At 46.4% G+C, this 1,047,178-nt stretch overlaps 2 protein-coding genes across 5 annotated transcripts; one reads left to right on the plus strand and one right to left on the minus strand.

Annotated features, from left to right (window-relative positions):
• Positions 1-89,465: 89,465 nt before the first annotated feature.
• On the minus strand, positions 89,466-892,580 carry PPP4R1 (protein phosphatase 4 regulatory subunit 1). 4 transcript variants are annotated; one of them, XM_085607334.1, is made up of 20 exons: positions 892,492-892,580; positions 891,736-891,780; positions 813,727-813,862; positions 776,715-776,821; positions 727,193-727,335; positions 690,743-690,889; positions 652,667-652,774; positions 589,167-589,232; positions 526,075-526,233; positions 499,077-499,210; positions 456,432-457,207; positions 432,323-432,498; positions 409,667-409,762; positions 345,020-345,205; positions 253,636-253,797; positions 238,163-238,263; positions 218,730-218,850; positions 218,462-218,596; positions 144,050-144,191; positions 89,466-90,551 (listed from the first exon to the last, which is right to left on the minus strand). In XM_085607334.1, the coding sequence occupies exons 3-20, from the start codon at positions 813,783-813,785 to the stop codon at positions 90,388-90,390; spliced, it is 2,982 nt and encodes a 993-aa protein (XP_085463460.1). In that variant the 5' UTR covers positions 813,786-813,862; positions 891,736-891,780; positions 892,492-892,580; the 3' UTR covers positions 89,466-90,387. The 4 variants fall into 4 exon arrangements, with proteins under 4 accessions (XP_085463460.1, XP_085463459.1, XP_085463457.1 ...); XM_085607333.1 differs by having other exon boundaries at positions 892,365-892,497; XM_085607331.1 differs by lacking the exon at positions 892,492-892,580 and adding an exon at positions 892,053-892,467.
• Positions 892,581-971,619: 79,039 nt separating this feature from the next.
• Positions 971,620-1,008,650, plus strand: LOC146823085 (uncharacterized). Its single transcript, XM_085606620.1, has 3 exons — positions 971,620-971,797; positions 994,073-994,295; positions 1,008,314-1,008,650. Exons 1-3 carry the CDS (start codon positions 971,776-971,778, stop codon positions 1,008,426-1,008,428), a joined length of 360 nt encoding a protein of 119 aa, XP_085462746.1. The 5' UTR covers positions 971,620-971,775; the 3' UTR covers positions 1,008,429-1,008,650.
• Positions 1,008,651-1,047,178: the final 38,528 nt, after the last annotated feature.

Consider the following 1,047,178-nt stretch of genomic DNA (forward strand, 5'->3'; position numbering starts at 1 on the left):
ACTACACCTAAGCAAGGGGTGATTACACGACCTTGCCCCAGCTGAGTGATCAGCCAGTTGTGTCTGATTGGAAGGCCAGACCAGGGGTGGCATAATACATGCTGCAGCCCCTGGGAGGCCTAGGGTACACCTATGCCCTGGGTACCTAGGGTACACTGTACAGGGTCCAATAAGGTGATCCTTACCAATTGGGAATGTACCTAGGGTACATGGAATCCATTTTAAAGAGAGAGCAGACAGCCTGAGACCCTGAATGGCAGGATCTCAGGCCAACTAAGTCGAAAAACCAGCTAGACACTAGGCAAAAAGTTGGGGGTAACCATAGTCAGATATCCACCTTCCTACAGCAACCCAGATCAACAGCACCCTAGGAAAGCCGCCTGGTTCACCACCGACCTCCAAGAAGCCAGGCGCACCTGCAGATGCCTGGAGAAGAACCGGAGAAACAGCAAGACACCAGAAAACTACACCACCTACAAGAACAGCATGTTGGAATACCACCAACGCATCAGAACCGCCAAAAGGACCTTCATCCACAACAAAATCCTCGCCCACTCCAACAATTCTAAGAAACTCTTCAGCATCATCCAGAATTCACCAAGCCCTGCAGCAAAGCCACGGACATCACCCACTCCCAAGACTTCTGCTACAAGCTCGGATCCTACTTCCACCTGAAGATCAAAAACCTCTACGACAACTTCAAGGACCACACGACTGACTGTGCAGCCATCCCGCCCTCCAGCAAAGCCAGCCAGCAAACTATCTCCTCCTGGACCCTGGTCACGACTGTAGAGTCCGCATCAACAATGAAAGGCATCTACTCAGGGGCTCCCACTGACCCCTGCCCACCACACATCTACCACAAAGCTATCATTGCACCCAAACTACAACGCACCATCAACACCACCTTCGCGACTGGCACCTTCCCCGAGGTCTGGAAATGAGCAGAAGTCAGGCCCCTGCTCAAGAAGCCCTCAGCAGAGCCTATGGACCTCCAGAACTACTGGTCCATCTCGCTCTTCCCCTTTGCCGCGAAAGTTGCTGAGAAGACCGTCAACGCAGAACTGACAATCCAGATTCCACAGCACCGAGACCGCCCTACCCGCCGCCACAGATGACATCCGCACCCTCCTTGACCAAGGCCACACCGTAGCTCTGATTCTACTCAACCTGTCAGCAGCTTTTGACACCGCCTCCCACCGCACACTTGCAGCCAGACTACACGACGCCGGCATATGAGGAACCGCCCTCAACTGGATCTGATCCTTCCTCACCGGCAGAAGTCAAAGGATCAGACTGCCACCCTTCCTCTCCGAATCCACGCAAATCAACTGCGGAGTCCCACAAGGATCATCGCTCAGCCCAACCCTCTTCAACATCTACATGGCCCCCTCGCCGCCATCGTCCGACAGCACGGCCTCAGGATAGTATCCTACGCTGACGACACGCAGCTCATCCTCTCCCCCAACAAGGACCCCACCACCACCAGACTCAATTTCCAGGAAGAAATACAAGACGTCGCAGCATGGATGAGCAACAGCTGCCTAAAGCTCAACTCGAAGAAGATTGAAGTCCTCGGAACCATCCCATCGGCATGGAACAACACTTGGTGGCCCACCGCCCTCGGCAGCCTACAACCCCCACAGACCACGCCAGAAACCTCCGCATCGTACTCGACTCCTTCCTCTCCATGAACCGACAGGTCAACGCTGTCGCCTCCAGCTGTTTCAACACCCTCCGCATCCTCCGTAAAACTTTCAAATGGATCTCCCCCGAATCAAGGACGACAGTCACCCACATACTCATCACCAGCAGGTTGGACTATGGAAACACCCTCTACACCGGCATAAACAAGTCTCTACTCCGCAAGCCCCAGACGATACAGAAAACCGACGCCAGACTCGGCCTCGGTATCCCTCGACACGAGCACATCAGCCAACACCTACAGAAGCTCCACTGGCTCCACATCGATAAGAGAGTCACCTTCAAGATACTCACCCACGCCTACAAATGCCTACACAACACCGGACCCAAATACCTCAACGATAGAATCGCCCTCCATGTACCCAAGAGAAACCTCCGAACTGCCAACCTCGTCCTCGCCAAAACCCCTCGCATCCACAGGGCCAAAGCAGGGGAAAGATCCTTCTCCTACATCGTGGCCAAGAGCTGAAACGAGCTCCCTATCAACATCAGAAAAGCCCCCTCCCGGAACACCTTCAGGAAGGCTCTCAAGACCTGGCTCTTCAGCTGAACGGAACTGCAGACCCGCCTCCCGCACCTTGAGACCCTCACGGGTGAGTAGTGCGCTTACAATTCCCTGATTGATTGATTGATTGATTCTGTCTAGAACTGCTTAGAGCGCTGAGATACTCTTTCAGGCGTGATTCACCCGCGCTATATCAAATGCTGTAACATAACATATTGCTCCTTGTCAGGAGGAAATCATGTATGTAGATTAGAGGTTTTCTTTTCAAATATTTTTGTCAAAAGTAAAGATCACACATCTCAGTGTGAACTGATTTGATGAACGTCCAGAACTAAGGGTGTACTCTTTGATATGGTGCAGCAGCTTACCTTAGAGCAGTGGTCTTCAAACTTTTTGATGCCAAGACCCCCCATCAAAATGTTTTAGGCGTAAGGACCACCTCCCGACAAAAATTTCTAGAACCTGGTACTTTTTATCATTGACAACCATAAATGTTCTCTAGAGAAACGGTCAATCTGTGGTTGCTACTCATAAGTACCAGTTTAACACCCAAATATTGCAATAGGCAACTAAAAGGTGACCAGTACAGCTTCACAAAAGGCCTTCTACAGAGCGGCAACACCTGCTGCTGCTTTTTTAGTAACATGTGAATCTTTTGAGTAAATCATTTTGTTTTGTTAAAATCAGCAGATTATGCGGCAGATGATGGATTATGTGGCAAATGTATAATTATGCCAAAATCGCTGCGTCTGCACAATCACATAACTCCAGTGGCCCTTGGTATAACAATTGTAATGCATGGGCTGAAACGTTATTGCATGGCATTAGATGAGAACCATACTATATTTCATGGGATGCTAACTGTTGGCATTTACAACTGCATGTCATGGAGGTAGCTGAACATCATTCATCATAATTAAAGCATACGTACGTTTTTTAGGTCTTTCACCATCAGGTAGCTGAATATAAAATAACGGGCAGCTTCAATGAATAATAAATACATTTTAAAAAGTTGTTACTCAGTGGGAAATGTACTATAATAAATTACGAAACCTCTATTAGTTGATGCTCTGCAGAAGTCTGTGTGAAACCAGAGAGCCACAGAATTAAATCGTGGTTGGTGCAGTGGTGAATAGTGTGGAATTCTTGTTTTAATTAGATAAACGACTATTGATTAACGAGCAAATGTGTTTTGTCATTTATTAAGGGAGGATAGATTAAATCCTAAATGTGGTTTTTAGCTGGTCTAAATCACCATACTAATCCAACTAAATGATCCATTGATCACGTGGGAGGAGTATCTTAATTCTTAGGATTGAGATCTGTAGGGGTAAGGATATTAGTGTATAAATGTGTAAATACATTTCTCTCTATAGGTTATAAGGTTTTCCTTTCATGTCAGTGCTTGGAACATTCATCTCTCCTGTAAGTGCAGACCAGAAAGAAGTGAAGTGTGAATGTTGGTGTTATGGGCCCCACCAATGATTGTAGGAATTAATGTGTTAATGTGATATTTGGTCTGTGACGAAGGGAGGATATTTGGTACGGGATCTTGTCCTGTTTTCCTGGTACATAAGTTTCTGCGCTGCATCAGTTTTTCTGGTAGCAGGACGATGGTTTTATTGTTTTGGTTTGGTGATTATTGCTTGTAAATTGCTTATTGATTATTGATTGGTATTGGTTTATGTATTAACACTCTATGTTGAGTCGTGTCGAGTTCTATGTTGTTTGACAGCTTCTGGGATGTAGGAAGTCAGAAGTTTGTAACGGTTCCGTAGTAGAGCAGAGGTAAGCGCTGCTCTCGGGAAAGACGGAATTGTTGTTACCCTGTAGGTACACAGGGAAAACGTGTAACGAGTGAAGTTGCACGACGCATTGTTTCGGTTCGGTGACATCGTCGTGTGTTGCCATTAGAAATATCTCCTGTATGAAAGAAGTGTATGGTAGCGAAGGTCACCTGTGAAATTTTGGTCTTAGGTACCAGGAGTCCAGAAGGAGCTCTGATAACGCTTATCACTGGAAAGGTAATAGGTGTTCCCTAAGCTTGTTAGAAGGATAAAGTAGAGGGAAGTGCTACTTTATTAACATATGTCATAATTCTATAGTAGGACAGACTGTTCGCTGTTCTCGGGAAAGACAGAATTCTGCGTAAATGAACTACATTTTCCGTGTGAAAGTGCGTGAATGAAAAGGCATTCGGGTTAATTGCAAAACTCTGGTTTTTATTTCTCAGGAGCATTGGGTCTCCAACTAGGTGTCTTAATTCTGGAGAAACAGTAAGCTAATGCTTGGTAGAAGGGTAAGGTAGAGGGATGTGCTACTTTATCAACGGAAGTAACGATTCCGTAGCAGGGCAGAGGTAAGCACTGCTCTCGGGAAAGACAGAATTCTTGTAAGAAAGGTCATTAACTATTCTTTGGTTAGCGAAGTAGACAATGGTGGCGTTTTTATGTCGTTACTAACAGATTTGTATATAAAAGAATGTAAGAAAAGTTACCGATTACATTTCGTAAAGGAAGGGGTCAAGAGGAGCAGGAGCCGCGACAGTGAGAAAGAGCTGACGTCAGAAAAGCCGTGCTGGGATTGGCTAGTCAGTAAGAAGCGTAGACGCCCCTGATTGATGTATTAGTGCATGCCGCGCTAGGAGTGGAGAATTACAGGGTGACGTAGACACTGCTGATTGGTGCGTTGGTGTGAGACGCGCTGGGATTGGAGAATTGAAGGAGTGACATAGACGCTCCGGATTGGTGCATTGGTGTGAGTCGCGCTACGATTGGTTAAAATAACAGAACAGTCGTAAGGAAAAGACTAGCGATACACGAAAGACAAAATGATGTATTGCGATCCACCGGAAAAGGAGAAAAAGTCCTGGTTTGGGAAAATCAGGAAATTGTTTAAAAGGGACAAACCGATTGTGACTAGGGAGGGACAGTTGCTTCCCCCACCCAAAACCCCCGCATTCTTTATGGTTGCGAAATACGGATATCATACTTGTATTTGGTTAGATAATTGGGTGAAATATACAAAGAATGATGGAGTTTTGGCATTTCCAGAGCATGGTTCGTTTAATTTAGCGGTTTTGAGAAATTTGAGAGAGAAAATTATGAATCTAGAACCAAGACCTAGACCAACACAGTTTGAAGCACTAGCAGAATGGGAAGATGAGATGCATGACAGAGAAAGACAGAGAAGTGGCGGAAGGTATAAGTATATGTGTGGTAGATTCTCTCATGATGAGAGAATGAGAAGATGGCGGAATGCAAGTATGACTGAAGGTCTGTTTCCTGTGAGAACTGCTGAAGAAATTGGAGGGAAAAAATGTACGGAAAAGAGACATAACATAGAACCAAGAGGGTATGGAGTGAATGAATCGGAGGATGCTGTTCTGGATGACATGTTTTATAAAAATCCACCTCCGTATCAACCAGAATCTGAAATGTTGACACCAAGTGCCCCGATCAGAGAGAAACTTTGCGAATCATTAGGACTGAAGTACCCCAAGAATTAGGGAAAAATAATTCCATGAGAGAGAGAGAGAGAAAATCAGATGATAAAATGAGTGGTGAAAATTTGGTAGAATTAGCAAAAACAACTTTAGAATTAACAGAAAGGATAAGAGAATTGACCAAAAAAGTTTGAAGCTGTAACTGTTACAGTGACTATAGGCCCTGTGATGCCTATTTTTGATAAACAGAAAGATAGTGAACATTGTTTAACAGTTCCTTATAACAGTAATAAACAGATTGAGAAGCCAAAGCAGAGCTTAAATGAAAATCAATGGAGACAGACAATGGGTACGATTGAACCAAATGTTTCGAATAACCCATTTCTAGGCCCGAATATAGCAGAAAGACCTACAATGACAATGGAATCAATATTAGAGACTCAAAGGGACTTAGAACGAAGTAATGTAGAGAAACAAGTATGCCCATATTCAGAGGAACTGAGCGAATGGTTGAGAAGCTTGCAGAGAAAAGACAAAGAATCCCAATCAATAGATGTGGCCAAACTACGAATGGTACTGGAAGAGTTAATAGTAGGAACTATCCCCACAGAGAAGTTAAAAACCTACCAGAATGAGGAGTTACTGTTCTTGTGCAAAAGTGTAAAATGGAGAGCAAGAAATCTGCATGAAAGATTAGAAGAAGTAGCAAATGAAATGGGAATAGATATTGAAAAGGTAAAGGCTTTACAAAAACCATATCGAATAGATTTTACTGAAAAGGATATTGAAAATTTGAATACCACAGGACGAATAAGTCAAATAAAGGAAATGATTATCTTGCTGAGAAAATGGGGAGATGTGGATAAATGGAGAAGCAGTTGGTACCGAAAACGAGATGATGCCTCAGATAAAACATTTGCAGCGTTCCCTGTTAGAGAAAAAGAAAAGGTAGTAACAGAATGCCCCATGAGAGAAATTCCAGGAGGAGGGTATGTACATGTTCCATGGACTAGACAAGATATTTTGTCATTTACAAATGTTTTCCCTCGACTACGTGAAAAACCCATCGAGTGGTATAGGCAAGTGGACAGATTTGTGAAATTATCTAAAGTATTATGGATTGATTTGAATAGTTTATTTGACATAATAGTACCAGCAGATTTATGGACAGAATGTAAGTTGATGATAACTTGGCCTACACAGGAATACCCTAGGGATCCAAAGACAGGAGCCCCAGAACCCGAGGTAATGAAGAAATACGAACAGGTTATTGCCTTTTTGACAAATAAAGTACCTCCCAAAGAAACTGATTAGGTGAAAATTGACAGAACTCATCAGGAGAGTAAAGAGTCGGTACATGCATACTACGAGAGATTAATTTTGGCTTTGAAACAGTTCAGTGGTGATGAAAATTTGAGTGAAAAGGATTTGAGTCATTTTGTATACAGATTTGTATATGGTTTACGTCCAGAAATTAGTGAAATGATTAAACAACATACTGTAGATTGGCAAAATAAGAAAATAGATGAAGTATTGAGACATGCAAAATATTTCAGTGATGAGATTGAAGCCAAACAGCGTAAATTAAAAGAGAAGGCTATGTGGGCACAAGTAAAAGTAGCAGAGAGACAGGAAGCTCAGTTAGCGGAATAAGCGAATAACACAGGCCCCAGAAAATTTACTCCGGGAAAGGTAAGGGAAATTTTAACATAGAAGAAGCCAAAAAGAAATTCCCACGTCATAATTGCGGTAGAGTAGGGCATTGGAAACCCGAGTGTAAATTTCCCCCAAGTACTAATAATGAAAATGCATAATTGAATCCACAGGTGCAGAATGAGGTGAGTGTGTCAACCGCAGCGACAGCAGCAGGTTGTTACCCAACAGAATCCGGTGCCAAAACCGCCTTTTCCACAAAGCAAAAATTCACAGAAATACAGTAATGAGACAGGATTCTACAACGAAGAACAGGTAACTAAGCTGCCGCGCGCTGTTTCGCAGTATTGGCTACAACGCGACGAGAGCGAGTCAGAAGAAGGTTATTGATGGTGCCCAAAGGGAGGAAGAAGAGTGCGTACTTGGCGCAACTCTAGAAGTAGACCAGACAGGCCCATTTGTGGATGGAAAGATAAATAATGAAAATATTACTTTCCTAGTAGATACTGGTGCTACTCGATCAACTGTTAGGTCAGCTGATGTTAAGAATCTTCCTCTCTCGGATGAAACAATCCAAGTAGTTGGTGTATCCAACAGACAGATTAAAACTTATCTGACAGAACCAGTGAAAGTTAGCGTAGGGAAATATTCTCAAATGCATCGCTTTGTTGTGTGCGATACAAGTCCTGTGAATTTTTTAGGAAGGGATTTGCTGTGCAAAATGAATTGCACTATTTTCTGTACCCCTGATGGTATAGCATTTGAGACACCTGATGAAGATGTGCTATATAAGATGACTTTGGCAAACAGGGAAACTGAGGTTACTGAAGCCTATGCTGTATTTAACCCTGATGAATTACCCAAAGAATTGAAACAAACTGTAAAGGCAGAAGTCTGGGATTTAACGGGAGAAGATGTGGGACTAATGAGAAATGTGGACCCGGTAAAAATAACAGTGAAGGAAGGAATAAGCTATCCAAATGTCCCTCAATATAAACGGACACCTCAGATAGTTGAAGGAGTTACCCCTATAATTGAGAAAATGATAAAACAAGGCATTTTGAGAGAAATAATGAGTAGTCCATGTAATTCCCCAATTATGGGACTGAAAAAGCCTAATGGAAAGTTCAGGATAGTGCAAGATTTGAGAAAGATAAACAAAATTGTTGTGTCATGTTGTCCTATTGTACCAAATCCATCTGTGATTTTGTATCAGATTTCCCATGATACAGAATGGTGTACTGTAATTGACTTATGCCATGCTTTCTTTTCCATCCCATCGCACCATGACAGCCAGCAGATTTTTGCGTTTCGTTTCGGCGAACGTATTTTGGCTTGGTGCCGAATTCCACAAGGGTATACAGAAAGCCCCTCAATCTTTAATCAGATATTGAAAAAGTCCTTAGAAAGCCTAGAAATGCCTGAAAATTCGCAATACATTGACGACCTTTTAGTGGCGTCGAAGACTCGTGAAGCTTGTGTAATGGACATTATAGCCTTGCTGAATCATCTGGCTGATGGAGGACTTAAAGTGTCACCATCAAAATTGCAATTCTGCAAGAAAGAAGTACATTATTTAGGCCATAATATCGAAAAGGTTCTGAGGAAAATAACAATAGACAGAATCAGGATCATAAAAGGAATGAGAGCCCCCATGACGCAAAGAGAGGTGAGAATGTTTCTTGGAATGGTTGGATATTGTCACCAGTGGATAAGCAATTTCTCCCTGATTGCAAAGCCTTTGGTACATCTGACAAGAATTGATGTGAGAGATCCCATTGATTTGAACAAAGAGGAATTGGCAGCTTTTAAACGATTGAGAGATGGTTTGTGTGAAGCGCCAGCTTTGGATATGCCCGATTATGAGAAGGAGTTTGAGTTGTATTGCAGTGAGAGGAATGGATGTGCAGTAGCTGTAGCCTTCCCTGGGTGCTTGATAGCAGTGGCTGCTACCTGTCGGAGTTTGGAACAGAGTGAAGGAATTGTGATGGGATATCCTGTGAAAGTGTTTGTACCTCATGATGTGGCAATCCTTTTAACAAGAAGTCGCACTCAGTACATGACACATAGTCGGCTGACTAAGTATGAGAAAGTTATATGAGGTGCAACGAATGTGAGCCTTGATAGGTGCTTGAATGTGAATCCTTCAACGTTATTGCCTGATGCTGAGAATGTGATGAAACGGATCATGATTGTCTGGATGTACGCTACTTCTGTACCAAACCACGTCCGGTCATAAAAGATGTACCATTGCCAGAAAGTGATTTTGTGATGTTTGTAGATGGTTCTTGCCTGAGAACAGATGATGGAATGTTGAGTGCAGCATATGCAGTATGTACAGTTGCAGCAGTAATGGAAGCATCCTACCTGAAAGGAGTGAGATCAGCCCAAGTAGCTGAACTTGTTGCTTTGACTAGAGCATGTAAGATTGGGAAGAGTGTGAGAGTGACTGTGATCACTGACAGTCAGTATGGATTTTGTGTGGTGCATGACTTTGGCCAAATATGGCTACAGAGAGGATTTTTGACATCAAGTGGAACTCCCATTAAGAATGCTGAAGTGGTTGGAAAATTTCTTGAGGCAATACAGCTGCCTAAGCAATTGGCTGTTATGAAGTGTGCTGCACATGGTCAGTCTGGCGATTACATCGCCATCGGCAACAAGTACGCCAATGATATGGCCCAATACTGTGCACGAAATCAGAATTCCATTAATCGGGCAAAGGAGAAGGAAGTGACTTCTTGCACCTTAATGTTTACTAACATCGTGGGTACTTGGGAGGAAGTGAGACAATTGCAGGAAGAAGCAGGAGATGAGGAAATGAAGCAGTGGGTAAAAGCAGGATGTGCACCAAGGGAGAAGGACCATGTGTGGGTCTATCGGGATGGAAGACCAGTTATGCCTGATAGCATGATGTCTGCCATGGCACGAATGTATCATGGTCAGGGACACATAGGGAGAGATGCTATGATCAGGTCATTCAAACAGGCCTAGTACAATGCAAAATTTAGACTTGTAGCAAAGATGCCTTATATGTCAGCAATACAACCCTGGAAGAAAGACAGTGGTGAGTCTAGGAACAATAGCTCGAGAAGGAGGACCTTTTACCAGAATGCAAGTAGATTTCATTGAAATGCCTCCTTGTAACAGGTTGAGGTATGTTCTAGTTATGGTCAGTTTATTTTCGAGATGGGTAGAAGCATACCCAACGAGAAGAAACGTTGGAATCACAGTGGCAAAATTGCTTTTGAGGGAATTTATTCCCAGATTCGGGTTCCCAGTCACAATTGAATCAGACCGAGGAAGACATTTCCATTATGAGATCATAAAACTGATTCGTGAAGCATTGAATGTATGACAAAAACTACATTGTGCCCATCGCCCAGAGGCTTCTGGTGTGGTGGAACAAATGAATGGTACTATCAAAAACAGGATAGGGAAAATGTGTTTAGCCACGGGTATGACATGGCCTGATGTCTTGCCTCTAGTACTCATGACTATTAGATCAATTCCAGACAGAACTACAGGATTGAGCTCCCATAATATTACCATGGGTAGAGCAATGAGTCATGTGTTCATACCAGTCAACAAGCTGTTGCCTATAACTGATGACATGGTGTTGGATTACTGTAAAAGCCTGGCTGACGCAGTTCATTCTGTGTTTCATCAGGTTGGAGCGGATGCCACCACCTTTGAAAAGAAGCAAGCTCATAATCTGAGCCCAGGGGACTGGGTAAGAATCAAAGTACACAGAAGAAGAAACTGTTTGGTTCCAAGGAAGGGGAAACCACAAGTGATTTTGACTACAACAACAGTTGTGAAGGGTGCTGGAATCAAGAACTGGATTCATGCAAGTCACACTTTGAGAATTCCAAATCCAGTGGATAGCACTGAAAGAGAATATTTTGATGAAACAGAATCAAGTACTGAATCAGACGATGAAGAGACAAGAACAAAAGAAAACCCTGAAAGGGGGGAATCGGAGATAGATCTAACTTTTGTCCCAAGAAGTATTTCTTTGAGAAGAAGGTTGCAGATTTCTGATACCAGCTCAGACTCAGAGACTGAACAAGTAACTTTACATTCGAGAAAAGGAAAAGACAGTGAAAAGACAATTAAAGAAATTGTTGATAAAGAAGTTCCAGATGAAAGGTTGAGAGAAATTCCACCTGAAATAACAAAATTAGATGGACAGGTGCCAGATACAGAGAGAGAGGGAAAGTTTCTTGCGGAAGACCCCCGAGGAGGTGTAGGGAACTCCAACATCGAGTTAGAAAAAGGGACAAGTAGTCAGCAGGAAGATTGTGCGTCGGAAACTCGAGGAGGGACATAAGTAGGGAAAACTAAAGAAGCGAAGGAAAGAAAAGCTGTTGAAAGTAAAAAGCAAGTTGAAACAGAGTTGGAGGAAAGCGAAGACGAAGTACCAGAAGGTAGAGTCTTAAGAAAGAGAGCTTGGAGAACTGAAAAGAATGATAAAGGAAGTAAACTGAAAAGATCAGCAGAGGATGAAGTTTGGCCGAATAAAATAAAAAGACTGAGATATCGACTGACACAAGTAAATTCACCAAGAGCTGAACAGGTGAATGAAATAACAAGTCAAGAGAAATCAAACAAGCATTTACAATGCAATGGTCTCGGCAATATTATAGGTAGAGCTATTGGTATTGCTCATTATTTTTTTATCATTTTTGTATCCCTAAGTAAATGGCATTGTCATTTCTATTGGCATTAGCTTTTTTTTTTGCATATGTGATACCTATTGCATTAGCAGAGAGAGAGTGATGTAGTGAGATAGAGAGAGAGAGTGAGGTATTGAAATAGAGAGTGAGGTAGTGAGAGAGAGTGAGGTAGATAGAGTGAGGTAGCGAGATCGAGAGTGAGGTAGATAGAGAGTGAGGTAGTGAGATAGAGAGAGTGAGGTAGTGAAAGAGTGAGGTAGTGAGGGAGAGGGATGTTGTGAGGTAGTGATATATAAGCATAGAGTGATGTTGTGATGTAGTGAGATAGAGAGAGAGGTAGTGAAAGTGAGTTAGTGAGATAGAGAGAGTGAGGTAGTGAGATAGAGAGTGATTGAGGTAGTGAGTGAGAGAGAGTGGGATATTTAAAGTGGATGGAAATATGGTGGCATCATGTACATTCTTTGGAAAGGGGGATCCTCGGGAGACTTGGGGATACACAGTATACACAGTAATCTTAACCTCTAGACTGGAATACAGGAAGTGTATTGTTTTGGTACTGGGCATGAAGAAAAATACAAAAGCTACATTCTTTATGCCGGCTCCGTTGAAACCAAATTCAAACTTTTAAAGAATGTTATCCCTAACAAATACCGTTACTTTACTTGACAAGTAAAAGACTGGAAAATAAGGGTAATGAACTTCCTTCATAACACCTTTCTGCAGTCTTGTGTCTCCACTGTAAATCATACTGAAATCTCTGTGTTAGGAAGCCGAGCCTCGGTTGTAAAAAAGCTGCGGGGTTCTCGGATGAATCCAGATGGCTGCAGCGGTTAGACAAAAACATTATGCTTTCGGTGCACAGCCCGTCTTTCCGTGCAGTGCATTTCTTCTGTCTACTGTACAAAGAAGGCGAGTAGAGCGCACATAGCAACAGCCCGGACAGCTGGTTGGGCGGTAGGCGTGGTTCAACGCTTCCCTGCTTGCAAGGTCTACTACAATTTCCTGTCTGTTTGGCAGTAGTATCAGGTTTTCTCCTTCTGTGCTTGTGAGCTCAGCTGTGTTTGAGCAATTTAAGAAAAACAGCACAAACAGTAGAACTCAACAGCAGCCGATAGAAACGCACAGATTTATCGGTTTTAACATACCATGTATGAAAGCAGCCAAAAGTATTGCCTTACAACCGTCAGACGTTTATTTACATAGGTTTAAAAGTGCAGATCATGTTTGAGAGAGTTCTGCGTTGTAGCTCATGCCTCCGGGCGTCAGTACGATGGCAGAAGCTTCTGGCTAGCCCCCGCTCTGCGCAGACACCACCGCCTTTCTCCGAGGCGAAGCAGAAATGCCTCGGAGAAACGCAGCGGTGGTTTCAGAATCGGGGGCGTGTTTCTTTTTCTCTCCTCTTGCCATTGGCTGGAGGAGAGAAAAACACGCCTAAAAAAGGGCGTGGCTAAAAAGTGGAAAGAAGAGCACGGAACACGCCCCCGAATCTGAAAAAGACGGAGCCTATTTGGAGGGACGGCTCTCTCCTCCAATGGCTGGCCTCCGTATAGGAAGCCAGCCAATGGAGGAGAGCCAAAAAGAGAGGCGGGATAAAGAGCCACTCTCAGAAACATAAGATCTCCGGACTTCCGGTTCTGCCTTCGGTCTGTGGGTACAGGGGACAGGAGAGAAACCACTGTACTGCCCTGCATCTAAGCGAGGAGGAGAGAGGTCTGTGGGTACATAGGGGCAGGAGAGGGGGCACTGTACTGCCTCCATCTAGAGAGAGGAGAGGTCTGTGGGTACATGGGGCAGGAGAGAGGCCATTGTACTGCTCTGCATCTAAGAGAGGAGGAGAGAGGTCTGTGGGTACAGGAGGACAGAGAGAAGCCACTGTAGTACCCAACATCTAAGAGAGGAGAGAGATCTGTGGGTATAGGCGGCAGGAGAGAAGCCACTGTAGTGCCCTGCATCTAGAGAGAGGAGAGTGGTCTGTGGGTACAAAGGGGCGGGAGAGGGGCCACTGTACTGCCTGCATCTAGAGAGAGGAGAGTGGTCTGTGGGTACAAAGGGGCGGGAGAGGGGCCACTGTACTGCTTGCATCTAGAGAGAGGAGAGAGGTCTGTGGGTACAGGGGACAAGGGAGACACCACCCTACTGCAGCATGCATCTAGAACGGGGTCTGTGGGTACGGGCCAGTGAGACACCCTATTATAGCATACATCTAGAGAGGGGAGTCCGAAGGACGGTGCAAAAGCAATTTTTAACGGGAATTGGGGTTGTGATTCAGAGGTTGCGAAAGTAACCATCGCACTGAGCAGAAACAAAGGGGGGGGGTACAGTCTAGAGACAGGAGAGAGATACGTTCTCGCTACGTTGTTCTTCACAGGGAGGAGGGGTGCAGGCTGTAGGCAAAAGGTGGGGGGCATACTTGCAGACCGACCTCTGCCCCCACCCCTGCCCTACCGTCACTGCGGTGCATGACAACAATAAAATTTTACATACTTACACAACAGCCTGACAATCATGGCAGGCCAGGGGCTCCCGTCGACTGAAGCCATAGTATAGTGCCCAGGAGTCGATTATTCTCTGAGGTCGGCGCTATATAGGTCCGCCAGAGTCTGATTCCCAACAGGGCAAGGGTTCCGTTGGGCGTTTACAAAGATCCGCTTTACATTACGTCGTGGGTGAGGTGTACAGCTGGGTACGATATCTAGTGTCTTGGGCTGGGAGAGTGAGGAACTGTAGTGCTTGGGCGTGGCCTTGATCTATCCATAGCTTTGCAGTGTACGCAAGTTCACTTGGAAATGGTATATACATGTACTCGCTTGGTATCTATGGTACTCGGAAGCTGGACAAACGTGTGGCTTCTAGAAAGGTTCATATCCTACTTAGCGCCTTGTAAGTAAGTAGGTGGCATACTAAGTACCCGGGAGCCTTTAATGTAGGTGCCCCAGGGAAGAGCAATGTGCGCTGTAGTGATGGCCTGCGAGGGGCTTCATTCACTTGTCCCCGCGCCCTCCTGCAGCTTAGGGCTTGCAGCCCCCCCCCCCCCATTCCAGAGCTAGGCTTCCCTCTTCATTGTGACTCCGTACTTCCCCGGCAGCTCGAGGCTCACAGTGCCCCCTCCCTGGCCGGGAGAGCCTGGACGGAGCTAAGCTTCCCTTTTCAGCCTCACCTCGGGCTGCACCATGCGTACTGATCCTCATGCCACCGGGGCTCTGAGCATACCAAGCACACTGTAAGGGTCCAAGGGAGACCCTCCAAAAGGAGCAGGCCATGTGCTTGTCGCACGACTTTAGGATACGGACGGTGAGGGCGACGGCCCCATCTATTCTCCAGGTGAGGGGGGTCGCCTGCCTTTTGGTGCGGGGTGTGTTCACCGTAGCAGTTATCAATCCCTTGGGTAATGGCTTGTTTTCGGGGACAGGGCACACAGTGGCCCTTCCCTCTCACGTGTGCCCCCCTGGCCTGGCCCGTCCAGCCCTCGGCGGGCTCTTGCGCCCCCTGCTGAACATAGGGCGCGCTTGAGCCCGCCTCACAGCACACACTCCCTGACAGATAGCGCTGGTTTAACATTTCATCATCCCAGCGTCTACGTGGGGTCGGGGGGGGGGCAACAGAGAACGTGTGGCCATTGATTAACAACCAAGGCGTTAAAGGGCTGGTCTGATGCGTTGTGTAATGTTAGGAAGGCAGGCGGTGTGCTGAACCAGGGCCTCCTGCATTGGCCCATCGCTGTATCGTCATGAAGGAAGTCAGTACGTGTGTGTATACATATACCATAAGCTCGTATAGGCGAAATATAGCTATAGAACTTAAACATGCTAAATCAGTAAGGTTTTACACACGCAACTGTGTGTCTTTGTGTGTGCGATATCATCACAATTTGCGTGTGTCTGTCCGTGACTAGTGAAGCCAGTGCAATTTAAAGTTACCCAATTTATGACTGCCGCGGAAAACACGCCTTCCATACCTCATCATAGTACAGATTAATTTGAGAAATCGCTGCTTGCTGCCTTTCAGTTTCCTTGTTACGCTCACTTTACCTCAGAAGAAAGAAGCTGGCCTGTCCCCGATGGCAGAAGCTTCTGGCTAGCATGCAGACACCACCGCCTTTCTCCGAGGCGAAGCAGAAATGCCTCGGAGAAACGCAGCGGCGGTTTCAGATTCGGGGGCGTGTTTCTTTTTCTCTCCTCTTGCCATTGGATGGAGGAGAGAAAAACACGCCTAAAAAAGGGCGTGGCTAAAAGTGGAAAGAACAGCACGGAACACGCCCCCGAATCTGAAAAAGACGGCGCCTATTTGGAGGGACGGCTCTCTCCTCCAATGGCTGGCCTCCGTTTAGGAAGCCAGCCAATGGAGGAGAGGCAAAAAGAGAGGCGGGCTAAAGAGCCACTCTCAGAAACATTAAATCTCCGACTTCCGGTTCTGCCTTTGGCAGACCGGACGGTCCTCGACCTAAAAACGAAGAAATAGTTGAAATTGGAGAAAGCAAAAGAACGAGGAAACCTAACCAGAAGTATAAGTCGCCGGAATGGACGTATGTGGCCCTGCCTGAAATAAAAGAAGAGGTGGATAACCAGGAAAATCCAGAGGTGACTGTACCGGAAGTGGTTGAGGAAGACGAAGAATCGGAAATCCTGAGAGTTATCTTGTCCGATATTGGAGAAGAAGCAGATGTTCAGGACATTCTGTATTCGGATCACAAAGGAAAGGTGAAAGATGATGAGATGCCAAACTGAATGAGACAAGAAAGCTGCTAATGGAAAGACAATAAAATACGGGAAAAAGACAAAAACTGGTAGAACCAAGTAGGTGCTTAGAGCCTTGGGTTAGACAAACTAGTTGTGAAGCAGAAGAGGCTAAGTCAAAAGACACTGTTCATTTTTATAAAGTGGCAAACACAGATAGTAGAAAAGGTAGATGTATATTTTTGAAGCGATGGTGTAAAATGTGTTGTTGTTGTACAGGTTTACTAATGCTTCTGTGGAGTGTACTAGCTCTGATGATCTCATTTAAAGTAACCATTGATACAATAGAAGGACTTAGTGAAAGCAAAACTAATATAGAAAAGATTCAGAAGGTAGTTCCGACTAGAATAGATAGAAAATATTTGCATAAAGACAGGTCTATAACTGATTTTTCTAACAATATATTTTCGAAATTACTGTATGAATATGTAAAAACCATGGACGTAAGGGACTGTTACGTCTGTATGCAGTTACCTGCATCTGTTTCGGAGGGAGTGACTTATCACCACCATCCAGTAACTTATGGAATAACATGTAGTGTAATAGCTAGTTTATTTTACCAAACAGGGAAGTTAGAGTATTATTTTTCAGATGCAGATAACATATTTTCACAAGTACCGTCAATTAACAAGCTAAATAAGGTAAAACCTGCAAAGGTATTAGGTGAATTTTTCCTAGAGACTAAAGAATTAACATTAGAGTATATATTTAGAAATAATTTGACTTGCAGTTTAAAGAAAGAAGAAAAGACGTTTTTGGATATGGTTGAAGAAAGGAGATTGAAAATGCAAAGGAAGGCATCTGAGGGAAAAGTGGAAAAGACAGTTTGGGATGTAGAAATGGAAAAACACTTGAAGGGAGAAGCTAGTCCAACTATGGCTTTAGGTTGGCCTCAGAAAGGGAAATTGTGTATTAGAAGGAATCAGACTGCATATGATAATTACTTTGTAGGTAACAGTGAGTGCCATGATACAAACCGAATCATGGGTGGATGGGGATTTAAAGGAGGAAATGATCCCGTTTTTCCTGGGTTATACTTTATCTGCGGGAGCAAGGCGTATTATCATTTGCCAGACCATTGGTATGGCACATGTTATGTAGGCCTGGTTTTCCCAAAGATTTTTCATATGGGAAGAGGAGAAGATGGTGTACATAAGTTAGGTAGTTATTTAGCACGAAGAAAGAGAGAATCTTGGTCAGAAATTGTAGGTGACATCTTTGGAGCATTAATACCAGCAGTGGGAATATCTCTGAATGCAAACAAAATTAGAAGACTATCAACAGTAGTGGATCGCTTGTCAACAAGCACCGCTGGAGGATTTTTATTGGTAAATACTGAAATGGTTGCCATTCGTGCCATGGTGATGCAAAATCAACTTGCCCTTAATATATTATTGGCAAAAGAGGGTGGAGTCTGTGGAATGCTGAGAGTTCAACATTGTTGTACTTACATTCCAGACGAAAGTAAATATTTGAAAATTTATATTAAAAATATAACTGATCTGCATGATGAAAATGCACCACTGGAGGTTGAAAGTGTTTGGGAAAAGATTGGAAAGAAAATTTCTTCTATTAAAACTTTCTTAGTAAACTTAGGTAGTACCTTCTTTGGTAAAATCTTATTTCCATTAACATGTGTGATTTTCTTAGTATTAATATTAAGATTAGGTTGCCTCTGTCATAAAAAGAAGAAAATTCAGAAAAAGTTAAAAAGAGAAAATTTAAGAAGAAAGGATGAGAAATAAGAGAGGGAATTTGAAGAAATAGAATTAGAAGAAGTAAAAGAAAATATGTATAAGACAGCCAGAAGAGAAGAAATTGGCGAGACTGAGATGTAAAAACGAAAGCAAGAACTCATTTCAACTCCATGAAAAAAAATACAAAATTTTAATGGTGTGGTGATAAAATCACCAAAGGGGGGAATTGAAGGAGGGGGCACACCAAAATGTTGTATACCCCCCCCCCTAATCTGCATGCCTGTACTAATTAGAATAATCTATTAATTATAAAACAATTAATTTGTTTGCATGAAGTTTAATCAACATTACTAATGAACGAAATACACATGGGATTTGCTTTTTTTGCTTGGCTAAATAATTTGTAATTAACATATGTACGCATACTAACAGTAGAAAATAGAATATCGCATGATATATGTTGCTTCTGTGACGTTATCGTAATGTCGCACCAGATGACATCAATGGGTGAATATGAACGCTTTAAATGTCGCAAGCACATAGGGGAATTAGTGAGGGTTTAACATTTTATTCATTATTTCTATGCATTAATTACTCTTTTGTGTTTGTTTCGCTTAAGTTGTCCTTTGGGCCTAAAGCAAAGATGGTCACCGACTTAACACAACGCGATGGCCACCATTCCACGAGGTTTCGGACAAAGTGCGCCTGCGCTACAACTTGTTCCTATGGCCTCGACATGACCCTACTCTCGCTGTACCCAAGCAAGGCCACGATGGGAAGCCTGCCAAGTACATTAACAATGGACAGACACAAGGAACCGGAAAGATCATGTTTGATGACATAACCTCCTGAACTGTGTGAAACCCCACCGGACGATCCCAACTGACCAATGGGATAAGCTCAAATTTGGTAAAATGTAACATCTTGACATTACTTTTATTATAAAAATGACGGTAGAATAGAGAGAATTTATAATCCCTTATATCAATTCCTTTGCTGACGGAGACGACGGTGACGTTACGCGACTGCTACGTACCTAATTTTTTGACAGACTGAATGCAGCCCATTTCCTTGATGAACTGCGAACTTTATGGGCACTGATAGATGCTTGCACGTCTCTGGCCTTGTCAATCTTTGGGACTGTAGCGTGCCGCATGAAGAACTTTCGAATTCCGACCGATTGACTTAAATTTGATGACTTAGAGGACGACTAATAGCCAGATTAGGTCAATATGATGTTCTGCGACTTAATAAAATTTAATAGATGGAACTAAATTCTTGTTTTAATTAGATAAAACGACTATTGATTAACGAGCAAATGTGTTTTGTCATTTATTAAGGGAGGATAGATTAAATCCTAAATGTGGTTTTTAGCTGGTCTAAATCACCATACTAATCCAACTAAATGATCCATTGATCACGTGGGAGGAGTATCTTAATGCTTAGGATTGAGATCTGTAGGGGTAAGGATATTAGTGCATAAATGTGTAAATACATTTCTCTCTATAGGTTATAAGGTATTCCTTTCATGCCAGCGCTTGGAACATTCATCTCTCCTGTAAGTGCAGACCAGAAAGAAGTGAAGTGTGAATGTTGGTGTTATGGCCCCACCAATGATTGTAGGAATGAATGTGTTAATGTGATATTTGGTCTGTGACGAAGGGAGGATATTTGGTACGGGATCTTGTCCTGTTTTCCTGGTACCTAAGTTTCCGCGCTGCATCACCTCTATGGGTTGTTGTTGCGCAGGAAGGCGTGCCTTCTTGCACAAAAACAATCCTGCCAACAATGCAGACGCCCTTGTACCATGGCGCAAAGGTGCCTGGGTTGGCGCTAGGCACCAAATTGTGTGCCGGCAGAAAGGACAGTATCTTATAAATACAGTCCACTCCTGCTCTTTTGAATTGGCGTAGGGCAGCGTAGCATTAATACCTGCAGAGCTGCCCCACACCATTTCATTGTATATAACGCCCATCGATTTTAGTAATATCCAAACCCTATGTAATGCAATTTTTTTTTTTACATATCTGTCCTTCCAACACATTCTCAGGGAAAGTAAGCACTATGTAAATACAAAGACAATTAAACACAAGTACTTCACAGCTCTACCACTCAAAAAGCTTCAAGTGATTTGATCAATTAACTGCAACAGCGTTCCCGCCCTGAGAAATCAAGCTAGGCAGACAGCTAAAAACACCTTTCTGCCAGTGTGCTGCTGGCCTGAAAGAAATGCAAATGTGCACAACGAGTTAATCTGCAAATTCTTTACATTTACAGATTAACTCATTGTGCACATTTGCATTTCTTTCAGGCCAGCAACACACTAGTAGAAATGCATGTTTAGCGGTCTGCCTGGCCTCGATTTCCCAGCACAGGAAAGCATTTTAACTAACTGTCTGGGCCGTTTTCTTTTAGCAAATGAAGTGCGCGACCCCCTTTCCATGCCTCCCCGCCCCCCTGGGGGTTGCGCCCCACAGATTGAATACCTCTGCCTTAGAGACGGTTTCATTTGCAACAAGCATTGATCAATAAGTCTGGTTTTGAGAGCCAGCTTTTTGGCTTTATCAGAGCTTGTTTTGCTTTGTCATTTTTTTGGGTAAAACCTTCTTTGGAAAACTCCTGGGCCCTTGCCAATATGAAGAAAAAAAATAATTGGCTAAATGACAGATGCAATAGACCAATGGATTAAGAGGGCTGCCTAAAAGCCCCTTATTATATTATATTTATTATTTTAGCAAAATTAAATGGTCTTGTCTGATGCCAAACTTAAAAATACTTGACAAATGAACTTGCTCTATCGCTGAAGTAAGGTTGCAGGAATCAGTAAAAGCAGTTAAAGCATGTATGCTTTGTCAAAGTATTCCTGGCCAGGAATTGCAAACTGAGTAATTTATGATCCATTTTTAAGACTGAGATTGGTCGATATGACATAAGAACAAACAAGTCCCTGACTGGCCTAGGAATTGAGGATATAATTGCTTCATTAGTAAAATGTGGGGGCATGGGGCCTTCCTGAAAAATTGCCTTGACTAAAGCCCCAACCTAAGAACTAGCAGTGTGGCATATGTTTTAGCAAATTCAGTTGGTTGTTCATCTGTCAAGCCGTGCAGGTGACCACGTATCTTCTGCTCTGTGATGAGCTGCTGTTCTGATAGATATTTCTTAATTGCAACTTTCTCACCTCTTGAATCACTACATATGCCACATCTGGAAAATCCTGCAACAGCTTCTGTGTGCCAGGAGGTGGCTCCATTGGCCTCATCTCTACTTCTATTCTGCCCTAGACATGACAACAGATAGTTGCTTCTCCTATGTGCTAATGTCAGTTCCTCCTTTCCTATGCTCTTCATTGTGGACACAGAGCTCTTCTCTTGTTGATTTCTATTATTTTACCAAAGCCCTCTCGCTTCCCAAATTATTTGGCAGTGTGCAGGATGATGACCCCGACGATGAAAGGCTTCAAACAATGCTGTGGGGTTCGCAAACAGATGTTTGGGTATTCACCTAGGCATCTGCCTGTGGTGACTTGACACCAAACATTACTCTAAATTTCATGAAAAATGCTACCTGATGCATCCTCAGTGTCAGGGAGCGGTGATTCAAGTACTACGTCGCCATACACACGAAACAGGATGAGTATTGCTCCAGATTTAGAGGCCGTTCCTGGTTTAAATGTTCCTTTTTGGGTAAGTTGAAGGTGAATTTGAAAGACAAGTCAAAAAGAAGAGCAGAGGGAAATATGTTTAAACTTTATTATAAATTTGGAGAAAAAGAAACAGTCATTCACACACTTTGGGGCAGATTTATCAAAATGTCACCTTGCCACGCTGCGATCCCTGCATTTTGAAAATGTTCGGAACGTGGCATTGTTAAATTTGGCATAACACCATGCTCCGACATTTTTTTGTAAATATCCCACTTAGTTTTGTAAGCTTGGGCAGTGTATCTTTTTTCCATATCCACAACGATATTATGGAATAAAATGCCAGCTAACTACAAGAGGAACCCACTGCTCAATCTTAGAAATTGTTAAAGACTTGGGGGCAGATTTACTAGGTTCTCACAGAACGCAGTGCAGCAGCTGCAAATGATGCGCTGCGTGAGGCGAGAGCAGGATAGAAATATGGCACTCTCCTCCCCTGTTCCGAGCGCTGGCATAGAAATATGCTGCCGTGCGCCAAGGACACACATTCGAGTGCAAGGGTGTCTCAGTGAGTCTAGCATTGGTTTTGTACTGGAAGGAAAACCTTCCAGTACAAAATACCATGTTTAGACTAACTTGAAACCTTTTACCACTTTGTAAGTGTGCTACACAGTGCAGCACACATACAAAATCGGAAAAGAAAGGAGAAATTAAAGCATTTCTCCTCCATAGCGCCCATCTGAAATGGGTGCTAATTTCGCATGCTAATCCCGGTCTACTTTTTTAAGTAGATAGGGCTTAGTGCCAAAAAATCTTGGATGGTTGAATGAATGCCTGTGCACCACCCATGGCAAGCCCCCTTGGTGCTAAGTAAAACAGGTTTTATGTTGGAGAGTAAATAGGTGAAAAAAGATTTTGCGTCGTGAAGCAAACACAGCACAAATCTTAGTAAATAGATCTCTTGGTTTTGTCCTTTCTCCTAGTTTTCGTTTAGTGGTAAACAGTATTCTATTTTAACAAGTTTCCTTTTGGAATCAGCACTAAGATAACCCGCAGGTGAAAGTACAAACTATAATATACAGGTACGATTATCTGCTGGTGCGGGGCCACTGTACCCATTCTTCAAGAGCCCTTCCCCCATCATCCTCTACCTCGGTGTAAGTTATGTTTCAGCAGATTTCAGGCACAGGTACAGTGCTACAGCTCTTGTTCAGAGTTTGTACACTGTTTTACAAAAAAGAGAAAACCTTCCTTTGGATTGATTCTAGTAGTCCATGCTATTTGCTCTGTTTTATACTCATAGTCCCAGTTTGTAAATTTCACCAATGCAAGTCCTTTTCTTGCACCGTTTGCAGTTGAGGCTATCTGCATGCGTCTGGTCCCTCCTCACTCTTCCGGATGAAAGATGTGCCAGCTGCAGGTGCATCATCACTCCAGTCCCATCCTTGGAAGGAGCAGGTTGTGGGGCTGATCGACAAGCTATAGCATGCTGGCCCTATCCCGGGCACAGGGTCAGTCCAACGGATGGAATCGGATATCATGCGGTACTTGTTGCAATGATGATCAGCGGCAGAAGAAGCACAAGATCCAGATGGGTTTAAGTAAGTTTATGCTTTTATGCACCGCCTCCACTGCTCCACTCCTGTCACAGCCTAGACTAGAGGTGCCTCACAAGCCCAACATCCGAAGGAAACCTTCAGAACCTCACAGTGGGAACATTCTATTTAACAATGGAGAGGAGGGGGGAAGGAAGGTACCAAGTGGGAATAATGTAATTACAACCTATCTTCCCCCTATAGGGAAATAAAAGAAAGAGGAAGCAAAGGAGGAGCATGGAAAGAAAGAAGGGATGGGTTGGAGGGAGAAGGAGAAGAACGGAGGATAGCCAAAGATATGGTAGACATATCCAACTGATAATGTTCAGGTGTTCATGACATAGTATTTATGCCAGACTAGCATTTTGGATTCTCGGCGAATAGTGATCTCACTGCTACGGGGGCTTGACTTGCTCCCCCTTGCAGAACTCTCACTGGAGGACAATTGACGAGGGTCATGTCGAACCAGTATGTCCATGCTCCAACATTGTCCATTATCCATTATGGCATCATTTAGTTTAGTTGCAGCAATGCGCATTGGTTGGGAGAATTTGGACATTGACCCTTCCCGGTCGGTAGGCCTCTGTACATACACCTAGTCCCCAACATTCCATAGAGGACTTTTGGTGCCATATTTTACATTGTTTTGTTTTTCATATTTGGCTTGGTGGAGTGCAATTTTGTTTCTGGCCAGGTCGGGGTCTTGAGAAACTCTATCCCATCCCCCCAAACAACCCGGAAACATTTTTGTACATGTTTTTATTCCTTTAAGGGCAGTGATGGGTGAGACTCCCATTACAGAGCTGGGAGTGGTATGGTAAGCCCACAACAATTCCTGCACAGCATTTTCTACGTCAACGTGGTTGGCGCAGGCTAACTGGATGCATTCCTTAACCATATGGTTGATTCTCTCTACCAACCCATTGGCCCTGGGGCAGTATAAGGGCAGCTTTAAATTGGCAAACATTAAGCTGAGCCAGAAACTTCACCATGGCAGAAGACGTAAATTGCACTCTGTTATCTGTTACAATAGTGGCCGGGATGCCTTCACTGAAAAAAAGTCTTTAAGAAACTTTATTATGTGCTCAGTGGTGATTTGGTGAACCATTTTAAAAACCACCCAATGAGAATTGTAATCTACCATGACCAGTGCATAGCGTTTGGTCACCCCTGGGGGAAGGAAGGTACCAAGTGGAAAGAATGAAATTACAAGAGTACTTTTTTAGGGTTAAGGTGCAGCTCCAACACCACTCACAGTGATGGCACAGCAGCTTGGTCAATGCACCTCTATTCAGTTGTGAGGGCGGGGCAGTCCACTTTGACCAGATTTCCCTCTGCGCAGAGAGAAAATATTATTTGGGCACAAATGTTCAGGGTAACAGCAGCATAGTCTGCTCAGGCACACTTTGGCAGTGTCACAGTACAACCGATTCAGGGTCACAGTGGCTCAATCTGTTCAGACAAACTTTGGCACTTCCGCTCATTATGGTTATAAGCAGTGGCGCAGGTAATTTTACCAGGGAGGAGGGCTGAGGGAGTAAAACATGCACATCATTCACACCCATGTATTCATACACACACCCATTCACTCACTAACAAACACACATACACGCACGCACCAAACATTATTAAAAAAAAACATAAAACTTACCTTACATGCAGATCTTTAAGAGCTTCCAGGAGGGTTGGGACTGCTGGCTTCCTTCATTGGCTTACTTTAGGCCCGCCAACGATAGAAGCCGGCAGTCCCACGCCTTGGAGGTCCTAGAAGGGTTGGGACTGCTGCCATCCCTCATTGGCTGACCTTACGTCAGACAGTGAGGGAAGACAGCAATTGAAACCTCGTCACAGAGCAGGATGGGGTCAGTGAGACTGCTGACCCAACCCCACTCGGTGATGAGGTGTCACCGATTGAAATGTGGCCCCTGGCACTTCAGGGCTTAAAACTGAAGGGCCCAGGTCCAAGGCAATGGGTGATGCTACCCCTCATCACGAGGGGAAGGGCCTTGAGGCACTTTTGCCAGGCTGAGGAGGTCACTCCCACAGGGCTGTGCAATCCTCAGCCTGGCAAAGTTCAGCTCTGGCAGCCAGGAGCATGCACATTTTGCACATGTCCAGTTCTTGGCTGCCTGACCTGAAAAAAGAACAGCGTCTGCCAGGCTGACCTTTGTTCTGCCTGACACACACACCTCTTTCTGGGGGAAAAAGGTGGGGTGTGTGGCCCCTCAGCCCCTATGTACAGGCCGCTGCTGGTAGCAAGCACGTCCTGCAAAGTTGGCACTCTCCTCTCTTCTTAGGTAGGTCAGCGTCCAGGTGCTTCCGGACAACTGTTCCTTCCACTCAGACTCTGGGTGATGTCCCCCACCTCTAGTAATCTGGTGTTCAGTCAGGAACCAGGTCTGGCTTCACAGCAATTATCTGCATACTCAGCTTACCCCTTTTCCTGGTCAAAGAGAACTTGGAACTGAAACAAGTGGTCAGTAGCTCCCACTTTAATACAGAAAAGGGAGAATGCCGATGTGGTTATCTGTTTCTACTCTCAAAATTGATTTGGGTTGGCCTTCTATCATGTGCACTTTACAAGCTGTCTTCCAGACACGGCCTATGTGCAGAGTGATGCTCCTCAAAGCAGGGCTGTCTCCAATGTGAAGCAACTACAACAGAGGTCCGAAGAGATGTGAACTTTATGTACTACTCCTAACAGTGAGCCGATAAAAGGCTGGCCTTCTCTAAAGGACCCTATAGACTCTGAACAACACAGACTGCAGCCCTACCCTTCACCCCAATCATCTACCAAATTGCATTGCTCTTGAAGATTAATCCGCAGCTCCCTACATCAAAAGAGCTAATTGTATTTCAAAAGGGAGCCCTGTCTCCTCTTTTACCACCTAAGTATCTAGGTCTTCTACCTCCAGCTTATTAATGTCAGAAATAAACTTTCACTGTAGTAGTGTGGCAAGTGCTAGTGCAATGTGGTCTTGCTCGTGGAGAGCTCCCAGACTGGCCCTCAATTATGGCCCTAAATAATATCTTAAAATCGACCTCACTGTGAGTAGCCGCACAGACAATGCCATAACCACGTCCATAGTACACTCTGACCCGTTTCTATGCACCGGTAATGAGCAGTTTCGATGTATGCCAACAGCATGTAGTGCCAGGGGAGTGGCGCTCTTGAATCCCTTTGAGATGAATATGATGTCTGAAAAACAGTAGCCTTGTGGACTCAACGCAACCAAAGTAAGGGAGAAGGAAAACTAGCAGCATGCGGTACCCCCACATGGCTTCCGCGACTCGTGTTAAACCACTGACTGATGAAAAGATTTTCCTTTAGGTGTCGTCAATACAGCCAATGGATTATAGTTGAAGTTTCAAAGCGTACACTGCCACAAGTTGCAATCATAGAAACTCATTACTCTCATACAACAAAGAGCGAAAGGGAACTCTCATATAACAAAGTGCGTAAGAGACGGCAACGCACATCTCCTTAGACGTGGGAAAGTAGTGCAAATGACCCTGCAATGGAGTAGCGAGGCATCTTCAGTACTGAGCTTAGCAAACTAGCAATGATAGTTTAAAATAAAGCACAACAAATACTTAGGAGAGCATCATAAAGCAGAGACACTCATGGGCAGGTTATCAATAGGACAAAGATATTAGGTCCAAGTGGAAAACAGCACTGCTACAAACGTAGGGCCACTTGATAGAGTAGCAGACTCTGTAAAGATCATGTCTCCCAGTAAGTAGTATAAAATCGGTTTCATTCACAACTGCGTAGTCATAACAAGAGCCACCCCCATATTTCACCTATCCAGAGCTGTTCCAGCGGCCACAGTTGCAACACAGCCTTAGGAGCTCCAGCAGCGAAATTATGTCATGGCACCACATTCCATGCAAAGAGTCACAACATATTATCTCTTTTTTTTTTTTTACAATAGACAACATAAGAAAACTAAAAGAAAGAATGTACAAAATAACTAACACAAAATATCATAAACTAAACTATACCAAATAAACAAAACAGCAAATAACAGTAGAATCACTATGAAAACAAATGATACATCTCTATCACAGACTGGCGTAATAAACAGACCTTCAAATGACACGGTGAATATAACATCATGTCACATGAAATTATATGATCATCTTAATCTCATAGGCACAAATCTCCAGCAGGTAAATCTCCTTAACTCAACCCTTTATAACTCAGAAGACCCTTGAATGAAACTTTGACTGGGGTATGGCTTCTGAGAACCATCATCTTGACCAAACCTTTCCTCTTTGTTTTGTTTGAACTCGGCCTCTAAGGAATATCTCAAATCAGTAACCTTGAAGATCTTTCCAACATTCCACCAAGGTCTCCCTTCCACACATGCAGCACTTCCACAGACCCTTTCAATCTTAACTGGAGCACCATATCTGGCATCTCCTTTCTTCACAAAACCAGTTTTTTTAACTTGCACCAAGTCACCCACCTGAAATAGCACATGCTTTACACAGCTTCTAGTATCATACCTTTCCTTTTGTTTCTTTTGGTTCTCTCTCACTCTTTGACATAAGGTATTATCAATATTAATAACATTGTGCATAACAGACCTAAGCAGCCAAGCCAATATGTAGTTATGGCGGCTGGTACTTCCAAGGCTGTCACGTGCCTTAATAGGAGAATGGAACAAGAAGGCAGGCAGCCATTAGATCGCCTAAAGGAGAAGTGGGAACAGGACTTGGGGAGGGATATCCAAGACACCACTTGGCCTAAGCTCATAGAGAGGGCATGGAAGAGTACGAGGAACGCCAGGTTCCAGCTAATACAGTTTTATGTGTTGCATAGGGCATATATGATGCCACAGCACATCAAGCGGATTTTTGGGGTAGACAAGGCCGACTGCCCTAGATGTGGAATGGAGGAGGCGGACTTCCAACATATGATGTGGTCCTGCCCGAACCTGACTGCATATTGGGAAGAGGTCATAACGACGTTGGTGATGGCGACAGAGAGAACGCTCAGTCAGGATATGGCGGTGGGCTTGTTGCATTGGTTCCCACGTACAAAACGCAATAAAGTGACAAGCAAATTTATAGACTTGGGCCTGATAATAGCCAAAAGAGAGTTAACCAGCCACTGGAAGCATAGCCAGGGGCCTAGACTGCAAAGATGGAAGCACGAATTCCTTAAATGGGCGGCGAGTGAAAGTGTGATCAAGCTACGGCTGGCGCATAGGTATCAGAAGGAGACGATGCTGGAGGGGGCGCGAGCTTGGGAAGCGCTCATTGAGGAGCTGCGTAGAGCTGACGGGGGCCAGGAAGAGGAACAGACCAACTGCTAGATCACGGGGCGCTGAGAGTGCGGAGGGAACGGCGGGAACTGAGAACATGGTCCCGAGGGAGAGTGCGGGGAGCCGTGGGGATGGAGGCCGGGTAATAATAATTGCGCAAAGTAGGCATTTACCTAGAAGTTACGACACATTGAGACTGGACCTGATGGGGGAGCACACTGGGGGAGGGATAGGGAGGGATAGGGGGGGAAGGGGGTAGTAGTTTTGTTGGTGGGAAAGTTGTGGGTCATTGAGTACCGGAGAGGGGAGGCTGTTAGCAGTCCATGAGAGAAGGGAAATAGGAACTTGGACAATAACGCTCAATCTTCTGGATATATTACATGATAATATCGTATGCGGCCTAAAGAGAGCAAAGTCTTATTCTGTACTGTATGTACCTATTGTGAAGAGGATGATGATTGGAAGGTGGTTGCAAATAATTAAAAAAATGTATTAAAAAAAATAAAATAGAAAAAAAAAAACAGACCTAAGCAGCCAAGAAGGATACAGCATTGAGGCAGGGAGACTCCCCTTAATAGGCTGAATGGGAACTGTTGTGTGACAGAGTGGGGTGTTGTACAATAAAACCACAACATGGATTTGACAGCTTCTTCCACATTGTTGTTGTTTCTGGCCCACTTTAAAGCAATCACCCACAACCCTGTTCATCCTCTCTACCATCTCATTAGTCTGGAGATGATAGAAGGAACTTTTTAAATACTTGACTCCTGAAGCTTTCAAAGACTCTTCCATTTCAGCATTTACGAATTGTACACCATTGTCAGAGATCAGATGTTCAGAAAACCCTTTTCTAGAAAAGACCTCCTTCAGAAATGATACAGCATTCTTTGCAGAAGGTGTGGAAAAAAAACATCTTTCTGGCCATTTGCTGTAATAATCCATTAGGACAATTGCATAGTGCAAATGATGCGGCAGAAAACTGAATGGTACAACCATATCAATTTCTACTTTGGCCCATGGGTTGTCAGGATATTGAATAGGTTGCAAAAGCCTTTCTCTTAATTTCTGTAAACTACATATTCTTTGACTTCACAGTCAATATCCTTATCCATTGAAGGCCACCAATAGTAAGCTCTGGCTCTTCTTTCTGTCATTGTTGCCCCGAAATGCCCCTCAGGCGACATTTTAACCAGCTTTTGATGCAATGGCTTTGGGGGAAAACACTTGTCACCTTTTAACACAGCACCACCTTCAATGGACAGTTCTTCAGAAATTTTGCAGTAAGGTTGAATCTCTGAGTGGACACACCTCTCTTTTGGCCAGCCATTAATGATATATTCCCTGACCTTTTTCTGGCACAGCATCAACCTCACTTGCTGTTTCCAATTTTTCTGAACACTCTTCATACTACGGCATATCCATTGCAGCTACAAAACCACTCTCAATGTCTTCTTCCGGATCTATCATTTCTTGATTGCACATGGGCAACCTAGACAACATATCTGCAGTTACATTATCTTTTCCAGGAATTTGAGAAATTGAAAAAGTCATCTGTAAAAGCTTAGTAGTAAGAAGATCTATACTGAGAGTGTTATACTTGACTCTCTCACTACTCAGAATGTGCACTAAAGGCTTATGGTCTGCTTGGAGGCAAAATCTTCTAGCTGAGCACACATATGAGACCTAAATTTCTCTATGGACCAATAGCAAGCTTGCAACTCTTTCTGAATTACAGAGTAATTGAGCTCTGGTTCACAAAGAACCCTTGACGCATAACTTATTGTGACAGACTCACACCCCTTATCTTGAGTTAGAACAGCCCCCAGACCATACTTGCTCGCATCAACTGTAATAGTGCATGGAAACTTCATATCATAGGAATGTAACGCCCTTGCCTCTGTCATTTCATCTTTTACCATGTTGAAAATCTCTTCACAACTGTCATCCCGCTCAAACCGTAGATTTCTTTTTACCATATTTGTAAGATTTTTCATTTTAGACACATATCCCAGAATGAATCTGGCATAGCATTCACATTGCCCGATAAACGAGCGCAACTCATCTTTGTTCTTGGGTGGTGGCCAATCTACAACCGCTTTTAGCAAACCCGGTCTCGAGTACATGCTCTCACCTGAAATAACGTGGCCCAAAAATTCAACTTTCTCCTTTCAAAACTCACTCTTTTCCTTTTTAACAGCAATTCCTTTATCAGTAAAAATCCGGAGAACCTTCTGTAAAATGGAGTCATGATCTTCCAACCTCTTCGCAAAAATCAACACATTGTCCTGAAAAACTGTGACTCCTTTGATGTTGCCTAACAGCTGTGCATGATACGCTGGAAGACTGATGCAGCCTATGCCTTGCCCAAACAGCATGCAACAACATTTGTATTTGCCAGTAGGATAATTAAAAGCTGTGTAGTGCCTAGATGATTCCTCCAATTCAACCTGATGATATGCCGAGGCTAGGTCACTCTTCAAAAACCACTCCGCTTCACCCAGCAGTTCCAAAAAATCACTTATCTTTGGCAAAGGGTGGGAATCAACCCATATCTCCCTATTGAGACTCCTAAAGTCTACACATACCCGAATACCTCCATTGTGTTTTCTAGCCACCACTAATGTCGGCAACCATAAACTTGACTCTGTCAGTTCTATGGCCCAAGAACTTTGTAACCTACTCAATTCTTTGTTCAAATCGTTTGTTAGACAAAATTGAAGGGATTTAATCTTGTGTTTCACAGATATAGCTTCTTGTTTCACTTTAATCTTTTGTTTGAAGCCAAAAATGTGTCCCAACCTTTTAGCAAAGATCTCAGGGAATTCTTGTTCAATAGAATCTGACAAAGACACATCCTTTACCACTAAAACAGGTTTCTTTGCGCCTGGCCTGAGAATCAAACAGAACAACCCCTGATGATACCATCCTAAAATATTTAAACCCTTCTTGGTTACATATACTTAACCAAATATTTTCTGGCCTCTGAACTCCAATGTGTCCTCAAGAAATCTTTCAAACTCTATCTTCCTGCCCCCATAGGATACAGGTGTCCTCTCCGGAGGATTTAACTTCATGTCACCCCATAGTTTATGGTACAACTCTGAAATGATTGTCGTGATACTTGCCCCAGAATCAACCAATAGATGTAACATTTTGTCTCCCACTAACTTTCTATATATGGGTCAATACATTCTTTCGGATCACCACTTTTATTTTAAATTTTGTCTTCCATGATCACAAGAATCAGATCTTGAACCGCCTTCACAATCGGGTCATCATCCCCACACTTTAATTCCTCTTCTACCACACTACTCCCCTTCGCCTACCCCCCTTCGCACTTTTGTCAAATTGCTCCGACATACCTTAGCACTTACGACTTTCAAGCATTTGCAACATGTTACCATGCTTGCAAGACAATCTCTTCCTCCGCTATCATGTGGATTATTCTCACACCTAAAACAAATGTTATGCCCCCTAAAAAAAAATTCTCAGGTGTCTTAACATCTCTCCTATTTTGCTGATCTCCATAGCTTGCACTTACAGTTGATTTGGCTGCCGTTTGGGCCTGTAACTCCTTAATAGAGATTTGAGCTAATTCTAATCGCTATGCATTTTTAATCACTTCCTCTAAAGTAGGATTACCCATAGTCAGTAACTTTAGCTGGATGAGCTCATCTGAGCAATTGCCAATATACTGATGTCTAATCAGTTGATCAGTGAATTCAGCAAACTGACACTTTGCACACAATGTCCCTAACACACTGATGTGTGCATTTGCATTTTCTGATGGAGATTGTGTCCTCATATAAATCTTATGTTGTAGCACGACTAAGCTTAGGTTGAATATCAAATCTCTCCTTCAGTTTCTTTATTACTTCCTGATATTCATCTAGTTCTTCACCATCCACTGGAGGCACATCAGGAAGATGTTTGAACACTTCTCTCCCTTCAAAGCCTAACAAATGTAACAGGAGATATTTCTTTCTCTTAGCCCTACAACGAGATGTCCCTATAGCCCCAAAATACATCTGGAAAGCATTGAACCACTGATTCCATGGTATGGGTAGACTACCAGGTGATTCTAAGACGGGTGGTAGAGGATTGATTAAGTACATTCTAATAGCAGGAATAAAAATGCATTACAAAGCACTACTGATATACCTAAAAACAAACTCCTAAAACAAAAAACCTGGACTAATGTGCTTTTTAACTGTTACTATACCTACACACCACTATCATTACATGTCATCATCAGCGCTACAGATGTATAAAACACACGTCTGGCCAAATGTGTTCTCCAAACTAATACTTAACAGCTTAAAAATATTACCAGTGTAAAATGTCACAACCAGCTGTGCATGTCAGCAAAATGATTCATGCTAAACGTGCTCCACATACTTCAAACACCTGCTGTACACATCAGTGAAGAGAAACTGGCAAAATGTGCTTTCCAAACTAATTGATGAATTAATGCTAAATGTGCTCCATGTGCTTAAAGCATTAGCTGTGCACATCAGCGAAGAAAACTTGCTTTAATGTGCTTCTGCACACTAATAAAGCAAAAATAATAAACCTTGCTAGAGAAATATCAATTGATACACAATTTTAGTTGCGAGTATCAACGAGATTATCTCATCCCAAAATGGTGGCAGAAACAGGACGCTGGTTCTTTCATAATGGTGCCAGCACCGATGACCGTAGAACAGTCTATGGAATTACATCAACACCAGAAAATGGGCACAGAAACCACCCCTTAACATGCATTAGACCCACCCATAAGTTCGCCATTCATTCCAAACAGCCTGAAATAGTTAGCGGCATGCAGGCAGACAGGCAGGTTTTGCGGCCAGATACAGCTAGCAGCAGGCAGACGGGTTATGCAGCCAGATACAGCTAGCAGCAGGCAGACAGGTTATGCGGATGGATACACCTAGCAACAGGCCGGCTGTATAGTTCGAAGGTGGCCGGTACAATCAATGATAGTGGGCGTCAATGAACAGCTGACAGGAGGCCCTAGAAACATAGCGAATCAACATCAGCCTTAAACACAAGCGCCGATTGAAATATGCAAAGCGACCCCCTGAAGAGAATTGTGCTGCGGTGTATGGTGTGCTACACTGTACGGGGAGGGCGCCACTTACCCACAACATCTTGGCCAGAGAAGATCTGCAGACCAGCACTTACTGGGAATGCTCCATGCAGCACCAATTGCTTTGCCGGTTTGATGCAGTGACTCCAGATCGTCGCTAATAATATAAAGATCACGTCTCCCAGTAAGTAGTATGAAATCAGGTTTATTCACAACTGAGTTGTCATACCAAGAGACACCGCCGTATTTCACCTCTCCAGGGATGTTCCAACTGAACACAGTCTTAGGAGCACCAGCAGTAAAATGACATGGCACCACATTCCATACAATTAGTCTCAACAGACTCCTTTAATGGACCTACAGTATTAACTGCGAGGCTGGGCTTGTGATGGACTGCGAAGTCGCACAGGAGTGGGCTGGGTCTGAATTAGGGCGAGCTTGCACTGTGGACTGTGCAGGCTGGGCTGGAGAAAGTTGCCACCTGATCTGTATTACACCCACCGGGCTAGTATCCAGGTAGAAAAAAACAACCAGGAAAATCATTAAAAGCCGATATTATATGCATTAGACCCACCCATAGGTTCGCCTTCAGCATCCTTAGCAAACGCATAGTGCTTTAACCACAAGGTCCGGTGCCGCTGCACCTGCATCACTGTTACCAGCTAGGCCCCTGGGATAATAATTCGCTTTTTTTTTATAGTGATATAGATGACAACACTATCAGCCACGAGGGGGAATTTGTTTTGTAGCCAGCCCTGGTCTGCCAGCCAACTGCACAAAGCAAGCTAGAACTTGTAGTTTCAGTTGCCTCTACGAACATCCGTGTCCCATCAAACTCCGTGCCCTTTGGTGAAAGCCACTTGGGTCAGCTGAACAGCCATGAAATGGTTGCCCCACCGGCCTGTCCAGATACTCTGCTGAACAGGGATCAAATGTTTGGATATTGTTGCAGCCGACAAGACTGAAAAGTGTGTTGTTTATGCATTTTAGTGCATCTTTTTTTATCAGCAGCTGTCTGAGTCAATGGGGGATCAATCGGCACGCGGCCTTGACAAGCGAGAACGGACTTCAGAGGTAAAATCAAAGACTCCCCAGAGAAACCCATTCTTGGATTAAAACTATGAGACAGTCTGCAGAGCACGTGGCTGCATCTGAAGGGTAGGCGCCTAGTGGGCTGCCAAAGACTTCTCGCTGCACAAATCCTGCACGGCTGAACCCACTGAGCTATCTTAAACTGCGGTCTGTGTGTGAGAGTAAATAAAGCAGCCTTCGTAGAGCATTGTCCCATTTCCACCACTAGTGCTTCAGGAAGCGCTCTTTAAAACTCAAAATAAACACAATACTATACCTTCCCACTGTCTCTCACTAGGGTTTGCTGACACGCCGTGCCCAGGGCTTGATAACGCGGTACACCCCGGGGGCCGTGCCACCTGTGCCCACCGCAAGGGAGGGGGGCGGGGCTGAGACAATCGGGGATAGGCCAGTGGCGTAACGAAACTTGAGGGGGCCCCCCTGCAAAGAATATGGAGGGGGCCCCCCACGCTCACGGATTCAGTCAGGAGCTCTCAGGTCAGGGGCCAGCCGCCCATGCACCAGTGGCGGCTGGTGGATCCTAAAAGTGGTGTAACGAAAAGCTGAGAACCAAGTTGAAGGAGCAAGTGAGTACAGCAAGCACACCAAAGTGAAAGAGGTGTGTTCGGGGTTGGCCTTCCCAAGTGGGCCCTTTAACCACTCAAATTTCAGCTTTAAATAAATTCAGTCATTTGTCTCCAAAATATCAGCTTGTCAGTTTATGAAAGCAGACACGTTTTGCTATTAAATACCAGCTTTGCCTTCTTGAAAAATAATTAAAATTCCCTAAATAAAGAAGTTATCTTTTTTGTGAAAACGTTCAATTATTGTATGAACCACTAAAACACATGATAGATTCCGCCTTGAATATCTATGTGTCATAGTAGCAAGTCATATGCGCCAATCTTATGCCAAGAATTACCGCCATTATGCTGAAGCAAGCATGAGGGCTGTGCCCCACGCAATCAGACAGTAATTACCACTATTATGCCAGTGCCCGCATTTTAAGCGGTTTGGGCTCCATTATACCATGGGTGAGCACATTGGGCCGATATGTGCCACCATTATAGCAGGGCCAACATTATGTCAGGTTATTTTATTTATTAAGTACACAATCATGGGACATTGCTGGTGTTGAAATGGGGTAGCTATGTAGAATCTCACTAGTGGCCGTGACAAGCTCCCCTCTTTACCTAGTGATTGTTTTTTCTACACAAAGGCAACTATGGAAAAGAGAGAACAAGATATTAACGGCTTCCTTGTTTGTCTCTTTAACAGTCCACCCACTCTCGTCACAGCCTTTCCCACAGTACACAAGGACACCCATCTGTCCCGTGTACCCTTCCACAGGTCAAATGCATATCAACCATCCTGGAATGGTTACTTATTTAGGAAAGTATGGGGAGAAATTTTAGAGAATAAAAATAGCTTGACCTTTATGCGTGATGCGGGGTCTGTAATTGGCTATGGGGCACTGGCGTACAGTTCTCTGCAGGACAGCTGCGGGTCACGACTTCAGAGCCCACTGTGTTTACTCCCTGCTCTGTCTTCATTCATGGTCTATGTCGTGCAACCTTATTTACACCCTGTAGTATTTCATTGTCTTATTCACCACTGTCCACCTACTGTATTTACACCCTGTAGTATTTCATTGTCTCTCATTCACCACTGTCCACCTACTGTATTTACACCCTGTAGTATTTGATTGTCTCTCATACACAACTGTCCACCCGCTGTATTTACACCCTGTAGTATTTCATTGTCTCTCATTCACCACTGTCCACCTACTGTATTTACGCCCTGTAGTATTTCATTGTCCTATTCACCACTGTCCACCTTCTGTATTTACACCCAGTATTTCATTGTCTCTTATTCACCGCTGTCCAGATACTGTATTTACACCCTGTAGTAATTCATTGTCTCTAATTCACCACTGTCCACCTACTGTGTTTACACCCTTTAGTATTTAATTGTCTCTCATTCACCACTGTCCACCTACTGTATTTACACCCTGTAGTATTTCATTGTCTTATTCACCACTGTCCACCTACTGTATTTACACCCTGTAGTATTTCATTGTCTCTCATTCACCACTGTCCACCTACTGTATTTACACCCTGTAGTATTTCATTGTCTTATTCACCACTGTCCACCCGCTGTATTTACACCCTGTAGTATTTCATTGTCTCTCATTCACCACTGTCCACCTACTGTATTTACGCCCTGTAGTATTTCATTGTCCTATTCACCACTGTCAACCTTCTGTATTTACACCCAGTATTTCATTGTCTCTTATTCACCACTGTCCAGCTACTGTATTTACACCCTGTAGTATTTCATTGTCTCTCATTCACCACTGTCCACCTACTGTATTTACACCCTTTAGTATTTAATTGTCTCTCATTCACCACTGTCCATCTACTGTACTTACACCCTGTAGTATTTTATTGTCTCTCATTCACCACTGTTCACCTACTGTATTTACACCCTGTAATTCATTGTCTCTCATACACCGCTGTCGCACCCGCTGTATTTACACCCTGTATTTCATTGTCATTCATACACTGCTGTCCACCCACTGTATTTACACCCTTTAGTATTTAATTGTCTCTCATTCACCACTGTCGACCCACTGTATTTACACCCTGTAGTATTTCATTGGTTCTCATTCACCACTGTCCACCCACTGTATTTACACCCTGTATTTCATTGTCTCTCATACACCGCTGTCCACCCATTTTATTTACACCCTGTAATATTTCATTGTCTCTCATACACCACTGTCCACCCACTGTATTTACACCCTGTATTTCATTGTCTCTCATACACCGCTGTCCACCCACTGAATTTACACCCTGTATTTCATTGTCTCTTATTCACCACTGTCCACTTACAGTATTTACATCCTTTCGCATTTCATTGTCTCTCATACACCCCTGTCCACCTACTGTATTTACGCCCTGTAGTATTTCATTGTCTCTTATTCACCACTGTCCATCTACAGTATTTACACCCTGTAATTCATTGTCTCTCATACACCGCTGTCGCACCCACTGTATTTACACCCTGTATTTCATTGTCATTCATACACTGCTGTCCACCCACTGTATTTACACGCTTTAGTATTTAATTGTCTCTCATTCACCACTGTCAACCCACTGTATTTACACCCTGTATTTTATTGTCTCTCATACACCGCTGTCCACCCATTTTATTTACACGCTGTAATATTTCATTGTCTCTCATACACCACTGTCCACCCACTGTATTTACACCCTGTATTTCACTGTCTCTCATACACTGCTGTCCACCTACTGAATTTACACCCTGTATTTCATTGTCTCTTATTCACCACTGTCCACCTACAGTATTTACACCCTGTATTTCATTGTTGCTCATACATCTCTATCCACCCACTGTATTTACACCCTGTAGTATTTCATCGTCTCTCATACACCGCTGTCCACCCACTGTATTTACACCCTGTAGTATTTCATTGTCTCTCATACACTGCTATCCACCCACTGTATTTATACCCTGTATTTCATTGTCTCTCATACTCGGATGTCCACCCACTGTATTTACACCCTGTAGTATTTCATTATCTCTCATACACCACTGTCTACCCACTGTATTTACACCCTGCATTTCATTGTCTCTCATACACTGCTGTCCACCCACTGTATTTACACCCTGTATTTCATTGTGTCTCATACATCGCTGTCCACCCACTGTATTTACACCCTTTCGTATTTCATTGTCTCTCATTCACCACTGTGCACCTACTGTATTTACACCCTGTAGTATTTCATTGTCTCTCATTCACCACTGTTCACCTACTGTATTTACACCCTGTAATTCATTGTCTCTCATACACCGCTGTCGCACCCACTGTATTTACACCCTGTATTTCATTGTCATTCATACACTGCTGTCCACCCACTGTATTTACACCCTTTAGTATTTAATTTGTTCTCATTCACCACTGTCCACCCACTGTATTTACACCCTGTATTTCATTGTCTCTCATACACCGCTGTCCACCCATTTTATTTACACCCTGTAATATTTCATTGTCTCTCATACACCACTGTCCACCCACTGTATTTACACCCTGTATTTCATTGTCTCTCATACACCGCTGTCCACCCACTGAATTTACACCCTGTATTTCATTGTCTCTTATTCACCACTGTCCACTTACAGTATTTACATCCTTTCGCATTTCATTGTCTCTCATACACCACTTTCCACCTACTGTATTTACGCCCTGTAGTATTTCATTGTCTCTTATTCACCACTGTCCACCTACAGTACTTACACCCTGTATTTCATTGTTGCTCATACATCTCTATCCACCCACTGTATTTACACTGTGTAGTATTTCATTGTCTCTCATACACCGCTGTCCACCCACTGTATTTACACCCTGTAGTATTTCATTGTCTCTTATACACAACTGTCCACCCGCTGTAATTACACCCTGTAGTATTTAATTGTCTCTCATACACCACTGTTCACCCACTGTACTTACACCCTGTATTTCATTGTCTCTCATACTCCGCTGTCTACCCACTGTATTTACACCCTGTAGTATTTCATTATCTCTCATACACCACTGTCTACCCACTGTATTTACACCCTGCATTTCATTGTCTCTCATACACTGCTGTCCACCCACTGTATTTACACCCTGTATTTCATTGTCTCTCATACATCGCTGTCCACCCACTGTATTTACACCCTTTCGTATTTCATTGTCTCTCAAACACCACGGTCCACCCACTGTATTTACACCCTTTCGTATTTCATTGCCTCTCATACACCACTGTCCACCTACTGTATTTACATTCTTTATTATTTCATTGTCTCTCATACACCACTGTCCACCCACTGTATTTACACCCTTTCGTATTTCATTGTCTCTCATACACCACTGTCCACCTACTGTATTTACACTCTGTAGTATTTCATTGTCTCTCATATCCAACTGTACACCCACTGCATTTACACTCTGTATTTCATTCTTATTCACCACTGTCCACCCACTGTATTTACACCCTTTCGTATTTCATTGTCTTTCATACACCACTGTCCACCCATTGTATTTACACCCTTTCATATTTCATTGTCTCTCATACACCACTGTCCACCTGCAGTATTTACACCCTGTATTTCATTGTCTCTCATACACCACTGTCCACCCACTGTATTTACACCCTTTCGTATTTCATTGTCTCTCATAGACCACTGTCCACCCACTGTATTTACACCCTTTAGTATTTCATTATCTCTCATACACCACTGTCCACCCACTGTATTTACACCCTTTAGTATTTCATTGTCTCTCATACACCACTGTCCACCTGCAGTATTTACACCCTGTATTTCATTAACTCTCATACACCACTGTCCACCCACTGTATTTACACCCTTTCGTATTTCAATGATTTCTTCATGTCTTTCTTCTCTCAGCATGCATTAGCCATCTTGGAACAATAAAGTCATAATAAACTACAGCAAAAGAAACATACATTGGTACAGCCAATAGTCCTGCAACCAACGTCAGACCTATTGGCTTTGCCAATACTTATTAGATATGACATTTTACATGGATTCTCCCCTTCCACCCATAATGTCCTTCCCTTCTTTTGTGTGTCCTACTCTCTCCCATATGACTGGTGATTGTTTGCTACACTCCAGTCCCATTTATTTACCTGAAGATATCTCTATTATTTTTAGCAATTCTTTGCTGTTCTGGGCTCGTTCTATGTTTCATTAGACTTTAAGTATCAATTTATAACCTGCTCTTTATTGGATTGTTCAATAAAAAATATTACCAATGTGAATAGCAAGAAATAGAATTCATAGGAAAACAAACATAAAATAAAAAGTGCACAGCATGGGCGGAAACTGAATACCTAAAATGTATTTAAAAAAAGAAAATGAAGGTTCTGTGCTGTGGAACCTGGGAATGACTTTCCCCAACTCTATAGTACTCCAGAGGCCCCTAAAATGTGAGTTTTTCAGTTAAGCTGGAGTCAGTTGCGTAGCACGAGCCTCACGCGCCCTCATTTAAGGAGGTGAAAGTGCCCTCTGGCTCCTGGTTGGGTACTGAAAGACAGCTGTAGTCAGTGTGCCCCTCCCATTCCTAGGCCTGATGCCACTGCACATGCGGCACCATTGGTACGTACGCCCATGGCCAGAGTCTAAAAGTACATAAAAGGGCTGATGATAAAGCGAGTCAATAATACTAGGCAGGTGCCGAGGGTGCCAGCACCAGACAGTGCCAAATTGACACCAAAAGCATCAAATATTACCAAATAATTCCAAAGAGGGAGCAAAAAACAGAAAAAATAGAAATTTGCTGAAGGCTCCAGATAGTTTTGCACTTGGTCTCAAATGTCGCTCAAAAATGTGCAACAACCACAGACATGTTCTCCCTTCCTTTGCAACTGGGAAGACCACTGACACAAATGGAATGTGGCATAACAGCCAGAGATGCTGGCTTTGTAACTGGGGGATCATGCTCGAGTCTCAGCGTTGGTTCAACATCCTGTGATTCTGGGCAAATCACTTAAAATCCCCGTGCTTAAAAATAAGTGTGGCCTTGTGTAATGTAACTGGTGCTCGTGAAAAGCGCTCCAATACCTTGGGGACGAGCTTGCGCTATATTGAACTATTAAAAAAAGTACTCTCTGTCATTTTGTACACGTACATCCATTTTCAAACATTCTTGAGCCATTTTTTTTAATCTCTTCTGTGGAAATCTGGGAACGTTTCCATGTTCACTATCCGCATCGGGGACACTGCAGGCCACCGAGGAAACCCTCCGTGCCATCCAGGGAGACTGCAAAGCCAATTGCATTTCCAGTGCTTGCTTACCTTCCAATGCTCCCAGCAGAGTTCTGTTCCTGGAGCTGCAGTCATTCTCCTGGCCCTGTCAGCTCTGTGCTGCCTCCTCCCTTCTCAGAGGCTGTGCCTTGTGGGGAATGCTCTCTCTGGGGCCCCCATCCCTTTTCCGGGCTGGCTCATGGCTCTGGCTGAAGAGAAACAATGTAACTTGTTACTTTGTTTCTCTTCAGTCCTGCCCTGGGTCAGCGCGAGGAGCTCAGAGCCGGCTGCAGACTGCACCTGCTTTCTACAGCAAGCCTTTCTCTCCCAGCTCTTTACCGAAGAGCTGAGGGGGCCCCCTTCACCTGGGGGCCCCCCCGCACTGCGGGGGCTGCGGGGGTGTTTGTTATGCCCCTGGGATAGGCAGATGAGCGGCAGCAGGCCTCGTCTCCTGCGGGATAGCTAGGAGGTGGCTAGTGAGCACCTGCCTTGCCGCCCCTCCCACCCACACCCCTCCCCAGCGCAGCGCCGCAGAGCCCGGACGAGAGCCGGTGCTAGAGGGCCTCGGACGGGATTGATGACTCTTTTAAAAAAAAAAAAAAATGTTTGACATTTTTATTTTTGCATAATAAAATGGCACATGAGCAAAGTATATATACTTTCAATCAGTCTCCATTACAGTGGATATGTATGTTGGATCCATACATAAGAATGTTCATCATAGTTATTTTTACACCGTCGTGTATACAGATATATATGACAGCCAGTGGTCGAAGTGGGGGGAAAAAAGTAGGGCAATTGTGGGCGGAGAATCAGAGGGTGGGAATAACCCAAGGAGGTGTGGCCAGAATGCGCAAACATCCCAATTTTTAGTATTTGTTTGGCATTTCACTGCCCAGTTTAATCAACCAATGGATACACATGATTATTTAAGGTTATGAGTTATTGACATTAAAATGCATTCACAAAGTGGGATATGCTTCTAATCACAGAATGTCCCAAATACGATAAAATTTGGAAGCACAAGCCATTTGTCGCCGAGCCATGGTGTTTCTGTCATCAGCACTTCTCCCTTTTTCCACAACAGCAGTTCAAACATGAATGGCAAAATATCCTAGTTTGCAAATGTTTACTATATAATTATGACTCTGCCATATTTGCATTATAACTACAAACAGGAAACCTAGGGTCAGAAAAAAATAATAATGATAAAGCAAGTAGATACTGCGCCAAGTGAAAGTAAATCCCATCAGCCACTTAGGTAGTAACCCACATCATTTGGGATTTAGTAGCCTTTCCAGTGCCCTCCATTGAATCAGGGCCACAGAATGAAAGGGCCACCGGAACCTTACCATCAATTTAAAATATTGTATCTACCATGGTTCCTAAAAATGTGGTTTATTTGTTAATAGTGGTGAGGGAAGCAGTGCAACAAACAAAAAAGTGAATATTAAAATCATCTACCGGAACAGATACTTTATTGGTTCTGTTCAAGTGACGAAATTAAAACCAGTGCAGGAGCGGTTTTGAAAAAATAAGTGCTCAAGTCCAGCTAGAAAAGGGTCTACATGTTTCAGCCGCACGATTATATAGTAATCAGGCTTTCGTCAGTACCTATGAACTTATGCTACTGCTATGTATTAATGTGTGATCCACAAAGTAAAAACACAACATTAAAGGAAATAATACAACCTACTTGGGTTGCAGATTTTCTCAGAACACTATGTCAATTTGTCAGTAGTGTTCGTCCATTTCCTAAAAAGAAAAGGAAAACTTTCAATGCCCAATGACATGCATCAACCCAGCTTTATCATTACTTTCTTTATATCATGGGTCTTTATGTAACTCTAGGAACACTGTTAAATTTTTTACAGTTTTCTCTGTACAATGCAAAATACCCATGGAAAAACAAGAAAAACGCTTACGAGTCAATGTACGGGAGCTCTCCTCACCTCACCTGGCATCCGCTCAGAGGAATGAGGCCCCGCTCTATACGAAGATAAACGGGTATCAAGCATATTGTATGTCTTTAAAAACAAATAAACATATATCGCACATTTTTCATACCAACCACCTACACAGGGGGATTATAATAATACGACTGGACAGGCTCTTCGCTTTGTGTTTGCTAAATCTTACTGTGAGGAATTGACTGTGGATCTATATCTCATTGAATCTTAGGCAACACAATCGGTTTACAATAGCTAGATCAAAGATCCAGTTATCTATGCCATCCGCATAGGCTCTTATATTGTGTTTGCACAACAATACTGTACGTGTGTATTTATCGAGATAAATTTCAAGACACACACTCGGCTGCGAGTGACAGACTCTAAGGTCAAGTTGTCGTAAATTGTAGGAGATAGCTGTTACTGTTGTGTCGACTGCTAGCAGTAGCCGCTTCAATCGTAAGCATTCAGTGGTCTCTCTAGTATGAGTTCGCTGAAAAGGTAACTATTTTCCGAGACCCTCTCGATAAAACAAGTAACAACTAAAGACACTGAATGTATCCTGCAAACCCATCTACATAAGTTAATGCTCAATCATCAAAAAAAATTCCAAGAAATTTTATATAAGAGCTAACTCTGTGTGCATGCCTAGGAGTCAGTGAGCCAACAACGAAAATATATTTAACCAGTAGTTGCCATGAGTGCACTGACCTGTCCGTCGGTACCTCGGTACTGAACAAAGCAGGATGGGGAGGCGCCGACGCGCATGGGGTGATGGTATAAATACAAACGCTCTCTTACGTGGAATTGCATGACGTCAAAACCAAACGCCCGAGCATCATGGGAATTATAGTTCCTTTCACTGAATTGAGTATGGGCTAACAATATAGCGTAATAGCGTTGTAGTATGATGCCACCTAGATATTAGACCACACTTCGTAAAAGCCATTTTGATAATTGAGAAGCCTAATGCAGAATGTTTAAGGCGGTCTCTGATTATCTATTTCATTATCGAATATGTCAAAAACGGAACAAATAAAACGGGAAATTCCCGAGTTAATAAGACTTCGCCCTGTGCTGATCGTATATATGGGGCTCGCTTATTTATGTGAAATGCCACTTTCTTTTTTATATTCACAGCCCTTATTGCAGATTATCTAACCAGTTCTCACCCGCCCTTTGTGCCACTAGAGAGATATATATATGTGTCAAAATGGAACAAAAGAAACAGGGAAATTCCAGAGTAACCAAGACATCGCCTTCCACTGTTCGTGTGTAAGAGGCTCGCTTTCTCATATGAAATATGAAATACCACTCTCTTTTTATGAGCAAAGCCCTTATTGTAGATTGTCTAATTAGTTCTCACACGCCCTTGGAGCCACTAGAGGTATATATGTGTCAAAAGTGGAACAGGAAATCACCAAGTTAATAAGACATCACCCTCTGCTCCTCCTATATAAGAGGCTTGCCTTCTTACGTGAAATACCACTTTCTTTCTTGTGATTGTGATCACAGCCCTTATTGCAAGTTGTCTAACTAGTTCTCATACGACCTTAGAGCTACTAAAGGAATGAATATGTCTCAGATAGATACACAGAACTAGTTCATCATGAAAAAGTCAAAACTTAGACCTTAAGATTCATTAATGTAGATGTCTACATGAACAGGAACAGTGCATCTATGCAACACAAATTACAGCAGTAGTATAGACCTACAATGCTACCCATGGTATTTCATCGTTCAATCCCTGTGTATCACTCTTGATTTTATAAATCCATTTCTGTTCTTTCTGAAAGAGAAAACGTGTGATGTCACTTATGTGTGAAGGGATATATGGTTGTTCCAGCACTACCCATTTCAGGTCTTCAACCTTGTGTCTGTGTACAAGGAAATGATTAGTTAATCTTGTTGACTGTTTTTTGCACCGGATGGAGCTTTTGTGTTCGTTGATCCGCAGTTTAATTTTGCGTGTGGTCATCCCTACATATCGAAGATGACAAGGACATGTGATCATGTAAATGACCTTTTCTGAATTACAATTTGTGTGCTTTTTCAGGACCCATGGTCTCTCTGTTCCTATGTCCACTTGTTTGGTCTGTTGAGTTTGTGCACATACCGAGCAAGATCCACAGGGAAAATGACCCTGCACTGCGGGTAAATTCCACAAAGTGTTTGCTCTTGTTGTTATTATATTCTTAGGTCTCGTGTGTACCAGACTGTCACGTATGTTATCTTTTAAAAGAAAAAAGTGGAAATGGCAAGGATTCTGATCCAATTTGCAAAATACGCCAATGTTTGCGTATGGTTTTTTGTACCCGATTAGTGTAGGTACTGAAAGTGTGAACAAAAGTAAGTCTAGTCAATACAGGTTTCTTGGTTGGCAATTCTAGAAGAGCCTCTCGGTTATTATTGGAGGCTCTCTTCCATGCTTTTCTTACCAGATGTTGAGGGTAGCCACGCTCTTTCAATTGTGTTGACAGATTTTTTGCATGTCTTTGAAAATTTGTTAATTCAGAACAGTTTCTCCGAATGCGGAGCAACTGACCTACTGGCAAATTTTCTCGCAAGGCCTTTGGATGATGACTTTCAAAGGTCAAAAGTGAATTTCTGGCCATTGGTTTCTTGTATAATTCACTACCCAGGTAGCCTTGACACGGATATATAGAAATATCTAGGAAAATCAAGCATTTCTTACTAAATTCCACTATGAATTTAAGAAAAGCATTCTGTTGATTCAACCACTGATGGAAAGCTGTGATGTCAAGTGTTGTGCCACGAAAGACAACCAGGATATCATCTATGTATCGCTTCCATAGCAATATCCGTTCCCTGAACGGGTTGCTGTGGATAAGCACGTGATCCTGTTAAAAGAAGTGCACATACAGATTTGCTAACGAAGGAGCAAAAATACTGCCCATCGAAGTGCCCGAGATTTGAAGATAAATACTATCCTCAAATGTAAAAAGAATTTCAGTCATTGCGAGTCTGGCACAATCAAGAATGAACGGTATAGGTGTAATCATGTCTGTATCACGTGTCGTTTGTTCCAAAAGTCCTCGGATGGCATCAAGAGTTTCTTCCTGTGGGATAGATGTATATAATGATTCGATATCATAGGATATCAGGTAATCCGTTTCTGGATCAAACAGTGTTTCAGATAGAAGCCTAAGGACATCCTTCGTGTCTTGTAAGTATGTCGGCATTATTTTGACCATGGGTTTTAGAAAGAAATCAACAAAAGTAGACAGTGGCTCCAATAATGAACCAATTCCCGAAATGATAGGGCGGCCAGGTGGAGGTCACTGTGTTTTATGAATTTTCGGGAGGGTGTAAAAATAAGACATGACTGGGTATTTCGTCACCAAAAACTCTGCTTAATTAGATGTAATCCACCCTTCCGTTTTTGCTTCCTCAACTAAATTCGTGATTTCATTGGTTAATCTAGACGTTGGGTCTTCTTGTAGGAGACAATAGGAACGTGTGTCGCCAAGTTGGCGAAGACATTCTAGGCAATATGCTTCAGTATCTTGGATCACAATCGCTCCCCCTTTATCTGCTGGTTTGATTGTTATCATGGCATCATTCGATAAAGTTAGTAAAGCGTTCTTTTCTTTTGCCAGTAAATTCTGATAAGGTTTCTCGAGAGACACTCAGAGTATTTATATCATGTATTACTGCTTTCTCGAAAGTTAATACCTGATCAGGTACTAAATGATAAGGGGGATTGAAATTCGAGGATGGTTTCAGGCCTGTATTGGTTGATGTTATTTCTATGGGTGCTTCAATATTACTTTCTCTGTTCTTGAAAAAGAAATAGAGGCGGATCTTTCTAAAGAATCGCGCTAGTTCGCACCTGATTTGGAAAGGGTCTCCAATATTGGTAGGAACAAAACCAAGTCCTCGGTCAAGTACCGAGTGTTCTTCTGTGGTAAGAATACGTGAACTAAGGTTCACCACTAAGTTGTTGTATTTGTGCTTGTACTGGGCTGTTGCTGACCCCTCCTGCTTCTCGTGTTCGGAGGAAGGGGGTCTTGCTCCCAATGTACTTGTCGTTGACCTCTTTTCTTTCCCCTGTTTCTTCCACGGCCTTGTCCTAAAAAAGTCTGATTTTCAAAGAATTGAGGTTGTGGTGGAAAGTGTGGCATAGGGTGTTGCTACTGGGGAAATGGATAATTCTATGGCGCCGGTGGCCACCAGGGACCCTGCTGTTGATATGGACCTGGTCTACCACGTCTACGATTATACCTAGGGTATGTTCTTGTCCCTTGATTCTGCTGCATCTGAGTGAAAGAAGACTGAGTCACTTGAGAAAATTTCCGACCCTGAAGAGGAGTAGTTGGAACCAGTACGTCTACCTTTCTGATTAAACTCTGGGGCTACATACCCTTCTCTAGTGTATGGGTGTACTTTCTCCAATGAGAATCTTGCTAGGTCTTTCTTAAATTTCTCTATTTTATTCACAATAATTGAGTCTTTATATTCTTTATTTGATTTATTAGTTTCATCCAAATTTTTCTTAACGAGAGCATTAGTAATGGTTGTTTTTTTCTGTCCTTCCAAGACTTGGATCCCTATTAGTATGGCATCAGCAATCCTTTTAGCTGTACTGATGATTAGTATCAGCCGATCGCGTGTACATCGCCACGCGATCAGCGACCAATCTTTCATAAAAGACTTATCAGTCAGAAAAAGTCGAGGTGCATTTGTCACTAATAAACCCGTAGGGGCGCAATTTCCTCGAAGATATTCTGTCATTATTGCTCCGTGAATAAATGTTTGTGAATGTGTCCTTTTTAGATCAAGTAAAGATGGCCAATCATCTTGTGAGCTCGATGGTATGTCTTGTATTGTGTCCAAAATACTCGGATTGTCAGCTAGAATGGATTGTAGGACGTTGTCATCAAAGGACAAGCCTGTATATTCAGCCATGGCAGAAAAATGTGCGATGTTAGAAAGTAAAATAAGTAAATCTATCTCACATTGGAGAGATTAAAAATCTTGACCCGCAGCCGTAGCTGCTCTCAACACTAAATAACTAGATATATCTAGAATTTACCAGATATATCAAGAGTGTCCAAGGGAAAATATTTATTGACCAATAGGTTTCTAATCCCCTGATGCTCAATACATTATAACTAAAAACAGGAAACCTAGGGTCAGAACAAAATAATAATGATAAAGCAAGTAGATACTGCGACAAGTGAAAGTAAATCCCATCAGCCACTTAGGTAGCAACCCACATCATTTGGGATTTAGTAGCCTTTCCAGTGCACTCCATTGAATCAGGGCCACAGAATGAAAGGGTCACAAGAACCTTTCCATCAATTTAAGATATTGTATCTACCATGGTTCCTAAAAATGTGGTTTATTTGTTAATAGTGGTGAGGGAAGCAGTGCAACAAACAAAAAAGTGAATATTAAAATCATCTACCGGAACAGATATGATACTTTATTGGTTCTGTTCAAGTGACTAAATTAAAACCAGTGCAGGAGCGGTTTTGAAAAGATAACTGTTCAAGTCCAGCTAGAAAAGGGTCTACATGTTTCAGCCGCATGATTATATAGTAATCAGGCTTTCGTCAGGACCTACGAACTTATGCTACTGCTATGTATTAATGTGTGATCCACAAAGTAAAAACACAACAATAAAGGAAATAATACAACCTACTTGGGTTGCAGATTTTCTTAGAACACTCTATGTCAATTTGTCAGTAGTGTTCGTCCATTTCCTAAAAAGAAAAGGAAAACTTTCAATGCCCAATGACATACATCAGCCCCGCTTTATCACTACTTTCTTTATATGATGAGTCTTTATGTAACTCTAGGAACACTGTTAAATGTTTTACAGTGTTCTCTGTACAATGCAAAATACCCATGGAAAAACCAGAAAAACGCTTACCCGTCAATGTACGGGAGCTCTCCTCACCTCACCTGGCATCCGCTCAGAGGAATGAGGCCCCGCTCTATACGAAGATAAACGGGTATCAAGCATATTGTATGTCTTTAAAAACAAATAAACATATATCGCACATTTTTCATACCAACCACCTACACAGGGGGATTATAATAATCCGACTGGACAGGCTCTTCGTTTTGTGTTTGCTAAATCTTACTGTGAGGAATTGACTGTGGATCTATATCTCATTGAATCTTAGGCAACACAATCGGTTTACAATAGCTAGATCAAAGAGCCAGTTATCTATGCCATCCGCATAGGCTCATATATTGTGTTTGCACAACAATACTGTACGTGTGTATTTATCGAGATAAATTTCAAGACATAATGCAAAATCTGCTGCATGATCTGACCATTTAAACTAATAAGTAGTTTATAGCTCAAACGTATCAAAAGTTAATAAAAAATGTGACTTGTGTTGCTGCGGAGTGGCTGGCTTATTGCAAAGGTTGATTGATCACCTTTCTCACTGCTGCATTTGTATGTTACACTGGTACTAATAGGGCAAAATCTTTCCAGAGACTGTTAGCACGTGTACACATGTCAAAATAATAAAATATCAGAAAATATACTGCATTACGCTACAGCCGTGTTTTTTAATGCATCATTTAGTCAACACTGTGGCATAATTTTGTCCTCCTTTGCTGCATAATTAATTCTAGTGGCCCCACAGCAGGCAGCACATGTTAAAAGTGCTTGTGAATGAAGCAGAGAGACTGAGAAGTTTGCGAACTTAGTTTGGTGTGTGTGCAAATTCTGCATTGTCAATCCCGGGTGAGCTGCAGCTTCTACTTCTGAAACAAGGCCAATTGAGGTACCTATGGGTGAGGCAGACTGGCCTCAAGGACAGGGCCAGCCTTAGCACTGCTGGTGCCTTGTGCATTAATGTTTGTTATTGCCCCCAATGACCACCTCTGCCATGGATTCCCTCACTACCACCCTTTAACAGTCCCCCTCAAGTCTCCATAACCACACACTCTCTCAGATGCATTTAATTTGATTTACAGCTCCACTCATACCAATTTAGGATGTCAGAGCACTTTACATAACACACATTACACATAGACAATCAATATGTGTATAAATCACTGTATAGAAAATGTGACATGAGACTAAGGACTACAAGGTGTAGGAGTCACATGACAACCATACTAGTAGGCTGTATAGTTTAATAGTGATTGGTCTGGAGAAACACAAACTCAGAATTTAAAACGTAATACCATGGTTGGGAGTTCTCTTTAATAATCAGAATTGATTTCTGTCCAAAAGAGCACTTTTTGCAACATTAGGATAATCAAAGACTGGGGGAGGTGAGGGGGGGACATAACGCTCTAATTTATACCTTGCAGTTTGTTTGCAGCTCTTAGATGAAAGGTAATAGCTCACTGTTCTATTTTAGGATTTTAGCTTCTAAACTGCAAGTAACAAAAGGATCTCTCTGACAAAAGCAGTAGCCCACTGACCTATTTACATTATGTGCACTTTGTGATCTGAATGTTACATGTTCTTTGCAGCAGGCACATTAACCCTCTGAGCTACCTTTCCATGAGTCAAATCTTCCACTAGACAAAATTCCGATCTTTCTCTAGGGAGAACATTAAACACCAGAGTCATCATGACATTTTTATTGTTGCCGAAAATTGCTGGCGGCCAGGAAGGAGGCAGCAAGCGCTTTTAAAACCTTAATATTCTTGCAAACATAATGCCTCCACCCAAAGTCAGCACCCGGTGCGGTCACACCAGTTGCACTGCCCTAGAGCTGGCCCTTCTCAAGGGTCCTGTGACCTCAGTGACAGTCACTGTCGCTCTAGGGTGTGCTGCTTCATAGGCTTGCCCGCAAGACGAGGTGAACTTCAGTATGGATTGTGGTGGACAAGTCTTGAAGGTTAACCCTCACTTGCCCTGCTAGGCTCCACCTGCTGGTGCCAAGACACCAGGGCTTCTAAGGTCTTGCGAAGCCTTCTAAGGTCTAGCATGGGATTGTGCTCTCTCAGGAGAGTGGTCTGGTGGACTGGTTATTAAGGCTGACCCTGGTTCCCCAGTTCAGAATCCAGCAGCTCTGGGCATAGTGCCACATCCTCTCCCCCACTGAACCCTACTGCCCCACTGAGAAAACACACTGCCTTCAACTACAACCCAACCTGGCTGATCTTAGGAAGTTGGTTTTAGACTGTAAATTTGGCGTTTTACAAGATGATTTAATAAGAGACCAAATAGTTATGCATGCTTTTAACCCCACTATCCAGGATAGACTGTGGATAAATGGCGACGCCCCTCTGGATGACATCCTCGCTATTGTGCGTAAGGCAGAAATTTCTGGCAGATGCGCTAGTGTTCTTAAACAAGATAACATTACTACTGATGTTGTGAGTAAGGTGAATGTGAATGAAAGAAAAAAATCACTATGAACTCTAAAGAGAACGTTAAACCCTCTTTTACCAGATACCCATCTTCTTCAAAACCAAAATGCTACAGATGTAACAGTTTAGAACATTTAGCTGGCAACAAAAGTTGCCCTGCACTTAAATGTAAATGTACCAATTGTGGACTCAAAGGTCATTTTGCCAAAGCTTGTAGAAGGCGCAAGAAGATCGTTAAATTTGTTGATAACATGGATGAAAATATTCAATGTGCTAATGAAACTGATGATATGAGAGATGATGGTGGCTTAGTAATGAACCTACATGATAAATTAGTACTAAATATTGGTGATGAAACTATGGTTAACAAACCAATCTGTTCAATGGATATTGGTGGTGTAGATGTCAGAATTTATGCAGATTCAGGCTCACCTTACACTATCATTAACAAAAACATTTGGAAATCTTCCTTTATACAAAAAGTAGGTGAACAGTTATTAGAACTTGATATTCACCCTGAAGGCTATGGTGGAGAAATCCTTGACATTCTTGGTTATCGTTGGTTTGTTTTTAAGTTCAAAGGAAGAGAGTGTAGAGGGAAATTGTATATTGCAAGAAAAGGACCACCAGTTCTCGGCTGGTTTGACCAAAAACAGTTACATATTATTTTAGACCCCAACAGTAAAGAACAAGTGTTGGTTGTTGATGACAGTAACGTAGTTAGTAAAGGAATATTAAAGGAATTTCCGAATGTTTTCAGCAATGTTCTAGGTAACCTTAAAGGCTTTGAACACAAAATCGTTCTTAAACAAGACACATCTCCCAAAATACATAAATGCAGGAATATTCCTATTTTGGTAAGGGATGGGGTTAGCAAGGAATTGAATAAATTGGTGTCAAATAACATTATTGAACCTATTGAAGCTTCGGATTGGGTTTCCCCGATTGTCGTAGCAAGACACAGTAATAGCAAAATTCGGCTCTGTGTAGATTTGAGATAGCTGAACGACAATATTGTTGTTAAGTTTCCGTTACCAAAAATTAACGAGATGGTCTCAAATTTAAACAATGCTAAATGGTTTCTGCGTATCATCAGATCTTCTTGTCCTCTGAATCAATGAAATTCACATCCTTCATCACTCCCTTTGGGTGTTTTCAATATAAACGCATGCCCTTCGGATTGGCTTCGGCTGCGGCTGTTTTTCAGCGCTTGATGTTCCATCTTTTTAAAGAAGAGGAAGGCGTCATGTTTTTTCAAGATGACATTATTGTTTTTGGCTGTGATGAGAAAGAACATCTATCTAGACTTAAAAAAGTTCTAAGCATTTTGGAGAGTAAAGGCCTTACGGTAGAACATTCTAAATGCAAATTTGCACAAAAAAGTGTAACTTATTTAGGTCACGTTATTGACGAACAGGGGGTGAAACCGAAACCTTCCTTGGTTTCTGCTATTTCTGAGGCTCCCGTACCTTCTAGTAAGGTTGATGGTAGATCCTTTTTAGGCAGGGCGGAATCTTGTTCGAAATATGTACCAAATTTTGCTACTAAAACATACAATATTCTTCAACTTCTTAAAAAAAATTGTACATTTGTGTGGTCACAGGCTTGTGGCATGGACTTTAAAGTCATCAAGGAAGCTATTGCAAAAGCAACAGCTCTCCACAGTTTTGATCCCTTGCTAAATAGTGTAATTACTACTGATGCTAGCAACAAGGGCCTTGGCGCGGTGTTGTCACAAGTTAACGGTCAGGTCTTTGTCTCCATGTGAGGAGAAGTACCCAATTATAGAGAGGGAAGCACTAGCCTGTGCATGGGCGTTGGAACACTTCAAGTCCTTTATTTGGGGCAAACCATGCATCATTCGTTGCGATCACAAGCCATTAGTAAAAATTCTGACTACTGAAGGTGCAATCACGGCTTCAGCAAGGTTAGCTAGGATTTCGATGAGGATGCAGAATTTTTTATATAAAGTAATTTATGTTCCTGGTAAAAATAATGTGATTGCAGGTTTTTTTTAAATCGAGAATGCCCTTGATGTTGGAACAATGTGAAAATAGTGAATGGAATGAATTACATATTGCGTTTGTACATGATCAGGGTTTTTCTGTATTTAGTAGAGAGGAATGGGACAACGAATACTTGAAAGACAATACTCTTCAAGATGTTATTTCCTTTATCATTAATGGCTGGCCCAAAAAAACAAAGAACTTTTGAACGCAAATTACAAACCATATTGGGAAGGTAGATCTGAATGATCTATTTCTCATAATACTCTCTTAAGGGGTGAAAGAATAATTCCTCCAGAAAATTTACGAGAAGGAATTGTTGATCTGTGTCATGAAGGTCATCCTGGAATTGTTAGAACCAAATCCTTGGTAAAAAGATTATTTTGGTGGCCAAATTTTGATACCCAAATTGAGAAAGTAGTAAGAAACTGCATTCCTTGTTCCTCTTCAAATAAGACTTTACAAACCTTCCGTCCTCCTATGACAAGAGGTTTCATTCCTAAGAATCCTTGGGAATGTGTCGCAATCAACATTATGGGACCTATTAGTGAAAGTGATGGCTCTCATTGCTACCTAATTGTTCTCATTGACCATTTTTCTAGATGGCCTGTGGTGAAAATTGTTAAGCGTGTGGATACTGACTCTGTTTTACAATTTTTAGATGAAACATTTGTCACAGAGGGCATCCCTTCGTGCATACTCATGGATAATGGGGTACAATTTCTATCCTTAAAAACTAAAACGTATTTCAGAAAATTAGTAATTACACACAAAACCACTTCACTTTACAACCCAAGTGGTAATGGAATGGTGGAAAGATTCAATCGAGTTTTAAAGAACGCCATTCCATTATCATTGAATAACAATCTTGATTGCCCAACTCAAATAGGAAAAACTGTGTGTACTTATTGCATTACTGTAAATCAGTCTACAGGAATTTCTCCTTTAATACTTATGAAAGGCAGGAATTCACGCTCAAAATCCATTCCCTCTTGGCTATTTTCAAATAAGGTACAACCTTGGTCTAGAGATAAGGTATGTACACGTATGCAGCTTATGCATGAGAAAAGCAAAGCATACTATGACATAAAACATGGTACAAAAGAAGTTGTTATTAACGTAGGAGACTGGTTTCGTATTAAAAAACCCAACAAAGTTCAGAAAGGTGATTCTCAATTCTCAGAACCTATTAAAGTGATTGAAATTTTACTCAACTCTGTAAGGGTCAGTGATGGTAGAGTTTGGAATTTAAATAGAGTCGCTAAATGCTAGAATAATCTTGCTCATTATAATTGGATGCCTGATGATTTTGATGAAGATGTTTCAAGGAACGTTCCTACTACACTTACTCCAGACATTAACCCAAGCGTCAGAATGTCAAATTCTAATTCAGATGCTTGTGTTTCTACGTCTTCACAGAAACCTACTGGTACCTTGGAAACCTCGTTTTCCACTTCTTCTTCTTCCTCCTCTTCGAATGATGAACCAGATTCTCTTCGTCATTCATTAAGGAGGAAGATGGTGCCTTCCTTGTTGAAAGATTACATTGTTAGCAACAAGTTAATGTAGTGATGAATAGTACTTATGTATTGTATTAAAGTATAAACTTTTAGAATTATTTTTTTACTTTTATTTTTCTTTATTTTTTTCTTTTTGTAGTTTCTCTTGTATTTATTATTTAGGAGAAAGGGGGATGTGTTATGTTTTCATTCTTAGTGCTTTCACTCGTTCAAGATTCTTTATGATGTAAGTTAGGAGTTTCATGTTAGGATGTGTTTAGGTCATTATGGAATGTGTCTTTTGGATGGATGGTCAGTTACTTTCTGTGATTGGAGCTGTTTGCATGCTGGTTCAGCTCTTCGACTACAATAAAGGATATTATTATTATTATTAATGATCCTGCATCCTTCATTACAGATTGTCAGCGCTCCCTATTTCGTGAAGTGTCGGTCGTGTGTAGTAAACTCTGTGTAAGATTTTAAGTTATATCAGACGAAGTCTAGATGGGATTGCCACCTCCCTAGGTGAGGCTAGTGCGTCCTGCCAGTCTGAATTGTCCAGGTCTCCCAAGTCTGCGACCTATTTTTCACGGAGTTTTTGCATGGGGTCAGGGGCATTGTTAATAATTTTACAGTATGTCATAGAAATTTCCATTTTTATCCATATGTTCCGTAAGTAATCTGTCCTTTAGTGGTGAGGCCTCGGGTAGATTGGTGTTGGGCGGGATTGCAGCCTCCAAGGCGTGTTTTATTTGATAATATCGGAATCTTTCCGTTGGAGCCATCTCATATTTGGATTGGAGTTGGTCAAAGGTAAGTATTTTCCCTCGTACCCACAGGTCCCCGACCCTGGAGATGCCTATAGCATCCCATTGCTGGAATCCTTAACTCTTGCCCAGCCTACCTAGCCTGTCCGTGACCCAGAGTGGTGTGGCCTGCGTGATTCTGTTGTGCCATCCCAGTTTTTTACGTACTGTGTACCATACCTGGAGCATGTGGTGCATCGGGCCCAACAGTGTCTGTGGTTTGTTGTATAGTGCACGATACGGGCCTTTGTCTCCCAGTCCCATCCTATCCAGTCCATAAGCCGGGTCTGTGTGAGGAGCGTGCAGCCAGTTATTAATTACCGTTAGTTGGGATGCCCAATAGTAGGTCTGGATGTTCGGGAGAGCTATACCGCTGTCATACCATGTTCGGCAGAGCTTAACCATTGCTATACGAGCCGGCTTGTTGTCCCAGAGGAGCTTGGTGACCTCTGCTTCTATGGCTCGAAAGTAGGATTGCGGAATCTGGAAAGGTGTATTTTGGAGGGCGTAGAGGAAGCGTGGTAGCTCCATCATTTTGAAAAGTGCCGCCCTACCCAGGAGGGTAACGGGAGCGACTGCCAATGTTTAGTGTCTCTTTGAAGCCGGTGTAAGGGGGCCTGTAGGTTATCTCAGTGCTGTGCGTGATATGTATCCCCAGATATTTAAAGTGATGGGTCACTATCGTAATGTTACAACCAGCCGGTAATCATGGCGGGGGGGCCATGCAGAACAAAGAGCACGGATTTCGCCCAATTGATTGAGTAGCCTGAGAATCTCCCATAGGATTCACATATATCTAGGAGGCACGACAAAGATCCTCTGGGAGAGGCCAGGTATAAAAGAATATCGTCTGAGTACAGCGATATACGATCCTCATAGTCAGCAGTCCAGCGGAGCCCACGAATGAGCGGTTCTTGTCGCACCCACACTGCCAGGGGATCCAATATAAGGGCGAAGAGCAAAGGCGATAGCGGGCAGCCTTGCCGCGTGCCGCGATGCAGTGGGAATTCCCTAGAGGTGCACCCATTCGCCACCATGTGCGCCAGGGGATTAGTGTAGAGGAGTTGTATCCAGGAGCAGAACGTTGGTCCAAAGCCTAGTTTTCGGAGGACAGCAAAAAGGAAGGGCCATTCAACCGTGTCGAAGGCCATTCGTACATCTAGTGAGAGCACAATAGCGTCTTCTTGTATCGTATGCCTGCGTCCCATGACACCGTGGAGGCGCCTTAGGTTTAGGGACGTATTTCTCCCCGGTATGAAGCCTGATTGGTCTGGGTGTATTAACTTGGCTAGATACGGTTGGCCAGAGTTTTGGCCAAGATTTTAGCTTCCGTGTTTATTAGTGATATTGGCCTATAAGAGGTGCACTCCATCTGTGGTTTCCCGGGATTGCAGATGGCCACTATTGTCGCCATTCGCTGGTCCCGTTGTAATTCTACCACCTCTAGCCTAGCCTCAAACATTGTTAGAAGATAGGGCGCTAGTGTTGTTGCATTACGTTTAAACCATCTATGGGGATCCCGTTAGGGCCGAGGGCCTTCCCAGACTGAATTCTATTAATTGCCAAGGTTAGTTCGTCTGTGGAGAGTTTTGCTTCCAGAAGCCGAGAATCCTCCTCCGTAAGTTTAGGGAGACGGATGTCGCGGAGGAAGTCTTCCAACTCCTCCTGTGTTCGCGCATGTGCTAAGGTGTATACTTGTTCATAATGGTGGCTAAGAGATCTACTACTTCTTGTGGGTTCTGTGTGGTGTCTCCCGTAGGTAACCGGAGTTCCAGCACCCATCTGTCCGCTTTCTTGCGTTTATCGAGCCAGGCCAGCAGTTTGCCCGCTTTGTCGTCCATTTCATATATGGTGTGTTGCAACGTCGAGAGCCGTGCTCGGGTTTCTTCCAATAAGTGGTCTTTATGTTCCTGTTTTTTGAGGAGCAGCTCATGTGCTACATCGTCAGAAGGATCCTGCCCCTGATTATTTTGTAGCTTGTCTATTTCTCGCTCAAGTGTTTCCACTTTCTGGGTTTTGTCTCTTTTGTGTTGTGTTATTAGTGAAATCGCCTGCCCACGGAATACGGTTTTGTATGCCTCCCACAGTGTACACGGTGATGGGACAGAGGTTGCATTTTCATTAAAGTAGTATGTGGTAGCGTCTAATAATCCCTTCTCTATCTTTGGACTTCTCAAGTATCCTGGATATATCGGGTACGTCCTATGTCTGGTTGTGGTCTGCCATGTGTACATAGTGCTGAGAGGGGAGTGGTCAGAGATACCTCTTGGTAGATGAGAGATCTCCAAGAAATGATTTGTTTCACCCGCTGGTGCTAATATGTGGTCTATGCACGAGAGGCTGTTGTGGGAAGCCTGAGTGGCACGTATATTGTCGCACCCGTGGGTAACGGTACCTCCAAACATCCGCGAGGTCCATTGTTTCCATAAAATCCGTGAGGGCCGAGTGTGTCCTATGTTGGTGCCAGGGGGGTGTGCGATCCATGGTATTGTCTAGCGTGGCATTGAGGTCTCCGCCTATGATTAAATTGCCCTGTGGGAGCTGTAGCAGAAATGCTCCTACTGCTGGGTATGTCGCTAAATGAAGCGCTGGGGGGAGATAAACTGAGACTATATTTAGTAATCGGCCCTCCCACTGACAAGTCAGTGCCGCGAATCAGCTCTGGTCATCTGTATACGTCTTTTTAATTATAATTGGGTATTGCTTTTTAATAAGGATCCCCACCCCGCGGGAGTCGGTCGTGAATTCTGAGTGTACCGCTAATTTAAAGCCCCATCTGTCGAGTGCTTTACATGTCGTTCCTGTCAGGTGGGTTTCTTGTAGCAGTGTTATTGCTGGCACCTTGCGCTTTAGGTATTGGAGGACTAATCCGCGATTCCTTTTTTCTTTCTCACTATTTGATGCTTTTAATAAGCAGCGCAGCATGCTGCGCTGCTTATTAAAAGCATCAAATATTGAAAAGTACAGTTTGATCCATAACGCATGCGCGAGAGATGGCCTCAGGTTTTTGGGAATTGTAGTACTCATGTCATACCGCTACTAGAACAGCAATGACCTAGCTTCTCCAGGTACTACATCTCCCGCCAAGCCCAGCCCACCACAGCGGCTCTTCTCAAGCTGCCTGAGCACACTAATGTTCTATTGGTTGCAAGGAAGCATTAGTCTTATTTTGGACCTCACGTGTCTGGACTGTTTTGTGGAGAGGGGTGCTAGCGTGTCGGTTTTGGGGTATATACAGTTATGGGTTCTTGAGATGGTGTTCTAAGAGAGCGAGTGGTACAAGTGAGCTGCGCGGGCGGTTTCATTCATGATTGGAACACATCTGTGGAGTTGTAAGAATGTCCACCAGGGGAAAAAAAATGAAGACGTACTGCAATATCCTTATTTAACACACTCTCTACCTTACCTCCTCGTCCAGAGCTCCTCCGTTTACCGCATTACAACATTCAGTTGGTAGGCTTTGGAGTTGGGGCATCCGTCATAGATTACACATCATTTATAGAGGGCGGAGAGGGACGTAGAACGCGGTGTATTAAGACAGGGACAGGGAAATGAGAGAGAGTGGGGCACAGTAAGAGGTGAGTGACAAGTAAGACCAGCTCGGTCGATGCGGCCCGCGGCACTCCAAAATAAAGAAAACAAGCATGCAAGGCACATTAAAACAGTAAGACAAGCACGGCCGATGCGGCCTGCGGTGCTCTGAAATAAAGTAAACAAGCAAGCAAGGCACATTAAAACAAGCACGGCCGAGGCGGCCCATGCTCAAAATGACAAAGAAAGAGTGCTTCCAGACTTATAAATGAGAGCTTGTAACTCCGCGAGTACACGATCCAATCCCGGTGGGCGGGGCTAAAAGAGAACAAGGCAGCAACAAGGAGGGACTAAAAAGCCTCCTTAACAATAGAAGGCCAGCGTTTAGCCTAAGCTATGACACAAGCCAATGGGAAGAGGGGGCAGGGCTTCAAGTCCCCTTCCTCAACCGTATTGATTTCAAGAAGCTTTCGAATGCAGAGAGCAGCGCATGTGCGCTGCTTTTGTCAGCCGAGACCTAAAAAAAGGTGTGAGGTCAGAAAGTACCTCACAAAAGCATCACCCAAGGAGCTGCTGGTTGGTACTCACCAGTTAGTTCACGGTGTCATCATTGGTAACTTTCATGACCTAAACAGAAAAGGGGAAAAATTATTCTGCCCAAGTCTTAAAAGTTGTGTGAGAAAAGGTGAAGAAAGATAAACGTAGGGTGTCGATCATTCTAACATCCATCAACCATCTGTACCCTATAACGTGAAACGAAAGGAAATGCTTTTCCAAGCTAAAAGGAGTTGTGGCTCACTTGCAGTTAATACATACTTTATTCTTCACAGTGACTGCACTTGAATTAAAATGGTCTAAACATGCCGTTTTTTTAATTGAGTGCGGAGTGAGTGGAGGACTGCCGCCAAAGAAGTGCCTTTTTTATTGTTGGTGTGATTCAAACGAGATCGTCGAATGATCCTGTAACTTGAAGCCATTGACTGCCCAGCTGTTTCTGAATGGGTCTCATCATGAGAGGGTTGCAAGGAACTAAGGGCCAGATGTACAACCCTCAGTGTTTGTGACGCACAATTGGCATTTATTTTGCGACTCGCAAATTGCGAGTTGCAGACACAGATGTACAACAGTGTCTGAAACACTGTTTGCGATTCCAAAATGGGTCGCAAAGTACCTGCCTCAATAATATTCACGAGGCAGGTCGCATTTTGAGATCCATTGGGAATGGCCAGCACTCACAGGGATGGTAGCCTGCTGGGGCCAGCAGACCACCATGTCTATGACAGCTTTTTCAATAAAGCAGTTTTGTTTTAATGCAGCCTGTTTTTCTGAAAAGAAAATGGGATGCATTTAAAAAAGAAAAAGAAAACCACTGCCTGCTCTTAAAAACATTTTTGCTGCCAATCAAAAAGGAGAAGGGGAGCCCTTTCCATTTGCAACTGGCTTACCACCAATACCACCAATTTGAAATTGGTGGTAAATGCGATGTGGTCGCAAAACAATTATACATCCCCTTTGTCCTCAGTACGTCCGTCTTGGTGTAGAGCTGGACATCCCTTGTGTTGGTACGCAGGAGTCAGCTGAGCTGGAATTCTGGCATTTAGTAACCGTGCAATATCAGCTAAGTGCTACTCTGCCTAAACAAGGATGTTGCAGTGTATTTATGACAATAGAACCCTTGAGCCATGTCACAAACCCCTGTTTGGAATGCAGTTGTTTATTTTAGTTGGATAGCGGTGTCACTAATCGAACAAATAACTGATATGACATTTGCGCAGTGAACTTTATCACTTATACTGAATGTTCAAGGTTTCGTGAAAGAGTGTCTAAAATGTAGATCAAAAGTCATTGAGTGTAAAAGAGAAGGTATCTTAAGAAACGTGTATGTAAATGGTGCTGTTTCTGCTGGCCCTATCCTGACCACATGACAGTGTTATTGGCAGCGGGCTGTCCTGCTGTCCTGTCCTGGGATCACAGCAGTCTATTTAGCATCTTGAAGAAAGTAGGTGGTAGTTAATATGGGTTGTTTTGTAGACTGTACATGAACCTGGGTAGTGTGATAATTTTAAAGAGTGCCACTTCACCCATCAGTTAAACCGGAAAGGCTTTCCAGTCTTTTATGTCGGACTCTAGTCTGGTGACAAGGGGCGCAAGGTTATCTGTATAGTATGTCTTCACGTCTGTGGATATCCACAGTACCAGATATCTGAAGTGGTTATGCACGCTCTTATGGGGCATGGGAAGTTTCCAGCTGCCCATTGGGAACAGAGATTAGTCCTAATTAATACTCAGTCCTGAGTATTCCCTGTATTTTTTAAATATCTTGCCCACCCTCATCAGGGACAGTTCCGAGTTTATATATAGAAAGGGTATGCAGTTCCTAAGGAGGATGGTTTGTTTGTGAGGTCAATTCTCAAATCCGTCAATATTGACTGGACTCAATGAATCTATAGGTAGGGAAGGGGAGTTCCCATATTAGGAACTAATGCCCTCACACACCCAGCAAGCTAGGTGTCATGCTTCATCATCTGGGCTTGCTCCTCGTTGGGCCGGCGGTGCAATGCCCGACGGGCACCCGTGAAGGGGCTCTTTCGCGGAGATCTTTTGTTCCTTGCCGTTTAGTGCGTGGGTGTGAGGGGCCTGAAGGAATGTAGATGAGTGGAGTGAGTTAAAAAAGATAATCTGTCAATTGTGTTTTTTCAGGACAGCTGTCCACCTCATTAAAAAGTTAGAGGAAGATGGACAGTTAGTGTGACTTGTATTTGTCTCTGTCTCCTACTCTAGTGGTCGACGTGTTTCATGCCCTCATGGCATTTCGTCAGGACCGGTGTGTGTTTCTATCTACAGTGTACAGAGGGTGATAATATCACTATCTGGGTCTGGCACCACTAAGGTGTGCCAATCGTTGCAATGGAGCAACCTAGAGTGACAGGTATTAGTGCTTCAATCAGCTCGTGGCGGTATCACAGGGCTAGCCCATTAGCTATAGTTTCATGTTGCCTGAGGTGGTTCGTAACCTACCAGTCACCGCCAGTGCTGGAAACCAGTTCCGACTTTGCCAGGCATAGTACGATGTTGTCCGCGAACAGCGATACGCGATTCCCTCACATGTGTTCTCATCTCCATATCTGGGCGTATACTCTCATCCACTCCACCATTCCTGCCAGCCCAAATAGCATCGGTGACAGGGCCATCCCTGCCTGGTCCCCCGTGTTTCCAAAACTCTTGTAATAGGACCCCACTTACTTTGATGTGTGCCCTGGAGTTAGTATGTAGCAGCCTTACCCATTTGAGGAATTTTGGTCCAAAGGCCATTTTCCGAAGGATCTAAAAAAGGGAAATGCCATTGCAGTTGAATGCTCTATGCACATCTAGGGACACCACAAGTGGTTCCCTTAAGTACCTTGCTGCCGCCATGTTGTTGAATAGGTGTCTTAGATTAAGCTTCGTGAACCTGTGGAGCATAAAGTTGCTCTGGTCAGGGTCGTCCAGGTCCAGTATTACTTTTCCTAATTGGTTTGCTAGGGCCTTAACAAGATTAGCTTGCACTAGTCCCAGCGCGCTCTGGGTTTTCCTGGCTTGGGTATGAGCACTATCGTTGCCATGTCTAAAACCTGTGGGGAGTACTCTTTTCTGGAGAGCCTAAATAAATGTATTGTGTAGTGGGGGCAATACCTCTCTAGCCATTCGTTTGAAGAAGTCCACCAGGAGCACATTAGTGCCCAGAGTTTTTCCAGATTGCAATTGTGTGAGGGCCAGCTGTAGTCTGTTCTTTGTTAGCTCGTAATCTAGTTTCCTGGCCCTAAACCCCATCGGTTGTCTGCAAGGGCACTCAGTGACGAATGCCCTCAGGGCACTGTCGGGCTGCTATGATTTTGCAGTGTAGAAGTCCTGGAAGTAGGTCACCAACACATCAGTTATAACCTCGCTACATCTTAAATCCTTGACATCTGGGGCTATTATTGTAGGTATATAGTTCCTTTCTGGTCCTCCTGCGCTAAACCATGCTAAGAGTTTGCCTGCCTTGTCGCCTACTTCATATATTTGTCTGCTGTGCAATATAGAACCACTTAACTGATGCAGTGGACAGTGTTCAGTAATCCTGCTTCAGTGCGATGCAGGCTTTTTGTGCCACTGAGGGATGCAGGAGATAGTCTTTCTCTAGTGTTAGGAGATTCCCCTCCATTTCATTGTGTTGTGCCTCTACATCTTCTACCTGCTCTGATATTATCTTGCCACATATTGTGGCCTTAGAGGCTTCTCGGAACATGGACGCCTCCCTTACTGCTTTCTAAGAGGTAGTACATGGTGGCCTCCTACAGGTGATCTACCTCCTTCGGGTTGGAGGTGCCATGTCGCCATCCTCCAGTATCCGTTCCCCCTTAGTTTCCAGGTTTGTCATCCCTCTGTCTACCCCCCCGGTTGGTCTTTTCTCCCTCGGTTTCTGTGCGATGTGTCATGTGGGTAGACATTTTAACCAGGTCCCAACTCCCCACCCACTCTACCTTGCCACAGTCTTCAAACTGACCGACTCCCCAATTCACGGTACATCTGTTGCCCCAATATTTTAAATGTCAGAAAATGGACAATAGGCAACTCAAACAAGGAAGGCTGACCCATAAGGTGTACAAGACTGCCAGGTATCAGTTAACTGTACGTCTGGTTCAACTCTGAGAGGCAAGCAACAGCACAAACTTGAGCCCTCATGGAATCCATGTTGTAATGGTACACCAAATTACAAATCTGTCCCATCTTCTAGAATACACTGTTTTGATGGAATCAGGGTGAGCAGACGAGAGGACATCCATTGCCTCCAGTGGCAGCCGAAATTAGGTTGGAGTGAAACACTGGCTTCAACCAACTGGGAGATTAGGTCTGCACTAAGAAATATATGCAGCAGGAGTACAGCATAGCACTCCTTTCTATGCCAACCCATGGCAATGAGGATTACTTGGGCCTGGTAATAGAAAATAATCGTCATGACTCAAAGGTATAGTCGGCTACACATAATGAAATAGAACATTCTGCTGCAACTCAAAGGCTACCCCCATTCTCCCTGCAGAAGATATTGGAGAATGCCGAGCTGTTGACAATAAGAATTGGCAAGTATGGCACAAAGATACACTTGAGATGTGCCACACAGGGCAAAGATGTCTTGCACCACCTGCTGGTGAATCTGCCACTCGTGGTCGGGAAGATGTTGACTCAAGTTGTTTATTCTGACAGTAAGAGACCTAGACAGATGGTTGGTGACCAGCGAAACGTCATGCTGGTGTGCAAAGGCCAAGATCCTCAACACATATCGATTGAGAAGATTCAACTCCACTCCTCCCCCTTTGTTGATATACCACATTGCAGTCATACTGTAAGTTAGGAGCTTGAAACTACTAGTGCCGATTGGCTTATCTCTAGTTCCCAAAATTGAAGCTTCAGTAATAGTATTGACATTTCTGGAATTACTCAGCCTTTCTAGCGAGACTTCAATTCAAGAAGATAAACCATAGCCCTGCCCTCCTTTAAGAGTTCTATTGCTGAGCCAGCCTGGTCTCCATACAGCTTGGCTCCGTCAAATGGAAAGTCAGTCAAGGTAGCTTGGACATTGTTGAAGAAGCCAGATGGCTTTAGCCATGCACTCTGGTGAAGAGATAGCGAGGAGCCCATTGCACGTGTGATTGAATCAGCCGTGGCAATCCGCCTTGATTATGTGCCTTGAAGAGTCCGTTGAGAAACTATGCAATTAATATGGCACTGCCCAAAACTAATGAAATAATGTATTTTTCAACTATCCTAAGCAATATTCAAAATGTAAAACATTGATTGATATTGTAAATAGTTTCCCATAAGGAATAAATAATGACATTTCAAACTCCTATATAGATACTAAAGTAGAATGTTGATAGATGTTTAACAATTTTTAATGCTCATTTAATTGAAAAGGCTTGAATATTATGGATATGTTACTAAGATTCCAAGGCACTGTAGAGAATATTACAATACAGAAATTGCTTTATTTTGGTCCTGTTCGAATTTATAACCTTCTAACATGTCCCTCACAATCTAAAAGGCAAACTATGTTATTTCTGTAACTGAACATATTTTGTCCTCCAGCATCCAAAAATCACTATTAGCGAGTGTTCACTGAATATTTTCAGTACCTATTACCCAAATTGTTTCTGCTGCTTTCTGCATATAATTATCTTATATCTATGGAAGAGCAAGGGAAATCCTTGATATCAGATCATTGAACCCTACGCTTTTGTTGTGGGCCTTCAAGAAATACATACATCACAGATTGTCTGTCTGTCTGTGCTGAGCGATGGTGAGCAGTGAATGATTATAATCCAATGATGGCATATTTTACCAATACTGTAGGTCATAGCATGGACCTTACCAACACTTAGGATCCACTATTGGCAAAAAGTCTTGCAAATCTTTCATGATGTTAATTTCTTTTTTTTATTTTTAAAACAACTTTTTCTTATTGCTTTTTCAATTTTAAAGAAGACATTGTAGCATATTACAGTATGAAACATTCAACAAGTGTAAAACTTCATTCGATGGAGTTACCACATTCTGAAAAATAGGTATAGTGTACATAATAACGTTAGGCAGACTATCATTAGGCCAATATCCATATAGTTGTTTTAACACTGTTTTAATACAGAATCACTGATAAAATGTGTACCTCTTCCAAGTTCTCCAAACTTTCTCAGAAGCTTTGGGGAAACCTCAACTTTCAAAAACAAAATCCTTGCACCCCTGCCCAAATGCTAGTGTCGCATTTGCACTCCACAGCTGGACATTGTTACCCTGGGCAATAACCATCTCCATATTACAGAATGATTTTGGGTACACGAGTGCTGTATCTGTTCCCTCAAATTCCCTGAAGACAGCTTTCTGTTGGAGTTCAGTGAGATGCTGGAAACCGAGGCCAGACAGCTCATCACAAACTCCCAGTAATTTGTTACATGGTGGGCAATCCCAGATGGTGTGGATAAATTCCCCTAGCCACATGCATCCCCTGACACAGCCATCTCTTTTGATTCGTCTTATCCTAGCCATCAATATGCTGGTGAAATAGCTTCTAGAGTATTTTTATTGCTTCTGAAACCCAGCTCAAATTCCTACCTTCCTGGGCACTTATGCAGCTTGTTTCTAGTCCTCTTCACCAGTGGGGGCCGCTCCATTAGGGCGTCGGAGCGCGCCCCACTGCTTTCTCACTGTGCAAAAAGCAGAAATTAAAATGGTATTTAAAATACCATTTTATTTTCTGCTGCGCGTGATATGCGAGAAAGCAGAAGGCATGGGTATGCGTATGCCTGGTTGGGGGCAGGCAGGAGGGTATGCCTGGTTGGGGGCAGGCATGCCCTGACTGGTCGGCCCTAGGGCTGACCAAAGCAGTCATGCGCACTCTACATTTTCTCTATGTAGGCTGCATGCAGCCTACATAGAGAAAATGGCCTCCCTGCAGAGAAGGTTGCTTTGATTGCTTTTAAACCAGAGGCAAGCTGATGTTTTGAGCAGGCTGCAATGAGTTCACGCCCTGAAAGTATGTGAAAGGCCAAGCGCGTGCAAATGCATATGTTCAAAAATTCATCATAATAACATTAATCCCACCGCTCTATAATCCTACATTACCGCCTCTTAAGTGGGGCCGTGAAGCTAAGCCCCAGCAGCGCCACCACCACTTGTCACCGAGGTTCCACCTGTACGTCCCCCAGCTGGGCAGGTTCTAATGGGGGGAGAGGTGAAAGGCCCCTCACGACAGTGAGCATAGTAGTTTGGGTTTTTTGACTTGTGCAAGCCTGCTGCTCCGCTGTCAGTTGTCATTTCGACCTTCACTGACTAACAAAGCTGATAACAGGACTACTTGCAGACATGCCACCTGGCTCGACCCCAGAACACCGCCAGCACAACACACAGCCTTTCACCTACGCTCTTGACACAAATTGGTTCTTTCCACAGCACACTCCTGTGTAACCCGGTGACTACACAATGGCTTCACGTACATTTCGGCCCAGGGAGATTTCATTTAAATAATTATTGCACATTAGATATTAATTATGTGTTCCGCTGGTTCAAGGGGGCAGTTATGTATCTTCACCCTGCCCGCTGTCTGTGGTGGTGAGATGTGTCTTCTGATGTTACAAGTTGCCTTGAGCCCTGATGTTGTGATGGGGTGCAGTGAGTTATGATGCAGTGGTGCACCTTAAGTTGTGATATTGTATTGAGCTGTGATGTGTTCATATGCTTTGCTGGGTGCTATGTTCGGTCTTGTTGTGCTACATGGTGTCTAGTGATTTTTTTTATAGATTTGAGAATTGCCAAACATTTCTTCTCGCAACCTCAAAATTTCTCGCAGAAAATTATAACTAGTGTGAAGCTTAAGAAGCCGTAAAGCTGAGCTTTCGCATGTAAATCAGGACTTTTGTGACTGTTGTGTATAAGTGTATGTCTGATATGTAAACTCACTGATCACAGATATCACTGCCTTATTGCTGTCCCTGCACTGGCCACCAGCCAGACACAGGATCCAGTTTACGACCTGCTGTATCCACATTAAGGTACTGAATGGCATGGCTCCTTGCTTTGTTGACAGGAGAACCAAGAAATACATCCCTAATCAGAATGGTAAAGTAAAGGAGGCTGTAGCTTCTTGGTACAAGTTCCTGTCCTATGGAACTCTCTCCCAGACCACTTACGCCAAGTAGGTAATTTCATTCGGTTTAGGAAACACTTAAAACAGTGCTCTTCAAACAAGCATTTCACTGTTTACCATCTTCTTTAACACTTAACCCCTAGACTACCCAGCGCCAAGAAACCTCTGGTGAACGTGCTCTTCATCAAGTGCAGTTAACATCACATGTCGTCTTACCATACAAAGGGGAATGTAAAAACGAAAAGTTAAGTAAGTTATACATGGACGTACCCTACAACCAGCCAGGACTATAGGCTTTGTCAATGGTTGTAAGTTGCATAAGACAAATAAGAACAAACTGCAGCATTTTCATTATTATATACAATGAAAGCCTAGGTGATTCAGAGATGTGTTACAGGTAGTAAACACTTAAAGAGCCTGTTTCCGTTGGTTGTATGTGCTTCGGGGTCATTTTTCAAGCAGACCAGTTTAAGGATTGGGCAGATTTTTGATTTGATTCTAATGTTTTCTTCACACTTCTGCTTCAAAATGCTATATTTGGATCCCCCTTTTTTCAACAATTTGCAGTAAATATGTAGTGCAAAACCCACCATTTAAATCCATTTTTTCAAAATTTTCTTGCTTGGGGGGGGGGGGGGGGGGAACCCCCCGCACCCTTTGCAGTTCAGGCTCGCTTGCTTCGCTTATTGCATTAGGGTACAACATTTTCACCTCACCACTTTCAACTTTCAAAATCCACCAGCCGCCACTGCTCTTCGCTTAGTTTTCCTAAGTCCATTTCCCAATTTCCTCTCAACCCAGTGAGACCATCAGGCATGTTGAAAATTATTTTCTTATATTTTTTGTTTAGAGAGACGCAGTCAAAAGCCTATTCTCCTTTTGAGCTTTATTTCTTTAATGCATGTGTAATTAGGCACAGGATAAGCAAGGGAGTGACTAAGTTGCAAACATCAAAATACCTTTTTTTAGGGAACAGGGCTCTAAAAATGTTCTTTTAACTCTAATGATGGCTAGAGGAATCTGATCAAAGCAATATACTTGGACCAAACGTTAACCCTTTCTAACAATCCAAACATACATTTTCACTCAAGAGAGGCAAATACTTTGGAGGCATTAAAGCAGATCATTGCGGTTGCCATGCCATGCCATGCCATGTTTGGCATGCATCCAAACAGTCGCCTGAGATTTAGCCTGGCACTTCTCCTGGGATAAAACCAGACAGGTCAGGATGTACTAACAAAAACAAGTTTCTTACCTTTGATACCTCTTTCTGGTGGATACTCTAACCCGATTCCTCAGCTTTACAAAATCCACTGTTGTCAGTTTCTTCTTGACTGTGTCAGCACCTTTGGACGCAGAGCCCAACAATAATCAGATGTACCAGTGTCAGATCTCTAGTTTAAAACCTTTTTAAATATAAAAAAAAAGACCAGTCTACAGAACGGGGAGATAGGGTGGTGTTGGGGGATCTGCAGTGAAATGGAGTTTCCACCAGACAGAGTGTTACTGAAGATAAGTAACTTGTTCTTTTGATGGATACTTCTAACCACAGTTTCTTCACCTTTAGAATAGATACAAAGGCAGTCCTCCCAAGGTGATGGATATGTGGAATAGCTCAGACCAACATCTCCTGCAGGACTGAATGACATAAATGCCTTTCCAGTCAGACACGGCTGTCAAGGCAGTAGGGCTTTGTTATGTTAATTTAACTTCTTAAGCGCAATGGTGACCCAGGGGGTGTCCTGACGCTGAGCACTGCCTATCTGGTTGCTGTGGTGTAGGGTGACTATGAGGTAAATAACCAGGTTTTCAGCCCCTTCCTGAGAGGACCTAGGTTGAGTTTCTGAGGTGTAATGGTAAATTGTTCCAGGCCTTTGAGGCACATATGATAAAGCTTCAACCGGCCAAATTCGCTTTTTTGACTGGGGGAACGATCACTCTTTTTGCTCCCGTAGAGCGAAGGGTCCTTCTGGGAACATACCATTGGAACCGTTGTTAGGTCTCGCCTGACCCAGCGCATGCGCTGGTCTGGCGAGACTTATTGAGAGGGCTCCAAAAAGTGCTACCAGGCCAGCCTAGAGCTACAGTGCATGTGCGCGGGCGCGCGCGCCGCTTTTACCGCGATTACTTTCACTTTGATGTTTGATCGCGATCACTTTCGCGGCCGCACGGCCGCTTGGCATAGCCAATAGGTCTCGCTTTTGGGACCTTATAAGTATTTAGTTATGCAACTGTTGCATGGCTAAACACTTATAAGGTCCCAAAGGCGAGACCTATTGGCTATGCCAATGCTTGTTTTAGGTAATCTGGGGCCCCACTCCCTTGAGGGCCTTAAAGGCCGTACAGAGAGCTTTAAATTGTGTTCGTTGTTTAACTGGGAGCCAGTGTAGTTGCTTTAGTACTTTCTTAACCAAGACAAACTTCAGTGTCCCAGACAACAATCTGGCCGCCGCGTTTTGCACGATTTGGAGTCTGTTTAGGTGATTCTTTTGGATGTTCATTTAAAGACTGTTGCCGTAGTCTAACCGTGACATAATGAGTGCCGTGACCACTGTCCTAAGACTGTCTTCCGGAAGAAATAACTTTATTTTCGTTATGATTCTAAAGAGGAAGAAACTCGTTGAGACAACCCCACTTATCTGGTCCCCGAAAGCGAGTGTTGTTCACTATAACCCCCAGGTTCTTCGCTTTCTTGGTCGGTACGGGAGAGTTCCCAATTCTTCCGGCCACCAGTCGGGAGTCCAGAGGTTCAAGTTGTTGCCAAATATGATGACCTCTGTTTTGCCTGAGTTAATTTTCAGGCAATTTGAGGACATCCACCCTGTGAAGGCTTTCATACAGTCATGGAATCTTTTTCCTGTTTCAGCCTGGAGAGACAACACTATTTGCGTGTCATCCACATAAGATGTCAATTGGAACCCAAATGATCTTATCAGAGCCGCCAACGTTGACACAAACAATAAAAAGTGTTGGGCTGGGGGGGCGTGGGCAACTGCCGATCTCAATGGCCGCACTTTAGAGAAGCTCCGGGGAAAGACGCGGAATCCCTAACGCATCCGATCGCCCATCCGAACATTTATTGTGCCTCAGAGACACCAATAGCAAGCAGGACGCTGGGAGCATCGATGGAGTCGCTCCAGATCCGGCGAAGGAGCATCGTGCGCTGAAGAAGGAACACAGCGAAGTGCGGCCCGGTAGACCGTTGGCGGCCGGGGAGTAGCGTAGGCCGCGTGCGCCCGGAAGTGCCTGTACTCGGCGGCGGACGATACGGAGCGCGCCCGAGCTGCTGACGGACGCTGCAGGAAGATCACAGCCCGCACCGGTACGCACTCCCGGTGAGTGTCCCTGCGCGCCCCCCTCCCCCCCAATCGGGGGCCAACACAAGATGCTAGCGATACTGGTGCGCGCCTCAGGCCTCGAGGCACGCACGGGAAGCGGAGGTGGGGGCGAAGTGAGGATTTGAATCCAGCTGATGCCGGCACGATATCACTGAGCAGCGGGGAGCAGGGGAGCTCAGTTTAGTCCACTCTGGGGACCGGTGAGGAGAGAGGTCTGAGAGGCCATATCAGGAGCACTGGATGCCTGGGGCCTGCGGGGCTCAATACCAATTAATGCTGCCGGATTGAAGACTAAAGCACGGCCAGGGATGGCTGAGAGGGAGACAAATAAAGGCGGCTGGAGCCCCCCCCTCGGCCTCAAAGGAGTGATTAAAGGTTGATCAGGCCCTGCAGCCCAGACGGAAAGGGAGTGCGGCGAGGGTGCGGGCGTCACTTCACCCAGCGAATTTAACGGCTGACGCGCGGAACGACTGTCGGGGGTAAAAGCAGGACAAGGTGGTGTGGTGCCCCTGGGGCCGCGAAGCAACGTTCCTGGTCCGGTTTGGGCGACAAAGCGGCCCACTTATACGGGGTCCGCGGCACAGCGGGAAAACCGACAGGCCGCGCGTGGAGTGCGCTCCTGCGGCAGCGACTACCAGTCGGAGCTGCGTCCCAGTGGCAGAGATGGGGGGCAGGGGCCCGCGCACGAACTCACAAGCCAAACTAGACAAGTACGCCTATAATAAGACTGCTCCTGTGGAGCCTGAACGCAGGGACACACTTCAAAAAGACTTCGAGCCGCCAGGGGCAACGAAAGTGACGCTAGAAGATATCATGGAGGCCCTTACCAGTGTGCAATCAACGGTGGGCACCATCTCCACGGAGGTTTCCTTCCTGAGAGCAGACTTCCAGAAAATGACCGCCAGGGTCACTGAGGTGGAGCAACGGACGAAATCGCTGTCGCGGGACACTGCCGCTCTACTCGGTAGAGTCGCCCATCTAGAAGCAGAAAATCGGGTCATGGCAGAGAAGTTGGACGATCAGGAAGGGCGCTCTCGGCGCAACAATATACGCATCACGGGCATTCCAGAGAGCGACGGGCATCCGGCGATGGATCTCTATGTCGAGGAGTTCATAAAAGCCAAACTCCAGCCCAGAGGGCTTTCGCACTTCTTCTCTGTGGAAAGAGCACACAGGGTTCCAGGGGGCAAGCCCAAGCCCGGAGCCCCCCGTAGGCCGGTCCTGGCCCGCATCTTTAATCATCGCGACAGAGATGTAATACTCCAGACGGCGAGGGTGGCCCCCTCACTGCGAGTCCAGAACGCGGTGGTTTAATTTTTTCCAGACTACACGGCAGCAGAGTCGAAACGCCGCAGGAGCTTCTTTGAAGTAAAGAAGGAACTTAGGCGTAGAGTACTCCATGCTGTTCCCGGCAAAACTGCGCGTGGTAGCGGATGGAAAAACTTGGTTCTTTGAATCACCAGAGGAGGCCCACGACTGGCTTGAAGGATGGTGAAGAGCGGAGGGATCCCGACGGACGGAGAAACAACAGCGGCGCCCTGGGGTCGCCAGCGGCTCCTTGAAACATAGCCCAGGACGTGAGGAGACAGATACACACCGGACTGAAGGAGAAGAGGGATAAGAAGCAGCGGCATCTTCAGATCAAGAGATGCTAAGCTAGGGCTCGGCTACCATGATCTGGCCATCAGCGGGAGGGGACTTGAATTAAAGGCTGTGATGCACACGATGGACTCACCCCACCCCCCCGCTCAGAGATGCTGGGTTTTGACCCAGAGTGGTGGGCCCGGCCAAGGACACGTGGAATACTCCGACTACTAGACTGTCTCTGAGGAGGGGATAGACTGCGGTATCCAACGGACTTCTCTTCCCCCTCCACACGCAAGTATTGTTACAGGGGTTGAAGCACTCTGCTATGTTGGGGTGGCGGATAGTTGGGGATCCGTCTGGCAGGGAGGGGGGTAGGTAAGAGGGGAAGTTCTATGTTGTTAATTTTGTATGGTTCTTATCTTATTTTGATGTTCACCCTGATGGAACAGAATGTGCAGACACGGAAGCACGAGACAGGGATTTGTCTTCGCCCTTTACTGGGGGTGAGACGTGAGAGGCACGTAACTCCTGTGGATCTTGGTTATACTAGGGGGTATCGAGCGCTATCCTATGATGATTGTGTAATTGCAACTTATTCTTTCTTAAGGGTTGATTTGGGGTTAGGGAGGAGGGAGGAACAGGGAAAATTGGTATGTTTTGTTGGGGAAAGGGGTAGGGTTGGGGGAGGTAGGAGTGAATATGGTATATTGGCATAGTTTGTATTTTATGATTGAGTTTAAGGAAGCTTTCAGGCAGAGGGCACTTTTCCACAATACCCAGCAGAGGCAGTACATAGATGATTCTTTAATCGCACGTACCCTTAACACCCAGTATGGCAGCACAAAATTGGACTACCCCTGATCCTGAACTGTATCCTATGGCCCACGTGGCACCACTGTCCATGATTACCTGGAATGTCCATGGTCTTGGTGACAAAATAAAGAGGGGATTGGTTCTACAGTACTTAATGCGGTGCTCCCCAATGGTGGCTCTGCTGCAGGAAACACACCTTACAGGGGCCGCATGTAGGCAATGGACAGATGGGGGTTTAAAATGGTAGTTCATTCAGAGTTCTCCTCAAGCTCTAGGGGCGTGGGCATCCTAATTAAAAAACAATCACCATTGATAGTACACCAGACTAAAACGGATGACCACGGCCGTTTTGCGGCCATAATAGGTCAATGGGAGGGGTGGGCTATAAATATAGTATCAGTTTACATTCCCCCTGCGCTGCACGCGGTGGCACTCCCGGCTCTCAGCGAGTTCTTAATTGGTCTCCCAGAGGGGGAACTCTTGATTGGGGGGGGGGGGGGGGATCTCAATGCAACTATAGATGGCGCCCTAGACCGCCACCCGGCGAGGGCGCCCGTGTCGGGCGCGTCCCGCCTTGGGGACTTTCTGGAGGCGCTCGGACTTTGACGTGTGGAGGTGGCACCACCCCACGACGCGGCAGTTTACCTTCCACTCTGGGGTGCACCACAGTTTATCCAGAATAGACTACTTCCTAGCCTAAGCGAACTGCCTGAAACACGTTGACGATATCGAGATAAGGCCCAGCGGGATATCCGATCACTCCCCAGTGCAGATGACGTACACTTATCATACAGCTCAGCGACGTACCCATCCCATCTACCCTGGTTACTTGCAGGTCCCAGAGATCAAGAAGGCGGTGATTAAAGCGACAAAACACTATTTTCAGGAGAATGTCCAGACAGTAGGCTCCCCATCAATTCTGTGGGAGGCATATAAGACTGTCATTAGGGGACAGGCTATAGGTTCGATCACAGGGCATAAACGGGAGAAGCAGCGGGAACTACATGATATAGAGCTGGAATTGCAGGACGCTGAGGCTCAACATACCAGCAGCCCAACGCAAGATACAGCTCAGAAGCTGCATCTTAAACAGCAACAACATAGGGGATACTTTGAGGAGGTGACCAGGTCTTGCCTGACGGCCACGCAACATAAGATATATGAAACCGGGGATAAAGCCGGAAAACTTCTTGCATGGCTAGATAGACGGGAACGGGGTAATAAGGGGATAGCGAGGATTCGGACGAGGGAGGGAAAAATCACAACGGACCCACGCACAATAATACACACATTGGCGGTCCATTTGCAGCAGGTGTACAAGTCATCCTCGGAGGTGTCACTTGAAGTGGTGCTGTCATATATACAAGATATTCTCATGCCCAAGCTCACACCGGAGGCGGTCCTCACACTGGAGGCGAGCCTCACGGTGGAGGATCTGCAGGTGGCGATTGGATCATTACAATCCGAGAAGGCAATGGGACCAAACGGTATACCAGTTGAACTCTATAAACTGTAGCAGGAACCATAGCCCCGCACTTGTTACATATGTACACCGACTGCTTGACGATGGGCGAGTTACGACTAGACCAACGAACGGCCACAATAGTGGCAATACCCAAACCAGGCAAACCTGCTGAGGAATGCACCTCGTATCGCCCGATATCATTAATTAACGCAGAAGCAAAAATTCTGGCAAAACTATTGGGAATTAGGCTAACGCCGCACCTATTTACCCTGATCCACCCGGATCAGTCCGGATTTATGCCAAGCAGAAGCACGGCATTAAACTTGCGGCGCCTGTACGCAGTAATGGCCCGTATCCCATTTCTACAGGAACCGGCGGTTATACTCTCCCTGGACGCCAGAATGGCATTCGACATGGTCGAGTGGCCATTTCTATTCGCAGTCTTTCGCCACATGGGCTTCGGCCCTAAATTTTGTGCATGGGTCCGCCTTCTGTACACCAAGCCAGTAGCGCACGTTACGGCGAATGGGCACATCTCTAAGGACTTTCCTCTTGAGAGGGGCACGCAACAGGGCTGCCCCCTGTCACCGCTGCTTTTTGCCCTGGTACTAGAGCCATTGGCGGCATGGATAAGGTGGGAACCAATGATAAGAGGACTCAGGTGGGCAGCAGGATGGGAGGACCGCATCTCCCTGTATGCGAACGACATTTTATTATATATGGCCTCCCCCAGGTGTTCCATACTGGTCCTCCTCTCAATATATGCAAACTCTTCGGACGGGCGTCGGGGTACACCATTAACTGGTCCAAATCCACCTTGTATGTGCTGCACGGTCCGCCACCACAACTACCTTTAGATTGCCCGTTACAGATCACGGTCGACACGTTTAAATATTTAGGTATCTACGTCACGGCTGACCCTGATAACTTCTTCAAAAGAAACCTAATGCCTCCATTAGAGCGTCTAAAAAGGGACACAACACACTGGGGGACGTTACCACTGACTCTTCTAGGGAGGGCAGCACTTTTTAAAATGATGGCGCTCCCTCGATTCCTATATGTATTGGAAAATGCTCCATTCCCGATACACCCAAGCTATTTTAGAGCAATTGCAGCCCAGGTCTCCAACTTAATGTGGGGGCACAAACCGGCACGCATAGCACAGGCCAAACTGGTGCAAGGGTGGTATGATGGGGGGGATAGCACTCCCAAATATACATTTATATTACTGGGCGGCGTAATTGAAAGTGATTAATCAGTGGGTACACGTAGCACAAGCAGATCCTGCATTTAAGGCTGACAGGATTCAATTAGGAACAGGAAGTATGCTGTCTCCCCTCTATAATAAGAAGCAAACTCGAACATTAATAGGGCCCACGAAACACAGTCACCATATGGCACGCAGCACAGGCAAAGCTGGGCTGGCAAGGGGTCATAACCCAACTCACTCCGCTATGGGACACGGGGAGACTGGGACGACTCAGGAATAGTAAGGGCTTTGATCAATGGGATGCCATTGGCATATCCACAGTGGGGGACATGTGGCATAAGGGGGGGGGGTGGCCACCTTCGAGCGCCTCCAGCAACAGTACGATTTAGCGGCCACTGAAATATATCGATATACACAGATAAAACATGCACTTACAACGGCCCTGCCGCCTGGTGTCATGTACCCGGAAGCCTCCCCCTGGAGGACAGGTTACTGACAGATCATATGCATAAGCGAGCTACGTCATTCACTTACCGCAAGATAGTTAACAACCTACCGGACCCCACGACACCTCTTAGGGACCAATGGATCCAGGACGTGGGTGACCTAGATGACACAGAATGGCAAGAGGCACTGTTCTCACCAAAGGAAGTGGGTATACCCTCGAGACTCAAATTAGTACAACTCAAAATTCTGCACCGAACACATTACACCAGATGCATTATGTTTAAGATGAGCAGAGCCTCACACTTATTTTGTCTTAGGCAGTGCGGGGAGGAGGGTACCTTTTATCATACGATATGGCAATGCCCGAAGATTAGGGTCTATTTGGGTGAAAGTGATGAGGACGATTTCGCAGACAGAGGGAGTGTCCCTCCTGCCGGAGCCCAAGTGTTGTCTGCTAAATGTGTGGGAACCAAACGACTTAAAGTTGGCGCAAGAGTGGGCAACGCTGGGGATTATGACGGCCAAACGTAACATAGCACAGAAATGGGGGGCGGTGGAGGTGCCATCGCTTAGCGCATGGTGTAAAGATATGGACACGGCCATGGTAGCGGAAAGAACAGTATTTGTTAACCGCGGCTGCCCCCAAAAATGGAACAAGACCTAGGGGGCGTGGAAAAAATACAGAGGCAACATCTGTGACCCACCAAGAGAACAGGCGGAAGAAAGCATGGATGGGGACTGATAAGGAAGAAGGAGGATGTTTAATGTGTGCTACGGGGTCTGCATTTGATATATTATGATTGAACGCAACGAAGAGCCGAAACTGTGGTTTAATGCTTAATACTATGTATGTCCAGCAAATGGGAAAAACTCTGCCTTGATGATGTTATGATTTCTAAACTAAAATAAAAAACAAAGTTTAAAAAAAAAATTTAAAGAAAAGTGTTGGGCTGAGGGACGAACTCTGTGGCGCCCCACATGGAAGGGAAAAAGGTTTGTAACTGTCTTTATCTAGGTCCACCGTTTGGGTTCGATCTGTGAGGAAGGATTTCAGGAGGTTCCAGGCATTGCCATGTACCATGCCCTCTGATAGGCGGTCCATCAAAACATTATGATGAACCGTATTGAAGGCCGCCGAGAGACCCAGCAAAATCAGTACCGCGTTGCCTCCATGGTCCAAGGCCTTTCTTATTGCCTCTGTAGATTTTATCAGGGCCAGCTCTGTGCTGATCTGAATCCATATTGTGTTGGGTCGAATATATTGCTTGCTTAGAGGAACAGGCTAAGTTGGGCATTTGTGGCTTTTTCGATCATTTTTGCCGGGAGGGGGAGGGGTGAGATAGGCCTGTAATTATTAGGGTCCTTGGGATCGAGATTTTGTTTTTTGAGCAGAGGAAGAATAGATGCTTTTTCATTTTTTGAGAAACTGGCCAGAATCGAATATGGCGTTAAACATGGGAGTAAGGGCTGTAACAATTATCTCTGGGATTCGTTTGATCACGGACACAGGACACGGGTCCAAAGGAGATCCTGATCGGATGGAGGCCAGGAGTTTAGTAGAATCTTGTATCTCTAATGGTGTTAAACTATCTAGCGTCAATGTTACTTTGGATCCACTGGACACCACCCAAGCTGAAACCCCAGAATGCGCGGTCTGGGTAAGCGTAAATGAGGAGAAATTTGCTTCCACCTTTTGCTGAAAGGAGGAGGCTAGGTTTTCACATAGTTCAGGAATGATCTGATTTTTGGAAATGTTGGGATCGGCGAGTTTAGTTATTGTTTTAAAGAGTTCTTTAGAGGTGGATTTTGCTTGAGTGATTTGCTCCGAAATGAACGTCTTTTTACTGTTAAATAATAATTTCTTCTAGAGGGTGAGGCTTAGCTTATACGTCTCTTTATCAGTACTATTATAGCCTCTTCTCCAGGCTCGCTCTAGTCGTTTACAAGCGTGTTTTTGCTTTCTTTTAATTCTTCTATGAACCGGGGGGCTGATGGCTGGACCCGCTTGGGAGTCCATAGTTTTGCAGGGGCTAATTTATTACAAGCGGCATCTACCCATTACGTGTAATCGGAAGTGGCGTTGTCAACTATTGAGGGAAAAGGGCGAGCTGTTGTCTTGAGTAGATCTCCTAACTCTGCGCTATTGATATCTTTCCAGGCTCTTATTTCGATCTTATTTTTAGGCTCTAATTTGAGTTGATGGCAGTTTGGATATGTCAATTCAATTTGGATGGCCGTGTGGTCTGTCCAGGGAAGTGGAAACACCTCGGTGCAGGTCAAATTGGGATTGTTGGAATAAATCATCCAGTCTAGAGTGTGTACTGCAACATAGGTGGGGCCTTCTACAAGTGGCCTAAGTTCCCCTGCACTCATCGCTTGTCCCAACCTAATAGTGTAGGGGTCGGTGAGAGCTTCAAGATGAAAGTTGAAATCCCCCAGCACCGTGAATGTGTCCGTGCATAGTCCCTCCTCGAGTAGCGTTCCGACAGACTCAAGAAAACAGCCTCTGGGGCCAGGGGGTCGATAAAGAAGGATCCCCTTGAATGTATTATAATAAGTGCGTAGACTAAACGAAAGTGCTGCACGAGCCGGGTTAGATGCTGTGTGAAAGGAAGGGAGTCATGGTATATAACAGTCAGTCCTCCCCCCTCCTATGCGGTCTGTCTTGAGTGTAGCAGTGAAAGCCTGGGGGTGTAGCTTTGGCGAAATCGGGTTCTGAGGCTTTATCTGACCAGGACTCTGTTATGAAAGCCAGCTTTATATTATATTCCTCGATAAGCAGTGCACACTCCGTGCTGTGCTTAATCCGGGATCTTGCATTTAGTAGTAAACATCTTAGGGGGGCTAAATATTTGTGAACATGTGCCCACTTTGCGTCCTGACCGATATGGAGGACAGGCGTGCCACATGCCAGAATAGTGGTAGCAGCCTTGGCCCTGGTGGAATGGGGCCTCAGTCCTTCTGGACTGTTTCTTGGCCAGTGTGTAGCAGATCTTAATGCAGAGGACCTATCCACGTAGTCATTTTCAGCATTTCCTTGCCTTCCTTGTCCCAGAAGAAGCAGATTGTTCAGCCGATGGTGTTTGGTGGGATCAATATAAAAAAAAAACCACTGCACTGGTCCTCAACACCACTTTATCAGGAAAAAGGTGGTTCAAGGCAGAAGCACCAAGAGAGCTTGGAGTTCACTCATGCTACAATCTGAATTTACTATGACCGGGAACGCAATCTTCACAGTCAGGAGATGTAGAGGAATGTTGTGAAGTGGTTTGTTTGAATGGAGTAAATATGAGAAAAGGGGGCACCAAATTGTGGTCCCAATGTGGCATCCGAATGGTTTTGGGGTTAGGGGGAAACTTGTTAAATCTTTAATAAACCTCATCACAATTGATGATTTAAACAAGGGTGGTTGGTGCAGTAAACACAAAAAGGTCAAAAGAGCTGACGGATATCTTTAATCTTGCTCAAGACAAATCCATGTGGGACACAGGTAGAGCAAATACCAAGACATCTGACAGTTTGACCTGCAACTGGTCTGCATTATGGTTGCCAAATCCAGCCACAAACGTCCCAGTGTCCAGCGTGAACAGATTTTGTTGAAGGGTGCCTGGCCGGAAGTATGACACCCACTATTTCGGGAGATCAAATGTAGTCAACTGCTGAGGCTCAATTTCCACATCTGGAGATGTAGATTGCGCAGGCCTGGGTGCAAGACTCTGCCTGCTGCTGTGACAGCAGATCCTTCTGAAGCAGCAGATTGATCAGAGGACAGATGCTCAGACATTCTGGGTACTACACTCTCCTGGCCCACTCCAGAGTGACTAAAATGACTTGGACCTGGTTGTTCTTGCTCTTCTTCAGAACTCGAGGTAGTGGCTGGAAGGCATACAGGAGTCCAGCCCTTCACTCCTGGCGGAGTGCATATTCGAAAGAGTCTGCTTGGAAACTCCAGGGTGCAAATATGTTGATACAACTGTTCTCGGCTGTGGGAAAGACATCGGGCAATTGTTTTCCCGCATCACAAGCTGAATTTGTCCACCCTGGTGCTGAAAGATTTTGCCAGATGGTGTAGGATCAGGGAAATGCCCTGATGATTCACCCAGTACCAGAGGTGCCAGGCCTCTTGGCACAGGGCCAAAATACCCCCTTCCTCCCCCCCCTTTCTGCAGTACCACATGAGATTAGTGTTGACCGTGTGGACCTGAACCAGTCTCTACTTAATAGACAGCAAGAATGTTTTCAATGCCAAGCGCATCACCTGCAACACCAACAAGTGGATGTGAAGCTAGGTCCCTGGTGGAGACCAGAGACGTCTGATCTCCACCACTCGCCGATGACCTCCCCAACCCAGAGTGACACATCTGTCACCACCATCACCTCTGGATGGTGCTGGAGTGGGGTTTGCCGCTTGTGCAATTATGGTCGAGCAGCCTTCACTAGAGATCTTTTGCATTCTCTTTCGAAACCTGGATGGAATCTGACAAGGTCCCTTAGAGCTGGACCCAAAGAGACTTCAGATTATTATTATTTATTTTTGGTTGGTAGAGCGCATGGCTACATAAAAAGGTTTCCCACTTTACCACTGATCATCAGTGCTTAAGTGCCAGTGCTCTCTCTGTAAATTGTGCACCCACTTGCCAGGCCTTAACCTTCCCTTTTACTACATGTAAGGCACCCCTAAGCCTTAGTGGGTGCACTGGCCAGGTAGACATGGCAGTTTAAAATGCACTCACAGACACTGCAATGGCAGGCCTGAGAAGATTTCAGGGCTACTCAGGTGTGTGGCACAACCAGTGCTGCAAGCCCTCTAGTGCAAAAATAACAATGATGGACAGAATGCAGAACAATGTCATACATTCACCCCAGTACAGAGATCTGGGCCTAAATCCATCGTTTTTTTGCTCACCATGCCATTCCAGTTTGAACCCAGCCATATGCAAATCAGTCTTGACCCTGTGCCCCATGGGAACAGTCCAGCCCGAACTGCCAAGCCAGGTCCTCCCTGGACTGGAAACAAGCATCCTAGGACCGGTTTCGGGCTTTCAGCCCTCATCAGCCAGGATAGCCTGATTCCAGTGGCATGGAGAGCAAGGGACTCACGTCTGAGCATACCCTTCCCACTCGGGGTGACAAATGCAAAAATAACAATTGATGGACAGAATGCAGAACAATGTCATACATTCACCCCAGTACAGAGATCTGGGCCTAAATCCATCGTTTTTTTGCTCACCATGCCATTCCAGTTTGAACCCAGCCATATGCAAATCAGTCTTGACCCTGTGCCCCATGGGAACAGTCCAGCCCGAACTGCCAAGCCAGGTCCTCCCTGGACTGGAAACAAGCATCCTAGGACCGGTTTCGGGCTTTCAGCCCTCATCAGCCAGGATAGCCTGATTCCAGTGGCATGGAGAGCAAGGGACTCACGTCTGAGCATACCCTTCCCACTCGGGGTGACAAATGCAAAAATAACAATTGATGGACAGAATGCAGAACAATGTCATACATTCACCCCAGTACAGAGATCTGGGCCTAAATCCATCGTTTTTTTGCTCACCATGCCATTCCAGTTTGAACCCAGCCATATGCAAATCAGTCTTGACCCTGTGCCCCATGGGAACAGTCCAGCCCGAACTGCCAAGCCAGGTCCTCCCTGGACTGGAAACAAGCATCCTAGGACCGGTTTCGGGCTTTCAGCCCTCATCAGCCAGGATAGCCTGATTCCAGTGGCATGGAGAGCAAGGGACTCACGTCTGAGCATACCCTTCCCACTCGGGGTGACAAATGCAAAAATAACAATTGATGGACAGAATGCAGAACAATGTCATACATTCACCCCAGTACAGAGATCTGGGCCTAAATCCATCGTTTTTTTGCTCACCATGCCATTCCAGTTTGAACCCAGCCATATGCAAATCAGTCTTGACCCTGTGCCCCATGGGAACAGTCCAGCCCGAACTGCCAAGCCAGGTCCTCCCTGGACTGGAAACAAGCATCCTAGGACCGGTTTCGGGCTTTCAGCCCTCATCAGCCAGGATAGCCTGATTCCAGTGGCATGGAGAGCAAGGGACTCACGTCTGAGCATACCCTTCCCACTCGGGGTGACAAATGCAAAAATAACAATTGATGGACAGAATGCAGAACAATGTCATACATTCACCCCAGTACAGAGATCTGGGCCTAAATCCATCGTTTTTTTGCTCACCATGCCATTCCAGTTTGAACCCAGCCATATGCAAATCAGTCTTGACCCTGTGCCCCATGGGAACAGTCCAGCCCGAACTGCCAAGCCAGGTCCTCCCTGGACTGGAAACAAGCATCCTAGGACCGGTTTCGGGCTTTCAGCCCTCATCAGCCAGGATAGCCTGATTCCAGTGGCATGGAGAGCAAGGGACTCACGTCTGAGCATACCCTTCCCACTCGGGGTGACAAATGCAAAAATAACAATTGATGGACAGAATGCAGAACAATGTCATACATTCACCCCAGTACAGAGATCTGGGCCTAAATCCATCGTTTTTTTGCTCACCATGCCATTCCAGTTTGAACCCAGCCATATGCAAATCAGTCTTGACCCTGTGCCCCATGGGAACAGTCCAGCCCGAACTGCCAAGCCAGGTCCTCCCTGGACTGGAAACAAGCATCCTAGGACCGGTTTCGGGCTTTCAGCCCTCATCAGCCAGGATAGCCTGATTCCAGTGGCATGGAGAGCAAGGGACTCACGTCTGAGCATACCCTTCCCACTCGGGGTGACAAATGCAAAAATAACAATTGATGGACAGAATGCAGAACAATGTCATACATTCACCCCAGTACAGAGATCTGGGCCTAAATCCATCGTTTTTTTGCTCACCATGCCATTCCAGTTTGAACCCAGCCATATGCAAATCAGTCTTGACCCTGTGCCCCATGGGAACAGTCCAGCCCGAACTGCCAAGCCAGGTCCTCCCTGGACTGGAAACAAGCATCCTAGGACCGGTTTCGGGCTTTCAGCCCTCATCAGCCAGGATAGCCTGATTCCAGTGGCATGGAGAGCAAGGGACTCACGTCTGAGCATACCCTTCCCACTCGGGGTGACAAATGCAAAAATAACAATTGATGGACAGAATGCAGAACAATGTCATACATTCACCCCAGTACAGAGATCTGGGCCTAAATCCATCGTTTTTTTGCTCACCATGCCATTCCAGTTTGAACCTAGCCATATGCAAATCAGTCTTGACCCTGTGCCCCATGGGAACAGTCCAGCCCGAACTGCCAAGCCAGGTCCTCCCTGGACTGGAAACAAGCATCCTAGGACCGGTTTCGGGCTTTCAGCCCTCATCAGCCCTCTAGTAGCATTTGATTTACAGACTTTGGGCACACATACTGCACCCCAATGTACCAGCAAATCAAATAAGCCAATAATGGATAACCAATCAGAATCACAATTTACAGAGGGGGCACTGGCACTTAAGCACTGATGATCAGTGGCAAAGTGCCCAGAGCACATAAACCAGCATAACATCTAAACTACAGGAGGCAGAGGCAAAAAGACAGGGGAAAACACACCAAGGAAGCCAGGTCTAACAGGTGGCAATTGATTAAGTCCAGGATCCAGATGTTCCTCTCATGGGCACAGCAAATGAGACTAGATTTTCTGTTGAAAGACCAGGGAGAGAACCCTGTCTACCGGGAAGTGTCCAGCCCACTAGACTATTGTAAGTCCAAAAAGAAATTGCATTGTTGGAGGGGGCAATTCTACCCCATTGTCATCAGAGGCTGGTTGGCTGTGGTTAGAATCTGATCTGAAAAGTTGTTGGTGTGATGGAGGGTGGCTCATAGGCAAAAGCTCTGCTTTGTTTGAACCATAGTGAACAGAGGCTGGTCGAGCTGGGACTGTTCCATGACGTGACCCAAGCTGACATGGAGTTGGTTTCTAGTCATATGGACAATAGGATCAGCATCCTCCTCCGGTGTCAGCAGTGTCTTTGTAACAGGAACGGTGTTGAGTATGGTGCGGATGTAGGTTCGGCTCTGGAGTCAGAGCAGAACATGAAGTGGCCTTGGCAAGCAAAGAGTGGGGAGGACGTCTGTTGAAATATCATCAATGGCCACAATGATTTTGATGCATCGGTAACAACTGCAAAATTAGCTTCTGGGCAGAGGACCGGTAGCAAAACTAAGGCACACCTTGACGTCCTCACAACTTCTCAGAGGGAGAGCGGCAAGGCAAGGACGAGGCAGACTTGGAATTCTGGTTTCTTTTTGGACTTTGACTTACCTGAATATGTGGACACTGATGAGAACCTGTCGTGGCAGCTGCCCGAGAACAGAAACAGGTCTAAGCTCTTGACTTTTAGTGGGATGTATAGTTTCCTGCAGTGTCTGATGGCGTAAAGCTTGGCTTCACGATCCCGAATTATCTTCGGTTGTATAAAGGTGGAGTTCTCGCACAAACTAAAGGTGTGGCTTGAACCTAAACACCAGAGACATACCTCGTGGCGAGGATCTGTCACAGATATCTGGTGGCAACAGTCCCTACAAGGATTAAATCATGAGGTTTTAAGAGGGCATGTTCCCTTGCACACTGGAAAATAATTTTGTTATAAAAACATGCCAACTAATGAGAAAAAGTTAGGCACTAGCACTGGATCCACGTATTAAGGCGATGAAAGAAACAAACTGATGGTCAACGCTCTTGGGTGGTGAATGCATGTGGCTTCAGCAATCACTTCCGATGCGGAGTGTGGTCAGGGATTTGCACAATTCCACTTATCGGCGTACACAGGCTATACTATGCTGGTTGAAAATCATCCAGATCTAATCTGGTACCTGGGGATATTCTAAATGTGAGGAATCTGCAGTCAGAAGGATCCATCAGAAAATGGGTTATGCTTTCTGAAGAATTAGTACACCATTACCCACTTTATTTTGTTACCCATCCCATTCATATTCCAAGATACAATCTTTACTTTCACATTTAGTTGGGTCTCGCGGTCATGTGCTTCCCCCCATCTCAGCAGATATATACCAAACTTTATGACATTGCCCTCGCTGATTGGCCATGCCACTAAACATCTGTGGCAATACCAATGGCCAACAAATTTGGAAATAGCAATGAACTTCCGTAATCACCGGTCGTCCTGCTACTTTGTTCTCCCCACACGAGGATCACAACTGCCTGCTTCCTCAATTCAATGGAAGACTATCACCCCATACTTCAACACGTTAGCAACATTTAATATTCACAGCAATGGGTACCTATTTCTAGTTGGCCGTATGGGGCATACACACATAGGGGTGGATAGGGGCTATCCACCCCTATTGTGATAAAATGTATTGCATACGAAGGGTAAGCATGAACTATTTTATCTTTAGGAGCACCAATCTGCATCAGACCACTCGTCCCCTCACACTAAAGGGCCGCCACCATATGATGAGGAAATATCTCCTTCAAAAAGAATCAACCCCCTGCTTATCAGCAATATATAGATCATATACAGATGTACATCTCTGTGTTTCATTATTCTCCCTCTTCGGTGGCATCCCAGGATGTCTGCTGTGGAGTGTTCATTTGTGGCCCCTGTTTAGCCATTGGGTGATGCTCACTTGACCTCAGGCAACTGCAATTCTTTAACAGCTCAATTTTCAACTACCATTTTTGTTATGGTTGCACCCTTTTAATTTTTTTTTTGATTTTACACAAACAATGATCATTGCACATGCATTACAGCCACAAGCACATACATGTTCCCATCTCCTTTCCACCCTGTTCCTCCCTCTAACCTGCACAGCCCTCATCACTATATGCTTGCACCCTTGTTCACCCCTCTAGCAGTGGCACAGGGCTACCTGGTAACAGGTTGCCATCCTTAAATCCACTCCCAGGCTTCTTACGATGTAGTAAAGTTTCACAATTTCTCCTGCACTATTACTCAGAGCATTGCTGGAAATAACATCATATTTTCACCAAGTTGCCTCTTGACCTCATCAAAAAAGGTAAACAAAATCTGGGAACATTTGTAGATGTGTTCAGATTTTAGATCTCCTTCTTGGGAACCTGGTTTTTAAAGATATAGGCTATTGTTTTTGGCGATTTACCATATGTTGGCGGGGCAGAGGTGCTCCCTGCACCTTTCCTACAGACGAGAAGTTTGACAGATGTTTAGTTTTAAGATGGTGGACTATCCAGCTCTCCAAAACCCCTCTTCTCATAGGCCCTTTGCCTTGTCTGGCACTCCAATCACCCAGATGTTGAACTGCCATTATCTTCCCTCTGCATCTTTAAGTCTTGCTGGCATAACTGCATCTTTTGTCAGGGCATTAACTGTAGAACAGCGAGTTGCCACCTCTTCTTACATGAGTATTATGTTTTCTTCACTCTATTATTTATCTTTTATATGGTTTGTGCGTAATAATTAACTTCAATAGGCACTGTATCAGTTATAGACTGTACACAAATGACCAGGAAATGTTATTCATTGGCGCCTATCACATGGCAGGGTTCAAGTAGTTCTGTATTTCCCTTGTTGCCTGTCAACTTTGACCCTTCCTAGTTTTAAGCACAGTTAATGGACAGCCATTCACATAGGCTTTATAGAATACTTTAACATCCTTCTAACTCATAACTCTCATACCAACTTTTCCATATCCACTGTTCACAGGTACTATTGTAGATTCAATCTATTAAGCCCAGGCACAAGGACATCTCACAGAGTCAAAATCCCCCACAGTCCATGCACAGGTTCTATATTTGCCCACCCCCACAAGACATCAGTACCTCCACTGAACCTCCCTGCCTAACAAGGTATGTATGGTTAAAAGGAGGCAGGGATAGGGAGGGGGACACATCCCATGCACATTGGCTCCTCAGGTCTTCAGTGGATAAGTTTGTCAAGAATCACGTACACCATCTTCCGCATCAGCCCACATGGACGGTGAGAGCGCTGTGGGTGGTCACAGACCATTAGGCCACACCTCCACTGAGGCCTGGTAGGCACCTCTCAGTAACAAAACCAATGTCACTCCTCATTCTAGCACAGCTTTCACTCTAGGAGCTCGCCGATGCCACACCACACCATCAATAGACAGTGGGCTCAGAGTGATGGGCAGCTGTTCGGCACAGCCTACCTACACTCTGTAATTGGGTTTCTTGAAATCAGCGCCAACTATTTTGTTGGACTGCAGTGCGCGCGGGCTACAGGGCTGTATCTATGCAATCAGGGCACCTTCATTCATAATATGCTAATAGGTGTTCCCCCTCCGAGTCGTCCACTGGATAAACTTAGGATGTGAAACATTTAACAGGATATTTGGGGGGTTCTGTTCGCCGCCGCTGAGAGCTTTACCAAGTCTCAGCTTAGCCATGTCCACATTCTTTTCTATGCAAATTCCAAATAGGCATCCCCTTTGATTCAGGAGTAACTTTCTTAAATGTGCTATTACAATCAAAGAATACATTTTTCAATCTTCATTACTTAATGCTATTTCACCACCTCCAAGCCAGAAAGTGTGAATATTTTCTCTAATCATCCAAGAAATTATGAATTTACCTACATTAACAAAACCAAAGCATTTGATCAGTGGTATAGTGTAATTAAAGCTTATAAAATGTTAAGGAAAGAAACGTGCATGAAACGTGTCCAACACCTGAATTTGCCAACCATTATTTTCCCATGCAGATTGGAAATGCATTGTTTTAGCCCCAACAAACTTGATTAGTATAATTCATCTGAAAAATTGGGGCAATGATTCAAATACAACACACATTATTTTTGCAAATGCAGAAATTTACATTTCAATCAATGCACAACTTTCTCCACTGCTTCCCTCAAAAAACCTTTAATCTGTAGAAAATTGCACAATGCACACTGAAAATGGCCATGTATGGCTTAATCTCCTCAAGCCGATGATACAGGTTATTTATACACACATACACCAACAAGCATGGGAAAAGTTTATTGAATCTCATTAATAAATTTTATTTGGACAAGTAGAACTTGGTTCCCAGTAGAGCTTTTAACAGCATGATTAAAGACTGCAACACTCCCCAAGAGTGGTCACAGATATGTACAGTATAAGAAAAAAGAAAGCTGCACTTCAGAGCTGATCACAATCAAGTTAAAAATACCTGACTTTTCAAAGTACATGTGCTAATAAATTTCCTTCAGGTCATGACCAGCATGAAAACAATTAGGACACAGGTACTCACAGCAAAGTTGCTCACTAACATGTACAGCAATATGCTGTAATTAACGTTTAAAACCAGATCCTAGTGTAGTGTTAGCAATGAGCCCTTATGATAAATCCATGTTCCTACAACCCACCCACCCCCATACCTGCACCTCAAATATTGCCCACATTTAAGGATTGGACAATTTCAATTTGCAGCAAGTGAAAACAAACATCTCCACTTGCCTAAAATCCTTTTAATGTTAATACTGGAAGTCTCCTCATTTGCACTTGTTCTTCGGTACTTAAAACTATATATAGATTTTAAACTGTCCGCAACCCCTACGATCCAAAAAATAACATAAAAAGTTGTGTCCGGAGAGAATAATGATTCAGGCCTTCGGAAGCAACTCCCTTTCAAGACTGAAAACACTCCTCCGCCAAGAATTCATGGTTTCTACAGTTCAGGAAGACATAAGGTTTAAGGCTTCAGCGGCAAAAAATAATCCTCTGAGTGTTTTGATTGTTCTTATAAAGTCTTATTCACAAAAGTTTATTTCAGTTTCCAAAGCCCTTGTTTGCCAGGCGTCCACACTCCTCCCTCTTGTCGCAGGTTGTGCACCCTTCCTACGAAGACCTATTCATGATGCGCACTTGAGTAAAGTTGGTGTAACAGCAACAGTTAACAATGACTTAATACGTGGAAGAGGCAGTGCTCATAGCGTCATCTGCAATTCTGTTTGTGGCAGGGTGGATACTCGCAAAATATTTCACGTCATTGTCCTGATCCATCTGCAAAGCCATGATGGTTTGTTCCACAGCTTCCTGATGGGAGTTGGCAGAGTTCAGGAAGCAGTCTAAAAAACACAAAAGTGTATAATCACAAAACTTAAGTACAAATATGAAAGATAAAATTGCAGCTGTCATCAGCGAAAACCCACAATGTTCTACTCTTCCAGAAGGAACACAGGGCCTCCTTACTAAAAATGGCTTGCCATAAGTAATAAACAGAGAATAGACAAACACAACAGCTCTTCATTAGATGGTTGCAGGGTTCATTAATTTTCGTTTTTCTACCTATGGACCTGGTACTGAGGGACGACAATAGGCTTTACAGGTGTAAATAAAGATTTCTGATGGTTACTTCTAACCTTAAGAATATCACCAGACTGAATTCTGAAGAGATTTCAGCATAGCTTCTGAGCACTGTTAGGTGGAGTCGTGTGGTTCCACATGCTCCGAAAGTGATGGCTGCAGCCACAGACAAGCAACAACCAATCTCGCAGACGTCAGTCCCATTAATTCTGCATCTTTGTACACGGATCTAGAGCAAACTCATCCGTTGCGAAGTTTGTTTCTCAAAATAATTCTACAGGTGTGCATGGAATGTGTCCTCTCCTATAACTACAGGGTTTAAACCATGTAGGGACTGTCACAAGCAGACGTCTGTAACAGATCCCCATGAGGTGCGCATCTAGTGCTTGGATTCGAGTTTCTGCTCAACGTTTTGTGAGGAGTGTGCCTTTATGCAACCACAGGCGATTTGTGAGCCTGTAGCCAAGTTATGCATCGGCCGAACAGCTGGTGAGATGGGCCTTGGTGCTGTGCGTAAGCAAAGCCCCAGGCAATACAACAAAAGGGGCAAAACTGTTGGGGATACTGCCTTGCAGGTGTGGAGTGAACGAGGGAGCGTGCTGTGGCTCTGCTTTATTGGTAGCCCTTTAGTACGGGATGGGACTCCTTACCAAATAAGACTGACCTATCAAAACTTACAAGTGAAGCATGGAAGTCACCCAAGAAGCTTGTGGATTTCATACATGCATGGCATTGGAGCACCATGCTAGTGCTGACTGCTCTGCATAAGCAGTCAGTAGTGTGCGGTCCTAACGTGATCACTTATTTTGCCGCCTTCTCACCATCTTGAATCGTCTGCAGCAGATTGCCATGGAATTCCTCTGGCACTGCCAACAAGATTTCTGCGACCTATAATGCTTGGGGGTACCTACCAAGCAAACAGACTGAACAAAAGGCGAAGATGCAGTGGGAACGAAAGAAACGGGAGGGCACAGCCTCGCTTGACACGTTGGAGGACCCATGTGTCTGAAGTGATTTCTTGCCACCCTTGGGAGAGAACGTCTGATCCTGCATCCTACAGGGTGGATGGGTCTTGAACACGCCACATTAAAGTGGTTTTGCAGTTGTGGTTGCCTAGTGGCGGGGGACCGAGCTGCATGTTGCCCCGATGCCCTGAATGTTGTCTCTGGGTGCTGCGGCCTCAGCCATGAAATGGTTTAACAGGTTGTGCCGACAGTTGGATCTGGCATTGGCGGTATTGGAGACCCGTAGCGCACCACGAAAGGGGAGAAGCTGCTGAGGTAACTACGTGGTAGTAGCAGACAGCCCCAGAAATGCGGCATGACTTTTCTTAAAGCGTTCCAGGGCAGAGTCTGCTTTCTCACCAAAGAGGAGAGCCATCAAACTGGCATGTTCATGTAAGGTATCTGGAAAGCCCCAGAAAAATCCGTAGACTTGGAATTGACTAGGCGCAAAGTAAGACTAGCTGCTGAAAACATGCGCTTGCCAACAGTTCCAAACCTTTAGACTGACTGTTAGGAGGAGTCATGGGAAAGGCTTTAAGATTGACTGCTTGTGGACACCTGGACAGGTTCAGTAGGTGTCTGGCCAGGCTGCAGAACCTCAGTCAGGACATTATTTTTGACCTCCATTTTAAGGAGCTGCAGGTCAAAGACTTCTGCAGCCCACCTCATGATGAGAGCAAAACAGGCATTCTACTTTGTGACAGGACTGGGGGAGAGACGAAACCAGGAACTGAGGAACTGTCCAGACCCCTGGCATTCTGTAATTCGGCACACCAGTTTACTTCTTTCTGTGAGGCAAATTTGCCCACTCATCATAGTCCTTGCTGTCTGAATCTGATGCAAAAAACTGATGTTGAGTAGGAGCTTGACTGTGTGGTAAGAGCAAAGTATCAGTCTGAAGAATTTGCTATAGGCTATGCAGCAGTGGAGTTGGGGCACAGCCTTGGTCAAGATGAAACCGGCTCGGAGCTGGAGACCTGTATAGTTAACAGCTACTAATTTGGCGCTGGTGCAGTTGTCACCAATGTCAATGTGAAAATAACCGGTGCAGGGAGTGGCATCAGGCCAGAAGTCTGCCCCAAAACCCGGGGCGGATCCCAAAACGGGTTGAAGAGGCGCTGAGGGTGAAGCGCATGTGGCACCCTGACTGGACAGCTCTGCAAATCCTTGTGGTCCAAAGGTGCACCATAGGGAGCTGTAAGTGTGTCAAATATACGCAGCATGGCATCTCTAAATGCCTCAACTTTGTGGAATGCGTCGATGGACCCAGAAATTTGGGTTGCATCGGGACAAACTTTGAATCAATTCTTCAGTAGTTCGGGAATGAGACCAAGAGGCATGTTGATGCCCTCTCTTGAGATAGAGAGTTGTGGGAAGGGTCCAATTACCGGAAGACTCCAACAGCAGCAGCCCACAGGAATGACTTCAGGAGTGGGAATAGGGGTCATGACCCAGAATCTTTCGATGCTTGGAGACGTACAGTTATGCCTCTCAGTCCTATATGAACTTTTGGCTTGTCTGGGCACAGTTGCTGCAGGCCCTGGAGTCATGCTCCAACACCAGGCACCACAGGCATACCTTAGGGGGATCTGTCTCAGACATTTGTTTGAGACAGCCCTACAAGGGTTACACACTCTTTTTTTTGGTTGGGGGGGGGGGCATCCCTTGCACACTGGTAAAAAATAAAATGTGGTGGAAATTACTTGTCAAAAGGATTAGAGCTGCGTGTGAGGAGCGGAAAGAAAAGAACTGACGTCAGCACACCAGTGTGGTGCTTATATGCGGCCCCGATCACCACTTCAGGAGCAGAGCAGCACTCCACTTGATATACACACGTAACACAACAATGTTTTGACCACCTTTTAAGTTTACCCTCTCATCCACTTTTTTTTTTTTTTATATAAATCAGATATCACTGAAACTTGAAATCCCAGCAGTGGACTTAACTTGCTATTGTTCTGTAAAACTGCATGCACATTTATTAAACGGAGGCAAAGTTATCAGTTAATTAACACTTTTTTGACCCTAGTTTCAACTGTGCCGCTCCCCAGGGTGGTTTGGTATAAAACTCATAATAGGATAAGTAAAGGTAAGCTAAACATGCAACTTATCCACTAGGGGTTATGCACATCTGTAAATCTGTGCCAAAATTCTAAGCAAGTCAACATTCTTTTTTTTTTAACCCCTGCTTTAACGTTTCCCCACCTTTCTGGGTTTGCTTGAATCTAGAGATTCATGCACTGGGCTTAACTTGTAAATGAGCTTCCAAATTTTATGTAGATTCATTAAACGGCAACAAGTTATTAGCAGATTAAAACATTTTTGACACCCATTTTAAATCTGCCCCAACTCTTGAAGGCTCTGTCTAAACGTGCAATATGTATTCCATACTTCAAATGGATCTGTCAAATGACCTAACCCCTCTCTTCTAACTGTTCTGTCCCTTGATGAATCCGCAGAGATTTAAAAAACCAAGAGTAAGCTAAACATACTAAGCATCAGCCAAATTTTGTTCAATGCTAAATGTATACGGTAATTAAAAGAAAGTTACTTACCTTCGATAACGCACCTTTTGGTGGATGCATAAACTTCCTACCAATTCCCCATCTTACTCCTTCCAAGCTTCAGACTGGTCTGGAAAACCTTTGCCAGCAATGACTCAAGAGCTCTCAGGTGGTGCCAACTGTTAATGAAGGTATGTAATATTCTTATGATTGACACGTGTTCCTGCAGATTCCTCCCTTTAAGAATAAGTTCTGGGAGGTGGGACCGGGTAGTGTCAGTTAATCGATGAAATCATGCAACACAGCTCACCCAAAGTACCCGTCTATGTGGGTCTAAAATATGATGCAATAGTGTTTTCAAAGGTATGCAAAGATAAGCATATACTGCCGGGCAGAAAATAGCAACCGGGAAAGAGATAAGGAATCTGTCATTTCTGGGGAGAGATGACCATTAATGTCCTCCGGAGGCTCTTTCTTGGCCAAGGCATAGCAGATCAGGATAAAGAGGATGACACAGTTAAATTATAGGTTTGGCCACCACCTGGCCCCTCCAGGGAACACAAGGAGCTGATCATCCACTCTGTCCGACCGAGTACAGTCAATGGAGTAGGATATGGCACACCTGGGGTATTGTCTATAGAAACCATTCCTCTTCTGTGACTCTGTACTGTGGCCCTCCAGATGTGAGTTTTCGCTAAGCATAAAAGAACAAGTTACTGTGCTTCGGTAACACTCTTTGTGGTAGAGACACTTTATGGCGACAGAATCATGATCTTCTGAATACTCCGCTGGCTTCAGACTGGAACCAGAAGCTTTTCAGCAGTACAACTGCATGATGGAAGATGGTGCCTTGCGGTCCCGCACTGGAACCCTTTTGCACCTCAAATTATGTGCGTGGCCTAAGGTCCAACTCCTGCACGCTGACATCAGGAGCTTTTGAGACTGTCCATGCCCCCAGATACAGACCCCCAAAAGCAAATTGGTCGACAGTGTGCAGGTTCCAAGACTTGGGGGAAATATTCTTCCAACAATACTTTTCCTAATCAGTGCCTTTACCATGCATGCACTACTTGGTGCCTTTAACATGCATGGTAAGTATAGTTAATGTACGTATGTATGTATGATTGTGTGTGTGTATCTCCCCGCTCCTACCCTGAAAGTCTCGGGGGGATTCGTCAAGCGGGGGCTGAGATAAAAGGGGGGTCCCAAAACGCGTTTTTCCCATGCATTTTTCCATAGGACCTTTAGACAGGGCTACAGCCCGAACGGCTGAACAGAATTACTAGAAATTTGGCAGAGAGGTAGTCCTCAGGTCAAGGAAGTGCCTTTTGTAGGTTTGGTGTAAATCTGTTCAGGAGATTCTGAGAAAATAGCCTTTAAATCAATATATATATCTGAGCCAGCTTACGGTACGCTTACCGTAAGCTTACCGTACGCGTATGGTGGCGTGCGCGAGCGCGATTCTGATTGGCTCTTAGATCTTAGTAAACATTCGAATCGGCCGAAACCAGGAAGCGGCGGCCGCCATTTTCTCTCTCGCACTGAGAGCTAGGTTGTTAAATAAAACCAATAAACATGTAAAGGGGCTGTTTAGACAGCTCCCACACACATAGCCATGTTGAGGGAGTCCCCAAAGACCACCCAAGGCCAAAAATGCAATTTTTATTTTTTCGCTAATTTCGCCGATTACGCTTACCGTACGCGTACGGTAAAAAATGAAATAAAAAAAACACTATCCACACTCTCCCCACCCCCTGTGGTTTTAGTGGCCGCAGGCCACCAAATGTGCAGGGCTTATCATTAGTGTGAAAAACCGCAATATTTTAAACAAAAATAATAAAAGAAAAAATTAACAACACTCTCTCCACCCCGTGTGCAAATGGTGCCCGAAGTGCACCATTTGTGCATGGCTTATAAAAATTACGAAAAATTAAAATATTACCTTTCAAAACGAAGTGCATCATATGTCCTCCATGTGCGCACGGTGCGCGAAGCGCATCGTGCGTACATGGCCCATCTAGCGTAACGTGGGCACGCGGTGCGCGTAGCGCACCGCGTGCCCACCGTGCGTGCACGGCACTAACTGCGTAAAGTGGGTGCGCACGGTGCGCGAAGCGCACCGTGCGCGCACGGAACGAACTGCGTTAAGTGGGCGCGCACGCCACGAATGGCGTAAAGTAACTTAGCATTTAAAAAACCGTACAAATTCACTGAAAAAACCATAGGTTTCACACACGTTCTAGTTAGGAATTAGCATTTAAAAAACCTTGCAAATTCACTGAAAAAACCATAGGTTTCACACATGTTATAGTTAGCGGAAATTTTACTGATAAAAAACCAGTGAAATTCCCCCGTTATAGTTAGTGCAGGCAACTATAACTTACGCGACCGCAATCTTCTGCTGATGACATATGTGTCTTTATGAAAAAAAAATATTTGTAATATATGTATAGCTAAAAATGTATGGAAGAAGACATGGGCAAATAAGTGTCTAAATACAGTATTAGCATCAGCAGAGGATTGCGGTCGCGTGAGTTATAGTTGCCTGCACTAACTATAACAGGGGAATTTCACTGGTTTTTTATCAGTAAAATTTCCGCTAACTATAACATGTGTGAAACCTATGGTTTTTTCAGTGAATTTATATATATATATATATATATATATATATATATATATATATATATATATATATATATATATACATACACACACACACACACACACACACACATATATATATATATATATATATATATATATATACACACACACACACACACCTATATAGGGTGGGTAAGGGTATTTGTAGGGTTTAGAGGTGGATAAGGGTATTGGGTCGCAAGGGTGTTTTTAAGGTTTAGGGTGGGTAGGGGTATATGGTAGAGTACTTTAGGGTTTAGTTGTGGGTAGGGGAATAGGGTAGTAAGGGAATTTTTAAGGCTTAAGGGATGAGAAGGGGTATAGATTGGTATGGGCATTTTTATGCATTACGGGTGGGTGAGGTTATTGGGTTGCAAGAGTATTTTAGGAGCGGGTTGGGCATGGAGTGGAAAGGCTATTTTTAGTCCTTAGGGGTGGGTAGGGACATAGGGTGGTAAGGATATTTTTAGGGTTAGGGGTGGGTAGGGGCATAGGCTGTAAGGGTATTTTTAGGGTTTAGGGGTTGGTAGGGATATAGGGTGGTAAAGGTATATTTAGGGTTTAGGGGTGGGAAGGTTGTTCGGGTATGGTTCGGGATTAGGGGTGGGTAAGGACATTGGTGATAAGGGTAATTAAGGGGTTGTCATTTTCTTTTTTCTTTTAACCCTTTCGATGCGCATGACGGAACCGCTCCGTCATGGCCCCGCCAGCGCTCCGAACCTTCAGCACAGCGCGGAAATCTGCGCCGCGCTGAAGGGGTTAAGTGGGGTGGTGGGGGGCTCCCCCAAAAATAAACCTTCAATCTAAAATTATAGGGGACACGAACATTAGTGCAAAACAGCGTTTAGGGGCACTAAATGCATAGAAATTGAGCAAGAAACAAACCCTGAAAGTCAGAAATCACACAAATTAATTGACATCACATGGAGCTACTTAATGATGGGGTAGAGATGATTTGATGAGATTGGGGCACTAGCCCAGTTGTATGAACTAATGTGGCAGCACATTATGTTACAAATTTAGGCAAAAGCGAAGAAGGAAGGCAACGATTATGAATTAAGAAACTGTAGTAACGGGTACAGTTGCCCATGATTCTGGTTGAGACTGTTCAAGTTTAGAATTACCCATATGTATATTAAGATATGTATACTGTGTGCCAAATACTAAGTTAGAAAAATAGTAAACGTGCAATACTTCCAATCACTCGCCAAGCAAGCACAAAAGTTGGTATGGTAACAGGAGAGATTAATCAGCCCAGAGCATTATGTAAAGTAAACATGTTGCAGTACATTGTGGAAAGATACTGAGTATCAAGGTAATCCGATATGTTGTCAAGAGTGTCTTCAGTGCAAGTCAGCCTTATGGGATTGAAAAGTCAGTCCAGGATACGTTCCTCTGTAATAGCATGTGATCAAGGTCGCGGAGACGACCGAAACGCGTTATGCAAGGCTGACCGTAAAAAATCGAAGGAAAAAGTTTACCGCATTTGAAGTCTTCTCTGTTTTGTGGTGGCAAAGAACAGAACTTGGTGGAATATATCTGTATGTATGTATGTATGTATGTATATGAATGCTGAGTTCATGCAGCCCTACGACCGCTTCCATCGCGGAGTCTGTGCGAAATATTGGGAGCAGGACCCACTTTACATAAACCAAGTGTTCTGTGATGCTGTAACAAAATAAATATATATATATATTTTCAAGAATACCAGTTGTTGAGAGAAGCGAAACAGCGTCCTGCAACGCAAACCCATCCCCCAGAAAAAAGAGACAAAACTGGAAGGAAAAGGAAAGGTTACCTCACCCGAACAAGGGGTTACGAGGAGCAAACGAGGGGGAAAATGGAAGTAAGAGGACCAGTGGAGAAAAGGACCGTCGTTAATTTATCAAGCAGGCAACAGGTACCAGAGGAAATAAATGTATTAGAGCTTGGCCTGACCTTCTGTCCACCAACACAATTGGACTATGCAAACACACATATAGACCTTTTACAGGTTTATACGGAAACTTAAATTGATGAAAACACACGTTACATCCCAAGAAACAAAGAGGGGAGAGCGAAAGTACAATTGAGCAAGAAAATCCGCTAACAGGGATGGAATACGATACCCTATGAATCATGAGAGAACTTTAAACTGAAATTTGACATGGCGATACCAGCAGTACTGTAGAACTTTTAGAGGATATGGGAATTACTCAAGTAGGAGCAGCGAGTAACCTTAAAATGAAATCGTAATGCATCCCACAAACACCACATGATGCAATAGATACTTTTCAAGATCTAGTAATCGAGGACTTGACACACCTGAGTAATGATGATGATATAATAAAAGCATCGGACAAAGGTGGAAATGTAGTGGTAATGGAAAAGATTACATACTTGAATGAAGCCATGAGACAACTTGCAGACACTTAATTGTACAGGTTGACAACAAGAACTGAATATGAAAAAAGCATACAGGATTTCTATGAACTTGCAAATAAATGGAGGGCATAAGGCATATTGGGAGAAGCAGATTATAAGTTTATATTTTGTGAGTCACCGGAACTGCCAACATTTTACCATCTGCCAAAAGTACACAAGAGTATAACTAACCCTCCCGTAAGACCGATAGTATCCTCAAAAAATAGTTTTAGAGAATGCTTCCATCTACATTGATTGTTTTTTAAACCCCTGGTAACAGATTTAAGCTCATATGTCAAGGACACAAAGGACGTTTTACGGATCATTGCCAATATTGAGTGGGAACCAGATATGCTATTGGTAACATTGGATATAACCAGCCTCTATACGAGTATTGAAAATCCAAAGGGACTGGAAGCAACACAATTCTTCTTAAAGAAGAGAAACTTAAAGTACTGTGAACACAGTATGATGTTAATGGAAATGATATCATACTGTCTTCAAAATAACATCTTTTTATTTGCAGGAGAATTGTTCCACCAAAAGCAGGGGACTGCGATGGGCATGTGCTTCGCCCCCAGCTATGCAAACTTGTTTGTAGGCTGGTGGGAGAGCACGTGGCCTGGGCAGGAGAAAATGAGGTAGGGCTAGAGAAAGTTGTATTATGGTCTCGCTATATTGATGACCATTATATGGAGAGGGTCTTCAGAGGAGGCAATGGAGTATGTGACAGCCCTGAATGATAATTTGAACTTAAAATTCACTGAATGTATGAGCAGAACAAATGTACCATACTTAGATCTAATGGTGTACATCAAAGACAACACAATAGAAACTACTCTTTACAGAAAGCCTATGGCGGGAAACAGCACATTACACGCAGACAGTTTTCACCCGAGGAGTGTTACCAGTGCCTATGGCGAACCAGTAAGGTTGAGACGCAACTTTTTGATTGATGGGAATTTTCAAAAGGAAAGTCAGGAAGCATTATGCAGGTTCAAAGACCGAGGATATAGAAAGGAGACCCCGATTAATGCAGTAAAGAGAATAGAAAAGGTACAAAGAAAAGATCTCCTGGTAACAACTAGAGAAGGGCAAGGCTCCACAGCAGAGACCAAAGGAATGGTCAGAATGATAACAGATTACACGACCGGTTCCACTGAAGTGTTTCAGATTTTTCGTAAGAATTGGAGGATACTCAAAGCTGATAACATCATAGGACCAACAATACCACAGAGTCCTCTTATCACAAATAGAAAAGATCCGGCATTGAAGGACCAGCTAGTCAGAAGCCATTTTTCTAAGGGACCAAAAAAGAAGGATCAGATTACAGGATTCTATCCCTGCATGAACTGCAAAGCGGGCAGACATAGTAAAAAATAATAGAGTTTCAAGTACCAGGAAAACAGACCAAGGGATAAATCTGAAAATGAATGAACTGTAATTCCGATTATACGGTGTGTTATTTAATTTGCCCGTGTGATATGAATTATGTTGGGAGCACTATACACTTAACATAGAAAAGGATTCTAGAGCACATGCATGCCATAAAGAATCATGACCCGCAGTTTTCTGGGAAAACTGCACGAGAATTAACAGGACCCACCCTCTTTCCAAGCATTCGATTACCTGGCCTGGGCTCCGCTGCATCGCTCTGTTGGTTCTGGCGTTCAGGGTTGCTCCTACTGTTGCTGGGCTGCCTAACCCTGCCGTCTGTTGCCGTTTGCTGAGAAGGAGACCATGTTCCACTCTAGCAAGAACGGGCCGCAGAGCTAAATCGAAGGCACGAACTGCGGGTCTCCTGCCCACCGGCTCCTCTCTCGGCGGTAGCGCCGTCCCAGCGGGAGGCACAGCACCGAACCTGCCTGCAAAAGCATCCGACCCCGGGAAGGAAAATAAGCAACCCAAGGGTCCTAATAGAGGAAGACAGGACCGCAGTAGGGGAAAACAGGCTACAGCAAGGACATAGAAGATCATTTACGGCAGCTAACCAGCCTGATTTCAGTACGTGTTTTCGATTCAGCAGCGGCAGACTCACTCAGCCGCAGCGAGTGCGGGCGGCCGGGACGTCGAGTTTGTGGTTTGCGGCCCCGATTGCCGCGGTTTTCGCGTTTGCCATCCCCTCGTCTTCTATGCCTCCATAGCCAGCAGTCAGCAGCTGCACCCCCGAGCAATATCAGCGCCAAAAACCGTGAAAGCTGCGCGGTAGAGAGCGGGGGCAGAGGAGATTCCAGCCAGGAGGCGGTGGTGGACCAGAGATTCGACAGCAGTGCAAGCAGCAGCCAAGCTGCTAAACAGCAAAGCAGGCAAGCGGGCAGGTGCACTGCAGCACTGGTGTGTCTCAAATGTGCTAGACTGCGAGAGCGCGGCCCCCCCTTAGCAGGAGGCCACAGAGTGAAGTGCCCAGGAGAGTTCGCGGTGGCGGTGCAGCTAGGCTGGGTGCGGCCTGCGACCTCCAGCGAGCCCTGCTTTCTGACTACCCCCAGCCCCCCCAACGCCATTGACTGCTATTAACTGCCACGTCGTAAATAGAACTCCGCTGCTCCACGCAATCCCGTGCCACTTTGCATCACTTCTTCACTCTCGTCACCCCAATCATAGCCATACCCACTCCCCCCTCCTGGGGCAGTGCAACAGGGGATGCGTTCGAGGAAGTTAGAAGTGCACCCACGCTAAAGGACAAGGAGAAGGCTAAAGAGGCAGGAGCCAAAGAACCCCAAAGCATTATCTCCACAGGCCCCTGTCCTCCTGCCAAAGATGAAACAAACCAGGTGCTAGAACCTGGAGTCTCAACAAACGTACTGCCACCGCCAACAAATGCAACAACCGTAGCAACCGCAAGCAACTGGCTAAAAGCCATATCAAAAACATCTACAGCGGCGACTCCAGTAACGAAACGGGGTGGCAGTACCAAAGCCACCTCCACGGTCCCACTCAGGCACCACTCAGCACCAAACAGCAGTAAACGGGCACTGATTTCGGACTTTTTAAAAGTTATAGAATCTACCTCAGTTAACCGACACTTAGTGACTCCGGCGCATCCAAAACAAGAGATGAAAACCAGTATTAGCCCAGCCTCAGCGAGCGGGGCCACCACGTGCACTCCCAGTGGGAAAACTGCGAACCGGAAGTGTGGGAGGAGAGGTTCTCAGTCACCTCAACGGTTGGAAGTCCTACACGAAGCAACCACAGCTGTTCCAAGCCTCCAACTCTTATCATCTAAAGCCCTCATCCCGCTTGAACTTGAACATAAGCAAAATAACCAAGTCTTCGAGGCACAACTACACAACCCTCCCGCTTCTGTTGATTATCCCAACCATCAGACACTACTTTTACTTTCCTCAGGTACTGACGGACTCCAAAGTCACAACGAAGGGGCCCCTGCCAACAAGACGACCACAAACATCTTGCACTTAATTGGGAACTTAACAGGGAACCAGACAAAATCCCAGGGCGTCCAACACACTGAAGTTAAGGAGTTTGTCTCCCCCAATTCTACCAAAAACAAATCGCGACAAGCCCGGATTTTTTTCATTTTTGTTCGAAGCGCAAGCAGAACAGCATCAGTGCCAGCCCCTCCGCCAGGCAATCCAACAGGAGGTGCAGCCCCCCCCCCCAATGACATGCAGGACTCAAACTTTTTGTTGCCGTCATCCCAAATAAGGGAACAATTCAGCAGGACGCCGGTCTTTCTACAAACCCTTCCGTCAGCACGTTCAAAACACTGGACATACGGCACCCAGGCCTCTCCAACCGAACCAGGCAGTACTCCAGCTCCATCAGCCTGGCAGCTCTTGCTACAAACAATGGACTCAATCGCCAAAGCAATGTCTTACCACGCCGACAAGCTGGATACCCAAGTGGACCTTCTAAACATCTTAGCGATCCACGTTCAGGGGGTAGAACAGAAACTGCAAAGTTTCAACGAGATGGTCTTAAGGGTGCAGCGAGACCAGGAAACATCATATCAAACTTGCCACTGCACCCAAATAATAAACAAACTAGCGGTGGTCCCCACCCTTCTGTCAGATCTACTTGTCACAACCAGGGAAGCTTTAACAAAGAACACCCAGCAAACAGAGCAACACCACGAGGCACTACGGGCAAAGGACACTGAAATACCCAGACTAGTGGGTGAGCAGACACCTAGCGGTGCAGTCTCTATTCTAGAACAATCACAGATAGACCTTACAGCACCTAGTTCAGCCACCACCATTACCAATCCAAACATTTCAGTCCCTCAATCAACTAACAATGGTGCGCAACCGTCCGGTCAGCCATTTACACTAACCAAGACTTACCTGTTTTTACTCCAAAATTTACATTTCATGAATGGTGGTTCTCCACCCTTTTATGATTTTTTTTTAATGAAATCAAATAAAAGTATTTATTCACTCACTCACATGATTTAACCTATTCTGTGGCACGCCATTTTGAGGAAAAACTTAACTCAAACCCAAATCTTTTAAAGTTTTTCTGCTTAGACACACCGCCAAAGTTGCGTAAACTGCATGCCCTTCTTCTACTGTTCGCCAAAAGACAAGTCTCAATACATTGGGGCAGAAGACGGGTACCCTCAATTAATAAGTGGGTTAGAGACATCACATACAGGCACACGCAATTGAATACATTCTGGGAACTAATGCCACCCTCTTCCAGACCCCGTAATATATGGGACCCGTTTTTAATCTGGATCCAAGGTTCGCAGTCATCGTCTGAAATAGTGGTCATGGAAGACACTCCGATTGTACAACGGACGTGATGTGCCAATACCCCCACACTTACCTTCAAAATTTGAATACCTGTGGTAATATATTAGACCTGTAGTTAAAGAAGTATGATGTACAAATGTAATATATGCCTTCTCTGGAGAGGATATGTGCAGCACCATCATTCTTTTGCTGACACCTGCTGCTTTGTTTGAACAGGTGAATAATTAATGTATGCGAGTCCCTCTGCTAATGGAGGGCAGCTATGGTGTATGCTATAATAGGAATGTGTACTGTAATGACTATGCATATATGTGCTCCTATACTGGTCTATATCGAACTGGTCTGTTGAAATGTAATGTACCTATTTGTTTGTAAAATGTCAATTAAAAAAAAAAAAAAAAATGTTTTTCTGCTTGGATCAGGTGCCAAAGGTAGAAAGGGGAGAAGATGGAACCAGGAAACTTAGAAAGTTGGAGTCTTGTTATATTGTTGATCTGCAGACAAAGACCCCGCAAGGTCTAAACAATGAAGAGGAGCTCTGGGTCCATATTGAATAAATAGATAGATGGGACATCCAGGGGACATGAGTATGCAATCATCTACCCCATAGAGGATACAGTTGGAATTTGTTTTGGTTGAGTTTCCAATAGCAAGAGAAGCTAAGTGAAAAGGGCAGGTAAGAATGTGAGATGGCGGAAGTTGAGAAAATAAGGAGTACAATCCCACAGGGATAATGAAATGATTACAACATCTCCCAGAAAGAAGGCCCATTTAGTGCATAATAAGGACGTATATTTTGTATTCGGATTCAAATTGAAAATAAATTGTAAATCAAAAATGGCTTGCAATCATATAGCAGGGTGTTTATGAAAGCCCATACAGGGCTCAATTGCGTATAAAGACATGAAATGCCCAATATGAAATGCAATACAATGTTTGAGTTTCTCTCTCTCTATGTTGATTGTTAATTTTAATTTAAATATGGGGCTGTTTTTGAACCCATTGAAATTGAGGAAGGCGTGTAGCCGAAACGCGTCTGTCCGCATCAAAACCGTGCGGCAAATAAATATTTATAATTTGGGGTGGGTGGGGAGGAGGGGGGGGGGGGAGAGTGTATATATATATGTATATATGTATATATATATATATATATATATATATATATATATATATATATATATATATATATGTATATATATATATATATATATATATATATATCACTTTTTATACTTACCTGCGTGGTAAACGCATATGGCATATGCGTGATAAAGGCATGCATTGTAAATCAGGTGGTAAAAGCATGCATTGTAAAGTCATACAACCAGACTTGGGATCTTATAATTGTATGGAGTCCACCCTCAGAATGTGGTGGGATGTTGGGGTTGGTGAGGAATCTGCAGTTAGAGTCTCTACCAACAAGCGCATTACCAAAGGTAAGCTACTTGTTCTGTTCATAAGAGATTTCTAGCCACAGATTACTCACCTTTTCAATAGATCCCAAAGTAATAACTATTCAGAGAAGAGAAGGCCCTGAAGACGTTTGCTTACTCTCCACTTCTCCCTCTAACGTACCACCCTTCCATGCCTCTGCTGCAGGAACAGTTGTTTAAAAATGTCATGACCAAATTAAAAGTGACGACCTGGGGGGATCTCTATAAAGGGGGTCGTTTTCGCTCATTAGCCCATCTGTTTGGGGACCAGACACCTACCTCCTTGGACACCTTTCTATATATCCGTCTCCGAAGTGGGATTCAGGCAGTGACTGAGACGTTCCCTGACGAATCACCTACATTGGATCCCCTGCACCAGTTGCTAAAGGCTGCTTCCCCAGCACACGCGGTCTCTAAATTGTATTATTCCATGCACACCGTATCCGGGCCTTGCAAAGCGCGCGCTAGGAGGGAGGAAGAGCTGGGCACACTCATAGAAGATGCACACTGGATTTTTTGCTGCCAGCAAACTGAGCAAATCTCATCCAGCAGTAGATTCCAGATTATTCATTATAAATTTCTTCATAGACTTTACTGCACCCCCGTCCAGATGCATAGATTCGGCCTCCGAGGGGATGACCATCTGGCTTGGGAATGCCCTGATGTTGCGAGATATTGGCTGCTGGTATACTCGGCCCTTTCTGAGATGATTGATACCCCCCTAACTCCATCTCCACTTCAGGCGCTATTGGGATATACCAAACTAATAGGAAAGCCTAACCGTAAATTCATAACTGTGGCTCTCCTTTTGGCAAAGAGGCGTGTGGCTTGTCGTTGGGGGAGAGGCAGAGCTCCAAAGTTTAAAGAATGGGTACGGGATACCTATATTGTCAAGACACGTTGTGCTCAGATGTGCAGAACTTCTCCCTACTGCTTCTAAACCCGCTGACATATGGGAAACCCAAAAAAGTTATCTTCTTGCACACCCTCCTGATGCGAACGCCGCCGCCGGCGCTGCCACCATGGAGTCCGCAACACAATTTGTGGAGACTACGGGGGGAGGAAATTAGCACTCCTGGAGCCTAGTGGCCTGGGTTGCAACCGTCTTTCCATTAAGTGTGATATGGTAATCCTCTCGAATAATGTTATTGATATGTGAATTGCTGCTGAAGGTGGGCTCTGGCGCTGCTGATGTGGGTACTCGGGTGCGCCATAAAAGTCAAGGTTAAGATAATTATGTACTGCCTCAATCTTGTAATGTTCCCTCCCCTAACTGTGTATACAGAGTCGGAACACTATACTAGATCCATCCGGACTCACATGATGATTATATGCCACTGTCAACGTTGTGAACACTGTATGGCCTATTTGCTCATTGTGATGTACGCCTAGGACGAAAGTTGTGTATGTTTATTTGAAACTGAATAAATAAAGTTTAAAAAAAAAAAAACTATTCAGAGAAGAGTCAGTGGGTGGACTCCAACCAGAAAGTCCAGCAGGTGTGCACAGGCAAAATCCCCTCTCTGGATCCTGATGTCCAGGAAATAATGCTTTGTGAATGTATGTAGGGACATCCACATAGCTGTGTGCCAACACAGTTGTAGCAGTTTTAGCCATGGTAGAATGAGCACACAGTCCTTCTTGAAAGCTGCTTACTTGCCTGTGTGTAGCAGATCTTAAAGCAGAGAAAGATCCAGCAGGAGATGGTTCTCTTCTGCACTGCCTTGCCTTTTTTCGCTCCAGATAATCGAACAAAGAGCTGATCCTCCACCCGATAGTCTTTGGTATGATCTAGATCAGGGGTACTCACAAACTTTCTCTTGGGGGCCAAATTTAAAGTGTGGTTTGTGGCCGAGGGCCGCACCTTGGGGGCAGGGTCATTGGGGGAGGGGGCGGGGCTAGAGCACAAAAAAAAACTATGACCATGAGCCACCGGACCCGGCATACACATATCCCTCTCTCTATCTCCCTCCCTCCCTCCTCCGTCTCCCTCCCTCCTCCGTCTCCCTCCCTCCTCCGTCTCCCTCCCTCCTCCGTCTCCCTCCCTCCTCCGTCTCCCTCCCTCCTCCGTCTCCCTCCCACCTCCGTCTCCCTCCCTCCTCCGTCTCTCTCCGTCTCCCTCCTCTCTGTCTCCCTCTCCCTCCTCCTTCCCTCTCTGTCTCCCTCTCCCTCCTCCTTCCCTCTCTGTCTCCCTCTCCCTCCTCCTTCCCTCTCCGTCTCCCTCCCTTTGTCTCCCTCCCTCCGTCTCCCTCCCTTTGTCTCCCTCCCTCCGTCTCCCTCCCTCCGTCTCCCTCCCTCCGTCTCCCTCCCTCCGTCTCCCTCCCTCCGTCTCCCTCCCTCCGTCTCCCTCCCTCCGTCTCCCTCCCTCCGTCTCCCTCCCTCCGTCTCCCTCCCTCCGTCTCCCTCCCTCCCTCCGTCTCCCTCCCTCCCTCTCCCTCCCTCCGTCTCCCTCCCTCCCTCTCCCTTTGTCTCCCTCCCTCCCTCTCCCTCCCTTTGTCTCCCTCCCTCCCTCTCCCTCCCTTTGTCTCCCTCCCTCCCCCTCCCTCCCTCCCTCTCCCTCCCTCCCTCCGTCTCCCTCTCCCTCCCTCCGTCTCCCTCTCCCTCCCTCCGTCTCCAGTCTCCCTCCCTCCGTCTCCAGTCTCCCTCCCTCCGTCTCCAGTCTCCCTCCCTCCGTCTCCAGTCTCCCTCCCTCCGTCTCCCTCCCTCCGTCTCCCTCCCTCCGTCTCCCTCCGTCTCCCTCCCTCCCTCCCTCTCCCTCCCTCCGTCTCCCTCTCCCTCCCTCCGTCTCCAGTCTCCCTCCCTCCGTCTCCAGTCTCCCTCCCTCCGTCTCCAGTCTCCCTCCCTCCGTCTCCCTCCCTCCGTCTCCCTCCCTCCGTCTCCCTCCCTCCGTCTCCCTCCCTCCCTCCGTCTCCCTCCCTCCCGTCGTCTCCCTCCCTCCCGTCGTCTCCCTCCCTCCCGTCGTCTCCCTCCCTCCCGTCGTCTCCCTCCCTCCCGTCGTCTCCCTCCCTCCGTCGTCTCCCTCCCTCCGTCGTCTCCCTCCCTCCGTCGTCTCCCTCCCTCCGTCGTCTCCCTCCCTCCGTCGTCTCCCTCCCTCCGTCGTCTCCCTCCCTCCGTCGTCTCCCTCCCTCCGTCGTCTCCCTCCCTCCGTCGTCTCCCTCCCTCCGTCGTCTCCCTCCCTCCGTCGTCTCCCTCCCTCCGTCGTCTCCCTCCCTCCGTCGTCTCCCTCCCTCCGTCGTCTCCCTCCCTCCGTCTTCTCCCTCCCTCCGTCTTCTCCCTCCCTCCGTCTTCTCCCTCCCTCCGTCTTCTCCCTCCCTCCCTCTCCCTCCCTCCCCCTCCCTCCCTCTGTCACCCTCCCTCTGTCACCCTCCGTCTCCCTCCCTCCGTCTCCCTCCCTCCGTCTCCCTCCGTCTCCCTCCCTCCGTCTCCCTCCCTCCGTCTCTCTCTGTCTCCCTCCCTCTATCTCTCCCGGTCTCCCTCCCTCTCCCTCTGTCTCTCTCCCTCTCCCTCCCTTCCTCTGTCACCCTCCGTCTCCCTCCCTCTGTCTACCTCCCTCCCCCTCCCTCCCTCTCTGCCTCTCTCTGTCTCCCTTCCTCTCCCTCCCCAATTATCCTACCAGGTGGCTCACCACCAGGAAATTTCCTTGATGGTCCAACCATTTCCAGAGGTGCAAGGCCTCCTGGCACAGGGTCTTTGCCCCCCCCCACCCCATTTGTTGCAGTACTACATGTTGGTGTTCATGAGCAACTATAATAGCCTCCCATTGCTGGACAGCAGGAAGGCTTTCAATGACAAGCCGATGGCCCTCCGCTCTAGAGCCAAGACTCTGCCAAACACAAGAGGCCTCTGTTGTCCACCTCCCCAGGTGGCCTCCCCCAACACAGAAGCAATGCATCAGTCACCACTGTCATCTCTGGGAAGGGAACCAATTGCGGTCCAGTAACCACCACTGCAGATCTGTTGCAGTCTCCTCCAAACTCTGAAAATGGTCGGAGAGGTTCCCTTGAAGTTGAGCCTACTGGGACTTCAGATCCTGCTGCAGAGCCCACATATGCCGCGTGGCATGCAAGACCAGCAGGATTCAGGAGGTCCTCAGTCCCATCAGCCTTAGAGTCTACCTCACTGAAATCCAGGACTGAGGCTGAAAGATCAGGATCACAGCCTAAACATCCTGAAGAACAAGTTACTTACCTTCGGTAACGATGTATCTGTAATTAACATTAGTTCGTTAGATTCCTCACCTTAGAATATCCCCAGGCGTCAGGCTGGATCCGGAAAGATTTTTGTAGCAATACCCCTTGCGCGTCGCTAGGCGTCGTCTGCGGCTCCGCGTCCGTCGTTGGCGTCGTGCGCCAGAATGACGTCGGAGCATTTAGACGCCGCCCTCGCGCGCGGACGTCAGTTCTTGTACATAGCTTTCCGCGCCAGGAACGCAGAGCTATGCAAGAGACCAACACTGGTGCCAAAAAATCTAGGGCCCTGAAAAGGATAGCCTTAACCCTAGATGTCAGTTCGCAGAACGGGGAGGACGGGTGGGTCGGTGAGGAATCTAACTAACTAATGTTAGTAGCCGCTGTGGCCCGGGTGGAATGGGCCCTCAACCCAACAGGAGGGTCCTTTTTTGCCAAGGAGTAACAAAGTTTAACACACAACACGACCCACCGTGAGATGGTCCGTTTGTGTACCGCTTTCCCCTTCTTAGCTCCTACGTATCCAACAAAAAGTTGGTCGTCCACCCGGAACTGTTTGGTGCGGTCCAAATAAAAGGACAGCGCCCATTTTGGGTCCAGACGATGGAGCCTCTCTTCCTCTTTTGAAGGATGCGGAGGCGGAAAGAAGGTGGGCAATGTGACAGATTGCCCGATGTGAAAGGGGGTCACCACTTTTGGTAGAAAAGAAGGACGAGTCCGGAGGACAACCGTGTCCGGATGAACAGAAAGAAAGGGAGGCTTAGATGACAGAGCCTGGAGCTCACTCACCCGTCTAGCCGAGATGATAGCTACCAGGAAAGCAGTTTTCAGGGTCAGAAGACGAATGGGACAATTGTGAAGAGGCTCAAAAGGAGCGCACATCAGAAAGGTCAGAACAAGATTCAAGTCCCACTGAGGCATTACGAAGGGGACAGGAGGGAACATGTGAGTAATGCCTTTGAGAAAACGTGAAACAACAGGGGACTTGAAAAGAGAAGGCTGATCAGGAAGCCGTAAGAAGGCAGAGATTGCAGCAAGATAACCTTTCAAGGTGCCCAAAGGAGAGCCCTGCTGGGCCAAAGAAAGAAGAAAGAGGAGAACCTCAGAAAGAGGGTCGGAAAGGGGATCCACAGCCTTTGCTGTGCACCATGCCACAAATTTGTTCCACCGGCAGGCGTATACAGTCTTTTTGGAGGGACGCCTGGCTGCCAGAATGACATCACAGACTTCAGGAGGCAAGTCAAATGGCATCAACTGCCGCCGCTCAATCTCCACGCATGGAGGTGGAGGCTGGACAGGTTCGAGTGGAGGACCGTCCCCTGCTGCTGCGACAGAAGGTCCTCCTGAAGAGGCAGTCGTATCAGGGGATCGATTGACATACTGAGTAGCTCGGGATACCAGAACCTTCGTGCCCAATCCGGAGCCACTAAGATAACTTGGGCCCGGTCGCGCCTGATCTTCTTCAGCACTCTGGGCAGAAGTGTTATAGGCGGAAAGGCGTACAACAGACCGCAACTCCACTCGCAACGAAAAGCGTCTCCGAGCGAGTGCTACCTTGGAAATTCCAACGCGCAGAACTGCTGACATTGCGCGTTCTCTTCGGTGGCGAATAGATCTAACCAAGGCTCTCCCCACTGCAGAAAGAGACCCTGCGCCACGTCCGAGTTCAGACGCCATTCGTGATCCATCATGCACCGGCGGCTGAGTTAGTCTGCTCTGGCGTTCAGAGAGCCCGCCAGATGTTGAACCACCAGGGTGATGCCCTGGTGTTCCAGCCATGTCCAGAGGCGCAGAGCCTCCTGACAAAGGGTCCACGACCCCACCCCGCTTGTTGCAATACCACATGGCGGTGGTGTGGTCCGTGAACACCTGCACGACACTTCCCCGGACAGAGGGAAGGAAGGCTTTCAGTGCAAGCCAGATCGCTCTCAGCTCCAAAAGGTTGATATGGAGTTGAGCATCTGCCGCTGACCCAATCGCGGTCCGTGAGCCACCACTGCAACTGGTTCGCAGTGCCCTCCGAGATCAAGACATGGTCGGACAGGTTGCCTCGATGCTGGGCCCACTGAAACTTCAGGTCCCACTGCAGAGCCCGCAATCACCACCTGGCGTAGTGCACCAACAGGATGCAGGAGGCCATCAGCCCCAGAAGCCGCAGCACCAACCTGACCGAAACCCAGGATAGAGGCCGAAAGATGGGAATCAGAGCCTGAATATCCCGGACCCGCTGTTCCGGAGGATAAGCCCAGAACTGAGCCGAATCGAGAACCGCTCCGATGAAGAGGAACTTCTGGGAGGGTCTCAGGTGTGACTTTGGCACGTTGATGGAGAACCCCAGCAAATGCAGGAGGTCGGCCGTAGTCTGGAGGTGGGGGACTACTTGCTGGGGCGAGCCCGCCTTCAACAGCCAGTCGTCGAGATAGGGGAAGACTGGAACCCCCGATCTGCGCAGATGAGCTGCGACCACCGCCATCACTTTCGTGAACACCCGAGGGGCACTGGTGAGGCCGAAGGGCAACACGTGAACTGAAAGTGCTCCTGACCTACCATGAACCGCAGGTAACGCCGGTGGGCCGGGGAAGTGAAAATAGGCGTCCTGCAAGTCCAACGCTACCATCCAGTCTCCAGGGTCGAGGGCAGCCAGAACCTGAGCTAAAGTTAGCCTCTTGAACCGTTCGTTCCGGAGGAAGGTGTTGACGCTCCTGAGGTCCAAGATAGGGCGTAGGCCCCCTTTGCCCCTTCTTGGGAACCAGAAAGTAGTGGGAATAGCAACTACGGCCTACTTCTGGACCAGGAACGCGCTCGATGGCCTCTTTGGCCAAGAGGGCTGTAACTTCCTCCCGCAGAAGATTCAAGTGATCCTCCGATATACAGTGGCACTGCGGTGGCATGGCTGGAGGGGTCGTTTCGAAGGAGAGGGAGTAGCCCCTTCGGACGATTTGCAGCACCCACCTGTCCGAAGTGATGGAGCGCCAGTGGAGCAGGTTTTGGCGAACTCTGCCACCCACTGGCGTGGAATGGGCCTGAAAGCTCAGACTAGGAGGGCTTTGAGGCGGATGCTGCCGGGGTGGATGTGGACTGACCGGCACGTTGTCCACTAGTACCGCCACGGCGGAACCCACGTCCGCATGCAGGTTGGTTCTGCGGCCAGTGGCTAGGTGGATGTGAGGAGGTGCCCCTTCCTTGGCCACGAAAGGGGCGAAAGGCGGAAGTTCTCGGCCGTGGGGCCGAGAGACCCAAGGACGTGGCCATAGCCCGGGAGTCCTTAAAATGAGCCCGCGCACTATCCGCCTTCTCACCAAAAAGGGGAGCGCCATCAAAGGGCATATCCATGAGGGTACTCTGGACATCCCCCAAAAAAGACGTGGACTGCAGCCAGGCGTGGCGCCGGAGCGCCACCGTGGTGGAAATAGCCCTACCCAGCGAGTCCGTGGTGTCAAGTCCACACAGTATGGCATGTCGCGCTGCATCTCGCCCGTCAGCAAGTGCCTGGGAGAGACGTGTCCGGGCCTCCTCCAGACACAGGGGCAGCATGTCCTCCACCGCATCCCACAGAGAGTGGGAGAAACGGTCCAAGAGGCAAGCGGTGTTTAAAGACCGCAGGCCCAAACTCAGGGAAGAGAACAGTTTCTTTCCGAACTGTTCCAGCCTCTTGGATTCCTGATCCGGAGGAGCGGACGGGAAGGAGGATTGGGAAGTGGAGGCCTGGATAACCAGGCTCTCGGGGGTGGGGTGTTGTGACAGGAAACTGGGGTCGCCCGGAGCAGGGCGGTGGCGCCGGGCCACGTTCCGATCCACAGGAGGAACTGTGGAGGGCTTGGACCAAGTGCCCTGCAGAACGTCGATGAGGGCCTCATTGAACTGCAGCAGAGGCTCTGTGGAGCTTGCTGACTGTTGAAGCACCTCTGTGAGGATATTAGTCCTCACGGCCACAGCAGGCAACTCGAACCCCAGGGCTTCGGCCGCCTTGCGCAGCTCCACTGAAAAAGCTGCACCTTCCTCCGAGGCCACAGTCGGAGGAGAGATGAAACCAGCGTCCTGTGAAGTGACCAGACCACTGGCACACCCCAGTTCGTCTGCCCAGTCCTGTGAAAGTTGGCCCTGGAAGGCCATAGGGTCCTCAGACCCCTCCCAGTCGCCCCGTCATCCGATTCCTGATAAACAGGAGGAATGATCGGAGCCGGACGGTAGATGAAACGCTCATCCAACGACGCCGGGTTCGGCGCCGGGTCCGGACAGGGGCTAAACCGGGGAACGGCGTCGTCCGGAGACGGCGCCGGAGGTGGAACCGGTGTCGGCGCCGGCGGAGGAGGCGTCGTGAGGTTGACCGGCGCTGACAGAGATCCAGGCCTGGATCCCTCGGGGACCTGCGGCATCGGGACCGAAGTCGTCGACGGCGCTGGAGCCGCCGGCACACGAGGTCACCCATTCGAGCCCGCGGGACCCAAAGGCGCACCGGCATGCGTCGACGGCGGAGCCAGGCCCCTCATGGCCGAGAGGAAGGCACTGACCTCTGCCGGAATCGCGCCAGTCCCAGGGACCGGCGAGTATGGAGACGGACGCGGCTCCTGATGCTCCGATGGAGCCGCGGGGGTGGGACCACTCTGACCCTCGGCCGAGTCGCGTGACCGGCCAGGGGAGTCCGAAGAGCGGTGTCGCCTCTTGGACTTCTTTGATCGCTTCGACTTACCCGAAGACCGCGACCGGTCCTTGGACCTCCTCCTGGACTGGGACCGTGAGCGGTGGAGAGCCGAGTGCCGAAGCCCGATAAGCTAACGGGACCACTCCCGCCTAGCCTTCGAGGTCAAGGCCTGACAATCTGGGCACGACTCCGCGTCGTGGTCGGCCCACCGGCAGTAAAGGCGGCGATGGTGGTCCGTCACCGACATCAGTCGATGACAGGAGTCACAGGCTTTAAACCAAGGCATCCTACCGGCACCAGAGTCGAGTCGACAGAAGACCAAAAAGAGTCAAAAAGTTTAGTCAAAAATTGACTAAGGGGTAAGCTCTTCCCGGATCAGCGCTGTCTGGCGCGGAAAAAAGAAGAACAGACGTCAGCGCGCGAGGGCGGCGTCCAAGTACTCCGACGACGTAATTCCGGCGCACGACGCCAACGATGGACGCAGAGCCGCAGACGACGCCTAGCGACGCGCAAGGGGTATTGCTACAAAAATCTTTCCGGATCCACCCTGACGCCTGGGGATATTCTAAGGTGAGGAATCTAACTAACGTGTTTCTTTCAGATCTCCCTTTCACGTGAAAAGGTCTGAAACCGAACCATGTACAGAATGTCTCTGATGAAGGGAAGCCTCTGAGAATGAGTCGGTTGTGACTTTGGCACATTGATAGTGAACCCCACATATGAAATAAAGTTCACCTAGTCTGGAGGAGGTTTAGGACTGCTTGGACGAGCCCGCCTTTAACAGATATTTGTTGACAATTGGAGAAGACTGGCACCACTGACATCCGAAGGTGTGCTGACACCTCCACCATCATTTCGTGAACACCCTAGGGGTGTTGGTAACACCAAAGGTAAGCAAAGCAAACTGTATATAGTCTTGTCCCACCACAAACTAGAGGTAGTGCTGTTGTGTAGGCAGAACAGGAATATGGCAATAGGAGTCTTGCAGGTTCAAGGCTACCATCCAGTCTCCAGGGTCGAGGGCAGACCAGACCTGGGCTAGGGTGAGCATTCTGAACATCTGCGGGAGTAAGACATTGAGAGGGCACAAGTCTCGAAAAGGGCGAAGACCTCTGTCCTTCTAGGGCACCAAAACGTAGCAGAAATAACGACATCCTCCTTCTGGCACCAGCACACTCTCTACAGCCCCTATGACTTAAAGGGCTAGCACTTCCTCCTGCGAAATGCAGACATGGTCCTCCATTAGTCACCCAGGGGATAGTGGAAGGTGTGGCGGAGAAGAGAGAAAGGGTAAAGTGTAGTCCTTGTGAACAATCTGTAAGACACACCTGTCCGACATGATTGTTTGCCAACGCAGTAAGAATCGGTGGATTCTGTCTCACCGGATCGGTGTGTCCCTGCAAGGGCATGCTAAAGAGGTTTTATCAGGAGGGCTGGTAGGCTGGGTGACACGTTGACCATGGCCGCAGGGGCAGTGGGCACCACAGACTCTACAGCACAATTGCTGGGTTCCCTGTGGGGCTGGACTGGTTGGCGGTAGGGGACACCTAGGCCAAAGCCACAAAAGGAGCAATGGAATTGTTGCAGGTGGTCAGGAGGCTTGGAAAGACCCAGTAGTAGCCCTGCTCTTCTTAAAACACTTGTGTGGAATCAGTTTTGTCCCCAAACAGGTGAGTCCCTTCAAAAGGTATGTCCACCAGGGAGCACTGGATATCTCCGGAGAACCCTGTCCATCGCAGCCACAAGTGGCGGTGATTGGCAACGCTGGTGCCTATAGCCTACTTGATCAAATCGGTGGTGTCCAAGCCACAACAAATTGTGAACTTTGCTGCTTCACGACCATCCTAAAATTACATGAGATAGCACAGGGCACACCAGGAAGGACTTATGCCACTGAATCCCAAAGGGTGTGTCAGAAGTGTTCCAACAAACAGCAGGCGTTAATAGATCAGAGTCTCAAGCTAGTACAAGAAAAGACACATTCCCCCATCAGTGGGAGTGGTAGAAAAGGTATTGGGATTAGAGCGACACCACTTAGGCTTTTCGGTGCCGAGAAAGAAATGCCTGGTGGGTCGCTAGAAGCATGGGGTGCCAGCACAAGGTTTTGCCAAAACCACCAATAAGGTGTCCATTAGCCCCTCATTAAATGGAAGCAGGGGCACAGAAGATATTTGACCCGTTTGGAGAACTTCAGTTAAGATATTGGTTTTACCTCCAAGGCAGGGAGCTGGGGATCAAGTGCTTTGACCGCCCTATGCATCACTATGGCATAGGAAGTGGATTCCTCTGTAGCTAGTCCAGGGAGAGAAAAAAAAGGTGTCTCCAGCCTCCTGTAAGTCCTCATACCAATTGTCATCTGGGCAGGGCTGAGCAAACTCATCACCCGGGTCAGTCATTATCCAAATCAGTCCCTTAAAGGAAATGCAGAGAATGGTGTCGACCTTGTAGAAGGTCAAAGGGGAAAGTGGTGCCTTGGCTGGGACGTCTGTCAAGGTCGGACCGGCACCATTTGGCATCAGAGAAGAATCGGGGGTCGCATCCTCGGGTGAAGTCGGGATTGGCGACGACGTGTCTGATGCCGGCATGGGTTGTGGCGCAGATAGCGGAGTCAGAACGAGAGACAGAGGACCGGTTCAGAGGGTCCAGCTGGTGCGAAGTGTGAACCCGCCAGCGGTATCCCAGGTGGAAGGCCTCTTGGCTCAATGGGAACCCAGAGAGTCAGCAGGGATCCAAAGAGCTGAAGGATGGCTGCACAAAACTCTACCATCTGATGCTGCATGGCTGAAGGCCCCAGAAACCGGAGTTGTACCAGAACCAGCTGCAGGAGATTGGCTCTGAAGAGTGCAAGCTTCAAATGTGAGATTGAGGTGGATGGCACTGTCCCCGCGTTTGCTTAAACGAACGCGAGTTGCGCTTTGAGCGGCGTCCCGCTTCGATGTTTTATGCTTACCTGAGGTGGTTGTAGCATGATGAAGACAGATTTTGGTGCGGCCTAGTCAACTCCAGGAACAGGACCGAGATTAAATCTTGAACGCAGAGCGAAACTGGTAACGACCCTAGTGCGCAGTCTTTAATGCTTGGCGACAAAGTTTCACCCCACATTCCTTAATGGCCCTTGGGTTCATAGACATACAATCACTGTAGGTCTTGGAGCCGTGGCTCCACCACAGGCATACCTCATGGGGATTAGTCAGACATTTGCTTGTGACATTTATTACATGGCTTAAAACCTGTCATTTTAGGGGGTGACATCCCTTGCACAGTGAAGAAAATTTGGAAAAAAAATATTGACATCTAGTTGTACGGACAGAAAGGAATTGACGTCAGTGCGCAGGAGTGGCACCTATACAGGCCCGCATGCCATTTTCAGAGTAGAGCTCCATAGCGCCAACTTCCAGCATGCAGAGGTACTGCTGAAAAGTTTCCGGATTCCAGACTTACTCCAGGGGAATATTCAAAAGGTGAGGAATCTGCAGCTGGAAGTCTGTCTGAATGCTTTTGTGCCAAGCTACCATAGCTTGAAGCATAGCTCTATTTAGCTACATCTGTGGTTCACCCTGACAAGAACTGTGATTAATCTTTGAGGTAGCTTCTCGCCCCTTCAAGAAATAATCCAATTTCTTACAGGTCTACACTTGCGATAGTGCTTTTGGGGATACTGCAGGTGTAGAAAGCTGTGACCCTGCTAGCTTTGACCCTTTCAATGGAAGAATCTGCCTCCTCTCCAAAGAGTTTTGCACTATCAAATGGGTGGTAAATTAAAGGCACCTGCATATCGGACGAGTGCCCCGACCTAATCCCCGTGTGGCGCCTCAAGGTCACTGAGGACCCCATCACAAGTACAACAGTCTGACTAGTCCCAGCCTGATTTGATTACATACCTCGAAGCATCCTAGCCATCCTTCACAACTTGAGGGAAGTGCTCGTTGTTATGATTTGGGAAATTAAGGAGCACCATATGGGTCATATCCCACAGAGTTTGAGTCTATCTACCCCATATACAAAGTATATTTAGACACTCCAACGCCGGACTATCAGCAGAAAAAAAACATTCTTACAGCAGCTTTTAGCAAGTTAACTTTCCACTCTATCAAAGCTAGCTCTATTCTAGCAAACCCACTGTCTTGCAAACCACTGCATGGCTGGAAACCACCTCAGGAGGTTGCAGCCCAAATGGTAATTTCATGTCAGTTTCACAGGGAGGTGTCACGATCGCTCACCTTTTACAGGGCGAGAAAATCTGATGTGCCTGAAAGGAGGGGAGGTAGAAGTTTTGCCTGACTGGCATTATCCGTGCGCTGTGGGTGAAACTCAGGCATGGCTAAAGGGTTCGCATTGACCCAAACAGATCATGCATGGTCTTTAAGAAAAGGCATGAGGATGCCTTTTTATATTGTTGCTCCTCCAGCAGGCATTGAGTCTCATGTGGACCTGACCAGTATTTCTTGCCCATCATGGTGCTGAGAAACAATAAAGGATCTGCCCTTTGAAGTGGGAACTCAGGCAGTGGAGCCACAAGAGGAGGCTCTGAGGAAGGCACTGAAACAGAACTCAGGACTGGGGTTTGTGGTGCCATGACCTCAGAGCGTGGAATCTCAACTAACTCGAATGTTATGCTGGTTAGTAATGGACATCTGTCCATCGGAATCCCTGCAAAGTTTGAATCTTGACCATTTTGGGGAGAGGGGGTGGGTCACATTGAGCACTGCAGTAAATTTTGGTCATGGCAATTGTGAGGAAAGAAATCCTCTTGGAGAGACAGTAAGCTCTGGATGCGCTTGGGGAAGCACAGAAAAAGGGACTGATGTCACAGCGCTGGGGCGGGCACTTTATGGCTTCACCGACAACAAAGAGTCATGCAGATTTGTAGATCACACTATTACCCGGGAGGTTATCTTGGCCCAGAGTAGGTGCGAGTTTAGCCAAACCTAGGGCCTAGAGCAACTTCATAAAAATCCAGCTTCTTGTGGAATTCAGTAAGTGGGAGGAGGCTCTCGCATGTAGTGGCAGGTTGTTCTAAGCTTTAGGAGGAATGTATGAGTAGGCCCGATCGTCGCATCTGGTTTTCTGTATGCATGAGGTGTGTGCAATTAGGAATTCGAACAAGCGGAGGTGTGTGGAAGGTTTGAGAAAGCAGATGCGATTTTTGTGGCTTGCTGAGCCACTATTATGTAGTACCCTGAAAGTGCGGTTGTGGAGTTTAGATTGCGCTTGTTTGTTTATGGGGAGTCAGTGGAGCAGGTATGGTGTGATGTGAATGCAGCGTGGGAGGTAGGGATTAATTCTGGCTGCTGAGTTCTGAATGGTCTACAGCCTTCTGGTGATATTTATGTTGATCTCAGCATGGAGGGTGTTCCTGTAGTTCAGCATGCTTGTGACAAAGGCATGTTCAATTGTTTCTATGTGCTGATTGTAAACTATTTGAAAATCTTCCTCAGCATTTTTAGGGTATGGAAGCATGAGGTGGTGATGAAATTTACTTGGGCGGTCATGTCAAGTTTTTTGTTGATGACTATCTTGAGGCTTATGGTGTAGGCGGGTGTTGGTCCTAGCTTTGTTGGCCACCAGGTGGAGTCCCACAGTGAAGTTTTCTTCCCAAAGATCAGCATTTCGGTCTGGTCAGTGTTCAGCTTCAGACAGTTGGTCTTCATGCAGAGGGTGATTTCAGTAATGCAGACACTGAACTCTATCCAGGCACTGGGCGTCTTGTCCATGAGGGTTGTTAGCGTAGGAGAGAACACTGACATTGTGAAAGAGGCTGATGCTGGCTAAATGAATGATGTATGTGTTGAAGAAGGGGTCAGGCTAAGGGAGGATCCTTGCATAACTACGTAGATGAGGTTGTGGAAGTCCGAGGTGTACAGTGCCAGGCAGATTGACTAGGTCCAGTCCTGTAAGCGTTGAATGAGGATGGGGTAGGAGAGGTGACAAACGCTGCAGAGGGGTCCAGGAAGATGAGGGCCGCTAGGTCTCCTCCACCCAGAGCCATGGGGTTGTCACAGAGGCGATGAGGCCAGCTTCCATGTTGTGTTTGGGTCTGAAACCAGGCTGAGGGGTGTTCAGGAGTTGGTGGTCGTTGTGATATTCATTAAGGCGTCTGTTGAAGATTTTCTATAAGACCTTGGCCTGAAATGGTAGTAGGGAGATCGGTCTGTAGTTGGCGAGCATTGAAGGGCCTGCAGATGGATTCTTCAGCAATGGGTGGACAGTTCTATAGTACCCAAGGGTCTGGGAAGGTCGCGGAAGAGGTGGTGGTGTTCAGAATAGGTGTGAGTATGGTGCTGATGGGTTGCAGTCCTCTGGAGTAGCTGTGTGTGTGTGTGTGTGTGTGGGGGGGGGGACCCAATAGAGCCCATGAGTAGATGAACTTCAACATAGTGGCTGTTGTCTCTGGCGTGATAACAGGCCTTGGGGTTATCATTGGTTCTTTGGATAAGATCGGAAGGAATTTGTCAAGGTCTGTCCGGTCTGGTTGCAGGTTTTAGTTGCAGCAGGACAACAGCCAGTCAAATTGGAGTACCAAACCCTCCTAGCTCGATCTGGAGCAATCAGAATCAGCTGCAACCGATGCCCCAATACTTTATGCAGTATTCTTGATTCAAGTGGGATTGGTGGAAACAAGTACAGTAGACCCTGAGACCAGAAGGCCTCACCTGGGGAATAATCTGGAGCGAAGTCTATGGAAGAAATCTAAGGACACTGTCCTGGGCCACAGTGAGATTCACAAACAAAAACACCAATCTAGAGACAATCACTTCTGTCACTCTTGCTGAAGCTCCCACTTGTGGTCCTTTACCAAAAGGCCACAGAACATCTCATCTGCCATTAGATTGAGGGAGCCCATCAGGTGAGCTACTACCAGGAAGATTTCTTGCCACTGTACCCACTACCACAGATTAATCATAGGGTCAATGCCTCATCGCACCCTGCCTTTTGATATAATAGATGATGATGATGCTGCTGTACAACAGTATGGACAGTGGTCCCCAAGATGGAACGGAGGAAGTCCATCGGGCCAAGACAGAATGCCTGCCTTCAGTTCAAGTACATTTATGTGCAAAAGTGGCTCTGACGGAGACAAACAGCTGTAGTGTTGTCCAGGTTAGTAACACCAAGTCAGCGAGGTGGCATCTGTGATCATTTTAGCTACAATTTACAAGCAAATCAAAGGGCGACATTTCATGAGGTTGAAGGGATTTTTCAAAAAGTGCAGATCTGGATACATCAGCTGGAAGATTTGTACCCGAGACATAAGGCTCCTATTGTATTACAAACTGTCTCAGGTACCACCAATGAACCCTTAAGCACCATCTGCCGATTGCATGAAGCAGCGAGGTCCAGCAGGTACAGCACTTACCTACGATGTGGAAAGAAGTCATTGTCCACTGGCGACTCCATCGTCGGCAGTCAAGTTGCCCAAATACAGAAATACATGGACTCTGTGAAAATGCATAGGGCTGTTTGTCAAAAGAGGAGGATGGCAAGTTGAAAATGTTGGGACCAGACTACGAACCTCAAGTAGCGGTTGTGGGAGGGGAAAACCAGAAGATGAACAAGCATTGGCATAGCCAATAGGTCTCGCTTTTGGGGCCTTATAAGTATTTAGTTATGCAGAACAATATCCTTGGTGCAACAACTAACTGTTGCCTGGCTAAACACTTAAAAGGTCCCAAAGGCGAGACCTATTGGCATTTTGCGTTTTAGTCATTATTCCTTATGCCCTGATGATGGTCCCAATACTCTATAATGGGATTGAAACATCATCGACAAACACTATCATGACTCCTAACATTGATATATAACTTGATATGTGAGTATTGAAACTTTCTGCAATATGTGACATGTTTTGCTTGTCTTCATTACAGTCACATGTAAAATGTCGGAGTTCTAAAGGTTGTTGACCTTTTTTCTGTTGCGTTTCCTACTTCAGTATTATGCTATAAGCTTTAATAAAAGCATTTGCTATCCCATTCGGAAAACTAACCGATTTAATTGTATCTCTATGTAATATGGTTTAAAAAAATTTATAGTAAGGGACCACTGTTCCTTAAAATACTGATAGCCATGGTCCCTTAAATACCCTTTGGTTTCCCTTGTTCCTTAGAACACATAAATATACACTTATTATACAAAGAGGTACACCGGATGACAGAAGAAGAAACTACCATCAGAGAGTACAAAAGGCAGAATATCTGTAGGCCTTAAATACAAAAAGGCAAACATTCAGAAGGTCTTACATTCAAGACCTCTACAATAACAGGAATTCACTGTGCCTTTAACAAAATGTCCGAGATTTTCATCACTTCATTTAAGTCAGCATATTTACCATTACGCAATATTGTGAGGGTTAACCCCTTCGCTGCGGCGCGAATTCCGCTGCAGCGCTGGGGGGGTTTGCGGTGCCGCTATGCTCATGACGGAACCACGCCGTCATGAGTCACGGGCGAGCTGTGCTCATGACGGAGTGGTTCCGTCATGACTCCACCCACTTGCGCTAATCGCCCGCACAGGCGGGGAATTAGCGCCGCGTGGGAGGAGCGGCCGCGAACGGCCGCAGCATGACGGAAGCACTCTGTCATGAGCACACGGCGCCCGTGGCAAGATCTGAACTGATTTTTGCGACTGCTCAAATGTGTCTAGAAGAAAGTCCTCTTCAGGTGTATCTGAGTGCATGGTGATGCCATGGAAAAGCGCCGCCCTGTTTATCAGCTGTCCAAACCCTAGGTGGTCATCAGGAGGGGAGGGTTTGGAGGGGTATGTAGTGGGATCAGGAATATCAGGTAACGGGTAAGCCCAGTCATCTAAGGGTGCCGTATCCGGGAGTGTGAAAGGATCATTAGGATCATTAAGGTCATCCGGATCCCCCCCTCCCCCTAAGTCATCATCATCATCCTGTGGAGGTGGTGTATGTGAAGGAGATGGTAGAGGAGAAGGAGGTGGGGGCAGAGGGGGTGGGATGAGAGGTGATATAGGAGAGGAAGGACGAATGGGTGAGGTGTTAAAGTCCTTCTTCTTTATGGGAGCTGAAGGAGGTGTTGTGTCCAGCTTCCTTTTCTTGTATGGCACAGCGGTGACATGTCCGGTTTTTGGATTGATATAAATCCTTTTTTGCGTGGGATCCGGGCGAAAAAGTTCTTCATTGTCTGAAAGTGGCTTTGGTGCCGACTTTTTCGGTTCCAATCTATGTTTTGGGTGATCGGTAGAGTCTTTGTGGACTTTTTTCGGTACCGACGATGGTTTTGGTGCCGAAGAACTTTTCAGTGCCGGTGGAGACTTCAGGTCCGAAGAACGTTTTGGTGCCGGTGGAGATTTCGGCCTCGATGGTTTTGGAGCCTGCTTCGGTGCCGAAGGCATTGTGGGCACAATAACATGTGGTTTGCTTGAGCCCGAGCTACCTGCAGGCTTATATTTCTTCGGAGCCGGGCCCGAGGGCGGGGCTTCTGAAGACGATTTTCGGTCGCGACTGGGGCCAGCTGGCGGAGTCTTGACCAATGTCTTTTTTGGGGGGGTTGGGGTAGGGGCACTGGTACTCACTCGTTGCCCCAGAGTGATGAGGTCATCAGAATCGTCCGCTTCGGATACGATTTGGAGGTCTTCGGAATCGTCTTCCAGGACATCCTGGGCAGAGATGTCCTCTGGTTCTGGAGCTGGTCTGGCCATGATATGGCGTCGAGCTCTTCGGTCCCGGATGGTTTTCTTGGAACGGAATGCAGCGCAGGCTGGACAGTTGGATTTGTTATGTTCCGGCGAGAGGCACAGGTTGCAGACCTCGTGGTGGTCACTGTGGGGGAACTTTGCTCCACATTGGGGGCATTTTTTAAAAGGTGTCCTTTCCATGAGCCGTATCCGGAACTGGTCCGACTGGATTTCGACGTCGAGTTGTAAAGGTTGTTGGTTTCGAAAGCTGGATTTTCAGAAGTTTTCAGCCGGAGTGGAAAAGTTCATCCGAACCCAGTGGCGGAAAAAAACAATCTGAGGATGGAGTGGATGACCATACGCACTGTTGTCCAGAGGAGGAGTCACCTATCTCGTGACCAAAAGGCTTCTTCCGAAGACAACAACAACCTGCAATCATCCGAGCCCAACACCAGATGGCGATCTTATCCTAAGTGTGTGATCTGCAGCTCATATGCCTCGAACATACAATTTTCACACATCATAGAAGATATATTTGTGCAAAGTTATCAGCAGCAAAAGGAATGTAGAAACAGGCAGGTTTATTTCCCGTTGTGATGAAGTATTACCTCATTTGCAATCCAATTTCCGGACTCCTTAAATTATATATACAGATATATATTTTGAAGTGAACTTTATGTGCAAACAGTTTAAAATAATTTACATGCATATCTGATCTCTCTTGCAAGCTTACCTTTATGAATCACTGCAGAACTCACTTTAAAATGCAGTCATAATCGACCTTAAAGTACAGCTTTGGCACACCACGCACTCAGCCCTTCTTGGACTCTGACTGCTTCAGTAAAAGCCTATCAGAGGTTCGTAACGTGTATGTCTAGATGATAGCACCATCTGGTTGGGAATCTGGATGAAGCAAATGGGCCTGCTGGAACATTTACGTGCTCAGTGGAAGACTTTGGAAACACATCATCGAAAAACAGGAGGGTGGTAGGAATATAAAGCTTGCGCTATAGCCTATGGCGCATGCACAATTTGGAAACTGTATTTTAGTCGGCCCACGGCAAGATTAATGACCTGAATGGTGAAGTTCAATAAATCCTGTAAAGTAAGTTATTATTGATACCGTGCTTTTATACATTAAAGATTGCGTGCTTCGAAAGTAAAATGTGATCTAAAATTTAAAAAATAATTATGACAAGTAACAGTGCTACAAAAATTAGTTACTTTTGTCTTTCGCTTATACTGGCCATATTACTTTAACTAAAGTACATCTGGTGCCCTTAAGTGCTATCTTCAGCATGATGGAACCCACGTATGTCATAATGGGCAATTATCGGCATCGTTGGCATGTTGCAGTGATAATTGGTACAATGCTGTCTCTGTTAAATAAACATTGGTATATTGTGGTCAAAATTGTGGCCATCTCTGGTTTGCATAATGGAGGATATTCTTGGCATACTGTGAGTATTTAGGAGTCGATGATGCCTGTTACGTGGCTGAAGTTATTCCGGTTACAATCCCTGGGCATACTGCTTTACATACTATCAAGGTACGAAGTCTGAGTGCAAGCCTGTCGTGGCTGGAGTAGGTCACAGTTTAAACAGCAAAGCAGACGGGAGTGTCAGTGCAACGCTGCAAATAGGCTCCAAGTCATGTGCGGCTCACGCATATGTTTGAGAGCTTCGAATCGCATGCCACCAGGCTGTAAGGCATACTATGAGAAACGTGCTGTTACACTTCTCACGCTGTTTGTCGAAAGCATCTAAAGTTAAAAGTTTGCAAGTGGCTGTCTCATCTAGGCTTGCAGAGATTACTTTAAGTAAGGGTTACAGCATTTAAGTAATTTTGCAGCCAAAGCATTTTCCACATAATTACGAGTTTGCTACATTTACCACGTAATCTATCATTTGATGCAGAGTTTGATCCCTCAAAAAAATTCCAGCTCAAAAGGGCTAAAAGTTATTAAAAAACATGCTAAAATGCTGAAGTGCAGTGGGAGGCCTTTCCTAAAGGTTGACTGGTAGTTAAACTGATACTAATGGGAGAAACCTTTGCTCGGACAGTGTTCAAACACGCGAGTGGTGTGAGCGCGCACAGGGAGAGCGAGAGGAAAGCCAGATGGCGCCTCTGCGTTGCGAAAGTGATCGCGATGCACTTAGTGACCTGTGAAAGACAGATGGCGGCTGCGCGCATGCACGCTCGCGTGAACGCAAGCTCAAGGTCAGCCAAAGCGTGGGGTAGCACTTTGAAAACCCACCTACTAAATGTCTCACAGAGCAGCACATGCGCTGGCTCAGGCGAGACCTAAAAAAGGGTGTCCTGGAGATTCCGGGACTTCAACAATCTCTAAAGTTCAAGGCTAACCGGACTGAATCAAACAGCATTTTGAACTTATCTAGCCAATGAACAGGGCCAGGAGAATGAGATTCACTAGGAAGTACAAGGAAAAACAGTTTATGAACCGGTCTTTCAGAGGCTCCACTTCTATGGCTTTTTTTCCAGGTAGGCAAAACTTACACCTGCCAATGGTGAGAGACTTTATAGCACCAAAACATATTGATATATGGGGTAGAAGTCCGAGAGGTTTGGAAAATGTCAGACCCTACAGAAGACCGGGACTAGATTTCCTGCTGATGCCTGGTAAATCCATCAATGCCGCAAAAGGAGAGATACATATGTTGAAGCATTTGGACAGGGTTGAATAATTTCTGATGTGGGAGTGTATAAGCCTAGAGTAACTACAGAACTTCCAGTAATGTTGTGGAACTGTGTTACAGTGGAGACCAAGTTCACATTGTAGCACTGCTGTTCATGAAGTGTGAAATAGAAAGATCTCCTTTTTCCCCCGAATATGCGTTATCCATCAAACAGCACGCACTTAAGACACTAAATGACTCCTGAAAAGCCAGTGGAATGCATCCAAGTGGAAAGCGGTTTGGATTCTGCTTTGAGGACAACGTCTAAACCACCAGATTCTCCGCTGACACAAAGAAAAGGCAAAACATGTGGGTTCCCCAGAGCCAACCAATGGGCTTAGCGATCAACCTGAAAAGGTCTTCTCCCATCCAACCATAATAGGGTTTTAGCCAGCCTTGGTAAAAGGAAGCAAGGACACTGTAGCGTTGCAAAATGTCTGTCACAATGTTCAACAGCTTCTGAAGTAGGCAAACTCTGTTCGAAGGCATCAGCTGTCTTTCAAACAACCGTTGAGAAAGACCAGACATCCTCCAAGGCAGGGCAGGAGGGGTAGAAAATCATTCTAAACTCTTATCTAGGTAACTGGCCTTTAGCAAATCCAAATAAAGGCCAGCATCACTAAAAAACAGAAAGCAGAAGGTGCTCAGCTTCTGAGTCATCATACAGAGTTTGCACATAATCTTTACCCTCTATTGCTGTGATATTAGAATGTAACCCAAAAATCTACTCTAAACAGACCAACCTTTCAGACATGGTGAGAGATTCACAGTGGATTATTGACTTTCACAACAACTTTTTCCATTGCCCCACACTTAATCCTACCGACTCAGTGGGCGGCTCCACCACAGACTTTGAGGTCCGTGTCAATGGGAGCCTCAACCAATTGGGGCACAGGTGCATGGTTTTTTTCAACTTCACTTTAGGTGCCGGGGCCAAAACCTGCAAAGGCATGGTGTCAGAGGGCACTGGGGATGGAGCTGCTGAAATGGTTAAGTCCACAAAAACCTTCTGCTCTGGGGAGTGGTCCAGAGAGCTGTAAGGCTGTCATGAAAAGAAACTGATTAGGTAGCTGGAAGTCGGCGACTTGCGCAGGGTCGGCTAAAGGATTGGGAAACCCAACTTTCAGCTTCTTGGGTGTTGGGAGTTTGCCCAACAATGAGAAAGAACCTAGTGTCATCACAACTTTAGATGCCCTGGAGACAGGACCTCTTACGGGAACCCTCCCTGGTGGGTGACTTACATTTTGGGAGGGAGTCAATTTGAGAGACTTCCTGGGAGCCTTAGCCACAAATTAACTTGGCCTCCCACTCCCTGTCTTTGGGTGTAAGAGTCACAGGCAATGGTGGTGTGTCCCGACGACATACAGTTGTCATGGGAAACTGAAAAGGCATCTTCTTGCAAGCCTTAAGGCTGAGGTCCTTTGAGGAGAAATTTGACCAACTCGCTGTTAAAAGCAGAGAATACAGTCAGCGAGACACCAAGAGAGCACCTCGGACCAAGTAAGTTAAATCAGTCATCAATTTCAACATGCGAGGTGGCACCTAATATATTCCGATAATGGCACATTTGGAAGCAGAGTCTCTGTGGTGCCACCTGGCAGTGCTGGAGAGTTAGTTGTAAAACGACATTTTCTGGACTAGTCTGAAGCATGGCAGGAGAATTTATAAGGTGAGGAATCTGTGGAAAAATGTATCTATCAAGACACCTTTTCAACTGTCAAGGTATATTTAACGTTTTAACCTTAAAAAGTCTACGCAGCACATTTATTGTAACACTAACTGCTCAAAAACTACAGAACCAATTTATACCACAGCAATGACACTTCAGAGTAAGGCTCTAATTTGATGCCAAGTCCGGTGTATTTCCATTTAGCTTTTTCAGGTAGTGATTAGCAAAGCATTTTATGGGACATGAAAAGGGAAATTCTGCTATTTGGAACTCTTCTATTTTCACCTACTTTGACAAATCTGCATGAATTTGGCATGCCAAATATAAAGCAGATACATTTTTCTTTGGAAAGTTTTGTGTGGAATTGTCAAACAGTGCTCAGTCCATCTCCTTGTGCTTGCATTGTCAAACAGCACCATAGTTCTTAGCAACATATAGAAAACAGCTTTTCAATGGAAACTCTAACCTAACCATAACTACCACTGTCTGTAGCTATGGATGTCAAAGCCAAGCACCAAGAAATCAATGAAGTTACAAGAAACTGACACGGTCGACAAAGGAAAAAATATTTGTAACCTTAGTTCTCTATCAAGAGTACTGCCCAAACATTCTAACATATCCACCTCATTGTAAGACAGGTAACATAAAATAATCTCAGAAAGAAAAAACTGAAAAATTAAATAGACCACTATAGAATACATCTGACTAAAGAAGAAAATACAGCAAGAAAACTGTAAGGAGTTGAGACTGCAAGCAGTAATAAGTCTGACACTGCTCCTTAAGGGAGTCTGGGAGCAGAGAGGCCTGGTGCAATTGACACATGGCAAAGAAGTGAAACCAGACGCTATAACTCTAGTTTAGAGGATAAGGACTTCTCCTGTGAGAGCCACAGTGATTTAAGGCAATAGTCTTTCCCAGGAAGGTGGAATGAGTTCTTAAGACACCGTCATCATGGGACACCCTGAAAAAGCTTGTGTACATAGATGTTTAGGGTCTTGGTGTCAGACACATTACATTGAAATCACTCATTCTTGATGGATTGCACAGATGTAAAGTAGGCGTTGTTTACTACCTGCAAACAGGAGAGAAATTGAGGGATCACACATTCTCTAACTCTTGAACATTTTTATTAAGCCACTATTTAAGCTGCTAAGAGACAGCAAACTCCAATTGCACTCATATGCGGGAGCCAAGCATATTAATCCGCATGTATGCGACACCAAGATAACTTTAAAGTTATATTAGAAGGCCTGGACTATGTAGCCACCTGGGTGAGCTACAGTAGCCTTAAACTGAGAAACCGCAAAATCGAGGAGACGTTGACTTAACTGGATTTAGAGATCCCATACCCAATTATTGTGACACTTTTACTTTATTATAGCATGTAGATTACTGTGGTGCACAAATGAGCTTTGAAACGCTTATCTGTTCAGTCATCAGGTCTGCCGATCATCTCAAATAGTTGAACAAGTGCTGCAGTTACGCTGTGGTTCAGTACACTGGAAGTCACTGCTTACAGTTAAGTACATCAGTAGCATTTTTACATTTGGAGTGTCTTTAATTTGCATCACTAAATGTAAGTTTTTTTCTAAATTGGTTTCTACATTTAAATAGATTTATAAATATAAATCTGTAATTATGTTTATACATTTAGTTTCATTTTGAGCAACAAAAATATTTCTGTTTAAATTCTTACAAGTGGCTAGTACATACATAGCATCCAGTGCTCTAGGTTGACATGCTCTAAATTGTCCTGCCATCTAGTGTAGAGTAAAAATGTTTGTTATTTACATATAGATTTCCTTAGCATGTGTGGCTGTAAAGCCACATGTTCTGCACACTCCTGCCATCCCGTGTTGGACTCATGCTTTTGCAACTTGTCTTTCTGAGAATCATGGACACTTGCCTCATTTTCCTCACCACATATGTGATGAAGGGAAGTGATGTAAAGCGTTACAACAAACAATTGATGGACGGAATGCTGACAATGCATACATTCTCCCCCAGTCAAGAGATCTGGGTTAAATCCATCGTTCTTTTGCGCACTACACCACCCCAGTTTAGACATGGCCATATGCAAATCAGTCTTGACCCTGTGCCTCATGGGAACAGTCCAGCCCGAACTGCCAAGCCATGTCTTCCCTGGACCGGAATCAAGCATCCTAGGACCGGTTTCTGGCTATCAGCCGTCATCAGCCAGGATAGCTTGACTCCAGTGGCGTAGTGAGCACGGGTCCCACGTCTGGGAACACCCATCCCACTTAGGGCGAAAAGCGTTACAACAAACAAATGATTGACGGAATGCTGACAATGCATACATTCTCCCCCAGTCAAGAGATCTGGGTTAAATCGATCGTTCTTTTGCTGACAATGCCATGCCTAAACTGGGGTGGCGTAGTGGGCAAAAGAACGATGGATTTAACCCAGATCTCTTGACTGGGGGAGAATGTCTGCATTGTCAGCATTCCGTCCATCATTTGTTTGTTGTAACGCTTTTCGCCCTAAGTGGGATGGGTATTCCCAGACGTGGGACCCGTGCTCACTACGCCACTGGAGTCAAGCTATCCTGGCTGATGACGGCTGATAGACAGAAACCGGTCCTAGGATGCTTGATTCCGGTCCAGGGAAGACATGGCTTGGCAGTTCAGGCTGGACTGTTCCCATGAGGCACAGGGTCAAGACTGATTTGCATATGGCCATGTCTAAACTGGGGTGGTGTAGCGGGCAAAAGAACGATGGATTTAACCCAGATCTCTTGACTGGCGGAGAATGTCTGCATTGTCAGCATTCCGTCCATCATTTGTTTGTTGTAACGCTTTTCGCCCTAAGTGGGATGGGTATTCCCAGACGTGGGACCCGTGCTCACTACGCCACTGGAGTCAAGCTATCCTGGCTGATGACGGCTGATAGCCAGAAACCGGTCCTAGGATGCTTGATTCCGGTCCAGGGAAGACATGGCTTGGCAGTTCGGGCTGGACTGTTCCCATGAGGCACAGGGTCAAGACTGATTTGCATATGGCCATGTCTAAAATGGGGTGGTGTAGCGGGCAAAAGAACGATGGATTTAACCCAGATCTCTTGACTGGCGGAGAATGTCTGCATTGTCCGCATTCCATCCATTATTTGTTTGTTGTAACGCTTTTCGCCCTAAGTGGGATGGGTATTCCCAGACGTGGGACCCGTGCTCACTACGCCACTGGAGTCAAGCTATCCTGGCTGATGACGGCTGATAGACAGAAACCGGTCCTAGGATGCTTGATTCCGGTCTAGGGAAGACATGGCTTGGCAGTTCGGGCTGGACTGTTCCCATGAGGCACAGGGTCAAGACTGATTTGCATATGGCCATGTCTAAACTGGGGTGGTGTAGCGGGCAAAAGAACGATGGATTTAACCCAGATCTCTTGACTGGCGGAGAATGTCTGCATTGTCAGCATTCCGTCCATTTGTTTGCTGTAACGCTTTTCGCCCTAAGTGGGATGGGTATTCCCAGACGTGGGACCCGTGCTCACTACGCCACTGGAGTCAAGCTATCCTGGGTGAAGAGGGGTGAAACCCCGAAACCGGTCCTAGGATGCTTGATTCCGGTCCAGGGAAGACATGGCTTGGCAGTTCGGGCTGGACTGTTCCCATGAGGCACAAGGTCAAGACTGATTTGCATATGGCCATGTCTAAACTGGGGTGGTGTAGCGGGCAAAAGAACGATGGATTTAACCCAGATCTCTTGACTGGGGGAGAATGTCTGCATTGTCAGCATTCCGTCCATCATTTGTTTGTTGTAACGCTTTTCGCCCTAAGTGGGATGGGTATTCCCAGACGTGGGACCCGTGCTCACTACGCCACTGGAGTCAAGCTATCCTGGCTGATGACTGCTGATAGACAGAAACCGGTCCTAGGATGCTTGATTCCGGTCCAGGGAAGACATGGCTTGGCAGTTCAGGCTGGACTGTTCCCATGAGGCACAGGGTCAAGACTGATTTGCATATGGCCATGTCTAAACTGGGGTGGTGTAGCGGGCAAAAGAACGATGGATTTAACCCAGATCTCTTGACTGGGGGAGAATGTCTGCATTGTCAGCATTCCGTCCATCATTTGTTTGTTGTAACGCTTTTTGCCCTAAGTGGGATGGGTATTCCCAGACGTGGGACCCGTGCTCACTACGCCACTGGAGTCAAGCTATCCTGGCTGATGACGGCTGATAGCCAGAAACCGGTCCTAGGATGCTTGATTCCGGTCTAGGGAAGACATGGCTTGGCAGTTCGGGCTGGACTGTTCCCATGAGGCACAGGGTCAAGACTGATTTGCATATGGCCATGTCTAAACTGGGGTGGTGTAGCGGGCAAAAGAACGATGGATTTAACCCAGATCTCTTGACTGGGGAAGAATGTCTGCATTGTCAGCATTCCGTCCATCATTTGTTTGTTGTAACGCTTTTCGCCCTAAGTGGGATGGGTATTCCCAGACGTGGGACCCGTGCTCACTACGCCACTGGAGTCAAGCTATCCTGGCTGATGACGGCTGATAGCCAGAAACCGGTCCTAGGATGCTTGATTCCGGTCCAGGGAAGACATGGCTTGGCAGTTCGGGCTGGACTGTTCCCATGAGGCACAGGGTCAAGACTGATTTGCATATGGCCATGTCTAAAATGGGGTGGTGTAGCGGGCAAAAGAACGATGGATTTAACCCAGATCTCTTGACTGGCGGAGAATGTCTGCATTGTCAGCATTCCGTCCATTTGTTTGTTGTAACACTTTTCGCCCTAAGTGGGATGGGTATTCCCAGACGTGGGACCCGTGCTCACTACGCCACTGGAGTCAAGCTATCCTGGCTGATGACGGCTGATAGCCAGAAACCGGTCCTAGGATGCTTGATTCCGGTCCAGGGAAGACATGGCTTGGCAGTTCGGGCTGGACTGTTCCCATGAGGCACAGGGTCAAGACTGATTTGCATATGGCCATGTCTAAACTGAGGTGGTGTAGCGGGCAAAAGAACGATGGATTTAACCCAGATCTCTTGACTGGGGGAGAATGTCTGCATTGTCAGCATTCCGTCCATCATTTGTTTGTTGTAACGCTTTTCGCCATAAGTGGGATGGGTATTCCCAGACATGGGACCCGTGCTCACTACGCCACTGGAGTCAAGCTATCCTGGCTGATGACGGCTGATAGCCAGAAACCGGTCCTAGGATGCTTGATTCCGGTCCAGGGAAGACATGGCTTGGCAGTTCGGGCTGGACTGTTCCCATGAGGCACAGGATCAAGACTGATTTGCATATGGCCATGTCTAAACTGGGGTGGTGTAGCGGGCAAAAGAACGATGGATTTAACCCAGATCTCTTGACGGGGGAGAATGTCTGCATTGTCAGCATTCCATCCATTATTTGTTTGTTGTAACGCTTTTCGCCCTAAGTGGGATGGGTATTCCCAGACATGGGACCCGTGCTCACTACGCCACTGGAGTCAAGCTATCCTGGCTGATGACGGCTGATAGCCAGAAACCGGTCATAGGATGCTTGATTCCGGTCCAGGGAAGACCTGGCTTGGCAGTTCGGGCTGGACTGTTCCCATGAGGCACAGGGTCAAGACTGATTTGCATATGGCCATGTCTAAACTGGGGTGGTGTAGCGGGCAAAAGAACGATGGATTTAACCCAGATCTCTTGACTGGGGGAGAATGTCTGCATTGTCAGCATTCCGTCCATCATTTGTTTGTTGTAACGCTTTTCGCCCTAAGTGGGATGGGTATTCCCAGACGTGGGACCCGTGCTCACTACGCCACTGGAGTCAAGCTATCCTGGCTGATGACGGCGGATAGACAGAAACCGGTCCTAGGATGCTTGATTACGGTCTAGGGAAGACATGGCTTGGCAGTTCGGGCTGGACTGTTCCCATGAGGCACAGGGTCAAGACTGATTTGCATATGGCCATGTCTAAACTGGGGTGGTGTAGCGGGCAAAAGAACGATGGATTTAACCCAGATCTCTTGACTGGGGGAGAATGTCTGCATTGTCAGCATTCCATCCATTATTTGTTTGTTGTAACGCTTTTCACCCTAAGTGGGATGGGTATTCCCAGACGTGGGACCCGTGCTCACTACGCCACTGGAGTCAAGCTATCCTGGCTGATGACGGCTGATGGACAGAAACCGGTCCTAGGATGCTTGATTCCGGTCCAGGGAAGACATGGCTTGGCAGTTCGGGCTGGACTGTTCCCATGAGGCACAGGGTCAAGACTGATTTGCATATGGCCATGTCTAAACTGGGGTGGTGTAGCGGGCAAAAGAACAATGGATTTAACCCAGATCTCTTGACTGGGGGAGAATGTCTGCATTGTCAGCATTCCGTCCATCAATTGTATGTTGTAACGGGAAGTGATGTAAAAGCACAGGCAAATATCCCTGACCAACACATCCATATGGCGTTGCTCATGGACGGAGAGTGAGGGTACCTGGCAGGGAAGCTTTGAAATTTAGCATTTTGGGTTTGTTGAACAGGTATATTGCTGGAGCTCCCCAGCGCTGGAAGTACTTGTGGATAATTTGTTGGAGTTCCCACTTTTGAAACTGTTGGCACATCATGTTGAGCAGGTGCATACAATCGTTCTCCAGAAGTAGAAGCTTCACCAACAGGTGAATGTTTTGGTGAGCTGCCCAATTCCAGATCTTCTGTGCCACTTGACAAAGCAGGGTGGAGTGGGAAACCCTGGCACCCTTGTCAGGCATGGCTATGCAGAAGGGCACTAGTGTTGATCCCTCTAGCTGCTGTATCTGCCACATCAGGCACTACATGTACTGCACTGCACTGCTTATTTTTGCTCTCAGCAACTAGTTCTTGGCCCGTTTTGCTGAGAGTCTCAGGAGAATGCTTTATAAGCTTTTCCATCTCCTCACCAGTGGTACCAACTGCACCTGGACAGGGGGCCCGCCAAGTTGGAAATTCACTACTGTGTGACTGCCCCAAATGCCACCCTCTTCCCTACAGAATACATTTTTTTTTAATCCTTAAAAGTGGGAGGAATATCCTCTGTGGCCTAGGCAGAGGCCCCTGCTTACTGGCAGTTTGTACAATCAATGAATTGGAAACAGTATTCCTGTGAATATCAACTGTTTCTTCTGGGGCTGGGTTATACTTCTATTTGATCCGGGGATAACCACCCTGACCATGTAGATGTCACTTGTTGATTTGAACATGTCCTTCAGCATGGAAAATTACTAACATTAAAGTTCTATTATGAATGTTTCAGAAGGAAGCCATCCTCTTTCTCCAAAGTATGGAGCTTGACCTAGTGATTTTGAGCAGCTCAATGTATAACTGCTCGATATGCAGCAGTATCACCCGGTGGGGAAGGATTAGCAGGATATGCCTCGAGATCTGGGTCATACTGTGGGATAAACATAATCCACTTAAGGATGATCTCCCTCCCCATGCCTAAAAGGCTCCTCAAATGGATCATGTGGGTAGTAATGACTGCCTGCATCAGAGTCTGTGTCCTGTATGTCAGGTGATGGGGAGTGTAGAGACAAAGGTGGTGGAATGCAGGATAGCACTTCAAAGACTCCAGGGCTAGCGGTCACATGTCTTAACTGCCTTAGGGCTTGATCATGCAAAAGGAGGAGACAAGTGAGGTTCTTCCATGAGCTGAGGGGGTCTTTATTTGGAATAAGATGATTCCTGGAGGCAGATGTCTGGTAAGTTAGTTGCCAGTGTATTTTGCTTTTCGTCCAGGACATTAGCCATCTACCCCCCCCCCCCCCCCCCAATCTTACTAAGGTATGCCTCTGGATGGGGAAAAGGGACAAATATTAGGTTTGGTCCAGTTGGATCCATCAGTAGCCTTCCACACAATCGACCATCATTTATTGGTTTGGTCGACCATGTGAAAGCTGCTGGTTTAGAGGGCACGGCCCCTGACTGGATTAAATCCTTACTGGATAATAGTACTCAAACTGTCCATCTTGGCTGTTTAAAGGCCACAACTGTACAGGTAAAGTGTGTGCCCCACCTTTTTAACCTGTATATCAAGCCATTAATCAAGGAATTAGGGAAGATAGACTGCATACTTTACAACTATGCAGACGACTCCCAAATCTTATTACGACTAGAGAGTTCTGTCGCATCCTTCTCTGGGATTGGAAGGGCAAAAAATATTTGAAACATTTTTTAAATAGCTCTTCATTTCGTTTAACTATTATTTGCACAATGATTCGGCGTACAGTCTTAAAATCTAAACATCAGTATAAACAATCGCTGCCTTGATCCCGCCTCTTCTACCCAAACTGTAACATACCAAAACAGAGTAATCGCATGAACTCAGTTTCTGCATACATATCAATGACTTTCATAAACAGCATCTTCCCGGGCAAAACACACATGGTCTAGTATCAAATAAAGCTCGGCTCGTCGCTGTCCTGCTTCTGCCCAACGGTGCCTAATGAGGTCTCCAATGGCCATCACACTCCAGATGCTCTGCCACCCAACCCCGAACAAATATTTGAAACTTAATGCAGAAAAGGCTGAAATAGCGCTTTTAAATAACAAACCTTGCCTTTGGAATCAGCTATATTGGCCAATTGAGGTGGACTGTCACTATCCCCAAGCGCTTAGGAGTAATTATAGATGGTGAACTATCCGTGAAACCTCAAATTGGAGCAGTAATTTGACAGTAATTTGATCCTTTAAAAAAAATTGGTTTTCAGGTTACATTTAAGAACTATAGGAATAATTTTGCTGCAACAACCCTGAACCCCACAATGCCCAGCAGGAGAGGTAACAAACGTGTATTGCATAAGAGCTAGATTTCTGACAAGAGACTCAGAGTACGCCAACCAATCAACCCATATCTTATGGTGCTTTCCTGGGAACACCATGAATTTATACACAAATCTCTCTGCTGCGGTGGCATAATCCATCCACCAAGCCCATTCAATAAATAGCAAGGCTAGTCTTGAGCATCAGTGTCAGGCAATGTCTTTTTGCAAAGGATGAGACCCCAGCCCAACCAGGCATCTGGTATGACAATACCCCTCTCCCTCTCCAATGCATCCAGGAGGCATAGGAGGACAAGAAACGGATCCAGAGGGACTGTTTCGCTTATGATCTCGGGAAAGGTAGTGCAGATTCGCTCACAGTATGCTTGCATAATTGAGCATTCCCAGACCATGTGGACAAAGGTGCCCGTTGTGTGTCGGCATCGCCATCATCGTGGTGGCAGGGCGTGCCTCATCCTGTGTGAGAGGGAATGTAGTATACACGTTGATCCTGTTTTCTAAAGACTGATATGTTTCTCACACAGGATGCTGTGAAAAGGGCCTTCGCTGCATTCAGATTGGGTTAAGCGACATCAATATATATTAGTCTCTTGAAAACTCTGCTCCACAGGTTGCAGGCTATCCAGATTCAAGCAGCCAGACTGATTTACAGACTGCCCAGGAACTCTTGCATTACTACTTAGAATTTGATTCCAAATATGCTGTTTTACTTTTAAGGCTAGTTCTGGTGAGGGCACTCAGTTACTATCAAGAAGGCTTAACAAGCACCGCCCGCTTGGGAGCTTTGCTCTTTATCATCCAATTTACTATTCTGAGAATTGGGGAAAAAAGGAATGGGTGGATTCAGTTTTTCGGTTCAGGCTTCCTCAATCAGGACCTCCTTGCCCTTATTTTGGAGTTCTTAACTTTAGCAACTCTTTCCCATCTCTTTTTCTAATCTTCCTCCAGTCTTGGCAACTCTTCAAATATCTACCGCTTAGGGTAGACAGGGTTGTTGGAGTATTATTAGGGTGAGTGGTTGGCTTACATCGGTTAGAACTCCTTGCCTGCTTTCCGGAGCACTGCTCAATTCCCCTTCTCTTGGTTCTGATGCGGTCATGATTGAGTAACATAAGCACGCCCTGATATGATCGAGCACTACTGGAACACAAAGGATTGGTAATGTATGTGCGAGACTAAAAGACGGATGGTGAAGGCCACATATTTGCCAGTCCCTGCCCACTGTTCTTGGCCTGGACTTCTTTTCCCATGATTATGTACTTCTCTGTCTTGCACTTCTCATAGATAGTAGAATATACAGGCAGCAGGCACTCACTGAAGCATTCAACTTGTGCAATATAAGGGTGTCTTTCACTGTCTTGTGGTTTAATATCAGGCATTGTCAGCTTTGGGGACTAGCAATGCCCCAGTTCCCCTTGCGGACACTATAAATTAGATCTCAATTTTCGAGAACTAGTACCGGTGTATAGTGTTTGATTGGCAGGGGAAAGGGGGGGGGGGGGAGGGGTTCGAAGAGGGAGGCTTTGTTCTTTGTATATTTCATGAGCGCCGTCTTCTCTTTTGCTACCCTATTAGCTTCCTTACGCTACCTAAGGGTGAGAACGTTTAGTAGAAAGGTAGTAGAGGGACTTGTCAAGTTGAAGGATGGGCCTCCCCACTGAGGGGGCTCAAATGGAAAGAAGCGTCTCTAGGGAGATGTTATAGGTCCGTGGGTGACTCTGGAGAGGTGTACAATCCTTAACAATGCAACTGGACACTCCTCATACATGTAATGGTGAGGGGGCATCCAAAGAAGGATTGTCCACAACAATGGTGCCTGTCTAACACCCCAGACATCCTACTTACGAATAGCCCCCCTCTTGTTATCCGACCAATTAAGCAGCTAAGACCCCCACCTGTACATGTCTGGTCCATGAGCTGACTTCCAGCTCATAGATATCTGCAGACATGCAAGAATCAATGCCAAATCCATTATACAGTCCGTTGCCTTCGTAGCTGCTGCACGTTTATGGAGGACCAACAAGCACAGGCTGGGGTAGGAACGAACCCATGATCAGCAGCTACATTAACCACCTGAAGGACCGTGGTACAGAAAGGCACTAGCGATGGATATTTCCATACGATATGAAAGAAGCCTGCATCATCAGCTGCACATCTAGGGAAAGCCGAAGGGGCCCTTGGGAACACAGCATACATGCGATGCTTACCATTGGCTTTGTGGTTTGTAACTCACATCTGCTTGCTTTCTTTTTCTTTTCACATTTGCTGGCTCTATTTGTTTTAGGCTGTCCAACTTGAGTTCATTCCTTCCGTTGCCCAAACCCTATTTACTGTATTCTTCCACCAGTGCTCGATTTCTGTATAGAGGCCTTTAAATCTTGTTCTTATTTTGTCACATTTGCTGAGCATTCAAAGACAGAGGTCAATTATAAGACTCTGTCTTCCAAGGAAGGCTGGTGTTTACTTTTCTTTCTCTGACATCAAAGTGAGAGGATTTGTGTGACAATCATGCTGGCTGATAGACGTGTGCTTGAGGAAGGCTGTACGATGCTATTTGTTTTTCTAGCACACAACACAATTTAAATGTCTGTAAAGAAACTGTGCAGATATTTCAGAATTAGAAAAGCACAAATGAAGAACATTTTTGGTGACTCTGAAGTGTGGTGGAAACAAATATTTTAGTACGATCAAAACGCATCAAAATGCAAGGGATGACAATTCCAAAGATTATCGTTTGTGCGCTGTATACTTTTATCAGTAAAACTCTACCCCACTCTACTCTGCAACACTGCACTCTACTCTGTACCACTCAACTCTACGCCAGTATACTATGCAACTCCGCACCACTGCAATCTACGCTGCTGCACTCTAAGCCACTGCACTGTACACCACTTCACCCAAAACAAATACACTCTACGCCATAAGAAGATGAGTCGAGTACACGTACACTGACTGAGCCTTCTTTATTACAGGGATTCCCACTGGAATAAAGGAAGGACTACAACTTGTACCCCCTCTTCCCTTCTCCAGAGCTTTAGGAACTATTGGAAAGACACTGATGAACCCTGATTAAGTTCTACAGAACTTGAATGAAACGCATTGGCTAGATGCTTTAGTTTGTGGATCTTACATTTTAAAGATGGATTTAAAAATTGACTTAAAGTTGTTGATCTCTCTCTCTGGGGGTTCACCATTCCATTCATTCCTTCTAAGTATTACTTTATGCCACTCTACAACACTCTACTTTGCAACAATGCATTCTCTGTCAATGAACTCTATGCCACTCTACACTGCTTTACTCTGCACTACTGTACTCTATGCCACTGCACTTTACTCTGCACCACTATACTACACTCTATGCCAATGCACTCTACACCTCTAATCTGCACCACTGTACTCTATGCCAGTGCACTTTACCCCACTCTACTAAACACCACTGCAGTCTATACTACTGCACTCTACCCTGCATCATTCCAATCTACGCAACTTCACTCTACTGCAAAACAATCTACTCTCCACCAGTGCACTCTGAGCCAATCCGCTTTATGCCACTGCTCTCTAAGCCACTACTCTATGCCACTGCACTCGACCCAGCACCACTCTACTCTACGCCACTTCACTCTACTCTGAAACACTCTATGCCACCGCAGGCTAAGCCACTCCATGCCACGCCACTCCACTGCACTCTATGTTTCGCCAATCTACACCACTCTATGCTACTACGCTCTACGTCACACTATTCTAAACCAATGCACTCTATGCCAACTACTCTGCATCATTTCGCTCTACGCCACTATACTTTACAACACTATGCAGCTGCACGCACCGCACACCACAGCATTGTACTACATCACTGCACTCTATTCTACTCTGCACCACTCTAAGACTGCACTCTCCACTACTGCATGCTACGCCATTCTACACGATTGCGCTCTGTCACTGCACTCCACTCTATTCTACTCTGTACCACTGTACTCTACACCACTGCTCTGTGCCAATCTAGTCTGTACCATGTATCTATTCCCACTCTACTGTACTCTGCATCACTCTACGCCACTCTAATTTATTCTGCACCACTGCGCTCTACACCACACCAATACACTGCACAACTCTGTACTTTATGTGGCAGCACTTCACTATGCCATGCAATACTCCGCTCTGAAACAATCTACTCTATGGCACTGCGATCTACCTTGCCCCACTCTACGCCACTGTACTCTACACCACTTTACTAAAAACCGAGCACTCTATGCTAATTTGCTCTGCACCACTGTACTTTACGCCACTTCACTCTAGGCTACTCTACAACACTACTCCACTCTACGACATTCTATGCAACTCCCTTTTTGCCACTTTACTCCACACTTTTCTATGCCACTCCACGCCACTCTACTCTAAACGACTCCACTACACTTTATGCCACTCCACTTGGACACTCTACTCAACTCTACTACCTCCACGATATTCTACACCACTCCATGATGCTCAATTGTACTTTACACCACTCCATAACACTCCACTGTACTCCACGTTATGACACTCCACGCCACTCTCCTTTACCCCACTCACTTTTAGCCATGCTGAACAGCAGCCACGCTGGTGTACAACATGGCTAAAACATATTGGCAAAGCCAATAGCTCTTGCATATGGTGAGACCTATTAGCGTTGCCCATGCTTGTTCTAACTTCCACATTCACAGACAATCCAAAGAATAAGGCAAGCAATTTAGATTTTTGTTCAACCTTGATTTAAATATAAAACACAACTGCATATCGATTAGCAAAAGGATAAGCTATCACTGAAGGGTGGATACTCCTTGGATGCCTGCTTCAATGCAAAAGCAGAATTTTTAGGTCGAACCTAGCAGCACGCATGCGCTGCTCTGCGAGGTATGCTGTATCTAGAATATGTGCTTCAAGCACCTCCCATATTTTCTATTGGCTCCCGTTAGTGCCCTTCCTAAATGGCTGCTTTTAAATTAGTCCTACCTTTTGGTGTTTCGGACCTTCACAGGCGACTGCTCCTTACGTGTGGTCTTACTCTTTTCATATAGGTTTCTTCCTGCTGCTCTTTTTGTTGCTTTACCGCGGCTCGTGTATCTGCAATATACCAGCTTCATGGAAGCCACGCCTCATGTTTTGAACCGCAGCACAGCGCAATGGCATTTATATTTTCTAACCAGTAGCGTGTGCCATTTGCTTTCCCTCGGCTCATGTTTCAGCACGGCCCCACTTCACAGATGTTGCCTTCATGCTGTGGACGTCAGCACGACGCACAGGCATTTATATGAAACCCTAAAATAAACAACCTGCACAGTGTCTAAGGATGTTTGTTTTTCTGGTACAATTTCAAAAGCTTGCACCAGTACCTTCAGATGATTGTAAAGAGTCTTTTTAATGAGATGAGGGTTCTCTTTCAGTATAGCAGCGGGCGCCAGACTCTACCAAGTCTACAACAGTAAAAATAGGAGTGACTCGCCTAATCATGTGAGAGGCTACCATGTTTGCATCCGGCATAAAATGGCAATTTTTCGCTAACCAATGAGAGAGACAGCCCCTGCCAGGAAATCTGCTTGTTGGATGATGTTTTTCAAAAATGCCCATCGCTTTGACGTTAGCCGCATGACCCGCAGATTAAAGGTTTGTCAGGGATTAGAGGACTTGGTTTCTCATCAAGCTGTGCCGTTTGACCCTAGCGAATCACTCACAGTTTACTATTGTATATCCGGCATGTGCGGTGCTAGTGATGGCGACAGTAGGAGCAGCCGGTTGTGTGCAATGTGGACTGTGGCTCGGGTGTGCCTGAGCTTGGTTGCATGGTACCTGCATAACACTGAGCATCTGCCGTAGGTGAGGCAGGCATTGGCTCCGTTGTAGCAGCAGCAATGGTTGAGTGCAAGTGGGTCGTGTCCCTCGAAGGATTCTGCAGAAATTATCAGAGCATGTGAACATTGCCAACTGGTGGATTAGCACTGTCTATTTTGGATATAGCTACCAGGGAATAGAACAAGGTAGACCCATCATCTCTCTGCAGAGGTAAAAGTTAACTAATGGCATTAGGTTTGCTTAGTCTGTGCGATGTTTCTCCCCCAGTGCGCAAGTGTTATATTCATTGCACTGAATCTCCCCGCCCGTTGCTCCTTGTGTTTTTGTGGGTTTTGATGAGCAATCCAATTTACAAACATTTAGGGCACCCTACACAAACTCTGTATGTGTTCACCCCTCCCGAATGTCTTAGTGCAAATAAACTTACATTGTTATATGTCACTTTTGCAGATCGGCATCTGTCTGCATTTTTGTTTTTAAACAGGCTTGCGACTGCCCTTAATTGGTGAGTGTGACCAACACCATTGCAAGAATCCAGTTAGGGCAATTCTTTTGCCACCGGACGCAAGGAAAGAAGTCTGACTACAATGTGAAAAGATTTTCACGGTGTGGATTGTTTTTAACAAGGTACTGTAACTGGGGGCCTCCAACAAAAATGTCCATAATGGGTGTACAATTTAGCAGTGTTCCATTTACACACCTTCCTGCACACCCCATTATATGTGGGGGAGTTTTCTGCTGCTTTTATTTCCTACAGGCTGGTTAATAACGTGAAATCAGCAAACTGATCTAGTGCCAGGAGCAGTTTCATATGTTTTACAAGAAAGCACATAATTCCACTACACAAATCCACACCATATAATTCCACAACTAACTAATCCAATCTGACCAACAAAATTCAACTACACACTACATACATACACTCCATAACACATAATAAAAGACATTGTCATTTACAATGGCAATAGCTAAACAAATGCGATACCTATTGCCTTTCGAAGGCTTGTAACTTAGAAAAGGATTTCTAAAGGTCTACTTATGGATGTAAATATTATTAGTAAGATGTCTTGCAGGAATATAAACAAATAAAAAAATAGAACTCACCCGAGTCATAAAGAAACAATACATAACAGTGCTACCTACCTTTTTCTAAAAGTGTTTGCTTTAACGTTTTTGCAAGAAGAACTCGAACGTTTGGAACAGTATCCGATGCCAAATGGAGCAAGTGCACCAACAGATGCACAGCAAACTGGTCTATGGGAAGGGAATCGTCTTCAATGATAGCCTGCAAGTGCAAAATTGAAGCTCAGTAAATATACACCAACACCACAACTTCTGGCATTGCTGCAGTTATTTCAGTCATTAAATAAGACTCAATTGTTTTCATCAGTGTTCTAGAAGCAGATAAATTATCCACAGAAATCCATTGCCAGACTAGCATTTATTTTTAAACATTTGCCTCTCTGCCAATGTGGTTTAAAAAAACATGGACAGCATTTCTAAATATGCACAGCTTACCGGTAGCAGACTTACTATAGCGTACGCTTAAAATTATGAAATGCACAACACTTTTCTACACAAATGCCACTGCTTTAGTTCATTTATCAATGCAGTGTTCATTGGGTTATTGGCATGTTCATCTTTTTTTTCCTTTTCTTGAGGTACCTATGTCTGTCGCATTTAAACCCTTCCACTTGCATTTTCTGTTCTCTCTGGATCATTTACAACTCCCCCCATGATCCAATCTAATTGCTATCTTAGTAAAACTTATGTTGATACGGGAGGATCGGGATTGCAGTTCAGAAGCCTACTTGGAAGGTTGCAAGGTCTTCCTATTCCTTTACTAAGACACTGTGGGCTCTCCTGGACTCAGCATTTTCACAGCCAGTTTCATATTTACTTCATACCACTCTTTGAGCTAAACAGAAGATAAATGGTGGGCTTTCTATCATACAGGGATGACCTCAAAAGTCATCAGGATATAGCCCCATGCCAAGATGATATGGTAAACCCCCTCTGGGGCAACCAGGTGAATTATTTAAGAACACCTTGTTCTATCAATTAAGCTGAGAATGATTATCCTGTGCTGGCATTTTGTGGTGCTGTTAAACGTTTGTTTTGCAATTTTGCATGTATTACCGGTCCTGCTTCACTGTATCAGATTTAATAGACTGGAGAGCTTTACCTATGTCGTACAAACAAGGATTTGCGATCGTATGGCATGTCTAGGATCCTACTGCGTACATGCGGTCTGAAAGAGGGGGAACGTAACCAACCCTGCCTGGGTAAGACAGTTGCACCTGCCAACTGCCTAAATACAGCTGTTGCAATGTCCCTTGCCATACCAGTTAATGCAGACATTGATAATTCCCCCTCATTGAGTATTGCCTTTGATGCATCCTTTATATTGTCCGTTAAATAATCAATATAAGGTCCAATATTTTACCACAGCTAGCGATCATATCCGGCAAGGATTGCTAGTGTGCCCTCTCGGGTGGCATGGTCAGGTTTCTTGACCATCGCTGAGCTGCCTGCATCAACACCAAATCTGCACAGCGGTCACCAATGAGGCAAGCAAGGGAATTTTTAGGTGCCTTATATTTCTGGTCAAACTTGGGGATCACTAACTACTGTGGTTGGATTTTTCCTGACTTTCAAGCCTTCTTTCCAAATGAACAAGTCAATTACCTTCGATAACGCCTTTTCTGGTAGAGACCATCTAACTGCAAATTCCTCACCATGTAAATGTCCCCCAGGTGCCAGAATGGCTCTGGAAACTTTAAAGCAATTTCCTTACATGCCGACAGGTGGCACTATGCGGCTCCGCATCTGATGCACCAGCTGCGGGTAGGACGTTGGGGCATCCATATTAACGCCACCTCTACGCACTGTCAGTTTGCTTTCGATCTCTGTCCATGCCACGAGACGTGGAACTTTAGAAAATCAAACATCTTATGCGAAGTACAAGTCAATTCCACTGAACAGGGAGGAGTGTGTGTCAGTGAGGCATCAGAAGTTAAAATGAGAATCAAAAGAAGTTATTTCCCTTATGTGACGCTCGTTTTGATACACTATCTAGCCTTAGATTCCTCATCTTTTGATTATTCTTCAAGTGTCAGACTGGATTCGGAAACTTCTCAGCAGTACCCCAGCCAGCCGATGACGATGCTGTGAGCATCTGCACTGACAGTTCCACTTCCGAACCGACGTGCAGAGCCTATATAAGCACAACTCGCTGATGTCCGTTGCTTTCGAGACTGTCCATGCATCCAGACGTACAGCCCCAAAAGCAATTGTTTTGACCAGTGTGCAGATTCCTAGACTTAGAATTTTATTAAAGGACAGAGTCTAACCAGAGAACGGGCAGGTTGGTGAGGAATCTGCGGCTACATCGAGTTTCTATCAGAAAGAGCACAACTTATTTTTCTGATAGAGACCTATAGCAGCAGATTCCTCACCTTTTGAATGGATATTAAACAGTACCTAATTGGAGGTGGGTCTCTGGATAGACTAAGTCATGCAGGACTGAGCAAGCAAAATGCCCCTTTCGACGAACCAGACTATGAATATATAGTGCCTTGTGAACGCATGGAGGCATGCCCACGTAGCCGCCTGGCAAATGCCCAGGGAAGGGACTACACATACCAATACAGTGGTAGTCGCTTTGACCCTGGTAGGATGAGCCTGCAGTCCCTTGGGGGGGGGGGGGGTCTTTTTTAACCAACGTGTATCAGACAATAATACAGAGCATGATCCAGTGGAGAACCCCCGCAGAGACCTGATTGTTCACCTGGTGTTATTTGGTCCGAACTATTTAAAAACTCAGCGCACACTTGGAGTCCAAGTGATAGTGTCTCCTAAGTAGATGGATGAGGCGGAGCATAGAACGCTAGCACAGTTGATGGTTCGAATGACAAGGACCGGTGTCACAATTTTTGTTAAAAGGATGCTCTCATCCGTAGAACCAGTTTATCTGCTAAGAAGGTAGTTTATGGCAGGTTGACACAGAGCTTGAATCTCACTCACCTGTTGCGGTGATGTAATGGCGACGAGGAACACTGTCTTGAGGGTAAGAAGCCGTAATGGGCCACTGTGAAGCGCCTCGAATTGAGTGCACATTAGAAACATAAGGACCAAATTAAGGTCCCACTGTGGAATTACAATGGGGAAGGGAGGAAACGTGTTATAACCTTTTTAGCATAACAACTGGAGACTTAAACAGTGAAGGCTGATCCGGCAACTGCAAAGGAGCCGAGCTGTACCCTTTAACTGTGGCCAGAGCAAAGCCTTGCCAAACTAGGGATAAGACGAATAATAAAACATCAAACAACGTTGTCTGTAGGGGGTCTATCTGCTAAGTACCACACCAAGCCACAAATTTGTCCTAATGAACAAGTTACTTACCTTTGGTAATGCTTTTTCTGGTAGATTCCTCCACTTAGAATATTTCCCAGGAGTCAGACTGGATCCAGAAAATGTTGAGAATTACCAGTAGGTGGCATTGTCCGTTTCAGTAGTGACATTGTGATGCCTATCTAGGAGCTGACAATTTTTAATGACTAGTTCCGGATCAAAACGTGGAGCTACATAAAAACAAGTATTTTGATCAGTGACAGCGTCTAAGAGATCATTTTGGGGAAAAAAGCACGGTTTGCTGGTCAAGGAAGAGGGGAGGTTCTGTGAGAAAACTGTCGTTAGATGAGACTACCAGAAAAAGTATTACTGAAGATAAGTAACCTGTTCTTCTGATAGAAACTTCTAACTGCATAATCACCTTAGAATAGAAACCCAAGCAATACCTCCCTAGATGTGGGTCTGCAAACTGGCTTAAACCAAAAAATCGTTAATAAACTAATGGTAGAAATGCCCATCACAACAGACCTTGCTGTCCAAGAAGTAGTGCTTAATGATTGAGGGGATGTCCACGTGGCAGCTTGGCAGATTTCCACAGTAGTGGCAGCTTTGGCCCAAGTGGGAGTGAGCCCTCAGGGGGGTTGCTTTTTTGCCAGAGTGTAGCAGATTTTTATGCAGAATATCATCCAACTGGAGAGGGTTCGTTGCCTTTCCTCGCTCTGGGCACCCAATGGAGGGTTAATTGTCCTCCCGATGATCTTTGGTGTGCACAATTTAAAATGTCAGCTCTTTTATAGATTTTAGTCCCTCCTCCTACTTGGACGGATGAGACGGAGCGTAGAACACAGGCAGAGTAATTCTCTGGTCAATGTGAAAAGGGGTGACCACCTTTGGCATGAAAGAGACATGTGTCTGAAGGACCAGTTTGTCAGGGAAGAAACTGGAGGTTGGACCGTCAAAGCCTGAAGCTCACTGACCCTTCTGAGCGATGTAATAGCCACCAGTTTCACAGTTTTTAGAGTCAAGAGCTGCAAAAAGCAGGCCCCAATAAGGCATCACAAAGGGATTGTTGCTATTGATAAAAACAATACCAATGCTTATATTGGTACACTCGCATACACAAACAAAATTACAACACTATTATCAAATTCGCCCATCGTGAACTCACCATCAACCCAGACTCAAAAATACGTGATCAGGCAGGCTCTGCAGCCTAGGCCCAAGGTAAATGATTGACAGGTCACAGGTGGTACAAAAGGGGGTGGTGATGGACGGAGCATCAGAACCAATCAAACACTCACACCCAGTCAACAGATCTGGGTTTGATCCATCACCGTTCTTTAGCCCACTCTGCCACCCCAGTTCAGACATGGCCATATGCAAATCAGTCTGACCCTGTGCCTCATGGGAACAGTCCAGCCAGAACTGCCAAGCCATGCCTTCCCTGGACCGGAAACAAGCTTCCTAGGACCGGTTTCTGGCATTTCAGCCGTCTTCAGCCAGGCTTGCTTGAATCCAGTGGCGAAGTGAGCAAGGGACTCACGTCTGAGCATACCCTGCCAAGTTATGGCTAACAAAGCGGTACAAAAGGGGGTGGTGATGGACGGAGCATCAGAACCAATCAAACACTCACACCCAGTCAACAGATCTGGGTTTGATCCATCACCGTTCTTTAGCCCACTCTGCCACCCCAGTTCAGACATGGCCATATGCAAATCAGTCTGACCCTGTGCCTCATGGGAACAGTCCAGCCCGAACTGCCAAGCCATGCCTTCCCTGGACCGGAAACAAGCTTCCTAGGACCGGTTTCTGGCATTTCAGCCGTCTTCAGCCAGGCTTGCTTGAATCCAGTGGCAAAGTGAGCAAGGGACTCACGTCTGAGCATACCCTGCCAAGTTATGGCTAACAAAGCGGTACAAAAGGGGGTGGTGATGGACGGAGCATCAGAACCAATCAAACACTCACACCCAGTCAACAGATCTGGGTTTGATCCATCACCGTTCTTTTGCCCACTCTGCCACCCCAGTTCAGACATGGCCATATGCAAATCAGTCTGACCCTGTGCCTCATGGGAACAGTCCAGCCCGAACTGCCAAGCCATGCCTTCCCTGGACCGGAAACAAGCTTCCTAGGACCGGTTTCTGGCATTTCAGCCGTCTTCAGCCAGGCTTGCTTGAATCCAGTGGCAAAGTGAGCAAGGGACTCACGTCTGAGCATACCCTGCCAAGTTATGGCTAACAAAGCGGTACAAAAGGGGGTGGTGATGGACGGAGCATCAGAACCAATCAAACACTCACACCCAGTCAACAGATCTGGGTTTGATCCATCACCGTTCTTTAGCCCACTCTGCCACCCCAGTTCAGACATGGCCATATGCAAATCAGTCTGACCCTGTGCCTCATGGGAACAGTCCAGCCCGAACTGCCAAGCCATGCCTTCCCTGGACCGGAAACAAGCTTCCTAGGACCGGTTTCTGGCATTTCAGCCGTCTTCAGCCAGGCTTGCTTGAATCCAGTGGCAAAGTGAGCAAGGGACTCACGTCTGAGCATACCCTGCCAAGTTATGGCTAACAAAGCGGTACAAAAGGGGGTGGTGATGGACGGAGCATCAGAACCAATCAAACACTCACACCCAGTCAACAGATCTGGGTTTGATCCATCACCGTTCTTTTGCCCACTCTGCCACCCCAGTTCAGACATGGCCATATCCAAATCAGTCTGACCCTGTGCCTCATGGGAACAGTCCAGCCCGAACTGCCAAGCCATGCCTTCCCTGGACCGGAAACAAGCTTCCTAGGACCGGTTTCTGGCATTTCAGCCGTCTTCAGCCAGGCTTGCTTGAATCCAGTGGCAAAGTGAGCAAGGGACTCACGTCTGAGCATACCCTGCCAAGTTATGGCTAACAAAGCGGTACAAAAGGGGGTGGTGATGGACGGAGCATCAGAACCAATCAAACACTCACACCCAGTCAACAGATCTGGGTTTGATCCATCACCGTTCTTTTGGCCCACTCTGCCACCCCAGTTCAGACATGGCCATATGCAAATCAGTCTGACCCTGTGCCTAGGAAGCTTGTTTCCGGTCCAGGGAAGGCATGGCTTGGCAGTTCGGGCTGGACTGTTCCCATGAGGCACAGGGTCAGACTGATTTGCATATGGCCATGACTGAACTGGGGTGGCAGAGTGGGCTAAAGAACGGTGATGGATCAAACCCAGATCTGTTGACTGGGTGTGAGTGTTTGATTGGTTCTGATGCTCCGTCCATCACCACCCCCTTTTGTACCGCTTTGTTCGCCATAAGTTGGCAGGGTATGCTCAGACGTGAGTCCCTTGCTCACTTTGCCACTGGATTCAAGCAAGCCTGGCTGAAGACGGCTGAAATGCCAGAAACCGGTCCTAGGAAGCTTGTTTCCGGTCCAGGGAAGGCATGGCTTGGCAGTTCGGGCTGGACTGTTCCCATGAGGCACAGGGTCAGACTGATTTGCATATGGCCATGACTGAACTGGGGTGGCAGAGTGGGCTAAAGAACGGTGATGGATCAAACCCAGATCTGTTGACTGGGTGTGAGTGTTTGATTGGTTCTGATGCTCCGTCCATCACCACCCCCTTTTGTACCGCTTTGTTCGCCATAAGTTGGCAGGGTATGCTCAGACGTGAGTCCCTTGCTCACTTTGCCACTGGATTCAAGCAAGCCTGGCTGAAGACGGCTGAAATGCCAGAAACCGGTCCTAGGAAGCTTGTTTCCGGTCCAGGGAAGGCATGGCTTGGCAGTTCGGGCTGGACTGTTCCCATGAGGCACAGGGTCAGACTGATTTGCATATGGCCATGACTGAACTGGGGTGGCAGAGTGGGCTAAAGAACGGTGATGGATCAAACCCAGATCTGTTGACTGGGTGTGAGTGTTTGATTGGTTCTGATGCTCCGTCCATCACCACCCCCTTTTGTACCGCTTTGTTCGCCATAAGTTGGCAGGGTATGCTCAGACGTGAGTCCCTTGCTCACTTTGCCACTGGATTCAAGCAAGCCTGGCTGAAGACGGCTGAAATGCCAGAAACCGGTCCTATGAAGCTTGTTTCCGGTCCAGGGAAGGCATGGCTTGGCAGTTCGGGCTGGACTGTTCCCATGAGGCACAGGGTCAGACTGATTTGCATATGGCCATGACTGAACTGGGGTGGCAGAGTGGGCTAAAGAACGGTGATGGATCAAACCCAGATCTGTTGACTGGGTGTGAGTGTTTGATTGGTTCTGATGCTCCGTCCATCACCACCCCGTTTTGTACCGCTTTGTTCGCCATAAGTTGGCAGGGTATGCTCAGACGTGAGTCCCTTGCTCACTTTGCCACTGGATTCAAGCAAGCCTGGCTGAAGACGGCTGAAATGCCAGAAACCGGTCCTAGGAAGCTTGTTTCCGGTCCAGGGAAGGCATGGCTTGGCAGTTCGGGCTGGACTGTTCCCATGAGGCACAGGGTCAGACTGATTTGCATATGGCCATGACTGAACTGGGGTGGCAGAGTGGGCTAAAGAACGGTGATGGATCAAACCCAGATCTGTTGACTGGGTGTGAGTGTTTGATTGGTTCTGATGCTCCATCCATCACCACCCCCTTTTGTACCGCTTAGGTCACAGGTGGGGTTGCACGTCGCCAGCAGACAAGCGCGCAAACCGGATCAATCAGGGTTTGTAAAGCGCACTACTCACCCGTGAGGGTCTCAAGGTTCTGGGTCTGGGGTGAAGGGGGGTAGGGGGGAGCATGAGCAGCTCGGTTGGGGTCATTCGAAGAGCCAGGTCTTGAGGTCCTTCCTGAATTGGTGTAGTGTGGGGCTCCGGAGGTGAAGGGGAGTTCGTTCCAGGTCATGGCTGCAAGGTAGGAGAAGGATCTACCTCCTGCTCTGGTCCTGTAAGATTGCATCACAAACTTCGGGAGAGAGATTGAAAACTCTCAGCTGTCACTGCCCTCTCTACATGTATGTCAGGCTCTGAGACTAGGCGCCTACCGCGGCTCGGAGTGTCAAACTACAAATCCCAGGACACCCACCGCTGGATGGGCGGGGCCTCCTCGTCATAGCCAGGCGGCGCGAGGGCACCGTGCGCGTAATCCTGTCTATGCAGAGCCGTGAGGATCCACGGCTTCTTCGTGTCCAAGACGCCGGATTTAGAGACTCCCTCTGCCTGCATCCTCCGGAGGAAGCCGACGCTGAAGGAAGCGCCGCTACGTGGAGATTGGATGCAGAGACGCACGCTGAGGTAAGCGCTGCCATCTCTGCTAATTCAGGACACTTGGACGTAGTGTTTGCACGGGGTTGCAAACACGTAATACCAACCAGCACTGTTGGAAGCGCAACTTAAACAGGGAGCCGCGCCTTGCCCTTCCGCCGATTTTGGCAATTTAAAGACTGGCAGTAGAGAGCGCTGACGTAAGGTCAGACAGCTCAGTTGTTGCTATCCCACGTCGTGAAGCTGCATGGGATCCCGAGAGTGATTGTGTCGGACAGGGGCCCTCAATTCATTGCGAACTTTTGGAAAACGTGGTGTAAGGCACTTCAGGTGGAGGTAGCCACTTCAACAAGCTTCCATCCCCAAACGGATGGCCAGACAGAAAGGTTGAATCAGACTCTCAAGACCTATCTCAGGTGCTTTTCCAAAGAAGCAAGTGACTCCTGGTTTTCTCTGCTATCGCTGGCGGAGCTGTCCTACAACAATGCCTGGCACAGCTCTATTAAAGAGTCACCATTCAAAGCTAATCATGGGATCCATGCCAAAGTCCATCCCATTTCCATCCCATGCGACGTGATGATTCAGCAAACGGTGGCGAGGCTCATGGAGGTCCTTCAGGCTATGCATAGGAAGATACAGAGGAACCTGGAAGGGGCTAAACGACGATATAAAACCTGGGCGGATCTCCATCGTCAGGAAGGGCCGGTTTATCATCCTCGAGACAGGGTGTGGTTGTCCACCCGCAATATTCGGTTCCGATACCACAGCATTTTCCATCCCCGTTATATTGGTACTTTTGTGGTGGTACGTCGGGTTGGACCCGTGGCGTACAAACCGACTGCCAGCTTACCTGCGAATCCACTCTGTTTTCCATTGCAGCTCATTGAAACCGGCGGTTGGTGCCAAGAGAGTGGCGGTTCCGCCGGTAGTTCGGGCTGGTCAATTGGAGTACGAGGTACGGAAGGTATTGGACTCGAAATTCCGTCGCGGTCGACTGTGGTATCTCATAGCCTGGAAGGGATACGCGGCGGAGGATGACTCGTGGGAGCCTGCTACAAACGTCCATGCTCCTGCGGTAGTGCGCCTGTTCCATGCGCGCCATCCGGACAAGCCTGGCCCTAAGAGGCGCTTGGGAGAGGGACGTATTGTCAGGCGCCGAGACTAGGCGCGTACCGCGGCTCGGAGTGTCATACTACAAATCCCAGACACCCGCCGCTGGATGGGCGGGACCTCCTCGTCATAGCCAGGCGGCGCGGGGACACCGCGCACATAATCCTGTCTATGCAGAGCCATGAGGATCCACGGCTTCTTCGTGTCCGAGACGCCGGATTTTGAGACTCCCTCCGCCTGCCCCCTCCGGAGGAAGCAGACGCTGAAGGAAGCGCCGCTACGTGGAGATTGGATGCAGAGACGCACGCTGAGGTAAGCGCTGCCGTCTCTGCTAATTTAGGACACTTGGACGTAGTGTTTGCACGGGATTGCAACACGTAATGCCAACCCGCGCTGTTGGAAGCGCCACTTAAACAGGGAGCCGCGCCTTACCCTCCCGCAGATTTTGGCAATTTAAAGAGTGGCAGTAGAGAGCGCCGACGTAAGCGCTCTCCTGCCCTGTTTACAGAGACTCCCCTCTCCTTTTGGGATCCTGGAGTTTGAGGTCTTTGAGGGGGAGTCATAGAGCACTGATGTAAGCGCTACCCTGCTTCGCTCCCGCCTGGTTCGGGGGGCCTTAGCGCACGACAGAAAACGTGCTTCGTGGTTTAAGTTCCCATGCTGTTGGATTACTTTGGCGTGATATAATTTGCTGAGCCCAAGAACCTATTGGGCTGATGGGGGAAGCATGAGAAGCCTCCCTCCCTTTGGAACACGCCTTACTGTGTGCAGAAAAGGAATGAGTACGGGTATGTATGGGGCTGAATGTTTGTGATGCACTGTTGACTTGCTTGCTGGTGGGTTGACCGGTCTTATTTTCTCATTGTAGGTAAACTGCGTGTTTACAAGAGAGACGTGTTTTCCTGATTGGTCCCAGTGTCGTAGCCAGGAAGAGCGGCTCCTTAGGTATACACAGGGTTAGTGAGACCTTATGAGTGTAGCCAAGGTGTGTAGACTACGTGTTAACCATGTGTATTCTTTTGTTACAGATCTCCTCATCCCCGCTGTTCCTACCCCAATTCCTTTCCCTCGCCTGATTGCCTTAATACTCTGTGTTGTAATATTCAGAGTTAGGGACGTCGGGAGGTGGACCCCTTTGTGCTACGTCCAGGATCCTAAGGAGTCGCAGTGGATCTGACAGTATTAAGGTGGAGAGTACGTAGGTTCAGATGTAGAATCCTGCCCAGCTGCTCCAACAGGAGATCCTTCGGAAGGGGCAGCCTGAGTGGAGAACTGATGCTCAATAGTTCAGTAGTTCTGGATACCATATTTTCCGTAGCCTTTCCGGAACCACCAAGATGACTTGGGCCCGGTCAATCCTGCTCGTATTGATAACTCTGGCCAGGAGTGGTATCGGCGGAAAGGCGTACAGGAGTCCAAAGTTAAACTCTAGGAAGAACAAGTCCGAGTAAGAGCAGCTTCAGAAACACTAGTGCGCAGAGGATGACATTGAGTGTTCTCCGTGGTGGCGAAAAGATCGAGTCTAGGTTCTCCCCAATCTCAGACGATACCTTGCACTACCTCCGGATGTAGATTCAATTTGGGATCCTCGAGGCAGCAACAGCCCCTCTCCCACCCACCCACAGGATAATGGTATCACAGAGTGAAATGAAAGAAAACCTGCCCTTGCAATCCTAGTGATATACAAACATCAAGGTCCAGCTGTGTTGCGTGGCACAGGTGCCAGTGCACGTGAGCAGCCAACAGGTACAGTCGCAGCCTCCAATAAACCCAGAAGTCAATGTATTTAAACCGTTCCGTGCGTCGGTCATGGTGGGCGTGTGGGTGGGACAGCTCTCGGCCGTCCTAGCACCCACTCACGGTGGAAGGGGTGGGGGTGGTTGGCAGATCGCATTTAAGAAATAAAAAAATCATTTTAGTATCATTTTACTCTGGAGACTGAGGGGGAACGCTGTGGGTTAGGACATTTGTGCCAGCGCGGTGATTCCACGCAAAAATATGTGGAACATGTGGTTTTTCAGCTAGATTTGAGGTTTTCTGGGTAGGGAAACTTTGGGGGATCCACAAAAACAATACACCATTGGACTCCCCAGGGTGTCTAGTTTTCAGAAATGTGTAGGTTTGGTAGGTTTTTCTAGTACCAGGTAGTTTTGTTATAGGTAATTTTGTAGTCTCCACAGTACGATTTGGGACATTTCCTGTTTTAGCCACTATGCCTACCCACACAAGTGAGGTACCATTTTTATCGGGAGACCTGGGGGAACGCTGGGTGGTAGGAAATTTGTGGATCCACGCAGATTCCAGACCTTTCCCACACAGAAATTTGAGAAAAAAGTGATTTTTTCAGCTAAAGTTGAGGTTTGCAGGGGATTCTGGGTAGGAAAATGTTGGGGGATCCACGCAAGCCATACATCACTGGACTCCCCCAGGTGTCTAGTTTTCAGAAATGTGTGGGTTTGGTAGGTTTCCCAAAATGGCCGCCGAGCCCGGCGCCAAAAACTCCCCTTACAAACCAGGTTGTTTTGTGATAGGTCATTTTTAGGTCGTCTCAATAGGTTATGGACCCTTGCCTGTCGTTTGCACTAGGCCTACCCACACAAGTGAGGTACCATTTTTCTCGGAAGACTTTGGGGAACGCGGGGTGGAATTTTGTGTATCGATGCAGATTCTAGAACTTTCCACCACAGAAATGTGCGGAAAATGTGTTTTTGTTTTTACAAATGTTTAGGGTTGCAAGGGATTCTGGGCAATAGAACCTGGTGAGAGCCAGTCAAGTCCCTACATCCTGGATTCCCCTGTATTCTAGTTTATTGAAATTCATAGGTTTGGTAGGTTTCCCTAGCTGCCGGCAAAGCTAGGGTTCAAAATCTACCGCTGCTTTTTGAGCAGTTTCCTGTCGCAGGCACTTTGCCTACCCACACAAGTGAGGTACCATTTTTATCGGGAGACTTAGGGTAACAAAAGATTGTAGAGCAAATGTTTACATATTGACTTTCTATGCATTTCAGCCTTCCAAATGAAAGAATGTGTAAAAAAGAAGTCATTTTGAAAAATTACCTATAATCCTCATGCTAGTATGGGTACTCACAATTTCGGAAATGTGCAAATATCTACTGTTTCTAAAGAACAAGTTACTTACCTTCGGTAACGATATATCTGTAAGAAACATTAGTTAGATTCCTCACCTTAGAATATCCCCAGGCGTCAGGCTGGATCCGGATTTCGTCAGCAATACCCTTGCGCGTCGCTAGGCGTCATCTGTGGCTCCGTGTCCGTCGTCGGCATCGTGATCGTCGGAATGACGGAGTACTTAGATGCCCCCCTCGTGCGCTGACGTCCGTTCTTGTACATAGCTTTCAGCGCCAGGAACGCAGAGCCATGCAAGAGACCGACACAGGTGCCAAGAATCTAGGGCCCTGAAAGGGATGACCTCAACCCTAGATATCGGTTTGCAGAGCGGGGAGGATGGGTGGGGCGGTGAGGAATCTAACTGACTGTTTCTTACAGATATATCGTTACCGAAGGCAAGTAACTTGTTCATCTGAAAGAAACCCGTTAGTTAGATTCCTCACCTTAGAATAGATACCCCCAGCAATACCAACCCCGGCGGTGGGTCTGCGAACCAGATCACACCAGAAAGTCCTGGAGAACAGAACGGCCAAAGAAGCCGTCTCTCCGGACTTGGCTGTTCAGGGAATAATGTTTGGCAAACGTGTGCGGCGAGGCCCACGTTGCTGCCTGACAAATGTCCTGCAAGGGGACTGCCCGGCCCAGGGCAGTGGTTGCCGCTGTGGCCCGCGTGGAATGGGCCCTCAGCCCTACAGGAGGTTCCTTTTTAGCTAAAGAATAACAGGCCTTGATACACAAAACGACCCACCGAGAGATGGTTTGCTTGTGCACCGCCCGCCCCTTCTTAGCGCCCACGTAGCCAACAAAGAGTTGGTCGTTCACCCGGAACTGTTTGGTGCGGTCCAGATGAGAGGACAGCGCCCGTTTTGGGCCCAGACGGTGGAGCCTCTCTTCCTCTTTTGAGGGATGTGGAGGCGGAAAGAAGGTGGGCAGAGTAACAGACTGGCCGATGTGGAAGGCAGTTACCACTTTAGGGAGAAAGGAAGGACGAGTCCTAAGAACAACTTTGTCCGGATGGACAGAAAGGAAAGGAGGCTTAGAAGAGAGAGACTGGAGCTCACTCACCCTTCTAGCAGAGGTGATGGCAACCAGGAAAGCTGTCTTACGAGTCAGAAGACGAAGGGGACAATTATGAAGGGGCTCAAAGTGAGCGCACATCAGATAGGTCAAGACTAGATTCAAATCCCACTGAGGCATTACGAACGGGACAGGAGGAAACATGTGAGTAATGACCTTAAAGAATCGAGAAACAACAGAGGATTTAAAAAGAGAAGGCTGATCAGGAAGCCGTAAGAAGGCAGAAATAGCTGAAAGATATCCCTTGAGGGTGCCCAGAGCAGAGCCCAGTTGGGCCAGGGAAAGAAGGAAGAGGAGAACCTCAGAAAGAGGGGCGGAATGGGGATCCACAGCCTTTGCGGTGCACCCTGCCACAAATTTGTTCCACCTGCAGGCGTATACTGATTTTGTGGCGGGACGCCTGGCTGCCAGAATAACATTACAGACTTCAGGAGGCAAGTCAAATAGCATCAACTGCCGCCGCTCAATCTCCACGCATGGAGGTGGAGGCTGGACAGGTTCGGGTGGAGGACCGTCCCCTGCTGCTGCGACAGAAGGTCATCCTGAAGAGGCAGTCGAATCGGGGGATCGATCGATAGAGAGTAGCTCGGGATACCAGTATCTTCGTGCCCAATCCGGAGCCACAAGGATGACTTGGGCCTGGTCGCGCCTGATCTTCTTCAGCACTCTGGGCAGAAGTGGTATAGGCGGAAAGGCGTACAACAGACCGCAGCTCCACTCGTGCCGAAAAGCGTCTCCGAGCGAGTGCCGCCTTGGAAATTCCAACGCGCAGAACTGCTGACATTGCGCGTTCTCTTCCCGCCACGTCCGAGTTCAGACGCCATTCGTGATCCATCATGCACCGGCGGCTGAGTTAGTCCGCTCTGGCGTTCAGAGAGCCCGTTAGGTGTTGAACCACCAGGGTGATGCTCTGATGTTCCAGCCATGTCCAGAGGCGCAGAGCCTCCTGTCAAAGGGTCCACGACCTCACCCCGCCCTGTTTGTTGCAATACCATATGGTGGTGGTGCTGCAATACCCTCCCCCGAAGGGGAGGAATGCCTTCAGTGCAAGTCGGATCGCCTGCAGCTCCAATAGGTTGATATGGAGCCGGGACACCGCCGGAGACCAGAGGCCTCTGATCTCCGTCTCTCCCATGTGGCCCCCCCATCCCAGGAGGGACGCATCCGTCACCACCACATGCTCCGGTTGGGGTAGGGAGAGGGATCTGCCACTGACCCAATCGCGGTCCGTGAGCCACCACTGCAACTGTCTGGCAGTGCCCTCCGAGATCTAGACATGGTCAGACAGGTTGCCCTGATGCTGGGTCCACTAAAACTTCAGGTCCCACTGCAGAGCCCGCATCCGCCACTGAGCGTGATGTACCAGCAGGATGCAGGAGGCCATCAGACCCAGAAGCCGCAGCACCAACCTGACCGAAACCCAGGATGGAGGCTGAAAGATCGGAATCTGAGCCTGAATATCCCGAACCCGCTGTTCCGGAGGATAGACCCGGAACTGCGCAGAGTCCAGAACCGCTTCGATGAAGAGGAGCTTCTGGGAGGGACTGAGATGCGACTTCAGCACATTGATGGAAAATTCCTGCAAATGCAGGAGGTCAGCCGTAGTCTGGAGGTGGGAGACGACTGCCTGGGGCGAGGCCGCCTTCAACAACAAGTCGTCGAGATAGGGGAAGACTGGAACCCCTAATCTGCGCAGATGAGGTGCGACCACCGCCATCACTTTCGTGAACACCCGAGAACACCCGAGAACACTGGTGAGGCCGAAGGGGAGCACGGTAAACTGAAAGTGCTCGTGGCCTACTGTGAAACGCAGGTAACTCCGGTGGGCCGGCAGGACGGGGATGTGGAAATAAGCATCCTGCAAGTCCAACGCTACCATCCAGTCTCCAGGGTCTAGGGCAGCCAGACCCTGAGCTAATGTCAGCATCTTAAACTTCTCCTTCCGGAGTTGACGCTCCTGAGGTCCAAGATAGGGCGTAGGCCCCCTTTGCCCTTCTTGGGAACCAGAAACTAGTGAGAGTAACAACCCGACCTACTTCTGGGCCAGGAACGTGCTTGATGGCCCCCTTGGCCAAAAGGGCCATAACTTCCTCCCGCAGAAGTTTCAAGTGATCCCCTGACATGCGGTGGTACTGCGGTGGCATGGCAGGAGGGGTCGCCTCGAAGGGGAGGGAATAGCCCCTTCGGACGATTTGCAGCACCCACCTGTCTGATGTGATGGTACGCCAGTGAAGCAGGTGATGGCGAACTCTGCCTCCCACCGTCGTGGAATGGACCTGAAAGCTCGGACTAGGAGGGCTTTGAGGCGGATGCTGTTGGGGTAGATGTGGATGGACCGGCTCTTTGTCCCCCTGCTCCGCCTAGGCGGAATCCGCGACCGCGTTGAGACTGGGTCTGCGGCTAGACGGACGTGAGCGGGCGCCCCTTCCTTGGCCACGAAAGGGGCGAAAAGCTGAAGTTTGCGGGCGCGGGGCCAAGAGACCCAAGGACTTGGCCGTAGCCCTGGAGTCCTTAAAGTGCTCCAGCGCACTATCCACTTTGTCGCCAAAAAGGCGACTGCCATCGAAAGGCATGTCCATGAGGGTGCTCTGGACATACCCGGAGAAATTTGTGGACCTCAGCCAGGCGTGGTGACGAATTGCCACCGTGGTTGCAATTGCCCTGCCTAGCGAGTCCGTTGTTCCAGTCCACATCGGATTGAATACCGTGCCGCATCCCGCCCCTCGGCAAGAGCCTGGGCGAGCCGTGTCCGGGCCTCCTCCGGACACTGGGGCAGCATGTCCTCTACCGTATCCCACAGGGAGTGGGAGTAACGTCCAAAAGGCACGCGGTGTTGATAGACTGCAACCCCAAACTAAGGGAGGAGAACAGTTTCTTCCCAAACTGTTCCAACCTTTTGGATTCCCGAACCGGGGGAGCAGACGGGAAGGAGGTCTGGGAGGTAGAGGCCTGGATAACCAGGCTCTCGGGCGTGGGGTGCACCGACAGAAAACTGGGGTCGCCCGGTGCAGGGCGGTGGCGCCGGGCCTCGTTCCGGTCCCCAGGAGGAACTGTGGAGGGCTTGGACCAGGTGCCCATCAGAACGTTGGTCAGTGCTTCATTGAACTGCAGCAGAGGCTCAGAGGTGCTTGCCGGCGGTTGAAGCACTTCAGTGAGGAGATTAGTCCTCATGGCCACAGCAGGCAGCTCCAGCCCGAGGGCTTCGCCCGCCTTGCGCAGCACCACAGAATACGTAGCACCCTCCTCCGTAGCCACGGATGGAGGAGAGATGAAGCCAGTGTCCGGGGAGGTATCAAGACCACTGGCATCCCCCAGTTTGTCTGCCTAGTCCTGAGATAACTGGCATTGCTCTGCCAGAGGGTCCTCAGACCCCTCCCAGTTGTCTCCGTCATCAGACTCCTGGTATACAGGTGTAAGGGTCGGCGCCGGGCGGTAGATGAATCTGTCATCCATCAGCGCCGGACACGGAGCCGGACGGCGCCGCTCCGACGCCGGGTCCGGACCGGGACTAAACCGGGGAACGGCGTCATCCGAAGGCAGTGCCGGAGGGGCGGGTGCCGGCGGAGGGGTCGTAAGGTCGACCTACGTTGACCGGGATCCAGGCCTGGATACCGCGGGTGCCTGCGGTGTAGGGACCGGAGTCGGCGCCGGGGCCAGAGCCGCCGGCTCTCTAGGCCTCCCAGTCAAGCCTGCGGGCCCGGAGGCGCGCCGGCAGGCGTCGACGGCGGAGCCAGGCTCCTCATGGCCACGAGGAAGTCTGTGATCTCCGCCGGAGTTGCGTCACACCCAGGGACCGGAGGGTATGGGGTCGGACGAGACTCCTGCGGCTCCGATGGAGCCGCGCGGGTGGTGCCACCCGAAGCCTCAGCCGACCGGCGAGTGGAGTCAGAAGAGCGATGTCGCCTCTTCGACTTCTTGCTGTGCTTCGACTTACCGGAGTGCAAAGACTTCGACCCCGACGAGCGGTGATGGCTGCGGCTCTGCGACCGGTCCCCTCGACCTCCTCCTCGACCGGGACCTTGAGCGGCGCTGAGCCGACTGCCGGATCTCGAGCAGCTTGCAGGACCGCTCCCGCCTAGCCTTCGAGGTCAAGACCCGGCAGTCGAGGCACGACTCGGCATCGTGGTCTGCCCCAAGGCAATAGAGAAACCGGCGGTGATGATCCGTGACCGACATCAGTCGGTGACAGGTGTCACAAGGTTTGAATCCAGGCATCCCTACCGGCACCAGAGTCGAGGTCGACTGGAAATAGAACCAAAAGAGTTCAAAAAGTTCAAAAAGTTTAGTCAAAAAGTGACTAAAAGGGTATGCTCTTCCCGGATCGGCGCTTACTGGCGCGGAAAAAAGAACTGACGTCAGCGCGCGAGGGCGGCGTCCAAGTACTCTGACTACGTCATTCCGGCGATCACGACGCCGACGACGGACGCGGAGCCGCAGACGACGCCTAGCGACGCGCAAGGGTATTGCTGACGAAAAACCATTCCGGATCCAGCCTGACGCCTGGGGATATTCTAAGGTGAGGAATCCAACTAACGCGTTTCTTTCAGATCTCTATATTATGTTCCAATTTCAGAAATACATCGGTGTCTTTCATACCGATTTTTCCATGTATATATTTTCCCAAATTAATCGCTATATACCCGGTACATAATAAACCATTGCAAGACGCTGCTCAGTTATTGGCTCTGGGTTCACCGGGATCTTCGTGAACCTACAAGTCCTATATATCCGCACCACCAGAAAGGTCCAGTGGATGTAATGGTATATTGCTTTCAAACAGCTATCACAATTAGGAGAAGTTACAGGTGAAAACGTTGGCACAAATAGCTGTTTTTTCCAACTAATTTCAATTTTTACTATATTCAACTGTTCGTTTCTATAAAGAAACCTTGAAGGATCTACACAAATTACCCCTTGCTAAAGTCAGAATTTTTCAACTTTTCTAAAATGTATAGCTTTCCAGGATCCATTATTGCTTTCATACCCATTTCAACCATTAACTGGTAGAAGGTTGAAAGCACAAAAAAATAGCAAAAATAGGCTATATCCCAGTAAAATGCCAAAACTGTTCAAAAAATGTTGGTTTTCTGACAAAAGTCTGTCAGTCCCTAAAAGCTGGGAAAATTGTGATTTCAGCCCCACAAACCCTTTGTTGCTACCATTTGCAGGGAAAAAAACAGACGCTTTCATTTGCAGCACTTTTTTCTGATTTTTACCCCAAAAAACAAAAGTTACCTGTATTTTGGCTAATTTCTGGGTCCCCTCCACGGGACTCCACAGACCCTGGGTACCTTTAGAATCCCCATGATGTTGGAAGAAAAGGACGCAAATTTGGCATGGATACCTTATGTGGTCAAAAAGTTACAGGGGCCTAAGCGCGAATGCCCCCAAATAGCCAAAAAAAGGCTTAGCACACGGAGGGGGGGAATAGGGAGAAAGGGCTAGCAGAGAAGGGGTTGATAGAACTAGGCATGAGCACTTCCTGTTATATGCACACAGCTATTGCCTTTTCTCAGCCCCGTAGTTCGTTGACTTATTGTTGAGTTATGGTTGGGAATAGTGCCAGGCTGCTTTCGGAATCCATAGGGTTTGGGCCGCCTGATGAAGTCTGGGTAGGAATAGATTCTCCATCTTGGCTAGTGCACACGGTGTGTCACTGTTTAGTGCGCCTCTGCCTTATCCAGTGTGAGATGAGCGCCTGTGTGCATCCAGGATACGCTAATCCTAGGAAAGTATTTTCAATCCAGTCCCAAACCGCCTCCGGGTCCTCGAAAAACTGACTTGTGTGTTCATAAATGATTTTGCAGCGGGCATGGAACAGGAGGGCATACTTAAGGTTGAGCTGTTGCAATTGTTTCATGATCCCTTGGTAGGAGGTCCGCAAACGGTGAACATGTATAGTATAATCCAGAAATAGAGAGATTTTGGCTTTCTTGTGCAGGATGGGAGCGTTTTCCTGTGTCTTTCTGAGAAGGATATCCCAACCTTTGTAACTGAGGATCTGGGCCAGGATCGGCCTGGGCAGTGCTCCCTGCGCTGGACCCCTGGTGGGAAGTCTGTGAGCATTCTCCACACTAAACAGCTTGGTTAGGTCTCCTGGAGCCACCACAGTGAGCACCAATGCTCTATAAATTGGGTGGGGTTGTTACCTTGATGTCCTTCAGCATCTTCGACCCGGTGCAGCAGTTCCGCAACTTGTATCTGAAGTCGAGAAACCACTTCTGTTTGTTCCATGTGCCATGGGGTCATATCAAAAAGTGTCAATGTGTTAATTTTAACTTTTCCTGCCAATTTCTTATGGTCAGCTTTGAGAAGGCTGACATTTGTGGTGAGCGCTCCCAAATGTTGTTTCATTACTTTCTGGGACTCCCTAATGTCCTTAAGGAAAATGTCTAGTTAATCAGGAGTGGGGGAGATCCTGAGTAGGGGGCACAATATCATTTGCAGTCAAAGAGGGGGGGGGGGGGATGGGGGCGGGGGGGGATGGGGGGTAGGCATTTGAATTTTGAGTTGGTCTCATCCCAGGGGGGCAGATGCACACCCGCTTCAGTAGCCCTTTTCCAGTACTTCATCACCTAATGCGCACCGTGTGGCGGGACCAAGCCAGGCTCCAGGGCTCCAGGTGTGTTGGGGAGTTCAGTGAAATGCAGCCCTTCTAATGTCGTGGGGCCCACCAACACAGGGTCCCCGACACACTACTCCTGCACAGCGCAAGGTGCGTGCCAATGCTGGGGACTGCAGTCACCTGTCCTGGTTCAAACTCCCCCAAAGCCACACCAGAGTAGAGCCTGAGTCCCGTAGGGTGGTCTCATCTTCGTGGCTCCATCGGAGGCAGTCCTCAGTTACAAGCAGCCTGCCCTGTTTGGGGAGCCGCTGCATTCACTCGGGCCTCCGCGCGGCCAATCAGGTTCACCGTGCCCACGAGCCGTGCACTCCGGCTGCACTGCCCAGTTTGCTGGCTCAGCACACTTAGGCCGGCTCAGTCCGCACTCAGACGTTGTTACTTTAGGGCAAGCGCAGAACTGGGCAACAGGGTATCCGTCTTAACAGCCGGAGCCGATCGGCAGTGCCCATCTGGCTGCGATTCCATCCACTACCATGGCCGGGCCACTCATCGCTCCCCTCAGCAGACCCGGGCCAGTTCCCCCCCACCCCCCGATCACACCCCCACTGCCCCGGGTCAGGGACTCAGGAATCCTCCCTCTCGGGTACTCCGGTCAGGGTTTGCAGCACCTCCTGCCTGAACCGCTGAGCCAATAAGTTGGGCCTGCGTCCTTGGAACTTCCTTACTCGCGATCATCCACGCGGGGAGCCAGTGAGCGACAATCATCAGCCTCGAGGACTCTCAGTGAGCTCGACTCGCAGAGAGTATTCTTTGTTTTTATCAGATGGCGCGGCTCAGCTCCTTCAGGCGGTCGCCAGTGGTAGTAATCTTCTGGGCCTAGTGCACAGTTACCCATTCGGGCTCCACCTAGAATGTAGCCTGGACACCGCATCTCAGGTTCCATTCTGTCTGGTTTCAGCATCGCCTCGTATTGTACGAGCAGGGTGGATGGTATTAGCAGTTGGGGGATTCGGCAGGACGGCGTGCTCGGCATGGGAGCGATCTCCTTACGCGTCCGCCATCTTTGGCGGTCGGCCACGCCCCCTCCCCACTCAATTTCCAAGCATGAAGGTGGAGACTGAAGGCCCGCTGCAGCACCCGGCCCTACTGCTGTGATAGAGGATCCTCCTGAAGGAGCAGCCTGATCAGAGGACAGATGCTCAAACCCAGGAGTTCTGGATACAATACTCTTTCTGCCCAATCTGAAGCCACTAGGACCACTTGCGCTCAGGGCAGGAGTGCTATCAATGAAAAGGCATACATGAGTCCAGAGGCAGAATGCATCTTTGAGCAAAAGACGCCATGAAAACTCCAGCACACAGAAGAGCTGACATTGTGCTTTCTCAGCGGTGAAGAGATTTGACCGAAGTTCTCACCATTCGTGGAAGGTACCATGAACTATCTCTGGATGTAATTGCCACTCATGATCCGCTTGGCATCAACCTTGATGGAAGGAAGGAAGAAAGGCTTTCAATGCCAAGTGTATGCTCCCTCAGCTCCAGAAGTTTCATATGGAGCCAGAATTCCACCTGACACCAGAGTCCTCTGATGTACACCTCTACCAGATGGCAGTCCCAATCCAGAAGTGATGCATCAGTCACCACTGTCAGCTTTGGGTGTGTGGGGGGGGGGGATGTGGGGGGGGCTGGAAAGGAGAGGGGTATGATGCAAACCCAGTCACAGTCCAGTAACCGCCATTGCAGATCTTGTGCAGTCTCCTTCGAAAGCTAAACCTGGTCGTAGAGGCCACCTTGATATTGAGCCCACTGATACTTCAGTTCCCACTGAAGAGATTGCATATGTCACCTGGCGAACTTGACCAGCAGAATACAGGAGCCCATCAGTGCTAGCAGCCTCAGAGTCCACCTCACTAAAATCCAGGACAGAGGTTGAAAGTTTAGGATCATAGCCTGAATGTCCTGGACTCTTTCCTGAGGGAAAGGCACAAAACTGAACAATGTCCATAATTGCTCCGATGAAGCAGAGTGCCTGAGAAGGAGACAGATCTGACTTTGGCATGTTGAAAGTGAACCCTAAAGATGGCAGGAGGTTCGCCAGTCTGTAGGGGGTTGACAACTGCCGGGGGCGGGGCTGCTTTTAACAGCCAATCATCAAGATAGGGGAAGGCTGATACCCTTGACCTCTGAAGGTGTGCTGCCACCACCAATATCACTTTCGTAAACACCCATGTGACAATGGTGAGACCAGAGGCGAGCACCGCAAACTGGAAATGCTTCTGGTCCTGCCACAAACCAAAAGTAGCATCAATGGGCTGGCAGAAAAGTTATGTGGAAATAGGCATCCTGCAGGTCGAACGCCACCATCCAGTCTCAAGTGTCGAGGGCAGACAAGATCGAGGCCAGGGTGAGCATTTTGATTTTATCCTCTTGAAGGAAAGTGTTGAGGGCGCTGTCTAAAATAGGACAAAACCTCCGTCGTTCTTGGGCACCAGAAAGAAGCAGGACCAACCACCATATATACTTCTGCCACTGGCACCCTCTCCACAGCCCCTTCGACTGAAAGGGCTTTTACTTACTGTGGCAAAATGGAGAGATTGTTGCCTGTCAGTCACTGAACAGAAAGTGTGGAGGACAGTGGAATGTGTGGCAGAGAAGATAGGAAGGAGAAGGAATATCCCCTGCGAACAATCTGCAGGGCCTACTTGTCTAATGTTATGGCTTACCAACTTTGGAAGAATCTTTGGACCTCGGCGGTGGGACCCACAACCTCACTGGCAAAGCTGCTGGGTTCCTTGCAGGGGCTAGTGGCATGGGGCAGCTCTACCAAATCTGCAAAAGGAGTGGTAAGGCAGTTGAGGTTGGCGAGGCAGGGCGGATAAGCCCAGAGACAGTGCAGTAGCTCTGCTATCTTTAAATCACTCTAAAGTGGAATTAGCCTGGTCCCCCAAAAGGCGAGTCCAGTTGATAGGCATGTCCCGAAGCGTGGACTCAACTTCACCAGAGAAGCATGTTGATCACAGTCATGCATGGCAATTTCAGTGGAAGGTGGTGTCGAAGGCACAACAAATTGTGAACTTGGCCAAATCATGACCGCCTTGGATAGCCTAGGCAATGACAGGTCAAAGATAGTCAGGGATACCAGGGAGGACTTGAGCCATTGAGTCCCATAGGGCGTGGAAACAGCGACCCAGGAGGCAGCTGGCATTGCCCCAGGTCAAAGACTTCAGTCAATACATTAGTCTTGACTGCCAAGGTGGGGAGCTGTTGCTCAATGACTTGGGCCGCCCTAACCATTACCATGAAGCAGGAAGCGGATTACAGGCTGGCTGGACCAGGGGGTGAGAGAAGATACATTTTAGAGGAGCCATCAAGACCACTAGCCTCCTGCAAGTCATGGTATCAACTGTCGTCGTGATAGGGCTCAGCAAACTCTACACCTGCAGTATAATCATTGTACGAGTCTGTGCCGAAAAGGAAGTGTAGGGTCTGCGTTCTTCCTTGTGCAGGTGATAGATCAAGTGGGGGAAGTGGCGCCTCAATTGTTGTGCATGGCTTCAGTCAAAGTAGGCCAGCACTGGCTCGAAGTTGGAGATTACTATGGATAGCTCCCCGGCTGACATTGATGAATTCAGCACCAAAGTCTAAATTCCATGGACCAGTGTGGACAGTGGCATCAGAGGAGGGGTTGCAGCCAGAGGTGCTGCGATGGGCTCAGAAGGTCCAAATGAACGCTGAAGGCAAACCGACCTGAGGTACTCCAAGTGGAAGGCCTCTTTGGACCCAGAGGGCACACAAAATGGAGTTTGCAGGATCGGCTCCAAAGTCTGACGATTCAGGGACCGTGATCTACATACATGGCGCTACCCATAAACAGCGAGAGGGTGCAGAGGCCGGTTTCGTTTTTTTATGCTTCTACTTTGACTTATCTGATTATTTAGATCTCGATGACCTGCCCCATGAATGCCTTTGGTGACTCTTGGACCGGGAACGAAACATTGTACGACTTAGACCAATCTTGATGTAGCATCGTCTTGTGCTTTGCGATTTAAAGCTTTGCCTTATGGTCGCGGATGGCCTTTGGGTCTATTAGCGAGCAGTACCCATAGCAGTGACTCGAACCTAGGCACCAAACGGAACACCCGATAGGGATCTGTCAGACATTTTTTCGCCACAGTCCCTACAGTGCTTAAAACGTGCCATTTTTGGGGGTGACATCCCCTGCGCACTGAAAAATGTTGTCCCAAAAATACTCAAGTAGGTGTCTCAGAGTCAAGAAAGCTCCTGATCCACATCTAGTTGTGCAGAAAGAAAGGAACTTAGGTAGGCACCACACATCATACCCAGAGCGCCACCACCTGGCGCGATGGGGTACTACTGAAAAGTTTCCGGATCAAGTGTTGAAAAAGTGAGGAATCTGCAGCTAGAAATCTATCAGAAAAGGCTTTACCAAAGTTTGTAACTTGTTTTTTCTGATTATACACTTCTAACCACAGATTACTCACCTTGTGAATAGATACCAAAGCAGTACACATCCTCTGGTGGTGGGTCTGTGGATGGCTCAAACTACGAAATCCTGCAGGGCAGATCAGGTCTAGTGCCGTTCGACGGCCCTGGCTATCCTGGCAGTAATATTTTGTGAAATTGTGGAGGCCGGCCCACGTAGGGACCTGGCAAATGTCCACTAGTGCGCAAGCAGCCTTTGCTCTGGTGAAATGAACGTGCAAGCCTTTTGGAGGCTGCTTCTTGGGTAGCCCTGAGCAGATCTTAATGCACAGCACAATCCATCTTATGATGGTCCTTTTTGCACCACTTTGCCTTCCTTAGCCCCAGAGAAACAGAGGAAAAGTTGGTAATTCTGTCTGTAGTCGCTGGTTCGGTCTAGATAGAAGCTAAGTACTTGTTTTGTGTCAGAACAATGAAGCCATTCTGTCTCCTTGGAGCGATGAGGTGGTACATAGAAAGTCGGCAAGGTGATAGAATACCTTACGTGGAAGGGTGTGAATACCTTTTTTTTTTAACCTTTTATTTACGTTTTTGATCATAGAACATAACCATACAGCTTGAAATCCACATGACAGAGTAGGTTGAGATGTGACTCTATATGCATTCTTCGTTATTTGCAGGACATGCAACATGTCAAACATATTTTGTTCAGGACAGCCAGCAATACAGATCCATACACAATACATGGATAACCTAAAGAATACTGATAGGGCATAGAAGTCCATCATCCATCAATAGCAGAGCTGATCATTTTTTTTTTTTTTTTTTAAATATATTTTTATTGCAGGAATCAGTAAATCGTTACATAATCGACCAGCATTATATAACAAGCAAGATCAATGAGACACACCCCTCCGTCCCCCCGCCGTAAGTTTCTTACACAGCCATTCAGCCCACAACCCTGGGGTCGGGCGGCGAAATTCAATGGGGGCTCAGAAGGATGTCGAGGCTGGTCCGGATGATCCACTGTCCGTCATCTGCTTTTCCAAACAAGCCTATAAACCCAGAAAGAAAAACCCCACCCTCAAAAACGCTACGAACCAAAGAGAACCCACCCAACCCCGCCATCAGCGCACGGCAACAACCTCAACAGGATCTGCTAAAGGACCCATGGGGAAAGCAACAGAGCTGAAAAGTGCAATCGTCTATCGGGACTTGGGGCGAGCTGCTTCCTCACTTTCAGAGTCGCTGGGGGCGCAATAATCCCTAAGGGCCTGCACTAACGTCTCCCACTCCAGCGCTGCCTCCTGTGCCTTCTCATTACGCTGCCTCCAAGCTAGCTGGTATCTTAGCGTGCTCTCCCCCGCCGCCCACTTCAAAAGTTCGCTGTGCCACCGGCTTCCTGTCGGACCAGCTCGTGCCTTCCAGTTCCTGGTCACCTCTCGTTTAGCAAGGAGCAGCCCTAAATCAATGAACTTGCTAGATATTTTGTTCTTGGGGGTATGAGGGAACCAGTGCAGGAGTCCCACCGCCGCGTCAAACGATAAGGATCTCCCCGTCGTCTCCTCCAGGGTCTTCCCCACTTCTACCCAATAGGATGACAATCCCGGGCAGGCCCACAGCATGTGGAGAAGGTCCGCCTCCTGGGCCGGGCACCTGGGGCATTCCGCCGAATTCGTAGCAAAATATCGCCTGATTTTCACCGGGGTCAGATATGCTCTATGGAGCACGTAGTAGTGGACCAATTGAAAGCGGGCGTGGCGTGTGCCCTTCCAGGCTCGCCGCACCAGCTGGGACCAGGTCGTCTCCGGGATCTCCTTGCCAATGTCCTCCTCCCAACGGTTTCTCAGAGTAGTGAGGGGAGCCAGCCCCTCATTGATCAGTCTGCCGTAAAGGCAAGTGACCGCCTTCACCGTGCCCGCAGACATCATCACGTATTGGCATACCGGGGATAAAGGAGGTTCCTCCTGCCCGCATTTCCAGTGCGCCTGGATCGCTAGGACAAGGGCCGAGTGCAGCAGAAAGTCGCCGCGGGGAATCCCGAAGCGATCAATGAGCTCCTGAAAGGGCAAAAGCGCCCCGTCCTCATATAGGTCACCTATTAGCTGTAGGCCGGCGTCCTCCCAGTTCGCCAACCGTGACCAATCGCCACCATGGGGCAAAGCCGTTAGCATCCCCAGAGGTATTTCGGGCGCATACGGTGTTCTCAGGTGGCCCCGGGCGTGAGCTCGGTTCCAGCACAGGCGAACAGTCCGCTCCTCCATCGACAAGTCCTGCAAGGCCAATCGTTGTCGCATCGCTATGAAGGAGAGAACATGCCTGGCCATACCCGTTCCCCTCCTGTCTTCTGGGCCCCGGAATTCCCGGGCGATCTCCTGGGTGAAGGTCTGGAGCTGCGCCGCTAAATAATACTTTTCGAAGTCCGGCACCGCAAGCCCACCCTCATCCTTCGGCCTCATCAGGGTCTTGAGGGCCACCCGCCGGCGGCCCGAGCCCCAGAGGAATCCGACTATCATTGATCGTAATAGTCGAAACGTGGCCGGTGGGACCCAGATCGGTAGTGTCCGGAAATAATATAACAACCGGGGAAGCGCCACCATTTTAAGCAAAGCAATCCGCCCTGCCACCGAGAGCGGTAGCGTGGCCCAGAAGTCCATACTGCCTCGAAGTGCTCGAGTGCCGCGGGCAATGTTCCCATCCAGGAGGTCACAAGGTTCATGATAGACGTACACCCCCAGGTACTTAAAGCAGTCGGGTTCGCATCTAATCTCCCTACTTAGAGCAGGGGTAGGGGTGCCCCTGCGAACCGGGAAAAGACAGGTCTTAGTCCAATTCACTCGGAGGCCCGAGACCTCCCCAAACTCCGTGAGCGCCGTCGCAGCTCCATGTAAGGCAGCGAGCGGGTCCTCTAGGAAGAGCAGCAGGTCGTCTGCATACAGCGAAATGTAGTGCGGGCCCGAAGGAGTCCACAGGCCCGTGTAATGGGCTCCCGACCGGAGATGCAGCGCAAGTGGCTCCACCGCCAGCGCAAAGAGAAGTGGGGATAACGAACATCCCTGCCTCGTGCCTCGCTCCACCGGATATTGTGAGGAAATCAGCGGTCCCGCCCGAACCCTGGCCGATGCCGAGGCGTACAGAACCTTGGTCCATCTGATGAAGCCCTCACCGAGGCCGAACCTCCGTAGCACAGTGCAAAGGTAGTCCCATTCCAGGCTATCAAAAGCCTTCTCTAAGTCTACCGATAAGACAACCGGGCACGGGGCGTCCACAAGCGGTTCCCCTAGCAAGCGGAACAACCTGCGAATGTTCATGGTCGTGTTACGCCTGGGGATAAAGCCAGCCTGGTCCTCATGTACCAAGGAGCTCATGTGTCCTAGTAGCCTCGAGGCCAAGATGCTGCTCAGTATTTTATAGTCAACCGTCAGCATTGATAAGGGACGGTAAGACCCCGGATCGGATGAGTCCCTTCCGGGCTTGAGGAGCGGGACCACCAATGCCTCGCACATCGAGCCCGGGAGTCGCCCAAGCCTCTTCGCCTCTCTGTATACTATCAACAACCTAGGGGCTAGGAGATAAGCATAAGCTGCATAGAACTCCACAGGAAGGCCGTCCAGGCCCGGGGTCTTATTCCTCGCCATCTTTTTAATGGCGCTACGGATCTCTCCCAGTTCTATGTCGGACCCCAGGGCTTAATAGCAGAGCTGATCATTATTACTATATCCCCACAAACCCACAGGAGGGGAGCACCACCCAACCTGAAGGGCATTATCAGGGCTCCAGAGGGATCCACACACTCCACACATCATTTATGAGCCACCTATTATAGATAAGTCCACTCTCCCCGCCCCCCACTAAAGGTGGAAGGTCTGAAGCGGACCCCATATGTCCCTTGGTCTTGAGGCTAGCGGCTGTGTTTCAGCATAGACCGACAGTTGTTCCTGACAGTATAACATATCTGTTAACCACTCTTTAAACTTTGGGGCTCGCCCTCTACCCCAGCGGCAAGCCACTCTGCGCTTGGCCAGCAGCAGAGCCACCGCACTAAATGTTCTGTACTTATTGGGTATCTGTGCAGTATAGCCTAGCAGCGCTATCAGTGGATTCCTCGCCAGTGTCCCAGATGTCATTTTGTCGAGGGCATCATAGACCTGCATCCAAAAATCCCACACCGCCGAGCATTCCCACGCCAAATGCAGAAATCCCGCTCCAGTCCGGCCACACCTGTCACACCTATCATTATCCGACAACTTCATCGATATTTTTTGGCAGGTGTGTAGTATAGACGCTGCAAGAATCTATAATGTATCACTTTCAATCGACAGCTAGCAGAAATTTGCTAAGTTTGTGTGCAGCAATACAACCATTGTTCGTCCGTCACTTCCCGTCCCAACTCCTCACTCCAAGATGTACGCGCCAGGCTACTGACACCCTTTTGCTGCGTCCGTATGCACCGATATATACCCGATACCAAATGTTTACCCTCCGAAGAAGTGAGCATGAAGTGTAACGGGACAAAATTCTTCAGCTCCCGAGGGAGGTCAGGAAGAACCGCCTTCATCCCCTGCCGCAAGCGCACATATAATAATACATCTAAGGGCGTAGGCTGTACCGCCTAGAACATGTGCTCGAGAGATCGGAACACACCTTCGTGGAACAAGTCCCCCCCATGTAGTGATATGCAGTCGCTGGCACATATTACGAAACCCTTTTTCCTGCAACAACGACATATCTGGGTGATATACTAGCGGGAGACGCGAGGAGTACAGCAAAGAGGGTGCCTGAAGAAGACCTACCATACGCCTCCATGCATCCACCGTGCTGGTGACCGTTGTGGGTGGTGTCCCACGCGCGCTTGCAGGTTCATGAATCAAGCCACTAAGTGGAATAGGATGTGCCAGACAATCCTCAGTAGCCACCTGTGGCATATAAGCTGTAGGCCTCATCCAATGGTATGCATAATGGGCTTGCGCACTTACATAATACACCTGAAAATCTGGTATGTCAAAACCGCCTTGGTTGTACAGCTTCGTAAGCACGGACCATTGAAGTAGTGACTGCTTGCCTCCCCAGGGTAAACAAATCAACTCAGTACGCAGGGTTCTAAAAAAAAAAACAACGGCCCGGGATGGTAGGGAATGTTAAGGAACAAGTAGAGGAATTGGGGAAGGACTATCATTTTGATGAGGGAAGCTCTACCTGCAAATGATAAGGGCAGCGATATCCAACGGGTGACATAAATGGCCAATCGCGTGATGGCCGCTCCATAATTTAACCTCAGGGTGTCTCCCTTGTCACGAGTCACCTGTATGCCGAGATATCGGAGGTCAGAGTCGCACCACTCAAGCGGGAAGTCCGGCTGGAACCTAGGAACCACAGGTGTAAGAGGAAAGATCTGTGATTTCCCTCAATTAATATGGACACCGGACAGTCTACCAAAGACCAGAAATTCCCTTAACAAGGGATTTATATTGTGTTGGGGATCCCTGACGTATAATGTATCATCATCAGCATACAGTGAGATGAGAAGCTGACGCGGATAACACCGAAAAGCCCTATCCTGATGTTTCAGGCGCATTCGACATGCTAGCGGTTCAATCGCAATAGCGAACAGTAGTGGAGATAACGGGCACCCCTGCCGGGTGCCCCTCGATAAAGAAAATGCAGGGGATATGTGCCCATTGATCAACACCTTTGCAGTGGGTTGACGATAAAGCAATTGTTTCCAAGACATAAATAATTTGGGGAAACCCATCCACTGTAACACACCGAATAGATAGTCCCACTCCACAGAATCAAAGGCATTGGTGGCATCTAAAAATACAGCAGCAAGTGGGAATTCCGGTGCCACAGTCTGTATCAGGGAAAACAGCGTGCGTAAATTGTGGGTAGTGGACCGACCAGGGACGAAGCCGGATTGATCAGGAAGGACAATCTTGTCCATCAGTAGCGATAAGCGATTAGCCAAAACCTTGGCCAAAATCTTGGTATCGCAATTTATGAGCGATAGGGGTCTAAAGGAATCACAGGAGCTGCGGAGTTTGCCTGGTATCAAAAGTGATGTTATCAATACTTCCCTCATCGAGGGAGGGAGGATCCCAACCTCCAGGGACTCCTCAAAGACCTCTTTAAGGACTGGCACCATAATGTCTATTTAATTCTTGTAAAATTCAGCGGGAAGACCATCCAAGCCAGATGCCCTCCCATTTTGCAAGGACATGATCGCATCTCTAATCTCATCAATCTCAAACGGTGCACTCAGAAATTCCCTATGCGCATCGCTAAGCCAACATAACACAAAAGGGTGTGAATACCTTGGGCAAGAATGCTGCTTTTGTCTAGGAAAAAAAGTGTTGTATGGGGACTCAGTCCTGGAATTCCATTACTCGCCTGGACAGTGTTATGCGATGAGGAAAGCAGTCTTTAAGGTAAGAAGATTAAGAGAGCAAGGTGCATGGGCTGCAAAGGCGTCCATACCAAATAGGTAAATACCAAATTAAGGTTCCACTGCAGCATTACAAATTGAATCGATGGGAAAATATGGACCAGCCCCTTAAAAAAACACAGAATCACAACAGGCGACTTGAAGAGGGATGGCTGATCAGGTAAACATAAAAAGGCCGAAAGGGTTGAGACGTAACTGTTAACTGTTGTCACAGCAAGGCCTTGCTGGTCAATGACAAACTGAACAAGAGAACATCTGAAAACTGTACATTCAGAGGTTGCATTTTTGGGAAGAGCACCATACAATAAACGTCTCCCAGCATCCTGCATAAATCAATTTGGTTGATGGGCACCTAGCTACTACAATGGAGGAATATTGAAAGCCACTCACTCTTCATGCATGGAGGTCTAGATTGTGCAAGCTCGGGTGGAAGACTAGACCCAGCTGCTGCCACAAGCAGTTTTCTGGAATGGGCAGCCCGACTGGAAGACATACACTCATGGCCAAAAGTTCCAGGTGCCACACTTTCCTACTTCCAGGGCCTGTAAGAGGATTTGGGCTCAGTCTCCATTGATCTTCTTGAGTAGTCGGGCCAGGAGAAGGAGTGGCGGAAAGGTGTACAGGAGCCCCAACCCCCAAAGCTGTTGAAAGGCATCTCTGAGGGAGGACTCTCTTTGGAACTCCAACATCCAAAAATTTCAACATTGCACATTCTCTGCGGTGGCAAATAGATACTTCAGTTTGTGTGGAGGGATTGATCGCAAGCTCCATAAGTGTCCCCCACACACTTCCGGTGACAACAGGAGGTTAGCAGTCTAGCAGCTGACCTACCACACCATAAAACCCGCATGCCATCACAGCGCGCAGTGGATGTTATTCGATTGAAGGCAACACAAGCAGCACGCTCGCTATTGCTGCCTGGAGCGCCTGGTGAAGGGCTCCCAAACTGTTTTTACTGGCTACTTTGCACATTGTTTTAAAGCATTTTTAATTCCCTGAAACGTCCATTAACTGTGTGCTCACCATTCTTTCTCCTGCACCCCCTGCGTGTTCCCCGGTCCACCACTGATACTTCAGTTTGTGTGGAGGGATTGATCACAAGCTCTGGAAGTGTCCCCCACACACTTCCGGTGACAATGGAGGTTAGCAGTCTAGCAGCTGACCTATCGCACCATAAAACCCACATGCTTTTATCAACGCGCAGCGGATGCGCGCCGCCGGCGCCCGTCCGTGCCTGACCGGGACCTGGGCCATGCCCCCTGGCCCTTTTACACCATTAACAGGCAACAAGGTATTAACCTATACAAGCACTCAGCTAAAAGACCTCAACAACACCACTAACACTCATAACTGCCCCTACTTTAGCCAAGACTCATTTACTAATAAACTTTCCACTCGCTGCCCTGTTTGTTTAAACTGGTACCAACAACTCTACCCCCACCCTCCTGCTCTCACCCCTGCCCCTCAACCCATAAATACATTCACTCCGCCCTCAAACACACGTTCCCTCCCTAAACACAAATTTGAAATCTCTGAATTACTAACCACAAAGGGTGATCCTTCATCTGGACCCGATTTTAGCATTGCCACTCCCAACGGCTATTGTGCACACAGACAGGATAGACCTATAAAGAAGGAAGGTGGCTTAGCGATTATCTACCGAGATAAATATTTAGTTATAACAGAAACAATTCCTTCGGTCTGTGAAGCACTGTCCTTTTCGATTATGCTCAACACCCCCAATCGTTCAAAGGAACCCTCCTCTATCGCCCACCTGGCCCCCGAGCTGACTTTCTTACAGCCATAGGAAGCCTAATAGAACCATTAGCAGGAGCACCCGACTATACCATCCTGGGAGATTTTAACTTTCACCTACAATCCCTCGAAGACAAGGACACTTCCTCTCTTACAGCAGACCTACAGGCAGTTGGCTTACGCCAGCTAGTGACAAAACCTACTGACCTGGCTGGTCACATACTTGATGGTCTTTTACCTAACAATTCGCATATCTCCCTAACCACCGTTCTCCCCCTGACTTGGACAGACCACTGTGCAGTACTGATATTCAGATCAGAAAAAACAACCTCCCACACGCCAGCTCCTGCTCCCCCAAACAGTTCAGAGCGTGGAGGAACATTGACATCCATCTTCTAAAAACTCACCTATCCTCCACCCAACACGACTCCACCCCAGACCCCGATCTCGCCTCCAAATATTACTCAGACTGGCTTCATAATGCATTCAGCACTTTAGTACCACTCAAGAATGTCTCCAAAAACAGAATTGCTCCCTCCACCCCCGTCCTCCGGTTTTCAGAGACGCTCAGACTTGAGAAACAACGCTGCAGAAATCTAGAAAGACGTTGGCGCAAAAACTACGACAACAATGATAAAACACTATATAAGGACGCAATAGCTAAATATAAACATCTTATTGTTACAGAGAAAAGCAAATTCTACCTTAAAGAAATAGAAACTGCCCAAAACTCAGCCAAACCGTTATTCCAGGTGGTGACCAAATTATCCGGCTCACTGACAAGCTCACCTACAGACGCCTCCCAATCACTCTGCAACTCCCTTGCCAACTTCTTTGAAGACAAGGTCAATCAAATTTAGTCTAACTTCTCAACCCAGGTCAAACCAGACCATCTGACTTGCAACATCATCACTGACACTTCGAACCATATGTTCTCCGAATTCAGTCAGGTTTCACCCGCGTAGATAACAGAGCTAATCTCCACCATTAAATCAGGATCCCCCCACGACCCTTGTCCCCCTTCCATTCTAAAACGTATCCCTGACTCGATAGTTCCCACCCTGACCAACATCTGCAACTCAATGTTCTAGACAGGCACCTACCCTTCTATTTGGAAAAAGTCCATTATCAAACCCCTGCTAAAAAAGTCTAAACTCGATCCCGCAGAATCCAAAAATTATAGACCAATTGCATGCCTCCCATTTCCCTAAAAAATCTTTGAGAAAATCATTAACATTCAATTATCACAGTTCATCGACGACAACAACCTTTTGGATGACACCCAATTCGGTTTTAGGAAGGGCGACGGTACCGAGGCGGCCCTCATTAAGGCATCTGATGAAATCAGGATGGTACTAGACCAAGGCGACGCTGCAGTCCTAGTGCTACTGGAACGGTCGAGCACGCTACCCTGATCGACTGTGTCTCCTCCATCGGCATTAGGCATAGGGCCAGGGCCCTCCTTACCTCCTTTCTCTCCAATCGCACCCAGTCAGTTAAACTCTGCGACTTCTACTCCCCAGTCTTCACCCTCCCCTGTGGTGTGGCCCAAGGATCTTCCCTAAGTCCGACCTTATTTAACATATATGTGTCGGACTTGGCCAGGGTCATCAAAGCACACGGGATGAGATTAACCTCATATGCTGACGACACACAACTGGTGCTTGCAGTACACAACGATGGAGGAGCAGTTGCTGCCAGTTTCCAAGAGGGAATGCTAGCCATCAGCTCTTGGATGGCAAACAACTGCCTAAAGTTAAACTAGGATAAAACAGAGGTAATTATCTTTGGCAGCCTGGTACCTGGTTGGTCTTCCACTTGGTGGCCAACCGAGTTGGGATCTCCTCCGGCACCTGTCACAAAGGTCTGGAATCTGGGTGTAATGTTCGACGACAAGTTGTCTTTCATACACTATGCTAATGCGGTCGTCTCCTCAACCTTCTACACCCTTAAGATAAGGAAACTCCTACCATGCCTCCCCCTCTAGGGCCTGCAAGACTCATCAGCACATGGGTAATGTCAAAAGTTGACTATTGCAATGGACTCCTCTTAAACACCCAGGAAAGTCCTTAAACTACAACTAGTTCAGAACTCGGCCGCCAGGATTCTGTCCGGCACCTCAAAGTTCAAGCCGATCTCCCGAATTGTACGTCAGCTTCACTGGCTGCCTATCAGAAGTCGAACTAAATTTAAGGCACTATGCATTGCATACAAAGCTATCAATAACACTGGACCTTAATTCCTAAAAAAGGTACTCCGCCCATACACTCCCAGCAAAACCTTACGCTCCTCCTCGGCCCTCCTTCTGACTATTCCCCGGACAAAGAAAACATCATGGGGAGACAGACTATTTACAGTTGCCACGGCTAGACTGTGGAATACCTTCCCCCTCCATATTAAAACCAGTCCCACCCTCCTATCAGCAAAGAAGTAAAAACCTGGCTTTTCAACCAGTAGGCATCAAATTCTAGCTGCGCTCCTTTAAACTCCACAGCACCGAGACACCCCAGGGTATTTGCACGCTATATAAATCGCATAAAATAAACCGTGACAGGTTCTCCTCATTGCTTGAAGATGCCGCCTCAGAATGCAACTGCCATTTGTGATCCTCTAGGCAATGTCGGCTAAGTTAATTTATTATGGCATAAAAGATCCTGCCAAATAAGGGAGGTCCCTTAAATGTTCTGACTCTTCCAGAGGCATAGGGCTTCCTGGCACAGAACCCACAACCCCCAACCCCCTTTGCTTGCTGCTAAACCACATGGCGGTTGTGTTGTCCATAGGTACCTGCACTCATTCACCTTTGATTGTCAGGAGGAAAGCTTTCAGTGCCAATCAAATAGCACGCAACTCCATCAAGTTGATGTGGAGGTGAGGCTCTGCTGGAAACCAGAGTCCTCAGATCTTCACCTCTCCCAGATATCCTCCCCAACCCAGCAACGATGCACCAGTCACGACTGTTAGCTCCCAGTGGGGTCTGCTGCTTATCCAATTGAAGTCGAGCAGGCACCACTGCAGGTGTCTCACACTCTCCTTCAACACCTGAATGGAGTCTGAGATGTTGCCTTGGTGCTGAGTCCACTGGGACTTCAGATTCCACTGCAGAGCCAGAATTTGCCACCTGGCATGGTCCACAAGCAGGACGCAGAAGCCAAAAAAGCCCAGAAGAGCTCCCAATGAGACCCAGGTCAAAGGTCAAAACATCGGGGTCATCGTCAGAATGTTCTGGTGTCGCTGAGGAGGGATGGCTTGGAAAAACACAGTGTCCCGGGTGGCTCTATGAAGGGAAGCCTTTGTGAAGGAGGCAGGTGTGACTTTGGCACGTTGATGGAGAAACCAACATTGTCAACAGATCAGCTGTCACCTGAAGGTGGCTTATGACTGTTTGGGATGAGGCTGTCTTCAGTAATCAGTTGCAGAGGAATGGGAAGCTTGATACTCCCAACCTCCTCAGTTGAGCTGTGACCACCATCATCACCTTGGTGAACACCTGAAGTGCACTGGTAAGGTTAAAGAGGAGCACAAAAAGCGAACTGCTTGTCGCCTACCTGAAACTACAGGTAATACCTATAGTACTGCAGGACAGGAATGTGGAAGCATGCAGCCTGCAAATCCAGCACTACAATCCAGTCTAATGCACACAGGATCAGACAGAACGTGGGCCAAGGTGAGCACTATGAACTTGTCCTTTCAGAGGAAGAAGTTAAGAGGGTGATGATCTAGAATTGGTTGAAGGTCTCTGCCTTTTTTCAGCACCAAAAAATAATGGGACTAACAACCAGTCCCGATCCCTGAAGCAGCCACCCTCTATTACTCCCTTGGCCGGGATAGGTTGAACATGTCTTCAGAGTAAGGACAATTGGTTCTCTGTGAGGTGTTGAGATGTGGGTGATCTGTCCAGAGGACAGGACAGGAAAGGTTAGGAGAATTTATGATCTTGAATCTGGAGCTCCAACAAAAAGGAACCCAGTACAGTTATGTGTAAAGATAACTTTACACATAACTGTACAGGGTTTACGTTTGCTGGAACTACTTATATGTAAAGGAGGCTAAACAGACTGGATCCTCTTACTCCCCCTCTTTTTTTTGGTATACCTGAATCTGGAGCACCTACTGGTATTGTCTGATGCTCTGCCAATTGAGGAGGTGAAAGTTGGCATGACATCCTACCGGGTTATTGTGTGCTGCCAAGGACAATTTAAAGTGGTTTTGCGGTTGAATCAGGTGGCGGGATTGGGGTAGTATGTTGCCCTTTGGGGGGCCTGCATGCTGTTGACCAGCTCCTTGGTTTTGCTCACAAAAGGGCTGGGAAGCATCTGCAGGTATACCCTACAAAAACTTCGAAAGGGGAGCTGTTGGATTGGATGGTGTATTTCGAAGTATCTTGGCTGTCAAGAATCAGACGTGGGAGCATTCTTTTGGACAACTGGCAAGATATCCACTCTGTCTCACAAGGTGTGCGAATACTGTCTCAAGAGACTGGAGGCATTAATGGATCATAAGGCATGGCTGGTACTGTAAAAGACACGTTTCACAAAATGTTCTATTGTCTTGGATTTCGTGTCAGGTGGAATGGCAGAGAATAAGTTTGGCTTGAGGAGGCTGGATGATGCCTGAATCAACAGAATCTCAGGGATAGGATGCTGGAGGAAAATCTGGGTCCCCAGGAGCAGGCCTTGCCACCTTTTCTGTCCAGCGGAGGACAAGATCCTGGCTTTGCCCCTGGGTCCACCAGTATATTGGTAATAGCCTCATTAAAAACAATCAGACGGGGCGTGCCAAGCAAGATGGCTGAGCTGACGTGAGCCACTTCAGCTCCGGACCCCCGTGGCTGGCCCGTGTGATTTTCAGAGCACACAGAGCCATAAACCGAATGCTCTCACCTAGCTAGGGCCCGCGCTGACCGAGAGGGCATCGGTGGGTCCTGAACTCTGTTCCGCACTCTACACGAGGTCCCGAAGCGGGACGAGGCACCGGGCCGAGTCAGCATCTAATATGGCGGGGAGATGGGCGTCGGTCAGAGCTGGCGTGGAGGAGTGACCGCCCACGGCCCGTGAGCTCAGTGTGTCTGCGCCTCTATTGACGGGGGGCACTGTCTGCAGCGGTGATAGCGTAGAGGCTGTCTGAGAGTGCCTACCGACATCAGAGATCTGCCGCACTGCCTGGAAGAGGGCCATACGCCATGTGGTAATGCGACCCGCTTCCCTAAGCTCCGGAGACGTGATTATTATGCAAAGCTGCATTGTGGTGCTCAGAACTCGACAATCACCAGAGTGAGGACTTGATTACTGGATCCGTCTGCCCTACGTTTTTCGCCCGCCAGAACTTTCTCTGGAGGATAAATGCAATAAGAGGCCTGCCTGACCTCAAAATGGCACCCGCCCGCTGAAACACCTCCAGATACAGCCCCGATTCTGCTAGAGCGCCGGCGAGGGGGATGAGGTGGGATGGATAACCTCTCCCCTTTATCGGTCTCATCTCATATATTTGTGGGCGCCTGGCTGCTGGTGCCTTCGTGCCAGTCCGACATGCAAGTTGCCTGACTCTAAGATGGCCCCCAATATGTAACTGCCAACATCAGGCCCGACCTTGCACCTGGGTGATTGGGAGACTGGGGCTCGATTCTTGGCGCCAATCCACAGAAGGGATCGCTGCCTACCTGGGCGACGTACCCCGCTCTGCGCCTTTGCCACCAAAGAAGGCAACAAAGTATCCTGCTATTTTGCGACCGCAGACCAGACCGCTGAGTCGGACCAGGCGAAGACCATGGCCCTCACCAGGGAGGACCTGGTGGCCTCCCTAAAAGACTTTAAAGTAGAACTGTGCCAGGAGATAAAATAAGATATGCGCGCCATGATGGACCATCTGAAGGCTGACCTAACGGAGAAGATGGCGACCCTCAGACACTATGTGGACGCGGTGGGTACCAGAGTGTTGGAGGTGGAGGAACAGACGCAGGACCTCAATGCCTGCTCCAGCAAACTACACAACACCCAGCAGAACCTTCAGTCCAAACTGCAGCAAGTGCTCCTGAAGGCGGAGGACTTCGAAAACAGATCTCGGAGGGAGAACATACGTATCCGAGACCTGGAAGAAGGTGCGGAAGGGCCAGACCTCGAGGTGTTAGGCCACTTCTCTGAGATCATGGCACCTCGTCAATTGGAGATGAAGATTGACCAAGTTCACCAGGCGGGGACCCCATTAACTGGAGAACGCAGAACGACACAGGACGTCTTGGTGAAGATGCATTCCTTCCAAACAAAAGAAGACATCTTAAGCGCCGTAAGGAAGAAAGATGAGACCTCCTATCAGGGGTATAAGTGCGCGCTATTCCAGGACTTGGCGCCCTCCAAACTGGAGCGCAGACAAGCCTTTCGTCCTGTCACCACCACGCTCTGGGAGGACAATACTTGCTACCGCTGGACCTATCCTTTTGGTCTTGCCTTTGAATATAAAAATAAGCTCCACCACGTAACCGACCTGAGCGAGGGACTGCGTATTTTGGGCCTAGCAATGCCAGTAGCCGACAGCACTGCAGGCCCTTCACACAACTCCGGTCCACCCCGGAGAGAGACCCGAACCTGGCAAACGGTCACGAAGAACAGGCCTACCCCTAAGTGACTACTTTCTTGAATGGAGATAGCTATAGACACTCTGATACACAGGGACTCACCCACGAGGTTCAGGCGCTGAGTTAGTGGTGACTGCATTATCAGCGCAACAGAGCTACCCAGGATACACATCTTGATTTCAGACTAGAATGCACAGGTGTCAGCGATATAACTGAACTTTGCAACTGCTCTTTATGTTTTTGTCGCCAGGCAGCCAGGGGGTGCGGGCCTTGTTCGTACTGCCCAGAATTTCGTCACTTTTCTCACCAAAGAATCGAGCAGACGACCTGTTGGCGAGTCGGCAGTTTTCCTAGGGGATATTGGGGATTTAGTTTGGGGAGGGGGCGGGAGGAGGGTTCCTGGTGGTGATTCCGGGGTAACGTTCGATTTTAGTTTTCATGGGTTTGGGCGATGTGTGGCGGTATAACTAGTTACACTACGAAGCAGGCAACACAAGGGGGGCGTATCAATGGTCAGGAAGGGAGGAGGGGATCACTGGTCAGGGAGGGAGTGTTCCATCTACCCAATGGTCTCCATAAAGTTATGGAACGTTAAGGGTCTGAACTCGCCCCAACAAATCTGGAAATATATCAATGACCGCCAGTTCGAGGTTGTGGCATTACAGGAAGCGCATCTGAAAAAGTCAGAAGACATGCCACAAATCCTACCCTTTAATTCATAAGTCATCGGCCAACACCAAACACAAGGGCGTAGCCCTGCTCTTTCGGGCCTCAGATCACGAAGCAGTTACGAACCGGAAGGGAAGGGTCATAATGGTGAAGGGAAGGCTGCAGGGAGTCTTTGCGCGTTCATCTCCCTCTACGCACCCAATTCTGGGCAGAAGACTTCCTTTCTAATACCCTCGACTTCATTGGCAGTTTTGCGGAGGGCCCGGTGATTCTTCTTGGGGACTTCAATTTGACATGACACGATACCGTAGATAGTTTGCACTCCCACAGGGCGACCCTCACTTGCTTTCCCAATGGAGTTGAACAGAAACTGCTCACACCGAGACTGCGATACGTGGCACACATTACATCCTACTGCTACTTATTTAGCTCATGTCCACCACTCCTACTCTAGGATGGACTACATTTCCATTAGCCAGACGCTTATGGGGTCCCTCCAGACTGCCCAGATCTGCCAATTTCGATATCAGATCATAACCTTGTGTCTATCAGCTTAGCTTGGGGAGGAAATAAGCCAGGCACATCTAGGTGGTACTTCCCGGCCTCAATTACCCGCGACAAAACCCTCCAAGAGGACTTGAGGTCCGCCATCACTGAATTCTTTACACTCAATACACCGGCGGACACTACTCCGCAAAACAATTGGGACGTTTTTAAAGTGGTCTTAAGGGGCAAATGCATACAGCTCAATGCAGTCCTGAATACATAACGGGCGAAGGAGCGCCTGGCTCTAGAAGAAGAACAAGAGGCCATGGAAAAAAACAAACAAACAAACAAAAAATAAAATAAATCAATAAAAAAATAAAAATCGCACAAGGCAACACCCACCAGGGCGCTACAGCGACAACTCACCGCGTTAAGGGGCAAATTGCACGCCATTTACAATAATCGAGCCAAATACACACTGCGTGAATTGCGACAGACTTCATACTCCCAGGGTGACAAAGTGGGGACTCATTTAGCGTGACAGTTACGGGAGAAGCGGGAATGCAAGTTTATTGGGGGCATCATGGATGCGGCGGGTCACCTCACACACGCAGACAACATTAAAGCAAATATTTTTGGCACATTCTATGGAGAGATTCATCGAGGCCCCCCCCCCCCACCACCGCCTGATACCATCCTTCAACAGCAATACCTCGACTCAGTGGACCTTCCTCACCTCTCCTTGGTGACCGCGGAGCCGCTTGATGCTCCCATTACATCGGAGGAGGTTAGGCAGGCCATTGCGAAGCTCAAATTGCACAAAGCCCCGGGGCCAGACAGCCTGACGGCACAGTTTTACAAATGCTATGCATCCAAGATCATCCCACACCTAACAGAGCTGTTCAATGCTAAAGCGACGGACGCTAGAGTTTCGCCCTCAATGGCCGAAGCAGTGATTTCTGTCATCCCGAAGCCAGGTCAGCGCGTCGTATAGGACCATAGCCCTCCTCAACCTTGATGCAAAGCTTTACTCTGCGAGCCTGGCCGCTAGACTAGAAGACTTAATGCCCACATAATTCACCCTGATCAATCAGGTTTTATAAAAGGTCGGCAAACCCATGATAACATTCGGCGCACTATACATCTTGTAGAGAAAGTGTCCAAATTCAAAATCCCCGCAATTTTAATGGGCCTTGATGCCGAAAAGGCCTTTGACAGGGTGGATTGGTCGTTTCTTTTTCTAACTATGCGGAGATTTGGCTTCGGGGAGAAGTTCCTTAACATGGTCAGGGCCAACTATCATCTTCCCCAATTGCGGGTTTTAGTCAATGGTTACAAGTCCCTCCCCCTTTGCCCTCAGCAGGGGTACGCTGCAGGGCTGGCAGCTCTCCCCCCTTTTATTTTCCCTCAGTATCGAACACTTAGCCGCACAATTTTGGGCCAACGAGGAAATTCGGGGTATACGCTTTGGAGGCACGAACCATAAAGCATCCCTCTTTGCAGATGACATTCTGCTCACACTCTTGAAGCCAGCCTCCTCACTCCAAGCAGTTCAGGAAGAAATGCAGAATTTTGAGCTGGTCTCGGGTTTCAAAGTTAACTTATCCAAATCTTCCATATTGGAAGAAGTGTGGCTCAATGATTAGAGCGGCAGACCCTGACGCAGAGGTCTACCCCGGGACCAGGGTTCAATTCCCCGCCTCGGCGGGTCTTGGGCTCAAAAATTCCACGGACCTGATTATTCTCGCCTCGGTGCCTATTCCAATCATGGAGTCCCACTCTGCAACTCTGGGCAATAGCTTGCTTAATCTCCACAACGGCCCCCACAATGCTAAGGATGCCTGGCCTCCACCTTGGGGGTGCCCAGGAGTGGACGCCTCACAGGGAAAGCCAGGATGGGTTCCACAGCGGTATTCGCACAAGCGCCTTGAGACCCTTGCGGGTGAGTAGTGCGCTATACAAGTATCAATTTACATACTAAGTATTACACTCTGATGCTGAAGCAACGAGATTGCTGAGTCAAACGTCTCTCACTGGGTCAAACACTCCCTACTCTTGGCGAACATCTCACACCCAAAATTGGGGACCTTTACAATGCCAACTACCCTCCTCTAGAAGCACAGCTTAAACAAGATTTTAAAAGATGGAAGCCTCTATAGCTCCTCGCTGGGTCGGATTAACACTGTCAAAATGACGGTCCTGCCAAAACTCCTGTATTTATTTCAGGCGCTCCCAATCGCACTCAACCGAGATCTCCTACCTCGCCTGCGTTCGCTGGTCACCAAATTCATTTGGCAGGGGGTGAGAGCGTGCCTTCCCTTCCATGTCCTGCGGCGCCCAAAGAAAGATGGGGGGTGGCCGAACCGGAGTCACGAAGAGAGAGGGGTGGACCTCCTTCCCCTCCACATACACACCAATCCACTTCAACCTGGAATTCCCACCGGCATTACGTGTGGGGCCCTTTGACTGTTGGGAGGGGGGCTGCTTAAAATTAGCAGACTTATTCCACAACTATGACATTTTTTGACTTTTGAGAGCTGCAAGAGAGACTTCCAGGTTGTCTACAGTGAGCGCTACCACTACCTCCAGCTTAAGCACTGGGCCACTCTCACTCACGTGAGAGAGGCCGCAACCAGGGAACTCACAGCAACAGAAAGACTGATACGAAAAGCGGGATCCACGAAGGGGGCTATCTCCTCACTCTATGCTACTGAACACATTACCTGCGCCCCGGGCACGCTACATGTCCTACTGGGAACAGGTGATGGGAAAAGATTTTGGGTGAGGAATGGAAACATCTGGGGCAACATTCCTAAGTATTACCACTGAGTCGCCTTGAGGGAAGCACTCTACAAGACCCTCTTCGACTGGTACCTTTACCCCACTAAACTCAAACGGATCTTCCCTGACACCTCAGATCTCTGCTGGCGGAGATGTGGGCTGTAGGGGGATTTCCGTCACATCAGGTGGGACTGCCCTGGGATCCATCCATTCTTCGAGGAAATCCTCTCTCATATCAAGGACCTGCTGGGGTATCCCATCCCGAGAACCATAGAAGGGGCACTACTAGGCATTAGGGACCCAGATCTGGAACACCAAACAAAAGCCGACAAGGCCATCATATGGGCTTGTCTGGGGGCAGCAAAACTTACAATAGCAGCGGCCTGGAAAAAAGAAAGCTGCACCGGCAATATCCTTATGGCATGCCCGTCTCTGGAGAATCCTCTCCATGGAACGCCTCGCAGATATCTTCCGGGACGGCTATAAGAACTTTGAATACAAATGGGGCCCCCTCGTAACCTTTCTATACTGGAGTCGGCCCATGGCGGTGTGCCCTCCCTCATTAAGGGCTATGCATCTTTTTCAATTATAATCACTCCGCCGAGGGTTTACTGAAGTATGCACCATCCTCCTAGACGCTGTTGCTCTGCCTTTACAGCCTCATTTTTTTTCTTCCTCTTTTCTGTTTCGTCACACCCATGATTCTCGCTACACTTTTGTAGAGCTCCACCACCACCTGGGACGGGGAGGAGCGGGTTTCTTTTTGCAATTATTTTCTTTCCTGTTTAAGGGGTCATTCTCAGGGTTGTATGTTTACAAAGACATCTTTTCTTTTGGTTGCAGGGCGGGTGTAATGGACCCAGAGACATGAAACTGGACCACAATTGGCTGAATGTCTTGACCCTGGGGCGTGTGCACCCTACTGCATTCATGTTGTTGTACCGGCTTAAAATGCTGAATAAAAAGAATTGAAAAAAAACAGAGAAGAGGTTCCTGGGTGGTGGTGGTTGTGGGTCTGAGGACTTCAGACAGTACTTTGGCTTTAGCCTCCTGCACAGGCAATGTTAGATAAAGAACTTCCGCTGCCCTTCTGGTGACAGTCACAAAAGAAGCAGACTCATCAGCGGGCGCTGAGTTTGGTGAATTCAGGCCAATGTCAGGGGAGGTGCCCAAGCCACCGGCTTCTTGTAGGTGCTAAAAAATATTAGGTTTCCCATCAAAGTCATCATTGTCATTATCATCTTGTTGTTCTGGGTCTGAGAAACTGCTAAGCCGCTGTTCATGGATGAGCTGAACTTCTGAATCTGAAAACTAACGGATCAGGGTTCTACTTCTGTGACAGGTTCCAGGCTCAGGCCAGTGGCGTCTATCTCGGTGCTGTAGGTGGCTTTGGATGCTGCTCTGCGGTTAGATCAAGCAGCACCTGCCTCGTTACCAGAGCTGACCTTGGGTGGAGGTTAAGTGGTGCAGTTAGGGATGGATCCGCCAAAAGGCCTCCGACAGGCTGCCACCTCGAACCCTTGGGGTAAGAAGGCACACCAGTGAGGAACAAAAAATGACAGCTACAACCGCCTCCAGATGTTACATTTCATCTGCTGTGGGTGTCTGCTGGGTCATGAGGTTCAGCACAGTAACTTCGAGAGCCCACTCCAATGAGTAGCTCTGAGGCAGACAGGTACCGGCGGCATCGTGCAACTTCCAGAGGTTTAAGTGGTTTGACAGTGGCGACCAGTGTTTGGACTTCTTGCGGGTCTTACTGGACTTTCCTGAACTCCTGGATCTTGATGTGGAGCGGTCTTGATGTTGGTCCTCGGAATGGGAACTTATTTGTGCTATCAACTGCAACCGAGACCGCTTCTGCGACTTCTACTAGAATTTGGCAACGGAAAGTTTGGTTTTATTGTCTCCAATCGGTTTTCAGTTAATTTTAGTGCAAAAACAGCAATACTTTGTATTATGCAGGGTGCTGAAGCATTAGAGGCAGATGTCATGGGTGTCTGCCAGAAACATTTGTTGGTGACTGTCAGGACAAAGCTTGAAACCTGTTTTAGGACCCATATCTGCACTCTGGTAAGAATTTGGATATTTTTCCTGAGGAGAAAAAAGGGTCTGTCAAAGAAAGAAAGGAAGGAACGGACGTCGGTACATGGAGGTGGAATTTATATGGGCGCCAAATATCCTTTCGGAGTGGACGGATACGATGTGGAGCTGTACAACGCCACATGTTGGTGTGAAAGGGAATTGCTCTAAAGTTTCCAGATCCAGTCAGGCGCCTGAAAAAATGCACAAGGTGAGGACTCTGCGGTTAAAAGTCTATCAGAAATGGTCAATTATGGTATAGCTCTTACTGCCTTTCCTACAGGTAACCTAAAGTCCTTTGTTGGCACAGGCAAGTTAAAGATCATAAGATATTCTGTTGAAGAGATTGGAGTGGCGACATCTCCAGAAATGGGTCCACATAATCATGCCATTCTGTGCTGAAAGATTGAGTGACTGGAAGTTATAGCCCTTCTTCCTGATCTTCATTAGTGTATAGGTCATCGCCAGTTGGTGGTATAGATTGATTTGGCAAAGTGGACTGTTGCTGCAAAGGAATTGGAGGACCTTGTATTAAAGGGACTCACATTGGAGTGTGTGGATTTGTCGGTCTTGTATGAGGCATTGAATGAAGGGGAGACGTAGGACATAAAGGCTGTTTTTTAAGTCCGGATGTAGCTCATTCAGGGATGAGTTTATAATAATCTGCAAGCATAAGTCATAGCTCCCTCACCAAATTTAGAGGGAACTATATCATGGATTCATGTGATGTTTCAGTAGTCTGGTCATAAGGATAATACCCATACTGCCGAGGACCACTGTCATCATCTCAAAGATCTTCAAAAGGTCAATAAAAACCTCCGTTATCAAGATCCTTTATCTGACCAGGATCAATGGAAAAAGTTTCTTCCATTTCACTACATTCCTCCTTGCCTGGGTATTACCTTACTTTTATTTGTGTTAAACTGTATTTGGGCCCGAAAAGATGATCATCAGAACCTTCTGCTCCCAGGAGCCATTGCGGAGGATATGGCGATAACTTGCTGGAGTTCAGGCAAATGTGGCACAGGAATGACATTTTTTAAAATAAGCATTGAAATAATTCTCAAAGATCATGGCGTCTTTTGCAGAACTGGTGTCGTGAGCAGAGTGGTCATCCACTGTCATAATTGTCTGTGCTGATGAAATCGTCTTGGATAGTGTTGTAGATGGCCCTGTTGAAGCATTTGTTGACTGCGTTGTCGTCAGCAGAGCCTAAGTACTTAACTGTATTCTTGTCAACAGTTGTCATTAACAATCGGATCTCAGCCCTCTTTGACAACGGTCTCATCGACCAAGATGTAGGTCTTGTTGAGGCAAGAACATCAACAGTTTCACTTCTGGAACTGTCTCCTCAAAGATCTTTTTTTGGAGTGGGCGGCTCAGAGGACCGTTTGTTGCCTGACTGAGAGGATTTTTCTCTAGTCAGCACAACTATCTTGGGAATAACCTCAGCTTCTCCCCACAGATTTCTTTTGTTTTTTTCTTGGAGGTTCATCCGTAGTTGAAAATGTACCTTCTGATTTTGAAGAGTGCTCAGAGTGCAAATGAGCCCATTCTTACCCGAGGTCTTTGAGGTACCCTCATATTCCCCAAGGTGCGAGTCTCTCCGGATTTAGATTTTTGGACCCATAATACTGTTTATCTTTACAGTCTTTCAGGATTTTTGTAGAAAATGTACAACATATTTTACAATCCTCTGCCCTGTGGACAGGATAAACACAATATATAGAGTCCTTGTTAGGATCCTAAAAGGAAAGCCTCTTCCTGCCACAGAATCCACATGGTCCAAAAAGACCTTTCTTAGGAGACTGTAGGATCGGCTTTTATGGTTAACCCCACTTTTCACTTGACGTAATGCTGTTTCTGACTCGTCTGACTGGGATCCTGCTAATCAGGACTCCAGTCTCTGTGCTTTCTCCCCTAAATTGTTATGGTAAGTACTTGGGTACATCCCAGATTGGATAGTGGTGTACACTTGTCAGTCCCTAGTATATAGTACTAAGGTACCCAGGGCATAGGTACACCAGGGGTCCCCCATGGGCTGAAGCATGTATTATTCCACCCATAAGACCACTCAATTTGTAACTACAGCCCTACCATTGCAGTCGGTGTAAGCTGGTGCTAGCACCACTTATCTATATCGAAGGTCACTGCACTTAAAGCCTGTAAGTCGAGGGAGCACGTGGTGGCGGCAGCAACAAGATGGCAGATACCGGAGGAGCTCCGTAGCGCCAAGTTATGCTTTTTCCTGAAGGGACCTTTTCCCCGCAGCGCTGCCGCTCACAAAGGGGTGTCCGTTCGTCGGAAACTGACGGGCTTGCTGAGGCAAGTTCTCCGACCGTAGTTCTGGCCAGTTAGACCCTTTTTTTCTCTTTCACTCGGCTCGCCTCAGTGCCTTCATTAATAGCGGCCGCCATCTTGTGTATTCCCGCAGCGGACCCGCAAATGGCCGATATGCAGCTTTTTTCACCGTATTTTTGCTGAGCTTCTTGATATTGCTCTATCCCCAACATTTATCACGCTTATGAAAAGGACCAGTTTATTAAAATTCCACAGAATTTATGTCTTTGCTCATGATTTGGAACTTATCTCCTCAATTCAATGGCAACGCAATTACATTTCTGCACCCTTTCCTGTCAGCTGTTGGACTACTTTTGAATTGGTCACAGTAAGGGCTCTTGCTACTGGACATGTTTGCCTAGTTCTTTGCTGCACCTTACCAATGCATACAATCTGGACCTGCTAAAATACTGTTTGCAACTAGTCATCACTGTATTTACTGGTGTTTTAGATTGGCTGCACGCCTGCTGGTTGCTTCACTCTCCTTTATCTGCTACGCAGTGGTGTTTATCTTTAGCTAGAGGTCATTATTTCTACAGCATTTGTTCGGGCTGTTGGCTCTGTGCTCTTTGGCTTTTGTTTCTCACTGACTATTTTTATTGAGATTTTATAGTCCTCCACTCGCTTGCACAAGTTGTACTTTTGGTTCTGCCTCACTCGTCTTTTCACCATGGATCATACGCAGTCTAATAAACCTCATGGGGCCGCAAGAGCTTCTTCTGGAGGTCTTAAGACTCAGCAGCTACCACCAGTAAACGACCTAAGAAGGTTCCTTCTTCTCCATCTAAATAACCTCTTCCCCTCACATTAGAGGACATCATGGATGAACTGCGCCTAATTCGCCCCTTTATGTCGGATACCACCGCTACTCTCCAAAGAATTGAGGAGAAATGGTCTGGCCTTGATCTGAGACTTTCTAATGTCGAGCAAAAGATAAGCGACGCACAGGATATTATTGCCAAAGTTGACAGCCTCACCAAAGAAGTTGCTCAATTTAAGAAGACTACAGAGGATTTAGAAAACCGCAACTGGCATAATAACCTACACATTTATGGAATTCCAGAAGGTTCCGAAGGTTCGGACATGATTTCCTTCCTGAAAACTCAAGTCCTGCAGATCGTTGGTCTCCCAAAATCAATGGATTTTAATATCCAAAGAGCACACAGATTAGTGCCTCAGAATGCATCCTCTCTCACCAAACCAAGAGGTATTATCGCCTACTTTCTGCTGTATTCCGACCTTATGGCAATCCTTAATGCTGCCAAACAGCACAAACAGATGCTCTGGTCTGGTCACAAAGTCTTTTTTTAGTCAGGATGTATCCAAATCAACAGCCAGCAGGCGCAAAGAATTTCTCGATCTCAGACCAGCCTTGACATCCATGAACGCTCATTATGGCCTCATACATCCCTGCTTTTTCAAAGTGACCTATAAAGACAGAACATTTTCTTTTGATGACTCAGCCATCTAGGGGAGCTTATGGAACTGAGCAAACATCGATTGTGTTATTTGTTCCCTTTCTTATTCCTTAGGATTTGCGTATGTTGACGTTAACAGTTCTTTTGTCTGTTTTTACTTCTTTCTTTTAGGTCCTCCCTGTGCTGATTTGTTGTTGAAGATTCATGCCTACATCATCCATTTGTCTATATTGTTTGACTCACTCCGTTGCTTTGTCCCAGTTCCTTTCCTTCTTGTTTCAACTGTCTAATTTTTCGTTCTTGGAGGATTTTTTTGCTCCCTTTTCTTTCTATTGTCATTGTATAGCAGATTGGTTTTCTCTCCGTGTTCCTCCTTGTGGAGTGGCTGTCTTGATTTTTTGCATCCCCCCTCCCACATTATTGTTCTTTGTATTTTTGACCATTATGGCTAAAGCCATCTGGCTTTTGGTCATCTTTTCTTTCCTAACTCTCTCCAGGTGACTGTGTTCCCCTCTTCTTCCCTTTCCTTTTTCCTTCTCTCCCTTTTCTCTTGTATTAGCCTCTCGCTCTATCTCCCTCTATATCTCCATTTTTTCAACTTCAGCTTACGGTACTTTATTGTTCACTCATTCTTGTCTTCTTATGGCCACATCGCACAATTTTTTCTACTTTTTATGCCCTCTGTTATCTCCTATTTTACATCCTCTCCTTGTATTTATCTCTTCTTCCCCTCTCTTTTCTTGGCTTGCCTTTACTTTCATGCCTATCATTATTTAAATCCTGTTGATGACTGGTTTTTGTGATCTCATGGAATGTTAAAGGTATTCGCTAACCTGTCAAAAAGCAGCAAGTTTTATCTCATCTAGCGAGATTGAAATGTCATATTGCATTGCTGCAAGAAACGCACCTCAAGTTGCAAGATCTGTCTTCACTGCGTAAACAGTGGGTAGGAGAAGTCTTCTGCTCCCCAGCAGTGAATAATAATGGTGTTATTTTGTTTCACAAGTCTCTAAATGTTCTGTTACAAAATGAGTTTCATGATAATAATGATAGATGATTGTTTTTAAATACTATTGTTAACAATACTCAGCTTTCCATTTGTAATATTTATGGTCCAACTGGCATGGATTTAAATTTTTGGAATGATTTTTCTACTCTTTCTGCGCATGCTGTTGATTATTTGATTGTGGGTGGTGACTGCAATCAATCAACTCATGGACCCCTTTCTGGACCGGAAATCACAAGCCAAATATGTTCCCAATAAGATGCAGAAAACTTTTCACAAAGCCATTACTTTTAGAGGTCTAATAGATACATGGAGAACCTCTCACCCTGATGCATTCGAATTTTCTTTTCTTTCCCCTGTTCATAGATCTCATTCCCGTATGGACTACATTTTTATCACTCAACACGCCCTGTAATTTATGACTAACTCAGAAATTGGCTCTACTCTGATCTCAGATCACGCCCCTGTCATTTTAGATATGGATTTCCCTTCACCTTCCCCTACATCTCGTCGCTGGCGCTTTCATAACTCTGAGACTATTCTCAATGAAGCCATCGACATCGCCTTTCTTACGGAAACCTGGCTCAAGGCTCACTCCTTCTATTCTTGACATGCTCTCCCCCCGGGTTACTCAATCCTCAGAAAAGATAGGCTTGACAAAATCGGGGGTGGCCTAGCCATAATTTATAAAGACGAACTCCCACTCTCTCTTGTTAAGAACCCTGATCACGCCACTTTTGAATACATGGTAGCAGAACTTCAAGCTCAGGGTGTGAGAAGTTGGCCTGATGTATGATGTCACTAATTCTAGTGTACACCCTATATCAGTCCAAACAACCCTTATGGTGATTGGTTGTAAAGTCAACCTTATAGACCAGCTATCCTAGTGGTAGCATGGACAAGAGCAGTCTTAGGCTAAACTCTGAATGGCATGTGAAGCCAGCTGTGATACCATATATAATCCCTTGAATACCAAATGAAAGGACACCACAACAGATATATATATAAAATAACGTGTATTTATTCTAGACAAACCCTCAGCACTCTTTATGAGATTAGAGGCAAGTACAACACAGTCTTATTTATGCATACATTAAGTCACACAGGTAAGTAATACAGTTAGGCCCTAGGGGCCACGCGAACCATATACTAAGTAAGTGGTATAAGGACCACTGTCACGGAAATAGGATAGGCCTAGGCAATCGCTGGGGCTACACTATACTACCAAAGGTTAGGAATTGGGAGGCCCACGGGATTCAGGTGCAGAGTGGAAACACTCACGCGTAATGCGTATAATCGATAGAAATAGTACAGTTTTGAATTAAATAGATTTAGGACACTTCCGGAGTAGCTAGGAAGTCGAGACTGGAAAACTAGACACTAGGATAGTCACTATCCTGATGAGCACCGGAGTACCCAAGTTACCTAGCCCACGGGCTGCGGGTGCATAGGGGTGAAGTTGCGTCGGGTTTCGTCGTCAACTCCTATGGATGCCTGAAGAAAGATGCTGACAGGCAGTCAGTGAAGAGTGTCCGGTGGATCCCAAGGCTGGGATCAGGAAGAAAGGATACCTGCAAGCAGAAGGGACAGAGTCAAGGTCACTAGCCAGTGACCACGTGGAACCAGGAAGGAACCAGGCGATGTCGTGAAGATTGCAGGTGAAGGTGAAGCTTGTCGCTGCAGCCACGAGGACCAGGGAACGTCGAGGACGACCAGGACCAGGAGGCGAGCTGTCCCACGAAGGCTCTTGCTGTCGGCGGCGTCGAAGTTGGACTAGGACTCACCAAGCCTTGGCAAGCGGAACCCACGAAGAACGGAGGACTTGCTTCTGGTGCAGACCAGGAAGGTTTGGGGTGCTTCTTCTTTGCAGAGAAGCAGGAGCCAGTCTGGAGGAGCCAAACCAGCGCTGAAGATTTCAGGGTGCGTCGTCACAGAGGCCACTAGCCAGCGGGCAAGCAACCGGACAGACGCGACAAGCAGGAAAATGCAGAAGGGCCCCACGCAGGACTCGTGGAGTGTGGGGGGCTGATCTTCGGTGCAGATGGTGCTTGGGGTTGGGGCTTCTCAATCCCCGGTGCACAACTTCGAGGGTGCCTCAGAAGCTGCGCTTGAAGATACTAGCCACTTTTCCCAGGTAGCCGGTCCCACGTCTCTCGTCGCCTCCACGGATCTCAGCACGGCTGTAGATGTGCATCAGGGTCGGAGAAGTCTGGAAGTCAAGGCTCTGGTCGGGCTCTGCAGTCGGTCCCTCGTAGAACTGGAGCAAAGCAAAGGGTAGTCTCTTGATGGTGCCTGTTTGCACAGGGTAGCCTCTCCTTGGCCACAAGGGAGATTCTTCAGTCTTCTTCTTTCGTCGAATGTCGAAGGTCCAGAGTTTCTGTTCAAGTTGCAGGTTCAGGATAATCTAAAGTCTTGAGGACCAACTCCCACTCTTATACTAATCTGGGGGGTGGGATACCAGCTAGGTCACGCCTTATGGGTGGGACGTGGGAGGGGGGTGGTTACACCCCCTTCCCTTTGTCCAGTTTCGCGCCAGGACTGGGGCTGGAGTGCCCCAGCACCGGTTTGAACTGGACTAGGCACGGGACACCTTGTGTGCCCAGGCCTGTCTCATTCTATTCATCCCTCCCTGCCCCAATACACTAAGGCCTGTCTGGGGTGGTGCTAGCACCTCCCAAGGCAGGAAACCTATTGTCCAAGCCTCCCTTGCCGGGATCACTCCCAGCAGCAGGAGGTCAGACTCGTGTCTGTGGCAGCAGCATCCATTTTGTGATGCTGGGGCTCTGGTTAACTTTAACCGGGTAAGTAGGTTACAACAAGTCTTCTCCCTCTAGAAGGGAGGGATAATATCCTCATCCCCAGAAATGGGATGGGGGTATTATTCCAAAGTGTTAAGACACCTTACACGACATGTTTTGATAGAGCCAAACCATAGTTACCATAATCGTTTAAGATTATAAGGCACTTTAAGAGTATATGGTACGCTATATCATAGAACAGCTATAAGGACATGGTTCCGAAAGCTGCAGACAGGCTCAGCTCATGCTAGAGCACCATCTCACATGTTACCAAGCACTCTGCCTCCAGGATTGTTAAGGCCTGCCATAGGAGTGACTGATAGGTACACATGTGTCTATACATAAGGTAGGTATAGGAATACTACACCTAAGCAAGGGGTGATTACACGACCTTGCCCCAGCTGAGTGATCAGCCAGTTGTGTCATAATGGAAGGCCAGGCCAGGGGTGGCATAATACATGCTGCAGCCCCTGGTAGGCCTAGGGTACACCTATGCCCTGGGTACCTAAGGTACACTGTACAGGGGCCAATAAGGTGATCCTATCCAATTGGGTTATGCACCTAAAGTACATAGTATTAATTTAGAGAGAGAACAGCAGGGCTGTGGGTCTGATTAGCAGGCCCACAGCCACATCTAAGTGGAAAACCAGTAAAGCAAAAGCAAAAAGTGGGGGTTAACATAGAAAGCAGACCCTACTCTCCTACACAACCCCCCCACACTTAGGGACATTAAACTAACCTTGACCAGTTGAGTATTCATGTTCTAAGTGGAAATATCTGGAGAGTCCATCTGCATTGGCATGGTCAGTCCCAGGTCTATGTTCCACTGTGAAGTCCATCCCCTGTAGGGAAATGGACCACCTAAGAAGTTTGGGATTTTCACCCTTCATCTGATTTAGCCACAAGAGGGGCTTATGGTCTGTCTGAATCTTGAAGTGAGTGCCAAACAAGTATGGCCTCAGCTTCTTCAGGGCCCAAACCACAGCAAAGGCCTCCCTCTCAATAGCTGACCAACGTTTCTCTCTAGGGGTCAGCCTTCTACTTATAAAAGCAATGGGCTGGTCTTGACCATCTACATTCAGTTGTGAAAGAACAGCTCCCACACCTAACTCAGAAGCATCTGTCTGGACAATGAACTCTTTGGAGTAGTCTGGACTTTTCAGAATAGGTGCACTGCACATGGCCTGCTTCAGGTCATCAAATGCTTTTTGACAGCTTACTGTCCACTGAACTTTCTTTGGCATCTTCTTGGAGGTCAAGTCATTAAGTGGTGTCACAATGGACCCATAGTTCTTAACAAACTTTCTGTAGTACCCAGTCAGGCCCAAGAAAACTCTGACCTGAGTCTGGGTAGTTGGAGGAGTCCAGTCCTTTATGGTCTGGATCTTGCTCTCCAGTGGTTGAACCTGACCCCCACCAACTAGGTGGCCCAGGTACACAACCTTGCTCTGCCCTATCTGGCATTTAGTGGCCTTGATAGTGAGGCCTGCCTTTTGCAGGGCCTCTAAAACATTCCTCAGGTGGACCAGGTGATCCTCCCAGGTGGAGCTAAAGACAGCAATATCATCAAGATAAGCTGCACAATAATCATCCAACCCAGTTAGGACTTGATTCACCAACCTTTGGAAAGTGGCAGGTGCATTCTTCAAACCAAAGGGCATTACCACAAATTGATAATGTCCTCCTGGGGTCGAGAAAGCAGTTTTGGCCTTTGCATTCTCAGCTAGTCTGATTTGCCAGAAGCCTGCTGTCAGGTCAAATGTGCTCAAAACCTTAGCAGCTGCCAGTCTGTTAATGAGCTCGTCTGCCCTAGGTATTGGGTGGGCATCTGTCCTAGTGACAGCATTGAGACCTCTGTAGTCTACGCAAAACCTCATCTCTCTCTTACCATCTTGGGTGTGAGGTTTTGGCACAAGAACTACAGGACTAGCCCAAGGGCTCTCTGAAGTTTCAATGACTCCCAGCTCCAACATCTTTTGTACCTCAACTTTTATGCAGTCCCTGACATGGTCAGGTTGCCTGTAGATTTTACTCTTCACAGGCAGACTGTCACCAGTGTCCACCTCATGGGTGCACCAGTTTGTCTGACTTGGGGTCAGAGAGAACATATGTCTGTAGGACTGCAGAACTTGCCTGCAGTCCTGTTGCTGATGGACAGTGAGGCTGTCAGAAAAGACCACACCATCAACTGAGCCATCATCAGTGTTCTGAGTCAACAGGTCTGGGAGAGGGTCACTCTCTTCCTCCTGCCCCTCATCTGTAGCCATGAGTAGCCCCATGTCTGCCCTGTCAACATATGCCTTCAATCTGTTGACTTGAAGCACCCTGTGGGGGCTTCTGGGAGTCCCACGGTCCACCAAGTAGGTGACTTCTCCCTTTTTCTCAACAATAGTATGGGGTCCAGACCATTTGTCTCGGAGTGCTGCTGGGGCCACTGGCTCCAACACCCACACTTTCTGCCCTGGCTGGTAAACAGTCAGCACAGCCTTTTGGTCATGCCAAGCTTTTTGGAGTTCTTGGCTTGCCTCAAGGTTTTTAGAAGCCTTCTTCATATACTCTGCCATCCTGGAGCGGAGACCAAGTACATAATCCACTATGTCAAGTTTGGGTTGTCTGAGAGGTCTCTCCCATCCTTCCCTTACCAAACACAGGGGTCCTCTTACAGGATGCCCAAACAAAAGCTCAAAAGGGCTGTAGCCAACCCCCTTTTGTGGGACCTCTCTGTAAGCAAACAGAAGGCAGGGTAAAAGGATGTCCCATCTTCGCCTAAGCTTGTCTGGTAAACCTTTTATCATTCCCTTCAGGGTCTTGTTGAATCTCTCAACAAGCCCATTGCACTGTGGGTGATAGGGTGTGGTGAACTTGTAGTTCACACCACACTCCTTCCACATTGCAGTCAAGTATCCTGACATAAAGTTGGCACCTCTGTCAGAAATGACCTCCTTTGGAAAGCCCACTCTGGAGAATACTCCAAGCAGGGCCCTTGCCACAACAGGAGCTGTTGTGGTCCTCAGGGGAATAGCTTCTGGATACCTGGTGGCATGGTCCACTATCACCAGTATGAATCTGTGCCCAGATGCTGTTTGTGGGTCCATTGGTCCTACAATATCTATGCCCACTCTTTCAAAGGGAACCCCCACCACAGGTAGTGGTATGAGGGGGGCCTTTGTGGTGCCACCTGATTTGCCACTGGCTTGGCAGGTGACACAGGAGCGACAAAACTCCTTGGTATCTTCTGACATATGGGGACAGTGAAAGTGAGGGACTAGCCTGTCCCAAGTCTTGTTCTGGCCTAAATGTCCTGCAAGGAGAATATCATGGGCCAAGGTAAGAAGGAAGCCTCTGAACTTCAGTGGTATGACCAACCTCTTGGATGCACCAGGCTTGGGGTCTCTAGCCTCTGAGTACAGTAGCCCTTCATCCCAATACACTCTATGGGTACCTTGAGCATTCCCTGCAGCCTCAGCAGCAGCCAGCTGTCTGAGGGGTTCAAGAGAGGGGCAGTCTAATTGAGCCTGCCTCAGATCTGCCCTTGAAGGTCCCCCTGTCCCAAGAAACTCACCCTGATCAGGTTCAAGTTCTTCTAGGACAGTTCCTTCAGGGCTCTCAGAATCATCCTCCTGGGAGGGCTGATCCACCACCTGAGGCAGGGGGGGAAGGCACAGCCTTAACCCTACTGCTCTTTCTCTTGAGTTGTGACTGGTCCATAGTTTCAGGATCCAGCACTTGTTCAGTGGTGCACTTTTTGGCCTGTGACCTGGTCACAGCAAGGACATGTGCATCTATCCCCAGCATTTCTGCATGGGTCCTATACTCCACTTCAGACCAAACTGAAGTTTCAAGATCATTGCCCAGTAAACACTCTACAGGAAGGTCTGAACTAACAACAACATTCTTGAGGCCAGTTACCCCTCCCCAGGAGAAGTTAACAATAGCCACACTATGGGAGGTAGTGGCATTGCTAGCGTTGGTCACTAGGTAATTCTCACCTAGCATGATCTGTCCAGGGTCCACAAAGGCAGGTGTGACCATTGTGACACTAGCCCCAGTGTCCCTGTAGGCCTGAGCCATTCTTTGGTTGATAAAAGGAGTCTGTCTGTACTTGCCCAGGTTACTGGGGCCTATAGTAGAGGACAGAGCTAAGTCCCCACCACAGATCAGAACAGCCTGAGTAGGTATTCTGACTAGGCCAGAATCCTCCTCAGTTCCCAGGGTTAACCCTACTACACCCTTTTGCTGGGAACCACCACTTACAGCTGAACTAGGGGGTACAGTTACCTTAGGGGCAATGGTGGCTGGGGGCTTATCCTTTTTGGTGCACTCACTAAACCAATGTGAGTTGGACTTACAATAGTTGCACCATGGTTTCTTTTGGCCTTCTTTCTTTTTATCCTTTTTGGGACCACCCTCCCCCTGAGCCTTTTGGGGGCCTGGTGAAGACTTCTGGTCTTTTTGTTTCTGCTCATTACCCTTCTGGTCTGCCTTTTTCTGATCACCGCCCTGGTTCTGGTTTCTCTGCTTAACTCTAGTCCTGACCCATCTATCTGCCTTCTTTCCCAATTCTTGGGGAGAAGTCAGATCAGAATCATCAATCAGGTGTTGATGCAGTAGCTGGTTTTGACAGTTGTTAAGGATTTGCTCTCTCATTATCAAATTATACAATCCTGTATAGTCCTTAACCTTACTTCCCTCTAGCCAGCCTTCCAGAGCCTTAGTGGCACAATCTACAAAGTCAGTCCAGTCCTGAGTCTGTGTCTTCTGGGTATCCCTGAACAACAACCTGTATTGTTCAGTGGTTAGGCCAAACCCATCAATTAGAGCACTCTTCAGGACAGTGTAATTATCTGCATCCTCATCACTAACTGTGAGGAGCTTGTCTCTGCCTTTCTCAGAGAAGGAGAGCCACAAGATAGCTGCCCACTGACTTTGGGGTACCTGCTGTACTTTGCAAGCTCTCTCCAAAGCAGTTATCCCTTTGTGGATGTCATCCCCACACTTGTAGGGAGGGACAATCTTGCTCAGGTTTCTATTATCATAGTGCCTGTCTCTATCCTTAGGGATATTGCTGCCACCAGTGGGTTCTAACCCACGTAACTTTTGTTCTCTAGCCAGAGCAAGCTTCTCTTTGGCAAGGGCAAGTTCTTCCCTCTGAATCCTCAGATTAGCTTCCCTCATTCTGGCTTCATGCTTCCTTCTCTCAGGGGAAGTCATTCCCCTGTGAGAGGAACCATTAGAGATGCTAGAGACATGGGAGTGGATAGATTCCCTCGAAGGGGATCTGTCCCTCCTGTTTCTCTGGTTAAGCCCACTTGGGGGTCTGTATGGGGGGATCCCATGCAAACTCCCATGTAAACTTAGGTTAGCCTGGCTAAGTCTTCCTACTTGGCCCTGGCTGTCTACCTCTCCATCTGAAGCTCCATCTGACTCCTCTGTGGCGGGTAGGCCCTTATCTATAGCTATGGCCCCATCCTGGGCAGCTCTTTCAGCATCATAGGCCTCCAGAAGCTCCACTAGCTGTCTAAGGGTAGGGTTGGAACCCTGTTTTAATCTCCTGGAGGTACACAGTTGTCTCATCTCCTGGAAAGTGAATGCATCATACCTAGAGGGAACCTGTCTAGGATTCTCCTCTCCTGAGGAAGCATCAGTGTGATCTCCATCCAGGGGCATGATTCTAGTGAGGGTGTGGTGTGTGCACCTACCTACACTAGTTGTATCTACTAAACCTCTCTAGTAGTTGTAGTCAGGGTGTGTTACTCCCTTCAACCTACAACCACTAAGTCCAGTAGGACTTAAGTATTATAATCTATGTTATATGTACCTAAACAATATCTGTGTGATCTTTCAATTTAGTATCTCAAGATTACAATGGTATTACAACAGCAAGCTCAGATCCCAACCGCTGCTCACCAATGTGAGAAGATGGCCTGATGTATGATGTCACTAGTTCTAGTGTACACCCTATATCAGTCCAAACAACCCTTATGGTGATTGGTTGTAAAGTCAACCTTATAGACCAGCTATCCTAGTGGTAGCATGGACAAGAGCAGTCTTAGGCTAAACTCTGAATGGCATGTGAAGCCAGCTGTGATACCATATATAATCCCTTGAATACCAAATGAAAGGACACCACAACAGATATATATATAAAATAAAGTGTATTTATTCTAGACAAACCCTCAGCACTCTTTATGAGATTAGAGGTAAGTACAACACAGTCTTATTTATGCATACATTAAGTCACACAGGTAAGTAATACAGTTAGGCCCAAGGGGCCACGCAAACCATATACTAAGTAAGTGGTATAAGGACCACTGTCACGGAAATAGGATAGGCCTAGGCCTAGGGAATCGCTGGGGCTACAATATACTACCAAAGGTTAGGAAGTGGGAGGCCCACGGGATTCAGGTGCAGAGTGGAAACACTCACGCGTAATGCGTATAATCTATAGAAATAGTACAGTTTTGAATTAAATAGATTTAGGACACTTCCGGAGTAGCTAGGAAGTCGAGACTGGAAAACTAGACACTAGGATAGTCACTATCCTGATGAGCACCGGAGTACCCAAGTTACCTAGCCCACAGGCTGCGGGTGCATAGGGGTGAAGTTGCGTCGGGTTTCGTCGTCGACTCCTATGGATGCCTGAAGAAAGATGCTGACAGGCAGTCAGTGAAGAGTGTCCGGTGGATCCCAAGGCTGAGATCAGGAAGAAAGGATACCTGCAAGCAGAAGGGACACAGTCAAGGTCACTAGCCAGTGACCACGTGGAACCAGGAAGGAACCAGGCGATGTCGTGAAGATTGCAGGTGAAGGTGAAGCTTGTCGCTGCAGCCACGAGGACCAGGGAACGTCGAGGACGACCAGGACCAGGAGGCGAGCTGTCCCACGAAAGCTCTTGCTGTCGGCGGCGTCGAAGTTGGACTAGGACTCACCAAGCCTTGGCAAGCGGAACCCACGAAGAACGGAGGACTTGCTTCTGGTGCAGACCAGGAAGGTCTGGGGTGCTTCTTCTTTGCAGAGAAGCGGGAGCCAGTCTGGAGGAGCCAAACCAGCGCTGAAGATTTCAGGGTGCGTCATCACAGAGGCCACTAGCCAGCGGGCAAGCAACCGGACAGACGCGGCAAGCAGGAAAATGCAGAAGGGCCCCACGCAGGACTCGTGGAGTGTGGGGGGCTGATCTTCGGTGCAGATGGTGCTTGGGGTTGGGGCTTCTCAATCCCCGGTGCACAACTTCGAGGGTGCCTCAGAAGCGCCGCTTGAAGATACTAGCCACTTTTCCCAGGTAGCCGGTCCCACGTCTCTCGTCGCCTCCACGGATCTCAGCACGGCTGTGGATGTGGATCAGGGTCGGAGAAGTCTGGAAGTCAAGGCTCTGGTCGGGCTCTGCAGTCGGTCCCTCGTAGAACTGGAGCAAAGCAAAGGGTAGTCTCTTGATGGTGCCTGTTTGCACAGGGTAGCCACTCCTTGGCCACAAGGTAGATTCTTCAGTCTTCTTCTTTCGTCGAATGTCGAAGGTCCAGAGTTTCTGTTCAAGTTGCAGGTTCAGGATAATCTAAAGTCTTGAGGCCCAACTCCCACTCTTATACTAATCTGGGGGGCTGGGATACCTGCTAGGTCACGCCTTATGGGTGGGACCTGGGAGGGGGGTGGTTACACCCCCTTCCCTTTGTCCAGTTTCGCGCCAGGACTGGGGCTGGAGTGCCCCAGCACCGGTTTGAACTGGACTAGGCACGGGACACCTTGTGTGCCCCAGGCCTGTCTCATTCTATTCATCCCTCCCTGCCCCAATACACTAAGGCCTGTCTGGGGTGGTGCTAGCACCTCCCAAGGCAGGAAACCTATTGTCCAAGCCTCCCTTGCCGGGATCACTCCCAGCAGCAGGAGGTCAGACTCGTGTCTGTGGCAGCAGCATCCATTTTGTGATGCTGGGGCTCTGGTTAACTTTAACCGGGTAAGTAGGTTACAACATGTCTTCTCCCTCTAGAAGGGAGGGATAATATCCTCATCCCCAGAAATGGGATGGGGGTATTATTCCAAAGTGTTAAGACACCTTACACGACATGTTTTGATAGAGCCAAACCATAGTTACCATAATCGTTTAAGATTATAAGGCACTTTAAGAGTATATGGTAGGCTATATCATAGAACAGCTATAAGGACATGGTTCCGAAAGCTGCAGACAGGCTCAGCTCATGCTAGAGCACCATCTCACATGTTACCAAGCACTCTCGCTCCAGGATTGTTAAGGCCTGCCATAGGAGTGACTGATAGGTACACATGTGTCTATACATAAGGTAGGTATAGGAATACTACACTTAAGCAAGGGGTGATTACACGACCTTGCCCCAGCTGAGTGATCAGCCAGTTGTGTCATAATGGAAGGCCAGGCCAGGGGTGGCATAATACATGCTGCAGCCCCTGGTAGGCCTAGGGTACACCTATGCCCTGGGTACCTAAGGTACACTGTACAGGGGCCAATAAGGTGATCCTATCCAATTGGGTTATGCACCTAAAGTACATAGTATTAATTTAGAGAGAACAGTAGGGCTGTGGGTCTGATTAGCAGGCCCACAGCCACATCTAAGTGGAAAACCAGTAAAGCAAAAGCAAAAAGTGGGGGTGAACATAGAAAGCAGACCCTACTCTCCTACACAGGGGGCCCCTGCTATTCGACTACATAACAATTACCATCCCCCTGGTGACCCTCAGACCTTTGTGGATGAACTGTCTGACCTACTTTCCCAAGCCTCTTTTTCCAACTCCAAAAACATCTTCCTCGGAGACTTCAATATTCACTGGAACAATAAGACTGATCCCTCGGTTATTATCCTCAATGACCTACTCGACGTTACTGACTTTAATCAACTTTGCCATTCCCCAACACATGACAAAGGAGCTACTCTTGACGCCATCATCACTAGCAAAGATTTGGCTTCTCTTTCACACATTGTCCCCATTGATTGGTAGGACCATCACCTTATTCTCTTCACGATCAACATGACACCTCCCCCCAAAAACACCAATCATAAAAATAACCAGAAACCTTCACCTTATTCCTCCAGGCTAACTGGAGACTAAACTTAAAGGGAAACTCCAACTTCCTCCTCCCTCACAAAATGCTAACGATCTTACTGAATACTACAACAAATCCATCATCAAGGTCCTTGACCAAATTGCCCCTGCCACATCAAAATCACAAAGAAATATCCCTGCAAAAGCCTGGTTTAATGAGGATCTCAACAATGAGAGAAGCGCGCTTAGGATGACCGAACGCACATGGAGACAACATACCTCCCTCCCAAACCTTGCCCTCCTCAGATCTGCTCGGGGTAATTACAAAAAAACACATATCCAATGTAAAGGCCTCCTTCTTCCACGCTCAACTCGACCGAGCTAAGAATAGACTTAGGGAACTATTCAACATTATCAAAAATCAAACAGCTTCTGCTCCCACCAAATTGATCGCCACTACCAAAAGATGTGAAGAAATTGCGAATTTCTTTTCTGATGAAATTTCCAAGATTGATCTTTCTTTTGCGGTTACTCCCCCACCACAGAGCTCCTCACCCCTCCATGTCCTCCCACCCAAGTCGCCTTTTTCAGCTTCACCTCCTCCAGACTCTGTTCTTCTCCCGCACACCGCCGCCTCCCCTTGAGCACCTCCTAACCTGCCCACAGTCCAAAAATAACGCATCTTGGTTTTACTTTTGCCCAGTTACCGAACGAGAAGTCCTCAACATCATCACTAACTTAAACCCTCCTCTCATACCTTTGACCTGCTTCCCGCCAACCTCGTTCAAGATTTAAAGTATATCATCTCACCTTATGGGACTTCCATCAACTCCTCCTTGGCCTCTGGGTTGTGACCCTGTTTCCCTCCAGCTTGGCCAAATCTCGCCCATCCTCAAAAATGCTACTGCAGACCCCAACGACCTTAACAATTTGCACCCTATCTCTAACCTGCCTCTTCTTTCCAAGGCACTCAAAAAATGCGTCTTACGACAACTGGACAAACATATCGACTGATTCAACCTTATGATGCATTACAGTCAGGCTTCCGAAAGGGCTGTAGTACAGAAACTGCGATGCTCAACATTGTTGATGATATCCACCACTCCCTCGACAAGGGGGAGGCTTCCCTTCTCATCCTTCTTGACCTCTCTGCTGCTTTCAATACTATCAGCCACTCGGTTTGGCTTCAATGGTCCTGTTCTCGAATGGTTCACCTCCTTCTTTCAGCACAGAACCCAGCAAATTAAAATCAGCAATTGCTTCTCTAAATCTATGCCTGTCTCCCTGGGTGTTCCCCAGGGTTCTATTCACTCCCCTGCTCTATGTAACCTCTTTATGGAGCCCCTCACCCTCATTCTAAAGAAAGCAGGTATCAACTAAAAAAATCAAATCCCATGCAGACATTCTGCACCTAAATGATACCCTAAGAGTCAACAATGGTTCCATCACAATCACCTGAACCTCAACCCTAAAAAACTGAAGTCATTGTGTTCGCCCCTAAAAACAGCCGGCTCCCCATTCAACACTGGCTCTCTGACCTCAAAGCTCTCAACTGCTCCTTGGCCACCTCTAGCTCAGTCAAATCTCTCGGAATAAGCATTGACCAAAACATCAGCCTTTCTCCCCACATAAAAAACGCAACCAAAGGCACCCTCTTTTCCCTACATCACCTCAAGAAAAATCAAACCCTTCATTCCTGTTGATGATTTTAAATCTGTTGTCCAATCATTAGTTCTCTCCAGATTAGACTATGGTAACGCCTTGCTCTTCGGAACACCCAAAGTTCACCTAGCCCCAATCAAGTCCGCCCTGAACCTCACGGCCAGGCTTCTTTCCGATTGCATGAGGTCCGATCACATCTCATCCATCCTCAAAGATCTCCAATGGCTTTCCTATCGAAGGCAGATCCATCTACAAGACCGCTTGCATTACACATAAAGCCTTACATCTTCAAACCCCACCGTATCTCTCACAAAGACTTGACACAGCGGGCTGCTCTAGAGAAATGAGGAGCACCAATGCTCTTATTCTGGTTCCTCCCTTGGTTAATAAGAAATATACCCAATCACGCTCTTTCTCCGGTAATGCGCCTACAATCTGGAACTCTCTCCCCAAAGATCTACGTTGCAACCCTTCATACTTCAGCTTCAAAAGAGATCTCAAGTGACACCTTCTCCTCAAATACTGGGGTCCTTAATACTGTCACCTTACAGTTGTCTCACATCCTGCCCATTATGGTGTTATGTTTCTCACCGCATTATGCCTGACCTGCTACCCACTCCTCTCTTCTACACATGTATCTCCATCCTCCTTCTACCAGCTCTCATATATTCACTGCATACTCCTTCATGCCATCTCCTGCCCCTTCTCCCTCCCCGGCTCCACCCTTTCCCCATACCTCCTCTCCACGTCCCCTGGCCAACCATGCTTGCACAGATATCCAATGCCTGGTTATGGACTATATGTTACTTATTTCCTTGTCCATGTATTTATTGTTCTTTACATTTTGCTCATATTTTGCTTTTCCTTTTTGTACGAATGTAATACTGCATAGTGTTTCCACTTACATCCCCTGTAAAGCGCTCCGATACCCTTGGGTCTAGCCAGCGCTATATAAAACTGTTTAAATAAATACATAAATAAATCTTCTCCTAGATTCCCAGTTTGTTGAGCAATTTACGCTTTTTATAGTGGAATTCTTTCACAACAATCTTCCCTCTACTTCTCAATTTCACTTTATTTGGGATGCCTTCAAGGCCACTGCCAGAGGCTTCATTATTGATTTCGTATCTCGGAGGAAGAAAAAGGCTCTAGACTCTTCCCTCATCCTTAAACAAATTAAAGTTCTTAAACATCAATATTTCACCACTAACTCTACTAATACCCTATCTCCTCTTATCAAAGCAAAAATGCACTGCAACAAATACTCCTGGGATTCCGCATGTAATAATCGCCACAAATTTAACGCAAAAATGTATGGTGGACAGAATAAAGCAGGCAAATTCTCTCGCCAACTACCTTAAAATCAAAAAGCAGAAATCCAAAATTGTAACTATCACTGACAACTCCGGAGTTCGGCACACCACAGATGAAAAAATTCTTGATTGTTTTGTCCAATACTACACTTCCCTTTACACTCCAGAGTCTACCCCTTCCTCTGCACAAATTGACTCCTTTCAAACTATCCCTAAACCTTCTGATAATCTTAAAGACCTTACATTCATTGATGTTCCTATCTTAGAAAATGAAATAATTAATGCTATTAATCTGCTACCCAAAGATAAAACTCCCAGCCGACTTTACTGTTTGATTTTTTCTTCACTTTAAAAAACTTTTAATACCTCATTTATTCTCACTGATCAATCATATTCTTATCAAAGGTGAAACAAGGGGATCCTTCACCCACGCAATGTTATGCTTAATCCCTAAAAAGGAAAAAGATCCGTCCTCTTGTAAAAACTATAGGCCCACCTCTCTAATTAACACACTGTAAAATCTTTGCTAAAATACTCGCACTCCATATTAACAAAGTTATCGCTGACCTCATTAATATTAATCAATCTGGGTTTGTCAAAGGTAGATCAATCACTGACAATTCAAGAACTTTCCTCAACATTATCCACCTTGCATCTAAAATGGATTCACCGGTGGCTGCCATTACATTGGACGCTGAGAAAGCATTTGATAGGGTAAGCTGGGATTTTATGTTTGGTGCGTTGAGATGGCATGGCTTCAGTTCCCCTATTACTCAATATATTCAATTGTTATATTCAGCTCCCTCTACCTTTATTTGGGTAAACGGCTGTCAATCTAAATATGTTCCTCTCCGTAGAGGCACTAGGCAAGGCTGTCCCCTTTCCCCACTTCTTTTTATTCTTGCTTTGGAACTCTTCCTAGAAACAATTAGGCGTTCCTCATCCTACACAGGTTTACAATTTCAGAATATTGATATGAAGATTAGTGCTTATGCAGATTATATTTTACTTTACATCCCTAATCCGTCCACTTCTTTGCCTTCTCTTTTCTCTTTATTACAAGAATACTCCCTAGTTTCTGGTTACAAACTGAATATTGATAAGTCTGAAGTTCTACCTCTAAACAAATTCTGCCTTTCTCATATGTTTCACGGTTCCGGCTTTGAATGGAATCCCAGGAATATCAAATGTTTAGGCATCCTTTATGCCAATACTATTAGGGAAACTATTAAAATCAACCATGCGGAAATACTTAAAAGGCTTTCCGTCCTCATTGAGGGTTGGTCCCCCCATTTCTTATCATGGTGGGGGAGACTAGCCACTATTAAAATGGTGCTTCTCCCTATTATTAACTTTTATCTCTCAATGCTTCCTGTTTCCCTCCCGCTCTCCTTTTTTAGCACCATTAATCGTTCCCTAACGAAATTCTTTTGGAATAATCGCAAAGCTAGGATTTCTCTTTCCTGCCTTCAACATCCCAAAGACTTGGGTGGAGTTAAATTTCCTAATCTCAACCGATATCGCTCTGCCTTCATGTTGAAACAAATATGGCCTTTTTTAACCGACTCCTCTCTTCCTCCTTAACGGCGTGGAGTTCATTAGAACACGCGCAAATCTTACACTTCTCATTTCTTACAGACACTCACTTGTCTGAACCCCAAAAGCGTTTTTCCACCCTCATATTTAATCATTCCAAAGCCCTTGCTCTTTCCTTGTTTCGTTCCCATTTCTCCTCTGATTATTTTTTCTCCCAAACTCCAATCTGGTCCAACAAATTCTTAAAGATCAATAATAAAACACTTTTTTGGCAGGAGTGGATTGACAAAGGTATCATCACTTTTAATCATTTATTGAAGGATAAGTCCCCAAGGGACTTCTTAGATATTTTTGACTTGTTTGGCATTTACAATACACATTTTCTTCAATACCCCTTACTGAAGGCCTCTCCAACTCATTCTTTTCAAGGGTTGCTCTCCTACCGCCCCTGTTCAGGCTTCTTCGTCCTTACTTCATTTTTCTATCCCCCCTTAAAGCTGCTGTCATTTATAAACTACTTTCCCGTCCTTCTGTAGATAGATCTAAGTCTAAATTAGAACTCTTTTGGGAAAAATATCAAGCCTAGGAGTTTTCATTTCAGACTTGGGACTCTATATGGTCCAAAATACACACCTCTTTACGCTCTGCCAGCACTACACAGACTTTATATTTTTATAATACCACTTTTTTTTTTACTCCTTCTGAACTGCAAAAATTCAGGTTACTAGAGTCCAAGAAGTGTTGGTCTTGCTCTTATGAGGATAGTGACTTTCCCCATATCTTTTTCACTGCCCGTTGGTTAAATCCTTATGGTCTCGTATCTGGTAAAAACTAAATGATATCCTATCCACAGACTTCCTCTTTGATATTGTACATATATTTTTGGGAGGTGCCTCACCTTTATGGGATGTTCAATGCAATGTGCGTAAATTTATAGACCTCTATTTAGCCATTTCTCTTCAGATCATCACAACCAACTGGAAGGACACATCAAAAGTTTCGTATCACACCAGGTGGAACTTATGTCATCACCATAGGCTTGATCGTGCCTTTGCCACCTTAGTGCCTTTATTAATCAACAAGCATTGAAAATGCAACAGGTCTTGCCTTTGATTAAGTTAAAGCCATTTGCTTTGCTAATGGTATTCTATAGCAAAGCAAATGGCTTTAACTTAATCAAAGGTGAGACCTATTGCATTTGTAATGCTTGTTGATAGGGAGATTTAGTGATTTGCCCAGAATCACAGGATGTTGAGCGAACGACGATGCTCGATCCTTGTTCCCCAACTCTGGCCGTTAGGCCACATCCTCAAATTCTGGGAGTTCAGACTAGATTCATTTCGGCAGAAAGAAATCGGCATCTTAAAACAATGTAAGAGTGGGGAACATGAAGTTATTCGGTGACCTTAAATACAAAGTGCCTCGTTTTGGCCGCCCAGCCTTAGATTGTCTCAAGCGCATATTTAGCTTTACCATTGCCTTCGATTGACTCTGACCGGCAGGCATTACTAATCAATCAATCAATAATGACTGTGGTAATCTAACCAATACAACAAACAAACCAGCAAACGCTCGCCACTGTTGTCCAGAGGGGACACTTCGTCCTCCGAGGGAACACTTCTTACAACGTTGGGGGTGGCCATGCTGCACTATGAGAACCATGCACTACTCGAAAGAGCCAGCCAGCTGGAAAGGCCACGTCACCCGCAGGGGGGTGTTTACAGAAGAAAGCCCCTTGATGTTTCCCCCACTGTCCGGGAAGAAAAGTCTTTTTTCAGTGGCCATTTGGCCCCTCAGGCTAGCTGGAGTCAGCGCGAGATCTCTTACCCCATCCCCCCGGAGCGATTTCTAGTCCTGGATAAAGTTGGGTATTCACGAGGGCTCACTCGCCAGGTCATCCTAGGTTTCTGGCTAGATTTCATTCCACCTCATATCTATTTTTCTAAACACCCTACACTTTAAGTGGCCTTTGCTCACTCACTCTAGAAGTTCTAGAGAGAAACACTTTCCCAACAACAGATTATTTGTTAAAGAGTCATAGAGCCACACATCCCAGCCATGATACCCTGCGTTGCCTGTAATTTTGGTACTTAATGCCCCCACCCGAAGCTGCACTCCGTGTCTTGACGTTTGTGCAGGCACAGGCCCCTGACTCGACCCTGCACAGTGCGCTGACCGTCACTTAGTTTACAGGCTCGTCTGTGTTAAATTGTTAACACGGTCACTGTCTATCCATCTACGTAAAACACTCCAAAGTAAAAAAAAAAACACCAAGGTGTTGGGGGACAGCCCTTTGGCTTTGTTTTCAAACATATGCATTTGTTTAGGCTTAGATTGCTCCCCAGAGCAGATGTGTAATGCGATCTGAACTCTGTTCTTAGATGTGTGTCCTCCATCGAAATCCACGCTTAAGATTCTCTGTGGCTAAAAAAACACAGTTATGAATGTTTACTCGTTTAATTGATTGCTTTTTGTATTAAAGTATAGTATTGCTTTCTATAACTTACTACAAAGTCCATTTTGAAGTCATAATCCTTTCGGACTCTGGTGTAAGAACTGTGAATACCACGCGACTCAATGGCGTCAGTGTTATCATGTCTTCGGTTCCCATTCAGCAGCCCAGTGCATTTTTTTGTTGTTGCATATTTATATAGCGCGAACTCGACCCAGAGGTATTGGAGCGCTTTACATGAGCACCAGTTGCATTACACAAGGACACACTCCTTTTTGGTAGGGAGATTAAGTGATTTGCCCAGAATCACAGGATGTCGAGCCAACGCCGAGGCTCGATCCTTGTTCCCCCCCTCTGGCCGTTAGGCCACATCCTCCAATTCTGGGAGTTCAGACTAGATTAATTTCAGCTGAAACAAATTGGCATCTTAAAACAATGTAAGAGTGGGGAACATGAAGTTATCCGGTGACCTTAAATACAAAGTGCCTCGTTTTGGCCGCCCAGCCTTAGATTGTCTCAAGCGCATATTTAGCTTTACCATTGCCTTCGATTGACTCTGACCGGCAGGCATTACTAATCAAATGCTCGATAAGGACTGTGGTAATCTAACTAATACAAGAAACAAACCAGCAAACGCTCGCCTCTGTTGTTGGTCGGAGGGGACACCTCGTCCTCCGAGGGAACACTTCTTACAACGTCAGGGGTGGCCATGCTGCACTATGAGAACCATGCACTACTCGAAAGAGCCAGCCAGCTGGAAAGGCCACGTCACCCGTAGGGGGGTGTTTACAGAAGACAGCCCTTGATGTTTCCCCCACTGTCCAGGAAGAAAAGTCTTTTTTCAGGTAGGGTAACAATTTCCTAAAATGTTATCACACCTTTATCCTTTCCCTTAATCCGCTGGGAAAGTTACTTTAATTAAAAAAAGGGGGAGAGACGTCCCCACCCCTACAAACCAGGCAAAAGGGCCCCTTGATAATTATTCCTGGGTCAGGCTTTAGCGGGGCATTACGGCCCGCCGGAGCGTGTGATATTCGCTTTGAGTTTTCGGGCTGTATGTTTTTCTCTGCTTGTTTTGTTTGGGGGGCTACTTTGAGTTTCCAATGAAGGGCGTTGAAGCGCCCCTGGATACGGGTGAACAGCAGCTCGGCCTGGGAGAGGGCCGTGTGCGTGTTTTCACCCTCTTTCCTCCCTTTGTTTGGGCCTGCGTCTGCCCAGCCGCCTCGGAGCAGCTGTTTCTGCACATGGCGTAGGACCCCCATGGGCTGGTGCCCGCTCCGGAGCCATTGAAGGGCCTGCCAGGCTTGTGCTGGGGTGCTGTGGTCGAGGGAGGGGGGGGGGGGGGAGGTGGGGGGTTGGATTGTTAAGTTGAAACCGCAACATCATACGGGAAGGCACCTTTACATCTCATTCCTTATTTCAGTTTGGGGAGGAAACGTTAGAGATATGACTTTTGCAGAATCAGTGAGTGAGAACCAAATGCGCAAAAAAGAAAAAGTGAAGCCGTGGGCTTTCGCGCCTCACTGCACCACAATTTCCGAATAGCCGGGGTGAAAGTCGACGAGGACGCCCAGGATGGAGTTTGCTGCGAGTGCCTGTCCTCGAGAGAGACTTTTGTCTTTTGGAGCTGTCCCACTTGGATGGACTGCCCTGCTGGCGTAAAAGGTTTCTTATCTTCTTTATGGGGCCATCGGTTTCGCCCCATAAAGAAGATAAGAAACCTTTTACGCCAGCAGGAAGTCAGACAAGCCAGTCCAAGTGGGACGGCTCTAAAAGAGAATAGTGTACATCACTTGAAGCTCTTTTCCAATGGCTGGCGACCGTTTAGCATAAACGGGGACGCCAGCCAATGGGAAAGAGGGGCGGGGCTTAAACCCCGCTAGGGAAAACAAAATCTCGCCAGCGAAACTGCGCATGTGCGCAGCCTACGCCAGCCGAGACCTAAAAAGGAATTGATATGGTCACCTTTAACCGCTTCTTTCTAGATCTGCTCCCTGAGTTACCCTTTTTCCTTTCTAAAGTACCCACTGTTATCTTTATTACTTGTCCATAATTGTTTATAGAAGTATTTACCATTGAATATGTATTTCATGCCTTTCCCTCCCTCTCCCTCTCTTGCTTTCTTTTTTTTCCTTCCTCTTTGAAAACTTTAAAAGGCATTTCTTCCTTTGTATAGTTTTGATTTCCCTCTTTCGGGAACGGACTGCATATAGGTTTCATTTTCCATTTAATGATATACGTCTTTGTAATGATGTTTTACTAGATTTATCAATTTCAATTAAGCTTTCTAAACTTAAAAACCTGTAAGTCACCCCTAAGGAAGGCCTTACAATCCTGAAGGCAGGGTGCTGGGTTCCAAGTGTGAGGGTGCTCATGCATGAGCAGGACACTCTTCCGGGTTGTGAGACAGCCATATAACATCTAGAAGGGCACCGTGTCATTACGCGATGACCATCTTGAAATTGGCTGTAACGAATCCTATAATGTTTGGTATCAAACATGTTAGAATCATACCCCCCACACCGTAAACGGTGTGGGAGGTATGATGCCATGCACCGTAAAGCTCCTTTGGGAGGCCCCTTGTACCAGTCTTCCAGACCCAGACAGTAAGCTAGGGCTGCTGCCAGCCAGAGACATTTCTGTCCTCCTGCTGCTGAGCCAAGCCCGGGCAGGGGAAGGCAGAACAATTGGAATCCTGTAACAGGGAGGTGTGACCACCTCCCAGACAGGGTTTAGTGTATTGGGGCAGGGTGGGGGCACTTGCCAGCGCCACATAGTCTGTGTGCAGGGCACACTTGGTGACCTCCATGCATAGTCCAGTCCAAACCAGTTCAGGGAGCCCTTGGCTCCCGCTCTGGCACAATACTGGACAAAGACAGGGGAGTATTCTACCCATTGTCGAGCCCCTCCTGAGGACGGGACCCCTGAATCTTCCCAACCCTTTCCTTAGGTTACTTGAGGGCTTACCTGAGGGTGGGTTCCTAGATTCATCGTGTGACAAGATTAATTTCAGACACCACTTCTTCAACCGTCTGGGTATTCTGGACATCGCTCTGGGAATCAAGGCTGCAACTGGGAAGACTCCTCCGGCTCCTTATCTCCTCGCCCTGCTCGGCTACAGCAACGTCCAAGCCTGTGCACCATACAGGAACCTTCCAAAGTCTGTGGGCATCCAAGACACATTTTTTGTTTGAAACGGTTTTTATTGTTTTGGTTTACAGGCAACAGCTTAGCATCCGTAACAGTGGGCATCCAAGACACATGAAGGATGCATCTGCAGGCACCGCAACTAAGCTGACCAGTCTGCTGATCCTGGGCTCCCAGGGACTCCGAAAGGCACAGCCACACAGGTGGTGGTTCTTCACATCCCTCGAGGCCTGCCCTGTCCTCTCACCAAGTTTGAGGCCAGTATCCCTCATCAGAGCCGCAGGAACCGAACCCCTGTGCACCTCGTCGACTCGCAGTAGCAAAGGCTTGTTGGCTTCCTTCCACCAAGATCTTCGGGCTTCAAGTAGCCCCAACCTAGAGCATCCTCAGTGACCAAGATATTTGTCCTCATAGCATCACTTGCATCGTGGGCCTGCTTCTTTGGTGAGCTACTCTAGGCCTTCTTGCGACTCCAGTGCCTCCGGCCTGTGGGTCCTCTTGAGGGTCATCTTTGAATTGTTTTGGCTCCCCTGATTGCTTGGGGCCTGCCTGACTCCTTTGCATGTGTTGTCACCTGGACCCTGCTGGTCCTGACGCTGCACCTTCCTTGCTTTCCACATTGTTTGCCGTTGCCAAGGCTTGATGGTGCTCCTGATGGACACAGACCCCCTCAACTCTCGACATCAGACGTGGGACAGGTCGTAAACAGCTCCTGGTCTTCCACAGCGTCACCTGGTCCTCACAGCTGCAGCTCCAAGGTCACAGTCAACTCTCCTGCAGCACCCGACATCAGTGGGCATTCGTCTTCCGTGACTTCTGGTCACTTCCAAATGGAATAGACTGTCCCCTCTACTTTCAGGTGGTACTTGACTTGAATCCACCTTTGGGTTCCACCGGACACTTTCACCTTCTCCAGCAACGGTATTTTCCTTAAGTCCTCCACTGGATTTGACGGCGGTTTCCGGCGCCACTTCATATCTATGCACCCGGCTCCTCTGGGGCAGGTATCCTGGTTCCTAAGGTATCCACAGGTGGGGTGGCTCTCCAACCTTCTGTCTTCCACTGTGTTTCATCAGGGTCCACTGGGAAGGGTCCTCCTTTAAAATTCCAACCGAGACTTACCCATTGACTTGCATTGATCCCGCGGTCGTGTTCCCACTCTGCACACGGCCTCCGCGGGGGCTCCTGGTTACTTACCCTGGGTGGTTCCTTGGATCCCCGGTACTTCTACGTCTCCTGGGTATAGTCTTGACTTGAGTTGTGGTTCGCATACCACTATTTTAGTATATGGTTTGGGCTCCCCCCTGGTGACCACAGTGTATTATGTGCTACTTACCCGTTTCTGTTGAAAAGTATTGTGTGTATATCCGGCTAGGAGATACCTCTATGTGTTAGTGAGTGTTCTATAATAAATACATATTTTTATAAATACACTGTGTGGTTCTTTTTCACTTAATCTATAGCAATAAGATTATGTTCTGGTAAAACAAGCTGCTTTACACTCCTTCTGGACTAAGCCTGAAGGCTGCTCTCCACAGCTACTACTTAGAGAGCTTTCCAAGGTTGTCTAAGATCACTAAAATCACCATAAGGTTTGTCTGGATTGGTGCAAGGTGCCCACTTACATAAGTGTACACCATATACCAAGCCAGCTTCTCAGAGACCGAGACATGTTTGAGTCTTGTCAGGTTAAGAAAGTCTTAGAGATGGTGGATATACTCTCAGAAATGAAATAGGCAACAATAGTCAAATTATACATGACTGACTGCGCAGTTTTCCAGGGACTGTCCACACTATGTGCAGTAGAAATCTTAAGCAATGTTGACATGGGTGAGGAAGGGTGAATGCTGTTTTGTATGCTTACTAACTGAAGTTTGGATCTTTTACAATGATGTGAATATGCTACTTCTGTGAGTATGTTAAAGCTTTTTTGCCTATGTTTAACTCTGCACTGCTCTCTAGTGTTACTGTGGGGCTCCCAACTCAAAAACAGGGATAATTCAAGTATCTGAATCTAGGAAAGATCAAAGAATGGAAAATCCATAAAAAATGTGAGGAAAAAACCAAGCAGAAACTATAACTATATAGGGCCATATGTATGAACACATTTTCCCATAGACACAGAATAGGTGAAACCCTTTGATACATCAGGGCCATAATGATTTCGGTTTTAATCATTAGCAAAACAACTGACAAAAACTCACCTGGCAGATGAAGACAAATGTTTGCCGACCAGACCACTTAGGAGAACGACAAAATCGTTCAACAAGTTCAGACATGAGGTCTAATGCAAATGTAGGGGTTGTAGCTAAATAAAGCTTCTTTAACATCTCGCTTACCTTGATGGAAAATAAAAACAAATTAGAAAAACAATATTTTATTAAATCCTTTACAGGTTGTACAATTTCTGCAACTAGTCAAATGAGTGGTGAATTTAGAAATACAATTTTTCTCCAAGTAATTTATGCTTACCAGTCTGTAGGATATCCATCGGACAGCAGATACTTTGTCTGCACAGAGGCTAAGTGCAATTGGCCGCAAGTAATCATATATATCCCTTGGAGTATACAGCTCTAATAGCAGAATCAGCTGCCTAGAAGTAAACAAGGAGTCATGAAATGTGGAAGAGCATACATTACATGTTTTAGGTCAAGCCATATCTCAGTAGAGAAAAGTATTACACACAGATTTGTATAGGAAATTAAACTTTTCACACATTTTAGACATTATACATCGTGGGAAACATGCACACCAAAATATGGCTTACACTAGTCAAATCTAACCTACTTGCTTAACAGTTAAGCCAGAAGAAACCCAAAATCACAATACTGAATAACAACTGACAAAGACATGGACAAGTTACTTGTATTCTAGCTTTCCATTATGGGAATATCCACTCAAAGCATCATATAGCTCTGCCCACCTGTGATGCACTCGTGAAAAAAGAAAAAAATAATCTTGTTTTATTTTTGTACATGTCTATGTTAAGGAAAAATTAATAGCGGTTTATAATTGCATTTTGAACGTAAAATCAAGTAAAATAGCACTACTGAGACATTAGGCTTAATAAAACTGAAATAGAACACTCCTCCTTTACGCAAGCTATGAGCTCAGTTACTCATTGAGCTGTGGCAGCTGACCATCGGTTTATTTTTACTTTATTTTTATTTTTAAGATGATCCTTGTCATGCAGTAATTCACAATACCACTGATTAAAAAGAGGTGGTGATATGACTTCAATTAAGATTTTTTTGATCGCATCTAGTTCACTTTTCCTTCTCCACCCGATCCTCCTTGGCAGTGAACCATTGAGCACAGCAAAATCACCCACAAAACTTAAGGAATGCATTTCAAAGGGGGTATTAAATAATTTATAAGCAAAAGAATACTCCAAAAGATAGCACAGAGTGGTCTGACCCTCTTGGGTACCAGATTCCGAGTAATAACCCAAAGCATAATGCTTACAAGACATGTGGACCAATCTCTAGCTGTCCACATTACAAATTGCATTAGGTGCTGGTGGTCTGGTGATATTTTGTGAGATCGAGGAGGAATGTTTGGAGGATTGTTAAGCTCCAGGCAATAACCATGCTGGATAATTCCAAGCACCCATTTGTCTGTTGGTAATGATTCCCAAATGGGGAGACATTTTTGAAGTCTTCCTCTGACCGGAGTGGAATAGTCGGAGAGAAGTGTTGGGAAGTCATTGTTTGCTTAAGGAAGGGGAAGTGCGAGGTGTGTTTTACCTCTAGCCCTGGGACTTTTTGCTCTATAACCCCCTCTGAAAAATCCTCTTGTAAAAGATGATTGGGAATTGCCGTTGTAGGAGGAAGTGTTTTGGTCAGGGCCTGTGGACTTGGACCCTACCCTATAAAAAGAGTGCCAAAAGGAATCTCTGCTTGAGGGAGATTGAAGCGCTTCCATTGATTTCTCTACATTGGTATCCTTTTTCATTTTTTCTAGGGCTAGATTGCCTTCAGGGCCAAAAAGATGTTTTTTATCAAAGGGTAAAGCTCTAATGGACTGTGGAACTTCAGGTTTGAACCCGGATATCTTCAGCCATGCATGTCGTCGTAGTAAAATGCTCGTATTTACTTCTCTAGCTGCCGTGTCGGCTGCATCTAGAGCGCATCTGATTGAGGCATTAGAAATTAGTTTGCCTTCCTGGATTAAATCCTGAGACTTTGCCTTATTTTCGTCTGCGAGAAACTGAGTAATTGTTCCATTTTGTCCCAGTGGCTCTATCGTATCTTGCTAATAAACCCTTCGTATCAGAGATACGCCATTGGTTAGTTGCTTGGACAGCGACCCGTTTACCTGAATTGTATATAAGCTTTGATTCTTTATCTGGGGAAGGGGCATCCCCAGATGCTTGAGAGTTAGCCCTCTTGCTAGCATTTGATACCACTAAAGAGTCAAGTGGTAACTGCGCTTTAATAAATATAGGATCTGTGGGGAAACATTTATATTTTGTATCTACTCTAGGAGTAAGAATTCTGGCACAGACAGGCTCTTTGAAAATATAATCTGTGTGCCGTAACATACCCTTGAGCATTGGCAGTGTCTATATACAGCTTTTTCTGTTTTGGATCCAGTTTAGGAGGTACTGTGTCTATGTTTGGATCCGGTTGTGTTGTAGGGTAAGTGCTTTTCGGTACCGAAGTTTTTGGAGTCGAGACTGAAAGGCCTTTCGATGCCGAAGGTTTCGAATCAGAGGGAGGTTTCTTGGGTTTCGGTGTCAAAGGTTTCGGTTCCGAAGATTTCGGTTTGGAACCTATCTTGGCTATAGAGCTGGAAGATTTCAGATCGGAAGTGGGCTTGTGGCCGACTCCAGCCCGAACCAGAAGGCTTTCCAGAGAGTTTTGGTGCCAAGCCATGAGGCGGAGCGTTGGAAACCTCTTCTCTGTGCCGACCTTGGCCTTGAGGCGGAGCCGGTGCCAAAGCCTTAGATTTCTTAAGGACAGTGGGAGGGGGGGTAGAAGGTGTCTTCAGTACTCACGTCCCCTTGTCCCTGCGGCACATCATCGTCCGAGGTCGATCTGTGAGTCTGATCTGGAGTCAGACGCAGCTGAATGCATTTCCTCCTCTGCCGCTGATACCTCTTCTTGTTCAGAGTCTTTGCTGAAGAGGTCCGGTGTAAAATCCAACCGCTGCCTTTGCATCTCTCGACGTCGAGCCCGAGGTTCACAGAGATTTTTCTTTGACCTGAAGGAGCGTCACATGTCACAGTCTTGTCCGTTGTGCTCGGGGACAAGTACAAGTTACAAACCGGATGCGAGTCCGTAAGCAGATATTTTGCGTGGCAAAGGGGGAGAATTTAAATGGAGTCCATTCCATCGGCAAGGAGCCAAACAGACGCGAATGGGCCGCAAGGCCGCCAGCAGATCTTCCGGTCGAAAAATCAAAGTTGGTTGATGTTCGAATCGAACAGCAGAAACAGAAACTCGTTCGAAAACAATACCGTCGAGGTAGAGAGAGTACGCACCGAGGGGGAACCCGAGGATCGATTCTGGAGCGCAGCAATACCAGTCTGAACCTGCTGGCGGAAAAAAACAATCTGACAATGGAGTCAATGCCCATGCGCACTATCACCGAAAGGAGGAGTCACCTACCTCGAGACTGGAAGGACTTCTTTGAAGAAAAACAACTTGCAAACATCTGGACCCAACACTAGATGGCAGGAGTATGCAAAGCATGTGATCTACAGCTCACATGCATCGAACAGTTATATTTCAGGACAAAGCATACTTTTTTGATAGCCCAGAGGAAGAATGGGAATGGCTAGAGCTCTGGGGCAGTTCCGAGACCCCAGGGGCCAGGAGCACCAAGAGGAAAAACTGGGGATCCCGACTCAGGGGCAATGTTCATCAAAGACCAGCAGGCAGAGAAAAGCTGAATCTGAGTCCCCTGGAATCTCAGACAGTGACAATTGGAGATATGCATAATGCAGTTGGGAGCCATACCATTCCGGACAGAGGTGGAGGAGAGCAATACACTGACACACGCGGGTGAACAGGGTACAAGGAACATCAACCCTTCAATGAGAGTAAAGCCAGACTCCTTTGCCGCCCTAGAAGCGACACATGGCAGCAGCTGAAGCTTGATAACAGTGACCGGTTTGTCTGAGATATGGCTGATGGGGACTGGCCGAGTGCCTGATGGGTTAATGGGATGAACTGGATATGATCCTGGCAGAATGTTAACTGTACCTATTGTGCACTCCTGCCTAGAATGGAGGGGGGAGATCTGAGACGCAAGGCCTATCGGGGTAATTATGCCTTTCCCTTTACAACACAGAATAGACACCTAAACTTGCTGGGTGTGCCTGATTTAATTGAGTGAGATCACTTGTGACATGTTTGAAAGTGTACGGCTGACTGGGAGCTTAGCTTGTTTGTTAGTTGATAGGAAGTTTAGTCAGTCTCTGTTGGATTGGCTGGGCAGTGGGACAAGTCCTGGCACACGTGCTGGGAGGGCATAAGTAGCTATATGGTTTATCTATTTATGTCTGTGGGTGGGTTGAGGGGGTGGGGTTGGTTTTATGGCTCGAGTTGCATTGTTGAACAGCAGTTCATGAAGATGTAGGCGAAACGGGAGGAAGGGAGACGAGTGTCCACACACCTAGACGATGACGCACAGTGATTTCAAAGTTCTAACCTGGAATGTTAGTGGGTAGGGTACATATGTAAAATGCTATAGAGTACTTACCTTCCCGAAGAGATACAAAATTGATATTGCATGTCCTCTAACAGGTCATGTTGGACAGCCAACCAATATCACTACTGAAGTTACGTACCGAATAATGATGACCAGAAATATTCCACACTATACAAGATCTGTTGACGCATGATTTGGATTCGCCACTACTGGGGCTGGGCGACTTCAATTGTGCGTTCGATCCCTACCTAGACAGGACACCCCGAGGTATTGTACGAAGCCTCAAATGACCAAAGCTCTTCCTGCGGTGACAAAACCTTGGGCTACAAGATGTTCAGAAACTGAAACACCGAACTCAGGCAGTATATACGTGTCACTCGCTAACACCACATACAGCCAACTGGACAGAATTTTGATTTGCAGGTTTTGGCGTTTGGAGGATGTCGAGATTACACACTTTTCCTAACTGATCACTCCCCAGTTAGTCCCAGGATTGCATGGGGAGGGTCCGATTGCAAGTATACCATACAATAATACCAGCAGCGGATACACCAGGGGGGTGACAAATCGGGTAAACTCCTAGCCTGGATTCTGCTCGGGGAGAATGCTCCACAACTGGTAACACACTTAATGACTCCTGAGGGACAAAGTGTTACATCAATGGCGGACATGGCGCAAACCTTTGCTCGACAACTGCAACAAGTGTATACTGCTGACCGGGGTGTTCAACCAAAGCAATAGTTAAGATTCCAAGAAGGGAAGGCCATCCCAAAGCTTAATCCAGTGGCAGTAGAATCTTCAGAGGTCTCCCTCAACCTGGAAGAGCTTAGGTCAGCACTGAAAGCGCTCCTGCATTCAAGGACAGCGGAAGGAGATGGCTTCCCAAATGAATTCTACCAGACATTCTCGGAGACACTAGTGCAGAAGCTATTAGAGGAGTTCCTGGAATGAGAGACAAGGGCGTACTGCCAACAACCATGAGAGGGAAATAATGCATGCTTCAGAAACCGGGTGCGGTGGGGGCTTGCTTACTTTATACGGAGCTGAGGGCGAGAGTCAGAGTGGGGAGTACTTGCTCAGCAGAGTGGACACTGGGATGGGGGAGAAGACAGGGCTGCCCTCTCTTGCCGCTATTGTTTGCAATTGCAATAGAGCCAATAGTGATGTGGGTGCACCGAGATATGCAGGCATGGGGCATACCACTGGGGGTCAGTCATATTGTTTCACTTTACGTGGATGATGCTCTATTTTATGTAAACGCAGAGACTAAATGCGGGGATACGACCGGGACTGAGGTATGGAAATGTGGGATAGGTACAGACCCTTAGCTGGGTGATTGCAAACGGTGTGATTGACAATTACCTGTTAATGTACTCACCTTTGCCTGGAAAGCCATGCTTCTTACACTTTATACATTGCTGTACATTGTTTTGTTCAAAATCTGGAAAATAAAGATACAAAAAACAAAACTCTGTTGAAACGAAATTGACTTTCCAAGGAGGAGTGTCTTTACGGGAGAGAATACTTTAATCAAGCATCTACAAAAGTCTTCAGTAAGAGGAATGATTAAGAAGGCCATCTGATTTTGACATTCCCAGTAAGCTGTAGCAGCAGCAAGGTGGACTTCGACGAAAGGCTAATTTTGATTGGATTAGATGTAATAGGTATGGAAAAATCACTTCCATGGAAGGCAATAGGTTTGTAGTCTTTCTGTAGACACCATAAGCAAAACCTCTTCCACTTGAAACAACAGCAAGTCCTAGTCAAGGGGTGTTTAACCTCCCTTAGAAAATCCATGAGAAAGGAAATGGCTTTTTGCAGGTTCACCCCCACTTTTGGATAACATAGGTGATTGTTTTCTCAACTATGTAGTCCACTGGGCCCTGCTATCCAAGTCATGTGCTCGGACCCCTCACAGTATGAGTACAATTGGCTAATGTCAAATTTGCTTATTGAACGCAACTATAAATTCCTAGTATATGGTACAAGACTCTCCCAGGGTTGGTAAGTTAGATGTGACTAGTGTACTGCAACACTTAATTGTGCCACCACTACAGTGAGAAAGGGAAAACATGACTCTAGGCCTGTCGCTGAAGCCTAGTTGGACAGCTTTAAAACTACCAACTCAACATAGCAAAATAAACCTTTTGCAAAGTCAAAACCTTCCTTTTTAATATTAATATTATAGCCACCCCTAGGGAAGGACTTGGTGACTCACCAGGCAGGGTGCTAAATATTTTTAAAAGGTCATGTTCCTTTTGGGTGTAACAGGCCCTGACACCGAGAACACGAGATTGCTGTTTTCACTGTAGCAAGGCTGATATTCCCATTGACTAACACACAGTTTCTCTAGCCAACGTGCTAAGTGCTAATTTGCATTTAGGGCCACCAAAGATATTTCTCCATGAGACCAGACTCATTGCTGGGGTTGCATTTAAGGTAACTTATAATAGAAAGTTAACTTTAGAAAGTGAGCACTTTGTTGCCCGAACCTCTGGTAGCCATTTCGGACTATCTGCAGCTGCCCCCTGCTAGGAAGTGCGTAGCGCTCCAAGGACCTGAAAAAAAAAAAAACTGTTGGAGGGAACGGTGTCCTCCTCCAGCAGAATGACAGCGGGTGGTGGCCACAGATCGCCCTGCTTCAGAGACATTACTGCCTCAGTGAAGCAAATGGAGATCCCACCTTAGCATGCCAGTTCCTTTCTGTAGTTTTAGTGGTCAATGGTTCCTTCAGAGGAAGCCTCAAGCAGGAGCTTCCTTGTCTAAACAAGCATACACAAACCTGCTATTGGCAGAATTTACTGTCATTTAGATGACTGGAACACATTTAGACAAATATGCAATAGTAAGTGCTCCAGTTACGGGGCAGTGAAAGTGACATGCTACTAATTGTGCTAAAAAGAGAAAATGTACAAAGTAGTAAGCTATGTAGACCTATTCATAAAATTAATTTTAGTTTTATCTCAGATTTAGAGTGCAATTCAGGCGAATATCAATAAATGGCAGTCTACATATCAAAATGTCGACCACTATCAATTATTTGGGAGGAGTCTTAGTCAGGACTGAGTTGAAACACCCAAAAAATTGTGAAGGACCCAGGAGTATAAATCACCTGGTCTGCAGTTCATAAAAAGAGATTTCCTCACATATGAATAAAGGTTGTGAACCACCAACAAATGGTTAGGATTCCCAAACACTATTTGTTTGAATGCTTGTTTCTGTATTTCTGTGTATTGTTTTGCAGTTCAAATAATCAAAATGCATAGTCTAGGGAACCCAGCATCCAGTAATGACTCCCTTGTGATGTTACTGGAGCTATGAAGCATCCACCTAGGCACTTCAACGCTAGTTTGGCGTCCATTTGTTCCATGCCGTTAGAGGAAGATGAGAAACTACAATAGAAGCAGAGCAGCAATATAATAGGAACCTTTTTACCAGTCCTATATAGGACCATCCTTCAGACTGAGTAGGAGGGTGGTGTTGGTGCGGAATCTGCAGGTTGGTTAGTATCCACCAGAAAGACAGTTACTGAAGTTAACTTTCTTCTGATGGCTACTTCTACCAGCTGATTCCTCGCCAGTTGAACAGATTTTAGCAGCCCCCCAGGTGGTGAGTCTGAAGGAATGGTCAAATAAGGAAATATTGGAGTACAGAGCATGCATAATGGCCATCCCTTGTCAACTCTTAATCTATACAATAATGCGTTATGAAAGTGCGAATGGAACCCCGTCCCACTTCCAGACAGATCTCAGTAATGCAAATGGGCCCATGTCCCCTTTAGCAGCACCATTTTTGCAAGAGCATAGAACATCTTGAAGCACAAAATTATCTATATGGATTTGGGCTGCCTTCCACTTCCTGTTGCCCATCTACCCCCCCCCCCCCCGCACAAACAGCTGTCATTTGGACCATATGCCTTTAGTGTAGCCAATGCAGTAACCGGCTACCATTCCGGGGTCAAGTCAGTGGAGCCTCTCCTCCTCTTAGGTGGAATGGGGCATGGGGCAAAAAAACATGAAGGATAACGAATTACACCAGATGGAAAGGATGCCACTAACTTGTTATAAGAGTTAATTTCAATTGGCAACTGCCCCGGGGCTCAAAGGCAGCACCATTAAAGAAGACAACATACATTTCAGATCCCACTGGGGCATAACAAATGGGGTGGGAGGAAAAGGTTTGGCAGTCCTTTCTTTAAAAAAATCTCATCAGATTGAGGATCTGAACAAGTATGGTTGATCTGGGAGGCAGAGAAATGCATACAAGCCTGCAATGTATCCCTTAACAGTACTCAACACACAAAACTGTTTGGTTAGTGAAAGTTTGAAAGCAAAGGACCTCAAATAGCCAGACCTTCGAGAGAAATACATCATGCACTGCAGCAAAAACAAATCCACCTTCCAGAGTATACCTTTTTGGTAGAGGGAAATCAAGCAGAAAGAACGGCCTCTGGTGGCAGCTGAAAGAACTGTCGGGTATGCTCAGACGCGAGTCCCGTGCTCTCCATGCCACTGGAATCAAGCTATCCTGGCTGAAGAGGGGTGAAACCTCGAAACCAGTCCTAGGATGCTTTTTTCCAGTCCAGGGAGGACCTCACCTGGCAGTTCGGGCTGAACTGTTCCTATTGGGCACAGGATCAAGACTGATTTGCATATGGCTGGGTCCAAACTGGAATAGCATGGTGAGCAAAAAACACGATGGATTTAGGCCCAGATCTCTGTACTGGGGTGAATGTATGACATTGTTCTGCTGCATTCTGTCCATCAATAGTTCTTTTTGCCCCAATCAATCTCTAGTCATGAATGTGGAGGCTCTGAAGGTTGAGATGGAGAATCTGGTTCTCTGGCTTGGAGGAGGTTCACTCTGAGAGGAAGACCGACCAAGAGACACAGGGAGAAGTGAAAGAGCTCAGCATCCCACACCCTTCTTTGCTAACCTGGGGCGAAGGAGGGGACATTGGCCCAGTCTTGGCAATTCTGCCTCCGAAACAGAGCAATCACAGGAATGGAACGAAATACCACTTTAACCGAAACATGTACCCTAAGGCTTGCTTCAGCAGATCCTGGAGGGCACAGAACTGCAGACAATGGGGAGTGCTGCAAGTTGTGAACAGATCCAGTTGAGGGGTCCCCCACAGGGCAAATTAGTCCCATACTACCTCTTGGTGGAGACCCCACTCGTGATCAGCAAGATGACACAGGCTGTCGGCTCTGGAGTTTAGAGAGCCTTCCCAATGGTTAGTGACCAGCAAGATCCTATGCTGGTGCACCCGTGCCCAGAACCTCTGCACCTTGAGAGTCTTCCATTCTCCTGGATTGCTGAAAAAGCACACTGCGGTCATGTTGTCCATTAGGTTATGAACAGACAGTCTGAAGAAAGGAAGACCTTGAGCGCCCGCTGAAAAGCCCTGATTTTGAGAAGGTCCATGTGCAGAACTTGCTCCTCTGGAGATAAGTGGCCTCTAATCTCCTGCACTTCCCATGAGCACCCCACCCATCACCAGCATATCCAAGGCAGAAGGACATCCCCTGGAGCAGGTGCGCCTCCACGGGCCACTAAGTCAGGTCCGCCGCAGTGTGCCGGAAGATTACAATGGTGTGTGCTGGATCTCTCTCATGCTGAACCATGGTTTACAGAGGCACCATTGGGAGTACAAATGTGCTAATGCACGTGCATGACCAAGAGGATGCAAGAAGCCAGCCGCTTTAGCAGGAGAAGCACTATCAGGATTGGAATCAAAGCTTCTTCCCTAAACATCAGAATCAGATCCAGAATGCCCAGATCCTCTGGGAGGGGAGGCTCAGAACGATCTTGTATCAAGTACTACCCCTGTGAACAAGAGGAGTTGAGAGGGCTCTACATGAGATTTGGGTACGCTAATGGAAAAACTCAGGCCAAATTGCAGAGATGCTGTTCGCCTGCAGGTGGTGTGACACCATCTTCAGTGAACTGGCTTTGAGCAGCCACGCGTTCAGATACTGAAATACAGAGATTCCTGATCTAATGAGATGTTCGGCAAACACTACAATTACCTGTGTGAAGACTTGGTGTGTGACGTTATTCCGAACTGGGGGACAACAAATCGGTAGTGAGTGGACTATCTCAAAATGCAGTACTTCCTGTGAGACAACAGGATTGTTCTGTGGAAATATTTATCCTGTAGGTTTAGTGACACAATCCAGTATCACACTACCGCTTTCAAAGGAACGAGAGCGAGGGACAGCATTCAGAACCAATCATTGCGGAGGAATCAATTCAAGATCCTGAGGTTTAGGATTTGACACAGACCGTCATCCTTCTTGGAGACCAGGAAGTAATGAGTGGCACCCCAAATTCCTGAGCACCAACTCCACCACTCCTTTATGCTGCAGGACAGCCATCTCTTGCTGCAATATCCGAACATGGTCTTCAGACTGGAAGGAATGAAAAGGGGGGGGGGGGGGGGTGTAGAGGAATCTCTTGGAAAAGTAGGATATACTACAATCTGAAGGTTTCATTGGTCCAATGTTTTTAGGGACTGCTGCACATCTGAAAACTTCAAACATGGGGTTCAGAAACAATGTCCAATTGCCACCAAGAACTTCGGGTTGGGAAAGGTCCTCTGGAGGAAATTGGGTTATTGGTCGAGGGAGGCTGTTAACCCTACTCAAGCAACAACCACAATTCCTGTTAAGGTGATCTACAAAAGTCACTAAATTAACCGGTGCTTAAGCCTCTGGTAGCTTGCCACAAAAGCAGTCCGGCTGAACAGACAATATGAAAAGTATTTAGGCAGCATACTAATAGTAATAAAATCAAAACAACAAAAATCCCAAACCAGGAGGAGGAGCCTAGCGCGCAACCAAGATGGCCGCGTAGGCTTACGGCTCTCGAGGGCCTCCGCAACCTCCCAAGTCTATCCTGACTTAATCCTGATTTATTTGACGGGCTTTTGCTGATGAACTTGCGCTGAGGTGCCACCCGTTTTCCAAATTCAGATCGGACGCCGGGAACCGGAATGGTTGCGCTCCGAAGTTTGCGGCCTGCTCTTGCCTTGGTCCCGATCTCGAGTTGGTGAGGTGCCCGGGTACGAAGTGAACAACAGCGGCATGCTGGGCTCGACCTGCCACGTACCCCGCACTTTCACTTTCGTTTTCAAGATATCGGCTGAGGGACTTTGGTGTTTCAGAGGGGCGCGGATGGCGGAGTGTCTGGCCTGACTCTCGGACAATACTCGGGCTTCCTGTCTGCGACGGCTGTGTTCAATTGCAGTAGCTACCTGGTCCTTGTTCCTGGTGCTGGCGGGTGCCAACCTTGGTGGCCTTCGGACGATGGCGGCGAGACTAGACGGAGACAAGTCGAAACCCAAGTCAACCCGGAGGGGAGCCTATACTCAGGTCAATAATATGGATCGTTATGCGCAGAAAAAAGGGATCCCCTAGTGGCTCGCATAAATCGCCTGAGAGGTCCAAGGAGGTCTCGGGCCCATCGTCAGAATTGACCTTGCTGGATGTTATGGGCGCCATCGAGGAGATGAAGGCTGCTGTGGGTCAGCAGTTTGATACCCTGGCTCATAAATTGGACGCGGTCCTGATCGATGTGAATTTGGTCAGGGCAGACCTGTCCAAAACTAACGAGCGGGTCGACTCCTTGGCTCAAGCTGCGTCGAGCCTAACTGTGGACGTGGCTGCCCTGCAGACGGAGGTCCGTAGGTTGCGGCTATCCAGTGACCTGGCGGACCGTCGACTTGAGGACTCCGAAAGCAGGGCTAGACGGAATAATGTTCGTATCATTGGAGGGCCGGAAAGATCGGAGGACTCTGCTGCTGACCTTTTCGTGGAGGATCTGGTGATCAATCGTCTCGCGCCCAAGGGACTGAGCAAGTTCTTCGCAGTGGAGGGGGCCCACAGGATTCCGGGTGGTGCGCCCAAAGTGGGTGCTCCCCCGCGGCCTATAATCGCCCGACTCTTTAACTTTCGGGATAGGGATGCTATCCTTCAGGCGTCGAGGGTGGCCGGGCCGCTGAAGTTTGAGAACTCCAATGTCAGTTTTTACCCGGACTTCACGCAAGCGGTTCAAAAACAACGGCTGGGATTTTTGGGAGTCAAACGGCGCTTGAGGGACATGGAGCTGAAATATGCGATGTTATTCCCGGCTAGGCTGCGGGTTGAGTTCCGGGGTCGCTCACACTTCTTCGACCGGCCGGAGGCGGTTGGAGACTGGTTGGATGCCCTGCCTCGGGGACAGGATCGGGACGGTCGGATGGCGGAGAGGGTTTGGTGCAGCAGGACTAGAACTTGGTTCCTGGGGATGGACTAGACTGGTGACGTCTTGTACCTTGGCTCAACTGGACTCTAGTTTGGGACACTATGCCCCTCAAATGCTTGGAGGTGGTGGGGAGCTTATCGGGGCCCTTTCCTCCTTCTGGGGTTCTTTTTGTGGTATATGTTAGGGCGACAGGCACACTGCGAGTTGGGGGGGCTGTTTGGGCTCAAGCAGGGGTGCAGGGAGGGGGGAGTTGTGGTTGGGGGATTATGGGGGAGGGGGGGTGTTGGGGACTGTTTGTTTGTTTCGCAAAGCAATGTGAAGTTCTCTGCTGACTTGTCCGGGTTGTGCTTTCCGGGATGTGGGTATCATGCACGGGAGTGGGGTGGGGGGTAGGGGATTGAGAATCCTTTCGTGGAATGTGAATGGATTGGGGGACAGGATCAAGCGCGGGGTGGTGTTGCAGTTTCTGAAACGGATTTCGCCCGACATTGTTTTCCTGCAGGAGACACATTTGATTGGAAACTCCTTCCATGCCCTAAATAGGAGGGGCTATCACCTTGCAGCTCACTCTGGTTTCACTTCTGGCTCAAGGGGAGTGGGCATTTTGGTTAGGGCCTCTCTCCCATTGGAGGTGGACGAGGTGCTTCACGATGATAGGGGGCGCTATGTGGCACTGGTGGGGAGATGGGAGGGTAGGACTGTTTCGCTTGTTGCTGTTTATGTGCCTCCGGGGTTACAGACGGATACATTTGCTGATTTGGGGCGTCTGGACTTGGGACTCCCTGGGGGGGTTCTGGTGTTGGGGGGTGACTTTAACGCTGTTGTATCCGGGTTGGAGGATCGCCGCCCCCCCAGGGATCTCCCTAGGGCTCAGGCCTGGTTGGGTGGCTTTATGGACACTTTGGGACTTGTAGATTGCTGGAGATTGATGCACCCGGGACAGGCGCAATACACCTTTCACTCCGGGGCCCATGGGAGTCTCTCGAGACTTGATTACATGCTTATGCCGGCGATCCAAGCTGGGATGATTGGGGAGGTGCGTCATTTGGCCCGAGGTATTTCTGACCATTCCCCTGTATGGTTGCAACTGAGGGTTGTCCCTGGGGCGGAGGGGAGAGTAGCGCCCATCAACCCCTGGTATTTACGTAACCCTAAGATCCGCGCGGAACTGGTCAAGTCCACCAATCACTACTTCAATGATAATGTGGGGTCGGTGTCGTCAGCTGTCTCCCTATGGGAGGGGTATGAAGTGGTGATCAGGGGGCAGGCCTTGTCACTTATCTCTCATGCTAAGAGGTGCGAGAGAGCAGAGGTGGTTCGCCTGGAAACTGAAATAGCTGAAATGGAGGAGGACTTGGAGCGGGGTGTTACTGATGAGAAATTGCACGTTCTCAGCCTCAAACAATCAGATTATAGAGCGCTTGTCACGGATTCCGCTAAAGAGATGGGTAGAGAGCAGCAAGGACGACTGTATGATGTGGGGGATAAGGCCAGAAAGTTGATTGCTTGGTTGGATAAGAAGGAGAGAGCGAGCAGGGTGGTGCCCGTTGTGGAGAGAATGGATGGAGTACGTGTGACTGACCCTGTGAATATTGTTGACTGCTTCGCGGATTATTTCCGCGGGGTATACTCTCCGGTTTCTGTGCGTTCGGAGGAGGATTCTCATCTGTTGCTTAGAGACATTGCATTGCCAACCCTATCGGAGGCTGATGCAATATTGATGGAGGCGAAGTTGTCGTCAGAGGAGATCGCTTTGGCCACTCGCTCGATCGCGTCTGGTAAGGCTGTGGGTCCTAATGGACTTCCCATTGAACTATACAAGTTGCGTCCCGATAAGATAGCGCCGTATCTCCGGGACATGTTTTTTGCGGCACGTGCGGCGGGCTCCCTCCCCCCTGACCAACGTCTCGCCACCATAGTTGTGATACACAAAGAGGGGAAGCCGCGAGATCGCTGCGCCTCCTATAGGCCCATCTCGCTGTTGAACGCAGAACCCAAAATTCTGGCTAAGGTATTGGCTAATCGGCTGGTCCGGGTTGTGGGCGACTTGATTCATCAGGATCAGTCCGGTTTTATACCCCATCGGAATACCGTCCTGAATTTGAGGCGGTTGCATGGCGTGCTTGCTAGAGCGGAGTTTATACGTGAGCCGGCCATCTTGGCATCTTTAGATGCTACTATGGCGTTCGACACTTTGGAGTGGCCGTATATTTGGGCCGTGTTGGCGAAATTCGGGTTCGGCCCTGAGTTTATTGGTTGGGTAAAATTACTATATGCTGACCCACTGGCTCAGGTTGTGGTGAATGGTAGGGTGTCGGCTCCCTTCGCACTGGGGAGAGGTACGCGGCAGGGTTGTCCGTTATCACCCCTTCTCTTTGCACTTTATTTGGAGCCTCTCGCCGCCTGGTTGCGTTGGGAGCCGTAGCTGCGGGGCATTATATGGACGCCGGAGTTTGATGACCGTGTCTCCCTTTACGCGGATGACATCCTTCTGTATCTCACCTCTCCCCGACAGTCGCTAATTGTATTGGTGGACGTATTGAATTCCTTTGGTCGCAACTCTGGCCTGGTCATCAACTGGGCCAAGTCATGTGTTTACGTCCTCTCGGGCGAGGCCCCCCTTTTGCCGCGAGATTGCCCTATCCAGATTGCCACACTGGGGTTCAAATATGTGGGAATCATTATCTCTCTGGATCCCGCGGCCCGCTATGAGCGAAACCTTCTCCCTCCCCTCCAGCGATTGAAGGCCGACGTCGCGAGGTGGCGACGACTTCCGCTCTCGCCGCTCGGACGGGCGGCATTGTTTAAAATGATGTCGCTACCTCGCTTCTTGTACGCTTTGCAAAATACTCTAGATGTCGTACCAGCCCGTTATTTTCGTGAGGTGGAGGGTCTTCAGCGCCAACTGTTTTGGGACGGGCGGCCGCGGATCTCTCTCGCCAAGTTGACGCTCCCCTGGTACGATGGGGGGGTCGCCCTCCCCGATATTAAAAGATACTATTGGACGTTTACTATTCTGCCTGCCATTTTTCGCTGCTGGGAAATTGTTTGGCACCTGATCCTTCTATCCCTTATTATAAAATGAAAACCTTTTGTATCCTGGTCCCTACTTGGGCTGTTCAGTGGCCAAGAGTATACTAGCATGGAGAATCTGCTCCCCGAGGTGCTGCCTGTGATTAAAATTTGCTTTCTGTTACTCTGACTGCTTAGCGGCCGGCCCCGGGGGTTGTAGGCCCATACTTGTCTTTGGTTGAAATGTCAATAAAGGTTTTTACAAAAAAAAAAAAAAAAGATACTATTGGGCGTCTCAATTGGCGGCGGTGAACCACGGGATATATGGTCCTGCCTTGAATCCAGCCTTCGAGATGGATAAATTACTGCTCCCGGGTGGGGATTATAATAGGGCGCTGTATTCGGTGACCCCGGATGCACGGTTGACAGGACCCACGCAGGTTGCGGTACGGGTGTGGCATGCGGCGAGTGCTGCAATGGGGTGGAGGGGTCGCTTGGCTCGGTTGACGCAGTTGTATGCCTCCGAGCGGCTGGGTTGTTTGTGGAAAACGAAAGGCTTTGAGAAATGGGATATGATTGGTATATGTAAGGTGGGTGATCTTTGGGCGAAGGGGTCTTTTAAAACGTTTGAAACGCTTAAAACCGAATACAAATTAAATGATAGAGAGTACTTCCGGTATGCACAAGTTCACCATGCGCTCTGTTCGGTCTTTCCGGACGTTGCTGCTATCCCCGAATATTCCCCGCTGGAGGATAGAGTGTTGGATGGCTATGTGCCCGACAGCACTATTTCGCTGATCTACAAAAAACTTATTAATGATCGCGCGGACTTGCTGACCCGTCTGCGGGAGGCATGGACGGGCGACGGCTTGGAACTGGACGATGAGGACTGGGTAACGGCAGTGGCCTCCCCGAAAGAGGTGGCGATCCCGGCCCGCTTACGATTCGTGCAGCTGAAGATCCTCCACAGAGTGTATGTCACGGGGCCCGGTTTGCTACGTATGGGTTACTCGAGGGACGGATTGTGTAAGCGTGGATGTGGCCTGTCGAGTACCTTCCTTCATATCCCATGGGAATGTTTGGAGGTTGTGCGATTTTGGAACGATATCCACGCCGTAATGGAGGAGGTCACGCACATTGCTCTGTTGCCAGAGGCTAGGAGGTGTTTGTTGAATGTCTGGGAACCGAATGACTATAATGTGGCACAGACGCAGTGGGTGACTTTGGGGTACATGGTGGCTAAGCGTAACATTGCACAGCTGTGGGGCTCCCCAAGGCCGCCCACGATCGCGGTATGGAAGGAGAATATGGACTGGTGTATGTTTAGGGAAAAGACGGTGTATGTGGCGAGAGGCAAGCCTGGGAAATGGACTAAGGTATGGGGTCCATGGAATTTATATCGTGGACATATCTGCACCCCGCCTCTGCCGTTAGAGGTCGATATTGCTTTGTCCCCCTAGCCACACATTCTGCGGGATTGTGTGAGGTGTGTTCCATGCTTTATCTTCCCGTTGCCCCCCGCTACCACTTCCTGTCAAGAACTGCTTCGGACACTGTACCTTGTCCCCCGTCCTGGGAAGCGCACGCTGCTATTTCGGACTCTCATTGCCTTGAGTGAGTTTTGTATTTAATTGAAAATGAAACTGTTCTTTCCGATTGCTCTCGGCCTATGGCCACGGCCTGTTGCATGTGCTCACGAACTGCCGGGAGCTTTGCCTCTGGTTCATTTGAATGTGTTGCATTGCGGGCCCTCGGGCTCTGTAGCGGCCGGCCTTGGTGGTTGTAGGCCCTTGTCTGTATTTTATTGTATAATAAAGGTTTCTTTAAAAAAAAAAAAAAATTTTTAAAAATCCCAAACCACTTTAGAAAAACATAGAACAGTTTATTCAGTAAAATGACACCAAAACAAATTACATCCAATCAGTAGAACCAGAGTTAAAGTTTTTAGAGGCAAATAGCGCCTAAAAGCTGAAAATGACAACCGCAGGTATCTAGTTGAGAGAAAAAGTGCCAAAGTGGAAAGGTCGACTGCGACGGATACACAATGTGGATTGGGCTTGGTCTGGGCTTACCTTTGGACTTAGAAGAAATTCTGAAGAAAAGTTCCTGAGAAAGAAAAGTCCAGTGTGGCAAGGCAGCGGACGGTGTCCAAGGAGGAGTCGTCAGGGAGCCACTGGAGTCGCTGTCAAGATTTTTACCTCAAGACTTGTCATTTTTTTGGAAGTCAAAATCTTCAGCAGGTCGAAGCCGCAGGCTGTAGCCGACGAGGACTCCACAATGTGTGATACTTTCATGAGAGGTCCTGATGAACAGGATTTGCTGCAGTGGAGAAAAAAGTAGTTGGAGCTACCACGAACCCAGGTCGATCAGTGATGCACCTTGGGCGGATCGGCGACTAGTGCAGTCCTGGTCTTCCATCAGTTCTCAGTCACAATTTGGTGAAATCTTTTCCAAGTGCCAACTTTTAGGGTTAGGCAGGATTAGCACCTTTAACTCCACAAAGAAGGGTTCAGCACCACCACTTGGGAAGTTAGGACTTACTCCAGCAGAAGCCAGGAGCATGGTCTCTGGAGCTTATGTCCCTGTAGCTCACGCAGGAGGCACGCATCCTAGCTCTTAGAGTGTCTGGTAGTCCTGGATTCATGCAGCAAGACAGGACTCAAGAAACAATGCAGTCCTCTAGGAGGCAAGGCAAGCCTCAAGCAGAGCTGTCCTCTAGGGGTCCAAGGCAGTCCTTCTGAAGTCTTCCACTGGTCAAGGAATGTACTGAAGAAGGGTTCCGAGGGTCCAATATTTATACCAGATGCCAGCCTCTGAAGTGGGGGAATCTTCTAGGCTAACGCCAAATCTGGTTCTGGAAAGTTCCTTCCTTCCCTTGCCAAGACTACGAGACATCTGGGATGACAAAAGGCTAGTGGCACGTTAATTTGCGATTGTACTGGAGGCAGTCATTTAAAGTTTAAGTGAGGCAGGGACAGCTCTGCCCACTGCCATTCTGGCAGGATGGCCCATCCTGCCCACAGCTAGCCCCCGGATGTCTCACTGTCTGGGGGCAAAACACAAAGTCCAAAAGCTAAGCTATTAACAGTCATATGACCCTGGACACTGACAGCAACAAATGATTAGGTCAAGACAACGCAAACTTTATAAAAGCGACATTTTCAGAACTCTGACTTAAATCTGACTTGACCATTAAAGAGGATTTTTATATGCAAACCATTTCCATCCAAACCTGATGTTTCTACCTGTTCCCAATCAAACGTTAGCATCTATTAAACGTAATAAGGTAAGCCAATGTTAGCCTATGGGAGAAGTATGCCTTACGCTAGTGAAAACCTAATTTAGGAGTCATTCCACTACCAGAACAAGTAAAACTAAAGAAACAAATCCTACTTTTTAAATATAATGCAAACTGTCCTATGGGCTGTTTAGGGCCTTCCTTAGCGATGACTTGTATGTATTAAAAAGGAGGGTTTAAGCAATTTCAAAGTTTCAGTAGAATGGTGGGCATCAAAGGAATTGAAGGAAAAGTAATGCCCTTAGTGACTTCAACAAAATTACCTTACTCAATAAACCTGGTTCCAGTATTCTGAACACAAAGTCTTGCCATTTTTATTTTGAAATGTTGCAGAGATCTATTGTTGGGTAGCCACGTTCTAATTTGATTAAGAATGCTGTCATCTAGAGCCGGTTTGTGACTTTCTTGGTAAATTCAGCCAGAAAACCCGCCTGTTGATTTAGAAATACTGGTAAGTGAATTGTTTTTTATATTGATATTTTGGTATTGATAGGCACTTAATACAAAAACAATCATGAGTACTTAATGTTGGCAATCACCAATTACACATTAGTGGCGAGGGGTGACCATCTTGAGAGTAAGACCTTAGGGAAAAGTAGCGAAGTATCCATTACAAATAATGTGAAAAGGCTGTGATTCAATTAAGAAAAAACCAAACACAACACTCCACTTATCAGAGGTAAATACATACTCTGCCAGTTCTGCTCGAAAGCGCCAATTCCGGCTGTTATCGGTCACTAAGAATTCTTGCAGCTGGTAAAGATATTCTCTTCTTTTGTCTAAGTGGAGGAGCTGTAAGAAGACAAACAACTAGGTCACAAAGGAAAATTTACTTATCCTGTAAGCATCTGGTCCTAGCGAATAATGCTGTATATTCACATGCTCTGCACACACTACTATCCAGAGCTGCGCATGGACGTTTGCAAGTTGTTTTTCCTTGAAAAAGTCTTTTCCTTCACAAGATGCACTGTGGCTCCTTCCTTAGTGGGCAATGCGCACAGCCACAGAGTCCATATTAGATTGTTTTTCGCACAGTGTGACCGTGTGTAAGGAGTGGCGAGTAAACGTGGCATGGTGACAATGTGTATTGGGAGGGTAATAAATTAAATCAAAAACTGGTAAGAAGAGAGATCTGAAACAGACCGGCTCCGTTGATGAGGGTGGTCGCATGTAAACCTGCAGCACTACATGCTACAAACAAACGCTTACAGCATTAATAACATTTTCTGTCCGTAGCATTTATGGCTGTAGATACACATGCTCTGCACCTACTGTAGAGCAGTACCTTCTATAAATTGTTGTTAGCAGGTGGATGGTGCAAATGTGGGGAACAAAGTTCTTAGTAATGTCTGCCCTCCCATTGCCTTTTGATGGGCCAAGATGTCCAAATAGTGCTTGGTAAATATGTGTGTAATGTTAACCAGGTTGCTGTTTTTCATATTTCAGCTACCAAAATATTGCTCAAAAAGGACAGGAATGTGCCTTTTTTTGCTGGCTGAGTGTGCTCTGGTGGGGAGGGCAGGGTTCCTTTGGCTTTGCGATAGGTCTGGATGCACTTATCTACCCACCTTGCTATGCCAGCCTTTCAAGATGGAATGCCACTTCGAGTGGTTTGACAAAGGCTACAAAGAGCTGGTCAAACTTGTTTAAGATGAGTCATAGCATTACTTCATGAGAGCCCGTTTAATATCTAGAGTGTGAAGTGTAGTCTCGACTACAGAGTCTAGTTGCAGAAAGAAGACTTGAAGTTCTATAGTCTGACTGAGGTGGGGAGGGAGTACCACCTTGGGAAGGAACTTTGAATTAGTTCTGAGAACAACCTTGTCCTTGTGAACTTGAAAGGGGAAATAACTGCAGTTTGCTGATTTGCCCGCGGGAAGCTATGGCTATAAGGAAGGCCTTCGTCCAGGAGAGGAACTGTAAAGGGCAAGAGTGCAGAATTCAAAAGGCTGGGAGGGACCATGAGTCTTGATGAGGACAATATTAAGGTTCCATGGAGCTTTGGGGTTGGAGGTTATCCTCCTGAATCATTCCATGAATGCCTTGATCACAGGGATCCTAAATGATTACCAATTCTTGCCTGTTTTCCAGGAAGGCAGCAGTTAGCTGTAGCCATGTATAGAGTTGTAGGCGCACCCTAAATCTTGCATGTGCAAGAGGTAGCAGACAATGTCCAGAACGGTGGGCTTTAGAAGGTATTAGAGATGTAGTAGTGGATGAAACCTTTCCACTTCGCGGCATAACATGCATAGTTAGTATGTCTGCAGGCATTCAGCAGTCCTGTGAGAGACTGAGATAGTCAAACTCCAAGACCTCAGGTGCAAGATCACTAGGTTGGGATGTCTCGGGTATGGGTGCCTGATTTAGTCTTGGTGGTGTGTGGGAAGGACCAGCTTTTTGTGGAGCTTCTTTTGAGGGCTGATGGACACCCCAAGAAGAGTTGAGGTCCAATACTGCCTAGCGCAAGTGGGAGCCACCAGGATGAATGAGAGTAATGTTTGCAACATCTTCCTTACCACTTATGGAATGAGTGGGCGAGGAGGAAAAACATAGGCAAATAGAACATTGCCCATGGGCGGTGAGACCCTGGAGAAGACATTTGGGTATTCAGCATTGTCGTGGGTGGCTAACAGGTCTACTGTAGGGTACCTCAGCAGCAAAAGTAGGGGAATAGTACTTGTAGGTGGAATTCCCACTCATGGACTTGGACTTGTTGATGCGACCTGCTGAGAAGGTTGGCAAAGTCACTGTCTACTCCTGGAACGTACTCTGTCAGAAGGTTATGCGGTGGCAGATGGCCCAGTGCCAGATCTGTTGCACTAGTGCTCAGACCTGGGAAGAACAAGTACTGCTTATATGGTGGTCATGTTGCCCGTCATGATAAGAAGTACTTTGCCCTAGATGTTCTGAAAGAAGGATTTGAGAGCTAAACATGGCTAGAAACTAGAGGCAATTGATATAGAGTGCCTTACGTTGGAGGATTGTGGGGTGGACCACATCCTCTGTATTTTCATGTTGTCTTGATGCACCCCTCAGCCTAGGAGGGATGAGTCCATGTTAATATTCACCTGATCAACGGGGACTTCCTGCTGGGCCTGGTCTGAAGCAGGTTGTTGCTGTTCCACCACTGCAGAAAGCAATGGACCCCCACCAACACTGGATATGCCCAGTGACCCTCTGCCAATTACCATTGCTCGAAGAGGCACTCCTGTAAGAGGCGCATGTGGAGCCTGGCTTGGTGTACTATGGTGATGTATGAGGCAATCATCCCTACAAAGCACATTAAAGTTCTGTGAGGTAGGGATAAGTCCGAAAAAGAGACAGCAACTGCTTAAATACAAAACAAAAACTTTGCCTGCAATGGCGTTTAGGAGGGACCCAGGAAGGTCTGGCCCTGAAGGGGATTAAGGAGGAACATCATAGCATTTATGATGAATCCCAATCTGCAGAGCGGGGAGATCGCAGTTTGAGTAAACCGATGTTCTGTATCAGCCAATTGTCCTGGTAAGGGAACACATGAGTGCCACCCATCCTTAGACGCACAGCTACCACCGCTAGGCACTTGGTGAATACACTTAGGGCAGTGGCGACCCCCAAGGAAAGTAGTTTGAATTGGTACTGCTAGCCACTTATCACAAAGATGAGTAGCACCAGTGGGCGGGGTGGATGAATAAGTAAAAGCAAGCATCCTTAAGGTCTAACTCTGTCATGCAGTCACCTTGCTGGGACAGTGGGATGTATTTATTGAGAGGCAAGAAGTCCAGGATTTGCCTGGAGTAGTTCTTCCTGAGAATAAGGAGGTAAAGAAGAGATGCCCTTGCCCCAGTGGTGAGGAGTCACCCTCTCTATTATGCTCTTGAGGAGGAGTACTTCACTTCCTTTTCAGAGAAGGTGTTCACCTTTGAGGGTATGTGTTTGGGGTGGTTTGTTGAGGGCATAATATGTTCTAGGCAGTAGCCATGGCTGACAACCTACTGATCTGAGGTGATGTCTTCCCAGGTGGGTAGAAGCCTTGCAGTCCCCCCCGACCCCCTCCAGGGGATGTCTGATTTGGGAGGCGTCAAGTCTGTGCTTGGAGGTGGAGGGCCCTTTACTGGGACTGTCTCTACCCATGCCCTATTGCTACTGTAGGCAGTTTATGCGTAGCCCCTCCCAGACTGTTGGTGGAGGACCACTGTTGCCTCTGATAGAAGTGTGGCTGGTAGAGGAGGCGGCCTTAGCTCCTTCTCGAGGATGATATCTCCAAAAGGAACTCCCCCCAGCAATCAATTTTGCGATGTTGGGGTCTTGATATTTTACAGCACCTCATCAACATGTGGACCAAATAAATAGCTGTTCACCATAGAATCAGAGGTTGAGAAGATGCTGTTGGACTTCCAGCTAGAACCCAGAGATGTGTAACTAGGCAGGCATAGCATCGGAGGACACTGGTGTTAAACAGGGAGCCTGTGTCTGTTGTGGCCACGATGCTGAATACAGTCTTGCCGTCGGACACCATCTCTGCAATCCTCAGGTAGATGTTAGACCAGTTCCTGCATCTTTTGCCATTGGGACCGGTTATGGCCAGAGAACAGCCCTATGGAGTTGGCTATGTGCTAGTGGGTAACTGCACCTATGGCTACCCTTACACCAGCGGTATTAAGCTTCCTGTGGCCTGATCTAAGGCACTTTTGCAGACTGTGTGGAAGAACCGGGAGTCGGTGGGTACATAACCTCCGATATAGGCAGATTACTTTTTCTCTACTCTGGGTATAATCCTTGTCGGACTCCTTGAATGTCTCAGGAGTGGATTTGCCTTGATCTTGAGCATGGACAGGAAATGCACTGTCTGCTCTGATTTGAAGCCTGTTTTCATTGGATGGGGGGGGGGAGGGGAGTCCTCTTCCTTGTGAAAGACCTGCATGTCCTCTTTGTGAAAGGTGGCCATGGACCTAGTGGCACACCATGGTGTCATCAGGGGGAGATGCCCTGATGGAGCAGTGGCTGTGGTGTGGGCTGCCCAGAGGATCACTATCATAGTTGGTCCAAGGGTCATCAGTAGGCCCTGGCTTGAAGGGAGTGTCATAAGGGTCAGCAGGGCCAAAAGGGCTGCCTGAATTGGACAAAGAGCATGAGGACCCTTCATGTGAGTCTGGCATGAGCAGATGGAATGGTGTAAGCACAGAGATTGTGGTGATGGAGTTGGTATTGGTAGAGTTGGAAGAGGCAGCCGAGATAGAGCATAAGGTTAAGGGATGGTGCCCTTGTATTTAAGTCTTTTGGGCATCAGATCAGAGGGTGACTCCTTCTCAAAGGCAAGCCTCCTATTTTGAGGCAGTGTCTCTGCAAATCAGTCATCAATAGTGCTCTCGAAGTCGATGCTGGCTTTGAAGTAGCCAGTGTTGAAGATACCCGCAACTTCGAGTGATGTCATGGCTTGTCAGTGGCTTTGCGCTGTGTAGGGCTCCACGGACAGGAGGAGGGTGGGGGCCAACACCCTTGGACAAATCCATCCTCAGGATGCAGGCCTCTGCTTGATGCGGACCGGAGCTGGTGATGGTTCTGGAGGTGGTACAGTCTTATGTGCGACGCTCAAACCCCAACTCTCTCGTGACCGGTGCTCTGCCTCAGTATAAGGCCAGGAATGGGGGCGAGTGCTGTCTACTTAAGACCCTGGACGTCACAGAGCTGTAGTTTCTTTGTGGTTTGGAAGAGGTTAGAAATCTCTTGCTGGGTCAGGGACTCTGGCACAGGGCGTCAGTCTCTAGAGGGTGTGAATGAAAAGGAAAGCGTAATAAAAGAAGAGGAGCTTATAAAGGTGGGAGTCTACGTTTTCACAGTGTAGCCCTGAAAGAAACACAGCAGACATGTTGAATTGCAGATCCTCATTGGTACATGGCTGAACCAGATGGTGGAAAAAAAATGAATAGTTGATTGTTTTCAGAGCGCTCCACTTTTGGAGTGTTCTTGTGTTTGTGTCTGCCATCCTTCAATCATTTTATCCTTTAATCCTAGATTCTACTCAAGTTCACAGCTATTCAGGTTGCTCCACTGATCACTGGGTGTCTTTAAGACACCCTACTTGAGAATGCAGAAGAATAACTAGGTACCAGCAGATATGGTAACGCTCAATTCACTCATCTGAATGAAACATAACCCTCATGGCAAAGGGCTTAATCATACAGCCCAAAATGCATTGGGGTCATGGAAAGCACGTGGCGCACACAAATCAGGATAAAAATGAATGGATAACAAGTAATATGTTGAAATAAAAGAAATTAAAACATTTATGAAGTGTTGAGAAAAAAATTATTTACCAACGGAAATAAAAAAAAAATTAAGAAGGTGCAACTTATAAAGTTCAATTGAACAGATGTATATAGTAGTGCAGAAGGTTGGGGGATGCCAAACCCAATTGGGAACGGTGCAATTAGGAAAAAAAACAATCTAACATGGAGTTTGTGCTCATAGGCACCGCCCACTAAGGGAGGAGTCACAGTTCATTTAGTGACTCAAAAGGATCCTTTGAGGAAAAACAACCTGCAAATCTCTGAGACAAACACTAAATAGCAGGAGTATGCAGAGCATATGTATCTACAGCCAGACATACTACGAACAGACTTTTTAAATAAGACTTCACTCTCATACATAAAATATGTAGACAAAGTCTTCCATATTATATTTCTGATGGGCAATTATCCCTCTGGTTATTTCACTGTGTATTACAGTTGTTAAAATCATCATATCCTTTTTTTGTATACATTACTCATTGTGCGACTTCAATCCTCAGGCTACATCGTTGTGCTTTTCTGAACAAGTTACTTACCTAAGGTAACATTTTATCTGGTAGAGACCATCTAGCCGCAGATCCTTACCTTAGAATTATCCCCAGGTGTCAGACCGGATCTGTAAAGTTCTCGTGAGCAGTACACAGTGACATGTGTGGTTTCTAATTAGGTGCCATCCCAGCTTGCTAACGTCTGCTTCTTTTCACGACTTTCCAAGCCAGGAGCACGGAGCCATGAAGAACACTGACCACTGATGTGGAAAACTAGGGCCCTGAAAGGGAAAATTCTTGTCCCTAGAAACCCGTTCACAGAGAGGGGAGAATGGGTGGGTCGGAAAGGAATCTGTGGCTAAATAGAGTCTCTACCAGATATGGCATTACCAAAGGTAAGTAACTTGTACATCTGATAGAGAATTCTAGCCGCAGGTTCCTTACTGTAGACTAGATACCCAAGCAATACCTCCCTGAAGGTGGGTCTGCAAAACTATTTTACACTAAATTCCTGCAGGACCGAAAAGGCAAAATGGCCATCCCTACGGACCGGACTGTCCAGGCAGTAGTGCTTGGTAAACATGTGCAGAGAAGCACAACGCTGCTGCCTGGCAAATGTCCAGGACTGGAACGCTAGGTGCTGATGTAGTGGTCGCAGCCTTGGCTCTGGTGGAATCAGCATGCCAGCTCTCTGGGGGTTGCTTCTTGTCCAATACGTAGCAGATTTTAATGCACAGCACGATCCATCGGGAAATGGTCCGCTTCTGCATGGCCTTTCCCTTCTTTGCTCCGAACATACCCCACAAAGAGTTGGTCGCCCACCGGAACTCGTGTGGTCAAGGTAGAATGACCATGCTCTTTTTGGGTCTGGATGGTGAAGTTGCTCCTCTTCCGTAGAATGATGTGGTAGATCCTAGAAAGTAGGCAAGGTGCTGGACTGGTCTACATGAAAAGGAGTAATGTAAATGTATGTGTCTTGTAAAGCGCACTGCTGCCCTGAGGCATCGTGCCACTGTAGACCGCTGGGGAACCCGTCCTGGCTATCCCTGTGAGATGGTCCCTCCTGGGTATCTCCAAGGTGAAACCAGGCATCCCCGGCGAATGTTGGGGGCCGTTGTGGAGATGAGGCAAGCTAATGCCCAGAGTTGCCGAGTGTGATCCCTGGTTAGAGTAGGCACCGAGGCGAGAATTATCAAGTCCGCTGGCCCTGATCCACAACCCTGCCGCGTCGGGAATTGAACCCTGGTCCCAGGCCGTCCTCTGCTTTCGGGTCTGCTGCCTCTAACCAGTGAGTGACAACTTTCCTCAGAAAGGAAGCTCTAGTGCGATGAACCAACTTATCTGGGTCTATGTTCGGGTACGGAGGCTTGGATGACAAGGCCTGAAGCTCACTGACCCTCCCGGCAGATGTTATTACCACCAGGAAGGCCATCTTGATGGTAAGGAGCCCGAGAAGGCAGCTGTGCAATGGCACGAAGGGGGGCACAGATCAGAAAAATGTGGACTAGATTAAGACCACCGAGGCATGATGAAGGGTGAAGGTAGGAACATGTGTAGCAAACCTCTCAAGTACCTATTTACAACAAGGGATTTGAAGAGGGATGGCCGATTTGGGAACCGAAGAAAGTTGAGATGGCAGAAAGATAGCCCTTTAGTGTGTACAGAGCAGAGCCCTGCTGGGGAAGAGAGGATAAAAAGAAGGACCTGAGAAAGGGGAGCAGAAGGAGGATCAATCGGATTCTCTGTACATAATGCCACAAACTTGCCAAAACAGCAGGTGTATACCGTCTTGGTAGAGGGACCCCTGGCTGCCAGGATAACATTGCAGACTTTTGGTGGAAGGTCGAAAGCTGTCAACTGTCGCCGCTCAATCTCCATGCATGAAGGCAGAGCGTTGACAGGTTTGAGTGGAGAATCCTCCCCTGCTGCAACAAAAGATCCTCCCGAAGGGGCAGCCTGATCAGAGGACCAATGGTCATGTTCAACGGCTAGGGATACTAAACTTTCCGAGCCCAGTCCGAAGCCACAAAGATGACTTGGGCCCGGTTGTTTCTGATCTTCTTGAGGACTCTGGGCAGGAGTGGTATGAGAGGAAAGGCATAAAGGAGGCCTGAGCTCCACTTGAGACGAAAAGAGTCTCCGAGCAAGAGCTGCCTTGGAAACCGCTGACATTGAGCCTTCTCATGAGGTGGCAAACTGATCTAACCAAGGCCCCACTGCTGAAAGACACCGTGCACCACCTCGGGATGGAGATACCATTAGTGATCAGCTAGGTATCTTCGGCTGAGTTTGTCCACTCTGGCGTTGAGAACTCACCAGCTGTGAAACCATCAGGGATATGCCCGGATGTTCAGAGAAGCAGGGCCTCTTGACAAAGGGTCACCATCCCGCCTCGCTTGCAGCAGTACCACATGATGGTGTTGATGTCCAAGAACACCTGCACTAGCCGTCCTTTGATGAATGGTAGAAAGGTTTTTAATGTCAGCCGAATTACCGGAGCTCTAGTAGGTTGATATGGAGTCTGGATTCTGACAGAGACCAGAGGTCTATGATCTCCACCACTCCCATATGGCCGCCTCATCCCAGCAGTGATGCATCTGTCACCACTTTCAGATCTGGTTGGGGAAGGGAGAGGGGTCTGCCGCTGACCCAATCGCAGGTCGTTAGCCACCACTGCAGATATTTTGTAGTTCCCTACGAGATGTGGAACATGCCAGAGAAATTCTCTTGATGCTTCGGCCATTGGAACTTCAGGTCCCACTGCAGAGGCTGCATATGCCAGCGGGCATGTCACAAGTAGGATGCAGAAGTCCATGAGGGCCAGGAGCCCTCCACAGAAATCCAGGAAAGGGGCTGAAACATCAGTATCCTAGCCTGAATATCCTGGATCACCGTTCTGGAGGATTGGCCCTGAAACTGCAACGTGCCCAGAACAGCTCTGATGAAAGGGAGCGCCTGAGAGGGAGTCAGGTGTGACTTTGGCATGTTGATAGCAAAGTCCAGCGACTGCAGGTGGTCTGCCGCAGTCTGGCGGTGGGAGAAGACAACCTGGGCCTTCAATATCCAGTCACTGAGATAGGGGAAGACTGGCACCCCTGATCCCCGCGGATGAGCTGCAATAACTACCATCACCTTGGTGGACACCTGAGGGGCGCTGGTAAGGCCAAAAGGAAGCACAGCAAACTGAAAGTGCTTGCTATCTACCATGAACCACAGATAAAGCCTATGGTGTCCTGCAAGTCCAAAGCTACCATCCAGTCTCTCAGGTCCAGGGTAGACAGGACATGAACATGCATGAGCATCTTGAACAACAACATTTTGAGGAAGAAATTGATAAGGCGCAGAAAGTAGCAGGAATAACAACCACAACCTACTTCTGGCATCAACACCCTCTCTATAGCTCCCTTGGCCAAAAGAGCAGTCCCAGACAGAGCAAGGAGATATGGTCCTTCATCAGCTAGTTGCAAATGGGTGGCATGGGTGGAGGAGTAGGCATGAAGGGGAGAGGTAGCCATGAAGGGGTGGGGGTAGTCACGAAGGCAAGGGAGTACCCCCTTCAGAAAATCTGATGAACCCAGCAGTCTGATGTTATAGACTTACAGTAGGGCAACTGATGATGTATCCTGCCTACCACTGAGTGCCCATGATGGTAAGAGGGCAAACTAAAGAGGTTTGGAGGCTGCCGGGGGTGACTGGCTCAACCTCTGGCTGCTCAAACCAATGGGGTCAGTGAACACTGCGTCCACGCCCGCGCAGAGGCTGGGAAGCTTGCATACCGTGGTGGCTGGGCAGGTAAAGATACAGCTGGAAACTCCTTTGGCCATGAAAGGCAGTCTGTGTTTGGCGAGGGGCCATGGAAAGACCAGAGGACCTAGCCGTATCAACACTTGGACATCCCTTGAAAAGCCAGTTGTTCTAAGCCAGGCGTGGCGCTGTAAGGCAAAGACAAAGAAACTGTTCCACCCAGCCCACATCAAATCGAGAACTTGACTGCATCTCTCCTGTCAGACATAACTTGGGAGCAGGGCCGGCTTTAGCGCTAGTGACGCCCTGTGGAACAATGTTTGCTGGTGCCCGACATGGATTTCCTCGCTACCACCCTTTAACAGTGCCCCCTCAAGTCTCCATAACCACTCTCTCTCAGATGTATTTAGTTATATAGCACCACCTATACCATTGTAGGGTGTCAGAGCACTTTACATTACACACATTACACAGAACAATCATGTGTGTGTAAATCAGTGTTTAGGAAATGTTACATAAGCTAGAAGACTATAAGGTGAGTCACATGTCATCCATACTGGTAGACAGTATAGTTTAAGAGTGCTTGGACTGGAGAAGCACAGACTCCGAATTTAAAACATAACCCCATGTTTGGGGGTTACATTTAATAATAAGGATTTTTTTTAACTAAATGAACCCTTTTTGAAGCATTGGAATAATGAAAGACGGAGGAAAAAATCATAATGCTTTAATATATACCTTGCAGTTTGCATTCAGCTCTTTGATGACAGTTAGTAGCCCACTGTTCTATGTTAGAATTTTAACATCTACGCTGCTATTAACAAAAGGATCTCTCTGACAAAAGCACTGACCTATTTAAACTATATGCACTTTGTGATCTGCAAGGTACACATTCTTTGCAGCAGGCATATTAACCCTCTGTGCTATCATAAAATGAGTTAAAACTTTCACTAGACAAAACTCTTCTCTCCAGGAAGAACATTAATCACCAGAGTTATCTTGACATTTTTATTTTTGTATGAAAATTGCAAAATGCAGCAGCAGCAGGTGCTTTTGAAACCATAACATACTTCCAAACACAGTGTCCCCTCGAAGAGTCAGCACCCAGTGCGGTAACACCGGTCGCACTGCCCTAGAGCCGGCCCTACTTGGGGGAGTAAGGCACGGGCCTCCTTCGGGACCAGGGGCAGCACCTATGCAACTCAATCTCACAGGGCATGGGAGTAACGGCCGAAAAGACACGTGATGTTCGCAGTGCCAAGCTAGTAGAGAAAACATTTTCTTTCCTAAGGTGTCCAGCACCTTTGATTCCCTATCCTGTGAGGATTCCCTATCCGGTGGAGTGGTAGAGAATGCACATGGATTTACACAGGTGGTGGCAGCTTGGACCACCAAGCTCTCCGGGGCGGGGTGTTGTGTGAGGAAATGGAGGTCTCCTGAGGTGGGGTGGTGGGGGCAGGCAATAGTCCTGTTCACAGGAGCCCCTATGCAGGGTTTGGACCAAGACCCTAACAGGATGTCCACGAGGGCTTCATTACAAGGGAGAAGTGGTTCTGAGGGGGTTGCTCTCGGCTAAAGCACCTCTGTTACGACGTTAGTCTTTACTGCCATTGAGGGTAGGCTAAGTTCCAGGACCTTGGCTGCCCTTCTCACCACCATAGCAAAAGTCCCCTCCTTCGTAGCCACGGTAGGAGGCGAAAGCATACCAGTATCTGGAGAATTAGCCAGTTTACTGGCGTCCGTCAATTCCTCACACCAGTCCATGTGGGGGTCCAGCAGCTGGTATTTTCCAGGGTCCAGCAACCCCTCCCAAAGTCCCAGCCCATAAAAATAGGTTTCGGGCTCCTTCCTGGAAGACATGGCTCCAGTCAACGCCAGAGTTGGTGTTGGACAATGTACATCTAGCTCCAAGTCGGGGATGAAAATGGGGGCGGCAGGACCGGCGTCGAGGTGGTAGCAAGGGACCCGACTAGAGCCCAGGACGAAACCACGGACAGAGAACCAGAGGGACCGAAGACACACCAGCTGTAACGTGCCACCACATAGGAGTTGCATGGCCTCATAGAACTCGCAAAATTGGGCGAGTGTCGCTGCAGTAAATTCAAGGAGGCACGGAGCCGCCAGTCCAGGCTCAACTGAGCCAGCCCTTGAATGACAACACTCCCTCATCTTGTTGTGGGACTTACCTAAGAGTCTTGGAGTGCTGTGAGGATCCTGGGCTCCACGAACTATCTCAGGACCTTCCTCTCAACCGGATTAGAGACAGTTGAGGTGTCGCACATCAGTCCATCACCAACATCTGAAGTTAAAAAAAAAAACAGCGCCACAGGGCTTGAAGCCCGCCTTATTAATGGATATCCGGCCAAACCAGTAGACCAATCTCAAAAAGACTTTGAAAAAAATCTAAAAAGCTAGTCCTAAACTAACTGGGGGTAGCTCTCTCCGGATCTGCACTGACTGCCGCTAAAAGAAAAGAACTGATGTCAGCCGGCTAGGGCGGCACCTATTGTGGCTGCACGCTGGTCACTTCAGGCGCAGACGACGCCACGTGGAGCCGAACGATGCCACCTACTGGCCTGCAGGGGTACTGCCCACGAAAAATTTCCGGATCTAGTCTGACGCTTGGGGATAATTCTAAGGTAAGGAATCTGTGCCTAGAAGTCTCTATCAGATAACACACCACAACAACCCCTTCTTACTATTGATGTTTACATATGTATATTACATTGGCCTGTACAAAATTCATCTTTCATTACTCTGACGATGCAATTAAAAAAAAATCTAAATTAAAATCAAATTAGATAAAAAATACTAAATTGCCACCTTCAATACTGTATTACATTCCTGGTGCTTCATTAATACCCCAATTTCCAGTTTCAATTTCTTGTGAATTCCAATGGGTTTTTCCCTAGTGTTTTCCAGTATTGTAAAAAAATTGTATAAATCAGTGGTTGTCCGTGTTTACTCTCTTTTGTACAGAACACACACAGGGAAGGTGTTTTCTAGGGTTTACAAATAAATGTGCTTTCCTTTCCTTCCTTCTCATCACTCATTCCGATTGTTAATTTCTTCTACATTTTTTCCTGCTCTTAATTAGCTTCCTCATACCCCTTCACTGAATTTGTTCTTTCAAGTAACCTTTCATTGTTTATTCTCAACACTCGGCCTGCCTAATTTCACAGTACTCAGATCTTTCTTTCAAGCAGCCTAGCCCCATCCCATAGCAAGGATGCGCATGAATAGAGTTGTGGTTGCACTCTATTAGGATTTGATTGTTGCAGATAATGTTAATATAAATTTAACACCTTTTTGCACATCTATTCTTCAAACTAATAGCAAAGATTTGCTGACTGAGGATTTCCTACGTAGAACATGCACACTCGAGGTAGCATTCCAGAGTAATTGCCAGTGGTTAGACTTGTTGCAAGCATTTCTCCCATCACCTTAGTGTGTTTGATGCACGCACCAAGTGGCCAAGGGTATGCCCGGATATGGGATCTGTGTTCACTGTGCCACTGGAACCAAGTTGCAAAAGACTGTCGAGCCCCAAAATCAGGGTGAAACTGGTCTTGAGTAGCTTATGTTCCTGTTCAGAGAAGATATGGCTTGGCAGCTCGGTCTGAACTGTTCCTATTGGGACAGGACCGAGACTGATTTGCATATGGCTGGGTCTAATCTAAGGTGGTCAAAAGAACAATGGGTCAGAATGCTACCACAAGTGATTGCCAGATCGAAATGACAGTTCCTCCCGGGTTTAGAGCAAGAGGACTGAGGAAGAAAAGCACTAGCAAGTTAGATTGAAATCATCAAAGCAGTTAACTAAACTTGCCAGAGGCTTGAACATCCTTCCTCTGATCTTATCTTGTGAAATCCCAGACACATACTTGTGAATACTCCTTATCAGTTGTAAGAACAGGAAAATAATGTATCACCTTCTGAAACACTCGAGCTGTTTGACCTCTGAGCATCTTGCTCACAGCTGCCGCTCTTCAGAAATCTATGAAGCTACTCCTTCCACTCTCTCATACACAACGTATGCAAATAAAGTTTATAACGGGTATCTCCAAAACAGACTAACCAATTAAACTTCAAGTTACCTCAGAACAAAAATAAATCAACATTTCATGAGGAATGCAGTCAGAAACATTTCCAATCAATTCATACTATTCAAAAGTAAAACTGCAAATTACATGACTGTCATTTTTAGCCCTCAAGTGCTCTATGCACATGGCTTGGGGTTTACCAGGCCAGAGTCTTGGCCCAGACATCTGCCTATAGAGAAAAGGATGCAAAAATTACTTGGGTAGGAAACACAACATTCCAATGTCCCAAACGCTCAAAGATAAAATCGTCCTCGTCCGTTTCACTCAATCGCAGCCGCCCCCTCACAGTCATATTAATAATCAGGTTACCTAGATAGAAAATACAGCTTTCATCAACTCAAAAATAATAGTTAATTTTCACTCCCACACCATATTGACTTGGCTGCATAGACTATAATTGCATGCCCTGGAAAACCCTTGAGAGTAGAACGTATAAATAAGATAGAGAAAAGATAGAGATTAGGACTTGGGGAAAATCGAGATTAGGACAATCAAGATTAGGACAATGGACTAATCGGATAGAATCTATCAGAAGCTAAAGGTTTAAAGGACAGTGTAAAGGGAGACACTGGGCCAAAGGTTGTATGGAAGCTAAAAAGAAAAGTTAAAGGCCTAAAAGGCAAGGCTACATAGAAAGGAAAATTGTCCTTGAAACTGAAAACGTTATACTGCTCTGTGCAAAAGAATCATAAGAGGAAAAACGGGACAAAAACGTGTTAATAAAAACATAGGAAAGCACCACTAAATGTTGCCAGAAGAGGACCATGAAAAGTTGAAAGGATAAAACATCAATCATAAAAACATGGGGAAAGTTGACAAAAAGAAAGGCACCAAAGCAGCTCGCAGTGTGATTGACAACCTAGTAATACGAAATGGACTTCACTGTGAACTATGGAGATTGCCCAATATAGATACAAGGTAAAGATATGGCACAGCATAAAGTGATTGCAAAGTGTGTATGGGAAAAAAAGAAATGTATGTTTACCATACATTTCAATAAAACTTGCATCAAAGTCATTTTGTTTAATTGTAATCAGTTAAAGTCAATGTATAAAGTGAAAAGGTGATTTAAAAAAAAGATACGTCCCAGCATATGAGTACTTGCCTCCTGAGATACTATTTTTTGAGAGGCCAGAAGAACTAGATTCGGCAAAAGCAGTGCGGTCTGTAACTTCAATCAGCAAAGTGCACGAAGATTTTGGCAGAAGTTGACTAAATACCAGAAAAGCTACTTTACGTTTTGAAACCCGGACAGCTTATCCATACAGTTCACAATGTATTCTGCAGATATGTAACCTCATTATGAATTTACGGGACCCTATAGCAGGACCAATATCCTCGAATATGAGAAGGTTCTGTTTTCTTTCTTTCTTTTTTTAACTATTCCTTAGCAATAGATCATTGTATTCTTTTACAACTGCAATTTTGGTTTCAAATATTACTGCAGCATATATATGTAACTGTACTTATTGGTGTACAAAACCTATCTGTAAAGAGTAGTGAAAATGTTCAAACTCCATCTGATAATTAACCCCACATACGTATGCATGCAATCCTTACCTTTAAAAAATCATACAAGTGTTTAAGAACACCTATCCTAACTTCATCTAAATCTTTTAAAAACCCGTTGAAGACTGGAACCAGATCTGCAGCCGTGAGTTTATCTCCAAGAATCACAGCGATCTCATGGATAGAGAAGGCTAGAGTTCTCCGAACTTTCCACTGAAAAGGCAAGAGTATATTCTTTAATATTAAGGGCACACGGTAAAACAGATTTATAAACTCACATTTTCGACAGTAATTATTAGCTTTGTATTACTGAGTAAATAAAAGTAAACTCGAAGTTGGATTTAAAACGAGTTTGGAGTATATTTTCAGTTTCAATTACAAATGTAACACCTAAATGCGTACGTCTAATTTACACACAGTAAAGGCACAGCTTGAGTAGCAACAGTGCAGACTCCCCCATCGCAACATATAGAGGCCACCATCGCAACATAAAGAGGCACATTACAGCCAACAGAAAAAAAACCACACACATACAACACCCCCCCCCCCCCCCCCCCCCCCACACACACAATATCAACCCACCTCAGGCAAACTACCATGTCCTTGGAAAATTGGACTCAAAGTGGGACATTCTATGTAAAGATCGCAATGACAGAAATATCAGAAAAGGAAGATTGGATTAATACTGTGCAGTGAGTAATATTTCTAGGTAGAAGCAATAGGGAGCAAGACTTGACTTTAGCAGAGCAGTAAGGACAGGGATGTGGGAAGGACTTGCTATCGCATTTATGCTTGGGTTTCAAACTCCGGTGCATCCCGTGCCTATTTTCCGTCAATGTCTGAAGGAGAGAACGGGTGGAGTCTGAGCGGAACAAGAAGAAAGAAACAGCGTCCTGGGAAAGTAGGGGCACAGGAGAAAATGAAATCGGGGGGAGGGCACCACAGTGGGAGAGGGGGTTGCACCACAGCCAGCGGGACAGGGGGCACCACTGCGGGAGAGGGGGGTACCACAGCGGGTGGGGAGGGGGGAACCACAGCGGATGGGAGTGGGGGCACCACAGCAGGAGGGAGGGGGGGCACCACAGCAGGAGGGAGGGGGGCACCACAGCAGGAGGGAGGGCACCACAGCGAGAGGGAGGGCACCACAGCGAGAGGGAGGGCACCACAGCGAGAGGGAGGGCACCACAGCGAGAGGGAGGGCACCACAGCGAGAGGGAGGGGGGCACCACAGAGGGAGGGGGGCACCACAGCGGGGAGGAGGGGGCACCACAGCGGGGGGGAGGGGGCACCACAGCGGGGGGGAGGGGGCACCACAGCGGGGGGGAGGGGGAGGGGGCATCACAGCGGGGGAGGGGGACACCACAGCGGGAGAGGGGGACACCACAGCGGGAGAGGGGGACACCACAGCGGGAGAGGGGGACACCACAGCGGGAGAGGGGGACACCACAGCGGGAGAGGGGACTATGACTGGGTACATACAGTAGGGATAGTAAGAGGCCAGATAGATATGCAGATCCCATCTACAACAAGCATTTGCAATGCAATAGGTCTCGCATTTGCGAGACTTTGAGCTACTGGCATTGTAAATGACAAAACTTTTATCTAGGTGTTGGTTTTCAAAACATAAATAAAAGGCATTGTCATTTACAATGCCAATAGCTCCACACACAGAAGAAAAAAAATCTGATCTCCAGGCAGGCACCTGAAACAGAAACCACACACAATTGTAGAGCTGCTGATCTCACTGCCAACGCCTACGCAATCCCTGATATCGCAAAGTGAAAACAAAACCCAGTGTTAGAAGTGGGGGGGAACGGAAGGGCACGGCGTGCCCCTACTTTTAAAAATTATGCTAGTCCGTGCCCCTACTTATTGATTTAAAAAAAGCGTCCCCGGACTGCCCTAATTCAGGCCCGGTTCTAGTAAGGGCTTGAAGGCAGGCGCGAAACGCCATGGGGCTCAAAGTGCTTCAAAGCCCCCCCACCTCCCCCGTCCTGTGTGTGCGCCCGGGCGCGCGCACACAGACAGTTTGAGATTATCGCAGCCGTACCCGAGTACTTCACAGGTCTTTAAAAGACCATTTACATGTTAACGAGGCTTTGTTTATTTTTTCACCGCTTCATCTCCAACAGGGGCATGGCGAAAGGGACAAATCCTTTCTTTGGCTGTGGTAACCTTTGCCTACTGTCCTGCTGCGTGGATATTCTTTTTCTATGCAGCGCAGGAGAAAATAAGTTTGTTTATTTTGATTCACCTTTCCCAACCCCTGCAGCTGCTTATCACATCAGGCTGCGACACTAAGATTGACTAATGGAGTAGGTAGGAGAATGTGTCACTATTTGTTTTTCTTTTTAAATTCTGCACAGGTGCAGCAGGACATGTACTTTGTTTGTGCTTCATTTAATCCGTTTTTATCATTATCATGGCTGATGCAGGACAACAATAGGACAATAAAACAAGCATTTACAATGCAACGGTCTCGGCATTGGTAAAGTTAGAGCTATTGGCATTGCTCATGACATTATTTTTGTTTATGTTTTTGTTTTTAAAACATTTAAAGAAACGGCATTGTCATGAGCAATGCCAATAGCTCTAACTTTACCAATGCCGAGACCATTGCATTGTAAATGCTTGTTTATTTTATGAAATCGAGCTTCAGATAAAATGTCGACAGTTCCATTAAATGTAATATATAGAAATGTACATAACAATAACATTCTTGGAATATCTAATCAACATTTCAAAATTTGGAGAAACTAAAGAGTTTCTTCCCTGCTTATTCAACCAGCATGCGGTAAATGAAAATACTAACTCAACGAGGCGGAAAGCATTCTCAGATCACAAGTGAGGATAAAAAAACGAAGAAAAAAAAAAAACACACCAAAAGTAACCGACTCGACCTGAAAGCGCGTTTCAATTGTGCTATACGAAATGCACTTTCAGGAGGGCTTGTGGCAGCACTCTCTTAAAACAAGCTGCAATTTCACATAAAGGAGCACCAGTTGCCCTGCCTGTTTAGATGGCAAACTTTAGCGCACTGGACAGAGTCGCACAAGCGTACACGTACATTCAGGCTACTTATGTTGCAGTTCTCACCTATAAAAATATCCTACCCCCCCCCCCCCCCCCCCGTTTCATACAGACGAGGACACAGCATAACCAACCAAAAGAACACAGTGTGCCAATGGACTTGCAAAAAGAATACGTAGCCTTACCACCTCCCTCCTCATGATAGATAAAAAAAAATGTCGACGACGTCTCACCAATAACTGAGTCTGCTTCCTGGAAAGCCGTAAAGAGGCAACCCCTTGCACCGACTCCCGCAGTTGGAGTCCATAAGGGGCAGAGTCCCCAGATGCCACATTCCTTTCCATGGCTATTACAAGCTGGAACAAACCGATTTAAAGTGGTGTCTCTTAAACGAGGCTAAACATGCCGAATTTGGTGTTTTACATATCAAAATCTGCATGTACCGGTATTTATAGGGCCACTCCCTCCTCTAGGTAAATTTGGGAAGGTTTTAGATGCCAAATTTTACCTAAGGAAAATTGCAGATTATCTGGTATTTACCACAAAACTTGTAATTCCGATCCCTGCGCAAACAGTAGTTAGCGCAGGGATCGGAAAAGAACGTGTCACTCGAAACAAGGAAAGCAGATCCCAAATACGATCACCAACCGTCCCCTACTTAGGCGAACCAACCATGTATTCATCCACTCGTTATAGCTAGTCTTCAACGGATGTCATTTGTCCGTAATTTTAGCACTTCCGGGTCGAATTTAACAGCAAATCTCAAGGCTCAACGTATTCCAGTAGTCGCCTGGGAGTGGGCGGTACTGCTAATGTATAGTCATCTAGCATAAGAGTATTAGGAGCACCCCAGCCAATCCTAGTGCGTCGTTCAGAATTCCTACGTGCCGATTGGCTTCTGAGTCCAAATGTGTTGGATACGTTCACCCTTACTGGAGAGACGGGTTAAGGTTTAGCTGGAATCTCAGTTGATCCGAGTTAATTAGTTAATTTACCGGTGTGGGATTGTGTGTTTCGGGGTGTACAGTTCAGGTTTGACTACTGCCGCGCTGCAGGTGATAGAAGTGAGCTATTGCTGGACCTTCACTTGCCTACTTAACAACTCTCAACCGAGCACGTCCCTTAGGTCTTTGTTTTGTGGCTCTAGCGGGGCGTGAGAGCCTGGCAGTGTGCCATCGTGGTACGGGAGAGCGCGAGAAGTTGCTGAGCCAATACACGATATAGAGTGAGAAAAGTTGTCCATTTGAAACTTTTTTGCCACGCTTAATATGATTATAACAGACCTGTTTTAACGGACATGGCAATGATTTTAAGCTAAGGTCCGAGATTATTTAAAAGGGCAATGAATAAGTGGTTTTATTTCTAAACAAGGCAAAGCAAAAGGCACACCACCGCCTTTCTCCGAGGCAGAGCAGAAATGCCTCGGAGAAACGCAGCGTCCTTTTCGGATTCGGGGGCGTGTTTTGCTGTTGTCTCCTCCCTGAGACGTCTCGCAAAAAACACGCCCCCCGATCCGAAAAGGACGGGGCCTAATCTGAATGACTGACCTCTTCTCCAATGGCTGGCCAGCATTCAAGAGGCCAGCCAATGGAGAACAGGGGAGAAGAGGGGCGGGTTCAAGCCCCTCTTCTCCAAGTCATTAAATCTCCGACTTCCGGTTCTGCCTTTCGGCAAACCGGACGTCCTCGACCTAAAAAATGCCCAGATAACGCTGGGGATTAATGATGCTGCTGGAGAGCAATCATTTCTCTGTTAGTAGTTAAGTGCAGATGAACTGTATTTTATGTGGAAGCTCAGTGGGTTACTGTCATTGTGACAGAGATCCTTGTGTTACTTGAAGTTCAGAAGTTACAATCCTAACATAGGACAGTGACCAATGAACTGTCATCAAAGAGCTGTATGCAAACCTGAATGATATAGTTAGAACTTCGCGTTTTTTGTTTTGTGATATAGTTAGAACTTCCCCAGTCTTTCATTATTCTAATGTTGCTAAAATGAGTATCTTTGGGCAGATATGCATTTTTATCAGTAAAGCCAACCCCTAACCACTGGAGTACTCTTTAAATCCGGAGTTTGTGCTTCTCCAGACCAAACCCTCTTAAAATAACTGCCCACCAGTATGGATGACATGTGATTCATACACCTTGTAATCCTCATTGGTTTATGTGACATTCCCTGTAGGCCGATTTACATACTTGTATGATTCGTTGTCTCTGTATAATGTGTGCGTGGTGTAAAGTACTGACACACACTACACTGATATGAGTAGCGCTACACAACAAATTAAATGCATATGAGAGAGGGGCTACGTAAAGCTGAGGGGCACTGTTGGAGGGTGGCAGTGAGGGAATCCGAGGAGGAGGTAGTGGGAGTGGCTATGGAGCGATGAGGGGCACTGTTGGAGGGTGGCAGTGAGGGAATCCGAGGAAGAGGTCATGGGGGGGAGGGGGGAGCTAGGGAGAGATGAGGGGCACTGCTGGAGGATGGTAGTGAGGGATTCTGAGGAGCAGGTCATGAGGGGGAGGGGCTACAGCGAAATGAGGGGCACTGGTGGAGGGTGGCAGTGAGGGAATCCGAGGAGGAGGTCATGAGGGGGAGGGGCTATGGGGAGATGAGGAGCACTTGTGGCGTATGTCAGTGATTATTGGTGTGGCGCCAAAAAAGACTTTCGCATCAGCGCTAAAGCTGGCCTTGTCATGGCCTTTCTGTTTTTGTTTATTTAATTAGCAGTCGGGTCATAAGGGCTACTGTGGAACATACTTTAAAGTGTGTGCTAATTATATTTACTGCTATATTCAATGTTTTAAGTTTGAAGGTGATTTTACTAATGTTTTTACCGGGAAAAATGAAAGTGGAGCCCGATGGTGCCTGATATGGGGCTGGGGCCCAAGGTCAGCTGTGAGATAAGGTGCACTGGAGAGGAGTAGTGGATAATCAAGCCTGTCTGGGGTCAGGTGGAGGTAGCAATGAAGAGGGATCCTCCATGAAGGCTCGAACAGAGGGAGCCCAAGTAGTGTCACTTGCCTGATACTACCACCTCAGAAACCTCCTCTTCCCATCAAAGGAAAATTACATAGAAAAAACAGTTTTTGAGAGTGATAATATTTAGAAAGAGATTTGGAAAAGAGTGCGATTTACTGGGCCTTGTAAGACTAAGAAGAGATAAAGGAGGGCCCGGAGGATTTGCAGTCTGGGTGTTGCTACTCCCAAGATAATTTTGAAAAAAAAGCTATAGGGTCAAATCCTGCATTTTATTTTCAACACCCCATTTTTACACAAATTCTCTCAAAAGCCATTACTGTGCCAAGACAACATCCCCAGGAGTTGACCACATTTTTTTTCAAGATGCACAATATGTTCCTCCCATAAGTAAATATTTACCTCCACTTTGCCAAGGCCTGTGTTTTGTCCTGCTTGCTCACATGTTATCTCACTCAGGCTCACTACCCCCATTATTCATTCTCATTCACTTTCCCTTTTACTCAAAATTGCTCACTTGCACTCACTCTTCAACATTCGGTATCACATTCTCACTCCCTCAGTCTCACCACTTTTTCCTACTCTGATTACCTCATTCTAACTTACAGTTTCACTTACTCTACGTGACTCCTTCTCACTCACTTTCTCTCACTTTCATCGACATACACTCTTTCACTCATGCTCAGTTACATTCAGGCACTCAATCATTCACACCCACATTTACTTACTCACACTCATTCTTCTTTGCAGGACACTTGAATACATATGTGCTATACTATGTTTGAGCAGCTAGCTGGATGACATGAATAAGAATTATTTATTTATCTCACTTGTAAAGCGCACTCTCACCTAACAGGCATCCTGGCGCTGACAATCAAGAGTGCACAATTTGTGGATAAGAAGGAGCCCTTGTGGGTTTCCGTGAGTCAGATCAGATTCTCTTGAAGAGTTCCTTTGTCTCTGAGCACTGCTTAACACATGTGTACAGGAGGAGCCCTATATTCATGTCCTCAATGTTTGAGACAAAAAATACTCATTGATTTCTGAATGAGAGTAAAAGCGTTAAGGTAACATGTCGTTCCTGCTTATATTTTGCATGCTTTACATAATCCTGCATTCCCTATGAGTATTTGCTTTTCCCAGAATGTTGTTCCTTTTTTTCAGGCACTCCATAATTTGAAATGAGTCACATCCAGGTGCTTATAATGGGGCAGAATTGGGTTGTAGGTGAAGACAGTGCTAGTTTCACTCAGTGGGGCAGAAGGGTGTTCGGTGGGGATATGATGTGGCATTCTGGCCAGAGCTACCAAATTTGGAACTGGGGAACCTGGTTCAGCCTTCGTGCCTTGTCCATCAGACCACTCCTGAGGGAGCACCCATGACAGACTTTAGAAAGCCCCACTAGACCTTAGAAGCCCTGGTCTCTTAGCAGCAGCAGGTGAACCCTACCGGTGGCCAGTTGGGTAAACTTGAAGCCCTGTCCACCACAATTCATACCCAGGTTCACCACCAGTCTTGCGGGCAGGTCTACAAAGCAGCACACCCTAGAGCAGCAGTGGCTTTGTCACGCAGTAGTTTTCCTGCAATAATAAAAGTCTCCCACACAACCCCCACGGTTTTTGACGCATTCATAGATTTACAAGGACTTGTATTCCTGGGAATGCGGCAAAATCTTGCGCTGCCCCAGAGGAGGCATAACTAGGAGAAATATCTTTATTTCTCCTTGTTTTTTCCTCTTTCAAACTGTGCTTTATTCTGCAGCTCACATAGAAAGATGAAAAAGCCTCTCAAGATTGTTTTTGTACAGGAAGGTGCCCCTTCCTGCACAAAAACAATCCTGCATGCAAAGGAGGCACCCTTGCACCATGGGGCAAGTGTGCCTGCATTGAAGCTAGGCTGTCGAAATGGCACCAATGCAGGGAGAAAAGACCGGAATGCACCATATTGGATAAATACGGCACATTCCCGCCCTTTCCCTTTGACGCAGGGCAGCGCAGCAAAGTAACTTGCTGTGCTGCCCTGGGCCACCATTCCCATAAATATGTCCCTAAGCTCACAAATAGTAAATTGACCACACTAATTATCTGTGTAAGAGCATGTATTGATAAACACAATGAGCCACTGACCTTTTTCTTGGACCTTGCTGAGTTGCCAAGCACAGCAGCAGATCTAATCTTAGATACCTTACTTGCATGATTAGAGAGACACGGTTTTACTGATGAGTATTTAAAAAGTCATTTGGTTCAGCTTGTAACAGATGGTGCTTCCAATATGATAGGTAGGAAATCCGGTGTGGCAACTCTTCTGAAATTGAAATATCCACAGTTGAGTGCAGGGCACTGTGCTAACCACAAGCTGGAGCTTGCTGTGGGTGATGTTTGTAAAGAAGTCGCAGGCATTAATCAGCTCAAATTTTTTTTTGATAAACTATATACCACCTACCATGCCTCTCCGAAAAATCAGAGAGAGCTTGGGGAATGTGCTCTGGAGGTAGAAGTAAGACTTCTGGCAATTGGAAAGGTGCTAGATGTATGTTAGGTGTCCTCAAGTGAAAGATCTGTGAGAGCTGTTTGGAATAACTACAAAGGACTTATTAAACATTTCATGGAATCTTCAGAAGACTCAACAAGGAGTGACATTGAGCAGAGGAAATATGCTGGTTTAAACCGTTTATTAACCTCCCTGGTGTTTGTTGAAAATATGGGCATTTTATATGATGCTCTCACAGAATTGGGTGACCTATCCAGAAGGCTGCAGCGGCGTGATATGACCATATATGAGGCCGATCGTTCAATACAGATGTTTGCTACAACTGCATTAGATGCTGCTGAACGGATGCAGTTTGCTGGTGTAGGACTGCAACAGAACAAAGGCTGTGTTAGCATCAATAGGGCACAGTTCTTTAGGAGCTTAGCAAATAACCTGCGAAAAAGGATGACAATGTCTAATGCATCAAATGTTTCTAGATGCACAACCACAAACAATGATGAAATAGAATACAAAGAGTTAGTACATAGAATGAAACTCCTACAACCAGTTTATTGGCCAGATCCAGTAGACATCTTATACGGTGAGGGAGAATTACAAAACCTTTGTAGCAGGTTGCATGTATTTGATACCAGGCAGTACATCCTTGGTTTCAGAGAGTACAAACAAAATAAAAATTGCATCTCTGAAAGCCTGAAACCATTAATGCACATTATAAACACCTTTTGTACCTCAACTGCTGAATGTGAACGGGGCTTTAGTGTAATGAATGATGTGCTCACACCACTGCGGAACAGAATATCAATCAATCGTCTGTCTTCTACAATGTTCATAAATATCGTGGGGCCACCTGTCATAGAATTTAAACCTGAATTTTATGTTCAGAAATGGTTAGAAAAAGGGAGGAGAAGTGCAGATGAAAGAAACTGCATGGCTCGGAGACAAATGGCTTATGATTCCACTTATAAGCGTATTTGGAATATTCTGTGATTGGAAACATGTCCCACATTGTAAATGAATTAAATATAAACAACTTGTATATTAAACCTCAAATAAACATGTTTATTGATTCTTTGAATTAAATAACGTTATAAGCTGTAACTGGTCAGTGAAATGCCAAACGTTCAAAAATTGGTATGTTTTGCTATTTCTAGCCACACCTCCGACTCCGCCCACTAATCCAATCCTTGGTTTATTCCCGCCCCCCTGAGTCTCCGCCCACAGTTCCCCTACTTTTTTTTCCCCACTTCGACCACTGACAAAACCACACCGAATGCCAAACCCGCTGATCTCACTGCAGGCACCGAAGCTCGGTTTGCTAACGTGAGGAGTAAACAAAACCAAATACAATGGCGGGATGCATATTAAACTCAGTCCTGCCAGCCATTAACAGTGGGATGCTCGTGGAGGGAAGGCTGTGTCCCGTGCCGGGGTAGACTCCATGTCCATACTGCCAGCTTTTACGTATTGCCGCTTCTCATTACATTTCCTATGAACCCCTCCCTCCTTGTTATCTAAACCCCTAAAACGAGTGCCCTGGTACCACGCCTTTCATTCTACTCTATTCAGCACTTTGTTATTGTGTCAATGAAGCGCAATAGTATATACTAAAAGCTAAGTATCGTGGCAGGGGAATGTTAAAGAGGAAGGTATGTAGAGCTGTCGCCCCTCACCTCGCACCCAGAGTCGGTTTCCTTTTTACGTTACCATAAAAGGATATTCTCATGTTTTTACTATGTGTTTGCTACATTACCTTTAATTTTATTTCACGTTTGCTACAATGTGCCGTGATGAGATTTAATGCATTGAACATATACGGTTCCCCTTCTGTCTGCCTCTAAATGGCAGGTCCTAAAATTTTGTTATGTGCGTGTACATAAGACTGGATTGAATATAGCGCTTCCCAGTAAACCAGTCCCCTCACGGTGCTGACTCAGTTTTCCATGCATCACTCAGGCCAGTTTCTCACGGCAAGTCTCTCCTCTCGCCGTCAGACTGGTAGGGGGTAGCGGTGATGAAGATTGGCGGGGGAGAGTAAATGGAAAAGAGGAAGGGGGAGGGAAGGAGTGAGAAAAGAGAGAGGGGGGAGAGAAACACTCGCAGAGCTGCTGCGCCAGAGGCAGCCGTTCAAAGAGGTGGAAGAGAACACGCTGGCAATGGCGGTGCCATGAAATGAAAGGAGAGACGGGGTAGAAAGATGGAGAGAAAGGCATACCCTTCTGAGAGGGGAGGGGAAACGGGGGAGGGAGAAGGAGAGAGAAAACTGGAGGCAGGGGCAGATAAGAATAAATGACTAAGGGGAAGAAGACTGATTGAGGAGAAGTGTCATTGCAAGGGGACGCGTTTTGTGCGCATCAGCAGCAGGGCTCCTCTCGTGCGTGATAACCCAAGAACGGGGGCCTTAAGGAGTGAGGCGCACGGGCTCTAGATAGATGACCCCAATGACCCGTGCTCAGCACCAGAGTGTGAAGCTGCTCTTTTATATTTATGTTGCCCTGTAAGCCTAAGGGACTTAATACACTATTAACGCCCCTCAAAGTAGGAGTCGGTTCCATTCTGTGGTACATTAGAAGAACTTCATCTGTCAGGAATTTCTTCACTTTGCATTCAGGACATGTCCGGGATGAGGTTTAAAAAATGAGATCTCTGCTGGCCCAAAAGGTCCAGCGTGTGTATCTTTTATGTGCTGCCAGGTGCAACAAAGGGTTTCTAACGGGAGAGTTCTGCAACCATGCACGGTGTCAAACCCCAGACCCTTCGGGATTTTGCAAATTCATTGCAAGCAAATTACAAATAGACTCTAGAGGATGATGAAAGGAGTACCAGGTCTTAAGAATAATGGGGTGTCCCTTATAAACCGTGATCAGACTGCGAGGATCGGCCTGGGGCTGTGCTTTAAGTTCAACCTCAGTTCTACCAGGTCGGGTTCCCAAGAGCTTCGCTCGGTGTGTGTGTGTGCCTGCTGCGAGGCTTGCTTCACATGTGCAGACGCAGTGCCCCCCCCTACACCCTCCTGGGTCACGTGGCTTCACCTCCGACCCTAGATCATGCAGCTCTCGCATTGAGGCACTGTAACTATGTGCAAAGTAGGTCTCCTAGCGCTTCGAGGGTTTTGAAAGGTGACATGTCTGGTGCTGCACAAAGCAAGTCTACCGTGCCGAACTAAACGCCACTGATTCGTGGTGCACAATTTATAGACAAGGACCACGAGAATTAAGTGGGGGTGGGGGGGGTGAACCTAGCATGTCGCCCAGAGGCAGGCTGCTACTCTCACCATATAGCGCCTTTATGTTCTAGGCGCAGGGCCTGCTGGAGGCTGACACAAACGCGTGCTTGGTGCAGTTTCTTTGAGCGAGAGCCCCTCCGTTCTAGGCGCTATCGAGCGCTTCTCACTGGTGAATGGGAGCAGCAGTTGCCCCTGCTTCAGGGAGGGCGCAGTGAGTGCAAAGAGCGCCGGCGCGTTTCCGCCATCAGTAGAAACAAGCGCTTCCTGCAGCGCCCACAGGCTTCTAGTGAAGGCAACACCTCAGCCGTGATCACAAACACAGTCTTGTGAATGATCATAAATGTGCGAGCGATCTGTGAAAATGAAAAATATTACTCGTGGTCTCGTCCATCTACTGTTGTTCGTTAGCAAAGTGGGTGCGTTATCTGGACTCTGAACGATCGGCTGAAAGGGGGAGCAAGAAGTACTGTGATATATATCAAAACTGCTTACGTTTACAAGAATTGTTGATGGAGAGTAAAACGACTGAAGTATAAAGACAGGGATTACCTACACGTAAAACATTATTTTCATTTACTTGAATCACTTCTAGAAAGAAAGCAGCATAAAGATAATAAACAAGCCCGGCTTCTAAAGTGGTCCGGACGCTCGCGTCCGCCGCGAAAGTGAAAGTAAGTTTGTGACGCGGCAGAGCGTGGCGCGCGCGCATGGCGGGGGAGGCATTCCAGGCGGGGGAGAGGACCCTTTGAAGTATGATGCCGAGGGCACCAGTGGGCTGAAGCGCTTCCCCAAACGGATTGCATGGCGGCACGATGCACGTGATTGTGCGCGTGCTCGCCATGCAATCCACTTTTGGGAGCACTTTGGGAGCCCCTCTTACTAGAGTCTCGCATAGCAATTGCGTAAACGCAATAGCTAGGCGAGACCTAAAAAGGATCTATTTAAAATGGACATAAATAACGTAAAAATAGTATGTGCAACACATTCACATGAGTTTTCTAAGAGGAGCGGTAAGCTTGCAGCTACTTTTTTGGGGGGTACAGGATGATTTTTCCATATATATTTTCATCTAAAGTGAAACACAGAGAATGTCTATCCATGCTGTGATACTAAAAGAAGAATTTTTACTGCGCTGTTTTATTGGGACTAGTGTCCTCTAGATCAAGTTAGCGAAGTCTGTAGTAGAGGCTGCATTCTCATTTAAGGTCTCAAATTGTCCTAAAGCCGCCATTCTTTTTGGGGATCTGTAAACCGGATGAGTACCAGCTGCTGTTTTTCTTCTCCTTTGGCATCTTTTCACTTGCCACTTTGGCCAGTATTGTCTGAACTCTTTGGCAAAAAAATTGAGGCATGTTCTGCCAAAGTCTAAGCGACAACAGGAGGAATTGGCGGCGAGCGTGGTAAATGAACAACAAGAATTTGCAATGGAATAGGTCTCGCATTTTCAAGAGTTTGAGCTATTGGCATTGTAAAATGACAATACCTTTTATTTACGTGTTGGTTTTAAAAACAAATAAAGACATTGTCATTTACAATGCTAATAGCTTAAACTCTTGCAAATGCGAGACATTTTGCATTGCAAATGCTTGTTGGCAAAGAGCTGGGGGTGGGGTAGTTGAGTCCGCACGGCGCTGGTCACCGCGTCCTGTCCTGCCAGCTCAGGTGAAAGGGGGCGGGAGAGGTGAGGTGGTCCTTGGAGCCCCATGTTTTCCCTCGTCAAACTTGCTGTCTTTCCTCCCCTTCATTTATTCCCCTGTGAAATGGATTGAAAGAAGAAAAACATTTTGTGTAAATATCGCTCTTTGGCACAGTCTGTCAGAACTGCAGCCTTGGGACGTAATTGGGCGGCGGGGGGGCTGGAAACTCGGTAGTCCGTGATGCGCTGCCCTGGCTCGACCTAAAAAAACGTAAGTGGCCAGAACGAATCAAGAACACGCAACTGTGTTTAACGCTTTTGAGAGTGCTTGCTCTTTAGTCCACTCAATCACGTTTTATAGGTGCCGGCTTTAGAACGTTGACCTTATTTGTAGCTGTTAGTGGGCACCATTGGAACACAGGGGTGTCACTCTTGAAAAAGCATTCTTTTGGTCGATCTGTGGGAAGGCACTCTTATCGAGCAGCAAAAGATAAGTTGTGTAACTACCAACAACCACACAGACTCAGTTCAGCAACAAAAATAAAATAGCCCCCTTCATGATCGAAATTCTATACAATATTGACTCTTAACTTGTTTGAAATATCACCCATTCTCTTCTCGATAATGCCTTGCTGCCTTGGTATCGGTCGTTGCATATATTTATCTAGATGATGACTGACGCTACTGGCATCTTGTGCTGTATACTACGCTCTGCACCTGATTTGCCGCACTCACTCATGTATCTCAAATGTGACCACCACTTTACCCTGCAATGACCCCCAATGCCACCTGTGGCTAAACTCTGCCATATCAGTTCAACATTTGAAATTATTTGCGTAGAATCACTCGATTTGTTGAAGCGGGGAAGTAGCGACCAAAGCCCACATTTCATGGATGGTGCCTAGAGGCAGTCAGACTCGTTGCGCGTCGCAGGCAGAGGTTAGCAGGGCCCGTCTCCTCTGGACAAACGCGGCGCCTGGATGCTTCTCTCTCTGTCTCCGGCGAGCGGGCTGCTGCAGCGTTAGCAACCCTATTGTTTAACTAAACAAGCTAAGCGAAAACATGTTATGTCCCCCTCACGGGGGAGAGGGAGGGAAAGTGAAAGCGCGCCATGCACGCGTTGTCCTGAAAACGCTGTGGAACAGGAGATGTGCGCGTATACAGAGTGCACATCTCCTGTCCGTACACATCTCCTGTCCCCCTTCCGACGAAAAACCGATGACAAAAGATATCGCCAAGCCGAGCAGCACATGCGCTGCGTCGCTAGGAGAGACCTAAAAAGGAAAGGGCAAATCCTTGACAGGCAACCTGCAGGATCCACTGGTCTTAGGAAACTGTATCAGTTGGGCAGGTAAAAACATATACTACCTCTATCCCCCATTGGTTTAAGTGACTGCCTAAGTGGGAATTACAATGGCTTGGTGGCATGTCGCTGTAACCCCGTCATGCTGGAAAGTCTGCCTTTGGAGATAAGCCAGGCCCTGGGAGTAATCCCTTAATTCCCAGAATTGCAGGCCCAAGGAGCAGCTCTTAGCATAGCTATCTATTGAATGCCCTACAACCGAATCCGCTTTTTCCCCAATACAGCCAGGAGCCATCACAAGTCATGTCTATGAGAGATGCCACCACATCCCCAGAAAAACAAGTGAAATTCTTCTAGGCGAGATGGCGAATGACCACACTATTGTCCATAGCGTGACCTACAAAGTCTGTGGTGTACGGACCGGCATGTAAAAATTATTTGGCTGCATCCTATCAACCATGTATTGTCTCGAATGAAAGGGTTCCAAAACTCCTTGGGGAGAGCGGGCAAGATCTTCTGTGCCATGTGCTGGAGGGGTTGGGTGTATCTGCCTAGCAGACAGACTGCATTCAAACAGCATAAGGCTAAGCTGGGGAGGAGAATGTCCTCTTTGTCAAGTGTGCCAATGTATTTAGAATCTCTATCAGGTGGAGCAACAAGAAATGCATTTAGATTTACTTCACTGGCTGAAACCTCCACCAGAAGACTTTCCAATGAGGGACACAGAGTAAAAGAAGCTGGGTCACCAACACAAGATCTGTGGTGCTTTACTATGGGATAGCTTACCAGTAGTGCTAAGAAAGGATTTTCACACACCACAGCCAAAGTGCCTGTCATGGCTTCAATGAAAGGCAGTAACTGTTCCAAAGACGAAGGGACAGGCTGCAAAATTTCAATCAATATATCAACCTTAGTTACTGCCAGACCTCTACTGACCTGCCTAAAAACACAGCACAAGAAGCACATTCCACCGGAGAATGCAGTTTCAGGTGAGATACTAAGATCACTTGTATACCAGAGTTCTTGGTAAAGCCCATTACCTGCACAGTTCAGGCACAAGTGGGCAGTCCATTGCTCATCATCTCCCTAAGTTTTGTGAATTTCGTGTACAACATGCGTTTTGGAGCCATGAAGATACTAAAGCAAAGGCACTGCAAGAGCATCCCCAATCACTACTGCCTGAACCTTGGTAATCTTGAAGCGAGACACTGGGCGAGATATAGTTGAACCCTGCTCTAAATTCGAGATCAGCATCCAAGTCTGATCCGGACCTGGCGTCTCTGAAGCCAGGTTCGGTGCTGTGGCAACTAACGTGGCCATCCACAAAGAGTACTAGCACTGCCATGAGGTCAACATGAGTCAGTCAGTGAGTGGGAAATGCCCACTGGTGGGAGTCTAACTGAGGGCCCTGAAGAGTCGAAGGGGCAAGAAGGAGCTCAAAAGGGACCCGGAATCATTTGTAATTTGCGGGAAAGCCTCTTTGAAGGCATCTACCTGCTATGGAGTTGCAGTTGGCCAAGGAAACTCAAGATACATCAAGAGACCTCCAATGTGGAATTGTGTTTTTTGCCAGGACTTGGCCTTACTAGAGGATTGAAACTTTGATTAGGACCTGGAGTGGAATCGTCCTCTCTTCTTAAGCATGGCAAGGTAAAGCTTTGCCTCCCACTCACTGATTCCATTTCGGATGGACGAGGGAGCACTTTTGCATGACTCCAAACCATGGCTAGATCAGTGCCTAATTTGTAAAATAAAATCAGTGCCAGTGCTTTCGTCAGGAGGCCACTGCTGCTTGCATCACACATTGCCCCAGCCATGTTGCCAACGATAGTAACATCACAACTACTAACCATTACACTCCTACAAGTTTGACAATTCAGACTATTTCAGGCCCCTAAGAATGGCTTGGGAGGCAGATATTAGTCCTTTTTAATGTATATTGAATGAATAATTACCGGTTGTGGTTATCTCCAAACTAGCCAGTCAGCGCCTCTTGTGCCAGCTGTCACAAGCGCCGGTGTTGAGAATTAAGTGCTGGTGCCGAGCACCGGAAACCACCAACTCAAATTAAGCACTGGGTTAGCTCCAAAACACCAAAAATCAGAAGCTGTGTGGGTTAGAGACTGACATCTGCTTCCAGCAGAAAATGGGATGTATGATGATACATCGTAAACTAAAACAACGCATGCCTTTACATCGCAGTTTTTAGTTTGCATGTACCGTCACAACGCAAGTTTTAACAACGCAAACCATTACTTCGCATTTCCTTTGAAATGCATACAAAATCCCTTTACAACTCACCCAAACCCCCACATTTTTTTACATCGCAATTTTTTCTCTCGAAATAACTCCCCCAACACGAATACACTACCCTACATAACACACACTCCACTACAGTACCCTACAGTACAAAATACACTACCCTAAAGCCTAAATCCCAAACCCTTAATCACTACCCTACAGTACGACCCCCTGACACGACCCTAAACCCTAAAACAGTACCTACACTACGACCCTCTGACAACACTAAGCCCTAAACCTGAAAACACTACAATACACCATGACCACCTGACACTTACCTCTCTCTCCTCGTGGTTCCTCTCTCCCGGTTCCAGCGTCATCTTTCTCGTCTGCCCTGGCGCACCTCCATCCCGAAACCCGTCCATTACATCACGTGTTTTAAAAGCGCATGCGATGTAATGGGACGCGTCGTATTGTGTACGCGTCGTAGCGTCGCTTGCGTTGTAACGCATGCGACGTAACGGCATGCGTTGTAACTGCCGCGATGTGATGGCTGTTCGCTCATAAAATGGGAAGAAGCCTGAAGGTTTTTGAGGGACAAATCACTTGCACAATGTGGTTAAGAGAAAAAAAAACGATCTGAAGTTTGGTGAAGCACAGGCAAAGTTTGTGAGTGAAGTTCAGGATCCCTGAAGGTGGGGACAGAAAAGGACTGATGTCAGTGCACTGGGGTGTCACCTAAATAAGTCTGTCAATTCGGGAGACAGGATGAAGCAGCTGTGGAGCCTGATGGTACTATCTATTGGCGAAGGGGAGCAACTGCTGGAAAATCTCTCAGATTCAGTTTGGAGACTGCGGGAATTCAAAAGTTGACGAAAATAAGTTGAGGAATATGTGGTTAGAACTAAACACCTCTGTAAGAAATTGGATTAATATTTGGGGTAGGCTACTACACACCTCAAGGGACAATCAAAACCTTTGTTTTGGTGAAGCTATAAAGTCACAACACTAACATGAGCTCAACCCCCTGGTAGCTATGGCACACAGCAGACTGGCTTAACCTAGGGCAATGTGCAAAGTACCTGTTCACTACCAAAACAGTAAAACTGCAAAACAACTCTCCGACCTTCCTCAGGGTCCGGAAAGTTCTAAAGTGGGTGCCTGGGGATGCCACATTTATCCGTGGCACAAGCTAGTGGGTAGGAATGACTCCTTGGCACTCACTAACCAATGGGGTAAAAGGTTCAGGGGCCAAGTCTACCCACTTTGGGCATTTTCAAGATGGCAGAAACCTTCTACCACATTAAACCTGGGCTAGGGATATGTAGTATTGTAAACTCAGTGTCCTCCCACACCTAACACTAAAATCCAGATTGGAGAAGTCCCTGTACCCCAGAATAAACCCAGGGACATAAGTCTTGAAAAAAAGCTGAGTTTTCCAGCAACCAGACAGTGGCAACACACAAGAATTGCTTTGGCATACTCTTTTTGACCTTTGAACTAAGCCCCAAGTGTTATAAAGGTACACCCCAGCAGGCATGTCAAGCAGGATTTGACACAGTAATGTCAAAATGAGGCCCACTGTGACTAGAGACTGCCTGGCTCGGGGACAAAGGAAGGGTTCAGCCCAAATGTCAGCTAACGTTTGCCAGTGACAGGGGAGGCCTCTTTGACGCTAACAGAGTTGCAGGGCCCAATTCCACTGAAAAACCTGTCAAGGGAGCAACATCTCCTCACACCCAGGCCTTTGTTTTCTGCTCTGGAAGCAGTTTTCACATCTCTCCAAATGGTAATTCTTAGCTGGCACAAGTGGGAGAACAAATGCAAACGGGTCTCCAGAAGCTTTAGGCAAGGGTCAGATAACATTCTATGAGTAACTTTTCCTTAACATTTATAAAAAAATCTGACTTAATCATTAAATTGTATTTTTAATAACAAATTAAAATAGTTTTATTATTTTTCTGTTTCCTAACTGAAATCAGCATTGCTAAATGTAATAATGTAACCCAGTGTTTCCTATAGAACAGCCAGCCTTGTTACAGTGAAGAAGAACAAGTTACTTACCTTCGGTAACGTTTTTTCTGGTGGATACAGTATCTGCCTGTGGATTCCTCACCTTATGAACATACCCTGCGCCAGCATTCCGCGGAAACTTTTTTCCCTAGCTCTCCACGTCGACTAGGCTTCGCATGACGTCACTGGAGCCATAAGAGGGCCACGTCGGCATGATGACGTCAGTTCCACCCATTTTTTCCGTGCCACGAAGGCAAAACGGGTGGACCAACCATATAGACAATGCATACACAGTACACAGTATTCACACAAATACACACAGTGTAAAGTGAAAAGGAAAGCAAGCATTTCCTATAAGCCTACACAAAGGCAAACAGAGGCATACAGAATGACATTATGAAACAACATATTAACGAATACTTCTTTTAAGGTATAAAAGGGTGGACAACGGGGAGGTGGGTGGGTCAGTGAGGAATCCACAGGCAGATACTGCATCCACCAGAAAAAGCGTTACCGAAGAAACTTGTTCCTCTGCTGGATACATCTGCCTGTGGATTCCTCACCTTATGAATAGCAGTCCCACTCCCGGAGGAGGGTGTCCACCCTTCTATACTAAAAAGTCCTGCAAAATAGCGCGCAAAGTGGCCATCCCTCCTCACTTCGGAATCTAAGCAGTAATGCTTCGCGAAAGTGTGGAGGGAGGCCCAAGTTGCGGCCTTACAGATGTCCAGCAAAGGAACACCTCTGGACAAGGCAGAAGTAGATGACTTAGCCCTGGTGGAATGAGCTCCAATTCCTTCACGAGGCTCCATACCAGCAAGAGCGTAGCAGATCTTGATGCACAAGATGATGCACCAGGATAGAGTGCGCTTGTTCACCGCCTTGCCCTTCATGCATCCAACGTAGCCCACAAAGAGCTGATGGTCCAATCGCAGGTCCTTCAATCTATCCAGATAGAAACTAACCACCCTCTTAGGATCCAAGCGGTGCAGCCTCTCCTTCTCCTTGGCAGGGTGAGGGGGGAGGATAGAAAGTAGGGAGGGTAATAGACTGCCCTAGATGGAAGGGAGTTACCACCTTAGGCAGAAAAGCAGCCCTGTTCCTGAGAACCATTCTTTCAGCATGAATAGTCAGAAACAGAGGCTTAGAACTCAAAGACTGAAGCTCACTCACCCTCCTGGCTGAGGTGATAGCCACAAGGAAGACCGTTTTGAATGACAGCAGCCTCAAAGGACAACTATGCATGGGTTTGAATGGGGAACCCATTAAGAAAGTTAAAACTAGATTTAAGTCCCACTGGGGCATAATGAAGGAAGTAGGCGGAAACATATTAGTAAGGCCCTTAATAAACCTTAAAACCACTGGAGATTTGAAAAGAGACGGCTGATCAGGCAATCAAAGAAATGCCGATAAGGCCGACAAATAAGCTTTAACAGTAGCCACAGCACAACCCTGCTGGGCCAAATGCAGCGAAAAACAAAGAACATCAGAAAGATGAGCCTTTAAGGGATCAATAGATCGCTCCACACCATTTAACAAATAACCACCTGTAGGAGTAAATGGACTTAGTGGAGTGTCACCTGGCCGATAAGATAACATCCAAGAGGGAGAGAGAAGGAACTTAGGTTGCCCCATTTAATCTCCAGGCATGAAGGTGCAGGCTCTGGAGGTGGGGGTGAAGAACCTGCCCCTGCGACTGCGAGAGGTCTGCTCTGAGAGGGAGACGGAGCGGAGGGTGCAATAAGAGGTGAAGTAGATCTGTGTACCACACCCTTCTTGGCCAATCCGGGGCCATCAATATGACTTGGGCACAGTCTTGGCAAATCTTCCTCAGAACCCAAGGAATCAAGGGTATGGGAGGAAACGCATAAAGGAGTTGCGAGCTCCAACTTAACTGAAACGTGTCCCCCAAAACCCCCTGCATCGGGAAACTGGAGACTGCATAATGACGGGCAATGCGCGTTCGAGAGTGGCAAACAGGTCCACCCGAGGAGTCCCCCACGTCCGGAAGAACTACCTTCGGATGAAGCCTCTACTCGTGGTAGGCGGAGAACTGCAGACTGAGACTGTCCGCACGCACATTTAGCACCCCGGTCAGATGATTCGCCATCAAGCAAATCCGATGGCCCTGAGCCCAGGACCAAAGCCGTAACGCCTCCCTGCAGAGACGGTACGACCCTACTCCTCCCTGCTGTTGACATACCACATTGCGGTAGTGTTGTCCGTCAGGACTTGAACCGACTGACCGCGAAGGGAAGGGAGAAAGGCCTTGAGCACCAAATGAATCACCTGCAATTACCGAAGATTGATATGAGAATCTTTCCTCTGGAGACCGAAGACCCTTGATCTCCAGATCCCCCAGATGAGCACCCCACCCTAGGGTAGAGGCATCTGTTATCACTGTGGCCACCGATGGAGGTAGATGAAAAGGCTTTCCTTGAGACAGATTGCCCTCCACACGCCACCAAGCCAGATCCGCTGCAGCTTCTCTGGAGATCCTGACAGACTCCCAGAGATCTCAGTTGAGCCGATATCACTGCCTGCGGAGGCACCACTGGAGCACCCTCATGTGCCAGCGTGCATGGTTGACCAACAGAATGCAGGAGGCGAACAGACCAAGTAGGCGTAGGACCTTCAGAACTGGAACAACCGCTCCATTGTGGAATAAAGGGATCATTTCCTGAATGTCAAGAATCCTTTGCGGAGGAGGAAAAGCTAGACACACAGTGGTATCCAGTACTGCCCCTATCAACAGGTTGCGCTGAGAGGGCACCAGGTGAGACTTGGGCACATTTATCGAAAAACCCAATCTGAACAACAGTTGAGTTGTTACCTGCAGATGATGACGCACCATCTCTGGCAACTCTGCTTTCAGAAGCCAGTTGTCCAGGTAGGGGAAAACTGGGATCCCCGACCTTCTGAGATGGGCAGCCACCACCGCCATCACCTTGGTAAAGACTCAAGGTGCAGTAGTAAGACCAAACGGAACGACCGCAAACTGGTAATGCTGCGAACCAACCGTAAACCGGAGATACTTCCTGTGCGACTTCAGGATTGGGATGTGAAAATACGCATCCTGCAAGTCGATGGACACCATCCAGTCCTCTTGTTGCAGCGCCTGAAGAACCTGCGCTAGGGTGAGCATCTTGAACCTCTCCTGCTTGTGAAACAGATTCAAAATTCTGAGATCAAGGATGGGTAGTAACCTGCCATCCTTTTTGGGAATCAGAAAATACCGGGAGTAGCATCCCTGACCCCTTTCCTGCACCGGAACCACCTCTATTGCACCTTTTTGTAACAGGACAAGAACCTCTTTCTGAAGAATTAAATGATCGTCCTTGCAAAACCCTTGGTAAGGAGGAGGGAATTCCCTGAAGGGAAGTGTGTACTCATTTTCTACCAGATCTAAAACCCACAGGTCCGAAGTGACCAATTTCCAATCCTGTAGAAAATGGGTAAGCTGGCCCCCCACAGGACCTGCATGATCCAGGATGGCGGATCTAGGGCTGCTTTCCTGCATTACCAGGAGGAGTAGGGTAGATGGAGGGGGAGGAGAAAGAGGGCTGACAACCTGCTCCACGAAGGCAACCTCTGCCCTTACCCCTGTAGGACTTGTACAAGGGGTTTTGTTGCTGCGGCTGACGGGAACCACGAAAGGAAGATTTCCCAAAGCCACGGTATCTTCTATAGCCATAACCCCTTGCCTGAGACTGTAGACCCAAGGATTTCGCTGTGGCCTTACTGTCCTTGAACCTTTGAAAAGCAGTCAGCTTTCCCCCAAAAAAGTCTAGATACGTCAAAGGGACGATCTAGAAGGGCAGCCTGTACATCCGGTGAGAACCCAGAAGACCCCAACCATGCATGTCTTCTAGTAGCAATGGATGAGTCCATCACCCTGGCCACCGAATCTGCTGTGTCCAGGGCAGACTGGATGACTTGGCGAGCAGCAGCCTGAGAGTCTGCTAGAACCTCACTCAAATTACCCCGTCTTCATCAGATAATTTTGGAAGCAGCTGCTTGGCAGAGTCCATAAGGGCATGAATGTATCTACCCAACAAAAAGGTAGAGTTGGTGGATTTCAAAGCCATACTCGCTGACGAGAAGACCATCTTTGCAGATTGTTCAAGCTTCTTGGAATCCCAGTCAACAGGAGCTTGTGGAAAGGCACCCTTAGAGTGCTTGGACCATGAAGCCTGCACCACCAAACTCTCAGGAGAAGGATGGGAAGAAAGGAACACAGGATCTCCAGGGGCAGGTCTGTACCTTCTGGACACAGATCGAAAAACTGCAGGAGCAGAAAGAGGATTGCACCAAACCTCAAGGATAGGCCCCTTCAGGGCATCATTGAAAGGCAAGAGTGGTTCAACCACAGAGGACGGAGAATGAAGCACCTCTGTAAGCAAATAAGGCTTATACTCATCCATAGGGAGCTGCAGATCCAAGAGCTCTGCAGCCTTCCTTATTACAGTATGGTAAGGTGCCACTTCCTTCGAAGGAGAAGATTTCTGAGAAGCAAAGTCCCACTCCTGGGAGGTGTCAAGTCCACTTGCCTCACACAGACCCTCGAACATATCCTCAGGCTCATAATTTTCACCTTCCTCCATATCTTCAGCCTGGCACTGTTCCTCCTCTAGCAACCTCTGCGCTTCTCTCCTCGAGCACATCTTCGGTTGCGGTGTCGGCAGCGCCACACGTGGCGTCGATGGCTCCGGGAGCGGCGTCGAAGGCGGATCCGTAGCAGCAACCTGCATCGAAAGAATCCGTGAAGAAGGTTTGCTGGATGGAGCCGGGGACTGCCCATACGGCGTCGACATCCTCTGAGCCGGAATTTGCCATGACGGCGTCATCTGCATGAATGGCACGAAGGGGGCCTGAGGATAATGGTGAGGCACACCCAAATTAAATGCCAGAGGACCCATGGGACCTGAAGGTGCACCAGAAGGGTAAGAGGCCCTGTTAAACACACCATACATCACATTTAAAAAATGCAAGGAATCCGAACCCGGCGCCGGGAATGAAGGATACTGCGCTGGTTCGAGATCCGATCGAGGAGCCTCCGGAGTCGGAACCACCGGGGCCACAGGAGCCGAAGGCGTCTCAGCATCAGCCGGATTCGATAAACCATCTGGAGTCGGAGACTGCACCGGAGTCCCCTTATACGAAGGAGAATGGGCCGGAGACACTGAAGGAGAAGGAGAGACGAAGTCCTTAACACGACGTCGAGGAGCCACAGGCTTCAACTAACGGCGTCAAGATCCTATGCCTCCTCTTCTTGTGCTTCCTCCTCGAATCATGTGAACTTGACGACCTCAAACGTTTACGACCCCTTTTTTCTTTTCTCACATTAGCCATGTACAGCTTGGCTTCTCGTTCCTTCAGGGCCTTCGGGTTAATTTTCCCACAGCAAGGACAGCCCTCGAAGTCGTGATCAGACGATAGACACCACGAGCAGTCCTCATGGGGGTCAGTGATCGACATCTGCCTCCCACACTCCTTACAGGGCTTGAAGCCCAACTTCCTTGGAGCAGACATGTTGAAACCACAGAAGGAAACCAGAAAAATACAAAGTATCCAGGAGAAAGTATTGGAGAATCCGTAGAAAAACCATTAGTGTTGACAGCGCGGAAAAAAGGGAACTGAATTCATCACGCCGACGTGGCTCCAGTGACGTCACGCGGAGCCGCGTGTGCGGAGCTATGGCATTGTGACGACATCAGCGGCGTGGAGAGCTAGGGAAAAAAGTTTCAGCGGAATGCTGGCACAGGGGATATTCATAAGATGAGGAATCCACAGGCAGATATATCCATCAGAAAAAGTTACTCACCTCTGGTAAAGCATTTTCTGGTGAAAACTCATCAAACTGTGGATTACTCAACTTGCGAATTTTCCCAAAAGCCAGACTGGATCTGGAAGATTTTTATTGATACTCCCGCGTGTATTAGTAGGTGACGTTGTGCAGCTCCGTGTAAAATCCATAAGAGTGGTTCCCTAACTTTTTACTCCTGAGGACCCCCATTGAGTCACCACTGGAAGCCGGGGACCCCCAAGTAATTTGTAGGAATTAAATTTCAAACATTAAAACAGTAAATCGAAAAAAATAAACACACGTGCACACAAAACAAATACTCGAATTACTAAGGATTTAAGGGGCATACTCACAAGACCCTATCTCCTTGGGATCACTTTATGCGACGTTACTGTGGCGATAGGGGCTTAGCCTCATTTACAAGGCAGCGCTAAGCCACTTAACGTGGCTTAATGGTGCCTTGTAAATATGACCCCCTTTCACCCAATGCTTAGCGTGAAAGGGGTGGGCAGTGGGTGTTGCGGTGGGAGTTTCCCCTGCAACACCCATTGAATTTGATGCTGCCCCCTATTTACAAGGGCAGCATAAATGGGAGGCAGTGCCAAAATTAAGACCAGGGAAAACCTTGCCGAAGAGAAGCACACAAACAGCTGATCACCCCCTGTGCTCTCTGGTACTATCAATGTTACAGTTTAGCTGCTCAAATTGTCAAGCCAATAAAAGGATTCCTACTCTTTGGATGAATGAGATGGGGAAAAGAAAGGAGTTACGGTGATGGGATTGCCCTCTGTGAAAGGGCATGACAACCTCCAGAAGAAAATCAGCCTTTGTCTGAATACATTTCTTTGACTAGAAAACAGTTAGAATTTGGCTGCAGGACCGTCAAACCCTGAAGTTTGTTCATACGACTAGCAGAAATGAGGAATGTTGTTTTCGGTGTCAATAATGGTAAAGAACAGCTGTGCACTTGTTCAAATGGGGCACACATCAGGAATGTCAGAACTAAGTTAAAATGCCATTGCGGCATCACAAAAGGTGTTGCCAGTCACATGCAAATAAAGCCTTTTTTTAAAACGCACCGCAATGGGTGATTTAAAAAGATGTGGTTAATCGGGTAGACATAAAAAGGCCAAAAGGGCAGCCAAATTACCTTTACCTTCTGCCCCAGAAAGGCCTTGCTTGGCTGAACAGCACTGTATCCGCTAACTGTGCTGCAAAGTCTGTATGTTGCAGGAGAAACACCATGCAACAAACTTCTCCCAGTGACCTCCATTAACAGTTTTAGTAGAGGGACGCTAGATTGCCAGTATAACATCAACTACTCTCAGTGGAAAACTGAAAGCCATCAACTTTTGCTGCTCAATTTCTAAGCTTGGAAGTGTAGGTTGTGCAGGCCCAGGTGGGGGCGGGGGGGGGGGGGGGGGGATGACCTGCTGCTGCGGCAGGTGGCCCTCCTTAAGGGGCAGCCGGATCAGCGTATAGATGCTCATGGTCAGAAGTTCCAGGTACCACACTTTCCTCACCCAAACCGGAGAGACAAGTATGGTTTGGGACCGGTTAGGCCTGACCTTCATAAATCTGTGCAGAAGAGATAGAGGTGGGTAGGCAAACAGGAGTCCCAGACATCAATGCAGGCGAATGGCATTTCAGGGCAAGAATTGTATTGGGAATTACAAAACGCAAAAACATGTGCACTGCATGTTTACTGAGGTGGCGAAAAGATCGAGCGACTGTTCTCTCCATTGCTGGAAGACCCCGGTGCCACCTCTGAGTTTAGCCACCATTTGTGATCCGCTTGGCAACATTAGCTAAATTTGTCTGCCCTGGCATTTAAAGATCCTGTCAGGTGCTGTGCAACCAGGGAGATGCCCTGAACAACCAGCCACTTCTAGAGAAGCAAGGTCTACTCTGCCTTGTTTGGAGCAGGACCACAATGGGGTGGTGTTGTCTGTGAGAACTTGCACATGTTCCCCCCTTTGATAGTCAGAAGAACACTTTACATGCAAAGCAAATCACCTGTGACCAAGATGTGGAAGCAGGCTTCTTCCAGAAACCAAACTCCTCTGATCTCTTCCTCCCCCAGATGACATCTCCAACCTAGAAACAATGCATCTGTCACAACGGTTATCTCCGGGTGGAGTAGGAAGAGAGAACTGCCACCTAACTTTAACTTCACTTTAACCTTTGTTTTTTCAGTGGAGATATTATATATCTAATATTGCAGTAGACCGGATCCCAACTCCAGTGCCGAACTCAGGGTGGGCGCATCTGTGTAATCGTGAGGGAAGGTCTCAGGCACAACGCATTTTCCGAAACGTTACGGAGCATCCACGGGTTAAGTAATCAGTGCCTGTGTGTGCCATTTACCCTTTGCCACAGCCGCACAGAATGAAAACACTACCTGCAGGTGTCAATTTAAAAACTAGGCATCCTTCAGTTTTAATAACTTGCGCATGGGTGGTGGGAATGATTTCAAATGTGGTGGTTCAGGCACTGTCACAACCATTGCAGTACACCAAGTCCCACCTCCAGTCCACAACCCAGGGCGAGTGCATCCCTGAAATTGTGAGGGTAGGTCTCACACGCAATGCATTTTCCAAAAAGTTACTCACGGGGTAAGTAATCTCTTTAATTATAGCAGACACATTTTAGCGGTAATGTTTTTCTCAGTGCTTTTCAGTTAAAACACAAATGGCACACACAACTCACGATCTTTTAAATGTTACAACTATTGCTCCCATTGGAGGATTTCTCATTGTAACTAGCAACAAAGGACTACAGCCGTCTTTGACTAGATTTTGCTGCCTCTGTCTGACATATTTGTGCAGTGTTATTCCACTGGCACCATTTACATAGTGGAATAACACTACACAAATATGGCATCCAAAGACAGCAACATAAAGTGAAATACAGAAGTAGACCGTCATTGCTAGTGACAATGAGAAATCCTCCAATGGGAGGAATCGTTGTGACATTTAAAAGATCTTGAGTTGTGTGTGCTATTTGTATTATAATACAAAGACTAAGGAAAGCATTACAGCTGTCTGCTACAATTAAAAGAGATTACTAACCCTGTGAGTGCTCCGTAACATTTAAAAACACTCACTCTCTCCCCTCCCACCCCCCCTAATATATATTGCGGTTCTCGTTTGCTACTTCTCATTCCAGCTGGAAAAAACAAGCGGAGACCCAAAATAGGTGCAGAGTTTCTTTATTGCCACCAAGTTAGTCCGCCATGACGCGTTTTGGCCGCTCCACGGCCTTGATCACATGACACGACTCAAACTGTATCAAATTTAAAGTGCTAGTGCTTAATTTGCAATAATTGAAGTAGGCAACATACTATGATCAGTGTAAACATATTTCTAAATTTTTTGACCACTATAAGTATAAATACTTTACATATATTTACAATTCATTGTAAAACAATTTCTGTACACAGATCCCAGTTTTACATAAATATGTTGTGTTGTCATGACTATGCATGGACGCTGAATCTGCCAAGTAATGAATGCTTAAATGCCCAAATACCTGTCCTGCCAAGATTTTTAATGTGCAATTGAACAAGTGTGGTGATGCCCCAAATGAATAAAGTGCAAAGTAAAAAAGTGTTGTGTGCTCTATATTGCCTTTCAATCTCCTGAAATTTTATTATAGGGACAGCAATAATGTTTTAAAGTTTTAGTGTATAAATACAAAAAATCACTATAGTCCGATAAATCTTTAGCATATCCATATATTCTGAATCAATTTGGAATGTCCCGCCCATAAATGGAATATGCGTATGGATGCTGACATACGGGGACCTAGGGAGATAGATGTAAACTTAGTGACTTTATGAGATCTTGCGGCTTAGGGGTAAATAGTTTTGTGCAATATAATATTTAATGCCAGTAACAATTTTTGATACTGATTCTACCTCCTACTAATAAAATGAATAAAAATAAAAAATAAAAAAATATCAAGAATATACTCAATGGTTATATGTTATAATTGAGACACTATGTCAGACATAAAACCACATTGCAATATTGGAATTGTTACATGATATTTTATGCAGTTCTTAAATTGTAATTTATTTATTGTATGTAATTCATTGGCAGTTTTATATATCTATATATTTATTGTTACAGTGATTTTATAACAATGGATATTGATTTATTTATTTAGGCATATGTCCAGCTATTAAGTAACTCCTCTATGTCCATTGCTATTTCAAATACGATACCACTAGAGATGTTGTAAGCACCTGTCTTTTTAAAAGGAAAAAATTCACCTTTGAAAAAAGAAAAAAATGGTCAAAAGCCCAGTTGAGACTGCTATTTGCGTCATGTGATCAAGAGCCTGTGGGCTCGAAACGCGTAATGGCTGTGCTTGTGAGCAGATAATAAACAGATTTTAAGCAGAAAATTGTGGTCCGAGCTCCTACCTGCAGCGGTAAAACAAGTGTGTGAACAGGAGTTGAAGTAATATGAAGCAGCCGGTTTTGTCTCCTCCGGCGTAACTTGGACCCCCTCTGTTTAAGTGGCGAAGCTTTCTTCAAGGGAGACGCAGCTCATCGAGCCTGGAACCGAGTAATCCGGGATGATTAATGAGCGGAAGCCCCCCAGCGCAAAGACAAGATGACACGCGATCGCTGAAGCACTCGAAGGTAAGCGAACACCCATCTTTGATGTGACGGGCGCATTTACCGGCGAGTGCAAGCGAATGAGCAGTTCGGGATTGTAAACAACGCTGGGTCAGAGGTGTGCAAGGCAGCAGCTGCATTTAAATCACAAGGAAAGTTAATTGTGTTTGCGCTACGTGCCGAAATTAAACTCTACATTAGTGTAAGCTCAAAGTCAATAATTTTACCATGTCAGCAGACGCGCTAAAGGACAGAGAGGCAGCTGCAGCAGATATGTTTGATGACTCTAAGACGCCCACCATGCACTCAATCTCCCAGAATGCAACTTAGGGGACAAAAAACATCAGTTTAAAAGACAAATAAAGATTTTGGAGAAAAATATGAAATCAGAGCAAAGCAAATGGTGAGAGGCAAAATCCCTACAACGATATTTGGATGTAGGAAGAATACCAAGAGGATTACGTATTCTAAAAGCTCCTAGCTATGAGAACCCGGATCCCGAGATGAGAGAGTGGGCAGAGACTAACCTAGACTCATCAAGGAAGCTGGTAATGATTCTGGTAAAATATGCGGAAAAGGATCGCATTAAATTACAAGATGAAATCGTTATACTCAACACAGAATTAAATACAATGGGACAGAATGAAGAGTTGAACAAATTAAAAGAAGAGATGACAAAAAGATAAAAAAAAGAGGAAATTATCAGTGAAAGAAAAGCATTCAAGTTTCCCAGAGACCGCATGGACTATGAATGTGGTCCTATTTTCACATTTGCAAGAAAATTTGACTCTATCAAAGCATCCAAATATGGTATGATACAGGATCCCAAATCAAATGCAGGAGGTAGTACAAACAGAATGGGAACAGTCTCCAACTCTGACCTCAGCTCTGCGATAGAAAGTGAATCAGAAGCAGATGCCGGTGGTCATACTACAAGACAAGCACCTGTACAAATCTCTCTGGTAGAAGAAGTGGATTTTTTATGCAGAGAACGCAGACAAACGCTATGCCCCAGAAATCAAGGGAAACCCTACGGAAAAAAATCAACCACCAAACGCAGAGAGGCGAGCAGCAAAACACAAACGCTTCCAAAAAGAGAGGAACGACACGCAAAAATTGGAGACGACAAAACCAGCAATAAGTCCCACAATAATAAATCTGGCTAACATAGATTTAACAAAAGCTGAAGAACAAATACTATCCTTAGGACTATTCTGTCCTCAAAGCTCATTTGAGTATGCCTCAACACGTATGGATGTATATCGAAGCATACGTAAACTAAAATTTAAAAATATTTTATGTTACAGAAACCAGAAGAGGCAGGAGGAAACACACAAGAACTTGGGTTACCAAAATCTCCACCCATAGATGTGACAAATTGCGGACATACCCACATTGAACATATTGCAAACTTTACTAGATGAAAATATGACGTCGACTCAATATTCACAAGACCAATGGGCATCAAATAACAATATGGATTTACAAATGATAAAAACGAGGTTCAAACCGATCTCTACCTTCAATCCAATAATGCCTCGGGATGGAATTGAAATATTCCATGAACACATTGTGGGAGAAATAAAAAAACTCAACCACAGAGTACAAAGAATCATAAGGACTAAGAAAAATAATACTGAAATCCAATATCATTCATTAATGAAGAAATTTAAAAACAACCCTGACATTGTCATCCGCAATTCAGACTAAGGTGGAAACTTAGTCCTATAGAACAAATCGGATTACAACAATGAGGCTATGAAGCAACTACAAGATAAAAACTCATCTACAGGATGAAACTGATTGCCTGGAAAAACGCAGGATTACTGACACAAGATGAATATTCCTACCTTCGCAATGATCATCCCATAACTCCGATCATATACTTTATTCCAAAAATACACAAAGATCCCAAAAACCCACCGGGAAGACCTATCATCTCGGCAAGAAACAGTCTGTTGGAACGAACTTCCATATATGTAGACTAATTTTTTCAGAACTTTGTGCAACAGTTACCATGTTATATTCGTGACACATGGGATTTCCTATACAAAATCAAGGATTTCAATTGGAACATTGACTATCTTTTAATCACATTAGATGTTTCCTCGCTTTATACTTCAATCAATCACCATGATGGCATTAAGGCATTACAACATTACCTTGACCAGAGACCCTCGCAATGTTCACACCATAACAAAATGCTTAAAGATATGACAGAATTCTGTTTAAATAACAATATCTTTATGTATTGAAACACTTTGTATCAACAATTGCGAGGCGTTGCGATGGGGGCCAGCTTCTCCCCCAGCTATGCATGTCTACACATGGGTTGGTGGGAGGAGCTGGTCCACCTCAAAAAACATGAACATTTAGTCAATATCAAAGTCTGGCTTAGATATATGGACGATCTCTTCATCATCCGGCAGGAGACCCGGCCGGAGGCGGAAGAGTTCATCAAAGATCTCAATTCCAACAATCTGAATTTAGAATTTACAGCCAATATAAGCGACTATATGGTGGACTGTTCCCATGAGGCACAGTGTCAGACTGATTTGCATATGGCCATGTCTGAACTGGGGTGGCAGAGTGGGCTAAAGAACGGTGATGGATTAAACCCAGATCAGTTGACTGGGGGTGAGTGCTTGCAATGTTCAACACTCCGTCCATCATTTCCTTTGGTTTTTGCTTTGTTCGCCATAAATTGGCAGGGTATGCTCAGACGTGAGTCCCTTGCTCACTTTGCCACTGGATTCAAGCAAGCCTGGCTGAAGACGGCTGAAATGCCAGAAACCGGTCCTAGGAAGCTTGTTTCCGGTCCAGGGAAGACATGGCTTGGCTGTTCGGGCTGGACTGTTCCCATGAGGCACAGGGTCAGACTGATTTGCATATGGCCATGTCTGAACTGGGGTGGCAGAGTGGGCTAAAGAACGGTGATGGATTAAACCCAGATCAGTTGACTGGGGGTGAGTACTTGCAATGTTCAACACTCCGTCCATCATTTCCTTTGGTTTTTGGAATTTCTAGATGTTCAGGTTTACATAAATAATGGAGAAATTGCCACTAAACTGCATCGCAAAAAAACTGCAGGCAATGCCATATTGCACGCCACTAGTGCTCACCCCCAACATCTCATACAAAGTATACCTTACGGTGAGATGCTTAGATTGAAACGTATAAGCAGCAATGAGGATGATCTATATATTGCTCAGGTGGCTAGCACAAAACGATTTCTTGAGAGGGGATATTCCAAAAAAACAATAGACATGGCTATCAAAAGAAGCAGCAAAATTAGCAGGGATAGTCTTCTGAGAACACAGACTAGCAGCGGCATTACAAACAGCAGCCTCATTCAACAAGAATCTGCACAAAACGTGGAAACATTTAGATTTATAATGGAATATAGTAAACAAGCAAAAGCCATCAACAAAATCATTAAGAATAACTGGCCACTTGTATTAAGTGATCCTATCATTGGTCATGTTCTGCCAATCAAACCAGCAATCACATACAGCAAAGGGCCTTCAATGAGGGATGAATTGGTCCACAATGACCCTTGGGAGGGCAAAAAGACTACTTGGTTAAACCAACGTAAAGGCTTTTTCAAATGCACATCGTGCAAAGCATGTCAATATGGAGAAAACAAAACCTCCTATAGTACACCTTTCAGGGATTAAGAAATTTCTATACATAGATTCCTGACATGCAAAACTGAATATGTGATCTATGTGCTGGAGTGTCCATGTGGCCTTCAATACGTTGGGAGCACGGTTCTCCAGGGCCACAAAAGGATACTCCAGCACATGAGTGCTATAAAAAACAAAGACCAAACCTACCCCGTAGCACGCCATTTTGAAGAGTCACACAATGGAGATCCTAATGGCTTAAAATACTTTTTGATTGACAGCGTGCCACACAATTAGAGAGGGGGCAATAGAGAAAAGGCCTTAAGAAAGTTGGAATCCAGGTACATTTTGCAATTAGATAGTAAACAACCATTGGGCCTCAACGGAACGGAGGATCTCTATACTTGCCTATAAATCAAGTCGTACAATTCAAGAGTCTTAAATTAATTCTGAAAATAATAAATAATTAACATTTTTGCTAAAAGTAAACTATAACTGTCTCTCTGTTCTTAACCTCTTCAGCGCGGCGCGGATTTCCGCGCCACGCTGAAGATTCCGTGCGCGGGCGGGGCCATGACGGAACGGTTCCGTCATGCGCACAGCGCAACCGACGTGCATGACGGAACCGTTCCGTCATGCGCGTCGAAGGGGTTAAGGGTTTAAGATTAGGTGGTACAGGTTTACACAATAAACAATACACACGTCACAATATACACATATAAGTTTATCTAGTAACATCGCAAAAAGATCAATTTGTTGAAATTAGGATATGGGCATGGAAATTACAAACTCCTTGAATGACACCAACCATACAGCGTGAGTTACTAACAGTTCCATTTGCAAATATTGGAGCCTATTTTTTGGGAAATATCAAGAATATACTCAATGGTTATATGTTATAATTGAGACACTATGTCAGATATAAAACCACATTGCAATATTGGAATGGTTAGATGATATTTTATGCAGTTCTTAAATTGTAATTTATTTATTGTATGTAATTCATTGGCAGTTTTATATATTTATATATTTATTGTTCCAGTGATTTTATAACAATGGATATTAATTTATTTATTTAGGCATATGTCCAGCTATTAGGTAACTCCTCTATGTCCATTGCCATTTCAAATACGATACCACTAGAGATGTTGTAAGCACCTGTCACTTTAAAAAGAAAAAAATGCACCTTTGAAAAAAAGAAAAAAATGGTCAAAAGCCCAGTTGAGACTGCTATTTGCGTCATGTGATCAAGGGCCTGTGGGTTCGAAACGCGTCAGGGCTGTGCTTGTGAGCAGACAATAAACAGATTTTAAGCACCAAATTGTGGTCCGACCTCCTACCTGCAGCGGTAAAACGAGTGCGTGAACAGGAGTTGAAGTAATATATATATATATATATAAATATATATATCTCTACACAGAAATGTTCCGTGTAGACCCTCGACAACCACTAAGTCCCAGAGGGTCACAGAGTCACAGAAAGGCAGCACAAACAGCAGATCCAGTTAAGTTCAAGTTGTTCGCTTCATATTTATTTTGCTTCTTTTCTTCATCAGTTCTCCATAAGTTTTAAACATGCAGGGTGCGTCAGGAAACAAAAAAGACAACCTACGCGTTTCGGCCAGAGGCCTTCGTCCGGGTCATGTGATAGTGGGTATAGGGTGTTTAAAAAGGGGTTGGTTTGACCCGCCCCCAATTGACAACAAACAAGATCCCAAAATTTAAAAGAAATGGGTCATTAAGGGAACAAAAGAAAAAATAATTTCATCAGATTTAGACTTGATCGTTTTAAACTGAATGAATTAATATATAGACTTTAAAAATACTTTCAATTTCAAAGAGGATTGTAGATTCATGCAGCATTTGAATATATATTCTTGCAACAACAGTTAAAGAACACCCAGCAACTGCGTGGCCTCATATATAAACGTATCATGTACTTAGAGTCCAGAACTTTATAAATTCATACAACATTTGAATATAAATGAGGATGTAACAGCAGTTAAGGACACCCAGTAGTTGGATTGCTCTCATGATTTCCCAGTGTATATATTTATAGTCTTCATGGGCTAAAACAGTAAGTGTCACGTCTGACACAAAACCATCATCACAAACAAGTTGGTAAGTCATTTAAAATTAAGGTCGTTAATATTTAATCTTAGTAAAGTACCAGATTAGAGGGGGGATGTAAAAGATAAAGATCGTTATCTAGTCCTGGTAAAGTACCGGATTAGAGGGGAGATGTAGATCAATAGTAGTTACAGATCCTGACCCTTTCCTATCAGTAGGATTAAAGGGGGGGGGGGGGGTGGATGTAAAAGATAAAGATCGTTATTAACTGGTCCTGGTAAAGTACCGGAATAGAGGGAAAATGTAGACCAATAGTAGTTACGGATCCTGACCCTTTCCTATCATCAGGGAAAGAGAATCTATGTCTTCGGTAAAGTACCTCACTATTCCCAGATTCTACTATGTCCCACTGTTCTTATACTCCCTTTTGTAAGCTGCACATCGTCTTAAATTAACTCAGTCAATCAAACTAATAAATGACAATTTGTCATAGATAGCCACAGACCGGCTAGTCCAGGGAAATCCCCCAAATCTCTACTGGGTTTTACCTATTCTTCCGATCATTAAAAAAAATGGATCCTGGTAAGGACATCATCAGGAGCAGAGTAGCTCGATTTTCCAGTGGACATCTCCCATATAGTGTAGCTGTTGCCCATACCATAATATTTCTATATGTTTAAGGCTAGATTTAAAAAGATATATAAAAAATATATATATATTTGCCACAAAAGCATTCTTAATTATTGGTCATTGTCTATACGGCTATATTGTCCCAAATGTGCATCATAGGAAATTATGCAGTTCGGCATCCGCATTCAGACCCCATGGTATCTGTTCCTTTTATGATGATCCATCTAGATTCTGCTTGTCTCAGTAAATGATCACGATCTCCACCCCGAATGGTCTGAGGGATATGTTCCACTCCGTAGTATTTTAGATTATCAAAGTTGCCACCATGTACATTCCAGATATGTTTGGAGATTGTATAAGAAAAAGCTTTGTTCTTTATAGCCCTTAGATGTTGCAGAATGTGCAGTTTTAATTTATTCACGGTACTCCCTATGTATTCCTTATCGCATTCACATTTTAAGACATAGACCACGTGCGTGGTTTCACAGGTGATTGTTTCTTTAATTACCTTTTGTTCGCCAGACATGATGTCAGTTTTCTGTTGATTCAGGCCATGACAGCATGCTTAACACTTAAAACATTTGAAGAATCCTTTTGCTTTTAGCCATTGTGCTTTGCTGCCTCCTAGATCAATTCTTAGATGATGGTTATGTGTGAGAATATCTCCCAGAGAGGGTACCTTCTTATATGTGATGTTAAGATGCTCTGATGTAATTTCTTTTAGGTCGTCATCTCTTCTTAGGATTTTCCAATGATCTTGGAGTGTATCCCTTATCGCTTTGCTAGAGGAGTTAAATTGCGTGATGTATCTCATTTTGTTCCTGTCTGGATTCTCACCCTGTTCCATAGTTCTCTTTGGTAGTAGTAAAGCTTCTCTTTTCTTTTGTAAGGTTCTTGATTTAGCATTGTCTAACACTGTTATAGGATATCCTCCGATTAGAAATCTCCGATACATCTCATCAAGTTGTGAGAGAAACTCTCCTTCTTCTGAGCAATTTCTCAGTGCTCTTAAAAATTCTCCATATGGGACACTCCATTTTAAACACTTAGGATGTGCACTATTAGCTGATAAAATGCTGTTACATGAAGTAGATTTTCGGAAGAGTGTTGTGCAGATCTTCTGTTTTGTTATGTAGACATAAATGTCCAGGTAATCAATTGTTACTTTGCTGACATTGTACGTGAATTGGAGTTGAAAGGTGTTGTTATTGAGACCCTGGAGGAAGATGGTCAGATCCTCTGTTTCCCCTCCCATATTGGAAACAGGTCGTCTATATAACTTACCCAAAGTATAATGTGCTCCATCATCGGTTTGCTTTTGTCTGACCAAATTTGTTCTGCCTCCCACATGCCCATGGTGAGATTTGCATATGTGGGCGCAAAGGAAGTCCCCATTGCTGTACCTTTGCTTTGCTTATAGGATTTGTCAAAAATGAAGATGTTATTCATGAGACAGAGGCGAAGCATTTCTACTAGCATATTGGTCTGTTGGAGTACATTCAATGATCTTGATCGAAGAAAGGATTCACAGGCTTTGATCCCATCTTCGTGCTGAATTGAGGTGTACAGTGATACAACATCAATAGTTATCATTGTGTACTCATCTTTCCACGGTATATTGGAGATCCTGTTAAGGAAGTTCATCGAGTCTCTGATGTAAGACGGTAGGTTTTTTACAAATGGGAACAAAAAGATATCCAGGAATCTAGCGGTGTTTTCTAGTAAGGAGCCACAGGAACAGACAATTGGACGTCCAGGTGGATTGTCTAGGCTTTTATGTACCTTTGGTAGTACATGAATCGTTGGTGTTACCGGGTTTTTGCTCAGTAAGTAGCCCAATTCATTCTCATCAAGCAATCCATCCTGAAGCCAATACTGAAGAATATTGTGGAAGGTTTTCATGATTAGAGGTGTTGGGTCCTCCTTAAGTTTCTCATAGTTGGATGAATCATTCAGTTGTACTGAAAACTCCCCAAACCTCTACACGGCGAGAAGAGAGTTATGAACTCCAGCGGGCGAAATGGCAAAAAGTTCTTTATTGCTCACCAGCCTCCAAGATGACGCGTTTCGGACATAGAGTATCCTTGATCACATACAGAAACGCAGTCCGACATTTTTTATACAATATTGATACACCCTCCCAGTGTCACATGGTCATAAACATTGAGAACATACTTCCGCTATTGCCTTAAAATTATCGTAGTTTGTCTTCAGTTAGTTTGTCTACTGGTGCAATAATACAATAAATATCTGCTCTTTTCAGTGTATTGCTATTGAAAGAGGCAACACAAATACAAATTCAAGAAAACACTTATATACATATTACCTACTGGCAGTCGCCAGTAGGTAGTTATAGTTAGGACCTATTTTCCATATGAAATCCGCAACATTCTATTCCCAATAAGTCTAGCGCCAGTTGACGAATCCTCGCGAAATTTTCCAAACTTTTGGCCAGATCCGCTCCGACCCTGAAAATTTTGTGGCGATTCGTCAAGCGGGGGAGAGAAAAAAGGTGGGTCCCAAAATGCATTTTCCCCAGGCAATTTCCCATAGGATCTGTTGTCGCAGCTACAGCCCGAACCGCTGAACGGAATGACACCAAATTTGGCAAAGAGGTAGTCCTCAGTTCAGACTCGTGCCTTTTGCATAAATGGTGTGAATCCGTTCAGTAGTTCCTGAGAAAATTAGAGTTAAAAGTACATAAATATCTATGACCGGGGAGAATCCGCGGACCCTACCCGCAACGTGAGCACACCCTCCCCGAACCGAGCGCGCACCCTCCCGATCGCGCGCTGAATGCTAATTGGCTGTCGAGTGTCTCTCTACATTCGAAACCAGGAACTGTCGGCGGCCATTTTCTCCCTCGGTAGAAGCGAGGCTGAAGAAGCAAGGGGAATAAGTGTGTAAAACATATAAAGGGGGCAGAGTGGCAATACTCTGACCCTCTAGAGGTGCTTAGGGGGTCCCAGAAGGACCCCCTGGGGCCCCCTTTTTTTTTAAACGGCGAAATGCGCGCACGGTGCGCGCATCCTATCGCGTTAGTTGCGCGGATCCTCTGATTTTTTTTTTTTTAAAACGACAAGAAATCATTGGTTGTATGACTACTTTGTACACTGAAAGGTAGGGTGTATATTTCTGTTTTTTAAAGGTATGATTCTTATTGGTTAACAAAAACAGATTGTAAGGAACATTATATATGATTAGCTGATATGTTGAAAAGTGAAGTACACTTCCTCTCTTGTGTAGGAACATTGTGTGCTGAACTTCTGACCTGTGTGCTTAGTGCAGTGTTCCATGACCTGTTTCTATGGTAACAGCCAGAAGGCAGTTTGGGGGAAGTGTTGAAATGTATTTCAGTTGGAAAGGGTTGAAATGTTTAACCAATAGAAATGTGTTTGCTTTTGAGTTTATGTGTGAAGGATTGTGATTTGATGTATATGTGTGGAAAATGAAAGGGAAACTTTTCCATTCTTTGTTTTTGCTGAGAGGTGCACAGTGCAGAGATTCTGTAAAAGAAAATATGGTGAGTGACTGATATACTTCTTAATCTACAAAAGACCTTGAAAGATGAGTTATTTAATTGTGAGAGGATGTATGTAGACTATTTTGATTTTAATCAGACTAATGTATTTCTCCTGCTAAAGTGTAGGGAGTACTTTTTTTCTCTACAATCATATTGACAGTGTATGTGAGCATGTAGAAACCATTCTGTGATAAGCATGTGTGTTTTTCATGTGTTTGCAGACAGATAACTGTGCTGTTTTTATATTTTGGTAGAATTAGAAACCAGTCATTGTTTATGAATTTGTGAAATGAGTTATGTTTCTATACTAAAATGTAGTACTACTTCTAGATGAAGAAACGTGTTTTGGTATAGTGCAAGGGATAGTGTTTGTCTAGAATCACACAGTGAGTCGGTGTGCATTTGGGAACCACTGTGAGAGAAGCATTTGGTAACATCGTGTATTTGCTGACAGATAACTGTTTTAACCTGTCATGTTGTGAAGTTTTAGTAGCATTAGAAGACAGTTATGGCTTATGATTTGATTAAATGAGTCAGGCTTTGACAGAAAAGTGCAGTCCTGAAATATGTAGATTGTGTGCAGTTCCCTTACCACTTGCACTGTAAAGAATGAGTTTTGGTAAAGTCCTAGGGATAGTGGTGCTTGTCTAGAATCACAGTGTGAGTTAGTGTGTATTTGGGATCACTGTGAGAGAAGCATTTGGTGACATCATGTATTTGCTTACAGATAACATTTTTAAAACCTGTCATGTTGTGAAGTTTTAGTAGCATTAGAATCCAGTCTTTGCTTATGCTTTGATTAAATGAGTCATGCTTTGACACTGATGTGCTGTACTTAAATATGCAGATTGTGTGCAGTACCATTAACTCTTCTAGACTAGTGAATGAGTTTTGGTAAACTCCTAGGATAGTCTTGATGGTCTAAAATCGCAATGTGAGTCTGTGTGCATTTGGGTAAGGATTGTGAGAGAAGCATTTGGTAACATTGTGTATTTGCTGACAGATAACGGTTTTAAAACCGGTCATTTTGTCAGGTTTTAGTAGCATTAGAAGCCAGTCTTTGCTTATGCTTTGATTAAATGAGTCAGGCTTTGACACAAAAGTGCAGTCCTGAAATATGAAGATTGTGTGCAGTTCCCTTACCACTTCCACAGTAGTGAATGATTTTTGGTAAACTCCTAGGTATAGTGGTTGTTGTCTAGAATCACACTGAGTCTGTGTGCATTTGGGAACCACTGTGAGAGAAGCATTTGGTAACATCGTGTATTTTTTAGCAGATAACTCTTTTAAAACCTGTCATGTTGTCAAGTTTTAGTAGCATTAGGAGCTAGTCTTTGCTTATGCATTGATACAATGAGTCAGGGTTTGACACTAGGTGCAGTACCATGTACTATTCTCTTCACTGTGGCAGAACTGAAAAATTAAAAGTTTTACCTAAGCACTGTCCTAGAAGTAGTCTGATTATTTAGTCAGTTTCTAAGTACCAAATAGATTGCTTCAAATGTCTATGCAGTATGCATGTAGTGTGCTAACATACTATACACTTGTCTTTTACACCTTCAATTCCCTAGTCAGTATCCATACACTTCCAGGAAACACCCTGTCACTCCCTTTGCAGTCGTCTAGTGACCCATTCAACACCATGTACTAATCCATTCACTGTGCCAAAACCCAAACACTTATAAATTCACCAAGACACTCTCTTTCCAGTACTCTAATGATTCAGTCACTGCCTAAGTATTCATGCACTGAGCCAGGCCTTAGCACATGGACTTCTTCAAACCCCTATCCACTAGGCATGCAGTCCTCTAACCACCTACACACTTGTCTTTCACACCTTCAATTCCCCAGTCAGTATCCATACACTTCCAGCAAACACCCTGTCACTCCCCTTGCACTCCTCTAGTGACCTTATTAAGCATCATGTACTAATCCATTCACTGCGCCAAACCCTAATAAATTCACCCAGGCACTCTCCTTGCAGTACTCTAATCATTCTGTCAGTACCCAAGTACTCATCCAGTGACCCAGGCCTTAGTATATGGACTGCTTCAAACCCCTATCCACTATGCATGCAGTCCTCTAACCACCTACACAATTGTCTTTCACACCTTCAATTCCCTAGTCAGTATCCATACACTTCCAGCAAACATCTTGTCACTGCCTTTGCACTCCTCTAGTGACCCATTCAGTACCAAGTAGTAATCCATTCCCTGTGCGAAAGGTAAATGCTACTTACCAGTATGCATCTGTTCTTGGCATGTAGAGCTGCTGCAGTCACATTATTGCATTAGATCGCCGCCTAGTGTTGGGTCTGGATGTTGCACGTTGTTGTCTTGGAAGAGTCTTCGAGATCTCACGAGATAGGTGACTCCTCCCCTGGACTATAGTGTGCATGGACAGCTCCTCCATCGTCAGATTGTTTTTGCCACATTGTGGCAAAGATGGAGGATAGTAATAGAAAGAAAGGTGTCCATGTAAATGTATCTAAATAAGATAGTACTGCAACTGTGCCCGGCACCAGGGAGGAGGGTGGGCATGTGACTGCAGCAGCTCTACATGCCAAGAACAGATGCATACTGGTAAGTAGCATTTACCGTTCGAGGCATATGAGCTGCTGCAGTCACATTATTGCATAGACTGTATAGCAGTTCCTCCTCTAGTGGTGGTTACCGGTGGCAGTTGCAGTAGTTTGGAAAAGTGTTTTAAGGACAGCCTGACCTACAGAAGCTTGTTGTTTGGCTTGCACATCAACACAATAGTGTTTAGTGAAGGTATGTATGGTAGACCATGTAGCTGCCTTACACATGTGTTCTAAGGGGATATTCCCTAGAAAAGCCATGGATGCCCCCATTTTGCGCGTGGAATGTGCTCTTGGGGGAATAGTTAATGTGCGTTTAGCTTTTTGATAACATATTTGTATGCACTTAACTATCCATCTGGCTATCCCTGCCTTTGAGATAGGGTTACCCTTATGAGGTTGACAGAAAGACACAAACAACTGTTTTGTCTTTCAAAATGGTTTAGTTCTGTCTATGTAGTAGAGTAGGGCCCTTCTGACATCCAGTGTGTGGAGTGCCCTTTCAGCTACTGACTGTGGTTTTTGAAAAAAGACAGGTAACTCAATTGATTGGTTAATGTGAAAACTAGTTATGACCTTTGGTAGGAATTTAGGGTTTGTTCTGAGAACTACCTCATTTTGGTGTATTTGCATGAAAGGTTCTTGAATGGTCAGTGCCTGCAATTCACTTACTCTTCTGAGTGAAGTAATTGCTATTAGAAATGCCACCTTCCATGTTAGGAACTGTAATTCACAAGAATGTAGAGGCTCAAAGGGTGGGCCCATAAGTCTAGTAAGTACAATGTTAAGATTCCAGACTGGAGAAGGTGGAGCTCTTGAAGGGATTACTCTTTTGAGCCCTTCCATAAACGCCTTAATAGGTGGTATGCGGAAAAGAGACACGTGTTGTCTGTTTTGAAGGTATGTTGCAATAGCAGCTAGGTGTAATCTTATAGATGAATATGCTAGATTACATCTTTGTAAGTGTAGCAGATAACAAATTATGTTTTGGACAGAAGCGTCTAAAGGATTGATTTGATTATTTTGGCAGTAAATAACAAATCTTTTCCATTTGTTTGCGTAACAGGCTCTGGTAGTGGGACGTCTTGCCTCTTTGATGATATTCATACAATCAGGAGGCAGGTTAAGGTATCCGAACTCTAAGACTTCAGGAGCCAGATTGCTAGGTTCATTTGATTGGGGTCTGGGTGTTGCATCTCTCCATGGTTCTGTGGGAGTTGTTTTGGAGAGAGGTGTAGTCGTTGAGGAGGGACGACAGAGTTCTAGGAGTGTTGTGTACCATGGTTGTCGTGCCCATGTGGGAGCAACCAGGATCATTGTAAGTGTTTGTTGCTTTAGTTTGCGTACCACTAATGGAATGAGTGGGGTTGGCGGAAAAGCGTATGCAAATCTGCCTGACCAGTTCATCCATATTGCATTGCCCTTCGACTGCGGGTGTGGGAACCTGGCTGCGAAGGATGGTCATTTTGCGTTTTCTTTTGTGGCGAACAGATCTATGTCTGGGTGCCCCCATGCTTGAAAGAACGGGAGTAGGACTTCTGGGTGAAGTTCCCATTCGTGGATCTGTTGACTGTGTCTGCTCAATCGGTCTGCAATCTGGTTGTTTACTCCTGGGAGATGTTCTGCTAGAAGATGGATGTTTTGTGGAATGGCCCATCTCCATATGCTTTGCGCTAGGCGTGAAAGCTGCAGAGAGTGTGTCCCCCCCTGTTTCTGTATGTAGAACATTGCTGTCATATTGTCCGTCCGGACTAGGACAGTCTTGTTGGCTATGTGTTTTTGAAAAGCCTTCATTGACTGAAATATTGCCAGTAATTCTAGGTAGTTTATGTGGTGTATCTTTTGGTGCGGTGTCCATAGACCGTGCACTGTATGTTGAAGTAGATGGGCTCCCCACCCTGTGAGTGATGCGTCTGTTGTCAACACTACCTGTGGAACTAGCTCTTGGAACGGTCGTCCTTTTGAAAGGTTTTGTGTGTTCCACCACTGCAGAGAGCGATGGGTACGACTGTCTACCAACACTAGGTCCTTTAGTTTCCCGTGAGCCTGGTTCCATTGTGTTGCTAAGCATTCTTGTATGGGACGCATTTGTAGCCGAGCATCTGGGACTATGAATATGCAAGATGCCATCATGCCTATGAGTTGCATAAACACTCTTGCTGTCAAGAGAGTCTGAGGTTGGAATTTTTGGATCATTGCTTGAATGTTCTGTATCCTGGCTGGAGCTGGGTAAGCCTTTGCTACTGTGGAGTCTATTGTTTCTCCCAGATACTGCTGTATATGGGAGGGTTGTAGATGGGATTTTGGGTAGTGGAGGTAAAATCCCAGATTGTGTAATAGATGGATTGTGGACACAGTGTGCTGCAGACATTGGTGATGTGATTTGGCCTTTATCAGCCAATCGTCTAGATATGGAAACACATGAATATGTTGTCTCCGTAGATGTGCTGCCACTACTGTTAAGCATTTTGTGAACACCCTTAGTGCTGTTGTTACCCCGAAGGGTAGGACTTTGAATTGGTAGTGCTGTCCCTGCACTACAAATCTGAGGTATTTCCTGTGTGCGGGATGAATGGGTATATGAAAGTATGCGTCTGAGATCGAGCGTGGCGAGAAAATCGCCTTGCTGTAGTAGTGGTAGTACTTGTTGGGAGTGTGATCATGTGAAAATGATCTGAGTGTATATAGTGATTGAGGGTACGAAGGTCTAGAATGGGCCTGAGGGAGCCGTCTTTTTTGGGAATTAGGAAATAGAGGGAGTAAACTCCCTTTCCTTGTTGCTGCAGAGGAACTGGTTCTATAGCGTGCTTTTGTAGCATTGCTAAGACCTCTTGTTGCAATAGTATGGTATGCTCTTCTGACATTGGTCTGTGTTTGGGTGGTATGTTGGGTGGGGTAGATGTAAGTTCCAGACAGTAACCAGAATGGATAATTTGCTTCACCCACCTGTCTGTTGTGATGGATTCCCAGACAGGTAGGAACTGTGATAATCTGCCTCCGACTGGTGTTAAGTGGTCTGGAGACAGGTGTAGGAGGTCACTGTTTAGGAGTGGTGGAGGTACGGTTGTTGTTGTTACCTCTATCTCTGCCTTTAGAATTGTTTCCTCTATATCCTCCTCTGCCTTTTTTAAAAGTGTTTTGAGAGGTAGTTTGGAAGGGTTGAGAGGTTTGTGTGTTATTCCCTCTCCCTGTACCTCTATAGGAGGATCTACGAAAGGAACGTTTGGATTGGTAAGACTGCAGTGCACCCATAGATTTAGCGGTGTCAGTGTCCTTTTTCATTTTGTCTAGTAGGACATCTGTTTCAGGCCCGAAGAGGAAATCTTGGTTAAGGGGTTGATTGAGAATAGTGGTTTGCACCTCAGGTTTGAAACCTGATATGCGAAGCCAGACGTGTCTTCTTAACATTACGCTTGTATTGACTGTTCTAGAGGCTGTGTCAGCTGCATCTAGAGCACACTTTATCGAGGCATTAGTGATGAACTTTCCTTCTTGGATAAGATCAGTTGCCTGTTGTTTATATGGGTCAGGGAGATGTTGTAGCAGCTCCTCTAGTTTGTCATAGTGTGCCCTGTCATATCTAGCTAACAATGCTTGTGTGTTAGCTATTCTCCAGGTGTTGGCTGCTTGTGAAGCCACCCTTTTCCCTGATGCCTCTAGTAGTTTGGACTCTTTTTCTGGTGGTGCGGCATCGCCAGTGGTTTGTGAGTTTGCCCTCTTTCGTGCGTTGGCAACTACTAAAAAGAGTCCAGCTGTAGTTGACGCTTGATGTATGTAGGGTCGAGGGGTGCTGCTCTATATTTCTTTTCCAGTCTAGGGTTGAGTATCCTAGCCCTAATGGGGTCTTTGAATATTTCTGGTGCATGTTTTAGAACCCCTTTGAGCATGGGTAAAGTGCGGACACTTCTTTCTGTGGTTGGGAAGGTGTCCAGCAAGAAATACTCTTCCAGAGGGTCAGCATGCATATCTACCCCGTGGAAACTAGCAGCCCTGTCCACTAACTGATGAAATGCAATGGTGTCATCAGGAGGGGATGGTTTTGAAGGGTATGGTGTGGGGTCTAGAAGATGTGTGTTATTGTCTTGTGAATATGGGCTTCCCCATGTGTCCAGGTTGGGATTTGGGTCATCAGGATCGTCATAAGGGTCCTGTGGATCATTATCTATGTCGTCGTCTGGGTCCCCAACAGGCTGTGGAGGCATGGGGGGGTGTGTATGGTACATAAGGCAGAATAGGAAAGAGAGGAGGGGTGACAGGCCTAAAAGGAGAAGTAGCAATGTCCTTCCTTTTTAGAGGAATAGGAGAGGGTAATGCAGGATGAATTTTCCTCTTGTGGAGCACCACATGACCTGTGTTAGGGTCTATGATGATTCTTTTCTGTTTTGGATCGACAGGATCCGGAAAAAACAGCTCCTCCTCTGTATTTGGTGGTTTCGGCACCGAGGATTTTTGGTGTTTTTTTGCTGGGAGTCGAAGGATTTGAAGGCTTCGGCTTCGACTTATTTGGCTCGGGAACCTTGTTTTTGTTCGGTTCGGGAGCTTTCTTGACTTCGACGTCCTTTTTCGGATCAACCGTTTTCTTGGGTTCGATCTGTTTTTTAGGCTCGGTGACCTTTTTGGAGTCGTTAGTCTTTTTTGGGTCGATTAACTTTATCGGGTCGATATTTTTCTTGGGATCGACCTTTTTCGACTCGAGAAGCTACGGCTCGACGTTCTTGGGAACAGTCGAGTCTTTCGGCGCCGGATCCGGATGTGTTTTTCTCGGCACCGAAGGCATTTTGGGTGTAGGGAGATACGGTTTGCTCGGTCCCGAGCTACCGGAAGGCTTTTCTGTTATCTTCGGAGCCGGGCCCGAGGGTGGGGCTTCCGAAGGGATGTTTCGATCGTGACGAAGGCCTTGCGGCGATGTCTTGACCGGAGCCTTATATGGGGTGATTGGGACAGGGGCATCGGTACTCACGTGCTGCCCCGATGGGATTGGGTCATCTGAGTCCGATTCTTCGACTGTGACGAGCTGTCGATCGTCCGAGTCCTCGGCATCCGAGGGGTCGTCGAAGATATCGTCCGGTGCCGGTGCTTGCCGATGCATCGCTTGTCGATGGGCCCTTCGGTTCCAGATTGTCTTTTTGGAACGGAAGAGTGCGCAGGCTGAGCAGTCTTCTTCTCTATGCTCCGGAGATAGGCATCTGTTGCACACCGGGTGATGATCCGTGTGTGGGTATTTAGCACCACACTGGGGGCATTTTTTGAAGGGGGTCCTTTCCATGGGCCCGAGGCCCAAGTGGCGTCGATAAGCCCGGAGGCCTTCGTCAATGGAAATATGAGAAATAAAGTCTCGTAAAGTTCTAGGGTATCGACCGGAGAGCAATCCAGTCGAGATACTTGGATTTGCCGTGAAGAAAGTTGAGAACTTCGGAGTCGAAGTTGGCGTCGCAGAAGTACATCCGAACCCGATGGCGGAAAAAAACAATCTGACGATGGAGGAGCTGTCCATGCGCACTGTAGTCCAGGGGAGGAGTCACCTATCTCGTGAGATCTCGAAGACTCTTCCAAGACAACAACGTGCAACATCCGGACCCAACACTAGGCGGCGATCTAATGCAATAATGTGACTGCAGCAGCTCATATGCCTCGAACAGCCTAGCACTTATAAATTCACCTAGGCACTCTCCTTGCTGTACTCTAATCATTCAGTCAGTACCCAAGTAGTCATGCAGTGAGCTAGGCCTTAGCACATGGTCTGCTTTAAATGCCTATGCAGTATGGATGCAGTCCTCTAATCACCTACACAGTTGTGTTTCACACCTTCAATTCCCTAGTTAGTATTCATACTCTTCTAGCAAACACCCTGTCACTCACCCAGTGTCTCCCCTTATAGTACTGTAATCATTTAGTCAGTTAGCATGTAGAGTTTTAGTGAGGTAGGCTTTAGGGCATGAACTGCTTCAAAGTAGTATGCACTATGCATGTAGTGTTTTAACCATTGTCACACTTGTGGTTCAGGGACATAGTTTTAGTCAGTATTTATATAAAATGTGTTTGTACAGTAATGGAATAGTATAATTTTGAAAGTTATTAATATACATTTATTTGTGATTCTTTTTTACAGATACAGAATAGGAGTGTTTCTCATCTGTATGCACTCTTCTTGTGCAAGATTGTTTGGATGAAGGGTCCTTAGGTGTTTCATCATACTTGCTGTGCCGCATGAGTATTTTTTGTTAGGATCCCCTCGTAACAGAACTCTTTTGAATATCTTGTGCATGAGAAAGGTGGTATTGGTCTTTGTTTGCCCCTCGAGAAAAGTAGAACATTTCCACATCACGGAAGGAAAACGAGGGCGTGGTGCATCCTCCAAAAATTCAACTTTAGATTTGGTGAATTTTTTATAGCGACATCATTTACAGTTTTTGTAAGTTAAAGTTAAAAAAAGTTGTTAGCTGTGTGCATTTTATATTTCTGTGATTTGTATTTTGAGAATGGCATGTTGTTTTTTTTTTAACAATCTTTGACACTGTTTTTTTTGCCCTCTGTTAAGTGATGAGTACGATTGAAATCACTATTTTTAGTGAAATTTAATATATTCTGAGAACAGCAAAAAAGGCAAAAAAATTACTTTGTGGAAATTATGCTGCGTTGTAAAAAATGTATTACATGTTATAATTTATTTTTCCTTTTCTTTCACAGATCCAAATTTTAAAATAAGCAATTTATATGAATTTATATTTGAATAAAAAACAGAAAAAAATGTATACCATTTTTAATTCCTATTACTGTGAAGGTAAGTTTAACAGTCTCAATATGCAGAATGAAGAGGCCTGCAAGAAGCTACAAAGTTGAAACACGTTTCTAAAAACACTGTTTATGTAGTTTTGAAATCTGACCATAATCAGATATCATGTGACCTGCAAAAAAAGAGATTTGAGGGGTTAAAAATATTTCACCTTTTTAGCTGTTGAAGGACCGCAATCATTTCAATCATTCTTCTTTGAACATCTTTGCAGACAAAACTCTGTGCTTACCTTCTATCATTCGCAAGGAAATTTAAAAACGGAAATATGTCACTTTTTGCAACATAGTTATTGTGCAAGATACTCTTTTATATTTACAAAGAGAGGAAAAGGCACTGTGCACTTTTTATACTCCATGTAAATATAACCTCATCATGCACACGACTTTGTGTTGAAAGGGTGTTCTATAAGTGTTTTTGTGCATGATTGCACTTAATACTCATAGAACAACACACGTCTAGATTTATCAGAAATCTCGATATGTGTATGAAAGCTGCACCATTCTAAAATTGGTGTAGGAAAGCACAACAAGGAGAATTGTTTTAATTTCTCCACATTTTTATATCTTCAATCCATGCTGAAATGTTCAGCATACATTGAAGACGAAAAATGCATTTTCTCATTCTTTTTGTGCAGGAAGGTGTGTCTTCCTGCAGAAAAACAAACAGCACATGATACAGATATCCTTGCACTATGGTGCAAGGGTGCCTGTGTAACCACATGGCTGCAGTTTAAGCAGCCGTGCAGAGAGAATCATAGATTTGCAACATATTTATGTACATATGTTGCATCCCTGTGCTTCGGAAGTACTACAGCACACTGCAGTTAAAGAGGTTACTGTGTGATGCTGCAGCACTTCCTCATAGTTCTGCACTTCTACATCCACCATAAGCTACTAAGGCATTCATTCAGTCAATTACATACTACACATTCATTCATCTAAACTAACAAAGAAATGTAGCTTCTTTTTTAAACCAGGAAAGTTAGTTCTTACAAGAACTTTTTTTTTTCTTCTTTTATAATTTTTTTGGGGGTTTTCTGAACAATTTGTAATTTTTGGGGGTTTTTCTGCAAAAAAAAAAAAACAGGAGAAACTAAACAATGAACTTCAGAGAACAATAAAAAATAAATAAAAAAAAACTAATCAAATGTGACTTTCTTGCCTGCTCACCATAGCACAAAGTCTTATTGCACTTAGTGCAGAGCACTTTAAAAAAATGAAATTTAGGACGGATGTTCAAGGTTTGGGCTGATGGATGCACCCTTGATGTGCTCGGCTGCGATGAGGTGGATGGAGCAGGAGTGTTTCTCATCCGTCGGCACTCTTCTTGTGCAAGATTGTTCGGATGAAGGGTCCTCATGTGCTTCATCATACTTGCCGTGCCGCAAGAGTATTTCTTGTTAGGATCCCCTCTCGATAGGACTCTTTTGCAAATCTTGCACATGACCAAGGTGGCATTGGTCTTATTCTGCCCCTCGGGAAAATTAAAAAATTTCCACACCACTGAATAAAAACGTTTTTTGGGTGGTGCCTCTGGCAAAAATTCATCCTCAGAAGTATGAGGTGATGCCTGCTGCCCTGAAGCCATTTTTGGTTGAAAAAATTAGAGCTAAGTGTAAACTTAGTCTAAAAAATCTTCTCTCCAAAGAGATGGCGCCCCCGCAATGCACTGCTGATGACGTCACATATTACATCACTCAAGACATGGTCAGTGACATCACTGATGACATCACTGATGACGTCATCCATGTGATGAATTAGTGCATCTTCTCACACCCCTTTGATACACAGACTCAAAATTTCAGACGGCCATTTTGAAAACCATAGATACTCCAATACCAATAACTACATACCCACTCATTGACTCTTAGGTGTACATACTTCTCCACTCACTCAACCTGTACAGTCACTCATACTTACAGTCACTCCGTACAGGACTATCATATGCATTTATACACCTATATAGACACTCACACACCGCCAATTATCCATTGAGGTACTGACACACCTAGTCAGTCATGCAAATAATTAATCACAGTCCAATTTACTCACCTATACAGTTAAACACACTCAAGTTCACTTACTCATAAAAATACTAACAAATGTTGACACTCTTATTCAATTACTAATACAAGCACACACTTATTCATACAGGCACTCCTTCAATCACACACTCACATATAGATAGTTATATGCTCTTACACACATTTACACTGCGTTTCACATATGTAGTTACTGACACATGTACAACTGAGATATACATTCGATCACTAACACACTCCTACATACACTCACCCAACCATACAGTCCATCACAGTTGCACTCTTAAAACCATGCACCATAGAATCATCCACTCACACATCTATGCACAGTCACACACACCCTACCCACACAAACACTCAGGCACCCATACAGATACTCAGACAACCAATCAATAACCCATATATACACATTCGTATAGGTATTCACAAAACCATGCAGCCACTTATACACCAACACACAGACACATACAGAAATTCACACAGTTTAGTCACTAGTCTGCAGTAAGATACATTTAATGACTCACTTATAGAGTCAGTTACGCACCTAGAAAATCATCCATTCACACACTTGTACACCCACTCATTCTTCAACAGGCCTTTCAATATATATATTAAACATATTAAAACTTTACAGAAACACAGACTCACTGGATGACGTCATCAGTGATGTCATCAGTGATGTCATTTGAGATGTCATCAGTGATGTCACTGACCATGTCATGAGTGATGTAATATGTGACGTCATCAGCAGTGCATTGCGGGGGCGCGAGTTATAGTTGGCTGAACTAACTATAACAGGGGAATTTCTAGGGTTTTGTACGAGGGAAATGTCCAGCTAACTATAACGCCCCTGAAACGTATATGTTTTTTTAGTATATATATATATATATATATATATATATCAAACAACAGGGTGTCCCCAAAGGAGATATCGCACCTGGAAGGGTTACCGCTCTCCACCTCTAGCAGCAGCAAGCACTATGAACGTCCCGCCGCTGGATTTTAGCGGATCCTGGTGCTTGCGACTGCAGGCACGGTTCGGGAGTGGAAGGGGCCTCACAACCAGATCACATTGGGAGCAGCACCGTGACCCTCTTGGTAACCTCCACCCAACCGGGTTGACATTTTCGCAAATGTGAGGCAGCAGAGCCACTTGGTGTTACATGGAACGTGAGTCTCAGCAGATGGACTACATCTACCAGAATGCCATGCCTGCTGACGCCCACTTGGGCGGGACTCTGAACGAAATAAAGGTGTTCCTAATTATCTTTGCTGCCTCACTTTGTTTTGCATGCCAGTGAACAAGGGCTACGGCTTGAAACGCGTATGGCTTTATGCAAATGGGAAGCTGCCAGAGTTCATAGTGCTTGCTGCTGCTGGAGGTGGAGAGCGGTAACCCTTCCAGGTGCGATATCTCCTTTGGGGACACCCTGTTTGATATTTTGCGGCTTGTCCGGCCGCGGAGACGTCCCGCCGCTGGATTTTAGCAGATCCTGGTGCTTGCGACTGCAGGCACGGTTCGGGAGTGGAAGGGGCCTCACAACCAGATCACATTGGGAGCAGCACCGTGACCCTCTTGGTAACCTCCACCCAACCGGGTTGACATTTTCGCAAATGTGAGGCAGCAGAGCCACTTGGTGTTACATGGAACGCGAGTCTCAGCAGATGGACTACATCTACCAGAATGCCATGCCTGCTGACGCCTACTTGGGCGGGACTCTGAACGAAATAAAGGTGTTCCTAATTATCTTTGCTGCCTCACTTTGTTTTGCATGCCAGTGAACAAGGGCTACGGCTTGAAACGCGTATGGCTTTATGCAAATGGGAAGCTGCCAGAGTTCATAGTGCTTGCTGCTGCTGGAGGTGGAGAGCGGTAACCCTTCCAGGTGCGATATCTCCTTTGGGGACACCCTGTTGTTTGATATATATATATATATACATACATACATACACATACACACACATACATACATACCCTGTGAGGTCGAAACGCTTGGAGGAGTAGTGCTGGTCTAAATTAAAATTGGAATACAGGAATCACTGAGTGCTGCGTACTTTGGCAATTGCCCTAGGCTTTAAGGTTTAGCCCTTCGCTAGCACCCGCTGAGAGCGCGCCTGAAATTGATCCTCATTGTTTGGACATATTGTCTACTGGCGGTCGCCAGTAGGTAGTTATAATTAGGACCTATTATCCATAGGAAATCCGCAACATTCTATTTGGAATAACCTTGGTGCCGGTTGACGAATCTTCGCGAAATTTTCAAAACTGGTGGGGTGCTCCGGTTCGCTCCTATCCTGAAAGTCTCGGGGTGATTCGTCAAGCGGGGGCCGAGAAAAAAGGGTCCCAAAACGTGTTTTCCCCAAGCAATTTTCCACAGGAACCTTTAATCGCAGCTACCGCCCAAAATGCTGAACGGAATTACACCAAATTTGGCAAAAAGGTAGCCCTTGGTTCAGAGTCGTGCCTTTTGGTTAAATGGTGTAAATCCATTCAGTAGTTCGTGAGAAAATCAAAAGTAAAATCATAGATACATCTATGGGCGTGGTGGATCCGCGCACCCTGCCGAGCACGAGCTGTATGCTAATTGGTTGTCAACACTCCAAACCAGGAACAAGCACAAGAAAACAGAAGAAAAAACGCGCAGAAAGCAAAAAGAGGGCAGGGTAGAAACACCCTGACCCCCTAGGCCTGCTCAGGGGGTCCCACAAGGACCCCCAAGGCCCAAAAAATAGTTAAAAAATAGGCCTCCCGCGCTTCGATGCTAATTAGCCCCTGGGGGGCCGAATCCCGGTAACATGTAGGAAAATAAAGTGTGGGGGGGCCCCAATCCCCCCCCCCGGGGACCGCCACCCCCTGGAGCTCAACTTACTTTACATTGCGGGGGCACCCCCCCCCCCCCCCCCGGGGACAGCCACCTCCCCGGGGCTCTAAATATATTAAATTGGGGGGTCCATAACGGACCCCCCAGCCCCAGGGACCACCACACCCCGGGGCGTTGGAAAATGGTGGGAGGGGGGCCAAGCCCCCTGGAGCCAATGATGGCCCTGGGAACCGCCACCCCCCAGGGCCGGCTCCTGCAGTGTCCCAGGGCGGCCTGCCATAGCAAACTTGGTTTGAATTTTGAAAGAGAGCAGGAAGCCTGCTCTCTCTTTCAAAATTCCAACCAAATTGCTTTTCCACACGGGGAGCTGCATGTTAGCAGCTCCCCATGTGGAAAAGCAATGCCGGCTCTCGAAGGACGCGTGGAGCCGGCGGGACCGTGGGGGGGTCCCCAATCCCCCCAACGGAGAGGGCCAGCCCTGGGGGATGGGGTCCCAGGGGCTACAAGTGGCCCGGGAGAGAGGCCACACGGCCCCCCGCTTCAAAAATTACAATAAATAAATAAATAACTAAATTAGAAAGGCCGGCCCCGGGGGATGGCATCCCCGGGGCCTTAAGTGGCCAGAGGAGAGGGGCAACGCAGCCCCCCTACAAAAAAAATAAATAAATAACAAAAGGACATGCCCCAGGGGATGGGGTCCCCAGGGCTGATTAAGGCCCCGGGAGGGGGAAATAAATTAGAGGTCAGGCCCTGAGGGATGGGGTCCCCAGGGCCAAAATAGAAATAGAAATACCGGCATTGCGCCGGAGGCCACGCCCCCTCCTGTCAGCACTCTGCAAGCGCGCCCCCTGGCGTGTTTGCAGATGGGGAACAAATTCCCCTTGAATACTGGGGGTCCCTGGGGGCCAACTAGCCCACCAGGAACCTCCAGTATGCGCCAGGGGGCTGCGATGCAGAGGTGTTCTGAGGCTACGCCCCTTTTTAAACCTCTCTGCAACGCAGCTCTGTGGCGCTTAATGGAGGTAGCTGGTGGGCTAGTTGCACCCCAGGGACCCTCAGGATTCAAGGGGGGGGGGTAATCCCCCAACTTAAAACGCGACACAGGGCACATTTGCACAGTGGACAAGTGAGGGGGCGGGTCCTGAGGTGAAATGTGGCGCGTTTCAAGTTAAGGAATTAATTCCTCTTCAATCCTGAGGGTCCCTGGGGGCCAACTAGCCCACCAGGTACCTCCAGTAAGCGCCATGGAGCTGGTTTGCAGAGAGGTGTTAGAGGCCATGCCCCTTTTTACACCTCTCTGCAATGCAGCTCTGTGGCGCTTACTGGAGGTACCTAGTGGGCTAGTTTGACCCTAGGGACACTCAGGATTCAAGGGGACTTAATCTCCCAACTTAAAGCGAACACAGGGTGCGTTTACACAGGGGCGAAGGGAGAGGACGGGGCCTGAGGTGACGTGTGCAAACACGCCCTGTGGCGTGTTTGAAGTTGGGGAAATAATTCACCTTCAATCCAGAGAGCCCCTGGGGGCCAACTAGCCCACCAGGTGCTTCCAATAAGCGCCATTGTGCTGCGTTGCAGAGAGGTGGTCCAGGCCATACCCCTTTTTACACATCTCTGCAACGGCGCTTACTGGAGGTACCGAGTCGGCTACTTTGACCCTAGGGACCTTCAGGATTTAAGGGGACTTAATCTCCCAATTTAAAACGGACACAGGGCGTGTTTACACAGTCGGGAAGGGAGGGGACGGGGCCTGAGGTGACGTGTGAAAACACGCCCTGTGGCGCGTTTTAAGTTGGGGAAATAATTCCCCTTCAATCCTGAGAGCCCCAGGGGGCCAACTAGCCCACTAGGTGCTTCCAGTAAGCGCCACTGCGCTGTTTCTCAGAGGTGGCCCAAGCCGTGCCCCTTTTTACACCTCTCTGCAACGCAGCACTGTGGCACTTACTGGAGGTACCTATTGGGCTGCTTGGACCCTAGGGACACTCAGGATTCAAGGGGACTTAATCTCCTAAATTAAAATGGACACAGGGCACATTTACACAGTGGTGAAGGGAGGGCATGGTGTAGGAATGTGGCTCTATATATACTCAACCAAAGTAAAATCAGCCGAACTACGAATTTCGATTTACTCACCTGTTATCAGGAGAGACCTCAGTGCTGCATCTTTGAGCCCAGTACTGATCCTGAAAAGTAATTGTAACCGTACCTACCAGTAACGAACAAGTTACTTACCTTCGGTAACGCTTTTTCTGGTGGATACAGTATCTGCCTGTGGATTCCGCACCTTGTGAATATCCCCGGCGCCAGCAACATTCGGAAACTTTTGTAGGAGTCCACGCCGATAAGGCCGAAGACGACGTCACAGAGACACGGCTCCGCTCGCGACTCCGCTGACGTCACCACTTCCATAAGAAGACCTAGTCGGCGTGATGACGTCAGTTCCGCCCATTTTTTCCCGTGCCTTCGAGACATACGGACGGACTGACAAACAATATATATACACAGTATACACAGTACATAATATACAAAGCAACACACAGTGTGGAGATCAAATAGAAAGGCAAAAGAAACACAATGCCTTTGACAGGAATAAATTCATCCTGAAACACCATCATATACTGAAGCTATACAAGGGTGGACAACGGGGAGGCGGGTGGGTCAGTGAGGAATCCACAGGCAGATACTGTATCCACCAGAAAAAGCGTTACCGAAGGTAAGTAACTTGTTCTTCTGATGGATACATCTGCCAGTGGATTCCTCACCTTGTGAATAGATTCCCACAGCAGTCCCACTCCACGAGGAGGGTGTCCACCCTTCTATACCAGAAAGTCCTGAAGGACGGAACGAGCAAAGTGTCCGTCCCTCCTCACCTCGGTGTCTAAGCAATAATGTTTTGTGAAAGTGTGGAGGGAGGCCCAAGTTGCCGCCCTACAACTGTCCTCCACAGGAACACCTCTAGACAAAGCAGAAGTGGAAGACTTCGCTCTAGTGGAATGGGCCCTTAAACCCTCTGGAGGTTCCTTACCAGCCAAAGAGTAGCATATCTTGATGCACAAGACAATCCATCTGGAAAGGGTGCGCTTGTGCACCGCTCTGCCTTTCCTGCAGCCCATGAAGAGATGTCATCAACTCGAAAGTCTTTTGTCCTGTCAAGGTAGAAGCTCACTGCCCTCTTAGGGTCAAAGTGGTGAAGTCTCTCCTCCTCCTTGGAAGGGTGAGGGGGAGGATAGAAGGTAGGAAGGGTAATGGACTGCCCCAGATGTAAAGGAGTTACCACCTTTGGCAGAAAAGCAGCCCTGGTCCTGAGTACCATTCTTTCAGCATGAATGGTCAAAAACGGGGGTTTTGAACTCAGAGCTTGAAGCTCACTTACCCTCCTTGCAGAGGTGATTGCAAGGAGAAAAACCGTCTTGAAAGACAACAATCTCAAGGGACACTTATGCAAGGGCTCGAAGGGAGAACCCATAAGATAAGTGAAGACCAGGTTTAAGTCCCATTGAGGCACAATAAAAGGAGTAGGAGGAAACTTGTTTGTAAGGCCTTTCAGAAATCGCAAAACAATAGGCGATTTGAATAAAGACGGCTGATCCGGCAAGCAAAGGAAAGCCGACAAAGCCGATAAATATCCCTTTATCGTGGCCACAGCAAAGCCTTGCTGAGCAAGAGAAAGGGCAAACTGCAGAATGACAGATAAACGAGCCCTCAAAAGGATCAATTGACTTCTCCCCACACCAGAGAACAAATTTAGACCACCTATAGGAATAGATAGATTTGGTGGAATGAAGTCTGGCAGACAAAATTACATCTACCACATCTGGCGGGAGAGAAAAAGAATTCAGGTTGCCCCATTCAATCTCCAGGCATGAAGGTGTAAGCTCTGGAGGTGGGGTTGTAGAACCTGCGACTGCGAGAGGAGGTCTGCCCTGAGAGGGAGACGGAGCGGAGGGCACGAGGAGAGGTGGAGAAGATCTGTACACCACACCCTTCTTGGCCAATCCGGGGCGATCAAAATGACTTGGGCCCGGTCTTGGCAAATCTTTCTCAGAACCCGAGGAATCAAAGGTATGGGAGGAAACGCGCGAGTCCCATCCCAACTGAAACGCTTCCCCCAAAGCTCCCTGCAACGGATACTGGAGACTGCAGAATGACGGGCAGTGAGAGTTCTCGCGAGTGGCAAACAGGTCCACCCGAGGAGTTCCCCACATCCGAAAGACGTGACAAACCACCTCCGGATGAAGCCTCCACTCGTGGTCGGCGGAGAACTGCCGACAGACTGTCTGCACGTACGTTCAGAACCCCGGCCAGATAATTTGCCATCAGGCAAATCTGTTGATCCTGAGCCCAGGACCAGAGACGCAGAGCCTCCCTGCAGAGACAATGCGACCCCACTCCTCCCTGCTTGTTGACATACCACATCGTGGTAGTGTTGTCTGTCAAGACTTGAACCGACTGACCGCGAAGGGAAGGGAGGAAGGCCTTGAGCGCCAAATCTATCGCCCCCAATTCCAGAAGGTTGATGTGAAGCAACCTTTCTTCTGGAGACCAAAGACCCTTGATCTCCAGATCCCCCAGATGAGCACCCCACCCTAAAGTGGACGCATCTGTTATTACTGTGGCCACCGATGGAAGGGCTTTCCTTGAGACAGATTGCCCTCCACGCTCCACCAAAACAGACCTGCCGCAGCTTCTCTGGAGATCCTCACAGACTCCCTGAGATCTCCTTTGTGCTGATACCACTGCCTGTGGAGGCACCACTGGAGGGCCCTCATGTGCCAGCGTGCATGGTTGACCAACAGAATGCAGAAAGCAAACAGACCAAGCAGGCGAAGGACCTTCAGGACTGGAACGACAGCTCCATAGTAAAACAAAGGAATCATTTCCTGTATGTCGAGAATCCTTTGAGGAGGTGGGAATGCTCGACACAGTAGTGTCCAGTACCGCCCCAATGAACAGGTTGCGCTGAGAGGGCACCAGGTGAGATTTGGGTACATTTATCAAAAAACCCAATTTGTACAACAGCTGAGTCGTAACCTGCAGATGATGAAGCACCTTCTCTGGCGACTCCGCTTTGATCAGCCAGTCGTCCAGAGAGGGGAAGACTGAAATCCCCGACCTTCTGAGATGGGCTGTCACCACTGCCATCACCTTCGTGAAGACTCGGGGTGCAGTAGTAAGACCAAATGGAAGGACCGCAAACTGATAATGTTGCGACCCTACCGTAAATCGGAGATACTTCCTGTGCGACTTCAGGATGGGGGATGTGAAAATACGCATCCTGCAAGTCGATCGACACCATCCAGTCCTCCTGATTCAGCGCCTGAAGAACCTGCGCAAGGCTGAGCATCTTGAACTTCTCTTGCTTCAGATAAAGATTCAAGATCCTGAGGTCCAATATCGGACGCAATCTGCCGTCCTTTTTCGGAATCAGAAAATACCGGGAGTAGAATCCCTAACCCCACTCCTGCTCTGGAACCACCTCTATCGCACCTTTCTCTAGTAACTTCAGGACTTCCTCCTGCAGGAGAAGCCGGTGGTTCTCTGAGCAAACCCCTTGACAAGGAGGGTAATTTGGAAGGAATTCCCGAAAGGGAAGGGCATACCCATTTTCTACAAGATCTAGAACCCAAAGATCTGTAGTAACCGATTCCCAATCTTTTAGAAAATGGGTAAGCCGACCCCCCACAGGACCAACATGATCCAGAATGGTGGATCTAGGGCTGCTTTGCGGTGGTGGGAGGGGCTGAGGAAGAGGAGGAGGAGAGCTGTCGGCCACGTGTGCGACCCCCGATTCTGCCTCTGTACCCCTTATACAGAGTGCTCTGCTGTTGTTGCTGCTGGGGCTGCCTGTAAGAACGAAAGGTTGCCCTTCCGAAACCCCTGTACCTCTTGAACGAACCCCTCGACTGGGATTGAAGGCCTAAAGATTTAGCCGTAGCCTTACTTTCTTTAAAACGTTCAAGTGCAGCATCCGCCTTCTTCTCGAGATGTGGCTGCGTCGGGGGGCGTCCAGGATGAGACGGGCGGAGGCGTTCTGGATACGCTGAAGTCTTTTCTGAAGCTTGGCTGTTGTACCGGCGTAGAGGATGTTTCCGTAGTCTAGTCTGCTGGTGACGAGGGCCTGGGTGACAGTCTTCCTGGTCTCGGTCGGGATCCATCTGAAGATCTTGCGGAGCATGCGGAGGTTGTGGAAGCAAGATGAGGAGACGGCGTTGACTTGTCTGGTCATCGATAGGGAGGAGTCCAGGATGACGCCCAAGTTGCGTGCGTGGTCCGTTGGCTTGGGTGCGGTGCCCAGGGCCGGGGGCCACCAGGAGTTGTCCCATGCGGAGGGCGACGGTCCCAGGATGAGGACTTCTGTCTTGTCCGTGTTCAACTTCAGGCGGCTGATGTTCATCCATTCGGCGACATCTTTCATCCCTTCGTGTAGGTCGGGTTTGGCGGTGTCGGGGTCTCTGGTGAGGGAGAGAATCAGCTGGGTGTCATCGGCGTAGGAAATGATGTTGAGGTTGTGTTGGCGTGCGATGGCAGCGAGGGGTTTCATCAATACAAGTTTATAAAAACCCACTCAGTGATTCCTAGATCTACACACACATCTAATCACTTACCTATAGACTCACTCATACATGCTGTCAATGATCAATAGAACACTATCAAATATACTTATACACCTATATCGACATTACACACCAGCACACATCCTATTCACTTATGCAGTCATCCTACTCACTTATGCAAACAATAGATCATACTTACATTTACTCAGTTACACATGTATACAAACACCACTTCATTTATTCATATAGATAGTACTTCATACTTAGTGTGTTATAAAATCACTATTACAAGTATACAGTTATCCATACAGTCACTCATACAATCACTGAGTCTTATGTATACTTATTTATATACAACTGTCACATACACTGCTTTTTATTTTTCTAGTTTGTTGGACATGTACCATTGAGAAATACATTTGCTCATCACACCCATAAAGATATTCACTCACCCAAACAGCTGTTAATAACATGTAGTCTTTAACCTCATATACCTACTGAATTAACTATTCACACATCTTTGGGCAGTCACCCCCCCCCCCACCACCGAACCCCACACACATTCATTCTCCCATACAAATACTCAGTTAACTAATCAACAACTAATATGGACTTTCACATAGCTAGTAACCAACTGGTGCAGCAGTTTACACAGCAACTGACAAAGTGATGCAGATATTCATACAGTTTAGTCACTATCCAATATATTTAGTGAGACACTATATATTAGTCAAGTAAACAGTCGATCACATTGCTACTAAATCCTCCATCCAGATATTTATATATCCACTCATTCTTCAATGCAGATTGCTATATATATAATACATATTTAAATATCGACCCAAACCACATTCACTGTATGATGTCATCATTGATGTCATTTGAGATGCCATCAGTGAGGTCACTGACCATGTCATGAATGATGTAATATGTGACATCAGCAGTGGATTGCGGGCGTGCGAGTTATAGTTAGTAGAACTATAAGAGGAATTTCAATGGTTTTGTACGAGCGAAATATCCAGCTAACTATAACAGCCCTGAAACCTATGGTTTTTTCAATGAATTTCTAAGGTTTTTTTAAATGCTAATTCCTAACTATAACATGTCTGAAACCTATGGGTTTTTTCAGTAATATATATATATATATATATATATATATATATATATATATATATATATATATATATATATATATATATATATATATATAGGCACGAAGTATTCATCAGTTTCTCCACAAACAAGAATACACGAACTCCTCTTCGTCGGTGAACACTCTTTATTTGAAAAAGTATAAGAGTCTCCCTTCTGTCATGACGCGTTTCGCCACCGGAGTGGCTTGATCACACACACACACACACACACATACATACACACACACACATACATATACACACACACACTTTTGCTACAGAGGTAGGACATTTCAGTGCTTCCAAATTCGATGAGGATTATCCTGGAGGAGAATGCTCCTTACGAAGGAATGTCCATTAGCTGCCACTGTGTGCATTTTAAGACACATTAGAATTCATGCACAACTGCACCTCCCAAGGAGAGAACCTTCATCTTTGAACACTGTCCTAGGCCCATATTCAACGTGGTGCAATCTGTAATTAGAGATCACTTTTAAAACGGTAGGTATCTGCACTTCTCTCATGCCCGCCTACATTGGAGCAGCAGGTGCTTCTTTACAACATGGTTTTAGCAGTCTCTACCATAAACACATGACACAAAAACTCTTTCTACATAGGCCAAGCTGGACAGTTGTGGTGCTGTTGTGTTTGGATTTAGAAACATATATAAGTTTCCCTGAATCATGTCCTTATATAGGCACAATTCACATTGCCCTTATTTAGGCATAGAATCCAAGTCCTTATTTAGGCATTAGCCATGCTAACCAAATACAGTCATGGTCACCTACATCCGTCCATACCACGTCACAACGAGTTCTTAGAAACCAGACCCTTAAACCGAACTGGACTATCCCTAGCTAGGATTATTGATTCTCCAAGAACTCATATATTACGCATGAACTACTATTACTTAGGGGTTCATCCATGACGTCTTCCTCTGCCTGACTTTGTCAATGCTAGCATTCCTAAGCACCTTCTAGGTATAAATATGCCTTCCCTTACCATGGCAAACAACGGCACGACTCAGCACGACTTGACTGCACGGTTCGCCACGGCAAGTTCGGAAGAGACCATATCCCGGCCTGACGCACTGACCAGACGCTGTCATCCCTGCTGGCAGAGAATCCAGCTTCCAGTGTTCTGACTCCCTTCGTGGGGTGTTAGAGTTTGAGACCCGGAGAGAGTCCCACCTCGCTCATTCTAAAGGTATGGAGCCGACTAGAACCTAGAGGGACTCTTGGCCTACTAAACTTAGTATATACCATACTATAGAAAACAGCACCTACTTCTTACCTCGTACTACACTTAGGTTAGGTACACTGGGGTCGGACTATTATAGAAGCATCAGACGAGTATTCACTTTTTAGCCTGTGTTATTTATGTATGTATATATGATTACATATCATAGCTAAAAGACAAAGCTATTGCAGTATTATTTCTTCTTACTGTTTACGCTGTGCGTATTATATCTTGCTTACTGTCTAACAATTGTAACAGCTCATATCTCTTACACGAGAAACAAGACTGTTCAATAAACCGTTTTATTCAAACGCCCGTCTATCTATTTCTGTGTAACTCTGAAGAAACTAAGCATGCACGATTGACTGAGTGAAACTGTTATCTATTGTTTCCACGATTCTGAGACGCGTTCCAATTCTAAGGGAAACAAAGTTGTCATGTTTATGCGGTTGTCAGAAACTACTCCCTTGTTCATTCGAGAAGTTTCTAGTGACCTTAGTTAGCTGGCGCACACAAGTAATTAAGTTTAATGTACTCGATAGGAGCATACTGACCTTAGTCCTATTTAAAAACTATAGTGTATACTATTCCAATGCGCAGAGCCTATAAGGGAAATAGGAACTACACTACATGGCGCCCAACAGTTTGATAAGGCACTAATTTAACACTAGATACTGAAGTAACTCAGTCGTGCTTTTCTCAGAGACCCCTACTCATAATACTCCATAAGACGTCTGGAGTGGGTAGGGATAATATCCGCCATAGCGGAGTAGGACGAAAATCCTATGTATTAGCTGTTTGGTTTGTTCAACGTTGAAGGATACAGTGTTCCAAAATATTGTGCACCTTATCTTTGTTTCCTTGAAACCTGTTCTGCATTGTTCATTAAACAAAATGTCGGATACAGAGGCTACGGCTGATTCAGTCGTAACAGGTTTAAATGAAACCGATGAGGGTGTTATAAACATCCATCCAAATTTAAGGAGAGCCATCACTCTAAAACTTATAAAACATGGCCTAACACTAAGAGGTGGTAGAGCGGTTTTTGTGATAGAGGCACATGAATCTTTTCAGACAGAGGTATTCTATTCGTGGATTACATTCCCAGAATCAAGTCCAGTAACAAAAATGTTTCACTTCTTCAAAGAAGATGAACCACCTGATGAATACAAATCAAACCCCTCTTCAGGGGAATTAACTAAAAATTACTCCACAGACTTAACATACAGTCATGGGTAAAATGCCCACAAAACGTGAACAAATTACATTCTGGATAGCTCAAAAAATTACTCAAATCGAAGCAGTATTTCTTAATACTAGCCCTTATGGGAAACACAGAATCCTAACAATCTGTTAACCAATGGGGATCACACCACATCTGGAAAACTGCACCACTTGGGGCACAGTCTTTAAGGCCATCTATACCACAACACATGGTGTTCCGTCTATTGCGGTAATACCGGATGTCCTGAAACAAATTCAAAATGAATACAGGGCAGAGCCTGCTCTGAATTTAGGTATGAAATTACTATAAAAACTTCAACCAGGTTTTAACAATATTATCATCTAATATTAAAGGGGAGGCAGCATCAGTGGGGATCCGCCAGAAATTAAGGGAATTTGATGTAACAGAACATCAACATGAACTACCCAGAATAATAGAAAAATCCTATGAAGAATTAGGCAGACACAGTTTAGGTGGAAAACCAGTTAAACCACAACTGTCTGAGGGTCCTGAAAAAGACTCAATTAAACACAATCCTACATCTTCTAAAAAGAACTGGGAAAACAAAAAAACAACATTCAAAAGAGAAACTGTCTCAATCCCGAGGTAGGTCTCCTCAAAACGAGCACTCTGAAAGGAGGTATAACCTCAGGAATAGGGATAATTTGAAAAAACCTGACAGGTATCAAGATACTGATACGCGTTCCTCTCGTACCTGTCAGACATCTTCACAGACATCCGAAAGAAGAGGACGGTCAGATCACAAAGAAGAACGCGAAAAGTCCAGAGACCACCAACATGTTGAGAAAAACAAACCAAAACCTCAATTGAACAAGAAAAAGGTAGCAGGTCTGAAGATCAGACATGCCGAAAATCCTGACAACTCAAAAACGGAGAATGGGCTCAGACAATGCTGGACAGTGCAGCAGAAGTAACAATAGCTCGCCAGAACCTAAAGGAACTTCTGGAGACAGTGGACTTGAAGGAGTACGTAACAGTTGAAACTTTAGACACCAGGGTTAGTTCTCCACAAAAGTTATAGGAGATAACACTCCGGATGGAGGGAGACATACCAAGAAAAGTGAAAGCACTCTTTTGGGAAAAGCTTTCAAGGGGTTATGATATACTTCTAGCAGAAAAAGACTGGCCACCAGAATTTGTCAGGGAGTGCCCACATGGCAAATACATCATTATGCCAGCCTTCTACAACCATGTTCCTATACATTTAAAGGAATATGCTACTTACCAGTATGCATCTGTTCTTGGCATGTAGAGCTGCAGAGCCACACACTAAGGATAAGAACGCCATCTGGTGTTGGGCTCGGATGATTGCAGGTTGTTGTTGTCTTTGGAAGAAGTCTTGGGTCACGAGATTGGTGACTCCTCCCCTGGACAACAGTGCGCATGGGCATCCACTCCATCCTCAGATTGTTTTTCGCCATGATGGGAAATGATGGAGTGTATAAGAAGTAAAGAGAAAGGATGTCCATGTGTAGTGTCTAATTAAGACAATGCTGGAACGGATACAGGTCCCGGGGAGGCGGGTGGGCGTGTGTGGCTCTGCAGCTCTACATGCCAAGAACAGATGCATACTGGTAAGTAGCATATTCCGTTCGAGGCATATGAGCTGCAGATCACACACTAAGGATAGACTATATAGCAGTGTCTCCCCTAGCGGTGGTCACCTGTATCCGTTGCAGCAGTTTGGAATAGAGTTTTTAGGACAGCTTGGCCTACTGAAGCTTGTTGTTTGGATTGCACATCAACACAGTAATGCTTAGTGAAGGTGGGTGTAGTAGACCATGTGGCTGCTTTGCAAATGTCTTCTAAGGGGATGTTCCCCAAGAATGCCATAGAAGCCCCTATTTTACGCGTGGAGTGCACCCTAGGGGGAACGGTAAGAGTACGTTTAGCTTTTTGGTAACATATTTGGATACATTTGACTATCCATCTGGCGATAATCGATTTGGAAATAGGGTTGCCTTTATGTGGTGGAGCGAAAGCAACAAACAGTTGCTTGGTTTTCCAAAAGGGTTTGGTTCTGTCGATGTAATACAGCAAGGCTCTCTTAACATCTAAGGTATGAAATGCCCTCTCAGCTACTGAGTCTGGATTAGGGAAGAAGACTGGCAGTTCGACTGACTGGTTTAGATGGAAAGGGGAAATGACTTTAGGGAGGAATTTTGGATTCGTCCTAAGAACCACTTTGTTCCGATGTAGTTGTAGGAAGGGTTCTTCGAGAGTTAAGGCTTGTATTTCACTTACTCTTCGCAGTGATGTGATTGCGATGAGGAAAGCCACTTTCCATGTTAGGAACTGCAGTTCGCATTTGTGCATTGGTTCAAATGGGGGACCCATGAGCCTTGTTAGAACAATATTAAGGTTCCACTCCGGGGAAGGTGGTAACCTTGGAGGGATAATTCTTTTAAGACCCTCCATAAATGCTTTAATGGCTGGTACCTTAAAGAGGGACAGGTGTTGTCTATTTTGCAAATAGGCTGATAATGCCGCTAGATGTAGACGTATAGAGGAATACGCTAAATTGCATCTTTGCAAGTGTAATAAATAGCAAATGATGTTTTGGATGGAAGCATCCAGTGGTTTTGGATGGAAGCATCCAGTGGTTGTATGTCATTGTTAGAGCAGTAAATGGCAAATCGTTTCCATTTTGCAGCATAGCATGCCCTAGTAGTAGGTCTCCTGGCTTCTTTGATGATATTCATACAGTCTGGAGGAAGGTTGAGGTACCCGAACTCTAAGACTTCAGGAGCCAGATTGCCAAGTTCAGTGTTTGAGGATCTGGGTGTCCGATTTCTCCATGGTTCTGGGTTAAAAGAGCCGTGGAGAGATGCAGTTTTTGATGTGGAACTAGCGATAGTTCCAGAAGTGTGGTGAACCAGGGTTGACGTGCCCAAGTGGGAGCCACTAGGATGAGTGTCAGCGACTGTTGTTTCAATCTGCGTACCACAAATGGAATGAGTGGGAGAGGCGGAAAAGCGTACGCAAATCTGCCTGACCAGTTCATCCATATTGCATTTCCCTTTGACCATGGGTGTGGGAACCTGGCGGCGAAGGTTGGGCATTTTGCGTTTTCTTGTGTGGCGAACTGGTCTATGTCTGGTTGTCCCCACTTTTGGAAGAATGGGAGTAAGACTTTGGGGTGTAGTTCCCATTCGTGTATCTGCTGTGTGTGGCGACTTAAGAGGTCGGCCACCTGGTTCTGAACCCCTGGGAGGTGTTCTGCTAGCAGGTAGATGTTTTGGGGAATTGCCCATCTCCAAATTTGTTGCGCCAGTTGGGACAGTTGTAGAGAACGTGTCCCTCCTTGTTTCTGTATGTAATACATTGTGGTCATGTTGTCTGTGCGGATGAGGACAGTCTTGATTTGTAGATTCACTTGGAAGGATTTCAGTGCTAGGAACACCGCTAGAAGTTCTAGGTGATTAATGTGGAGCTGTTTTGTTGAGCAGCCCACTTTCCCTGAGTGGTGTGTTGAAGGAGGTGGGCTCCCCACCCCGTGAGAGATGCGTCGGTGGTCAGCACAACTTGTGGAAGGGGCTCTAAGAACGGCCGCCCTTTGGACAGGTTGATGGTGTTCCACCACTTCAGCGAGCGAAGTGAGCGGCTGTCCACCAACACCAGATCGGTAAGTTGTCCGTGGGTACTATGGAGATGCATGACGCCATCATGCCTAAGAGTTGCATGAACACTCTTGCGGGTCCACCACTTCAGCGAGCGAAGTGAGCGGCTGTCCACCAACACCAGATCGGTAAGTTGTCCGTGGGTACTATGGAGATGCATGACGCCATCATGCCTAAGAGTTGCATGAACACTCTTGCGGGGAGAGAGTGTCGTGTTTGAAATTTCTTGATGAGACTTTGTATGTTGACTATCCTGGCTGTGCTGGGATAAGCTACTGCTTTGGATGTGTCTATGGTGGCTCCCAGGTATTGTTGTACTTGGGAGGGTTGTAGTTGAGATTTGGGATAGTTGATGGTAAATCCCAAGTTGTGTAGGGTTTGAATAGTGCGGTGAGTGTGGAGAACGCATTTGTCTAGAGTATTGGCTTTTATGAGCCAATCGTCCAGATAGGGGAAGACATGGATTTCTTGTCTCCTGAGATATGCTGCCACAACTGCCAAGCATTTGGTGAACACCCTGGGTGCAGTTGTTACTCCGAATGGGAGAACTGTAAACTGATAGTGCTGACCGTCTACCACGAATCGTAGATACTTCCTGTGAGCGGGATGCATAGGAATGTGAAAATATGCGTCCTTGAGTTCTAACGTGGCAAGGAAGTCTCCTTGTAGAAGTAATGGAAGGACCTGTTGGAGAGTGATCATGTGAAAATGATTCGATTGTATGTACTGGTTTAGTAGTCTGAGGTCCAGTATGGGTCTTAATGTTTTGTCCTTTTTGGGAATGAGGAAGTATAGGGAATATACTCCTGTGCCCTGATGTTGTAGTGGAACAGGTTCTATTGCGTGTTTTTGAAGCAAAGACTGTATTTCTTGTTTGAGGAGCGTGAGGTGGTGAGACGTCATGGGACGGTGCCTGGGTGGTATGTTTGGGGGTGGGTGTATGAGTTTGAGGCAGTAGCCAGATTGGATAATTTGTCTTACCCACCTGTCTGTAGTGATGGTATTCCAGACAGGTAGGAACTGTTTAAGTCTTCCCCCGACCGGAGTGGAATGGTCTGGGGGGAGTGGTGGCAAGTCACTGTTTGGTGGCTGTAGAGGTGCGGGTGTTGTTGTTGTTGCCCCGTCCTCGGCCTTTAGTATTGTTTCCCCAATAACCTCCTCTAAAATATCCTCTGTTAGGGGATGTTTGACCTGATGTTTTGAAGGTGGAAGAGTTGTCTGTTCCCACATTTTTGGAAGCTCCTCTATAAAAGGAGCGACGAAAGGAGCCTCTGGGTTGAGTAGACTGCAATGCTCCCATAGATTTGGCAGTCTCATTATCTTTCTTCATTTTTTCTAGGGCAGTGTCTACTGCAGGTCCGAATAGTTGCTCCTGATTAAAGGGTTGAGCAAGGATGGTGGTTTGGACTTCCGGCTTGAAGCCGGAAATGCGCAGCCATGCGTGGCGTCTAAGCAATACGCTTGTGTTGACTGCCCTAGAGGCGGTGTCCGCTGCGTCTAATGCACATTCAATGGAGGCATTGGATATTAGTTTGCCCTCTTGGATGAGGTCAGTGGCCTGTGTTTTGTATGGTTCAGGCAGGTGTTGCAAGAGATTCTCTAGTTGATCATAATGGGCTCTATCATAACGAGCCAATAGGGCTTGTGTATTTGCAATACGCCAGTGGTTAGCAGCTTGAGCGGCAACCCTTTTGCCGGAAGCCTCTAGGAGTTTAGACTATTTGTCTGGGGGTGGCGTGTCTCCGGTTGTTTGGGAGTTCGCCCGTTTTCTGGCATTTGATACGACTAGTGAGTCTAGGGGGAGTTGCGCCTTGATGTACGCAGGATCTTGTGGCGCCGGTCTATATTTTTTTTCTATTCTGGGGTTGAGAACCCTGGCCCTGACAGGGTCTTTAAAAACCTCATTGGCATGCTTTATCACTCCCTTAATCATGGGTAGAATGTGGACTGTTTTCTGGGACTGCTCAAAAGTGTCGAGTAGAAAATCCTCCTCAGGAGTGTCGGTGTGCATGGTGACACCATGAAACGATGCTGCTCTGTTAATAAGCTGACCGAACCCTAAATGGTCTTCAGGAGGGGAGGGTTTTGAGGGGTATGGAGTGGGGTCAGGCATATCAGGCAGAGGGTAAGTCCAGTCATCTACTGGTGCTGTGTCCGGGAGTGTAAAGGGATCAGTAGGATCAGTGGGATAAGTAAAGAAATCTGGGTCTCCCCCTCCCCCTAAATCATCATCATCCTGTGGAGGTGGTGTGTGAGAAAGAGATGGTAGAGGTGAAGGCGGTGGGGGTGGAGGGGATGGAATAGGAGGTAATGTAGGAGAGGAAGGACGTATGGGTGAAGTGGCACAGTCCTTCTTTGGAGGTACTGGAGGAGGTGTTGTGTCCAGCTTCCTTTTCTTGTAGGGCACCGCTGTGACATGTCCAGTTTTGGGATTTATGTAAATCCGTTTTTGCTTTGGATCAGGCCGAAAGAGTTCCTCACTGTCCGAAGGCGGCTTTGGCGCCGACTTTTTTGTTTCGGATTTTGATTTGTGTTCTTTATGGACTGGTTTTGGCACCGAAGATGTTTTTGGTGCAGAAGAACTTTTCGGTTCCGGTGGATTTTTGGGTGCCGAAGGACCTTTCGGTGCCGACGAGCCTCTGGGTGTCGGTGGAGACCTCGGCGCCGAAGAACGTTTCGGTGCCGGTGGAGATGTCGGCGCCGAGTGACGTTTCGGGGCCGATGGAGATTTCGGTCTCGGAGTTTGCTTCGGTGCCGAAGGTATTATAGGCACAATGACATGAGGTTTGCTCGAGCCCGAGCCACCTGCAGGCTTACTTTTCTTCGGAGCCGGGCCCGAGGGCGGGGCTTCAGAAGTTGTTTTTGGATTGCGACTGGGCCCAGCTGGCAGAGCCTTGACCAATGTCTTTTTGGGTGGTGTTGGGGTAGGGGGGCTGGTACTCACAGGCTGCCCCGGATCAGAATCGTCGGCCTCGGACACGATCTGGAGATCTTCGGAGTCGTCGTCAAAGACACCTTGTGCAAAGATGTCCTCTGGTTCCGGAATCGGCTTGGCCATGATATGGCGTCGAGCTCTTCGGTCCCGGATGGTTTTCTTCGAACGGAATGCGGCGCAGGCTGGACAGCTGGATTCGTTGTGGTCTGGTGAAAGGCACAAATTACAGACCTCGTGGTGATTGCTATGAGGGAACTTTGCTCCACATTGGGGGTATTTTTTAAAAGGTGTCCTTCCCATCAGCCGCGTCCGGAGTCGGTCCGATATGTATTTCGACGTCGAGTTTTCAAATTTTGAGAGTTGTAGTGATTGCTACAAGTTTTCTGCTGGAGCGGAAAAAGTTCATCCGAACCCAATGGCGGAAAAAAACAATCTGAGGATGGAGTGGATGCCCATGCGCACTGTTGTCCAGGGGAGGAGTCCCCAATCTCGTGACCAAAGACTTCTTCCGAAGACAACAACAACCTGCAATCATCCGAGCCCAACACCAGATGGCGATCTTATCCTTAGTGTGTGATCTACAGCTCATATGCCTCGAACATATACTTATGCCAGGAAATGGGCAGTAGCCTAGGCCCCAGCATTATACAAAAATCATGTAGGATGGGATGAGGACTCACCTCACCACAAGGTCCAAGTAAAATGTCAACCAACTGCACAAAGGCATTACCCAATTAAGCAAGAAGCTAAAAAACAGGTCAGGGAGATCTTCGATCAACTTGAATACCAAATGGTGATTGAAACATGCACCTCATCAATGAACAATCCTTTGTTTTTGGTTTCCAAACCAGACAACACATCGTCTAGTTTTGGATTACAGACAGCTGAACACTTTTTCTAAAACATTTGCTGGGCAAAATGCACATAGTACAGCATTAATGAACCACATTGTGTGTAAAAAATATAAAACTACATTGGATATTTCAAATGGTTTCTTTTGTCAAAACATAAAGTAGGTACTTGACAGCTTTCTCAACAATGGGGACCCAGGGGGCGTGGCCAAGCGGCAGTGGATGACGGCCGCTGGTTAGACGAGCTCAGTCTTCAAACCCCTTTCCTGCTTTCATCCGCCACAATTTGCCGACCCAAAATAATAGCCGAGCACTGGAACGTCAGCTTAACGGGCCGCTGCCTTGATCGTGGCTGCACACCCCGGGAAGCAGAGATTTGCCAGGGCTTGATGGCGGCCTCTGCGGGCCCCGCAGCCGAGAGATGCGGTAGGAAGAGCAACTGCTAATGTGACGTACGCCGGCTAGGAGCGGGATCCCGGCCGTCGGGTCGGTCCCGACGGGTGAGCTCCAGACTGAGGCCCAGTCACCACTAACCTTTCCTCACGTGGGGGGGCGCCGTGGTCACGTGCAGCGATCGGTGGGGCACATCGGTACCGGGACATTCAGCTCAGCCTCCGGCCTGCCTGCATGCCTATCCCCACCTCAGCTACAGGCACATCCCCGGTTCGTTGAAGGGGCAGGGGAGAACCACACAGAGAAGACCCTTACAGCCGAAAAAAAAAAAGGCATTTGAACCAAGAAATTAAGGAAGGGGAAATTGAAGATCAGCAGCCCAAGGGGCATGGGTACAAGTGATCGGCCAAAGGAAGGGTAGCAGACAGACCACTATCCTCTGAGGCCTGGAGGTGTGGGAGTGGTGGGGCCAACGAAAACCAGCAGTGCAGCCGAGGCAACTCACTCACTGTGCCAGACGGAGAGGGACTGAACATATGGTCCTTATCAGGCTGGAGGGCATAGATTGCCAGTGAGAGGGACGCAGCGGAGAGAAGCCAGAGACCACAGGGGGTACTGCCTAGAGACAAAGCAGATCCCCAACGTAATGCCGAGCTCGAAGGGGTCCAAAATGGACCAGCAGAATAAATTGGACCGCTACACGTGCCCGAAAACTTCGCCCCAGGACCACCGGACCAAGGATAAGACGGACAGTGGAGCGGACGATAGCACGGCGGAGCCCACACTGAAAGAAGTCATGGCAGCCATTTCTGGAGTGAGGGTGTCTCTGGAGCATAGGATGGACATGATCTTAACTGACGTCACACTAATAAGAGTGGACCTGGCAAAAATGGGTGAAAAGTTCAAACAACTGGAGATCACTACAACGAGCCTGGTCGACGACACCTCCCGGCTGCAGACTGAAATACGAGAGTTGCAAAGCTTTCGCAAGTTCGCAGAAAGTAAACTCGAGGACTACGAAGGGCGTACTCGTCGCAACAACGTGCGCATTTTGGGAGTGCCGGAACGCACGGAAGGACAGGCCCTGGACCTATTCATCGAGGAACTCATACTCAAGCACCTCCAACCTAAAGGCCTCTCAAAATTCTTTGTCATAGAAAGGGCGCATAGAGTCCCTGGCGGACGGCCGAAAACGGGAGCCCCTCCAAGGCAGATGTTGGCACGAGTGTTGAATTATCGCGACAGAGATGTGATCCTCCAGAACGCTAGAGCTGGCCCACCACTCAAGTATGACAACGCAACAATCTCCTTCCCGAATTTCACGCAAGCAGTGTAGCAGCAACGCAGATCCTTCCTAGGGATAAAGAAAATGCTCAGAGACAGAGGACTGAAATACACCACGCTGTTCCCTGCACGATTAAGAGTCGAAAGCGATGGCAAAACGTGGTTCTTCGACACCCCGGAATCTGCATCGGATTGGGTAGAGATCTGGCGTAGAGACAAGGAGCGTGACCCCGGAACAGCGGACTTAAGTGTGGTACAAGAAGGTGGACATCATCGAGAATTCAGGCAAGGCTCTGAGTGGCACGGATCGTGGGAATTACTATCCTGAACAGCAGATGAGACATTTGAAGTATATTTTTTGGGGGGAGGGGAGGGATGGAGAGACTCTTACATGCCCACGTTACTACTTTTAGTTAAGTTGGGCGACAGGCCCTCTGCAAGTTAGGATCATGGGCAGGTTTGGGCCCAAAGTGCAGGGGGGCAGTGAGGGGGGTTGTTGGGTTTGGATAGTAGGTGGGTGATTTGTATGTTTTGAGTCAGCACGGAATAAAACAGCAATATGGGGACTGAGAGCCAATATAGATTACTTGATTGGTCATGGGGAAGGTCTGCAATCTTAAGATACTAAGCTGGAATGTAAATGGGTTGCGAGATAAGATCAAGCGCGGTGTAGTGCTACAATACATCAGGAGACAGGCGCCAGACGTGGTCCTACTTCAAGAGACCCATCTGGTGGGACATACCTGTAGGGCACTAAACAGATGGGGGTATAATTTAACGGCACATGCTGGCTTTACAACCGGCTCTCGTGGGGTAGGAATACTGGTGCGCACCTCCCTTCCCTTTATGATCCAATCCACCTGGACAGATGACTTAGGGCGATATAAAGGCATCACAGGGTAGTGGGAGGGGTGTATGGTCATCTGCTTATCAGTTTATGTCCCTCCGGGTTTACAGGCCCAGACTTTGGGACAGTACTGCTCTCATTGCCGGACAGCCTATTACTAATGAGAGGGGATTTTAACTCAGTGGTCTCTGGGGTAGTAGACAGAAGCCCCCCACGAGACATGGGCGCAGGGGCGAGATGGCTTCCCGATTTTCTGGAAGCCCTTGGTTTAGCCGACACATGGAGGGTGTTCCATCCAGACAGTATCCAACACACATTCTATTCTGGGGCACATAACAGTTTTTCACGAATTGACTACATTATCGTCCCCACCACACCGTTCACGAATATCCGTGAAATAAGACATTTGGCTAGGGGTATCTCCGATCATTCCCCAGTCTGGATGCAGGTGGCGCTGGGGTGGAGGGGGGAGGGCAGGGTGGCTCCTATCTGCCTGTGGCACCTCCGAGACCCTGCCGTGCGCAGGGCCCTAGTGGAGACCATGGATAATTATTTCCAAGAGAACGAGGGTACGGTTGACTCCTCCCAGACACTGTGGGAGGCATTCAAAACGGTGATCCGGGGCAAGCGCTTTCCCTGATAGCAGGTAAACGAAATGATAAAATGAAAGACCTGTTGAGTGTGGAGAGTGCGGTCCTCGATCTAGAGAGGAGTTCGGAGGAGGGGGTAATGCCTGAAAAGACACGCCCTACAGCTTAAAAAAAGATGAATACAAGGCTATAGCCATGGATAGGGCGAAGTCTGCAGAAAGGGACTCGGAGGGTAGGGTATATGATCTAGGAGACAAGGCCGGAAAACTTCTGGCATGGTTGGACAAAAGAGAAATTACATCCAGACTAGTACCGGAAATACTTGATCAAGGTGGCTACGCTCTCACGGACCCGCAGGCAATCGTAAACACGTTTGCAGCCCACTATAGTACCCTCTACAAATCATACACACAACAATCGGAGAACTCCCAGTCCATGCTCCGAGATATAGTCCTTCCTCTCCTACCATCCGAGGAGCAAGCATTCCTAGACAGTGAATTTACCACCAACAAAATAGCAACAGCGATAAGACGCCTTCAGGCGGGCAAAGCATTGGGCCCCAACGGCCTGCCAATAGAGCTGTATAAGCTAGCGCCAGATAAACTGGCCCCTCTACTGAGCGCTATGTTTATGGAGAGTAGGGAGCGAGGAGAGCTGCCGCTGGATCAGCGGGTGGCCACAATAGTAATCTACAAAGAGGGCAAGTCCAGACTGAATAGTACGTCTTACAGACCCATCTCTCTCCTCAACACAGAACCCAAAATTCTCGCTAAAGTGCTGGCCAACCGACTGAATAAAGTGCTTGGCGACCTAGTCCATCCTGACCAGTCGGGCTTCATATCCCACAGAAACACAGCCTTGAACCTCCGGCGATTGCATGGAGTGATGGGGAGGTTGGACACGTTAAGAGAACCGGCAATTGTAGTCTCACTAGACGCCACAATGGCATTCGACACTATAGAGTGGCCCTACCTGTTTGCTGTACTAAAGAAGTTTGGATTTGGGGAGGGGTTCATCCGATGGATTAGGCTCCTTTATACCAAGCCCTTGGCACAGGTCTTGGTGAATAACAGACGATCTGAGCCTTTCGAGTTGGGGCGTGGCACTAGGCAATTGTGTCCCCTCTCCCCTCTTCTCTTTGCCCTGGCGCTCGAGCCCCTGGCGGCGTGTATCCGAAGAGACCCGGTCATACTAGAACTATTATAGAGCCCTATATTCCAAACCAAAGCGTTATCCCCTGACGGGACCGACTAAGCATTCAGTACATATCTGGCACACTGCCACTAAGAGTTTGGGGTGGGATCGGAAGTTGACTGCAGCCACACCTCTTTGGAATTCAGAGATCCTAGGAGATCTTTGGAAAACAAAGGTTTGATAGGTGGGACCTCATCGGGATCTCGAACATTGGTGATTTATGGGTTAAAGGGGCGGTGATGTCCTTTCCTGAACTACAGCAGAAATATGAGCTCTCAAACACAGAGTACTTTCGATATCTACAGGTCCGCCATGCATTACAGTCACTCATACCATCAGGCTCCTCTGTCCCAGAGTATACTCCTCACGAAGACAGACTGCTAGACGGCTACCTACCAGAAAAAACAATATCTCTCACCTATAAAAAACTGGTCAATAGCGTAGTCGATCCTTTACAAGATCTTAGGCGCAAAGTGGGAGAGAGACGGCTTTGAGCTAGACGACGAGGAGTGGCAGGAGGCCCTATCCTCCCCAAGGGAAGTAGCCATATCGGCCAGGCTACGACTTGTTCAGCTCATGATACTTCACAGAGTGTATGTCACAGGGCCCGGTCTGGTCCGAATGGGGAGAGCTGAGGAGGGAGTGTGCAGGCGCCAGTGTGGATCAGAGGGGACATTCATGCACATAATATGGGAGTGTGATCTTATTCAGCGTTACTGGTATCAAATTCACAAGGTGATGAGTGAAGTTTTAAACCTAGAAATGCGCCTTGAGGCGAAGCGATGTCTGCTGAACGTGTGGGAGCCAACGGACGTGGGAAGGATGGGCAGGATCTGGGTAACATTGGGCCTGATGATTGCAAAAAGAAATATAGCTCAGCACTGGGGTGCCGCCCAGCCTCCAGTGCTAGCGGACTTAAAGAAAAATATGGACTGGTGCATGTTTAGGGAAAAGACTCTACGTCGCAAGGGGATGCCCGAAGAAGTAGTCATTAATTTGGGGAGCCTGGAACACGTACCATGGAGAACTTTGTAGCCCACCCCGTAGCATAGACCTTGATGACCAGGACCTCACTTGATCAGTATATATCAACCTTGTGGATAAATGTAAATTGCAGCCTTGATTCTTAAACTGTAACTGTATGAACTCCCCTACATCTATAAGTGCGAACATGTTTTGTATATCTGTGCTGACTATTTGTTTTGTTAATTTACAATAAAAAGAATTTTTTAAAAAAAAAACAATGGGGACCCAGCGTCACTTCTGTCAACTCCCACAAGGGTTCAAGAACAGCCCGGGGTTATTCTCAGCAAGAAAATCCCACAGTAAGAAATGAAGGACTAAGCAACAATGCTATGGAACTCATTCCTCTTGAAACCCAAATAACAGTTTGTCCTGATACACCTGTTTACACCAATGTAACAAGTGATCCACTGGTTCCAGCGATTTTAACGAATCCTGATTTTCAGTGCTGAGCATTGAAAAACTGGAAAAATTGCCGTTTACGGTAGCAGAAAAACCAGCTACAGAATGGATCATTCGTGGCAAAATAACTCTGCCTGTTACAACTTTCCATTTTCAGTATTGCCTTAAAACATGCCAGTAGGCAAATGTGAAAGGTTGGGTAAAGAATACATCAGGACATCCTGGGATTTACCTTACACACACACAGATGTTGGAGTGGGGGGTGTGAAGTGTTTATTAGCGGTACACACTGTGAAAATGCACTGAGCGGTTCACTCATATGTCGGGATATTAGATTACATGGGGCCTGTAGCGGTTCCACTTCAAACTTATCCTGCCACCTGCAAGGTTCACCAGCCGCTGTGATTAATCCAACGTTTGGACAACTTTCAAATGGGAGTTACCTCATGTTGAATGATCAGAGCTGTTGTGGCATGTTGCCAGGTATCCCATATCTAGTAACGGTTACTTCCAGGGTCACTTGCTGTATGCAAGTCTTGTTTTCCCAAATAGACACAGTCAGGGAGTCGCCTTTATGGCCTTCACTGAACATCTCTTCAATACGAATTGATACTTTAAGCAGAATAAAAGCCATTCTTTTACAACAAATCGTGCCTTTGACCTCGGCCAAAGAAACCTATGAACTACAAGTCGCAAGGACTTCGGCTGAGATACAGGCTCTGTTAAGGACAAATTGCCCTACACATTTCACAGAAATGTTGGGATGTACCTTAAACATGTCCGATACGAGCGGTATTGTGCATGTATTTAAGACCGTATGTTCGGGACTGTTAACTCCTTTTCAAGCAGTCCTCGGAATCATTCCAAACTTCATGCACTCGGCGTTTGGTGGTCTGCCGCTAATTCTAGCACTCGTTGCAGGAATCCTATTTTTATTCCTACTGCTACGCTATGGCAAGCCAATCCACCAGCGTCACTCCCAGCACCTTGGAGAATGCTCTCCTGGAAAGGAAGTTTTGTGAGCGCATAGTACAGCTATTGGGTTTACCTCGTCTACGAGAACTAAATACCACATGGTTTCTGTCGTTCAGACCAATCTGGCAAGATTGCATCTTACCTGTTCTACGCTGCCTGCTTTGCGGTGAAGATTGCTTGCTAGACATCTGTCTAACACTCCCATCAGTCATGCCAACGGAGATCAATACTCTGCTGGACCCGATAACGGCCCATGCTCTGTGTTGTCCCCAGAGGCTACCGATCCTGAGGACGGCATTCATTGAGATCTCACAGACGCAACATGCTACTGCTGAGGTACGAGATGGGTCAACAGGCACACAGGTATCAACGAACACTGCTACTGACGATGCATCACATCCATGTGCAGTTCGTCTTCTAAACGACGTAATCGACCTATTGCCTACAATAGACAACTTTTTGTCTACAGGATTAGAGGATTTCATGTTTTCCCCAGCATCTTCAAATAATTTTTGATTTGGCTCACAGTGTACCATATAATCTATGAATTTGGTCTTCATTTTTTCAAAACAAAAAGACTAAATTTGAACCTTTCCTAAGTTCGCACTTTTTTGAACATTGACTTTCTTTTATGGCTCAAAGTTCTGCTTACAGTTGAACTATTCATAGAGAACAGACTTCTTTGAAACACTTCCAGGGACACACGGTCACCTTTTTTTCCACATTTATGTAATCATGAAATGGCTCTGAAATGTTTTCCTTTCTGTAAAACTGGACCATTTCATTACATATGTGTATATATATTTGTTCATTCTCTTAGCCTTCACTGTAAATATATGCTTAGAATGCAACATTGCTTTGATATGTACAGCACCTGTATTTCATCTGTAGCAGACTTTTAGTATGCTTTTACAGATGTTTTTAGTGAACATGTGATACTCAATTTTATGTGTTTAGCATGTTTAGCATTTAGTAATATCGATCATCCGTCAATGGAGTGGGTGTTGTGTTTCGATTTAGATACCCGTATATAGGGTTCCCCGAATCATGTCCTTATATAGGCACAATTCACATTGCCCTTATTTAGGCATAGAATCCCACTCCTTATTTAGGCATTAGCCATGCTAACCAAATACAGGCATGGTCACCTACATCCGTCCATCTCACGTCACAACGAGTTCTTAGAAACCAGACCCTTAAGCCAAACGGGACTTTCCCTAGCTAGGATTATTGATTTCTACAAGAACTCATATATTATGCATGAACTACTATTACTTAGGGGTTTATCCATGACGTCTTCCTCTGCACGACTTTATGTCAATACTAGCATTCCTAAGCACCTTCCAGGTATAAATATGCCTTCCCTTACTATGGCAAACCACGGCACGACTCAGCACGACTTGACTGCACGGTTCGCCACGGCAAGTTCGGAAGAGACCATATCCCGGCCTGACGCACTGCCCAGACCCTGTCATCCCTGCCCGCAGAGAATCCAGCTTCCAGTCTTCTGACTGCCTTCGCGGGGTGTTAGAGTTTGAGACCCGGATAGAGATTCCCACCTCGCTCATTCTAAAGGTATGGAGCCAACTAGAACCTAGAGGGACTCTTGGCATACTAAACTTAGTATATACCATACTATAGAAAACAGCACCTACTTCTTACCTCGAACTACACTTAGGTAAGGTACACTGGGGTAGGACTATTATAGAAGCATCAGACGAGTATTCACTTTTTAGCCTGTGTTATTTATTTATGTATATATGATTACATGTCATAACTAAAAGACAAAGCTATTGCAGTATTATTTCTTCTTACTGCTTACGCTGTGAGTATATCTTGCTTACTATCTAACGATTGTAAAGGCTCATATCTCTTACACGACAAGACAGTTCAATAAACCCTTTTATTGAAACGCCCGTCTATCTATTTCTGTGTAATTCTGAAGAAACTAAGCATGCACAATTGACGGAGTGAATCTATTGTTTCCACGATTCTGAGACGCGTTCCGATTCTAAGGGAAACAAAGTTGTCATGTTCATGCGGTTGTCAGAAACTACTCCCTTCTTGTTCATTCGAGAAGTTTCTAGTGACCTCTGAGTTAGCTGGCACACACAAGTAATTGAGTTTAATGTACTCGATAGGAGCATACTGACCTTAGTCCTATGCAAAAACTATAGTGTATATTATTCCAAAGCACAGAGCCTATAAGGGAAATAGGAACTACACTACAGTGCATTCATGCGCTTCTACCCATCCATACACCAGAATCTAAAACTTAAATGTTCTATATTGGACTAGTTTTCTCTTTTAAGACAAAACACGTTAAGAGTGAAACTCTAGTCCCCAACAACGTTCTAGCCGTAGCACCACAGTAGACTAGCATGCTATCCGTCCATAAAAGTTCTTCAGGACCTCATCAAGGTTATGAAGTTCTAAATAAAAGCAACTACAATACAGTACTTTATTTGCTTTTTGGATTACTCTACATTACCACCCCCACCCCTCCCTTTCAGACTGCGTTATTGCCAGTGTACCCAATTAGATTAAAAAAAAAAGGGGATTTATTTTTTTAACACTTTAGAGAAACTGTTTTAAAGGAGCAGAGAAACGATCTTTCGTTGGTAGGAAGCTTGATATCCAAATGTGCTTCCGAATCTGAATTACCCTGAATGCTGTGGGCAGTATGTCGTGCTTAATGAACAAGAAAATTTAATTTCCCATGTTGTTTTCTAGGTGAAACTAAGCGGGATCAAGCCAAGACCACGGGGGCCTTCAGGCTCCCCCCGTGGTCCCCAACCATCTGGCCATGCCCCGGGGCTGAAAATTGCCCAAGAGGGGGGCCGCTCGGCCCATATCCCTTGCAAAAAAAATAAAAAGAAAAAAGGAATGGCCGGGCCCTGTGCGATTGAAATCGTCGTGTGTGTGTGTAAGGGGGTGGGGGAGGAGGGATTGACACTTGATAACCCCCCCCATCCCTTGAATTGTTGTTTTATTTTTTTTTTAAAGGCTGGCCCCAGGAGATGGTGTCCCTGGAGCTGAAATCTGCCTCTGGAGGTGGGGCTGCGTGCCCCCACCCTAAAATAAAAACAAGGAAAGGAAGCTGGTAACTTGCCGGAGGCCCCGCCCTCTTTGTTAACTACTCTGTAAATGCAACTCCTGGCGCGCTACTGGTTGGGGAATAAAGTCCAGTTTACTCCAGAAGCCCTCCTGGTACGCAAGTCCTACGTAATGGAATTCCCGAGAGCTGGTTTGAGGCCCAGACCCCTTTTTACACCACTCATGGCAAACTTGACTGCTAGTTAAAAAACCCTTAGAAATTCACTGAAAAAAACCACAGGTTTCAGGCACCTTATAGTTAGAAATTAGCATTTAAAAAAACCTTAGAGGGAGGAGGTGACCCGGGTAGAGGCCGAGATTGCAGAACTGGAGGGTGACCTGGGGAGCGGGGTAACGGAGGCCAAATTGCATGTTCTACACCTAAAGCAGGCGGCCTATCGGGCCCTCGTCACGGAGGCGGCCAGGGGCCTCAGTAGAGAGCAGCAGGGGCGATTGTATGATGTGGGTGACAAAGCTGGCAAATTGATTGCGTGGTTGGATAAGAGGGAGCGAGCGAGCCGTGTGGTGCCTGTGATTGAGGGTGTGGATGGTGAGTGTGTCACTGAGCCGGAAGCCATTGTCTCCTGCTTTGCGGATTATTTCCGCGGAGTCTATTCCCCGGTTTCTTCCTGCTCGGAGGAAGATTCACGTGCCCTGCTTCGGGATATTGCACTGCCCTCCCTTGCGGTGGAAGACAGGGATTCGCTGGACGCCCCTCCCACCTCGGACGAAATTGCCTCGGCTATTCGCTCGATTGCATCCGGCAAGGCCATGGGCCCCAATGGTATCCCCATTGAGCTCTACAAGCTACGCCCGGACGTGTTGGCGCCCCACCTGCGTGCGATGTTCCTGACGGCCCACTCGCAGGGCTCCCTCCCGCCGGACCAGCGACTGGCCACAATTGTGGTGATCCACAAGGAGGGTAAGCCCCGTGAGCGGGTCACGTCCTATAGGCCGATCTCTCTCTTGAACGCGGAACCCAAAATCCTCGCCAAGGTGTTGGCCAACCGGTTGGTTGGTGTGGTGGGCGACTTAGTCCACCAAGACCAATCGGGCTTTATACCACACCGCAACACGGCGCTTAATCTGCGGCGCTTGCACGGAGTGCTCGCGCGTGCCCCATTTGTACGGGAGCCGGCCATCTTGGCGTCCCTAGATGCCACCATGGCGTTCGACACGCTTGAATGGCCGTATATTTGGGCGATGCTGGCTCAGTTTGGGTTCGGCCCGGGTTTCATCAGCTGGGTCAAATTGCTATATTCGGACCCGCTGGCGCAGGTGGTGGTCAATGGGCGAGTTTCGGCCCCATTCGCGCTGGGACGGGGCACGCGGCAGGGTTGCCCCCTGTCGCCTCTCCTGTTGGCCCTGGCCCTGGAGCCCCTGGCGGAGTGGCTGCGGTGGCACCCCTCTATCCGTGGTCTCCGCTGGACCCCCGAGCATGAGGACCGTGTGTCCCTCTATGCGGACGATATCCTATTGTACCTCGCCTCCCCGCGCAAATCACTGATTGTCCTAGTTGATGTTTTGCGCTCCTTCGGTCGCAACTCAGGCCTGGTCATCAACTGGGCGAAATCCTGTGTCTATGTGATTTCCGGGGAGGCTCCGGTCCTCCCCCGGGACTGTCCTATCCAGATTGCCTCCCAGGGCTTCCGGTACTTGGGTATATACATCACTCTTGACCCGGAGGCCCGCTATGAGCGGAATCTACTGCCCCCCCTCCAGCGTTTGAAGGAGGACGTGGTGCGCTGGCGGCGTCTGCCACTCTCGCCGCTCGGCCGAGCGGCCTTGTTTAAAATGATGTCCCTGCCGCGCTTCCTCTACGCCCTCCAGAATACTATGGACCTGGTGCCGGCACGCTACTTCCGGGAGGTGGAGGGCCTCCAGCGGCGCCTGTTCTGGGACGGGAGACCGCGCATTGCTCTGGCTAAACTGACGCTCCCGTGGTACGATGGGGGGGTCGCCCTCCCGGACATCAAACGGTATTACTGGGCCTCCCAATTAGCTGCAATCAATCATGGCCTTTACGGGCCCGCCTTAAACCCGGCGTTTGAGATGGACAAGATGCTCCTGCCCGGCGGCGACTATAGTCGAGCGCTCTATTCTGGCGCCCCCGACTCCCGTCTGACGGGACCGACGCGGGTCATGGTGCGTGTCTGGCACGCGGCTAATGCAGCTATGGGGTGGAAGGACCGTTTGACCCGGGCATCGCCGCTGTATGCGTCTGAGCGGCTGGGCTCCCTGTGGACATCGAAGGGCTTCGAGAAGTGGGACACGATCGGCATCAGCACGGTGGGAGATCTCTGGACGAGGGGGGGATTTAAAACTTTTGAGACGCTGCAGGCGGGGTTTCAGCTGCAGGGCACTGAGTGCTTTCGGTACCTGCAAGTCCGCCATGCGCTGGGCTCCGTCTTCCCGGATGTTGCATCCATTCCGGAGTCTTCCCCCCTAGAGGACAGGGTGCTAGATGGCCATGTCCCTGACAGCACGATCTCCCTCATATATAAGAAGCTGATTAATGATAGATCGGGCCTGTTAGCTAGTCTACGCGAGGCTTGGGTGGCCGACGGGCTGGAGCTGGACGACGAGGACTGGATGTCCGCGGTGGCCTCTCCGAAAGAGGTGGCCATCCCGGCTCGCCTTCGTTTCGTCCAGCTCAAGATCCTTCACCGGGTCTACGTGACGGGGCCAAGGCTTCTACGTATGGGTTTTGCCGGTGACGGACTGTGTAAGCGTGGCTGTGGTGCGTTGGCGACCTTTATGCATATTCTGTGGGAGTGCCCGAGGGTGGAGCGATTCTGGCGTGGTGTGCATGAAGTCCTGCGTGCGGTCACGCGTGTCGCGCTGCTGCCTGAAGCGAGGAGGTGCTTGTTGAATGTATGGGAGCCGAATGACTACTCGGTTCCACAGACGCGGTGGGTGACTCTGGGATACATGATCGCGAAGCGTGATATTGCTCAGTTGTGGGGATCCCAGAGGCCCCCTGCGGTGTCGGCTTGGAAAGAGCACATGGATTGGTGTATGTTCCGTGAAAAGGTGGTGTATGTAGCGAGGGGTAAGCCTGGGGCGTGGATGACAATCTGGGGCCCCTGGAACGCCTACCGAGGGGGTATTTGTGAACCGCCACAGTTGCCGGCTGCCTCGCCTGCTCCATCTCCCTAGATGGCCCCCCCCTCCCCCGGCCACGGACACACGGTCCCCCAGTCCCTGCTTTACTCCCAGTCCCCCCTTCAGTGTTTTGCTGCTGGTTTGGATCCCCCACTACTGGAGCACGTGTTGTCATTTTGGATCATGGGTTGCCTTGCGGGTGTGGTTTTTTGATGTTGTTTTATGTTAAGAAAATGGAACCGTACTGTGGGCTTGGGGCGGTGAGGCCTGCACCATTGATTGCTCCTGTTTTTCCACAGTGTACCGCTGAGAGACTTCTTACTGTACATGTGTACCATACTTTTGCTTTGCTAGCGGCCGGCCGGGTGGTTGTAGGCCCATACCTGTAACTTTTATAAACTGCAATAAACGGTTTCAAAAAAAAAAAAAAAAAAAAACCTTAGAAATTCACTGGCAAACAAAAATAAGGCAAATTTTCTACGTCTGTCAGAGGGACAAGGCGGCTACCTGATGATCTTTAGTCTATGGTGCTCTGGATGCTGTCCCTTGTGGATGATTGTCCATGGTTAGGGTAATCTTAATGGAGCACCATTTTTTTTAATCAAGTAGTCAGTGTTTTGTAACGGACCAACTCTTTTCCTTTAAGGAGACCCTTACACTTCTTTATGACAGATCTCTTTTCAGCGATCAGAACACTATCTTTGTTCTTACTGTGGAAGAACCAGCAGTGTTCCTCGTACTTGATTAAATAGAGCGATGTTAAAGCATCATCTGAATATCGCATAAACATTCTGCACATGTCATTTTGTCTTTGCAAAGCTTTTTTTCCTCTTTGCTCCATTATGCACATAGCTGAATGAACGCCTCAGGGATAAATAAAGTTGCAGAGCTCTTGAGAGTAGCAAGCATACTCAGGAAGGGGCATTCTTCCACACATCTGCCCAGAGGTAGGAAAAAGCCTACTTGTTGCATCTTAACTTCAGGTGACAAAATACGAAATAAAACAGAAGCTCAAATATGAATGCTATGCACACAAGGTGAGGCAACGCAATCTACAATGGCCACCAAAGAAAAAGTATATTATTGCCTCTATGTTGCTCAAATTTAGACCTAAAGTCGTCTAGGAGAGCCACACAACGAAAACTCAAGTGATAGCCCACTTCTGAGAACGAAAAGTTTCTTACCTGTCGGTGTAGTTTTGCAGCTTGAAGATCTTTCTGGATTCACTATGCTGTGCATTATTCCGCGATCTTGTGGTTGGGTCCGGATTCGTAGTCTTTCCTTTGTTTTTTTTTTTTTTTTTTCGTAGCCCAGGTGGGCGTCGACGTCCACCATTTGGTGCACCTCCCGTGACGTCGTCGTGCTTCCTGCGGAAGTCCCACCTTTGGGGCGCCATCTTCGGGTTCTTTTTCCCCTGTTTTTTCTATTTTTTTTTTTTTTTTTTTTTAACCCTAGGCGATTGATTAATCCTTTTGTCCATATTTCTGTACGTTTCCACTTCTTGATCCTATCCATTTCACCCCCTCTTCCTCCAGCCTCATCTTCTTGGCGGAGGTGGGTGGGTTCGCTAGTGAATCCAGAAAGATCTTCAAGCTGCAAAACTACACCGACAGGTAAGAAACTTTTCGTTTTGCAGCGTGAATCTTTCTGGATTCACTATGCTGTGCATAGATTTTGTAGCGGTTTTCCTATTTCTGTGGTGGCTGGGTGGAAGATGATCGCTGGTCGTTGAAAATGTGTTGTAGCACCTTCTGTCCGACCTGTGCTTCCTTATTCATTTGAATGTCCACGCAGTAGTGCTTTGTGAACGTGTGCACAGATGCCCAAGTTGCTGCGAGACAAATGTCTTGGATGGGCGTGTTTGCCAGGAAGGCAACTGTGGCCCCCTTCTTCCTTGTGGAGTGGGCTTGGGCCCCCTCCGTTAGCTCCTGTCCAGCCTGTTTGTGACAGAATTGAATAGTGAGGGCAATCCACCTAGCGATGGTGCCCTTGGTCACTGGTCTACCCATGAAGCTGGTAGCAAAGGACACAAACAGCTGCTTCGACTTCCTGAGTTCCTTGGTTCTTTCAATGTAGTGCATCACCGCTCTTCTGGCGTCGAGGGTGTGCAGGGCCTTCTCTGCGTTTGTAGTCGGGTTCTGGAAGAAACTCGGTATCTGGATAGTCTGGTTCATGTGGAACGCCGACACTACCTTGGGCATGAAGTGGGGGTCCGTCCTGAGGACCACCCTGTCTTTGTGAATTTGAATGTAGGGCTCCTGTAGCGTTAGTGCTTGGAGCTCGCTCACCCTGCGTAGTGAGGTAATGGCCACTAGAAAGGCAGTTTTCATCGTCAACATTTGTAGAGTGGCTTTGTGAATGGGTTCAAACGGCGCCTTCATGAGCTCCGTCAGAACCACGTTTAAATTCCATGCCGGCGGCGGCAACCTTTTCGGGGGTGCCATTCTTTTGGCTCCCTCCATGAATCTCTTCACCACCTGCGAGGTGAAGAAACTTCCACCTTTCTCACCTCTGGTGTAGGCAACGATCGCTGCTAGGTGTACCCTTAGGGAGCTCGAGCAGAGGTTACTCTTTAGAAGGTGAGTGAGGTACCTCAGCACAGTTGAGTCTCTTGTCATCCTGTTTTGCAGTCCCTTTTTCCTGCACCACACCGTGAATCTCTTCCACTTTGCGCTGTAGCACTTTCTTGTAGTAGGTTTCCTTGCCTCCCGTAGCACTCGCATGGTGCTCTGAGGCAACTTTAGGTGTGCGAACTCTAGGTCTTCAGGAGCCATGCTGCCAGGTTGAGGCTCTCTGGCTCTGGGTGCAGGACCTCTCCGTTTTGCATTGAGAGCAGGTCCTTTCTCCTCTCGAACCTGTACGGATTGCCTTGCGCCATTTCTTGAATCTGTGAGAACCATGTCTGCCTCGCCCACTGTGGAGCCACCAGGATCAGAGTCATGTTGCTGGTTCTGCACTTCTCTAGCACTCTGTGCAACAGGGGTATCGGTGGAAAGGCGTAGGCAAATGTCCTCCACCAGCTTATCCATAGGGCATTTCCCCTGGATTGCTGATCTGGTTGCCTGGACGCGAAGCTTCGGCATTTTGCATTGTGGCGTGTTGCAAACAGGTCTATTGTGGGAGTCCCCCATTTCTGGAAGATTTTTTCCGTTTCCTGGCCATTGAGCTCCCACTCGTGCGATGCTGAGGTCTGCCTGCTCAGCCAGTCTGCCTCCACATTGTCCTTCCCTGGCAGGTGAATTGCCAGGAGATCTATCTTGAGAGGTATGGCCCATCTCCAAATCTCCTGAGCTAGGGATGAGAGGGGGAACGACTGTGTCCCCCCTTGTTTGTTGATGTAGAACATCGCCGTGGTGTTGTCTGTCTGTATCAACACTCTCTGGCCGAACAGGTGTTTCTGGAATGCCTTCAGGGCTAGCAGTATCGTTTTCAACTCGAGGTAGTTGATGTGGCGGACCGCGTCCGCTGGAGCCCATAGACCCCTCACCCTGAGGTTGTCCATGTGCGCTCCCCATCCCTTCTGTGATGCGTCCGTGGTAATGGTCACTGTTGGGCTTGGTGGTGTCAGGCTTCTCCCCGTTGTTATGTTGTCTCTGTTCCACCAAGTTATCTCCTCCTGCACTGCGTGCGTAACAACCACTAGATCCTCCCAACTTCCGTTTGCTTGTGACCATTGCTGTTGCAGCCATTCCTGGAATGGTCTCATGTGTAGGCGTACATTCGGCACCAGCTGGATACAGGACGCCATCATTCCCATCATCTTGCTCACCGCCCTCACTGTCAGAGCTCGCCCCTTCTGGTAGAGCTGCGTCTCCTTCAGTAGAGTATCTGTCCTCCTGTCGCTGGGCACAACCGTATTGTGTAGGGAGTTGATCTTTGCCCCCAGGAAAATCTTTACCTGCTCCGGTTCCAGCGACGATTTTCCCCAGTGGATGGAAAACCCCAGATTTGTGAGGGTGTCTGTTACGCGTTTTGCGTGCCTCTCGCACTTCTCGCGTGAGTTTGCTTTGACCAGCCAGTCGTCCAAGTAGGGGTATACGTGTATTCCCTGCTTTCGTAGGTGTGCAGCTACCGCCGACAGGCATTTTGTAAAGACCCTTGGCGCTGATTTTAATCCGAAGGCCAGGGTTGTGAACTGGTAGTGTTCCTGTTCGATGTTGAATCTTAGAAGGCCCTTGTGCCTTCTGTTGATTGGGATGTGAAGGTAGGCATCTTTGAGGTCCACGGTGACCATGAAGTCCCCTTCTCTTATCTGTGGCAGTACCTCCTGCAGTGAAGTCATTTTGAACCTTTGTGTTTTGACGAACTTGTTTAGGTACCGGAGGTCCAGTATGGGTCTGAGGTCTCCGTCTACCTTCGGAACCACGAAGTAGTTTGAGTAGACCCCTTTGTTGCGTTCCCTGAACGGCACTGTCTCTATGGCTCCCTTTTGCAGGAGTTTCCGTGTTTCTTCTCTGAGTATTGCCAGTTCTTGGGCCGATCTCTGCCTTCCCTTCGGCTTTCTGTTTGGAGGTCTTTTCTCCAAGTCTACGCAGTATCCGTACTGCACGATGTTCCGTATCCACTTGTCTGTGGTTATGCGCCGCCACTCCTGAAGGTAGAACCTCAGCCTTCCGCCTACCGGTGACGTATGCTCGTAGGCTCTTGAATCTTCTCTTCCCCCTGATGACACCTTTTTGCGCCTCACCCTTGGGGGCCTGACGAGGGTGGGCGTCTTCTTGCGTGCTGAGTCACTTTGAGGAGGGCTGATCGCCCCCTCTCCTCCTTTGGCCACGTCCGTTCCCTCTCCCTCGAAAGGACTGGCCCCGAGGTTGATATTGCCAGCTTTGCTTCTGCTGACTTTGTCCGTGACCTTCGCCCTGCTGACCTTGTTGGAACGCCTGGTGCGACGTCCCCTGTTGGCTTCCACCCCTACCGTAGGGTCTCCTCGAGGGATTTCCTCGTCTCATTCCCCTCAGCTGTAGGGCCCCCATGGACCTCGCTGTCTCGTTCTCCTTCTTGAGCTGTGTGAGCTTCTCGTCCACCGTTGCTCCGAACAGTGTCTCTCCGTTAAAGGGGGTGCCAAGGATGTTGTTCTGCACTTCCGGTTTGAATCCCGAGATTCTTAGCCATGCATGCCTCCTTTCTGTGACCCCTATGGCCATGAGTCTTGCTGAAGTCTCTGCCCCATCCAACGCCGTCTTTATACAGGAGTTGGCGATGTTCTTGCCTTCATCTACCAGGTGAGAGGCTCTCTGGCGGTATTCTTCGGGGAGGTGCTTTACTAGCTCCCCCATTTCATCCCAGTGTTGGTACTGGTGTCTATTTAGGAGTGCATTTGAATTCGCCATGCGCCAGTGCATTGCGGCGTTCCTCTCGACCTTTCTGCCTGTGAGGTCGATTCTCCTGCTCTCTTTATCTGGAGGTGGGCCCGAGGTTGCTGGCACGTTGGCCCTTCTCCTGGCCGTGGAGGCAATGATGGAGTCTGCGGTGACGCTACCCTTGATGTAAGGTGGGTCCAGGGAGGAGTGTTTGTACTTTTTCTCTGTCCTGGGCGTGATCGACCGACAGGTGGCAGGCTCCTTGAAGGCTTCTCTCCCCTGGTTCATCACGCTTTGTAGCATGGGGAGGAACTGGCTCCTAGTCTGGATGGGGAGCAGTGTTTCGACGAGAAAATCTGCTTTCGGCCTCTCCTCGTCGAGTTTGACGCCGAAGGCCATTGCTGCGCTCTTCACCACCATATTGTACACCCCGATGTCGTCGGGTGGCGAAGGCCTCGAGGGGTACGTGTCCACGGCCTCCTCCGGGTTTTCGGTGTCGAGATCTTGCCATTCGACGTCGTTGCCGGTAGATGTCGCCGATTCGAAGAACGATTGTTGGTCTTCTTCCTCGGCTTCTTCCTCATAATAGGGCTCCTCTTCCTCTTCGAGGTCCCTTGTCAGCCCTTCGGCGTCGAACTCATCCTCGACTTCGACGACGTCCGCCGATGAAACCGTTGGAATCTTGAATTCCTTCATCCTGGCGTCGAACTCCTTCTTCCTTTGAAGGATGTTCTCCATTTCGGCCTCGAGCCGCCTCTTCTTTTTCTCCATTTCGGAGATGCTTTCGGCGTCGACCGCGGGTCTTTTCGATGAAACTTGCGTCGACGTCGAACGTTCTTTCTGCGTCGATCGGCCCGTTTCATGGGATGATTTCGACGACCCTTGCCTTTCGGCGTCTTTCTGCGCCAGGGAGTCCTTTTGTAAGGATCCGCTGGGCCTTTTGTCCGAAGTTCCCCCTTTGGACGTCGAAGTTTTCGGCGCCGGGGCTCCCTTCGTGGACCTTGACTCAGTTTTTCTCGAGTCACCCTCGTGTTTTCGAGGTGTTTTTTGATTTGCGCTCGACGATTCTCTTACCTCGTCTTCTTTTTTCTTGTCGGTCTCTACGACCGTGAAGTTTTCGGCTGTCTCGGCGACGTTGTCCTCGTCGTCCGTGTCGAGGCCCAGCGCGTAGAGTGTCGGGGGTTTTCCTTGGCCCTCCATGTTGGCGTTGGCTCTCCTCTGCCTCTCTCTCACCCTGAGTGTCTTCGGCGCGAAGACTGAGCAGGCGTTGCAGTCGATACTCTGATGATCCACCGGCAGGCAGAGGTTGCAGACCGGATGCAGGTCTTTCTGCGCGAACTTGTGGTGGCAGTTTGGGCAGAACTTGAATGGCGTCTTGTCCATTTCGCTCAGGGTCTCTGAGCGTGCATTCTCCAAGGTTGTCAAAGAAAAAGGCTCGCTGGTCCTTTTTCTTCGCGTTCCTGTCGAAATCTGTTCTTTCCTGATGTCTTCTCTTGATTCTATCGATGAAACTCGCTTTTCTTCCTTCTTCCTCCGAGTGAACTTCTGGAGCTTCCCGATGACGATCCAGACCCAACGGCGGAAAAAAGAATCTGAAGATGGCGCCCCAAAGGTGGGACTTCCGCAGGAAGCACGACGACGTCACGGGAGGTGCACCAAATGGTGGACGTTGACGCCCACCTGGGCTACGAAAAAAAAAAAAAAAAAACAAAGGAAAGACTACGAATCCGGACCCAACCACAAGATCGCGGAATAATGCACAGCATAGTGAATCCAGAAAGATTCACGCTGCAAAACTTCCAGCACAACTGAGGTACACCGTAATCAGCAAAATAAGAAAAAAAAACATGCAAGTTTGTAAAAGATTCAAAAGTGAAGCAATTAGTTAGGTAAGAAGGGAACTGTTTTCTCCCTCTAAGGTCACTTTAGAAGAATGCCTAACCTAAGTTACCCATGAAGCCTTTTGTGAGCTGGTCAGAAGAACCACGATTTCCCCTTCAGTATTCAAACAAATGTTCACAGAGCGTGAACGCTGCCGCGTTTTTAACAGATTTAACTCACGGAACAATAATTCAAACAGTGCATCATCAGTGACAACAATTTGCAACACGTTTTAAATTCTAGCATATAACACTGGCCTTTACAAAATAGCAAAAGAAAAACTAAAAGGGTTAGTGATTGTTTAGCTAGAATACATTTCAACAAACTGACATACCTGCATGTCTGAAGCCAGTGTCTCGTAGGTGTCTCGTAGACAGTGCCAGTTTTGCCTCCCGAGTGTCAGTGCCACACCTGGAAGGCTGTAGGCACAGTGTTTAGCAATCTCTGTGTCAACAGTCTGTGCACGAGATGGATCAGTCATGGATATATACTGATCCAATAAGGCCTGAGGTATAACATCCTAAGGAAGAAAAACAACTATCTGTGTTAAAAGCATGGATTGTCCCTATGAAAGATCAATGCATTGAGCTTTCCTTCCTCGCTTCCGATTTGATTGTTAAGGTCATCCTCTATTAGTTATGGAAAAAATAAAGAAAAAGCCAGCTACTGATTTCTTATGACATTTTCACAGACTATATTGAAGACATACTTATCTATTACCTCTTCCACGAGATATAGCAAAGGCAAAGTAAATGTAGGAGGCAATCAATTTTGATTTTTTTTAAATCGAAACTTGTGCTCCAATTTAGCGCGAGCCCAACTTCTACAAACTAGGAATGGAGGACTGCAACTTCAGAGCAATAGTGGAACATCTTTCTGACAAATGGCTAGTAAACCTTTTATTGGTAACTGTGGTATCCAGGAGGAAACTACTATCTCATTCATTTGATGAACATTAAAGTTGAAAATTACCTGTGGCAACGCCACCTTATTTCTATGGAGCAATGCGAAGGGCTTTCCTATTAAGATAGCAGGAGTAGTTTCTTACCTGTAACTCCAGTTCTGTAGTAGGGGTATCTCTGTTATAGTCATAATCTATGAATAGTCCCACCCATGTGCGGGGACCCCGGAGCAATCAAAATATCTCTTAAGCTGTCCTGCATTTGCAAACCTGCAAAGACACTTAAGAGACAGACAAAATAATACAGTCTAACAACAATATGGCTGCACTGGCCAGCACTTCATCTGAAGTGAACACAAAAGCCAAAATAAAGTTTAAATGTCATTTTTATTCACATCGGACATGTTCCTTTATTGTATCACACTCCCTTCACCAAAATCCCTTTAAACAATAGAGAGGAAGGGGTGGACAGACAAGCCCTATAAGCTGTCATTATGTGTCTGCTAAAAGGATACCGTGCCTTTAAGGAACTCTCCAGAGACCCCCGGTATCCCAGGATGCACAGCCAAAGCAAGTTACTTTCAGTTCTTTTTGAAGGTGTATAACAGGCCTGATACTGTCAGTTTACTCCACCGGGGAGGATGGAGGGTCGCTTATGACTATAACAGAGATACCCCTACTACAGAACTGGAGTTACAGGTAAGAAACTACTCCTTCTGTAGTAGGGGATCTCTGTGTATAGTCATAATCTATGAATAGAATGGCAAGCCCATCCCAACCAATAAACAGCGGTGGAGTAAAAACCGAACACCAACAAATCACTGTGCAAACAAATTCCTCAGCGAAGCCTGTCCAACCTGCGCATCTGCCCTAGCATCAGAGTCCAGGCAGTAATGCTTTGTAAACGTATGGACCGACTTCCAGGTGGCAGCCTTACAAATGTCAGCGATTGGAACATTCCTAAGCAAAGCTGTAGTCGCTGCTTTGCCCCTAGTCGAATGCGCTGTAGGCTTACCCCCAACGTCTTATTAGCTTTCTGATAACAGAGCTGAATACAGGACACAATCCATCTGGAGATGGACTGTTTCGAGGTAGCTAGACCAGTTCTTACCGAACCATAATTTACAAACAGTTGATCCGACCTGCGGATGTTTTTTGTCTTATCTAGATAGAATTTCAACACTCTACGCACATCTAGTGAATGCAGAGACCTCTCCGCCGGAGAGGAGGGATGCTGAAAAAATGTAGGCAAAGTTATCATTTGATTTACATAGAAATCAGATATCACTTTAGGTAAAAACTGAGGATGAGTACGCATTACCACTTTAGAAGCATGGAATACAGTATACGGCCCTTGACATCACAGAGCCTGAATCTCACTTACTCTCCTGGCCGATGTAATGGCCACAAGGAAGGCAGCCTTCGAGGACAAATGCTGCAAAGAAGCCTTATGAATAGGCTCAAAAGGCTCCCTCATTAATCTGGACAACACCACGTTCAATTCCCATGGTGGAGAAGGTCGTCTAACAGGGGGAAACACCTTAAGCAAACCCCCCAAAAAATCTTTAATCACAGGGATTTGAAAAAATGAGGTTTGGGAAGGGCCCTTTCTATACACAGTCAAAGCTGCGAGATGAACTTTAATAGACTGAAAGTTAAGCCCAGATTGAGCTAACTGCAGCAGGTAAGGCAGAATAACATCTTCTTTACAGGATGTAGGGTCGATGTCCTTTGCCGTGCACCATAAGCAGAATCTCTTCCACTTATAGGCGTAAGAAGTCCTAGTCGCCTCTTTCAAGATCTCCATTCAGTCATGAGGTAGGTTCAAGTGTCCATACTGTACTAGCTCAGGAGCCATGCTGCCAAACTCAAGGACGAGAGATTGGGGTGAACCATCTGTCCTCCGAATTTCGTGAGAAGGTCCGGCCGACACGGCAGGCGCCGGTGTGGTAGAACAGACCGGTGAAGAAGGTCGGCGAACCACCATTGCCTCGGCCACTCCGGAGCAATCAGGATCATCCTGGCTCTGGATTGCGACAGCTTGATCAGCACCGCCGGAATCGGGGGAATGGGTGGAAAGGCGTAGAGAAAGCTGTTCGACCAGCTGATCCATAGTGCATTCCCCAGCGTCCCTGGTTGGTAGTACCTGGACGCGAAGTCGCAGCATTTGCTGTTTTCTGCCGTAGCGAACAGATCGATATCCGGAGTGCCCCACTCTGCGAAGACGTCTCTTAGCACGTCGTCGTTTAGCACCCACTCGTGATTTTCTTGAACGAGCCTGCTGAGCGCATCGGCTTGGGCATTCTGCACTCCCGGCAGATGGGTTGCGTTGATCGTTAGGTCCCTGGCCACCAGCCAATTCCTGATCGTCTGTGCCTCCCGAGACAGCGTGCGTGAACGGGAGCCCTCCTGCTTGTTGAGGTAATACATGGTAGTAGTATTGTCCGTCTGAACTAGCAGGGAGTTCGTCTTGAAGGAGGGATGGAACGCCTTCAGGGCCAAGTGTACTGCTCTGAGTTCCAAAAAGTTGATGTGGTAAGTCATCTCCGTCTGTGACCATATCCCCTGAATCTGAAGAGGGCCCGAATGCGCTCCCCAGCCCTGGAGAGACGCATCGGTCACTATGGTCTGGACCGGAATATCCTTGTGAAAGGGAGTCCCCTTGCAGACATTCTCTGAGGAGCACCACCATTTCAGAGACTGTAGAGCGTGTTGGGACAGATGAATCTTGTCCTCCCAACGCCCCCGCCTCTGGTCCCATTGATCCTCCAGACATTCCTGCAGAGGCCTCATATGCAGACGTGCATTGGGGGTGAGAAAGATGCATGAAGCCATTGATCCCAGTAAAGAGGCCACCGTCCTCACTGCAGGAGAGTGGGCTGAGAGGAGGTGCAGGGCCTTCCAACGGATAGATAAGCGGCTCTCCTCCGAAGGACACACGCTTGCGTTCAAAGTATTGACTGAGGCCCCCAAGTACTGGAGACACTGCACAGGGATCGGCACTGACTTAGTCATGTTGATGTGCAGTCCCAGGCAATGAAGCAAGGCAGCTGTCCTGTTGAAATGACACTGGGCTTCCTGGTACGTGGAAGCTTTGATCAGCCAATCGTCCAGGTATGGATACACAAACACTTTGTTCTTCCACAAGTGTGCCGCCACCACTGCCATGCACTTGGAGAACGTCCTTGGAGCAGACTTCAGACCAAACGGGAGTACTGTATACTGGTAATGGTTGTTGCCTACCAGAAACATCAGGAACTTGCGATGCTTTTGTGCGATCGGCACATGAAAGTAAGCGTCCTGCAGATTTATGGCGCACAGCCAGTCTCCTCGATGCAACTGAGGGTAAATCTGATGCAGGGACAACATACGGAACTTTTCTCTGCGGATCCACTTGTTTGCTTGACGCAGATCTAGAATAGGCCTGAACTCGTTCTTGTCCTTTTTTCTGACGAGAAAGAACCTTGAGTAAAGACCTTTTCCTTTTTGCCTCAAAGGAACAGTCTCTATCGCCTTCTTCTTTAACAGAATGTCCGCCTCCCACTGGAGCTCTCGCACCATGTAGGGAGAGCGCACTGGTGGGATCTGTGGAGGCGGGCTGGTGAAACGAAGACTGTACCCATTGCAAACAATATTCAGAACCCACTTGTCTTGAGTTATTGTTCTCCACTCTGCCAGGTAGTATTGAATACTTCCCCCCCCACCCAGTGGAGCGGGTAACGGATGAGGGGGAAGTGACCTTTCAGGGCTTCGACCCGGCCGGGCCTTTGTTCCCCGAAGAGGATTGATGCTGTCCTCTGCCCCTCTGGCGCTTTTGGAAGGACTGCCTCGGGAACTGTTGTTGCTGGTGTTGCTGTTGTTGACCAGACTGACGCCCTTGGCCGCGTTGTTTAGAATAACGCCTGCCATAGGAACGGAATGATCTCTTCTGTTCCTTGGGTTTTTCCAACCCCACGGCCTTCAGGGTTTCTGCTTCGGCCTTCATGCGGGCCATTTCGTCATCCGCATGAGACCCTAACAACGTCATGTCAGAGAAAGGTAAGTTAGCAATCTTTTGCTGCGCTTCAGGCTTTAGAGAGGTAAGTCTCAGCCAGGAATGTCTCCTCATGTGTACTCCATGACAGTACCCATGGGCCGCCAGCAATGACACATCCCCCGCTGCACTGATGATCTGGTTGGAGACCATCATGCCCTCATTCAATACCTCCTGGAAGTCTTCCCGTTTATCCCTAGGCAGGGAGTCAGCAAACTGTTGCAGGGAGTCCCATAATGATCGGTCATAGCGACCCAGCAGAGCGGAGGCGCTAGCAGCCTTCATAGTCGTGGCCGACGTAGAGCACATCCTCCTCCCCAAGGAGTCCATCTTGCGACTCTCCTTATCTGGAGGAGCTGTTGAAGAGGGCGACGTGGCATGTTTCCTAGCCGCAACCACAATGACAGATTCCGTGGGTGGGTCCACCCTGAGGAACGCCGGGTCCGAATCAGGGGCCCTGTACTTCTTCTGCAACCTTGAGGGAGCAGACTTCACCACGGCTGGTGTCAAGTAGACCTCCATGGCTGGTTCCTCCAGACCAGGAACCAGAGGGAGGAGGGGGCGTGATAGATGCGCCTTGTGTAATGTCTCAAATATCACAGAGGTAGGGGGAACTGATACTGTCACTGAGATTCCCAATTTTGCCGCCCCTCTCATCAGTACATCTTGGAAAGTGGCAATATCATCCACTGGCGAGATTCTAGTAGGCGGTGTTTCCGATAACGTGGGGGAAAGCCGTCCAGTGCCAGAAGAGTCCGTATACCTCGTGCCTCTGGATCGAGATCTATACCTCCGTCGTCCATGCCTTGTGTGAGTGGACGATCTGTGTCTACTCCGTGACCGCCGGCGAGATCTAGAGCGTGATCTCAGTCTGCATGGGGTCTTAGGAGCCACTGGTAGCCGCGGAGAAGGCGGGAGCTGTGGCACCGGAGGCGGTGGTAGCGGAGGTGGCTTAGGAGGCGCCACAGGGGGCCGGGGGTCAGGTGGAGGGGGAGGAGGAGGAGGAGGAGTCTTCTGAAGCCGCGGCTGAGGGGGCAGTGGCAGGGGGTCCATTGGAGCCTCACTCCGTCCATCACCCCTTGCAGGAGAACCCGGACTAGCTCTGTCCGGACTTCCGTCCCCCTTTCTCTTCTTTGCGGGTCTACCCCGTGAAGAGGCTGAAGTGAACGAGGGAGAGCGTCCTCCTCTCCTAGATCCACGACTGGATATCGTAATCACTGAAGAAGTGTTACCAGGTGATCTCGTCCTCGATGTCGAACTGTGCGTCGACCTCGTACGGCTTCTCTTCGCCGTTGAACGCAAACTGCGTCCCCTCGACGTCGAACGGCGTCCCCCGTCTTTCCTCGACATCGAGTGCCTTCGTCTCGACGGCGAGCCTCTCGACGTCGACGGTGAGCGATGTCACCTCGACGGCGATCTCCTTCGCCTTGACGGCTATCTCCGTCGCCTCGACGGCGATCTCCTTCGTCTCGACGGCCTTCGCCGGTGTCTCGACGGCGATGTCGTCGACGTCGATCTATGAGTCGACGGCGAAGGAGATGAGCGGGCTCGCCACGACGGCGAGCGGCGCTGTCCGCGGGGCCAGTACGACGTCGATGGTGTGTCGACGTCGACTGCGAAGTCTTCGACGGCGACCTAGTCCTAGGTCTCGCCGGCCCCTCTCTCGACGTCGAACGTCGAGGACGCCGAGATCCAGAGCCCTGGATCGACGGCGAACACACCGGTGCTGTACCTCTCGCCGTCGATGTCGTCGTCTTCGATGTCGAACGGGATCTTCCGGCCGGTAGGCGTCGTTTCTGCTCCTTTTTCTGCCCGGAGGTCCCTCCAGTGGCTGAAGCATGGGCAGAGGAAGGGGAAGGAGATCCTCCATGCCCAGAAGTCCCACCTGTTCTCTGCTTCTCCTGTCCCTGAAGGCAAATCTTCTCTCTGTCCCTCAGGGTCCTCTTGGAGAAGGTCTTGCAGATGTCACATGTAGCAGGGACATGTGAAGATAAGCAGAGAATACAGACATCATGTGGGTCCGTCTTGGCCATTTTCCTCCCACACTCAGGGCATTTATCAAATAAAGCCATGTTAATTAAAATAGAGTGGGTCAAACTGCACCAAACTACAGGATGCAGCAGAGAAAGGCTCTAGACGACGAATGAACAAACTTTTATCTTAAAAAAACCAATTTTAGTCCAAAACATCCACCCAAAAGGGTAGAGCTCAATGCTTCCTGGTCCTGCTAGCAGGAGCCGGAAAAAAGAACTGAAAGTAACTTGCTTTGGCTGTGCATCCTGGGATACCGGGGGTCTCTGGAAAGTTCCTTAAAGGCACGGTATCCTTTTAGCAGACACATAATGACAGCCTATAGGGCTTGTCTGTCCACCCCTTCCTCTCTATTGTTTAAAGGGATTTTGGTGAAGGGAGTGTGATGCAATAAAGGAACATGTCAGATGTGAATAAAAATGACATTTAATCTTTATTTTGGCTTTTGTGTTCACTTCAGATGAAGTGCTGGCCAGTGCAGCCATATTGTTATTAGGCTGTATTATTTTGTCTGTCTCTTAAGTGTCTTTGCAGGTTTGCAAATGCAGGACAGCTTAAGAGATATTTTGATTGCTCCGGGGTCCCCGCACATGGGCGGGACTATTCATAGATTATGACTATACACAGAGATCCCCTACTACAGAATCTAATTTACAGATCTACCTGCTCAACTGGATAGAAATATGCATTTTTATCTATTAGCAAAATGTTCAGACAAGAAATGCTGTACAGTTTAAAATTAAAACAAGCGTACACTTGCTAGAACTCAAATGGTGTGGGGAGGGGAACTGGATAAGTGTAGACACTAAATTTCAGATCAAAGAAACCCAAGCTGCTTTTAGTATCAAGTTGTTATGGTCTTGTGGACAGTGGTCGTCTTGGTTGATTTGCAGATCTTACTGCACTGCAGGTGGGGCCGGGTCTTGATGGTTGTTTTAGAATTGTGCTGAGATAAACAATAGACTGGAAAAACATTTGTAGAGTTTAGTGTTGGTGAGGGAGAAGTACATGAGAAGGATGGATGCTTAGCATGGAGAATCAAACCATTTCTTAAGTCCAGGTGCTAGACAAGAGGAAAACTAGTTGAAAGCCAGGTAAGCGAAGCATTGAGCTTGTGAGGAGATGCTATGGTAAACAAGATTGAAGGAACGCCAAGAGGTCAAAAGTGTGATGGTATCGTGGAAATGGGAGGCATTGTGGATTAAGTGTGAGATACGAATAAGAGCTCAGTCAGTGGGGTGCCTTTGGCAGAAGACAGTTTGTAAGATGTTTTAAAATGTGGCAGGAAAGGTCCTGCAGATAATATTTAAGATGATAGGAAAGAGCTTTTTAGCAGGACGACAGCAACAACCAAGATTAAACTGCTATGATAGAATATAGACAGTATTGTAACCAATGACAGGGTCATGATTTAGGGAAAAGTGTGTTGGAGGTGCAGGAAGTGTTCACCAAGAGTAATACATTGATTAATTCAGTTGGACAAGGGAAAAAGCAGGTAGAGGTTGTAATTTGGTTTAGGTAGAAATAGGGATTTTACATCTAACACTACGATCATGTGGTGACACGGTGAAAATGTAGGGTCCTGGGCTTTTTGCATGTAATGGAAAGAGAAGCAAGTAGTGAGGTACTTTAAATCTGAAGGTTTAGCTGTATAGCAAAAGAAAGTACTCTGGGTACAACCAGTTACACACATGGAAGTCAAAGACGTTAGTTTTTACCATTTTTGAATATGATTAAGTGCATGCAATTTTTAAAACCTGAATGGCATGCGCATATAGAGGCCAGGACTGAGGCTTATGTGTCCAAATAAAAACTGTCAAAGATGTTGTGAAATGCGTTATAAAATCATAAAAGTATAGGCTGGAAGTAACCATGGTGGCAGCGATTATCTGGTGTGCATGTTCAGGGGAATAATATCAAATTAGTTGGAAAGAAGGCACAGGTAAAAGAGGTTGCCACTATGGTAAGTAGGCCACCAGCAGGCATATAATAGGGAAGGACCAGGAGGAGAGTAGAGGGGGAATGCAGGTGTTCTGGCTCCAATGTGTTTATTCTGATCTAACAGCCGCACTTAAGTTGTCTCGGAAATACAAGAGGGTGGTATTGGTGTAGAAGTGCCAAAATACTATGAGGGGTATAGTGGGGGAGTATTTTGGACAAAACAAAATAAGTCAAAACATGTGCCCGTTGATCACAAGGACAAAGGACTAGAGAAGGGGTCTCCAACATTTCTCCAACCTTTTCTGTGATAGGAACTACCTTTGTTTTATGAAAATCTTTCATATCTATTATTATTAGTGTTGAAATAGTGACTGGGTCAGACACGATTACATTATTGACCACCCTATGCAAGACCACTGGTAGTGTCCACCTCTGGGCACCAGGCAGTTTTGCAAGCAGTAATGCAAAAAAAAAAAAAGACTTATCAATTTGGAATTCCTAACACAAGTTATACCTGAAAGCCACAGCTGTTATATTCCTGACACCAAGGTAATATTTGCAATAAGTCTCCCCAACGCAGCACAGTTTATCACTCAAATATCAGCTTTAAATATATTTTGGAAATCTATTTTTCTGAAAACATCAATTTATGAGGATATGGTGTCTTCCAGAATACATGCTTTGCAATTTTGGTGTACACCTGTTTATTCAATCAAGCAAAAGCTCCTAATTTAGTAGGCTGGGCTGCACACAAGAGAACTTCTTACAGGGAGTCAGCGAGCTACTCGTTGAAGAAGCCAGGACTAGAGAAAACCGATGATGTGCTCACATTTTATTCACTTAAATGGCGCCCTCGTGCTACGTAAGGCAAATAGGACAAGTACAAGAAAATAACACTGAAAGAAAGTGCCTGAGGTAAAAGCAGAGAAAAGCTATAACTGGAGAAAAAAAATGCCAATTTCCACGTGTTTTCAGTCCATTAGTAACTGATTATAAGCCCTAAGATGGGTGAGAAGAATGTGTCATTGCAAGGCTGCCACCACAGTCCGCATGAGAGTAGCAGACATTTGTGACCAACAGCAAGCTAGCATTAGAAGGCCAGAGAGAATGGCCAAGTACAGAAAGAACCACTTTTCACTGAAGGTATAATGTTCAGTTACCAATATGGCATGTTTGCAAATGGATTTGGTGTTACTAACGTAGAAGTCAATGTTATACTGGCTTTTGTTGATTTACTAAACTTGCAAGTCCTTAATGGGTTATGATATTCACAGTAATGCCACTGCCCGCTCCTCTTCCTTTTTATTGGCTTTATAGGAGTGTCAGAGAATGTGCGCCAAGTGTGAATATTAGTAGTGGTCAAAGGCAATCATTCATCTGTTGTGGTAATTAGCAACGGCGGTCTTTGCATTCACCTTGTGCAGGGCGCCTACCTGCTACCTAAACAATGCATTCCCATTGACTCACCGTTATTGGTGTGTGTTAGCAAGTCCTGTCAGATTCCTGAGTTTCTCAGATACACTAAAAATGAATTGTCTGTAGGCCTGGGCGGTGAACTCCGCTCAGTTCGCAGAGTTTTCTGCACTGCGAGCTCCGCAGAGCTCGTGGAGTGCAGAAAACACAGCTTCGGATAGTGCAGCGGAGGTTTGTTCCCGTTCGCAAGCGCGAGTTGCAGCTCGGGTAGAATTTCTACCAGAGCGGCAGAAAGACCAGCACGGATGCCAGTTCGCACAGCACTCCGCACCTTGTGGAAGTTCGCAGCCTTTTTTTGTCACTTCGCGGAGTTCCGCATAGCAAAACTCCGCTAACTACGCCCAGGGCTGACTGACTGATGGTAAAAACAGTCAGCGCGATTTACTTACACAATACTGACAAGGCAAATTGCCAGTTTAGAAATAAAAACTGGTAATTAATGTGATGAGCACTTCTCCAAGTCTAAGTGATAAACTTGATGCGTCTTTACGCCGCACAAGTTAATTTGAAAGGAAGAAAAACATTTTGATATCCAACAGATAAGCACCAGAAGAAAATAAAACTATGCTGCAGTTCAACATTATGCTAGCACAGTGCTAAAAACAGTTTCACACAGGTAGGCTTTTGTTTGAATAAATACCCCAAAAAATCTTGTTTTGGTTACTTAATTCTCTGCACTACCTACAGGGATTAACTGGAACAGTCAAGGCTTGATGTACATTGCACTCCGAAGAACTGCTGTGCCTCAATTTACATTTGACTTGGTTTAAAGGATGCGATCTGCAGAACTCATGGACAGCATAGACATTCTAGTCTTCATAAAAGTGGCATCGAAATTTCAGCAATTATTTGATAAAAACTGAAAGCTGGAATTGCCTTTTTATTTTGTTTGCTAGGTACGGAAGGACCGTAAATATTTGATAACTTGCCATCATTTCAACGAGATTCTTGCGTTAGGTTAAGCGTGTATGCAGAAGCTGTGGCAACTATGCAAAGCCTTGGTGTAGCCAGACCTAGTGTAATACACCCGGTAATAACCAATGCATGAACCTGTAGAGGCACATAATGGGGTTTAAAAATACTGGGCAATAGTTTACAATTTTACAACTTAATCGAACATAAATGTTCACTTATACAGCACTACAGCAGAGGAATGTGCTCTGGGGTGCAAGAACCTCACTACGGACCAAACAGTCTCTATTGCTTGAGTGATGGAACAATTCATGGAGCTTTTTAAAGAGAGGAGTCATAATAGCAATAGTGAAGTTGAGGAAGATGCCATTTGTTTTTTAGCTAAAGGGAATAAAGTAGGCATATCCTGGCAGAAGGAATGAAGGAAAGGAAAATGCTTCTTACCAGTATGCATCTGTTCTTGGCATGTAGAGCTGTAGATTCGTATACTTGTGCATAGATCGCCATCTGGTGTTGGATTCGGATGTTTGCACTTTGTTTTTGTCTTGGAAGAAGTCTTTTGTAGTCACGAGGTAGGTGACTTCTCCTTAGGATAATAGTGCGCATGGGCATCGACTCCATCTCCAGATTGTTTTGCCATGGAGGGTTATGAAGGAGTTGGTAAGAAATAGAAAAGGAGGCCCATGTGTAATATATCGGAGTAAAATCATACTGGAACAGATAGAGGTATCCGGGGAGGCGGATGGGCATATAAGAATCTACAGCTCTACTTGCCAAGAATAGATGAATACTGGTAAGTAGCATCTTCCGTTTGAGGCACATGAGCTGTAGCTCGTATACTTATGCATAGACTATACAGCAGTTACCGCCTTAGCGGTGGCTTCCTGTATCTGTTGCAGTGGTTTGAAAAAGTGTTCTTAATACAGCCTGGCCCACACTAGCTCGTTGTTTTACTTGTACGTCTACACAATAGTGTTTTGTGAACGTGTGTGGTGTAGACCAAGTTGCTGCTTTGCAGATGTCATCTAGGGGAATGCTCCCTAAGAATGCCATTGATGCCCCTAGTTTACGTGTGGAGTGAGCTCTAGGGGTAATGGTTAAGGTACGTTTGGCTTTAGCATAGCATATTTGGATGCATTTAACAATCCACCTTGCAATACCTGTTTTTGAGATAGGATTGCCTTTATGAGGTGGTGAGAAGACCACAAAAAGTTATTTAGTCTTTCTAAAGGATTTTGTTATTTCAGTATAGTAAACTATCGCTCTTTTTTAGTCTAGCGTGTGAAGAGCCCGTTCTGCTACTGAGTCTGGTAGCGGGAAAAACACTGGGAGTTCTACAGACTGGTTAAGGTGGAAAGCAGAGACGACTTGAGGTCGAAATTTTGGGTTAGTCCAAAGAACCACTTTGTTATGATGGATTTGGAGAAATGGTTCTTGTATGGTTAATGTTTGGAGTTCACGGACTCTTCTGAGAGAGGTGATTGCAACCAGGAAAGCTACTTGCCAGGTGAGAAATTGTAATTCGCATTTATGCATAGGTTCGAATGGGGGACCCATGAGCCTGGTAAGTACCACATTTAGGTTCCATACTGGAGAGGGTGGAACTCTAGGAGGAATTATTCTTTTAAGTCCTTTCATAAATGCCTTGATAGCTGGTACCCTAAACAAAGACAAATGTTGTCTGTTTTGGCGATAGGCAGCTATTGCTGCAAGATGTAGTGTAATGGATGTATACGCTAGGTTACATTGTTGTAGATGCAAAAGGTAACAGATGTCTTGAATAGAATCATCTAGTGGGTGATTTTGTTATTTGTACAGTTAATTACAAATCTTTTCCACTTTCCGGCATAGCAAGCTCTAGTGGTAGGACGTCTAGCCTCTTTAATGATGTTCATGCAGTCTGACGGGAGATTAAGGTAGCCAAACTCTAAAAACTTCAGGTGCCAGATGACAAGGTTGAGTTGATTGGGATCTGGGTGCCGTATCTCTCCATGGTTCTGAGTGAGAAGCTTGGGGGAGAGGCGTAGCTTTTGATGAGGAACTACTGATAGTTCCAAGATGGTTGTGAACCATGGCTGTCGGGCCCATGTTGGAGCAATAAGGACCATTGTGAGGGAATGCTGTTTGAGTTTACGAACCACTAGCGGAATGAGTGGGAGAGGCGGAAAAGCGTAAGCAAATGTGCCTGACCAGTTCATCCATAGCGCATTGCCTTTGGACAATGGGTGTGGATACCTGGATGCAAAGCTTGGGCATTTTGCGTTTTGGTGTGTGGCGAACAGGTCTATTTCTGGGTGGCCCCATATTTGAAAGAATGGAAGCAGGACTTGAGGATGAAGTTCTCATTCGTGGATCTGCTGTTTATTGTGTACTCCTGGGAGGTGTTCTGCAAGGAGATATATGTTTTGAGGAATGGTCCATCTCCATATGCTTTGAGCTAGGTGTGAAATCTGCAGAGTGTGTCCCCCCCCTGTTTTTGTATGCAATACATTGCTGTCATGTTGTCTGTACGGACTAGGACAGCTTTGCTTACGAAGTGGAGTTGAAAAGATTTTAAAACGCTAGGAAGATTGCCAACAATTCCAGGTAATTTATGTGGAATTGTTTTTGTTGAGGGGTCCATATGCCGTGAATGGTATGGGTTTGAAGATGAGCTCCCCAGCCGGTGAGCGATGAGTCTGTTAGCACTATCTGTGGAACTGGGTTGAGGAACGGCTGCCCTTTGGAAAAGTTTTGTGTGTTCCACCACTGCAGAGAGCGATGGGTGCGGCCGTAGCTGACATTGAGCCTGGTTCCACTGACGTGCCAAACACTCCTGTAAGGGGCACATTTGGAGTCTTGCATAAGGGACAAGGAGAATGTAAGAGCCCATCATCCCGATTAACTGCATGAACACTCGCGCTGGTAGTGAGTGTTGAGGCTGAAACTTTCCTACTAGAGCTTGTATGGTGCTCATCCCGACTGGGTTGGGGTATGCTAGAGCTTTTGAAGCGTCTATTGTAGCTCCTAGATACTGTTGTGTGCTGGACGGTTGGAGATGGGATTTGGGGAGGTTTACCATGAATCCCAAGTTGTGAAGCAGTTGTATTGTTTTGTGTGTGTGTTGAACACAGCTGCTGTGTGACTTGGCTTTTATGAGCCAGTCTTCCAGATAAGGGAAGACAGGAATGTGCGGTCTTCTTAAGTGGGCCGCAAATACTGCGAGGCACTTGGTGAAGAGTCTGGGTGCTGTAGTCACCCCGAGTAGGAGGACCTTGAATTGGTAGTGTTGATCATCTACCACGAACCTGAGATTTTCTGTGAGCTGGATGAATGGGAATATGGAAGCAGGCGTCCTTAAAATCCAGAGTGGAGAGAAAGTCGCCTTGTTGAAATAGTGGGAGCACCTGCTGGGGAGTGACCATGTGGAAGTGATTTTTTTTTTTTTTTTTAAACAAACTTTATTAGGTCACAGAACACAATGCAGTCAATCCCCGTCCCCCATAGTCCTCCCCCCAGCCAAATCAGGACATCTTGCAATAATCACCCCGGCACATAAGCTACCTCTGTACAGCATTCACCCCAATAATGTCCGTGCTACTAGGTAGTGCATCCACAGGAGTAATCCACCATGAGTGTGCGAGACAGCCAAAATACCCCCACCCCATCTCCCAACATCCCCCCCAACGAGCCCCTCCTCCCTACCCACCCACCCAAGCATGTCGCCCGTACCTATCAGAAGTACCCTCAGCCACCACCCGTCGAGTCCGCCTCCCAGCAATCCCAACAGACAGTACCGCAAGAGCAGAGGGGGGAAGCCCTGTATAGTGCACTCAAGGAACCGGGGTCCCGTCATCCCCCACCGGATCACCCCCATCCCCCATAACCGAACCTTTGACCATGTGGAAGTGATCCGACTGAATGTAGAGGTTTAGTGTTCTGAGGTCCAATATGGGACTGAGAGATCCGTCCTTTCTTGGAATTAGGAAATAGAGGGAGTAAACCCCCGTGCCTTGGTGAGGCAAGGGGTCTGGTTCTATTGCATGTTTTTGTAATAGAGAGAGAACCTCTTGGGGGGGGGGGGGGGGGGGGGTGTAGAGGGTAGAGGTGAGTTCCAGGCAGTAACCATACTGGATAATTGGTCTTACCCACTTGTCTGTTGTGATTGAATTCCAGAAAGGTAGGAACTGTGAGAGACGTCCCCCGACAGGAGTGGGATGATCGGGGGAGGGGGAAGTGCAGAGAAGTCACTGTTTGGTGGTTGGGGAGGTGCGCTTATTGTTGCCGCGAACTCTTCCCTTACCATTGTTGCCTCTGTAGCCTCTGCAAAAGTATCCTTTGGAGGATGTTTGAGTGGGGCTCTTAAAGGATGAAGAGGGATATTCTGAGTCAATGGTTTTGGGGCCAGCTCTGTAAAAGGAGCGGCGCAAAGAGCCTCTAGGGGAAGAGAATTGTAAGGCCCCCATAGACTTAGTTGTTTCCGTATCTTTTTTAATCTTTTCTAAAGATATGTCAACTGATGGCCTGAAAAGATGCTCTTGATCAAAGGGCTGATTTAGGATAGCAGATTGCACCTCTTGTTTAAATCCAGAGACCCGGAGCCAAGCGTGCCTGCATAACAAAACGTTAGTGTTAATGGCGCGGGATGCGGTATCAGCCGCGTCGAGTGCACATTTAATTGAGGTGTTTGTGATTAATTTCCCCTCTTGGATAAGGTAGTTGGCCTTTTGTTTGTACTGGTCAGGAAGGTGTTGCATGAGCTTTTCAAGCTAGTCATAGTGAGCCCTGTCGTATCTGGCCAATAAAGCTTGGGCATTGGCAATTCGCCAATGATTTGCAGCCTATGCCGCAATACGTTTACTAGATGTGTCTATCAATTTTGACTCATCAGGAGCGGGGGGGGGGAGGTTTGCCGGTACTCTGTGAGTTTGCCCTCGTGTGCATTAGACACCACAAGAGAATCCAAAGGGATTTGACCTTTAATGTAAATTGGGTCATTGGGAGCTGCCTTATACTTTATCTATCCTGGTGTTGAAAATCCTGGGTCTGACAGGGTCCTTAAAATCTTCTTTTTTGAGCATGCCTTTTAACATTGGCAGGGTGTGCGTGGACGTTTGGGAGGGTGCAAAGGTTTAAAGTAAAAAGTCTTCCTTTAAGGGATCAGAATGTAATCGCACCCCGTAGTATTGGACAGCCCTATTGATTAGTTGGGCGAACCCAATATTGTCATCTGGTGCTAATGGCCTAGACAGATAGCGGTCCGGGTCATTGTGTGGGTCGGGATCTGTGTTGTACTCCTCCCAAAAGTCTACGTCATGTGGGATGGTATGTGCATCATCATCCCCATGTGGATCTATATTTTCTCCCCTGTCAGTATGATCATCCTCAGTATCTGGTGTTTGAGGTGAAAAAGTATGTTGAGGGGAGTGTGGTGGAGAAATCAGAATACTTGGATCAACTGGAGGAGAAGTTGGTGGGGAGGTGTTAGTACTCATCTCCTTTCCTTTCAAGGGTATTTCAGATTGCTCTGAAGTGTCCAGTTTTCTCTTTTTTGGAGGCTTGGCGACACCTTTGCCAGTCTGAGGGTCAAGAAAGAGAGTTTTTTGTTTTGGATCCGAAAAATCAGGTACATGCTGTGTGGGTAAATTGTCTGCTTTCGGTGACGAAGATTTTGGGTCAGAATGTTCTTTGGACCGCGTTTCTGAGGCTTTCTGTGGGGTTTTGGACTCCTTAGGTTTTGTTATTGGAGTTTGTGAGTCCGAGACTTTTTTCGGCTCCGAAGACTTTTTTTTGTTTCCGAATGTTTGTCCTTGGTATGTTTCGACGCCGAGGGCTTAGGCGTCCAGGCTGTCTTTGATGCCAACGAAGAGAGTGGCACATCTTTGCTTGGGCGGAATGGGGTTGGCTCGAGCCAGCGCCGTAAGGGTTCTCTTTAGGTTTCATAGCCGGGCCTGAGGGCGGGGCCTCTGAGACATGTTGCCGGTGTCGACCCGAGGGTGAGGGTGTTACCGGAGCCTTAGGTTTGTTTTTTGGGAGAGGGTTTTCGGTACTCGCGGACCGCGGAGCTGAGGTGAGTGTCTTTGCTTCGACGCCAGAGTCGTCGGCCTCGGAGACAGATGTTTTCATCATCACCTTGTTGCTCCGGCTGGACATTGGGATCTGCTCCGAAAATATCCGGAATCGAGCTGCTTCCGCAAGACATTTCTTTGATGTCAAGCCAGACTATCACGGATGGTTTTCTTCAACCTGAAAGATAAACAGGCCTCGCAGTTCTTGTTTTCGTGCTCTGGGGAGAGGCAGAAGTTACAAACCTCGTGCAAATCTGTGTGTGTGAACTAAGCACCACACCCGGGGCATTGTTTGAAAGGAGTCCTTTCCATTGACTGCAGGCATGGTTAGCGCGGATTGGCCCAACGGCCCATGCCGAAGATAGAGGTTGAGGAGCTTGTTTTAAAGATGCACGTCGAAAGGAAAACTCGATTGAGACAATACCGTTGAGTGTAGTGGAATTGCGCATCGAAGGGGGGTTCGAAACCAACCCGGAGCGCAGCAAATCACATCCGAACCCGATGGCGGAAAAAGATATCTGAAGATGAGTCGATGCCCATGCGCACTATCGTCCTAAGTGGGAGTCACCTACCTCGTGACTACAAAAGACTTCTTCCAAGACAAAAACAAAGTGCAAACATCCGAGCCCAACACCATATGGCAATCTATGCAGAAGTATACGATCTACAGCTCATATGCCTCGAACATCATTTTTCTACAGCTGAACAATGTCCAAATATGATGATATGATAACCTTAGTGTAATAGGAAAAAGAAATGCCTTGCATGAAGTAAGGCGTGCATACATATTTGCCTAGGAGTGCAGATTGAAAAAGAACAGTTTATAAAACATTGCAATGTAAAGAGCAGAGGAGGAATTTTGACAATTTGGTGTTGGCACTTGATGGTGATAAGACTGTCCGCACCATCACTATACGGAACCGAAATATTAGGTATATGATGGATTCTGGTTCTGATTATCAACTTTTCAAGTAAAAGAGTTAGGTAAGCGAGTAAAGTCAAATTAAGGGAAGTATATTTTCACGAGAATACCAAACTCCTGAATGAATATTTACGGGAGATATTAAATTAAGGGTGCACGTGCTAAAGGAAAACTATGTGGGGTGGATAAAGGCTGCAATAACCTATGGAGGCAGAAACATTAAATGTAGTAAACTAAGATGTTGGCCGCTTACACTAATCCTCGAGTAGTGTCTGTGTTACATGACAAGTCACTTGATGATATTTGAAATAATATAAAGAGATGTTTCGCAAATTTCTAGGAAAGCAGAAAGGGTAATAATGAAGCTAAATTTAAAAGTAGAGTGCTTTCTGTAAAACACAAGGTGCCTAACATTAGTTTATCAGTGCGTTACGGGCTGAGCAGGATCCTGAACTAAACGTGCTAAGAGCACATTATAGAACCTATATAAATAATTGACTGAGTCTCGATGGTTGTGTTAGCCTACAAGAGGCATGGGGAAGCAGGATTTTACACTGACCTGGGGCCTTTAAGCAATAATATTTGGGTCATCATCCTACTTTAATTGCATACACCATGGTCGGATCCAGGGGCGTTGGCACTATGGCGCCTAGACCTCGGAGATGTACCAACAGATGAGCAATGGGCCCACTGCTGTTCCCAGACACATTACTTATCCCCAAACTACAAACAGACTAATCCACTTTAAATTTGTTCACAGGTTCTACAGAACCCCCTTACAACTATTTAAAATAAAACTTAGGGATAATTCAAATTGCTGGAAGTGTAGACGTGAAGGGGCGGGCCGCCTTTCTCCATGTTGCTTGGGAATGACCCATGGTTGCGGACTACTGGGAGGGGGTCTTTAATACTATTCAAGCAGTTACTGGCCAGCCCTGGGACCGCTCTCCCCTGGTGATGCTCATGGGGTATGTAGAACAAATGCTCAGAATACTGCCGCTTAACAGCTATGATACTAGTTCTTGCGAGACGTCACCTCGCACTACACTGGTGAGCCACAAGAGGCCCGAAAGTCAAAGACTGGTTACACGATAGTGCCTATTGCCAAGAGCAACTGACACTCTACTGGGACCTTATGCCCATGGCTTCCAGACCCAAAGACATCTGGGAGCCCTTCAACGTATGGCTTTGAGCCAGAGAGACACCACCAAGCCCTACTGCATGTCCTCATGCCACTGAAGTACCAATTTCTGTCAGGATGTAAGATTAATCCTATGTCTCGCTATGTGTAATGTTTCCGTAGAATTTGAGAATGTATATTTGTACATGAATCTGCAGTACATGTCTGTGGGGTGTCTATTTTAATATGGTCTCTTTATTGTTTCACGTCAATATTTTTACTATTCAATTATACACACTAGTAATTTATTCCTCTCAGAGCCGCCACCTGAAATGTTTGCGATGTTGTAAGATCAATGTCCTTAGTGAGCTGTATCGATTACATTCTTGACTGTAATCCTATCATACACATGTACATTCTGCTCCCTACTGTCTCAATACAAGTATAAATGGTAAAAAAAAAAAAGAAATCAATAAAATGTCTGACAACTATGCACTAATATTTTGCTGATTGGATGCATCAGATGATGCAGATGGTGCATTTAGTAACTAGTAAAAGTCTTTTCGTCTTGCCTACATTTCCAATATTTTCCTAAGATTTTTTCTAAATTGGGAAATATCACTTTGCGAGAGAAGAGTGCGTTATAAAATAGCAATGAATATTTGTTAAGTGGTATCAATACCATAATTCTGCCAATGTTTAGCTTACTTGAAGAAATAAAACATGTGTCAATACAAACAGACTGGTTGAGGTGGGTATTATGACATATTAATCCTGGGTCTTGCACTAAGTCAGAACTTTAAAATAAAAAAAACTGTTAAAAAGGATGTTGCCAAGACTATTTTGACGTGATCAAAAATACTGTTCATACTTAATGCCCACTGCTGCAGAGTTGGTGTCAGACTGGACAAAAATTGTTGAAAGAAACCTTGTTTGGAATGTAAAGTTGAGTCTAATGACTATGCACTGTTGAGATGGTAAAGACAGGTAGACATTTTATGAGTGTTAATGGTGGCAACAGGCAGAACTTGAGATGGGTGTGTCATGTGATGCCTGATATTCTAAGGACATTGTTTTCTCAGACAAGATAGGAGTGACTGTCAACATCAGATATTTTCAGACTGGTACATCTGAGTGAAGGTGCTCTCTTGGCTTGTTAAGGAAGAACACTGTACCAATGTTTAAATGTTTACCAGAAGCATTGTTCTCTGATTTAGCCAGAGAAAAACTTGAGGAAGACAACAACATTAGGTTGTTGATTCAAATATCCTTCATAAGAATCAGTGACGTGTGAACTGACGTGAGGGCATCTTATAAAAACGCAGATGATCTAAAAGCAATTGCGATTTTGGGCTCAGGGATCTGAAGGTGACCTTTTGCGCAGGTTTCCATTATAGACCCTCATCGCCCTGACAAACCGAAGGACAGGATCTCACTAAATTATCTTCCTTTCCCATCTCATAGCACTACTCCCAGCACAATTTTATCATCAGTATGCAGGAGGCAATCAGACCACACTGGTCTGACGGTTTGGGAAGTGGGGCTTAATGGCCTGCAGGGCATTAGCAGTCCCCGCAGAAGACAAGCAATGACTTATTCAGTTACTAGGACAGTTCTACAAATTGAAGCCTTTGTAATGACTGAAGGCCACATTCACTCATGGGAAGAAAACATCTATATCAATTGAGTCTCCAGGACCAGAAGCAGGCTACTGGAACCTACTACAAAAATTAGGATACCCTTATCTATATGACAAATTCTAGCTGGAGAGAGCCTCAGTCACTAAAATTCTTAGTGAAAACCAGAGGGAATCACCAAATCAGCATAAGGAGTGGGGGTTCATATAGGTGCACTGCGCAAAACTCCATCTTTCCTGTGTGAAGGCAATGATCAGGGCCAGAGAGCAGGAAGTACTTGTTGAATATGACTAGGTTAGGTAAATGGTACCTCTGGGTTTTCACCTGCGCAGTTAACAAAAAAGAAAACAATACATCAAACATTATACACGTTACACGGTCCAAAACAGCCAAATTGTGTGCAGGACCATGGAGATTCTGAACCCCGAAAGTCAGGCTTGGAAAGCATAATACTCCTAGACAATTTGCAGTTGCTAGATGATCACTGTTCTAGGACCAAACTGGCTTTGTGGGGGTCGATAAGCCTTACATATCAATCAATATCAGAATTTATTTCAGCAATAATGCCATAAAAGCACATTCAAATAAAAATCGCATTGACAATAAAATCATATTTATCAATACGAAACATTATTTTTATAAAATACAATCTGAACACAAATTAAGTGTCAGTAAAACCATTATGACATCATACAAAATTCATAACAATCGCATAAATAGATTAGCCAGTGCAGCAGGGTGTGGAGTGTAGTCAGTACAGCAGATTTTGTACAATGTATACAACAGTGCAGCCTAAGATCTCAGGGGGGGGTCACCGTTTTTATCTAGCTCTATAATGACAAAATATCGGGAGAGTATGAAAACCATCAGTTGACTGGAGTCAGGAGTCATAATTCTCAAAGACCACCTAATGTTCTCCGACACCCAGATTGTGGCTGGGGAAATATCCAGGTCTTCCTACTGCACTGATAGACTGGACAGAAAAAAATAACATGCTCAAGTATTTCTGTAGAATTGCCGAAAGATGGACACGGCAATGCTCTGCCATGGTGCCGCGTGCCCATTTGGAAGTAAAAGAATGGATGGATGGACAAAGTCCCATTTTGGGACTGCAAAAACAGCCTTCTGGCTGAGACCAGCTCCATCTCGTCCTAAAATTGCTCTCAAAGTAAAGAGTGCCTTAAAAAACACTGGCCTTCTCTAGGTTGCTCCAAAGACTCTAGCACCCAATCTATGCAAGAGTACCTTTTACATATCTCAGCCGAGGTTTAATGAGTGAACATGGGATGAGCAATATTTCTTCTAGACCCTGGTGGCAAGAGCACAATTCAGGGGTGGCCCAGATTCTTTTCCAGAAAAGAACAGGTCTTAATCAGATCTTCTGTGTAATGGGTTTAAGCCCAAGGTGCGGTCAAAGGGGGTGTGAGAGGGTGCTGATAGGCAACCCTGTCAGCTGGTGCATAAATAGTTTTTCTGCTATAAGTAGGGAATTTGCATCCCTATGTCCCCATGATTCTGCGCCATAAAGACCTGAGCCTAGGGCCTGATAATTGTAGATCTGAATGGCAGGTGAAATAGGACGACACTGTGAACCAAGGGACATTTTTACAATACCCTCGGCTACTTGTTCAAGTTTGAGGCTGCACTGGGTTACATGGGCGCACCAGTCTAGCTGTTCTGTGTGACCCCCAGTCAAAAGTGTGTGCATGCTCCAGAGGGGGATTCGGTCTGGTTGAGTGGCATGGGTTCAGGACCATCAAGGTTTTCCTAACATTAATCTCCAAACCCCTTTGCCTGCAGAAACATTTAAAACAGTCCAGTAGTCTCTGGAGGCCAGTAGGAGATTTGGAGAGAAGCTGGGTGTTATCACCAAATGAGAGCAGGAACCTTCATGTTTGCCAAGCTTGGGGCGTTCTCGTCTCATTGCTCAAGGTATGGGACTAAACCATTAATGTAAAACGTGACCAGGTTGGGTGCAAGTACACAACCCTGTCTGACACCTTTATTGACTGTAATTGGATCGGTTAGTTCACCCATTTGGCCGCATCTGATCTGCGCAAAGCTGTTTTCCTGGAGTCTGATCATAATATCTAGTAGGTAGATGGACCCCCATTTCAGAAAGTACCTGCCAGAGAGAGGATCTCGGTACCAGGTCAAATGCGGATCGCAAGTCCACAAAGACAACATGGAGATCTGCTAGTTACTGTAACCGTTTTCCAAAACTGTAACCAGAACACTTGGTCAGTAGAACATATGCATTCTCAGAAGCCAACTTGAAAGGGAGTTCGAATTTCATTAGTGGTCGTCCAGAGCCCTGCTGGGCCAAAGAAAGAATGAAGAGGAGAACCTCTGAAAGAGGGTCAGAGAGGGGATTCACAACCTTTGCTGTGCACCATGCCACAAATTTGTTCCTTCTACAGGCGTATACCGTTTTATTGGCGCGACGCCTGGCTGCCAAGATGACATTACAGACTTCCGGAGGAAGGTTGAAAGCTGTCAACTGTCGCCACTCAATCTCCAAGCAAGCAGGTGGAGACTGGGAAGGTTCGGGTGGAGGACCATCCCCTGCTGTTGCGACAGAAGATCCTCCCGAAGAGGCAGTCTGATCGGAGGATCGATGGCCATGCTCAAGAGCTCAGGGTACCAGACTCTTCGTGTCCAGTCCGGAGCCACAAGAAATACTTGGGCCTGGTCACGCTTGATCTTCAGCACTCTGGGTAGAAGTGATACAGACGAAAGGTGTTGCCGAGCGAGTGCCACCTTGGAAACTATAACGCGCAGAACTGCTGACATTACGCGTTCTCTTCGGAGCCGAATAGATTAACCAAGGCTCTCCCCAGTGGTGAAAGAGACCTTGCACCACCTTTGAGTGAAGACGCCATTCGTGATCCATCATGCACCAGCAGCGAGTTTGTCTGCCCTGGCGTTCTGGCAACCTGTGAGGTGTTGAACCACCAGGGATATGCCCTGATGTTCCAGCCATGACCAAAGGTGAAGAGCCTCTTAGCATATGGTCCACGACCCCACCCCGCCCTGTTTGTTGCAGTACTACATGGCAGTGGTGGTGTCCGTGAACACCTGCACTACTGTTCCTTTGACAGAGGGAAGGAATGCCTTCAGTGCAAGCTGAATCGCTCGGAGTTCCAGAAGTTTGATGTGGAGCCCGGATTGCGCCCAGAGACCAGTGGCCTCTGATCCCTGCCTCCCCCATGTGGCCGCCCCATCCCATAACTGTGAACTCCGGTTGGGGAAGGGAGAGGGATCTGCAGCCAACCCAATCCTGGTTCGTGAGCCACCCGTGCAATTGACTTGCAGACCCCTCCGAGATCTGGACAACATTGGAAACATTCTCCTGATGCTAGGCCCACTGGAACAGCAGGTCCCACTGCAGAGCCCACATATGCCATCTGGCATGATCCACGAGCAGGATGCATGAGACCATGAGGCCCAGCAGGCTCAGGGTCATTTTCACCGAAATCCGGGATAGAGGCTGAAACATCAGTATCATAGCCCGAATATCTTGGACTCGCTGCTCAGGAGGATAGACCCGAAACTGAGCTGTGTCCATAACGGCTACAATGAAAAGTAGCTGCTGAGAGGGAAATCAGGTGCGACTTCGGCACGTTGATAGTGAACCCTAGCGAATGCAGGAGGTCCGCAGTAATCTGGATGTGGGAGATAACTGCCTGGGGTGAGCCGCCTTCAACAGCCAGTCGTCATGATAGGGGAAGAATGGAACCCCTGATCTGTGCAGATGAGTTGTGACCACCGCCATCACTTTTGTGAACACCCAAGGGGCGCTGGTAAGGCCAAAGGGGAGCGCGGTGAACTGAAAATAGGAATTTGAAAAAAAAACCAAAAAACTGAAAATGCTCGTGGACTACCATGAACCGTAGGTAACGCCGGTGGGCAGGCAAGACGGGGATGTGAAAGTAAGCGTCCTGCAAGTCCAACGCTACCATCCAGTCTCCAAGGTCGAGGGCAGGTAAGACCTGAGCCAAAGTTAACAACTTGAACTTCTCCTTCTGGAGGAAGCAGTTGACATCCCTAAGGTCTAAGATATGACGCAGGCTTTTGTCCTTCTTGGGTACCAGGAAGTAGTGGGAGTAGCAACCACGACATACTTCTGGCACAGGGACGCGTTCAATAGCTCCCTTGGCCAGGAGAGCCGTAACTTCCTGGCGGAGAAGGGTTAAATTACCCTCTGACATGTGATGGAGAGTTGGTGGCATGGAGGGAGGGGGTAGTCTAGAATGGGAAGGAGTAGCCCCTTCGGACTATCTGCAAAACCCACCTGTCCGATGTGATGTTGTGCCAGTGGGGGAGGTGATGGCTGATCCTGCCGCCCACTGGTAACCCTGAAAAGTCAGACTAGGAAGGCTTGGAGACTGCTGCAGGGGGGGCATTGGTGGACTGCCCCCTCGCTGGCCCCCAGAGTGACAACGTTGGTTCCCACATCCCCAGCCGCGCAGAGGCTGGGTAGCTAACGCAGGCCTGTGGCTCTGGGTGGAGCGTTGTGGGGTACCCCTTCCGTAGCCACGAAAGGGGCGAAATGCAGACTTCATAGGAGGAGAGGTGGCAGTGAGGTCCAAGAATCTGGCCGTAGCCCAAGAGTACTTGAAGCTCTTGAACGCGGTGTCCGCCTTGTCGCCATACAGGCAACAGCCATCAAAGAGCATGTCCAAAAGGGTGGATTGAACATCCCCAGAGAAGCCAGCGGACCTCAGCCAGGCATAGCGCCTCAGGGCTACTGATGTTGAAATCGTTATACCCAGCAAGTAGGCAGTATCCAGCCCACACTGGCTGGCGAACATTTCTGCGTCTACTCCTCTGCCGACAGCGCGGGTGGGAGAGGCCCGGGCCTCCTCCGGGCACTGTGGCAGCACTTGCGCAGCCGTGTCCCACACAGAGTGTGTGTAACTGCCCAAGAGACATGTGTGTTCACCGACTGCAGTCCTAAGCTGGCGGAAGAAAACAACTTTTTCTCAAGATGGTCCAGCTTCCTGGATTCCCTATCAGGGGGAGCAGTAGGGAACGCACCTTTGGATGTTGAGACTTGGACCACTAAGCTCTCGGGGGTAGGGTGTTGGCAGAGGCAAAGTGGGATGCCAGGGGCCGGGCAGTGGCATCGAGCAATCTTCTTATCCACAGCAGCCCCTTTCCAGGCTTGAGCCAAGTGCCCAGAAGTATATCAGTGAGGGCCTCATTAAAAAGCAACAGGGGCTCCAAAGAGGCTGTGCCGGCTGAAGCACCTCAATCAGGAGCATAGTCCTGACTGCCACCGTAGTAAGCTCAAGACCCAAGGCCTCATCTGCACTACGCAACACCACAGCGTAGGAGGCTCCCTCCTCCATAGCCAGGGTAGGGGGAGAAAGCATACCAAGGTCTCGGGAGGTATCCAGACCACTGGCATCACCCAACCCCTCTTGTTAGTCAGGCTCCTCAAGTTGGTCTGCTAGAGGGTCACCAGACCCCTTCCCAGTCCTCCTCACCCTTTTCTGGCTGCCACTCAGGGCGGTAGGGAGTGCCAGGGATGAACAGCAGTACAAAAGTACCCTCAGGCGCCGGTACAGACATCGGTCCGGCGCTGCGTCTAAGTCAGGGGTAAGGCTGGGGTCGACACAGGCTAGGGGTGCAGCCAGCGTCGGGGGTGTCGCCACTGAAATCTGTGCCGGGGAAGGTACTGTGAGGTCGACCCGCGCCTATCCGTATGCAGGCCTGGATCCATGGGGGCCCGGAAGCACCGAGGCCGGAGCTGTCGGCTCCAAAGGCCTAGGGCCCCCAGCCGAGCACGCAGGGCCAGAAGGCACGCCGGCAGAGTCGGGCTGCCCAAAGGTGGAGTGGAGCGCTTTGTAAAAGGCACGAAGCGGAGCATTGGCGTCTTCAGCTTCCGGAAAGGGAGGGAAGCGTGGAGCAGTCCCAGCGGGCTCCGAAGACAGAGCCGGGAAACAGCGACGCTCTGGGTCCTGCGTCGCCTCAGCCAACCGATGGGGAGAGGGTGAAGAGCGACGATGCTTCTTCACCTTCTTCTTGTACTTTGACTTACCCGATAAGTACAAAGACTTAGACAGCGAATGGTGATGGCTACGCGACCGGTCACGCGACCTTCCACTTAACGGGACCTCGAATGACGCGGAACAGACCGCCGGGCATCCAAAAGCTTTAGGGATGCTCCAGCAAAGGCTTCAGATTCAGGGCCCGACAGTCAGAACACGACTTTGGCTGTGGTCGCGCTCCAGGCACCAAAGGTGCAGATCGGTTACCGACATCAACTTGTGACAGGAGTCACAGGGCTTGAAACCAGGCCGCCATCCTTCGTGTTAGACTCAAAAAAGATGTCGACAAAAGTCGAAAAAGAGTTAGTCAAAAAGTGACTAGGGGCACACTCTCTCCGGATCTACGTTGGCTGGTGCGGAAAAGTAAGACCGGACGTCAGCGTGCAGGAGCGGCGTCTAAGTAGACACCGCAATGTCATCCGATGACTAATGTGGAGTCGACCGACGCCACCTACCAATGCGCAGCGGTACTGCTACGAAAATATTTCTCCGGATCCAGTCAGACGCCTGGGTAGTTCTAAGGTAAGGAATCTTTAACTAATGGTCTCTTTCAGATAATGTTATATAATGGACTTCCGTGTTGGGGCCCGGTGTTTGGGCCAAGGAGCCCTCAGTTTGAGCTTCCAGAGAAGCTAGGAACCGGTCAGATCGATTTCTTGATTCAAGGGGGCTTTCACATTTTTTCCTCTTTTTTGGCGTCGGGGACTCAGTAAGCTCAGTTCGATGGGCACCCGGGTTAGTCTGACGTGGACTCAAGGGAGGTTTGGGCTGCTTCTCGATTACCCCAGCATTCACAGAAGTTTGCAGACAGACTGATTAATTGAGCTCAAAGGTTAGCTGGGGTTAAGAAGTTTAAATTTAGAGTACAAGTTGTATAATCTATGACAGCGGGTTCTCCAGGGCTGGGGGAGTGAGCTCTCTAGGTCAGACATGCTCTGTGGTCATTGTGGATCCCCAGGAGATGACCTAGGCTGATTCCAGAGTTTCAATGGGGCTTGGGCGAGCAGGCGGAAACAGCGGACAACCTAGAAATGCAGCTGGGGGTGAGAGGCTGTGCGTTGACCCGTGCTCCTGGGCCAGATTGCAGGATTGCCGATAGAAGTGAGCAAGTCTGCGCCTTGATTTGGGATGATGCCTTGCTGAAACATTCACTGATCCGTGCCTGTGAAGGACGACCTACGGGTAGAGATGAAACAAGCTAGTGCAGCTGGGGCACCCCAGGCGGAACCAGTGTGGTATCGGCTCAGAGAGGAGTGCCTTTTCTCCGGGGAGAAAGTTTCCTTGTTTGAATGACCGCTTGGCCTTCCATGCGCCGACCAGCCTTTTCCAGCGAGTTAGAGAGAGGATGTTGAAGAGGTTTGTTTACCTCCCTACAATAAGCAATAGGCTGTGATGGGGCACAACACCTTCTCTGTAATCCCCTGAATAGCCTCCTAAGCCCCTAAGGCTCTCTGGACCTTCTAGGGCCTGCTGAGGGCCTATTATGCGATATTCTTCCTCTTCCCTCTTGGCCCCTCCCACCTCCATCTCTGACTCAGCCTCTATTCTGCATGGTGCTGGATCCAAGGACTATGCGAGGGAGAAACAGGAGTTCACGAGTTGATCGGAGATCAGGGAGTCAGGGGGAAGAGAACTGCAGACAGATGCAGGTAGCTGGCCGCACTGATACAACTGTCCGGCCTGCGGAGGATAAAGGAGTTGCAGTGCCTCAGCGGCTTGTGGCTTTGTAGTTTTGACTGCCTCTCAGCACAGGCAGGACCCGCAGGAGCCCACCACTGCTCAGACAGTTCACACTGCTTTCGGGTGATCCGAATAGCACGGAGCACAGAGAGCTTGGAGGGATCCTGGGGAGGCTTAGGGCAGTTGTGCGCACTGAAAACACTTCCAGTGCTCCTTGCACAACACGTATCCCTCCTTTATTATTCAAGCGTGGGCGGGCGGGTGGTACCATGGTGCTACACTAGTGATGGAGCATGATTTTTGCTAATAAAATCTGCTCAAAGTTACTAAAACGTGAAGACCTGGAAGGTACAACCGAAAATGTGGAAGGCTGCATGCATTTTTTAAGAGTCAGAATAACACATGTAGAATGGAAGATTTCTTTCTAGAGTTAAGAAGAATTTTAGAATGAGAAGAAATTTGTATGTCCAATATTAATGTCCTTATGTTTCCTAAAACTGCAGGAATATTCAAGCACAAACACGAAAAAACTATTTTATTCGTCAGGAAAGTAGAGTAGGCCTAGAAATGTAGAAATTATTTTTCTTTCCGCTCTGCTTTCCTTGCTAAAACCTGTAGGCCTTAGTAAATGTATTAGTTAGGGGATGTGCTATGTTTCTCTTTATGTCTTTCCTGATGTCCTTGTAAAGAATAACATTTACATCCTTAAAGAGCAGAGAATAGTATGTCTCTTTCCTGTTTAGGCGAGGATTTAGAATGAAACTGTTGCTATGTAGTTACAAAATATGCAATTGTAGTTTTCTTCGGCCTCTCTAAGAAATTATTCAATTTTAGACCAAGAATGTTTAGTGAAATTTGTAAAGTCATTCTTAGATGTTCGCCTCCCCAAGTTCTGACCAATGAGAGTAACTTGTAAGGTTTAGGAGAGTTTCTAACTTGGAGTAACAAAGTTGCAAAGTCAGTATAAAGATGCTGGTGGGAAATGTTCATCGGCTCGTTCACATTCTGGTGACCTGTCCTGCATCCGTGGTATGCTGTGCTGATTCCTGAACTGGCTGGCACTACGGACTACAGAGAACTCTTTCCTTAGAGACCTTGCACGTCATCGGCTGGTGATGCTGCCCACACTATTCTCCTACGCCCGTGGAGATAGTTTTCTTGACTAATCGCACGCTGTGCATTACTAATTTACCAAGAGGTAACTGAACTGTGATTACCCTGATGGTCCTTGTTACTCTCTTCTTTCTTCCCCAATTTCTCAAATGAGTTTGATGATCTCTGAATTACTCAGCTTATGATAAATGTGATGTTTAACCTGTGATATTAAGAACAAAGTGTTTTTCTTATGATTTGTATTTGTGTATGACCATTCCCATTTTCTGAAAGAATACCAAAAAGATACTTAGAAAGAATAGTGCCTGTTATTTCCCAAGTCATGACTTATTTTCAGGATCACATTTGTCATATTATTGATGTATTTGTGGTGTATCTTATGGTATAGCTGTTTCTTCATTACGGGTCCTCATGAAGGAATAGTTCTCCGATTTCTCTACTTAGTCCCTTTTAGCTCTACCAAAGATCTATTGGAGGACCTTTGATATTGCTATTCCTAGAAGAAATGATAATGACTTATGGGCCCAGCAAAGTATTTACGCTTCCTATGGTATTGTAAAGGTTGGCGTGGGATATTATATGACCCCATGCCCCCCCGCCCCCCCCTGTCCACCGCTTCCGCTGCATCAGTTTTTTGTAGCAGAGGATGGTTAGTTTAGACGAAAATACTAGGTGGAGAAAAAGGAGTTTTTTCTGACTAGACAGAATTGATAGTTCAAATATATGTTAGTTTTGGCACATTTGAGTTTTTGTTGGACGGGTCCGTCGAGGCCCGAGATCTCGGGATATGCTTAAGGGCTGTTCTTAGTGTTTGTGTACACTAAGGTCATGTATATTGTCTGCTGGTAATACAATACTAGGCGGTCTTCGAACTTAAAGAATTGTGAAGGGAACTTTGTTGAATGAAATAGTGGGAGTTTATTTGGGTCACTTCAGTAAGCGCAACTGGGGAAGTCCCGAGACTCTTTCGCTTGTAAGAAAACAAAAAGGACGCTGGTCGTGGCTTATTGATGGAGTGTAGAGTTTTATCTTCGAGTGTATGAATATACTTTAGATTTTCTTTAAGTGGAGCAGACAATTTGTGTTTATGTAGGTTGTTTTATTTGTTTAAAAGACCTCAAAAGACACTGACACTAATTTTGCAAAGGGAGGGTCAGTGAAAGGAGCGATACGGACGTAACAGAGCCGTGCAGGTATTGGACAGTTGGTGAGTAACGTCACAAAAGGTGCCGTGCTGGTACTGGTTAGTTGGTGCGAGTCACACTGCTATTGGACAGCGAAAATAACTATTGATTGGAAGTTGAAAACTTAACATGGAAGTGTGTGTTAGGATTTTTACATGGATTAGAATCATTAATAATATTTTACTTACAGTAAGCAGAGAAAGTGAAGATAATAAAGCTGTTAAAGGCATTGTTTAGCAAAGATCAACCAATTCCAACTAGAGAAGGGATTCCAATAGTTCCCGAAGTTACGCCAGCAGCATTTATGGCATTAGAAAGGGGTTATCATACGTGTGCATGGTTAGAGAAATGGGTGAAATATACAAATGATGAAGGTGAATTAGCTTTTCCTGAAAACGGTACTTTGAATACAAGGATTTTGAAAAACCTGAGGTTTCGGATGAATGGTTTGAATCCAAATCCAAGACCAATGCAGTATGAGGTTTTAGAAGAATGGGAGTATGAAGCATACAAGAGAGAAAGAGGCAAGCATCAGAATAGGTGTAAGAATACAGTGGATTAGAGGTACTGTTATAGAAACAAACGGATTATTCCCTGTTAGAGAGGTTGATGAGATTGAAAAGGGAAAGTCCAAAGAGTAAAAGAATAATACCGAAATACAAGATAGGAATGCAAATGTGAATCTAATGGATTCAGATGACATTGATGAGGATTTCCTAAACGAATTACTAATAAACAGACCACCACCCCCATATCAAGAGGAACAGCTTAGTTTAAGTACAGATGATTCACATACTTCAAATGTTATACCTAATGCCCCTTTGATTTAAATTGAAGAACAACCTCAGATTAGAGTGACAAATGGAGTGAGACCAGATCAGATTGAGAACAGGCAAAGGCTGATTGTTAGGATGGAAGCAGTAAGAAACCCAGAAGTGTTGTCAGTGACGATTGGTCCAGTAGTTTCATTATATAGTGATGGACAGTGTGTTATGGGAGTACATGCTTTGGCAGTCCCAGAAGTGACTAGGACTAATGAAAGAAGCAGTGGAAGCAACAGTGCAAATGTGAATATAGTCTTGAGGCATGAGGAACAATTTGGATGTTTCAGGGAGAAATGAGACACCGAAAAGGGTAGTGTATCAAGAACCTAGGAGAATAATACAATCTGAAGAGGTATTGAATATACAAACACCTGCTAAACCTAGAAGTGAGTCAGGTGAGGATGTACAAAGATCAATGGGTCCATCGCCAGAAGAATTAGATCAGTGTGTGAGAAAGTGGCTTTGTATATACTGTTCCCAAATAGGTACAGGGTGTACAGATTCCACAGTCCCCAGAGGTTTGGCAGAGGCTAAAGTTAGATATAACCTTACTCTCTAAAGTGGTAGCTTGGTCGAGCAGTAAGGCAGAGGACAGTGTAAAGCATTTGTTGCACACACTCAGCCAGCAAATGGTCTCACACACTCAATAACTGAACACTAGACCAATGGCTTATATATAAAAAAATATATGCTTGTTTTATTTTAGAACCAACAATTGGAATTAAAATATACTTTCTCAGAATGAGATGCTTTATATAAATAAATACTTTTGCAATATGCAATTGACTTTTGTAGAAAGTTACAAGTGGTTGCAATAGGCAACACAATTCTAAACACAATAATGCATTGAGCTCAATGGAAGTTTCAAGTTATTTGCCACAGATTACTTTTAGGATTACTTTTGGAATTCCAGGACTGGATCCTAGATTCAGTCCTGGGTCAATACTTGGAATCAGGTGATAAAAGTCGACTTAATTACTGTGATGATTTTTAGATAATATTTTGCTATTTTAAAAGTTGACAAAATATTTCATAGAAAACAGTCAATGATTCCCTATGGCAGAAAATTCAAGTTGCAGGTATAGTATGTTCTTGTTACTTTTGTAATTCAGTACTGGGTGCCTAGACTCAGTACTGGGACCTTTATCCAAAACAGGTAAGTAATTACGTTTTCAGAATTTACACGATTTTTAAAGAATATTTAAAGTTTGCAGAAATCGACACTTAGAAGAAATTTCACAGAAAAACAGTCAATGGTTTCCTATGGGAGAAAACTGGGTTACTGGTAAGTACAGTTGTAAGTATTTTTCAGAGTGAGTGCTGGGCACCAAGATCCAGCACTGGGAGCTCACCTAAGAGCAGGTGAGTATTTTCGTTTGATACTCGGCTGATTTTTGGTGAATATTTTAAGTTTTGAAAAGTCCACACTCAGAAGAAATTTCAGGAAAAGCCAGTCAATGTTACCCTTTGGAGAAAATTGAGTTATCGGTTTAAAGGTAAGTACTCGACTGGCAGAGTTAAGGTTCTGGGCATAGACTCAGGGGTCTCCCATGGTCAGGTAGGTACAGTTGGTTCACCCTCAGCAGCACAAGGGCGGCCAGGTGCAGAGAGAGTTAGGCCCAATGTTATCCTATGAGAGGTAGGGGGGCCTTGGTTGGTGGCTGCTGACTAGCAGGCCACGCGGCTGTGGGAGCTGGGCTCCTCGTCACTTACTCAGGGCAAGTGGGGAAGTAGATAGGTGTAGAGGTTGCACTGCCAGGGCCACTCGGGAGGCTGGGTGCAGGGTGCTTTTGAGCCTTCGGGCGCTCAATTGATTTCAATTGGAAATCTCCGGTTTAGAAAAAGACTGCAAGCTCGGGGACGAAGAATCTTCAGGTGCCACCACCACTTCGAGAGGTAAGTTGGGTAGTTGGAGGATAGGAAGGTACCTCGGGATTGGGCACAGGGGGCACCGGGTACAGGGGTGCCTTTTGGTGTCGGGAAATCTTACCCTCGGTTGATCGCGGTTGGGGGGGCACCTGGTTCTGAGGCTGCAGGCTTCTTCAGGAGTGTCGAGGGAGGTCCTTGGGTGCCGGACTCGGGGTCACAGTCGCCGTTGGGTCGTCCTCGTGGTCTTTGTTCACTCCAGCACTGGCCAGGCTTGGCGGGTGCAGAGCGTGCTGGGTTCGCGGTTCCGGGCTGCTGCCAGGGATTAGAAGTAGATTTTGAGTAGAGCCTATACTCATGGGAGTCCCAGTGGGCTTAAAGTCAAAAGGTAGCCAGGTCCTCCGGGGTTTGTGAGGTTGCTGGCCACAAGAGATGCCGGGTTGGAGCAGGAGCAGGTTCGAGGGTCGACAGGCCGGTAGGGCTGGGGCCAAAGCAGTTGGTGTCTTCCACTTCTTAGCAGCTGCAGGGCAGGTCTTCTTTCATCTAGCTCTTCTTCGGATTTCGGAATCTGGGGAAGGAAGGTTCAGGGTGCCCCTAAATACTAGATTTAGGGGCGTTACAGGTAGGTGAATGGCAGGGACCAATGGGTCCCGGTCCTGGGGTGGGTACATCCCCTATCCTGCCTCTCTCCTGTGGGAGGGGGGCAGTAGCCTAGTCCTGATTGGGCAGGGCCTCCCATCTTCAAGATGGCGAGAGCCCGGAGAAGAGCTTCACCTCGCCTCCCACCTGAGGGGTGGGGTTGGCAGGCTGGCACATCCCCTGTCCTTATTTGGGGTTTCCGGCCAAGCTTCCCGCCAGAGTGGGGGGTTGTAGTGGCCTGGGGAAGCTCACAGAGGCGGCATGCCTTTGAAGCTTCCCCCTGCCCATCCTGGGGGGGGGCGATTTAGCACCTCACCCAGGATGTGCATTGTTGCAGACCCAGGAGAGCAGGGGCTCTCCTACCCAGGGGTCCAGCAACATGTCTGCTGTGTGGTAGCCTAGGCAGCCTCAGAACAGACATGGATTGTAGTTTAGGTTTCAGGGGGCATCTCTAAGATGCCCTCTGGGGTGCTTGGTACATTAAATCCCACACTGGCATCAGTGTGGGTTTAATGTGCTGAGAAGTTTGATACCAAACTTCTCAGTCTTCAGTGTTGCCATTATAGTGCTGTGGAGTTCGTGTTTGACAAGCTCCCAGCACCATATACTTTTAAATGGCAGCACTGCACTTAGTGCCCGGGAATGGACCTGGGTACTGTAGGGGCACAGGGCACCTGCTCCTGTACCTGTACCCACACCATTGGCATAGGGCACCCAGCTAGAGGGGTGGCTGATGTATGCCATGGCAGTGTAGGTGGTAGGCATGGCACACAGGGATGTGTGCCATGTCGACTCTTTGTTTTGTCTTGTACCCAGACACTCAGCCTGCAAGGGCAGTGTGTGTGTGTAAGGGTACAGGGCCTCTTAGGGTGGCACAATGAGTGCTGCAGCCCTTAGAGGCCTTCCCTGGTCACAAGGCCCTGGGTACCTAGGGTACCATTTACCAGGGGCTGATATGTGGCCAGGGTCTGCCAATTTGGGTTTTGTGTTTAACGGAAGGAACATAGGCCCTGGGCACCTGATTGGCAGGAGTCCAGGGCACACTCAGTCAAAGTACATTCAGAAAAAAGTGGGGGCATACCATGCAAGAAAGATGGCACTTTCTCACACAGTGGATTAAGGATATAGCTCCTAGTTGTAGTAATCAGAGTTAAGATGATTGTGTTGATGTGACTAAATTAAAAGGAGTACTAGAAGAAAGGATTACAGGTACAATTAGTCCAGAAAGACGGAGCAAATTTCAGGATGATGAGTCACTGTTTCTATGTTAGATTATTACCCGAAGAGCGAGAAATTTACATGAGACATTTGTTGAAACAGCCCAAGAGTATGGAGTGGACATTGAGAAGTCAAAAGCATTACAAAAGACGTATAGATTTGATTTTACAGATAGAGATTTGGAAAATTTGAATGTTTCAGCGAAACGAATACAAATTAAAGAGTTGATTAGCACATTAAAGCGTTTTGGGTAAAGTGGACAAGTGGAAAGGAAAATGGGCTCAAAAGAAAAAAAGATGAAAATACTAAAGTGAATGTAGCTTCTCCGTCGTACCCTTTGAGAGAGCCAGAGAAAAAGACAGAACCGGATGATGCGGTTGGTGCTTATCCAATGAGAGCAATACCTGGAAGTGGTTATGTCCATGTTCCATGGTCATGACAAAACATTTTGTCATTTGTGAATGATTTTCCGCGATTGAGAGAAAAGCCTGTTAAATGGTACCGACAAGTTGAAAGATTTGTTAAAGTATCAAAAGTTTTGTGGGTTGATTTAGAGTATGATTTTGATATAGTGGTTTCAGCTGATTTGTGGGTTGAGTGTAAAATTGCTGTAGATTAGCCGAATAAAGAATACCAGAGAGATCCCAAAACAGGAGCACCTTCTGATGAGGTTATGAAAAAATACAATCGGGTTATTATGTACATGAAAGGGAAAATTTATCCGACAAACAGATTGGGTGAGGATTGATAGAACAACTCAAGAACTGAAAGAATCAGTACATGCATTTTAAGAAAGGCTTCTTCAAGTGTTTAAACAGTTTAGTGGTATAGAGAACATCACTGAAAAGGATATGGGACACTTTGTGTATCATTTTGTCTATGATTTGAGACCAGAAGTAAGCGCTATGATACAGCAACATTTACTATGTTGGCAGAGTAAATCAGTTGATGAGATTCATCATTATGCAAAATATTGTGGAGATGATAGAGATGAGACATAAGAAACTAAAGGAGAAATTGATGTTAGCACAAAGGAGAGCAGCCAAGAAAGGAGGATACCTGAGTGGAGATGCGACTGATGATGGTCAACTGGTATGAAAAGATTAGTTTCAAATGGCAATACAGTGACACACATGGTTCCGATGGATCAAGGTAGAGGTAATTTTGCGAACATAGAGTACTTGAAACAGAAACATCCTTGTTTTAACTGTGGAAAGTTTGGCCAATGGCGTCGTGAGTGTAAGATGGTGTTGAATAGTAATGGAAATTCAGGTTCATTTGATCAGGGACAAAAGCAGATGCAGAGCCAAAATCAGAATTATCAAGTGCAGATAAATCAGGTACAGAATCAGAATCATCAAGAGCAGATGATAAACAGGGGACAACATTTGCAAATTCCACAAGCTCCAATATGATAAAGTGAATGGTCAAATGCAAAGACAAAATGTAAATACTGGTTTGCGTACAAATGCTCAAATTCAAACGTGCAGGTTGTTTCATAGTATGTTTTGCAAGCAGATGGGAGTGATTCGGATTCATCACAATGACGGTGCCTGAGCGGGGAGGAAGAGTGCGTTCTTGGTGCATCTCTAGTGGTAGATCAATCGGGTCCATATATGGATGGCGAGGCTGATGGTAATGCAATTACTTTCCTCGTAGATACTGGTGCTACCCGTTCCACTGTGAGAACTGTGGAAATTCCAAACCTACCACTCTCCGGAGAAAATATCCAAGTTGTTGGAGTATCAAACAAACTCATTAAAACATCTATAACGAAGCCAAAGAAAGTTCAAATTGGGAATTTTAAGGAATTACACAAATTTGTTGTGTGTGATTCAAGCCCTGTTAATTTACTAGGTAGGGATTTGTTGTGTAAAATGAACTGTTCCATTTATTGTACACCAGATGGAATAGCATTTCACACAAAAGACGAAGATGTAGTCTTCAAAATGCTGAATCAAGGGACTTAGTGAATGAGTTGTACCCATTGCTCACAGAGAATGATTTACCCGTTGAGATAAATCGGTGTTGTCTGATGTGTGGGATTTTTCTGGAAAAGATATTGGTCTGATGAAAGGAGTTGCTCCGATTCAGATTGCAGTCAAACCTAATGCAGTTTCTCCGAGAACCCCACAATACAAAATGAGTCCTGATGTTATTGCAGAAGTGACACCTGTGATAGATCTGCTGAATGAACAAGGAATTTCGAGAGAGATACTAGGAAGTCCATGCAATTCACCTATAATGGAAATTCGCAAGCCTAATGGAAAGCACAGGATTGTACAGGACCTGAGAAAGGTTAACCAAATTGTTATACCGTGTTGTCCTATAGTACCGAATCCAGCATTGATCCTGTATCAAATTCCATGTGATGCGGAATGGTTCACAGTGATAGAGCTGTGTCAAGCGTTTTTCTCGATACCTTTGCATCCGGAGAGCTAATATTTATTTGCATTTCGGTTTGGAAACCGTGTCTTGGCGCAGAGTTCCTCAAGGGTATACAGAGAGCCCCTCAATTTTCAATCAGATATTGAAAGAGTGTTTGGAGTCATTGTTCATGCCCAGAAATTCAGTCCTAGCCCAGTATATTAATGACTTACTGATAGCATCAAGTACTAGAGAAGATTGTGTGACAGATACAATTGCTTTACTGAATCATTTGGCAGTAGGTGGTCATAAAGTATCACCGACAAAATTACAATTTTGTAAGACTGAGGTGCTTTATCTTGGAAACATCATTGAAAAGTTTCTCAGGATTGAATAAATGCCATCATGCAAATGAATCCACCAAAAACACAGAAAGAGGTTTGAATGTTTTTGGGAATGGTTGGTTACTGCAGACCCAAGGGCCCAAAACGTATTGAGGCGACATGAAAATTGCCTACCTCAAAACGACCTGGTTTTGCAAGGGGGGTCACCTGGGTTTTTGGCCCGGTGCTCAGCGGCCACCTAGGGGAACCTACCAAACCCACACATTTCTGAAAACTAGACACCCGGGGGATTCCAGGGAGGTATGGCTTGCGTGGATCCCCCAACGTTTCCTTACCCAGAATGCCCTGCAAACCTCAAATTTAGCTGAAAACATCACCTTTTTCACACATTTTTGTGTGGGAAAGTTGAGGCATCACCGGGCTGACACAAATTTCCTACCACCCAGTGTTCCCCCGGGTCTCCCGATAAAAACTGTGCCTCAATCGTGTGGGAGGCCCAAGTACCCGTGACAGGCAAGGGTCCAAACCGTAGTGCGCCTTAACAGGCAAGGGTCCTAAACGTAGTGCGCCTCACTACGTTTTGGGCCCTTGCCTGCCGCGGGTACTTGGGCCTCCCACACGAGTGAGGCACCGTTTTTATCGGGAGACCCGGGGGAACGCTGGGTGGTAGGAAATTTGTGTCAGCCCGGTGATGCCTCAACTTTCCCACACAAAAATGTGTGAAAAAGGTGATGTTTTCAGCGAAATTTGAGGTTTGCAGGGCATTTTGGGTAAGGAAACGTTGGGGGATCCACGCAAGCCATACCTCCCTGGAATCCCCCGGGTGTCTAGTTTTCAGAAATGTGAGGGTTTGGTAGGTTCCCCTAGGTGGCCGCTGAGCACCGGGCCAAAAACCCAGGTGACCCCCCTTGCAAAACCAGGTCGTTTTGAGGTAGGCAATTTTCATGTCGCCTCAATACGTTTTGGGCCCTTGCCTGTCGCGGGTACTTGGGCCTCCCACACGAGTGAGGCACCGTTTTTATCGGGAGACCCAGGGGAACGCTGGGTGGTAGGAAATTTGTGTCAGCCCGGTGATGCCTCAACTTTCCCACACAAAAATGTGAAAAATGTAATTTTTTCAAATAAAATTGAGGTTTGCAGGGGATTCTGGGTAAGGAAACATTGGGGGATCCACGCAAGCCATGCCTCCCTGGAAGCACACGGGTGTCTAGTTTTCAAAAATGTATAGGTTTGCTAGGTTTCCCAAGGTGCCCGCAGAGCTAGGGTTCAAAAACTACAGCTAGACATTTTGCCAAAAAAGGGTCATCTTTCACTGCGAAATTGAGGTGTGACTACGTTGCGTTTTGCGCCGTTTCCTGTCGCGGGCACTAGGCCGACCCACACAAGTGAGGTACCGTTTTTCTCGCAAGACTTAGGGGAACGCAAGGTGGGTGGAAATTTTTGGATCCATGCAGATTCCGAAACTTTCCACCACAGAAATGTGTGGAAAATGTGGTTTTTTTGACAATTTTTTAGGTTTGCATGGGATTCTGGGTAACAGACCCTGGTGGGAGGCAGTCAAGTCACCCCATCCTGGATTCCCCTGGGTGTCTAGTTTTAAAAAATGTATAGGTTTGCTAGGTTTCCCAAGGTGCCCGCAGAGCTAGGGTTAAAAAACTAGAGCTAGGCACTTTGCCAAAAAAGGGTAAATTTTCACTGCGATATTGAGTTGTGACCACGTTGCGTTTTGCGCCGTTTCCTGTCGCGGGCACTATGCCTACCCACACAAGTGAGGTACCATTTTTATCTGGAGACTTAGGGTAATTCAGTTTTGTAAAGGAACTGTTATTATCTATTGACTTTCGATGCATTTCTGCCTTCCAAATGAAAGATTGTGTAAAAAAGAAGTCATTCTAAAAAATGACTGATAATTCTCATGCTAGTATGAGTATCCCCAATTTCAGAAATGTGCAAATATCTACTGTTTCTAAACTCTATATTTTGTTCCCATTTCAGAAATACATAGGTGTCTTTCATACCAATTTTTCCATGTACACATTTTTACAGAATAATTACTATATACACTGTACATAATAAAAAACCATTGCAAGTTGCTGCTCAGTTTTTGGCTCTGGGTTCGTCGGGTTCTTGGTGAACCTACAAGTCCTATATATCCCCACAACCAGTAATGTCCAGCGGATGTAATGGTATATTGTTTTCAAAGAGCTGTCATAATTAGAAGAAGTTACAGGTGAAAACGTTGACACAAAAGGCTTTTTTTTCAACTAATTTTTAATTTATCCTATATTTAACTGTTAGTTTCTATAAAAAAACACAAATGACACCTTGCTGAATTCAGAATTTTGTCTGTATAGCTTTCCAGGATCCATTATTGCTTTTGTACCCATTTCTGCCATTAACTGGAAGGAGGTCAAAAGCACTAAAATAGCAAAATTAGGCTATGTCCCAGAAAAATGCCAAAACTGTGTAAAAAATGTTGGGTTTCTGACAAAAGTCTGGTATCCCCGAAAAGCTGGGAAAATGGTGATTCCAAACCCTTTTTTGATAACATTTGCAGGGAAAAAAACAGATGCTTTCATTTGCAGCCCGTTTTTCCAATTTTTCCGAAAAAAAACAAAATTTTGCTGTGTTTTGGCTAATTTCTGTGACCCCTCTGGGAGAATCCACAAACCCTGAGTACCTTTAGAATCCCCATGATGTTGGAAGAAAAGGACGCAAATTTGGCGTGGATACCTTATGTGGTCAAAAAGTTACAGGGGTCTAAGCGCGCACTACTCCAAATAGCCAAAAAAGGGCGTGGCACAGGAGGGGAAAAGGCCTGGCAGCGAAGGCGTTAAAGGAGCTGTCTGATTCAGACGGAATCACCCAAAATATTATCTGTTCTTAAGAACTATGTAATAAATTGAACTCCTTTATTGACAAAGTAAATTCTATCAAGGACAGCCTTTCAGTCAGCATTACTCATAAGCAATCGATTTTACTATAAAGAAATTGTTTCTGTCCATGCGTTTTCTGCAATTATTGAAGAGCAACACTCCACCTTGATTCACCAGTAAATTTAGGTTCACCATAAGATCCGTGCCTACCACCTCCCCTGTTATTTAAAATCCCTGTTTCTGGAAATTAAGAGCCCCTTGTTTAAAAATTCTCTTAAACAAATCCCTTACTCAAGGAATAGTTCCCCAATTCTTTCAAGGAGGCAATTGCCATCCCACTTCTAAAATTACAAGGGGAAGACATCACAATCCTGAAAAACTATTGCCCAATTTCTCTCCTGCCATTCCCAACTAAAATCTGTGAAGCTCATGTAGCTGACGAAGGGTGCCTTCAACTACAGGTGAATATTTAACCTGATCCATTCCAAGCCAGTTTCCGGCTAGCACAGTACTGAATCAGGCATTCTTTCAGTACTTGATGAGAAGATGACACAGGACATATATTGGCTCTAGTCTATGGACTTTTTGTACAAACAAAATGGAGAACTAGAAAACGCTAAAGGTGTCGAAAACACTGGACTGTGTGGCTTGATATGTTGGCATGTAGGTAGAACCCCACGTTATCACATATGTGCAGTTAAACCCACCCCCCATCACTTCAACCACTAGTCAAACGCATGATCCAGGAAAATGATGCACGAAATGGAGGACGCTGTATTGGTAATAGAAAAGAGGGTCAAGTCACCATGAGGGCAACTTCGAAGTACTGTTACACTGTAATTCCCACAGTTGATTAAGTTATCAAGTGTTCAATGCTAAAGAAGGTACCAAGCATTTATGTTTTGAAAAATACTGCTGAAGAAGGGAAATGGCTTCAGACTGAGAATATGTTCCTCAGAAACTGAGGTCAAACTACCAATTTTTTTTCCATGTGATGTATCAAGAACCCAACTTTGGTAACAAATATGCGGAGGATTACATACAAGTATCCTAGATATTTTTGTGAGCACAAGCCTGGAAAACTTTATGGTAAAAATTTCAGATTTGTTTTTTGAGGGAGGGATGACGCAGTCTGCAGCAATAGAGAAAAGAAATGACTGCCCATAGCGGTGTGGGGACAAGCACTACCCTTCTTTAACACCTTGTTAAATCAAGCATTGGTAAAACCGATCAAGTTGGCCTTGGCAAATAGATTTTTTTTTTGCATTACAAGCATATGCCACAAAAATAAAAACATGCACCTACTGAAACATAAATGCCATACATAGGCTTGCATTAAAATGCTGATGTTTAAAAAATGTTTACTGATGTGGCAGTTTTACTAGTGACTAGCGCCAGGACGTTTCTAGCCGCAGTTGTGCTTTATACATTTATTTTCATTCATTCATGTTTTTAAAATAACCATTTCAGTTGTGCTATCCATCCATTTTATTAATTTGTGGAGCAGACAGGAATATATCACTACCTAACCAAGCAGTCCCAACACCTGCAGCTACAATGATACTTAAAACTCCTTACAACTCAAAAAGTACACTTTAAACCAGCTTTGTCACCGATTGTAAAGAATCTGTTTTTAGGTGGATGTGATCCACGTGCACAGGCTCTGTACAGTCACTAAGTGAAGAGATCCAATGGGTAAATTGTGCTAGAACATGCTGCATGTTGTGATGGGTGGGAGCAAAACGTGAATAATTTACCCGACCATTGGATGAAGCTCTCTGAGCAAAAACCGGACTATGATCATTATGTATATTTTTGGGGGGGATAATAATAGTCTACAATAAAAGCGGTCTCTAATACTAGGCTTAAAAAATGAAGGGATAGGATTTTAAGACCAAGAATTTCAACTTACTCTTGAAATAAATATTTGAATGCTTGCTTTGCAGGAAAGGTAACTGTTCTACAGTTGTCCCGGCAATACCATTGTTAATTTTATTTTATTTATGCTGCTGACTGTCGAATGGACACAGGTATGCCGATGTTTTCAGGTCACAGTTGGGTCGTGTTGACTACCAGCACTGAAGCGCTCTTCTATGCAGCCCCAGGAGGAGGGAATAGGAAGCAGACAAAACGTTGACACGCTAACTCAGCACAGGACGCCTGTGTTTGCCAGTCACATTATCACTGTGGGACTACCAGCCCCAGAACTCTGCTTTATTGTCCTTTGGAGAAGGTGGAGGGACTAGGAATCAGCGGCTGGCCAAACATTCATGCGCACTTAAAGTGCCCACCAATCCTCCCTCTGCTCTGTGAGCAGAGCAGCCCCGCTAAGCTGCAGCAGCAGGAAAGAAAAATGATATCAAGTTATTTTATTTTTCCTTTTACACTGCAAAAAGCAGTGGGGCGGTGCCACAAGGCCTCCATGATTACTAAGGGTAAGACTAATTCTCCTCCCACTCCAACGGCACATTTTTAGACTAGTACAATTGGATTACTAAATACTCTTTCTATTGACTGCTCTGAATTTACCCTTTTCTGGATCACGTCAGCAAAAAAAAATAAAAAAATGTATATTGTGAGAAGGAAGCCTTTATCACGACCTGCTATGTCAGCCTAGATCCGTACAAATGACCTTACCTCTGAGGTATTAACTATGAAAGGCTTCCTCTGGCAAAAAATCCAGATATTAAAACTTTGTCAACTTCACTGACTGAGATGGAAACCTATATTACATCCTCATTTAAGATTGTAATCCAAAGGCTGTGAACTTCCACTGGCAAACCTTACAAAGTTGGTAGTGGGGCATAAAGAGGGCTGGAGGAGCTGAATCAGGTCGTGGATGCTCAGGGACAAGGATGCAGGGGGCATGAGGTCGCATTGGATTGGTCAGGCAGTTCCACATATCTGCCTTTACAAAGAAAATCACCAGAGGGGACCTAGTCAAGTGAAGAGGGTTGGAGTAAGTGAATGGTTACACAATTGTTAGAGTTAATAGGGTACCAATAAAATCCTCATGTGGTTGGTCGGCCACTCATTTTTAGGTCTCGGGACCATCCGGTCTGCCGAAGACAGAACCGGAAGTCGAGAGATTTAATGACTTGGAGAAGAGGGGCTTGAACCCGCCCCTCTTCTCCCCTGTTCTCCATTGGCTGGCCTCTTCAATGCTGGCCAGCCATTGGAGAAGAGGTCCCGTCACTCCGATCAGGCCCCGTCCTTTTCGGATCGGGGGCGTGTTTTTTGCAGAAAGTCTCAGTTATCAACAGTAAAACACGCCCCCGAATCCGAAAAGGACGCTGCGTTTCTCCGAGGCATTTCTGCTGTGCCTCGGAGAAAGGCGGTGGTGTCTTCCGGTGCCCTCGGCTTGTAGGCATCAGCTGGGCCTCAGGAACCTCTGCTGGGACGAGGAGCAGTTTCTCCTCTGCAGCGCAACGAAGGCAAACATCGATCTACTGTAACCAGAGCCTGGGCTCTCTGCCCTCTCTCCTCCACCCCATCCAGCCACGCTCGCTTGTCTTGTTTACTTAGCGTACCCTTCATCCCATCTTCCTTTCAGTAGAAAAGCCACACAGAAAAACGAGCCTCTCCGCCGGACGCCTTTTTTTGGGTTTCGACCCCTTAGAAAAACTTCCTTTGGTGACGGCATCTGCTCCGGAGCATATTTCCCTGCCGAGTGCAAATGCGCTCCAGACTTTCTGGCATGATGTCAGCGCTGCGGTCACGTGACCCGAGCCGTGGCGCTCTCCGGGGAGAGGGGGATCTGTGCTAAGTGGAGTCGGAAGGAAGGCTTACACGTGCCCCAAGCCCCCTGCCCATGCTGCCTCAGAAATCAACAGTGGCAGCTGAGTGGAAAAGGGGCAGATCAGGTAGGGAAGCTAGCAGCTGTGTCAAGGGCCTTAATACATGCGAGAAAAATTACCATACTCTAATTTAGTCTGTGACAACAGCTAGAATTGGGATGCAGTGCACACCCCTCAGACCCATGGGGCTAGCCTAATGGTGCCACAGCACCTGATGTACTATTGATAGCTAGGCCCCTGGGAACCTAGTCCGATAACATTGGAGGCCTCTGGAGAACTCCCCACCCCCACCCCCTCTCACTAACACTAAGGGGTCTGCCTGGCCTGTCTCTTTGTATATGCCTGTGGTAGTTCCACGCGACCCCCCTCATCAAATTCTGCACAGAGGCATCGCTTTACGTGACACGCGGACGTCCGTGGGGCTCTTTGAGACTAAAACATTTAGAATCCAGTGAAAACCGGGGGCAGTGGGGAGGTGTGACTGTGGGCCCAGTGAGCAGATGCACACCTCCCTTTGTGTTCGTTCTGGTTTTCACCCTGGCGTTAGTCCTTTCTTGAGAGTGGAGGGGTGACTGAGAGATGTGTTGGCATGGTGCCACGATGGCCGCTCGGGGGACTCCCAGCCTCAGCCTGCTCTGGCCACATCCATGTAAACGTCTGCAGAAAGGCTCTGGTCTTACAGGTCAGACATCACCGGAGGGCGGGGGACACTCCACTGAGGCGGTACCGGGTTGTTTTCAACCCGCAGGTACTGTTCTGGGGAATAAAATATCCTCGTTACATTTAATGAAGCAAGTTAATGCCCCTGCATCGGGGTCTGCGGGGTGAAATCTTTCCGGCTGAAGGGACTGTAATTGTATTTGTATAGCGCTTACTACTCCGGATGAGGCGGTGAAGCGCTTTACTCCAGACATCTCCACCGCCTAAAAGTTCTTCTCGCGGCACTCAAGTACTGCATGCAACATCTCTAGCGAATAAAACCACTTCTCGTGGCACTGTCGGGCCCCTGGTTTCCCCCAGCACCCTTTAGCGACTAAAAGCCCTTCTCGTGGCACTCTCGGGCCTCTGGTTTCCCCCAGCACCCTTTAGCGACTAAAAGCCCTTCTCGTGGCACTCTCGGGCCCCTGGTTTCCCCCAGCACCCTTTAGCGACTAAAAGCCCTTCTCGTGGCACTCTCGGGCCCCTGTTTTCCACCAGCACCCTTTAGAGACTAAAAGCCCTTCTCGTGGCACTCTCGGGCCCCTGGTTTCCCCCAGCACCCTTTAGCGACTAAAAGCCCTTCTCGTGGCACTCTCGGGCCCCTGGCTTCCCCCAGCATCCTCTAGCTAGCATGCACACGCCGGTGCTGGGAGGTGAAGACGTGTAAGGGACGATCGGTGCAGCACTAATATTGTGGTGTTGTTGTTTTATCAAGCAGCTTCGAGGCATACCAAGTTTGAAGGAATACCGGCTCCGTCAGTTATAACAAGCATTTACAATGCAACGGTCTCGGCATTGTTAAAGTTAGAGCTATTGGCATTGATCATGACATTATTTTTGTTTATGTTTTTGTTTTTAAAACATTTAAAGAAACGGCATTGTCATGAGCAATGCCAATAGCACTAACTTTAACAATGCCGAGACCGTTGCATTGTAAATGCTTGTTTACATCTCCCATCGCAGCTTCCAGCTGAAGCCACTCAATAAAGCACTACACTAACTAGTATTACATTATTACGATTTCATCAGAGAGAGAGAAGTGGACAGAACTTAAAAGGATTATGTTACTTACCCTGTAAGCATCTGTTCGTAGCATGCAGTGCTGTAGATTCACATGCTTTGCATACCCCTACCATCTAGAGTTAATTCCTAAGTTGTGAAAGTTGCTTTTCTTTGAAGAAGTCTTTTGAGTTATGAGACAGAGTGACTACTCCTCGAGGTTATATGGGCATTGACTCCTTTGGTTTCCCGCGGGCGGGTGAGGAAGGATTATAAGGTATGTGTAAGAAAAGTGATGCCCACGCTAAATGTAAGTATATGACTAATATATAATGAAACTGCAACGACCACAGGCGTCCAGGGAGGACACACATGAATCCACAGCACTACATGCCACAAACAAATGCCTACAGGGTAAGTAACAATCCGTTTGATGGCATGTGTGGCTGTAGATACACATGTTCTGCACAGACTGTAAAGCAGTCCCTTCTGAGAAGCAGTGGCTAGCCTGTGGGAGTTTAGGCGCTTCTTCCTTTTCTACTTTTGTATTGGTTTACTAGGTCTGGTGTACTTTTTATGTTTAAAATTGTATTTCAGTCCTGTGTTGGGTTTGTTTTTGAATGTCTGGTTGGGGTGGTAACATGTATAGTTACAAATAGCCTGTTGGCTATATTATTGTGCTGGGCTTGTGGTCATAATTGTTTTATTGATGTCTTATCCCTCTATTAATCAGATATAGAAAAAATAATGAAATGTTTTGATAAATAAATGAATTAAAAATCTTTTTTACAAAAAAACTTTCCTTGGTTCTGTGGGATGTATGAAATGCTGGACGGACTGCCAATGTGTTATTCATATGCGAGGGAAGTCTTATGTACTTTTGTTGTTGTTTATTCCCTGGTTACTTCCCTCCCTTATTTGCTAACTTCAGGGTCCCTCTTTTGTTTAATGTTGATTAGCCTGTGGGAGTTGCAATAGTTTGAAAAAGGGTATGTAGCACTGCTCGACTTATACTGGCTTGTTGGCTTACTAAAATATCCACGCAGTAATGTTTGGCAAATGTGTGTGGTGTAGAGCATGCAGCTGCCTTACAAATGTCAGCTATAGGAATATTTCCAAGAAAGGCCATAGTGGCTCCTTTTTAGGTCTCGCCTGACCCAGCGCATGCGCTGGTCTGGCGAGACTTATTGAGAGGGCTCCAAAAAGTGCTACCAGGCCAGCCTACAGCTACTGTGCATGTGCGCGGGCGCCGTGTTTTACCGCGATTACTTTCACTTTCGGCCGCACGGCCACTTTGATGTTTGATCGTGATCACTTTCACTTTCGCGGCCGCACGGCTGCTTTGCATAGCCAATAGGTCTTGCTTTTGGGACCTTATAAGTATTTAGTTACGCAACTGTTGCATGGCTAAACACTTATAAGGTCCCAAAGGCGAGACCTATTGGCTATGCCAATGCTTGTTTACGAGTGGCATGTGCTCTGAGATATAAAGGTCTTTTGGCCTGAACATAGCAAGTTTAAATACATTTGACTATCCATCTGGCTATGCTTGATTTTGATATTGAGTTGCCTTTATGAGGTGCAGAAAAGGCTACAAAGAGTTATTTTGCTCAACGTTTTAATTCCATTTATATAGAACACGAGTGCTCTTTTTACATCCAAGGTATAAAGAGCTCTTATCAGGAAGGGCCTTGGGGGGGCAGAGCTGTGTAGAAACATGCGTATGGCTGGTGTATATGACCCCATGTATTATGCTATTCTTCAACTGACTCCATGTATTGACAAGTGTGTTGTATTGTTGTTCTTCGATGCAAAATTTTAAATAAAGAGTTAAAAAAGGTATAAAGAGCTCTTTTCGCAACAGATTCTGGGTGAGGGAAAAAAAACTGGAAGCTCAATGGATTGACTGATTTAAGTGAAATTGTGAAACTCCCTTGGGTAGGAATTTAGGATTGGTACGAAGAACCAGCTTCTCTTTATGTATTTGGAAGAACGGTTCTTCTAAGGTTAGCCCAGAGCTCACTAACACACTTAAGTGAGGTAATGGCAACAAGGAAGAGGCTCAAAAGAGGGGCCCACGAGTCTAGTGAGAACAATGTTAAGGTTCCAAGAAGATGCTGGAGGAACTCTGCAATTTTCAATCAACTAGGATGTGTGGGCTGACTGAATATAAAGCTAATGAACTCGTTCACTTTGAGCATGGTGCTTTGGAAGACGCTTTCATTATGAGATGGAACTGTTTTTTCGACAGGTGTGCGCGACCCTTTTTCACAGGGTGATCCTACGTTTTACTGGTAGAGTTTGTGCTTCTTATCTAGATTTTATTGCCCTTTCAGATCTTCACGCTTTAATGCATATTTAAGTCCCCCAACACTGTGCCAGCAATCAAAACCTACAAATTTGTTTTTTTTTTTAGAAGTTCGGAAAGGAAAATAAATCAGACTGTCAATTTGCAGGATGTGTTTTTGGCAGGGGAAAAAAGGGGTGTTGGCCAAAATAGATTCCTAACCAATTATTTACGAGTTGATATGGAATACAATTGATTATCTTATGGCCTGTTTGAAGGACCATAGTGACCCCCTAACTATTCCAAATTAGTTTGATGTAATCTGTCAGAAGTTTAAGAATTTGACGACACTTTCAGATCATAGTCATAAAGTTAAGGCTTACTCTTGGTATGAAAAAGCATGTTCTAGCGCTCACAATGCTCTTAAAGCTGCCTTAATAAAGAAACCTGAGTTCCACCAGACATACACTCTTGCAGGTTGGTGTACAAAACTGCATTGAAAGTGGTTAATGTTACCCATTTTAGGGATAATACAATACCTTCCATATTGACACTCATTCCAGAATGTGAATGGGTAGATCATTTTAGTAATATCTTTAAGTCTAATACTAATGGCGACGATATTACCCAAATGTGAAAAGCACTAATCTGGTCTCTTCAATTGGCAGAAGTGAGAATCGCTATAATTAAAAGTCCTAATGGGAAAGTACTAGGGCCTGATGGGGTTCCAACTAACTTGTTTAAAGATAACTAAGCTTTTTTTGTCTCCATTCCTCACAAATGTTGTTAAGGTTGCTACGGAGTCCAAACTACCAAGATCTTGGTCATGTTTAAGTATTGGTCCTATGTTTCAAAAGGGGAAAAGAGGGCGTTAGAGTGATATCTCTGCTGGATTCAATCCTAAAAGTGAGAGGTAGGGTCCTGCATGCAAAACAGGAAACCTAGGCACAAGAAACTTCTATACTCTGAGGTCCAGTATGACTTCCAACAAGGCACAGGAAACAGAGCAGTGCCAAAACTTTTATTTATTGGACATTAAAATATACAGTGGCTAAGACTGGGGCCATGCACCTCACCTTTATGGACTTAACATCCGCTTTTGATCTGCTAAATAGTTCTAAGTTGCGGTTGAAGATGTTAACTATGAGTTTGGACTTTTTGGGGTTAGAAAGGGTATGTCCTGGCCACCTTTCGTTTTACACTTTACAACAACTAGCTGAGGGAACATTTTAGGCTGAAGGTGAAGTATATGGCCAAAATAGGCTACTGTCTGGTCCCAGTTCTCCTGTACACGGACAACGCGGTCGCGGTTTTGGGCCCGGATCATTTCCAAGTTTTACATAGAATTGTTCTACAATGTGTTGTTGCATTTTCACCTGGTGCCATTGTACATCCATTAACTGAACCACTCCACCTTTATTTGAGGTATTATTTATATCTGGCTTTCAAGCCAAATTCTGAATTGCATACACTTTGTGGAATAAAGTGCTGTTTCTTTGGATAAAATGTATTTATACCCAAGTACTTAACAACCATTTTACGATAGATAGCCCAATTGTTTTATTGGTCATAGATGTATGGTTTAAAAAAAAAAACAATTTAAAAAAAGAGATTTGTTTTTGAGTATTTGGCTGAGAATGCTGTAGAAAAAATGCTTTCCATTGAAGTTTTCTGATGAATTTATTTAGCTGAGTTTTAGTTTCCAAAGTTTTTTAGTTGGTAGGAACAAACTATTTTGGAGTCTGTTTTCCATAAAAGAAGAAATTCTCTGCTACTTTCGCCTGCTGTAGTTATTCCAGGGTTTATCTGTTCTAGCGTGTCTTCTATTCTACTCTGAGCCAAATCATCTTTACATTCCTCTGATGCACTTTGTTTTGAAAGCTGCTGTTTGTTTCAGCCCTATTACACACAGTTATTCTTGCAGTCATAAGTATCGCCTACATTTTCTCAGTTTACTCCGTTTAGCCGATCCCATATCCTCCGCTGAAAAAGCCTCATGCAGACCACTTGCAAGAAACTACACTAATACACAAAGATACACATCCCATAATGATATGTAGTTAATGTATGCTACTTCTATAGTTGTGAGAATTGACTCATTTGTATCCATTACGTCCCAGAATTCTCTTGAATAAAAAGGCCATGATTCTATGATTAGCAACAAGTGTCCGGATCCTCCTTGAATGGGACTCTGAGGAGGTGTGTGTGGGGAAATTAAGACATACAATGGCACCTCTAGGCTGGGGTAAGATAGGATTATGAAATGTTAAACTTGAATACTAGATCCTGAAAGGCAAGCAGGACCGATTGAAAGCTGTAGTAGGTTACCTCCCAAGGAGGGTCTGGTACAAGTTGTTGCTTAGACAAGGTGACAAAAAGGTCGGCAATAACTGTGTTGAATACTATGATAAGTACACACTGAGCTATGGTGAAGCAAAACATGAGTTTGCTACTATGAAATGGAGGAAATTCCAATCTTTCTCTAGGGTGAGGATGGTAAAGTAGGAATCAAGACTAGTCAATTTGTTGCGGAACCTAGAACTAATTGCAATACAATTTCTGTGTGTGGATTGTTATTGAAATTTTTCCGTAGAAAACGATGTTGAAAAGTCTACCACTCTATCATGACGAGTTAATCCAATATGGCGGATTTTTCAAAATGGCTGCCCATTATTTGAGATACAGGGTATAACTGTTTATATGCCCATGTGTGGTATCATTTTATAAGTTTTTAGGGACGGGAAAGTCAAAAATAACATCAAAAATTGTTTCTGATGACCATAATATCAAATAATCACGGAATATGTCAGATAGACAAAGTTTGTATAATTTTTTTGTTGACTTGTATGACAAAGTGTGAAGGAACGTAAATATTACAATTAACTTTTGAAATAAAAAGTTTGCTATTGTTTGTGTTTTGTTACTTTGTTGTTATTGTTTTTTTTTTTGTTAATCAAAAATGTTTCATTTATGTTTTACAGGTTCTTGCGAGTCGCTGTGAGATACAGTGAAAATGGACGTAGAAAAGTGTTACATTTGTGATGTGGTGTTTCAAGAAGATGACTATGTATCTGTACTCACTGAAAGAGAAGTGACTGGAATTCAAAAAACATGCAGGGAGAGAAAAATATCTAAGTTTCACGTTTGTGTTGGGCAGAAAGTTCAGACTAGTGGCGTGGATTTGCAGGAGGTGTTTCGTTATGAGCTTTGCTCATACCCAGCTAGTTTAGTCAAGAAGCATGAACTTATGAGGGAATCTGGGAAGTCGCAGCTTGCCAATTATATTAAAGAGCAAGTACCGGCCGTTGCTAACATGCCCGGAAATATGCAGTTCGTCATTGATGGTGGGTGGTTACTACATTGCCTTCCTTGGAGTCCGAATCAGACATTCCATGAGCTGCCTTGTGCCTATGAGAAATATGTGCTAACAAAGTATGGCCAGGCAATAATAGTATTCGACGGATATGGAGATACGTTTTCTACAAAATCAGAAGCCCATCTAAAAAGAAACCGAGGTATTTGTAGGACCTAAAGTAAATTTCATAACTTCTACATCCATCGCCATCCAGAAACAATTATTTCTGAGTAATAATGAAAATAAACAAGCCTTCATTGATCAATTATCGCAAAAGTTACAAGAAGCTGGGTGTAAATCAAAGCAAGCTCATAGTGATGTAGACTTCATTGTCGTTTTGGAGGCTATAGAGTCGGCCAAAACTCATCCTACATCCATTGTTGGCGAGGACACCGATCTTCTCATACTACTCCATCATTTTCAAGAAAAACAATTTGATATTTTCCTTTGCCCAGAACCTAAGAAATCTTCCAAAAACATAACTGTGTATGATATTAGGAAATTAGCAAAAGCTTTAGGTAATGACGTCTGCTCTCACATCTTATTTGCTCACGCCATATTAGGATGTGATACCACCTGCAAACCATTTGGATTAGGAAAACGTGACTCCATAAAGTTGCTAAGAAAATCAGTCGGCTTCAAAGAAAGTGCTGCCGTATTCCAAACTTCACAAAAATCAACAGAAGAAATTATTGAAAATGCTGGTCTTAATGCTATTATAGAGTTGTATGGAGGAATAACAGGAGACAGCACACTACATGATATGAGACTTCGAACTTTCACTTCAAAGGCAACAAAATCAACAATATATGTGAAACCGGAATTCTTGCCTCCTACAGAGGATGCCTGCAAATTTCATTCACTCAAGAGTTTATCAGGTGCAGCAGTGGATGGGTATTCATATTGATCCGTTACAGTGGGGATTTGAAGTGAAAGATGGAAGATTGGCTCCCATTAGAATGAGTCAATCACCAGCACCAGATCATTTATTACAATTTGTGAAATGTGGCTGTAGCAAAAATCAATGTGCGACTCTGCAATGTATATGCAAAAGACAGGGAATAGTGTGCACAGATGCGTGCACGGATTGTCGAGGAATAAGCTGTTGCAATTCCATGGAAGTGGACATGGACGATGATTGAAATCATACTATTCTTATACTGAGGAGTGCTGTTTGAATTTATCTCTAACAATTTTCATTTGTCAGTGTCATATTGAGAAGTGCTATATATTATCTAATTGAAATATGTTTATCTTTTTCAAATGATGTTAAAAAAATGTAAATAAAAAATATGCCAAACAGTTTTGACATTAACATATAATTATCGTTGTTTATTGTATTAATCCCAATTTGATATTATGGTCATCAGAAACAATTTTTGATGTTATTTGACTTTTCCGTCCCTAAAAACATACAAAATGATACCACACATGGGAATATAAACAGTTATACCCTAAATTGGATTAACGCGTCATTATAGAGTGGTAGACTTTTCACCATCGTTTTCTACGGAAAAAATTCAATAACAATCCACTCACAGACATGGTTTAGCAATTAGTTCTAGGTTAGCCCATTTTTTTAACTTATTTGACTAGACTAATCATTTGGATACACAGAACACATCCAATCTCTCTGCTGCACTGTCACAAGCTGAAATTGTTTAGTATCTTTCATGTGGCATACTTTAGGGATCATCTTAATCACCCCTTGCATCACACAACACAGTTAATCTAGGACAATTACCTACTATTCCAGATAGGTACAGATGATAGGTCCATCCTTGTACAATATATACACCTTGGGGCTTGAGAAACATGACATGCTGTACTAATCAACCGTTTCGCTCAATCATTAAAGAAACTCCTCTCTAACACAGATATGCTACAAATGGGTGAAAACAATTCATGTGGCTTAATTTTCTAGGCACGAGCCGAACAATGCAAAAACAAAGAATATGCATAAAACCATTGACTATTAACAAACCATTCACCTGCTAACCTACTGGTCAAGGGTACAAAACCTTTGACTGACTATTTCACAGAAAATCCTATGATATCTATAAACAAGCTACTGAGGGAAGCTAGTCAGAATTCTACTATTATTAAACATAGGCTATTGCAGCATAATCTACACAAGCCTTCCCAAACAGTTGGACAGCTGCTAACAAAGCACCAAAAACTGCCCTTGCAATTAGCTCTTGTGAGATTTCAAAATAACATTGCAAAATAACATTCAAGGAGAGGAGTTGGCCTAATGGCTAGGGCGGTCGACCTCGAACCTGGGGAACTGGGTTTGAGTCTCGGCAATGACGCTAAATATCCCGTGATTCTGGGCAAATCACTTAATCTCCCCGTGCCAACCAAAAATGAATGTGTATCCTCATGTAACGTAACTGGTGCTATGTAAAGCGCTCCGATACCAGATTCGGGTCAGCTCGCGCTATATAAAACTCTGTAAAAAAAAAAAAAATCTGTTTTAATGTGAAACATTAATTTTGAAGCAAGGTCCCAAAATATCTAATTAAGCTATTGATCTATTAAACTTCATCCAAGGAAATGCAGATCCAAATTTCAAATCGTAAAAACACTGGGGCAGGTTATTTAAGAGTACAGGGCTTGACAAACTGGTGTGACGTCAACCCATGTTTAGAGCATAGCCAAACCAGTTTCTAGGGACGTATTCATTAAGTAGGGCCTTCTCACAGCTTAAAACTACAGCTCACATTTTATTTTCCCCCTTCCCTCAACTGCCTCTCAAAATCTTACTCAGAATCCACTTTACCCTACTTCAACCAAGTGCACAAGACCAACCCTGCCATTCACAGCAAAAAAATGAGTCTCCAGGATTCTTTCACATCTATTGATACATGCAGGACAATATTTGCTACAAAACATCAGCTACAGCAACCTATATACAAAGTTCATATGTGATGAACAAAAAATAAGCAGGCATGGTTGGTCCGATACAACAGCCGATGCATTATCTTGGCCTCTCAACTGGAATGATTGAATTTGAACACCCTACCACTCATGCTAAATATATGCAACCCAGAACATGAATAGTAGCAGCAGTTTCTCTCCCGAGGTTTACAAAGCTATCCATTCAGCACTATACCATCTGTACCAGCTATGTAACAGTTGCCTTATTGCACCTTACCAACACAATCACATGGTTCTTCTATTGAATTCCACTTGAACTTCTGCCTCAACATCTACACAAGACCTTGGCTCACCATCTGAGATGCCCAAAACTACACCACACCCTTGAAGAATCTATAATGGCTACTAATCATGGAAAGATAATTTTAGACTATCTAGCCACAATGTGCTGTTGGCCACACCACAGGATACCTCAAAGATCTTCCAGCCTTGCCAGCCCTTCAGATAACCAAAAACAGCTACAAAAAAATGACGTGCTATTACAACACTCAAGTACAAATGATTGAGGGACTGACTGCCTATCAACCTAAAATGCATTCACTCATTCTCACTGTACATCTAAGACTCCAACACCACCAACATTTTGAGAAAGGGCAACAGATTTGACTTCTCTGCTTTGCCTGTGGAGCAGACATTTCCTCTCCTTAGGCATTCTGGCAGGTAAAATTTAAAAACCTAGGTGCCCATCAAGCTGCTAAGACATCACAGATAAGCGGATACCACCAAATGTTTACACCAGTTTATACAAGAACACCATAGGATCCCTTTCTTATGAACCCCAAGTTACTCTTTGGAGAGACCCCCTGAATCCTCTTGGAACACGTTCGAGTCTTGCTGGTGCAACATCGAACATCTCTAAATCACCTTGCTTATCCCTCCACAGAAAATGCTCTGATGGTAGTCTCTATTGCATAATATACAAATAAATTGATATATGAAATAAGCGAAACATATTTCTTTGGATGCAAGCCACTACTTTTTGAACAGTAATCAAAATTAAAACCCTTGTCCATTTGAACCAATAGCAGCATTTCTGGGTTACTGGAAGCATGGCTGAAGATGAGGTTTTCGATACAGGACCAGAGGATAACATGCTGACATTGGTGGAAAACACCACAAGTGGGAGAAACAATTAGAAAATGAGATGGATGATTGTCACTCTTGGTTTACCAGGGCTAGCAGAATTGATGAGGTCTGGTACAGTAAACCCCCTGTCTATAAATAACTAAATAGAAAGGGGTAAACAAAGTTTACTACAAATCTTTTCCCCGCAGAGAATCACAACCCGGTCGTTATAACGACCGCGTTGTGATTCCACATACCATTACTCCGCAATTCGGGGGGGAGGGGTGTTGGATTTAAAATTCAACACCTTCCCTATTGTCCGCACAGACTGGAGTTGGAATAGTAAATTATACTATTGCAACATCCAGCGCCCCCCCTCCGCATGTCGTCGTTCCGACTTGCGGAGTAATAGTATGCAGAATCACAACGCGGTCGTTGTAACTACCGCGTTGTGATTCCCTGCGGGGGAAAAGAATGCGTCATAAGAACATACATCAGGGGTGGGGGAATCATATCGCCCGACGCCCGAACCAAGTTGTTTTTATCGGTGGGCAAGAAGATTTAATGTCTATTTCGTCCGACGGACAAGTAGACATTAAATCACGTAAATGAAACAGGCTGTGAGCACTATGGGGCTCACAGCCAATCAGAGAAGCGTGCCGGGAGCCTTTGGAGGCTTCTGATTGGCTGGCAGAACATAACTGGGCTCTAGACAGTGATTGGCTGAGGGAGTGAAACGTCACTCAGTCTCTGCAAGTAGGAGTTTGTGGCCGCCGCGAGGTAAAATAAGGCGCACTAGCATAATGCCCGCCATAGCACTCGTAGAGTGTTCAAAAGGGTTATATTTTGCTCAGCTTGCAGATCGCTCCATAATTAGAATAGAACCGGTGCGCCTGCTGTGAGAGACCGTGTGTAACCTTGTGGTTCCAGAAAGCGCGGGCTCTCATCCCTGCTATTGGAGCGTGAGACGGAGCATAAAACGTGGGGGCGCTGAAGCAGAGGGCACAGTAAAGCAGTGCCGCAGTACCGGGGGATCCGCAAATAAATTGACATTCTGCCCCCACTTGTTTACACGAGGCCCCCGTTATGTTGCAGGACCCTGCCGCCGCCTCTACCTAGTGCTCCTGTCCCATGGGCACCCGGAGATCACTGCTGCCACCGGCTTCCGATCCTCATTGCTCCGGGGTTGAGTGAGCGAGAGCCGACTGTGGGGTTTTGGAGGGGCTGTGGCCGAAGCGCTAGCAGAGACCACTGTAAACATCACTGGTTTCCACTTCCAGAGAAGCCCGCCAAAGGATCCGGTTTACGCGGCATTTGCATCAACCACGGTAAGGTGGGAAGTCGGATCGGCCTTTCCAGCCTACAGCTCTTCACGCTGCTGCTCCTGTCTTATCGGTTCAGGTAGGAAAGTTCCATCTGTGTGCTTTGAGGCTGCAGCCCTACCCCCTGTCCCCCCAACCCCCTCTTCCACCTGGTGGATATTGCACTTCAACAGAGGCGCAACTAGAGCCAAATTTCGGGGGGGGGGGCTAAGAACAAATTTCGGGGGGGGGGGGCTGAAACTTTAAGCAATAGGCAGAGTGGAGCTGCAGGGGCTCTTAGAAGGGGTGAGCAATAGGCAGAATGGAGCTGCAGGGGCTCGTAGAAGGGGTGAAACAACAGCAACAGGCCTCATTAACATGGAAATGGTCTTTTAAAGACCTGTGAATTGCTCGGGTGCGGCTGTGTGACTGCCCGGGAAGCTGTCTCATCCCGGGCTGCCACACGCGACGGGGGGGGGGGGCTGAAGCCCTGTGAGTCCAATGGGTGTTGCGCGCCTGCACTTCAAAGATTATCGGGTTTCAAGCCTGGCTTGACCATGAACCCACTGAGTTCCTATTATTGGGGCCCAGTCACTGCGTGTTTACTATGGCTTGTGACCTTTTACCAAATCCTCCCAACACTACGCTGCCTCAGTTTGTAGGGTTTTGAATATTAATATATAGCTGTTAGCAGCACTTTCATTTCAACTTCCCTTCCCCCCCCCCCCCCTCCCGTTTTGTGCTGTTGATAACATGTCAGGAAAGAGTGTCTTTGTTGCCCATGCTGTTCGGCGTCAGTGCCCTAGCTCCGGGAGCCCCAGAATTCAGTTAATTCCACACCTGAAGTACCAACAGATGTGACCAACCGTTGCTATTGTAGCCGTGCTGTAAGTCATGCCAACTGCGCACGTTTCCATTGCTATGCAGAGAGCTGATTAGAACCCCCGGGGACCCCCTTTCACACCAGATGTGTGACACAGAATTGCCATACTGGGCAATTTCCCTCACTAATGGGCGATATCTTTCCCATTTGTGAGAGAAAATGCTCAATTGGCCGGTGCCTAGTATTTTAGTGTGTATAATTAAGTCCGTTGTACGCATTTCATTTAAGCTGCCGCAGCGCTGCAGTTTCTTTCTTGAGCTGCCAGGATTGCTTAAATGCTAACTTTAACTGTAAAAGGACACTGGATAATTAATAGGTAAAGAGGTTGTCCAGATTATACCACGTTGGTAAAGCGGGGACGTGAGCTTGGATTAGAAGGCGCATTTTCGGACTCTACAACCAAATGTCCCCTCTGCATAACACATTTGATTTACAGTGCAGTGGCGCCAATTTAATAGTGCTACTTAATAAGAAAAATAAATGAATGTGACAGTCCTTGTGTAAATGTAACAGGCGCTCATGTAAAGCGCTCCAATACCTTCAGATCGAATTCGCGCTCTATAAAACCGCAAAAAAATGCCATTCTTTTATTAGCACTCAAAGTCTTATGTAAGCGTATTCAGGCCATATTAAAATTCACATTGATCCATCGGGTGAAGAAAATGAATGTCCTGCATTTTTTAAGTGCGTGCGCACAACCTAACCGTGCAAGTGGCTGTGGACACAGGCCATCCGCTCAGAGCATGGATACCCCTTTAAAAGCAAGACATTCTTTCCCTCCTTTATTGTGCCCCAAGGTGAGAGAACCGCACAGGGGGTCTGCATTAGGGACATTTCTGCAAGCCTCACCGCCCACGGGTATTTCCACAATATCTGCACACAGCAACAGAAAAGGCGAAACTTGACCCAGGCGAGAACAGGCAGTGCAATGGCTCTATTTCCATTTCAAAAGGTTGAAGCTGTTTTTTCCTCACCTTCTTATCTGTAACTCAGTGGTGTGCTGAACCTTCCCCCACCCCCTCGCTCTGTCAGCTGGAAGAGGGAGTGAGGGCTACAACTGGGCCCCTCTTAGCCTGTCAACCTCAAAATAAAGAGCAATGAATTCTACTTATGTTTGATGTGTGGACGGGAGTAGGTGGGACAAGTGGATTTTACAGGACATGTAGATCTCAGTGGCATTTTGTCCCATGGACAAGTAGATTATTTTGAAAATTCCACACCCCTGATACATTCATAGAAAGGATGAGGAGTTTCTGCTGAAGACTTTGAATGTAGACCCTAAAGGTCTTAAAACCTTGAGTCATCGGGAAAGACTTCAGAGGTCTGGTCGGTAGGGCGGCCGTTACAATGAAAGACACAGCTGTTGCTATAACATCTGCATCTTAACTGGAATGAGTAAAAAAGGTTGAAGTTATCAAAGGTTGTGTTAGCAACCATATATGAGAGAAGTTAAGAAAGCACTCATGCCAAACAGCACAAAGCAGCCCATGTTGTCACAGCACAACAATGTAGCTACTGACAGCATGAGCTTAAATACATTACTTTTGCCCTAATCAAGTAAGAACCAATATTACTTGTTTGCCTGGAAAGTGAATGGTTTTGTCAGTGTAGTTCCTCCCCTGGGCTTCGAGGAGCTTCACCAAGGGCCAGGAAGATCCGGCACCATTCACAATGATGATTGCTACATTCATCAACATACTGGCCTTCTGGATTTCTTGATTCAAACAAGTGTTTTTGTCAGCTTTTGTCAGCAAATAGCTATTGCATTTTAACAGCACCAACTAAAAAGTAAGCAACAGCAAACCAGACCTTTGAGGTAGATAACATATGGACACACAAAAACTGCTGGTCCACAAATTCAAAGCCTTTCCTGTCTCAATAAAAGCTCAAGGCATTTAATACATGGAGACTTAAAAATAATAATAAAACCACACAACAAAAGAAGAAGAATCACTGCCTGATCTGCATTACCACAAGGGCATTGGGTAACCAAATCTGAAAAAGGTCATCCCCTTGAGTAAAGCCAACCACTGATGCAAAATATCTGTACTAAACCTGGTCAAGATGTTGCGTTTGTGAAAAGTGTAAACCAGACCTAAATAACAGTTCCATATATGAATTGGTTTTTATTAATCATTAATGACATAACAGATTTAACAGTTTGTGGTGCCTTCCTTAATAAACATCTTCGAAACGTAAATGTATTTTTTTTTACCCAGAATTTGTCCACCCTCAATCTTTCACAGTCTCATACAGCTCTGATCGCCCTAGCTCCAGATATGAATCCTTAATACAGTCCATCCACCGACATTTATGGGAAGCGTATACAGTCAAGTATGATTTTGAGATTTAGCTGTGCTGGTAAAATGGGGCAACCTTCAATGCAGTCACCATATAATTTAAACCAAGATCTTCATGGCGTACCAGATGGGTGCCACCTTGAGATAAGCCTAATAAGTGCCTACAAATTCGATTTTTCTCGGTTTGTAAAGGTGTAACATATGCAAATCCCCACAAGCCAGCACCCTATACAATTGCATGCTTACATTTGATGTTATAATGGCCAACATGTCCTTAAGAGGTTTGTTCCATAGAGAGACAGAAAAGTTAAATACTGATCCCAAGGTATAAAAGAATCTTAGTCTGAGATTTAATAAATGATACCACCTGCCAAAATTGTCAAATATGATCGCTAAAGCAGAAGGCTAAATCTCTCTCCAAAACCCAGACCTTAAGAAGAGTTTCTGATATAGAAGGTTTAGTGCTCACAGTAAGAATAAAGGTCCTATTTAAGTTGGGTTCATGCTTCAAATCATCCAGAAGTTAATTTTTCAAGCCCAGCCAAAGTCCCTGACATTACTACAGTAAGCAAAGATCAGGCTACGAATGGTCTTTCTACCTGATCTAAGTGTATCCTTCTCTTGCCCCTCAAATAAGCCTCCACGTTATTAGTATACAATATAAACAACAAAGGTGCTAAAATCAGCCTCGATTTACTTCTATTAAAAAAAAAAATGGTCTCTTGTGCAGTCACCCCTAGGCCATATCGGACTATTGCATCAAATTCAGATGTAAACATATTAAAACACATATAGCTGAGTGAACTCCCATCTTATGCAAGGTGGAACAAAACCTAAAGCGACTAACACTCAAATGCAGAACTGATGCTCATGAAGGTTATACGCAGGCTTCCTCCAAGGACAGATGTACGTTTATTAATCTCCAACCTTAAATTTGAACATTGTTCAATGGACTAAGAACTAAACCCATAATGTGTGTCACCTAAAATACCTCTATCTTAACCCCCAAGTTTGAATCTCTTTCAAAATAATTATTCCCGCTACCTTCACAACAGAAATTGGACGGTAGCACTTAAGGTCCCCCTTATTATCTTCTTTTGTACATTGGAACAATAACCGATTCAGTCCATGTGGTAGGAATAGCAGAATTACTAGCAGCATTAAAAAATAATTAGGGCAAGTTGTGCCTATAGGTCTACATCATATTTGATAAGGTCAATATGTACCATCAGTCCCAGTGCTTTACCCAAGGGACTGCAATATAAAGCTTGAATCACTTAGATCAATTTGAAAGTAGTATCAGGCAGCAGAGTATAATAAAAACAGTATACATTAGAGAAATGAGCAACCCCAGTATTCATCATTGATAGAAGAATCTCTGTCAAATAGATTTGGATGCATTTGAGGTATTATGACAATAGTTCTCCAGAAGTGGCTCATATCCTGGTCAACTCTGGTCTTGAGCAGCTATTCCCAAGCTTGATTTATGATGTAATAATATCTTTATATTCTCTTTATACACAATTAGTCTCAAATGGGACTAAAGGGAAAGATTCAAGGACCAAAATGAGCATCATTCCCAAATAAACTATGCAAAACACAAAGAGATGCACATGGTCAATATGACCAGTGAAGATTATCAGTTGTATGCTTAGCTAGTCACTGTAACTAATAAGAAAAATGTATCCTTTTTTTAAATGGAGACCCTCCTCCACCCTAGGGTAGCAAGCTTCATCAGGCCATGAATGTAGATTCTATGGTGTGGGATACACCTGCCTACTCAGAGCAAAATTCACAAAAAGGGAGGAGAGTTTAGGAGCGTTTTTTGCTAGATAATATCCCTTTGAGAGCCAAGTATGGGTAAAGTGTGCAAAGTGAATGTGAAAAGTAGGATAAAACTACTTAATCGTTGAGTAATAAGAAACTTTATTAAATGTCCCCTATAGGCAGATTAAAACTCTGAGGGGAGTGAATCCCTTCAACCCAATCAATACAAAAGGTCAACATGTTTTTGCTCATCCCATGACCCTCTCAGGAGATTCTGGGCATTTGTTTGGGTCAATGTATAGGCAATGACTCTGCTAACAAGAGACAAATAAACAGGAGAATATAAATGCATTGTTATTTCTGATATCAAAGACACTGGCCCCCAATTGTGTGGTGTAGGTCCCCTGTCATAATCACCTGTGAGGAGTTGCAAACCGAGACACAAGTGTTTTCATAATTGCAAACAGAGAGTGTTGCACAGTGGTTGACAGGCAACATTTACATGCTCAATAAACAATGTGGAGAATGATCATGCGTAATGTGACCCAACCCAAACCTATGAGTAAAAATAGGGCATCAACGATGAAATCAGTTATGCTCACCCAAAATGTTGAGTGTTAAGCCTTAACTCAAGCCTTAGCTGACAGACATAAACAGGGCTGGGGATATACTATATAGAGGCACACAACTGGATTAACACATAATATTTTTATCTTAAGCCGGAATCAACATGACCAGTCTCTATGGGTACTTGATCTCTTAGATTACATTTTTGTGTACTGCAAGAAAACCATAAGAAGAGTGTCAATCCTCAAAACAGGGAAAAATGGTCAGGAAAGTTCTGATATGGAATTACCATAATACAACACAAGCTTTTGATAAGGTGCTTACATGCCTCTCACAGAATTACATTCGCCAGCAGCGCTAAGCATCCATCAACACTGATGCACGAGTGCCAGCAATCCGCTGATTTAAATAGTCTAAGCTGTTAGCCTCACGGTCTCCACTCCCTCTGCACTCCTCTGCAGAGGATAATGGAAGCACAACAATAAGGAATTGAGAAGTGAATCTAGTAGCGATAGAATGGCAGCAATATCAAAGGCATGATGGGTAGGAAGAGGCCAAAACTTTCAGTGGATACAGTAGAACATGCTGAGGCCAAGAAAGACTAGGATAGCAGGTCAGTGTGTTACTGCAAGACTTCTATAGCCTTAAAGGGTACAGCACTAGATAAAATAAGTGTCAGGGGAATGGTTGCTATGATAAAGGGGCATATAGATCTGGGACCTTCAGAAGTTGGAGGAAACGAAAGTTGTGCATGTGTGGTTCAGAGTGTGAAGATGTCTGTGGAATACTATGACATGATGTGTCAGGGTGCCTGGCACTTAATCACCAATCGGACTGATCATGTAAAAATCCAATAACAATTGGGTAGCAGAAACGTGAGATTGCTCCAACGTCTAGCATGGTTATACTTAAATGAAATCTGCGGTACAGGCTGCGAAAGCCTAAGAAAATGGCGTACTTTTACGAATTCCACATCAGGGGTCTTGACTGCTTAGTATGACACATACCAGCCTCTTATATTTACCGGTCTTCAGTTGCAAAAGGGGTCAGAAGTGAATAGAGGACAGGCTCCCGCATAACAGTAGAGATGCATCTGATTAGCATCTGTAACAAATGACAATTTTAGGATATTGGCACAATGGTAGGACCACAGAGCCTAATTTGGATTGGATGGTGCTTTCACAGGCTGGTAAAAGAGCCTATGTGGGTCATCTGCTGCATTCTGCCAGTGTCACAATAAGCGTGTGTAGCAAAGTGATTGATGAAAAAGCAACTGAACACTGAGAAAACAGGAGGGGACAAGCACCTGTCAAAGAAATAAACATCAGAATGCAAGCATGATGCAGGTGAGTCTAAATGATCTTGCAAAAACTGGGATCTGAACATGTGCTATAGCTGTGCATGGGGTATAGTCCTAAAATCATGTACAGCCAACATGTATAACAGATAGCACATAGCTTATTTTCAGCAACTTCAGAAGCAGTTTTTAATCGTGCCACTTGGTGAAAAATAGGAGGCAGTCAATCTGTAGGGGAAAACGGTTTATTTAGCCTGATAATAAAAATGACAAATTTGATAAACTCTCGTCTCCACTTGAGGAAATTGTAAACAGTGTAAATTATGTGATTCAATGTTCTTTATAATTTAACACCTGTACTGAAAATTCATACTATGCACGAATAGCTCTGAAGGGAAAAGATTTATGTGACATTTATTAAGGCTGAAACGAGAGGGTATGCAAGTTTTGACTCAACATTTTGACAAGTTCAACATCAACTAGCAAGCAACACATGTGTGGAGATGCATTCAGAAATTGAACACAATCTAAATAAAGTACCTGTACTTTGGATTTTCTTTCTTCTTCTGGGCTGAAGCTACTACTGGTACTGAAGTCTGAGTCATTATGTATGTAGCGAAAGGCAGATTCTGTGCTCTGTTTGGAAAAGGAAATTCCCATTACTTCTTAATCTACTTTCTGCTCGCCGATTTCTGAAGAAATGGGACACATCTCATGGAAAATGAAATGTTAAAACACATCAACAAATGGATTCCCATTGATGAGTTAAACTAGCGAAAATGACATTTTACTTTGAAATGCATTATATCACATTGTGCTCGAGATGGAACTGACAATGTGGGGGCTTGTAAAATTCAAAAATGGAAGGGGAGATAATGAATAATGCATGGTTCCCTTCGTATTGAGGTAAGTCTGTAAAAAAGAATCTGTACAGAAAATGGAAATTATTTTCCAAAGATAGAAAATAAAGTAAAAGCTTTATTCCCAATATGGCACTAGGCCCTCTTCGTATTCTTGGCCATTCTCCAATAATTTTATCTAAAAGTTTACTAAGGGGCTAGTACAATCTGAAATGCTACCCTCGATCCCACTAGCACTAGGTAGGAATGATGGCTGTCAGAGGTTAGCAGCTGTCAATCACCATCTCCCATACGCCACCTGCCCCTGCATCACACAATGGTACTTATTTTATATCACCATCACTGAATGCATGCATATTCAACCCAAGATACGAACTCCCCCCAGCACTAATATGCTCCATCAATGCATATGTTTCTTAGGCTCCTGACAGAATACATTACTGAAATCCAAAACGCTCACATCTGAGAGAAGAAACATTTATATTCCTGTGCCATTTGTTTTTTGTGCTGAACTAAATTGGCACAAGATCCCAGTACCCTATAGGTTCCATACGGTCTTTACAAATGTTATCGATGAGTCACAGCATCCTACCAGTGACTGGAAGACTAGTTTGCATGTGATAACATTTTTATTTCAAAGGATGAGATTGATGCAAAAGCAGTGACATGATGTAATGCAAGAGATCCACATTTAAGTTCAAACGGTGCTACTTAATTATCAGGGTTCTTAGAGAGGTCTTCTGTCCCTTCAGAAACCTAGGTGATGGAAATTCTACAGGTACCTATGGGCTAAAAACAAAGCCACCCGGATTATCCAATCCAGGTGGTTTTAACTTTGCATTCAAAATAAAGCACCAAGAAACCGATTTACTTTCCTCGAAAAGTAATCGACAACTCAAGGCATAGGATATTGTTAATAGGGCCCACAAACTCACTGGTGCAGAAGAAATGAAGGAGTTGTAAACCGCTGACTCAATGGAGACTGGCGTTCTCTCTAACCTGGCTGCCTTTAATTGCACATCCTATTCAGAGAGATGAGGTTATTGCATGTGTTTTCAACTATATATTGTTTTTCATATACGCTTGAGCTTACATTAAGCCATGAAGAGTTTTCTTCAAAACATGACTTTGTTGGAATGATGAAATGGCTGCAGGCTAGGACTTTCCATAACGTATGTGTTTACACAAAAGATTTATTTTGGACTTCTACATGTTGGACCACTTCAAACAGCATGGAGGTGAACTGGGAAGCAGACAGGCCATTGTTAAAGACCTTGCATTTGTTTAAAAAAAGAAAAAAAAGGGACTGTGGGCTTTTTTATGAGGTCCAGCGTATACGCCCGGGTTATAGACCAACAAAGGAAGTACGGAGTTCCTCAGTGGATAGCCAAAAAATTAATTTATTATTTTGGCTACCTATGTGGAGACAAAGAGGCAGGTGGTGCCCAAGGAGGGGAATTCCTCCTTTTGTAACTAGGGCCCTCACACACCCAGCAAGCTAGGTGTCATGCTTCATCATATGGGCCTGCTCCTCGTCGGGTCGGCGCTTCAATACCCGATGGGCTCCCGTAAAGGGGCTCTTTATTGGAGATCTTTTGTTACGGACGTCAAGGTGCTGTGTGGGTAAGGGGCCTGGTATGTGTAGATGTATATGAAAAAGTAAAAACAGATGAGTGAATCCTGGGAAAAGACTTTATTCTGGGAGAATCCCAGTCTGATTAAAAGAAAAACAAGGGTAGGCGACTAACTAGCTACAATGAGTCTAGTGGCGATTTATCAGGACCTATAGTAATAACTATCTACACAAGTGGTATGGTGTAACCTACCTACCACTGTATAATGGTGTGGGAATGGTACCCGTGTACTTGATGGCACAACCTAACTAATATGAGGATTGCGCTTCATCAACTGCAGCGGAATATAGACATCAGAAATGGGATGTCAGCTTCTCGTAGAAGCGTCGTGCAGCACCTACCCCGTTGCGCTGAAGCCGGGATGGTATCCAGACAGATTACCATCCCGGCCTCAGCCATACCACTTGTGTAGATAGTTATTACCATAGGTCCTGATGAATCGCCACTAGATCACATTGACTAAATAAGGCGTGAAACATGTTGACCCTTTGGGAGTAGAGCGCCTCTAGAATCATTGTAGCTTGTTAGCAGCCTACCCTTGTTTTTCTTTTAATCAGACTGGGTTCCTACTAGTTCCTGACAAAGGCTAGGGGGTCAGGAACTCTCTACCCTGCCCCCTTTTCACGTTCGCCACCTCTTTTTCAGTGTCGCACCCAAAACAAACAAAATGGCGGCCGACACTTCCTGATTTCGACCGATTCGAACGTTGACTGACATGTAACCACCAATCAGAATTACGCTCGCGCACGTAAGGGTGCGCGCACGTTGCGCGGCTATAGATATTTATGTACTTTTAACTGCAATTTTCTCAGGAACTACTGTACAGATTGACTCCATATATGCAAAAGGCACATGCCTGACCTGAGGACTACCTCTCTGCCAAATTTCAAGTAATTCTGTTCAGCCGTTCGGGCTGTACCTTCGACTAAAGGTCCTATGGGAAAATGCATGGAGAAAACGCGTTTTGGGACCCCCCTTTTTTCTCGGCCCCCGCTTGACAAATCACCCCGAGACTTTCAGGGTAGGATCTGAGCGGAGCGCCCCATTAGTTTTGAAAATTTTGCGAGGATTCATCAACCGGTGCCAAAGTTATTCAAAATAGAATTTTGAGATTTCCTATGGAAACTCGGTCCTAACTATATACTGGCGACCGCCAGTAGATATATATATATATATATATATATTTCCATCTCAAGGATGGATGGATAATTTATTATGAACGGACTATAGCTAAAGTGCATACGAGAAACGGAGTACTATCCAAGATTAACTTAGGCAAAATCAAAAGTGAGATATGTTAATCAGACTGCTTATGCACTTAGTGCAGCAACTTTTGAGCAGCTGTTGGGCAATTCTAAAAGAAGACATAATAGTCAAAGACTGATAGTACCACATAGTTCGATACAACGGGCAGGGGGCACATATATTTTACACCATTTCGGCCATTCAAAACGCTTTGGTGTACGAGTGATGAAGCATCAACACAATGTTGTCTCAACTGTAAAATTAGATGCACAGCATCTTTCAGTTTTGGTCATTAAAGCTAGAGCAGATCACAAGGTTATCATTAACAATTACTATAACGAGGACCTCAAAATCGTTCAGTAGCATTTGGGAAATTATGCATGGGTAACCAGAAAAGATCTTCAAGTGGTACTTTTCACTCCTTTCCACCTATAGCCACAAGTCAATATGGATCCATAACTAAACTATTACTTGTGGTGTCGTAAAGGGCTTACCACTATCATTAGTTTTCAATTTCTACATCAGACCTTTAGCACAGATTACCTTATTTTACCACATTTAATTAAAAATGTATTCAGCTAATATTCAAGTCGGCATCCAAGGGCCTGAAGACCAGCAGTCTCAAAATTAGAGATACCCCAACATGCATTCTGCCATTCAAGTGTCCGGAGAAACAGACTTGAACTCAATCTCACTATGAAGCGGTGCAGAGTCACAAGTCAACATTATAAAAACTTGTAAATTAACACCCAACATCATCAATTAATCGGACATCAAAGATTATTTTGTTAGATTTCCATGTAAGAAGGTGGAATCTGTGTACAAAAACAACAAGGTTTAAGTACACCTGAAGGCATTCTGAACAGGTGCGCACTACTCTAATAGTATCACAGTAGAACCATTATTATTTAATTAACAATGGTCTGAATAACAGTGCATGCTACCCACTTCATATCCAAACCCTCAAGGAAATAGGAAGTGGCTCAGTAAGAGACACCTACACTTTAGGAGTATACATTTACATTTGCACTGCTACATGCTCAATATTGAAAACAATACATTGTCTGCTTCTGCTAGTGTCGTAGAGAGATCAGTACTTGGTGACTGCCTCACATTTCGGGAATAATATGCATCTGAGAGGAGACATACTGTTTCCGAGGTGCAACACACGCAACAAAACAGTGATATCATCCAGCAGCCTCAAGATGAAGGGCAAGAATGCAAGGCCCTTGTCGAGCATTGAACTGGAATGAAGTTTTACAACATAGAAGTAACGCACTCCCCTTACTACAAAGTTGCCCTCCTCGTTATCAGTCAGCAAACTCCAAAAGATTTAGGAGTCTTTTTAGGTCCTATGTTATTGAACTTAGAGGTCAACCTTGGATTTCTGTTTCCCACTCCCAGTTATATGGCTTATCAATATAATTGAGGACTCTTGACTCAACTATCAGAAACCTCTTTCCTCAGAAACTATACAAATATGCCTGGGTGTTCTTAGTCCAAGCAAGGATTTGATTTTACATCATGTGTCACTGATACGAAGATTTAAGTTGATCTTCATATCAACAAGTCAACCTACTTCAAGTATGAACTCTTACAAAACATCACGTTCCATCGTACCTCCCGATTTCTACCATCTACTCACACAATACCACAACATAATGACTTCAGGTCTACTCATCACAACTGCAGCCACTTCTACTGTACACTAACTGCAGGTAAACTGATCTGTCGCAGTCCCTTCTCCTATTTCCACCAACAGTGATGATATGCAAGCAATTGTAACCTAGTTCCACTTTCAGCAGAAAATACCGAATGGAGGTGACCCCTGTCATTTTGTGTTTGTAGAAAAGCCCTAAATTATTTGCCACCCTAAAGTTGTAAACAATTCATTCGAAATCAGCTAGGAATGAAAGTACTGCAAGTCTCCTAAACTAAAAAATGTAACAAATAAAAGAACAGTTTTATCTATTTGGATTAATTATTTTTTTCTTCTGCGATGTAATGTGACCCTCTGCTAACTGAAGTCTTGAAATTTTGATCATATTTCTGACTATTAGTCATTACCTTTTTTTGGTGGTGCATCTCATTACTAAAAATAACGGAGCTAACTTACACCTCAAGTCTCAAAATAGATTATGGCTATGAAGAGGAAGAGTAAGGGTTGGTGACATATTTATACTCTCAAAATCAACTATGCCTTTCATTTACTTTTCAAGTGAATAGGAAGTACGCTATCCCTCTCCAAAACCAACAAACACTTGAAAGCGTAAAGAAAAACCTACTTACCTTTTACCACTGTAGGACAGCGTGGCATTCCTGTAGATTTCACACTGTGCAGTCTGTGTTGCTTACGCTTGTACAATGAAACAGTTTTTCTCTAAGTTGTCTTTGGAAGTCTATGATGGGTATAGCCACAATTCCTATAAAGGTAATGAGTAGTCTGTGAAAGCACCGGATTAAGGCAACTTCAGACTGGACCTACCCCCTACACTTATGTGTATGTATTCGGTCGGGTGAAATTCATTTTCCTGCCGCTTCATAGATGAATCTAAGAAAAAGAAGCTGCAGTTTACACAGGTTTTCCATTTGCAGGGTAAATGTGGATGGAGAGTGGACAGGAGAGAAAAGAAACTCTTGGATATTGTCCATCCTTCAGGGGTGATTTTTAAGAGCTCATGCAGACAATACCCCAGGTTGGGCTCTCAGCAGAGTGGTATCACATTCAAACTGATTATGGAGGTGAAATGCAAGCTACAGATTTATCAGGATGCTTGGCAACAGATATACTACCCACATTGAGGAAAAAAGCAGCACGGATTATAGTGTTTTAAAACCATACGGAGACTCTCTAGATTATAAAGCATGTAGGCCCTTGTCAATGCTTAACAGAAAGTTTTGGGCAACATACTGGCAATTAGGCTTAATAAAATGATGGCTCAACTGGTTAATAAAAAACAATGTTGCTACATTTCAGGTAGGATAACTACTCTCAATATCAGATGCTTAGCTTGCGTTATTGGGGGACCCAGGGGCGCAGTTAAAGAGAAGACACTTTTGGCTTTGGACAAAGAAAAATATTCTGATACATTTTCGTGGCAGTACCTATTGGTAGTGTGGAAACCCATTAACTTTGGCTCGTTAATCATAAAAATGATCACACTCCTGTAAACAAAATATTAAGGGAGGGTCAGAATCAATAATGAAATCTTATAATAATTTGGTCTTAGATTTGTGGGAACTGGAGTGAGGAACAAGGTTGCCTTCTGTCTCCGGTGTGATTTGCCCTGCAACTACACAAAAATAGAGATGACTAACTAATAGAAATACATCATTGTGAACACATCTCACTGCTGAACATAAAATGCCTCTTTGTTTACCTACCAAATCCTTCTGAATTGGTTGAGGTGTTGGTACAGATAATAAAACATTATGGATGAAAATCTGGCCTGAACATAAATAAATGTTGCATGACACAATACGGTCCCCACGACCATTTGCATAGGAGGCATTGCTAGAATTAGAGATACCCTTTGCCAATAAGGTTACATGCAGAACAGAGAAGGCGCATTAAAATACTGAAACTACTGCGTAATAGCAACAGGTCAATAGCTTTTGGACACCCTTAAGTTTGTCACTGGCAGGCAGAATAGCAATAGCCAAGATGCTAGTGCTCGCCAGTTTTTTGTATTTGTTTCAATGCAGCATGCATCTAAATCCAAGCTCAATGCTCATTAAACCAACAGTTGCACTTACAGATGTAGACTGGAGCAAGAAATAGAAAGAGTTAATGTGCATGTTCCACAGTGTACATATGAGAAAGTAGGGCTACAGGTCTTAAATGGAGGAATAGCACCTGGCAGCACGGTGGTTTAAGTTTCCTGGAGGCTCGTTCAGAGGAGAACATTATATAGATATAATGCTGTTTGGGGGTTGAGAGTACACAAAAGGCAGATTAAGATAGACCGTTTATGTGGTGAATGTGATGGTAGCAGGTTGGAAGTTATTTAGAATCAGATGGGGTAAGATACTGCCTTTATATCAGTTTCCACTTTGGTTTCTATACGAATTTGCCCAATTACATAAAAATGTGAACACGAAAACATGGAAGTCATGGGGACTCATTACAGAAGACAACTTATGAAACTGGTACCTTGCTAATACTCTAGGGCGCTGTTGCAGATTTTCATTTGGACGCGGGACGGTTTAGAAAATGTTAAAATATATGGAGGACAGCTAGACTTATGTATGAGGCACTTCACATGAACCCCCTTGTGCAATTTACACGTTGTATTTGATAGTCAGAGCAGACCAAGGCAGAAGGATTATCACCAGGCTCTATTCAGCCATCCAACTTATTACATCCAAAAAGTAGCTGTCAGTGCAACTAAAATGAGAGAGACTGACTGTGGGGTCTGTTCACTCACAAGGAGTGTATAGATGCACCAAGCTTAAAGTATTGCAAGATATAGTAATCATGACGCGGAGGATAGAACCTCAGGAAATTTATATTGCTTTTTTAAGGACAGTTGTTCCAAGAACAAAACAAAGAAGGTTTATAACTGCACTTCTGCTTGGCAGGAGACTAATAGCAACACACCTGGATGGCTTTCAGAGTTCTAATGCAAAAGACTGGATAACGGATGTAAAATAATAGGTGCTTGCTGAAGTAAGGATGAACCCATCTAGGACAGATGATAAATTATCAAATGGTTTAGAAATCTTGCATGATCTCCCCAAAAAACCTGTTTATCCACCTAATGAACAAGTTACTTACCTTTGGTAACGATATATCTGTTAGAAACATTAGTTAGTTATAGATTCCTTACCTAAGAATTACCTCCAGGCATCAGACTGGATCCGGAAAGTTTTTTCGTCAGCAGTACATCTGCGCGTCAGAAGGTGGCGTGTCGACTCCACGTCCGTCGTTGTCTCCGGGATGACGTTGCGGTAGCTACTTAAACGCCGCACTCGCGTGCGGACGTCAGTTCTGTACATGACTTTCCGCGCCAGAAACGCAGAGCCATGCAAGACACTGACCACTGGTGCACAAAACTAGAGCGCTGAAAGGACATCCTTAACCCCAGAAATCAGTTTGCAGAATGGGGAAGATGGGTGGGGCAGTAAGGAATCTATAACTAACTAATGTTTCTTACAGATATAGCATTACCGAAGGTAAGTAACTTGTTCATCTGAAAGAAACATGATAGTTATAGATTCCTTACCATAGAATAGATACCCCAGCAATACCAACCCTGGTGGTGGGTCTGCGAACCAAGATCACACCAGAAAGTCCTGAAGAACAGAATGGCCAAAGAAGCTGTCTCTCCAGACTAGACTGTCCAGACAGTAGTGTTTCGTAAATGTGTGCAGTGATGCCCGCGTAGCTGCCGGACAGATGTCATGTAGAGGAACTCCTCTTTTCAAGGCAGTAGCGGCTGCCATCGCACAGGTGGAATGAGCGCGTAGCCCCACTGGAGGCTCCAGACGTTGGAGCCTCTCTTCCTCTTTTGAAGGATGCGGAAAGAAGGTGGGTAAAGTGATGGTCTTCCCGATGTGAAAGGCAGTGACAACATTAGGAAGGAAGGATGGATGGGTTCTGAGAACCACCTTGTCCGGATGAACAGACAGGAAAGGAGGTTTAGAAGAAAGGGCCTGGAGCTCACTCACCCTTCTAGAAGAAGTGATGGCTACCAGGAAAGCAGTCTTAATAGCCAAGAGACGTAAGGGACAGTTATGAAGCGGCTCAAAGGGAGCGCACATTAAATAGGTTAGAACAAGATTAAGTACCACTGAGGCATAACGAAGGGAATTGGAGGAAAGAGATGTGTTAAGCCTTTTAAGAAACGGTTAACTACCGGGGACTTGAAAAGACAAGGCTGATCTGGCAGCCGAAGGAAGGCAGAGATAGCTGAAAGATAGCCCTTGACAGTGCCCAGAACAGAGCCCAACTGGGCTAAAGAGAGAAGGAACAAGTAAACCTCAGAAAGAGGGGCAGAAAGGGGGTCCACAGCCTTTGCTGTGCACCATGCCACAAATGTGTTCCACCGTCAGGCATATACCGTCTTAGTGAAGGGACTCCTGGCTGCCAAGATTACGTCACAGACTTCGGAGGCAGGTCGAAAGAAGTTAACTGCCGCCGCTCAATCTCCACGCAAGGAGGTGGAGACTAGACCAGTTCGGGTGGAGAAGCGTCCCGTGCCGCTGAGACAGAAGATCCTCCTGAAGAGGCAGTCTGATCGGAGGATCGATGGCCGTGTTGAGCAGCTCGGGATATCAGACTCTTCATGCCCAATCCGGAGCCACAAGAATGACTTGGGCCCGGTCGCGCCTGATCATCTTCAGCACTCTGGGCAGAAGTGGTATAGGCGGAAAGGCGTACAACAGACCGCAACTCCACTTGCGACGCAAAGCATCGCCTAGCGAGTGCCGCCTTGGAGATTCCAATACGCAGAATTGCTGACATTGCACGTTCTCTTCAGGGCGAATAGATCTAACCAAGGCTCTCCCCACTGTCGAAAGAGACCTTACACCACCTTCGAGTGAAGATGCCATCTATGATCCATCATACACCTGCGTCTGAGTTCGTCCGCCCTGGTGTTCAGAGAACCTGCCTGGTTGGTGTTGAACCACCAGGGAAATGCCCTGATGTTCCAGCCATGTCCAGATGCGAAGGGCCTCTTGACAGAGGGTCCACGACCCCACCCAGCCTTGTTTGTTGCAGTACCACATGGCAGTGGTGTTGTCCATGAACACCTGCACTACTCTTCCCCAGACAGAGGGAAGGAATGCTTTCAGTGCAAGACAAATCAACCGGAGCTCCAAAAAGTTGATGAGAAGCCCAGACTCCACCGGAGACCAGAGGCCTCTGATCTCCGCCTCTCCCATGTGGCCACCCTATCCCAGAAGGGATGCGTCCGTCACCACAGTGTGGTCTGGTTGGGGAAGGGACAGGATCTGCCATTGACCCAATCCTGGTTCGTGAGCCACCACTGCAGTTGTCGTGCAGTGCCCTCCGAGAATTGGACGCAATCGGACAGATTACCCTGATGCTGCACCCACTGGAACTTCAGGTCCCACTGCAGAGCCCGCATATGCCACCTGGCATGATCGACCAGAAGGATTTAGGAGGCCATGAGGACCAGCAGCCTCCGAGTCATTTTGACTGAAACCCGGGATAGAGGCTGAAAGATCGGAATCATAGCCCAAATATCCCAGACTCGCTGTTCGGGAGGATAGACCCGAAACGGCGTCGTGTTCAGAACCACTCCGATGAAGAGAATCTACTGAGAGGGAACATTGATGCAGAACCCCAGCGAATGCAGGAGGTCGGCCGTAGTCCGGAGGTGGGAGACAATTGCCTGGGGCGAACCTGCCTTCAACAGCCAGTCGTCGAGATAGGGGAAGACTGAAACCCCTGATCTGCGCAGATGAGCTGCGACCACCGCCATCACTTTCGTGAACACCAGAGGGCACTGGTAAGGCTAAAGGGGAGCAAGATAACTGAAAGTGTTCGTGGCCTACCGTGAACCGTAGGTAACGCTGGTGGGCCGGCAGGACGGAAATGTGAAAATAAACATTCTGCAAGTCCAACGCTACCAATCAGTCTTCCAGGTCGAGAGCAGACAAGAACTGAGCAAGCATCAACATCTTAAACTTCTCCTTCCGGAGGAAGCGATTGACGTTCCTGAGGTCCAAGATAGGACGCAGCCCATTGTCCTTCTTGGGGACCAGAAAGTAGAGGGAGTAACAACCACAACCTACTTCTGGGACAGGAACGCACACTATGGCTCCTTTGGCCAAGAGAGCCATAACTTCCTGCTGGTGAAGGGCCAGATGATCCTCCGACATGTGGTGGTATCTGGGTGGCATGGCTGGAGGGGTAGTCTCGAAGGGGAAGGAGTATCCCCTTCGGACTATTTGCAAAACCTACCTGTCCGACGTGATGGTGCGCCATTGGGGGAGGTGATGGCGAATCCTGCCGCCCACTGGCGTTTGATGGGCCTGAAAGGTCAGACTAGGAGGGTTTGGAGGCTGCTGCAGAGGCAGGATTGGTGGACTGGCCCGCCCGCTGGCCCCCTGAACCACGACGGTTGTCCCCACGTCCCCGGCCGCGTGAAGGTTGGGTAACTTGCTGCGGCCTGTGGCTCTGGGCGGGACGTAACGGTGTACCCCTTCCGTAGCCACGAAAGGGGTGAAAAGTAGACTGTGCAGGGCGGGTGGAGAAGCCCAAGGACTTGGCCGCAGCCCGTGTGTCCTTGAAACGCTCTGGAGCATGGTCTGCTTTGCCGCCAAAAAGGCAACGGCCATCAAAGGGCATGTCCATCAAGGTTTATGGACATCCCCTGAAAAGCCAGTGGACCTCATCCAGGCATAGCGACTAAGCGCTATGGACGTTGAAATGGTCCTGCCCAGAGAATTGGTGGTGTCCAGCCCACAACGCATCGTAAACTTCGCTGAATCCCTCCTGGCGGCAACAGCCTGGGAGAGCACTGCTGGTGGAAGAGAACATTTTCTTGCCAAGGTGGCCCAGCTTCTTGGATTACCTTTCCGGTGGAGTGGTAGGGAAGGCGCTCTTGGAAGTGAAGGCTTGGACTACCAAGCTCTCCGGGGTGGGATGTTGGGAGAGGAAAGTGGGGTCGCCCGGAGCCAGGAGGTGGAGTCGGGCAATCATTCTATGCACGGAAGCCCCTGTGTTGGGCCTGGACCATGTGCCCAAAAGGACGTTGGTGAGGGCCTCTTTAAATGGCAGCAGAGGCTACGAAGAGCTCATAGCCGGTTGAAGCACCTACGTCTTGAGGTTAGTCCTGACCTCCACCGTGGGAAGCTCTAGGTTGAGAGCCTCGGCCGCCCTACGCAACACCACTGAGTATGAAGCTACCTCCCCCGTAGCAACAGTAGGAGGAGACAACATGCCAAGGTCAGGGGAGGTGTCCAAACCACTGGCATCCCCCAGTTCCTCTCTCCAGTCCTGTTTACTGTCCAACTGGTCAGTTAAATGATCACCTGACCCCTCCCAGTCCTCCTCCTCATCCTTTGGGTTCCATTGTGGTTGAAAAGGTACCCCAGGAGTGAACAGGGGCACAAAAACCCCACACGGCGCTGGATCCTGTGTTGGTTGCCGCCGGTCCGGCTCCGTGTCCACGTCGGGATGGATGCCGGGGTCAACGACAGCTGGGGGCCGACCATCGTCGAGCGCTGTAGTGGTGCCGTCGGAAGCGGCGCCGGTGGAGGCGTAACGTAACGGGGCAAGAGCCACCAGCAACGAAGACCTAGGCCCGCTAACCGAGTCTGCGGGGCCCGAAGGCACGCCGGCGGGGTCGGTCCACCCAAAGATGGCATGCATCAGCTTGTAGAACGTACAAAGCTGGGCGGGAGCCGCTATGGGTCCCAGAAAGGGAGGGAAACTCTGAAACGACTCTTCGGGCTCCACGCGCAGAGCCGGGGGAGGGGGCACCACACGCGTGCCCCGTCGGATCGGCCAACTGACGAGGAGAAGTCGAAGAGTGATTATGCTTCTTCGACTTCTTATGCTTCGACTTACCCGACCCAGAGTGCGAAGACTTCGACGATTTCGAACCCGAATGATGGTGGCTCCGTTACCGGTCTCTCGACCTCCTCCGCGACTGGGACCTCGAACGGCACGGAACCGACTGCCAGTGTTCAAGCAGCTTTCGGGTCCGCTCCCACAAAGCCTTCGGCGCCATCAACCGGCAGTCGGAGCACGACTATGGGTCGTGGTAGCGCTCCAGGCAAAAAAGACACACACGGTGCGGATCGGTCACTGACATGCATTGACAGGAACCACAAGCCTTGAAACCGGGCATCCCTCGTGCACCTTCGGAGTGGAAGACTCGAAAAAAAAGAAGTTGCCAAAAGTCGAGGAAAAGTTAGTCAAAAAATGACTGAGGTATCGCTCTTCCCGGATCTGCGCTGGCTGGCGTGGAAAAAAGAACTGACGTCAGTGCGCGAGGGCGGCGTATAAGTAGCTGCCATGAACGTCATCCCAACGCGCAGAGGCACTGCTGACAAAAAAACTTTCCGGATCCAGTCTGATGCCTGGGGGTAATTCTAAGGTAAGGAATCTATAACTAATGTGTTTCTTTCAGATGTACTTGCACAGGAAGTAGTGATGTACATCCACCAGAATGGAGGAGCCACTGTGCAGCATAATTTCAGTGACAGGAAGAAATGGGATGGCTATACCATTGAGCAAAGGAGATGGGAAAGGTGTGTGTCAATATGCTTCCTAGCTGCTGCTGGTTAATGACTGATGGCAGGCAATTACAGGCATTACAGCCCACGGCAGCAATCAAGAACGCCTAATTGTAACATGCTATCTTCTAGCTATCAATCTAATGGAACAGCAATAGGCTATCCTCTCCCTGGCATACAACATCAGCGCCTGTCTTCGCTCACTGAGATATCTCATTAACTCTTCTTCTTCTTTTATCTTTATTCGGTGATTAAAAAACACCATAAAAGCACATATATATACACATGGATAAAAAGTCATTAAACATTAATCAAGATCCTTATACAAAGTTAGTGCAAATAGAGATACCGACATACAGGATCATAAAAAAGGAAAATCCAAAGTCTTTCATTCCTCTCCCCTAGTCATCTTTAATTGGACCGCAACCTTAATAAAATTCAAAATACAGCACAATGTTAGTGGATCAGAGGCTTTTTGCAAAAAGACTAATGCGTCCCTGGCACGTTCCTGTTGGGCTTTCTTAAAAATATTTACAAGAAATCTGCGCCTGGGCATAGAGAAATAGGGACAGAGCAAAACAAAATGAAGGGAATCCTGCGGAGACCTGTTGTCGCAGCCGCAGGGTCCCTTCTGCTCAATTGACGTGGTGAAACCTGCTGGTGAAGCCAACATAAAAGGAAGTAAATTCAGTCTAAAACGGCACATAAGAAATCTATCCCGTGCATTATGCACAAGATACAGATAAGGCTCCATACCCTCCACACTCTTTACCAGATTATGAGCCCTCACAGTCTTTTTAACACCTTCAGCCTCAGCCCTACATTGGGTTTTCCGCTCTAGGAAAATTTCCCCTACTTGTTTCTTGTGCTGGGCTGAAATTGATGTGGGGTTCGTGAAGAGGTTTCCCAAGCCTAAATCTTCAAGGGTGTTTCTTACATATTTAAGCCAGGGGATGCGCATACAATGGGTCCTATCTAAGCAGTCCAATAAAATTTCTCTGCTTAGATGCGCATCTGGATTAACCCATATTTTTAACCAGGCCACAATTGGCCTAAGTTTTAACAGGTCATCCAAGTATGGTCTCCCTAGCTCCCTATGAGCTATGATTCCAGCGGTACTTGGTGGTGCCCTCAGGATAGATTTCAGATATTTGTTTTCTTCCTGTTGAATTCTAGTGGTGTTCACAAAGCCCCATACTTCTGCCCCATAGATTACTTTGGAGCATGATACGGAGCCATACAAGTTCATCACCTGTTCCGGGCTCCATCTACCTAGCCTCCTGCCATATCCAGCTATAGCCCCATTAGAGGCAATCATTTTGCTACAACGTTCCACCACTAAGGAGTTAAACTGCAAAGCACCATCAAAGGTTACTCCAAGATAAGAGAACGTTTTGACCTCCTCTAAAGTATGGGTGCCTATTGTATAAGTAAATTTAGAGGAAGGTTTTTTGCCGGCCAGGAGTACATATGATTTGCCCAGGTTGACAGATAGATCCAGTGTACTCATGAACCTAACAAACCAGTCTATCAGGATTTGTAAGCTTCGAGGTGTGCGTGCAAGCAGAACCGCGTCATCTGCGTAAAGCAGAACAGGAATATGCCGCGCCCCGACCCTTGGGGAATCTGCCTTTAACCCCAAGAGAAACTGCTCCAGGTTATTAATATAAAGGGAGAACAAAAAAGGGGCAAGAATGCAACCTTGTCTGACTCCACTCTTACAGGGAAAAGAGTCAGACAATCCTCCCTCCCTATTAAATCGAACCTTGGCCGTGGTGTCGCTGTGTAATTCCCTTAATATGGTAATTAAACCACTCTCAATCCCCATGCTTAACATCATATCCCACAGCTTTCCTCTATTGACGTGATCGAATGCTGCTGCCAGATCCATGAATCCCATATAAATGGGTTCATCACTGGCCAGAGTATATTTGGCAGTCAGCATGTAAAGGTTCAGGCATTGGTCACTGGTGGACCTCCCTGTCCTAAACCCGTATTGAGTGTCCGAGAAGATGTTATTCTCTTCGGACCACTCGGACAGTCTGTTGAGGATTGCCCTACCCAAAAGTTTAGCCAATACGTCAATCAGGGAAATGGGCCTGTAGCACTTGGGGTCATCCCTACTGCCCTTTTTGAAGATTGGCACGATGATCGCTTTAGACCAGGATGGTGGCAGGCCGCAAATGGTTGCAGTATTTATGACCCTGGTCATCAGCGGGGCCCATAGTTCTATATTACTAAGAAACAGGTCAGGGGGAATTCCATCCGGCCCCGGGGCTTTATTTTTAGTCAGACCCTCCATCCCTGCAGTAATCTCCTTAAGAGTGAATACTACCAAGGGAACCTGACTTGTGGTTACGGGTGACTCTACATGGATACCGGGCTCATGGTTATATAGACCCCTAAAGTGTGTGACCCACTGCTCCGGGAGGATGTTAACCCCTATCTCTGGGGAATCATTTTCTTGAAAGGTCGGTTTATTAATGATTCTCCAAAATCCCGCTAGATCCCTTCTTTCGCCTGCCTCTCTTAAGTCTGCCCAAGCTTCTGCCTGCAGGGCAAGTTTCCTCCTTTTGGTCTCTTTTTTATATTTTTCTCTGCACCCCTTGATTTTTTGAGGGTCCCTTGGTTTTAGCTTAAGGGAGCATTTCAACTCCCTCAGTGCCTTAGAGCAGTCTTTATCAAACCACCGGGGATTTACCAGATTACATGTGGGCGCACTGGTCCGGAGTAGGCCATCGACCAGGTTAGCAATCTGGTCAAATGCTTCCAGTACCCTTGGTCCCTGGACTTCTAGGTCTAGACAGTCGTTAATGGCTAGTCGGCCCTTGTCGCCCAAAGTTTTATAAAACTTTACCCCATCTATTTTGGACCATTTCAGTCTCCTACCTTGATCTGTGACCCTCTCCTCAATTGAGCGGTGGACTCTAGTTCCAGCACCCACCCTATACGAGAGCATCAAAACAAGGGGATTGTGGTCACTAAAACTGCTCCAATCTATCCCTACACTGATTATTTTGTTTATCAGGGATCTCGAGGCCAAAATATAATCTATAATAGATGAGCAACCCCTGCCCTTGAAAGTTGGTGGGAGTAAACCATCTGACTGTGGGTCTATCATATTAATGGTGTGCTCTAGGTCGTACTTAAGCCGAAGCAACCTAAGAGCCAACCCAGTAGGCGTATGAGAAAAATGCGGACCCTTCTCCATTGGACATTGTGACCAGTCTGTGTTTACCTTGACCAGTGCCGGACAGAGGTGGCAATTAAAGTCTCCCACTAAAAGCAGCCCGTGCGGCGGCCCCTTATTTTGGAATGTTGTTTCTTGTCCCAGCCTATGGTCTAGTTCAGCTAGTAGCGGGATATGGTTGTTTACTATCTCAATGTTATAGATGTTAAGAACAGAAAATCTTAACCCCTTTCCGAGGAACCGAACTACCTGAATCCCATGTGAGTTCCAATCTGGGGAGGACCAGGAGCCTGGGAGGTTTAAATCTACGTAGATGGACAAACCGCCCATTGCTCTCCCTGATCTGGATTTTCGGGCGGGGACAAAAAAACACTTGTACCCCTGTAGATGGTAATTATTCACCAAGGCCCATGTCTCCTGTACACATATAACTTGAAATTTTCTAATAAAATCAACCCATTCCTTGTTATTAAATTTGCCCGCTATGCCTGCTACATTCCAGGAGATGAATCTCACTCCCTCTCCCCTCAGTCTTGAACCCCCCTGGGGCCTTGATGGTATCTCCTGTAATGACCCTTGTGTAGCCAGCCCATGTCCCCCTCCTATACCTTCTATGGCTGTAGCGTTAGGTTCAGCAAACATGGAATTCCCCACACCACTCGGTAGAGTTTGCTGAGCCTGAGAGTTTTGCTCCTCCACCACCTCTACCAAAACGCCCTTATCCATGTGACCCTGGGGGACATTATCTGTTTGTCAATCCACCCCCTCTAGACCGTTCAGGCAAGTAAACCGGTTATAGGTGTGCAAGGGTTGTTCTGGTCGGCCAAATAATGGCCTAGGGTTGAAGGCCCAGTGTCTCCCCCTCCTGCCAACCCTCTCCCAGTTGTCATGAATTTGGGGCGGCTGCAATGGGACTGGAATAATGGGGGAAAAGAAAGATACACGAAGGGTTTGGATAGTGGATTCTCTGGATCTATTCTTCCCTTGGCATATGTAGGACACCGTTCCTGTGTCCCTAAAACTCACCAATATGCAGTCCCCTATAATAGATTTGTATGTTCTCCCCACCCATGGCACCCTTCTTACCATTATGATTTCGTTATTAAGGTGTGTCGGGAGGGGTCTATTTATGTTTAACCACTTAATTACCCTACTTTTCAGGGCACAAAAATCCTCAGTTTCACCTTCTTCGAGTGAGGGGACACCCGCCATGACTACAGTGAGATCATTAGTCTCTGGGGGTAGGTTAGGTCTGCGTGGTCTCAAGGGAAGCTTCATTAGGGGAGTCGGTGTGGTACTATCTACCGGCTGTGCCGGATGAACAGGGCCTGAAGGAGGAGTAGGCATGTTAGAGTTAAGGGGCTTAGTTGGTGCAGGCTTGGGCCTTAGGGGTTTTTGCGGGGCCGCCGCGTTTGCGGCTTGTAGAGGGACTAAGTTTGCTGCACTATTTACAGGCTGTTGAGGGGCTATTGTGGCGGGGGTAGGTTCTAGATGCCTTCCCTGATGACCAGCCGGGATTTTCAGACTACCTAGTGTGGCCTCCAGAATAGTTAGTCTGATCTCAATCTTTTTTATACTCTCGCTAATCGGTAGTAATAGAGACCTTAGCAAGAATTCCAGGTTTCCAAGCGGGACAACAGAGAGGGGGACATTAGCGGTACTAGTTCCTATGTCTTTTATCAGGGCGGGAGCTAGATCCTCCCGGGCAATAGGTTTGGGGTGTGATTCAGCCGGTAATTTCGCTGCTAATACGGGGGGTTTTGAAGACTTCCCAAAGTCCGAGTTAGAGATCTTAGATTTACTCCTTCCCTGGGCTCCCTTCGATTTCCTCCTACGTTTATTAGGAGGGGGCCCCGGTGCTCCTTGTGTAGTAACTGGCTTGGGTTTAGCTTTCCTAGCCTTAGAGGCTGGGGGGGGGTTGGGAGACTAAATCAATGGTCACCCTTGTAGGGCTTGGACTGGTAGCTGGGACTATACTCATGGCTGCAACTGGTGGAGTGTTTATACAATCCCTCAGCAGGAGTGGGACATCATCTATTAGGGACAACTCCTCCCTGGGCGTAGTGGGTTGTTCTCCAAGGGGGGTGTTTTTCAAGTTATCTATTGAGCGTCTCCGTTCTGCCCTTAACCGGGACAGGTTGCACTCTTTGTCCCCCTCCCCCACCGCCCGGGAGAAATAATTCTCTAGGGTCCTATTTTTAACTCCTCCCGGCTTCAATGGGGTACTCTCCCTTGCCGAGGACGGCATAATGTGAGTGATGGATTATAATCGGCAAGGGGCTGTGACAGAAAATAGGACCAGGGGTCGAATGGACGATCCAAGAGAGTAGGCCCAGCCCGGCCTACTCCGGCCACAGACGGTCCCGCCCTTGTCCCCGGGCTTCTCCCGGGACGCTCCCGCGTGCGCTCCCGCGCAGCGGGAATGACAGGTTGAAAAAAATAGAGACTCTCGTTAGTGGGGGCGGGGCAGGCAGGGAGAGAGGCCCAGATGATTGTAATTAGGGCTGGCGGGGACTCCTGGGAGATGTAGTCCCGGTCCCGCAGCTCGCAGCCCTGCCCACGCGCACTCACACCCACTGCAGGCTCCGCTTTGCAAGGAAACAACTCCAGGGGTCCAAAGGTCCAGGACAGCACACCCCTCGAAGCGGGACCCGCGAAGCGGGTTCCGCGAGGCGCTGCAAGGAAAGCAGCAGTCAGGGCAGCAGTTCTCCACACGCACCAACAGGTCAGCCAGGCGTCCCAAAGTATAACGGAGTCCCAAAGGTTTTAAATTCGTTGGTGGGGGCGGGGCAGGCAGGGAGAGCGGCCCAGATGATTGTAATTAGGGCTAGCGGGGACTCCTGGGAGATGTAGTCCCGGTCCCGCAGCTCGCAGCCCTGCCCACGCGCACTCACACCCACTGCAGGCTCCGCTTTGGCAAGGAAACTCCAGGGGTCCAAAGGTCCAGGACAGCACACCCCTCGAAGCGGGACCCGCGAAGCGGGTTCCGCGAGGCGCTGCAAGGAAAGCAGCAGTCAGGGCAGCAGTTCTCCACACGCACCAACAGGTCAGCCAGGCGTCCCAAAGTATAACGGAGTCCCAAAGGTTTTAAATTCGTTGGTGGGGGCGGGGCAGGCAGGGAGAGCGGCCCAGATGATTGTAATTAGGGCTAGCGGGGACTCCTGGGAGATGTAGTCCCGGTCCCGCAGCTCGCAGCCCTGCCCACGCGCACTCACACCCACTGCAGGCTCCGCTTTGGCAAGGAAACAACTCCAGGGGTCCAAAGGTCCAGGACAGCACACCCCTCGAAGCGGGACCCGCGAAGCGGGTTCCGCGAGGCGCTGCAAGGAAAGCAGCAGTCAGGGCAGCAGTTCTCCACACGCACCAACAGGTCAGCGAGGCGTCCTCATTAACTATCATCTCACTCCTCCAGAGAGGCAGTAGTAAGGAGTTCTGCAAAGTGTAGGATGGGCAGAGCCTTAGGATGCAGACAAGGGTAGTGATCTCCTCCATTACTCCTTAGTGCAGAATATGAGTTACTGCAGAGTTAGCTGGGAAGGAAAAGGGGGAGGGGGAGTGCTTGAAGCTTTCAGCATTGTATTACAAAGTTATGTCCTCAAATTTCTTGAAGCCTGCTTGCAGCAGGCCGTATCAGCCACTTGATGTCTATTCCTTATTATGAGTGATGACCTTCGGTTCCGAATTTTAACTTGCATAGGGTAAAACATTTTCTCAAAAGCTATTTGCTGAAGCCTATAAAACTACGTAAGGGGGGGAGGAGCCAAGATGGCGACCGGGACGGCGGCGTAGACTCCCGGCTCCGTGAACCTCCGCATCCCGCACGGATATCCTGTACTAGATCCTCAATTTGCGCCATGGGATCGTGTTTGTGAAAGAGAGTGGCAACCGATCGTGTGACTCCGGGGTTTCTGGCTACTGTACCGCCTGAGAAATCTGCGGATGAACTTTGCGGCCCGTGCGGCCCCGAAGCCGGGACCTCGAGTGGACGCCTTGGCCGGGTGGCAGTCTAACAACAACGGCCTGTGGTGACTGGGTGGAGTCGGTCCACCGGAGCGGTGCTGCCCCCGGCCTGCATCTCGCCACGGCCGTTCCCGTTGCTAAAGCGTAGCGGACATGCCCGGGGGTGCAGTTCTCGGATTCTTCGGTGTTTGCCCCTGCCTCTGACGGTGAGCTGCCCGGACGCCGCCCCTAGCTCGCCCTGATCCTTGCGGACTGCTCCCGGATTTCCGCGGCTGCGGGTCCTTGGTGGGGACGACTGTTGCCCGAGTCCGCGCACCGGCTGAACTTGTACCTGCCCCCGGACCCCTGTCTCCAGCGACGTAGACCCCGAGGCGCTTGTCCCTGGGCCCCGGCCCCAATCCGAGTCGGGCCTCCCCGGCGGCCATCTTGTTGCGATGCAGCCTACTATCCTGTCCACCGGGTCGCAGCAGGATTGGGAGTGCGTGACTTTTGGGAGTGTGGCAGAGCGACCGCGGGGAGCAGTGCTGGGGTACGGCGACCTCCTTGAGGCCCTTGGTGCCCTTCATTTCTCCTTGGCTCGTGGCATCGGGGTCTTGGGGAGTAAGATCGATGGTGTGGTATCAGCGCTGGAACAATGGCGGCATGCCGGTCCACAGTTACACAGGGACTTCCCACACTGCACACAGGAGGATAATGTCGCAGCCCTCCCCACGATTGGTGCACAGCCGGACACTCGGGACAGTATGCTACCGTATGATCGGCTGACCGAGGGTTTGATCTGTTCCGGACGTAGTGGTTCCGAGTGGAAGGTGGTGGCCTCGTCCCGTGCACGACCTCCGGTGACCCAAGGACATTACCAGCAATATCTGTCTACTTTGGACCTTGTGTGCAGTGCAGCTCCTGGGGCGGCACTGGGGAAGACGTCCCTTCGAGATGCGGACTGTGTTGGTGTTTTGGGACTTCCACCCCACCTGTGTGCGTCGCTTCCCGTTTGTTTTGGGACACCCTTTCACCTTGGAACATCGGACATGGCGCTGGGTCGAGGGGTAGGCATGGGCGGCATCGCCAAGAGTGGTCAGGGATGAGGCTGATCCCTCGGGGTGGTCATCTGGTAGACGGACGGACTCATGGTTGTGTACTCTCAGGACATAGCTGCTAACATATGCGGTACATAATGCTCCCCATTCCCCCCCTTTTGTTATGGTCGATTTGGTGCTACTTATTGTTTGCTGTTGGGAGACCGTAATGTGCGGGAGGGAGAAGCCGGGGGTATGTTCTGAAGGCCCTCCTCCAGTTTATTATATTTTCTCCACCCCCCCGCCTGGTGGGGTTCTTTCTTATTCCTTCTTCCCTGTTTCTTCTATATTTCGGGTCTAGTTCCAGGGCGACAGGCACACTGCTGGGGGGAGGGGCCATACTCATTTGCAGAGGTGCAGGGCGGGGGGTTGGGGGGGGGAAGCTTTTCTCTCTTAGTTTTTATCTCCTTTTCCATGGCCTCCTTTCTCTTCTCCGTTTCTTCTTGTTTCTTCTTTCTGGGATCAGCGTGGTACGTCCTTTTTGCTGTGAACCGTTGCCTCTCCGTGTGTGCCACAGTTTCCGGGGTGTTCTCTGGGCGTTAGGTATGGGGGCCTGCAGGCGCAACTGTTTTTGATAATCCTCCCTATCCAGACTTTCCTGTGTTTGCGCCATTGACTCAATAGATTGCTGTTTCTTGCTAACGTCTATCATGCGGCCTGCCCTTTATCGCTGTTGGGAAATTGTTTGGCACCTGATCCTACTGTTTTTGTTTCATCATAAAATGAAAAACCCTTTTTCTCCTGGTGTCCTGCCTGCGTAGCTCCCCGGCCGGACTATCTTAACATGAAGATTGTGCTTACCGAGGTGCCGCATGTGTTTATATTTGATCTTATTGCTCTAACTGCTTAGCGGCCGGCCCTGGGGGGTTGTAGGCCCATACTTGTCAATGATCGAAATGTCAATAAAGGTTTTTCAAAAAAAAAAAAAAAAAAAAAAAAACTACGTAAGGACTGCATCACTTTGACTGATTTTAAATATCCTGTAAATTAACCCAAAGGCACATTAAAAGTATTACCTCAATTGCATCGCTTATCAAAGGCATAGCATTATCCTGAATCCGTTTACAGGTCAGTCGGTCTTGTCGGATCAAGTTATTGTGGCTGTTGATTTCTTTGTTTACATTTGAAGACAGTTCTTCCTGAGATTCCAGACTGGTGGCCCTGAGTGCAGCTGACAATACATCCACTTGTGCTGCATCAAAATATGAAGCAAGAGGCATTAATATCAATATAAGTGTACAGCAGTGGAATTTACATACTGGTATGTATTTTAACATAAGTCTACAGTTTGAGCCCCCCCAACCTGTCCGCTGCCCACATCCTACATTATTTAATAGTTTTCATTATAAATGTGTTGCACATTTAGACTCTATTCTTTTCAACCAAATATAATACATACTAGATCTACATAATCTGACAAACTTAGTTGGTCACTTCCCTGGTGGTGCTCTCAAATTGACTCAATAGTGATGGACGTATTCATACTTTTCAACAATTTTCAAAACTTGTGTGTCCTATTCGTTCTTTGGAAAATTAATCGAAAATCAATGGGGTTCTGAAAATTGCACAAACTCAAGATCATGATAGAAGAATCAGTCATGTTAATGAATAGGTCTTTGAGTTTACAGTAATTTGCAAAAGATGCAAATTCAAGCTATGACTACAACACTATTTTAATGGAGGTTGTTCTACAGTCAGTCACGTCCGCAGTAATTGTAATCAATTGAGAACCGAGATTTTTAATGTTGCCATAGATGCTAAGTATGTGCAACAGCAACGACATGCCTCTATCCATTCCCAGTTTTAATAGGGTGTCTTTGTACTCCAGCACAGTCAAACCACAGCAGTGGTACTTGTTAAGTTTAAAATATTTTGGCCAATGTAAAGCTCAGACAGAATTAACTAAAATGGCAAAATTAAAAAACTAATAAAGAAGACATTTTAGTTCTACATTTCATCGGTTTGAATTATTTCACTTCAGGGCTACCCAAGTGGGCTTGGAGGACAAATAACCAGTTTGCACACACTGAAAGAGGATTTGATTTTTTTCTATAGAAAATGTTGGAGGCGTGTAGGCAGTACTTCTCCAAATAAGTGTTTTAAACTAACCAGAGAAGACACTGCCAGATGAGCTCTTTTCTCTTACAGTCACTTTATTTTATAGTGAAAGAGAACTGACATATACCCAGATCACTATACGCAAACACAATATGATACAATGTTCCAAAACATGTACTTTGCACAAATATCATTTCCAAGAGCCAACTGTCCCTCCTTGAAGGCAAGTGAGAAACTTGTGAAATACCGTGGTTTAAAGAATAAGTAAGCAAATGTGGGTCCCCAGGTTTGTGAAGCAAAATATCTTTCTGCTATATGTAATCTTTGCTGGGAGACAGTTCAGATGCTCTCGTATACAAATTCTCATCCTTCCTTCAAGAAAAGGTCCTCTTGGAACTTGCACCACGCCAACCTGTGACAGACAGCATCTTAATTACAGACCATCAGCTGACTCAAGACACCATTTAACTACAGTGGAAATATCACCTCGAGGTATGTGTCACTCTATAATTGAAAATAAGTAAACTCCATTGGCCAGGTAGAAAAAGAAACATGTTTTTAAGACACCCCTTTTTACAGATCACCACATCACAATGTGTCAACAAACCAGCTACCACACTTATCACCCACTGACTTTATGCTAGTCCAGGGGTCTCCAACCTTTCCTGTAACAAGAACTACTTTTATTCAATGAAAATCACCCAGAGCCACTAATCATATTAGTGTTGTAATAGTGACACCAGACAAGATGACATCAAATGCAAGATTACTAGCAGTGGTTCGTTCAGTGTATTAAGCAGAGTTCCCAGTCATAATGTAAAAAAGGTTTTGTCAATTTAAAATGCCTCTACATGGGTAATAGATAACTCAATGACATTTGCAGCCAGCTTACTGTATCAGTTATATTTATGCCCAATGCCACAAGATTTATCACAGCTTGAAATATATTTTGGAAATTGACCCATTTTTCTTTAAATGTTGGCTTATGAATTCTTAAAATACACACATTTTCATCTTAAAAAACACAATCTCAATGTTATTATACATGTCTTAATTCAGCCAAGCAAAAGCTTTTAACTTAGTGGGGTGGACTGCACGTAAGACAGCTACTTAGAGGTAACTGGCGAGCCAGCAGCAGCTCACAAGCCACTGGTTGGAGGAGCCTGTGCTAGTCTTTGACCCTGTTCAGTACTCCTTGGCTAGGTTTGTGTTAAAGAAATACCACATACATTGATGGTGGGAACAAAAAAAATGCATGACTAGCTCCTGCAAAGTGACAACAAAGGGTAATTTGTATTTTAATCCCATCATTTTATGATTACCAAGACACTATATCCAGAAAAGAGAAAATATATATATATATTATCTACTGGCGGTCGCCAGTAGATAGTTATAGTTAGGACCACGTTTCCATAGGAAATCCGCAACATTCTATTTTGAAAAACTTTGGCGCCGGTTGACGAATCCTCGCGAATTTTTCAAAATAGGTGGGGCACTACGCTCCGCTCCTACCCTGAAAGTCTCGGGGGGATTCGTCAAGCGGGGGCGGAGATAAAAGGGGGGTCCCAAAACGCGTTTTTCCCATGCATTTTTCCATAGGACCTTTAGACACAGCTACAGCCCGAACGGCTGAACAGAATTACTTGAAATTTGGCAGAGAGGTAGTCCTCAGGTCAAGGAAGTGCCTTTTGTAGGTTTGGTGTAAATCTGTTCAGTAGATTCTGAGAAAATAGCCTTTAAATCAATATATATATCTGTGGCAGCTTACGGTGCGCTTACGGTGCGCTTACCGTGCGCTTACCGTACGCGTACGGTGACGTGCGCGATTCTGATTGGCCCTTAGATCTTAGTAAACATTCGAATCGGTCGAAACCAGGAAGCGGCGGCCGCCATTTTCTCTCTCGCACTCTGACAGGGGGTTGAAAAACAAAGTCCCAAAACATGTAAAGGGGCTGTTTAGACAGCTCCCAAGCACCTAGCCATATCCAGGGAGTCCCCAACGATCCCCCAAGTGAAAAAAGGCAATTTTAATTTTTTCGAAAATTTCGCCGATTACGCTTACCGTACGCGTACGGTAAGAAATAATAAAAAAATATCCACATTCTCCCCACCCCGTGTGCAAAAGGTGCCCGCAGGGCACTTTTTGTGCATAGCTTATTAAAGATAAACCTAACATATATTTTACCTATCACAGCGATGCTCATCATATGTCCTCCATGTGCGCGAAGCGCATCGTGCGTTCATGGCCCATGTAGCGTAACGTGGGCACGCGGTGCGAGAAGCGCACCGCGTGCTCACTGTGCGCGCACGGAACGAACTGCGTTAAGTGGGCGCGCACGCCACAAATGGCGTAAAGTAACTTAGCATTTAAAAAACCGTACAAATTCACTGAAAAAACCATAGGTTTCACACACGTTATAGTTAGGAATTAGCATTTAAAAAACCTTGCAAATTCACTGAAAAAACTATAGTTACTGTAGGCAACTATAACTCACGCGACCGTAATCCTCTGCTGATGACATATGTGCCTTTATGAAAAAAAAATATTTGTAATATATGTATAGCTAAAATTTAATGGAAGAAGACATGGGCAAATAAGTGTCTAAATACAGTATTAGCATCAGCAGAGGATTGCGGTCGCGTGAGTTATAGTTGCCTACAGTAACTATAACGGGGGAATTTCATTGGTTTTTTATCAGTAAAATGTCCAGCTAACTATAACATGTGTGAAACCTATGGTTTTTTCAGTGAATATATATATATATGTACACACACTCACACAGATATATTATATTACTAACCCTGTAAGCATCTGTTATTATCATTGTAGATTCACATGCTCTCCCTAGTTCTGTCAACTGGTGCTGGGCTCTGATATTACAACAGAGGTACTGACTCTGGGCTGGATTGTTTTATGCTCAGCGGGTGAGGTGAAAGTTGTGTAGAGTAAGAGTTCAGTGATGTGCTGAGTACATCGTAAGTTGTTTAAATAAGTAAAATGTGAGAAAAGTAAAACATGTGACAACAGGTCCAGCTTAAGGGGAGAAGGGTAGACACATGAATCTACAGAACTACACATTACGAACAGATACTTCCAGTGTAAGCAACATGTTTTGTTCTTAGCATGTGGGGCTGTGGATATACATGCTCCGCATTAACTGTAAAGTAGTTTCCTCCAAAACCGTGACTAGAGGGCAAATGACGAAGATAAAACAGTTTGGCAAACCATAGCCTGTTGACAAGTTACCTGAAAGCAAATATTCCTGCTTAGTTCCTGCACAGTGCATTGCCGATGAACTGTGGTAACCTGGACTTGAAGCGTCAAATTTTGTGTTTTCTAGGGTGGCGAGGTTGATGGCTGGAGTTCCCGCTGCTGACGTCATCCATTCCCCTACATCTGGTTCTGTATACAATACATGGCTGTCAAGTTGCCTGCCTTTACAAGAACCATTTTGCCATGAACAAGTTTGTAAAAGGCTTTGAGGGCAAGGCGAAAGGCAAGTAGTTTGAGGTAGTTGATATTTCGAAATCTGTCGATATGTGGAAGTGGGTCCAAGAAAGCCCTTCGGAGCAACAAGCTGTTGATGACCCACCATTGCAGACAATGCTGCTTGGCAGATCTCATCATCCCTGATCTTCCCAAAGACCCTCCATTTGTGATCAATGCCTAGCAAGACACTGCTTAAGTAAGCGCATGTGTAATCTGGCTTGCAGAACAATTATGTAGGATGCCATCATACTCAAGAGCTTCATGACAGTTCTTACAGATAGGGGATGAGTGGACTGAAAAAGACAGCAGCTGTTAAAATGCCATCACCCTCTGCTGGATGGGATAAGCTTTCCTTGGGACAGAGTTTAACAATGAGCCCAGGAAGGGGTGGATATGCTGCGGTTCATGACAAGCTGTTGATGACCCACCATTGCAGACAATGCTGCTTGGCAGATCTCATCATCCCTGATCTTCCCAAAGACCCTCCATTTGTGATCAATGCCTAGCAAGACACTGCTTAAGTAAGCGCATGTGTAATCTGGCTTGCAGAACAATTATGTAGGATGCCATCATACTCAAGAGCTTCATGACAGTTCTTACAGATAGGGGATGAGTGGACTGAAAAAGACAGCAGCTGTTAAAATGCCATCACCCTCTGCTGGATGGGATAAGCTTTCCTTGGGACAGAGTTTAACAATGAGCCCAGGAAGGGGTGGATATGCTGCGGTTCATGTTTGGACTTCTTTGCGTTTATGCTGAACATTAAGCTATGAGATGGTCTTACAGCTGTTAGAGTGCTTTTTACTGTCATTGTTGTCTACATACCACTAACCAAAGGCACTGGCGATGGGCAGGTTCAATGGGAATTTTGAATGAGGTGCTGTTCAGGACTATTGCCCTTTGCAAAGCAGCAGGGTGACTTTCTGCAGGCTTGTCATATGAAAAAGATCCAAGCAGGATGAACTGCTTAGCCGTCTCAGATCTAAGAAGGGCCAAAGTGAGTAGTCTTTCTGTGCTATGAGGAAGCACAGCAACTAGACTTCTTTGCCCCTTTGGTGTGGGGGCATGAGCTGAATTGTGCCTTTCTGGAGAAATGCTTGAACCTCTTCCTCAAGGTCAGTGAGGTGGCCTTGGCCGAGAAAGTGGCAACGCTGTGGTATGTCGGGGAATGAAATGAAAGTCCAGGCAGTAGCCCTGCTGAACGACTATCAAAACCCATTGGTCTGAGGCGGAGTTCCTCACAGCGAGGGTGGATATCATTTAGGTGACCCCCAGCAGGTGTTGTGGGCAGGAAGCATAGGCGAGCAAGGGTTTGAGAGCTGAGGCACCGTGTCCGAGCTGCCTTTAGTCCTGCCCTTGTTATTACCTCAATCCCAATTCAATCCCTTGTGTATTCTCTTCCTGCATCAGATTTGTGAAAGGCCTGCTATTGGTACTGGTACGTTTGCGCCTTTCCAGTGGGTGTAGTCTTGGTCACACCCACGAAACGTGCTCTTTGAAGTGACAGACTGTGGTGCACCGATTGACTTTGTAATATCTGTGCTCTTTTTAGGTCTCGCCTGACTCAGCGCTTGCGCTGGTCTGGCGAGACTAAGTAAGGGCCTCATAAAATGCTAACGCCGGCTACAGCTTGCAGTGCATGTGCCCGGGCGCGCGCTTGAGCAGAGGCGCCATATGGCATTCCTCATGCTCTTTAAGCGCATCGCTCGCCGCGCGCTTGATCGCGATCACATTCACGTTGCGCGACGGCCGCGCGCGCACCACTCAAGAGACTACCACTGCCACCCCGTGGCCTTAAATAGCAACGGCATCTCCTGTATTTAAAGGCTTGCAGGTACCGGTTGTGTAATTCAGTGATACTATGCAATAATAAACATTTTACAATAACTATGTGCAGATCGGATTCTTCTCGGAAACCAATCCCTTTGTCAAGCCATGACAACCCCCAATGTGCCAAACAGTTTAATATTACTAAAGTTAAGGTTGTAATGAACTAGTGTGCATATTTACATCTCGTAATTAAATAATGCGTAACAAGACAGCTTCATAAAAGTTCAATACATCAAGCCAGGACAGGAATCCAAGTCTAATAAGGAGTAGTTTCTTACCTGTAACTCCAGTTCTGTAGTAGGGGTATCTCTGTTATAGTCATAATCTATGAATAATCCCCGCCCATGTGCGGGGACCCCGGAGCAATCAAAAAAATATCTCTTAAGCTGTCCCGCATTTGCAAACCTGCAAAGACACTTAAGAGACAGACAAAATAATACAGCCTAATCACAACAAGGCTGCACTGGCCAGCACTTCCTCTGAAGTGAACACAAAAGCCACAATAAAGTTGAAATGTCATTTTTATTCACATTTGACATGTTCCTTTATTATCACACACTCCCTTCACCAAAATCCCTTTAAACAATAGAGAGGAAGGGGTGGACAGACAAGCCCTATAGGCTGTCATTATGTGTCTGCTAAAGGGATACCGTGCCTTTAAGAAGCTCTCCAGAGACCCCCGGTATCCCAGGATGCACAGCCAACACAAGTTACTTTCAGTTCTTTTTGAAGGTGTATAACAACAGGCCTGATACTGCCAGGTTACTCCACCGGGGAGGAGGGAGGGTCGCTTATGACTATAACAGAGATACCCCTACTACAGAACTGGAGTTACAGGTAAGAAACTACTCCTTCTGTAGTAGGGGATCTCTGTGTATAGTCATAATCTATGAATAGAATGGCAAGCCCATCCCAACCAACAAGAAGCGGTGGAGTAAGACCAACCACCAACAAATCACTGTGCAAACAAATTCCTCAGCGAAGCCTGTCCAACCTGCGCATCTGCCCTAGCATCAGAATCCAGGCAGTAATGCTTTGAAAACGTATGGACTGACTTCCAGGTGGCAGCCTTACAAATGTCAGCAATGGGAACATTCCTAAGCAAAGCTGTAGTCGCTGCTTTGCCTCTAGTCGAATGTGCTGTAGGCTTACCCCCTAACGTCTTATTAGCTTTCTGATAACAAAGCTGAATACAGGACACCATCCATCCGGAGAGGGACCGTGTTGAGGTAGCTAGACCAGTCCTTACCGAACCATAATTCACAAACAGTGGATCCGACCAGCGGATGCCTTTTGTCTTATCGAGATAGAAGGTCAACACCCTACGCACAGCAAGTGAACGCAGAGACCTCTCCGCCGGAGAGGAGGGATGCTGAAAAAACGTAGGCAAAGTTATCATTTGATTCACATGGAAATCAGATATCACTTTAGGTAAAAACTTAGGATGAGTACGCATTACCACTTTAGAAGCATGGAATACAGTATACGGCTCTTGACAACCCAGAGCCTGAATCTCTCCTGGCTGATGTAATCGCCACAAGGAAAAACAGCCTTCCAGTACAAATCCTGCAAGGAGGCCTTATGAAAAGGCCCAAAAGGCTCCCTCATTAATCTGGACAACACCACATTCAACTCCCATGGTGGAGAAGGTCGTCTAACAGGGGGGGGGACACCTTACGCAAACCTTCCAAAAAACTGTAACCACAGGCCTTTGAAAAAAATGAGGTTTGGGAAGGGCCCTTTCTATACGCAGTCAAAGCTGCGAGACGAACCCTGATAGACTGAAAATTAAGCCCAGAGTGAGCCAACTGCAGCAGATAAGGCAAAATAACATCTTCTCTACAGGATGTAGGGTCAACGTCCTTTGCCCTGCACCAGAAGCAAAATCTCTTCCACTTATAGGCAGAAGAATTTCTCGTAGACGGTCTCTTTGCCTCTTTCAGTATATCCATACAGTCCCGAGGCAGATTCAAGTGCCCATATTGCACTAACTCAGGAGCCAGGCTGCCAAACTCCAGGACGAGAGATTGGGGGAACCATCTGTCATCCGAACCTCGTGAGAAGGTCCGGCCGACATGGCAGGCGCCTGTGCGGAACAACAGACCGGTGAAGAAGGACGGTGAACCACCAGTGCCTCGAACCCTCCAGAGCCAACAGGATCATCCTGGCTCTGGAGCGCGACAGCTCGGTCAGCACCGCCGATATCAGGGGAAAGGGTGGAAAGGCGTAGAGACAGCCGTTAGACCAGCCGACCCAGAGAGCTTTCCCCAGCGTCCCTGGTCGGAAGTACCTGGACGCGAAGTCGCAGCCTCTGCTGTCTTCTGCCCGAGCGAACAGATCGACATCCGGAGCGCCCCACTCTGCGACGACGTCGATCAGCACGTCGCCGATTAGCACCCACTCGTGATTCTCCTGAACGAGCCTGCTGAGCGCAACGGCTAGGGCATTCTGCACTCCCAGCAAATGGGTAGCCGTGATCGGTAGGTTCCTGGTCACCAGCCAATACCAGATGGCCTGCGCCTCCCGAGACAGCATGCGTGAACGGGAGCACCCCTGCTTGTAGAAGCAATACATGGAAGTAGGATTGTCCGTCTGAACGAGCAGGGAGTCAGCCCTGAAGGAGGGATGGGACGCCTTCAGGGCCAAGGGTACTGCTCTGAGTTTCCCAAAAAATTGATGTGGTAAGTCATCTCAGTCTGCGACCATACCCCCTGTGAAGAGGGCCCGACTGAGGAGATTGTCCCCCGAACACCACCACTGCAGCGACTGAAGAGCATGCAGAGACAGCCGAATCTCGTCGTCACAAGCCCCTCCGATGGAGTGGCCACAAGGGCCTGAGCCTACCGAAGGAGTGACCATCGTTTTTCCGCCGAAGGAGACACGCTTACTGACAGCGTAGAGATGGAGGCCGCCACGTACTATATGCACTGGAACGGCGCCGGGACCGACTTGGACATGGTGACGTGCCACCCCAGCTTGTTCAAGAGAACGCACGTCTGGAGGGAGTGCGCTTGCGCTTCTGAGAAGGAGTGTGCCCTGACCAACCAATCGTCAGAGACGAGACCTGCCCCACCGTCGGGGGGGGGGGGGGGGGGGGTGGGGGGGGGTAATAATACAAGAACTCGAGCCCTACGATGGATCGAAGAGCGTCTCCCCTCCGAAGGGCACACAGCCGTTGAGTCACGACAGACCTCGTGAGGTCGGTGCGGAGGCCCAAACGACGTAAGAGAGAGAGAGAGCGAGAGAGAGCGAGAGAGAGAGAGTCCAAGTGAAATGCAGGCGCGCTACCTGAAAGTAGCTGCCTTGATCAACCAGCCGTTCAGAAACGGATAGACAAAGCCACTGTGACTCTCATACGCGCAGCCACCACGGCCTAGCGTATGGAACATTCCGAGGTGTCGGCTGCAGGCCGAAAGGAGGCACGAAGCCATGATAATGGCCGTTGCCCACTGGGAAAAACAGGAACTCGCGATATTTTCCCCGCCGCATAGTCAGTCACCCTGAGGATGCTGAGGGGAAACCTAATGCAGAGACCCCCACCGGAATGTACTACTCTTTGATCCCACGAGTCGGCTTGTCGCCCGCCGAACATGGGTCCAAACCCGGTCATGTCTCCCTTGCACGCTAGAAGGAACAGTGAGTACCATCCCTTTCCAGTCCGTCCCAGAGGAGCCGAGTCTATCTTCCTTTACTGGAAGATGGAGGTGGCCTCCTTCTACAGCTCGCGCCCAGAGCGCGATTGAGGTGGAGGGAGCGCTGGAGGGAAACCGGAAGAGTAGCACAGCAGTGAGCCCCAAAATGACTCAATGGCAGCCCGAGACCGCAGAAACAAAATCTGGGAGGCATAACGCCGCTGGAGAGGACGGACGGCCTTAAGCCGCTCTCCCTGCCCCTCCCAACCGTCAAAGCCTCAGCCTTGGCCTTCATGCGGGCCACCTCGCTATCCGCATGGGAGCACAAGAGTTGCGGCAGAGAAGGAGAGTAGAAACACACTGCTGCGCCGCATGCTGCAGAGATTCCGTCGAAGACAAGAATGTCGCCGTAGAACAAACCCACGGCAAACCCGGGATGCGCCTGAAGCGAAATATCTGCTGCAGAGCTAAGAACATATAGATATATATATCCGCAACCATCATGCCCTGTAGACTATCCCTGTCTCTGGGCAGGCGATCCACACGTCGGTGAAGGAACGCACACAGGGATCACCACAACGGCCCAGCCAGAGGTTCGTAAGAACAGGAGAGCACCTCTCCCTATTCACGTAAGCGGCACCCCTGGCATGCCTGACCCGAGAACTTCCATAACGGTGACGACGGGACCTTATGGAAGACAGCGGATTCCATGGTACCGACGCCCCCACACGAGACCTCGTGCTAGGGACATCAACATTCCACGGAGGGGGGCTCGATCTCCGGCCGAGGCGCCACAGGCCCCCCGGTGAGTGGGAGATGAGCCGGAGAGAATTCTGCGGCATCCCCGTGGTATCACCCGTGGGGGCGGAGCAGGAGGCGACCAAGATGGTGAGCCGGTACGCAGACACTGCTAAGCGAGGGGACCCAGGTCCCGCGCGGACCACGTGTAAGTAGCCCCAGACTCCGAAGGGTCCCTCGGCGCCAGCTCAGCGTCAAGAGTCGACGCTGACGGGAAGACGAAGTCCCCGCCTATGATGATAGGCCCACAACAGAGCGAGGTCCAGAACGGGACCTAGACCTCGAGCGCCAGTAATGACCCCTCGAAGTCACCCATGACCTCACCATTACTGCGACGTCATCAGCACTGCGACGGCACCACCACAGCGGTGTCGAACCTCCTTCTGCACCTTGACGTCGAGCATCACCGCACCTTGACGTCGAGCATCACCGCGCCTCGACGGCGATAGACGTCAAGCATCACTGCGCCGCGACGCCAAGCGTCTCGACGTCAAGCAACGCATCGACGACCAGATGCATGCATCGACGTCCAGCCATGCATCGACGTCCAGCCTCGGACCAACGTCAAGCATCGCACCGACGGCAGGCATCGCGCCAAGCGTCGACGTCAAGCATCGACGTCAAACACCAGCGTCGACGTCAAGCATCAGCGTCGACGTCAAGCATCAGCGTCGACGCCAAGCATCAGCGTCGACGCCAAGCATCAGCGTCGACGCCAAGCATCAGCGTCGACGCCAAGCATCAGCGTCGACGTCAAGCATCAGCGTCGACGTCAAGCATCAGCATCGACGTCAAACATCGACGTCGAGCATCAGCGTCGACGTCAAGCATCAGCGTCGACGTCAAGCATCAGCGTCGACGTCAAGCATCAGCGTCGACGTCAAGCATCAGCGTCGACGTCAAGCATCAGCGTCGACGTCAAGCATCAGCGTCGACGTCAAGCATCAGCGTCGACGTCAAGCATCAGCGTCGACGTCAAGCATCAGCGTCGACGTCAAGCATCAGCGTCGACGTCAAGCATCAGCGTCGACGTCAAGCATCAGCGTCGACGTCAAGCATCAGCGTCGACGTCAAGCATCGACGTCATGGCTCTCGACGTCATGGCTCTCGACGTCATGGCTCTCGACGTCATGGCTCTCGACGTCATGACTCTCGACGTCATGACTCTCGACGTCATGACTCTCGACGTCATGACTCTCGACGTCATGACTCTCGACGTCATGACTCTCGACGTCATGGCTCTCGACGTCATGGCTCTCGACGTCATGGCTCTCGACGTCATGGCTCTCGACGTCATGGCTCTCGACGTCATGGCTCTCGACGTCATGGCTCTCGACGTCATGGCTCTCGACGTCATGGCTCTCGACGTCATGGCTCTCGACGTCATGGCTCTCGACGTCATGGCTCTCGACGTCATGGCTCTCGACGTCATGACTCTCGACGTCATGGCTCTCGACGTCATGGCTCTCGACGTCATGGCTCTCGACGTCATGGCTCTCGACGTCATGGCTCTCGACGTCATGGCTCTCGACGTCATGGCTCTCGACGCCAGGGCTCTCGACGCCATGGCTCTCGACGCCATGGCTCTCGACGCCATGGCTCTCGACGTCATGGCTCTCGACGTCATGGCTCTCGACGTCATGGCTCTCGACGTCATGGCTCTCGACGACATGGCTCTCGACGACATGGCTCTCGACGTCATGGCTAAGCAGCCTCCTTGACGTGGGCCTTTTCTTGGGTCGACGGAGAGCATTGGCGTCATACCTGCTCTCGACGTCGCCGTCCTCTATGCTGACCGGAAAACGCGCCATACTGCAGGCGCGTTCCTACTGGGGAAAGCCCCCGAGGCCACAGCATGGGACGTGGTAGAGGACCTACCCTCTCCTTACCCAGGGGCTGAAGAAGAAGCCTAAACAGGTGTCAAACAGAAGACACAGGCAAGCACAGAAGACAAACTCTGTGAGCTTCAGCTTTGGCCTTTATGTCCTACCGCAGTCAAAGCACTTGCTAAACAGGTGTCAAATCCGATGCTATAGAGGCTTGCAAACTGCAGAAATTCTGCCAAAAAACCACAGCAGAATGTAGAGAAAGGCCAAAGACGTCGAATGAAACTTCAAATCCAGAAAAAAAATCACTCAAAATGAATAAAAGCTCAAAAAATGAAGAGCTAATGCTCCAGGGTCCTGCTAGCAGGAGCCGGAAAAAAGAACTGAAAGTAACTTGTGTTGGCTGTGCATCCTGGGATACCGGGGGTCTCTGGAGAGCTTCTTAAAGGCACGGTATCCCTTTAGCAGACACATAATGACAGCCTATAGGGCTTGTCTGTCCACCCCTTCCTCTCTATTGTTTAAAGGGATTTTGGTGAAGGGAGTGTGTGATAATAAAGGAACATGTCAAATGTGAATAAAAATGACATTTCAACTTTATTGTGGCTTTTGTGTTCACTTCAGAGGAAGTGCTGGCCAGTGCAGCCTTGTTGTGATTAGGCTGTATTATTTTGTCTGTCTCTTAAGTGTCTTTGCAGGTTTGCAAATGCGGGACAGCTTAAGAGATATTTTTTTGATTGCTCCGGGGTCCCCGCACATGGGCGGGGATTATTCATAGATTATGACTATACACAGAGATCCCCTACTACAGAACCTATGATACAGAGCCACCCGATTCATCTAATTAAAACCAACGTAGAACTTCATCCGATTCGAAACCTCCGTGCTTCAATGTGTGCATTGTATTAATTGTGTTTGTAATTAGCAGAGTTAACACCCAGTCTACTGTTCTGGGATGGCAGGATCCCCTTCACACGCCTACAAACCTCGAGTTGGAGTCATATTCATGTTTTCCACGAAACACATGCCTACAGGGGTTTGAGGATTGCTGTGGGATCTCCAACATGCTCTGCCATGCAGCATCAACTCTCTTTCACACACACAAGCTCTCTCTCTCACACACGCATGCACGCACACATGCACGCTCTCTCTCTCTCTCTCACACACAGGCACACACACATGCACGCTCTCTCTCTTTCTCACACAGGCACGCTCTCTCGCACTCACACACACGCATACTCTCTGCTCTTTCTCTCCCCCCTCACACACACACAGGCACGCACACATGCACATTCTCTCACACACACACGCACACTCTTTCTCTCACACATCCACGCACGGACACATGCGCGCTCTCACGCATGCACTCGCACATGCACGCTCTCTCTCCCACACACACACACACACACACACACACACACACACACACACACACACGCGCATACGCTCTCTCTCTCGTGCACACAGGCACTCACGCACACATGCATTCTCTCTTTCTTTGGTGTGTAGTGCCGAAGCACAATTGATCCCTGCTACGCACGGTAAGTCATTCATTGGTGCTTTTATTATGATACAAGGACCCCTTGCTCCCTGCCAGGCTCCAGCACTGGTGGCGTGGTGGTGGCAGTGTGCAGTGCCGAAGCACTTTTGACTTCCGCTATGCACGGTAAGGCATTCATTGGTGCTCACCGCATTTAATAGGGCCATGGCTTGACAGCAGGCAGGCCTCTGCTCCCTGTCAAGTCTCCAGCAGTGGTGGTGCATCATTCATTCCAGCTGCTCAGGGCTGGTGCCTGTTAATGATTCTCCTGCAGCTGCACAGTCAGCAGTGGCTGCGGTTGTGAAAGGCTAGGGTGGTGTATGTGCGTTCCCACACACCTTTTCCTGCTCTACTCCCCGCTTGTCACTCGTGTGTATATTACAGAGGTCCGAAAAACAGAGCATTTGAAATACCTAAAAACACAAAAAGATTGCATGAGAACCGGTGCCGCGGGGCGCCTTTCCTCTCATTGGTTGGATATACCGCTCTCCCTACAACTCGCTCTCTTTCACGCACACAAGCTCTCTCTCTCCCTCCCTCTCTCACACACCCATGCACGCACGCATGCTCTCTCCCTCCCTCTCTCACACACGCATGCATGCACGCTCTCCCTCACACACACATGCACGCGCTCTCACACGCACACACATACTCCATCCTCTGTAATCTTTCCCGCATCAGTACTCTCCGTGTTGCTTCTGAGCCCTGCTTTTGTCATTTCCCTTCACCCGCCTTAAAAAAATAAAAAACAAAAAAATAAAAATAAAGCTTTGGCACAGCTTTCTTTTTATTTACCAGTACAACTTGGATCAGTAAAAAAAAAAAAAGAAAACTTAACATACACGCTGTAGGTGCGTTCATGTGTTGTGCTTTTACCTACAAAATGACACAGCTGCTGCGACTGCATAATAGCATCTTTTTTTTTTAATGGGGGTTCCTCTTTATCCATGCTGCACAACATCGCTAAACAAGCATTGGCATAGCCAATAGGTCTCGCCTTTGGGACATTAAGTGTTTAGTTATCCAGCACAATATCCTTGGTGCAACAACATCAACTGTTGCATGGCTAAACACTTATAAGGTACAAGGTTTAGCCATGCAACAGCTGATGTTGTTGCACCAAGGATATTGTGCTGCAAAACTAAATACTTATAAGGTCCCAAAAGCGAGACCTATCGGCTATGCCAATGCTTGTTATAAGGAATATGCTACTTACCAGTATGCATCTGTTCTTGGCATGTAGAGCTGCAGAGCCACACACTAAGGATAAGATCGCCATCTGGTGTTGGGCTCGGATGATTGCAGGTTGTTGTTGTCTTCGGAAGAAGTCTTTGGTCACGAGATTGGTGACTCCTCCCCTGGACAACAGTGCGCATGGGCATCCACTCCATCCTCAGATTATTTTTCGCCATGATGGGAAATGATGGAGTGTGTAAGAATAAAGAAAGGATGTCCATGTGTAATGTCTAATTAAGACAATGCTTGAAACAGATACAGGTCCCGGGGAGGCGGGTGGGCGTGTGTGGCTCTGCAGCTCTACATGCCAAGAACTGATGCATACTGGTAAGTAGCATATTCCGTTCGAGGCATATGAGCTGCAGATCACACACTAAGGATAGACTATATAGCAGTGTCTCCCCTAGCGGTGGTCACCTGTATCAGTTGCAGCAGTATGGAATAGAGTTTTTAGGACAGCTTGGTCTACTGAAGCTTGTTGTTTGGATTGCACATCAACACAGTAATGCTTAGTGAAGGTGTGTGTAGTAGACCATGTGGCTGCTTTGCAAATGTCTTCTAAGGGGATGTTCCCTAAGAATGCCATAGAGGCCCCTATTTTACGCGTGGAGTGCGCCCTAGGGGGAACGGTAAGAGTACGTTTAGCTTTTTGGTCACATATTTGGATACATTGGACTATCCATCTGGCGATACCAGATATGGAAATGGGGTTGCCTTTGTGTGGTGGAGTGAAAGCAACAAACAGTTGCTTGGTTTTCCGAAAAGGTTTGGTTCTGTCGATGTAATAGAGCAAGGCTCTTTTAACATCTAAGGTATGAAGGGCTCTCTCAGCTATTGAGTCTGGATTAGGGAAGAAGACTGGCAGTTCCACAGACTGGTTTAGATGGAAAGGGGAAATGACTTTAGGGAGGAATTTTGGATTCGTCCTAAGAACCACTTTGTTCCGATGTAGTTGTAGGAAGGGTTCTTCGAGAGTTAAGGCTTGTATTTCACTTACTCTTCGCAGGGATGTGATTGCGATGAGGAAAGCCACTTTCCATGTTAGGAACTGCAGTTCGCATTGGTTCAAATGGTGGACCCATGAGCCTTGTTAGAACAATATTAAGGTTCCACACCGGGAAAGGCGGTAACCTTGGAGGAATGATTCTTTTAAGACCCTCCATAAATGCTTTAATAGCTGGTACCTTAAAGAGGGACAGGTGTTGTCTATTTTGCAAATAGGCTGCTAATGCCGCTAGATGTAGACGTATAGAGGAATACGCTAAATTGCATCTTTGCAAGTGCAATAAATAGCAAATGATGTTCTGGATGGAAGCATCCAGTGGTTGTATGTCATTGTTAGCGCAGTAAATGGCAAATCGTTTCCATTTTGCAGCATAGCATGCCCTAGTAGTAGGTCTCCTGGCTTCTTTAATGAAATTCATACAGTCTGGAGGAAGGTTGAGGTACCCGAACTCTAAGTCTTCAGGAGCCAGATTGCCAAGTTCAGTGTTTGAGGATCTGGGTGTCTGATATCTCCATGGTTCTGGGTTAAGAGGTCCGGGGAGAGATGCAGTTTTTGATGTGGAACTAGCGATAGTTCCAAAAGTGTGGTGAACCAGGGTTGACGTGCCCAAGTGGGAGCCACTAGGATGAGTGTCAGCGACTGTTGTTTCAGTTTGCGTACCACAAATGGAATGAGAGGGAGAGGCGGAAAAGCGTACGCAAATCTGCCTGACCAATTCATCCATATTGCATTGCCCTTTGATCGCGGGTGTGGGTACCTGGCGGCGAAGGTTGGGCATTTTGCGTTTTCTGGTGTGGCGAACAGGTCTATGTCTGGTTGTCCCCACTTTTGGAAGAATGGGAGTAAGACTTTGGGGTGTAGTTCCCATTTGTGTATCTGCAGTGTGTGGCAACTTAAGAGGTCGGCCACCTGGTTCTGAACCCCTGGGAGGTGTTCTGCTAGCAGGTAGATGTTCCAGGGAATTGCCAATGTCCAAATTTGTTGCGCCAGTTGGGACAGTTGTAGAGAATGTGTCCCTCCTTGTTTCTGTATGTAATACATTGTGGTCATGTTGTCCGTGCGGATGAGGACAGTTTTGTTTTGGAGATGCACTTGGAAGGATTTCAGTGCTAGGAACACCGCTAGAAGTTCTAGGTGATTGATGTGGAACTGTTTTTGTTGAGTGGTCCACCGTCCCTGAGTGGTGTGTCGGTGGTCAGCACAACTTGTGGAAGGGGCTCCAAGAACGGCCACCCTTTGGACAGGTTGATGGTGTTCCACCACTTCAGTGAGCGAAGTGAGCGGCTGTCCAACACCAGATCGGTAAGTTGTCCGTGGGCCTGATTCCACTGTTGTGCTAGACATTCCTGTAAGGGACGCATTTGAAGGCGTGCGTAGGGTACTATGGAGATGCATGACGCCATCATGCCTAAGAGTTGCATGAACACTCTTGCGGGGAGAGAGTGTTCTGTTTGAAATGTTTTGATAAGACTTTGTATGTTGGCTATCCTGGCTATGCTGGGAAAAGCTACGGCTTTGGCTGTGTCTATGGTGGCTCCCAGGTATGGTTGTACTTGGGAGGGTTGTAGTTGAGATTTGGGATAGTTGATGGTAAATCCCAAGTTGTGCAGGGTTTGAATAGTGCGGTGGGTGTGGTGAACGCATTTGTCTAGAGTATTGGCTTTTATGAGCCAGTCGTCCAGATAGGGGAAGACATGGATTTGTTTTCTCCCGAGATATGCTGCCACAACTGCCAAGCACTTGGTGAACACCCTTGGTGCAGTTGTTACTCCGAATGGGAGAACTGTAAACTGATAGTGCTGACCGTCTACCACGAATCGTAGATACTTCCTGTGAGCGGGATGCATAGGGATGTGAAGATATGCGTCCTTGAGGTCTAATGTGGCAAGGAAGTCTCCTTGTTGAAGTAATGGAAGGACCTGTTGGAGAGTGATCATGTGGAAATCATCTGATTGTATGTACTGGTTCAGTAGTCTGAGGTCCAGTATGGGTCTCAAGGTTTTGTCCTTTTTGGGAATGAGGAAGTATAGAGAATATACTCCTGTGCCCTGATGTTGTAGTGGAACAGGTTCTATTGCGTTTTTCTGAAGCAAAGACTGTATTTCCTGTTTGAGGAGCGTGAGGTGGTGAGACGTCATGGGACCGTGTCTGGGTGGTATGTTTGGGGGCGGATTTATGAGTTCGAGGCAGTAGCCATATTGGATAATTTGTCTTACCCACCTGTCTGTAGTGATGGTATTCCAGACAGGTAGGAACTGTTGAAGCCTGCCCCCGACCGGAGTGGAATGGTCTGGGGGGGAGTGGTGGCAAGTCACTGTTTGGTGGCTGTAGAGGAGCGGGTGTTGTTGTTGTTGCCCCGTCCCCGGCCTTTATTATTGTTTCCCCGATACCCTCCTCTAAAATATCCTTTGTTAGGGGATGTTTGATCTGATGCTTGGAAGGTGGAAGAGTTGTCTGTTCCCACATTTTTGGAAGCTCCTCTATAAAAGGAGCGACGAAAGGAGCCTCTGGGTTGAGTAGACTGCAATGCTCCCATAGATTTTGCAGTTTCATTATCTTTTTTTCATTTTTTCTAGGGCAGTGTCTACTGCCGGGCCGAATAGTTGCTCCTGATTAAAGGGTTGAGCAAGAATGGAGCAAGAATGGAGGTTTGTACTTCCGGCTTGAAGCCGGAGATGCGCAGCCATGCGTGGCGTCTAAGCAATACGCTTTTGTTGACTGCCCTAGAGGCGGTGTCCGCTGCGTCTAATGCACATTTAATGGAGGCACTGGATATTAGTTTGCCTTCTTTTATGAGGTCAGTGGCCTGTGCTTTGAAAGGTTCAGGCAGGTGTTGCAAGAGATCCTCCAGTTGATCATAATGGGCTCTATCATAACGAGCCAATAGGGCTTGTGTATTTGCGATACGCCAGTGGTTAGCCGCTTGAGCGGCAACCCTTTTGCCGGAAGCCTCCAGGAGTTTAGACTCCTTGTCTGGGGGCGGCGTGTCTCCGGTTGTTTGGGAGTTGGCCCTTTTTCTGGCATTGGAGACGACTAGTGAGTCTAGGGGGAGTTGCGCCTTGATGTACGCAGGATCTTGTGGCGCTGGTCTGTATTTTTTTTCTATTCTGGGGTTGAGAACACTGGCCCTGACAGGGTCTTTAAAAACCTCAGTGGCATGCTTTATCACTCCCTTAATCATGGGTAGAATGTGGACTGTTTTCTGGGACTGCTCAAAAGCGTCGAGTAGAAAGTCGTCCTCAGGAGTGTCGGTGTGCATGGTGACACCATGAAACTATGCTGCTCTGTTAATAAGCTGACCGAACCCTAAATGGTCATCAGGAGGGGAGGGTTTTGAGGGGTATGGAGCGGGGTCAGGCACATCAGGCATAGGGTAAGTCCAGTCATCTACTGGTGCTGTGTCCGGGAGTGTAAAGGGATCAGTTGGATCAGTGGGATAAGTAAAGAAATCTGGGTCTCCCCCTCCCCCAAAATCATCATCATCCTGTGGAGGTGGTGTATGAGAAGGAGATGGTAGAGGTGCAGGTGGTGGGGGTTGGGGGGATGGAATAGGAGGTAATGTACGAGAGGAAGGACGTATGGGTGAAGTGGGTGAAGTGGCACAGTCCTTCTTTGGAGGTGCTGGAGGAGGTGGTGAGTCCAGCTTCCTTTGCTTGTAGGGCACCGCTGTGACACGTCCAGTTTTCGGATTTATGTAAATCCGTTTTTGCTTAGGATCAGATCGAAAGAGTTCCTCAGTGTCCGAAGGCGGCTGTGGCGCCGACTTCTTCGGGTCTTTATGGACGTGTTCTGGCACCGAAGATGTTTTGGGTGCCTAAGAACTTTTCGGTTCCGGTGGATTTTTCGCTGCCGACGAGCCTTTTGGTGTCGGTGGAGACCTCGGCGCCGAAGAACGTTTCGGTGCCGGTGGAGATTTCGGTCCCGAAGCCTGCTTTGGTGCCGAAGGTATTATAGGCACAATGACATGAGGTTTGCTCGAGCCCGAGCCACCTGCAGGCTTACTTTTCTTCGGAGCCGGGCCCGAGGGCGGGGCTTCAGAAGATGTTTTTGGATCGCGACTAGGCCCAGTTGGCAGAGTCTTGACCAATGTCTTTTTGGGTGGTGTTGGGGTAGGGGGGCTGGTACTCACAGGCTGCCCCGGATCTGAATCGTCGGCCGCGGACACGATTTGGAGATCTTCGGAGTCATCGTCAGAGACGTCCTGTGTAAAGATGTCTTCTGGTTCCGGAACCGGCTTGGCCATGATATGGCGTCGAGCTCTTCGGTCCCGGATGGTTTTCTTCAAACGGAATGCGGCGCAGGCTGGACAGCTGGATTCGTTGTGGTCTGGTGAAAGGCACAAATTACAGACCTCGTGGTGATCGCTATGAGGGAACTTTGCTCCACATTGGGGGCATTTTTGAAAAGGTGTCCTTTCCATCAGCCGCGTCCAGAGTCGGTCCGATATGGTTTTCGACGTCGAGTTTTGAAGTTATGAGAGTTGTAGTGATTGCTATAAGTTTTCTGCTGGAGCGGAAAAAAGTTCATCCAAACCCAATGGCAGAAAAAACAATCTGAGGATGGAGTGGATGCCCATGCGCACTGTTGTCCAGGGGAGGAGTCACCAATCTCGTGACCAAAGACTTCTTCCGAAGACAACAACAACCTGCAATCATCCGAGCCCAACACCAGATGGCGATCTTATCCTTAGTGTGTGGCTCTGCAGCTCATATGCCTCAAACAAATATTTTCCAACATTTCACCCATTTTGGGCCCATGGAGATGCCCTCAATTGAATAGCATGTTGGGGTGGTTGTAGGACTTCTGGCTTGAAGCCGGACATGCAGCCATGCATAGCAGTGGAGCAGGATACTAGTGTTAACACTGCGAAAGGCGTTATCCAGAGCAGAGTGCAAATTGCCAAAGCCGCCATCTCCTCCCAGTGAAAGCAGTCTTGTGTTGACAACAATCCAAACAAGTTAGCAAAACTGCCACATGGTGGTTGCTCCAACCACCACATGCTAGTCAACAGCGTCGTACCGTTTACTCTCCTTGTTCAGCGGAGGAAGGGACACCGGATGTCTTGAGCGGAGGCATACTTACTTGTTGTATGCACCATTAGGGAGCTTGAGGGACTTGTCCATGGATGTAAAATGGATTGCTAGGAGAAACTTTGAACATACAAATTTTTTGAGTGAATACCTTTGCTTTGACAGGGTCTTTGAAATTCTGAGGAACTGAATAGTATGTTCTGTCTTGAAGAGGGTCTCAACTAACACTTATCCTCCTCCTGTAAGCTGTACATGTTCACGTAATCGAGCCTGGCCAGCCTCTGAAGGACTGCTTTATACGCAGTGTTTTAATCCCCTGGGCGGAAGGTTTAGCTAGGTTTGTCTGCAGATCAGTGTAGTCCATAGGGTCAAAATTATAATTGTCCGGGTGATTGTCTCTAATCCCTGCCCCAATTACTGGTTTGTTAAATTCTACCGCCCGTAAAAGCTGCATAGGTCAGAGGATGACTGCAATAACCTATCTGGAAATTCTGCTAGTGGTGGAGGGTGAGAGGAGTATGGGTGTAGTGATTGTGGTAATTGCCTGGGTTGGGAGGTTGGGGTTGAGGGCTTGCATCTCTCCCAGTTCAACTTGGGCACCGAATCTCGTGGTGCATCGAAGGCGAGCTCCTTCACAAAGTTTAGCCTCAGCTCCTAGGTACCGGCAGCAGAGTGACCGATGGCTGTCATGGGGGGCAGCTTAGCAGAATTCTTTCCAGTATCTGGGTAAATTAAGAGTTGTGTTTTCCTGGTATTAAGCTCTTCCAACAGTCTTTCCAGGATAGGTGCCTCAGATATCTCTGTAGTGCTCTTGGTGTCGATTTCAACTTGAAGGAGAATGTTTGGTGCCTTTCAGTCGAGATGGGAGGAAGGAAGGGGGGAGAAAATCAATGACTGTTGTGGCTCAATGTCCTTCTGCCTTCCAATGTGAAATTGCTTGGCTCCAAAGTCTTCGTTCTCTGCAGACCGGAGTTAGAGGGCAGTAGTAGGCTGGGAGTTTCTTTCTGACTCGTTTGAGCTTTACGTCAGATCCCTGAGGGAGCGGGGGCACTGCCACAGCATGGGGCCACTTAAAGGAGTGGGCTTTCATCACTTGGCATTGCTGCTCTGGAGAAATACTTGCATCCCTTGGTGTCTTCCTGATTCGGGGCCCTGTCAGTTTAAATGCCAAGGATACCCAGCCTGGTCTTCTTCCTTAGAAGCACTGGACGACAAGGGCTTGGAGTTGGGCAATGTTTGATGTGCCTCTTATCCCATGAAGCCGAGAGGGTCTAGTTTGCAGAAAATGTTGGCGTCTGAAAAGAATGGTTCTGTATTTTGGAATACACCCAACACCATTCCATTTGGTACCTTAAGGTATTCTTACAGCAAAGTTGTCAGTGGAGGTAGCAGTGTTACCACTGGAAAGGCGCCAAGCAGGCTGTGATGGTTACCAGAGTGGTGAGTCTCAAAGTGTGGAGTAATCAGGCTCGCAAAAGCAGCCAGGAATGAATCAGTTACCGAACCCCCTGGTGGGTCAAAAAAAACATTCTAGGGGGCAGCTAGAGCTCATGAGCAATTGTAGACTAAGGAGGAGTCACACCACGTCCCACAAGTAAAAACTTAATTGAAGAAATACAAGTTGTAGTGTTTCCGCCGGACACGAGATGGCAAGAGAATGCATGTATACCTACAGCCACCCATGCTACGAACATATAGAAGTATTAAAAAACAGATAGTTATGTCATAGTTCAAGAAACAAAATCCCAAAACACCAGATATTCACAAATTACTGCCTGCTACATGAACTTATATTTATTATTTCCCTTGGGTTTCTTAAAGTGCAATAAGCAAATCATTTTTAAAACATTTTTTTAGAGTTTTATATAGTGCGAACTTGACTTGGATCGGGTATCAGACCGCTTTACAAGCACCAGTTGCATTACATGAGGACACATTCATTTTTTTCCTAGGCACGGGGAGATTAAGTGATTTGCCCAGAATCACAGGATGTTCAGCGTCATTGCCGAGACTTGAACCTAGTTCCCCAGATTCAAGGTCAACTGCCCTAGCCGTTGGGCCAATTCTTCTCCCCTTTAACTTTTTTAAATTGTTATTAATGAATTGCTTGGTTTCTGTACACACCAGAGGCAGGATAAAGGGCATAGCCTAAGGCTAGGCAGTCCCACCCACCTATACAACCCAGCAGTTGGATGCAGGGTCTGGTTGGCAGCCAGATCCTACACCCAGGCCTTGCAGCCATTCACACAAATCCATACACCCAGGCCTTGCAGCCATACACACAAATTCATATACCTAGGCCTTGCAACTACCCACACAAATTCATCCGGACGTTGGGCATAGGCCTTGCCTCTAGCCATGCGGTGATCCCCCTCCCCCCCCCCCGCCAATGTGCCCAATCACCTAACCAACTGTGCCACCTACCAGATAATGCACCCAATCACTGTAAAGTGCTCCATCACAAACCAATGCGATGCAAAACAAAATCCACTCTTAAAAAGTAGCCTCGCAAATGGGCACAAATTTTTGTGGAAGACAATTTGAAACAAGTTCTAATTCCAACATGAGTTTTTGCTGAGCATCTATTTGTTAAACAAAGAAAAACCATTAGCTCAAATTATTCACTATTCCTATATGGAGACCAGTTAATTAGCTGAGAATATTCTTTATTGCTTGTACCTTTAACATCTGGGTCATCGACATGAGGTTCCAGATTTTCAATCATTTCTTCCAACTCTTTCCTAGTAGCCATGCTTATGTTTGGAGTATTGGATACGGAAACCTCAGGTATATTTTCATGACATTCCAACTTGTCTTTTGTCTTTGAGGTCTGAGCTTGAAGGAGTTCTTGATCAAGATCTATTTCGGGAATAGGAGTCCTCCAGTAATGGAAAGAATTGTACAATTCCTGCTCTGAAACAGAGTGGTTCTTGGACCCGGACAGAAGGGGTAGCTTACAAGAACTAGAGCTTTGATTACAACTTTCAAACGTTTCAGTAGAAAACACAGATGAGCAATGTGATGATATAATAATGTAATCTTTAGTTTCACTTGCTGTTTCACTTGATGTTAAGGGTTCTTGAGAAGTATCTGCCAACTGGACAGTGAAATTAACATTAATGTCCTTGGAAGGCACTTCCACAGTACTCTCAGCACATGTAACGTCCTCACAATCATCTTCCACAATGACCTCAGCTGCATATTCAGCTATGTCATTTGAGGAATACTCCAGGAGTACTTCGTCATTATCTACATCACGATCATCCTCCAGTGCCACCTCTCCAGCATCTTGCACCAGATCATCCAAGAGATCCAAAGCACCCTCCACAAGAACTTGATTTGAATCCTCCGATATTATATTTCTTTCATGCTCCTCTATGACATAACTATGTTGTCCCCTTGCAAAGTAGCTGTGATCTTCTAGTACAACATCACAGTGGTCCACTGAAACATCACTGTTGAGTGAGAAGAAAATAAAACTAATTAATATATGTGAAAACAAAATGGTTATCAAGTTTAATGACAGTAGTGACATTATAATCTGATTGCTACTTTAGCACTCCATTACCTAATTATTAAAATAAAAATGTAATTCATTAGAAAGGCAGAAGAAGGGGGCATGTTTATTCCACTGGGTAAAATAAAGGTTAGGTTTTTGTGAATTACAAAATGACACCCAAGAGGCCCATCCTGTCCTTCGTGATTTATTACCATGAATATTATCCTATGAGGCTTTAATAGCACTTTTAACCACACTACTCTGCAAATATTAATGAAATGGTACATAGAATATTTATAAAGACAAAAAGAATACAAGAGACAAGATGGGAAAATACAAGAGAAAGGGGTACAGAAAAATAAAACAAATTCACGAAGAAACAAGTAGCAGTCAAAGCATAAAATGTTAAAGTATAGAGGAATAAAGAAAATGCAGCAATAGATGGCAACTAATAATTTAGTATCACAAGAGCGAACGTCTAGAAGGTGGAATAGATTTAAATTCTATAGTGGGCTTTGCACTCCTCATTTCTCAATACAAACAGACTGAAATGAAAATCTACACTTGCAGCAAAACAGGCAGAGAACTGTGAACTGCAAACATTGTGTACAAAGATGGACAGTCACTTGCAAGGATCTTCATTCAAATGTGTTGTAAGGTAATGATGCGCATACACACAGCAATTGTAGTGACTATCTTATTTGGAGCATCCAAGCACTGCCACAGCAAGGTCCAATTGTTAGAGACCCTCTGAGTGAAACTTGGAATGTGACAAACAATGATGTTTGACCAATGAAGGTAAAGGTAACAACAATGATGTTGGTAAGATCATGGAATAGATGGCAAGTATAACAAACTTAGCAGTGGAATGTAAAACGAAGAGCAAATGTTTAACAAAATAACTATGAACTTACCACATAACTCCCTTCCTTATACAAAAATAAAACAAAATATAATACACTACATAGATACATAACAAAATGATCAAATCTTTTGGGTAACCTAGTGTTTCTTTTCAATCAGTCCTATTGAAACAGCACTTTCTGGAGAAATGTCTTCAGTGTTATCATGGTCAGTATAATTTTTCTCTAATGACTCACTAGCAAAATCGGGTTCATCATATTGGTAACTTTATTATCTGTATTCATTTTAGCTAATCTAGCAATAATCCACCATATGCCGTTGTTAAGTAAGGCAGACATTTTCCAAATTTATACAATTTTCCATATTTTAGAAAAATTGGCAGTTCCCTTCTGTACACGTCTATGCAATCTAATTTTGACTTTATCTCCAATACATAAACTGGACTGTTTAGAAATAACAAATTTGACTTTATTTATCATGTCAGCAGTACTTTTGATAGTATCATACCTTTTCTTTAAATCACGTCTTCCCTTTAGAGAATAACCAACTATGATTTAATTTAATTTTCGTATTGCTTCACTTACTTTAAGCAATAAGAAAGGAGAAAATGTGGTTCTACAATGTAGCATGCAATGATACGACCACATTGTCAGGCATCTTTTGTTAACATCAATAAATGCTCTAATAGCTAACTGAATGCATTCCACCAACGTTTTGTTCAATCTTTCCACCAAACCACTCATGTCTGGTGAATATAAAGCAGCTATATGTTTAATACCTACACTTTTTAAAAATAATTGAGTATTTTGTTGGATGTAAATGGTGTTCCATTATTCGAAACATAGAATCAGGAAAACCTTGCCTCCTGAAATGGTCTAGAGGAAAATCAATAACAGCTTCCACATTGGGTTGTGAAATCCTTTCACCTCCACCCATATAAAGAATAGTCAACCATGAAAAAAATATAAGTTGTTCTAGACTCAATACCTTCATAAGGCCCCAACAAGTCAAAAGCTAACCTTGACCAAGGTTTCTCTGGAAACTAGGTCTGTTTATGCGCAGTTTGCTGTGTTTTTAACACTTTGTAAGAATTTAAACATAGTGGACAATTTTCATAAACTGAATATCACCATCCATGTAAGGCCATCAGACCAATTGTTTATTGTCACTTGTTTTGCCCATTTGACATAAATGTGCTACAGAAACGAGTTTGTTTCTAATTCCTGCAGGTGGAACAAAACATTTGCATTTAACAATCACATTTTCCAAAAACAGCTCATCCCTGAGTTCACAAAACACTCGAAGTTGTTTGTATAGTTAGCTCTCCAAAGGCCATGCCTTCACAATATACTCCAAGTTCTATCAAAATGTCATCCATAGAATCAGCAGTCAACCATGTATCTTTTGATAACACTTGCCCTACTGTCAACACTACATGTTCAAAAGTAGCCATAACACATTCTTCCTGTGACTCTTCATCACTGGAAGGATGAACTTCACTAGACAACCTAGACTAACAATCAGCTCTCACATTTTGCACTCCTGGTAAATACGTAAGCATACAATTTTACTCACACAATTTGACCAGTAACCTCACCAAGCTAGATGAGGCTCTGCCCATTCCATGCTTTGAAAGTCAAGAAATGAAAGGTTATTGGTCAGTTTTTCGTTTTTTTTTTTATGTTCTACTAACCAGGTTCATCCTAATTTCTCTTGTACTATAGTAGAATATCTAGATTCAGCAACGGACAATGGTCTGGAAGCAAAAGCAATGGAGCGTTCAACATCATCTTTGATTTGAGTAAAAACAGCACCCAAACTACTGGCACTGGCATCCACACTAATCACATTCACAGCATTGTGTGCCCACGGGGACAATGGTTGACGGAATAATTGCCTCTTTCAAACTACTGAAAGCGGAGGTATGTCCTATACCCCACTCAAATGGTCTTATTTCTTTTTGTTTGTAATGAACGCAAAGAATACACTATAACAGCAAATCTTTGTACAAACCTAGAATAGTATTCACATAAATCTAAAAAGGACTTGAGGTCTTTGTCAACAGAAATAGGTGTGTTTCAAATCAATTCTAATAAATTCTTCTTAGGATAAATATCGCTTTTAATAATTGTGTGTCCCAAATATTCTACTTCCCTAACAAAAAAACGTGCACTTAACCAAACAAGTGGCCGTCCCCTTTTCCATTAATGTGTTTAACACTTTGCTTAAAATATTAAAATGCTGATATTCTGTTTCAGAATACACAAAAATATCCTTCTGAAACACCACCACACCATTGATCTCCCTAAATAGATAAAATATACATTTTCAGAAAAGATCGATGGGGCCGATGCGAGTCCAAATGGCAATCTAATGTATCTGAACGTCCCATCAGATGTAATAAATGTAGTAATATGTCTAGACTCACTAGTCAACTCGACAGGCCACTTTCAGATGAATAGTTAAGTACTTTGCTCTTTTTAATCTGTAGCAACGCAGTCCGAGGCCAGGATGTAATTTCAAGTAGATTAAGTCTGCCTGCTGCTCAGCTCATACTCCAACTGTCACACTAAAGTATCCAGGCACCCAAACATTCTATTCATGTCCATCACACCAACATTCCATGCATCACATTCACAATGGCCGAGCAGCTAATTCAAAAGCAACAAGATAAATACAATACAGGTTACTACTGTCGTTCCACAACACAAAAATGAAACCGCAAATTAGGAAAAGGTCCAAACAAGAAGAACCCAAAAAAGAGCAATGTGAAACAGTAGAGAGAATACAAGAAGACAAATGAACTCAAAAGTGAACGAATCACAGCATAGATGCCAAGGAAAATCACCAACGACATGAAAGGAAATGCAGAGGATACACAAGAGAAAATGAAATGGATGGTATCGACTGAAGTACAAGGGAAAGAAAAAGCAATGAAAAAGCTACATGAGGTATACAAGAAGAACAGAAATGCATAGAGGAATGTGTAGACAAATATACTGAATATTATATCACCCACCCATCCTCCTCCTATATAAAATTGAATAAAGAACATTAAAAATGTGTGAAGGACACCCGAAAGAACCTACCCAATAACACAGGTGAATGGATGAACCAGAAACAACGGGAACCACCCACCTCCAACAACATCCTATATATAAAAGTTAGGGGAAAGAAAAGAAGGCTGACTGCTATCCATACGGCCACTATGAGCTAGGGGCGGGCAACCACAAGTGTGGCACAAGGTGAAAAATACACCGTACAACAAAGGTGCAGCACAAGGCGACTTACACACAGTTTACAAACAAAAGTATACATGTACCACAGGGTGACTTACACCATAAATATGCCTTAAAGAAGGGTATGCAAAAACAATTTACATAAATGGGACTCGTACTAATAGGACACCCCTATGTAGAGGTTAAAAGCATGAACAATTTGCATAGATGGGACTCGTACACATTGGAGAACCCTATGTAGACTTTGGAAGCGTGAACAAGCAACTAGCATACAAGGGACTTGTACCCATTAGACACCCCTATGTAGAGGTTAGTAGCGTGAACAAAACATTTGCATACAATTAGTGAACAAGATGTGCACAAGACGTGAACAAACGTGAAGCACTAGGTGACTTACACAGACATAACGTAGAGAATAGATGAAGCAGAAGGTGATATAAACACTGTAAAACCAACGCGCAGCACAGGGTGACTTATGCACTATGCAAACACACACAATAGAAATGGAACTAACACCCACTCTAAACAACGAACAACACGTGCTGCACAGCGTTACTATGCACTGTATAAAATAAAGCGGAAGAAGACCAGTCCTAGGGGTAATCTCCGGAGCCCACAAAGTACATACACATAAGTATATACTAAAGTATACACAAAAGGTCTTGAATGCTCAACCTAAAAAACACTAAAGGAAGGCAACAAATAGGAAAGACAACTTCTCCACCTCTTACCAGAAGCGGTCTTAAACCATTCATAGAAGTAAACTGATGAATACCAGCTGTCAGCAAAAGATCCACAATACAAACCAACTTATAAAAGCTTACTTGGACAAAGCAGCTGACTGGAACTAAGGGATAGAATGAGTCCTGATAAGCAGCAAATGCCATAAAACTCGAAGCGCCTTGTGCCGTGGTGCACGCCGAACGACTCCCCAGCTTGACCATCTACCCCATGCACAGCCACAACTACCAGCTGAACGTGGAGCGAAGAACCCAAATACATTTCTACTGTAAAGACCTGCATGCTACCCGGGTATCCAAATAAAAGATGGCGGCACGCAGTATTGACAGCAGGGTGGCTCGTGGCACGTGGATGCTCAAAGCATCATGCAGCACCTTGCCGGCGAACAAAAAGGTCACAAGAAAGTCTCTGTGTGACTGCCAGATGACGGTAGGTGTGCGCGTGCTGTGCACAACTTGTGCCTCCGTTTTCAAACCACAGCGCGGCGGTTCAATTGCCATTAATCCGGGTTGGGAGGGAGAGGTGCAAGTGAAGGAAAAAAACAAAAAAAACAAAATACCTCACCGCAAATGTCCCACTCGGGTAGGCGGTTATACGGCTGAATTTCAAATGTCTCTAAGCACTTCTATGTTGCTGTAACTCGGGTCAAACCCACGCTGGCAGAGTCACTTTAATCAGGACAATGGCAAAGTGAGGAGCAAACCTCCTTTATGTGCACACAGAATCGATGATTGTCCAGCTTGTAAAATGCCATAGTTAAATAAACACACCCATGAACTATTGGAGGCAGAAAGCAAACAATTAGTAGCTTCGTTACAGGAACTATGAGCTAACAAGAACATTAAACGGGTACCAAAGTGTGCAGCCATTCACCCTGGCAGACCTCAGGCATAGATGAGACTCCACCAATTCCTGTTTACACCAACTTGCAGGCAAAATACACTGTGAAGGTGAATGTTTAATAATGTAGATTACTGGAAGTGCTTAGGATCACACAAGTTGTCATAGTAGGAGCAATTCCAATCCTTTAAGCCAAGGAAGTACGCACAGGCTGGGGCTGTCTGGTAAAAGGGCACTGGTGGGGCTGGCACCCCTAGTACTTCAACCTAGAGGCTTTTACTTTTCTGTAGGTTTCCTTTAAAGATCTCTTCTTTCAGTAAGTCCTTTTGTAGCATGCAGAGTTTTTTATCCCATGAATTGTCGCCAAAAGTCTGTTGTAATGCAGTCCGTGGCCAGGATGTAGTTTCAAGTAGATTTATAAAGTTGCAGTTACAAGTTATTGAGTTCATGTGATGCAGCCCCACCAGAAGCAGTCTGCCTGCTGCTCAGCTCATACTCCAACTGTCACACTAAAATATCCAGGCACCCAAACCTTCCATTCATGTCCATCACACTAACATTCCATGCATCATATTCACAATGGCTGAACAGCTAGTTAGAAAGCAATTAGATAAATACAATACAGGTTACTATATAATTTAGCAAACAACTTGTGTACCTAGGGCATAAGATGCCAATCAACCAAAATGTGCTTATTAAATGACCTCAAGTCAACACATATTCCAAGTTCACCATTTTCTTTTACCAAAACAATAGAACACACACATTTCCCTTAACATTTGAGATCATTTATTGTGACCAGATTATAGTCGTGTCTCAATTTGTGTTTTGTAGGAACAGCATTTTTTTTTCAAATGCATACAATAAGAAAAATCTTTCACTTTTCAGAGTCCTTTTCTAAATAAACGTATGCTTTTCTAGAATATTTTCCAAGCTGTTTTCACCATTCAAGACACTTTGTACTCTCATCACTGCCTCTGTCAAACATACCTGCAGTTTAGCATTGGGATTAGGTGTAATATCAAACTACCCTTGATGTCTCTAACCCAATACTTGCAGTCTGTCAACTGCTGCATACACTTTGTCAATAGTGGTGTTATTTTTTAAACTTATTTCAGTCATAAAATAGCCTATCGTGTTCAATCTCTTTTCCACCAAATCCAAACACTCATATGCGTGTGTTGTAAACTTTTATTTTGCCAATTCTTATGAAAAAATGAATAGGAAATAATGGTATATGGGGATCCAGATTCAGCATCACCATTAATGCCCTACCATCAATATTAATTTTCCTGAAATACATGGGGTGGATGAAACTCCTATACACTGATATACAGGATCAAGTGAGAGTTAATAACCATACCTCACGGGCGTTCACATTGTGGAGGGGAACCTGTCAAGGCTGCCCTCTTTCCCCACTGATATTCTCTTATGCTGGAAACGTTGGCTGCCTGGATCCGTAGAGATGTTGGGGTGCGAGGTCTGAAGTGGGCGGAGGGTCAGGAGGACCGGATATCCCTATATGCGGACGACATTTTACTGTATTTAGCCTCCCCATATAAATCCATATGTGGTGTCCTGGATATCTTTACGAATTTTGGGAAATATTCAGGCTACCAGATCAATTGAAGTAAATCAGTGCTGTTTGTACTTCGAGGCCCGATTCCCCGTCTTCCGTTGAACTGCAGGGTGGAGGTGGCAGCGGAAGGCTTCCGATATTTGGGAATATTCGCAACGTCCGACTCAACTTTATTCTATGACCGTAACCTGCTCCCCCCCCCCCCATTAGCTTGACTCAACTTTATTCTATGACCGTAACCTGCTCCCCCCCCATTAGCTCGACTGAAGACTGATGTTAAACATTGGAGAATCCTGCCTTTATTGCTCGTTTAAGATGCTGGCCCTTCCCCGCTTCCTCTATATTCTTCAGAACTGCCCCTACAGAGTCTGAGCCCTATTTCCAGGCAGTGGAGGGTGAGGTTTGCACTCTGCTCTGGGATAGCATGGCTCCCCGTATTGCTACCAAAAAACTGATGAAAGGATGGTATGATGGGGGAAATCGCCCTCCCAGATCTTCGACTTTATTATTGGGCCTCGCAATTGGCTGTGGTGAACCACTGGATGTATCGCTCCCCTGACGACCCTGCGCACTTATTAGACGAATATCAAACATGAAGAGCTGGATACTTGGGGGCACTATACTCGGCCAAGAGAGGGCGGTATTTTGGGCCCTTCTCCCACACGGTAGCGTTTTGGCATCAGGCAAACTCCAGGTTGGGTTGGTCTAATGTCCTCACAAAGGCGCCACAGATGTGGTATACCCAGAGGTTGGGTTCCCTCGGTTATCAACCCGAATTCGACAGATGGGATACAATTCGGATCTCAACAGTTGGAGATCTGATTAAAGAGATCTATCCTCAGATTTGAGGACCTTCAGGGACAATACCAGAATGCACAGGGAGAACTGTTTCGATATTTACAAATTCGGCATGCACTCACCACAGCCTTCCCAGATCCTACAAATATACTAGAGTCGACCTTGTTGGAAGATCGACTTCTTGATGGGCCACTACACTCAAAGGCAATCGCATTAACTTATAAAAAGCTATGTAACATCGTATCAAACACATTTCACAAACTCAGGGAACAGTGGCAGGAAGACCTGGGACCCATCGACGACTAGGGCTGACAGGCGACTCTAATGTCTTCCAAAGACGCAGCGATTACCCTCCGCTTCCGCCTGATACAGATTAAAATTCTTCACAGGTCATACCTCACGGGAGTGACCTTGGTGAAGATAGGTGTCAGAACGGATGCACTTTTCTTAGAGGTTGCGCCCAAACGGCTACCTTTTACCATACGATCTGGGAGTGCCCGGCGCTTCTGCGAATATGGGAGGGGGCCACGACCCATATCCAGATGGCATTAGGGAAAGAAATGAATCTCACACCAGGGTTGGGTCTACTTAACATCTGGGTGGCCACGGGCCTTACCGATATAGAACAACAATTAGCCACACTGGGCTACACCCTAGTCAAACGGGAAATCGCCAGGAGCTGCGAGGTAGCAAACCCACCAAGTGTCCGGACGTGGATAAAAGAACTTGACAAATGTATGGTCGCAGAAAAGGAAGTATTTACGACACGTGGGTGCCCTAAGAAGAGAGATAAGAAATGGGGCAAATGGAACGATTACAGGGGAGATATATGTGTTTCCCCATCGATAGAATTAGAACTGAGACGTGAGAGTTCTGGATGTTTCTATGTAAATGCTATTTTCCCCCTGAATACTGTATTGTTGTACTATACAATGCTTAACCGGTGAATAAGAATGTATGTATAACTACTGCTAAACCTTATAAAAAGATTTTATTTTTTAAATATTAATTTCACATGGGTGGTACATATGGTTGTGTCCACTTCCTCACTCATTACCTTATTGCTGACAACTATATGAACTTTCTTAGTCGCACTAATTCATGTCCTTAGTAGAAGATGACTTTACATTTATTCCATTATCAGCTTCTTTCACAGCATCATCAGAAATAACATGGCACTATGTTCGCTAACAAAGTACCACATTTTTTGCAAGAACATCCTCCATACAATCCTCTTGCCCATTGGAAACGCTCTTGGAAACACTCCGACATGCCACAACAACATTTCCAACTCTCCCACACTTAAAGCAATCATCATTTAGCTGGACATGCTTTAAATTAAGCTGAATGCATTTCTAATCCAGAGGTTGCACGGTACTCTAGCATCCATACCAAGCCTAGAACGTATGCGGTTTGTTAGACCTGCCTTCAAAACCATTGACTTGTTTGCATTATTCATTGTCAAGTAGCCACCCCCAAAGAAGTACCATCAACATTAATAGTTGTAAATTAATTGCTGGATGTCAATTACTTCCTGAAGTGTTAGATTGCGCCGACGTAAAAGTTGCTCTATAATTTTCCTATTGGAGTACCATATAATTAACTGACCCCTAATGTATTTGTCAACCTGTGCTCCAAACGTCCAATCAGCAGCAAGAATTTGTAGAAAAGATACATTGGAATCCACAGATTCTTCCAACAGTTGATTACCAGTATAAAAATTAAACCCTTTCAATACTGTGTGGCTCTTCACTAAACCTTTTTTTAAGTCTATATAATGTTTGCGAAAAACAATCATAATCACCCAATTCCAGTAGAAATGTAGCACCATTAATGGCCAACATATCGTTTTTAAAATGCTTTAGCCATTTTTCCTACTTTATGCTAGGTTGATTTGGATCAATGAAAAATGCAGGAGGTGGATTTCCACCTGCAGTAGTAATGCTTGTATGCCAAAATATTAAACTTTAAAACCGAAACAACGTTTCACTCATTTAAAATTGTTAAACCTAGTCAAAATGAAAATACAAAACTATTTGTACACAAGTTAAAACGGTGAGCGCATCACCGTCTGTAAAAAAAAAATACACAAGAAAACATATCCGTTTTATATGCAGAAATGGTGTGCGTATCCACGTTGGTAAACTCACAAATCAAACATTGTGAAACTTACAAATTTAGGTTTACGCATCACCGCTGTTCTCCTGTTCAACTCGAAGCAAATGCACAATGAAAACAAATAAATGCTGGTGAGATGGCTGCCTGCTGATTATGTGCAAAGCACGAAAGTGCAGATCAAATTACCCCCAAGATGGCGCCTGTCATGATGACGTGCGTTTTACCGCGCACGCTGCTGATAGTATGTTACTTCGAATACGGTGCAGGAATGAGAACTAGACCAGCAAAGTTTCTCCCAATAAACCTCCAATGCTCTGTTGAATTTCCGATCATGTTAAGACGCTTGCAAGCTAAATTTGCCTCCTCCTCGTATCTGTAAAACTGACCTTGGTAAAATACCAAAACTCTCAAAGTGCCAATATTTCTGAAAGGTCCCCACAAATTGCATTTACTTCTTGGCACTAGTCTCCAGGTCAATTGGAGGGTATCTGCCATTGCTTTCTCTGTCCTCATCCACAACGAAGCAATATCAGTAGAGAACAATGCCTGGATGCTACCTCTGGGTTCTGCTCAAATTGTCACCAAATAGGTTAGATTAATGAGGCACACATACACAGCAATTGTGGTGACGGGTATTAGCTCTTTATTGGAGCATCCAAGCACTGCAACAGCATGATCCAACTGTCAAAGACCCTCTGCGTGGAACTTGATAAACAACAACGATGCTTGACCAATGAAAGTAAAGATAACCACAACCATGTTGGGAAGATCATGGAATAGAATGAAGGTATAACAAACTTAGTAGAATGTAGAACGATGAAAAGCAAATGCTTACCACAATAACTATGAACTTACACAAAATTAAGTATGGGCAGAATTATTAAGCACCTTTTCATGTAACAACGATCCATGTTTGTAATGCATGTCATTTATTTATTTACCCATTTTTATATAGCACTCTCAGCTCCTATATATAGAACAGCACAATTCATAGCATTGCCACATATAACCAAAGTAAACATGTCACAAGTACAAGAATGTTTACGTGCACCTAAGCATCAAAATAAGATTATGACAAGGCGTGACCTGGAAGCCAACATGGCAGACATGTCTGAGGATCTGCATCAGCCCCAGGGATCCTGGGAGATTAAAGCCACCTGAGGACACCACCAAGCAGGCAATACACTCCGAAGCGCCAGGAGACAAGATGGCGGCCCTGAACGCTGATCGTGCTGCATACCGGAGCATGGGAGAAATGCAGGGCATGACAGCACAGCCTGCGGCAGCAACGTGATGTGCTTGGGCGTCCTTGTAGGAATTTCACGCAGCCTGGCAGACTCATGGCGGTGCCCTCCCTCCTGCCCTAGAAGAGAGGCAGAGACTAGATGGCCTTGTCCGGACTGCTTGGACTCATTGCAGGACCGACCGCAAAGGAGCGGGGGAGTGCCCAGAGCCACACCGGCTCCAAGAAGGCAGCAGAGCTTTGGGGCCGGAGGCCTCATCACTGATACCTACTCTTTTCCTAGGCTCCAGTCTACCGCACACTTGGACCTATAGCCACTGGTGCCCCCTCAGTGCCCCCAGAGGGGAGGTGTTGCCTGTGGCAGCCACAGGCCGGGCTCGGTTATGCTTGGGCCTCTTCGTTGGGATATGGCTTGGTCTGATTGAGCCACATTAATGGTTCCATCTTTCCCCTGCACCAAAAGAGAAGTGGAGACCGAGAGGCCTAGGCAGGGGCTTGGGGAAAATGTGGGACAGACTGCAGGAGGGGGGGGGGGGGAACACACCTAGAGCCACAGAGTGATGTCAACTCTAGGAGGGATGCAGAGCATTAGGACCGAGAGCCTCATTATAGACATCTTTTCCTTTTCTGAGGTGAGGCGGGCCACTCAACATCGCAAGGATGAGATGGCTTCTGCCCTATCCCTCTACACCTCTCTATGTGGAGAAGCAGGCAAAGCACCTGCCAGTACCCCTCCCATCCCCCGACAAAGGTATTGGAACTCTGGGGCGCCCGGAGGGAAGGTGGACTGTGAAACACGGCCAGGGAAGGGGGTTCAGATTGAAGCCCCCACGGACGTGTACATGCTGTAGCCAACCAAGATGGTTGAATCCAGCTCCACTCTGATATCCTGCAAGACATAAAGGACTCAAGAGAGGACCTAGAAGCCAAGATAGACGTGGGCTCAGAGATCATTGGCATTTGCTGTTTTCTGCAGTGGCCAACAAGTCGACCTTCGGAGTACCCCATGTTCCGAAGAGATCGTGGACCATGTCGTCATTTAAGACCCACTCGTAGTTTTCCTGGAGGAGCCTGCTTAGAGAGTCGGCCTGAGCATTGTGACCACCTCGGAGGCGAGCTGCTGTTATGGTCATGTTTCTGGCCAGAAGCCACTTCCAGATCGTCTGGGCTTCTCGAGATAATGGTCTAGGCCTCGAGCGTCCCTGCTTGTTGAGGCAGAACATTGTCGTACTGTCAGTCTGGACAAGCAGGGAGTTGGAGCTGAGTGATGGCCAAAAGGGTTTAAATGTCATGTGAACTAGCAGATTGATGTGGTAAGCGGATTCCTTGTTTGATAATTTGCCCCGGATTTGATGTTTACCTGCATGGGCTCCCCATCCCAGGAGCGAGCCATCCATGACTATGGTCTGAACAGGTATCTCCTTGTGAAACTGGATCCCTCGGAGGAGATTGGTGGGATAGCACCAACATTTGATGGACCAGAGGGCATGTTGAGACAATTGAATCCGGTCTTTCCAATCTCCTGTTCGCGGGTCCAATTGGTCTTCCAGGTATTCCTGCAGGGTTCTCATGTGGAGACGTGCATTAGAAGTGAGGAATATTCAGGATGCCATTGAGCCCAGGAGCGAGGATACCCTTCTCACTGTCCGGCGAGACAGTGCCATGAGAGCCTGAGCCTTCCGAAGGATCGATAAGGGTCTCTCCTCCGAAGGACACATGTTTGCCGTGCGAGTATTGATGGACGCTCCCAGATATTGCAGGCACTACACAAGCACCAAAGTCGATTTCACCTGGTTGACATGAAGATGCAGCCGAAGAACAAGATCGGAAGTCCAATTAAAGTGCAGCTGAGCCTCCTGAGACGTGGATGCCTTGATTAGCCAATCGCCTATATAGGGGTAGACGAACACTGTTAGACCCGTCAGCCCTAGGTTGGTCTTCCCCTACATTTTTTGCCCTCTTTGCCTCCCACTGGACCACACATTCTTATTGGACTTAGGACTACGGGCCCCTTACCACTGCTAAACAGTGCTGAGGTGCAGGTGCTCTCCCTTAAAAGCATAGAGACACTAGTGTATCAGCCATAGGCCCTGCTACTGTAGTGAGGCCTACCCTCCATCTGCATGCTGGTAGTCTGCACGGTCTGGGAGTTTTTGCAACTGTCGCCTTTTGTCCCTATTGACAGACAGGTAGGAAAGGGAACACCCCAGAGCCTCCTGGATTTTTCAGAGATGTCAAACCCCCTAGATTCTTCCAGAAGGGGCTGCCCCTCTCGGTCACCTGACCTTGGGGTATAATAGGGAGGGTTCTGGCGACACATCTCTGTTACAGTTTCAGTTTATTTAGGTCTTTATTTCGATTAACAAAACAAATCATAAAAGACAACGTGCATCCATAAAAACATATGGCCTAGCACCGTACCACAATAACCATTGCAACCAATAAACAGTAAAACCGTTAAAATTACCTAATAAATAAAAGAGATACATACAGTGTGATATTACCTCAGATTGTCTGTAAAACGGATCATACTTCATATAAATAGCTAAAATCACAGAAATTTAACAACAGGCATAAAAGACAAAGGAATTTGGGTATGATACATGTGAATTACTGTAGACTATGACATCTCTGTTACACTACTGGACCAGCATAACTCTGCAGGAGTGGAGACTGCAGTGCCAGGAGAATTGCCACACTTGAGGCTGACTGCTCTCAGGATCTGCTGCCCCCAACGTGCTGAGCTGTCCTACTGACTGCTGATCTTGCCCTGCCAGGGAGACTGAGGTAACATCTCCAGTGTGTGTCCTCAATGACTTTTCTCCTGTGACTGGCCACCTGCTTATTGAACTAGAAAGATTCCTAAAGACTACCACAATCTACTTCTTCTGCAACCCGACTTGTCAAGCCCTGTGAGCCTGAAAGCACCGCCACCGCCCGGGACCCTAACTGAACTGTAAAGCGCTGTGTCAGGAAAGCACTGTGTGCCAAAATCATCGCCGCTGCGGGTGCACGGGGAACACCCTTCAACTGCTGTCATTACTGCCCGTGACCTGACTGCGCGGGGACTGGAGAGTGCTGTGACAGAAATGCGCTGGTTTCCCCAAAGATCACTGCTGCAGGCCCGGGCAACACGACCGCATCTCCAACTAAAGTTCTGCCAGCCCCGAAGTCACCGCTGCAGGCCCGAGAACAGGCGCACCAAAATCGCTGCAAGAATCACCGCTGCAGGCCCGGGCGTCTAACTGCATTGTAAACTGTACCCAACTACAAACTACCTCTGCAAGCGCTGTTAGCCGGGATCAACCCTCTGTGTAGAATAGCGGCATTGAAAAGGTTGGAAAGATTTACGCTGCTCCTTAGGCCTTTCCAGGCCTACAGCTTTTAGCGTCTCCATTTCTGCCTTCATCCTGGCCATCTCCTCGTCTGCATGAGTGCTGAAAAAAGTTGTACCTGAAAACAGGAGATTCAGGATGCGCTGTTGTGACTCAGGCTTAAGTGATGTAAGATGTAGCCATGACTGCCACTGTAATGCCACGCCGTGACAATACTCATGCGCAGCAAGAAGGGATGTGTCTGCAGCTGCACTTATAATTTGATTAGAGACCATCAGACCTTTTGCCAGGCTTTCATTAAAGTCCTCTCTTTTGTCTCTAGGAAGGTAGTCCACAAACTGCTGGAGCGATTCCCACAGTGTCCCTTAAAAAAGCAGGGTCCTGCTTCAGAGACCGGTATTTTTTCTGCGGCTTGGAAAGAGCTAACTTAACAGTAGAGGGTGTCAAAAAGAGTTCCATTGCTGGTTCTAAAAGACCTGGCACCAGAGAAAGCAAGGGACGTGACCTGTTTGTTGAAGAGTTTCAAATATGACAGAAGTTGATGGTGTAGGTGTGGAGACTGGAATGTTCAATTTTGAAGCACCCCCAAACTAAAACATATTGAAACGTTGAAATGTCATTAACTGGTGAGATCTGCAGGGGAGGCGAATCCGACACTGTAGGAGAGTATCTGCCTGTGCTTGAAGAGGAAGTGTCCCTGGTATGTCTGGAATGCGACCATCCTCTATGACGGCGATGATGTGAACGAGTAGAGTAGCATCTATGACTGCTAGACTGAGGCCTTGTGTGAGATCTAGACCTTGGTCTTTGTGGTGGAGTAGGTGGGGGCGGTGGAGGAGGAGGCAGAGATCTTGGTTACACATCTGGAAGAGGAGTTGGAGACTACTGAGATGTTGGAGAAGAAACAAGCCTAGATCGGAAATAGGTTTGGGAATAATGAGAATCGGACGTGTAAATACATCTCTTCTTACACGCCTTCTGAAGTCGTGAAGATGGTGACAAAGTTCATGAGGAAGTTCTTGGACTCCCTCACGACGTCAATCTACTAGTCGACGGTGACCTTTGATGTCACCTCGTAGGAGGATCTCAACGGCGTCCTCAGCACAGGCCGACAGTGGGAGTGCATCGGTGATCGACAGTCATGACTCGACGTCCATCGATGACAATGACTTGGCATTGATCGACATGCGACTTGGTGTCGAGCAACGTTGCCTGTGTGATAAGGTTCTCGACCGCGACCTATGATGTGTCACAGTCGGTGGTGGACTTCCTGACGCCGACGCCGAATGAGGTGGTCTCGTCATCTGCTTTGAAATAGACGAAGTTCTTTTTCTCGACGTGTAACATCAACGTCGTTTGGACACAGAGCCCTGGGTCGCCGGCGAACAGGTCAGCGCTGTACCGCCTCTCGACGTCCTCGACCGGAGCAGTTTTTCAGCACTTCTTCTGCTGGAGAGCCTCCCAGAGGCTGAAGGCAGAGCCCTGTTAGAGGAATGACCCTCTCACCTCACCCTGAAGTCCCACCTGAAGACTAGGCCTAATGTTTTCGTCGCTCTTTTGCTCCTTGAAGCCGGATCTTCTCTGTCACACAGAGTACGCTTAGAGAAGGTTTTACAGATGGAACAGGAGTCAGGAACATGAGAAGCAGGAAGACAAAGTATGTACACTGTGAGGATCAGTCTTTGCCTTCTTCCTACCACAGTCTGGCCAGAGATGGCATGGTTGAATGAAAAACTGCACATTTTCTGTTAGAAAAAGACAGAAAAACGAAGAGGAAAACCTAAGACGCCGAATGAAGCGCTCAATGCTCCAGGGTCCTGATAGCAGGAGCCGGAAAAAAGAACTGAAGTAACTGCCACTGGCTGAGCATGATGTGATACTGGTGGTCTCTGGAATCTTAAAGTCACAGGTTCTATTTTTAAAGACATATAATGGCAGCCTATGGGGCTATTCTGTCCTTTCCTTTCTATCAAAAAGGGGTTTTCTGAAGGGGAATATTCTGTGTATTTAACACTACAACAAACATAAAATTTAGTATACTGGCTACCTTTTTTCAATTCTAGATGAAGATGCGACCAGTGTAGCCTATGTATTTAGGCTGCAATATTGTCTTTCTATCTCTTAAGTGTCTTTGCAGGCCTTCCTGAGGAAAGGCGAAAAATATCCACTTAAGAAGTTATATCTAAAGAAGTGTTCCGGGGTATCCGCACGTAGGCGGGACTATTCAAATGCTTATGACTTTACATAGAAATCCCCTATGAGAGAAGCTATTTTATGAGTGGCCCATACCTATCAATCCTTCTCCCTACAATCAAGCAACATCACGATCTTCCCTAAAAACACAGCAAGAATCCAGCAGAAAAAAACATTTGAAGCAGTCAAGGCCAAAATTAAAGCAATGCATGGCGCGTATATGCTTCTATGACCATTCAGGCGCAAAGATATTTGCCAGGGCAAAACACTTCTTTAAGACAGTGGAGGAGGCCTGTGCTTGAAATGAGAAGAGACCATGTAAACTCCCACAACGGGAGGCTGCAACAGACTCCGGTTGGACAATTCCCAAGCCCCCTAACCTCCCCCCAAACCCAGAGGTGACAACAGGATTACAGGGGTGAACGGAGCAGACTAGAGCCAAGATCATTACCAACTAAGTCCAGCTGCGTTATGGTAAAGTGAGCAATTCCTTCTTGGACACTTTGGGGATCAGAATATTAGCAAGAGGCGACTCACACAAGGCGAGGCTTAAAGGGCACATCGATCTAGACTAAAGCTTCTGCTAACATCGTGCTGCACTGCATAAACAGGCACTAGGTAGAGTCAATATTTTATTTTTATAGACTAATTACTGAAGTGGCAGTGGACATGGCGTTGTGACTAGCTCCCCTCACCCCCTTGGTTTAGTAGCTACAATGAGAAAGGACAGACAAAAGCTCATAATTAAGGTAAAGAAGAAAGAAAGATGGATTGATAAAAAGGAAAGAAGGATGAAAGGTGGAAGTAAGGAAAGGTGGAAGTAAGGAAGGGCGAAAGAAAGGTAGGAAGGGTGATAGCAAGTATGGACAGAGTAGAAGGTGGATTGATGTGGATGGATGAGTGGGTGTGTGGATGCATGGCTGGGAGAAAGGATGGCAACATATCTAATTTATAGGTAAATGGATGGCAAAGTAAATGGAAATCTGGATGAATGGACAAGAGTTCAATTGATGGATGATAGGCTTTATTAATAGATGGATAAGTCAAAGGCTAAGGAGATGTTTAGAAGGATGGATGAATGAGTAGATGGATATGTAAATGGGAGGAATTGCAAATGGATGAATGAAATGGATGACAGAATTTAAAGGTGAAATAGTGGCAATGGAAAAATGGATGATTGACTCATGAAACACTGAATGGCAGATGAAAGAATGTATGGATGACAATGTAAAGGTGAAACAGTAGATAGCAGGTGGATGCTTGTTTCCAGTCCAGGGAGGACCTGGCCTGGCAGTTTGGGCTGGACTATTCCCATGGGGAACAGGGTCAAGACTGATTTGCATATGGCTGGGTCTAAACTGGAATTGCACGGGGAGCAAAAAAAAAAACGATTGATTTAGGCCCAGATCTCTGTACTGGGGTGAACGTTTGACATTGATCGGCATTCTGCCCATCAATTGTTCTTTTAGCATTTGAAAGGATGAATGTATAAATGCTCGGATGGAAGAGACAAAGGAGCTCTTCCAGGGAGGGTCAGGCTCACTTGCTTGGTGACATAAGTGCTTTGGTTTAAAGTGGTGGGAGGGGGAGGATATTTTAATTTCCTGGCCACTCCCTTGGAAGTGAGTGCCTTGTGTTGTACCACTACCAGAGACTACAAGGAAAAGCTGGATGCCAGTGAATTAATCTTTGCTTTCTTTTTTCCTCAATTGTAATCCTTCTCCCCTGTTCAACATTCTGCAAATAGATGTGAAAAACAGGAGACAGGCAGTCTTTCACTTTTTGTTTCTTTTTGTTTTTAACTAATGGAAACTGCCCGGCAAAGTATGCGGTCTCCATGAAAATATATTTTAGGGAGTCTTTATTCTCTTCACCTTGGTTGGGACTACAGTGTATTTAGAAGCATTAAATTACAATGAAAACCTGAAATAAATAATCTGAATGTCTGAAAACTAAATTTGACGAAAACATGCACATCCATGTGTTCCCCTAAAACACACAAAAGGAGTTCATTTACAATTTCCCACTGACAACCTCCACCATATTATGAATGTGCTTTTAGCCATTTTTGCTTTTTGAGCCAACAGAACTAAGTATCCTGCAACTTGTAGATCAATAGTTATAGTTGGAAAATTGAAATTACAAGTTGCATCAGACTTGGAACTTTTGGATGAAACATCAGGCCTGGCTAAGAAAACTATGAAATATTGCCTTAACCTTTCCACTTGTCCGCTATCCCAAAAAGTCTCCAGAGCTATGAAACATAAAACACTTATACATGTTTGGGATACGAGTTGCTCAATTGTGCTCATTTGCAGTTCATCTAAAATAGAAAACAGACAGCTTGTAGAAAAGTTTAAACAAGGGAAAGGAGTGTGCAGAAGATTCAGAGGAAGAACTAACATAAGCCTGGGGAGAATGAAATAAAAAAGTTGAGAAAACCTGTTTCTGCGCTGCATATTATGTATTTCAAAAGCAAACTTGGCTGCATGCATCTTCCTCACTGTATGGAGAACACACTACCATACAGAGATAACTTGCCAACTTTTTGATTAGCTGCCAAATCAGTGAGCTGCACTTACATCACTAACAGAAATAGGTCAGTGAGTACCAATCTACTCCAGTTTGCTGCCCAGCAATGCAGCAATCTGAGTTACTGTTGGAGCTCTTATCCAGACACCAGCTTCAGACGCCTGGTGCATGCCAGCATTTGTCAGAAAACATTTAGTCTTGTTTTCACAGTTCCTGTACAGAGTGGATATGTGTTGTGGTCAACCTAGCTTTAACATGCAGCATATACCACTAATTTGAATAGAAACTCCTTTATGGACACTCCTGGCAGTCTCTAAAGAGCATGGCCTCTGCCCTTCACATAACCTAACTGAAGCTGTATTTTGTTTTACTTCCAAAAGAGAAACAGTTTAAAACAGAGCTTTAAACTAGTCATCTCTTGGGAAAGTTTTTCATAGGACATAAGCTCCTCTAACCCAACTCGTACAGCAAGTTGTTTAGTTGGTCTATCCTGTCTAATCCCGCACAGATGACTGTCTTAACTAAACTGTCAATCAAGGATAATTTTATGAATCACAAAATGGAATCTCGAATGGGTTTGGCGGGGAGGGGAATAAAAAAAAAAAAAATCGGCTTTTATATTTTATCAAACAATCCAGTCTGAGAAAAGTTTTCAAAGATATTTAACGCGGGTTACAAACCCATAACATCGTTTCGTATTAACCAGACTTAGACTTGGGATTGTTCATCACTTAGATGCTTCTCCTATAATGAAATCTTGCCCCCTAGATTTGACCCCCTGCCAATGTACAGTCCGAGCAAAGCCCAAACCATTTTATGCTATTTTGTGATATTTACTCAAATTTTAGGCATCATTATTTAAAACCACTGTTTTTAAAACAAAACGTGAGAACACAAAGCTACTATGAAACGTTTGGTTGATTTTAATGATATTGGGATCTATTTTAATGTTGCCTTGTTCATTTTAAAAGCAATAAATATACGGAAACGCATTAACTTTTAAAAGATAACATGCTGTAATTGATAAGGATTTGGAATTATGTAATTCAACAGCAAATTCTTATTAATATGATCCTTTCTTTTATGTAATGTACTCTTATTATTCTAATTGCTTTAATGGTTGTTTGTACACACCAAATAAAGCTTGATTGAATTGAACTTAACTCAAGCTTGCCATATTCTTTGGGTACTGTGACATCTTTCTTGCTCCCGAAAGTGAGAGCATTGCTTTTATTTTGCTTGGACTGTCTCAGTTGCTAACTCATTTCTCCTTTTTTGTGGGGAAACTGTTCAATCACACATGATATTCTGAACTACATTCCCATTAACGGTTTGTGAAACCAAGACACAGAATTCCACACTTATAATGTGAGTCACTGCATTGTTTTGGAAGAATATAAATGTAAATAACATAAGATGGAGGAGCCAGATAACACCCTCCGCTTTCTGTTTTTAGGTTGAGCCCAAGGACCCCTTTAGTGTCTTGCAAGGATCACATCATCAAGACCATTATTAAAAACATAAGAAATGCATACACAGAGTTGTATGTTAGCTATCCTCAACTATTGGTCTGTTCAGCGGTCATTCACATTTTGCTTTCACTCACCACAGCATAGAGCATGGGGAAATTGTCAGCCCATTTGAGCCACTGCCTCTTACACTAGGACAACTTTTGACCTGATTGCACTTCATTGCCAATGCTGGTGATAATACTCGAGCCAATAAGAATCATATCTTCCAGTTACATGCATTAAATCGGAAAGCGGTTTCTATACCCATTCCAAGTGCATGCTACTACTAGGAAACATCTACATTTTTCTTTTAAAGTTGTAGGTCATGGTTATTTTTCTTTAACTTTTGTGATGTAAGCCAGTAGCCACCATGTTTAGGCAGTTGCATGTTTTCGTTTTTTGTCTTTAAACATGCTGTCAAAGGAAATTACAAGTTGCTAGCCTGATTAGGAAGTCTCTGTGGTGTCACAACATGAACCAGTATTTAGACACATTTTGATCTAGGCTTTGACTTTGAAATGTCAAAAAGATGTTTAGCTACAGAATTGGCTTGTAGTGGTCTCATGGTGAGACTGTTAGCAGACAACCAAGATGTGGCGAGTATTCCAGAAGAACCAAGATAAAGAGGTATTCGTTTTCTATAGACCATACATAAGGGTTGAACTGATTGTGCTGTTGGCTCAGACGTCAATGGAGCAACATGGCAAATTGTTCAAACTCACACTTCAAATTTTGAAATATGTTGAAAGGTGCTTAAAGATCATGAGAAATATTGTTTCTGCAGGACTGCAGAGAAGCAACGTAGGCAAAAGGCAGGTCCACAACAAGCAAAACATAAAAAGGACAGAAATTCCATGCAAAAGAGCGAGCTGAGAGACCGGAGTCAACAAAGACTCCCAAAGTCCTGACTGTCAGCGGAATGAGGGCTAGGTTTCCATAGATATGGGCCAGAGTGTGGCATCCCACAAAGGGAAACTGCTCAAGTTAAAAGGATTTCAGATAGGAGGGAATTACCTTGAAGTTAGTAGGCATGCACCAAGGTGCTGCAGTTTGAACAAAGGAGATAATTACAGGATTTGCCACCTGTGACACACATGTCACCTTATGTCCATGTAAATATGTGTTTTAGAACAGAAAGTAGTTGATTTGATCTGCAGGTCAGTGTGTTAAGCTTTGAATGTTCATAAAAATGTTGGAGATAATCCAGTATCAGAGTCTTTGGCAAGATGAGCATGGCCGCACATGAAAATTTGTGAAAATTCTTGGCAGTATGTGCCTTGGCATTTTAAAATATACACCTCACCATAATCCACTACCACTACCAACCCCTTGGACAAACCTTAGCTCAAACATGGGTAGCTCTGACTTTGAATAGTCAGGTTTACACAAAGGAGCAGGCGTAAAGCATTGAGTAATAGTAATGATAATAAATAATTATAAAAACAATTCCTAAAGCGCACAGCTGTCTTCCGAAGAGGCACCCAGGTGCTAGCGGGCTAGGCAAAACAAAAACAGAGTTAGAATGCAGAGTTGAAGATCAAGGTTTTCGGGTTTTTTCTAAAGCTCGTTTCAGAAGAAGCCAGCCGAAGGTTAGTACGAAGGGCATTTCAGAGACCAGCCGTGAGGAACGTAAATGATCTTCCTCCTCTCCTTGCTTTGCACACCCTAGGAATTAGAAGTAGCCTTTGGCTGCTGGATCTCAAGGCACAGGATTGGGCGTAGGCTATAATTCTTCTTCATAGATATGTGGGTCCTCAAAGCTTCAAGGCTCTAAAGGCTAAGGTGAGCACCTTAAATTGGGATCGCTTCACCACAGGCACAGGTGAAGGTGAGGGAGATGAGGTGTTCTAGATTGGGAAACGGGAATTTTCAGAATCAGTCTGGCCGCTGCTTTTTGTACGATCTGCAGGCAATGCGTAGTAGGGAGGCAACACCAAGTAAAGCCTTTCTGCATAGTCTAGTTTGGACGTCACTAAACAACGTCAAACAATGGTCTTTTGAGTGTCCATTGCACCAAGGTGAATCATTCTTCTTAGTCTTGGGGCGGCAAAACAGCTAGTCGAAACTCTTTAATTGGTGAGCAAAGGAAAGGTCTGAGTCAAAAATGGCTCCAAGATTCCTAGCAGTTAGTGACGGGGAAGGAGCAGTACCAGTTCCAAATGCCAACAATTGCTTGCGTCAGGATAGCAACTAGTATCGAAAAAGAGGAGCTCGGTTGATTAGAGTTAAGCCTAAGGAAATTGTTGGTCATCCAGTGGCCAACAGACTTGAGGCCCACTTTAAAACAGCACCAAAACAATTGAAGAAGAATGAAACATGACTCAAGAAATTCAACATCAATTTATAAAAACAGATTATATTTTCATGAATTTGTGGACACCAAAATAAAAAGGGTCCACTGGAGCGTTTCAGAGGTATTGAATTTACAATAAACAATGAATCAGGACTTTTCACTTAACAAACCAGCACTGGCAAATTCAATGAATTTGATACCTAAAAACTTTTTGAAGGAAAACGTTTACAAATTAGAATGAAGTTAAAGTTACTTTGGATGACCAACTCCAGCAGGGTGCCAGTCAAGGGGACTAGCAAGGTCCAAAGTAACAATTACCTCCTCAAGGAAAGCAGTCTTCAGTGTAGTTCCAGCATCAAAGGCCCCTTGCCACTTCTATGGTTGAAGGACGCTAAAGATGCTCAGGGATGCTGAAGATGCTGTGCAGTCGCTGGGGGTATTCCTGAGGCTAATCCTCGGTCCAGGGTCCTGATTTGTGTCAAACGTTTTTATTAACATTTTCTTTTTTGTAACATATCGCATGATAGTACACTGAAATTGGCTTCATTTCACATGCTTGAAACATTTGTAATGACTGTTGTCTGTCTGGGATGACATCTTGCATATATACAGTATGATCCTTCAATATAAATTATATCAGTAGTGTGCATGTCTGTACACATGACTATGCATCTCCTTCCTTCGGACTACCGGTGTACCTACTACCGGTTGTAGCTCTTAACTATTAACTGGGATGTTCAGCTGGGGCGGTGATCTTGAGATTCAATATATGTGGGTCAGGCGGGGTACCAGGGGCCGCGGCTTATCCTGTCTGTGGGTGTAGGGGGCTTTCGTCAGGTTGGAACCTGTCCAGCCGTCACTGCCTCTCTGGTTGACCTAGTCAGTGTATGGATGGGTTGTCGCACTTGTAGTTGTGTGGGGGATAGTGTGTGTGCCTATGACCTGGGTCGGTATTTGCAAACCGGCTGGTGCTTGCGAGGATACGCTGGGATCACCTCGCGTTGTTTGAATTGGAGTAAAAATGGGTCCACTCCATGGCTATTTGGCGTTTGCGTAATACCTTTAATTTCCTCCTCCCAGATTGCCTACTCTTCTGCTGCTGCTCATTTGCTCACTGCTTCCACCCAGGCTGCTATCGGGGTCCCGTAGGGGCCCGCCAGTGCATAGCTATTCCTCTTTTTGCTATTAGTATTGCTAGCAATGCAAAATGGATTTGTACTTTGTATTGTTTCCGCCTTCGGAATATTCAGAGTGCGCAGGCCTCCCATGTGTTCATGTCAGATATAACTGTGAAGTCCCTTAGTGTGTCATGGATAGTGTTCTAAGATAATTGTATTGTGGGGCATGTCCAAAATATGTGTTGAAAGTCTGCGTCCAGTGATTGACATCTGGGGCATAGGAACTGAGTGGTAGGGCAATATCGCTGAAGACGCGCTGGCGTTTGATACGCTCTGTATAATATGTAAAATTGTATGTTTTTAAAACGCGCGTTGCAGGACAACGTTTTGGGTTATTGGAGTGCTGTCTCCCATTCTTTTTTGTGTAGCTGGAGTCCCAGTTCTTCCTCCCACGTTGCCCGCAGCGCATCTAGTGGTTTGTTTATGAGCTCCCGTATGGCTTTATAAAGCCAGGTGACCAGGTGCCGGGCCATTCACATGTGCATGATTGTGTGTATGACTGGATGAGTTGTGGGTTCTCCTTCTGTCAAATCGTGGTATGGAAGGTAGCTTGCTATGATCTGCCTATGGAGTAAGCATTGTCCGGGAGGGAGTTCAAATTAGTCCATTATCTGGTGGAATGGCCTTAGTTGTCCGTCCTCAAACAGGAATTCTATCTCCGTTAGTGAGTGTTCTGTCCATATGTGTAGCATATGGGTTCGGTAGTACGCCTCTCGTCTGGGACATCCTATCAAGGGCAGCAAAGAAGAGTAGAAAGGCGTCCCTGTGTACATACCATGTATCCTCTGCATGCATTTACGAGCCACCAACACCTGTATTGGATATGTACGCCACGGCTTAGTGCCTGGCAGGAACAATCCACAGATTTCTGGAGTGGTTATAGAGCCCATCACTGTGTGTGTCTCCCCTATATGTCTGCCCGCCATCCAGTAGGACAGCCACTGTAGTTGCGCTGCCAAGAAGTATGCTTCAAAGGAAGGTGCACCCAGCCCTCCCTGGTCTGTGGGCAGTTGTAGCTTAGTCAATGCGATTCTGTGTCTACCTGCTCCCCAGATTAGCGAGCTGAGTAGCGAGTCCAGGTCCCGGAAAAAGGCTCGAGGCGGGACTACGGGCAGATTTTTAAAGTAATATAATAGTCTGGGAACTATTATCATTTTGGCTAAGGCCACACACCCTATCGGGGCTAAAGGAAGGGTCTTCTAGAATCCCATCGCTGACCTAATCCCAGCCAGTGCTTTGCAGTGATTGCCTTCAAATATATCGAATGGGGAGTGATACAAGCAAACACCTAGGTACCGAGGCGAGTCCGCCTTCCATGCTATGCCCAGCTCCCCTATCCTAATGTCCTGAGGAGTAAGGCTGGGGTTCAGCGGATATATCGTGGATTTGTCCTAATTCACTCAGAGTCCTGATGCCTCTGCGAATTCTTCAAGTGTTGCCCATATGGACGTCAGGTCTGCTGTGATGTCCCGTACATAGATCAATAGGTCTGCATACATGGATACGCTATGTGTATTGCCCGCTATGGGGATGCCCCAATATTCTTCCTCTATGCGTAAATGTATTGCCAGGGACTCGACCGCTAAGGCGAATATCATCCTCGGTCCAGGGTCCTGATGAGGTGGATCTGGCCCCAGGGGTCAATGTCCCTCTAAGTTCTCTCAGGGTCAGCAGAAGTCCAGTCGCCACTGGACTACCAGTTGCCAGGTACATCAGTGTGCACTCTGACAATTCTTCCTGATCCAACGAATTAAGAGTGGAAGCTTTTTAGCAATAGGTCCTAGTCTTTTAGACTGCATGGAAGAGACGAACAGTGATCCGGTGATCTGGGCTACCAACTCGCCCCAGCAGGCTCGTTTCTGGCCCTGTCCTGCGAATAGGAAGTCAGACAAGTGACTCTTGGAATCTCCCTTTCTGGCTGGGCTCAGAGGACAAGCAGGACACAGCAGGCACGGTCTCTTCCTTTGTTAGCCCAAGGAGCATCAGGTGCAGCCCAACCTTGATGCAGACTCTACTCCAGTTCCAGAGTCAGCACAGCAGTCCTCATTCAGTCCTCCTCTCTAGTCAAGTGAGATCTAAGTTCTGGGTGCCTGGGGTGTCCTTTTTATGTCCAGAAAGTGCCCTCAGGTTAGGTCGCAGTCACTAGCGAATGGGCTACTAGGTTACCTCTTATTTGACAACAACTTCCTGTTAAGTGTTGCATCTAGATATTCCACAGTGCTTTATTCTGCCAACTCCCACGGGGTCGGAACTCTTCTCCTGGTGTGTGGAGCTTGGTAGCCCTCCTTAGAAGTGTGGTTACTGGGGGGGGGGGGGGGGGGGGGGGGGGGAGGTTAATACACACCCATGGTAAAATTGATTTGCCCAGTGTTTTCCTCTCTGACCCAAATACCAAACTGTTTACCCCGACAAAAGAGCAGCCCCTCTTGTGGGTGTTCACCATTTGCCTCCCCTTTGAAGCTTACCTTTTGGGCGAACACTCACTGTGGCTTCTTGTCAGATGGAGGTAACACCTACTCCAGCGGCAAGCCTCTATTGTTGCCTGTCCTGGGAGTCATTGACACAGCTACTCAAGCTGGCAGAAGGCAGTCTTGTAACCAGCCTCAGTAAATGGCCATTGGAACACTGGGAAAAGAGTGGCAACTTTCTAAAAGTTGCATGTGGCAACAAGGTACATTAATTTCGACTTTGACATCAGGTCAGGCTTAATGTAACGAGTGGTTTGAAACCTTGAAGTACCAACCTAGGTAGTCCAATTCAAAAGTTAGCACAGTTGAGCTGTTAAGCATGTAACTGCCTGCCTTGGGGCTCAATAAGCCTGCTGTAGGGGTGACTTACACATTAAAAAGGGAGTTTGGGCTTGGCATGCGTTAGAGTGGCAAAGTCGAGTAAGCAGTTTTAAACTGCCATTCCGGTCTCCAGTGGCAGACTGATAGCCCTGTTTTACCGTTCTTGATTAGGGTGGCACAATACGTGCTATAACTTTGGTGCTGACTTTACAAAAAGAGGCATTTCCTTACACATGAGATGAGGTAGAAAAAAAAAAAGGATAATTGAGCAGTAGAGGTAAGAGGTTGATTACCAAAAAGAGGAGAGCAAAAAGAGAATATGGATAGAGAGCTCAACCACTATTCCAGTTGTAGTTTGAACAAGGACGTTTTCATTCTCTTTTCGAAATTGGAGTAGGGTTTCTGAACATCTCAAATCAATCAGGAGAGTGTTTCAGAATGTTGGTTCTGCACTTGAAAATTATTGCTCCAACATGTTTTGAGTGTAATGCTTCTTAGATTCTAGAGCTACGTTTTAAAGACTGCTGGCTTCTTCTTTCCCCTGATATCTTGAGGGCAGCAGATAGTTAACTGGGTTGTTGGAGAATGAAAGCCTTAAAACATCATGCAGGTTTATCCTGAATTGAATCCTTGCTTTAACAGTAAAGAAATGTGGTCATATTATTCTGTACGCGATAACACCCTGGTCGCAGAATGGAGAACAGCTTTAATACAGGTGAGAGGTGAGACTGAGGTACCCACGAGAAGAGCTTTTTCATATTTAATTCTGGAGACTAGTCAAGCCCGGACCATGAGGCGAAAGCCGGTTGATAGAAAAAACACTTATTTCGTGGCACCTGCACTGTGAAATTCTGATTCGGTTTTGAAATTCAAATTTAGAGGGTGATGGAATAAGATATATTCTACTTCATCAGGATTACGTTTTAGAATATTTTGTGGCATTCAGCTCTGGAGCATCATTAAGCAATATTTGTTTGACATGAGAGCTTCAAATAAACTGGACTGTCATATGCTGATTGGTAGACTTCCACACCTGTCATTATCACAACTGTGATAAACATCAAACTCCAATAATGTAGAATATATTAAATCACAGATTAGATTCTCTAAACCAAAAGGCAGCAACGTTAAGAGATGAACTGTACATTATTCCTACTCTACATTAATTCTAAAGTTGAAGATATCGGAATTTTATGTATTTATGTTACATATTCTGTACGCTCTGAACTCTAGGAATAATACTGGGAAAGTGAAACTTATAAGCATCCACCGAGTATAGTAGTGTGGGCTTCTTACTTAAGGCTAAATTAAGCTGCACTGAATATTATGCCAATCACATAATTGACTGCCATATCAGAGTTCTATGAGGGAGTAAAAGCAAACAGCTTCTTCATCCGGGCCCAAACTAAGCTACAACGGATAGTCAAATCATGACCACCCAAGATGGAACATGGAGAAACGTCTGATAACTGGGGACTATCAATGAACTTGAGACAGAATCCTGCAATTAGTGACAAATACTGTCCATTTAAAAGCAACCACTCTGGATTATTTTGGTAGATTGGATCCAGGCGTTTCAAAGACATGCAACAACCTGCCTTTGGTAACACCTTTTCTTGTAGAGACTATCTAGTCACAGATTCCTTTCCTTACCTTACCTTATGATAATTCCCAGGCATCAGACTGGATCCAGAAGTTTTTTTAAAGAGTACCCCTATTTGCCGGTAGGTGACATAATTTATCTTCGCGTCGGCGGCCACGCTGGAAGTGACATGCACGGTATCTATATAGGTGCCATCCCATCGCACTGATATCAGTTACTTACATGATTCTACATGCCAAGAGCACAAAACCACAATGAGAACTGATCATTGGTGTCAAAAACCAGGGCCCTGAGAAGGGTGTCCCTTACACTGCAATTGGCTCACAGAACAAGGTCGGTAAGGAATCTGTGGCAACCTCTTCATCTGAAAGACTTCTGGCTGCAGTTTCCTTACCTTAAGAATAAAAACCAAAGCTATGCTGGGGTCTGCCAAGCCAATTTAAACCAGGAAGCCCAGCAAGATTGAACAGGCTAAGTGCCCGTCGCGACGAACCGGACTGTACAGGCAGTAGTGCTTGGTAAATGTGTGCAAGAATGCCCACATTGCTGCCTGACAGATGTCCAAGACAGGGACTCCGCTGGCTAACACAGCAGTAGCAGCCTTAGCTCTGGTAGAATGAGTACGTAAACCCTCGGGATTGCTTCTTGGCCAATTAGTAGAACTCGATGCAGAGCACTATTCATCTTGCTACTGACTCGGTCTGCACAGCGTTCCCTTTCTATGCTCCTACGTTCTCCAAGAAGAGTTGATGCTCCACCCGGTACACTTCTGTGGTATCAAGGTTGGACAACGCTCTTTTTGGGCCAAGATGGTGGAGTCTCGCCTTCTCTTTGGAGAGTTGAGTAAGAGCAAAGAAAGTAGGCAGGGTGATCGTCTGTGCTACGTGGACGGGAGTCACAAGCTTCGTAAGGAAGGAGGCAAGTATCCAAAGGACCAGCTTGCCTGGATAGAAGGTAGTGTAGGGAGGGTGTGCTGAGTTTGACTGCAATTCACTGACCCTCCTGGGGGATTCTACTAAAAAGGCAGTTGGTATGGTCATTAGCCTAAGAGGGCTATTGTGCATAGGCTCAAATTGTGCAAACATCAAGAAGGTGAAAACCAGATTCAGATCCCACTGGGGCATGTTAAATGGATTGGAGAGATACACATGTTGCAAGCCTTTAAGAAACCTAGCCACTACTGGTGACTCTGGCAGCCACAAAAACTGCAAAATGGCTGAAAGATAACCTTTAACTGTGCCCAAAGCCGAGACCTGCTGGGTTAAAGACAGAGCAAACAAAATAACCTCGGATCGAGGTTCAGAAAGGGGGTTGAGTTGAAGGAATCACACCATGTCACAAACTTATTCCAACAACAGCCATATCCCGACTTGGTGGAGGGATGCCTGGCTACCAGATCATCATCACAGACTACGGGAGGAAGGTCAAAAGCTGCTAACTGTTGCTGCTCAATCTCCAAGCATGAAGGTGAAGGATGCGCAAGTTCGGGTAGAGAACCCTCCCCTGTTGCTGTGGTAGAGTATCCTCTCAAAGAGGCAACCTGTCCGGAGGACCAATGGTCATGCTCAACAGGTCAGGATACCAGACTCTCCGTGCCCACTTCTGAAGCCATAAGAATAACTTGGGCCCGGTTTTTCCTGATCTTCTTGAGGACCCTGGGTAAGAGGGGGATTAGCGTAAAGGCATATAGGAAGCTGGAGCTACACTCGAGACAAAAAGCATCTCCTATGATAGAGACGCTATTCGTTATCTGCTAGGAATCTTCGGCGGAGTTTGCCTACCTGGTCAAAGAGCACCCCAAATGCTGAAACACCAGTCAAATGCCCTGCTGTTACAGTCATATCCAGAGACGCAGCACCTTGTCAATGTCAGATATTCTTGTAAAGCGCACATCTCACCGGGTGGTCTCATGGGGGAACAACCTTTACAACGCAACTTTTACAACGCACTACACTTACAACGCATTTTTTACAACGCACAATCCATTACAACGCATGACATTACAACGCATGACACTACAACGCATTTTTAAAAACTACCTTTACAACGCATTACATTACAACGCATACTACCATTACAACGCATACCATTACAACGCATAATATAGTAATTTCTACCCCTATACTATCCAACACTTACCCTACTGTTGCACCCCCTGGAGTTAGAATAGTAATTTTTACCCCTATACTATCCAACATTTACCCTACTGTTGCACCCCCTGGAGTTAGAATAGTAATTTTTAACCCTATACTATCCAACACTTACCCTACTGTTGCACCCCCTGGAGTTAGAATAGTAATTTTTACCCCTATACTATCTAATACTTACCTTAAATGCAATTTAATATTATGCGTTGTAATGTTATGCGTTGTAAAGGTAGTATGCGTTGTAATGGAAATGCGTTGTAAAGGTAGTTTTTAAAAATGCGTTGTAGTGTCCTGCGTTGTAATGTCATGTGTTGTAATGGATTGTGCGTTGTAAAAAATGCGTTGTAAGTGCATGCGTTGTAAAAGTGTGCGTTGTAACGTCATACATCCGTCTCATGGCGCTAGCAACAAAAAGACAGTTATACAGACAGCAACCTGAAAACTAAAAGCAAACTTACTGAGGAAAAAGCCAGGTTTTCAGCTTTGACAAAGGGTCCGCAACCTCACCCAGTTCTGTTTATTGGCAGTGGTGTTACACGTGAACACCTGCCTTCCCCTGATCGAAAAAAGAAAGGCTTTCAATGCCAAGCAAATCACTCAAGCAAAACCAAAGGAAATGATGGACGGAGTGTTGAACATTGCAAGCACTCACCCCCAGTCAACTGATCTGGGTTTAATCCATCACCGTTCTTTAGCCCACTCTGCCACCCCAGTTCAGACATGGCCATATGCAAATCAGTCTGACCCTGTGCCTCATGGGAACAGTCCAGCCCGAACTGCCAAGCCATGTCTTCCCTGGACCGAAAACAAGCTTCCTAGGACCGGTTTCTGGCATTTCAGCAGTCTTCAGCCAGGCTTGCTTGAATCCAGTGGCAAAGTGAGCAAGGGACTCACGTCTGAGCATACCCTGCCAACTTATGGCGAACAAAGCAAAACCAAAGGAAATGTATGACATTGTTCTGCATTCTGTCCATCAAGTGTTGTTTTTGCATTCGTCACCCCGAGTGGGACGGGTATACTCAGACGTGAGTCCCGTGCTCTCCATGCCACTGGAATCAAGCTATCCTGGCTGAAGAGGGGTGAAACCCCGAAACCGGTCCTAGGATGCTTGTTTCCAGTCCAGGGAGGACCTGGCTTGGCAGTTCGGGCTGGACTGTTCCCATGAGGCACAGGGTCAGACTGATTTGCATATGGCTGGGTTCAAACTGGAATGGCGAGCAAAAAAACGATGGATTTAGGCCCAGATCTCTGTACTGGGGTGAATGTATGACATTGTTCTGCATTCTGTCCATCAAGTGTTGTTTTTGCAAGCAAATCCCTCAAAGCACCAACAGGCAGATGTTGAGCTCGGACTCGACCAGAGTCCTCTGATCCCCACCTCTCCCAGATGGCCACCTCATCCCAAAAGTGACGCATCTGTCACCACAGTCAGCTCTGGTTGGGGGAGTGAGAGGGGTCCGTCACTGACCCAATCGTGGTATGACAATCCCCACTGCAGATCTTTTGCAGCTCCTCCGAGATCTGGATCAATTTCAGAAAATTCCACGGAAGCTGGTCCCACTGCAAAACCCACATATCCCAGCGAGCATGGGTAAAAAGCAGTAAGTTGGAGGCCATGAGACCAAACAACCTCTGGGTCCGTCTCACTGCAATCCAGTACGGAGGCTGAAAAATCTGTATCACAGCCTGGATATCCTGGACTCGCTTCTTAGGAGGATAAGCCCGAAACGGCACTGTGTCTAGAAGAGCTCCGATGAAACGGAGTGTCTCAGAGAGAGTCAGATATGACTTTGCAACGTTGATAGTAAAGCCCAGCGAGTGCAGAAGAATTGCAGCAGTCTGGAGGTGGTAGAATAGTGCCTGGGGTGAGCACGCCTTCAACAGCCAATGATCGAGGTAGGGGGAAGACTGGAACCCTCGAACTCCACAGATTAACTGCAACCACTGCCATCACTTTCGTGAACACCCGATGGGCAATGGTAAAGCTGAAGAGGAGCATGGCAAACCGAGAGCCCTCCTGGCCCCTCGTAAACCGCAGGTAACGTCTGGGCAGGTAGGATGGAGATGTGGAAATATTCGTCCTGCAAGTCCAATGCTATCATCCACACTTTTGGGTCCAGCACAGACAGAACTTGGGCAAACATGAACATCTTGAATTTCTCCTTTTTCCGGAAGAGATTGAGAAGGTGTATGTCTGGGATATGACATCCTTTTGGGCACCAGAAAATTGCAGGAAAAGCAACCACAACCTACATCTGATGCCTGCATCCCCTCTATGGCTCCCTTGGACAAGAGAGACAGCACTTTCTGACAGAACAAGGAGAGGTGGTCCTCTGTCAGCTGGTCTTAAGTGGGTGGCATGGGTGGAGGGGTAGTCACAAAAGGGGAGCGAGTAGCCCTTTTGTAAGTTTTGCAAAACCCAATAGTCTGATGTTACTGACCGCCAGTATTGCAGGTGAAGACATATCCTGCCCCTCACTGGGTGCCCATGATGGTCAGAGGGCAAACTAAAGTGGTTTAGAGGCTGCTGGGGGCATGGTGGACTGACCTGATCGCTGGTTACTAGTCCCACATGGTCTACGGGAACAGTGTCCTCGGCCACAAAAAGGCTGGGAAGCCTGTTTGCCGTGGTGGCTGGGAGGGTATGAACACGCTTGGAGACCCCTTCCATGGTCATGAAAGGAGCAGAAAGTGGACTGGGTGTGACGAGGGGCCAGTGGAGCAAGTGATGGTGGATCCTGACTCCCACTGGGTGCCTGTGCTGGTTTAAGGGCCAACTAAAGGAATTTGGAGGCTGTGGCTGCCGGAGTGGGGCAGTGTGGCTCAATGGTTAGAGTGGCAGACCTCGATGCAGAGCACTGGTCCGGGACCAGGGTTCGATTCCCGTCGCGGCAGGGTCTTGGGCTATAAATTCCGCGGACCGGATATTCTCGCCTCAGTGCCTATTCTAATCATGGGTCCCACGCTGCAACTCTGGGCAATAGCTTGCTTAATCTCCACAACGGCCCCACAGCGCTGGGATGCCTGGCTTCACCCTGGGGATGCCCAGGAGTGGACATTTCACAGGGAAAAGCCAGGAAGGGTTCCCTAGCGGTATGAGTACAGCGCCGGGAGACCCCGGACCGGGGTAGCTGTGCGCTATATAAGTACAAGCACATTTACATTGTACAGACTAAACATTTGGCTGGTGGTCGCACATGGTTTGCGGGAATTGAATCCGCAACCACAAAAAGGCTTGAAAGCATTTTGGCCTTGGTGGTTGGGTGGGAAGGGATGCAGTTAGTAGCCCCCAACGTAGCCATGGAGAGGGCAAAAGGCAGAGTGGGGTTGGCGTGGAGTATAGGATAGGCCCAGGATCTGACCGTAGCTCTGCTGTCCTTAATGCGCTCCAGCCCGGAGTACGCCTTCTCTCCAAGACAAGAGCCATCAAAAGACATGTTCATAAGCGAGGCTTGAACATCCCCTGAAAATCATCTGCTCTCAGCCAGGTGTGGCACCGCAAGGTGGACCTGGACTCAGGCTCCGCCAAAGTGCGAGGCCCTGAGTGCTGATGCTTGCACACCTTGTTGGAAAACTTTGACGGACACAGCGAAGTCGTAGACCTCGGACTTCTTTGATTTCTTATGCTTGTGGGACTTACCTTACTTTCCCAATGATTGAGTGCAACGACGATCGCTGGGTGCGCCTCCACGAACTATACTAGGACCTTCCACGCAAGCAGGACCCTCCACACGAACAGAATGTTCAGCGACGTGGGGGTTGTCTGACATTGGGTGAAGAGGAGCTTGAATGCCGATGGATGGAGAGTAGTCCTCACAGGTCTTATAGTCGTGGTCGCGCATCAAACACCATAAGCACGCACAGTGGGGGTCTGCCTCAGACATCTGTCTGACAGGCACCCCATGAATTGAAATCAGACCGTTTCCTAGGTGACATTCTCACATCAGGAGATGAGATCTCTCAAAAAGAGTTGACAAAAATTCAGAAAAAGCCAGTCAAAAAATTACTGATAATAGCTTTCACTGAAATAGCACTATCTGGCACAGAAAGGAAAACTGACGTCAATGAAACAGGGTGGGTGCCTATATAGGTACTGTGCATGCCACTTGTACTACAGACAAAGTCTCTATCGGATATAAGAAATGGAGATCTTGAAAGATGGCAAAGAACAAAACTCTTAAAATGTTGCACTTCCAATCCATCTTCTTTATACAAAGGACAATTTAGTTCTTACATGCACAAAGAGTAGGCTGCGCACTGAACGTAACCATTAGCTTGCTGCATCCTCTAAACTAAAAGTACCAAAGGAACAAGTTACTTACCTTTGAAAATGCTCTTTTTTGTAGATACTCTAACTGCAGAGTGCTCACCTTCGGAACATCCACTGCTGTAAAATTCCTGAGTACCAGTCTGGAGCCTGCGGATATTCTAGAGGTGAGGCGGTTAGAACTATCCATTAGAAATGAAACTTGGTGAACTAGTTTCTCATTTTCTTGATCCCAAATGTCTTAATCTTCATTTGTTACCCCCCCCCCCCCAACATGCAGAGCTGACTGCAGAACACAACATTCTATTGACAGATTGGTGGAACTGCCATATTTTCTAGGCTGTCAGCACTGCTGTATTCATACTTTAGATTTTACACTCCCAATAGTGGATCTCCTTTTTATTCATGACTCCCAAATATATCTCATTGAAAAAAAGTGAACTAATCTAAATTACAGCTCCAGAAAAGATGCCAGGGAGTAACAGAAACTCTCGAACATATTAACCAGGATTTCTGTGACTCCCTGGCATTCTCCTTTCTGAGGAAAGTGGAAGTCATTTTTAATAAGTTCACCTCGATCACTGCAACAGCACTACCTTCTGGGTACAATAACTGTCCTAGGAACGTCAATAAGCAATTGTTCTCAAAATGTAAATTTCTTTCAGTAGACTGAGTTAGAGAATTGATTGTTTCAACCAAATCAGGCTCCCCCCATGATCCTTGTCCTCCAAAAATCTTATATCTCATTCCGGACCTGGTTGCGGCCCAACTGACGCCCATCAGTGAAGACTGTTATTTGTCCTAAAGCGCAGAAAACCGCCTATATTCTTCCTCTGTCGACGAAAGCCAACTTGAGCTCCCTTGACCATAGCAGCTTTAGACCAATATTCAGGCTGCCTTTCCCTGCAAACATTTTAGAAAAAGAAATTAATCTCCAATTATCTGCTTTCCTGAACAGTAACCGATTGCTGGAGGACTTCCAATTTGGGTTCCGCAGCGGGCACTCTACGAAATCGGCTCTGATTGTAGCCACTGAAATGATCAGGGCTACAGTTGACGGAGGGGGCAGTGCTGCCCTCATCCTTCTCGACTTGACAGCAGCTTTTGACACTGTCAATCATGACATACTGATACACCGGTTGGTGGATTCAGGTGTAGATGGGACTGCTCTGGCCCTCTTTAGATCTTTCTTGGCTGAGCGAACCCAGACAGTATCTTTGGATAACTTAAACTCAAAATCCGTTTCTCTGCCCTGCGTTGTACCTCAGGGCTCTGCGATGAGTCCAACTCGTTTTAACATCTATATTACACTGCTGGATGCCTTGGTCAAGCCATTTGAGTTTTAAACTGTCTCGTATGCAGATAACACCCAGATTGTAGTGTCTCTTTCCAAAAGTGGCCCGGACAGGAGTGAATCATTCTGGGCATGCATTCAAGAGGTCAGTATCTGGATGGATGTGAACTGCCTCGGAAACGGAAGTTATTCTTTTTGGTAACACTTCCTTACGGAATCCCTCATAGTGGCCGGAGGAATTGGGTTCTCTCCCGGTCCCTGTGAACAGGGTGACAAATATTCTGGTAGATGTTAAGCTTACCTACAAGTAACCGGTTCATATGGTAATCTCCATCTCCTTCTTCATGCTGCATATGATAAGGAAAATAGCACAGTTTTATCCTTCCAATTTATTGTCCACCGTGATCCTCTGCCTTGTAATCTACAGGATTGACTATTGCAGCAGCCTCTATGTTACAGCCTCTATTTTAACCTACCCAAGGTTCAGCTGAAAAAATAATACATTTTACAAAACACAGCAGCTATACTGCTGATGAAAATTCCAAGATTCCAGTCTGCCTCACATGCTCTGGAAAGACTGCATTGGCTACCTGTTCGGCAAATAATTCTCTATGGTCCCTTGTCCAAACTCGCACTTGGGGCCAAACAAAAAAGCTACTACGCTGCCATTGTGGCCGCCAAAAGCCACTACTATGCTTCTCGCATCGCACAGGCAAATAATAATTCGAAGGAAATCTTTGCCATTGTACAACATTTTATGTCACCTAGCGCACAGGTGTGAGCGATGCCAGTTTCAGAGTCCTGGTGCAACACTCTCTCTAAGTTTTTTGTGGACAAACTATGCAGCATCCAAGCTACTTTCTCTGCCCCTCTAGAGGGCTTACAGCTTCCTTGTCTGGCCATCTGAGGTCTGATGCGCCTAATACGCTGTCAATTTTTTCGCCTGCAGATCTATCTGATACTTTAAAAATTCTTAAAGCTTTGAAGTCGGGCTTCCCCAATGACCCTTGTGCCGCCAGACTCCTGAACGCTGCTGCCGACATCATTAATCCCGAAGTCAACCAAATCATCAACATGTCCCTCCGAGAGGCCACAGTCCCAATTTCTTGGAAGCAGGCACTGATTCTCCCTCTTCTTAAAAAGCCATCTCTTGATCCATCGATACCCGTGAACTACAGGCCAATCTCGCTCCTGACAAGTTTAGCTAAGGTTTGCGAGAAAGTAGTCACTAATCAGCTCACTAACTTTGTTGAGGTATCCGGCCTGCTACACCCAGCTCAATCTGGCTTCCGAGCGGCCTACAGTACAGAATCAGCTCTGGTAGAGGTGGCAGGGGCAATTTGAGAGTGCTTGGATGCCGGCGGGAGGGCTGCTTTGGTTATGCTAGGCCTCTCGGCGGCATTCGACACAGTGCCTCATTCCTTGCTCCTTAACTTCCTTTCGGAGATTGGCGTTGCTGCTTCTGTCTGGGGCTGGATCAGGTCTATTCTCGAAGCTCGAACGCAGCAGGTCTGGCTTCCTCCGTGTGCCTCTGTGCCTCAGCAGATGGCCACTGGTGTCCCGCAGGGGTCATCCCTTAGTCCCCTCCTATTTAACATCTATGTTACACCGCTGGTTTATCTAGCGGAGTCATTAGGGGCTAAGGTGATGGCCTACGCTGACGACACCCAGCTCTTGTTCTCTTGGGGAAGAGACGATGAATCAGTCCTGTCTGCGCAACACTGTTTAGCCTCGGTCTTCCACTGGCTGGCCCAGGCTCAGCTGAAGTTAAACGAAGGGAAGTCAGAGGTTCTCCTGTATGGGACTTTTCCAGTCGACTTCAGAGCGAAGCTGTGGCCTCCTGGCTTCCCCTTGCCTAGAGCAGGGAACAATTCTGCAAAAAATCTAGGGATCTGGTTCTCTGAGAACCTGAACTTCTTCACACAAGTTAAGAAGCTCGTAGGGACTGGTTTCGGTACCTTGAAAGCACTGAGAAAGTTTCTTCCCTTTCTTCCAGGACCTGCTAAAGAAACGGTGGTCCGTGCCTTGATTTTATCTCGCCTTGATTATGCTAATGCCCTCTATGTTGGCATCCCCAGCTACCTCCTAAAAATATTGCAGGTAGTCCAAAACTCTGCTGCCAGACTCCTGCTAGGCTTGTCCTACAGGTGCAGTGTGCATGTTTATTTGAGCTCCCTGCACTGGCTTCCTGTAGAGGCCCGAATTCAATTTAAAATGCTCTCCATCGCCCACAGGGCTCTCTATGGCAGGGGCCCCATTTACCTTCAGAAGAGATTTGCCTTTTACAATCCAGTGAGACAGTTGCACTCCTCTTCTCAACTTCTGTTGCAGACACCCAGATTCAATAGTCAAAGGTTGGGCGGTTGTTCACTTGTCAGGAAAGCTAGTCTGGCCTGGAATGCTTTGCCCTTGGCGTTGCAGAGCATTCAGGATCATGTGATCTTCAAGAAAAAGCAAAAAACTTTCCTCTTTTAGTTGTCCTTCTGGTACACTTTTCCTTTACCTCAGCACGCGCCGGGACACTCTGCCGAGTAGCTGAGCGCGATATAAATTTATTTAACATAACAAAGCGCTTTGTATAACCTATAAAGCCCTTCAGGGTCGAGTGTCAGCCTTCCTAAGGGGAAAACTCAGCAGGTATGTGCCCAACAGGACACTTCGATCGAGTTAAGTGATGAATTTGGCGGTGCCTCTCTATAGGCTTTCTTCTTTGGGAGGCAGGAGTTTTCTGGTCTGCACAACGCAAAATTGGAACAAGCTTCCTTTGGCAATTAAATCAGAACCCTCTCTCTGGAGTTTCCACAAGATTCTCAAGACTGGATTTTTACTAAAATGTAATCTCCTTCCCTCTATCTTCCCTCCTTTAGCTCTGAGACACCTCCGGGTAATTGTTTGACCTATATATAAAACTCAAAATCAAATCAAGTATTACCAACTAGTTAACTGGGCACGTGGGTTGCAGCAGGAACAAAGCGGGAAAACTGAATGGGAGGAACTATAGCAGGGAGGTGCCCCTATAAAGAAAGAGGTACCAAAGTGGTATTGGCTGATAGTTCAGAGCACCAACGGAGCCTTTACATTGTCTACGCTTTGTGAATCAGTGAAGCCTGCATCTCTTAGGAAAAAAACATCTATTTACACTACACAGAGCTCAGTGGACCCTAAAAAAGCTATCAAATCTGGGAAACAGTAGTGAAGACATGCCTCCTCTGGCTGATGATGTGCATGTGTTCATGCGGTGTACCGCCATTCAGCTTTTCTGGCAAGAAGTGGGTAAGGTCATATCTGAGATTCTAGGCAAAGAAACAAAGTTAAACTAGTCACTGGTGATTTCTGGCATTTTAGAGGCTGAAGGGCTATCACTAAACCAGAGACTACCCATTTTTTGTCTTAATTTTATTGGCAAGAAGGAAGATTTGCACGACATGGGTATCCTCTTTCTCTCCGACTGTCACTGATGGGCACTTTCAGTCCAGCAAGTTAGTAAACTTGATTGTAACACTCTCGGAAAAAGGTGGAGTGGTGGAAGCAGTTGGAGAGGCGGTGGCAGGAATGGTATGAGTTGGGTTATTCTATACTTGTCATTCCTCTGTGGTCTTAAGGAACCTTCTCTTCATGGGGTTCCAGAACTCGAGGCTCGGCGGGGAAGTCAGTTATTGCCTGCTTGAGATACCGTTTGGCTCAGCTGTTCGGTGCTCTGTCTTGGTGGAATAAAAGAAAACTCTAATCTTACCTGAAGAGAGTCATCGTATCTTCTTTTCAGTATGTTGAAGATCTATAAATTTCTGAAGAGTTGTCCGATGATTAAGACCTAAAACCCAACGCATAAACACCAGAGCTACCACAATAAGTCAATAAATGCTAGAAAAGGTCTCTCTCAGGAGTAAGGCATAAAGGTTGAGAGATTGTGGATCTTGCAACGCTCACCTTGGACTGAGCCACCTGGTGCACAATGAGGACTAGTTGCACCAAGTAAAAATGCACAGACATCTCCACAAATGAATTTTATATTTAAGCCATTCTACCATACACACTATCCTGAGCTCAGACCGAGCCCCCACGTGACACTATGTACCAATGAATATGATTCTATTTCACATACACAACTCATTTACAGTTGGAAACACATCCCAAACCACAATTATAAATTATTTCTTACAGACCTGCCTAAAATGTTGTTTGGCGAGCATTATATATTTAATATGGGTTTTCATTTCTTGCAGCACTTTTGTAATAACATTTTTTTTTTACTTTTCTTTCACCACAAACTACAAATTATATACAAATTTTTACCCATGTAATTATGTGAAAGAAAGCCCTATTTTTGTGCTGGTCATTCAATGTCTCCATTATATTATAATCTCCAAAAGCAATTCGGAGCACAGCTTTCCTGTTGTGGCATCATATTATGGTATCCCTCATTTCAGTGCACCCAGCTTACATCAAGATGATGTAGCGAGGTAAAGACCAAAAAAGTTAGCACCTCTACTGGGTAAAATACAATATTTAAAGACAGACCAGCACTTTCAAACAACGAGGTATGACTTTACCGGAGAAGTGGAAAGTTAACGGCAATCAGGAAAACACCCCCATTAACTATCCCAAATGGCTCTCTTAGAGAGAGGGGTGCACTAACTGTGGGCCACTTCTTATGTGAGCTTCTTTGTCTCTGCATATGGGTCGGTAATAGGCCTATCACAACTCCAAAGGTGCTCCCTCATTTAAATAACACTACACCCTGATGTAAATTATGGAACTCCCAACTGACATTACAATGTTTCAAAATATGCACCTGCACATATTAAACAAGGGTCTGCGCAGATGTCTATGGTCGAGAAGAGGCCCCAGAGGGCAAATGTACACTGGGTTCTCAGGGCACTTTAGTAGCCCGGCCCTTACCAAAAACAGCATAGGTTATACTCTCTTAATACCTTAAGCCCTACATTACCATATTCTTCAGTCTTTTGGTTCAGTTTCTGAAAACCATAATCAGCACACCTTAACACAAACATTTCTTTACAAAAAACATTATGGCTTTGCATAATCTGATCAACAACAAAAAAAAAAAAAGGTGCTGGGGAGTACATGAGAAGACTTTGCCAGTTTCAAACACTTAAAAGTCACAGATTATGCTTTGATGTGTACACATCATTGAGGGCTCTCCTTTTAAATCAGTCCTCCATTTTAAAGTACAGCAGAATAACGTTTAACAATCAGACAAAAATCACAAATCTTCACCAAACTGAAGTTGCATATGGTACCTTTTGCAGCCACTTGTCAATTTTTCATTCTCTGGGCTTTTAGCTTCGTCCTCTTTGAAAATCTGACCAGAGCCGAATGGGTTAGCAAATGTTGATATGAAAGGGCCCAAGGACTGGAAAGCAGCTTGGCGTACCTAGAGAAAAGTATTACAGATGACCCATGGAGAGTTTCAATAGGTCAAAAGTTTTTAAGTTCACATTAAGTTAAAGAAGCACTCCAAATAGTTTGACGAAATACCTTCAGGGAGCCACATAGCTTCGGGGGAGGGAGGGCAAGAAGGGAAGGATAAGGTGGGTGTCGATTAACTAGTTACTCACCTTTGTTCTTTCCGGGGGAAAACTCCAACCATAGATTCTCACCATTTTTAATTCTACCAGGTGCCAAGCTGGATCCGGCAACTTTGGCAGCAATTGCTCCTGCACACTGAAAGGTTGCATCAACAGACTCCACAGCAGCTTCACAATGCCTCCAGAAGTGAAGGCACAAAGCCATATATTGGCTCCAACCATGTGAATGTTTACAATAAAGCTTTCCACGCCTTTAGACATGGAGATACAGTGACAGATCAAAAGCAATGACAGTACAAAGTCTCCAACATAGGACTTTAAGAACACCTAGAATGAAGTCTCCCGAAAACAGGATGGAGGTAGGGCAGTAAGAAATCTGTAAAACACAGTATTCACTCTGGATTGTTACCAAAGTTAAGTAACTGTTTCTTCTGATTGATACTTCTGACAACAGATTCCTCCCCTTTTGAACTGATTCCAATGCAGTATTCTCCAAAAGGAGGTGGGTCTGACAAGTGGGCTCTACTGCAGGACTGAACAGGCAAAATTGCCCTCACTAAGCACCAGACTCTCGATGCAGTAGTGCCTGGTGAAATTGTGGACAGGCACTCATGTAGCAGCCTGGCAGATCTATAGAACAAGAACACCCTTAGGTAACGCAGATTTGATGCTGGTGGAAAGTGCCTGATAACTCCCAAGAGCTCCTTGTTGGGCAAGGTGCAAAACGTCTTTATTCAGGGGACCATTCATCAAGATAGGGTTTGTTTCTGGATCCCCCCCCCAGGCTTTCCAATGCACTGGTGAATCTAACAAAGAGTTGGTTGTCCAGCAAGTGCTCATTAGAGCTGTCTAAATAGAAACTAAGAGAGTTATTAAGGTCTAGCCAGCAAAGCCTCTTCTCCTCCTTAGAGACATTTAGTGGAGAAAAGAAAGCAGGTAGCCCGATGGACTGTTACATAGAAGGGTCACAACACCTTTCGCAACAAGCATTGAAAATGCAATAGGTCTCACCTTCAAGTTAAAGCCATTTGGTTTGCTAATGGTATTGTATTCTAGCTTTGCATTAGTTTGTGTATATTTGTGATATGTGCATATATTTGCTCTCCCCTCGCCCCTTTCGTCTGCCTCATGCTATTGTAATCCTCACTATGCGAAATTAACACACATACTATTCTTCTATTCATTCACCTCCTAAATCTGAAACACTGCTCTTTTCCTACTAACACTATGCTTTAAACTACTACACAGCTAACAAAACAATTCTAAATACATACAACTACAACATATCACAAATATACACTAAAATCTTGCTTTTCTACAGTATACAAAAGGCTCTGCAAGAATCAGGTAATCAGAGTTAAGACTCAAGTGCACAGCTAATACTGTACTGCTAAGAATTTCTGCAGGTGTATTTCTGTGCACAAATACAGAAAAGAGTTGTCCATACATACAATTTTTTGGGGTACTTGAAATGCAAATATAAAAGGCATAACTGAGCTCTTAATCCACACTTAAAATGACTGTGGTAGTTTACTATAGGTGCAATTGACAAGTAACGGTTGGCATAAACAACGGTAAGAAACAAAAATGTATGACTGACATTTTCTTATGTTCTGCTTGACAAATTGTACTTTAACCAATGCTTGCCGACACTCCTAGGCAAATGTAAAGCCACCTCAGAGAAAGTAGCAAAATGACAACCCTGTGTAGTTTCATATTTATACCTGTATTCTCAGCATACAACTATGCAGAGGCTCTAATGAGCAAGGCAGATGCTGAAGTCAATATTGCAGTTAAATTATTGTAAGGAAAGTCAAAAGCCATTTGTAGAATGTAAAGAAAAAATTTAAAGAAAAAAAGCCAATAGCGATGTGAAAATATTTGTTTCATCTGCCCTGGTAGGGAAAAATTCAGCGCACACACGTTCAAAATTGAAGTAGGATGCATGGAGCCTTATCATTAAAGTAACTATCAACGAAGGGAACAGATACAGTTTTGCTTTAACAGTGGACACAGCGTATGATATTTTAAGGCAAGTGAACAAACATAAAAAATGAAGACTTCACAGGAATGTGTGCTAAGGATGCTAATTTCAAAACCAATCATCGCTACCGGTTTGAAGGCTTGCGCTATTTCTTTCTACAAATGAAGTGCTGCTATAAAGAACACAGTTGAAAATGGTGCAAACAACGCGATTAGATGTGTCTGAATGAATTAACATGGTGAGCCACAGGTCAGTTTTTTGTTGGCCTGACAATACAGAGGCTTGGACCATATTCACAATTGACTTTGTCTCAAGTTGGAGTTTGTGGGGCCCATGCAGAAGGGGTGCTATTAGGCACCCGCTCGCCTTCACATCAAAGCCGAGACCCTCTGAAAAAAGGACGGTGGGGCCAGGGAGGCGTTCGCCGCAAGCGCTGTGTCTAGTTTAGAAAAATATCCTTCACCGGAGTGCAAAATGGTTTTAGGTGCGTAGTCGAACGCAAGCAAGGATGTTGTTTGCAGGAGGTGTTTGCTTGCATCATTAACTGGATGTGCCGCACCATCAGTTCAGTTTCAGAAGCCAAGACGAATTTGAACACGTGAGAATGGTGGTCTTATGTTGTACGAATATCACATTAATTGCATTATTTGGGGCTGTTTACACGTCAATATTTCAGTGAAAGAAACGTCTTCCCTAACTGTAAGGCCCTTGGTTGAGTTGCTTATAGAAACTAAAGTAGCACGAAGCTAATATCATGAACACTAATTTGTGCATATTATAGAACTTTTTTCCATGGCAGAACCACATCCTGGCAGCTTGTCTGGCCCGTAGGGGTGCCGGGGTGACCTTGTGCACCATTTCTGGAAGTGCGCCTGTCGCAGGAGCCTTGCAGGAATGTCCTGGCTGCCAACAGAAATAGGTGTGATCCTGAGCACTAGCACTCGCCAGGAGACAGAAAGCAACAATTAAGACAGCTCAACAGCCAGTGATTTCAGGCAAATCACTTAATTCCCCCACCCCCCCCTCCCTGTCGAGTTTGCGCGATATAAAAACTGCCCCACCACCCCAAAAAAAAGTTTGGAAACACTGAACACCTTTCATGGGATGCTAGCAAGCGGATGATTACAACTATAAAGCACTCGCTCTTAAATGTGGGAAACAAAGCAGGATTTCCCGCGTGTTTCAATTGCATGCTCGAATAAATATAGCAGCCCACGTCCCCCGTCCTTCATGGGCAGACAGACGGCCAAGCAGGGCAAACTGCGGTCTTCAGCAGTTCACAGCAGGTTCAGGGGAGCCCTGCAGCGCCAGCCCACGTCGAGGACTTACTGTAGCAAGTACATTCATCGAGTCTGCCTGATCCTCGCACCGGAGCGTGTAACTGCACTTATATCAGCGAAAGCAAAACTTCCTTACAGCACGCCACGGACGTGCACATCCTTTGCTTTCCTTGTACCTTTTAATGTAAAGCAGGGACTAAATATCACATTTCAATAAAAAACAAGCGCTCGCCATTCCCGCTGTTTATTTTTGCATCGTGCTCTCACATTAAAGTGAAAGCGAGATGCAAAAATAAACACGTGGCGCCATGTCTCCTTTTGAGACGGCCCATCTGGACTGAATCGCAGAGCTTGTTGACATAACACGCCTCTTGCGATAAGAAGTTACTTACCTTCGGTAACGATGTATCTGTAAGAAACATTAGTTAGTTAGATTCCTCACCTTAGAATATCCCCAGGCGTCAGACTGGATCCGGAAGATTTTTTCATCAGCAATACCCCTTGCGCGTCGCTGGGCGTCGTCTGCGGCTTCGCGTCCGTCGCCGGCGTCGTGCGCCGGAATGACGTCGGAGTACTTAGACGCCGCCCTCCCGCGCTGACGTCAGTTCTTGTACATAGCTTTCCGCGCCAGGAACACAGAGCCATGGAAGAGACCGACACTGGTGCCAAAAAATTCTAGGGCCCTGAAAGGGATAGCCTTAACCCTAGATGTCAGTTCGCAGAACGGGGAGGATGGGTGGGTCGGTGAGGAATCTAACTAACTAATGTTTCTTACAGATACATCGTTACCGAAGGTAAGTAACTTGTTCATCTGAAAGAAACACGTTAGTTAGATTCCTCACCTTAGAATAGATACCCAAGCAATACCAACCCCGGTGGTGGGTCTGCGAAGCAAGATCACACCAGAAAGTCCTGGAGGACAGAACGGCCAAAGAAGCCATCCCTCCGGACTTGGCTGTCTAGGCAATAGTGCCTGGCAAACGTGTGCAGCGAAGCCCACGTCGCCGCCTGACAGATGTCCTGCAAAGGGACTCCCCGTCCCAAAGCAGTAGCAGCCGCCGTGGCCCGAGTAGAATGGGCTCGCAGCCCAACAGGAGGGTCCTTTTTCGCCAAGGAATAACAGATTTTTATACACAAAACGACCCACCGGGAGATGGTCCGTTTGTGCACAGCTTTTCCCTTCTTTGCACCCACGTAGCCAACGAAAAGCTGGTCGTCCACTCGGAACCGTTTTGTGTGGTCCAAATAAAAGGAGCGCGCACGTTTTGGGTCCAGACGGTGGAGCCGCTCTTCCTCTTTGGAAGGATGCGGAAAGAAGGTGGGCAAGGTGACAGATTGCCCAAGATGAAAGGGGGTCACCACTTTCGGTAGAAAGGAAGGACGAGGCCGAAGGATAACCTTGTCCGGATGAACAGATGGAAAAGGAGGCTTGGACGATAGAGCCTGGAGCTCACTCACCCATCTAGCCGAGGTGATGGCTACCAGGAAAGCAGTCTAAGAGTTACAAGACGAAGAGGACAATTGTGAAGAGGCTCAAAGGGAGCGCACATCAGGAATGTCAAGACAAGATTCAAGTCCCACTGAGGCATTACGAAAGGGACAGGAGGGAACGTGTGAGTAATGCCTTTAAGAAAGCGTGACACTACAGGGGACTTGAAAAGAGAGGGCTGATCAGGAAGCCATAAGAAGGCAGAGATGGCAGCAAGATAACCTTTCAAGGTGCCCAGGGCAGAGCCCTGCTGGGCCAAAGAAAGAAGAGAAAGGAGAACCTCAGAAAGAAATTTGTTCCACCGGCAGGCGTATACCGTCTTTGTGGAGGGACGCCTGGCTGCCAGAATGATATCACAGACTTCAGGAGGCAAGTCAAATTGCATTAACTGCCGATGCTCAATCTCCACGCATGGAGGTGGAAGCTGGACAGGTTCGGGTGGAGGACCGTCCCCTGCTGCTGCGACAGAAGATCCTCCCGAAGGGGCAGACGTATCGGAGGATCGGTCAACATACTGAGTAGCTCTGGATACCAGTACCTTCATGCCCACTCCGGAGCCACCAAGATGACTTAGGCCCGGTCGCGCCCGATCTTCAGCACTCTGGGCAGAAGTAGTATAGGCGGAAAGGCGTACAACAGACCGCAACTCCACTCGCGACGAGAAGCGTCACCGAGCGAGTGCCGCCTTGGAAATTCCAACGCGCAGAACTGCTGACATTACGCGTTCTAGTCTGTGGCGAATAGATCTAACCAAGGCTCTCCCCACTGCTGAAAGAGACCTTGCGCCACCTCGGAGTTCAGACGCCATTCGTGATCCATCATGCACCGGCGGCTGAGTTCGTCCGCTCTGGCGTTCAAAGAGCCCGCCAGATGTTAAACCACCAGGGTGATGCCCTGATGTTCCAGCCATGTCCAGAGGCGCAGAGCCTCTTGACAAAGGGTCCACGACCCCACCCCGCCCTGTTTGTTGCAATACCACATGGCGGTGGTGTTGTCCGTGAACACCTGCACGACACTTCCCCGGACAGAGGGAAGGAAGGCTTTCAGTGCAAGTCGGATCGCTCTCAGCTCCAACAAGTTGATGTGGAGGCGAGACTCCACCGGAGACCAGAGGCCTCTGATCTCCGCCTCTCCCATATGGCCACCCCATCCCAGGGGGGGACGCATCCGTCACTACGACATGCTCCTGTAGGGGTAGGGAGAGGCTCTTGCCTGTGACCCAATCGCGATCCGTGAGCCACCACTGCAACTGCTGTGCAGTGCCCTCCGAGATCAAGACATGATCGGACAGGTTGCCGTGATGCTGGGCCCACTGAAACTTCAGGTCCCACTGCAGAGCCCGCATGCGCCGCCTGGCGTGATGCACTAGTAGGATGCAGGAGGCCATCAGCCCAAGACGCCGCAACACTAGCCTGACCGAAACCCAGGATAGAGGCCGAAAGATGGGAATCAGGGCCTGTATATCCCGGTCCCGCTGTTCCGGTGGATGAACCCGGAACTGCGCCGAATCGAGAACTGCTCCGATGAAAAGGAGATTCTGAGAGAGGCTCAGGTGTGACTTCGGCACGTTGATGGAAAACCCTAGCAAATGCAGGAGATCCGCCGTAGTCCGGAGGTGGGAGACGACTGCCTGGGGCGAGCCCGCCTTCAACAACCAGTCGTCGAGATAGGGGAAGACTGGAACCCCTGATCTGCGCAGATGAGCTGCGACCACCGCCATCACGTTCGTGAACACCCGAGGGGCACTGGGGTAAGGCCGAAGGGGAGCACGGTGAACTGAAAGTGCTCCTGACCCACCGTGAACCGCAGGTAACGCCGGTGGGCCGGCAGGACGGGGATGTGGAAATATGCGTCCTGCAAGTCCAACGCTACCATCCAGTCTCCAGGGTCGAGGGCAGCTAGAACCTGAGCCACAGTTAACATTTTGAACCGTTCCTTCCGGAGGAAGGCACTGACGTTCCGGAGGTCCAAGATAGGGCGTAGGCCCCCTTTGCCCTTCTTGGGAACCAGAAAGTAGTGGGAATAACAACCACGACCTACTTCTGGGCTCGGAACGCGCTCGACGGCCTCCTTGGCCAAGAGGGCCGAAACTTCCTCGTGTAGAAGATTCAAATGATCCCCCGAGATACGGTGGTGCTGCGGTGGCATGGCTGGAGGGGTCGTCTCGAAGGGGAGGGAGTAGCCCCTTCGGACGATTTGCAGCACCCACCTGTCCGAAGTAATGGTACACCAGTGGAGCAGGTGATGGCGAACCCGGCCTCCCACTGGCATGGAAGGGGCTTGAAAGCTCGAACTAGGAAGGCTTTGAGGCGGATGCTGCCGGTGTGGATGTGGACTGACCGCATCGTCCTCCAGTACCGCCTCGGCGGAAACCACGTCCGCGACCGCGTGCAGGCTGGTTCTGCGGCCGGTGGCTAGGCGGACGTGAGGAGGTGCCCCTTCCTTGGCCACGAAAGGAGCGAAAAGCGGAAGTTTGTGGCCGCGGGGCCGAGAGGCCCAAGGAAGTGGGCGTAGCCCGGGAGTCCTTGAAGCGAGCCAGCGCACTGTCCGCTTTCTCACCAAAAAGGCGAGCGCCATCAAAAGGCATGTCCATGAGGGTGCTCTGGACATCCCCTGAAAAGGACGTGGACCGCAGCCAGGCGTGACGGCGAAGCGCCACCGTGGTAGAGATCGCCCTACCCAGCGAGTCCGTAGTGTCGAGTCCACATCTGATTGCATGGCGCGCTGCATCTCTCCCATCAGCCAGAGCCGAGGAAAGCCGCGCCCGGGCCTCCTCCGGGCACAGTGGTAGCACGTCCTCCACCGCATCCCACAGAGAGTTGGAATAACGGTCCAAGAGACAGGCGGTGTTCAAAGACCGCAGGCCCAAACTGAGCGAGGAGAACAGCTTCTTACCAAACTGTTCCAGTCTCTTGGAATCCCGGTCCGGAGGAGCAGACGGGAAGGAGGATTGGGAGGCAGAGGCCTGGATAACCAGACTCTCGGGGGTGGGGTGTTGGGACAGAAAACTGGGGTCGCCCGGAGCAGGGCGGTGGCGCCTGGCAACGTTCCTATCCACAGGAGGGACTGTGGAGGGCTTGGACCAGGTGCCCTGCAGAACGTCAGTGAGGGCCTCATTGAATTGCAGCAGAGGCTCAGTGGAGCATGCGGCAGACTGAAGCACCTCAGTGAGGATGTTAGTCCTCACAGCCACGGCAGGCAGCTCAAGCCCAAGGGCTTCGGCCGCCTTGCGCAGCACCACAGAAAAAGCTGCACCCTCCTCCGAAGCCACAGTCGGAGGAGAGATGAATCAAGTGTCCGGTGAGGTATCCAATCCACTGGCCTCCCCCAGTTCATCTGCCCAATCCTGAGAAAGGTGCCCCTGAAGGGCCATAGGGTCGTCAGACCCCTCCCATTCGCCCCCGTCATCCGATTCCTGGTAAACAGGAGGAATGATCGGAGCCGGTCGATAGACAATATGTGTCTAGCGGCGTTGGATGCGGCGTCGGGCGGCGCTGCATCGGCGTCGGGACCGGACAGGGGCTGAACCGGGGATCGACGTCGACCGGAGCCGGCATCGGGGGTGGTATCTGTATCGGCGCCGGCGGAGGAGGCGTAACGAGGTCGACCGGCGTCGACGGGGGCCCAGGCTCGGGCCCCTCGGGGACCTGCGGCGTCGGGGCCGGAGTCTCCAACGGCGTCTGGTCCAGAGCCTCCAACGGCGCCGGGGCCGGAGCCGCCGGCACGCGAGGTCGCCCAGTCGAGTCCGCGGGGCCCAAAGGCGCGCCAGAGGGCGTCGACGGCGGGGCCAGGCTCCTCATGGCCGAGAGGAAGGCACTGACCTCCGCCGGCGACGCGTCAGTCCCAGGGACCGTCGGGTATGGGGACTTGCGTGGCGCCTGCTGCTCTTGCGGAGCCGCGGGGGTGGAGCCACCCGGACCCTCGGCCGAGTCGCGCAACCGGCGAGGGGAGTCCGAAGAGCGGTGTCGCCTCTTGGACTTCTTGGAGTGCTTCGACTTACCCGAAGACTTCGAGCCAGATGAGTGACGATGTCGAGTGCGGCTCCGCGACCGATCCTTGGACCTCCTCCTGGACCGGGATCGAGAGCAGCGCGGAGCCGAGTGGCGAAGCTCGAGAAGCTTGCGGGACCACTCCCGCCTAGCTTTCGAGGTCAGGGCCATACAATCTGAGCACGACGCCGCGTCGTGGTCGAGGTCCAAGCAGTACAGGCACCGGCATCAGTCTGTGACAGTCGTCGCAGGCCTTGAAACCAGGCATCCTACCCGCACCAGAGTCGAGAAGTGACCAAAAAGAGTCGAAAAAGTTAGTCAAAAATTGACTAAAGGGGTAGCTCTCCCGGATTGGCGCTTACTGGCGCGGAAAAAAGAAGAACAAGAACTGACGTCAGCGTGCGAGGGCGGCGTCTAAGTACTCCGACGCACAACGCCGACGACGGACGCGGAGCCGCAGACGACGCCTAGCGATGCGCAAAGGGTATTGCTGACGAAAAATCTTCCGGATCCAGTCTGACGCCTGGGGATATTCTAAGGTGAGGAATCTAACTAACGTGTTTCTTTCAGATACTGCTTCACGACTGCCGTGAAGCAGGAGAGCTAGTCCAGGTGGGCCGGCCAAAAAATCCAGAAGGAGACAACCTGGAAAGCTAATTTCCAATGGCAGGCGACCGTTTAGCATAAATGATGACGCCAGCCAATGGAAATGAGGGACGGGGCTTGAAGACCTCTTCTCAAAGTCCTCTCTCACAAAATGTCTCGCAGAGGCGGAGCAGCGCTTTGCGCTGCAATGCAAGCGAGACCTAAAAAGGACGGATCAGTAGGAAATGCCACTTGACAAGAAAGAAGGTGGTATATAGTAGTTGTACCGACAGCGCCTGAGGCTCACTGACATGGTGCACAGATGTCATAACAATGAGTAAAATAATCTTAATGGCTAGCATGTTGGGGGAGGAAATATGTAAGCCCTTTTAATAAGCATTGGCATAGCCAATAGGTCTCGCCTTTGGGACCTTATAGTGTTTAGTTATCCAGTACAATATCCTTGGTGCAACAACATCAAGTGTTGCATAGCTAAACTCTTATAAGGTCCCAAAGGCGAGACCTATTGGCTATGCCAATGCTTGTTGAAGCAGCTGCCAAATTTGGAACTGGGGAACCAAGTTCGAGTCTCGGCGTAGGCTCAGCATCCTGTGATTCTGGGCAAATCACAATCTCTCTGTGCCTAACAAAAATGAATGTTTTCTTTAGTAATGTAACTGGTGCTCATGTAAAGTACTCCAATACCTTCGTGTCGAGTTCGCACTATATAAAACTACACACAAAAAAAAGCAATACTCCTAGCTCCAGAATTCTGCTCTTAGGTAGTTCCGGCCTAGTTGTACATTAGTTGTAAATCAGTCGTTCTCCTCCATCATGTTACTCTTCACTGAGCGAGAGGAACCGTGGCAGGGCAGTTTTGTTTTCAGCAACTCCGCCAGCCCAGCCGCAATGCTAGGAGAAAGGTTCAGAGCAGTGTCCTACATAACGCCCCCTTGAGTCCTGGCAAATTAAGGGTGCACGAGGGAAGAGGAGGCTGGGCTCAATAAGCAAGCATGGATGAAGAAGGACAAGGAGTTTCAGGAGCTCCCAAGCCGGCGTATGATCGAGTGTTGGTTTGACGAACAACGCCGGCAAAGAACAGCAGAATAATTACCATTCCCAATAAGCAGTCTCCGTGCTGCCTTGGAGCCCCAGTTTTATTATACAGCTGCACAGGAATTCACTAACGCGTGCAGCCGAGGATCAGTAGAGTCTCCGCCGCCATCTTCCATGACTGCACACATATTTTGCAGGTTCACATACCGCTCATACCAGTACCAGCCAGGGACAAGCCCTGCCTGAAGAAGAGATTTCTGGAAGTTTAAAAATAAATAAATAAATAAAGGAATGCAGCATCCCGAGATTGGCACACGCGCGAGCACCAGGCCATATGTTTTGAATTATTGCGCCCGTGTCTGGGCACGTGTGGGTAACCGCAACAATAGGCCACGCTTGTGCGTGTGGCCTATTGCTTGCGGTTACCCGCATGTGCTGAACTTTTGAAAGCCCCTTACAATAGGTCTCGCAGAGCAGGGCATGCGCGCTGCTAGGCGAGACCTAAAAATGCATTACTGGTGACTTAAAGAGAGAGGGCTGATCAAGAAAATGTAGACAAGCCAAGGAGGCTGACAAATAACCCTTAACAGAGCCTTGCTGGCCAATGACAATACAAAGAAAAGTAGATCAGATATTTTCGATTGATGGAGTAGAATATCCTTGTATCAGGTCATAAACTGTGCCCAGTGGCCAGAATCGATCAACTCGGATCGGTGGCAAGTAACCGAGATGATACCAACCACCTCGTCAGGTAAGTCAAAAGCACTCAGGCTGGTTCAGGCTGATTCTCCAAGAAATGGAATTGTGGATTGTGGAGATTCAAATGAAGAGCGCTGCCTTGTTGTTAGGACAGCAGGCTCCCCTGAAGAGGTGCAGAGAGTACATACTCAGCAGCTCAGAATACCAAATTCCAGTCCAGTTGAGGGTAGGATTAGTCAAACTATTTCTCATCTGACTTTCCACAGAATTTGGGTAAGTAGCAGCAAAGGGAGGACCGCCTTGAACTAAAGGCGGAACACATCTCCCAAGGAACCTCAAGGTAGGTATCCCAGGGCACAAAAAGTGCAATACTAAGCATTCTCAGCAGAGCCAAAGAGATCTAGCCAAGGTAGGCCCTACTGGGCAAAGACATTTGGGGAAAAAAACAGATGAAGACACCACTTGTGGTCAGCCTATGATTGGTGAGCTGGTCTGTTCTGGCATTAAGAGAGTCTGCCAGGTAATTGACTGTCAGGGAATTCACTTGATGGTCAGCCACCTCCGGAGTCTCAGCACTTCTTGTTACAGAACAGGAGACCCTTGCACCGCCTTGCATGTTGTAGTATCATGTGGCATTTGTGCTGTCCATCAGGATCTGGACAGTCACATCTGGGAAAGATGGGAGGCCCTGCGGAGCAACCAAAGTACACGTACCTCCAAGAGATTGATGTGATGCCTCTACTTCATCGCAAACCACAGGCCTTGGATCGCCACTTTGCACAGGCAGCAGCTCCCAGCAAAGAGAAGATGCATCTATTGCTACGGTCAGCTCCTACAGGGGCAAGGAAATGGTCTCCAACAAGTCATGTTGGCCTCCTTCAGCCACTATTAAAGGGCCTGGACCTAGTCTACCAAGACACGGATAGTGCCTGAGAGGAATTGATAGTGCTGGGACCGCTAGAGGAGGAAGCTGCACTGCAAAGCCCAATGGACATGACGCGCTAGCAGAATGCATGAGGCCAGGAGACCAAAAAGTGTCAGAATTTTTCATACTGGAACACAGCAACTAGCCCAAAATATTGGGCTCTTATCCTTAATGTCTGAAGACACTCTGTGGGGGTGGTAAGACTTTCTATGCCATCATATTCACAACCATCCGTAAAAAAAAGAATTCGCTGCACCGGAAGAAGTTGGGATTTTAGCTCATAGATGGGGAACCCCAGTGAGGATAACAGAGAGACAGTCGTCCGCAGGCAGTCCTCGACTACTAGAGGTGAGCCAGTCTTCCACGTCCAGTCGCAGAGCTAAAGGAATAGGTAGAAACAATGAGATAATCACAGCCAATAAGCACCCGTTTCAAGCCGTTCTCTATTTATATCTTTGATGTTAAGCCTTTACTCACACAGGTGTGTAGAGCAATTATCGTTCTTAGTAAATTTGGTGAAGTGCCTAACTAGATATGGTTACCCCACAGGGTTGGCCTGACTGATCAAAAGTTGTTGGAAAGTCTACAAACACAGTAAAAAGAATTTGTGATTAAAAATGTTAAGATTGGTCTATCAGTGTTTGCAAAATCACAATATTGCCCATTACTGCGTTCTTTGGTCTAAACCCAGAATGTTCTCTAGGAATGATTACTTTACAATATGCCCAGTCCTGCAAGTGTTCGAATATACTTCTCGCAAAGATTTTTCCTGTCATATTGAGAAGGGTGATCTCTCTCTAATTACTTGGATTTTTGCAAAGACCTTATGAAGGGGAATTTCGATACTCCCTTTTTAGGTGTTTGGCCTATTTTGTAGCAGTATGTTAATAGTGGAAGTAGCAATTATCCTCCATGTATCTGGACTACCTTTCACAAACAGGCTAGATCAGAGCCCTTTGCTCCACAAGGTCCAGCTATTTTATATATCCCTCTATTTGCTTACTTGTCAGCTGAGAAATATCGTCCAAGTAATGGTTGTAACTCGAGAGCAGAAAAGAAGCAACATCACTTTGCAAGTACAAAAAGATTGCCAGGATGCATCTTGGCGATATAGTTTCCATATATGGGGTGAGATGGAAACATCAGTAGGAGGTTTCTTGACCCACAATGTGGGACTACAATTCTCTACAATTGTTTTGAGTTTTTGCTAAAATTACACTTGATGAAGATCATGCCAATTCCGATCCAATACCTTTCTTTTTGTGGGCAATTTGATGCTGCATACATTGTTTGAGTAAGTTTATTTCTGCAGATCATTTTGCATCTTTAGGGTCTCAAGGGTCTTACCTTTCTTTTATAATAATTTGCTTGTTAACTTTAACTTATTTGTTGACTCCAGTATCCACTTCTCGTATTCAGAGATTAAGTTACCGTCGGGGAACAGAAATAGGGCCAGAGTATGAATAATCCTCTTAGTAAAGAGGTTTATATTAGAGGTATTCCAATGCATGTGACCATGTTTTAATTATTTTTAGCTTGGCCACTGCTGACAACCCGAGACCAATTTGAGGTGTATTAAAGGTGACACAAAAACTCTCAAGGGGCAGGGGTGAAGCCCAAGGGCAGAATGGGCAACTGGTAGAGCTCTGACCCAACAAAACACATAGGAAATAACTGTGGGACAGCAGGACAAATTCAATGAAAGTACATGCCCTGCTAGTCCTAGGACACCATGCGATCTGGAGGATCTAGGAAAGAGAGGACCGGGCCAGGGTAAACTGCTTGACTGTATCCTACATAAAGGCTTTCAGGAACTGCACGTCCAAAAATCTGCCAGTCTTTCTTGGACCCCTAGAAGAAAAAGTTACTTACCTTCCGTAAGAATCTTACTGGTGATACTCTACCTGTAGATTTCTCACTTGTTGAATAATCCCAGGTACCAGACTGGATCCGGAAAATTTCAAAGCTCTATGGCAACTGCAGGCGGGCGCTGGCTTCATATCTACACCCTGACCTCAATGAAGTGATATAGTGCCAACCCCGATGCCACTATATCCGTTTTCATCCATTTATTTCAAGCTTTTGAGGCGAGCAGATGGAGAAACATCATCGATTAGAGTGCAGTGTCAAACTTCTAATTGGAACCTTAATAATCTAGCCCTGTTCTTACGTCCATCAGACAGGGAAATGGGTGGGATGAGTGAGGAATCTGCAGCAAGATGGTGTACACTAGATAGATTATTACTGCAAGCAAGTAACTTGTTCTGATACTTCTACCTGCAGATTCCTCACCTATCGAAGAGATTCCAGAGCACTGCCTTTCCTGGAGGAGGGCTGATGGATTGTTAAACAAGAAAAAATTGTAACAGACCTTGAAAAGTGCGCACCCATACACACCTCTGAGTCTCAGCAGTAATGTTTGCCGATCATGTGTAGAGTCAAACACGTTGCCGTCTTCCAGATTTCTGAAATTTTAACACCTCTTGCAAATACAGAAGACCGGATTTGGCTCTGGTCGATGGAGATCTAATTCCTTCAGGTGGCTCCGTTTTGGCAAGTATGGAGCACATTTAAATTTAAAGAATAATTCAGTGGGATAAAGTCTGTTTCTGTACCGCCTTTGCTTTTCTATTGCCACAATAATAGAGTTTGTAATCCAATCTGATGTCACTAGTATGGTCGAGATAAAAACTGACCACCCCCCCAATAGGTTTTAAGTGATGCAGCCACTCCTCCTTTTTGAGGGATTTAGCTGGGGAAAGAAGGATGGGAGGGTAAATTAAAAGCAATTAAATTGGCACAGGTAGAAGGGAGTAACACTTTTTGGAGGAAGGTTCTGCTCGGACATTCAGAGAACCCACTTAGTGATTAGCGGTTTACCAAATCCCTAGATGGTGACCAACACCACGCCCCCAACGCCTCTAGACTGAAGAGTTGAGATACTACTTACCCTTGCTTGTTAACGTATCACAATACAGTCAAATTGTCAGCCAAGATCTGGACAGACTGACTTTGAAGAAATGGGAGGCGCCAATCAAAAAGCCCACAGTTTTAGCAGGTTGAAACCACCTTCTCCTCCAGAGGCCAGAGATCCCTCCTCTCCAGGTCTTCCAGATGAGAACTCCACCCTTAAGTTTAGGCTTCTATTACTACCATGGCCTCTATTGGAGGGAGAATGAAGGGCATTCCTCACTCAATGTTCACCTAATTCCCCCCAACAGACCACACCTGCTACGACATCCCAGGAGACCGCAATCGCGTCCAACAGACCTTCCCTGTATTGGAACCACTGTCTGCGGAGGCACCACTGCAGACCCCCTATATGTCTAAGCACATGCGTGACCAGGAGAACAAAGAAAGGTAGTAAGCCAAGACTACGAGGATGTAAACTCTTGCACCTTCTATGGAAGATGGAACATTCTTCTGGATGTCGTGGATCCTCTGCGGAAGAGGAAGAATCCAAGAAAGGGTAGACTCCACAACTTCCTCTATAAACAGGAGACATTAGGAGGACTTCGTGTGAGATTTGGGTCTTTTTATTGAAAAGCTCAGTTTGAACAGGAGAGTGGCTGTTGAATGCAGATGGTGCGACACCATGTCTGGTGACTTGACCTTGGGCAACCAGTCGTCCAGGTAAGGGAAAATTGGAATACTCAACTGTCTGAGATGAGCCACAGCCACCTGTATCACCTTGGTGGAAGCTAGAGGTGCCTATGTCAAACTAAATTGGAGTACTGCAAATTGGTAATGGGTGAAACTCACCACAAAAATGCAGATACGTCCGGTGTGACTGATAAACTACATTTGTAAGCATGCATCCAGCAATTCGAGTGAAACTATCCAGTATTCCTCTTCCAATACAACAGGACCTTAGCTAGGGTCAGTATCTTTAACTTTTCATTCCTGAGGTAGAGGTTCAGGACCTTGAGGTCTAGGATCAGATGCAGATCACAATCCTTTAGAAGGAAATACTGTGAATAGCCTCATTGCCCAATTTTCTGCTCTGGCACTAATTCCACTTCTCCTTTCAGAAGGTGCACTGCCACTTCTTGCTGCAAAATGGAAAGATGGTCTTCTGACAGGAAGGGTGGTTGGGGAGGGACGGAAGGAGGAGGTTGGAGGAAGGGTAGGGTATGCCTTTTCCAATTCCCTGAAGGACCCACTGGGCTGAAGTAATTACCTTCCAGGCTGATAGAAAAGAAGATACCTGGCCTCCCGCAGGCTCCAGGTGCACTAGCAGAAGCAAAGAGGGCATGCTTTCCTTGTGGTATCGAGGAGTAAAAGGAGGAGGAGGCAGGATGGATGGAGCGATCCGCTGCTCTTACCTCTGACCCCGCGTCTGTATTGCCTAACCAGAGCATTGTGCGGCTGTTGTGCCTATGTCTAGGCGGACTGCTGTTATGTTATGTTATGTTAAATGAACTTCTAGAGCGCACGTACACCCAAAGGTTTCATGGCGCTATTGCAATATCGTACTAGATCGAGAGGTTACTGGTAGGCTTGAACGAATAAGAGAGTTTTGAGGAGGGATCTAAAGTGAGGATAGGATATTTCAAGTCTGAGTTCAGTAGGAAGGGAATTCCATGTGTGTGGTGCTAAGTAAGAGAAACTAAGCCCGCCGTGTTTTTTCCGGTTAAAGCGGGAGGGGGTGAGGAGGTTGGCCTGTGACGAGCGGAGAGCACGCTTGGGGAGGTAGCGAGTGATTAGAGAAGAAATGAAAACAGGCCCGCTACCAGTTAGGGCTTTAAAGATGGTACAGCCCAATTTGAACAAGCAGCGTTTGGCAACTGGGAGCCAATGGAGAAGTTTCAACAAGGGGCGGACGTGTTGAGTGCGAGATTGGTGAGTAATAAGACGTGCAGCCTGATTCTGGACTAACTGAAGACGGTGAAGTTGATAGATAGGAATGCCAACATAAAGAGAGTTGGCATAGTCAATCCGGGAGATGGCTAAGGCCATAAGTATCACAGTAAGGGCCTCGGTGGTAAAAAATCTAGCAATCTTCCGGATTCTACGCAGATGGAAAAAACAAGAGGAAGTAACTGCACCAATCTGGGGCTTCAAAGACAGATCATTACTGATCACTGAAAGCTGAACCCTCTAGAAAAACCTTGAAAGCAATTAAATTGTCTATAATCGTACGGAGGTGGAGAATGATGGCGGCCGAAATCGATTCAGAGCGGAGTATGTTTTTTGGCAAATAGGAGGGTGACATAAAAAGGTAGGTCCACAAGGGGGGTCTGGACATCTCTAGAAAACCCTAACGTGCAAAGCAAGTGTGACGATAGACAGCTACTTGGAACCCCATAGAGCAGCCCCCTGAATCCGCATTGTCGAGACTGGACTTCATAATGTAGCGTGAAACATTCGACTGCAGCTGCCGGAGGTGTGGTTCCAAACAGCGCTGGAGCAAGAGGCATCAACATCCATGCCATTCAGTCCCATGATGTCTGAAGGTGCACCTGAGTGGGCAATCGCCTATGCAATGATACTGCTGCTTGATAAAACCACTGCACCGGAAAATCCAGGTAGCTGTTATCAGCACCAGTGGCTCAATGGCCAGCTCCGGTCGCGGCAGGGGTGGGAGGGAGCAAGTTGGTGGGCAGGAGCCAGGTAGCAGTTCTAATGTCTCCACCACTAACTCCAGACCAATTATGAAGATCTTGTAGTAGTCAGAGGGTACCTTGGTGACTTTTGAAAGGATTCCTGTGTTGATGTTTCTTCCTTTTACTGGAGAAATGGGAGGAAGGTGACCTTGAGCGGGCCCAAGTGCGACATCTGCCTCTTTATCGAGGGCTCGAGCAATTAATAGTTTGGCCTCCCATTCCTTAAACATCTTAGTGCTCATGCTGAGGCAAAACTCGCAAGATTTGGAGTAATAGCCCGATCCCAAACACCAAAGACCGATAGAGTAGGGGTCGGCGATTTGACATCTGACCCTCACATACCCTGCAAAGCTTGAAGCCGGATGCTCCAGGGGAATCCTAGAAATGCTACATTTAATACATTTTTTTGTAAGAAGAGTTTTTACACATGGGGAAAAAGGGAACAGACACTGCTGAGCAGGAGTGGGCCCTATATGGTTTCAATTATACTGTCCAACGTCAATTCTGGGTCGACACGAAGCTAGCACACCCTACTGACATCATAGAGCTTTGAAGTTTTCCAGATTCAGTCCAACACCTCAGATTATTCAATAGATGAGGAATCTGCAGGTAGAAGTATCCATCAAAACCACTGAGATGAGCACCACTTGCCTCTCTCCATTTTGGGGACTATCTGCCCCTGTGGGAAATAGAGACAATCTCTTTGGCAGTAACAGAAGGATGTTCTGCAGAAGTTTAAGTAAAAAAACACAGGAGAGGGTATTGACAGAAAAGTAAGGGCAAATCATGTTGAACAACTGTAAAGGACCCACTTGTCTGAAGTAACTGCACACCAGCCAGGCAGACAAAAACATGTTCTGCCCCTGCCAGCTTTGGAGGGAAAATCAGAGCAGTTTGGTGCCAGTTTTGGCAGGTAAAGTACAGGAGGAATGACCTTGCTGCTAGCACCACATCTAGAGCAACAAAAGGGTTGAGGAGGCAACCCAGACAATGGAAGTAACCTCTCAACTCATAGAATTGCTGGTGGAAATGAGGAGCCGGAGGTAGTAAGCCTTAAGAGCGGACCTCAGTGAGGCGGCTGTTCAACTGCACCTATGCTGAATCTGCCATGCCCCCAGTCTGGAACCATCAAACAGCATGGTCATGTCTCTGGAAAAGCTTGTTAAGCACATCTAGGAATGATGACAAATCACTGCACTGGTGCCCATAGCAAGTCAAACAAACTCTGATGCCCAGACCAGCCAGCAAAATATACTTAGCTGAGCTCTGTGTACTGTCCAAGAAAAGGTATTTTGGCAAAGGTATAGGCACAATCTATCCAGAGGGCATGGCTACATCTCCCCAAAAAGAAAACAAGCATTTGGAGATTTCAACACCAAACTGGCAGAAGAGAACCCACCTCTTTCCAAGATTGTCAATGGACTTAGATTTTCTATCAGGTCGGGAAACAAGTAAGGAATTTGGGGTCATCTTGCTGATCAAAGCTACAAGGGTCTCCAATGCAGGGCGCTGCATCAAAAAAAGGCCTGATCTCCCAAAACAGGCCAAGGTGACCTAGCAAATGACTATGGTGGTGCTGAGGACGGGTTTGCTAAGAATGAAATCATAGGCTCAGTCAGGGCCTCATTTAAAGGCAGCAACGGTTCATAAGCTGAAAGGCCAGGCTGCACAGTGTTGGCAAGCAAATTGGGCTAGTTCCATTAGTAAACAATTACAACTCTACAGCACCTCTGCGGCTCTACTATCACTGAGAAAGAGGCACACTCTCCAGCAGGAGGAATGGAAGGTGAGTCCAATTCAGGGTCCGGGCAGCATAAAGGCCACTGTCTAAATACAAACCAGCATCAGTGAAGTGAGGGAGCAAACTCTAGGCCTCCTCATCATCATGCTGAATATTGTGTATATCACCAACATTAGAACCAAAGATAGCCTAAAGCCATCTGCAATACTGGCCACAAGGCAGGAACAATGTAGGGGAATCTTCTCATATTAAGAGGACAGCAAAGAACTTGAGTGGTCTTAGGGAAGAGGAAGTGGACTGACACGTGCAATCAGCTAAATGGAGGCTGAACTTGCTCAGTTGATGCCAGGGCAGGTCCTGCCATCAGACGTCAGGAAATAAGGGGTCCGAATTCGCTCCAGGGATCCCCAGAACAATCTGGAACAGCTGAAGCATTTTCTCTTTGCAAGCCTCTACCTGCTGCAGGGTCTAAAACAGCTCAGGATACTCACTGCATCAAATCCAGCTATGGAGTAAGGTGACTGGCAAGAATTGGGTCTTTGAAAGGCTAACTGCGCAATCTCTTTGGAACAGGAGCGACGGAGAGAACCCCACCTGAACTTCTTGTGTGTGTGCACAGAGACTGGTCTTCTGAATTGGTCCTGGACTTGCCAAAGGACAGAGATCTGGTACGTAACAAGAACTGTGAAAAGGTGCAGCCAAAGATGTGTACTGTGACTACCTTGTTTTTTTGTGTTCTTGGAGAAAAATGTTTTGAAGGTTGGTAAAGCATCAATAAAAGTTTGGAAGCGGCATTCGAGGTCCACGTCGAAGGGCCCAGAAACAAAGTAACACGTGTCCGAGCGCAGCCCTGGCGTCTACATGGCTCTACGCCATCACTTCAGAAGGTTGAGCAAGGTTGCTGTAGAGTCCAATGATACCATCTGTCAGCGTGTGGAAGTAATTGCTGAAAATCTTTCCAGATCCAGTCTGGGGCTTTGGGGAATTCAAACGGTAAGGAATCTGCAGTTAGACAGTGTATTCCTAAGAAATACAGTATCAAAGCTAGGTTATATAACACAACTTGTAAGAGAAGGTAAACATCTCAAACAGAGCGCACATTTCATGTTTAACATAACCGTTTCAACAATAGAACGCACCCTATTAAGACAAAAGAGAATTCACTCATTTGGAGTAGGTATATAAAAGGATAAAATCTTAACATAAAAACAATAGACTATCCCAGGGCATTTCAGCAGCAAACAATGTCCCTGAAGAGATCTTCAGAACTGTCAGTTTGCCAACCCCCAGAGCACCAAACGTACTGTTGCTCCTTCCCCTACTCTCTCTGATATCCTGTCTACATTTAAGGATACAATTAATTCTATCTATATTTTCTTAAACGCAAGTGGCTTTCCCAGCTTAGGTACCCAGCTGCCAAGTGATCCAAACACTCCTGCTGGTGCTACAAATGTGCTATCAGACTCCCAGCTCCTGTCAGCACCACTCAACTGATTTAAGGAGCTAAATATGGCTAACCTAATGATCCTTTGTCCTTTCATAACACTTCAAGTGGTGGCTACTACTGTAATACCATTCTTTTGCCCCCTAGGAAAGGCTTCAAACATCTCAGTCTTTGTTCCTTATAACTAGCGCAATCCCTCCAATTAAAAATAAATATCTTTCCCGGGACCACCTGCCTCAAGTCACTATTCTCTTTGTTACGATTATCTGCTAAGACAGTAGAAAAAGAAGCTAACACTGAAATATCTTCATTCATCTCAGTCCCACTTTATTGCTTGATGCTGGACCAGCCCGACTGTGTCCATTCAATGGAGTTAAGGTTGTGCTGGTGGCTGTCCGCATGAACGTTGCGTGATGTTGGCCTGGGAGATGGCTCACCCTCCTTGATCCCTCTGTGGTATCTGATATGGTCTCATGAGACCCTGGTGGAGAGGCTGTATGGGATGGGGCTCAGTGCATGAGGGCTTATATGGATCACTACATTTAAAACATGAAGGAGCAAGAAGACGATAATGTCACCGCCTGACTGCTTCCCAAACAATCTTGCATTGAGGAATCCTCCCAGTTCTCAAATCCAGCCCTCTTCTGTTTCATTTGTATGAGTCTCCATGAGCTAGACTCATCTGTTCTTTCATTCTGTCCTGCGTGTGCTATGATGGGGTCACCCAGCTCATTTTGAGTTAGACGGAATATTGAGACAGCACACAGCAACTTTAACACGTTTTGTAGCAGTTGCCAAATGGATGAGCTAGAATGATCTTAAATCTAAAATAAAGGTGATGGTGCTGAGAGGTACTTGTTCTAATTCTAGGTCCCTATCCATCAATGCTATATGTTTAAGAGTCTTTGCATATGTTTCAAGGCACTTCACAACATAGGCCTTTATTTAGCCAAAAGCTTATTAACTGGTATAAGCCAGCATGTTCACTGGGCTATGATGCCTTCCGAGTGTTGCCAAGTTCAGGAAGTCTCATCAAGGTGGTTGTGCCTTCTTTTTGCAGATGGCCACTCTTTGAAGCCATTTGAAAATTAAGTTTGTTCAACAACCAACTAATACCTTCTGCAGGAGAAACCTAAGGAACTGTGAGTGAGTTTAAGTTGGGCCCACTGGCACGGTCAGTTCATTTCCTCTTTGTATTTGATTGCATTCACCACCTCAGCTTGGGGATCTTTGTGTGCAGGCCACTATTGACCATGCTAATCCCCCATCATATTCCTGTAAGCCTTCCCACTTGGACCAGATTTGATGGGGAGGGCCTTCGCTCATTTGGGTGGTCAGTGAATGGGCTGTATAGCTACCCTAGGGGCCATGCAAAGAAGATTTCCCATCCAGCATAGCAAGGTGTTGGATTGCCGCAGCTGGAATTTTTTTCCCCAAAGTTGAGGAGGGTCACAATTGGTTCATTCTCTCAGCACTGGTCAGACCACAACACCAAGCAGTCTGCACAGACAGGTTACAGACCGGCAAAACCAGGTGACCGGTGGTGGGCACACCTGGTTTGGTATGGCTCAGTACCGAAGGATGAGACATTGCACCAAGAGCCGAATATCAGGCCAGGCAATGTACTTTAAACCCTGCCCATCTAACCAGATTAGCATGACCTTGGGCTGCAGGACCTATTCCCCATAATAATGAAGACTGGGGCCTGAAATTTAAAAGAGCACATTAAGCCCAGTTGTAATGGATACTTCTAACCTAAAATTTCTCACATTGTTTATACAGCCAGGCGCTAGACTATTCTGAGAATTTTTTTTCCTGTATTTTACAATCGCACCAGTAGGTGGCAACGTGTGGTTCCACATCGACTGTCATATTGGAAGTAATGCCGGAGCCGCATAACCCCTGCCCACGGACTTCAGTTCCTTTCTTTCCGCACTTTTGTACCTAAATTCAGAGTTCGCTTCCTCAAATTTACAGATTGTCGACAGGATTTTTGTGTCTAAATTTCCTCAGTGTGCAAGTGACATGTCCCCTCTAAAAACTACAGGATTTAAACCCTACAGGTACATTAAACAGATGTCAGTTAGAGACCCGCACCAGGTTTGTCTCTGGTGCATGGGTCTGCCACATTATTTCAAGTCTTGCAGTGACTTTGCAAGGAAGAATCCGAAGGTGAACGGGACCACAAAGCCAAACTTTACATTGCTGAGTGCTGTCTCAAGGCACATAAGGGCAAGTCTCGGTCTAATCTGAGGACCCAGAGCCTGTCTCGCTCTCGAGGGCGTTCTCAGGAAAAGTCCATCTCACATTCATTCATAGCTATCAGTTAAGCCTAAAAAAAAAAATACAAGAAGTTTGGCATAACTCTCTATCATCCTGCTGTTCTCGTCAGGAGAAGTTGTGTGGACATCAGGGTGCCTCTTGATCTTGTTCCTGGTATCCTACCCAGAAGACGACACCACAACTTATCCTGCTATAATACAAATTCTGGGCCCATCGGCGACACTACAAGAAATGAGAAGGCCATGTTGGGTCTCTCTAGCACCCTTTGGACTCCCTCTAGTGTACCAAGCTGCCCAGCCTCTCACACTGCTGCTGTAACAAAGGTTCAGAGAGCCAGCGGACTGACATACTCAACACCTCCCACCCCAACACCGTAGCCAACTTAGAACAGGCTGTCAAGACATTCTCTGCCTGGATCACCGAATGAGCTCACAGTCAGCCCAATCAAGCCCACCAAACTCGAGAGATCCTCCAAACAGGGCAGTTGGTACACCAGAGAACTGAGAAGCACAAAACGCAACTGCAAGCGACTGGAAATGCAATGGCGAACTAGTAAGGAACCCACCAACCGAGCCACATTCATGAGATCCCTCAACCAATACCACCAACTCCTGAAAGAGACAAAATGAAGCACCCTTACCAACCGCATGAAAGACATTTCCAACCACAGCAAAGAACCTTGCAACATCGTCAGAGTTCTCCAACCACTTAGCCACCAAAATCATCATCTCTCCTTCCCAGGAACTCTGTGACACCCTAATGAACTTCTTCCACGACAAGACATCCACCATCTATAAAAACTTTTAACCCCAACCCACCACCGTGGACATCCTCAGCCTCCTCGCTCCCACAGATGCAAACTCCGCCCTCCTGCTCACCACATGGGACAAGCTTACCACTTAAAACACAACAGCTGTCATGAACTCCGTCCACTGCGGAGCACCCATGGACCCTTTTGTCCCCACCACATCTTCAAACTAGGGAGAATCAGCAACGAGCTAACCGCTATCTTGAACACATCCATCACCACACCCATCTACCCTGAAGAATAGAAACATCCAGAGATCAAATCCCTTCTCAAGAAACCGTCCACCAACCCCAGCAAACTAAGCACACCTATCCTCTCTGCTTCCTTTTTCCACCAAAGTCCTCGAAAAACCATCAACTGCCACTCATGGAACACCTGGGGAACAGCAATCTTCTGGACACCTCCAAATCTGGATTCCGTACCAACCACAGCACCGAAACTGCCCTGACTGCTGCCACAGACGACATCAGAAACCTGCTTGACCGGTGAGAAATGGCAGCCCTAATTCTCCTCTACCTCTCAGCTGCTTTCAACACCGTATCCCACCACACACTCAGCGAAAGACTTTACCACACTGGAATCCAAGGAGATGCCCTCAAATGGATTGCCTCTTTCCACAATGGAAGAACCCAGAGAATCTGCCTACCACCTTTCACTACAGAACCTAAGATCATCATCTGCAGCTTCCCTCAAGGCTCGTCCCTCAGCCCTTCATTGTTCAACACCTACAAGACCCCCTTGGTCCAAATCATCAGCACGCATGGACAGACTAAGTATCATATCCTACGCCGACGAGACTCAGCTCATTCTCTCACTATCAGAAGACCCATCCACCACAATATCCAACTTCCGTAGGTGCATGACCAGTGTCGCCAACTGGATGAAAGACAACTGCTTAAAACTCAACATAGACAAAATGGAATTGCTCATTTGGGAACACCTCCCCGTGGAGTGACGCCTGGTGGCCTTGTGAACTAGGACCTCATCCACTCTGACAGACCATGTCCACAACCTTGGCATCATCCTTGACAGCAAGCTCACCATGAAAAACCAGACTGATGCAGTCTTCTCCACCTGTTCCTTCACTCTTCGCATACTTCATAACATCTTCAAATGACTCCCCATCAACACCAGACGAACCGCCACTCAAGCCCTAGTCACCATCCGTATGGACTACAGCAACGCACACTACGTAGGAATCAATTTACAGCGCCTGAAAGGGACTACAAACCCTACAGAACTCAACGGCCTGACTCATCCTCGATCTCCCAAAGCCAACCCACATCACCCCCCACCTCAAGAAGCTCCACTGGCTTCCAATCAAGAAGAGATGCAAAGTCAAGATGCTGAGCCACACCTACAAAGCCCTACACAACCAAGAACCATCATACATAAACCACTGCCTAAACTTCCACCAGCCCTCCAGATACCTGCACTCTACCAGGCTCACACTCCCCGCAACTGCCCAAGCATCAGTGAAAGACAGTCCTTCTACTACCTGGCTGCGAAGTCATGGAAGAACCTCTCCCTTCATCTACGGACCGCTTCCTCTCTGAAGGAAGGCACTCAAGACCTGGCTGTTCAATGGAACCATCCCTAAGCAGCAAGTTCTCATCGCCTGGACACATTCAGGTGTTCTTGCCGTGCTTTACATGTCCAGTTTGTTTGACTCTAAGTAAAGCTCTTGTTTCATGTCAAGTTTGGTGCAATTCCAATAAGAAGTTTTTGCTGCAGAATTCTAAAAATTCATGTAACATCTAAAATAGAAAACTCTCTTTCAGAAATACCCACCCCTTTTGTGATTTTCTCTCATTCTTGAAAGTACTGTTTGCCAAATTATATGCCAAATGAATATGTAATAAGACAGCCTAAAATTTCCATAAACCTGTCAAAGTCTACTGACCGATTTTTAAAAATGTTGTTAAGTACATGGTGTTTTTCCAATCTCTTTGGGATGTATCCTGATTTCCCTACTGGTGATTTGTGTTCACCCTGCTATTGCGTAACCTCACAATTTCTTTTTCAATCTGCCTGTGCATTTCTGTAAGGTACAACCTGCTCGGATTCAAAATCTGAGGCTTTGAAGGTTGATAGCCAATATAGCCCTATCTATTAAGTTTTTTTTTGTTTTAACTTCTGAATTAATGTTTAGCTAATCAAAGGAATCACAAACAGTAGATATAGAGCCCTTTTAGCTATGCTAGAGACAATGGTTTCCATTTGTACTTTGGAATGAGAAATAACTTGGGATCAAGCTCTCAAATTTTGCTCTCTTGAAATACTAAATCATTTGCCAAAATCACACATGTAATACTGGGGAACGTTTCATGCAGATTTATAAAACAGAGTAATAGTGAATGGAAGTCCAAAAAAACTTGCCTTAAGAGGAAAATTATATTGAACTATAAAATCCTTAACTCTACAATACATATGCATGCGCTATCAAACAGTTATTTAAAAAATACTACTTCTTTGCACCTAGACTGCGGAAACACACTTGAGTTATAAACAAGAATATTTTAGTGATGTATACGTCTTTTCAGGCATAGCAGTCTTAGCAATACTGGTCAGGTTTAAAATCAAATTCCTGAATGACCAATTCAAAAGATTAATCGAGAATGATAAATAGAATTATAGCCGAGAGCAGATTAAAAAAGTAAAACAAACCATTCTGTGAATGGCCATCCTTTCAAAGCAAGGATCCTACAGTCCATATCATGGAGAACACCTTTTTAACTGTGCATGTTTGATGCAAGAACAAGCGTGACTTTTCACAATGTTAATAACAATACACACATCAAAGCGACCACTGCACTCTTACCCATCTTGAAGGGTCACTTATCAAATTAATAAAAAGCGTGGATAATTTTGTCCGACGGAGTTCCTGGGACGTTGCACATGAGACAGCCATGAAGCATTCAGCACAAGCTTTCCTTACTCCCCAGACATTATCCGAACAAAGCTGGAAAAACCTTGGGAGCTGTGTGGAAACATGGAAAAATGGGGTGATATCTGCCATAATCACAAAAGGACATGGGTGTTAGTACAGTGTGTTTGTGTGTCCTTCTCTAAGGTCATACTCCTAATTGCTATATCTAAAGCCACACACCAAGGCAAGCCACATGCCAAGCAATGTTTACTGTTATCAACATAAACATGCATAACTCTAGAACAATGACTCATAAAAATTGTATTGTAATAATTTCCAATATACTGCTATGATTTCACAGTCTATACCAGTACTACCTGTTTTTGTGAAGTTAACTAACCAAGTTGAGATTAATCAGTGAGTGATCACACACTTATTATTCTTGTGAATTTAAATTTGCTATTAATTATGTATTCATCTTGTTTTTTAAAGGAATTCTAAGGTAAATCTCAGAACTCACGTCTTCCTCCTCTTTATTTAATGGAGAGAATGCCGCCCTGTAACCCCTCTATCCCTTTATGCACAACCATTACTTTTAATATTTAATTGCAGCCTTCTCTTTTTTCCCCATCAAGGGAAAGATTGCTCTGTAACCTTCCATTCCCTTAACCTATCCATTTCCAATTGTATTTGAAAGTAAATTTTTCCCTTAAGATATACCTTTGCCTTCGTATTAACTCCTACCGGCTTTTACTTACCTGCAAAATTCCATATCTAGCATTATTTTTGATGTCCAGATTTAGGTATCCACAGGCATGCCACCCTTTAAATCGTCTATTACACGGTTAAAATGAACCACATTAGTGCAATGGATGTGACCTCTTAGTTATGAACTAAAGATTTCTTCGATTCCACACACTTAAATGGGAAAATAGTTAATTGAGATGATCATAGTTTCAATAAGACCCGGTAGCACAAATGGAGTGAATGTAATCATTTTAAAAATAATACTATCGATGGCCGCCACTTAAGCATCGACCCAGGGCTGCCTACCGCTGTCACATGAGCGGGGCAGAAGAGGACCAGTCGCAGTGGGTGTTTTTGGGGCACGGACTGGACCCTGGGAATGGTACGGCCGAACCCGATAGTCGCAGCCGGAATCGCGACTCGCGAGGCCAGGCGCTGCAGACACCGCGCCACCCCACGGAGAAGCCTTAGACGAGAGCGGAGCAAGTGGGGCTGGCTGTGGCAGACTGCCCTTTATCCCCCTCGCGGCTCGAGGTGGCACATAGCAGGGGAGAACCCCGTCTGAGACGCATCGACAGTGTGGCCCAGAGCAGACGGGCCCGCCATCTTGCCGCGGGGGCAGGAGGAGCAGGACTAGGCAGCCGGGTCTGTGGGCGGGTGCCGGGGACTCTTGGCCCCCACGAAGAGGCAAGCACAGAACCACCCCAGCGGCTGCCACACAGGAGACTTGGGGGCCACGAGGAGGCTCCCCACGCGGCCCCATTCTGCCAGCGCAGCCGGAGTAGGGGGCGGAGAGCGCTCCTGGAGGCGGGGAACACAGGCCTTCACATCGTGCCCGGACAACGTCACTCCTCGGCAGCAGCCCCCGAGGAAACCTATCCTGCAACCGACGCTGGTGTCTGGTAGGCAAGCGCCTCATTTTGGAACGCACTGGTGGTTGGGACCTGGGGTCAGAGCACAGCCGCCGTTAGAGGCGATTGCGGAGTGTGAGGCCCGGCGGGCCATGGAAGCAGCCCGGCTAAGTCTGGGTGCGGTTTATGGTACGCTGGGAGGCGCCCGCTCGGCCCTGGTCCCGGCTGGGGTGTCCCGCAGTGAAAGAATCCAGGGGCCCAAGCTAACTCTGACAGATGCACATAGGGCAATCTGCAGGCCTGGAACTGGTTTGAGAACAGAGCGCGCGACAGCTTCACCCACGACGACGTTTGGCGCTCTCGCCTGAGTCGCACCTGAGCTGGGATCACACTACTTCCTCTGGGACGGATACCACAACCCCGGGCAGTGGTGGTTTGGGGGCCGCAGGGAAGGCCTGAGTACACCCTCTCTACAGGCCACAGGGGACGGGTCTGTTCCACGCCGGATCAAGGGGAGATGAGCGATTGCCCCCTCTAGGTGGTTTACATCCTACATCATACATCAGAAGCCGGCGCTGGGGTAATCGCTGCGGAAGCACGAGCCACTGCCCGGTCAGTCCAGTGAGGTCCTGGCACGCGGACATTGAGGCAATCTGCGGGCCACCCAGGTGGTTACACACTCAGAGGGCTTCCGGATCAGCGCCGAAGGTGCAGGCCCCTCACGGTAACTACAGCCCCGCAAGGCAGGAGAATGTCAACTACTCAGGGGTGGGGGGGACAGGGGATAGGGGTGGGGGGGGACAGGAGATGGGGGTGGGGGGGGTATACGGGACGAGACAAATCCCTTAAGGAGCTTTTCGCCCACGCCCAGAGTAGAACGGCAGCAAACTCCTTATTACCGGTGGATGCGGTCTCCTCCTAGATGGCCGCGGCAACGGAAGAACCGGTGACCCGTGCTGTTCAATAGTCCCTCTTCTCCGCCCAACATGATTATCTCCACACTCTCTAGCGGGATCTCACTGCAGAAATACAGAATGTCCGCAAGGACATGGACAGCATCGGGGAGCGTGTTGCAGCATTGGAGGATGAGTGACAATAGAGATTCGGAGGTAGCTTCCCTACAGCAAAAGGTCATCCGCATCCATGACCAGCAGGTAGATCTACAGTTGCACCTTGAGGACCTCGAGAACCACTCTTGCCGCTATAACATTCGAACCGGAGGGATCAAATCCGGCACAGAGGCTGCCGACATCTTCACGTATGTGAAATAACTTGTCAACCACATTCTGGGCAGACAGTCTGGACGCAGAGCTCAAAATAGATAGAGCTCACAGGGTGGGTGCCTCTTACAAGAGACACACCTGCTCCCCAAATATTATCACCGGCTTAAGTCCCGGGCTTTCCCCACTCAACTCTTCTCCTCCGGACCCTCCAAGACAGCAGGGGTAGCAATTCTGGTTTCCTGGTCATTTAGAGGGAAGGTGTTACACAAGGAGGCTGAAATCAAGGGCAGACTACTCACTCATCAACACGCGGTGGGCGATCACATGCTAGTCCTAGGGTCTATATATGCGCCCGATGAAGGTCAGGAACGCTTCTTGCAGGGAGCCCTGGGTGAAGCCACGTCAGCTTTTACTGGGGGGCGACCTTAACCTAGTCTTTGACAACGATCTGGATAGGTCAGCGCAGCGCACAGGTCAGGTGGGCGCTCTCTCCGGCACCGGGCTAGCCAAGCTGGACAACCTGGGCCTCGTGGATCTTTGGAGAAGCAGGCACCCCCGACTTAGGGAATACTCTTATTATTCTCACGCTCACAAAACCTATGCCCGACTTGATTATTTATTAGGCTCTAGAGTGCTTTGCAACACCACGACAGCGGTAGAAATTGCAACGGCAGCGCTGTCAGATCATGTGCCAGTAAGAGCTACCCCTGACACTGCCCTGTCCCAACCACCTTCCAGGGGCTGGCGCCTACAGGACGCTCTACTTCAGTACGAGGACGTAGTTGGCCAAATACAACGCACACTTGATGACTACTTCGCCCATAACGACAACCCAGACACACAGATGTCCACGCAGTGGGAAGCCCTGAAAGCGGTCATTAGGGGCGAAATAATAGCCATCTCATCTGCAGACAATGCGTAGCGTAAGAGGGAGGAACTTACTCAAAAAGTATGCGAATTGTAACACATGCATCAATGCACTGCGGCCACTCGAATTTGGCAACAATTGACCGCGGAATGGGCACAACTGGCCACCATTGACCACGACAAAGTGGAATACGCAACGCTACGACTGCGGCATTCCTTTTATGGGGGGGGAGGGGAACAAAGCGGGCGACTGCTAGCACACAAACTTAGAGAGGTCAGACAGCGCCAGGGAGTGCAGGAGATTAAGGATCTCCACGGGTCACTGCTTACGGAGGACGTGGCCATCCGACACTTTTACGCTGGGCTATATGATGAGCAACATTTGGCGGCAGAGGACATTGATGCATACTTGACTCAGGCCCATCTCCCTACACTGACCCCTGCCCAGGCCAAACACATAGAAAGAGAGATACGCCCAGAGGAAGTCATAGCGGACATATAACGCCTTAAACTAGCTAAATCCCCCAGTGCCAACGACTACACGGCAGCCTTTTAGAAACAGTTCTGCTCTACACTGGTCCCCTTACTTACTAGGCTTTTTAACTCCTTTGCGACGTCAGGTGCGATCCCCTCTTGAATGCTGGAGGCCGCAATCGTAGTCATCCCTAAACTAGGGAAGGACAAGACTAGCTGTGGGGCCTATAGGCCTATTTCCTTACTAAATATCGACCTGAAGCTGTACACTGGGATCCTGGCGGCCCAATTATCACCCTATATGCCAGGGCTGATAGACTGATAGACCCGGACCAGGCTAGGTTCATTCCCCAGTGGCAGACCAGCAATAACACTAAGAGGGTGCTGCACCTCATAGTGAAGGCATTACCCATCCCAGGGGATTATATGCTCCTCACCATCGATGCCGAAAAGGCATTCGACCGTGTACATTGGCCATATCTTGAACAAGCACTGATTGCATAGACCTGGGCACAAAGATGAGGACACATCCTCAACTGCTATCGTTCTCCTACAGCTTCGGTAAGGGCTACTGGGCACACCTCCACTCCATTTCCTATCAGTAGGGGCACCCGGCAGGGGTGCCCGCTGTCGCCCCTGCTCTTTGCCCTATACATGGAACCGATGGCACAGAGGGTCCGAGACCAAGCACAAGTCACGGGTATTCGCTTTGGGAGCGACATACACACTATAAGTTTGTATGCAGACGATGTTCTTGTCACTTTATCAGACCCGGTGACTGCCCTTGGTGCCTTCCTGGGGGAGCTGGACTCTTTTGCAGGTGCCTCCGGGTTTAAAGTTAATATAACAAAATGCACTGCCTTGAATCTATGACTTTTACCTCAGACTTTTACAACTCTTCAGAGCCGCCACCCTATACAATGGTCTGACGGGTCGGTCCTGTACTTGGGAATTCATTTAGCCCCTACGCTACATGCTATAACGACGGTCAATTACACCAAACTACATGCCCAAATCCACTCAGATTTACAGTGCTGGAAAACACTACCCCATCTCCTGGCTGGGATGTATAAAGGCCATTAAAAGGACGATAATCCCTAAAATTCTTTATTTATTCCAGACACTCCCTCTGAAGCCTCCCAATGGTTGGTTGAGCCGTGTACAATCGGAACTCTTACTTCATTTGGCATGGTCATAAACCGATTCTGAAGAGAGTTGTCTGCACTTTACATCCAGATGATGGTGGCCTCGGGGTCCCGGATATTACGCTCTACTACAAAGCTGCACAACTTCGGTATCTGGTTGAGTGGAGCCACGCTGAATCAGAGAAGCATTGGCTCTTCCAGGACCATGCCGTAGCTGGCACTTCTCATATGAAGATCCCCTTCCTTAAGAAGCCGCAGAGACCTCCCAACCTCTACGCCTCACAAGTCACACGTCCTACATTATCCACATGGGGCCAGACTTGCAGGAGACACGACCTGATGACCTTCCCCTCCCCTCTCACACCACTCCTTGACAACCCCCACTTCAGTCTCGGTGCGGACGAGATATCCTTCCCCCTGAGGAGATCTGCAGGAGTGCGTGCCTTGGGTCAACTATTTGATGCCGATGGCTTCATCTCCTTTACGCAAATACGAGCGGACTACGGCCTCATGGAATCGGAAAAGTTACATTACCTGCAGCTGCGACACTGGGCGCAGCATCCGGATGTAAAGCCTCACACGCAAAGACACGATACCCCCTACGAGAGATGGCTTATTACTCGGCCCTCAGACAAGAAACTGATCTCGGATCTATACAAAAGGCTTCTCTCACGATACACGCATACATATAACGCTGGTTGTGGGTCCTGGGAGAGGGATCTCGGCCGAGATCCCAGTACTTAAGAGTGGGAGGGAGCATGTTATAGGGCGCATCATACCGCAAATCACACAGGTCTCACTGAAACCTTAACCAAACTAGTGTATTACTGGTATTCTACTCCTGAACACCTTCATCGGGCCGACCCCACACATAACCCAGATTGTTGGAGGGGATGCAGGAAGCGGGGAACTTTAGTCCATCTCCTCTGGGAGTGCGAGCACTTACAAGGCTATTGGTCTCAAGTATTGGACGAGATCGACAAACACCTGGACACAGAACTTCCTAGGTTCCCTGCCTATGTTCTCCTGGGTGTTTCGAACCCACTTACATATCCCCTGATGACTAGGAGAGGGCGACAGATAGAGATTGCACTGGGCACGGGCACTCAAAACATACTAATACATTGGGGGTCCACCTGCATACCCACACACACCGGTTGGCTCCAGCGGATGTGGCACATACTGGGGATGGAGAAGATTTCGCTCACCTTGGCAGGGAAGGGTTCGACATTTGGCGAGCTTTGGCAGCCATTCCCGACACTCCTAGCCCAAGAGTTCTGGGAGCTAACATGCCCCAGATACCTTTGCCTCCTACGGCTGGCCCCTCAGGACACTACTTCAAGCAGGTCCGGAATTAAGGGTGCTACTGTGCATCGACGCAGTGATAACTAATCTATAGTGGACAGGGAGGGGGGGCGTGGGTGGGTGGTTGGCTATTCTTTCCTCCTTTCCTTTTCTTTTCCGTTTCCTCTTTCGTATCAGGGTGGGGGTTGGGTTTGTAATGGTTATTTGTTATTTGATTTACTATGCCACTATATGAACAGATTGCATGCTCTGAGTTCTGTGTAACTCACATGTGGTGCTTGATTCTCATGTAGTCGATAGCCATATTGTGTCACGAATAAATAAATAAAAAGATTTAAACCTAAAATATTACTATCAATTTTTTGAATTTTGGGACAGAGTTAAATAACTAGCTATCAAAAGGTGACACATAGCTCATTTTGCACGTCAGGTTTGATAATCACATATAATGAAAATGTGGCATCGAACTATGGACAAGAGAATCCACAAACTCCTGCATTCATCATCACAATTTAAGGTTATTTTGACAGGTCTTCAGAACTTATGGGCCCCCACTAGGCTTCAATTAGCAGCTAGGTTTTGAGTTTCCTCTTTTCTCCACATTTCAGTGGGAACCATACAACTGGTATATCTCAGAATTTCTCCAGGAATTCAAGGAATAGTTGAAGTAAGAAGTAACATGCAGGTTCCAGTTCTACCATAAAGAGGATCTGACTCAAGAGGTGATTCAAGGCTTTGAAATGAAAAATAAATTTAAACACAAACATGGGGCATGGATTATTTGAAAGAAGTCTGCTGAAATAACATTTTTTATTTAAGTTCTCCACTTGATGCATACAGGAAATCTTGATGGGGATACTGCAAGCAGGAGTGCACATTTTTGTGGAATAGACCCCACTAAGTGCTCAGGCAGTCTTGCAATACAGTCATTATTAGTCAACAAAGAAATAACATGCAAACAAACATGCATTGAATTAGGTGTCTTGAATCGCCTATCAAGAACACAAGCACACAAGAGTTGCTTCTCTAGGCAATAGCCATTCTTTGTTCACAACTGCATTTGCTTTCAGACTGACTTGAGGGTCAAGAGGAGTACTGGCATTCCTTTTGTGGAACATCGTATTTTATAAAGAGACTTGAAAATGCATTTTCAGATGAAGCATTCAAATATTCTGCAATAGTGCAGATGAGTCCAGGTCAAGGTAGAGGTCTACCCTCTGTGCATAGATAGGCAACCAAAAGAGTTTTAAAAAAAATACTCAGATTATGACAGCCTAAAGAACTAGTTACTTACCTTCGGTAACACCGTATCTGGTAGAGACTATCTAGCTGCAGATTGCTTACCTTAGAATTATCCACAGGCGTTAGACTGGATCTGGAATTTTTCAAGCAGTACGCTGGTAGGTGGCGTCGTTCAGCTCCATGTCTATGTAGTGGGTGCTGGAAGAGACTTGCGCAGTACCTATATAGGTGCCCCCTTGGTGTACTGACATCAGTTGATTCGAGTCTCTGCACACCTGGAGCACCAAGCGGCAATGAAGCTTGACCACTGGTGTGAGTTGCTAGAGCCCTTTGTAAGGGGAAGCCCTCATTAATTAATCAGGCTGCAGTGCGGGGAGGATCAGTTAGGAATCTGCAGCTAGATACGAGTCGCCACCAGATATGGAGTTACCGAAGGCAAGTAACTTGTTAATCTGATAGAGACTTCTAGCCACAGATTCATTACCTTAGAATAGGTACCCAAGCATGTCGTCCCTGTAAGGGGGTCTCTGCAAACCCAACTAAAACCAGAAAGTCCTGCAGAACAGGCAAAACGGCCACCCAGACGGTCATGGCTGTCCAGGCAGTAGTGCTTCCAGAAAGTCTGCAGTTAAGCCACCATTGCAGCGCTCGCACATGTTTCTTACCCTGACCAGCGCCCGCAGGGCAGCAGTGGGGGACACTGGAAGGTCAAATTTACTATTCTAACTCCAGGTTAAAGAGGAACATTCCCTTAAATATTCCAGGAGGCTCATTTACTATTCTATCTCTTGTACCGTAATATTTTGGTGAAAATCAAACTCTCAAAGTATTTTTAGGAAGAGTTGAAAAACAGTAATTATGAATTGCAGAGTGCTGCCCTGATGGAGCAGCTCCGGGCAAAAAAACCTAAGAATACCAGTTGCTGTCTGACAGATGTTCGGGACTGGAACGGGCCAACACGGTGGTCGCAGCTAAACCCTCAGGGGGTTGCTTTTTGGCCTGTGTGTAGCAGATTTTTATGCAGAGCACAATCCATCAGGAGATGGTTAGATTCTGCACTGCCTTTCCTTTCTTGGCCCCAACGTACCCCTATGAAGAGTTGGTCATTAACCTGAATTTTTTTTGTGTAGTCAGGGTAGAACGACAAAGCTCATTTTGGATCAAGAAGGTGGGTCTCATCTTCCTTCGAACGATGACGCGGGGGAAAAAAAGGTAGGCAGTGTGATCATCTGGCCTACATGGAAAGGGTTTACTACCTTTGGAAGGAAGGAGGCACATGCTCAGAGGTCCAGTTTGTCAGGATAAAAATTAGTGTCAGGCAGGTGCACAGAGAGCCTGCAACTCGCTGACCCTCCTGGCCGAGGGAACGGCCATCAGAAAGGTGGTTTTGATGGTTAATAACTGAAGGGGCAGTTAGTCACGTACATCAGAAAAGTACATATAGCAAAGTGCCCCTTTTTGACATGGTCACATCCACTTTTTGCACTGCACTTGATGCAATTTTGACTGGAATGTACTGAGTACTGGCTAATTAGGTCTCCAGTGCCAGTGTTTTTTGTGGAGGCGTGGCTCAGCCGACTGCAAGATGGCGGCACTTTGAATGGGCTCTGCCGGACAAGCAAACAATCCGGCATAATCCTGCCGACTTGGGGCGGTTTGGACCCCCTGACTGAGCACCGTGGCACCCACAGCTTGGGGAGTGCAGTGATCTAATTTCTGAAGTACGGCACGGCAGAGAAGTGAAAGTCTCAGCGTGAAGCTGCAGCCTGTATGCGGCAGCGTGGCTGGGCCGGAGAGCTGCGGGGAACAGACGTGGCGAGGCGGACCCTGACACAGTAGAACAAGCATTTACAATGCAATGGTCTCGGCATTGGTAAAGTTAGAGCTATTGGCATTGCTCATGACATTATTTTTGTTTATGTTTTTTGTTTTTAAAACATTTAAAGAAACGGCATTGTCATGAGCAATGGCAATAGCTCTAACTTTAACAATGCCGAGACCGTTGCATTGTAAATGCTTGTTTTAAAGAGCAGATTTTTCTCTTTTTATTAGTTTAGTTTTTCAGAATACTGTCTTCAGCCGTATAAGTACAGCCTACCGGACTGGCTACAAGTGAATCCATGACCACTGCATCTGACAGTCTTATACATTTTTTCCAAAGGGAAGATCTGCCGACTAAGGTACCATTTGGTTTGGTCCCCAGAAATACCTTATGGGCAAAACTTTGAGTATGAGTATTCTTCTGATTAGATTAAAATGAATCATTTTACTTCACACCAACACCTGATAACACTATTGCTTTTCAATATCTTCTTTGGTACAAGTTAGACCAATCTCGATGAGGAGATTTTATAAGGCCCCTTACTTTCTCTCAACATAACTTCAGCACCATGGAAAGGACCTTTTAATTACACTTAAGACTGATTCTGCAGACGTTGCTTGCTAATTCCACTATATGGAACCCCATGTTTACTTCTCAGTAACCCAGGCAGAAGCTCTTTACCAATATCTCTCTATCCACACAGCAAGTAATGACCATGGGAACCATTTTGCAGATCACTCCCTTAGTCCCAGTTTCTGTGCTGAAGTAGAAACAAGAATGTGAGTAAACCAAGCACGTTCATTTGTTTTACATCGTTGCCTGTTCATTTCTACTGACTTGGACGAGGATGAAGATAGAATAGGTGGTTGAAAAGAAAAAAAACGTTCGTAGAACATTTCCCTCTCCCCGAAATGGATCGCAGTGCGAATGTAAACTAACGACAGTAAACCACTTAGTAATGGGTAGAAAAAAATTATGTAAAAAACAAAGTATACTACATTTTACCAACAAATAAACATTAAATAAATTATTACTCGCCTTAAAAGCTGAACCATGTTAGCTACTGTTTTTATTTTTAAAAGTGTTATGACTATTATCTTTACTAAAAATTGCAGGGCTGCAACTGTGCGCGAACAGAAATAGCCAGCAGCTATCTAGGAGTTATTGACCATGCTCGAGACGTTAGTTGTTGAGCGTTCATGAAGGTTGTTGTGAATAATTCGCGTCAATTGCATATAAAGTGAAAGAATTCCACTGCCTTTGCTAAATTACGTATTAGCAACTGGCTATATCCGAGCAGTCCTGTTATCTATCACTCTCGGCACATCTCTGATTATTTATGTGACATTAAGAAAAATACCGGTCAAGACAAAGGACTAGCTGCACGGTCACATACTTTCTTTGTTAGCATCCCTCCCACACTTTTAACATAAAACAGTTGTACAATGAGACGTACATCTTTAACTTGAAGGCGATAATCCAAGTGACAGCTGAGCCAGACAGGTGAACAAAGGCAAGTGTTACCAAAAAACGACTACTAATCCCAGCGTCCTCTGCTCTGCGGGTGAAGGTGTCTTCGCCCTTAAAGCTAGCAAACGAACCCACCCCTGCCAAGCAGTCATTGGTTGAAGCATACTGCATTCGCCGCTCATCTAGCCCGCGCGTCTGTCAATCAAATCAGCTCGCTCCACCATCAATAAACAGCGGCCATTAGAGTTAGGTTGGCATGGCAAAAAAAGGGGATAGGGTGGTGGCTAACAGCCTGGCTGCGCAGTTTAAGCGGGTGCCGCGAGCCAAGCTGTAAGGCACCAGCGATCTGTAGAGGACGGGGACAAAAGTGGAATGTTAAACACTCGAACATCTAGGTACAACTAGTAACCTAAGTCTCAGCGTATAGTGCACCATTAGACTTTTCTCAATATGATCATGTACACTTAAAATCTAGAAGAAGATTCTTGCAGGACTAATCTCCGCAATGAAAAAATCGGAGGAACGGCTCCACCTAAAGTATTTACAAAGACCCACATTCCTCCCACTGCCAGCCTTTAAACCCGCCCTCTCCCTGAGGTGAGTTTCGGAGATGTTTCGTAACGATTTTAACATTAAAAGAAGCCCAAAAACAGTAATTACGAGTCTCACTCACCCCAACAGCTTACAGCACTATCACCAGCGCCGCCATAAGCAGCACGGCACATTACGTAGGAATAAAATAAAGACAAGCGAGTCTATTCACAGCAGGCTGTCCACAAAACCCATAGGCAAAGTATTGGAAATTAACAAATGCGCCGGGACACCACCGCCTTTCTCCGAGGCACAGCAGAAAATGCCTCGGAGAAAGGGAGTGTCCTTTTCGGATTGGGGGGCGTGTTTTGCTGTTGTCTCCTCCCTGAGACTTCTCGCAAAAAACACGCCCCCCGATCCGAAAAGGACGGGGCAGGATCAGAGTGACGGGACCTCTTCTCCAATGGCTGGCCAGCATTTACTAGGCCAGCCAATGGAGAACAGGGAAGAAGAGGGGCGGGTTCAAGCCCCTCTTCACCCAAGTCATTATGTCTCGCAAGCGAGACTGCGCAAGCGCAGCCATCGCTAGCCGAGACCTAAAAAAGCCCCAACCCTCGCAATCGCTGCGGAGGCGCTGGCTTGAGTGCGAGCAGGACTGCAGCTGTATGGAGTGAGCTATGGCCGTCACAAGAAGGAGACGCACCACCACGCTGGAGTTGGAGGGGCGGCTTCGGTAGGGGGCGGATCGAGGCGGGGAAGGTGTTGACCGTGGAGCCTGGATGGGCATGGGACTGCTGTGGGGGTGCGTACCTCTTGTTAGCCGGTGGGGCTTCTCCCCATGTCCGCTGGGCCCTGCAACGGAGACACTGCACCACCAAGAATCCCAGCTTTGGCACGCCTTCACTGCGGGGCCGCCCTGCTACACACACCCGGTGGCCCGTGCACGGACCTGTGAGCTGCGGCGGTGCAGAGTGGCAGGGACGCTACCGTGAGGAGCCGAGGCGGCCTGATCTGGCGCGGGGGGGGGGGGGTTGAGTAAGGGGTTGCATATACCGGCCTCTACGTGAATGCCCTGACACGGGCAAGGCCGCAATAACTACGGCGACTCCCCTCCCCCTGCACAGTGGAAGGAGGCTGCTACTCAGGGGCAATGAGCAGCATCGCAATGACCATACCGCTTGGGCCGCATTGGTGGAAGCTTGCTGGCTGACGGTGGCCCTGAACATAGCCCGGAGGGGCACTTGAAACGGCGGACGGAGCCTAGAGTCCATAGGGTTGAAGATGGCCTTGCAGTGAACTGTTGTATTGCCTTTGCGCTGTTGCCTATCCGAATCTCTCCCATTGCCACTTCTGCACTGAACATTGTCATTTTCTGGATGACCGGCACGAGCTGGATCGGGTGTTTCGCCCTAAACACTGGTGGAGTATGGTGGCGGGCTGTGGTCTGTAGGCATTGCTAGGTGGCGTGGGGCCTGGTGCTTTCCCTGCATCTGCCCTCGGAAAGCGTTGGATCTGCTGGCCGGCACTCCCCCTGGGTACAGACGTGTATTGCATCCGATTGCGCAGCGGAAGCGCAGGTCTGCCTGCCTCGAGGGTATTTGGCAAACTGTTTGCTGGTCCTCCTCCCTCCAACCCTGCAGGCAATATGGGCAAGAAAGATGCCAAGCAATCTAAGCTGACATTTGAAAGGCGGGTGAACAATCCACTCAAACGGAGGCTGGCGCAACACGTGATGATGATCTAAAGGCTCTATTGCTGGAGGTCAAGGCCAGCATCAGTGGCATTGACTCTAAACTTGCGCAGCTGTCAGCTAGTCTTGATCGTGTGAAGACCAGGGTATATACGCACAAAACTAAAATCACCCAGCTAGAGGCAAGGGTGTCTGATGCAGAGGACGTGATGACAGGGGACAAACAAAAGATGCGCCAAATGGCCTAGGTGCTAGAGCTCATTAAAGCCAAAAATGAAGATTTGGAGGTGTGCTCTCGTAGGAGCAATCCTCGAATCACGGGCGTGCCAGAGTCCTCCAACATTACAAGGATGGAAGATTATGTCGAAGCCCTCCTGCGGGAACTCTTTGGCAGTGTACTGCCGTCGGTCTTCATAGTGGAGAGGGTACACAGATCCCTGGGGCCGGTGTTTCCAATACGGGGTACATTGTGCTGCTGTTTTGTTTTCTCATGCTGCTGGGGAGGTTAAGGAGTTTGTTTTCATGTTGCATGGCCTGCACTTCAGAAATTCTACAATCGAGGTTGGAATGCTAATGTTGAGATATGAGGTGCAATTGGTTGTACTCGCACCCGTGCTCTCAGGTTGGCGCTCCCTAGGCGTAATTCTGCGTTGTGTGACCATGTTGCAGAGGGTTGGCTAAGGTTACCCGAGTGACATGGACTGTCCGTGGTCTCAATGACTCCTGAAAGTCTAGACTTGTACACGCATACCTCGGGAGGCAAGGAGCGGATGTGTGTAATACAGAAAACTCACCTGACTGGAGATACAATGTCCCGGCTCCGAGAAGGATGGTGGGGGGAATCACATTCAGCGACATACTCCAATTATAGCAGAGGGGTCTTGGCGCTATTTAGAAGAGGGCTACACTGGGCCTCCACAAGAACAGAGGTTGACAAGGAAGGGAGGTACGTCATTATAGCGGGGAGACTATATCAGCACCCATTAACATTAGTAGCAGTATATGGGCCCAATAAGGATGGCCCGCATTATTTCCCGCTGGTATGGAGGTTGGTGGCGAGTATGCCCCCTGGAACTTTGATATGGGGAGGGGATTTTATTGTTGTGCCGGACGGCCAGCTTGACCACTCTGGGGGTAGACAACACCACCTGCAGGCAGCAGATGCGCTCAAGACAATTATTGAAGATACCTCGCTGGTGGACATATGGCGGCGCATGCATGCTGGGCAGAGAAGCGGCACATGCAGCTCTATGCACTATGGGTCCTGGTCGTGTATTGATTACTGGCTACTAACGAGAGATGCAGCGACCTGGGCGGTGGCGCCTGATCACTTGCCCAGAACGCTCTCAAACCATTCCCCGGTGCACTTGACACTAACAATTCTGCAGGCGCCGCCATATGCCTTTACTTGGCACCTTCCCGCTTGCGTGCTACACGATGCTGCGTTTCGGGCAGAGATTCGCACTGCCATAATAGTAACCCTGGACGGAGTTCGCAGAGTTATGCTACTTGGCGTAGGTGAACGCGGGGGAGGGAAAAAACTGCTCCGCAAAGCGGAGTTTTTGGGAACGCCGCGATCTCCGCCTAACGCGGAGTGCAGAAAACTCTGAAAACTCCGTAAGCGGAGCGGAGTTCGCCGCCCAGGCCTACATAATAGACTATTTTAGTACCAATGAGGGATCGGTGGAGTCGCCTTCCATGTTGTAGGAGGCGTTTAAAGTGGTGATTCGTGGATAATGCATTGCGAAGCAAGCTGGGGTGTTGCGGGCAATTCGAGGCACGCTGCGTGGAGTGGAGGCCGAGATCACGATGCTAGAGACGGAGCAGGAGGCTAATCCCAACACGATTACCCTGTCAGATTCGGGAGAAAATAACTGAATACATGGACAGAGAGAGAGAGGTAAAATAGCTGGGAAAGGAGGTGGTGAGTCGGCGCTATGGGGAAGTACATCGTCCCAGTAAAACGCTGGTGGGTATGCTACACAAACAGCATGCTGCATCTTATATGACTGAATTGCAGGACAGCAGTGGCCACTTGATCACCTCCCCGGACTCCCTGCCGGGAGTGATGTCCTCCTTTTATAAAAATCTGTACACATCGGGAGACACCGCGGGTGAAACTGAGCTACAAGCCTACCTGGATACTATAGAACTCCTGTGGCTTGGCGCGAGCCATAGGGACGGTCTTACTCCAGTCTTTAACAAAGAGTAAGCAGACCGGCTTGTCCCCCACTTCATAGAAATGTTCCATGAATCTCTGGAACTTGGCATACTTCCAGCGTCACTCCGTGAGGCTTTAATGGTCACAGTTCTGAAACCGAACAAACCATCTGAGTTGTGTGATTCGTACCGGCCCCTGTCTCTCAAACCAATGTGAAAATCTATGCAAAGCTTCTGGCTAATCGTATGCAGCCACTTATGCCCCCGATAGTCTGCCCAGATCAGTCGAGTTTTATCCAGGGACGCGGGACATCACACAATCTGCATACTATCTTCTCAGTAATGCACTATCTCAGCCCTGTCCCTCTATGCAGACATCACAATGTACATTAGAGATCCCAGCGTTAACATATCTCCAATGACGTGCTAGGTTATAAGATTCGGGGGGCATTCTGGAGTGCACATCAACTGAAGTAAGTCCATTCTCTTTCCCCTGACCGATGTGACCACCCCTTGCCCTACGGAATACCCCTACAAATGGGCTACCGAGCCCACAAAATATCTAGGGATTTAGTTATGTCGTGATGTGTACGAGATCTGGAGAGCAAACTTTGGCCGTGCCGTCGAGTGGTTTGAGTCAAGAGTGCAGGTGTGGAGAGGGTTGCTACTGTCCCTGGCAGGCCGCATCACAATAGCAAAGATGATTGTTTTGCTTAAGTTTTTATACCCCTTTGTAAATGTCCTGATCCCCCCCCCCCCCCTCACAGCACAATTCTTTAGAAGGCTGAGATCTGGCCTGGTGACGTTGGTATGGGCGGGCCGCCAGCCCAGGGTTAGCTATGAGATGCTGACTCACACTCTTGCAAAGGGTGGAATGGGAGCTCAGGACCTGAAAGTGTAAGCCTTGCACGGACAGGCCAGCTATCTGCACCATTGGCTGTACCAGATTCCATTTCAACCGCACGTGGCGGTGAAAGGGGATAGGGTTGTGCCACAGCTGCTCTAGACAGCTGTATTTGATAAATATAGAGCACTGCGCAATAAAATTGACCCGGTGGAATGTGTGAGATGGGATGGGGGGGAAGGGGGGGGGGGGATGCATCAGCCTCACGATACTGCATGCTCCGTCGGCCCGATTGGCAGCGAAGCCACTTTCCTCCCTCCTCCCCCCCCCCCCCCTCCCCCGCCCCCCCCCCCCCCCCACCCCGACTGCTAGATAAGGGAATGGCTGACAGGCCTTCGGATCTGGGATTGAACACTGTGGCGGACTTGTTCCCGTAGGGGAGGTTTCTGTCCTCGACACCCAGCCCGGCGGCACGTAGGTTATCGGTGCTTGATAAACTACTTTACTATCAGCTGCGCACAACTTCTAGGGCGCTATATGATACCTTCCCGGAGCATCTCCCAATATTTAAGGCACTAGAGTACCTGTACACCAGTGTCCCCCAAAAAGGCTGGTTGCACTATTGCTAGCTAAGAGTAGAGGGGGCGTAGGCTAGCGCCACTGAGGGCTGTGTGGTTGCGAGACGCCACCTATTGCCTGGAGCAGCTTAAAGCATACTGGAAGCTTATGCCAGAGCGTGTAAGACCAGTAGACATTTGGGAACCTTTTGTTGCATACCTGAGGGAGACAACCGAGGGGGAGCTGGTGTCCCAGACACAGGCGACTTGATGTGGCGGAAGCACAGAGGGCAAATAGACTATACTGTTAAAATGTGCTGACTTTGGGAGATGGACTGTCCAGGAGGTTGCAGATGCTGGGAGTGGCAGGGTGGCAACATTGGAACAAAAATGCAGGCGCCTCAAGGAATTGTAATCAATGTTGTTGTATACTGAATGTATTCCAGCACCTAAGTATTTGTTTTCATGTCATGGCAAGCCTTAATGTTACTGAATTTGCCTTTTTCAAAAAGCTAATAAAAATAAATAAATGTACAAGCATAGTCAAATGCCAGTGGCCAACAAGTATTATTGTCCTGATTTTTAAAATGGGTGATCACTCCCAACCTAGCTGCTGTAGACCGATTTCCTTGATAGATAACACCTTGAAAATCTCAGGCAGAGTCTTGTATAACAAGATTAAAATATGGACCGAGGAAAATAGCATTTTAGAATCATGTCAACAGGGGTTTATGAGCAAAGTAGGCACAAATGAACAATGCCTTAATCTTAATTTATTCATTGGGAAATATACCATAGCACAGCGATCCCCAATATACCTGGCCTTCTTTGAACTGACCTCAGCTTTTGTTAACCAGTCACGATTATGGTCCATTCTTTTAGAAAATGGTTTAGATGAGGTCCTAGTGTATTTTTGGCCTATTTACATAAAGACCTAAAGGCCCGGGTTTGGACCAACAATGGTGGTGAGGTTTCTAATGACATTAAAGTTTGTAGAGGGGTCAGGCATGGATGCGTCCTGGCCCCTCTCCTTTTTATCATATATATATTAATAATTTGCATAAATCATTGACCGCGCTCACTAATGATGTTCCTAGAGTTAAAGGCAACACACTCCCTGTGCTATTATATGCTGATGATGCGGTCTTATGGGCCACACACCCAATGCCTTACGCATCCTAGTGCGGGGGTTTGTCGATTTTATGGCCAGCCTAGACCTGTGCACCAATTAAAAAAAATCTTTTATAATAATGTCTTGTGGGCTGAGAAAACATCCCTTAAATTCGATATTTGTGGGTCACCAAAATATACAATGCACTAGCACTTCCTTACCTTGGGTTGGTCTTTGCTGCGAACGGCATTTGGTCTGATCATGTGGTGTTCTGTAAGAACAAGTTCTCAAAGGCAACCAATTCAATCCTTAGCCTCCCCGGCCAAAGAGGACAGGTACCATTTTAGCGATTTTAAATTTCTTTAAATCCCAGTGCGTACCTACAGCTACCTATGGCGCAGAGGTTTGGGGCCTCGCAAAAAGCTACAGTATCCAGGGCGAAGAAAACAGATTTTGTCGGAAATTAATGGGTATACCAATCTCTACCGCTCACTACGTTTACCAGAGTGAACTGAAACTACACTACATTGAGGATTTTATAAAGGCTCACCCTGCTCTATTTTGGCTAGCTATATGGAAAAATACAGCAGCTTCCCTCGCAAGAGAGAATAGGAGACTGCTTCAATTGTGAGAATGGGATGGATATTCTGTGACTTGCCGCGGTGAGCCAGAGTCTAAGTAGTGTTAATAATGGACAGTTCTTTTCAAGTCCAAACGTAACAGATACCGTACACAAAAAAGCCCTTCGGACGGCATTACACACACTTTACAGCAAGGCAAGACTGGATAGGGAGTCTAGGAAACCAACCATTGCAAACTTTATGACCATCGAGCACACCTCGTACCTTCCGCCTAGTTATCTCACTAAACCTATATATATGATTGGGAGAGGGAACTCCTTTTCCGTTTAAGGGCTGCTGGCACTGTAAAATTCCTGCTCTGCCTTCCCCTTGGGTAAAACGCTAACCTAGACTCCTTGCCATGCCCATGCGTCGGTCGGAGGGGTCAAACAATTTTACATTTTTTATTCTTCTGAAAGTTTTATATAAAATATGCAAAATGGCTTTTAATAAAGGTTTTTTTCAAAAGCCTTGCCTATTCATTCAGAAGATGCATATAGGAACATCCTTAAACTGGAAGATGATGAATTCGTTTTTCGGGTTGGTACTTTTTTGAGAACTGCTGTACGGGCTCGCAACTTATGAAGATTGCGTTTTTGCTCTGGTTTTTAAATGGCTATTATGAAATGCGTGGGCTCCTTTTAGAAACTTGCTGTATGCGTTAACATATTTTCCACTTGTGACTAATGTTTATTGAAATAGTTTTTTCTGAATATGAAGTTGTACATTTTTAATTTGTTGTAATGCGATTGTGATTTTATGGATGCAGTCTTAGCCGAATAAAGTAATTTAGAATATATGCACGTCACCCCTACCGCAGGCCTTTAAGCACTAAGGCAGTGTGCATTATATTACACGTGAGGACGTATCTGCCCAAGAAGATATGCTCCTGTGTTGTCCATTTCAACTGCTAGATAGTACAAGTGAACAGGGAAGCCATCTTAAGTATATTTTCTGGGCACTGGTCATTACGAGTTCCCCAGCTATATGAGGGCTTCACTGAGACCTATGGTGTTTGGTATCAAACATCTTCTCTTGATAAATCCATACTGATGCCAGTAGTGGATGTATTAAGATATGCACCCAGACGGGGTCCTAGAGGTGCCCCCTGAAAACCTACCAGCCGCTTAGTGTGCTGACTGACTGGTATCGTCCAGACTGCCACCACCGACGTGCTTCTGACCCTTTCAGGTGAGAGCCCACACTCTGAGGCCAGAAACAATGCCTGTTCCGGAGGAAGGTGTTCACACCTCCTCCAGTAGAATGGCAACTGAATCTGCATACCAAGGTCAGGGACTACGAAGACCCTGCGCCTTTGATATGAAACCTCATCTTCCACAAGACTTGGGAGATGCCACCCCCTTGCCCAGAGGCCCCTTTAGCACCAGGGCAGGCAGAAAAGTAGCAATGCAAGGAAGCATGGTGCACTAACAGACTAGTAACACCCCTAGGTTGGGCTGCCTGATGATCCCATGTAAGAAGGGTTCCACCATTTTATAGAAATAGGAATTCTGGGACAGAGTTATGCACACTCCACACTGGAAGTGATCACATAGGGGGGTGTAGTGACCCCAAGAGTAAGTAGTCCATTGGCTACTACCCTTCACTCCCCTTAGCACCAGGAACTCAGATTCACCTGACAAGAAAAGAAGAAGGATCAAGAAGAGCCAAAGAAGCAAAAACTCTTATCACCCGAGTTCACTGGCCTGGATCCATGACAACGGATGGTGGTCCCCTGCTCCTAGGACACCCATGAATCGAGCTCCCGAACTTGTTCCCAAGACCCCCTCTGTAGCCTGTTTCTAGGTGGCCCCCCTCTTTTTCAACGGTGTAGCGCTTAAAGCTACCAACCCGTGCAGTACCTCTGCACACATACATTCCAGGGCAGGTAAACTTGAACTGCTGGTGGTACTTTGGAGCTTGGCCTCCTATCACCCCAAATCCTAAAGGTGCCCTTGAGATTAGTTTGCAAATATGCAGTAAATGTTTCTTTCTTCATAGGAAAGCATTACCGTGAAAAAATGCATTTGAGTGATGTTTTTACTAACTGGAAAAGCTGATAAACTGAAAAACTGAAAATCACTTACCCAATTACAAAGTTCTTGGAATTAAAATAAATATATAAATACCTGTTATTTTTCTAAAATTGGTCTCTAGTTTCCACTTGAGTGTGTACCTTATTTATGGACGGTTTGTTCCATAAATGCATTAAAACTACCGTCTGATAAGCCTAAACTGTTCACCCACACTACAACAAAAGAGCATTTGGGATTATCAATTTAAGCCCTTGTCAGCCAATAAGGGCCATCTGGATTTCTATATAGTATACTTCGTATACTACATAAAAAGCAAGCTTCCTACAATAAGGACCAGGTCCAAGTCCCACTGGGGCATGTTGCATGTGGAGGAATCTTGTCACAACCGGAGACTTAATGGGGAAGGCTGGTCCTGCAACCGCAAAAAAGCAGAAATGGCTGAAAGATAGCCCATAACTGTGCCCAGATCAGAGCCTTGCTGGGCCAACGAAAGAACAAATAATAGGACCTGAGAAAGAGGATTAGACAGCGAATCAATGATTTTTTTATACACACCATGCCACAAATTTGTCCCATCTGCAGGGGTCTACCAATTTGGTGGATGGGGGCCTGGGTGCCAAAATGTCATCACAGACTTCTGGAAAAAGGCTGAAGGCTGTAAACTGTCACTGTTCAATCTCTATGCATGATGGGGGAAGAGTGTGTAGGTTCAGGAGTAGAACCCTCCCCCTGATCCAGATCTGGGCCTAAATCCATTGTTTTTGTGCTCACCATGCCATTCCAGTTTGAACCCAGCCATATGCCAATCAGTCTTGACCCTGCGCCCAATGGGAACAGTCCAGCACCTACTGCCTGGCCAGGTCCTACCTGGACTGGAAACAACCATCCTAGGACTGGTTTTGGGGTTTCACCCCTCATCAGCAAGGATAGTTTGACTCCAGTGGCACGGAGAGCACAGGACCAATGTCAGGGCATACCAGTCCCACTCGGGGTGACAAATGCAAAAAGAACAATTGGACAGAATCCCAATGTCATACATTCACCCCAATACAGAGATCTGGGCTTAAATCCATAATTTTTTTGCTCACGATGCCATTCCAGTTTGAACCCAGCCATCTGCAAATCAGTCTTGACCCTGCGCCCAATGGGTACAGAGTCAAGCCCGAACTGCCGGGCCACGTCCTCCCTGGACTGGAAACAAGCATCCTAGGACCGGTTTCGGGATTGTACCTCTCATCAGCCAGGATATCTTGACTCCATCCTGGATGATGAGGGATGAAACTCCGGTCCAGGGAGGACCTGGATTGGCAGACTGGGCTGGACTGTTCCCATGAGGCATAGGGTCAAGGTTGATTTGTATATGGTCAGGTCTACACTGGGGTGGCATGGTGAGCAAAAGAATGATGGATTTAGCCCACATCTCTTGACTGGGGGTGAATATTTTGATTTGTTCTGCATTCCATCTATCAGTTGTGTGTCTTTTGCACATATCACAACAGGCATGTGTTAGCAATATGCAAGAGGCTATGAGGCCCAGCAGCCTCAGAGTCTGTCTCCCCAAAATATTGTATATTGGCTGAAACAGCTATCATAGCCTAATTATCCTGGATTAGCCGTTTGGAAGGATAAGCCTGAAACTGCACAGTGTCCAGAACACCTCAGACGAAAGGAAGCGTCTGAGAGGGAGCCCGGTGAGACTTTGGCACATTGATAGTGAACCCCAGCGAGTGCAGGAGGATCGCCTTAGTCTGGAGGTCGGAGACAACTGCCTGGGGTGAGCCCACCTTCAACAGATAATTGTTGAGGTAGGGGGAAGACTGCAACCCCGGACGAATGTAGGTGTGCTGAACCAAACACCCTCCTCTTAGTGAACACCCAAGCAGAGCTGGTAAGGCTGAAGGGAAGCACGGCAAACTTAAAGTGCCCATTGCCCACCATGAGCCGCAGATTATGTCTGTGAGTGAGCAGGACGGGGATGTACAAATATGGGCCATGCAATTCAAGGGCTACCAACCAGCCACCCCGGGCAGGGCAGACAGAACTTGAGCGAGTGTGATAATTTTGAATTTCTCCTGTTTGAGCAAGAGCTTTAGAAGGAGCAGATCTAGAACAGGATGAAAGCCTCTGTCCTGCTTGGGAACCAGTATGTAGTGGGAACAGCAACCATGACCTACTTCTAATGCTGGCACCCTCTTTATAGCTCCCTTGGCCAAAGAGACAACACTTCCTGGCAGAGCAAGGAAAGATGGTCCTCTGTCAACTGGTCGTAAGTGGGTAGCATGGGTGGAGGGGCAGTCACAAAGAGGATGGAGTACACCTCCTTTGTACAATCTTCAGAACCCAGAGGTCGGATGTTATTTACCCCCAGTGGGGAGGTGATGGCGTATCCTGCACCCCCACTGGATGCCCATGATGATAGGTAGGCAAACTTAAGGGGCTTGGAGGCTGTGGCTGCAGGAGGAGTGGTGTGGTGGACTGGCCCCATCTCTGGTTACCCGTCCTACTTTCTCTGTGGGAACTGCGTCCACTGCCAGGAAAAGGTGGTAAAGCTGGCTGGCCCTGGTGGCTAGGAGTGCATGGGCGCAGTTGGAAACCCCTTCTGTGGCAACAAAAGGCAGAATAGGGATGGAGAGGTGGCCCAGGAGAAGCCCAAGGAACTGGGTGCAGCTCTGGAGTCTTTAAAGTGCTCTAGCACAGAGTTCACCTTCTTTCTGAAGTGACAGGAGCCACCAAAGGGTATGTTCATAAGCGATGCTTGGACATCCCCGGAAAAGCCAGCGGTCCTCAGCCAGGCATGGCGACGAAGGGTCATCGACCAAGAAGTCGCTTTGCACAGCAAGTTGGTTGTGTCCACACCACAACAAAGGGCGAATTGGGCCACATCTCTCTCGACTGCAATAGCCTGAGGAAATGTTGCCTCCTCCAAGACCACTGGCAGCACTTGCGCAACGGAGTCCCAGATTGTGTGGGAGTAACGGCCCAAGAGGCATGCCGTGTTCACCAACCACAGTGCGAAACTGGCAGAGGAGAACATGCTCTTGCCAAAGGTATCCAGCCTTTTTGACTCCCTATTTGGTAGAGTGGAAGAGAAAGCAGCAGAGTTAATTTGGGCAATGGATGCATGGACCACCAAGCTCTGTGGAGTGGGATGCTGGGTGAGGAAACTGGGCTCCCCTGCAGTGAGCAATTGCCCTGTGTACAGGAGCCCATGTGCAGGTCTTAGACCTGGCCCCAAGAAGAACTCAGGGAGGGCTTCATTAAAGGGGAGCAAGGGTTCAGAGTGGGCAGTCCTTGGTTGAAGCACTACTCTGTCAAGAAGTTAGTCTTGACTGCCACTAAGGCCAGCTTAAGTTCCAAGACCTCAGCCTCCCTACGCATTCCCATAACACTGAGCCCCCCCTCCTCAATAGCCGCAGTTGGAGGGGAAACCAAGCCAGTGTCTGATGAGGTGTGTAACTCACTGCCACCCACCAGATCTTCATACCAGGTGTCCTCAGTATCATCCAAAGGGTGACCATATTTATCAGGGACGCAATATCCCTACCATTCACCCAGTGTACCAGTCCTGTCATATATAAAAGGCCCTGACTCCAACCACAAAGGCGTGTCTGAGTCGAGGACGATGGGGATGGCTGTATCGATGGGTGTCAACAGTGCCGAAGGTGTCAGCAGGGGAGGGGCACCAGAGAAGGTCTCTGTCTCAAAGGAGTCACTGCTCTGGATCCAGCATCGGATCTATGAGGCCAACTGGTGCAGAGGGTGTATCCACCAGCAAAAATCCAGGAGGGCCCTTGCCAAACCCATGGGATCCGGCGGCTCTCCAGAGAGGTTGGGCCACTCAAAAATTAGGTGCATAGCCTCTTGGAGCTAATATAGTTAGTCAGGGGTCACTCCGGCTACGGGGAAATTGAGGCAGCATGGAGCTAGCCCTGGTTGGGGTTCCACGGAGGTGCAACGCCTGGCGTTCCTACACTTCCTGGTCTCGTTCAAAGATTTGGACAGATTTGGGGGTGTCAAAGACCTCTTAGGTTTACCCAACGAAGACTACCTCGACTAGGACAAGGACCATCGGGTGTGGCCCAGCGAGCGGTCCCGGCTCCTTCCATGCAGCCGAGAACTTGATTGTCACTGGATCGTCCCACTTTGGGCGTGGAGGAGCTTGAGGGAGCACTTTCTGAGCGCATTAGGGTGCATGACGTGACAATCCTCACAGGCCTTCGAGCCATAGTCCTTCTCGATGCACCATGGGCATACCAATAGGGGGTCCAATCACAGATATCTTGTTGTGACAGGTGCCACATGGTTTGAAACCAGCCGGTTTCTTGGGAGACATCCCTGCCACACCAGGAGAAAGGATATTTTCTCAAAAACAGTCAACAAAACATTGAAAAAGCCAGTCAAAAAGTGACATAGGGGTAGTTCTTTATGGATTAACACTATCTGGTGCGGAAAGGAAAGAACAAACATCAGCGAGCCGAGGTGGTGCCTATATAGGTACCACGCACGTCACTTTTGGTGTGGACGATGCCGGCGCAGAGCCAAACGCCACCATTCAACCATTGCACAGGGGTACGGCCCAAAAATGTCCAGATTCCGTCTGACGCCCGAGGATAATTTGAAGGTAAGGAATCTGCGGCTAGAAGTCTCTATCAGACTGAGTCGTATTTAAAATGTTAATGGTCAACCACTATAAAACTCAGAGATGTTACAATAGCACAGTGTACAAAGACACAAGAGCAAGTTCACTCAATTAACTGAGGGGAATTATTTTGCTCTATATAGGAACTCAGCATTAGCAATTCGAACATCCTCATCTGATCACGTACTGCATTCGTTGAGGAGAAATATGTGTAGAATGCGTCAAAAGTAATTTTACACGAGGCAGTATTTGGAGTACACACTGTGGAATATGCAGATTTCTTTTTAAAAGAAAGAACCAAGTTTCTTTTCCTCAAATGGCAAGTAGATAAGTGTAGATTCTTAGTTGTAAAAAATGCTGATGATTGAGTTCTATCTCAATGGTCAATAGCACTACATTGAAAGGAAGTCTCCAAATCTTTAAGGATATCTGATATCATCTACCTGCAGGTGCAAGTGAAAATTATTCTGAAATTGGGCTTATTTTTTTAAACTAACCACAACCCCTGTATTGCGGTCTTCTATTTGTGATCTAGAAGTGATTCTGTGCAGGAATTCTCTCAACCAATGTAAAGGTAAGCATGGGTTGAAAATCAGAAATTACTTTTTCTCTGGAGGGTAGTCATAAGTTAAGCAAACATGTGCCTTGATACACTTTTTAGAGGTCCATGGCAAACCATTACATGAGGCCATTCCATGATAGGAAACCTTTGCTATTTTGGCTTCTATCTAAAAAAAATAGTCTTGCGATAATCAAACATTTGAAAATGATCCTACCTTTAGCTTCATCAGGTGTTAAGGTGAAGGAAACCCCTTTTACTTTGCATAGTACAATGACAGCATGTTACCACTACACTTTAAAGGTTTTACAATAATTTGGGGGTGGGTAGAAAGGAGAGCTGGCAGTGAATGGGCCGACTGACAAAGGCAAACAAGGACCAGAGTGATGGCTGCCTCTTTGAGCTCCAACAAGCAGCTCCTCTGGTAAGTGAAGCAGCAGCAATGGAGACAGAGGGATCACGTAGCAATTAGAGTAGATTTCCTAGTGAATGTGAAATGAAAACCACACACCCCACAGGAGGATCATGAAAGTTGTTACAAGAATGGTGGCCACCAGTATGATGTGCAGTGGATGACCGTGCCTTATATAGGTACAGTAAGCCTGCAGGGTGCTTAGGAGGCAAAACAACAAGAGGTGCTGTATAACTGGCACATTGTGAAGTGAGCATCAAGCTGAACAATTGTCAGACACCAGGCAAGATGCAGAGGCTCGGCATAACCAGTAGTGTGGAGTGGCAGAAAGAACTTGCAAACTGTTACAATTATAGCTCATTGACCTCATTTGGATTATTTTATTTCCTGTCAATAAAATGAACGACCTAAAGGTCTTTCGCATTTTGCATTCTATCCGCACAGGAAGTACCACATGCACAATCCTTTTCTCCAGCTGAACAAAGAATTAGTTTCAAGCAAGCCAATGATGGCTGACAAATCTGAAAGGTAAAAGGTAAATATGTTTTTCATATCCAGCACTGAATCCTTTGCAGATTCATTTATTTTAAAAATAATATAAAAGGGGGCGTGTCCAAGATGGCTGCAGCGTAGGACCCCTATTTTGGAGCTCTGCTGGATTTTCAGGCCCAGCAGCAACACAGCAGGGGAAAAGGGACCCGTCACAGAATCAACACCAATCTGTCCGTTGGACACTGGCGGGGACACGGCGGAGAGATATCCAGGGATGAGAGCGAAGAACCAGCTGCCTAGACAAGGCCGTCTGGTGGCGCGTAGAGGCCTGCAGTGCGGAACCACCCGGGACGGCGCAGGACGTGGTTGCTCCCGCCGGCCTGGCGCTGCGATACCCGTCGGCAGGCCACCCATCCCAGATCGGATTTAACAGCGGTGAGTGATTGTGCCCGGCGCCGGTGGGAGTTAAGGGGCAGCGGTGAGCACAATATAATTAATCACCCACAGGGGCACTGCGAGGCAACCTGCTGGGCCTCGAGGTGCGGGAGTGGAGGGGGGACACTGAAGCAGCCCCTGGCCCGAGGAGGCTGAGAAGGCTTGAAGCAGTGGAGCCTCCCTCCCCCCTCTTGAACATCCTCCCCGGCTGTGGGACTGCCAGTGCCTTGGCGTGGCGGCTTATGCGGCAAGGAAAGTGGCGCAGCCCATCTAGCCTACTGACAGCCCCCAGGAGAGGTTTAGGGCAAGGACCGATGCTTGTGGCATGCGGAAGTTCACATTGAGTGAACCGGCCCGTCCAGAACCAGCGAACCACAATATCGTCCAGGAGGGGCCACAGGACCTTAGGATATGGTCCCCCACCCGGCAGGACTGGAGGTTGGGGCGCATCCGGGGAGAGGAAGCCCTGTCGCGTTTGGCGGAGACAACTTCGAAGACCTGTGAAGGGGGTGGGGCTGCACATTCTCACGGGGGCTCACACCGGACCCTTCTGGAGCTATAAGGCCAGAGTCGGAGGCGAGGATTATTGACTGTGGCCTTCTGCGGCCCACTGGTAGTGCACTCCACAACACCGGACCAGCCTACCTGAACAGCAGACTCAACTTCTAGACCCCCACCCGCCAGCTCCTCTCCGCCAACCTCGCCCTCGCAACCGTCCCCCGCATCCAACGAACAACCTCCGGCAGCAGATCCTTCTCCTTCCTCGCCACCAATACCTGGAACACCCTCCCTACCCACCTGCGACAGACCCAAGACCTGCTCACCTTCAGAAGACTCCTCAAGACCTGGCTCTTTGAGCAGTAGCAGCACCCCCCTCCCCTCAGGGCCTTGAGACCCTCACGGGTAAGTAGTGCGCTTCACAAATGACTGATTGAAAAAAAAAAAAAAAAAATCTAACTTTATTTGTGCTTTTGAGATAGAATACAGAACTCTGCATAATTGTAGATTCATGGCATCAGTGCAATTGACAAATCAATCAGTAGTGCAATAGTGAGCTTAAATCGTCGCAAATCCATGTCATCAAACATATCCAGAATTACAAGGATGGCATGTCAGGTAACCACTTGCAAAATGAAGGTGAACAGGGTAGCATAACAACTACAGCCAGGACATTAAACATCAGTAAGTGACAGCAGTAATAATGTAAGTGGTTTCCAAATGTCCCGTGGCCTTGAGGTTGTCGGCAACTCCTTCGCATAGCAGGTTAGCTGGTCCCGGCAATACGCCAAGTCTTGCAGCCACATTTTTGCTGTAGGCGCCAGTCGACTCTCCCAACAGAGAGAGATCCTTTGTTTAGCCATTAGCAATGCGATAGACACAAGTTTTTTATTAGAAGAGTTCACCTTAGCCCCAGTTCCCAACAGACACAGCCGTGGATGACAGTCTAGTGGCTCCTCAATCATCAGACCAATTATTCTCACAACTTCGCCCCAATAGTCAAATATCTTAGGACACTCCAATGCCAGATGATAAAAGTCCGCCCCAGGCGCACCACATCGCTTACAGGCATCAGACTGGCAGAGCCCAAATTTAAATAACTGCGCTGGTGTATAGTACAACTGATGCAAGTATTTAAAATGCACCAAACGCAGGTTGCCATTCGGCGTCAATCGGCCCGTCAAGCGGCAGCTATCTAACCAGTCATCATCCGTGAGGGGCTCCGGGAGCACTCTGTTCCAGTTATCCAGGGCCGTCGCCCCCACAGAAACCCTGTCACGCTGGGACGCGCTATAGAGCCTTGCCACCAGCCTGGTTCTGGAGGTAGCCGTGTATAGAAGTTGCAGTGCTTTAAGAGTCGGTGGTTCAGAAGGGAAATGCGGATTAAATGCACGCATGGCAGAGCGCAACCTAGTGTACACAAAAAGCTGCATGGCAGAGACCCCACTCGGGCTGCCAAATCTGCTGAAGTTATAAACTTGCCCCCAGGGAACACGTCCGCCATGATGCAAAGGCCCATCTCCGCCAGTGGCCGCAACGCACCCGTCTCTTGGGTAACCGAGAGGTCGGCGTGGTGGAGCAAAGGCATGTTTGGAGCATATAGCGGTAGTTTACACGCACACCGTCCTAGCTCCCGCCAGGCATGTGAGGTAGTTTGCACAGTATCAAATTCCCCCTTCTCATATACCGTGTGAATTTACAACCATTGCCTTAAGGGGTATAGGAGGGACTGCACCCGCCTCCAACGCCACATGCGGGATGTATGCAGGATCATGTTGCCAGTAATATGCATACTGTGCTTGCGCACAGAGGTAGTAGAGATGGAAATCTGGCGCCGCAAATCCACCTTGGTCATACGGTAGGGTGAGCGTTTCCCCACCGGAGCCGGGACTTCCTCCCACCCCAAGCTAGTGTGATCAGGAGTGAGCGAAGAGTGTCAAAAAAGTGTCTTGTAAGACGCACCGGGATATTAAAAAAGATATAAAAAACGCAGGAGCACTATCATTTTCATTAAGGCTATGCGATCAGCAAAGGAGAATGGCAGCTTGATCCAACAAGTCACCTGCTCCTCCAATCGGGTAATGGCTGTGCCAAAGTTTTCTTGAATGACCGTCTGCTGATCCCTATGCAACCAGATTCCTAAGTATTTGACAGCCTCCGAACACCACACTAACGGGTACTCCATGTCAAAGGGCCAGGTACTATCGGTGAGAGACAATATAGTTGACTTGGACCAGTTGATTCCAAGGCCAGAGAAGCGTTCAAACCGAATATATTCTCGGATAAGCGGCGCCAGAAACTGCGCCGGCTCACGGACATACAGCACCATGTCATCAGCATACATGGAGACTGCAAGTGGGCGTTGAAGATAAAAAAAAAAAAAAAAACGCAATGCCGATGCAGCATGCCTCTGCCGTAGTAATTGTGTATTTATTGGCGCAAATGCATGTTTATATGGTTTTTGTATTGTATTACTGACATCTGTATGTGATTATTCTTTATATTGCACTACTGTTACCTTCTACATGTTTTTCGTCAATTGTATTGCTTAGTCTACTCTAGTTTGAATTATAGCTAGCGATGTGTGAATATTTATTTACAAAAAATGAAATGATTTATTCAAAAAAAAGAAATTGATCTACAATTATATATATTTTTATAAATAAAACAAAAGCAGATAATTCACTGTTCTCATTCTGTGGTTTTTGAGAGGTTATCCTGTCACAGGGGTTGTTTTTCCTTGTATTTTGAATTGCCTCTGCCGTAGTATACAGGCTAGGGGCTCTAGGACAAGCTCAAAGATCAGTGGCGATAGCGGGCAGCCCTGCCGAGTACCCCGGTGAATAGTAAACTTTTCCGAAAGGTGGCCGTTTATTCGGACTCTAGCTTCCGGCTTGGTGTAGAACAATCTAATCCAGTTCATAAACACAAATGGGACGCCCATACGGTTGAGGACCGCAATCATATAGGACCATGTTATTGAATCGAACGCTTTTTTGCAGCGTCGAGTAATACTGCTACCGCTGGGAGTGTGGGCTTTAATACATGCATTACCGTGAATATGGTACGTAAGTTATGGGATGTGGAACGGGTGGGAATGAACCCCGACTGGTCCGGGAGCATCATAACTGGAAGGAGAAGCTGGAGCCTCGTGGCCAAAACCTTCGCCAGAATTTTAACTTCAGTGTTTATAAGAGACAGCGGGCGATACGAGTCGCACTGATCAGGTGGCTTATCAGGTTTCAAAAGGGCGACAACTAGCGCCTCCCGAAGGGTCGGCGGTAGACATTGGGTCTCATATGCTTCCTCATAGGTGCTAATTGGTCAGCATACTCTTTATAGAACTCGGCTGGCAGCCCGTCAGTGCCCGCAGCCTTCCCACCAGGCAGAGCAGAAATAGCACCTTGCATTTCCCCCAGTGTTAGACGGTGCATCAGAAATTCTTGGTGCCTTCGTGATAACCACACCAGCGAGTTATCATCCAGATATTGTTCTAGCTCATCGGGGCTAGCTGTGGGCCGGTGGGCGTACATTGCAGTGTAATAATCGGAGAACGCCCGCAAAATACCGTCAGCGTCATAATGCACATAGTCATCAACCCTAATTGCCTGAACGACCGGCGCCCTAAGGTGTGGATCTAGGAGGCGGGCAGCAAGTGTCCTCCCCGGCTGGCCACCCTCACCATAATAGCGTACCTTATTCCGCCTAGATAGATGCTTAACCTCTTGCTGGGCAGTTTCATTATATGCTAAAATGTTCTCCTTTATTTGCGCCAAGATGGTCGGGCTGACCCGGGGCTTGGAGTAGAATTTGGGGGCAGTGGAATGTGTATCGTGGAAATATTTGTGCTCCCCCCCTGGTGGATACGTCTGAGGTAGCCTTGTCCCCCTGATCCTTGATGGTTCCTTACTTATCTGGCACATCTGAGTATAGATTTGGTATTCCCGTTTCCCCCCCCCCTACCTCTTAGTTCTCCTTCTTGACTGCCATCGGGTGGTCGGGTATGGAAGTGCCCCTGCTGTGGTCCGACGCCCATCTCATGTCTTCTTGCCTCGCTTTTTGTTTTTAGTTGTTATTTATGTTAAAAGGGTGTATCCTGATTTTCCTTTATGTGCAGTCTGATCTTCTGTAAGGTGCGGAGCCCCGGCGGGCCAGTCATTGTGTTTGCACTGTTTGAGCTTTTTAATTACTAGCGGCCGGCCCAGGCGGTTGTAGGCCCGTGCTTGTACCCTTCTTTCTGCACAATAAAAACTTTCAAAAAAAAAAAAAAAAAAAAGATGGTCGGGCTGGGCCGGACGCTATATTGATGTTCAAGGTCCCCCAGCTCCCTCTCCAGCACCTCCATGGTGCGACGAAGAGATTTCAAGACCCCAGCCTGTAGGCCTATACATTCCCCCCAAATGGTCACCTTAAAGGCTTCCCACAATGCTTCCATAGCTGAAATCGACCCTGTATTTATTGTGAAGTATTCCGCTATAGCCTTACGAATCCCTTCTGCAAACACCGGATCAAGGAGGGAAGAGGACTGCTGGCGCTTCTGGAAAGGAGGTGGGACACGAGACGGCAGAGCCATATCCAGAGCCACTGGGGAATGATCGGACAAAGTTCTAGGTAAATGCCTTATCTGTGCAACCCAACTACAAACATCCGGCGTGCCCAGCCAATAATCAGTACGGGACGAAGATTGCGGCGCATATGAATGACACGTCACCTCCATGGCTCGAGGGCGCCGCTGCCTCCAGATATCAGCAAGCCCCAACGATCGCATTCCCTCATGCAGTACGCCGGTGGCCCTTCGGGGGGAGAGGGGGGGTATACTACTGTTGTTCTTCTGTCCAGCACAGGGTTAAGTACCACATTAAAGTCACCGTCACAAATAATGGTCTCAGATGAGATTTTGTAGAGTTCACCCCACAAAGTATCAAAATAGACGGGATCGTCCGTGTTTGGACCATATATATTAACAATAGTTAAAGGTGTATTATAGAGCGTACCCTATTATGTACCTGCCCTCAGCGTCTGCATCTACCCGGACAGGCGTATAGGAAACTATTTTTTTTAATCAATATCATAACCCCCCCCCCCGAGCGTACGAGGAGTAGGACGCAGCCAGCCTCACCCCTGCCCACCCTGCGGACACCCTCAAGGCGGACTGCTGCGTGAGATGCGTCTCCTGCAGCAGTGCGATCTGCACATTGCACCTGTCCAGAGGCTAGCACCTGCCGCACCTTCTTGGCATTATTAAGCCCCCTGACATTCCAGCTCATCCAAGTGAGAATTGCTCGGTTTCTAACTACCACGACGACTTAATCTGGGACATAATATGGCAACAGGACAACATCTACGACACAGCTCAGCACTCAAGATTAGAATCTGCACAAGGCCAATACATTGAATCATAGATCCCAACCACCCCATCCCCCCCACAGCGGCCAATAAACACTGCTGCGCATATTCCCTTGTATGAACAAAACGGAAACATAACATTTGCATTTTCACAGTACGTAGTAGATTAAGAGCAAGTAGATACAGTACCCCAATAGGGGCGCCAACTTGGCACCAACATAAACCCAAAACTTTGCGGGGAATTCCCATTTCAGGGGTCACAAGAGGCTCCTGGCCACCCCCGCATAGGCGGGATGGGTCGAGCTAGAAGAGAATTGACAAACCAACTCATGGACAGCGCAAAATGCAAAATATATCCTGAGCCACCTGGTACTATCAGTAGGCATAGAATACCATTCGAAACATGCACCCATGCCGGCATCATTTAACGGCAGTTACAAATCATGACACACGAGGTGGAAATGTCACTCACGCCAGCATACTCGATAATCCTATATCAGTCCAGAAGAGAACGAACTACACAGAAAAGAGCCATGAGAGTACTAGGCAAGATAGCGATAATAAACAGTTAGACTAGTCTCACGTGCTCAGTCTTCAGAGTCAGAATGTCCACTCTTCCCGCGTACTGTCTCTTGCCGCTCCAGCCGTCGAGCGTATTGTAATGCCTCCTTGGGGGTCGTAAAAATACGTGCCTTCCCGTCATGTTGTATTCGCAGGCGAGCCGGGTAGAGCATAGCATAGGGAATTTGAAGAGACTGCAGTTTCTTCTTCACAGCCTGAAACTCTCGACGAGCCTGTTGTACTGCGACAGTGAAGTCAGGGAACCGTTCTATTTTCATCCCTTGATAGTCGAGCCTCCCCTTTTCTCTGGCCAGACGGAGAGCCGCATCTCTATCCCTATAGTTAAGGAGTCTGGCAATAATTGGTCGCGGCGGGGCTCCCGGGACGGGCCCAGGGACCGGTGGCCATGCTCGACGATAAACACCGTGGAAAAGTGTTCAGCTCCCAGCAATGTCGTGAGCATCGTTTCAATATACGTCTCCATGGGCCCAGTGTTGGTAGTTTCGGCCACCCCAATAATGCGCAGGTTATTCCTTCGGGAGCGAGCTTCTATGTCCTCGTTTTTGGCCTTAATAACTTCAAGCACTTTCTCCATAGTGGCACACGAGGTACCCACCACCTCCATCCGATCCTCCGCCGCCGAGATGCGGGCCTCCGCCTCTGCGAATTGCGCACCGTGTTTGTCTAGCTTAGAGGCCATATTGTCCATGCGGAGATTTAATCCATCAATTTTAGCATCTATGGTTTGGAGGCGTTGTTGTATACTGAGCATCATGCGCTCCAGCCGCGCGGTCGGGCCCTGCTCCGGGTCTGATTCCGATCCAGGGGCGGAAGGCGTAGAGGCTTTAGTACTTGTTTTAGCCTCAAACTGAAGCTTACTTTGCTGTTTATCTGTGCGCCCCATAGTTGTGCTGGAGTAGGGTCAGCCAAGGAGCGTGGTTTTATAGGAAAACCGCAGTCGGCGCCTGCAACCAATCTGCGCACTGGATAGGATGTGCAGCGGAACCCCGGTGCCTGAATGAGCGAAGCCACCCCAGGAAGGTAGTGAGTGTGGGGCGAAGTGATGACTCAGCCTACATCTCCATGGGACACATAACATTGATGATGAGGCAGTGTCCCACACAGCACAGAGATCACCCAGCCAGATCCGAGCGCAGATACAGTCCAGGCGATATACAGTAGATCACACAATCTTATAGAGGCAAATCAGGTGATGCACTGCTCCATGTGCTTATTCCGTGAAGGCCCAGCACATTATACAGTTTCCCCCTGTCTTCAGGCAGGCCTCAACAAATCCGGGAGGTCCCCCAGATCCCACTGCCTCTCAGCGCTTTACAAGTGAAGCGCACCCCAGACATCCCAGCAGGAGCACAATCACCAGAAGCAGGAGCTGAGCTATCCCGCCGATACCAGCCGCAGCCGGGACCAGGATGCACCGCGGCCCGCCCCATGCCGACCAAGGCCCCGCCAGCGAGCTCAAGGAGTCTCGGTGCAGAGAGCAGGCCACGGAGATCGGCGCAGCCCTCCCAGAGCAGTCCGCCCCAAGGCAGTGTACAGCAGCCGGCACTCCGCCCCACAGGAACGCCGCCGGGCCGGCAAGAAACCCACCACTCCACAGGCCTCCGACTCCGCAACAGCTCCCAGGATCGCAGATGGGGGCCCCTCCACGCCGTCCAACATAGGGGTCTCGCGGCAGCCCCCGGTCCAGGCAGCAAGCAGACAGCAGCGGCACCCGGCTCGGGGAGGTAGGTCACAACGCCGGGGCTGCCATTAGCCACGGGGCGCAACACAGTAGGCACCGCACGGCCCAGGGGCAACACCAGCAGCCGCTATCCCACAGGTAAGTGTCCGGAGGCAGCACCACAGCGTACCGCGCACCACCAGCCAGTCAGAGCAGAAGCCCAGTCAGAGCAGAAGCCTTTCACCGATAGCGTTGCTAGCAGGCCCTTCCAGCAGCCGCCATTTTACCTTCAGCGCGGACTGCCAGCACAAGGTCGCGTTCCCAGGGATAGAGACAGCGGAGCACACAAATTTTTGCAGCAGAGCATTCCACAACAAGTTATAAACAGGCAGCCGTCCTTATTAGCCACGGATGGTGCCAATAATTGCGGATTCTTGACGGATTGAGAGCTCGACCAGCAGAGCTACACTACGGCGCAGCCATCTTGCTCCGGGCTCTCTAGCGCCACACCGACAGACTGATTGATTGATTGGCCCACCAGACTCTGCTTTCTTCACGGCCCCATCTCCCTGATTTGCCCCCCTCACTCTCTGTTGAGAGAGGATTCAGGGATTGGGATGCTACGCCGGGGGTCTGCATCTACACCGCACAAGCAAGTGACTGACAGTCCCGGAGGAAGGGCACACAGGTACGGTGTGCTGGGTGATCTGCATCTGGCGAATCTGTTCCCAGCCGGGATGTCCGGTCACCGAACGTCAAAGAAAGACCCTAAAGTAAAAGATCTGTTTGCCCAGTCAAGCATGAAAAAATGGATGCACCACCAGAGGCGGAGGAACCCGGGATGCCCACCGACAAGGGTGAAGACAGAGGCAGGGATGAGTCTCCAATAACTAAGGCGTTTCTGGAGCAGCTGTTTAGCACCCTTCGCAATGATCTCTCAGAACTTAAGCAATACATCACCTCCAATATTAAGAGGAATTAGACAAAACGTTGACGCCATTGATCAAAGTTTGATATCGGTGGACCAAAACCAAGACGCCCAAGAGGAGGAACTGGAGGGTCACCGCCAGGAGCTACTGGAACTGCGAGACCAGAACTCAAGAGTTGCACTACCCGGTTGAGGACCTTGAAAATATATCCCGGCGCTCTAACATACGTTTAAGGGCATACCAGCCGGGGTTACTGCGAGCAACCTGGATGGGTTCGTGATAAGTCTCTTCAGACATGTAATACCCTCTCTGCGAGACCAGGAGATCCCTCAAGAGACCGCCAGCACACCATGCCAGCCTCAAAATATACTCACCTGCCTACATTACTATAGAAAGAAGCCATAATGGCTGCGGCACGGGAGCTGAAAATCATTGATTTTGAGGGCTTTAAGGTTTGGCTCTATCAGGACCCGTCTCCGACCACGCTGCAGCGCCGTAGGGGCCTTAAGCCACTAACCGACTTCCTCCGGGCACGTGAAATTCGATACAAATGGGGACACCCCATTCGCCTGCAGTTCGTATGGAAAGAGGCGGTTCGGATAATTCACACCCTGGATGAAACCAGCAATTTGCCAGATGTCCTGGATCTTCGACAATCTGTGTCTACGTCATGGACCCCAAATTTGATGTTCCAATTGCTCCCCAGTGGGAGATGATGTTTGAGTTACTAATTTCACTCAGTTATTCTCAGCTTTCTCATTTCTATCCTTCTATCCCTTCCTACCTCTACACAGCCCTGTTCCTTACCCTGGGGGTGGAAGTGGGGTACCTAGATAAACGGAGAATGTCGCATATAAGCATTGAAAATAGCGTCCTTGCTTAGCCTCAATGTCCGAGGCCTTAATGCTCTTGTGAAGCGACTAGAAGTTCACATTTCTTTTTTTTATATATACATGCTGCAAGAAGGGGCGCGGCCAAGCAGGCTGCGATGGCAGACGTGTCCTGCTGAGGCTCCGCGATCGGGCCAGCACATTGCCCTTTTCTATGCGTTGTAAAGGACCGCTGAGTCCCCAACCATGTGTAGGAACGTCCACAACACCCTGTGGTGCCTCATTCCTCTATCAATTGAGCTTATTTCTGACAGATCACCAAAATATCGGGACCCCGAGCCTCGGAGGCAAGATGGCGCCCGCCCGCTCCTGACGGCAGACCGGAGGAGATCGAACCGGAGTCGCACACCGGAGACTGGTACCGCTAACCAACCAGCCCAGGACAAAGGGTACAGCCCGGCATCGGGGATTCTTGACGTCCTCCCGAGTAGGCACACAGAGACAAGCACAGGCGGCGACGACTAGAGACAGCCCGCCATTTTGGACACTGCGACCCTGCTCAGGCAGACTCCCAGACCTGCGGCACAACAGAGCGGGAACGGAGGGTGCCAGCCCATGAGCCCCTGATTCCAGCGACCCAGAGGAGGGGAGCTGATTGCCACCCCCGACCCTGCTGCAACTCACTGGACGATCCTCAGCCGATGTCGCCTGACTTCAAAACGGCTTCCAGAGACAGACAACGCGACTGGTACCGAGCCACAGTGTCACCTGAGCCACCAGAGCACAAGGCGCCAGCGAAACGGAGGTGAGAGGCGACTCCCCGTGAATCGGCAGGCAACGTTAAGGCTACCCGCCCTCCCATTACTGCAGGAACTGAGCGCACCTGGGATGGATGATGCCTGACCTCAACATAGCGGCTAAATGATCCAGTGATCCATGTCATGCCTGCATAGGCCTACAGGCTCCGTTCAGGGTGGGGGGCGCCCGCGACCCCTGCTAAGACCTCTGCAAAGAACCTTCTCCTGCACAAAGCATGCAGTTCTCACCCCTCCTGGCAGTATCCTCCCTTTCCCAAAACTGCAGGGAAGCGGGCCTGTTCAGGGAACGACTGGCACGCAGGTATCTTCCTGCCTGGACCCTTACGGACCCTCTACAACCCTCACGCAGCACCGGGGGAGCGCAAGTTACCCGTGGGACTAACAAGCCTGGCACCGAGCCGCACCAACAGCACACAGCCACTGACAACGCTCGCAGCGTAGGGGACACCCCCCTCAATCACGGCAATGGGGAAGCCGAAAGCTTCACAACATACCATAGTACCAGAGACTGCACCGGAGAACATGCTGAGCGTCTCAAGCGGACTCATCAATTTTGGACAAACTGGATCAGGTATTGGCAGCCATCGAACTCTTCAGGGTGTCTATGGAGGAACGAATTGGCACCCTGACGACGGATATCAGCCTCATCCGGGATGACCATCGAAAATTGGCCAACAAAGTGAAAGATAGGGAGAAGACACTAGCAGACCTACAACCCGCCGTCAAGGCGCACCAAATGGCGCTCCAAGATGTCCTGTGCCGTCTGACCACCTTGGAGGAGCGGGCGGACGATTAGGAAGGGCGTTCAAGGCGCTGCAACATCCGCGTGCTGTGTCTCCCAGAGGGAATTGAGAGTTCAAACCCACTGGAGTACGTAGAAACATGGGTGAAATCCTTCACTCCCGCAGCTGACCGGACAGCATTCTTCTCCATAGAACGTGCCCACAGGGTCCCAGCCCGCGAACCTCCACCAGGATCCGTCCCCAGACCGATGCTGGTGAAATTCTTACACTTCCGTGACCGGGGATGCGGTACTTCGTGCCGCCAGACAAGCAGGCCCCTTGCATGTCAACAACAAACAGATAATGATATTCCCAGATTACGCACGAGCAGTGCAACAATTAGGATCTTCATTCCTTTAAGTCAAACGTCGCTTGCGGGCGAACACTATATAATATTCCCTGCTCTTTGCTGCCTGCCTCAAAATTATCCATAATGGCGCTACCATCTTCTTCACAAATGCCGAAGAGGCGCACGACTGGGCAGACAATCACTGTGCGCAACAATACAGGGCAGAATTCACACGTGGCCCAAGCTTCAAACCACCACGCACCAGGAGACGCAACCCGAAACAGCAACGCAGCGGAACAAGACAGACAACTGGGACGCACACCAAGACTCCACGGACCTGGAGCAAATCATGAAGGAACGGCAGGAGGTCCTGCGAGCAGTGACTGAGTTACAGAACTCGCCCCTTGCGGAGGACACGGATCAGGCCTCACACATCTTCTCGTCAGAGGGAGAGGACGACAGCGATGGAACACTATCTGAAACAGATTCAACTACGCCTCCCTTAGTCACCCCCCAGACAGCGGATGCCTTACTGGATGGGCAAACGAACACTCTCGGCATGAGATAATCCAACAGATAATTCTGCATAGACTCACGTAACCAAGACTCACTCACTGAGCGCACGTAGTACGGACAAGACTAAGCGCACTCCAGACGACACCCAATGATTCTACAAAGGCCTGACCGATGAATCGCCTTGCACGCACGCACTGCCACCCCCACATGTTACACTCTCAGGACTTATGAGAGCCGGTTTGGACGTATCGCAGCCAGCGATAAGACCATGTATTGGGACCATTTCCCAACCCCAGTTTACAACCCCCGCTCCAAAAAGTCCCAACCCCTCATGGAACTTCACACAAAAGGTTATCTGCAGCGCGCGAATGGGCGACATCGCATATCATATGTGTTCCTCACGCTACCGGGGATCCACGGACTGCTAGGCTCCGGCTGACACAGGCTATCCTGACATGCCAACAGCAACACATGGCCATGACTGCACAGAACACTGACATCAGTATTCTAACACTAGAGGCCTCCACACACCAAGCAAACGTTATGCTATATACTCCTATACGAAGCGCCAGAACACTAGGATTGTGTTTTTACAGGAGACGCATCCCACCACTACCGAGTTAGGCAAACTACAGTACAAATGGCAAGGAACCATATGTGCCACGTCATACTCCGCATACGCACGTGGAGTGCTGATTTGGGTACGACGAGGGACCCCATTTCAGGAACTCCGATGGGTGGTGGACAAGGAGGGCAGATACGCCTTATTAGAGGGACTCCTAGATGGGCAATCAGTACTCTTGGGCAGTATCTAAACCCCGGACATAGAGCAGGACAGGTTCTGGGATCGCCTCACAGGGGTTTAGGCCCAACTTGCTTCCGTACCATGGATATTAGTGGGCGACTATAACTGCACACAAAACCTCACATTCGATCGCTCTCATCCACCACCCACACACTCCTCAGCCCATAAACGAACAGAGCGGTTCAAAGCCTGGGTTACACAATGGGCGCTCACAGACGCATGGAGGATGCGTCCTTCTCAGACTAGACTATACTCGTTTCACTCCATACCACATAACCTACGAGTCAGACTAGACAGATTTTTATGCTCCACAGCAATATTACCCAAAATTCAGCACAGACTACCTAGGTAGGATCATCTCGGAACACAATGCCCATATTTTGCGATTAAACTGGAGACCCCCACACCCCCCGGTCCCCACCTGGCGACTACCACGGGACTGCCTGACAGACCAAGTCTTCAAACACGAACAGGGACAAATTATGCAGGATTACTTCACTAATAACGCAGGGACAGCGTCCTCAACACTAGTGGAATGGGACACTCAAACTAGTGGCACAGGGATAATGTATCAAGCAAATAATAGGGGTAAAACGGACGTTAGAACAGGCACTCACAAAAGCCGAAACACAACTAGCCACCGCTACCAAACGAAATTACTTCACTGACGAAGCGGCGGCACAAGTGGCCAAAGCCAAAACAGAGTACCTAGCTGCCTGCGTCGACCTCCGTTGGTACAATTTCAGGGCGTATACAACTCAGATGCACAAGGAACGAGATAAAACGGGTACATTATTGGCATGGCTAGCTAAACAGGACACCGAAGTAAAGCCCATAACTGAAGTGTTCGACCCCCCTCGGTAATCTAGTACGATCCCAGGACGAGATTCTCACGGCCTTCCATCAATACTACTCAGGGGTTTATCATAGCCCACCACTGATCAGACAGGACATTCTAGATCAATTTCTAGACCCACCGACAATCCCCAGAATCACGAAGGCTGACAGAATAGCATTAGATACAATCTACCGACGTTATTCACGCCCTACACGCTCTAGCTCGCAACAAAGCACCGGGGCTAGATGGGTTCCCCCTAGAATACTACACAACCTTCTCCCCCCCTGCTGGTCCCCTGCCTGGTGACTATGTTTGCAACAGCGTTAGAAAAGGAAGAGTTACCGAGATCCTTCCGGGAATCAGTTATTGTGACTTTTCTGAAGCCAAACCGTGACCCGCAACAAATGGCCTCCTACTGCCCCATTACGCTTTTATCCGCTGACTAAGATCCTAGGGAAGATTTTAGCGGACAGATGCACACAAATCCTTCGACCCCTGGTTCACCCGGACCAGTGCGGGTTTGTCCCGGACAGAAACGCGTCCCAAAATATAGGCCGACTACTCCATATCCAGGGTCAAGTGGGCGACACGTTGTCCAGAGCAGCCTGCCTTATCCTTGACATCGAGAAGGCCTTCGATACCCTCACATGGAAGTATCTTTTTCGGTACTATGACTAGCAGGACTCGGTCCTATCCTTTTAGCGTATACACAACTTCTATATACCAAACTCACTTCGCGTATTCGCATAGGGCGATATATATCGCCAGAATTCGCGGTCCATAGAGGCACGAGGCAGGGCTACCCGTTCTCGCCTCTCCTCTTTGCCCTCGCGGTAGAACCCCCTGCTATACGGCTGCGACGAGAAGGAGAACACTGGGGCATCCCCATAGCGGATACCATGCACAGCGTCTCCATGTACGCCGAAGATCTTCTCTATGTTCGAGACATTACCAAGGACCTCACACCTATTTCGGCAACACTGACGGAATTTGCAGAAGCCTCCGGGCTAAAAGTAAACTGGGAAATATCCACAGTTTACCCGCTACATCCGAATCTCCCCCCTTGTGATATCTGGTTGGGCGACCAGAAAGTGACTTGGAGTGCGGAGGCCCCTCGATACCTCAGGATCCGTCTCTACCACTCTCTGTCCGACATATTCGATCGCAATCACCGCAAAGCACTGGCCGGCATCAGATCGGCAGTGGGATTCTGGAAGAACCTCCCGTTGGCCCCGATTGGCTATAGCCAAAATGATAATAGTCCCACGGTTGCTGTACTACTTCACAAATCTACTGATAATACCGCCCAAAGCATTCTTCCGAGACTTAGACTCTGTCCTTAGTTCGCTAATACGGGGATCCGGCAGACGTAGGATAGCACTAATGAAGTTACAAATGTCCACCACACAAGGGAGACTGGGCGCTCCGTCACTTGAATCCTATTTCCTGGCAGCACAATTACAGTGACTGTCCTACTGGACGACAGGCAGACATAGGAGAAACATACACCACAACCGGCCCAGTGCCCACCCCAGAATTATGCCGCCTATTACTACCAGGCACCAAGCAGAGGCGCACATATCCCATACATGTCGCAGTGGCATGCAAATGCATGCAAAAGATACACCGTATGTCGCCAGGGAAACCTTCGTACTCTCCTCTGCTGCCGCTGGTCCGCTGGCCCAAACATGAACGCTATTACACCCCCTAACATGCTCCACATATGGACGGCCAGCGGCCTCACTGAAATGGAGTCCCTATTTGAGGACGGACAGCTCAAACCGTTCCAACGGCTTATGGACGACTACGATATCCCCCCCGGCCAGTTCCTACTTCACCGCCAACTCCTCGAAAGTTATCGATCGAACCACAACCTATCGACGGGAGAGCCTGCCACCCACACAATCTTACATATGGGAGTGGGGCGACACTTGACCACGTGGCTTTATAAAGCCATACGAGAACTTGCAAAAAGACCCCTAGAGGCCCTACAAGCCACCTGGGAGGAAGAATTAGGACGCCCACTGCATGAGAAAGAATGGTAGATGGCCCTTGAATACCCCAAGAAGGTGGCAGAGGAAGAAACACTAAGAGAGGAGGAGGTGAAGGGGACACGCAAACACCCATTTACATGGAGTGGGCCATGCTGCTGCAGCAATTCAATCAGATGCCTACTCAAGTCGACCCAGATGACCACTCTCACAACGCGACAGACAAACACCCATAAGCCTAAACCGCAAGCATGCACACTAGATCTCCTCCTGCAGTACATGCGTAGCGTCGCTCGCGATTCATAGCACACACCACATTACACTCAAGGACCAGACGCTGGAGCAAGGCCGACCAGATCTCCCCCGCCCACCCCCAGAGACACACAGATGCACTACCTAGCGAGCCACATATCGCCCGATATTCCACGTAACATGAGTTCCCATGATCCCAGGAATACTCCCCCCCCCCCCAGTTCTCCGTAGGAATAGTTTGATGCTAGACCTTAATAATGGCAGGATACATGTCCATTTATTGTGCAATTAATGTATAATGCTATAAAACGCAAAGAATGCAAGTAATTCAAATGTATCTTAACGCACCATGTTTTTATATACTCCAAATGCCAATAAAAACAAGTTTAAAAAAAAATGCATGCGGCAAGAAACTATTTTCTTCAAAACTACTGGCGGCGGCTGCGCTCCGGCTGGATTGACCGACAGTACTTTTCATCAGGGCCCACCAAGACAGCAAGAGTAGCTATCCTGTTTGCTACGCATTTCACAGGGAAGGTAGAGAGTCTTCCTGGACATTGAGGGTTGGTTGTTAGCACTGCATGTTCTAATACAGGGTACCAGGTACACGATAGCCACTGTTTACGCACCCAATGACAGGCAGGAAACCTTTTACAGGGATGTTTTGGGCCTCTTGATATCCACCCCAAACAGGGAGATGGTGGTGGAGGGAGACTTCAACTTCGTGATGGACATGCAGAAAAATAGATCCATCCTCTGAGCGGGCCAAGATGGGGGGTGGCTCACTCCGAGTACCATGTGCTGGATGGGTGAAGCAGGGCTAACCGTTATATGGCGCCACACACACCCCACAGAAGTAGACTACACGTTTTTCTCAGCGGCTCACCAAACATACACACCCATTGATTACTTCCTCATAACCACAGGGATAACGCAGGACACGATATCGGCTAACATAGTGGTGGCCGCACTTTCTGACCACTCTCCCATTGGTCTGACATTCCCTCCTGGTAAGCAGTCGACGACTCCTCACACTGGCGCCTTAATACAAAACTCCTCACATACGACAAAGTACTAATGGCCACCCTAGGAGCATTATCCCCCAGAAGCCTTGTTTTTCTGAAAGACCACTGTAATACGCCCTGAAGAAGGAGCCTGCAAAAAGCATTTTTGAGCTCCGAAACGCGCGTTGGCGCTGGTCCTATGTTCAAACTCCACAACCTATGATTTTAATTGTCAATATATTGTTGTTTTCTTGAGTTTTCAGGTTTATTGTCTTTAATTGTGTGTTACATATGTGGTATATATGTTTTCTTATTTATGTTATGGTTGTACAATTAATCACAAATTGTGCTTCAACGTTTGGATGTTAAGTGTATTACATGTATTATTACAGTCTGAAAAATGCCTATGCATATGTTTTTTGAGGTTGTTGAAAAAATGATAAAAAATGAAAAAATGAACTAATAAATGAAATAATATATTTTTATACACCGTTGACTGTGGGTACTACTTTACTTCATGGACATATTGCCTTCCACTTAAATAGTACAGTGTAGGAAGTTTTGTTTTTTGAATAGTTTCTTTCCCTGATTCCTTCCTCACTTATTAATATATTCAGGGTCCCTCTGCTGTAATCTATTGCATTATCCCCCAGAGACAGACATCGCCACACTGTGGGAGACCTTAAAGGTGGTCCTTCGGGGCCATTTTGTTGTAATTGCCACTGAATACAATCGAGAAAGGCAGGATAAGCGCTGCAGTCTAGAAGCACCGATTAAGGAGCTGGACACAGCTAATGCCCGGTCAGGATCTATGGCAGTTCGCCGCCTAAAGCTAGCTGTAAACAATTGCACGCAATAGACATGGGAAGGGTAGAATACGCTTTGTTACGACTGCGCTCGAATTATTATGCCAGGGGCAACAAGGCAGGACGCATGTTAGCGCACCGCTTTCGAGCTCAGGTAATGGATCGGAGGATATCAGAGATACGAGGGGCAGATGGCTTAATATGCAACATAGACAAGGGAATCGCAAACGCCTTTGGAACATTTTATAGGGATCTTTATACTGCCGAGCCACTGCAGGATGAAGCCGTGATAACATACCTGGCCCAGGTTTACCCCCCAGATAATGCCACACCCGTGTTCACGGCCCTAGAAAAAGTCATTACAATATAGGAGGTACTCACTACTATACACAAACTACAACCCCACAAAGTGCCAGGCCCGATGGCTATGGAGGGGAATTTTATAAAACGTTCGCCTCCCAGGCAGCCCCAAAACTCGTGCGATTATTTAAGTCACTTGACAAAAGAGGTGCGCTACCAGACTCAATGCACCTCCTACCTCCCGATCTCCCTTTTAAACGTGGATGCGAAGATTTTTACCAGTGTACTGGCACATAGGTTCACACCCTACATACAGGGATTGGTCAACCCCGATCAGGCAGCGGTTTATCCCAGAGCGAGGATGCAGTGACAACACAAAAAGACTGCCACTTATTGGACAAAGTACGACGCTCCCGGATCCCAGGCCATGTATTCACGGTCGATGCAGAGAAGGTCTTCGATCGGGTGCATTCACCAGATCTGTACTGAGTGTTGGAGCACGTGGGCCTAGGATCAAGATTCCGCAGTTGGCTGTAGTCCTGTTACACAACCCCCCGGGCCAGCATTTGTGTCAATTATGTGCACTTGCCCACCTTTCCAATAGAGCAAGGGACTAGACAGGGTTGTCTCTGGTCCCCCCTGCTTTTTGCGCACTACATGGAGCCGTTGGCGGGGCGGATGAGGGCCAACCGAAAGTGACTGGTATCAGGATGGGAGCATAAAATTATGTTATACGCAGATGACGTTTTCCTGACCCTCAGGGAGTTGATCAGATCTTTTATCTGGGAGGGTAAACGGGCAACAATGGCCAGAGCACGCGAGAGGACTGGTGGTCCCAAACATCGGCAGGTACTACCAGGCAGCTCAGTTACGATACATGGTAGAAAGGTCCCACACACTCACAGAAAAACACTGGTGTTTCATAGATCAGGCCACTGCGGGCACATTCATTTGGAAAATACCATGGCTGCCTAAATCTCACAGACCAGTGGGTGTCTATATATCCCCAGTCACAAGGTCAAAAAATGGAGTTTGGGAGAGAGTGCAGAGGAAGCACGACCTCCACGCCGATATCCCCACAGACACCGGTGATAAGCAACCTCAGACTTCCCCCGGCGGCTACAGGGTCAGGATTCAAGGTGTGTCAAGAAGCTAATTGTAAAAGGGTGTGTGACCGCTTTGATGCGGACGGTCTAATGGATTTCCCTACACTGCAGACATGATACAATCTGCCGGACATGGCGAGGTGGCAATATTTAGCAGTGGCACACTGGGTGACCCGTCTGTGGATCCAGGTGCATGCTAGGAAGCACTTAATGCCCTTTGAGAAATGGATCCTCACACGCTCTACGGACAAGAAACTGTTCTCAGATATCTACCCCTTCCTAACAGTCCACATGCCCACCACCCTCCCCGCAAGACCTAGATGGGAGTGTGTGTGAACGCCCCTTTTCAGACAAAGAGTGGAATGATATTTTACATCAAGCATGTACATCTGCCCTCAACACAACCAGTAAAGAAATGCTTCTCAAATTAGCACATTACTGGTACCTCACTCCGGCCAGGGTGGCCGCCTGGGACCCTAGTGGAGACGGGCAGTGCTGGCGGCAATGTGGCCAAGATGGAACAGTCACACACCTCCTACGGAAATGCCCCAGGATAGAGTTGTTCTGATCGGGAATGTTAGACGCTGGCAACAAAATGTTTAACACAGACATACCCAAATTCCCGAGCTACATACTACTGGGCCTAGAGGCAAAGCAATCACTCTTGCACTGGGGGCAGCGAAGCAACTCCTCCTTGCTAGGTGGGGAACGGATAAGATACCCACACACCAAGACTGGCTGCAGAAAATACGGGAAATTCTGGGAATGGAGAAACCAACCGCTGTAACTACACAACAACTCCCCCGGTTTGACAAGATGTGACAACCCTGCATTCAGTACCTGTCGGACGAGTTTTGCAAGCTACCCTGCCCCCAGTACCTACAGATACTACGGCTGACGGCCACAGAGCACACTGCACAACACTAGATGGCTACCACCCTCGCAGTGTATCTTTATATTAGAGATGCGGCACCCCCCCCCCCCCCACGCCCCTCCTTGTTGTTTTTATCTATACTTCCTGCTTCCATCTACCTTGTATGACACCTACCAAATAAGCATTCTCTTACAATTACCACCGGCCACGGGTTGTAGTTGGTTTATACTATATTGTTGCCATTCTATATAAAATCGAATAAAAAAATTATTCAAACCTAACAATGATCTAAAGCAGTGATTACTTGGGACGATAGGGCATCAATGGGACAATGTCTGCAATACAGCCTTTTCCACTTATGGCTATTTCCCGGCTCTGCAAAATAAATTGCAGATGAAAGTGTGTAATGCCCTTTAAATTAGTGCAACAGCACGGATGTATTCACTTGCGGGCCTGCGGATTGTCAAAACCCATGGAATAGAAAATTAACTCTTTTGAAAAATACTGTTGATTTCCTGCAGTTTAACACTAGAAACTATCTATTTAACTATCCCATTTTTGAACAGGCTGTATCCTTAAGTGACAACTAAAGTCAGCATTGTCTCAAGGATATAAATTCCTTGTGCGCTGATGTACTTTTTTTTTAGCTCAGCTGAAAATCAACTGAGACTACACCTGATAGTTGAGAGGAAACGAATAATTTCTTACCTGTCGGTGTAGTTTTGCAGCTTGAAGATCTTTCTGGATGCACTATGCTGTGCATTATTCCGCGATCTGGTGGTTGGGTCCGGATTCGTAGTCTTTTTTTTTTTTTTTTTTGTAGCCCAGGTGGGCGTCGACGTCCCACCATTTGGTGCACCTCTCGTGACGTCATCGTGCTTCCTGCGGAAGTCCCACCCACCTTTGGGGCGCCATCTTCGGGTTCTTTTTTCCCCTTTTTTTTTTTTTTTAAACCCTAGGCGTTCTCTTAATTTTTCTTTGCCAATTTCCTTTAGTATTTCAATTATTCTGTTCTTCCTTGTCCTTCCACCTCTTTCTCCATCCTCATCTTCCTGGCAGAGGTGGGTGGGTTCGCTAGTGAATCCAGAAAGATCTTCAAGCTGCAAAACTACACCGACACGTAAGAAACTATTCGTTTTGCAGCGTGAATCTTTCTGGATTCACTATGCTGTGCATAGACTTTGTAGCGGTTTGTTATCTTTGTGGCGGCTGGGTGGTAGATGAGTGTTGGCTGTTGAATATGTGTTGAAGCACCTTCTGTCCTACTTGTGCTTCCTTGTTCATCTGAATGTCCACGCAATAGTGCTTAGTGAACGTGTGCACTGAAGCCCACGTTGCCGCCAGGCATATGTCTTGAATGGGCGTATTTGCCAGAAAGGCAATAGTTGCTCCCTTCTTCCTTGTGGAGTGGGCTCGTGGCCCATCCGATAGCTCCTGCCCTGCCTGTTTGTGGCAGAATTGTATTGTCAGTGCGATCCATCGTGCAATGGTGGCTTTTGTCACGGGTCTACCCAGGAAACTAGTTGCAAAGGAGACAAAGAGCTGCTTGGTCTTCCTGTGCTCTTTGGTCCTCTCAATGTAGTGCATCACTGCCCTTCTAGCGTCTAGAGTGTGCAGTGCCCTTTCTGCGCTTGTCGTGGGGTTTTGAAAGAAACTCGGCATCTAAATTGTCTAGTTCATATGGAATGCCGACACCACCTTAGGCATGAAGTGTGGGTCCGTTCTTAGAACCACCCTATCCTTGTGTATCTGGATATAGGGCTCTTGCAGTGTCAGTGCTTGCAGCTCGCTCACTCTGCGCAGCGAGGTTATCGCTACCAGGAAGGCTGTTTTCATTGTCAGCATTTGCAGCGTGGCCTTGTGGATGGGCTCAAACGGCGCCTTCATAAGCTCGGTTAGGACCACGTTGAGGTTCCATGCCGGCGGCGGCATCCTCTTTGGTGGTGCAATTCTTTTCGCCCCCTCCAGGAACCTCTTTACTACCTGTGACGTAAAGAGACTTCCTCCTCTCTCCCCTCATGTGTAAGCTACGATTGCCGCTAGGTGTACCCTTAGGGAGGATGAGCATAGATTACTTTTTAGTAGGTGTGTGAGATATCTAAGCACCGTTGACTCTGTTGTCATTTTATTCAGTAGTTTATTTCTGCTGCACCATATTGTGAACCTTTTCCATTTCTCCCCATAGCATTTTCGTGTTGTAGGTCTCCTTGCCTCCCGCAGCACTCGCATAGTGCTTGGAGGTAGGTTCAGGTGCGCAAACTCTAAGTCTTCAGGAGCCATGCCGCCAGGCTGAGGCTCTCTGGCTCTGGATGCATGACCTCTCCGTTCTGCATGGAGAGCAGGTCCTTTCTTCTTGTGAATTTGTGAGGAGTGCCTTGTGCCATTTCCACTATTTGAGAGAACCATGTCTGCCTTGCCCACTGTGGTGCCACTAGGATCAGTGTCATGTTGCTGGTCCTGCACTTGTCGAGCACCCTGTGTAACAGTGGTATCGGTGGAAAAGCGTAGGCAAATGTCTTTGACCAACTTATCCATAGGGCATTCCCTTGCGATTGCTGCTCTGGTTGTCTGGATGCGAAGTTTTGGCATTTTGCATTCAGGCGTTGTGAGAAGTTGGCCTGATATAGGATGTCACTAATTCTAGTGTACACCTTGTATCAGTCCAAACAACCCTTATGGTGATTGGTTGTAAAGTCAACCTTATAGACCAGCTATCCTAGTGGTAGCATGGACAAGAGCAGTCTTAGGCTAAACTCTGAATGGCATGTGAAGCCAGCTGTTATACCATATGTAATCCCTTGAATACCAAATGAAAGGACACCACAACAGATATATATCAAAATAGAATGTATTTATTCTAGGCAAACCCTCAGCACTCTTTATGAGATTCGAGGTAAGTACAACACAGTCTTATTTAAGCATACATTAAGTCACACAGGTAAGTAATACAGTTAGGCCCTAGGGGCCACGCAAACCATATACTAAGTAAGTGGTATAAGGACCACTGTCACGAACACAGGATAGGCCTAGGCCATCGCTGGGGCTACCCTATACTACCAACAGTTAGGAAGTGGGAGGCCCACGGGATTCAGGTGCAGAGTGGAAACACTCAGCGTAATGTGTAAAAGTCGATAGAATCACTAGCAGTTAGAAATAAGCAGTTTTAGGACACTTCTGGTATAGCTAGAAAGTCGAGACTCGGAAACTAGACCCTAGGATAGTCAATACCCTTGTGAGCACCGAAGTACCCAAGTTACCTAGCCCACGGGCTGCGGGTGCATAGGTGTGAACTTGCTTCGGGTTTCGTCGTGGACTTCTATGGATGCCTGAAGGAAAGTTGCTGACAGGCAGTCAGTGCAGAGTGTCCGGTGAATCCCAAGGTGGGGATCAAGAAGGAAGGAACCTGCAAGCAGAAGAGACAGAGTCTAGATCACCAGCCAGGAGCCGGGAAGGAACCAGGCGATGTCGTGAAGATGCAGGTGAAGAGGTGAAGCTTGTCGCAGCAGCCACGGGTACCAGGAGACGTCGAAGACGACCAGGATCAGGAGGTGAGCTGTCCCACGAAGGCTCTTGCTGTCGGCGGCAGCGAAGTCGAGTCAGGACCCAACAAGCCTTGGCAAGCGGAACCCACGCAGGATGGAGGACTTGCTTCTGGTGCAGACCAGGAAGGTCTGGGGTGCTTCTCTTTCACAGAGGAGCGGGTGCCAGTCTGGAGGAGCCGGACCAGCAAGTTGAAAGTAAAGGTTCGTCGTCGCAGAGGCTACTAGCCAACGGGCCAGCAACCGGACAACACGTCGAGCAACACAGGTGCAGAAGGGCCCCACGCAGAACACATGAAGTGTGGGGAGCTGGTCTTCTTTGCAGATGGTGCTCGGGAGTGGGGCTTCTCAATTCCCCAAGCACAGCTTAGAGGAAGCCTCAGAAGTCGCGCTAGTCAGTTACTAGCCACTTTTCCCAAGTCGCCGATCCCACGTCCCTCGTCGCCTCCACGGGTCTCAGCTTCGCTGGAGATGTGGATCAGGTTCAGAGGTGTCTGGAAGTCTCGGCGCTGGTCAGTCTCTGCAGTCGTCCCTCCTAGGATTCAGTCGCAAAGCAAGCAGCGGTCGCTGGATGGTGCCTGGTTGCCCAGGGTGGTCACTCCTTGGCCACAAGGGAGATTTCTTCAGTCTTCTTCCTGAGGTCGAATGTCGAAGGTCCAGAGTTTCTGTTCAAGTTGCAGATTCAGGTTAATCTAATTTAGCAGGGCCCAACTAGCTACTGATATACTGGGCTAGTGGGCTGGGCTACCTGCAAGGTCCCTCCTATGGGTGGGACCAGGAAGGGGAGTGGCTACATCCCCTTTCCTTTGTCCAGTTTCTCGCCAGAGCTGGGGCTGGAGTGCCCCAGCACCGGTTTGAACTGGACTATGCATGGAGCACCTTGTGTGCCCCAGGCAGGTCTCATTCCTTTCAGCCCACCCTGCCCCAATACACTAAAGTCTGTCTGGGGAGGTGCTAGCACCTCCCCAAGCAGGAAACCTATTGTCCAGGCCTCCCTGGCTGGGAGGGCTCCCAGCTGCAGGAGGTCAGACTCGTGTCTGTGGCAGCAGCATCCATTTTGTGATGCTGAGGCTTTGGTCAGAGTTAAACAGCAAAGTAGGATTTTAACATGTCTCTCCCTCTAGAAGGGGGGAATAATATCCTCATCACCAGAAATGGTATGGGGGTATTATTCCAAAGTGTTAGACACCTTACACGACATGTTTTGATAAAGCCAAACCATAGTTACCATAACCTTTTAAGATTATAAGGCACTTTAAGAGTATATGGTAGGCTATATCATAGAACAGCTATAAGGACATGGTTCCGAAAGCTGCAGACAGGCTCAGCTCATGCTAGAGCACCATCTCACATGTTACTAAGCACTCTGCCTCCAGGATTGTTAAGGCCTGCCATAGGAGTGGCTCACAGGTACACATGTATCTATTTTAAGGGTAGATATAGGTATACTATATCTAAGCAAGGGGTGATTACACGACCTTGCCCCAGCTGAGTGTTCAGCCAGTTGTGTCTGATTGGAAGGCCAGGCCAGGGGTGGCATAATAAATGCTGCAGCCCCTGGGAGGCCTAGCGTACACCTATGCCCTGGGTACACTGTACAGGGTCCAATAAGGTGATCCTTACCAATTGGGTATGTACCTAGGGTACATGGAGTCCATTTTAAAGAGAGAACAGACAGCCTGAGACCCTGAATGGCAGGATCTCAGGCCAACTAAGTCGAAAAACCAGCTAGATACTAGGCAAAAAGTTGGGGGTAACCATTGTCAGATATCCACCTTCCTACAGGCGTGTTGCAAACAGGTCTATTGTCGGTGTTACCCACCTTTGGAATAGCCTCTGCGTTTCCTGTCCATTGAGCTCCCACTCGTGGGATGCCGATGTCTGTCTGCCTCCACATTGTCCTTCCCTGGTAGGTGTATGGCCAGCAGGTCTATCTTGAGTGGGATGGCCCATCTGCAAATCTCCTGTGCCAGAGTGGAAAGGGGGAAAGATTGTGTCCCTCCCTGCTTGTTGATATAGAACATGGTAGTAGTATTGTCCGTCTGTATCAACACTTTCTGGTTGTATAGCTGCTTCTGGAAGGCCTTCAGGGCTAGCAGGACAGTCTTCAATTCCAGGTAATTGATGTGTCTGACCGCATCTGCTGGGTTCCACAGACCCCTCACCCTGAGTTTGTTCATGTGTGCTCCCCATCCTATTTGTGATGCGTCCGTGGTGATGGTCACAGTTGGGTTTGGTGGTATCAAGGTCTTTCCTGTAGTTAAGTTCTCCCTGTTCCACCATGCTATCTCCTCCTGCACTGCGTGCGTAACAACAACTAGATCCTCCCAACTCCCGCTTGCTTGTGACCATTGCTGTTGCAGCCATTCTTGGAATGGTCTCATGTGAAGCCGTACATTGGGGACTAGGTGGATGCATGACGCCATCATCCCCATGATCTTGCTCACTGTTCTCACTGTCAGAACTCGCCCATTCTGGTAGAGACGCGTCTCGTTCAGCAGGGCTATTGTTGTTCTGTCGCTGGGCATGACCGTTCCGTCTATAGTGTTGATCTTCGCCCCCAGTAAGATCTTCACCTGTTCTGGTTCTATCAATGACTTCCCCCAGTGTATCGAGAACCCCAGGTTTGTTAGTGTTCTTGTCACCCGTTCTGCGTGCTCCTCGCACTTGTCGCGAGTGCTTGCTTTGATTAGCCAGTCGTCTAGGTAAGGAAACACATGAATCCCTTCCCTTCGTAGGTACGCTGCTACTGCTGCAAGGCATTTTGTGAAAACCCTTGGGGCGGACTTTAGACCGAATACCAGGGTTGTAAACTGATAATGATCCTGGTTGATGTTGAACCTTAACAGGTTTTTGTGTCGTCTGTTCATTGGGATGTGCAGGTAGGAGTCTGAGATCCACGGTGGACATGAAGTCTCCGCCTCGCATTTGGGGTAGCACTTCTTATAGTGATGTCATCTTGAATTTTTGCGTCTTTATGAATTTGTTTAGGAATCTTAGGTCCAGGATGGGTCTTAGTGATTCGTCCACCTTTGGTACCAGGAAGTAGTTTGAGTACACTCCCTTGTTCCTTTCTCTGCATGGCACTGGTTCTATGGCCCTCTTTTTCAGTAGTTGAAGTGTCTCCTCCCTGAGTTGAGCGAGCTCTTGACCCGAGCGCTGTCTTCTCTTTGGTTTCTTGTTTGGAGGTCTTTTCTCTAACTCTATGCAGTATCCGTGCTGTATGACGTTGAGAACCCATTTGTCTGAGGTTATTTGTTGCCATTATTGCAGGTAGAGGCCCAGTCTTCCGCCTACCGGTGTTGCATGTTCGTAGGCGCTTGTTTTGTGTAACCCCCTTGGTGTTCTTACATTGCGCTTCACCCTTCGGGGTATGCTGGGGGTGAGCGTCCTTCTGCATGTGTAGTCACTTAGATGAGGGTTGGTCTCCCCCTCTCCTCCTTTGGCCACGTCCGTTTCCCCTCCTGCAAAAGGACTGGCCTCGAGGCTGGTACTGCCAGTTCTGCTTCTGCTGTCCCTGCTGGCTGCGACTGTCACCCTGCTGCCCTTGCTGGAATGTCTGGTGCGACATACCCTGCTGGCTTCCTCCCCTTCCGTAGGGTCTCCGATTTAGGGTGCCTCTACGCATCCCTCTGAATTGCAGGGCCCCCATTGATCTTGCGGTCTCATCCTTTTTCAGTTGGGTGAGCTTCTCGTCCACACTTTCCCCGAACAGCGTTTCACCGTTGAAAGGGGTGTTCAGTATGTTATTCTGGACTTCCTGCTTGAATCCAGAAATTCTGAGCCAAGCCTGTCTCCTTTCAGTGATCCCTATGGCCATCAGTCTGCTCGAAGTTTCCGCCCCGTCCAATGCAGTCTTGATGCATGAGTTGGCGATATTCTTTCCTTCCTCCACTAGATGGGAAGCCCTTTGACGGTACTCTTCTGGGATATGCTTGACTAGTTCCCCCATCTCATCCCAGTGCTGGTACTGGTGTCTGTTCAGTAGCGCGTTTGAGTTTGCCATGCGCCAGTGCATTGCGGCGTTTCTTTCTACCTTCCTTCCAGTGAGGTCCATCCTTCTGCTCTCCTTATCAGGAGGTGGGCCCGAGGTCGCCGGCACATTGGCTCTTTTCCTGGCCGTGGAAGCAATGATGGAGTCGGCAGTGACCGATCCCTTGATGTAAGGAGGATCCTGCGAGGAGTGCTTGTACTTCTTTTCCGTTCTGGGTGTGATGGACCGGCATGTTCCCGGGTCCTGAAACGCCTCCTTCCCTTGGTTCATCACGCTTTGGAGCATGGGGAGGAACTGGCTCCTCGTCTGGAAGGGGAGCAGAGTTTCGAGTAGAAAGTCTGCTTTCAGCTTCTCCTCATCCAATTTCACACCAAAGGCTGCTGCAGCACTCTTGACGACCATGTTGTAAGCCCCGATGTCGTCTGGCGGCGAAGGCCTCGAAGAATACGAGTCCACGGGCTCTTCGGGGTTTTCGGCGTCGATGTCCTGCCATTCCAGCTTCTGAGTCGACGACGCCGAGCCGTAGAACGACTGCTGATCCTCTTCATCATCTTCTCCCTCATAGTAGGGGCCTTCTTCCTCCTCTTCAGGACCTCTCGACTGCTCTTCGGCGTCGAAATCTCCCTGTTCCTCGATCTCAACAACATCAGTTGACGGGACCGTTGGGATTTTGAATTGTTTCATTCTTTCGTCGAACTCCTTCTTCCTCTGAAGGATGCTCTCCATTTCCGCCTCGAGCCTTCTCTTTTTCTTTTCCATGCTTGAGATGTGCTCGGCGTCGACCGCAGGTCTTTTCGACGGAGCTTGCGTCGACTCGGCCTTGTCTTTGTCGCCGAACGTCCCACCTCGTGGGTCTGTTTCGACGAACTCTGTCTCTCGGCGGTCATCGGCACCTGGGAGTCCTTCTCAAAGGATCCGCTCGGCCTTTTGTCCTTTGAACCACTGGCGGACGTCGACATTTTCGGCGCCGGTGTTTCCTTCGAGGACTTTGAATCATTTTTTCGAGTCACCTTCCGATTTTCAGGGCCCTTTTGGTGGTTTTGTACTCGACGTGTCTCTTACCTCGTCAGGCGTTTTCTTATCGGTCTCTGCGACCGTGAAGACATCAGGTCCCTCGGCGATGTTGTCTTCATCATCAGTGGAGAGGCCCAGATCGTACAGTGACTGGGCCTTACCCTTGCCTTCCATGCTGAAGTAGACTCTCCTATGACGTTCTCTCACCCGGAGAGTCTTCGGCACGAAAGCGGAACAGGCGTTGCAGTCCTTGCTCTCGTGGTTGAACGGCAGGCAAAGGTTTCATACCGGATGTTGGTCCTTCTGCGCGTACTTGTGGTGGCAGTTAGGGCAGAACTTAAATGGTGTCTTGTCCATTGCGCTCAGAGCCTCTGAGTGCGCATTTTCCTATGTGTGTCGAAGAATTTCGAGGATCCCCTCCTTCTCCGTTGTCCCGGCTGTAATACCTTTCTCTCTGTAGTCTTCTAAAAGTTCTCCTTCGATGAAACTTGCGTATTTTCCTTCTTCCTTCATCTAAAACTCTGGAGCTTCTCGATGACGATCCAGACCCAACGGCGGAAAAAAGAATCTGAAGATGGCGCCCCAAAGGTGAGACTTCCGCAGGAAGCACGACAATGTCACGAGAGGTGCACCAAATGGTGGGACGTCGACGCCCACCTGGGCCACTTAAAAATAATAAATAAAAAAAAACACAAAAGAAAGACTACGAATCCGGACCCAACCACCAGATCGCGGAATAATGCACAGCATAGTGAATCCAGAAAGATTCACGCTGCAAAAATATTTAACTACCCTGATAACGTCAGAGTTCTGATGAAACAATCACAGCAAGAACAAAATCGCAAGTCACTGACAGGTCGTCTTAAATTAGAGGGACTTGATGATGCGATTTCAATGGAGATTGTAAAGAAGCAGACATGAGCTTTGTATTCACTATCTCCCAAGTCTGATCAGATCACCATGAAAAGTATAACCTGCATGAAAGCCCATCATTAAAGGAGCAGAGACTACCAGGTATAACCCCAGATTGCAGTATGGCTAAACAATGCACACCAGTAGATAACCTAAAAAATAAAAGTGTTCAGGAAACGCATGTAATGGGCATACAGTGTTTTGGGAACATGCAACACAACAACCTCCTCTACATCTTTGCAGAAGTGCAACATTTTAACACCTTTGTGCAATCTAGTGGAACAACAACGCATATGCGCTAATATCCCAAGATCCTGAAAGTCAGTTTCTCAATGTGCAGCCTTGAGTGGCAGGGCTCTTGACTACTCCTATCATAATCAGTTTCACATTATTGATATTATTTGAGACACACAACTATTAAAATGAATACAATCAAATAAAAGCAAATAAAAAAGAGCAATGGCTAAAATTAAAACATTTTAAAACCATAAAATCAGTGTTTGAAGTGGCCACCATTAAACACCACTATTCTGCTCACATGACCAGCTTCAAAACCTGAAAAGATAAAGCATCTATAAAATTTGAAAATTCAGTAGGTTTTAAAATAACTTGACCTCTGCTTATATGTCCTATTGAAGAGCTGGGCCAATGCAAAGCCTAGTGATTTAGCTCTGTCTTCAAAAGTTGGCCTCACACCCCTAGTTGTTAAAGCCTATGTTGTTGAAGTCCTTCACAATTGAATTGTAAGAGAGCAAAACAAAAAATAATCTTTTGCAGTATGCAATTACCAATTTCTATACGCATAAAGATGGTCGATTCAACAAACCTACCTTGATGTTGAGGGAAAGCTGGTCCATATGTAACATGGTGTACATTTTACTATGGATCAGTGAATATAGGGCTGAAATGTATGGCCATTATATGTCCTACAAGGTCTGTTTTCAAAATAAACCATTCGCTAGGAACGATTAACTACCTTGGCCAGGGACATGTTCCTTTGTAATTCACTGTAAAGGGGGTTGATATTTTACTAGATCCAGCATTATAACAGCACCTGGGTGGTCACAAGCGATGGTCAATTTGTGAGTTACAAAAACTAACTGAAACAACCCATGAATAAATGAGTGCTACTTCCTTAGGACAAGACTTTGTTAAAAGCTGTAGAGTCACAGTCTTGCCCAAAACAAAATAGGTCTGACTCCAGGGTGTTCCTCAACAGGGCATATCCCTCTTTCTGATAACATTGGGATCAAAGGAGTACTCTGCTGTTTGTTCTAGAGTGTTCTGGCTCCTCCTTTAGCTGTTGGCCCAGTCCACAGAAGCATCAACAATCAATCGATCATAGTTTCGAGCGTATGTGGTAGAATAAAAAGTGATGGTGCCAGTAGCTACAATCCTCTAGTATGTTATATTTGCTTGGGTTATGTTAAAACAACTTTTTGAGATTACTGAACAAACAGCAGCAAGGGAACCCAATGCCGCACCACCTGAAGTAATCACTGTGTCAACATATCCCTGTTGCCCACCTTAAAAGGCCAGCTGCTCATTGGCCAAACATCAAAATAGTGTTCTTTTTAGAGAGACAACAAGCACTTGTGTGCATTGATAACCAGCACTAGACATAACTCTTAGATCTTTGTTTTAAATGTAGTTTCTTAATTATGGTTCTCAGACAGCGCAACCAACGCGTTTCACCTTACAAAGGCTTCTTCAGGGCAATAAAATAGATCCACTGGTGTTATCAAATCTTTTCCATTAGGCACAAAGAACAAAGTGCACTGTAACAGTAATGTAACTTTAACTCCTCGGGTGGCAGTTAACAATCAAACGTCTGTCAGTAGGTTCCTCGCCCCCGGAATATATGAGCTCTTGAGTCTCTGAGCGAGGCACCTGCTGCTGCGGGTTTAGCTTCTAGGGAAACATGCTCTGGACAAAGTTTGAGAAGTGGCTATGGGTTGGACCATGGGACCGTGGTTCATAGCGTTACTTTGAGTTTGTGGCACCAGGGCGGTCACGGAGAAACCTGTGGACCGAAGTTTGATAACTGCTACGACGATTTAAAGTTACATTACTGTCACAGTGAACTTTGTTCTTTGCGTCTCACGGAATAGATTTCCAACAACACTAGTGGATCGAATTTATTGCCCTGAGGAAGCCTTTGTAAGGTGAAATGCGCCTAATTGAATTAAGATGATGAATCCTTGCTTTGTTTCTGGGCTCAGAGAGAAGGCTTCCACCCCTGGGGCCCAGAACCTTGTCTCATGGTGGCAGGATGGTGTTTACCAGTCAGCGAACCCACCAGAGGCTTGTCGATTTTCAGGGGGCATATCTAAGATGCCCTCTGAGTGCATGGTACATTAAATCCCACACTGGCATCAGTGTGGGTTTATTATGCTGAGAAGTTTGATACCAAACTTCCCATAATTCAGTAAAGCCATTACGGTGCTGTGGAGATCGTAACGACAACCTCCCAGACCATATACTTAGGCTGTCCGGTTTTAGGTTTAAACCTATAATAACTGATAAAACCCCACCAAAAGGGAAATAGCCCTCACCAGTGTAAACATATAAACACTGAAAACACCTGGACAACCGCAAACTAAATGCCATTCAAAGAAAGGAAAAGGAGATTGAAAGTCTTTTTTCTTCCTGAAGGGGCCAATACAATGTAACTTTTTTATAAAAGATAGCAGCATGAAAGAAGGGGCTAACATTATTCTGCTTGGGTTTTGTTGTTTAGGGATGTCACTAAAATATTGTTTCTTCTTCCTTTTTTCAGTTTTGAGGTCTTTCGTCTAATGATGCAGGCTTTAGACGCATGTTTTAGTTCTTGTTTAATTATTTTATAAACTGTAGAGAATCAGGAAATGTCAAAATCATATTTGATATTTTGGCTGCGTTTGATTCTTTCACTGATAGGTAAAATGGATGGTTTCATAAGAATCTTTCCCAATATGTGCCATCACATTTACCCACAGAGAGTGGGTAAAAACCCTTGATACATCAGAGCCCAGTTTCTAGCGAGTCAGTATTGATAGTAAGTGAACTGCCAACACCTCAGGCTTTAAACATTCAAAGCAAGGTATAGTGACAAGTATATGTGAAAAGAGTGCTATCACCAAGCATCTGGGTTAGTGGTGAAAACATGACACCAGTCTTTTGGAAAACATGGAACGCAGTGTCACTTGGAATGCTGCTGCAAAAATTTTCTTTCGAAGTTCAACAAAGATTGGAGTGACATTGTTTGTATTTGCAGTGATTCAGCTACGTATATCAAAAGGCTGTGTGATGACCTTTCTAAATCGATATCTGAGCACAAGTGCTTCCCTGTGAAAGATCCTTGCCACTTGTTAGATGGTATGCTGAAAGTATCTTTACAATCTTCTGAGTTAATAAAGAATGCTGTTGACTTTTTAGTCCATTCTGGTGCACTGTTTTGTTATGCGCAGGAACTAAAACGCAAATATTTCTAATGTTGTGCTTTGTGTGGCATCAAAGAAAGAGTCATCCCAACTGTATTGCTTAGCTGATGGGTCTCAGTCCAAGGGGCTGTGAATGCTATATTATCCATGTGGCAACCATTTACAGAATTTTTGCTGAGTGAGGATGCCAAAGGCAAGAGATATGAGGATCTTTGGTCGCATATTTATAGTGTTGTGAGAAAAAGCGCACTCTACTGCATTCTTAGATTTTTACAGGTAAACATAACTGCTGTAGTGGACATAATAAAAAACTAGAGTATGAAAACATCCTTGTCTGTCAAGTATTCAGCATAATTGGTATAGATGTGAAACCTCTCCTTGAGAGTAGGCTGGGCGACACTTTTAGTGACTTTGGAACTGCAACATGTTCCATGTTAGAGTGTTTGCCACTTGGTAAGCAAAGCAATGTTGAAGAGCAATACAGGAACATTTATTTTACAATGTATGAGAAATGGCTTGCACTGATACATAGAAATGTTCCTTCACCAACCATGGCATTTGAAGTCAATGAAACCTCATTGGGGAACTCTGTACAAGTTCTAGATCACTTTCGTAAAGGGGAATTTTGTCTAATTTAAAAAAATTCTGCTTCATCTTTGCCCACTTCAGTAACTCTGAGGGCATAAGCACCCAGTTCAAAACAAATGTCGCAGAACCTGCCCAGAGAATCAGTCTTCAAGTGCACCAGTATTGGCACAGAAAGCTGTCAGTGACCAGAGTTAGCAAATTATGTACTGGCTGTTTTGGTGTTGCCTGTCTCAAGTGCCAACGTTGAGGGGGCCTTTTCACAGATAAAAGTTTACATGGGAAGGAAAGAGTGAGCACACATGACCAAAGACTCACTGAAGAAGTATTGTATGATCTATTACAATAAGTTTGATTTGGAAAAATGTACTTGAACCTCATATACACTGTACATACACTGTCTATATACCATGCACTATCAGTGCAGAAAGCAAGCAATAATAAAAGCAAAGCTTTCCATAAACACTGGAAAAACACTGCTTCTGTTGTAATAACCACTGTTTAAGGTATTGAAATCTCTTGAAATCACTGAAAAACAAAAACACCAGAATTTACCAAATATAGAAACTGAAAACAGGAAAGCCTACATATACTCTTTATGGCTTTATTGCACTTACTATGTCCAAGACTGGACTTAGACACTGTAGGGGTACAGTGCTCATTCAACTGTGCCCCCACCAGTGATATAGTGCACTCAGCTAGAGGGGTGTCTTACCTATACCATAGAGAGTGGGTTGCAGGCAAGGCACGCAGGAATGTGTGCCATGTTGACTTTTCACTTTTCTCTGCACCAAAACACACAGCCTGCAATGGCTGTGTGTGTGTGGTTGTGTCAAGGTACAGGGCTTCTATGGGTGGCACAGTATGTGCTACAGCTCTTGAGGTCTTCCTTAGTCACAGTGCCCTTGGTACCCATGGTACCTTTTACAAGGGACTTGCATGTGGCCAGGGGTGCGCCAATTGGGGATAAAAAGGTACAGTTTTGGGGAAGAACACAGGCGCTAGGGAACCTGATTGGCAGGGACCCAAGGCACATCAAGTCAAAGTGCATCAGAAATCGTCCAATAAGTGTGTGTGGGGGGGTTGGAGGGTTACTGCAACAGAAACTCAGCTTTCTACAAGTCTATCTGGTTTTGTTCGGTTTTGTTCCTTTTGCCATAGAGCAAGGCACATGGAGTTACAGTAGCAAATGCCTAGTTACTTTATAGGGCTTAATTGCCACTTAGTCTTGTACTCTCACAAGATTGCTCACACTTTTGGACCTAAGAGATCTTCTCATCCTTCCACACCACACTATTGACTAGTGTCAATTCTATTCCTCCTGCTACATTTTTAGCTGGGCCTTCCCTCCATGCTGCCCAGCTTCTTCAGTCTATTCAATACATTGTTCTCATGAATCACCCTTAACCTCCTCAGCAGTTCCTTAAGCTCCACTGCAACCAGAGGGTCCCTTGATGCCTTGGAAATCCAGTTTGTGGTCTGTGACATACATCAAACAATAACCAGCGATAGCACCAAATAAACTCATTAATAATTTCTCTTTCAACACCAAAAGTAGGCTTTAATTGGTCCCTAAAGACCCCCCCCCCCCATTTATTGCAGGAGCTGCTAATTGCATTTGTACACTGATGTAGGAAATGTGTATCACACTTCAACCCCCTTTACACCACATTTGTTGCTATGTATTTAATGTGTTAATAGATATATTGAGTCTCTACACACTACTTGTTACAAACGCATCAAATGTAAATGTAGATGTAGTTGGATATGTTCATTATGGAAAATACTGGGTTAGGGGTTTAAAGCAGTCTCTTTTCCCCCGGTATTTAACATTTTGTGGTGAATTCACCTATGTATACTGAGTTGTCCAGTTATCTCATACTCACATCTGGACCTTCCCACATCCCCTAGTTCGACTTAGGACCTTATTACAAGACTGGCAAATCTTGATCCCTGCAACATTAGACCCTAGTTAGTTTAGTGCAGTCAGTCGCCACTTTGCAAATTTCCTATAACCTCAAGACGCTTTCTCTGTCCACCCTCATCTCATGCTGCAAATGTTGACAGCAGATAACTAAGTCGCTACAAAAATAACAAATAACTATAAAATAATTACTTACCAGCATTGCTTCAGTGGCATCCTGTCCAACCACACTGCAGATATCGCCAAAATTGGCTGCACACACCTGGTAACAAATATTTATGCGAATTATTTTCAAATCAGACATTTGGCAAAAAAAGTTTTTAACTACTGGATAGAACCATCTATTTATCAGATAAAAGACGGTTTATCACACTTTCTGTGGAGGAATCTATAGACACTTTTTAAGAGAGTCAAGTTAAACTGTCAAGGTGTACTTTCAAAAACGCACTTTGTAAAGATTAGATGTTAAGCCCAAATAAGTATGTCAGATATCACAGCTTGTAAATGAAAACAATTTAAGCAAAACAATGATGTACCATGACACCATAAATGTGTTTTAGAATGTGCTACACAAGTCAAACACTTGAAATTTACACCACAAGCTTTAGGTGGTGTTGAGCCACACACAATGCAATTCTGTTGGCAGGATGCCAGCCTCTAGTCTTATGGGGTAGGGGTCAAACATCCATGAAGGTGTGTCTAGTAGACTAATATAATCAACGAAGATCATGATTCTCCAAAGGTAGAACCTGCAAAGGCTTTGGACCTTCTTCAACACCAAGGAAGGGGACATGTGATGAGATGTGGATTTTAGCATGGTAAGTCCTCGTGGGGAGAAAAAGTGGCTCTTCAACACCAGAGTGTCTATGTTTTTGGTGGGTTATGTTTTCAGATTACCCCTCGGAGTAGTCCCATAGGGACTTCAGGCCCTGTGCAATCACCAATATCAAAATCAGTGCTGGTGTGTAACCCTGTTTGGAGGGCAGCCAAGTGAGATTAGGTGTTGATTGAAATTTATGATGCAGGTCATGCTAGTCCAAACGAAACCCCATTCTTGGTTGACAAGTCAGTTGTAAAGCGGAGGGACATAATTAAATTTAAGTGGCTGGAAAGAGCGATAAATCTCCGGATGCGACCTAAATTCTTGAAGAATGCTGAACTATGTTTAACATTACTGGAACTACACCTTTTTACTCACAAAGCTTTTGATGCCACAGAGATCCATTTTTAGATAAGTATTTAAAGCTCTCATCCTTGCTAATATTAGTTACCGCACATAAATAAGATTGTTAGGAGCGGGAAAAAGTACTACAATATTTTTAACTGAAAGAGTTCACAGTGAAAAATACATGGAAAACAAATCAGATCTCAACATCTGAAATGATGCCTTTCAAGTCAGTCAAGATATAAATCTGCTCCTAGAACATGGCATAGCTTTTAACACTTCTTGGAGGTATTGAGGGAGTCAAAAATTTCTCAATGCACGTCTGTTATGTCAACACAACTCAACTCTGGTCAGGCAATCACCCTTCCTCAGCTTGTGAAGTAGAAGGTAACACTATGTACTAAATTTAACTGCACAAAACCATAGCCTACCATGCTGCAACATAAATCAGAAAACAAACTAAATGTGCCATAGTTGTGTTTCATTAAGTCCAGTATAAGATATCAAATTTTTAAGTGTTCAACATGGAAACAGAGTGAAAGTACTGCTGCAGACAGACTCTCGGAAAGGAACACATGCATCCCTAGGATATGCTTGACGAGTATCCTCTGGGGTCTTGGCGTGTACAAAGGTGGAGGTGGGGACATAAACCAAGCACAACCCATTCTAGGACCAAAAGCATGTATGCCTCTTATAGAAGCTTCACAGACAAAGAAACAAACACTGCAAGGCTATAACACCCTTTGGGTGTCAAGGGCATCGCCTCATGAGGCAACCGCGTTGTGTCCAGAACCGCTCCGATGAAGAGGAGCTTCTGAGAGGGAATCAAGTGCGACTTTGGCACATAGATGGAGAACCCCAGCAAATGCAGGCGGTCGGCCGTAGTCTGGAGGTGGGAGACGACTGCCTGGGGCGAGCCCCCCTTCAACAGTCAGTCGTTGAGATAGGGGGAAGACTGAAACCCCTGATCTGCGACCACCGCCATCACTTTCGTGAACACCCGAGGGGCGCTGGTAAGGCCAAAGGCGAGCACTGTAAACAAAGTGCTCGTGGCCTACCGTGAACCGTAGGTAACGTCGGTGGGCCAGCAGGATGGGGATGTGAAAATAAGCGTCCTGCAAGTCCAACACTATCTTCCAGTCTTGAGGGTTGAGGGCAGACAAGACCTGAGCAAGTGTCAACATCTTGAACTTCTCCTTCCGGAGGAAGCGATTGAGGTCCCTGAGGTCCAAGATAGGATGCAGGTTCTTATCCTTCTTGGGAACCAGAAAGTAGTGGGACTAACAACCACGACCTATTTCTGGGACAGGAACTTTAAAGGTGTCCCCTCACGAATTACATTTCCTTTTGGGCTTGCGAGAGCAGTGAGCTTAAGGAGGTAAGCAATAATATGAACTTCGTCCAGCTACAACAAAAAAAGAAATTTGCAACACACCACCTAAAGTGTCGTGTACGTTGAAGAGGGTTTACAAAATACTTCACTCTGTATAGTCAAGCTTAAAAAAGTTTATGACCTGTTTTTAATAAAGTCAAACAATTTGGCATCTCAGATTTATCAGGTTTAGATAATGGACTTTCTCGCAGAGTATTTATACTTTTATTTGTATTCATGCTTTTATATTGTGTTTGAGTGCTCATAGGATTAAAATTGGAGTTTCTATGAAATTAATACAAATACTTATGCAATGTACAAATACATTTGTCAAACACAATGCCATCTAATAAGTCATGCCGCTCGGAGGCTGATCCTGGTTTTGAACTGTGCCCTGCATCTTAAACTCACCGGAGGACTTCGTTGGGCGGAGACCGTGATTCTATCTCCTGACTAACCCCCGGGACTGCGAGTACCAGCGGGCCTTGTGCCTCCTTGAACATTTGCCGCAGCTGGTGGCTCTTCCCGGCTCCTCCCTCCTACACCATTATAATTGTTTCCCCACTCACGCGTAAGCGGGACGCGTTTGGGGCGTCATCCCGGGCGAAGCCCGGGCCATGGGCGGGCCCGTTTGAGCCCGTTCGAGACCGGTGGAGGCCGGGCCGGGCCCCCTCTCTATGCCCGGCGCTCCGCCTGCAAAAGGAGGGAGCGGCACTTGTAATTTGGTAAGAGTCTCAACTCTATCGTAATATTCCCACACATTTATCTGGGCTTGAGTGGTTGGATTCATCTCTATTCATCTACTTCCCCATGGCGACGAGCAAAGGTGGAAGCATGGCTGAGACTCTGGGGAACTTTATTACCCGTGCTAGTAATGTTCTGGCATACGAAATAGCTGCCACTGAACGTCGGCTATCATTAGAGCCATTATTAGGGAAGCGTTCCTCATTAGGGAGCATCATGTCAGCTTGCTCTCCCGACAAAGGACCAATTGCACTTTATGGGGCTAATCACACATAGGCACTTCCCGATGCACTAGCAACACAACGACCAATCGACCCAGGGCAAAACGAGACACCTGCCCAAAGGAAAGAGCCATTGCCTCCTGCCCCCATCTTCATGAATACCGTTACTACAAGATCGAAGTCGGAGCAGTCCGTGAGGAGTAAGGGGTCAAGAATAAACCCATCGAAGGGGAAGAAGCGTGAGGGAGGACCGACGAGACACAACAATAACAAAAAACCTAAAAATATCCTTAACTCGAACAATGGCTATAGCGATTCACCCGAGCAGGGAGGTTTACCTACAACATCGGGATTAGACATTATACCATCTATGTCACCTGAACTCATCTTGAAAGAACCTTCTAAATGTTCTAAATGTTCGATTGATGATGCATTTTGGGAAAAGATGGAGTTATTAATCTCTGGGAGCTTATCTCCACTATCTAAGCGACTAGCCATTATAGAAGAAAAACTAAGGTTGATTCCTATTCCTGCGGATTTAAATCGCAGCGAGTTGGCTCATCAAACTAAGAAGGGACTCTGTCAACTAATACCCTTACAACAAGCTTCTTTGCCGGTTACTAGAGAGAATGAGTTGGTCCCATCTTGTAATCCAATAGTACTTGATGGGGACCAATTGCAAAGTTGTGAGAGAATTGTTGCCCCTACCCATCCTTCTCAAATCCCCCAGGGCCCTACTGATGCTAGAGCGGTTAGGAACTCTCCCCGATTGCATAAAACAGCACCTGTTACTGATTGTCGCAATAACATACATCTAGGTCTTAAAAGAAAACTACCAAGACCAGATCTCCCCCCTGAGTGCAGCTCTCATGTAGTGGTTTTAACTGGCGTCCCTGAACTCCCTGTTGATAAAACTGAACCATACATGGCCCTGAAGAATAAAGTCATGTATTGATGGGGAAATTATGATGGTACGCAGAGTCGAGTGGGTGGGTAGGAGCGTGAAAAATATAAGGGGTGACTGTATCCTCATAACCTTCAGGGACAAAGGGGTGACCAAGTTTCTAGGGGATGGAGGATGGGCTAGTTCCACGTATGGAATTCAATCTCTTCCCTTTGCATTTTTCTAGCCAAACAAAACACCCAACTTCGAAATAGGTCCTGTGGATCAAACTGGAGCCACGAGGGAAAGGTGCAGGGGCCCCTTTGGGATTGGAGTGGCCCCTCATCATGACCCCTGGCCCCCTATCCAATGCAACAATTAAACAAACAGGGGTAACCCTATAACCCAAGGAACCTGGGCTTTATCAACAAAAAATGAACAATGGTTCCGGAAGGGGGAAGTAATTATTTATACTAGAAAGAAATCAAATTTCACAGAACACAGCATTAGTAGATCAAAAGAAAAAATCAATCAATATTACGCAATGAATAACATTTGCAAAAAACCAAATAATTTATTTATGGAGATTCATTTTGATGTCAACTCAGTTATCAATTCATTAGAATATGAACGAAACATAGAGAAGGCTGTATATACAAGAATTGGCAAAGAAGCGACGCAGTGACAAAGTGAATAAGGTGACTAAGTGTAAATGTGAAGTTGCAAGTATTTACAATATATATACGTGATAATTAATAAAATACACAGACAATTTTTGCAAAGATTCGCAAAAGAACGTCCTCCGTTTGATTATAGAGAAAGGAGAAACCTTGTAAGCCACATGTCCTAATTGTTTTATAATACAAGGAGTTCCAATTGATACAGGACTGTAGAACCGTCAACGTTTCGACCCTATAGTAACCAGTCGTTGTGCAAAGTCGTATCGGGTCTTCTTCAGGACATAGGTAATGTATAACAGCCTAAAATTCAGGAGATGAGACTGATTTTTCAATTACAATCGTGTCCATTCGATTTCAATCAGAAGGCACTGCCAGAATCATAGAGGGTCCTGATTCGTCTTAGTCTAGTTTTGGGCTTTTTTCATTTACACTCTGATTCCAGGGACCTGACTTCAGGGCAGATATATGGATTAAAGTAGTGTGGACATCAGGACACAAGTTCAGCTGATGTCCTTCGTATTTAACTACTTAGTTAATGGGAGTCCGACTGCAGCATGTATCTATCCAATGCCACAACAGGTTCAGCACCCTTGATCTTGTTGATTGACTGCACCCTGTAGGGGAGGCCACTAATAACATCGGACTCCAGGGGGTGGGTCACACTCAGGTGGGAAGCCAGGTAACTCTCTCCGGACTGAGTAAGGCACACAACGAACAAGAATATTCAAGGGTAGTTCCCACTGCTTCACAGGGGCTATTACAGCAAATAGATTTGGCCCTGGAATGCGCTCGAGATCCCAATAGTGTTGAGACTAGTATAAATATCGCTCCTACCCAACTAATGACTGCTAGCCCCCCCCCCCCCAATTGCAGAGTTAACAGAGAATGGGGGGGGGGGGGGGGACACATTTGGCAATCCATTCAGCCCCATACGGGCCCCCAAATAAGAGTTAACACTACCCAAAAATTAGAGTATGGTGCGGGCCTACAAATCCTATCTTGGAATTTGGCAGGTATTGGTCCTTTGTTGGACTCCCCGGATTGGGGAGAGTTCATAGATGGCCACGACATTTGCCTATTTCAAGAAACCTGGGCAATGAAAGCATGTCATCGTCTTGGGTTTGTTACGTACTGGGAATCGGCAGTAAGGGCCCTAAGAGGGAGACCATCAGGTGGATTGTGTATTTGGGTGAAAACACATTTGGGCTGTGCAATTCGAGTAATTGATACTGGCTCATTGGATATCATGTGTATAGCCCTAACATTTTGGGATCACCACGAGCTGAATTTAATTAACATCTATTCTCGCCCCGTGCAGCATGGTCAAAAATCTAGTACTCTGTTAAAACTAGAAGAATTTGTGTATATTACCCAAGCAGGACCAATTGCTCATAGGTGGCGACTTTAACTGTCATTTCGAACCATTGCATGGTGTGTCCACCCCAGTCACCCAAGAAGAGGATCAAGTATGGGCAATTTCCCCTTGTAACTCTTATCCTACGAAGGGATGGACACCCCTGGTTCTTCAACTCACCACACTAACCCTTACCTATTCCCTGAGGGCATGTAATGGAAGGCACCCAGCGGACAATCCTGGTAAATTTACATTCCAACGGAATAGCTACGCCTCCATCATAGATTACATAATGATTAAATTGGGTATGTGGTCCAGGGTTTTGGAATTTCAGGTAGTAAATCGCAGTGAAAGCGATCATAATCCCCTTGTCCTTACTCTGGAAGGCTATGATAACTCCCTATATCAATGTAGGGACGTTAATCACTCGTCCCCTCTGGTTACATCATGCGGAGGCCGGAGAGTTAGATGGGAAAAGATTGCCCAATCCCAAGCTGACCTTGGAGATATGTATAGGGAGATTTATCCGCTTTTAGAGCAAGCACTGGATCCTGCTGTTGCGGGAATTGGCCCTTTAGATCAGGGTAATATAAGCTCTACTCATGTAGAGCTATGCGCAACCTTAGAGGGGTACTTTTATCGGGGAATAAGGAGAAAATCTCATATTACGAGAGAGAGATCTTCTTGGTTCACTAAAACTTGCAGAGAAGCAAAGTCATCACGTCTAGCAAACCTTAAAGGGGTGGATAAGGTATTGATCAAGGAGGCGAGGGGCCATTATAAGAAAGTGACTATAGATGCAAAGAAGGAATGGGAGTATAATAGATGGGAGGAAATCTCTATTACATTAAGAAAAAGGGACTCCAGGGCATTTTGGAATTTGGTTAAAACAGGGTCCTCTGTCTCTCAAGTAGCAGTCCAACCCAATTTAGGGGAGGAGGTATGGCGCCGGCATTATCAAGACCTTTATGCCAATGACCCAATATCCCTAGAACCTCATGAATCCCCATCCAGGCAAGTCCCTTTACTTGCCATGGGTGATAACCATCTATGCTCATTAGAAGAGGTTAAATTGGCCCTGAATAAAGTCCTCCCAAATAAAGCCCCTGGACTAGATCGGATACTGGGTGACCTGTATAGGAGCGAACAAGTTGTATGGGCTCCCTATTTACAAAATCTTTTTAATGCAATTTTTACAGGAATGCCACCGCCCCATACTTGGGCAGGTGCCGAGATCATCCCGATACATAAAAAGGGTTCGCCCCTGGACCCGGCAAACTATAGGCCGATTAGCTTAATAGACGTGGAACAGAAGATCTTCGCATGTGTATTATTGGGGAGGCTCCAAGCATGGATGGAAGAATTTAACATCCTGTCCCCCTTACAGGTGGGCTTTAGAGCTAAAATGTCAACAATAGATCAACTGTTTAGACTACAGATGATCTATTGGAAATCTATCAAATTGGAAGGAGGTAGCCTTTACCTTTCCTTTGTTGATTTAAAGTCTGCCTTTGACATGGTAGACCGGCGACAGTTATGGGAGCTTTTGAAGGGAATGGGTGTCCCCCCCATACCTATGTCACCTTTTGGAAACATTACATAAAGACACCTTTGCCAGGGTAAGGTATGGTCAAAATGGCGAATTAACATCCCCCTTTCCCATTGAAAGGGGTGTGAGGCAGGGTTGTGTGCTCGCACCTACCCTCTTCTCTCTCTTTCTAAACGGCCTTGTGGAAGAACTGCTAGCCTTAACAGATATAGATGCACCCAGGTTAGCTGGCAGGAAAATACCTGCACTAATGTTCGCAGATGATACTTTGCTTCTGTCCAAGACCGCCATGGGGATGGAAAGAGTCTTGGAGGGCTTTGCAACATTCTGTAGAAATAGGAACCTGGTCATTAATGTTAACAAGACCAAATACATGGTTCTGAATGCGGACACCACAAACTGTCCTATTCCAAAATTGGACAATCTGCCGTTGGAGCGAGTAACTGTTTTTGATTACTTGGGGTTAACATTAAGCAATAAAATGGATTGGGGAGCCCAGACCTTGAAGGCCAACTTGAAACTGGTCCAAGTTTCCGGGGGAATCCTGAAGATGTATAGGGACAGCCCGTTAAAGTTAATCAAGCCGCTTGTAGAGGTCTATAAGGTCCAGGCAAGAGGTGTGGCGCATTATGGCGCTGAACTTTGGGGCCACAGTGCAGTTCAGTTTTTAGCAAGGTCAGACAACCATTTTATGAGACAACTTTTAGCATTACCTAAGAGTACTCCCCTTCAGCCCCTTAGGATGGACCTTGGCATTCAGCCAATAGTAGATCTGGTTGCCTCACGCCCGGTTATGTACTGGCGTCGATTGTGGAGCACACCAGAACTTAACAATTTTAGGGAGGAATTCAAATCTATTATGACACTCCCGAGGGCTGGTACCATCCCGTGGCTTGCATACATTAAAAAGTCCTTAGGCGAAATTGGAAGGGAAGACCTTTGGTCTAACCCAGAGGAGACTTGCGTTGCCTTACCAAAAAAATACCTGGTCAAAGCGATGGAGGAACACAAATTGTCACAAATATTACGTCTAGAGTCTAGTACTAATCTGACTTCTGTATTCCTCAAAATGAAAATATGTTATAGCTTTGAGCCAGCACTGGATTTGATCCAATCATCGCTTGCCAAGAAACTTTACATACAGTTTAGGCATGGATCCCTTCCCCTATTTTGTAGGACGAATAAAGGGGAAGGTTCTATAACTCGACCCTGCCCAGGGTGCAGCTTGTATGAAGAATCAGAGGTCCATGTATTATTCTTTTGCAAGGCCTATACAAACCCACGCAGAAAATGGATCATCCAATTAGCTAAAAATCTTGGTGTAAGTAATTATAGAGACCTACACAGGGTAATGAAATATGATACTTCCCCTTTATTCGTCACAGTAACTGCTAAATATTTATTTACAATGTGGGTAATAACAAAACATCTAGTACTGTAATGCTTCTCTCTTTTTTGCAAGCTGTGTCCCTTTTTTCTATTTTGTATGACAGACATCAGTTATTATTTTATGAATATATATTGCCCTAAAATCACTGTTTTATGAGAGGTTTTAAGATTATTGTTTACATGAGTAGATCTTTTTTAAATGTGATGTTTGGACTTATGGCATTTTCGCCGAAATAAAGTTTTCTGACTGACTGAATAAGTCATGCTTTCTACATGCTAATAACAGAAATTAACATGGTGCGGGAGTAACTGAATTGTTCTTAAACAAGGATCTTTTATGTCGCTTTGGTCTGCACTGTACCCCCTCTCATTGTAAGTTGAACAGTTCCATAACGTCACACAAGACTGAATAAAGCTCTATTTAAAATCATGCAGCTGCAAGCCAGCCCTGCTGGGTCTGGTTGTGGAAATAAAAGGCTTGGTTATCACAAAAAGCTTTCTTTCAGTCTTTCAAGAATACAAGACACTAGGTTTCTCTGCTCTTTTACTCAGAGAGATGCAGAATCAGGGGCCAAGAGATGCATACATACATACCCACATACATGTGCTTATTTTAGTCAAGTTCCCTTTTTTCCTGACTAACTGCGGTTTCATTTGTTTTTTCTCCCTCTCTCTACTACATTTGGGTGTGGGGCATAAACAACAGACTTGTTGGAGTAGCTTCAAATTTAGAAGGCCAAATAACAGGAACAACTTGGCATGAACTTAACACCAAAGGATCCACTTTTCAAAGTTGATGTATAATAGCATTATTTTTTAAAGGATTACTAATATAAAAGATGGGGATTGAAACTCATGAAGTGAAATACTGCCGTCCTGTGTTTCACTGTGCACTTCCTGCACATTGAGGGGGAATTAGAGAACCCTTCGCAGGCGGGTGCAGTGAGTGATTGCACCCACCTGCAAGGGGATGAATGGGGGAGGAGAGATGAAGTGTCCATGAGACCCCCTAGTGGGCTGCCATCGGCCCACACTGACGAATAAGTTACTTACCTCTCGGTAATGCCTTATCTGGTAGAGACAAGAGCTAGCTAGGCAGATTCCTTACCATAGAATTCTACCGAGGTGCCAGCCTGAATCAGGAGATACACAGCTGTACCTCTGTGTGTCGGTAGAGGGCCCTGTGCGACTTCGTAGCGACATCGTCCACCAGAAGGGACGTCAGAGTCCATGTAAGCCCTTCCCTGACACACTGTCGTCAGTTTCTTAAGTGACTATTTTTCTTGCCATAAATGCGATGCCATTTATAGAAACTGCTATGGAAACCGTGTGCCAAAAAATAAACACCTTTGTGTCAGAACAATTACAAGTACTAAAGAAAGGAATAAGGATATACCAAGAAAGGGATCTTTGAGGAAACAAGGCAAGCAATTCGCAGAGTGGGGGAGGATGGTTGGGTCAGTAAAGAATCTACGGCTAGACCCAGTCTCTACCACATAAGGCCTTACCGAAGTTAAGTAACTTAATCAGAGAGAGACATCTAGCATCTGATTCCTTAGCAATACCATCCCCGGAGCAGGGTCTGCGAACTGAACCCAAGAAAGATCCCTGAATAGGACTAGTCGGTCTGAAATGGGATAGAGTTACCAGGCTGTCTTAGGAATATAGGAAAGAAAATGGAGACGCTCCACCAGAAGGACTGAGGGAAGCCTGTAGGAAGCTAAAGTTCGGAAGACTGTGAAAAGCATGTGGAAAACACTGCCCACAGCAGAGGGATAAGCAAGTGATGGAGGGGACACTTTACAGTAAAACTAATACATGAAGCCCTGCCGAAGGCATTAAAAGCAGGACTGGACAAGGAGCAAGGATAACAATCCACACCATTGAGTCAGAGCTCCAGCTCTGTGCCGTGGAAACTAACATGTGAGCTAACTCTGCCCTGCGAAACACAGAGCAAAATGGAATCTCAGAGCACATCTACGATGGAGAGAGAGAGAAAACCAATCAATGCTGCAATAAAAGCATCGCGAGAACAGCAACAACAAAGTTTCGGCAGAGACTACTCTCGGTCGGAGTAAACCCTCTAAGAGAGAAGGCAACCCTCTAGGACTATGTAACAGAGACCCAGAGAGAAAGTAAAAAGAAATGCATATTTAACAACCAAGTTAAGGTCGTACTAGAGCACCAAGAAAGGCACCGTTACAAAAGCAGATACATACGCCCCGTGGAAGAAGTCCAGCAGAACCATACTTCTGATTTATACCCGTGTATATGTGAGCACATATATACACATAGAAACATACATAAAAATATACACAAGTATATCAGAAATACACTAAAAGGATAACCTCCTGTCTCCCGTGGCAAGCAAGGATACAAACCAGTGGGGGAAAGAGGAACACCAGTAGAATAGAGGCATCCATCGAAAGATGCATATAATCACACACACACACACACACAATAGACCAAAGTTGAGACAACCACAGAGTGAAAATTATAGATAAAAAGATATTAGTACCTAGCTGGAGAAACAACAACATGGTACCAAATGGGATGAGATGGAGAGGAGGGCACCACATACCCCTGAAAATAATGGCAATCACCTCTACTGACTGACAAAGCTATCAAGCGGTCGACAGGAAATCGGGAATGAAGACCACTACTGGGGTCCATAAAAAAAGGTATAGTTGAAATAAAGACAAACACATGGAAAGCCTCGATAGATAACCGATTTAAAATGCATAGATATATATCAGGACGAGAAAGACCTGACTTAAACATCAGTTAAAAGATGGAGTACATAGTTAAGTATGGAACAAGCCCCAGGAAATGGAAAAACCAAGAACAAATTACGGCTGTGAGTACAAGCCCAACAAGAATTGAGGCCAGTATTGAATGTCCACAGGAGAAAGGATCTATACATAGTCAAACATTCAGTATACCACAACTGAAAAGGAGAAAAGACCCACAACTTTCAAAGGAAGAGAGGGAGCGAGAGATAAATTCCTTCAAGCAGAAGGAATCTGCAAAAATAAGGTGGAAGCGGTATAACGATTCTATTAAGATTAGAATCTTCACCACATCCTATGAGGAGGAAGAATAACTTTCAGAAAAAGGATGCTAAAGGAGACGAAAGCACCCTTTGGAAACCAATCTACAGAGAGATGGAACCATAATGTTGAAGGGGCATATGCTCCCAACGGAAAATGGAAGATGAAAATCAATCCCAACAGCGAAAAAAAGAGGTTGCGATGGCGACCTCTAAAGAACAACCCATACGGTAAGTAAATGCTGTGGCTGTGATCTGAACTGGCAAATAAATACTGCCTATGGAAGCAAAGTCACAAGGCATTCCAGAAAGCGACAAGCAATAACACTCTCTCCGGGGATGAAGCAGAATAAAGGTAGCACGATGGGTGGCACAAGACCAAGGTTGCCATGCGGCAGTGAACCATTGGAGGTGAACCGCTGCGCTATAGCCTAACAAGGAACCTGGAAGATCAGTGGTAGGTAGCCCTCCTGCCAATGAATAAGCGAGAGTAGAACAATAAGAAGTGCCAACACACTAATGAAGGTCCCAAGTGGGAACACGGTCATAGGCCAGAGCAGAAAATCTATACCGGCTTAGGATCATACCACTCGTTCCATTGCTTCCACTAATGGGAAGGAGGATGCAAAAAAAAAAAAGCATTCGCATAGCCAATAGGTCTCACCTTTGGGACCATACAAGTGTTTAGCCATGCAACAGTTGATGTTGTTGCACCAAGGATATTGTGCTGGATAACTAAACACTTATAAGATCCCAAAGGTGAGACCTATTGGCTATGCCAATGCTTGTTCTTAACTGGTGTGGTGTCCTTTTGTAGTGTTTTCACTGTGTTAATGTGTGCGTTTTGCACAAATGCTTTACACATTGCCTCGGAGATAGTAGTCGAACCTAACAAGTAGTTTCACCTCCTGGCATTGCCTTTACCAACATCCCCACCAAGAAAACAGCCCTACACGATTACAACAGATCAGCACGTGGCACAGTTGAAATCCCAGAGCTATACACAGTCTTCAAGAGGAGTTATAACGTCACTGAGAGGAGACTCCCACGGGGCTCCTCTAAACTCCTAGCCTCACCACAAGTCAGAAGTCAGTTCCACCTCGTGAAAATGAGTGGGTTTCCAAGGGAGTGCGGTGTTATTCTTTCTGCAGATGCCTGGGCCCTCCTGCTCCCTTGCCAGGAGCTTCCTGGCTCCTGGCCTGCGAGGTGAATTAAAAAACAAAAACCCAGTGTGGCACACCGTGTGTGTGTTCTACGAAAATATGATTTAACTAAGCAAGGGTCCTCTGGGGCAGTCAGCGCAGTTCTCTTTTGACTACACAGTACCCTTAGCCACAAAAACATGCAGCGATTTGATAGACACCGTCTGAGTTGTGGCAGTCTTATGCTCTTTTGTAATGCGTGCGTTATTGTGGTGTAATAAAATGGTATAGCAAGTTACTACGGCCTTCAAACGTAGGAGGGCAATTAATATTATGACAGTATGCATGTAGCGGTGTTAGGGGCAGGAGCGTTGCTTGGTCAGTAAGTTTGGGGGTGGGGGGTGAGCTTCAGATTTTCCAACATTCACTCTGGCATAGATTGTTATAATACCTTAAATACCTTCCTGGTGAAATCTGACATAACTCAGCATACACGACTGAAAACATCTGTAGCCAACTATTTATCAGAAATTATATTTACTAAGGGAGTATAACAACCCCCTTATGCTACGCCCCTGGTTAGCGGCTGTTGGGCTGGTAAGGACCCAGCACATGCCTTTCGTGTGCGGAGGAGACCGTACCTCTGGAGTGATTTCCTGGATAGGACAGGCTCAAAGAGAATTAAGTGCTGAATAAATAGGGGTTATTGGATACTATACATATTTAATGTGTCCATTAGACCAAGGCACAGCGCGCAGTGCACACTCTGCGCTTTCTCCTACATAAAGCATGTTCTAATGGGGATTTCAACCAGACACAAACGCCCAAAGAAACGTTTTGAGAGTAAAGCTGCAGGGTAGATTCAGTTTCAGGACAGATACTAAACTGGATGAGACCAGGGGTGATGAACTCAATCAGTTGAGTTCCGACTTGGTGTAAATATATGATCGTACTGCACGGTATGCCCTGTCAGGGCTGGGCTGGCAGCCCCCCTCCTCCTGCGTCTCTCAGTGCCTCTGTGGAGTCACGCAAGGTCGTCCAACGCACGAAAACAGTGCTGGTAGTTTCAGACTCCAGCTTTTAATAAAGAAATCACTGAAGGGCAAGCAGAGGTGGAGAACTAGCCTGGCTATGGAACTGACCAGCTTGAGTTCTAATCACGTTTATCATCGGGTAACATTGTGTGATCCTCAGCAGATCATAGCATTTTACTGTGTCTCTGCGCACTTATCTGCCAACACAAGGGTAAATAAACATTGTAGTACTTTATAAAACATTGCATAGACATTTATCATTTCACAGCACTGTCGCCTCCCGAAGATCAGGCAGACAGGGGGTTCATGCATTGCATGGGCCTCTGCTGATTTACGCATTTTAGAAGATGGAAAAAATTTGAATATGTGGAAACAACACCTTTTGTTGCAAGCTGCAGCAGACAACTATGGGTAAGCAAAGGAAAAGTGAACACAGAGGGAAACCAGCATACACATAGTGTTGCGTGAGCCTGTGTGATGCTGCCAGCACACACACAGCGCTGTGCGACTCCTGCTGTGTCTCGAGCCCCACGCAGTGAAGCATGAGCCCTGCCGTGACGCATGCACATCACAAAGCCCAGCGTGAGCCCAGCTGTGCCGCCTGCACAGCACACAGTGTCGCTGGTGACCACAGGACACTTCCAGAAGCACCACCCTGCCCCCGGCTGCCCTACGTACCTAACCGACGCAGATGTATCTCTAAGCAAGCGGCCCCAGCAGAGCGCGGGTGTAATCCTGGCAGAATCGTGAAATCCATGAGGGGAGAAACAACGACGTGCGCTCATTTTGATTTAATGGACTGCATGTTAATCCTAGCCTAGGGCCCCTCAGTCCCTGGCCCCGCAATGAAGCACAGCCTTTTTAGCAGAGGTTAATGTGGCGAGCTGACGGAAACAAAAAAAAAAAGCATGCGAGAGGTGCGCGAGCGCCACACCGAGAAACGTGTTTTGAATTAACGCGCACGCAGCTCTGCACGATGATTCAAAACACATGCCACCTGTGCGGGTAACCGCAACCAATAGGCCATGGGCGGAGCAATGCGCCCGCCTTTGCCCAATTGCGTGCTGTCTTTGTTAAAAAGACGCACACAAATGCCAATAGCCTGTGACAAAACAAAAAGCAGACGCACGAGCGTGTGCGAGCGTGAGGTGAGATTTCAGAAGCCCTTACATAAAGTCTTCGCCAGAACAGCGTAGGTGCTGTTACAGGCTCGACCTAAAAAGGGAAGAAATGCTCATGGTGATGAGAGAACGGTCATGATGGCTTAGGGATTTCAGGGGGTTGTGCTGGTGCAAGGCAAAAAGTGCAAGCATTATGATTTCAAGGGGAACTAAGTGCAAGAAACAGACCTAAAAATGCCTATAAGGCGTACAGTAGATGGTCCCTGTAGAACAGGGAACAAGGCAACAGTGTATCCACACAATACAAGCAATATATCCTCTATAGAACTGGGGTAGAAAACTAGCTTTAAAACCATAAACTGTCATTGCTAGTATAAGAAGAATAAAAATACCTGCAGAAGGCAGGAACACCTCACCGGGTGTTACCTGCCCTGGAATGGTTCAAATGTGAATCAAAAAGACACTTCCCCATACCAACCTAATAAAGACGAACTAGGGAATCAGACATATAGGAGGCTGCTCCACCCAGACGATCTCACAATCGCCACCTAATGAAAAATGTTGCTTATTAATGCACAAGTTACTTACCTTCGGTAACGATACATCTGTAAGAAACATTAGTTAGTTACAGATTCCTTACCTTAGAATTACCCCCAGGCATCCGACTGGATCCAGAACGTTTTTTCGGCAGCAGTACCTCTGCACGTCGGTAGGTGGTGTCGGTCGGCTCAGAGTCCGTCGTCGGCGTTGTGGTCACCGGGATGACGTTGCGGCAGCCACTTAGACGCCGCCGTCGCGCCCTGACATCAGTTCTGTACACTACTTTCCGCGCCAGAAACGCAGAGCCATGTAAGACACTGACTATTGGTACACAAAACTAGGGCCTTGAAAAGATGTCCTTATCCATAGAAATCACTTCGCAGAACAGGGAGGATGGGTAGGGGTGGGAAGGAATCTATAACTAACTAATGTTTCTTACAGATATATCGTTACCGAAGGCAAGTAACTTGTGCATCTGAAAGAAACACGTTAGTTATAGATTCCTTACCTTAGACTAGATACCCCAGCAATACCAACCCCGTTGGTGGGTCTGCGATCCAAGATCACACCAAAGAAACAGTCATGCCGGACTTGGCTCTCCAGGCAGTAGTGTTTGGTGAACATGTGCAGCGATGCCCACGTGGCTGCCTGACAGATGTCATTTAGAGGCACTCCCCTTCCCAAGTCAGTAGTGGTTGCCGTTGCCCTGGTGGAGTGAGCGTGTAGCCCGACTGGAGGCGCCTTTTTAGCTAGAGAGTAACAAGCCTTAATACACAACGCGACCCATCGAGAAATGGTGCGCTTGTGTACAGCCCGACCCTTCTCTGCACCCACGTAACCAACAAAAAGTTGATCATCCACCCAGAACTGTTTTTTGCGATCCAGATAGGAGAGCGCACGTTTTGGGACAGACTGTGGAGCCTCTCTTCTTCCTTTGAAGGATGTGGAGGTGGAAAGAAGGTGGGCAAAGTAGTGGTCTGCCCTTTGGGAAAGGCAGTGACCACCATAGGAAGAAAGGATGGACAGGTCCGAAGAACCACCTAGTCCGGATGAACAGATAGGAAAGGAGGTTTAGAAGAAAGAGCCTGGAGCTCACTCACCCTTCTAGCAGAAGTGATGGCTACCAGGAAAGCAGTTTTAAGAGTCAAAAGGAGTAAAGGACAGCTATGCAATGGCTCAAAGGGAGCACACATGAGATAGGTTAGCACAAGGTTTAAGTCCCACTGAGGCATAACTGGCATAACTATGGGGATTGGAGGAAAAAGATGTGTTAAGCTTTTAAGGAACCGGTTAACTACCGCGGACTTGAAAAGAGAAGGCTGATCTGGCAACCGAAGGAAGGCAGAGATGGCTGAAAGATAGCCCTTGATAGTGCCCAGAGCAGAGCCCTGCTGGGCTAAAGAAAGAAGGAACAAGTGTACTTCAAAAAGAGGGGCAGAAACAGGATCCACAGCCTTTGCTGTGCACCATGCCACAAATTTGTTCCACCTACAGGCGTATACTGTCTTTGTGGAAGGAAGCTTGGCTGCCAAGATTACGTCACAGACTTCAGGAGGCAGGTCGAAAGACGTCAACTGCCGCCGCTCAATCTCCACACAAGGAGGTGGGGACTGGACAGGTTCGGGTGGAGGACCATCGCCTACTTCTGCGACAGAAGATACTCCCACAGAGGCAGTCTGATCGAAGGATCAATGGCCATGTTGAGCAGCTCGGGATACAAGACTCTTCGTGCCCAATCCGGAGCCACAAGAATGACCTGGGCACGGTCTCGCCTGATCTTCTTCAGCACTCTTGGCAGAAGTGGTATAGGCAGAAAGGCGTACAACAGACCGCAATTCCACTTGCTAAAAATAGCGTCGCCGAGCGAGCGCCACCTTGGAAACTCTGACATTGCGCATTTTCTTCAGTGGCGAATAGATCTAACCAAGGCTCTCCCCATTTTTGAAAGAGGCCTTGCACCACCTCCGAGTGAAGATGCCATTCGTGATCCATCATGCACCTGCGGCTGAGTTCGTCCTCCCTGGCATTCAGAGAACCGGCCAGGTGTTGAACCACCAAGGAAATGTCCTGATGTTCCAGCCATGTCCAAAGGCGGAGGGCCTCCTGACATAGGGTCCAAGACCCAACCCTGCCTTGTTCGTTGCAATACCACATGGCAGTGGTGTTGTCCGTGAACACCTGCACTACTCTTCCCAGACAGAGGAAAGGAAGGTTCTTCAGTGCAAGGTGAATCGCCCGGAGCGCCAGAAGGTTGATGTGAAGCCAGGACTCCGCCGGAGACCAGAGGCCTCTGATCTCCACCTCTCCCATGTGGCCGCCCCATCCCAGAAGGGACGCATCCGTCGTCACAGTGTGGTCTGGTTGGGGAAGGGAGAGGGATCTTCCATTGACCCAATCCTGGTTCGTAAGCCACCACTGCAGTTGTTGGGCAGTGCCCACCGAGATCTGGACGCAATCGGACAGATTCCCCTGATGCTGCGCCTACTGGAACATCGGGTCCCACTGCAGAGCCCGCAAATGCCACCTGGCATGATCGACCAGCAGGATGCTGACGAAAAAACTTTCCGGATCCAGTCTGACGCCTGGGGGTAATTCTAAGGTAAGGAATCTAAAACCAACGTGTTTCTTTCAGATTGGGCAAGTCTGCCCTGGGTGTCATCCAGAACCGTAGGCAGCAGGCGTGTCAATGACACCCACAATGCATGGGAAAAGCATCAGAGAACGCAAGACGTATTGATGGATCGTAGTGCACTACTAGTAGAGGAGAAAATATGTCTGCAACTAGTGTCTAGTCTCCTGGAATCTGTGTCATGAGGAACATTTGCAAGAGAGTTAGAATCATAGGAGGCAGAAGCAGCCTGTAGCACAAAACTGTGATGAGAAGGGTTCCTGAGGAGACAAGCCAGATCCTCGGGGGCAGGATGGTGTTTATGCGAAATTGACTGAGCTATATATAGGAATACCTGCTCCACCCATCTGAGTGGCCCTGGTGGAGGACACCTATTAGGGGATCAGTAGTCATTTCCACAGAAGGAAGTGTCAAATCTAAAAGCACAGAAACACGCCGCAGCATATCAGACAGGGCAGAGTTTGCCTACAAGGCTGGGGAAGACTAAGCCGCTAGCTTCTCCCAACTCCGTAAGCCAAATATGCTGCAGAGGAGGCTGGACAGTGTCAGGCATGAGGTGCAGAAAACCCAATTGTCTTCCATCACCTCCAAAACCGTGTTCCTCAGAAGAAAAAACAGAAGGAAGGGAGTTCAACAGAGAGTGGAGGCACGATGTCTGAGCCATGCAGCACCACCGGCATTGCACCAGACTGAGAGCGGTGCTAAAGTGGCAGCGTTGTGGCATTGGGAGAGGAAAGTGGAATGGCGTAGATAGTCGTCTCGTTGGTTAAGGGCGCCGAAGGTGGGAACCCCAAAGGGCTGTGCATCGGCGCCGAAACAGATTTAGAAAATAGAATCAGGCCCAACTGAGGCAGAGGGGGAACCCACCGACGTAGACCCAATCAAGGCACTTTGCACCTTCTGGGGATGCAAGGGTGCTCCAGGGGAACGTGAAGACCCAAAGACAGAATGAAGAGAATTTAAATATGTTAGCATCTGCGTCAGTCTCACCCAAGCTCCAAGGAAGATAGGGAGGCACGGGTGGAATTTATTATCAACTCCTCAACCGAACAATGGGAGGAGGCGGGGAAGAGGCTTCACGCTGTATAGCCGGGAGATGGTACAACATCAACCGCCTTAGCCTAGACTTACCTCGGGACGTCGATGAAGAGTGACGTCGATGGGAATGGCTCATGGAACAGACCCGCAACAGAACCATGGAGCGAGAAGGAGACTGAGGTAGATGGGAAGTGTTGGAAGGTTTAAGACAGCCGCAGCACTAGGAGCTTCATACGAAGGTCACACAGTGCCTTCGGTCGAAGTAGACGATAGGAGTCACACTCCTAGGAGCATGGTGCTCTGCCAGGCACCACATACAAATAGGGTGAGGGTTTCTGGCAGACATTCAACGTCCACAGGACCCACAAGGCATGAAATCTGAAGGCAAACTGTTCAGTCGACAAAAACATCAAAGCAGACCGAAAAACAGCCTGAGGAACCGCTACTGGGTCCGCGTTGAAAGCACAGACAAGAAGAAAACTGATGTCCGCGAGTCAGGGGAGGGAATATATGGACTGTAAACATCACAACCGGTGAACGATGTCACTACAGAGTTAAACAACAAACTACCAACACGCAGAAGTACTCCTGTGTAGAACATTTCCAAATCCAGCCTGGCGCCTGGGGAGAATTCCAAGTTAAGGAATCTGCAACTAGATGTCGCTTACAGATAGTGCGGCACACTTTCAGTGCACCACCTGAAAGTCTCTTTGCCCCAGTGTTGATAATACAGCGCAGGTGCAGAGGCAAATAGATTCCCTAGTTTGCATGGTGCCCTTCTTGAGATCGCGCTGGCGCTAAATGTGCGCTAGCCCCATCAGTATTGCAGAAAGTGATGACAAGCATCTGCAGGCCCTTCTGATATACCAAAGCCTCCCACGGGTGCACCTGCCCGTTGCGTCCCCAGGACATTTTCTGTAGTGTAGGTATTGTGAGCTCAACTCATCTGCTCCTTCCAGGATATTTAGTCTGGGCATGCCAATAAAGGGTAGAGTGGTAGTATACAAAGAGTGATAGATGGAATGCTTGGACTAATCTCAACTACTGGTAATTACTTGGAGGCGCATCCCAGTCCATCGTTTTTTTGCACACCATGCTCCCTCGGTTTGGACCCAACCAGGCTACAACCGGTCTTGGGTTGCTTATGTTCTGATTCAGAGAAAACTTGGCAATTTGGGTGGCACTATTCCTACTGGTGCAGGATCATAGCTGATTTATATTTAGTTTGGTCTAAAATGAGGGGGCATAGAGACATTTATATACTGTCGAAAAAAGCCTTCAAATGAATGGATATATGAGCACATTTAGTAATAATGATAGTTTTGTCAGAAATTGATTGATACTTTGATTAATTGCCAGAAGGTATCGAACCAGGTGTTAAGTATGTGCAGGTTTGCTTCTGTGTTCTGTAAACCTCATGCTGCATGAAAGGCACAGACATACCCATTTATCACTAATTACTCATTTGTTGGAGTTCCAAACAGTGCCAGAACATCTACAGCACACAAAAAAACAGCCTCTACAGTATTTTGCAGATTACTTCAGCAAGCACATTCCATGCCTTGGAACAAATGAATTTAAATAATGGGCAGAGTTTGTTGTCCTTTCTATGTACAGGGGTTCCACTGCCTTTTTTTCATTTAAAGAAACTGGTCTTGATCTAGCAACTTTGCGCATTTTCTTGGCTTTGTAGTGCTGTGAATTAGAGAGGTATTACTGAAGTGAGGTAACTGCCGAGTGCCGTGAGAGAGAAGACTGTGTGTTCTATTCTGGACAGGTAATAGAGGTGTGACCAATGGAGGTTCAGCCATGTGCTGCGAAAAGTACCCACTTCTAATGCATATAGCAATTGCATGTAAGGAATTTTGTTGAGACACCCATACTTTGAACATGGTGTATTGCTGTAGTCTGAATGCTTTGTATGCGTTCCCATTTTTCACGTGTTGTTGGTTTCAGGTACATGTGTTTAACATAATCACGTGCTCAGGTATATCCAATGAGACTTAAGAAACTACAGCATCCAGCATGCACCAGTTAGGATGATTGTAAGAATGGAGCACTTGCGCTTGTATTGCCAATCAATGGTTCCAACCCTTTTAATGGAGACGGGAACCATCTCTATGGCATTATATATTTGCGGGCTACTGACATTAAGGGGCATGACCTGAAGAAAACTAGTCATGCCGGTAAAAAATGGCCAGGTAGCAACACTACCACTGAGATACGCTACGAAGGACACTAGTTTGAGAACGCTGCACTACGAAGGGCACTAGTGTGAGAACGCTATATGTAACAAAAAGGAAGTGTTTTATTTGGTTCACCTGCTCCCACATATAAACGTTTCAAACACATATCAACGTTTTGCTGGATTTAAGATATAGATGTGCAGTCTGCTAACGACCACGCATGGCCTCCGTATTACAAAACAAAAAACACTGGGATCCATGTTTAACGGGTACAGTCGCATGAAAGGAAGATTTTACCCACACCCAACATGGCTCCAGACTAATTCTCTTCTACCAGTACAAACTAGGATTGAGATAGGTCTTCTGCAGTAATCAGCTTTCTGCAACTACTTTCTCTCTTCCCCCAAGCAGCTGTTTTCTTTCACAGCAATGGCGCCAGTGAACGCAACAGGGAAGAGGCAGCGTGACGGTCCTGCATCTCACGGGAGGGGATCGGTTCAGAAGCATAAGATGAAGAGCAAGCGACAGTGGATGCCGCCGGAAGCGCGGAAGAAGTTTGAAGGTAGCACAAGTGAGTGTAGGCGGACGATAATTAAAAAAGCCAAGGGAAGAATGCAGCTGCCACAAAGCGCGCCGCTGTTCGCTCCCGACACCAAAACGCCGTGGGAGTGACCTTTACACAAAGAGGTGGGACATGCACCCTCCTTTGGCCATTTGCGTGCTTTCATTCTTGAAAGCCACACGCAAAGGCCACTAGAATGCGTGGGAGTTACCAGACCCACAAAAAGAACTTTTGGGGAAGTTTGGAGTGCTTACAAGAAGCCTTCCATAGAGCAGCGCATGTGCACTGCACTAGGCTCAGCCTAAAAAGGATGGGCTGGAATTCCACCTCAATCTATTTCTAGTGGTTAGACTATTTGCAAGTATTCCTTTCATGGCTTTTTGGGTGTTTAATATCCTTGTGAACTCTACTTGTTGGGGAGTGGCGAGGTTCCATGGTAAGAACTCCTAGCTCTGGACTTTCCTTATACAACACCTTCTCACCTTAAATATATCCCACTAACCAATTTTATTCCTCCATCACTTGTAACAAAACTACTAACACTGAAGCACTAGGTACACACTATAGTGATTTCACCATGTCACTGCTGCAACAGATTATTTGGACTGGCTGCCAGTACTGCATGAATGCCTTTGGGTTGGTAACCTCATTTTTTCTGGTTGGACCCTCTGGTGCAATTTATCACGATTGCCTGCTGGGTTTCTGAACTGTCCTTCTAGGATAGAGCCTAAAGATTACCTTACCATGGCTGCCTGTACCATCTGCATGTCCACGTGTGCCTTCTGCGGTTTCTAGGTATACTCCCGAGAGTTCTTACCTATGAAAACAAAATGGTTATCTCCTTGCTACTACCGTTCACTGATGAACTGAAAGAAATTTGTAGGAATTGGACAATTTGCTACTTCCTGCATTTGTCAGTTTGTCTACTTACATTGGTCTGTGGATCTACATTCCTAGTAGGGGACCTCCGGTCCCAGACTTTCTGTAAGCAGAGCATTAGAGTGGACTACACCTCTGTCACTACTAGGTATGCTAAAAAGGAGATTTACTGAGGGTGCTTTTCTCCCGCATAAGCTAGTATTCCATTCCTCACTTACTTCTGGATAAACTCTTCAAGCCATTTACAATGGCTGCCTCTAATCAGTGTATGCATGTTAACTGCTCAAAGGCTGTACCTGTCTGGACCAAATAGAGTATTTTCTCTTGCTGCCTGTTTTCAGTTTACACCTGTAAGTTGCTGATATTTTGTTCCTTAGTGCATCATGTCTGCAAGTACATCAAATGAAAGGCTGCTTTATCCAGTGCAAGCGCAGTGGCTTAGTTACTCCAGAATGGGCTCTGAATACTTTAGCTGCCTCTAATCGAGTGCATTATGTGGTTTGCTACTCTTTTGCTCCAGGGTGGAATCCATAGAGCATTTAGCCTTACTGTCTTAATGAAAACATTTCTATGGCTTGGTTCTCTGTCCCTCAAATTCAACCAAAAACCAGAAAATTGACATTTCTGGCATGACAAAATACTAGTCTACAGACATGCCCATCAATCACCACTTCATTCTACACCATGCACAAGTAAACAAGCAAAGCAACACGAGGAGTGCATTACAATTCTCATCATGCATGCCCATTACAATTCTCATCATGCATGCCATCATACGCTACACTCATAACAAACACTTTACACAAAACACAATCATACGTTAATGGAAAGCACATGTGATATATCCTTCCTGCTCAGACTTGCAACCCAAATCAGGTTAAAAGCACCGCTCTCAGTCATGCAAGACACCAAAATAGTTTCCAACAAGATCATATTCAGCTCTCTTACAACCCGGGAGTCCCAAAAGGTTCAGTATGCAATCTGTCCTCTAATGCACGTTGTCAGCAGTATGAAGTTACATAAATGTGACAATATGAGTGTAGCTTTGCTAGTCTAGATTTAGGGACCATCCCCCCAAGTCCCACAGCTCTTGAATTAGTGGCAAGACTCTCTGATGTAACATTAAATTTCATAAGAAGAAGAGAATCAAAGAAGTTACAATTGAGCTTCCATTACCCGCCATGAATTTCTCCTATAACCAATGCTGAGTAGTCCAGACAATTCAGGAAAGAATAAACAAAGACCAGGATAGCAATCAAAGGATATGCCTTCATGTTTCCGGATTTTATAGAATGTCAAAGCAGTTGCTGGGGACACCACAGACAGTGCCTCAACTCCAAAACAAACAAGCATTTACAATGCAACGGTGTCGGCATTGTTAAAGTTAGAGCTATTGGCATTGCTCAGGACATTATTTTTGTTTATGTTTTTAAAACATTTAAAGAAACGGCATTATTATTTACAATGTCAATAGCTTAATCACTCTCAAATGCGAGACCTATTGCATTTGCACCCACACACAGAGCCACCCGCACACACAGAGCCACCCACACACACAGAGCAACCCACACACACAGAGCAACCCACACACACACAGCCACCCACACACACACACACACACAGTCACCCACACACACACAGCCACCCACACACACAGAGCCACCCACACACACAGAGCCACCCACACACACCCAGCCACCCACACACACCCAGCCACCCACACACACCCAGCCACCCACACACACCCAGCCACCCACACACAAATAGAGCCACCCACACACAAATAGAGCCACCCACACACAAATAGAGCCACCCACACACAAATAGAGCCACCCACACACAAATAGAGCCACCCACACACAAATAGAGCCACCCACACACAAATAGAGCCACCCACACACAAATAGAGCCACCCACACACAAATAGAGCCACCCACACACAAATAGAGCCACCCACACACAAATAGAGCCACCCACACACAAATAGAGCCACCCACACACAAATAGAGCCACCTACACACAAATAGAGCCTGGCAGTGGTGTCCCATAGGGGCCAAAATTGTTTTTTTTTTCAACGTTGCCAAAAGTTTGCTGAGGATCCCCAGCAATAAAAATTTAAAAAAACAAATGCAGTCTCCTGCACTTTCTTTGGCCCCAGGTGGGTGGGCCACATCCTGGGGTGGAATTCATAATATTAATATGTGCACACAGGCAACCTCCCTGGCCTGCTTTCAGCTGTGAGGACTCATATTCTCTGGGGCCTGCTAAATAGAAAGGGGGAGGGGCCATGTGGCCCCCTCCCAAGGCTGATTTCAGCCCCAGGGACCTCATCCCTTGGGGCCAACGTTAAACAGGGTTTGGGGGCATGCAGCCCCCTCCCTGAGTCAATTACAGCCCCGGGGACCACAGGCTCTTGGTATTATTAGAAAAGGGTGGGGTGCCAAGGTGACCCCCTCCTGAAGCCATTAATAGCCCTAGGGACCCCATCACCCAGGGTCGCCTCCTGCTATGTCCTGGGGTGGTCACTCCAGGACATGACGGCTTCCCTGCCCACCCTGGCGTGGGCAGGGGAACCTGTTTTACTCTCGCTTTGTGGGGGCAATTTCAAAGATCCGGCCAAGCGAGAGCAAAAACGAAGTCCACTCCCAGCTGGCAGGAGCTTTAAAAATGCCTCTGCCATCTGGGAGCGGACTGTGAATTGGTTCCCTGCCAGCAGTGATGCAGATAGGTAAACAGATCTGAATTTTGCTCCAGCAGGGCGCATCATTTTTAACTGCTCCCTGTGGGAGGAGCAATGTTGGCTCTTGCTGAATGCGGGTAACCAGCTGGGGACGTGGTGGCACTGGGGCTCCCCCCACGGACCCCAAGAAGGATATGGTGGGTTCTCTGGGTGAACACTAGGACACCCACCCTTAGTTGTCTGGGCTCTCAGGGATGGGGTCCAAAATTGGCCTGTGGAGGTGGGCCACATGGCCCCTCTCACCCCTTTAGACATTGGCCAGATTCCTGGAATTGGAGTCCCTAGGGCCAATTTAGGACTGGGACATGGGACTGTGGCGCCCCTACCCATTTAAAAAGGCACAAGGCCCTGGGGATAGGGTCACCAGGGCTGAAATCAGACCAGGGAGGGGGGCTGCATGCCCCCTTCCCCATAACTATAATGGTGGGCCCCTGGGGATGGGGTCCCTGAAGCCACAATTGGCCCAGGGTGGTGGACACATGCCTCTGCCCACACAAAATGTTCTTGGCCCCAGTGGATGGGGTCCCCGGGGCAGAAATCGACCCAGAGAGGGGGGCTACAGCCCCCTTTCCTTTAGAATATGGCCAGTCCACAGGAGATGAGGTCCCCGTGTCTGAAATGGGCCCAGGGAAGAGGGCTGCGTGCCCCCCTAAATCCTACTTTATGTTAAAAAAAAGCCTAGAAATTAAATGAAAAAAACAAAGGTTACAGGGACGTTATAGTTAGTAAAAAGAAATTTTAAAAACGTCTAAATTCACTAAAAAACCAATGGCTACACCAATGTTATAGTTGGTTTCAAATTTTACGCACACAAAACCATGGAAATTCAGTAGTTATAATTAAAGTTATCTCATAACTGTAACTCGTGCCCTAAGGTAACCATAACTCACGTCCTTGCCATGCACTGCTAATTACCCCACATATTAAATCACTCATGACTTGTTGATAATATCAGTGCAACATTTTAGTAGATATAAATTCAAAAGTCCACAAAGAGATCCAAGATGTAATTCGGTTTTCATTATTTATTTTTCTTTCTTGTATTTTCCAAATATCATTACATAGACATAACAGCCGACACGTGTTTCGTCCATCCGGACTTTTTCAAGGCTTGTTGAAACAACAGTGTTTCTTCACGTGTTAGTTTGATACGAAGTATTGTCACTCCTGTTCTCACTGGTAGATTCGTATTGTTAGATACATCCGCAACCCATCTATAATGGATATCGTTCCTATAAGCTGTACAATTCTCCCGGTCGTAATAGATTATTTAACGGCCAGAATATCACCGTTTTCAGCAGGTAATGATACACCTGACAGCGGAGTCAGTAACCGCGTCTGCACTTCCTCAAGCTCGTACCGATAAGAATTGTTAATATGTGGATGTGCATGTAATTTCTAGCCTACTGCTGCTTAGGTGCATGTGCGTAAAGATCCACCTACACACACACGCACACAGAGTTACCCACACACAGAGCCACCCACGCATAGAGCCACCTACAAAAAATCCACCCACACAGAGGCACACATATAGAGCCTCCCACACACACAGAGCCACACATACATACACAGAGCCACACATACATACACAGAGCCACATACACACACAGCCACACACAGACACACACACACACACACAACCACACACACATAGATATAGCATTAACGTCAGTGATTCTTACGATTTTTTTACAGTTTTTCACAATCGAGGTCGGGTTACACGGACTATTATTTGGTGAGCATAAAACAGTACACGGATTTTTCTTCCACCCGCGTCTCCGTAGGGTCGATAGCGGTTTACACCACAGACTAGCTACTGTGTTTACTTGAAGTGGGTCGTTTTGCTGGATATGTTAGTACCACTTCTGGACTGTTCTATGGAGTTTGCACATGGTGACTTTCACTTTCCACTTTGGATAGAATGCTGCACAGAGGAGTAATTAAATAAGCTTTACCATCTCTTCCTTTTTGTTCTGGTGAACGATTGGGAGTACAGACACGAGGTCACACTAGATAATCAGTTCATATCACATAAGATAACGATCAGATAGCCTTTCACCTGAAGCATGTTGGGCAACATTATCCCGGACGTATATAAAATGTGACGTGACAGTTATTGGAGTATAACAAACCGTTCTTTGTTTTAGATTGGCCCCTGACGAAGGGACAGTTACGTCCCGAAATGCATCGGGGATATATGAGCCATCGTATATTATTTCACTGACTGATTTTTGCATTACTCAGCAATTGAAATGAGGATTGTGCATATATTTCCATTTATGTATTGAATATTGTACAAATTGTATTGTTGTACGAATTGACAAATGTTTTTCCAATTTTTTCATTTTATCTGGATATAAATTGTGGCGAACCAATGGTTGCAAATTGTTTATGTTTCGAGAGGCAGTCTCAAACGAGACGCGGGTTCTAGTACCCAGTGAAGTGTGCACAACACTATCAAGTTCACATACTTGTAGCAGTTTTCTCAATTTATTTACACTTGGTTGACAGCAAGTGTAGTGTTGTAGCACCATAGTTTAAATAGGCTTAAAGCATAAGTACAGGAGTGCTCCTCCTACCCCACAAACATTTCTATTACAAAATGAGGCACACATTTTTTAAAAAAAAATTTACCAATCTGCGATGGATTGGTAAATAATATGTGCCAAAAAGAGTTCTTTTTAAAATTTGCACAAAAGCACTTTTAAAAAAATTAGGGAGCGGGTTGAGGTGGCAAGCGGGTGAGGGCAAAGCAACATGGAGAGAAGGCGGATGTGAGAGAAGGACATGAGCTAGAGAGAAGGTGGAGCACGGCTGGGGGCGAAAGAAGGATACACGCAAGAATTTATTTACCGGCAGCAAGCTGTCCTTGTGAGATCAGATACTCCAAACTTAATGATTTCAAGGAAAGTAGCACCACTATTAATCTCTAGCTGGAGTATAAATTTATCAGTGGGTCAAAGCAAATATCGCAAAAGTGCTTTAAAAATAAATAAGGAAAAAAACGACAAATCAGCGGGATGCGGGGTGCAATGGTCATGGAATGTGGGGGCATAAGCACAGAGACAGAGGGTGAGAAGGTGGGAGAAAGCACAATGTAAAAGAAGAGCAGGGGAAAGCAAATACCAACAAGCGGTGGGAGAGAAATGAACAAGGGAGAGGAAAATAAGTGGTGCACTGGAGTTGGGCAGAGAGGCTCATGAGCAAGACAGCTGGACTCTCATGGAGAGCTTTACGAAAAATAATATATTTCCAGAAAAGAGCACTCGTGGAAGAATGGAAAGAGACAATCAGAGAAGTGATAAAGGGTCTGTGCTCCACCGGAGGGGCAAAGACAAGATAAACAAGCTAATTAAATAAAGACCGAAAACAAGCATATGCAATGGGCGGAAACCATTCCTACGGAAGTTCTAGGCATGAATGCAAGATGTTTTTGAACCAGACAGATGGGCTGTCTGGTAGGTTTCGACCTAAAAACTAAGGGCAAACTAACAGCGAACATACTAGAAAAAGGCAAATACACAAAATGCAACAAACCACAGCATCATACATTTGACAGCAAAATATAGCTATCACCAACAAGGAACACAGGTACAGAGATGGTACGTCAAAGCAAAGTTTACCACTACAGATACAACTCACCCTTGGACCCAAAGGCTGGGAGCAATCCATCTATGTACACTGCTACAAACCCACCGAGGTAAATAACCATTATTCTCTTCTTACTATTGCCAGGAGCAGATAAATCCTATTATTAGAGTAGTAACAGAGTGATTCACTGAGCTTACTAACAACTTTGTTTCTGTTCTGCTCTAAATGTTCTGGACTGCCCAGTCATCTGGAAGACATTGAAAATGTGAGGAGCTCAAACACTCACAAAGCAAATGCAGAAAAACGAGAGTTCTCTACGCTGACGCATTTTTTTTTTCTCCCACACTGGAGTCCTGCTAACAATACACAAGGGTGCATATTATCAAGATAGGCGATAAAATTATCGCCGCTTTAGCAGCAGAAAACTGCCGCTAAAACGGCGATAATGGGCTTGATAATATGCTCTATGGAATTCCAATTGAAGCCCATGTTAGATGTCCTTCACATCTAACCTGAGCTTCAATTGGAATTCCATAGAGCATATTATCAAGCCCATTATCGCCGTTTTACCGGCAGTTTTCTGCCGCTAAAGCGGCGATAATTTTATCGCCTGTCTTGATAATATGCCCCTTTGTTTTTAGGAATGGCTTTTGAGAGCGGAGCTGCTAAACAGTCCCACTCATATTATACAGAGCGTGGGCTCTGGGGCTCCCCTTTAAACGGTTGGCTTTCTTTGATCAGCTTCCTTCAGCCATTGGCTTTAGACTTAGTCACTCGTGTCTTGATTCGTCCCAGAGGAGTTTCACCTAATGCTGCTGGCTTTTGGGTGCGTCTTTCTGGCTCTATTCGAGGTCTCCCATTGAACTGCAGGAGGGGCTGCTTTAAAACTAACGCCCTTCTCCGTCCGCTCCTGCTGTCTCCCTCTAAGGTGCAAACCCCTTCTGTGTTAGCACAGTAAACCAAGACCTATTGGCTTTGACAATGCGCATGAAACTTGCAGTTTACGTACATTGAAACAAGTAGAAAACAACTTCGTCCCCCTCAGGATTTTGAAAAGGTCTGAATCACCACACTATAAATTGCTGTTCTGCAAATAAAATAATCAATCGCCAAAGTCGACAGCTTTTTGATCTTAGCTAAAAACATGAATTGGGGGGCACAACGAAATACTGCAAACGCTGCAGCCGGAGAATAATGCGACTACAAACCAGTAGACCAGAAAATAGGATTAAAGAAAAGCACGTGAATTCCTCATAGACAAGCGAGACCGAGCTTGGATTTTGTTTTTTAATTGAAGACTCTGCTTCCAGGAAGGCAGGACACTTGACAAAAGGCAAGACAGTCTTCACTGGAATGAAGGTACAACTTTCAGATGAACCACAGTCAGTTCATGGTAGCGAACGGAAAACAACACCGTTTTTAAAAGATAAATACAATTCTAGACAAACATCAGGGTAGAAAACAAAATAATAGTGGAGGTTCGTATTTGAAACGTTACCAAAGGGAGAGGGTGTGATCGAGAGCGAAGTTCGAAGGTCAACGCTGCAAGATGCAGCGATCGAGAGGTCGCATTTGAGCGTGGTCCTAAGGGGCGCAATAATCATTCATGGGAGTCGCCATGAAAACCACCGCCTTTCTCCGAGGCGAAGCAGAAATGCCTCGGAGAAAGGCAGCAGCGGTTTCGAATTCGGGGGCGTGTTTTTCTTTTCTCTCCTCTTGCCATTGGCTGGAGGAGAGAATGAGAAAAGTTGCAAAAAACACGCCCCCGAATCCGAAAAGGACGGGGCCTGTTCGGAGTGACAAAGCCTCTTCTCCAATGGCTGGCCAGCATTCAAGAGGCCAGCCAATGGAGAAGAGGGGAGAAGAGGGGCGGGTTCAAGCCCCTCTTCTCCAAAACATTAAATCTCCGACTTCCGGTTCTGCCTTCGGCAGACCGGACGTCCTCGACCTACAAAGAAGATTAGTACACTGAAGCCACTATTCCTGTATTGTCAGGGACTGAGATCATGTAAGGCTGCCCATGTGAGAGCTGCAGAGAAAACTGTCTAAAACGCAAACAAACATATCAGTAGAGCGATCCAGACAAAGGATAAGAAAATCTTGGCACTGTAGTGTCGTAAGCGATGTTTACACCAAATATATTTTTGTGTACTGTGTTGAACAGATAATCAAACCCATGGGCCAAGATGTACAGGCATGTGTTCTAGGTGCCCCCAGCAATGGCTTCTGTTAAAGGACTAACAGTCGGGCTTCCTAAACTGTTTTTCCTTGCTTGACCGGTCTGCCGGCCAGCTGCCTGTGAGCTAAAGAGGCAGGAACAGTATAGCTGAAGAAGAGGAATCCTTTTCCTCGTCAGTCACCTGGACTCCTTAAGACCATCTACAGGTAGTAAACTCGATGATAGGCAAGGTAAAGAGCGCGCGCGAGAGAGAGCGCGAGAGAGAGCGAGAGAGCGCGCGAGAGAGCGCGCGAGAGAGCGCGCGAGAGAGAGCGCAAGAGAGCGAAAGAGAGAGAGCGAAAGAGAGAGAGCGAAAGAGAGAGAGCGAAAGAGAGAGAGCGAAAGAGAGAGAGCGAAAGAGAGAGAGCGAAAGAGAGAGAGCGAAAGAGAGAGAGCGAAAGAGAGAGAGCGAAAGAGAGAGAGCGAAAGAGAGAGAGCGAAAGAGAGAGAGCGAAAGAGAGAGAGCGAAAGAGAGAGCGAAAGAGAGAGAGCGAAAGAGAGAGAGCGAAAGAGAGAGCGAAAGAGAGAGAGCGAAAGAGAGAGAGCGAAAGAGAGAGAGCGAAAGAGAGAGAGCGAAAGAGAGAGAGCGAAAGAGAGAGAGCGAAAGAGAGAGAGCGAAAGAGAGAGAGAGCGCGAGAGTGCGAGCGAGCGAGATACATATGGATGCATAAGTAAGCCAACTACAACTGCATTTCTTAACACAGATCTCTACAGGAAATGGCATTGCTGCTTTTCCCAAAAGCACTCTTCACAGGAAAGAATCATTGTTTTTCCTGCCAAAGCAATCTCTGCAAAAGGTCTGACAACCAATGCGCATTTCACAGTTCATCTCTACAGGAAGTGACAGCACTACTTTCCACCTGAAAACCACTTGCCACCTATACACTTCAGTCAACTCTTCAGGGTGTCCCACTAACCAGTCGTCCCCAGGTAAGGGGAGGCAAGGTCATTACCTGTTTGGGCCACTTGAAGCAAAGATTAAGTTATTATCTGTTCAACTTCCTAGACCACTCCTACGCTAAAACCTCAGCAAGTACCACCCAGGTAAGTGCTTAGTCCAGCACCCTACACTACACATTCCCTTAATCACACTCTGATGTAGACCACATAAACCCGCAAACAATTCTTGTGAACACACATACCCTAACACATACACATTCGACTAACCATCACCCAGCTCTAACTACCAAAACACTAACATATGCTCATCAACACACTTTGCAGTACTTTGCACTAGACATTACAGACCTCATCACCCATCGCATTCTTGATACAGCCCTCATCATAGAGGCATAGCACTTCCCCACATCTTTCCTGGATACCCTTGTTCCTACAAGCTACACCATCCACAATTCAGGCCGCGCACATCAGAAGGAAGGCCACCTTTTTGTTATCTGTAAGTCTTTCTGGCCCTGAACTTTAGGTGAGCAAGTGACCACTCCATTGAGTTACTCACAATCCACTCAACCTCATCTACTGGTCTCCCAGACTAAACAATGACTAATTCTCAGACTTCCTCAGTACTTCAATTTGACACACCCAGGCGATCCTCCTTTGTGACATCAATATCCCTCGCAAATCAAGAAAAAACAACTCCCTCTTCAATCTCATCAACATACTCAACATAGTATCGTCATCCAACCAACACCCCCAAAGGGCCACAGCCTCAACTTTGTCTCATCAACATCAGCAAGCATCTAACGCTAACTTCCCATACCACTGGACAGGACCAACCACATTGGAACCCCCATCACCCTGATCAGTGTCTAACAAAAGTACAGAGGTCAACCCAAGAAAAACCAAATCATCAGAGTCTTCAAAGATTTCTCTCCATACCCATCATAATGCTCAAACTTAATTCTCTCGCCCTGCTACTCCGACATCAATAACTTTAACAACTTCAACACATCCCTAGAATACCATATGAACACACATACTCCAACTAAAACACACTGGTGCAAGCCGTACCCTTCAACACCACTGTACTCCAAAGACCTCACCTTTAACAAACAACTAATCTCCAGGAAGGAAAAGAAAGCAGTAGCCCTGATTACCTCATTCTACTTAAATTCCCCTACACAAACAACTCATCATGTCAGCCCAAGTATCATAACAATATTATCAATGAAGCTGCCAACAGAATCTAAACACTGCTCAAGACAATCCAGCGCTGCATAATCGCCTTCCTGAGCCTCTAATCACACAATCCACAGGCAAGTGCAATGCCATCAACCTCTTCTTCAGAAGAGCTAACAGCACATCAACATTATTCAGCCGGTTATCTTCTTATACCCACTTCTCTTCACTGTATCCCAGAATAGTCAACCTTCAAACCTATGCCTTTAGCAGACCTCGCCAATAGGCTCAACTTCCTCAAAGCCTCTCATCCCTACTAACCATCGTCAATGAAGGCATTCTCCCAGAAGCTCTCAAGACAGACTAGATCCTCCCACTAGACCCAGATGGGTATTGATAACCACTGGGTACATAACTTGCTTTCCCTTCATTTGCAAGATCACAGAAAAAGCAGTATATGCACAATTTTTAAAACACATCAACACCAATCATGTGCTGCATGACAACCAGTCGTCTTGAGACCCCTCTGCATCATGAAGAAAGCTATATCACAATCCTATTGCAATGCCCTCTTGACCACCGATAAAAGTGACCCCAGCTTCTTGATATTGCGGAACCTCTCAGCCGCTTTAACACAGTCAATTGTCATGCTCTAATAGGATTTACCAGTTTGTCCATATTCATTTGTTCGAAGTTCCAGACGATGTGCAACCTGCTCATTATAACTTCAGGTCGTTATCACCTGAAACTAAGAACATTAGTTGTATTCATCAAAAATCTGCAATCTGTAAAGTGCACTAACATTAAGACGTAATTTACTCTGAGCCTTTGCTCTTCAAATTAATTGTAAATAACATTTATTCTGTGTTTTATTCTGGGACAAGTCCTGTTTTCCTAAGCCTTAGTTTCAGTACATGTGAAAGGATAACGGTGCTTCATGGTTTCTCAGAGAACCATGTGATGGTGCGTAAGAATGTCATGTTCCTCTTCACCTTTGGTTTCTCACGTCATATCCCAAATTAATGTAGACTGTATTTATGCCAAGATGTTGCATGTATTCCTTGTATTCCATTGTATAAGTATGTCTCAAATGTTGAAGGTCAGCTCACACCGGCAAACCCTCCTAGACACTGTGTAGACATGTGTATAATAAAATACTTGGTTATGCTCTTTCCTCAGACTTCCTGGTCTCTCTGTGTATGTGTGGACAAGAGTGGTGATTACCAGAGGAAGATAAGCTAAGAGAATTTACCTTTCCACACTAAACATGCAAATCCATTGTCCCAATGTGTTTGCAAAATGTTACTGAAAATGTATAACCCAAAATACCAAAGTACACACTCTCCCAGGTGACCAAAGTCCCGACACCCCCGGAGCCGCGGAGGTGTCTCCTCAACGTCTGGGAGCCGACAGATCTCAATAAGGTCACACAACTCTGGGTAACACTGGGACTCATGTTGGCGAAACGCAATATAGCCCAAGGATGGGGGTCTAGACAAACTCCAACCCTCGCTCAATGGTCCCGGGATATGGACTCCACAATGGTGGTCGAAAAAACTGTCTATATTCATAGAGGTTGCCCCAAAAAATGGACTCAGGTGTGGGGTGGGTGGAATGCCTATAGAGGAAATATATGTGAACCCCCGAGCGATGCCTCAGACTCAGACTTAAGTGACCACGATTAGACGATAAATCACTGGTCTGCAGAATGTGATGAACACTGTCTTGCGAAGCCGAAAGGACCTCATTGTTTTTCGAAAATGTCCTGAAAGTTTCGTTGCACTCTCAATGGGTTGGTATACTGCTGAACTTGATGCCAATGTGTGTTGCTTTATGTTCAAAATTTCAATAAAAATATTTACAAAAAAAAATAAAATACCAAAGTATGTTTATAAGATGAACGTGAGGTTTAAAGAGACAAAACCATATGCATAGGTTCTTTCACATGTCCCCACGTGAAAGCCCTTCTATTGAGGTAGTGGGGATTGTTGTTTAGGGTAATTAGTCCTCGCCTATTTTAGGGCTTATTCTATACTTTCTGGCTTCAAGGGAGGGCAGCCTGGGTGTCCAGTGCTGGCTAGTAGGCACTAATTGAAATTTCTGAAAAGCGAAATTTAGATCTCAATCTCTAGTTTTAAGCGCTGTCAAAGTTACATAAAAGTTCAGTGTTATGTCTAGCGTGCTTGAATTTCAAGGTGAAGCTTTTTTTTTTTTTTAAGTATTACTTCAATTTGGGGCAGCTCAAACATAAAACCCTCTGGTAAGAGACTGACTTTCATTGCTAGTTAAAGGCATTGTGTGTATAGGCCGTTTCCCTAGGATCACGATTCTGTCTTTAGGAAGATTACAAAATACAACCTCACTTTTTTTTTTAACTGGGGCTCTATCTCAGCTAATTCATTGCTTACAACCCCCCCTCACAACACTAGTTTCTCAAGAACAAAGATTTCAAATTTAGCAATGGACATAAGGGAAGCAGGTGGGATGGGGTGGGGGCATTCTTCCAAGCAGAATCATGAGACATGGTGCAGTTCCAGAAGGTTGTGGTTGGAAAGATGATTAAGGTCTGAAAAACAAAACTGTACTGGACAGATTGGGGCACTGAGGATCATCTAGTATTCTGAATTTTATACTTTCTGGAAAGTAGTGGAAGTCAGCATTGCTGGCAGACAAGCAGGAGGAACTTCTAGACAAATGCAGATGAACGACTTCTAAGGAATTCTCTCCTATTTCCCGAGGGGGTGCAAATGAAAAAAGATAACGGATTGTTCTTTGTTGCACAGCTCTATCAGAGGATGTACCCCTAGCCGAAGAGTGACTGAACGGCTGACTGATTCATTTTCCAGTACATGAAAAGCATAGCTATGTAATCTAAGGAAGTGCTACTCAATACTGCCTTTTCCTTCCATATCAAATGCACAGAAAAGCAGTTGCTCTAAATTGATCAGTCACATAGCCAAACGTACTAATTAATAGGGAGTGATACCTAAAACCTAATCGTATGTTTGTTTTAGAAAGAACATGGCTGCTGTATAGTCTGTAAGAACCTGGACAACTTTACCTTGCAAAAGGGGAAGCACATGCTTCAGATGCAGGAAGACAGCTGTCTAATTTAGCCAAATTAGGGAGAACGTTTCTGCCTCAGCTTACCACAGACTTAGTGTCTGACAGTAAGCTCTCCAGAAGAGCTGAGAGAAGTCAATTGTCATTTGCACAAAAGGTGTGCAAAAGAAATGTTATTTAAGAAGATTGGATTCTTGATGCCAGGAAGATTCAATTTCTTAAAGCTGGTAGAAAAGAGTCAGATGATTTTGAACAGCCCTTATTTTAAGACACTGAACTACAGACCTTTAGGCCCAGTGGACTGAAATCATCTTACATTTGTCTTGAGATTTCAGTGTGAAGTGGGCAATTGTTTATTAGCTTGGATGCCTCTAAACTTTCAGGAGACTTTCTGCAAACTAAATAATCTGCCTGGGGCAGAACCGTTTTAGAGCGCTATACAGAGAACATGGACTGACAGTAAGCAGGATTAGTTCAAGATGGAGTGAGTGAAAGGAAAGTGAAAGAACGAAAAGCTGTAGTTACAACACAAAGTACAGGGCCCACATTGCATCCAGACAAGACATTTCTGTAGATATTTATGAAAAGTAAGAAACAATGAGCTTAAAGTGGTTTCCAAAAACCTAAGTAGGGTCAATTTCCTTCAAACAGGCAGGAGAGAGTTCAATGAGGACGGGGCTGCACCAGATAAGACGTGCATCTGTGAAATGGAATATTTTAATGTAGGGAACATTTACTCCTAAGGCTTCGCACTTGGATACGTTACTCTGTGCTGGGTAGCTAGTGTAGGTCACACAGTATGGAGTGATAAAATCATTTTTGTGTTGCATGAATGAGCCAACCTGCCAAATTAGGACATATCTGAATGGTGCAGTGGGTGTGACAGGACACACCACACACCCCCAAGAGAGACTCAAATCTGAATGATAAGACCAAAATCACTCTTCTTACTCAACCTCATCACACTCCACCATATCGGTCAACTCTGCATTGGCAAATAGGACAAGCAATCAGTTCATGCATTCATTCCGCCACATTGTCTTCTGCACTCCCCTCCCAGTGCCCTTCCCATGCGAACCAGGCAGGGTCCAGTGACATACACCCTATGCCAGTGGTTCCCAAACTGGGGTCCGCGGACCCCCAGGGGTCCGTGACACATTCCTAGGGGGTCCCCAGGCAGCTGTTTTAAAAGCACTGCAAAGTTCATGGAATAATCAGCAGTTTTTGTGTAGCAATAAAAGTGTCAAGATAACTCCGGTGATTAATGTACCTGCTGTAGAGAGATGGAGGTTTTGTCCAGTGGCATCTTTGACTCATCTTAGGAAGCGCTGGTGGTTAATATGCCTGCTACAAAGAAGGTCTACCATGCATTTTTTTTAAAAACAGTATTTTGTTTTTTGCATAGCTCAGTGGGTTCCTGCTTTTGCCACAGAGATTCATTTGTTATTGTGCAGTTCACAAGTTCCAATCGTGGTCTAGCACAGTGAGCTATGAACTGCCATCAAAGAGCTGCATGCAAACTGCACAGTGTAAGTTATGCTTTTTCCCCAGTCTTTCATTATCACGATGCTGCTAAAAAGGTTTGTTTGGGTAGAAATAAATCATTATTAAAGTCAATGCTAATCCCTGTGTTATATTCTGAATCCTGAGTTTCTGCTTCTCCAGACCAAGCACTCTTACCAGTATGGATGACGTGAATCCTACACCTTGTAGTCGCCTTTGCCTTATGTAACATTTTCTATTCACTGATTTACACACATACGATTCATGGTCTCTCTGTGTGTGATGTAAAGTGCTATTACACCCTACAGTGGTATGACAGGTGCTATAAAATAAATTAAATACATGCGACAGTGGGGCTAGGAGAGATGAGAGGCACTGTTGGAGGGTAGTAGTGAGGGAATCATTGAAGATTGTAAATCATTGAAGATTGACAAAAGATTGTTGGATCCTGGTGCATAGTAAGGTCATTGTTTACTATGCTTTAAAAGCTAATACAATTTAATATATAATGACAAAAGTGTTGTAAAATGCACCATTTTACCCCAAATTTTCTTGGGGGAGAGCTCCCCAAAGCCCTCTTTGTAGTGGTCAGGCTCACTCGCTGCACGTGTGCACTGTACGGGTACTGGTCTGACAACATTTGCCAGAGCAGCTTTAGGTTTCCAGTCCAGCCTTGGCAGTAGCCGGAGCATCGGGCGGCGAAATAAAACCAAACAATGAAAAGTTAGTCGCAAGATACAGCACCAACCTTCTCATTAGGATTTTTCAATTTTTGCAAATATTTTTAATTTAAAAATCTAAAATCTTTAGTAATTCAAGTCAGTCTTTGTTTGATGTGCACACGTGTGTGTTTTTTTCTTCGAATTACAGTTTTAATGTTTTTGATTTAAATCATGCAAATTGGTTGGGGGTCACCGGATTCCAGTAGTGACTCAATGGGGTCCTCAGGAGTGAAAAGTTTGGGAACCACTGCCCTATGCAATATTTTGAGCTGAACGAGTCGCAGTCTAGCCGAAATCGCTACCTCCCGTGGAGAGGCGAGTGCCTCCTGCCATTCCTCATCATCCAGTTCAAGACCATCCCTTTCCCACCTCGCCCTGATGCCCTGGAGGGGATTTATGGTGTTATTTATCAGCTTCTTATACGCGAGAGAGATTGCCTTCTCTGGCAGGTATCTATTGAGTAGTCTATCCTCGAGGGGTGTGTACTGTGGGGGATGGAACCTTTAGTGAAGTGAGACTGTAGTGCATGTCGGACCTGGAGGTACCGAAAGTATTCTGTGTGTTTGAGTTTGTGTTTCTGTTGCAGGGTGGCAAATGATACTAGGTCTCCCTTTACCCACATATCTCTGACACTTGAGATCCCGAAAAGGTCCCACTTGTCGAACCCCTTCGACCTCCACAGATCTCCAAGTGTCTCTGAATCACAGAGAGGTGTTGCCAGCATTCATTTTCGCTCCCATCCCAGGCTTTTGGTTGCTGTGTGCCAGACCTGTACAGAATGTTTGGTCAGTCCGGTGAGGGGGAACAGCCGCGGTCTACATTAGAAGGTTCTACTGTATTTTTCCCCGGGAGAAGCAATCGGTCGATTGGCATAGCCTGGATCGTCTATGCGTCGATACGCGCCATGAATAATTGCCGCAAGATGGGAAGCCCAATAATATTTCTTGAGATCAGGAAGACTGATCCCTCCATCAAACCAGTTAATGGTGAGTTTGGTCAGTGCTATTCGGGGCTTCCCCTCCCACAGCAAGTCCCTCTGCAGTCCTTCTATTTCCCTGAAATATCAGGTAGGTACTGGGTCAGGGTAGTTCTGCAGCGCATAGAGGAAGCGGAACAGGGACATTTTAAAAAGCGCTGCCCTACCCAACAGTGAGAGAGGGAGCGCCTTCCAAGCCAATATGTCTCGCTTCAGATTTTGTAATGGCGGAAGTAGGTTGTGAGCGTAACTGAGGTGCTGCAAGATTTGATTCTTGACGTTCAGTGTACAAAGATGCTCCCAGCCAATGAGTAAAGAATGAAGATTCTATGCCAACACAGCAACTGAGATTTGTTAGGAATAGAGGATTAGAGGATATTAAGCAGTCGGAACTCGAACCATTGTTGCCAGTTTCAAAGTTGGCAGCTCATGCCGTTAGGCCACATCTAGTTGTTGCCAAGATCAATCTACATCAGACTTCCCAAACTATCTTTGGCCTCCTTCACACATTATTCTCCACACTGCTTGAAGTTAAATTCTTCCACACAACTGGCAGACCATTTTCAATATGCAACCCATTTTGTTACGCCCACTTGAAAAAGACTCCTATATCTAGGTTATCTCCCACTGTCTGACTTTTTCTCACAAACATATGTAGCCTGCTACTTTTTAATATTTGCTTCTAATAATGCATTAACACAGATGCCGACCCACTTTGGGACCAGAAGAGCTAGTTGCTAGCCCTGGTTTATTCCTTTCGTTAACTACTTGATTGAATCTTGTGACAAATCTATGCTTTTAGTTTTGTGAATGGAAATCGCCAACTTGGTGTGATGTGCTGTTGCAAGATAAATTAATTGCAAGAACCCTTCACTAACCTCTTTTGTAATGCTTTAGGATAGTCATATTCATACGCCGTTCCTAGCACACTTTAGACACAGATTTCTGAGCCAATTGTCAGCAACTGAAGATTTTTTTTTTGTACGTACACATACCTAACTTCATATCCCTTACCTTGCAGGTCAATACTAATGCAATACCTTCTCCAAGAAGATGGATCTGAGAAATGGACTTTATACCAGGAAACCCCACAGAACAGAGCAGGCAAAATGCTCTTATTGCCAGACATGTGCAGTAAAATTTTGCGAAAATATGGACGGATGCCCAAGTGGCCGACAGAGATAGCCAAAATGGGTACACCTGAGGCAGGGATGTAGTTGTGGCTTCACCCTGGTAGAATGAGCCTCAAGACCCTCTGGACGATCATTATTGGCCAAACAGTTCTACAAAAAAAAAATCCATTGTGATAATATCCTTTATTGCACTGGCAAATTTTACTAAAAGCTGATTATCTACTCCTTGGTCCTATCAACTTAGAAACTAAGGGCCCAATGTGTATCCAACCAGTGTAGGCTCTCCTCCTCTTCAGAGAAATGTAAAGAAGAGAAAAACACAGGAAGCATTGTGGATTACCCCACATCAATAGATGACACCATATTCGAAAAGAAAAGATGCATGGGTCCTCAGCACCAGCTTGTCAGGACAAAATGTAGTTCAACTGGGAAGGCCTGTAACGCACTGATGAGATGTTCACACATGATCTGCCAACAGCTGCACATAAGGGTCGCACCTGCTCTGGGTTCCCCTTCCAGTAGCAACTGTGTAGCTTACCATTCAGCAATATAATGCAGAAGCAACAGGTGTCTCTGTGAAGGGTTACAGTTTGGACGAAAAAGCCATGCAGCATAAAATCCTTGATACAGGATATCCAAAGTAGCGACTTGCTGAGGAATCTGGCAATCACAAAACCCAGACCTGAGTACATGACCAGATTCAGGAAGTGCCGGAGAGGTGAAGTCGAATTCCAGGAACAGAAGCGATGAAGCAGAAATCCGGGAGAGATGAAGTAGAATGCAAGGAGAGATGGAGAAAACACAGAAAACCAAAAGAAAGTAACCAGGAGGGAAACCTGCTCTCACATTCACTGGAATGTTTGCGATGCATGGTACTAAGAGGAAGCAGGAAGTCAGTGCCAACATAATACAATGTGACAAAATTATGAATTTCGGAGGTGACCGTGATGGCTTGCGAGGAACTAATGTGTTACTTCCTGTTGCTTCCTGGAAAGTTTGAATACGAGCCACCTTGTGAAAAAAGGATTTTACAGACATGGGCTGAAAAGGAAATTCATAAAAAAAAAAGTGTATTAGTGGTCAGAGAACAGTTTAGATGATGTTCATCACTCGAAGAGTTAGAAGAATGCATAGAGAGTCCGATGAGTGGCTGCCAGAGAAAGCAGCATAGCACGCTGGGACAAACATATGCAGGGAAACTGCTGCAATCCAGACCACAGCTGGAGGGAGATCTATGCTGACTGCGTGGCATAACAAGATTGCAATGAGTAACCCAGCCTTCAGAGTCAACAAATTCCAATGCGAGGAGGCGTGAAAGGAGAATACATAAATGTCAGGACCAAACTAAAATCCTATTGAGGCACGAAAAAGGGAGCAGGGGAAACATACGAAAGCCAAATTTTAAAAACAGACAATAGATGATTTGAATAACGAGTGATGATCAGGCAAGCAAAGAGGCACAAACTGCCAATAAGGAACCTTTAGCAGTGCCAGAAGTAAGCATTACATGGCCAAAAAACAATGTAAGCAAAAGGACAGCAGACAATCAGCCTTTAGAGGGTCAAATTACTTCTTCTTGAACTAGGCAGCAAATGTGGCCCAGCAGCCCAAATAAATTAACTTGGTGGAATCGCCACATATAGAGTTGTTAAATGTTTTGGTTTACGTGAAGCACTCTGCGCTTCAGCTGGGACAGCTGGACTTTCTAAAGAAGAAGTTGAATTGGAGTGCAGAAGCTTGCAGTCAATAGCTCAAAGTACCAAACATTAAGAGTCCAATCTGGGTCACCAGGATCAGCTCCACTGGATTTTGCCTAACTTTCTTCAGGACATGAGGTATTAGCAGCAGAAGTGGGAGCAAGTACTTGAAGCCAGAGTCCCCCTTGAAGATGAAACAACCTCCTAGAAACCCATGAGGGGAAAAGTGGAGTTCAGAAGGCTGGTCATAGATTGTTTTCAGAGTTGGCGAAGATAACCTGTACCACTTTCAAGTAAAGACTCCACTCATCATCGGAAAGATGACTCTCCTTCTGCGTTTGTCAGCCCTGATGTTGAACATTCCATCAGGTGATTGGCTGACTGGTAAATACTATGTAGGTTCAGCTAGCTCCAGAGCCTAATAACGGTGGGCAGAAGACCCCATACTATCATACCTTGTTGTAGTACATGAATATGGTCATGTTGACTGTCAGTTTTCAAAATGACCAGGCCTTGATAGAAGGCAGAAAAGATTTGAGGGAAGACTTATGTTGTGCCACTTCAAAAGACCGATTGATGACCCTGCCACAATGGAGATCGGAGATCCAATGTCACTGAAAAGAGACACTGAACTGACTTTGCCCATGGAAGCCAGGCTCCCTGTAGTTGAATACGGTGTTAGGAATGTTGGAGCAGATTTGTGACTTATCAGACTCACTGGTGAGACTAGGCATGCTTAGATGAGGGTGCCAAGAAGGTCTCAGTCAGGGCAAGTAAGTCAAAAGACGCAGCTGTAAGACTTTGCTCAGGAGGAGTGCTATGGAGTTGCTACTCTAGTGCCCATGCAGCCCAATCCTCCCAAAAACAAATCTGCCGGGGGCCCAAAGTGTGAATTCTATTTTTGCTCTGATGAAGTATCCAAGCGACTGGTATTTTGACAATTAAGATACAAGACAGCATCAATATAAAGAGTGAGCAAGAGGTCAGTTTCCTCCCCATCTTCATTATGGGGATTATGCTTGAGTACTTCAAGAGCATCAGAATCTTAAGAATCAAGCTGAAGAGGGCCTCTATTTATCTGAAAAACTTCATCTGAGGCCAGTAAAAGAGACTTACTCAGAGGTAATGCTTGACTGGGAGTGTAGGCGTGGCTATGGACGAGTTCTAAACCGATACGGAGTAAGAGCAGGATATAGTACCAAAGTCAGATGTCAGGGGACTGTGCCTAAAGTCCAAGTTACTTACCTTCGGTACCGATGTATCTGGTAGAGACTATTCTAGCCGCGGATTCCTTAACATAAAATTATCCCCAGGCGTGAGACTGGACCCGGAAAACTTTCTTGCCCAGCATCTCTGCGCGCCGGGGGTCGGCACCACGCGACTCCACCCCAACGTCCTCCGCAGGCGTGACGTCAGCGAGGTCACATAAGCCTCACCCCGGCGCGTTGATGTCAGTTTGCTTCGGAGAACTTTTCCGCGCCACAACGCGGAGCCATTACAACAAAACTGAGGAGAGCATAGGAACAGTGTGCGAAAAAAACAGAGAGAGAGAGACAAAAGGTGAGGAACAGCACCAGTTGGCACTGAGGCACCAGGAAGCTAGAACAGTAAAGCCAAAGCAGGGAAAGAGCAGAGCACCTCCGAGGAACAACTGTGCAAGCCAAGGTCATAGCTCCAGGCAAAACCCAAGTACCAGAAGGCCACAGCAGTAAAGCCACAGCAGGGAAAGTGTAAAAAACCACTGTGCAAGCCAATGCAATAGCCAGTCTGGAGGCACAAGCATTGGAAAGCGCCGTAAGAGAAAGTCTGCAACCACAGACCACACAGCAAAGAGGGCCACAAGCCTGGAACAGAGGAGCAACAGCAACCCACCCCCATACTACACAGGCAAGGAGGGCCACAGCCCCTGAAAAGAGCAGGAGTCCAAGGACAGGCAAAAGAACCCCCAACATAGAGGACCGCAAGGGGATCAGAAATTATAACAACAAGGGAAAAAGAGCAAAAGCACGCCCCTACACTGGAGAGAAACCAGCTGGAGGGAAGTCTGCCGGGAAGAAAACAAAAAGGACCCCCACAGAAGACAAGCCACCCAGAGGGAGGCAAGCGCAGAAAACCAATCCGAGGGTCCTCGCAGAATGGGGAGGAAGGGTGGGTCGTGAAGGAATCTGCGGCTAGAATAGTCTCTACCAGATACATCGTTACCGAAGGTAAGTAACTTGTACATCTGATAGAGACTACTAGCCGCAGATTCCTTAACGTAGAATAGATACCCTAGCCATACCCAGAAGGGAGGAGGGCCTGCGCGAGAGCCTCCCCACTAGGAGAGACCCAGGACCCCAGCAGGGGACATGGCACAAGGACAAGAAGGAAAAGGCCAGGATATCCTAAGCCCAACCAAGGGAGAACGCCCAACAGCCCACAGGGGCAGACAGCGCCCCAAAAGCCTCAAGGAACACAAAGGCCACCTCAAACCCAGTGATAAGATGTAGAACCAGAGGCAGGGCGCACCTTAAGAAACACATGCACAGAGATAGAAAAGAACAGAATACACCCTGGCCGCAAGCAGCGGGCAAGGCCGGAACGGCTCCACCGCCAACAGCACAGGCGGGAGAAGAAAAACACTGTTGCGCAAAGCCTCAGCGGAACCAGAGGCAGGGGCGCAAGGGAACACATCAAAGATCACAACGGTGGAGAGAACAAGCAGGCCTGCATGGTCATCTGCCGCCAGCAGCAGGCAACACCACGGAACAGCGCACCCAGGACAAGGCAGATGCCAGCCAAAGGCAGAGGCCAGAAAACACCCCAAGGGAGGTGCCGGGCCAGAAACACACACTGACCCACGAAGAAGGGGAGGAAACCGGCAGAAAAGAGCGCGACAGAGGACGGGTCCAAGCCGGCCACCAGAACACAGAAGCCAAGGAAAGCCAAACCCTCTGGAGCATCAGACAGAGGACCAAGCCAAAACACAGGACAGAAGGGCGGAACTGCCACAACACAATGCCACAGACAGCAGGCCAGACCGGCCGAGTGACGTAGCGACAAGGAGAAGGACTGACCCAGCGCAAGCTGCTCAAAGACAATCGGCAAGAAGATCGCACCTGCGACATACCGTGACGCCACGGAGAGAAGGAGCCCGAAAGGGTGACCACACCTCTCCAGCACATAACAGAGCTATGTAACAGCCAAAACCACAAGTCAAAAAAGGGCCCGACCAGCAGCCAACAGCACCAAAGACCCGACGAAAGGACCCTAAAGGCACACCAACCACAGAGAACACACAACTGGGGCTACGCGCGACTAGGCCCTAGGATACAACGGGAGAACACCTCCCAGAACATAGTCCGACATCCAGGTCGGTGAGGGCGGGGGGAGGAGGAGTACGAAGCCTCGCAAGAAACCTCTGAATGGCAGAATCTGCAGGGTCGTGGAACAAAAGAGTGCCATCAAAGGGAAGGTCAACCAGCCGTTCTCTAACGTTCTCAGGGCCACTGAAGAAGCCATGGTGCGACCAAGCACCACTGAAACATTCAGTGCCGAACGAAGAATAAACACCGCCAGCTCCCGGCCATCCAACACATGGTGCCGCAGATCAACGCAGTCACCCTCCTGAGAAGCGGAAGACAGAAGGGACTACGCCGAATCCCATACGCGCCCGCAAAGCAGCACTGGAGGAGGCAAAGATGATGCGCCCCCAGGAATCCAACCACCGGGGCTCCCGTGACGGGGGAGACAACACCGATGGCAAGGAGGGAAAGGCGGTCTGCAAAAGAGGGCCCCTGGTAGAAGGGTGGAAGGAAAGACAGACAGGTTTATGCGGAGCAGGACGGTGGCGGTGCAGAAGTGGCTGGGGCACCGGGTCCCCCGTGGCAGGACACCCCCAGGCCCCCAAGAGAGAATTATGGAGCGAAGCCTCGAAGGGAAGCAGCAGCTACCGTCCACCAGAGCCCTGATGGAGAACCTCCAGCAAATGATCCGTGGGGAGATGGGCAGCCGGATCGCCCATGCGCAAGATTCCTGCAGCCGTGGAGACAGCCCGGGCGAAGGCAGCACTCGCCTCCGCAGGGCCACGTGGTGGTGAAAGCAATTCCTCCATGGGCGACGGCTGTAAGCTAATGCGGCATTCTCCAAGCCCAACCGGAGGAATGAAAGGCCAAGCTCGGAATGGGGGAGGGTTGACCAACGAGTGGGGAACCTGAGGTGCCTCCGGGGAAGACTGCGGGCGCGGGGACGGCAAGAGCCGTCCTTGGAAGACGCAGGGGTAAAAGCCACAACAGTGTCCCGTCTCTGGAGAAGATGAAAAACAGCTGCCAAACCTCTGGAGAAGAGGGGGAGTCCGAAGACGAATCAATGACCCGACGCCGGCACGGCGCCGTACAGTCCGCCACCGGCGTCAGGTCAATGTCGACCGGAGCCGAAGGGGATGCCGAAACTACCCCTGCCACGACGCGCACTGCAGGAGAATGGGGCGGGGGCAGAGCTGGGGTGGCCAAGGAACGGCGCCGAAAAGGCGTCGACTCAACCTCCGACAAGGGGGGCCCGGGGACATGCCCCGGCCCCGAGGCGGCCCCTGCGGCGCCGCCAGGGCCAGCAGCCGCCGGCACCTGAGCGGCATCAGCTTGGCCTCGGACAAGGCCGCCGCCTGCCCAGAGGACCGAGGGGGCAACCTCCTGTGACACCACAGGGACCCCCGCAGGGGTTTGCGGCGAGGAAGAGGCGCCGTGGTACGAAGGAGGGAACCCTGGAGGGCCGCAACCCAGACAGCACCACATCTCCAGAACCTGGAGCCGAACCTGTCGGCACCGGGGCCACTGGCGACGCTGCAGAGGTCCCCGCACATGGCAAGGGAACCGCAGACGTCCCAGGAAGAGGAGAAGGAGGAGGAGCCAAAGAGGCCTGCAAGGCCGCCGCATAGACCTCCATCTGGGCTCTAGTCACCCCTGCGCCAGGGAACGGCGGGTAGGGTGGCGACGCGCGGGTTCGCACAACCCTCGGAGAACCCACACCCTCAACATGCCGGGGACCGGGCCTCGGGGACAAACTGCGACACCAACAGGTGAGCGACGCCCTTGTGGTCTTGGAGAGGGACGATGTCGGAGACAGAAGAGGCTGTTCTTGAAGCATTCCGCGGGGGACGGACGCAGCGACGACACCGACCTGGGCATGCAGGCCAAAAGGAGTTTCATCCGGCGCTCCTGCCGGGACTTCGACTTCATCTGCTGACAAGCCTCGCAGTCCATGGAGTCATGGCGCTCCCCCAAACACCACATACAGATGGGGTGAGGGTCCGTCGCCGACATCTGGCGCACGCAAAACAAGCACGTCTTGAAGCCCGAAGGCATTCGCACACTGTTCCCAAGAAAAACGCTAAAGCGTAAAAAGGCCTGAAAACAGGCCAGGAACATGATCCGGGTCCGCGTTGCACGCGGAAACGAAGAAAACTGACGTCAGCGCGCCGGGGTGGGGCTTATGTGACCTCACTGTCGTCACGCCCGCGGAGGACGTCGGGGCGGAGTCGCGAGGTGCCGCCCCCGGCACGCAGAGATGCTGGGCAAGAAAGTTTTCCGTGTCTAGTCTGACGCCTGGGGGTAATTCTACGTTAAGGAATCTGCGGCTAGTAGTCTATCAGATAGGGAATGACTGGCACGGCTTGCAGCAAATGAGTCAAGGCACAACTTAGAAACCGAGGTGGAGTAGGCAGGCTTTGTCTGCAGTTAATCCAGAATCCCAATTGAAGGCCCCTACTGATCCATGAGGCCCAGAGGCATGGGAGAGGGATTTGGAAACATGTAAAAGAGCTACAGCATGGCCTCCTTGAAGGCTATGAGTTGCAGTGGAATTGTGATGGGTCAGAAAACTCCGAGTGCATCCGGTCCATAATCAGATCACCGTATGACAGAGGCCAGTGAAGCCATCAGAGTGCCAGCCATGAGACCTCTGCCATGTAGTATGTATAGAAGTTTAAGAGTTTTGCTTAGACGTCTTGTGCTTTTTCTTGGACCTCTCACAGAACTTTGCTCTCGATTTATCTCAAGAGGGCAAACAGGACTGGAAGTAGCTTAGTGACCTGGGAGAGGAACCTGTCCTGTTTCTTGGGGTCTGGGATGTCGTTTTTGGCTTCAGAATCCGTGAAAGCCCTTGAATGCATTGGGGATTATTTGCTGCGGGGCTTGACTTCTGTTTGGTGTTGAGGCACGAAATGTGTTTTGAAAGACAACATCACTGCACACAGTCCTAAAAAGGTTTTGAAAAGATTTCAGCAAAAACCGAAATCGTTAGAAGCAAAGCTCCAGATGTGCATATACAGGTGTGAAAAAGAGAGACTAATGTCAGCATTCAGGGATGTCTGCAATATGCAGAGCAGTGTTATGTCCGGAGAAAGGACAGAGTCAAGCCCGAGGACGACCGCTCTAACCGCATACATCTAGGAGCTTTTGCAAGTTTATGGAGAAATACAAAGTACCATTAAAGAAGGAACGCGTTACTTACCTGTAACTGCGGTTATCCAGTATTGGTATCTTTCGTAGATTCACATGCATGAATCATTCCCCGTCGTCGGGATGGGAGTCACCGGTAAATAACAAAGCAATGTCTTAGTAGACATATATAGTAACAGGCCCCAAAGGGCCTTAGCTTAGTAAGCTATCCACGTCCTTATGTAAAAAGGACCAAAGTTTGGCCAGTAGCCAATCAGCTAGCACCACCCTCTAGAACCTTCCTGGAAGGAGCTCTAGTCCCTCAGATTTTCGTAAGCACAGTGCTAAGTAGTTGTATCACTGAGAGATCCAAAAGAGCCCTTCCAGGGGAGGTGGGTGGGTTGCATGTGAATCTATGAAAGATACCAATACTGGATAACCGCAGTTACAGGTAAGTAACGCGTTCCTTATCCAGTATTAGGGTATCTTTCATAGATTCACATGCCTGAATCAGAGAAGTAAGCAAGAATACGCACATTTCGAAAGGTACAGTAAATATACAGTCACTAGATAATAACATATCCATGTGAAAGATAAAAGCACTAGAAAACAATGACTCAGCCAATGTATACATTACAGTGCGAAATGTGCATAAAGAGGCAAAGATGGTGGGATAAAAGGAAGGGCTCACCTCTACTAAAATAGATGACTGAGTACCGCTTGACCCACTGCAGCATCCTTCATGATGTCCGTGTCCAGGCAGTAATGCTTGGTGAATGTATGCGGCGTCTTCCATGTGGCCGCTCTACAAATGTCCACAATGGGCACCCTTGCAAACAGTGCCATGGAAGTAGACATTGCCCTTGTGGAACGGGCACGAACTGTTGATCGCAGTGGACGTCCTGCCTGCTGGTGACAGAAGGTGATGGCTGAAGAAATCCAGCGGGAGATACTCTGTTTGGTGAGCGGTAGCCCTTTTCTAGGCCTACTGTACGCTACGAAGAGTTGATTAGACTTACGAAATGCTTTCGTTCTATCAATGTAAAACTTTAGGCAGCGCTTAATGTCCAATGAATGTAGAGTTTTCTCCGCCCCGGTTTGTGGATTCGGGAAGAATGAACGTAGCACAATAGGTTTGTTAAGATGGAACTGAGCTGGAACTTTAGGAATAAACTTCGGATTTGTGCGAAGAATGACCCTATCCTGTTTGAACTGAAGGAACGGGTCTTGGATTGAGAACGCATGGAGTTCCCCCACTCGCCTTGCCGAGGTAAGGGCCAGCAGGAGCGCAATCTTCCAGGATACATACTTAAGGTCTGCTCTGTGTATTGGCTCAAACGGGTGTTTCATTAGTTGAGCCAGAACCGTGTTGAGATGCCAAGCCGGTGGTACAGGCTTTACTGGAGGAAATGTTCTAAACAGTCCTTTAAGGAATTGCTTAATAAGTATTAGACCACAAATATGGACCTGTAGAGGATCTCCTGAAGCGTGACATTGCTGCTAGGTGGACTTTAATGGAGGCATGAGCAAGACCAGATTTTGCCAGGTGCAGGAGGTACGGCAAGATTTGTTCCGAGGTGGAAGAAAGAGGGTGTAACCTGTTTGTTTTGCACCAAATACAGAGTCTCTTCCATTTTAATGAATACGTTTTGTTGGTACTATCTGCTCGAGCTCGAGCTAGAATTTGTCTGCAATCCGGAGGAATGTCTAAGCCCTGAAACTCTCTGAACTCAGGAGCCATGCTGATAACTTGAGAGATGCCGGATCCGGATGCTGAACTTGCTGATTGTTGAGCGTTAGAAGAGATGGAAACGGCTTCAATTTGATTGGAGGTTCCAGGGAAAGGAGGTGAAGTTCTGTGAACCAGTGTTGGCGTGGCCAAGCTGGAGCTATCAATATGAGAGTGCAGGGCTCCGCTTTCATCTTCCGTAGCACCCTGGGAATCAGGGGAAACGGCGGAAAGGCGTATGCAAAGACGTTGCACCATGCGATCGAAAAGGCATTCCCCAGAGACCCTTGTTGGGGATTCCAGTTTGCAAAGTGTTGGCATTTGACGTTTTGCTGGGTGGCGAAGAGGTCCAGAAGAGGGGTGCCCCATTGAGCAAATATGTGGCTGAGAACTAGTTGATCCAGCTCCCACTCGTGGCATGCTGCCTGTCTTCTGCTCAGAGAATCTGCCAACACGTTGTGGGCGCCTGGAACATAATCTGCTCAGAGAGATGTGACGGAGCAGCCAGTTCCAAATTTTTTGCGACTCGCGAGAGAGTGTTAGCGAGCGCGTCCCTCCCTGTTTGTTCAAATAGTGAATTGTTGTTGTGTTGTCTGTTCGGACAAGCACTATGGAGATTTTGATTCTTGGAAGGAAAGCCACCAGAGCTAGATAGACTGCGTGTAGCTCTAGAAGATTGATATGAAGTGCCTTCTCGGAAGGGGACCACTTCCCGCTTATCTGCAGTTCTTGAAGGAAAGCCCCCCAGCCCTCTAAGGAGGCGTCCGTGGTGATTATATGAGGAGCAGCAGGAAGCAAGAAAGGCAAGCCTTGAGAAAGGTTCTGGGGGCAAACCCACCATCGTAGAGCCTTTTTGATTACAGGGGTCATGTGGATGACGTCGAAGGACCCTGTACACTGGACCCATTGATCCGACAGTGCTTCTTGAAGGGGTCGCATTTGAAGACGACAATGCGGGACTAATAGGATGCAAGAAGACATCATCATTTGAAGAGACGCACTGACAAGCGTCTTTTTGGACATTATCCGGAGTGCTAACGACTGAAGTTTGTCTTCGCGTTCCTGTGATGGGAATGCTTTCCGTAGTATGGTGTCTAGTGTAGCGCCCAGAAAATTCATGCGCTGAGACGGCTGAAGGACGGACTGGTCGTGATTGAGTTAGCCCCAGCGAATTGAAAAGCCTCAGACAAGCGTTGGAAGACCTGGACGCGCCTTCTAGAGATGGAGACTTGACAAGCCAGTCGTCTAGATATGGGAAGACCTGATGATGATGATGGCGTAGATATGCAGCCACTGGAGCTAGACATTTGGTGAAAATGCGTGGCGCCGATTTGAGTCAAAACGGCAGAACCCGAAACTGGTAATGTCTGCCCGCCACCATGAATCGTACGAATTTTTTGTGGTTGCGGTGTATTGGTATATGAAAGTAGGCATCTTGCAGGTCTAATGACACCATGTAGTCGTTTGCATTGAGTAGATGTAATACCTCCTGAATGGTGACCATACGAAACGACTGCTTTTTCAGAACCTTGTTAAGATTCCTCAAGTCCAATATCGGTCTCCATTTTTTCTCTTTTTTTCGGATGAGGAAGAAACGGGAGTAAAACCCTTTCCCCCGTTGGCTTGCGGGAAACTCTCTCTATAGCTCCCTTTTGGGGCATAATCTTCACTTCTAAGAGTAAACGATGTAGATTTTTGTGAAGCATTTGGCGGGGAGGGGTTTGAGGAGGGATCTGTATGAATTCTAGAGAATAGCCGAATTGTACTAATTGTAGGACCCAACGGTCCGTAGTTATTTTTTGCCAATTTGGGAGAAAGTGGGAAATTTTTCCGCCAATCTTGGAGAGTGGAGAGAAGTTTGAGACCGGCTGCAGTTGAAAGTCATTGCCGTCGAGCGGCGCCCTTTTGTCTTCCTCCCTTGCCACGAAAGGAAGATTTTGGGTATGAGGATTGCTGTCGCTGTTGGTATTGCGAACGGTATTGCTGGGAGGAAGGGAAGGAAGAACGTGGACCTCTCCCTCTTGAACCTCGAAAGGAAGGGTTCCGAAATTGTAAGGTACCCAAAGCTCTGGCGGTATCAGTATCTTTCTTAATACCCTGTAATGCCTCATCAATATGTGCGCCGAAGAGAAGTTGGCCATCATATGGCATATCCAGCACTTTGGTTTGGACCTCCGGCCTGAAGGAGGTTGCCTTTAGCCAACCTTGGCGTCAAAGGACCGCTGCGCCAGCTAGTTGTCGAAATCCGGTCGAAGCAATATCCTTTGCGCAGTCTGTAAGTTCAGAGGCAGATCTTTCCCCCTCTAGCAAGATCTTCTTTGCCTCTTCTTTTGACTCCTCTGGTAAGTCTGCCAAGTATGGCGCAATGTCCGCCCACATCTGACGATTGTAACGTCCCAACAGTGCTAGGGCGTTGGAGGCACGCACTGTTAAAGCCGACATCGAGGAAAAACGTTTGCCTATGTTTTCCAGTCGCCTACCCTCCTTATCTGGTGGAGCTGTCAACAGAGCAGCTGGGTTGTTTGACCTCCTCTGTGCGGCCTGGGTAATGACAGAGTGCGGCTTTGGATGGCCTGTGAGACAAGCCGGAGCAGTGTCTGGCGCTTTATATTTTTTATCCAGCCGTGGTAACACTGGAGGGACCGAGGAAGGATTCTGCATAATCTTTACGCCTGGTTCCCAAATGTAGTCTATGATAGGAATTGCACGGACAGACTTCTTAAAAGGTTCCTTAAAATCGTAAAGGAAACAGTCCTGTTGGTGCGAGGGCATTGGAATTTGAAAGCGCTGGGCCGCTCGCTCTATGATATTATGAAAGCTGCCAATGTCCTCTGGCGGCGAGTCGGCCGTGGTAGGGACAGGAGAAACCGGGCAGGGAAGGATGTAGTCATCCCATTCTTCCTGGTGAGATTGGACATCCTGAAGCTCTCCTTCAGGCTCCCCGTCATCCTAGTCATCTGTGGTGGGACGAAGTGGCGATGAGACAGCCTCCGACTGCAAAACCAATGGAGGCGGTCGTGGCCTTGGTGTTGGAGGCCCAACTGGCATCGGGGAAGGTGCCGGCGTCGGAAACCGTTGCTTATAATCAGATATCAGGAATTGGAGATCCGGGACCAGAGACGCAGGCAGACAAACCATGGAAGGTGGGGTCTGCACATATTCCTGAGGTGAAACCTCCTGATATTCTTGGTCAATGTCCTCATAGTCGGAGATATCCTGATATTTTACGTGCAGTTGCGATTGACTTGTCGCAGCAGGGAATATACTGCCATTATCGGAGTCTTCCTCGTCAAAAAGTTGAGCTGGAGGCAAGGTTGAGACCCTACGAGGTGAAGTGAGTCAGTGCATGTTTAGTTATTTTGAGGTGCACATAAGTACTTTGCACATCAGAGTCCATATCAGTCGACGGGCCCGCCGACAGTGTCGTCGTCGGCGACGAAGATGACGGTCTCTTCATCGACGAGGTCGACGACGAAGGCTTAGTCGATGGTGTCCTCGTCGACTACGGTGTCTACGACGAAGGTCTCGTCGACGGTGTCCTCGTCGATGCTGCCGTCGGCAGCTTAACTGACGACGATGATTTTTTAATTTTTAGCGTCTACGAGATAGCTTTACCAGCCGTCGACGGAGTGGTAGTCGTCGACGTAGTCATAGATCGGGATGTAACAGTAGATATTGTCTCCGTCGACGAGGTAACAGACTGCCGTCAATGGAGATCTCCTCGTCGTTGAAGCCACCGTCGACTAGGTAGTCGTCGACGGGGTGGAGACTGGCTTCTTAAAGGTAGTGGCACATCCTGAGGAGAAGCAGTCCCTGGCAGAGGCGAGGCCAGGACCTCTGAGGACTTTTTGTGCGTCTTCTTTTGATTTGGCTGCGACGAAGGGCCCGGAGATGACGCCCTTGGTCTTTTATGTGAGGAGTGAGAAGAGATAGTAGAACCCTCACTTTCCTCAGAGGACACAACAGTTTCCTTGTCCTTTAGTCTTTGCAGCCAGATTAAAAGGCGCCCTTCTCGGTCTTTCAGGGTCTTAGATGAAAAGGTACGACATACCTTACAGTCTTTCGAATTGTGGCTAGTATAAAGACAATAAAGACAGTCTTTATGCAGATCGTCCACGTGAAGCCTCTTTTTCCCACAGGATCTGAAAAGTCCCTTCTTTGGGGTATCAGCCATGACGAAGCCAAGTAAATTTGTAGCAAGAAACACTGGAAATCCAGAAGCAATGAGCAGAGCTCAGTGGAGACTCCCTTAGCACGACGTGCGGTAGAAAATCTGAGGGACTAGAGCTCCTTCCAGGAGGGTTCTAGAGGGTGGTGCTAGCTGATTGGCTACTGGCCAAACTTTGGTCCTTTTTACATAAGGACGTGGATAGCTTACTAAGCTAAGGCCTTTTGGGGCCTGTTACTATATATGTCTACTAAGACATTGCTTTGTTATTTACCGGTGACTCCCATCCCGACGACGGGGGAATGATTCAGGCATTTGAATCTATGAAAGATACCCCAATACTGGATAAAGAACATTTCCTAGTTTGCCTAGGCAAGAACAAGCTACGGCTCTTAGATGGGCATTAAATTTCCTGAGCCACAGTTTCCATGTAACAAATGTTTCTCTTTGAGACAAAGATGGAGCTAATAGATATAAAGAACACATTAGCTTGCACTTTCAAAAGCCTAAAACCTTTTAAAGGACTATTGGAAAAGCAAATTTACCTAAAGAATGAGAAGAAAAATGATGCTTCTAAACACAACCATTTATGTTATTTACTAGTACCCGGACTTTAACTGATCCTGCTTTAGTGCCCCACCACACTGGTCTGCATATATTGACCTAGAAAGAACAGGTTACTTACCTTCGGTAAAGTTCTTATTGGTGGATACTCTAAAGAACAGGTTCCTCACCTTAGAATATTCTCCAGGTACCAGACTGGAACCTAAGATTTTTTCATAGAAGTGCTCCCGGATGCTGCCTTTTGTACCTTCGCACTGGCTCCATACCTATGGAAGTGACGGAGCAGAGCCGTATACAAGCATTACCACTGAACATACACATCACTTTCTTATATTCACCCTTTCCATGTCCCGTGACGTGTAGGGCAAACAATTGTTGTTCAAGTGTGCTGGATACTAACTTCGGGCTTATTAAGATGTTAAAAAGCGACCGCTCCATAGAACTGAGAGGACCAAGGACAGAGAGAAATCAACGTTTAGAAAGAGTACTAACCAGAAGGAGTGTTACCGAAGGCAAGTTACTTATTGTTCTAATGGCTAGAATAGATACCAAAGCAGGAGAGTCTGTGTAGTGGGCTCAGACCAAAATGTCTTGCAGGACTGAGAGGGTGAAATGTCCTTCCGGCTGAGCCTGGCTGTCAAGGTACCAGTGATTGGATATGCACGGATACCCATGTCACACCCTGGCAGGTGTGAAGGACAGGCACTCCACATGCAAAGCCTTAGCCTTGGTGGAATGGGCTCTTGGACCACCCAACATCTGCTTCTTGGTTAGTGTGAAGCAGTTCATAATGAACAGAACTATTCACCCAAACAAGGTCCTTCTCTGCACCACCCTACCTTTCTTAGTTTCAGGGAATTCCACAAAAAGCTGGTCCACTCCTTGGTCCAATTGATGTTAAGCTTAAAACACTTATGGGGCCCAACCGGCACAGCCTGTTCCCAGGGATGTGGCTGAGCAAAGTGGGAAGGATTCAAAGCATTTGGATGGAAGACAACCAAAGTTTGCAGCACCGACTTGTCCTGGAAAAAGTGTAGGATGATTGCACCGAAAGCACCAAAACTTCATTTACACAACAAACCAATGTAATCGGAATGAGGTAGACAGTCTTCAAGATCAGGAGATATAGTGCAATGCTATGACTCAGCTCGAAGGGCATACACGTAAAATATGGCAAGATCAATTTAAGTTCCCGACGTAACGCCACAAATGGTTTTGGAGCGAACATGTGTCAAACCTTTGATAAGTGTCATCACACACAGCAGGTGATCTTAACAAGGATGGTTGGTCAGAAAAGTGTAGAAAGTGTGACGGGGCATACAAATAACCTTTTATAATGCCCATTGCAAGACTTTTTTTTCCAAAACAAACAAAAGACACTACAGCTTTGCCTGTAAAGGGACAGTGTTGAGAACACTGCAACAGGTTACAAACGTATCCCAGTGCCCGACATGCAGGATTTTATGGAAGGGCGGGTGGTGGCAAGGAGGACATTCACTACTTAAGACGGCACATCAAACACAGTTAATTGGTGTCGCTCACTCAGCACACATGTAGGTGTAGATTGTGCAGATTCTGGTGAGGGACTCTGCCCAGTTGCTGAGACAAAAGATCCTCATGAAATGGAATTCTGATCGGAGGACAGATGGTCAAGCTTAGTAGTTCCAGATACCACACTCCTAGCCCACTCTGGGGCGACTATGAAGGCTTGGGGTTGGTTGTTCTTGATCTTCAGAACTCAAGGCAAAGTCACAAAGGCATACACAAGTACTGGGTTCCATTCCAGATGGAAAAGTCTCCAACTAGCTTTCTTGTGGAAACTCCAACATACAAAAATTTTGACATTACGCATTCTGGATAGTGGCGAAAAGAGATTACCAGGTTCTCCCTATTGTTGGTTTACACCCTGGACAACCCCCGGATGTATACACCACTCATGATCTGCCAGGCGACACCTGATCAGTTCATCCACTCTGGGATTCATCTAGGTGATTTGCGATCAGGAAAATGTCCTGGCACACCAATACCTTTCAGAAATGTGAAGCCTCTTTGCACAGGACGCTATGCCACCCTGTTTGTTAGAGTACCACATCAAAGTGGTGTTGTCAATGAGAACCTACACCAGCTTCTTGAATAAAGACATGAAGGCCTTTAGAGCCATACTAATGGCCAGATGTGGGGCTAGCCCTCAGCTGGAGACCAGTCTTCCCATCTCCACCTGACCCAGATGACCTTCCCAGCCCATCAGTGACGAGTCTGTCACCATCATCAGCTCTGGAAAGGGAGAGTGGCCTGCCACAGCACCAACTGTGTTTGAGCAGCCACCACTGTAAACCTCAATCTATCTCCTCTGAGACATGGATGGTAAAGACAAGATTGCCCTAAGTCTGGGCCCACTAAAACCGCAAATTCCAAAGCAGAGCATTCACGTGCCACCTGACATAGTTCACATGGAGGGTAAACAAGGACAAGAAGCCCCAGAGCCACACTCACCATGATCCAACGCATCTCATCATGATCCAATGCAAGATCGTTGCCCAAATGTCCTTAACTCGCTGCAGCAGAGGAAAATCCCTAAACTCCAGTGTGCCCAGTATCGCCCCAATAAATGGAAGACTAAGGAAGAATCAGGTCGGTGTCTGGGTTATTTATAGTCCACCTCAAAGAGGTCATGACATCTACTGTCGTCCAGAGGTGATTCTCAATTGACTTTGGAAAGTCCATCTTCAGCAGCCAGTTGTTAAGGTACAGGAATATATGTATACTTGACCTCCAAAGATGGGCAGCGACCACCATTATCACTTTTGTCCACATCCGAAGGGGGCGCTGATGAGCCCGAAAAGGAGCACGGCAAATTGAAAGAGCCCCTCTCTCAACTGTGGGGCTAGAGGACTGGAATATCAATATGCATGTCCTGCAAGTTAAAGGTGATGAGAAATTTGATATGTTTATTCAGGTTTGAGTCCCTCATAAGCGAACTGCATTATGGGTAGTGTAGTCTGTTCATCAAGTCAGCAGTTCAGTATTGGATTTGATGGCGGGAAGAGGTTGATTGATGCACCAATCAGGAGGTACCAGTTAAGGAGGATATGGTTTAAGAGGGGAAACACAACCGGGTGAACATACACTAATTGCAATGGAGAAGGACAGAGTAGTTTGAACGTTCGTGGCAGGTACGTGAATGAAAGTGTTGTGAGTTCAGGTGAATGGAGAAGGATGTAGTGGGAGTTTGGGTTTTGTGGATGAGAAGATGGAAGTTATGAGTGAAAGAGCGGGAGTATATGAATACGTAAAAAACAGCTGCAATTGTTTGCATGCGGAAATACAGAGGGAGAAGCAGAGTGAATGCGGAGGGTGAGAGGTGAAACGCATTCATGAGGGAGTGTGCTGAACGGATGTTGTGGGAGGATTTTTGTGAATGAGAAGTGGGAGAGGTGTGCAAGGGGTTTGTGCAGCAGTGTGTTATGTGGGAAGAGTTGCGTGAATGCGGAGGGGGAGATCTAAAGGGATTCATAAAGTTGTGTTTTAACCCTATACAGTCATAAGTAAGGGGTAGGAGTGAGTGGTGGTAAACAGAGGAAATAAGGGGCTAAACAAAGGAATTTGTTTAGAAGGGTGGATCATGTGAATAGAGGGTCATTATTCATATTGTTTGTTTAGGGGTATAGTATGGGATTTAGGACGGGTTGAAAAGTAATAGGATTTTCACATACTGTATATTGAGTAGAATTAATGAATCGTTTGGTAACAGTGATATGTTTTATTGTCATTTTATAGTGTCCCCTGACAAAGGGCGCTTGTAGCCCGAAATGCATTCGGCTTTAAATAAACACTGCTTGGGACGAACCTTTGCATCGGTCGTGTTTAAGCAAGAGGTCCGGATGGGCACAGTTTTCACATGAGAAGCTTGGAAAATGGCATTACATCCCGCTTGTGGATCAGAGTATAAGTTGAGCAACAACAGAGGTTTAAAATGTTCGAGTACATGGTGAAAACGGATTAAAAATGGAGTAAGAGTTGAACAGTATGCCATGGAGGCGCAATGTAGCTGTGCGATTGGTTTGGGGCGAGAGGTCGCTCACCTCACTACGTTGTCATTAACTCAGGTGCCGTTTGGGCAAGGTACTTACCAGTGTGCAAGCATTCTTGGAGAATTTCGGGATGAGTTTAGATATAATATGAACAGAAGGTGTGCATCCCACCCCCAAAATTGCCGGCAAGTTGAAGAAACCATCCAGTCACTAAGGTCCAGAGCAGAGAGTATCCGATCCAGAGCAGAGAGCATCAGGGCCAGCGTGAGCATTTTGAATTTGTAGGAAGGTATTCAGGGGTCATAGGTCCAGGATAGGTGTTAGGCTCACGTCCTTTTTCAGAACGAGGAAATAGCAAGAGTAAAAAAAAAACCACTTCTTTCTGAGCCCAGTACCTTCTTGATGGCACCCTCAAAGAGTAAGAGACGCGCTGACTGTAATACGGCGGACAGGCACTTCTCCGAAATTCGTTCTGCTGTGGGAGGATTAGTGGGTGAAGTGGAGAGAAAAGGTGGGCAGACATTTTGAACAATCTGCAAACCACATTGGTTGAACGTGATGGATCGGCAACCTAGAAGGAATCCTGCCCTGCTCCCCCACCCCCCCAAACTTATCCCTCCCGCTTCCCGCCACTGGCTGGACACGCGCTGCTAAGGGCAAACTAAAGCGATGTGATGGGTGCTGTAGCATGGAAGAAGAAAAGACGGATACCCCTGCTACCCCGCACAATGCCTGCTTGAACCGCATCTACGACCTCAGAGTACGGGGGTGTCTGTAGTATCCCTGGCCGGGAAATCTGCATCTGCTTATACGCCATTCCTCTTGAATAGCCTTTAAACGCAGGCTACCAATGCAGAAATTGTTTGGTAGGAGTCAACAACTCCAAGGAACATGCTGGAGCTCTGGTGTCTTTAAAGTGCACTAACGCAAAGTCCGTATTCTCTCTAAAGAAGTGGGATCCATCAAAGAACATGTCCGTTGTACATCATCGGAGAATATAGCGGATAGAACTGGTTTTGTGGCCTGAGAGTAGTGCAGCTGACACTGTGATGCTCTGATGCTTTATCTTGGGGGTCGAGTCCCACTTCACTTTCTTCTGTTTGTGCTTGGTCTTGTACTTGAAGTAACAGGAAGAGACTCGAATGTGAAGCTGAATGGACGCGAAAGACCTCCCAGTCTGAATCACCTTCAGGTGTATGAGGGGGTACTTATCACACGACTTTCAGTCATGTCCTGAACCCAGACACCAAAGGCACACTTTGTGTGTCTGTGACAAACATCTGTGTCCGGCAGTTGCGACATGGCTTGAAACCAGTCGTCATTTAGACCACTATTCCGTAGCTCACGGAAATAGTTTTAGAATTTGGAAGAAAAAAAAAACCTGACAAATATGGGAATCGAGCTCCGGATCAGCATCAGATAGTGCGGAAAGGAAGATATTACTGAGTAGGAATGGCAATTATATACATCTCCACTGTCACTTCTGAGGTGGTATGAAGCCAGCACATAGTAGCACAGCACTACCTGGCTTTCTGTGTATCTAGTGTGGCTCCTTGAGAAGAATTCTAAGTGAATAAATCTGCAGTCAGAAGTATCCATCAGAATATTGAATACAGTACAACCATGTACAGAACATGCTGGCATCAGTTTCACATGCACTTTGCCTGCAGGTCCAGCCAATGTTGTACTAACAGACTTTAACACCCCTCTTTTCGCTTCTGCCTGGTCGTTTTCTCCACAAAAACTGAATGGAGCATCGAAAATAAACCACAAATGCCCATCGCATTCTAAGGAAGTACAGTAGCAGTTTCTTATGAATTCTAGCAATGAGAAGGGCTTAAGAGAGCCAAAAAGGCACCCTATCAACATGTGCAGCGCTAGCCTTCAGCCAGATGCACAAATTATCCTCCTCTGCATTACAGAAACAAATGGTGCAAAAGCAAGGCCTGGCACTTTTTCTATAGTATACAACACATTACACCATCAGCATCTGGAAAAGAAGTTTGAACTACAAACTAGCAGTGCAGTGAACTAGCAACTCATGGTACAAAAGCGTAAGGGAATCAATGCGTTCCACAAACCACTGGCAGGCACACAAACAAAAGATGTGCAGCCAAACCAGTGTCAGGGACACATCAGGTCACAGCATAAACACTCTCCCATACAGGTACAAAATCTAGGAAGAAACGACGATAGAGGGCAAAGGAGCTGCAGAAGAAGACTGAGCCAAGCCATTTAATGCTCATGGGTTGAGCCTCTGGGGCTCTCCAAATTAAAACAGTACTCTGAAACAGGAGAAAGATGGGTGGTATTTACTACAGTGTCCCCAAGTTGAACAATTTTGGCTATAATACATACAGCCATACATTCGCACACAGAAACCCATGACAAGTTTCAATCCTGTATTACAGTGCACAATGATGTAAGCCATCCAGAATCTCAGCAAAAGGACTATTTCTTTTATAGAGATTTGAATGTTATAAGGCTGTTGCTTTAAAGCACTAGGGCAATTTGAAGAATAAGCCCATCTGCACACACGATCCTGGGTAGGTAGATTAGGATCTAAAGGAGGCAAAACATTTGAAATGTTGGTTTGCAACCCCTACCCTGTGTAGAGATCAACAAAACATAAAAGTTTAGAAAAGTTTATTTAAATAGGTTTAGTTTGATTCTGCCCCCAAACTTGGACAGAGGGAATTCCATGGCTTGAGGCCTTGGATCCCCAAGGCTCTGCCGCATGGCATAGAAACACAAGACAAGTTGGTTGTACAGATGGGCTTATGAGGGATTAGGGTGCCTGCTCTGAAACTGAAATCATCATTCGTGGTTACCCGATTATTCCATATCACCGAGGACCCTTTCCACAGTCCTGGACTTCAATTTAACAAAAAAAGCTAAGCCTTGGAAAAGCAGTGTCTCAGTGACAGGGAGCCGTCTTGCAAGCCTACAAGCATAAAGTAACAATTGTAATTTGCAGGCAAAATAAACAGAGGTTTCCCATATTAAAATGATGCTCAAAGATTTTTAATGTATAATCTGATATATTTTAGGAGACTACTGAAAGGTGTGAGACAAAATATAACATCTACAGTAATAATAAAGGAACAACAGACTTTATTCTATGTTGCTTTGTGATTCAAAAAGAAATCATGTGGCTATGAAGAAACAACCACAATCTATTTGAAATGGTAATGAGATGGCAAAAGACTTATGCAAGTGGGCCACAAGAAAAAGCAGTGTACACTCACCACACTACCATTAAAACATTTATATTTTAAATAATTCATCTGAGAAATCCCAGAAACTGTCTACAGATATATTTCAAGATGCTAGTAACAAAGTGTTAAATTAACTTTCACTATTTTCACTCCTAGGTAACTATCTCCCCATGCACTCACCTCAAGGTTTAAGTCCTTTTCCTCTACTCACTCATTTCTAAGTAAGTATTTTTTAAACAATGCAAGGCCAGGCTGTTTTTTTTAATATTACACATGCACACACATGGTTAACAGCAACAGAACAAATAGAGACTCACCTTTCGAACATGGAACATTCTACAGTCGCAGCACATTTCGCAAAAACGTGGAAGGAAAAGCCTTTCTGTTATGTCTTTACCGACTGTGGGAGCCATCTTACACATTATCTGGCAACAAAAAATTATTATTTTTTACCTATACAGTGTACAAATTAATTACTCTATATTTAACAACATTAATTTAGAAAAATGAAGCAATATTGTGGCAACATAAAATGCATCTGCTACAAATGTACACTTACGGGTGCTTCATACTGCACTGCTAATGTTTAGAAGTGCTATAGAAAGTACTGCTGTTTCCCAGTTGCAATGGTATTCAGTTTATCCATCTTAGAATGATGGCAAGGCCGAATTAATGCTGTGTCAAAGAAACTGCTTAGGCTGCCCAACCTGCCAAACCTTGCTAGTCTTGAGCCCAGTTACTGCCTCAGCCAACTATTAGTATCTCTTGGTCACACCCGGGGCAAACAAATTACTTTCACAGTATGCTGACAATCCCAGAACAAGTTGATGTTAGTGTGGTGAAGGCAAGTTGGTAAATGGGGGTGCAACATTTAGAAGACATTTGAATGTCATCTTAGCAGGTATTCAACTCCAAGGCATAATGCTTCTGACCTGTTTCTACAAGCTGACACCATTTTGCTTCTGGTCCTACCACAAAGATATGTATTGGTGGCTACAATACAGAGCCAGTTCCATTGGCTCCATAATTGTGATACGGAGTTCACTCTAAAGAAAACAGAGAAATGCCAGGACACAACAACTAATGTAACATTTACAAGTCACCAAGTGGAACCTAAATTTGAAACCAGTGTCAAAATGTTCAACAACTACTCTGGGATTCCTTAAAACAAGATAACCAATAACCCACCTTACAGCTCTCAACTAGGCACCAGAGTGCCAGGTATCCCAGTGTTAATACTGCAACCCAAACTAGGATCTCACGCTCAATACCTCCACAAGCTTCCAAATACAACAAAGCCAATCCATTCAGAGCTTGCTACTCCTATTATCTAGCTCGGTTCCCAACATAGGTTGCATCTTTTACCTAGAAGTTCCAAAACAAGAGTTTCCAGCTGCTACCTATTACTATGACATGCTTCCAGTTACTCCAAAGGACCACTTCGCTGAATTCACATATCAAATTATGCCCCAATGATCCACCAAGTTCCCATAGCTTGCAGCTCCTATACCCACCTTCCCTTGTGGATGGGATTCTACCCTACCTTCTTTTCCTACATTCACCAAGTTTATTATAGAGAAACACCCATCCCACTGGGCTTCCAATCAAATACAGAAATATAGCACTAGGATAAAAACTCAATAAGGTCACAGTGCCATTCCACAAAGTTAAACGTTATGAACTATTTCTAGACTAGAAATATAGCTCTAGGTTTCCTGAATCTCTCTGCCCTCATCCTCCATCTCAATATTCTCCAATAAGTTATCCTCCTCTGGGGGTTCCAGTAATGGCGAACCCAGGCCAGCAAGGCATCTGCAGCCTTCTCGTCTGAGTGTTTTTTTAATGTGTGCCTCTTCAGCCCTGGCCCACTCAATGAGAAGTGACAATATGTCGGTATGCTAAAATATCATATCCAAAGTACCAATACAAAATTACGAAAGCACATATTTATAGGCAAGTACAGACTTACTATCCTTAAGTCCCCATCTATATTTCTTGAAGTTGCATATAAACAGCAAAATAAATAGATGTGGAGTTAATGTAAAAACTAAATAATAATAATTAAACTCACTTATACTTCTCTTTATGATATAGTGGTAGCTGATATTCTGGATACAATATTTTGGCTGTAGTCCAAAAGGATACCAAATCCTTCAGCAGTTTCCAGCTTATATGCTATAAACTCAATTGGTCTGTTCACGTGTTAAGCAATATTGTCTATGTACAAAAATACATTATCATGTGATGCAAACCCAATCTTTCCCATTGCATCATGGCTAAGTGTTCAACCATTCTTGCAAATAGCAGTCTGGGGAGTATTCATCCCTGCCGAGTGCCACAGTATCTTGTAACTCAGTGGCATCTAAGCGTTCCTTATGCCTCTACCTGGGCTTGCATGTAGTTTTATCTACACTAACACCACAGGCGATGGGACTACCAACGCTAAGGTTAGACAGATAAATACCATTAAAGAAAATATTTTATTTTCTAAATACCGGTCGCACATTATGAATAATCTGGAAAAGCCTCCTGAGATTGGGTCATGTTTCTATCTGTCAGAAAATAGACTTGAAAATGCTCCCACTAGGCCGATTAACACTGGAGATCCTTCTGACCAACAGCCTACTGACAAATTTACAGTCATTATAAAGCTTCACGTTTTAACCCATTACTACTGGGTACACAAAGGAGAGAAATCTAGTTGTAGGCTTGAAATAAAACACTGCCCAAAAATTACCTCCAGAAGGCAGGGGCCAGACAGGCAGGACAAAGAGGCCATGTGCAAATCACACTTTGAAGCAATTATCCTATTCACTCTCCTGTGTTACCTTTTCTATAGTGCAAAGCAACAAGCACTGCTGGGAACAGTTAGAAGTTCATTGCAAATCTTACCATATTCTTTCAATTAGAGCCACCTTCTTTGGTAACCACTGCTACAGCCTTCTCCTCTTTACCAATCCTTATTGTTAAGCCATTTTCTGTGCAGCTTCTTCCTGTTGCTCATCTGCTGTACCTTAATCTTACCTCCCCCTGCTCCCACATTACCAATAGCTAGCCATGCTTTTGTAGCACCAACACTTCCCGCTGCAGCATTCACATTGGAACTTGCCCAAAGCACCCGTTTTTTCCTTGGTGAATCCTAGAATCACTTGTTCCTTCCCCTCTTTTTTTTTTTGTAAAACATTTTTATTGACATTTATAAACAATAATACACGCAGGCACAGGCGGTATCGCCATTATCACAGAGACTTGCATATCAGGAGCGCCCAGTCACAGCCCTTTCGGTCTCGCAGTCTCGTGGGCCCTCAGGCCGTTCGCCTCTACCCTGAGTGGGGCTGCAGGTGTGTGTCCGGGACCAGCCTCTGGGTATGCCCTACTGGAGCGCGCAGTGATCGCCTCGCCGCAGGGGTGCCGTGCAATGTGATTGAACCCCTGTGAGGGGTGTCGCAGAGGCTATAGGAGTGCAGCCATTGAATAACCGTGAACTAACTGGGGGCAGAGAACTAGGGAATGGGGGTGCACTATGTCGCCTATCAGGAATACTTGTAGCTATGCGCTCGAGAGCTGGACCATCGTGTGGGAGAAGGTCCGGGTGGTCGCGGACGCGGAGGAGGGGAGGGGGCAGGGGGGCTGGTAGCATCGATCATAGCCTATGAGGAATCTGGCGGTGGGACCTGTGGTGTCTGTCCCTGCGAGGCACCGGGTGCTTGGACTGCCTGCGCATTTCCCAGGGTGGGCTCCGGAGTTGCGGGCGTTGTTCCTTCCCCTCTTTTGTGCTTACTGGATTTGGAGGTCCAGCACACCTCTCGGATAGTTCTGTAGAGCGAGTCATGCTTTCTTGATCCCTTCAGGCCTTTCCATGATGTCTTGGAGGTGGAGGTACATAGCTAGATTATTGTCCACTCCTTGTGGCATGTTTGCCACACTTGTAGTCCAGTAGGCCTCTGCATTATGTTTTGAGAATGTGACATGCCACTTCTCGGTGCACCACTGCTGGACATTTGGTCTCACGGTTTGATAATTTAGTTTTGAAAGAGGTAGCCCGATGCTGCTCAGATTACCACTGCAAAAACAATGGTTGATGGACAGAATGCAGAACAATGTCATACATTCACCCCAGTACAGAGATATGGGCCTAAATCTATCATTTTTTTGCTCACCATGCCATTCCAGTTTGAACCCAGCCATATGCAAATCAGGCTTGACCCTGTCCCTCATGGGAACAGTTCAGCCCGAACTGCCAAGCCAGGTTCTCCCTGGTCTAGAAACGTCCATCAAATGTGTGTCTTTTGCTTTCTCGCCCTAAGTGCGCCGGGTATGCCTAGACGTAGGTCCTGGGCTCACTGTGCCACTGCATTCAAGCTATCCTGGCTGAAGAGGGGTGAAACCCCGAAACCGGTCCTAGGATGCTCGTTTCCGATCCAGGGAGGACCTGGTTTGGCAGTTCGGGCTGGACTGTTCCCATGAGGCACAGTGTCAAGACTGATTTGCATATGGCCAGGTCTAAACTGGGGTGGCATGGTGAGCAAAAAGAATGATTGATTTAACCCAAATCTCTTGACTGGGGGAGAATGTTTTGATTTATTCTGCATTCCGTCCATCAAATGTGTCTTTTGCTCAGATTACCACGGCATTTGTGAAATCTGCTCCGAAAAGCATGTGATGCGCAATGACAGTAAAGTGGTCAGCCAAGGTGGAGTGCAAACATTCCTTAATGAAAATGAGGAACAAACATTTAGGTTGTTGCTTCTTTACTGTTATAACTGTGCAATGCTTTGTTAAAAGCAGTCTGACTAAAACCCTAAAAAATAATGTTTTGGTACATCACAGGCCTCCACCAAGTCATATCCTGCTTTCTTGTAATCTATTCTCAACCAGACACCATGCTCTTTGAGGATAGGTTTGTATCATATCCATACTGCTTTTCACAGCATCCATTACTCATGCTCTTCTGCATCACAAACATTGCCAACAGAGAGTAGAACCGACAGCCTAAATACAGGAATTGACAGAAGAAACCAACTCCAGGGCAAAGAAATTAAGTAGGAATAGAGTTCACACTTTAAAAATAATTTAATAATTATGATCCACGGGAGGAGTGGTACTGTCTAGGATTTATATTTAACCATTTTAAAATGCGTAATCTACTTCCATAGTTATTCACCAGTCCATACCAATTAAATATTTCATTTATATGTCTCATCTGGGGCAGTACACGTGCTGTCGCTTGTGGCGATCTACTGTTAAGAAAGAAAAAAAATCTTAAAAGGGGCTGAGAACCCAATCATTGCGTACCATTTGTGGTTTTTATTTTTCACTCATTTCCTCACTTTACATTGGTTAACACCAGCCTTCCTTCATGTGTTGGCCTTTTCTCCGGAGCATGGACCATGCACCTCTTTCCTTCGGAGTGTCCTTCCACTGCCATCATTTGTAGAGCTACCTTTTCTACTTTTTCTTTTTAAAGAAACCATCTCTGCCAGACCAGATGTTTAGTAGCAACGTAGCAAGCTTCAATATGTTCATTGATTTTTTAAATGAACTTTGTGTGTGTGTTATTTTTTTTATTTTTTAATCAGACTTCTTTAAGAATCTAATGGCCAGCATTTTGATCCTGCTCGTCAGGCTACACAGACCAGGTGTGCATCTTGATCGCTCAAGCAGACCAATCGCACCATCAGGATTAGTAACGTTTGCTACTGGGAAGGCTGCAGCCGACTCCCACGCTATTGGTGAAGCAGCGAAGGCTATACTCCCAAATAGTGATATGAGCATGCTAGCTGAGTTGCTTCTGTCCCACACGGTCTTGCACACCACCATATGTTCCTGTGAACCGCTGTTACTCCCAGTATAAGCAAGGTCTCTCAAGTGCCATCTGCTTTGAGGAGAGGTGGGTTGACTGGACTGCTGATCTTTCCATGGGGGTAATGCCACAATCAGGCAAGCCACATGGATGAAGGCTATCAGTCACTGTTGGCATGCAGCGAGCATGCTGCTTTGCATGCTGCACAAGACTTCTTTTACAGTGTGCCGGGTATTGTGTTGCCTATTTGTGGTCTTGATAGTCAGCGGCTTCTACCAGAGTCAGACAGCAGTGTTATCGAAGAACCATGTCTTACACCCGCAGCACAACTGTTGCATAACCCTTTGAAACAACTACTATTTATGCAAATCGCAAACTAGACTTTCTTACCCAAGCCAAACACATTTGATCAGGCTTCTCATGGCCCCCTGGCCCTCACTCAGACCCCGACCAGTAGTCTTTCCTGAACCTTAGTATGTCCCATCCCTTCCCCGCACCCTCTTTCCTAGAGGCATTCCCATCCCTCACACACACTACATCAGTCTACCACCAAACCTCTCCTGGTCATCCTGGGGACCTTCCCTCACCCGGACACCGGAAAACAGCTCTCTCCTCTTCATGGAGACTACATCATACCCCAGTCTAAGGATGCACAGAGAGGGATCCCTGTCATTCTCAGCCCTTAGTTCTGCAGTTGGTAGGTAGCTATCATTGATGCAGCAGTGTAGTGGCACCAGTTCCTGCGAGTACGAGGGGCCCATTGCACCTTATTTATGGCTGTCTTAGACAGCTCAATAAAAGGTCATGGAGTTTAATAATAATATCAGGTTTTTAATATCGGACTTTTCTGTTAAACCTAGAGCGCAGGCAGAAGGTGCATAACCCTCTAAGATCTGTTTGTATTGTGCAGCAACATTTATATAGAGCTTACTACCCATGTGGGGTGCTAAGGCACTTGCCTACATGGGTAGCACGCTACACTATGTAAGGTGTGTAGGTGCAAGGATTTTGTTTTTCTTTTGAACCTGTGTTGGAAGTGTTTCCATGTGGTGAGTGATGGCCACTGTGGTGGTGTTATTGTATGATGAATGAAGAAGTGTGAGAAACAGTCGCACAGTTTATGGTTTTAATTAAGCTGGCAGCTTTTAGCAGGCTCCTTATGGTATTTCTTATTTCCATAGTTCATACGGCTGTGAGGGATTGAGGGGGTGCCTTTGGAAGCTTCTTGATTGTGACCGACAGGGATGGAGAGGATGGTTTAAATTCCCCAGCAGCTCAGCTGAGTTATATAGGCTTGGTATTACAATAATTTTTCCAATGGCACTATTTTCCATCAGTGACCCTGTACAGCAGAAAGAGCATCTTTGCAAGATATCAAGACATCAATATAGTCTTCATATTTCAATGTTTCTATCACTGCTGCCGCTTATGAGATGTTAAAATATCTTGACTTAATCATCTAGCTACAATGTATGGTGCACAATTCTCCAGTCTGACATATTGTTTTAATAATTGAAATGTGACACTATTGCCACCTATGAGACGATCATCATGTAAGGAACATATGGCATGCAAATGCAAGTCTTCCAGTAATCAATTTGATGTTTCTAAACAATGCATCACCACCTGTGTTACACCCATCTTATTACTATGAGTGCATCATCACCAACATAAGTCATATTCGACTGAACACACTACCATCCGGTTCTTACTTTCAACAAATCTTAAATCCATTATATACTTATTCTGTATTTTTAATTTGTACGTTTTCCCTCCTTTTCCTTTTTGAACGGTTCCTGACTTCTCCTAATATGAGACCGCATGATAATTGTCTTCCACTGACATGTTCGGATTTTCAGACCAACGGCAAACATGGCAGCCATGAAAAGAGAAACTCTTAGTCGCTTTTTACTTGCCATGTAAGTTTCCGGGTCCCCCATTACTTATCTCGACCCGCTGGCGTTCTGCGCAACACATCGGATACTGCCCCCCCTCCCCTTGACTTTCCAGACGCAGTTACTTCTGCAGGTCGGACGATGGCTGGGTTGTCTTTTTTTCCCTTCTCTCAGTTTGTAGCGGCCGCTTTCCTGGCAGTTAATAGAAGGAATATGCTACTTACCAGTATGCATCGGTTCTTGGCATGTAGGGCTGCAGATCTACACACTTTTGCATAGATCGCCATCTGGTGTTGGGCCCGGATGTTTGCAGTTTGTTTTTCCTCTTGGAAAGTCTTTGGAAGTCACGAGGTTGGTGACTCCTCCCTTGGTTCGTATTGCACATGGGCTTCGGCTCCATCCTCAGATTGTTTTTCGCCAACAGGGAAAGATGGAGCGTAGTAATAACAGTGAAGAAACCCATGTGTGTTGTATCTAAATAAGATAGACTGGAACAGATACAGGTAGCCGGGGAGGCGGGTGGGCGTGTGTAGATCTGCAGCTCTACATGCCAAGAACAGATTCATACTGGTAAGTAGCATATTCCGTTCGAGGCATATGAGCTGCAGATTACACACTTTTGCATAGACTAGACTATATAGCAGTCCCCAACCTTAGCGGCGACCACCGGTATCTGTTGCAGTGGTTTGAAATAGTGTTTTTAGTACAACCTGGATAATGATTCCTTCACCAGTGGAAGGTGTATCCCAGTATGCACTCTTTTAAACTTCAAACTGTAATAAATTTCCCACAACTGTCTGTAATCGATAAACTGTTTAACTTCACAGTCTCCAATTGATTTTGTTGCTTTAGAGAATATTCATTGATTTCACATTTCAGGTTTGTTTAGAACCACTTCATATACATGGAATCCCATATTGTCAATATGAATATTTGGGTTACAGGGTTGAATCCCAATGCATTTCAGGGTCTCCCTTCGTCAGGGGATACTCCCTATAAACAAAATTAACCATATGTTAATGATATGAGAGCCAGAATGTAACGAAAACAGACGTTACTTTCATAACATCAGAGCCAAGGGTTTAGCGTGAACAATAACCGATTGCCACAGATCTAGTGAAATGTGTGCTCAAGTGATATCCGATTACGTGAACGTGAATTACTAAAGCCTAGCCAGTGCCTAAGATGGCGTGGACAATAAAACTAATTAAAAACATATAAAGTGAAACTCTACGAAGTGCCGGTAAATAGTTTTTACCGTGTACCTACATATGAATCATAACCACGTGTGCAGTGAGATGTCTAAAAAAGATGTGCCGGAGATTAATTCTAACCGTGTGTTACAGATTAAGGCGTGAAAGCTAACTGGTCATGCCTGCGCAAATAACTCTTACGTCCATAGAACTGTTTGATGTTAAAAAATCCTATCGTGTGGTATCTAATACATGCCGCTGCAGTGCATACCTGTTTAAACCCGTCTCTCGTTCCTAGAGATTCCGCGTTCCGTAACCGTTGGAATCGGCAGTACTACTCGTGTGCCCCGGAAGTAAATATATGCGTGCGAGAAAAGCTCATGCTAGATATAGGAGAAAGACTAGAACCAAAACCTGGTGATACGGGTGAATATCTACAAAGTGTGAATGTGATGGCTCGACGAAGTTGTTAGCTGAATTAAAAAACAAACTTGAAAATACTATCGCCAGAAAATACATTCCAAAACTGAATCAATACAGTCTGTTATGCACATATGCAAGCCTGCACATTGATAACTATTTACAGATAACAATTATATTCCACCCGATCATTCAGACCCTTCGGGTGTAGTGAATCCAATGTAAAAATCCAATATAGTTCTCTTTGCAAAAGAAATTTCTTGTTGTCTCTGCCCGTTTGTAATGCCACCTGTTCCAAAATAAGAAATCGAAGTTGACTAATATTGTGCGATAATCTGTTGAAATGTGTGGCAATGACCGATTTCGGATTGTTGGTTCTCATGTTACTTTTATGCTCTGTCAAACGGGTTTTCATTTTTCGTTCCGTTTTTCCCACATAGGACAACCCACATGGGCACTTTAGTAAATACACAACAAAATTAGAGTCACATGTCGCTGTCACATGCAATTTGATGGGAGTTCCTTGCGTTGGATGAGTCAATGTAGTACCTTTGATAATGCTGTTGCAGCTGCCACAATTCAAACATGGAATGGTTCCCTTGTGTGTGTCTTCTCTATTTTGTTTTTTGTGTTTCAACATCTGTTGTAGATTTTTTGTGCGTTGATACGCAAATATTGGTATTTGATTGAAAATGCCATTAAATTCTGTCTCCGCTTGTAGCATTGGCCAATATTTTTTTATTGTGTGTTTGATTTTTTGACTTCTGGTTGAATATTTAGAGACGAACACATTTCGGTCCTGTTGAACTTCCAAATTCTTTTTCTTGAGTAATACTTGTCTGCTTTGTTTGTTTGCTCTTTCATTGGCGTGATGTAATACAGAATCTGGATATGCTCTTTGTTTGAATTTTGCCATCATCATATTTTTGTTTTCCTGATACAAGTCTTCAGTCGATGATATTCTTTTTATCCTCAATAGCTGTGAGTAAGGCAAATGTTGTTTAAGACTTATTTGATGAAAACTTGAAAAGTGTAGGAAGTTATTTCTGTCTGTGGTTTTTGTGTACACTGTAGTTATTAGTTTTTGCTCAATTATCTTGACTTCCACGTCTAGGAAAGATATTTTTTGTTTGCTCAAAGAATGTGTAAATTGAATGCGGTCATCCACCGTGTTCAGTTCTTGAATGGCATTTAATAATGTGGATTCTTCGCCCTTCCAAATAAGGAAAATATCATCAATGTATCTGATAAATACAATTGCATTGTCTGTCCATTTTTTGTGTGAAAGGATATGAGTAAGTTCAAAATGATGCATAAACAAATTTGCATACGCCGGAGCGGCGCAATTACCCCTCGATGTTCCGTTCAACTGTGTAAAAAATTGATCCTTCCAAGTGAAATAACTGTGGTACAGCGTGAAGTGCATCAACTCCATTAGGAAAACGTTGAGGTTGCTCTCCTTGTTGCTTCTTACTAGGAAATATTCCAGTGCTTCGAGTCCCAAATTGTGGGGGATTGAATTGTACAATGATTGTACATAAAATGTACTCGATATTTTCCGTCAACTCCATTTTGTCAAGTTTTATCAGGAAATCAGTTGTATCCTGAACATATGTGGTCATTTGTGTGACCATTGGTTGAAGGTGTCGGTCTATATATTTACCAATCGGTTCATGAATGGAATTTCGTGTACTCACTATTGGTCTGAATGGAGGATGGTGTAAGTTATCCTTATCGTTTGACGCGGCGGTGGGACTCCTGCACTGGTTCCCTCATACCCCCAAGAACAAAATATCTAGCAAGTTCATTGATTTAGGGCTGCTCCTTGCTAAACGAGAGGTGACCAGGAACTGGAAGGCACGAGCTGGTCCGACAGGAAGCCGGTGGCACAGCGAACTTTTGAAGTGGGCGGCGGGGGAGAGCACGCTAAGATACCAGCTAGCTTGGAGGCAGCGTAATGAGAAGGCACAGGAGGCAGCGCTGGAGTGGGAGACGTTAGTGCAGGCCCTTAGGGATTATTGCGCCCCCAGCGACTCTGAAAGTGAGGAAGCAGCTCGCCCCAAGTCCCGATAGAAGATTGCACTTTTCAGCTCTGTTGCTTTCCCCATGGGTCCTTTAGCAGATCCTGTTGAGGTTGTTGCCGTGCGCTGATGGCGGGGTTGGGTGGGTTCTCTTTGGTTCGTAGCGTTTTTGAGGGTGGGGTTTTTCTTTCTGGGTTTATAGGCTTGTTTGGAAAAGCAGATGACGGACAGTGGATCATCCGGACCAGCCTCGACATCCTTCTGAGCCCCCATTGAATTTCGCCGCCCGACCCCAGGGTTGTGGGCTGAATGGCTGTGTAAGAAACTTACGGCGGGGGGACGGAGGGGTGTGTCTCATTGATCTTGCTTGTTATATAATGCTGGTCGATTATGTAACAATTTACTGATTCCTGCAATAAAAATATATTAAAAAAAAAAAAAAAATTGGAGGATGGTGTAAGTTCTTATGAATTTTTGGTATCATATATAGATACGGTATGCTTGGGTTCTGCTTGATAAGAAATTTTTTGTCTCTTTCGTTGATGGTTCCTGATGTTAAAGCCTTGTCAATGATGGATACCAGAATCTGTTTGAAGGATGAGGTAGGATCCGAAAGTAATCGCATGTATACGTTGGTGTCTGAAACATGTAGCTCCACGCTGTTTATGTAGAATGATGTGTCCAAAATGACTAGTGCTCCTCCTTTATCAGCTTTGCAACATGTGATTGTCTGATTGTTGGCAAGGTTAGAGATAGCCGTTTTCTCATTGTTAGTTAAGTTGGTGCCTTTTGATGTTTTAGATCGGAATATGTCATGAAAATCTTTACGAACTACTGTCTCAAAAGTGTCCAGAATTTTATGGCTAACAGGTGCTTATATATTTACTTCCGGGGCACACGAGTAGTACTGCCGATTCCAACGGTTACGGAACGCGGAATCTCTAGGAACGAGAGACGGGTTTAAACAGGTATGCACTGCAGCGGCATGTATTAGATACCACACGATAGGATTTTTTAACATCAAACAGTTATATGGACGTAAGAGTTATTTGCGCAGGCATGACCAGTTAGCTTTCACGCCTTAATCTGTAACACACGGTTAGAATTAATCTCCGGCACATCTTTTTTAGACATCTCACTGCACACGTGGTTATGATTCATATGTAGGTACACGGTAAAAACTATTTACCGGCACTTCGTAGAGTTTCACTTTATATGTTTTTAATTAGTTTTATTGTCCACGCCATCTTAGGCACTGGCTAGGCTTTAGTAATTCACGTTCACGTAATCGGATATCACTTGAGCACACATTTCACTAGATCTGTGGCAATCGGTTATTGTTCACGCTAAACCCTTGGCTCTGATGTTATGAAAGTAACGTCTGTTTTCGTTACATTCTGGCTCTCATATCATTAACATATGGTTAATTTTGTTTATAGGGAGTATCCCCTGACGAAGGGAGACCCCGAAATGCATTGGGATTCAACCCTGTAACCCAAATATTCATATTGACAATATGGGATTCCATGTATATGAAGTGGTTCTAAACAAACCTGAAATGTGAAATCAATGAATATTCTCTAAAGCAACAAAATCAATTGGAGACTGTGAAGTTAAACAGTTTATCGATTACAGACAGTTGTGGGAAATTTATTACAGTTTGAAGTTTAAAAGAGTGCATACTGGGATACACCTTCCACTGGTGAAGGAATCATTATTCAGTCTTAAGCCACATCCCTCTTGATCTGGGGAGAAGATCCCACAGCACCGAAAATATAGTGAAACGAATACACAGCAATTGAAAGTTAAACGAAGGAGTGCGACCGACATATAACTTTAGTACAACCTGGCCCACACTAGCTTGTTGCTTGGTTTGCACATCTACACAGTAATGTTTAGTGAAAGTGTGCGGTGTTGACCATGTAGCTGCCTTGCAGATATCATCTAATGGGATGTTCCCTAGAAAAGCCATAGAAGCCCCTATCTTTCTTGTAGAGTGGGCTTTAAGGGGAACAGATAGCGTGCGTTTTGCTTTGTGGTAGCAGATCTGTATGCATTTTAAAATCCACCTAACTATCCCTGATTTAGAGATGGGGTTGCCTTTATGAGGTGGAGAGAAAGAGACAAACAATTGCTTTGTCTTCCTGAAAGGTTGTGTTTTCTGGATATAGTAAAGCAAGGCCCTTTTAACATCCAGTGTGTGTAGAGCCCTTTCTGCAACAGTTTGAGGTTGCGAGAAAAAAAACGGTAATTCTACCGATTGGTTTAGATGAAAGGGTGAGATGACTTTGGGTAGGAATTTTGGGTTGGTACGTAGGAGAACCTTGTTTGGGTGCATTTGGAGAAAAGGTTCTTGTATAGTAAGTGCTTGTATTTCACTGACCCTTCTAAGGGAGGTGATGGCTACAAGGAAAGGTGTTTTCCATGTGAGGAATTGAAGTTCGCATTTATGCAAGGGTTCAAAGGGTGGTCCTGAGGAAAATAAAAATCTATGAGGCCTATATGTCCCCATGTGCCCCCCCAAAGCTTATGTGCACATGCATGTAAATCTATGCATTTCCCCTCCATGGCCTTGCCTATCATGATACATATGCTATAACGTGGCCTGCCATCATTCAGTCCCCCATGAGAGAAACGACAAATCTGTATTGAGGCCTATACGTTTTGCATCATGTTTTCCTGCACCACATGAAAACCCGTGTTTGTGGCTCAGCTAGACCCGAACAGAGGTTTCAGGCCTCGGACGTTCAGAAAGCTGCAGCTGCGTATCCTTGGCCTTACACACTTGGGCCTCAGCCAAAGGGGCCCTGTCACAAGGTGCCGAGACAGTATTGAGCACTGTTATCTGCTTACTCCTACAGAGCCGCATTCCTGCCTGGAGAAGGAGGGATCACCATAGCCCATCAGCAAAGGAGAAAGCCTAGCCTTTCTGTCTCCGTTTGTGAGATTGCAAAGCTCACGTCAGTAAAAAGCCCATAGCCCCCATGTAAGGCCTCTGCAGTAAATGAAGAAATAGATGCCACATTGGCTCTTGGTGATGGGCAACCTATGTCACAAATCAGTCCCTGCTCCAGACATCAGATATCAGATAAAACAAGATGTGCTGGTCGTCCTGACACTGAAGGCCTCACTCACTGAAGGCCTCACTTCCAGACTTTCCGGTTGCATAGCAACCCTCCCCACGTTAGTTACACGTCATGCTCGAGTGGAGCACAAGTAAGGCAAAGTTCCAGTACAATTCCAGCAGATCACACAACCCCCTCCAGGTATCCACCCACCTATGACAAATTACCCATTATCATCAAGTGGACGCCCACATGGACGCCCACCTTCACACCTACTTACACGCCCACATGCTCTTATCTCACTCTTTTTCGCTCTTCTCCTTTCCGATGTATATATACTGTACTCAGTGAATAATGTTTTGAGAATACTTTGAGACCCTTCCAGATCCCTTGTGGTGATGGTAATATTCTCCCTATGACTCGAGTTATTGGAATAAAGCCCTTTTTGAACCTGATACCACAGACTCAGCCTCTTGCTTTATGCATGATCTTATTAATAATCCGAAATTCTGAGAGCGTAATATTTTATTTACGACAGTCCCATTAGCCTTGTGAGCACTATATTTAAGTTCCACACAGGTGAGGGTGGCACTCTGGGGGGAATTATTCGTTTTAGGCCTTCCATAAAGGCTTTAATGGCAGGCACTCTGAAAAGTGATAGGTGCTGTCTGTTTTGTAAGTAAGCAGCAATTGCTTCGAGGTATAGCCGAATAGATGTATATGCTAGGTTACATCTTTGTAGGTGTATAAGTAGCATATGATATGCTGTATGGATGCGTCTAGAGGGTTGATTGTGTTGTTATGGCAGTAAACAACAAATCTTTTCCACTTGGCAGCGTAGCAGGCTCTAGTGGTAGGACGTCTAGCTTCCCTGATAACATTCATACAGTCGGGGGAAAGGTTAAGGTATCCGAATTCTAGGACCTCAGGAGCCAGATCGCAAGGTTGAGCTGAGCTGGGGCCGGGTGTCTGATCTCTCCATGGTTCTGGGTTAGGAGGCATGGTGAGAGGTGTAATTTTTGGTGTGGCACTACCGAGAGTTCCAGCAGCGTGGTGTACCACAGTTGTCTGGCCCATGTTGGAGCTACTAGAATAAGTGTGAGGGAGTGCTGTTGTAGCTTTCGCACCACTAATGGAATTAGTGGGAGAGGTGGAAAGGCGTATGTAAATTTGCCTGACCAGTTCATCCATATCGCATTGCCTTTGGACAATGGGTGTGGGTATCTGGCGGCGAAGCTTGGGCATTTTTTGTTTTCGTGGGTGGCGAATAGGTCTATTTGTGGATGCCCCCACATTTAAAAGAACGGGTGAAGAACTTGCGGGTGAAGTTCCCACTCGTGGATCTGCTGCGTCTGTCTGCTGAGCAGATCTGCCATGGTGTTCTGGACTCCTGGGACATGTTGGGCTAGGAGAAAGATTTTGTGTGGAATTGCCCATCTCCATATGCTCTGTGCTAGTTGAGAGAGCTGTGGAAAGTGTGTGCCGCCTTGTTTTTGGATGTAGTACATAGCGGTCATGTTGTCCGTGCGGATAAGGACTGCCTTGCCTAAAATCTGGTTGTGAAAGGATTTTAGGGCTAGAAAGATTGCCAGTAGCTCCAGATGATTGTTGTGGAGTAACTTTTGTTGCGGCCTCCATGTGCCTTGCTCTGTGAGGTGTAGTAGATGAGCTCCCCAGCCGGAGAGCGTTGCGTCTGTTGTCAGGATTATTTGTGGAACCGGGTCCAGGAACGGTCGACCTCTGGAAAGATTTGTGGTGTTCCACCACTGCAGAGAGCGATGGGTGCGACCGTCTACCAACACCAGATCTGTCAGTTGCCCCTGGGCCTGGTTCCATTGGCGCGCTAAGCACTCTTGGAGTGGACGCATCTGGAGTCTTGCATGAGGCACTATGAAAATGCAAGAGGCCATCATCCCCATCAGTTGCATAAACACTCTTGCTGGGAGGGAGTGTTGAAGTATGAATCTTTGACGCAAAGCTTGAATGCTTGCGATACTTGCCGGATTGGGGTAGGCAATGGCTTTTGAGGAGTCTATGGTGGCACAGAGGTATTACTTTTTGTGGGATAGCGTTAGCTGGGACTTTGTGTTTCACCGTGAAGCCTAGTTGATGAAGTAGCTGGATTGTAGTGGCAGTGTGATGTACACATTGATTGTAGGACGCGGCTTTTATCAGCCAGTCGTCCAGATACGGGAAGACGTGAATGTGCTGTCTTCTGAGGTGTGCCGCCACTACCGCTAGGCACTTGGTAAATACCCGTGGTGCTGTTGTGACCCCGAATGGGAGCACCTTGAACTGGTAGTGTTGCCGGTCCACTACAAATCTGAGGTACTTTCTGTGAGCATGGTGTACCGGAATGTGAAAGTACGCGTCTTTCAAGTCCAGTGTGGTGAGAAAGTCGTCCTGGGAGAGGAGCGGAAGTACCTGCTGAAGTGTTACCATGTGAAAATGGTCCGAATGTATGTAGGTGTTTAGAGGTCGGAGATCTAAGATAGGTCGTAGAGTCTCGTCTCTTTTCGGTATTCGAAAATATAGGGAGTAGACCCCTATATTTTGCGGATTGTGGGGGACCTGTTCTATTGCGTGTTTTTGTAGGAGGGAAATCACCTCCTGCTTTAGTAACGTGGAATGTTCTTGTGACATTGGGCGTTGCCTGGGTGGAATGTTGGGGGGGGGGGGGGGGGGGTAGATGAGAGTTCTAGGCAGTACCCTGAACGAATAATTTGGATCACCCACTTGTCTGATGTGATGTGATGGACTCCCAGACGTGAAGGAAATTTTGTAGTCTGCCCCCAATTGGAGTGGGATGGTCTGGGGGGAGCAGGGGAAAGTCATTGGGTAGGCGGTGTGGCAGAGCGGGCAGTATTCGTTTTGCCTCTGCCTTTATTGTTATTTCCTCTATAACCGCCTCTTTGATAACCTTTTGTGAAGGTGGACTGAGGAGGGGATTTGTAGGACGTGGACGCGCTATCTGAGGAGTAGCCTCTGCCCGTGCCACGAAAGGAGCGTCTAGGAGGGTGTGACTGTAGAGTTCGCCGTATCTGTATCTTTTTTCATCTTCGAGGGCCTCATCTATCTTTGGCCCGAATAAATGTTCCTGATCGAACGGGTGGTTTAATATAGAGGCTTGTACCTCTGGTTTAAAGCTGGACACACTCAGCCAAGCGTGTCTACGGAATAGGACACTGGTGTTAATGGCCCTGGAAGCTGTGTTCTGCTGCGTCTAAGGCACAGCGTATAGAGGTATTGGTTATGGTCTTACCCTCTTGGATTAGTTCATTGGCCCTATTTTTATATTTTTCTGGGAGATGGTGCATTGATGGTTTCTAGCTCATCATAATGCGCCCTGTCGTATCTGGCCAATAGCGCTTGAGTGTTGGCTATACGCCATATGGTAGCTGCCTGTGACGCAGTGCGTTTTCCTGATGCGTCCAGGAGCTTTGATTCCTTGTCAGGTGGTGGTGCTTCGCCTGACGCCTGGGAATTTGAACTCTTTCTTGCGGTGGATACCACTAGGAAATCCAGTGGCGCAGGCCCTTTGATGTAGGCAGGATCTGTAGGGGCAGCCTTATACTTTTTTTCTATACGTGGGTTTAGGACCCTAGCCCTGACTGGGTCTTTAAAGACCTCTGGCGCATGTTTTATTACCCCTTTGAGCATAGGTATTATAGCAGTAGACCTATGTGCTGTATCAAAAGGTGTCTAGGAGGAAATCTTCCTCTACTGGGTCTGTGTGTAGCTCTACCCCGTGATAATGTGCCGCCCTCTGAAGTAGGTGGTGAAAACATAGGGAGTCATCTGGTGGGGATGGCCTGGATGGATATAGGTAATCTTGTGGGACATCTGGATTATTATAATCATCCCAGGGGTCTGGGGATCCTGTAGGGGTGGGGTCTTGTGGCACATCTGCTGGGTCGTAGTATGGGTCCCCCTGATCATCATGGTCTGGAGACGGGGTCGGAGAGCGATGAGGCAGGGGTGGAGAAGGTGGAGGGTGGAGAGGGTGGAGGGGGTGGAGGAGGCGGGGAAGGCACTCTGAAAGGGGAGGTAGCACAGTCCTTCCTCTTTGGAGGTGGAGCTGGTCTGTCCAAATGTCTCTTTTTAGAAGACAGTGCCAAATGTCCAGTTTTTGGATCCTTGGTAGATGTCTTTTGTAAAGGATCCGGTGTAAAAAGTTCATGGGACACTGGTTGTTCGGTCGGCGCCGACGTTTTCGGGGCCGACGGCTTCTTAGGCTTGTCTGTGCCGTGCTTTTTGGGAACCTCCGATTTTTTGGTCGGTGCCGATACAGGCCTCAGTGCGGGAGTGTCGGTGCCGGGGGCCTTATGATGTTTGGTCGGCACCGAGAGGCTGGGTTTGGACACCGAGGGCTTTGGTGTGGAGCTCGGTGTCGAGGTAGAGGCAGATCTTTTCTTCGGTGCCGAAGGGTGTTTTCGGCACCGCTGGCAGGCTGGCTCGAGACAGAGCCGCTGGAAGGCTTACTTGGCTTCGTCACCGGGCCCGAAGGTGGGGTGTTCGAAGCAGTGTCTTTGGTCTTGCCTAGGCCCGAAGGCGAAGGCGTGACCGAAGCCTTTTTGGGTGTCGGCGCGGGTGTGGGAGGGGGTATTTTACTCACAACCCTCTGCGCCGGGGTGATGTCCTCCACATCCGAGTCGTCTGCTTCGGAAGCACTGACGAGGTCCTCTTTGGTGTGCTGGTGTCCCGGATGTTCGACTTCGTCCCTGAAGATGTCGACTGGAACGGAGGTCGAGGAGTGCACCATTTTTCTTCTGGCCCTTCGATCTCGAATAGACTTGCAGGCGGGACAGTCTCGAGCCTCGTGTTCAGGGGAGAGGCAGAGGTTGCACACCTCATGAAGATCGGTGTGGGGGAATTTGGACCCACATAGAGGGCACTTCTTGAATGGAGTCCTTTCCATCAGCCGGGACCGGAGCCTGAAGAGGCCCGAAGGCTGCCGTCGAAGACTGGAATCTAAAGTGCGTTGGAGAAGAAGGTGATTGAGGAGATTAGTACCTAAACAATACCGTGGAGAGCGAGGATTTCGCTTCGATCGTCGAACTGGAATGTTCGGAGACGGAGCGCGAAGTATTACATCAGAGCCCGATGGCGGAAAAAAACAATCTGAGGATGGAGCCTAAGCCCATGCGCAATACGAACCAAGGGAGGAGTCACCAACCTCGTGACTTCCAAAGACTTTCCAAGAGGAAAACCAAACTTACCAACATCCGGGCCCAACACCAGATGGCGATCTATGCAAAAGTGTGTAATCTGCAGCTCATATGCCTCGAACATATGCGTTTGCTTTTTAGGCTTTCAACGGCCAATTGCTGCCAGGGGCGGTTCCTCCCTTATGGCGGAGGAGCGTCGCCCCGCCTGCTGCGAGCGCAGCAAACGTGGTTTTAATAAAATCGTCACTGGCCATTTGGAGTTTACCGTCACTCGCAACTTGGGGGCAGGGCCATTCCTCTTGCTAAATGCAGCAGAAATTACTTGTTTTAAGCCTGTGCGATTGGTCGGCTGTCTTTGGACGGGTGGCTCAACATGCACACTTCAGACACCACCTATATCAGCTGTGCAACAGCCAGGCATACTGCAGGCACAGGCTCCTAGTCTAACAAGGAGCGCTGCGTTTGGCGTGCTCAGACCAATTATGGTGCTGCTCTCAAGCTGAGAGCAGCGCCATGATTGGTTTGTTTGTTGGCTCTTCACATCCCAGGTTTCTGTGAGCAGAAGTGTCAGAAGACACGAACACCGTCCAGCGTGTCTTACCTGATGTTTGTAAGCACTTTTGTTTCAATTTTTTTTTTTTTTTAAAGTTAATTTTTCCGAGATCCGACTGTTTGTAAGAGTTTTGTTAATTACAGCAAACAGCCCACCTTTAATTATGTAACGTGTTCCCTTCCCAGTGCAGGCTGTAGAATACATGTTGCCCCCCCTGTGCACGTTGTACATGGTGATGGACATTAATATGGAATTTTGAATGTAGTGAACACATTTAGAACACAGCTTACTACAATTCGTGAGACAGCGCTGAAATCTCTTTTTAGACGGAATTCTGGAAGGTTAATTTCAAGTAATTTTTATCAGTATTTGACCAATTATTTACTCATTCATATTTTTTGGGTCCACCCTTCATTTTGATTTTGTTTACCATACGCAGGTTGAACGTTGGGCATGGATACTTTGTTTAAATCATCTTTTTTAGGTCTATGAGCCATCGAGTACTTAAGATACTCCTTCCCAGATACTCTGTTTGAATGTCCAAGCACGTGATTCCGCTGGTTTCCAAGCTATCCGGCGAGTCAGTAGATAGATTCATGTTTACGTTAACAACGCGAGCGTGATTGTTCTGGAGCAGTGAGCAAAACTTAGTAAGGCAGAATGCGGGCATATTAGCAGCTAGATCATTTCACGTCCACGTCATCTATCCCATACCGTGTAGCACAGTTAATCTTTTTTTGTTAATTCACGCATACATTATATATGCGTGTTATCAATGCTAGGCAACTTCATACGCAAACGTTTTGAACTCAAAAACATGCATTGTAGTCCCACCGAACACCCACGGGCACAGGTGCTTTTTATCGGTTTTCAATTGTTATACCGAATCTGACAGAGTACCTCAAACTAAATCAGTAATGCGAGACCTATTGCATTGCAAATGCTTGTTACTGAAACTAGCCCTCCTTCTCTTGTTGCTAAGGAATCTCAGTGACTATCAGAAAGTCTTTGATTTTTTGGTAAATGGAATGCCTATTTATGGTTTCCTTTTCCCACAGAAGCATGGGAAATTTGACTGTGTTCATGCTACGTTCGCTTCATTGCATGTTTGCTGGTAGTGTTTGTGGGACTCACTGCACGCAAAAATGGAAGAATGAAGTAAACTTGTAATTCTCAATCCATTTCTAAGAAACTGTTTCATAGTCCCAATTGGCTGCACTACATAATGGCCCGCAGAGCCGAGTGTTAATGATAGATAATTCAAGACAAAACAAAAGGTTTCGTAGTGAATGGAGTACATGAATGAAAGACAACTGTTAACCTGCAAGTTCGAGGGAGTCTGTGTCCGTGGTAATTGGAACAAGCATTGGCAATGCTATAGGTCTCGCGTTTGATTAAGTTAAAGCCATTTGCTTTGCTAATGGTATTGTAATATAGCTTTGCATTAGTGTATATTTGTGATATGTTGTTAGATTTGCATATACGACTATATTTGTGCGTATACATATGCATATATTTATGGACAGATATATTTTTATATATATATACACATTAATATATACATATGCGACGTATCTGCGTATATATATATATATATATATATATATATATATATATATACACATATGCATACATAAGTGTATGTATTATATATATTTGTAATATATGTATAGCTAAAGATTAATGGAAGAAGACATGGGTAAATAAGTGTCTAAATACAGTGATCTAATATCTGACGTCATAAGCAGAGGATTGCGGTCGCGTGAGTTATAGTTGCCTGCAGTAACTATAACGGGGGAATTTCATTGGTTTTTTACGAGTGAAATGTCCAGCTAACTATAACATGTGTGAAACCTATGGTTTTTTACGTGAATTTGCAAGGTTTTTTAAATGCTTATTCGTAACTATAACGTGTGTGAAACCTATGGTTTTTCAGTATATATATATATATATATATATATATATATATATATATATACACACTTGTATATATTTTTTTTTTATATATTATTTTTTTAATAGAACTCCGTACTCTGACCCCAAATGGCCTGAACTGTGAGGAAGTAATGTGGGTACATGTAGGCTAGAGCCATTATAAATAAGGAAAGAAAAGTAATGAAAGAGTAAAAAACTGATAAAGTGGAAATCTGATATGTACTGGAGGGGAATTTATGAAAAGAAAGTTTATATTTTTATCTTAAACTTGAAATTTTGGGAAAATGACTAATTGTGATAGCAGGAAAACTATTTGTAAATCCAAAATGTATAGATCAGTGAATGTCTCTGTATATATATATATATATATATATATATATATATATATATATATATATATATATATATACATATATACATACACACACATTTCTGTATATTCTTTTGTATATATATATTTTTGTATATTATGGATTAGGTCACAATGTGATGTCTGTCATTGATTAATATGAGAATTATCCAAGTAACTGGGCTCAGAACTGGATAGGTACTACTTGCTCCTCATGAACTACCTGTTTTTAATGAGAAGTGCTGAGAAGTCCTTGCATGGGTTTCTTTTAAATCACATCGGGTACAATCTAGATACAGTAAATAGAAGGATGAAAAGTGGGGGATTTTGAAATAGAAACTGCCCAATCAGGGCTATAAATGATGTAGGGATTGATAAAATCAATTTACATTGGGGTGTATGATAAGCCTCTAGATGTATATATGAACTGTGCATTTGAGGGTTGGAGTCAATAGGGCGAAATCAAGGAAGCCCTTTATTCTAATAACTGTTTGGTTATTGAAACAAGCCCAAGATGGCCGCTGGAAAGATTCAGTGAACTAAAGGAGGAAATCTCAAATGTTGTCCCCTTTCTGTTACAATGGAGAAACTCATGCGAAGGAAGTGACGTTTATATAAATATTGGAAAAACATTGTTTGCTTTGACATTGATAAAGGCCAGTGTGCCGAAACGCGTTTGTCTGCCAGGGGGAGCGCAATAAAGCAACTTTAAAAAAATGGGAGCAGTGTGCGCCACGCTTTTGTTAAAAGTGCACTTGAAGGAATACATAATATATATATATATATATATATATATTTATATTACCTACTGGCGGTCGCCAGTAGGTAGTTATAGTTAGGACCCCTTTTCCATAGGAAATCCGCAACATTCTATTTTGAATAACTTTGGCGCCGGTCGACGAATCCTCGCAAATTTCTCAACATAGGTGGGGCGCTACGCTCCGCTCCTACCCTGAAAGTCTCGGGGGGGATTCGTCAAGCGGGGGCTGAGATAAAAGGGGGGTCCCAAAACGCGTTTTTCCCATGCATTTTTCCATAGGACCTTTAGACAGGGCTACAGCCCGAACGGCTGAACAGAATTACTAGAAATTTGGCAGAGAGGTAGTCCTCAGATCAAGGAAGTGCCTTTTGTAGGTTTGGTGTAAATCGGTTCAGTAGATTCTGAGAAAATAGCCTTTAAATCAATATATATATCTGAGCCAGCTTACGGTACGCTTACCGTACGCGTACGGTGGCGTGCGCGAGCGCGATTCTGATTGGCTCTTAGATCTTAGTAAACATTCGAAACAGCCGAAACCAGGAAGCGGCGGCCGCCATTTTCTCTCTCGCACTGAGAGCTAGGTTGTTAAATAAAAACAAGAAACATGTAAAGGGGCTGTTTAGACAGCTCCCACACACATAGCCATGTTGGGGGAGTCCCCAAAGACCCCCCAAGGCCAAAAAAGCAATTTTTATTTTTTCGCTAATTTCGCCGATTACGCTTACCGTACGCGTACGGTAATTTTTTTTTTAAAAAAACACTATCCACACTCTCCCCAACCCCATGTGATTTTGCTGGCCGAAGGCCACCAAATGTGCAGGGCTTATGAAACATTGAAAAAAAACCACAATTATTTAAACAAAAATAATAAAAGAAAAAATTAACAACACTCTCTCCACCCCGTGCGCGCACGGAACGAACTGCGTTAAGTGGGTTGCGCACGCCACGAATGGTGTAAAGTAACTTAGCATTTAAAAAACCGTACAAATTCACTGAAAAAACCATAGGTTTCACACACGTTATAGTTAGGAATTAGCATTTAAAAAACCTTGCAAATTCACTGAAAAAACCATAGGTTTCACACATGTTATAGTTAGCGGAAATTTTACTGATAAAAAACCAGTGAAATTCCCCCGTTATAGTTAGTGCAGGCAACTATAACTCACGCGACCGCAATCTTCTGCTGATGACTTATGTGTCTTTATGAAAAAAAAATATTTGAAATATATGTATAGCTAAAAATGTATGGAAGAAGACATGGGCAAATAAGTGTCTAAATACAGTATTAGCATCAGCAGAGGATTGCGGTCGCGTGAGTTATAGTTGCCTGCACTAACTATAACGGGGGAATTTCACTGGTTTTTTATCAGTAAAATTTCCGCTAACTATAACATGTGTGAAACCTATGGTTTTTTCAGTGAAATATATATATATATATATATATTACCTACTGGCGGTACCCAGTAGATAGTTATAGTTAGGACCACGTTTCCATAGGAAAACCGCAACATTCTATTTTGAATAACTTTGGCGCCGGTCGACGAATCCTCGCGAATTTTTCAAAATAGGTGGGGCGCTACGCTCCGCTCCTACCCTGAAAGTCTCGGGGGGATTCGTCAAGCGGGGGCTGAGATAAAAGGGGGGTCCCAAAACGCGTTTTTCCCATGCATTTTTCCATAGGACCTTTAGACACAGCTACAGCCCGAACGGCTGAACAGAATTATTTGAAATTTGGCAGAGAGGTAGTCCTCCGGTCAAGGAAGTGCCTTTTGTAGGTTTGGTGTAAATCTGTTCAGTAGATTCTGAGAAAATAGCCTTTAAATCAATATATATATCTGAGCCAGCTTACGGTGCGCTTACCGTACGCGTACGGTGACGTGCGCGAGCGCGATTCTGATTGGCTCTTAGATCTTAGTAAACATTCGAATCGGTTGAAACCAGGAAGCGGCGGCCGCCATTTTCTCTCTCGCTCTCAGAGTTGGGCAGCAAAAATGAAGCCCAAAAATGTCTAAAGGGGCAGTTTCTTCAGATCCTAACCACCCATCAATGATATAGGGGTCCCCAAAAACCCCCCCAGCCCCAAAAGAATTTTTTTTTTTTCGGAAAATCGGCGATTATGCTTACCGTACGGTAAAAAAAATTTTTTAAAAAAATATACACACTCTCCCCACCCTGTGTGCAAATGGTGCCTGAAGGGCACCATTTGTGCATGGCTTAGCACAGATATAAAATTAATAAGAATACATTTCTCAAAGATGCGCATAATATGTCCCCCATGTGCGCACGGTGCGCGAAGCGCATCGTGCGTACATGGCCCATCCCGCATAACGTGGGCACGCGGTGCGCGCAGCGCACCGCGTGACCACCGTGCGTGCACGGCACTAACTGCGTAAAGTGGGCGCGCGGTGCGCGAAGCGCACCGCGTGCTCACTGTGCGCGCACGGTGCGCGAACGCAACGAACTGCGTTAACTGGGCGCGCACGCCACGAATGGCGTAAAGTAACTTAGCATTTAAAAAACCGTACAAATTCACTGAAAAGACCATAGGTTTCACACACGTTATAGTTAGGAATTAGCATTTTAAAAAACCTTGCAAATTCACAGAAAAAACCATAGGTTTCACACGTTATAGTTAGCTGTACATATCACTCGTAAAAAACCAATGAAATTCCCCCGTTATAGTTCGTGCAGGCAACTATAACTCACGCGACCGCAATCTTCTGCTGATGACATATGTGTCTTTATGAAAAAAAAAAATTGTAATATATGTATAGCTAAAATTTAATGGAAGACATGGGCAAATAAGTGTCTAAATACAGTATTAGCATCAGCAGAGGATTGCGGTCGCGTGAGTTATAGTTGCCTGCACTAACTATAACGGGGGAATTTCATTGGTTTTTTACGAGTGAAATGTACAGCTAACTATAACGTGTGAAACCTATGGTTTTTTCAGTGAATATATATACATATATATATATATATATATATATATATATATATATATATATATATACACACACACACACACACACACACACACACACACACACACACACACACACATATATATATATAGATCTATGCAGAACTTCTCAACCCGGATTGATTTCAAGAAGCGATTTGCCCAGAATCACAGGATGTGGAGCCAAGGCTAAACCTTGGCTTCCCAGCTCCAAGGTCTGCAGTCTAGCCATGAGACCACATCCTCTACCCTTCTTCCTGTCTGATCACATTATTTCTCCCTTCTCCCTGTTTAGTTTAATTCTCTCTCTCGAAGCCTCCCATAACTGCTGCAACTGAAATCACCTTGTGGAGCTGGTGACTGAGGCACTTCGGAAGCAGCCTGGGCTTTCAAAACTGGTCTCCAAGGCTCCAACCCACCGGGCGAATGCCCTATGGAATTAAAGGCCTGTTGTGCAGGGAGGGTTGTATCAAAAGAGCAAACCTCTTTAAAATCAGCTAATCCGAAGGTGGAGCCTGTTTTCGCTCAGCCTATTAATGGCACAGGTGGTATGGGATTCAGCACCATAATTGGTCATAAAAAGCAAAACAACAACATTGAAATGGCGCCACAAGGCGCAAGTGTGTTTTCTCATTTTTGGCTCAGCGAATTTATAAGAGATTATATATATAAACCAATATGAAGCATTGTCAAACTGCATATTTTCTTACACCTGGACCTTAAAAGAGTTTTAAAAATATCCAGGGAGGGAGAACTAGAATGGTACCCTAAGTTCCTCATTAAAGTTGATTATGTTGCTGGGTAAAGAAGGACAAAACCATTTCCACCCTGCACGCGCCTCTCTGCAAACGGAAGATCTCACGAACACTGCATATTTAACTCGCACAGCCTTAAAAATTAATAAGCTCGTAAAAAGAATCCACTTTGAGTGGGTTATGGCAGACGTCCCGTCCTTTCTCTCACAGCAGGAGCACGCGGATCGCCTTTCGAAAGAGGGATTATACCTGCGTATTTTTAATCAACACCTCGCGCCATCAGTGGGAATACTGGCGGTGCACCGAGCCTCACAGGATGCAGGGATAGCGAGTCGGAATACTCCATTAGAATCTCTTCAAAGGGAACCAAAGAACCCCTCTGAATGCCTGCAACCACCACAGGGAGGTTTCGGGTTACCCTATAAAATATTGTGTTTGCTGTCAACAGCTAGTGAATAAAGGCTTTTATCTACGTCTGCGCACAGGAGCTTTTCCGCACTTCACTTCCAATTGGAGGCTGTGCATCTGGTTTAGAAGATTGCTTTCCTTGTGTTGAAAAGGAGGGTTCGGTAGGGGACATTCGTCTGCCCACTCACAGAGTGCGCCAAAGTCCTGAAGTCCTTGTTTTCATTGTTTACCAAGGCTCGGGCTGCCGCGCTTCATGTTAGCCATAAACTTCATCTCCCTGTGGCATCCCCCACCACCTCCCACAAGTCGCTGTTGCTCCGACAGAGCAAATCAAATTGTATGTTTTATCGCGCCGTGCGAGTTTTCACTTTTAAAGCATCTGTGACAATGGTGGGGCGTTTTGGAACCTAACGCACAGCCCACACGAAAATAATGATAAGAAAAAGCAAGTCGCTGTTGCTACGACAGAAAAATAAAAACTATGTTTTAGCGCGCCATGCGCGCTTTCACTTTTAAAGCATCCGTGACAATGGCGGTGTGTTTTGGAACCCAACGCACAGCCCACACGAAAATAATGAAAAGAAAAAAGTGCTGAAAGTAAATATTAAACCCACTGTCTCACACCGCCAGTAAAACATCCAATCCCGGTGGGCGTGGCCTAAAGAGGACAGGGTGGCAACCAGTAGGGACTAAAACCCTCCGGTACAATCAACGAACTAGGTTAGGCATAATGAATGACGACAAACGACGCACGCCAATGAAAATTGCAGGCGGAGCGGTGGCACGACTTCTGGAACCGTATTGATTCCAAGAAGCCCTCGCAGAGCGAGCACCGCATGCGCTCTGCAACGCCAGGTGAGACCTAAAAACTGAAAGTAGAATTGCAGAGCACCTTTTATCTGAAGTCCACTTGAAGTTTAAATACTCACTAAAGTTTCACGGTCTGTGACAGAATTCTATCTTCAAGACAATGACACGTTTTATAAACTACACAAGAGAAAAAAGAGGAGGTTCATGAATTCGCTTATGCTTTAGTGCAGCCTGGCACCCTATTGAAATTGAATAAGGCAGACTCCTAATTTGGGAAACTTTAAAAAACAAGCACCAGAAGCAGAGGTTGTACCCAAAACCTCTCAGATGTATGTATGACATCTACCTCATGTTTTTCAAACAGATCCTTAACATACCAAGGCATTACACTCTATTATGACGAAAACACTTTAGTCCCGGTCAAGGAAACTCCAGAGAAGTGCAGGGATCCAGACTGATCGAATAAAAAAAAATTACAGTCTAAAAACATGCTTGTCTACTCAGTGTACCGTGTAATGTCAGAAAGAGCGGGGAGACGCTTTAGAGGAATTGGGTCCTACGACAAGTGCATTGCTGGAGGGTTTGCCATTTGTAAAGTAATTAACTGTTTTAGATAAGTTATAAATATTTAATTCAACAATTCATAGTAAATCCGCACAGTGACCCACGGAGGGGGAGGGGGGTGGGGGTAGACGGGAGGAGAACCAAGTGGAAATCAACTGCCATGTCCATAAGCAGTAATATTTTAAGGCGACAGGAAAGGAGTATTTCTGTAACCAAACGAGAAATGTGTATTGCCTGTTGATCATATCTGTTCCTAATGTGCAATTGATGTTTCGCCAATTACGGAAAAACTTCAATAAAAATATTCAACAAAATACAATGAAAAAAAAATATTCATAGTAAATGACAGGCAATGATGGGTGGCAATTTCCCCATCAGCAATAATGTCACTGGAAATGAACGGTGCATCTTTATGCTCAACTGTGCAAGCTATTAGCCCATTCGGTACAAGACTAATTGTTCCAAACTTTCGAAAAAATCTGTTTATTTTTGACAGTTTTGATGAAAATAACTGTACATGTATCTAGCTTTGTGCATATAATGATGAGCATGTCCCTGACAATAGCAGTTTACAGGTACTCCATTACTGGTTGGAAAAGCGACACTAGGGACCAGACCCTGCATTTTGTGTTTTGAGTATTCTTGCAGAGCTGTTATCCAACACAAATATCAAGAAGTCAGTCTCACAGGTCAAAATGTTCATGACAGCGCCATGCAGAAGTAGAAAAGAACTAAAAAAAATGTTGATGCCTTAGGTGTATGGGGATATGGACATACACATCTAGAAGATCCAGAGATGTCATATAGTCTCCTGAATTCAGGAGTTGTAGGATCTCTTTTAGAGAGATAGCATCCTGAAAGGTTGTTTCTTGATGTGTTTAAGAGTCTCAAGTCCATAACTTGTCTCCATTTTTCTGACTTATTTTTGATGAGGAAGAAGTTGGAGTAAAAGCCCATGTGGTGCAGAAACTCCACCATCGCAGCCTAGGTTAGAAGTGAACACATTTCCTACTTCAGCAAAGACCGATTACGATGAGATGGTCCGCGAGGCGGAAAACTGGGAGGCTTTTAAACAAATTCCAGTGTGCGACCATCTGGATTATGTCTAACACCCATTTGTCGGAAGAGATGCTCTTCCAGCGACAATTGGTGTGGAGGTGGTACTAAGGTGACTGGTGGCAGGGAAACATCACTGGCACCTGGAAGCATCCATGTGATTTCTCGTCAATCATCAAGTACGTCATCTTGATTGACGAGAATAGGATGATTAGGCAGTAGCTGTGTATGGCTATTGTGAACGATATCACTGCTGGGAGAGATCTTACAGAGCGTTACACTGAATCCTTAAAGTCATAAAGAAAACGGTTTGACCGGTAGAGGTAAGGCAAAGTGCTTGGACGCTTTTTCGAGGAGCTATTGAAAACCTCCAGTGTCAGCTGGGGGTGAATCAACAGGGGTTGGCGATGGTGAAGCAGACAATGCTGCTACATAGTCATCCCATTCCAGATGGCCATCTGCATTCCCAAAGGAATCTCACCCTCCTCTGGTTGTTGGTCCTCATCACAAATCAGCAAAGGTATCCCTTACCATGATGGTAAGAATCCAACATCCATCCTGTTTTTGTGCACTAGGAGGACACTTTGGAAGATAAACTATCTCTGGAGCTTCAAAACGGTTTGTTGTACCAGCGCATTCACACACGGAAATCATTTGAAACAGCCATTTAACATAAGGTGCAAATCCGTGACCAAAGCTATAGGGATTGTAACTGTGTCCAATTGTTCATACTGTTGTTCTTTCAGTTCATCATAAGGATAATGTTCCTGGGGGCGTGGCTTGCCGTGAAGCAAGATGACCGTCACTAAGGTAGGCTCCGCCGAGCAGACCTCGTAAATCCCCCCAAAAATTAGGTCATTATCCGACACTAGGACACCTGAACGTGAGTATGGAAGCCCGATGATGTCCAACGGCCAGAGACAACGAGTGGGATAGATTCCAACTTGCCATATCGGAGAAAGAGACGCGATGTGCTGGGGGCCTGGTTAGCCGCGTCTCAAGTGAAGACCTAATCCAACGGTCGACGACAGCCGGAGGGCGGGGCTGGCAACAGTGAAAGGTAAACTCGGCTGCAGCGGAAAAGTGGAGGACGGCAGCCGGAGATCTGGACTTGGCTCGTGTGCGCTGCCCCCGCGTCTGGCTGTGTCCAGGGCGGTGCGGGCAGATGTCAGAGTCCGGGAGTTGAGACACCGTTCTGGCCCCGGAGCCAGCGTGGAGTAACAGCCCTGCAGACGCGACCCAATAGGCTGCAGTAAATGCCGTGAAGACAGGGCAGAGGTAGGGCCTGGTGAGGAGACAAGGTGTACAGAGTAACGAGGCCCAAGAGGACTCCTCCTCGTGGGCAAGAGTGAAGAAGCCCACGCTTCGAAAGTACTTTTATGCTCCTTTCTGCAACACAAGGAAGTGCCCCCCCCCCGCCAATAACCAGGGGGGATCCTACAGACCATACAAGTGTAGGGGGGGGCCGAACTGGAACAGCCAGGAGGAGCAAGGGAACACTGCAGCCTTAGCACCGAGAGGCGTGGAGGAGCGGAGGTGACCGGGGACCATGAGCGGGGACCACAAGCAGGAACCCCCGACAGGCCGCCAGGAGCAGTGAGTGTGTGTGCCTGGACAGGCGGCAGTGAGTAATGCCTAGGTCCTATGGGGAAATACATAAAGTGTGCTGGAAGCCAAGCTTTAAGACCAAGAAGGCCAATCCTGCCGCAATAATGTCTGTATCATAGGATGGACCTATTCATGGAGGAGCTCATACTGAAAACGCTCCGACCAAGGGGACTGTCTAAATATTTTTCGGTGGAAAAGACCTATAGAGTTCCGGGAACCCATCCAAGACGCGCGACGACAGAAAATAAGGTTTGGAGATTCACTATGTCTGAGGGGGCCTGGGATTGGCTCAATGGATGGCGAACTTTGGGAAAGCCAAGAAGTACAGGCAGAGGTGGAGACGAACAAAACGCAGCAACAGCATCAGCAGAGGCTGGTCAGGAGTATTCTCAACTCAAACTACCCAACCATCCCAGAAGCCTGAAGAGGTGGGGGAGGCGTCATTCTGAGAGATCAGATGCCAGAGAACTTGTGGGAAAATAAAGGGAATTTGAGATATGAACAGACTACAAAACATGATGCAGGTAAGACGATGCTTTTAATAAAAATTATTTTTCTTTTCCTTCCGGGGAACATGGAGTGGGGGTGGCTCAGGGGTCTTGTCTCTGTACTCAGGAACATGAGATTGGTGGTACTAAAAGAGGGGATTGAGGGCAGCACCCAAGTGGCGTGTTTATGGTTTAAGTCCACAAAACACAAAATCGAGAAGGGGGGTTGGTAACACACTTAACTACACAATCAAGGTAGTAACAGCAGCCCAGGCGGCAATCCCACAATTAGAAACAGATGACCACACTGATTTCTGAGAAGCACCTTCAAACACCACCCACTGTAGTAGGCCCTGCAAAACGGGACCCGACGGTTATGACATGGAATGTCAATGGATTAGGAAATAAAATCAAATGGATGTTGGTGATGCAATGCATTTGGCAACATACCCCAGACATAGTTATGTTGCAAGAAACGCACCTGATGGGCAACACTTGCAAAGCCCTAGACAGATTTGGGTATCAACTGGTAGCACATGACGGGTTTATCACCGGATCACGAGGAGTGGGAATACAACTCAAAAAGTTACTACCCTTCACACCCAGTGGGACATGTCAGGATCGATTAGGCAGATATGTGGCCCGTAAGGGACAGTCGGTTCCTCAACCTGTGTTCGGTATATGTACCGCCTAGAATGCATGCGGGGACCCTGCCAGAACTCTGCACGCTACTCCTGGAACTCCCATCTGGAGTTTTTGTACTGGGTAGAGACCTGAATGCTCTGATGGACCCCTCCAAAGATAGACTTTCGAGCTCAGGAAGGGAAGAGGGGAACTGAGGCACTGAAGGCATTTGCAGATGCCCTCGGACTGGTAGACCTGTGGAGGGAACATAATCCTCTACCTAAGCAACATAACTTTTCCTCAGCACCACACGGGGGACTTTCCCCAACTAAACTATATAATGACACACTGACAAGGCGGGCAGGTTATGAGGGGTACTACACAAGTCAAGGTGTATATCGGACCACTCACCGGTTGAGGTGTGAGTGCTAGGACCTGTCCGAATAAATACCTTTCCACCCCGTATAGAGCCATGGCTACTCAGAGATAAAGCTATGCAAGACTAAATTTGAGAATGGACCTCGCACTACTTTCAGGACAACCAGAGGACAGTACAATCGCCTGGTACATTATAGGAAGCCTACAAGACTGTAATAAGGGGACACATACAGGCCTTGGCAGGGGGAAAGAGCGGAAGCTCTATGTGAAACTCTAGAGAGGGAATTAGCCCGGCTCGGGGCAACCGTGGCTAACTCTGTAGAATGTAACCCCCAGACTAGGCACTTATTCCGCATCAAGCAGCAGGAGCTGCGAAATACTGCGGGGGAAAAAAACGAAGGAGTATGCTAGAGCAACACAGAGGAAACTGTACGATGTAGGAGACAAGGCCACCACATTGATGGCATGGCTGCAAAATAGGGACAATGCGGGAAATTGGGTACTCTAGCGCAGAACCCCAAAGGGTGACACAATAATGACAAATGAGGCCATAGCGGAAGAATTTGCGAACTACTTTGAGCAGATATATTAATCCTCCTCAACAAGAACCAAAATAGACTGTATAGAATTTCTAAAAGATGCAAACCTCCCCACAATAACACAGGAGGAACGCGGAGTCCTGGACACAGACTTAACTACTGAGGAAATCTGTGTAGCAATCAGGGAACTGCAGTCAGTTAAGACGCCTGACAACAACGGTCTGGCGATAGAACTATATAAAGGACTGACAACATTAGTGGCCCACACATGCTGGAGATGTTCAGCGACTCGCTAGGGCAGGGCAAACTACTAGAAGACCAAAGACCAGCCACAATAGTGGTTATGCCAAAGCAGGGCATACCGCTCGAAGAATGCTCCTCCTATCGACCAATCTCATTATTGAATGCGGAGGTAAAGATTTTGGCCAAGGTCTTGGAGACTAGATTGACTAAAGTAATAACGGCCCTAGTTCACCCTGATCAATCAGGGTTTATACCACAGTGGAGCACCAGACTAAATCTACAGCAATTATATGGGGTCCTACACGTGACTGGGACTGAACAAAGAAAACGCAGTGCTGCTCTCCCTGGATACACAAATGGCATTCAACAGCATTATCTCTTTGCAGCACTGGAACACTTCAGTCTCGGACCCAAGTTCTGCGCACGGGTGCAGCTTCTATACCAGAGTCCCCTGGCCCGAGTAAGAGTGAATGGTGTGACATATAGGAAGGTGGCACTACACAAGGCTACAAGACAGGAATGCCCACTCTCACCTATGCTCTTTGTGCTTGCACTTGGAACCCTTAGCACCATGGGCCAGAAGAGACCCATTAATAAGAGAAATTAAGGTGAGGGCGCATGGGAGAAAAGAAACTCATACGCAGACGGCATACTCCTATATGCTTCAAAACCCCGATCGACAATACACCGCACACTTCACATATTCCAACTGTTCGGCAGCTACTCAGCCTACCAGATGAATTGGGATAACTCCCTCACATTCTTTTTGGCAGGAGATGCACAGGCTATGCCATCCAACGGAAATATGATATTGATCAGACACACATTCAAATAATTGGGTATTGTAATATCACTAAATGAGGCAGACTTTTTAAATGATAACCTACTCCCACAGTTACACAGACTACAGCAAGATGTGCACTGGAGAAAGCTGCCACTTTCACTACTCGGAAGAGCAGCCCTCTTTAAAAATGAGGGCACTGCCACGCCATATAGGATACCAATTACATTTTTTTGTAAAGTAGGTTCTGATGTGACGCAGCTTCTGTGGGACAGGGGACACCCCAGGATTGCACTGCAAATACTGCAAAGGGGCGTGTACAAAGGGGGTATGGCAGTCCCAGACATTCTGAACCATTACTGGACAGCACAACTGGTCTCGCTCAATGATTGGGTGTTTGCGGGTAGAGTGGAACCAGCATTAAAGGGTAGATCATTAGGCAATGGGACAGAAAGGATACCTAGATGCGCCATATAGTAAAAAACTCAGTTTACTAAAACACACACAGGTAACTATCAGAGTCTAGAGGGAGGCAACAAAGTTCCTCGGATGGGAAGGCAAACTAGCGGAGTGTACACCCTTATGGAACAGCGACGCTCTAAGTGAGATACGTGGACTGAAGGGATTCCGTGCCTGGACCTGCTGGGTATTGAATATCTGGGGAATGTATGGAAGGGACAGAGAATGGTGGACTTCCAAGATATACAAGCTGACTACCTGATGCCTGACACTCAACTGTAAATATTGATATTGTTCAAACACACCTTAAAGGCACACATCACAACGGGAGACCAAATACCTGAACACGCGTCATTGGAAGACAGAGTAATTTTAGACCCAATGGTGGAGAAAAAAAATTGCCTCATATATAAAGAGATCATGAGCAATACCCCCGACCCACTTAGACGGGAGGCATGGGAGAGAGACATCGGGATCCTGGAGGACGATGATTGGGAGGAAGCCAGACAGAGCCCTAGAAAAGTAGACATAAGAGCGACATTCCGCTTCATACAACTTCGAATCCTACATTGATCTTACATATGATCAGCCAAAGCTACTCTGACTGACAAATGTGCGAGGAGATGCAGGGAAGAGGGTACCTTCTTACATATGCTGTGGAGTACACGGTTCAACAGAGATACTTGAAACAAGTTAAACAAGTGATGACTGCAGTAACAGGACAGCTAATCCCTAGATGCACAATGGCTTATTTTGTGTGCGACAGGGGAAACCAAATGGTCAAAATACACCAAGATGTGGCTGTCATTAGCAGCTGTAAAAGCAAAAAGAAACATAGCAAGGAGATGGGAGCCAACACTCCCCCTCAAGGTCACTGACTGGAATAAAGACCTTAATTGGTGCAGTGCTGCTGAGAAGGTGGTTAATCAAAGCAGGGGATGCCGTGCAAAGTGGGGAAAAGTATGGACTAGGTGGATGGAACATAGAGGGATCTGATGAAATGTTAAATGTAATATATACAATGAGTGAGATGTACAAAGGGACGGGAACTGCCAGACATGGTACTTGAGAGATATGGATGCAATGGGAAATACCTGTATTAGAAGCAGATAGTAGATAAAACCTCAAAGATTGCAAATGGTACTTTTATTGCCATTCAAATAGGATGTTAAAAGGATAGTGCTCCTGGTGTCAAATTCTTGGGTGGGCTGTGGACGCCTATCCTGGAAGGAAAATTCACCTTCAAGTTATCTTGAAGTGTCAGCCCTCTCATCATCGTCCTGACACACAACGTTATCTGGAATGGGCTATAAGCGGGCCAAATAGACTCTCATCCCCGAACGTTTGCATCTTTAAAGGGCATACTGGAGGTAGCAGACACACCTTGGAAATGTCTTGCTGAATAGGTGCTTAAATGGCATCATCTGAAATGGTTATGGTTTCAGCTACTGTCACTAACTGGCTGTTGACGAGGCTTGCCCCAATGGAATCTTCGTCGATGGAGTCTCATTAGAAGAATTTGACAGCTTTGACATTGCTGTGGTCTATATTTTTGACGACAACAATGAAGTCGTCATCAGTCTCTTTGACTACGACGAAGATGTCGTCTTTTTGGTAGCCGAATTTGTCGATGCTGCCTTCGTCATCGGCACTGAAGGGAATGCTTGAGCAGGCACTTTCCTGTAGACAAAATGTTTTCTTGGACGACAGATCCATCGACAGATGGATTTTCTTCACAGAAGGTTCTTTAAAGGGTTTGACAGGAACCGAAGAAGCGGAATATACAACCATTCTGAGAGAGGGTAAGCGCTCAGCAGACTCTTTATTTGAATGCCTCTCAGCGCTGGTATCTTTGCTGAGTGGTTTCACCTTTTTAGAGTCTTTTTTCAGACGAGGAAGAGCCCTCACCTTTGCGCTTCCTTGAATAAGCCCCTATCCTCACTCAGAGTTAAGCCAAAGGAGGAGCCTGGTGTCACGGTCTTTTAGGGTTTTGGCAGAGAAAGTGCAACAATGCTTGCACTCTTTAGGCTTATGCCGAGGGTACAGACAATAAAGAAGTGGTGGGGGTCCCCTCAGAGAAAAGTCTTGGCTTCCCACAGGATCTATAGATCTGAATAGCCTTTTTCTTTTAGATCAGATGTTTCTTCAAGGTCTTTGAAGCAAAGTTGAGATTTGACAGGTCAAAAGTTCACTGTAATAACACTGTGACCAAGTAGAGCTCAGGGAGACTACCTAATGCGACATGTGTTAAGAAATCTGATGTATGGTGACTCAGCAGGGGAGTGCTTCAGGGTTTCTAATCTGATTGGTTGAAGTTTGGATGCATTAAAACATTTTGAATTGGCTAGCAATGTCCATTGTTCTCAATGTGATTTCCAATGCTTATGTATTAACACTGCTTAAATATCTGTTACTGTGGGATTCCCACTATGACCAATGGGAAGATTCAAGCAAGTGAATCTATGAAAGGTACAATACTGAAGAATAATGGTAAAATGTACAGATTAACTGTTGTAGTGGAAAAGGGCTCATATGTAAGTGAGCTTGAAAGATGAAGTGTTGTTCGGTCAATTAAAACTAATTGTAGGAATGTTAAAAATACTGTTTGAATCATTTTCTTTAGTGACAAGGAACTAAAAGTAACAGCTGACATATGTTCATCTATCATAATACTTTCTGATAAGAAGTATAAATATTGATGCGATAGGAAAAGGTTTCTTTTATGCTATATAAATTCTGGGTACCAGAAAGGACAAGGTTTGATGGCTTTCCATTTTTCCATTAGAGGTTTATGAAATGATTGGCTTGGATGTCAAGCCATGATGAAGAGATTTCTGTAAGTTTCACAAAGACATTTCACTTGTATAGGCTCATCCTGAACTTGGTTTTCTGCCATTCTGGATGACAAAGTCGGTCCAATTACAATGGTAAAGGTGAAGAGTGATGGCATACTACATTTTCAAGAAGGATATAAACAGGATAGGAACATTAAGAGAGAGTGAGAGTCTCAGAGTGAGACAGAGAGACCAAGTGAGAATGAAGGGTTTTGCAGGGGTCAGGGAGTCAGGCACATGATGTTAAATCAAGTAAAACAGGGTAAGGGATTCCCAAATACCCTGAAATTGATGCCATCATCACAAGGATTTCTTTATAAGGCCTTCCTTGCATTCCGGAATAATACTGTATTTGACTCGCATTAAAAGTGTAAAGCACCTGACACAAAACCACCTCCCCTCTATAAACTGTTCAACTTCTTATCTTCCTACTTTACAGCAACTCAAATAACAGTTAAAAATTTGCTGAACTTCACACTGCATATCGTGGCTTAAGTACTGTCACTCCAATTCACTTAAACACATGATGCAAATGTACATTTATGGCACTGTAGTATACGGATTTCTGATTTACTATGATCATATGCAAGAGTAACAAAAGAGATGCAACTGTTTCGTAGTGTGGGCCACTTTGTTGCCACTTTGAGCTGGATCACATTAACATAAAAACCAAATTATAACAGAAAACATGATTTAATAATCATTGCAGTCAGTTTACTTACTGCCACAGCTTCGGTCTTCGTATCGTCATTGCTGTCTGGAGCAGTTAAATCTATGAGAACTGGACACACTTTGGACTCAATATCATGCCTTTCAATAAGATCCTGTTCCAGCAGCACTAATAGTGCGGCCTGACTTGTCTTCCTGACCTAGAACGAAACACTGCAAAATTATCGAAGTGCAAGAGTAGAATAAGAAGGAGAAAAAAACATTTACTTGTAATCATAGTTCTTCATTTGTATCTCCATTAAATACGGTTTCATGTATGTGCATGGCCAAGGCAGACTTATAAAAAAAATAAAGAAAATACATGTACCCATTGTTTTGCTTTAAAAGAAAAGGCAGAAACACTAGTAAGGACTATTACAGAGATACCTTCCCTTTATGGTTCCTTTTCAAAAAGGAAAACATTGAGAGTGAGCAGAGGCAGTTTAACCTTACAAACAAAATGTCTTTGTTTCCTTAAGCCAGTTGGGCGAACCAATAGCAGAGGACAGTGACATAGCAGATGAGGGGTGGTTCATTTTGAGCCCAGAATGTACATCAGAAGGACCACCAAGCCTTCTCACAAGACTAGCTAGGAAAGAGGTGGGTTCTTCATTAATTCCTTGAAGTTTTGCTGATGGGAAACACAGATTATAAGCCATTAATGTTTAGCAGGTTCATGAATTCTGACAAGAATAGAAATATCATCCCCTATATACCACAGTGGGTGAGGCGAACAAGAGGTTTGGGAGGGTGGAAAGCTAAGTGATAATGGCTAGCCCACCAAAAAGGTTTCATTAAGAACCCTGGGATATTTGGGTGTTTACTCTGAAATGAGTACTGGCTGTGATGTCTTGAAAACAATTGAGTTCGGGGTTGTTACTCAACAAACAGCAACATTCCTAACAAGCACTGACAACGCCAATAGAACTTGCCTATGGGTGGTATTGGCTTTGACAATGTTTTTTAGCCATGTTGTACAGCAGCATTATTGAACGTTTATTAAAAAAAAATAAGGGGGTAGGGACCTATGACATTGCCAGTGCCGGTCAGGTATGTTTTCTCAAACAGCTGATGGGAGGGAGGGTGGAACGGGTAACTCAAACAAAGTGCAAAAAAGCACTAGGAAACTGCCAGCACTGACTGCGCCACTGCACTTTTTTGTATTGCCGTTGGAAAGCTTCAGAGTTTGGGTGTTTTTCAAGATGGACAATGGAGCGTGTAGGTGAAAAAGTGCTATATTGCAGTCAGCGGTGTGCAAGTCATATCGCTTCTTTCATTAGGGCAATTGGAGGGGCAAAAAAGAAAATAGAGGAAGAGAGAAGGTGGGAGCAGTATCACAGACAACACAAGGAGGGAGGATGAGTAGGGGCAGCACATTAGTGAAATGCGGTCGAAGCAGCCGGTCAATCCAGTGATGAGCAGAAAGCAACAGGCCTGCTTTTCAGGGGGTGGGGAGGTGGGGGGGGGGGGTAGATATCCTGCTGCAAGCGGGTGGAGAGAATGACTACTAAAGCCTCTAGATGGATGCCTGGAGGTGCTCTGGCACAGTTTTTTCCCCTCTTTCAAGAGCAGCCTCATGGGGTGAATTGACTGAGTCACCTCTTTGTGGCACTGAGTCAATGCACCTACCTCATGACAGCTCCTTTGCCTCTGCATCCACATCTGAAACATGGCACAGCAACTGAGGCAAAGTGCCCCCTTATTTGCACTGGGCCACACCCTCCTGTAAATAAGCAAACGCCCCAAGAGGATCCCAAGGCACTACATGTTCTCAGACAAGATCTGTGCTAAACAAAGGGATGCAAAAGCAGCTGCTTCTGTAATACAAAAGTGCCCTGGGTAGTATATTGGGGAGCGGGGTCGCAGAAAGCAGACACATCTGTTGCCTCCCCCCACAGGGTACTTTGTGTAATAAGGGCCCTGGAGCTCTTAGGGTGCAGGAACATGAAGATGTCAAGGCTGTACTTTCGTGCTTCCTGCAAACTGCACTGATGTGCTCAGAGGAAAACCTGTATACTCTAAGAAATTATACGCATTCTATGAGAAAGTGTTTCTAGAATGGAGGAACTTGACTTACTGACAAGTCTAAAACTTCAAGCCATCCGAAAAATTATATAGCTTTCTACATTTCTTATTCATTATATTGACAGGATGATTTAGAAGCCGATTACTTCTTTCTTCCAGCAGACTCCATAGAGAATGCACCTTGAGAAATAAATCTCGTTGTGGTGGAATATAATTAATGAGGTGGGAGTTGAAATTCAAGGCTACTCTTTCATAATTTCCTGAAAAGTGTAATGTCATCCACTAGCAAAATGTAATTGTCATGAGGATTCAGAGATGCTCTCTATTTCTTTTTAGTGCATGAGGTGCTCTATGAAAGGCCAAATGAGTCCCTTGGAAGTCTTGAGTACTGCATGAGATCTCCATTTGTAATTGTATACAGAATGGGGTGTTTCCATAGGATGCGCCTTTTTAAGGTTGAGGTCTTTAAGATCTTCCACTTGTATTTGCTTCCTTATTGGACAAGAGAAGCAGCACTAGCTTTGGGGAGTGAAAGAAGCCCAACAATGTTTAAGTTCTTAGTGGCGTATACCTACACTTCAAGGTGATTCACAGCATTAAATTTTAAAGTACGTGCCTCAATGTCAGCTACTTCAGGGACGCACACATTGGTGTACAATGTCTTAAATGTCAAACATTGAGCTGTCAGCACAGATCTTTAAGGACATGAACACTTTTCATGCTTCCATTTTCTTAAACCTCCCTAAGGTGTGGATCTTTTGCTGATCTAGAAAGCACGAAAATAGCAGCTACAGCCGTCTTATGCCTTTTAGGCAATTGGGATCCTATAGTAGAGAATGAGCAGGCCTCTCTAAAAGGTTCACTACCTGCGAGACAGATTCATTCTCGGTTTTTTAACGTCCCCCTAAACATTTTATTTCAATATGGGTATTTGACATACAAAGTCAGAAATGCAAACCACAAAAGACATGCAAAGGATTTCAGAATTTTCTTCCAGAGAAATAGCACTTCATAAACCGTGACGAAAATATGAAGCTGAGCAAATTATTCTGGGGGGAAATAATTTTGGGACATCAAAAAATTTCAAAAGATGTAGCTTTTTAAAGGCTGAATGTAAATAGTCAAAATAACTGAAAAATGGGCCGAGCATAAAGTGAAATTCTAACTCAATGCAGCAGGTAAACGACAAACCTCCCAATACACTGTGGAGCCAAATCAGCTCCAGAGTCTTAAAGAGGCAGTGGAGCTTACACCGTGTGCAGCTATGCCAACTAGCTGCTCAGTTTCTTTTATTTCATCCTGTTATTAACACTAAAAGTGCTTTGGACGACGTTATTTGTTGTAAATTAACAATTCTCAGTTTTTGATACGTTTAAGAAAAAAAAATCCCATCACCTGAATGACACCAAGACCTAGGCACATACTTCAAGACAATCACTTTATGATGTGCATTTTTAACAAACACTTATAAAATCCTAGCCTAATGTGCATATATCCTGTACCCTCTCTCATCCTTTCTAATATAGTCTGCAAATAAAGAAACAATCCTGTCGCGTATGTGTGCATGTAAAATGTATTAACTGGAGCCCATGTGGAAATTCCTTGCAAAGATTGAAAATATAGATTTTCAGGCTTGGCGCCAGGCAGGAATTTAGCACACTCAACGAAAACGGTTCTGTGTTATTGAGGGGGGGTTGTTTTTTAGTTCAAATATAATTTGATTGCAATATTGTATTATTTTAAAAAGGAAGGCCAAAGGTTACCCAACCCCAAGGCACCTGCCCATTTAGGTGGCTACAAAAAGTGATAGAATGTGGTGGTAGTATTCTTTCAATATAACATTTATCTTCAAAACATATGAAACAAACTTTAACATTTAGAAAGGAAGGGCTTAACCACCATAAACTCAAACTAACAGTTAGCTGACTGGCAGACAATACCACACAAAACCACGGTGCATTATTTTGTATAGCGCAACTTTGCCAATTTCCTGACCTTTTGCCAATGGCTGGAGTAACAGGGTGCATATTGAATATGCATGTTTTAGCTTTTAGTTCAATGAGGAGATAATGAATAGGATGTCTGCTAGTGCCACCTTCTTACCTGTATAAGGGGGTATATTCATTGAGCAGTCCCAATAAAGAGCCAACTAAAGGATGTTCCACCAAACCCCTAATGAACAAGTTACTTCCCTTCGGTAACGATGTATCTGTAAGAAACATTAGTTAGTTAGATTCCTCACCTTAGAATATCCCCAGGCGTCAGACTGGATCCGGAAGATTTTTCGTCAGCAATACCCCTTGCGCGTCGCTAGGCGTCGTCTGCGGCTCCGCGTCCGTCGTCGGCGTCGTGCGCCGGGATGACGTCGGAGTACTTAGACGCCGCCCTCGCGCGCTGACGTCAGTTCTTGTACATAGCCTTCCGCGCCAGGAACGCAGAGCCATGCAAAGACCGACACTGGTGCCAAAAATAAAATCTAGGGGCCTGAAAAGGATAACCTTAACCCTAGATGTCAGTTCGCAGAACGGGGAGGATGGGTGGGTCGGTGAGGAATCTAACTAACTAATGTTTCTTACAGATACATCGTTACCGAAGGTAAGTAACTTGTTCATCTGAAAGAAACACGTTAGTTAGATTCCTCACCTTAGAATAGATACCCAAGCAATACCATCCCCGGTGGTGGGTCTGCGAACCAAGATCACACCAGAAAGTCCTGGAGGACAGAACGGCCAAAGAAGCCATCCCTCCGGACTTGGCTGTCAAGGCAATAATGCCTGGCAAACGTGTGTAGCGAAGCCCACGTCGCCGCCTGACAGATGTCCTGCAAAGGGACTCCCCGTCCCAAGGCAGTAGTAGCCGCCGTGGCCCGAGTAGAATGGGCGCGCAGCCCAACAGGAGGGTCCTTTTTAGCCAAGGAATAGCAAATTTTTATACACAAAACGACCCACCGAGAGATGGTCCGTTTGTGCACAGCTTTCCCCTTCTTAGCGCCCACGTACCCAACAAAAAGCTGGTCGTCCACCCGGAACTGCTTTGTGCGGTCCAGATAAAAGGAGAGCGCACGTTTTGGGTCCAGACGGTGGAGCCTCTCTTCCTCTTTAGAAGGATGCGGAAAGAAGGTGGGCAAGGTGACAGATTGCCTAAGATGAAAGGGGGTCACCACTTTAGGAAGAAAGGAAGGACGAGGCCGAAGGACAACCTTGTCCGGATGAACAGACAGAAAAGGAGGCTTTGAAGATAAAGCCTGGAGCTCACTCACCCGTCTAGCCGAGGTGATTGCTACCAGAAAAGCAGTCTTAAGAGTCAGAAGACGAAGAGGACAATTGTGAAGAGGCTCGAAGGGAGCGCACATCAAGAACGTCAAGACCAGATTCAAGTCCCACTGAGGCATTACAAAAGGGACAGGAGGGAACGTGTGTGTAATGCCTTTGAGAAAGCGTGTAACCACAGGGGACTTGAAAAGAGAAGGCTGATCAGGAAGCCGCAAGAAGGCGGAGATGGCAGCAAGATAACCTTTCAGGGTGCCCAGGGCAGAGCCCTGCCGGGCCAGAGAAAGAAGAAAGAGGAGAACCTCAGAAAGAGGGGCGGAAAGGGGATCCACAGCCTTTGCTGTGCACCATGCCACAAATTTGTTCCACCGGCAGGCGTATACCGACTTTGTGGAGGGACGCCTGGCTGCCAGAATGATATCACAGACTTCAGGAGGCAAGTCAAATGGCATCAACTGCCGCCGCTCAATCTCCATGCATGGAGGTGGAGGCTGGACAGGTTCGGGTGGAGGACCGTCCCCTGCTGCTGCGACAGAAGATCCTCCCGAAGGGGCAGACGTATCGGGGGATCGGTCAACATACTGAGTAGCTCGGGATACCAGTATCTTCGTGCCCAATCCGGAGCCACCAAGATGACTTGGGCCCGGTCGTGCCTGATCTTCTCCAGCACTCTGGGCAGAAGTGGTATAGGCGGAAAGGCGTACAACAGACCGCAACTCCACTCGTGACGAAAAGCGTCGCCGAGCGAGTGCCGCCTTGGAAATTCCAACGCGCAGAACTGCTGACATTGCGCGTTCTCTTCGGTGGCGAATAGATCTAACCAAGGCTCTCCCCACTGCTGAAAGAGACCTTGCGCCACTTCGGAGTTCAGACGCCATTCGTGATCCATCATGCACCGGCGGCTGAGTTCATCTGCTCTGGCGTTCAGAGAGCCCGCCAGATGTTGAACCACTAGGGTGACGCCCTGGTGTTCCAGCCATGTCCAGAGGCGCAGAGCCTCCTGACAAAGGGTCCACGACCCCACCCCGCCCTGTTTGTTGCAATACCACATGGCGGTGGTGTTGTCCGTGAACACCTGCACGACACTTCCCCTGACAGAGGGAAGGAAGGCTTTCAGTGCAAGCCGGATCGCTCTCAACTCCAACAGTTTGATGTGGAGACGAGACTCCGCCGGAGACCAGAGGCCTCTGATCTCCGCCTCTCCCATATGGCCACCCCATCCCAGGAGGGACGCATCCGTCACTACGACATGCTCCGGTTGGGGAAGGGAGAGGCTCTTGCCCTTGACCCACTCGCGGTCCGTGAGCCACCACTGCAACTGCTGTGCAGTGCCCTCCGAGATCAAGACATGGTCGGACAGGTTGCCGTGATGCTGGGCCCACTGAAACTTCAGGTCCCACTGCAGAGCCCGCATGCGCCGCCTGGCGTGATGCACTAGTAGGATGCAGGAGGCCATCAGCCCCAGAAGCCGCAACACTAGCCTGACCGAAACCCGGGATAGAGGCCGAAAGATGGGAATCAGGGCCTGTATATCCCGGACCCGCTGTTCCGGTGGATGGACCCGGAACTGCGCCGAATTGAGAACCGCTCCGATGAAGAGGAGCTTCTGAGAGGGACTCAGGTGCGACTTCGGCACGTTGATGGAAAACCCCAGCAAATGCAGGAGATCCGCCGTAGTCTGGAGGTGGGAGACGACTGCCTGGGGCGAGCCCGCCTTCAACAACCAGTCGTCGAGATAGGGGAAGACTGGAACCCCTGATCTGCGCAGATGAGCTGCGACCACCGCCATCACTTTCGTGAACACCCGAGGGGCACTGGTGAGGCCGAAGGGGAGCACGGTAAACTGAAAGTGCTCGTGGCCCACCGTGAACCGCAGGTAACGCCGCTGGGCCGGCAGGACGGGGATATGGAAATATGCGTCCTGCAAGTCCAACGCTACCATCCAGTCTCCGGGGTCTAGGGCAGCTAGAACCTGAGTGTAGGAAGGTGGATATCTGACTATGGTTACCCCCAACTTTTTGCCTAGTGTCTAGCTGGTTTTTCGACTTAGTTGGCCTGAGATCCTGCCATTCAGGGTCTCAGGCTGTCTGCTCTCTCTTTAAAATGGATTCCATGTACCCTAGGTACATTCCCAATTGGTAAGGATCACCTTATTGGACCCTGTACAGTGTACCCTAGGTACCCAGGGCATAGGTGTACCCTAGGCCTCCCAGGGGCTGCAGCATGTATTATGCCACCCCTGGTCTGGCCTTCCAATCAGACACAACTGGCTGATCACTCAGCTGGGGCAAGGTCGTGTAATCACCCCTTGCTTAGGTGTAGTATTCCTATACCTACCTTATATATAGACACGTGTGTACCTATCAGTCACTCCTATGGCAGGCCTTGACAATCCTGGAGGCAGAGTGCTTGGTAACATGTGAGATGGGGCTCTAGCATGAGCTGAGCCTGTCTGCAGCTTTCGGAACCATGTCCTTATAGCTGTTCTATGATATAGCCTACCATATACTCTTAAAGTGCCTTATAATCTTAAACGGATATGGTAACTATGGTTGGGCTGTATCAAAACATGTCGTGTAAGGTGTCTAACACTTTGGAATAATACCCCCATACCATTTCTGGTGATGAGGATATTATTCCTCCCTTCTAGAGGGAGAGACATGTTAAAATCCTACTTTGCTGTGTAACCTCTGACCAAAGCCTCAGCATCACAAAATGGATGCTGCTGCCACGACACAAGTCTGACCTCCTGCAGCTGGGAGTGATCCCAGCCAGGGAGGCCTGGACAATAGGTTTCCTGCTTGGGGAGGTGCTAGCACCTCCCCAGACAGCCTTTAGTGTATTGGGGCAGGGTGGGCTGAAAGGAATGAGACATGCCTGGGGCACACAAGGTGTTCCTTGCATAGTCCAGTTCAAACCGGTGCTGGGGCACTCCAGCCCCAGCTCTGGCGCGAAACTGGACAAAGGGAAGTGGGTGTAACCACCCCCTCCCAGGTCCCACCCATAAGGCGTGACCTAGCAGGTAGCCCCAGCCCCCCAGATTAGTATAAGAGTGGGAGTTGGGCCTCAAGAGATTAGATTATCCTGAACCTGCAAAACTGAACAGAAACTCTGGACCTTCGACATTCGACGAAAGAAGAAGACTGAAGAATCTCCCTTGTGGCCAAGGAGTGGCCACCCTGTGCAAACAGGCACCATCAAGTGACTACCCTTTGCTTTGCGAAACGTTCTACGAGGAACCGACTGCAGAGCCCGACCAGAGCCTTGATTTCCAGACTTCTCCGACCCTCATCCACATCTGCAGCAGAGCTGAGATCCGTGGAGGCGACGAGCGACGTGGGACCGGCTACCTGGGAAAAGTGGCTAGTGACTTACAGCGCAGCTTCCGAGGCACCCTCGAAGTTGTGCACCGGGGATTGAGAAGCCCCACCCCCAAGCACCATCTGCACCGAAGATCAGCCCCCCACACTCCACGAGTCCTGCGTGGGGCCCTTCAGCATTTTCCTGCTTGCCGCGTTGTCCGGTTGCTTGCCCGCTGGCTAGTGGCCTTTGTGACGACGCTCCCTGAAATCTTCTGCGCTGGTTTGGCTCCTCCAGACTGGCTCCCGCTTCTCTGCAAAGAAGAAGCACCCCAGACCCTCCTGGTCTGCACCAGAAGCAAGTCCTTTGTTCTTCGTGGGTTCCGCTTGCCAAGGCCTGGTGAGTCCTAGTCCAACTTCGACGCCGCCGACAGCAAGAGCCTTCGTGGGACAGCTCGCCTCCTGGTCCTGGTCGTCCTCGACGCTTCCTGGTCCTCCTGGCTGCAGCGACAAGCTTCACCTTCACCTGCAACTCTTCACGACATCGCCTGGTTCCTTCCTGGTTCCACGTGGTCACTGGCTAGTGACCTTGACTCTGTCCCTTCTGCTTGCAGGTTTCTTCTCTTCTTGATCCCAGGCTTGGGATCCACCGGACACTCTTCACTGACTGCCTGTCAGCATCTTTTCTTCAGGCATCCATAGGAGTCGACGACGAAACCCGACGCAACTTCACCCCTATGCACCCGCAGCCTGTGGGCTAGGTAACTTGGGTACTCCGGTGCTCATCAGGATAGTGACTATCCTAGTGTCTAAGTTTCAAGTCTCAACTTCCTAGCTACTCCGGAAGTGTCCTAAATCTGTCTATTTCTAAACTGTACTATTGCTAGTGACTTTTACGCATTACGCGTGAGTGTTTCCACACTGCACACGAATCCCGTGGGCCTCCCACTTCCTATCCTGTGGTAGTCTAGTGTAGCCCCAGCGATTCCCTAGGCCTAGGCCTACTCTATTTCCGTGACAGTGGTTCTTATACCACTTACTTAGTATATGGTTTGCGTGGCCCCTAGGGCCTAACTGTATTACTTACCTGTGTGACTTACTGTAGGCATTAATAAGACTGTGTTGTACTTACCTCTAATCTCATAAAGAGTGCTGAGGGTTTTCTTAGAATAAATACACTTTATTTTATATATATATCTGTTGTGGTGTCCTTTCATTTGGTATTCAAGGGATTATATATGGTATCACAGCTGGCTTCACATGCCATTCAGAGTTTAGCCTAAGACTGCTCTTGTCCATGCTACCACTAGGATAGCTGGTCTATAAGGTTGACTTTACAACCAATCACCATAAGGGTATTTGGACTGATATAAGGTGTACACTAGAACTAGTGACATCATACATCAGGCCAACTTCTCACATTGGTGAGCAGCGGTTGGGATCTGAGCTTGCTGTTGTAATACCATTGTAATCTTGAGATACTAAATTGGAAGATCACACAGATATTGTCTAGGTACATATAACATAGTTTATTATACTTAAGTCCTACTGGACTTAGTAGTTGTAGGTTGAAGGGAGTAACACACCCTGACTACAACTACTAGAGAGGTTTAGTAGAAACAACTAGTGTAGGTAGGTGCACACACCACACCCTCACTAGAATCATGCCCCTGAATGGAGATCACACTGATGCTCCCTCAGGAGAGGAGAATCCTAGACAGGTTCCCTCTAGGTATGATGCATTCACATTCCAGGAGATGAGACACTTGTGTACCTCCAGAGGAATAAAACAGGGTGCAAACCCTACCCTTAGACAGCTAGTGGAGCTTCTGGAGGCCTATGATGCTGAAAGAGCTGCCAGGGATGGTGCCATAGCTGTAGATAGGGGTCTACCCACCACAGAGGAGTCAGATGGGCCTTCAGATGGGGAGGTAGACAGCCAGGGCCAAGTAAGGAGACTTAGCCAGGCTAACCTAAGCTTACATGGGAGTTTGCATGGGGTCCCCCCATACAGACCCCCAAGTAGGCTTTCACAGAGAAACAGGAGGGACAGATCTCCTTCAGTGGAATCCATCCACTCCCATGTTTCTAGCATCTCTAGTGCTTCCTCTCACAGGGGAATGAGTTCACCTGAGAGAAAGGAGCATAAAGCCAGAATGAGGGAAGCTAATCTGAGGATTCAGAGGGAAGAAATTGCCCTTGCCAAAGAGAAGCTTGCTCTGGCTAGAGAGCAAAAATTGTGTGGGTCAGAACCCACTGGTGGCAGCAACATTCCTAGAGATAGGGATAGGTCTTATGACCATAGAAACCTAAGCAAGATAGTCCCCCCATATCAGAATGGGGATGACATCCACAAATGGATGACTGCTTTGGAGAGGGCCTGCAAAGTACAGCAGGTACCCCAAAGTCAGTGGGCAGCTATCTTGTGGCTCTCCTTTTCTGATAAAGGTAGAGACAAGCTCCTCACAGTCAGTGATGAGGATGCAAACAATTACAAAGTCCTGAAGAGTGCTCTGATAGATGGGTTTGGCTTAACCACTGAGCAATATAGGTTGTTGTTCAGAGACACCCAGAAGACACAGACACAGGACTGGTCTGATTTTGTGGATTGTGCCACTAAGGCTTTGGAAGGTTGGTTAACTGGCAGCAAGGTGCAGGACTATACAGGATTGTACAACTTGATTATGAGGGAGCAGATCCTTAGTAATTGTCAGAACCAGCTTCTCCATCAACACCTGGTAGACTCAGATTTGACCTCTCCCCAAGAATTGGGAAAGAGGGCAGATAAATGGGTCAGGACCAGGATTAGGCCTAAAAATCAGGGTGGTGACCAAAAGAAAGATACCACCAAGCCGCAAGAGAAGGGTGGGGATAAAGCAAAAGAGAAATCTTCCTCAGGGCCCCAAAACTCCACACAGGGTGGTGGGTCCCAAGCTCCCTCCTCTTCCACAGTTAAAAAGCCTTACTGCCATGTGTGTAAAACACCTGGGCATTGGAAAACTGACAGCAGTTGTCCACAGGCTAAAAACAAAACTGTTCCTCCAACTACTCCTGTCACACCACCTATTACTGTCAGCAGTAATCCCCCAGGTGGTGGGAGTGCCCCCAAAAATTTGGTTGGGTTTTCTTGGGGAACACAGGGGGATTCTGGCTTAGCCAATTCCCCTACAGCAGCTACTCTTGTCTGTGATGGTGGCATGGGGTTTGCCAACTTCACTGCCTGTCCCAACACTTTGGGTAGGTACAGACAGGAACCCTACATCAATGGTAGAAAAGCTGAGGCCTACAGAGACACTGGAGCTAGCATCACTATGGTGGCCCATAGGCTAGTTCCCTCTGAGCAGCTTTTGCCTGGTTTCTCATACCAGGTAACTAACATTGATGGCAAACAAAATAGTCATCCCATGGCAGAAGTATGTCTCAGCTGGGGAGGGGTCACTGGCCCTAAAAGGGTGGCAGTGTCTCCAACCTTGCCTGTGGACTGCTTGCTGGGGAATGACTTAGAACTCTCAGCTTGGGCTGGAGTTGAACAAGACACCCATTCCAAAATGGTAGGCCTTTCCAAAAAGGGTAGTGGGGTTGTGCCAGTCACAACCCCTGTCCAAGTAGCTTTCCTCCCTGAAAAGGTTGGAAGGGCAGTGGTAGCCACAGCCCAGGCACAGACAGACTTCCCTGTAGGGACTGGCAGAGCTGTGACAGTCACAGCTCACACCCAAACTGAGTGCCTTCCTGAAAAGGTTGGCAAGGCTGTAATGGTCTCAGCCCACACTCAGACTGATATAGGTGTAGTGAAGCCTGAAACAATGGATCACTCCACACAGACAGAGAGTAGTGGGGAGGAAGAAAAGTCTCCCTCCCCCCAGACATTAGGAAAAGGTCAGCCTCCTCAGGGATCTGACCTCACCCCTTGTGAAGGAACTGCCCCAGAGGTTGCCAGGCCTGGCCTGGCAGAGCCTCTGATGTCAGTGGCCCCTTCCAAGGTGGGACCCAGTCTGGTGCAGGTAGCCTGCCTCTCTCTACCCTGCCTCAGTCAGCCCAGGGCTGCAGAGGTCAGGGAGGCCAGTGGACCCCAAGAGGGCCCCTGTCCACAAGAACCCCCCCATCAAAAGAATGAGGATTGCCTGGTTAGTTGCCCTAGCCAGGTGATGGGTAAAAACATTCCTGAGGGATCCCCTTCACAGGTAGTTAGGGACCTCCCCCAGAGGGATTCTGTTGGGCACAGGCAAACCTGGGACCTTAGGGCCCCAAACCTGACCTGTCCCTCCAGTAAGCCCACAAAAGGGACCCAGCCTCCAGCTTTAGGTAGCCAGAGGCTGACCCTGAGAGCACAGTGCAACTCAGTTAGAGAAAGAAAGGCATCCATGATGGAGGATGATTGGAGGAAGCTGAGGCCTCACTGTGAGGACACTCACTTCAGTACTCCATCTCAACACCAGCCTTTTTCTTTGCAAAGACACACCAAAGGTAGAGATTCCCTATGGTGGAGACCCTATGATATCTTTAGGATGAGGGATTGCTTAGTGGACCATGAGACAGGGGGTAACCATGCCAGTGCTGGTTCTTCCTTGTATGGCCACTCAGGCAATAGAGGCTTACCTTGTAAAGGCCAGCCTTATCTCCTTTCGTTTGGGGGGGGGTTGTGTAGGAAGGTGGATATCTGACTATGGTTACCCCCAACTTTTTGCCTAGTGTCTAGCTGGTTTTTCGACTTAGTTGGCCTGAGATCCTGCCATTCAGGGTCTCAGGCTGTCTGCTCTCTCTTTAAAATGGATTCCATGTACCCTAGGTACATTCCCAATTGGTAAGGATCACCTTATTGGACCCTGTACAGTGTACCCTAGGTACCCAGGGCATAGGTGTACCCTAGGCCTCCCAGGGGCTGCAGCATGTATTATGCCACCCCTGGTCTGGCCTTCCAATCAGACACAACTGGCTGATCACTCAGCTGGGGCAAGGTCGTGTAATCACCCCTTGCTTAGGTGTAGTATTCCTATACCTACCTTATATATAGACACGTGTGTACCTATCAGTCACTCCTATGGCAGGCCTTGACAATCCTGGAGGCAGAGTGCTTGGTAACATGTGAGATGGGGCTCTAGCATGAGCTGAGCCTGTCTGCAGCTTTCGGAACCATGTCCTTATAGCTGTTCTATGATATAGCCTACCATATACTCTTAAAGTGCCTTATAATCTTAAACGGATATGGTAACTATGGTTGGGCTGTATCAAAACATGTCGTGTAAGGTGTCTAACACTTTGGAATAATACCCCCATACCATTTCTGGTGATGAGGATATTATTCCTCCCTTCTAGAGGGAGAGACATGTTAAAATCCTACTTTGCTGTGTAACCTCTGACCAAAGCCTCAGCATCACAAAATGGATGCTGCTGCCACGACACAAGTCTGACCTCCTGCAGCTGGGAGTGATCCCAGCCAGGGAGGCCTGGACAATAGGTTTCCTGCTTGGGGAGGTGCTAGCACCTCCCCAGACAGCCTTTAGTGTATTGGGGCAGGGTGGGCTGAAAGGAATGAGACATGCCTGGGGCACACAAGGTGTTCCTTGCATAGTCCAGTTCAAACCGGTGCTGGGGCACTCCAGCCCCAGCTCTGGCGCGAAACTGGACAAAGGGAAGTGGGTGTAACCACCCCCTCCCAGGTCCCACCCATAAGGCGTGACCTAGCAGGTAGCCCCAGCCCCCCAGATTAGTATAAGAGTGGGAGTTGGGCCTCAAGAGATTAGATTATCCTGAACCTGCAAAACTGAACAGAAACTCTGGACCTTCGACATTCGACGAAAGAAGAAGACTGAAGAATCTCCCTTGTGGCCAAGGAGTGGCCACCCTGTGCAAACAGGCACCATCAAGTGACTACCCTTTGCTTTGCGAAACGTTCTACGAGGAACCGACTGCAGAGCCCGACCAGAGCCTTGATTTCCAGACTTCTCCGACCCTCATCCACATCTGCAGCAGAGCTGAGATCCGTGGAGGCGACGAGCGACGTGGGACCGGCTACCTGGGAAAAGTGGCTAGTGACTTACAGCGCAGCTTCCGAGGCACCCTCGAAGTTGTGCACCGGGGATTGAGAAGCCCCACCCCCAAGCACCATCTGCACCGAAGATCAGCCCCCCACACTCCACGAGTCCTGCGTGGGGCCCTTCAGCATTTTCCTGCTTGCCGCGTTGTCCGGTTGCTTGCCCGCTGGCTAGTGGCCTTTGTGACGACGCTCCCTGAAATCTTCTGCGCTGGTTTGGCTCCTCCAGACTGGCTCCCGCTTCTCTGCAAAGAAGAAGCACCCCAGACCCTCCTGGTCTGCACCAGAAGCAAGTCCTTTGTTCTTCGTGGGTTCCGCTTGCCAAGGCCTGGTGAGTCCTAGTCCAACTTCGACGCCGCCGACAGCAAGAGCCTTCGTGGGACAGCTCGCCTCCTGGTCCTGGTCGTCCTCGACGCTTCCTGGTCCTCCTGGCTGCAGCGACAAGCTTCACCTTCACCTGCAACTCTTCACGACATCGCCTGGTTCCTTCCTGGTTCCACGTGGTCACTGGCTAGTGACCTTGACTCTGTCCCTTCTGCTTGCAGGTTTCTTCTCTTCTTGATCCCAGGCTTGGGATCCACCGGACACTCTTCACTGACTGCCTGTCAGCATCTTTTCTTCAGGCATCCATAGGAGTCGACGACGAAACCCGACGCAACTTCACCCCTATGCACCCGCAGCCTGTGGGCTAGGTAACTTGGGTACTCCGGTGCTCATCAGGATAGTGACTATCCTAGTGTCTAAGTTTCAAGTCTCAACTTCCTAGCTACTCCGGAAGTGTCCTAAATCTGTCTATTTCTAAACTGTACTATTGCTAGTGACTTTTACGCATTACGCGTGAGTGTTTCCACTCTGCACACGAATCCCGTGGGCCTCCCACTTCCTATCCTGTGGTAGTCTAGTGTAGCCCCAGCGATTCCCTAGGCCTAGGCCTACTCTATTTCCGTGACAGTGGTTCTTATACCACTTACTTAGTATATGGTTTGCGTGGCCCCTAGGGCCTAACTGTATTACTTACCTGTGTGACTTACTGTATGCATTAATAAGACTGTGTTGTACTTACCTCTAATCTCATAAAGAGTGCTGAGGGTTTTCTTAGAATAAATACACTTTATTTTATATATATATCTGTTGTGGTGTCCTTTCATTTGGTATTCAAGGGATTATATATGGTATCACAGCTGGCTTCACATGCCATTCAGAGTTTAGCCTAAGACTGCTCTTGTCCATGCTACCACTAGGATAGCTGGTCTATAAGGTTGACTTTACAACCAATCACCATAAGGGTATTTGGACTGATATAAGGTGTACACTAGAACTAGTGACATCATACATCAGGCCAACTTCTCACACTGAGCCAACGTTAGCATCTTGAACCTTTCCTTTCGGAGGAAGGCATTGACGTTCCGGAGGTCCAAGATAGGGCGTAGGCCCCCCTTGCCCTTCTTGGGAACCAGAAAGTAGTGGGAATAACAACCACGACCTACTTCTGGACTCGGAACGCGCTCGACGGCCCCCTTGGCCAAGAGAGCCGAAACTTCCTCGCGGAGAAGATTCAAATGATCCCCCGAGATACGGTGGTGCTGCGGTGGCATGGCTGGAGGGGTCGTCTCGAAGGGGAGGGAGTAGCCCCTTCAGACGATCTGCAGCACCCACCTGTCCGATGTTATGGACCGCCAGTGGAGCAGTGATGGCGAACTCTGCCGCCCACTGGCGTGGTATGGGCCTGAAAGCTCGGACTAGGAGGGCTTTGAGGCGGATGCTGCCGGGGTGGAAGTGGGCTGACCACGTCGGCCTCCATTTCCGCCACGGCGGAAGCCACGTCCGCGACCGCGCGCAGGTTGGTTCTGCGGCTGGTGGCTTTGCGGACGTGAGGAGGCGCCCCTTCCTTGGCCACGAAAGGGGCGAAAAGCGGAGGTGTGCGCCCGCGGAGCCGAGAGGCCCAAGGACTTGGCCGTAGCCCGGGAGTCCTTAAAGCGGTTCAGCGCACTATCCGCCTTCTCACCAAACAGGCGAGTGCCATCAAAGGGCATGTCCATGAGGGTGTTCTGGACATCCCCGGAAAATGACGTGGACCGCATCCAGGCGTGGCGGCGGAGCGCCACCGTGGTGGAAATCGCCCGACCTAGCGAGTCCGTGGTGTCAAGCCCACATCTTATGGCGTGCCGTGCTGCATCCCTCCCATCGGCCAAAGCCTGGGTAAGACGCGTCTGGACCTCCTCCGGACACAGGGGCAGCACGTCCTCCACCGTATCCCACAGGGAATGGGAATAACGGTCCAAGAGACAGGCGGTATTTAAGGACCGCAGGCCCAAACTAAGGGACGAGAACAGTTTCTTGCCAAACTGCTCGAGTCTCTTGGAATCCCGGTCCGGCGGAGCGGTCGGGAAGGAGGATTGGGATGTAGAGGCCTGGATAACCAGACTCTCGGGGGTGGGGTGTTGGGACAGGAAACTGGGGTCGCCCGGAGCAGGGCGGTGGCGCCTGGCAACGTTCCTATCCACAGGAGGAACTGTGGAGGGCTTGGACCAGGTGCCCTGCAGAACGTCAGTGAGGGCCTCGTTGAACGGCAGCAGAGGCTCAGTGGAGCTTGCTGAGGTTTGAAGCACCTCAGTGAGGATGTTGGTCCTCACAGCCACGGCAGGCAACTCGAGCCCAAGGGCCTCAGCCGCCTTGCGCAGCACCACAGAAAATGCTGCACCCTCCTCCGAAGCCACGGTCGGAGGAGAAGTGAATCCAGTGTCTGGCGAGGTGTCCAGCCCACTGGCCTCCCCCAGTTCATCTGCCCAGTCCTGTGAAAGCTGTGACTGGACAGCCAGAGGGTCCTCGAACCCCTCCCAGTCGCCCCCTCCTTCCGATTCCTGATAAACAGGAGGAATGATCGGAACCGGACTGTAGAGATGGTAGGTCTCAAGCGGCGTCGGATGCGGCGTCGATCGACGCCGGGTCCGGATGAGGGCTAAACTGGGGCGGTATCGGCGGCGCCGGAGGTGTAGGCGTGCGCGCCGGCGGCGCCGGTGACGGCGTCGGTGGTTCAGTCGCCGGTGGAGGAGTGACTAGGTCAACCGGCGTCGACTGGGGCCCAGGCATGGGCCCCGCGGGGACCTGCGGCGTCGAGACCGGAGTCGTCGACGGCGCCGGGGCCGGAGCCGCCGGCAGGCAAGGTCGCCCAGTCGAGTCCGCGGGGCCCGAAGGCGCGCCAGCGGGCGTCGACGGCGGGGCCAGGCTCCTCATGGCCGAGAGGAAGGCACTGATCTCGCCGGCGCCGCGTCAGCCCCAGGGACCGGAAGGTATGGGGGCGGACGCGGCACCTGCGGCTCCGGCGGAGCCGCGGGGGTGGAACCACCCTGACCCTCGGCCGAGTCGCGCGACTGGCGAGGGGAGTCCGAAGAGCGGTGTCGCCTCTTGGACTTCTTTGAGCGTTTGGACTTACCCGACGACTTGGAGCCAGACGATTGATGGCGTCGGCTAGGGCTCCGCGAGCGATCCTTGGACCTCCTCCTGGACCGGGATCGCGCACGACGCGGAGCCGAGTGGCGAAGCTCGAGAAGCTTGCGGGACCGCTCCCGCCTAGCCTTCGAAGTCAGGGCCTGGCAGTCGTTGCACGACTCCGCGTCGTGGTCGGGGCCTAAGCAGTAGAGGCACCGGCGGTGGTGATCGGTCACCGACATCAGTCGATGGCAATCGTCGCAAGCCTTGAACCCAGGCATCTTACCGGCACCAGATGTCGACAGACAGGGATCAAAAATGATCAAAAAAGATTTAGTCAAAAAAGACTAAAAGGGGTAGCTCTCCCGGATCTGCGCTTACTGGCGCGGAAAAAAGAAGAACTGACGTCAGCGCGCGAGGGCGGCGTCTAAGTACTCCGACGACGTCATCCCGGCGCACGACGCCGACGACGGACGCGGAGCCGCAGACGACGCCTAGCGACGCGCAAGGGGTATTGCTGACGAAAAATCTTCCGGATCCAGTCTGACGCCTGGGGATATTCTAAGGTGAGGAATCTAACTAACGTGTTTCTTTCAGATGGGTGTGATTAGCAAGTCTATAGGTCATTTGTGTAGAGTCTTTCTCTGGAGGAGGGAGGAAGAAGGAGGAGGAAGAAGGAGGAGGAGGGAGGAAGGAGGGAGGGAGGGAGGGAGGAAGAAGGAGGTGGGTCGTGTGTGTTCATGGATAATTACTTGATATGTGTGCGTGGTTCTGAGATGGAGGATGAGTGTTGCAACCTTCTGCAAAAGACATGTCAGTGAGATCACTCGTTCCAAGTATTTTAACAATATCAACTACATAGAAACCAATCAAAATTAGAGATCTACAAAAATCAAAAAAACACTGGTTGCGATACTGCACTTCAGTTCTGGAAAAGGACTGTATTCTTCTTAGCCACTTACATCCGCTCAGATAAAAGATTTATTTGCAAATTAAATGCAAAGCTAAAACAATGAGTTCTGTTCATAACCATTAAAGACCAACTTGTAGGGGATCATTGCTTGTCAAGCAGCCAAATGCCCGCTCATTGAGAGGGCTCCGCCGGCCACCACATTATCCTTCAGCATCCTGCCTCAAGAACGATCGTAATCGCCTGCAAATAGCAAGCAGACGGAGGGTAGAGGCGGCAGATATTGGCAGTAGCCCAAGAATATGCTGAAAAGCCTCCAGAGCAGGAGCATTTGGCAGTAATAGGCTGGAGCGCTGCAGATACGCCCGTGCGACCTGCGGAGGCTGCCGCGACGCTCGCAACGCTAAACGAGGCGGAGGTCCATGCCTGTGGCAGAGATCACTTGCCGTGGATTTCTGACTCAGCGGTGCGGATATGTCCCTGCAGAGCAGATTCCTGCGGCTGCGGACACCCAGGGACTCCGAGTGGTGTAGTTATCGGCTGATCACCGTTCTAGTGTTCCACCTGTGATATAACCACACTCTACACCCACCCACCAACCACAGGCGTCAACAGTCAAGTGAACCTGTGAATAAAAGGGGCTATATATCCTAGTGCCAATATCGGCAACACTTCTCAGTTATCATACAGCAACATACATAAATAAACCACAAGACACCTACTCCGTTTTTGTACAACAAAATACATAAATAAACCACACAACACCTTTAGTGGAGAAAATTGCTGCAGGTTTATTTGCATAACAAATATGCCAACATGGTGGGTTATCTTGCGGGCGATCCAAGGGCAGGCCAGCCCCTATGCTGCCTGCCCGCCTGATGAGCCAAATTACACCGTGGCCATCGCCAATCGGTGGTTACCAATTTTAGGAGGGGCCACCTCTCCCATCAGAGGACCGCCAGTCCACGCACTTACTCACACCCCCCAAAAGGGGGGCGGAGCGTTCCAGGCAGCCCCCGGTTGCTCAGGCCCACAACCGCCCGTAGGACCAACGGGGTGCCGTTGATCTTCCAGGGGACAACGCTAAGACATCCCTGGGTATCCTTGGCTTAGCACCCTTATTGTGCTGCTGCATGTAGTACCCTCCTGTACCTTGCAGACTATGGATCGCCCTATAACTCCTCCACAGCTCTGGGGGTGGCCACCGTCACAACCAGGGCCCCCCACCAAGGTAGGCATCTTTACCTACATCCTGTTGATTCCCGGGCCTCTCCCAGGACCAGCAAAAACAAGTCCAAGCCCATACTGGAATGGAGGCCAGTATGCCCCTCCTGGACAGGTGCCCCCATCCTTTTCCTATTCCCTGTGGACTTTAGCCTTATAAAACCAAAACCTCTCTGTTAAGGGATGGATGCATAACTTACACCAGGAGGGATTCAATTCTGGCAACAGGACCCTGCTACCCAGGAAAGTCAAATCATTGCCTCCCCGTTGTCAGACCCCAGTGGTGAGAGGGGAGACACCCCCCCCACCCCCCCCGCCCGCTGCTTCTACAGAAGCTGTTCCAGTTCCATGCACAATTACACCACCCCACCCAGGGTGGCTTACAGCCGGTTGTCCCCTTACATGCCTTGGGATTCCCATCGCCCCACCTGTTAGCATGTCCTGCTGAGTCTGCAACTAGGAGGGGGACGCAGTATCCGTGGTATGCGCCCAGGATGACCTAAAGCCATTAGTTAACATTGCCTGGCTGAAAAGCAATACCTTTGACAAGCCACTCCTGACAATATGTTCCAATGCGGGTGGAAGTAAGAGTTATCAAGCCCGCCTTACTTCCTCACCCAGTAACTGTGTATAGCACTTGTCGGAGTATGTCCATCGCATTCAGCCAGTCACCACCCTAGGTGACGCCTTGCCCTCCCAAACTTCTGCTAGTATACCAGGAAGCAGACAGGACAATGTGAACCTGAGGGAACCGCAAGTAAAAATACCTGCCATTTTAGACTACTGGGAATGCCAAGTGTTCTTTAATACTTGTAGCCCATTTGTGCTTAACCCAGGGGTTTCCCTATTTTACGGACCATAGCACCCTTGTTGGAGGACAACTTCCTCAACCTGCATGGCTGCCGGCCAAATCTATAGGGCGGGAGACTATGCACATGTTATTGTTACTCAACTCAATGGTACTTGTTTCATCGACCTCAGAAGGATGAACTGCTAAGTGAACCTACCAGGATGTGAACTTGTGACCAGCGGTCAAACACACGCCCCTTTCAGTTTTGCCACTCCACCTGCCTGTGAATTGTATCCCAGAGCAGACTCTAGGCACCATAACCATACTTGGCCATGCCTGAGCTAAAAACACATCTAAAAGGCCTGACAACAGGCTAACCACAAACATTGCAGTCTGTATGATCGCTGACAAAAGTCAAGGAAAATACGCATAACTGAAGCAACTGGTACCATGCCATCAATTTAACCTTCTATGACTGCAAAATGTGCTCGTGGTTGTCCGTATTTGTGCTCCCTCCCAGCCATATCAGCCCTAACCAGGCAACCCACATCCTCTTGGCACTGGCACACTCCCGCCCCAGCTGACAGAAAGTGCCTATTGTGTGTTGCCCCATACCTTACGTTTATCACTGACGGTATACCAGGGTATGTTGAAACTCAGCTAACTCTACTGCCGAGTGCACGTTGCACCATCACAGGTATGTCTTTGCCTATTCCGTGTCTGGCAGCAAAGTTTGATGACATTGCCAGCCCCAATCCCGGGCGAAATAGAAGCTTTACAGCTGCTGGTGCTATTGATGGTACACATAGCCTGTTGAAACTGAATGTAATTCCCTTACTACTGTTGTGCAAGAACCCACAACCATTGGCTCTCCATGGTTCAATACCTTCCTGCTAATAATGGTTTCCTTGAAGAATGTTGACAATTCTTATGTTCTGCAATGGCAGGACTGAAAGATCTAATGGGTTTCTTAAAGATGTACCTTTAAGAAACTCATTAGAGTTCACTAGTTCACACCCACAAAATTACCACTTTATCGCCGTGTTGCATGAGCAAGGGCAACCTCTCAAAGTATCCAAACGCAACCAAGTATTCTAACCTTACCCTGAACAGTAACCATAACGGTCACTGAAGCGAGACAAACAATGCTCGGGCAACTCAGCAGCCTCCCTTCATCTTTCCTGCTGGTTATATGCTCCAAAAATTGGCAGCTGATAGCTCGGTCCCCCGTGTGACCCCTGCTTGCCATCCTTGCAAGGGGTGGTGGGCCTTCAGGACTACTTAGCATGCACCATTCTACCAGTGCCTAAAAGACCTTTGTCATGCTGCAGTCGCCTAATGATTCTGGCCCTGCACTAGAGGCTCTCACTTCGGCCTTGGGTCAAAACAATTTGCCAGGAACATTGCTTAGCAGAGTGTGCTGCAAGGTTCTGCCTCCTCAGCCATCGCATCCAGTTATGTAATCAACACTCATCATTCCACCTACAGCAAGTAGGACTAGGACTCCAAGAGTCACATCAGGAATCACAGCCACAACACCAGGAACGGACGTGCTCACCCCAACCTACTGATGCTCAGACTGCTTGCTTAATGCTCACAGTATGGCAGAGACCAGAGAGGCTGTTGATTTAAAGCCCTTTGAGATGATCGTTAGACAGACCCGACAGGGACCACCGCCACCACCACACCCCGCCTGTGAATCAGCCCAGGCGTATTTTGTCATGACCCCTACTAAGCCCTTAGAGCTCACCATCAACAACCTGCAGTGGCCAGGTGGCAGGCACCCAGCGGGACCTTCAAATCCCATTTACTCTCCAACTCCTTGCCGCCTGGCGGCACTCCCTGCTGCAGGCGTCTTGTTGCCACCACTACTCGCCCCACTTGACCCGTAGGAAATTACATCGCTGAAGATGTGTGGTTACCTCTCATCGGGGGTCGGTGGAACGTATAACATGTGTCCCGAATGTACAATATATGTGATGGTGTGCAGGCGTATAGGAATCCGAACCCAATATTAATTGTGCTTAGGACCTTAGTATTCAAAACTGTGACCTATAGATTATGCACGGTGCTGTGCAGCACAGCTGGGCCCATCTGATCAACTTTACAAACCCAGGAAGCAAGCCTTTGCTTGTTAACTCAGATCCTTGCCGTGCACGCCTTAACCCAGGGAGCTCCCTTACTAATGGAGCATTCGTCCACACAGAACTGACATCTGCATCCCCCTTCCGGATGACGATATATGTGCTTATTGCTAGCCAGGCATTACTGCTGAGTGTCCCAGGTCATGCAATGCTATATCCAACCAGATTATCTACTTTCTCTGACCGCAAGTGAAAGGCTAATGTATTCACCAAACCCAATGTAAACTAAAATTGCAAGCGGCACTTGTCAGGAGACATTCAACATCTGTCTTTGAAGCGCAGCAAACGTGGCAATCGAAATTACAGAGCTGACAAGCCTCTATTTCCCTTGAACTTCAAGTATGACAAATGAGGCAATCCAGCCCCCCCCCCCCCCCACGGCTAAAAGGATGGCTTGGGCAGGAGTAAAGCGTACTGTAAACGGCAAACCAAATCCTACCACAGGTAAGCACACAGTTACTGCGAAAATGGGTACCCTTACATTAAACAGGAGCCAACAAAAGACCGTCATGATAGCCCTAGTGGTATCGGTTCAACTGCCTCACTCATAAAATTACCGGACACTCACAGTAAGGCCCCCTCCTGTATACTCATGCAAAGCTTTTAGGTTGGCACTGGGCAACATGCCCACAATCAGTTAATGTCATTTTGGGTCGAAAAAATGACTGTCCTGCTGTTACTAATGGAGTCTTGAAGCAGACCTAGAACCCGGTGCTGCTGGGGTTGCACGCTGTGTTTCAATCAAATAGACATACTGCACGGTTCATGTATGTAAAGAGTATCACTGTGGCTTTATGTGGCAGGGGAGAAATATGTATGGGTCCCTCCCCCTGGAGTATTGAATACCCAATAGTGAATCCAATATAATACAAGTCTCTGTTGTTCCATCACGGTCTTGTAAATACCTGAAACTACCCTTACGCGGAGTTACTCTCGTGCGCACATGCTGCCCAGGTATAGAGCGTTGCACATGATCGCCAGGTGTGTCGCAGGTTGCCCCATTCAGATGCTTAGGCACGGGTGGATTGTGGGAACCCTCCCCTGAGGGCAGACCACTAGCATCTAAGTACTTACTGCATGCAAATACCTGCTCCAGCCCCAAATTAAGGCCGAGCTGGCTGCCACACGCCAGCTCCCGCTAGGAGCCCCCCCCAGTTGGCTTGGAGCCCCTGAAACCTAGACCTCCCTTACACCACTGCATTATCCACAGCGGGCTGCCATATTCAACACTGGTAAGCCTGGGCAAACTCTGGCAGTCCTTTGCTTCCCCAAGTATCTTTACATTTGCTGTGGTTCATTGCATGGTAAGACATCCGCAACGCATGACCACCAGAAAAGCATGTAGATCCGGGTGGCGGATTTAATGACTTAAAGAACCAAAGGCTGGGTAAAGAACTCGACACTGAAATATCGGTCACGTGAGAGGCATAGTACTGTTCGTGAATACCACATACTTCTTATAATTATATATTTGCCAAGCTTCCTTTCCCTAACCTTTCTTAATGTCATCCCAATCAAGTAATTTAAGCGTGATTTTTTTTATTTTTTTTTATATATTGCCCAAGTAACTGCCTTTAGTCTTTCTTTGCACTTTGGCGTAATAGCCAGTGTAAAGCTGCAGCATACATTTAGGTCCCTGACTAGAATAAAAAACCCTGCATTTATATCGGTAGCATGTATCCACTATATGCTAACTCTGCCTTTCATTTGTGCGGCTGGGTCACTGGATCTATGCATGCCTTCAGGGCTAGATAAGAATATTTATTTATTTCAATATGTATAGAGTTATATATAGCGCGAACTACGACCCGAGACGTCGGGTATCATAGCGCTTTACATGAGCACCAGTTCCGTTACCTGAGGACCCATACATTTTGTAAGGCACAGGGAGATTAAGTGATTTGCCCAGAATTCCAGGATGTTGAGCATTGTTGCAGAGACTACAAATTGTGTTCTAGATTTTAGCCCCAAACAATGTAAGTATTCTATCCTGTCATCCTTGGAACATCACCTTGACCTTCGATGACACAGACCCTCCCGGGAACTTCGCAAGGCCCTTGTAGGCCAGCTGCCGTCAGATGTGCAACTAAATGCCTGCACTCACCTCAGGCGGCCACCTCAGTTTGCCCCACACCTTGCTCCAGCCGTGCTGCCAAGCAAAGTAGCATCCCTGCTATACCCTGAGCAAGTGCAAGTGGACATCAGACTATACCAGGCCCCTAACGCTGGGACCATGGCTCGGGCAACAGGAATAGAAATTCAATGCAAAATAAGTTGATGGATGCCTGTTGGTGTGGTCATCTCTAAAATAGACAGCGCCCTTGTGGCAGCTGTCAGGGCGCCGATGTTGAAAAATCCGTGCCGGTCCCGCGCACCTGGACCCCTGTCAAGTTTTAACCAGGTAAACTTGCTGCTGTATACAACAGTAGTAGGCACTGCAATGGAACCTTGGGGGGAGGTTGGGTAAGCGTCTGCCCTTTTGGTAGCCCAGAAACGATAGTCCTGGTAGTCGCGAGGACTACACGTAAAGTGAAAAGTAAGAAAGTGGGGTGAATAGCAACCCGGATGCAACCCACCCCCAAGAACTGGCAGTGCTGTCCAAATTAGAAACCCCATGGCCGCGCGGAAAAGAGCTTGTAAAATTGGGGGGGGGGGGGGGGGGGGGGGATTGGCCTACAGGTCATTAAGTGTTTGGGACGCAGGGAGTATTCTGGCTCTGGAGGTGAAGAATGCAGAGATACCAGGTAGGTTGATATAAAGGAACTACTGGCTACATATGGAATGTGTTATCATCAACTGGAATGCCCAGCGTGTTACCATCACCTCGAATGCCCCCATCGTGGCGAAAATTACATGCCCATGTGGTATCAATTCACTGATAACTTATAGAATAGCCAGTGCAAAACTCTAACCAGTAGTCTCTATGTTAAAGTAGAGCTTCTAACACTCTAGTGAATAAGAGCCTTTCTGCTTGTCTCATGGAAGAAAAAGTTTACTTTGACGCCCCTGTGTAATGTGACCGGGCCAGTAGAAAGCGCTGTGACACCTTCCAGTAAAGGTACGCCATGTAAATTCACATACAATCAAGTGAAGGTGCCGCGCACCAGAAACCCCAGTCACTGGCACTCTCGCATCCGGCACAGACCCGCAAAACATGTCTGCGTTGCCTGGGCCTTGGATGCTGGTGAGTGCCAATCGGAAGCAGCCCAACCCCCCTTCAGGTGGGTGGCAGCCTCAGCGATGGCCGATGGGGCTCACCATGAGGCACAAGTCCTAGCACCGACGGCGTGTACACGCGGCTACACACAGACTGGAGGTGAGTAGCTGGATCAGGCTCTCTCGCGGGCATCGCCACGCAGTGGGAAACGCGACCCATCGGGCCTTGGCACCTTAACCACTTGGCAGGGGCCCACATTCGCACCCCTCCCCCGACCTAAAGAGAGGGGGTGCACCTCTATGCCGCTACCCGTGACACGGAGAGCAGCCCGAACCCCCCACACCCCTCCTCCCTCCGAGGCGGACCGCATCCGTTGGGAGGCCACCCAGCCCTCAACATTACCCGGATGGGGGAAACCGGAGAGAGAAGAGGGAGTGGAGTAAGCATTCACCGCAATGTAATTACCAACAGCTCTGGGGCACGTCTAAACAGCGAGACGGGCAGCAGTCAAGAGGCTGCACAGTGGGCGGGGGAAGGAATTTTTACCCTTGTGCTTCCCCACCCCATGGCCGGAAGTGGCGCAGCAGACTGACCCTCAGGTCCCTAGACCAGGGAGCCTGGTATGCTGAAACCTGTGCTTCCTGTGGCACTAAGGTGGCCGCCCTGTTAGGAGGTCCCCTACGGGGCCCCCCGGGCAGTTTTGCATTGTATCTGTGTCCCTTATTTGTAGCATGTGGGCCCGGGGCCCACAAAACCACATTGGCGACGAGGGGGTCTGATCCCGCGAGTGTAATGGCAGCAGGCTCGCTGTTTTTTCTCATGGGGGTGAGGAGTAGCCCACGTCTAGGGCACCCCCCCTGCTGCCGGCACGAACACTACTGAGGCAAGATGGGGTGAGAAGACTGCGTCTGCCATCTGGCATCCAAAGTACCCACAGGTGTGAAATGGGGAGATCGCTGTACAGTGGTTCCCCAGAGTCAAAGGACGCACTAATCGGTCCGCGGCCGTGTCCCGTGTTAGCGTCACTTCCCATGCATCGAAAAGAACAGTGTCCGCATGATAAGTCACTGCCTGCAGCACTGGAGAGACCGCCTAGAGAAGCAACCGTAGCGTCACAGGGCAGCCATCCACTGCACCACGGTGCGCCATCGCAAGGGACTGAAAAAAAGCCTGTTAACTGCAGAAATGAGCACGTAAGAACACACACAGTACAGTCAAACACACTGACTGCCGCTACATGTGAGTGCGACACCGCACACTACACAAGTAACACTGAGCGACTACCTGCCTGAATCAACAAAGTGCCCACGGCGGCTGCATGAGCTGCAAGGGCCCACAGGAACGCTGCTGTGGCCAGAGGGGAATGGTGGATGAAGCGCCCCGCAAACCAACAAGTAAGCGCCCTGCATGAGGCTAGAGTGGCAAGGTAGCAGTACCTGCGCCGTGAGACCCTGCTCCCCGTTAGGCTGCGTCTACCTCCTGCATCACCCGCGGGGTTGTACAGAGAGGGCCCACCGTGCAGCAACAGCCGAGAGACCACAAGGGAGAGGAGTGCAGGTCTGCCTCAACAGACAAACACTGAGAAAAGCTGCCTGGCTCTGTTGAAGCGCAGCGGGAGCAGAACGTGCCCCCCCAGCCTCCCGACTGACACCGCGACAGTGCTATACGGAGCGGACTCACAAGCTTCCACCCAGTCTTTAAAATGCTCATGCCGCTTGGCAGTGACCAGGGAAGGGAAACCCCGTACAATGACGAACTGCACCAGCACTGACCAAAGCCCCGCACTGACATTTCCAACCACCGCATAGGCCGCTGCATCAGTGAGGCTGCATGGCCCATGGTGGACATAGCTGCAGAGAGAGTTAAAAGAGCAGTAGCACCACCGCAAATACGGCCATGGAGAGACTGTGGTGAGAAGACGTTTCCAAAGTAGACTGCATGGAGTGAAAAGGAGCCAGTTGCTACTTATTCAGGTGTGCTTCATCACGAAAGAACCCTGTTGTGCTGAGCACCAGGGGTGAGCGGAGCCTAAAACAAAGAGCAACCACCTCACCTGTAAACTCCTACTGTTTCCCTGACCCCAACCCTGTGTGACTGTATACCCGGCTATCAGGCTCGCAGCCCATGGAAGAGGCTGACTGAAGTGGCCTGTCTGTTTTACTTTCCCGACGAAACTGGGCTCCTTAGAATCCCACTTAAAAGGCAAGTACGTTGTCACAAGCTGCCCAGTAGATGGCGCCATTTGTCAAGTGATGCATACGAAACATAGTCAAGCAGTCCTCCCACAAGGGAACACCAAAGCAAGAATCTCAGGTGACAAGACGCCCCACTACACAAGAAAAAAAAAACAAGGGTAAATACATTAAAGACTTTGAAGGCATCACGATATTGGAGGCGGCCAGTACCTCTATAGCAAGTGGAAAACCCCAGTTTGCCTTCAGCAGCAATTGTACTGCAGTGACAGTGACCTGTCCCCCAGGATGGAAGAGAGGCTGTGCAGGCAGCACAGAGAGCACGCCACTAGTGCCACACCAGGAACCGCAAGACCAAAGGTGGGTCCAGCGCAGCAACAATAGAGTATGCCCCCTAACTGCGAACTGCTGCCTACAAGAGAAAAGGAGTCTCTTTTCATTGGCGTAGAGATTAGCCAAGAGTGCTCCTCACGCCCCTGACGGCTACCTAGTGTTTGGAGGAGAGACGCTAAACCCCTGCAGGGGAAGTGCCCTAAGAAGCCCACCGCTGCTTTAAGCGCCATGCGGAACAGTTGATTCACAGCCCAGAGAAAGCGGCATGCGTATGGGCCACGGGGCAGAGAACAAATAAGGAGCAGACCTAAGTTACCCGAGAAGGGAGTATTATGCAAACCTAGCGGCTGTCTGCCGCATCCACAAAGAACAAGCATAGAGGGAGAAAGCCGAGGACACCCTGGAAGAGACTATGCATGAGCAGAAACGATACACCCCGCACCACCAGAGCTCCATAGAGCCAAGAGAAGCAGAAAGGCAGAGCATGGCACGGATGCAGAAGCGAGAGCCTCTACATCTCCACTGCACCAGTGAAGCCCTGCAGTGGGACAAAGACTGCACAGAGTGTCCTCCCTCACACTGCTTCCAAACGGAGTCACCAGCAACCCAAGACAGGCAGTAGAAGAGTCGCACGCTCCACGAGGCAAACTGCCATAGCAATATGCGCTCCAAGGACACCCAACAAGTGTCCGGATGCCACATTCGCACCGCAAGCATGGAGCATGTCACTCGAAGTGACCAAGCATGCCCGAACGGAGGCAGGCTCAAGCGCCGCGACGGCACAGCCCCGAGGCGCAAGCACAAAGCCCTCAAGTGAAGAGAAGAGGAGGAAGAAGCAACTCCTACTGACAGGACAGGCCTGCATCAGGTCCACAAAAGAAAAGGAAAGACTATCACAATAGCGACGCAACCAGTGAGATGTCCATGTGGAGCAAACATGAAACAGGTGGCAGGACGCCACATCCACGTGAAAACCTGGTCGGAAGAAGAAGAGCATGGCACGACAGCCCTCCGCAAAAGCGGAAAGAACAGTGGCATGATGCCACAGGGCAGACAACCACCACAGGCACGCAAGATGGAACGGAGAAGAGCGACAGGACAAAGGACTCGCACCAGCACTGAGGAAGGTGTTCATCAGTATGAGCCAGCCACCGGGGTGTTGAGACGTCACTGACGACAGCTCCACGGGAGGACCTATCGTAAGCCGCTAGCAAGCGCGATCTGCGTCCTATCACCTGTCACCGGCTGCTTGGTATCGATAACACCACACCTCGCAGTGCACCTGCCTGAAGAAAACAGAGCGGTGCCACGAAGTCCCTCCAGTCCTCCTCACTCCCTAAGGTCACCCCAACAGAAAATCGCCACCTGTTTGCCCACTGAAGAAAACCAACATTCTGTTATCACCATCCAGGTGCATCATCGCCAAAGAGTATCGCACCACCCGAGTGAATACGCACTCACTCTAAACAACCGGAGGTCAATGAGGCGAATCACCCAGGAACCTTCTGTGCACCCCCGTCAACCTACAGCCTGCCGAAGTCGAGCACACCCGGCCATTGGAAGATCTGCCCTTGGGGACTACACAAGACTTGGCCGTGGCCCTGTTGGGAGTTCCACAGCGACCTCTAAGCGCGGCCTACGCAAAGGCCCGCACAGCCCTCCTCAACGGAGTTCCCATGCGAAGGGAGTCCGAGCAGGAGAGATGCGTCGGCCGCAGCTCCACATCATGCGCAGGAAACATGGAGGTCACGGTTGAAGACTGGTCACCCACAAGATAGTCAGAGGAAGGCGCAGAACTCTAGTTCAAATGGCAAGGACGCCCAGATGGAGACACCACCATCGGAGGCTACATGAGTGACTTGGCTGTGAGTCAGTTGGTATTTCCTCAGCGACGCCTTCGCACGGCTCACACGAAGCCCCGCACGGTCCCATGGCAGCCAGCAGGAAAGTCCTTCAAGAGGCTCCAGTGAGAGAGGAGTCCAGGCAAGAGAGGCAAGTCGAACGTCGCTCATCAGTCGCAAGTAAGAAGGGTCGTCGAGCACGCCACCTCCAGAGGAAGGCCTCACTTACAGAGGTCATCTCCAACAGCTGCAGGTTTTGTCACCCACCGGGGCCTGAGCGCCTGAGAGATCTTCCAGAGTGGATTCCACCACAGCTCCAGATGCACCGACACTGAACTTTGTACATACACTCCAACACCACGAGACCAGGCCGGTCTAACTATCATCGCCAAGGCGGATAAAAGCATCCCGACCATGCGGGTCCAAGCTCCAACGCTGCCTGACTGATGGCCTGAAGAGACTCACTTGATGCTGTGTGTTCATTTGTTTTTCTTCCAGGTTGGACTTTTGTTTTTTCATTAAAGTTTGGGAGGGATGTAGTGGTCAGCTGATCACCGTTCTAGTGTTCCACCTGTAATGTAAATACACTCGACACCCACCCACCACAGGCTTCACCAGTCAGGTGACCCTGTTAATAAAAGGTTCCGGGCGCACGTGCCCGGGGCCAGTTACGGTACCATATACCATTGTATCCGTGTCCCTTATTTGTAGCATGTGGGCCCGGGGCCCACACCACCACAAGTGGGAGACCCGGCCGGGCCCGACTTGCAGATCCAATGACGTCGCTGTGTCGGGACTGAGACAGCGTTCAGAAACGTCAGACAGCAGGCAAAATCCTGAGGTGAGCAGCTGGGCAGAGTGCCGGTGTGCGCGGAGTGAGGAGTGAGACGCTACCTCACCCGGCTGGCTCAGGAAGCGGTGCCGTGTGCGGGGGCCGCCCCCGACCTTGGCACAGAGGCCTGCGTGTGAGAGGACGAACAGGGCGACCCGAACATAGGTGCATCTATCAATACCGAGCCTAATCTGCCTGTGTGGCTACATATTCCGGAGCAATGGACACACCCTAAAAAGTGATTGTGGATACCCACGCCCCGTTGCAGCATGGGCCGGCGCTAGCTCCAGTAGCTGTGAGAGAGTTAGCAGGAGGATCAGTGGGATGTTCTGACGCACCGGTAAAAACATCAGCAGCAGACCGTTGTGTGTTAGGCGTGTACTCTGGGGGAATGCTGCATGTCTCACGTGCCGTTGAGCCACATCCACATTGATTCTGCGCTCCGGGGGAAGCGGACCCCCACTGAGCTGTGCTCCAGGTGTGTTGTGGGCACCTCGGGCAGTTCACTTGCGTCCTAGGTGCACAGGTGAGGTGGGTTAGAATGCTAGGGGTAGATATACCCTGCACGACCAGTCCATTTAAGCCGGCCCTAGCAGGTTGCACCCTTCGACCTCTACAAGCTGTCCTGTGACCCGACTGCGCTTTGAAGTAGGCACTGTGCACTATCCCTATATAGCGCATTCGGATTAAGCTCTAGTTATGCTTGGTACGCGTCACTGTGCCTGTTGGTCTCGTGCGTGTCCGATTGCGGTATCATGAGGAAACAGGATACGAAACAAGCTAAACTTACCTTTGAGCATAAACGACTCATCTAGCACAGAGATGAGGAGGCAGACACAGATAATGAATCTAGTGTAAAAGAAGGTGCTGAGGGTGGCAGTGATGATCTTTGCTACTCGACATGAAATCTAGGTTTAAAGACCACTGATAAACTGGACATGCTTAACGCGAGACTTGACCAGGTAAAGAAGCAAAGTAAAGACTCACACGAAGAACGCTTGGACCTACTAGATAACCGCACTGAGAATCAGGAATTCCAGTTAGAGACCAAAGAACAACTGCTTAATATGGACAGGGCGCTTAGCTTCATCAAGGCAAAAAATGAGGTTTTAGAGACCCGCTCACGACGAAACAATCTACGTATTACTGGCATCCCAGAAACAACAGCGATCGCGAAGACGGAATAATTTGTGGAGGAACTTAGGCACAAACCATTAGACCCGGGACTATCAGCACTCTTTATTGTAGAAAGGGCCCATCGAACCCTGCGTCCCAAACCCCCGGTGGGAGTCAAGACCAATACTTGCACGTGTATTAAATTATCGCGACCGGGACACCATTCTTAGGTTGGCAAGAGAAAAAGGAAATATCAACCACAAGGGTCCACAAATACTGTACCTTTTTCTTAAATATCCCATATCACCCCGGTCGACATTTTTTCCAGACACTCCGGTCAGAAATGATAAGGCTGATAGGGAGGGGGCAAAAAACCACAATAGAAAGTGCTTACACAGCCATATGCCCAGGGGGGCTTTGATGTACCGGATTTCGAGCTGTACTACACATGTGCGCAGGCCCATTATGCTTTCTACTGGTTCCACCCCCCTAGATATATGCCACAGATTGCAGCGAAGCACTGGTTAACGGACCCCCATCCCCTTGGATGGCATGCGGAGCGCACCCCCCCCCCCCGCACGTGTGACATTGCGCATACCACGATTACATGTACAGTAGGCGCCTGGAGTCGCATTCTGACTCTCCTTCAATGTCCGATGTTATACTCACCGCTCCTCCGACTCTCCTCTCATGCGTTATTGTTAACTAAGCGTAGAGTGGCTTGCAGATGGGGTAGGGGGCGGGCGCCAAAGTTCAAGGAGTGGCTTGAGGACTTTATATATTGCCAAGAACAATTGACTCTGTATGCTGAAACGTTGCCCCGTGCCTCAAAGACAAGAAATATATGGAGTCCCCTACAGGGCTACCTTCTCGCACGCTCGACAGAATCCCTGTCTGACATGCCAGAGGCACTGGCGCAGTGAAGGTCCTCACCTTTCAGAACTGTGCTACATGCTAGACATTCATGCCGAATTCAATACTTGATATGTGCATTATTGTTATAATGAATCTACTGTGGTGTGCGTTATATTCCACAATCCATTTGTGATTATGTTGCAGACTCTGCTGCGCTGTCATGGTCCCTTGTGAGTTTCTGTAACTAGCCCAGTGACTTGTGTTTTCTCTGCCAAGCATGAGTCTTGCCTTGATATGTAAAGAGCAGTAAGTACACCCGTATGATGTACCGAATTCACATTTCATCTAACTGTACTGCATATTGTGTACTCACCTGTGTGAAGATGCCATTGCTTCTATTTTATTCCACCATGTCTGATGAATGCTGCTAAGAATTGTTCTGTAATCTTCTTGTATTAAAACAATAAAAATATATTTAAAAAAAATAAAATAAAAGCAACTTGTCGCCAACTTCACGCTACTTTCCCCAACCCACACTGCAGGCGCTGGAGAAAATACCAATTAATCCCTCACCACATCAAGTTATCACTAAGCTATATAGCTGTATGCAAAATACATGTCCTGTGACAGAACCCAAAGCTTTACAGGTATGGAACACGTAATTAAACCCACCACTCTTAAGGGAGCAATGAAAATTTTGCTGTGGTCAACTAAGGATGCTATCACCCAATTATAAATTGCTTTTGATACACTTTAAGTATCTGTATAGATTTTATAGAACCCCTTCCCAGTTGCACCGCATGGCCCTACAGCCAACTGCCGACTGCTGGAGATGTAGGGCGAATTCAGCAACTGTTTTGCACATGGCTTGGGAATGCCCCCCCCAATAGCAAAATATTGCTGACTGTACCAACAATGCCTTCTCCGCTGATAGGATTATTGGGGTATGTGAAGCAAACACCGGCAAACTCTCAGAAACTACACGCTATGTTAATACTATTAGCCAAACGCAAATAATCTGTTTTCGTGCCAATCTGCTCGAAGAGTCCAGTTTGTCGGCAAAACATTCAGTTCTAAAGAAGGAACAGAACATTGCACTTTTGAAGAAAAAATATTACATAGTGCCTTGTTCCTGTGAGTCAGGGTACAAATATAATGAAACCAGGAGTGCTCAACTCAAAGCCTGCACTGACCTCCTGTTTTAAACATGTGTTGTAATGTGCTATCCCTTTAATCTTGTTTTATCTTACATGTATAGATTCTAGAATTGTTAAGATGCTCTTGCTAGTTTGTGGAATGTTGTATGTGGATTCCAGAGGCGCTTGTGCCAGAGACTGTTGGGTGGCTGAGCTGTTTTATCCTCGCATCTTTTAATAAATTGCAACTTCTAAATCTACAAGACTATCATTCTCTTCATTGAAGAAACCACTATTTAACAACATGCATTTTTTTTTTTTCTTCCCAACGGGATATACCATATTTAACATGACAAAAAGATCTACAATGTAACATCTCAAACTGTACTTTTTCAAAAACAATTCTTAAGATTTGCTTTTTCATTTGTTAAGGTTAGCAAAATAAATGCAGAGTTTGAGGAAGAGGATTTGACTCCGTAGGATCTGGTTTTAGGGTTTGTCTGCAGAAGAGTTTGTCTGACAGAAAGCGGTTGACACAAATATCTGTTATGGTTCAAAATGTAGTGAGGGGAGCGTATAGGCTCAAATTGTTGGATGACTGGTCATGGCATATTGGAATTTGTTTCCTGATTAAAAAAAGGGAGATGTTGGAGACAACCAGATTTTTGGAGTGGCTGGTCATGAGGCATCCAAGAGGGGGGTAAGGGGCCGAGAAACCTGGTTGAGGGATTGAGGGGGTCGGCAATAAGTCAATTATACACCACGAGCTAGGGGTAATAAAAGGAGCCAGCGAGGGGGACACAACAAACCAGCAAGGTAGAGGGGCAAAACCAGGGGAGTGTGACACAAACCACAGGAACAGGAGGAGGTGAAACAACCGTGGAGAAGAGTAAACACAAGAAACTGGGGGAATGTCAGCAACCTCGGGGAGGGAGTGTATACACAGAGCCAGGAGCGGCAGAACAAGGTAGTGAGCAACAGAGGGTGAGCTGTAACAAGTACAAGATGCAAAGAAAGATCAAGATAAAATATTATTATGTTGCCATCAATGAAGATATATACAGAGTGATACAGCAACATATCACCACAGCCAGACCATTTCCTGTCCAACAACCTGAGTTAATTTTACTCAAATCGGAGTGGGCACTGACTTTTATCTAATCCGCATAATTCAGTTCTCTCCAGCCTGAAACTATCAGCATCTATTGCCCCTTTGTTTCTAGGCCTACTTGGCAAAACTTCACAGAAGTAACTTGTAAGTCTAGTTTCCATGATTTCTAGAAATGGATTCTGGTAGTGAAGAGGCCACACTTCTCACTTTTAAGTAGTACTGACAGCACAGCAAATAAACAAAGTATAAGTCTCCTTTGCTCCCTATTATCAAATAAATACTCACAACGGGGAAAAAATGTTGTTAAGGATACTCTGAACTCTACACAAACCTCCACTTACACAGCCCAGTAACTTCAAATCAATAACTCCTGATGCAGCAAGAATGTGCTCTACTTTAATTTTTACCGGGGCTGAAGAAATGGTTTAGTTGAAGAAGAAAAAAAACACGTTCAAGTGTGCGTACCTCTACCTGCCAAAGAAGCAATGGCTAAATTAGGACATGGACATAGTAATGTAAAATATTTTTTAAGGCTTTACCAGCTTAAATCAGCCTGCAACATCCATAAGAATTCTAAATTGCATAATGGGCAACCAGCTATGTTTAAGCTCAATCTCCATTTGTAAACAAGTAAAAAAAAAAAAAAAAAATCAGCTGGCAGGCATGAATAATGACAATTGGAAGATTAAAAAAATAAAAATGTTGGTAGAACAGCAAAAAAGATAACTAACTTTTGTGATTTTTCAGCATTTGCAAAGCCATATACACACCTGGTTATTCTGGTCTGCGAGGTATCGCACTACAATGGGCAAGAGATATTTGGAAAACGCATGTGGAATTGAAGGCCTGTTTTCATGACAAAACATTGCCAGATGAGGCACCTGTTCCATGAGTTCTGCACGTACAGTCGGCTCTGTTAAATTAGACAGAAAAAAAAAAAACATAAACAGTACTGCAGTATTCTTTGCAAGCTTGGCAATGTGTATTTAACATATGTGGCACAAGTCTAAAACAATCTAGCTCTGAAGAAAGAAGTAATTTTACCCTAACACACACGGCTAAAATCTTCCTATTCTGGAAGAAGCACCCCACTCTCTAAATGGTCAGTTTATAGCAAATTTCTAGTTTCCGATCCAGAAGAAATCCAAACAGCATAAATCGGAAACAAATTAGACAAGCCACAAACGAAGCATTGAACACAGCAAATTGCAAAGATAGCTCAAAGGAATTTGAGGTAGGCATGATAAAAAGGACAGTTTTAATACATTGTGTCCCGGTTATTTTTCCCAATACAAAGGCAATCATGCGGAGCACACGGTGAGACTTTGGCTTTGTTGGCTAATCTATTATATAAATTTCAATGGTCCAGATTCACAAACAGCTTCAAGGACCAAAAGTGCATACACTACCAGTTTGCCTTGCTTTTGTACCTAGAGAACAAGGACCCAGATACACTTTGCACCCAAGTAATCTATGTTCTATGACAGACACAATTGTGTCCGAAACTCATTAACTGAAGAATTATTCCTTAAATTGTGCTTGCAGATCTGCCACTGCACTACATCCTTTTCAGTGATTTAAAGGTATTGCATGAATGTATTTTTATTATAATTATATTTATAGAGCACTTACTACCCCAGAACCGCTAAACGACACTGTAAACAACTGGAAAGGAGATGGCGCAGCAGCAAGGACAGAACCGACAAGACTGCCTTCGAGACAGCCCTCAATCTCTACCACAGACAGTTGAGAGAATTGAAGAAAAGGGCCTTAGCCTCATGCATCGAATCAAGCTACAATAACCACAAAGAACTCTTCAACATAGTCAAAGAACTCTCAAACCCGGGACAGCAAAGATGGCCACACTTTAAAGGGGTTCCACGGTGACTGCTGAATAGACCCCCAACTATCCATCCTAATCTCCACCCAGAACTGCACTGAAGTACTTCATGGAATGACTGGGGTGGGTGGCTGGCTGTTGGGGAAGAGAGATTGCTGCCGTCCTGGGCTGCAACTGGAACGGGCCGGACAACAGTGTTGGGCGTCGGTACCGAGGAGGCCTGGAGGCACGTTGAGACAAGGTGGCCTCCTTCGCTGAGAATTGAAAACAACTGAGGCGAGTGTCCAGGCCAGCTCTGACCACAACACCCTGGTCCTAGCTCCGATCGGACCACATCTGCCCCACCTTGAACTGCCGACCAGGGCACAGAGGTAAGTGCAGGGCCTGTAGATGAGAAGCAGGCCTTGCATTGAAATCAGCAGCCCCTGTTGAATCGATGTAGGAGGGGCACACCACTCTGAGGGGCCTACAGGGGTATGCAGGGAACACCAGGACTCTATGCCGGTTTTGCGGGACTGGTGGCCCCTGGCGAGGGATCCTCTCGTCCTGCTCTGCAGAGGGAATCTATCCAGTCGCAGCAGGAGGCCGGAGCGACAGGCCGTGCTGCCGGTGTCGGGGGCCCTGTATTATGGAGGTGGCCTGCGCTGGCAGACAACACTACACATACATAACCTTCCAATGCACAGTGATGAACATCTGCCATGGAGTGTCCCACAAGAAAACTGATCGATAAACCTCTCGGAATAAACCTACTATGCTGCTGACTTGCCATAATGGTTGAGAGGACTGACTAGTCTGGTGAATACACATAGGACTCAGGTACTCCAGGTGTAGTGGTCATCTAGTGTGACCAACCATTTGGGGGGGGGGGGGGGCAGGAAATGAAAAGATGACAGACATTTGTAATGCATTTCTGAAGACAGTATGTTATGCTAGTGGAATATGATGTACCACTGTTAGATTGTACATGGTGGTGCCGGCCAACCCTAGATATTTTCGATTATTCTGTTTGGGCGACAGAGTCTGCAAATTAGGGAAGTGGGCAGTTGCGGGCCTACAATGCAGGGTAGCAGGGTGGGGTGTTTCTTAGGGGTAGACAGTTTTGCTGTTATCCAATGTTTAGAATGCATGTCCTACTTTATCTAGGCGACAATAGGTCACAGGGAGGATGGCCGTTTGAAGGTGGGGGCATAGGGTATGCCATCTGTTCAGGAGGGTGAATCACACCTCAATTAGGCATCACATGGAAGCGTGAGCATGCTCAGCCTTGAAGGTTGGGACGTCAACGCCCTTGGTAATAAAATCAAACATGCCATATTACTGCAATATCTTTGGAGGCATGCCCCAGACTTGGTCCTCTTATAGGTGACTCATTTAAAAGGCAACCAGTATAAGGCACTCTATTGGTTTAGATATACTCTCCTCACCCATGAAAGTTACACTTCGGGCTCCAGAGGCGTGGCTATACTTATTAAAACATTGGTGCCAGTCACCCCACGTCGCACCTGGAACGACCAGCTTGGCAGATATGTAGAGCAAACTGGTTTGTGGGAAGGCCACACACTCAGCATATGCTCAGCGTATGTACTGACAAAGCTCCACACTGATACATTGCCGACACTCAGCGCCCTACTGCTGGAGATGCCACCTGGCACCCTTATACTGGGAGGTGACGAATGCTATAATGGACTCAAAAATGGATAGGATATCTTGATCTCCCCATGGTGCCGTCTTGGCTCACTATTGGCCTTTGTGGACACGATGGATTTGGTAGATTTTTGGCACGAACAGAAGCCCAAAGCGCAAAAGTTTACATTTCTTTCTGCTGTGCACGGCAGCTGCTCCTGCTTAGATCATATTTTCACCCACGGTGCACACGCAGGCCTGTTATGCAGCGCAACACAAAGTTGCGGCATTGCGGACCTGTCCCCAGCAGAGGTACTGCTGCAGGGTCCTCCCAGGGACAGCCCCTTGCCTTCCAGAATAGATCCAGGGCATCTGAAGAGAAAACATTCATGGACAAGATAAGGGCACGGACAGATCAATATTTTCAGGAGAGTGAGGGGACAGTGGATTCTGAATGCATCCTCTGGGAAGTCTTTAAGGCGGTATTATGGGTTCATGCTCAGGCTCTGATAGGTGGGAAAAAGAAGGAACAATGATTAAGATACACACCGTAGACTCTACGACGTTGGGGACAAAGTGAACAGACTGATTGCCTGGCTACAAAAGAGGGACAAAGGGTGGAACTGGGTCCTAGAAATCCACGATCCTGGTGGAGCAGGGGGGGAGGGGGCAGAGAGAGACACACGCACGCACACACACACACACACACTCATGGGATTGACATAGCAAAGGCTTTTGCAGGTTATCACGAGACCGCATACACGTCTACTTCAGATAGGTCTGCAGTAGACGGAGTTGACCTCTTTAGGGATCTCTCCCTCCCTACTCTATCTGCTGAAGACAGGGGTGAATTGGAGCAAGACTTGACAGTAGAGGGCCAAAAGAGACTTGCAATCTGGGAAGGCTGTGGGCCCAAATGGCCTGCCAGTAGAATTACACAAGGGCATTACAGACAAAGTAGCAAAGCCTATGCTAAATATATTTCAGCCAGCCAGGAAGGAGGGTTGCCTGATGGTAGATCAGAGGATGGCAACTATTCTAGTGATACCCCAAATAAAAAAGGCAAACCTCATGAGAAATGCAGTTCATACAGGTCCATATCGCTTCGGAATCTGGAGGCCAAGGTGCTGGCGAAGGCCTTGGCTAACAGGCTAAGGACAGTGATATCCTCTGTGGTCCATCCTGACCAATCAGGATTTAAGATTCACATAAGCATCTGCTTAAATCTCAGGCATCTATACAGGGTGCTACGCATGACCACAGCCAACGAATGAAGAAGAAAGTACTGCTCTCGCTGGATGCTCGAATGGCATTCCACAGCATTGAGTGGCCCCATCTGTTCGCTACCTTTACTAAATTGGGATTTAGGCTAAGATTTTGTGAGTGAATCAGACTACTCTATCGAGACCCAATAGCAAGGGTGCAGGTTAACTGTACATTGTCCCGTTCGTTTGCTCTGCACAAGGGCATGAGCCTGGGATGGCCACTGTCCCCAATTATATTTGCGTTGGCGCTTCAGCCTCTAGCAACCTTGATTGGTCAGAACCCGCTCGTACAGGGCACTGCAGGAGAGGGAGGCTGGGCAGAACAAATTTGCCTAAACGGAGACGACATACTGGTATTTTCTGCACCGCTCCAGCTTCCAGCTGTTTGGCAGCTATTCTGGATATCAAATTAATTGGGATAAGTAACTAATCTTTCCCCTTTCTGAGGATATTCCTACTCTGTCGTTCAGGTGTACAGCCATGACTGTGAAAGATTGGTTCAAATATTTTGGTATCCATTTAACGAGAAATGCAGATTAATTCCTGGCTAAGAACTTACTCGCACAGCTGAAAAAACTGCAGCACTATGTGCCCCAACGGAGGAGGCTTTTTCCAGAAGGTTGACAGTGAACTGGGCAAAGCCCTTTGGGATAGTTCGTGAATAGCACTATGTATGCTCATGAAGGGAGAATTTACGGGGGGCCTGGCAGTCCCAGACAAATATTTTTGGGCAGCCCAATCATTTACAGTCAATGCCTGATGTTCACAGATAAGAGACGAACTCACATACCTGGTGGAGTGGCAGGCAATGGGAAGTCTAGGCTACCCAGCAGTACTACAACGAAAGAGGCAGGAAGGAAAGCTACCAGGTCTGAGCATGGCATGAGGCCACTAGATTGTGACTGGGAAGGCAGGCTAACAGAAAGAACCCAGCTATGGGACAGCTATCCGCTGCGGGAGGTAGGAATTCCACAAGTGGGGCCTATTGGGCATTGATTATCTTGAGGCTATCTGGAGAGGCCAAGTTCTGATCACAATTAAAGACCTGCGGCCAGAGTATCAGATGACAGATAGAGAGTCTTGATACCTCCAGTTGGGGCACGCGTTGCATGGACAGGTTTTGGAAGGAGAGCAACTGCCAGAACATATGCCCTTGGAGGACAGGCTACTGCTAGATCCTATGTTAGACAATTCCACCTCCCTAACCAATAGGAAGCTAATTAACAACTCCTAAGATCTTTTGGGAACCCTAGGGGAGGGGTGGGAGGTGGATTTGGAGCTACTGGAAGATAAGAGGTGGAAGCAATAGAGAGTCCTCGAGAAATAGCTTTTCGTGCCCACTTCCGCCTGTCACAACTGAGGATACTGCACAGATCCTATTCCTCTAAAACACTCATGATCCGGCTTGGGAGATGTGACACAAACTTGTGCGCTAGAGGGTGCGGCGCAGCAGGCTCTTTTTTCCACATCCAATGGGTTTTTCCACAAAATCCAACAATACTGGAGGGAAATAGTACAGGTCATGGCCAGTGCCACGGACCTAGATGCCTCATTGGAGGCGAGGTGGCATATCCTGTGTATGATGGGGGGGGGGGGGGGGGGGGGGGGGGAGGTAGGGCCCAAACACCACAAAATATGTCCGATATTGGTGGCTGGAGCAGCAAAAAGGAACATAGCGAGGGCTTGGGTAGCAGATCGTCCTGCAACGGTGGTGGACTTGGTGTCAACAAGCTGAGAAGGTGGTCCATCGGAGTCGGGATACCCGAGAAAATTGGAAAAGGTTTAAGGCTTATGGCAAGTGTATTGAGGCCAATGAAGGAGCACCATGGAAGGATGAAAGTCAGATTAATGAAGGGGCTTGAATGGTGTTTTGAACGGTGCTGCAAGATGCCTATTGTACAGTGGTATGCCTTTGCTGTTTTACTTTAATGGACACTGAAAACGTGATATGCTTCTATTCTTGCACATATCCGAACCCGTCAGTGTATGCTGAGCAACTGTTTAATGAGATGAAAGAAAAACAGTTCTCCAACCCCTTCAGCTGCAACAAACATTACCTCTGCGACAACCTTGCAAACTTCTTCCATGAAAAGATTTTTTAACACCTACAGAAACGTCAAACCCCAGCCCAAGGCCACTGACTTCAAGCAACACAACAACCCCACTACCACCACAGACATTCAACAAACCGACTCACAGGACACAGCCTCCATCATCAACTCCGTCCTCTCAGGAACCCCAACCGACCCATGGCCTCACCACATCTTCAACCTAGGCGAAGCCAGAATCAGCTGGATACTCAACACCTTGTTCAACACATCAATTGCCACGGCCACCCCCAGCTTGGAAACAAGCAGAAGTCAATGCCCTACAAAAGAAACCATCGGCAGACCCCCAGCAAACTCAACTACCAACCAATCTCCCAGCTCCTGGCCATATTATTAGCAAAAGCCATCAACCAACAACTCTCCTCACATCTGGAATGGAACCTCTTACTCAACTCCTCTCAGTCTGGATTTCACAGCACAGAGACCTCCCTCATCCAGGCTACAAACTACTTCTGAGCCCTACTTGACGGAGGAGAGACTGCGGCTCTGATCCGACTAGACCTCTAGGCAGCCTTCGATACAGTCTCCCACCACACTTATATGACACCTCTAGCCAGCATCGCCAAAACTCATGGACTCAACATCGTATCCTACTTCAATGACACACAACTCATCCTCTCCTTCTCTAAAGACACCACTTCAACAGTTGTATGACAGACGTCGCCAATTGGATGAAGGACAACTGCCTGACGCTCAACAAGGACAAGTCAGACGTACGGAGTTTTGGAAACAAAAGCTCCCCATTGGACGCATCCTGGTGGCCCTCAGAAGTAAGACCTACTCCTACCAACAATAACCTTGCTAGGAACCTAGGAAACATTCTGGACAATAACCTAACTATGATGACTCAGGTGAACTATTTTTCCTCCCCTTGCTTCTTCATCCCCTGCATGCTTAGTAAGATATTCAAATGGCTACCCCAAAGCTTAAGCCGCACCATCACCCAGGCCCTCATTTCCAGCCATCTGGACTATGGAAACACTCCCTACGCAGGGATCGCAGCACACCTCCTCAGACAACTACAGACCATACAGAACACAGTAGCCAGACTCATTCTGGATCTCTCCAAACGAACCATATCACCCCCTACCCAAGGGAACTAGACGGTCTCGATGTACAGAAAAGAAGCTAGTCCCAGCTCCTGGTTCATGCATACACAACTGCAGACCCGCCGACTTGAACCACCACCTAAACTCCCATTATCCCACCACACACATTTGCTCCGTATCCCTTTCTCTAAACCTCACCCCTGCACCAGACATGGCAGATGAAGAGGCTGATCCTTCTCCTACCTAGCAGCGAAGACCATTTCATCTACCTACCCATCTCTTCAAGAATTGGGAAAGTCCCTGAAGACCTGGCTGTTCTGCAAATCAACTGGACCCTGACAGCACCTGGATACCCTCACAGGTGAAAAGTAGCGCTCTACAAATCAACTGAATTGTTGACTACCCCTGCCAAGAAATTGAAATGGTTTAGGCATACAGCATGCTACTCCAGTACCCAAGGTTGGTAGTTATTCTTAATGGTATTATTCTTCTACTATCAGGAAACTATTCCATGCATTTGATCTAGTTTCTTTGTCGTAGATTAAGTTAATAGGACGTAATTGAGGTAATTAGTATAAGCTCTTTCAAATGGATGATGAAATTAGCATATAGGCTAGAAGGTGTTCAATATTGTTAAATTACAATGAAAGTAGAGGAACGGCCTGTTTTCAGAAATTTAGTAGAGAGAGAGCCACACAGGAATAGGATAGCATGAGCTACACTCAGACAATCAGGCATGCAGATGATGAGGGTAAAGAATAGAAAGAGCAATCAATAGATCTAAGTCAATTTGCATGCAGAGTTTTAGGAATGTAGTGAACTAGAAGGCCTTTGAGACCGCATACAACCTGAGGATGCTGAAAGCGTTAATAGTGGTCACCTTTGGCAGGTGCTATTTGTTGAATTGCTTTTTTATTATGTGAGTGCGAGTCTGAAGGTATGAATATGTATAAGATGAATATGTAAATGTGTGTAGTGAGGAACAAACAGGTTATTGTTTTGCTTTAAAGAAGTATGAAATGTTAAGGCATTTCTCACATCTTGCATGATAATTTAATTGCATAGTAATTTATTTTGTGAAGAAATATAATCGTTTATTAATGTGTATTGAATTAGGCATTTGCTACACTCCCATCTTAGAATTTATTTTGTGGTGAATAATAAGTGTTTAGATCATTAAAAATGTTATTTGATGTTATCAATAAAACGTTTTTATCAAAGCAAAAACAAAATATTGCTTTATGTTAGACCATAGAGAAGGTTAATGAAAATGTAATACAGAGGAAATACAGATCAAGTGGGGGTTTCCTTGATTGTAATAATTTATTTTGGGTGGCTGTCATGTTTTGAGTGTAACTAGATTTTTACTGTTGCATCGGATGACATTACGTCAGGAAGGAGATAATTATTATTTGATTTAGTTTAGTAGTGTTCCATGTTACTGTGACTGGTCGAGCTGTTAAAGATAGTACTCATTGTATGCAGACTACTGGAATTTTGCCGTGTATTTGCCAATAAAAGGAACCCAAATTTGGAGGCGAGACCGTCTAGTTTGTCTCAGTCCAGTCTGTCTCATTTCGAACTTAAAATATTTTCTGATTCTTGACTTTAAGGCCTCCCTGCTGCATTTGACTGAGCCTTATGCTATATCCCTACAATGATTTTGACTGATGTTGAGACTCACCTAAATTTTGCATTCAGTCATTAACCTTAATCATTTAATAACCCATGGTGGTTTCCATCTTTTCCTTTCTAAAGAAGGCTTGATTATGCTCTTTATTTGTGGACAATGATATCTTACGGGGCAAATTTCCTCAACTGTTGTTGAGGATAACACCGACCCTGATCCTGCAAAGGTACTTTATTATCTTCTATGTTATCAGATTATCTAAGATAGCGCCAACAGTTTACTAACCTGGATTCTGAAAATAAGATTTTTCTTAGATGCACTCAAAGTTGATAGCAGATGTTGGTCTCACAAGCTAATGCCCTAAGGTTTTGCTTTCTTTGAACGTAAAGAACAAGTTACTTACCTTCGGTAACGATGTATCTGTAAGAAACATTAGTTAGTTAGATTCCTCACCTTAGAATATCCCCAGGCGTCAGACTGGATCCGGAAGATTTTTCGTCAGCAATACCCCTTGCGCGTCGCTAGGCGTCGTCTGCGGCTCCGCGTCCGTCGTCGGCGTCGTGCGCCGGGATGACGTCGTCGGAGTACTTAGACGCCGCCCTCGCGCGCTGACGTCAGTTCTTCTTTTTTCCGCGCCAGTAAGCGCAGATCCGGGAGAGCTACCCCTTTTAGTCTTTTTTGACTAAATCTTTTTTGATCATTTTTGATCCCTGTCTGTCGACATCTGGTGCCGGTAAGATGCCTGGGTTCAAGGCTTGCGACGATTGCCATCGACTGATGTCGGTGACCGATCACCACCGCCGGTGCCTCTACTGCTTAGGCCCCGACCAAGACGCGGAGTCGTGCAACGACTGCCAGGCCCTGACTTCGAAGGCTAGGCGGGAGCGGTCCCGCAAGCTTCTCGAGCTTCGCCACTCGGCTCCGCGTCGTGCGCGATCCCGGTCCAGGAGGAGGTCCAAGGATCGCTCGCGGAGCCCTAGCCGACGCCATCGATCGTCCGGCTCCAAGTCGTCGGGTAAGTCCAAACGCTCAAAGAAGTCCAAGAGGCGACACCGCTCTTCGGACTCCCCTCGCCGGTCGCGCGACTCGGCCGAGGGTCAGGGTGGTTCCACGCTTTCCACGCCAGGAATGCAGAGCCATGCAAGAGACCGACACTGGTGGCAAAAAATTCTAGGGCCCTGAAAGGGATAGCCTTAACCCTAGATGTCAGTTCGCAGAACGGGGAGGATGGGTGGGTCGGTGAGGAATCTAACTAACTAATGTTTCTTACAGATACATCGTTACCGAAGGTAAGTAACTTGTTCATCTGAAAGAAACACGTTAGTTAGATTCCTCACCTTAGAATAGATACCCAAGCAATACCAACCCCGGTGGTGGGTCTGCGAACCAAGATCACACCAGAAAGTCCTGGAGGACAGAACGGCCAAAGAAGCCATCCCTCCGGACTTGGCTGTCTAGGCAATAGTGCCTGGCAAACGTGTGCAGCGAAGCCCACGTCGTCGCCTGACAGATGTCCTGCAAAGGGACTCCCCGTCCCAAAGCAGTAGTAGCCGCTGTGGCCAGAGCAGAATGGGCTTGAAGCCCAACAGGAGGGTCCTTTTTCGCGAAGGAATAACAGATTTTTATACACAAAACGACCCACCGGGAGATGGTCCGTTTGTGCACAGCTTTTCCCTTCTTTGCACCCACGTAGCCAACGAAAAGCTGGTCGTCCACTCAGAACTGTTTTGTGTGGTCCAAATAAAAGGAGAGCGCACGTTTTGGGTCCAGACGGTGGAGCCGCTCTTCCTCTTTGGAAGGATGCGGAGGCGGAAAGAAGGTGGGCAAGGTGACAGATTGCCCAAGATGAAAGGGGGTCACCACTTTCGGTAGAAAGGAAGGACGAGTCCGAAGGACAACCTTGTCCGGATGAACAGATAGAAAAGGAGGCTTGGACGATAGAGCCTGGAGCTCACTCACCCGTCTAGCCGAGGTGATGGCTACCAGGAAAGCAGTCTAAGAGTTTGAAGACAAAGAGGACAATTGTGAAGAGGCTCAAAGGGAGCGCACATCAGGAATGTTAAGACAAGATTCAAGTCCCACTGAGGCATTACGAAAGGGACAGGAGGGAAAGTGTGAGTAATGCCTTTAAGAAAGCGTGACACTACAGGGGACTTGAAAGAGAGGGCTGATCAAGAAGCCGTAAGAAGGCAGAGAGGGCAGCAAGATAACCTTTCAAGGTGCCCAGGGCAGAGCCCTGCCGGGCCAAAGAAAGAAGAAAGAGGAGAACCTCAGAAAGAGGGGCGGAAAGGGGATGCACAGCCTTTGCTGTGCACCATGCCACAAATTTGTTCCACCGGCAGGCGTATACCGTCTTTGTGGAGGGACGCCTGGCTGCCAGAATGATGTCACAGACTTCAGGAGGCAAGTCAAATGGCATCAACTGCCGCCGTTCAATCTCCACGCATGGAGGTGGAGGCTGGACAGGTTCGGGTGGAGGACCGTCCCCTGCTGCTGCGACAGAAGATCCTCCCGAAGGGGCAGACGTATCGGAGGATCGGTCAACATACTGAGTAGCTCGGGATACCACTACCTTCGTGCCCAATCCGGAGCCACCAAGATGACTTTGGCCCGGTCGCGCCTGATCTTCTTCAGCACTTTGGGCAGAAGTGGTATAGGCGGAAAGGCGTACAACAGACCGCAACTCCACTCGCGACGAAAAGCGTCGCCGAGCGAGTGCCGCCTTGGAAATTCCAACGCGCAGAACTGCTGACATTGCGCGTTCTCGTCGGTGGCGAATAGATCTAACCAAGGCTCTCCCCACTGCTGAAAGAGACCTTGCGCCACCTCGGAGTTCAGACGCCATTCGTGATCCATCATGCACCGGCGGCTGAGTTCGTCTGCTCTGGCGTTCAGAGAGCCCGCCAGATGTTGAACCACCAGGGTGATGCCCTGGTGCTCCAGCCATGTCCAGAGGCGCAGAGCCTCCTGACAAAGGGTCCACGACCCCACCCCGCCCTGTTTGTTGCAATACCACATGGCAGTGGTTTTGTCCGTGAACACCTGCACAACACTTCCCCAGACAGAGGGAAGGAAGGCTTTCAGTGCAAGTCGGATCGCTCTCAGCTCCAACAAGTTGATGTGGAGGCGAGACTCCGCCGGAGACCAGAGGCCTCTGATCTCCGCCTCCCCCATATGGCCACCCCATCCCAGGTGGGACGCATCCCTCACTACGACATGCTCTGGTAGGGGTAGGCTCTTGCCCGTGACCCAATCGTGGTCCGTGAGCCACCACGGCAACTGCTGTGCAGTGCCCTCCGAGATCAAGACCTGGTCGGACAGGTTGCCGTGATGCTGGGCCCACTGAAACTTCAGGTCCCACTGCAGAGCCTGCATGCGCCGCCTGGCGTGATGCACTAGTAGGATGCAGGAGGCCATCAGCCCCAGAAGCCGCAACACTAGCCTGACCGAAACCCAGGATAGAGGCTGAAAGATGGGAATCAGGGCCTGTATATCCCGGACCCGCTGTTCCGGGGGATGAACCCGGAACTGCGCCGAATCGAGAACCGCTCCGATGAAAAGGAGCTTCTGAGAGGAGCTCAGGTGTGACTTCGGCACGTTGATGGAAAACCCCAGCAAATGCAGGAGATCCACCGTAGTCTGGAGGTGGGAGACGACTGCCTGGGGCGAGCCCGCCTTCAACAACCAGTCGTCGAGATAGGGGAAGACTGGATCCCCTGATCTGCGCAGATGAGCTGCGACCACCGCCATCACTTTCGTGAACACCCGAGGGGCACTGGTAAGGCCGAAGGGGAGCACGGTGAACTGAAAGTGCTCCTGACCCACCGTGAACCGCAGGTAACGCCGGTAGGCCGGCAGGACGGGGATGTGGAAATATGCGTCCTGCAAGTCCAACGCTTCCATCCAGTCTCCAGGGTCGAGGGCAGCTAGAACCGGAGCCAAAGTTAACATTTTGAACCGTTCCTTCCGGAGGAAGGCATTGACGTTCCGGAGGTCCAAGATATGGTGTAGGCCCCCTTTGCCCTTCTTGGGAACCAAAAAGTAGTGGGAATAACAACCACAACCTACTTCTAGTCTCGGAACGCGCTTGACGGCCTCCTTGGCCAAGAGGGCTGAAACTTCCTCGTGTAGAAGATTCAAATGATCCCCCGAGATACGGTGGTGCTGCGGTGGCATGGCTGGAGGGGTCATCTCGAAGGGGAGGGAGTAACCCCTTCGGACGATTTGCAGCACCCACCTGTCCGAAGTAATGGTACGCCAGTGGAGCAGGTGATGGCGAACCCGGCCTCCCACTGGAATGGGCCTGAAAGCTCGGACTAGGAAGGCTTTGAGGCGGATGCTGCCGGGGTGGATGTGGACTGACCGAGTCGTCCTCCAGTACCGCCTCGGCGGAAACCACGTTCGCGACCGCGTGCAGGCTGGTTCTGCGGCTGGTGGCTAGGCGGACGTGAGGAGGTGCCCCTTCCTTGGCCACGAAAGGAGCGAAAAGCAGAAGTTTGTGGCCGCGGGCCGAGAGGCCCAAGGACGTGGCCGTAGCCCGGGAGTCCTTGAAGCGAGCCAGCGCACTGTCCGCTTTCTCACCAAAAAGGCGAGCGCCATCAAAGGCATGTCCATGAGGGTGCTCTGGACACCCCCTGAAAAGGACGTGGACCGCAGCCAGGCGTGACGTCGAAGCGCCACCGTGGTAGAAATCGCCCTACCCAGCGAGTCCGTAGTGTCGAGTCCACATCGGATTGCATGGCGCGCTGCATCTCTCCCATCGGCCTGAGCCGAGGAAAGCCGCGCCCGGGCCTCCTCCGGGCACAGTGGCAGCACGTCCTCCACCGCATCCCACAGAGAGTGGGAATAACGGTCCAAGAGACAGGCGGTGTTCAAAGACCGCAGGCCCAAACTGAGCGAGGAGAACAGCTTCTTACCAAACTGATCCAGTCTCTTGGAATCCCGGTCCGGAGGAGCGGACGGGAAGGAGGAATGGAAGATAGAGGCCTGGATAACCAGACTCTCGGGGGTGGGGTGTTGGGACAGAAAACTGGGGTTACCCGGAGCAGGGCGGTGGCGCCTGGCAACGTTCCTATCCACAGGAGGGACTGTGGAAGGCTTGGACCAGGTGCCCTGCAGAACGTCAGTGGGGGCCTCATTGAATTGCAGCAGAGGCTCAGTGGAGCATGCGGCAGACTGAAGCACCTCAGTGAGGATGTTAGTCCTCACAGCCACGGCAGGCAGCTCAAGCCCAAGGGCTTCGGCCGCCTTGCGCAGCACCACAGAAAAAGCTGCACCCTCCTCTGAAGCCACAGTCGGAGGAGAGATGAATCCAGTGTCCGGTGAGGTATCCAAACCACTGGCCTCCCCCAGTTCATCTGCCCAGTCCTGTGCAAGTTGGCCCTGAAGGGCCATAGGGTCGTCAGACCCCTCCCATTCGCCCCCGTCATCCGATTCCTGGTAAACAGGAGGAATGATCGGAGCCGGTCGATAAACAATATGTGTCTCTAGCAGCGTCTGATGCGGCGTCAGGCGGCGTCGGAACCGGACAGGGGCTGAATTGGGGATCGGCGTCGACCGGAGCCGGCGTCGGGGGTGGTATCGGTGTCGGCGCCGGCAGAGGAGGCGTAACGAGGTCGACCGGCGTCGACGGGGGCCCAGGCTCTGGCCCCTCGGGGTCCTGCGGCGTTGGGGCCGGAGCCTCCAACGGCGCCGGGGCCGCCGGCACGCGAGGTCGCCCAGTCGAGCCCGAAGGCGCGCCAGCGGGCGTCGACGGCGGGGCCAGGCTCCTTATGGCCGAGAAGAAGGCACTGACCTCCGCCGGCGTCGCGTCTGTCCCAGGGACCGTCGGGTATGGGGACTTGCACGGCGCCTGCGGAGCCGCAGGCGCGGAACCACCCGGACCCTCGGCAGAGTCGCGCGACCGGCAAGGGGAGTCCGAAGAGCGGTGTGCCTCTTGGACTTCTTGGTGTGCCTCGACTTACCCGAAGACTTCGAGCCAGACGAGTGACGATGTCGAGTGCGGCTCCGCGACCGATCCTTGGACCTCCTCCTGGACCGGGATCGAGAGCGGCGCGGAGCTGAGTGGCGAAGCTCGAGAAGCTTGTGGGACCGCTCCCGCCTAGCTTTCGAGGTCAGGGCCATAAAATCGGAGCACGACGCCGCGTCGTGGTCGAGGCCCAAGCAGTACAGGCACCGGCGGTGATGATCGGTCACCGACATAAGTCGGTGACAGTCGTCGCAGGCCTTGAAACCAGGCATCCTACCGGCACCAGAGTCGAGAAGTGACCAAAAAGAGTCGAAAAAGTTAGTCAAAAATTGACTAAAGGGGTAGCTCTCCCGGATCGGCGCTTACTGGCGCAGAAAAAAGAAGAACTGACGTCAGCGCGCGAGGGCGGCGTCTAAGTACTCAGACGACGTCATTCCGGCGCACGACGGACGCGGAGCCGCAGACGACACCAAGCGACGCGCAAGGGGTATTGCTGACGAAAAATCTTCCGGATCCAGTCTGACGCCTGGGGATATTCTAAGGTGAGGAATCTAACTAACGTGTTTCTTTCAGATTTTTTTTTTTATAAAAGAATGCACTGGTATTTCTAAGTCATTCCCCAACTGAACTAAATAATGAACCTTAAAATGAATCTTAAGAGATTTGCCATATAAAAATGTCAGTTGGGGGGGAGGAGCCTAGCGCGCAACCAAGATGGCCGCGTAGGTGCGAGGCTCCCGAGGACCTCCGCGACCTCCTGAATTAATCCTGGCGATATCCTGTCCTTGTTGAGGGGACTGTGTCAGGGAACCCGAGCTGAGGCGCCACCCGTTTTTTGGGCTCGAATCGGACCCCGGACACCGGTGGGAGCATCGACCGAAGGTTGCGGCCTTCTCCTCGCGGGCCCCCCGGATTGGAGTAGTGGGGCGATCCGGGGACAAAGTGAATAACAGCGGCGAGCGGGGCTGGGCGACTCGCGTACCCCGCACTTTCACTTTCGCTTTTGCGCCCTCCTTGCTCTCAAGCGGGGGTCGGGCTGCGGAGCGGGGTGCGGTGGTGTGGCCTTGTCCAGGTGCCCTGCTGCCCGCCGGCGGTGGGTTGACCCGCGGCTCGGTGATCGCCCCCGGCCCCCCCGGTCACCCGTGATTTGGTGTGGCGGCCCGTTTGGAGATCTTGGCACGACGGTGGAAGGGCCAGCATGTCCACCAAACAAGATGGCGACCGGGCGAAGGTGAAGACGACCCGCCGTGGCACGGCGCACCAGGCCAATAGTATGGACCGCTACACGCTCCAGAAGGGTTCTCCGGAGACATCGCGGTCATCCCCGGCGGGCCCGACGGAGGCATCTGCCCATCCGGTGGATCTAACCCTCCGGGACGTCATGGGCGCCATCGCTGAGATGAAGGCCTCAGTGGACCAGCGTTTCGACACCTTGGCGCAGAAAATTGACTCGGTCCTGGTGGATGTGGGCCTTGTGAGGGCGGATTTGTCAAAAACGAACGACCGAGTCGACTCCCTGACCCACACCACAACGAGCCTCACGACTGACGTGGTGGCCCTCCAGAAGGAGGTGCGCCGGCTAGGCCAGGCGAGCGCCCTGATGGACCGGCGACTGGAGGATTCAGAGGGTCGGGCCCGGAGGAATAATGTCCGTATTATTGGTGTGCCGGAGGGACGAGAGGCGGAGGCGGCAGATCTCTTCGTGGAAGAATTGATCCTGACCCATCTCCAGCCCCGGGGGCTGAGTAAGCTTTTTGCGGTGGAGCGTGCCCACCGGGTCCCCGGGGGCCGCCCTAAGACCGGTGCCCCGCCTCGGCCTCTTATTGCCCGGATTTTTAATTTTCAGGACAGAGATGCCATCCTCCAGACCTCCAGGCAAAAGGGACCGGTCAAGCTGGACAACATGGATGTACACTTTTACCCAGACTTTACCCCGGCGGTCCAGAAGCAGCGACAGAGCTTCCTTGGTATTAAACGTCGTCTAAGGGACCTAAACCTCAAGTACTCAATGCTCTTTCCGGCTAAGCTGCGGGTGGAGGTGGATGGTCGTACGCACTTCTTCGACCGGCCCGAGGCGGCTGGGGACTGGTTGGACACCTTGCCTGGGGATCGGGGCCGGGGGGGCGGGGGGGGCGCGGCTGACGAGGAGGGCCCGCCGGATCAGAATTGAGGGGTGACTGTATAGGCCTTGCTCTGGACGCTATTCCCTTACCATATATTGCTTTTGTATTTTACCCTCCCATGGAGGTCGTGTGGGGTCTGCTGGGGGCTTCCCTCCTCCTCTGGGGGACTAGTTAGTACTTAGCTATGGGGCGACAGGCACACTGCACTTTGGGGGGGCTGTCTGGGCTCATGCAGGGGTGCAGGGAGGGGGGAGTTTTGTTGGGACCGGGGGGTGGGGGGGGTGTGTTGTTTGTTAGTACCGCAAGGCAAACCCGCAACTGTTTTGTTGTTTCTAGAATGCTCGGTGGGGGACGACCGACTGTTTCGACGTATGATGGGGGGTAGGGATTTGACTGTGTTATCATGGAATGTTAACGGCCTGGGGGATAGGATTAAGCGTGGTGTGGTCCTGCAGTATTTAAAACGTATTTCCCCAGATGTTGTCTTCCTGCAGGAGACGCACCTGATAGGTAACACCTTCCATGCAATGAATCGGAGGGGATATCGTTTGGCGGCCCACTCCGGCTTTACTTCGGGCTCGCGGGGGGTGGGTATTATGGTCAAGAACTCGCTCCCGTTGGAGATTGACGAGGTGCGCCATGATGAGAGGGGACGCTACACTGTTCTGGTGGGACGAATGGAGGGTAGAGTGTTTATCTTTGTATCAGTGTACGTCCCGCCTGGGTTACAAGCCACTACATTTGCGGACCTGGGGCGCCTCTTTTTGGAACTTCCGAGTGGCCTGATGGTGGTCGGAGGGGACTTTAATGCGGTTGCCTCTGGGTCTATGGATCGTCATCCCCCCAGGGACCTCCCCCGGGCACAGGCGTGGCTGCCTGGCCTTTTAGACACGCTGGGCCTGGTGGATTGTTGGCGCTTAAAGCATCCCGTATTGCAACAGTACACCTTCCACTCGGGTGCCCATGGTAGCCTCTCGCGGCTTGATTACATCCTTGTCCCGGCGGCCCTTGCAGGGAGGGTGGGGGAGGTGCGCCATCTGGCGCGGGGTATCTCTGACCACTCCCCAGTGTTGTTGCATTTCGATGTCTTCCCGAGGGGGGATGGCAGGGTGGCCCCGATCAATGCATGGTATTTGCGCGACCCCACTATTCGTGCCGATTTGATTAAATCCTTGCAGCGATATTTCGATGAGAATGTGGGGTCGGTCCCGTCGGCCATCTCCCTGTGGGAGGCTTTCAAGGTAGTCCTTAGAGGGGAGGCCCTCTCCTTTATTTCCCATGCCCGGCGGCGCGAGCGGGAGGAGGTGACCCGGGTAGAGGCCGAGATTGCAGAACTGGAGGGTGACCTGGGGAGCGGGGTAACAGATGCCAAATTGCATGTTCTCCACCTAAAGCAGGCGGCCTATCGGGCCCTCGTCACAGAGGCGGCCAGGGGCCTCAGTAGAGAGCAGCAGGGGCGATTGTATGATGTGGGTGACAAGGCCGGCAAATTGATTGCGTGGTTGGATAAGAGGGAGAGAGCGAGCCGCGTGGTGCCTTTGATTGAGAGTGTGGGTGGTGAGCGTGTCACTGAGCCGGAAGCCATCGTCTCCTGCTTCGCGGATTATTTCCGCGAAGTTTACTCCCCTGTTTCTCCCTGTTCGGAGGAGGATTCCCATGCCTTGCTTCGGGACATCGCACTGCCCTCCCTTACGGTGGAGGACAGGGATTCGCTGGACGCCCCTCCCACCTCGGACGAAATTGCCTCGGCTATTCGCTCGGTTGCATCCGGCAAGGCCATGGGCCCCAATGGTATTCCCATTGAGCTATATAAGCTACGCCCGGATGTGTTGGCGCCCCACCTGCGCGCGATGTTCCTCGCGGCCCACTCGCAGGGCTCCCTCCCGCCGGACCAGCGTCTGGCCACAATTGTGGTGATCCACAAGGAGGAGAAGCCCCGTGAGCGGGTCACATCCTATAGGCCGATTTCGCTCTTGAACGCGGAGCCCAAAATCCTCGCCAAGGTGTTGGCTAACCGGTTGGTTGGCGTGGTGGGCGATTTGGTCCACCAAGACCAATCGGGCTTTATACCACACCGCAACACGGCGCTTAACCTGCGGCGCTTGCACGGGGTGCTCGCGCGTGTCCCATTTGTGCGGGAGCCGGCCATCTTGGCGTCCTTGGACGCCACCATGGCGTTTGATACGCTTGAATGGCCATACATCTGGGCGATGCTGGCGAAGTTTGGATTCGGCCCGGGTTTCATCAGCTGGGTCAAATTGCTATATTCGGGCCCCTTGGCGCAGGTGGTGGTGAATGGGCGAGTATCGGCCCCGTTCGCGCTGGGGCGGGGCACGCGACAGGGTTGTCCCCTGTCACCTCTCCTATTCGCCCTGGCCCTGGAGCCCCTGGCAGAGTGGCTGCGGTGGCACCCTTCCATCCGTGGTCTCCGCTGGACCCCCGAGCATGAGGACCGCGTGTCCCTCTATGCTGACGATATCCTTTTGTATCTCGCCTCCCCGCGCAAATCACTGATCGTCCTGGTTGATGTTTTGCGCTCCTTCGGTCGCAACTCAGGTCTGGTCATTAACTGGGCGAAATCCTGTGTCTATGTGCTTTCCGGGGAGGCTCCGGTCCTACCACGGGACTGTCCGATCCAGATTGCCTCCCAGGGTTTCCGGTACCTGGGTATATATATCACTCTTGACCCGGAGGCCCGCTATGAGCGGAATTTGCTGCCCCCCCTCCAGCGTTTGAAGGAGGACGTGGTGCGCTGGCGGCGTCTCCCGCTCTCGCCACTCGGCCGAGCGGCCTTGTTTAAAATGATGTCCCTGCCGCGCTTCCTCTATGCCCTCCAGAACACCATGGACTTGGTCCCGGCGCGCTACTTTCGTGAGGTGGAGGGCCTCCAGCGGCGCCTGTTCTGGGACGGGAGGCCGCGTATTGCTCTGGCTAAATTGACGCTCCCGTGGTACGATGGAGGGGTCGCCCTCCCAGACATTAAACGGTATTACTGGGCCTCCCAGCTAGCTGCAATTAATCATGGCCTTTACGGGCCCGCCTTGAACCCGGCGTTTGAGATGGACAAGATGCTCCTGCCCGGTGGCGATTACAATCGAGCGCTTTACTCTGGCGCGCCCGACTCCCGTCTGACGGGACCGACGCGTGTCATGGTGCGTGTTTGGCACGCGGCTAATGCAGCTATGGGGTGGAAGGACCGTTTGACCCGGGCGTCTCCGCTGTACGCATCAGAGAGGTTGGGCTCCCTGTGGACATCGAAGGGCTTCGAGAAGTGGGACACGATCGGAATCAGCACGGTGGGGGATCTCTGGACGAGGGGGGGATTCAAAACTTTTGAGACGCTGCAGGCGGAGTCTCAGCTGCAGGGCAGTGAGTACTTTCGGTACCTACAGGTCCGCCATGCGCTGGGCTCCGTCTTCCCGGATGTCGCATCCATTCCGGAGTCTTCCCCCCTGGAGGACAGAGTGCTAGATGGCCATGTCCCGGACAGCACGATCTCCCTCATATACAAGAAACTGATTAACGATAGATCGTGCCTGCTGACTGGTCTCCGCGAGGCTTGGGTTGCCGACGGGCTGGAGCTGGACGACGAGGATTGGATTTCCGCGGTGGCCTCTCCGAAAGAGGTGGCCATCCCGGCTCGCCTTCGCTTCGTCCAGCTCAAGATCCTTCACCGGGTTTACGTGACGGGGCCAAGGCTTCTACGTATGGGTTTTGCTGGTGACGGATTGTGCAAGCGTGGCTGTGGTGCGTTGGCGACTTTCATGCATATACTGTGGGAGTGCCCGAAAGTGGAGCGATTCTGGCGTGGTGTGCATGAGGTCCTGCGTGTGGTTACGCGTGTCGCGCTCCTGCCTGAGGCGAGGAGGTGCTTGCTGAATGTATGGGAACCGAATGACTACTCAGTCCCGCAGACGCGGTGGGTGACTCTGGGATACATGATAGCCAAGCGTGACATTGCTCAATTGTGGGGATCCCAGAGGCCCCCGGCGGTGTTGGCCTGGAAGGAGCATATGGATTGGTGTATGTTTCGTGAAAAGGTGGTGTATGTGGCGAGGGGTAAGCCTGGGGCGTGGGTGAAAATCTGGGGCCCCTGGAACGCCTACCGCGGGGGTATTTGTGAGCCACCACTGCTTCCGGCTGCCTCGCCTGCTCCGTCTCCCTAGATGGCTTATCTCCCTCGGCCACGGGCACGCGGTCCCCCAGTCCCTGATCTACTCCCATCCCCCCCCTTCAGAGTTTTCCTGCTGGTTTAGACCCCCCACTCATGGAGCACGTGTGGCCACTTTGGATCTCGGGTTGCCTTGCGGTTGTGGTTTTTGATGTTGTTTTGTTTTAAGAAACGGAACCGTACTGTGTGGCATGGAGCTGTGAGGCCCGCACCATTGATTACTCCTGTTTTTCTACTGTGCACCGCTGAGAGGTCTTTACTGTTTGTATGTAACATGCTTTTGATGCTCTAGCGGCCGGCCGTGCGGTTGTAGGCCCATACCTGTAACTTTTATACACCTGCAATAAACGGTTTCAAAAAAAAAAAAAAATGTCAGTTGGAGAAACCTTGTCCTTCAGATGGTTGCAGACTATAGGAGTAATGAAATGTAGGAGATGCATAATCACTGCTAATAATCTAAAACAGTGGTTTTCACAACTCAATCAAAAATGTTTTATTTTACCTACAGTCCTGTGCACATTTTTTATCTAGTGTCTACTGGAACCAAAATGTGGGATCGCTGGTCCAGGCTGCTTGAGTGCATGAGTCAGGTAACAGGGGTGGTTACTCATCCTGAAGCAAAGCAATGCCTCTTGAATATCTGGGGGCCTACAGAGCTTAACAGCAGAGATAAATTGTGGGTCACTTTGGGCCAGATGGCAGCTAAACAGAAAATAGCACAGGCATGGGGGGCGAGGCAACCACCCGGGGTGATCTCATGGAAGAACGACATGGACTGGTGCATGTTTAGGGAAAAAACTGTGTATATCTTCCGTGGGTGCCCTAGGAAATTATCCTCCATTTGGGACATATGGAACAACTATCGAGGGGGTATTTGTGCTCCCCCCTGGATTCTGACACGGATGACCAACTTACACCTTAACATCCTACAGTACTGCTCAGTAAAATATATGATTGTACCTGAGATTATAACAAGATTCGAAGCCGATGTATCTGCATTTCTTAAAGGTGTGTTCTGTCGACACTGTTGTAAGTTTAATAAAAAGATTTACAACAACAACAAAAAAATGTGGGATTGGTCTTCAAGTGGTGATAGTACACATTCTCCAATGTACTTGCCATATCAATTGTTCAAGACCTTCCTACTCTCCTCTGCCCAGTGTCATACTCTGGCAATTGAGCCTCAAAGGTCAGGGTGGCTTCGATATTGCAAGTAGTAAGCTTGTAAGTGATGCAGACATTGATATAGGGATTGTTGTCTGAAGCTAAATAGGGCAGTGTTGACTTCGAAGTTGAGAAATTGATGGAGGACAAATGCATCAGTACAACATGCGGTGTGCAGGAGTGCATGCGATAATAAAGACTGTCTTGATTGTCAGAAGTTGTAGAAAGAAACTCTGCCAGGCACATAAGGAGCGTCAGTACTAGATTTAGGTCCTACCTACGTTTAGGCACACTGAAAGTCTTAGGAGATAACATGTGAATTATGCCCTTCCAAAAATGCATCACAAACAGTGATTTAAAAAGAGATAGTTGATCAGGCAAACAGAAAAATGCCGAAAAAGGCAACAAAGTAACTTTTATTTGTAGATATATCAGAATGTTTGACCCGCAGAGGATAGAATGATTAACTTCACACCAGGCCACACCTTTTCTCAGTACCCAGCATAGATTAATTTCATGGATGGGGGTCTGACTGCGAGAATTGCATTTACCACATCCAGCAGCAAGTCTATATAATTAAATTGCTGCGACTCAAACTCCACACGTGTGTTAAGTTGGGACGATTTGGGTATAGGACCCTCCCCTTTTGTGATAGGAGGTCCTCCAAACGGTAGCTGGATCACAGGGTAAATGCTTAGGCTCAGGAGATCTGGCTAGCACCTTCTCTAGGTCCAATCAAAGGCTTTTAATATAACTTGGGCAGGCTCTGTGCTGATATTCCTCAAAACGTGAGGCAGAAGTAGTGGTAGGAGCGCACTGAGGAGACATGAACCACATTGCAGATGTAATGCATCTATCAATGCCCTTTGAAGAGGAATGTCCAGTGAACAGAAGCTTGCGCACTGCACATTAAACAGTAGCAAAAAGGTCTAGCTCTGAAGTTTAGTGGTCCCTGCTAAATGGCTGACTACTAAAAATATCTTCTGCTAGTCCTGCCACCCCTCAGGGACTGAGCCTCCTGGCACAGTATCCAGGAACCCACCTCACCCTGCTAATTTCAGCATCACATGGGGATCGTGTTGTCCATTAAGACCTGCAACAGCCTTCTCTTGATAGTCAGTAGGAAAGCTTTCAGGACCAGGTAGATCGCCTGAAGATCCAAATCACTGATGTGCAGCTGGCTTTCTACTGGAGACCATGAGCTCCGATTTTAAACCCCTTCCAACCGGATAGCCTCCCCAACCCAGTAACAACGCATCAGTTGGGGGGCGTGGTCTGGCGCACGGCAAGATGGCAGCACCGTAGTGCAGCTCTGCCGGCCGCCGCTATTATCCTGTGAATATCCTGCCCTGCTGTGGTCCCTCGAGCACCCGGAGCTGAGGACCTGACCCTAGCGCGGTCGTATACCTCGCTATTTGCTGGACGACGCTGCCCCTCCGTCTCGAATTGCGACGTGTGCTGTGGTCGCATGGAAGATGGCAGGGAACTGGTAGCGGGCGCAGCGATGGCAGTGAGACTAGCCCTACTGTGAACCTAGTGTGCCGTGGTACACATCCTTTACTATCCTGTGAGTGCTGTGGGACCTCCGGAGGTGGCGGCCACGACCGGAGAGCCGATCCGTTGCGGTGCGCAAGCGAGCGCCAGGAGGTACGGGAGCTGGCGGCTGCTTTCTGGTCCGACCTACTGGGGCGCGTCGCACGCAAGCGGCCGGCTTGGGGTGCCGCGCTGGGCCGCGCGCTGAGGAGCGAACACTGCCGCTCGGTAGGAGTGCATTCCGGGGACTTACTTGGCTGTGCGGTGGAAGAGCGGAACGGCCGTCCCCTGGGGCATTTGAATGACTCGCTCCCTTCCCTGCTCCTGTAGTACACCTCGGGACTTGGCAGTTGGGATGTGGAGCATTTGAGACCTCGTGGTGCGGACTGGTGCAGCCATCATTGCCTGCAGAATGTTAGCTACTGCCTGCTCTTGCGGAATGGTCTCCTCATAACTGTTTACCCCAGACTCATCACAAACCGCACGGTGCACAGTAACAGCCCTGGATACCACTGCTAAGTTGTGCTGGTGCCATCAGCGGCCGTGAAGAGTGAGGCTGCGAGCTTTCTGGCCGGCAGTGAGTGATGCTCCTGAATGGGGACTGTCTTCCTGCAGAGGCCGGGTGGTGAGGAATTGCTAGGTCCAGCTGTGTGGGCGCCATTATCAGAAGTGATTGCGTGAGTGCACCCTTTCAATACCACCCAACACCTGCGCTTACACACAGACCGGCATTGGGGTTTGGCGCCATAACGCCCTGCTGCAGCGTTGTGTGCTTGGTGGTGTTGTACATCAGTTGGATCTGAATTTTTGTCCTTACCTGGTGGATCCTCTGTCTTGGCAGGCTGCTGCATCTATCACAGTGGGGAAGCCCGACAAAAATCAGCCTTGATTAAACTTTGATTCGGGTAAATCTGGCAAATCAATGCAAACTGCGGCTTCGGACTCTGAATTGGACACGCCGGAGCAGGCCCCCTCAGCCTTAGAGAAGACCCTGGCGGCGATTCAAACCAGCCTGCAGTCCATAGACAGTAAGATTGAGGCGCTCAATGGTCGCATGGACAGGATCTCAGCCAAATTAGATAAGCAGGGGGTCCGTCTGGGTGAACCCTAACAAAGAATTTCAGACACAGAGGATGGCTTGCAGCAAGTGGCCGCCAAGACGGAGGACATCGAAAAGATATTGACGCTTATTAAAGACAAGAACGAGGATATAGAAGCGTGCCCGTGGCGATATAATGTACGCATACTGGGGCTGCCGGAGTCCACAAATGTGGAGCGTCTAGAGGAATACGTCGAAGCTCTGTTTCGGGAAGTATGTGGGCCGGACACTCTGTCCAATATGCTGGTGGTGGAGCGTGCTCATAGATCTCTGGCGGCGCATCCGCCTTCTGGCGCGCCGCCCTGGCCCATTATTGCGCGTCTTCTGAACTTTCGAGATAGAGACACAGTACTGCGTGTAGCCCACCAGAAAGGGAAGGTACAGTTCCAAGGGAATGAACTCTCGTTGTATCCGGACTTTACAACCTCAGTTCAAGCTGCAAGAAAAGAGTTCCAGGGTGTAAAGAAAGTGTTGCTACAGGAACAGGTGCCTTACGCCATGCTGTATCCCCGCGCGCCTGCGTATTGGTGTGGATAACGCGGCGAAAATCTTTAATAATCCGAAACTGGCTATGGACTATGCGAAAACCCTGAGGCGGTAGAACCAAGGACCAGGGGGGGGCGTGGCCTAGCAGCGGAGCAAGATGGCTGCTTAGCTCCTGAGTTCCGTCGCAAACCTCCTCCCAGACACTAATCCTGCTAGTAATCCTTACTTTTGCTGGCAAAATCGGAGTCCTCGAACAAAGCGGAGCAGTTTGATACCATCTGGAGCTCCGGAGCTGCTGTATATACTTGGCGGCGGGTCCCGACACTTTGGGCCCAGAGGTGCCTCTACAGCCGGGGACTGCAGTGAGTCTGCCTGTCAGAGCGGTGCAGAGGGGACGGCGGCCGCCGACAACCGGAAGTCGCCGAGCCATCGAAATCACCCGAAGCTGACGGCGTTGTGACCTCTGCGGTGGGTGCCCCTCCTGTGCGGAGAAGAGCGGCGGACACTACCTTTGATCCGGGGCCCCCCACCCCCCCCCTGTTGGCGAACCTTGTGGGGACCTCCGGGCCTCTGTCGACTCCGCGAGGTGTGGGGCCTTCCTGGTAACCTGGGCCGCCGGCCGGACGCCCCCTGGGCGATATCGGAGAAGACTTCCATCCCCCCCAGCCAATAGACGCTGCGCAGTGCTCGCAGCAGAGCCGGAATCATAGAGGGGGTAGTCTACCTGTATCCCATGGAGGAATGGGATTGTGTGCTGCTGCGAGTGGGCCGGCTGCGAGGTGCGGGCAAAGCGGAACGCCATAAGGTACAGCGGGGGGTGCGCTGCGGAGGAGCCCGGGGGCTGGAATTTGCCTTGCCTGCTGACCTGGTCGTCTGCTGTGGTGTGCTCCGGTGGCGGACGCTGGGGCGGCGCATGTGAACTCTGGCCATCAGCGCTGTAGCTGGGCCTGTGTTTTGCGCCTTGAGAGGCGCCAAATCTATTGTGGAGGGCCTGGTATCAGCTTTTGAGATTCTGGGCGCTGTATACAAGTGGCGAGACCCTCTTTTTCTACGGCAGTGGCTCACATTCCCTGCCGGGCCCTCCCTGCCCGCGTGTTGTGGCGGGACGCCGCCGGGTGGCGCTCCATTCCCACGCCGGGTGCTGGGTGACAGCTGTCCGGGGCGTCTCCCGGCTGGTATCCTTCGCTTTGCCCCCCAGCTATCTAAACGGGCTTCGTTCTACCACGGACTCTCCGCAGGGACCCAACATGTCTAACGTGAAGGGAGCAAGGGCATCCCAACTAAGTAAGCTCGACCGGTACGCTTGCATGAAGTCAGACCCGCATGACAAGAAAACAACGGGCGACATACCCCGCGGCAGAGCAGAGCCCACCATGAAGGACCTCCTGGCAGCCATAACCGGAGTCCGAACGTCTGTTGATACCCTCACCTCTGACATGTCACTGATACGGGCGGATCTCGCTAAATATCGTGAAAAGGTAAAACAACTTGAGACCACCACTGCGGATCTCTCAGGTGATGTCTCCCAAGTGCAGGTTGAGGTAACAGAGCTGCAGGCCATTCGGCAAGCTGCTGAGGATAAGCTCGATGACTATTAGGGACGGCTGCGACGCAATAATATACGCGTCCTGGGGGTGCCGGAGAAAATGGAGGGCCCTACAGTAGAGCTATTTATTGAAGACCTTATCATGACTAAACTGCAGCCCAAGGGCCTTTCCAAACTCTTTGTTGTTGAAAGGGCGCACAGGGTTCCTGGGGGTCGCCCGAGGCCGGGAGCCCCACCTCGCCCGATACTGGCCCGATTGTTGAACTACCGAGATAAGGACGCTATCCTCCAAACCGCCAGGGTGGCCTCCCCGATACGACTTGAGAACGCAGTCATTTCATTTTTTCCTGACTTTACGCGCGCGGTGCAGATGCGTAGACGCTCGTTTCAGGACATTAAGAAGCAACTACGTGATAGAGACCTGAAATACGCTATGCTGTTTCCTGCGCGCCTATGTGTAGAAGCGGATGGGAACACCCACTTTTTCGACTCTCCAGGGGCCGCGTCGGACTGGCTCGAGAGCCGAGGAGACCTCCAAAAACTTGGCCCCTCTGGTAGCTGACTGGGGCACGGTGCCGCCACCACCACACCTTCGAAGATTATGATGTGGCTGGTTTCCATTGTAAACAGGTACTTGCCGGGGAACTCTTCGGACTTGCTGGCCCTGACCTGCGCACGTTCTAATTGCACTGGCTATTGATGTTCCATCTGGCCTCCGTGCGCACTGCTTCAGGGGACTTGTTGTAATGGGAGGGGGGAGTGGCGGAGTGCCAGGGTCTCCCCCTGCGTTCTCTCTTTAGCTAATTTAATTTTTTCTTTTTGATGGGCGACAGGCACTCTGCATTTTATGTTCCGCTGGGCAGTTCGAAGCCCAGAGTGCAGGGAAGCAAGGAGGAGGGGTGGTTTATTAATGTTATTTGTTTTATGTATGTTTTCGGCGGCATAGTCCCTGAATATACAGCGAGGATGTATAATCTATCGACACACAAATGGTTGTGCAGCGAAATAGGGAAGCTAGAATATTAAGTTGGAATGTCAATGGGTTGGGAGACAAAATTAAAAGAGGTGTAGTGTCCCAGCATATAAAAAGGCTATCCCCTGACGTCGTCCTTCAGGAAACGCATTTAATTGGCAATAAAGGTGGAGCAATGACTAGGTGGGGATACTCAATGATTGCACACGCGGGCTTCACATCCAATTCGAGAGGGGTGGGCATTCTCACAAAAAAATCATTCCCACTGTCTGTTGAGTCCACATATATAGATGATCGGGGCGATATGTCGCTATCACGGGCGCATGGGAGGGTCACACCATAACCTTACTTTCAGTATATGCGCCCCCTGGATTACTGTCTACTACCTTTAATGACCTTAGTGCCTTGTTGCTTACACTGCCGGAGGGGCTCCTCATAATCGGTGGGGACTTCAATTCAGTTATATCGGGGGAGCTAGATAGACTCCCGCCCCGAGTGCTACCCCCAGCAGCGCAATCCTTTCCTAGCTTTCTAGATGCAATGGGCTTGGTGGACATATGGAGAATATACCACCCTGACAAAAAGCAACACACTTTCTACTCTAATGCGCACCATAGCATCTCCCGCCTGGATTACATCCTTGCTCCCGCTACCCAGGTCGCTAACTTTCATGAGATTAGACATCTTGCTAGGCGTATATCGGACCATTCCCCTCTGGGCCCACGTTGTACTAGACTACAAACAAGTAGGGCGCATCACCCCCATAAATCCCTGGCATCTCTCACCATATACATGATCAATCCCTCGGACAATTTTGACCCGCTTATGAGAGAAATGGTGCGCTATAGCGGCCTCACTAGCATAGACATAAATTGATCTAAATCGGTAATGCTGCCACTGACGGACGGCACGACCGCGTGCCACACTGAATTCCCAATAGATTGGGCCGCAGACGAGGTCAAGTATCTAGGAATAATTATAAGCCGTTCAATTCACGAACTGTAGCTGGCGAACTTTGGGGTGGCTACGGAATGGTTTGAAAGTAAAGTGAAAAGGTGGAAAAGACTGCCCTTGTCATTGACGGGTCGCATCGCGATACTAAAAATGGTTGTGCTGCCCAAATTCCTTTATCTGTTTGTTAACATCCCCCTGCCGCTGACAAAGGCGTTCTTCAGCCGACTGCGTACTGCCATGATTGAGTTGGTTTGGGCGGGCAGGCAGCCTAGAGTGGCATGGAACCTACTTACCCTCCCCTTCCGGCAGGGGGGCCTGGCCGCCCCGGACATTGAGCTGTACGCCTACAGTGCTCAAGCCCAATATTTACATTACTGGCATCATCCGACCCCCTACCAACCCCACGTAGCTATAGAGATGGACGTGGCGGCGCCTTGCCCCCTCGGGACGGCGGCATATCAGCGATATAGACTGTCCCAGGAAGACATTAATACAGTGGAGATGGTGCGCTGGGCTTGGTCGAGCATCGCGAGGCGCGCGGGTGTGTCTGATCTATATGCCCCGAGTATGCCGTTGGAGGGCAACCCACTGCTGGGTCCGCTGACTGATGCGGCGGTGGCGCAGCGGGCTAGTAATTTGGGCCTGAAACTAGTGGGTGACTTATACCCCGACGACATGTTTCTTACCATGCAGGACATGGTTGATGCACCAGAGCCGACGGCTTCAGATCTTCTATTATATTATCAGCTGAGGGCGGCGTGCAAGCACAGGTACCCTATGTTCCCGAAGGCTCCACCGGCGGTGGCGGCGCTAGAAGACATACTCTCGAATAGTTCCTCGCGCAAGCTGATTACGTGCATATATAGGGCTACGCTAAGCGCGACGCCTGTAGCCCATGCGGACTCTCGGTCCCTGTGGGAGAGGGAGGCATGCATTCAAATTACAGAGAAACAGTGGGAGTTTTGTTGCACCCAACTTGAACACTTGTCTCCTAATTATAGATTGAGACTTATCCATTTCAATTTCCTTCACAGGACGTATCGTACACCCATGCAACTCTTTAAAATGGGGCTACAGATGGATGCGAATTGCTGGAGATGTGGCGAAAGAGAGGCTACATTCTAACACCTGGTTTGGGTGTGTGGCCAGATACGTGGGTATTGGGAGGCAGTCTTCGCCGCCATAGTGAGGATGGTGGGTCTGACTATCGTGCCGGACCCTCTCGTGGCCCTTCTGGGCTTTGTGCTGAACGTGCCTAGTGCATCGCGCAGGTTAGTGGCCCTTCTCCTATTGCTTGCTAAGCGTCAGATAGCGTTACACTGGAAAAAAAAGGCTCCGCCGAGGGTTTCGGGATGGGTGGCGTCAGCAATCTACTGCAAGGAGCAATTGTCCGCCTACTGGGATCAGATGCCGCCGCGCTCGAGGCCCGCGGACATTTTGCAGCCGCTGGTGGACTGGTTGGCGGCGTCGGAGGTGGCTGATGATGACTGAGAATGACTGCTGGATGATTGGCAATGTGGCGGGGCTGGCATGTAGTTGCGAAGTGGGGCCGTGTGTGCGGGGGCTCTCGTACAGTCACCTGAGTATTACTGAATGGTCGCTGGGGGTTCACTACCAGCATACTTTGTTCGGGTGCTGGATTGCTCTCCTTCATTTCTAGATTGCAGCCGCTGTTGTTGTTTGTTTAGTTCATGATTTAATATTGTAAAACGCGGAAAGCCAAGATAACGTTGCTGTTGGAACTCTGCTAAAGTGTATGGCTTTGATCCGAGCTAGCGGCTTGGTGCTGCAAACGTAAGCTGCCTGCCTCCGGGATGTTGGCTAAATAGCTGTGTACACTTTAATGGTACAATAAAGGTTTTTCAAACTTCAAAAAAAATAATAAATAAATAAATCCCTGGCATCTCAAAAACCCTAAAATACGCACAGACCTCATCAAATCTATCGATAATTACTTTGCAGACAATGACCACACAGTTGACTCCCCCCAAGACGCTTTGGGAAGCCTTCAAAACGGTGGTAAGGGGCCAGGCCCTGTCCCTCATAGCGGGAGCCAAAAAAGAAAGACTGAAGGACATATCTGACGCTGAACAGGATATCTACCAACTTGAGCAGGACACTAGCTCGAACCCCACACCCGAAACACTACATACACTCCGACAGGACGAGTATAAGGCACTGGTTACCGAACACGCTAAACTCATGGCTCAGGAAAGGCTAGGCCGCATCTACGATTTAGGAGATAAAACAGGGAAATTGATTGCCTGGCTGGACCGGAGGAGCGCGCTAGCTAACTGGTCCCGGAGCTCAAAGGGGCGGGGTTGACTCCATAAGGGATCCTCAAGAGATAGCTAACCAGTTTGCAGCCCACTACCACACGCTATACAACTGTTGCCCCGCATACAACTGCAGACTCCCTGAACCTACTGGAGGATATCTCCCTTCCTGCCCTCGCAGAGGAAGACCGCCAATTCCTAGATAGCCCTGTCTCCACGGAAGAAATCGCACTGGCAATACGAGCACTATGCCCGGGCAAAGCGCTCGGCCCAAATGGTATCCCCATTGAGCTGTACAAGCTACGCCCAGATAAATTAAGCCATTACTTGAAATCCATGTACTTCGCTAGTCTAGAGGAGGGGGTGTTGCCCTTCGATCAGCGTCTGGTGACCATAGTCACCATCCATAAAGAAGGTAAACCCAAGACTGATTGCTCCTCGTATCGGCCCATCTCCTTACTAAATGCTGAGCCTAAAATCCTAGCTAAAATTCTAGCCAAGAGGCTAACACGACACTCATTTTCATTTTAAACTTTTGGCATAGGCGTACCCGCCGACGCTACTTCATGGACCACAATTCTTTGGGGCAACACGCTGATAGGACCAGCAGAGTGCGGCCAATCGGATTTTTGTTTATATTCAGGCTCCCTTGAGCCGGTGGGGCTGACGAGCCCATGGCTACGCACCTGCGCGCCTTGAGTGGTACTTTACCTGAGAATATTTTTTGGCAACCTACGCAGCAACCCCACACACATACCTACTCCCTGCTGACGAGAGGCAACTACCTTGAAACACGTGTCCAGGGATGGCTAACGCGACACTCATTTTAATTTTAAACTTTTGGCATAGGCGTACCCGCCAACGCTACTTCATGGACCACAATTCTTTGGGGCAACACGCTGATAGGACCAGCAGAGTGCGGCCAATCGGATTTTTAGGCTTGTGAAGGTTATAGGAGACCTTGTGCACCCTGACCAGTCAGGATTCATGCCTAGGCGAAACACTGCAATGAACCTCCGTAGAGTCCATGGGGTGTTGGGTAGGGCCACCACCATACAAGAGGACGCGATCATAGTGTCGTTAGATGCAACTATGGTGTTCGACACCATTGAATGGCCCTCTCTTTTTGCTGTGCTAACTAAAGTGGGATTTGGCCCGATATTTTTCAGATGGGTAAAGCTCCTCTACACCGCACCGCTGGCGCAGGTGGTAGTGAATAACAAAAAATCCAACACCTTTGCCCTTAGTCGTGGCACCCGACAGGGTTGCCCCCTCTCTCCACTGTTGTTCGCTCTGGCCCTTGAACCACTTGCAGCATGGATCCGTAAAGATGTAAGCATTCGAGGGCTGCGGTGGTCGGCAGAATGGGAGGATCGCATCTCCCTCTACGCAGACAACATACTTCTTTATCTTGACTCTCCTAATCAGTCGCTGATTGTTGTATTCGACATCTTAGAAGTTTTTGGAAGGTACTCGGGGTTCCAAATCAACTGGCAGAAATCGCTTATATACGTCTTGTATGGGAAATCTCCGCGACTGCCTCGAAATTGCCCGATCTCAATTATTACTGAGGGATTTAAATACCTCGGTATATTGGTCTCTTTTGACCCCGCACTTAGATATGACCGCAATCTGGGCCCGCCCATGCAACGGCTTAAAAGTGACATCATACATTGGAAGTCGCTACTGATCTCTCTATTAGGCAAGGCTGCCTTGTTCGTTCGTTCAATATCTTTATTCGATTCATACAGAGAATCATAAAAGCACAAAATTAAAAGCATAAAATACATGGTTAAAATGAGCCATCAATGATATAAAATTTTAGTTGAGAGACCGACATACAGCATAAGTACAAAAAATCCAATGGGAGATTACAGATCTAAGCTAGATTATCCATAACATTTCCTAATCCGGAGCAACACTCGTATGAAGTTCAACATAGCACAACAAACTTCAACAGAAGATAGTGACAACAAGTAGTCATAGCCTTCATTATAGGTACATGGTTGCCGCCTCTTCAGGATAGGCTTAATGAATCTAATCCTAGGTTCCTGGTATAAAGAACAAAAAAGGACAACGTGTATGGTACTTTGACTGACTCTATTGTTACAAGGGCAGGGGGGTAGCCTCTCACACCAACCCCCTTGTTTAGGGAAGGCAAAAAGGAAGTGGAGTGTATTTAGCCTAAGCCTTGTAAGATAAAACCGCCATTGGACATTAGTCGAAAAAGATAAATAAAACTGATGCTGAACCTTAGATGCATGACTTGTTGGGCCTCCCAAGCTAGGTATATCTAAAAATTTCCAATAACATGCTTTAATTTGGGTTTGTATGTTGCCCTGAATATTTTCAGGATTTTCATAAACATGGCCCAAACCTATCTTATGCAACATTTCACTAACATATAACAGCCAGGGAATCTGTTTTACATTATCCAGGCTCATACAGTCTAAAAGAATTTCTCTAGAAAGTTGGAGGTCATCCGATAACCATATTTTGCACCATAGTAATAAAGGCGACAGACGGATGATATCAGTCACTTTGGTCATTCCCATTTCATTGTGGCAGAAGGTGTTTGATGAACCCGATGGAATCAATAATACCAGTTTTAAAAAATATGGCTGTATGACTGAAGGATTCTCAGTCCCCCATACTCCTGCCCCATAGGTGGCTACAGATAAACATTTAGATGTATATAGGGTTTTGAGATGCGCAACAGGTTTTTGACCCAACTTGCCACAAAAACGGAAAAGACCTTCTATAGAGCGAGTGGTACTCTGGACTCGAGTCTTCATTAATGGGGCCCAACTTAATTTGTTGTTGAAGAGATTTCCCAGGTAATTAAAGTTATCCACCTTTTCAATGGTGAAGTTATTCACCACAAACTTCCTAGATTTTGACCCTTTTGGGCCACAGACCATAGCAAAGGATTTTGCAAAATTTACCTTTAGGTCAAGGTCCAACATGAAGGTGTTAAAAGCATCTAAGCATGTCTGCATGCTATTTCCAGTGAGGGTCATTAGAACAGTGTCATCTGCATATGACAATATGGGAATACTCCTGCCATTTACCTTTGGAAAATCACAACAATGGTCCAGCAAATACTTCTCCAATCCATTTGTATACACCAAGAATAAAAAAGGTGCCAAAATGCACCCTTGACGGACCCCCTCAGTTGAGGGAATCGGTTTTGTTATTTCACCCCCAGGTCCAAACCTTATGGCCACGGATGTTGCAGCATGCAATCTGCGGAGCAGCGTAACCAACGGTTCTTCAAAGCCCATACTATCCATCATCTGCCATAGCTTACTTCTGCAAACAGTGTCAAACGCGCTAGACAAGTCCATGAAGGCAAGGTAAATTGCAGAATTCCTTGCCTTCATGTACTTGCCAATAATCAGCGCCAAATTTAAACACTGTTCGACCGTCCACTTCCCACTTCTAAATCCATACTGGGAGTTCACAATTAAACCAACAGAATCAGCCCACGTTTCCAGTCTGGCCAAAATGACCCTTCCCAATAACTTACATGATGCATCAATCAAGGATATAGGTCGATAGCATCGGGGGTCACAACTATCGCCCTTCTTAAAAATCGGCACCACCACTGCCTTCTTCCATGATACAGGAATGCTACCAACAACCACAGCCCTGAAAACATTTAACAGCAACGGGGCCCATACTTCCATATTGTGCTTGAAAAAGTCCAAAGGAACAGCATCAGGGCCCGGAGCTTTTAATGATGTACCTTTCCTCAGAGCTTCTTCAACCTCCTCCTGTGTAAGCGAGGAGCTAAGAAGCGAAGCTGTAGATGGTTCTACCAGAATTCCTGGGTCATCCACCAAATCCGAGGGTGATAATGCCTTGGGATTAAAAATGTTACCAAAGTGAACTTCCCAGGATTCACCAGTAACCTGCATCACTATGCTTTCCTTGGTATCACTTTTAAACAGGGGACGATTTACTACGTCCCAAAAGAGCCTACTATCTTTTAGCTCAGAGGCCTTTTCTAAATCTTCCCAGGCACAATTTTTTAACTCCTGCTTCCTCTTTATAATAGCCTCTTTATAGGCCTTCCTAGTTGATCTTACCAAGTCTTTATTCCTTGGTTTTTGCATAAGGGCCGCTTTTAGGGATTTATGTGAGGCGGAGCATGCGGAGTCGAACCATCTGAAGCACTTTATATTCTTTTTCCCTGCTGGTTTTGTAAGATACTCAGCCACATGCCCACATAATTTTTCAAAGCTCCCAATAACCTTTTCTGGGTCTAATATTGACATTTGACATAAGTCGATTTCAGTCTTACAGTCATTAAAGATCTTCGCCTCTAGACCTACAGCATCTATTTTACCCCACTTCATGGTAATGCCCTGATTACTATTATATATTATAGGCTGATCCCAGACCGAGTGTTTCCCACTAGCAGGGATACACAGAGATAGCTTTAAGGGGTTATGGTCGCTTGCAGCATTAGCTATTATCTCAAGTCTATTGACATAAAGCAGGAAGTTACTGGACACAAAAATAAAATCAATAGTGCTTGTTGCACCTCTTGGTCCGTGAAAGGTTGGTATTGGCGAAATATCTGGGGCTGCCCAGGGCTCTACCATACATAAATCATTTAGAACAATAATATTATTTAAGGCATCCCCTGAGGTGTGTGTTTAAAATGCATCAAAGGTTGTTTATTTAAATCCTCAAGACCACACACATTTGAACCACCAAATTTGCACAATAAAGAGTTAAAATCTCCAACCCAAACAACGAATAATGGAGGTCGTTCGCTACGAGCCCTGCTTATTGCGTCCTCCAAACTCTGAATTGTGGTTACATCATTCCTGTCAAAAACATTATGGTACCAGTTGATTAACAACAAGGGCTCGGGAAACAGATTTTCAAGCAATAGCAGTTGGAACCAGGGAGTGTCCGCCATCTTTAAAATTATCAAGTTCTTAAGTTTGATAGAGAGCGCTGTCATTATCCCGCCCCTAGCCCTCCCCGCTGGTGATGGTACCGCCAGGACGTTAAAAGATTGAAAACCGCCAATTTCCTCACCCGTTCTGCTCCATGTCTCCTGGAAGCACAGAATGTCCTGGCTACCCACATAGTCCAACCAACCTTCATCCTCTAGTCTACCCGCAAGACCGGCAATATTCCATGACATTAGACACAACGTGGGTTCCCCTTGGTTATCGTCCACAGGCTCTTTTAAACTTGTCTGGTCGTGCTCAATAATCAATAGGTTTGGCTCACGGCCTGAGATACTAATCACCTGTGTATCCAAAAGTATATTAGACCCTGCATTGAGATCGGTGACATCCACCACCGAATTATCTACCCCCTCGTTTTCCCCTATAGCCAAGTCTGATATAGATGATACATTTTCCTTTTTTTTGTCTGGTGGTCAATCTAGACCCTCCATTCCCACCAATGGGTCAAAACGATTTCTTAGGGAAATATTGCTATTTGGCATCCACCCTAGATATTCCTCCCCCTGAACTCTCATTTCTGGTTGATCATAGGGTAGTTGCATAGTGTTACTAAAACGTATAGGCCCCATAGGGCATCCATCACCCTGGTACCTCATACCAGGATGGTTTTGGGGGGGGGGGGGCGGGGGGGGGGGGGGGGTTGAAATATAGTTTTGTTCTGTATCCATCCAGGGTAACTATTTCCCTGCAGTCTTGACCCAGAGTGACCATTTCCCTGCAATCCTGGCCCAGGGTAACAATTACTTAGTGAAACATGATATAGGTTGGGATAAAAGTATTCAAGGCCTATACATTGGATGTCCCCCATTCTAGCAAACCTTGCTTTATCGCAAATTAGGTCTTTAACCCATCTGTCCCTAAAATTGATAAGAATACAGTCCCCCTCTAAATCCTTCTTGCTTGGGCCAACCCAAGGAACCCTTCGCACACTTAATATTTTTGTGGCAGAGGCTGGGGGAAGTGGTCTATTATTATTAAGCCAAAAAATAGCTTTATTTAATAAGTCCTGACTTGATTCGTGTTTATTCGGTGCAACCACCGGGACCCCTGTCAGGATTACCATAAAAGGGGCGGAATCGGGGGTATGTTCACACAAATTGGTTTACTTAGAGGAGCTTTTTTACCCGAAACTAATAGTCCACTTGATAGAGTTGGTTTAGCTCCCAGTGCTACCACCGGCATAGATATAGTTGGGATCGGTGTTGTTGCTACGGCTATCTCAGACATTGGCTGATAGGCCGCATCAACCACCAATGTGGGTTTAGTTAAAGTTGTCTGAACGGGGATTCGATGAGTATCACCAGATATAAAGGATTGGGATGATTTGCTTGAGTTTTGGGTAGAAGTTTTTTGAGAACCCTTCTTTGTAGCAATGCAAATCTCCGGGGACTCAAGGGATTTACTATTTTTAACCAAGGTATCCAGAGAGTGTGTATTAACTGATAATAAGAGCTCTAATTGATCTAATTTTAGATTGACAATTTGTGTTCTCTCTACGAGGGGCATCAAGAGGCTTTTTAACAAAGTTTCAATGTGTCCTAGCAGATCATCATTATTGCGATTTTTACAGCAAGTAGGCGGATAACCGGGATTCCCCGACCGTATTCCCTTTCCCTTCATCTGACCCCTCCCTCTTTTACGTTTTCTGGTTTGTATAACTGCTTTGACATGGTCCAGAGCTTGAGGTTGTAAGGGGGCAGGCTCCAACAAACTCGAGTTAGTGCACAGCTTACCGTCCCCGCTAATATCCGATGCAGTGTGATCTTCTAATGGACAATCCACTACAACATCCCCCCTAGGTATTTCTTGGGAGTCTGGGATTACTACTAGATTGGGGCTAGCTTCCAGATCATTAGTTTTGCTTTTTTCCGGAGTAACCACAAAGCCAATCCGTCCCAAGGATGAGCGTTTCCCCGTGACAAGATCCAAAGACAAACGTTTTTCTGTAAGGGCGATTTCTTTCTCCAATATCCCCGTAGCCCAGGTAATAAAATCATCTAAAGTTCCGGTGACTTTACCACTGCCTGACTTTACTGTGACCTGCCTACCCTTCCTAGTTAATAGCGGCATTATTCAAAGAATATACAGTTTAAAATACTAAGGAAACAAAAAAGGAATAAATATTAAATTCCACAAAATAACTACTTAAGAAAATCTGCTCACATAGATCATTAAGACATGCTGTAAGTCCTCAAGTCCGCAATGAAAGAAAGGGCCCGGCCCGTCCCTGTACGTCCTTGGACGGCCTTAGACGGCCCGCCCTTTGCCCGGGCTTAGCCCCGGGCGCTCCCGCGCAGCGGGGAGAAAGGCCAGTAATGAGGACAATGGTGTGGCGGGGCAAGCAGGGAGAGCGACCCAGGTGTTGCGGGTCTCGGCCTCACGCAGGGACTCCTGGTACACTGAGTCCCTGCGGGTCAGCTCGCAGCCCTGTGGTCCCGTCCACACGCACACACAGACAACGGCAGTCTAAATCAGTTGGGGCGGCTCAAGAGCAGCAGGCAGGCTCACCATCAGTCAGGTAACCGGGAACAACGAAGCGGGACCCGCGCAGCGGGTCCGGCGAGGAGTTAAAGCAGAAATTGAAGGGATGTCCAGATGAGCTCTCCACACTGATGCAGGCAAGGCAAGACGAAAATACCCTGCCTTGTTTAAAATTATGTCCTTGCCCCGGTTCCTTTATGCATTACAAAATGCCGCAGACCCAGTCCCCAACTCGTATTTTAAAGACATTGAGGGACTTCAGAGAGATCTTCTATGGTGTGGAAAACCCCGTATTGCCTTGCCAAAACTTACGCTCAGTTGGTATGATGGTGGCATTGGGCTACCGGATATCAAAAAATATTACTGGGCGGCTCACCTTACAGCCATAAACCACGGCATCTATGGCCCACCTGACGCTCCAGGTTTCCGGACGGACCGCTGGGTCCTCCCTAACTGGGCCTATGCCCGAGCTCTGTATTCCAAACCTGCAAAGTACACACTTACAGGGCCCACCAACCACACAGTCAAAGTCTGGCACGCTGTGACGCAGTCACTAGGCTGGAGCAATAGACTAACGCTCGCCACCCCGCTTTGGGATTCGCAAACTTTGGGTTACTTGGGAAAAACCAAAGGTTAACAAATGGGACTTGATCGGCATTTCCAAGATTGGAGACCTGTGGGGTGCAGAGGGAGTGAAATCGTTCAGCGCTCTTAAGAGCCAATACTCATTAGCGGATTCTGAGTTGTTTAGATATCTTCAAGTTCGACACGCACTACAGTCTGCAATCGCTAGTGACGCCCCCCTACCGGACAGCTCCCCTTTAGAGGACAGACTCTTGGACGGGCACATGCCTGAGCGGGCTATCTCCCGGACTTACAGGAAGCTTATAAACATGAGCGATCCCCTGGCCTTGTTGCGAGAGAAATGGACAGAAGATGGTATTGAACTGGACGATGAGGGATGGCAGGAGGCGGTTTCGTCCCTCAAAACGGTCGCAATATCAGCGAGGCTCCGACTGGTGCAGTTGGAAATACTACTCAGAGTATATATAACAGGGCCCCAGCTGGTACACATGGGGGGCCAGACGGATGGGTCTTGCAGGCGGGGGTGCGCACAACCGGGCATTTTTATGCACACTATATGGCACTGTAGGCTGATTCAGGACTACTGGCGTACGATACACGAAATAATGAGTGACACTCTAGAAATTGAGATCCAGCCCGAAGCCCCAAGATGTCTCCTTAATATTTGGGAACCAACCGACCTTAACAACTATGCCATGCAATGGGTCACACTCGGATGCATGGTAGCCAAAAGAAATATTGCGCAGCTCTGGGGGGCCTCATGCGCACCCACAATTGCGGACTGGGAAAAAGACCTAGATTGGTGCATGCAGCGAGAGAAGTCTGTCTATATTGCTCGTGGTTGCCCTCGCAAGTGGTCCAAAGTGTGGGCCCCTTGGAACACATACCGTGGAAATATCTGTTCCCCCACCCCCAATTGTTAGAAGAAGATGTCTCCCTCGCCGTGTAATTCCTACTGCATGAAGTCAATGTATTCTGATGAACCTCTGTTTTGCTGCCACCTTTTCTATGATTATGTGATACTATGCCATGTTGTCGAATCAGTTTTAATAAAAAGATTCACACAAAAAAAAGAACCAAGGACCAGGCCACACCTCAGACATTGACTAGTAATACTTTATACTTGTGCTATGCTGTTGCACCTGTTTTTGATTACAGACACGGGAAGTGAAATCGATTGCCTGTTTGCTAATTGTTACTTAGTTGGGCCCGTGCTGCATACAACAGATAAGTAGCTCGGGGTTGCATTCGCGTGGTGTGGGTACATATGAGGGTTGTCTAAAGCAAATGGCCACTGCTGAGAGAGTTGCTTTTGATATGTTCGCGTTGGGAGCTGCTGCTGTTGGTCTCACCTTTGTATGTTATGCACAACTGGGCAGAAGTTAATACTGATGACTAGGATTAATGTTGCTGAGGGGAGAATATTTGACTGTTCTGGATATTGGCATGGAGGTGCACGCTGTATGCCGGATCCGGGTGAGGGGGGGCGGTCTAGCAATGGCTGTACAGCCGGGGGCAGCCCGCTCCCTCTAACAGGGTAGTGTGATGCGCGACACTACGTTCCCCCTCTATGGGTATACCCCTTCCTAAAACGGGAGTCCGACGTTTTTTGCTGGGTGGGGAGGTTATCGTAGGGACTGTCTTTGGCGAATAGGGGCTGCCAAAGTGGGCGGAGGGTGGGAGAGGGTTATTGCATCAGTTTGGGGTGGTCGTTCTTTTGAACTCAATGGAGACAGACACAGATCATCATGGGCTTTTGTGGTATTAGAAGTTTATAGTGCATGTGCGCAGACTCGCGCAATGTATCTGCAGTAATGGGTGAGCGGTACAACTGTACAACATGGAATATTCGAGGGCTAAATACTCTAAAAAAAGTCAGGCCGGTATTGGCGTATTTAGATAGACACAAGATTCATATTGCCCTACTGCAAGAAACACATTTGTCCAAGCAGAGAGAGAGCAGTATTGCACGCAAGTGGGCAGGGCACAGGGCAGCATCCACATTTTCTACATATGCCAGGGGTGTCCTTATTTTGATAAAGAAAGGCATACCATTTACTCCAACACGGACACAAACTGACAGTGAAGGCCGTTGGGCACTAATGCAGGGCAAGCAGGGTAATACACTGATTACACTCATCAATGTATATGGTCCAGTGGTAGATGAGCCATATACCTATGTCCAGTTGCTGGGTGTGCTTCGAACGTGGCCAGATGCTGCGATATTGTGGGGAGGCGATCTCAATACACACCTTGATCCGTGCCTGGATAAATCCAACCCCCACGAAGCACGCACGATCAAAATTGTGCAGTGTGTGCGGGATGCTATGGTAGAAATGGGCTTGGTCGATGCCTGGCATCTACGCAATGCAACAGTTTGAACGGGTACACCTGTAACGCCGGCCCATCACAGCTGGTCCAGGTTAGACTATTGGCTATTGAATGAGGAAGCTAATGGATGGACCCTATAATGCTTGAAGTCCAAATACCAACCAACACGCACTTCCCTTTCACCTGGAGATTTAGAGCAGAGGCACTACTAGATCCTGTTTATGAAAACACAATTAGACAGGCAATCAAGCAATATTTCGAGTTGAATGAGGGGACAGTGGACAGTCAGGCAATTTTGTGGGAGGCATTCAAAGTCACAATTCGCGGGGTTTGTATAAGCATCACACGGGGATCTTGAGGGATCTCAAGGGTCAGATGGCGAAGCTTGAAACACAGCTAAGTGCTCTCCAAGCGCAATATAGCATAAACCCGGCTACTGCTCCTCTGGATAGGCTCCATGCTTTATTGAAAGAATACGATGCGCTGGCGGACTCAGAGATAACTTACAAGTTGAAGCGACATGTGGCCAGAGCTTATAGTGAGGCCGGACGCCCCGGTAAAAAGCTTGCCGAGACGCTGCGATTTCGTAATTACCATCATCATATTCACAAGATAGTAGACGGAAATGGAGAGGAGCACTATCAATCTCGGGACATCGTGGAACAATGTAGAAGTTTTTACGGCGAGCTTTATGCCTCTCGTGGCACATGCGATGAAGCTGCTCTGTGTGAATATTTGGAGGAGGTTGCTTGTGTGTGGCTTGCGGACGGCCATCGGGACTATCTTGGCCAGCCTATCGGGGAGTCTGATATTAAGGAAGTCATTAAATTACTTCCCAATGGCAAGGCCCCTGGCCCGGATGGGTTCACTTCCGAATTTTATAAACAATATGTGGATATTATCACCCCGTATTTATTAGAGGTATATGCGGAAGCTCATGAATCAGGGATACTGCCGCCATGTCTACGACAGGCGCTTATTAGCACTCTTCTAAAAAAAGGACAAAGATCCGACAATATGCGAATCATAATCGCCCCTTATCATTAATAAACCTTGATGCTAAAATACTGGCCACTAGACTGCAACCGCTGCTACCGATCATGGTGTTACCGGATCAGTCTGGTTTCGTGCCGGGACCCTCCACCTCCAATAACCTCCGCACAATATTTGCCATGTATCATATTTTAAATCCCGATCTCCAAGCTGCGGCGGTCATGCTTGATGCCGCAAAGGCCTTCGACTCCACTGAATGGGTATAAATGTTCCATATTCTTAGGAGAGTGGGTGGCCTCACTTTAGATCCTCTTAGAGTAGACAGAGGCACTAGACAGGGATGCCTGCTGTCACCTCTACCGTTTGCTCTCATGCTCGAACCGCTTGCCTGTATCCTCCGTCAGCGCCATAGACAGACAGCACTCAATTTTAATCAGAGGCCGGTTGGGATATCCATGTACGCAGACGATATGGTCCTTTTTATACGGGAACCGCAGACCAACCTCTCCCCAGTGCTACGAGAGTGCATCAGATTTGGCCTTTTTTCTGGACTAACGATCAACTGGGAAAAATAAGTGATTCTCCCATTAACATTATGCACATGCCCCCCTCCCTTAGAATATCTTCTGATTTGGGCGGCCGAACCTATCAAATACTTGGGTGTCTGGGTGCATTGGGATCCAGAGACAGTCATAAAAGAGAATTATGGTAGAGCACTGCATCAGTTGGAGGAGCAGGTGGAAAAGTGGTTACATCTCCCTTTATCTTTAGCGGATCAGGTGGCGGTGGTCAAGATGGTGGTTTTGCCTCGCTTCTTGTATTTATTCTGTAACATTCCTATCAGACTAACCAGACATTTTTTTGCCAAAGTCAAAACACAACTTCTAAAGCTGCTGTGGGTAGGAAAGCAGGTGAAAATTAGTTGGACCACGTTGACACTTCCGTATGCAGGGAGGATTTGGGGCACCCGATCCATTTCTTTATAACCTCTGTGCACAGGCTCAATATGCCTACTATTGGTTCAGGCCACATGATTTATCCCCGCATGTATCAGTGGAGGACGGGGATGCATACCCTATACCACTGTCGGGAATACTTACTCATGTCCACAGGGGCACACCGCAACAAGAGATTAATACAATAGATGTGACGGTGGGTGCGTGGCAGACAATGGGTCGGATAGCGGGAAAGCTTCCTCTATACGCGCCAGCGTTGTCGCTAGCTGGGCATGCAGCGTTGTCAGTCATGCGGGAAACGGGTCCAATCAGGGCGTTAAAAGATGTGGGAAAAACACACATGCAAGATTTGTATTCAGGGGGCACGTGCACGTTGGACACTGGGTTAGATTTCATCACAAATCCAACGCCACTATTTACATACCCTATACATCGTCTAAGGCGAGCCTTACAATGTCACTACCCGGTGTTCCCGGCAGAGCCGCCGACTCTCCTCTCTCTACAGTGGCTCCCACAAAAAAGAAATTAATCACTAAGCTTTATAAATCTCTTCAGGAGGAAGTGCAGAGGGGGGCGGATCGTAGCCTAGAGCGTTGGAATGCTGCGTTGGACATCCCACTAACGGTAAAGGACTGGGAACAAATGTGCGCCTTGACTGGGAGACTTCTACCTAACGGTAATTTACAAATTATTCATATAAAATTTCTTCATCAAGTATACCATACTCCTCTTAAATTGTATAAGATAGGGCTCCGTGAATCCGCGCGGTGTAAAAGGTGTAGACACGGAGATGCAGAGTTCTGTCACCTTGCATGGAACTGTGCTGCGGTGTTTACATACTGGAAAGAGATTCTCAGTCATATACACAAGATGACAGGTGCTGAGTTGCAATGTACACCAGTCACATGTTTGCTTTGCTATGTACCACACGTGAAAGGTGAGATAGGCAGATATGTGCGTATTGCTCTGTTGCTTGCCAAAAGGCGTTTTGCCATGTCTTGGGAGGGTCGGCCGGGACCTCAGCTAAAAGATTGGCTTGAAAACTTAATATACTGTAAAGAAACTCTTGCACTCTATGCAGAGGAGCTGCCTACTACATCTAGGCCTAAAGATTTCTGGGAGCCACTTAGACAATATTTGCTGACTTACACCACTACTGAGGTAACTGCCCCTTAAACTGTATGATTTCTGTCTTTCTCTGATCACTGTACGTGTAAAGCCCAGATACAAGTTGGTTTTCTGTCTGTAAGGGAATTTACGATTCTGTTCTGAAAAGCACGCTCCTTGGACATACTCTGCCCTCTCGTGATTGTTTTATTTTGATTGCTTCAGGTGCCTTGTGTGGCAACATCTGTGATGTCTTGTTTCACTGTCTCCGTTTGAAACTCAATAAAGAGATTTTAAAAAAAAAAAAAAAAAAGAAGAAGAATAAACAACGCATCAGTTACAACTGTTGCATCCCAGTGGAGAATGGAGAATGGCCAGCCAATTGTCAGTTTGGCACTTTGTTTTTAAATGAGGTCCTGAATTTTCTACGGATAGATTTAGACAGAGTCAGAGAGGCAAACCGGGTGCACACTGAAACCTTAGGTTCCATTGGAGGGTCCCCCTCTGGCCTACAGGAAGAAGCGAATACATGAGGAGAGGAGTCCAAGAAGCTGCCCCAAGGCGTAAGTTGGATTCCATAACCACAAGATCATATTCTGAATGTCCTAGACTCATTGTAGTAGTGGAAAGGCTTCAACATTAGTGTGTTCAGAACAGCACCTATAAAGGGAATACCCCGAATAGGGCTCAGGTGGGACTTTGGTTCATTGATGGAAAACCCAAGAAAAGTGCAGCCGATCTCCTGAGGTGGTCTTTGATTGACTGAAAAGAGCCTGCCTTGATCACGCAAGTTCTTGAGGCAAAGTAATACATGTATCCTCTAACTCTGAAGATGCACAGCAACCACCTCCATTACTTTTGTGAACACCATTTTAACAGACAAACTGGACAGTGGACCAGCTTGCTTACGATCGGCAACCAAACTCTGAAATGATGCCAATATATTCCCCCTTCCCTCAGGGTCAATAGTATTTATAGATATTAAAGTTGCACCACTTTCCAATTATATGCAATCAATTAGTCCACATTAAGTCCATCTGATGATTAAATTTCCTTCTTTATTGTTTATTTATATACTTTTTAAATAAACCACAGCCAACGCGTTTCGTCCTGTAAGCCGAACTTCTTTAGGGCATTTGACATTTCCACGGAATGAAAAATGTAATACTTGAGGCAATATAGTCCTTTTCCGGAATAATATTGTCATGTGCTTCTAAATCTTATAAATTGAATTTGTCGTTATCATTCAAAGGTCGGTTTCATTCTCACATGTTATATAGTGATATGATAATCACTCTCGAATCCTCAAATCCATATCTACATCGGGCCCATCACACACAATACCTAGCAAGGGGGCCCGTGCATTCAAATCAATCTCCCGTCGTTTCTGATCCCGCCCGTGTTTCTAGGATTGATTAAGCCCAGCTGGACGTGAACTGACGTCACCGACGTCAGGAGAAGACGACAACCAGAGTGAGGTGAACGTGTGTCAGGAAAATGATAGGTACCTTTTTATTTCTTTAATATATTTAATTGCATTTATGTACTTATTTTTAAATGCATTAAATCTTTTTTCCGCCCCTCTAATTGGTGGACTTTTCAGCCACCACTGACAGCACGTATGGTTGTGCATAAGCTCTGTTGCCATATTTAGCTGCATGACTTGTCACTTTTTTCTGAGATGCAGATTGAGAGTTCAGACTGGGTTTTAGAGGTATTTTGCGCTGCATTATGAGAAGCAAAGTATACTTTTAAAAGAATACAAAACTGCTGATTGTCTTTGAAAACGTTGGTGAGCCGGCAAACTAGTCAGAGGGAAATGCAGCACTTTTCACTTCCAAAAAGAAAATACTGTATGTAATGCTGAAAAAAATCAAACATTCACCCCCAGTCACAGATCTGGGTTAAATCACTCATTTTTTGGGGGGCTTGCGACGCCATTCAAATTTGGACCCTACCATATCCAAATGAGTCTTGACCCGGCTCCCCATGGGAACAGTTCAGCCCGAACTGCCAGGGCCGGTTCTCCCTGGTCTGGAAACAAGCATCCTGGGACCGGTTTCAGGGTATCGCCCCTCATCCTCAAGGCTAGCTTGAATCAAGTGGCATAGCTAGCATGGGACCCACATCTGTGCATACCCTTCCCACTTAGGGAAACAAATGCCAAAAGAATAAATAATAATCGGAATGCTGATCAAATCAAACATTCATCTCCAGTCAAAAATCTGGGTTAAATCCATAGTTTTTCACTTGGTCACTATTTGCACTTCATATGCATTTATAAAAGTGCTGATATAAGGTATGAATCAGGAATAAACATTTTTGAGTAACAAAGCTCTATCTCGTGATAATGCATTTTTTTTATTTTTTGCGATTTTGTGGCAGTCATTACCTGTCAGCATTCACTTGAAATTAGGCATTGTTGCCAGTACATTATTAATGCAACATACATGAGAATGTTGCAATTCATCAGATACCCTGTAAGTGTCTAATGAGTGAAGTGGTACTTGTCTGTGAAATGAAGTTTGCTTCTTTCTAAATTAAAGGAGGTTAGGAGCCATTTTAAAGCTGAGGGGGCACCGTTCTAGATCTTTGGTGCATAAACAGGGAAAGCCTTTCCTCATTTTTTCTCATCTCCTGGTCTCTAATCTGGTGAGTTCTATGCTCCTTGCATGGCATTACCACATATGCATGGATGCCGCTTCTGAGGACTTTGAAAATGATACATCAGGCTTTGAAAATGAAGGAGGGGCTGGATCAGAGCCAGTGAACTTTCTTCAGCATGGGGTTGAATTATTTGTAGCTCTTCATAAAGAGCGCAGACATGAATAGGCTGCCTTTTCAGCGGTGTCAGTGTGGAGCCAGGCATTGCCACTACCTAGGTAAGAGAAACAAGATTTGAACGGCTGTTTTGATACCGGTTTAATATTCACTTTTTTTTTTCTCCTTTTTTTAAATGTACTTCTTTTTTTGTTTAGAGATAGCAAGTCTGTACCAGTTTTCTGAAAGTGTTCTTTGAGGAGAGGTTTGTGTCAAAAGTGAATCACGGTGAGGCTTTCTGGGTATTGTCTTTCTTGTTTTGAGGTTGCAGAGAAATGTTACCTGGCTGAGCGAGGACTGGCACTCTAGAAGAGAAGTGCGAGAGGATGAACATGAAAAGTTCTCATTGTAGATGATGTGAAAATTTCATTTTTGGAAGAAATGGCTATATGAATGTTAGTGTAGCATAAAAGAAGAGATTTAAGGATGCTGGTTTAATCACTGAAGGTCTGTAGATAAGGAGCATGTCATGTGACTGTGGGACTGTACAGCCTGGGATTTTGTTGATGCGGTGTTCGATATACAGAAGTAAGGGAATATCTGTTAGGGGAGGTAATTTTGAGCCGAGGGGTCGGCAAGCAGATGTTCAGAGAGTTAAGTGTATTTGGAAGAGAAGGGCTTGAAAGAGATCTCTCTTGAAGACACTATAAAAAGGATTATTTCTTATGGAGGGGTATGAAGTTCCAGACTCTAGGGCCACTTCCAGAGAAGGTTGTATGCCGTGAGGTAGTGTTTTGATGTTCTTGAAAGCTGGCATTTCCAGGAGGAAGGTGTTAGTACTTTAAAGGTAATGAAGGCCCCCAGAGATTACCAAATTCTTAGAAAGATAGCGGGCAGGTGTCAGTATGAATGGATTTGTGTGCCAAGGCAGTAGTAGACAAACTTCCCGCCTCGATGAGGAGCATATTAAGTTCCTGAAGAATTGGGGTGATGTGGTCTGATCTTCTTGCACCAGTGATAAAACGAGCAGCAGAGGTGAGAGATGCTTTCAAATTAACAGAGTGAGGTTTCAGAAGGAAAATACTGTAGTCCAGCCTGGAGAGGACTAGTGTGCGGACAACAGATCTGATGGGATGAAAGACACCATTCCCCAAAAGAGTCTGATTCGCATGCTTGAATAATCCGGAGAGTCTCCAAATCTTGAAAATCATAATCCAGGGTAAGAAGAATGATCTGGCACATTCCTCTTCAAGGTCACTGTACTCTATACAGCATCAAAAAACATCCACTTGGAGGATCTAGAACAGGAGTTATTCCTGTCAACTCCAAATTCAGAGCAACAAACTTAAGTGCACTGGATGAAGCTAAAAGCACGACTGTGCAGGACAGCAGGTAGAGTGCCTTCATTTTTCCTTTAGTTGTCTGCTTCTGACACGTTATATGCTAACTAGAAGAGAAGGAAGAAAGCTCATGGGAGAAAGATCACTGAAAGTTTATTTTGTTGAATTTTTCTAATATTAGTATCACATTTCTTTTCTCAACCTTTTATGTATGTGGCCATTACCAGGTCAACAGAAACACCTGTAATTAAGTGTACTCTATATCAGAATCCAATAGAAACAGATTGTGAAGGGACCGTCCCAGAACTTGACCAACACCCCCCAACCATTCAGACTAAGCTCAACCTACTTTGAAGTTATAAATATCCCTCATGCCTACAGTACCAAGCAGAATGCAGAGTAGTGTTTGCCTGAAGGAGCATAGTATAAAGCCTGGTTGTTACAGCAAACAATATAAAAGGTGCCAACAGGGAAAAAGAAAATATGTTTTCTAATATTCACACAGAGTGGAAATGTTTGGCCTTATAGAGATTAAGAAAACCATAAAAAAGCACCACAAGCAAAGTCTGAGGGAAAGGAAAACAATACTTTAGTAGGTTTTAGCATTTGCTACTCAGCAAGAAAAAGGTAATTAATTGAGAAGGGGACAGAGGGGATTGATAGCAGCGTATCTTGTGTATAAAAGCTACAGTCGCTTGTGTGATTTTTACATTTAATATGAAAATATATTTGTAATATGCCTCACGTTTCCCAGATGGTTTTATAATGCCTCTAGTTATCTAAAATAGCTGAACAATAAAAACAAAATCAATTTGTTTGCTGGAGACACTTCGATCATAATGAGTCAATGACATAGGGCAATAATGCATGATTACCGGTTAAATACAACAGCACAAAATGTATCTGGTTACCACGAAAAGAATTCTATATTTCATACCTGAATCATCTGCTAGCCTGTTCACCTTCTCTAATACAGCAATACAATCTCTCTCATCCTCCCGAACTTCCTTCAGTGTGTCCAACAAACTTCGGGCAACCATTTGCCTAGTTCATAAGAAATCAAAGACATAGCCCAGTTAGAACATACTAGTCTCACTTATTAAGTCAAAAAAGAAATTTTACTTACCAGTAACTTCAGCAAGACTACTGTCTTCAACTACCAACAAGGTTATTGGTACTACCCTTGACAGGATGGTCCTGCAATGCTCTCAAACATGTGCTGGATGAAAACATGGTGAAAGCAACAGTACCCTCATTCCATGCCGTGTCAGCCCACCATTTCAAGCAACATTCTAAACTCATAATTAACCCAATCATTTGGTTAATCTGCAATTGAAGCTGATACAAAGACATTGAGCTTGCAGTGGTAGAGAAGGGAACCTGATCTGGTAAATCTTATTTTAGTACAGCATACTCGCTTAATCTAACCCCCTACATGTAGGCACCAATCACTAAACAAAGAGCTGCTAGGTGAAGCATTCAAGTAAAACGTCAGGCAAGTTGCACACAAATTAGCCAAACGGAGCATTATTATTCTTTTGCAAGACTAACAGAATGCAAACAAAATTATTTGATGGAAGCCTTCTTCTAGAAAGCCACTGATCCTACACTGATGAGAAAAGTCATCCTCTAATAGAGAAGCCTAGATGGACCGCATAACAATGCATAAAAAAGTATTTAACAAATAACGGCAATTATAGAGGCTTTTTATTAAACATCACAAACAGTCCATAAAGCATCTAGGCAGAGTCTCAGACAACAGGTATAGACCTTAGCTTCCGCCTGACATTGTTTGTAAACAGTTTCTTTAGGGCAAATGAAAAAAGGGTCAGTAAAAGAAACAGAAACTTTACTCAGCTTCATATAGGATTCTGAAAACTACCTTGAGTAAATAAGCATGTCACACTGAAAACAGTGTACAGTTTACAGACTCTCAGACACAAATAAGGGCCAAGAATTGAGATTCTCGCAAGTCAAAAGACATAAGAATCAGTCTGCATTTCCTGATCCAAGGGCCTGAAAAGAAAAACGTCAGTGGAGGTGGTCATTCAGAGTCTACTAGACAAAGTAGCTCAGTTGATTTGTTTTAACTGCACTGTCATGCAGAGAAATAGTTGTGCGTACAAAGTCCAATACAAGATGATCTTAAGAATAACCTACGCTCATTTAAAAATGGTGGGAAACACCTAAGAAATGGATAAGAACAGACAAAGGCACCCATTTTGTCAACACAATATCCATGCATATCACGACATGATTCAGTTGGGGATAAAACAAATTATCCCCAAAGTAATAGTATTGTTGAGCGCCTGAATAGTCTCTCGAAGAGTAAGGTCAGTTGGTTATACTGCCTACCATTAGCATTCTTTTCCCTTAGGAATGCACCTAGTTCAGATCACCTGACACCTCGTCATATAGTAACAGCAAGAGCCCAACTACTCCTTAATATTGAAATGTATATGTACTTTTGCGAACTAATGAAAGTGGCAAAGTTCATCTCTAAACAGGTAACTAAATAGAAGAAGTGCACCAATGCGGAGATCAACCTCCCTGTTGTGCACATAGATGAACAGAAAATACCCACCTGTTTCTACTTTGTCTCTCGATCCTATAATATCTGCTCTTCTATAGCAAAGTACTCTGTAGTTCTAATATCTTACATGCACAAAGAATTCTCTCTAATAATAGTAATGTGACCCGTAATGCTCATACTCAATTATCAGATAATATTGGCTTTCAACACTTCAGACATAGGTTCAGGAAAAACGAATTAATCCGGTTTTGTGTGTTCCCTAATGCATCATGCCACCTGATCAGATAGGCTACATTCAGCAAAGGAAGTACCCCCAAATACAGCTCTAGGTTTGTTACAGCTTTACTTATGTAGGATTAAGACCCGAATGCAATTAATACGTTAAGGTAGTATGATTTTTAGTTAATGCCACAAAATAGGACGCATTACCAGAAGTGTTACACATTCTCACAGATAGACAGGACATCAGGGATGAAATATCACGTATGAAGAAGACAGGACATCCTACCACTGTAGACTGGATCCAGATGATCTTAGATTTGGGATTTCTAGGAATAACACAACCACTCACTGAGTGTAACAGCTGTTCAGTAAACCCTTTAACTTCAGATTGCCTTTGTAGACCAGAATTTAGAGTCACCGGCTCAGTCTCTGCCCATGATCAATGGCATCCCAATATTGAATTTTCATGTAGGGTTATATCTTTATGGAATGGCACTGATGTTAGTCCGGATGCAATAGGGAAGTGTGTCCATATCTGGGATGAGAACATTACACTTGGATAGATAGCACAATAAGTCCTCAGAGTGTCATGACCAAATTTAGATTTTTTGTGTTTCAGAGGAAAGGACACTGTTCATGCAGGGAAAAATATTGGTTGTGAGACTACAATAGATAAGCGGACATGCAGAGGGGCACCTCTAGCCTTATGGACTATTAATGGCAGTGTGGAGAACTACTGTATGCCCAGTTACCACCTAACTGGGGTGGAATCTGCCACAGTTACCACCTAACTGGGGTGGAATCTGCTCCATTGTGACTTTGCACACTCCAGTTTTGGTAATTCCTGGAATTAATCTGTCAGCTTTGCATGGATACCGCATGAGCCATCCGACCACCTTGCTACTTCATAATCGAAGAAAGAACTGCAAAGCATTATGGTACAAGCACTTGGAGTGACATTCCCAAAGAGTACAGTTTTTTTTCAGTGACGCATAGCTATTTTTTAGGCGCAGTCTACCGTTTGTTGAGGCTAAAGCAACAGCTCGATGGTTCCGGATAACTCATTGGGAACTTCTTAAGGCTATTAATACTACAAAAGATGGATTTAATGCCATAAAGGAAGAGATGTGTGCTATGAGAAGGATGGTAATGCTGCACCGCTATGTACTTGATCTTAAAACTGCCATGCAAAGAGGGGTATGCGGGAAAATTCAAACTGCGTGCTTTACTTTCAGCCCAGCGAATGATGTGGATAATGGAACTTTATCAGAGGCCATACAGACACTGCATAATCGAAAATAGATAATATTAGATGGAGGTGCACCAGATAATTGTTTTAATGGGTGCTTATCATTACTGCCATCTTGGATGTTAGGACTATTGGGAGCCTTGATGCCAACTATTGTGCCTTACTATTAATATATTGTGTTTTCTTATTGATACTAGCATGTTGTAGGAGAATATTTGCCAAGACAGGAGGGATGTTTTCAGTTAAGACACCAACACAAGTAGAGGAACTTATATCACTTAGTGCCAAGTGTATTCCAAGAGTTAGATCAACAAGTAGTTGAAATATCAACTAGGGTGGGAGGGGGGGTCGGGGGGGAGCGGTCGGGAATGTAATAGGAAATGTGAAATGCAAACACAGTAGAAAATGTCAAAAACATAGCATGACAACAGACACCAGCAGAAAACACAGCTGTACATGGTTAAAGTGTAGGCCCAAATCTTGTGCTGACATGAGAACGGTGAAGAGTTCATTTGAGGATACAATGGAATAAGTAACTTGAAAAGGTTTCAGTTAAAGGCCAACTCGTGTTTAGCAAGCATGAAAAAATGTATGCTTTAACACACAGGCTCATTGGCACGTATTTCATGTTTCCCAATAGATTGTAACTTGATTAGACAATGGGTGCAGGAAATCCAATTAGCTTAGAACACACAGAGGTCTTAGGTGCACAATGATAAAATATGCACTCCACTAAAATTGTATTTACTACAAATACACATGCACTTGTGAATAAAGAACGGCTAAGTTTGTTAAGCTTGGTTAGAAACTACAATAAAGGATATGTATTGAAATAGGCTGAAGTCCAGGGTCACAGGTTACTTCATTTTTTTTTAACGATCAGCATGTATTAATATGTAACTGACCAAATGATTGACTACTTAACGTTCGTAACCCTCATTGTTTAACTGTGTGTAAAAGAAGCTGTTTGTGACATATCAAATTGAGACCGACTGCCTGAGTGAGAAGGATCATTCTCCCTGTCGCGACAGTATAAAGAGCTGTCTTTACATTGCCAAAGAGGAGTCTATCTTTTTTAATTCATGAAATTAACCTGAAGTTGAAATACCAGATAATTTTCAAATGTTCCCATTTTTAAGAATGAGTTAAATAAACGTGCTGTAACATAGGGTGCTTCTGAGCTTCCCAAATTTACTCTTTCCCAAGAAGGCCTTTCACAGAATCATTGTCCGCATTCTCATTATGGTACCAGATACAAATAAACCTAGCATCCAGTGCCAGAGTCTGTCCAAGGAGACAAAACTTCAGCTTCATCTAGTCCGAGGATAGTGAATTGGGAAGAAGGAATGTAGTATGAAAAAGTCTACAATGCCCTAAATCTATCAAACTTCTCAGGAAAGGCTTCATACCCATAAGTTAATTATGGAAGATAATATGCCCTAATAACATTCAGAAAAGGTGTATCTGATAGACCCGATTATTCTCTAAAACATTTTCAAAATGATATTGTTATGGCAACTTTTTTCAATTGTAGTAGCTGTAAATGGTACTTGCCTCACTCAACTAGCAAAATCCAAGATACTTGTTTAAGAGCTTGTCCCTTTTGCTAGTTGACAGTTAAAATACCATCTTCTTGTTTTATTAATCGTACTTCCAAAAATTTGAAAATTGTTTTAGTTCATGTCATTCTATTCACTTTACATGCTACATTAAGAGCACAAAGCAGATGCTGTACACCATTGCTATTTCTACCCCAGAGCACAGTGTCAGCAACATATTGGAGAAATGGTGTCACAGATCTGGTTAGTTTTGGGGCAGAAAGGTGCATCAGTAAATGACCTGCTCAGATCAACCATGAGCATGAAAAAGCAGAGGAATCAAAATGAATCTCCGCTTTAGGCCCATATTATAGTCTATTGTTAGAGTGCTGATGTTCCATTTGTTTCTATGTGAACGCGGGTTTTATCACACAGTTGACAGATGGGCTTGTAAGAGGCCTTGGTCAATGCCACAAGATTGTAAGTGGACCCATAATATTGACCCCGGCTATTCAATCAAGAGCTGATAAAATGGCATTTAAATGCTGGCCAGAGTAAAAGGTCTAACTGACCAGCATAGACAGAGCAATGTTATTATTTATGGTGTGACAAGAAACCCTAAAACCAGCTTGGTAGCGTGTAAAAGGTTGTTTTTAACAATTCATTAGTTTAATTTAATCAGCAGCTTCTTTGCTTAGTGCAAGAGAGGCTCTTAAACTTCTAGCCGCTGTTGGCAAACAGCGGCTAGGAGTTGAAGAGTCTCTTATATAATGCAATGCAAAATAGATCTTCTCCCTGAATCTGGAATTGACTCATGGACAAAAACATTTTATATAAAGGAAAGAGACATATACTCCAGAACTTAAAGTCATGCTTCAATGGAGCAGTTGGCAGACCACTAAGGTCCAGCACTCCAGCAGATCTGGAACTTTATAATCACCTTTAACATACCTTCTGAATTAATAATCAGATTAGCATCTGGATAGATGGGTGAAAAGTTACTTGAGAGTGGAGAGTTGTTTTCTGTTGTAGAGGATTGTAGCATAGTTAGTAGCTTTCTGAAACTATTCTACAGACCTGAAAGGGTGAACGAAAGCCAATACTCTAGTGCTTGAGGACAATATATTCAGCAATACGGTGAGGATATTCAAGAGATGTAAAATGACTGCAGTTTAAAAAGTCCTGTGGCTGTTATGAGGCATACTGTGGGAAGAGTGTTCATTTAAGGTCTTCCAATGAGGTCACAATAGCAGGTCAACTTTATGCCCTTGATACTTATTAAAAAAAACAAAAATACAGGAGCTGCTGCCAAATGTGCTTACTAGGGTGCTGTGGGTCTGTGGCTCTCTTTTTTCGTCTCTGCCAAATTAGAACTAAAAGAGGATGCCAGTTCTGAATTGACAGCTGAAGAAAGTCCAATGGCTGGTAAAGCGGATAAAATAGCCCTTTACCTTTTGGCTCGCACTGACTTTATATGACCTCCACTTTTGCTAATACTTGGGCTCCCAGCACAGGCCCCTAACACAAAGTTCACCATTTGTAGGCAATTAGTAAAAGGATGAGGCTAAAGATGTAACAGAGATACCACATTTATGCCAGTCAAACTGTTAGTGGGAGCTAGGTTTTAATGGCCAGGCTACTTCAGATGCATAGCACTCCTGAAGATTGACCTCCAGAATAGCCGGTTATTTGGTTAATAATAGGTCACTGATGAGATGCTGATACGCGCCCACCAATACAAACTATCAAGTAGGTAACAAAGGGGGCAAAATCCTTGCCTGGCTGGCCCACAGACAAATGGGGCACATATTGCACAGTGCGCCATGGTCCACTCCACTGCAGATACTACGAAGCCCTTCACGGACTACCTAACTGAACTCTACCACACTATATGTGATTGGACCACGGAGCAGATAACACAATTTGTGGCTGACCAACCAGCCCCTACCATCTCTCAGGAGGATGGGGGAAATTTGAGAAAGACCGAACCAACAGAAGTGGCTGAGGTCATAAAACAACTAACAATCCTTAGACCACTCAGTGTATTTGTCACTAAATAGTGTAATTTCTAATGAGGACCAGATCGAGACCGGATATTTAGGAAATTACTTAAGAATTGTTATAGCGCACACAGCACTCTGTGTAAACTCAAAGTAAACCGCAAATGATTAAATATCTTTAGATGAGCAGTATCAGTATTTTATACTCCTGGATATTGTGGAGGGCTTTCTCCCATAGCCCTGTGTCACAACAGAAAAGCAATGAGGGATTTAAGATGAGCAGCCCATCATGGCAGTTTTAGGGATTTAAGGAAACAGCAAGCGATTTTCCTGGCTCTGAACATCACCATACGGTCTAGGTTCTTGGTAAGCTACCTGCGAGTTGTTCTACGTCGACTAAGGGTGCTTTAAAATGGCTAATGCCACCCTGGCAGTGTGGACACAGTTAGACTGACTAGCATCTGAGGTGGCCACAAACCTGGTTGCTCTTCTAGGGCCATGTGTGACAGTCTCTGTCCCTCATCATTACCCTAACAGTGAGGTGCACAAGTCACACCCACACTAAGACTTTCAGAGCCATTATTAGACAGCCAAGGTTTTATTCCTCCACCCCCCCCCCCCCACCCAGCCAAATTGTGTTTACACTGCCCTAATCTCAAGCAATGTCTGGCATTTCACTTTATGCTCGTTACATAAAATAGCCAAGGTTACACCACGCTGTGTAATAGAGATTTTCCTTGAGAAAAATCCTTTTGTGGGAGGGTGGGCACAATGCGAACAAGAAGAATGTCAGTGGCATTTGCTCACATGTGCAATTTTGGTATCTAAATTATCGTGAAATGCTTTCTTGCAGCCAAACAAATAGCGCAAAAAGCTGAACCACTATTTCAACTAATAAACATTATTTAATGTATTTTTTTACGGATATCCGTGAGAAATTTCACGTTTTCCCAGGACTAGTTTGAAAACGGACAGCACAGCGAGCCATTTACATTTTCTTACAAACATAAATGTTCTCTATTCTCACTAAAAAGAGGGGTAACTAGTGCCAATTTCAAAGCGGAGAGATTGTCTTGTCTCCCCTCCCTCTCCCCCCCCCACCCCCCTCCAAACAGTGACAGAGAGTGTGTCTTGACATAGTAATGTGACATTTATATCTTTGCCAGAGAGTAGGAGTCAGCAAATATTCAACAAGAGTAAAGGACAGATTAGTTAATTTAGTCTAATCTGAGTTTCCACTCTGCCATCTTGGCTCCCGCTCAACTCCAAAGCAAGAGATCCCTGTAGCAATGGAATGGCATGGTCGTCCTCTCATGACTTTTCATAATTTCTCATGGATCCCTCCTCACTAAGATTGGTTGCGATCACCCACTAAATCGGTTCCTCACACCTTCTCTACTTCTGAATGTTGCTCCTAAAGAAACGTGCACAAGTTCTGGAGGCTTGCCCTTGGAGTTGCAGGCCAACTATGCAATCTTGAGCAGCTCTGGTGTTATATGATCTGGTACATTACTTGGCCTCATTTTAAGATACATTGGAAATAGTCCTTCCCCTATTCCAAGGCTCGGAGAGGAGTCGCTCTTTCCTCAACAGAGAAGCAGAAAGTGAGGACTGGTCTCTCAAAGTAAGCAATAAAATACTCTAGACCGAAGGGAAACAACCCACCAAAATGTTTGAAGTGAAGTTCCCTTCGTTTTCATTTATGCAATGCAACTTGAGTCATATGAAATTGGCGATACGTGTAGGCATGAAAAGAAAGCACCAAATAGCCAATTAATACAAATGTGTGGTATAGAAACCAAACAACAAATGCTTGTGCGGTTAAGATTGCAGAAAAACGTATCATTGATTTTGCATAGCTGTGAATTAGACACTAAGAGCCAACAACTGTCTGCTAATTAAGGATTCCATTGTGGGGCAAGCCCCATTAGTGATTCGGAGCATCTTAGACCTGTCCTTCAGCAGGTACAATCTAGTATGGAATAGCATTGGACCATGGTAGAACATTTCATTCTGAGTTTTTGCTTGCGATCGTTAAAGGCAAAAGATGAATGCTCATGGAAGAGAAGCGACATTCTCAAAACTTCTGATTTTATCTGAAAACACTCCCTATAGAGATGCAATAGGAGAAAGACGTATAGGGCTTCAAAGATCACCAGATCTAGGTTTTCTTCCATGACCTTCTCTGGTATAATATTGAAATTTGTACCTGTAATAATGTAAATCAAATGTGTTTACTTTAGCGTTAGGTCTGTATGCTATGTAAAGAAAGAGGTAGTCTGAGGGAGGTTTTTGTGCTAGCAAAGCAATGTACGCAGCAACCTGTTTTGCTGGCCTGCTTGCTTCAACGGGATGCTGGACACGTTGGTATAGCATGCATTTTCTGCCAGGCATGAATGATCTTCTGATGCAATTTTAATGTATCAGCCAACATGTGTGCGAGCCCCTTACTCAGGTGTTCTATCAGATCTGATGGCACAAAGATGGGAAAATATGTTCTAGTATGGTTCAACCTTTTAACATCAAGTCCAGGGTTAAGCCCCGTTCCTGCGCTGGCTTCTAAGTTCAACTCGCTTCAGGTGACGGATATTTGCCACAGTGTTTTGAACCAGAAGCTATTTCATCATCGCAAGCCAAATCACAAGAACAGTTCCTAGTTTGATCAATGATGGGAGCTTAAAACAGTTTCAAAAATCGTATTTCTCATTAAAATTAGTCAATAAACCGAGTAGGTTTACAGAAATCTCATAAAAAAGAATGGTTAGAACAAACAATCAAAATGATGCATAAAGTGCATTCCATAAAGGACCGATATCCCTATTGTAAAGAGCAGGATCAGAATTCAAGTTCAAATGAAAAGAGTGAGCTAAGGAGAGCATAAAGCTCAAAAATCAAATTGAAGGCCGGGGCGTGGCTTACAGCTGGGGACGCTGTCCGCACTCTAACCGCGCTGCTATCGTGGTCGGCTTTTAAGCCCCTAAAATCAGTTATCATCCGTTCCTGGGCGGCTCACCCAGATTGTTTGAAGGCTACCGGAGTGCAGCGGCGACCGATCGCCACGTTCATCAGCCATATTCAACTGCTGGGAGTGGCAGAGAGAAGTAGAAAGCGAGGGGATAGGAAACAGCAAGATGGTGTCCAACCCCGGCCTGTGAGTGGAGGCCCTCGCTCTACCCTCTGACGCTCATCGCTGACGGCCGCCACGAGTGCTAACTGACCCCTGAGGCACTGGGACTGCTGAGATCAGCCGTTTTGCCAGCGGAGGGGGCTGCTGTGTGGGATACCAGACCACCGTGCGGCCCTAGAGACGGTCGCGAGGTGACGAAGTAGCAGCCCGGAGCCGCGACGTATCTCTGATACCCTGACTGTGCTGACAGCAGCTGTTAACATCGTGAGGGGGTACATCCCACCACTGGAAGCAGACCCCCTCTGAGCCCTAGCGCCCCCCGGGAGCCCTGATGCGAGAGAGAGAGAGAGAGAGCGAGTGGACCCCGCCTACCATAGGATATAGACCGGGCAGGGTTGTGCACAGGAACGTCTGGGCATTGGATTATCAGCGCACTCCACATGACAGCTAGGTGCCCCTTCCTGGGGATGAGGAGTGAAACTGGCAAGATAACTGCTTGTGTCATAGAGACTGAGGCCTGATGTGATGGCTTGACCCCCTGCGAGCCTGTTGTCCAAGGAGGCGACAGACTCCCACCGGCGAGGTGAGGAGCTTACGAGGGGCCACATCGGCGGGGCATGTTTTGGTGAGCCTTACTCCTGCACTGTTCTCCCTCAGCAGTTGAGGGCGTCTAGCGCGAGAGTGGCGCGCCACGCCCTACGGAACTGACCTGCTCCCAGAGAGTCCAGCTGCTGGCTGTGGCCTAAAGCTGCCCGAGGCCCTACGTTACTGTGGGTGTTGTTGCGCCTCCACGACCTGATCCGTCACAGCAGGAGAACTGCCTCTTTAAATTTGACATGGGCTGCAACAGAGGGACGGGACCCAGCCAGTCCAATCAGATTGACAAATACACCGTGGCAGTTGGACGAGACGAGGGTACAACGGGAAGATCTGGATGATAATGGTCCCGACCCCTCGCTGAAAGACATTATAAGGGCCATCAGACACTTTCGGGGCACATTGGAGCCTAAACTTGACTCCGTCACGGAAGAAGTGAACCTCCTACAGGCGGATTTTCTGAAGATGTCTGAAAAGGTCTCCAGAGCGGAGGCAGGAATTGGGAGCCTCCACTCCAAGACTAAGCGTCTAGAGGAACAGGTCACCGTTCTCACCAAAAGCCAGGCAGTCATCGACGCCAGGCTGAAGGACCAGGAAGGGAGAGCCCGGCGCAACAACATCCACGTGGTCTGGGTACCTGAAGGAATGGAAGGCCCGTCCATGGACTGTTTCATGGAAGATTTGATACTCAATCATCTGAAGCCTAAACGCCTGTCCAACTTCTTCTCGGTAGAACGAGTTCACAGGGCTTTGGGCAGTAAGCCTAAACCAGGGGCTCCTCCCCGCACTATTATCGCTCGTATCCTGAACTACAGAGACAGGGATGCGATCCTACAGGCGGCGCGCACACATGGAGATCTCCAACTGGACAATGCAACCATCCATTTCTTACCCAACTTCACGCTCCATGTCCAGCGGCAGCGACGTTCTTTCGACGGAGTGAAGAGGGCCCTCAGAGACCAGGGGATCAAGTACATGATGCTCTTCCCGGCCAGGCTCAAGATCATTGATGGTGGGAAGGCCTACTTCTTCGACACACCGACGGAGGCAAGTGACTGGCTGGAGGGATGGCGCACCGTTAGCTGTAGGGGCAGACATCTGTGCCCCGGACCAGGACAGAAGGGCGACGAGATCGAAAGTGGGGGCGGGAGATCCCCTGGCAGCCCGACGCAAGACCAGCGGCCAGATAAATGACTCTGGCACCCTGTAAGTGTTGGGGGGCTGTGGTTGATCCTTTGAAATGTGTTCTGGAAGGGCTGTGTCGGTCTGGGTTGGGACATGAATGCAGAGACACTCTCCCCCAGAGGGGGCCTACACCCCACACGTGACTCGGCTTCAGTGCAATTTGCACGTTTCGATGGTCCTGCTCCAGTCTAAGTGGTCGGACTGGCCGCATTGCTGGACTCTGGGACTGGCATTTGAAACGGGGGGGGCGGCATGCTTCTCTCCGCTGGTTACGAAATTGAGGCCCGCTTAATAGTCCTTCGGGTGATCTGGGTGACCGGGTACTGGGGAGCAGTCTTGATTTGCAAAGTGGGCAGGTATTTTTCGCTATTTGATTTATAAATCTTCTGCTGACAGAGTTCACGGTTCCTCACAAATGTTTTTTCTAGTATTGTTGGGGCGACAGGCACTCTGCGAGTTCCAATGGTGGGAGGTTGGGGTCTGACCGAGCAGGGAGGAGGGAGTTGGGGTTTCTGGATTATTTCAGCCGGGAAGTTCGCTCAAGACCACACTCATCATCAATGTACAGGGATCGATCTAGGGGACACTGCGGGGACGAAGGCCTATCCTAATGTGTTACACGCTCACAGGAACGATGGGTGATCCAGCCAAAATTCAGGTATGGACCTGGAACGTAAGTGGGCTGGGGAACAAAATTAAACGCACACTGGTATTAACACCAATCGGACAGAGGACCAACTTAGCAATGGGCACCAAACTCCGAAATGTATACCAAAAAATTATTTTTTACAAAAACCAGAAATGCTCGTGTGCAGAACCACAATGGCACCTTCTCTCCAAAGGAACCACCCTGTCACGCAGGGTCAATAGAGCAGATGAACTTATAATCGAGGTTGCACCACTACAACTGAGTACAATCAAATAGTCCACATTGGAAGATACTAGTAGCGATATTTCGAACGATCCTAACATTTTCTCAACCTATAAGTGAATATAGAAGCACTGGACGCGCAGGTCTTATTGGATCAGGATTATATAATTATAAATATTACAGCTGCCATTTTGTGGAAATTACAATTGCCCTGAAGAAGTTCTCCTGTGAGAACGAAACGCGTTGGCTGTGTTTTCTAAAATAAGAAGATTACAAATAAATAATAAAGAAGGACATTTAATCACTCAACGGATCCAATGTGATTGTACTCCGTTGTAGTGGTGCAACCACGTTATAAGTTCATCTGCACACTGGTATTACAAAACTTGTAGAGGCACTCCCCGGATGTGGTTCTACTCCAAGAGTCACACCTCCGAGGGAATAGATGTAAAGCCCTAGATCAGTTTGGCTATAAACTGATGGCGCACTCAGGGTTCACCTCTGGGTCCCGAGGAGTGGGAATCCTTGTACGCACCTCCTTGCCCATAGTTATCTCTGGCACGTGGGTAGATTAAGCGGGCTGGTTTGCGGCTGTGGCGGGCAAGTGGGAGGGACGCCTATTGTTATTCTGCTCCTGCTATTTACCCCCAGGCCTACACTCTACTTTCTTTCCCAAGTTGGGCTTGTTTCTGACTAATCTCCCTGCTGGAGCTCTCCTTATTGGTGGGGATATGAATGCAGTCATGAATTCGGAGCTTGACCGGTCTAGTCCTGCGGACGAGTCGGCAGGGTGAACGGGGCTTGTCGGACTTCGCAATGGCCATGGGACTGAGTGACCTGTGGAGGGCACACAACCCTTCCCTTCGACAATACACGTTTTATTTGGCCAGTCATGGGTCCTCCGAGGATTGATTACTTCTTCACCCGTATTGACCAGTCGGGATACTTTACCAACACTAAGCTTATGGCTAGAGGGATTTCTGACCACTCCCCTGTTTGTGCCACAGTTAGAGGCCCGATCGTAAACAGGGCAACATTCCCGAGGATAGATCTTTGGCGCCTTAGAGATCCAGTAATTGGGGAAAACTAAGGGAAGGCTCCAAGTTATATTTTGAGGAAATTCAGGGATCTGTGGAGTCCCAAATCATACTGTGGGAGGCCTATAAGACCGTCCTGAGGGGATCAGCCTAGGCGATGATTGGGGCTCAGAAGAAGGAAGAGTCCCTCCAGATCCGGACCCTGGAACTTGAGGTTGAACAAATGGAGAGGGATTATGCGACTAGCCCCTCAGTGGACCTTGAACATAGGCTACTGCTAAAGCAGAGGAATCTTAGGGCTCTGGCGGAGGGAGAGGCTCGGGCGTACGCTCTAGCCACGCAGCATCAGATATACGATGTGGGTGAGAAACCTCTGAAACTATTAGCATGGCTGGAGCATCAAGACAGAGAACGCTCGTGGGTGTATGAGGTTAGAGATGCATCTGGCTCGGTCTGCTCGTCCAGCACAGACATGGCGGAGGCCTTTGCAGCGCATTTTGAGCGAGTTAACTCCCCGGTCTGCACAAGAATGGAGAAAGACTGAGGAATTTCTGCGCGACTTTGCCCTGCCCACATTATCCGCGGAGGCGAGCGAGCGGCTCGAAGCAGATTAGTGTAAAAGAAGAGCTCAGTAAAGCCCTGAACTCCTTGCAATCCAGTAAAGCCTCTGGGCCAAATGGGGTTTCAATACAGATCTACAAGAGGCAAGCTACGATCATAACAGCCCCCCTCCTCGAGATGCTTAACGAGGCACACGAACTCGGCAAACTCCCCCCTGATCAAAGAGAAGCTGTGATAGTAGTAATTCATAAGGCAGGGAAACCCACGGACCACTGCACCTCGTATCGTCCAATATCTGTGATAAATGTGGAGGCCAAGGTCCTGGCGGATTGGTTAATATCTGTCATCACATATTTAGTGCACGTCGAACAATCTGGGTTCATGCCCCGTAGAAGCACCCTCCATAATTTACACAGACTATACGGAGTGCTATACATGACTGAAGACGTTGGGGATACTCAGACGGCATTGATGGCGCTGGACGTCTCAATGGCCTTTGATAGTATAGAATGGCCCTACCTGTTCATGGTTCTCCAAAGGCTGGGCTTTGGGCTGGGCTTCTGCAGTTGGGTACGCCTCCTCTATGAAAAACCAATGGCCCGGGTGCGAGGTAATGGGGTGGTATCGATGGCCTTTTCATTACAGAGATGCACCAGGCAGGGTTGCCCCCTGCATCCCCTCCTCTTTGCTCTCGCCCTAGAACCATTGGCTCATTGGATCAGAAAGTATCCCACAATCTGGGGATTGGCGGCAGTGGAGGGATGGGACATATCTCCCTTTACGCTGACGATATCATTCTTTATTTAGCGCGGCCGTACTACTCTATAGCCCAGGTGCCCCACATCTTTGAGCTGTTTAGCAGCTATATCTGGGGCTATACCATTAACTGGTCAAAATCCGGGGTTTTCCCACTGTCGGCCGCCGCCCCCCCCCCGGATCCAGTCTCGGTGCTCAGTACCGGTGGTTACCGAGGGATTCAAATATCTAGGCATCTATGTCACAAGAGACAAGAACGAGTTTTTCAATAGAAACCTCGAGCCCCAACGGAGTCGCCTGAACCCAGATGTAGGCCGCTGGCGAACCCTCCCTCTTTCTCTTAAGAGTAGAGCGGCTATATTAAAAATGCTTACATTGCAGAGGCTCCTCTATATTCTACAGAACACACCCATTCCTGTCTAACCCCCCCACCCCCAGAGCATTTTTAAACGCATATCGCAGGCGGTGTGGACCTTGCTGTGGGATGGTGGGTCCCCTAGGCTCGCTTTGCACAAGCTTCACTGGGGATTCTTTGATGGAGGACTGCCGCTCCAGGATGTTAGACTATACTACTGGGCATCACAGCTCCAAGTGATCAACGACTGGGTGCATACCGATAGTAACGAGCCGGCTTACAGGGTAGACAGGATGGTCATGCCCCGGAGGCAATTGTGAACCTCTTCTTTATGCCCGACGGCCGCGGGTAACGTGGCCGGAGCATACTAGGGTGGTGCTGCAATGCTGGAAGGAGGCTAAAACTCCTAGGTTGAGCGGACACGCTAACGGGGAGTACACCGCTGTGGCTCGGCGAGCAACTGCTGGGGGTGACTGCCTTGACGGGTTTCAGGGGGTGGAGGCTGATAGGCATTGAGTACTTGGGTGTCTAGAGGGGGGGGGGGGGGGGAATTCCCCTCATTCCTTTGAATACCTCCAAGGGGAATACAACCTACACTAGTCCCAAAGATACCAGTATCTGCGACTCATACACTCCCTACGATCCCATATACACCCTCCGAGCAGCGTGGGCCAAAGATTTAGGAAGTCTCGATGACGACTGGCAGGATGCGCTGCAGAGTCCTAGAGAGATTGCAATCCGATCATGGTTCAGACTAGTGCAGCTGAAAATCCTCCACCGCACCTACTACCAACCCCCCCCCCCCCCCGCACACCTGCACACCTGCACGCACAGGGCGGGAGTCCATCGTCGTTCTGAGCCAGGGGCTGTGGACAAGAGGGCACCTTCTTTCATATTCTATGGGAGTGTACGGAGATCATCCCCTATTGGACGAGAGTCACCGATACCATGTCTGGGGTGGTGGGGGAGACGGTGCAGATGGATCTAAAATGGTTATTATTGATGGTCAAGGGTGACACTGACTGGTCTAGATACATGGGTGGCGAAACGAAATATTGCTAGAGGGGGGGGGGGGGGGGGTGCAGTCTCCCCTGCGATGGGAAGAATGACAGCGTGATCTTGACTGGTGCCAATGGGCAGAGGAAACCGTGTATAAGAGTAGGGGGTGCGCTAAAAAGTGGGGAAAATTATGGGCACCCTGGCGCAGATACAGAGAAACTAGTGCAATTGCGGAAGGTTAGGGAGGTTGGGAATGGTCTAATGTCCTTGTGATTCCCTATAGATAACTACGATGTCTAATTTTGTGATGTGCCCTACGGTACTGTATTGCAATTGTGTGAAGCTGTATGGTCTCATGAGCATTGTTAATAAAAAAAAGATTTATAAAAAAATTAATTTAAAAAAAATCATCAAATTGAAGTATCAGTAGTTCATGAAACTCAGCGGCACTGTCTCAATAATTCGAGCAATTAATCATACAGTTGCAGTACCAATCTGTCAAAAGTCAAGCAAAGTAGAGGATGAACAGAAGCAGTAGTAGCCATAGCTTTCAGCAAGGAATGAGTCTCTGGGAGAATGATCAGGAAAAAAGCGAACAGGATAAAGTCAGCAAAACAATGACATTGCATCTAACTTGGAACCCGCAATTATCTAAAAGGCAAAAATGTTGCTGCAAAATGTGTAGTGGGTCTCACTTCTTCAGATTTAATTGGGTAACAGCACTCACCTGAAAGGGAGTTCAGCACCTCCTTTACCACGAAAAAACATGCAACTTGCAAAGTTTTATCACAAAGGTTGTTAAAGATATCTTACGTGGGTGTCTTCTTTATGCACTCATCTTTGTTCCAATAGGTATCAAACACAGTTTAACCTTCTAATATTAATGTTTCATTACGTAAACCATGAATAATGCTAAGGAAGATCAGCTTGAAAAACACTTTTCTAGTGGATTTCATTAATATGAACAAGAAATATTATGTTAAGTATTGTTAAGTATTGTTGTAACTATTCTATTCAAGCATTATGTGAGCATAGGAAGTTTAATCATTACAAATAATAGGTTGTTTAGTAAAATAATACATTTATTAAAACAGGAGAATTCTGCAGTTATGACTAACGTTTCTAAGCATGTAGGATTAAGGTCAAGTTTCTAAATTGCACTGCGCATATTTCAGCAATATCGAGTTCACTTGTAGCCAAAGGAAACCTTGTATTTAAGCATTTCGGCGGCCTATACTAATAACTATGGCTGCCTAGTGCAGCTTGCAAATTTAAAATGCGTTGTATTGTCTCTCCCAATTGCACATTAATCAGCACATACAGCTGTTAATTATTAAAAATTGCACCTAATCAATTAACCTTTCCTAGGCTCGTATGGAGCGGTCCCTCGCGGTAGACCTTCATACTGCCAACATAGTTTCGATACATAAAGCATGAAAGAAGGTAAAGGACTGTGCAGCGTATAAACCCATTACCCTATTGAAAAAATAGAGACAAACATTCTGGCTAAAATACAATCAACCCAACTATAGAACAATGGGTCTGATGGTGGAAGGAGTACCAAAAAGACCCCTCGCATCAGCAGTTCCTACTCATGCAGCTTGAATCTTAGCTTGTGTTAACATTAAGTTGGAAGAAATACATGCTGCTCTTCGAATGGATTTTGGAAGGGCAGATTTAACAAGTGGAATACTCTGGATGGCTGCTTTATCAGTTATACAATAGAGGGGAGCATTTGTGGAGGTAGGCTTAGCTTATCTATAAAAGGAGTGCATTCACGCTTTCAACTAAAGTATTCAGGTTTGCTAAATTTTAATCTATAGCTACTATATAAAACACTAGAATGCAGCAGATGTGAACCTGAGAAAATAGTTGTGTCTCAAGTCAGACACAATCTATAGAACAACTTCCCATTTGAAACAGACAGATTAAGCTCAATAGTAGACAAGTGTAAATTGTCCATCCACAACTTCAAAGGTCAGTGTCTCGCCCTGCCCAACAGAATCATGAAAACTGATATGTGCAGCTTCCGAGTCAATTCTAATGATGCCTGTGATGCTCATACTAATGTAAAAACTTCCGAGGGTCTTCAACAGAACCAGCCATAAAAGTGTCCCTAATGTAGCCTTTCTCCTTTTTCCAGTGCAATTGGAGATGAGGAGGTGTAAGTGACCAACAATAAAAGTGTATAGCTGAATCATTCAATCGTGTCAATAGTTATGGAGATTTCTGATCCAATATATTAGACATTCATCCACAATGTTTTGTGCCTCACATTACCTTTTCTTCTTCCATCAGAGGGATGTCCCTAGTGACCAACAAAGCTAGGACCCACACCAAAACCGACAGACCATACCAGAAACCTGGGAATCGTACTGGATGATAAACTCAACATGGCAGCGCAAGTTAACATACAGTTCCACCTACACATCCTATGCTTGCTGCCCCAAAACACCAGACATACCATCATACAAGAACTCATCACAAGACAAGACTATGACAACACACTATGCCAAGAGCTCCAAAGAGCTCCTACACAGACTCCAGACCATCCAGAACACATCAGCAAGATTAACCCTCAACCTCCCACAAGGCACCCACATGTCTCCACACCTCGGAGAGCTTCACTGGCTCCCTCTACACATACACAACGAATTAAACTTCTGACATATGCATACGAAGCACTGCCCAACATTCGACCAGCATACCTGAAAAACTGCATACACTTTCACCAACCGACCAGACATCTACGTTCATCCAAACTTGTAACCTGCTAAAATCGTAAATAGCAATTGTAACCTTTCGGGTGCTAAGGGTTCCATAGTGTAGCTTCCACAGGTTTGTTTGAAGGTTTGCACTATTGGCTTGTAATGTAGGTACATAGTGGTCAGAGAACCATTCTCCTTCACCAGACGATCAAAGTTTTGAGCCTATACGCCGCAGAGAAGTACTTCCACTGTGAAAATCTGCAGGGTTGCAACTCGGTAGTCTAACTTTTGTTGAGATAACCTCCCACCAGAATGTCAGACCAGAGATATTGTGGGAGCATATAACTGGATATGTAAGGTTTTTGCACAATGCACCTTCAATTTTGAGGAGCCTGAACGTTCACTGGGCTTCTTGCTTATCCCAAATACCAAGAAAATGAATGCTGCCCCATTTGGTTCCCTAGCCATCTGTCCTAGCTCTTCCATGTGTTTCCCATCCAGCCACCTGGCTCTCCATTGGAGTAGGGTCACTGGGAAGCATGATTCTTAAGCAGGATCACCCAGGCAACCTTCAGTAATAGGAAACATAAGTATTTTACGACAATTCTGAGATGTGGCGCCCTTCCCAAATTAATTGACTAAGCAATGTGTCCAAGGTTTTAAAGCAACGCACAGGTATGCAAACCAGCAAATTCACAAACAGGTGCAGCAACTTTGGAAATATTACCATTTAGACAGTGCTTGATGGGCCATGATCATTTGTGTAAGTAATCGCAATAATTCCACAGTTCCCTCCAAGGACTACATTAATGGATTTTAAATTTAAATTGAATTTATTTATCACTTACTACCTCTGACGTAGATTTGATGCAAGTGGTTCCCAGGAAATGCTGCAAGAGACTAGGGAGAGGGCATATGTAGTCTCAGTTGGAAGGATAATAGCTAGGCACTTGTTTTGGTAAAATTGGTTTTAGCTCGGATACTCTCCACAGTTCTTCTAGTGTCCTGTTGAGTGGCTCGAGTCCCTGGTTGCCATCCCGCATATGTAGTAACTAACCATTTGCATAATGCAAGATGATTTGCTTCCTATCGCTCAAGGGAATGCCTCTCCCCAAGTACTGATATGTTGAACCAGCAGCTCTATTGCAGCCACAAATAGTAAGGGGAAGAAGCAGATGAAAAAGGTTAATGACTAAAACGGCACAACACAGTATCCTATTCTCAAGATAATGAATAGCAGAGCCTGCAATATGGGTAATAGCCTGTTGCTGCATTGTGATCATCTATGTTGGCAGCCCCCTTCTATCACAGAGTGTTTGTATGCATGAGAAATATAGCAATAGCAAACTAGTGCACACATAGGCCCAGCAAAACTGGAATTGGTCCCACAGATCAAGTGCGGGCCAGCAATAGGAATAGAAGATACCAGTAAAATCTTTTATTAAAATAAGGGTTGCTGTGAATGGCATGAGTAAGACCATAGCGCACACAGATATATTGGATCGTTTAGGATAGTGTGCAAGACAGATTGGCAAAGATTTAAGCTAACACTTACCATTATGATTTCTGGCATGGTGGGACCCACAAATGTCAATATAGTGCACATTCATGGCATAATGTGGGTATACTCTGCGATCACAATTCTTGCCCTACAAAAATGGTGGAAATTCTTGGAAAATCGTGAGCACACTGAACTGGAGGTCCACAGCTACCAAAATGCCACTAACATAACAGTAGTAATTGATGCCATATTTAATTTAACAGTGTGATGGTGCCCATCCTCTGGCCCAATTCTGGCCATTTATAGCATACAGTGAGTATCATTGAAGTCCAATTAATTCAAAATCCTTGGCATTATGGACGCATACTTAAAGCCCCAATATAACTGCAGCCACCGCCCTGCACAATGGCAGAAATGTCATCACATTTGGTGGGTATCACTTACATATAATGCTGGTACATGGGAAGGCAAGACTAAATCTGTGCATTTGTGAAAGTAGCATACGTATTTGACAAAAAGGCTGTTATTTGGGGATGTATGTATACTCAAAAATGAAAAGGAAATTTGTGAGTATTCAGAAGCCTACAAATGACTGCAGTATCAAAATTTTGCTCTCTCCATCTGAACTTTCCATTACATCAGTTGAAGTTTCATGCCTTCAATGCAGCGCTTAAACAAGTCATAACCATTCAGTCAAGAGTAAACAAACTTCTTGCAAGTCCTCAAAAGCAGAGAAATGACTCAATATAGATATATTTGAACAACATTTGATTCATACATACATGTACTCCTAATCAACAAAACTGATGCAGCTAGTCTCAATGCCAAAATTTTGACAAACTTATTGCCAATGCTACATATAAAGTGCAACTCTAGCTAGGGAGCAAAAGAGTACTGTACACGTTGAAGGGCAGCAAATCCAGCATGAGACAGGAAGGATTTGAAGTAAATCAAGATTGTTTAAAATTAATAGAAAGAGGTAGAAGAACTTTAGTTTAGGTCTCCTCAGCTTATGGAACTTTAATTTTACTAATTTTCAGTTGACTAAATCCTAATTTCTCCTCACTCAAACTTACCAACTTTCTTAAAATTAAATGTAACTTTTTCATTAGGAGATGCACTGAACGTGCAGATTAGAAACTACTTTATTTTCATTTATTTATAACACCCACAATGCCATAAGTTGTTAGCCTCAAGGTGAGAATCAAAGAGACCAACAAAACCTCCAACATTAATGAAACGCATGCAAAGCTAATTATTACCTAAAGTAACCGTGACAGACAACTGGCATTAACATGCTTTCAACTCATACTTACAATAGAAACAAGCATTGGCTATGCCAACAAGCATTGGCATAGCCAATAGGTCTCGCCTTTGGGACCTTATAAGTGTTTAGCCATGCAACAGTTGCATAACTAAATACTTATAAGGTCCCAAAAGCGAGACCTATTGGCTATGCCAAGCAGCCGTGCGGGCGCGAAAGTGATCAAACATCAAAGTGAAAGTACTTGCGTCAAGCACGACCGCGCACATGCACCGTAGGTCTAGGCTGGCCTGGTAGCACTTTTTGGAGCCCTCTCAAAAAGTCTCGCCAGTAATGATATGGTAATTGCTTGTGAGCAGCCCTTTTCAGATTTTAACTCCTGCAACACATCTACCACCTAAGCACATTTCCACCTATACTAATGCGCTTGGTGTCCCTGGTACAAAACAGTTCTCTGGTATGCTATTGAAAGTCGAAAAGGGCTTTCAAGTAATCAGAACCACAACACTATGTTGATATCCAGATTAACCCCTTCCCCGCTCATGACGGAACCGCTCCGTCATGAGCCACGGTTGCCGTGTGCTCATGACGGAGCGGTTCCGTCATGCCACGACCGTTGGCGGCCGCTCCGCCCACGCGGCGCTGTTTCCCCGCCTGTGCGGGGGGACAACGCAACTGGGCGGAGTCATGACGGAACCGCTCCGTCATGAGCACAGCTCAACCGTGGCTCATGACGGGGTGGCTCCGTCATGAGCACCGCGCCACCGCGCTGCCCCCCCCCAGCACTGCAGCGGAATTCCCGCCGCAGCGAAAGGGTTAAAGACGCAATTTCAAACTGGACCCAATCCTTGAGTGATAAGCCAACCCAAGGCTATTCAAAATTTTGTCAGACAGTCTCATTTAAGGCTATCAGAACATTCTGCCCCCGTGGGCAGAATGTTCTAATTTGTAAAAACAAAGGCCTCACGAGCCCGAGGGGGCTTAAATTCCCTCAGGCTCCGAGAGGCCTTTGTTCACATCAAGAGCTGTGAAATGAAAAATTGCATTGGAATGTTGCTCTCCAGGCTTCTACCGGCCATTGTCTTCAATGGAGCACTCAACATTTCAATGTTCTAATAGGATTTGGTATCGTTTACATTTCTCTGAAACCTTAAGAAAAGTACTGTAATCGATGGGGCTCATAACTGTTGAACAGCAGGGGTGAGAGAGAGCACAGCCCTGGGGAACCCCGAAGTCTAAATAACAGAGCCAACTTAAGCTCGCCCAGATGAGCACACAGGAAAACTATCCATTAAAAATTAACAAATTCAATCCTGCGTGCAACATCTAAACTTCAGATCCAATCTCTTCAAAAAGAGGCCACTGAACAAAGCTATCAAAGGCCTGGGGATAGGTCCATAAAGTACATCACTACAAGACTGACCATTACTGGGAACAGCGCAAGATTGAGAAGAAGTGTGTCTCTGCTCATCATTAGTAATTTCATCCAAGTCATGGGAGAAGGCTTACAAACATCACTGCAGATTGAATTTTTACCACCAGGGATTTTATCACATTTAGCCATTCTGCTGTGATGCCAAACCTTGTCGTCACTTAATTTTGCAGATTTGGAATAGGTTGTAATAACTTGTAACGGAGCTGAAAATGTGCTTTCCCCTTTGGATCCAAGTTTGACTCTAACCCTTAAATCAGCATCTTTCATATTATGCTTCTCATCAAAGTGAACTTTGAAAGAGTCATGCATCTCCCTTAAATTTGATCTAACCACTGCAGTCCATAGTGTTCCAAGCAACATTGTAAAAGGTTCTCTGCCTCTCAAAATCCTAAATGGACTATAACCAGTACAAGTAGGTGCAATTCTGTAAGCCCAGATGGTGCTAAAATATTCCCTCTCCCAATCTTTTCCTGTATTTAAAGAAGCTTGTACACTCCCCATGATAACCCTATTGAAACATTCTACAATACCATTCCCAGCTGGGTGATAAACTGGTGTTTTCTTCCCACAAATGTCATTCCTTTTTAAAAAATAATGAATTTTTCTGAAGAAAACTGAGGACCGTTGTCACCAAGGATACTTTCGGGAATCATTACACGTATAATAACGCCTTTCAACATCTCCTATACATCATATCTTTAGGATGTCAATAGTCGACATTAGAATTCAAGTTCTTAAATCAAGAATTACAACACAGGAAATTCTGTTGTTCCTCATTCAAATAACACAATGATCGTATCTGCAGCCAGACACTGAGTGGGAGGTAGGAGGAGGACAACAATCCCCATTGCCCAACGCAGCCCCTGCAATGCAGCCAACGTCGTGACGTCTGTGCCAGGAGGCGCTTAACTGGGCCTCTGTATGTTGCCTGGATTCTACGAACAATAAACCGATTTAAACCGAAATATTAATTCATCAATAATAACGCCTTTCAACATCTCCTATACATCATATCTTTAGGATGTCAATAGTCGACATTAGAATTCAAGTTCTTAAATCAAGAATTACAACACAGGAAATTCTGTTGTTCCTCATTCAAATAACACAATGATCGTATCTGCAGCCAGACACTGAGTGGAGGTAGGAGGAGGACTACAATCCCCATTGCCCAACGCAGCCCCTGCAATGCAGCCAACGTCGTGACGTCTGTGCCAGGAGGCGCTTAACTGGGCCTCTGTATGTTGCAGCTAGACACTGAGTGGAGGGAGCAGGGGGACTACAATCCCCATTGCCCAACGCAGCCCCTGCACTGCCGCAAACGCCGTGACTTTCGCGCCGGGAGGCACTTAACTAGGCCTGAGGTCTCCCACAGCGCAGGACGCACGCAGGCGTGACCAGGCCATGGTAGGGCCCATCTGCGCCAGTCAGCGGCTAACAGAGGATGGGCTGGGCCCGGTCTCTTGGTCTTTTTCACAATTGGATAATTACCATCTGTGCCCGTGAAAGACTATTCTGAAAAAGGCTGTTTGAGACACTGAAGAGCTCCGGAAGATAACCATAGTATGAGAACTGTAGTCTCACTACGGGTAAAAGAAAGGGGGGGGGGGGGGGGGGGGGGGTTACTTAGACCCAACAAGAGAGAAAGTCAACGCACAGAATAATTCAATTGAAACCTATTTGACATCAGTAATGGGTGCAATTGAAAATGAAATAGACAAAGTCGAAGCCAAGATGGACTCAGCAATAAAAAGATCAGCTCCTACTGCTGCTAAACCTAGTTCTACCCACGCGGAACAAACACAGAAAGAGTGTGATAGTTGGAACAAACTAACCTGTAGGGATCTAAAGAAAGTGGATTCATCATTTCCAAGAAAGCCCCCAGAATGCTCTCCCTGTTTGACCACGAACCCATGTGTGATAGCAGACACACAATCATCAATTGCCCTGGAAACTATATCATGGTTGAATGGACCTCCCTGCAAAAAAAAAAAAAAAGGCAAGAACTAAATATAGCAGAGCTGCCAAAATTGATACCCCTGGACCTGACCCCCTGGCCCTGCAAGATTACAAGGCACCAATAAGAAGAAAGGCCTAGGGAGAAAATCAATAAGAAAAAGTCCTAAAGGGGAATCTGCCAGAAATAAACAGGGCCCAAAACAAACCCTCAGTTTAAATCAACTTCATGAACAATTAAAATTCATATTTAGACTGCGCACCAGAACATTTGAAAAACTTATCTTAGAGGGAAAACTAGAAGCAGTAATCTCGGAACAAAAAGGATTTATAAACAGAATGGAGGTACGTACCTGAAGAACAGGGAAATACTAATGGGCATCTAGGAGTCAACATAGGGTCTACAAATAAAACATAGTCTGGCAGAGACAAGTTTAGCAATAAACCTTACCTCCAAAACCCGAAACATTGCTGTCTCTTGGGACATCAGTGGGTGAACAAATGGCCAGGGACCCACGGGATCTCACACAGGCTACTAACAGTAGGGGACATAAGGGCACTAGTGGGGTCAATCAATCCAATTTAAACCAAATACGACCACATATCCTGCAGAATGTACGTCATACATAATGGTTTTGGAGAATGTGCCCCCGCTGCAGCATGCACAACGTGAATCCCATGAATCCTTAGCAAATAAAGTTTCATTTCCAACTCCAAATGGCCCCATGATCTCTCAAGGGAAATCATTTCTACAAGAAGAGTGGACTGGGTGGGCCCAGCACCAAAGTCATCTGAGAGGGATGCTGTAAAATGTAATTTCAGGGATCCACGCCTGGTTAAAAAGCTTCTTCATAGCTGTGGAAGAAACTCCCTTAATGCTGGCGGCAACAGAACACAACCTTTGGGCTTCTTTTATTTACGGAAAGTCTATCTACCAGCAGGCCGCACAAATAGTTTAATGAATTCTGATTTTAAATTGGATAAGCTGACTTCGTCAGAACCGATAAAACGATAACCCCTTTCGGACAGATTTGAAGCTTTGTCAGGCCTGGACGTACAAGATTGACAGGCAACGATTTTGGAGGATAGTCGTACACAGAAAGAGTATTGTGTTCTGCCATCTGTCACAGCTTACCCTGTAGCTAACACCGACTTTTTTCAGGAAGGTGATTTAAGTATTGTTACATGGAATATTGCGGATCTCCGCTCTAAGATCAACAAACCCGGACTGGAAAATGTCACTTGAACAATACGGAATGGTTTGCTGTCAAGAAACTTGGACTTTGGACCCTTTAAGTATCGATGGTTTTGTTGGTTATTATGTACCTGCTGTTCCATCAAAAGCGGATCTAGCCAAAGGGGGTCTAGTTACCTTTATATCAGTCAGACAGTTGTGTGCAAATCGCAATACTATCAATTGTTTTTAATCACAATCCCAAAGTCTCCTGATTTGCTTTTAATTAACTCATTATTACAATGTTTTCGACCCAACTGTGACAAGTATTGTAGATCTAGATGATGCCATAACCAGAGCCCAGAATACTCATGTTAAGGATTTGCGAATAATCTGGATAGGGGATTTTAATATAAGAACTTGTGACCCTTGGGTACAGAAGTATTGTGGCATCCATGATGAGAGAGATCAAGCACTGAAGCGCTTTAAACATACACTGTATGGTGATTCACTGAATTGAGTAGGCTTCGCCAAGAACTTTAAATATGCACAAGATCTGAATGTGGCAAGCATCCCCCACATCCCAACATATGTGGGCCCAGCATCTTCCTCAATTACTGACAACATTAATTTGTGTAGAGCTATCACAATTTTGTAGGGGCTGCATAGTTAAAGCAAGTTGCGTGAGTGACCATAATCCCATTGTTCTAACTCTAAATATGTCAACACAAAAAGGGATAAGAAAATAAAGCTTAGGGTGGAATAGATTAGAAATAAGGGGATTAACATCAAATGGGAAAAAGTTGACAAATGGTCATTTTAAAAGACCTCATGAAAGACAATAAATTCGATATTGATAGTGCTCTCAGAATCCATCGCACCCGAAAATGTTATATGGGCTTTTATTAAATTAAATATCACTATGTCAGATAAATTAAACCCAGTAAAAAAGCCCCCGAGAACCCAAGATGGTTTAATAAGAACTGCTCTGAAGCCCATAGGATCCTATGGTCTGCCTTAAAAAAGACCCAGAGGAACAAGGAGGAAATAGCAAAAGTTAAGAAAGATTATAAGAGGCTGATCAGGGAAAGCAAACAGTTTTTGAAGGACAAGGCCTGGAAAAACTTAAAAACTGCCTCAAGCCTCAAAGACTCGCGTGAATTCTGGGAGGTGGTAAATTCTTCACCGATGATTGGTGATGAAATGACTAAGTTAGAAACTGTAGTACCAGCTGAAGCATGGGTTAAGCATTTCCTGGAAATGAAATTTTTTTTCGTATCTGGGGGTACCATTTGATGCCAATTTTAATTAGAAATATCTTCTAAACATTAGAATGATGCAATTCCGGAAATCTAATGATGCCATTTTTAGATAAGCTCAAAGACTGGGTCATAAAGCGGCTAAGGAGAATTTATGTATTTTTAAGAGCTAGAGTCTCAGTGGCAACCTTTGGGGCTGGAGTCTGGGGACATGTAAATTGCAAACCATTACAAATAATGGAAAATAAGTTTGTAAGGAGACTATCAGTGCCCCAGAGTTCCCCTGTTGCTTTTTCCAAGATGAAGTAGGAATGAGTTACCTGAATTGGCATTACAACCGCTGTGGCTTTGGTTAAAAATCTGGAAAAGCCCTGGCCTAGATATACCTTGGTTAAGATCTGTCAAAATGAATTTCTCTCAAATGGGTGTCACAGAATATTACACAAATCCTGACACCCTAAAAAAGGTAGTATTCGCCTCTATTTAATCTCTTTTTAACCAAAGCCATCAGCGAACAGATATTACCTGTAACATGCATAATCATCTAAAGCCTTTCTCCTGGCTACAAAGAGAACCGCACTTTATTTACAAATTGATCTAAGTGAAAGGAGGACATTTTTGCTGACTAGGTTGAGGCTAAAAACAATTCATTACCTAGTTGCTTTTCCTACCCGAAGCACATGGCTTGCATCACTTCCAGTATGCCCCTGTGATAGTCGTTCATGCCAAAGCACTATGCACTTTATCTTACTCTGTAATTTCTATACCCCCCAGAGAAAGCGATTTATTCGCCCACTTTTACTTGCTGTTGGGATCAGAAACCACAAACTGGCAATCGAATATTTACTCTCATTAGAACCAACCGAAAATATATACTGTCTTTTAAATTATCGTTTTAATGCTGTTAAGATCCATAGCGGATATTGACTATTGCTCAAAAACGTATAATCTGTGTATGTGTACCTGTTGGCTTCTAAAGTTTTAACTGTAAATATGTATGTGCAACCTTTTATGGCTCTTTTAAGAGTCGAAAAAAGTATTTTCTGATCCGAACACAACGATCACATACTAAACACTTTTATCAGATCTTTCAGTGCAGGAAGTTAATGGAACAACGGCTCACAAATCCATTAATCTAAGAGGACACACATACAAATGTAGTCATTGTAATGTGTCCATCCCCCCCCCCCCCCCAACAGCTCATTCATGCAATGTTTTGTTGAAAAATTTACCTTAGATATTTACATCTTGTGTTATAGAACCCTGGGAACATTGGCATGTCAGAACGTCTACCCCATGCTATGAATCTGATGTGAATTAGGTTATATTTAGAGCAGTCAAATGTCTGTTTCGAAAACATATTGCACTGTCCTTACATAGAAAGGTTTCACTTTTTTGTGAACTACTTATTTTTAACCACATTAGTTTAGCTTCAGCTCTCGAATGTATGAACCAATCAGACTTTGTTATTTAGTTTGTCCAATTTCCAAAGAGTTGCTTTAAAGAGCCTAAAGACCAAGGGAATTTATTCTTTGTTCATTAGAAGTTCTCCTTTACTCAAGTTCATTGAATCTCTTTCTTCTATTCTCACTGTAGGAAAATACAGGCACATCAAGTTCCACTTGACTGGCATAAAAAAGGGAATCTCGTTTTATAGATTAACACTAAAGCGGGACTTTGCTCTGCAACTACAAGGAGTTCTTTAGATGGAACAAGTCTAAGGTTTTCTTCCAAATGGCCGATGTTTTTAGCTTTGGCACAATTTACACTCAAATTCTCTCATTTAACAAACTAATTCAGTGCGGATTGCTTCATCCGAACGCTTTACTGTGATTTATCTAACATGAAGACATTGTGTACAATTGCAACATTAAAAGACTAAACCTGGTCTTCTCAAGATATTTCTTATATACACTTCTAAGTACTATGTAATGTCAGCAATTTATATATTAAAAAGTATCAGGCATCAGATGCAGCTCTATCTTAGCCCAATGTGGGTATTTAACCCCATTAGCATCTCAACCACTGCTGCCTACATCCGTCTCTGTCCATTATTTTTGTACACCAATATGGTTATTCTTGGAGGGCCTGTGTCAATGTTCATTCCTTATAGAACCATAATCTATGGTCTATGCACTGTGCTGCAGGCCACTCAACAATTTTTCCATGGAGAACTTACATGCTGTTTACCCGAGTAATGAATTCTCCCCTTACCAATCTATGTTGATCTATAGTTGATTCACCAAAATCCAATTTTAATTAGGAGGTAACGATGGTTTAGTGTTCTCACTCCTCCAGTTTTAGTTCAAATAAATTCATGAAAAATATTCCCTACATATTTTACAGATCACCTATAATTGTGCTGCTTCCTCAACTGATCCATTTTCATGCACTGAGTATCAGTTCAGTTCTTTTTCCTGCTTCATTTTGCTCTAAACCTGCAATCCAGACATATAAAGCATAAAGTCCGATTCATTTTGGGTACAATAAAGTCTGCTAGTGTTTCCTCTCTTAAGTTGCTGCACAAGCCCAACTACTTAACCTAACTCATGGGGTTTGAAATTAACTAACTGGTTTGGCTGTCTGTAATTTTTTTCTGTTCTCCCATATTATAAGACACACAATTGTTATGACATTTTAGACAGACCTATTTAAGTTTCCAATCAGTAAAATGTTTTACCTTAACTGCTAATCTATCTTCATTTCAACACTCCATGAACGTAATGCAGGTATGCCCATCTTAATGCTATCAGAGACTAGTGAATTATGTTGTTCATGCATGCCCATCTTAATGTTATCGGAGACTAGTGAATTGTGTTAACATGCCACCACAAAATGAACTTCAGCTAACATTCTATGCTGTCATTATATCCTGAAATGTTAATTCTAACCCAATTAGCTGATTTCAAGAGAGTTCAACATGTACAGAATCCAACTTTTTGATTTCTACTCAGCAATTGGTATACATCTTTCTTGCCCATGTTTATTTGCAAGGCAATTCCATCTTTTGTTGCACAATAACATTAGTGCAACTATAGATGACATGAAGCAAGAACTGGAGATGCTCTTAGGCACTTATTGTACTTCTGAGATACAATTTGTATAAATTCCTCTATTTCTTCCCACTATTGAGGTCAGTGTCTACTTTATTTGTTGGGCAATGAAGTTTGCTATTCTCCCTAGTACAGTTAAGGCCACCCACATCTTTTTGACCACAAGAAGAGGTATTTTGCGGTTTTATCTGGTGGAGTAAATTTTTTCCCTCAACCATCAGAGAGGACTCCTGTTCTTCTTGTAATGGCACTCTGCAGGTGGGTACCATCAGGGAGAATAAACCGATGGGTACAGGTCTACCTCTTCCTTTGAAGTGTCTTTATTGTCCCATATATTTAAGTCGTGGACTGTATTGTCATGTTCCTATCGGAGGCTTTACAGTGTCACTTCACATGTCATGTTCATGCTTCTTCTGATCATTGGGATGTTGCAAAAATTCAGCAAGAGCTCTCCAGATCCAGCAGGCGGCACTATGACTCCGAGAATGCAGAAGCCACTGAAGACACCACACCACCACAATGTATAAGAAAATATGAGAAAATCATACAAACAGAGAATCCCATTTAATTTTGCCTCTGCAGTTCTTGCTTTGCTTACACAACCCAGAGATTTCTTCCCAAGTCTAAATGGCTGCAAGTCTATTTCTTTTTAAGGTGCCATAGTTTTCCTCTCTCAGACATTATGGTTTATCCTTTGTATATTCCAATAGAATAACCTCAGCTCGCTGTTTCCACTTGATATTTCTCAAAGTTAAAAGGCAGACAGTTACAGCAACTTCCATGTACACCAGATATTAACGTGTAATAACTGCATCAATCAGAGATGCATTGAATCATTAATTGGAAGATGCAATCTAAAGAAGATTAATGAAAATGATTAAAAGAAAAAATCATTAAGTCTTCAAATTAAAATTGAGTGCTAGGAAAACAATTCGAAAACTAGGCAGAACAACAAAGTAAAGATTGGTAATCACCAATTATGATGAACACTACCCTACGTTTTCCTGCCGGGGTTAAGGGAATCAGGTCACTCACTTTAGACTATACATCCCCTTTTAGAGTTAAGGTCTGCAACTCTGCTCATATGAAGCACACACTACATAAGCATAGCACTGCTGAGAGAGGGCATTTTGATCCCAAGATTAAAGGAGAGGTTTTCTTAATTGATAATTGGGGTCGTTGGGGGAGGGATGGAGTTATGGCATTGTTTCACATTAAGAGACTCGCCTCCAGGCGAGGAAGTGAAGTTAATTTCCAGTTAAATAGGGCTCAGAGATTCTTTTCTTCATATGGTTCATATTCTAGGGTAGTAGTAATGATGTTGTCTAAGGTATTACATTCTGTAAAGCATAGCTGTAAAGATGACAGGCAAGGTAGGTACATAACTGTGATGGGCTAGCTACTCACTGACACATTTACATTCATTAACATATATTGACCTAATGTAGACTTCGCAGACTTTAGGACCACATATTAAATAAGTGCTGAGATCTTACTGTTTCTCACATAGTATGTTGAGGGGACTTAAAACTGTATTACATATTAATCAACCGACCCAGGCTGTACACCTCACAATTGAAGATGAACAAATTAGAAATAGAAGTGCAAAATTGCCATCTGGAGATCCCAGCGGCCTACAACAACCCAATACACACGTAACCTCTTGGTCCATTACTCACGTTCAGATAGATTTCGGGTTACTGTCACACAGTATGACAGACTAAGTAAAAGACACTGCAATATTTCCAAGGATGCCATTGATCACTCTTTAATCCTCCAGACACTAAAAAGTCACTTCACAACAAAGAAATGTAGATGCTGGAGTCTTCTGAATTTGTTTTTCTGTTAATTAATTTAATTGTAATTGCAATTTGAGATATACAGGCAATCCTTTAACACTCAGTTGGTTGTGCTTTGATCTTAAGGGTTTGTGTGCGATGATGTATATTGTGTATAGGTTGGCCGAGCCGTGGGTGGAGTGCAGCATGGTGTTCCTGTAGACATGCCCTGCAATATTCAGGAGGAAGGTCGGAAAGATGGGGGGGGGGGGGGGGGGGGGGGGGGGGGAGAGAACGGGGACAGGGCTGTGTCTGACTGTCTGAGTAGATCGCTGTTACGTCTGGCATTTAAAGCAGGAATTACCACATAGCTGAATATAGCAAAAGCAATGAAGGCTCAGTGACTAGGAGCGACATAGGGTATTGTTCGGTTTTGCATGTATATGTGCGACTTATTCCTTTATGGAACTCATGCTGAGGACCTTAGATCATTGGCATAGAGGCTTCAAAGTGGTTCCAGACTCTGCCAGTTTGTCGTTGGAGCAGCTGTGTTCTGTCCTCTTCCTGGCAAACTTATTTAGATATCAACAGCTCGGCTATAAGATACTTTTTATTCTGCCTGACCAGAAACCCCCCCCCCCCTCCCCCCCCCCCCCAAAAAAAACGGGAATGTGCATTTTTAAAGTAGAATTCCTAAAGGCTACTTCCCAACATCTAAGATCTCTGGAAACCGAGATTCTAGATTTAGAATTCAAAGGCTAACAGAAGAGAGAACACAGTACAGTACTAAAGATCCATGATAAGCAAGCATTGGCATAGCCAATAGCTCTCGCCTTTGGGACCTTATAAGTGTTTAACCATGCAACAGTATGTTGTTGCAGGAAGGATATTGTGCTGCATAACTAAATACTTATAAGGCCCCAAAGGTGAGACCTATTGGCTATGCCAATGCTTGTTGATTATTTTGGACAGATATTGAAGATGGTCTCATTCCGATTCCTCCTTCAAAACTAAAATGCACATCTCAGAAAAATTATCGATTTTATTGTTTCATAGTATAATGGTTCTATTGCTGCATTTCAGTGCAAAAGTATGGAATAGCAAAAGCCTGAAAGGATCCTCATGCAATCCTATTGTTGACAAATTAACATTGAATGCAGCTTTCTTTCTTATTTGAATGGTCATAAAAACATAGCTACATATACATTTTTCCTTGATATTGTTCCCAGTTCTACTTATATTTCTGTTTTACTTTGTAGCCAATCTTTCCTGATAAGGCGCTGCATTTTCCTGCCTTTCGTTATCATGCTTTGAAAATGTGCTGTATAAATGAGGCTCAACATCTGCGAATAATGCAAAAAAGTTGTAAGAAGCGGCCTTCCGTATTCATTTAGTAAATGAAATTGCTTGGCAATTATGGTGGTGTTGTAACCAGTACTTTAAAGGGACAGTTGCTCACACGCACTGAGTACTTGCACCGCTTGAGTTTCAAAGGGCGAATACCTTCTCAGTGGCAGTACAGTACTTTTGATGGGAGAGTTCCGGCACTTCTCAGTAGCACTTAGGTATTCGGGACAATGGGAACCTGGTTGTAACAGTGGGAAAGACCAAACTTCAAAACATGACGACAGCATGGGAGGCAGATTAAAAACTCCGAACGCTCGCGTGCTTCAATTCCAAGCACTGAAATGAGGCGGCCGGTTGTTTTGGGGCGTTTTAAATAAAAGGTGCGTTTCACGCCGAGGGCAGCGGCTCCTGCGCAGCAATCGGCCGACGATATGCGCATGAAATAGACTGGCACGTCCAGGGAGCATGAGATGGGGATCGGGTGCAGCGCTTGCCAGGAAAGGGCTAGCTTCAAGGGAGCTTGTTTCTGTAAGCACCAAAGCACACAGCTGCCAAAGATATGCCAAATATAAAGCAAGGTAGCAGCTGTGTGAGGTGCGGTCACCATTATTACAGCCCAAAAAACATAATAAAACGCGCGGCTTGCATCGTGCTGGCAAAAAAAAACAAGTGTTGGCAGCGCGCGAGCGAGCGAGCGGCCGGAGACGCAATATGTGGTGGGGGAGGGGGAGAAGCCGGAGTTGTGTGTGCGCGTGCGTCATCGTGATCGCTCTGAAAGCGAAAGTGATCGCGATGACGCACAAGTTTTCAAAGTGCTGCTGGCGGCCGGCTTCGCGCGTGCACGATCGCGTGAACGCAAGCGTTAGACCAGCCAGCAGCACTTTGAAAAGCCCACATACAAAATGTCTCTCCGAGCCAGCGCTCATGCGCTGGGCTCAGTGAGACCTAAAGATAAGGGATTTCATGAAGACACCAGATCAGGAAATCATGCTCTAAGGAAAATACACATAAGCTAGAAACAAAAATGGACAGGAGATGGACTAGGAGGGACATCGGCTTTGGTCATAAATGGACCTCGAGAATATGACAATATTACATACATCACCTATCCTAGCAGGAATACCATATTCTACCACAAAGCAACACTTGAGATATTTGTGGATTATTCCTCAAAAAGCTACGCAACACACAATGCACCGGCTATGTTGCAAATCTCCAAATATCTGGAGGAAATGGCCCAGGCATAGGTGGACACTGAAATAAGTGAACGAATTAATGGTCTCGTCAATAGAGATTGCGACTGCTATAAAACGTATGACTTTACCTTCTGAATATGTATTACAAGGCTCAAAGGGATTGTAAGTACGATCCAACGGTGAGGGAAGTCAATATAACTGATTTTGAAGACATGCAAAGATCCAATTGATTCTCCTCGTTGCCAACTCTGTCACTACTAAACATTAACAATAAAATCATAGCAAAACTGACAGGCAATAGATTACTGCTACTGCTGCCCAATTTGGTGTAATCCAGCAGTCTGGATTTACCCCAGAAAGATCCAATATGTATTCTCTTCGAATGCTCCAGGCTGTGGTCCATGTACGGACTCAAAGCTGGCAACGGACGCATTCTTATGAGAAGTGGAAAATGTATTCAACACTATGTGGCCATTTCTTATGAAGTGCTGCACAAATTTTTTTTTAGATCTTACATACAAATAACAGTAGCAGCACACTACAGTTAGCAACTATGTCACCCTCATAGATGTGCTCCCTCAAGCTATAGTCACCAGGTTAGGCCACACAAATGAAAAACGAAAAAATACGACAGAACACCCCACACATATCAAAAGAAATGCAGATATGTTAAGTGGATGGTTAGCACACTGCTTCCAACTGCAGCAGCTGCCATGACATGCTGCACATTAACATAACAGAACATGTTACATTTTGTACTCACTCATGCAACAGAGGACTTTCGCCAATAGTTGACCAGGTTACCATGTTTTCAATGGCACTTGCCACTTAGGTGACAGTCATATCACAAATAAAGGGGGATAAATCACAAAGAATATTGCAAGCATGTCCAGCACTCAAAAAGCTCCTGGGCAGCAATACAGCTAACACTCCCACCAACAGTCTTCCACCATCTAAAAGACTGGTTAGCAAAAGGTAAAGAACACCAGCCAGATCTCACCCACACTAAAAATCATATCGCAATAGCACGATTAAAGATGATACCTACATCTATCTATATAATATAAATATGTATTAGATTAAGGATGTATCAATTCTATACTTGAAACTCATTTGATGTAGACACACATTGGTAAGTGAGGATACCAGAACTTGGTGAAAACACACACTCCATATCAACAGTTCCAAGACACCATACTAATGACACTTGTGCTCCGTATAAATACAAATAACAATGTTCTCTGTATGCTCCAGTGGCTAAAAGGATTGAAAATGTTGGATACAAATGTCTGACCTGGTAACCAATAGTGGTCATTACATCTATTAAATAGATTTCTACTCAATGAGGGAGAAAATGTTTACAAACATACTGTATACCACAAATAGGATTAGGTTTATCAATATGTAGAAGTATCTGCTAACTCCAACAATCAATATGCATTGAAACAAATCAAGTGGTCTCCAGGACCAGGCAAAGCAGAACAAAACTGCATTCTACAGAAAAAAGCTTAAGAGTACATGTTACGGAATGAATGTTCTCTACCATTAGTTTTTTTTCATTACTGCAATTTAACAGATGGGTGATTTCATTACAGCATTAAAGTCAAACCTGCTAGATGAGTGGGATTTCGTTAACCAAAACTGTGAAAAACGTTTTTAACAATAGAATGTGGCATCCCTAAAATTATACTGGTGGTAGTTCTGATGCCACACACAAAGCACTATATGATTTCTCAATAAGTGATGTTCATACAGGATCCAGAACCGGATGGTGAAGCACAGATTCTCAATTATAGATGGCAGATGTGCATGTATAAATTTGCACATGTACAAGTGGCCATCTCAATAGGATTAAAAACCTAGACTGGACTATAAAATATCTTCACTAATACAGCATATTACCGAGTTTTATGCAACTAAAACAAAAGCAAAGAATAGCTTTAAACAAAACATACATTTGATATACCTTCTAAAAATATATATTTAAACTGGCATAAGGAAAAGTTTGGGGGTAATGGTAGATCTGTCAATCATGCGCACACTTCCAAAACATCGGAATACTCGTGAAATTGAGGTTTTCCAGTAGTAAACTAAAAGTACTTTCACTCGTTTTGTCATTTTTTTTACGTTAGTCTGTTTGCGATGGCCAAATAGAAAGATGATAATCTCACTTTGGCATACCACACATTCCTTTAAAGCATACAGTAGGAGAATTAAGAGGCATTCTAGTCAAAACCTATTACAAGCATACCTGTTAAATATGTTCTCACTTGCTGCGTACTTTTCCAGTCTCCCCAAGGGCGTCAACATCTCATCTTGTGAGACAAAGTCCAGGGCTGAAGGTATAATAATCACGTCAGATTCCGAGCTGTAGTCATCCACGCCAACTATCAGAGATATAAGAAACATTTTAATAAATGCTTGAGATTTGCAGGCATGCTCAGTGGCAAGTAATGATTCGCCTAATTCACAATCAAACTCAATTTTGACATTAAAGCACAACGCAGCAAACACCTTAATGACAACCAAGGAGAGAAATGTGCACAGGATCCAAGCAAGAAATCAACTTACTCATTTACAAAGTCACAGCCACAGGCGGTTCATTTCCATGGAAATACAGTTGCTTCTTTAGAAATTGCGGGAGAGGGCAATGTTAAGTAGTACATGAGATATCTGCATGCCATTAGAATTCCCCCACCAACCACATTATCCTTAAACTGATTTTGTATAGTTAGCAGCTGTGCTTAGTGACTGCCCCGTCCACTGCTAAGTTTTAGAAGGATCACTGCTCAGCAGTTCAGGCTTGTGCTTGAGATTTATACACGGCTGAGTAGCAGACAGAAGGGGTAAAATTGTATACAGTAGTAGACAGTGATCATCTGAAGACAGGTATGTTCCAGACCTTCCTCTCCCCCTTTGTTCAAATGTCTGTACTTGCAGAAGGAAGCCAAAGAAAAGCACGTTTGGGGTCTAATTAGCTCCTCAAAAGGCACTTACTAGTAGTCCTGGCTGCATTTATCATCACTGCAGAGTAGAGCTTACAGGTCGGAGTACGGCCGCACAAATCACTGCGCCTGATCTGACAGATTATATGAGCGAAGGTGTGGGACTTGAGATCCGAAAGTGCGCACACACTACACATGCAGGGGTCTCCTTTTCTTTAACTTTAGTGATTGGCTTAGAACGATTACACAGCATGGCAGTAATGGCCCTAACAAGATAAGCAGAGTTCATGATGTGCGATCTTCAAGAATAAACCGGATGCCCTAAAAATTAGAAACCCAACCTTTTCGCTCTACAAATCATGGACAAGTTACTGCTCAGCCTTCCTTAATTCTAAGGCAAAAGGCTTGCTCATTCTTTTTATCCAGATAGGATTTGTTTAGCTCCTCCAGGCATCAACAAACCAATGAGGGTCATTCTCTACGATGTAATGAGATCATGTCTACGCAGAAGAGGGCTCTGGTAACCGCCGCAAATGGGTAATGGCTGGTCCCATACAGCGCCTTCTCTTTAGGTTGTAGAGTATTGATATGTTTTCCAAAGCAGGTGAAACCCAGATGGCATACCGGCGCACATATTATCATACTAGCCAATACCAATCCTGCCGATGGAACGGATTATTTGCCTCTCAATTTAAGGACCGGAAAACAGCCAGGTTTTAAGGTGTTTTCTGAAAGTCAGAAAGTTGGATTGGCTTTTCAGCTGTTCAGGTAGGTTGTTCTAGAGATGGGCTCTGGTGTGGATGAAACTTCTGGCCCCCAGCTGGATCTTCTAATTTTGTGAACATTTATTGTTCTAGAATTAGTAGATAGACGTAGCCTGCTGGGGTTGTACCAAGTAAGATTTTTCCTTTAGGTAGACTGGGGCAGCTCTGCATAGGGCTTTGTGAGCGAGACAGAGGGCCTTAAATATAACTCTTTTCTTCACTGGCAGCCAATGAAGCTCTTGTGGATCCCAGAAGCTGACTGGAATTTTCTTCAGAAGTCTCGCTGCAGCATTCTGGAGATATTGCAATTTTTGCAAGGATAGCTGGTGAATAGCTACATATAAGGGCACTGCAGTAATCTAGTCTTGATAACACAAGTGCTGTCACCACATCATTTTTAGTTAGAAAGTTATCTACAGTAAGGTAGAGTAAAGAGAGATCTGCTTATTTCTTGGAAGAGATAATCGTGCTACCCTTTGGAGAGGATAAAGTTACTGGTTCAAGATTAGGTCTAATAGAGACAACACATCCTCTTCGGTGCTACTGTACGTATTCATTCAAAAGACTCATACAGTGCATGTGGAAGCATTAAAGATCTAACTAACCATACCCGGTGAATTTCAGTGTTTGTCCAGTTTTAATCATAACCTTAGTAGCCTTTCTACTTATTTTTTTTGAACATACATGTTTAGTTATTGTTAACTGCAATTTCTAAAATAAATATACGATTGTTTATGTTTTATAATGGATATCTGGAATTTCCGTGCACCCTAAACAAAGGGGCATGGCCTCTTCCTACTCCCTGTGCTCATTACTCCAGCACATACAGACTCTCTGGCTGCCCTCAGAGCAGAAGACTGTGTCCAGTAACTTGATACCACAGAAACAGGTCTTTGGTCTCTGCCTATTTCCAAACTGCCTTCCCGTATAGAACACTGGCAATAGCTTTCATCCAACTAATACACCCAGTAGGAAGGATATCTTTATCGTTCGGTTCATTAAAACCTTTACAATTACAAATAAAAAACAACCTATGCATGACGACGGCATTTCAAATCACGGTACAAAAAGAAGGTTGACACAAGTTAACAAAAGGGTAAGAAGGGATAGTGAACAGCAAATTGTAGGTAGTGTTATTATGATCAAACTACTGTCTAGGGTAACAGAGTCTCCTAGCGAAAAAGAAAAAGTCCATAACGGAGACGGAAGGAGAAAGGTATCCTAATAAGAGAAACTGCTATGACAATGCAAGTGTTTTTAAAATCAACTAAAAAGTGGCCTACCCAAGTCATCCAAGTGCTTGGGCAAAACCAATTAATATAACAATACACTTCACTGTTTAAAAAATGCTTTCTAGCATAACATGGAACGAATCCGGATTAAAAAGATGTAGTGCCTTGACTGTCAGCAACAACACCCATTATCCCTGCTCTGAGAATACAAAGTGTAGCAGCAACAAATGACAGACGGAATGCTAAATGAATCAAACATTCACCCAGTCAGAAGATCTGGGTTAAATCCATCATTCTTTTTCTCATTACACCACCCCAGCTTGGACCCAGCCATATGCAAAATTAGTCGATCCTATTCCTCATGGGAACAGTCCAGCCCGAACTGCCAAGCCAGGTCCACCCTGGACCAGAAACAAGCATCTTAGGACAGGTTTCGGGCTAACACTCATCAGCCAGGCTAGCTTGAATCCAGTGGCACAGCGAGCAAGGGACCAACATCTGGTCATACTCATCCCACTTAGGTCAAAATGTGTAGCAGCAACAAATGGAGTGGCATAGTGAGCATAAGAACAATTGATTAATCCAGATCTGTAACTGGGGGTTTGTGGTTAAAACGTTTTAGCACTCTGCCCACCATCTTGTTGTGTTTTCTGAGAATACAAAGGGCACAGCTTTTCACCAGGCTCAGCAAATGGTAGGTCCTCCCATCATGCCAAATGCACACTACACATAGCTCCAATGTTAGCTGAACACAGACTTGGTCTGAGCCTGGCAGGCTCTGGGCAAAGGGAATCATTCTGGCTATGCCTTGTGCACATTTACTCTTCTCATCTTTTTAGGTCTGGCGTAACATCGCACCTGGCTGCAAGACACGGTTACCAATACTTTAACAAATACATATAGAGAAACATCTACTGTTCTGTAACATGGAGGGAAGGTAAGCGCCAAACTGCATGGGGGGGGGGGGGGGGGGGGGAGACAGCTGGGGAACAGGGTTCGTCTCGGCAGGAACGTTTAACATCCGGTGATTCTGGAAAAATAATGTAATCTCCCCCGTGCCTAACAAAAATAAATGTGTCCATCTATAACGAAACTTGTGCTCATGTTGCGCCTCTGATACCGGATATCTTTTGATCCAGTTTGCGCTATATAAAACTTGTAAAAATAAATAAATAATAGCACGTGTGTCCACTTAATGACAGCACTTTATTCGCGTGCTGAAACGCATCATATTATGCGATAGGAAACCTACCTCCTTGGTGCTACAGCAGATGTAGGCCTGCACTCGCTCAGCATACGTGTGTACACAAACTCAAACCAGTGTGTCTCTGGAGGAAGGCAGCACTGTGGTATCATGTGCTACCATTGCTGCCAACGAAAAGCCAAAAGTGGTTATTGTGGAAATGGGAATCAATGAATCGCTCGCTGCTCCAATTAGAAAGCAGGGTACCCGTTGTTCCCACTCTGAAGCTGCTGTGGCGGTGCCTTCTTTTATACATATGTGTGCATGAAAATGGCTGTTTGCATTTAAATGCACATGGGTTGTGTTTGGTTGCCCATATGTGTTTGTTATAGGACGAGAGGGAGAAAGGATATAGCCTTACGGCTACAGCGGGCGACCTCGAAGCTGGGGAACAGCTAGGGAATTGGGTTCGTCACAGCAAGGACGTTTAACATTCGGAGATGCTGGAAAAATAACAGAATCTCCCCGTGCCTAACAAAAATGAATGTGTCAATCTAGAACGAAACCTGTGCTCATGTCGACACTCTGATACCAGATATCGGCGGCAGTGTGCAAACTTCGGGAGCAGCAAAGAAAACAAGTAGTCCCTAAATGAGTAGATAACAGCCAGCAGCGGAACTAAATTGTAGTTGGTCGGTGCTGCTTCCTGCAAAACGGAAGTGACGTATCGGAACAAATGCCAACCTTGAGCCAGATAACACGAGCAATGCCAGAATCAACCAATGGCAAGCGACAGGAGAAATTACCCACCATATTTGGGTTTACTATAGGTCTTGCAACAGCGCATGCGCTGTCTATTCGAGACCTAAAAAGGCATCCCTGTCATTCTGTAGGTGAGTGGATGCATTGTGATGCATGTGTGGGTGTTTGCTATCATGAATGATGCAGTTGCCATCATCGCATCACCTTTATTTATATTTTTACTGATGCTGCACAGCATATGCAGAAAGCATCTTGCTTTTTGGAGATAATGCAAAGCATCTGCAAAAAGCACTAGCAAAGCCAATGTCGACAAGGAGTAACCTGTTGGCTTTGCCAATGCTTGTATGGTTTCTTGTTACAGTACTCTTATTTTTTAGTTAAAACTCAAGAGGCAAAGCAGATCCATTGGCTTTGAAAGGTTTTAATGTTAGAGTCGTATGCAGGTGGTCTGTAGGTCGGGCAAAAAAAAAAAAGGCAAAAGAAGCACAAACTGCTAAATTTGATACAAATTCAATTACGGAGTTGAGAATTATTTTTAAGAGAATTCGTTTAAGCTTCACGGTGAGAATATTTTGCCATCACTATGTCACACGTGTTCCACAAAAAATATGCAAAAAAAAAAAAAAAAAAAAAAATGATTACGCAATACAATCCTAATATATAACCAACCAGCGATGCAACAAAAAATAACCCTATCACTATTTTGTGGCTAGGTAAATCACAGCACAACTACAAAACTGTGCTGTCAAGCACCCTGACGGACCCAGATCCGGTAACAGCTCATTAAAACTGCTAAAAAGAGAAAGAAAAAAAAATAGAATAGCTGCGCAGAGATTGAAGAAACATATGGGGCCATATTAAAGAAAGTGCCACGAGGGCTCAACGGGCGTTTGTGCCAGCTTTGCGCACCTATGGGGCACTTTGGTATTACAGAAGGGGCCGCAGACACTTGTGTGGCCCCTTCTGTACTACCAATAGCGCTGCCGCACAAGAGCCCCAGCGCTATCTGCAGGGGGCATTCCCTCATTTGCATAGGGGCATGCCCCATTCAAATGAGGGAACCCCTTTGCCTCTGAGCCTGTGCTGTATTACAGACGCAGAGGCAAAGAAGCTGTCAGGAGGTGCACTGATAGTGCGCCAACTAAAAGGTGGCGCACCGTCAGTGCGCCCCCTGATGGTAGCCCTCTGGCGGGGGAAAGAGGGACCCTTGGACCCCCCTAGACATCTCCTTGCAGGCAGGTGCAGTCACTGACTGCACCCGTCTGCAAGGGTCTCTCTAATCCAATTCAAAAGTACAGGCGGGTTGCCGCCTACACTGTAAACACGTGAGTTTGCGGCTGCCTGGGGGCAGCGCATTTATCGTTAGAGCGCACTTTTATTGTTAGGATTCAGGTGAGATCACAGCATGCAGACTAGAATTGTGTTACAATACTCAAGCGTATAGGTTGCAAGCGCCTGTACGACATTTTAGAAGTCAAGTGGTGGGATGAAAGGTTTGACCTTTGTTAAAAGTCTGTGTGGGCAGAAGGCGCTTTCCACCAAGCAGCTGATACAGGTAAGCATGTTTAGGTTTTTAGCGAGTGTTATAAGAAGGGATGGCGGTGCAGTCAATGTTTTTGAGAGTGCAAAGGAGTGCATCACAGCATCTTAGCCTTGAGAGATGAGAGGGAAATCTGTCTTCAGAGGGTGCAGCTTTAAAAGACTGACCGGCAGCCATAAAAGAACATTCTTTAGGATACCGTTTAAGTGACGTGCATCATCTAGAGATGGGATTTTTAGATAAACTGAGTGTCATCTGCATACAGAGGATATGCAATATTGACTTGTATCAGTATCTAGGGCTCCATATGGAGGTTGAAGAACATGGGGTCAAGTACACAGCCCTGGGGTAACCCCTGACAGTCCAAGGCAGAGGTTGACAAAGATTCCAGCTCAGGACAGTGCCTTCAATCCCCATGTGTGACTTTAGGCTGTGGAGAAAAGTATTGTGCTTGACTGTGCAAAAGGCAGTAAAAATATCAATCAGACAAGATTCAATTTGTCAAGAATACATTATATTCTATTTTACTTTATTTGCATGATTAATTAAAATATTTGCAAGAAACAAAGTAGGATAAAACTTCTCTAAAAACGTAAGTAAGTCATAAAGTGTATTGGGGCAGGGCGCCCTCGGAAGACAACTATGGGTGCCCCGGGGGTACCGGAAAGGCCTACCCAGAGACAGTGCTGATGACATCAGGAGGGCAGGGCCCGATGGACTTGTGAACCCGGAGGACGTTTCGGGAGGGGGGGGGGGGGGGGAAGAGAGGAAGCATCAAAGGAGACTGAGCAGAACAGCGACTGGAGCGAAAGAGGCGGCCACTCGAAGGAATCAGAGGACATGTCGTAGGAAGGAGGAGACCAGTCAAACCTCGTGGAGGACGAGATGGAGAAACCGGGGAAGACGGAAGACGAGGTTGAAAACCAACAACCAAGAGCGGAGGCGTCCCCAGCGGAAGGCTCCAAGGATGAGGCAGCCATGACACTCAACGGGTCACGGCTACATGCAAGCGCTTAGAGTAACTGGGCGTGTGTTGGGAGGATAGCTATTCCATCACACCTTCTTTACGGGCACATAGAGACCGCAGGTCACGGGAGGGGGGGGGGGGGGGGGGAAGAGAGACGGATCCCCCTTTTGGGGTTTTTCTTGTACGTTCTGCATTTGTTTTGGTGAATTGTGCTTTGCCACGACCCCAGGGTCATAAGCAGGGTCTGGGCCTTAAACATAACACAAGGGAGAAGGAAACAAGTCCAGCGCTTCCCTAAACACGGGGGTTACCTGAAGTAAAGGTTGCCCATCATAATCCATCCCAGCAGTGTGAAAGTAAACACCAGGAATCCTCTCTTGGGTATAAGCCGGTCCTGAACGGAGAAGGGGAGGGAGAAGTAAAAACGTGGCGAATACCGGGTCGGACTTTAGCATGCTAATGGCCTCTCCTTTTCTTTCCTTGCGAGGGGCGACCGAGGCCAGTGAGGCCAGGTGTACAAACAAGCAACGGACGAAGAGAGAAGCGGGCTCCGAAACCAGAAGAACACTGAGAAAGATAAACAGAGACCGTACTTTGTGTGGACCGCCAGAACTGACCTAAGCGGTCACAATAAATGCGTATCCACCAGCATTCTGGTCTCCCGTGGTTATTGGGCCGGTGACATGTATTTAATACAGTGCTACAAAAGCTACGTACCATTAAAAATGTAGATTAGTCTATTTTACTCAGGAGAACAGATTTCAGGCGTGCATTACATGTTAGTGAAAGCTTTTCCTGAAACTTAGACGTAATCTTGACCAGCCTAATGTTCAGATAGATATTGGCATGATTAAACACCGCCATAATGGCCGGTCTGCATGTCCACACCTTAAGATTGTTATACGATCTATGCAAAAGCTACCTGCTTTCTATATAGAGCGTAGGAGACAGACTTACGACATGCCCAAGGGTTTCTTTTCCAATGTTGAAAAGTATGAAGGTATTGCCTGTAAGCAGTGCGCGCTACTTTGGCAGGAAATCCTGAGTTGGTAGAGCCCCAAGCCAGTGCTGCATAACCTTGTGTTTGGTGTACTTCGAATAATTTGTACCTAGGTACGCCTGGTGAGCTTTCACATTATGTGTGTTTATCACCATCAAAGGCATGACTTTGCAGTACTAACACGCTTTAACCCCCTTATCTGCTTACCTTGTGAGCACTGACCGAAATAGACTTTTTAAACACTGCATGAGTGACCTGTTGGTTCCACAACTCCCCTGCCTGGAATGTGTCTAAAGCCTTTTCAAGGAAGTGAAGATATAATGAATTGCTGGGGCTACTTGCAATTTTGTGCAAGTTGAGACTGTCCAGGGTACCAGGTCTTGAGGTTCATAGTTTGTGACACAAAATAAGAAATGCTTGCTGTCCGGCTATTACTTGATCTAACAGGCCAAATTCTAGGAGCATTTGTGCAGGGGATGTTGTTCTTGGTAGGCAAAAGATAGACATGTATTTTAGCCACCAGACCATTGAAGATTCTTGCACCCTCTCCCAGCAACATTTTACTCCCATATGTTACTGATGGCATTAACTTTGCCTTCATAACCTGGAGGATATTAGAAAAACTAGGTGGCATTTTTTGTGTGTTTTTAACGGTCAAGGAGGAGAGTCCACTGGTTTCTCATTATAGTTGAGAGCCATCAGTGATGTGGAAACTGAGAGAAGGTCTGTAGAGTCATTGGTCAGTGAAGAAACTAATTGGAGACCTCCACCCATCTCTCAGGCAAGTAGTCTTGAGGTTTGGTACAAGAATATTGGTCTGATGACCCTGAAAAGTTGGCTTTAACAGCTTTTTACCTGGTCTAGTTGGGGTCCGAAGACAGAAGATTTTGCTTTAAAAATTAGTTTTTTTCTACTTATTTTCCTCATATCGCAGGAGGGATGGATGGATTGTCATAGGGTCAAGACACCATCTTCTTACCATCATTCTGAGCGGTCTCCTCCCTTCATTGAGATACTTACTGAACAATGGGCCGGCGGGTTGATTTTCCTCATTAGTTTTAGTGGTGCAGTCTCTTGGAATTTATCGGACATGGTCATGTTGCAGAAGTGGCTCAAGTCATCTACTGTGCAGATCATTGAGAGTTTGTAGGACAGACCATACTTTTGGTGATAGTTTGCTAGTTCAGATTTGTTTGCCGACTGTGACCCTTCTATTAGGCTGTTAATTTGCCCTTCAATTATTGCTTTTTCCAAAGTTAAGAGTCCGTTGGATGACATAACCTTTCATCCAGTCAACCGGTAGCATGGATTTCATGAAGATGGAATTTCTATTGCCTATAAGGTCAAGTGTAGAGCCTTTTGAGTGAGTTTAACTGCTACAGAATTGCGTCAGGACACTGCTGTTCAAGACACTGCTGTTCAAGAAGTCTGAGAAGTTCTGTCTGAGGATTGCAGGGGGTTCCACTGAATTTTCAAATCACCAAGGAATAAATTGTAGGTGGGTAAGAGGGATTGAAGAGTGTTATAATCAATTATCTCCTCTGTGAAGAGTTATTGTCACTTGGTGGATGGATAATGCCATGGGTTTGGTTGGCTTCAAGACTGCATAGTAGATCCACCTCTATACATTTAAAGGTGAATTATCTCTCCACATTAAAACAGGTAAGTTGTAGGGTGTTACTGTGAATGACTAACACAACCCCAACTTGTCCTACTCTCTCTAGACGTTTAACGGAGAAGCGCAGAGGAACCAGAAAATTTATCACTGAATAGTATAGGCTATACAGCCATGTTTCAGTGAGGAAAAGGATGTCTAACTCATGTGCTTCAATCAATTCAGCTAGTTCAGTGTTATATTTAGCTCTGATCTACACTTGTGCAGGATGCATTTAGTGTGGCTTTTGTAGACGTTGATGTTTGCTCTGAGGTAATAGTAACATTGATGTTGTTGCTCAGGGTAGGTGGTCTTCCGTGACTGCCTTTATTACGGTGCATAAAGCCCATGATCCCGTTATGTTAAATTGTTTGAGTGTAAAAGTTTTGTATTCGAAGGCTTGCGGGCCAAGAAGAAAAGGTCGATGTCATTCTGACAGATTGGTGGCAGCCCTTATGGTTCAGGAGGTGGGGGGAAGGCTTTTATTGCTGCGAGGGGTAGTAAGCCTCATAAGTCTGGGAAAGTTAGATGAAGGGTTAGAGTAAGATGGTGTCTCAAATATGGTGCTGACTTTGTGGCTAATGTGATCACTGGATTGCAGGCAGTCATATATCCACTTCACTTCCTTGGCTAGGTTGTCTAATTTATTTTCTATGGTGAGAAGCGGCAGTAGGAGTTGAGATTTGTCAGCAAGTGTAGAGTCTAATATGCCATTAGTGAGTGGGTGAGGGTGGTAAGAATCTGTATGCAGGACATTATACCTGCTGGCTGAGGTCAATGTAGCAGGATAGGATACTTGACAAGTAAAGGTGGTGTTTTTGGGCAGAACAGGACAGAACAGTCAGGACAGTCACTTGTGTGACTTGTGCTAGAGGACTAGCCAAGTTATTATGCGTTTGAGCATATGGCCTGTAAAGGTGGTTTGATGGAATGAGAGGCAAGGAGTCCAAGGGAGTATTTAGGAGTTGGTGAGTCTTAGGGGCCCCCAAGTGGTTCGGGATGTCATTCATGGGGTATGAGACATGGATTAAGGATGTCACCTGAGCTGGTAGTCTGCCGAGGGGGGAGGAGGGGTTGGCTCGCAGGCCTTGAGCGGGTGGTATGCCAGAGGATCAGGTGGAGATAGGAAAGAGTGCCAGTGACACTTGTGAGAAGAGAATGTGAAGGGAGGAGGACATGAGTTGGTTGAAAACTGTACAAGTGGTGGGGTGGAGGGAAAGGCATGCAGGGGGTATCGGGGGAGAATGTGCGGCCAAGAGTAAATTAGAATGGTAGTAGTAGTGATGGGGGAGTGGATATGGTGGGGATGACTCCAGTGGTCTGGGTGGTAGGCGGGGCAGAAAAGGTAGCAGTCACCGGTGGATGTGGACTTACAGTGGGGGTGATGTAGTCAAGTAGGTAGTCACCGTGGGCTATGGACCGGGGGGGGGGGGGGGAGGAGGGGGGCACGGGACTCTGGTTTAAGCTTAAAAATCCACCATATTACAGGAGAGTGTAAAAAATATTGTGGTTATGGTCCAGAGCATGAATCACAATGTTTGTTGTTGTAGATGAATACGAAACTGGATGAGGTGGGAAGATGGAGAGTTTGTGAACAGAAGGGATTCGGTTAGTGCTGGTCACGTATATGCGACTGATGAAAAGCTCTTTCCATCTAGGAGGTGTGGTATGTGTAGCGGATAATGACACAGATACCACCATTTCAATGATGAAGTAACCAACAAGCACAGCACAAAGCAATTAAGAGAAAGAGAGGAAACAATTGCCTTTGAGACCTTACAGCCCACTACAACTCTTTTATAACAACTTTGTAATATTTACCAATATTTTCAAACTGTTAAGGTTTGCTCCCTTTGTTGCTTAGGAGTCTTAAACTAGACGGCCATGTTGTACTTCCACTGATCAATAACAGCACCAGGGATCTTCCATTCAGACCAATGAATGCAGCTTTTCAACATTTGCCATCTAATAGATAAGTCCTATGTTTAGCTCTTGGATCATTTGAAGATTATTTTTTTTTTGTAACTAATTTTTGGCTAGAGCATCACAAAACCTAAGTAAACAAACAACCTCCCAACACACAAAAGGTGATGGGAGGAATGTTTGCAATTTGTCTAACCACAGACAATATCTTGGGGTAGCATTCTAACCCATCAAACCAAGCCACACCAGACTGATGAGCCCCAATCGGGGAGAAATCAACATTGGCTTGCTTGTGTTCTGGTTCAGGGAGAACCTGGCCTGGCAGTTTGGGATGGACTGTTACTACTGGAGCTAGGGCAAGACTGCTTTGAATGTGGGTGGGTCCAAACTGAGATAGCGTGGTGCGCAAAAGAACGTTGCGTTGGAATGCTGCCCAGTGAGTGCCAGTGGTAATTCATGCAAGAATTCCTCCCATCACCTTTTGTGTGCTTTATGACCAAAAATTAGAGGTCTGTTGAATTTGTATTCAAATGAGGAGTTTGTTATACGTAGTGCCCAAGTCTCCTTCTACAAAATATATGTGGTAACCCTTCAAAGGACCATAACAGTTCACGCAAAGAGGCTCATACCACTAAGACAACTCAGACAGCTTTTAGCTAAAGTGAATATTACTGTTCGGCTTCCCGTTAATCAACTTCTCTTTTTGGTTTCCTCTTCATGTGGAACTGCCTTCTATTTGGTCACATTTTGAATCACCCTTGGAGCCATTTAGTGCTTGAATTTTAGTCGAGTAACACAGATAGAGGATTGTCCACTTTAACCAGAATGAGTGTCAGTATTTTAACTTGACACCCATTAATGTCAGAAAGATCAGCGATATCGAATGTAATGAAAGCGTGTTCCACATTGTCCCACATTAAAAAAAACATCACTAGATAAAATTGATAAGTGACTAACAATCATTCCCTCTACACTCAAAAAAGAAACAGTTTTCACACACTTAACCCGCTGACCAACAAAGCACTTGAATGCATGCATTTAAAGGTCTTGAGTGGATCATGCAGAAAAGAGTAGACAGTGGTTCTGGGTGAATATTCCTACCCTTTCTTTATAAAGAGTATTGATCTTCAGATTGGTAATCAGACTACAACACGGTTAAGCAAGTGTGCTTTATCGCTGAAAGCAGAGAGGATGGCAACCTGTAAGGCCAAAACCCTATTCCTGTGTTTGTGAACACATTATTCCTGCAGCTTTAATAGGGGAGGCTTATGACCCATTGAGTCCACTTTTTTTGCCCTGGGTACAAGAAGACTAGGTCCAGTCTTTTAGGCTTGTCTCCAGCAGCAGGTTGAGTTCACTTCTGAACTTCCACAGGGCCAGGAGGATTCTCACGTGGATGCCTGGAGATATCATATTTATGCCTGGCACTCGCGGGTGGGTGGGAATGGCTCCTGGGGACACACTAACCAACAGTTATTCAGTAATTACAAGGGGACCAAAGTCTTCTGTAACACTAGACTTGGGGTTGAGGGCATATGCGGGGAGTAGTCTTCTCATATCGAATACTAAAATCCAGTTTTAAGCAGCCCTTGTATCCTCAACAACCTCAAAGATAGATGTCTGGTTTAACAAAGCTGGTTTTTCAGCAACTAGACAGTAGATATAAAAAGTGTTTTCGGTATCCTCAGTTCTTCCTGTCAAGTGCACCACAAATGTCATATGAAGAATCTAAGCAGACCTGACAAGCAGCTCTTGACACGGATGTTAACAAGATGTCCTCATTGATTATTTGCAGGCTTGTATGTTAGCGTCATCTGCTTGTGACAGGGTACGCCTCTTTGAAGTTAATCAAGTCCTTGGGCACAGGCCATCCTTTCAAGGATACAATAATACCTCCTGCACACCCAAGACTTTTGGTCCCTGTCCTATCAGCAAGTTCACACTTTATGCACCCTTAAATGCTAATTATTGGGTGACATATGTCGGAGAACAAACTGAAAATTTAGCTTCCCGGGACTACAGGCATAGCAGAGGTAACTTTTTTAAAGTCACTTTTCCAAAATATACATTGCAAATCCAACTATAGAATAAAAGTTACGTCCTCATTGTGATCCTTTTTTAAGGTACAGGCTAGGCAAGAGGAAGGGACTACTAAATCACATCTACCTTGTTCTTCGGCTACACAAAGCGATAGTTATAAAATGGAAAAAAAGACAGATTTCGACTGAGGGGATGGACGTAGCACTTATGAATAGGTTCCACGTACTCTTGAAGGAGGCCAAAGGGGAAACAAAGAAAGAATTAGACATTCCGTCCCAAACTGCGAAAAGAAAAGCCGGACGTTGCAGAACAGGCTGGCCTGACATTACTTTTACTTATACTAACTGAGGAAATTAAAAAAAATAAACACAAGGCGCCTGTGACAGTTTAGAACTCAAAATGACAAAACTTACAGACAGACTACATAATACGGAAGCCTCCATAGAAACATTGAGTAATGAGGTTGAAGGCAACCACAGGGAGATTCAAACACTGAAAACAGGGGGAAAGGAATTACGGGACAAGACTGAATCATTAGAAAACACCAGAAGAATAACTAAAGAGCGCTAAATATCCCGGAAGGGAGAAGATTTAAAAGGTTTTGTGATCAGTCTGATAAAGGAGTACGTTTCCCTCCGTAGCTTCATAGGACCTGGGGGGGTGACATACAAAGGGTTCATCGAGATCCTTTCAAAAGAAACCCAAATAAGGAAAAAGCCAGGTAAATATCAGTTAACTTCAAAACGTACTCTTTTAAAGAGCAGATCCTATTGAAAGCCCAGAAGGCCAATAGCTTCAAGAAAGGCAAAATGTCCTTCTGACTCAAGACAGGCAATGGGAGTTGGGGAAATATATAAAGGAATTACATCTTTAGGTGCTACAGCTCAGTTGAAGTTCCTTGCAATGTTCAGGATAATGTGAGACAACAAAATGCATAACAAAGGAACCCACTACGGTCAAGAATGTGCTGCCACAGATAAAAAGGAAACATTAGCATCTGTTGGAGAGAAGTTCAAGGGTATCATAAGATACCGAATTCAGTTGTGTAGAGCGTCCACTAGGGTGGGGGTGCTTGGGTGGGGGCACATAAGAAGGTACAGAACGGACAGAATTTGCACAGGGCGGTGAGCATGGGGGGTGGGGACACAAAAAATGTATTCCCTCATATGAGACAAAAGATGTCAGAAAGATTGGAAAAACCGCCAAGATAGGGAGCCTTATGAGATGATGACAAAGTAAGTTGAAGGGTAATGACTTGTAATGTAAACGGGCTCCAGGTACATGGCAGGAGGAGGAGAATTCTAGTATACCGTAAACAATCAGATAGCAATATTATAATATTGCAGGAAATTCACCTACTCCATGTAGAATGGGACAACATTTTAAAGGGACAAAATTGCTTTAAAAGATGTAGAAACATCTAGATGGACTGGGCGACCCAACAGTTATTAGTCAACTTAAGAAAGATAGAATAGAGTTTTAATCGATAAATGGAGACTCTGCCTCTTTATATATCATATGGGATGCTTACAAGCAATTATCTGGGGGGAGGATAAGTTATGCAGTACAGAAAAAAAAATTAACACAGGCATAGGATGAGTGAATTGGAATGAAAAATCAAGGCATTACAAAACGTTTCAGACTCCTGCCAAACTGTAGGAGAACAGGTAAATCGAAGTAATAAATTAAAAGCAGCAAAAAGGAATTGCTTGACTATTTAGAAGGACTTATGTGGGGGGAAAAAACGGGAGGCCAGCAAATTGGCTCACTATGAATATGGGGAAGGTTATGGGAAAGATCTGGTATGGAAAACAAGGTAAGATAGTTGAAAAAAAAATGGAAAAAAATCAGATAAAGGAAATAATCAAGGCGATAGGCTAATGCTGCCTAGAAGATTCAGATATAGAGCAGGCTTTTGTACATTTCTTCCAGAACTTATACACCAATGATGGAGACATTACAGAAGAACAGATAAACAACTGATCAAGGAAGAGGCTCTCCCTATACTACAGGTAGAGTTGCAGAACAGCTTAAATCAGGAAATAAGTACTGAGGAAGTTGGAAGAGTGCTAAGGGGTCTAACACAGGGGAAAGCCCCAGGCACGGATTGTTTACCTAGTGAGCTATACAAGATAAACTTACTTGCAGTATATTTAGAGGGCCATGGCCAACCCAGCTCTTGGGACAAAGTAACAATCAGTATAATCTTAAAGCCTAACAAAGATCCTAAAGTATGTGAATCATACATGCCAATATCCTTGCTAAACTAGGACTACACAATTTACACGCAAATCATAGTTAAAAGATGATTGGAGGGTTTGTACATGTAGATAAAAAAAGGCTTCTTGAAAGGTAGACAATTATATGAGCTGACCCATGATTTAGTGAGTGCAACCGAAATAGCGATAGATGGAAATTCCCCGCTTAATCATTAAGGATTTGGAGAGCGTGGCTGCATCACCTGTGAGGGTCGAGGAGTTAGGCGAACATTCTGCCTGTTCTCCTATTGGTTGAACTTCCAGCTCATGAGGTACTTCCTGAACTGCTGGAGCTCTGAGGTGCAGAGGCAGGTTGCCCTAGGTCGTAGCAGCCAGGTGGGAGAAGGAGTGGCCTCCACTGTTTGTCTGGCGGATGTGTTGGGTGGCTGCTAGGGAGAGGGATTCCGAGCTTAGTTTCCTGGTAGTTTGGTGGAAATTCATTTGAATGTTGAGATATGCCAGTCCTTCGTTGTGTAGTGCCTTATAAGTGTGGGTGAGCAGCTTGAACTGGCAGCCAGTGGAGTTTCCGGAGGTGAGGAGTGATGCAAGTCAGTCTGGGGACATCGACGAAGAGTCTGGCTGCTGTGTACTGGATAGTCTGGAGTTGTGTCATGAGGTGGGCAGTTAATCCTACGTAGAGGGTGTTGCGGTAGTTTAGTCTGCTGGTGACAAGAGCTTGCATGGCTGTTTGCCTGGTGCTGGGTGGGACTCATCTGAAGACCTTCCTGAGAATTTAGAGGATGAGGAAACAAGCAGAGAAGACGGTGCTGACCTGCTTCTTCATGCATAGCTGGCTGTCGAGGAGGATGCAAAGGTTGTGGGCTTGTCTGGCATGTTTGGGGGTTGGGCCCAGCTCAGGTGGCTACCATTTTCTGTTCAATGGGGTGTCCTTGCCTTTCCCATAGAGGAGTACGAGTCGGGTGTCGCTGGCGCAGGAAATTATGTTGAGTCTGTGGCTCTTGAAGTTGGCCATGGTGTCTTGTAGACAGTGAAGATGATAGGGCTGAGGTATGAGCCTTGAGGTATACACCGCAGGTGATGTTCTTACGGAGCAAGTAGTAGGGCAGGAGGATGACCTTCTGTGTTCTTCCTGTGAGATAGGATGCAATCCACTTGAGGGCTGCTCCTTGGATTCTCATCTGGTGGAGACTGTTTAACAGTGTATGGTGGGATTCAGAGTACAAGGCTGCTGAGAGGTCGAGAAGGATGAGGGCAGCTGGTTCTCAGTGGCATTCTGATGTGGTCCGTGGCTGCGACTAGGACTGACTGTGCTTAGCTCTTTAGCCTGATTGGGAGCACTCCAGAAGCTTGTGGTTCTCCAGATGTCCTGCGAGTTGGATGTTGATGGCTTTCTCAATGACCTTGGCTGGGAAAGGGAGAAGGGTGATAGGTTGGTAGTTCTTAGGTTCCCCTGGGTCCGTGGATGGCTTCTTCAGCAGCGGCTTCATGTCGGCATGTTTCCATTTCTGGGGGAAGTGAGCCATGGTAATGGAGTTATTGAGGCCCTTGGCAAGTTATTTGCTGATGGGTTGATTGCCAAGGTTGAATGTGTGGTGTGGACAGGGGTCTGCTGGGGCTCCGGAGTATATGATGGACACCTTTCTTTCCCGGAGAGGATGTTCCACGAGGTGAGGATGTGTGGGTGTACGTCAGTCGGCGTGATGCAGCGGATCCTATCCTCGGCGAGGGGTTGGGGTGCGAAGTCTTGGTAGAATGTTGTTGATTTTGTTGTGAAAAAACTCTGCGAGTGTGTCGCAGAGAGCTTGCGAGGGTGTGATGCATTTGGTTGCGGAGGGGTTGGTGAACTCCTTGACTATGTTGAAAGATTCCTAGCTCGTGTTGGAGCGGTCCTCGATGAAGGCTGCTCGGGGAGTCTTCTTGGTGTTCTTCAGGAGGTGGTGGTGGTGGTATTGGTTCAGAGCCTCTTTGTAGTGTGTTTGGTCCTCAAGGGTCTTACTGGCACGCCATCTTCTTTCCTTCTGTCCGCATTCACGTTTCTGGGTTTTCATTTCTTCTGTGAACCAGCTGGGATATTGTGTTTTTTTCTTCGGAATGGTGGGTTTCTCCGGTGCAACTTTGTCAGCGCTTGCCCTGAGCTAGTTCGAGAAGTTGTCAGCAGATTGTTAAAGGTCTCCGATGCTGGTGGGTAGGTGGGAGTGGGGGGTGGGGGAGGGGTGGTCCATCGTTGCTCTGATACCTTTGCCCAGCTGAGCTATGTCTCACTGGCAGCAGGGGTGTAGGGTGGTTCAGAGATGACGAATTAGATGCAGTGGTGGCCAGTCCAGGTGTACTCCTCAGTGTGGGTGTACTTTACTCTGGTTGCTGGCTGAGAAGATGGGGTCGAGCGTGTGTCCTGCGTTGTGGATGGGGTCGATGATCAGCTGTTGGAGTCGGAGATTGGCCATGCTTTCTAGAAGTTCAGCCGTGTTGGCGCCTTCGGGGTTCTCCAGGTGGAAGTTGAGTTCTCCTAGGAAGAAGTACAGATTAGAGGCGATGGCGAAAGGGGCAATAAAGTCTGAGATGGCGTTGCAGAAAGCATGATGGGGTCCGTGAGGTCTGTAGGCGAGGGTTCCTCTGATGGTGGTTTTGCTGTTGGTTCGGAGTTGGAAGTTGAGGCGCTCCTTGAAGTGGGTGAAGTCATCTGTGGTAGTAGCGCAGCATTTGAGGTTCTCTTTATAGATTGAGATGCAACTGCTGTTTCTGCTAGATCGGCCCCAGTGTGCAATCTTGTATCCATCGGGGCGGATGTGGCTATGACTGGAGCGGATGCGAAGTTCAGCAAGATTTCTGCAATGAAGATGGCATCTGGGGCGTGATGGTGTCCCAGATTTCCGTGGTGTGTTTTCTGAATGAACGTGCGTTGATCAGCAGGCAGTGGATCTTTCCGTAGGTGTTGGCGTCAGCCTTGTAGGTGGGTCTGTGTGAGACGCGGTGTGGCAGGTGGGCATGGCGTGGGTGGTATCCTCGTGATGCAGGTGAAGCGGCAGCTCTGGCAGAAAAAGGGCCTTCTGTGGTCCTGGGAGAAGTATGGGCGCAGTTGTCTTGGCATCCAGGATTTTTGGCTCGAAGTTCGTCTGAGGAGAAACGGTGGCGGTTCGTGGGGGTGGAGATCTGGGTGCTGGACGTCGTCCACTTACGTGCATGCACAGCAAGCCCTCTACATGGGTTTGTGTTTGCGCTGTGGTCCTCATGCTGGAGGGAATTAGGGCACTGGGGTTGGGGGAGTGACGGTGGACCTCCCCGGGGGTTAGGTACCTGGCATTGCGGAGAGAGGAGCAGGAGACAGGAGTGAAGAGGACTACTGGCAAGAGCGGTCAAATGGAGGGGTGGTCACAGAGGTTCAGCGAGACAAGAGGCAGTGCCAAGGAGGGCCGTGGTGTTTGGGGTGGGGGGGGGGGGGGGGAAACATGTAAGTCAACTTGGCTGCTGAGGAAAAGCCAGTGTCAGGCAGGCAGAGGGGTAGAAAGACAGCGTGGGTGCAATGGAGGGGGGGGGAGAGAGAAGAGGTGAAAAAAGGGATGCCCAGCCGCTTCGAGGTGTGGACAAGCCCACCTCGGCACGAAGCATCCCGCGAGTTGGTGTTTGGATAGAAGACTGGTGGTGGTGGTGATCAGGAAAAACACATCAGCAACGAGAGGCAGCTGTGTGGTGTTGTCAGGTAGGAGGGTTGGAAGAAGTCCCAGGATGTGGGAGTCAGTGTTCGGCTAGAAGAGTGGTGGTGTTCGGAAAACCAATTAGCAACTCTCCTACCAGTAGAATAGGCTCCTGTGAGGTGTAGTCAGGGAGGAGGGTCTCACAGTAATGACTTTTGATGCCACTAAGGCCTTTGATAGGGTGAGTTGGCCTTTTCTGTATTCAGTTTTCGAACAGTACGGGTTAGGAGACAACTTCCAGAGGACAATCAAGGTTATTTATAGAAGACAATCAGCAAGGATTTTAGTTAATGAGAAACAAACGAGTCAAATTCAAAGAGGTACTAAGCAAGGATGCCCTTTGTCCCCTTTACTTTTTAACCTACACATCAAACCGCTAGTAAATTAGATTAGAGGAAAGAAAAAAAAAATAAGGAGAAGATCCCATCCAATATTATGATTGGGTAAAAAAAAAAAAGCAGCGCTGCATACGATTGACTTTATGATCTATACACAAGATCTTTCCCTGCTATTCTAAATATATTAAACGATTTTGGCAGAATTGAGGTCATAGAATATCCATTCTGTCAGTTCTCTAGAACAAAATCAGATAAGGGAAATCGGATATCTAGGGATTCGGGTAATAAAAGACTTGGGCATGATGACCCAGGTGAATTTAAACAAACTCAAGACAAACAAGCAAACTTCTGATTTCCTGGGTACTATTAATCCTTGGCAGAACTAACATAATAAAAATTGTGTTACTTGCGAAGTTCACTTTCACATTTAATACAATACCTCTGGAATTCAGAATAGTTCTGAAAATTACAAGGAGAACTGTGTAGTTTCATATGGGACTACACGAGTATGAGAATTGCCTGGATAAAGCTAACTAAACGTAAACTTGAAGGTGGTATCACTTTCCCAGATCTTTAACTATACTGCTGGGCTTTCAAATAGAAAAATATAAGAATATTCTTAATTCGAGACTCGCCACAGTTTTCCCCGCTTTATCGAGCCCTTATTAAAAACTTACTGGAAGGAGGAGACTACTTCTTACTAAAGTTTGATCACCAGAAATGTTTTAAGAAGATTAGACTAAAAACCTTAACTGTATCATGTAAAAGTATGGATACAAGTTAGGCAAGTGTTTGGAATTCCATACTACAGCGAGTTCGCCCCAAATGGAACTCTTCAGGAACGTCAGACTGTTTGCACGCTGGCTTAGCCAGGCCTTTAAAAGCAGCCAGAAATACGAATTCGGGGCAATTAAGGGAAAATGGCACTTTGTTAACATGGGATACACCGCCGCAGCTTACGGACAAAAAAATCTCCAAGTTTAGATTCTATCAGCTAGAGAGTTGGTTAAGTGCACAAAGGGGCTTCGCAGACAGGAACTTAGAATGGAAACAAACTACACAGCACTAGTCATCAGAAAAACAAAGTTTCACAAATCGTACTAGGGCTAGGCAAAGACTGGCCCCTTACGCTGCCAGAGGTATTGTGGAGAACAGACCTGCCTTCACTGAAGCCAATAAAATGTATGGCAAGTAGCAATGTCTACAGTTTGGGCTACTGTTGAATCTTCACCTCTGAGAAGAAACCACTTATATACATGGCACAGAGTATACTGATCCCCAAAGAAACTAGGAGAGGGCAAAAAAAAATAAAAAAAAAAAAATAAAAAGAAGTGCTGTCCTAAATGAGGTCGCCTAGAGAACGCAGGCGAATTTCTTCTGTTCAGGCAGTGTCCGGAAAACCAACCCTACTGGCAGGAAGTGGGTAAGATCCTAATAAATACAATGAACAGAAAAATAAAAGTAAGCCTAGCACTAGTCATCTTCGGCATCCTGGAGGGGGATGGGCGGGACGGAAGACTGGGGAACCTACAGTCACATCTACTTTTTATATTAATTTTAATTGCACAAACCTAAATATGCATGAAATTGGTATCCCCCGATTCACCAAATTGCACTGATTGGGACAGAACAGCACAACGTATCGGTAAGCTAGACTGCACTTACAGGGTCACGACGATAGATTAAGATGTGGAAACCATTTGTGGCACAATATAATTGACCACATAATAGGTGTAAGATACTTTTAAAAGATGCAACTGTTGTGAAAACCAGAGGTCCGAGGATTAAGACAAAATTCAATAAAGTGAAGAGTACAGAGATAGTCTTGGAAACTCCTCAATGTTGGAGTTGGTGCCCGAAACAAGGCCTTCGGTGATTTTCGTAAGAATAGACTCCTCCTCACCTCTTGTCTCATATGAACTATGTTCCCTCAGGTGTGCTCACACAGGCGCGCACTCTTCTTTCTCGAAGCGCCCAGAGTCTTTTCTAGAGCGCATATGCCAATCCCAAAACATTGATGAGCAATTGGTATCCAAAACTTCAAACACACGCCTTTTAAAAAGGCGCACAAATGAAAAGCAGTATGCCGGTTGGCATACAAAGAAAGGTAAAGGAACCCTGCTGGAAAGGGTGCCAGACATGTCCTGCACTGTGATGGGTGCAAGCTGTGGCTTTGACGAACTTTCAAGGGGTAGAGGAGGATGGAGGCTGTGCTGTGGTCTGTTTCACAATTAGAGGTGCAAGAGTAAGAAGTGGACTCAAGACAAGTTTATAGTCTCACTTGGTTGCCTAGGAAATGTTAGAGGTGAATGTAAATCATGCAATAAACACCACACAAAGATGATCAAGCCTTTTCAAAATTAAAGAAAGTGTATATTTTACGTTTCACATTAGGGAATCAGGTTACATCACTAAGACATTTATTAAAAGTGATAGATCTTTTAAAAAGAGCTAGGACACATTCAGGCCTTTCACTCTGAGAACAAAATCAAGCCAGTTGTTTTGTGCACCCAGCATATCGCCTAGATTTTTATTATACCTGGAGCAACATTATAGTCTATTAAATAAACACACAAGAGCATTTTGTGCATACTGAACTCATGTATTTGAAAGTGCTTTTATATGTGATAATGCAGAAAAAGGAGGCACCGTGACATGAAATGTTTGCATAGAGTCCCATGCTGCAATTGGAAAAACATTACAAAGGGAACCCACAAATTAGGGGTCAAGATGTGGCAGAGGAAAGGGGGTAGATTCAGGAGAGGCAGAGCTTGAAAAACAGAGCCTGACAGTCGACTTATACATATATTTAAAAATTTTTAAAAAAAACATCCTGAAAGAAATTGGCAACAGGGCATATGTGAAAATAAACCCGTTCTAGATTACTTAATTGGTCAAAAAGAAGCTGCATTTTAAATATCATTCAGGCTCACGACAGGCGCTCCAGAGATCACTGTGTGTCCAGCAATTATAAATATATATATATATATATATCTACTGGCGGTCGCCAGTAGATAGTTATAGTTAGGACCGTGTTTCCATAGGAAATCTGAAAATTCTATTTTGAATAACTTTGGCACCGGTTGACGAATCCTCGCGAATTTTTCAAAATAGGTGGGGCGCTCCGCTCCTACCCTGAAAGTCTCGGGGTGATTAGTCAAGCGGGGGCCGAGAAAAAAGGGGGGTCCCAAAATGCGTTTTCCCCATGCACTTTTTCCATAGGGACCTTTAGTCCAAGGTACAGCCCGAACGGCTGAACAGAATTACTAGAAATTTGGCAGAGAGGTAGTCCTCAGGTCAGGGATGTGCCTTTTGAATACCTGGAGTCAATCTGTTCTGTAGTTCCTGAGAATATTTCAGTTAAAAGTACATATATATCTATAAGCGCGCACCGTGCGCGAGCGTAATTCTGATTGGTGGTTACATGACAGTAAACATATGTATAGCTAAAGATTAATGGAAGAAGACATGGGTAAATAGGTGTATAAATACAGTGATGTAATATCTGACGTCATCAGCAGAGGATTGCGGTCGCGTGAGTTATAGTTGGCCTGCACTAACTATAACGGGGGAATTTCATTGTTTTTTTACGAGGGAAATGTCCAGCTAACAATAACATGTGTGAAACCTATGGTTTAAGTGAAGACAGACAGACAGACAGAGAGATAGAGAGAGAGATTTCTGTGTTTTGTCTAGTCACAGTTTTGACTTGTTAAGTAGCATAGATGGTTAATGTGCAGATCACAGATTGGTATTTTAGTTAGAGAGGTAAGTTGGATACTGCTTTTGAGGCTCAAGTCATTTTGTTATATCCAGTTAAAAGGTTGTGAGCCTTCTAACACACTGATCGGTTTACAAGCATCAAGGAGGTGAATGCAAGCTGTAAATCATGGGTTTAGATCCTTATTTTTGTTTTCTCAATCTGTTATTCTAAGATTGCAAATAAAGGTTCCTTTGGGGAGTAATAACACGTTGTTAGCATATACAACCACAATCACTGTGTTGCATGTTATAACATGACTGTTTCTACCGACTGTTCACTCCTACATGTAAAGGTTTCAAGTATGATGATATGAGATTCCTTGGGATATTCAGCAGTTCCTGCACCTTGTCAAGCAGTGAGGGGCTTTCTGATTTGGATGCCAGATGGCCCCAAAACAAAGGCCTGATTTAAAGGGCCATCAGCCATATTTGGTTAACGTATCAAAAAGATACAGAACTAGGGTAAGATAAAGTCGTTCGAGGAGCTGCAGAAGGAATACGAGCTGGGGAGCACCGAGTTCTTCCGTTATGCTCAAGTGCGCCACGCCTTGCGGTCAGTCCTTGTGGAGGGGGAGAAGGTGCCCGAGTCCTCTCCGTTGGAGGATCGGATCCTGGATGGCCACATGCCAGAGAGCACGATTTCGCTCATCTATAAGAAACTTATAAATGTTCGGGCGGATCTTCTCCTAGGGTTGCGCGCTCAATGGACCAGGGACGGCCTTGAACTAGATGATGAGGATTGGCAGTACGCAGTTTCTTCTCCCAAAGAGGTCGCTATCCCTGCGCGCCTGCGGCTGGTGCAGCTTAAAATACTCCATAGGGTCTATGTGACGGGGCCCAGGTTGGTCCACATGGGTTTCTCTGAGGAGGGCTTATGTAAGAGAGGCTGTGGTATGGTGGGTACCTTCCTCCATATTATTTGGGAATGTGGTGCGATTATGGAGTTCTGGAGGCAAGTCCACGAGGTGATGGGGGAGGTGACAGGAATTGTTATGCAGCCTGAGGCGCGATGTTGTCTCCTGAATGTCTGGAGTCCTACTGACCACAACGCGGCACAGACTCAGTGGGTGACCCTGGGGAATATGGTAGCCAAGCGCGACATCGCTCGGCTGTGGGGCTCCAATAGGCCGCCCACATTGACAGCGTGGATGGAAAACATGGACTGGAGCATGTTTAGGGAGAAGACAGTGTATTGTGCTCGAGGGCGCCCTCGGAAATGGCACGCTGTGTGGGGGCCATGGAACCAGTACAGAGGGGACATATGCCTCCCCCCCGACCTGGATCCGCCTGAGGAGCAACTTTCCCCTTAGTCTTTTTCCGGCTTTGGCTTTCCCGCTGATATGTGATTGTTTCTAGAGTCTCTGCCTTTCCCTCCTTTCCCTTACTACAGACCTGTGCCTGTTGGACGTGATGGGGCTTGTCCCCCCTGATGGGAACCTCTCTTGGTGTTTACAGTACCTTTCGCCTTGCTTGTGTTTGGGGTTGTATTTATGTTTATGCAAAATAGAACCTTTGGCTCTCCTGTCATGGATATGTGGACGCAAGCATGTATTGCATCTCTACAGCTGCCGTACCTCCGGGTTGTCGGCTGAATAGCTGTGTCACTGGTCTAAAATAAAGGTTTTTAAAAAAAAAAAAGAAAAAAAAAAAAAAAAGATACAGAACTTCTTGCGGCAGGTGGACACAGCAACCATAAACTAGAGTGGGCTTCATGTCTCAACATACACAACTACCTAGAAGCAGTTAATTTGTGTCAGGAGGATGTACCCAAGCTTTGATTTCTGGATAGGGAAAATTTACGAAATTGTGGGATTTACTGAAATTAGGTATTAAGTGGTTAGAAACTTTCTACCATGGTATTTACACTTCTGGGCCCTAAATATTCCACTGTTCGAGTGTAGAGAATTATAGAGGTGACATAGCAGTTGTAAGGTGAATGTAAAGATTTGTCGTTTTTTAATGGACACCAAGATGGCATTATGAATCAAAAAATCTAATTTTAGAATTTGATAGCTTATGCATTGCACTTGCTTGCCAAGCGATTTGACGCATGACTTTGGTGTACAAAGCTTTGGCTGTGGTGCACAGAGAGCATTCATTGCCGCACATAGAGGAACACAATTAGAGGGAATATTGCATAGGAGGATCCCAAAACAAAAAATCTCATTTTGGCAGACTGAATTTTCAGCTTTAAAACGGCATAGCCAAGTGATGCTGTAGCAGAGATTCTGATGAGGCCAGGTGAACTGAGGCCAGGTGAACGAAGGCCAGGTGAACGAAGGCCAGGTGAACGAAGGCCAGGTGAACGAAGGCCAGGTGAACGAAGGCCAGGTGAACGAAGGCCAGGCGAACGAAGAAGAGCATTTGCCCTATGCACGGCAACCAAGAACTGTGCCTCAATCACACCAAAAATGCCCCACCCTACCGGACGTTCAAACATAGTTACTCTCCTTGTTCACCACGCTGTTTCCCCTACCCCCTCCACCTCCGCTTCCCTCCTTCATCCTTTGGCTACCTCTCCTTTCCCTTCCTCTCTCCCCTGAATTCCTCTCCACCTGCTTGCTTTGTCTATCCTTTTGCCTATGCTCCGTTAAATTCTCCCTCCCCTCACCCTTTTACTTTACCCCTTACCCCTCTACATGCGATTTTTCTAAAAAATTTAACTTGTAACTGTTGTGCCTGATGTAGCAATGTAGAATTTGTAAGATACGCAACTCTCCTCATGTAAAGCGCTCATAATTCATAGTCCTCTTTCTTTCTTGGTCTGCTTCCTTTACTCCTATTCCCTGAATCTCTCCCCTTGCCTGCTACATTGCCTAGCCCCCTGTCCTTTGTGCCCTTTTACTAAGCACTCCTTCTCCCCTTGTTGGGGAAAGATCCAATATTTATACTCTGGAGTCTCAGCGAACCCGCTGAGAGAGTCCACAGCGCCAGGGGAGCCACTCACAGTTGAGGTTTGGTATGGTCCTCCTTGCCAAAGCCCTCCCTCTCCCCTTTTTGGGGAAGGATCCAGTATGTAGGCCTTGGAGTCTCAGAGACCCCTCTGAGAGAGTCCACTCTGAGAGAGTCCACTGTGTAAAGCGAACCTCTCGCAACAGAGATGGGGAAATGAACCACTTCCCTTGGGATCACAGCTTACTGGACTTTGGACGCAGCTATGACTCGTCTACCGGTTTGTGTCCCCGTCACCCCCTCCTCTTTCCATGCTGTGTCTCTCACCCTCCCCTTTCCCTCATTCGTTCTCTGTCTACTTCCCCTGCTCCTACCCTCCCCACTGAATCTGTCCCCTTGCCTGCTTTTTCCCTTATGTACATGTCCTTATTGTTTGTTTCGACCATACATATAACTATGTTGCCATGCTCTAATAACTGTGTGACTTTTATAACGATGTAACCTGCAACTGTGGTTTGATACTCATGTAAAGCGCTCTGATACCTCCGGGTCTAGACAGCGCTATATAAAACCTTTAAAATAAAAAATAAAAATAGCGAGGCTGCGATGGTAGGCCTGTACACATGCTTTATACTGCCACTGCAGTGAACGGCACAGTGTGTGTTACAATCCACTAGCAGCATTTCATTTACTGTCCTAGCGTACACTTGGTACCATATACTAGGCACACAAGAGTAAATTAAATGTGCTATTCAAATGTAGGCCAATGTTACCATGTTGAAAGGAAGAGCACTAGCAATTTACCTCTGGTTAGCAGGGGTAAAGTGCACAGAGTTCTATTGCCAGCAAAAATAGGGGTCAACAAAAACACAAAAAGAATATGGGGTGATGCTGCAGAAAAGGCACATTTTTAACACCCATCATCCCTGAAAAGTGCACCTGTATGAATATCAACTGTGGGGAAAAAAAATAAAGTCCTTTGTGTCCATATTTGCACAGAAGAAGGACCTCCTGCCATAATAAGAGTCCAGATTCTCCCGAAAGGGTTTCACAGAATCCACTAGTGAAAGAGGAATGCCTTCCCATTACATACCACCCATAGTCAAAGAGGGTATCTCAAAGGAGCAGAGAGCCCTCTGGCAAACAGTGTCAGAACATATGTCTCAAACACAGGGCAGTATACCAGTTGATGGTGCATGCTCACAAAGAACTGTACAGGAAATGCAGATAGGCCCGACCATATAGTGAGACCACATAGTTGTCTCACACATAGCAACATCACTGTGAGGCCACAACTGTGGTGTCCTGTATCACAGATTGTGTGGAAGCTCCGAATGACAACCGCCTGGGAAACAAGTTCTGCCTCGCCTTATCCAGTTCTCACCGCCCCGCTCCAGGATAAACTCTGGCTACGTCAACAATAAGGACCCTCACTTAGAAAGGCAGCTCTAGCCCAGGTCATGAATGCCAACATCAGCTATAGACCAAGTTGGGTTGTGTAATCAAGATCCTTAAGAGATTAACTTGAGAGATCAAGGGGAGTTCGCTGCAGGTAAAGTGGAGCTTTGAGGCCAAACCCCTCACAGGTTCGACCTTCAAAGCTCATGTCAGCCCGCTTATTAATTCAGCTGGTCCCCAATGGAGCATTCAGAAGAGAATAAGCAGCTGAATTAGGACAATATCAGGAGCCCTTAGAAATTGCAGCAGTCGGGGGCTCCAGTCGGCTCAGCCTCCAGAATGCATTTTTTATTCTACTTTTTGTCTCCTGCAACTAGAGTCCGATCCCAGCACGTGCTAATGGAAAGGGTTGCGTAAACTAAGTTTACATGTCAACTTTAAAAGAAATAACAATGCCTCTTGGAATCTCTTGTTGGGGACATCTGAATGATTGTAAATTGAACTGTGTTGCCTGCGCATTGCACACGCTCACAAAAACTCAGAGGAACGTCTTTCTCCTGATGAGCTGGATGTATATGGTCTTTCAATGCCACCCACCTTGTGCTACCCTTGATGGTTCACCCACCCGCCCTCCTCGACATTGCTGCTTTTCCCTGTTTTTTTTTAAATATTTGAAATAGTTTTTATGGAATATTTTTTGAAAAAGTGACAAAAAGCAAGAGACAGAACATAAAGGAACACAAAATCCAAACAGAAATTAATTAAAATAATTTGTAAGAGAAGCAGGTGGGTATTGGAGATGGTCTTAGTCGCTCTGTAATAGTATATCAAAATGTATGCTAAGCATTCATGATACAATAAAGAAAGTGATATATTGAATAGCATGAATTCCAACATAGTAGTTTTCCTTCAGGATGGGAGGGTCTCAGTTCCATCTGCTGAATGAAAGGTCTGCTACACAATAATAACAAAATTATTTATTAAAGTAAAATAAAACCAATGGCTCACTGTATGGTTTTAACAGCGCTTTGGCAAACTTTAGTTTGCCAATAGGTCTCAAACCGTTAGAAATGGGAGGGTCTCTAGTTGGCAGGTTTCTTCGTCCAAGTAGGGACCCTTCTACCTAGTCAGGATAAGGGAGTTACATTTCTAAAATAACCCCTGCTCACCCTCCTTCGTAGCGTGGCACAAGCAGTTAGGCTTATCTCGGAGGCAGTGTACAAAGCATTTGCACATAACATACAATAATAAAGGACACCACATCAGTTTTAGAAAAATATCCAATATATTTCTGTGTAAAACAAACCCAAAACGATATGAATCCAACATACAGTTAATCAAAAATATCAATAAGCAAAAAATAAACTTTAAAAACAGTTACTCAAAGTCAATGGCTCTGTCCGGGGCCATCACGGTGTCGTGAACACACAAATTAACAGTTTTGGCTGACCACTGTTTTGTGGGCCAGCTAAGGTGTCGGGAAGACTCGTAAAACAGTACTTTTATAAATGCAGGGCGTCGGGGACCTTGCAATGAGCTCCGAAGAACCAGCGTCGGCAGGCGTCCATTCCGGACGTCGGTGCAGGAGTTGTCGCACACATTGCAGGTCAAACTCCATGCGGTGGTAGTCGGGAGATCCAGCGTTGTGGGTAGGGTGTGAAGTGCGGCAGCGCCCTGCCCTCAGGTTGCGGCGCAGGCTGCGGCTCGGTGACTGTGGGTGAGACCAGGGCTGCGGTGCTAAGTGGGACAGAACTGGTTGCAAAGCTGGCAGGCCACAGTGCAGGCTACATCGAAGCGAACTGGCACCGATGTCGGTGGGCCATGTCTGCGATGTGTGACAGGGTGGTACGTCGTTTAAGTTACGAGCGATGCCCCCAAACCACGGTGCATGCAGCGGTATTGATGTTGGCGTGGTTGGGGATACCAGGGTGGCGGTGTAAACTAAGGCGGTGCTAAGCGAGGTGCCCACAGGTCTTGGTACAAGCAGCTGCTTGGTGGTGGCTTCATCAGTGAGACTAGGGTTGTGGTGCGAGATGAGACGGTGCCCTCTGCGGTGCCTTCAGGTCATGGAGCTAGCGCCGGTGTAAGGTTGCTTTTTCTTCAGGTGCAGCACACAACACACAGTTCCTGATGCTGGTAGCAGATGAACTTGAAGTCTTTGCTGTTCCTGAGGCTTCTTGAACAGGGGGGGGGGGGGGGGGGGTAGCTCTGCCTCAAGCCCTTGGAGAAACTCATGAAATTAAGATACAGAAACTCCAGTCCAGTCCTTTCACTACCAAAAAGAGAAGGAGCCACTGTAGGCCAACACAGCAAAATGGTAGTCTCTCCTCACAGCTTCTCCAGCTCTTTCTCTTGGCAGGTTTCTTGATCCAGGAGAGTACTAAAGTTCTGGGGTCAGGGCCCCAATATTTATACCACATTTCCCATTGAAGTTGGTACAAGCAAAGTTCCATTGGCACACACAAACCAGTTCTGCCTGGCTCAAGTCAGGTCCACTCCAGGAGGGGGAAGACAGCTTTGTGGAAGGAAGCCACAGTCCATTCAGGTGCAAGCGACAACTCCTCCCACTACTCTAAAGGCAGCCAGGTTCATTTAGTCTGGATATGAGTCACCCAGGAATGGTAGGGCACACCTCAACCGGCTCCTTGGGTCGGTCTAGTGTGAATGAACAAACCAGCCCCTGTCAGTCTAAACCCCAGAAAGCGAATACACAAACCTGCAGAGGCACATGGATGGTTAGGCAAGAAAATACCCACCTACCTTCTAAAAGTGGTATTTTCAAACACTCAATATAAAAATCATCACACACAAAGTAAAAATCATCTTCACTAAAAGATGAATTTTTAAGTACAGAGTTCAGACATACTAAACCCCATTTTTGCATCTTGTCCCAATGGAACGTTTTGCTTGTAAGATGTTAAAAAGCAACTCCCATGTTAGCCTATGGGACAGACAGCCTTGCAATAGTGAAAAACTAAATTGCCAGTACCAGGACACGAAGTATCTTTCACATACACTCCAACCTGCCCATGGGGGAACCTTAGGCCTACCTGAGGGGTGCCTTGCACATAAGAAAATGGAAGGTTTAGGCCTGGCAAGTGGGTGCACCTGCCAGGTCGATATGGCAGTAAAAACTGCACGCAGACACTGCTGTGGCAGCTCTGAGACACTACAGTGGCATGTCTGAGACACCTTTGAGAGGCTACTTGTGTGGGTGGCACAACCAGTGCAGCAAGCCCACTAGTAGCATTTGATTTACAGGCCTTGGCCACACACAGTGCACTGTACTAGTAAATCAAATAGCCCAAATCATGGAAATATCATTCAATAAATACAATTTACAGCAGGAGCACTTGCACTTTAACCCTAAACAGCAGTGAGAAAGTGCGTAGAGACACTAAACTAGCAAAAACAAAGTCCAGCACCCCATCAAAACCTGGATGTTAGAAAGCAAAAAAGACAGGGGAAACACGGCAAAAGACACAAAAGGAGAAGAAGAGAAAAAAAAAAAAAAGGCTTTAGTTTACAGGCAGCAGAATATAACTTTTTCAACACACAGAAGAAGCACTATTACCAAGAAAAAAGAAATAGGACACTGAAGAACGGTCACAATGAGCCTTGAAGAATCATAAAAGTGTTACCAGACTTGCAGGTCTAAAAACTAGAATAATCTACTCGACCTAACTGTAATGTACTTGACTCATACACTGGTCTCATTATGTCACCGTGGGCAAATATTTTATTTTGCACCGCCACCTTTTTCTTCATTATCACACATGAGAGCACCTTCCAATATGCGAGTTCAGCATTCCTGCTGTATGCAAAAAAACTATTTGGTTTTAATTTAATAGACTAAGGGCCTCATGTAGGAAGCCAAATACCGGTCGGTAACGGCCGATTTTCGGTAATTATACCGTTACCGACCGGTATTTTGGCTTTTGGTATGTAGGGGGACAATTTCTGTATTCGGAATTTACCGAATCGGTAAAATTACCGAATCGGTAATTTTACCGATTCGGTAAATTCCGAATACAGAAATGAGATGTAGGGGGAGTGTGTGGGTGATGTTTGGAGTCGGTATTTACCACCAACTAATAGTTGGTGGTAAATAAAGTATGGATGGTGAAATGCATTTCATAGCGCCTACAAGTGTGCAATGTGGCAGACATACATGCCCTTCGGGCATGCATGTGTGCCACATGTGCACACATGGCCGTTTCAGGGGTGCAACAGGGTGTCAATGTGACACCCTGCCACCCTTGCATGTGTTCCCCCCATTACCGAATCGGTATTTACCGATTCGGTAATGAGGCATACCTTCCCATCAATGGGAAGGTATGCCTCATTACCGAATCGGTAAATACCGATTCGGTAATTACCGAATTATTCCGAAATCGGTAATATTTACAGACCAATTACCTACATATCATTTACCACTTCATAAATACCGAATCGGTAAAATTCGGTATTTATGAAGTGGTAAATGTGTCCCTACCTACATATGGCCCTAAATGTTTGCTCCATTCATAATAAGAATCTAGCTCACATATAAAAGGTACAAGACACATGATTTGCTTCTTAGTTCACTAATAGCATTGCCATTAGGGCAGAGGCAGCAATGTTACTGAGTTCATTTTTAAAACACGCTTTTTTTTTTTTTTTAAACCATTATTCTTCAAAAACATGGACACAGCTATTCAGCCGACAACCCGGAGGTTCGGCAGCTTTAAGAGAGCAGAACAAAGAAAGGTCCACAGTGCATAAAAGGAGAAGCAGGAAAGGTTCTGTTTTAAATAAACACAAACTCACACAAAACCCCAGCAAGGCGAAAACACTGAATACCACTGGTGATTGCCCCTCAGGGGAGGCCGGACCCCCCTCGTCTAACAGTCACAGTACTGTGATAAAAGGAAAAAGGGGGAAAAGCAGAGGCCCAAGAAGTCAACTAACAGTCAGATATATATACAAAGCTGGAAAGAATGTTAGGGAGAGCGCTGTTCATCAGGGGGATCCAAATCAGGGGCAAGACATATGCCCCCCCTATACTGGTTCCACCGCCCCCAAATGGCATGCCACTTCCGAGGGCGCCCTCTAGCGCAATATACTGTCTTTTCCCTTAGCATACTCCAGTCCATATTTTCTTTCCACGCAGTCAATGTGGGGGGTCCCGCAGAGCCCCACAGGCGCGCGATGTCTCGCTTAGCCACCATGTTACCCAGAGTCACCCACAGGGTCTGTGCCTCATCGTGATCGGTAGGCCCCCAAACATTCAGGAGACAACACCGCGCCTCCGGCTGCATAGCAATGCCCGTCACCTCCCCCATCACCGCATGGACTCTCCTCCAAAATTCCATGATGACGCCACATTCCCAAATGATATGCATGAAGGTACCCACCATACCACAGCCCCTCCTACATAAGCCCTCCTCAGAAAATCCCATATGAACCAGCCTTGGCCCCGTAACAGACTCTGTGGAGTATTTTGAGCTGCACCAGCCGCAGACGCGATGGGATCGCGACCTCCTTAGGAGAGGAAACCGCAGACTGCCAGTCCTCGTCATCCAGCTCAAGTCCGTCCCTAGTCCACTGGTCCCTCAGCCCCAATAGCAGGTCCGCCCGAACATTAATCAATTTCTTATATATGAGAGAAATCGTACTCTCTGGCATATGGCCATCGAGGATCCGGTCCTCCAATGGAGAGGACTCAGGCACCTTCTCACCTTCTACGAGGACTGACCGCAGGGCATGACGCACCTGAACATAGTGGAAGAACTCGGATTTCCCCAACGCATACTCCTGCTGCAGCTCTTCAAAGGACTTCACCCTCCCCTTAATCAGCAAGTCTCCAACCCTGGAGATACCGATCAAGTCCCATTTATCAAAACCTTTCGTATGCCAAAGCCTCCCCAATTTTTCAGATTCAAACAACGGGGTAGCAAGGGTGAGCCTATCTTTCCAGCCCAGCGAGTCAGTCGCCAACTTCCACACGCACACCGCCACCCCAGTGGGCCCCGTGAGGGACGAGTCCAGCGCCCGCGAGTACAACGCTCTATGATAATTACCGCCGCGCAGCAACCATCGGTCCATGGCGTAGCCGGGGCTTATAGCCGGACCATAGAAACCATGATTAATCGCGCTCAACTGGGTGGCCCAATAGTAGCGTCGAATGTCCGGAAGCGCAATACCCCCGTCGTACCACGGAAGCGTCAACTTAGCAATCGCTATGCGCGGCCGTCCATCCCACAACAACGATCGTTGGAGGCTTTCGACCTCCCGAAAGTAACTGGCTGGTACCCAATCAAGGGTATTCTGCAAGGCGTAGAGGAACCGGGGGAGAGACATCATTTTAAACAAGGCGGCGCGCCCGACGAGGGAGTAAAACCCGCTTTTAATACATTTTTTTGAGATGCCTGAAGAGGTATTCCGCTGGACCGACGAGACTGTAAAACCCAAATCCCACACTCCTCCTAGATTGGACTGATCTTCATTGTGGGCGAGACTCTCTGGAGGCGGCTGGGAAGCTTCGCCACCGTTCACGCTCTAAGAAGCGTTCTGAGACTCGTCTCAAGTCTCGCTGGCGACTAACAGAGGACCAACCGGAGCCTATGGCATCCTGACTGGTACCCCGCCGTGACCTACTTGATAACTGAGCATGTAGGATGATGTTAATATTTGGGCTACAATGTTCATGTTTACCTCTGCCATAAGAGACAGACATGCGCTGGGGATGGTTACAGGGGATCCATTGGCTACATGTTGCTACCACCCCCCGTCGGGGGTCGGCCGCACAGTATGCCACGATAGATACGTCTATGTTTATGAGGTATTGGGGGGAGGGGGGGGGGGGGGGGCGTTGTGGGAGGTTTAATGGGAAGTTTGTGAAGTTAGTACCTCTAGCCAGTGCCATTGTCAATCAACACGCTCGCGGTCCCAGACATGTCATTCACATCTACTGCGCACACTTCTTTGTGGGGCTCCTATGCCAGATGCATCGCTTAGGCCAGTGACTACCAGGGGCCGGGAGTTCCGGATCGTGAGCTGGAATATTCGTGGACTCCTGGATAAAATTAAGTGGGGCGACGTGCTACAACAGGCAAAACGCTATAGAGCGGACATCCTACTCCTACAAGAGACTCACTTACTGGGCACTAAGACACCGTGCTTGGTGCAATTTGGATTCGCACAGACCTTTTATTCTGGGTTTACCGGGGGGTGCGGCTATTCTCGTCAACCGCAGCATTCCTTGCTCCCTCCAACAAGAGCGCCCGGTGTTGGGCCCAGCGAGGCGTGGTGGGGGTGATCGGAAGCGAGCCGCGGGCGGTATCTGGCCACTCCGTTATTACTACGGTACAGGGCTGACCGGGTGCTGTGCTGGCTCGCTGGGGCCTCCCTCTCCCTGCTTTCCAGCTCACACTTTACCTCGCACCCCTGCACCCTGAGGCGGCAGTGCCAACTTTCGTCTGACAAACCACTACCAGCCACCCGCTTCCATAGAGGATATGTGCAGTACTGTTGTGCAATTCCCCCGGGGCACCATCTGACGCCCTAGTGAGCTGCCTTTATTTGCCTGGTAGAGGCCAGCAGTCCTTTGCTGTGCTCCGGGGCAACCACCACAAGCTGGGATCCCTGCCTTGCAGCCCCGGAGGTGTGTCTGTGCGTGGGCTCGGTTCTCTCCTTGTGGGCCTGGTGTCCTGGCGCCTTCAATACACTGCATCCGCTTTGAATCTCTGGACACGACCTTTGGCTATTCAGTCGATCTTGCTGCATCAGAGGCTACGCTATTGCACTATCGGGAGGGTCTGAGGCGAACCGGTTATAAAACTGTTAGTTGCAGTTTTAACTAGGCTCATACGAACATGGGCAAGACAGATCCAAAACAACCCAAGATTCCCTTTGAAAGTAAAACGCCAGACACGCACAATGGAAGCGGCATCGGAACAGGGCGCCAGCTCAGGTCCCCTTGGGAACGTGGACGACTCGGAGGACGACATGCGCTCTATCCTACTCGAGGTGCGCTCCAGTCTAAAAACTATTGATGGCAAAAGTCGATGCTTTGACTTCCAGTTTTGATGCCGTCAAAAAAAAGGCAGACATCCATGAAACCCGCCTGGATGTACTGGAAAACAGGCTCTCTGACAATCAGGACGCACAGGCCGAATGCAGAACACAGATCCTGAATATGGAGAAGGTATTCGAGGAGATCAGGGCTAAAAATGAAGATTTAGAGGCGTGCTTCCGAAGGAAAAACATCAGAATTCTTGGCCTTCCTGAAAATGGATCTCTATATCGATGATCTACTGCGAGAGCCATTTGGTTCGATACTTTCACCGGTTACGATCGTTAAGCGCGCCCACTGCTTCCTGGGCCCAGGCCACAACCGAGTGCGACTCTGCGCCCGATCATCGCACGCCTCTTAAATTATGCGGACAGAGATGCTATCCTGAGGGAGGCAAGGGCCAGAAGCCCCATCGTTCATCAGGGCAATACCCTGTCATTTATTCCGAACTACACACCAAATATACAGGCTGCACGAAGGGAGTTCATGCCAGCGAAAAGAATCCTCCAGTCTTTAAAATGCCAATAAAGATACTTTAAAAAAGAAAAAAAAAGAAAAGAATCCTCCAGTCTTCCTCCGTGCCTTATGCTATTCTGTACCCGGCAAAGCAGAAAATTACTCATGATGGTCATGCGCACTTTTACCGAGTCAGCTCTAAAATTTAAAAAACACATCTGTCCGAGTAAACCCCCCTCAGGACTCTTCACGAAGCTCTACCCAATCAACGAACCTCAGCGATAATGACTGAAGTTTCTCTAGGACACTGTACTTTGCTATACGTTACCCACTCACGTAATTCAACTGGTTAAAATGGTTTAGATGGTTGTTTCAGAGTCCGCTGCCTCGTGTGCTGCCGGAGCTACCCTGTTCGCACTCTGTGCCGGAGTTAAAAACTCGGCTAATGGTGCACTTTTAATTCTAACTTCCATTGTTGGGAAGGTTGCAGTTCATTGCCCTTCAGCCTGGCCACCCATTCTAAATTTGGGTTTTGGGGTAACCAAAGGAGGGTGGGGGGGAGGGGTTGTCTTCTCGACCTGTTTGGGGGGTTGAAGTGGGAGGGGGTGGGGTGTAACTTATCCAGAGACAGCTATTATTTCTATGTATGGTTGTTCAATAACGCGCATGGCATCCATTGTTTAGATATTGGCATAGCATCTAATGTTTGCAGTAAGACTTGGATGTTGCCGCAAATTTTATATGATTTCTCTTTTCAGGCTTGGATATTGAATTTCTACACCGGAGCTTTTCTTCATAACATCTCCTTTACTGTTATATGACAGACATTAAGTTCCTTACGTGGAATGTAAGGGGGTTAAATGATTTTATGAAGGCGCGGCTGGTCCATGCATATTTGCGCAGACGCTGCATAGATATTTGCTTCCTACAGGAGACTCATCTGCAGCGCAGAACCGATCCCAAATTGTTGCACAGAACCTGGGGTGAGACGCACTCGGCAACTTTTTCTAACTATGCCAGGGGAGTCTCCATACCTATTAGAAGAAGTATTGGCTGGGTAACATCACACACACTGATAGACCCGGAGGGGCGCTATGTTTTGGTCACTGGTAGCATAATGGGAACACAAGCTACACTGGAGGACACCTACGGCCGAAATATAGATGACCCGCAATTTTTTCTAAGCGTCTGGGCCAAAATTGTGACGCTGGGAGGTGGCACAGTGATTTGGGATGGTGACTTTAATGCAGTTTTAGATAATCTGCTTGATAGAGAGGGCGACCCTTGTAATCCACATCACAAGGCAATGCAACAGTTAAATACTATACTCCTGGAGCATGGGCTACTAGACGTTTGGCGTAAGTTACATCCAGTTGCCAGGGAGGGTACTTGCATTACCGCCTTTCGCAAGGCCTGGTCCAGATTGGACTATTGATTGGTTTCCGCCGATGTTATGTCTTGGGCTACAGAGGTGCAGCACTTGCCGCGCACGCTCTCTGACCGTGCCCCTGTGTTACTGCAATGGAAGAACCCCACACTTTGCCACGTGCATTTAATTGGCGGCTTCCCCCTCATGCTCTCCTCGACTCTGCATTTAGAGGAGAAATAGCCCAAGAAATCCAGAACTATTTCGCAACTAATGAAGGCTCAGTGGACTCCCCGTCCATGCTGTGGGAGGCCTTTAAGGTAGTGATACGGGGGGCATGCATCTCCAAACAGGCAGGAGTCCTTGGCTTCATACGTACGACACTGACCAAACTTGAGAAGGCCATCAAAGATATGGAATTACATTATTATTCTACTGGCGACCCTGCGATACTAGCTTCCATACGCAGTACCATCTCTGAGTTGGAGGAGGAAGCAGAGACAGAGACCAAATTTCTTGGTAAAGATGCAAGGGCGCGTGGCTATGGCAAGGGTGATAGACCCAGGAAAACCCTTGCAAACCTACTTTAAAACAAACATGGCGCCCAACTTTATTGCGGAACTTGTAGATGGCGACTCCCCCCCCCTAGTCGTGGTCAGGTGGCCACACACAAGCACCTGACTGAGTTTCTCTTCTCTCTACACGGCCACACAGCAGTCTGCAGCTCCTGATCTCGGAGAATATTTGGACTCCTTTGAGCTCCTTTGGCTTAGCCCCACACACAGGTAATATTTGGATATTCCATTCACCATGGACAATATTACACAGGTGATTAAAAGTCTCCCCACTGGTAAGGCTCCTGGGCTTGATGGGCTGACAACCCTGTATTAGAAGACATATACAGACACCTTGGCAACCCGTCTTCTGGATGTCTATCAGGAATCTTTGGAAGTTGGAGAACTCCCACCGTCCATGAGAGAGGCAGTCATCATTACTCGATTAAAACCCAACAAACCGGCAACTTTCTGCGATTCTTACAGGCCCCTCTCTCTAATAAATGTAGATGTCAAGATCTTGGCCAAGCTGATAGCAAATAGACTACAGCCACTAATGTTCCTCATTGCCCGCCCGGACCAATCCGGTTTTATACCAGGAAGGTCAACAGCCCACAATCTGCGCACTTTTTTTTTCTCCATAATTCACCAAGTTGACCCCAAACTCCCGGCCGTTGCAGTTTTTTTTAGATGCTACTAAAGCGTTTAATTCTTTGGAATGGCCCTTCCTTTTCACTATACTGCCCAGACTGGGATTTAGTCATAATTTTATTAAATTGACCAAATTGTTCTATACCAGGCCCACAGCCAGTCTCCAAGCCAATGGTTTGATAACAGATCCTTTCCTTATTTCGCACGGCACCAGGCAGGGTTGCCCCCTGTCACCTCTTCTATTTGCGGTGGCGATGGAGCCGCTGGCAGCTAGAATTCGTCAACACCACTCCACCCGTGGCCTGGTTTTTACTGACCACAATCTCATCATCTCCATGTACGCAGATGATATCACACTTTATATTAGATGGCCAGAGATGACCTAAACCCAACCCTGAGGGAGGTGCTTCGATTTGGGGGCCTGTCGGGTATTAATGTAAACTGGACCAAGTCCTCTATTCTGCATCAGCTAGAACAGCTACTAAACACGCCGTCTCCCAAGAAACTGGTCACCAGGCTCTATGTCCTCACGCAAGCACACACTCCATGGGCAGACCCAAGGGCGCTGGAACAGTGGAGGGTGGATCTCCCAGCTCAGCATACGGATGTGCAATGGGCGTTTTGCTGCGCACAAATAAAGTACTTATCCCCTAACTACAAGTTGAGGCTTATACATTTTAAATTCTTGCATGGTTTCTATCGCACCCCTCTGCAGCTATTTAAACTGAAACTGCGAGCGGACTCTAATTGTTGGAAGTGCAAACGTGATGGAGCCGCTTTCCTGCACATACCGTGGGAATGCCCCGCAATCACTAGGTCCTGGGAGGAGGTACGTGATACTATTCAGGCTATTATGGGCAAGTCCCTTGAATTCTCCACACTAGTAATGTTACTGAGTTATGTGGAGCAGTCCCTGCCCACGGTCCGCCGCCTGACTGCAATGCTGCTGGTCCTTGCACGACGCCGGTTGGCTGTGCACTGGGGCGCCCCTAGTTGCCCAAGTGTTAAGGCATGGATCCAAGATATCGTCTACTGCCAGGAACAGTTGACCAACCACTGGGGCCTCATGCCTATGGCCTCACATTCTAAAGTAATCTGGGAGCCCTTTGTGTCCTGGCTTAGGATGCGAGATGCCCCTCTGGAAGATCTGCTCATGTTGCCGGAAACCAGCCCCCCGGGCGCCGGCCAGTGAGGACAGGGTACACATCTGGCACTGGTTGGTCGCTTGGAGCTTGCTCTGAGGGAAACTACATTGCGAAACACCCATTTTGAATCTGTTGCGTATTTAACATGTCGAAGTCACCTGCATTGATTTTTGTATATGAGGTTTGATATTTCAGCCACTGGGGCCTTCACATTGCTAGTAAGCCACCATACATCCCGAGCACCTGTATTTGTGGAAATGCTGTTAAATTATGTACTGCCATGTACATCAGATGTCGCAGAAGGAAATGTAACATTCATGCTGTATGCCAGTTTCTATGCGGTCTCTGTAAAAACAAAACATTTTTTTTTTTTTTTTTAACTCCGCATTCCTTTTGTCCCCAGTAAATCATGGCCCGACCCTCGGGGTCGATACATAGTAATTTCCGGAATGTTGTATGGGGAAATCTATAGTCTTTGGCAGCGTATTTGCTCCCCCCCCCCCCCAGCATGGAACCTTGTTGAGAGATTGACAAAACTCCGGGCTGAAATTCGGCCGGGGTGGACGGTGGTGGGAGGAGACTGGAATTACGTACTATGCCCAACACGGGACAGGTGGCGTGGCGTGGTGAGACCGCCGACAATTCGGGGATCTAAACTGCTGCCCATGATTGAGGGGATGGGATGGGCGGATTCCTGGCATGCATTGCACCCCACTGACCACGAATACACACACTTTCCTGGTGTACATGAGTCCTTTTCCCGTACTGCTCATCTCTTCACGTCAGAAATCCATATCCATAGGTTAATGTCCGCTGAGATAATACCACGGGACCTCTCGGACCACTCACCTGTGTCTGTACAGTTGATCTTGGGCCCAAAGCACTCTCCATTTCATTGGCGGCTCTCACCTTGGCTTCCACAGGATAACTGCTGCATAACCACACCTCTATCACTGATTATTTTTCATATAACGCCGGGACAGTTTCATCCCCTATAACTATATGGGAGGCTATGAAGCCTAGGCTGAGGAGGATAGATATCGCCTTTTGTGCAGCAAGACAGACAGCGTTGGGAGAAACTATTACAGGCCGAGGCCAGACTAGTGGATCTGGAGCATAGCAGTAAGGAGGGCGCTGCGCATAGACAGCTGCTTAGTGCCCAACAAACATATGCCAGCGAACTATTAGATGAGGCTCGACTCTACTGGCTCGCGACGCACAGCCAGAATCGGTGGGGCGACTAGTCGAGAGCCCTGCTGCATCGCCTGTGTCAACAGTCGATGCGCCCCCAGGTCCTTCCGACTATACAGGGCCCGGAAAGGGAGACTCTTACAGATCCGCAGCAAGCTTCGCCACCAACTTCGCAACCTTATATGCCCCCCGGGAAACCTTGTCTGCTGACACAATCTGTAAGTTCATTGATGATTTCCCCAGCAGACTCTTTTAGACACGGCACGGGTAGTCTTAGATGCCTCACTTTTGATTGAGGAGTTGCAAACAGAATTAACAGATATGAACTCGGGCAAAGCGCGCGGTCCAAATGGCTTTCCATGCAAATTTTTCAAACATAATCAGTTCCAGCTAATGGAGCCATACCTCGAGGCTCTCAATGCCGCAGTCGAGGACTGGAGGCATGCGGAAATAGTTGTTTTCCTCAAACCAGGCTGACCGCCGGAACTTCACTCGTCCTATCACCCGAACTCGCTACTTAACGTGGAGGCTAAGCTCTTAGCCAAGGTGATCGCAAATCACCTAATCCAACACATTTCGAATCTTTTACATCCTGATCAGGCCAGCTTTATGCCCAGCCGTGCTACGCGACATAACATACGTCGTGCACATAATGCAATTGCTGCTGTAGACAAACTGAAGGAGCCTACGGCACTTCTCCTTGCCGACATGGATAAGGCCTTCGATTTTTTCAGCTGGGTCTACCTTTTTGCCCTGCTTAGTCACTTTAACATAGGCCGCCACCTATTAACCTTCATACGTCTCCTATATAGCGACATTTCAGCATCAGTCAGAGTTGCGGATTTCATCTCCAGCTGTTTCACTATAGGGTGGGGTACCAGTCAGGACTGTCCCCTCTCCCCATACTTGTTTGCCTTGGCCATGGAGCCGTTGGTGGCGTGGGTGCCCAGGTCCGCAGCTTCGAGTGGTCGCGAGAGGTCTGACCACATCGCGCTCTACGCGGACAACGTTTTGTTCTTCCTCATCCGACCCAATAGGACCGGCCGTGACTCCTCAGGATTATGCAGATATGTGGGTAGAGTTCTGGCTTATACATGAATCACTGCAGTTCCTGATGGTTTTAAATACTTGGGGGTGTTTCTATCCACATCTCAATTTATTTCCTGCGACAGAAACCTGGCTCCCTTGTGGGTGCAGATGGGAGACCAGGTCCGTGTGTGGTCTCACCTTACTCTTTCCTTATTTGGCAGATATGCCATATTTAAAATGATATCTTTGCACCGCCTACTATAACAGCATAAAAATCATCCCTATCCAACAAGGCCGTCCTGGTTCTGGCAGCTTAACGCGGTTCTTGCTCATTTGCTTTGGGGTGGTGGAGCGGCACAAGTAGCATTCAAGCCCTGTTTTCAATCCACCTATTGTGGAGGCATTGCCACTCCAGATGTCCAGGCCTATCATATGGCCTCACACATACTCGTCCTCAATGACTGGTGGAAGGGGACCGGAGAGACCCAGCGTATGTAGTGGACCGCTGGCTGATGGGAACCATGTCGCTACACATGGTCCTGTATTCTGGTCCGCTGTTAAAGGTGCTGCCGCCAGAGACCAAAACTGTCTTCGAGATATGGAAACGAGTTCTGAGCACAATGGATTGGTGAGGTAAACTGACAAAAGAAACCCTCCTGTGGCACAACGGTCAGCTGCCACAATTGGAGCAGCTGTCTGGGTTTCGGGGCTGGGAGGCCATTGGGATAGACACAGTGGGCGCAGTTATGCACGGCGGGAGCATGAAGTCTGTTCAGGAACTCCAGACGGAATACAATATGCCCCACTCATAATTTTATAGATACCTACAAATGCGACTTGCCATTTCCCCATATCTGGCGCAACAAGAAGATCTACCCGATTTCAACCCTATGGAGGCTAAGGTCTTTAAGGGAGAATTTGGGGGGGGGGGGACACAAATAACCAAAATGTATTGCACGCTCCTTAATAATACTCCCACTACACTACATAAAACACGGGAGGCCTGGCAGCTGGACTTGGGTCCTTTTGACGAGGATGATTGGGTTGAAACGCTTGGATCCCCAGGTAGCGCGGCCCGTCTGCGACCGATTCGATTCAAATACCTGCATCGGGTCGATTTTACTAGGTATAGGTTGTGGCGAGTGGGGCTGACCGCCTCCCCTCGCTGCTTGTGTTGTGGGGCAGCAGAAGGTACTTTCTTTCACACAGTATGGCAGTGCGCAACCCTATCGAGGTTTTGGAGGGGGATAGCTGCGTGTCTCGGAGGTCCTGTGATGGGATATTCAACTCTCGCCTCGACTGTTTATGCTTCACATTACTGAGGGATTGGGTGGCAATAGATATAAGCGCCACTTGCTCTTTCTTGGTCTCACGCTGGCTAAGTGAGATATCACCAGGGTATGGAAGAGTGAGTCTTTGCCATCTGTTGCAACATGGAAGAAGGGCCTTGACTTCTGCATGGGTCTGGGAATTCCGGTTTTCGCAGCGAGAGGGTGCCCCCAGAAACACTATCAAATATGGAAGAGGTGGGCGGACTACAGGGGACTGGATTTGGAACCTCCCCCCGCTGCTTCTGGTGTCGAGGAGATATTGGGATGGCTGTGTTGCCTTGTGATGTAGAGCATACATGCTTGTATACGGACTTGATTAGACCTGCATGTTTTAGACGACTGGGTACTTTTTGCGATATTGTTAAAGGCACTATATTTTGTTGTTAAGAGTTCTTTTCAAACGTGTTTAATACATCAACACAGATGTTATTATTAGAAATGTTGAGATCTGCATTGCTTGTCACTGTATATTGCTAGTGTTCCGCGTGTCACCAAACCTGTATCGGCTGTCAACAATAAAAAAATGAGTTGTAAAAAAAAAAAAAAAAAAAAAAAACCACACCACTTGCTTTGAATAAATAGATTACTAAAGCATGAGGTGGCAGTGCACTGTCATTTACAGACAACAAAATTTCCATTGAAATGACCACAAAAGTTCCCATAAACATGCAGTTTCAATTTTAAAACTATACAGTGTAGAAAATAATCTGGTGTCAGCAATCATTTATCATTTGCACATCAGCAAATAAAGCGTTCTGATTTATCATGCTATGAAAATATTTTTTTCAATACACAGAACTACAAAACAAGGGCTTTCATACTGATTTTTTTAATGTGTGTACAGTTCACTTTTTAACTATCTAAATGTGTTAGAATAAGCACGACATCCTAACGTCTTTCATTTCCCACTTTTTGTACAGCCTGTTTGTCAGACCGTCCACTTTACAAAATTATGGAAGTTTGTAGTCGGAGAAAGAAAAGTAATTAACTGTAGACGTAAACTGACTTTTGACCTCTGCCTCTGAAAAAGAATAAATGTAACCAGATTTAAAAAGATCTGTAACGCTCCTTCACTTTGTGAGTTAACAGAGGAATGCCTGGTTGTCAGCTCGCCAGACGGGCGAGTATGGCCTAAATATAGCTCGCCTTGATAAATTATGATCCGCCACAGCGAGTAGATCTGCCAAGGCCCGAGACTGTTGGAAGCAGCATTCTTTATTATATCCACGGTTTCATGCAGAACTGCACACCTGGCGAAGCTGTCATGCAACGGAGATACAAGTCAGTGCAAACCTAACACAGTGGGTGAAAGATATGTTTTAGATCGACCTTAAACATCTGCTATAACATGACCATGGGGTATTTCCATTTTTTTCCCCCAAGTTGCGTACTGTATTCAGTCTGTGTCAAATGATTTTTTCATTATGTAGGTAGATAACCAAAAAGGTATATGAATTTCTCACCTCCAATATTTGAGAAACCATGCCACTGTTTTGACTTCTTAGTTTTACCAATTTGAAGTGGTCCCTGGCAAATGAATCAAGGATAAACTGTCCTTGAAACTAAATTAGAAACAAATACAGACATACAAAAGGCCACAGGGTTCTAATAAAATAAGCTCAAAATGAATATTAGCCGAATACACCAACATAGTTAGTGTCTTTTTTGGGAAAAAATCATTTTGAGGAAGATCATGGGTGCTGGCAAATATTTTCCCGGGGGGCGAAAGGTATTTTCTGGGTTTGATCGAAGGCCGCACTAATGCAAGCAGGGTGGTGGTGGGGGGTGTAAATTGGGTGTGGGGAAGCGAAGCATGTGCATCTAGCAGCTGAACTGAACAGCACAATGATAAATAGATAACCTGGAGTGCAGTACACCCTAGTAACTTCCTTACTTTAACTGAAATCAACCTTTAAATAAATGCTTGCGGTTTATTTTTATTTTTGTAATTAATGTTAGTGCCGAGTACAGTAAACAGCAGCCCAGGGGGCCGCATGTAAAGGTCAGGATGGCCGCACTTTGAGTATCACCGGAGTAGATGATAGAGGAGACTGTGCTGTAATGAACACTTAAACCACACCATTATAAATAGTAAATTGTAACGTTTCTCCAGGATGGCTCTTTTGAATTTCTTGAACTCAAACATCATTTATGTCATACAAGAACAGCTATTAGAATTTTAATTGTTTTTTCCCCTCTACTAACGATTTCTTAGGGATGGATGCTAATTGAGCCATAGCTCGTTGTAGGTTTCAAAAGTATACAGTTTTTACCCAAGCAGCAGTCATCTTCAACAGTACTAGCAGCTGCTCCCAGTGCTACGAACACTTATTTGTGCTCCAGTTCTTATGTCTTATTTTGTACTCTCGGAGGTAAAGGGCAGAATCTTGAGTTGGTTATGCATTGAGTTGATGGCTCTAAACGTCTAAATTGATCCTTTACATCAGTCAAAATCATTGCTGCTCTTTTCAAGTGTAATTGGCTCTTCAGTGTTGACAAGCTTAAGAACAAGCATTTAGAGCAAGAGCTCCACTCTCAAAATGCAGTGAAGATTGGCAAGGATAACTAACCAAGTGATCAGGGAGTCCCACAGAGACGCCAGTTGGGGAGACAGAGGCTGCGGGATCAACCATGAGAAATACACATCCACCTGAAACCACTGACGGAAGTGTGTCAGATAATGTGAGCGGTGGTCAAATTCAGAGGATTTGTACCTTCAAGCTACAGTTTCCATCTTATAGCCTATCTATGCATACTTCAAGAACAAATCCAAATTTGTGTTAGCAGGGCCACCAACTAAAAAGAACCAGGATGCCTAGCAAACAAAGACATCTTAGCAAATTTTCCAGATGAAAACCACCACCACATTGCCCCTACACACACGAAATATCAAAGCAAACTCATTATGGTTGACAATTCCTGGACTTCTCTTGTCCATATGACCAGGAGCAAAATCGGCACATTTTTCATTCAAACACCCAAAACTATTTGGACGGACCTGAAATTACAATATCTACGAACCCATAGCAATCTGGAAATAGTTTACATTTCCTTTACACAGAACGCCAAATAACCTTCATCTGCAATACCTTATCTCAATTGTCCCCCCCATAAAATGTTTCAAAGCACCAGGGATACTTTACATCATAAGTCTATGCTACACTTGGGGCACTAGCGACGGCCCGGGCATGGGAAGCGTTGGTGGTGGAACTTCAGGGGTTGATGTCTGATGCTGGGGAAGGGGAGAGCACATCTGACAGGCAGGAGGTAGTGGGGAGCGGGGAGTGAAGGGGAGTGGCGGTAGGCCCTGGCCGCCTGCACCTTGGCTCGGCATGAGGGAAGGCTCTGTTTGCTTCGGGAGAGGTTGGGCTCCTGTATCTTATTTATTAGGGAGGAGGGGCACATCGTAAGAGGGGTAGGGGACGGGGGCACACTGACATGGGGTGAGGGGGGGGGAGGGGACTGGGTGGGAAGGTTGTTCCTTCTCCTGGACAATTGTTCTTGCTGATAACTGTGTGGTACTTCCTGGACGGGTGGAGGCAGGGGGATGTTTGTTGAGTTGTTGATTTGGAAAACAATAAAAAACGTTTCAACAAAAAAAAAAAAGTCTATGCTACACTCCATACACATATTTTCACATATCTGCGTAAATTATTACTCAAAGACTAAATATTGAAACGAACCATGTACTAATTAACTACAAAGTATTCAGGAGAAGAGAATTATTATTTTTTAATCAATCAGTAATTATACGTCTTTTGCTAAATTTTGGCTTCACATTCTTCTGTACACCCTTCTTGGCAGCCCCTGTTGATCTTGGTAAAAATCTAGCCCAATATTTGTCAATTTGGCACCTTGACCACATATACCATTTTAGGAGAAATTCTGCCAAAAGCATTCCCCTGGTCATCTGACCTTCCACTTTTCCTGCAAAACATATTTTCTCCCATATTTCATACCATCTCCACCCAGACGGTTTTCCATTATAGCCACTTCAAAAATACATGGTTCTTAAGATGGCCCAACATAGAAGGGAGCTGGTGCAAGCCCGGTCCCTTCTAACACTGCCTAAATAAAACAAAAACTATCTTTTTCAAAAAGGACAAATACTGACACAGAAATGCTGAAAGGAGAAAGATATTCTTTATGCTATGAAAAACACACGGTTTCCCAACCAAAGGGTTGTGGCTAAACAAGGTAGTCAAACAGAGAAACCAAGTATTAAAGATCAGGATTTAATGCAGAACTAGAGATGCAAACGTGGGCACTCCAGCATTCTTCTACCAGGAGTGGCAAGGTACCCATTATGGTGAGTGAATGGCCACCTAGCAGTGAAGACCTGCAGCGTCACAGACTCGGAGCAGGACATGACAGACAGTAGCGTGGAACGTAAGCAGTAACTGCCATGAAAAAGCCTTTTCTACTTTTGTTTGAGATGACTGGAGACCTGAATGCGTTTGAACTTCCCTGGTATTGCAAAGGCCAGTTTACTGATATGTTTGATATATGCCCTTTTCAGGAGACATGGTGCGTACTTCACTTCTAGAGGAATGGGTATACAACCTTTTGCACAAATGCAATCAAATCTGTAAAGGGTATGCCCTCAGGAGGGTTGGGAATATGGGTTAAAATAGCACAGCAGTGTAGAATCTCTCCAGCGCCTATTGAATCCCCCGATATCCTAGCACTAGTTTCCCTCTGGTCTATACTTAAAGATGTAGAACATCTATAACAGAATGGGGGCTCATAGTGAAGAGACTAATGCAATCTGTCTATGAGAGCAAGCGCTGCAGAAAGAGAGGGGAAAGATTTGATCTTGGTAGCAGGAGATTTAAATTCTACTTTTGAACCAATGGTTGCCACACCTTTCGACTTAACCCAGGAATTAGAGGACCAGTGGGGTATACCAAAGATTGATCTCCCAACAGTAAGATGGTCACCAAAAGCTGGCCAACTACTGGCACTAACACTAAACTATGACTTGCGAGCTACTAATGGTAGATGGCCCTCAGACCGTCAGGTTAAGAGGACATTTAATAGGTTGAGCCACAGTCGCGGAATCGATTACTTTTTAGCAGATGCCAAGCTCTGCCATCTTAGATATGGAAGTGCTAGAGCGAATAGATAAGTGACCATAATGCTCTCAGCCTGACTTTGTGGTAAACCAGCTCCAGTCCATAAGTGCCAGGGAAAAAGAAATACAGGAGACTGGACACTAAATAACAGCCTAAAAATCCATCAGGTAGGACTGAGTGGTGAAAAACAAGTTGGCCTTAGATTTAGTAAATGGGAGTGTTACGAGGGAGTATGAGTGTTAGTCCCAATTAGCGCATGCGTGAAGGGAATTTGCATGCAGTCATGATAAGCTGTTTGGTCAGATAAGAAAGGTATTAATCCCAGACAGATGAAAAGGGCAGTCTGCTCCAAAATCCAATGCCTGGTATATCGGTGACTTCAGATTGGCTAAAGTGAGCTTATTATGACAATTAAATCTAAATCTAAGATAGAGATAGCCAAGTGCAGGTCTCGATATCGGTAGGCGAAAAGTGAGTGGGAAAGTGCACTACAGATGAATCTGCATGAAGTCCTGTCCAGCAAGAACACCAAGGCTTTCTGGAGAACAGCTGTGGAATGCATTAATGACCAAAGACCGACACTGCACATTTGTATTCAACCCCATGAGTAGGTAGCGCACTTTAGCCTACTTTATTCTGTTAAGGGCGATACGGTCATGGATGACAATCTGTTGTTGGGCAGTAGAGCTCCACCCACTACAAGTTGTATGACATTTTCGCTGTATGAAACAAACAGTATTAATTCTCGCGATTCAGGACATGCCCTGGGCCCAGATAGGTTACCCTATGATGTGTCAGGAGAATCCGGAAATCTGGAGGCCGTACATAAATTTGCTTTCCAACACCATTCTAGTTGGTATGAATAGACCTTCTTTATGGAAGTTAGCCAGAATTGTTACAATATTTAAGAAGGGCAATTATAGGCCCATTAGCCTGATCGATTCTTTTCAGAAAATCTTTGGAAGCAGGTGTTCGGACATTTACAAGACTGGATCAGTGAAGAGTACGCGATATCAGACTGGCAGGTGGACTTCAGGTCTAATGTGAGCACTATAGACAATGTTTTTCGTTTTACTCGTATCTACTGGAGGGAGGCGATCATCAGCAAGGGGAAGCCTTTTTGCTTTTGTTGATCTCAGATCAACTTTTGACATGGTCCCACGAGATAAGCTATGGAGGGTGCTTGAGGAAATGGGTATTCCTGCCTCTTAATTGAATATCTTAGTGAGGCTAAATGCCGATACTCTTGCCCAGGTGAGATTAGTGGGGGGGTCTCATGATTCCATCCGTATTGATCAGGGAGTACGACGAGGGTGTGTTTTGGCACTGACGCGGTTTACCTTCTAGATTAATGGTGTAGTTGAGTACCCGAACAAGGATGGGTTTGATGCATCCAAAACAGGAAGGCAGAGGGGCTCCTGCCCTCCTTTTTGCTGATGTTATCTTGTTGATTTCAAAATCACCACAGAGACTACAACAGCTTTTGAATGCCTTCCACCGGTTTTGTGCTGATCAGGATTTGGAGCTTAATAGCTCCAACACCAAATGCATGTTTTTTTCCCCCAAAGAAGGAAACATTATGTAAGAAACTGATGCTGGTGAGTGATACCCACTTAGATGCGGTGGCCACATTTGACTAAGCATAAAACTTACAAAAACACATACCCTGGGCTCCGCAAGTGTAAAGGGCACAGTTGTCCCTGGTTAAACACACTCCCAACATAGCAATAATTCACAGAAAAACTATATCCAGGATGGTGGCCCCCTGCTCTAGAGATCTATAATGCTAAGGCATTAGGGTCGGTTCTGTATGGTGTGGAACTATGGGGTAGTTCAAAAGCTCAGTCTGTCTGTAGTGGAATACAAGCTTTTAAGATCTTTAGTAAACCTACCTGCGAGTACTCTACTGACCCTTCTCTACCTATATTTGGCACAAAACAAAATAACTCACAAGACTGAATACAGACTTCTTATTTTTTGGCATCGGCTCTGGTCCACTACAGCACTACAATCATATTGGGTGGGACTTAAAGATCTTATGACCCCACAAGGTATATGCAAGATCCCATGGCTTTGTACGGTAAGGGTATTACTTCAGAGGTTGAGCCACGATACATATGGATTCTCAGCGGAGACCCTATTTTCAGTCTCAAAGGATAGTATCAGAGCAATCTTTTGGGAAAATGTCGCCACAAGCAACACTCTGCAATGCAAGGGATCGTTATCTGCTGCCTTCGTCGATTTTAAACCCAAGGCCCTTAATGAGAATACCATCGATGAAATTGTCCCCCCACTAGCAAGGAAGCTGTACCTTCAATTTAGGTATGGTTCCTTACCTTTAAAAGAGTTTACTAAGCATTGGCAAAAAGAAACTGTCACAGTTGATGCCATTTGTACAGGTTGTCGTATGGGGCTAGAAACGCTATTCCATGTATTGTTTTTTTGCCCATCTCACAAACATCTTCGTATAAAGGAGATTGTCCCCCTTTGTAGAACTCAAGGTAGAAGGAAGTGTCAAGATGCATTTAGAATATTACAAACCAATACAAGGCGCATAAAGCAGGAATAAATCTGCTTTATTTTTCCCTTGCTATGGATTGAACTTCTGGATGTTGTTTTTTTGTTGCACTGTTGAGAGATTCTTTGTAGTTGCTTGTGGAATAGTTTTTGTTTTTTTACTACATAGAATGCTATTTTAATTCTTTTAACAAAATGGAATTTAAACATTTTTAATAGAAGAATTTTATCTTTTCATATGTTGCTATGTTATTTGATATGCACTTTAATAGGAAAAGAAAATTGATTGTTGTATGTTTATGTATAATCTGTGTAATTTATAAAGGTTATTTCCTTTTTGCGTATGTGATGTGTTTGTTATACTTTTATGATCCTTAGTGATCTAAATAAAGTTCTTTGATTGAGTAGCTTATCTAATGCACAGTCAGAAGTACTGAAAAACAAGTGATAGCAGGGTCAAGCTGAATAACAATAGAAAACAGCAAACAATCCTATGCATTTCATTACATGCTTCCCCTGTAGTCAGGACTATTAGAGAAATATAGAGCTCTTGGCGTCCAGAGTATTTTTTCCCCTTATTCCAATCTCACCTCTCCATGCTCTTGGCAACATGACCACCAATTTGAAATTAAAACATGGTTGAATTTCTCCCTTCCCATCAGTTTTACTCTCTTACAACACTTATAAGCCATATGTAAAGAGAAATGGGATTAGGGCAATAAAAAAAATACTCTTCTGATGTTTCTCTTGAACATGAAATAGCTGTTTTAAACCTCCACCTAAACAGGACATCTGAGCACGCAGCTTCCCACAGAAAACAACATCAATATATGCTTGTGGCATCTTGTACCTCTAGTTTGTCACAATCTTGTTGAGCGAATAAAAATCAACATGTACCACCAAATATTGTCTCACCAGCTTTAACCCAAAAGGTGTGGTCCAACAATATCTACCAACATTTGAGGGGCTAGGGGCGTGGCTTGGGTGCCATTCGGAATGGCCGCACGTTAGTGAGGCACCCACCTTCCACGGCCTAAGCCCGCCGAATTATCCGTCAAGCACATCTGAATTTACCCCAGAGAAGGAGCCGAGTGACAGCGATACCCTCTGTAGTAGCGCGGGGAGAGAATCGACGCCCTGAAGTGCGCAATAATAGCAGTGGTGAGCCGGGTGCCGACTGGGCCGGAGAAGTCCGGGCTCAAGTTTGGCACCGTTCCACAGCCACTCCCATGAGAGGCGGCCGCAAGCTGAGGGACATCGCGGTGCCTCCTGTGCTTTTCAAAGGCAGCCCACAGGCTGGGCATTAGACGGGACCCGTTGAGATGCCATCTCTCCTCCCCTTCTTGGTGTGAAATACAGGAGAGTGAGGTCGCTGAAGCGGCCTGCGCTCAGATCGGTGGGGCGGAAAAAAACGTCAACGTGGTGCAGCCGCTGTGGGCGCAAGAACAAGCGTGGCGGCCCCATTGCCTATGCAGGACGTCTTCGCCTCAGCGGGGTGAGAGTGAGACTTCGCAAGGACTTTGGAAGGTACTCGAAGGGGATGTGGCACGGGCGGTGGGCGGGGCCAAGGAGCCCCGGGCTCGTGTTTGGCTGGAGTCAGCAGTGTCTTGTAGGGGCAAGGATGTGCGCAATCCTGGGGACACCGCAGCTCCGCATCTGACCGCAACCGGGATCCATCGAGTGTGGCCCCGAGTGGCATCGGGCTGGGATCTGCCTCCCCTCCTGGAGGCAGGAGGTGGTGAGGGTAATGCGGAGTCGTCACGCCTGAAAAATACGACGCGAGTGGAGAGAACCCGGAATGTGCCCAGGTGGTGCGCCGATGGGACTGTCTGGTCCCGATTGATGACCCAACCAACGGTGTATAAGTAAGGGCGACAGCGACAGGCTTGTCGAAGGGGGGGGGGACTGAGTGGCGGCCCCCTGACTGGGGAACGGGCCTGAGGCTGACTTAAGACTTCGTGGGCTGAAGAACTGGCCTGATCTTGAGCATAGCAGCAGGGCACAAACTGGGAACATAAGGCCACACTAGCCAATTAATGAGAGTGCGCAAACGACCATCCAGGTGCCAGTGGGTTCATGAGTAGCTCAACACATCGTTAATACTTGATGCCCTGAACCAAATTTCTCACTGCTCGCTGGGAAGGTGTACAGGGGATTGAGGCATTAAAAGCAACGTCTTGGAACAACTGACCAGCCAGTTGGAGAGTGTGGGGAACCAAGAATCAAATGAACCACCTAACGAACGCTGTAGCGCGGACGCCTCGATCAGCGATTTCTGTTACAAAGGGATAGACGATCACGCACCAAACTAAGCTTGATAAATATGCTACGCATAAGCAGGGAGAGGCAGAAGCCGCAAGGGGAGGAGAATTGGAGGGAACACAAACTCCAACTATGGGTGAACCCACACTTAAAGATGTGATGGCAGCCATTGCGGGGGTGCGCACTTGGTTGGAGCAAAGAATGGACACCATTACAGTTGAGATGACATTACTTCGAGCCGACCTCCAGAAAACAAGTGAAAAAGTAAAATCCATGGAAGTGGGGACTACTGAGTTAAGTGATAACGCCAAGCAAATGCTACAGGAGATTAAAGAACTACAAGTTGCTCAGAAGCGTACGGAAGCCCAGCTAGAAGACTATGAAGGCAGGTTTCGCCGCAATAATGTTAGAATCATTGGGGTTCCCGAGGGGGCGTGGCTTGGACGCCGATCGGGATGGCGGCGTGAGCCTGCAGCTCCGAGCCTGATCCCGCCAATACTCCTGATAAACTACCGAGACGGGCTATCGGCTGTACGGACTGCCGGTGCGGAGCGCCGGGGCAGCTGGGGCTGCAAGCAGGGAGACTGCAGAGGACGGTGTAGAGCCCGAGGCCGTAGATCCGGAGCGCAGTGATCGGCGGGCAAGGTGGTGGCGGCCCCGACCTCGGAGCCCTGAGGGGGAACGTGGCCGGAGGGTGACGGGGACGGCCTCGGCTGAGCGGGACGACGGCGGCTATCGGGTGCCCCAGGGACTGAGAGCTGGGGGCTAGGCCCCCGGTCCCGAGTGGGGAGTGAGTGGACGGAGCTGCCCCTCCCCCCGCGTGGAGAGCGACGACCGCCTGGGCTGGCGCGGCGCCCGACGGAGAGAAGGGAAGGCGAGAGGGACGGCGGAGTGCGGCACCCCAGGACCACAGTGTTGACCCCGCAGGACGGCTCGCTCTGGCCTGAATCGCAGTGGGACATCAGACGGAGGGATCTGGAGTGGCGGACAACGGCCCGGGCCAGAGCTGCCGCAGTGGGAGCGAGGGGAGCCGGACGTGGCGGGGCCCGCTGGCAGTCCGTAGGCAGTGCACGGGCTGCGATTGCAGCGCCCGTCGGGTGTAGCGGCCGCGCAGGACGGCGGACTCCGGAGCGGTTGGGTGGGGGGCCCCCCCCGCGGCCCTCTTGAGGGGGGATCCCCGCCGAGCAGATGGCGAATCGGGGTGCTGCGCCACAGATGCCGGGCGCGGAGTCGGCCGCGGATGGCGGTGCCCAGGGTGACTCGGAGGGATCGGCGCAGGAACGGCGCCTGAACGCAAGGCTGGACAGTATTCTTGAGGCGATCACGGCCACTAAGGAGGCCCTGCACAACGACATTGCGCAGGTCGCCACTGGACTGGGTCTCTTGAGGGCGGACCATGTCAAATTGTCGGATCGAGTTAAGGACAATGAGAGGAAGCTACAGGAGCTCGGCCCTGCAGTGGCGGCCGCGGACCACACACTCGCCGACGTTCTGGGCCGCTTGGCAATGCTGGAGAGACGGGCGGAGGATGCCGAAGGCCGCAATCGCAGGAACAATGTACGGGTGGTGGGCCTTCCGGAAAACAGTGAAGGGAAGGATGCGGTGGCGTACATGGAGAATTGGTTCAAAACAGTGGTGGCCCCGGAGGGGCTCTCCCCCTTCTTCTCCCTGGACCGGGCGCACAGGGTAACGGCCCGCCCGCCGCCGCCGGGCCGCCCGTCCCGGCCGATGCTGGTCAGACTCTTGCATTACAGGGACAGAGATTTGTTGATCCAGAGGGCGCGATCGGAGGGCCCCTTTCAGGTGGCGAATAGCCCGGTGACAGTGTTCCCCGACTACACGCAGGAGGTCCAGAAGCATAGGGCTTCTTTCCTGGCAGTGAAGAAGGAACTGAGGGCCGAGGGGCTACGGTATTCCCTGCTCTTCCCGGCGAAATTAAGGGTGATTGTGGGCGACGCAACCCACTTCTTTCAGACCCCGGATGAAGCGGGGGCATGGCTCGAGCTGGCACGGACCGCAAAGGGAAAGGCGCGAGGGAGAGGCGCCGGCCGACTCAAGTGCGGAAATCCCAACGCATCCGCAAACGTGATAACCTCAGGAGAGGGTTACGGGAGGACCAGCTGGCGGAGGACAGGCGGGGGCGCTGGAGGCCACGGCGATCCTCACGGGTTCCCCGCAAGAACGGATGTCGGTGGGCTCGGACACTGGTGACGATGGTGGACAATCAGGCGGTGAACTTTCGGAGGTGGAGAGCTCGGGGAGGCCGGCGGTCACCCCACAGACGGCGGATGGACTCTTCAATGGCTGATGCTGGGAGGGGGGGGCCTTTCTGGGGGCTCTGACCCCGGCGGAGCACCCGGGCGTTCTGCGAACTGGAAGGTACTGTGCTGATGGATGTGTGGGGTCCTGGGCTGGGGGCGAGGGCTGGGCCCGGTCTGGGTCGGCTCTGAGGCAACCCCTTGTGGCCCTTAAGGCTTTCTGTGGTGACGACCACAGAGTCGGGAATGTTTGGTGGGTTGTTGGTTTGGATGGGGGCTGATATGGTGTTATTGGGTCCTGTTCTGGGGAGAGGGGAGGGGGGAGTTTGTTGGGATGTTTTGGTTAAGGGGTTCTACTGCTTGGCTGGGGGTGCCCACAGGGCGCTGGGTCATTGGCTGAGAAATGGCTACAATGGGGACGTTACCTAATCTGAAATGCCTCACGTGGAATGTCCGAGGACTCCGGACTATGACGAGGAGGTATAAAGTGCATGCCCAGCTAGTGAGGCGAGGCATCCAAATAGCCTTCTTGCAGGAAACGCATTTAACTAAGCAAGAACATGCCGCGCTGCAGAGGAGATGGCATGGTCAGGTGTTTGGCACCACGTACTCGGCGTTTGCCAGGGGAGTGTTGGTGTGGGTGAGAGCGGGGGTCCCATTCCAGGCTACGAATCAGTTGGTAGACCCTGAAGGTCGATATGTGGTGGTGGAGGGGCGGTTATATGGCCAGGATGTGGTACTGTGTAGCATCTATGCACCTAATGTGGAACAGGCGCGCTTTTTAGCCGGCCTGACGGGAACGCTGGCGCACTTCCTGGCGGGCCCCATTCTGATAGGAGGGGACTTTAATTCGATAACGGATGTGGAGTTAGATAGATCGCATCCGCCGCTGGCGGACTCCCCGGTGCGCCGGTTAGCGGCGCACAGGGCGGACTGGCAGGAGAGGTGGGGACTGGTGGATGTGTGGCGGGAGCAGCACCCTGGCGATAGGGATTACTCCTTTTTTTCCGCCTTACACGCGCTACATGTCAGGATAGACTCCATTCTGTGTAGTGGGTCGTTGGCTTCCAAAATGGCACATACGGAGTACTTTACTAGAACTGTATCCGATCATAACCCGTTGTTGCTGACGCTGCAATGGCAGAGGCAAAGGTCGGCAATACCGACGTGGAGGTTGCGTCCAGAAACATTGGAAGATCCGGTGTTTAGGGATACGGTACTGCAGGGCATTGAACGGTACTTTGGAGAGAATGAAGGATCGACTGCCACGAGAGCGATTGAATGGGATGCCATGAAGGTGGTGATCAGAGGAGTTTGCATGGGCCGGTTCCCGAGTGTGAGGGCGACTGTCCTAGCTGACCTGGCGGAGGGATTGTTGAGGGATTTGGAGCGGCGCAGGCCTGAGCGACCGGAGTTGCAAGACAGACTGCTAGAGGCGAAGGAGCTGGTGGCGACTGAGACGGAGCGCCTGAGGTGTTTCGATTACAAGTTGTATGCTGCGAGAGTGCATGCGGAGAGGGACAAGGTGGGGACGCTCCTGGCCAGGATTGCTAATCCCGAACCCAGGGGTTGCCCGGTAATGAGTATAGGCACTGAGACGGGGGAGGTAGTGTACACCCAAACGGCGGGTCCTAGAGCGCTTTCGGGCTTACTACGCGGGCCTTTATGAGAGCCGGCGGGGGGCGGGGAGCCCCCCAGTGGCCGACTTCCTGGGGACTACTCCTCTCCCGAGACTGGAGGCCGAGACGGCGAAGGAACTGGGGGGACCCATCACGCTCTCGGAAATCAGGGTAGCTATCAAACATATGGCCAGAAACAAAACGCCGGGGGTGGATGGGCTGCCGATTGAATTTTATGTTCAATATGTCGATGTACTAGCGCCCAGGCTCTTGCAGGTCTATGCGGAGGCCCTGACGGTGGGGAGATTACCTAAGTCGCTGAGGGAGGCGCTCGTGGTGCCGCTGTTGAAGCCGGGTCGGGACGCCTCGGATGTGACTTCGTATAGGCCACTATCTATGCTGACGGTCGACTATAAAATATTGAGCCGCATCTTGGCTACTAGATTGCTACCACATATGACTCGGCTGGTGCATGAGGACCAGGCTGGATTTATCCCCTCTAGGAGCACAGCCATGAATATTCGGCGCCTGGTCCGCATAGTGGACAGTATCTGGGACCCTGCCCAGAAGCCGGCAGTGCTCTCCGTAGATATCGAGAAGGCCTTCGACTGCTTAGAGTGGGGCTACCTCGATGCGGTGCTGGAGCGAATGGGCCTGGGGGATGGATTTGGGCGGTGGACGAGGGTCCTTTATTCCTCGGCTTCAGCCCGGGTGCGACTGGGATCGGTGGTTTCCTCGGAGTACCCGGTGAGCAGGGGCACGAGACAGGGCTGTTCGTTGTCTCCCCTGTTGTTTGCCCTGGCGATGGAACCGTTGGCAATGCGGGCAAGGACGGGGGCAAGTTTTGGCGGGGTCCGGAGTGGGGAGACGACGCACTATATCTCATTGTACGCAGACGATCTTTTGCTGTATCTCGAGGACTCGGAGGGGGCCCTGGGGAGGGCTATGGCACTGCTGTCGGGCTTTGGGGAACTGTCGGGCCTCCGGGTTAATTGGAACAAGACCTGTGTATTCCCGCTGCGGGCAGATGTCCTGTACCCCCCACTCACGGAGGAGGTGGCGTGGGAGGCCACGTGCTTCACCTACTTGGGGGTCAGGATTTACCGGGACGTTGGGGACCTGCTGGAGGGCAACATAGGTCGGGGAATACAGGCCCTGAAGGGATGTATGTCCTTTTGGGCCTCCCTCCCGTTGTCGGTACTGGGCCGGGTGGCCCTGTTGAAAATGGTGGCCTTGCCGCGGCTGCTTTATTATTTCCGCACCCTGCCGATCTGGATCCCCCAGCGCATCTTTGCGGAGCTGAGATCGCTGGTGGTCGGCTTCCTGTGGGGGGGCGGACGGCGGCGGGTGGCCTTGGTGCGACCCAAACTTGACGGCGGATTGGCGGTCCCTGATTTTGAATTGTACTACCTGGCGGCGCAGTTACAGGTACTGACGCAAAATGTCGCTAGAGTCTTTAGAGGCCCTGAGCATGAGAGGGATTCCGGGATCCAGAGACATGTTTTATCCTACATAGTCCTGCAACAGACGCTGGACTTACGAAACCTCACCGTAGAGGAGAGGACACTGCTGGGTGCTGCAGGAACAGTTTGGCCTCCCGGATGGGAGTTACCTGTTACACGCGGCGGTGTGCGCGGCGGTACAGCGGTACTGGAGGGAGGGCCTGGTGGAGCCCGCGGTGGTTCAGACCTGCCAGTATGTGGTGATGGCGGCAGGGAGAGTTAAGGCGGTCACCTGCATCCATTCCAGGCTGCTACGAGAGGGGTTGGAACCGCTCGCGGCGTTGAAGGAGAAGTGGGAGAGTAGTATAGGAAAACCCATCCCGGACACGGTAAGAGTCAGATTCTAAGGAGAACATGGAAAGGGAGTAGGAACGCCCGCTTCCAGCAGGTGCATTTCTTTGTACTGCATAGGGCTTATCTGACCCCGGGAAGGATAAAACGGTATTTTAAGGTACAGGATGCGGCGTGCCCGAGGTGTCTGGAGGTTGGAGCGGAGCTTGACCACCTCTTATGGGGGTGCCCCCGGCTAGGGACGTATTGGGCTGAGGTAGGGGAGCTTCTGAATGCTGTCACGGACCGGGAGGTGGAGTTTGATATGGCGGCCTGCTTATTGCTCTGGTTCCCACACACGGCAAAGACGAAAGTGACCAGTAAGTTCATCGACTTGGGCCTCCTGCTGGCCCAGAGAGAAATTACGTGGCACTGGAAATCGCGGGAGGGCCCGTCATATGGGAGATGGATGGTTGAGTTGCAGAAGTGGGCGAGCTGTGAAAGTGTCCTGAGGAGGCGCCAGGCGACTAGGGCAGGGGATGAGAAGGGGCTGGACTGGGTGAGGGTATGGGAGCAGATAGTACAGGCTCTGAATGATTACCGGCTGGACAGCACTGAGCAAGAGGACCGAGAGGGAAGGGCACCATGAGGCCGGGAGGCTATAGGCGAATATCCGGAAGCAGTAGCAATAGCAAGCTAGATTTCATGATAAGGGCCCCCGCCAGCAGTATTGGGTGGGCAGGAGGGGGGGGGGGGGGGGGGGGGGGAGTTTTCGGGGTGTGATGTTGATATATTGACGGACGACCGGGGAATGAGGAGGATGGGAAAAAAGCAGCTGTTGCCATGGGAAATATACCTGCTCGATGGGGTCAGACTGGTTATGATGTTTAGGGGCCAGTAATGTTGTGCCGCCCAGCCTCCGGGATGTGGGCTGAATGGCTGTGTAAAGTGTTACAAGGATGCGCGCCTTTGGGACACATTGTGGGCATGGGAAGTTATAATGGAGTTCTCACACTTAATTCTGCAATAAAAATACGTTTTCAAAAAAAAAAAATCATTGGGGTTCCCGAGAAAGCGGAGGGGCCGGCTGTGGATCCATTTGTAGAGGACTTAATACTGAATCACCTCCGGCCAAAAACCCTCTCAAAGTACTTTACGATTGAAAGGGCGCACAGAGTACCTGGGGGAAGACCCAAGCTCCCCTGCGTCCTATTCTAGCAAGACTTCTAAATTTCAGAGACCGTGAAATTATATTACAAGCAGATAGGACGAGCCCTCCCCTCAACTTCAAAAACAGCAAGATATCCTTCTTTCCGGATTTCACCATAGCGGTGCAGAGACAAAGGAGAACCTTTTTGCATGTCAAAAAACAACTGAGGGATAAAGGGATCGATATTTAATGCGGTTTCCGGCCAAGCTGCGAGTAGAGGCGGACAGTAAAACATGGTTCTTTGATAGTCTGGAGGCGGCGCAGGAGTAGCTGGAGGCGGACGAAAGAACATAATCCGAGATGAGGGGTGGGGGGTCCCTCCACCTGAATGGAACTGGCTCTTGGGACCGGACTGGGACGGTGTGCGCCATTTCTTCGGTGGTCGCATAGGAATGGAATTGTTGGCTCATGACAACAATAAGCACGCTAAGTGACTTACACTGAATGTAACTGTGTCCTAATGAACAGTCAGGGGGTATATTGTGGCGGGCAGGTGGGCGGTTGTGGGGAGGGTTCTGTCACCACTCCCCCGAGTTCATAGTTAGTTTAGAAACCAGGGCTACGGGCACTCTGCACTATTGGGGTATGGGCAGTTTTAGGCCCAGAGTGCGGGGCGGAGGGGGTTTAGGGTTCAGTTAGTTCATTTGAGATATCAGCAGGTTCACTACAAACAAGACTTACGAGAGATGGAACACAGGTGATACATGCATGCAACAGTGACATATCAGTGCATAACGAGACACGAGCTTGCAAACACCGCGGGCGGGATCCAGGAGGGGGCGAGAGAGAGAGAGAGAGGGGGGGGGGGGGGGGGGGGAGAGAATGGTGGCATAAGACTCCATGGGTGAACAGAAACTTAAACTTCTTTCCTGGAATGTAAATGGTCTGGGCGACAATCTAAAGAGGGGAATAGTCTTACAATATGTTAAACGACCCCAGACGTAGTTTTGCTTCAGGAGACACATTTCGTAGGAAACACATGTAAAGCGTTGGACAGTTATGGTTTGGTTACCGACTCATTATAATGCGCAAATCCTTTCCGATGTCTATGGATCGCACCGGGATGGATGAGTTGGGCAAATATGCAGCTGTATCAGAAAGATGGGAGGGCGGGGTACTGACCCTGGTATATGTCTATGTCCCCCAGGTTTACAAACCATGGGATTTCGCGATTTAGGAAGTTCAATGCTAGGATTTCTGAATGGCAAACTGATGATTGGAGGGGATCTCAAGTCTGTGGTATGTGCCAGGCGTGGCCGTTCCCCCCCCCCCCCCCCCCCCCCCCCGAGAGACCTAGGACCAGCTCATTTGGTTCTGTCCACCTTTTTGGATGAGACAGGGCTGGCTGATGTATGGCGAATCTGCCATCCCAGGGACTCCCAGTTTACATTTCACTCAAGAGCACATAATAGTCTCTCCTGTATGGATTACATCCTCATGCCGGCAGATCACGTGGGGCAGGTAACAGAAATTAGGCACATGGCAAGGGGCATATCTGATCACTCTCCAATATGGGTACATCTGGGTAGGAGCGATGACCAAGTGGGTAGGATAGCGCCTATAAACCCCTGGCATTTACACAACCCCAATATAAAGCACAATATCACTATCAATTGAGTATCATTTCCAGGAGAATGAGGGATCGGTGTGATTTGCCCGTACACTATGGGAAGCCTTTAAGAACGTGGTGCGTGGGCAAGCAATCTCGCAAATAGCTGGGGCAAAAAAGGAGAGAAATGCTGCTATTCTACAGCTGGAAGGAGAGATCCTGGCACTAGAGGGGGAATTGTTGATACCCGGGGATCCGAAAGTTGTGCATAAACTAAGTTTCAAAAAGGAAGTATACAAAAGTGTGGTGACAGACAGGGCTAAAGAATTACAGAGGGACAAACTCGGTAGGATATATGAGCTGGGGGACAGAGCGAGCAATTTGCTTGCATGGTTAGACTGACGTGAACAGGCCAACCGCCTGGTCACGGAAATCACTACTGCAGTAGGGGAGAATATCACTGATGTGCAACTAGTTGCAGACATTTCGCGAAATACTATATCCAGATATATAAATCTCATTCGGTCTATCCACTAGAAGAGTCGTGAGTCTTTTTAAGGGATATTCGACTGCCAGTATTGTCGGAAGTAGACTGGGACTTCCTCGACAGTAAGCTAACGAACGATGAAATAGCACGAGCGATCAGATTTTCAGTCCGGGAAAGCTATGGGCCCCAATGGTCACCCCATAGAACTCTATAAAATACAACCTGACAAAATAGCGCCCTATCTCAAGGCTATGTATGAGGAAAGCTGGGAAGCCGGTCTGCTTCCCTAAGATCAACGGCTGGCCACAGTGGTACTTATATACAAGGAGAGTAAACCTAGGGATCACTGCTCTTCATACAGACCTATCTCGCTTTTAAATGCAGAGTTGAAGATCCTAGCCAAGTTGTTGGCTACTCGGTTGGTCGGAGTGATCTCCGGTCTGGTCCATCCGGATCAGTCGGGATTCATGCCATCTAGAAATGCCTCCCTGAATATGCACAGACTCCAAGGGGTTCTCGGAAGAGTAGATACCCTCAGAGAAGATGCAGTGTGGAGTCCTTGGATGACGCCATGGCATTTGATAAGATCGAGTGACCCTACCTCTGTGCGGTGATGGAGTTTGGACCTGGATATATTGGGTAGGTGAAACTCCTATATTCAGAACCACTGGCACAAGTGGTTGTGAACAGGAAACCAAATGCCTTCACCCTCGGAAAAGGGACACAGCAGGGATGTCCCCTGTCTCTGCAGCTTTTTACCTTGGCACTGGAGCCCCTAGCAAGCTGGATATGTGGGGACCCAGTAATGCGGGGCATGAAATGATCGGAAGACTGGGAGGATCGTATCTCCCTATATGCCGACGACATCCTCTTGCACCTGGCGTCGCCGCGGGCCTCGATCATTAGAGTTCTCGATATCTTCACCGCCTTTGGTAGCTACTCTGGTTATGCAATCACTGGGCCAAGTCGGTGATTTATGTGCCCAGAGGGAAGTTCCTGCTTCTGCCCAGGGGGTGTAGTGTGACAGAGGCAATTGATGGCTTTAAGTATCTTGGCATTTACATCACAAGAGACCCCAAGTAGTATTATAGGCGCAACCATTTGCCCCCATTGAGACAGCTTCAGAGGGATGTGAAGCACTGGAAGACTCTTCTGCTCTCCCTACTGGGCAGAACAGCTCTTTTTAAGATAATGTCCCTACCTCGCTTTTTAAATGTTTTACTCAATTCCCCCGCCCTTGTCCCGGCTTCCTACTGCGCTACAATCGAATGCGAGCAGAGAGCCCTATTGTGGGCTGAGGGTGCACCTCAAATATCGCTTCCCAAGTTGGTGTGGAGCTGGTATGATGGGGGAAATAGGGCTCCCGGATATTAAAACGTACTATTGGGCGGAGCACTTGGACGCAATTAATCAGGGTACATATCATCCGCATAATGACACAGGATATCTAATGGATAGGTGGCTGCTGCCTGGAGGGTTGTTCAAACAGGCGCTCTATTCTAGACCAGCCAAATTGAACCTCACAGGGCCAACGGCACACTCAGTCCAAATCTGGCACACGGCCCACAAGAGCTTTGGTTGGGACAAAAAAAACTGACGCAAGCCACCCCCCTGTGGGATTCGTATTTATTAGGCACCCTTAGAAATTCTAGGGGCTTCGATAGGTGGGACCTGGTAGGACTGTCAAGAGTGGGGGACATATGGAAAGGGGGTAAAGTAATTGAGTTCTCTGCATTACAGCAGGAATATGGTATGGCAGAATCAGAAATATTTCGATACTGTCAAGTGAGACACGCCCTGTACGCACACCTCCTAAAAGGGGAGACACTACTTGAAGCAACACCGCTGGAAGACACGCTCCTCGATGGCTATATGGCCAATAAGTCAATTTCCCTCACATATCGTAAAGTGATTAACCATGCTACAGACCCCCTGATAAAGCTGTGAGAGAAATGGACAGAAGACCTGTCAGAATTAGACGATAAAGATTGGACGGAAACCCTTGAGTGGCAATCTCATCGAAACTTAACTAATACAGTTGAAACTACTACGTAGAACATACTATTCACGAACAGCCCTGGCCTGAAAGGGTAATGGAGAGGACACAAGGTGTAGGAGAGAATGTGAAAGGGAAGGATCGTCCTTCCACATTTTGTGTGACTGTCAGATCATTCACAATTACTGGACGAGGGTGTTTGGATGTATGACGGAGGTGCTGGGTCACAAACTCGATCTGGAGGTCAAAAGGTGTTCATTTAATATATGGGGACCAAGAGATCTAAACAGCAAAGAGAAGCTGTGGGAGACCTTGGAACACATGGTAGCTAAGCGCAATATCGCTATATTATGAGGAGCGAGAGAGGCCCCAACACGGGCCTCATGGAAAACATGGACAGGTGTATGTTTAGAGAAACAGCCTATGTATCCAGGTGGTGTCCAAAGAAATGGTCTCAAGTATGGGCGAAATGGAATGAACATCCGGAAATATATGTGTTCCCCCATTGCTCCCTACCCTCCCCACCCTTGATGAAGATATGTCAAGGGGTTAGTGTAAATTCTACATGTGTGTGATTTTGCCTGCTTAATATTCCATCGCAGTCTCTTGTCAGATGCATGTAAGTACTTTTTTGTTTTTATTTCATGCTATTGTATCTTTACAATTCTGCTGTCAATAAAAAGTTATTTTAAAAAAAAACATTCAAGGGGCTGACTAGCATGTCACCTAATCATCTCAGAAATTAGTACCATCAGTGTAAGAGAATGATAGAGCATTTCTAAACCAACCGACTTAAATTCTGCAGATGGTGTACGAATGTGATACATGTAGCCTTGCCCAACTTTGACAAGAGCTGAAGGCAGACTCCACTAAAAACAAAAACACAGCTGCTAACCAAGACATATGTATTTTTCACACTCAGAAACAGCTTGATTTGACAGCAGTCTAAATTCCACTTGAGGCTACTGTTCCTAGATTCACTTGCCCAGTACATTTTTTTAACAAACACAAAAAAACACTATGAAATCTACTGAGTTTTAATACCGCTTCAGCAGAGTTGTCAAACAACGTTGCTCAAATGTACAACTAGGCGTAGCTACTCAAAAAAGGTCGGAAACATAGCCACGCTTATCCTACACTGCCCATCAGCCAATTCATACAGGCTTTCTATGTATTCTGTTGACATAACATAATACATTCCCTTAATCCATGCATGAATCTCCAGCCTAATATCAAACTTTTTCTATTTCTGAATCCATGACAGATGTCTCATGCTACCTAACCTTCTGGCATACTAATAGTAGAGCATCCAAAACGGGTGATAAATGGATTACCTTCAAGTACTACACAAGCACTTAGTTGCACTACAGAGATTAGTCCAATCACAAAGGTCATACTGTTGGTAAAAAAAATATTACATTCCGTGGTCAACATTGGCTTCCTTAATAAAAAACCTTAAGTATACACAACAAAGCGATAGATGGAACAGTTCAATTAATCTCAGTTACTGGTAATTGGTAAGGCCGCATCCCAGCCCATCATTATTTTGCACACCATGCCACCCCAGTTTGGACCCAACCAAATGAAATTCAGTCTTGACCCTGCTGCAATGGGAACAGACCTACCCAAACTGCAGAGGCAGGTCCTCCCTGACCCAAAATTTAAGCAACCCAGAACCGGGTTTGCCCTAGTTAGGGCTCATCAGCCAGGTATACCTTGGTTGCAGTGACACACTGTGCACTGATAATTACTCTGGTAGCATACTAGTGTGAAACCAGCCCTAGTTTGCTTGTGTTACGGGTGGGGGAGAACCTGGCCTGGTAGTTTGGGCTGGACTGCTCCCATTGGAGCAGTTAATACTGATTTCCATATGGCTGGGTCCAAATTGAGGTGCCATGGTGTGTAAAGTAACAGAGAACTGGCATGTGGACTCGAGTAATTACCAGTGGCTGAGATTAATTCAAGCATACTTTGTTTCCTTGTTAAAAAACCACATTCTTCTGACATTTCAAAATTGTTTCTCTTTACTATCAGACAGAGGCCATTATTCATCGCTCTCCACAATTCCAGCTCATTTGTTCCAAGCATGCAATGCTACTTTGAAAAACTGCTACACTCCTCCCCAAATCAAACCCAAAGCAGGTACATGCTCAACAGCGGGGTGGCAAGCACGTTGTACAAAATGCAACATGTCTGCTATCAGCAAAGTCAAAATTTACTGAACAAGCACTTGTTTTAGTCAAGCCCCAGATAAAAAGGAAGTCCTCTACTGATTATTCTTGTAATGTACAATATATATTATTAACTAAATAAACTCTGTGCAAATATTCTTCATCAGTCACTGCCAGCACTACTCTCTGCTTCACTATCTACTTCAACCATCACTTCCAACCCTAGCAGTGCTTTGTCTTTCTCTGTTTTAGTTGTGACAGGACTATTGCTAAGTTATTCCCAACTAGATATGAAAAAAGCACTACAGGAATACCAACACACATTGCATCATGCTATTTGTGTCAAAAAAACAAAGCGCCATCTTTATTTAGAGATGGATTAATCCAGATTAGTTTCTTTTCTTGTGCAAGTAGCTTACTCATTGCATTCTAGAACGTGTATGCAAGTCTTTATAAGATAGAGAACAAGCTATAAGTATCAGAATAATTTAAAGGAAACAGTACTGGATAAATTACTTGCTTGCCATAGATCGGCTTCTGAGACTTTTTGTTTTGACAGGTATTCTTAATCCCTGAACTGTTCAGTGATAAGCATGCTGAATTATAGCACTTGCACGCCTCATATTTGCCAACAATAGGTGAGTGAATGACTCCCGCCTTAGAAGTGTGGAACAGTCTGGAAGAGGGCATGTGTGCTACCAGCACAACTGCAGCTTTGCGCATGAATGGATCTACCAGCTTTGGGGTGTTCAGAAGTGTGGGAGAGGTCTTCTGAGCCACTGCTGCTTTGTGTGGGTAGCATTGACGCTCTTAAAATAAAACGTGTGTATAAACACTCAGCATTACTTTCAAGAAAAATATCAAATAGTCCAAACTCTGGACATAGGAACAATCATGACCGCAATCATGAGCGCAACCACCTCAAATTCAAGTACTTTAAAATTAGTTTCAGGACTCAGCCCCGGCAAACACTGCCACAAAGTAAGTAATGAGACATAATATTTGACCCACAGAAAAGTACTTGAGGAGCGGACTATTGTGAGAAATCTTACCTGGGATCGCAGCTTTCCGTTTCCAAGTACAAAAACACATTCTATCCTGGATCCATATATGGAGACCTTGGCAATGAATATGAAAGATGATTACAGGAAGATTTTTATTGTCTGGGTCAGTTCAGGTATGGCCAGTCACTGCAATGCAGCTGGAACAAACAAGCTAATTGTATCTACCAGTAAACAAGCTATACTAACGTTGACAATGTTTTCAGAAAGTTGTTAAATAGATATTGTTACAGCCACCAGCCCAGCCCATCCATAGAAGGAGGATTTTAACTCCTTTTTCTGCTTTTAATCAAAATTGCATACAAAAATACAGAGTTGAATACACATCTAGAAGGAAAAGCAGAACTTGTAAGCTGTATTCCAATTTTTCACAAACCACTTATCCACGTGGTGGCCCTCAATGCGTCAATTTATGAAAGTCAATGCAAAAACACAAATGATGTGGCAGAATTATTGGGCATCAATGTTTTGTTTTCTAGACTCGTGGTGCAACTAGAGGATTGAAGTCTAACAGAACTACATATTCCCAGGAGCACATACATGTTCGCGTTCAATGCCTAACTTTAAAGGTGCAGTAATAACATTCTTTGAATTTTGCACCATTTCTTTCACAACGCTAAATACTGAAACAAGAAGTACGGAGCACTTACTGATGCATGCAAATCCATTGTGACCCTTTCCTAGTTTCAGAAGTAAAGGACTTTCGCCTTGCACAGCACATCTCTATTACCATCACCCAGCAAGCTCAGATCCTAAACATATAGTTATCCACCATATAACTATCAGAAACTGCATATAATAATGCCAGATCACAAAAAAGATCTCTGTAATCGTGCCAGTCTTAAAAATACATTAAGTAATCTCCATCAACCTCCTGTCCCAAGACTGAACATGTGTAGGTGTCAAAACAACGAGGGCAAGGGTTTCAGAGTGAGTATTCACAGGAGTATTTTAACATAAGTGAAGCTTTAGAAAACAATAAAAGCTCTCATGCTTACTAAAACTGTAAAACAAGTGAAGGCACAACCACTGCATCAAGAGGAAAAAGTGAAAGCAACCACATATGAAAGATGCGGTCTAACATTATCCGCGCAAGCCTTGATTCTGAATGAGATTAACTCCAGGCACTGCATGTATACATAACCATAACCCGGTATGCAGGCTAGCCACAAACACACACACACCTGACAAAAATTATACAGCCTTAAGATAGTACATAATGACTCTACTGAGAAATCCAGATTTTTCTCCTAGACACAAAACTTGGAAAATGCTGCATAACTAAACTTGTTTGAGAGCTACAACTGCCCAGCAATACAGCCAGGAGCAAATCAAGTGTTTTATGTAATAGTTCATTAAAAACCATGACAGTATAATGAATGAAAAGGGTGCCTAAGAAAATTAAAACCATAAAAATACGACCTTTAACTCTGAGACCAGGTTAGGATAAGAAAATCTGCATTTCCAGCAATTATACTCGTACTATACAGTACTTATAATAGGACAATTAAACATTTAAAAACAAACTAAAATAGATGTGCAAAATTTTAAAACATCTCTGCACTCAGAATATTTTTTTACTGACAGAAATTAAACTGTAAAGAATTAAGTTATATGCACTATGGATAATAAAGATATAGAGGTACTATGTTAGAGAAATATTCAGTGCTTCTTAAACCAATATAGGGTAAGAATGCGTAATATGCAAAACCCTATTTCCTTACAGACGGTTGTTGAGTTTAGCAGGTTTAGGGCAACTGTGCAACAAACTGTTACTAGTTTAGAATGTTTCGGTTAAGGGTGGCTGTGGCATCATTCATGTATTTTAATATATCTAGTCACCAACTGCGGATAATCTCCTTTCAAGCAAAATATAAAAGAGTGAAGACAAATACAGCTGTTAAAACAAATAAGATCTCGTAGCCATTTCCTGGGTTCTATATTCGGAAATGGGCAAGTGCATTGGGTAAGTGCAAAAGATTCTGTTTCATACCTGTACAGCCTGCCCTTGAGAGAGACCGGCTGCAGTGGCCATTTGGGAAGAAAATCCAACATTAGGAGATCAAACTAATGCAGCTGAGAGTCTAATTTATAATTAAGGTTTACTTACATTTTTTTATACAGAAAAGGGGATTTATAACTCCCACAGTCCACACGCCTTAAGGGACGTTAAGGCAGAGTTCAGCTAGAGGCACCAGGAGTTTTCAAAGATTAATTTCTTCCTAGATTAACATTTTAAAGGGATACATTTGAGTAATTTTCAGATTTCATTAGTGTTTTAGAGACAGATTTGCACTATGTTTTTTATATAATTTTGCAAAATATTTTGACTGAATGTCTAGCAGGGTAAATAGGCCTTAATGCCCAGATTCGATGTTTGGAACTTTTTTGTATAATGGCTGTAATATTGAGCAGTGCCATGAATCCGGCAGGGGCTCTGGAGTCCAGACAATAGGGAGGAGAAGCTTGCAGCCCAGCAGTCGATTTCATGTGTATACAGGGTGGTAGGTAAAACATTTGGCCCTAGAGCACCGTCGGATCTGCTTTTCATAATTGGATCCTTTATTTGTTGGAAGGGACACAGGTGAGTATAGGGAATAATGTTTGAAGGAGTAAAATAATTCCACCAAATGTAAGCAAGATGTACTTATTTAATGTGACCACGTGAGACACCCACACATTGTGGGGGCACATTATTTCCAAGCGTATAAATTTTACAAAGTTTTTTTTTTAACTTCTGTAACCGTTAGGTCATCCATGTTTTTATGTAATAATCTAGTCTCCATCTTTAATATGGGCTCCACCCCCTCCACCACCCGAGATTTTGCATGTCAAATGTTTGATCATTTTCTTTTGATATTGAGAATCAAATTGGTGACCTTGTCCAAGATTAAGTTAGTTAGCAAACTGTGTATTTGCACCCAAATTTTTATCTCGTCTGGCTTCGAGCAGCTAGCTGACGCCAAGTGCTCCTTCAACACGCCATAACGGTCTAGGACTTTGGAGTTCTATCTTATCCTTTACAGCCTCCACAAAGCCCTACGGAGAGCAACTTTCCCAGTAAAGTCAGAATTTATTTATATGTGCAATGTTAGATGTTGCTGAGAAGCTAGCTTCCATAAAGGAGCGGCCGCTCTGCGATTCCTCTCTTACTCATAATGCAATAATATTCAACTTGTGCCACTTTGATGATTTGCTGCCAAAACAGAAATAGTGTGTTCAAGAAATAGGTGCTAAACTATTACATCTCAAGCTCATTGCTTTCCTCTCATTCCAGAAAAATATACACCACCAGTGATTCACTGCCAGATGACACAGCAATTTACAATTTCAGTACAAAAGGTTGAATGACATTACAACGGAGTAAAAGATATGGCTAGTATGTGTCTGTTTAAAGGGTTTGTTTTTCCTCTCTTTGATATCCTCTCACTGGTACCTCACTTTCCCTTGTTTTTTCATTCTTGCCTTGAAGAGTTTGTAGCTGCAGCGGGACCAATTCTTCAGTGAAAGTTAGCTTAAGTCTTCCACAGAGCCATTTCGTAGACCACAGCAATTTTTGAGTATGGAATAGTTTGGGGATCAAGTTCACAGCCGATTTTATACATTAACATTTTGCAAACATGCACAATTTAATTTTGTGTCTGTAATGTATGCAGCAGCACAGTTCTAAATAGGTTCAGAAAAGTACAGGTTTAGTTATAAGCCGTGAAAATACATACTCTTAAAATTTGTACCTGTTAAAATAGTTTTAAATATGAGGTCACTTTTAGTCTTTTAACATTGCACTTACACATCGATTTGAAAAACAGGTAGTACCATTTCCTCGACTCATCTGGAGCAGGTAGGTAGCAAATCCTTGCAATAAACCTGGGCTAGGTTGCCTAAAATGGAACTTCCCCCCTTAAGTAAAGTAAAGAAAGCTGAAACAGACTCTTACAGAAGATTAAACTAAGAAGGCTTGCTGCTTTTTCTGAACTTTCCGTATGTGTCGGCAGACCGGTCCTAACTTCTTCACAGCTCCAATAAGGTTTCAAGACTATTAGCATTACTCAAAATGCAACATACCTGTTTGACTAACAGAAGTGACAAAGTCCTAGAGTGGGATCTAGTGTTCCTTCTCTCAGATAATCCAATGGATGGAAAGAGTTCTCTAGGTAGGGAATTCTTTTTCATCAAGCATAGAGTTTGCCCATGGCGGGAGAAATTCTTTCTCCCCACCTTATTTTCCCCATGAGGGGAGAAACTGGTTACAATACTTTCCTATATAGTATAATGAGGACTTATCAATGCTTCCTTTTGAGCTGCAGCCAACTAAAGCCTTGCCCAAGACAATCCCATCACTGCCACAGTATTAAAACAGTTCAAGTCAGACCAGCTTAATACAGAATAAGTAGCTTCAGTGCAGGAACTAGGATATCGCCATTGTGCTAGTTATACCACTTCTTGAGTGTTCACATTTGTATTGTGTATTATTTGGAAGCCCTGCAACAAATCTGTGAGTGGAGAGCTATGGTTTTGGTCTTTTATTCACCATTGACGGTTTCTTACAGCCAAAGGAGCTAAATAATAAAACCTTTTACTTTTTTCCTGGCAAAGTAAATAAATGGCAACTAAAGTCACTTCCAAATTGCTCCCAAACTGTTATTCAATATTGGTATCGGACATCATAACCCCCACTGTACCCCTGGCACCCCGCACGAGAACCCATCAACCCCAGAATTATTTTGCATATTTTATTGAACAAACTATTTTCATCTGGCAGCATGTACAAGCTCCAGCAATTATTCTTGACATAATTTTAACAGCTTCGGATATTTATTGGGAGTCTGTAAATTACAAAGGAAGCCAATCTGTTTTTTTTTTTGTGAGGGGATTTAAGCATATCAGAGTTTCAAATCCAAGCTACCTCTGCACTACTAGAACAGAAAATGTTATGGTGATCAGAGCATCATAACAAGAACAAAATGCATAGGTAAAAAGAAAGATAATAAATCACCTAGGGGGGTCAACAGCACTAATAACTTCAGAAAAAAAATAAGTATTCTACCACTCTTTTCACCAAGAGTCCTACTATTAGTCTGAAAGCAGAATATCAGATTTCAGTTCAGTGGATTAGCACAATACAAACCTAAATCATCCATAATTCACATACCAAATTCAGGGCATGTATGTTTACTTAAATTAGAACAAATGTACCCCCTTGCGAGACTCGTGTGTTGTGACGCACAATTTCATGGGTGATCTTGGGAAGCCAGGCCAGAGAAGAGAATTGCACTATACGCAGACAATGTTCTGCTTTTCCTCACCGACTCACAAACCTCAGGCCCTCAGTGTTTGACGCTGCTTGACCTGTATGACAAGCCACTGGGGCTCCGAATAAACAGGTCTAAATCCCTGCTGGTCCCAATAAGCAGCAACACAAGTGTCTACACCTGGCAATCTGATATCCCAATGTGCAGTCTACCCTTCAACACCTGCGGATCCATATATCTTTACTCCCAGAACTCACAAAGTACCTCAACTTGGTACCGCAGGTGACTGCTATGAAGAGAGACTGCTGGAAGTGGACATGCCTCCGCTTCACATTTTAGGACGCGTAGCCTCTTAAGATGTTGATACTGCCTAACTTCCTATATATGCTTTAAAACGTTCCACTCACGATTTCTAACCAGTGGTTCCAAAACCTCAGCTCACCATTCGCTCCTTCCTTTGGTCCGGAGGTGGCACCCGGATCACACTTGCCAACTGTTGGCATTCCCCATACGATGGAATCCTAGGAACGGTAGACCTTCCCTGTTACTATGGGGTCTCACAACCGGTCATGGTTAATTACTGACTTAGCTGTGAAGGGGATAACCCAATCTACCGCTGAGAATTATGCCTGCTCGGCATAGACAACATAATGGGTACACTGTACAGAGCGCCAATCTCACAGTCTCTCCCAGAAATTACCCGGGTGATCTTTCTGTGCTGGAGATCTTCACTTTGATTTGTTGGCTGGGACCGTAAATAGATGTTGCGGACCCCCTGTGGATAAGCAAATGGCTGTGCCATACAGCAGGCCTGGAGTGGTTACAAAAATGGGGCAATATAGACATCCCAGTGCTGGGGGAGGTATGTGCAGGGGGCCATATGCAGTTGTTTTAAGACCACTACCAACTCGGACGCAAAATAAAAATAAATATCTGCAGTTATGCCATGCCCTCACACCCAACATCCTTCCAGATACTGGCATCTCAGAGTTCGGCCCCCTCGAAGCAAAACTATTAACCGGGAAAGTTTCTCGGGTTGCAATCTCCCGGACGTATCGCTCTCTAATCATTAATACTCCAAACTGGTTCGACACACTGAAACACAGGTGGGACGCATGGATCAGGAAATCAACAACAGAATGGTGGGTAGCTAGGATGGGCCCCCAAATGATGGGCATCTCCACGCGCCTTAGACTGATCCAACTGAATTATCTTCACTTGATTTATACGACCCCCTATATGACTATTGAGCTGGCAGAATCAACCAGGTAACCTGTTTTCACTGTTCTGCGCCCGACGTTTTTTTACCATCTGGTTTGGGCTTGCCCTGTGAGGTTTGCAACTGGCAGAAGGTAACACAAGAACTCTCACAGGTTGCTTGACCGACCCCTGGATCTTACCCGTAGGGTGGCCCTACTGGGAATACTAGATGATCCTGGTGGCCCACAGGCGGAATAGACGTTCACTGGTGTCGCCTCGCTGGTTGCCAAGGGCAATATCGCCCAGAGATGGACCTCTTTGCAGGCCCCCTCTTTGGTGAGGTGGAGGCGGACTGGTGAGCCCAACAAGAAAAACCTAGTTATGCTGCACGGGTTGCCCGTAGAAGCATGAGAAGATTTGGGGTAGATGGTGCGAATACTATGGTTTGGATCTGTAAACTCAGAACTACATCTTTTGTAACGTGGTACTGCCGAAATAATGGTGCTATGTTTTGTGGTGATGTTATTGGAAAACAATAAAGCTTGTTTATAAATAAAAAATAATGAAAACAAATTATTTTAAAAATACACAAACTAAATGTGCTTTCTAAATTTGCAACTGTTATAGTCAATTTATTTTTCGAGGTTGCTTCACTGCGGTGTTCAACATTAGCTCCTCAAAGCAGTTCAACAGTACAAAATTCCTTTTTCATCTACAGTGTCTCATGTTGTTGGAAATTAACTTAAACTATGGATTTTATTATGTCGTTTGTTTCCGAAACTTGCCAACAGAAAAGAACTGAGAGGCTGAGGGAAGGGAACAGCATCTTGTGCTCATCTCAGATTATTTAACACAATCCAACTCACATGATGGCATAAATGTTAGGGATTAAGTTTTACTTCCAATTGCATATGTACAGGCGTAAACAAAAAGAATACATGAAACAGTGTTAAATATTGAGTCACTCTAGATAAACTACATACCCTAGCGACCAATCTGAAAGCTCAAAGTATAATAACCTCCAATGGTATAATTTGTCTGGGCTGTATTTAGTGAGGCTCCTCAAATTGCACCCATCTTCACATGGCTGCTTAGGCTACCTGGTGCAAACTGAGATCCGTCTACCTCGATCTGCATGACTTAGTAAAAAATTTTTTTTAAAAAGGGGGTAATCAATTGACTAAAGGTTAGTGCTGGATTGCCAGCCATCTCAAATATTCAAAACTGCAGACATTTTAAACAAAGTATATGCCAGGGCTGTTTATGAATAACGCATACATGTCTCACACAAGACTAAAAGAAATACTCAAATGAACTGCCATCACCAAGCATCTGTGCAATACAAGTGACTTCGGGGGGGGCGAAATAATTGATACCCAGTTGCATTAGTCCTAGATTCCAATAGGGAACAATACAGTATTTACAATCTAGATGTGAAGGGAAAAATTGCTTCAAATTAGGAAAAAAAAATGTTTCGAGATCTACCCTTGACTTAGTACACCCTTTTCTACCTCATTATATTCCACCCTTGCCTAAATGTAGAAGAATCAGGTGCAACCTCACCAGAAACAGTTGACATCACAGCAGACAAATGAACTGCCAAACCTACTGGCATGGGTAATGCAGTGCATCAAAAAGATATTGTGCTCAATTTTCAGAATAGCAGACTGACAGCTTTCCCCCCAAAAAGGTAGCACATCAACACAATGTTTATGAAACCACAATAGCTTCCTTCTCAACACAGTATGCCTCACCTAAACATAAATCAGAATCCTCCACACAAGCCAATGCCTGCTCTCCTTAATGTCAACAGCATTAATTACACGTTTGCATACACTTTTGCTGCCCTTGGGATAATTTTATTCTTAAAAGTCTTGAACCCGAGACTCTGAAAAGAAATTTCAAGACTATCATCTTCAAATAGAAAAGAAGATAAAAAATATTCGGCACAACGAATTCCAAATAGCATATGTGCATAACTCGAACTGGTAACAACGAAAGAAATCCAGTCCACTACCAGTTTAGGTCGGACGAGGCACCAATATTGGAGGCATATTAACAGTGGCGCAGGAATGGGGGTTGCGTTGGATGTGGGCCGCGCCAGGTGTCATCACTGAGGGGAGTGACAAAATGGCAAAAATATGTGTTTAAGACATTTTGCCATTTCGTCAAGCTGGGTGAATGACAAGAAATGTTCTGCACCGGGTACCACCTGACCTTGCTACCCCACTGCATATTAATTTTTGCTTAACTTGTCTCAAATTAAGAAACACTACCAGTCTTACAATGAGACCAGCAAATGCATCACTGACTTTTGATAAGGGGGAGGGGAGGGGGACGAACTTTAAGCACTCAAACTTCGAACTCAATTGAGCAGTGGTCTAGTATTTTCTTTATCACAAAGATAAAATTCTAATAAAGACGTACACTACTTGCAGGTGACTCCACAAGTCAAAGCAAGTGAACAAACATTTACACTTTCTGGGCAAGATATGGCATGCGCTGGTTTAGACAAGTAACGAGAGAGCAGGGTATTAAATATTTGCTAAAAATAACTATGTACATTTACTTCTTGCGGAAGAATGGACAATAAACCTGATCATTGCCAATAACGCTGCACCCTATACAACGGTTACTTAACATTTGTATAGTGCGTCAATGCGTTCTACTTTAAGAAATATACAGTAGAGTACACCACTTACAACATTAATTGTTGGAAAAAGGTTAGTTGTGTTTTTTCCTACTACAGGTGACTAAAATATAGGTAAAATAAATATAGGTCAAAGTTCAGGGAGGTACTTTGAGGGTCTGGATTGTTTTTAAAAACCATGATCATGGTGGGCTTTACAATAGAGAAAATCATTAGTCAATGGAACCGGTCACAAAATGTCAAAGAGGTGCATACGTTTATTCCTTTGGAATAGCCTTCGTGAGGGGCTGTCCCTAAAATCGACCTACTCTGTTGATTCATTTTGTTTCTTATCTCATCTAGGCATTTCAATGGAGGGTCTTTTCTAGATAAACAGAGCTGCTAATTAACTATCTATCTACTGCCAAGTTTTGGAATAGATCGTATCATACAAAACAACATGAATCCGGCCTGCGTACCCCGTTGGTAAAAGTTGGGCTAGTTATTTATTTTGGATGATCAGAGTAGAAGACCGGCAGCTCTGTGGTATTGTACAAAAACGTTTCAACACCACGAACGAAAGGGGTTGGTTAAGAGTGATGTTTGAAGCTCGGTATAGTGCAGAGTAAAAACGCGGTAACAGAATATGTAAAGCAACCACAAACATTATCTGCTCAAGGCACAACCCACGGAGGATGGAGAACATGGGCTACCAGCAACGAAATTACATTAGTTGAAAAAAGTAGCAAAAGTATTACGCTTAATTAGAAAAGGGGGTCGGACACCAGTGTTTTACACACAAAAAATTTACAATTGTGACAAATAGCCATTCAACAGTGTTTTTCAATACTGTTCAAATGTCACGCTGTACCAGTACGTCTATGTCAAAGTACAACTGTTTTAACTTTGACAGGAGTGGAGCAGTGCTTGTCTCGTCAAACAAGCCAGTGGGTGTAAGAAGACCTTTAATCTAAGTGGAGAGAAGAGTTCCCCGGTGTTCTTGCACACCACTCAGGGTTGCAGAGAGGGAGGAAAGCAAAAAGGGTGTCGAGGTAGATGAAATCACAACCTTCGCCCCAAAACACACAGCACTGTCACAACAGAGTACTCACATCCGTCCAGATCCTCTTGCAGATCTTCCTGTAGCAATGACAAATCTACAACGGGGAACAAAAGAGAGACACTCATGAATGGACACAGGCAGACCAGGGGGAGAAACAAACACATACAAACAGTCCATCCATGCCCAGCAAGCGCCCTTCCAGCCAGAGTGCAGGCAACCCCACAGCCCGGTGAAGTGGCTCACACCCGCACTACAGCCAGGACGCCAGTCTGTATGAACAAGGGAAATCATTGCGGCGACTAAGAACACCCGAGGGCGTGAGGCAGAAGCGCCATGGAACCCCCTTTCCAGCCGTCAGCCACCTACCCGCCATCTTGTTGCGTCCCCTCCCCAGGCCCGGCGCTACATTGGCTCTGCTTCGGCGCTGCGTGCGGATGCCGGCGGGAGCTGAAAGAGGTGCTGCGGCGGCTCGCGCTGCGCTCCTTCCGGCTGCCGCTGACGAGGCCGGGCCTGGGCGCTCCTCCTCGCAGTCAACAAACAGCACAGCCCTACCGGACACACACCGCCCCGTGCAGGCACAGCCTCCGCCTCCCAGTGAACACACGCTGCACAGGCGGGCACACGCACAGCCCCGCGGTCAGCATGTTTTATTCACATGTGTCTCAAGAGCTGCCCCACCTCAACAGCCAGAGCCACAGCACACGGGCAGCTGCCCAGAGCAGGACACGTTTCGCGTAAGATGGCTTTGTGGCTGTTGCAGTTCACAGACAATTCATAGCATGTCATCGCCCCTTCAGACACTAACCAAGAGGTCAACTTTCCTTCCCTCCACTTATCTTTACATAATAACAGGAAGAAATACACGAGACCATGAGCGGCCTGACGAGGAACTACAACTCCCGATACGCTCTAAACCAGAAGTGCAGCGAGGGCGAAGCTTTCCTCTCTGTCACTGCCAAGGACCGCCTTCTCGAGGGCTCCCCCTTTCTCTTTAATGACGCATCACTGTTAGTTTACATAGGGCACAGTGAGGGCATGAGTTTGCAAATAATTTGCGAGGAAGGTTGTTCAAGAAAGACTTTTTTTTTTTTAAAGTGTATACAGTCACAAATGCTGTTGCATAGTTCACCACGATTGGCACAGAACGTTACGTTAGTACTTTACTGTTTATGCGGTTAACCCCTTGCTGTCTAGAATTTTGATAGAGAAGTAGGTGCTGGAGGAAAGGATAGAAAAGCTAGAAATGAGGGAGAGAAAGGGGATAGGACAGGCATAAAGATAGGTATACATTCTTGTATTAAAACATTAGCGTCCGATATGTCAACTGTCGATCGTTTTATCTCAACTCTAGGTAGTCTGGCTAGTTTCTGAGTCCATCTGGTTCGTATTTTTGCAGTGTCGTGGGTCGATACATTAAGTAGGTGATCTGGTTGGTTTCCTATGGAGGTTCGTAGGGGTCCAGAGACCTGTCGAGCGCTTACCACAGACCCCTTGTTGACGCTTTCCAGGGGGAGTGTTGCCGCGCCAAGTGGTCTGCTCCTCTGAGATGAGTGACCCAGTTAATTCAACCTTTGAAGCTAGTTTAGCTGGTGTCTTTCCAGTTTTTTAGTACCAGTTTGACCGCAGCTCTCAGGAGTAGGTCCATTAGTTCCCTCTCTCTCTCTCTGAGGAGAGATCAGTACGTATAAAGGCGGTGGTGAGGGAGGCAAAGTTTCTCGTTACATTGCATTTAAACCAGTGGTCGAAGTGGGCGGGAACGGCAGGGCACGGCGTGCCCCTACTTCTTTAATTCTATAGATTCCGTTCCCCAACTTTTTTATTTTGAACATGCGTCCCTGGACATAAGAAACATCCAAGGCCTGCAGAGAAGGCTCGGCATTTGTGGCTGTTCGGGGACGGGCAGGGAGCAGAGAAGGAAAAGGTCTCCGTCTCTTGCTTCCTGCCCAGACAAGACAAGGAAAGTGTCCGCCTTTGCTCTGCCGCTGGCAGCTGCCCCCCCCCACCCCTCTTTCTTACTCTCATTCCCTTTCTGTCTGTCTAACTCCTCCTCACTTACCGAAACCGTCACTCAAGAAATGGTTCTCACCCTCTCTTTCTTCCTGTCGTTCATTTGTTCCCCTGTGAAATGGATGCAAGAAACAAAACCACTTTTGCTGGAAATGCCGTTTTGCCATTTTTCTATTCCAAAGTGCACCCACGGAAATAAAAGGTTCAAAATATGAAAAATCAATAACTAAATAAAGCAAGACGAAGTGTTCTTAAAGTGGCCAGATCGGTTTTATTCAAACCCCAAAAACATTAGCGTCACTTTACTGAGTTTGCAAGTGAAGCGCTGTTTTTCCTCCGTAGGGAAGTGCGCCAAACCTGGAGGTACTGCAATACCTGGTTGCTGGGTGGATTGGAAAACAAAATGTGTAGGGCGGCTTTGTGTTCACAAATGTGATCTTTTTAAACCATACTGCTTACGTTTTGTAAGCATATAAGCAGTGGACATTGAAATGGGTCCTTTCTGGGCCCTGTAGTTTTCAGGCAGAAGCACTCACTGATTTCTGAATAGTGAGTGTAAAAGCGTTAAGTTCACCATGTTGTTTCTGCTTACCTTTCACATGCTTTATTTAATCTTTCATTCCCTATGATTGTTTGCTTTTTCCAGGATGTTGTTACTTTCCCTTTAGGCAGCATATTGCTCTTGCCTAGTGCGTAATTTGAAATGAGTCACATCCAGTTGTTTATAGCAGGTCAAAGTGGATTGTATTTGAAGGCAGTGTGGATTTCTCTCAGTGGGGCAGTATGGTGTTCAGTGACGGAGCGGATGTAGCACTGGGGGCAGAGCTGCTGAATTTAGAACTAGGGAACCAGGTTCAGCCTTCATGACCAGTCCCCCAGACCACTCTCCTGAGGGAGCACATGCCCATGCTAGACCTTAGAAGGCCCCGCAAATCCGGAAAAGCCCTGGTGTCTTTACACCAGCAGGTGAACCCTAGCAGTGGCAAGTGTGTGTTCACCTTGAAGGCTTGCCCACCACAATCTATGCTGAAGGATACCTCCAGTCTTTTGGGCAGGCCTATGAAGTAGCAGACCCTAGAGCAACAGTGACTGTCACTGAGGTCACAGGACCCCTGAGAAGAGCTGGCTCTAGGGCAGTGCGACCGGTGTGACCGCAACGGGTGCTGACTTTGAGTGGGCAGTTGTATATTATGGGTTTAAAAGCACTTGCTGCCTCCTTCCTGGCCTACAGCAATTTCCGGCAATAATAAAAATGTCATGATAACTCCAGTGAATAAACGTCTTCCTAGAGCGAGATCAGAGTTTTGTCTAATGGAAGGTTTGACTCATGGAATGGTAGGGTTAATGTGTCTGCTGCTAAGAGCATGTACCATGCCCATCACAAAGTGCACATATTGTAAATAGGTCAGTTTTGTCAGTGAGATCCTTTTGCTACTTGCAGTTTATATGTTAAAATCCTAACAATGAACAGTGAGCTATTAACTTTCATCTAAGAGCTGCAAACAAACTGCAAGGGATAAACTAGAGCTTTATGGGTTTTTCCCCAGTCTTTGATTATCCTAATGTTGCAAAAAGTGTTCATTTGGATAAAAATCAATAATGATTATTAAAGTGAACCCCCAAACATGGCATTAAGTTTTAAATTCTGAGTTTGTGTTTCTCCAGATCAATCACTACTAAACTATACTGCCTACTAATATGGTTGTCATGTGACTCCTACACCTTGTAGTCCTTTGTCTTATGTAACATTTCCCATACAGTGATTTACAGACGTAAAATTGATTGTCTCTGTGTATATTGCTGATGACAGAAAATCCATGGCTCGGAAACAAATGGCTCGTGCTTCCACTTTTAAGCATATTTGGGACATTCTCTGATTAGAAACATATCCAACTTTGTGAATTTATTTTAATGTCAATAACTCATATCAATCGTTAAGTAATCATGTGTATCCATTGGTTGAATTACATAACATAATAAGCTGTAACTGGTCAGTGAAATGCCAAACAAATACTAAAGATTGGGATGTTTTTGCCAATGCTGGCCACACCTCTAACTCCGCCCACTGATCCAATCCTCAGGTTAATCCCACCCTCTGATTCTCCGCCCACAGTTCCCCTACTTTTTTTTCCCCACTTCGACCACTGATTTAAACACATTGTCTATAAAGTCAAATACCCTTCCCCAGAACACCTTGAGTGCTGGGCAGTGGAAAATGAGGTGCACTAAGTCTCCCTTCTCTGTGTTACAGTTCAAGCAGAGGGAGTCCTCCCTGAGGCCTAGTGTGTGTAAGCGGTCTAGGGTCCAGAAGGTTTTGTGGAGTAGCCAGAGTTTTGTTTGTGCTAGAACTGGGGTGATCTTGTTTCGCGTGGCTGAGGCCCTCAGAGTTTTCCATTCCTGGTCGTTTAGCGGGGGTGGATATGCTTATCCCAGTATTCGGTTGTTTTGGTGTTAAGTTTGGTGGTCTTTGGGCGTAGTATTTTGTATGGTTGGGAGACTTGGTGGCCTAGTTTATTGATGTTTGCTACATTGTGGAAGATCGAGGGTTGATAGCTGACTAGGTTTGCCTTTGACAGGGCTGTTTTTATCTTTAAGAATCCATATAGGTCTATGTCTTCCAGCTGTTGGGTTGCTTTCAGGTCAGCGAATGTAATGGGGGATGTTCCCTTCTCGAGTTGGTGTGGGTAGGATATACCTTTATGTATCCATGTCTTGTAGTTGAGATTTTTCCCTTTATATCTGATGTTACTGTTAGCCCACAGTGATTCTGACTTGGACCCTTTAATGCTGATCACCATTTCCTTGTCGACCTTTAGGAGTGCTATTTTAGTGTATTTTAAGATTGGTTTAGACGTGTGTGGGTATGTGTTTGCCGTTAGTAGGGCTAGTGGGCTGAGGTTATTCAGAAAGGCTTTCTCTACCTGTAACCATACAGGTGTGTAGTCTGGCGCAGGGGCAACCCAATGCGTTCCTTGTTTAGCTAGGAAGGCTAGTTGGAAGATTCTGAAGTCTGCTAGATTCACTCCCCCCTGGGCTTTCGTTAGTCGCAGTTTCTTAATAATAATCCTAGCCTTCTTACCGCGCCGTAGGAACTTGGTGAACATTTTGTCGATTTTTCCAGTGGAAGTCGTCTGTGAGGAGGATTGGGAGCATACTTATCAGGTAGTTTATCAGTGGCCTGATCATCATCTTTAAGGATTCAATTCGCCCCCACCATGTTATGAACTTCGGTGACCAGGCTTCTAATAGGTTCTTTGTTTTTTCTAGTAGGGATTTTTCATTGTGGTGTAGGGTGTTTATCAGGTCGGTACCAAAGTATACTCCAAAGTATTTGATGTGCCCTGTCTGCCATGTCAAGCCTGGTTCCCCTAGCATGTCCTTCGTGCAGTAGATGTTTAGTGACTTACATTCTGTCTTTTCATTATTTAGTTTGTACCCTGATAGTTTAGAGTATTCCGCTATTGTTGACATTAGTTCTTTTATCAAGATCTTTGTCTGTTCTGTTATTATCAGAATGTCATCCGCGTATGCGGCAAGTTTTACTACGGTCCCTTTGATATTGACCCCTTTAATGGCGTCGTTTAGTTTTATGTCTTGGATGAGGGGCTCGAGGGCCAGGAAGAAGATAGTCCGGCGAGAGTGGGCATCCTTGTCTGGTGCCTTGCTGGAGTTTGAAGGGGTCTGAGAGTGAGCCGTGTTACCATAATGCGGGCTGACGGGGTTTGGTACAGGGCCATGATCATCCGAATATATTCCTCCCCTAGGTTAAAGGTGTGCATGCATTGCTCTAGGAAGGCCCAGGAGACCTTATCGAAGGCCTTCTCTGCGTCCAGCACAATAGCTACTGCCGGCTCTGTTTTTGTGGCAGTTTGCTCTAGTATGTGGCAGAAAAGTCGTGTATTGTCGCTAGACATACGAATTTGCATGAAGCCGACTTGGGCGTTACTTATTAATTTGGGTAGGACCGTGTTTAGTCTGACTGCTAAGATTTTGGCGTAGATTTTACAGTCCACATTAATGAGGGATATGGGTCTATAGTTTTTTGGCAATTGGTGGTCTTTTCCCTCCTTTGGTTTGACTATTATAGTCGCCTCTGTCATGGTCTTTGGTATTACTCCTGTACTTGCTGTATGGTAAAAGACCCTTTCCAAGGTTGGGGTTAGTTTTATTAGGAATTTCTTATAGAAATCGGCGGTATAACCGTCTGGCCCAGGTGCCTTATGTTTTTTTTTAGTGACATAGCCATTTCAATTTCTGTGTGGTTGATTTCCTGCCCAAGCCTTTCTGTGTCTGCGGTGTTTAATTTTGGGAGTCCTAATCTTTCTAGGAATCTTGTGTATTTTTCTGCGTTGTGTCTGCTCTGATTTGTAGAGTTCTGAGTAGAACTCTTGAAATGTACTGAGGATTTCTTTGTGTCTTGTGGGTGTTTTATTGTTTGCGTCTGTAATTGATGAAATCGCTACCTGGTTCCGTTTGTGTTTCAGGTATGATGCTAGTAGTTTCCCCGCTCTGTTGGATTCACAGAGGTTAAGTGCTTTGCATTTGTTAAACCACAGACCTGCCCTTTCGCTCAAGATTTTATTGTACTCATACTTGCGCTGTGTTAAGGTGCTAAGGAGTGTGTTGTCATTTGCGGCCTTTATGAGGTCGAGTTCTAGCTTTTTTATCTCTTCCTCGAGTTGGTTTGTTCTTAGATTTGTCTTTTTGTTTATTCTTGCCTTAATTCCGATTAGCTTACCTCTGATCATTGCTTTTAAGGCCTCCCACATTGTGTTTATGCTAGTATTTGGGGAATCATTGTGGGTTAGGTATTCCACTATGGCTTCCTCTATTTCTTTTTTATTATCTGGGTCTGAGATAGTTTCCTTGTTGAAGCGCCATCTTCTTGGGATCGCTTCGTTGTGGCAGCCGCTTAGTTTTAGGCTAATGGCTGAGTGATCTGAGACTAGTTTCGGTGCAATCTCCGAGTCTTCTATCAAGTGTGAGTGACTCCCTGAAATTAGAATGTAGTCTATCCTTGTGTACGAGTTATGTGGGTTGGAGTAAAAGGTGTAGTCTCTAGTGTCAGGGTGTTGTAGTCTCCATGCTTCTTTGAGGTTGAATTTGGTGCAGATGTTTTGAAGTGCTGCGCGGGAGTTGGTGGGGTGGTATTGGCAGGAGGACTGTCTGTCTATTATGTGATCTAGTGGGATGTTGAAGTCTCCTGCAACAAACGTGAGTTCCTCCTGCAGCAGTTTGTCTAGAGTGTCATATACTTCTTCCCAGAATGTAAGGTCATCTGTATTAGTGCCATATATGTTCGCCCTGTGAAATCGTTCCTCCCCTCTTGAGCGGTTTGTTATAAGAAGTCTGCCCTCCTTGTCGTGGGCGTGGGAGTCTATCGAGATCTTTGATCTCTTGGATATTAGGGTCAGGACCCCCCTCTTTTTTTATCTGCTGGTGAACACACCAGTTGCGCTATCCAGTTGGCTCTGAGTAGTTTGGCATCTTCCTCTGCTAGTTTACTTTCTTGTAATAGTACTATGTCACTTTTGGTCTTCACTAAGTAATCCAATATCTTCCTACGCTTAATGGGGTGGTTTAGGCCCTTGACGTTGAGGGATGTTATGTTAAGGTCTGCGGCTAGGGTGAGAGTTTTTTTATTAGTCATCTGATGTAATGAGGTGCAGTAGTTCTGTGTGCCCAACCCTCAGGGTTCTATGCCGCTCTCTGTATCTTGGATTCTTTATGTGTGCCCTTACCATTATGGCATGGTCCGCCCGGTGAGACAACCGACCTGTGTAGTGACATACTTGGTGTGGAAGGAAGAAAAGATTAGAAAGTAGACAAGACAGACATCTGAGAGATACTGGTGCGGTCCCCCTAAACCCTTCTTGCCCCTCCCCCCTCTTCACTCGTCTGTGGAAGGTGCAACGGCAGGATCGCCATTCCGCCTCCCAGAGAAATGTTATCATGTAAGTCATTTATGTAAGCTCCACTGTATGCTCGTTGTTACTCTTGAGGTAACCAAAGTCAAAGGATACGTTGTCGTCCCTGTGTCCTCCTTTTGTCTGCTTCAGTCTTCGGTTCAGTTTTTGGTCTTTAGGCTCGTTGGGTGGTTGGTGTCACCTTTAGGCGTGAGGAAATTGTTGTGTCGTTACAGGCAAGTATTGTTCTTGAGGTAGCACTTTGGATCATTGAGGTAGAAATGTTGCATGTGGGTTGACGCTCTTGGTCTATTCTGTACTTTTCAGGAGCCTGCCCCCCGGTGATTGGTTCCGGCAAGGGGCCTCTCTTCGCTGAGCCATGGTGTGAGGTGTCCATGGTTTGGGTTGCTGGACCGTCCAGGTAGCGGTTCAGGTCTTTTGGGTCTGTAAAGAAGAGGCTTTTCCCCTTCTCCGTTATCCTGAACTTTGCGGGGGCTACGAACGAGAATTGAATGTTCTTATTCTTGAGGGTTTGGCGTAGGGCTAGAAAGCATTTCCTGGTATCTGCCGTGGGTTTTGAATAGTCCTGTGTAAGGATGATCTTGTGTCCCTTCCAGTTGATCTGATGGTTTTTGCGTGCAAAGTTAAAAATATCTTCGGTGTGTTGTGGTCTCAGAGGTTTGCATATGATAGGCCGAGCGGCTTGGAATGTTGTTGGTTTGAAAGCGGGAATTCTGTATGCTTTGTCTAGCTCGAATTGACGGGTGAACTTTAGGTTGGTGAGCTTGGGGATTAGGTTTTCAAGGAATGTGGCGCAGGAGCCAGCTGTGTCTTCTGCCCCTTCTGGGATTCCGAGTATGCGGATGTTTCCTCTGCAGTTCTTGTCTTTCATCTCCGCTGTTTGCTTTTGGAGTGCCCCTGTTACCGCTGAAATTGCCTTCATCACGTTGTGGGTTGAGTCTTCCGCGTCACTGATCCTTTGTTCTGCCGCTGCCAGCCTGATGTTCACTGAGTTTAGATCGGCTCTGACTGCCGCAATCTCTGGTTGGATTGTGTCTGTGGTGATTTTTGTTGTTTCCGCCAGGTCATGCACCTCCGCTAGTTTCTTTAGTGTCATTTCCAGGGTGCTGTTTATGTCCGGTTTTTGTTTGATCGGTGAATCCGATGTCGCTGGTTCGCTTTTGCTCTTCTTCAGTTTTTGTTGCTGTGGCCTCAATTCTCTGTCTGCCATGCTGCTTGCAAAGCTATGCTCGTTTTCGGCTATCTTGTTTGTTCTTTTTGTGTAGCGTGGGTTTGACGGGCTTATTGGATTTGGAGCCGTTGCTCGCTCACTGTCTTATAGGGCTGGTGTCTCAGGTGTGACCTTTGCCTCAGTTGTCCTTCAGGTCTGCCTAAATGCCTCCAGAGCTTCTGGGCTCTTTACCCTCAGTTGGCTATTGCTGTTTGGTGCCTGCCACCCATGATGCTGCTCTTAGGCTGTGGTGCTCAGCGACAGCTTTGTGAACCTGGTTGGGAGTGCTCGCTTTGTTCTCCTTGGTTGCGCTGCCGCTGGGGCTTTCCCCACGTCCTTATAAGCAGTGAGCGTCTTCTCCCCCTACTTAGCCAGGCAGATGTAGGAGATAGTTAGTGCGGTGGGGGGGCATTAATGAGGGCTCTTGGCGGTCCTTGTCGTGGGCGCCAATTTGTTTTGTTATCCTCTCCGCTTTGATCGCAGTTTCGATTACGTTTGCTTTGCCCTTACTCTGTTCACATCCTTTCTGGTGAGCCTTAATGGTATGCTTAATGGTGTGCTTCCTGGCTCTTCTTCGCGGTGTGTGCAGCTGTGCGCCGTTCTCTTTGCGGTGTGTACAGTTGTGCACAGGCCCCCCTCTGTTGGGAACTGTAGAGGACCCTCTCCGTGGGTCTTATCTAGTGGCTTGTTTGGGGGGTGGTCTGTCGGCGGTTTGTGCCGCACCTTATTGCCCCCTTCGCTCCCTCGGCGGGTTGCCGCTTCAGCACCTCTCCCTCATCTACTTGTGGGGTCACTCGTGTTTGTGGCCTCGCCTATTCCTTAGATGCGGCGGGCGCCATTTTGTTTACCATTTTCGGTTTCATTTTCCCCGATTTTGATTTTCAGTCTCCCTTCTGTGTAATCGCCGTCGCTCTTCCTGTCTGCTACCAGCGGCGTCTTAGCTAAAGCCTGTGTGTCTGCTCCTCACGCCGGCGCGCGCTGCTCTGTTAGCGCTACTTCCTCCTTCGCTTGCGGTTGTTGTGCTATTCGCGCGGGCTCCACTCCGGGATTGCTGTTATTCTCAGGGGTTGGGCAGGGTGTTTGGCTGGGAGGGGCCGGCCGCGAGTCAGCAGTGAGCTTACTTCGTATTCCGGTGATATTGCAGAGTCCTGCTCGCCTTACTCGTACTCGCTGTATCTCCTCAGGCTCCGCTCAGCACTTGTGGTCGGCCGCCATCTTGTTCCCTCTCTTCTTGATCCTTGATCCGTCTGTTCATGTTTTCGGCGGTGATTTTCTCAGCAATGGCAGGTCGCCGGGGTTTCGCACCATACCCTACGTGTGCTCCGGCAGTTCCGACGCACAGATCGTCGATCGGTGCAGTTTCTATTCCGATTGCTCGCTGTGGAATTTTAGTTCGATTCTCCGGTACGGCGGAGCGACAGGATCAGGCAGCCATAAGCACTGCCGTCCAATCCACGCCCCCCATTCAAGAGAGAATGATATTTGTGTGTTTTCACTACTCACTGAATTGTCAAGCTCCAGGCCAACGCAATTTTATGTATTTTTGTTTCATTAGTCCCGCTCATAAATCCGCTGCATTCATGTTGCAGAATGTATTTATTTATGCATTTATATATAGCGCGGATGTTACCCAAATGTATTAACTCATTTTACCATAGAAAAGGAATATTACAGAAAGTGCATGTTTATCGTTACATAGGACAGGAATATTACATGGGGCATAGAGTTACGTTAGGCAACAAAAATGGTAATAAAGTGTTAGTAACAGTAGTCCTAGACTTAATGCAATAGTTAGAACCATAAGTATTAAAATTTCAATTATTGGTTGAAACTCGGGAGGAGGGTTAGCTAAAGTGTCTTTTAAAGAGAGGGGCTTTCCGTTTAGATTTAAAGACAGTAATCGAAGTGGTGGTCCATAAGTCCAGATATAAGGAGTTCCATATTCTGGTCACGCTTCCTGAGTAGGATTGTGCCATAAATCATTCCTTTTTAAATGTCGGGGGCTCTAGTTGCAATACTTCCGCATTCCATGATGATTGAGTGCCCCTGGATAGTTAGAGTTTGTCACTCAGGTAATGTGTTGTGGATCTATGTAGGGCTTTGTCATTGATGCAGCTATCAGTGTCTTGTATATGGCCCAGGCTTCAATGGGTAGCCATTGCAGTGTGGTCTGCATTGGTGAGATATAGTCGTTTGTTTTGGCTCTGTAGGCGAAGCATGCTGCAGAGTGTAGGATTGATTTAAGGGGGGTGAGATGAATCTTGGGGAGACCAGTCATGAGAGAGTTACAGTAGTTAATTCTGAAAAGAACCAGGGATTGCATGAGAATTTCTTGATCGTTTTCAGGAATTAGCAGCACATTCCCCATAAAAGACGCAGTTGATAGTGCACATGTGTGGCCATAGTGTTGTACTGCTATTGTACATTTAGCCTTTTATCGATGATGATACCAAGGCATATAGCACTGTCAGCTAAGATGGGTTTGTTGTTGAAGATTTTTAGTGTGTCCATCCAGAATTGTACTGGCAGTGGGGAATTTGTTGAGGAAGAATTTGGTTTTGGAACTTTTCAGTTTTAGGTGATGGGAATTCATCCAGTCTTGGAAGGTGTTTATTGTGTTGGTAAGTTGCAATATATATCATTGGGATAGGAGACCTATAGGTACAGTTGAGTGTCAGTGTCATATTCATGATAGACAATGTGAGAAGCTGACCTAGTATATGATTCACACTTAAGTAAGTGGACACCCTGCACCAGCCCAGACAACCCTTATGGTGATTTAGGAGGTCTTAGACAACCATAGAAAGCTCTCTAAGGGGTAACTGTGGAGAGCAGCCTTCAGGCTTAGTCCAGAAGGAGTGTAAAGCAACTTGTTTTTACCAGAACACAATTTTAAAAGTATAGATTAAGTGAAAAAGAACCACACAAGGTATTTATAAAAATATGTTTTTATGAAATAATACTCTCTAACACAAACTGATATCTCTTACCCAGAGATATGCACAATGCACACAATACTTTGCATAGAAATCAAGTAAATATCACGAAATACACAGTGGACCCCGAGGGGAGGACCAAACCATATACTAAAAAAGTGGTAAAAGAACCACGACTCGGGTCAAGACAATGTTGAGAGGACGTAGAAGTGCTGGGGACCCAAGGAACCACCCAAGGTGAGTGATAAGGAACCCCACGGAGAGCTGGTGCAGTGTGAGAACACGACCGCTGGCTCCGTACAAATCAACGTGTAAGTCGTGGTTAGAGTTTTAAAGATTAAGGACCCTTCCCAGTGGACCCTGAAGAAACCCTTTGGAAGACAGAAGGTTTGAGAGCCACCCCACCTGTGAATATCCTAGTATCCACTTTACCTATACCAGGGAAGCTGGGTGCATAGGTGCGAAGTGATGTCGGAAACCACAGTCGTTTCCAATGGAGGACTTCAGGAAAGTGCAGCTGCAGGCGAAGGAGAAAGTGTCCGAATGGAATCTGAAGGTGGATTCTAGTTGAGAGGTATGAGACGGTGCACAGGGGGGCCCGTGCTGTACCTGTCCGTCCGGGGTGTCCAGTCTGATATCCTCCTCAGTCCACGCATAATCCAGAGGACAACGGAACGCCGCCGGTAAGTATAACCACGCCCCCCTATCGTCTGTCCCTACAGGAACCAACCAGGCAGCAGGAGTCGGCGTAAGTGGGCGGAACTGACCCCCAAAACAGAAACCCAGCGACCGTCAAGACAGCGCGAAGGGAACAGGAAGGCAGCGCATTTGCAAGAGGTGAAGAGGTTGTGCAAGAGAGCCAGAGCGCAGAGGAGAAGGAGGACGGCAGGAGAAGAGAGGAAGAGACCGACGGACCAGACGCGGAAGAACAGTGGAGCAAGGAGTGGTGGAGCCCACCGGAGGAGGCTGGAGAGCGTCCGCAACTCAGGAGTGTTGCAGCGGAGCCGTTGAGTCACCGAGACAGAGAGGAAGGGTTAGCGGGAGGAGGGGAGGCGGGCGTTGAGAGGTTACCAGGGGTGGGATAAGGGAGCGCTGGGGGTAAAGCGAGCTGTATACACAACCCTGAAACCCGTCACCCCTCACATCCCCGCAGTAAGCACCATAGTTACCCCAACCTAATGTCACTTGCCCTATACCTTTTGCACTCTTAGTTCACGTACTCCTGTGCACGTCCCACCTTCAAATCCTTGTTTTCCCCAAAACACCGACTGGGTGTGGTGAAGGTTACGCTAAGTCAAAGACAAAACGGTCAGAACAGCAGCTGACGGCTCCCTTTTGTTTCCCTTCTTTGCATGAGCCTCCGGGGGACCTCACTCGATTCAGGAACCACCTCGGGTGAAGACCAGACTCCTGAAGAGAGCAGTGAAGTCCGACACTCAGAAGAAGAAACCCCAAAGGAGAAAAAAGATCCCTTTCTATCCGGCGAGCCAAGAGAGTCTGTTGTTGGCAATAAACCTCTTAAAATTGCTCACTACATACAGCCTCCACGTCTGTTTATCCGGCCCGCACTCCCCCCACGCTTACAAGAGGTACCTGCAAGCAGAGGGGACAGAGTCTAAGTCACTCAGGAGTGACCAAGAGATCTGGAAGACAAATGCCCATCAATGTCGGGAGTTGCAGGAGTGTTGACGAGGACCTTGATTCTGCAGCTGAGAGGACCAGGCGACGCTGAGGAAGACCAGGAGCTGTGCATGAGCTGTCCCATCTTGGATGTCAAGTGCTGAGGGGCCGGTGTCTGGCAGGAGCACGAACAGCCTTGGCAAATGCAACCATCGTAGAAATCGAACAAGGACCAATGTCGTGACCAGCAAGTTCCAGGTGACTCACCACAAGCAGGGGAGTCAGGGCAGGGCCGAGCAATTAGGGGAACATTAAATACATCTATACCCAACAAGTACTTGCTGTCAATCTTACTGTTCTTCTTTGCTGCCTATGTTTATTTATTTGATTATTTGCATAATTACTTAAAACCATTACAGTAATGCCGCAGACATTAAAACATCAAATACATTTGAATTGCTGTATGTATGTATGTATTTATTTCTTGTTAAGCGCAGCTGTCACCCAAAGGGTATCCTGGCGCTGAGACCCTATTAAACCATCGGAAGAAGTATTTTACATGCTTTTGGGAACAGATAGGTCTTAAGGTCCCTTTTAAAGGAGAGCAGATCTTGACTGCCCCTCAGCGCCAGAGGTAGGGAATTCCATAATGTGGCGGCCGTATAGCTAAAAGCACGGCCACCTATCCTTGCTCTAGTTATCCTTGGAATCCGCACCAGGAACGCCGATGAAGATCTCAGAGGTCGGACAGCTTGATACCATGAAAACAGACCCTGAAGTGGAATTGGTCCGAGTCCATGCAACGCTCTAAATACAAGACATGACGCCTTAAAAGCGATCCTCTGCTGTACCGGCAGCCAATACAGATCAGCTAAAGCTGCAGAAGAAGAAGCAGAGCGTGGTCGTGACAAGGCCAGTTTCGCAGCCATGTTCTGGATCCTCTGCAGCTTAAGGATCAATTTTTTAGGGGCTCCTAGAAGTAGTGCTTTGCAGTAGTCTAACCTACTGAGTATGATACTACGCACTACCTCTGCTCTGACACCTGGGGGGAATATTGGCAAAATTTTGCGCAGGGCACGGAGCAGGCCCATGCAAGTCGCTGCGGTCTTATTTACTGAAACATCCAGCTGTAGGTCAGGTTCAAACACCACTCCTAAATTATGAGCCGATTTAGCTGCTTCCACAGAGCCCGGAATAGAAGGTGGCCAGAAGTCGTCAGGTAGCGCACGAGGAAGGCGATCTGGAGAGCAATGGAGGACCTCCGTTTTTGACCCATTGAACTGGAGTGAGTTAGCTCGCAGCCATTCGGCTGTGGCCGACATACAGTGATGAAAAGTGTCTTTCGAGACCGACTCACTACCCTCAAATGAAAAAATCAGTTGAGTGTCATCGGCATAATTGATGACTGATATGCCGAATGACTTAATAAGTTCTATAAGGGGTCGAAGATATAGAATAAACAGGATCGGGCTGATCGCCGACCCTTGAGGAACACCCTGATTTACCTGTCGAGTAGCTGATCGAAATGGTGGTAAAGCCACAGCTTGCTGTCTGTCACTGAGATAGGACGTTAACCAGCTTAGGGCTAGATTGGTTACTCCCACACTTTGGAGACGCTCCAAGAGAACCACATGGTCAACCGTGTCGAACGCGGCCGACATGTCGAGCAGCACTAGAAAGGCTGACCTGCCCCTGTCGACACGCGTTCGTAGATCATCTAACACGGTAACCAATGCGGTCTCAGTACCGTGGGCCGGTCTAAAGCCAAATTGAGCTGTATCCAGGCAAGAGTTTGTTTCCAAGAAGTTGGACAAGGCTCTTGTGACCCATCTCTCAAGGACCTTTATCACAAATGGTAAATGCGAGATGGGTCTATAGTTGGCCGGGCATGATGGATCTAAAGATGCCTTTTTTAATAGTGGAGTTACTATTGCCACCTTCCAACTATCTGGGACTATCGCCGTCATCAGTGACTGACAGCAAATGGAGTGGAGTGGAGGAAACAACTCATCTTGAAATGCCTTCCAGATCTTATGAGGCATTGGATCAAGTGGTGAGCCCGAGGACACTCCATTAGCCAAAACCCCAAATTCTTCTAGTGAAGGAATGGGAAAACAAGGCAGATAAGAAGTGTCTACCCTGTTGCTATCCCGTAAAGGCGCCGAATGACAGTGTTGTGCATGTATTAGAATAAAATAATTTCTTAAGGGAAAGCGATCCTGTGCAATAGCCACGTAAAAGAAAACATAAAACTATAAATATCAGTGATAAAACCTGATTTGCGCCTGCAGCTATTTAGAAGTCTTTTTAGTTGTCAAAGTACAGGTGCAAAAGTGCAGGAGATATCAGATGAGCGCTTAAAGGTAGGAAGGGCAGATGCAAAAGTTCGTAGCAAGAAGTCCCAATTACAGGCAGATACTGAGAATCAAGGGAAACCTGGTCGGAGGCTGTTTCACATTGATGTGAGCCAGAGTTCCTTAGCCATGTGCAAGAGATACAGGGGATCATCGACTGAAAGTCGAAGATGCTCACTCATTTCTTCTTTTTTGACTGAACTGACCCGGTATAACATTGTTACGCTTTCCCAACAGCCGGTCGCTCATTTCGTCAGTTTAAGTTCTTGCATACATGATTTAGTTAAAATTAGTTTAGTGCCAAATGTGGTTAAAAAGCGTAAAGATTAATAGCATCCCGATCTCCCGTGATTAATCATGAAGGCCGGTGAAAGTGCAGGATGTGTGAAATATTGACCATGTGTAAACGGATTTGACTGGAAGGGAATGCTTAGGATGGAGCTACAAAATTGTCTGTTATTAGTTTTTGAACAGCGGCTGGTTTGGAGGGGGCTAGGCGAGGGAATAGTAGATCTTCCAGCTTCCGGACATATTTGCCACACCTTGCTAGGATTTGAGTGTCCGTATGGGAGAAGCATAATGCTGACGCCTCCAGGTATGAATGGATCCCTCTTTTTAAGTAAAGTGGCTTGAGGAGAGAACTTCTAGGGGTGGCCAGGGAAGGACAGCAGCACAGGAGGTGGAGCGATGATTTGTCCTGCAGACCACTACCGCTCGGCGTGTGACCCATTGGTTGAATTTAACAGTTTGCAGAACTAGCAGGCGCATAAACATGATGTTCCTTCTCGCCGATTCGTTTAGGCTGTCTAAGAGGTATAGTTGAGATTTCCCTGGTAGATAAGAATCATTCAAGGGAGAAAGGATTGTTGAGGCCTTTAGGGACCGAATGTTCTGCTGGTGTGAGATTAGTCTCACCTGCCTGTTTATGACCCTTTTCCAGGCTATGTAGGAGATGGAATTTTAGCATTGTGTCTTCGATTTGAAGTGAGCTTATAGCCTTTTGAATTAGTCGGTTCCAAGGGTTCCCTGGGCTCTCAAACATTTCTTTTAAGCAGGCTTTGAGTGTGTTTTCCGGGGCTTTTAGTACCCTAATGTAGAATTTCAGGGTGTCGGCCTCGCAGGTAAGGGATTGTTTTGAGAGGCTCAGGCCTAGCCATATTCTTGCTCTGCATATGTATTTAGGGAGTTGGAAGACACACTTGAATTTCCTGCATTGGCCATGGTCTAGGCGAGGCGCACATGCCTCTGGGTAGGCCTAATGCCCGCATAGGGAAGGGAAAAGGGTGGCATTTATGACCCTTAAAATAGGGTCTGCTGAGGCGCTTCACAGGGTCAAGTTTAGACTTCTCAAGCTGTGGGTTTGTCGGAGGGATGGTCGGAAACAAAATCTAAGAGGCCGGACTATGGGCTATTTATTTCAATTATATACATGCAAAATAAAAAATAAAAAACGATTCTTTGTTAGTCTGCAATCCTTCCCTTTTGTTTTTCTTGGTCTTCCTCTTCCTATGTCCTTTAACGAGTTTTGGCCGGGTTCCTGGTTACTTCTGTCCCACGTTATTGTTCTGTTACTATTTGCTTTCTCCCTGTGCTGGCTGTTTAATAAGTTTTCTTCTCTTCTCATTCTTCTCTAGGTTCCAGGACCGGCGATGGAAACACCCCAGGAGGCTCAGAGGAAAACAGAAGAGAAGTATTACGACTTTTCTTTCCTATCCTTTTCTAAAGAAGGACCACCACCAAACCGAGAGAGGTGTCTGTAGAGCGTAGGGCTAGTAGTAAAAACATATTTTTTTTTAATTAAAAAGGCACGGAAAGGATAGTGCTCACACCTGTGTTTCAGGTCTACTTCATGCTCTTGTGGTAGCACAATTATACTACTTGGAGCTGAAGTGTGTGCACAATGTGGCTAGGGATTGAGTCCAATGTATTTTATTGGTGTAATGTAGGTACTGGGGGCCCGATTCACAGAACTAACTTAAGACAAATCCTAAACGTACTACCATTTTGGTATTCACAGAAGGCACTGACTCATTTTGGTATTCACAGAAGGCACTTGCTCATTTCGGTATTCACAGAAGTTAGGAGTCCTAACTTTTGGACTCCTAAATGCCTTCTGTGAATACCGAAAGTCTTAAAGTTAGTATTTTTCTCAGTTCAGAAGCAGTAAAGTTAGGACTCCGAACTTTAGGACTCCTAAATGCCTTCTGTGAATACCAAAAGTCTTAAAGTAAGGACTTTTCTCAGTTCAGGAGTAGCAAAGTTAGGACTCCTAACTTTAGGACTCCTAAATGCCTTCTGTGAATACCGAAAGTATTAAAGTTAGGATTTTTCTCAGTTTAGGAGTAGTAAAGTTAGGACTCCTAACTTTAGGACTCCTAAATGCCTTCTGTGAATACCGAAAGTCTTAAAGTTAGGATTTTTCTCAGTTTAGGAGTAGTAAAGTTAGGACTTCTAACTTTAGGACTCCTAAATGCCTTCTGTGAATACCGAAAGTCTTAACTTTACTACTCCTAAAAAGAGAAAAATCCTAATTTTAAGAATTTTGGTATTCACAGAAGGCATTTAGGAATCCTAAAGTTAGAAGTCCTAACTTTACTACTCCTAATCTGAGAAAAAACCTAACTTTAAGACTTTCGGTATTCACAGAAGGCATTTATGAGTCCTAAAGTTAGGACTCCTAACTTCTGTGAATACCGAAATGAGTAAGTGCCTTCTGTGAATACCAAAATGAGTAAGTGCCTTCTGTGAATAACAAAATGGTAGTAAGTTTAGGATTTTGTCTTAAGTTAGTTCTGTGAATCGGGCCATGGGAGTTCTTGTTGACCAGAGTTAATGTGGGTGTCATGTTATTGTTTATGGTTAGGTGTGTCTAAGCATCAATTGATGTATGAGACATTCTCTGACTCATGTTTGTTGAGTGTTTTGCTATCATATGGAAATAAAACATACATATAAAACAGTGCAAGTTTCCGACTGATATGTGTGTATTCACTGTCAGGTATTTAGTTACATTTACAGGCATTAAATAGGAGCCTGCAACAGATTTATCTTGTTCTGAGTCTGCAGTAATGATCCTTATGTACACCAGCATCAGCGTGGCTGTACAAGAGACTGAGGCACAAGCTATGTAGACAAGAAAGCGTTGCTTAAGAGTAGGTATCAATTCCTACAACATACGTGGAGGTTTTGAGGTATGGCTTCTCCTCCAACAGAATTCATGAGCATACCCAAATAATTAAAAATGTAAAGGGACACCCACCACTGTATCCTTTGGAGGTCAGGGTGTTTGTTCTGAGACCTGCCAGCTGCAGTTGCTATTTAGCCCAACCTCTCAAACATCACCAAACCTCACAGGGAGCTTATTAAGATGCCGAATTAAATGAAAATATACACAGACAAAAACATTCCAGAAAGGAGACATGCTTCAGTGTACCAATAACGCCATGCTGTCCTTGTCTTGAAAGGCCAAAAAGTCATGATAATACCAATCATGTCACAGAATCATGACAGAAACAAAGCAGAGGTACTCACAAGTGTGGAAAGAATCCATTGCCAAACATTGAGCATGCAGACACATGAATATCTAATTATATGGGCACCTGCTAAAAGTTGTTATGGACCTCAGTCCCTCGAATCCTCTATTCGGGTGTTCCAGCCCTATTTTGCCTCCCCTAAGTAGAAAAAGTGGATTCTCCAACTACATTGAGTATAACCTCACCATGGAATATAGGCCAGTGGCTGACATTCCTCACAACTACCTTTTGCATCACACAAAGCCTGCAGTGCATTAGGAGCATAATGAAGAACAAGCTACAGAGGAGCCCTTCAGATTGCTGGAAGAAAGTTGGTACCAGACATGATAGAACTCATGAAAATTGATCAAGCAGTCAAAGACACAATCATGCCAAAACAATCTAGACATCCTAACAGAACAGATGGAAGAAGCTACTAGAGGCTTTTAAAACAACACCTTCGTAGCTCAGCACGGCCACCAATGCATTCTAGTTATCATTTGTGAAATATCTCTATCTATATAGTGTCTGGTGTTGAAAGGATGGCACATCGCCTTACCTCTGTCACTGAAGCATTATATAATCTAACTGGCTCTAAGGGGCCACCAGGCAATGGTATATGCAAAGGTCCATCTCCATAACAAGTAGTGATTCCTAGAAATGTAACCATGAAGCAAGGGCAATACCTGATATTTGAAGCCATAGTAATCCCATACAGATCCGAAGCGCTTCATAAAGGAACCGATATCCTCACCTTCCTGAGGGCAAATCAGTGCAGACATCTGTTCAGCCCCAGACATCTGTTCAGCCCCAGACTGTAGACACTTGCGTTTTTGTCGATGAACACTCGGAGTATCCAGAAATGGATGTCTTAGAAATAACCATATTATGTAATTTAAAACATACAACTGTTCCTCTTTTCAGGGACTTAACATTCAGAAACTTCTACAACAATGAGGTGAATCTCACAAAAATGCAAAATGCCGGCTGACCTCAAGTGAAGAAAATTATTATGTGTAAGTGGTGGAATTTTACAGAAACAAGGCCAATGACTAGACCAGATGACCCATAGGCAAAGATCTAAAGATCCTAAAAGTTGACAATTTCTGTAGTATATAAAGTGCTTGTTTAAGAGGGAAGTTCAGGAGGAAAATTTCAGATGCTTTTTTAAAACATAACCATTGGTGGTGCATGCAATCAGAGTCCCCGTTCACTCACATGAAAAATTCCTCCAGTAGAGAGGGAGGACTCAGAGCTTGAGCCAGGGGATGAGAAGGCCTAGCCAAAGGGAGCTTATCAGCCTTCACTTCTTTAGAGGGGCTTCTGGGATATGAGAATAGTTATTTGGAGGCACCTGGCACCCCTCACGTTGAAAGATGTTGAGGGCAGAAACACTGAAGATGGCATGCTGATGCAGATGAGGATATAATCTCTTTGCCGATACCTGCTGACTGGCAGCTTGTCCACTTTATTCATACTAAGAGACTTTTCCACATAAATCACCAATGCTGTTTTTCCTTTTCTCCTGGCATTCACCCCCATTGATCTTTTGACCAACCGGACTGTTTTGAGGGGATATGTACAGAAGCTGCTGTGAGAGCGGTGATAAAGTATTACTCTTGTGGTACTGTCATATAATCGTTATGTATCAAAGGATTTCCTAGAAAGAGGAGGTTGGGGACTAGGAGCTGGATGAGAGGTCCAGTGCCCATGCTCCTCAGTTTATGTCACAAACAAAAATTAGGGCTACTGTTCCTAAAGAGAAAGAGGACATGTCGACAGGCTGTGCAGGACTCAGGCAAATGCAAGGTGACAGTCAGCAGGACTGTTTCATATTGCCCTCACACATCCCAAAGGGATGTCATGCTTCATCATAGGGCTATTGCTCCTCGTTGGGCCTGTGCTGCAATGCCCAATGGGCCCCCAGAAGGGTCACTTTGGCGGGGATCTTTTATTGGTATGCCATATGTTTAATGCAAGGTAGAGTCCATGTGGTGTGGTATCTCATGTGTGATAATGTGGGTTAAAACTGGTCAGGGAGGCCACCAACTACTTTTAATAGCTGGACCACCCTGTCAGATTAAAAACCTTTATAGGTAAATGCTACCAATGGGGTCATAAAGTACCCTGGTAGTCTAATGTGAGTTCCCTCTTTAGGGTCCAACTCTAGTCAGTCATGATGAAGAATGACATTCCTTTGGGAGTGTGTGAGGGCAACATAACAGAGTTCTGTTGACAAAGATGTGAAAGAACACACCTTTTTCATCCTTGCCTTGAGAGTCCCCATTTATCTGCTTCACCTGACCAGATGCCTGCAGCCTGTAGCTACAGTGCAATCTCTGATCAACTTGTAAGGCAGTACACAACATCTTCAATATCTCGCTGTAAAAATGTGTTCCTCTATCCGACTCCAATGAAGTTGGAAATCCGAAACAAAGTATGAGCTCCCTGAGCAACAACTTTGCTACTGTAAGACCATCACACCTTCTTGTTGGATGTGCTTCCACTCACCGTGAGAAAACACATTCCACTACCAGGATGTACCTCAATCCATTGCACCTGGGCATCTCAATAAAATCAAGTTGGATCCTGTCAAAAGGACCGCAAGACCTTCCAATGCAGCCACAGTTTTCCTTCCAGCGCTCATCTATTGACATGTAACACATCTGTGACACACAGTTTCTGCAAACACACAGAATTGCGGATTGAACCACATTTATCTGAACACTGGCACCATGGCATCCCTTCCGATGTGAACTGCTCCATGAATTTGCCTCTCCGTAGGACTCAATAAACAGTCTGGCAACACTACTCGACCATCAGCTGTAACCCAAATGCCATCATCTCTCTTCTCACAACCTGCTTTGATCCAACCAGCTCCTTCTTGATCTGACACTTCCCCCCGCAGACGCTTGACCTCATCCCGAGTGTCTGCTATAGCTAGCATAATGTTGAGTTTGGTTCTTTCTGTGCTCTCTCTTGTGTATTCCCCATTAAAAATACAACCTTGCTCAGTGCAAAAACGTGCAACTTCATCTGCATACCTATTGCCGAGGGCTATGAAGTCTTCCCCCTTCCTATGGGCAGTACACTTAACCACAGCTATTTCTTTTGGGCGTTGTAAAGCTTCCAACAATTGTCTCATAAATTACCCATTTCTGATGGGAGATCCTGATGACGTTAAGGACCCCCTCTGTGACCATAGCTGTCCGAAGTTATTAACCACACCAAACCCATATTGGCTATCGGTGTAGATGGTGACTTGGATTTGTTCGGAAGCAAGGGAAGCACGTGTCAAGGCAATGATTTCAGCCACTTGCGCAGAGTGTACTCCCTGTAAATAAGCAGCATTCATCACTCCAGAAATGGTACAGACAGCAAACGCTGCTCTCAAATAGCCCGCATTGTCCCTTAGACATTGACCATCTACAAAAAAGATCTCATGTGATTCAGGCAGAGGTTCATCAACAATATCGTCTCTCGGTTTGGTGCAAAGTTCATTCACATCGAGACAGTCATGGTCCTCACAATATTCATCTTCAAAGTTTGGAATGGGTGTCAGTGTAGCAGGATTCAAAACAGAACATCTTTTCAGAGTGACATTCTCAGATGCAGGAATGACCTGCTCATAACGTGTGAGCCGATTATTCGTCAAATATTGTGTTTTGGTTCTCATCATCAGGAGCTCAACTGAGTGTGGAACATAAACAATAAGAGGATGACCCATTACAATGCTTTCACATCTCTCAATGCTGACTCCTGTTGCAGCAATGGATCTAAGACATCCGGGCAACGCTGAAGCTACAGGATCTAAAGTGGCTGAAAAGTATGCAACTGGTCTATGGATACCCTCATGCATCTGGGTGAGTACTGATAGTGCACAACCCTCCGGCTCATGACAAAAGAGCGAAAGCGCTTTGATGTAATCAGGCATTCCCAGAGCCGGAGCGGCGACATAGACTCTCTTTCAGCTCTAAGAAGGCAACCAAACAGTTGTTATCCCATGATACCAGATCACTCACATTCTTGTGTTTCAACCTCTGTAGAGGTTTTGCTTTCAATGAAAAGTTGGGAATCCACTGACGACAATACCCAACCATTCCCAACAACATCATGACTTCCTTTTGAGTGGTTGGCGCATTCATTTTCATGATCGCTTCAATGCTGTCTGGTGACACTTTCCTCTTGCCTTTCTCAATACGATGACCCAAATACTGGACTTCAGTTAAACAGTACTGAAGTTTGCTCGGGGACACCTTGTGGCCGTTTTCTGCCAGGTGATTCAACAAGGCAACAGTATCGATCCTACAAGCCTTCTCAGTTTCAGATGTAATCAGAAGATCATCTATGTACTGCATGAGTACGGAACTCTACAGCAGTACCAAACTCCCAAGGTTGTTCTACAAGATCTGATTGAAGATCAATGGACTCTCAGTATACCCTTGTGGGATATGACACCACACTAACGCACAGTTTTCCAGACAGAAAGCGAATAAAAATTGTCTTTCCTCTTGTAAGGGTATCGAGAAGAACGCCTGATATAGGTCAATCACTGTAAACCATTCAGCCTCACAAGGAATCTGGAACAAGATCACTGATGGATTTGTTACCACAGGACAACATCATGGAACTACAATTGTGTTGACCTTTCGCAGGTCCTGCATGATCCTGCAACCCCATTATGGGCGAATTGCATGGGCGCCCCATGATTTCTTTCAGAATGTCCTGCTCAATCAATGACTCAATCACAGGTGCAATTCCTGCCACCGTTTCTGGTGTCAGGTTGTACTGAGGTGTTCTTGGAAACTCAGCATTCGGCTTGATCTGTATCTTAACTGGCTCAACTCCTTATAGCAATCCAATCTCTTCTCCCATGAATTCCCACACCACTGGAGAGACAGAGTCACTCACGTCATATGGCAGGTCTGCCACCGTCATCACGGGGAGCATCTCTATCCAGAAATTCTGGTTCACCAGTCTTAATACAATGTCATCATCATTAGTATGTAACTCTACTCCTTTGGGCGTCCAATAGATAGTACAATTTAACTTACACAAAAGGTCACGGCCCAACAAACAGCCTGGACTCGAATCACACACCACTAATTGGTGTTGGTCCTGAAATGTCCCTATTCTCACAGGTATCTAGTCTGTTAATGGATTTGTCATTCGCTTGTTGGCAACTCCTACAACTTGGATTGATTGTCCCAAGAGGGGTAGGTTTGGGACTACTGCGGATCTCACAGTAGAGTGGGTAGCAGCATTATCAATAAAAAATGTGATGGGATGGCGTACATAAATAACGATTGTCATTACCAGAAATTGAGGTGTATATGGTCTCTTCTCCTTTGGATACCGACTTAACTCTTTCTATTGCGATTGTGCATATAAATAGTATCATTATTTACTTTATTATCCCACAGGAACCGTTGTTTCTGCTTACACATCTCTGTAAGTAACTATCTGTCCTCGAAACGACCAGACAGTCAAATAAGCCAAACAAGTAACTGTCTATCCACGAAACGACCGGACAGTCACATAAAAAAATCAATAGAATTCAGTCACTCAAGAACATTCAGAAACCATGGCCCACGACCTGCATTGGCCACTTGAGTCTATACCATCCACCTTTGTGCACAAGGCTTTCCAGAAGACTCTGACAGATCCACTCACACAAAGATTCTTAGGTGGGTCGTCAATATCGTTTCACGCCTTCCCACAGTCACTGGTCAGACAATTACATCCCAAGCACGGTGTTACACCAATTGACCTATCACAGCACGGCTCACTCTGACGTCACCCTTCCTCCTCACAGAGGGTCACCCTCCTTTACAACTTTTCTTTACTCATTCACACTCTCAATCATAGAAACAAGTAACTGTCTGTCCACGAAACGACCGGACAGTCATAAACCAAACAAGTAACTGTCTGTCCACGAAACAACCAGACAGTCACATAAATAAGTAATTGTCTGCCTCTCTACAAGTAACTGTATGTCCATGAAATGACCGGACAGTCACTGCCTGTCCGCAAAGACTGGACAGTCACATAAATAAGATCGATAGAATTCAATCACTCAAAAACATTCACACACCATGGCCCATGACTTGCATTGGCCACTTAAGTCTATACTGCACACCTTCGTGCATAAGGCTTTCCAGATGACTCTGTCAGATCCAATCACACAAAGATTCGTAGGTGGGTCATCGATAGCACTTCATGACTTCCCACAATCACTGGTCAGACAATTACATCAAATCGGTGTCTTCTACCCCACAAATCTATCCCGGGATCTAGGCTACTCGTTGAGCCTGATATCAAATCAAATCTTTGTCATGGACCGCACGTGTTCAGCCTAAAACCACATTCACTTGACTCTCATCCCAACTTCGCAAGACATCACACAATCAAATCATCATGCAATCTAACACACCACATCCCTATTCATACTCACTCCACCGTTCACCATTGTGCCCGTTGCACCGTCACTCTACGTCGGTCTCCGCCAATCTCTGTCGTCCTCCACTTTCAATCCTTTGGGCTCTCATTCTTTGGGCTCTATGGAGCTAACTTTTCTAAGCTTTTCTAGATTCTCCCCTCACTTCAAGAGGAAACCATCCTCTGCTACCAACTGATGGAACTGGATTCCCTGTTCTAAATTTTCTCGGGAACCCCTGGTTGGTTCCTGCCTAAAAGTGTGGAGGGGAGAAATATCTTACCAATTTAAATTTCATCGAACAAATAAACCATGACTCCGAAGAATCACAGACTCCAGATTCTAAGTTTAATTAGTTTATTACAAAGCCAAAAATAACTGGACATACAGACATCTCAAGATGAGGGTGTAGAAATACAGTGGAACTAATACAAAGCCAAACCTACGTGCAAAATCTAGTCTATGAAGCATACAAAAAATTACCAATTCAAGAATTAAGACGTAGAATATCACTGCACCAACAACAAGAGTTTTCTTCATTGGGGGCTTGTAAGTGAAAAGCATGAGTCTGTCCCTACACTACCACTAACGTGACATCCCTACTTGGCATTTTCCCCAGGCAGATCAAGGGAAGGTGTCAGCGCGTGATGACTTCCTAAGAAGTACATTCATGTTAAATGGGTCAACTAGCATACAGCTACAGAGCTTGTTCTCAGATACTCCTTGTCCTCATTCGATCAGGTCTCATCCCTTCTCCTCTCCTAACTAACTTCCCCAGGCACTGTCCCTACGTCCAACACCAAAATCTCAAGACACACCCCAAGTCACATCAAGTGATCACGCCATCCAGCTGGACACCTCCTCATAGGTAACTTTCCATTCTGCTCGATCTTTCCAGGCGCTGGCTCGGTGACCTTGATTCCCAGGCCTTCTCCAGTGAGAAAGAACACCATCCCACCCTATCCGCACCTTTCGTTCAAATGTATCCTCTCCTCCCTAAGCCTAAATCTTAAAACAAAAGTGTTATTCTAACCAACAAAGCTGCGTTGCTCCACCTGTAACAGAAATGTGAGAAAGGAAAAATTCTACTTGCACATGGATATTGCAAACATTTCAATTCGAGAGCCAGGGAAATTACACATGAGGCCCACAGAAAATCGGCTAACATAAGAATCAATATGAGCTTCATTAAAACATATTCATGCACAACCATTATTACTGTGCACATTTAGATGAGTACATTGGATGTCGAAAGATCAGATACTCATTAGTCACTATTAAACAAACATTAAACGTCACCATTTAAAGCACAGTCACAATGTTAATTTTCCCCATGTTATGCAAAAGTACCCTTCACTTTACTTTACACTTTCTTACATTGCACATTCTAATGACCACATTTTAATACTACAATGGAATATTATGCAGATGCAACCTACTCAAGATTATAATGCACCCCTACAAACTTAGAGTACCATTGCTCTCTATCAGTCGCAGATGATTTGGTAGGTTCCTGATGGTGTGAAAGGAGAAAAGAACATTTCGGAATCATCTGTTATTTTTAAATGAGTGTTCTCACAGTTGGAAAGAGAGATTGCCTTTAGATTTTGAGAGGTACAGATGTGAAGCCTTATGCTAAACACATATTCTTTTTCAAAGGCTTCTACTGAAGTCTTATCATGCTGACTCCTTTAATGCTCCCAAAATAGAAATCCTAATTAAATATCTTTCTAGTCAATTCATGTTTAGGAGAGAGGGGAAGTTTCTTTATGGAACACATGTTCGCTTTTCATTTGTTTCATTATTGTTGTGGCTATAATTATTCTGTATCTCATTTTATTATGGCTGAATCTACTGAGATATATTTCAGTTTACCTGCTGTGTTGCTCTATCTCTTGAAGTTTCTTTTGATATGCTTATATACTGGATTGATTGGTAGTCCGAAATAAATTCCTTTACCTTATTTGGCTATTGTTGGTCCTTATTGTGGATTCAACATTGGCTTCACAAGCTGGAAATATATTGTTGATGCCTTCTTTCTGACAATGCTTTACGTCAAACAACAAAGGTCCATACAATCAATGGGGAAAAACCTTTGGTGACCTTACGAAGAGATTGCGTTGTAAGTACCAGCTCACTTTCAGGCCCGCCTTTAGCAGGAGTTAGAATCAGATTGCAAATCTCGTTGGATTGTTGCATGTTGATTCACACCTTTTATATCTCCAGATACTTATATTGCATGAAAAAAGCTATGCTTCCAACTGGTAGTGCCTTCACGGAGGGTGAGGGCAAGATTTTGGAAGTTGTTTTAATTGAAATTACTTGGGCTGACCAATAATTTGGAGGGTGAGAAATATTTGGAAGGATGGTGATCCTTTTTGATGTCTTTTTGGAGACACCTGGCTTCTTTGCTAAGTGAAGATGCATCCAAGAAGAGTAACACTCATCAGAGGATGGTGAAAAGCACTGTCAATGTGGCATACGGACTGTGGGATTTAGGAGACTGTGACATCCTCAAGATGATTTCTGCCTTTCTCGATCTCAGGGGCTGAAAGACAGCAAGTCTAATCTTGTAAAATAGATGCTGTCCTTCTGGCTGACGTAGTGCTTCTCTTAGGGTTCTCTAACATCTCTTTCGCAAGTGGCAAATACTTGAACTTGTTTAGACAACCTCTGACTCAGGGCCTTCTCAGGTCCTTGCATCAAATATGAAGATCTCTCTAGCAAGTTCTTTGGTGAACAGAAAAGCAAAAGTGAGGTCCACCCAATATACGCCGAGTACAAAAGTAAACAACTAACTTACTCCCTGAGGAGATTTGCTTAAAAGTTGGTTATTCAAGAAGGTAACATGTTATCCCTGTTCTTGTATATCCACTCTGGGTGGGACTCAAATATATAAACATGAAAACCTATATCATATAGTTCATACAGTATTAGAATTATTTATTAATCACAAAAAGTGGTTAGCAGATGTGTGCCTCCAAATACTGTTGCCATCAGAAACGGGGTTAAAATGGGACAGTACATCTAAAAACAACAGTACATTAATAAATAATAAACATTTGCAATGCAATAGGTCTCGCATTACTGATAGTTTGAGGTATTGGTGTTGCAAATAGTAATGTAACGTCATTAGCTCATACTTTCAGTAATGTGGGACCTAGTGCATGGCAAATGATTGCATAGTGAGCCAGGAACCAGCATTGTATGTCTCAGTGCAGTACTGCAAGCTGCTCCTAGAGCTCCCTAGTGAGCAAGGCACCAGCGCTGCATGTCTAGGTTGAGTACTGCAAGCTGTTCCTAGAGGTCCCTAGTGAGCAATGCACCAGCACTGCTTGTCTAGGTGCAGCACCGCAAGCTGCTCCTAGAGGTCCCTAGTGAGCATCATAAACTTTGAAGATATGGTAAATCCACCCTATCCATAATGCATTGCATGCAAGACAGTACCACAAGTACATTCAAATAGCTATGTCCATATATACAATTAGTAGCTTAGAAATGTGACAAAATAATTATATTGATTCCGGATTAGGTTAGGTTGTACTCCATGTGGAGCTGATGAAGGGAAATTTATAGAAGGTCTAATATAAATGTGAGATGTGGTAGGTGCACTACTGCAAGCTGCTCCTAGAGGTCCCTAGTAAGCAAGGCACCAGCACTGCCCTACCGCAAGCTGCTCCTAGAGGTCCCTAGTGAGCAAGGCACCAGCACTGCCAGTACCGCAAGCTGCTCCTGGAGGTCCCTAGTAAGCAAGGCTCCAGCACTGCCAGTACCGCAAACAGCACCTAGATGTCCCTAGTGAGCATCACATTTTTGGTCACATATGGTACTCCCATAATGCATTGCATGCAAGACAGTACCACAAGTACATTCAAATAGCTCTGTCCATATATACAATAAATAGCTATGAAATGTGACAAAACAATTATAATATTAATTCTGATTAAGTTGTACTCTAAGAGGAGCTGATGAAGGGAAATTTATAGAAGGTCTAATATAAATGTGAGATGTGTAGGTGCAGTACCGCAAGCTGCGCCTAGACGTCCCTAGTGAGCATCATAAACTTTGAAGATATGGTAAATCCACCTTACCGATAATGCATTGCATGGAAGACAGTACCACAGTACATTCAATATGTACAATTAGTAGGTTTGAAATGTGGCATAAGAATTATTATATTAATTCCGGAATAGGTTGTACTCTATGTGGAGCTGATGAAGGGAACTTTATAGAAGGTCTAATATGAATGTGAGATGTGCTAGCATGTAAAGTAATCACTGCCAACCTTGTTTAGGACCAAGAAAGTGTGAGGGTCAGGAGCCAATTAAAAAGATTGGCGGGAAGTAGACAGAGCTTTATGCACATATCCTGAATACAGAATGTCTCGAAGGTATTATGAAATCCCAAACACGTGATTTCTTACATCTGGCCCTTACTTCTGATAGAACAATTTACTAATCAATGTCCTTTTTGATTGCAACATAGGCACAGCCCAAGCATTCTTCATCTTAATCTTTCTTCCTTCGACAGTAACATACAAGTTAATCCCAACTGCAAGGGTTCTTCTTCAGGTGAGTCAATTGAAGAGCTGGCAGGAAGTGATTTGTGCAAGGTTCGAGTGGATCTATCTTTGCTGTTGCCTAGGCGAGACCTAATAACAGCATGTCAACATTTTGATCCTATTAAAGCCTGTGTCATTACCATTTGATGTAACAAACACTTTTCACGAAGCTCGTAACAACACATAGTAGAGCATCCTTAAAATAGGGAAGAATTAGTGACTATGCCATTTTTACATTTTCGATATATGATAAACCAAGCAAAATTTTAAATTTTCTGGTTACCATAAAGGAAAGTTGCACATCTACTAAGGACACAAGGATTATGCTTTTGCTCTTTGTTGCTATTAATCGGTGGCCAAAGAAAATTTGAACCACAAAACTAAAACTCCCTTCAGCACTTGGGGGAAGAAATATGACCATTTGATCAAGTAACCATTCCAAAATCACAGTTTGGGTTTGCGACTACATACTAAATCGGTATTTTGAAGGGGTGTGTTTAAGGCATCCCTTTCAAATACATATTCTGAATGCTACCTATTCATGTTTTGTGACAAAAACCGGTCGCAAAGCATTAATGTTTTACCTACTACTGTAAGGCATTGGCAAACAGGAAGGGGTTCTCCTTTGTGAATGTTGAGAAAAGCATTTTTTAGGAGTCCCATAAAGCACTGGCTAGTCTTAAAAAATGTTAGTTAAACGTTTCATGTATGCTTTTTTAAACACATCCCATTTTCCTTTAAGGAAAATGGGCTGCATTTAAAACAGTGATTGCTTTATTTAAAAGACAGACATGGTTGTCTGCTCACCACAGCAGGACACCATTGCTGTGATGTTTGCGTGCGATTCATAGGGGGTCGCAATTTGCGATCTACCTCATTAATATTCATGAGGTAGGTCAAATTGCAACCTACCAAAAATCTGTTTTTTTGCTAACTGACTTACTATACATAAGTTGGTTCACAAAAACAGAATGGTTTTGATAAAAGTAGGTCCACAAATTTGCAACCACTATACAAACAAAACCTAGACAGAATAATCCTCCCCTTCGTGGCCTTAATAGAATAGGAAATTGCACTGGAGATGAAGATTATGCTATTTCAAAGCTAGCATACAATGGAAGTAAGACCCTCAACTGGATTAAAGTAGAATTTCTTAAAGGTAAGCTTGGTGGACAAAACTGCTGTCCTCTGAGGTCTTCTAACCTACTGTCTAACAGGAAGGCTTTGGAGGACATGGCCACTGACTCAAACTGGCTCCAGATCAGTCGTTATCCAATCTTGCCTGCTGCAAAAACCATTGGGCTAGAGTTGGAGAAGAAATTGGAGCAAAATATCTATGAAAATAGCTGACCTAGCTTCAGTCATCGCCTCATAAAGCTTCAAAAGTCTCATGATATAGAACTTTGGGTGTTCAGAAAAGGCTGAATAAACAATTAAGATAGTATTGGCTGTTGGATTTTTCTGGAGTAAATATTCTTTTTTCCAGGTCTAAAGACCTTACATCTGAAACTCTTTGACAGGGTATACTGTGTAATGTTATGTTATTGGTGTTTTTGTAGCATGCTAATAACCCATGAAGGTATTCAAGCTGCTTTGCAGCAGGTGTATGAGGCCAGCATTGGAGCCTTTCTCCAAAAGCCAGGTCTTTAGCTTCTTGCACAAGTCAAGAAGAGAGGAAGAGGCTTTGATGTGTTGTGGGAGATCGTTCCAGGTTTTAGGGGCCAGGTATGAGAAGGCTCAGTCCCCAGCTGTCTCTGCTTTTGTGTATGCACAGGGTGTGTGATAGTGAGGGCCTACTAGAGCGGAGATGTCTGGAAGGTTGGTGGAAGTGAATGCAACTGTCCACATAACCAGGGCCCATGTTGTGGAGAGCTTTGTAGGTGTGGGTGAGGAATTTAAAGTGTGCGCGGTTGAGCATCGGGAACCAGTGGAGTTCCCTAAGGTGTGGTCTGATGTGGGTTCGCCTGGGAGGCTGAGCACTAGTCTGGATGCTGTGTTTCAGATGGTCTGCAGTCTTCTTGTGAGCTGGTTGGTAATGCCTGCATACATGATGTTTCCATAGTCTAGTCTGATGGTGATGAGGGCATGGATGATCGTTTTCCTGGTGTTGCCTGGTAGCCGCGTGAAGATTTCAGACACAGCAAAATGTATGTTTTTCACACAGCTTCTTCCACAATACATCACCATAAAGCCAGTGCTGAAATAAGGAAAGAACCTTGTTAGCATCCCAAACCTGGCAATATTTGCATTGAGGGGCCTGGAAGACCTGCTTCCTCTAAGCAACTTGCACACAAGGGTATCTCCTCCACTTGATTATGACCTGCTGAAATGGCTGATCTAAAGGGATTGTGGAGACATCGCCACATTATGGCCCCCTATCTACAACGGGTGTTATCTGACTTGATCACTGTGTCCGGGATCTCCCTGAAACTGCCTCACGATCCTCCATATGTCCCAGCAAGCACTCTTTTTCTCATTTATGTTCCTCCTAAAGCAGAGTGTTTTTCACATATGAGAAACCCTTCCTCAAGTGCATAATCTTCAAACACTGAATATTCATCTACTCTAAACAGAATATACTAGCAGGCCCATGATCCTGGCCAGAACTTGGTTGGACATTCACTCAGTTGAGAGAACTGTTAGATGGTTCAACTTAATGACTCCCATCTTCTTGTTTGGTAACTGTTGGCTGGTGCTCACTGAGTCTGTGATGAAGCCCAGGAGCAAGTCTGAGTTCTTCCCACTGATAAGAAATCCATGATCCTGCAGGAGAGAAAACCACCATCTGTAGATGTTGGATCAGAATACACCGGTCTTGTCTGGATAAACTATAAGCCTTGTCCCATGGGCTCTGAAATGGGACACCACTGGCTTCAGAAGCTTTGCGGAGCGCTGTGGGACAGCCGACATTCCAAATGGAAGAACCCTGAATTCCCAGACCTGGCCCCGCCATGAAGGCAAGACCGACTGCTACTATTTCACCCTGTTTACCAAAATACACCAAACATTGCTTTCTTATTCACTTAAGACTCATGGATTCTTGCTGCTACATAAGGGCAAGAGGACACACTTAAAACCATCTTATGATAGCCTCATTCAGGACACAGGGAAACCTCAGTACCTGAGGAATAAATGGTCATAGCAGATATGGCGGACTGGGACATGGAATAATGGAACTCTTCATTGCATTTACACTTTCGCTTTGCAAGCTTTCTTCTAAGTCATCTTGAGCAGGTAAAATATAACAGCAAGCACCTTTCTTGAAACGTCTTGTGTTTACACTATTCCATATAGTTCACACCCAGCTTCTTCATTCCCTTTCCTTTGTTGTTTTTTCCCTCTTTGGTTCCCTCAGGTTTCCGCTTAAGAGTTCCTCCTGTGTTTGCCTGGCTCAGCTCTTTCCTTCAGCTTACTAGCAGATTCACCTCCTCTGGGATTAAGGTTGGCTGCTGGTATTCGTTTGTCTCATCCTATAAAGAAGGTAAATGAGTGAATTAAAAAAAAACATTTTTATCAGTTTTACTTACCAATTTCATTTATTATATGTAAACAACATTGCTGTCAAAGAGGAGACAATATATCAGGTTAGTGCAGAGGAGGCATGTCATAAAAACAAATGAAAGACTGACCGTACAATTCTACAGGAGAACCCATTGGCATACCATGTAGATCTGTAGTGCAAAACATAAAAATAATCAAATACCATTCATCTCTAAGTTACAACCACATACATAAACCAAAAGCGCCCTCTGTAGTGAGGCCAACAGACTCGCAGTGTGCAAGAGGCTAGAAGGCACTGTGCCCCTACGCATTGCATCCTGTTGTTTAACAAATGTGAGGAACAGAGTCCATATCTTTTCGAAATGCAGAAATTTATGAGGCACAGTTCACATTAAACATTCCATTGCACATACATGACATATTTTATTCCACCAGATAGAAACAGTAGGCCTGTCAGGGCCTTTCCACATGTGTGCAATCGATAATCTCGCTGCTAAAACCAGATAGGCAATAAGTTTATCATTTATTATTTTTTTGTTTATTCAAACAATAGATAAATACATCAATGTACCTCATATTGATTCAGTATAGGTCGTCAGTAAGCACTGGATGCACATACGTTTGCTCACAAGTCAGCTCCAGTCCTGCTCTTCTTCACAGAAACATTGCTAAACCCGACCTCAGAACCCGACATCGCTACTACCATCCCCGCCGCCTTCAAGAATGCCAGGCAAGATCGTCAGCACAAACCCGGAGGTGGGGTCACCATCATATTTAAATGTACAATCAGCTACACCACCTACATGATCACCACCACCAGCCTGTTGGAACACTTTACATTCAAGATACGCATCGCAGCCAACTTTTTCATGGACTCAGCCCTTGTATACAGAGGACCAGCACCCAAACCAATTTCGCCAACGACATCACTGACTTCATTGTACTTCTCCTCATTAATGTCAGCAACTTCATCCTCCTCGGAGGCTTTCACTTTCACCTAGAAGACCACACCACCACAAACTTTAAAGCCCTTATAGAAAACCTCTGAAACCTTGGCCTCACACAGCATGTTATTGAACCCACCCATACCATCGAACTCCTACTCAACACAATTTTCTCTTGAGTCAGCAACTACACAGTCAATAAGCCAGCAACTATGACCTGGACAGACCATCATCCCCTCAGTTTCAGCATACCCATCTCACACCACCACAGACTTACCACCACTGGAACTGCCCACTGCAGCTGGAAAATGCAAAAAGAACAATTGATGGACAGAATGCAGAACAATGTCGTACATTCACCCCAGTACAGAGATATGGGCTGAAATCCATCGTTTTTTTGCTCATCATGCCATTCCAGTTTGGACCCAGCCATATGCAAATCATTCTTGACCCTGTGCCCAATGGGAACAGTCCAGCCCGAACTGCCAGGCCAGGTCCTCCCTGGACTGGAAACGAGCATCCTAGGACCGGTTTCGGGCCATGATGTGTCTACTGCAGCTGGAAAAGCATCACAGAAGAGGATTTGGCTTCCTCCCTCTTCAAGCAGCAGCCCGAGCACACCATCAACTTGCAGAAAGCCAACAAGAACCTCAACAGCTGGATCACCACATGCGCCGACACCCTGGTTCCCCTCAAGTGTAACCCATTGGCAAGTGCGCAACCACAGGCCTGCTGGTACACAGAGGAACTCAGGCTAATGTAACGCCACTGCAAGCAACTGGGGCACAAACGGAGAACATTAAGACACAGCAAATAAAGACACCTTCATATCAGCCCTAAGACTCTACCACCAGCAGATATGGAATAGCAAGCGCACAGATCATGCAGATCGCATCAACGCCTGCATGAACAGCAGCAAAGAAATCTTCACCATCCTCAGATTTCACTGTGCCTCCTGCCACCACCAGCAATATCACCCCCTCACAAGACCTTTGCATCAAGCTCTCAGAATTCTTCTGTAACAAAATCACCTCCATATACTGTCAGGAATTGCCGACAGCAGTGCCTTCCTCGCCGCAATCGCTAGACAAAATAGAATGAAAATTACATATCCCATGAGGCTCAGCAGTCCCCGAGGTTCATGGGATAAAAGACGCTACAGCACGCCGGTTGGTGTGTGTAATTCTCATGTTTGGAGTCGTCTATAGACCCTTATCGGCAGATCGGGTCTTGGTACATCATTACCTTTGGAACGGACCTCACCACGTCTCCTTTAATTCCTCGGGAGACCGACTATCTGTCGGAGGCAGTGGACTGCCTACTGTGAGCCAGGAAGGCCTCTTGGCTACAGCACATTTCGTCTTTATGCAGTAGGAAGCATATTCTTGGCCACGTGGTGAACCGGAGCCTCCAGGGTATCGGAGCACAACATTTGTTTGAATAAACGGTATGGCAAAGTTGTTGTTTCCGTTTTTTGAGTGGTTCCTTTATTCCGCGGAGCAGTGGAGCACTTGGCTTCCAGATAGGGAGTCTGCGGTTGGCTAGCTTTGCCCTATTTTTGTTTTAGAAGGATTTGTACTGACTTATTGTCTTGGAAAGTTTTTTCTCTGGTGTTGCAATATGGATTAGCGTTCATAGATGAACGTGAAGATTTCGTTTCTATAAGAACTTTGGATTGCTTATCTAAAGAGAACTATATTTTTTTGTGTTGTTTTCTTATTCTTGAATCTCTTGATATGGTTGGACACTGGGTTTGCTATCAGAGGATAACCGAGTACCTGCTACATATATATGTACATTGGAGAGGCCTCTTTATGTACATAACTTTTGAAGAAAGAATAGCGCATACCAGTATTGGCCATACATCCTATGCCTTTTTTTGTTTTTTTATGTTTTTCTTGTGGTACGTATGATTGTGGTTTTTACCCTTACCCAGAACATCGCATTTCCTGTGTATGTGTGTATGAGAGAAGAAAAAGGAGTTTATTCTGTTTTGATTTTGTCTTACCAGGTGCACTCGGGGGAAAAGATACAGAAGGTCTTGTTTAGGAGTTGAAGTCGTTTGAGTGACCAATTCCTTGTTCTCAAGGTATTCATTGGCTCTTAGTGAGATATAAATGAGAGTAGTCTTTATTTGGTATTTTACTGATTATTCTTGTATTTTCTACAGGTTCAATTTCCCTGCTGTTCCTTTCCCATTTCCCTTTCCCTTCAATTGATCGCCCGAATACTCTGTGTAAATACTACTTTCAGAGTTGGGAATGTCAGAAGGTGGATCACTCTGAGCATCGTTCGAATTGCGAGATTTCCACTTTGAGGTTTTAACATATACAGCAACTTTGACCCTCAACCAGACCCCATCATCATCACAGCTCAACTTCCGATCATGGTCTGCCATCACCACTGTCAAAAAAACGCTGCTATCATGAAGACCAACCACTTGAGGGCTCCATTTTACCCTTGCCCCCACCATGCCTTCACCAAAGGACCCTTACTGAACAGCGAAGCATTAACACGCATCCTGAATGCCTCCATCGACTCAGCCACATTATACAACACCTTGAAACATCCCATCACCATGCCCCTGCTCAAGAAACCACCCGTTGACCCAGCTACACTTTCCAAACACATCTACCTCCTACTATACCTGGTAAAGGTCTTTGAGAAACGAATCAACTGATGCCTCACTGACAACCTCAACAACCACCAACTCAACGCCACGCAGCCAGATTCAGGCCCAACCACAGTACAGAAGTAGCACTCATCGCTGCCACAGATGTATGACCCTTGACAGAAGAGGCACAGCAATGCTCATTCTCCTGGACCTCTCTGCAGCATTTGACACTGTCTCACACCCCAATCTTATCCAGCACCTGCATGAGACTGGCATCCAAGGACTTTCTCTCTGCTGGATCTGCTCCTCCTTAATAGAAAGAACACAAGCTGTCAGCCTGGCATCTTACTCCTTCGAAGCCTGCAAACACATCTGCAGAGTGCCTCAAGGTTGCTCAGCCCTCCCTCTTCAACACATATATGATCCTTTGCACACATCAATATCCTCCTACGCTGATGATATGCAACTTGTACTCTCCCTCTTGGACAAGACCCCCAACACAAGAAACAAGTTCACTGCCTGCATTACAAAATTTGCTAGCTGGATGAAAGCCAGCTGTCTCAAGCTCAACACTGACAAGATAGAATTAGCGATCTTTGGCAAGAACACCTCACCATGAGGCTCCAACTGGTGCCCAGCTGAATTCGGTACGCACCCACACCCAGAACCCATGTAAGGAACCTCTGACTATTCAATAGCAGACTAGATTTGATGGCACAAGTCAACACCATCCCTGCATCCTACTTCCACACCCTGAAGATGCTTAGGAAGATCTTCAGATGGTTCCTAAGCAGCACTAGAAAAACTGTCTCTAATGTCCCAGTCAGCAGCAAGTTGGACTATGGGATTGCCTTATATGCTGGGATCACCAAACAACTCACTAAAAGACTACAAACAATCCAGAACTCGGCAGCAAGACTCATCCACAATCTCACAGAAAGAACTCACATTACACCACACCTCAGGGAGCTCCACTGCTCCCGATATAAAAATGCGTTCAGTTCAAACTCCTCACACACACATTCAAGGCATCACACAACTCAGGCCCGACTGACCTGAACAGTCACATCTCCTTACACAAACTGCCTAGACACCTCCATTCCGAAGGACTCGTACTCACAAGCATCCCACGCATGCACACAGCCATATGAGGAGGATGCTCATTCTCTTACATCGCTCCTAAAGAGTTGTTGTGTAAACTATGACTTTGGCGTAGCTCTACAAGGTGTGCTTTTCCACCCACAGGTGACATTGGTGAACTTTTTCAATGCATGAACGGTGAATGTGAAAGACAGGTTATTGTAGCCCCATAGAACACTACTCAATGTGTTATTGAAATAGAGTTATTGCTTTTTTAGTTACTAACAATCCCTATGAAGGGATCGAATGGCAGACATGACAATGATTCCGTATAAATCAGGAAAGATGGCGACTTTCCTATGTCTAAGGTTGAGAAAATAGTGACCTCCATTACCTAAAATGGAGTCAGACCTTAAGGACTTTACGTCAGCCTCGAACAGCCTCCCATTCCGCATCAGAGCCTCCTCTTCTCATCTTGAAATCCACAAGAAGCTGTGGGCCTGGATTTTCTTTTTTTTTTTTTTTTTTTAAAAACCTTTATTCAGTAAATCCGGAACACAGCTATTCAGCCGACAACCCGGAGGTTCGGCAGCTTAAGTTGAGCAACACAGAAAAGCGTTCGCACTGCACCGAAAGGAGAATCAAAAAAGGTTCAGTTTTAAATAAACACAAACACAAACCAAACCCTTGCAAGGCGATGAGCTTCGAATGCACATGAGGGGTGCCCATCAGGGGGAGCTAGTCCCATTCCGTTCACCAGAGACAACACTATAATGAGAGGAGGGAGGGGGAAAGCAGAGACCCATAAAAGGCAATCAATCATCAACAATAAATACATAGCCGGAAAGAATGTCAAGGGGAAAGCTGCTCCTCTGGCGGATCCGGATCAGGGGGCAGACATATGTCCCCCCTGTAGTGGTTCCATCGCCCCCATACTGCATGCCATTTCCACGGGCGCCCTCTAGCACAATACACTGTCTTTTCCCTGAGCATGCTCCAATCCATATTTTCCTTCCACGCTGCCAGCGCAGGAGGCCCAGCCGAGCCCCACAGGCGCGCGATATCCCGCTTAGCCACCATGTTCCCCAGGGTCACCCACTGAGTCTGTGCGTCATCAAGATCGGTAGGACCCCAGACGTTCAAGAGACAACACCGCGCCTCCGGTTGCATGACAATGCCCGTCACCTCCCCCATCACTGCATGGACTCGCCTCCAAAACTCCACGATCACGCCGCATTCCCAGATGATATGTAAGAAGGTACCCACCATGCCGCAGCCTCGTTTACATAAACCCTCCTCAGAAAAACCCATACGGACCAACCTAGGACCTGTCACGTAGACTCGATGGAGTATTTTGAGCTGCACCAGCCGCAGACGCGACGGAATCGCAACCTCCCTAGGAGAGGAAACTGCATATTGCCAGTCTTCGTCATCCAGTTCGAGGCCATCCCTAGTCCATTGATCCCGCAACCCACGAAGAAGGTCAGCCCGGACATTAATCAGCTTCTTATAGATGATAGAGATCGTGCTCTCCGGCATATGGCCATCCAGAATTCGGTCCTCCAACGGAGAGGACGCAGGCACCCTCTCACCTTCTACAAGGACCGACCGCAAGGCGTGACGCACCTGGGCATAGCGGAAAAACTCAGTGCTCCCCAACTCATACTCCTTCTGCAGCTCCTCAAAGGACTTCACCCTGCCCTGAGCCAGCAAGTCTCCGACCCTTGAGATACCGATCAAATCCCATTTCTCGAACCCTTTTGTATGCCAAAGCTTCCCCAGGATATCCGAATCAAATAGCGGGGTAGCGAGGGTAAGCCTGCCCCCCCAACCCAGGGAGTCCGTCGCCAACTTCCACACCCGCACCGCCACCCCAGTGGGCCCCGTAAGGGACGAGTCCAACGACTTCGAGTACAAGGCTCTGTGGTAATTACCGCCACGCAGTAGCCACCGATCCATGGCATAGCCGGGGCTCAACGCCGAGCCATAGACGCCATGATTAATCGCGCACAACTGGGTGGCCCAGTAGTATCTTCGAATGTCCGGAAGAGCAATACCACCATCGTACCACGGGAGCGTCAACTTAGCGATCGCTATGCGCGGTCGCCCGTCCCACAATAGCGAACGCTGGAGGCTCTCGACCTCTCGAAAGTAACTAGTCGGGACCCATTCAAGGGTATTCTGCAAGGCATAGAGGAAACGGGGAAGAGACATCATTTTAAACAACGCGGCGCGCCTGAGGAGGGAGAGCGGCAACCGCCGCCAGCCCGCCGCATCCCGCCGCAGACGCGCCAGGGGGGGGAGCAGATTCTTCTCATATCGCAGGATGGAGTCAGTGGAGATGTAAATCTCCAGATACCGGAAGCCCTGCTGGGCGATCTGGATCGAACAGTTTCGGGGGACAGGCGGAACATCGCCACACAAAACATATAGATATGACTTTCCCCAATTGATAACAAGGCCCGAGTTCCTACCAAAAGAAGTCAAGACGTCGCAAACCACTATGAGAGACTTCTGGGGCGAGGCGAGGTATAATAGGATGTCGTCGGCGTAAAGTGAGATACGGTCCTCATGGTCGGGCGACCATCGAAGGCCACGTATACTCGGATGCCATCGTATCCACGCTGCCAGCGGTTCAAGAGCAAGGGCGAACAACAAAGGCGACAGGGGGCAACCCTGCCTGGTGCCCCTCCCAAGCTTGAACGGCTTGGACGCCCTCCCGTTTACCACAACACTAGCAAGGGGACCCTCGTAAAGCAACCTCACCCAGTCCACAAAACCAGGCCCAAAGTCGAACTTGGCTAGCACCGCCCACAGGTATGCCCACTCCACCGTATCAAACGCCATCGTGGCGTCAAGAGATGCCACAATAGCCGGCTCCCGCAGCGTGCCCGCCCTAGCAATCACCCCATGGAGACGCCTAAGGTTTAATGCAGTGTTACGATGCGGAATGAAGCCCGATTGGTCCGGGTGGATCAAGTCCTCAAGCACCCGGACCAAGCGGTTCACCAGGATCTTAGCAAGGATTTTCGGCTCAGCATTAAGAAGCGATATCGGCCGATAGGAACTACACTTGTCCCGAGGCTTACCGTCCTTATGTATCACCACTATGGTTGCCAGTCGTTGATCAAGCGGCAGAGACCCATTCACCCGCGCCTCCACGAACATGGCGCGCAGGTGTGGAGCGACCTTATCCGGACAAAGCTTGTACAATTCGATAGGCAAACCATTCGGACCGGAGGCCTTACCCGAGTTCAACGCCAGAATAGCACCCGCTACTTCATCAACCGTTATATCACCATCTAGGTCGTCCCTATCTACGTCAGAAAGGCAGGGCAGAGCAATATCACGCAAAAGGTCACACGAGTCCGCAGTCGGCCTGTCCGAAACCGAGGTGTACACTACGCGGAAATAATCCGAGAAACACTGGACTATACCTTCGGGGTCAGTAACAACCTCTCCCTCCTCCATCGTTAACTCCGGCACCACTCTATTGACCCGCTCTTTTTTGTCCAACCAAGCTAGCAGTTTCCCGGCCTTATCCCCAACATCATACAGACGGCCCTGCTGCTCCCTGCTAAGGGTCTTGGCAGCATTCTCCGCCAGATCCCTGTACTCCGATTGCTTCAAACTCAGATTATGCAGAGTGTCCGCTGTAACCCCCTCCTCCAGGGTCACCTCTAGAGCCGCGATCTCATCCTCAATCTGCATCACCTCAGCGTCTTTCCGTCTCTTGGCGGCCACCACCAATGAGAGGGCCTCCCCTCTCAATACGGTCTTAAACGCCTCCCACAGAGACACCGCTGAATCAACCGAATCTTGATTGTCCTGGAAATAGTGATCAACTGCCTTCAGCAACGCCCTGCGCGTCTTGGGGTCACGGAACTACCAGGGGTTAATGGGAGCGACCCTACCCCCTCCCACCCGGCCAATGTCGAAACGGACCCACACCGGAGAGTGGTCAGATATGCCACGTGCCATATGCCTAGCCTCAGAAACTAGCGAGGCATGCGCAGCCAGGGTGAGCACGTAATCAATCCGGGAGAGACTACCATGCGCCCCGGAGTGAAAGGTATACTGACTCTGAGTGGGGTGCCGGAGCCTCCAGCAGTCCACCAAGCCAAAAGTGTCTATGAAATCAGGAAGCCACTTCTTAGCCCCCCCGGTATCTCTGGGCGGGTGCCTATCGAGCAGTCCAGAACCAACAGCATTGAAATCTCCCCCCACCACTAGCAGTCCCTCAGGGAGTTCCAACAAGGCCCTGCCCAGATCCGCAAACGTGGAGGCCTGCAGGGCCGGAGGAACGTACACAGAAACCAATACCAACTTTCTACCCTCCCATCTCCCCGCCACAGCTACGAACCGCCCCCTATCGTCAACAATGGTGGAATCAACCTCGAGTGGCAGTGAGGCTCGAACAAGTATGCCCGCCCCCTTGGAGCCCGATGAAAAGCCAGAGTGGGCAATGAATTTGTAGCTCTTTCTATTAAGTGCATAACACATATTCCCTATAAGATGTGTCTCCTGCAATAGGGCAACATCAGGCGAGGCCCGCTTCAGGAATTGTAAGACGATCCCCCGCTTAATACGATCACCCAAGCCATTAACATTCCAGCTAATAATATTGAGGCCCCTACCCCCCATCCCCAAACACCAAGAGACCTCCACCCCCCCCGAAAAGCCACCACCAAACCATCCTGACAACCATTACTACGCCTTGCAAGAAAAACCCCCCCAACAACCACCCCAACATCCCAAATCCACCCCCCTCCCTGCACCCCTGCGTCAGCTTACAAAGCCCCCCCAACTTGCAGAGTGCCTTTCGCCCTATCAAAAACAAATCTACAAAAAGAACCCCGAGGGAGGAAAGAGCTCCGAACGGCCCTCCGCCACCCCCCCATTACTGCAGTTAGCCACAAGTCATTGTCCGGGGCAAAAATAAAAATGACCTAACACCCGGGGCATCACTCCTGCTCAGCCCGGCCACTGTCCACTCCCGTGACACAGTCCCCGCTGGTCCGCCTCCGTGGCAGAGCGTCCAACCACTCTCCGGCCATTTCAGGCGAGTCGAAGAAGAAAGTCCGATCCTCATACACCACACGTAGTCTGGCAGGGAAAAGCATAGCGTACTTCAAATCCATCTCCCTAAGGCGTCTCTTAACCCCCAGGAAACACTGCCTTTGCTTCTGCACCATCTGGGTGAAGTCAGGATAGAAGCTCACAGAGGCGTTCTGAAAAGGAACCGGGCCCGTCACCCTCGACGCTTGCAGGATAGCGTCCCGATCTCGAAAATGGAAGATCCGGGCAACAATCGGCCTCGGGGGAGCTCCCGCCTTAGGCCTCCCGCCAGGCACCCTGTGAGCCCGTTCTACAGCAAAAAACTTTCCAAGGCCCTTAGGCCCAAGATGGTTCACCACCAAGTCTTCAACGAGTAGGTCCACTGAGCGCTCTTCCGAGGATTCCGGGACTCCAGTAATGCGCACATTGTTGCGCCTGGCCCGACCTTCAAATTCCTCCAGCCGACGGGCAGAGAGGTCACTAGCAGTCCGCAGCTTCTCGACCGCCGCCTGCAGTCCCAAAACATCATCCGCAAGGCCAGTAGTCTTGAGGTCCAGGGACTTGACCCGCTCATTGGTTTTGGCCAAATCCGCGCGTATCAAGTTAACATCGACCAAAATAGTGTCCACTTTTTGTGCCAAGGCATCAAACTGTCGCCCGATCGATGTTTGCATCCCCTCAATAGCCCCCATAACATCCTGCAACGACAGCTCCGAGGCCGGGGACGAGTCAGCTTTCTGTACTTCCAGCGACTGTCCCGATCCACCAGGGGACCCCTTCTGCTGGGCATATCGATCCATATTGTTGGATTGGGTATAGCTTCCCCGCCTGGTAGCCTTGAGTTTCGGCTTGTCAGCCTCTGCTTTGGCCGACATTGCAGACTCGATGTAGGCAATTACGGAGAAACGTCCCTCACCCAGCTAAATGAGACAGGCCGGACCGTCACTCAACGACCAGGGTGGGCGCAAGTCCTCCAGATGTCCGTGGAGCCTCAGGAAGCACTCTCAGGCCGGAGCCAACATAGGGCGAGAAAGTGAAAGTGCGACGATCTCCATCCGCCCGTTCACACCCCGCTGGCCCGCTGTTGTTCAATTAGAGGCCGGGCATCTTGCCAACGCGAGCTCCTGGCATCCCTCGGATGTAGGCCGAAATCCGCCATCGTCCACAACTCCGGTCCCCGGCGGGCGATTTTGGCCCGGGCAGCGTCAATCGCCCCCGCGATGACTCATCTGCAGGATACCGTGCATAAGAGACAGGATGAAGAACAGGATAATTGACGGAGGGCGCGAGGGTACCGGGAGCTCAAAGCTCACGCAGCCATCTTGGTCACGCGCTAGGCTCCTCCCCGGGCCTGGATTTTCAGTGATCCAACCTACCATAGGCAGAGCTAGGCACACATTACTGTTCAGCGCCAAGATACCCTGCGCTTTAGAAATACACATAAAATAACAACGCTTAAACGACACTTACCAGAAATAAAAACAGTTCTACAATTGGCTTTAGATTTCCCATAGAAAAATAATTTCAGATAACTTTGTGTGTGCGCGGGAAGGTACTAGAGCCAGGGCATTACGTCTACCTGCGACATTCATGATGTACTGCCATACAGTTCATCCTATGGGACACTTCTGACGTCACCCACTGACTATTAGATTGTGCTTGCCTTTTCTAGCACCCCAGAGTTCCAGAGGCACCATTTGGCTTGCTTGCCTCTCCAAAGGACAACATAAGCTCTTTCCATCCTTACATACCTTGTCTCTCACCTCTGCCCCTGCACTTGGTCAGCCAAAGCGATTCTGCTTCCGTTTCTTCCCAGTAAAGTACTATTTTGATCCATTGCACTACTCTGAGTGGATTGCCAGGTAGTATCAGTACCTTTCTTTGCCAACCCTAGAGCTAGACCGATAATTCTATTCCCTACAGAAGAACTAGACCGATAATTCTATTCCCTACAGAAATAGGGACTCTTTATGGGATGGGCAAACAGACCCAGAAGGCAGCTCTGTGGTTTCAGTAGGCCTGGCCTGCCTATTGCATTCTCCACTGTTGACTCTACCACCTTCCAGTGACCTAATATAATTGGCCATATCCAGGCCAAGTCGCAGAAACCCGCCTCCTCTCTACACATAGGGCATACAGAGCAGGTGCTTCAATAGATAGATCTGTGCAGTTCTCTTGGGGGTGAGATATACCCTGTGAAGCAATTATACTGCTGTAATTTACATTGTGCATTTCTCAACGCACAGGCCGGATATACCAATGCAGCTATCCTACCCTGGTCTGATAGTTCTTACCCCCATCTCAAACCCATTCATCCCTTTATTTAGATAGGTCACCGTCCATATCTGATTGCAATGTCTTGCATAGCTGTGTGATCGCTCTTTTCCCGTTACTCAGTGTCAATATTGTGTGTAATGTATAGTTGCTTTTGGGTTCATTCAGAACTGCAGGACCCGCCTACAAGTTTGCCATAACTCAGGCCTGCCAATTGTCTCCAGCAGTTTAGTAAAGGTTCTCAAGGAACCAGCTTTGTACAAGGTTCTCAAGGAACCAGCTTTGTATAATTCACCCACTATGGTAATATTGTGCTGCTTCCAGAGTGTTGACCTACCTGTCACTACCTTATCAGCACTTCCAGTGGTAGCTGGGGGCATACAACTGTTGGCTGCTTACACTTGCTTGAGAACTTACTCCTGTTCTGCTGGACTGCCTTTAGGAGTTTAGGCTAGGCAGGGGTCTCTGTCTTTCTTTGTTCGAGGACAGAAGTAGTTCCCACCAGAGTTGGGCCTCCAAATGGTAGAATTCGTAGTTTGGTAACGCCAGTCATTAGTTTTCTGAGGGCTAATCTATGCTTGTTCTCGTTCCACATTAGTGCTAACAGGTAGGAGTAATGGAGCAAGAACTCATAGAGAAGAGACTTGCTCGGAAGTAATCCTCTTGTTTAACTCACTAACAAGTTATTAAATTCGTTTTGTGAATAACTAATATGCACCACATAAAGACGCAGGTTAGTGAAGCTTGCTTATGTGTTTACTAACGCGAATAATATGAACGAAGGTCTAAAATCGTTTTAACAGGGAAATCTTTACTGGGCATGCGTCAACTGCATCTACGCAATATGACGAGTAGTGCTTGGAGGGAAATTCTTGCGCATGAGCAGAAGGCACTAAAATGGAGTCTTGAAGACTCGCATGCATGGCACCTGCTTAGCTGAACCGAGAATGAGCTATTTTACTAATGCTAATGCGGGGAAAGTATTAATAAGTAAAGGGGAATAGAGTAGAAGTGGGTGGTATACAGTGCGATCATTTATTTGTGAAAGTAACATTTGTCTTTTTTACTTTATTACTAGTGCGCATTTGGGCCTCTCATGTATAACTGAAATAAGCTGAGTCATGTGACGGTTACGCATGTCTACTGAAAGTGAACTCGGAATGATGACTCGGAGTTTAAACAAAAGCCAAGGTTGCAAAGTGTCCTAGCCTGGGAACGGATGGTGAAAAGTTCAACGGAGTGGACTTACATATTGGACAATTAACAAATGTTGCAAATGAAATGTGAATGCGGGTGGGAAATACAATTATGAATAAAAATTAAGGGATGGGTTTGTGAACAATGTTTTAACTGAATTAAATGACATGTAAGCATGATGTGATGATCTTCCCCCCTTGCTTGACCAATCATATTTCGTATTTTTACAATATTAAAACTTTCGTGGGTGGAACATGAGGAACGAAAGGTATAATTTAGATGGATTTAGTTAGTTATACAGAACCAGATGCTGTGAGTAGTGAGATGCTGTCTGCGTAGCGGGAGAAGCTGTTGCTGGGAGAGATGCTGTGAGATGCTGATGAAGAATCGAATGCAGAAGCTGAAGCAGAACTTTCTATCCTAATTTAATTGGGTTAGATCAGAAGATCGCGGAAGAATCTCGAGGAGGAAGAGAGTGTCAGAGAGGGGTGCGGCGCAATCGTCGGTATTCTAGAGAGGTCTACTATCCTGTCCTGAAACCTGTCCTGAAGTCTTTGTCGCCTGACCTATCCCAGGAGACCCTTACCAGTTCCTTGGCCAGGGGGTTGGTCCTCACACCATTCTTGCTAATTATAATTTCACGTTAATCGCAGATGCTCTTTTCTCTCTATCCTCTTCTTTCCTTAGACATTGTTTCATTGAGTAAGTCCATGTTATATTGTTTGATGATCTAATTGATTTTTATCTCCTCTGAATGATGGTGAATGCACTGTGTATTTGAGATGGTTCACATGCACTTGAAAATTTAGATTTTCATGAGTCTGTGATTCTTTGTTTTAGAATTAAGGTTAGAATTTAGAGTTAAGTTATTCTTCACCATGAACTAGTTCAACTAATGGTCCATCCACCAGAGGAAAGAACTTTTTGATCAGGGAAAGGTTAGTTAGGAATATTGAATAACTAATCCTGGATATTGTGATCGCATATATAAACTTTGACTCCAGAGGTTTACTCAATTGTGTGTGTTTATGGGCCCAGTTGAATATATGGTAGTAGAGTATTTGTTGTTGATACGCCGCTGGATCAGTTTTCTGGTAGCAGAGTTATGGTTATTATTGACTAGTTTGGTGATGAGTATTGATTATTGATTAGTGATTTATGTTTAACAAAAGAGTTAGCGTCTTTGTTTTATATTGTCCAGAATTCCCGGTAAATAAATAGCGGGTGGTGGGGGGCGCTAGAGGGCACGCACGCAGTATGGCCGCACTCATGTGAGGCTCCTGCTGCCTGGACTAACTATCCTGCAGTTATCCTTTGTATTTGATCGCCCACCGGACCGCGACCAGGTGTACCTGTGGCTGTTGTTCCCCTGCGGCTCCGCCTGAAGTTTGGGAGCTGTGAGACCCTCAGGAACGGAGTGAGAGGCGCCGCAAGTTGCGCCGAGTCCCTGACTGCTGCGAGGTGGTGGCTGCGGCCGGGATCTGGAGCTACGCGATCCCGGTGCTGACCGCGAGGCGGGTAGGCCCCGGACTGTCCATTGCTGTCGCGGGGACCCCCGGAGTGAGGATCGCGGAGACTGCTCGAGGGAGTGAAGCGGCGGGCAGCGGGGGGGCTCATGACCCGTCCTGTGCCTGGCTTGCCCCCCCCCCGCCGAGTGACTTGCCTGGGATGAGCTGCGGAGCGACGAGACCTGTGCTCCCTTGACGAGTTGTGCTGGTGGCCGGCGGGGACTTTCTGCGCTGCACGGAGGGTGAGCTGCCGCCCCCCTCCCCCATCCTGGACTGATCGTGCTGTTTGGGGTGTCACCGGATGGTTGCCCCCTCCCCCGGCGCTGTACCTGTGCCTTCGGGCTCTGGCCTATTTCCCACTGAGTGTGTTCCGGATCCCCCGCTTCCCATGAGTCGATGCCCCCGGCAGATGGGTGGCCCTCCTGTTGAGCTCGCTGCGATGGGGCTCTGAGGTCTGTCGGGGGTGGCACTGCGCCACAACTTCAACGGGACTAGTGATTGGGACCTGGACGAGGTGCGTCGACGTGGCCCAGGGCTGCGCCGTTTGGGACTCGACCGCTGCTGAGACCCCCTGGGGCGTGCTCCTGACCTCCCCCCTCGCATCCCCTCACTCTTGACCGGGGGTTGAGATCACCGGCCTGAGGGCCCCCCTGATGTTGGACTGCTGGTGTTCCTGCCGTGGGGGTGCCTCGCTGTGGGGCTGCCTCCTTCCCGTGTATGGGCAGAGGGTGTTCGAAACGGTGTGCTGGCCAGATCTGCCCTGGTGAGGGTGTGAATCGACAAGAAGTTCCCTTCCTGGATTTCTCCCAAATTACCGGGCGGGTCCATCGTCTGCTCCGGCGCCGGCGGTGGCTGAACTGCCCTTTGTGAGCCCCTGCTCCTGACCTGCCTGTGGCGGGGGTGACCTTGGCTCCTTTGGGGTGGGAGGCGACTCCCTTCAACACGCCCACGATGGGCAAACATGACAATAAGCAGTCGAAATTGTCATTTGCTACCCCAGTTGCTAAGACGGGGCTGCGGAGTGCGCATGATGATGGAGGCGCACAGGGCCCCCCGGCGTCTGACGCGGACGTGGCCTCACCGCCGATGGACCTTCAACAGATGATACGGGAGATGAGGCAGGGCTTTGCCACCGTTGTGGACAAGGTGGACCGTCTTTCTTCACGTATGGATGCGTTCGCACAGAAAATCGATGCCCATGAGGAACGCCTCACTGAGGTCGAACGGCGGATCTCTGACAGCGATGACACGACTGCTTCCCACTCTACGCAGCTAACGAAAATGGACAGTGTTCTGCGGATGATAGCTGCTAAGAATGAGGAGTTAGAAGCCCGCAGCCGGCGTAATAATATTCGCGTGGTAGGTGTGCCAGAGTCCACCAATACGGGGCGCATGGAGGAGTATGTGGAGAGGATCCTCCTTGCCTCTATTGGCTCGGAAACTTTCTCTAAACAGTTCATCGTGGAGAGAGCGCATCGCTCACTTGGACCGCGACCGCGTCCGGGAGCCCCACCTAGGCCCATCATCGCGCGGCTCCTAAACTACCGCGACCGAGATGCTGCGCTGCGGGCTGCGCGTATCAACCAGTCCCTGTCATGCGAAGGTGTCAGCTTCACCATTTTCCCAGACTTCACGCCTGTTGTTCAGGAGCAGCGTCGCAAATTCGTTGATGTTAAGAAAAAGCTCCGTGCTCTCCAAATCGACTACGCGTTGATTTATCCGGCGAAGCTGCGGGTCACCCATCAAGCGAAGCAACATTTCTTCACGAACCCGCAACAAGTGGAGGACTTTTTGAAGTCCCTGCGGAGGATGCGATCCGAACGGCCTGATGAGGAGGATGCGGCCCAGGGGAACGAACATTGACTGCTAGCCTGTGGGTCACGGGGATCATTCCCTTACACCAGTGTGCGGATTCTCTGCATTTTCCTGGTGGCCCGCCCCGCAGGCCCTCTTGATGGGCGGCGTCAAGACTGATTGAGACTGTCCTGGTCGGGTGCTGGTCGGGGATCGGTAATGTATGCCAGGCACCACCCTTCTCCCTCCCTCTGTGACTATGGTGGGAAACGGGCAGTAATGGGTGGATATGTGGGCCCCCTGGATGACCCCCGTAGGGTGTACCCCATTGACTCACCTGACTGAGTTGCTCCTGTTGAGCTTTCTGATGGCACTGACGGGTGGAGGGTGGGTAGTTTTTTCTGGCAAGTTGGGGTTGCTTCAGTGGGTGGGGGGTGGGGTGGGGGGATTCGGGGCTCTGTTGAATTTTTTATTTCTGTGGCGTTGCGGGCCTGGTTCTGGGGCGGTAGGGAGGGTTCCCAGTTCAAGGCTCTGTGGGATTGGGTGCTTCACTTCTCCCCATAGATCGGTAATTGAGCTTTGTGCGGGGTATACTTTGGTGCAGACAGCTGGGTTGGGTGGGAGACCAGGGATGTTTAGTAATGTTATTGCAATGTTTGATGCAGCTGTGTTCGGGGCGTTGCCGTCCACGGAATTGTCTCAAGCTCTGGCTGTGCGGTTGCGAAAAGGTCCCCAGGTGGGACGTGGAGTGTACGCCATTGTGGGAAGTAGATATTACCTTGGCTTGACTGATGTTGTAGAAGGTGGCTTGGCGCGTGATGTGTGGAGTAGATGGCGTGTATGGCCGATGGGGGCTGAATGAGCGAGGCCCCTTTGCCAGTGCACTATCTTCCCGTTTTGTATTGACCTGGCTATGGGGGACACTGACTTGAACATACTTACATGGAATGTCAGAGGTCTGGGGGACCCTAGAAAACGGAGACACATCCTGTCCTATTTAGATCGCCACGCCGTACACATTGCGTTTCTTCAGGAGACCCACTTCCGGGCGCGGGCTGCCCCTACCTTTGCTAGTAGATGGGCGAAGTACTCTACTTTTTCTTCCTACTCATCCTACTCTCGAGGTGTAGCCATATTGGTTAAAAGGAATACCCCCTTCGTTCTCGCGGGCACGAAAGGCGATGCTCAGGGCCGATATTGCCTGACTAGGGGTAGACTAGGACATAGAATGGTTACTCTGGCCTGCTGCTATGGTCCCAACGTGGACGACCCGGCCTCCTTTGTTGACCTCGGTGCAGATATAGTCGGTGTGGGCACGCAGCACCTCATATGGGGGGGAGATTTCAATGTTACGCTTACTCCGACGTTGGACAGGTCCCACCCGGCCCCACATCACTATACGCGGTCCCGGGAGGCGCTTTTGGAGATCATTGCGGAGCATAGACTGATTGACGCATGGAGACACCTCCACGCGGATGACCGTGAGGGCACTCACTTCACGGCGCAAGCGCGCTCCTGGGCCAGGCTCGACTATGTCTTCCTGGCCCCACAATTTCATGTGGCGCTGGTTGGGGCACGACACCTTCCAAGAACCTTCTCGGATCACGCGCCAGTACAAATTACATTGAGGGCGGAAGAGCTCGGCCCCCCTCTGGCGGCCTGGCGTCTGCAGCCCATGATGCTCCTCGATGCCCCTTTTCAAGAGGAGCTACGGGAGGAATGCTTGGCTTTCTTTGAGCGCAACAAGGACTCCGTGCAGGACGTTGAGACTATTTGGGATGCATTCAAGGTGACCCTGCGGGGTCTGTGTATTGCCAAGGGGTCGGGTGTCCTGAAGAGTATTACGGCGCGCCTGCACACCTTGGAGACTGAACTTCGGACGCTAGAGACGTCGCTGGCGGCCAACCCTGATGATGCCACGTTGGCGAGTATTCGGGACAAAATCTCGGAATATACTGCTGAAGCCGCCCGGGAAGCAAACTTTAGAGGCAAGTACTGGGTCGCCCGGAGTTATGGTGAGGGCGCGAGGCCGGGGAAAGCCCTGGCAGCGACAATGAGGCTAGCGAGACCCTCTAATACGATCATGGAGATTGTCGGGAAGGACGGCACACTGTACAGGGATACCGCACATATTCTCAATGTGTTTGTGGCCCACTATCGTGTGCTTTACGCGTCAACTAGGGTTGGGGAGCTCCAACTGCATGACTACCTTGCGGATGTGTCCCTGGGGTGGCTTAGTGATGCGCAAAGAGAGTTTCTGAGCTCCCCCTTTGAGCTAGACGAGGTGCGAGAGGCCATCATGCAGATGAGGTCGGGCAAGACCGCCGGACTTGACGGGATACCCATTGAATTCTACAAAACCTATATTGACTTTATGGCGCCGGTGCTGAGAGAAGTCTATGAGGATGCGTTGGAGGTGGGTCATCTCCCCCCTTCGATGCGCATGGCCCTCATCACATCGCTCCTTAAACCGGGGAAGGAGGCTAATGACTGCGACTCCTACCGGCCTCTCTCCCTACTTAATTGTGATGTGAAAATTTTAGCCAAGCTCATCGCCAATCGCATTAACCTGTTACTCCCTAACCTGATACTGCCGGACCAGGCCGGGTTTGTGCCAGGTAGGGCTACGTCCCACAATCTGCGCACCTTCTTCTCGATCCTTAACTCTGTACATGAGGACCTGCCCATGGCCGCCGTGTTCCTGGACGCCACGAAAGCTTTTGACTCCCTTGAATGGGACTACCTGTTCCAAGTTTTGGGGCGCATGGGATTCCCGACCGTATTTATCTCGTGGATTAAGTTATTATATACTACTCCCAGGGCCAAAGTATTGGTGAATGGCCGGCTATCCTCTGCATTCCCTATTACCAGAGGCACCAGACAGGGATGCCCCCTTTCGCCCCTACTATTTGCTTTGGCCATGGAGCCTCTGGCGGCCAAATTGCGGCAACACCATCGTGACAAAGCGCTGCGGTGCTTCCAGAGGCAGATACTAATATCCATGTATGCCGATGATATCACCCTCTACGTGCGTGATCTGAAAGAAAATCTTAACCCGATCCTCCGGGAATTTATTCGGTTTGGCATGATTTCTGGTACCCAGATCAACTGGAGCAAGTCTTGTTTGTTCCCCCTGACAGCTTCCACTGGGCGATTTGCGCTTGACTTCCCCCTTGTCTGGTGTGAGGGGGACTTTAAATATTTGGGCATCCGTATTGAAAAAAACAGGGATGAACTCATGCGGGCTAACTATGGGACGGCGATGTCCCGCATTACGGATTCCATTACTCGATGGATCGCTCTGCCCCTCTCCATGGCTGGCAGGTCCTCATTGATTAAGATGGTAATCTTACCGCAGCTGCTGTACCTTTTTCTGAATATTCCCTTTTATCCCGGTGCCTTTTTCTTTCGACAACTCCGCTCGGAACTCATCAGATTAGTTTGGGGCGGTAAGTCACCCCGGCTCCAGTGGGAGATCCTTATTAAACCCTTTGATCAGGGAGGATTTGGCATTCCCAACTTTGAGCTCTACTATCAGGCAGCCCAGGCGCATTATGCTTACTTTTGGATGCGGCAGCCTCGATATATGCCACAACTTGCGGCTGAACACTGGCTGGCGCACCCCATTCCCATAGAGGGCGCGTTGTACATCCCAGTGACAGGCAGAGATAAGACGCCCACGACATTGATTAGCACGGTGACTGCATGGAATCAGTTGGCTGCCACTCTAGGGCTTGACCTGGTGTACGCACCACTCCTGCCTCTTGTTTATCACCCAAGCATGCCCCTGCTGCAGGAGGCGGGTTTCCGGAAGTTACTTCACGCTATACACGTGAAGACGTGGGGTGACTTGTACCACAATGGCACGTTCCGGACCATGGAACACATGTATGCCAGCATTCAGCCTACTCCCCTCGACGTTTTTCTATACCTCCGCCTCCGGCAGGGGTTGAGAGCCCTCATGCCCGGCTTCGCCCAGGAGCCCCCGCATATGGCTCCGCTGCATCGTATACTGAGTGATGACACTCCGGCTAAGCTTGTTTCCAAAATATACCGATCGGTACACTCCTCCACACAGGCGCCGCAGTTGGCAGCTAGGGAGAAATGGGACCGAGAGTTGCAGGCCCCGTTGACGGATAAACAGTGGCAATTCTGCTTAATGCAGACGGACCGCGTCTCCTCCAGTAGCCGCCTCAGAATTATCCATTACAAATACATTCACAGGCTCTACTACACTCCGGCCAGACTTCACAGATATCAGCTTCGTGAGGATGATAGCTGCGACAGATGCCTGGCTCCAGGTGCGGACTTTCTTCACCTGGCGTGGTCGTGTGATGCAGTTCATCGCTATTGGTGCCAGGTGTTTGAAGCGCTCTCAAAAATGATCAACACAGTGTTGATGCCCTCCCCTCTCCTGGCCCTGCTGGGCTATGTAGAGCCTATACAGGCGACGCACCGCAAATTCATTGCGCTTGCCTTTTTGTTTGCTAAGAGGAGAGTGGCGTGTCGCTGGGGCAGAGGCAGGGCCCCAAAATTCAAGGACTGGGTGCGAGATCTTGTTTACTGTCAAGATCAGATCCGTACGTACTCTGAGCTTATGCCGCCCACGTCGCGGCCCGCCGACATATGGGCTCCGCTGCAATGTTATCTCCTGGCTGGGACGACGGCCCCGGATGGCCTTCAGGCTGCTGAGTGAGCTCGTGCTGGGGAACTATGGCGCCTGGAGGGTAGCTGCCCGAGGATGCTGCCGGGGTGGTTGGGTGCTGTTTGCGCTGAGGATATGGGTCTCCATTCTGACTGGCGTGGGAGGATATTGGTGTGTAGGGTGTGGAATGAGAGGTCCCCCCCCCCAAGGGTCGGCACCCCATGCAATGGCCTCTATGGCTTAGGTATATGGATGCTGTTTTACACTGGATTTGTAAGGCTGTTCAAGCCACCCCTGCAAGTAATTGTAATACCTGTGCCTCCTTCAAGCCTTCTATGTATCGCCCAGGATGATATGTATATGCAATGTCGCTCCTTGAACACAGCTGTATGTTTTGTCTTAAAGTTCCAAAAAAAAAAATAAAAAAATACATAAAAAAAAAAAAAATTAAATAGCGGGTGGTGACAGAAGCCACACTGAAGTGAGGTTACTCCTCTGTTGGAATAATACTGAGAAGCTACGTAGGGCTAGCAGTATTAAACTAGGGCTATTTTATTTAAAAGGTGAGAGTGAATGATAGAAGAAGGTTCGCTGGTGAAACTTTGGTCTTATTTCTGTCAGGGATCAACTTATTTCCGCAGGAACATCATGGATATGAAGAGAAATTCCTCAACTTCCCGCAATCACCTATTGGAACCCAACAGAGTCAAAGTGACAATGGTAACCCACGGAAGAAGGGAAACAAAACAAGGAAAGGCAAAGGTCCTTTGTAGACTCTCAGGCAAAAAACAAAACCAGGCAGGGACAAGGCAAAATCTTAATTTCCCTTCTTCTAAAGTATGCCCCTGACTGAGTACAATAGGTAGATAGGTATAAATCCAGCCTATGTGCTAGACTTCAATACTTGTGAAAACTCCCAATAAATGTTCATCTGTCAAAAACTAAAAAGATAACCTTAACTCAGGCATAAAGTAATATTTTTCTCTTTTGTCTTTGTCAAGGGAAATACAGAAAGTGATTAACAAACTGAAGGAGCGGAGTCCACTAAGACGGCAGCACTAGATCAGATCAGTGTATATTTATATTAGAGCATGTAAAATGAGTTTGGCAGTGCAGAGCGCTGTTACCGGTTAAACAGATGTATGGCTTTTCTTGTTCTTTTCTTCTCTTTCAGGTTCCGTTTGGCGGGTATACAAAGTCCATGGAAGAAGAATACTCGAGGAGGTCACCAGGGAAGGGTTCGGAACAACGCGGATGAAGATTCGAGCAGCGTGTGAGACCTGAACGAGGCGGAAACGCAGGAGGAAGACCCGACGATCCAAGGAGCTACATGGAGAACCGGAAGGTAAGTGGCAAATCCCGCGAGCAAGAACGCGAAGCGTTAGGGCTCGGGAGCGGCTGCACTTTAGCCAGTCTGTCGGCTTCTGTGCATACGCGCCTCCATAGCAGCCATTATTGGAGTTCCAGCTGCGTCCGGGACCGGCAGTCACGACAATTTCCTTGTAAGGGTAACACTGAAGGAGTAACAGGTTCTCTCGAGCTTGAATGAAGGTTAACAGAGGTTTTTATTCGCAGCAAAAGAGGAGTAATTCTGAAACTCCAGACTAAATCGAAAATATATCCTTTGTTTAGTGAAACAGGCGGGGTAGCGAATGTCTTTATGTTGTTATTAGGGAAGAATTTAATTAAAAGTATTGAGAAATATGTTTTTGTATTACCTTGTGAAGGGAGGGTCAGTCGCCGGAGTTGTACTGACGTCATAGAGAGCCGCGCTGGGATGGTTGAAACAGCGAGCGTGAGACAGAAGCAGATTGTAAAGGAGGGGTCAGTAGTAAGGAGTAATACTGACGTCACAAAAGGACGTGCTGGCATTGGTCAGACCACGAGCGTGAGCCTGAGTCTGATTGGTTGATTGATAGAAGCCGCACTAGGATTGGTCGATGAAAATGTGTATGTTGGATTCTGATTTGACTGCTGGTGTGAGTCGCTCCGATAGAAGAGTTCAAGGGTTTTCAGAATATTCTTTCATATATCGTTCATCTAGAATGTATGGAGAAAAGAGAAAAATTTCATAAATAAAGAAAATTAAGAATTTCCTTAAGACAGATAAGCCTGTGTTGACTAGAGAGGGAATTCCTATTCCGCCACTGAAAACACCTGCTTCCTTTATGATGATGGAAAGAGGATATCACACTTGTGTATGGTTGGAGAATTGGATGGAATATACAAAAGGTGATGGAGTTTTGGCTTTTCCTGAACATGGTACGTTTAATGGGAGAATTCTTCAGAATTTGAGGATGAGAATGAATAATTTGGAACCGAGACCTAGGTAAACTCAGTATGAGGCTTTGGAAGAATGGGAGACTGAGTCATATGAACGAGAGAAATGCAGAGGCAATAAGAGATATAGAGGATTTTTCCCCAGATATTTGCATGAGTTACACGATGGTCAGATGAAGCAATGGAGAAGAGCTATGGTATTAGAAGGTTTATATCCAGTGTTAATGGCTGATTGTCAGGTTGTCAGCAGCACAAGAAGGAGTGAATACGCCACTAACCTCTTCCTAGCAGCCAGCGGGGACGATGTCGTGCAGAGAAGCCTCCTTCCTCACCTGAGTGCTACTCCCCACAGTATGTTCAAACACAGCTATGGAAGATAGCACCCCGGGGAAAAGGGAAGGGGACAAAATAACAAAGGTTCAGCCGGGAATTCTTGCTTCCTAGGTCTGGTCTAGGTGTGTATACAAATGCACTGCATGGAAAACAAAAGTAGACAAGAGACAAGCATCAATTGTAAAGGTCAATGGCCACACCACATGCTGTAGCAGTCAATATGCTTTCATTCTTTCACTCACAAAATTGCCGGTAGTCATACAAAGTAACTCTCACGAAAATAACAGGAATGAAGTCTTCCAAGAATCACAGCTGGACTAACCAATAGTCACTATCAAAATAGGGACCAGAGTCACACAGTAACAGGCCACTCCAACACTGTTCAAATCACAGCAGATAAGAGCATGTTCATAGAGAGGTTCCTTACGCTGTATTTTCCAGCACAGCGTTAAGTTAATTACAGCCGTACGCGGTTCAGTAACCAACCGGAAGGTCTGATTACTGAATGCGCTGTATGCATGTAGCGCGCACAAACAATTTCCAAAAACCAAAGCAATGTTGCAGGAAAAAGTACTTGAGAGAAGCGTTTCGACACTTCTCTGTATCGGCTGACAAGGTACCTGAACGCCGCCCTGCAGGGCGACATTAACAGCCGTTGGGCTAGGAAAAATAAACACACGAGTGCTCCTCTGGTCTTTTGAGGTCCTCGTCTCGTTTGGAGATGCGGCTCTGCGGGGTGACGGTCGGCAGACGGGTCGATTCAAAAGAAGCACGCTAGTGCTTCACGGGTCTTTTGAAGTCCTCGGAGAATCCCAAAAGGAATGCTGCTACCAAAATCCGTCACGCGGGGAGGAAAGCGTCTGCTCTTCACGAATCTCTGGGCGAGATTGTCAAGCACCTTCCTAATGCACAGGAAGTGCTTAAATAGCAGGCGTGTCGACGAGGGAAGTTCCATGTTGCTCTGCTGCTTTCTGGGTAATGTAGTGCAGCGGGCTTCCATACCATGTATACCGCTGCCCATGCATTCTGGGAAGAAGCTTATGAGGTGTGTACCCCTGCCTTGCCTTTCTAGCGTGTAAGATCGCGACACTGAGGAACAGTTGGGGAGCAAGTGTAAGGAGAAAACAAAACACATGAATGTATATGGTGAATCAGATGACGAATTGTTACAGGAAATTGTAACTAAAAATCCTCCACCGTACCAAGAAGGACCCAGTAGAGCCTCCCCAAGTGCACTGGTAATGGGAACACCCTTAATTCCTCAAATTTTACATGATACACCAGTTAATAGGGTGTTTCAAGAGAACGAAAGAGAAGCATTAAATAGAACTAGAGAGGAAGTAGTACACAAAATAAGTCAATTGAATTTAAACCCTGAAGCATTGACAGTACCAGTGACTATAGGTCCTGTTATCCATTATATGGAGATAAAATGAGTTGCCCAAAACCCCAATCTGTAACAACTCCTTTGAGTAATCCTAGATAAGAGATAGTAATATCTGATGATCATGCCAGCGGTCACTCCAGAAGATTTAGAAAGATGGGCACAAGGAATAGAAAAGCGAAGTTCAACACCAAAGATCTTAGATATTTACAGATTGAAAGTGGAATTGGAAGAGATGATAGCTGGAAATGTGGGAATAGAAAGGTTGAACCATTATATAATGAACAAGAGTTGTTGTTTATTTGTAGGAGTATAACTGGAAAAATGCAAAATTGTTTCATGAAAGATTGCCAGAGCTTGCTTCAGAGATTGAAGTAGATATAGGGAGATCAAAATTGTTACAGAAACCATATCGAGTGGAGTTTATTGATAAGGATTTGGAGAATATGAATGTGTCTGGTAAGAAACTACAGGTAAAAGAGTTAATGAATATTTTGCAAAAGTGGGGAGACATTGATAAGTGGAGAATTAGGTGGACAAGAAAGAAGGAGGAAGCATTCTTATTAAAAAAATCAGAAAAGGCAGAGAGACTATGGGCCATATGTAGGTAGCCTAACATTTACCACTTCATAAATACCGAATTTTACCAATTCGGTATTTATGAAGTGGTAAATGATATGTAGGTAATCCATCGGTAATATTTACCGATTCGGAATGGGTCGTAATTTAGAATCGGTATTTACCGATTCGGTAATGGTAACTGGCTTCCCATTGATTCCTATGGGCCAGGAGGCCCATAGGAATCAATGGGAAGCCAGTTACCAATACCGAATCGGTAAATACCGATTCGGTAATGGGGGGAGCACAATCAAGGGTGGCAGGGTGTCACAGTGACACCCTGTTGCACCCCTGATTCCTGCATGTGTGCACATGTGGCACACATACATGCCCTAAGGGCATGTATGTCTGCCACATTGCACACTTCAAAGTGCAAAAAAATGCTTTGTTCCAGCTATTCGTCATTTACCACCAACTTTTAGTTGGTGGTAAATAACGAATCCCCACAACAACCACACACTCCCCCTACATATCATTTCAGGATTCGGTATTTACCGAATCGGTAAAATTACCGAATCGATAATTTTACAGATTCGGTAAATTACCGAATCCTGAAATGTGCCCCCTACATACCAAAAGCCTGAATACCGGTCGGTAACGGGATATTTACCGAAAATCGGCCGTTACCGACCGGTATTGGGCTTCCTACATATGGCCCGTAGTCTCATGAGAGAGGTTCCTGGTGGTGGATCTGTTCATGTTCCATGGAGTAGACAGGATGTTTTGTCATTTACAAATGATTTCCCTAGGTTGAGAGAAAAGCCCGTTGAATCAAACAGGTTGATTGGCCGAATGAGGAATATCCGAGGGATTCCAAAAGAGGAGCACCATCAGAAGAGGTGATGAAGAAATATCACCAAGTTATTACCTTTCTGAAAGGGACAATTCCTCCTAAAGAACCCAATTGGGTAAAGATAGATAGAACAACTCAAGAGCCAAATGAGTCCATACATGCATATTATGAACAGTTACTGCAAGTGTTTCAGCAGTATAGTGGTTTTGAGAACATTGGTGATAAGGATATGGGACATTTTGTGTATCAGTTTGTGTATGGTTTGAAACCGGAGATTAGTGAGATGATTCAGCAGCACATGTTGTGCTGGCAGAGCAAGTCGATTGATGAAATTTTGAAATATGCCAAGTATTGCAGGGAAGACATTGAGGCGAGGCATAGAAAGCTAAAAGAAAAATTGATGTGGGCACATGTGAAATTGGCAGAACAGCAGGAAGTTAAGATGAACACCCAGACTGATAGTCAGGTGAAAGAGCAGAATCAGAATGATCAAGCGGCAAATGGTGATAAAGTAAGAGGACGAATGAATTGAGAGGAAGCAAAGAAGAGTTTCCTTGTCATGCGTGCGGAAAGCTTGGACATTGGAAAAACGAGTGTAAGAGTATTCAGAATAATAATGGGCCAAGTCAAAATTTAAATCCACAGATGCAGAATGAAGGGATTATGAATCAGCCGCATCAGGTAGTTACTCCACAGTATTAGGTGCCACCAGCTCTTATGCCCAACTTATGCCCAACTTTGTGAAGCCTCAAAGACACAGTGCGAACACCGGATTTCATGGAGAAAGTGGAAAGAAAAATCCTGCGGTTACACAATATTTTTTACAGAACAATGCTGAAGAATTGGATCATGCGCAATGACGGTGCCTGAGGGAGGGGGAAGAGGAGTGCGTACTTGGCGCATCCTTGCTGGTAGTTCAGTCAGGTCCATTTATTGATGGGAAAGTGGAAGGTAGTGATATCACTTTTTTATTGGATACTGGTGCTACCCGGTCTAATGTGAGAACAGAAGACATCCCAAACCTACCCCTCTTGGGAGAATCTATCCAGGTTGTAGGAGTATCGAATCAACAGATTAGAACGCTGATCACAAAACAAATAGAAGTACATATTGGAAATTTTAAAGATATGTATCAGTTTGTAGATTGTGATTCCAGTTCAGTAAATCTGCTAGGGAGAGATCTATTGTGCAAAATTAATTGCACGATCTACTGCACACCGGATGGTGTTGCTTTCCAAACCCCTGATGAAGATGTTATATATAAGATGATGCTTGATAAGCAAGGTACTGAAATAGATGAGATGTATTCATTGATGACTGAAAATTAATTACCAGAAGAGTTAAAAACCACAGTGAACCCAGAAGTGTGGGATTTTGCAGGAAAGGATATTGGGCTAATGTCAAATGTAGATCCAGTGAAAGTGACAGTGAAAGAAGGTGCGGTTTATCCAAACACACGACAATACAAAATGAGTCCATAAGTGAAAACAGGAGTTGCTTCAGAAATTGACCGAATGATTAAACAAGGCATTTTAAAGGAAATAATGAGTAGTCCTTGTAATCCGCCAATAAAAGGACTTAAAAAGCCCAGCGGAAAATACAGGATAGTGCAAGATTTCAGAAAGATCAACAAATTTGTAGTGCCTTGTTGCCCCGTAGTGCCAAATCCAGCAGTGATCCTTTATCAGATACCCTGGAATTTAGGCTGGTTTACAGTTATTGATTTATGCCAAGCCTTTTTCTCTATTCCCATGCACCCAGACAGCCAATATTTGTTTGCCTTTAAGTTCGAAGACCGTGTCTTGGCATGGTGCCGAGTTCCTCAAGGGTATTCAGAAAGCCCCTCAATTTTTAATCAAATCCTGAAAAAGTGTCTAGAGAAATTGGTCATGTCCAGAATTTCAGTCCTGGTACAGTACATTGATGACCTACATAAATAGGTGAAGATGATGTATGGGTATACACTGATGGCAAACCAGTTATTCCAGACTGCCTACTCTCTCAAATGGCAAGAATGTATCATGGAGACACATGTTGGGATGGTTGCAATGATCAGACTATTCAGACAGAATTGGTACAATCCAAAGTTTAAGGGTAGTTACAGAGCCTTTTCCAAAGATGTTTAATTTGTCAGCAGCAAAATCCAGGCAGGAAGACAGTGGTCAGTTGGGGAAAAATTGGAAAGGCAGAAGGACCATTCACGAGATTGCAGCTTGACTTCATAGAGTTGCCTCCGAGCAATGCAATGAAGTATGTCCTTGTCATAGTGTGCCTGTTTTCACGATGGGTGGAGGCATATTCCACTAGGAGAAATGACAGTCTCACAGTTGCTAAGTTACTGTTGAGGGATTTGATTCTTCGTTTCGGTTTCCCAGTAACTTTGGAATCAGATAGAGGACCTCATTTTAATAATGAAATAATTCGATTCATCTGTGAAGCATTCAATATTGAACAAAACCTGCACTGTGAATACCGCCCAGAGGCTTCTGGAGTGGTTGAGCAACTAAATGGCACAATCAAGTCAAGGTTAGGAAAAGTGTGTGCATCAACATCACTGAAATGGCCAGATGCATTGCCTCTTGTATTGATGGGACTCCGAAGTATTCCTGACAGAAAAACAGGATTGAGTCCCCATGAAATACTTATGGGAAAGGCAATGAGATAAGCATTTATTCCTGGACATGAATTGATGATTATAACTCATTATCTGGTATTGGACTATTGCAAAGAATTAGCTGACCTAGTGCGTTCTGTCTCTCACCAGGTTGGAGAAGATGCAGTTGCCAGGCAGCCAACACAGGCGCATGATTTGAATCCTGGAGACTGGGTAGCAGTGAAGAAACACGCCAGAAAGTCGTGCCTAGCACCTAGGTGGAATAAATCATGTTAAGTCTTACTTGTCACTACTACAGCAGTGAAGTGTGCAGGTTTACCCAATTGGATACATGCCTGTCATACAAAAAGAGTTCCAGGCCCTACTGAAGAAGAACAACAACTGAATTAACCAGTTGAAACAGCTGAAGGTTGTGAAGTCGGAGAATCTAGAGTGATAGATTCTAAAGTAATAGACGAAGAACAACCGAGCACAAGTCAGAAGGGATGGACACCAGGGATTGACATACCTGAAGTTGTTATTCAGACAAGGAGAAGAACCAGATTAGAGAGACAGGAAAGTAGTGAGGATCAGATATGTGTAGAAGAACGCGCTCAGGAAGAAGTAAATAAAGATACTAGAGACCCTGAGCAGGCAGACAGGGAAAGAAGAAGATACTCAGGCAAAAACAAACAGAACTATTCAAAGACCTTAGCAGGGTCAGACAGGAGAAGAAGAACACGTTTAGGCAGCAGAAGAACAAATTGCGGTAAGACCTGAACAGGACCAGCTAGAAGAAGAAGAACAAGTTCGGGCAGAAGAAGAAGATCAATTTAAAATAAGACCCGAACAGGACCAGATAGAGGAAGAAGAACAGGTTCAGGTGGATGAAATAACAACAAGACCTGAACAGGAACAGGTAGAGAGTGATTCAGAAGAAGAACAGATTGTGCCTAGACATACTGAAAATAAAAGAACTTTAGAAAAAGACGAAGAGTGGGAAAGTGCAGTTCAAAATAAAAGGCTCAGAAAGGGTGATAACTGGCTGAGTGGAGGAAAAAGACTGAGATACTATCTGAGAAAGACAAACGAGAGACCAGAGCAAGTGAATGAGGTTACTAGTCAAACTCAGCCTAAACAGTCAACTGTAAGAAATATACTAAGCCCAAGACTGAGTATCTTGAACAATAAATACAAGGCCACTGAGTGGACCTATGTAATATTAGAAGGGTTTGAGAATTTAGATTTAAGTGAGGAATCAGAGGAAGTAAATGCTACTCAGATTGATGAAAGGAAATTGAGACTACCCTAGACACGAGAGCTTGAATTTCCAAGAGAAGAAAGAAAGAGGAGAAAATAGCTTCTCAGATTAAAATGGCAAGAAATAAAGTCACTGAGCAACCGAAACGAAGTTTGACCCGAAGATGTTGTAAAGCTTGCTTATGTAGTATTCTATTAGTGATTTCAATATGGTTATTTCTAACAGTAGCGGTACCATTATTAATGATAACCAATAAAAAGAATGATACAGTTACTAATGAGAAAGCAGCTACAATTAAAGGAGATAGAGTAGAATTAGAAGCAGCCGATGAGACAGATTTTCATCACACAGTATTAGATAATGACACGTCTTTAAATGTTTTTACAAAGTTGCTATTTCAATATGTAGAACAAAGGAGATTAGTGATTGTTATGTCTATGAAATTACCAGTGTCAGTATCAGAAGGAGTTACATATCACCATTTACATATACATATGGTATTTCATGTATTGTCTTAGCAAGTCTGTTTTATGCAACTGGAAAACTTCAGTATTATTATTCAAATTTAGATGTAGTATTTTCAGAGCTTCCTATTCGAAAGAATATGAATCCAGTACTTAGTAGCAAAAATGCACAGTTCATGGGTGAATTTTTTTTAACAATGAAATCAATAGATATAGTCAAGGCACACAAGAATAATTTTAACATGTATTTTACGTGAAGAAGAGAAAGTGTTTTTGAATTTAGTTGAGAGAGGGAGACAGGATTTCCAAAAGAAAGCTGCTGAACAGAAAACCCATGTACCACCATGGGCAGAGAAGGAGGGAATTTATATAGCTGGCAGGACTCATGCTGCGATGTCCCTGGACTTTGTGAAGAAAGGGAAAACCTGCCTCCATAGATTAAAGATAGATTATAATAACATTTTTATTGGTTCCAGTGACTGTGCACATAACTTCCTAATTTTGGGAGGTTGGGGACTAAAAGGGGGAACTGATCGGGTATTTCCTGGGGTTTACTACGTGTGTGGGAATAATGCTTATTATAAGTTGCCTGCACTGTGGTACGGAAGCTTCTACTTTGGGATAGTATTTCCGAAAATTTACCATGTACTGGAAACAATGAAAACACTAATGGACTAACATGGAGAAGGAGAGCTAGATTTTCAGAGATAGTAGGTGATATATTTGGTGCATTGATACCTTCAGTGGGAGTCATTCTGAATTCACATAGAATTCGTCAATTGTCAACAGTAGTTGATCATCTCTCGACTGATACTGCTGGGGGTTTCTCGATGATAAATACAGAGATGGTTGCGATTAGGTCTATGGTTTTACAAAATCGACTTGCGCTTGATATCTTATTCACAAAAGAGGGCGGAGTCTGTGAAATGCTGAAAGTTCAACATTGTTGCACTTACATTGTTGATAAAAGTAAAGAAATCAGAGGGTATATAAAGAATATTACAAACCTTCATGCAAATTGGAAACCACTGGAGGTTGACAGTGTATGGGAAAGACTAACAAAGAGTATTTCTTCAATAGGGACTTAGTTTTCTGATTTAGGGAAAAGTATCTTAGGTCAAATCATTCTGTCAGTAGTTGGTATGGTAATAATAGTTTTAGCAGTAATGATTTGGTATAAATGTTGCAGAAACAAAAGAAAGGGAAGAAAATATGAAGTGAATGGGAAGGGAAAGAAAAGAAAGAGAGAATATGAGGAGATCCAAATGGAGGAAATGAAAGAGATGATATACAAAAAGATGAGAGACTTAAAGAACAAAGATGAAAATGAGAAAGAAAAGGAGAATGAGAAATGCTGAAAGTTGGCATCTGAGGAGGGATGGGTAATTTTGTGATGGCTCAAAATGCCATCAGAGAGGGGATTGATGGAGCAAGGACTCGTAAAGAAGAGACTTGCTCGGAAGTAATCCTCTCGTTTAACTCACTAACAAGTTATTAAATTTGTTTTGTGAATAACTAATACGCACCACATCAAGACGCGGGTTAGTGAAGCTTGCTTATGTGTTTACTAACGTGAATAATATGAACGAAGGACTAAAATCGTTTTAACAGGGAAATCTTTACTGCGCATGCTTCAACTGCATCTACGCAATATGACGAGTAATGCTTGGAGGGAAATTCTTGCGCATGAGCAGAAGGTACTAAAATGGAGTCTTGAAGACTTGCGTGCATGGCACCTTCTTAGCGGAAACAAAAACGAGCTATTTTACTAATGCTAATGCGGGGAAAGTATTAATAAGTAAAGGGGACTAGAGTAGAAGTGGGTGGTATAGAGTGCGATAATTTATTTGTGAAAGTAACATTTGTCTTTTTGACTTTATTACTAGTGCGCATTTGGGCCTTTCATGTATAACTGAAATGAGCTGAGTCATGTGACGACTGCGCATGTCTACTGAAAGTGAACTCGGAATGATGGCTCGGAGTTTGAACAAAAGCCAAGGTCCCAAAATGTCCCAGCCTGGGAACGGATGGTGAAAAGTTCAACGGAGTGGACTTACATATTGGACTATTAACAAATGTTGCACATGAAATGTGAATGCGGGTGGGAAATAAAATTATGAATAAAAATTAAGGGATGGGTTTGTGAACAATGGTTTAACTGAATTAAATGACATGTAAGCATGGTGTGATGATCTTCCCCCCTTGACTGGACAATCATATTTCGTATTTTTACGATATTGAAACTTTAGTGGGTGGAACATGAGGAATGAAAGTTATAATTAAGATAGATTTAGTTAGTTATACAGAACCAGATGCTGTGAGTCGTGGTATGCTGTCTGGGTAGCGGTAGAAGCTGTTGCTGTGACAGATGCTGTGAGATGTTGATGAAGAATCGAATGCAGAAGCTGAAGCAGAACTTTTTATCCTAATTTAATTGAGTTAGATCAGCAAATCGCGGAAGAATCTCGCGGAGAAAGAGAGTGTCAGAGAGGAGTGCGGCGCAATCGTCGGTATTCTAGAGAGGTCTACTATCCTGTCCTGAAACCTGTCCTGAAGTCTTTTTCGCCTGACCTATCCCAGGGGACCCTTACCAGCTTCTTGGCCAGGGGGTTGGTCTTCACACCATTCTTGGTAATTATAATTTCACGTTATTTGCAGAGGCTCTTTTCTCTCTATCCTCTTCTTTCCTTAGACATTGTTTCGTTGAGTAAGTCTATGTTATATTGTTTGATGATCTAATTGATTTTTCTCTCCTCTGAATGATGGTGAATGCACTGTCTATTTGAGATGGTTCACATGCACTTGAAAATTTAGAAAAAGATTTTGAAACTTTCTGAGCCTGTGATTCTTTGCTTTAGAATTAAGGTAATAATTTAGAGTTAAGTTAATCTTCACCATCAACTAGTTCAACTAATGGTCCATTGACCAGAGGAAAGAACTTTTTGATTAGTGAAATTTTAGTTAGGAATATTGAATAACTAATCCTGGATATTGTGATCGCATATATAAACTTTGACTCCAGCGGTTTACTCAATTGTGTGTGTTTATGGGCCCAGGTGAGTGTATGGTAGTAGAGTATTTGTTGTTGTTACGCCGCTGGATCAGGAGTACAGCTCTTGAAATATTTTGCAGGTAGAGTGTGTGGCAGGTTGGCAAAATAATAAAGTAAACAAGGTTACATCACCATTTTTGTTAGTGTCACTCAACCCATAGTGTCAATCAGTAGTTTCATCCAGAACGCAGCATTACTCTTCAGTGACTGAATCGTCCTACCCACATTGGCGTCAACTGCATCTTTGTGGAATACTCGTATGCCTAGATATTTGAACAAGCAGGGTTCAGAAGCACTGCCCTCTCCACCGCATCTTGAGTTTAACTCTTTCATCTGTAGTGAGGTGCATCTCTTGTAGAAGGGCGATATCCACCACCCTCCTCTTTAGATAAATGGAAATACTGTGGCTTTTAGTATAATTATTTGAGCCTTTCACATTCCAAGTTAGGATGTTGTACTTGTCAAGCCTATGGGGCTGCAACGTCTTGTCATTGTTAGGTTGTACTACACTCAGTGTCTTCCGGGGCACCACTCCCAACTCCATCTGCCTTCCTTCAACCTGACAGGAAGCTATCTCACCACCACTCAATAATATAAACCCACAACAAAACTACCTTATCCCAGAGAAAGATTAAACTATGTTATTGAAAAAGCAATTGAGGGGCCAATCACTATCTTGATACTTTGTCTCCCAAGTAATTATTCTCAATACTCTTAATATTCACCCCTCATCAGTGACCACCTCCTAACATATCTGCAAACACCCTAATTGCATTGCGCCTAAAGGGTCCATAGGCTATACCCTTATCTAAGCTCAGCAGCTGTTTTCTGACACTGGCAATTCTGAGTCTGATTTCATTGTGTTATCTGTTTCTGGCCCTGACTGGGTTAGATCTACATCAGAGGTTTCTTGGTTTTCTTTTTCGGCAATGCATGAGTCTTTCGGCTATTTTGGTGACATATGCTTCTCATTCTCATTTGGCCTGGGACGCTGTAGAACATCCTTCTCCGAGTGTGTCTTCCTCACACTATGGTGTTTTTTTTGCCTTCAACCGAAAGATAGTAGATCAAGCAATTCCTTCTTGTTCTATTTCTCTGGCCATTTCTCGCTTTCTTTGGGTCCTCGAAGAACACTGCCTTAACATGTATCATTATCTTAAGTAGAACAGGGAAACAATGCATATTTGAGTCTTACTTCTCTAAGGTGTCTTTTAATTCACAGGTGTTAGGACCTCTGTTGTTGTACTGCAAGGGTACAGTCTGGAAATGTCATCACTTTTGCACCATTAACTCTTGATTGCAGTAGCGGCTGGCACAGATCAGTGGTGGCGGGAAGGGCGGGGGTAAAGATATAAAAAAGAAAACTTACCTCCTCATGTCTCTTTGCGTCGTCCCTCGTCGTCCTTGTCCCTCCGCTCCAGCAAGAAGAGGAAGCAGGCAGGCTCCCCTGACCAATTACAACACTGCAATGCAGCATTGCAATTGGTAAGCACCCAGGCTCCCCTGGCTAATCACAATGCTGCAGTGCAGCGTTGTGATTGGTCTGAGAACAGTGGTTTGGCGCTCAGATGGGGAATGGGGGCCAGTGCATGTTCTTCATGTAGGCTGTAATGAGGCCTGCATGGAGAACATGCAAAGTGCGCATAACTGTTTGGCCGGCCCGAGAGGGCCGGTCACACATTCATGCGCACTTTACAGAGTGCACCACTCCTTTCCCTACTCTGAGAGCAGAGCAGCCCCGCCCCGCCCCACAAAGACGCAGGAACAAATAAAATGATAAAAAAGTCCAGTTATAATAATTTTATTTTCCCTTCATTTTCACTGCTAAAAGCAGTGGAGCAACACTCATCCGCCTCAGCGCAGGAGCCGCCACTGCTTAATTGTCATTTTTTTCTCACACGCTACTATATCATGTCTCTATCTCTGTAATTCAAGAGTCTTATCACCACTGCTCCAAGGAGACCCCGGGCAGAGGAGGTCTAGCAAACACCTATGTGTTTGTTCTACCACAAAGTAATTAGACTGGCCTTGTGGTGCTACTCCATGCCATATTCAGTTTTCAACGTAGGTTACTGTATCCGCATTTCCTGTGCCCTCAGGGGCCAACCACTCTTATGTGTTTTTTCGCATGATCTCCCCTCACAGTCCTCCACATTCCGCTGCAGGAATCTGAACTTGTCTTTAAATTCTTTCACTGTAGTGCACAGCTGGGTCATTTCAGTCTGCCTTCAGTTTTCTTCACCTTTTCTGCCAATTTCCTCTCGTTGTCTCTAAGGAGGCCCATGCCAACCATCACTCTATCCATTTTCTATTCAAGTGCTTCTCTGGTATCAGTAATCGCAGCTAGTATCTTTTCTATTTTTTCTGGCTAATTGGGTATTCCATGATGCAGCTTCCTGGTGTCTTCCTTTGGAGCGAGATATGTTGCTCTATCCCTGCCTTCTTTCTGCCTTCTTCAGCCTTGCCAGAAAATGTCCACATTTTTAATCTGCTCGTTGTGTTGCACTCCCTTCGCTTTGTGAGACTGAGCATAGGGTGTTTGTTATTTAACGACTGATTTGCTCATTCCAAAACGCCCCTTTTACCGCCCCCTAGACTCCTCTGAGTACAGGTCACCATTCATGACTAAGGGTTAGTGATCATTGAATTGTTTCAAAGTCCAATCTGCCTGCAACCATCCATGCATTCAGGCAGTCTTTGAGTCAGAGGTCGGTTGGATAAGCTGTGTTACACTTTACTCAATAAACCATCATATAGTAACAGTAAAACCAGAGTCCGTTTTTAGCCATCGTTTACTGCCACTACAGAGTCACAGTGCAATTAGCTTTCTCAGCAAAAATGTGCTGTGCTCACCTTCCCAACATGTCCAATATTACAGTTCATCTTGCTGCTGCCTACTTAGTACAGCACCTCCAAGCGTTTGTGTGGCTCCGTGATCACAATCTTTGTGCATTTCAAAGCACCACAGAAGTTTGTTGTCAGAGTGGATTTCCTGCCGGGCTGCTCCCACTGTCATACAAGAGAGCAGGGCCAAAGAGATCAAAATTCAGATGGTCCACACCGCTCTCCAGGGTGTGGTGCCACATCGCTCAGGCAATTGCTATCTTAGCTAGAGCTACTCCCACGGGTCAGAGAACTGCGACTCTCGTCTCTGAGACATGCATGCCACTGGTGCCCTCTTGCTCCTACACCTTCTTGCAGTGATCATTTCAAGAGCCATAGTCACTGCTCATCCAGTCGCTCAGCTATTCCCTCATCCAAGCATGTGAGCCACAAGATAAGGCGTCCCAACTCATTAGCCTGCCTGCAGCTGTGTATAACCCAGACTTAAACGAAAGAAGTGTTCTCCAGGCCATTCCTCTAATCAACAGAAATAGACCTCTTTTGTTCAATATTTAGACATTTGTGGATCAAATTGCTAAAGTGTTGGACCAACTTCAAACTTTCCAGACTGCTAATTTGGTGTTTCTAACATTAAGACAATTAAAAAAGAGACAGGTCTTGTGAGAAATTGGGTAGTTGGATGAGGGGGTGTGAGCTGTTTTCAGGCAACAGCACCAATCTTTGTAAGGGTGAACCACAAAACGTCACTAGATTAACTTGTGCTTAACCCTTTGGTAGCTTGACACAAAAGCAGTCAGACTTAACTTAGAGGCAATGTGTAAAGTATTTATGCAGCACACAAACAGTAATGAAGCGCAAACACAAGACAAGAGAAATCCAAAACTATCTTAGACAAAATAGAGTAAAATTGTATAAATTATTATAAACCAAAAAGACAAAAAGACAATCAGTAGAACCGGAGATATGCAATTTCAAAACTTTAAGGTAAATTTAGCATCTCAAAGCACAAACCGCCACTTGCGGTTATCTTGTTGTGTGAGACTGGGTAAAAGTCACAAGTTCAGGCCGACTGCGATTGAGGGTGAGCTGGATACAGAGACCAGGTTTTTCCCTGCTGAAAGAGTTACCGTCTCAAAGAGCGGCCCGGCGAGTTCTCTTCGTGGTGAAGAAGTCCACAAGGAGCAGGTAGGGAATCATGGATGATCATCGATGTAGCGCTGAGAGCAAGTCGTGGTCACAGACAGTTGTCTCTGTGGCACGAACGTCCTGTCTCGTGTCGCGGGCAAGCTGCAGCTACGCGTTGGCGGTCATCAGTTAGCGAGTTCTCACCGCAAACGACTCCATTCATGGTGCAAAGAGCCCAAAACTTCAGGATTTCTCCTTCTTATTCAGAGGAATGCACTCTGATTCCAACCAAGGGCCCAGGACTTGGGGAGGTGCCTCTTAGGAATCAGGGACTTACTCTTGCAGAGGCCAGAAGGGCATAGGTAGGGCCAGTTGCAGGTCGAGGCATGTCTGGTTGTAGCAGATTAGCTGGGCAATTTCAGGGAAGCCTCTGGAGCTTGTTACGTCCCTGTAGCTCTAAACAGGAGGTCAGTCAACTGACCCTTGTGGTCACATCAGGTAGCCTGAGATGAAACGAGCTGGCCCAGTCAGCAGAGCAGGCAGCAGGGCAGTCCTCTGGCAGCAGGGCAGTCCTCTGGCAGCAGGACAGTCCTTCTGTAGTAACCACAGGTCCGGTTCAAACAAGGTGGAGAGAAGGAGAAGCTTTGGTCCATTCCGCTTCCATTCGTCAGTTCAAAAAATCAAAAGGGGGAGAATGAACCACTTGTCCTGTGTACCAGGGTCAAATTTATTATTGTTCCGTATAGTAAAAACCCTCAATCACGTACAAAGGATACAAAGGATTTTGGCGGTATATCTTGGTTCTCCGCCTTTCTGTAACGTGACAACATCATCATAGGGTTTATTGTGAGAATATGCTGACCTCCGCCAGGAGGAAGACCAACTGGTATTGCAGTAGTGTCCAGAGATAAAAAAAGGTGAAGTGCCCTTGTGAAGGGAGTTAAAATTCCCTACATCACCATATAAGTAAGTACTTTAATGGATCTGGTGGTGTGGAAAAGTAAAAACAGAGTGGTGCGTGCGTAGAACGAGTTACTAATCTACCGCACTGTTGGTGGTCGACATGCTTTGGTGCACGCTAGTAAATGATCTTAAAATCCTAAGTGTACGTAATGAACATTGGCCACTTTGCTCCGGGTCCTTAAAGGGAGAGCGATATTACTAACAAGAAACTGCATTGTTAGAAAAGATTCGAAGGTGAAATGTTATCGTGGATAATAGCTGTTGTCACTGAGTTATAGTTAGTTCAAAATCGTATTACATCTGAAATAGCGCTAAACTGGCCGGTAATTAGACTCTAACAGAGTGAGAAGAAGGGAAGCGCAAGGTCGCTGTTGTGACTGTATAACAAATAAACAGCAAACTCCAAATTGAGCCTACATAGCCCACTTAATTTCTTTTTGAAAATCAAATTAATACTGTCTATGCATAAAAATAAGACCCACGAAGTTTAAAACAAAATCAAACATAGTTACCAATTTAATATATATATCGCCTTTTATTTGTAATTACTTAACCTTAATACATGAATGTATGCATTACACACAGTACAGCCATCTACAAGAGTCTATCTACTCTCTCTATTATATCCTAGAGTAGATCAAACTTTCAGATAAATACGTTGAGAAAGCTAAAACCCTTCCTGCCGGATAAGGACTTTAAGTTGGCAGTACAAGCTCTAGTCATCCCAAGAGTGGACTATGGGAATGTCTCTCTTTGCGGCCTACCCAAAGCCGCAACAGCCCCGCTAAGAGCATCAATCAACACCGCAGCGAGACTTATCACTGGCTCTAAAAGAAGCTCCCACATATCCTCTGACCTAAAATCCCTTAATTGGCTACCATTTGAAGCCAGAATTCATTTGAAAATAGCATGTATGACACATAAAGCCATTCATCACAATGCACCCAGCTATCTGGCACAGAAACTGGCGCCTTCATGTGGTGTCAGATCATCAAGAAGTGCTAAAACCCTGCTACTGAAACCGCAAAGATTCAACAAGAAGAAAACATATAAACAATCCTTTTCAGGAATGGCGCCCAGAATCTGGAATGCTCTACCCCCAACTAGACTTAGGGCCCTTGCCTGTTGAGGCGCACTACGTTTTGGACCCTTGCCTGTCGCGGGTACTTGGGCCTCCCACACGAGTGAGGCACCGTTTTTATCGGGAGACCCGGGGGAACGCTGGGTGGTAGGAAATTTGTGTGGATGTATGTCGTTACAACGCACACTTTTACAACGCATGCACTTACAACGCATTTTTTACAACGCACAATCCATTACAACGCATGACATTACAACGCATGACACTACAACGCATTTTTAAAAACTACCTTTACAACGCATTCCATTACAACGCATACTACCATTACAACGCATACCATTACAACGCATAATATTAAATTGCATTTAAGGTAAGTATTAGATAGTATAGGGGTAAAAATTACTTTTCTAACTCCAGGGGGTGCAACAGTAGGGTAAGTGTTGGATAGTATAGGGGTAAAAATTACTATTCTAACTCCAGGGGGTGCAACAGTAGGGTAAGTGTTGGATGGCATAGGGGTAAAAATTACTATTCTAACTCCAGGGGGTGCAAGAGTAGGGTAAGTGTTGGATAGTATAGGGGTAAAAATTACTATTCTAACTCCAGGGGGTGCAACAGTAGGGTAAGTGTTGGATAGTATAGGGGTAAAAATTACTATTCTAACTCCAGGGGGTGCAACAGTAGGGTAAGTGTTGGATAGTATAGGGGTAAAAATTACTATTCTAACTCCAGGGGGTGCAACAGTAGGGAAAGTGTTGGATAGTATAGGGGTAAAAATTACTATTCTAACTCCAGGGGGTGCAACAGTAGGGTAAGTGTTGGATAGTATAGGGGTAAAAATTACTATTCTAACTCCAGGGGGTGCAACAGTAGGGTAAGTGTTGGATAGTATAGGGGGTTAAAATTACTATTCTAACTCCAGGGGGTGCAACAGTAGGGAAAGTGTTGGATAGTATAGGGGTAAAAATTACTATTCTAACTCCAGGGGGTGCAACAGTAGGGTAAGTGTTGGATAGTATAGGGGTAAAAATTACTATTCTAACTCCAGGGGGTGCAACAGTAGGGTAAGTGTTGCATAGTGTAGTGTAATATTATGCGTTGTAATGGTATGCGTTGTAATGGTAGTATGCGTTGTAATGGAATGCGTTGTAAAGGTAGTTTTTAAAAATGCGTTGTAGTGTCATGCGTTGTAATGTCATGCGTTGTAATGGATTGTGCGTTGTAAAAAATGCGTTATAAGTGTAGTGCGTTGTAAAAGTTGCGTTGTAAAGGTTGTTCCCCAATTTGTGTCAGCCCGGTGATGCCACAACTTTCCCACACAAAAATGTGTGAAAAAGGTGATTTTTTCAGCTAAATTTGAGGTTTGCAGGGCATTCTGGGTAAGGAAACTTTGGGGGATCCACGCAAGCCATACCTCCCTGGAATCCCCCGGGTGTCTAGTTTTCAGAAATGTGTGGGTTTGGTAGGTTCCCCTAGGTGGCCGCCGAGCACCGGGCCAAAAACCCAGGTGACCCCCTTGCAAAACTAGGTCGTTTTGAGGTAGGCAATTTTCATGTCGCCTCAATACGTTTTGGGCCCTTGCCTGTCGCGGGTACTTGGGCCTCCCACACGAGTGAGGCACCGTTTTTATCGGGAGACCCGGGGGAACGCTGGGTGGTAGGAAATTTGTGTCAGCCCGGTGATGCCACAACTTTCCCACACAAAAATGTGTGAAAAATGTAATTTTGTCAGCTAAATTTGAGGTTTGCAGGGCATTCTGGGTAAGGAAACGTTGGGGGATCCACGCAAGCCATACCTCCCTGGAATCCCCCGGGTGTCTAGTTTTCAGAAATGTGTGGGTTTGGTAGGTTCCCCTAGGTGGCCGCCGAGCACCGGGCCAAAAACCCAGGTGACCCCCCTTGCAAAACCAGGTCGTTTTGAGGTGGGCAATTTTCATGTCGCCTCAATACGTTTTGGCCTGTCGCGGGTACTTGGGCCTCCCACACGAGTGAGGCACCATTTTTATCGGGAGACCCGGGGGAACGCTGGGTGGTAGGAAATTTGTATCAGCCCGGTGATGCCACAACTTTCCCACACAAAAATGTGTGAAAAATGTGATTTTTTTCAGCTAAATTTGAGGTTTGCAGGGCATTCTGGGTAAGGAAACGTTGGGGAATCCACGCAAACCATACCTCCCTGGAATCCCCCGGTTGTCTAGTTTTCAGAAATGTGTGGGTTTGGTAGGTTCCCCTAGGTGGCCGCCGAGCACCGGGCCAAAAACCCAGGTGACTCCCCTTGCAAAACCAGGTCGTTTTGAGGTAGGCAATTTTCATGTCGTCTCACTACGTTGTGGGCCCTTGCCTGTCGCGGGTACTTGGGCCTCCCACACGAGTGAGTCACCGTTTTTATCGGGAGACCCGGGGAACGCTGGGTGGTAGGACATTTGTGTCAGCCCGGTGATGCCACAACTTTCCCACACAAAAATGTGTGAAAAATGTGTTTTTTTCAGCTAAATTTGAGGTTTGCAGGGCATTCTGGGTAAGGAAACGTTGTGGGATCCACGCAAGCCATACCTCCCTGGAATCCCCCTGGTGTCTAGTTTTCAGAAATGTGTGGGTTTGGTAGGTTCCCCTAGGTGGCCGCCGAGCACCCGGCCAAAAACCCAGGTGACTCCCCTTGCAAAACCAGGTCGTTTTGAGGTAGGCAATTTTCATGTTGTCTCACTACGTTGTGGGCCCTTGCCTGTCGCGGGTACTTGGGCCTCCCACACGAGTGAGGCACCGTTTTTATCGGGAGACCCGGGGGAACGCTGGGTGGTAGGAAATTTGTGTCAGCCCGGTGATGCCACAACTTTCCCACACAAAAATGTGTGAAAACTGTGTTTTTTTCAGCTAAATTTTAGGTTTGCAGGGCATTCTGGGTAAGGAAACGTTGGGGGATCCACGCAAGCCATACCTCCCTGGAATCCCCCGGCTGTCTAGTTTTCAGAAATGTGTGGGTTTGGTAGGTTTCCCTTGGTGCCGGCAGAGCTAGGGTTCAAAAACTACAGCTAGGTACTTTGCCAAAAAAGGTTCATTTTTCACTGCGAAATTGAGGTGTGTCCACGATGCGTTTTGCGCCGTTTCCTGTCGCGGGCACTAGGCCGACCCACACAAGTGAGGTACCATTTTTATTGGAAGACTTTGGGGAACACGGGGTGGGTGGACATTTGTGGATCCACGCAGATTCCAGAACTTTCCACCACAGAAATGTGGGGAAAATGTGTTTTTTTTGGCAATTTTATAGGTTTGCAAGGGATTCTGGGTAGCAGAACCTGGTGGGAGGCAGTCAAGTCACCCCATCCTGGATTCCCCTGGGTGTCTAGTTTTCAAAAATGTATAGGTTTGCTAGGTTTCCCTAGGTGCCGGCAGAGCTATGGTTCAAAAACTATAGCTAGGCACTTTACCAAAAAAGGGTCATTTTTCACAGCGAAATTGAGGTGTGTCCACGTTGCGTTTTGCGCCGTTTCCTGTCGCGGGCACTAGGCCGACCCACACAAGTGAGGTACCATTTTTCTCGGAAGACTTTGGGAAACGCGGGATGGGTGGAAATTTGTGGATCCACGCAGATTCCAGAACTTTCCACCACAGAAATGTGGGGAAAATGTGTTTTTTTGGCAATTGTTTAGGTTTACAAGGGATTCTGGGTAACAGAACCTGGTGGGAGGCAGTCAAGTCACCCCATCCTGGATTCCCCTGGGTGTCTAGTTTAAAAAAATGTATAGGTTTGCTAGGTTTCCCTAGGTGACGGCAGAGCTATGGTTCAAAAACTACAGCTAGGCACTTTGCCAGAAAAGGGTCATTTTTCGCTGTGAAATTGAGGTGTGTCCACGTTACGTTTTGTGCCGTTTCCTGTTGCGGGCACTAGGCCGTCCCACACAAGTGAGGTACCATTTTTCTCGGAAGACTTTGGGGAACGCGGGGTGGGTGGAAATTTATGGATCCACGCAGATTCCAGAACTTTCCACCAGAGAAATGTGGGGAAAATGTCTTTTTTTAGGCAATTGTTTAGGTTTGCAAGGGATTCTGGGTAACAGAACCTGGTGGGAGGCAGTCAAGTCACCCGATCCTGGATTCCCCTGGGTGTCTAGTTTTCAAAAATGTATAGGTTTGCTATGTTTCCCTAGGTGCCAGCAGAGCTATGGTTCAAAAACTACAGCTAGGCACTTTGCCAAAAAAGGGTCATTTTTCGCTACGAAATTGAGGTGTGTTCACCTTACGTTTTGCGCCGTTTCCTGTTGCGGGCACTAGGCTGACCCACACAAGTGAGGTACCATTTTTCTCGGAAGACTTTGGGGAACGCGGGGTGGGTGGAAATTTGTGGATCCACGCAGATTCCAGAACTTTCCACCAGAGAAATATGGGGAACAGGTGTTTTTTTTGGCAATTTTTTAGGTTTGCAAGGGATTCTGGGTAACAGAACCTGGAGGGAGGCAGTAAAGATACCCCATCCTGGATTCCCCTGGGTGTCTAGTTTTCAAAAATGTATAGGTTTGCTAGGTTTCTCTAGGTGCCGGCAGAGCTAGGGTTAAAAAACTACAGCTAGGCACTTGCTAAAAAAGGGTAATTTTGCATTGTGAAAATGTGGTGTGTTCACGTTGGGTTTTGAGCCATTTCCTGTCGTAGGCACTATGCCTACCCCTACAAGTGAGGTACCATTTTTATCGGGAGACTTAGGGTAATTCAGATTTATAAAGGAACTGTTATTACCTATTGACTTTCGATGCATTTCTGCCTTCCAAATGAAAGATATTGTGTAAAAAAGAAGTCATTCTAAAAAATGACTGATAATTCTCATGCTAGTATGAGTATCCCAATTTCGGAAATGTGCAAATATCTACTGTTTCTAAACTCTATATTTTGTTCCCATTTCAGAAATACATAGGTGTCTTTCATACCGATTTTTCCATGTACACATTTTTACTGAATAATTACTATATACCCGGTACATAATAAAAAACCATTGCAAGTTCCTGCTCAGTTTTTGGCTCTGGGTTCGTCGGGTCCTTGGTGAACCTACAAGTCCTATATATCCCCACAACCAGTAATGTCCAGCGGATGTAACGGTATATTGCTTTCAAAGAGCTGTCAAAATTAGAAGAAGTTACAGGTGAAAACGTTGACACAAAAGACACTTTTTTCAATTAATTTTCAATTTATCCTATATTTAACTGTTAGTTTCTATAAAGAAACCTTGATGGATCTACACAAATTACTCCTTGCTGAATTCAGAATTTTATCTACTTCTCTAAAATGTATAGCTTTCCAGGATCCATTATTGCTTTTGTACCCATTTCTACCATTAACTGGAAGGAGGTTGAAAGCACAAAAAATAGCAAAAATAGGCTATGTCCCAGAAAAATGCCAAAACTGTGTAAAAAATGTTGGGTTTCTGACAAAAGTCTGGTATCCCCTAAAAGCTGGGAAAATGGTGATTTCAGCCCCACAAACCCTTTTTGATAACATTTGCAGGGGAAAACCCAGATGCTTTCATTTGCAGCCCATTTTTCCCATTTCCCCCCCAAAAACTAAATTTTGCTGTATTTTGGCTAATTTCTGTGACCCCTCCAGGGGAATCCACAAACCCTGAGTACCTTCAGAATCCCCATGATGTTGGAAGAAAAGGACGCAAATTTGGTGTGGATACCTTATGTGGTCAAAAAGTTACAGGGGCCTCAGTGTGCACTACCCCAAATAGCCAAAAAAGGGCGTGGCACAGGAGGGGGAAAAGGCCTGGCAGCGAAGGGGTTAAGTGTGCAGCGCCCATACCACGGGATTCTTACAAAAATTGCTCATTTCCTCTTTGATCATTCACAGTGTTAATATGCTTAGATCAGTTGTTGCAGCAGGAAGCAACATGCAAATAGACTTAGCAAGCGTCACCATTTAGGATACATGATAAGAGAAAGTATACAACTGCATCTTTCTTTTATTTCAGTTACAGTACAACTGACCTGACTGCAAACAATTTCTTTACGTTTTTAAGCAATTGCGGCATCTCCACTTTAGCTTCCGATGTTTACAGCTAAAGTGCGAATGGCACAACATATTGCAATGCAAATGCTTGTTCTATGTTGACGTTACTGGGGCAGACACACCCACGATGAAGACACAGACAGAGGCAGGTAGGAAGGCTGATCTTCTCTTTATGTATTTCTTGATTTGATTTGTTATTTATTATTTGCTGTATTATTATATAGCTGTATCCAATATTTCTGTTGCTGGTTTCACGTTGCCGTTCTATTGATTGCGCATCTGACGCACTGTGGCGATTTCAAAGAGCTAATGCTCACTTAGTGCTCGAGGATGCACCTGCTTTGATGGATTTAGAGAGCTGGCGCAGGGGCTCTGCTTGGAGAATCACGCGCCAAACCCTCGAACGTTGGCGCGCGCTGAGCTCCAGAGGACACGCTCACACACAGGACTGTCGCCGATGGCTTCCCCGATAATGCATGGGCTTGTGGTACAACTGGTAAGCGCTTCTGGTACACGCGCTCTGGACAAAAGCATCAAATTAACTCCAGCACTGGTTTTTAAAAGTTGAACATCGTGCACGGAGGCCTTAATATTCAAATATTCTTTCAGTCTCTCGTAATTTACTGTAATTCAAATGGAATAGTCTCTCTGGGCAGCACTGCTCACAGAGAAGCATAATTCACGCTCGAAGGAGCTCGTTGGCATCCAAATATGCTCGCAGGTCATGCAGGGTCAATTATACACAGAAAATTATGGACTCACTGAAAGTGTGCTGTTCCTTTGCTCAAGCACACTTGGTATATACAAGAATGTTCTTAACCTCCTTTTGAAAGGGTTCTTGCACTTTCATGTATTCCAGATGTGGGAGCATCACTCAGCTGCCCCCGTGCATTTTAACAGCTCCCGTCCACTTTATGTAGGAATTTCATGAACAGGTTTCCTTTTCATATGATTTATTGTCATCAGAGGCTCCCAGCGTATATCCAGCTGCTTCTTAGCATTAGCTCCAACTCCAGTACTGGTTCCCTTTCACATAATGACATTCTCCCCCATAGTTCCATGTTCACATTCCACAGTTCCACTTACATCATCATCTCTACACTTATGTGCTGTTTAGTGCCTACCTTAGAGGTTATTTACATATATTAAATAGGACGTTATAGGCCTGGCAAGAGGTTTATTTTGCCAGGTCAAATTGATAGCTTAAAACTACACACAGACTTCAATAGCAGGCCTGAGGCATGTTTAAAAAGACCACTTAAGTGGGTGGCACAGTAGGTGCTGCAGGCCTCCATGTAGCATTTTTTTTTACAAGCCCTGGGTACATGTAGTACCATATAGTAGGAAATTACATGTAAATTAAATGTGCCAATCAGATGTAGGCCAATATTACCATGTTTTAGTGAGCGATCACAAGGAGCCCGATTCACAGAACTAACTTAAGACAAAATCCTAAACTTACTACCATTTTGGTATTCACAGAAGGCACTTACTTATTTTGGTATTCACGGAAGTCACTTACTCATTTCGGTATTCACAGAAGTTAGGAGTCCTAACTTTAGGACTCCTAAATGCCTTCTGTGAATACCGAAAGTCTTAAAGTTAGGATTTTTGTCAGTTTAGGAGTAGTAAAGTTAGGACTCCTAACTTTAGGACTGCACAATCTAGAGATCAACTGACAAAAAGTACATATCATAATGGGTTCTAGGTCAACCGTATATTTCGAGCAGACTATGACATGTTTCACTCTGCAGCAACAATCAGAATATCTGCATATACCTCCTGCATATCAAGACTTTGGAAATTATCTGTTTCCCACAGCAAACACAAGAGTGTGTATGGCTGAGCTATTTACATTCAACCCAGAGCCTAGATTCCACCTGGAAGAATTTATCCATTATTACCCATTGAGGATTTGTACTAAAAGACTATTTAAAAGAGAACTTAACCTAAGGTTTTGTTTGTCATTTTGTTTCACCTGCTGGGGCTTCTATATTTGCATACCCAAGCCGAATTGTGACTGTAGATCGGGCATAGACCATAGAGGTCTGAATGTTATTACCATCTGTAATAGACTTCCTCTCCACCTCATCAGTATATTATTGGATCACGTAAAAAACAACAAAGATCTTCTGAAAATTAGATCTCAGGTGAACCTGCAGTTTGGTTCGATTCAGAAGGGGGATGAATGGAAGACAGCATTCACTACTAAATAAGGCCATTGCGAATATTTAGTGATGCCGTTTACCTTTGCAAATCCTGGCTGCATTCCAGCATTTTGTAAATTATGCATTTAGAGACACCCTTAGCATTTTTGTGGTAATTTACATCAATTACATCTTTTTTTCTCCAAATTCACAAAAACATCAAAAACATCTTTGATTAACACTACTCTTCGACCAAGGCTGAACTCTTTATATGCCAAATCTGAAAAATGCTCTTTGAGACCTACTTGGTTGGCCATATATGATCAGAGAATTCAGGTGGATCTGAATAAGGTTAAAACAGCCATGGATAGGCCTGCTCCAAAGATAAAACAGATGCAAAAATCTTTGGGGATGTGCCCATTTTTAGTCCATTTAGTTAAAAGTTTCTCGCAAATGATCAAACTGATAACAGAGTTGGCCAAGAAGAATCACCTGTTTAGTAGGTGAAGTGTCAAGAAAAGGCTTCCCAGATTTTAAAGACCAATTTTAAGGCACCCATATTGTACGTAGCCTTTCTTTGTAGAGATGGATGCTGTTGGTGACATCTTATCAAAACAAAATCAGAAACTCATAAGATTCGACACCATCTCCCACAACGCACTTACCGGCAGACTCCACCATGTTGGCATACGGGAAACCGCACTCGACGGGCTCCGCTCCTTCCTCACAGGCAGAACCCAAAGGATAAGACTGCCACCCTTCCTCTCCGAACCCACGGAAATCAGCTGCAGAGTACCCCAAGGATCGTCGCTCAGCCCCACCCTCTTCAACATCTACATGGCCCCACTCGCCGCCATCGTCAGACAGCACGGACTCAGCATAGTGTCCTACGCCGACGACACCCAACTCATCCTCTCCCTCACCAAGAACCCCTTCACAACCAGAATCATCTTACAGGAAGGAATGAAGGACGTCGCATCCTGGATGAGCAGAAGCTGCCTGAAGCTCAACTCAGAAAATACAGAGGTCCTCATGCTCGGACCCTCCCCCTCTGCATGGGACAACACCTGGTGGACCACCGCCCTCGGCAGCCCTCCCGCCCCGACGGACCATGCCGGAAACCTCGGCATCGTACTCGACTCCTTCCTCTCCATTACCCGACAGGTCAATCCGTCGCCTCCAGCTGCTTCAACACCCTCTGCACACTCCAAAAAACCTTCAAATGGATCCCCCCCGAATCAAGAAAGACCGTCACCCACGCACTCATAACCAGCAGAGTGGACTACGGAAATGCCCTCTACGCCAGGATATATAAGTCCCTGCTGCGCAAACTCCAGTTCATACAGAACACCGCAGCCAGACTCGTCCTCGGCATCCCTCGACACGAACCATCACCCAACACCTGCGTAACCTCCACTGGCTCCCAGTCGAGAAGAGAATAACATTCAAGATACTCACCCACGCCTACAAGTGCCTCCATAACACCGGACCCCAATATCTCAACGAGAGAATCACATTCCATGTACCCAAGAGAAACCTCTGATCCGCCGACCTCGCCCTCGCCAAAACCCCGTGCATCCGCAGAGCCAGAACAGGTGGAAGAGCCTTCTCCTACATCACGGCCAAGACCTGGAACGAGCTTCCGATCAACATCAGACTCACCACATCCCTGAACATCTTTAGGAAGACACTCAAGACCTGGCTCTTCGACTAAGCGGATCTGCTTAACTTCCCCCCTGCGCCTTGAGACCCCCACAGGTGGGTAGCGCGCTTACAATTCCCTGATTGATTGATAATATTCATCCAGTAGCCCATTTTCTTGCACTATTTATGCTGCTGACAAAAGTTACACCATTTATAATCACAAACTTCTGGCAGTCAAGGAGGTGTTTGCACATTGGGAATACCATTTGGAAGGCTCACTGTTATATTCACATTCCTATGTACATTAGTATCCTCCATTTATTTATTCATAAGATTCTTTGTTGTAACTATTAGAATGACCCTGTCTGCCTAGCAACTGTATGACGAGGTGATTCTGGAATGGGGGTGGACACGGAGGCAGTTGTATGAAGAGCAGCGCGCAGAACATCAAGGGCTTTCTACATACTGAATTAAATCTATTTGAAGCTTCCTTGTAAGACTCGTCTTTGCAAAATTGGCGACGAGCTTGGGATCATCTTTTAATCGACGGGGGATCTTCTAAACACGTGTAAAAATCGATACCGCACTTAAACTTGCTGAGATCGACGCTTCACTTCTCAAGATCCAAGCTGTACAGCCCTTGACTACACAACCGCCATACTCGGTGAGTAACTGCGAGGTCTGCCAAACATATGACACCCAAGTTACATTTTAATGACTTTCAGTATATTTCCCTTTGAAGCCTACCGTTATTTGATGTCCCCGCACTCTGCACTGCTATGCACGTGTGAGTCTTCTGCAAGCTTCTCCCGTGAGCTTTCTTCTCCCCTCAAGCTTCCGCTTCCTTTATGACGCATCACCTTCCTCATACAAGACCAATTCAGCTCGGCTACGTATCACGCACAGCGTGCGTGCATCCATTTTGACTTGGGAAAACAATTAAACCTTCGGACAACGTTTCCAACTTTAAATACATACGCTAATGATCTTATCATATCAATTATATTAGCGTTGAGTCAATTTCTCTGTTCTAATGATTCCACATCTTCTCTTCTTGGCTATTATTTAAAAAAAAAAAAGGAATAAAATAAAATAAACAGTCAATCATTTTGAACAATAGTGATACAAACACAACCCCTAGTGAAACTTTTAGGCAATTTCACCATTTTAAAGCTTATTATTATTACTATCACTACTTTCCACTCAATATGACGTCTCAAACTACAATCACTGCTCCTTCATCATTCCTACAAAATCCAGGACAACCGGACATTCCATGGGAAGAATGGAAAGAAGCATTTGAGACTTATTTAGAAGCCATAGGTGGTGATGTTTATGTTTCCAAAAGAAAATTAGCTATTTTAAAACATTCTTCAGGTCAAGAAGGCAGAAATGTATTACAAACGTTGCCAGAAATGGATGAAATTAATGCAATGGTAGAGCAAACAGGTGAAAGTGGTGATGCTAACGACGTTGATGTCTACGACATAGATCTAAAAACGCTACAAGAACATTTTGGAATTTTTTTTTGTATAGTTGTGGAAAGACACAAATTTTTCTCTCGTGCCCAGAAGCAGACTGAATCCATAGAACAATATGTATCCAACTTACGGAAACTTGCAGTCAATTGTAATTTCAAGGATCTAAGAGATGAACTTATCAGGGATCAAATGATCAACAGACTATACAATCTCAAGATCCAAGAAAAACTTCTTGGCATGAAAAACCCATCATTAGAAAAAACTATCGCAACAGCCAAGAGAATGGAAAAAACTTCTAGATACGTAAAAGAATTAAGCGACAAGTCTTCCAGTAAGGACGTTCAAGATGAATCTGTTCACAGCATCAATAATCCAAACAAGCAAATCAATAAATCCATCCAAGCCAAACCTGATGAGAGAAAATTAGATCTAACCAAATCTAAACGTAGATATTGCTTCAGATGTGGTAGTCCCAAACATACTGCTGATGCAAGCCATTGTCCAGCCATTAGGAGCAGATGTTACAGATGCAAGAAAATCGGACACTACTCGAGACTATGTAAAGGCACGCCTAATTTCCAAAGAGATAACAAAGCCATAAATTTCGTGAAAGAGGATGAAGTTTCATGCGAAAGCGATAATGACGATATTGAATTATTAATGATAGATTCATCACAAGTGTGCATTTGTGAAGGATCCAAAGATAGCTATCGTCCTCCCAAGTGTCTTGTGAGGATTAATGATTCAGAAGTTCACATGTGGGCAGATTCATGTTCTCCGTTATCCATAGTAGACAAATCTATTTGGGAAAAAATTGGTTTTTGTTCGAAGGATCTACAATCCACTGATGTCACACCAGAAGGTTATTGTGGCAATAAACTTACTGTCATTGGTTATGTTTCTACTGAGATTTGTTTCAAAAACATGAAAACGATTGCCAAACTATACATAGTGGAAAAAGGGAAATCACTTTTGGGATGGAAAGAACAAAGAGCTTTAGGCATTATTTTAGATCCTAACCATCCTGACCAAGTTTTGAACATAAACTCTTCCAACAATAAATGGGTCATCAAGTTTCCAAACCTTTTCAAAGAATCGTTAGGGTGCCTCAAAAAATGTAAACATCCCATTATTTTAAAAAACAATGCAATACCCAAAGTACACAAAGTAAGGAATGTACCGATGGTTCTGAGACAGAAGTTGAAGGATGAACTACAGAGACTTTGTAAAGATGGCATAATTGAGCCCATCGAGGCATCTAAATGGCTAAGCCCAGTAGTTTTGGCCAAAAAACCCAATGGCAAGATCAGGATGTGCATCGATTTGAGAGACTTAAATAAGTGCATATGGATTGATCGTCACCCTCTTCCCAAAATAAATGAAATGTTGGCCAGTATTGAAGGAGGTGCATATTTTACCACACTCGACTTATCAAGTGCATATCACCAAATTATTTTACACGAAGAAAGTAGACATCTCACCTCTTTCATTACTCCTGAGGGGGCGTTTCAATTTATCCGGATGCCATTTGGTCTTACTTCGGCATCCGCCGTTTTTCAAAGAGTAATGCAAAAGATCTTAACGGGAGTCAAGAACACTTTCGTATTTCAGGATGATGTATTGATTTGGGGATGTAATGTTGTACAACATGATTCATTTTACATTCTGTTTTGTGTAAACTAGCTGATGCGGGGTTTACCATTGGACTCGAAAAGTGCAAATTGTGTGTACCTGAAGTAGAATATTTAGGTCACACTTTAACTAAAGGAGGAGTCAAACCTAAAAGTAGTTTAATAGATGCCATAGAAAAAGCACCTCCCCCTACAGACAAAGATCAACTAAGATCCTTTCTTGGTCTCGTGGAGTACTACTCCAAATTTGTATGTAATTTTTCTGATAAAATTCAGAATCTAAGAAACATCATGAAGAAAGGAGTAAAATTCACATGGTCCGATGAATGCCAAACTACATTTGAGGGTATAAAAAAGCCATTGCTAAGGCTGTTAGTTTAAAACCTTTTAATCCAAATGACAAGACCATTATATCTACTGTTGCTGGTAACCATGGTCTTGGTGCTGTCCTCATCCAAGTACACGATGGGAAGGAAAGAGTGGTAGCGTTTGCTTCTCGCACCTTAAAGGGTGCAAAACATACTTATTCCACAGTGGAAAAAGAGGCTCTTGCTTGCTGGTGGGGTGTGCAATACTTTCGCTTATATGTTTGGGGCATCAGATTTACGTTAAGAACGGACCATAAACCGTTAGTAGATTTTTTTTCCACCAGAGGATCAGCTAAAGCCACGCCCAGAATAGCCAAATGGCTTTATCGACTTCAAGAGTATTCTTTTGATGTCAAGTATGTTCCTGGTGTAAAGAATGTTAATGCTGACTGTTTATCTAGATTACCAATTGAAAATACTTGTGTGAATGATGATGATGAATGGATGATTGCTGACATTAATGACATATGTAATGCCATATCTGAAGAGGAATGGATGTCTGCTACCAGTAATGACACAACTTTAAAAAATCTCATGGAAGCTCTTACTGATATCCAAGGGTGGAAATTACATCCCGAATCATTAGAACCTTTAAAACTTATATGGTCAGAATTCGTTGAATTGAACAATCTTGTAAGAAGGGGATGTCGCTTGGTAGTCCCACAAAGTTTTAGAGAAAGACTATTAAATCTCATGCATGAAGGTCACTGCGGCATGTCCGCCTTGAAAAGACGTATCAGGGAAGATTTCTGGTGGCCAGCTATGGACACTCATATTGAAAGATTTGTACGTGATTGTGTGGCCTGTGCTGTGAGTGATAAATCACACACCACACAAGAAATCACCATTAATCCTATACCTTTACCTGAATCACCCTGGGAAAATCTAGCCATTGACATCTGTGGTCCATTTGAGACCCTTGGCAACAATGACAGATTTGCCATTGTCATGATTGATTATTTTTCAAAGTGGCTTGTAAAAGATGTAAAGTCTAGTGTAGTAATTACTTTTTGCGAAGACATCTTCAGAAGGGAGGGTTGTCCTGCTGAAATTGTTTCGGACAATGGTTCTCAATTCATTTCAGCTGAATTTGAGAAATTTTTAATGAAATGGGGAATTAAACATACCAAGACTCCGTTATATCATCCCAGGGGAAATGGTTTAGTGGAGAGATTCAACAGAGTGCTAGTTGAAAACATACAACTTGATAGCAAAAATGGTTTGAATTACAAACAACAAGTAAAAGACATGTTATGGTGTTATAGGACCACTCCACATTCAGTTACCAAAGAAACTCCTTTCAGTATTCTCAAAGGAAGAATACCTTGCACAGTTTCCGTGCCTGCTTGGATGAATAGAGCACGCAAAAGTGAAGCCAATCATGATGAAATTAGGGCTCGTGTTAGAAAATACCAGAACTCGTATGGCCATAGACACAATTCACATATTTACAAACATCCCCGATCTTTCAAGACAGGAATGTGAGTAAGAGTTTACATTGGGGATAGACCAAAAAAAGGCACCTCTAAATGGTCATGTCCCAAGGAAATTGTACATGCAAAAGGTAATTGCGTAAAATTGGCGGATGGTAATTGGTGGAACATGAGAAAAGTGTCCATATGTAACACTACTGAACATAATGAATGGCTTAGATGTCAATCTCCTAAACCTATTCACAGTAATAGTTCTGACTCCACTTCTAATATGAATACACCACAAATTAAAAGTGTATCTAAAACAATTTGTACCCGCCAATCTTCACGTACCATGTTCAGGCCTAAATTTCTTGATGATTATATTTGTGATTGATCACTTCTATGTTAAGTAAGCATATTATTCAATTTATTCAAATAATCATATTTATATATATTTTAGTTTAGAAATGTGTATTGATGTTTATTTTATTGTTAGAAGGGAGATATGTTATATTCATATTCCTATGTACATTAGTATCCTCCATTTATTTATTCTTAAGATTCTTTGTGGTAACTATTAGAATGTCCCTGTCTGCCTAGCAACTGTATGACGAGGTGATTCTGGAATGGGGTGGACACGGAGGCAGTTGTATGAAGAGCAGCGCGCAGAACATCAAGGGCTTTCTACATACTGAATTAAATCTATTTGAAGCTTCCTTGTAAGACTCGTCTTTGCAAAACTCACCACATCCTATCACATACATTTCAGTTTTAACCCCTTGTATGCGCATGACGGCTCCCGGCCGTCATGCATCACGGGAGCCATCATAATCCCGCCCACCGTTTATTTCTGCTGCACAGCGCGGGAAATAAACCCACACCCAAGGGGTTAAAGAACTGCAGAACATGTCTGGATTAAAATTCATGAATGCTCAGGGATATATCTGGTAGAAGTGCAATGGTTCAAATATAGATCTATCTGTCTGACCGAAAATTATATTGTTTCCGCTGTTTTGTGCAATATATGTTTAATCAAGGTCAATGTAAAATTTGATACTGTATTATTTTAGTGAGTCAGATTATATATATATTTATAGATATCTGATGTTTACATGATCTTCCTTTAGCTCATGCAACTGCAATATGAAACGGATGATAGATTGTGAGCGAAAGTTCTGTCTCTGATTTGAATGTATTGGAGTGTATGTGACTTTTCCTTTCTGGACCAAAATGTATACTGAGGAGAATATTAGTGTATTTAGTTTAATAACCCTTTTTCCTCCCAGTGTTTATATAGCGCATACTTGACCCAAAGGTATTTGAGGGCTGTACATGAGCACCAGTTACATTACAAAAGGGTGCATTAATTTTTTGTATGCTTGGGGAGAGTGGCCTATTATTTTTTATTGGTGCAATAACAAATATGGAAAACTAGGAGGGTGGAGTCCCAAGTTACTTAAAGCTGCTACTGTTAGCTACCCCCAATATCTGTGATCTGTTATCCATAGTGTGCAAACATCACCCTAATTTTTTCTTGAAAATTTGACAGGTTTGAAATTGTGCAACTTAAGACTTCTCTGCACTAGCAGTTCTTGGTGAGCTCACCATTGTTGATGGTGACCTCAGCTAGGCCTACCAGTGCAAGGGGTTCGCCCTTCTCTGCATAGAGTCCTCAGACCAATAAGAAGAAGTTGGCACAGAAACTGGAATAGAAAATACAGAGTTTAATAAACCTCATGAGGTGGAACTACATTCAAACAGCACCCTTTGGTACTGAGTGAAGTAACACACAGAGTAGAAGAACCATGGGTCTTTTATACCCACACAGGGGCTCAAAAAAGAGGGCGGTACAAGCACACATAGGAGAATTACATACATAGATGGTCATACAGAAATGCACAGTCAACAGTAAAGGAGGAGCTAGCAGTTGCTGACTCTGGTAGAAACAACCTGACAGCTACAGGTTAAAAACAGATGTATGGACAGTTAGATTCTTCTGCACATGTGCAGAGTAGCAGAGTCTAAGTATAGCCAGTCCTTTAAACAGAGCACAAGGGTAAACAAAATGGCTGCCAGAAATACAAAATGGATTCCACAAAATTGACATGATAGCCTCTAAATACCAGATGGATTCCGCTAATGCTAATCCAATCGCAGCCAATTTACAACAGACGACCCTTTTAGCATTAGCTGAAGACATCTCCCATAATCCAGTAGGAAAACAAAAAAAAAATATGCGCATTAATTTTTTTTTTTTTTTTCCCATAAATTTATCAATATCCTAATTCATTGCTAGGTGGGTATTTCTCATTCTAAATATTGTTAAGCTGGTATGTGTAAGGTATAAGCAGGAGTACAAAGGGAACAGAGCATTGGGTCATACAGATAGCAGGAGAGAGTAATTACTATTATCAGAAACAGAACTATTAGCTTTCTAGTCCTTAGCAAATCCTAGAATCATCCAGTAAAAACATTTCAAGGCTCCTATGCATTTCAGTGACCATCAATTTCAATATCAAAATAGTCAACAGTACATATCTAATAAAAACATTTTCACTAGACTTTTCAAGTGTTTCCTTTATGAGGGCTAGAGTATTAATCATTATTAAGGAAATGTAATATTTTTCAACTGCTCAGATGAACTTTTCTCTCATAGAATAAACATTATTCCCAATACAAACATTAAAGCAGTCAGACATATTATTACAAAAATGATCCTGGATCCAGAGGACCAGGAGGACTACACAGGACCATGAGAATTAGGACGAAGAGCTGCAAAGGGTTGCTCCTCCTCAAAAATGGGACGACCAATGGGGTACATTTTCAACAAAAAAGAAAAAGAAGTCCTTGGGAAATTAAAGCCGCTGTACAACCAACCAGAGGGGAGTCTTCTCCCTGTGTCCATTTGAGCCTCACAGGCAGGATCTTGTTGTTCCCACGGTGGAGCTGCACAAGTCGCAACTCAGGAATCATGGTCTAGTTTCAAGGGAAAAGTTTCTTCTTTCAGGATAGGGCAATCACCCACCAGGGCAAATGCTCTCAGCAATCCTGTCCAGTGTCTCAGGCAGTGCACCAGTTTTCTTCATTTCAATTTAACAGGCACCAGAGACACAGCACCTGTACCCTGAACGCAAGTCCTTCCCTAACTCCTGTATTGCTCTGCTGGCACATTGCTCTTTCGTTGGGGCCATAGATTGCATTCAGTGTGCCCAGGTACCTCTTGACCAACAAAGGTGAAAACTTTACAGCCACTTTGGGACCAGGTTTCAGAGGCCTGATGCTAGGATCTCAGAAGCAACCCTTGTTTCAAAGGGGGTTACCTCAAGCAAAAACTTTCTCGCCTTCCTGGTCGGTCTGTGACTCTCGGCTGGGCATCAAAAACTTGATCCACGATTTCTCCTTTCTGATTTGTGACCCCGTCTTTTGCCCAAGACAGTGGCAGGGGTACACACTTCACATCCCAGTGCTTCCGGCCTTCTACCTTCACTGAGGTCCTGGTTGCCAGCAATGCCTGTGCTGGTTACCTTCACTTTGACTTCAAGATGGACTGGTGCTGACTCTTCAAGCTGGATCTGATGTCCGCGCCCCTCTGGCAATGGTTGTAAGGCAGCAAATATCTATTGGTGGACAGAACAAAAGGTCTTTAGACAAGGCACAGAAATAATCTATCAACAGAGAGGATAGTCTCAGAATACTTCATAGTCTAGGGACGCCCCATATATTAGCAAGGCACCCAAGAACCACTTTCATCTATGTGAGAGTAAAAGAAACAACAGCCTGGACCTATTGGCAAGTATAAAAGGAACTCTTTGGGGAACTGACAAGAGTAATACATCACCCAATCCCAAGCAGCCAAGGAAGTCTGTGTTCATTTACTAAATTCTGAGGAAAAGAGAAAAACAATACAGACATACTCCAAATCCTTACAACTGTATATTCCTATCTTAATCATCTAAAGACCCTCAAGAAAAAAGGAAATGTTCTACACTTTTACTCATAGACTTTGCATTACTTGTACAGGACTGCAGACACTTCTAAAATGATTTCTCTTAATAAAAGCACCTACATTGTATGCTTAGGACCATACTCTCATGTTATAGGAGCAACAGGAAAATCTAAAACTGCTAATTTAACAAGGATTCCTATTACATAAAGAACTAAAAAACTTCAACATAATGGGTACATTTTCTCCAGCAGAACATCTTGTGACAAACAGACTCCTATAAAACAATATTCTCCTCAAAAATGTTTGCTAAGGATCACATGGGCTTCTTCTCTGCATTCTATTTTTCATAATCCAAACTATGCAACATCAGCTCTAGTAAGGACTGTCAGTTTATTTACACAGACTAGCTAATATAAACTAGCAATGCCCTTGCAAAACTGTATGTAGCATGAGAATAACAAACAATAGTGGTGTTATCACCTGAGAATTTTAGAACAAAAACTACCAACAGCTAGTTCCCCTTAAAGATCAAATAAGGAAACCACAATCTAGACTACTCATTCTTTCATAATTTCATCAGACAGGATGGGCAGTAACATAGCAAATGTATTTATTCATTTTATTAATGCTAATAATGTTTAACACAGTATTACTGAATGGCCAATTAAATGTCTCATGGCTATTTCACAGACAGTTTAGACAGGCTCAAAAGAAATTAAGAAAAAGAGAGAGAAAACATAAATTTGCCTACCCTTAATTTGTAGAGGAGCTAGCCTCCTCCCCCCATTTTGACAGTAGTAAACCTGTAACAGGTTTCATTCTGTCAACACTATCAACCCCAATTTGTAGCAACTGGGCATAAACAAACTCTGAGGAGCTAAATAGCACATTGAGCTAGCTAAAGAACATATTCCTTTAGCAAATGTACAAGTGTAACACGAGGGCACATGAATTCAAACTAAATCCCATTGCTTCCTTAATTCAGCCCTAAAAGCATTAGTGCTATACATATGACAGAGCCATTGTCTTAATAAAAGCTGACATATACCATTATTATTATGCAATCTATTCATGTAAGTGAACAAAAACTTGCTTTTGCCAAAAAAAAATAAGCAAAACCTCTTTCTGTCCCTGCCCTGCCATTTCGTCTTTCAAATGTCGAAATGTCAAAGCAAACGTTGCGCTGAGCCCTGCAGGCTTCTAAATGTAGGACTTCGGCCTTTAACCTATGCAGCTGTCCCATCGTGCGTGCAAGGTTTTGATGGGGGTGTCCCATTTCAAAATGACCCTGGAAACGGAAAGAGCAACAGCAAACCCACTTCAGTCCTGCCTACCAGTAATTCAGAGGTAAGCTGAATAACTTCTGCCAGGTTTTTTGTACATATTTATATTTGTAAGCAGTGTGCCGAGTGCCTGTCTAGCAGTATAGATGTCAGCTATTCATTCTATGCTTACATATGTGCATTTACTGTAGCCTAAGGCAGTTTAAAAGCTGCTCTGACTAGAGAAACCTCATTTAAATAGTGAATTTTACTCAATTTCGACTTTGATGTTTAGGGCACTTAAAAATGAATATCCTACAATGTTTTTGCATAATAGTCATCCCCAGAATGTCCCCTACTTATCCCAGAGATGTGGCATCAGAAATGTATAATGTATACCCTTATAAAAATGAGTTTTGTACGCCTGGGTAAAGTGACATTTCACATCTAAGTGACCCCCTATTGCTGTATAGCATGGCTTAAATTCAATTTAGATGCTAGGAGGTCACAGTATCATTATTAGGCATTATAAATATTAAAAAACGAATTTAAGCACCCATTTTAAATAACATTTTTGATATAATCAAAATAATTTTTATTTTTTTTAATAAATCTAATCATTTTGATGAGTCCACATATGAAAAGCGAGCTGCATCCCTTGCCTATCATATTTAAACGCATTCATTCACAGCCCTAAGAACAGAAACTTAACTTGAAAGTCTGCGCCACTTTTAAAGGACAGTCATTATTATTTAACATCAAAAACCACTCTTTCCTTATTTACAAAGGCATTAACAAAATAAATCCCTACTGTCAATCTGTCACCTGTTTATCAAAAATAATGAAACTATATTTCTAACTTTGAAAACAGCAGTCTGAAATGCAGGATTTTACACCGTGTTTGACTTCAGCTGTTCTCTGTGGCCGGAGTCCGAAATACCCATGTGCTGACACAGCTGCTTGACACGTAAAGGCGTCGAATTCACACGCCTTTCAAGTCAGCCTTGCCAGCCAGCACAAGTCTGTCGTTCTGTAATGTGTATTTTGGGTCAGCAACAACCAATTCACTCAGATAATGTAAATGCCTTTTAATACCTAATACAGAAGGATAAATGCTGTGACATTTTGTATCTTAATTTATCTATTGCAAAACACACAATTTCCTTTTTTGAAGCTTTTTTATTCCTATTAAATGTGGATTCTAATTTTATCATTAACATTGTGGCAATTTGCACACATGTATAGTGTCTTACTCTGTCAATTTAATGATAGCGTGCAGCTATTTAGCATATATTATATAATTCATTGCTGGATTCTTTTAAAATGTATTTCATTTTAATGATATTTGGCATAACAGAATGATGACAAAAAAAAACATTGAGCTTATTCCAGACATTTTCAAAACTGTGTCATATACTCAGAACACTTAATACAGGGCACTTAAGGCTAGCTATTCTTGCACCAAGAGCGCAATCGCTACTTACAAGTACCACTAATGACAAACCACAGACATTTAAACACACATTTAACCCACAGATCAACACTTAGGACAGAAACAAAAGACAGCCCACAGACTGTACTTAAACCAAACCATTTGTAAATACTAGTTGTAAGTCATATTCACTAGATTTGGCTGGCAGAACACCAAGAAAAAAACGCTCTGCATATCACCACTTATGAATGTTACTAAGTGCACAGACCAGGATCCTTTCTATGTACATATTTAGTTCCTCGGGGTACTAATCACCAAAGAATAAATACTTTTTTATACCTAAACCTAGTCAAGTATCCCCTCTAGGGGAGACGGCTAATTATATACAAGTAACTGCTTTGTTCTTCAGCTCTAATGCTTTCACATAAATGTTCTTTCGCTGTTCTTTTTCAATCAAGGCTTGCTTACGCTTCATTCGTTCATGCACTTCTTTCTCCCACATTCGTACACAATCAAACATCATTTGCCTAGTCTTTTGCCTAAACATACATTGTGCCACATACTCAATCTTTCGTAAATCAAATGACCCATACATAGGCCAACGTAACTCAGGATCCTTACGAGTGTATTTATTCCATAATGCGCTGTACATTATAGAAGAAAGACCATACTTAATATACATATCCCTATTAGGCCTCCCCTCCGGGGGCCCGGTTGTGCTTCATCTAGTTTCAAATTCAAATTGGTACCACTACCAGAGCTACACATCCTATGAAGTGTGCTAAAAACAGGCATGCCAAAAATAGTGCAGAATATGCAGTATTATAATCAAAGTAGCACTTAAGGTACCTTTAGTACGATGTGCCGTTCAAATCAATTCAGATAGAGAAAATTCTCCTCATTACCTGCCTATATAGATTGCAATCCATATATAAATCTCATGACAAACCAAGTTGGCCAACACAAATCTCCAAATCCAAAAGCCACAGTAAGCGTTACTAAATTACCTTACCAATCCCAGGCATCAAAACCAACAGCAAGTGCCACAGAAGGACACTTACCAATCACTTGGTGTCCAGGTTCCAACTGCCAAGTTCTAAAATCGACCAAATGGTCACTGCACGGCGAATCAACAGAAGAGTTCTCTGTCGAGGACCGGCACCACCTGGATGGTCAGATCAGAAAGAAAGGAAAAATGCCGTGGTTGCCAAGACTCGGGTCTCATTGGGCAGCGATTGCGTCCACAGCGAGATTGCAATCCTTCGTCGCGACCAATCCTTTGGGCATCCGAGTCACCGATGAGCCCAACGTTGGGCGCCAATTTGTTGATGGTGACCTCAGCTAGGTCTACCAGTGCAAGGGGTTCGCCCTTCTCTGCACAGAGTCCTCAGACCAATAGGAAGAAGTTGGCACAGAAACTGGAATAGAAAATACAGAGTTTAATAAACCTCATGAGGTGGAACTACATTCAAACAGCACCCTTTGGTACTGAGTGATGTAGCACACAGAGTAGAAGAACCATGGGTCTTTTATACCCACACAGGGGCTCAAAAAGAGGGCGGTACAAGCACACATAGGAGAATTACATACATAGATGGTCATACAGAAATGCACAGTCAACAGTAAAGGAGGAGCTAGCAGTTGCTGCCTCCGGTAGAAACAACCTGACAGCTACAGGTTAAAAACAGATGTATGGACAGTTAGATTCTTCTGCACATGTGCAGAGTAGCAGAGTCTAAGTATAGCCAGTCCTTTAAACAGAGCACAAGGGTAAACAAAATGGCTGCCAGAAATACAAAATGAATTCCACAAAATTGACATGATAGCCTCTAAATACCAGATGGATTCCGCTAATGCTAATCCAATCACAGCCAATTTACAACAACCATCAGACCCTGTCACCAAGTGGTGCCAGCTTCTGAGGTTACAGATACACGAGCCAGGACCTGGGTTATGTCTTGAGGCAAGGCACTGCTTGGTTCCATTGTAATACAGCCAAACAGGAGACAGTGGAGGGCTTCCAGGAAATGGGAAACCCTCCTCCAGGAGTTATAGGACTTCCTGTGCACCTTGGTGTTGTTTATGAACTACAAAGGTACCTCCTGACAATGCATCTTCAGAAAGTCTTCCATCTCTTTGGCCCCTGTGATCCCTTTAGTCTTCCCCACTCACTACCCTTGATCTATGGAGATCCCAATGTCAGCTTTATTTTTGTTTATTGCCCTCGGCAAGAATAGTTTCAGAATCACTAGAAGTCTGAGGAAGAAAGATCTTGTAAGGATGTTGAAGCATTCCTGGCAGATAAATTGTAGACACAGGAAGGCTGTGATCCCATCCATCTGCAAGTCAGCATCAACATCAACTGACCATCTAACATCCTCTACATCAGAACCTTATGACATACTTACAATCCTATATATCACAACTATGGCATGTCATGACATTCCATATAAACCAAGGTAACTAAGATGGAAGATGGAATACCACACATCCCCCTTCATCAACAAATTAACAAAGAAAGAAACAATTTGTGTAATATGAACAACAAATCAAGGAATCAAACAAAATCATTAAGATGTCCAGGTCATTTAGTTGCCCTGGATGAACGTCGAGAATTCATTGACTTTTTGTCATCATCAACCACTGGATCAATACAGGAGTGATCTTCATTAGGAGAATTATCATTAATCTTGCAGTCAAAATCTCCTTTGACTGCTACAACTCTATTCAAGTTCCAAATGCGATGATCTTGAGTTTGTATCGCATTGTTGAACACTTTGATAACTCTTAAAGGTTTCATAAATTTGGATGATGAGCTACCTAGAAGCCCAGGCCGCTTAATCATCACCCAATCACCAACTTTCACAATAGTTTTCTTAACAGTTTTTTTTAAATCAAAATACTTTTTCCTAAGAATGGCTTTCTCTTCATCCTTTCTTTGCACCACCAAACCATCACACACACCCTCCTTGCCTTTAGCTAATTCATATCTGTTGACCCAAGGTGGTTCTACTGTAGTGTTAGGTACTCTACCACGGAACAACAAGAAAGGCGTCTTTCCTGTAGTAGCATGTGGAGACAGCCTATACTCCTCCACCTTCTTTACCACCTCCTTTTTCCAGTCTAAAGAGTGAGATTTAGCTAAAACAATTGTTTCCTAAATAACTCTATTAAATCTCTCAACCATCCCATTTGCCTCGGGATGGTAAAGAGAGAAGGTCATGTGTGATATACCCTTAGAAAGTAGAAAATCTTCCATTTGCTTAGAAATCAATTGCACTCCATTATATGTTAACAAAGACTCAGGAAAACTTTCATCAGCAAAAAGTTTTTTCAAACACTGAATAACATTGTTAGAGTCAATTACCGATAAAAAGAAAATCACAGGCCATCTTGAATACATGTCAATCACAACTAATATGTATGATTGTAACACCTTACTGTGAATTGGCCCAACAATATCCAAAGCAATATCCTGCCAAGGTTTATTAGGACGTTTTCTTAATGCCATGGGTTGTTCACGAGTAAACTTAGATTTGTCACTTAGAATACATGGAATACAATCTCTTACAACACGCTCAACCATCTTGTCCATCCCAGGCCACCAATATGACATGCGTAATCCCTCCCTACTCTTAGAAATACCAGAATGAGATGAGTGAACCAAGTCAATCGGTTCTTTCCTAAGACTGATGGGCGGAATCAATTTACTACCTCGAAATAACATACCTTTATCCACTGACAACTCATTTCGTATAGACCAAAATGGCTTGGTGGACTCAGCTCCATCCTCACAACTGTTCGACTTGTTTTGAACAAGAGACATCACTTCACACAAAGTGGGATCACAAATTATTTCCTCACACCATCTTTCCTCCGAAATAACATCATTATCCACAACGCAAACCCACTCATCATCATCATCAAGTTTATTATCTTGAGGGGGTTCGGAGGATACAAGACGGGACAACACATCAACTACACCATTGTCAATACCAGATATGTACTTTAGCATAAATCTGTACTCTTGTAAACCAATGATCCACTTCGAAATTCTACTGGAGATTGAATCCAAGCCCTTTTTATCAAATATTTCTACCAATGGCTTGTGGTCAGTATGTACCTCAAAATCAACCCCCCAAATAATTTTTGATAGCCCAAAACACAGCTAGAGATTCTCTTTCCAGAACAGAATAACGAGTTTCAGGATCTATCAAGCTGCGAGACAAGAACATTATAGTCTGTATTCCTAGAGGACCATGTTGTTGCAAGACCGCTCCCAACCCCGTTTCACTCGCATCAGTGCTGAGAATAGGTCTAATATTGGGATTGAAGCTACTAAGAGATGGTGCTTCATTAACTTTTCTTTGATGTTAACAAATTCCTGTTCACAAAGATTAGACCACACAAAATCCACTCCTTTGCGCAATAAACATCTCATGTTTACAGTAGAGGAAGCAAAGCCTTTCACAAATTTCGCATAATATTCAATCATGCCCAAAAATTTCATAAGTTCTGTTTTATTTGAGGGAGGACACACATTATTAATAGTGTTGATTAGATCAGCCTTGGGCTTAACTCCATCCCCGGTTATATTGTGGCCCAAATAATTAATTGAATTAGATCTAAATTTACACTTCTCTGCTTTAATAGTCAGATTGTGGGCACACAGGCTCTTTAAAACAGATTTAAGCCTTGCATCATGCTCACTTACTTAATTTGCAAAGATCAGTATATCATCCTGGTATACACACACACACCAGGAAGACCTTTAAGTATGCTTTCCATGACACGCTGGAACACAGATGAAGCTGATACCAGACCAAAAGGCATGCATATAAATCTAAATGTACCAAAAGGCGTAATAAATGAAGTGTAATCTCTGCATAATTCATCTAATTCAATCTGATGGTAGGCCGATGTAAGATCAATAGTGCTGAAGACCTTTGCCCCACCAAGAAGAACCAATAGCTCCGTGATATTCGGTAAAGGATATCGATCTACCACCACATTTTTGTTAAGCTGTCTCAAATCAATACAGAGAGGTAAGTCCCCATTAGGTTTACGAGCAGCAACGACCGGAGCCAACCACTCCGTACCCTCAACTCCCTCAATGATGCCCCACTCTTTCAATTTCAAGACCTCTTTTTGCATATCCTCTCTGACAGCGAGAGGCACATTTCTCACTTTGCAACATATAGGAGTGGCATTTTTTTTAAATATGATCTTATGTCGATACCCTTTCAAGCACCCTAAATCTTCTTTGAAGACATTCGGAAATTCAGTTTTTAAATTACACACAAATTCATCATCACTATCTCTAGATACTGAATAAATTCCATCTCTAAGTTGTATGGGTGGATCAGCATTCGGGTCAAGATAAACTCCCAGATCCCCTTGGTGTATCCAGATGATTATGCTGTCACATTTCTTGGACACATACATTTTTCCAGAAACCAACCTATTCTTATATTCAATGAGACCTACGAAATAGCCATGTAATTTAATGGGCTCTCCTCCATATGCCAAAGGAACAATGTCAGGCATCAATAAAACAATTTTATCTTTTAACTTCTTGACATAGAATTCATTAGAAACAATGGTAATTTTGGCGCCAGAGTCAAATAAAACTAGTGCTTTCTCCTTCAACCAAAATTTCGTCAAAGGTACAAGATTTACCTTTTTGCTTGTTTTCAATTTGAGCCACTATCTGCCCACATTCAAAATCTTCAGAGCTTGATTCAGCATTACAATCATCAAAAATATCCACTTCCTTAACTTTTGGTCTGGGTTTACCTTTACACAGCGCCGTTAAATGACGCTTTTTTTACACTCCAAGGAAGTTTGATTGAGTGCTGGACACTTTTTATCATTTGCAAGATGACCTGCCTTGCCGCACCTATAACATTTTCTTTCTATCCAAGGTTTCACCACTTCCTTCTTATCCTTTGTTAAAAAATTTTCACTCTTATTTTTAAACATATGTACTTTTAAATCCTTCTCATAGTCCTTTTTTATAACAGCGACACATTTAAGGGAATGTTCTATTCTTTTTGCTACTGTTAGAACTTCATCCAGAGTAGGCTCATCACGCAGCCAGAGTTCCTCCCTAACCTTTTCAATATTGCATCCGAACATAAATTTATCACGGATTTGCTCATCAGTGATATTATCAAATTTGCACGAAGAAGCAAGCTTCCTTAGATGAGTTACATATGCTTCAATATTTTCCTCTTCGGCTTGCATACATTTGGCAAACTGGTACCTTTCTAGTATCGTACTAACCTTAGGAAGATAATGTTTATCAAGTTTTTTAATACAAATTTCATAATCATTCAAATCCCTGCTTTCCGTAGGAGACAGGTCTGGCAGATGGTCAAAAACGTCTTGCCCTTCAGACCCTAAACAATGAAGAAGCAAGGAAGATTTTCTATCTGCACTGAGCGAGGGGCCGCAAACTCTAGCATACCTCTCAAACACAACTTTCCATTTTTTCCACTTTATAGGTGGAGATCTAGGACTAGATAGGAAGAATGGAGCTGCTGTAACATTCTGCATCATGAAAATGTATAGCAAAATATCAACAATATGATAAAAATTGTAAATGTGAAATATGATGTTCACAACAACTACCTATAAATACATGTAGTTATAAGATGTGATAAGCAGACAAATAAAATAACAAAGAAACATTCTAAATAAAGTAACAAAAACAATCCATTAAGTGTGTGTGTCACTGTGCTGCAAAAGACACACTGGTTAATTAAAAGCACTAATTTCAAAGTGTGTGTATCACTGTGATGCAGAGAACACACGCGCTGGTTGTCCGAGTACACTCATGAAAGTGTGAGTGTCACTGAATTTAAGTGTGTGTGCCACTGTAATAGAGAAGACACGCAAAATTGCTTTAAGAGAATGTGCACTAGCTTACGATAGTGCTCGTGAAACAGGAGCCTTCATTAACAAGTGTGTGTGTCACTGCGAAGTGCACGCTAATTACTACTAAGATAATAGTGTATCGCTGAAGATGAGTGAGAGTGAACACACGTCAATGAAGAAAGCTTCCAACCGACAACTCAATTTTTACTCTGTTGCCAGGCGACGAAAACCAAGATGGCCCCCACGCCTACACAGGTTTCGTGCTGACGAAGGACGCTCCAGGCAAAGCAACCGGCAACTCGATATTTACTCCGTTGCCAGGTGACAAAAACCAAGAAGGCTCCCACGCCTACGCAGGATACGTGCTGACGAAGGACGCTCCAAGCAATGCTTCAATCAACAAGGAATGTGAGGAGAAGAAACACACCACAATCCAAATGAAGTAAGCACTCCTCCCTTAAAGTTTTCTTTTAAAAGCAACTCGCGCTCCAATTTGCTTTCAAACAGGTCTCGCACCGTGGGTTGTAATTCACGATGAGACAAACTCCTCACCAATACTTGAGAGTTAGTAAACGTTTATCCAGCTGGACATTGTTTTTTTAACGCTTAATCAGTCCAGACCCTCGCAAACTCACATGAACGATAAACATGCAGGAACAACTTATAATTAACGTTCAGCTCACAGTCTCAGGAGAACAAATAAATAACTCCTCTTAGTCCCACGAGTACCAGGTTAAGTTTAAAGTCATGGTGTAGCAAATAAGAGTACTCAGTAAATTAGGAGAGAATCAGGACTTGCCAGTTAGTGATATAAGATAAACCGTTCCAAAAGTAGCCAAAAAGAAAGGTTATCTCTCACCAATCCTTAGTGTTAGGATCTTCTTCATCCTGCCGACTACGCTAGAGAAGCATTCCTGGTAGATAAATTGTAGACACAGGAAGGCTGTTTCCAAGAAGTTTAGTTCATGAGAAAGATCCCATCCATCTGCAAGTCAGCATCAACATCAACTGCCCATCTAACATCTTCTACATCAGAACCTGATGACATACTTACAATTCTATACATCAAAACTATGGCATGTCATGACATTCCATATAAACCAAGGCAACTAAGACGAAGTTGGAATACCACAGATGTATTCATGGATCTTCACTTTTTTTCTTTTGTTTCTGATACTTTATGAAAAGGATTACAAATTAACCTAATAAATATGTTAAAATCGTTCAACTTCACTGAACTTTTACATCAATTCCATCACATGGTGATAGATTTGTCATGTTCTTGTCAGATAACATTTGCCGTTTACTGTGACCAATCTACGAGAGGGGAAAAGCTGGGGAAACACAGTTTATCTTTTTTGAAGCTGAGAAGCTGAGATCTTTTGGTTGTTTTTTGCATTCAGGCCTGGTAAAAAGATTGGAGCTGACCTGGGTAAATAGTGGATTTTTCTATTTCCCGCTTCATAACAAACTTCAGTGAGGTATGAAGCATTGTATGTAACTGGCCCTTACCATTACTACTTTTATGGTGCACTGTTTTCCGACCTCAAAAAGAATAACTTTCTTTTTGAGATTCGATCTCGTGAGTTTCATATGGCCACAAATACAGGGGCGGCTTCTCTGCAATGGTTGAGCGTCGCCCAACTGAAAAATAAAAGGCTATTTTATTTTCATGTTATTTTTCAGCTGCTGGCTGAGACAGCGTGTGTAGGGAGGGGAGGGGCCAGGCCATGGGAGGGGGGAGTAGGAGTGGAGTGCACTTCTAAGTGTGCACATGTGTTTGGATGGCCGTCTTAGGCCGGCCAAACACAAATGACGGCCATCCAAACACAAATGCACAGTTAGGTTTCTCCAACCCAGCTGTATTGCACAACAGGGTTGGAGAAACAGCACAAACTCCCTATGCCTGAATGAGTGTTAAACCAGCCTGCTTAGGCCAATCCCTGCTCTGCTCTCATAGCATGAGAGCAGTGCTGGGATTGCACAGGGAGTCCCTGCTGCTGTCCCAGTGTCTGCAGAGACGCGAGGCAGCCAGCAGCTTAAGGTAAGTCCCTTTTATTTTTATCTTATTAGTATTATTATTATTCACCAACCCCCCGCATGCTCCCCCTTCAGCACTCTCTCCCGCTCACCATTTTTTGTTTGTGGCAGCCGCCACTATACAAATATCAGTATTCTGCCAGTCTTCTACTTATTCTTGGTGGCAGCATTCTGCCGCACCTTTGAATAGTCTGCTGTCTGCTTCTGTAGACCATAAATGGCTGCAAAACATGTTTTGCTAGAGAAGTGGCCTTGCTTTCCTGGAAGTAATGCAGTAACAGTATCAAAGGGATTACGACTAGCGAGGCAAAGTAGATCCTGTAAATATCCTACTTTCCCCTAGTAATTAATCACTTTTTTTTTTTTTTATATTTCAAAAACCTTTATTGACAAAAAGTAAACATGTAGGTCAGCACAGCAGGAAGTCACATATCCATGCGTTACCCCCCCTGATCCGTAGGAGGTGGGGGGGGGGGGAAAGAGGGAGGTGCAGTTTACACGGCCATTTAGCCGACATCCCGGAGGACCGGCGGCGTTTCAAGGGGATCTACACACAAGGAATCTCATTGCCATTACTGCAAATATCAGTGGCAGCCCCAGCCCTCAGACCCCACTACAGACCATCATGTATGTGGGGCAGTCCCACCAGTTACCTCCTTCACCCGCTAACCTGAACCACTCCCTGAGTTTCTGTAAAGCAAGTCCCAACGCCCCCCCTCCCAGCCCACCCACCCCACGCACGTCGTCTCATCATTCTCGCATCTGCGTACTGTCCTATCCGCCGTCCCTGCATCCAGCTGTAAGCAGGCAAAGCAGTGCTCCACTCTCGATTTGCCGTCCACTCTGCAGCCGCCCTCCGTCTCCCCCACGGTTCCACTCAAAGCATGCCACGCTCCTCCGGGTAATGCCCGGCCACACACTCAGCCCACCGGCGCGCCTCCTGAGTGTCACGCCGACCCGCCATCCAGTCATGCGTCTACCAGCGTGCGCTCCAGTATCACACCTGCCTCCGCCTCGTTGTGTGCATCAGATCCATCGTCCTGTGGCGCTCCCCGGCCCGCCCCCTCAGCTTCCCCAGCCGTCAGATATGTTCTGTACAGTCCCCAAAAGTTCTTGGGGCGGCTCTTCGGGGGCAACAATTCACTATATGTCTCCGCCTGCGTGCAGCAATACAGCATATCTCTGACCCAGCGTTTTTTAGTGGGGAGCGGCCCCCTCATCCAGCACGACGCCACAACGCGCCGGGCCGTTAAAAGCGCTATGTCCCTCAGGCGTCTAAGCGCCCGCGGGAGTGGCTTGGAAAAACCCAGCAACGCCAGCGCCGGGTTAGGCTGTATGTCCTTTTCCAGTATCAGGCTCAGTTCCAGGAACACTGCTGTCCAGAACCGGGCTATACCCGGACAGTGCCAGGCCATGTGTATGAAGTCCGCTACCGGGAAATGGCAGCGTTCGCACTCTGCCGATGGGCGAAGCCCGTACCTGTGCAGTCTTTCTGGGGTGTAATAGACCCACTGCAGGAACTTAAAGTGTATCAGTCGGTGCCTACCGTTTAACGACACCCTTTTAGTGCTAGAGCAGCAGTAGGTCCACATCTCGTCCGTTATTTCCATTTGTAGGTCGGCCTGCCACCCCCGTCGCGCCGCCGAGCACTCGGGCGCCCGGTGCTTGTCCCCAAGTTTTTTGAGAGTCGAAACGAGTTTGGCTGGGGCCACCGTTTTGATGACATATGTAAGTTCCGGGACCTCTGGCGGTTCCTCCAGGTCCGGCCCCAACAGGGCCGACAGCGCACTACGGATCCTATGGAATTGGAAGCGCTGGAGCTGGGTAGCCCCAGGCCGGGCCGAGCGGATCTGGTCCCACGTCTTAACCACCCCATCCTGGAACAGGTCCGCCAGTGTGGCGATGCCCAAGGCGCCCAGCGCCCGTCTCACCCCAGCGTCCCTCAGTGGGGGGAGCCAGATCGCCCACTCCACTCGCATCAGTGGGGAATACAGTAGTTCGCAATCCTGCGCCCTCCGGATCGCATGCCATGCATGGTTCGTGGCCTTTAGGGAGTCCAATGTTCCCACCCTGCGGTCCACCGGCTGGAAGACAGTTGCCGGGAGGGGAAGCGGTTCCGCAAATAACCGCTCCATCAGCGCGTGCGGTATATCCGTGGTGGCATGGACCCACGTATGTAGGTGGGCCGCCTGCGCTATCCTATAATACCTTTCCAGGTCCGGGGCCCCAAGTCCCCCCATCTCGTAGGGGAGCGTCAGGACCTTATACTGCACCCTAGGCTGCTTACCGCCCCAGGCCAGCCGAACCAGGGTCTGGGTCAACTGCGCAAAGAAAGCCTTAGAGAGTACAATAGGGATGTTAGTGAAGAGGAACAAAAATCTCGGCAGGACCACCATTTTCATGATGGCCAATCTGCCCATCAGCGACAGAGGGAGTTTAATCCACACCTCTACGTCGTCAACAAGGTTGGAGTAGGCTACCCCGTAGTTTTCCCGGAGCAAAACCTCCGGGTCCTTGTGCAGCCGGATCCCCAAGTATCTGACAAAGTCAGTTGTCCACTGTAGGGGGTATTCCATAGGGAACGGCACTGTGATCGGGGTCAGTGGGAACGCCAGCGACATAGTCCAGTTCACCTGGAGGCCCGAGAGAGCCCCAAACCGGACTACCTCTCTCAGCACGGAGGAGAGATTCTCCTCCGGGTTGCGGACTATAGTAACGTATCGTCCGCGTAGGTAGAAATGCAGATCCGATAGGTGGGGAAGTTAATACCTTCAAATTGATGATACTCCCGCATTGCGCACGCCAGCGGCTCCGCCACCAGAGCGTACAAGAGGGGAGAAAGGGGGCACCCCTGACGAGTACCCCTGGAGACCGTGAAGGCGTCTGTGACTCGGTCCCCTATGCGCAGCCTGGCAGTAGGTCTGAAGTATAGTGCACCCACCATCTGCAGGAACGGTTCTCCCAGACCTAGTTTCCTCAAGACTCTCACCATGAAGGGCCACTCGACAGAGTCAAACGCCTTCTCCATGTCGAGGAAAATCGCCAAGGCCTTACCTCCCGGGTGCACATGCTGCATGGCTCCAAGGACTGTGCGAATGTTATAAGTGAGGTTCCTGGACGGGATGAACCCCGCCTGCTCCGGGGCCACCAGCTCCGGCACCAGTAGCGCCAGACGCGTAGCAAGGACCTTTGCATACAGCTTGGCGTCAACATTTATCAGGGAAAGCGGCCTGTACGAGCCGCACAGATTCGAGGGCCGCCCAGGTTTCAGAATGGTGACGAGCAGCGCCTCTCGCATCGAGTCCGGCATGCTACCCTCCTGACAGATATTTTCGAAAAGGGCCATGATGTGTGGGAGAAGTTTATCCTGAAAGGCCTTGTAGAACGCCACCGTTAGCCCATCCGCGCCCGGGGCAGTGCCCGCCCTCATGCCCCCCAGTGCCTTCAGGATTTCGTCTTTTTGCACCGGCAGCGCCAGGAATTCCCTCTGCAAGTTTGGCAGGAAGGGCATTTTTATCCCCTTCGCTGCTGCGGACATTCCGCTGCAGCGCTGGGGGGGGCAGGGGGGCAGCGCGGCGGGCCTGTGCTCATGACGGAGCCGCTCCGTCATGAGCCACAGTTGAGCTGTGCTCATGACGGAACGGTTCCGTCATGACTCCGCCCATTTGCGTTGTCGCCCCGCACAGGTGGGGAAACAGCGCCGCGCAGGCGGAGCGGCCGCCGACAGGATTGACATGACGGAACCGTTCCGTCATGAGCACACGGCAACCGTGGCTCATGACGGAACGGTTCCGTCATGAGCAGGGAAGGGGTTATATAACTGAGGTAGTCGTCTATCTCCTCCTCCATTTGGGAGGATTTTGCTGTATACAGCCCCGCATAATAGTCCCGAAATTCTTCCACTATCTCTGCCTCGTCAGTAATCACCGACCCAGATGCAGTCACCAGTTCGTCGACGACTAAGGGCCGCCTGGCGCTACGGAGTATCCCCGCTAATAGGGAGCTCGGGCGTTCGCTCTCCCCATAGGTGCGAGCTGTGGCGTATTTACCCATGTGCTGCACTTCCCTGTCCGCCTCGCTGTTGAAGTCTGAGACTAGAGTCTGAATCTGGGCGGCCACTTCGGGGTCCGTGGACCCCCTATGTCGCTCCTCCAACTGAGCTAGTTGCGTCTCCAAGGTTAGTAATTAATCACATTTAGCAAGATTAATTGTTTTCAGATGGACAAAGTATGTTCTACAAACACCAACGTTAGAAATACAATCCATTTGATCACGTGATCAACAACCCCCAGTAACAATGAGTAAAGGAAAGTTATGCTCTAGAAAACAGGCTAGACAAACCCTGTGTGTAATACATACGTAGATAGTGTAACTCAAGCTTCAGGTTTTGTAGGTGTGGTTGGTTTTATCTTTAACCTACTCACTACGAATAAATGGCATGTAAATATTGGACCAATTCCTCTGTAGACCCTAATCATAAATACATTTGAGCTCTTTCAAAATAAAACGTGTGCTAAGAATTCAGCATGTTGTTCAGTCTGATGGTCATTTTATCTCACTCTACCATTAAAAAAAAAAAGAACCTGACACCTGCGGTGCATTATAATACAGCCTTATAGGCCACTGCCGCAGACTATACCAGCTGTTAAATGCCCTGAACCCTAGTTATAGGTCCAGCTTGCAGGGAGAAGGGTTATAAGGCTATTAGAACTCCACTAAGAGTAGAATGTTCGAAATTAAAAAGGGAGAAACAGAAAAACAAACATTGGAATGATGAAGGAGAAGGCTTATAACAGTCATTATACGCCAGAACCACTTGTTTGTCTTCAATGGAGTGCTCAACATTCCAATGTTCTAAAATAGCCTTATAGCCCATTGCTGAGGACAATATCGGTTGTTAAAGGCCCTGACCTCGAGTTATAGGCCCGAGTCGCAGGCCCGGGCCTATAACAACCGATATAGCCCGAGGCAGAAGACCTGCAAGCCTATTGGAACATTCCACCCACTATGGGTAGAATATTCTAAATTAAAAAATGGAGAAACATGAAGACAAGCCTTCGAATGTTGGATCTGTGGGCTTATACCAGCCATTATAAGCCTGGAGTTACTCTATTGCCTTCAATAGAACTCTCAACATTCCAATGTTCTAATAATAAAGTAATTTCAGTTATGAAGGAACCTGGTGTCGGTACAGCATGTTAATACTAATTTTCAATTTCTTAATCAGGGTCCTTATTTGCTTATTGTACCCATGATTAGGCCTAAGAATTCCTTTTTTCTTGGGATGAGGCCATCTACCCTGCTGTTTTGAAGTACTAAAACTTTACTGATTTAGAGGACTTCAATCTACATGTGGATAATGTGCCCTTTGACAAATCAGATCTTGTGCTGGTAGTGACCTGTATGGCGTTGTACTTGCAGCAACTTGTCACTACCGCTTCTCATCAAGCGGGTTACACTCTTGACTTCATTATTTCTAATTTGCTAATTATTTGTCAACCTACAGTGCTTTCCTGGCATGATGGTCATTATTTGATCTCATTTAGCTGGACAGGGGCAATATTGTGAATGATTTAACCAGGGCAATGTTACGTCGCGAGGCTGAAATAAAACCGACCCCAAAAAGCTCCCTTAATTACTGTCAGCATCATAGCTAATTATTTCGGGTGATGTGCACTCCGACCCCACCTTAGCATATCTCTGGCTTCATGACGCTGTCGGAACCCTGGCCGCTATTAAAATTGTTAAAGCTAAGCAGAGCCCCATCAGCCCCATTGATTTTGCAGGAACCTTTGGTCTTAAAGAACGTTTGTCAACTATTGGAACGCACATAGAGGCTGAATTATGATAAAGATGATCAGAGGCGTAGTTCAGGGGGGTGTTTAGAGTGTTACAACCCTCTAATGAATATTTTGTCTGATAAATAGTTGGGCACAGGTGCTTTCAGTCAGGTGAGGCTTTCGAATTCAACGAGGCATGTTTATAAACACAGACAAAAACGCACATACACTCCCTCCCTCTCTGTTTTGAAAGTCCTCGAAAATGTTGATTATTTTACAAAATATTGTTTTTCCTCTCACTTATTAATTCTTCCAATCCGCATTCCTCTCACTTTAGACTGCCCCTTAGGCCCCTCTCATGCTCCCTCCTTGTCCTACTATGTATTTTACTATTATATGCCAGCCTGATTGTTGCGAAAATCTGAAGCTCACCCCCCCCCAATCTTACTGAACAAGCTACGCCCCTGAAGATGAGAAAGAGTCTTATCAAACAGCTTTAAAACTGTCCCACAAGGCAATTTAATCGGTCCAAACTGTGAATTATGCACATCGCTTTGCTGAGGCTAATAACATCCCTGGCGAAATATTCAAAATCACTACGTCCTATCTGAACCCTAAAGTCTGTAGCCCAGGAATTCCAGCCTCGTCTGAACTATGCAAGAAGTTATCTACCCTGCAGTTACTCTAGTTATTTTACCTTAGACATTTGATGATTTGATCACCTCAAAACTTGTGGGCTTTTTTAAAATGTTTTCCCCAATTTCTATTGGTGCAAACCTGGCAGACCTTGTTACAGTGCCAATCTGGGTCTTCTAGTGACCCTTGTCTCCCTCCTTAATACTTGGGAACTCCGTAAAGGCCAGAAGTACCCATTCTTCACCAGCATTTTAACAACTCACTAGAGTCATAAATGGATCTGGCTCAACTTCAACTTCAAAAACACTTTATTTGGTTTTTCAGGATAAAAAACTTTAAAAGTTCACACACTAAAAACATAAACACGTTTCCATAAAAAAGCATTAAACATACAGACTCAGCCGTGGCCCGAGCAGGTAAGAGCGGTGAGGCAGTGGAGCCGGCTGAGGGTGGATTTCGACAGACGACGACGAGGAGGGAAAATTAATTATTTATTTAATTTCCCCTCATGGTCGTCTGTCGAATCCCCCCAGCCCCCTAATCCGGCGCCCCGGCTCTTACCTGAACGTGCCGCGGCTGGCAGACATACAGTTCACCCATCAGATAAAAAGCATTTCCAATATTTAATTCGTGTGCAAAGTTCTCACACTGTTTACGTATTAAAATAACCCTCTATACACCCTTTAGACACAGCAAAAAACTCACCTCAAAGGAGTGCCTTTTTTGTAAAAAATGTGACACTGGTCGGCACTGCCTAAAATTACCTTTTCTGTAGAAACGGCTTTAAAAATTTTAACTGTGGTAATTCATAACATTTACAAAACAAAGTAAGAAGCAAGGTATATTGTTGCGAGTTGCCATCACACAGGCAATTAGTTAGTTTGGCCAATCCTTCGTTTACATGAGGCAAACAGACACAACGATGGATAATATTAAATCTAAAGCGAGTCAACACAAATCTGTATTGGGGGTTGTAAACATGTTCTAGATATGGTTGAATACGTTCAACAGATTGTATTGCACCATGCGCACCTTTGCACATTTCTTTAATGACCTGTCCTCCTCAAACATATTCAATGCTAATTCTGACTGAATTGGAAAAGGGCTAAAGTAGTTCCTTGACTGAAAAAACCTTTGGCCAACCCTTCCGTGCTTTGTAAATTTTGACCTATTTCGCTGATTCCTTCAGCCTCTAAAATTGCTGGAAAGGTCAGTAAATTTCCAGCTGTCCACTTACCTGGAAGACAACAAACTCCTACACTACATTCAGTCGGGTTTCCATCCCCGCCATAGTATGGAAACAGCGCTCGTAGTGATTATCAAGGTTTTTAAAATAGCTCAGGATGAAGGTAAGAATGCTGCCTAGATCATGCTAGATCGCCCTGCATCCTTTGATACCGTCTTTCATCTTATTCTTATCCAGCTCCTGTCTCGGATAGGTATTTGTGGTACTGCATTGGTCTTTGACCAGAAAACAGCTTGCTTTTAAGGAGCTGTAGGGCTCCTCTTTAAGCCTAGCATTATTTAATATCTATGTGGCACCTAGCTAAATTAATATAATCATATGAGTTTGAAAGTATTTCATATGCTTATGATAACCAGTTACTTCTCAGGTTTGACCATTCATCAACAAACCTATCTGCAACTCTATCTTAGCCTTCCAGAAAAATTGATCAGAAAACTACAAGTGGTAGAAAATGCGGCTGAATGCCTTATCCTGGAAATACCAAGAGGGACTCAATTTCACAACTTCTTCATAACATGCATTGGCTCCAGATCAAGAAGAGGATCTTATTTAATCAATTTTCACCATTCGCTGAGCCTTTAAAAAACTTGGTCTTAAGTAGATAGTGGAAAATCATCCATCTAGAATTTTTAGGTCCATGTCTGCCATATTAGTTAGAGAACCAAGGTTTCGCCGGACTAGAGAGGGAAGCTGAACCTTCACTGTTTTAGCAAGCAGAGAAGGGAATCTGTTCCCTTTGTTCCTATGGTATTTTCCTCATGATCTTTTATTTAGAAACTGACAAAAAATTGGGCAACCCAATAGACCCTTGGAGGCTTGGGTAAATCAAAATCTAGATACGGTATGAGTACCTACAAGGGATTTTTTTCAACAAAGAAAATCTTCTTGGCTCACAGAAATACATTTATAAAATTTATCAGTGGCTTCAGGCAAACAAATGAACAAAATACATTATATTTATTAAAAGCGAGTATATCGTCAAAGGAAATGCAAGAAATGCAAGACTGGTGTATACTTTAAAAGCACAAATTTATTTCGAAAATTCTCATTATAAATAAGCGTGCAAAATACAAGTCACATGAATACAAAAGTGACTGAGATAGACTATCTTCACGGCAACTGTTTTCTCATAAACACTTTTGTTATAGCCCATTTCAAATATTTTCAAATGAGGAGGACATCATTAAGTATACAATGACCATTTCCAGAAAGATCATTTATACATGAAAATGGGTGGAATGTCAGTGAACAACAACAGCCAGCAATTGACACTGTGCTGTTTGGGAAAGAGTTCCCTTCCCAATTCTGAAGAGCGTGATATATATGCTCCATTCTAAATAAGACTAGTGGTCATGGAAGCATAGTCATTTACTGTGAGTCTCTACTGCAGCCAGCAATTGACATTGTGCTGTTTGTTAAGGAGTTCCCGTCCCAATTCTGAAGAGCGCAATACATATGCTGCATTCTCAATAAGACCAGCGGTCTTGGAGGCATGGTCATTTACTGTGAGTCTCTACTTTTTGTTCCTATAGATTTTTGGAGATCATTCTGTGCTCCATCTCTGTGCGTCATTATCTAGATGCTTTGTAAATCAGATTACCTTCATTCATTGATCTAGTAAGTTTGCATAACTTATTATTTCTGCACTAAGCTGGTGAATGTTTTCTTACTTTAGATTAATACTCAGGGTAAGAAACTGCTTGGATCTTGTAACTAGATTTACTTTCACTTTTGTACCAAGCTGGTGAATGTTCTCTTACTTCAGTTTAATGCTCAGGGCAAGAAACTGTCCTGGATCACGTCACTTTTCATTCTTTTTCTGCAACTTAGTTTTTCCTGGATTTGTTCTGATGACACAATTTTTCCTTTCCTTTTCTCTTTTTTATCACAGGTGTATATCTCTTTTTTCATTGGTAGTACTTTATTGACTCACGCAATTCTTTGGATTATTAGTTTTATATAGGGGTCTTCAGTCCAGATAAGAACATTTAGTCCTGAAGATGGTCTTATAGACATTAGCATGAGACAAGACCGAAACGTCAACATTCCACCCATTTTCATGTAAAAATGATCTTTCTGAAAATGTTTATTGTATATTACATGATGTTCTCCTCATTTGAAAATATTTGAAATGGCCTATAACAAAAGTGTTTATCAGAAAACAGTTGCTGTGACTATAATCTATCTCAGTCACTTTTGTGTTCATGTGAGTTGTATTTTCTACCCTTATTTATAAACAGAATTTTCAACATAAATTTGTACTTTTAAAATATTTACCCATCTTGCATTACTTATGTTTCTGCTTGTTTATTAACGCGCATGGCTACCTGAAGGCTTCCCCGTTCTGGCGGGTACTGTGCTGAGAGTAGGGCCTCTGTTATGTTATGGTATAGTATTTATAGAGCGCATGGTTCCCCCAACAACAGTGCGTCCCAATGCTGACTGTCAAAAGAGAGTGAAGAGTCATAGAGAAATTAGTGGTTAGAGAACAGCCAGGTCTTCACCATCCTTCTAAAGGTCCAGTGATCAGGGGTGCTGTGGATAGGAAGGGGTAAGGAGTTCCACAGAGCAGGTGCCAATGCTTTGAATGAGCGGCCACTCGCTCTGGTCCTCCGTTTCCGAGGGACTCTGGCCAAGTGCAGATCTACAGAGTGCAAAGCGCGTGTAGGTACGTAATGCAAGCACATATCGCTCAAGATTCCCGGGCAGATGCCTGAGAGGATCATGTGAATGATACACAAGGCTTTGAGGAGTATTCCCTGTTCCATGGGTAACCAATGAAGCCGGCGAGGAGATTAGAAACATGGCAATGTTTAGGAAGAGTGAACAGAGAGCAAACAGCAGTGTTCTGGACGCGTTGAAGCCTTTTGATCAGAGATTTGTTGGATCCCAGAAGTAGCACGTTGCAATATTCCAATCTAGCCATAATGGAAGACTGGATGATCAGCTGCCGGGTTTGAGAATCAAAAATACCTAGTATTGGCTTTAGGCCACGTGGCAATCCGAAACAGTTGCCTGCCACTAATTTGGCATGAGCCTTGAAGCTGAGATCTTTGTCCACCAGTATTCCCAAGTTCTTAACCACAGGTTTGGGCATGGGGGGTACACAAGAGCAGGGGACCACCACTGGTTGCCCCAAAGATGAGAGTCCCTGCCTACCAGAAGGATTTTAGATTTGGCCGAGTTCAGCTGCAGACAGTTGACAGCCATCCACTCAGATGGCAGTTAGATCATCTTTAAATTTTGCCGAATTCTGGCTGGGGTAATTAGAGAAGGTGATCAGCAGTTGGGTGCCATCTGCGTATGACACCAGAGAGATGCCCTGGGCTTTCGCCATCAGAGCCAATGGTCTGATGTAGATGGTAAATAAAGTAGGGCTCGAAGCTGACCCCTAAGGGACACTGCAGCATAATGGGTGTGTGCGGGAAAAAAAAGGAGGGGCAATAGCTTGGAAGGTCCAATTGGCCAAAAAGAACAAGAACCAGGAGAGGGCCTTGCCATCGACACCGATCTCCACCAGGCGATGGAGCAAGATCTTGTGGGAGCCTGCTTTGAAGGCCACACTCAGATCAAGCAGAATTAATGCCGTAGTTCTGCCCTCATCTAAGGGGGTCGGCAGCTGTTTTATAACTGCCTGCGTACTCGGTACTGTGCCGTGGCCAGAAACCGTTTTGAGATGTGTCCAGTATTGAGTTCACTTCCTGGGATTGAGTTAGAATTGTGTTAACATATGATTCCATGATTGTAGATAGGAATGAGAGCAACTAAATCGGTCGGACATTTTCAGGCTTGGACACGTCTAATGTTGACTTTTTCAACAGAGGGACCACTGCCGCTTAGTGATTGGCTCACCGAATGAGCGGACCAGAGAGGGAACAGGGTTAACAATTAGAAAGGAGGCGTAGTGATTGGCTACTTTGCCTTTATAAACCAGAGGAGCGGACTGTTCAAAATACGGAGCGTGAGTTGCAGAGAAACCGCGAGGGGATGCGTAGAGGATGGTGAAGACTTCTGAATTTTCACAGGTACTTGGACAGAGAATTTGTGAAATAGGTTTTTGGAATATTTAGGTTACTTTTTATGTTGGGGAAAGGTTATAGAAAGTGTTTTCTCCTTTTTCTCTGATACAGATAATATTTGTGTTAGTCGAATTGGACAGACTGCATTAGAAATAAAGTGTCTTGGATGCACTCACCAATATTACTGGATAAAGGTGAGACCGGTTCAACTGCACTTGATCTGGGAATATAGAAATGTAGCTGAGAATTAAATAGGGTGGCGAAATTAAGTATGTTATAGATGATTGGTTCTTAGGACTTTGAGTACAGGACAGAGACAACAGAAGTAGGGTCATAAAAGGGGCAGATTTCGATCAGGAATGTAGGAATAGAGACTAAGGAGAGAACAGGGACAGATTGATGCATACGAAGAGGGTTCTATAGAAGGATTTTGTGTTTGGTACAAAAAATGGGGTGTTTATTGCAATGAGTGCTATGAATATTACCCATGGGGTTTATTATATCACCAATTGTGTCATTTTTGACTGATAGAGATGATGTCTGTTACAAACTAGAACTACAGGTTTAACATCCTGATTAACTTGGGAGCCTGTTATATAGGTAGGAATAAATTAGAACAACTTGTTTACTATTCTGATTTACTTTGGAGCATGTTATATAGGCAGGATTTGATTTGAAGGTGTGAATATATGGACAGGAAAGTCTTGATTATGATGGCATGTTCTCGTTTATTTCACAGCCCTGATGATGTCCCGGGAGGAGACGAAACGCGTCGGCTGTTGAGAGTATTGGACATTAGGAATGGAAGTATAACCTCTCGATCTAATGATTGGATCATACAATATTTTATATAATTGGAAAGTAACGATGGATGGATCAAAAGGATGATAAAGTGATTGGATCATAAAAAATTGGTAACAACGATTGATGGATCAAAAGAAAAATTTGGATGGATTAAAAGGAAAACATTTTTTGGGCAAGAACATTTATTAATGGATAAAGGACTAACCGAGGCATCAAAGCAATAACACATTGGTACATGAACAATTGGACATTCTCCATGTTTAAAAAATATGAGATTTGAGAATAAATGTTTTTGAATCAAAGATATTTGTTTGGAAATATTGTGTATATTTGTAGTGCTCCTTACAAGTGTGAAATTATTTCAATGTAGGGATGGTTTAACGGTGACCATTCGTTAAGTGAGCACTGGTAATTTAAATATTTTGAGGAAGTGACTCCCTGTGCGCATGGGTGCGGGACCCTCATCGTTGTGGTACATTTTTTTTTATCATTAATTCTGTCTTATCACCATTCAGCATTAGGCGGCAGCTTGACATCCAGCAGCGCAGTTTATCCAAACAGGTTGCCAAATGTTTATTTCCTGGATTAGGGCCTTCTGTAAGAGAAACAACCAGCTGGGAGTCATCCGCATAGGAGACCACTGACAGGTTAAAGTCCTGCACTGAGATGGCAAGCTGGCGCACATGCGCACATATATATTGAACAACGTGGGGCTGAGAGACGATCCTTGAGGGACACGACAAATCATTGAAAAGCTGTCAGAGAAGCAGTCTTTGTCCATGACTTGGTAGGATCTGTTTTCCAGATACGAGGTGAGCCAATCTAATGCTTTGCCCTGAATTCCCACCTTGCAAAGTCTATTTCTTAGGATCTTGTGATCCACTGTGTCAAATGCCGCACTTAATTCCAATAGTAAGCTGGCGGCTGACCCATCCTACTTTTGTCGATATATACTCACTTTGAATTAATATAATGAAGTTTCTTAATTTGTTTACCTGGAGCCACTGATAAGGGCTTTATAAATGTATTTCTTAGAGCCAAGATGATTTTCTTTGTTGAAAAAAATCCCTTGTAGGCCCTGGTACCTTATCTAGACTTTTATTTAGAAAAGCACTCAAGAACTACTTATTTGCATCATACTATTGGCATCAGTGCTAATTCCTGGCTGCTGGTCTGGCACCAGGACACTTTGTCCATGCATTCAAGGTGGGTTTACAGCAATACAGCACTAGGGTGCATAGGTGCAGCAGATTTCTCTTAAAACGTTTTGCAATCCTTGCCTTTGTATGCACGCAGGAGGTGGTTGATGTATTTTCTGATGCATGCAAATAGAGGTAGCTGATTCAGAATGCAATGTATCTAAGACAGCAGAAAGATAGGGGGGGAGGGGGGGGAAGTCCTATAAAAGCAGACAGGCGAAAACCAAAGCATGGAGCTAATGAATAAGACAGGCAGTTATTTGGATTTAGGTGTAAAATATATTATTGAAACAAGTTGGTCTTCATGTTCTTTGTGAACATTGAATGTTCTTCATTGTTCTTGTTGTTGGTTTATAGTGGCTTCTGTTGCTTTCACCTTCATTGTTCTTGTTACTGGTTCGTAGAAGCCTCTTTTGCTTTCGGCTTCATTATTCTTGTTGCTGGTTGGTAGAGACTTTTGTTGCTTTCGGCTCCATAGTTCTTGTTGCTAGTTGGTTGAGACTTTTGTTGCTTTCGGCTTCATTCTTCTAGTTGCTGGTTGGTTGAGACTTTTGTTGCTTTCAGTTTCATTGTTCTTGTTGCTGGTTAGAAAAGACCTCTGTCGCTTTTGGCCTACCACAGCCACTCACTGCCTGACCCCTTCTTCGGATTTCTTTCTGCTGAGGATCATGAAGTGTTTGGCCTCGCTGGATATGTGGATCCTGCTAGGTTAGTGTCTTTGGAAGTAGAGGTTATCTCTCCTCTCTCTTCTTTCTAGTAAAAATAGCAATTACTGCTGTGACCTACAGAATCTTTAGAACCAAACTGAAGCCAGTTCTTGTGCCTCCAGCTATGATGCGCCACTTTTTTATGAGTCGTGAAAAGCAGGCAGTCAGACAGGGCCCTGCACGCAGCATCACTTGTCTCACTTGGGTATGAGTAGATTTTCACAGCAGAATGTTTGGCTGTGTCTCTTTTGAAGAACACATAACTAGGGGTTTGCTGGGTTTCTGTGAGGGATTCTTGTGGAGAGAGCTTTCATGTAGAGAAGCTTTTAGTGCCAGAGAGAAATCAAAATCAAATCAGGTGTTTGTTAAGCACGACTACTCACCTGTAAGGGTCTCAAGGCGCAGGAGGGTGTGGGGGGGAAGTTCGCAGGTACCAGTCCATCAAGGAGGGGGTCTGTCGAAGAGCCAGGTTTTGTGGTTTCTTGCGAAGATGGGGAGCGATGTTATCTGTCTGAGGTGGAGCAGACGGTCGTTCCAGGCTCTGGCCGTGTGGAAGGAGAAGAAGCGGCCTCATGATCTGGTCTTTCTGGTGCGGGGGACCACGACGTAGGAGAGCTGGGCTGATCATAGGGTCCTTTGGGTTGCGTGGAATTTGAGTCGGCTATTCAGGTATGCTGGTCCGGTGTCGTGGAGGGCCTTGTAAGCGTGGGTTAGCATCTTGAAGCTGACTCTAGCTACGATGGGGAGCCAGTGGAGTGTGCGCAGGTGCTGGGAGATGTGGCAGTGTCTTGGCAGGTTGAGGACCAGTCTTGCGGCGGCGTTTTGGATGTTCTGTAGCTTGCGGTTGAGGTTTTTGTTTATTCCAGCATAGAGTGCGTTGCCGTAGTCGAGCCTGCTGGTGACCAGGGCGTGAGTGACGGTCTTTCTGTGTTCGAGGGGGATCCATTTGAAGGTCTTACGTAGGAGGCGGAGGCTGTGGAAGCAGGAGGACGAGACAGAGTTGATCTGGCGGTCCATTTTGAGCTCTGATTCCAGGATGATTCCCAGGTTGTGTGCGTGTTCCATGGGGGTGGGTGGGCTTCCGAGTGTGGGGGGCCACCAGGTGTCGTTCCAGGCTTATGGGTTTGGGCCCATGATGAGTACTTACGTTTTGTTGGTGTTTAGTTGTAGGCAGCTGTTTTTCATCCATTTGGTGACGGTTTCCATGCCTTCTCGAAAGTTGTGTCTGGCGGTGTTGGGTTCGTTGGATAGGGAGAGGATGAGTTGGGTGTCGTCTGCGTATGACATAATGTTGAGTCCGTAGGTTCTGACGATGGGGGCGGGTGGAGCCATGTAGACATTGAAGAGCGTAGGGCTGAGGGAGGACCCCTGGGGGACTCCGCAGGTGGTAGGTGTAGGGTCCGAGAGGAAAGGGGGGAGTTTGACCCACTGCGTTCTGCCAGAGAGGAAGGAATGGATCCAGTCGAGGGCCTTGTCTTGGATCCCTGCATCGTGGAGTCTGCGTATTAGGGTGCGGTGAGAGACTGTGTCGAACGCTGCTGAGAGGTTGAGGAGGATGAGGGCTGCAATTTCTCCTTTGTCCAGTAAGGTACAGATGTCGTCTGTTGCGGCGAGGAGGGCGGTTTCCGTACTGTGGTTTTTTCTGAAGCCAGATTAGGAGGAATCGAGGATGTTGTGCTCTTCGATGAATGTGGCGAGTCGGCTGTTGATGGCTTTCTCGATGACTTTCGCTGGGAACGGGAGCAGGAAGATAGGTCTGTAGTTTTTGAGGTCAATGGGGTCCACCGAGGGTTTCTTCAGGAGAGGGTTGATCTCAGCGTGTTTCCAGTCGTCAGGGAACGAGGCGGTTGCCTGGGAGTGGTTGATGGTGTGGCAGAGCATGGGTGCGATGGTGTCGGCGGCTCTGTTGAAAATGTGGTTGAGGTAGGGGTCCGTGGGGGCCCCAGAGTAGATTGACTTCATCGTCTTCAGTGTGTCTTCGGTGGTGAGGGCTGTCCAGTTGTCAATCGCTGGCTTCAGGGTGTCGGGAATGGTTGGTGAGGGTTCAGTGTGTTGGTTGTCTTCGTCGAAGTTGTCATAGATGCTCTTGATTTTGTGGTGGAAAAAGGCGCTGAGTTTGTCGCAGAGGTCTTATGAGGGAGGGATGTCGGTGGATTCGCTGGTGGGTTGGGCAAACTCCTTGATGATGTTGAAGAGTTCTTTGCTGTTGTGTGCATGAGTGGAGAGTCTGTCTTCAATCTCTTTTTTCCTTGTTTTTCTGATGAGTTGATGGTGGGCGTTGGTGGCGGCTCTGAAGTTTTTGTGGGCTTCTGTGGATTTGGTGTTCCTCCAGGCCTTTTCGAGGCGGCGGCAAATGCGTCTGGACTCTCGAAGTTCGGTGGTGAACCATCTAGCTTTCTTGGCGTGGGTGTTGTTATTTTTCATGAGGGGGGCTATGGTGTTGGCACTGTCGGAGATCCATCTGTGCATGGTTTGAGCTGCGGTGTTGGTGTCGTCATTTTCCGCGATGGTTGGGGTGGAGTTGCTGAGTGATGAGGTTAGCTGGTCATCGGTGATTCTGGTCCAGTTTCTTCGTGGGAGCAGGTGCTGGTGTCTGTGGATGGTGGGTGTTCTGAAGGTGCATGGGAGTTCGGTGGTGTGGCTGAAGGTGATGGAGTTTCCTGTTGTGAAGAGGGGGTCGAGGGTGTGTCCTGCTGAGTGCGTGGGTTCGTTCACGATCTGGCGGAGTCCAATGTTGTGGAGGTTGACCAGGAGGGATGTCGTGCTGGGGTCCAGTTGGTTGTCGAGGTGGAAGTTGAGGTCTCCCAGTAGTGTGTAGTTTGTGGACGTGATGGCATGCAGTGAGATGATGTCCGTGATGGAGTTGGCAAAAAGTCCGCGGGGTCCAGGGGGTCGGTAGTTGAGGGTTCCTAGGAGGGTGGAGGTAGGGCTGGCCAGTATCTTGAAGTGAAGGTATTCCATCAGGTCTGTGGGCTCGTCGGGGAGTGTGCTCAGGCGGAGGGTGGATTTGTGGACGATGGCGATTCCTGCTCCCGGGCGGGTGGGGCGGTCCTTCCTGGAGATCTTGTATCCTTGAGGAATGGCAATGGCGATGTCCGGTCCCGAGGTGGTGTTGGTCCAGGTTTCGGTAAATAATGCTACGTCCGGGGTAGTGCTGTCGGGGAGTTCCCGGATTTTAGTGGTGTGTTTGTGGAGGGATCGGACGTTGAGGAGGATGCATTGCAGGGTCTTCGGGTTTGGTTGTGTTCTTGCGGGCAGATTGCGCTGGGTCAGTGGTCTTGGCTGTGCTGCAGGTGTGCCGGCAGCGGTGACAGCTGAAGGGTCCGTGGGTATCGGCTGGTGATGCTAGCTTGCAGTTGTTGTTGCGGCCTGGGTTGAGAGTGTGAAGTGCCGCTGGGTCGTAGCGTTGGCGGTGCAGAGATCCAGGGTTCCTGGCGCTGGTCGCAGTTGGGTCGTGGACGGGCGCAGACGAGCTTGCCTTTGGCTCCCCGGTGCGCGGCCTCACAGCAGCCACCATTAAGTAGGGGTCGGAGAGGGCTGGACAGCTGGGAGGCGGGGAGGGGAGCTGGATTGAGCCGGCCGCACTGGTCGTGCTGGGGGGAGGGGCCGCGGGGGCGGCAGGGAAAAACGGGCTGAAAAAGGCAAAAGGAAAGAAGCAATAAGAGAGAAAAAAGTGCAAATAAGGCAGAAAAAGTACAAGAAAGAGTGGAGGAAAGACACAGAGGACACAGGAGAGTGAAAGGGGGAGATTAAGATGAGGGTAAAAACCGAGTGAAAAACAGAGGAAAGACACAGAAGGAGAGTGAAGGGGGAGCTTGAAATTCGGGGAAAACGATAGGAAATGGTGGAAAGACCCAGAAGGAGAGTGAAGGGGGGAGATAGAAGTGAGGGGAAAAACGAGTGAAAAGGAGAGAAAAAGCGGAGCAAGAGAATGGAGACAGAGGTCCACTGGACCACCAGGGATGAGGCGCAGGTGAAACCTGTGGGTGGAGGAGGGAAGGCCTCACTTAATGGTGGAGCTGCGTGGGAGGGAGAGCAATTTCACTGACAATGAGTCAGTGGTCTTGCTCTGATACTGAGACTCAGACTGAGAGATACTGGGAGTTGTTTTGTCATCATGCAGTGTTGGAGCTGATGCTGAAAGAAAGGATTATTTTAGATAGGAGAGCGTGACAGAGAGTCTGTGCAAGACGTATCAGGGCATGGGGCCTACTTTTTTCAGCAAGTGTTCTACAAGAGCCTTGAGATAGAAAACCCCCAGATCAGCGCACAATTTTGTAGAGTTACCCGGGCCTCTCTTCAAGCTTCTAATGAAAGAGGTCCTAAGGTCCGGAAAACATGACACATTTTCTTGAGCTGAATCTGTACTTTAGTGCGGTTCCCTAGGTGAGAAGTGGACTTTTCAGATGCCCAATGGCTGAGGATTTTTGAATTGTTAAGACCCTGTAAAACCCAAGAGTTCTGGACCTATTTAAACACCCTTGCCCAAGGTCATAACCATAGAGAAAACTCACTTGAAGCAGGTTCCTGGATCAGACACGTAGAGACATTATATCAAGACGACCAACATAGTCCCTACCCAAACCACGACCACGCTGGGACTGGCGATTTAGACTCCTCCGACAAATTTAAAGTCGACCTTGAGACTGCTTTAGTTACCAGAATTCTAAAAAAAATCAGACACAACGGAGCTCCGGGTCCTAACGGCCTGCCCGGATCCCTGTTTAGGGCAAATATAGAATTCTGGTCCGAGACTCTGACGCTCCTCTATGCAGAATGCCGCCTCCTGGGGGATGTGCCAGATCCTGGAGAGGGTCACTCCTTCATCCGATTCATAAAAAAGGCCCCAAATCCAACCCGAACAACTATCGCATGATTGCTCTCCTGGACATAGAGGGCAAGGCCTACGCCAGTTCCATCTTAGCAGAGTTAACCCACTGGGCAAGTTCCGAAGACCTTTTACCATTCTTTCAAACCGGTTTCAGATCAGGAGCATCGACGATTGATAATATAATAGCCCTCTCTTATCTGGTCCACCAAGCAGTTAACCGTAAAAGTCTCCCTTTCTTCGCCTGCTTCATTGATTATTCAGCTGCGTTTGATGGTGTAGACCGATCAATCCTTTGGAAGAAGCTGACACTTTTGAACATCAATCCCGGGTTGCTGAAAGCAATACAATCACTATACTATAAAACTTGGGTCAGAATTAAACTTTCCAACACCGCAGCAACAGAGAAAATAAAAACAGATCGGGGTCTAAAACAAGGGTGCGTGCTTGCTCCGCTCTTGTTCAACCTGTATACCGCTGACATGGGCCAAGCCTTGACAGGAGCAGCACTGGCTACGCCAAGGATCGGGGACACAAAGATACAGCTTATTCAATACGCTGACGACTTGGTACTCCTAGACCATACCAAAATAGGTCTACAAAAAGCCCTGTCGGCTTTGGCAACCTATAACGTGGCCCACAAGCTGGTGGCCAACCAAACTAAATCCAAAGTTGTCATCTTTGGCCACTACCCAAAAAAGAAATTAGCTAGATGGAGCCTCGGCCATTTGACATTAGAAAGTGCACAAAAATATAACTACTTGGGCGTCTGGCTCACAGAATCAGGGCGGCCGTCTGCTCAATTGCACAAAATCCAAACGAAAGGGAAATGCATTACTTATGCTCTCTGCAAACTACAAGCCACCTTGTACAGCCCAACCACGACGGCCATCCGGAGAGTTTTACGAGCAAAACTAATGCCCGCCCTAACTTACGCCCAATTAGCATTCCCCGGAAAACTATCGAAAGAACTGGAAAAAATACATTGCAGTGCCCACAAAAGGCTGTTCCATCTACCTGCGTGCACCCGCAACACATTAGTGCGCTTAGAATTCTCTTTGAACCACCAACTATTGGAAGAGCTGGCCTTTCTGTGTAAATACTATTTCCTCACAACAGCGGCCCACGAGAAATCTATGAAGGAGGTTTTAAAACACATTTTCCGTGTACCTGGGAACCCATGGTCAACCGCACTCGCAGCCGGAGCAGACCAGCTTAAACTCGCCCTGGAGTCCTGGAACCCCAAGATCATTAAGTACTCCGCCATCAAGAGCACACTCAAAAAACAAGTTCGTATTCACTCTCGCGCCTTAGATCTGGATCGATTGGATAAAAAAGGCCTGCACGAAAGTCAAACCTTGCCACAAAAAGGGTTCAACTCTAAACCTCACCTTACGCAGGCCGTGGGCAGAGCAGCTTTACTCAGGATCTTAGCATCCAGACTACACCCTCTGCCACTTCAAGAAATATATAACACTAAACTGAGAACATTGACGAGCAAGGGCTGCCGGCTCTGCGAGTACAAACATGAGTCACTGGCTCACCTCCTATTTTGCTGCCCCGCCTTGCGCACAGCCCGCAGTTTCTATCTACGGCCAATTTTATTACAACTGGGTACCCGCACAGCCAAGGAGGCGATTCATAAATTGTACACATTGAACACAGTAAAAGATATGGCCTCGTTTGGCAAATTTATCCAACAGACTCGAACCCTGCTGACGACTCCACTACCTGGAGCCTCAGTCAACTACAAGTCTGCCTGATGCCCATGGACTTTTAACTATTGTCTTCTTTTATGAGCTGATATTTTCTGTTTTATGTTAAAGTTTTATGTTATGGTTTTAAGTAACCAGCAATAAATACTCATTCGTTCATTCATTCATTCATTCATTCAAGTGGACTTTACAGTCATAGGAAATTCCAGGTGCTCCATCAGGATCCTGCTTGAGTAGCACAGAAGCTAGGTTGTCCCCGACGATGACCTGACACCAGTTGATAGGACAGAATGAATGGGAAATGGAGTGTGGAAGTCTGTTTGAGAAGTATCGCAATAGTAAATATATTCTACTAGAGAATAACATATTCCTTTGGAGATTTATGTGATCATGAGGAATTAATTTCTGTCAAAGAATTAATATGATTGGAGTATGGTATTTCGGTACCTGTGTACTTAATAGGAAAATTCACCTTTCTGGTGAGACTTAAATTTGTACCCAGCATGATTTCTTAGGTGGGTAGATCTGAAAGGAATGATTAAAATAAGTTGCTGTGAATGTCACAGTTTATGCTGAAGAAGGTGAGCTATTAGGGTAACGTCTCCACAATTGGAATCTACTGGCAGATCCCATCAGGCTGCACTGCCACACTATAGGCTTGGGTCCAATGAATCAATTTCTTATATTTCTTATCTTTACTCTCAAAGTTTTTTTCGTACATTTCCTTTGGCCTTTTACTCTGACTTTTATGTTCAATTCATTTTACTCAGTACTTTAACCGTTGATATTTCACAGATGCTCAGGGGTCAAAAGTGTGTTCCACAAACCATGACTTCATCATAATAACCCAATGCATTTCAGGAAATTAATTCCCTTCTTCAGGGGCATCTATAATATACAAAAATAAAATTGTTTAGCATTCATGACAAAATCCTTCATTTACGTTTTACAGAACAAATATATAGTCAGTTACAAACCTAAACCACAATTTCGAGCCATTTACACAATACTTTCCATTTATTTAAAACTTGCTAACGTATTCATTTCACTTACGTAACCTGACTTCTACGAGTAGTTACCTACACAATTCACCCCTCCATACGTTATGCTGTATACCAGTTTATATCACGAACGTGTATACAATATGCTGTTTGACGCTTACCCTGGCTTGATAATCACCACAATTTATGAAAAACTGATCCTTCCTTCTTTCCTTTCAGCGTATAGAAACGCTGCTGATACGAGTTAAACCTTAATTCTATGGAAGCATTCTCTTTTATATTCACACCATAGTCTACGTCACACAATAATTTGTTGCACATGTGCGCTACGGAACTAAACACAAGCGTTAACCCAGGTCTACGCTAAATTCAAAATGTTAATTCCTACAACTCCCAGAATACATCCTTAAAATCCATTTGTGTATGTAATGCTCGCTTTGTTTGACCTGCAGTCCGGTAACGCGCACTCAAAACTATGTTGATGGTCAATATACTGAGGTGGCTGGATGGGAAGATAAGCTTGAGAGCTCCAGTAATGTGTCAAGTAGCATATTCAATGGATAAAATGACATTCTCAGTAATACCACGGGTCTGACCATGTAGTAGTAACCTTTCAGTGAGACCCTGGGAGTAGGTTAGAAGATTTACTGGTATTATATGTGGAAGGTTATTTCACATATTATCATCAAAGACCATACATTGGACTACTGGCTGTCTGGTATCTTAAAGTGTCCTAAGCTGGATGGTTTGTAATTAAACGTAACGTTGTCGTTCATTCACATATTCAGCGCAGGACAGCAGTTCTTGCTGAACGTGTGTAAATGTCAATACTGTAAACCGAAAGGAACGGTTCTACCAACTCCTCTAACGTGCCTAGAAGGCAAAGTGCAGACACTATAGCTGGCAGGATTGGTGTTGTGTAACCTAGGTCAGTTGTCATTGCATCAGTGCTGTGCTGTAGAACTAAAAGAGGGCTTGTTGATTTAGCTTTGCAAAGTGGCAAGAGAGTCAGAACCCTCCCTTTCCTGTATCTTTCTGACCTCTGTGCTATTTTTAGGAACCTGGTAGCAAATACAACCAAAGAAAGGGGAAGTGGGGCAGTGTAAACCAGTGAATGGGAGCCAATGGCATATACTATTATAAAGGTAGAACTGTAAAACTGAAGAAATTTAAAGAGAAATCTATTTTGTTTTTCAGAACTTTTGCATCATGACCGACCAAGCTGCTAAAACGATTGGGATGGAAGTTCATATGAAGGTGTAAAAGGTCCAAAACTATCTTGATAGAATCCATAACTTTTGTTAAAACACCCGCCTTCACACTCGGATATTTCAATGCATCGAGTGCCAAGCTCCTGTCACAGGAGCCAGGTTCACCAGATGTTGGTGAGGCCCAGTTCATATCAGTGGTGAAAGGAAACTTGAGGGGGCCCCCTGCAAGTTACATGGAGGGGCCCCCCCTCCCGACTCAGTCAGGAGCTCTCCGGTCAGGCTGTTCTGCTGAGGGGGCCCTTGGAGCTTGGTGTCCCCCACACTGCGGGGGTTGTGGGGTTCTGTGTTACCCCACTGGTTCATATGAGCAGTTCCACAGGGAAGCGAGATGAGAGGCATGTCCCACTTGATGCCTTTATTCACAAGCATGATGGTCCATGGAAAAGACCTATGGAACTAAAGAGCTCACCTTAACTCAAGATCAAGAAATAAAGGATTATTGATTTTGTGTAGTGCCAGACAACCAGTGCTGCATGCCCAAGCTTGCCTTACCCAGAACCGCGAAGCACGGGCCAAGTCCTGATAAAAATCAGAGAAGAAAAATATTAGCATAGCCAATGTGCATCAATATCTCTTCATCATTGAAAGGACTGTTACAACCTAAATGTGACCTCAATTACAATCACATGTGAGACAAAAACGTGGCAATTTTTATGCATATAAATATATGTGAACAGTGCACATTTTTTTATATAAACCACTTGCTAAGAGATTTATTATCTTGTTTTGCTTTTATTGGTGCCCAGAAGAGGTTTCCTGATTATTTGAGCACCAGAATAAATAAATTAAATAATATCCCAAATGTAAAGGCTGCCATATTACTCGAAATGTAAAGGTGAAATTAACATATGCGTTATTTTACTAATGTAAATCATGTGCATACGTTTAAAGTAATAAGGAGTTGTCTGTATGAATGAATCAAAATGACAGTTTAAAACAAGGAGTACACTTATTTGGTGCATTTAAAAAGGCAGTTTTTCAACAAGTTAAGCAAATGTTCTGGCTTAAATGTTATAATGTTATAAGGCTTGTGTCTTTAAGGTATGTCAAATGAGACATCGCTTTGAATTGCAGCTTTATATGCCTCTGACACCCTACCTCAGTTCCTTTATAAATGCTGATCACTCTATAACACCTTGTTCATGATTCGCAAAGGGCCTCTGCACTCTGGCGGAGTCCCCGCAGTTGTGGGGGAGTCTCCGAACTCAGGACGTAATCTCCACAATGAGAATTCTCATCGCAGTGATTCTGCCCCGAGTGTAGAGACTTCCCAGTGACTGCGGGTCCTCCGCCATGAGTACGGTGGCCCTTTGTGAATTAGGCCCAGAGTTTTTCAGAAAGCAGGTACCTGGTAAAACCTGCCATGTTCAGCCAGTAATCAATGTGAAGGATCCTGGCCCAAACCATGGGTACCTATCATAAATTATTGGTGGGTCTCAACCCCCAAAAGCCCTTATAACCTGGCGCCTAGTTCTCCTGTGCGCTTCCTTTTCGTTAAATTAACATAATAGCACAATGGAGTACATGGTCTTTTCTCCTTCTGATGCTCCTATCTTCTATATTGCCTCCTATTTTGTATTGCATTGACATTTAAGTAGCAGGAACATAGTGGGATTGCAACAAGGTTTTGTACATCAACTCAGGATGTAAACGTTTTCATTTCACATATTTGCAATTGTATTACATTGAAGGCTTTAAGTTGGATACAAAGGGTGCGGTGGTCTTGAAAAGATGTGTGATCAAAGAAGTGTAACTGTGAATCCTTTCCAATAAGTGTTGTCTATATATATAAGAACGAGGCTTAAAACATGCATACTAATATCCTGTGCTTTACACAGTGTGCCGCTAGTATTGGAGTGCCTTTTTGAGTTTTTTGTGGTTGGATTCAGACAGATCATACAATAATGAAAATATGACCAAAACATGTCAGACCTTTTGGCTTTGCCAATGCTTGTTAGCTCATCAGATAAATGAGTAACAATAATTATATTAGTAAATAATTAGGATTTAAAATGTTTTAATTCTGCAAATATGAGATTGTGAATGAAACATTACTGAGGTCTGTGGACGGGGTAGTGGTCCTCAGCGTGTCAAAAACAATCATATTCTTGCCTGCACACCACTTTCCTCTGCAGTCTTTCTGTGAACACACCCTTTTTCTTCTCACATCATTATGAAATCCTCCATCTGCATCTTTTACAACTCATTCTTTCCTCTTCCCCACCTTCTTTTCTCTTTCTTCTCCTGCATTAAGGGCATTATGTTCGTACAGGCATTCGAAAAAAGTATTCGCAATTTGTGCATTAACTTTTACCAAACGCTTTGGTTTTTTGCAAACCGACATATGTTCAAACATGTTCGTTCACAAAATTCCGATTAGTGAGGGGTCACAATTAGACCTACTTCATTAATATGCATCAAATAGGCCATAAATTGCGACTCACGATAAATTCCTGCCATCACAGGTACGGTGGACTGCTGGGGTCAGCAGACCACCATGTCTGTGATTGCTTTTAAATAAAGCAATCTTTTTTTTAACACAGCCTGTTGTCCTTAAAGGAAAACAGGATGTATTAGGAAAAAGAAACCACTGCCTACTCCTAATTTTTTTTTTTTACAACATTGACAAAGAGATGGAGGGTCGCTAAGGGATCAATTCCCGTTTGCGACTGGATTACCTCCTTTCAGGTGTCGGTAAGCTATTAATTATTTGTGACAGCAGTTGTGGTACTCAATACATTGGAAAATACCATAAGGAATTGTAAATTAGAAGGGATGACATAAGGACGCCCCTTTCAATTTGCGATTCGGTATGTAGTCACAAACAGATTTCACCATTCGGTAACGAGTTACCAAAACACAATTTAGGTTTTTGAACATACTCAGAAGTTAGTTTGAGGTCTCATAGGCTTCGATTTTGAGATTCGGAGCCTTTGCGACCAAAATATAGCTTGGAACATAAGGTCCTTACTTCCTTGCATCTCCTTAACGTCACTATCCCTCCCACACACACACAACCCATCACACACAACTTGTAAATTACCTGTAAACAATATAACAGCTTTGTTCTTCCTTCCTTTATACACTTTTGCATATAACCACAGTTGTACGCTCTGCACAGGGGCCACCACTTGGCAAGGAAAACAAAGATAATTAATAAAGTGCACTGAAATGTAATGGCTCGAACATAAGCAATGTAGAGAACCCTTTGACAGGTGAAACTGCTTCTCATCTTTTTGTCCCCAAGATAAAACATTTTTGGTTGTCTATTTTTGATCAGGTACTTGGGGGTCTTACAAACATATCAAAACCTCTTTAACATGATGGGAAAGTTGAAAGCAGGGTAAATACTACTGGTCCTCTGTTTATATGGGACGGGTTTGTATTGGTTGAACAGGGCAAAAAGTGCACTCCTTGTATCTGTATGCTTTACAGAGGAAAGTAGTGAATGTCGTAAGAATTAGAGCCCTTCCTATATGTGTTCATACTTCCCAGTAGACTTTTTCAGCCAGGTAATCCTGACTTTTAGGCTTCTCGCATCTAATTAATGTGCATATTCACACTAGTCTTTTTCTTCATAAACATTCTGCAAATGTTGGAAGGCACCTTTCTCTATTGTTGGACAGCTGAGCTGTGGAACCAGTGTCAAAGTGCATTGGCCTACCTAAGTTAGTAATCACTAATAAATTTGAGCCCAAGATAACTGGCAGACAGAGCTTGGGCCGATTTTAAAAACTGTAGATGACGATACTCTGTCAAAGTTGTGGTCGTGTGTTCAGATGCCAACACTTAGTGGTGCCACTCTTCAAATGCTACTTTTATAGGAAGTAATTCTCTGTCCACAGCAGCGTAATTTTACTCTGTTGATCTCAGCTTACCAGAGAAGTAAACAACTGGATGTAACTGTCCCATGATGGGTCATTTTGTGACAGTATTCTTCCAATGGCAATTTCTGAAGCATATCCTTCAACACCAAAAGGATGGAATAAATCTGAGTAACTAAAATCTGAGGCAATGACAAATTGTTCTTTCAAAACCTGAAAAGCTGGCCCTGTTGCCCTTGACATTGTTGCTCTTGTCCTGTTGGGGAGAGGTGCATCGGCGAAGGGTATTACTGGCTTACCCATCTCACCTGACCCCCCTTTCGCATAATCCTGACTTTGCCCCTGGTGTGACTAATATCAGCTCCTTTGGCTGGAACCAGGGATGTCACCTCATCCTGGGGGATTTCTTTGAGGATGGGGATTTACGGTTGATGGAGAACTTTGTGGCTGGGTTCGCCCTTACCCGCCGACACGACTTCCACTTAATACAGGCACTTAATTGGGCAAATAAACCCCCGGCACGCCTGGCATGTCAAAGCAACACACCACCCATAGAGTCCCCTTACTTAAATATTATGCGCCACAGAGGTATTTTGTGTCTTTATCGTTCTCTGCTGCAGCTGACTCGTCCTAAAAACACTCTTATGTATTACAGTGGGAGAGGGATTTGGCCACAGAGTTCTCAGACAACATTTGGGCGGCGATCTGGCAGAGATCAGTGCGCTCATCGATTTGTATTTGTTACAAAGAAAATTATACTGACTCTCTGGTACCTAACACCTGTTTGATTGGCCAAGATCTTTGGGGGCTCTGATTTATGTTGGAAGGTATGTGGTGGGAGGGGCACCTTTCTATGCACTTGGTGGGCATGTCCTGTGAGCTACAGAGTGTAATATGAGTCGTTATCAATGTTCACATCCCACTTGAACCTCAGCAGTTTTTATTGTGCAATCCAGAGCAGATCGCATTTTGCCCTCAACGACCCCCTCAGGGCCATCTTATATCTCAACTACTCCTTGCAGCACGGCTCTGTGTGGCACAACTATGGAAACCACTGTCTCCTTCTATAACAATGTGGTGGGGGAAGGTTTGGGCTCTTTTTATGCCATGGAGAAGTTGACTGCTCTTCTTTGGGACAGAGTGGCTAAATTTGACACAACCTGGTGTCCCTTCACCACCTACCTAAGCAAATTACAAAGAACTGGAGGTCTCCACATGGTAATGTTGTGAACACTACGTGCATCTGAAATTCATATTATGTCTCCTGTTTCAGATATTGACTCATTGTGTGAGAACTTAGGAAGGTAATCATCAATTTTTTGCTTCCTATTCTATATAACTGTATTTGACTTGTTCGCCACATTGCATGTGGGCTTGATTTATTATCTACGATGATTCTGTGCGGTGCGTCTTGTTTATCTATTTTCTTTTACTTGAAAATGCAAAATAAAATTGTTAAAAAAAACATGAAAAGCTTTCTCAGCTTCTGAATCCTATGGAAATTGTGTTCCCTTTTTCAGCAAACGTGTTAACTCTATCGGAAAACTTATTAATAAAGCACCTGTAAAAATTGGCAAAGCCTAAAAACTCTGCACCTGCTTCATCGTGTCAGAACTTGCACTGAACCCTGTCCTGTTTTCCGCGGGTCAGCGCGAGTGCAGCAACGTTGTGGTGCTCAGGAGACTTCATGTCCCATGAGCACTGGCGGCGGCACGTTGCGCTCGCAGAGGAATGGAAAGGCATTTAACTTGCTTCCGCCTCTGGGGCTTTGCCGAGTATTTTGTGAATTTGACAATCAGAGGACCGCTTGGCTGTGAAGCTTTTCCTCTGTTTTGGAGCCCCGGCACGGAGCTCAGCTGTTGGAGCCTCGGTGCGGAGACTCATTCCTTGAGTCCCGGTGCAGAGCTCATTTGTGGTGCTTCGGCTCGGAGACTCATTCCTGGAGCCCCGGTGCGGAGCAGAGTCCGGGTCCGGAAACGGGGCGGCTGCACCACAACATTTGACTGTTCATAGTATTTTGGCTAATGGAGAGAGTATGTGTGGGTTAACTTTGGCACTACCCTCAATTAAGGCTTTCCATACACAGCGTTGGATGTGATTCATGTTTGGCCTCACTTTCAGACCCTGAGCGCGAGGTGTCCCTCCTCGTTAGTGAGACACATGTGTGTAGTCTCTTGTGAATGGTAGGGGTACCGGCGCAGGGTGTACAGAGTGAGTGTTAATCATCACCTTCAGTCCACTCCAACAGATACATAAAGTGCCTGTGGGCACTGGTAATTTGCGGTGTGGATAGTTTTTCCTCATGTTGGAGAGTTAAAGTATTCTTTTGACTCATGCGGAAGGGAACCAACCTATAGACAAAAAGCATTAATACCTACTGGTGTTTGTTTCATTTGTGCCATATCAGAAAGTAACCCGGCTGGGTGGAAGGACACAGAACAATGTTACCATGCAAAGTATTGCGCAGCGAAAATCCATCGAGTTTTACCATTGAGTAGTTTATGCCAACACAAGGTATTGTGTCTCACTAACTTTTATGTTGTATTGTTTATTTTACTAGCAGGGGATTGTGGTTGAGCCAGTTTCGGTCTCTTACACCCTCTGTGAAGCAAGATCCGATGGGAAACATGGGTATGTTGTACGTTCACCTACTGTTTGACTGAGTGATACGCAGGTGCTTTACTAATAGAGAGGAACACACATGCGTTATATCTAACAGTGGGATATCTTCTTTTCTTTAGTGCAAACAATTTTAGCTTGATTTCACCTGGGTCATACGCTTACCAGCCTTCTGGCCTTGGAAGGTACACGTTGAGTCTGGTCAATGAGACAGACCAGTTCCTTCTTTTTCTTTACAGGTAGTTATTCTATATGTATCCATCTATTGATAAACGGGGGGAAGAGTAGGTCTGTCAGTAGACGTTAATTGCTTTAATCTCTGGTTCCGTGTCTTTTCAGGTCTCCTTCCCCGCTGTCCCCTCCCTTTCCTTCCCTCGCTTGATCGCTTCACTGATCTGCACTATAACAGCTCTCAGACTTGGAGCCATCAAGAGATGGACCATTTAAGAGCATTGTTCCGATCCTGAAGAGTTGAGAAGCCCGACAGATCGATTGAGGGGACTTCCAATTTTTAATGGCCTATCCATGTGAATGCTGGTAGGAGAAATGATGAACCCTATGAACTCAACTTCAGGTACATGAAATATGCATTTCCCTAGTTTTCCAAAAAGATGTTTATCTCGTAACTTCTTTAGTATAGATCTTACATGGCCAGTGTGTTCAGTTATGGATGGAATTGAGTAGATCAATACATTATCAATATAGACCACAGCACAAATATAATTAAACTTGTGTAATACCTAATTTATGAAGTATTGGAAGGCAGCTGGGGTGTTGTACAATCCGAAAGGCATAATGAGGTACATGCAGAGACCAAATTTAGTTAGAAATGTGGTTTTCCACTGACCACCCTTTCGGATGCACACACGATGGTATGCCCCCTCGTGTCTAATTTGCTGTAAGTCATTGCCTTTGTTACTTGGTCTAGTAAACATGGAATCAATGGTAAGTGATACCTATTTTTTACAGTGAAACAATTAAGTGTTTGGTAATCTATGCACCTTCTGAGCTCTTTTCCCTTCTTGGGGATGAAAAATAAAGGAAAGGAGGTTGAAGACCGTGATGGACAGATGAACCCAATATCTAAAAGTTCATCTAGGTATTCTCTAAGATGAAGATTCTCACATTCTGTTAGAGCATACATTCTGCTACAAAGGAATTGGACTCCATATTGGAGATCTATTTGACAATCAAAGGGTTGATGAGGTGGAAATACGCTAGCTTTTTTTTTGTAAAATATGTCTTTGAAATCCTGATAGACTTCAGGGATCAATAACTCCCCATGTCCCAGAGTACATTTAGAACTCACTTGAATTCCTTCTGCCTCCTGCAGGCAAAGCTTGAGGCAAAAAGAGGACATAAAGTTTCAACTTTTTGATGCCCAATCAATACTTGAATGATGTTGGTATACTTTGTTTAAACTGGGGTCCTGAAATTAAATCAAATTGGACTTGCTCTTGATGTCCACTGAACATCATCATGGTTAACTGAATTGTCTAGGTATTGACTAGTCATGAGAAAATGTCCCTGCCATCTACAGCACACATTTTATCCATCTTGTCTCTTTCAATGGTTGGCATGCCCAAATCTTTAGTAAAAAATAAATCCATAAGTTTCATGTTGCTCTTGATTCAGTTAACATATCAACAGAAACTTTGCTGTTAGGCATCCATTCCAGTTGCACAGGTAAATGATTGCATCAAATTTTCCATAGAAGAATTTCCCACTTCCTTAAGTACCTTTAAATCCTGCTCATCCGGCACTTGGTTCTTAACAACTTCTGGGCTCCCAAGTTTCCCTCCTCCTAGGCAAAAGCAGAAACTGCTTTAGGTTTGCCTTGGGATTTACTTGTACACTCACTAAGGAAATGGCCTTTTTTTCCAGAATAGTGACAGGTTTCTGATCTCTATGTCTCTGTCACTACCCTTTTATCTGATTTACCACAATCAATCTTTCTTTCTGACAATCAATGATCTAATTTGACTAATCAATAAGTTCATCACAATCCCCTGGAGGATTGACAATCTGAGCTAGTGAATCTTAAAGGTCATCCCTTAACCCTTGATAAAAGAGCAAAGCTCTTTTTTCCTCAGACACAGACTCGGCAACAAATTGATTAAAAGTGGTCATATAAGATTCTTATTACTTTGTTTAAGATTTACTAATTCAGTGCCTATTGATTGCGTAAAAGTGTGCTTATCACAGAACGTTATCATTTCAGCTCTGAAGTTTGAATAATTGTAAAAATGAGGACCACCCCTTTCCACCATATGTATGGACTAGGAAGCTGCTATACCCCCCCACAGTAAGAGAGAACATACGGTACTCTAGATTGATCATCAGGAAAATAAACGTTTTGCACATGGAATCTAACTGGCAACTGTAAGAAACTGGGTTACTGGTTGAGGGGGGGGGGGGAAATCCGACTCAAGCAGCAACCACATGCCATGGTGAAGTCACAAGTAAACCCCAAAATAAACTGTACTTAACTCTCTGGTATCTTGGTACAAAACAGTCGGTCTTAATTTACAGGCTTGTCACAATGATTTTGTGTTATATTGCATATAACTTTTACACAATACACATAAATGAATATACAAAATTCAAATTGAACATCCACAAGTGCTTGCTTGTGACATCTATGTATTCACATTCTTCTTGCCTGCCCAGTGTATTTCGGAACGTTGTGTCCCTTTGTCAGGGGCCAATCCGTTAAAATGAACAATGACAACGTACAGGGTATTCAGTATTGCCATGTTTTTCTACCACTCTACAAACATGATGTAGACATATTTAAGCTAGCGCCGAGTAGATTATAGATCAAAATGCTTAGCAATAGAGACTTATTTTAGGGTAGAGCTAAGTAGGAGTTTTAGGTTTCTCTCTTTATGAGAGGGCTGACTTTCTTTTTCTTTTCTTTTGAGGCAACATTATACTGACTCGTATTTTCTTATGACTTTCATTTGATCAGAACTACATATTCTTTGATGCATTCGTATTTGAATAATCAATACTAATTTCAGGATTTTTGCCTTCTGCAATCCATTAACCTTTAATAAACATTATTGGTTGGAAAGCTAATTATTTTCTGTCTTCTTTGGGGAGCCAAATGTGCTACATGCCTATTTAATATATTGATTTTTTTTACTGCCTCAATTTTGAATTTTGATTCATCACATAGCAATTTATGGGCCCTGAAACTGCACAAGATAAAGTGCTAACAAAGCCTTGGTAATCGCCACCTGATCTTCGATAGTGCCAGACGCTGAACAAAACGTATATTTTTTGGGACAAATTAAGCACTCCTCTTATTCTTTGATGCCAAAAGTCATTTTCTGTAAGGGGACAGAGGGAGCTATACCTGTGCATTTGTAATTGTGTGTTGCATACAATGGTTATGCCTAGTCTGGAATGCCCCTCATCTATAATGACATTAACTGATACGATTAGGATCGGACCTAAGAGGCTTTATGATGGCATATGACTTATAGCTGGGTATACATATGATGATTGAAGCTGTGCATATGATGTTGCACTTGCAGATGATGCATCATGCAGATGTACTACCTGGGCATGTGAAGTTTCACCTGTCATACGATAGCGGAACCTGGGCATGTGTAACTGCATTGCTAGAATGCAGTGACTGCACCTGGCTGTTATTGGCTGTATATGGGCTCGTCAGGTCTGTACCTGAGCATGTGATGCTGTATTTTGTGTATAGGATTATGACTGCAAAAGACACACAAATGATGGATGGAATGCAGAACAAATCAAAACATTCACCCCCAGTCAAAAGATTTGGATTACATCCATCATTCTTTTGCTCACCATGCCACCCCAGTTTAGACCCAGCACTATGCAAATCAGTCTTGACCCTGCTCCTCATGGGAACAGTCCAGCGTGAACTGGCAAGCCAGGTCCTCCCTGGACCAGAAACAAGCATCCTGGGACCGGTTTTGGGGTTCCACCCCTTATCAGCCAGGCTAGCTGTAATACAGTGGTATAGTGAGCCTGGTACCCACGTCTGGGCATACCCGGCTCACTTAGGGTGAGAAAGCAACAGGCACACAAATGCGAAAAAGCAAAAGACACACAAATGATGGATGAAATGCAGAACAAATCAAAACATTCACCCCCAGTCAAGAGATCTGGGTTACATCCTTCGTTCTTTTACTCACCATGCCACCCCACTTTAGACCCAGCAATATGCAAATCAGTCTTGATCCTGCTCCTCGTGGGAACAGTCCAGCCCTAACTGCCAAGCCACGTCCTCCCTGGACCAGAAACAAGCATCCTGAGATCGGTTTCAGGGCTTCAGCCCTAATCAGTCAGGCTAGCTTGAATCCAGTGGCACAGTGAGCACCAAACCCCACATCTGGGCATACCTGACACACTTAGGGTGAGAAAGCAACAGACACGCAAATGATGGACGGAATGCGGAACAAATAAAAAACATTCACTGTTATATTCCATATAGGTACCTCGATATAGGCTCAGGTAACATCTCAACTTTCACCTATATTCTCCGCTACATTACATACATAACAGTTCTTGGGAAATTGACCTTTTACCTAGATGCAGCACTGCACACAGAATGCGGGATGCCTGTTCTGCGGAGAAGAATACATGTTGGATCTCTGACACTTCCATCATGTGCGCATGCGGACTTTGATGCTCTACTGGACCTGATAACGGCCCATGTTCTGCAGTGTCCCCAGCATATCCTGATGTTATTGACAGCATTCTTAGAGCCACCACAGGAAGTTTCGGGTCCTGTTGGAATGGATACTGGCTCCTCCACTGACACCCAGGCCTTGGATAGCGCACAGGCTGCCCCAGCATCGGCTGCAGTCAGTGCGGAAGATCATCTGTGCTCAATCGACGTAATGTGCGAGGTGTTCCGGGGTTCGTCCTCTGCGGAGGCAGGCTGCAGCAATGTTGCGTTCACCAGCCAGGACACATAAACATTTGGCCTGTCATGTGCTGGGAAAAATTTGGCTTTTTAAAAACAATACTTTTAAATTGGAACTCCAAAACAAATTGACACTTTTTTCCTGCATGGCTTTCCGATGCTTGTAGTAGTTTGTACTATATATATATACAGACAAATTAGAACTATTGCTTGAATGACAATTTTCATTTTAAGCACTTTTTAAAGATTTTTGCATCTTTTAGCAACACTTTTGTTTTAATGTAGTTATTTGCGTACCAGTACCTAGAAAGCCTAGTAGTACGTTAGAATTTGATTATGTCGTCCAGTCGAATGAGGAGTGGGTGTTATATTCCATATAGGCAGAAAACCAAACACGTCCCTATCGAACAATAGTTAGTTACTACAATGCTATATAATGCTAGCGGTCAGAGAGAAAAAAACAGAAGAACACTACAGTTGTACAATATCAGTGAGTCAAAGCAACTAATAATACAAAGCAAAAAAGCTAAAATATAATCAGCATATACAAATTAGTATTTATTTAACACATATATATATATACAATCAAAATTAAAAGACATTTCATTAAAATACACTAAAATACATAGTCACAAGAAAACAGTTGTCGACGCTGCGTTTCAGTGAATACGTAAATTTACACCTTCTTCAGGACAGTTTTCTAAAAACATTAAAATTGTACTAGAATTCAGTATTACTGAACCTTCTGACGATTCAAATTTGTAGAGTTGAGTGATTGAGGATGATCACCTCATCTAAAACCTTATACTTAAAGGTATTATCGTTTTAGGTATGTACATTGGTGCCACCGTTCTTTTCTACTGCACTTGTTATGTTCGGGTGCAGTGATACGGAAAACCGGAAATCCAATAAACCAAATAATGCGTCGCGATTGGAGTTCCAGGACAGGCTACTATGCCGTTTTTATAATTAATACAGCAAACGATTTGTTGTAGTCCTTATGGCACTTATACAGCCGTAAGAATGCCCACCTTGCAAAAATAATACGGCCTCCCTACAATCAATGTACAGCTTCCGGATCAGGATACTGTACATTGGTACAAAGACCTGTAATATTATAGGGGAGCGCCTTACAGAGCTTGAAACCAGAGTCAGCAATTTCGAGACGGAGGTGGCTGATAAACTTACAAAATCCAAAGAACAAGAGAAATGGATCATGGATATCCAATGGAAACTGGAGGACAGTGAGAATCGCCAGCGGCACAATAATCTGAGGGTCCTGGGAATCCCAGAAGGGGAGGATGGAACGGACATTTGGACCTATATTTTGGAACTCTCCTGGCAAGCATTCCCAGAACTCTCAGACTGGAACTGGCAGCAAGAGGTCCAACTAATGCACAGGACATATTTCACCCTGAGACATCCTGTTAGGGAAGGGGCTAAGCCAAGGGCTGTTTTGTTTTTTTCGGGAACTTTCTTTCAAGACAGGTGGTGTTCAAAAAATCTAGGCCAGAGGCTATGCGAAATGTAGGTGATGTCTCTTTTTTCGTCAGACCGGACTTTTGTCACGTCACCGTCGAGAGAAGGTGGTGACTTCACCAAAAATAAAACCCTTCTAGGATAAGGGTGCCAATGTTTTTCTGAATAATCTAGCCTCCCTAAGAGTAGCCTGGCAAGGTTTAACAAGATTTTTCACGTCGGAAATAAAAGCCAAAGAGCTCTTGGCAGGGCTAAAGTCTGAGCACCCTAATGGGCTGGGATAAATTCAGATTAATGGAGTTCAGGAAAGGTTAGGACAGATTTTTTGATATCCTGGTACCTTTATTTGTAGCTGACGGAGGGGAGGATTTTCTCTATTTTTCTCTTTTTCTTCTTTCTGGTCTCTCCATATAGCTGTAATATAATAGGCATGACAATTCACGGTGTTGGCAATCCCATTTCCATCTTCCAACAGACCGATGTGCGGTCTGGATTCTTCCCGAAGATGGGAGGGAGGGCGGTAGGGCGGGAGGACACGAAGGGAAGGGAGGACTCAGGGGAGGCAGGGGAGAGGGGAGGTTTGGGGGTCAAGGTGTAAGGGTTCTTTCCGGGTGGGTGGGAAATGGTGCAGAAAAACTCAGAGGTAACTAGCAAGATTTTCAAGCAAGATTGTAAACAATTACAGATAATGACAGAAACTGGAATAAATTGTTCCCTCCAGGGTTGAAGGGGGTAAAGGTTTGGTATGGAAACCAAGAAGGATCACTCATTTAGACCAAATGGGTAAGATTACTATTTGCTCTGTTAACATAGGGGGCTTCAGGGATAGGAATAAGCGGACCAGGACTATGGAGATGATAAAATCTATCGACATGGACATCGTATGTCTCTAAGAGACACACATACCATGGGATAAGAGGGAGTTAATTATAGCAAAGGGGTACTCCCTAATGGCCTGTTCTTCTCAAACTTCCAACAATAGAGGGGTGGCCATTTTAGCCAAGAATAAAATAGGCCAAACGACTGGGTGACACTGGAGGTAGATGGGCTCTGGTAGAACTAGAGTCGGGAATAACAATAGGAATGGTGTATGGCTCAAATCAGGATGAGCCAAAGATATTAGAAGATCTGGAATTGGAGCTGGCATCCTGGCCTACCCCCTTGATTATGTGTGGGCATTTTAATATTCATTTAGGAGCTGGCAGTTCGGTGTCCAGTAGGTATCAAGGACAAAAGCCTAAAGTATACAGAACCTTGGTATCATTAATTAAAAGTCATGGATTAACAAATGTATGGGATTCTAAGTTTCCTTCCAACCCTGGATACACTTATTTTTCTCACCCACATGGAAAATATGTTAGGTTACAAGCGGAGAGTACGGTGCTCCTTCGGGAGGAAACCGCGGGACTTCGGAAATTCCCCATCGCCCAGCTTTGGGATGACCTCCTTAAAGCATTCCAGATGGCCTGCCAGGAACGAGGGATAACCTGAGACTATAGAACTACCCGATCTCTTGATGACAGGCAGAGACGGTCCTAAGGCTGTGGCGGAGCCAACTCCCAACCCCCCCGCTCGCCTCTGGTGGCCTCTGCTCCCGCCCTAAATGAGACCGACATCAGGGATACATCAACGCGCAGATATCGCACACCAAGCGAACGCTGCTGCCAAGATTTGAAGCTGCACACACAACATCTGGCTGGGAACACGGACGAGAAGGCATAACCACCTCGCCACACTTTGCCCTTCTCCCCCCAACGCAGCAGAGCACCCTGCGCACCTAGAAAATAAGTGTGGGCGTCGAAGCTTTGGGTTTACGACCTGCCTGGGGGCTCCTCCCCCCCCTTCTCCCATCCGCTGCTTCCTGCACACAGTGCACAGCCCCGCTGAGCCCCACTGGACAGCTGCCAACCCCACCCCCCCGCTACAGCACACGATGATCTCCCCCCTCCCCTCCTCTTGACCCCACTTGAATTTGCAACCCTAACCCCTCCTCTCCCTATCGCCACACAAGCGTAGGGAACAGTTTGTTTACTGGCCATGTTCCCTGACCAGATTCCTATCTTATCGCGGATAACAGAGGATGGACGCGTCGTCCGGTATCCCCGGAGCGATACCCCATTAAGCACACACCGCTCTCTGGCAGCAGAGATGCGATGACATATGCACCCCACCAAGGATGGGTAAGTCCAGAGCTCTCAGTGAGATCTTGACAAGGGCACATTGAGTTGAATACCGGACATAACCCCGATAACCGGCGGCCTCAGGGGCGCAGCGCTGGGGGGACAGATGAGCGCCATACACCCCGCGCATGGACCCTAACTACGAAGCTGTAGGCTAGACTCGCCGAACTTAAGCGTTAGCTTTCATGCCTCAGTGAGCTATACCGAAACACTACTGCCATGCTCCGGCCAGCATTGCGAACACGACGCTGACACTGTGCTGCCCGGGGACCCCCACGTTTAAGATTAACCACGACAATTAGGGCAATTCTCAATCAGGGCCTGGGTGACGACCGCAATAGCCAAAATGCAGGCTGGAATACTGCGTCATCTCTGTTACCGACACTAAGAATAAGGAAAAAAAAACATAGACCTGTAATTTATCAAGGTACTTACCTAATGACTGTAACAATACCACCATGTACAACGCCGCCGGACCCCCGGGTTACCGGCTGAATGGCTGTGTCATAATGTCTGGAAGCATCTGCTTAATGTCTCCTTGATTAGCCAACATGGGTGGCGAATGTATACTGTAAGATGACACAGCTGTGCAAAATAAAGGTCTTCCAAAAAAAAAAAAAAATGGAAAATATGTTAGGTTGGATTATTTCTTTATTTCAAAGCAGATTCAGGGTGGGGCTGGGATAGAAATATTACCAAAACTAATGTCAGATCATAATCCCTTGACCTTAGAGGTAAAAATGCATCAAATATAAATGCAGCAATACCAATGGACGTTTGATCGGAAGTTGGTGGATCAGGAATTTGTTAGGTATTTCAAAAAGTGGATAATAGATTTCTTTAATATGAATAGATATAGCGCATCACACAATATGGTGTGGGATGCGTTCATGGCAGGACTAAGGGGGGAGATGGTCAGCTTTGTCTCATATAAAAAACAGCAGCAAGAGTTGAAGAGTATGCAATTGTGAGCCAAGCTCCGGGATTTAGAAAGAGAACATCTGGTAAGATACTGCGGGGTGGATGTGGCCACAACTCAGTTAGATATTACCGTGACCAAAGCAGAGATAGGCTCGTACTACTCCCAAAAGGCAGCAGCAGGGTATCAGACCCATTGGGCTGAAAGGTATGAGTATGGGGAAACAGTTGGGAGACTTCTCGCTCTAAAGACGAGACAGAAATTGATGAAGAGACAGATATCCATAATAACAAGTGGAGGGGTCTCATATACAGACTCGGCGGATATAGTTACTGTATTCCACAAATTCTATCAAGACCTCCATATGGAGGCGGTACAAGGCCCTCAGGGAAGCTCACAAGTGAGATTGCAAAATGAAGAGTATAGGAGGCTGGGGGGGGGGGGGGCGAGAGAGACAGGCTGGAATCCAAACTGGCATTGGACTAGGTACAAATAGCAATACAGCAGCTGGCCTCGGGAAAGCTACCATCAGAGTTCTATAAACATTTTCAAGTAGAGCTAGCCCCCCTGCTTCTGGATCTGTTTTTGGGGGTACAATATTCTGGAAACCCACCAGACTCTTGCAGGGTTACTAATAATGTTATCTTCCCAAAGAAAGACAAGCCACCTGATAAGCCTTCTTCATATAGGCCAATTCCTCTAATCAATGCGGATGCAAAAATGTATTAAAAAATGTTGGCAAATCGCCTTCGGGGGGTCATAGCCAGTCTCATATCACCTTGGCAACACGGCTTCGTACCTGGCAGAGACACTATAGATCATGTAAGGCGAGCCTTGGCATTGTTTGATATCATCAAGGAAACCAACGGGAATCTGGCTATGATCCTCCTGGACGTAGAAAAAGCATTCGATCGGGTGGCATGGGCGTACCTATAGGGAGTTTTGGCAGCTAAGGGATTTGGCCCTCGGGCCATCACTGCAATCAAAGCAACTGTATAGGGCACCACATGCGAAGCTCCAGTTGATGGGCAAAGAATCTGATATTATAAGAGTGGCAAGGGGAACAAGACAGGGGTGTCCCTGCTCCCCAATCTTATTTGCTCTGTACATTGATCCGTTCATTCAACAGATTATCGAAAATCAGGCCATTATTCCGGTGGTAACTCAAGGGTTCGAAACTAAAGTACTAGCCTACGCAGATGACATTGCGGTATTAACATCTAACCCAGAGAAGACAGTTAAGGAAATAGAAGCCGTGGCTATCATATTTGGAAAGGAGTCGGGGTATCTACTAAATAAGTCTAAGACTTAAATAATCTGTGCTGAAAATATTATCTTTCAGGAAAGTCGGCGAGTACCTATGGCCACCTACCTTGGTGTTATGATTAGTTCGGATATAGATCGGATCACACAAATTAATTTTGATCGAATGATCAATAAAAGGGCCACGGACCTTAGGCGGATGAATTCATTGCATCTGACCATCATAGGGAGAATCAATGTTCTCAAGATGGTAATGCTCCCCAAGATATTGTATCTATTCAGGGCACTCCCAGTAGAAATCGAAGGGTCAATAATTAAAACACTAGATTCTATATTTAGTAATTTTATTTGGCAATATGGTAAGATTAGGAGATCCTTGAAATGTCTTACTCTGCCGCAAACACAGGGCTGCTGGGCTGCCCCTAACCTTACTATTTATCACTGGGCAGCATTACTTCAGTAAATGAATATACTCTTCTTTGAAAACGATGGTAGAGACAGAGTCTCAGGGGTTGCGGGTCTCCCAACAATTTATGAACTGGCACTTGAGGAAGGGGCAAGAGCGCTGTTGCTCCGCCAGCTTGAACCTAGCTACTTTAAAAAGGTATGATTCAAAATCATCAGGAACGCCTGGAAAATATGAGGAAAAATTCAAAAACACATGAGTAAAGAGAAATGTACAAGGTATACACCTATATGGCAATCATCCTTAAGTCCCCCAGCATTCTACGATGCCATTAGGAAACAATGGGAAAAACTCAGCCTAAGGATAGTAGGAGATATCCAACCAATAGACCAACTATATCTCTTTCCCGAGCTGCAGAGAGAGTATGGAATCCCTGATAGGCACTATTTTAAATATCTACAAATTAAGGGATTCTTTGGTAAACGGAGGCAGGCGATTTCAAGTGCCAAAATCTCACTGTTTGAGACTATGGGGGGATCTGTTTGTAAAATAAAACATCTATATGGTATTATGATGGAGGAAGCCCCTGATGATATGGAGAAAATGGAGATGAAATGGGCCAGCAGATTCAAGATTGAAGATGTAGACATAGATATGTCACTGCTGCTGGCAATGAAGATGCTTTTATCCTCGAATCGAAAGGCGCAACATTACAAAATGATCTTTAACCTATATTTTACCCCTGCTAAACTATTTATTTGGGGAAAAAGGGAGGATGACAAATGCCCTAGGTGTGGGATAGGACCAGCAGAAGAGATACATATGTTCTACGGCTGTCCAAAGCTAGACCTGCTAAAAATAGAATTGGCAACATTTTGGGAGAAGATTTTGGGCAAAAGTGTGGTCCTAACCCCCTCGCTCATGATGGTGGGGTATGATAAAAGTGTAGGGTTGGATCAAGGCCAGACTAGTATCGTATTCATCTCAGTCACTGTTATCAGGTTACTAATCGCAACTAGATGGAAGGATCCAGAGCCCCATAGGTTCCATGAGTGTTTGGCCCGCTTAATTGCTATATATAAACTGGAACAGGCTCTATATGAATGTAAAGGTCATCAGGCCAAAAAGTGGGGAATTAAACTTTGGTCCCCAATAACAAACTGGCTGTCTAGGGTAGGGTAAGGTGTTTAGATCATGGTTATAAGGAACTTTGCATTAATGTCTGATCTGTCATTTTTTCTTTATTCTAGATGCATTCGGACACTGAGTTATCGGTGTATAATGAACTTTATATGTATTTCGGAACTGTCATTTTCTGAATCTACATTCGCATGGGCGTCCGCAGGGAGGGGCAAGGAGGGGCGCTTGCCCCCCCCTGGATCACCCGGCCCACGCTGTAAAGAACCGCGCATAAGGTCAATGACAGCCCCCACAGTGTTGCCTGTCTGCAGCAGGCCCTGTTTGATGAGCAGGAAAACGGCTGCTGTTCGGCCTGATCAACAGAGAAGGTCCGGGCCTGCCTGCACCCCCAGCTCAAAGTAAGTCATAACCTCTCCTGTTTTCTGTCTCTGTCTAGCTCCTCACTTGCTGAAAACTGTGACTCGTCTGCAAGAACTGCCTCTTACCCTCTCTTTCCTCTCATTTGCTTCACTCGCTCCCCTGTGAAATCGATCTAAAAAGGAAGCAATGTTTTTTTTTGGGACTGTCTTTTTCTGACATTTTCTAATCCAAAGTGCAGCATCGGAATGGACGTTAGCACGATCTATGTGCACCCACTACAGCAGACACTTCTTATTTAGAAAAATACTTGCCCGTTGGACACCTATATAGGGATTCCGCTTTGAGAAGGTACTCTCAGAGCAGAGGTGTGCTATGTATGTGGCAGTCACACCTGCTTCATAGAATACTCTCTACAGCACTCTCTCCCGTACACCATACGATATGTAAATATTTTGCTTTAATGGCACTTAGGTGAATCTTTTTGATCTATGTGGGTGTTTTAACCGGAGTCCTTGGAACAAGCAGCGCTTGCATTGTAAAAGGACGGAGTCCGGCTCTGAATGTGCCTCGGTCCCACTCAGAGCAGCACCACAGCGGCCAGGTGCACTTGGGGACGTGAAGGCTTCGGAGCCAATACACCTAGACATCCCCATGGTCACGGGAGGCTGGAGACCTAGCACCCTGGCTTTCACCCTAACCCCCTGGTGGTCGGGGCTACAGTAATGCGTATTTTAAGCCGTGGCACGGACGGGCCTTTGAGGCTGGGGCGTGGTGCACTGAGGGGGTGGGCACCTGACCTCGGCTCTCGTCCGTTGGGGCTGTGTGTGAGGGCCAGATCCGAGAGAGGGAAGGAGCGTCCAGGAAGGGGCCTACTCAGAGCTCCAGCCAGCTAATGCCCTGGCACTGAGAGGGGACAGACACCTGTGTGAGGAACGCTTCCACCTCAGGGGGTAGGAAGCCTGGAAAGTGTGTGCTCTGAGCTCCTACCACAGTCCTGAACCAGAGGGTCTGGAGGGGGTGGGGGTTGAGTAAGGGGAGACACAAGCCCGTGGCACCCCCTGTAGATGGTGCAGTGTGTGTGACAGGCATTCCAACCTCAGAGGACAGGAGGCCAGGATGAGGCCTGCTCAGAGCAGCTTCAGCAACAAACAGACCTGGACAGGAGGGGGTGACGGGGATAGGGGGCACCTGCCCCTAGCACCCTTAGGAGATGATGCGTGTGAGACCTGGACCAACTTGAGAACAGGAAAAGCAAGGAAAGGGCCAACCAAAAGTACTAACTATAGCGCTGTGCACAAACAGGGCCTTGCAACCAAAGGTGTGTGGGAGAAAAGTTCACCCCGTAGTATGGAGCAGTCGCCGGCCACTTAAGGGCACAGGGCCAGCCCCTGCTCCACCTGACTCTAACAGTGCCCTGTGGAGGGAAAAAAATATACCACACTGTCTGGGGAAGTTTGAACGCATTTGAGTATGTCAGGACATTATACTTGATAGGCAGCCACCACTATCACGTCCTGGTAGGATCCATCCATGCCACCTGCCTGCCTCCCTCTAAGCTCCCATTCACCTGTCTGCCTCTACCCTCCCATCCACCTGCCTCCTCTAAGCTCCCATCCACCTGCCTCCTCTAAGCTCCCATCCACCTGCCTCTGTAACCTACTATCCACCTGCCTTTCTCCCATCCACCTGCCTGCGTCTAAGCTCCCATCCTGCTGCCTCCTCTAAGCTCCCACCACCTACCTCTAACCTGCTATCCACCTGCCTGTCTCCCATTCACCTGCCTCTTCTAACCTCCCACCCACTTGCCTGCCTTTAACCTACTATCCACCTGCCTGCAAACTCCCATCCACCTGCCTTTCTCCCATCCACCCTTTTACTATTTCCACACCACTCTCGACTCTGATGACCAACCCGCTGTTATTTTGTTTTTATTTATTTTATTTATTTAAATGTGCGCCGCATACACACGACTGTGCATGGACTGTTTGTTAGGTGCGATGCTCTATTGCCTCAGCCTCTTTGTATAAGTTTATTGTTATTTTAAAGGGAATTTATTGAGCGCACGTACACCCAAGGTCTCTTGGCGCCGAATTGGAAACTACCCAGAAGCAGTCTCTGTGGCTCTTTGCACACACCCAGATAGACATGAGTGCACATGGTGTACATATTACACAGAATATCTATGGATGAAGAATACTTGTGGAGCTCAGCAGTGCCATCGAGGTCGCCTGTCGGTCACGTGGACAGGAATGACCTAGGAAGTGCAGCGAGCTTAGAAAATAGCAAGGGGACATTCAGAGCAACATGGCTCCTCCTGCGCCCCAGTGTTTCTTGTGCCCCACCTGGCACACATCATGTCGGAGGATGGTGATGACTTTAACATTTTGCCCCCCCCTGGAAAAATTTCTGCGGACGCCCATGTACATTCGTAATAAGTATTTATTCTGATGGCAATAATTGTAATTGATATTGTATAAAAAATGAATAAGTCATGGATGTAAATATAAGTACAATACCTCTCTGAATTAATTAAAAAAAAAACAAAAAAACATTCTAAAGTTATAGGTATACCTTAAATGTATAATTTATGCACCACCTTTACATTACTATGACTTTATTTATTCTTCATATATAAACTGAACTTAAACTGTACAAATATTTAAAAATGTTAAGTTATACTTATACCTTTAATATATAATTTCTGCAACACCTTCACGTTATGATTACTCACACACCTCCATAAATATTGAACTTGATAGCCACACTACATTAACTATAACTTACCACTGTACAATGCGCTGCGTTCTAAAAAATAATGTGATGTGCGAAGTCATAAGTGCTACTGTAAATGCTGTAATTTTTGATGGTATAAGTGATATTATATGAACGGGAATAAGCAGTGGATGAAGAAGGCGCAAGTTATAATTAATGTAGTGTGTCAACCAAGTTCAATACACTGTGTATGGATGTGCATGAGTTATAGTAATTTGAAGGTGTTGCGTGAATTCTATATTAAAGGTATAAGTATAACTTGAGAATTTCTAATTTTTGTGTAGTTTAAGTTTGATTTGTATATAAAGAATAAGGTTTTCCGAACTATAACTACAGTTTAACATTTGTTTTTTTCATTAAATTGTACTGTAGAGTGGTATTCACTATAGTAGTGGAGTACAGTGGAGTAGAGTGGAGTAGTGTCTCATAGAGTAGAGTAAAGCAAAGTGGGTTGGAGCGGCATAGAGGGAGTTGCATAGAGTGTTGTATAGTCGAGTAGAGTGTCGTACAGTGGCATAGAATAAAGTTGAGTGCTGTAGACTTGCATTGACAGGGGTACATTGTTGTACAGTGGAGTGCGATAGAGTACAGTATAATGTGGTAGAGTGGTGGGTCATAGAATGCCGCTGAGTGAAGTACAGTTTTGTTGACCGAGTACAGTGGAGTGGCATGGAGTGTTGGTGGATAGAGTGGAGAGGCGTACACTGGAATAGCATAGAGTGGAGTGGCATAGAGAGGAGGCGTGTAGAGTGGAGTGGCGTAGAGTGGAGTATCATAGAGTGGAATAGCAGACATCAGAGTGGCGTTCACTGGAGTGGCATACAGTAGAGTGGCATACAGTGGAATAGCATGCAGTGGAGTGGTGTAGAGTGGAGTGGTGAAAGTGGAGTGGCATGCAGTGGACCAGCATACAATAGAGTGGTGTACAATGTAATAGCGTAGAGTGAAGTAGCATAGAGTGGAGTGGCGTAGACTGGAGTGCCATACTCTGGGGTGGTGTAGAGTGGAGTGGCGTATAGTGGAATAACATAGAGTGGGATGGTGTACAGTGAAGTGAGGTACAGTGGTGTGAAGTACAGTGGAATAGCTTAGAGTGGAGTCGCGTAAAGTGTATTTGCAGGCAGCAGAATAGAGTATAGTGGAGTGGTGTAGAATTGAGTAGAATACAGTGGAGTGGCATAGACTGAAGTTGCACACAGTGGAGTGGCGTAGCATGGAATATCGCACAGTGGAGTGGCGTATAATGTAGTTGCGTAAAAGAGAATAGCATATGGTGGAATGGTGTAGACTGGCGTTGGGTAGTGTGGAGTCCCGTAGACTTGAATAGCGTAAAGTGGGGTAGAGTGGAGTCTTGTAGACTGGAACAGCATAGAATGGAGTGGGCTAGAGTGTAGTTGCGTACAGTGGAATAGGGTATAGTTGGGTGGTGTACAGTGGAGAGGGGTACAGTTGAATCCAATACACTGACGTGGCATAGAATAAAGTAGAGTGAAGTGGTGCAGAATGGAGTGGTGTGGAGTGGAGTGGCGTGGAGAGGAATAGCATAAAGTGAAGTGGCGTAGAGTGGAGCTGTGTACAGTAGAATAGCGTATAGTGAAGTGGCGTAGAGTGGAGTGGAGTACAGTGAAGCAGTGGAGTGGCGTAGACTTGAGAGGATACAGTGGAGTGGTGTAGAGTGGAGTAGCGTACAGTGCAGTGGTGTTGAGTCGTGTGACATAGACTGGAGTGGCTTACAGAGGAATAGTGTTCAGTGGAGTGGTGTAGAGTGTAGAGTGTAGTTGCATACAGTGGAATAGCATACAGTGGAGTGCGGTAGAGTGGAGTGGCATAGAGTGTAATAGCTTACAGTGTAGTGGTGAAGAGCAGAGTAGCATACAGTAGATCGGGGTAGAGTGAAGTGGCATACAGTGGATTAGCATAGAGTGGAGTGGTGTATAGTAGAGTGAGGTAGAGTGGATTAGTATAGAGTGAAATAGCGTACAGTGGGGTGGAGTACAGTGTAGTGGCATACAGTGTAGTGGTGTCGAGCAGAATACCATAATGTAAAGTGGTGTAAAGTGGAGTGGGGTAAAGTGGGTGTCGTACAGTAGAATAGCGTAGAGTTGAGTGGCATAGAGTGTAGTTGCGTGGAGTGGCATGGAGTGGAGTGGATTATAGCGGAGTCATGTAGAGTGGAATAGCATAGAGGGAAGTAGTGTAGAATGTAGTTTCATACAGGGGAGTAGCGTTTAGTGGAGTGGCATAGAGGACAGTGGGGTAGAGTGGAGTTGCGTAGACTGCAGTAGCATAAACTGGAGTGGCGCACAGTGGAATAGTGTACAGTTGAGTGGTGTAGGGTATTGTGGGATAGAGTGGAGTGGTTCATAGTGTAATAGCGTACAGTGGATTGTCATAGAGTGGAGTAGTGTAAAGTAAAGTGGCAAAGAGTGTAGTGACATAGAGTGGAGTGGCGTACAGTGGAATAACGTACAGTGGAGTGGCGCAGACCGGCTTGGTGAAGAGTGGAGTGGCATAGAGTAGAATGCCGTAGAGTGCAGTGGCATAGATTGGAGTTGTGTACAATCAAATAGAGTAAAGTAGTGAGGCATACAGTGGAGGAGCGTACAGAGAAGTGGCGCACACTTGAGTGTTGTAGAATGGAGTGGGGTAGAGTGTAATCGTGTCCAGTGGAGTGGTGTAGAGTGGAGTGGGCTAGGTTAGAGTAGAGTGGCGTACAGTGGATTAGCATAGAGTGGAGTGGAATATAATGGAGTGACAGAAAGTGGAATAGCATACAGTAGAGTGGCACAGAGCGGCGAAGCATAGAGTGGAGTAGCATAGAGTGTAGTGTGATAGCTTAAAGAAGTGTAGTGTGAAAATGTGTGAACGGATAAAGATGTAATGTGGCAGGAATATAGATTATGGAGTGCAAATTATAATTTTTGGTATTAGGTGTATATAGTTTAATTTGTGTTAAAGTTATAAGGGTGAAAATACATAGTTATATATTGTTCTGCAGTATACTGTGGTAACTTCATGGTATACCGCGGTACATGCCAAGGACAAGGCAGTATATGATTGGTTGAAGGCTGGCTTTAAAAACTTAAAACGCAGACATGTAATTTTCTAAACACTTTGGCTGTGCTTTGGTTATTGGCCCTAGGCATAGGTAAGTAGTAGGTTTTATTGTTGTTCCTTACCTATTACCCCTTTATTAAAGGGGTAGTAGGTACTGAAATGTATTTATTTATTTTTTCTATATATTTTAAAACAGTTTGTGGAGAAACGGTCTAGAGCATACAAATTACAACTATAGTTACAGGGAAAAAATACGTATATAGTCAGAATTAAAAACACACTGTAGTACACTATATGAGTGAAATATAGTGTAGTCCAGTGTATTCATAATTTTGCAACAAATGTAGAAAAAAAATGAATGTTTTTAAATAGTGTGGTAATTAGAAGGTATTAATGCAGTTCTCCATGGACTTTTTTTTATAGAATTAAATATTTAAAAAATTGTAAATACACTGTAGTGAACCATACTATAAAAATATCGTATGCACGGTGTATTTTTCATTTTATCACATTTTTTTTTTAATGACCTACCACAGCATTGGCTTAACCCAGGCCCCCGCATCCCCCGTGGTGCGGGGGGGGGCCGAGCTGCAGGGGGCCCCCACAGCACAGTACTCTCGTCCCAGAACTCCTGATAAAATCCGGAGCGGGGTCTCCTCCCTGCACCTTGCAGGGGGGCCTCCTCAAATTTTGTTACGCCACTGTACCACAGTACTTCTTTGAAAGTAACACAGTACTCTGTAAAATCATTTAAAAAATATTTAGAAACTTATAAATAATTTTCCCTGCCTATTACCACTTTAATAAAGTGATGATAGGTAGGGAAAAAATATAACACCTAACACCTGTAACCAAGGCCCTAGCCCAGAACATATCCATAATGTACTTAAAGCAACATGGCAGCCTTTAACTGTTAAAGGCAGTCATTAGCCAATCACATAATGCCTTGCCAAAATTTTGCGAAACTACCACAGCCACAGCTATCACTAAATTAAAATGCCTTTTAACTTGAAAAATACTTACCCGATTTACCTGAAGTACCAAAAATTATCATCTGCACACCATAATCTATAATCCTGCCAAATTTCCTTGAAATACCTTCAGCTGTTTTCACGGTACATTCAATACAGCACTAAAATGCATTGGCAAAAAAATTCGGTTTTGGACCCCCCCCCCTTTTTTCTTTTCACCGCTTTGACTAATCCCCATAAAATTTGTATCATCTGCCGTTGTAGAAAAAAGCTATAGGTCTGGAAGGGGGGGGGGGGTAGTCGAGGAGTGTGTGTGTGTGTGTGTATATATATATATATATATATATTACCTACTGGCGGTCGCCAGTAGGTAGTTATAGTTAGGACCACGTTTCCATAGGAAAACCGCAACATTCTATTTTGAATAACTTTGGCGCCGGTCGACGAATCCTCGCGAATTTTTCAAAATAGGTGGGGCGCTACGCTCCGCTCCTATCCTGAAAGTCTCGGGGGGATTCGTCAAGCGGGGGCTGAGATAAAAGGGGGGTCCCAAAACGCGTTTTTCCCATGCATTTTTCCGTAGGACCTTTAGACACAGCTACAGCCCGAACGGCTGAACAGAATTACTTGAAATTTGGCAGAGAGGTAGTCCTCAGGTCAAGGAAGTGCCTTTTTTAGGTTTGGTGTAAATCTGTTCAGTAGATTCTGAGAAAATAGCCTTTAAATCAACATATATATCTGAGCCAGCTTACGGTGCGCTTACCGTACGCGTACGGTGACGTGCGCGAGCGCAATTCTGATTGGCTCTTAGATCTTAGTAAACATTCGAATCGGTCGAAACCAGGAAGCGGCGGCCGCCATTTTCTCTCTCGTTCTCAGAGTTGGGCAGCAAAAATGAAGCCCAAAAATGTCTAAAGGGGCAGTTTCTTCAGATCCTAACCACCCATCAATGATATAGGGGTCCCCAAAAACCCCCCAAGCCCCAAAAAAAAAATTTTTTTTTTTGGGGAAAATCGGCGATTACGCTTACCGTACGCGTACGGTAAAAACATTTTTTTTAAATAATTATCCACACTCTCCCCACCCCGTGTGCAAATGGTGCCCGAAGGGCACCATTTGAGCATGGCTTATCACATATATGAAATTAATAAGAATACATTTCTCAAAGATGTGCATAATATGTCCCCCATGTGCGCACGGTGCGCGAAGCGCATCGTGCGTACATGGCCCATCCCGCATAACGTGGGCACGCGGTGCGCGCAGCGCACCGCGTGACCACCGTGCGTGCACGGCACTAACTGCGTAAAGTGGGCGCGAGGTGCGCGAAGCGCACCGCGTGCTCACTGTGCGCGCACGGTGCACGAAGCGCACCGTGCGTGCACGCAACGAACTGCGTTAACTGGGCGCGCACGCCACGAATGGCGTAAAGTAACTTAGCATTTAAAAAAACGTACAAATTCACTGAAAAAACCATAGGTTTCACACATGTTATAGTTAGCTGTACATTTCACTCGTAAAAAACCAATGAAATTCCCCCGTTATAGTTAGTGCAGGCAACTATAATTCACGCGACCGCAATCTTCTGCTGATGACATATGTGTCTTTATGAAAAAAAAATATTTGTAATATATGTATAGCTAAAATTTAATGGAAGAAGACATGGGCAAATAAGTGTCTAAATACAGTATTAGCATCAGCAGAGGATTGCGGTCGCGTGAGTTATAGTTGCCTGCACTAACTATAACGGGGGAATTTCATTGGTTTTTTACGAGTGAAATGTACAGCTAACTATAACATGTGTGAAACCTATGGTTTTTTCAGTGAATGTATATATACACAAACATACACACAATGCCGAACCCCTGGATATGGGAGCAGGCATGTGAGGCAGGGCTGGACATAGACGTCTGTATTTGGACATGTCATGCCTGTAGTTGATCATATGAAGTACAGACGATAAAGCCGACCCTATAGACACACTGATGTTTATTTTCAAATAGAAGAATATATGACTGTTGGTATTTGCTCTACAAAACAGAATTATCATACGTAGATAAACGGGGGTGGGGGGGGGGGAGGTCGCATGCAGGTTTTGGTGAATTAAACAAAACATCTTTCCTGGTCTTTTCGCAGAAACGATAATGCGACCTTTCAATGGCTAATATATGCACCGGTGA

Source organism: Triturus cristatus, chromosome 5_2 (assembly GCF_964204655.1).
Source record: "Triturus cristatus chromosome 5_2, aTriCri1.1, whole genome shotgun sequence".
Lineage (NCBI taxonomy): Eukaryota > Metazoa > Chordata > Amphibia > Caudata > Salamandridae > Triturus > Triturus cristatus.

Coding starts and splice junctions, on each gene's coding strand:
- PPP4R1 (XM_085607331.1), bottom strand. Junction 652,775..690,742: donor CGAAGACCGAAGCTGTGGCA/GTAAGTAAACTG, acceptor TTTTGTTGCCAG/ATAATGTGTAAGATGGCTCC. Junction 238,264..253,635: donor ACTTGTATGATTTTTTAAAG/GTAAGGATTGCA, acceptor GTCTTCTTACAG/CTCCTCCACTTAGACAAAAG.
- LOC146823085 (XM_085606620.1), top strand. CDS start 971,776: ATGAAGACACAGACAGAGGCAG. Junction 971,798..994,072: donor GAAGACACAGACAGAGGCAG/GTAGGAAGGCTG, acceptor CTCTGTTGCCAG/GCGACGAAAACCAAGATGGC. Junction 994,296..1,008,313: donor CACACCACAATCCAAATGAA/GTAAGCACTCCT, acceptor TTTATTTCACAG/CCCTGATGATGTCCCGGGAG.